The 950,532-nt window shown below is 57.3% G+C and overlaps 251 protein-coding genes and 6 non-coding genes across 257 annotated transcripts; 137 read left to right on the top strand and 120 right to left on the bottom strand.

The window, feature by feature from the left end:
- Positions 1-3: 3 nt before the first annotated feature.
- On the top strand, positions 4-996 carry BJ171DRAFT_419052 (uncharacterized protein; the record flags this gene model as incomplete). The annotated part of the gene is made up of 2 exons (XM_053107372.1): positions 4-431; positions 531-996. Coding segments are annotated over 2 exons (894 nt in total), but the record flags the coding sequence as incomplete, so codon positions are not given.
- Positions 997-4,774: 3,778 nt separating this feature from the next.
- Positions 4,775-5,539, bottom strand: BJ171DRAFT_564972 (uncharacterized protein; the record flags this gene model as incomplete). The annotated part of the gene is made up of 3 exons (XM_053113326.1): positions 4,775-5,063; positions 5,171-5,435; positions 5,492-5,539. The coding sequence occupies 3 exons, from the start codon at positions 5,537-5,539 to the stop codon at positions 4,888-4,890; spliced, it is 489 nt and encodes a 162-aa protein (XP_052971244.1). The 3' UTR covers positions 4,775-4,887.
- A 741-nt stretch (positions 5,540-6,280) lies between these two features.
- BJ171DRAFT_564971 (uncharacterized protein) lies at positions 6,281-7,613 on the top strand (the record flags this gene model as incomplete). The annotated part of the gene is made up of 5 exons (XM_053113325.1): positions 6,281-6,405; positions 6,476-6,558; positions 6,704-6,951; positions 7,080-7,323; positions 7,549-7,613. Coding segments are annotated over exons 1-5 (654 nt in total), but the record flags the coding sequence as incomplete, so codon positions are not given.
- Positions 7,614-12,324: 4,711 nt separating this feature from the next.
- Positions 12,325-13,021, bottom strand: BJ171DRAFT_488687 (uncharacterized protein). Its single transcript, XM_053109408.1, has one exon. It carries the CDS (start codon positions 13,014-13,016, stop codon positions 12,537-12,539), a length of 480 nt encoding a protein of 159 aa, XP_052971242.1. The 5' UTR covers positions 13,017-13,021; the 3' UTR covers positions 12,325-12,536.
- A 616-nt stretch (positions 13,022-13,637) lies between these two features.
- Positions 13,638-14,720, top strand: BJ171DRAFT_419057 (uncharacterized protein; the record flags this gene model as incomplete). Its single annotated transcript, XM_053107373.1, has 2 exons — positions 13,638-13,890; positions 14,347-14,720. 2 exons carry the CDS (start codon positions 13,638-13,640, stop codon positions 14,718-14,720), a joined length of 627 nt encoding a protein of 208 aa, XP_052971241.1.
- A 496-nt stretch (positions 14,721-15,216) lies between these two features.
- Positions 15,217-19,801, bottom strand: BJ171DRAFT_595570 (uncharacterized protein). Its single transcript, XM_053114612.1, has 3 exons — positions 18,729-19,801; positions 18,206-18,615; positions 15,217-18,134 (listed from the first exon to the last, which is right to left on the bottom strand). The coding sequence occupies exons 1-3, from the start codon at positions 19,775-19,777 to the stop codon at positions 15,304-15,306; spliced, it is 4,290 nt and encodes a 1,429-aa protein (XP_052971240.1). The 5' UTR covers positions 19,778-19,801; the 3' UTR covers positions 15,217-15,303.
- Positions 19,802-20,496: 695 nt separating this feature from the next.
- BJ171DRAFT_454881 (histone-fold-containing protein) lies at positions 20,497-21,320 on the bottom strand. The gene is made up of 2 exons (XM_053108261.1): positions 21,210-21,320; positions 20,497-21,092 (listed from the first exon to the last, which is right to left on the bottom strand). The coding sequence occupies exons 1-2, from the start codon at positions 21,252-21,254 to the stop codon at positions 20,721-20,723; spliced, it is 417 nt and encodes a 138-aa protein (XP_052971239.1). The 5' UTR covers positions 21,255-21,320; the 3' UTR covers positions 20,497-20,720.
- Positions 21,321-21,601: 281 nt separating this feature from the next.
- On the top strand, positions 21,602-22,006 carry BJ171DRAFT_418955 (histone H2B; the record flags this gene model as incomplete). Its single annotated transcript, XM_053107364.1, has 1 exon — positions 21,602-22,006. The coding sequence occupies one exon, from the start codon at positions 21,602-21,604 to the stop codon at positions 22,004-22,006; it is 405 nt and encodes a 134-aa protein (XP_052971238.1).
- A 264-nt stretch (positions 22,007-22,270) lies between these two features.
- BJ171DRAFT_557702 (MCM2/3/5 family-domain-containing protein) lies at positions 22,271-26,161 on the bottom strand (the record flags this gene model as incomplete). Its single annotated transcript, XM_053113108.1, has 14 exons — positions 22,271-22,356; positions 22,430-22,512; positions 22,599-22,838; positions 22,930-22,983; positions 23,070-23,242; positions 23,407-23,614; positions 23,661-24,000; positions 24,123-24,218; positions 24,339-24,590; positions 24,682-24,833; positions 24,951-25,182; positions 25,334-25,457; positions 25,536-25,612; positions 25,756-26,161. 14 exons carry the CDS (start codon positions 26,159-26,161, stop codon positions 22,271-22,273), a joined length of 2,523 nt encoding a protein of 840 aa, XP_052971237.1.
- Positions 26,162-26,490: 329 nt separating this feature from the next.
- BJ171DRAFT_488655 (P-loop containing nucleoside triphosphate hydrolase protein) lies at positions 26,491-32,336 on the bottom strand. Its single transcript, XM_053109407.1, has 13 exons — positions 32,264-32,336; positions 31,838-32,057; positions 31,448-31,588; positions 29,944-30,889; positions 29,710-29,794; positions 29,519-29,589; positions 29,292-29,341; positions 28,941-29,195; positions 28,717-28,809; positions 28,419-28,491; positions 28,132-28,263; positions 27,546-27,888; positions 26,491-27,422 (listed from the first exon to the last, which is right to left on the bottom strand). The coding sequence occupies exons 2-13, from the start codon at positions 31,887-31,889 to the stop codon at positions 26,667-26,669; spliced, it is 2,997 nt and encodes a 998-aa protein (XP_052971236.1). The 5' UTR covers positions 31,890-32,057; positions 32,264-32,336; the 3' UTR covers positions 26,491-26,666.
- Positions 32,337-33,255: 919 nt separating this feature from the next.
- BJ171DRAFT_419161 (cyclin-domain-containing protein) lies at positions 33,256-34,169 on the top strand (the record flags this gene model as incomplete). The annotated part of the gene is made up of 2 exons (XM_053107378.1): positions 33,256-33,691; positions 34,069-34,169. Coding segments are annotated over 2 exons (537 nt in total), but the record flags the coding sequence as incomplete, so codon positions are not given.
- A 2,984-nt stretch (positions 34,170-37,153) lies between these two features.
- BJ171DRAFT_488652 (uncharacterized protein) lies at positions 37,154-38,863 on the top strand. The gene has a single exon (XM_053109406.1). The coding sequence runs from the start codon at positions 37,206-37,208 to the stop codon at positions 38,826-38,828; it is 1,623 nt and encodes a 540-aa protein (XP_052971234.1). The 5' UTR covers positions 37,154-37,205; the 3' UTR covers positions 38,829-38,863.
- A 1,505-nt stretch (positions 38,864-40,368) lies between these two features.
- BJ171DRAFT_564964 (uroporphyrinogen decarboxylase) lies at positions 40,369-42,852 on the top strand. Its single transcript, XM_053113324.1, has 5 exons — positions 40,369-40,792; positions 41,003-41,511; positions 41,692-42,088; positions 42,304-42,344; positions 42,534-42,852. The coding sequence occupies exons 1-5, from the start codon at positions 40,669-40,671 to the stop codon at positions 42,558-42,560; spliced, it is 1,098 nt and encodes a 365-aa protein (XP_052971233.1). The 5' UTR covers positions 40,369-40,668; the 3' UTR covers positions 42,561-42,852.
- Positions 42,853-43,042: 190 nt separating this feature from the next.
- Positions 43,043-45,841, bottom strand: BJ171DRAFT_488649 (UDP-glucose/GDP-mannose dehydrogenase family, NAD binding domain-containing protein). The gene is made up of 8 exons (XM_053109405.1): positions 45,756-45,841; positions 45,164-45,437; positions 44,577-44,919; positions 44,159-44,401; positions 43,865-44,068; positions 43,695-43,755; positions 43,419-43,615; positions 43,043-43,302 (listed from the first exon to the last, which is right to left on the bottom strand). Exons 1-8 carry the CDS (start codon positions 45,790-45,792, stop codon positions 43,273-43,275), a joined length of 1,389 nt encoding a protein of 462 aa, XP_052971232.1. The 5' UTR covers positions 45,793-45,841; the 3' UTR covers positions 43,043-43,272.
- A 510-nt stretch (positions 45,842-46,351) lies between these two features.
- On the bottom strand, positions 46,352-49,035 carry BJ171DRAFT_488647 (uncharacterized protein). Its single transcript, XM_053109404.1, has one exon. The coding sequence runs from the start codon at positions 48,869-48,871 to the stop codon at positions 46,481-46,483; it is 2,391 nt and encodes a 796-aa protein (XP_052971231.1). The 5' UTR covers positions 48,872-49,035; the 3' UTR covers positions 46,352-46,480.
- A 1,261-nt stretch (positions 49,036-50,296) lies between these two features.
- Positions 50,297-51,788, top strand: BJ171DRAFT_488646 (uncharacterized protein). The gene has a single exon (XM_053109403.1). The coding sequence runs from the start codon at positions 50,571-50,573 to the stop codon at positions 51,513-51,515; it is 945 nt and encodes a 314-aa protein (XP_052971230.1). The 5' UTR covers positions 50,297-50,570; the 3' UTR covers positions 51,516-51,788.
- Positions 51,789-51,979: 191 nt separating this feature from the next.
- On the top strand, positions 51,980-53,897 carry BJ171DRAFT_175995 (HAD-like domain-containing protein). The gene is made up of 7 exons (XM_053106024.1): positions 51,980-52,062; positions 52,236-52,396; positions 52,529-52,675; positions 52,862-53,069; positions 53,268-53,409; positions 53,565-53,626; positions 53,721-53,897. Exons 1-7 carry the CDS (start codon positions 51,990-51,992, stop codon positions 53,804-53,806), a joined length of 879 nt encoding a protein of 292 aa, XP_052971229.1. The 5' UTR covers positions 51,980-51,989; the 3' UTR covers positions 53,807-53,897.
- A 988-nt stretch (positions 53,898-54,885) lies between these two features.
- On the top strand, positions 54,886-56,435 carry BJ171DRAFT_577496 (cornichon; the record flags this gene model as incomplete). Its single annotated transcript, XM_053113816.1, has 6 exons — positions 54,886-54,900; positions 55,180-55,239; positions 55,495-55,563; positions 55,656-55,768; positions 55,998-56,110; positions 56,398-56,435. 6 exons carry the CDS (start codon positions 54,886-54,888, stop codon positions 56,433-56,435), a joined length of 408 nt encoding a protein of 135 aa, XP_052971228.1.
- A 214-nt stretch (positions 56,436-56,649) lies between these two features.
- Positions 56,650-58,775, bottom strand: BJ171DRAFT_488638 (uncharacterized protein). The gene is made up of 8 exons (XM_053109402.1): positions 58,629-58,775; positions 58,443-58,525; positions 58,259-58,338; positions 57,993-58,156; positions 57,687-57,815; positions 57,530-57,573; positions 57,283-57,340; positions 56,650-57,026 (listed from the first exon to the last, which is right to left on the bottom strand). Exons 1-8 carry the CDS (start codon positions 58,647-58,649, stop codon positions 56,784-56,786), a joined length of 822 nt encoding a protein of 273 aa, XP_052971227.1. The 5' UTR covers positions 58,650-58,775; the 3' UTR covers positions 56,650-56,783.
- Positions 58,776-58,895: 120 nt separating this feature from the next.
- On the bottom strand, positions 58,896-63,165 carry BJ171DRAFT_488636 (uncharacterized protein). Its single transcript, XM_053109401.1, has 13 exons — positions 62,921-63,165; positions 62,734-62,836; positions 62,262-62,538; positions 62,002-62,150; positions 61,800-61,904; positions 61,406-61,635; positions 61,187-61,280; positions 60,904-61,050; positions 60,667-60,781; positions 60,281-60,509; positions 59,739-60,024; positions 59,465-59,601; positions 58,896-59,331 (listed from the first exon to the last, which is right to left on the bottom strand). Exons 1-13 carry the CDS (start codon positions 63,077-63,079, stop codon positions 59,296-59,298), a joined length of 2,067 nt encoding a protein of 688 aa, XP_052971226.1. The 5' UTR covers positions 63,080-63,165; the 3' UTR covers positions 58,896-59,295.
- Positions 63,166-63,427: 262 nt separating this feature from the next.
- BJ171DRAFT_488634 (uncharacterized protein) lies at positions 63,428-65,911 on the top strand. The gene is made up of 10 exons (XM_053109400.1): positions 63,428-63,614; positions 63,720-63,778; positions 63,986-63,992; positions 64,167-64,271; positions 64,373-64,461; positions 64,677-64,781; positions 64,902-65,094; positions 65,189-65,231; positions 65,321-65,389; positions 65,511-65,911. Exons 1-10 carry the CDS (start codon positions 63,578-63,580, stop codon positions 65,659-65,661), a joined length of 858 nt encoding a protein of 285 aa, XP_052971225.1. The 5' UTR covers positions 63,428-63,577; the 3' UTR covers positions 65,662-65,911.
- On the bottom strand, positions 65,888-68,092 carry BJ171DRAFT_175888 (short-chain dehydrogenase/reductase SDR). The gene is made up of 9 exons (XM_053106022.1): positions 67,600-68,092; positions 67,425-67,471; positions 67,249-67,354; positions 67,066-67,119; positions 66,816-66,901; positions 66,527-66,667; positions 66,353-66,381; positions 66,179-66,252; positions 65,888-66,070 (listed from the first exon to the last, which is right to left on the bottom strand). The coding sequence occupies exons 1-9, from the start codon at positions 67,706-67,708 to the stop codon at positions 66,000-66,002; spliced, it is 717 nt and encodes a 238-aa protein (XP_052971224.1). The 5' UTR covers positions 67,709-68,092; the 3' UTR covers positions 65,888-65,999.
- On the top strand, positions 67,855-73,219 carry BJ171DRAFT_627353 (periplasmic binding protein-like I; the record flags this gene model as incomplete). The annotated part of the gene is made up of 22 exons (XM_053115552.1): positions 67,855-68,106; positions 68,222-68,398; positions 68,559-68,666; positions 68,801-68,883; positions 69,028-69,128; positions 69,260-69,371; positions 69,590-69,631; positions 69,722-69,749; positions 69,838-69,954; positions 70,055-70,128; positions 70,269-70,374; positions 70,501-70,589; positions 70,694-70,720; positions 70,800-71,115; positions 71,228-71,291; positions 71,399-71,441; positions 71,599-71,621; positions 71,714-71,793; positions 71,901-72,100; positions 72,341-72,632; positions 72,737-72,865; positions 73,013-73,219. Exons 1-22 carry the CDS (start codon positions 68,077-68,079, stop codon positions 73,217-73,219), a joined length of 2,448 nt encoding a protein of 815 aa, XP_052971223.1. The 5' UTR covers positions 67,855-68,076.
- A 103-nt stretch (positions 73,220-73,322) lies between these two features.
- Positions 73,323-76,160, bottom strand: BJ171DRAFT_175846 (acyl-CoA N-acyltransferase). Its single transcript, XM_053106021.1, has 9 exons — positions 75,996-76,160; positions 75,750-75,809; positions 75,347-75,651; positions 74,929-75,183; positions 74,738-74,827; positions 74,427-74,579; positions 74,126-74,219; positions 73,669-73,912; positions 73,323-73,509 (listed from the first exon to the last, which is right to left on the bottom strand). Exons 1-9 carry the CDS (start codon positions 76,045-76,047, stop codon positions 73,374-73,376), a joined length of 1,389 nt encoding a protein of 462 aa, XP_052971222.1. The 5' UTR covers positions 76,048-76,160; the 3' UTR covers positions 73,323-73,373.
- A 373-nt stretch (positions 76,161-76,533) lies between these two features.
- On the top strand, positions 76,534-79,146 carry BJ171DRAFT_488622 (26S proteasome non-ATPase regulatory subunit 14). Its single transcript, XM_053109399.1, has 8 exons — positions 76,534-76,672; positions 76,994-77,107; positions 77,254-77,266; positions 77,408-77,585; positions 77,785-77,866; positions 77,952-78,128; positions 78,236-78,403; positions 78,657-79,146. The coding sequence occupies exons 1-8, from the start codon at positions 76,667-76,669 to the stop codon at positions 78,846-78,848; spliced, it is 930 nt and encodes a 309-aa protein (XP_052971221.1). The 5' UTR covers positions 76,534-76,666; the 3' UTR covers positions 78,849-79,146.
- Positions 79,147-79,531: 385 nt separating this feature from the next.
- Positions 79,532-81,076, top strand: BJ171DRAFT_175797 (uncharacterized protein). Its single transcript, XM_053106020.1, has 3 exons — positions 79,532-79,925; positions 80,205-80,681; positions 80,951-81,076. Exons 1-3 carry the CDS (start codon positions 79,772-79,774, stop codon positions 80,962-80,964), a joined length of 645 nt encoding a protein of 214 aa, XP_052971220.1. The 5' UTR covers positions 79,532-79,771; the 3' UTR covers positions 80,965-81,076.
- Positions 81,077-82,095: 1,019 nt separating this feature from the next.
- On the bottom strand, positions 82,096-82,740 carry BJ171DRAFT_577488 (uncharacterized protein; the record flags this gene model as incomplete). Its single annotated transcript, XM_053113815.1, has 1 exon — positions 82,096-82,740. The coding sequence occupies one exon, from the start codon at positions 82,738-82,740 to the stop codon at positions 82,096-82,098; it is 645 nt and encodes a 214-aa protein (XP_052971219.1).
- Positions 82,741-84,318: 1,578 nt separating this feature from the next.
- BJ171DRAFT_419138 (uncharacterized protein) lies at positions 84,319-86,433 on the bottom strand (the record flags this gene model as incomplete). The annotated part of the gene is made up of 7 exons (XM_053107376.1): positions 84,319-84,560; positions 84,788-85,008; positions 85,166-85,230; positions 85,339-85,447; positions 85,718-85,856; positions 85,983-86,045; positions 86,331-86,433. 7 exons carry the CDS (start codon positions 86,431-86,433, stop codon positions 84,319-84,321), a joined length of 942 nt encoding a protein of 313 aa, XP_052971218.1.
- A 261-nt stretch (positions 86,434-86,694) lies between these two features.
- BJ171DRAFT_488617 (cytochrome P450) lies at positions 86,695-89,280 on the bottom strand. The gene is made up of 7 exons (XM_053109398.1): positions 89,067-89,280; positions 88,729-88,917; positions 88,277-88,492; positions 87,778-88,143; positions 87,536-87,673; positions 87,311-87,422; positions 86,695-87,138 (listed from the first exon to the last, which is right to left on the bottom strand). Exons 1-7 carry the CDS (start codon positions 89,216-89,218, stop codon positions 86,839-86,841), a joined length of 1,473 nt encoding a protein of 490 aa, XP_052971217.1. The 5' UTR covers positions 89,219-89,280; the 3' UTR covers positions 86,695-86,838.
- A 695-nt stretch (positions 89,281-89,975) lies between these two features.
- Positions 89,976-90,806, top strand: BJ171DRAFT_419299 (kinase-like domain-containing protein; the record flags this gene model as incomplete). The annotated part of the gene is made up of 1 exon (XM_053107384.1): positions 89,976-90,806. A coding segment is annotated over one exon (831 nt), but the record flags the coding sequence as incomplete, so codon positions are not given.
- Positions 90,807-94,103: 3,297 nt separating this feature from the next.
- Positions 94,104-95,344, top strand: BJ171DRAFT_488612 (HSP20-like chaperone). The gene is given in 3 exon segments (XM_053109397.1): positions 94,104-94,285; positions 94,299-94,653; positions 94,788-95,344. The coding sequence occupies 2 exon segments, from the start codon at positions 94,345-94,347 to the stop codon at positions 95,040-95,042; spliced, it is 564 nt and encodes a 187-aa protein (XP_052971215.1). The 5' UTR covers positions 94,104-94,285; positions 94,299-94,344; the 3' UTR covers positions 95,043-95,344.
- Positions 95,345-96,201: 857 nt separating this feature from the next.
- On the top strand, positions 96,202-100,113 carry BJ171DRAFT_418999 (uncharacterized protein; the record flags this gene model as incomplete). Its single annotated transcript, XM_053107369.1, has 13 exons — positions 96,202-96,646; positions 96,856-96,912; positions 97,044-97,134; positions 97,279-97,442; positions 97,536-97,712; positions 97,887-97,936; positions 98,015-98,104; positions 98,211-98,335; positions 98,466-98,670; positions 98,839-99,034; positions 99,138-99,275; positions 99,468-99,776; positions 99,959-100,113. The coding sequence occupies 13 exons, from the start codon at positions 96,202-96,204 to the stop codon at positions 100,111-100,113; spliced, it is 2,202 nt and encodes a 733-aa protein (XP_052971214.1).
- Positions 100,114-100,218: 105 nt separating this feature from the next.
- On the bottom strand, positions 100,219-101,332 carry BJ171DRAFT_488606 (Alpha/Beta hydrolase protein). The gene has a single exon (XM_053109396.1). It carries the CDS (start codon positions 101,246-101,248, stop codon positions 100,433-100,435), a length of 816 nt encoding a protein of 271 aa, XP_052971213.1. The 5' UTR covers positions 101,249-101,332; the 3' UTR covers positions 100,219-100,432.
- A 222-nt stretch (positions 101,333-101,554) lies between these two features.
- Positions 101,555-102,801, bottom strand: BJ171DRAFT_488605 (uncharacterized protein). The gene has a single exon (XM_053109395.1). The coding sequence runs from the start codon at positions 102,695-102,697 to the stop codon at positions 101,744-101,746; it is 954 nt and encodes a 317-aa protein (XP_052971212.1). The 5' UTR covers positions 102,698-102,801; the 3' UTR covers positions 101,555-101,743.
- Positions 102,802-107,965: 5,164 nt separating this feature from the next.
- BJ171DRAFT_t31 lies at positions 107,966-108,037 on the top strand. Its single transcript has one exon. It is a non-coding gene; the product is annotated as a tRNA-Thr (tRNA).
- BJ171DRAFT_488601 (WD40-repeat-containing domain protein) lies at positions 107,995-111,879 on the bottom strand. The gene is made up of 15 exons (XM_053109394.1): positions 111,581-111,879; positions 111,287-111,454; positions 110,996-111,086; positions 110,722-110,903; positions 110,405-110,587; positions 110,186-110,243; positions 109,992-110,097; positions 109,755-109,891; positions 109,522-109,639; positions 109,331-109,391; positions 109,060-109,184; positions 108,846-108,930; positions 108,695-108,742; positions 108,446-108,544; positions 107,995-108,338 (listed from the first exon to the last, which is right to left on the bottom strand). The coding sequence occupies exons 1-15, from the start codon at positions 111,799-111,801 to the stop codon at positions 108,245-108,247; spliced, it is 1,776 nt and encodes a 591-aa protein (XP_052971211.1). The 5' UTR covers positions 111,802-111,879; the 3' UTR covers positions 107,995-108,244.
- Positions 111,880-112,566: 687 nt separating this feature from the next.
- Positions 112,567-115,866, top strand: BJ171DRAFT_488600 (uncharacterized protein). Its single transcript, XM_053109393.1, has 10 exons — positions 112,567-112,604; positions 112,700-112,856; positions 113,079-113,125; positions 113,472-113,543; positions 113,654-113,709; positions 113,833-114,097; positions 114,311-114,497; positions 114,640-114,922; positions 115,096-115,263; positions 115,354-115,866. Exons 2-10 carry the CDS (start codon positions 112,702-112,704, stop codon positions 115,486-115,488), a joined length of 1,368 nt encoding a protein of 455 aa, XP_052971210.1. The 5' UTR covers positions 112,567-112,604; positions 112,700-112,701; the 3' UTR covers positions 115,489-115,866.
- A 255-nt stretch (positions 115,867-116,121) lies between these two features.
- Positions 116,122-118,729, top strand: BJ171DRAFT_175629 (P-loop containing nucleoside triphosphate hydrolase protein). Its single transcript, XM_053106019.1, has 10 exons — positions 116,122-116,336; positions 116,453-116,512; positions 116,674-116,845; positions 117,019-117,089; positions 117,242-117,328; positions 117,465-117,580; positions 117,707-117,838; positions 117,930-118,005; positions 118,123-118,183; positions 118,260-118,729. The coding sequence occupies exons 1-10, from the start codon at positions 116,216-116,218 to the stop codon at positions 118,384-118,386; spliced, it is 1,023 nt and encodes a 340-aa protein (XP_052971209.1). The 5' UTR covers positions 116,122-116,215; the 3' UTR covers positions 118,387-118,729.
- Positions 118,730-118,928: 199 nt separating this feature from the next.
- BJ171DRAFT_577476 (uncharacterized protein) lies at positions 118,929-119,918 on the top strand (the record flags this gene model as incomplete). Its single annotated transcript, XM_053113814.1, has 1 exon — positions 118,929-119,918. One exon carries the CDS (start codon positions 118,929-118,931, stop codon positions 119,916-119,918), a length of 990 nt encoding a protein of 329 aa, XP_052971208.1.
- A 581-nt stretch (positions 119,919-120,499) lies between these two features.
- On the top strand, positions 120,500-120,910 carry BJ171DRAFT_471430 (uncharacterized protein; the record flags this gene model as incomplete). Its single annotated transcript, XM_053108609.1, has 1 exon — positions 120,500-120,910. One exon carries the CDS (start codon positions 120,500-120,502, stop codon positions 120,908-120,910), a length of 411 nt encoding a protein of 136 aa, XP_052971207.1.
- Positions 120,911-121,952: 1,042 nt separating this feature from the next.
- BJ171DRAFT_577474 (CTLH/CRA C-terminal to lish motif domain-containing protein) lies at positions 121,953-123,551 on the top strand (the record flags this gene model as incomplete). The annotated part of the gene is made up of 5 exons (XM_053113813.1): positions 121,953-121,978; positions 122,350-122,545; positions 122,747-122,878; positions 123,049-123,249; positions 123,465-123,551. 5 exons carry the CDS (start codon positions 121,953-121,955, stop codon positions 123,549-123,551), a joined length of 642 nt encoding a protein of 213 aa, XP_052971206.1.
- A 137-nt stretch (positions 123,552-123,688) lies between these two features.
- Positions 123,689-125,330, top strand: BJ171DRAFT_627332 (uncharacterized protein; the record flags this gene model as incomplete). The annotated part of the gene is made up of 4 exons (XM_053115551.1): positions 123,689-124,038; positions 124,345-124,416; positions 124,590-125,008; positions 125,190-125,330. Exons 1-4 carry the CDS (start codon positions 124,020-124,022, stop codon positions 125,328-125,330), a joined length of 651 nt encoding a protein of 216 aa, XP_052971205.1. The 5' UTR covers positions 123,689-124,019.
- A 144-nt stretch (positions 125,331-125,474) lies between these two features.
- Positions 125,475-126,567, bottom strand: BJ171DRAFT_488591 (Tim17/Tim22/Tim23/Pmp24 family-domain-containing protein). Its single transcript, XM_053109392.1, has one exon. The coding sequence runs from the start codon at positions 126,503-126,505 to the stop codon at positions 125,918-125,920; it is 588 nt and encodes a 195-aa protein (XP_052971204.1). The 5' UTR covers positions 126,506-126,567; the 3' UTR covers positions 125,475-125,917.
- Positions 126,568-126,724: 157 nt separating this feature from the next.
- Positions 126,725-128,777, top strand: BJ171DRAFT_488589 (aminotransferase). The gene is made up of 7 exons (XM_053109391.1): positions 126,725-126,817; positions 126,973-127,092; positions 127,207-127,619; positions 127,783-127,907; positions 128,059-128,339; positions 128,459-128,510; positions 128,611-128,777. The coding sequence occupies exons 1-7, from the start codon at positions 126,796-126,798 to the stop codon at positions 128,732-128,734; spliced, it is 1,137 nt and encodes a 378-aa protein (XP_052971203.1). The 5' UTR covers positions 126,725-126,795; the 3' UTR covers positions 128,735-128,777.
- Positions 128,778-128,917: 140 nt separating this feature from the next.
- Positions 128,918-130,703, top strand: BJ171DRAFT_488587 (aminotransferase). The gene is made up of 6 exons (XM_053109390.1): positions 128,918-129,108; positions 129,262-129,378; positions 129,520-129,824; positions 129,939-130,063; positions 130,157-130,437; positions 130,540-130,703. The coding sequence occupies exons 1-6, from the start codon at positions 128,997-128,999 to the stop codon at positions 130,593-130,595; spliced, it is 996 nt and encodes a 331-aa protein (XP_052971202.1). The 5' UTR covers positions 128,918-128,996; the 3' UTR covers positions 130,596-130,703.
- Positions 130,704-131,867: 1,164 nt separating this feature from the next.
- BJ171DRAFT_595533 (uncharacterized protein) lies at positions 131,868-132,895 on the bottom strand (the record flags this gene model as incomplete). Its single annotated transcript, XM_053114611.1, has 2 exons — positions 132,635-132,895; positions 131,868-132,556 (listed from the first exon to the last, which is right to left on the bottom strand). A coding segment is annotated over exon 2 (684 nt), but the record flags the coding sequence as incomplete, so codon positions are not given.
- Positions 132,896-133,288: 393 nt separating this feature from the next.
- Positions 133,289-134,172, bottom strand: BJ171DRAFT_488581 (uncharacterized protein). The gene has a single exon (XM_053109389.1). It carries the CDS (start codon positions 134,110-134,112, stop codon positions 133,438-133,440), a length of 675 nt encoding a protein of 224 aa, XP_052971200.1. The 5' UTR covers positions 134,113-134,172; the 3' UTR covers positions 133,289-133,437.
- A 309-nt stretch (positions 134,173-134,481) lies between these two features.
- On the bottom strand, positions 134,482-135,360 carry BJ171DRAFT_419298 (kinase-like domain-containing protein; the record flags this gene model as incomplete). The annotated part of the gene is made up of 1 exon (XM_053107383.1): positions 134,482-135,360. A coding segment is annotated over one exon (879 nt), but the record flags the coding sequence as incomplete, so codon positions are not given.
- Positions 135,361-136,098: 738 nt separating this feature from the next.
- BJ171DRAFT_471423 (uncharacterized protein) lies at positions 136,099-137,674 on the top strand (the record flags this gene model as incomplete). Its single annotated transcript, XM_053108608.1, has 2 exons — positions 136,099-136,355; positions 136,402-137,674. 2 exons carry the CDS (start codon positions 136,099-136,101, stop codon positions 137,672-137,674), a joined length of 1,530 nt encoding a protein of 509 aa, XP_052971198.1.
- A 974-nt stretch (positions 137,675-138,648) lies between these two features.
- BJ171DRAFT_488576 (cytochrome P450) lies at positions 138,649-140,330 on the bottom strand. Its single transcript, XM_053109388.1, has one exon. It carries the CDS (start codon positions 140,274-140,276, stop codon positions 138,717-138,719), a length of 1,560 nt encoding a protein of 519 aa, XP_052971197.1. The 5' UTR covers positions 140,277-140,330; the 3' UTR covers positions 138,649-138,716.
- A 2,735-nt stretch (positions 140,331-143,065) lies between these two features.
- BJ171DRAFT_488570 (uncharacterized protein) lies at positions 143,066-146,258 on the top strand. The gene has a single exon (XM_053109387.1). It carries the CDS (start codon positions 143,224-143,226, stop codon positions 146,020-146,022), a length of 2,799 nt encoding a protein of 932 aa, XP_052971196.1. The 5' UTR covers positions 143,066-143,223; the 3' UTR covers positions 146,023-146,258.
- A 235-nt stretch (positions 146,259-146,493) lies between these two features.
- BJ171DRAFT_488566 (uncharacterized protein) lies at positions 146,494-150,493 on the top strand. Its single transcript, XM_053109386.1, has 7 exons — positions 146,494-146,516; positions 146,634-147,710; positions 147,804-148,106; positions 148,187-148,501; positions 148,607-148,901; positions 149,169-149,292; positions 149,516-150,493. Exons 2-7 carry the CDS (start codon positions 146,637-146,639, stop codon positions 150,270-150,272), a joined length of 2,868 nt encoding a protein of 955 aa, XP_052971195.1. The 5' UTR covers positions 146,494-146,516; positions 146,634-146,636; the 3' UTR covers positions 150,273-150,493.
- A 1,968-nt stretch (positions 150,494-152,461) lies between these two features.
- On the top strand, positions 152,462-153,670 carry BJ171DRAFT_175458 (uncharacterized protein). The gene is made up of 2 exons (XM_053106018.1): positions 152,462-153,035; positions 153,246-153,670. Exons 1-2 carry the CDS (start codon positions 152,573-152,575, stop codon positions 153,470-153,472), a joined length of 690 nt encoding a protein of 229 aa, XP_052971194.1. The 5' UTR covers positions 152,462-152,572; the 3' UTR covers positions 153,473-153,670.
- Positions 153,593-155,658, bottom strand: BJ171DRAFT_175442 (COP9 signalosome). The gene is made up of 7 exons (XM_053106017.1): positions 155,429-155,658; positions 155,177-155,265; positions 154,898-154,970; positions 154,571-154,673; positions 154,185-154,451; positions 153,977-154,088; positions 153,593-153,834 (listed from the first exon to the last, which is right to left on the bottom strand). The coding sequence occupies exons 1-7, from the start codon at positions 155,442-155,444 to the stop codon at positions 153,700-153,702; spliced, it is 795 nt and encodes a 264-aa protein (XP_052971193.1). The 5' UTR covers positions 155,445-155,658; the 3' UTR covers positions 153,593-153,699.
- Positions 155,659-155,897: 239 nt separating this feature from the next.
- On the top strand, positions 155,898-156,693 carry BJ171DRAFT_175427 (uncharacterized protein; the record flags this gene model as incomplete). The annotated part of the gene is made up of 2 exons (XM_053106016.1): positions 155,898-156,382; positions 156,500-156,693. Coding segments are annotated over 2 exons (522 nt in total), but the record flags the coding sequence as incomplete, so codon positions are not given.
- Positions 156,694-157,396: 703 nt separating this feature from the next.
- On the bottom strand, positions 157,397-161,838 carry BJ171DRAFT_577461 (uncharacterized protein; the record flags this gene model as incomplete). The annotated part of the gene is made up of 8 exons (XM_053113812.1): positions 157,397-157,408; positions 157,534-157,627; positions 157,727-160,515; positions 160,696-160,785; positions 160,925-160,977; positions 161,174-161,195; positions 161,436-161,497; positions 161,790-161,838. 8 exons carry the CDS (start codon positions 161,836-161,838, stop codon positions 157,397-157,399), a joined length of 3,171 nt encoding a protein of 1,056 aa, XP_052971191.1.
- Positions 161,839-164,709: 2,871 nt separating this feature from the next.
- BJ171DRAFT_627323 (cyclic nucleotide-binding-like protein) lies at positions 164,710-166,251 on the top strand. Its single transcript, XM_053115550.1, has 3 exons — positions 164,710-165,156; positions 165,554-165,669; positions 165,764-166,251. The coding sequence occupies exons 1-3, from the start codon at positions 164,716-164,718 to the stop codon at positions 166,041-166,043; spliced, it is 837 nt and encodes a 278-aa protein (XP_052971190.1). The 5' UTR covers positions 164,710-164,715; the 3' UTR covers positions 166,044-166,251.
- A 260-nt stretch (positions 166,252-166,511) lies between these two features.
- On the top strand, positions 166,512-169,422 carry BJ171DRAFT_488556 (phosphatase 2C-like domain-containing protein). Its single transcript, XM_053109385.1, has 8 exons — positions 166,512-166,981; positions 167,364-167,409; positions 167,660-167,730; positions 167,877-168,119; positions 168,211-168,260; positions 168,381-168,490; positions 168,697-168,821; positions 169,071-169,422. Exons 1-8 carry the CDS (start codon positions 166,700-166,702, stop codon positions 169,230-169,232), a joined length of 1,089 nt encoding a protein of 362 aa, XP_052971189.1. The 5' UTR covers positions 166,512-166,699; the 3' UTR covers positions 169,233-169,422.
- On the bottom strand, positions 169,423-169,995 carry BJ171DRAFT_488555 (40S ribosomal protein S20). The gene has a single exon (XM_053109384.1). The coding sequence runs from the start codon at positions 169,936-169,938 to the stop codon at positions 169,564-169,566; it is 375 nt and encodes a 124-aa protein (XP_052971188.1). The 5' UTR covers positions 169,939-169,995; the 3' UTR covers positions 169,423-169,563.
- Positions 169,996-170,490: 495 nt separating this feature from the next.
- Positions 170,491-171,441, top strand: BJ171DRAFT_175378 (glutathione S-transferase). Its single transcript, XM_053106015.1, has one exon. It carries the CDS (start codon positions 170,649-170,651, stop codon positions 171,300-171,302), a length of 654 nt encoding a protein of 217 aa, XP_052971187.1. The 5' UTR covers positions 170,491-170,648; the 3' UTR covers positions 171,303-171,441.
- Positions 171,442-171,658: 217 nt separating this feature from the next.
- BJ171DRAFT_488552 (uncharacterized protein) lies at positions 171,659-172,726 on the top strand. Its single transcript, XM_053109383.1, has one exon. It carries the CDS (start codon positions 171,966-171,968, stop codon positions 172,620-172,622), a length of 657 nt encoding a protein of 218 aa, XP_052971186.1. The 5' UTR covers positions 171,659-171,965; the 3' UTR covers positions 172,623-172,726.
- Positions 172,727-172,853: 127 nt separating this feature from the next.
- BJ171DRAFT_488551 (glutathione S-transferase) lies at positions 172,854-173,863 on the top strand. Its single transcript, XM_053109382.1, has one exon. It carries the CDS (start codon positions 172,962-172,964, stop codon positions 173,616-173,618), a length of 657 nt encoding a protein of 218 aa, XP_052971185.1. The 5' UTR covers positions 172,854-172,961; the 3' UTR covers positions 173,619-173,863.
- Position 173,864: 1 nt separating this feature from the next.
- Positions 173,865-177,021, top strand: BJ171DRAFT_595517 (glutathione S-transferase). Its single transcript, XM_053114610.1, has 2 exons — positions 173,865-174,644; positions 175,951-177,021. Exons 1-2 carry the CDS (start codon positions 173,999-174,001, stop codon positions 176,613-176,615), a joined length of 1,311 nt encoding a protein of 436 aa, XP_052971184.1. The 5' UTR covers positions 173,865-173,998; the 3' UTR covers positions 176,616-177,021.
- Positions 177,022-177,116: 95 nt separating this feature from the next.
- On the bottom strand, positions 177,117-180,738 carry BJ171DRAFT_488546 (AFG1-like ATPase-domain-containing protein). Its single transcript, XM_053109381.1, has 11 exons — positions 180,059-180,738; positions 179,790-179,868; positions 179,544-179,567; positions 179,214-179,430; positions 179,033-179,100; positions 178,784-178,894; positions 178,557-178,652; positions 178,253-178,350; positions 177,870-178,106; positions 177,603-177,686; positions 177,117-177,357 (listed from the first exon to the last, which is right to left on the bottom strand). Exons 1-11 carry the CDS (start codon positions 180,590-180,592, stop codon positions 177,304-177,306), a joined length of 1,602 nt encoding a protein of 533 aa, XP_052971183.1. The 5' UTR covers positions 180,593-180,738; the 3' UTR covers positions 177,117-177,303.
- A 121-nt stretch (positions 180,739-180,859) lies between these two features.
- Positions 180,860-182,628, bottom strand: BJ171DRAFT_488544 (uncharacterized protein). Its single transcript, XM_053109380.1, has one exon. The coding sequence runs from the start codon at positions 182,546-182,548 to the stop codon at positions 181,031-181,033; it is 1,518 nt and encodes a 505-aa protein (XP_052971182.1). The 5' UTR covers positions 182,549-182,628; the 3' UTR covers positions 180,860-181,030.
- Positions 182,629-182,755: 127 nt separating this feature from the next.
- On the top strand, positions 182,756-183,923 carry BJ171DRAFT_175323 (uncharacterized protein). The gene is made up of 4 exons (XM_053106013.1): positions 182,756-182,940; positions 183,101-183,287; positions 183,462-183,633; positions 183,723-183,923. Exons 1-4 carry the CDS (start codon positions 182,803-182,805, stop codon positions 183,835-183,837), a joined length of 612 nt encoding a protein of 203 aa, XP_052971181.1. The 5' UTR covers positions 182,756-182,802; the 3' UTR covers positions 183,838-183,923.
- Positions 183,924-184,008: 85 nt separating this feature from the next.
- Positions 184,009-185,632, bottom strand: BJ171DRAFT_557680 (uncharacterized protein; the record flags this gene model as incomplete). Its single annotated transcript, XM_053113106.1, has 5 exons — positions 184,009-184,322; positions 184,497-184,709; positions 184,903-184,987; positions 185,106-185,375; positions 185,498-185,632. The coding sequence occupies 5 exons, from the start codon at positions 185,630-185,632 to the stop codon at positions 184,009-184,011; spliced, it is 1,017 nt and encodes a 338-aa protein (XP_052971180.1).
- Positions 185,633-190,179: 4,547 nt separating this feature from the next.
- Positions 190,180-191,214, top strand: BJ171DRAFT_577449 (uncharacterized protein; the record flags this gene model as incomplete). The annotated part of the gene is made up of 5 exons (XM_053113811.1): positions 190,180-190,255; positions 190,483-190,536; positions 190,634-190,756; positions 190,870-190,904; positions 191,023-191,214. The coding sequence occupies 5 exons, from the start codon at positions 190,180-190,182 to the stop codon at positions 191,212-191,214; spliced, it is 480 nt and encodes a 159-aa protein (XP_052971179.1).
- A 536-nt stretch (positions 191,215-191,750) lies between these two features.
- On the top strand, positions 191,751-199,857 carry BJ171DRAFT_488495 (uncharacterized protein). The gene is made up of 5 exons (XM_053109379.1): positions 191,751-192,266; positions 192,605-193,013; positions 193,208-193,515; positions 193,636-197,246; positions 197,472-199,857. The coding sequence occupies exons 1-5, from the start codon at positions 192,166-192,168 to the stop codon at positions 199,706-199,708; spliced, it is 6,666 nt and encodes a 2,221-aa protein (XP_052971178.1). The 5' UTR covers positions 191,751-192,165; the 3' UTR covers positions 199,709-199,857.
- Positions 199,858-200,201: 344 nt separating this feature from the next.
- On the top strand, positions 200,202-201,862 carry BJ171DRAFT_488494 (uncharacterized protein). Its single transcript, XM_053109378.1, has 3 exons — positions 200,202-200,707; positions 200,929-201,020; positions 201,281-201,862. Exons 1-3 carry the CDS (start codon positions 200,309-200,311, stop codon positions 201,519-201,521), a joined length of 732 nt encoding a protein of 243 aa, XP_052971177.1. The 5' UTR covers positions 200,202-200,308; the 3' UTR covers positions 201,522-201,862.
- Positions 201,863-202,897: 1,035 nt separating this feature from the next.
- Positions 202,898-205,467, top strand: BJ171DRAFT_561122 (SADB-short; the record flags this gene model as incomplete). The annotated part of the gene is made up of 10 exons (XM_053113225.1): positions 202,898-203,024; positions 203,409-203,640; positions 203,773-203,913; positions 204,028-204,049; positions 204,170-204,264; positions 204,326-204,329; positions 204,618-204,761; positions 204,856-204,954; positions 205,113-205,193; positions 205,354-205,467. 10 exons carry the CDS (start codon positions 202,898-202,900, stop codon positions 205,465-205,467), a joined length of 1,059 nt encoding a protein of 352 aa, XP_052971176.1.
- Positions 205,468-206,489: 1,022 nt separating this feature from the next.
- BJ171DRAFT_175279 (uncharacterized protein) lies at positions 206,490-208,182 on the top strand. The gene is made up of 4 exons (XM_053106012.1): positions 206,490-206,945; positions 207,153-207,301; positions 207,486-207,825; positions 207,958-208,182. Exons 1-4 carry the CDS (start codon positions 206,684-206,686, stop codon positions 208,032-208,034), a joined length of 828 nt encoding a protein of 275 aa, XP_052971175.1. The 5' UTR covers positions 206,490-206,683; the 3' UTR covers positions 208,035-208,182.
- Positions 208,183-208,635: 453 nt separating this feature from the next.
- BJ171DRAFT_175271 (histone-fold-containing protein) lies at positions 208,636-209,385 on the bottom strand. The gene is made up of 2 exons (XM_053106011.1): positions 209,257-209,385; positions 208,636-209,085 (listed from the first exon to the last, which is right to left on the bottom strand). Exons 1-2 carry the CDS (start codon positions 209,299-209,301, stop codon positions 208,699-208,701), a joined length of 432 nt encoding a protein of 143 aa, XP_052971174.1. The 5' UTR covers positions 209,302-209,385; the 3' UTR covers positions 208,636-208,698.
- A 286-nt stretch (positions 209,386-209,671) lies between these two features.
- On the top strand, positions 209,672-210,585 carry BJ171DRAFT_488489 (histone H2B). Its single transcript, XM_053109377.1, has one exon. The coding sequence runs from the start codon at positions 209,715-209,717 to the stop codon at positions 210,117-210,119; it is 405 nt and encodes a 134-aa protein (XP_052971173.1). The 5' UTR covers positions 209,672-209,714; the 3' UTR covers positions 210,120-210,585.
- Positions 210,586-211,153: 568 nt separating this feature from the next.
- On the bottom strand, positions 211,154-213,512 carry BJ171DRAFT_175265 (uncharacterized protein). Its single transcript, XM_053106010.1, has 2 exons — positions 213,080-213,512; positions 211,154-212,939 (listed from the first exon to the last, which is right to left on the bottom strand). Exons 1-2 carry the CDS (start codon positions 213,258-213,260, stop codon positions 211,309-211,311), a joined length of 1,812 nt encoding a protein of 603 aa, XP_052971172.1. The 5' UTR covers positions 213,261-213,512; the 3' UTR covers positions 211,154-211,308.
- Positions 213,513-215,363: 1,851 nt separating this feature from the next.
- BJ171DRAFT_564913 (uncharacterized protein) lies at positions 215,364-216,411 on the bottom strand (the record flags this gene model as incomplete). The annotated part of the gene is made up of 2 exons (XM_053113323.1): positions 216,131-216,411; positions 215,364-216,052 (listed from the first exon to the last, which is right to left on the bottom strand). A coding segment is annotated over exon 2 (684 nt), but the record flags the coding sequence as incomplete, so codon positions are not given.
- A 641-nt stretch (positions 216,412-217,052) lies between these two features.
- On the top strand, positions 217,053-218,600 carry BJ171DRAFT_627289 (uncharacterized protein; the record flags this gene model as incomplete). The annotated part of the gene is made up of 3 exons (XM_053115549.1): positions 217,053-217,092; positions 217,265-217,355; positions 217,608-218,600. 3 exons carry the CDS (start codon positions 217,053-217,055, stop codon positions 218,383-218,385), a joined length of 909 nt encoding a protein of 302 aa, XP_052971170.1. The 3' UTR covers positions 218,386-218,600.
- A 1,366-nt stretch (positions 218,601-219,966) lies between these two features.
- BJ171DRAFT_577440 (uncharacterized protein) lies at positions 219,967-222,216 on the top strand (the record flags this gene model as incomplete). Its single annotated transcript, XM_053113810.1, has 8 exons — positions 219,967-220,033; positions 220,119-220,562; positions 220,780-220,996; positions 221,084-221,225; positions 221,302-221,421; positions 221,525-221,654; positions 221,850-221,929; positions 222,067-222,216. The coding sequence occupies 8 exons, from the start codon at positions 219,967-219,969 to the stop codon at positions 222,214-222,216; spliced, it is 1,350 nt and encodes a 449-aa protein (XP_052971169.1).
- Positions 222,217-222,469: 253 nt separating this feature from the next.
- On the top strand, positions 222,470-224,702 carry BJ171DRAFT_175124 (uncharacterized protein). The gene is made up of 4 exons (XM_053106008.1): positions 222,470-222,680; positions 222,844-223,293; positions 223,500-224,002; positions 224,203-224,702. Exons 1-4 carry the CDS (start codon positions 222,640-222,642, stop codon positions 224,610-224,612), a joined length of 1,404 nt encoding a protein of 467 aa, XP_052971168.1. The 5' UTR covers positions 222,470-222,639; the 3' UTR covers positions 224,613-224,702.
- Positions 224,703-226,052: 1,350 nt separating this feature from the next.
- Positions 226,053-228,451, top strand: BJ171DRAFT_595502 (uncharacterized protein). Its single transcript, XM_053114609.1, has 3 exons — positions 226,053-226,373; positions 226,662-226,787; positions 226,887-228,451. Exons 1-3 carry the CDS (start codon positions 226,272-226,274, stop codon positions 228,249-228,251), a joined length of 1,593 nt encoding a protein of 530 aa, XP_052971167.1. The 5' UTR covers positions 226,053-226,271; the 3' UTR covers positions 228,252-228,451.
- Positions 228,452-228,529: 78 nt separating this feature from the next.
- Positions 228,530-230,282, bottom strand: BJ171DRAFT_488471 (thioredoxin-like protein). The gene is made up of 6 exons (XM_053109376.1): positions 230,121-230,282; positions 229,757-229,861; positions 229,548-229,604; positions 229,333-229,375; positions 229,056-229,125; positions 228,530-228,956 (listed from the first exon to the last, which is right to left on the bottom strand). Exons 1-6 carry the CDS (start codon positions 230,133-230,135, stop codon positions 228,824-228,826), a joined length of 423 nt encoding a protein of 140 aa, XP_052971166.1. The 5' UTR covers positions 230,136-230,282; the 3' UTR covers positions 228,530-228,823.
- A 182-nt stretch (positions 230,283-230,464) lies between these two features.
- Positions 230,465-231,738, bottom strand: BJ171DRAFT_488469 (synaptobrevin). The gene is made up of 4 exons (XM_053109375.1): positions 231,515-231,738; positions 231,316-231,375; positions 231,026-231,157; positions 230,465-230,796 (listed from the first exon to the last, which is right to left on the bottom strand). Exons 1-4 carry the CDS (start codon positions 231,576-231,578, stop codon positions 230,768-230,770), a joined length of 285 nt encoding a protein of 94 aa, XP_052971165.1. The 5' UTR covers positions 231,579-231,738; the 3' UTR covers positions 230,465-230,767.
- An 852-nt stretch (positions 231,739-232,590) lies between these two features.
- Positions 232,591-233,827, top strand: BJ171DRAFT_175045 (uncharacterized protein). Its single transcript, XM_053106006.1, has one exon. The coding sequence runs from the start codon at positions 232,965-232,967 to the stop codon at positions 233,598-233,600; it is 636 nt and encodes a 211-aa protein (XP_052971164.1). The 5' UTR covers positions 232,591-232,964; the 3' UTR covers positions 233,601-233,827.
- Positions 233,828-235,887, top strand: BJ171DRAFT_175046 (uncharacterized protein). The gene is made up of 3 exons (XM_053106007.1): positions 233,828-234,355; positions 234,525-234,915; positions 235,173-235,887. Exons 1-3 carry the CDS (start codon positions 234,055-234,057, stop codon positions 235,795-235,797), a joined length of 1,317 nt encoding a protein of 438 aa, XP_052971163.1. The 5' UTR covers positions 233,828-234,054; the 3' UTR covers positions 235,798-235,887.
- Positions 235,888-235,917: 30 nt separating this feature from the next.
- Positions 235,918-239,094, bottom strand: BJ171DRAFT_175010 (uncharacterized protein). Its single transcript, XM_053106005.1, has 2 exons — positions 236,854-239,094; positions 235,918-236,648 (listed from the first exon to the last, which is right to left on the bottom strand). Exons 1-2 carry the CDS (start codon positions 238,745-238,747, stop codon positions 236,038-236,040), a joined length of 2,505 nt encoding a protein of 834 aa, XP_052971162.1. The 5' UTR covers positions 238,748-239,094; the 3' UTR covers positions 235,918-236,037.
- Positions 238,702-242,009, top strand: BJ171DRAFT_488462 (glutamyl-tRNA synthetase). Its single transcript, XM_053109374.1, has 10 exons — positions 238,702-239,094; positions 239,238-239,348; positions 239,516-239,563; positions 239,743-240,090; positions 240,287-240,436; positions 240,557-240,661; positions 240,890-241,050; positions 241,153-241,361; positions 241,577-241,737; positions 241,866-242,009. Exons 1-10 carry the CDS (start codon positions 238,891-238,893, stop codon positions 241,953-241,955), a joined length of 1,587 nt encoding a protein of 528 aa, XP_052971161.1. The 5' UTR covers positions 238,702-238,890; the 3' UTR covers positions 241,956-242,009.
- On the bottom strand, positions 242,010-244,559 carry BJ171DRAFT_595497 (2-oxoacid dehydrogenases acyltransferase-domain-containing protein). The gene is made up of 6 exons (XM_053114608.1): positions 244,405-244,559; positions 244,173-244,223; positions 243,941-244,038; positions 243,336-243,820; positions 242,861-243,209; positions 242,010-242,662 (listed from the first exon to the last, which is right to left on the bottom strand). Exons 1-6 carry the CDS (start codon positions 244,447-244,449, stop codon positions 242,245-242,247), a joined length of 1,446 nt encoding a protein of 481 aa, XP_052971160.1. The 5' UTR covers positions 244,450-244,559; the 3' UTR covers positions 242,010-242,244.
- Positions 244,560-245,596: 1,037 nt separating this feature from the next.
- BJ171DRAFT_437805 (peptidase S28) lies at positions 245,597-248,072 on the top strand. Its single transcript, XM_053107986.1, has 7 exons — positions 245,597-245,733; positions 245,843-245,903; positions 246,045-246,110; positions 246,257-246,284; positions 246,362-246,621; positions 246,717-247,044; positions 247,212-248,072. Exons 1-7 carry the CDS (start codon positions 245,618-245,620, stop codon positions 247,865-247,867), a joined length of 1,515 nt encoding a protein of 504 aa, XP_052971159.1. The 5' UTR covers positions 245,597-245,617; the 3' UTR covers positions 247,868-248,072.
- A 4,153-nt stretch (positions 248,073-252,225) lies between these two features.
- BJ171DRAFT_564905 (uncharacterized protein) lies at positions 252,226-253,474 on the top strand (the record flags this gene model as incomplete). The annotated part of the gene is made up of 5 exons (XM_053113322.1): positions 252,226-252,350; positions 252,421-252,503; positions 252,649-252,896; positions 253,025-253,268; positions 253,410-253,474. Coding segments are annotated over exons 1-5 (654 nt in total), but the record flags the coding sequence as incomplete, so codon positions are not given.
- A 2,310-nt stretch (positions 253,475-255,784) lies between these two features.
- Positions 255,785-259,135, top strand: BJ171DRAFT_454775 (WD40-repeat-containing domain protein; the record flags this gene model as incomplete). The annotated part of the gene is made up of 3 exons (XM_053108260.1): positions 255,785-257,592; positions 257,684-258,250; positions 258,800-259,135. Exons 1-3 carry the CDS (start codon positions 255,874-255,876, stop codon positions 259,133-259,135), a joined length of 2,622 nt encoding a protein of 873 aa, XP_052971157.1. The 5' UTR covers positions 255,785-255,873.
- A 6-nt stretch (positions 259,136-259,141) lies between these two features.
- BJ171DRAFT_627244 (aspartic peptidase domain-containing protein) lies at positions 259,142-262,261 on the bottom strand (the record flags this gene model as incomplete). Its single annotated transcript, XM_053115548.1, has 8 exons — positions 259,142-260,302; positions 260,398-260,640; positions 260,785-261,093; positions 261,216-261,354; positions 261,435-261,624; positions 261,752-261,774; positions 261,906-262,071; positions 262,200-262,261. The coding sequence occupies 8 exons, from the start codon at positions 262,259-262,261 to the stop codon at positions 259,536-259,538; spliced, it is 1,899 nt and encodes a 632-aa protein (XP_052971156.1). The 3' UTR covers positions 259,142-259,535.
- Positions 262,262-263,893: 1,632 nt separating this feature from the next.
- BJ171DRAFT_488391 (uncharacterized protein) lies at positions 263,894-264,351 on the bottom strand. The gene has a single exon (XM_053109373.1). It carries the CDS (start codon positions 264,182-264,184, stop codon positions 263,966-263,968), a length of 219 nt encoding a protein of 72 aa, XP_052971155.1. The 5' UTR covers positions 264,185-264,351; the 3' UTR covers positions 263,894-263,965.
- Positions 264,352-265,336: 985 nt separating this feature from the next.
- Positions 265,337-266,626, top strand: BJ171DRAFT_419050 (uncharacterized protein; the record flags this gene model as incomplete). Its single annotated transcript, XM_053107371.1, has 2 exons — positions 265,337-265,764; positions 266,224-266,626. The coding sequence occupies 2 exons, from the start codon at positions 265,337-265,339 to the stop codon at positions 266,624-266,626; spliced, it is 831 nt and encodes a 276-aa protein (XP_052971154.1).
- A 1,729-nt stretch (positions 266,627-268,355) lies between these two features.
- Positions 268,356-269,177, bottom strand: BJ171DRAFT_418940 (kinase-like domain-containing protein; the record flags this gene model as incomplete). The annotated part of the gene is made up of 1 exon (XM_053107363.1): positions 268,356-269,177. A coding segment is annotated over one exon (822 nt), but the record flags the coding sequence as incomplete, so codon positions are not given.
- Positions 269,178-270,052: 875 nt separating this feature from the next.
- BJ171DRAFT_488384 (Sas10 C-terminal domain-containing protein) lies at positions 270,053-274,295 on the bottom strand. The gene is made up of 9 exons (XM_053109372.1): positions 273,981-274,295; positions 273,391-273,456; positions 273,056-273,250; positions 272,877-272,951; positions 272,601-272,734; positions 272,114-272,417; positions 271,291-271,967; positions 270,555-271,018; positions 270,053-270,390 (listed from the first exon to the last, which is right to left on the bottom strand). The coding sequence occupies exons 1-9, from the start codon at positions 274,111-274,113 to the stop codon at positions 270,132-270,134; spliced, it is 2,307 nt and encodes a 768-aa protein (XP_052971152.1). The 5' UTR covers positions 274,114-274,295; the 3' UTR covers positions 270,053-270,131.
- A 467-nt stretch (positions 274,296-274,762) lies between these two features.
- On the bottom strand, positions 274,763-276,791 carry BJ171DRAFT_627224 (ATPase, V1/A1 complex, subunit E; the record flags this gene model as incomplete). Its single annotated transcript, XM_053115547.1, has 8 exons — positions 274,763-274,878; positions 274,981-275,068; positions 275,276-275,439; positions 275,638-275,794; positions 276,040-276,149; positions 276,196-276,198; positions 276,300-276,353; positions 276,738-276,791. The coding sequence occupies 8 exons, from the start codon at positions 276,789-276,791 to the stop codon at positions 274,816-274,818; spliced, it is 693 nt and encodes a 230-aa protein (XP_052971151.1). The 3' UTR covers positions 274,763-274,815.
- A 1,189-nt stretch (positions 276,792-277,980) lies between these two features.
- BJ171DRAFT_419136 (FAD-linked oxidoreductase-like protein) lies at positions 277,981-280,133 on the bottom strand (the record flags this gene model as incomplete). Its single annotated transcript, XM_053107375.1, has 3 exons — positions 277,981-278,121; positions 278,327-279,474; positions 279,830-280,133. The coding sequence occupies 3 exons, from the start codon at positions 280,131-280,133 to the stop codon at positions 277,981-277,983; spliced, it is 1,593 nt and encodes a 530-aa protein (XP_052971150.1).
- Positions 280,134-281,049: 916 nt separating this feature from the next.
- On the bottom strand, positions 281,050-283,575 carry BJ171DRAFT_488375 (Longin-like domain-containing protein). Its single transcript, XM_053109371.1, has 5 exons — positions 283,354-283,575; positions 282,357-282,439; positions 281,872-282,149; positions 281,311-281,436; positions 281,050-281,209 (listed from the first exon to the last, which is right to left on the bottom strand). The coding sequence occupies exons 1-5, from the start codon at positions 283,458-283,460 to the stop codon at positions 281,198-281,200; spliced, it is 606 nt and encodes a 201-aa protein (XP_052971149.1). The 5' UTR covers positions 283,461-283,575; the 3' UTR covers positions 281,050-281,197.
- BJ171DRAFT_488373 (uncharacterized protein) lies at positions 283,576-287,835 on the bottom strand. Its single transcript, XM_053109370.1, has 12 exons — positions 287,217-287,835; positions 286,845-287,058; positions 286,474-286,701; positions 286,132-286,180; positions 286,029-286,037; positions 285,643-285,899; positions 285,288-285,495; positions 284,786-285,112; positions 284,494-284,627; positions 284,317-284,377; positions 283,966-284,123; positions 283,576-283,834 (listed from the first exon to the last, which is right to left on the bottom strand). The coding sequence occupies exons 1-12, from the start codon at positions 287,523-287,525 to the stop codon at positions 283,686-283,688; spliced, it is 2,103 nt and encodes a 700-aa protein (XP_052971148.1). The 5' UTR covers positions 287,526-287,835; the 3' UTR covers positions 283,576-283,685.
- A 395-nt stretch (positions 287,836-288,230) lies between these two features.
- BJ171DRAFT_488372 (stress-associated endoplasmic reticulum protein) lies at positions 288,231-288,983 on the top strand. Its single transcript, XM_053109369.1, has 4 exons — positions 288,231-288,308; positions 288,427-288,507; positions 288,607-288,682; positions 288,866-288,983. Exons 1-4 carry the CDS (start codon positions 288,306-288,308, stop codon positions 288,892-288,894), a joined length of 189 nt encoding a protein of 62 aa, XP_052971147.1. The 5' UTR covers positions 288,231-288,305; the 3' UTR covers positions 288,895-288,983.
- Positions 288,984-289,324: 341 nt separating this feature from the next.
- On the top strand, positions 289,325-291,673 carry BJ171DRAFT_488370 (uncharacterized protein). Its single transcript, XM_053109368.1, has 6 exons — positions 289,325-289,923; positions 290,066-290,155; positions 290,286-290,348; positions 290,475-290,759; positions 290,889-290,975; positions 291,146-291,673. Exons 1-6 carry the CDS (start codon positions 289,561-289,563, stop codon positions 291,449-291,451), a joined length of 1,194 nt encoding a protein of 397 aa, XP_052971146.1. The 5' UTR covers positions 289,325-289,560; the 3' UTR covers positions 291,452-291,673.
- A 371-nt stretch (positions 291,674-292,044) lies between these two features.
- On the bottom strand, positions 292,045-293,368 carry BJ171DRAFT_454760 (uncharacterized protein). Its single transcript, XM_053108259.1, has 2 exons — positions 292,764-293,368; positions 292,045-292,557 (listed from the first exon to the last, which is right to left on the bottom strand). The coding sequence occupies exons 1-2, from the start codon at positions 293,310-293,312 to the stop codon at positions 292,168-292,170; spliced, it is 939 nt and encodes a 312-aa protein (XP_052971145.1). The 5' UTR covers positions 293,313-293,368; the 3' UTR covers positions 292,045-292,167.
- A 144-nt stretch (positions 293,369-293,512) lies between these two features.
- Positions 293,513-294,721, top strand: BJ171DRAFT_595482 (uncharacterized protein). The gene is made up of 3 exons (XM_053114607.1): positions 293,513-293,879; positions 294,021-294,219; positions 294,345-294,721. Exons 1-3 carry the CDS (start codon positions 293,556-293,558, stop codon positions 294,530-294,532), a joined length of 711 nt encoding a protein of 236 aa, XP_052971144.1. The 5' UTR covers positions 293,513-293,555; the 3' UTR covers positions 294,533-294,721.
- A 364-nt stretch (positions 294,722-295,085) lies between these two features.
- BJ171DRAFT_627218 (glycoside hydrolase) lies at positions 295,086-296,699 on the bottom strand (the record flags this gene model as incomplete). The annotated part of the gene is made up of 4 exons (XM_053115546.1): positions 295,086-295,650; positions 295,791-296,227; positions 296,371-296,506; positions 296,670-296,699. 4 exons carry the CDS (start codon positions 296,697-296,699, stop codon positions 295,453-295,455), a joined length of 801 nt encoding a protein of 266 aa, XP_052971143.1. The 3' UTR covers positions 295,086-295,452.
- Positions 296,700-298,187: 1,488 nt separating this feature from the next.
- Positions 298,188-298,950, bottom strand: BJ171DRAFT_419229 (transcriptional regulator; the record flags this gene model as incomplete). The annotated part of the gene is made up of 2 exons (XM_053107380.1): positions 298,188-298,409; positions 298,528-298,950. The coding sequence occupies 2 exons, from the start codon at positions 298,948-298,950 to the stop codon at positions 298,188-298,190; spliced, it is 645 nt and encodes a 214-aa protein (XP_052971142.1).
- Positions 298,951-300,081: 1,131 nt separating this feature from the next.
- Positions 300,082-300,903, top strand: BJ171DRAFT_419072 (kinase-like domain-containing protein; the record flags this gene model as incomplete). Its single annotated transcript, XM_053107374.1, has 1 exon — positions 300,082-300,903. A coding segment is annotated over one exon (822 nt), but the record flags the coding sequence as incomplete, so codon positions are not given.
- A 735-nt stretch (positions 300,904-301,638) lies between these two features.
- On the top strand, positions 301,639-301,932 carry BJ171DRAFT_396338 (uncharacterized protein; the record flags this gene model as incomplete). The annotated part of the gene is made up of 1 exon (XM_053107182.1): positions 301,639-301,932. A coding segment is annotated over one exon (294 nt), but the record flags the coding sequence as incomplete, so codon positions are not given.
- Positions 301,933-302,632: 700 nt separating this feature from the next.
- On the bottom strand, positions 302,633-303,922 carry BJ171DRAFT_419253 (uncharacterized protein; the record flags this gene model as incomplete). Its single annotated transcript, XM_053107382.1, has 2 exons — positions 302,633-303,035; positions 303,495-303,922. The coding sequence occupies 2 exons, from the start codon at positions 303,920-303,922 to the stop codon at positions 302,633-302,635; spliced, it is 831 nt and encodes a 276-aa protein (XP_052971139.1).
- A 2,911-nt stretch (positions 303,923-306,833) lies between these two features.
- On the bottom strand, positions 306,834-307,525 carry BJ171DRAFT_488348 (uncharacterized protein). The gene is made up of 2 exons (XM_053109367.1): positions 307,284-307,525; positions 306,834-307,220 (listed from the first exon to the last, which is right to left on the bottom strand). Exons 1-2 carry the CDS (start codon positions 307,455-307,457, stop codon positions 306,909-306,911), a joined length of 486 nt encoding a protein of 161 aa, XP_052971138.1. The 5' UTR covers positions 307,458-307,525; the 3' UTR covers positions 306,834-306,908.
- A 1,144-nt stretch (positions 307,526-308,669) lies between these two features.
- BJ171DRAFT_488329 (uncharacterized protein) lies at positions 308,670-310,959 on the top strand. The gene has a single exon (XM_053109366.1). The coding sequence runs from the start codon at positions 308,674-308,676 to the stop codon at positions 310,612-310,614; it is 1,941 nt and encodes a 646-aa protein (XP_052971137.1). The 5' UTR covers positions 308,670-308,673; the 3' UTR covers positions 310,615-310,959.
- BJ171DRAFT_471374 (male sterility protein-domain-containing protein) lies at positions 310,877-315,335 on the bottom strand (the record flags this gene model as incomplete). The annotated part of the gene is made up of 10 exons (XM_053108607.1): positions 310,877-311,222; positions 311,329-311,521; positions 311,787-313,129; positions 313,260-313,591; positions 313,670-313,846; positions 313,927-313,978; positions 314,318-314,330; positions 314,483-314,655; positions 314,764-314,823; positions 314,959-315,335. 10 exons carry the CDS (start codon positions 315,333-315,335, stop codon positions 310,877-310,879), a joined length of 3,066 nt encoding a protein of 1,021 aa, XP_052971136.1.
- A 380-nt stretch (positions 315,336-315,715) lies between these two features.
- On the top strand, positions 315,716-317,968 carry BJ171DRAFT_174653 (tRNA-splicing endonuclease subunit sen54 N-term-domain-containing protein). Its single transcript, XM_053105999.1, has 7 exons — positions 315,716-316,065; positions 316,180-316,311; positions 316,482-316,734; positions 316,840-316,978; positions 317,119-317,223; positions 317,350-317,503; positions 317,592-317,968. Exons 1-7 carry the CDS (start codon positions 315,992-315,994, stop codon positions 317,740-317,742), a joined length of 1,008 nt encoding a protein of 335 aa, XP_052971135.1. The 5' UTR covers positions 315,716-315,991; the 3' UTR covers positions 317,743-317,968.
- A 1-nt stretch (position 317,969) lies between these two features.
- BJ171DRAFT_174654 (glucoamylase I precursor) lies at positions 317,970-320,056 on the top strand. The gene is made up of 2 exons (XM_053106000.1): positions 317,970-318,512; positions 318,745-320,056. The coding sequence occupies exons 1-2, from the start codon at positions 318,081-318,083 to the stop codon at positions 319,918-319,920; spliced, it is 1,608 nt and encodes a 535-aa protein (XP_052971134.1). The 5' UTR covers positions 317,970-318,080; the 3' UTR covers positions 319,921-320,056.
- Positions 320,057-320,514: 458 nt separating this feature from the next.
- Positions 320,515-323,837, bottom strand: BJ171DRAFT_627181 (glycosyl hydrolases family 18-domain-containing protein; the record flags this gene model as incomplete). The annotated part of the gene is made up of 13 exons (XM_053115545.1): positions 320,515-320,820; positions 321,039-321,288; positions 321,398-321,524; positions 321,637-321,703; positions 321,861-322,140; positions 322,296-322,484; positions 322,613-322,674; positions 322,868-322,965; positions 323,049-323,145; positions 323,250-323,278; positions 323,388-323,435; positions 323,543-323,582; positions 323,673-323,837. 13 exons carry the CDS (start codon positions 323,835-323,837, stop codon positions 320,515-320,517), a joined length of 1,758 nt encoding a protein of 585 aa, XP_052971133.1.
- A 1,901-nt stretch (positions 323,838-325,738) lies between these two features.
- BJ171DRAFT_174625 (uncharacterized protein) lies at positions 325,739-329,809 on the bottom strand. Its single transcript, XM_053105998.1, has 9 exons — positions 329,493-329,809; positions 328,940-329,262; positions 328,688-328,776; positions 328,403-328,550; positions 328,171-328,283; positions 327,117-327,989; positions 326,405-327,027; positions 326,207-326,308; positions 325,739-325,989 (listed from the first exon to the last, which is right to left on the bottom strand). The coding sequence occupies exons 1-9, from the start codon at positions 329,643-329,645 to the stop codon at positions 325,819-325,821; spliced, it is 2,595 nt and encodes an 864-aa protein (XP_052971132.1). The 5' UTR covers positions 329,646-329,809; the 3' UTR covers positions 325,739-325,818.
- A 2,178-nt stretch (positions 329,810-331,987) lies between these two features.
- On the bottom strand, positions 331,988-333,399 carry BJ171DRAFT_488305 (uncharacterized protein). Its single transcript, XM_053109365.1, has 5 exons — positions 333,382-333,399; positions 333,213-333,277; positions 332,483-333,133; positions 332,241-332,279; positions 331,988-332,122 (listed from the first exon to the last, which is right to left on the bottom strand). The coding sequence occupies exons 3-5, from the start codon at positions 333,122-333,124 to the stop codon at positions 332,030-332,032; spliced, it is 774 nt and encodes a 257-aa protein (XP_052971131.1). The 5' UTR covers positions 333,125-333,133; positions 333,213-333,277; positions 333,382-333,399; the 3' UTR covers positions 331,988-332,029.
- A 556-nt stretch (positions 333,400-333,955) lies between these two features.
- On the bottom strand, positions 333,956-337,852 carry BJ171DRAFT_564883 (Ion transport protein-domain-containing protein). The gene is made up of 15 exons (XM_053113321.1): positions 337,694-337,852; positions 337,470-337,601; positions 337,275-337,333; positions 336,950-337,064; positions 336,753-336,821; positions 336,420-336,589; positions 336,130-336,297; positions 335,835-335,956; positions 335,474-335,646; positions 335,138-335,270; positions 334,941-334,988; positions 334,633-334,780; positions 334,536-334,562; positions 334,388-334,427; positions 333,956-334,295 (listed from the first exon to the last, which is right to left on the bottom strand). The coding sequence occupies exons 1-15, from the start codon at positions 337,725-337,727 to the stop codon at positions 334,264-334,266; spliced, it is 1,470 nt and encodes a 489-aa protein (XP_052971130.1). The 5' UTR covers positions 337,728-337,852; the 3' UTR covers positions 333,956-334,263.
- A 1,253-nt stretch (positions 337,853-339,105) lies between these two features.
- Positions 339,106-340,402, top strand: BJ171DRAFT_174599 (3-oxo-5-alpha-steroid 4-dehydrogenase-domain-containing protein). The gene is made up of 2 exons (XM_053105997.1): positions 339,106-339,642; positions 339,922-340,402. The coding sequence occupies exons 1-2, from the start codon at positions 339,240-339,242 to the stop codon at positions 340,188-340,190; spliced, it is 672 nt and encodes a 223-aa protein (XP_052971129.1). The 5' UTR covers positions 339,106-339,239; the 3' UTR covers positions 340,191-340,402.
- A 1,602-nt stretch (positions 340,403-342,004) lies between these two features.
- On the bottom strand, positions 342,005-344,290 carry BJ171DRAFT_577404 (uncharacterized protein; the record flags this gene model as incomplete). Its single annotated transcript, XM_053113809.1, has 3 exons — positions 342,005-343,496; positions 343,627-343,908; positions 344,130-344,290. The coding sequence occupies 3 exons, from the start codon at positions 344,288-344,290 to the stop codon at positions 342,005-342,007; spliced, it is 1,935 nt and encodes a 644-aa protein (XP_052971128.1).
- Positions 344,291-345,479: 1,189 nt separating this feature from the next.
- Positions 345,480-347,318, bottom strand: BJ171DRAFT_627171 (uncharacterized protein; the record flags this gene model as incomplete). Its single annotated transcript, XM_053115544.1, has 2 exons — positions 346,195-347,318; positions 345,480-345,954 (listed from the first exon to the last, which is right to left on the bottom strand). Exons 1-2 carry the CDS (start codon positions 347,199-347,201, stop codon positions 345,480-345,482), a joined length of 1,482 nt encoding a protein of 493 aa, XP_052971127.1. The 5' UTR covers positions 347,202-347,318.
- On the bottom strand, positions 347,319-351,666 carry BJ171DRAFT_174435 (ATP-dependent DNA ligase). The gene is made up of 15 exons (XM_053105995.1): positions 351,435-351,666; positions 351,013-351,069; positions 350,808-350,904; positions 350,433-350,675; positions 350,173-350,249; positions 349,971-350,056; positions 349,718-349,793; positions 349,559-349,644; positions 349,361-349,476; positions 349,102-349,197; positions 348,749-348,931; positions 348,458-348,602; positions 348,168-348,250; positions 347,902-348,054; positions 347,319-347,753 (listed from the first exon to the last, which is right to left on the bottom strand). Exons 1-15 carry the CDS (start codon positions 351,503-351,505, stop codon positions 347,385-347,387), a joined length of 1,938 nt encoding a protein of 645 aa, XP_052971126.1. The 5' UTR covers positions 351,506-351,666; the 3' UTR covers positions 347,319-347,384.
- Positions 351,667-352,863: 1,197 nt separating this feature from the next.
- On the top strand, positions 352,864-355,861 carry BJ171DRAFT_577402 (uncharacterized protein; the record flags this gene model as incomplete). Its single annotated transcript, XM_053113808.1, has 7 exons — positions 352,864-353,296; positions 353,540-353,815; positions 353,996-354,070; positions 354,244-354,371; positions 354,488-354,557; positions 354,695-355,150; positions 355,257-355,861. The coding sequence occupies 7 exons, from the start codon at positions 352,864-352,866 to the stop codon at positions 355,859-355,861; spliced, it is 2,043 nt and encodes a 680-aa protein (XP_052971125.1).
- Positions 355,862-356,196: 335 nt separating this feature from the next.
- BJ171DRAFT_174555 (uncharacterized protein) lies at positions 356,197-359,105 on the top strand. Its single transcript, XM_053105996.1, has 8 exons — positions 356,197-356,739; positions 356,879-356,990; positions 357,253-357,423; positions 357,628-357,738; positions 357,933-357,975; positions 358,120-358,362; positions 358,504-358,581; positions 358,786-359,105. The coding sequence occupies exons 1-8, from the start codon at positions 356,500-356,502 to the stop codon at positions 359,069-359,071; spliced, it is 1,284 nt and encodes a 427-aa protein (XP_052971124.1). The 5' UTR covers positions 356,197-356,499; the 3' UTR covers positions 359,072-359,105.
- A 2,089-nt stretch (positions 359,106-361,194) lies between these two features.
- BJ171DRAFT_418917 (HSF-type DNA-binding-domain-containing protein) lies at positions 361,195-362,020 on the bottom strand (the record flags this gene model as incomplete). Its single annotated transcript, XM_053107361.1, has 2 exons — positions 361,195-361,661; positions 361,915-362,020. 2 exons carry the CDS (start codon positions 362,018-362,020, stop codon positions 361,195-361,197), a joined length of 573 nt encoding a protein of 190 aa, XP_052971123.1.
- Positions 362,021-362,912: 892 nt separating this feature from the next.
- BJ171DRAFT_174375 (uncharacterized protein) lies at positions 362,913-364,091 on the bottom strand. Its single transcript, XM_053105994.1, has 3 exons — positions 363,539-364,091; positions 363,161-363,379; positions 362,913-362,938 (listed from the first exon to the last, which is right to left on the bottom strand). Exons 1-2 carry the CDS (start codon positions 363,949-363,951, stop codon positions 363,253-363,255), a joined length of 540 nt encoding a protein of 179 aa, XP_052971122.1. The 5' UTR covers positions 363,952-364,091; the 3' UTR covers positions 362,913-362,938; positions 363,161-363,252.
- Positions 364,092-364,866: 775 nt separating this feature from the next.
- Positions 364,867-367,283, top strand: BJ171DRAFT_174350 (Rho GTPase activation protein). The gene is made up of 3 exons (XM_053105993.1): positions 364,867-365,937; positions 366,349-366,558; positions 366,783-367,283. Exons 1-3 carry the CDS (start codon positions 364,974-364,976, stop codon positions 367,031-367,033), a joined length of 1,425 nt encoding a protein of 474 aa, XP_052971121.1. The 5' UTR covers positions 364,867-364,973; the 3' UTR covers positions 367,034-367,283.
- A 2,194-nt stretch (positions 367,284-369,477) lies between these two features.
- Positions 369,478-370,439, top strand: BJ171DRAFT_488275 (uncharacterized protein). Its single transcript, XM_053109364.1, has one exon. The coding sequence runs from the start codon at positions 369,517-369,519 to the stop codon at positions 370,405-370,407; it is 891 nt and encodes a 296-aa protein (XP_052971120.1). The 5' UTR covers positions 369,478-369,516; the 3' UTR covers positions 370,408-370,439.
- Positions 370,440-370,586: 147 nt separating this feature from the next.
- BJ171DRAFT_174342 (uncharacterized protein) lies at positions 370,587-372,214 on the bottom strand. Its single transcript, XM_053105992.1, has 4 exons — positions 372,016-372,214; positions 371,699-371,908; positions 371,425-371,469; positions 370,587-371,284 (listed from the first exon to the last, which is right to left on the bottom strand). The coding sequence occupies exons 2-4, from the start codon at positions 371,904-371,906 to the stop codon at positions 370,767-370,769; spliced, it is 771 nt and encodes a 256-aa protein (XP_052971119.1). The 5' UTR covers positions 371,907-371,908; positions 372,016-372,214; the 3' UTR covers positions 370,587-370,766.
- A 354-nt stretch (positions 372,215-372,568) lies between these two features.
- Positions 372,569-375,012, top strand: BJ171DRAFT_488270 (uncharacterized protein). The gene is made up of 6 exons (XM_053109363.1): positions 372,569-372,885; positions 373,208-373,235; positions 373,527-373,632; positions 373,727-373,792; positions 373,952-374,483; positions 374,624-375,012. The coding sequence occupies exons 1-6, from the start codon at positions 372,681-372,683 to the stop codon at positions 374,782-374,784; spliced, it is 1,098 nt and encodes a 365-aa protein (XP_052971118.1). The 5' UTR covers positions 372,569-372,680; the 3' UTR covers positions 374,785-375,012.
- Positions 375,013-375,374: 362 nt separating this feature from the next.
- BJ171DRAFT_t30 lies at positions 375,375-375,456 on the bottom strand. Its single transcript has one exon. It is a non-coding gene; the product is annotated as a tRNA-Leu (tRNA).
- Positions 375,457-379,234: 3,778 nt separating this feature from the next.
- Positions 379,235-379,915, top strand: BJ171DRAFT_408723 (kinase-like domain-containing protein; the record flags this gene model as incomplete). Its single annotated transcript, XM_053107271.1, has 1 exon — positions 379,235-379,915. A coding segment is annotated over one exon (681 nt), but the record flags the coding sequence as incomplete, so codon positions are not given.
- A 590-nt stretch (positions 379,916-380,505) lies between these two features.
- BJ171DRAFT_488264 (uncharacterized protein) lies at positions 380,506-381,291 on the top strand. The gene has a single exon (XM_053109362.1). The coding sequence runs from the start codon at positions 380,591-380,593 to the stop codon at positions 381,047-381,049; it is 459 nt and encodes a 152-aa protein (XP_052971116.1). The 5' UTR covers positions 380,506-380,590; the 3' UTR covers positions 381,050-381,291.
- A 303-nt stretch (positions 381,292-381,594) lies between these two features.
- BJ171DRAFT_t32 lies at positions 381,595-381,676 on the top strand. Its single transcript has one exon. It is a non-coding gene; the product is annotated as a tRNA-Leu (tRNA).
- A 122-nt stretch (positions 381,677-381,798) lies between these two features.
- BJ171DRAFT_564870 (uncharacterized protein) lies at positions 381,799-389,445 on the bottom strand. The gene is made up of 17 exons (XM_053113320.1): positions 388,873-389,445; positions 388,630-388,715; positions 388,487-388,562; positions 388,048-388,272; positions 387,825-387,956; positions 387,552-387,654; positions 387,340-387,470; positions 387,018-387,175; positions 386,798-386,927; positions 386,491-386,722; positions 386,081-386,400; positions 384,944-385,894; positions 384,576-384,782; positions 383,897-384,477; positions 383,604-383,784; positions 383,403-383,500; positions 381,799-383,220 (listed from the first exon to the last, which is right to left on the bottom strand). Exons 1-17 carry the CDS (start codon positions 389,098-389,100, stop codon positions 382,077-382,079), a joined length of 4,983 nt encoding a protein of 1,660 aa, XP_052971115.1. The 5' UTR covers positions 389,101-389,445; the 3' UTR covers positions 381,799-382,076.
- Positions 389,446-390,075: 630 nt separating this feature from the next.
- Positions 390,076-390,923, top strand: BJ171DRAFT_488262 (uncharacterized protein). The gene is made up of 2 exons (XM_053109361.1): positions 390,076-390,163; positions 390,273-390,923. The coding sequence occupies exons 1-2, from the start codon at positions 390,149-390,151 to the stop codon at positions 390,723-390,725; spliced, it is 468 nt and encodes a 155-aa protein (XP_052971114.1). The 5' UTR covers positions 390,076-390,148; the 3' UTR covers positions 390,726-390,923.
- A 1,033-nt stretch (positions 390,924-391,956) lies between these two features.
- Positions 391,957-399,780, top strand: BJ171DRAFT_418965 (uncharacterized protein; the record flags this gene model as incomplete). The annotated part of the gene is made up of 23 exons (XM_053107366.1): positions 391,957-392,217; positions 392,452-392,548; positions 392,663-393,161; positions 393,311-393,728; positions 393,833-394,093; positions 394,230-394,337; positions 394,452-394,564; positions 394,711-395,000; positions 395,226-395,362; positions 395,458-395,592; positions 395,719-395,913; positions 396,020-396,232; positions 396,446-396,528; positions 396,623-396,770; positions 396,843-396,934; positions 397,075-397,192; positions 397,318-397,527; positions 397,644-397,728; positions 397,804-398,205; positions 398,603-398,846; positions 398,972-399,070; positions 399,156-399,373; positions 399,512-399,780. 23 exons carry the CDS (start codon positions 391,957-391,959, stop codon positions 399,778-399,780), a joined length of 4,695 nt encoding a protein of 1,564 aa, XP_052971113.1.
- A 1,249-nt stretch (positions 399,781-401,029) lies between these two features.
- Positions 401,030-408,809, bottom strand: BJ171DRAFT_437741 (P-loop containing nucleoside triphosphate hydrolase protein; the record flags this gene model as incomplete). The annotated part of the gene is made up of 11 exons (XM_053107985.1): positions 408,668-408,809; positions 408,288-408,431; positions 407,863-408,047; positions 407,558-407,756; positions 407,238-407,400; positions 406,984-407,087; positions 406,428-406,838; positions 405,995-406,171; positions 405,185-405,898; positions 402,323-404,959; positions 401,030-401,176 (listed from the first exon to the last, which is right to left on the bottom strand). Coding segments are annotated over exons 1-11 (5,004 nt in total), but the record flags the coding sequence as incomplete, so codon positions are not given.
- A 928-nt stretch (positions 408,810-409,737) lies between these two features.
- Positions 409,738-413,115, bottom strand: BJ171DRAFT_488260 (uncharacterized protein). Its single transcript, XM_053109360.1, has 5 exons — positions 412,174-413,115; positions 411,189-411,967; positions 410,806-411,068; positions 410,313-410,659; positions 409,738-410,163 (listed from the first exon to the last, which is right to left on the bottom strand). Exons 1-5 carry the CDS (start codon positions 413,086-413,088, stop codon positions 409,990-409,992), a joined length of 2,478 nt encoding a protein of 825 aa, XP_052971111.1. The 5' UTR covers positions 413,089-413,115; the 3' UTR covers positions 409,738-409,989.
- Positions 413,116-413,773: 658 nt separating this feature from the next.
- BJ171DRAFT_488258 (TIP-1 family-domain-containing protein) lies at positions 413,774-417,763 on the top strand. The gene is made up of 12 exons (XM_053109359.1): positions 413,774-414,056; positions 414,193-414,440; positions 414,571-414,780; positions 414,898-415,014; positions 415,263-415,380; positions 415,488-415,601; positions 415,738-415,978; positions 416,062-416,193; positions 416,394-416,638; positions 416,818-417,011; positions 417,092-417,391; positions 417,515-417,763. Exons 1-12 carry the CDS (start codon positions 413,946-413,948, stop codon positions 417,741-417,743), a joined length of 2,259 nt encoding a protein of 752 aa, XP_052971110.1. The 5' UTR covers positions 413,774-413,945; the 3' UTR covers positions 417,744-417,763.
- A 254-nt stretch (positions 417,764-418,017) lies between these two features.
- Positions 418,018-422,546, top strand: BJ171DRAFT_488256 (VHS domain-containing protein). The gene is made up of 20 exons (XM_053109358.1): positions 418,018-418,177; positions 418,378-418,462; positions 418,611-418,686; positions 418,855-418,959; positions 419,173-419,302; positions 419,408-419,460; positions 419,555-419,608; positions 419,694-419,774; positions 419,973-420,110; positions 420,257-420,335; positions 420,413-420,491; positions 420,607-420,785; positions 420,874-420,908; positions 421,029-421,083; positions 421,170-421,379; positions 421,484-421,522; positions 421,611-421,652; positions 421,781-421,920; positions 422,029-422,127; positions 422,230-422,546. The coding sequence occupies exons 1-20, from the start codon at positions 418,144-418,146 to the stop codon at positions 422,323-422,325; spliced, it is 1,809 nt and encodes a 602-aa protein (XP_052971109.1). The 5' UTR covers positions 418,018-418,143; the 3' UTR covers positions 422,326-422,546.
- BJ171DRAFT_595455 (P-loop containing nucleoside triphosphate hydrolase protein) lies at positions 422,547-425,514 on the bottom strand. The gene is made up of 7 exons (XM_053114606.1): positions 425,082-425,514; positions 424,553-424,905; positions 424,181-424,374; positions 423,883-424,049; positions 423,440-423,743; positions 423,024-423,300; positions 422,547-422,870 (listed from the first exon to the last, which is right to left on the bottom strand). Exons 1-7 carry the CDS (start codon positions 425,341-425,343, stop codon positions 422,616-422,618), a joined length of 1,812 nt encoding a protein of 603 aa, XP_052971108.1. The 5' UTR covers positions 425,344-425,514; the 3' UTR covers positions 422,547-422,615.
- Positions 425,515-425,743: 229 nt separating this feature from the next.
- Positions 425,744-432,760, top strand: BJ171DRAFT_418977 (RecF/RecN/SMC; the record flags this gene model as incomplete). The annotated part of the gene is made up of 24 exons (XM_053107368.1): positions 425,744-425,852; positions 425,983-426,220; positions 426,343-426,463; positions 426,588-426,655; positions 426,768-426,936; positions 427,110-427,229; positions 427,315-427,428; positions 427,539-427,718; positions 427,936-427,997; positions 428,124-428,301; positions 428,518-428,606; positions 428,703-428,973; positions 429,142-429,379; positions 429,528-429,632; positions 429,747-429,886; positions 429,981-430,279; positions 430,549-430,834; positions 430,966-431,088; positions 431,209-431,331; positions 431,478-431,575; positions 431,685-431,792; positions 432,039-432,162; positions 432,276-432,400; positions 432,490-432,760. 24 exons carry the CDS (start codon positions 425,744-425,746, stop codon positions 432,758-432,760), a joined length of 3,759 nt encoding a protein of 1,252 aa, XP_052971107.1.
- Positions 432,761-434,841: 2,081 nt separating this feature from the next.
- BJ171DRAFT_488251 (calmodulin) lies at positions 434,842-436,628 on the top strand. The gene is made up of 3 exons (XM_053109357.1): positions 434,842-434,971; positions 435,779-436,213; positions 436,374-436,628. Exons 1-3 carry the CDS (start codon positions 434,969-434,971, stop codon positions 436,383-436,385), a joined length of 450 nt encoding a protein of 149 aa, XP_052971106.1. The 5' UTR covers positions 434,842-434,968; the 3' UTR covers positions 436,386-436,628.
- A 345-nt stretch (positions 436,629-436,973) lies between these two features.
- BJ171DRAFT_488249 (uncharacterized protein) lies at positions 436,974-438,639 on the top strand. Its single transcript, XM_053109356.1, has 5 exons — positions 436,974-437,444; positions 437,597-437,662; positions 437,815-437,906; positions 438,211-438,285; positions 438,443-438,639. The coding sequence occupies exons 1-5, from the start codon at positions 437,345-437,347 to the stop codon at positions 438,503-438,505; spliced, it is 396 nt and encodes a 131-aa protein (XP_052971105.1). The 5' UTR covers positions 436,974-437,344; the 3' UTR covers positions 438,506-438,639.
- Positions 438,640-438,807: 168 nt separating this feature from the next.
- BJ171DRAFT_488246 (ras guanine nucleotide exchange factor domain-containing protein) lies at positions 438,808-442,450 on the bottom strand. Its single transcript, XM_053109355.1, has 9 exons — positions 442,279-442,450; positions 441,746-442,099; positions 440,800-441,379; positions 440,371-440,471; positions 440,146-440,224; positions 439,808-440,025; positions 439,488-439,619; positions 439,195-439,264; positions 438,808-439,073 (listed from the first exon to the last, which is right to left on the bottom strand). The coding sequence occupies exons 2-9, from the start codon at positions 442,042-442,044 to the stop codon at positions 439,026-439,028; spliced, it is 1,527 nt and encodes a 508-aa protein (XP_052971104.1). The 5' UTR covers positions 442,045-442,099; positions 442,279-442,450; the 3' UTR covers positions 438,808-439,025.
- A 1,606-nt stretch (positions 442,451-444,056) lies between these two features.
- On the top strand, positions 444,057-445,157 carry BJ171DRAFT_174002 (Y14 protein). Its single transcript, XM_053105991.1, has 5 exons — positions 444,057-444,138; positions 444,217-444,285; positions 444,374-444,445; positions 444,612-444,748; positions 444,869-445,157. Exons 2-5 carry the CDS (start codon positions 444,234-444,236, stop codon positions 445,076-445,078), a joined length of 471 nt encoding a protein of 156 aa, XP_052971103.1. The 5' UTR covers positions 444,057-444,138; positions 444,217-444,233; the 3' UTR covers positions 445,079-445,157.
- A 443-nt stretch (positions 445,158-445,600) lies between these two features.
- Positions 445,601-458,332, bottom strand: BJ171DRAFT_437728 (uncharacterized protein). The gene is made up of 13 exons (XM_053107984.1): positions 458,224-458,332; positions 457,685-458,124; positions 451,030-457,239; positions 450,798-450,915; positions 450,551-450,696; positions 450,261-450,469; positions 448,758-450,178; positions 448,605-448,647; positions 448,221-448,496; positions 447,965-448,073; positions 447,175-447,830; positions 446,118-447,026; positions 445,601-445,965 (listed from the first exon to the last, which is right to left on the bottom strand). The coding sequence occupies exons 2-13, from the start codon at positions 458,066-458,068 to the stop codon at positions 445,821-445,823; spliced, it is 10,626 nt and encodes a 3,541-aa protein (XP_052971102.1). The 5' UTR covers positions 458,069-458,124; positions 458,224-458,332; the 3' UTR covers positions 445,601-445,820.
- A 481-nt stretch (positions 458,333-458,813) lies between these two features.
- Positions 458,814-459,974, bottom strand: BJ171DRAFT_413257 (uncharacterized protein; the record flags this gene model as incomplete). Its single annotated transcript, XM_053107303.1, has 2 exons — positions 458,814-459,632; positions 459,783-459,974. Coding segments are annotated over 2 exons (1,011 nt in total), but the record flags the coding sequence as incomplete, so codon positions are not given.
- Positions 459,975-460,780: 806 nt separating this feature from the next.
- BJ171DRAFT_437723 (DUF1640-domain-containing protein) lies at positions 460,781-462,589 on the top strand. Its single transcript, XM_053107983.1, has 5 exons — positions 460,781-461,044; positions 461,244-461,292; positions 461,443-461,767; positions 461,930-461,962; positions 462,097-462,589. The coding sequence occupies exons 1-5, from the start codon at positions 460,842-460,844 to the stop codon at positions 462,117-462,119; spliced, it is 633 nt and encodes a 210-aa protein (XP_052971100.1). The 5' UTR covers positions 460,781-460,841; the 3' UTR covers positions 462,120-462,589.
- On the bottom strand, positions 462,590-463,941 carry BJ171DRAFT_488236 (PdxT/SNO family). The gene is made up of 3 exons (XM_053109354.1): positions 463,736-463,941; positions 463,383-463,600; positions 462,590-463,177 (listed from the first exon to the last, which is right to left on the bottom strand). Exons 1-3 carry the CDS (start codon positions 463,770-463,772, stop codon positions 462,800-462,802), a joined length of 633 nt encoding a protein of 210 aa, XP_052971099.1. The 5' UTR covers positions 463,773-463,941; the 3' UTR covers positions 462,590-462,799.
- A 166-nt stretch (positions 463,942-464,107) lies between these two features.
- BJ171DRAFT_488235 (uncharacterized protein) lies at positions 464,108-469,714 on the top strand. Its single transcript, XM_053109353.1, has 6 exons — positions 464,108-464,202; positions 464,527-464,600; positions 464,977-466,835; positions 467,083-468,947; positions 469,225-469,398; positions 469,506-469,714. Exons 2-6 carry the CDS (start codon positions 464,560-464,562, stop codon positions 469,611-469,613), a joined length of 4,047 nt encoding a protein of 1,348 aa, XP_052971098.1. The 5' UTR covers positions 464,108-464,202; positions 464,527-464,559; the 3' UTR covers positions 469,614-469,714.
- Positions 469,715-472,046: 2,332 nt separating this feature from the next.
- Positions 472,047-476,310, top strand: BJ171DRAFT_173914 (uncharacterized protein). The gene is made up of 7 exons (XM_053105990.1): positions 472,047-472,570; positions 472,869-472,955; positions 473,144-473,248; positions 473,347-473,386; positions 473,607-473,676; positions 473,823-474,701; positions 474,902-476,310. Exons 1-7 carry the CDS (start codon positions 472,169-472,171, stop codon positions 476,109-476,111), a joined length of 2,793 nt encoding a protein of 930 aa, XP_052971097.1. The 5' UTR covers positions 472,047-472,168; the 3' UTR covers positions 476,112-476,310.
- A 1,069-nt stretch (positions 476,311-477,379) lies between these two features.
- On the bottom strand, positions 477,380-481,750 carry BJ171DRAFT_173848 (pyridine nucleotide-disulfide oxidoreductase-domain-containing protein). The gene is made up of 14 exons (XM_053105989.1): positions 481,339-481,750; positions 481,055-481,103; positions 480,923-480,951; positions 480,637-480,786; positions 480,242-480,448; positions 480,015-480,072; positions 479,750-479,866; positions 479,486-479,624; positions 479,126-479,275; positions 478,883-478,988; positions 478,585-478,707; positions 478,092-478,290; positions 477,666-477,828; positions 477,380-477,502 (listed from the first exon to the last, which is right to left on the bottom strand). The coding sequence occupies exons 1-14, from the start codon at positions 481,696-481,698 to the stop codon at positions 477,484-477,486; spliced, it is 1,869 nt and encodes a 622-aa protein (XP_052971096.1). The 5' UTR covers positions 481,699-481,750; the 3' UTR covers positions 477,380-477,483.
- Positions 481,751-482,751: 1,001 nt separating this feature from the next.
- On the top strand, positions 482,752-487,655 carry BJ171DRAFT_173820 (rab-GTPase-TBC domain-containing protein). Its single transcript, XM_053105988.1, has 17 exons — positions 482,752-482,996; positions 483,144-483,270; positions 483,384-483,457; positions 483,576-483,645; positions 483,961-484,881; positions 485,005-485,109; positions 485,220-485,249; positions 485,320-485,419; positions 485,589-485,638; positions 485,756-485,841; positions 485,931-486,032; positions 486,118-486,137; positions 486,352-486,485; positions 486,619-486,747; positions 486,842-486,945; positions 487,379-487,432; positions 487,551-487,655. The coding sequence occupies exons 1-16, from the start codon at positions 482,902-482,904 to the stop codon at positions 487,392-487,394; spliced, it is 2,163 nt and encodes a 720-aa protein (XP_052971095.1). The 5' UTR covers positions 482,752-482,901; the 3' UTR covers positions 487,395-487,432; positions 487,551-487,655.
- Positions 487,656-489,748: 2,093 nt separating this feature from the next.
- On the bottom strand, positions 489,749-489,822 carry BJ171DRAFT_t29. Its single transcript has one exon. It is a non-coding gene; the product is annotated as a tRNA-Asn (tRNA).
- A 4-nt stretch (positions 489,823-489,826) lies between these two features.
- On the bottom strand, positions 489,827-489,899 carry BJ171DRAFT_t28. Its single transcript has one exon. It is a non-coding gene; the product is annotated as a tRNA-Lys (tRNA).
- An 8-nt stretch (positions 489,900-489,907) lies between these two features.
- On the bottom strand, positions 489,908-489,980 carry BJ171DRAFT_t27. The gene has a single exon. It is a non-coding gene; the product is annotated as a tRNA-Ala (tRNA).
- Positions 489,981-534,953: 44,973 nt separating this feature from the next.
- On the top strand, positions 534,954-538,022 carry BJ171DRAFT_488164 (uncharacterized protein). The gene is made up of 13 exons (XM_053109352.1): positions 534,954-535,083; positions 535,254-535,479; positions 535,551-535,643; positions 535,723-535,765; positions 535,835-535,980; positions 536,068-536,108; positions 536,297-536,390; positions 536,574-536,636; positions 536,735-536,805; positions 536,934-537,168; positions 537,242-537,319; positions 537,410-537,513; positions 537,614-538,022. Exons 1-13 carry the CDS (start codon positions 535,006-535,008, stop codon positions 537,707-537,709), a joined length of 1,368 nt encoding a protein of 455 aa, XP_052971094.1. The 5' UTR covers positions 534,954-535,005; the 3' UTR covers positions 537,710-538,022.
- Positions 538,023-538,442: 420 nt separating this feature from the next.
- Positions 538,443-543,059, bottom strand: BJ171DRAFT_173307 (uncharacterized protein). Its single transcript, XM_053105987.1, has 13 exons — positions 542,750-543,059; positions 542,616-542,671; positions 542,088-542,171; positions 541,347-542,013; positions 540,956-541,266; positions 540,494-540,704; positions 540,156-540,349; positions 539,936-540,053; positions 539,812-539,836; positions 539,579-539,684; positions 539,339-539,477; positions 538,942-539,066; positions 538,443-538,676 (listed from the first exon to the last, which is right to left on the bottom strand). Exons 1-13 carry the CDS (start codon positions 542,799-542,801, stop codon positions 538,548-538,550), a joined length of 2,217 nt encoding a protein of 738 aa, XP_052971093.1. The 5' UTR covers positions 542,802-543,059; the 3' UTR covers positions 538,443-538,547.
- Positions 543,060-544,335: 1,276 nt separating this feature from the next.
- Positions 544,336-546,072, top strand: BJ171DRAFT_488156 (guanine-1-methyltransferase-domain-containing protein). Its single transcript, XM_053109351.1, has 4 exons — positions 544,336-544,906; positions 545,072-545,218; positions 545,310-545,415; positions 545,557-546,072. The coding sequence occupies exons 1-4, from the start codon at positions 544,454-544,456 to the stop codon at positions 545,895-545,897; spliced, it is 1,047 nt and encodes a 348-aa protein (XP_052971092.1). The 5' UTR covers positions 544,336-544,453; the 3' UTR covers positions 545,898-546,072.
- A 317-nt stretch (positions 546,073-546,389) lies between these two features.
- BJ171DRAFT_437714 (P-loop containing nucleoside triphosphate hydrolase protein) lies at positions 546,390-548,562 on the bottom strand. Its single transcript, XM_053107982.1, has 4 exons — positions 548,302-548,562; positions 546,945-548,030; positions 546,712-546,735; positions 546,390-546,608 (listed from the first exon to the last, which is right to left on the bottom strand). The coding sequence occupies exons 1-4, from the start codon at positions 548,365-548,367 to the stop codon at positions 546,579-546,581; spliced, it is 1,206 nt and encodes a 401-aa protein (XP_052971091.1). The 5' UTR covers positions 548,368-548,562; the 3' UTR covers positions 546,390-546,578.
- Positions 548,563-549,288: 726 nt separating this feature from the next.
- Positions 549,289-550,718, bottom strand: BJ171DRAFT_173188 (uncharacterized protein). Its single transcript, XM_053105985.1, has 4 exons — positions 550,435-550,718; positions 550,194-550,340; positions 549,662-550,074; positions 549,289-549,484 (listed from the first exon to the last, which is right to left on the bottom strand). The coding sequence occupies exons 1-4, from the start codon at positions 550,580-550,582 to the stop codon at positions 549,308-549,310; spliced, it is 885 nt and encodes a 294-aa protein (XP_052971090.1). The 5' UTR covers positions 550,583-550,718; the 3' UTR covers positions 549,289-549,307.
- Positions 550,719-552,046: 1,328 nt separating this feature from the next.
- BJ171DRAFT_173151 (uncharacterized protein) lies at positions 552,047-554,117 on the bottom strand. Its single transcript, XM_053105984.1, has one exon. It carries the CDS (start codon positions 553,990-553,992, stop codon positions 552,280-552,282), a length of 1,713 nt encoding a protein of 570 aa, XP_052971089.1. The 5' UTR covers positions 553,993-554,117; the 3' UTR covers positions 552,047-552,279.
- Positions 554,118-555,018: 901 nt separating this feature from the next.
- Positions 555,019-555,803, bottom strand: BJ171DRAFT_419202 (uncharacterized protein; the record flags this gene model as incomplete). The annotated part of the gene is made up of 2 exons (XM_053107379.1): positions 555,019-555,320; positions 555,764-555,803. Coding segments are annotated over 2 exons (342 nt in total), but the record flags the coding sequence as incomplete, so codon positions are not given.
- Positions 555,804-557,665: 1,862 nt separating this feature from the next.
- BJ171DRAFT_471329 (uncharacterized protein) lies at positions 557,666-558,469 on the top strand (the record flags this gene model as incomplete). Its single annotated transcript, XM_053108606.1, has 2 exons — positions 557,666-557,727; positions 557,800-558,469. 2 exons carry the CDS (start codon positions 557,666-557,668, stop codon positions 558,467-558,469), a joined length of 732 nt encoding a protein of 243 aa, XP_052971087.1.
- Positions 558,470-559,537: 1,068 nt separating this feature from the next.
- Positions 559,538-560,372, bottom strand: BJ171DRAFT_173080 (uncharacterized protein). Its single transcript, XM_053105983.1, has one exon. The coding sequence runs from the start codon at positions 560,215-560,217 to the stop codon at positions 559,612-559,614; it is 606 nt and encodes a 201-aa protein (XP_052971086.1). The 5' UTR covers positions 560,218-560,372; the 3' UTR covers positions 559,538-559,611.
- Positions 560,373-560,523: 151 nt separating this feature from the next.
- Positions 560,524-564,694, top strand: BJ171DRAFT_577354 (P-loop containing nucleoside triphosphate hydrolase protein; the record flags this gene model as incomplete). The annotated part of the gene is made up of 12 exons (XM_053113807.1): positions 560,524-560,910; positions 561,056-561,568; positions 561,714-561,887; positions 562,078-562,188; positions 562,319-562,446; positions 562,605-562,766; positions 562,843-562,855; positions 562,915-563,022; positions 563,294-563,463; positions 563,621-563,850; positions 563,984-564,090; positions 564,242-564,694. The coding sequence occupies 12 exons, from the start codon at positions 560,524-560,526 to the stop codon at positions 564,692-564,694; spliced, it is 2,556 nt and encodes an 851-aa protein (XP_052971085.1).
- Positions 564,695-565,793: 1,099 nt separating this feature from the next.
- BJ171DRAFT_173075 (uncharacterized protein) lies at positions 565,794-567,497 on the bottom strand. Its single transcript, XM_053105982.1, has one exon. It carries the CDS (start codon positions 567,321-567,323, stop codon positions 565,938-565,940), a length of 1,386 nt encoding a protein of 461 aa, XP_052971084.1. The 5' UTR covers positions 567,324-567,497; the 3' UTR covers positions 565,794-565,937.
- Positions 567,498-569,503: 2,006 nt separating this feature from the next.
- On the bottom strand, positions 569,504-571,705 carry BJ171DRAFT_577352 (uncharacterized protein; the record flags this gene model as incomplete). The annotated part of the gene is made up of 1 exon (XM_053113806.1): positions 569,504-571,705. One exon carries the CDS (start codon positions 571,703-571,705, stop codon positions 569,504-569,506), a length of 2,202 nt encoding a protein of 733 aa, XP_052971083.1.
- A 1,497-nt stretch (positions 571,706-573,202) lies between these two features.
- BJ171DRAFT_595430 (uncharacterized protein) lies at positions 573,203-574,143 on the bottom strand (the record flags this gene model as incomplete). Its single annotated transcript, XM_053114605.1, has 5 exons — positions 573,203-573,472; positions 573,581-573,672; positions 573,783-573,803; positions 573,893-573,977; positions 574,072-574,143. 5 exons carry the CDS (start codon positions 574,141-574,143, stop codon positions 573,203-573,205), a joined length of 540 nt encoding a protein of 179 aa, XP_052971082.1.
- Positions 574,144-575,257: 1,114 nt separating this feature from the next.
- On the top strand, positions 575,258-579,278 carry BJ171DRAFT_564842 (nineteen complex-related protein 2-domain-containing protein). Its single transcript, XM_053113319.1, has 12 exons — positions 575,258-575,479; positions 575,635-576,218; positions 576,389-576,513; positions 576,639-576,886; positions 577,021-577,144; positions 577,291-577,482; positions 577,572-577,771; positions 577,914-578,162; positions 578,281-578,424; positions 578,529-578,675; positions 578,813-578,940; positions 579,035-579,278. Exons 1-12 carry the CDS (start codon positions 575,291-575,293, stop codon positions 579,129-579,131), a joined length of 2,427 nt encoding a protein of 808 aa, XP_052971081.1. The 5' UTR covers positions 575,258-575,290; the 3' UTR covers positions 579,132-579,278.
- A 222-nt stretch (positions 579,279-579,500) lies between these two features.
- BJ171DRAFT_488126 (GTPase) lies at positions 579,501-581,692 on the top strand. Its single transcript, XM_053109350.1, has 5 exons — positions 579,501-579,675; positions 580,104-580,299; positions 580,634-580,827; positions 581,137-581,327; positions 581,525-581,692. The coding sequence occupies exons 1-5, from the start codon at positions 579,639-579,641 to the stop codon at positions 581,549-581,551; spliced, it is 645 nt and encodes a 214-aa protein (XP_052971080.1). The 5' UTR covers positions 579,501-579,638; the 3' UTR covers positions 581,552-581,692.
- Positions 581,693-585,712: 4,020 nt separating this feature from the next.
- On the top strand, positions 585,713-588,145 carry BJ171DRAFT_488121 (7 transmembrane sweet-taste receptor of 3 GCPR-domain-containing protein). The gene is made up of 9 exons (XM_053109349.1): positions 585,713-585,848; positions 585,940-586,010; positions 586,204-586,249; positions 586,354-586,396; positions 586,487-586,566; positions 586,709-586,905; positions 587,001-587,310; positions 587,401-587,532; positions 587,649-588,145. The coding sequence occupies exons 1-9, from the start codon at positions 585,783-585,785 to the stop codon at positions 587,904-587,906; spliced, it is 1,203 nt and encodes a 400-aa protein (XP_052971079.1). The 5' UTR covers positions 585,713-585,782; the 3' UTR covers positions 587,907-588,145.
- Positions 588,146-592,254: 4,109 nt separating this feature from the next.
- BJ171DRAFT_595425 (apoptosis inhibitory protein 5-domain-containing protein) lies at positions 592,255-596,308 on the top strand. The gene is made up of 11 exons (XM_053114604.1): positions 592,255-592,350; positions 592,544-592,811; positions 592,954-593,019; positions 593,218-593,372; positions 593,501-593,647; positions 593,775-594,029; positions 594,169-594,217; positions 594,321-594,358; positions 594,450-594,539; positions 594,619-594,663; positions 594,746-596,308. The coding sequence occupies exons 1-11, from the start codon at positions 592,261-592,263 to the stop codon at positions 595,955-595,957; spliced, it is 2,415 nt and encodes an 804-aa protein (XP_052971078.1). The 5' UTR covers positions 592,255-592,260; the 3' UTR covers positions 595,958-596,308.
- Positions 596,309-598,199: 1,891 nt separating this feature from the next.
- BJ171DRAFT_488068 (uncharacterized protein) lies at positions 598,200-598,927 on the top strand. Its single transcript, XM_053109348.1, has 3 exons — positions 598,200-598,315; positions 598,441-598,521; positions 598,614-598,927. Exons 2-3 carry the CDS (start codon positions 598,450-598,452, stop codon positions 598,890-598,892), a joined length of 351 nt encoding a protein of 116 aa, XP_052971077.1. The 5' UTR covers positions 598,200-598,315; positions 598,441-598,449; the 3' UTR covers positions 598,893-598,927.
- Positions 598,928-599,062: 135 nt separating this feature from the next.
- BJ171DRAFT_488066 (GIY-YIG nuclease family protein) lies at positions 599,063-601,991 on the top strand. Its single transcript, XM_053109347.1, has 5 exons — positions 599,063-599,184; positions 599,409-600,454; positions 600,591-600,707; positions 600,939-600,983; positions 601,124-601,991. The coding sequence occupies exons 2-5, from the start codon at positions 599,452-599,454 to the stop codon at positions 601,684-601,686; spliced, it is 1,728 nt and encodes a 575-aa protein (XP_052971076.1). The 5' UTR covers positions 599,063-599,184; positions 599,409-599,451; the 3' UTR covers positions 601,687-601,991.
- An 87-nt stretch (positions 601,992-602,078) lies between these two features.
- BJ171DRAFT_488063 (uncharacterized protein) lies at positions 602,079-603,643 on the top strand. The gene is made up of 3 exons (XM_053109346.1): positions 602,079-602,237; positions 602,466-602,586; positions 602,928-603,643. Exons 1-3 carry the CDS (start codon positions 602,171-602,173, stop codon positions 603,514-603,516), a joined length of 777 nt encoding a protein of 258 aa, XP_052971075.1. The 5' UTR covers positions 602,079-602,170; the 3' UTR covers positions 603,517-603,643.
- BJ171DRAFT_561101 (glycosyl transferase family, a/b domain-containing protein) lies at positions 603,644-605,606 on the bottom strand. The gene is made up of 4 exons (XM_053113224.1): positions 605,015-605,606; positions 604,603-604,814; positions 604,332-604,479; positions 603,644-604,134 (listed from the first exon to the last, which is right to left on the bottom strand). The coding sequence occupies exons 1-4, from the start codon at positions 605,378-605,380 to the stop codon at positions 603,796-603,798; spliced, it is 1,065 nt and encodes a 354-aa protein (XP_052971074.1). The 5' UTR covers positions 605,381-605,606; the 3' UTR covers positions 603,644-603,795.
- Positions 605,607-606,201: 595 nt separating this feature from the next.
- On the top strand, positions 606,202-606,506 carry BJ171DRAFT_172866 (uncharacterized protein). The gene has a single exon (XM_053105981.1). It carries the CDS (start codon positions 606,275-606,277, stop codon positions 606,461-606,463), a length of 189 nt encoding a protein of 62 aa, XP_052971073.1. The 5' UTR covers positions 606,202-606,274; the 3' UTR covers positions 606,464-606,506.
- A 626-nt stretch (positions 606,507-607,132) lies between these two features.
- BJ171DRAFT_557656 (40S ribosomal protein S2) lies at positions 607,133-608,204 on the top strand (the record flags this gene model as incomplete). The annotated part of the gene is made up of 3 exons (XM_053113105.1): positions 607,133-607,150; positions 607,292-607,413; positions 607,538-608,204. 3 exons carry the CDS (start codon positions 607,133-607,135, stop codon positions 608,202-608,204), a joined length of 807 nt encoding a protein of 268 aa, XP_052971072.1.
- A 274-nt stretch (positions 608,205-608,478) lies between these two features.
- Positions 608,479-610,171, top strand: BJ171DRAFT_488057 (uncharacterized protein). Its single transcript, XM_053109345.1, has 5 exons — positions 608,479-608,746; positions 609,282-609,357; positions 609,535-609,563; positions 609,683-609,767; positions 609,885-610,171. The coding sequence occupies exons 1-5, from the start codon at positions 608,639-608,641 to the stop codon at positions 609,911-609,913; spliced, it is 327 nt and encodes a 108-aa protein (XP_052971071.1). The 5' UTR covers positions 608,479-608,638; the 3' UTR covers positions 609,914-610,171.
- Positions 610,172-610,644: 473 nt separating this feature from the next.
- On the top strand, positions 610,645-614,748 carry BJ171DRAFT_488056 (uncharacterized protein). The gene is made up of 18 exons (XM_053109344.1): positions 610,645-610,697; positions 610,789-610,819; positions 610,928-610,970; positions 611,114-611,292; positions 611,433-611,478; positions 611,587-611,622; positions 611,748-611,828; positions 611,958-612,040; positions 612,233-612,404; positions 612,523-612,615; positions 612,755-612,780; positions 612,882-612,942; positions 613,052-613,120; positions 613,234-613,371; positions 613,475-613,591; positions 613,782-614,065; positions 614,218-614,424; positions 614,616-614,748. Exons 2-18 carry the CDS (start codon positions 610,799-610,801, stop codon positions 614,625-614,627), a joined length of 1,668 nt encoding a protein of 555 aa, XP_052971070.1. The 5' UTR covers positions 610,645-610,697; positions 610,789-610,798; the 3' UTR covers positions 614,628-614,748.
- A 310-nt stretch (positions 614,749-615,058) lies between these two features.
- Positions 615,059-617,523, top strand: BJ171DRAFT_488053 (saccharopine dehydrogenase Lys3). The gene is made up of 5 exons (XM_053109343.1): positions 615,059-615,358; positions 615,556-615,843; positions 616,272-616,442; positions 616,594-616,693; positions 616,884-617,523. Exons 1-5 carry the CDS (start codon positions 615,265-615,267, stop codon positions 617,332-617,334), a joined length of 1,104 nt encoding a protein of 367 aa, XP_052971069.1. The 5' UTR covers positions 615,059-615,264; the 3' UTR covers positions 617,335-617,523.
- A 16-nt stretch (positions 617,524-617,539) lies between these two features.
- Positions 617,540-619,162, bottom strand: BJ171DRAFT_172759 (uncharacterized protein). Its single transcript, XM_053105980.1, has 5 exons — positions 619,101-619,162; positions 618,721-618,944; positions 618,448-618,485; positions 618,215-618,288; positions 617,540-618,033 (listed from the first exon to the last, which is right to left on the bottom strand). Exons 2-5 carry the CDS (start codon positions 618,935-618,937, stop codon positions 617,745-617,747), a joined length of 618 nt encoding a protein of 205 aa, XP_052971068.1. The 5' UTR covers positions 618,938-618,944; positions 619,101-619,162; the 3' UTR covers positions 617,540-617,744.
- A 1,052-nt stretch (positions 619,163-620,214) lies between these two features.
- BJ171DRAFT_471313 (uncharacterized protein) lies at positions 620,215-622,130 on the top strand (the record flags this gene model as incomplete). The annotated part of the gene is made up of 4 exons (XM_053108605.1): positions 620,215-620,526; positions 620,663-621,173; positions 621,448-621,900; positions 622,060-622,130. The coding sequence occupies 4 exons, from the start codon at positions 620,215-620,217 to the stop codon at positions 622,128-622,130; spliced, it is 1,347 nt and encodes a 448-aa protein (XP_052971067.1).
- A 115-nt stretch (positions 622,131-622,245) lies between these two features.
- Positions 622,246-625,324, bottom strand: BJ171DRAFT_172743 (uncharacterized protein). The gene is made up of 3 exons (XM_053105979.1): positions 622,647-625,324; positions 622,438-622,464; positions 622,246-622,280 (listed from the first exon to the last, which is right to left on the bottom strand). Exons 1-2 carry the CDS (start codon positions 625,230-625,232, stop codon positions 622,441-622,443), a joined length of 2,610 nt encoding a protein of 869 aa, XP_052971066.1. The 5' UTR covers positions 625,233-625,324; the 3' UTR covers positions 622,246-622,280; positions 622,438-622,440.
- A 24-nt stretch (positions 625,325-625,348) lies between these two features.
- Positions 625,349-629,812, bottom strand: BJ171DRAFT_488046 (uncharacterized protein). Its single transcript, XM_053109342.1, has 5 exons — positions 629,515-629,812; positions 628,678-629,057; positions 628,241-628,458; positions 627,833-628,020; positions 625,349-627,514 (listed from the first exon to the last, which is right to left on the bottom strand). The coding sequence occupies exons 1-5, from the start codon at positions 629,639-629,641 to the stop codon at positions 625,485-625,487; spliced, it is 2,943 nt and encodes a 980-aa protein (XP_052971065.1). The 5' UTR covers positions 629,642-629,812; the 3' UTR covers positions 625,349-625,484.
- Positions 629,813-632,384: 2,572 nt separating this feature from the next.
- On the top strand, positions 632,385-637,453 carry BJ171DRAFT_471311 (uncharacterized protein; the record flags this gene model as incomplete). The annotated part of the gene is made up of 8 exons (XM_053108604.1): positions 632,385-632,455; positions 632,499-633,225; positions 633,415-633,941; positions 634,083-634,555; positions 634,706-635,170; positions 635,410-635,468; positions 635,617-635,682; positions 635,792-637,453. 8 exons carry the CDS (start codon positions 632,385-632,387, stop codon positions 637,451-637,453), a joined length of 4,050 nt encoding a protein of 1,349 aa, XP_052971064.1.
- Positions 637,454-639,256: 1,803 nt separating this feature from the next.
- Positions 639,257-644,032, top strand: BJ171DRAFT_577333 (uncharacterized protein; the record flags this gene model as incomplete). The annotated part of the gene is made up of 6 exons (XM_053113805.1): positions 639,257-640,061; positions 640,390-640,643; positions 640,918-641,067; positions 641,309-642,234; positions 642,587-643,181; positions 643,430-644,032. The coding sequence occupies 6 exons, from the start codon at positions 639,257-639,259 to the stop codon at positions 644,030-644,032; spliced, it is 3,333 nt and encodes a 1,110-aa protein (XP_052971063.1).
- A 920-nt stretch (positions 644,033-644,952) lies between these two features.
- Positions 644,953-645,681, bottom strand: BJ171DRAFT_471309 (SMAD/FHA domain-containing protein; the record flags this gene model as incomplete). The annotated part of the gene is made up of 4 exons (XM_053108603.1): positions 644,953-644,981; positions 645,093-645,193; positions 645,333-645,532; positions 645,640-645,681. The coding sequence occupies 4 exons, from the start codon at positions 645,679-645,681 to the stop codon at positions 644,953-644,955; spliced, it is 372 nt and encodes a 123-aa protein (XP_052971062.1).
- Positions 645,477-651,204, bottom strand: BJ171DRAFT_172602 (kinase-like domain-containing protein). Its single transcript, XM_053105978.1, has 25 exons — positions 650,854-651,204; positions 650,549-650,643; positions 650,299-650,316; positions 650,042-650,107; positions 649,889-649,916; positions 649,671-649,748; positions 649,500-649,543; positions 649,285-649,334; positions 649,088-649,158; positions 648,882-648,934; positions 648,751-648,777; positions 648,444-648,593; positions 648,275-648,289; positions 648,032-648,123; positions 647,874-647,917; positions 647,648-647,749; positions 647,468-647,572; positions 647,179-647,267; positions 646,951-646,987; positions 646,469-646,819; positions 646,281-646,316; positions 646,038-646,158; positions 645,874-645,909; positions 645,640-645,740; positions 645,477-645,532 (listed from the first exon to the last, which is right to left on the bottom strand). Exons 1-24 carry the CDS (start codon positions 650,960-650,962, stop codon positions 645,716-645,718), a joined length of 1,842 nt encoding a protein of 613 aa, XP_052971061.1. The 5' UTR covers positions 650,963-651,204; the 3' UTR covers positions 645,477-645,532; positions 645,640-645,715.
- Positions 651,205-651,994: 790 nt separating this feature from the next.
- On the bottom strand, positions 651,995-654,561 carry BJ171DRAFT_172562 (natural resistance-associated macrophage protein-domain-containing protein). The gene is made up of 4 exons (XM_053105977.1): positions 654,051-654,561; positions 653,219-653,718; positions 652,397-653,054; positions 651,995-652,192 (listed from the first exon to the last, which is right to left on the bottom strand). The coding sequence occupies exons 1-4, from the start codon at positions 654,343-654,345 to the stop codon at positions 652,020-652,022; spliced, it is 1,626 nt and encodes a 541-aa protein (XP_052971060.1). The 5' UTR covers positions 654,346-654,561; the 3' UTR covers positions 651,995-652,019.
- A 3,172-nt stretch (positions 654,562-657,733) lies between these two features.
- BJ171DRAFT_471305 (uncharacterized protein) lies at positions 657,734-658,760 on the bottom strand (the record flags this gene model as incomplete). The annotated part of the gene is made up of 3 exons (XM_053108602.1): positions 657,734-658,317; positions 658,370-658,605; positions 658,651-658,760. 3 exons carry the CDS (start codon positions 658,758-658,760, stop codon positions 657,734-657,736), a joined length of 930 nt encoding a protein of 309 aa, XP_052971059.1.
- A 2,098-nt stretch (positions 658,761-660,858) lies between these two features.
- Positions 660,859-663,689, top strand: BJ171DRAFT_172535 (ras guanine nucleotide exchange factor domain-containing protein). Its single transcript, XM_053105976.1, has 9 exons — positions 660,859-660,946; positions 661,110-661,248; positions 661,380-661,504; positions 661,636-661,725; positions 661,876-661,911; positions 662,036-662,092; positions 662,289-662,399; positions 662,490-662,638; positions 662,762-663,689. Exons 2-9 carry the CDS (start codon positions 661,149-661,151, stop codon positions 663,351-663,353), a joined length of 1,260 nt encoding a protein of 419 aa, XP_052971058.1. The 5' UTR covers positions 660,859-660,946; positions 661,110-661,148; the 3' UTR covers positions 663,354-663,689.
- Positions 663,690-665,007: 1,318 nt separating this feature from the next.
- Positions 665,008-666,487, bottom strand: BJ171DRAFT_488011 (uncharacterized protein). The gene is made up of 2 exons (XM_053109341.1): positions 666,322-666,487; positions 665,008-665,986 (listed from the first exon to the last, which is right to left on the bottom strand). Exons 1-2 carry the CDS (start codon positions 666,418-666,420, stop codon positions 665,183-665,185), a joined length of 903 nt encoding a protein of 300 aa, XP_052971057.1. The 5' UTR covers positions 666,421-666,487; the 3' UTR covers positions 665,008-665,182.
- Positions 666,488-666,683: 196 nt separating this feature from the next.
- BJ171DRAFT_488010 (Gaa1-like protein) lies at positions 666,684-670,107 on the bottom strand. Its single transcript, XM_053109340.1, has 11 exons — positions 669,861-670,107; positions 669,633-669,735; positions 669,445-669,542; positions 669,241-669,328; positions 669,016-669,121; positions 668,844-668,894; positions 668,539-668,646; positions 668,306-668,416; positions 667,919-668,216; positions 667,406-667,775; positions 666,684-667,198 (listed from the first exon to the last, which is right to left on the bottom strand). The coding sequence occupies exons 1-11, from the start codon at positions 669,962-669,964 to the stop codon at positions 666,737-666,739; spliced, it is 1,899 nt and encodes a 632-aa protein (XP_052971056.1). The 5' UTR covers positions 669,965-670,107; the 3' UTR covers positions 666,684-666,736.
- Positions 670,108-670,855: 748 nt separating this feature from the next.
- On the top strand, positions 670,856-671,503 carry BJ171DRAFT_577327 (methyltransferase type 12; the record flags this gene model as incomplete). The annotated part of the gene is made up of 1 exon (XM_053113804.1): positions 670,856-671,503. One exon carries the CDS (start codon positions 670,856-670,858, stop codon positions 671,501-671,503), a length of 648 nt encoding a protein of 215 aa, XP_052971055.1.
- Positions 671,504-671,895: 392 nt separating this feature from the next.
- On the bottom strand, positions 671,896-673,417 carry BJ171DRAFT_564818 (uncharacterized protein; the record flags this gene model as incomplete). The annotated part of the gene is made up of 3 exons (XM_053113318.1): positions 671,896-672,327; positions 672,482-672,947; positions 673,103-673,417. The coding sequence occupies 3 exons, from the start codon at positions 673,415-673,417 to the stop codon at positions 672,092-672,094; spliced, it is 1,017 nt and encodes a 338-aa protein (XP_052971054.1). The 3' UTR covers positions 671,896-672,091.
- Positions 673,418-675,364: 1,947 nt separating this feature from the next.
- Positions 675,365-681,439, bottom strand: BJ171DRAFT_564817 (Sac phosphatase domain-containing protein). Its single transcript, XM_053113317.1, has 21 exons — positions 681,115-681,439; positions 680,234-680,802; positions 680,063-680,123; positions 680,024-680,029; positions 679,785-679,810; positions 679,545-679,613; positions 679,103-679,297; positions 678,864-679,009; positions 678,667-678,772; positions 678,474-678,558; positions 678,320-678,386; positions 677,945-678,162; positions 677,746-677,807; positions 677,469-677,672; positions 677,327-677,357; positions 677,056-677,212; positions 676,780-676,894; positions 676,460-676,624; positions 676,259-676,313; positions 675,983-676,180; positions 675,365-675,828 (listed from the first exon to the last, which is right to left on the bottom strand). The coding sequence occupies exons 1-21, from the start codon at positions 681,353-681,355 to the stop codon at positions 675,539-675,541; spliced, it is 3,066 nt and encodes a 1,021-aa protein (XP_052971053.1). The 5' UTR covers positions 681,356-681,439; the 3' UTR covers positions 675,365-675,538.
- Positions 681,440-681,613: 174 nt separating this feature from the next.
- Positions 681,614-683,275, bottom strand: BJ171DRAFT_172318 (uncharacterized protein). Its single transcript, XM_053105975.1, has 6 exons — positions 683,012-683,275; positions 682,866-682,915; positions 682,676-682,766; positions 682,483-682,540; positions 682,259-682,397; positions 681,614-682,058 (listed from the first exon to the last, which is right to left on the bottom strand). Exons 1-6 carry the CDS (start codon positions 683,078-683,080, stop codon positions 681,791-681,793), a joined length of 675 nt encoding a protein of 224 aa, XP_052971052.1. The 5' UTR covers positions 683,081-683,275; the 3' UTR covers positions 681,614-681,790.
- A 1,046-nt stretch (positions 683,276-684,321) lies between these two features.
- BJ171DRAFT_488001 (uncharacterized protein) lies at positions 684,322-694,136 on the top strand. Its single transcript, XM_053109339.1, has 32 exons — positions 684,322-684,465; positions 684,682-685,339; positions 685,415-685,487; positions 685,560-685,689; positions 685,780-686,010; positions 686,124-686,247; positions 686,317-686,392; positions 686,489-686,587; positions 686,695-686,883; positions 687,133-687,223; positions 687,324-687,422; positions 687,515-687,666; positions 687,853-687,887; positions 688,072-688,181; positions 688,265-688,407; positions 688,481-688,572; positions 688,710-688,783; positions 688,878-688,978; positions 689,116-689,204; positions 689,331-689,494; positions 689,602-689,676; positions 689,764-689,957; positions 690,083-690,170; positions 690,256-691,558; positions 691,709-691,974; positions 692,056-692,229; positions 692,356-692,520; positions 692,610-692,744; positions 692,880-692,985; positions 693,090-693,469; positions 693,557-693,660; positions 693,819-694,136. The coding sequence occupies exons 1-32, from the start codon at positions 684,409-684,411 to the stop codon at positions 693,898-693,900; spliced, it is 5,859 nt and encodes a 1,952-aa protein (XP_052971051.1). The 5' UTR covers positions 684,322-684,408; the 3' UTR covers positions 693,901-694,136.
- Positions 694,137-695,969, bottom strand: BJ171DRAFT_487996 (meiotic nuclear division protein 1). Its single transcript, XM_053109338.1, has 10 exons — positions 695,878-695,969; positions 695,669-695,758; positions 695,534-695,570; positions 695,388-695,425; positions 695,200-695,277; positions 695,066-695,113; positions 694,924-694,983; positions 694,718-694,832; positions 694,595-694,639; positions 694,137-694,442 (listed from the first exon to the last, which is right to left on the bottom strand). The coding sequence occupies exons 1-10, from the start codon at positions 695,878-695,880 to the stop codon at positions 694,339-694,341; spliced, it is 618 nt and encodes a 205-aa protein (XP_052971050.1). The 5' UTR covers positions 695,881-695,969; the 3' UTR covers positions 694,137-694,338.
- Positions 695,970-696,234: 265 nt separating this feature from the next.
- On the top strand, positions 696,235-703,520 carry BJ171DRAFT_627024 (uncharacterized protein; the record flags this gene model as incomplete). Its single annotated transcript, XM_053115541.1, has 20 exons — positions 696,235-696,837; positions 697,033-697,110; positions 697,220-697,436; positions 697,472-697,661; positions 697,815-697,967; positions 698,115-698,462; positions 698,794-698,930; positions 699,212-699,529; positions 699,630-699,667; positions 699,780-699,923; positions 699,991-700,038; positions 700,412-700,492; positions 700,680-700,807; positions 700,842-701,341; positions 701,543-701,841; positions 701,936-702,133; positions 702,229-702,421; positions 702,594-702,736; positions 702,840-703,260; positions 703,303-703,520. The coding sequence occupies 20 exons, from the start codon at positions 696,235-696,237 to the stop codon at positions 703,518-703,520; spliced, it is 4,455 nt and encodes a 1,484-aa protein (XP_052971049.1).
- Positions 703,521-704,281: 761 nt separating this feature from the next.
- Positions 704,282-709,916, top strand: BJ171DRAFT_172266 (uncharacterized protein). Its single transcript, XM_053105974.1, has 5 exons — positions 704,282-704,965; positions 705,279-705,975; positions 706,145-708,375; positions 708,519-708,648; positions 708,822-709,916. The coding sequence occupies exons 1-5, from the start codon at positions 704,651-704,653 to the stop codon at positions 709,739-709,741; spliced, it is 4,293 nt and encodes a 1,430-aa protein (XP_052971048.1). The 5' UTR covers positions 704,282-704,650; the 3' UTR covers positions 709,742-709,916.
- On the top strand, positions 709,517-710,649 carry BJ171DRAFT_172264 (uncharacterized protein). The gene has a single exon (XM_053105973.1). It carries the CDS (start codon positions 709,784-709,786, stop codon positions 710,555-710,557), a length of 774 nt encoding a protein of 257 aa, XP_052971047.1. The 5' UTR covers positions 709,517-709,783; the 3' UTR covers positions 710,558-710,649.
- A 63-nt stretch (positions 710,650-710,712) lies between these two features.
- On the bottom strand, positions 710,713-713,776 carry BJ171DRAFT_595399 (uncharacterized protein). The gene is made up of 6 exons (XM_053114603.1): positions 713,654-713,776; positions 713,187-713,568; positions 712,862-713,068; positions 711,650-712,743; positions 711,259-711,433; positions 710,713-711,154 (listed from the first exon to the last, which is right to left on the bottom strand). The coding sequence occupies exons 1-6, from the start codon at positions 713,722-713,724 to the stop codon at positions 710,774-710,776; spliced, it is 2,310 nt and encodes a 769-aa protein (XP_052971046.1). The 5' UTR covers positions 713,725-713,776; the 3' UTR covers positions 710,713-710,773.
- Positions 713,777-714,075: 299 nt separating this feature from the next.
- Positions 714,076-716,877, bottom strand: BJ171DRAFT_487987 (uncharacterized protein). The gene is made up of 5 exons (XM_053109337.1): positions 716,720-716,877; positions 716,259-716,565; positions 715,434-715,984; positions 715,088-715,265; positions 714,076-714,988 (listed from the first exon to the last, which is right to left on the bottom strand). The coding sequence occupies exons 1-5, from the start codon at positions 716,779-716,781 to the stop codon at positions 714,323-714,325; spliced, it is 1,764 nt and encodes a 587-aa protein (XP_052971045.1). The 5' UTR covers positions 716,782-716,877; the 3' UTR covers positions 714,076-714,322.
- Positions 716,878-717,043: 166 nt separating this feature from the next.
- Positions 717,044-720,275, bottom strand: BJ171DRAFT_487981 (uncharacterized protein). The gene is made up of 12 exons (XM_053109336.1): positions 720,128-720,275; positions 719,841-719,922; positions 719,612-719,706; positions 719,325-719,504; positions 719,027-719,199; positions 718,666-718,934; positions 718,356-718,548; positions 718,011-718,213; positions 717,853-717,922; positions 717,551-717,694; positions 717,395-717,428; positions 717,044-717,298 (listed from the first exon to the last, which is right to left on the bottom strand). The coding sequence occupies exons 1-12, from the start codon at positions 720,225-720,227 to the stop codon at positions 717,198-717,200; spliced, it is 1,644 nt and encodes a 547-aa protein (XP_052971044.1). The 5' UTR covers positions 720,228-720,275; the 3' UTR covers positions 717,044-717,197.
- A 104-nt stretch (positions 720,276-720,379) lies between these two features.
- On the bottom strand, positions 720,380-721,503 carry BJ171DRAFT_487978 (Endonuclease/exonuclease/phosphatase). Its single transcript, XM_053109335.1, has one exon. It carries the CDS (start codon positions 721,377-721,379, stop codon positions 720,474-720,476), a length of 906 nt encoding a protein of 301 aa, XP_052971043.1. The 5' UTR covers positions 721,380-721,503; the 3' UTR covers positions 720,380-720,473.
- A 450-nt stretch (positions 721,504-721,953) lies between these two features.
- Positions 721,954-723,556, top strand: BJ171DRAFT_487975 (AAA domain-containing protein). The gene is made up of 2 exons (XM_053109334.1): positions 721,954-722,544; positions 722,966-723,556. Exons 1-2 carry the CDS (start codon positions 722,022-722,024, stop codon positions 723,058-723,060), a joined length of 618 nt encoding a protein of 205 aa, XP_052971042.1. The 5' UTR covers positions 721,954-722,021; the 3' UTR covers positions 723,061-723,556.
- Positions 723,557-723,631: 75 nt separating this feature from the next.
- BJ171DRAFT_487973 (N-acetyltransferase B complex non catalytic subunit-domain-containing protein) lies at positions 723,632-729,710 on the bottom strand. Its single transcript, XM_053109333.1, has 23 exons — positions 729,477-729,710; positions 729,160-729,245; positions 728,875-729,013; positions 728,482-728,600; positions 728,282-728,356; positions 728,088-728,172; positions 727,714-727,903; positions 727,484-727,558; positions 726,942-727,378; positions 726,715-726,807; positions 726,489-726,599; positions 726,252-726,321; positions 726,035-726,134; positions 725,813-725,860; positions 725,551-725,713; positions 725,351-725,460; positions 725,119-725,244; positions 724,832-724,913; positions 724,704-724,748; positions 724,531-724,613; positions 724,283-724,363; positions 724,017-724,169; positions 723,632-723,922 (listed from the first exon to the last, which is right to left on the bottom strand). Exons 1-23 carry the CDS (start codon positions 729,523-729,525, stop codon positions 723,824-723,826), a joined length of 2,619 nt encoding a protein of 872 aa, XP_052971041.1. The 5' UTR covers positions 729,526-729,710; the 3' UTR covers positions 723,632-723,823.
- Positions 729,711-730,086: 376 nt separating this feature from the next.
- BJ171DRAFT_577316 (class I glutamine amidotransferase-like protein) lies at positions 730,087-731,965 on the bottom strand (the record flags this gene model as incomplete). The annotated part of the gene is made up of 4 exons (XM_053113803.1): positions 730,087-730,214; positions 730,354-730,959; positions 731,141-731,354; positions 731,543-731,965. The coding sequence occupies 4 exons, from the start codon at positions 731,963-731,965 to the stop codon at positions 730,087-730,089; spliced, it is 1,371 nt and encodes a 456-aa protein (XP_052971040.1).
- Positions 731,966-733,167: 1,202 nt separating this feature from the next.
- BJ171DRAFT_564806 (uncharacterized protein) lies at positions 733,168-735,430 on the bottom strand (the record flags this gene model as incomplete). Its single annotated transcript, XM_053113316.1, has 2 exons — positions 733,296-735,430; positions 733,168-733,246 (listed from the first exon to the last, which is right to left on the bottom strand). The coding sequence occupies exons 1-2, from the start codon at positions 735,194-735,196 to the stop codon at positions 733,168-733,170; spliced, it is 1,980 nt and encodes a 659-aa protein (XP_052971039.1). The 5' UTR covers positions 735,197-735,430.
- Positions 735,431-740,605: 5,175 nt separating this feature from the next.
- On the top strand, positions 740,606-741,442 carry BJ171DRAFT_403066 (CWC16 protein; the record flags this gene model as incomplete). Its single annotated transcript, XM_053107219.1, has 2 exons — positions 740,606-740,821; positions 741,023-741,442. Coding segments are annotated over 2 exons (636 nt in total), but the record flags the coding sequence as incomplete, so codon positions are not given.
- Positions 741,443-742,109: 667 nt separating this feature from the next.
- On the top strand, positions 742,110-745,696 carry BJ171DRAFT_437687 (uncharacterized protein). Its single transcript, XM_053107981.1, has 3 exons — positions 742,110-742,427; positions 742,568-742,891; positions 742,999-745,696. The coding sequence occupies exons 1-3, from the start codon at positions 742,150-742,152 to the stop codon at positions 745,598-745,600; spliced, it is 3,204 nt and encodes a 1,067-aa protein (XP_052971037.1). The 5' UTR covers positions 742,110-742,149; the 3' UTR covers positions 745,601-745,696.
- Positions 745,697-748,255: 2,559 nt separating this feature from the next.
- On the top strand, positions 748,256-749,919 carry BJ171DRAFT_172101 (major facilitator superfamily domain-containing protein). The gene has a single exon (XM_053105972.1). It carries the CDS (start codon positions 748,323-748,325, stop codon positions 749,685-749,687), a length of 1,365 nt encoding a protein of 454 aa, XP_052971036.1. The 5' UTR covers positions 748,256-748,322; the 3' UTR covers positions 749,688-749,919.
- A 250-nt stretch (positions 749,920-750,169) lies between these two features.
- BJ171DRAFT_595391 (male sterility protein-domain-containing protein) lies at positions 750,170-755,014 on the bottom strand. Its single transcript, XM_053114602.1, has 11 exons — positions 754,609-755,014; positions 754,453-754,512; positions 754,125-754,297; positions 753,978-753,990; positions 753,829-753,907; positions 753,502-753,651; positions 753,251-753,427; positions 752,821-753,149; positions 751,349-752,691; positions 750,996-751,188; positions 750,170-750,868 (listed from the first exon to the last, which is right to left on the bottom strand). The coding sequence occupies exons 1-11, from the start codon at positions 754,998-755,000 to the stop codon at positions 750,520-750,522; spliced, it is 3,258 nt and encodes a 1,085-aa protein (XP_052971035.1). The 5' UTR covers positions 755,001-755,014; the 3' UTR covers positions 750,170-750,519.
- Positions 755,015-755,551: 537 nt separating this feature from the next.
- BJ171DRAFT_172053 (S-adenosyl-L-methionine-dependent methyltransferase) lies at positions 755,552-757,118 on the top strand. Its single transcript, XM_053105971.1, has 6 exons — positions 755,552-755,685; positions 755,793-755,830; positions 755,993-756,171; positions 756,257-756,353; positions 756,474-756,821; positions 756,903-757,118. Exons 1-6 carry the CDS (start codon positions 755,650-755,652, stop codon positions 757,045-757,047), a joined length of 843 nt encoding a protein of 280 aa, XP_052971034.1. The 5' UTR covers positions 755,552-755,649; the 3' UTR covers positions 757,048-757,118.
- A 258-nt stretch (positions 757,119-757,376) lies between these two features.
- Positions 757,377-758,163, bottom strand: BJ171DRAFT_564801 (uncharacterized protein; the record flags this gene model as incomplete). Its single annotated transcript, XM_053113315.1, has 2 exons — positions 757,715-758,163; positions 757,377-757,500 (listed from the first exon to the last, which is right to left on the bottom strand). The coding sequence occupies exons 1-2, from the start codon at positions 758,080-758,082 to the stop codon at positions 757,377-757,379; spliced, it is 492 nt and encodes a 163-aa protein (XP_052971033.1). The 5' UTR covers positions 758,083-758,163.
- A 905-nt stretch (positions 758,164-759,068) lies between these two features.
- Positions 759,069-762,358, top strand: BJ171DRAFT_627011 (PHD-zinc-finger like domain-containing protein; the record flags this gene model as incomplete). Its single annotated transcript, XM_053115540.1, has 8 exons — positions 759,069-759,189; positions 759,631-759,679; positions 759,815-759,845; positions 759,968-760,123; positions 760,266-760,330; positions 760,482-761,259; positions 761,426-761,612; positions 761,813-762,358. The coding sequence occupies 8 exons, from the start codon at positions 759,069-759,071 to the stop codon at positions 762,214-762,216; spliced, it is 1,791 nt and encodes a 596-aa protein (XP_052971032.1). The 3' UTR covers positions 762,217-762,358.
- Positions 762,359-766,403: 4,045 nt separating this feature from the next.
- Positions 766,404-769,391, top strand: BJ171DRAFT_487907 (uncharacterized protein). The gene is made up of 2 exons (XM_053109332.1): positions 766,404-766,855; positions 767,014-769,391. The coding sequence occupies exons 1-2, from the start codon at positions 766,616-766,618 to the stop codon at positions 769,318-769,320; spliced, it is 2,547 nt and encodes an 848-aa protein (XP_052971031.1). The 5' UTR covers positions 766,404-766,615; the 3' UTR covers positions 769,321-769,391.
- Positions 769,392-770,362: 971 nt separating this feature from the next.
- BJ171DRAFT_171957 (tRNA-specific 2-thiouridylase MnmA) lies at positions 770,363-772,879 on the bottom strand. The gene is made up of 9 exons (XM_053105970.1): positions 772,746-772,879; positions 772,504-772,632; positions 772,218-772,401; positions 772,031-772,084; positions 771,610-771,810; positions 771,325-771,381; positions 771,034-771,160; positions 770,814-770,908; positions 770,363-770,669 (listed from the first exon to the last, which is right to left on the bottom strand). The coding sequence occupies exons 1-9, from the start codon at positions 772,815-772,817 to the stop codon at positions 770,452-770,454; spliced, it is 1,137 nt and encodes a 378-aa protein (XP_052971030.1). The 5' UTR covers positions 772,818-772,879; the 3' UTR covers positions 770,363-770,451.
- A 204-nt stretch (positions 772,880-773,083) lies between these two features.
- On the top strand, positions 773,084-776,319 carry BJ171DRAFT_487902 (uncharacterized protein). Its single transcript, XM_053109331.1, has 8 exons — positions 773,084-773,382; positions 773,460-773,642; positions 773,918-773,941; positions 774,052-774,224; positions 774,408-774,465; positions 774,662-774,969; positions 775,147-775,395; positions 775,657-776,319. The coding sequence occupies exons 2-8, from the start codon at positions 773,543-773,545 to the stop codon at positions 776,074-776,076; spliced, it is 1,332 nt and encodes a 443-aa protein (XP_052971029.1). The 5' UTR covers positions 773,084-773,382; positions 773,460-773,542; the 3' UTR covers positions 776,077-776,319.
- Positions 776,320-776,362: 43 nt separating this feature from the next.
- Positions 776,363-777,325, bottom strand: BJ171DRAFT_171905 (uncharacterized protein; the record flags this gene model as incomplete). Its single annotated transcript, XM_053105968.1, has 2 exons — positions 776,363-776,743; positions 776,837-777,325. Coding segments are annotated over 2 exons (654 nt in total), but the record flags the coding sequence as incomplete, so codon positions are not given.
- Positions 777,326-777,749: 424 nt separating this feature from the next.
- On the top strand, positions 777,750-780,819 carry BJ171DRAFT_595382 (uncharacterized protein). The gene is made up of 6 exons (XM_053114601.1): positions 777,750-778,177; positions 778,478-778,755; positions 778,879-779,005; positions 779,318-779,492; positions 779,629-779,734; positions 779,881-780,819. Exons 1-6 carry the CDS (start codon positions 777,940-777,942, stop codon positions 780,673-780,675), a joined length of 1,719 nt encoding a protein of 572 aa, XP_052971027.1. The 5' UTR covers positions 777,750-777,939; the 3' UTR covers positions 780,676-780,819.
- Positions 780,820-781,232: 413 nt separating this feature from the next.
- BJ171DRAFT_487894 (uncharacterized protein) lies at positions 781,233-783,344 on the top strand. Its single transcript, XM_053109330.1, has one exon. It carries the CDS (start codon positions 781,587-781,589, stop codon positions 782,961-782,963), a length of 1,377 nt encoding a protein of 458 aa, XP_052971026.1. The 5' UTR covers positions 781,233-781,586; the 3' UTR covers positions 782,964-783,344.
- Positions 783,345-784,713: 1,369 nt separating this feature from the next.
- Positions 784,714-786,450, top strand: BJ171DRAFT_171860 (uncharacterized protein). Its single transcript, XM_053105967.1, has 4 exons — positions 784,714-784,900; positions 785,151-785,569; positions 785,737-785,840; positions 785,952-786,450. The coding sequence occupies exons 2-4, from the start codon at positions 785,174-785,176 to the stop codon at positions 786,250-786,252; spliced, it is 801 nt and encodes a 266-aa protein (XP_052971025.1). The 5' UTR covers positions 784,714-784,900; positions 785,151-785,173; the 3' UTR covers positions 786,253-786,450.
- Positions 786,450-787,104, bottom strand: BJ171DRAFT_171853 (uncharacterized protein). The gene has a single exon (XM_053105966.1). It carries the CDS (start codon positions 786,987-786,989, stop codon positions 786,648-786,650), a length of 342 nt encoding a protein of 113 aa, XP_052971024.1. The 5' UTR covers positions 786,990-787,104; the 3' UTR covers positions 786,450-786,647.
- Positions 787,105-791,280, bottom strand: BJ171DRAFT_171852 (WD40-repeat-containing domain protein). Its single transcript, XM_053105965.1, has 7 exons — positions 791,058-791,280; positions 790,592-790,822; positions 790,257-790,357; positions 790,009-790,065; positions 789,566-789,784; positions 789,114-789,337; positions 787,105-788,917 (listed from the first exon to the last, which is right to left on the bottom strand). Exons 2-7 carry the CDS (start codon positions 790,793-790,795, stop codon positions 787,221-787,223), a joined length of 2,502 nt encoding a protein of 833 aa, XP_052971023.1. The 5' UTR covers positions 790,796-790,822; positions 791,058-791,280; the 3' UTR covers positions 787,105-787,220.
- Positions 791,281-791,341: 61 nt separating this feature from the next.
- On the bottom strand, positions 791,342-795,215 carry BJ171DRAFT_171848 (uncharacterized protein). Its single transcript, XM_053105964.1, has 11 exons — positions 794,931-795,215; positions 794,341-794,769; positions 794,122-794,197; positions 793,899-794,035; positions 793,634-793,798; positions 793,305-793,550; positions 792,968-793,099; positions 792,644-792,772; positions 792,425-792,511; positions 792,146-792,313; positions 791,342-792,006 (listed from the first exon to the last, which is right to left on the bottom strand). Exons 1-11 carry the CDS (start codon positions 794,934-794,936, stop codon positions 791,602-791,604), a joined length of 1,980 nt encoding a protein of 659 aa, XP_052971022.1. The 5' UTR covers positions 794,937-795,215; the 3' UTR covers positions 791,342-791,601.
- Positions 795,216-800,648: 5,433 nt separating this feature from the next.
- BJ171DRAFT_454648 (Ssl1-like-domain-containing protein) lies at positions 800,649-802,931 on the top strand. Its single transcript, XM_053108258.1, has 6 exons — positions 800,649-800,983; positions 801,104-801,333; positions 801,485-801,590; positions 801,739-802,074; positions 802,265-802,438; positions 802,610-802,931. Exons 1-6 carry the CDS (start codon positions 800,760-800,762, stop codon positions 802,878-802,880), a joined length of 1,341 nt encoding a protein of 446 aa, XP_052971021.1. The 5' UTR covers positions 800,649-800,759; the 3' UTR covers positions 802,881-802,931.
- Positions 802,932-802,957: 26 nt separating this feature from the next.
- Positions 802,958-805,123, top strand: BJ171DRAFT_487884 (uncharacterized protein). The gene is made up of 6 exons (XM_053109329.1): positions 802,958-803,093; positions 803,720-803,875; positions 804,117-804,194; positions 804,312-804,512; positions 804,697-804,871; positions 804,996-805,123. Exons 1-6 carry the CDS (start codon positions 803,048-803,050, stop codon positions 805,000-805,002), a joined length of 663 nt encoding a protein of 220 aa, XP_052971020.1. The 5' UTR covers positions 802,958-803,047; the 3' UTR covers positions 805,003-805,123.
- Positions 805,124-805,284: 161 nt separating this feature from the next.
- On the top strand, positions 805,285-807,339 carry BJ171DRAFT_487878 (uncharacterized protein). The gene is made up of 7 exons (XM_053109328.1): positions 805,285-805,455; positions 805,571-805,643; positions 805,829-805,869; positions 806,017-806,078; positions 806,162-806,295; positions 806,461-806,637; positions 806,771-807,339. The coding sequence occupies exons 1-7, from the start codon at positions 805,448-805,450 to the stop codon at positions 807,056-807,058; spliced, it is 783 nt and encodes a 260-aa protein (XP_052971019.1). The 5' UTR covers positions 805,285-805,447; the 3' UTR covers positions 807,059-807,339.
- Positions 807,340-808,523: 1,184 nt separating this feature from the next.
- Positions 808,524-812,252, top strand: BJ171DRAFT_419020 (phosphofructokinase-domain-containing protein; the record flags this gene model as incomplete). Its single annotated transcript, XM_053107370.1, has 12 exons — positions 808,524-808,605; positions 808,697-808,764; positions 808,893-809,086; positions 809,224-809,342; positions 809,433-809,556; positions 809,667-809,691; positions 809,832-809,933; positions 810,010-810,198; positions 810,303-810,428; positions 810,537-810,686; positions 810,824-811,404; positions 811,592-812,252. The coding sequence occupies 12 exons, from the start codon at positions 808,524-808,526 to the stop codon at positions 812,250-812,252; spliced, it is 2,421 nt and encodes an 806-aa protein (XP_052971018.1).
- A 714-nt stretch (positions 812,253-812,966) lies between these two features.
- On the top strand, positions 812,967-817,684 carry BJ171DRAFT_171752 (WD40-repeat-containing domain protein). Its single transcript, XM_053105963.1, has 4 exons — positions 812,967-813,139; positions 813,368-813,703; positions 813,849-814,014; positions 814,141-817,684. The coding sequence occupies exons 2-4, from the start codon at positions 813,456-813,458 to the stop codon at positions 817,558-817,560; spliced, it is 3,834 nt and encodes a 1,277-aa protein (XP_052971017.1). The 5' UTR covers positions 812,967-813,139; positions 813,368-813,455; the 3' UTR covers positions 817,561-817,684.
- A 340-nt stretch (positions 817,685-818,024) lies between these two features.
- BJ171DRAFT_419152 (Zinc/iron permease) lies at positions 818,025-819,573 on the bottom strand (the record flags this gene model as incomplete). Its single annotated transcript, XM_053107377.1, has 6 exons — positions 818,025-818,290; positions 818,410-818,562; positions 818,663-818,777; positions 818,865-818,910; positions 819,055-819,278; positions 819,469-819,573. Coding segments are annotated over 6 exons (909 nt in total), but the record flags the coding sequence as incomplete, so codon positions are not given.
- A 594-nt stretch (positions 819,574-820,167) lies between these two features.
- BJ171DRAFT_487872 (uncharacterized protein) lies at positions 820,168-825,576 on the bottom strand. Its single transcript, XM_053109327.1, has 11 exons — positions 825,190-825,576; positions 824,350-824,953; positions 823,921-824,182; positions 823,720-823,765; positions 822,932-823,630; positions 822,601-822,742; positions 822,348-822,425; positions 821,812-822,125; positions 820,788-821,611; positions 820,602-820,681; positions 820,168-820,513 (listed from the first exon to the last, which is right to left on the bottom strand). Exons 1-11 carry the CDS (start codon positions 825,468-825,470, stop codon positions 820,214-820,216), a joined length of 3,630 nt encoding a protein of 1,209 aa, XP_052971015.1. The 5' UTR covers positions 825,471-825,576; the 3' UTR covers positions 820,168-820,213.
- A 241-nt stretch (positions 825,577-825,817) lies between these two features.
- BJ171DRAFT_487870 (putative 60S ribosomal protein L22) lies at positions 825,818-826,937 on the bottom strand. Its single transcript, XM_053109326.1, has 3 exons — positions 826,871-826,937; positions 826,277-826,372; positions 825,818-826,149 (listed from the first exon to the last, which is right to left on the bottom strand). Exons 1-3 carry the CDS (start codon positions 826,886-826,888, stop codon positions 825,871-825,873), a joined length of 393 nt encoding a protein of 130 aa, XP_052971014.1. The 5' UTR covers positions 826,889-826,937; the 3' UTR covers positions 825,818-825,870.
- A 169-nt stretch (positions 826,938-827,106) lies between these two features.
- On the top strand, positions 827,107-829,053 carry BJ171DRAFT_595373 (uncharacterized protein). The gene is made up of 7 exons (XM_053114600.1): positions 827,107-827,203; positions 827,309-827,393; positions 827,533-827,606; positions 827,762-827,891; positions 828,015-828,168; positions 828,277-828,477; positions 828,752-829,053. Exons 1-7 carry the CDS (start codon positions 827,199-827,201, stop codon positions 828,925-828,927), a joined length of 825 nt encoding a protein of 274 aa, XP_052971013.1. The 5' UTR covers positions 827,107-827,198; the 3' UTR covers positions 828,928-829,053.
- Positions 829,054-829,625: 572 nt separating this feature from the next.
- BJ171DRAFT_557640 (uncharacterized protein) lies at positions 829,626-830,454 on the bottom strand (the record flags this gene model as incomplete). Its single annotated transcript, XM_053113104.1, has 3 exons — positions 829,626-829,749; positions 829,878-830,197; positions 830,323-830,454. The coding sequence occupies 3 exons, from the start codon at positions 830,452-830,454 to the stop codon at positions 829,626-829,628; spliced, it is 576 nt and encodes a 191-aa protein (XP_052971012.1).
- A 2,355-nt stretch (positions 830,455-832,809) lies between these two features.
- On the top strand, positions 832,810-835,793 carry BJ171DRAFT_487866 (acyl-CoA N-acyltransferase). Its single transcript, XM_053109325.1, has 12 exons — positions 832,810-832,920; positions 833,050-833,249; positions 833,370-833,499; positions 833,666-833,805; positions 833,943-834,064; positions 834,212-834,277; positions 834,360-834,452; positions 834,548-834,591; positions 834,756-834,818; positions 834,914-835,059; positions 835,255-835,362; positions 835,471-835,793. Exons 1-12 carry the CDS (start codon positions 832,914-832,916, stop codon positions 835,570-835,572), a joined length of 1,221 nt encoding a protein of 406 aa, XP_052971011.1. The 5' UTR covers positions 832,810-832,913; the 3' UTR covers positions 835,573-835,793.
- Positions 835,794-837,376: 1,583 nt separating this feature from the next.
- BJ171DRAFT_437645 (nitrogen permease regulator 2-domain-containing protein) lies at positions 837,377-840,150 on the top strand. The gene is made up of 7 exons (XM_053107980.1): positions 837,377-837,655; positions 837,866-837,974; positions 838,130-838,260; positions 838,511-838,645; positions 839,016-839,109; positions 839,182-839,299; positions 839,497-840,150. The coding sequence occupies exons 1-7, from the start codon at positions 837,509-837,511 to the stop codon at positions 839,930-839,932; spliced, it is 1,170 nt and encodes a 389-aa protein (XP_052971010.1). The 5' UTR covers positions 837,377-837,508; the 3' UTR covers positions 839,933-840,150.
- Positions 840,151-841,348: 1,198 nt separating this feature from the next.
- On the bottom strand, positions 841,349-842,751 carry BJ171DRAFT_577288 (CAP domain-containing protein; the record flags this gene model as incomplete). The annotated part of the gene is made up of 3 exons (XM_053113802.1): positions 841,349-841,379; positions 841,496-841,748; positions 842,031-842,751. 3 exons carry the CDS (start codon positions 842,749-842,751, stop codon positions 841,349-841,351), a joined length of 1,005 nt encoding a protein of 334 aa, XP_052971009.1.
- Positions 842,752-844,135: 1,384 nt separating this feature from the next.
- On the bottom strand, positions 844,136-850,644 carry BJ171DRAFT_595368 (uncharacterized protein; the record flags this gene model as incomplete). Its single annotated transcript, XM_053114599.1, has 16 exons — positions 844,136-844,328; positions 844,417-844,475; positions 844,570-844,680; positions 844,808-844,884; positions 845,109-845,242; positions 845,391-846,031; positions 846,359-846,767; positions 846,986-847,120; positions 847,231-847,560; positions 847,778-847,850; positions 848,272-848,310; positions 848,425-848,971; positions 849,169-849,442; positions 849,524-849,622; positions 849,840-850,112; positions 850,261-850,644. 16 exons carry the CDS (start codon positions 850,642-850,644, stop codon positions 844,269-844,271), a joined length of 3,645 nt encoding a protein of 1,214 aa, XP_052971008.1. The 3' UTR covers positions 844,136-844,268.
- Positions 850,645-851,186: 542 nt separating this feature from the next.
- On the top strand, positions 851,187-854,730 carry BJ171DRAFT_595367 (uncharacterized protein; the record flags this gene model as incomplete). Its single annotated transcript, XM_053114598.1, has 12 exons — positions 851,187-851,349; positions 851,525-851,632; positions 851,754-851,970; positions 852,100-852,180; positions 852,312-852,373; positions 852,624-852,708; positions 852,884-852,976; positions 853,075-853,279; positions 853,428-853,671; positions 853,750-854,055; positions 854,199-854,279; positions 854,434-854,730. The coding sequence occupies 12 exons, from the start codon at positions 851,187-851,189 to the stop codon at positions 854,496-854,498; spliced, it is 1,710 nt and encodes a 569-aa protein (XP_052971007.1). The 3' UTR covers positions 854,499-854,730.
- A 309-nt stretch (positions 854,731-855,039) lies between these two features.
- On the bottom strand, positions 855,040-856,875 carry BJ171DRAFT_595366 (uncharacterized protein; the record flags this gene model as incomplete). Its single annotated transcript, XM_053114597.1, has 7 exons — positions 856,666-856,875; positions 856,437-856,583; positions 856,173-856,322; positions 855,821-855,943; positions 855,506-855,646; positions 855,209-855,294; positions 855,040-855,112 (listed from the first exon to the last, which is right to left on the bottom strand). The coding sequence occupies exons 1-7, from the start codon at positions 856,783-856,785 to the stop codon at positions 855,040-855,042; spliced, it is 840 nt and encodes a 279-aa protein (XP_052971006.1). The 5' UTR covers positions 856,786-856,875.
- A 282-nt stretch (positions 856,876-857,157) lies between these two features.
- On the bottom strand, positions 857,158-859,965 carry BJ171DRAFT_171610 (kinase-like domain-containing protein). Its single transcript, XM_053105962.1, has 8 exons — positions 859,881-859,965; positions 859,654-859,772; positions 859,440-859,549; positions 859,097-859,255; positions 858,323-858,986; positions 857,835-858,193; positions 857,653-857,717; positions 857,158-857,540 (listed from the first exon to the last, which is right to left on the bottom strand). The coding sequence occupies exons 2-8, from the start codon at positions 859,736-859,738 to the stop codon at positions 857,300-857,302; spliced, it is 1,683 nt and encodes a 560-aa protein (XP_052971005.1). The 5' UTR covers positions 859,739-859,772; positions 859,881-859,965; the 3' UTR covers positions 857,158-857,299.
- A 950-nt stretch (positions 859,966-860,915) lies between these two features.
- On the top strand, positions 860,916-864,693 carry BJ171DRAFT_171531 (eukaryotic elongation factor, selenocysteine-tRNA-specific). The gene is made up of 11 exons (XM_053105961.1): positions 860,916-861,376; positions 861,535-861,629; positions 861,781-861,858; positions 861,982-862,052; positions 862,226-862,768; positions 862,947-863,109; positions 863,233-863,298; positions 863,443-863,610; positions 863,810-863,940; positions 864,063-864,156; positions 864,357-864,693. The coding sequence occupies exons 1-11, from the start codon at positions 861,126-861,128 to the stop codon at positions 864,566-864,568; spliced, it is 1,872 nt and encodes a 623-aa protein (XP_052971004.1). The 5' UTR covers positions 860,916-861,125; the 3' UTR covers positions 864,569-864,693.
- Positions 864,694-866,360: 1,667 nt separating this feature from the next.
- On the top strand, positions 866,361-867,725 carry BJ171DRAFT_171516 (uncharacterized protein). Its single transcript, XM_053105960.1, has 2 exons — positions 866,361-867,072; positions 867,362-867,725. The coding sequence occupies exons 1-2, from the start codon at positions 866,419-866,421 to the stop codon at positions 867,614-867,616; spliced, it is 909 nt and encodes a 302-aa protein (XP_052971003.1). The 5' UTR covers positions 866,361-866,418; the 3' UTR covers positions 867,617-867,725.
- A 1,481-nt stretch (positions 867,726-869,206) lies between these two features.
- BJ171DRAFT_171513 (uncharacterized protein) lies at positions 869,207-871,794 on the top strand. Its single transcript, XM_053105959.1, has one exon. The coding sequence runs from the start codon at positions 869,406-869,408 to the stop codon at positions 871,656-871,658; it is 2,253 nt and encodes a 750-aa protein (XP_052971002.1). The 5' UTR covers positions 869,207-869,405; the 3' UTR covers positions 871,659-871,794.
- A 2,186-nt stretch (positions 871,795-873,980) lies between these two features.
- On the bottom strand, positions 873,981-874,933 carry BJ171DRAFT_487840 (uncharacterized protein). The gene has a single exon (XM_053109324.1). The coding sequence runs from the start codon at positions 874,679-874,681 to the stop codon at positions 874,112-874,114; it is 570 nt and encodes a 189-aa protein (XP_052971001.1). The 5' UTR covers positions 874,682-874,933; the 3' UTR covers positions 873,981-874,111.
- A 146-nt stretch (positions 874,934-875,079) lies between these two features.
- Positions 875,080-876,628, top strand: BJ171DRAFT_171454 (uncharacterized protein). Its single transcript, XM_053105958.1, has one exon. It carries the CDS (start codon positions 875,324-875,326, stop codon positions 876,620-876,622), a length of 1,299 nt encoding a protein of 432 aa, XP_052971000.1. The 5' UTR covers positions 875,080-875,323; the 3' UTR covers positions 876,623-876,628.
- BJ171DRAFT_487833 (uncharacterized protein) lies at positions 876,367-877,263 on the bottom strand. Its single transcript, XM_053109323.1, has one exon. It carries the CDS (start codon positions 877,238-877,240, stop codon positions 876,635-876,637), a length of 606 nt encoding a protein of 201 aa, XP_052970999.1. The 5' UTR covers positions 877,241-877,263; the 3' UTR covers positions 876,367-876,634.
- A 368-nt stretch (positions 877,264-877,631) lies between these two features.
- On the top strand, positions 877,632-881,012 carry BJ171DRAFT_595359 (uncharacterized protein; the record flags this gene model as incomplete). The annotated part of the gene is made up of 4 exons (XM_053114596.1): positions 877,632-878,816; positions 879,504-879,539; positions 879,619-879,737; positions 880,122-881,012. Exons 1-4 carry the CDS (start codon positions 877,736-877,738, stop codon positions 881,010-881,012), a joined length of 2,127 nt encoding a protein of 708 aa, XP_052970998.1. The 5' UTR covers positions 877,632-877,735.
- Positions 881,013-910,084: 29,072 nt separating this feature from the next.
- Positions 910,085-911,016, top strand: BJ171DRAFT_171149 (uncharacterized protein). The gene is made up of 2 exons (XM_053105956.1): positions 910,085-910,112; positions 910,486-911,016. Exon 2 carries the CDS (start codon positions 910,489-910,491, stop codon positions 910,945-910,947), a length of 459 nt encoding a protein of 152 aa, XP_052970997.1. The 5' UTR covers positions 910,085-910,112; positions 910,486-910,488; the 3' UTR covers positions 910,948-911,016.
- A 332-nt stretch (positions 911,017-911,348) lies between these two features.
- On the top strand, positions 911,349-912,596 carry BJ171DRAFT_626934 (uncharacterized protein; the record flags this gene model as incomplete). Its single annotated transcript, XM_053115539.1, has 1 exon — positions 911,349-912,596. Exon 1 carries the CDS (start codon positions 911,358-911,360, stop codon positions 912,594-912,596), a length of 1,239 nt encoding a protein of 412 aa, XP_052970996.1. The 5' UTR covers positions 911,349-911,357.
- Positions 912,597-912,636: 40 nt separating this feature from the next.
- Positions 912,637-915,420, top strand: BJ171DRAFT_577269 (uncharacterized protein; the record flags this gene model as incomplete). The annotated part of the gene is made up of 2 exons (XM_053113801.1): positions 912,637-915,066; positions 915,388-915,420. The coding sequence occupies 2 exons, from the start codon at positions 912,637-912,639 to the stop codon at positions 915,418-915,420; spliced, it is 2,463 nt and encodes an 820-aa protein (XP_052970995.1).
- Positions 915,421-950,532: the final 35,112 nt, after the last annotated feature.

Here is a 950,532-nt window from a genome sequence, read left to right as displayed (position 1 = left end):
GAAGTCGACAAAGATCACACCAAGGCCGCGGAGCTATACCGTGGTCCTGCAGATCGTGGAATTCCTCGGGCTCAGGTCGCTCTTGGTCGATGCTACGAGAGCGGCGAAGGTGTCGAACAAAGCTACGACACGGCCATCGAGTGGTATTCCAAGGCCGCAGATCAAGGCAGCGAAGACGGTCGACTCCACATCGTGTTCCTCCGAGGATGGTTCTCGTTCATCGGCCATGGTGTCGAACAGAGCGATGAAACTGCCTTCAACTACTGGCATGAAGTCAGCACCCAATCCACCGACCCAGTCATCAAATCCATCGCCACCCACATGGTCGGTTGGATGCACTACCTCGGCCGGGGTATCACGCAGGACAAGCAGGAAGGCGTCAGGATCATCCGAGATAACCAATCGGATGAGTTCGGCCTTGGGGAATCCGAGTGTCTGGCATATTGGAGTTCGATCTCATCCAACTCACCCGCAGCCTGCAAGTTCTTCCAGGTTTGCCAGCTGGGATCGGACCGTGACTGGCTCTGCAGGCATTTGATGGCTGTGTGTGTGTTCCATGGATTCGGAACCACCGAGGACAAGAAGAAGGCAATCGGCATATTCGAGCAGCTCGCCAACGAAGGCCACAGTGACAGTCAGTTGTGGATCGGAATTTGCTACTGCTTTGGCAGGGGAGTATCGAGGAACTACGAGAAGGCACTCGAGTGGCTCTTCAAGTCGGCCAGCCAAGGCAATTCTTATGGGCAGTGGAGGGTTGGTAATTGCTACTACTACGGATACGGAGTTACCGGGGACGAACGCAAGGCAGTCGAGTGGTTCCTCAAGTCGGCCGAACAGGGCAATCGATACGGTCAGTTTTGGCTCGGCTATTGCTACCAATATGGCCGTGGTGTCCCCCGGGACATCGACACCGCCGTCTTCTGGTATCGCAAATCCGCCGACCAGGGATGGCAAGATGCCATCGACAACCTCAAGGCACTCGGCAAGTGGCCCTGATCCCGAGTGCCTCCCGAGTCCCACTCCCAAACAAACAAGTCGCAACACTGAACAAGCAAGCAGCCAAGCAAACCGCGCCGCCAACACCCACCCCAACCACCACGATGCCAAAGAGTGGACTTGCAGAGTGGTTCCGATTGAGCGGCAATGGCCGAGTGATGTTGTATTTGACATTCAATACATTCAATACATCCAATATGCAAATAGTGCTGTCCCATAAGAATCGCTGATGTTGATCGACCGAGAGGAAACATCCGATGACCCGACAACGACAACTCGACATTCACAATCGATACTCATTCTATAACCAAAGATAGTGGAAAGAGTTAGCACGACCCAGACATCCCTCGCCACAGGATACCAGAGAAAGCAGGCAGCAAGCCACCAGCCTTCCCCGGCACCAAGACCATCCTCCCTCGATCCGACACCAGGCAGCGTGCCCTGATCAGCATCGATGGACCGACAATAGGATGGCAAAGGCGACGAATGGCCTGGATCCAAACGGGCAGAGGTCCGCCTCTCTAGCTGCCAAAAGAAGAAAATGGCCACTGCAGCTTTCTGGTCCACCCTCGATCCGACCCAGGGACACTGGAGCACACCAGCGTATGTGGTATGACTATGCAAGGATGAAACCAGTCCACTGCAGTGCAGCCTGGCGACTGAGAGAGGACTCTTTGGGTCCAAGAGTGACAAGTACCACTCCCTCTCGATCCACATCTTCTGCCAGGATACGAGCGTCCTCACGAACGACCTCTTCTGCATTGATGCCCACCTCAATGCCAGTGCCCATGACCTTGCCCAGTTTACCGACAAAGCCGATGCCACCATGGGCTACCAGTTCGAGTTCCCGATGTTGAAGGAGCTACCACTCTCGAACATCCTTGACCGTCTCCTTCGAGACGAAAACCTGGCATTCCCCAAGGCACTCAACGCCGCCAAGCACTACTACCAGGCCCAAATCGATGCGATCCCACACAGCAATCACTGCTGCCCAGATCGACAAGATCCACTGTGACTTGATCACCAAGGACGGTAGCGGACTCGCCAACCACCACTCGTCGTTCAAGACCGTCTTCGCCAAGGATACAAGGCCTTTGTGGGCACCCTGGACACATCGGCGGGCAGCGTTGTGTTCAGTGATGGCACTCTCATCAATCTCCTGGATGGCACACGGCGCATGGCCTCGGCAGAGGACATGTTCACGACGACGCTCGAGGTCCGATACAACCATGCGGCACTGACCGCCGAACTCAACGGGGAAACGATCATGTTCCTTGTGGTTGACACCCAGGACGGCAAGACCATGCTGCTCCATATCATCGAGGCCGTGCTCAAAGGATTGTTTGTCGTTCGATGGCGACAAGCTCCGCGATATGAAAAGTGGCATGTCCTTACTTGATCTCGATATCCGCGGGATCATCAGGGTGAGAGCACACCAGATAATGAACCGCACCCTGCCGACTGGCACACTGCCAGCGATGGTCGCCAAAGCGCAGAACAACAGAAACCTACCAAGGGGCCATCCAGCATCAGCCCTGGTCGGATCGAGGGCACACAGGGGCCCGAAATCCGACGCCTGGAACGAGAACGGCGATGCCTGAACAAGATGATCAAGCAGACCCCAGAGTACGACACGGAAGAGTTGGACGACCTGCGTCGTCAGCTTCGGTCCACGAGAAAGGCCATCACCCAGCTCAAGCGCAAGAACGGCATACGGTCATGGAAGGAATCCATGGCCACCATGGACACCCAGAAGTGCTCCGAGATGACCAAGACCATCGGAGCGATGCGCACGAGGAAGGAGAGAGAGGGATCACATCTCTTTGACAACTCGGATCCGACTCTCGAGAAACTCGTGGTGCACTTTGGCAAGGTATCCTCTGCCTCGCAGGACAGCGGGACAGAGTACGACAGAAGTATAACCCCGCCACCCCTGAGCACGGAGGCGACCCTCCTGCCGCCCGACAACCGGCTCCCAGAAGTATCGCTGGAGCACATCCAAGAGACCATCGAGAAGGCACCACGCCGCAAGGCAACGGGGTCCGACAAGATCAAGAGCGAAATGCTCATACCAGCCGCACCAGTGATAGCCGAGTGGCTCCGCCTGATCATCATGGCGGCGCTCAAGGCCAGTGTGGTGCCAAGCGAATGGAACAGCGTGCTGATCCACCCAGTGTACAAGCAGAAGGGATCGACCCTGGACCCGGCCATGTATCGCCCTATCGCCCTATCGGTCTCACTCAGACCTGCAGGAAGATCGTGGAAAGGATCATGCTCCCCTTCCTGGCAGAACAGGCAGGAGACATGGACGTCGCCCAAGGCGGATTCCGAGCCAGACGAGGAACCCTTGACCAGATCGTCGCCCTGGACACCCTGATCAAGCACCACAAGATGAACGGTGAGGAGTACTCTCTGATCTTCCTCGACATCAAAGCCGCCTATGACACAGTATGGCGCGAGCGACTTTGGACCAAGCTCAAGCAGCGAAGAATGAACGGCATCGCCCTCGGCTTCCTCAAAGCCATGTTTGACCGGGTATCCATCCAAATGGTCAGCAAGGGCCGAAAATCCAAGCCAGCATGGCTCCGGAAAGGACTGATCCAGGGATCGGTGCTGAGCCCACTCATGTTCAGCGCCTTCATCGACAATCTGCCAGGACCGAATGGTGACCAGGACAAGAGAAGCAGCATCCAACATGACCAAGATGGGCCTGACCCTTGGGAACCTCACGGCCAAGACACTGACGATTGCATACCGCACGTTCCTGGCCGATGGTGGAATACGGCCTCGCCCTCGACGCCATCCCAAAGAACGAACAGAAGCGGCTCCACCGGACACAAACATTCTGCCTGAACTTGCTGTTCCGCACAGCCCTCTCAACATCACACGGAGCACTGCACCTCAACTGCGGATTACCTACACAGAGTGGTGGACATAGCACTTCCCACGACCAGCAGGAGAGACAACCCTCTCTTCGCACCAAGCAGAATGCCAGGCAGATGGAGTGACTGGGACGCTGAGAGGCACTAGGCCACGACAGCGAGCCCAACGAACAATTGGCTTTGAGGAGATCCCTGAGAGGATCTCCCATGGCCAGAGAGAAAGGATCCCCGAGCGGGACCTGGAGACATGCGAGTCCCTGTGGGACCTCTTGGAGGAAGTGTGTACCCGCATGGTCCGCCGTGTAGGCTGGAGAGTCGGTAAGAGCCGCAACAGGGGTGTGAGCTTGCTTGAACGCCCACTGCTAGGTACCGCATGGTGCTCATGGCCGGTTGAATAATCTTGAATATACATCTATCGTAAACAAAAAAAGGACATTCCTGACCGGGACTTTCAGCTCATACATAGTCTATCACCAAGAACGATCGCCCTGGTCCTCGGCCAATGTAACCAGCGTTGATGTAAGCGCCATGAAGTTTCTCGATATGAAAGGAGATATCCAGTTCTGATCACAGATGGTGAGGTTTTTCGGAGTTTGAGTGTATAATCGCATTAACAATCTGGATTTTCGAGAATCTCGAGAGCCAGAAATCGACAGTTAACCACACACCTACCAGCGACTCACTCCCTGCTGACTGAGTCATTCAAAGTGTAGATATAACAACAGAGTCTCCTCCAAGGGCGATGCCTGTCCGCGCCATGTCCTACCACCCTCCCCAAAGTCTTCAAGCGCATGGAGTGCCATGCGTTTCAGAACCCTCATGGCTCTTGGCTGATGGTGGACTAGTCCAACGAGCCAGGGACGCCGCCAGCAGCAACTTGCCACTTGCTGTGGACAGGCCGCTGCGGCTGAGTGCAACGAGACTAATGTACAAAAATGGGGGAGGGCGAAGAAGCCGGCCGCAACCAAACAGAGTCGGGAAAGCTCAGCCCAGTCTCGTGCCGGAGTGCCTAATAGTGCCGGGGAAAGCAGAAGGTCTTGTGGTCGTCGACGGCCTTGACACACTGGTGGGCGGAGTGGTCGACGGCGTTCATGCAGGCGACGGCATGATCGGAGCCACCATCCTGGCAGAACAGCTTCTTGAGCTCAGCACGGAGGTAGGTACACTCGGTATAGGTGGAGACGGCTGAGACAGGTCGGATGAAGATATCGGTGAGCAAGCTGGGTCAGAGAAGCAGCCGAATATACAAGCCAGAAAGGGATGTGGCTCGGCCAACCTTCGGTGATACTTACAGAAGCCGCTCTCGCAGCTATCGTCAGAGGTCGAGCCCTCGACGGCAGCAGAGGACTTCCAGGAAGGCTTGGCGCACTTGTCCTTGGTGCAGACGAGATCGTCGGAGCAGTCGTGCTCGCTGCTGCAAGAAGCACCCTCGCAGTGGCCCTTCCAGGAGCAGTAGCCATCCTTCTTGGCACACTTGCCCTTGGAGCAAATCAGCTCACCAGAGCAGTCGTTGTAGTTGTTGCACGAGGCACCTCGCAGTGGCCAGGCCAGGCACAGCTGGAGCCGTGCGAATCAAGCTGGGAAAGATCAAAGAAGGGGGCAGCGCGAGCAACAGCGAGGAAGGCAGCGGCCGAGACGCAGATGAGCATGATGAACTTCATGGTGACGATGGAGATGTGCGCAAAACGAGGGAATCAGAAAGTGGTATGTGGGCGGCCGAATGGAGGCTGGAGCGGTGTTTGAGCGGGTTTGGCTATGAGGTGTGGTGGTGGGGAATTGATGCCAGGTTTATATCAGACAGGCGATGCGGTGGCAGAGCGATCACCGCCCCTAATCTTGCATGGAAGTGCCCGGACCACAGGGATCTTTGGTCAGCGTCCTGCCACTGAGGTGCATGTCCAATCCAGAGGGATCAATCTGGCATCGGTGTGATCATGGGCAAGCGAGCTGGTGGCGCTGCAGACGAGTTGGATGCAACGAGAGACGACGATTGAAACCGAGGACGGCCATCGACACAGGCGGGAGTTGACAGAACGAGTGATGCTACGACCATGATGAGTGATGCAACAATCATGACGAGACAGGATCAAGACATGGCACACATGGCGATGCGCCGAGCTGCGTTGATTTGGTGTCGTTGTCTCCTGGCATCGACAGCACCATGTCTGGTCCCTGTCCCCACACCTCAGCAATCCCACCGCCCCATCCCACGCTGCATGGATTCATGGTTATCGTGGGTGCTATGGCTCCATACACACATGTATCGCCGTCCCTGTCCTCGCCACCCTGCATCTCTCCGTCCACTGCCACCATCGCAAGCTCGCTCTGGGTTGTCACGTTCTCGATTCCGAACGGGGACGGTGCTTGGTCGCCCACTTGGCACGCCCTTTCCGCTTGGCCCAATGTTCGGTGCCTCTCCCTCGTCTCCATCTGTCAACCTCCAGCCCATCCAGCTTTCCATCGATTCTTTCATCGATCCGTCCGCACATCCCATCCAGCAGCCAGCGTGCCATGTCTGCAGCCACAGGTGAGACTCTGTTGATGATGCATCACCGATGGTTGGCGATGGCAATGTCTGCTGCTGACCCTTGTGCCAGACTTTGATGCCTTCCTGGACAAGCACGATCTCGCCAGGAACAAGACCCTCCTGGTCGACCACGAGATCGACAGCACCGACCTGGTGGGTTGCTTGACTCTGTCGCCGATGGCATGATGCACTCGATGGTTGGCGATGTCCGTGCTGGCGATGGAATGTCGCCGACACTGCGGCCGTCGATGCCCCTGGCCATCCAGACATTGTTGCTGAACAACGGCTGCCTGTCCAGGTCCTCTCTCTGACCGAGCCAGAGATGAAGCAGATCGGGCTCAAGCTCGGCGCCATCAAGAAGATCCAGCGAGCCCAGCGCCAGAACACCGAGTCGCCTGTTGTCGTCCACAAGAGCGAGCCACCACCATCCAAGACACCCGATGGCAGCGAGAGCGCTGTTCTCCCTGTGGTCCGATACAGACCGCCTCCGCTGACCAGGGGATGGAAGTGCCAGCTGGGCAACAGGGACCACGAGGTGTTCATCAGGTGCGGCGATGTCTGTGGTGCAGTGTGGGGTGTCTGCACTCCAGCCGGTCGATCATCAATCCATGTCCATGTCTGCACTGGCAACACCGACATCCAGAGTGCCCACTGACCATCGCCTCTTTGTCCAGCTATCGAGTCTTCAGCGACGAGATGCCCGCAATCAAGCTCTACGCCGCCCTCAAGTCGTCCAGCCAATACGACAAGAACCTGTGTCCGTACCTCGACCAGCTGTGTCTCGTCGATGCCATGAACTGGGAGACGGGCTTCATCAACGGCCTGGTCAACTCGCAGGTCATTGTGCTGGTTCTGTCGGAGCGGGGACTGAGCCGCACCCGCGAGGCACACCTCAAGCCAGACAACCAGTTCCTGGAGGTGAGCAAGCGAGCGGTTGGCCAAGCCATCCATGTCGATGCACTTGCACTCAATAGTCCCCACACTCACACTCACACTCACACTCACACTCACACTCACACTCACACTCACACTCACACTCACACTCACACTCACACTCACACTCACACTCACACTCACACTCACACTCACACTCACACTCACACTCACACTCACACTCACACTCACACTCACACTCACACTCAGGTCCAGCATGCCCTGCGTCGGATGCGAGAGTCGGCCACCACCGGCCGCCCGGTGACCGTCCAGCCCGTCTACATGTGGTCGACCCGCATCATCAACAACCAGACCTATGCTTCCAAGTACTTCCCCAACCCCGACGACTTTCCCGACGAGCCGCCCTGCCACGATCTGAGTCCCCTCGTCGACGGCAAGCCCGTATCGATCCGCCAGACCATCCGAGATGTCCTGGCTCTCCAGCAGTTCAATGCAGCCGATGGGACGGCGGTGATGAGGTGGGTGGCTGCTGTCAGCCCATCGATGGCAAGCCATTTCTGCTGCATTGCTGTCATGCGTGATCGCAACATCCTGCACGCCATGCACACCATCCATGTCATGCACACCATCAATGCCATGCGCACCATGCTGCATCAGACTCCTCTCACAACACCACACGACACCATGTACATCGCATCACCTTGCTGCACATCCATCTGACCACATCCAACTGACTCCATTCCCTTTCGCACTCGTCCATCCCCCGCCACCAAACTCAGGCTCTCTCCGTACATCCGAGTGCTTGTGGCCAAGACCGAGAGGGCCATCGCCGAGGGCATCCTCTACCACCAGAGCCGACCCATCGTCCTCGCTGCCGACGAAGACTCGCAGCTCCGCGTCCTGCTCGATCCCATCGACTTTGACCCCGACAGGAAGGCGCTCGAGGATCTGTATGTCGAGGGAACCCGCCAGTGGCTGTTTGACCATGTCACTGCCTGGGTCGACGACGACGACAACGCCGACCTGGTCCTGTGGGTCAATGCCGTCGCCGGTGTCGGCAAGTCCGTCGCTGCTGCCCAGATCGCCAACATCCTGCTTGGCCGGGACCAGCTGGCGACATCGCTGTTCCTCAAGTACAACGACACCCGCAAGAACAACCCCCGCATCCTGCTGACCACGATCGCATATGGACTGTGTCGCTGGTACGCACCGATCGGCCGTCGGCTCCTCGACGCTGGCCACACCAAGGACGACCTCGACAAGATGAGCATCCCGGACCTGTTCAAGGCCGTGATTGAGGATCCACTCGAGGCACTTGGCCAGTACCGGCCCAAGGGAGCCGTCGTGGTGATGGTCGATGGACTGGACGAGTGCCATCCGCGCGACGAGATCCTGTCGCTCCTGGCCTGGCGACTCACGCAGCTGAAGGACGAGTCCCGGATCAAGCTGCTGCTGACGTCCCGCCCCGAGGCCGACATCAAGGCTGCCTTCCGAGGAGTGCCGACCACGACGATCGAGCCGTCGAGCGAAGACAACATCCGCGACCTCCGGGTGTTCATCGACCATCGTCTCAGGGACCATCCCAGCCTCAGTGAGTCGGACCGCACCCAGGCGATCTCGGTGCTGCTGGACCAGTCCAAGACATTCGTGTGGATCAACCTGATCCTCAACACCGTCGAGCACGAGCTGGAGACTCCCGAGCCTGGATCGACGCCGTGCGAGGAGAGCGACGCAGCACACGAGCCACGGACACTGACCCTCGAGATGATCCGAGAAATCAACGACTCGTCGGTGGATCTCAAGGGACTGTACCACAAGACATTTGCCAAGATCCACTCGCAGTCGAGCCACCCGGCCGACTTGGTCACGGTGGTGTCGGCGATCGCCACGGCCCAGTCGATCCTGACCCCACAGATCATCGCCGATGTGTTTGGACTCGAGATCGGCGTCGTTCGCGAGTGTCTCAAGAGCCTCAGTCTGGTCCTCGATCCTGGCGCCAATGGATTGGGCCCCCGAGACAGCCAGTCCACCAACACCGAAGTCAAGTTCAACCACAAGTCGGTGGCGGACTATCTCCTCGGCGATGCATCGGCTGGCCACCCGTGGCATGTGTCGAGCTCGTTCCACACGGTGTTTGCCCAGGGATGTCTCGGCGTGATCCTCTCGCACGAGCCAGTGATCAACATCTGCGATATCTACGACTTTCACGACAAGATCGCTGACCTCGAGGAGAGGGTCGCAGCCAAGATCACACCGTCGCTGCGATACAGCGTCGCACACTGGATCACACACTTTGTGTGGTGTGTGGAAGGAGTGGCCGAGTCGAGTCCGGTGTGGCAGTCGACCGAGATGGTCGATGTGGCAGCGGTGCTCACTCGGTTCGTCAAGACGCATGTGTTCTTCTGGCTCGAGTGTGGGTCGCTCACACATGTGGTCAAGCCGATCATCGAGCAACTGGCTGTGCTGCGAGGAGTGACCAACATGGCACCCAGCACCATCATCGACGACACCACGAAGGAACTGGTCAAGGACACGTATCGATTCATCCGCGAGTTTGCCGATCCGATCATCAAGAGTGCACCACAGGTGTACAACTCGGGGTATGCATTCACACCGAAGGAGACGGCGATCTACAAGACATATGCCGACCAACTCGAGGACAAGATCCCGTTCCTGGTCACTTGCGGTCCAGCACCGACCTGGGATCCGTGTGTGATGACACTCACTGGTCACTCGAGCCATGTGAACTCTGGCAATCTCACCCGATGGCAAGTTGATTGTCTCTGGTTCATGGGACAAGACCATCAAGTTATGGGATTCCACTACTGGGCAAATGATGCACACCCTCGAAGGACACACGGGCAGCGTGAACTCCGTGGCAATCTCATCCGATAGCAAGTGGATTGTCTCTGGCTCCATGGACTACACCATCAAGGTGTGGGATGCCGCCACAGGCCAGGTGAAGTATACTTATAACGCGCAATTCGGAGTGACTTCCGTGGCGATCTCACCGAATTGTCAATGGATTGTCTCTGCCTCTCACGATGTATCGATCAAAGTATGGGATACCATTTCGGGACAACTGAAGCACTCCATTGAAGGTCTCCAACGAGAAGTTCGCTCGATATCCATCTCGTCCGATGGCAAGTGGATTGTCTCTGGCTCTAATGATCTGACCATCAGAATATGGGATATCCTCACTGGCGAGCTCATGCGCAGTATCACGGAGCACCAAGATTTTGTGAACTCCGTTGCAATCTCGTCCGATGGCAAGTGGATTGCCTCTGGCTCTTGGGACAAAACCATCAGAGTGTGCGATGCCACCACTGGCGAATTATGCCACACTCTCGAGGGTCACAAAGATGCTGTACGCTCGGTTGTGTTCTCGCCTGATGGCAAGTGGATCGTCTCTGGCTCGAGCGACAAGACCATCAAGGTATGGAATTTCATCATGGAGCGAGTCAATCGCCCCCTCAAAGGGCACACAGATGATGTGAACTCCGTGGCGATCTCACACGATGGCCAGTGGATTATCTCTGGTTCATGGGACAAGACCATCAAGGTATGGGATACCATTACGGGCCAGCTGAAACACACCCTCGAAGGGCACAAAGGGACAGTAAACTCCGTTGCAATCTCATCCGATGGAAGGTTGATTGCTTCTGGCTCAATCGACAAGACCATCAAGGTGTGGGATGCGACCACGGGCGAAGAACATTACACACTCAAGGGACACAAAAGGATCGTCGTATCTGTGGAAATACCGCCTGAGGGTAATTCAATTTTGTCTCGGGATGAGAAGGGTATTCGATATCTCTGGATTTATCGTGAAGGGCAGTATATTCGGACCGACGATATCCCAGCCAAATGCTCGGCGGTATCAAGCCCCCTGTTTTCAGTCGGCTGGATCCAAATTGATATTGGAAGCGAATCCCAGTGGATCCGCCATGGCATTCATCCTGTCAAAATTCCATTCTCCCTATTCCGTAATTTGAACAAAACTTTATTCACCAAAGCTGAAGGAGCCATTATGATCAACTCTTGGCCATGTATAATTCTGGTGGGTCTAACTATCAATCGAAATCCCTTTATTCGGCTCATCTAACCCACCTACTTGAACAGCCAATTCACCTCAACACTCCAAAGATTGGAACCGAAGTCACGCCTGTTTGAATTCATGATAACAACATCCATACCCGCATCCCCAGCGCACTGGTTATAGAGACAAAGTCAGGCAGCTCACCGATACGCATCACAACAATGGAAATAGGCTTCAAAGGGGTGTTTGCGAGGCTACACCATGCCCTCGCCAAGGATGTCCTCTGTGCTCGCATTCTTCAACAGAATGTTACGAGCCCCATTGATGTCGCGATCTATCAACAACCCACACTCCCTGCAATGATACGCCTTGGCTGCTCCCAAGTCCCAGTTGATGTACCCGTACCGAGTGCATGTCTTGCTCGTGTACTCGTCCCGTGTCCTGGGCTTGGCTTTCGCCCGGACGGACAAGTGGCTCCGGGACCACAATGTAAAACTTGCCGGTCTTGGTCCGCATGATGCGAGTCTCGCAGAGGAAGGGAAGCTGCAGTCGGCGATCCTCGATGGTCCCGTCGGCACGGAGGCGGGGAAGGAAGCTCCTCTCCATCCGACTGTGCTTGAGTGGCCTCGTGGCACTCTTCATGCTTCTGGACAGCATGGGGTCGCCATCAGCATCCACAGGCTGTGGAAGGGGCGGACGCAGAAGCTGCACAGGAGTGTCTTGTGCACCAGGAGGAGCGACACCGAGGAACTCACGGATGTTGACTCGGTTCCAGAAGCTGGAGGTGGACTGAGTGGGGCCCAGAGTCGCTTCCTCATGTAGCAGGACTCGGAGGTGGATCGCTTCTTGCTGAGATAGCGGAGGCGGAAGTGCTTGACCTCCTCGCCACGGGCCTTCATGGCCGCGCACTTGGCGAGATTGGAGGCCAGGCTCTCGACAAACTCGTTGATGATTCCGTCGAGGAAGTCGTAGGCGTACTTCTCGGTGGTGATTCAGTGCTTGTCGGAGAAGACCCGGGTGCCGGCATTGACATAGCGCTGACGGAGCTGGGTCAGGACCATGTGGCAGAAGGAGAGGCACTTGCCAGGATGCGGGACCGGAATGGCGTCGACCAAGGCTTTCCACTGGTCCTTGTCAGACTTGGATAGACCGGGATGGGCCAGCTTGAGAGCGTCCAGGTAGGGAGTGTACGCCTCGGTCATCTGGGACCATAGAGTCTGTCGAAGAGTAAGCACCGAGGAGATGCTTGGTAGGAACATGGTGTACCCTGGTAAACACCCATTTGGAGACGATTACAATCCTTGTGATGCAATACGATTGCCTGTGCTACTTTTGTTGCTGATACCAGTCCGCTGAAGCGGCAGGTATGCGGAAGCAATGGGTGGGAAGTGACATTCGTTGGGAGAGGCAGATATCTTCGCTGAGGGCCCTGCTTGATTCTCACGGTCAGCATGTTGCGATGAGGAAATGAAGGCTTGGAGGCGAACTGGTGGTGCTCGGTGCAGCAAGCTGGAGCCAGGGCGTCACAGTCGATGTGGAACTGGATGGAATGGCTGTTACATCTTGCCTTGGCGAGAATGCAGGACTCGACACGATGTTCGATTCCATGATCGATTTCATGTATGTGGCAGTGTATGTGGCAGTACTTATACAACAACGACTCCAGCCAGCAAACCATCGGATCGAGCCAGGCTTGTGTGTGTGTGTTCGATGGCCAGTGTTTGGTTTGCTTCGACCCAAATTCCCTCACTGTCTCCTGTCCAGCTCCGTCACCACTTGCCACCTTCCTGTCTCCGTCAACATGGCCAGCATGGACGAGCCTGCTTCAACCAAAGCATCATCAGCCACCCACCAATCCCAAGCTGAAGCCAGAATACCATCGTCGATCCCCGATATCAACCAGCACTCATTCGAACACAACCCAGACATCTTCACCATCATCTGCTGCAACGACAGCTTCCAGCTTGCCCTCGATCACAGCACCATCAAGACCCTGCTCCGAGTGTGCCAACGAGCCTGGCCACTCCTGAGCTCCAAGGTGGCTCGCTTCAATAAATGGTGCCAGAATGCAGGACTGTGTCATCCAGATGGACAGCTGCGGATCGGTCTCACCCCCAGCGACTTGATTGCCATATCGCTGCATTGCGACGATCCGGTCACAGCCGACCGATCTTGGCTCGTTTCCCAAGCAGAGCAGGGCAAAGCTGTGGCCTCCTACTTCCTGGCTCGATTGCTGCAGGCTGATTTGGCTCGTCAACCCTCTACAAACAAGTACAGGCTGAGCCGGATCAACCAGCGAATGTTCCGCTCTCTGGAGAAGGCTGCCAACGCAAATCACACGATGTCACAGTTCCACTTGGCTGGATGCTATCGCAATGGTCTTGGAGTCGGCCAAGACCACACCAAAGCTGTCGATATGTATCGCAAGCTTGCGGAATGTGGAATGGCACAAGCCCAAATCGCTCTCGGTCAATGCTACGAGATTGGCAAAGGTGTCGATCAAGCCTATGACACTGCCATCGAGTGGTATTCCAAGGCTGCCGACCAAGGCAGTGAAGACGGCCGGCTCCATATCGAGTTTCTCCGTGGATGGTTCTCATTCATCGGCCATGGTGTCGAACAGAACGACGCTGATGCTTTCAATCACTGGCATGAAGTCAGCAACCTGTCCACCGATCCGATTATCAAGTCCATCGCCACCCACATGGTCGGGTGGATGCACTATCTCGGCCGGGGCACCGTGCGAGACGAACAGAAAGGTGTCAAGATCATCCGCGATAACCAATCAGATGGGTTCAAGCTCGGAGAGGACGAGTGTCTGGCATCTTGGTGGGACGACATCAAATCCGACTCAGCCGCAGCATGCAAGTTCTTCGAGTTGTGCCAGCTGGGATCGGATCGAGACTGGCTGTGCAGGCATCTCATGGCTATTTGTGTGTTCTATGGATTCGGAACCATGAAGAACCAGACCAAGGCAGTTGGTATCTTTGAGCAACTCGCCAACGAAGGCTACAGCGACAGCCAGTTCTGGATTGGAGATTGCTACTATCATGCCCTGGGAGTATCGCTTGACTACAAGAAGGCATTCGAGTGGTTCATCAAGTCGGCCAACCAAGGCAACTCATATGGACAGTGGAAGGTTGGTTATTGCTACTACAATGGACACGGAGTCGCCGAGGACAACGCTAAGGGATTCAAGTGGTTTCAAAAGTCGGCCGAGCAGGGCAATCGATACGGACAATGGTGGCTCGGCGACTGCTTCCATAATGCCTATGGTGTGCCTCAAGATATCGACACCGCTATCTCCTGGTGGCTCAAGTCCGCCGAGCAGGGCCAAGAAGATGCCATCAACGACCTCAATTTCCTTGGCAAGTGGCCCTGATGTCCGAGTTCCTCCAAACTCCACCTCCAAACCACCGAACCTGTTGCCTGTGCAACCAAACAACCGCACCACCCACACACATCCAAGGCACCATAACACCAAAGTGGACTTGCAAAATGGCTCCGATAGAGCAGCAATCGCTAAGTGGTGTTGTATTTGACATTCAATACATCCAATATACAAATAGTGCTGTCCCATAACAATCGCTGATGTTGATCGACCGAGAGAGCATCGAATGACTTGACAACGACAACCCGACATTCACAATCGATACTCATTTTGCAACCGTGGATGGTGGAATGAATCTGCACGATCCAGACAATCCCTCGCCACATGGTACCAGAGAAAGCAGGCACTAAGACCATCCTCCCCGGCACCAAGACCATCCTCCCTCGATCCGACACCAGGCAGGGTGCCCTGATCAGCATCGATGGACCGACAATAGGATGGCAAAAGCGGTACCTGTTCTGGACCCAAAGAGGCGGCGCAACTATCGTCAATGGAATACTACAATTTATTCGACGTTCCTCCACCAAGCCCGAAATGTGATGTGGAATCCGCTTTTACATGAGGAGGCATTCTCTTATTTCTTGCTACTTTCATCGTCTGAGTGCATGCGATATGGGACGGATGAGGTAGATTGGGATTCCTGAATCTTGTGTTTGGCTTCAGCAATGTTGGACGCGACTTGTTTGATATCCTTGTGGCCGGGATTATTGATGGTTTCGGTCCAGATCTCCAGCACCTCTCGGTACAAGTCAAGGGCGTTGACGTATTCGCGTTCAGCACATGCAACATCACCCAGGTTTTTGAGGACCTTTGCAATGTCGGGATGTCTTCGTGTTTTGTAATACTCGGTGAGAATGTCCACGGCTTCCTGAAGCATGCGTCGCGACTCGGAGAGTTTGTCCTGGAGACACTTGAGTACTCCATAGGCGTCAAGGGTCAAGGCAACCTGGACATGGGCTCGAGTTTTGAGGGTCTTGAGATAGATATCAAGGGCCTCGAGGTACAGCTTCTCGGCAAGCTCATATTCGCCGCGTATGCGAGCAACAGTGCCCAAGCGGCGCAGAGTGACGGCGACGTCGACATGTTCCCGAGTGCCATAGATCTTGATTTTGATGTCCAGCGACTCCTGGTAGTGCTTGGATGCGACCTCCAAGTCATCTTGGAAACTGGCGACGTTGCCCAGGCAGTGGATGATGGTGGCAACGAATCCGTGTTCTCGTGTGCCATAGATTTTTACACCAATGTCGAGGGCTTCTTGCAAGTACTTGAGAGCGCCATCGGTGTCACCCTGAAATTCTGTGACATTGCCCAGAGATCCGATCGTGGGGACGACTGAGAAATGTTGCCTAGTGCCATATAGTTTGGTCTGGAGGGCAAGCGTTTCTTCATAAAATTTGATAGCGATTCCATAGTAACCCTTCCACTCAGCAATGTTACCCATCTGTTGAATCATGGCGACGATATCTGGATATTCACGGGAGCCGTAGATTTTGGTCTTGATCTCGACCACCTCTTGGTAATACTTGAGAGTATCCTCGTAGTTGTACTGGACATTGGCAAGATCGCCCAGAGATTCAAACGTGGTAGCGACCATGAAGTGATTCTTTGTGCCATACACCTTGATCTGGATCTTGAGCGCTTCTTGATAGTATTTCAGGGCACCATTGTAGTCATATAGTTCCCTGGCCATGTTGCCCAGATAGTGGATGATGGCGGCAATTTCGGGGTGCTCTCGTGTTCCATAGAGCTTGACCTTGATATCAAGTGACTCCTGGTAGTACTGGCGTGCGGCTTGATATTCACGGAGTATACTGGAGATTATGCCCATGTCGATAATCGTTTTGGCGATTTCGTAGTGATCTCGCGTACCATACACCTTGACCCTGATTTCAAGTGCCTCCTGGTGGTGCTTCAGAGCGGCTCCTTTGTTACCTTGGAAGTTTAGTATTGTGGCAATGCCACTGATGATGGTGGCGATTTCAGGGTGATTTCGCGTGCCATATATCTTCGTTCTAATCTCTAGTGCTTCCTGGAAGTACTTCAAGGCGTCGTCGAACTTGAATTGTCTACTGGCCAGATGACCAAGCCTAAACAGTGCTTCCGCCATGTGGAGGTGCTCCCTAGTACCATAGAACCTGATATAGATATCAAGGGAATCTTGGAAGTATTGGACGGCGCTTTGATAGTTTTTCTGTGAATTGGCGATGGTTCCCATGTTGATGAGGGTACTGGCTACTTCGGGATGCTCTCGTGTGCCATAGACCTTGATACTGATATCAAGTGACTCTTGGTAATATTTGAGAGCAGCTTCGTAGTTACGAAGTGAGCTGTAGGCTTTGCCCATATTGTTGATTGCGATGGCAACATCAGGATGTTCTCGCGTGCCATAGACTTTGATCCTAATATCAAGTGACTCTTGGTAATATTTGAGAGCGGTCTTGTCCTCACCAAGGGAACTATAGACTTTACCCATGTCGCTGATCGCGATGGCAACATCGGCCCGATATCTTGTACCGAATACCTTGGTTCTGATATCAATGGCTTCCTGGTAATACTTGAGAGCAGCATGGTAGTCACCAAGCGAGTTGGCGATATCGCCTATGTTGTTGATAAGAGTGGCGACTGAGGGATGTTCTCGTGTGCCATATATCTTGGTCTTAATGTCGAGTGCCTCCTGGTAGTGCTTGAGAGCAGCTTCATAGTTGCCAAGTGAGCTAGCGATATCGCCCATATTGGCAATGCTTGAGGCAACATCGGAGTGTTCTCGTGTGCAATGATTATTGATTGTGATACTAAGTGCCTCTTCATAGTGCATGAGCGCCGTCCGGTAGTCACCTTTTGAGTTGGCGACATGGCCCATGCTATTGATTGTGGTGGCGATCGACAGGTGCTTGCGTGTTCCATACACGATGATTTGGATGCTCAGCGCCTCTTGGTAGTACTTCAAGGCAACTTCGTTTTTACCTTCGGATCTAGCCAATTCACCCATGTAGTTGAAAGCGTTGGCAACCTTCGGATGTTCCCGTGTGCGATAGAATTTGAGAGTTTTGATCAGGTGTCGCTCACATCCATATTTTGCCTTTTCAAAATGTCCGCGTGTCAGTGCAGTCTGCACAATGCGAGCCCCAATGGCCTGGTGGGTGTTCTTGGTATATTTATCTTCGGTGACCACAGATATGTGCCTGTCAAGATGTTCCGTATACTGATATGCATCCACCAACAGAGTTTCGGTGAGCTTGAGTAAAACTGTGCCCGTGGCATCTTCGATACCTTCGGCACTCAGTTCACTGTGTGCTTGGACATACTCTCGGGCCACTTGCTGAGTGAGCGAGTGGGTCGAGTACTGTCCCTCGGTTCCACTTCGGAGGAGACCACTCTGGACCATCATCTTGATCAGATCGGCCACTGCGGACAGGAAACTGATCAATTCCATGCATAAACACCATCAACTGCACTTCGATCCACTCGCAACTCACCTTCAGTCTTGAATTCCATCTTCTGTGCAATCTCCTTGATCAACTCGAACTGGATGTTGGTCGGCGCCACCAGACTGAGGGCATCGAGGCAGCCAGGCTGTTCGGTGCCCTCATCTCCTCGCTTCATCAGCGAGTCCAGCGACAGATCCACAATCACCTTGAGCGACGACCGCGTGTCGTCCTCGCCATCCTGCAGCGCCAATGCTCCTGCAAACGTGGCCTCGAGCACCGACAGGGGAGTGTCGTAGTTCTCGGCAAACGTCATGAATGTCTGGATGACGAGTGGATATCCGCTGATCTTGGCCGCGATGCTGTCGAGGGACTTCTTGGCCTCGTCTGACACAAGTCGCTGGACAATCATTGGCGACGACGACATGATGTAGTCGAGCGTGGTTTTGTCGTCCCAGTTGCTGAGACGGAGTGGGTCATGTTTGTATCCAGGGATCTTGTCTCAAGAGCACTGGCGAATGCACCAGGAGGCAGCGAGGTCAGCCGGGTCGTCACCACCACATCGCCGCCGAACCCGACCGACTTGGAGTGCTCAAACACAGAGTCGACCACGCCGATGTCATCGACATTGTCGAGCACCAGGAGATAGCCGTGTGTGTTGGCGAGGAACCTCGAGGCATGTTCCTTGATCTCATCGGGCTTGATGCCAGGGAACATCTCGATGAGTCCATCGAGGGCAGTCGACTCAGTCGAGCAGTTGATCCAGAAGACCTGGCGGTACTGTGGCTTGATGCCGATGGTCTCGGCCTTGATGGCGAGGAGGTCTTCCTTGTTGCTCGCATTCATAATGCCCATCATGAAGAACAGGATCTGGACGGCGAGGACGGACTTACCCATGCCACCCATGCCAGAGATGACGGCACGGCCAGTCAGGGTGAGCTGCTTGAGCAGGGTGTCGAGGTGGGCGGGATCGAATCGGAACTTGGAGTCGCAAAAGTATTTACGATGGATGGACGTAATGAGATCCATGTTGGGTGGGATGGGATGGACGAGGTTGAGGAGGCGGTAGACTCGCTTGTGCATCTGGTCGGGACGGAAGCCAAAGGACTGGATGCGTTTGATTCTGTCGAGGATCTGCTTGAGGGGGGCAAAGGCAGGGTCGTCGGGTAGGGACAACATGTTCGGCAGGAAGGGAGTGAAGACATCGACACCATCCTTGGTTTCCTTGGTGGCGATTCCGAGGGGAAGGACAGGGAGGGAGCGTTTGGCATCCTTGAGATCGAGGGCGGTCTTGATCTCAAGCAGAACACTGTCCTCCTGACCGGCAAGGGTGTTCTCAATCATAGGTTCGAACGATGCCCAACTGAGGAGCAGGAAGACGGCCTTGCTGGTGGGGAGGGCACTGATAGAGTTGGCATGAGGGTCGCTGGGATTGTTGAGGCAGTCGACATCGTGAAAGACGGAAAGGGGTTTGCCATATCGACGGAGGGCGACCGAGGTGAGCACCTCCTTCAAAGCCTGGACAGTGTCGGCATCAGTCTGGGCACGGTATGAGAGGAACAGGTCGTGGTCGGTGCCGTGGGCAGGGCAGGAATAGAGCTGGTTGCTGGTTGTGGTCAGCATGGTTGGCGATTGTCGAGCAGGAAAATGAGGAGAGAGGAGTTCGCCAGGCAAACCGAGGGGAACTGCCTGCTTAAATAGAAGTTGAGGATTGTAATGCCCATCCACCGAGGAGGCACCAAATATCCACAGAGCCACGACAATTTCCATTTTGAGCGAGCCATTCCGCTCAGTCATCCTGCCTTGTTTGCTATGACAAGTGACCTTGCTCATTCTCGATTGTTAACTCTACGTGCAATTTCAAATTTGCGTGTCTCAAACGATCGTGTTTCTCTTCTCGCATGTATCTCGCACTCCCAGAGCTTGCCATCCAGCCAGTCTCCACACCAGTTCAGTCCACAGGCCGACGAAAGTCTGTCCTACGATGGGTTACTCGTTTCCAGTTGGCCATCCCTCCATTCTATCATTGTGGGCGGCAATATCGTCGCATCTTGCCCGGCATTGGATGTGGACTGTCACCATTGCGGGCGGTTCCCCTGCAATGTCGTGCGAGCTGTGAGCTGCTTCTGCTCATTCTTTGGGATGGCGTTGAGATTCTCCAGCTCGTCCGGTTCGTCCTCGAGAGTAATACGAGCGTGGAGATGCGTCGAGTCCCTCGCTTCCGGGAACAGGATCATGCCGATCGGTCATCTACATAGTCACCGATCAGACAGGAACACTCTCCTGAATCCGCGGCGGACGCAGTCGCTTCCCACGGCCGCCATATCCAGGGTTCACAGACAGAGTTTCGATTGATGTATATATTAAATATGTACAAGTTTTGGTCTTGCGCAGAGAAAGTCAAAAAAGAGAGCGTCGACAGAGCAGTGAAGGATGTGTCTGCGAGAATCAGTGGCGATGGCTCACACAGAAATGCAGTGAGGGGGGGGAGTCGAGTGAGGGAAAGCAAGCGGAGGGGGAGGGCTCATGATCAGAAACCATGAAACGGTTGACACAGGCGTGGTGCTTAAGCCTCCTGCGAGGCCTTGGATCCAGGGACCTTGTCGGTCTTGGACTTCTTGGGCAGGAGGGTGGTGTGGATGTTGGGGAGGACACCGCCCTGGGCGATGGTCACGTTGCCGAGCAGCTTGTTCAGCTCCTCGTCGTTGCGGATGGCGAGCTGCAGGTGACGGGGGATGATACGGGTCTTCTTGTTGTCGCGGGCGGCGTTGCCAGCGAGTTCGAGGATTTCAGCAGCGAGGTACTCGAGGACGGCAGCGAGGTAGACGGGGGCACCGGCACCGACACGCTGGGCGTAGTTGCCCTTGCGCAGAAGACGGTGAACACGGCCGACGGGGAACTGGAGACCAGCGCGGGCCGAGCGAGACTTGGCAGAGGTCTGCATGGATGGATGGGCGGACAGAGATCGAGAATGTCAGCGACAGCAGATCGGATGCGTGCTGATCAGTCGAACGTCCGGCTGTGTGGGAGGTGCGAGGGCAGCGCAAAGACCAACCTTGGCCTTATCGGCAGAAGCAGACTTTCCCTTTCCGAGAGCCATTGCGATGATATCTGGTTGTTGAGGGGGCGGGTGGACGAAGATGCAAACGAAGATGCAAGCGAGGGTGCCGATGGGCCGCCGAAAGCCCCCGCGGCAGCCTCGCCTTTTTAGCTGCCGCGCGAACAGCCCAGCGCCAGCCAGCGACAAAGGGCCGCCCAGGCGTGTGTCACCGCGCACCCGCCAATCAGCGCGCACCTTCACCTCCGCGCCCGTCGCCGCCCCGTCCCGCCGCTGCGCCACGCGCCGTGCCCGTATAAAAGACCCGGGCTGCCGCCCGCCCGATTGCCAGGCATCCCATCCGATCCGACTCGCCCACCCCAGCCAGAATCTCGCATCTGCATCTCGCCATGGCCCCCAAGGAAGCTCCCGCTGCTGCTCCCGCCGGCAAGAAGCCCGCCGGAAAGGCCCCCGCCAAGACCGCTGACAAGAAGGCCGGCGCTGCCGCCAAGGGCGGTGTTCGCAAGATCACCCGCAAGGAGACCTACTCGACCTACATCTACAAGGTCCTCAAGCAGGTCCACCCCGACACCGGCATCTCCAACAAGGCCATGTCCATCATGAACTCGTTCGTCCACGACATCTTTGAGCGCATCGCTGCCGAGTCCTCCAAGCTCGCCTCGTACAACAAGCGCTCGACCATCTCCTCGCGCGAGATCCAGACCGCCGTCCGCCTGATCCTCCCCGGCGAGCTCGCCAAGCACGCCGTCTCTGAGGGCACCAAGGCCGTCACCAAGTACCAGTCCTCCAAGTAAATTCCCCAGTTCCACTCGCCCGCCGTCCCCACGCCCTCTCCCATTTTTGATCCTGTACATTGTTCGCACGCTGATCCAGCCAAGTGGTGTCTCTCGATACCGACGCCCCCCCCCGAAACACAGCAATACATATTTAAAGGTGTCACTGCATTCACGAGACCGTGCTGAGCTGATACATTCTGTGTGGGATGACATGCGGTGCAGTGTGTTAGCAGAGGTTGATGGCGACACGAGGCAACCAGCACATGTCTGCAACACTCCCACCTACCGTGGCCCCTTCTTGAGCAGATATCCGTGGTTGTTCAGGGATTGGATCATGTCGCCGAACCGATCAAACTTGAGACCGATATCTGTTGACCGAGGCAGTCCATGAGCTCGCTGCCGTTGCCCAACCAACCACGCCTGCGGCACCGACAGGCATACCCTTTGCGATTTGGTACAGGTCGTCGTAACTGAACCTGTTTGTTCCTCGAATCCGCGCCGCCTGGCTGAGCTCGGCCACAAATCTGGAGAAAGCAAAGCAGTCAGAAACCCAGCCTGGATCCTCGCACGCCATACCCGTGCCATCCATCACAATGATCGCTAGTCATACCGCTTGGGCTCGGCCTGCTTGCTCATCCCGGTGCCATGTTGCGACCGCGCAAAGTCCATCTGCCCGATTTCGTCTTCATATGTCTCCCACAGACTGAACTTCATCAGCTCTATGACATCTCGCGCGTCATCCTCGGTCACCTGCTCGCGCAGCTCCGCGCGAGCCCTGGCTTCGGCAAGCCGAATCATGGACTCGAGCTGGCGTGTGGTGATCGGCGTCGAATCGATACTGCGATGCTTTCTGTGAAGAACGACAATCAGACATCGAACAAACACCATTCTCATGGTCCGCGGAGCCATCGATCCACGTCTGCATCGTTGCCTCTACTTGCCTTCGCAGAGTCAGATAGAATTCTTGAAGCACCCCGGCTGCGCCCTCACTCATCCTGCCGCAGACATAGATGTTAGCTTGTGTCCAGGCCCTGAACAGCCCAGCCCGTCGCCCATTCATGATCACTGTCGCGATTCCTACCGCGGGTGGACGTATTTCTTGGCATATGCAATATACTTGCGCAGGAGCGATGGCGGTATCGGATCCAGCTCCTCGTCGACACCAACCCGCAAACGGTCAAGCAGCGTTCCAACGTCGGCGACGCTGGCGACGCTTCCGGTGCCCATGGCTCCACCGGGTCGTGCTCCCGATATCTTGGATACGGCGTGCTTTCCGGAGTGGAGCTGGCATGATGAATTGTGGCGCCACCGTGCTCAGGTCAGCCATGTCCATGTTCCTGCAGGGGATCGTCGAGTGGCAAGAAAGCCGCGTGTCGTATCCATGCTTGGCTCGGGCTCCTCTCAATCCAGGCTCTCACCTTCATGATATGCTCCGAAAGGAACATGTCCATCGCCTCGTCTGGACGATCGAGCAGAATAAACACCAGATCGAAGCGGGAAAGGAGTGCACCATTCATCCTGAGGTTCTCCGAGACAGTCTTGGACTTGCTGATGTGGTGGGTAGAGGCGGTGCAGTGGGTGGAGATTTCAAGAATGATCAACGATTCAGTCTGTCGCCTTGTCGTGCTTGGATCCATCCCACCCACCCATCGTCGCATGCACTTGCACTCACTTGTAGTGTCCTCCGACCGGGTTGGCGGCTGCAAGGATGCTGGTGCGTGCAGGCAGATTGCACACAATCCCAGCCTTGGCGATGCTGATGGATTGCTGTTCCATAGCCTCGAGCAGCGCCTGGTACTCGGTGATCTTGTCAAACTCGTCGATGCAACATATGCCCTGGTCTCCCAGCACCAGTGCGCCGGCTTCGAGGGCCGTGTCGCCAGAATCCGAGTCCTTGCACATCGTAACGGTCAGACCACTGGTCGTCGTGGCATTGCCGCAAACATAGACGCCTCTGGGGGCCACCTTGCATGCCGCTGTCAGCATCTGTGACTTGCCGAGACCCGGGTCGCCTGGGATTCATGTAGTCTGGTATTCAGTGACAGAGCATCATTTGCAAACTGAAAGCCCCATCGGCGCGGCACCCCTGATGCACCGCGACTCATTCGGATATCAAGATGCACGGCGCTCGCACCTACTACTAGGACATGTGGATCGCTTCGCATCACAATGTCCCGGATGGTCTCCTGTGCTCGACGGCGTCCGCCAAACAGAGCGAGCACGAGGCCAGCTGGTATAGAGTCATGGGAAAGTGTCAGTCTGATATTCTCAAAGCGTCTCCAAGAACAAATACAACCGCATCGTTGCTGTTGTCAGAGAGCCTGTTCGGAGCGAAACAAAGCTCACATACCCTTGACAAGCTCGTGGCCAAAGATCGCTGGGCACAGTGAGTTGACGACGAGCCTGAAGATGCCGTTTCCCTGCTCGTGCACTTCCTGGATGCCGTAAAGGTCCTTTTTTGAGAACTGGACAAAGTCCTTGGTGAAGCCAGGGTCGTTTCCGTCGCCCTGGTCCGCGATATCGTCAATAGATCCCGAGGCTGCCTTGACCATCGAGTTGACGTCAATGTAGAGATAGTACATCTGAGTTGTGGCTCGCTTGCCTGTCCGAGGACAGAGACCGTCGTTAGCTAAAGTACATGTCAATGCGTCCCCATCACAGATGTGCAGTGTTGAGATTGACCTGCAACCCACCTTCTTCTGTGGACAGCACCTTCACCGTGCCAGCAAGGGAAACAACATCCCCCGGCGTTACAACGTCGACAAGATCGTCGGTCACCTCGCATTCGACCGTGCGCGGAATACGACCCGAATCGACCTGCTCGTCAGGCAGTTTTTCTTGGATTCTGGACTCGAGCCGTCACAACAAGCATTGTCAGATTAATACTTTCGTGTCTCTCGCTGATAGCATCTGTCGATTTGATCCACCTTAACTCTGCCCGATGCGGATCGTCCCAGCCCACCTGATCTTTTGCCAGTCCGCGGTCCTGGTCTCGCTGTTTGCACCTCGGCTGGGAGTAAACGACCGGCTCTTGCATCCGTACTTGACACATTTGGTTGGGACAACATACTTGCCGTCGGATATGGCCAGTGTCTGAGACTCGTTGCAGTTGTTGCACACAAACGACATCTGCAGGACGATGGGCTTGACCGACGACACCCGAACAACTGTCCCGCGGATCGAAATGAAGCGACCTGGGAAAGCAGCGGCGACATGGAAAGTTCGGTATAGTCAAAGTGGACGAGACGGACTGATGTGTCAGCGCCATGAACGACCCCGGCTATGATACAACATGCCATCATTGCTGAGTCGTCGGAGGGTGCGATCGGCTCTCCAGATACAGACCCATCAGGTTGGCCTTGAGCTCCTTGAGCGGCGTGATGGGCTCATAGTGACTGAGCCGGACGACTTTCTTGATGATGTGCGGCGAGCAGGTCGGGTCGATCCTGGAAAGCATGGTGCCGAGAACCTGGACGCAACGGCAGCCATGAGTCGATGCCATACTATTGCCTGACTCATCGCAACCATCGTTCGGACCATTCCTCACCTCGGATGCAGCAAGCCCGAGAGCCGAAAGCATCTGGACTGGCTGGGTCATGAGCTTGTTTTGCAGATCGTGGACGCCTGCATGCAGCTTGAGGTGCTGAAAGTCGGCATTGATGCAGGTCTTCTCGATAAAGGCCATGAGCTCGGACTCGTCCTATGGCCGGGGACCGTTCAAAACCATTGCCAGCGCTGGCTCTGAGGAACAACCAAAGCTGGCTCACTCCACTCTGTTGCTTTGCTGGTCGCCCCCCCCCATCCATCCGGGACGATCGTTTGATCAGCCATCCGGGCCGGCCGTGCTGCACCTACCACCGATTCCTTGATGACCCGATCAAAATACTTGACGAAAGCCTCGATCCAGGGAACCACCTCGTTGGTGGACTGGTACGGCTCGTCCGGAAAGTGATCGTACCAGAACCGATACGGGCTTGCCGGCCGAGCACGGCTCGTCCCGGGCTTTGCAAAGGGTGAGTTGTGGATGATCGCAGCATTCGCAGCACGGACATGGGCAGCACTGCCAGCGATAGCCTGAGCAGCCGTGGCCGGCAGCGATGGGGCCGATAGGAGATGCAGCGGCTCGCCCTCCTGTGAGTCAAGCACCGTCTCGTCGTCCTCGCCGTCGTCCATGGCGTCAACCATGGCATCATCGGAAACGGCCGGATCCTGGCCGGAAAACAGATCATCGTCCAGTTGACTGCCCCGCTGCCGGGCCGACGATCCGCCACGGGTATAGCGCTGGCCACGACCGCCTCGCCAGTGTCCTCGGCCGCTGGAGGAGCCTGCTCTGCCCCGGCTGTATGGGTGTGGGCGGTTGGTCGACATGGGCCGAGAGATGCAGGGCAAAGGGCTGCTGCAAAGTCGCTTGCCTGATCCGGCTTTGGATCTGGGCGCCGATGCGAAACGTGAACCACCAGCCGCACATTCGGCAGTCCCGTACAGCGATGGTGGACGCTGGATCGTCGTGAAAGGGTTTCATTTCTCTCCCGCATGCTGCAATACAGGTGTACACCCAGATCGCAGACCGACAGACAGACACAACAACGCAACTAAAAGGCAGGGCATCAGAGTCGAGGACAAATGCCAGCGCAACGAGAGACGCTAGCCAACCCTCGTACACATGCCGTCCCGCAATCTACTGACGGTATCCCATCGAGGGTCGGTTCATCACGATCTGCCTGAGCTTGCCCCGCAGCTCCATCAGCAGCCGCGCCTTCTCTTCCAGCAGGGCATCCATCTCAAGAACAAAGCCATCAAACGAAGCCGAGACGCTCTGGCTGGCATCGCCGTGGTTGCCGAGCTGCATCTTGCCCTTGGTCATGGTAAAGTCGACAATGAGCTTGCTCTCGCGCTTGGTCAGCTCGGTAAAGTCGCGGATCTGTCGGCGGCTGGTCCGGATCACATCCTCGATCAGCTCGGCCTCGGCTTCGGGATCCGAGTTGGACACGGCAGCAACCACAGCCAGGTTGGCGGCATCGGCGGCGGCGAGCATCTCCTCGTGGTCGTTGACAAACGAGCTTGTCTTGGCTGGGTCCATCTTGAGCGGCGCGGCCGATGTCATGCCCGTGGGCAGTTGCTCGCTCTCTCGCATCGCAGGCTCTGGGGCCGGTCCGGACGCTGCAGCATGAGCCAGTGCGGAGTGAGAACCGGCGTTCGTGCCCAAAGAGACGGATGGTGGCTGGATCTTGGTGGGGACGCTGGTCGGCAGGGACGAATAATATCCGGCTGATGGCGCGGCGGCAGCCCGCACTTGGTTCTGCGAGGATCGAAGCGGCTGCTGCGGGTATGGCAGCTGTGAAGCCGCAGCAGTCGGCCGGGCGTTGGAGTTCATGCTCAGCTGCTGGACCCGTTGGGAGAGCTCCTGGTCAGCGACCGAGTTGAGTGTCTGTGACTGCAGTGACAGAATGGCCGAAACACAGCACCGATCAGCATAGCATAATCTCGCACAGAGATGGACACAGCACTGGGCAGAGGAGGACGCCATAGAGTCGGCCAGCAAGCAACTGGAACTCACCTCTCCTCCGTCAAGCTCGTCGTCGCGGTCGTCGTCAATAAACTCGTCTTGGTCGTAGTCATAGCTCCGCTGGTCGTCGTCGCTCAGCAGAAGGTTGTCGGGAATCTCCTCGTCCAGCAAAAAGTCCTCGTCGTTGTCATGGAGCGAGTCGGGCTCGAAGTTGTGAATCTCCTCCATGATCAGCTCGTGGTCCTCGCCCTCGAGGCGCGAAACTGTCATGGACTGCATCTTGCTGTCGCCCTTGAGCTCCTTGACTCGGTCGGCGTAGCGGAGCGTGTTCAGGCTGTGCTCGCTGTTGGAGATGTTGGGCGAGACCGTGGCAATCATACAGGTTCGCGAGTTGCTGATGGTCGGACAGCCAAGATGACAGAGAGCAGTGTCGATGACGGCGGTGAGTGCCTGAAAGTACAACGGTGCTCATATGCAGCAGTGCCGATTCATCCGGACATGCATACGACGTTGGCGAGCGTATCACAATGCCCAGTCCCGTTGTTCGATGCCGAGGAAAGCATGCGTCGCCGCCGTCGAAATAGTGCGTCACTCGGTGCATCGATCGAGATGCAGCTCGCTCTACCGTGGAACCCACCCAATGAATGAGTCTTTGAGCACCTGGGTAAGCTTGGATTGGCGGAAGGGCGTGTGCCTTGAATCCTGATCCAGGGCACGGATGCATTCCTTGAGGGCCAGCAGGCTCTTGTTGATCTCCGAACCCTCCATTCTGGATGCCGCGATAGACAACACGGCATTAGGTTTGATCCGACACGACGTTGGAGCAATGAGTCCCGTCAGTGACAGGTGCACCACAGTCAAAGCGACAGGTGCACCACAGCCAAAGCGTCTTGCACATCATCCCGCCTCGCACGAGCATGTTACCTTGTTTGCTTGTCGGCATCGCCCCGATCGGCGCCTCGTTCGCTGCCAGCGAGATCGATAAAGCTGAACTTGCCTGGTAGGCACGCGCAGCGACAGTGTTTGTCAGAACCAGCAAATCACACGTGTCGGGGTGGGAGATTCTGATGTCCATCCACCGGATCATGTCTCACAGGGAGGGGCTGCGGCCCAGTTGGCAGTCCCAACTCCACCAACGAAACGAAATGCTGCCGCGTCACCCGAAAGCGATGCTGGCAGAAACGAGCACGACAGATGGCGCTGACTTGGGACCGAAACTGACCCACAATCTGCTGGCGCTTGCCGCGATTGGTCTTGAGCACGATTTGCAAAATGGCATGGGATCGCGACGAGTCGGCGTTGGCACCCGTCGCACCTGCCACAGTATCAGAGAGTCAGGGGTCAGAGCGAGCCGGAACTGCATGGCAGCGGCGGAGCGCAACCGACAAAGCGCTCACGATCGCCCACGATTCTGTGGGGCGAACGCAGCCACGTATCTCCACCGACCTGTGCTGCGGGTGTTGCTGCCGCGCTCAAAGATCTGCATCAGACGCTCGACAGTGTCGACCGCGTGCTCCTCCAGGCCGGAAATGCAGACTTGCTGTTTGCCATCCTCGCGTGCAAAGAGCTTCTTGCGCGAGTTGAGCAGGTCGTAGAGCTGGCCCTGGTAGATCTCGTAGAAGCTGACGTATGCGGTCTTGTCGAGGTGCTCAGGCTGTTTCAGCATGTTGAAGATATCACGGCCGGCCAGGACATAGAGACCTGTGTCCGCGTTGGGTCCGGTCGCGGCAAACAGCTTTCATTAGCGTGACGATCCTTATCACCATGGCCGCGGTTATCGGATGAAGAAACGCTCACCGTTTTGCTCGTCCAGCATGGTGTAGGTCTTGCCACTTCCGGTCTGGCCACTGATTAGGGCGTGCGACAGCGAAAATAAAGTCAGCATGCTAAATGACGATGCACCAAACCTCGGGGGTTCGCCATAGGAAACACCATGTTCTTGGCGCCATATCCCGAACGATATGCCAAGGAGGACCCAGATCGGCTGGTGCTCATGGAGCCTTCCACACCCATCGAATACATACTAGGCGAAGCATGTGGCCTTGCCGCCTTCGAAAATATACTCAACCAAGGGAGCCGCCGTCCGTCGATAGACCTGGTACATTCCAAGCAGCGACCGAAGCAATCAGCGCATCGTCAATTGCTGCGAGCCAGGGCGACCACATTGCCCCCATTGATAGCGCTCGCATATCACATCGAGCATATCGTGGCATACTTCGTCGTTCGTGGAATCGACGTCGAATACTTCATCAAACATAAAGTTGTGCTGCTCGACGTATTTGGTGAGATCGACCTTGACCCTGCAACAAACGCATTCAGCATGAGCATGGGATGGTGAGCCGACCGACACCACTGTCAACCGGCAGATGGCACAGCCAGTCGAACAGAAATCGGGAGACAGCCCGACCAGGAGCACATCGTGGATTGCAGCATCGAGTGCGATACTGACTTGGGCTCATTGATGACAATGATGCGGCTGCTCTTGAGCGTGGCAATGTCAATCTCGTTCCTGGCCTTTTCCTTCTTGTTGAGCGGGCGCTTGCGCACACACACACGGATTCGAGCGTTCAGGTCCGACGGCGGCACGTTGCTGGAGCCGCTGCGCTTGATGGCGCTGGCCGACGATGGGTCAATGGGCACACCATAGGCATTGAGCAAGGGGGCGACGGCCGACTTTTTGATCGCGTTCATGGTGTTGATGCTGCCCTTTCTGCTCAGCGGCTTTGGCGTCTTGGAGCCAGCCTGGGGATCATTCGGGTCGTCATAGTCGTCCGACTGGAGCGGTTGCTGCTGCTGCTGCTGCGGCTGTGTCGTAAGAGGCACCTTGTACGATTCCGAGAATGAGCTCGGGTTGCTGCCGACTGTCGAAGCGTATGGGTTGGAATCGGACGGCGGCTGGATCGGTATGCTTGAGCCCGCGGTGGCTGAGGGCAGCGAGGAAGTGGGCATGTATGCGCCACCAGAGTTATCGGGAACAGAGCTGCTCAGAGCAGACATGCCCGTCGCCCCTCGGGATCCTGAGCGACGAAGCTTGACACCGAACGAGCCCGTGCTCTGTCCGTTGCTCTGGAGTGGCACCTGGTATGCAGCGGTACCGCCAGAGACATAGGGTGACTGCGGTGGCGTGGGACGGGCGTGGTATCCGCCGCTCAGTGGCTGTTGCTGAGATTGCTGTTGCTGAGATTGCTGTTGCTGCTGCTGCTGTTGCTGTTGGTACAAATGTTGCTGAAGCAGGCTCGTGTATGCAGGGGCGGCAGAGACGGGCTGTGCGACTGCCTGCGATCCGGGAGGACGAGGGAGCATCGACTGGCCGGGAGCGGGAATCTTGGAGTCTTGCTTGCTTGAAGAGGTATAGGAGCCCCCCAGAAGGCTATCCGAGAAGGCGGGGTTCTCGGCTGGAGAGATACACATTGCATGGATGTGAGCAAACGGTCGTTGCTGCAGCTGCAAACGTTGAACGAGGCATCGCAGACCATTGATCAAACGACGGAGGCAAGTCTGGCCAGGTGATCAACGAGCGAGGACATGGGCTGGTGGGGTCGCGTGATGTCATACGGGTTTCTGGTGACAGCGCCATGAATCTGATACCAACCTTTCAGTGTTTGAATGAGCTGAAACCTGTTGTAAACGGACCGCGGGAATGAGCAACACTCCATCCAAAGGCGCACCGAGGAAGGGGGAGTGACAGCAGGGTAAGGGCCGCGGGCGATGAAAATCGATGCTTACAGCTCTGAGGGATCGCAACAAGCGGTTATGTTTATGTTGAGAGTAATCGGATATCGGCCAAGAATACAGTTGCGGTGGAAGTGTCCAAGCCGAGAAATGCGGGTTGGTTGCATTGGCAGTGAGCCCAGCGAATCCGTCGAGAGGCCGATTGAGCCGGCGGAGGGACAGATGATGGATCATGAGTTGGATAAAGGCGATCGAAGCAGCGATGCGACTGCGTAATCGACACAGACGTGGCAGCAGCAGTGACGTACTTTTGCGGTCTTCCATGCTGTGGACCCCGACCATGGCATAGTCTTGCATGGTCAGCTGGGTGAGGGTGTCGATCGAGGTCACACCGAAAGCGGCCAGGTTGCCGTAGTATTGCTCTACAAGGGCATTGGTGGAGAAACGAGGGCAGATGTCATGAATCATGAAAGACTCTGCGGGAATGGGCGAGGAAGCTGCGAGCGAGTGGTGCCAGTGCCAATGCCAGTGCCAGTGCCAGTGCCAGTGCTAGTCCCTCGCTTGCTGCGATCATGCAGAGACGATATGGATGGCATCGGTTTGCAAAATAGCACATTGTGACGATGGCGGTCAATGGGAGAGTGTGGGCACCAATGGTTCGATGGACGCACCCAGATCGGCTCGTCTCAGGCTTTCGATTAAGCCGCTGCTTCCGCCGCTCATGATGGCGAGATGAGAAGAACAGATACGGGATCGGACTGTTGTGGGTGTTGGAGGATTGTTGGAGGCTCTGTGGCTATTATCGCCGCTTGGATTCGAGAGACCACGATGTGAAGTGCAGCAATGGGGAAGGGAAGACCAATCGGAGATGTGGTCTAGAGCAAAGAGAATCTGCATGCACAGCGGATAACGGCACAGGATGAATCCAGTGGAGCAAGATGGTGAGCGAAGTTGGCTGGACGGAATCTGCGCGGCTGTGTCTGGACAGGTGCCGGCCCGAATCTCGGCCGACAGCCGGATCTAGAACGGGCCGAAACAACGAGGGGAGGGTAAACGACGCGAGCGAGCAGGCCGACAGAGATGCACACCAGGCTCACCGGCCAGATATCGGAAAGTCGGCGACGGCGATCGGGACAGAAGTGGACACGGCCAGGGCCAGGGCGATGAAAGGCAAACCACAGAGCGAGGCAAAAAAGCGCGACCGCCACCGACGAGGAGCGAGAGCGCGCGAGAGGACAGCGAGAGGGGACAGCGAGAAGAGCAGCGAGTGTGTGTGTGTGTGTGCGGCCTGGGACCTGCCGTATATGGCAGGGGCTCTCTCCCGGACGAGAGAGACGGCGAGAGACGGCGAGGAGAGACCCGGGTGGCTGTGCAGTGTTCTGTGCACGCCGCGCTGTGGCAGCAGCGGCAGCAAGCCACGCGCCTGGAGGCGGGTGCGTCCGTCGCACAGCGCCTGCTGCGTGCGCGCGGGCGGCGCGCACGTTTCTGTGGGGTCGGGCAGTGTCTGTGGGGCGGGCGCAGCTGTGGCTCGCCTGGCCACAGCGCCCACACAGACAACGGCGCGTCCTGGCTCCAGCCACGCGGCCGCCGGTTGCAACCATCCGCACGCCGCTTTGGCTTTTTCGAGGATCGTCCTGGGATTGCTCCGTCCTTTGGCCGGCCGAGTCCTTCTTTCCACTCATCTCCCCGCCATCGCTGCCCTCGGCCCTGGCCCCGTTGCTTGCCTCCGAGGCCGTCTCGCTACTGCCCCCCCCGCTCCGACGCCTGTGTCGTCTCTGCCACGCCGATATCCTTCCGGGCTCGCTGTCGTGTCTCTTGCTCGTCCATCGGTGCTGCTTCCGCGGACGTTTCCCACATTTCCCGCCAGCTGTCGGTCGAGTCCGCCTGCTTTCCCAGTGCCGGACCTCTCACCTCCCATCACCCCGAGACTCACGTCTTCCATCGGTCCAGAAGCCTCGCTCCCCATCGGCTCGGAGTCATCGCAACAGCACCCACCGCATCGCCGCCTGTGTTTCGCCGTCGACGCCTCGCCGCTCGCCGACATCACCATCGCCAGCTCACCTCGGACTCGCATCCGCCTCAGCCTGCCATGGAGTACGATCTGGTCAGCACCCCCACCCAGGAAACCGTCCAGCTCGTGGCCGATTTTCTCTCCAACCTCACCAAGCAGAACGACAATCTCCCCACCGTGCATCTGACCCGCTTCCACGCCCGCACCATCCCTGCCATCGACATCCATGGTTACCTCACCCGGATTCTGCGCTATGCCCCCTGTGGCAACGAGGCCTTCCTCGCCGTCCTCGTCTATCTCGATCGCATGTCCAACCCCGACACCTACCTCTCCACGCCCCAGTTTGCCACCTCCACCATCATCTCGCTCCGCGACGCCCGCGATCCCTCGGGCTCCGGCAAGCGTCTTCCCATCGTCATCAACTCCTACAACATCCACCGCCTGCTAATCTGTGGCATCATGGTTGCCGTCAAGTTCCTGAGCGACATTTTCTACACCAACTCGCACATTGCTCGTAAGTAACCCCCGTCTGTCCTGGCGCCGCTCCTGTGTTTTGTCTGCGGCGGCGTGTGCGGACACACTGTGCTTCCTGTGATTCCCCGAATCGTCCGACCGTTGCTGCGCCGTTGTCTGCTCGTCTGTGCCCGATGTCCGGTGCCCAGCAGCCCTGGATGTGCCGGCATTCCCCCCTGTCTGCGCCATTGTATCTGGGTCATGCAGTGCCCGCCGGCACAGCTGCCCATTCATGCATCTCCGCCATCGCACATCACCCCTCGCAGCCGCACGCATCTCTGTCGCCCCTGTCGCCCCTGTCGCCATCGACTCCCATCCTGCCTTCCCACACCCGCACTGACCGCTCAATCTCCCTCGTCTTTCCTCTGCGTGACACAGGCGTCGGCGGCCTCCCCGTCAACGAACTCAATCAGCTCGAGATTGAGTTTCTTCTCCTCAACGACTTCAATCTCACCGTCGAGGTTGAGGAGCTGCAGAGGGTCGGCAACAGGCTCATGAACGGAAACATGTCCATCCAGACCATGAACGAGTCCATGCGTGACAGCCTCCATGTCTCTACCCCTGTTCCCCAGCCCGAGCTCCAGACATCCGCCGAAACCGCTGCCGCTGTGGCCCAGAGTCCGCAGCACGAGTCGGACCCGCCTTCCGCCGACATGGCCGATGCTCAGCCCAGCGAATCAGAGGCTCACGTTGCCATCCAACCCGCTGCGCCAGGACCGGCTGGCGTTCATTCTCCCCCTTCGCACCCCGATCAAGACTCTTCCGCGTCATCCAACTATGCTCAATTTGCCTCCAATTCTTCTGCAGCACCGACCGGGGGCAACCCAGGCATCTCCGCGGGCGATCCTGCCGCCATGACCGACCAACCATCCATCCACAGCAGTACCGGCAACAGCGGCAATATCGCCAGCAGCAATTCCGCAAGCGACATTGCTAATACCAGCGGCAACAGCGACACCAACACGGCCACCACCACCCAATCTGCATCTGATACAAGCAACACCCCCTTTGCATCGTCCTTCCGATTCCCAACGGCGGCACCCGCTCCCGGCTCAGCCCAAGACCCCTCTCAGCCCCAGAGGTTTCCTGTCCCGGGCCCGGCCGCCAAACCCCTCGTGTCCCATCACTCCGTCGCCGACGCTTTCAATAATGCTGCCCGCTTTTTCGACCCCAAGCCGCCGTCACGGCCTGCTTCGGTTCTGTCCGAGGCACCAACGTCTGAGTACGGTACCGCCCGCTCAGTCTTTGACGCCATCTCCAGCCATGCCACTAGTCCGACACAGTCACCAAAGCGGATAGGCGACGAGGTTTTTTACGACCCCAGCCCATACGATCCCTCCGATGCGGCCACTTTCTCAAAACCTGCGGCCGACTCATCATTCTTCCCCTCCAACACCGCGACCATGCCGGCCATGACCACTACGCCTCAGAGCATCGCCGTCTCGACCCCTTCGCCGCACTCACAGTACACCACTGTCGAATCGATGCCTGTTCTCGCCTCGGGGAACGCCGTTGCTGCCGTCTACGGTGGGCTCGTTGCTTCAGCTGCTCACCCGCCAGCGCCGTCGCTTGGGCACTACGGCACACTCAAGGGCCATGTCCACTACGCCAGTGGCCCGTCCCCATCGTCGACGCTCACCCATTCCTGGAACGAGCTCCAGTCCGACGGCCCGCTCCTCCGGCACCACTCCTCGCACTCGCATCACAGCAACTGCCGGCGGATCCATCCGTATTCCTCGACATACTCGGCGATGCATTCGCGGATCTCGTCGCACCAGAGCCAGAGCCAGAGCCAGAGCCAGCACCAGCGTTCCAGCACCTCGCCACAGCCCATGTTTGCCCAGTCCTCGTCGATGCCCAACGCATCTTACCCCTTGCCGCTGGTGTCTTCGGTCGAGACTGGACCCGCTGTTGCTCCCCACGCCGCCGCTCCGACCCCGCAGGGATTTTTCAAGACCCCAAACCAAACACAGCCGCAGGGTTACGATGCTAGCACCCCGATGCAGTTTTGCTCGCCACCACGGTCTCCGTCCATGAGCGTGTCGCCCCACTCGCACATGGAACACACCCCCACCATGACCGGCCGCATCCAGCCACCGCTGAACGTATTCCCTGCAAAGGACGAGACTCTCTGGGAATCGACTCATCCGGGCCACCCGATGCGGGGCCAGTCCGAAGGCCACAGCATGGCTCTGTCGAGGCCGATTCCCATTCGCCGTGTCTCGGAGACCTATGACCACCGCTCGCGCGGCCCAGACGAATCAGGCTTTGTCGTTGGATCCAGCCGGCACCACGGCCAAGCCAAGAGTTTCCTTGGCAACTGTCGGCGCGAATATGGCGACGAGGCCGTGTTCAGGGACGACCGATCCAAGATCTGCGAAGATGAGCATCTCGAGGACACCTTTGCTTCGGCCGAGCCGAGCCGCTCGGATGAATCCTACCGCGGTGTCCTCCGAAGGGGTAGCGGCGATCTGGACGTCTCCAGCACCCGCAGCAGGTCAGCAGACGACGAATCTCGGGAGGACTTTGGCGGCCGGGTGTCGTATGCCGGCCTGCCTTTCCCACAGCGAGAACGCGACGCCCTGCCGACCAGGGAGGCGCACTCGAGCGCCATGATTGATGAAGAATCGCGGAACCCTTCGCTCTTTGAGACTGCAAGCAGGGCAGCCGCTGCACCAGCTCCGGCCGCCAATGCCCACGGCAGCAGCGATGCACCCAGCAGCGGCGGCGGCCGATATCCGCGCGGATCCTACTCGGGCCCAGGGGGATACGACGTTCTCACAGCTATGGACTAGGGCACTGCTCGCACCCCTCGAGCGTCCGTGCTGGTCCGGATGGCACCCTCCGGCCCGCTTGACTGCATAAAACACCATACATAGCTAACTATCTATCAGTCTATCTATCCACCTATACATTCATGTATCCATCGTGCCACTCCAATTCGTTTATCGCTTTGCTCACAGCTGATCTGTGATTACTATTTTTATTTTTTGAGAGAGAGAGAGAGAGAGCCCGGAGAGCGGGCAGGCACTGGTTCAAGTTGAATACACTATTACAGCCAATCCAATTAAAAACGGGACACCCGGGGTTTTGACCATTGCTCAAATATTTTGTTACCCAATGTTATCGCGCGCTGGCCATGACCATTCGCCAGACGGTGTGGAATCGCGACGTCAATGCGGCGCGCAACATGATCACAGTATGCAGGTCGATTGTGGAGACCGGAGAGCGAGCGGTGGTGTTCACTCGGAGGCTGCCAAAGTGATCTGTTATATTTCTTATGGCATAGTTAGACGCATGCCATCACGTACTACATGTTCATGGAAACGGCTGTGTTGTCCCGTTTGCTATGTGTAAAGTGTACGGGCATTGCCGCCCACCACACCACTCGACAGGTCCGTGCTGCCCCACGTCGTTGTCTCGACCCGACCCCTCACGCACCACGGCCAACTTTGGTCTTGATCTCGAATTCATCGTGCTTAAGGCTCCCTCTCGCTCTCTTTCGTTGACCGGCCATGACCGCAAGCGAGCTCTCCTGTCTCGACACAGATCCTGAATGGGCCCCACTCGTTGGCCTGGATCTCGACGCTTCGGATTTTGCCCCAAACGGCTCCGTCCGGCTCCCGCCCAGCAGAAAGCAGGACAGCTCCCAGACGACAGCAGATGTGCTTTCGCCCTCTCACATCCAAACCCTCGCCCACCACGATCTCGTCGTCGTCCTGATCTGCAACCCGTCGTTCCTCGACCACACCGATTTGCCGACGCTCTTCAAACTCTCCAGCCTCGCCCGCAGACACCGCAACCTCTTGGCGCTCGTCCCCTTCGACCACCTCAAGCGATGCACAGCCAGGGACTTGCATATCTGGGACGATGTGTTCGAAAACGTCGAGGGCACCTTCCGTCGATTGGAGGTCCTCCAGGGCCTGGTCCACTTTTGCACCCGCAAGCGCGGATACCCCCGTAGCATCGTAGCCCACCAGAAGGAGTCTGCCTTCTGGGAGGCCGTGGTTCAGTCCGAAATCCTTCGGGCCAACGTCCGTAAGTTCGTCCACGACCCCTTCGGGAGCATGGATTGGCTGTGCGTGTGCAAGGTCGAAAAGATATCGCTGGACAACGTCGCCAGCCTCGGGCCGAAGCAGCAGTTCAGTTTCGTCGATGCGTCCAATATTGCATATCAGCGCCGATGCCGATGGTGCCGATACGCACCTGAATCCTTGGCTGTCGTCCGCCTGCCGAGCCATCCACTCCACACAGATGAGCAGTGGTCCCAGCTGCTCCTGCATGAGCGCTGGATCCTCCAGCGCGCAGACGAGAAGAGGCTTCGGCTGATCAACTGCACCTTCTTGTCGATCTCTGGATGGCCGCGCTCGCTCGATGGGGTGGTCGAGCTGGATCTGCAGAGCTGCACCCCGGATGGAGATGCCATCCGACTCGCCGGGTTTCCTGAGCTGCCCAACGTCCAGGTACTCAGGCTTCCGGCGCAAGCTGTGGATCTGAGCGGCCTGCCTCGGGTCCTTCCCATGCTGCTGACCCTCGACATGTCCCGATGCAGCCGTCTTGCCTCGCTCGCCGGCTTGCCTCGTCTGCCGACCGTCCAGGAAGTCCGGCTTCCTATCTCCCTCGAGAGCCTCGAAGGACTGGACGAGACCCTTCCGTCGCTGACAAGGCTCGATATGTCTGGATGCAATCGGCTCGCGACGCTTCGGGGGTTTCCGACCCTTCCTGATCTCAGGAGCATCAAGTTCCCCGAGACTCTCGAGACCCTGGAGGGCCTGCCGCCCTCGCTGGATAATACAGAACACTTCCACATCGTCCAGTGCGCGGGCCTCAAGTCGCTCCGTGGAATGCCGGCCATGAGCAAGATCCGGAAGCTGAAGCTTCCTCGCGGTCTCGAGAGCACCCAAGGAATGCCAGGGGTCCTGCAATCGCTCGTGTCGCTCGACATGTCCAGGTGCGACGGAATCACTGTGCTCTCGGAGCTGCCCGAGATGCCCAGTCTCAAGGAAATCAGGCTTTCGAGAATGCTCACAGATCTGGAGACGCTTCCTCCCGCGATCCGATCGATTCACGAAAGCGGAGGTTGGATGGGAGACGAGCGCCTGTTGCGTGAAATCGGAGACGAATACACAGCGACGTAGCAATGCAGCGATGCATTCCGTTGGATTCTGTTGGATTCTGTTGGATTCTGTTGGATTCTGTTGGGATTCTGTTGGATGTCGTCGATGCAACGGCTTCTGGCCCAGCGCCTCCGCCAGCAACGCAAACGGGCCCATGACGACAGCCTCGCTTCGGCCCCGGCTTCAGCCCATGGTCGGATACCGAGAGCCTCCCCCTTGTTGCTGCGTCTTGCTCAGCCGGCTTGTTGTCTCCTGCGATTCAGGAGAGCAGCAGAAGAAAAAGGAAAGAAAGCAAAAGTGCCAGGGCGACTTGCGATACAGACGCAAGCCCTCTCAACCGATTATGATATCAACCGGATGCAGGATGCGAAGCGAGCCCGTTACTTCAGAGACGCTCTCCGAATCAGCCCTCTCTTCCTTCCCCCCTCCTTTGATTCCGCAAATATGCCTGCCGTATAGCAACCAGAAAGCGCAATGCCCGCCGAGGCAATATAAGACCTCCTTGCTTGCTGCCAGCCGCGCTGGACCAGTGAGCCGGTGCTGCCTGGACGGGGGCTCCACAGGGCCAGCAGGACAGCGAGACACACCAGCGGGCAGCCGATAGAGATGTACGCAGTCAATAGAGAGTTGTAGACACTCGGCAGTGCGATATGCGCTGTTGATCGAGAGCAGCACCCACGACAGAGTTGCGACCCATCCCCTCGCCGCCTCCCCCTTCCTCCTCCTCCTCGCACTCACAATGCAGTCGTATCGGAGCACAGACCGCAGCCACCTCCCCCCGAAAGAGGACTTGGTAACAATCTCCTTGAACACAACCCCCAGAACCCACCTCCGCCATGCCGTCTTTCTTGTTGTCTGTGCCGCCCTCCCCACCTTCTTCCGGCATCGCTTTTGAGCAGGAGATTGCGAGCAATCCCAGCCAGCATCTCCTCGGCCAGTCGCCATCGCAACCGCAACCGCAACCGCAACCGCAACCGCAACCGCAATCGCAATCGCAATAGCCATGACCATCGCAGTCAACATCGTCGCCGCGCTGTGTTGTTACGGCCTGTACATTGCCATCCCACGAATTGTCGCTGCCGTCGTCGCAGCTCTGTCACGGCCGCCGTCTGGTCAACGCTTCGGCTCAACAGCCGGCGTTGATATGGAGAATGCCGCTCCTTGCGCCAAGGGGGACGACCGGAGCACACAACCACCCACCGGTCCGGTTGAAAAATTTTCGCTTGCCCAGCCACCCCGGCCGACTCCTGCCTATAAGAGGTGCGGCTCTCCTCCTCCTCCTTCCTGGCTGCCCCCGGTCGCTGCCGTCTCGCTCTCAGTTGATCCTCGCTCTCTCTGGTATGGTCACGGCTGCTGTGGCTCGTTTGTCTGAAGCATCTGTGGTGTGCAAGGCGGGTGCGGGTGCTTGGCCGTGCGAATCGCAGATACGACATGCTTGTGGGGGTGTGAGGACAAGCCCTTGCTCTGGCCTCTTGCTCCTGCTTCTCTCGCCTGCATCTGCCGCCTGCGCCTTTTCTGCGTCCTGCTTGCTTCTCGTCTGCTCTGTGCCGATCCGCAATCCCGCACCAGGTTCAGCCCCGAGAGCATCTGCCTCGCATAAATCTGCTCGGCGACCTGGCTCTTGATCGCAACTGACACTGGCTGCTTTATCTCTATCCACCAACCGTAACTGCTATCCTGATACCAAACCGCAACCCCCTCAACCACAACCACCACCACCACCAACCTGCAACCCCTCACGCACTGATCCCTGCATCATCGTTGGCTCTGTCAAACTGGATCCTCATGCCGGCTGCACCACCACCGGCCCTGGATCGGCGTGCTCGCCATCAGCCCAAGTCTCTGTCCATCCTCCGGAACCATGGCCACCCTCCAGACCAACTTCCCGCCCCTCAAGAACGATCTCATCCTGCGAGTTTCTCGCGGCGAGCAGGTTGAGCGCACACCTGTCTGGATTATGAGACAGGCTGGCCGATACCTCCCTGGTAAGCTCCCGTGTCGTTGCTTCCACGATCTCGAGGGATCTGTCGGGCTGGCAGCGGAATTGACGAACCGATGGACGGACGAACCGATGGATCAATGGATCGGTGGTGAACCACACCGGGCTGGCGCCGCCGCTTCCTTCCTCCTCCCACTCCAGGCTGGCCCTTTGCTGATTGGCGTCCTCCCTCGATATACCCCATCTCTTGCCACAGAGTTCCGAGCCGTCAAGGTCGAGCACGACTTTTTCGCCGTCTGCCAGGACCCCGAGCTCGCTTGCAAGGTGACCCTGCAGCCCATCGACCGATACCCCGGCCTGCTCGATGCCTCCATCATCTTTTCCGACATCCTGGTGATCCCGCAGGCCCTTGGCCTCGAGGTCATCATGGTCCCTGGCAAGGGCCCCCACTTCCCCAACCCGATCGTCACCCCCGCTGACCTCGTCCGAGTCGACGCCAACGTCAACGTCCACGAGAAGCTCAAGTACGTCTACGACGCCATCACCCTGACCCGCACCCGCCTGGACGGCCGAGTGCCCCTCTTTGGCTTTGTCGGCGCCCCCTGGACCCTCATGGCCTACTCGATCGAGGGCGGCGGCAGCAAGACCCTCAGCAAGGCCAAGAGCTGGCTGTATGTCCACCCCGAGGAGTCGCATCGCTTCATGCAGATCATCACCGACGCCATCGTCCCCTTCCTGGTCGGCCAGGTCAAGGCTGGCGCTCAGGTAAAGCCTGCCATATGTGTGTCTGCTTGCCGGCGTCGAGTCGAGACGGGCCCGGCCGCTGCTCAATCATCGCCCCTGAGCAAACGTGTTGTCTGACATCCGTATCATCTTCTCCTTGATGACACCATGCTCCTATGTCCCTGCTTCATACATGCGTCCCTGTCGGTGGGCTCGCCACAGATGCTCCAAGTCTTTGACTCTTGGGCCGGCGAGCTCTCGCCCTCGACCTTCAAGACCTTCTCGCTGCCCTACCTCGCCCAGATCGCCACCCGGGTCAAGGCCCAGCTGCGTGAGGAGGGCATCGAGCCCGTCCCCATGACTGTCTTTGCCAAGGGCGCCCACTTTGCCCTGGCCGAGCTCTCGGAGCTTGAGTACGAGGTCGTTTCGCTCGACTGGACCATCGATATCGAGAAGGCCCAGCGCGAGACCCAGGGCAAGGTTGTCCTGCAGGGCAACGCTGACCCCTGCGTCCTCTACGGCGACCGCGAGACCATCCGTGCCCAGGTCAAGGAGATGATCGAGGCCTTTGGCAAGGGCGGCAAGCACGTTGCCAACCTCGGCCACGGCATCTACCCTGGTACGGAGCTCTGCTTCCCTGAGATGTATTAGATGGATGAGACTGATGCCGTCCGCTGCAGCAGAGGCCTACCGGCGGTGTGCCTGTGTAAATGCAAGCTGGCGATCTCTGTAAACGTCGAACGCCGCGGAGGGATACTGCTGCAGTCACTGCCTTGACTCCCGAGTTGATCTTGCAGACTAATCATTCTCCTGTCCCCTTTCCCGCACTGCTAGACATGGACCCCGAGCACCTGCGAAACTTCCTCGAGGCTGTCGTAAGTATCTGCAATCCCGGACCACCGTGCCCATGTTGGAGATACAGCAGTGGCCAACCCGGCATATGTGGCTGGCACCGTCCTTGCATGAATGACATGGCTACTCTCGGCCGGTTCCCAAAGTCTGTCGCTGTTCACTAACCTGGCGCTGTGGGCTTAAACCCCCCCCCTCCTTCACTCTTCAAACAGCGCGATTTTTCGACTGTTGCCGAGTAGAAAGAAGCACCGCCGATCCAGCCCTGCTTTTGTGTTCTGCTCGTCTTGCCTCGCACACATACACGCATGCTCCGCTCTTCCATTACCTTCCCCCCACCTCCACCCTGAGGAGTCCGCAATATGAACGGAGAGCCATATTTACTCTACATATCCGCTCTAGCCAAACAAATGTGCATATACAGCGATCCCAAAACAAAAACAGGACACCCTCTTGTGTTCTGGGTCCTGAATACACTCTCGCCATGATCACAAACGGTGTGTCCAAGGAGACTGGGAGGCTGGGCGACTCAAGGTCGAGTATCTTGATATCGATACACCATGAAACAGTCCAGAGAGTCGAGTGAATGCACCACACTCCCACATGGAGTGGAGGCATCACGCTCGCACATCGACACATCAATAGGATTGCCAACCAGGACAGGAAACAATCGCACAGCTTGCCCGCTGGAGCCAACAGATCAGCAGACTCGTGTCGCCGATGCCAGAAAGTGACTGTCCCGCTTCTTTCTGGGTAGACTGTACCAGATATATTTGAACGCAAAGAGATTTGAACGCACAGAGGGAAGAATAAAAAGAGGTTTGCTCAACACAGGAAGAGTCTGCGATCGAGAGGGCTCGGTGTCGGAGTGGGGTGGGGCGCTGTCCAGACAATCGAGGCGCAGCAAAGTGCGCAGGAGAAACAGGCGGGAATCGGGCCACGGAGTGATTTTGTTTACTGGATAACCTTGCCGATAACCTCGACCTGTGTCGGGAAGATGGGCCCGTCGAAACATCAGCCATCAGGCAGTGTCGTCTTTGCTAGAGCACGCAGGGTGCACAGGTTACTCTAGTCAGGCTGGGGAGCGGAGCCGCACATACCTCGAAGCCGATGGCCTTCAGCTCCTTGTGGTTCAGGATCAGTCGACCGTCAAAGATGAAGGCGGGCTTGTTCATGTTCTCGTAGACACGGCTGTAGTCAAGGGTCTTGAACTCGTCCCACTCGGTGACAATGATAACGGCGTCGGCATCCTGGGCAGCGCTGTAGGCATCCTGGTGGATGTTGATGCGCTTGGCATCTATAGAAGCAAATGTCTGTGAGCGAGCGATCGGTGCGAGACGAGGGGCCGGGCAACTTTGCTGTGGCGAGGAACTTACACTGCTCGGGAGTGGCGATGCCGGGGTAAATGAGATCTTCCTCGATCTGCTCGACGCTGACCTGCAGGAGGAGCATGGACGACGGCGTCGTGTCAGTTGATTGGAGCAATCAGTCCGAACCAGCGCAAATCTCAGACACATCCGCGATAGACGGGCGGACGATCCCTCACCTTGGGATCGTAGATGTGGATGTTGGCGTTCTCCTGGATGAAGTACTTGATCAGGCTGATGGCGGCAGACTCGCGGGTGTCGCCAGTGTTCTTCTTGAAGGCAAAGCCAAGGACAGCAATCTTCTTGTTGGTGATGGTGTTGAAGAGCTTCTTGACGACGCGAGCAGCGAAGCGGCTCTTCTGGTACTCGTTCATGATGACAACCTGGAGCGAGAGCGGGAAGGGTCAGCGAGCGGCGCACTATTTGCGGATCAACAGACACCCAGGACACTGTGCATCGACCCATAATCTCACCTGCTGCCAGTAGGCGGCGACCTCGGGGAGGTTCAGGCTCTCACTCAGATAGACGAGGTTGAGGATATCCTTCTGGAAGCAGCTGCCACCAAAGCCAACACTGGCCTTCAGGAACTTGGGGCCGATGCGGCTGTCGAGACCGCAGGCAAAGCCGACCTCATCGACATCAGCGCCAGTGGCCTCGCAAATGGCGCTGAGGGCGTTGATGCTCGAGATGCGCTGAGCGAGGATGGCGTTGGCAGCCTAGAATGCGGCGCAATCAACAACGGTGGCCAAGCGACAAAGCGACATTGCCAAACACGAAGGGGCGGGTCAGCGCGGTTGTTTCATCAAAGCCCACGACCGAGAGCACCAATCTGGGAGTGTCCTGGTTTTCCAACGGCAACGCCAGAAAAGCAACGGACAGACGGCAACATACCAGCTTGGAGAGCTCAGAGGACCAGAGGTTCATGCCGATGATACGCTCGCGGGGAACCCAGTGAGCGTAGACATCAGCAAGGGTCTGCTGAGCCTTGTGGCCCTCGGGGGTATCGAGGCAGCCAATGAGGACACGATCGGGGCTGAAGAGATCCTCGATGGCGGTGCCCTCGGCGAGGAACTCGGGGTTGGACAGGATCTGGAAGTTGATGTCGGCACGGCTGTTGGCGTCCAGGATCTTGCGCATGCTCTCGGCAGTGCGGCAAGGGACAGTGGACTTTTCGATGACGATCTTGGAGGAGGTGGCGACCTTGGCGATGCGGCGAGTGGCGGCCTCGATGTAGCTGTGGGCAAAGAAAGAAGCGTTGGATGATCGCGAGGTCAGGGTGGGTCGGGTCCCAGGATGGCCGGATCACGGGGCCGGGATGGGATTCGAGCACACACGAGGATCGCAGACAGACGAGACTATCGGCTGCAAGGAGCGAGCGCCGAGATGAGAGTCGAAACAGGGGGTGGGGAAGTACAGGGCTCGTCAAGAGAGCCGGAGCGGATCAGGAACAGCGGCAAAATCATGATCAGAGTGCTTACGCCAGGTCAGCGGCAAAGCCAGCACCCATGCCGGTCTTCTTGGTGGGGGTGTTGACAGAGACAAAGATGAGATCGGCCTCGATGATGGCCTCGTCGACAGCGGTGCTGAAGAACAGGTTGCGGCCGCGGGTGGCCTTGACGATCTCATCCAGTCCGGGCTCGTAGATCGGGAGGATGTCCGAGTTCCACTGGTCGATTCTGTTCTGGTTGATGTCAACAATGGTGACCTTGACTTCGGGGCACTTGTAGGCGATGACGGCGCAAGTGGGGCCACCTGGCAGAGGGAACAGGAGGGTGCGGGAACAGGTGCGAGAGGGGGGGAGTAAGCAGGTGTGCCGGCAGTGTGGGCTCTTGATCCGAAACATGTCGTGCGTTCGCTTTGCTCCGACTAAGGTGAGACGGATGCAGCACCGACAGTGCTGCAGCTGCCGTTGCAGTGCTGGGCGGCAGCCAGCTGCTGACGGCTGGAGGTGGGGGAGGAAGCCGAGGCCGAGTAACCAGCGATGCCAGGAGACCAAGGCGCCGCGGAGGCAGCCTGGTCAATCGCCCAGAGGGCCGGCCGTGACAAAGCAACACAGCAAGCAAGACGCACCGACGTAGCCGGCACCAATACAGCAGATCTTGACCATGATGGGCGAGGCGAGGGTGTTGGCGATGGAAGCGAGAGGCGAGGAAGACGGCCACGAGGAAAGGGGCTGGCAATCCGCGGGTTTTATGGTGGTCGTTGAGTCAACGGCGAGGCTGGGTGTGCGTGTGTGTGTGTGCGTATGTGTGTGTGTGTGGTGCTGCGCACCGTTTGGCGGACGGCGATTGGCTGCGTGCTATGGTGTCACACAGACGTCACACGGCGGCGCGACAGCCACCAAACACAGCACAGCGACAGCGGCGCCCAGCGGGCCAATGGCAGCCAACAGCCAGCGACACGGAGCACAACAAAGCCAGCAACAACAACATCAACAACAACAGTATCCAAACAACAACAACACTGCCAGCAGCATCCTGTTGGGCGGCGGCCCTGTGCCCAGCCCGCCTTCTCGGCGTGGCCCTGCGCGTCGCCCGTGTTCCGTAAATGGAAGTGCCAGCATCGCCACATCGCCAAATTCGGTCCCCAGTCGCACAGCCCCGACACAGCACCGACACAGCACCGACACAGCATCGGCACAGCATCGGCACAGCTCCCGCCAGGTATCGAATCTCCCGTGAGCATCGCGACCCCGGCACGGACGCAAGACTCATGACCCTGGCATCGTCCGCGCGGTTCGCAGCTCCAGCGTCTCTTGCACGCACGCAGTCCACCTCTGTATTTGACCCTCGGCATCAGTCGTCGGGCGGAACAGGCGTCGGTGCGAGCACGTTGGGTCGGTACTTGGAGAATGCGCTCTGGGTATACATCGACGACGCCGATGTGGACCGCCGGGTATGTTCGCCCACAAGCAAGTCCGCATTCAGCGCCGGATCCTGGCCATACACCTGCACGTCCGGTAGCTTGCTGTATCGTCCACCGCCTGACGAGCATTGCGAGCGCGGTGCCGTCGCCGCCGATGCCGACCGAAAGATTGACCGAGCGTCGCCTCCGCCTCCCGGGCTCGATGCTCGGTTCTCGGTCGTGATCTGTGGAAGCGGCCGGCCGCGAGTCAGCGACGGGAACCAGTTGCCCTGACCATCCTGCATGCGTCCGTGGATCAGCTTGTGGATGCTTCGGCCATAGTCCTTGCGGTCCTGCGGCTTGTGTGCCAGCGAGTCGAGGCTGTCTGCAGCCGGCCGCTTGTACTTGGAGCCACGCACGGCTGCATCGGCGGTCGAGGGCCGGCTGCGGATGTACGAGTTGAAGGGCATGATCATGTACTTGCGGCGGAAGGCCCGGTTGACCCGCTCGCGCCGGTGTTCCTCGGTGAGCTTCTCCCAGCCCTTCTTCAGCACCTTGTATTCGTCGACCGTCCACCAGTTGTTGGTGCGTCCCCGGTTCGTCACCAGCCGCGACTCCGAGTCGACCTTCCGCAGCCGCGGCCTCACCACAATCGAATTGAGGCTCAAGGGCTCGTGCACCTTGGTCGGGTAGCGGTCGGCCTCGTCGCTGTCGCTGTCGCTGCTCTCCATCACCCGCTGCCGCAGATGCATTGGGATGCGCTTGGGCTTGGCCTTGACGACCTTGACGGCCTTGGGCGCCGCATGCAGGATCTCCTCGGGCACGAGGATGGCTCGCTCGACCACCCGCCGGCTGATCGACATGCCCTGTCGGTGGAAGGCCTCGACGATGCGGTCAACCTCCTCGAGCTGGTACTTGCGCATCTCGGTGTCTGCCGCATGGCCCTTCACGGCGTTGCGTCGGCGCTTGCGGGTGCCTTCGGCCGAGCTGACTCGTTTGGTCAGCATCGCCAGCGTGATCGTATCGGCCATGCTGGAACCAGCCCGGTGTCGAGGAGCAACCGCTGCGCCGTTGGCGCCGTTGTAGCTGCTCGAGGCCGACATGCTGCTCTTGAAGGACGAATTGCGGATCCGCTGGCGGATATCGTGCGCGAGGATGCTGGTTCGGGCCGATCCAGACCGGCTCGACCGCCCTGCCTCCTCGGTTGCAGCTGCGACGAACGGCGGCCGCATGATTTTGCTAGACACAGGCCGCGAGCCGGTTCGCCGCTGTCTTTCCTCGGCAATCGGCTCCTGGGTCGAGGTCGACTCTTGGAGGGTGCTTCCTGGCGCACGCCGCATCTTGAGACTGAGGCGGATCAGGTTGACGTTGGACTTGAGGGACTTTGGAGCGTTGCTGCGTCGCCCGATACCGGCATGGCTTGCCTTGGATCCGGGCACGGCACCGCTGACATCGCCAGTGCTGTCGAAGCTGCGATCCGAGATGGACGGAGACGGATCATGCACCGGCCCGCTCTCCTTAGGCTTATTGGCAAACCGCATCGGCCCGAGCTGCAGCTTCTTGTACTGGCGCCGCTTCTTGCCGTCGTTCTTCTTGACCGACTCTTCCTTGCTGTTCTTGTCCTCGAGGGCGAGAGTGGGAACGGACCCGCGCTTGGGCCGCCGGATCGGTGTGTTGATATAGTTGGCATAGAGGATGCGGGTGTGCAGTCCATCGGGATGTCGCTTCTCACGCTCCAGGAGCGCCTCTCGTCGCAGCTTGCTCTCGAGGAGGTTGGGCATGATGTATCGCGACTCACAGAGCCGCCGGATGTTTTCCTTCTCGGCCAGCGCCGGGTCGGGAGGCAGGTCGCTGCTGGTGTCATCATCCGAGGTCAGGAGCGGTGCCGACTCTTGTGAGAGCAAGCTCTTGACAGCCGAGTACCGGGCCTCAGAGCTCCCGGCACCGGGATCTTGCATGGTCGACATCGAGCGGCCCTTTTCGGCCTGGGAGGCCCGGTTGTCCGCGATCTGGTTGACGGACTCGCTCGAGAAGGCCGACTCATAGATGGTGCCGGACCGAGCCAAGGCGCTTTCGAGATTCGGCCGGATCTCCTTGAGTGCGTTTGGGTCGCGGGCAAGAACCGCACTCGAGACCAGGGCCCATGAGCCCTGTCGCGCCTGTCCCGAGATCCGGGGAGGAACAGCCGAGGCCGGGAGGATCCCGGTATAGACGGGGAAGGTGTGCGAATGCGGGGCGGTCGATGGCTTGGGTGCAGTCGGAGGACGAGGGATGATTTCGAGAATGGGCTGGACCGGCAGCCGCTGTGTGTCCGCACCGAGGAGGACACCCTGCCGACCCATCTGTGCTGTCGATCAAGTGCTGCTGGATGAGGTGATGGTCAGCCAAGGAATACCGGGGGGAGTGGAGTGCAGCAACCCTGTCTCCAGTATGCTTGGAGAGCTGATGGCCTGGACTCGCTTCGAGATCGCTGAAGGACTGCCTATGGATAGGGGGTACTTGCGCGATGATAGCGGCGAGCCTGGGAGATCCAACGAATGGGTTGAGCCGACGATACCGATATTGCCGAAGAGTGTATCCATCTCCGACCAACGCAGGCAACGGCAGTCCGAGCAGAGGCGACGACAAGCACAAGCGGCAACGAGTCGTGGGAATGCCGCTGTGGCAACCCAACCCAGATAGAAACCACGACCAAGAAGCCGAATTGCAAATCAAGGACTGCGGCGACTGGTGCAGCATCAAGCAGGCGAGAGCAGCGTGGTTCTGCTCAGCACCCTCGCCATTCTTCGTCGCCATCATCGCCATCATCGCCATCATCGCCATCATCGCCATCATCGCCATCATTGCCATCGTCGCCGGTGGCAGCACTCGGAGGATTTCGGGCCAACTTACAAATGGCCAGAGACACTACAGAGGCTGAAGCGAGACGTTTGGGATCGCCGTGCGGACCGTGGCTGCTGTCTTAGCCGCCCGATGGGATGCCGAAACTTGGGTCCGGAAGTTGGTTGGTCAAGAGGAGATTCTCAAGTGCAAAGGGACAGGAAGACGGAGGGAGTGCGAAGGGAGGGAGGGGAGATGCAATTCGCATCGCTGAGGGTTGAATCAGAGACGCACTCTGAGGGTCAATCAGGCCAGCGCCGGATGTCCGTTGGGTGTCCGTTGGATGTCCGTTGGATGGCTGATTGCACCTGGATGGCAGCAATCCCACCCGGCGACGGTATTCGTGGTGCTGGTCTTGGCATGCACCGCCCTGGCCAGTCAGCACAAGACACATCGACACCAGATGCGGCTGTTTCTTGGCCACGTCAAAGCCAAGAGAGGCCAAGAGAGGCCAAGAATGCCGCGATGGAGTGGGAGGAGTGGGATTGGGTACTGTGGGAGGGTTGTCGGAGAACGAGAGTCGTCGTCGAGCCATGTGGGAGCGTCGTTGAGATCGATTGCGCATATTCGATTCACGCTCATTTCATATCGACACATCAACACATCAAAACATCAACACATCAACACTTCAAAACATCAACACTTCAACACTTCGACACATCAATGGCGCATGTCCACTGTCCTCACCAGATCGCCCCCTCACGGCCGCAGCCACCGAACCATCTCCAGAGAACCAAAACAATGCTGGCCGGAAGAGCGTGATCCCTGTTTGCGCCGATGGTCCCGATGGTCCCGATGCTCCCATTCTGCCCACGCCTGGCAGGCTTTGACCCCCACCATGCACGCCGCCCGGGCTTCTTGGCTCGTTTCTTTGCACTGCCCGGCCTCGTTTCTTTGCACTGCTTGGCCTCGTTTCTTTGAACTGCTTGGCTCCCCCCCCCGGCAGTCCTGACTCATTATCAATACCCAGGCTGCGAGCTTGTTGGCCCCAGAGTCCGCAGCATCGCCGTGTCCTGCGCATCGACCATTTCAAATTCGCTCTTGCGAGACCTCATCCATATATATTCCCTTTCGTCGCTCGCCTCCTCAGACTCGCTGAATCGCTCCGTCTGCCTCCCGGTCGCATCAATCGCTGCTCAACTGTCGCATTACATATCCACAATGTCGCTGTTCCTGGACTGCGCCGTGCCTGCCGTCTCTCTGGCCAGTCTTGCCCTCGCCGGCTTGCTCCATATCCCCGATTCGTTCATCCAGACCCACCACACCTCGTTCCTCGCCGCGGCGCTTGGCGTGCATTCGCTCCTCGAGCTATGGAACCAGTCTCTGCTCGTCAAGCACTCGCGACTCATCCAGCGCAAGCAGCCATCCGCCGGGCCCCATCCGGCCCGCCTTCTCACCCACTTCCACTGGGGCTTCTTCTACCTTGTCGCTGCTGGAGTCGTCTCTACAGGCGTTTTCCTGCACGGGCCAGCTTTTGTCCAGCAGCACCGATCGCTCCTGCAGCTGGTCTTCCAGTCGCTCTGGGTCACCGATCTGGTCCCTGACATTGTCTGGACAGCCCTCCCACAGTCGGTCTTCAGCGCCCCGTCGCTGCACTTTGCCGTCGAGTCGGTTGTCTCCCTCGTCGCCCTCGAATGGTTCCCTGGCTCGTCCATCGGTTCGGGAATCCTGGCCATCGTCATTACCCAGCTGGCCCTCGATCGCCTGGCCCAGCTCTGGGTCCTGACGTCGCATCTCTGGGTTGACTTTCACCGATACAACCTGGACGAAGGCGTCTCCCTGGACTCGAGCACTGCTGAAAAGCATGCCGATTCGCCATCCACAAAGACGCTCCACCACCAGCACCAACTTGGCTCCCTCGACAAGCTGATCCTGACCCTCTCCAAGCGCCAGCTGATCGTCTTCAACGGCGCCCTATTCACCTTCTACATCTACGGCCTGAAGGTCATGCTCATCTTTTCGGCATCGCTGCTGTACATCCAGCACTTTGCCTCGACCCTGGAGACATCGGGCTCGTGGTACTACCCGATCCTGTGTGTCGTCTGCCTGTGGTTCAACCTGGATCAGCATGCCCTCAACGTGCTCTCGCATCTCCAGCTCTATTGAGCCCGCCCAGCCAGTTGTTTCATCCCATTCTCCGCATCCATCCTTCATTCATTCATCCATCCATCCCATCCACCCATACGCCCGTCGATGCGTCCGCCCCGTTGGATGACATTCGTCGCTGTCTCTTTGTATCTTCTATCTTGTGTATCTGTCCAATCGCTATCTTGTCTGTCGTTCTATCGGTAGATCTCCATGCTCTCCTTGTGCCATATCCCCCATCACTGTTCTTGTCGCTTTGTCTGTTGAATCAATACATCTGTCCATCTCCTTTCCAGTTCCTTTGCATGAGCGAGACACTTGGGTGAGATCACTTGGATGAGATGGCAGGCCGCCCGGGCCGCAAGCCTCAACTGCTTGTTGCCAGGCGCCGACCCGCAGCAATCGCAGCGCCACGACCATCGCCACGGCCATCGGCGTTGACTGCGACAGGGCAGATCCCAAGCCTCGTTCTCTCTATCTTCCGTCCTCGTCGCCATGCCGTTCCTGGAGCAAGAGAACTACGCCCAGTTCATCGATTCGATCGACACCTTCCTTTTGGATTGCGACGGTGCGGAGCGCTTGGTGCCATTGTCGTCTGGGCCTCGCGGCGCCTCGATTTGATCTGTTGCTCCTCCCAGAACGGTCTGGGGACCGATACCTGTGGCAGCGAGCAGCAACCCGCATGCATCCCTGCCCAATGCAGCCGCCGGGGCTCATCAGTGCCTCGCTCCTCTCTTGTAGGTGTCATCTGGCACGGCACCCATGTTCTCGACGGCATCAGAGAGCTGCTTGCTCTCCTCCGATCCAAGGGCAAGCGACTGCTCTTCGTCACCAACAACTCCACCAACTCGAGAAAGTCGTATCTCAAAAAGTTCACCAAGCTCGGAATCGAGGCCTCCGAGGTAGGGCACAGTCCTCTGCGGATCCATCTACGCCGGACCGGGCCGATCCCGTCTTGGGTGCTGTATTCTTCCTTTCGCCCTTGGCGCTGACGCTGACGGCTGCCGTCGCGATGAATGGACTCTGGCTGCCAGGACGAAATCTTTGGGTCGGCCTACGCTGCCGCTTGCTACGTTTCGCAGATCCTCAAGTTCCCCAAGGACAAGAAGGTCTATGTCTGCGGCATGAGCGGCATCGCGGAGGAGCTGGCTTCCGAAGGCATCAACTACTGCGGCGTCGATGTACGTTGGCCACTGTCATGGACTGGTGCTGACTGGAGCTGGGAGAGCCGAGGCGATGGTAGATCGTCCTCTCGGCCATAGAGATCAAGCTGATCTTGTCCAGCAATGACCGATTTCTCACCCGGTTCATTCGTACGGATACGATCGGATGCGATTTGCCCCGTGTGGATGCATTCTGGGAACCAGGAGGATAACGATAACCTCAAGGAAATGAGCGAGATGGGCACCGTCAAGAACGATCCCGACGTCGGCGCTGTGCTCTTTGGTTTTGATCTGAACATCAACTACAAGAAGCTGGCCAAGGCCTTCACCTATCTGCACCACAACCCCGAGTGCCACTTCCTGGCCACCAACAGCGATCTGACCTTCCCTGCTGGCGGAACGGTCTACCCTGGTGAGGACGGCGTGCAACTGCATGTGTGGGATGCATGTGCGATTGCTTGTGTGCGATTGCATTGCGGGAGAAGAGCCCATGCCGACCATCGATTCTCAAGAGGGCGAAATCAAGCCAAACTCGCTTGCTCGATGGAGCCGCAGCTGACGCTATTGTCTGGTTGTGTTTGGGAATTTGGTCCATCCCATCATGCCACAGGAACGGGCGCTTTGCTCTCGGCTCTCTCGGCCCCACTCCAGCGCAAGCCGACGGTGCTCGGCAAGCCCGAGAAGACTATGCTGGATGTGATCGTGGCCAAATACCACCTCGACCGAGACCGAACATGCATGGTCGGCGACAGGTCGGTGATGTGGATGCATGATACAAGCAGATGCCTTGCCGTTGCTGATGGATTGCTGCTGGATTGCTGCTGGATTGCTGCTGGATTGCTGATGGATTGCTGTTGCTGCTGCTGTTGTTGCACTCTGGAACTAACCTTTCGGCTTGCATCGACAGATTGGACACCGACATCCTCTTTGGGCAGTCCGGCAATCTCAAGACCCTCCTGGTCATGACGGGTACGGCTATCCGATTCGTCCGGAGGGATGCACAGCGCCGAGAGGAGACTGTGGCTCTGACTGATCTGCCAATCTGCCGATTACACTTCCGCAGGAGTGACTTCTCACGACCAGCTCGAAAAGTCGGCCATCCAACCTGACTATTACATCGAGAAGCTGGCCGATCTGAACAACCACTGAATGCGATATGACCGCGGCCAGTGGGACATTTGCAGCCTCCTCCCCCGATTCAATAACGACTGCGTCTGCTGTGTGTTGGCCATGCAATCAGATATGTTGCTGCATCTTGCGTCCTTGCTCTTTCCCTTTCCCAATCAGCACCTCGATCTGTATCGATGGACGGCAGACAAACACAGCGAGCGTCAGAGCGTGGTGACGTCCATCGGTTGGACATGGCGCTCTTCCGTCATCTGCTGCGAACCCCACCCGAGAACGCAGCCGTATTGTGCCTTCTTGCAGAGCCGATGCTGTGAGGCGACCGAGCACGGCCTCGCCCTCGGCTTGACCCGTTTGTCTTGGCAAAACATTCTTGCCATCTGCGGCATCTCATCTTTCGACTCCCCATCAACTCGCCTGCACGGCCGGGCTGTCATCGTAACTACTCGATATCCACACCCAGCTGCTGTTGCTGCATCCAAGGTAGTTGCTTGCTCGATGCGTGCGGCCTATGGATCCTCCTGGTTGTGTGCGGACCCATGAAGCCCAGCCATTGCGTCTCGGCGGATCCGTGCACAATGCGTCCCAGCCCTTTGTGCTCCTTTCCGCCGACTTTACTCTCTTGTCGGCCTCAACCTCGTCCTGCGCTTCGCCCAATGCCCCCAGGCGGCAGCCCAGTGTGCTCGTTTGCCGCTCGACAGAGCCCCCCTTGCAAACGAACGTGTCAGTTCTCGCCCGGTCCTCGCCCCGTCCCCGCGGCATCTCGGCTGCATCTCGGCCGCATCTCGCACGGCTCAGACGCTCACATCCCATCTCTCTCTCCCCTCCTCGCCTCCCCGTTGCCTCCTCGCTCCACATCATCCTCGCCCCTCGCGTCGGCTTGGGTGGCCCAAAAAGCGATCTTCTGGCCTTGCTCTCTCGTCCCCCATCTGTCCATCGCCGGCTGCCCGACATCCCCTGTGTGCATTTGCAGGCCTGCAGACCGCCACCGTCTCCGCCTGGACCATCTCTCGAATCTCATCAAAGCCGCAGTTGTCAATACCCCCTCGCTGGTTGCGCCGTCCCATCGTCCGTCTCCCTCGCCATCGTCCATCTCCACAATCATGAACGGCGAAGCGGTATGTTGAGACACACCCCCCTCACTGAGGGCCTGCGTAATCGCCCCCCTGTTCACCTTGCTCTCCATCCGTCGATGTCGAGTGCGAATGAATGCTTCAAAGCATGGCCCTCTGCGATCCTCGGCTGGCATCGACTCTGAAACCAGGACCATCACTTGGAGGATCCCGCCTTCCCCTTCTCAGAGCCGGCACAGTCGATCCACCCCACCCCTGTCGTCGACACTAACCCATCTGCTTCCGGTGGCTCATCGTACCGCATCGTAACCTGTGGCTACCCAGTTTCTTTTCCTGTTTGCTGTCGTCATGGCAGCCGTCCTCTTGTTCTCTATGGTCTTCTTTGTAAGTGGATTCGGTCGAAGGAGCAGCCGATCGATCGCCCCCGAGTCTTGCGCCAAGACCCCGCAAATCGTCCCCCCCCCTCCTGCCTGTAGCCAGCCCCTCAGTCTCTGGCTGGCTGGCTGGACTGCCTCTCTGTCTCTGTGGCAGCTACTTGGTTCCATATTGCCTCTGCTGCAATCGATTCGTACGGCGCAGACCGGCCCGGCCTTCTGACATCGGCTGCGTCATCTCTCCTGACCGTCTCTTCTCTCCCAGATCATCATGTTCTCTGATCTCGAAGTCGATTACATCAACCCGATAGACCTTTGCAACAAGCTCAACCAGGTACTATCTTCGATCCATCTGGCTGCACATGTCCACGCACCAGAGTCGATCGCGACAGCTGCACTCATCCATCCAACCGGCTCCTTCTTTAGTTCGTCCTGCCCGAAATGCTCGCCCACGGATTCTTGTGTCTCATGTTCCTTCTCAACCTGAGCTTTGTTGCGCTGATCATCAACGCCCCCCTGCTAGGCTGGCACATCAAAAAGTATGTCGAATCGCATCAGTCCCTGGCGGTCGTCAGTCCCGATCGCCCACGGTCTCTCTATTATGTCGGGACGACCAAATACCGGGCTGTTGAGGATCTGATCGGGATCTCTAGTGCAAGCCGCAGCAGTCGTGGATCCATCGCAAGCGCATGTCCATCACGAGCATATGCCCCGTCACAAGTGCATGACTAACATTCTCTGTGGCTTTGCCACCCTGCTTTCCCAAAGGATCATGGATAATAAGCACATGTACGATGCCACCGAAATCTTCAGAACCCTCGGATCTCATAAGAAGGAGTGCTTCATCAAGCTGGGATTCTACCTGATTTGCTTCTTCTACTGTGAGTGCTGCCTGTCTGGCTCTTCTTGTCTTGTAGCGGCCAGTGCCTTGCCAAGAGCATGCACCGACTGTCACCCTCAGCGGTCATCGTGTCGCCAGCATCCGTGGTGGCCACCCTAACAGCATGCAAATTGCGCCGTCGCCTGCATTCTCGCCATTTCGACAATCAAACCGATGATGGCATCCGAATGAACGACCCACTCTTTCGAACGATGCTGCTCATCCAAACAATGCTGCTCGTACTGACGACACCGCTCAACAACCACATGCTCCGTCTCGCTCCCTCAGATCTGTACCGAATGATCGTCGGTCTCCTCGAGAAGTAAAAATCGCGTCTGCTGCGGAGAAACAGCCACCCAGTCCCCGCCCTTTCCCTCTAGTTACACTTCATACTCATTTCTCCATCATGAAACCCGAAGAACCAAAAAAAAAAAAAAGCGAAATAAAGTCTCAGGGGGCGCTCGCGTTCTCGACTCCTTCATATTCCCCTTCGTCGGTGTCCGTCACTCCGGTGTGCGAGTTGATTGCAGACAAAGCGGATTGGATGGACAACCAAGCGTTTATAGACCGTCGTTGGTCGAGTGCACCGGCAATCTCCGCAAGTTCATGGTGCACCAAGCAGGACCATGCCCCATTTCTCCAACTCCGCCAAGTTGGGGCGGGTGGAAAGTCGGCTACAACTTGCCTCTCCACTGCGACTCGGGCACAATCCCGCCACCGCTCACGAGCCACTGGCCACCGTCGACAACCAGAACGGCACCGCTGATGAACCGGGCGCTCTCGGGATGGGCCAGGAAGAGCGTGGCGTACTCAATGTCTCTGATCTGGCCCCAGGTCTTCAAGGGCACTACGGACTCGACCAAGTCGACAGTGTCCTTGGTCGTCAGCTTCTCCATGCCAGTGGTGCCGGCGATGGGCTTGCGTTCCCAACGAGTCCCAAGCGACGGTAGCGTCCAAACGGTGAGTATCCATGGACCCATCGCCGCCGCCATAAGAAACACCAAGTGATCGGACAGAGTAGTGAGTCGGCGTGGTCGAGAAGCAGAGCGGAGCGGGATGGCTTGCTGGTGAGGGCAGCCATGAAGCAAACCGCTGGCAATCGCCTCGGTTGCAAGACCAAAAAGTCGGCAACATCGGAGCGCTGCCAACAGGCCTGCTTGTTGGGATACTTACACCGGGCGTGATGGTATTGATCCGGATACCATAGGCGCCCCACTCGGCAGCCAGTGTTCTGGGAGACCACCGCAGGAGCATCAGGAGCGTCAAATATCGGCACAACCGAAGCTTAATCCACCGATCGGCGAGCTGATTGCAGCCGGTCCCACTTGAACGGAGTGATCTGAACTTGATTCGAACTGGGCATCATGGTCCAGTTTCGAAACAGCTCCATCCCCACCAAATGAAGACCAGCTCGACTCACCTGGTCATGGCATCGACACCAGCTTTTGCAGCGGCGGCGTGGATCTGCCCAGTGTGAATAAAAGGCGGAATCGTCATTACCTCGGCATCCCTCGACTCACATCCGTGGGGCCCCGTCCAACACCAAACATGCTCCAATAGGCCGTCCTCCAACTTGCCTGCAAAGGGGAGCCGACGTAGTGAAAGGTGGCGCTGACGCTGATGATGCATCCCTTGGTCTGCTTCAGATGCGGCAGCGCAGCCTTGCAAGTGTTGAATGTGCCGATGGTGTCGATCTCCATGACAGTCTGATGGCGGCAGCAGCCGATCGCACGAGTATGCGGCGAGAAGATCAGTAAGCACACACAGCTGTCTGCAAACTCGTCGAGCAAGTCCCATGTGGCCTGCTGAGTGCTAGTTCCAATCACCCTCCCCAGCACCCAGCACGATTGACTTCAACGTCTCGACCGATACCCGATACCGACCTTGAATCCGTTTGCCGAGAGTCGCTCGGCCGAGGCAAGGAAGTTGCCAGCCGCGCCGCAAATCACAATGTCGATCCGTCCATAATGCTCCTGGGCCTTTCGGAAGGCCGTCTCGAGATCGGCGTAGTTGCGTACATCGCATGCCAAGGGAAGGCAGCGGCGGCCTGGGATTTGGGAATGCGGGCGACACGCCGAACCCTCCCATCAGCTCCAGGCTTGCTTGAGAAATAGCTCTTTGGACCACACTCTGGGGCTGGGCTGCTCACCTGTTCTCTCCGCGAGCTCTTTCGCAGCGACCTCGAGCTTGGAGAGGGTTCGGCTGACAATGACCGAGTCTGCGCCGTGTCTGAGAAGGAACCGGACGGGTTCGAGAAGCGTGGGTAAAGGACGACGGTCGTTTTCATCCCGGAAAATGCTCATGCGGCCAGCACTGAACAACGCTGGCCTCACCTCATCAGGGCTTCAGTCATGCCCTTGCAAATCCCGGAGCCGCCGCCGGTCACAAAAGCAACCTTGCCCTTGAATATGTCGTTCTGTCGTCGGGGAGTCAGGGATCGGATCCGAGTCAAACCCCCTCCCCCACAAAAATCGCTATGGGTGTGCCAGGACAGCGAGTGTTGTACCGATGCATCGTACCTGAAAGATGGATGTGGTCATGGCTGTCGAAGGAGAGGATACGGAAGATGCTGCTTGGATCGGATGGGGCGCGAGCGATGCAGATCTTGGAGAGGCAGCTCGATCAGCCTGCGAAAGCCTGGGCGGCGAATCAGTCCAGCACGGCCTCCCCCCAAACGAACCCGGGCTTCAGGAAAAACCCGCCCTTCCATGTGCGAGCGCCTGGACCCATGACCCTGGGCTGTGTCCACTCACTGGCCGGCCATCTCTGGAAAGACTGTGGACACGATACCATGCTCAGTCGACCAGCCGACGATGCTCATGTATTTGGCCTGTGCGGAGAACTCGACGTGATGCTGTCCACGGAATGTCCAGGGCATCGTTGAGATGCTGTCCATACGCTGCACACTCGCTGCCACGGGACAGCGGTCTCGATCTCCCGTTGATCTCCACACCCTTGTGGCTGCTCGGATACTGGGTGTGTCGCGGATCGCCGCTGGTGATCTGTCTCCGGGCTGCCGGCCTGCGATGTCCCAGAATGACGCTGCTGTCTTTGTCGGGGAGTGCCATGTCGGCCAGTCGTGTCGATAGCAGAGTCGAGTGGTATCATGAGTCCATGCTGAGAGTCGAGCCTGTTCCCGCGGCTCGGGCGGCTGTCTCAGCCGAGCCCAAGGCTGCGCTGAATGACTCAAATCGGCGGAAGGGGAGTTCTGCACACCGGGCACTGCATCGGAGCGGGAAATAGTGCTTAGTCCGCATGAAATCCCTTCCTCTCACCTTGTGAAATGCAAGGATGCCGCAACGAGCGAATCAGTGCAACCACATCGATGTCCCCATTCATCTGCCGCAAGACCTACCTCCAGCTTGACTTCCATCCATCGCTCGAGACAGTCCGTGTGGTAAATGTGATGGCATGGCGTGAGCATGTAGTTGAGGCGCGTGGTCATCCGTGTCGACAGAGGCTTGCCGGGAGAAGACGTGTAGTCCACCGGGACTATTACGAGGATCCAAGGGATCAGTTTGGAATCTTCAGACTGTCCTAGCAGTGACCAGTGTGCAGAGCGAGCCGCCGCTCCATCGGATCGGGCAGGGTAGTGCGTTGATGCGGCTGAGCCCAATGCTGCTACTTACGGAAGCAAATGGCACAATCGCCATTCTTGAGAACCGGATGGCCGTGGCCTTCGTCTCGCATTCTCTGCTTCCCTTTGCCTTTAGGATCGTATCGAAAGCTTGTGCTCGCTGAACCTGAGCTGCTGCCGGCACTCCCGCTGGCACTTGCCACTGGCGGCGCCAAGTGTGACTCTCCTGCAGCGCCTTCAACCGACTCCAGAGGCGGATCGTGGGTATTGTCGGCGACATCCTGTCCAGCTTCAGGAGAGGCAAGAACCGGATGATAGTCGTAGCTACGCGGCAGCCACTAGATCGATACCGCCGACGCACAGCCATTTTCATTAGTCCCCCTGCCAAGACCCAGCTAGCCGATATCCCGGCTGTATTCTCCCACGCACCGTGTCGAGCGCACTCTGCCAAAGTCAAGCTGAGCTGCAAGCACCCATCCTCTGCTCCAGCACGGCTCCTCCTGCCCTTGCGACCTTGGGCATACTTGCTCACACACAACCACGGCCGACCTGCGACTTTTGCGCCAAGCCAGATTTCCCGGATGAGCTACTTACATGTTCGGGGAAGAACGAGCGAGGCCCAAATCGATCCTGAGCAACCAAGACGGCGACTTGGACGGATACGTAGCCAGCAAAGAACAGTAGTGTCCACCAGTACGTTTCCGTATAGCTAACAATGCTCCGAGAACAGCCAAAAGCGTATAGCGGTATTGCCAGACGCAAGAGGGATACCCCAACGATGTACTCTGTGAGATACGGTCGTCTGGAGTTGCGCATGATGTTGCTATCGGTTCCATATCGATCGGCCGACGAGGTGAGCCGATTGGCCAAGGTCAGGGAAACAGAAATGGAAGCGCATAGGGTGAGTGTGCGAGTCCAAGAGTCTGATGCGTCGGCGGCGGACGAGGTCGACAGGGGATTCTCGGCGGTGAGGATCTTACAGGACGATCTGCGGGATCCAAAACGAGTACGAAAAGAAACCAAGGACGGCGATCAGGATTGGAAACTTGGAGGTAAACTGGTACACCACGAAGAGCCCCAAAAACATGTATATCGCTACAGCAGACGGAAGAGGCGAGCGTTAGAACCAGTACGACTCAGGAGAGGCCTGCGACGGATACACGTGTGCCGAAACATGCTTGCATCCGATCGTAGGGGGTGTTTAAGGTTTGGCTTACAAAACTGAGAGTACAGGATACCCAGTATAGAGTCGTCATTCTCGCGCCGCTGAGCGCGAGAAATGATGAGCAGATATCGCATCTCAAACAGCGAAAACAGCGCAAATTTGAGAAATCCGACGGTAGCAAAGGGCAAGAAGAGCTGGGCTGAAAGTGGCAAATAACAGAGGCTCAGTCACTGCACCAATGTCCCGCAACGACAACAAGCCATGCTCCAACTGCCATGGTGGGTTGCTAGACATTGGCAATGCGACCGACATCGACGACGGATCGGAGTGCTTACGAATCAATATCGCCGTGAACAAATGGATGAGACAAAAGTACGCGTCGATGACCGACTGCATTCCAATCGAGATCAAGGAGACCTTCGAGAGCGCCTGGAGATTGATGCAGTGACAGAGTCAGATAGATGGTCGTTGCGGAGCCGACGCACCCACGCTGCTGATTCTGAACCGCAGGTATCCATCTGACGGGAGCTGCAGTGTATCGGTGGAATACTCACAGACTGCGAGCTTGTGTAGTCCATCTGCTTGATGGTCAGATACAACTCGGCGAGAACCACGATTGTGGCAAATATCGTGTAGTTGACAGCCTTTCTATGATATACTTCGATCTTGACGCCCTTGGACTTGGATGCACTCAGCAGGATCCCACAGTCGGGGCTATAGACCAGCGACTTTGATATAAGTGCTGGAGGGCGGATGGTCGATATGCCCTCAGGGTTCCACAGCTCTGGTTCAAGACACAGCCATGGGCGATGGTGAGCATACATCCAGGGCAAGGTGCTGCCTGTGGTCAAGGCTGTCGCTCCAGGACACATGCACATAGACAGAAATGTGTCCAAGGACGGGAAAGCAGGGGTCATCCGATTGCATCGAGTCTGCCGGTTCACTCACCTTGCTCGAGGGCATCGATGTCGCTCTGGTTGACGATGTGCGGTACAGGCCGGATCTGCATAAAGACGCTGAACTGGCACTTGGTGGAAGACGACGATCGCTCCACTGCCGATGCCGTTAGTTCACTGCATCACCACGGCGCCAGGATGCCTCTCCTGAGCGTGTGCACTGGATAGAGCACATCAAAGCGCCCTCGGTCTACCTTCTTGTTCATCTTTCTCATTCTCGAGCAGCTCGTTTTCCAGAACGCCAATGTAGTAGTTGTTGATCCCAATGGTTGCATTCAGGGCTGCAGCAAAGCTTGCGTTGGTTTGCATCATCCGGGGCAGCTCGATCAACGGAGGCATCGCCCTGGTGGGTCAGAAACAGTTAGGATGCGCTTCCGGCCTGTCCTGCGATCAATCGTCACAGCAGCCCACATCCTATCGCTGCTCAGCGCGGCCCGGCTTCGAGCAAGCCTACCCGTCGGCGGCCCCAGTCAGGTAAACGGCTCCTTCGTTGATGAAATGGAGACCATAGACGAAAATCTCCAGGCCGCCTCCGCTCGTGCGTCCATTTTCAAGCCAAAGATTTCCCTCCAGCATCCGAATCGAGGGCACGGTGGTTTCGTTGGCCCGCAGATGGTAGGTGAGCATTCCGACGTCGTTGAAATTGAAGTCGCCGCGGCGCTGTGTGGCAAGCGTTTGGTTGAAGTCCGGGCTCCGCAGAGTCTCATTCAAGGCTGCGACTTCCCAGCGGCCTGTCGATCCACAGCCATTCGTTGCCAGCACAACGAAGCCAAAGCCAGAACGAGCATGGGATGAGGCTCTATCCATGCGGCCGGCGAATGGAAAGTATGTGGCCATCGAGAATATGCGGCCATCGAGAGCATCAAGCCGATGCGCAGAACGAGATGGAAATAGGACATGGCTGTGCAACAGCGAATGAGACCCACCTTTGAAGAAGCCGGTGACATTCTTGTAAAACGCATGAGGCAACTCGTGTGTCGAGAGATTGAAGAGCCGACTCAGCTCATCCTCGATTTCCCTGAAATTGGACTGGAATGCAAAGCCAAGCGAGAACGATTAGAGCTGTGGCCCCATCGCATGCAGGGCCAGTGGATTGTGTGGAGCGGCCCGTACCGTTGTATTGAAATGCAGTCCGTCGAGAAGCACGGACTGGTTTCGATGGCGCTCGAGAAGGGTTTTCGTCGGGATGACATCTCTCTTGCCCGACGGATCGAGGAAGAACAGAATGGCAAAGACCGTCAAGAGCAAGGCGATTGTCCTCGTCCGCGACATGGCTGCAGGCTTGGGGCTGCGATGAGAGCGGATGGAGCGGTGTGGTGGTGCAGATGCAGATGCAGATGCAGATGCAGATGCAGATGTGGTGCTGACGTGGATGCAGTCTCGGGCTGGAACAGAGCCAGATGCTGACGCCGGTTGATTGTGTCGTTCAGGGTGTGTGCTCAGGCGGTGTCGTTGAGGCGGCGCCGTCCAAAGTCTGTCGCTGAGGTCGTCGGGCCCGGACTGCTCTGTCCAGCCTGCAAAGCTCGGGCAGCGAAATCGGATGTGAATCGCAGGCGGCGAGATGCAAGTCCAATGCGATCGCCCGTGTGGACAGCGAGCCGATGAGAGGCGCCGCCGCCCAGCAGCCCTTTGGCCGTGCCTCTCTCCTTGCCCGCATCTCCGTCGCCCGCATCCCCTGTGCCGGCTCGCTTGCATCGGCCTGTCCATCTGCGACCAGCGCCCCCCCCCTTTTCCTTGATCTCGCTTGATCCGTCAGCCGTCCGAGTCACCATGGGCCTGTGCAAGTGCAGAACCGTAACCAATCTATGTAGGTGCTTCGAAGCGGCTGTTCTGGTCTCCCGTCGCGCTCGCTACGCTGATCAATGCTTCTGCTCGATGCACTGACGGACATTTGGCTCCGTCGCCCGTCCAGTCTGCTTTGAGCACAGGAAGAATGTCTGCGAAAAATGCATCGTCACGGATCATCCAAAGGTACAGCCGCTGTCCTCTAGCAGCGTCGGTGACGCATCAGCGCCAGCACACCACCAGTGACTCTTGCCATCTGGAGGCTATCGAGCGAGCGCCGGGCATATATCCTTCCTTCTAACGATCTGGCCTGTGGACTACCTCTCGTGCGAACAACGCCTTTGGTCCTTTGATCCGATCTATCGGTCTGCCTTGCCGGATATCGGCTCAAAGTGTGTTGGTATGTGGTGGAAGTCTGTCCTTGCCGGCCTTGGCATATCGAACAGGATGAAGATGGGGCTGCTTCTTGCGAGCGCCGGGAGTATCCTGTGGTCCTGCTCGAGCACCCACACCAGGTCATCAGCGCTAATCCAACCCGCTGGTGTTTCCTCCATCGCGTCCTGGAATGGGCTAGTCCGGTCGTATCTTCAATGGCTGCAAGATAGCGACTATGACCCTGTCTGTGCCATCTGCTCGGGGGCTCTGGATCAAGGAGAGTTGGTTCGGCTAACGTGCCTGGGTGAGTTGATCGCCTGTCGCTTGGGGGCCGACTGTCCGTGGATCGAAGGCATCGCTTTGGAGCCAAGCTTGACAGCTGATAGATGGGCTGCGTCGTCAAAGACCTCTTCCATGTGGACTGCATCAAGACTATGTGCGATAAGCTCCCCGAGCACACGGCTGCCGCTGGATACGCCTGCCCAGCCTGCCATGTAAGCGCCTTCTCCGCATCAAGATGCTGATCAGCGTGGTTGCGATGCCGCAGTCGATCTGTGCCGGATTGTGGATGTGGCCGCATCAGCAGACTCTGGCAATCCCCACGAGTCTCTGTGCAGGTTCCTGCCGGAGACGTCTCCAACCCGAGCGTCTCTCTGGGCGAGTCGCTGTAACCGACATTTATGCGATGTCTGCCGCACCCTGTCGACAGGCTCCCATCATCCCCGCCGAGAACATGACCGGCCAGATCGCCAACGATGTCCGCGCCACGTTTGCCAGCTGCAAATGGGCCGAGCATGTTGCTCCGAAGCGAGTTGTGAGTATCCAGATCGTAGGATCGTTGCTTGGCCGTCCGTGTATGTGTATTCGTGGAGCGCCGACCTTCCAGGACGGACGTGCTAGGCTGCCGACTCACCGATTTGCCAACCATGCCCAGCCCTATGTGATGACCGAGTTCCCCAAGGAAGTTACCTCATCTAGCAGCGCACCCAAGAGTGCTGGCCCGACCGGGACCTTGCCCTCAACCCCGGCTACGACCCCGGCTCCACAGACCTACCCGCCTGCGAGCGTCCCCAGCGCCCCGCAAAGCTCGACGTTTAGCGATGGAGTATCGACCTTTATTACCACAGGTAGGGCGGATGCTCCCCCTCCCCAGCTCTGGCTGCCGCCGACAGCATCTGCATAGTGCCATTGCCAATGGACTGATACCGAACGAACTTGCAGGTGTCCAGCCTCTTGCCAAGAAACCCTCGCGGAACCGGCTGCGGTAGGTGACTCACTGCGGTGTCTCAGGTTTGCAGTCAATGCGCTGAATTTGTGCCAACCACTTACGAGGCTCTCTCTGTCGCACATCAGCGATGGCGATGATGACAAGTACGGAACAAAGTCACAGGGTCTCCTGGCCTCTCTCGGCCTTCAGGACTGGTGGGTAGTTGACGAACCGAGCTCGTTGCCGTCGCCATCATTGCCCTTGCTTGGCTGTCACTGCCTGTGGCGGCTCTCCGTCTCAGCAAGGACTCACCAGGCTGCCCTTGCTGAACCACAGGGACCTATCCAACGTCCGCCATTTCACCATCAAGCGCGCCATCATTTACTTCCTCCTGGTCGCCGTCCTCATCCTCGTTCTGCGCGCCTACTGGGTGCGCCAATCCGCGGCCGCTGGCAACATCGTCGCTGATAGCACCGGTTCAGAATAGCGGTGCTTTGGCGGCGGCCCCCTCGAGCCTCTTCCTCCGGCACGTGTGGCCACTCATGTCCCAGTTGGTTTTGGATCACTATAGAGTCCCTTCAGCGATTTCATGGGCCCACTGTTCCTGTTCCCCTACTGGCCGCACCGTTTGCGCAATATGGATTGCGCCCGGTGCATGTCAGGTCCATTCTCACCACCCCCATCTTTGCTCAAGGCCATCGCTCCGGCTCCAGGGTTGGACTGTGTTCTTCCAAGCCTGCCGTTGAATACGCTCATATTGAGATAGAGCCAGTCGACGGCCCGATGCTGTTTGCGGCGCTCTTACTCGGACTGAGGCCAGTTTGGTCAGAAGCTCTCAGAGAACGGTCTGAGGTCCAGCTCTTGGGTCCAGGTCGAGCGGTCCTGGCTGTGAAGATCTGTGATAGCGGCCGTTATGGCAATTGAGACGATATGAGATGGCAGATCCACGGCATGATGGCGGGGTCGCTGTCATGGAAACATGCATGCAAATGGACGAGGCTTACTCCAGAACTCGTTGGCGATGGCGTCGGTGTCCAATCGAGTGCCGGGCTCGCCGGGACCAAAGGTCTTGTTGAGTCTGCCGATGGATGCGTGGTTTGTTTCAGCGAACATCAATCACAGTCACCGCATCGCTGCATCACCGCTCATAAGCCGCCCATCGAACATGCGGTACTCACTGCTCGGTGTCAATGTAGCCGTCGATGATCTACACAACAGAGCATACCGTCAGTAACGAGACTCATCCGGAGCCAGCGAGCTGTCAAGTACCATCCAACAAGCATCACACAACATGACCCGATCAAGGGATCGCTGCTGGACCGGTGCTGGGCCATCTCAGAGCCCGTCCATACCACATGCGCAACATGAATGCCTTGCGGATGAAACTCGCGGCTGAGGCTTTGCGACAGCGCTCGCAGCCCGAACTTGGCGGAAGCCATGCTGGCGAATCCCGAACTTCCACGAACCGAGGCCGTAGCTCCGGTGAAGATGAGCTGGGTGCGATCAAGTCAACGCAGTTAGCAAGCCGAGTGTAGGGCTGCTTGCCAGGATCCGAACTCGCGCTGGACCTATCAGAGTGAGGACACCGTGCAGCAGATGCAGCAGATGCAGCAGATGCAAGAGTGCGGTATCCCCGCTTACCGTCCCGTGGTTCTGCTTGGCCATCAGATCGACAATCTTCTGTGAGCACAGGAACGCTCCCAGTGTCATGGTTTTCCAGTCGCTCTCTGATCAAGGCGCCAGCCGCACAAATACCGAATCAGGGCTTGGTTGCATTGGCGCTCCGTCGCAAGCCACCACCACCATCAGCATCATTGTCCGAAAGCTCGCTGCTTGAGCAAGAGCAGCGCTGGCAATAGGGTGCTGACGTTGGCTGAACGCGTTGTCCTACCGAATTTTTCGGGAGAAATCGACAAGAACGGGGACATTGAGAACGCCGCAGTGTCTGTGTGGATGAGGAGCATATGTTAGCGTTTGTGGGTGCTTGTGAGTGCTTGCAAGTGTGGCTCCATGGATGGGCAAAGAGTCCATGGGTTTTGGCCAAGGGCATCGCCAGCGGGATTGCGATGCTTACTGTAGACGGCCACCTCGAGACGGTTTTGCTGGAACTGCTCCTTCATCAGCCCAAAAGCTCGGTCGACGTCCTCCTTGCTGGTCACATCACACGCAAAGGGCGTGGCCTGGTTGCCCCGCATCATGGTTAGCATCTGCGGGAGTGTTGTGTGTCCGAGGAGCATATTTCTGCCTCACCTGGCCGCCGGCAGATACAATTTGCTTCTGGAGGGACGTGAGTCGCTCTGGATCAGTGCCGCAAGAGAGGCCATCAGCAATCCGAGACAAGAAATGCGCCATCTCTGCACAGGCGATAGGGGGCAGACGGACGTCTGTGACGGTCGGTGAGAGTCGGAGCTCGGCATCATCATACCAGCGTTTCTGGCGAGCAGGGCGACATGGCATCCCTCTCGGGCAAAGCGCTTGGCAAGAGCCGCACCCAGACCAGGTCCGGCTCCGATCACGATGGCCCAGCTCGACATGGTTTGATGGAAGACGAGGCGAAAACTACTTGTCTAGCGAGATCTGCAGACAAGGCCGGGCAAAAGTCGGCGACCAGGGATTGCTGGTGTTTGCCGAGTTCGCACGTGAGCGGCCATGGATTCTGGCGGCCCTGGACTGCGAAACCGATCGAGCGGATTCGATCGAGCGGATTCGATCGAGGGCCGTCGGGGCAGCATGATTGGCCTCTGGGCCGCCAGATCCGCCGGCTCCTCTGCAGTGCGGCTTCCGTGCGGCGGTACTTGCGAACCTGAGGATGTCTTCGCCTCGCGCGGCATCCCAGAGCAGCCGTTCGTCTCGCCACGCCCGGCCATAGGCTCTCGACGGCGGCCACGGATCAATTGCCACGATGCGCTCCTATGACAAGACCAAGTATAACGTGTGTCCATCGAGCGTTCACGCTTTCGACTCCGCCCTATGACCGAGTCGGCCTCTCGCAGTCTGAGTCCTTTGTCTGGGCATTGCAGCGCTAACTGACGGACTTGCCTCTGCAGCTCACTGTCGGCTTTATATTGAGTCCATGGCCGAACTGGATGCTTCTGGAATATGCATATATGGCCCAGCTCGGGGCCATGATTGCCGTCGACCATATCAACAACAGCTCATCGCTAATGCGCGATGCAACCATCCATCTGGTCGTGCAAAATGCCTCTGCGAACTGGGGGAAAGCGGTGCGAATCCTGCGAATCGCGTGTTGTCAAACCGAGCGACGACGACAATGGATCCCGGGCAGCGAGCCGGAATGTCGCAACGGCCAGACGAGCGGGCTGCGGCTTGCTCATGGCCAAGCGTGAGCCTCGGCCACAATATTGACCCTCCCTCTCTGTTAAGGCGATCGCCGTCAACGATCTCCACGAGATGGGCAACTTGGCCATGGTGATCGGGGACGTGGTCAGCCCGATGAACATTCATTCCGCTGCCGTCAGCTCATACTACGGCGTGAGTGCCAAACAGCATCTGGTCAAATACTGCAACGGACACCATAGCGCCTGAGGCGAGTCGGCAAAGTACCTGTGAGGACCATCTGCACAAGCCCGCTAAGCAACTGGGCATACCACCTCTCGCACCACCAGATTCCGCATCTCTGCCTCTCATGCGGCGACGCCTCGCTCTCGGATCCAGTTCATTACAGCACCTTCCTGAGGATGGTGTTCATGTCGGTATCTCACGCGCACCATCACTCGGCGATCATGGATAGAGGGATTCGTGGCTGACGGTATCTCGCTGACTCTCGCCTGACATCGTAAAGGGGTGTATCAAGTGGATTGATGACGATAGCCAATGGCCTTGGATGGAAAAGGATCTCGATTCTGTATACCATGGACTCGATGTCGCTGTCGTCGCTCAATCTGGCCCTTGAAGCAGCAGTTCTATACAACATGACCATATTGACAACCCAAGGTAGGTGGGTCATCGCATGCGCCAATAAATCGACCGGGGAGCGTAGTATGAATCGGATGTGTTGGTTTGCTGTACGATACTGTCGGTGCAAATACCATCAGTCACTCACGATCCACTGCTCCCCCCCCCAGCAATCCAGTTTGCTCCTTCCGTCAATACATCCAGCGGCAGCGCTGTGATGGCCGCCCTCTCCCCTGTGTATGATATCCTGAGGAACTTGGAAACCCGGATCATCGTTTTGATGTAAGCGATCGCTTTGAGCTTTGTGTCCGAAGGAGGACTGCAGTGACTGTGGGTGCAAGACATGCTGGCGCTGCGAATCATGGTATCGACCATCGCCATCTCTATCGACCATCGCCTTCTCTATCGACCATCGCCTTCGCTATCGCCATTGGTCACTTGACGTATGTCCAATATGACTAATGCAAGTCCCTGTTATCGCATGTTGATCATGGGTACAGAGCGGACTCGGTATTAAATGACGATATCTACTTCAGCGCAGCGTAAGTGGGTCGTTGCTCGATCGGCCACGATCCAATGCATGCTCTCATCACTAATCTTGCGAACCACCCGTCTCTTTGTTCTCGAATCAGCGCCTATGGGCTTGCCGGCCCCGACTATGTGTGTGGCATTGAATCGACTCGCCCAGCATCGTGTTGCGCCATGATGCTGCGTACTTTGCATTAAACGCGAGTCTCGGTACCTATAGGCCTGGATCAGCTTCAATCCACTTGGAAATCTGTCAAATGATACAGCCATCCAAAAGTACGGACGACAGGCGTTTCAGTCCCAATATCATAACTTCATTCGCGCATCTTACAGCGTGGTAGGTTGGCCAGTATCAGGAACTGCTAGGCTCTTGGGAAGGCGCATCGATGGATCACAAAGTCTTTCTTATAAAACGCAACATGAACCGCGCATCGCAGGAGTCGGGCGAAAGCACAACAGAGTGTCTCGAATACCATAGTCACGATGATTACTACATACAAAATCGATTGGGGTAAGACTTTGTCGCAACAGCAGCTCGAAAGTCGGGTGTCTGATCCGTTGTACTGCTAAAGACCGAGCGCAAGTCCCTCTGCTATACCTATATCCCATTCACACTCAATCCCTCGCAATCTGTCCTTATGTCTGCGATAGTGCCGAGCTCCCAAATGATCAACGTGAATATTTGATAAACTACCCTTATAGTAGCGGATCTGATGCTTTCGACGCTACAATGGCGGTTCTATTGACATGGGACCGGGTATGCCTGCTTTTGACTCGTTTCTCTGGCATGGGACCCTTGCCAAGCGACGAATGTGTTGCTCAGCTCAGTCGATCTGCCCCAATTCGCTCTGTCCATCTCATCCGTGTCTTGGCAATGCCCTAGATTGTGAACGAGACCGGATTCGAAGCCAATGCAATTTACAATGGCTCGCTAACGGGACAGTGCACTCCGCAAAACATATCAGCGACACAGTACACGGGATGCAGTGGTACAATTGCGTGGGTATACTGCATCGTGCATGTAGCCCAACCCATGACATGCACGCCACTCATGCGCTCCCACTTTGGCTTTGCAGCTTCGACAGCAACCACAATATTATCACGTACGCCGGAAGCGTCTCAAGACACACCTTGCACTGACCACACCTTCAGCTCGCTAACTTGATGATATGCTATTCTTAGGATCGGAACGCTCTACGGGTACACGGAATTCGGAGACATAGTCTACGGAACATATAATCAAACGAGCATAAATTTGAGCATGTCATCCTCCGGACAATATTTGATCAACTCGCTCTTCTACAACGGAGTCATCCCCAGTGATATGCCAACATATATCGAGGACCAGCTACTGTACGGCGACCCAGTGGCCACATTCATTCTCGTCACACACGCCGTCATTCTTACCATGATTGTGGTCTCGATGGGCATCATCCTTGTGTACCGAAACAAGCCATTAATGAAGTCGAAGAGTCCACTGCTGAATGCGATTTTGATGGTGCGCTTATGCAAGTGCTTGCAAGATTCGGCGGATTGCAGCATCGCGCCTCCAATGTCAATCCTTCCCCCCTCTCCCTGGCTGCGATTACTGACGGAAATGTCTCTGGCAGTTTGGCGAAGTTCTGGTTCTGGTTTCTGGTCTTATATACATGCTGGAGCCGTCTCCGTGGACTTGTAGGTTGCCGGCCACCACTCGAATCGTGGCGGAAATCCATCCGATGACAATCGGTACCATTGCATCTGATTCTTGACTCGCTCGCCATCATCATTTGATCTCATAGGCATCTCCCAACCGTGGTTCCTGAGTCTCGGGCACAGCGCGATGTTGGTAAACATCTCCATCACGACTATGTGATCTCTTTGCAGCTGCCCCATGTCTGACCGAGCAGTTTTTAAGCCAACATTCGGGCGAGTGTCAAAATGCATCAGACATTGCTGCAGCCGTCCTAACCATTCATGTTTTGCCGTTGATTATAGTCAGGCATTCTGGTGAAAACGTATCGAGTATGGACGATATCAGGTGAAGATGGGTGACTCGCTTGGCATGGCGCTGTTGGCTCCAACGTTATCTGACAGCTTGCTCGCCCGGCCTCCAGACAACAAGAAGCTTGAAGCCCATCTCATCCCGAACCTGTTGCTGCTGAGCGTTACCTTAGGCATAGCGTCGGCCATGTCGGTGCGTGGAAATCAATCTCCCAAACACACATGGCCAGCCCGCTCATGATCTCGCCGTGTCACAGATATCCTGTCGCTGAAACTGCTTTGTTTCCCTATCGCCCGTAGATCCTGCTCGTGGGCTGGACCTTCGCCAACCCAGTCTCCGTCACGACAGTGTTCACTTTGCAGACCGAGTACGCACAATGCACGTTTTTATCGTCTCCGGAGGTGTTTTGGACAAGCTCGGGCTCGCTCTATGCTGCAAACGGCATCCTGTTTCTGGCGACAGCAATCATGGCACGCAAAGCAAAGAGTATTCCGGCCCAGTGAGTACAGCCGTGCGGTCGCCGAGCTGCGATCGTGCTGTCGTCCAAGTGCCATCAAGCCAGCGGACGTGTTTGCTACAGTTGGGGCAGCCGTGGAAGTGTTCTGAGGCTCTCGCTTTCGTTTCGCCGGAATTCGCGTTGCAGAGCAGTACCCAGGCTGGCCCTTACTGCAGCATTTCTGTATGGCTGTGTGTCTGACCATATTGCTCTACGCGCTGCCACTCATTCCTCCCCACCCAGTAAGGGCGACTCTCTCAACATCGAAATCGCCCTGTACAACATCGTGATCTGCAGCGTCTTGATCATCGCCCAAATCTACTGGAACGCCGCCTTTATGCGGATCAAGGCCATCAGCCGACTTGTCATCCAGCTGATCGGAATCGCTGTCTTTCACGCATCGACGGTCGTGACAACCATCATGGCCTTTCTGACAGCCCAGTTTGGGAGCCCCTTAGACGACATCATCAACCTCAGCATTAGCAACCTGGATCAAGTCGGTGGGGATTGGCCCCAAGCGGAGTCGACCAAGAGTGTAAGTGCTCCGGACGCTATGGCGACCAAATTTTGATGCAATAAGCTCGAAACGGCCAGTGTGGAGTGGCACCGATGACATGGATTGATTGTTGTCTATTATAGAGCGATAATCCCAGTCAGACATTTTGCTGGAAGCGGGAAGCCGGCATATTTTCTCGCTGGGTGACAGTCAAGATCAGCTATATCCCTGCGCGAGAGCCGTATTTGATATTCATCGAGCCCAACGCCATGGTGAGTCTTGCGAGAGAGGGGGGGGGAGTCTGATAGCATTGTGGCTGCTGATAGACCACCGCTATTCGGCTATCCAACTGTGCCGCTGCTGCTTCTGGACCGCTATGTTGATACACCGAATCTCTCACCCACGCTGGTTCGCTGCAGAGACCTGGAGTATCGGCGCCCTTATCGCTGATTTCAATCGGCCCATCCAATGCGGAGCCATCGTGCTTCCGGATCTCCTGGCTGGCAGAGTCCTACCTTGTCGAGACTGGCGACGAGGAGCTGGCCTCACAGTGGATCGCCATGATTACGTCGAGCATCGAAAGGATGAGCGTGATGAGCGCCACTCCGATTTCCCAAAGGACGTGACCATCAAACGCTGCGACTGTAACTGCTGTTGGTGTAGCTGTGAGCTCAGCTGAAGCACTGGACCGATGGACATCGCTGTGGATGGTTGTTTAGTATCGATGATAGACATGAAATATAACCGCCACTGTCTGACTGAGGCTGCGCTTAGATTGACTCAGTATCGCGCCTCCCAGCCGCTCTTGCGCTTGTTGGGCGCATGAGGGGTGTAAGTGATGCATGAGGGGTCGATTTTGCGGAGACGGCGTGCTTGGTGTCGGTTTGCATAGTCTTGCAACTTTGTCATTGACACACTGCAGGGAAGACGGAGAACAGGAGGGCGCAGCGGCGTGAGTCGATATTTGCAACACGGACGAGGGAGGGAGATGTGTCGCCACTCCACAGTCGATCAGAAAATGCAGCAAAGTGGTATAGTCTCAGGAGCAACGGTCCGACGGTGGTTCGATGCATACATGGCTACTTGCTGGTCCGACCACCCGTCCAGGACCTGCATGGACTCCAGTGCCAGGATCACGTCGTCCTCTTTGATTCCAGTGATGAGACTGAGCTCCTCCACCGATATATCGACATTTGTGTTGTGCACCAGCGTATCGTAGAGGACGGTTTCCCAGAATGACAGATAGCCTCGAAGCCCGAGATCGGATAGTGGTCGCTCGGGCGAGCCAATTCGACAGTCCAGCTTGGAGAGCTCATAACCTATGTGGCCGAATGGCGGTATCAGCAAGCAGCACCGATGGTCAAGCTCCAGAAAGCCACTCCGGCTCGGTTCCAGCCCAAGCCTGACTACGCTCCTTCGTCGCCATCTCCGATGCAGATCGACAATCGCCCGTAGGTCCCTCCGCTGAGCCGTAGCACACATCGTCGACCGCAGCAGTCCAAGTGGATGCAGAGACGGCAGCTGAGTCTTACTGAATTCGATCAGCAGCCGACCGTATCCTTTCTTTTGATACGGTGGCAGGATCATGATGCACGCCAGATTGAAGTTTTCGTACGAGTCCTTTTCCTAACGTGGGAAGCGAGAAGCGTGAGCAGGCAATGTGCCCATCAACACGCTGTCAACACATGTCTCCGCAGTCCACTGTAACGCAGTCCACTGTAACGCAGTCCACTGTAACGCAGTCCACTGTAACGCAGCTTTAATGACCAACGACCGTTCAGGATCCGGTGCTACTGTCTGGTCAGGGTCAGCAAAGAGACAAGAATATCGTACCTTGGAAAAGAAGCCCACAAACCGCTCCAACTCTTGGCCGCGCACCCGCTCTGTCTCGGTGAGCACGTAGAAGCGGAAGGGCTCGACGTCGTAGAAGATGGACTTGTGGTCCAAGAAGCATTTGCCCAGCAGACACAGGTTCTGGCAATAAAGCTGATGGCGGCCAGGGCCCAGACGAGTCCGAGACCGATGCGATTAGCCATATGGGTGATGAAGATGCTGGTTGTGAAAGTGGTGTGTCGCCTTGTGGTTATCGTTCGGATGCAGAGGGACCAGTCATAAACTCGAGGCGTAAGGCTGCCGCAGTATACCTTACTGTCCTTGGCATCCACCTCGAAGATCTTGATCGAGGGCGATCGATACACCATGGTTCCAGGAGGCTTCCGTTTGGTGCAGTTCTTCTGCATGCCCTCCCCACATACACAAACAAGTGCAGACGGGCTCGTTGTTAGTGCGGCAGTTCAATCAGTGTCAACGTCGAAAGGATACGGCCCTCATTTACCAGGTGCGACTCCATCGATGCTTCATAGCGCATGTACTTGAGACACCATTCGCAGACATGGAGGGTATCGACCGAGAAGTACTCGTCCGGATACGGCGAATGGTACCAGGTGGAAATCCTAAAGTTGCCAAAGACAATCGACTGGATATTTTTGATCGAATTGGAGGTGGGATCCACCTCTTCCTCGTTATCGGCGCTGGCGGCGCTGGTGCTTGTGCTTGTGCTGGCCGTGCCGTGTGTCTTGACGATGTCGGCCTGGACAGGCGGGAGCAGGCATGAAGAGTATTAGAACGAAAGCTCAGCCAGGACGCTTCAGTCGAAGCTCTGTGCCGGAATGCAGCCGGAATGCAGCCGGACTTCATGGATGTTGCCCATCTTCCCCGCTCCTGAGCGCCTCGACTCTGCACTGCCTACCGACCGGTGCAGCCTCAGTCAACTCCAGCTTTCGCTTCATGTTGCGGGTCAGTGTTCGATCGGCGGGGACAGCAGCTTCTGTTGTGGATGCTTCGGCCGTTGGCGTTGGCATCGGTGGTAAGATCCCCGCCAGGACTTTCGCACCAATGTGGGGATGGGTCGAAGCCCTGGTGCTTATCGATTGAATCGGCCTTGACGGGCCTGTGGTTGGGCCTTCAGCCGCAAGTCTGCTGTCGACGGCGGGCTCGGGCTTTGGCTCGACCAGACGCACTTGAGACTCGTCCACCCACTGGTCCAGGCGCTTATCCTCTGGGCATGTACACGGCTGTATGAGCGATTTGGCTTCAAGAGGCAGCCCATCGGCAGGTGGTAGGAAGCGAGGACAACAACCCAGATCATAGTCTTACTTCCAACAAAATGTACATAGTATTCGATCCTGCCGTCGATCAACCGGCAATCCCGAACGACTGCGTGCTCTAGACATGGACGCCATTGATTCGACGGCGAGTCCGGTTAGATCCTTAATGCTGGACTGGCGGTGCATAAAGCAGCGATGGAAAGAGGTTTCAAGCGATGGGGGAGCGATGTGGAGATAGGAGAGCGTCGCAGGACCGCAGACCCAGGCGATCGAGCTGTGGAGATGGGCTTGGTACCTTCGGTCTCGTTGGCCCTTTTGACTGCACACGCCGATCCCACCGCATGCATCGCTGGCAGGTTCAGATTCAGGCGGTCAACAGCTCGAATATTCGGCAGCAAGGATGTGCTGGTCCAGCAGGGAGATGCTTGGGCCCGAAAGCGATGCAAGCCAGAGCCAGATCCCAGAGCCAGCAGCTGGTCGTGGGTCGGTGTCGATCACACAAACCAAGGCCGCCTCCGAAAAAGAAAAAAAGCGCACATTGCATCAGAGGGCGCCTTGCTCTCTCCCAGGCTGATGCGCACGCCGATGGCAGGGCGATCCGGCTGCCGTCCGTCTTGCCGACAACGTCCCTCCCCTGCAGCCCGGCACTCGGCGCACTTCGCTGCCGTCCCTGCTTCGTTCGGCATGGCCTTGGCTTCGGCATGCCCCGGCTTCGGCACCTCCAATGCTTCAAAGCCCCGACCCTGGCACGAAGCACGTGACGCGGCCCTGGCAATGCGCTTGCCAGCTTTTGCTTGGACGGCGCAGATCCAGTCTGGCCTTCTGCCTGGTCTTCTGTCTGCCATCTGCCTGCCATCTGCCATCGCCTCCAACCACTGTCCTCGCCTCTGTAATCCGGACAGCGCAAGCCGCCAAACTCTCCTGTTCACTCTTCTTTCAACCGCCGCACCGAGTCAGAACCCTACCATGGAAGTATGTAGCGCATCGCCCTCCTTCCGACGACGCCCCAACGGACATTTCGGCACTTGGAGCCCTCCTCCGTCCTTCTGGACTCGGGCGGTTGAGGGGCGCCGTGCTTGCGGCTGCGGCCTGAGCAAGAGATCAAGGAGTCAAGCCACGATCACGCCCAGACTCGCTGGCTCTGTTGTGATGCACCAGTGTGTCGTGTCAAAGCGAGCCATTGTCGATCCAGCAGCGGGTCCTCTCGAGCGTGTGGCTCCTGTCGCTCACGCCTTCTCTCGTTCTGTTTCTTGCTGTCTATCGCTGCTGCTGCTTCCAATCGGTCCTTCTCAGCGATTGCAACGTCTGCTTGGAGCCGGAGGCATGGGCCGAGCTCAGCCCGGCGTCGATACACCCACCGTCGACACGGCCGAGATGGTCTACATCTCGTCTCTTGCACTGCTCAAGGTGCGTCGGGATGTTGTTCATATTCCTGGGCCACGCCAGCACTCAAAGCTTGCAGCAATAGCTCTGTGGTGACAGGCCTGTGACGGGCTATGCCGGAGAGGCGGTTGACGGCGATGCTAATACGGCACGGTTTCGTTGATCCACAGATGCTGAAGCACGGTATGTGACTTTGTGGTTGTGTAATGGCCTGCAGAGATCAGGCCAGAAGTTGCGTGGCATCTTCACAATGTTATAGGAACAGCATATCAAGCGACCATCACACACGATTCCAAGTCTGATCTACGATTGCATGTTCTCCAGGCCGCGCCGGTGTGCCGATGGAAGTCATGGGCCTCATGCTCGGAGAATTCGTCGATGACTATACCGTGCGGGTCACCGATGTGTTTGCCATGCCTCAGAGCGGAACGGGTGTATCCGTCGAGGCCGTCGATCCCGTGTTCCAGACCAAGATGCTGGACATGCTGAAGCAAACCGGAAGGTAGGGGCCAGGGATCGATCGATATCAGTGAAATGGAGGTCGAGTTGTTCGTCTGGGCTACATTCTCGGGCGCTGAGCAGACTCAAGCCGATTGGGACGGCGATATTGATCCCCCCCCCTTGATTCCGCAACTGCTTTCGACGAACCTGCTCGCCGTGGTGTCGTTGGCGATTGGATGCGCCGGTTCTGCGAATTGAAGACCAGAGATGGTCGTTGGCTGGTACCACTCGCATCCCGGATTCGGCTGCTGGCTTTCGAGCGTCGATATCAACACACAGCAGGTACGTGAGCACTACGTTCCCGCACGGGATATGCCTCTCTGGAACACTGTTCATCTGACCTATCTCCTTGGGACCGATTCCACAGAGCTTCGAGGCCTTGAACCAGCGCGCCGTCGCCGTCGTTATCGACCCGATCCAGTCCGTCAAGGGCAAGGTGGTTATCGATGCCTTCCGATTAATCAACCCCCAGACTGTCATGCTCGGCCAGGAGCCCCGACAGACGACATCGAACGTTGGCCATCTGAACAAACCCAGCATCCAGGTACAGACGATACCCCGTGCGGCGATCGAATGTCGCTGGAGCAGCAATCATACAGCCGCGCAGTCCCGGCCGGATCTGATTTGTTCGGCGACATTTCCTTGTTGCAGGCGCTCGTCCATGGGCTGAACCGCCACTACTACTCGATCGGCATCAACTACCGAAAAAACGAGCTGGAGCAAAAGATGCTTCTGAACCTGCACAAGAAGACTTGGTCCAGCGGCCTGAAGCTCGAAGACTTTACGGAGCACGCTGCCGATAACGAGGGCTCGGTTAAGGTGAGGGCATGCAGTCCGTGCGTGGCACAGTTGGATGAGATCTGTGCACGACGATTTCAACAATGGGCAGATCCGATCCCCTGCCAGTTGCTAGCCATCGATGTGGACGGGGGGGGGCTATTCCGTTATTGGAGGTGGTGTTCGAGCCAGTGCAGACAGGGCGGCGAAAGATGGCTGCGTGGAGCATTCGCTCTCGACCCAGACCCTCGGCTGGACTCGACCAACGAAACTGACGATGCGAGTCTGTCGACAGACCATCCTGAACCTCTCGGAAGCCTATAACAAGTCAGTGATCGAGGAGATGACCATGACGTCCGAGCAGCTCAAGACCCGCCACGTCGGAAAGCAGGATCCCAAGCGACATCTGGAAGAGACAGTGGAGAAGGCCATGACCAACAACATTGTCCAGTGTGTAGGATCGATGCTGGACTCGGACGCATTCTAATGGCGCTCCTGGCGCACTGAACGATGGCTGGAAGACAACAGGACGGTGGGCCCGATCGACCGAATGGCAACTGAGGCTGCGAATCTGGTGGTGTGGCCTGGGCTGGGCTGGGCTGGACTGGACTTTGGGCTGGCCTGTGCTTGCACCAGATGACCGAGCCAAACTGGCGACGAGAGACGGGTCTGGGCAGGCAAGGGCAGCGAGAATGGGTCTGGTTGCGACATAGGTGGCCCAACGTGCTGTGTCGAGGGTCAATACAGCCTGAATCTGGACGAGCCAAGCCTCCATGGTGACAGATGATCCGCTGGCTCCGTTTGCGAAGGAGAGTGAAAGACAGCCAAAGTGAGCGAGAGATGCCGGGCACAAAAGAGAAAGGGCTCTGCGGGCCTTGTTGTCGATGACCAGGCACATGCCACCAAGATTGGCAGGTGTCTCGATATCCGCCATCGGTCGACATTCGCCGTCGCGGTGGTTATATCATCGCAGATGCCATCGTTGTCGTTGTTGGTCAGCGTCGCCATCCACCCCCCCCCCACGGCCACCATGGCGACCATGGCGACCACCGCCGCCCTCGGGATCGCAGCGCCAGCAAGCTATCATCGCCAGCGACAGCGATCGGGAGCAGCTCGGCCAGCCCGAAGCGCCATGGCCGCGGCGACAGACGCCCCTTGTGCCGAGCGACACATCATCAGTCACCGCCGACGAGGCCGGCGCACAAGGCTTGCTCACCACCCGTCGTCGCCTCGCAGGGCAGTGATGGATGTCGGGTCGAGCAAGACGAAACAGGCCAATGCACAGCGCCGAGGGCAAAGCCCGCAAGCTGAACAAGACACCGAGCCCACAAGGGCAGCAGCAACGACAGCAGTAACGACAGCGACGATATCGCCTGTGGCCTGTGACGGCCCTCCTCCCCCCCCCACCTAATGCAATCCCGCACGGTGCTCGCTTTTCAGATGCGAACTAATTTTTTTTTCCTGGCGGTTTATTTATACCGGCACTCCCGTCGACACACATTCGCCGTCTGCCCTTGGTCTCGGAGGATTCCGTCGATCGCTGATCATCCATCGTCGAGTATTGGTATGTCCATTGCATTAGTATTGCATTAGCACTGCATTAGTATTGTATTAGCATTGCATTATCACTCCATCATCACTCCATCATCACCCCATCATCACACTGTCGCTCTGTTCCTGTCAAGCACCACCCGCATCGCTCCTCCGCTTGTCTCTTCCGCCCCATCTCCGTTCTCGTTGCTCCCCCTCCTGTTCCCGCCCGTCTGACCCCGAATGATCTCCCGCTTTCCTCCTGTCGATCGGCTGCTCCTTCTTCCCATCCACCTCGTCGAAACAACCCCAGCCCAGCCATGCAGACCGCCCGTCCTCAACTTCCGGTCCTCCACAACCATCACGCTCGCCAGGCCCCCATCTCCATCACAAACCACCCATCCGTCTCAATGCCCAACCTTGCCGAACACCGCCGTCCAGAGCCCCAGGAGCGGCCCGCCCCAAGCCCGGCCTTTGAGAGCGAGCCTGTGTGCATGTACCCCGCGGACCAGCCCTACATTCACTTTTCGACGCTCCTGCACCGGTTTGCCCTCTACGATGCCGCCGCCCATCCCCAGTGCGGCGACCGCCAAGAACCGGTCGACACCGACTCGCTATCCGAGACGGATGACGAGATCCTCTTCAGCGATCTGCCCGGTCTCGACGGCTCTACATTCTTTTTGGACGCCGATGATCAGTATCCCCTCGGCGGCATTACCACACGAGCGACCGAGATCAAGAAGCGGCATGCTCGTTCCGACTCCTTCGAGCGCGTTATGGATCGCCAAGGGTAAGCGTCCGTCGGTCGCCCGAGTGCGTGGCGGCCAATGCAACAGCGACGGAGCGAGGATCCATCGGTGGTTGAGCGATAGACAGGCCCGATCAAGATCGAGAAGGGCCCACCTTTTGTCCGGCTTCGAGGGATAGCCAAGCCAGGCAGCGGGATCGTCTCGGTCCGCCAGCAATCTTCGCATTCCGACCGTTCGCCGTTTCGTACTGGCTCCTTTGCGCTGACCGATCGCCCTTCATCGCCCTTCATCCACTCGTCCATGCACCCAGACTCTCGAGTATGACCAACCAGCGAGTCAGTCTGACACCCCGGCAGCAGATCCGCATCCAACTCGCCAAGATGCACGCTGCCATCCAGAAGCTCAGCGCTGGTTTGTGAGCCACAAGCTTCCCTCTGTTTCCTTCCACCTGCCATCCATCAAGACTCAATGATCCCATATCATACATGCAGCACGCTGCTGGCCCCATTCACGACTGCTCTTCTACGAGCCTCGTATTGATTTCTTCATGGCCCGTGCACTCAAAAATCGTTCATCTGCACCTCTCTTCTCTCCTCCGCCTCCTCCGCCTCCTCTTGCCACACCTCTCCCATCTCTTGATGGGGCAATCCCTCTCCCGCAGTCACAATCACAGCCACTCTCTGCAGGTGCTTGGCTCCTGCAGTGTATTTCCGTACATAATCGCTCTTATTCTATTCTGTATATAGTGTATTACGCCATCCTTTATCCGCTTTATTCTAACAGTGCTTCGGGCTCGAAATATACGCCGCTCGACCAGAGTTTGCCTCATTCAAATCTCCTGAAGGACTCGACTGTCCAGAAAGGGATGCATGATCTCTTTCCCCGCCAGTCCGATGGCTTTGACCGTCCCGTAAACGGTCGGCGATGGGATCCGGTGGTTTAACCAATGGACTTTATTCACACAGACTGCATCCCGCTGCCGGAACAGTCAGAGTGCGGCGGTAGTGCTGGTTGCGCGGCAGTACCCGAAAGCGCTGCCACGGGATAGAATAGAATGCAATGTACTGGAATGGAATAGAATAGAATGGAGTGAAAGGGAGTTGGATGGAATGGAATAAAATGAAATGGTGCCCATAGAGCTGGAAGAGTCTGGAGAAGAATCGGATGATGAATCGGATGATGTAAAGTAGCATGGCAACTCGCTCGTTTGAGCCGCCGAATGTAGATAGGATCCGTTGGAGCAACGTGAGAGCGACACAAATATGAGTGATATGCACCGGTGGCTTGAGGGGGAAGAACAATGGGCGAGACATAATGAAACCTATGATGGAGCGAATGTGCAGCGTGAATCAAGTAGAGAGAGACGAATGAAACCAAGAAAAGTTGAGGTACAGTCTCGTGGGAACGAATCATGGCGACGAGGAGCCACAGAGCACCAGGAGCAACAGAAGCAGCTCAGGGCCGCAACTGACCCAGGCAAGACACCGGAAACATGCCCGGCTTGATCAGTGCGGCCGTCGATGTCTGGCCGACGGCCTGGATCCTGGCGCCATAGCACCACCCGTCGTCGAAGAGCTTGAAGACCTGGACGGTGTCGCCCATCTGCAGGCTGATCTCGTCCTTCTCGTCGGCCAGGTGGCTGCGCGAGACGATTGCTGTGAGAACAGGGTTGCGGAGATCCGCCTCTGTGAGCGACGAGGCGGCGGCTCTGGGGCGGCTGTGCGGTGAGATGTCGGTACCGGGCAGGCCAAGGTTCACAAGCACCGAGGGAATCGGCTGCGGCTGTGACGATCGTTGTGTCTGGAGCTTGGTGGCAATCTCGCTGATGCCAAATGCTGGCGAGAAGCGGTGCGGATGGGGAGAAAAGAGCGCCTCTTTGAGGCGCTGCATGAGGCCGGGTGGTTGGCGAGGCAAAGGGTTATGGGCAGGCGAGTCGAGGGCTTTCTTCTCAGACGACGACGATTTGGGAGCTGGAGCCGGGGCAGGCCAGAACGAGAGGCTCCCCTTGGAGGTGCTCCGGGGCTGGGGGCTTCTCTCCTCGGGAGCGTGGGATTCGACGCAGTCCAAAGCCGATGCATATGCAACATCTCGGCCCGACATGATCTGCGCGATCGATCGGCGGTGTGTGCATCTGCGGCGAGAGCGACAGAAGAGCACAACAACGACGACTAGAACGACGGTCGTCAGTATCCCCAGACCGGCGATGAAGCCAATGGCCGTGGACGACCCCGACGATGCGTCCTGAGGTGCTGGTGTCAGCGTGCTGGGCGAAACGGATACCGCATCGACGAGCAACTGATCCGGCTGGGCCTGGGAGGCAGCTTCGATTGGCTTGGGGCTCATAGGAGATGGGTGAGGCTGAGGACAAGCAGAGAAAGAACGTTGACCGGACCGATGGAGCGATATGCTGGAAAGCAGCCGACCGGGCGAGAGAACGGAAGGAGAAGCGGTCGGTCCAGAGTATCGCCGGAGGCGGGGTATGAAACACGGCGCACAATGTCGTCTTCGTGGGAGCACGCGCGGGAGCCGGGACGAGAATGGACCAGGGAGGGAACCTGATCTCCTTGCGGACGAACACAAGGATCCGCCATCCGCGGGGCATAGCTGGCCAGCCGGACCGCCGACAACGGCGAACGGTCTGTCGGAAGCGCAAGCAAGAGTTGAATGTCGTTGGGCCGGCGAGGTGTCCACAACAGGGCCATACATAACGACCAGTAACGGTGGATGATGTCTCGACGACAGCGCCAAAGCGACTCGACGAAGTCGTTGCCGCAGTAGTATCGTCATCTCGACAAGGCCCCGGGCGCCGAGCATCGATGAAACGCAATATCGAGCTGGGGATGTGCCCTCCAGGCGGAGGAGCCGTCTGGGCATGGGCCCGGGCATTGGCGTGCCGACGCAGGGACAGACGTGCCGGGTCCAGGAATGCGCGCGGTCTGTTTGGCCGTCCAGGACAGCGGCTGAGCGGATTCGGCAACATGGGGCCGCTGTCCGTCCTGCAAAGCGGCGCACTTTGGGAAAGGCAAGAGACAGCAGCAAGATCTGTGTGATGAACTGACGGCGACAACAGCAAGTGGATGCGATGCACGGGCGCCGACTGGCAACATCGACATGGCTGCTATGGCGTGGGCTCGGCAGCGTCCGAGTCTCCCAGCGCCCCAATTCCAAAGCCTCCCTCCTCGTCCGAGAACCAGCCATCGCCCGCGTCGTCGCTGGCTTCGCTCGGGGCATATGCTTCGTTGGGGATGTAAGGACAGTCTGTCGTTGGCGGCGAGAGGCATCAGCAAGCGGTATCAGCAAGCAGTATCAGCAAGTGGTATCAGAAAGCGGTATCAGCAGGCGGCATCAGCAGGCGATATCGGCAATCATCGGCCACTGCCGGTGCACTCGCATCGAAGCCAAAGCACAAGTCCGCCCACGAGCCCGAGCCCGAGCACTCACCTGCACCAAGCTCTCCTGTCTGCTCCTCCGCCAGCAGATCGAGCCGCTGCAGCTTCTCGGCCAGTTCATGGCGGGCTTGGAGTTGCTGGTCGTAGAACTCTTCGATGCCGAGGACCTCGCTGCATCCGCAACCACAGTTGAGGCACTGTCAGCAACAGTACCCGCCAGAGAAACCTTCCCGCCCCGGTTCATAAACACTTTTCGTTCTTGCTGGCTGAAACCAATGTTCCAGGGCACTTACCAGACCTGCCGCATGCTGCGAGTCCGTGAGATCCGCTGCGGCGACTCGCCACGAGACTTGCGCACGTTGGACCACATCGTCAGCAGGGTGTACTTGGCATTGTGGAAGGGCATGTCGAGTTCGATGGCTGTCTTGCAGTAGTCGACCATCACATCCCACGGGTCGAGTTGATTGCCTGGCCCTCGGAAGATGGAGATGTTCTTCTGGGCACCCCGGGCAACCATGACGGACGAAACACCTGCGGAGACGGTCGGCATTGCCAGTCGATCAGCCAGGCTCACCCATCCCATCCCACCAGTGAGACTCACCCATCCCATCCCATCAGCCAGGCTCATCCGTCAGTGGCATCCCATGTTACCCGGCCAGCTGTGCCAGTGTGCATCCGCAACACCATGCTCCCCACTGCACCATGTCTCCGTCTGGGGTCGCTGCGGCACACCCCCGGCCCTGAATTGCTGCTGGTACCTGTCAGCCGCTTCAGCTTGTCAACATCATCGGCCTTGAAGCAGTCGCCATTCGCTATGAGCGGGATGCTCAGGGCTTCGCGCACAGGCTTGAAGATCGACCACTGGCCCTTGTCCTTCTCCGTCATCTTCTTCGTCCGGCAGTGGAGGGCGAGGGCCTTGATCCCCGTCGCCTCGAGTCTCTTGGCCAACTCGATCGTCTCCTCCGGTGTCCGGAGCATCCTGGTGCGGATGCATGTGTCCAGTCCAGACAATGTCCGTGAGTTTCCTGGCCCACAGCCATATCCCATCCTGTGCTGCAGCAGCCACCATGACTGGCAAGGTGCCCAGCACGAGCAACAGCCCAGCATCGCAATGTGGAATATCCACACGATGTGACATGTGCACCCACCGAATCTTGCAGGTAATCGGCAGCGGCACGTTCTGGACCAGGTTCGTCAAGATCTGAGCATCGGAGGCAACCACGGCTCAGTCACATCGGCGAGGTAAATCCAACACTCTCGTTGACGATAGCTGCGGTGCCCACATCTCGCATTGGCGACAGGGCCTTACGCTGCAGAGGAGCTCGGGCTGTGTGAGCAGGGCAGCGCCCATGTTGGAGATGACCGAGAACCGCTTGGGGCATCCGCAGTTGACATCGATTGCAGCACAGTCGCCGGCGCTGGGGTTGCCATGAGATTCGATGTGTCAGCTCAGCCCAGTCCAGTCCATTCCATTCCAGTCCAGAGAATGATATCGCAGCAATGCGGGTTCCGATGTTTGCACCATGTCCAGGCTCGTTGACGAGTATTCTCCAGCAAGATCGATCTGCTTGGTCCTCCTCCTGGTTGAGCTGGGGCCGTCGGTGCCGCCATCCACTTCTCTGGCATTCGGCTCCGTCTTGCAACTCGCATGCATCCCCCTCAGCACACTCCTCTCATCGGAAACATACACTTTCAGCGCAGCCTGCACCGCCAGCTCCGGGTTAGCGGTGCCCATCTGCACAACGAGCCTGTCCTTCTCCGAGTGGTGGATCCGGAGCGTCAGCGACCGATCGATCGAGTCGACAAAGTCAACTGTTCCGAGGAGCTCTGTGGCATGGCGGTGAGGAGAAGCAGGCGGGTCGGTCAGCGGGACCGAGCCGAGCACAGGTTGATGTGGATCCATCGGATCCGTCTTCGGTGCCCGACAGCGTGGGTATGCTCTGGCGCTCTCACCGTTGACGATGCGGGTGGCTCGGATGAGTCGCTTGTCGACAATCTCGGGGCTGTAGACGAGATCTTTGGAGTGGCATGGCCGATGCAGACGACGCAGGTTGTGGATGATGCGGCCGGTGCCGAGAGGACCAGGATGTCAGTGCCGAGACGACATCCGCATGCAGCGCATGGACCGATGCTGCACCATGAGCCAAATGGCATCTGCTGCCGAATCCGGGGCTGGATGCCGATTCCATGCCATAGCACACCCAGCTCAATCGAGGCTCCCTCGGGGATGCTCTGGCCTCTCCCTCGAACGTCCAGGCACGACTCAGTCGCTTCCATCCCATCCGCTCTCCACCGGCTTACCGGCACCATACTTGAGCGACATCAGCCGCATCGGAGTGGAGCCGACCCGCACCATCGGCGCCAGGATCAGCTTGTTTTCGTATGATATGGCAGAGTGAGTCATCATGGCCGACAGCCGGGCTGAGAGCACCGAGACGAGTTCGGGGTGTGGGCCAGGGGCGAGAGCCTGGGCGGTGCTGTGGTGGGGTCGGCGCTGGAAGCAGAGGCCCAGCAGCAAGCGGTTCATCCAGATGCAGATCCAGAGGCAGATCCAGAGGCAGAGCCAGGTCGACACACCATCCAACCGGACGCTCGATGCACAACATTCGGCGAAAACAGCCGTTTGTTGGTCCAGCGGGCCAATGGAATGCACGCACATCGCTGCGCATGCACTATTTTTGGGCGGTGTGCTTGATGCGGGCCGATTCTCTGGCTCGGGCAGCGACAACAGGATCGGCTCATCTAGTTCTGTTCTATTGATGGCGAGCTGCCACAATGCTCCTCAAGGACCATGCAGTGCGGGATGTCCTCAACGTCTCTCCAGTCGGATGTCGAGTCCGTTCTTGTATCCGAGTGTGATCGAGTAGATCGGGTCGAGCTGATCTGGGTTGACGATGTGGAGCCGGAACTTTTGCACCAGACGGATCACAAAGATCTTGCTCTCGATCACGGCCATCTTCTGGCCGATGCAGTTCATCGGACCGTCGCCAAAGGGAATGAAGCTCCCGGGAACAATGGGTTCGTCCCAGCGATCGGGGTTGAAAACGTCTGGGTCCTTCCAGTACTCGGGGTTGTGGTGGATATGGTCGATGCTTATACCGATGTGAGCCTGTGGTTGAAACAGGCACGAAAGTGAGCGATAGGGGGAAACAAATGTGTTCTCGACTGCGTATGCCACGACTGCGTATGCCACGACAGAGTATGCCACACAGCGTATGCCACGACAGAGTATGCCACGACAGCGTATGCCATGATAGCGTATGCCATGACAGCACACTTACGCCCTTCGGGATCTTGTAGCCCGCGACTGTTGTGTCCCGGACAGCGAATCGCAAGATGATGGGAACAACCGAATGCAGCCGCTGAGTCTCCTTAAGGACCTTGTCGAGGTACCTGGATCGAGGACAAGTCAGATGTCGTGGGAGAGGACTCTGTCGGCATCGCAGCATAGCCGAGTCGATGGCAGTTGCGCCATCAAGTGCCATTTGGCGCGATGGAGAGCTTACTTGAAGTCACTCAGCTGGTCATGGCTGGGAATGCCATCGCTGCCGAGGATGCTGTGGATTTCGTTGTAGAGTCGCTCGGCGACGGCAGGGTTTTGGGCGAGCTCAGCCACGACAAAGGTCAGGGTGTTGGCAGTCGTTCTGGCGGGAATCCGATACCAAACTGGCGTTAGCCGGCACTCCGGATGCGATCGAAGAAGCCAATGATCGGCGCACGATTTGCCTGGACCGAGGAAGCTGCTTACTCGTGTCCGGCAAAGAAAAAGCCCAGGAGCTCGTCGCATATCTCCTCGTCCGTGAATTGCTCGCTTCCCTCGTCGTCGACACAGATCAGGCGGCCCACAATGTCCCGGGCTTCTGCTTTCAGTACCGAGGCTTCGGCCGCGCGGCGCTCGTTCAAGACGGCAAGGACGAGGGTGTGCAGAGCCCCGATGTGCGGCTTGATTTGGTCGTCCCCGAGATTGAACCATTCCCACAAAAAGGCTGGATAGCGCGATCGCTCGAAGCTGATGCGGAAGAGGCGATCGAAGGGCTGGAAGATCTCGTTGAGCTTCTCTGGGTCGTCGAGGTGTTTGACCATGTTGAACCGGTACGAGAAGCCGACGTCGCCCCTGCGGCCCAAGCGACCACCGCGAAGGCGATCAAGAATATCAAAGCGACCGTGGTCAGCAAGCCGCTGCAGCCTGTGCATGCGCAGATCACACGGCTCCCAGCAATATCAGCAGATGGTCCAATGATACTCACAGAATGTCCATGATCACGGCGGAGGCGATCGTGTGGAAGTCGACGACAGAGGCGTCGGTGCTGATCCAGTGCTCGAGCAGCGTATCCAGAAACTCGTTGGTTGAGACGGCGGTGCGTCGCAGCTGGGCAGGCCCAAAGCCTGGCTGGATCATCTTGCGGTGACGCTTCCAGTGGCGGTCCATCGGCATCAAAAAGAGAATCCAGTTCCCGACACCGCTGAAAACGAGCGCCATTGTTGGTGTGAGAGAATCGAAGTAGAGATGATACGGCGAGTATATGAGCATGATGTTGGCGGTGATATGGATGTGGATGTTGAGGGTGATATAGATGTGGATGTTGAGGGTGATATGGATGTGGATGTGGAGTTTTCAGCGGCAGTCTCCGAATGCTGTTGGGTGATTGACATCGATCCATCTCGTCACGCAACTCCGATGCAAGTTGGCATCGCTTACCGGAAGGCTTTCTGAACAATGTCGCCTCGGACAATAGCGCCGTTTTCATCCTGACGCAAGAGTTCACGAACGACATTGGCGTCCGAGAAATTAACGAAAACGTTGCCGAATATGTATCCCTGGTCAACCTTGCCGTAGAGCTGCATGCACCGGCGCATATAGAGATGACTCTTGCTCTTTCGGCTGAATCTGGATGGTGTGGAGCAGAGCGACAGGATTGTCAGCGAGCTTGTGGGAGCGAACAAGAACAGGCTGACCAAAGGAGTGAAGCTCGCAAAATACGATGGCATGCAGCAGCAACAGGTGATCCAAAGCAGTCAATGGACAAGGGCACGCACGGAAGGAGATAGGGCAGATTGCCGACCAATGGCCACTGGTAGTCGCCGGGAATATCTGGGAGATGGCGGGGCCGACGAAGGACCATGTACGCCGCGATTGCACCGGCGATTGCAAGCGGCAGCGCATACGACGAAGACCAGGTGATGGCCATGCTTATCGGCTGCTTGATGGGGCAGATGGAAGTTGGCGGATGGAGGATGAAGGATGGGGTGGGTCGACGAAAGCAATGCCTGGAGTGGCGCCAAGGATCACGCACGTGGGTTCTTCGGACTTGATACCGCCCGAACGAGGCGACCCTCAATGACATGCCAGATACCCGACGCGGGTCTGGTGAGCCGCAAGGGGTGCCATCAGGGAGCTCAGATACCGGCTGCGCTGTCCTGCGACATTGTCCTGCGACATTGTCCTGCGACGTTGTCGTGCGCTGCTCTGCAATATCTCTCCTCCCAGCGAGTCCCATCGCTCGCGAGATGAATCTGCATCGGCGTCGGGGCAGCAAGACAGACACGAGCATCCCAGCTCCATCCCAGCGCAGCCCATCCCAGCGCAACCCATCCCAGCCCGGCACAACCGCTGCCCGAGCAACAGATCGTCTCGCTGAACCCTGTTTGCGATGCAAGCACCGCAATGGCCGGTGCTCTCAGCGAGAGCCGGACGACGAGTGTACCGCCACCGGGCCTGTGGCAGAACACGCTGCGCAGTGTCGTCACACGACCTGCCAAATGGGTCGGTGGCGAGGTCGCGGGTCAAACAGCAAGCCACTTCGCATGCGTTCCCTGCCGTTGGTGCCGCTGGGCCACCCCTCCTCGCCGGTATAAATAGCGGGCCCGCTTCCCACCGTCCCCATCGCCATCGTCGCTTCCATCTCCATCTCCGTCTGTCTCCCTGCTCCGTTCCGCTCCGCTGAAATGTCTGAAAAATCGTGGTACATCCCCGAAGACGCCATCACCGACTGGTCCGCCACCCCCCTTGCAACCGGCGGCTTCGGCGAGGTCTACACCGCCTCGTATTACGGCGCCCCTGTCGCCGTCAAGCAGCTCTTCTGCGGCTACAACCAGAGCGAGCTGGTCGACTTTGGCCGTGAGATCGGCATCTGGCACAAGCTCAACCACCCCCATGTCCTTCCCCTCCTCGGCGCCTGCGACACTGCAGTGAGGCCCTTCATGGTCTCGCCACTCATGCCCAACGGCACCCTGCACAGCTACATCTCTGGCACCGCCAATCCCCGGCCGCTCGGCGAGAAGATCCGGCTCCTGTATCAAGTTGCCTCTGGTATGACCTATCTCCACGGCAAGAACATTGTCCACGGCGACCTCAAGTCCCTCAATGTGCTGCTCGATGGCTCCTTCAATGCCGTCGTGACTGACTTTGGCATGTCCCGCACCAAGCACACTTCGGCCACCGCCAACCGCACCCGCCGCGACCAGTCTACCGGCGGCACCCTCGACTACATGGCCCCCGAAATGCTCGACGACGAGCAACCGACCGGCTCCTCGAGAGCCACCGATGTCTATGCCTTTGGCATCACCATGTACGTGGTGCTCAACAACGGCAAGCCCATCTGGGTCACCGTCGACGACCAACCGATGCGGCCGACTGCAATTGAGCGCCAAGTCCTGAAGGGTAATCGACCAAATCGATTCGAAGGCGTTCCGAACGACATCCGGGCTCTGATCGAGCGCTGCTGGCACCAGGATCCCGCCCAGCGGCCCAAGTTTGTTGATATCCTGGCAAGTCTGCGCCAGCTCGTCGATCAGCTCCGCCAGCAGGACGTGAACCATGAGCCGTCCGTTCACATGGTGCACCAGCTTTCCCAGTCGCACCAGCTTTCCCAGTCGCTCCTGCCTTCCCAGTCGCTTCTGCCTTCCCAGTCGCTCCAGCCAGCTGAGCGCGATTCTGCCCCGCGGACCTCCATGGCCGCCCCCCTCACGCCGCAGTCGATACGTTCGTCAGTGCTCGCGCCAAAGATACGGCCCACCCAGAGTCTGAGTGATACGCTGCAGCTCCTCAACTTTGGCGCTGACGTCGACCTGGACTCCGACGACGACGATGACGACGACGACTTTGAACTCTGGTTCGCCATCGCGGGCAGCACCACCACTCCTCCCGAAGGCGACATCCACACGCTGTACCAGCAGGCCTTTGCCAGCATCTACGAGCAGACCCGCCACCCGCAAGAACTGTCCGTGCTGATTGCCGCAATCGCCACATCGCGATCTCCCCTGACGATCCGCACCATTATTGGACTCTTTGAGATCGACCTCCGCGTTGTGCGCCGGTGCGTCAAGGACCTAACCCCTGTCCTCGACCCGGGCAAACTCGGCGAGGGCAGCCAAGACCAAGCCTATATCAAGGCCCAGGGGCACCAGCTGGTCGTCAGTTATCTCCTTGGAGACGCATCTGCCGACCAGCCTTTCCACGTTTCCGCGCGGTTCCACATGGCCTTTGCCTCGCAATGTCTGCAGGCAATCCTCGCGAACGTGCCTGCTATCAACATCTGCGACATCTATGACTTCCATGACAACATTCCCGATCTCGAAGGCAAGATCAAGGCCAAGATCTCCCCCTCGCTCCGATATAGCACCATCCATTGGGTCACGCACTACCTGTGGTGCTTGCATGACAAGTCCTTTGACCGGCAGATCTGGAAACAGTACCGCGCCTCGGGCTTGGGGAACCAGCTTGCTCAGCTCCTCGAGAGCCATGTGTTCTTCTGGCTCGAGTGCGGGTCCCTCACCGGGCTGATCCCAAAGCTGACGGAGCAACTCGGTCTGCTGCAAGGAACGCTCGCCCAGGCGCCCAACTCTGCCGTCGACGACGCCACCAAGGCACTTGTGTCGGATACATATCGATTCGTCCGCGAGTTTATGGATCCAATCATGTCGAGTGCCCCACAGGTCTATTATTCGGGATTTGCATTCACGCCAAAGGAGACTGTGCTCTACAAGAAGTATGCTGCCCAGCTCGAGGACAAGATCCCGTTCCTGGTCACAACTGGCCTCGACCGCCACTGGGACAGCCAAGAGTTCGGCGACACGGGGCGTACAGCCGAAGTGCGCTCCACTGCCATCTCGCCCGACGGCCGCTGGATCGTCTCGAACTCATCCGACCATACCATTAAGCTGTGGGACGCCGCCACGGGCAAAGTGGAGAAGATCTCCGAGGAGCACACAAGTGGCATCGCTGCCGCAACCATTTCGCCCGACGGAGGATCAATCATCGTCGTGGCAAGTGACTTTACGATCAAGCAGCTAGATATCCGCACCGGCCAGCTCAGGAGAACCTTCAGCGGTCATAAAGCCGATATGGGATCCGCGTTCGTCTCCCCCGATGGCAAGCTGATTGTCACAATTAGCTCGGCCAATGGAAGGATCATCAAGATCTGGGACACTGTCGCCTGCCAGCTGCTACACACTCTCAGCGAGCACACCGACGTGGTGAACTCGGTTGGCATCTCGCCCGACGGACAATGGATTGTGTCTGGCTCGGACGACAAGACCCTCAAGGTGTGGGACGTACCCACGGGCCAGTTGAAGCAAACGCTTGCCGGACACACACACTTTGTGGACCGCCTGACCATCGCTCCGGACGGCAACTCTATTCTGTCGCACGACTGGGAAAACCACCAGATCGTCTGGGTCCGCCAGAGAGGCGAGTTTGTTCGCTCGGGCCAGCATCTTCGTAACTTTGGCGTCTCCGCCACCCAGTCTGCTCCGACGACCTTGGCTTCGTCCGCTTCGGAGTGGAGCAACATTCCTGGTGCGCCTCAGTGGATACGTCATGGCCGCTTTGTCGTCAAAGTGCCCCAGACCACCGGCCGTCGCGAGTTCAGCCCCTTCACTGCGGTCGTGTGGACCGCGGCGGCAAGACACCAGCCGACCTGCATCTTGGTAAGTTTAGACTATCATGTCTCTTGCTCCTGCTGCTGCTCAGGCTCGATGGCACACATGCTGACCTTGGCATCTCCACAGCCGATATACCTCAACACTCCGCAGACCCGTATCATATATGCCAAGTACCTTGCCGACTCCCCCGATCCAAATCACCAGTCCCAAAGTGCCAGCATCCTTGCGAGTCCCGAGATAGCAGCGTTCCTCGAGGATCAGACAAGACAGATCGACGAAGCCAGAAAGCTTGAGGAGGCGAGAAGGATTGCCGAGGAGGCCAGGGCAGTCGAAGAGGACAGACGTACGTCCAGATTCCATCTGTCCGTCAAAACCTCATCCAAGAAGCCCCACGACCTCCTCAAGAAGCTGTTCCACTGAGTCTGATTTGCCGCACTCGCATCTTCATTCAGCAAAACCAGAAAATACCAAGCCGCAACAAAATCTAGTTACATGTCATCGACTCTGACACGAAGGAAGCAACTGCATTTGCATGGCGACCTCATTCTTCAGCCCCTGATCTTTGTTACTGGAAGTCATTGCAAATCTTTTGAGCTTTTGTGGACTGAATTGATCCGCTTGAATGCACCACCATCGCGGCAACTGTGGTGCCAACTTGCAATACAGTCCAGATCGCACTTGACGCCGTGTGCCAGGGGAACAGGACGGGGCGATTTGTCTGAGCGGCATCAGCACAGCCGATATACCTCAGCACCGAGCCAAAGTGCTGCATGGACAGATGACATTCGCGACCATGGGTGCAGCATGCGGATGCCAAGTCGACTTGGATGCATCCCGCGGTCATGGTCTGGAACAGTCGCTCGCTTGCAGCCCCCGCCGACACCCAGCAGGCCGACGGCGACCAGCAATGTGCATGGCCATCTCTTCCACAGAGAGTGCTCCACATGCATGCATCGTGCGTCATCCAGGCTCTGCATCCTTCCCGCTCGCTCCAGCACCCTCTGCGCGTCGGCATCCTGGCTGGTTTCGCGGTTGGTATCCTGGTTGGTATCGTTGCTGTTTGATCCAGGGCCGTGTTTCGATGCCGTTCCTTGTGCGGCCGGATCGCAGCGCTGATTGGCGGCGATGGGATCACGGGGAGAGCCATCCTGGCTTGGGCGGCGTTCGCGTCGTTTCCAGCACATTCGAGGACCTGCGTTGATCCTCGGGCGAGTGCGTGCGTGCGAGAAATATTGCCACTTGCAGTCGTTCCGCACAGCACCGGATGCGTGCCTTGGGGCATACGGCCCTCGAGATATAAATTGCCGCGGGCACCTCGGCAAGGGAGGTCCGTCGCTAACTTCAAGCAAGCAAGTCTCTCAGCTCACTCAGCCCACTCAGCCCACTCACTCAGCCCACTCACTCAGCCCAGCACTTCCCTCTCAACATCGCCATGAGCCTCTTCCTCTTCAACTCGGACCCGTTCTTCCAAGATCCCTTTGAGTACGAGCGCCGCGTGTTCGGCCGCATGAACCATCTGATGAACCGGCTGATTGCCGACGACCGCCTCGCTGCATCTGCACAGGAGGGCGAGAAGCAGCCTGAACAGTCCTCGGACAACCAGTCCGGCAGCCAGTCGGAGGGCCAGTCGGTGTCGCGCCCGGCTCCCAGCGGCTGGGGATTCTACAAGACCCCGCGCCTGGATGTCATCGAGAACGAAACCGAGTTTGTTGTCAAGGCCGACCTCCCCGGACTCAAGAAGGTAGGCGTCGAGTTGCATGTCCATCCGCAGCAGGGGATCTTGTCCATGCCTGTCCATACCTGTCCATACCTGTCCGTGCTTGTTGCAGCCGAAACAGCACCTCCGACTCACAACCGCACATGTTCCCACCACAGGATGACGTCCATGTGTCGCTGCTCGACGATGTGCTCACGATCGAGGGCGAACGCCGCTCCTCGCACGAGGAAAAGAAGGACACCTACCACATGGTCGAGTGCTCGTACGGCCAGTTCCAGCGCAAGATCCGGCTTCCCCCGACTGTGGACGCCCAGAGCATCCAGGGCAAGATGACCGACGGTGTCCTCGAGCTCAAGATTGGCAAGAAGGCACTGCCGCCTCCTCCCGAGGCCAAGAAGATTGCGATCAACTAGAGCCCGTGCCAGTGCAAGCCCAGCAATAGTTGCGCCGTGGTCTCTCTGGAGACCGCCACAATCAACATCCATCGGTTGCTCGACACGATTCAAATGTGTGTGCTCACCCTTGTTGTAATGCCGCTTCGATAGAAGCCTTTCAGTTTATTCATGATTGTTTGAGTGTTGGCGGGTGCCGTCCACTTCTCGACATCCACGACTGGTTATGAGGATACTGTTGGCAGCATGTCTTGTGTATTCGACTGTCGATTTCTTCTTTTTGGTTCAATATATCCACTTGTCGAGCTGCAGTGCAGACACAGATGGGCACCGGGATGCACCATCCCATGCATACCGTCCAGCCAAGTTGCATCTGCCTGGGAATCAGAGTGACTGCGCGTCGAAAATTTTTGATCCCGCTTCAAACCAGATCCGCCGCTGGCTTCAGCAGGACCTCCCCTTCGACCTGCCCAGCTTCGTGCCCTGAATCTGCCACACACCACCATTCATCACCACTGTTGAAGGAATGTGGAGGTGCTCTCGTTCCGCAAGCCGTCGCCCGTGCTCGCACATTCTGTTCCGGCGGGCCAGGACGGCGTCTGAGCCATTCGCGATCCAGCTCGACAGCCACTGTCGCCGACACATTTCCGACAAGCCCCCGCCGTCGCTGCAAGATATTCTACAGCGGGCAACCGACTCCAACCGGAGCCAGCAATCGGCACGCCCGGCAGCTTCAAAATCGGCCCGACCTCCGGATGGCTGGAAACGGGATAGTGCTCCCTCTCGCTTTGGAGGCTACCAACGGCCGCAATCCAACACCACCACTCCCAACAACAGCAGTCCTTCGTCCAGAGACGGCGACTCTTCAGGCAGTCCGCGGACACCGGGATCAAGTGGTTCATTCTCGAGATCCAACGAATTATTCTCCAGGATCAACCGTACTTCGGGATCATATCCGTCCTCTGGGTCCGATCGCCCAAAGTCAAGCGGGTTCTCGCAGCCGTCCAAATTCTCGTCGCAGCAGCCCAGCCGATTCGACGGCACTCCAAAGCCAGAGTGGACTGCCCGATCCGATGGAGCCTCCAAGTTCACCGGACAGTCCAAGTTCGATCGGACCGGGAGCAGCGGCAGTAACAAATTTGACCGGGCTGGGGCCAGCAGCAAGTTCAGCCGCAGCCCCATGGACTCGATCCGCCCGACGGACCAGCGGTCGACCGAAGGCTCCTCCGGATCGCGATTCGGCCGACCGGCCGCTGGAGGCTCATTCAAGGGCGGCTCCAAGGCTGGTGCGGAGGCCAGCGACGCCAACTTCTATGACGAAAATGCGGCCATCGACGACGCCAGCGACTTTGATGACGGCGTGGACGATCGCGGCAAACAACAGCGACACAAGAAAGGAAAGGGCCGCATCGAAGTCCAGGTCGACTCACCCAACCTCAAGCCCAAGAAAGGCAAGCCCACCCAGGGCGCCCGGCGGCAGCAAGACAACGACGATGACTTTGATGACGACGACGAGTTTATGGAGCGAAAGAAGAAGAAAAAGGAGCAGCAGAAGCCAAAGGAGATCCAGGTGCCCGAGGCCATCACGGTGGCGAATCTTGCATCCCTTGTCGGAATTTCCGTCGGTATGTTGAACAGCTAAAGACGGCGGCATCGATGGAGCCGACTCACGATCCAATTGCACAGTCAGCGACGGATCCGCTGCTGAGAGAAGCGGTACCGCTGATGGCAGAAGGGATACCACTGCCTAAAATGTGACTGGCTGCATGGATAAGCCTGACGCTCACTCTTGTTTCTTCCCCCCGAAATGAAATGTCTGGCATATGGACGTCAGGTCATCTGTCCAAGAAAATGAAGAACCTTGGTTTCGATGCCGTAACACCGGACCTTCGTATGTTCAGTCCCGGTCGAGTCGCATACTTGAGCACAATCTGCGTTGGTCTGGCGAGTGGGCTTCGGACCAGGAGAGAGCATGGCCGTATCCTTCCTGATGCTAACGGAATGGATTGCTGCGTCTATCAGTCTTGAACCAGGAAATGGCTGGCCTGGTTGCCCAGGAGCTCAACGTCATACCCGTCATGCTCACCACGACCGCAGTGGATCTGGAGCCCAGGTGCGCATCATTTTGGTTGCAAATCAGCGAGTCGAGTCGTTGATTCGATTTATATCAAATCCTTGGTATGCGGACACTTGCCGAGTACCCGGCTGCTTGTGCTCGACCGCGCTAACCGAGAATCTCCACCATGGTCCACCGCAGACCCGAGCCTGAGTCCTGGTCCGAGTTCCCTTTGAGAGCTCCGATCGTGACCATCATGGGCCACGTCGATCACGGCAAAACCACCCTGCTCGACTCTCTGCGGAAGACATCTGTTGCAGCCGGAGAAGCCGGCGGAATCACCCAGCACATTGGCGCGTTCTCGGGTAAGACCGCTGTCCGATACGACGATCACAGCAGCGGCCGGGTTGTGAAAGCACCGCTAACGGCAGGCGCTTTGCTCCTCCTGAATGCTGCAGTTACGCTGCCCTCCATGAAGCACATTACGTTCTTGGATACACCGGGACACGCCGCCTTCACCGCCATGCGGCGACGTGGTGCAAAGACCACCGACATTGTCGTTCTTGTGGTTGCCGCCGACGACGGAATCATGCCCCAAACCGTGGAAGCGATCAAGCACGCCAAGGAAGCCGGGGGTAAGTGGAACCGAACCTGGATTGACCACGTTCGGCTGGGTCTGCACATGCGGGACGGCATCTGGACAAATACACCAATGCTGTGATAGCTCTGCCCATGTTGAATGCTTGGAGCATCCATGGCACCGCGAGTGTTGTGAATGCTGACACAGCCACGTTTGCTCTTGCGTGTAGCGCCCATCATCGTCGCCATCAACAAATGCGACAAGCCACAGGCCAACCCGGTACATACCACCCCGCCGCCAGATGAAGCATATCCATCACAGGATCGAGGCTAACCCATATTCCGACCAAAATCGCAGAGCAAAGTCAAGGAGGAACTTACCCGATACGAAGTTGTTGTCGAGGACTATGGCGGCGATGTCCCTGCCGTCGAGGTCTCGGGTTTGACGGTCAGTTGCCGAACCGGAGAGTGTTTGGAAATCTTGCGTTGGACCTGGGCACACCCTAAATTTCGCTCGCTCGTCCCAACCCTCTCGATCTCACTGCTTTCAACAGGGCCAGGGTCTCGATAATCTCGAGGAGACGATCCTGGCAGTCGCAGAGATGATGGATATCCGCGGTGATGCAAGCGGACTCCCAGAGGCATTTGTGATCGAGTCGCATGTTGCCATGGGCCTTGGGTAAGCTGTGCGCGGCTTTTGCTTTGCACCTTTACTCTTGGGGCGAGGTTGGAGGGCAGTGCGATCATGCCCCGGCTTCCAAGGATCGATGCTGACCTGTGCAAATATCCGTCTGTGCGCGATCCGTCAGCAACGTCGCCACGGTCCTTGTCCGGCGCGGCACTCTTCGCCCTGGCGATGTTATTGTCGCCGGCACCACTTGGGGCAAAGTTCGATCCATGACAGACGAACACGGCCGTCAAGTCAAGGAAGCCGGACCCTCGATACCCGTTCGCATCAACGGCTGGAAGGGGCTGCCTTCTGCAGGCGACCAGGTCATTGGCGCCGAAAGCGAGGTGGGCCATTCACAAGACTGAACACGCATGCAGCCGCAGTACAGCTGCTAGTGGCAGCACATATCAAAGGCGATTGCTGCGTGCCGATGAGGAGAACCCATAGGTACAGCCCCGTATACCCATCTGTCCGATTGGACTCATGTTTCCTCCCCTCCCCTGACCGACCAGGCCCTTGCTAAGGACGTTGTGGAAACCCGGATCACTCGTCTGGAGCGCCAGAAGCAGCTCGAGTCGATCGACAAAATCAATGTCCAGCGCGAGCAACAGCGAAGAGCGCTCGAGAGAAGCAAGGCGGAGACAGGCGGAGAGACCGAGCCCGAGACCCCCGAATTTGTCAAGCCGACGGTCAACATCATTCTCAAGGGTGAGCGGGCCTGAGCCCTTTGCTCGTGCCATTGGGCTGTGATGTTCGTCTGTGCCGTTGGCTTAGATATTAACCTATTGGCATGGTCTCATGGAACTCGAAGCCGATGTCGATGGCTCGCTGGAGGCCATCACCGATGCACTCGCTGGCTTCCCTTCCCATGAAATCGAGCTCAAGATTGTTGGCTCGGGCGTGGGCAACATCAGCGAATCTGATATTGACCTTGCCGAGGTTGCTAAAGGTTAGAACGGCGGTGGGAGGTGCATGCGACACGGGATGCTTGGAGGCGATTTGCTCGCTCAGGATGTCGGTCGCGGTCGATCCTATGCCCCCAGACGAGCCAAGGGGAGTGGCAGAGCAAGCCAGACAGCCGAGACTCGTCCAAGGGCCATTTTTGAGCTAACGATGTACCAATTTACTTGTATGCAACCAGCCTCCATCATCACCTTTAACCTGCCCGCAAGCCGATCGATGCAGAGCATGGCCGAATCGCGGGCGATCCCCATCCACGGGTTCAAAATCATCTACGAACTGCTCGATCACGTCAAGGATACCCTCCTGGAGCGTCTGCCTCCAGACGTAGCGTTCGAGGTCAAGAGCGAAGCCGATGTACTGCAGCTCTTCAAGATCAACACCAAGAAGAACCAGTTCGAGACAATCGCTGGATCGCGTATCACCACGGGCAAGCTTGAGAAGGAGTGTGCTGTCCGGGTGGTCCGTGCGGGAACAACGCTCTTTGAAGGTACGCCTGGTCTCGTCCGACATTACGCATGAGTGAGCAGAGCGAACGCCGTCTGAGCTCAGTCGCTGGCATGGTCCTGCGAGAGCAGATAGATCAACTGTCTTCTTGATGTGCACACTCGAGCGGTCATCATAGCTCACCCCAGGGTTCGCCGTGGTCCCATTATGCCTCTTTTTTTGCAGGCAAGATCAAGACCCTCAAGCACCACAAGAAGGACATCACCGAGGCCAACAAGGGAATGGAGTGCGGTATCGCAATTGAGGGCTTTGAGGATCTGCAAGTCGGCGATGTGATTCAATCGTTTGTGCGCATTGAGACCCGGCGCAAGTCGCTATAGCCCTGGTTTGACCCGTCGCCTTGGCCCATGGGAGCCGAGATATGCAATGCGAATACAGTTATTCGATACTGCCATGGCAGAGATTTGTTCATCCATGATGTACACGCCTATCCATCGCTTGCACCAAAGATGATGACGATGACCCAGAACACTCGGCAGATACAGCCCGCTCGTGGTGCATCACACAAGCACGCTGCTCCATTTCTCTTCCTCGTGCAAGGACTATATTTCGTCGCATCGCATCGCACCACACCCAGAACGATCCGTATCCGACCCAGCCCAAATCAACTTGACCCATTGGCGTGGATCTCACAGAGATCTACTGGGCTTCGGACTCGATGATGAATCTGTGCACCCTCTCCAGGAACAGGTCCGTCTTGAGCATGTCATCGTGGGTGCCCGTCAGACTCGTGTCTAACTGTGCATCAGGATCCATGCGCTGCAGGTGGCGATGGTAGTCGATGCTCTGGTCGAGATCGACGAGCTCGTCATCGGTGCTGTGGATAACCAGGTATTTTGTGAGCGGATAGCCCTCGGACGGCAGGGTGTAGAACTGAGGCGATCCCTTCTTCCAGACCTCGACGTCGCTGGTGAAGGCCATGTCGATAAAGTCAATGTAGCTCGGCCAGCGGGCGATCAGCGCCGGGATGTCGTAGATGCCTTCGACGCCGATGATGCCCTTGACCGACGACCACAGGGCCTTGCCCCCCAGCGACTCGAGAAAGTGAGGATCGAGGTGCAGGAGCCCGGTGATCTGACCACCGGCCGAATGGCCGCAGAGGTACAGCTTGGTTGGAGGGGCAAATGCGGCGAACGCTGCGTTGGGCTGCGAGAGCCAGGCGATTGCCTTGGCGCAATCCTCCACATGGACGGGGTGTCGAGGCGACTCTGGGTCGTTTTTGACGCTGAGGCGATAGGTGACGCATGCCGTCGGGATGTTGCGAGACGCAAAGAAGCGCCCAAGGAACTCAAACTGGGACTTGTTGCCGCCACGCCAGGCTCCTCCATGGATGTAGACGAGCCAAGGCCGGACGATGGTATTGGGGGCACTCTCGGCCGAGGCGGGCAGGTACAGGTCCAGCGACTGGCGGGGCAGAGGGCCGTAGGCCAGGTTCTTGAGCTCGGTGACGGCCATGTCGATTGGGCGGACTGGTGGCGGATGGATGATGGGCAGGCAAGCGAAACCCGGAGAAGGCGACGCGCTGGCGAAAGAGGAAGGGCGACGAGGGGACCAAACAACGGATGGTCGGCCGCGAGTGGTTGGAGCGGGCAGGCACGACGATCCGACTGTGGGAGGCGGGCTGAGGGTTGCTGGAGTCAAGTGTGGCATATCGGCTGGCACAGTTTATGCAATAGATCGGGCCTGTGGACGGCTCATAAGAGAAAATATGGTTGGATTGTATTGACGACTGAAGATAACCGAATGACAGCAAGAAACCAAGGCGAAAGAATAGTTGAAAGACAGCCATGTTCAGGGGCGATAGAAACAGAGTCCGAGGAGAGAAAGAAAGAACCAACGAGGTTGAAAGCCATGGTGACGAAGGATGGCAGAGGCGGTGGTGGGCGTGTCATGATCCGGCTGCTCATGAAACTCGACAGAGCCGGAGGATTGCTGGTGCGTCCCTGGTCTTCAGCAGCCGTTGTAGAGCACTGTTCCAAAGGCAGCACAATCGCTGTAACCAACCAATCCATAGCACTGGAACACTGCGCCAGAGTACTTGAGATCGACATCCAAACTGTTGCTGTTGACTCCGCTGTTTCCGATGATGCTTGTCGCTTGATTAACGCAGTTCGCAAAGTTGGTGTTCTGGGCCAGATCAGTGGAGCCGATATTGCTGAGGGAGTTGTCGCAGGATAGCAGCTGGTTCTGGTCCGACATAAGTGCGTTGCAACAGCCGCTCGAGAGCGTATAGCCCGACTGGGCATACACGGCCTGGTACTGCGAACACCAGTTGCCACCGGCGCTGCTGTAAGTGATTCCGGCGGATGCCATCTGAACCTTGTTTGAGGCAACGCCAGAGGTGACGACGCCGTTGAAGGTTGAAACAGCAATGATCGAGATCACCGCAACACCGGTGGTGATCTTTCCACAGCCACAGCAGCCGTTACTGGCATGAGCCACCTTGGACAGCTTCTCACTGACGCCGAATGTCTTGGTGAGGTCCTTGCGGAGGAGACCGTCAACACCCTTCTGGACTCGATCAGTGGGGCCGTTGGCTGGAGCAACTTCGGTGAGGACTTGAATCGTGGGACCACCGGGAGCCTGGGCATCCACTGGAGCAGGAACCTGGGCCTGAGGATACTCGGAAGCGGGAACCTGGGCCTGAGCATACTCGGGAGCAGGAGCGGGAATCTGAGAATACTCGGGAGCAGGGGCAGGAGCTTGAGGATACTCGGAGATAGGAGCTGGGGCCTGAGGATACTCGGAGGCAGCAACAGGAACTTGAGGATACTCGGAGGCAGCGACTGGAGCCTGGACATATACGGGAGCTGAGCCGGGAGGCTGGGCACCCACGGGGACAACAACGGGAGCCTGGGTCGAGCCAGTCAGAGCCGAGAGATTTGGGATGGAGCCTTCGCGCATCAGCACGAGGAAGACAATCGAGCAGATCGAGCTAGCGATGGAGCACCAGGTCGTCCAGTCCTGGGCACCAAAGGCAGCCAGCGACCAGAACGAGATTAACAAAGAGATGATTGCCAGAACGGCAGCAACCCAGAAGAGAAGACGGTAGGTGACGAGCTGGAAGACCTTGCGGGAATAGAACTCGGTCAGCTCGCCGCTAGTACGCTTGTTGCCAATGTCGTTGAGGATGAGGAAGGTTGCCCAGAGCGAGTAGAGAGATGCAGCAACACCGATGACGGCAGCAATGTAGCCACCCCACAGCAGAGCCGGCGACGTGCTCGACAGGCCACTCAGGCCACTGAGACCGGAGGTCCCTGGGGGTGTGGTGGTGGCAGCGAGGGCAAGGTTGATTGCGTTTTGGAACATGGCTGCAGATGGCGGGTCTCGGGTGCCAGGCGGAGGTGGTGAGGCAGAGGTGGTGAGGCAGATGCTTGGACGGGACCGAAAGCCAACGACCGACGGCCCTCGTGGGATTATTTGTGTCTTCCACGACCCCAGACAGAAGGACAACGACAACATGGAACGTGGCCTTGACGGGTCCTGGTTGGTGTGTGTGCTTGGGGTCCACCGCCAAGCCACGGCCACTGGATCGCTGTGAAGGGCCTTTGTTACAACAACGCGGCGGCCAACCACGAAAAATTGATGGGGCTTCCAAATGCGGCCAAGACCGCCGCTTTCTCGCTTGCCGCCACTGCCAGCCAGTGGTGGCGTGACGCGGCTGCCCGGTGCTGGTGTGATTCGTAGGACGACACCAACAACGCGGTGCCGGCGTCAGATGGAACACGCATGTCGTCAACGGCCAAACGACCCATGGCATTCACCGAGCTGCGCAGAGGGACAGGGACGGGCGAGAGAGGATGCACGCAGAGGTGGATACCATTCAGAATCAAGCCATCCCACAGCCCATCCAAATCGAAATAGGACATCCCTGCCAGCCGATTCTCGGCACGGAGGATTGACCGAGCGGATTCAAGACGATGCTCCAGAAGCCAACCAAGCCCACCGGATCGCCAGCAAAGACAATGTGTCGTATGGGTGTATTCAGAATCGGAGGGGCGACAAAGCGCCGAGCGCAGGGGCGAGTTGGGCGGATTCACCCGAAAGCTTCGTAAGTGGTACTTGAGGACGACTGGTTGCTCACGCCCTCGTCCCAATCAAGCCGTCACCGTTGATGGTATCCGTTTCCATGCCATGGATTGCAGATGCGTCGCCGCTTTCAGTCGACCTTTGGTGCCACTGGGCAGCCATGATGCTGTTCCTCGGAACACCATAGCCCCGTTGGTAGCAGTCGCCCAGCACGCTCTGGCTGATACTGTATTCCTGACTGGCCAGTTCGTGCAGAATTCCAACGGCATATTCCGGATCCAGTGTTGTTCCAAAGCCCCCAATCAAGCATCGAGCCACGAGGTGACGACAGAGCCAATCGCGTTCTGATCCAAATTGACAGCGCTGGAAGAACATCGCGGCCGTCGCGGAGGAGCTTGCGGTTTCCCTGCCCTGGATCGACTCTTCGCCAAATCCAAACTCTGGCGTGTCGCTCTCTCGTAGCAGCTGAGTTGCCCTGGTGTTGTCTTGGCGAGTTCCGCGGCCGAGGTAGCAGCACCAGCCCATCATGAAGGTGGCAATCGGTTTCATGACCGGGTCGGCAGAGAAATCGTGGACCAATTCCCAATAAGCAAATGCTTCTCTGTCGCTCTTAGTCACGCCAATTCCGGTCAAGTGCAACCAAGCAAGCTCGAAGGCGGCCTCGAGGTTCTTGCCATCGGCAAGGCCTTGATATAACCCGGCAACAGTAGCCCAGACGGGGTCGTTGGCTGGCTTGACTGGCTTGCCCTCGGATAGCTGGCGAGCGGTGGCGAGTTGGACGGCAACTTCGCCAAAGTAAATCCGTATAATCGTAGCCTGGGGAATGTTATAGTCGACCTTCAGTGTGTGCAGCAATGGATTGCTGTCAATCGCAAGAGATACAGTAGATGTCTGGCGAGACATCCCCAAAGGGTGGGGAGGGGTAGAGTCAGGCTGGACTGAACTCCCACCCGAGTGAGAGCTAGGAGCCACTGCGGTCGACCCTTCGGGTTGCTGATCGGGCTTTTCTGGCTGAGGCGACACGTTCTCACCATTCGCGTATGGCCCAAGATCAGAGACGATATTCTGGAAAGTGGGGCGTGCAGTGGGATCTTGGTGCCAGCAGGTTTCGATGAGAGACCAGATGTTGTCGGGAATGCCCTCAAATCGTTTGGGTCGCCTGCCGCTGCACACAAGGCGCTCGACTGTACACTGGGTCAAAGGCTTGCCGTCGATGGAGACCCAAATGTAGTCGCCGTTCTTGAGCACTTCATAGAGCATGATGCCAAAGGCGTAGATATCGGTCGTGTTGGAGGATCCGCGGGGATTATCGTCGTCGAGCATCTCCGGGGCCATGTAGCCGAGTGTTCCACCGATCGACTGGCCAGGTCGGACAATCGAAGCAGCAGAGGTGTGTTTGGTGCGGGACAGGCCAAAGTCGGAGATCACAGCGTGATATCCAGAGTCCAGCAATACATTGTCTGTTTTCAGATCTCCATGAACAACATGGTTGCCGTGGAGGTAGGCCATGCCGCAAGCAACCTCATACATGAGGCGAAGGCGGTCCTCGAGCGATCGGGGGCACCAAGGATCCGAGATATATCGCTTGAGGGTTCCGTTCTCCATGAATGGTGAGACCATGAAGGGGCGCTCAGCGGTATCGCAAGCACCACGGAGCGGGAGGATGTTGGAGTGATTCAACATGTGCCACACCTCGATCTCGCGACGGAATTCGGCAATCTCGGTTTCGCGGTAGCTGCACAGGAGCTGTTTGACGGCAACTTTTGAGCCATAGTACGTGGCAGTGTAGACCTCGCCAAAGCCGCCGCAGGCGATCGGTTCAGGCGAGCGGTTGGTGATTGAACTGGTGGGGATGCGCCAGGGCTTATGCTGCAAGGAGCGTGCAACCTTGGACTGGTCCTGCAGCATGCCGAGCAGCAAAGTGGCAGCTCTGTCGACGACCTGCTGGATGCCGTCGCCGTTTTGGAGAAGCTGTTGGAGAGCATTGGTGGCTTGGCGAATCTTCCACTCTTGCTGGTTCAGACGAATATCCATCTGATCCAGGACGGCGGTATTGTTCTGCCGGAGGAGAGAGTTGATTTGAGCAACGAAGACCTCGTTCTGGTTCTCGTCCTGCTGGATGGCTCGGCGGAGGTCGGCCTCGTTGAGCATGTCGTTGGTGTCGATAGCGAGGGCAAGCATCACCCCCTGCCAGAGGACATCGAGGTCACGACAGAGCTGTTCGATGCGCTGGCGGATCTTGTTGGACATGAAGACTCTCTGGACCTTGTGGAGGACCTGGACCTCATGGGTATAGTATTGGTAGATTTGATCATGGAACTGGACGAGTCGCCTGGCCTGGTGGGCGAATGCGGGAGTCTGTGTCTGGGCCTGTGACAAGGTGATCAAAATGCCATGCGAGCGATTGGCCAGGCAGGTCCAGGACTGTTGGTTCTCCTCGGTTTGCTGGACGGCGGTGTAGGCAACCAAGGCAGCATTGGCGATACCTTGCAGGGTGTTTGGAAGAGAGTAACTGAGGGATGTGATGGCTGAAACGACAGTCGAAATGCTCAAGACCACCATGGTGAAGTGCTTTGCTGTACTGCCGAAAGGAATGCAGAGGATACGAGAGATTGGGGGGGTGCGTTTTATGCTCCTCGGCGAATCGGCTACGGATAAACTTGAGGGTATCGGCGTGACCGCTTCGCCGTCAAACGATGCTCAGTGTGACTCAGTCTGTCAATTCTGGATCAAGCCGTGCTATCTCGCTGCTGATGGAGAGGATTTGCAATGGGATCGACGAATGTGCCCGGATACCCCGGGGTCCCATGGCCCTTGGTGGGCTGCGACGCAGGCGAGTTGAGTGCAATATGCTTTCTCTCTTTCTCTTTCCGCTTTTCCCTCGCAAATCGATAATGCGGCATCCTGTCCAAAACACGGTTCTGTTTCGGCCAATAGACCCGCAGCACTCGATCAAACTGAGAGTGCTGATGCGATCCGAGGCGATACATCAGAAATCACAATGAATCGGAGTCTGTCCCGAACGCGTCATGAACCGGCGCGGTTACTGTGCCGCCTCACGCCCTTGACCTCATGCCGCATCATGCGACGGCTTTTTTTCCATCAAGAGAGATGGTAATTTCAAACTCCTTTGTCACGAGATGGGCATCCGAGGACCCACGCTCCGAAATGAAGCACCGGGACCGAGCAGGTGAGGGGATGTGTGCAACGCCTGGATACCATTCACCGAGCCAACCTGACCGGACTTGTGCGACACAGAGCAGCAGGCGACACAAGAATGGATCGAGTGGATTCGAATGCCTGCTGCCTGGGAAAGCGGCTGTGGGTTTGGTGTGCCCAAAATTTTTCTTCGTTTGCTGCTTGCCGCTCCCGTGTGTCTTGGGATCGGCCGGCCAGCGGACAGGCACCGGCTCCAAGCACCGGCTCCAAGCATACCCGGGCCGCGGGATCGCGCAATGTCCAAAAGTTCAATCTTTCTCTTCTCGTGAGGGTCTTCTTCCCGCAATCGCCGATTCGGCTCGGGCCTGTCGTGCAAGCCAGAACGATCCGTGGCCCGGATTCATACAGAGTCGGCTCGCCCAACACGAATCGATTCCCCTCGGCAAGCCAAGCGAGTCTCCCAAACCTAGAGACATACCACATGCCCGTCTGATACTCTGCATCTTGCCTGCTGAATCCCGAGTCCGCGAATCGCTCCTGCAACCACGGCTGCTACTGCTTTCTCGCACGCCCTCCAAATATGCGACTCCGAGAATAGGACACTGACCAGAGGGGAAGGGTTCTGGGCTTTTGTTCATTGGTCGATCCTCCGTCCCCGGCCTGCTGCTGCCCCGGAGCTGCAGTGCAGAGACAGCCGTCTGAAACTCGAAGCAAGGCGCCTCATATCTCTGCCGACGGTCGATTCCTGTCTCCCCCCCCTGTCTCCCTGCTCTTCCCTCGATCCTGAATATAAACACATGTGCACCAAACGAAGCCCAGAGCACCCTTCACAGCGACTGGGCCTGGTGCCGTGGCCGGATTCCCTGGCCGACCAAAGGTTCCGAGACTCCTTCCAATATTCAAAATTCGAAAGGGCAGCAAACCGTGTCGTGGCGCAGTGGCAGTGCGGCGGGCCGCGAGCACGGGGACAGCAGTTCGAATCCAGCCCTTATAGCACAGTGGTAGTGCGTCAGTCTTGTAAACTGAAGGTCCCGTGTTCAATCCACGGTGGGGGCACGCAGTGGTATTTTTTCACTTTTGCCGGCCCAGTCGCCTGGCCATGGATCTGCAATTTTGTCGGTCCAACGCCATGTCAGGTGCGACAATCGCCTGGTCGTCGGGTCGCTGATCAGATCGTGCTGCAGTCTGAACGACAATTTCGTTGTTGTGTGCCCCATGATCAGCTACAATACATGCAACTCCCGTTTGGGCTGACTATGCCGCCTAGATGCCCCAAAACACAATGTTCTTGTCCTTATCCGCACTGTAGAGCGCTGCTCCTCCACGAGGATTCCACACCGTGCTGCAGATTGCCGAGCTGGTGTCGATGGCAAGGGGAACCGGCAAAAGTCATAGCAAGGATCGTTAGTGTCGCAGTCGCGAGTTGCTTCGGTCGATCGGGAGCTGCGGCAGGAGCGGACGTACGTGTGGGCTTTCAGCGTTGTCTCCAGCTTGGTGGTGTTGAAGTTCCAGATAAAGACGGCCCCGTCGATGGAACCAGATGCGATGTATGCGCCGTCCGGGCTAATATTGATTGTCAGTAAACCAACACGGTCTGTCTCATCGTCTGATACACCGACTTCTGTGGCGACTTCGTATCCAATGATCCGCATCCACTGAAACAACTGCGCCAGGTTTTTGGTTTGGGATGCATCGAGCCGGATGGCTGCTCACCTTATGCACGACCGGGCCCAGTTCAGTCCGACCTTGAATCCCTCGCTCCTGTGGAGATATGTGAGGGCAATCCGGGTCGTCAGTCCCGCGACTATGGTCTCCTGTGGTATTTCTTGCGCAGCGGCATGATCGGGCCATGCGTCCGACTTACGCATATGCCTGGACCGTCTCATAAGTGCGCAGATCAATCAGGCGGAGCATGTTGTCCCTGGATGTGGTCAAGACGTGATTCGAGTCTGCGACAGCCAATCAGCCCTCGGTCAGCGCATTTCCAGCGACGGACTTGGGAACGAGAGCTCGTCTTCTTGCAGTGGCATCGCTATGATCGCCACCATCGCCATCACCATCAATGCGGCATCACCTACTCGGGACAACCTCCACGCTGGTTATCTGTCCGCCGTGGATGCCGGCGAGCTCCCGGACGAGATTGCCACTTCGCGTATCCCAAATGCGCAGGTTGTTGTCGATGTGTCCGCTGGCGAGGAGATTGCTGAGATGCCCCGGTCACGAGTTGGAGGAAGAGGTGAGACATCCACGCCGCGGACTCTGGTGCACTCTCTCGTTGCGATGGAGGACGGCCGTGGCCACCACTGGAGGACGAGGAGGGCTGCAGGGTTCGAGCATCGATGTACTCACCCCTCGGGATCCAAAAGTGCCAGATCGTTGCAGCTCGACAGCGTAAAGATGGTTTTGATGCCTAGATCGACCGGTCCATCGCGTCAGTGTCCCTGCTCGCCGGATCATCCGCAATCATATCCCTGCCAAGACTGGCCAGCAACACGCATGTGCATTGCTCTCGGATGCGCCGCGTATCGACTCCGACGTACAGTATCCCTTGGCCAGGTCCCAGTGCTTGATCGTTCGATCGTACGATCCCGAAAAGATCTTGTTTGATTCCGTAAACTTTGCCGAGTACACCTTGCCGATGTGTCCGGTCAAGGTGTGCTGGTGGAGTCAAGTGCTGTCAGTTTCAGATGCGAGACAGGAAGTCGATTGCCCTTGGGCACCTGCCTCCCTTCATTCGCTTGCCAGCCATCGCATATGCTCCAGCGAAGCGCACCTTTGGTCGTCCCGTGGCGATGCTCCATATCTTGGTCGAGTTGTCGTTGGATGTGCCCAAGATCAGGTCGCCTGTATTGTTGAAGGCAACGCACATGACCCCAGCCAACGAGCCGGTGAACTGTCCTCGCTGGACACCTGCTCAGAGCCGTGCATACTGTTAGCGACAATCCCATCCGATATCCGGGGACATTCAGGGCGATTGCTCCACAGCCAGGCGCCGGGCCACTTCACCGACCTGTCTTGGCGTCCATGAGCATGATTTTCTTGTCGCCTCCGCCAGAGGCAATCATCGAGCCGTCCGGAGTGACTTGCATACAGTTGATTTCGCTTTCGTGGGCAGACTGGTGGTGGACAGCGTCAAGTTCCGATGCTGGACAAGTGCCCCTCGAGCAGTGCAGTCTTGTCTTTGCGCAAGAAATGGCTACTTACCACGACCTTGACCGCTGAAATTGGGAGGAGGGATTGAACCAGCGGCACTTCTCGATATCTATATTGTCGCCCATATCGAGAGCGTCAGGCGCATCGATCAGGAATCTCAATACAGCTCACCCCTCGTCTGCGCGCTCTTTCAGCTGCATGTCTCTGGCGGGGACACCAGTGCATTCTGCAGGCACAGACGATGCTGATGGAGTGAACGACATCACATACCTGGCATCGGTCTGTGGAACATCGCCAGAGACACGACGCAGCATGCTCGAGAAGAATCCAGCTGCCGTCGCCGTCGCTCTGATGTTTCCGGGAACACTGCTTTGCGAAGGTCCCACAGTCGGCCCTGGTGGCTGCAGAGCGTCGGATACTGGTGATCCTACGCTTTTTCTTGTCTTCAGGGCGCTATCATCGAAGGATTGCCCAATGTCAGGTTGGCATCGGTGACCATGCCGACCCAGATTCAGCGGTCGTTACATCTGCAGAGGGGGGGGGAGCAGGACCGGCTTCAACATCAACCGCCGACACTGCAGACTCACTTCTCAATATACTCGTTTGCTTCGTTCATCTTCTTGGCGGTATCCTCCTTTTGCGATACCAGCCGCTCCACCAACTCCTTGTTGTCGACCTCGAGTTTCTTGACCGTCTCCTGAGCGGTCTTGAGTTGCTCTTCTCTCTGGCTCAATTCGAGCTGGTATGCCTGGAGCTCGTCGCGAAGGATCTGGGGCACGAGTTGGATCAGCGGGCGGGGCAAGACCAGCAAGCGGTACTGAGTTGCGAGTGCTCGCGCCCGGCTGAGGCTGTCGTGCTTGCCTGGATCACATTGTCCTTTTCCCTCAAATTATCCTGCAGGTCGTTCGCCTTTGTGGTGAGACTCGAGTTGGCTGCAATGATCCTTTTGTTTCTGAAAATGCAAGTGATGGCAGACGCAAGGGTGTGAGGCACAGGGCAGGACGGTTTGGTCATGATGGCCATGGCAAGTCCTCGATGGCAATGCAAGGCGGGACTTTGGCGTCGTCTATCCCATCGACGATGTGCCATGCCCGATGGTTGGGTACGTTTGCGGAACCGTGAACGCAAAGGCGGTGCTGAAGAGGCTCTTACTCTTCATTCAAGACCTTCATCGATTCTTCCTGCTTCTTGGTGATGTCCATAAGTTCGAGCAGCCGTTGGGCATTCTGACCCTGGGTCTTGTAGAGCTCAGCTCGCTCGTCCTTGATCTCAGACAGCTGCTGCTCCAGTTCCTGGATACGTTTCTGGACATTTGGTGAGCTTGGCGGAGGCGGCCACGAGCATGATTTAGCGCTGCAGACTCAGCAACCAGCATGCTCTTGGATCTATTCTGTGCCATCTCCTGGAACGAACAGCATCGACGGAGCATGGGACACTGGATGGTACCTAAAGTCGCCAGCGGCAGTGCTGGACCGGATCAGATCGGCGTGCTCCATCCGCAGTATCGCGAGCTGTCTCTCGAGCTCCAGGTTGCGCTGGGTGATCCGTTTGGACTGCCTCGCGAGCTCATTGTGCGAGGCAAAGACCTCAGCGAGCGAGGGGCTGTATCGATCACCGAGGACGGCCAGCTGGCCCACGATATCGGCGTGCCAGTGGGTGGTCTGCATGGCGGGGAGCGGGTGGTGCCTGGTTGATGCCTGGTTGATGCCTGGTTGATGCCTGGTTGATGCCTGGTTGATGCCTGGGCAAGGGTCGCTTGGCATCGTCTGCACCGCCATCGGCATCGGCATTGCGGCATCGGCATCGGCGGTGGCGGACTGGCGGCTGCCATTCATGTCCGACCCTGGTCACGCGTCGTGAGGGCTCGCTAGGGCTTTCTAGGGCTCGCGAGGGCTCCTGCGCCACAGCCGCAGTCACGGCGCCGGTCAGGTAGCAGCGCGGCTCCGAGCACACGCGCGTGCGGCGGCGCGCGATTGGTCCGTGCGGGTGCTGCGCCTGCCTTATTTGGTGCGCAGGGCTGCGGGCGGCGAGCGGGCCGCCCGATTCGGATCGATCCACGCAGGGCAGCCAGCGATTGGCCATGGCGTGCGCAGCGCAGGCGGCGGTTGGTGGACGCGCGGCGCCATTGGCCGGTGTCTCGGCGTGCGTCCCGTCTCGGTGTGTGTGTGTGCAGGGGTGGGCGAGTGGCGCCGCCGAGGACGGGCCACAGAGACTGTGGGCGGCGGCAGTTGTAGTGGAGGGTGGCTCTCGCTCGGGAGCGAGAAGCATCCGCAGCGAGAGGGATGTACAGCGGGGCGGACGCACAGAGACAAGCGCCTGCGACAGGAAGTGCTCTCAGCGAGAGCGCCGCGGGCCTCTCGCCGGCTCTCGCTCGTCCGTCTTGATTTTTTTCGGATATCTTGTCACTTCCAGCACTTGCCCCTCTGCCGTCCATCCGACTTGCGTTCTCCCTTATCGGTGCTTTTAACAGGTGGATCTTGTCGTCCCTGGCACCCGCTCGTCTCCAGAGTCTGCTGCGGATCTGCACATGCACTAACACCCCTTCGTCCCGGCTGCCCCGCCCAGACATGCTGCGATTATCAAGATCATTGGCCTCTTCCTCGCTGCGCGCCGCCGCGACCCAGGCGACCATCGGCTCGCTTGGTACTTCTGCCATCCGCACCTTTGCCGGCGCTGCTGCTGCCCACAGCATCTTCCTGTCGTCGCCCGCCGCCTCTACTGGGTACCGTATCTTGTGCAGTCGTTTCTGCGTCGTTTTCGGCCGATCCGCAGCGCGATCCCATTGCGGTCCTGGCTTATGGCTGGCACTGGGAGCCACCCCCACCCACCCAAGCCCTCAAGTACTTGCCGTCTCGGCCATGCTGGCGCCCTCAGTCCGATTCGGTCCGTTCGATGGATCTAACCCACACTCTGTTGTGACCCTCGATGCATCGGCCGTCTCCAGCTCTGGATCTGTGTCTCCGTTCCGATACCATCAAGTCCGCTTCATGGGTAAGATGTGATGCTGCGATGCTGTGCGTGGGTGACTGATGATGGCTCCAGCATGAACCTGGCGGTCGCTGGCCCGGCTGGCTGGTTGCCGTCCACGATCTGCCATGCAAGGCCCCTCTGATGCGCTTGCCAACGGGACGAAGGGACGCGCTTCTCGGGCTGGACGAGCTCGACAGGCCGCTGAGTGGTGATGTCTGCAGTCATGTTCTCTGGTGATGCTGCAGAAGACGCCGCAGATCTCGATGCGCATCGTGCGCCGCATCGGCTGTTGTGCTCCGGCAAATCTCGATTTCTCATGCGTGCTCGCGCCCATCTGCATTGCTGCCCACCATTCCACCCCCGCCAGCGGACAAGGTCATCAAGACCCCCCAGATGGCCGAGTCTATCTCGGAAGGCACTCTGTCAAAGATCCACAAGAGTAAGCGCTTTGCCCTGCCACTGCCGATCGCATTTTGGGCTTGGCGATGTGTCTGTGCTCGGGCTGCTGCGGACATGTCGCCAACTCGGACATACCCTCCGTGCTTGCAGAGATCGGCGACTTTGTTGCTCGCGACGAGCCCATCGCTACCATTGAGACCGACAAGGTAGGATCATTCTCCGAGCAAGTCGAGTGGCGTGTTTGCGCTGGAGCTCCTTCGGTGGCTGCTGCAGATGCGGCCAGTGTGTCCAGGTCGGATGACCATCGCTGAACCTCCTTCTATCGGCAGGTCGATATCACTGTCAACGCCAGCGAGTCCGGAACCGTTCTCGAGTGGTTTGCCGCCGAGGGTGATACCATCGAGGTTGGCAATGACCTCTACAGAATCGAGCTCGGCACTGCTCCCGCTGCCGGTGCTGCCCCGCCAAAGCCCGCTGAGGCTCCCAAGGCCGAGGCCCCCAAACCCGCCGCTCCTGCGGCTGCTCCTCCCAAGCCTGCTGCCAAGCCTGCGGCTGCTCCCGCTCCCGCTGCCGCCCCCAAGGCTGCTGCTCCTGGTGAGTCGGATGGCGCCGGATGATGCTGTGTCGTGCTCTTGTTGCGCAGACCGTTTTTGCTGCGAGGCCCAGGTCCACTTCCACCGCCAAGCGCTGCTCTGGTCTGGCGGCATCCGCGCGCCACCACCGAGCTATGCTGTCGAGACCATTCCTCGGATCTGCTGCATTAGATCGATCCCTCAGCTGATCGTCCCCTTGTATCGTTGCTACCAGCCGCTCCCTCGCCCCCCAAGCCCGCTGCCCCCGTCGTCTTTGCTGACGATGAGGCCGGTATTCTGCCTGGAAGCCGCGACGAGCGCCGCGTTAAGATGAACCGCATGCGCCTGAAGATTTCGCAGCGCCTCAAGGAGTCTCAGAACACCGCTGCCTCTCTCACCACCTTCAACGAGATTGATATGAGGTTTGTGCTTCCTCGATGACGAGTCGCGGCCAACTGTACTTGCTTGGCCACTTTGCGGTCGACTGCCCAGGCTCGACCGCATCCGCGCAACTGGCATCCCCCCTGACTGATCCGTTCACACGCCCAATCTGCGTCCTTCCAGCAACCTGATTGAAATGCGCAACAAGTACAAGGACCTCGTATTGGAAAAGCACGGTGTTAAGCTCGGATTCATGTCTGCCTTCCTGAAAGCCTCCAGCGCTGCTCTGCGAGCTGTGCCCGAGGTCAACGCTCGTATCGAGGGCGACGAGATTGTCTATGCCGACTACGCCGACATCAGCGTCGCTGTTGCCACCCCCAAGGGTCTGGTCACCCCCGCGCTGCGAAACGTCGAGTCTATGAGCTGGGTGCAGGTCGAGAAGGCCATGGCTGCCCTTGCCAAGAAGGTAGCCTGGACGCTCCAAAGCTGCTGTGCTGTGCCATGCTGTGTTATGCTGTGCTATGCTGCGCTATGTTGTGCTATGCCATGCGATCCTCTGCTGTGATCTTGCCCCATATCTCTGCGGCCCCCTGCGTCGTGACTCACAACTGACCCGACTTGTACTCGCTTCCCCTGCAGGCCAAGGAGAACAACATCACCCTCGAGGATCTCGCTGGCGGCACCTTCACTATCTCCAACGGCGGTGTCTTTGGCTCGCTCTACGGCACCCCCATCATCAACCAGCCCCAGAGTGCCATCCTGGGCATGCACGCTGTCAAGGAGAGAGCCGTTGTCGTCAAGGGACAGGTGGGTCGCGGATCTGCCACAGTGCCCAAGCATAACAGTGCCCTCTTGGCGCAATAGTTTTCTAACTGCTATCCCGCTGTCTTGGTCCAGGTCGTTTCCCGTCCTATGATGTACGTTGCCCTGACCTACGACCACCGTCTCGTTGACGGAAGAGAGGCCGTTACCTTCCTGGTCAAGATCAAGGAGGCCATTGAGGACCCCCGCCGCCTCCTTCTGGACGTCTAAGTGCTCTGGAACCGCAGTAGTCCCCGCAGGTGCTTCGGCCCCGCCCCCATGTATCTGAAAAAATTTCCGTAGACTCCTCCAGCACGCTGTTCAACTTCATGATTCTTCTTCCATGTATGCGGTATGCCCTTCTTCCCTCGTTCCCCTCCTCCCTCTTGTTTCCCCGCCTCTCGCACCCCTTATTTTGTTGCAACGATCAATTCTCGGGGAACGGGATACGCCGGGGCGTCTGGGACTGCCGGCGACTCGTCGGCAGCCCGGATTGCTTTGCGTCTCCCCTCCCTCCTCATGCGCACTCATCTGCATACGGAGCCACAGTAGAAGACGATCCGCAAATACACAAAAGTCGGTGATGAGCCTGTGTCAGCCGAATATGAACTGCTTTGCTTCCCGCTTCGTATCGCCCAAGGCAACAGAGCCTCCGGGAACAGGAACAGGAACAGCAGCATGCCTGGCGGTTACTTCGGCGCTGGCTCGCCCCGTATCCAACGCTCCATTGGACCAACTGCCATGGTGGATATCATGCCATGGTGGATGTCATGCCATGTCTATGTCGCTGCCCCTCTGCCCCGCTGTCGATCGCCATGTTCTTGGCTTGCCGCCCCCTCAACTCTTGATTTGGATCCCCGATCGGCTCTGGTCTCGACTCTGATCTCGACTCTGATCTCGACTCTGATCTCGACTCTGATCTGCAGATCGTCCGTCTCGCCTGCGTCTCGCTATACCCATGCCCGAGCGATCGATCGCAACCTTGGATCTCCCAGCCGCCGTCCGCACCCGTCTGCTGCGGGCTGGATTTCGAAGCAAGCATCATCTGGTTTCCCTCTCGGCCGCTCAGCTGGCCAAAGGTGCGAGGGTTGCGATGCCATGCTGACTTTGCCATCCCCGAATGTCGATATCGGTGCCTCGGCCTCGGCCTCGACCGCCTTCTTCTGATCCGACGGCCCTGATCTGCATCCGTTAGAAACCGGGATATCCTTGGATGAGTCGACCCGGATCCTGCAGCGGCTGCAGCCGCCTTTCGGTGGGATGACGCTTCAGCACTTCTGGGTTGCCGCATCTCCGGGCGTCTGTGGGCTGGTTCCTCTGCTGCATCGCACATCCATCCGCTGATGCCTCTGTCGCTGCCTTCGCCGCCTTTGCCGGCACTTGCGGGTTTCCTCGCACCGCATCATCGTCCAAAAGATCTCGATGCTGCCGCCAAGAGCATTCAGCCATCTTCCCTTGCTTCTCGATCCGCTCGCGCCGCCATTTCGACATCGTCTGTCGATCTGGACCGGATCCTCCGCGGCGGAATCCCAGTCGGCCAAGTGACCGAGATATCCGGCTCCTTTGGCATCGGCAAGACACAGATCGGGTATGGCTGAATGCAAGCCTTGGTCGCATCCGAGATCCCTTTCTGCCCCCTTCCTTCCTTCGTCTGGCGCAGCATCATCGCCCAGGCTCGGATGGATCTGTCTTTGCTTGCCCGGACAGTCGTTGGGACTCAGCATTGCTTGCTACCGATGCTGACTCGGCCATGTCTCGCAGCATGCAGCTTTGCGTCAATGCCCGCATACCTGTCGAGTGCGGTGGCCCGGGAGGCGAGGCCGTTTACATAGGTAATGGCGACGACGATATCCAGCCTGCGATGACCATCGCGCTTGATCACCAATGCCCGTATTCGTGCCTGGACCAGCGCTCGTTCTGGTGGTCGCCAGCAAGACCTTCGGGATCATGCTGCATTAATGTCGGCCTTCGAACTACCGCGCAGATACGGAGGGAAGCTTTGCGCCTGAGCGCATCGCCGACATGGTTCTGCACACCACTGAGCAGCTTCAACGCCAGTACTCGTTGCCGGGTAAGCGACGATGGAGCTCTATTCCGGGCAAGGCACTGCTGCCCTGAGCACCACACCAGCGATGGCAAGTAAGCAAGTACGCAAGCAAGCAAGCAAGCAGCCCAGTCGACTCATCAGTTCTTGCGTTGGATTGCAGCGCATCGGCTGTCTCTGCAGACCTTCTTGTCAGGGATACACATCTTTAGGGCCCACGACTCTGATCGGCAGCTCGAGATCCTCCAGCACCTCGACCAGTTCTGCGCCGATCGCAATGTGAGCGCCTTGCGGCTGGATATCATGCTACCTCTACTACTACCGCCTCTCCTTCAACTGCTGCCACCACCTGCTTTGAACATTGCTCCTGAAGTACTTACCCAGGGAACAACTTCTCCTCGTCAGGTCTCTCTGGTTGTCCTTGACAGCGTGGCATACCATTTCCGCCAGGGGTCGACGGACACAAGGCATCGGTCACGGATGCTGCATCTCATGTCGCAGAGCATGATGCGGACCGCCAACAAGCACCATCTCGCGGTTTGTTCCTGTTCCTGTTCCTGTTCCTGTTCCTGTTGGAAGAGAGATGCGGCGGAGACTGCCTTGCTGATTTGCTTTTGCTCGTTCTCAGATCGTTGCGATGAACCAAGTAACCACAGCCATTTCTCCGAACGATCCAGAGCGAACGACGCTGGTGCCCTCGCTGGGTGGGTCTGCTGTTGCTGATTGATGAGGTTGGCAGGTCGATTGTGTCTGACCATGTTGGCCCGTCCTTTCTGACTGATTCTCCTGGCTGCATTCGTTCGCACACTCCCGTCGTGCAGGAGAGTCGTGGACGCATCTCGTAACCAACCGGATCATCGTTGCATGGCGTGGCGGCCAGAGGTGAGTGTTTTGCTTGGTCCGTTTCCACGACCGCCATTCTCGGTTATCCTGACACCCTCGCTGCCTCGCCTTGCAGAATGGCCACCGTCGCCAAGTCGCCTTTCCTCGACAGGGCCTCGGGCTGGTTCGACGTCAAGGTACCGCAGCCGGTGTTGCTGCTGCTGCCGATCCTGCATCTGGCTCGTGCCCCTGCAAAACACTAATCCTGCTGTTATTTGCTGCTGCCGTCCCACAACATCCGTTCCGCCGCCTCCATTACTGTCGCGACAAAGCCCTCTGGCATCGGCGACATCGACACCCTCTCCCGCACCTCGGCCGTGCCGCAGAAGCGGCCATTCGACATGATGGCCCAGCCCTGATCGCCGCCCCGCAATACACTCTGCAGCCGCCCCCGTCTCTGTCTGGATCTCGCCGTGCGTCGGATCTGTCGCTTGCTTGCTTGCCAACGGCGCTACTTGCGTCTTTTCTCCCCGCTCGTTCCCGCCCTTTGCCGGCTCCAACACGTCCTTGTTCGCTTTCAGTGCCACTCTGTTTGGATTGCTCGATCGCCGCTTGATCTGGCTTCTCTGCTCCGTCGGGCTCTGCTCCATCCAGCTCTGCCCCCGCTCCTCCGTTTCCTCTCTGGATCCTGCCCGACCGCCGGCCCTGTGCTGATCGTCCACATTCTCCTGCTGGCCCCAGACTCAGCCGCATTCGATCGCCGTCGCCGTCGCCATCGTCATCTCCCTCCAATCCCTTCCCCGACATGAGCAGCGATCCCTCTCTGCCGCAGTTCAAGCTCGCCAAAACCGATGCCGCTCGCTCCGAGCAACATCAGTCGAAAGTCGCCGAGGCTGTGCGCTACTTCTTGGTGGCTCTGGCGCTGTCGGCCGTCTTCACTTCGTTGTGGATGATGAATCCCCGGAAGAAGGTCTCGGGCTCGGCTGTCTTTGAGCTGGAGCTCGAGTGGACCACCAGGCGGCCGCTCATCTTCATCGGCGACTCGGTTACCCGGTTCCAGTACCTGTCGCTGGCCTATCGCCTGACCTACGGCCACTGGCAGTTCGAGGAGCCCAGCTTCAACGCAACCACCAAGCGCATCGATCGAGAGTGGGGTAACTGGGAGCGCTTCATGCGCGGCACCAATGCCCTCCTCAAGGGAAACGAGGTCTGCGACTGCTACCGCAACGGAACCTGGGACTGGAGAAAGACCGTCGAGTACATCGAGAACCGGTACTTCACGACGCCCTATCACAACATTGCCTTCTACCAGGCGTACGACGACCATCCGGGCGTCTGCCACACCAAGGGCCGGCTCCATCCCGAGGAACAGTCGCCGTACTTTGACGCTCCGCTCGACTGGTGCTATACCATCCCGGCGCTGCTGAACCACATCGACCAGACCTACGGCCAGAGCGTCATCGTCCTGAACCTGGGCATCCACAACTCGAGCTACGTCAAGTGGGCGACGGCCTTTGCCCAGCACTCGAACCACAGCGACTCGCTCTTGATCTGGAAGCAGACGACACCCTCGCGGGACGGCAAGTATGCCGAAAATAAGGACTATCCGCTCTTTGAGATCTTCAAATCCAGCAAGGTCGTTGTGATGCCCACCTGGCGGATGCTGATGGACCTCTACAACGCCAACAACAGCGCCGTGTTCAACGACCACGACAATGTGCATTTCCAGCCGCAGATCAACAAGCTCATGAACCAGAAGCTTGGCGAACTCATCAACCGCAAGCTGGTCTCTTGAGCGGACTGGGCCGAGCCGAGCCGAGCCGAGCCGAGCCGAGCCGAGCCGAGCCATGTCTGTCCATCTGCAGCCAACTCCCCTCCCCTTGCATGTCCGCATCATTTCACTCCATCCTCTATTATCGTATTGGGCTTCGACTCGCCTGTGCGTCGACCTGTGCTGTGTCGCTTCCTTCGATGATGCTTGTTTCCTGTGCTGCTTTGCTCGCAGCGATGATGTCCCAGATGCGAGAATACACAACTTGCTTCGATCAAGATACCGTGGCCAGATCTGTTCCGAAACGCACATATCTCGCCCAGAGCCCTGCACCGCATATCCATGTGCAGATAGATAGATCCATGTGCGGATCCAAGCGTAGCACAAACCCATGGTGCATCCGCACTTCCAGCATGATCTGCCTCGTCTCGGGTGAATGGTGCGTGGGGCTCTGAGCCCAGGTCAGGCCGGACGGCAGGATACGGTTGGCCTTGCCGCCCTTGAGCCAGAACCGCCAGAGAATAGGCGATTCCCTGCGCATAAATGCGGCCTGCTCGCAGCGGTGTCCCAGTCCTCTACCCGCCTTCCGGACCTTGCTTTCGACCATGTCGATCAACTACCAAGATGCCCTGGCTATGGCCGAGGAGTGGATCTCGGCCTTCAACGACCGCCAACTGGACGTCCTGATGGACCACTACGCCGCAACCATCGAGTTCAGCTCGCCGCGGGTCGCCCAGGTCCACCAGGCCACCCAGGGCGAATACGGCGATGCCTCCGGAACCCTCATCGGCGTCGATGCGCTGCGACGATACTTTGGCCTGGCCCTCAAAAATGTCTCGAATCTGCGCCTGGAGCTGATCCAGGTGCTGCTGAGCGGAACGGCCCCGGACGGATGCAGCCAGATCGCCGTTGTCTACAAGCGCGAGACCGGTGCCGTCGCTGCCGAGGTTATGGCCCTGCGTCCCGACCGCCGAGTCCAACGAGCGGTCGTCTTCTACGGCCCCGGAGGCATGTAGCAGCCCGCAGCCCGCAGCCCGCAGCAGAGGCGAGCCGCTGGGCCGATGAGGCCGTTCCTCAAAGTCCGCCAGGGCCATGCCCGACAGGGCCCTCCCTGGCCGAGAGCGCTTCTTGTGCCGGCCCCGTCGCCTTTGCCCTGCTCCTTTCCTGGTTCCCTCCCATCGCCTTCTCTCTGCGTCTCTGCCGATCCCGTCTGCGTGGCGGCCCTGTCCTCGCGGCTTCTGCGTTACATTCCGTCCGGTGCCCGTTTCCAGCTCCTTCCGGTCCGCCGAGTTCTCAATATATAAAACCCGCTACCCATTCACGATTGCTTCCGCGACGACGGCCGCCTGCTCCCCATCTGCCGCCGCTGCCGCCCGACCTATCTGCTTCGAACCCAGCCCTCGTCACTACCACAGTCGTCATTATCATCATGGTACGGTTGAGTGCACCTCGGCCGGGACAGCGATAAGGGGCCCGCAGCATGGGCGTCATGGTCGATTCCGGCCGTCTGTTCCCGCGAAAGACTGCTCGGATGAGTCGCAGTCGAATACTAACGGGGCGTCCTCTGGTCTCTTCGTGCGCGGCGGAACGGCTCCCATGCTCGCTTCTTCACGAACGATTTCTATCTGCACCGACAGGCATCCACCGGCTCTCAGCCCCCACAAGCCAAGAAGGTGAGTTTCGTCAGTCTCCCCCACCCACAACGAGTGCTCGTCGCTCCAACAGTCCCGCGGAGCATGTCTGCTATCCCAGCTTCCGGCACTGTGAATGGACCGACACTGGCACCTTTCGGGCTATGGCGATACCGCCGCCCGCATGTCCGACGGGCCGGCTGTGCGAGAGGGAGGAGAATGTCCAAAATGATACGATCCGTGTCTGGTCAAGCGTCGTGGTCGTTTCGTCTTGACCAGTTTCGCATCGTCCCGCATCCTGCTGCATCTCCGATGGTGCTTGGGTCTGATGGTATCTACGTTTGGGCTCTTCTCTGGTTCTTTCTTGCCCGCTTTCTGGCGGACTCGATTCCCGCAGTTCTACTCCAAGGATGAGTGGGAGCGAAAAATGTCCGAGGTTCAGATCAACAAAACGTAATGCCCGTCACCCCTCACTGACAGTCGAGCCGGGAAGATTGCAATCGCCGGGAGGGTGGAAGCGAAACTGGCGCTGTCCTCTTCAGAGACTTGGATGACTCGACTTGCTCTCTCTCTCTCTCTGCACATCGTTGTTTAACTGATGGCTCCCCTCCAAACCTCCGCCTTGGTGCAAACAATCTTGCTCTGGTTGAAATCACTCTGACGCAACGACTATTCGCCTGCACTCGACTCGCTCACGCCCGATCCGGGTCGTGCGGCTCCTCAATCCTGCTGGCGCCGACCGACAACTTTGGCCATCGCCTCGCCAATACGCACCGCCGACGATAACACCCGGAATGTGTGTGTCCTCGCCAATCTCGCGACAGCGACATCAACAAGCTGATCATGAACTACCTGGTCATCGAAGGGTACAAGGACGCTGCCGAAAAGTTTCACTTCGAGACGGGCATCGAGCCCAATGTCGATCTGTCGTCGATCGAAGACCGCATGTATATCCGCAACGCCCTTCATATCGGAAACGTTGACGAGGCTATCGAACGTGTCAACGACCTGGATCCAGAGGTGTGCCTGTGTGAATGCAGGGGCGGAGTGAATCGGGGCTCTGGTGGTGGTGGTGGTGATGGTGTTGGACAAAAGGATTGGACGAGATGTGCATGCGGTCTGTCGACGTCATTGATAGAGGCAGTAGCCCGCTGGACTGACCAGCAAGCTGTCCCGGCTTGCTATCAAAACCTGCTCTCTGTGCCCTCTCATCGCTTCCAGATCCTGGACTCCAACCCAAAGCTATTTTTCCATCTCCAGCAGCAAAAGTTCATCGAGCTGATCCGCTCTGGGAACACGGAGCAAGCCCTGGAGTTTGCTCAGGAGGAACTGGCCCCACGCGGCGAGGAAAACGTAATACTTCCCAGGAGTCCCTTTGCTCCATCGGCAGTCGCTGGGCAACGCCATCGACCCTGCTTCGGACGGCTCACGATGGACGCTGACACGGCCTTGCTCTTTGTATGGTTTCTCTTACTATGCCCCCTGGCTCAATTCCATACTGCCGCGCGCTGCGTTCGCCCCAGCCCGAGTTTCTGGAGGAGCTCGAGCGGACCATGGCCCTCTTTGCCTTTGAAGACACATCTTCATCGCCGGTCGGCGACCTGCTCGACAATACGCAGCGACAAAGGACCGCCAACGAGCTGAACTCGGCCATTCTCACGGCCCAGTGCCAAGAGAAGGACCCCAAGCTCCCGTCGTTACTGAAGATGCTAGTTTGGGCTCAGGTGGGGGTGCCGCTCCGGGTCTGCCGCCGACCGGGATGGGAGCTGGGCTTGATGTCGGTGGAGTGGGTCTGTTGGTGGAGTGAGGCTGTCGCTGAGACTCACCTTTAACATCTATCGCACATTGGTTCCTTGGTCTGCGTCTGCACCAACATCGACATCGACATCGACATCGACATCCGACTCCCCTGTGCCGTCCGGCTTCTCGCTCCATGCAGACCCAACTCGAGGAAAAGGCGGTCTTTCCCAAAGTGAGGGATTTTGTCACCGCCAAGCTGGAGGATCCTGTGCCGTCTGCGCAATGAAGCATCCATGTGCTGCTGCCACCCTCCGTATCATTTCCTCTTCTCCCAGTGCCATGTTTTTGCAATTCATCACCACAGTGCGTCCTAGCTGTATTGTGGAATGTCTGCGATCTGCAAACGCTCTGGACTTTTGCTCTGGAGCGGAATAGAGATATTGCAGTGTCGTTGGGCAGATCCAGGTCGCCTTGGAGGTGGCGGGAAGCGCTCGTTTCTTGTGGGCATAGCATCATCCCGAATAATCGATGCATCCTAAGAAGTGACAGGCGCCGACTTTTGGCGCCACTTGCCTCACCGGACTGACGATGGCCAATGAGGCAAGATCGCTGGAATGCAACCCAATTTCTGCTTTGCTCGATATCCAGGGCACTCCTCTCCCAGTGAATAATCTGTCCTGCCGTCGCGGTCAATTTCCTGGATACCGCCAGCAGGGTTTGCCTGTTTCCAGAGCCCCCACGCAGGCACCAATCGATGATAACCGAGACTATTGGTACGGCCAACGCTCCGCGGATCCTCGCCGACGAGGGGAGGAGTTGCATGACATGCGCACAAGACGGATTAATTGGGGTCGTCGTTGCTGTCGTTGGTGTCGTCGTCACTGCTGTTGTCGTCATCCCAAGCGGCCAGCCGACACTCGCCAGCATCGCCCCGGCTTGCTCTTCCTCGACGTCATTCTATTTACTCGCTATACCCTCGTTTGCCTTTCCCGCCGCTCCGGTCATTGTCGATCCTCTGGCTCGCTTCACTCCCCTTGGCAAATCTTCAATCCCGACAACTTTCCCACGCGTTTGTTCAGCCATCGGCTTTGGAATGGATCTCGATCAAATCAACGACTTGGAGATCGATCGCGACCGTTATCTCGAAGAAGGTCAGCCTCGGTTCTGGCGCTCAGGGCAATGTGTGCAATGTGTGTGATGCGTGCGTCGCATATCGACTCGGTGGATACGCGAAGGAGCTGGATGGATGGTTGGGCGCATCGACTCGATGAACCTGTCCCGTCGATGCTCATCGCCCCATCGCCGTGTTTGTGCTGTCCGACAGAACTAGCATTAGCACGTCTATCCACGAACCAGTCGACAAGCCAGCGGCTACTCGCCGACAGCGGTCCCGCTGCTCCCGATGACGATGAAGATGAAGATGCGCCCCAGGACGCTGAGCAGGAAGACCCTCAAGGGCGGTCAAGCTCAAGCCAGAGCGCATCCCAGTCGCGAGGGCACTCAGGCTCCAAGCTGCTCGTCAACAATGGGGGCCAGAGTGTCCAGTCGGGCCTGCTGCGATCGACCGCCGGGGTGGCCTCGGCCAACTACCCCGTCGATGAATATCAGGAAGATGCGGCTGCCTATCTCGAAACCCATGTGTTTCCCACGCTCTTCCAGGGCATCGAGAGGCTTCTCAAGACCGTCAAGAAGAAGGACGGCGGGCTGGACGAGGAGCTGGATCCGCTGCAGTGGCTTGGAGTGGTAAGTGGAGCTGCATCACCCATGTCCATCCCCAGGCCCGATAAGGAATCGGCGTCACTGACCCGGCTGCTCGATTCCCATGCTGCTTCCGTCGATCCTGTGTGTCGTGGATGCTGCGGCCCATCGAATCTGCTGGACGCCGCTGGCTACTGATCGCTGCCCACATCGACTCGCACGGCAGTTCCTCTACAAGTACAATCCGGCGCCATCTGGCGACCGCCAGCATCTAGAGCAGTTTGCTTCGATGTATCCCATCCCTGAGCTGACTGGAGTGCCGGCCCCGGCACCGACAGGAACGGCACAGGTCGTGGCCCCGAAATAGAGTTCATGCTTGGAAAATAAAAGCAATCTGACATGGTGGAGCGACACGAGCGCACCCTGGGGGTATGGGATGGTGACCAAATCCCGCCATGCCGTGGCCTGTGTCATCGTCGCTCTCCAGCAGGGGCAGAACATCGCCTCAAAAGAAAGGATGGAACATTTCCGGTATTCTTGGAAGAGCTGTACAGTCCGGTGAGCCGGGGGGGGGTGCTATAATTCTATCCACTGTGGTGCGGCATATCAAGTGCATGGTCTGGCATGCCATAGCAGGACGGAGCAGGAGTGGTGGTGCGATACGGGATCGGGAGCCATGCAAAGAGCACACCTGCGGGTTGGGATGAGCAAGGGCGCAGCAAGAGAAAAGTGAGGCGATAAATGCAGGGCGATGATGGATGCGGTCGCAGAGACCAGGCGGCCACGTAAGCCAGAGAGAGTGAAGCATCGCGAGAGAGCTGGCTATCGACAGCCAGAGGAAGAGAGGGAGGGGGCGGGACGATGGTGGCCATATTAGGGAGAGGCGACCGAGCAAGTGCAGAGTAAGATGTGGGGAGGTGTTTGGCTGGCCATCCTCGGGGACAGTCAAAGCCCTTAGGCGAATCCAAACCGGCTCTTGGGTAGCGGCTGCGGGGCGGCAGAGGGGGCATCGGGTGCGAAGGCATCGGGCTGGGGAGCCTGGGGCTGCTGTGGTGCCGACTGGGCGGGAGGAGGGGCCTGGGCGTCCGTGGGAACGATGGGGGCAACGTTCTTGTACTGGTCGTCGCCGCCCATCATCTTGCCCATCATGATGCCGACGCCTTCCATGACAGCCAGGATAATGCCGCCCATTGTGGCGCTGATGGCGATGGCCTTGGGGCCGCTGCGGATGGCGAGCATGCCGCCGGTGGCAGCGCCGGCCATGATGGCATTCCAGGGATCTTCCTTTCCGCGAATGTACTGCAGCGTGCAGTCTGAGGCGTTGAACAGGCCAGACCAGGCCGCAAAGTTGCCGCCTCGCACGGGGACCTGGGCCTTGATGGCTGTGAGGGCACCCGAGAAACGCTCGCCGCGGGGTGAGTTGCGGTATCCCTTGAAGGCGTGCCAGGGAGCGGCCAGGACGACGCCGAGGGCGAATCCGACGCCAAAGTCACTGACGATCGAGTAGGGGCAGGGATCGCGGGTGGTATCACGTCCAGTCATGATGGTGGATTGATGGTGGATTAATGATCGGCTTGATGATCGGCTTGATGATCGGCTTGATGATCAGCTTGATGAGCGGGGGATGACGCAGATGGATCGATGGGAGACGAACGAGCCAGCGCACGGCGTTTTTTCTTCGGGCGGCTGCGCTTGCGCTTGCGCTTCTGTGCTGCTGCTGCTGCCACGGCGCAAATGAATTCATTAGCGTGCTGCGCATCCCGCCCGGCTTCTGCCTGCTGCCTTGTGGCCCAAGCTGGCGAGACGATTTCGGCTGCTCTCGATCCATCACCATGAACGTCGCCCCGAAAGCAGGTATCGCTTCGCACATAGCACAGCACCACGCAACGCACCATGGCAACCCTCGATACACCATGGCGCGAAACTGTGATGTGTCCGGCCGACTCGCAGGCATATGAGCCATATCCATCTGTGCTGCCCACATGCTCATCTTGTCGTTATCAACCCAGTCGTCGTGACCCTTGATATTGGAGTCGCCGATCCCATTCCGGTGCCGTGTCCCTCGCCAGCATTCCGAGTTTCGCGATGTGACGCTTCGGCAAAGGGATTCCTCCTCGATAACACTCGAGGTGAGTCGAGACGGTTCGTCCCTGCTGGCGCTTGGTGATTCCTCCACCCATGTCGTCCACAATCCTAGTCTCGGCTTTTGATTGTATTCGAACGTCCACTCCTCTGTCCTGCAGGAGTCTACACCGCCGCAAGGTCCGTCAACACCTTTTCCATCATGGACTTGCCAGCTCACATCCAGAGGCTCACTTTGGCTGTCCAGAACACAACATTCGACTATGAAGCATCAGAATCAAGCCAGAACTCTCCCGACTCGACGCTCGTTCTGGGGCAACGCACATCGATAGTGCATGAAGCGGCCTCCGAGAGCCAGCAACGGATCTGCCATGCCCTTGCCGAGCCTGCCCTTTCCAAACCGAGAGTCCGGACTATTCCGGTGCTCGAGCTGCTTCGAGATCCCGCCCGGAGTGCCGAGATCATTTTGCCAGTCTGGAAGGAGTCGATGCTGCAATACTACCGCATGCTCACAGAGCACGGTCAAACTGCCCTTGGAGACTGCAAGGTCACCATCCTCATCACCTGCGACCAGGTTCGTGGGCCCTTGTCTCAGTCGAGCTCTGGATGATGCCAAGATCCTTGGCTCCACGTTGCCCGAGAACATCGGCCTGGGCATATATCGGGGCGATGCGCACTCGCCCCCCTACTTCTCATGTCCTGTCTCTCACAACTCTCGCCAATGTCTCCAACCACAGCATGGTACGGTTCGGATTACTGCTCACTGTGACAGACTCGTTCAGCCTCAGACCCGCGACTGTCAAGTCTGTGTCCTTGGGCTGCCTCGGCGTTCGCCATCGGTCAAGGACTCGAAATGGGTCATGTAGGTCGTCTCTCCCCTGACTCTCGAGCGACTTTGATTCGTACAAGCAATTCGACTCTGCGCACAGATTTGGCATCGATCGGGTGTGTGGCATCGATTCGTGCTTGGCTAGGCTGTCTCTCACTGCGACGCCGCAACATTATGTCTCCAGCGACCGAGGCCATCTGGAGAAAGCCATCCAGTCGGGAAATACCGAGGCCTTACTGGTCGATCCGCACGGCCAGATCTACGAGGGCCTGATATCCAACTTTTGCGTCATCAAGCGCGACCCATCGGGCCAAGCCGTACTGCAGACGGCACCGCTCTCCCATGTGCTTTCGGGGACCGTCCTGGGCATGGTCATCCATGTGTGTTCGATGCTGGGAGTTCCAGTTCTCTTTGAGTTTCCCAAGCTAAGCGAGCGAGCGTCGTGGCTAGCGGCATTCCTTACGAGTATGTATCCACAGGATCTTGGCATCCTGGCCACAAACCCATGTCGCTGCATAGCTCGATTTACCTCGACAGCAATGTGGCCGACCGCACTCAACCGACTGACCCATGTACTCGTCCAGGCACAACCCGTGGAGCCTTCAAGATATCCAGGATTGCTGACCCAGCGAGCAAGTAAGTACCCTTGCTCCCCGCTGGTCCCCCGGTCTCGATTCAGCTGTCAGATGTCCGACTAACGCTTCTTGGTGGCATTTTTCCGCCCCCGCTCTTCCAGCCAAGTGTTTGATCTGCCCAGCGAATGCAGTATCCTGCATCGGATCCAGCAGGAACTGGAGCTCGAAGCCGTTCGGCGGGCACACCTGGTGCTCCAAGCTGCCGAGTTAGCAGCTGAGCAGTAGTCCGACGACGAATACACTTTTAATGGTCATCGCTCTTTCACAACTGGCTCTCGCTGTGGTTCTGGATTGACCGATCCAGGTCCTCCCGCTGGCCCGCCATGCTCGACTGATGTGCTCTGGCAGCTGGCACTGCCTGTTTATCCGCGAATGGATGCGCCAGGGTGCTGCTCCTGGTCGGGATCGGTCTTGCGCTGTGTTTTGCCGATGGGCGGCCCAAGCCCTGCCTGATCCGCTTTCGAGCGGCCATCTTCATGGACTTGCTATGAGCCCGCCTCTCTGCCCACATCTGACCCTTCATTGCTTCCTCGGATCCTCCCGTTGTCGGCTCGTCCTACTCGGCGCTCGACACAGACCCATGTCCACCTTCATCGCAGGTTTGCCAGGCTGCTTGGATCCGTTTGCTCCGAGCCCACTTCGAGGCCCTGCACCCGCTGCGACCCCATCCTTTGTCGATGGTCGCTTTGATTTCGTGAGGCAAAGCTAAACATTCGCCCATGGATCTGTCCCTCGGCTCTGCATCGATCCAGCCGAGTCCAGGCTGGTTCTTGACGACAGTGTCGTCGCTCGTCCCTTCGAGCCAGCCGCCGTATCCAGCAAACCCTCGATTGTCAATGCAAAGGACTTTTTGCTGCAGAGCCCGAGGGGTAAGCCGCTGGGCCAGAGGAGCGCCGAGCCCTTTATCCATCTATTCCTTCCGTCCGTCTTCGTCAGTCTCTTGGCCTTGGCCAACTTGAACCAAACGGCCCGTCCCGACTCACTCGGTTGCTTTCATGCCGCTGCCGCAGGCGTTTACACAACCGCTCGATCGGTCAACTCATATGCCATCATGGATCTTTCTGCCCACTTGGCCCGTCTGGCGACGTCGCTGCAGGGAATGCAGCTCCCGTTTGAGTCCGCGGATGCAGCCCCGGCAGAGGCGACACCTCCCGTATCCAAGACGCTCGGGCTGATGCGAAACCCTGAGCATAACTCGACTTGGATCGCTCCCGTCATCCGGCAGTCCATGGCTCACTACTACCGACTGGTCCGTGACTCTGGAGAATCAAACTTGGGCGAAGCCAAGATCACTGCCCTAATCACCTATAGCCCGGTCAGTTTCTCCCAGTTTGCCTGTCCAAGGCAGCATGGGCTTTGGGTCCTTTAGTTCAGCACAACACACTCGTCCCACTCATCCTATTGTTCACCGCCACAACCTGCTTCATAGGCCGGCAAGATCGAGATCAGGTCGCATTGCGAGAAGCTTCCCCAGCTCTCGCTATCGAGCTGTCGAGTTGCCGTTTACGGCATGCCGAGGAAAACGGCATCGGTAAAGGACTCTCAGTGGGTACTGTAAGTGCATGCGACTGCAATTGTACATGCTGAAGCAGGGGGCGGACCGGTGCTAGCCCGCAGTAATCTCACTCATCCGCACGACCTTTCCAGCGACCGTGCCCATCTCGAGAGCAGCAAAGCCCCTGGCGTTCACGAAGTGCTCCTGATCGATTCACAAAATAACATCTACGAGGGCCTCTCGTCCAACTTTGCCGTGCTCAAGAAGGACTCGTCTGGCACAATTGTTCTCCAGACCGCTCCCCTGACAACGGTTCTTCCTGGCACTGTGCTCAAGATGATCACAGGTGTCTGTGCATCTCTCGGCATCCCGGTGGTCTACGAGTTTCCCAACGTCCGGGATCGCCACGAGTGGTTGAGTGCATTCATATCGAGTAAGTGCCCAGTCGAATCGATCGAGACTTTGCATGTCCACAGCCGACACGCCAGACTCCGGCCTGCTGATGGCTTGCAGTACTAATTGGCCTTGGCCACAGGTACTTCGCGAGGAGCACTTTGTGTCTCATCCATCGACTTTCCGGACGAAAGGTGAGAACGAGAGCACGCAGTTGCGCTATTTTCCTGCGAATGAGAGATTCGGTTGCATTGCAAGTGTTCTAACCCTCTGCCGGGACGCTAGTGAGCCCTTCGAGGTTCCAACAAGCAAAGCTCTGGAGCAGATCCAGGATGGGCTTGCCAAAGAGACGCTCGCGAGAGCACAAATCGTTCTTGATCCCTCGGATATTTGATCAAGCACGTGGCAAGAGATTGACATTTGTGGTGCTATTTCGAATGGTCTGCTCGAGAGGCAGCACGACATCCAGCAAGCATTAACATGCTGTGACAATAAACACCAAGGACAGCTCGACGAAAGACCAACTCAGGGAAATCGAGCACACGGGAATACGAGTCGATCGGGGTGTTGCTTAGGTGAGGCTGCAGATACCGGAATCTGTGGAAGGCGTCTGTGGGGTGGTAGCTGGGCTTGTTGGGGAGCTGGGATGGATGGGGAGAGCTCTTCAAGAGAGGTCATTGTGCTAGGGGGGCATATCCCGATGGCGCTTGAGACTAAAAGGCCATCGGCGAGAAGATAAGCCTCAGTAGCTGGACTCGATGGGATCTGAATATGGAGCACTGAATATATTCGATCGAGCAAACTGTCTCGATCTGCTTTGGAAGACTGCGGGAAAGCTATCAACAGGCTCAAGTGCGAGATGTCAGTGGCTTTGGGACCCTGACAACTGCTGGATCAACATGGGAATGGAAAGTGCTGAAACAGGAAATGATCAACGATGCAGCACGAGCTGTGAGTCTCCACCTTCATCTTCGGATCCGACCGGGGATTTTGGACCCTTCCTCCAAATCGCCATATGAACGAATATCTTTTCAGAGAATGTATACCAGTCCTGATCGTCAGACTTTGGATGCTCATCGACGAATGCGTCAACTTCATCCTCGCTCAGGTCGGGTACGTTGATGATTTCGTGTTCGATCGGAAGTTTGAAGGGCACAATGTCGCCTTTCCAGTCGTGCTCATCATGGGATTCGCAGCCAGGTTTGGTCATGAACTGATTGCAGTTCTGGCAAGACCCTTGACACCCTTCCTGATTCGTTTGCTTTTCGCAATCGTTGCAGATCTCTTGACATCCCTGGGACTTTTCATCCCGACCACAGCAAGGAAAGTGCATTTTCGTGCACACACTCTCTTGTTGTTTGGAGCCGCAGCAGGACCAAGGCCCTTTGCACATGTTGAGCATAGTCGACTTCCAATTGCCTCGATGAGTGTTGGAGACGCATTGGGGATGAGTACGATGGGTTTTCTCACCATGGACGAGTTCCCCCGACTCATGGTGGTATCGGCAGGGACCGTCGATCAAGAGAGGATCGGCTCTGAGTCCGCACCGCTTGCAGAGGTCGACCGTGGTTCTTGGGACGAGGCGGGGCTCGGATGCCTGCAAGCGCTTCAAACACCAGTCTTTGACTCGGGCAAAGTCTTTCTTCTTGCATCGAGCCCAGTTGTCGGGACCCAGTCCCATGATTCGCAACTTTCCCGTGGTCACCACAGTCATTGCTGCTTTGATGAAATCGCCCATGCCGCCAATCATATTCTTGCCCGAGATGGCAAAGAAACACATGGATTCAAACCCGGAGAAGCGAGTCATCATGATTTCTGATATCGCAACAAACTCCTTGCTCAGTCGAGCGCCGAGGACATCTTCCTGGCTCAGAAACATGACGATCCCAACGACTTCGTTATTGACGACTTCTTGGAGGATCCATCGATGGATGACTTCATCTGTGATTGCTTCTTTGCTGTTGATCCTCACATCCGAAAACCCGGGCATGTCGACCACCCGATGCTGGACACCATTGTGCTTGAACACAATGGGTTGGGGGTTTGCGGTGACACTGGTGACGCCGCTGCCAGTTTGGAGCTGAGAACCAGCGAGATAGTTGGCAAAAGTTGTCTTGCCCAGGCCCGTCTTGCCGACAAGGATGATTGTTCTCATTCTGCTGCGTTGGATGTCATATCGATCCAGATCAGTGTCATCACAGCAATCGTGCTGGCGAGTATCACAAATGCCCAGTTACCGGTGCCAGGCGGATCACCAAGATCGAGGCTCAACCATCATCCGCGAAACAAGCAAAGACTCAATCCAGAGTCGCCAGGACCAACCTCGAAGGCGATGATCTCTGCGTGTTTGGCGTCGGAGTGGAGATGGTGTGAACGGCGATTGGACTGGCCGGGGTCAGTTTATATCGTCACCAGGAGGGACCGGATCATGGCATGGCTCTCCGCCGATGCTGTGATGAGCAAATTTGTGCCCACTGATACCCTGGTGCCCTGGTGTCCTGGTGTCCTGATCCCTGACACTCTGACACTCTGATGCTTCAGCACCTTGTATCACGACATTCGATCGCGCTGATACCCTGATACCCTGGGTTCGCGACGGGATCGAGTCCTGTCTGGTCATATGAGCTCGAGTGGACTTGAAGCGGCGCAAGAGTGCGCCAGAGGTTTCCCCATCAGGAGTTATCCTTCAATCAGCTAACGATGTCGGTGTCCCCAAAAGGCCGGAGTGGAACATCGAGTGGTATCCACTGTGATCCACCCGCCTCATCCCCCCCCCAAAGCCGGCAAACTGCTGCTCCGCTCTCCTGGATGGATCGTCCCTGGCAATCACCTGGCCTGGATCGCTTGATTGTATCCCGAGGCATGCACTTTCGAGGACATTCGCTTCCAATCAGCAACCGATATCACATCGATATCACACTGTATTGGGGGTATCGACTGCCAAGCTCAGTATCGCTCGGAATGGGGTGTTGATGGCCAGCTTGCTTGCCTTCCCGGTCTGCTTGCATATGTAACGCCAGATCGCCGCAAACTTGGTCGATCAAGGCCATCTGCCGAGCTTCTTGAGTTCGTTGATGGCCAGCTCGTCGCCCTGGTCCGCCGACTTGCGATACCAAAGGATGGCGGTGACGATATCCTTGGCAACACCTTGGCCATATTGGTAGCGGTCGCCGAGCCAACATTGTCCGTACCGATTGCCTCGTTCGGCCGACTTGCGATACCACTCGACTGCCTGGGGTTTGTCCTCGGCGACCCCCGTTCCGTAGTAGCAGCACCAGCCAACTCCCAGATACCCATACGAGTTGCCTTGGTTGGCCGACTTGGTGAACCATTCGAATGCACTTGGATAGTTTTCAGGCACTCCCCATCCCCGCCAGCAGCACCAACCCAGCCAATTCTGGCTATGACTGTGTCCTTCGCGAGCGAGCGACTCGAAGATCCCCGCTGCTTTGGTCTGGTCTTGGATGGTTCCGAATCCATGGATCAGACACATGGCCGCAAGATGCTTGCACAGCCAGTCTCGGTCCGATCCCAGCCGGCACAAATCAAAGAACATCTGGGCTGCGGGCGAGTCCGAGGAGGTGAGCGACCAAGCAACCAGGCACTCGCCCTCTCCAAGGAGGAACTCATCTGACTTGTTCTCGCGGATGATCTTGACACCCTTCTGTTCGTCGCGCATGGTTCCTCGGCCGAGATAGTGCATCCATCCAAGCATGTGCGTGGCAATCGACTTGATGATCGAGTCGGTGGACTTGTTGCTGACTTCCTGCCAATGCCAGAGTGCACTGCGGTCGTTCTGGGGCACTCCCTCGCCCAGGAGAGCGAGCCAGGCCAGCTGGAACGATGCTTCGAGGTTGCCGCCGTCGGATGCAGCCTTGAAGAGCTGGACGGCGAGCTTCCAGTGTTCGTGGCGGGCGGGAAGACCATGTGAAACGAGCTTGGCGACTTCGAGGCATGCATCGGGATCGCCTTGCTTGGCGCGGGAGACGAGAGAGGCAGGGAGGTGGACGACATCGTCGATGCCATCGAACTGGAGCTCAGCGGGGCGGTTGGGCTGGGATGGAGCAGCGGGTCGGTTGTATGGCTGGAGGACAGCAAGGATGTCGGGAAACGAGGGACGATCGGCAGGATCGTGGGCCCAGCAGCGCTCGATGAGGGCCCAGATGTCATCGGGGATGTCGCCGAGACGCTTGGGACGCTTGTGCTGGAGCAGCTGCGACAGGATCTGGAAGGGTTTCATTGCCTGGCCGCTTGCCGTGGTCCAGACGGGGTTGGCATCGTTGAGGACTTCGTATATCGTGATGGCGAAGGCATAGACGTCGGTCTTCATGGTCGTGCCGCTGGGGCTATCGTCGTCGAGCATCTCGGGAGCCATATAGCCGTCTGTTCCGCCGTTCGGGCCACTGGATTTGTTCAGGTTTAACGAGGCAGAGGTGTGTTTGGTGCGGGAGAGGCCAAAGTCGGTGACGACGGCGTTGAATGAGGCATCCAGGAGGATATTCAGGGCCTTGAGATCACCATGGATGATGCGGCGGCCGTGGAGATATGCCATCCCCGAGGCCACCTGGTAGAGCAGACGGAGCTTCTCGTCAAGGGAGACAGGATCGTCGGGATCAGAGACGTGGCCACAAAGTGTGCCATTCGGCATGAACGGCGATACCATGAAGGGAGGAATCGGGTTACCATCCTCGTCCTGGTCGCAAGCACCGAGCAGAGGGAGAATGTGTGGGTGATTGAGCTTCTGCCAGATATCGATTTCGTTGTTGTAGTCAGCGAGCACCCGGCTGTTGCAGGTGCCGAGGAGCTGCTTGATGGCGACCTTGGAGCCAAAGTATGTGCCAGTGAAGACCTCGCCAAAGCCACCGCGGCCGATGGGGTTGGCAGAGCGGTCGGTGATGTCGCTGGGCGAGATGTACCAGGATCGGCGATCGGGAGCGGAACGGGTGACGGGTCTACTGGACATACTGTGGGTGACGGGAGGGAAGTGGGTGATGGCAAAGGATCTGGGATGGTGAGAGCCAGAGCAGTGGGCGACACCTGGGCGAGGAGTGATATATATATGTACTTGCAATGGGGCGGTGCTGGTATGATACCGTCGGTATATGGTGCACATGAGCAAACGGGATACCGGTCCACATCACCAGTGCGTTGAATCGACAATGAGGCGCTGTATCGTTTGGGAAGAACACGCCGTGATCGGATCTTATCATACTCTGCCACAAACGAGCTGGCCAAGTCGTTTCCTGGAGTGTTGGACTGACCCCAGGGACAGATGGATTGGTTGCTTCGGGCGACGTGGGACTGTGCTCTCGGTGTGGCCATGGTCTGGAATGGATTCTTCACTGCCGCGGGTTTCGTTCCCAGTCAGGATCGCCATGTTCTGTGGGTTGCGAATAGACACATGGCCAATATGAGAGTGTTGTGGGTGAGATGCATCTGCCTTGGACGGTGAGAATGCGGGCTCGATTCCATGATCGATTCCATGTTCGATGTCTGTGGCAGTGCATGTGGCAGTGCTTATACACCAACGAATCCAGCCAGCAAACCATCGGATCGAGCCAGGCTTGTGTGTGTGTGTGTTGTCGATGGCCAGTGTTTGGCTTGCCAGTGTTGGCTTGCTTCGCCACAACTCGTCTCTCACACTCTCGTCCATCTCCATCACCATCTGCCTCCAATCCCGCTGCCTTCTGCCCCTGTCAACATGGCCAGCATGAATGAGTCTGCTCCAGCCACAGCATCATCTCCTACCCACCAAAGCCAAGCTGAAGCCAGAACAGATTCGTCGATGCCCGATATCACCCAGCACTCACTCGAACACAACCCAGATATCTTCACCATTATTTGTTGCAACGACAGCTTCCAGCTTGCCCTCAATCATAACCATCAAGACCCTGCTGCGAGTGTGCAAGCGAGCCCGTCCTCTCCTGAGCTCCAAGCTGCCTCGCTTTCACAATTGGTGTCAGAATGCAGGACTCTGTCATCCCGATGGACGGTTGTGGATCAGCCTCACACCGAGCGACAAGATCGCCATCTCGCTCCATTGCGATGAACAAGCCACAGCCGACCGATCCTGGCTCGTCGAACAAGCAGAGCAAGGAAACGCCTTTGCATCGTACTTCCTGGCACGGACTCTCCAGATTGATCTCAATAGCGATCGCATTGACAAGTCCGAGCGGCAAGCCATCCACCAACAAATCTTCCGCCTCTTCGAATCAGCGGCCAACACAAACCACACAATGGCACAGTTCCACCTGGCCCAGTGTTATCGCAACGGAATTGGAGTCGACCGAGACCGCACCAAGACCATCGAATTGTACCGCAGTCTTGCAGATGGTGGCATTCCTGAGGCCCAAATTGCCCTTGGAGATTGCTACGAGAGTGGCGAAGGTGCCGAACAAGACTACGACTCCGCCATCAGGTGGTACTCCAATGCTGCGGATCAGGGCAGTGAAGACGGTCGTCTCCACATCGTGTTCCTGCAAGCATGGTTCTCGTTCATCGGCCGGGGTGTCGAGCAAAGTGACATCGATGCCTTCAACCAATGGCAGGAAGTCAGCACCCAATCCACCGACCCGATCATCAAACCCATTGCCACACACATGGTCGGATGGATGCACTATCTGGGCCGAGGAACCGTGCGCGACCAACAGAAGGGTGTCAAGATCATCTGCGAGAACAAGTCAGATGAGTTCAGACTGGGAGAGGGCGAGTGCCTGGTTGCTTGGTGGACCAACCTATCGTACGACTCACGAGCAGTCTACAGATTCTTCAAGTTGTGCCAGCTGGGATCGGATCGTGACTGGCTGTGCAAGCATCTGATGGCTCTCTGTATGCTCCATGGATTCGGAACCGCGATGAACCGGAAGAAGGCGGCGGGCATTTTTGAACAGCTCGCCATCGACGGTCACAGCGACAGCCAGCTCTGGATTGGAGAGTGCTACAGTTGCGGCGGAGGAGTAATATGGAACCCAGAGAAGACATTCGAATGGTTCCGCAAGTCGGCCGATCAAGGCAACTCGTATGGGCAGTGGAGGGTCGGTTATTGCTTCTACTACGGAACGGGGGTCGCCGAGGACAAACCCCAGGCAGTCGAGTGGTATCGCAAGTCGGCCGAACGAGGCAATCGGTACGGACAATGTTGGCTCGGCGACTGCTACAAGAATGGCGAAGGAGTCCCCCAGGACATCGACACCGCCATTTTCTGGTACCGCAAGTCTGCCGACCAAGGAAACAAAGATGCCATCAACAGCCTCAACGGTCTCGGCAGATGGCCTTGATCCCCGAATTGGACTCGAGTGCCACATCCCAAACAGCCATGCCATCCTCGGCGAACCTGTTGCCAGAGCAGCCACGCAAACCACAATACTACCACCATCCCTGACACCAGAATGTCAAACGATACTCTTGCAGAGTGATTCCAATGAAGCGACTTTGGCCGAGTGATGTGGTTTTGGAATTCAATCCATTCAATACAACAATGCTGCTCCATATCCATCGCTGATGTTGATCGATCGAGAGAAGTATTGGATGATCCGATAGCGACAACTCGACATCCGAATCGATCCTCGTTATGTAAGCATAGAGACGATCCAATACAAAACAAGACCCGAATTGAGCATTGATTGATGTTTGTCTCTCAGCACCCGTGCGCACTGACCATGACCGTTCGCCACACTCGATTTTCGCACTCTTGCCCAAGGGCAGAACCAGCCATCGCCGCCTCTTTCTCGCTCAGATGGCGCCTCGCAAGCGAAAGACACCAGCCAGCCACGGCGATTCAAGCGACTCGAACGCAGAGTATCTTGATATCGAGAAACCATGGAACTGTCAAGAAGTCGAGTGAATGCACCGCACTCCCACATCGACACAGGGAATCGACCGAGTGTATTCAAGACCATGCACCCCCAAGCCAACGAAACCAATGAGATTGCCAACCAGGAAGGAAACAATCACACGGCTTGCTCACCAAGGCCTGTCTCGTTTCTTTCTCGATTGACTGCATCGCTCGTATCGCCCATCCCGACTGAGCCACTTCTGGAGTGCACTGGAGATAGTATTCAAGATGTTGATCATCGCCATGACCAACTGGGGTGGTGGAGGAATGAATGGTCGAACTCATGGGTGGTATGGGCAAATACGACCCAAACTAATTCTATACGAGCAACACATCGTGACGACCACGACGCTGAGGCGAAGTGCATCTCGAAATCATCACTCACAAGCCCACACAGTCGATCGCTGGGCAATGTTGCGGCCATCAGAGTGTATTCAAGCTCATATGAGGATTATGAATTGGCCGAAGCTGCTGTGCGCACTGGCTCAGAGCACACGGAGCTGGAAGGGAATATCATGCTGCGGCGGCAGGATGGCATAGTCAGGACGGGTGTCGAATTCGGGCACGGGCTGCAGCAGCTCAAAGTCGGCATGGAGCAGCGACTGGATGACAAAGTGCTGGATCTCGCGGCGGGCAAAGACTCGGCCAGGGCACATGGACGGGCCGCCACCAAAGGGAGTGAGGTTGTTGCGCACGGGACGGCCGTCTTTGACAAACTTGGTGTCGGAGGAGGCTAGGAAGCGACTGGGATCGAAATTCTTGGGGTTGGGATAGACCTCGGCGTCTCTGTGGGTTGCATAGGGCACACAGGCAATGGTGTCGCCCTTGCGGATGCGGAACTGCTGCTGGGTCGACTTGATGGTCAGGATCTGGTCTTTGGCAGCGATGCGGTTGAAGAGGCCGATCGCAGTGAGCCGCAGGGACTCGGAGATGCATGCCATGAGAATGGGGTAGTCCGACTGCGACTCCTCGGTGGCTTTGGCGTCGTCTGCGCTGGCCGAGGGCTCTTTGGAATTGGAGCCGTTCTGGGACTGCTTCAGCTGGACGGCGGCAATCTCGGCCTTGACGGCGGCGTGCCACTCGGGGTTGCTGACGATCAGCGCCAGAGTCCACGAAGCAGCGAGCAGGGTATTCGAAGCAGCGGCCCACAGCAGCGAAAACTGCAGTTGGTCATGCTGGATGGTTGAGAGCGAGCGGGAAAAGGTCTCGTGGCGAGCTTTGGCAATCTGGCTGATGTTGGTGTTGTCTTCCGAGTCATAGGCCTTCCTGAGGTCGCTGGCGAGTTGGTGCTGCAGTCGACGCAGATGCTGGACAAAGATCTCGGGCCCGCCAAACATCAGAGCAGCAAAGTTGCGGTCAAACTCTGCAAATCCGTCGTAAAGGATGGTGGGGTCGACGGCTTCACCAAAGATGGCCCGGGTGGTGGCATGGAAGAAGATTTTGCGGCAGAACTCAAAGAAGCCGGGCAGCTGCGTCCACTGCGCATCCGGACCTGTTGCTCGAGGCAGGTCCTGGAGAACGGCCTGCAGCTTGGCCTTGAGCTGGTCAGTGAAGGACACCATCATCTGGTCGAGTGCAGCGCCGTGGAGCAACTTTTTGTACTGGATGTGGACATCGTCGTGGATGTGGATCAGGGCGTGCGGCGGGGTCAGGAAGGCCTTGTCGTCGATTTCTTCGACAACGTCGCGGAAGCGCAAGTCGGTGGTGTTCTTGGTGATGGTCGGATGGGTGAATGGGTCCAGCACAAAGGTCATTCGGCGACCGGCAACAAAGAGCGTGAAGCACTCGCCGTGGGTCTTGCGGAGGGTCTGGAGCAGCTCGGGTCCGAGGGTGCTGAAGGTCAAGGCGGCGCCCATGAATGGCATCCAGCCAGAGATCAGAGGGGGTTCGTCGTGGAAGCGAAGGTACTGGCGATAGAAGAGGCGGCCACCAAAATAGGCAGCAGCGACCAGCGAGGAGGTGCCAGCGATCGACAGCAGAGATTGCTGCGAGAGCGCCGAGGAGAGTTGCTTCCAGTCGAGCAGCGATGAGGTGTCGACAAGCATGTTGGAGGTTGGACCGGGTTGAGTTGGCGGGGAGTGCGGCGACACTCGCAAATATATCCAAAGGCCTGTCTCGGTGGCGAGGCAACGGACCAGGATATCGACGGCAAATTGCTGGGTGGCTGAGCTTTGGGAAGCAAGGGGACGGCGGCAAAACGGCAAAACGGAGGGCAGATCGATCATGGCGCGGCGGGCATTGGCGATGGATCGGGTTGGCTGGCTGGTCGGGTTGTTCATTCCGATCGCATCGCCATCTGCCTCGCTGCACACCACCACCACCACCACCACCGGCCCATCCATCCGCTCTCGACATGGCCCAACTCTCACTCGAACACAGCCCAGACATCTTCGCCGTCGTGTGCTGCAACGACAGCTTCCAGCTTGCCCTCGACCTGAACACCATCAAGACCCTCCTCCGAGTTTGCAAACGAGTCCGCCCTCTGCTGAGCTTCAAGCTCGCTCGTTTCCACACCTGGTGTCAGAAGGCCGAGCTCTGTCGCTCTGGCGAATCGCTGCAGATCGGCCTGACCCCCAGCGAGACGATTGCGCTCTCGCTACACTGCGAGAACCAAGACACTGGCAGCCAGTCCTGGCTCGTTGCTCTGGCGGACCAAGGAAACGCATCTGCCTCCTATCTCCTTGCCAGGGTCCTGCAAATCGAGCTTCACGAGGTGCGGGCGGTGGACTACCGTGCGTTTTCGTCCATAAAACCGCAATTTATCCACCGGCTCAAGTCGGCAGCCGATTCTGGCCATCCAATGGCACAGTTCTACCAGGCTGGCTGTTTCCTCAGCGGCTCTGGATTCGACCGAGACCACGCAAAGGCCGTCGAGCTGTACCGCAGTCTTGCGGATCGCAGAATCCCTCGGGCCCAAGTCGCTCTCGGACGATGTTATGAGAATGGCGAAGGTGTCGATCAAGACTTTGACTCAGCCATCGAGTGGTATTCCAAGGCAGCAAACCAAGGCAGCGAAGACGGTCGACTCCACATTGTGTTCCTGCAAGCATGGTTCTCGTTCATCGGCCGTGGTGTCGAGCCGAGCGACATCGATGCCTTCAACCGCTGGCAGGAAGTCAGCATCCAGTCCACCGATCCGATCATCAAACCCATCGCCACTCACATGGTCGGATGGATGCACTATCTGGGCCGGGGCACCCAGCGATCTCAGGAAGAGGGAGCCAAGCTCATCCGAGAGAGCAAGTCAAAGGACTTCCCTCTGGAAGAAGACAACTCTCTGGCTGGATTCAATCATGGCAGCTCCCACTCACCCGCATCTCGCAAGTTCCACCAGCTGTGTGAGCTGGGATCGGAGCGAGACTGGCTCTGCAAGCACTTGATGGCTGTGTGTCTGATGAACGGACTCGGAACTGCGGAGGATGCAAAGAAGGCGGCGGGTATGTTTGAGCAGCTCGCCATCGACGGTCACAGCGACAGCCAAGTATGGATTGGAAGGTGCTGCTTCTACGGCAGAGGAATATCCGAGGACAAGCAATTGGCACTTGAGTGGTTCAGCGAGTCGGCACGCCAAGGCAACTCGTATGGGCAGTGGAAGGTTGGTGTGTGCTATTCCAACGGATACGGAACCGCTGAGGATGTTGCCAAGGCAGCAGAGTGGTATCGCCGGTCGGCCGAGCAAGGAAATCGATACGGACAGGGCTGTCTCGGCGTGAGCTATCTTGATGGCCGCGGGATCGCAAAGGACATCGACACTGCTGTCTTCTGGCTCCGCAAGGCCGCCGACCAAGGCCATGGAGATGCCACCAATAGACTCAAGACCCTCAACATGTAAACATGTTGTCGAATTTCCTACAAAGGGCCAACTCTTTTCATCCACAAAAATACCATGAGCCTGCCGGCAATCGGAGCAGACAAGCAAACTCCAATACCATCATACTTCCCAGACACCAGAATGCCAAACAATGGTCTTGCAGAGTGGTTCCGATGAGTGCGATGCCGCCTCCGTGTCGGTCGGTTCGTCTCGACTCGTGGCATGTGATTCGCTCCAGGGGGTTTTGGCTAACAGGTTGCAGCTTGGTTTCCTGGATAGCGACAAAGTCTATGCTTAGGTCTTGCATGACTTCTTCGATGAGGTACTGTTTCTTGATTAGGCCATCGATGTTGAAGGATGCTACTGTGAGCGTGGCCAGTTCGCTCACTCCTTCTGCTGCGTCGGAACCATTCATTGGGAACCGACGATGGCTCCTCTGAGGACGGGGTCCCCTGCCACTCCTTCGTGCTCTGGTTGGGAGTCCGGCACAGACTCCTCCAGTTTACTGGGGTCTGCTTGGCGGCTGGCCCCCGATACTCGCTCCGCTGCAGCATCCAGGTCAATGAGCTGTGTCGGATGGGGGATACAGGTCGGTGTTCCTGGGGTTCGACATTGATCAGCTCCATATCAGCTTGCCGCCCAACCAGAGTCTGTCACATGGTGTGTTCCTCGTTTCCGGCGAGCAAGCATCGCTTCACAGACCACAAGAGACGCCAAGTGGCCGTCGACAAGATGTGCAAGGCCGTCCTGAAGCACGCCCCGATACGGACTGATGTGGTCATCGCCTTTGGCAATGCATCATGGCGACAGGGCAAGGGCTATGCATCCAGCCCTCGGAGGCAGCGGTTTGCTCGGTACTTTGAGCAATTCGAGCACCACCGACGCCGTCCCAATCACCATCATGGAAGCGTCAAGGTAGTCTCGACGAACGAGTTCAACACCTCGCAAGTGTGCTCCAAGTGCCTGGAGCCAGTTCGGTTGGAAGGACTCGATGCGCCCAGTGTTGCGAATTCCCAATCACAGGCCCAATCACGAGGGAGCCAGCCATTGCCGCCATTTCACCGCTCCGCTCACGAACCCCTCTCGCCAGCCCATTCTGACGACCATCGCTCCTTTCCGACCGCTTTCCTCGGCTTGCTGGCATCGACACCCACCCAGCCAAACCAAACGAGATCGTCGCAATGGGAGGAGCAAACTCAAGCAATATCCCGAGTGTTTCGCAATCTGGAAGTGATATACCAATGAAGAAAGATCATCCGGTGGTTTATCGTACGATGCCGGTTGCCGCTTACCACGCTCCTTCTCAACAAGCAATACCGGTCCTGAGAAGCGATGCTCCAAGCACCACCGGCAACGCCACGGGAAATAAGACGAGTCCTCCCGAAGCAACTCCTCAGCCATCGGCGCCAGCGACGAAGCGAACCAAACTATCCGACACCCCGGTTGCGGCAGTCCAGCTTCTACCACCGCCACCACCCATACCAAGAGTTCCTCCTCCGCCGCTAGCAGAGACAGACCGCTGTCGCCCTGGTTTAAATGCGGATATGGCGATCGGCGGTGGCAGTCGATCCAACGACACATCCCACACCGCACCGTTGATCCATCAGCAGATAACGCCACCTTCACCCACGCCCACACCAAATCGTAAGCCTGCTCGGATGGGTCCCCGACCCGTTGATCTTCCCACAACCTCGCCTGCTCCCTCTGCCAATCCTCCCGCCATCTCCCACATCGAGGGGCCACCTTCCCCCAGTCCAGCTCGCAACCTGCGCAAACGTAAGGAACCCGAAAATGACGCCGCAAAATTGGCCGAACTCTGCAGCGACGCCGCAAAGCAAGGCGATGCCAGCGCTCAATACGAACTCGCCAACCGCTTCGCCCGCGGCGACGGCTTTCGAAAGTCTCTCTCTAATGCCATCGCGTGGTTCACGAAAGCCGCCACCCAAGGTTATCTCCAAGCACAGCTCAAGTTGGCCCAATGCTACCGAGACGGTGAAGGAGTCGACAAAGACGTCTCAAAAGCCGTCGAGTGGTACGTCAAAGCTGCCGATCAAGGCAGCAAAGACGCCCAATACGAAGCAGGCCTCTACTACAGCCAGCGCCCAGGAATACCCCACGATCAACTCAAGGCCATCGCCCTGTTTTTCAAAGCCGCCGAACAGGGCCACGCAGGAGCACAGCACGAAATCGGCCACTATTATTACAAGTATGAGTGGACCACCGACCAGCACTTCGCCTCGGCTGTGAAGTGGTTCACCAAGGCCGCTGACCAGGGCGACTCCAAAGCTCAGCATCGTCTCGGCCTTTGCTTTGCTTCTGGAGAGGGTGTCACCCAGAGCCAAACAAAAGCGGCGAATTGGGCATCGATGGCTGCAGAAAATGGCCACGTCCAAGCCCAAATTGCACTCGCACGCTACTACCACTCCGGAAAGGGGGTCTCAGTCAATGAGATTGAGGCGTCCAAGTGGTTCCGCGATGCCGCTAACCAGAATGACTCTGAGGCCCAATACGAGCTCGGTCAGCGGTACGCCCGCGGTCTCGGTGTCGATCAAGACCCTTTTCAAGCGGCCGAATGGTTCGCCAAGTCAGCCAAACAAGACCACCCCGAGGCCCAGCGGGAACTTGCGCGTTGCTATTGGGACGGCATCGGTGTCAACCAGAACAACACGACAGCCTTTGAATGGATCAGCAAGGCGGCAAAGCAAGGAAATGCCACAGCACAGTATGACCTCGGCTGTGTCTATGGTACCGGTAAGGGTGTCGAACCAGACGACAACAAGGCGATCGAATGGTACACGAAAGCGGCCGAGCAGAGTCACATTGAGGCCCAGCACACCCTCGGAAACTACCACTGTCGTGGCGAAGGAAATATCCAAGACTATGTCAAGGCAATTAGCTGGTACAGCAAAGCGGCGGAGCAGGGCCATCTCGCTTCGCAGCTCAGGTTGGCTTGGTGCTTCCGCAATGGCGAAGGGGTGGCGAAAAACGACTCGATAGCGGCCGAGTGGTTCTCCAAAGCCGCCAACCAAGGAGACGCTGATGCTCAATACAGCATCGCCGTGTGCTTCAGCAAAGGTCAGGGAGTCGGTCAAGATCGCATCAAAGCAACCGAATTCTACGCGATGGCCGCTAACCAGGGGCATCTTGATGCACAGTGCCGCCTCGGGCATTGCTACTACATTGGCGAGGGCGTCGCCAACGACGACTCCAAGGCCTTTGAGTGGTTCACCAAAGCCGCAGCAAAAGGTCACCCAGAGGCCCAGTGCCGACTCGGGAATTGCTACTACACTGGTCGCGGCGTCGCCCACAGCTTCGATAGTGCGTTCGAATGGTTCAGCAAGTCGGCTGCTCAGGGATACGCCGACGCAGAGGTGCAGACGGGATACTGCTGCAAATACGGCCAAGGCGTCGCTCAAGACCACTCACTGGCATTCGAGTGGTTTACTAAGGCGTCTTTCAAGAACGATCCTGCCGGACAGACTCAGCTCGCACATTGCTACCACAATGGTCTGGGGACGAAACAAAACCACACCCAAGCGATCGACTACTACACTGCCGCGCACGAACAGGGAAATGCCGAGGCTAGCTTCCATCTTGGCAAGTGCTACTACGATGGTTGTGGAGTCACAAAGGACTGCGGGGCGGCCATCAAATACTACGATGCTGCCGTCAAACAATCCACGATTGACGCAAATCAAGGCGATCCAATGGCTCAATATCGTCTCGGCAGCTGCTACTACCTCGGCAAAGGCGTCATCGCGAACTTCGAAACAGCATTCGAGTGGTATCGGAAGGCCGCTGATCAAAATCATCCGGGGGCGGCATATGCACTGGGAGTGTGCTATCAGAAGGGGTGGGGCGTAAAAGTCGACATCGCCAAAGCATTCATGCTCTTTGCAAAGGCGACGGAGCTTGGTGATACCACTGCATTGGATATGATGCAAAAGTTCTCAAGCAACCTCACAGCATGCCAGTTCTAAAATAAGAACCATTATACCTTGGCTGGGGAGCGTTCACACCCTCCGCACTTGTCCCGACACACCATGCACCCTCCTCCGTCCGTGTTCGCTCTGCCCGGTGGTGTCCGATCCTGCTGCCACTAACGTACACTGTACTCAGGGGGAAATGGGACACCTGCCCACAACCCATATGTCAACGTAGTATGTGATGGCATGCGTCTAACTATGCCATAAGAAATAGAACAGATCACTTTGGCAGCCTCCGAGTGAAGACCACCGGTCGCAGTGCAACGATGCGGGAATCGAGGGTGCTGTGTTTGGCCATGGTTGCAATGAGTAGGTGTGTGTGTGTATTCAGGTCAGAAAAAACCATGTCATGGCTCAAAACAGGATGTCCCATTCATTTTGGCCGCTTACGTAAGCTCCAGCAACAGCACCGCCTCTCAAATCGTCGTCCTCCCTGCCTTTGTCGTTGAGCCTCCATCCCGCTCCCCACGACATCCCACCAGCCAGCTGTACGTTCGCTCATGCCCAAGGCTGCATCGATTGACTCATGCATGGAGTCATCGAGTCGTGCGGATCGATCCCAGAAGGCTGCGTGCTCACTCGCTGGCTGTGATTTTCATTGTCAGATCATGCCCAAATCCCGCCGCGCCGTGATTCAGCCAGAGCCCATCGCCAAGGGCTATTCGTTGATGCGAGGGCGTCGCCTCGACACCTATTCGAGCTGCTTCAATAGTGACATCGAATATCGACCAGAATGCTTCCCACCTCCAGTCCTTACCAATGTTTCGGAGATCTCGTTTGGAAGGTACACGCCACCAGGGACAAGCAGCCCAGTGGATGTTGTCATCAAGCGCCCCCTGTATCCCGGGTGCCAGGCCATCGCTGATCCCGAATGCGTTGTTGAGGATTGCCGCCAGCGTTTCGTCAACGGATACTACGTCTGGGTGAAACTCTCGAACCAGAAAACCCGAGACTCACCCTCGTATCACGAGAGAATCCTTCCGATGATGGCTCAGTTGATCCAGCGGAACTGCGACGACAGCGAGCTCAAAATCGTCACTCGACTGTATTATAATGGAAGCATGATCAACTATTTCGTTCGACACTGGAAAGGTATTGCAGCCACGAAAACCGAGCACGAGCAACTCCGGATGACCACCCGCATGATGCTGGATGTTGCCCTGGGCATCCGACACATGCATACCCGAGGGATCATCCACGCCAATATCAGCGCGGAACACGTCATCGTAACCGATGACCACCGCTGCCTCTTGACCGGGTTCGGAAGTTCCTTTGAAGAAAGGCGCAACGCTGCCAGAAAACGATATCCCCCTTCAACTCCCCCATTGTCATTTGACTTGGGGGAGTCCATCGCGCAGCAATGGGCAACAAAGGCAACCGACGTTTGGGACTTTGGAATGCTGTGCACCGTGATTTCAAATCATACTGGCGACCTTTATTTCGTCATTCCCGTCGTAGCATATGATACCCTTGCCAAGATATTCGATGGCTTCACCAACCCTAGCATCCCTCCTGACATGAAGCCGAAATTCAACTTCAATCCACGCATGCCAAAGCCTCTCGTGGACCTGCTTCGTGGATGTCTGGATTTCGAGGCAAGTAATCGTCCCAAGATCAAAGATGTCGTTGAACAACTTGAATCCATCCTCGAGAAAATCGAAAATGGCGAGCTAACATTGTTGGTAAGTGTGATTCCGATTGTCCCAAAGATATAACGGCAGATAATGCTGTCACTGTAAAACCAACTCTGCAGTTGTTTGGTGTTATTTCAACAGCCTATCGACGATGGCACTCCTACCGAGGGAGGTGTTGATTCCCTCAACCTCAACACTGTTGATCCCCAAGCTACAGAGCATCCCCCTCAACATAAAATGATGTCCCACAGTCCCCCCATCACGGACAAGGCGCCCAACAGATGCATCATGCCCCCTCGACAGGAGGATACTTCATGCATCATGAAGGGAAACTCGATGGCATCGGGATTTGACGAGCCTCCCGACCCGGACGAGCAGCCCATGGATATCGATACAGACAGTTCCGATGATACAATTGACTACGCCCTCGCGCCGTGCACCCAGGTAAGGGACTGTCGGACTCGCTGTTTTGCCAGGTACCGTTGCTCACACAAATGGCAATCACCCGCTCTGCCTCGCGACAGAAAACTCACTCGAGGGCCACCCACGCGGACAATGGATCAATGATTACCAAAGTACCTCGAACCACACAAGCAGCTCGTATTGAGCCGAATGTTGCGGAGACAAAGTCAGTCGATCCACCACCAGCCCATGCCTCGACTCGGAGCGGCATTCAGGTTGACTCAACCGCACCGGATGGCAATCGTCCCGAATATGTCGATACTCCAATCAACGTTGTTGGTGAGATCGGAGAAGGAACGTTGCCCGAGATCGGCAAAGAAGCAGTCAGCACCGACATTGATCGTGCAGACGACGCTGAGAAAGTACCGACTGCCCAGGTAATACACAACCCAAACTTGCTTTTTATAGTGCCATCAGACAGCTTGTAAGGTGGCAATGCATACCCGTTCACTGACGTCGTTGTTTGCCTTAAACTTAAACAGCAGATTGCTGTTGCGACTCTGACGCTCTCAGGGGAGCTCATACCTTCTTCTGATCCCGCTGCTGCATCTCGTGAGGAGGCTGAAACATCAGAGTATATACCAACTCCAAAAGAAGTGAAAGACCTCTACGACAACGATCCAGACACACTTCTTCGAAATGTCACGGCATTTTTGAATCGCCGTCCGAAACTGGACCATTCACTCTGGAGTCGCCTGACCAATAAAGTGCTGGGTCGGTATCAGGTAATTGAGAGAGATTGCAAAGTTAGTGGCACCACAGGTGCCAACACGACAGGTATGACTCCAAGTAGAAATCCACCCTGTCGTTTTGCGAGACAGAGTAACTCGCCGCTGCCTTGTAGTCATATACCTTGGCCATCGCAATGAAACTGCCGCTGGGGGATCCGGGGTGAAGAATGTGTAGTGCAAACGTACTTCTGTTGCCTGATACCTCAGAATGTGTGGATGACCCTCATCATCTGCGAATCTGACATAATCAACGCATATATCTGCGTGGATGCTGTTTGACTCATTTCGATCATTGTTATCGTATTGTTACCAGGCGACGTCAAGTGCTTTATTGCGCTTTTCTGGATGAAAATGATCGGCAATTCTTTCGAATGTAGTGAAAAATCCCCTTTCAATATGCTGAAGCGATGGTCCGGTTCAGTTTCATGCGTTCAACGGTCAGTATCGGATGCCGCACCTCACCACTCGATTAGTTGTCTTGGACTCCTGCCAACTGTTGTCGAAACGCCTGAAAATGAAGAACGACGCATCCCTTCCATTCTATGGAGTACAGGGTGCGAGTCATTGGGTCAAAGCGCTGGGCAATGTCTAGCGTGTCGAGTACTTACGCGATATTGCGATATATATTGATAAGATTCCTCGCACCCGACATTTTCACAGTTTAACGACTCAAAATACCCACCTGAAGATGCTGGTCATCGTGAGTCGCCTTATTTATCGATGGTGCATGTATGCACTTCCTTCAACTCCACCTTCATTATGGAATGAGGTTGAGGTTGAAGGAGCTGAAGTCAAAGCAAACATCAGCGCCGTGTCGCCCGACATCTTGAAGCTCCTCTTCGACTGGGCACGATTGGCATCCAGCTATCATTGGTTTGGAAAGTTCTTCGCTGCAATATGTTGCATGCAAGGGACCGGGACGGCAATGAACAACGAAATGGCGGTCGCTCTTCTCAATGACCTGTTTCAGAGCAACGAATCAAGCGACATGAGACGCACGGCCGCTGCCACCCAACTTGCTTTGTACCACTACAATACCGCAATCCAGACTCCAAACAAAGCTGGACATAGCGACATGTTTCGTACCGCGATACAGTTTCTGGAATTCTCGTCGAGCCGTGATGATATTCTGGCAACCTTTGTATTGGGAAAGTGCTATTACCTTGGCCAAGGCGTTCCTTTCGATCGTGACCGAGCCACAGCTCTGCTTTCTCGAGACAAAATGTTGCAGTACCCACCCGCGAAAGCATTACTGGACTCTTTTGGAGAAGTCAAGTCGTACAGATATGTCTACAATCACCGGACGCAACTAAGCTACTTCGAATTATGCCAGCAACCTTATGCCGACCCCAGTTCACACTTATACCACGGAGGATTCCATGATGCCCCACCACCTTATTACCATGGCGGCTTGTAGTCACGGGCTTGACTGTGCAGTCCATGCGGTCAAACACAACTAGTTCAGGGCAAGACAGACCGCCCCTTTCTCTGGCTTCACCGACCCAAGCCCCATGATCATCTGTTGGCTGCTGTGGGCAGGCTGTGCGATTTTTTCCAGTCCTGGTTGGCAGCATCTTTGTGTTCGTTGATTCGGGAAGCATCGTCTTGAATACACCGGGCACAAGTGGCGGCGATCGACCGGCGTTGATATCGCGATGCGGGAGCGTGGTGCACAGATTTGATCATCTCGACAGCCTCACGAGTTCTCGATATCAAAACACTCGGGCGATCGATTCGCTCGACACTCACGCATTGTGAGCGAACTTGGTCATGACGGACGAGTGTGCATTCATGGCCAGAAAAGCCCTGGCTTAAAACAGAGTGTCCCGTTTCATTGTGGGTCGATGTAAGATATGTCGATAGGAGTGACGTCATGCGCGACAATGCATCACTTTTCATCCGCCCAAATCATTAGAGCTCTCCCATCGCTGCATCTATTCGCTTCCCATTCGGCCTCGTTTCGCAGGGAGCACTTGACCTCCACTCAATTCGCGGCTCTCCAAATACTGCCCCAACATAACCACTGACTGGGTCCGCCGGCTGCCCCAGGACAACTCGCATCCCAAATGCAGAATGTCAGAGTATCCCGACCAGGGCCAATTCTCCCTGAAACAACAACGAAAAGCACTCTTGACCTTGCTTAACCATCATACTCGCAGCCCTCATCCTCCTCTATATCGCCGTCCCACTGATCCTGTCGGTGGTTCTGCACTTGCACCTGACCCAACGCTCAACCATCAGTTTTGGGCTCCGAGCCAGAGTCCGAGTCCGCTGCCCTATCCCTATGGATACTCGCTCATCGACATCGGCGCTCCCACCCGCCGCCGCTCGATTCTGGACATCAGGAGGCAGTTTGAGCAAGAGCTCCGCCAGCGGTTCCAGACCCTCCAAGCAATCCAGAAGCTCGTCAACGACCAGTGGGCCCAGGCTCAGGCCCTCGCAGCGGGCGGGTCTCCGGCTCGATCGTGGCGGCATTTCCTGCCGCAAGTCGGACGGCCAGCCGTTCGAAGTGCCAGCACGCAGACAAGAGCTCGATGGCCCTCAAGCCGAGGACCAAGCCGGTCCTTCAGCAGGAAGCACCAGAGCCACAGAGGTCGAGACTCTCGCCACAGCCGGGATCGAGAGCGCTATCATAGTCGCGATCGGCAACGCAGTCACAGTCGCAGTCGTAGTCGTGGTCAGAGCCGGAACAGAGCCCGTGATCGACGCTCAAGCGGACCCAGACGTGGAAGGCGGCTCATCGACGAACCATATTCTGACCATCACGACATTCGAACATTCGATAGCGGCCTTGAGGGCCGTGTCGCTCAACATGCAGATACACTGTCCCGTTCGATCTCTCCGTCCGAGCCAGAGGCGGCGCGTGGGAACTCGGGCCGTCTCCGTCGGTTCTTTGCCGAGGCCCGGGTCCAGCAGTCCGTGCCGACTCGTCAGCTCTATATGCAAATGCAGAGGTCCAAGACTCTGGACCCAGTACCCTCCACCCGCTCACAATCCAAGCCGCAGACCCTCCCGCCCTCACGTCCAGTTCTACCACCGATTCTGTGCCAGCCAACAGCCAGTCCCCACGATGTCTCGCCTCCGACAGAACCTGGATCTTGCTCAGAGGAGGAGCGCTCCCAGTCGCTCGAGTCAAGGCAGCGCATTTCGTCTGCTCATGAGCCGGACTCAACCCCACATTCGCTTGGGCACAGCGTCAAGAGCCTCGCTCCGCGAACCAGAAGACGGCCGAGGCAAGCAGCGTCAAAGCACCCCGATAGCATCCCAGGCACTGTCGCTCATCCGAAGCGGTCTCTCTCGAGAGCAGAACCCCAAAAGCGTAATGGGCAGGAGAACTCTCGCAAAACCTTGCATAGGAGAGGCCAGCCGCATAACCCCGAACCCGATGAACCTGATGCGCTTCCTCCGATACCACCCGTCGGCGGGAACTCGTTATCTTCGTCGTACTCACAGATATACCAACGTCGCAAGACCAAAGAAAAGGCTGGAAGCAGCCGACGAGTCAAGTTTAAGCCAGCATCACCACACTCGCCAGTATCCAGGCAGCCAACAACACCCACTCAGCCCGATGCTCGTGGTCTGTCGAAAGTGACCCGGAGGCGGGCTGGATCGGAGCTAGACTCGCGGCAAGAGAGAAAGGCGTCCCAGAACCGATCCGGTTCCAGACCCAGATCCGTTGCTCGACCAACATATGGCTATCCTCCAAAGCCATCTGCGATGGCATCCGACGACCCGAGTACCAGAACTTCTAGTTCACATAGCAGCCTCACGGTCACACAGCCACCAGGAACCAACGCAGAAACCGTCGCTGGTATCGAGGAATATCAACCCGAGCCACCCCGCCCCTCACAGAAACTCAAAGTCGCTGAGGGAAATAAGTCTGCACTGTCGTCTGGAGTAGCTGCGTTGTCCGCCGAGATCCCGCAGCTGTTGGAACCCCAAGACTCGTCAGAGGCAGCATCAGCGAGTGCACAGGGCTGCATTCGATGCACGATCTGCAATCGATCCTTCAGCGTCGACAGGATCGAGACCCACACAAAGGTGTGTCGGGCCCATCAGCGCAATCAGCAGCAGAGGGAGCTTCGCCGCCAGGCCAGGGCACCAAATCAAAACCAACGCGAGGCTCTGACCACTACTTCAGATCGCCAGCCTCGTTCCTCGAACTGGCGCGAACAGCACGGTGAGTCATTCACCAACAGCCCGGTGCGGGTTGATGGTTGAGCTGGAGAGGGATCAGATACTACGAGCCGCAAGCTTGCCGAGAGACTCATGCCCTTCAACAAAGTCAAGCCTGCTTGCTCACTCGTAGCAGCGAGTTACTGACGTTTCATCTGTTGCCGGCACTGACAACCCGTTGCAACCCCGTGTTTTCGCCATCGCCGATGAGCAGAGGAGCTGGTCCATAATCTTCGCGAGGCCAAAAAGTTCCACAAACACATGGCCAACGGCGGACGACCGGCAGACCTGCCGCCGCCAAAACCCAGCGCAAAGCGCGGCATCGAGTGTCTCTATTGCCACCGCTACTTCAGCGAGAAAGCCGCGGATCGACACATATCCGTCTGCGCCAAAAACATGCACCGAACGCTTGCAAGCAAACCAAACGGTGCGAAAGCCTGACTGTCGACCATGAGGCCCGATGTCCCAGTGCCCTGAATCGACACCTTCGTGGCCCGAGCACGCAGTGGTATTCGTGTGTTGATGCTTTTATGCAGTAACACGCCTTGGTTGATGTTTATTCGAGGACACATGCGGTGCAGACGAAGCCAGATCCAGCGCGACGGCCGCACAGCCATGCAGCAGCAGCCGTGCTTGGAGAGGCTGGCTGATCTGTGCAATCTGTCTGCTCAGACGATGCGTTCGAGCTCGCGGGCGTATCCGAGCACCTGTCGAGCGGTTTTGTGTGTGCGAATCTCTCCGTGGTCGATGTCCGAGACATCGAAATAGATCTTCTTCTCCATATCGTTGATCACCCAGCCGTGCTAAGGACAGGCGACCATCGCAGCCATTCGTTGGTTAGAGACTGCACGGTTGGATCGGCCAGCGACATCCCCCGCTGGCTGACATTCGAAACTGTGCCTCGGATGATACAGCATTGTCAAGGAACGCCTTAGATAGACCTACCTCCTTGGCAAACGCAACGACCTCCTTTTCGTTTTTCAGATACAGCAGCGTCGCAGCATCGCTGATCGGAAGGCTGGTGTACGCCTTCTCGCTGCAGCTGGCAATGTCATTTCTGTGGCGGCAGCGACAGTCGGCAGTCGATGAGCGACGCTCGTTCCAAGCCCGGATAGCGCACCGCGAGTGCATGTCCTTTGCATCCGATGCCTACCTGATGGTCTCCATGAGAATGTCGACAAAGAACAGATAGTCCTCGTGGGGCACGTTAGCCCGAGAGTGCCACACCTTGTTGTACGATCCTTCCATCAGCCACTGCTCGATCTGGAGAGGATGCTTGATGTAGATGTTGCTCTCGAGCTGCTTCGGGTCGATCATCTCCAGCTCCGTGTGGAACTCGGCGATTTTACCCTGCGAGAGCAGGCGGAGGAGATTGAGACCCAGCAGGGGGTACTGTCGCTGTGACGGAGGAAGCTTGGGGCTGTGCCAGCAGGCGAGCGGGCCTGTTAGTCGCACCTCCTATGCAAGGACCAGGTGCTCTCATCACGACAAGGCGATGCGGCGGCTCTGAGCGCCGACCAGCGCTTTGCGGGTCCGTACCCATGGTCGTGGTAGTAAGTCTGCAGCTGCGAGATGTATCGCTCAAAGGCGGTGATGTTCCCGGTCTTGATACTCCACTGGGCGCCGATCTCCAAGACCTCGCCTGGAGAAATGCAGACGAGAGCGTGTGGTCAGGACCAGTTCGGCGCCTGTTGGTCCTCGAGAGGCACCGGGTTGTATCTGGCCGGTTCCTGTGCTGCTTTGCATCGCGCAGATCGCTCAGGGCACGATCTACATCACGCCACTTGCTGGGCATGTACAGAGGATAGCAGTGGGAGAAAAGAAGCGTGCGTATGAAGACGCTGGTAGCGCAGATACTCCACATACGTGCGAGGAGGACTTCCTTCTCGTTTGGCTGCTGCTGTCCGGGAATGAGGAAGGACAGCCCGGTCAATTGGATCTAGGCATCGGGGAGAGACCAGAGATGTGAGCAACGTTAGTGATCCAAACGACATAAAGCGGTCCGGAGGCCAGTCCCAGCTCCATGAACGAATAGCCGTTGCTTTCTGCCGAGACTCGGGCATATGCTCGTCCTTGGATCGGCCCAGCTGACGGTCTCCTTGCTGCCGCGCTGGCCGAAGGGTGCTGTGGGTGACGAGCTTATACCTTCAGCTTGGCCAGGATCTGTCCGCACTTGGCCAGGTCGGGTTTTGCAGCCCCAAACTCCTTCTTGAGAGTTTCGTATAGCGTGGCCGCTGGGTAGGATCCGCGGGACAGAGAAGCCAGATGACCAGTGAGCCGAGTGTCCACGCACGCCCATGGCGAGATGCCTTTGGCTGCCACTCCGCTCTGTCGACAGCGCGGTCGCTTGCCGATATCAAGCAGGGAGGAGGACGAGGTGGGCATGCGATGCATTACATTCTTGGAACGTCATTGTGGGATTGGATGTGACGGGTGACCCGAAAGGAGGATGATCAGACTCAGTGCTTGGATGCGTATCGCTGCTCCGAGGTATAGATTGCGTGCAAGTCCGTGCGGTGGCTCTCTGCCGTCGTCGTCGCTGCTGCCTTCGTTGTCCAGGTCGAGGATGCTCCGCGAAGGTGCCGTTGCGGATGCGGATGTGTCGATGCCAAAGGACAACAGCCCGATGCTCGAGCCAGGGTCGCCGGCTGTGCTGCACACAGACTGTGTGTTGAGGCGGCGCCAGGGTTGCGATCACGTGTGAGGCGAATCAGGCAGTATGAATTGTTCATTTGTGCCAGGGAGGATCGAGCCGGATCCAGCCGAGGAATGCTCTCGCTGGCTGTCTCGGTGCGCTCTCGGCATGCTCTCGGCGTGCTGCGCTCTCGCCCATGTCTGCTTTTTCTGATCCTGGAAGGCGAGCGCATCAGAACCGATCGCATCAGAACCGATCGCATCAGAACCGATCGCACCAGACCGCATCGAGCTGCATCGGATCGGATTGTTTCAAAAGACGCTGGCCGAGTCGACGAGCACTTCCGCACTTCCGCACTTCCGCACGCCGCACCACAGTCGCCACATACACGCACCGCATCAACACACATCCGCCATGCTGTTTCCTCGGCTGCAGCCAACGACTGGCTTTTCGGTCCTGAAGCCCGTCTCGCGCTGGTTCAAGCCCCACTACGAGTCCCGAACGGTCGTCGTTTCCGAGAACGGCAACCCGAATGCCGCCTATTCCAACTTCAAGAACCTGATCCGGACACTCAAGATCCGCGAGACTGTCAAGTACCAGGAGCGCTTCGAGCGGAATCACGACAAGGGCAGACGCATCCGCAAGCAGAAGGAGTGGGACAAGTACATTGAGTATGCTCGGAAGCAGGTGCAGCTGGCGATCCAGCTGAAAGTCCGGTACGTCGGCGTCCTGAGAGCAGCTGCGTCCAAAGCGTCGCTCGTGCCCATCGTCAGCTCGTGGATGTAGTCGCTGTGAGTGCAGCTTGGCTAATATCGCCCTCCTCCGTAACACAGGACAAAGATCGAGAAGAAGAACTACGACCACATCTAGAGCAGGTCGACAGAGTCGACTATGGCAAGTCATATGTGCACGCTTTCCTCCACGACCGGGCAGACGCCACGGCAGCGTGCGTCCCTTCAGATCATATTCCAATACAAATCCGCCCACTCAGAGTGAATGATGTCAATCCAGGACGAGCTCACTCATCGAAAGGATTGGGGGAGGGGAGAAAGCCCAGATCCGCCATGGGCGGATTCTCAATGTGGCTGCACAATGTATATTTACGAAGACTTTGTGTTGTGCGTACTGCGAAGCCAGAACTATACCAAAGTGGGGAGATATCGGGAGAGGGTACTTTCTCGGATTGTTTTGTTCTGTTTTGTTTTGTTTCTTTCATTTTTTTCTTCCTTTTTTTGCTATATCTTGATAGGGTGCGGGATGCGGGAGTTGTTTTTTGGTTTGACGTGGACGAAACAAGCGACCGACGGGCCCGTGCAAGGGATGTTCTTGCGTTGCCGAGAGCGAAGGTGCTGCGGGATGCAAAAGCGGCACGAGAAAGGACAGAGGACAGCAAAACGGAAATAGAGGGACAAAGACTGACAAAAACCAACCAGGGGAACGGGGACGGCAATAAAACGAAGAAAAGACCACGGGTGTATCGAGTGCCGGACTCAAGCTGAAGGATCAGCCCTTTCAACCAAGACCAGAGCCGGGCGAGCGAGGGGGCAAGGGCAGAGACGGACTGAAGCGGCCAGCCTTCATAGAATCGGGCGCAGCACTTGGCACAAAACAGCTACGGATGGATGGATCGGCAGGGAGAATTACTGGCTTGAGCGCCGGCTCGGCAATGGCATGTAAAAGATGGCAGCGATTTGGCGTCCATCAGTGCTTGGGCCCTCCGTGCTGCCTGATTAAAGGGCCTCCTACAAGCAGGAAGCGTTGGCCAATGGTTAGCACGTTGTGCTATGCAAGCAGTGTGCGGGCAGATCTGCAGATATTGCGGCTCCTCCGCAGCCACAACGCAGCCACAACGCAGCCAGGGACCCACCTTGAACGACGACAAAAGCAGAGAGAGCTTGGCGGCATCTTCGGCCAGCTGCTTCTGTCTGAGATGCATGTCTTGCAGCACCGGGAGTGCGTTGCTGGAATTTGGGCAGGCAAGGTCAGTCAGGGCCCCGATCCTGCCACCCAGCCCTGTCGCACCCTCCGCCATGCTCAATCGATGTCCATCGCTCGCCTACCTGACCATCGACATCGACTTGTCCTTGCCAGCGGCGGCATTCTGTTTCCAGGTCTGAGCCCGCTCCTCGTATGCCTCGATCTCGTCCATCAGGGCGTTCTCGCGCACCTTGGCAAGATCCAGCTGCTTCTCGTATTCCTGGCTGCGCTGCTGCGACTCTGCCTGGAGAGACTCGATGGACGCGCGAAGAGACTGGATCTCGTTCTCGAGCTGCGACTTTTGGCTTCTCAGTGACTGTGTCTCGGTGCTGAGGACCTGATCCTGCTTCTTGTGGGCTTCAAGCTCCTGCTGCAGCTCGCTCTCGCGGCTCTGGGCCTTGTCTTGGATCTGCTGCAGGCGGGTCTTGAGCTCGCGCAGCTCGTGCTGCAGCATCGACTTTTGATTTCGCTCGATCGATAGATCATACTGCAGGTCGGCGGTCTCAAGGGCGTACTTGGCCTCGGTGGTGCGGCCTTCGTCCTCAAGCCTGTCGATCTGGCGTCGGAGGCTGTCGAGCTCCTGGCGCGCCGCGTCGTTGACCGTTCCGAGATCGCCGGACTCGAGAACCACGAGCTGGTATCGGGTGTTGAGCTCGTCGTACCGGGTCTTTTGCTCGTGTTTGTAGCGCTCGTACTCCTCCTGCAGCTGGACATGGCGGCGGTGGTCGCGCTCGATCTTGGTCTGGAGCGTTATGATCTTGTCCTGGGCAACAGCGATCTGCTTCGAGAGCTCCTGCTCCTTTTGAGACTGCTGCTCCGCGCTTCGAGCCAGCTCTGCCCGATGGGCGGCCTTGGCAGTCTCGATGGCGGCCTGCAGGGTCTGGAGAGCGCTTTCGCGGGCCGCAAGGGCCTGCTCGAGCTCCTGGCATCGCTGCTGGTACTCGTGCAGCGACTGCGCGATGGAGGCGTTGGTCTTGGTGAGCTCGCTAACTTGGTCCACATGGGCTTGGGATGAGGTATGCTTGTCCGACTCGAGAGCCCGCAGCGCCGCGAGCCACTGGGTCTTCTCGCGCTCCAGGGTAGCGACGGTCGTCTGGAGGGCCTTGATGCTAGTGTTGAGCTCGAGGTTCTTCTCCTTCTCGACATGCAGCTCGCCCTGCAGCCGCTCGACATCCTGATGCTTCTCGGTCAGCTGGAGGCTGCCTTCGTGCGTGACGGTGTCGAGCTTGCGCTTGAGACTCTCGGACGAACTCTGGAGTTCCCTGTTGAGGCCACCGGCGACGCTAAGCTGGGACTCGAGCGACTGAATGTGGTGGTGCGATTGAGCCTCTTGCTTCTCCAGGAGCTGCTTCATGTCAGAGAGCTCGGCAATCAGGCGATCGAGGTGGGCGGACTGGTCCTGGAGACGGCTGTCGGAGGCTTTCTGGATGGTCGAAACCTCGGCGCTCTTGGCATCGAGGCGGCGCTGGAGCTCAACGACCCGGTCGTCGGCCTTGTTTCGGCGCTCGTCCTGGTTGTGGAGCATAGACTGGATCCGGGTCTGGAGCTCGGTGATGTCGCTCTCCTTTTCGGTCATACGATCCATCAGCACCATCTGCGCCTTGCGCGAGTCGTCCTGGATGCGGGCGATTTGCTCTTGAGCGTCCTTGAGAGACTTGCGGAGGCCCTCGGCCTCGATGGCAATGGTGTCCTTGGAGAGCCTCATGGTTCCGATCTCGGCTCGGCACATGGACAGCTCCTGGGTGAGCTCGTCGCACTCGGCAGCCAGCTTGCTGTTCGAGAGCGCCAGGTTGACCATGGAGGTGGCGCCCTTTCGGTGCTCCTCTTCGTGGCGCTCGAGCTGCTCAAACAGGCTCTTTTGGCGGTTCTCGTGCGCTCGCATGACGTCCTGGATGGCTCGGTTGTACTGCGCCTCCTTCTCGGACAGGGTGGCCTTGTAGTGCTCGAGCTGGCGCATGAGACTCTCGCGCTCTTCAGCAGTAAACCGCTCCTCCGAGGTCTGCATCTCCGAGCCGCACAGGTGCGAGTAGTGCGGCAAGTCGCTGGAGGACGCCACCAGGGACGGGATCAGGTCGCTGCTGCTCGGAATCAGCTGGGCAGGCCCGCGTGAGCTGCTGCCGTGGCTCTCGCTGGGCTTTTCAAAGTGAGTGGTGTCTTCGATGGCACTGCTGATGTCGCTAACGACGGAGCGCTGCGAGCATGTGCCCTGGGGCACCTGTCGGGTGCCATCGTCGGAGACGTCGTGTGCGTAATCGCTGTAGGCATGTCCGACTTCGGTGTCGTTGTCGTCATTATCGTCGTTGTCGTCGTTAATATCGTTGTCGTCGTTGTCATCGAGGGCGTCGCCGGCATCGAAAAAGGCTTCGTCGTCGTGCATGGCCATGCTGTCGAGGACCGAGTCGCCCAGGACGGGGCCCGAGACAATCTCGCGAGAGATGACCGGCTCGCTGCGACGGGTGATTATGAGGGCGTTGTACTGGCGCTGCAGGACCTCCTTTTCCAAGAGGGCGTCCTGGAGTTGGCGTTCTATATCTTTCATGGCAGAGAGCCGCTCCTGCGCATCCTTGAGGCTGCGCTCGAGGTCCTGGCACCGCTCAAAGGTGTCGTGGTAGTCGTCCTCGATGTTGTCGTCGTGATCGAGATCAAAGAGGGAACGGCCAGAAGTGCCCGGCAGAGAAGAGCTAGGCTGCCCTTTGCCCCTGAGAGGGGTCTGTACCGGGGTTTTAGGGGTGCGCTTGGTAACGCGCGGGACCGAGGTCGAGCCAGAGGCGGTGACGGATGATCGCACGCTCGACAGACCCTGGGGCGAGCCGCGCTTACGCTTCGGGGTCGAGAATTCCTGGACCAGCTGAGGGATTTTCTTGGGCGAGCTCTGAGGGCGCAAACAATGGACCACGGTTTTGGTGGAGACGGTCAGAGGCATCTCGCAACACATCGCATGGCGCTGGCGGGCCCCGGTAGGGTCTAATGATCGTCGACAGATGACACCCAGCAAGACCTGACCAGAGTCAACCAGAGACACCCCTACAGCAGCAGGAGGGAGGGTACTCACAATAGGGGTCGAGAGAAGTCCGCGCTTGGCGACGGGGCTGAAGCCGAATCTCATGCTGTTGGGATCGGAGACGAGAGTTTCCTTGCTGGCCTGTTCCCGGACAGGTGCGATGTGATGGCATGCATGTGAGTACGGTGACGAAGTGGACAAGACGATGCAAGAGCGTGGAGAGCTACAGCCAGTGCCCAGCACAGTCGAAGGCATGCAGGCAGAAAACAGGTGTCCGCACCATCTCCTTAAGTCTTCTGTGGAGAATCTTGGCCCACGACGGCGAAAGCTGGCCTATTGAGCGAGAGACGTGGCAGAATCAGCAGGTGTCAGTCAATCATGCAGATCCCGGACGGCTCCATGGCACAAGACGCTACACAGATCACAGATCGCAAACGACAAGGCTGATCGGGCTGAATATGCATAATGTCCGCTTCGTCGCAGGAGAGGGCGACAGACACTCCCAAAGAGCCATAAAACCGATACGAACGTTCGAGATCGTCCATGGTTTGCTGGAAGGGAGACAGCGGAGCAGCATTAGCTTTGCAGACATCGAGTCACCTGGATTCTTCACGCCAGAGCCTGAGTGGAGCGCCTCGAAGTGGACTGCCGCATCGACGGATGACTCGCAGCAGGCAAGAGCCCAGCCAAAGCATCCTGCGGTGATCAAGGCCATCCAGCAAGAACAGGGTCGGTGGCGCTCAAAGCCTGCTCCCGCGAGACGCAGACAGACCATGCTCGCCCAGACTCACCTTGAAGTGCTTGCGGATGGTGAACAGATGCGGAGGCTTCTGGCGAGGATTCTCCTGCAAAACTGGCAATCACAGCGGTCGAGCCCATATCGGACGCAGTCGTCGGCAGAAGGGGAGGCGGCCAGCGGGGGTATGCAGGCAGCAGCAGGAGCGAGACAGGAAGAGCAGGACCGACGGATAAGCAAGGGAGAGCAAGGGAGAGCATCGAGACAGTGCCCTGCATGCGAGCAAGCGGGAACGGCAGTCCAGATGCGACGCAGGGATAAGGGAGGCGACAGCAGGCAAAAGGGCAGTGTGCGGACAACGCCGGTCTGAGCCGGACGCCGTCCCGCTGCTGTTCTCGCAGCAACATACGTTTGAGGATGGACTCGAGGGCCACATCTTTGTAGGTCAGCGGTGCCATCGAGGACTCTGCTGGACAGACGGCCGAAACAGGCCAGGTCAAACGGGGATTTGGATGGCGAGGCTCCCGCGACTCGGGAGGGAGTTTGGGGAGGAGCAGCGAAAGAGAAGGGAGACCGGCGGGTGGGTTTTGCTGTCCCAAGCTTTTTTGTCGAGCGGTCCGAAGCAGAGGCACCCACAAGGCAGCGACAGTGCGCGGCGCAAACCGCAACTGCAAGTTCAACTGCGAATGCAAATTCAACTGCGAATGCAAGTTCAACTGCGAATGCAAATTCAACTGCGAATGCAAATTCAACTGCGACAGAGATCGCTAATAAGGCCGTCGGGTCCCGGGCCGTCGCGTGCCAGTTCGCGGATCAATACTTGCCTTTTTTTCTCGGGTGCCGGTCTGGTTGTGGGCATCGATGCATCGCTTTCGCAGGCGATCGATCGTCCAGGACCATCGCCTTCAGCACAAACCACCACCATCCAGACCATCTGCATCACCAGCACCACCACGATCGCCCGCACCAGACTGTGTCGGGTCGAGATGTTGCACCGCCATGCACTGCCACACCATGGGCGCACCAGGATGCCCGGCTCCGGATGCATTGCTCGCAAGTCGGGCGTGCTGTTTTGGCCTTTGGCCGAGAAATCCCACTCGGATAATTCCAGCGGATCCGTGAGAGCTATGTCAACGAGCTGCGATGGTACCGCGGGTGGTCGAATCAGCCCCGGAGTTGCATCGTGTGTGGCTCTCGATCATCGAGGACATGTCTTGGGCAGATGGCGTTCCGGCTCGTGTCGGCAACGGGAGAGGCTCGTCGTCGGTTGAAGGTTCCAGCCGTATCATCGCAGGGCAGCAACGCGGGTATGCTTTCAGATCCGGAAACTAGCCGGGACGCTCAAAAGCAGAGTGCCCCGCTTCGGTCAGCCAGTGCTGCAATGCTGCCGGCGGGCGGCACAATCACTCCAGCACAATTGAACGGCCGGCCGGTCCCGCCAGACAATGACCAATCATCGCCGCTGAGGTCTGACGTTCGATAGTGGATCGGTTATTGTCCCCAGTGGTCAGCGGTCGCTGCCGTGTGTACTTGTTCCTGGCCCTGCTCAGTTGCCCCGTCTGGCCATCCTCGTCCTTCTCAGCACCATCCCGACAGAGTGCATCAGTGAGAAGAAGAAGCGTTCATTCAGCAGCTTACCTTCCCCGAGTCTAGCTCGAGGCAGCAGACCATCCGATAAGTACGTTCCGCCCTCTCCCCGGTCTCGTCTCGAGCCGGAAGCAACACGCTGGGCTCCGTTCCCGTCGCCATTCGATATTCCACCCCGGAGTGTAACGCAAAGTGACCCTCGAGAGCCACTTCTGGAAGTGATTCTCGGGACCTGCTACTAAGCATTCGCTGACATCGAGCTCTCTCCAACCCAAAAGCATCCAGCACATATTGTCAAGTGCAGCGCATTTTCGCCACATCTGGGCACTCAGACGCAAGCACGCAAGCACGCAAGCACGCAAGCGGGCACGCAATAGACTAACGGCGCATCCCACACCCTCAAACCACCGCAGTCCCAAGAACCACTTGCCACAATGGCCTCGCCCCTTGATTTGAACGGCAAGCCACCGCGGATCACCAATTCCGTCACCGCCATTCGAAAGTCGGCAATGGAGCGCAGCGCCTCGCTCCAAGATATCGAGCTCCAACTCAAGCGAGAGAAGCAAGAAAAGCACACTCTGACCTCACAGGTCGTCCGGCTGAACACCGTCAACAAGCTCCTGCGTGAACGTGTCCTGGCCGTCACCCACTACGAGGCGCAGGTCCGCAATGCCCTCAAGTCCTTTGACGAAATCTCCACCAAACTGCGCGACTACATGCAGATGGCTATGCAGCTGCAGAGTCTGATCGAGGCCACTGATGCCGCTCGGGACAATCTCTACAAAGCGTTTCCACAGCTGGCGGATCTCGACAAACTCATCGAGTTCGAGCTCAAGCCAAAGTCTGAGATCCTCACCGACTCGGCGCGCTTGGTCCAGAACGCACCCGAGTCGCCTCCCGTGGCCCGGTCATGGAGCCGAAAGTACTCGGTGAGGCCCGGAGAGCTCATGAGCCCAACCGTGCTGCAAACCTTTCCGCTGTTTTCTGAATTCGAATCCGAGCTCCTGGAAAAGTTGGCCATGAACGTCTACGAGATGCGTCGGAAGCAAGGCAACTCCATCGTCAACAAGGGCGAAGAAGGTGCCGAGATGTTTTTCATCCAGGAGGGGCGGGTCAGCATCATGAACGGAGACGTGGAGATTGCTACCTTGAACCCGGACGGCTTCTTTGGAGAAATGGGCATAAGTAAGTCTTTGTAGCTCCACCACTCGTCTGTCTGGCTGGTGCGCCTCGGAGCCCCGAGGTTGCCCCTGCTCTCATCACCCGGTCTGACTCCAATGCGTCGTCCCTTCATCCCCCTCATGCAGTGTTCAAGCAAACCCGAACCGCAACTGTTATCGCAAAGACCGACTGCTGCCTCTTTGTTCTCACAAAGCAAAAGATTTTGGAGGCCTTGATTGGCTTCCCGGAGCGTTGCGCCCAGTTCCTGAAGGCTTGTGAGGACAAGGAGACCTGGTGGAAGGAGAGAAGATACCACCAAGACGGCGACAACTTTGGCGGCGAGTTTTTGGGAGACATTGCCCGGAAGGATGTCCGAAAGGTATGGAAGGGGAGGGGTTGCGAGCTATCGGTCAAGTTGGACGGTAAAATTGCAGAGATCGCCTGATGGCAAAGCTGCAGCCATCGCCTCGATCGCACAAGCACATCGAGTTCACGACGTGGCCGTGGCGCGGCGGATGGACATGCTTTGGAGAGCCTGGTCGCAAACGTATCGTTAATCAGACATGCGCTCGCCCACGCAGCTGCCCATGTTTGCGGACGCACCCGAGTCGTTTATCGACGGACTGGCCATGTCGGTGACGACCGAGACTTTTGTCCCCGGACAGCTCATCATTTCCAAGGACGAGGAGGCCGACTCCATGTTCTTCATCATGCGCGGCACAGTTGAGGTCATCTCGACCGATGGTGTTGCCTTTGCCGAGATGACCAACGGGCAGTTTTTTGGCGAGGTTGGCATCATTCTGTCGATGAAGCGCACAGCCTCGATCCGGGCCAAGGAGGAGTCGTTCCTGCTGAAGCTGACCAAGGACTCGCTAGCCAAGGTGGTGCAGCTCTACCCGATGATGCAACAAAAGATCAACGAGGTGGCTGAGGAGCGATTTGCGCTCTTTACCAAGCGAGCGCACTCCTCGCCAAAGACCACGCCCGATCAGTTCGACATTGACATCAACCAGCAGAACTTGCTGAAGGTAGGCGGGATGTGCGGTCCGGCGTCGCAGGGCTGGTTCTGCAACAAGGGGTAGCACTGGCATGGTGAATGCAACGCCAATGAGATCTGAATTTGATGATATGGACAAGCGGCTTGAGTCGGTGCCTGTATCAGTGTCGGAGCGAGAGACTGGCTCCTTGCCATGACAACTCGGCCGATGGTGGGAGTCTGCGCCACAGCTCCCATCCATCCATCCATCGAGCCATCCCCGTTCCCACGCTCCCACGCTCCCACGCTCGTCCGGACTTTCTCCCGCCCTCGTTGGTTTCATCTCCGGGCTCCTGGCTGCAATTTGGCATCGTGGTCGTGACTAACCCTGTGTTCGTTTGTCCGGCCATGCCCAACGGCTGTGCTCGACTGGATCCCACCTTTGTCAGCTCGCCGTGTTCCAAGACATTGACTGCGTTATTGTCAGCGAGTTAGCTCTGATGATGAGCCGACTGAGCTTCGAGGCCGGGAGTGTGATCATCCAGTGCGGTGATGCCGCCAACAGGTGCGTCTCCAAGTGCTCTGTGCTGGTTCTGGGGAGGGACTGGCTGATTTCGCTGACCAATGTGCCGCCGTCGCCGTCGCCGTCCACCCGACAGTATGTTCTTTCTGGCCAAGGGTGAGGTCGAGGTATACTCCGAGTTTGGCCTCTTGATCGACACAGCAACGGGACCCACGGCGTGGTTCGGCGAAGTAGCTCTCCTCGAGCATGTCCCCCGCACGGCGACGATCAAGGCCAGGACAGATTGCTTCCTGTACGAGCTGAAAAAGGCGGACGTGATGGGGATGCTGGAAAAGTATCCCGTCATTGGCGAGCGCATCGAGGAGACGGCGCGGGAGCGGCTCCAGGCGTATCTCATGCGCAATGTTCTGGCCTAGCACTCTCCTTCCAGGCTGAGACATGGCCAGTCGATGCGATGGTCTGGCGGATGAGCAGTGGGATGAGCCTGCACGAAATCGTCGCCGTTGCCGTCGCTGTCGCACGCTGTCTTGCCGGGCTGCCGGATAATACAAGCACTATTCCAAGAAACCCAGGGAGTCGACGGATGGTGTCGTGTTGATCCGTAGTCGGTGCGCTGACTGCAAGACCAAGCCGTCGCATCCCATCCGTGCGTGGTCGATGCTCCCTCCCGGTGCCTGCCTGGTTGTCCGTCCAGTCGTCCGTCCGCCCGTGATCCCCCCTCGACACCGCGTGACGTGTCTGCAGGCCCAACCGGCTCGTGTCTCTCTCGGTCTCGGCGAGAGCACGCGTGGTGGCCGGACAGTGGCCCGCCGAGAACGGGCGAGAGCCATTGCTTCTGAATCGCCGTCTTGGTCGGCGCGGCCTCCCCCGGCGATGACCCTCGATTTCCCTCCCATCGCATCCTGCCTCAGCACTTCCCAAGCACTCTTGCTCGCACCGACCCCGTCGCTGTCGCTGCTACCTACTACCACAGCGCCTCGCTTACTTGCCTCCCGCGACTCTCCCCCTCCCGCTTCCTGCCTGCCCCTGGCTCCTCGACCTGCTCGCAATCTACCCAGCTCTCCCACCCACGATGGACGCTACCGACCACTCGCTGCTACCGGCCTCCGATGTCGTCTCGGCCACCAACGCACACGCCGATGTGCATCCGGGCGCCTCAGCCAATGCCACTAGTTCCACGACAAAGTGCGACTCGGCCCTGCACGAATCCATGCTCGAGACCCCCGATGGGGTTCCTGAATTGGAGACCGATCCCATCGACTATGCCGCCGAGGAAGCCGAGGCGGCCCTCAGGAGCGGCTTCCGGATCGGTTTCAGCGAAGATCGGAACAGACGATACCGAAGAACCATGGAGGTTTGTCGTCGCTGCTTTAGCTCTCCTGTGGTGCCATCGTGGATTCGCTGCGTCAGTTGCGATGGGAACGAGGCGGCAGCAGGTCCGCAGCCAGGACCATCGGCTGGCCCTGATCGACGCCATGCTTGGCCCTGGGACTTGAGGGCTGCAATGCAGAGTTGCCGCGGCCGTGCGATCCACATGAAGCCGTGTGTGGGTGGCGAGGCTGTCCTCGGCGATACCATGACGTGCCTCTCCTGCTCCGTCAGCATCGTCGATCCGAGATATTGACTCGACTTCTTGCAATACCGGCTCCGACGCAATCACTGTTTTCGCTGCGATCTCGCCGAACGCTGCCACCGATGTCTTCGAATATCGCGCCGGTGTGCCCCGCATATTGTAGGATGCACATTCGTATTTTTACAACTTTGAAGAGATCGAGGCCCAAGGTAGGATGGCAGCAGCCAGAGACGACCATACACGCCGGCAGTGCTCTGTGTCCCGGATATGCCGCGGATGGTACCGATATCTCCATCCCACCTGGGTGAGCGGGCTGGACACCGGGCAGCTCGGAGGACAGCGGTCTTTGCCAACACCCCGGTCGGTACCACGAGCGAGCCTGTTCGGTCGGCACCGCGAGCGAGCCTATTCGGAGCTCCGTGCTCATCCTCTCGTCTTGCAATCCCCGTTGGTCCACAGGCTGGTTCGCTGTATTCGACGGCCATGCCGGCAAGGCTGCCGCCGAATGGTGCGGAAACAACTTGCACGAGGTAACGTAGCGATCCCCGCGAAAGGCAGACGACATTGGATATCCACTGGGCTTTGGGGGGGGGATGGTCATGTTCGTCACGGCAGGTCATTACACTCCCGCTCCGGCAAATGACTCACTCTGGATCCATCCCTCTTCGACACACAGACATTTGCCGGTATCCTGCAGTCTCAGCCCGCTCGCACAGTCCCAGAGCTCATGAACGAGGCCTTTGTTGAGACGGACAAACAGCTGGGCGAGCGAAAGGGCATGTTTTCGGGCTGCACGGCTGTTGTTGGCTTTGTCCGGTTGGAGGACGACCGAGCAGTGGATTCAACTCCCTCTACCAACACCACTCCTGGGCAGCCGGCAGATAGCCTGCCGGTCGGCGAAACCAAGCCGCCGCGACGGGTAACCATCCGCACTTCCTCAGACAGCACCCACGCGACGGGATGGATGCAACTCGACTGACACTGGGCAATCTTTCATCGAACGCTGGCAGCGACGAGTTCTGTACACGGCCAATGTTGGCGATGCCAGGGCTGTACTATGGTAAGCCATCCCTCTGCAGTGCGGCGATGCTGCTTTCTCAGCGACGATTTTGCAGTGACAGGAATCGGCCATGTTTGATTGTTTGTACTGAAGCCCCCATGCTGCCATTGCCGCTTGCAGCCGAAACGGCGTTGCTGTGCGGCTCTCATACGACCACAAGGGCTCTGACCAGAACGAAGCCCGCCGCGTGGTAGAGACAGGAGGATTTGTGATGAACAACCGAGTCAACGGTGAGTCGGACGTGCCGATGCTGGGCTACGGGTGCTGGACCTGTCTGTGCATAGGCATGGGCTTGTCGATATTGGGGCAAAGATCGCGGTACCAATACTGAGGCACGGATGTCGCTGCTGCTGCGAGGCAACGGAAATCGCTCACCCATATCCTCTCGACTCGCTCGACATTCGCTCGACACTCGCTCGACATTCGCACGATCCAGGCGTGCTGGCTGTTACTCGATCTCTGGGAGACTTGGCGATGAAGGAATGGGTTCTCGGCAACCCGTACACGACCGAGACCGTCCTGGACGATGACGACACCTTCCTGATTCTGGCATGCGACGGGGTATGTACCACGATGCTTATGCTTGAGCATTGTCCAACTGCCCACCGCACTTGGCGCGATGGCTGCAGACAAAACGAGTCAGCGACGCAGGACTGCAAGCCAATCCCGGATGGTGGTGCTTGAACGGAGAGCATGGATGCTGCGAGTGGAGAAGCCCTCCCTGACACATGGGCGATCGCTGTCATGTTGACGTGCCATGAAACGGCGGCTGGCTGCACCACGGACTCACGCCATCTTCCATCAATGCAGGTCTGGGACGTCTGCACGGACCAGGAGGCCGTCGACCTGATCAAGGACATCGCCGAGCCGCAGCAGGCTGCCGAGAATCTCCTCGACCATGCTCTGGCCCAGTTCTCGACCGACAATCTCTCGGTGCTCGTCATCCGCTTTGACAAGAACACGTACGAGTAGACCGAGCCCAGCCATTGAATCCTCTCTCTCCCACGGCATCCAAGGCGGCGCTCGCTCGTCGGGGGCGGAATAGAGACCAAGGCCGCGGGTCTCATGTATGTCCCCACGATAATCTCCCACTCCCTCGCCCGAGCACTCCGCACACTCCATCTTTCTTCTGGCAGTAACAGCAGCAGCACCGGCAGCAGCACCGGCAGAGTAGCTGGAGGAGAATCGTGGCTGTATTCTGTGCTTCAAAAATACCAAGCTGGCATCGTCGAGGCCTGCTGGGCACGAAAAAAAAACACCGGCATCCTGCCACCACTCATCGCAATACAGCAACGTCGCACGCTTAAGCGTTCTGGATGGTGACCTCGACCTCGACTCCGGGCTCGATGGAGATGGAGGTGATCTGCTTGACAATCTCGGAGGGAGAGTGGAGATCGATCAGGCGCTTGTGGACACGCATCTCGTAGCGGTCCCAGGTCTTGGAGCCCTCACCACAGGGGGTCTTGCGGGTGGTGATGCGGAGGACCTTGGTGGGGAGGCGGACGGGGCCCTTGACCTTGAGCTGCTTGTCCTTGGCACGGTTGACGAGGTCAGCGCAGACCTTCTCGAGGTTGGCGACGTTGCGGGAGGTGAGGGTGATGCGGATGCGGTGGATCTTGGGCTCAACAGCCTCTTCGAAGCCAGCCTTGGCAGCCTTGTGGGGAGCGACGTAGGACATTATGGGCAGGATAAGATCTCAGCGGTGACTCCTGGCTTTGAAGCAGAATTATCTGGGCGAGAGAGGAGGAAGAAAGGAGCGATGGCCACAGAGCCGGGATCAAATAGCGGTCTCGGCCAGACAGCGAGGGGGCAGCGAGGGGACGGCGAGACGCGCCGAGGGCCTCTCGCTCAGTGTGCTGGCGCATCTCGGCGCCGTCTCGCTGCTGCCCTCGTCCGGCGAGACGCTCTCGCCAGGCTCTCGCTGGAGGACGAAGAAAAAAACGATGCACGTGAGCTGTGCGACGCTGGCTCGACCCGCCCTCGACCCGCATTCGATCGGACCCAGCAACTCGGATCCACGTGATATGGTGCTTTGGCAGCACCCACGACCGCCCTTGCCCATGATCGGCCATCGAGCGCCGTCGGATTGGCTCGCTGGCTGGCTCGCTGGCTGGCTCTTGATATCAGCCCTTTGTTATGCACCTGCTGCCAGCGGCCTTGCTGGGCGATGTGATTTGCAATGGCCAACACCCCTTCGACCAGCCCGCCGCTGGCGAATGACAAATGGATCTGCTGCAGAGTCCGGTGCATTGTTCCCACGGCGCGGGTTGCCAGACAACCCCCCCGCCAAAGCCGACTCCGCTCGTATTCAAAAGGCCCTCGCCTCCCCGACTTGCTCGAGCCCATCATCCCTCTCTCAACACTTGAACTCGTCTGCACGTCGTCGCCATGACCCTCACCAAGCCCACTTCTCTCAAGATCACCTACTTCAATATCGGCGGCCGCGCCGAGGCAACTCGCCTGATCCTCTTCATTGCCGGGATCGACTTTGAAGACGAACGCATCAATCGCGAGCAGTTCCTTGCCCTCAAGCCCACGCTGCCTTTTGGACAGGTTCCGATCCTGACTGTCGATGGCGAGCACGTCATTGCCCAGTCCAGGGTCATCCAGCGCTATGCTGGAGCCATTGCCAAGCTATATCCCGGCGAGAGCGACCCTCTTGCGTCGCTCGTCATCGACCAGATCGCCGACACGATCGAGGATCTGTGGCTCAAGTATCTGCCTGTCTTCCACGAGTCTGACGCTGCCAAGAAGCGGGAACTCAACGACAAGGTCATTCAGCAGCAATACCCCGCCCTCCTTGCCGGCTTTGACAAGTTCTTGGCCAAGTACGGTGGCAAATACGCCGTTGGCGACAAGCTCACCTCTGCCGACGTTTTCCTCTACGACTACTTCAACGCCCTCACCGGACCGGACGCTGCGTTCGAGCTCATCCCCAAAGACCTGATCGACCCATATCCCAACATCCTGCGGGTCGTCAACCTGGTGCGAGAGCATCCGCGTGTTGTCGAATGGGAAGCCAAGAATGCCGCTCGTCAGTAACGGCTGCCGATGGATCTGGCCCGAGAGAGAGCCGCATTCACAGCGTGCGGCGACAGAACGCAGCAGCTGGCGCTGCGAGCATCTGTTACCATCAAGTGGCCCGATATATTAATATAGATCTATCCAACACCACCGAGAGATTGCGTGGGAGCAAGAGATGCTGTTGCTGTTCTCCTGGCGGGCACGCTTCGAGCAGCAGGGGCCGATTGGTGACCGTTCCAGCACCTTGCCATTCGACATCCACGGTGGAACCGCGATGGATTCACGATAGTTTCCTGGCGCCAAGGATACAGAAGCAGCCGTTGCGTATCCCATCCCGGTGCCGCTGGGCATTCGCCTCGTTCGCTCCTCTGTCATGATCATGCTGCATCGCGGCGGTTGCGTCGTGGCATGCTGCCGACCAACCGGTCCGCCACCACCCCAGCAGATTCCATGCGAGCCCCGTCCCCACTTCGTTTCGATTTCTCAGCTTGTGCGAGTCTTGGCATGGCCTTGGTGCCGATTGGTCCGATGGCCGTGGGGGACCAACCCCACAACAGGGCCCCTCGTCGTCTTGGCAACGATTGACCGAGTCCCGGTGTATATCTGGCATGTCATCTCTCCACCACCAGCTGCACCCCACCAGCTAATCTGCCCAGAGTCTCCCAGTTACTTCCACGCACAATGACCGCCACCAAGCCCTCCTCGCTCAAGCTCACCTACTTTGATACCACCGGCCGTGCCGAGGCTATCCGCCTTGCGCTGTTCGTCGGCGGCATCGAGTTCGAGGACGAGCGCCTGAACCGTGAGCAGTTCGCTGCCATCAAGCCCACCCTGCCCTTTGGCCAGCTGCCTGTCCTGACCGTCGACGGCGAGCACGTCATTGCCCAGTCGGACGCCCTGCTGCACTATGCGGGTATCCTCTCGGGCACCTACCCTGGCAACGACGACCCCTTTGCTGCTCTGCTGGTGGAGCAGGTTCTCGGCCAGCTGGCAGACATTGCCGTCAAGCTTATCGAGGTTTTTGAGGGCTCAGACCCCGCCGCCATGGCGGCCGCCTGTACCAAGCTTGCCACCGAGGTCTATCCGCCGATGCTGGCTGCCCTGGACAGGGTCGTGGCCAAGTACGGCGGCGAGTACTCGGTCGGCGACAAGATCTCCATTGCCGACATCTCTCTCTACCACATGTTCAGCTTGATCTCGGGTCCTGCTCCCGAGATGCCCTTCATGCCCGCTGATCTGCTGGCGCCCTATCCTCACATCACCAAGGTCTTCCACTCGGTCAAGAGCCATCCGCGCGTTGTTGAGTGGCAGGCCAAGAACGCTGCTCGCAAGCAGTAATCAAGCCGTCGCCGCTGTCGGGGTGAAGGAGCAGTGTTGCTGTGTTCAGTTTTGATGGATGCCACTCAGATGTCGTCGTGAATACACTTTTGCCATGGATCAGAGTGCGCATTCGCATGAATGAGTGGGTGCATTCGATTGGATGCAATGCGCCGCACACTGGTGCCGCAGCGCCAGGAGGGCCGCCGCAGTTCAGTCCAGGTTCGAGGAACAGGATATCCTCCCGCCTCTCTTCCTGCCGCTCTCTCATCTTCGTCTGGCAATCCACCTGCATCAATCTGTTCGCATCCACCACCACCACCACCACCACCACCACCACCGTCACCACGCACGCTGCTCATGTCGATCACCAAGCCCACCTCTCTGAAACTCACCTACTTTGACATGCCCGGCAAGGCTGAAACCAGTCGCCTGGCATTCTTTGTTGGAGGCATCGAGTTCGAGGACGAGCGCCTCACCCGCGAGCAGTTCCAGGCCCTGAAACCCTCGCTGCCCTTTGGCCAGGTTCCGATCCTGACGATCAACGGCGAGCTTGTCATTGCCCAGTCCAAGGCCATCCTGCATTATGCAGGCATCCTCTCGGGCCTGTACCCCGGCAATGACGATCTCCTTGCCACACTCCTGATCGACCAGGTCGTCGAGGCGATCGAAGACATCTGGCTCAAGCTGCGTTCGTGCATCTTCGAGACAGACGAGGCCAAAAAGTCCCAGCTGCGCCAAGCCCTCATCAGCGATGTCTATCCGCCGATGCTTGCAGCCTTTGACAAGTTCCTCGAGAAGCACAGCGGCGCTTACGCCGTCGGCAACAGCGTCTCCATCGCCGACCTTCGCATCTACATCATGTTTGACATGCTCTCAGGATCCAGCCCGCACGTCGCATGGATTCCCAACGATCTGATCGCACCCTATGCCAACATCGCCCGGGTCTTCAACTCCATCAAGGCTCATCCGCGCGTGGTCGAGTGGGAAGCCAAGAACGCTGCTCGTCAAAAGTAATACATGGCTGGCGCTCTGCTATCATGATCGACCCAGATCCCAGAAGCGTCCACACTGCCAGGATACCATGTCTCGCTGGTGCGCACGGTCCCGTCCAGAGTATCGCCCATTCACTCTCGAACCAGATTGCTTTCCCCACCTGGCTTGTGGCCTTCACTCTCCCCGCACCCGTTTGTTTCCATGATCACACGGGGCTGCTCAGTCGCTCGCTCCCACGGAGTGCTCTTGCGAAGTTCCCCCCCCCCAGCTCCAAACTCCAAACTCCCTCCGCCAGGATGCCTTGGCGGCGTCGGAAGCAGGATATAAAGCGGCGGGATGTCCGCCGCAGAGAGCATTGGTCCCATCCCCGCACACTCTTGCTATTGTTCTAGTTGCCCTCCATGTCCTTCGCCAAGCCCACTTCTCTCAAGCTCACGTACTTTGATGTCCCTGGCCGCGCCGAGCCCATCCGCTTGTCGCTGTTTATCGCCGGCATCGAGTTCGAGGATGAGCGCTTGACCCGCGAGCAGTTCGCTGCCGTCAAGCCGACTCTGCCCTTTGGCCAGGTCCCCGTCCTGACGATCAACGGCGAGCATGTTGTTGCCCAATCCAAGGCCATCCTGCGCTACGTCGGGATCCTCGGCGACCAGTACCCCAGCACCAACGATCTGCATACCACCCTGCTGATCGACCAGGTCGTCGAAGAGGTCGACGATCTTTGGCTGAAGCTTCTCCCCAGCTTCCTCGAGGCCGACGAGGCAAAGCGGTGCGAGATGCGCAAGAAGGTGGCCGCCGAGGTCTACCCTCCTATGCTGGCTGGCCTCGACCGGGTTCTGGCCCAGCACGGCGGCAAGTACGCTGTCGGCGACAAGCTGACGATCGCCGACGTCTATCTGTTCTACCTCTTCAAGATGTCAATCGAACCTAACGCCGCCATCGAGCACATCCCAAGCGATCTGATCACACCCTACGCCCACATCACCAGGGTCTACAACACTGCCAAGGCCCATCCGCGTGTTGTCGAGTGGGAGGCCAAGAACGCTGCTCGTAAGCAGTAGTGTACTGGGTAGTACTCTGATGTCCCCGAGCCAGATCCTCTAAATATATCTGACTATTGCCCAGCAATGGCTTTCCATGACTCGGTTATCTCCGCTGCCGCTGCATTTGGTCGTCGGTGGCAAGTTGGTCTCGAGCACTCCCTCTTGCCGATCTCGGTCGTAGGTGTTGGCATCGTGCTTCAATGCTGCGATGTGCTAACTAGATCCACCGGGCATGAGAAGCCGTTGCTCATTTTGGATCAAGGGGGATGGGTCACTTCCGCCCGAGGCGGCAGCAAGCGCAACCGTTTTGGGGCCTCGACCTGGATGTCGCTGATTTCACACAGGTATCCATCCGATCCGGATCTGCTTGCGCTGGATCTGCTTGCGCTGGATCTGCTTGCGCTGGATCTGCGCAAGGCGGATCGACCCTCACCGGATATGAGCAGTGCGGATCTGCTCGCATCCCATCGGCCCGTTGGGGAGGCGATCGGCCCCGAGGCAGATCCCCCGAGAAGTCCGCTCGATCCCTCCGTTCGCACTCGCCGCTCCAACCGCCCTCTGCCTCCCCCCGCATGATGCCACGTCGATCACAGCTGCATTCCCACGGTTCCCGACGGACATGTTCTCCGCCCAGCGACGCATTTCAAATCGGCCAGCACCGGCGATGGGTCTCGGGGCTGATCTGCGGCCCACCAGATGTGCGCTGGCTCGGTAGAGCGTATCGGGCATGCTCCCGCCTGCTCGGCAAACACACCGATTGGGCCGGTGGCTGCTTGGCAAACACTCGCCAGCGACCCCACAGCATCGCATCACTCCCCACAACACCACCGCCCCCACAACCGCAGGCCACGGCGGCGCCATCGATAGGCGACCACAAGAAACAGCTTGCCGCACCCCGGATTCGGGTCGCTGGCATTTCTAATCCGCTTGTTGCACGACCCCGCCGTTTGATCTCCGACCTGAGGACGCGACGGGAGCCAAGTACGCCAACGAAGCTCTTGGAATGGAATGGACTTGACCAAGCCCCGCTGCACGGCGGGCTGTCTGCTGCCAGCCCGGCAAGCCAAGACAAGCTGGGCAAGCCTGTCTGACATATCGATGCCCGCAACATGACGGAGCCAAGCGCTGCAAAGTTGTTGACCGGAGAGCAGCGGCGGGGGTGCTTCGGCGGCGTGGGAAGTTCTGGGATATAAAAGCCGGGCCGCCTTTCCCTGTCTCTTTCTCCTCATCAACCGGAACACATCTGCCTCTCAGACAGCCCTCCTCAAAACCCTCTGTTCATCCAGATCTCTCTCTACTCTCAACTCTTCCAGCTTCCGCCATGACTGTCACCAAGCCCAACTCCCTCAAGGTCTCCTACTTTGACTTCACCGGCCGCGCCGAGGCCGTCCGTCTTTCGTTCTATGTCGCCGGCATCGAGTTCGAGGATGAGCGCTTGACCCGCGAGCAGTTCGCTGCCATCAAGCCGACTCTTCCCTTTGGCCAGGTCCCCGTCCTGACCGTCGACGGCAAGCACGTCTTTGCCCAATCCAAGGCTATCCTCCACTACGCCGGCGCCCTCGGCGGCCAGTACCCCGGCACCAGCGATCTCTTCACCTCGCTCCTCATCGACCAGGTCGTCGAGGAGATCGAGGACATCTGGATCAAGCTCGGCCCCAGCCTCTTCGAGAAGGACACCTCCAAGAAGATCGAGATGCGCCAGAAGATCGCCACCGAGGTCTACCCCCCCATGCTCGCCGCTCTCGACAAGGTCCTCGCCAAGCACGGCGGCAAGTATGCCGTTGGCGACAAGCTCACCATTGCCGATCTCTCGATCTACTGCAACTTCAACATGCTTATCGGCCAAAAGCCCTTCGTCGAGCATATCCCCAACGATCTGCTTGCTCCCTATCACCACATCACCAAGGTCTTCAACTCGGTCAAGAACCACCCCCGTGTGGTTGAGTGGGAGTCCAAGTGTGCTGCTCGCCAGAAGTGAGCGGCCAGGGACCCTCAAGCCTGCCCGCACCAGCGTCCATGACAGTTCTTGTTGTTTCTGAGTAGTCGTTTCTGACCCCCCAGGACTCCTTTCATACTCGTTTTGCGTCAGTGTGTGGGGCATGCTTGCAGACAGATCCGTCGCCCTCTTTCGGGTTCCGAATCTGCATCTGCTTTCCCTCATCATTCTGTTCTTATTCTTGCCGGGCACCGTTTGTCAAGGTTGTTGCCTGAATGTCAGTCTGCTGTTGAGACACACGAGCAATCACCCTCCTTTCACTTCACCCCACCTCGCCTCACCGCCCTTCGCCTCACCTTACTTCACCATCCGCCGCCTCGCTCCGTCTGTTCTCAACGCAATTCTAAATTTTTTGGTTGGGATATCCGTAATATAACCCCGTGAACAAAACAAGCGTACTTGATGCCGGCGATCTGGAAGCGACACCGATCCCGATCCCGGCACTGATCCGATCCCGACACTGATCCGATCCAGCAGATACAGCAGGGTCTGTCTATGGTTGTGTATTTTGTTTGAGCTCACGCCTAATGCGATGGAGGGGCGGGGATGACAATCTGCAAACGAGCGACCGACTCGAAAGGCGGGTATGGTCTTTCATCATTGCGAGAGGTGCACCGATCGCGCCTCTATCGATCATCAAGAGCAGCACCAGCCCAGGGCCCACCGAGCCTCACTGGCTCGACTCGTCGCTGTTCAAAAGAGCAATGAAATCGTCTCCGAGCCACTGTGGAGTAGCGTCGCCAAGATTGCGGCAATGGGTGGATTGCGCGCCGATCGATATCCAGGAATGTATAGCGAGGCAGGCAGACGGAGTGTCGCATGGTGTCAGTATCCAGACATTGCACGTGTCGCTATCCCATCCTCACCCATGCGACACACCGGGCTCTCTTCCACCGATCCGAGTTGATTTGCGGCCCAGCACCCTCCAACACAATCCGATACACCCTGCACGGCGGCGTGGTGACTCACATTGCGACCCTTCATCTCAACCAGACGGGAGACGGCTCGCCGGAACGCAAATACTTCTTCAGCCCCGGCCATGTTTTCAGAGATCTGGGATCCAGCCGTCAGTTTAGCGATTCAGTTGCGTCGGTGATGCGATCAAGTAAAAGGGCGGGCAGCATCCCCCGCCCACCAGAAACGATGGCGTTCATCCTCAGTTGCTGATCGCTAGATCCGCTCTCGGTCACGATCGGCGCAACTCAGCCTCGCTCGGAAGCTCGGCCCAATACTTGCCTTGATTTCCTCAACCGAGATCTCCGTGTCGTCGTCTGTCAGCTCGAGCGCAAACAACCCAGTGATTGATTTGGCCGAGGACATGGCCAACCGAACCTTGTTATCGTAGAGTGTGTCCAGCAGCGTGATGAAGCGGCGGGCCTCGTTGCGGTGCTGCAGGGTCATCGCAGGGACATCCGTCAGCACCAGTGTGTCGATGTGCTTGACGAGCTCGAGGTAGTCGCTCGCGCTGTGTGCCTGTGGATCCAAGGGTCAAGGGAAACCGATGAAGGTATCAGCTGTGGAACACTGCGTTCATTCATTCTCTGGGCCCATATGATACTGGAGCAAGAGATACACGATCGATCGACAGACAAGCAGCTGATGCACGAGCAGCGACACACCTTGCCGCAAATGTCGTCGAAGCTGATCTTGCCGGCGCGACCACAAGCCTCGGGAATCACAAAGGATCGACCGAGAAAGTCGATTTTCTTGGGAGCCACTGGATCGACGAGTTGACGACCAAATCGGCCACATCAACCGCATTCGGTGTCGGTGTTGCGATGGCAGCGATCGCAATGTGCGGTGGGGATATTTGTGACCAGAGGACGAAAAAGTTTAGCGGCCGGCCACTATGCAAGCCCAATAACATACTCCCCTGGACACCACTCCAACACAAGTGCTTAACCCAAGTGTGCCACTTCTCACCAGGTTGCCCCTTGGTAATCTTCCTCCACAGGCTCTCGATCGAGGATTGCGAGTCGGTGTTCAGTGGTGAGAAGTAGACGCTGAACGTGTCTTGCTCTGAATTTTGTTTCGGACGCGAGCAAGTCGCAAACATGTGGTGGGATAGGAGTGAGGCAATTGCAGCATGCATCGCATCAGCACAGCGAGCCATGCGGCGTCATGTTGCCCCTGAAGCAGCCAATACTTACTCTGCTTACGGTAGTCAACACCCGAATCGAGACAGTGCACCACACACCGCTCTTTCAACAGTGCGATGGTCGGCAGGAAGCTGCCGCGCTGGATGCCGTTCAGATACAGATCTGCCAGATGCGGTAGTGGCAGCGCGGTTGTGAGGCGGGCGAGCAAGTTCCAGCAATCGTTGCACTGTGCCAGATTTCGCCAACTAAGCCAGCGCAGTGCCTGGGCCAACGGCGACACACAGGCTGCAGAAACGTTACCATCCGGCGGTCGGTTTGAAGTTGTCACAATCACAACACCACGATCGAGAAGGTGTTGGAAGAGTCGTCTGCGAATGGAACAGCTGCTTGTCAGCATGGCCACCGACACCACCGGGGTTGTCTTGCTCAATCTCAGTGTCCGTTCCAGAGTCCGTTCCAGGGTCCAGAACACACAACCCACCTCAGCAACATGGCGTCGACGATATTGGTAACTTGGAGTTCGTCAAAGCACAGGAGCCATGCCTGGTTCGTTAGGTCCGTCGAGATGATGGGAATCGGGTCGGATGTGTATCCGTCGCGGACTCGAAGCTGGTGGATGCGACTGTGGATGTCCTTCATGAACGAGTTGAAGTGCACTCGGCGCTTGCGCTCCTTGGAGATGGAGTTGTAGAACAGGTCTGGAAGCAGGACAGACGGGTTCAGTGGCTCGACTGCTGCAACTTGGCTCCAAGAGCTTGCCGAGGAGACTGCACCTGGTCAAGCCAGCCACCAAGAACGAATCCCGACTTACCCATGACCGTCGTCTTTCCGGTGCCTAAGAGCAGCAGAGAGAACAGAATGTCAGGGCTGGTGCATTGGGGGGGGGAATGCCTTTCGTGATTACTGGGCATTTGACCGGCACCACTTCGCGAACAGTATCCCCGGGTCGTCAGATACAGCACCCAAGGTTCGAGGATTGTGCGAGCCGATCGACGTATGTGACTTCATTGTCGACCAGCAACGGATGCTCCGCGACAGGACATTGCTTGTAACATACCGACGTCGCCCCAAAGATAGAGGCCCCTTGGTGCCTCCCACCGTTGAGTCGATGGTGCCGATGCAAACATTGATGTCATCTGGGTATGTGGGGATGCTTAGTCGCACTCAACGTATGTTGCCTCGACAGTTTGAGCAGGTCGAGGAATTGCTGCATCGCATGTCCGAGCCAGAGAACCGCATCCGAATCCCGCTGGTGGCATGGTGATGAGACTGGAATTCGGCAAGACGATCTCGGCCCGAGTCGTGTCGGCGGCTGCTCTGACTTGCCTGGCTGAAGAATCCGGGGCGAAGGTGCCCATGCCGACCATGCAGTTCGACAACCGGAGGGGGCTGGTAGCTGTCCAGCCGTTCAAACAGAGCCTGCAGGATCTCGAGGGTCTCGTGCTGGTATGGATCGTCCTTGAAGCGGCCGCTCGAGACGAGCGATTCATAGAGATGCTTTGGCCCTCGATCGGTGGTCGGGAGCGGCGATGCAGGGGCAGCTGCATGGGGATGGACTGGGTTATGTCGATGAGGTGAGACGGCGACGGCAGCCGTCGAGGCAAACTGCCGGTGCCGATGGCAGCGTAGAAAGCCGAGAGCGAGGGCTTGGCCGCCCCGGATGGGCTGGCGTATGAGTGTCCGGGATGCTGGTGCGAGAAGCATTGTGCTTGCCAGGACGCAGGATCGATCAAGATATGGCAGCGAAGCGACAGATGCTGCGGCTTGAGGGGCAGACTCGCAGCGAGACAACAGCCGGCCGCACAACGGCGAGATCGACGGCAAATCAAAGACAACAAGCTGCGGAAGCGGAATCGGCATCGGGTTTTTGGCTGCGACTGGACCAGCGGTGGCTGTCCCGTGTTCGGCTGCTGGGAGGTCCAAACATCCACATCAAGTTCCCGGCGAATGTCCTGCCCATCCGGCGAATGCTCTGCTTGCCCTGCAAACGCCCTGCTCGCCCGGTCTTTGTCGTTCGTCTGTCCTGTGGGCTGCACCGCATCCCGTGCACATCGATCTCATCAGCGTTTCCAAAATGAAATGGGACACCCCGTTTTGAGAGCGACCGGTGGTCTTCACTCGGAGGCTGCCAAAGTGATCTGTTCTATTTCTTATGGCGTAGCTAGACGCATGCTATCGCATGCTACGCCGACAAATGGGTTGTGGGCAGCTGTCCCATTTGCCATGTGTACAGTGTACCACAGATACATGTATTGGAAGACATGAACATGTCCCGCAAGCCAGGAACCGCCAGCGCCATTACTCTGATTCTTCCTCCGCTGCTTCCGGAGTCTCCAGGGCCAAGTCCTGCATCTTCTTGAGCATCTCGGCCTCGGCCAGCTCGCGTTTCCGTCGCTTCTCCCGCTGGCTGTCCTTCTTCTTTCCTCGGCCGACGACCTCGTCCTTTCGTGCTCGCCAGAGCGGCGGAGCGACAGGGAGATTCTGCACCGAGCCGGCATCCAGCCCGTTTTGGATGCGACAGTACCGGTAGTGCTGGTACAGCGCTCGCTGCTCGATGAAACTTTCGCTGCAGAGCGGGCAGGTCATGGTCAGACCAATGGCGGGCTTGAGCGTCTCGAGATGCAACATCATCCCCCAGTCGCGGCGAACAACCGCTTGGCCGCAGGTCGTGCACGGATAGTAGTCGTACTCGTCCTCAGCCTCCTGGGTGAGGTTGTTGGAGGGCACATTGGGCAGCTCCTGCGAGTCAACGGTGGTATGTTTGTTGACCCGGTGCTGCCACAGATCCGAGGCCTTCCGGAACGACTTTGAGCATACGGGGCACGAGTGCTGGTTGGCCTCGACGTCGTTCCAGTCGTTGCCGTAGAGCTTGAGGCTGTGGACCATGTGTTGATGGGTCGAGAGGCCTCGCTCCGAGTTGAAGGGGCGGCCGCAGTCCCGGCAGACCACCTTGCTGGCCGGGGCAGCAGGCGAGGCAATGATCTCATCCGGCAGGAGCGTTGCCGTCACCGGCACCTCAGTTGGGAGCGGGGCGGCCGCGGGAGTGATCGAGTGCGATGGCGCCGTGACCCTGGACGGGCCAAAGCCGAAGCGAAAGACATGGCTCTTCATCTCCGAGTCCATCCGGCGCTGGGTCTTGAGGTTCTTGAAGGTCTGACCGGTGTTGTTTCGCTTGCAGAGGTATCCGGGCCAGTGTCGTTCGTCAAAGGGGTCGAACGAGAACAGACCGAGGTTGGACCGGGCGGCCTGGGCGACCAGATCCCACCGCACCTCCTGGCCCTGAACGAGAGAGACGCAGACCTGGCCCTCGTCAGCCCGATCCTCTCTGTCGGGCAGATCGGATCCGGGCTGCTTCAGCACGCTGGCGACGCTCTCGAAAAAGTGGGCCATCAGGAAGCGATGAAGACGAAAGTCCTCGGTGCCCAGGTGCGGGTGGTTCCAGATGATGCGGTCAAAGCCGCCCTCCTGGAAGTACCGGTACTGCAGCTGGTCGCCCTCGGCAGCCGGGCCAAAGTGCTTGAGGAGTTCCCAGGCATTGATGCCATGCAGCGACTTGACGTTCTCGAACTCGCCCAGGGCCGCAAGGATGCTCTCGGCATCATGGTACTTTGAGACGAGTTGCTCGTGCCCATCAAAGGACGTTGTCGTGATGAAGATCTGCGAGGTCGGGATTGGGCTCGGATACGGCAGCGACAGGTAGGCCAGGGCGTTGCGCTGCAGATCTTCCTCGCCGGTCTTGGGCTGGAAGATCAGGCGGGCGAGCGCCAGGGAGAAGGAGAAGTTTCCGTCTCCGAGGATGAGTGCATGGAACGGCATCTGGAGTGCTTGGCAATGGCAGATCGTATGCGATTGTCGGTGCCGGCTCTGATGGGGGGGTGTTGCAGATGCGGGTGTGAGAGCGAAAGCATCGACATCAGCATCGGCGGCCTCGACGATCGCGGTTGTGGTCCAGAAAAAAAAAAAGATTGCCAAACATAGCAGCCAATCAGCGCCGGCGCAACCAATGCTTTCCTCGCTGGGAACCGGCACCCTGGCGTTCTGGCCGACTTGCTGCTCGATATCGCCCAGCCATGTCCCGGTCGCCGGCGCCCGTCTCGCCCGACGACTCGCTCTGGACCGAGCACGCCATTGCCTCGCTCTGGGCGAATCGCAAGCGGTTCCGAGAGCCAGATCCAAGCGACCCCGAGTCCTCCAAGCGGCTCAAGAGCGTAAGCCGTGCCAAGACGAGCGGGCTCTGCGCTTTCCCAGTGTCGGCTGCCATCCTCCGTGCTCCTCCCCTCGCTGGCTGTGCTCGTCTGCTTGATACATGTCCATACCAACGCTGTGATGTATGATCGTTCGCGCCATGGATCGCTCATGGGCCCTCAGCAAATATGCGACTTTATTGAAAACGAATGGCTTGCGGCGGCATCGTCGTTGCCATCCCCTGCTCGGCAACATCGTGAAAGTCTGGACTCGAGCCCAATGCCTCTTGACAACGCTGCCCGGCAAGAGTTTCGCAACTTTCTGGCTGAGTTTGGCGCCGACATTCAGCAGCACGTCTGGAGCCTCCGTGGTCAGTTGCTGAGAGACTATTGTGCAGCACTGTCTGTTGGCTGCACCAGCACCGACAGCACCGACAGCACCGACAGCACCGACAGCACCGACAGCACCGATCGGCATCATGGATGGTCGATGGTGGCTTCATTTCTCTCTCGCTGATGGCAGGAGTGACTCCCATCCTTTTCAGATCGAATGCCGGCAGAGCGCCAATGTTGCCCCATCTGCACCCTCTCCGAAATCGAGCGACGAGGAGCGGTCATCTATTGCGCAAGCTGCCGGTTCTGGCTGCACACTTCGGTCGACAGCATCACCCTGGCCCAGATGTGTCGACAGATCGAGGCGGCTCGGCAGGACCACAGGTGCGTTCAGCGGTCGACGAAAGATAGAGCCAGCGAATACCAATGCACCCGTATGCCGCCGATGTGCTGATGTGCGTCCGTCATTCCAGTGTTGGATGCTCCTGCAAACTCACCCTCAAGCAGCCGCCGGCGCTGCCTGTGCCTGGCTTTGTCCAGACCGTTCTGATCGAGTGCGAGGAGTGCGGATATTTGGAGGTATTATAGATTTGCAACGATTGCGGAATGAACACGAGCGGATGCAAGGGCATCCATGGTTCCCAGGAAGTGGCAGACAATATTCACCGCCGCGGGCGATATCATCGCGGCAGACGGACGCATCGAAGTAGTCGCGGGGGCGATCCTCGGACAGGCTTGCGCAAACACGGTCCCGCACGATCACATCGATCGCTTGTCCTTCTCCCGGTGCTCGGGGGTATGCGCAGATTCAAAATCCAGATGGACAAAGGCCCGGTCGACATCGCTGAGGCTTTCAAACTTCATTTGCAGGCTCTCGCCAATGTCGTGTGCCTCTCGGAGCTTCATGTCGGCGTTGAGGACAACATCGACCTCAACAAAGAACTTGTCGCCCGAGTGGTAGGCGTAGCAAGTATCGACCTGGTCGATGCGGGGGTCGTGCGTGAGAGCCACGTAGGTGCATTTTTTGAGGAACGGAACTTCGGCCGTCTCGCCGACAATCTTGCAAATGTGCTCTGGTGGAAATGTATCGGGAGGTGACCGCAAAGCAGCGTGCGTGAGCCAAAGGGACTCTGATCGTTTGTCCACCGGACAGTGCCAGGCTGCGGAGGAAGGCAGTGGAGGAAGGCAGTGGAGGAAGGCCGCGGAGGAAGGCAGTGGAGGAAGGCAATACGTCGCCGATAGCTTACCCCAGGCCGTCTGGGTCCATGACCGCAGAATCAGGAGAGCAATGAGAATGCAGCCAACGGGATCGATCCACCACAAATAGTATTTGCCGATCACCGAGGCGGCGATGCCAAAGCCATTGACGATGATGTCGTTGCGGTGGTCGGTTGCCAGAACCCTGGCGCTCTGGTACTGGGAAAGCGCCGAGCAGTACAGAAACAGGCCTGCCTTTGTGGCTGGATGGCGAGAGTTTGTCAGCCGTCTGCAGCCCGATAGGACGTTTGCAGAATGTGATGCATGTCGCCCGTCGCGCATTGCGCTGTAGCCTGCATCGCATTTCACATCATCTGCATTGTAGTGTCGGTCGACGGGTGTGCAAGCGAAGGCAGCCCTCGATGGACAGCGACTCGATCGATTCGATCGACTTACCCAGCGCAACACCAACGCAGGTGAGACCCACGGGGCTGACATCGACATCGGTGGATTGCTGGGAGAGATTGCGGATACTTTCGACCTGGCGGCACGTCAAAGAGAGGGAGCAGCCGTGAGTACGAGTGGATGCATCGGAAGCGGAGCAGCAGCAGCCCAAGCACTACATTCACAGACACCCACACGGTGCTGAGACAACTCACAATCAGCTGGAACGAAACTGTCGCCATCAAGCTGGAAAAGACAATGATGCCGGCCGTCTCGAGCTTGGTCTTGCCGGTCGGATAGCGATGCAGATCCTTCTTGGTGGCAGCATGGGCGGCCAGAAGCAACACGAGGGACGAGGCCAGATCCATGAAGGCATCTGCCATCGTGGCAAACAGCGAAAGCGACTTGGATGCCAATGCGGCGTAGAGTTGCAGGAAGAACAGCAGGACATTGGCGCCCACAGAGCCATAGACGGCTATCTTGAGCTGGTGGAGAGAGCCGCCCGATGCGATGAGCCAGGCGCCGAGTGGCCGAGTAGGCAGGCCGTCAGTCTGGCGGTTGACTGTTGCAGTGCAATCCGTTGTGATGCAGTGCATTGCGGGCTCACCTTCAGCAGACGGGCCTCTTCATCTTCGTCCTTGTAATCGATGGGCTTGAGCAACTCCTCGATCAGCTCGTTCTGCTCTTCGTAGAACTGGGCGACCTTTTTCTTGCCGCTCTTGCGCAGAGCTTTGATTTCCATCGACTCTTTCCGGAAGCGACCGAGCGCCAGCGGATCGACCTGCGGGACTTCCTGGCTTGCCCGGACATGGTCCTCTGGACTGTGCACGTCCAGGGCAATCTCGGGCTGGGTGGCATCGAGATTCGCACTGAGATTCGCATCGACATGCGCACCGACATTCGCATCGACATGCGCATCGAGACTCTCGGCAACTACGGCTTGGGCAGGAGAGGACATGGCTGCGAAATGCCAAGGAAAACGGAGTTTGGTTGGGCGATAGACGGACTGCAGATGCCTGGATCGGAAGCTCGTATGCCCTGGATCGGCAGCCTGAGCCTTGGTCGTCGATGCTGGGTTTCTGGACGGGCTGCCGATGCTGCGAGTCGAGGCGAGGGTCTGTGGCGGGCTCCTGGGCTGATATGGGGCCGTGGACGAGCGAAACCTTGCTGGGAGGTACTCGGCTGGGCGCACAGAAAAAAATGAGCGCTGTCGCACATTGGCCAGTCTCCCGGCCTACACTTTATTCAGAAAAAAACGGGACAATATAGCCGTTTCCATGAACAGGTAGTATGTGATGGCATGCGTCAAGCAAAGCCACAAGAAATAGATCAGATCACTTTGGCAGCCTCCGAGTGAAGACCACCGGTCGCTCTCCGGTCTCCACAATCGACCTGCATACTGTGATCATGTTGCGCGCCGCATTGACGTCGCGATTCCACACCGTCTGGCAGCTGGGATTCTTGCAGCTCCTGACAAAGTGGGAATTCGCAACACTGGGCGCATCGAGTCCTTCCAACCGAACTGGCTCCAGGCACTTGGAGCACACTTGCGAGGTGTTGAACTCGTTCGTCGAGGCCACCTTGACACTTCCATGATGGTGATTGGGACGGCGTCGGTGGTGCTCGAACTGCTCAAAGTACCGAGCAAATCGCTGCCTCCGAGGGCTGGATGCATAGCCCTTGCCCTGTCGCCATGATGCATTGCCAAAGGCGATCACCACATCGGTCCGTATCGGGGCGTGCTTCAGGACGGCCTTGCACATCCTGTCGACGGCCACTTGGCGCCTCTTGTGGCCCGTGAATCGATGGTGACGGGCCTTCTTGCCAAGGTGGAAGTCGAGCTGCACTCGCAGCTCCGGTCGCAGGACATGGGTGAGATGGACTTTGAAAGCCTCCGAGGACGACACCTTGGGCGAGGGGGTGGTCGACATCCAGGTCTCGATGCTGAGTCGATACTTCATGGTGTTGTGCCACTTGGTGTCGGACGTATGGCCACACATGTGCTGGTAGTGGCCATTGGAGAATGAGACCACCTCGTCTTGGTGGCCCGGTGCTTGGATGACCGCCGTGAAGATGGAGCCGACTCCAGGATCGATGCCAATCCAAGTGGTGCGATCGGGGTCTGGGTCGCCGATGTGGGCCTGGATGCGCTGCTCGGCGGTCGGAGGAGGCTCGGAGGTCTCGGTGCGATCGGTTCGAGGCAGAAACTTGACGAGGCCGATGGTGCATCCAATGCCATCGGTGCTGATCTCGTAGTTGAACAGCTTGTGATTGATATCCCGGTCACGGAAGAGGGAACTACGCAACTTGAAGCAACTGCGCCAGAGACGATCCTGGTTGTTGACACCGTCATCACCTTGTTCCTTGAGCTTGTCCCGGGTGAGTCCAAGGCGTTTCTTTGGACCCAGGAGTTCCCAGAGAGTGACCGTGTCGATCTTGACATACTTGGCCGTGGCAGTGCACAGAGGAACCATCGTGCACACGGCCGGAGGAGTGTCAAGAGCGAGCTGCTTGAGAGCCCACTTGATCCTGGATGCCAGCTTGTTGATCTTGGACTTGGTGGTGCCGAGCTCAGACTTGGCCTTGGTGAACCTCTTGTCGTCGGAGGGAATGCCTCGGGCAGTGAGCTCGTCCAGCTTGGCCTGGCGCTGCAGCTCGGTGACTCGGAGGGCGGGCATGTCACAGTCGATCCACTTGTGGACATTGTCGACCATCTTGTCTCGGGCGAGGATTCTCACATGGTGTGAGAGGCGATGGAGGGCCCGGAAGCGGTCCTGGTCGTTGCTGTACCGAAACTCGTCCAGGACGTGGCCAAAGTCGGGATAGAGGAACTCGAGATCGGCCTTGGGTGGAGTCTGCCCTGGTTTCTCGAAGAGCTCGAGACAGGCCTCGATGGCTTCGTGCTTATGCTTGTTGGCTGGGAAGACGGCAGCGCAGAAGCGGCGAAGGAGTCGCCAGTAGGCCAGATCGAGGTGGGTGGTGCAGTTGGTAGCATAGGCGTTGACAGCGAGAGTGAGAAGCTGACTGTGAGCACCATCAGGCAGACGAGGGGCCGGAGGCAGGTCTGCGTGCCGAGTGGTCTGGTAGTCGCGAAAGGAAGCGACCAGATGCTCGTTGTATTTCTTGGTATCCCTGGTCGGGGAGAGCACATCGGCCTGGACGATCTTAAAGCACTGGCGGATGAAAGCAGGGGTGGACTTGGAGATGACGGGGACGGGAAGATCCTGCTCGATGCACCGGAGGATGTGCAGGTTGAGCAGCCTGGATGCCTCGAACTGGATCTGGGTCATGGCCTCGACGGTGGCCTGGATCTTGTCGCGGAGAGCGGGATTGAGACAACAGCCATCCATCGTCTGCTTGAAGCAGCTGAACTGAGGGGCGGATGACCTTCCATCCACGAGTGGGACGACAGAACTCTTGAGGGGCCGGTATTTTGGACACTTGCTGGTGTTGCAACGTTCGTGATCGGTGCCATCGCTCTGGCGACATCGCTTGCCGGTACTCGAGGAAGTAGATGGACCAGGCTCGGTGGGATCGACATCCATTGGATCTGCAGAAGCAGTGGTGGTGAGCGACGGAGCAACAGACGACCAAGCATGCGTGGGGTCAGAATACGAACCAGAGACAGGCTCCGACTGTGACTTGGCTTTCTTGGGCCTGGGTGGCCGAGGCTGGTCATCACCGGTACCCTTGCGCTTCGGAGGCATGGGGGCAGAGGATGCTGGATGCCTGCCAGTGGTACTGGTCAGAACAGAGACTTTTTTATCGTACAATGGCGCGATGATCAGATCAAGGCGAGATGAGGGAAGAAAGCAGCAGGACGAAGGTGTGGCATTTATACCCGAGAGCAGGAACCCGTCTGCGCGGGCTGGTTGGGGAAGTGACCCTGTTCAAAAATCGCCGAGAGGTTCAAGCCAGGGATGTGAACGCGAAAATGGCGGCTTGATTGGAGGGAACTCAACCCCAGAAGCGCATCGCTCGCTCAATCAGCCGTGGGAAGACATCTGGAAGCACCCTCCGAACGGCGGACTCAAACAGGGTCACCATCCCGACTCTGAACCCCTCGGACGCATTCAGCGCTGCCGCCTTCCTGTACTGATGCTTCACAATCCCAAAGAAGTTTTCGATGGGATTGAAGTCGGGTGAGGCAGGTGGGGTGAAGATCACTGACCATCCTCGGCGCTCGATGCAGTCCAGGACAGCCATTGTCTTGTGCATGCTGACATTGTCCATCACAACCACAGAGTCGTCTGGGAAGGCCGCTCGCTCAAAGAACTCGACCATCGAGTGTGTCGTGAATGATGTGGGGATGTACATGCGATGCAGCACACCAGAGTGGTTGATGGCAAATGCAGCTGAGACAGACTTGTGTTTCATGTGATTGCGCTGGCGAAGCGGAGCACCCCTCGGTGAGTATCCGTAAAGAGGGAAAATGGATTTCCTGATCCCCGTCTCATCGACAAAAACGAATCGTCGTGGGTCGATGGAGCGGACCTGGTCCCTGAACTGTGCCACTCGCTCATCCAGTCGCTTGGACTTGTAGAGGTGTGTTGCTCTCTTGTGAGAGAGACCTGCTCGCTGGATGGCAGTGTGGCAGAGTGAGAGTGATACTTTCCTCTGGAGGATGGACTCGAGCTTGCATCGCAACACAGGACCAGTCTGGAACGGGTCCTGTTCAATCAGGGTGCGAATGACTGGACATGCCTGCTCGAAGAAAGTGGATCTGCGAGCTGGGACCCGGGATGGGTCATCCAGCTTGCATCCTCGGTGCCATCGATGGATGGTGCTCTTGGATACACTGAATATGGAGGCGACCTTACGCAGGCTATGGATGAGGGCGTAGCATCGCAATGCGGCGGTGCGAAAGTCGGATGTGTGGCGAATGGTCATGGCCAGCGCGCGATGGTTTTGGGTAACAAAATATTCGATCAATGGTCAAAACCCGGGTGTCCCGTTTTTTATTGGATTGCCTGTAATCTCGGGCCATGATGTGATTGCGCCGCCGAAACTCTCCGGGCGTGCGGGCGCCGCTTCCCAGCCCACTCGCCTTGTCTGCCGCTGCTCAAGACAGAATCCTGCTTGTGTTGTCCCGTCGCCGAGACCACATTCCCAGCAGCTCCGGTATGCGCAATATACTTCACTCCCTTGCTCGGCACTCCTCAGCATTCCTTGCATTCTCGGCGCCATCTGCCTTGCCTGCATGCTCGGCATTCTCAGCACTACTCCGTGCTGACCTCCTTTCGCGACGCCTTTGCACCCAAGCGCCGGTTTCCTTTCCACTCACCCGTGATGGACAACTCCAAGAAACGCGAAAAGAGTGCCAAGCAGAGCGGCAAAGGCAGCGGCCGGCCAGATTCCGGCAGCAGTAAGTCGGGCCCACGCGGGTGTGATGCGAGGCCAGGGTGATGTGTTGGAGGAGATGGTCGGACAGCATATGCCGGTGGTGTTTGTCTGCGTGGCCAAATGCAGCGCCAGTGATGTAGATTTGAGTTGCGCTGTTGAGTCTGCGCCGCAAAGACGAGTTGTCCGTGGTGTCGTTCGGTCTGGCCGTGAGGACATGCCGGCGGGAGTCTGACTGCCGCATCTTTCCAGCCCTGCCAACCAGCAAGAGCGGCGTCTTCATTTTCCAGGACGGCTCGCGCTACGGTACGAATCCTGGTCCCATTGCTCGATGCCCGAGTATATTGTGGCTGTCCCTCTGCTCTAATCACAGCCCATTATGCACCGACTCGTCACCGCACAGATGGCGAGTTCAAAGAACTTGAAGGGGCAGTCATCGTTCGCCACGGCCAGGGCACTTATACGTGCGGATCGACGGGATGCAAGTACACCGGAGCTTGGGAGATGGACAAGATGCACGGAAAGGGTAACTGAACATGCCGTCGGACTTGCCTTGGCACTGTTGTGCTGCTATCCAGCGAGACGATGATCTATAGCTGAGCAAATGCCGAGTCCGCTGAACTGTCGTTTGGTCTGCAGGAAAAATGGACTACCCCAGCGGCGCAGTCTACGAGGTATGCTGTCCGGGCTGCTGCTCGTCTGGCTGGGCCGTGGCCCTGATGCCCATCTGGCTCATCTGGCTCATCGGCCCTCGGAGCTGACTGCACATGTCCACCCGATCGGCAATGTCAGGGCATGTGGAAGGAAAACCGATACAGCGGGGCCGGCTCATATTACTGGCCCGACAACTCGCAGTATTCCGGCGACTGGGAAAACAACAAGATGCATGGCCCGGGCAGGTACATCGACAAGAACAGCGAGTGCTGGGTCGGCATGTTCTTCAAGGGCACCGGCACCAGCCTCGCGAACGAGATACGAAACTGAGGGCACAGCCGGCTCGCTGGTCGCATTGGTCGCGCTGGCTGCTCACCCCTGGCTTGGCTGTCGGCCCGGCGATGGTGTATGAGGCCGGTGGTACGGGCACCTGGACCAGGACCAGGGCCAGAACCACTGCGGCAAGCTTCACCGCAACCCGTCAAGACATGCCGAGCCACCGAGCAGGCCCTCCGACAGACCAGACCGGCACCCAACGCTGTCCCATCGCCCTGGAGCATGGCACTGTTCGACACCACTTGGACACCACTTGAATACCACTTGAATACCACTTGGACACCACTTGAATACCACTTGAATACCACTCGGACACCGATTGGCACTGCTTGGGCGGCACCGTGGCCGCCTGCACTCTGGCCAGCCAGTGTGCGGCTGGTGCGTGTCACGCTTATGTAATACATCGGTGCCGTTTGCTTTTTGGATTTCCTCTGTTCTTTGGCCCTCACTGGCCAGCCGCCCTCTCTCTCGACTGCCTTCCCCCTCTGTCTCGGGCCGGGTCGCCGACATATTTGTGGGTCTTTGCCAACGGGGCCGCTCGCTGTGTCTGCGCTGTGACATTCTATCCGTTGCTCCTGGGCCGTGATCCGCCGTGCTTGCCGTCGGCTTGATTCCCTCGCCGCACCCGCCCTCAGCGCTGCCTGATTGCTGTTGTCGGGAGCGGGGGGCCTTGAAGCTTGAATCCGGCGTGGATTTCTCTCGGATTGTCTCGGGCTCTCTTCGGCTGCCTCTTCGTGGCTAACGCACATTGCCCTCCACACATCAATCTGATTGCCAGATGACGGTTTATAATCGGACACCTCTGTTCTGATTGCGCTTGTCCGATCGCTGCTCGTCAATCCATCCACGCATCAAGACACGAAGGCGCCCGGCTGCTTTCGCTTTCCCTTTCGACCACCACTCCACTGCATAAATTCACGTATCGCCACTGCATCCTCTGCTGCAATGAAAGAGCTGCACTACGCATCGCCGCACTCGACGTTTTCGTCGTCGAGTCGGTACCAGTCCGATCCCAAAAGCCATCACCACGCCGGGTCTCGAGAAAGGTTTGTTTGCCGCGGGATTCTGTGCTGCTCTTCTGCTCCCGCTGAACCTCCCCACTCCCGATCCCTATCCCTATCCCGATCCCGATCCCGATCCCGATCCCACTCGGCCCGCTGGCCTGATCGCGATCGGATGGATCACGCTCATCCCAGCCTGTCTCCGTGAAATAAACGAGCGTCTCCTGCGGATGTCGGCCTGGTCGTGATCTCAACACGGCCATGATGTCGCTGGCTGCCGTGTCGATATCGTGCTGACGCCGTGCCAATGCCATGCCAATGCCGGGTTATGTGCATGGGCCCTTCTGGTTCTCTCGTTTCCGTATCTCCCATTGCCACTGCAGCCGCGGCTACATCCGATCCTGGTTCCCCGATCAAGACGACGACCCCTACAACAAGCGATCCACCAACTACATGGGCCCTGAGCAACCCGAGCATCCAGACCACTTTTCCGGGTACCGGGAGCCTAAATCATCAGCGTCCCTCTCTGCACCAATGCCGCCGGCCCCGTACGGATCACGGAAATACCCGGGCCCACCGCCAGCACCGTTGTCGTCAGCCGACAAGAAAAGCAGCGATGCGGGATACGCCGGAAACCCATACTTGGCGCCCTCGTCCTCGTCCTCCTCGTCGTTGTCCTCCAGACCATACTACCCGTATTCGGGGTCCGGGTCCCGAGACGGGAACGACCACTTTATGGAATACGGCCCGCGCGGCTCGGGATCGTCGAGCAGTCACGATAGGGATGCAAGTGTACGTACCAGCTGTATCGCCGAGATGGAGGACTGCGGCTGCCCGTGCTGGAAGACTGGCGAGCGTTTACAGCACGTCGTCGGCCGTGTTTGATGCCGCAGGAACGGACGATAGGCGTCGATTCTGGCCTACTGGTGCGTCCGATTTTCAGCGCGGCTGACGCTTTCCATTTGTTTGCGGATCGTCCTCCACAGCATCGGTCCTACGGCTATCCGGGTCGCTACGGATACTCTGCATCACCACCACGGGCCCACCACTCAAATATGTCGCCGCCTTCGACTGGCCACGGACACGGAGAGCCCGGCTTTCCGAAACAGAGTCCCGATGAGTCCTATCGCGTCGATCGCGGCCGGAGACTCTCGAACCCGTATTCGATGCGACTCTCGAGGGACACTGACGAGCAGGGCTATCTCGACGACTCTTCCTTGGCATCAGACCGCGGCGATATGTCTGGGCGATCCTATCGCGAGCCAGAAGGACGGTCCTTCGATCGACCCATGTCGTATGTATCCGTGTCGGCTGGACAAGTTTGTGAGGGAGCGGTTTCTGTGCAGCCCGAAGGTGCCCGCGTTTCACTGCAAACTCTAACGCTCCCAGCCTTTGCTGAATGTCCTTGCTGCAGCGGTTATCCAACATCCCGATATTCAAGCGTCAGCTCCCAGCGCGAGCATCACACCGACTACGCCACGAGCACATCCCGCGGCTACTACCCGCGGCGGCCAGAGTCTGGACGGTCTTCTCCTCCGCACCCATCCCTATCGTATTCCAGGGCAACCTCAAAGTCCTTTAACGAAGAAAGCGGCGGCATCTCCCTGAGCTCGCAAGGACCGGAAACTCGGCGTCCGCCAACACCGCCACACCTTGCAGCATCGTCGGGGTGGGGCTATCCCAAGTCAGCTGCCCTTTCCGCCTCCTACCCTCCCAAGACAAGAGATGGCGACCCAGGCTCGTTGGACCCGCATCTGCATCATAGCCACGAGACGAGCCATCGCTATCTTGCTAATGGCGGCCGCGCCAAACCCATCCATCCTGAATCAATCGGGCGGTCGGGATCCGCCGGTTTCATGGACTACACGCCTGAGAAACGGCAGCCGTACCGGACCGAGCCGCAGCGCGAGTCGTATTCCAAGCCCATGCCATCTGCCTCTCCGAGCCCACGCCTGATTGGTTTTGACCCCAAGGACGAGATCGAAAACGGAGTGGGTCACTATCACCGAGACCCTGCGCACTCGTCTCGCCAGCGCTCTGTCGACCCTGACCACGGTGATATGCAGCATGACAATAGGGCGAAGGATGTCCATGGGCGCTGGCGCCGCTCAGCAGAACCTCCAAGCCAGCCTCACGCTCGACTTTCGGAACCCCCAAGCGTTGTTCCCGCTGTGAGTGCTTCAAGGACAGACGAACCAACCCGGACTGAGGCAGACTCGCACTCGCTACCGGCGACGCCCTCCTCCGAGTCACTGTTGGACGAGGATCCCAAGCATATGACCGAGACTGTGGTGGAAGAAGAGGTCGAGAGTGGCTCCGTCATGCTGAACGGAGCGGCCAAGCATCCTAGCCCGTTTCGACCTGCTCCGATTACGAGTCGATCGTTTTCGACTTCGCCCGTGCCGATAAACTCGGACGAGCTGAATCGGTCGCGGTCGTCCTCTGTGGACGAGTTTTCGGTGCCCGTTTCGGACCAGCCGAATGGAGCCGAGTCTCTCGATATCGACGCATGTGCCGCAGGCGGATCCATCTCAACAGTATATGTCCACCACAAGAATGCAACGCTCTCGATCAGCCGCATCAACTCGGTCAGCGATCCAACTGCCATCAACATTCTGCCGATCCTCAGCCAGGCCGAGTATGCGGTCGGGCCCGACGACGCAGCTGTGACGCATGCCCTCCTCAAGGACCGCGATATTACCGGCAAGCCCTCGGTCATCGACCCGGCTTTGCACAAGCGAATCTACCACGAGAATCAAGCATGCATGCAGCGATTGCAAGCAGCGACGGGTCTGCTTCTGGCGCAGCACTATCCGCTGCCGGAGCACATGCGGCTGCCAAACATGGATGGAGGGCTGCAGACCAAGGCCGGACGGCAGTGGGTTTTTGAGTTCCATCGGCTGCGTACCCAGAACAGATACGAGAACTCTCTCCGGCGGATCGTCCACAAGCGCATCCAGCGCACTTACCAGCGCCGTTTTGCCCTTCAGAGCCAATACAAGGACGTCCACCAAGCCTGGACCAAGAAGATCGAGCAGCTCGAGGAGAGCATCAAGCTCAAGAAGCAGAAGCGAAAGAACTTTCCGTTCTCGTCTTCGAGCGCTGTCACGTCGTTCTCGTCTCCGTCGGTCAGCTTTGGCGGGGCCGGCAGTGCGGGTCTCGGTGGTGGGAGCGACGCGTTTGGCGGCCGGGCCAATCGCCGGATGAATCCAAACTCGGACGCCATCCTGAGCGAGGAGGCCTATCAAGCGTATCTAGCGAGCCTCAAGCAATCCGAAGAAGAGCGCCTCAACCAGGAACTGCGTGCCGCCAAGGATCCGCCGATGATGATCTGCGATACATACGCGTCCAGCCTGGTTGGGATCAAGTATCGCAATTCCAACGGACTCGTGCAGGACCCCGTGCGCGAACTGGTGCGGTTCAACCAGCGATGCACCCAGAGCTGGTCCGAGGCCGAGAAGCGCGTCTTTTGGGAGAAGCTGCTTGTCTACGGCAAGACCTTCCACAAGATCAAGGAGCATCTGCCCAAGAAGACAGTGCATGATTGTGTGATCTATTTCTACCGCAAGAAGCACGACGATGCCCTCCGGTTCCTGGGACGGCCCTTCAAAACTGGGCAGCAGAATATGGTCGTGATCACCGACCGGACCACGCGCAGCGTCATTCGCAAGGGTGGTGCGCAGGGGCCTCCCCGGCAGAAGCCCATCCGGAGCGCGGTCGAGAGTGATTTCATCTCGGACAGCTCCTCGGCGTTGTCGCGCGGGTCTCGGCCGGTCGAAGGCAGCAGGAAGGACGAGCGGCAGCAGGACGAGGCCTCCAACGACTCTGGGTCCAATGCAGCCAAGCGACCGCGCGGTGACGACAGCAAGGCCGGTCGTGTGGGTCGGCGGAACCGGATCAAGGAGATGGTCAAGGAAAAGGAAGACGCAAAGGCCAAAAGGGATGCCGGCGGCGAAGACGACTCCCATCCTGGCGACACTGCGAGCGAAGCCAAGGAAGATGCTGCAGCGCCGCCCGAGGTCCGCAAAAAGTCCATCCCACGACTCCCCGAGATCGAAACCAAGGCGGCGGACGTTGCCGACGATGCGGCTCTGGTTGAAGGGAAGGGCCTCGATGACGATAGTGGCTCGGTGGAAGACGAGCCGGCGGCGACACTTGCATCTCCGTCGGGGGCATCGACCCCAACGGTTACATCGACTCCGCCGCCGCCGCTGCCGCTTCGCACCGGCCCCGTCCACATCGAGGAGGTCGCGCGCTGGACCGACGAAGACAAGATCCGCGCCCAGGCGGCATTCGAAAAGTACGGCCGCAACTTTGCCCTGGTCGCGCTTGCGGTAGGCACCAAATCCGAAGACCAGTGCCGCAACTACTACAACAACACCAAGCGCCGGCTCAAGCAGGATGCCTCCAAGGACGTGGCGAGTCTCCTGGGTGGGCTTGTGCAGGCGATGGGTCCGAGCTCCAAGAAGAAGCGCAAGATCATCAAGCCCAAAGACAAGGAGGACGAAGCCGCGGTGCCCGAGGCCGGTGGTGCTGGCAGGCCGCCGACCGATGAGCATGCCCTGGCGGACACTGGCGTCGCACAGAGCGTATCTAGGTCCGAGTCCAAAGAATCTCTGCACGAGCACAGCCATGTGTCCTCTGATGGCGAAGCCAGGGCTGCTGGGAGCAGGTTCGAATACGTGGCTGTCGACGCCAAACTCGACGTGAGTGCCCAGCACTCGCGAACGTCGTCCATGTCGCATATGGACCTGGACCCGGCCATGGAAGAGGCCGCAAACGTGATGGCGGCCATGTCGGCTTTTGGCGCCAAGGCGCCGGTCCTCAGCACCGTCGAGGAGGAGGGTCCCTCGCAAGAGGATGTTGCCGATGCGGGCGAGACCGAGGCCAAGGTGGGTTTGCGCAGCTCGCTTTCGATCTCGAGCGTACTCAACTTTCCCGAGACGGCCGACGACCTCCCCAGCGGCTCGAGCATCGCCGGTGACCCCAAGAAGGCGCGCAAAGGACGGGTCCGCAAAGACAAGGGTGAGTTGCGTGTGCACGGGCGATGATGCTGTCTCCACGGCCCGGCAATTAGTCCGGAGCTAGCGCTGGTTCTCTGTGGGCCAAGGCCGCCACATCCGAGAACGGCGCTTTGCGGATCTGGTGCTGTTGATGGAGATGACTTGTCGCGCTGAGTTGGCATGCATTCGCTCACTCGTCCGCCTGCTGGCCTGCTTCTCTCTTTTACGGGCCGGATCACTTCCGCAGGACCCGATGCACCTCCGTCCACTCCCACAGACGCGATGCTGGCTGGCCCCAGTTCTGGCAAGCCGATCGATGGCAGCGGCGCCGGCACGGCACGCAAAACCGTCTCGTACTGGGCGATCGCAGAAAAGTCCGAGTTCAAGGATGCTCTCAAGAAGTACGGGCGCAACTGGGACATGATTGCCAAGGCCATCGGATCCAAGTCGATCATCCAGATCCGCAACTACTACCACAACTTCCGACACAAGCTGGACTTTGACAAGATCCTGGAGGAGAACGGGTTCCCGGTGGAGGATGAGAAGGTCATGAACGGCATCGACGCCACCCCCGGGGTTGGTGTACTGGCAGACGGCGAGGGCCCCGGCACCGACGACGAGCGTGCCCCTGGTCCATACGACACCGAGTCTGGTGGGCGAGTGCTCGGCCGGCCCCCTCCCGGTGCTGCGGTGCGCCGATCGCCTCGTCCCGACCACACCCTGTTGCCCCCGCGGACCGACATTCACATGGGATACCCGGGGCCGTCGCTGCACAAGGATCACGGCGAGGGCCAGGGCAAGTTCATCGACATCGAGTCGTTTTCGGTCGGCTCGTCTGCGTCCTCCTCGCCGCGCGTGCATGGGCATCGCTACCCATCACACCCGCAGCCCAACCAGCCCCCCTGGACGACCGAGCCGTCGCAGCGGCCCATCACACCGTATCCGCTGCCGCCGTCGTCGCAGGATCCCTCGGGCCACTCGCACATGGCCCACTATGGCCACCGCCCAGCGCCCATGTATCCGGGGCCGGAGTACCCCGGCCAGTACCACGCGCACTACGGCCCACTCCAACATCCTTCGGCCTCGCACCCTGGATACATCCGCAGCCCGCCACCCTACGGCCCCGCTTCCAGCATCCGATACTACACACAGCCGCCCCCGCAACCACCAACACCCACCCCGCCGCCGCCGTCGGGCCCGGCGAGCATGCCCGTTGGTCCCCGGGGTACTTCGAGCGAGGCGTATCCGAGCTACAGCGACTTTCTCTACGGTCGCACGCCTCCTCCGGCCCCGCCCCCGCCCGCAACCACGTCGGCCACGCCGAGCTACAGCCCCCATGGAATCCCGCCCCTTGGTGCGCCGCTCGCCGCCTTCCCAGGCCACCAGCTGCCTCCGCTCTATCCTGCGGGGCCCTTCCATGGACCGCCATCGGTGCCGCCGGTCACCCAGTCCGCGACCGGCTCGCCGTCCATGTTCCACCACCACCTTTCACACCAGCACGGCCTCCCAAGCTCTTCCCGCCTCAAGACGCCGCCAGTACCTATCTCGCATGCCGGGCCTCTGCCCTCCAACCCGGCGAGCTACATGTCGCATCCCCCGCCGCCGATGACCATGTCGCTGCCACCGTTGCAGCCGGCCCCAGGCGATCGGGAGCTGCCTATCTCACGCCCGCCACCGCCCGAGCCTGTCCACGCCGAAGTCGCAGCACGGATCCCAGCCCCGAGCGAGGACCCGGACCGGTTCAAGAGCCATGCAGCCGCGGGCCTTCCCTCTGGAGGTCTGTCCGAGCCCAGAGCATCTGCCCAGGCACCGGTGGCGCTATCGGCCTCTGGATCGGCATCGTCGAACCCGGAACCAAGCGATCATGGCGCCGATCCGAGTCGCGGCTCTGCGTCGCGCATGTCGGTCGGGCTGGTGATCGAGTCGACGCAACCGACAAGCGCACCCAGACAGCCCGACTCGATGCACAACGCCGAGATTGCATCTACTCACGGCAGCTCCAAGACCCGCTCCCCGAGCGCTCCGCCGCACCATTCTCCCCACGCAAGTCCTCAGGCGATCCACCAGACGCACCGGGCATACTCGCCGTACCGTCCGGAGCCCAGCCAGCGCCGGGCTTCGTCGCCCATGTATGCACATCAGCAGTACCCGCAGTCCAAGCCCGGACGCAGCTCGTCGCCGACTGATCCGCTGCCCCCGTCGACAAGCTACCCAAGCAACCTAGCGGGTGTGCACAGCGGCGGCGAATCGTCGGTGCGATCTGCGTCGCCGTTTGATCCGCCGTACCGATCCTCTGGTCCGGCCCGGAGCGAGGAAGCCATCTACGAGTTCCCGCTGCGGCCTCGGAAATCGGCGAGCCCACCAGTATCGGGCGAGGGCAATCCCACGAGCAACAGCAGCAGCAGCACCGTGCCTGCGCCAAAGGGGTGGAGTGCTGCCGAAGGCGGCCCGCTGGATCCTGCAGAAGGACCAAATCCCATCTAGCCGGGCCCGGTGGTGGCGGAACCCGGTCAAATCAAAACCAAGGGCACTTGTCCGGCCACAACCTGGTTGGACGAGAGCCAAGCATGTACTTTTGTCGCATCCGCAGCCGCAAACCAACAATACACATGCGACTGCATTTTTGAGCCCAATCCGCGATAGCCTGGCCCGTGAGGCGATGCGTTGCCCGAGTGGAATGGGTGGGTGAGGTGTGTATTCAGGACCCAGGAAGCGACTCGCAGGTCTGCATCCAGCCCGCAGCGATTCGGGCACAGATCCGATCCCGGATGCGCCGACATTTGCACGATATCGCAGCATATCGCACCTCCCCGATGGCTCAAGCCCGCCCCCAAATGCGCCCGAGCCGCACAAGGCGCACTGGCCCGCGACAAGGCATTCTCCGGTCACGCTGCACATCACGCCATCCGTATCGGCCCCCAAATGGGCCCCGTCCAGCGGGCTATGAATAGCCGCCGTCGGTGCTTCTGGGCCGCCTCCGTTCCCACACCGGCCTCGTCCAGAAACACCTGCCCGGCCCCCGTCCACCTTTGTCTTGGGAAAAAGTCGTCGTCTCTGTTTATTCCTCCCCCGGCAGCATCAATAATGATGATCACCAGCGCCAGCCTCTCCCCGAGCCTGTCATGGGACGACTTCAAATCAACACACATCCACCCGGACGTCGAGGGCGACTGGGAGCTCGTCGGCATCCTCCCCGTCGTCTCGATCGAGTCTAATCTGAACGGCAGCAACGCCAGCAATACCAGCAACGCCAGCATCACCGCGAGCTCGCCCTCCCTTGGCCCGTCGCCACATGGCTCTCGCATTCGCCATGCGGCCGGCACCATCAGCGACGACGACGATTCGAGTTTCCCAGGAGACCTGGACTCTGAACTGGCCGAGGAGCTCGACTCGTTCCTGAGTCTGGCTCTCGACCACTTGCAGCCGCACAAGCGACCTGCTTCCCGTCGACCGTCACTTTCTCGCAGCAGCGAAACTGGCCAGGTAAGCCCTCCCTCTCATGTCGGCATTCCTGGCGTGGTGGAATGCAACCCCTGCCATGACGATGCACAGCCCTTCAGAGAAGCGAATCACGATGTGATGGATTCCACTGCTTCTGAGGATGGCCTTGCCGCTCAGGGACGCTGGTCGTTGTCGTCTGTCCCAGGGAAGCGACCGCCCCGCCTAACCACCCATCCGCCCCTACTTCCGACTCTGCTCGGCAGGATGGCAATCGGTCCAGCGCCGCAGACTCGCTCATGGTGATTGATCTGCCACCGACACTATCGTCCGACACATTCGATGCATCTTTTGACTCGTAAGTGCCTGTCCAACGGTGCTCTGCATGTCATCCAGCCGATACCCGCCGGGGAGGATGGGAATGCCCCGGTTCGTCGCCACCACTGCCCACCGACATTCGTCACGAGGCAATCCCGAGCCGCATGTTCTCTGACAGTCGCTTTCTTGATTGCGGCATTGCGTCTATAATTCAACCGTTGACTCATTTGACTGGTTGTCTCACGGCCCTGGCCGCTGCCTCAATGCTCCTCAACTCGCTCAATGCCCCCTTCCCGACAGCCCCGAACCAACGCTCATGTGGCCGCAATGGGAGTTTCCGGCCCTCGGCGACTCTGTCAGCGCACACAAGCACATGATTGCTGTCTCGGAGCTGCCGAGCTTCTCCCTCGACCTCACCCGGCCGACATCCAAGATGGATCTGTTCTCGAGTGTTGTGCTCCTCGCCGAGACCGTCAGCGCGCTGTGCGCACCGCTGGAGGAATTCGGGGCGACCGAGCTCATGGACATGATGCTATGGTGAAGCGTCTTTGACGAATTCGCACTCGCATCCATGTCCCCTCCCCTCATCTGCACCCTAATCCTCGATCATATTTCATAAACGCCGGTTTGTGCGCATAGACTTTTCTCTCGAGTGTCATGCCATGCCCCGTCTCCGTGCGCTTCCATCGTACTGCAACTCTCGTCTGCAACGCTAATGAGCACTATCAGTGCCGCGTCGTCTACAGCTTGCGCGGAATGAAACGGGACACCCTCCACATTACGGTCGGGGGGGGGGCGATTTTACTTGGCTTCTGTTCTCACTGGATCTTGAATATGATGAATGCGCCACTGCTCAATACAGCCACACTCCTTTCCGACAGACTCGCCCATAGGGCTTGTACATAACGAGTACTCCGCGTCAATGATGCCATTGCATTACCGCTGCTCCTGCGGATCCAATCAGCGGAGTGGTGCAGGTCTTGAGCAAATCGGACCCCCAAAATGCCTTTGTCTATCCGCATGAGCCAGTGCTGTTGGGTCCATGGCCCTGACTGACCACAATTATCGTCGCTGGAGATACATCCGTCACCATCAGCACCTCTGAGCATGAGCGTGGATAAGCGGTGTCGTCGGTATATTGAAGATTGCGGCGATGTGGACAGATCATAAGCCAAGTGCCATCGAGTGACCATGGCGAGCGAAGGCAGAGTATCGAGCCAGCACATCAGCCAGATAGGGACGGGCCGAAACAGGGATGTCCCGTCTGTTTCTGCACTCCCTGTTGGGCCCAGAATTGTTCTCCAATCCAAAATGATTGGGGGAATGCCAGCTACCGCAAGCACCCTCTCGACTCGGATGGGGAGGAGAAGAAAAAATGCCTGGCCCATAGTTTTTTCTGACTGCTGATTCCTCTCGCTGCAGCGCTGCATACAGATTGCTGTTCTTTGCCCCCTCTGTTGGCTAGATCCAGGCGCTCTCGTTCCCTCTGCTCTCTCTCTCTCGCCTCATCTTCCAGAGTCATTCTTGTTGCCTCCGGACTCACTCTTTTCCTCGCCATCGCGGTTTTCGTGCGGCCGCCACATATTCGGCTTGGTATTCGACACACCTTTGGGTTTACACCTTCTTTCCTGTCGCTGTCAATAGGCCGTGCTCCCTTGCCTTGGCTTCCTTCGCTGTCCTGGCGATTGTCGTGTTTTTTTTTCCGTCTCAAGCTTCGGGTTGGCCTTTCCAGCAAGCGCCGTCCACGCTGCTATTTTGTCCTCGTCATCCCTCTGCAGTACCTTCAAGCTGTTGGCCCACCAACGACTCGAGCTGACACACCACAGAGCTCGACAGTATCCTCGCCTCCTGGGCCCTACATTTCCCCCTCTATCCTTTCGTGACCTCCTCGATTGCTAGCAGCATTCTGCCGCATCCATGTCCGCGGCTGTTACGCCTCCAAATCATGGAAGTCCCAACACCAGTCCCAGTATCGCTATGGCCGCCAAGAACCAGCGAGTCGGTCCATATATCTTGGGCAAAACCCTTGGAGTCGGAATGACAGGTGAGCAACCGATCGGCCGTCCAGGCTTTGCACAGCCGAAACGCGGGGATTCATCAGGGAGTGGGCAGAGGAGAGAAGGGGAATTGCAAAGCGATGGCGAGCGGAACGTAGTGTGCGTGGGAATCTGCATCTTGGGACTGTCCCATGGCGCTGTTGGAAGAGAGCAACACGTAGAACCACCACATTGCTGCGGGTTGTTGCGATTCAGAGACGAGGGAGCGGGATTGTGCGTTTGGATCGAATCCAGTTGATACGCCGGATCGGCCTGTTGCTTTGATCGTCCCGGTTGGACTTGCTGTTCATGTTGATCCTGTTGTGCCAACCCTGTTGTACTAACCCTGTCGTGCTCGCCCGCCCTCTCGCAACCCGCTCGCTTTCCCACAGGACGTGTCAAGCTCGGCATCCACATGCAGACCAAGCAGAGGGTCGCCATCAAGATCATCTCCAAGAAAATGATCGGCGCCAACGGCGGCAGCAACAACGGCAACAACGGTGGAGGAAAGGACAACACCGCATCCGAGAACAAAAAAGTCGAGCGCGAAATCACGATCATGAAGCTCGTCAGCCACCCGCATGTATTGCAGCTCTACGATGTTTACGAGACGGATACTGAGCTGTAAGTCGCTTGGGCTGTTTGCCTCCAGCACTCGAGAGCGCAACTCGGGAGCACAGCAATCCAGGCATTGTGTGAGGCCCCCGATATGTGCGCACGCTGGATTCACGCATGTACGACGACGATGCCAAATAGCTTCCTGGTGCTCGAGCATGTCGAGGGCGGCGAGCTGTTCGACTACCTTGTCAAGCGAGGCAGGCTTAGCGAGAACGAGGCTCTCAAGTTTTTCCAGCAGATTATATTCGGACTCGACTACTGTCACAAGCATCTGATCTGGTAAGCACCGGCGTGCACGCAGCTCACTTGGTCAACCACGGACAGCTGCGGACGTTCAGAGTTTGATTAACATTCCAGAGCGCACGCCTGCCATTTTCTCGGTTTGACTTGCAGCCATCGAGATCTGAAACCTGAGGTGACTGAGCCGGACAGCAGCGCGGATTTCTGCGTGCATGGTATTTTGAAGCGATGCTGGGATAGTGGCGGTCGCCTTCGCATTGACAACTATTCGCATCCTGTCCCCGGCTCGGCACAGAATCTGCTGCTCGACAAGGATCTGAATGTCAAAATTGCCGACTTTGGCATGGCAAGTCTGCAGATCACCGGAAAACTCCTCGAAACGAGCTGTGGGTAATTATTGCCTGGCCGCATCGCACTGACCTTCCTGAAATCGCTGGGCCCAACTGCACAGCTCAGTACCAGGACACACATATACAACCAAGATTTTCGGCAAGCTTGCGGTCGCGTGCTGGATGGGCTGCTTCCTTGGGTTTGCACCAGTGTTGCAGTGTTGTGATGAATCCAGGCTGACCGACTGCTCTTGTTGCCGAACGCACAAAACTCCCAAAGATCTCCCCACTACGCCAGCCCAGAGATCATCAGGGCAAGTACTTTGCGTTCGTCATCGCTCTGGCCGTGACGGGTACCACCCTCCCGGCAATTGTCGGCGAATGGGACTGTCGACCACATTCGGCCGTACTAAGCATCTCTGCGCTTTGGATCGCCAACAGGGAACCAAATATGACGGCCCCACGTCCGATATTTGGAGCTGCGGGGTGATTCTCTTTGCGCTTGTGACAGGCAGCCTCCCCTTTGACGACGAGAACATCCGAAAGCTTCTCGGCAAGGTGAGGGGTGGGCAGACAGTCTTTGGTTCTGCAGGCAATGCTGGCATCAGGGCAAGCAGCGGACTCATGGGGAGGGAAAAAATGTGCTGCACAGGTCAAAAGCGGCGTGTACATCATCCCAGAGCATGTGAACCCTTCCATCAAGGATTTGATCCGCAAGATGCTGACTGTGGACCCGTCCAAGCGCATCACGGTGAGTGTGGGCCAAGATATCCTCCTGCCTCCGTTTCCTCCACTGGAATCGTCCCCTGTACTCGAGCCGCCCGGCTTCACACCGACTATTGCAATAGCATCCAAGCCGCAACTGACCGTGTCGATTCGATTCCGCCGCCTCTGGAATGGCGCGCATAGATGGCCGAGATCATGGCACATCCATGGTTTTGCTCGATTCCGCCCCGTAACGGCATGACGGCCTATGCGTCGAAAGAAATGGTGGGTGTATCGATAGTGCATGTCGAATGTGCTGCGATTCAATCAATGTCCAAATCAAGGTGGGGGGGGGAGAGGAGAAACTCAAAGCGGCTAGGCAGCAGCAGAAGTAGCATCCGATGATTGGATTGATTGAGCAACTTTGCCTCCACCAAACCTACAGCAATCGTACCGAACCGACGGCAGCCCCCTCGATCCCGATATCATAGCATCCCTGGCTTTGCTCGGCTGGACCAACATCGAGGAGCTTTCGAAGCTGCTGTACTCGGAGGAGTGAGTTGCACCCAACGCTCTGGCTGCAGATGAACCTGGATGTACAAGGAAGAACGCCTGGTGTTGCGTTCCGATAGGAAGCTCTGCTTGCGAGTATGATGATTGGGCCTGGTGTTGCGTTCATCAGTCAGCTTACTTTGGGTGGCTGTCGTTGCATTTGAACACACGGCCAGATTCAACATGGAAAAGGTGTTTTACACGCTGTTGTATCAGCGGAAGATGGAGCAGTTTGAGAACTACAACTCGGCGCCCAGTGAATGGGACAACGAAGGTAAGAGTCTTGATGCTTTCGAGCTGGGACTCAATTCCTTTGCGACGAGTGCTCTGCATTGACACTGGCAGCGCCGTGGTGTTCAAAAATCATACAGAGGGCAGCCCCAGACGGAGGGCCGAGTCACACAACAGCCTCTACGAGGGCTCGCAGATTTCGCTGGCGAGCGATGGATGTGGCTATCGCCGCAGTACCGAGGAGCTCGGGACAACCACGGAGGCTCGTACTGCCTCTCGGGATGAAATCGGCGCCTCGACAGACGAAATCTCCTCGGGCGGGTCGCCAAAGAAGAAAGCAAACGAAGACTTTCGCAAGAGCCTCGATGAACTGTCGAGCCCGACGGGACGAAGAGCCCAGAGCTCCGGGCGACGGGTCGTCAGTGAACATGGCGCGCGGAAGTGAGTTTATGTGCTTCGATCGCTCTGATGGATCCGATGGCAGTGGCGATTGCCGCGACTGTGGTGTCTCTGATGGATTCCGAAGGAGTACAGATCGTGTGATCTGACTATGAAGGGTTGAGGCAGAAGCTCGCTGTTGTCCGAATCGATATCGTGATTCATCGGATCCCGTCTTACCCGCTTCTCTGATCAGATCATCGGTCGTGTCCAAGTACACAGAGACCAATGTCCGAGTCAACAGTCCGTTGGCAGCCTCGGTCACCTATCTGGGCGATGAGTAAGCCAAGCGGGATCGGTCGTGGGCCCGTGGTGATGCTGTGGACAGCACTACCGGGGCATCGCATTGCCTTGACCTGGATTTTGTAGAGGGAATGCTCGTTGCTGCGAAACGGGGGATATGGATGTGGTGGCAGATTCGGATGCTGTCGCTCCAGACAAATACCCTCTTGCTTGATACTGCGGCTCATTGCGAGCATTCTCCAAAGGATCCTTATCCGGCACTGGCTCTGTGTTGACATCATGTTGAATCGCACCACAACAGACCCGCTGCCATGTCACTGCCAAAGGCCCAGGCCGCGAAGGAGGACTCGGCCCCGCCTGTCGGACGCCGGAGTGCTGGGGATGAGCTCGAGACCAAGCGGGGTCTCAAGATCTCGATTCCCGCCGGCGACTCCAACAAGACAGGCTCGGCGATGCATCCGGGCTCGGCATCCGCCTCGGTTCCCACCGAGGTCAAGTCAGCCACATCTGCAGTTGCGCCCCTGTCGTTTGGAATCGGAAGCCCTCGATTCCACCGGACGAGCAAGCCAATGTGTGAGTATCGCCAAGCCGTTGGTGCCATTTGGGTCCAAGGAGTAAAGTTGATGAGCATACATGGGCGCTCAACATGGTCGACACTGCCGGGGTGGCGAACCCAGCGAGATACTGCTCAGCTGCTAACGTTCGGTTTGGCTCTGGGCCAACCTCTCTCCTTGCCACCAAACCGCCACCAAACCACCACCAAACCACCGCTGCGACCAGCGAACGATGCTCCGCCCACCCCTGTGATCACAACGACGCCCAAGCGAAGCTGGTTTGCCAATCTGTTCAACTTCCGGCCCGAGTCGATGTCGCTGCCGAGTATCCTGAGCTACGAGAACACACACAAGGGCATGGTGAATCGCATGACGGTAGGCCCCCGCTGAAAGTGCGACAAACAGGGACAATCGAACCTCGGACCTCGGACCTCGAACCTCGGCTGCATCCGTGCGGGTCAAAATCATTGTGCTTTAATGGTGCAGTCGCTCTTGGGTTATGGTTCGATGGCCGTTGGGTTCCTGGATTCACCACGTTGCTGCATCATCGTCCTTGCAGAGTCTGGGAATCCGATTCGACAACCGCAAGGAGGGCGGGTTCAAATGCAAGTACAGCGTGCCCAAGACACCTGCATCTTCGGGGACGGCCGAGACGCTTCCGTCGCCCTCGTCTGGGGGCGAGCCCACGACGCCGACACAGGCTCTGCTCTCTGGTGCACCAGGCAGCAACAGCACCAGCACCAGCACGAGCAATTCGCCGAACCAGTCCGTGACCACGGTCCCGTCGCTCAAGCCAGGAACGATCCGATTCAAGATCGACATTGTCGCCGAGGCCGAGGAGGCCGACGGCAACGGCAACGGCAGCAGCGGCTGGAGGGTGCAGTTCACTCATCAGCAAGGTAGGCGGCAGCCTCGCAAGAGTGGGAGGCACTGATCAGCCCGAGCACATCCAGGCTCGCGCTCTCGCACAGGATGCCATCCGGGGAATACCATCGTTACTAACGACGGCAACGGTGGGGGGGATGTTGCAGGTTCCGTGCCGCTCTTCCAGGCACTTTGCGAGCAGTTCCGGAGCGGATGGGACATGAGCGTCCCTGTGCTGGGGTGAGGATCAGAGCACGACACGAACATTGCAGGAGCATCGCAAGAAGAGTGCACATATTGCAGTGGAGGTCGGCGTGTATAGGCAGCATTGAGTTGCTTGGCCGAGTCGGACATCTATTTGAACAGAGAGCCCATCTATCATGACCAAAGCCGTGGCTGACAAGGAGTGTCTATCGACGCGATCTCATCGGGATCTCATGGGTCCCTGGCGTGCTCGTGGCTCACAGGGCTGCGACGGTGGTGCTGCGTTGTCATGAATGTATTACGGCTCGGCTGCCCTGGCCTGGCTGCTCGTTCCAAGTGCGTCAAGGAGACACAAAACAGCTGGACAGGTTGCAAAACAGCATGCGCATGATGGATGGGACTGGGAAGAGAGGGGGCGAGGAGGAAGGGAAAGGCCAAAGTCTACGGATCTTTGGAGCACAAAAAGCTGGTCAAAATGTGGCGGCGGAAGTTGGTGGGTGTGTGGGATATGTACACATCAGGAGCCGTGGCGGATGCCGGGAGACAGGAGCAAAATCGGAGGAAGAGATGGGAGGTGAACGGACACGACTCGAGCCACAGACAACCCGTGGTAATGTACAGAGCAGATACCCTCAGGCGCCATCGGCAACCGGCGGGAATAAGTTAGGGAAGGCAAGCTGCGGAGGAGACTCGGGGCACTGCGCTTAGTACTCCTGCGAGGCCTTGCCGGCAGACGAAGGAACCTTCTCGTCCTTTCCGGTCTTGGACTTCTTGGGCAGGAGAGTCGAGTGGATGTTGGGGAGGACACCGCCCTGGGCGATGGTGACGTTGCCGAGCAGCTTGTTCAGCTCCTCGTCGTTGCGGATGGCGAGCTGCAGGTGACGGGGGATGATACGGGTCTTCTTGTTGTCGCGGGCGGCGTTGCCAGCGAGTTCGAGGATTTCAGCAGCGAGGTACTCGAGGACGGCAGCGAGGTAGACGGGGGCACCGGCACCGACACGCTGGGCGTAGTTGCCCTTGCGCAGAAGACGGTGGACACGGCCGACGGGGAACTGGAGACCGGCGCGAGCAGAGCGCGACTTGGTCGAAGACTGGACGGCAGAAGCAGAGATATGCGGGGGTCAGCACCGAGTGGCACATTGTGTTTGGGTGTCGCCGTCGCATGGTCGAGCGGATGATGATGCGGGACGATCGGATCCGATGCCGTCCCAGCCAAAAGCAGCCGAAGCAAGCCCAGATCCAGAGCAGAGACGGCGGCATACCTTGGACTTGTCAGCGCTGGACGACTTTCCCTTTCCACCAGTCATGTTGTCAGAGGCAGTTGGTGCAGTTGATGCGGGAGCGAGGGTTGGGTTGCGGGCTGCAGATGGGTCGTGGAGACGCGATCGGATGGCGGCGCTTCGGCAGCGGCGGCAGCAGCGGGTATTTATACGCGGCCCGCGTGGCGCAGCGCCGCGTCGGCCAACCGAAACGGCGGAAACCGGCCGCGCGCACACACACACACGCCGAGCGCGGCGACGAGAAGCTGCGCGCTGATTGGCCCGCGCGCGGTCGCACAGGCGCCTGCCTAATCGGGCAGGTCCCGTGACCGCGCTCCGCCCGGATATAAAGCCCGCGCCAGCCGCGGCCTGGTCGCATCGGCACATCCGCTCCGGCACATCCGCACCGCACTCCGTATCCATCTCCATCTCCATCTCCATCTCCATCTCTATCGCTCGCAATGGCCCCCAAGGAAGCTGCCGCTGCCCCCAAGGCTGAGAAGAAGCCCGCCGGAAAGGCCCCCGCCAAGACCGCTGACAAGAAGGCCGGCGCTGCCGCCAAGGGCGGTGTTCGCAAGATCACCCGCAAGGAGACCTACTCGACCTACATCTACAAGGTTCTCAAGCAGGTCCATCCCGACACCGGCATCTCCAACAAGGCCATGTCCATCATGAACTCGTTCGTTCACGACATCTTTGAGCGCATCGCTGCCGAGTCCTCCAAGCTCGCCTCGTACAACAAGCGCTCGACCATCTCCTCGCGCGAGATCCAGACCGCCGTCCGCCTGATCCTCCCCGGCGAGCTCGCCAAGCACGCCGTCTCTGAGGGCACCAAGGCCGTCACCAAGTACCAGTCCTCCAAGTAAACGAAAGGCATCTGGGGCCGATTGCTGTCTCTCGCTGGCTCCTCCCAACTTGTGGATCGGATCGCTCCCGACAGCGTCTTTGGACGCTCGGCGGCCTGCGCGCTTTTGTATTCTGTTCTCGACTGTTTTTTGTATTGCTACTCGTCCTTTTCTTTTGCTGGGTCCATTCTGCCTGTTTGCTGATTGATCCGCGAGACATGGCTCTCGGGCGATCGCTGGGAGGCCCTGGTTGTCGCTCGGCCCGCTTTCCGTCCTCCCGACACTTGGGTTTTGAAATTGGTTCGTCTTCCCCCCCCCTCCACTTTCCTACAACGCACAGCGGTGTTTCTAAACACCTTTTGGACACGTCTGCCCTCCCCTCCCCTCCCCTCTCCCCAACACTGCACTCTGACCGATGCTGTTGCTCTTTGCCGTCCACGAAGAGGAACTGTACATAGCTCATCCTAATACACCGCATAGGCAAAAAGCAATTCTGTGGCAACACCACACATGATCAGCGCGCTGGGAGAGACAGAGACTGGTCAGTGCTGGCTCAAACAGCAAACAGATGATCAGCAGCAGGCCTCCAGGTTTCTGATGCCAGAAAGAATGAACTGCCCCGTTTGGATCTGAAACAACTGTATATTGTAATATTCTACGTATGTGTGCATGGGGGAGGGAATGCGGAACTGAAGTCTAGATCAAAGAAACGACATAAAACAACAAACGGCGATAGCAACGACGAACAACGATAACAAACACAAACAACAGCAGACGGGAAACATCGGAAAACGACAAACGGCAATAACAGCGGGGCATGGCCCGGCAAGAAGACACTCTTGGTCTTGGGTCAGCACGTTCTGTGGAAAATCCGCGTTGTCGCGCACTGATCATGATCATGTTCAGGTCGCAAGCAGACGCCCAGCACCAATGCCACCACACAACAGAGTTATCTTGCGAATATAGAAGAGCAAGTGAGCGTGGCGCATGAGCACAACAACATTGGAGAGAGAGCGGATGGGAGGGAGTGGGAGCGGGCCGAGTTGTGTCGGAAACCCACAGTGCAAAATGAAAAAAAGTGAATGTGCTCACAAACGACCTTAACCACAAACGATGCCAACCACAAGCGATGCCAACCACGAATGATGCTAGCTACAATGGCGCCAGGTACAACGGTGCCAGCCGCGGTGACGACATGGCCACAGCCGGCCTAGTCGATCATTGCCAGTTGGTCCGCAAGGTCGTCGAGGCTCACGTCGTTATAGAGCACGTCGTGGTACATTCTCTTGAGCTTGTCGGACCGGATCGACGGATCCTCCATGATCATCTCCGGGCTGGCACGAGGGTCCAGCGGAGGGCTGGCTGCAGGGCTCATCAGCGGCGATAGCTGCGGCGTCTTGGGCAGCGTACGAGGGAGCGAGCGCGCGAGCGTTGCATCGGCCGGCATATGAGGTGACGACGATGAGGTGGAGGCCAGCGACACTCGGTCAGACTCCTTTTGCTCCTTGATCCACGGACTGAACGGGCCGGGGTCCAGGCTGGGCTTGGAGTTGAGTCTGGGGCCCTCTTCCCCTTCCTGCCTGGCTTTGCGGAAGCGGCCACGGCGGAAGAGCGACCCGGTGGCATGCTGTCGCTCACCCGAGGGCTCGCCGTCGTTGAGATCAAAGGTCTCGACCGACTTGCGGTGTCTCAGCAGACCCGTCATCTTGTCCTTGAATCGATTGGCGCTGCTCTTGATTCCCTGGGCCAGGGTCCCGTCTGCGCCTTTGCTGAGGGATAGCGGGCGGGGCCGGCTCGGGTCGCGCGGGAGGGTTGCGAAGGGCTGCTCGGTGCAGGCCATGCAGATGCGTCCGTCCTCGAGGTACTGGGTGCCGGCACAGACCTGGCACGAGTCGCCGGTGAGGCACTGGTACGACCCGTTGACGAGCTGCCGCTCGAGGGTTTGCGCCTTGGTTGGCTTGGTGGCAGGCTTTTTGAGCCCGAAAAAGCTTTGCGACAGGCTGATGTCCTGGCTCGCGCCGGGGAGGCTGGCGCCGGGGGCGTGGCGGTTCCAGGCAGACAGGCCGAGGGCGACACCGCCGTTACGCGATTTCGACGGGTTCATGTTCGGGGCGGCCTGTCGAGCGGCGGAATCGGATCCCGAGGCCACCGACGACGACGCCCCGACGTCGGAAGGCAGGTGTCGGCGGATGGTCTCTTCAAACTTGTTGACGGCAGCGACGCGTCCTGCGGCATGAGCCGCCGAAGCGGGATCGTCTGAACGATAGAGAAGCGACTGGCTCCGCTTTGGGGGGACCGGGTCTACTGGAGGAGGAGGAATTCGCAGGACAGGAGGGGCAGAAGATGTCGGAGCGAGAGGGGAACGGAGACCCGACATTGGTGGAGAGGGGTCGAATGAGGAGGCAGAGACAGGAGACACAGCCGTGGCGGCAGCAGTGGCTTTGGCCTCCGGCTTGGATGTGGACGACCGGAAAAGGTGTTGGGCGCCTGTCTCGAGAGTCGACCGTTTGAAGACGTTTCGGGTCAGGAATCGCCAGCCGTCCCGCAAGAACCCACCTTTTTGCGTTGCGACGGCCGAATGGGATCGATCGACAGGCTCGCTGGGGTCAGTGACGGGATCATGGGGATTGAGGCTGTTGATGAGCTGCGGGCTGACAGGAGAGATGCTCGCAGAAGCTGCCACCACCGGAGACATTGGGCTCGTGGGGACGGGGCTGGCTCCTGGAGTTGCAGATTCTGCACGGATGCTGTCGCTCAGCAGAGTTGCATAGGCCGAGTCGGGAGATTGAGACTCGAGAGGGGTATCTGCCTGGGCGTCGCGTGCTATTTTTTGGGGTGCGGCTGGATGGTGGGATTCAGATCAGAGACGAGTCAGTGCGTCGTCTAGCCATAAGGTCGTCCAGTGGGGGAAAGTGTCAAGGGGCAACAGTGGTTGGGCAAATGTCAGCTCCATCCAAGGGAGCTGTCATCCAGGTGCTTACAGGGTTTGGTTTCTGCCTGGGCGGCGACATGTCTGGTTTTCGGGGTGCTCGCAGTCTTGGCCGGCTTGCTGTGCGATTTGGATGCTCCGAAGAACAGCGAGAAGAACGAGAGCGAAGATATGCTGAAGCCCGAGGCCGCCGCTGTGGAGAGCACCATTGCGGGCAGTATTGTCAGAAGCATTGATCAAAGGCGAGCAAGCAAGGGAACGCGAGCGGAGCGGCAGGTTTGCGAGCCAGGGTGAGTCAGGAAGAGAAGCGAGTAAGTAGGGGGATCCGTGGACAGGCCGGACTCGAACGACCCGTTGCGAGGACAGAGGTTTGGTGTCGACAGGCGAGGGTGAAGACAGGATAGTCGTCGGGCAGGATGATAGACTGGGGATGGGGTGACAGCCGTCTGGTGGCTGATCGGTGATGGCGAACGCATGCCACGGCGAGTGGCCAAAAGCAGCAGGGAGGAGATAGAGGAGAGAGGGAGAATGCGTCCACCACAGGGATAACAGAGATGGGCTTACGCTGGACAGGCTCCTCGGAAACATCGGGCCGGATGGTGACTTCGTCGGCGTCGTCGTCATGGACGATGGCCGTCGGCGGAGAGGCCGACGAGGGCAGAGCCGAGCTGTGGACCACCGACATTCTGGCGCTCACCGGGTGGCGACGGCGGGCGACGGGCAAACTGCAGCGAGGAAGAGAGCAGGGGCGAAAGAGGAAGCGCGGGCCAGAGACGCTGGAGTCGGAGAGGGCCCTTCAGGAACGAAGCGAAACAGCGCAAGAGCAAACACCTCCGAGCGAAAGCGAGTGAGAACTGGGCGCTGGACAAGCGGGATCAGGGTCGGGAGGGTTGGCAAAAGATGGATATGGATGTGTGTGATATTAGGCTGAGCGATGATATTGCTGCGAGTTGACGATGGAAGAGCCTCGGCAGACCCAAGAGCCAAAGCCGAAAGACCGAAAGCCGAAAGACCGAAAGTCGACTCCCCAAGCCTGAAAGCCAAAGCCAAAGCTGAAAGCCAATGCTGAAAGCCAAAGGGCCAGAAAGGGAGGATTGTTTGGGAGACAGCCGCCGCCGTGTGTGTGTGGGTGACACATGGCCCCGGCTTGCGGGCACACTGTGTCTGTGGCGAGGTCCCGCGCGGTGTCGCCCTGGTGACGCGCTGGTGCGACACGCCGCACTGTCTGCATCACATACACGCGCACGGGTCCCTGGGCCGCCGCACTGCACTGTGGCTGGCGCGGGGCACAAACACGGCGCCGTGCTCACAGGATGTTGTGGCGGCATGTGGTTGTTGTGGATCTTGAGCGAGGTGTGGCATGGCGTGGCAACCGTATGCGATGTGGAAATAGTGTGTCATACGGCAATAGAAGATGATATGGCATTCGATCGCACAGGAGCGACACCCTTTTGATGCTGGCATGCCGCCGCAATAATGGATTGCCATCCACCATTAACAGCGCCGATGTTGCCGGGCCGCTGGCTGAACGTGTGCATGCATGACTCGGAAGGGTGGGAGCTGTCTGTGCTGCTGAGATCAGAGTCCCCCGAGGTCCGAGGGAGGGAAACAGGAGGTAACCCGAAGCAATAGGAATATGGAGCACTGAATATATTCGATCGAGCAAACTGCCTCGATTTGCTTTGGAAGACTGCGGGAAAGCTATCAACAGGCTCAAGTGCGAGATGTCAGTGGCATTGGGACCCTGACAACTGCTGGATCAACATGAGAACGGAAAGTGCTGAAACAGGAAAATGATCAACGATGCAGCACGAGCTGTGAGTCTCCACCTTCATCTTCGGATCCGACAGGGGATTTTGGACCCTTCCTCCAAATCGCCATATGAACGAATAGCTTTTCAGAGAAGGTATACCAGTCCTGATCATCGAACTTTGGGTACTCATCGACGAATGCGTCAACTTCATCCTCGCTCAGGTCGGGTACGTTGATGATTTCGTGTTCGATCGGAAGTTTGAAGGGCACAATGTCGCCTTTCCAGTCGTGCTCATCATGGGATTCGCAGCCAGGTTTGGTCATGAACTGATTGCAGTTCTGGCAAGACCCTTGACACCCTTCCTGATTCGTTTGCTTTTCGCAATCGTTGCAGATCTCTTGACATCCCTGGGACTTTTCATCCCGACCACAGCAAGGAAAGTGCATTTTCGTGCACACACTCTCTTGTTGTTTGGAGCCGCAGCAGGACCAAGGCCCTTTGCACATGTTGAGCATAGTCGACTTCCAATTGCCTCGATGAGTGTTGGAGACGCATTGGGGATGAGTACGATGGGTTTTCTCACCATGGACGAGTTCCCCCGACTCATGGTGGTATCGGCAGGGACCGTCGATCAAGAGAGGATCGGCTCTGAGTCCGCACCGCTTGCAGAGGTCGACCGTGGTTCTTGGGACGAGGCGGGGCTCGGATGCCTGCAAGCGCTTCAAACACCAGTCTTTGACTCGGGCAAAGTCTTTCTTCTTGCATCGAGCCCAGTTGTCGGGACCCAGTCCCATGATTCGCAACTTTCCCGTGGTCACCACAGTCATTGCTGCTTTGATGAAATCGCCCATGCCGCCAATCATATTCTTGCCCGAGATGGCAAAGAAACACATGGATTCAAACCCGGAGAAGCGAGTCATCATGATTTCTGATATCGCAACAAACTCCTTGCTCAGTCGAGCGCCGAGGACATCTTCCTGGCTCAGAAACATGACGATCCCAACGACTTCGTTATTGACGACTTCTTGGAGGATCCATCGATGGATGACTTCATCTGTGATTGCTTCTTTGCTGTTGATCCTCACATCCGAAAACCCGGGCATGTCGACCACCCGATGCTGGACACCATTGTGCTTGAACACAATGGGTTGGGGGTTTGCGGTGACACTGGTGACGCCGCTGCCAGTTTGGAGCTGAGAACCAGCGAGATAGTTGGCAAAAGTTGTCTTGCCCAGGCCCGTCTTGCCGACAAGGATGATTGTTCTCATTCTGCTGCGTTGGATGTCATATCGATCCAGATCAGTGTCATCACAGCAATCGTGCTGGCGAGTATCACAAATGCCCAGTTACCGGTGCCAGGCGGATCACCAAGATCGAGGCTCAACCATCATCCGCGAAACAAGCAAAGACTCAATCCAGAGTCGCCAGGACCAACCTCGAAGGCGATGATCTCTGCGTGTTTGGCGTCGGAGTGGAGATGGTGTGAACGGCGATTGGACTGGCCGGGGTCAGTTTATATCGCCACCAGGAGGGACTGGATCATGGCAACATCCACGATCTCATGGCATGGCTCTCCGCCGATGCTGTGATGAGCAAATTTGTGCCCACTGATACCCTGGTGTCCTGGTGTCCTGATCCCTGACACTCTAAAGCTCTGATGCTTCAGCACCTTGTATCACGACATTCGATCGCGCTGATACCCTGATACCCTGGGTTCGCGACGGGATCGAGTCCTGTCTGGTCATATGAGCTCGAGTGGACTTGAAGCGGCGCAAGAGTGCGCCAGAGGTTTCCCCATCAGGAGTTATCCTTCAATCAGCTAACGATGTCGGTGTCCCCAAAAGGCCGGAGTGGAACATCGAGTGGTATCCACTGTGATCCACCCGCCTCATCCCCCCCAAAGCCGGCAAACTGCGGCTCCGCTCTCCTGGATGGATCGTCCCTGGCAATCACCTGGCCTGGATCGCTTGATTGTATCCCGAGGCATGCACCTTCGAGGACATTCTCTTCCAATCAGCAACCGATATCACATCGATATCACTATATTTGGAATTGAGGCGATTCCCGGGTTGTCCTATAACAGTGCATTTGCAAACAAAATATCAGCACCTGACCGCATCTAGTGAAATAGAAATAGCGATAAATAATGGAATTGAAAAAATAATTATTAATATTATCAATTCATGAAACATATTTTATCATGTTAAATTATTGATGATAAATGTAAACAAATTAATATTGTAATGCGTTGATAGACGGATGAAATTAAATCATGACCATGATCATCACCCAAAAATTCATTGATGAGCTTCGTAATGGAGATATTTTGAGAGCTCCTTGGTTGTTTGGTCACCGCTCCTAATTCCTCAATATCAGCCACCAGTTGAGGGTATCTCCTTTCGGGTTATTCCATTGGACCGGAATCTTGACCCCATGGATGAATAGGAATGATGGGTGTTCTGGATCCCCTCTCTTTCTTCGTAGTCGACGCCACCAAGATTTCGACGGACCATGGTATCTATTTATTTGTGAAATCACCTCTAGATAAAGTGCGTTCCTTCCTCGTCAATGGATAGTGAGTCAAATCAACCGTCAACAGCCACCCTTTGGTTTCGCAGCTCAAGTCAAACGTGAGGAGGTTCTTCCTCCATATTGACACCCCTTCCAATTGCTTTAATTCCCCAAGCTATCGCTGCATTTTCCTTTGCCCATTGGATCGCCCATAAAACCGTTATCCAGACCGGATATCAAAACTTCTTTCTAAACCGATCCCCTCGCTTTCAGAGCCCTTCATTGATTGGTAGTTCCATTCAATGACAAACGACAGCGAACCTCACGAAGCCAAAAAGGCTGTTGTTGTATTCGGCAATCCAGGAACCGGTAAATCAACCCTTCTCAACAGTCTGATTGGCAAAATTGTTTTCAAGTCCGGAATCGCTGTCGACGGTGTCAGTTTGACCAAGGCTCCAGAGTCGACTCGAGAGGGCAATATTCTGTATGTCGATACCCCGGGAATCGATGAAGTTGGAAACATTGGCGAGAAATCCTCTCAGCTCTCGTCTGCTTTATCCACCGGTTTACCAACAATTCTGGTTGGTGTTATTCGTGGGGTAGGTGGCAGAATCAACGCCGCCGATTTGGCCACCGTCCTCATTGTTTTCTTGGCTGTCCAAGAAAAGTACCCAAGACGTCAGAGTCACGATGTGATCATCATCAACAAAGTTCCAAAGAGTGCTGATGATAGTATCATGAATCCTATCACAAATGTGATTATCCGAGAATGCCACTCAAAAAACGTCGGCGCAATTCCCATTTGGATCCGTTCCTCGAGCGATGCCCACGATGAAAATGACGCGTTGTTGAATCCTCATTCTATTCATAACCTATGTGTCCATATCAAGGAAAATGATGGATATGTTATACCCGCTGGATCGTATTTTTATTTTGATGGCAAATCATTCAAGGAAATTATTGAAAGTATAACTTATTGGGTTGTTCGGATTGCCCGAAGCATGGAGACAATCCAAGGTTACAGCAAACACTTGATCAAAATTCCAGCTACACTGAAGTATCAGCCTCAAGAGCGTCAAGATGATCATCCTTAAACACAAAATCCTTGTGTCATTGAATTTAAATCGATCGAATGAGAGGGTGGATAATTGTGCTGTCCTTCATATCAAAGTTCTTCAGATATTAATCTGAATTTTTTTCGGGAATGCCAACATTATTTTGAAATTTATATTGTACTCAGTAAATCTTGAAAAGGGAGATCGGAAGATTATATGATACATTTTAAATTCAGTCGAGATCGAAATCAGGAAATTATAAAATATTATGAAAAATGGATCTCCTAAGCAAAGCTCCGCTGCAGATGGACCGTTTACAACACCAATGCGAGTCTTGATTTGTCCCATGATGCAGAGCTGGCTCAGAATTGGGAATCTTGTTTTATTCGTTTGATTTAGCTTCAAAAATGCCCCGGGCACCTGAATTTGACGAAAGTATTCAAACTTTGAAAACAATCCTACTTATCATTGAATTTGGGGGATGACCGTAGGCATCGGAATTGGTCAAACCATAAAGAATACGGAGTGAGGGGCCCCATAGCTGTCAGTCATCGGATTTGGAAAGGATTGTGGTTGACGTCCAAGGAAGGAATTCATTCTTGCTTGAATCGATTTCGTTTTATCCTTGATCTCATTTTTAATTTCCATTGTATCCATAGTTTTTACAACTTCGTCTTGTCATTAAAATGAGAATATCATTATATCATTATTTTCATGATCGGCATATCAAAAATTAGGACCTATGCGTTTGACCCTCCATTTAAATCTCCTTATCTGAATTTATACAAATCGTATTACTAGTACTCATTTTTAATATTTTCATGTTAGCGATTTGTTTGTCCAATATTCCAGTGACGAATTAAACTGCAGAGTCAACCCATTTCTCCATGACGGGACCTCGGACCAACTGACGTGCACTCAGCCTCTCACGATCGTCATTCCGTTAACAAAATGGATGGGAGCTCTCACTGAATATCTTATTCTCGATTTCGATTAATCAAGCCCCATGAATTACTGGAAAGGAATATTCCTTCTGCAAATCCGCTGATGAAAGCAACATTTAGTTATTAATTTTTTTTTTTGTTTCATTAGCGCACTTTTATTTGTGTGCCCGCCCTCAGTATCACTGATACTCGACAAATCGACGTTCTGGAAGGTGACTACATGCCTCCTCCCCTGATGTCTCCCCATGATGTGTTTCGGACCACTTTGAACAGCGCCGTGAGGCAGTGCATCTGGGTTCGGTTGAGTGTCTTGGCTTGTTTGGCTTCGAGCAGATCGAGGGACAGGGCATACTCCATCGTCGGTCGGACAAAGGTCTTGTAGACCCGCACCAGCGATCTGGCGGTCATGTTGCCGAGGGTGTATCCTTGCTTTGCGATCCGTTGAGCCACTACTTGGGCTGTCGCCGTCATCCTCTGGAAGGAGGCGCTGGGTCTGGTTGGGGCGGCAGATGAGCAACCATCGAGCCGATATTGCCTGTTTTGGCTGGCGGCCAGCCAATCACTTCCCATACCTCATCGACCCATCATTGAACCATCCTCCTCCATCGTATCATCACATCACATCGTCCTCCATCGTATCGTCCCCCAGCATCATCACCTCGTCCCCGTTCGCGCCATGGATCCAGAGACAACAGACTCGCTCCTCTCGGCCGACGCACCCGCTATCAAGAAGGGCATCCGAGGTATCGATCTGCTTCCCGTGTCCGTCGAATGCCGTTGCCGCCGACTCGCTCACCATTTCGTCTTTGGGTCCGTATTGTCTGCCAGTCAAATACGTCCCATCCAGATATAAGCATGCCGCTGCTGCAGCCGCAGCTTCTACTCTTGCCAACACTGTCGATTCAAAGTCCTCTGAAACCGAAAGGCCGCGAGTGCCTCCGTCACAACCCCCTGGTGTCGCAGCGGAGGCTGTCCGAACCAGCTCACGCAGCGAGCTCGATATCGATCAGCGCAAGCGCTCAATGGCAACGAGCCGTCTTGCCACAGCTACCCCACCTTCAGACACCCTGGAAGCATCCTCGAAGCCTCTGCCATCGTCGTCGTTGCCGGATGCCCCTCGAGACTCGCTCCTGGGACCACGACGAACGACGCTGAAGGCCGGTCGGTTCGTGGCCTCCAAGGTCGAATCCGGGCTTGGGCAGCTCGCCCGATCCGAGGGGGCATCGAGCCGCAAGTCCATGCTTCCCAGCCACAAGTTTGGGGAGAGCCCAGGTGGGTGTTGTCTCCATTTCGCCTTGGACAGGGCCAGCATCGGGTGCATCGATCCGGTGTGGCCAATGCTCTATGAGGAGAGGAATCTCAACCATAGCTTCAGTCCCAACTTCAGTCCCAACCTCAGTCCCTGACTCTGTTTTCTCGCATACTAATCGATGGCCGTCTTGACGTCGGACATGCTCTGGCTGCTGGATGTGTCCATCTGCTCGCGTAGCTCCCCAGCCACCAAAACCCAGTCTCGGCTGCCGACGGACATCGAACGCCGAGCAACTTTACAGCTCCGAGGCCAAGCGATCTGCACTCGGCAGGCCGGTGGCTGGTCGCCAGCCTGAGGCAGAGCCCTCAAAGCTCTCGAGCCGGCTGGTGCGCAAACCGTCCTCCTCGCTGATGCCGCTCGACGAGAATCCCGACCCCGAGCCAGGCACAGCAATGTTCAGCTCACTGCCTGGGACAGCGCCAATAGCTCCAGCAGCACCGCCAGCATCAGCAATAACGACGACCCAACGACAACCCCATAGAGAGCCAGCTGCATCGCTCAAGCCAAGCAGCTCGCTGCCGTTCGAGGAGGAGATATCGAGTCTGCATGCTCGTCTGATGCAGTGGCACATCATCGGCACCAAGGCAGAGAAAGCCTTTGAGCGGCAAAGGAATGACGCCGAGGTTGGTTGTGATTTGAGCGAATGGCGCTGTGGGCCCTGGAACTCGTGTCTCAGACGCCTCTTCCTCTCGCCTTCAGTCCCAGCTGCTCGATATGTGGCAGATCCTATCGGCCAAGCGCGAGGAGCTCTATCGCGAGAAGCTGGAGCTCCAGGAAGAGCAGCAGCTCGAGCGGCTCGTCCAGGAGCTGGGCTACCAGGTGGGCTGATGGTCGTCGATTTGTATCATCTGCCAGCGATCTGTTCCTACCAGCGATCTGTTCCTGCTCAACCAAACTGATTGCTCGTCTCGCTCGTGTCCAGTACAAAATGCTGTCCTCGATTGAGAAGCACATTCCCGAGTTCCAGGTTCCTTTCAACCGCTTTATCGAGTCCCTCGACATCAAAAGCATGCGGATGCCCCTTGTGAATGCCGTGTGCCGTGACAGCCCTGGTGAGAGAAGCCCAGACCATGCTGCCCTTTGTCTGTCGACCTTCGATTCACTTGATACGCCTCGACCCTCGATTCACTTGATAGCCACGACTTGCACTGACCATTTTGCTTGTATCGACGGAAATGCCTCTCCAACGTTCGACTTTGCGAACACTCAACTCATTCGGATCGGGTGCTGCACCACCTGTCCGACAGAGCATCTGACCCAGGCTCTCGAGGAATGCAACCATGCCATGACCCAGCTTGGGCAGATCAGCTGCACAAGCTTTGGAAACGTAAGTGTCTGGGGGTCCCTGGCCAATGCCAGTATGCGCCTCCTCTTTGCTCTTGGTCTCGTGGGTTGACGATGGTCCGGACAACCGCGGCTTTCTCAGCGACATTCACCCATCGGTGACTCTGTCTTGTATCACAGGTCCAGGAGCTCTCCCAGCACATGGCCAAGCTGAGCAGCCTGATGCAGGACGAGTGGAAGGAGCTTGAGGAGTGCAAGGAGCTCATGCTTGAGATCTCACGGCTCGAGCGGGTCGAGAAGAGCCTTGTCCTTGGCGGGGCGCCGATGTAAATCGGTGTGAAGGGAAGTGGAGGGGAGTGCAGAGGGAATCGACAAGCGAGGAAGGCGACAACCGAGGCTAACCGAGGCTGACTGGGGCTGACCGGGGCTGACCGGGGCTGACCGAGGGACTCGGACACATTTGCATAATATTCTGTGCGATGCTGGAATCCATCCACACGAGACCCCGAATCGACACTGCACTCCACTTGATATTCCACTTGATATTCCGCTTGCGACTGCACAGCATCACTCTGCACTTGATATCGCACTTGATATCGCACTTGATAGCGCTCGCGCTGCGGCACACAAACCAGCGCTGGGCCGCGCTCGCCCTTGCCGCCCATGTTCCACGGCCGTCCGTGACCGCAAACATGCCGTGCGTCTCCGTGTTGTCGGCGGCCATCTGCCCGGACAGCACCCACCGGCCGCTCGATGCGCTCTGTCCTGACCCCGCCGCTGCTGCTGCTGAAAAGGTGTGCCCGCCTCGTCCTCACGGATCCCCATCCCATTCCCATCCCATCCCATCTGCATCCGCATTCCCATCCGCACCGGTGCCTCCACCCTCTCTGGTCCACGGGCAAGCCCCCAAGACGTCATAGCTGTTAACCTCCCCCCTATTCTTGCTCTTCCCGAAAGGTGCTCGCACTCCCAATCTGCCCTCGGCCATCCATCTATCCACCCTCGCCCATCCATCTATCCACCCGCTCTCGCTCCCCCTGCCATGAGCTCCAAAGCGCCCTTCGCGGCCTTCAACACCACCCAGAGCTTCTGGCTCGTCTCGTCCTCGCCGACGACCACCGCCCCAGAGTGCCTCAGCCCCAGCGACCCGCCAGATGTGCGTATCGGCAAGCTGGGCGATCAGCTCACCCTGACCAACATCTGCGGTTCGCTGACGTCGCCCAGCATCTCCAACTACTACACCTTCTGGCAAAACGCCTGGGCCTTCTATTCGTGCTCTTCGCAGAACTGCGACCCGTCCAGCTGCGGCACTGCTCCGGTCAGCAGCGTCCCGCTCAACTCGCTGCTGTCGCCGTGTGATGCCGGCTACTTTCGGGTGGTCAACGACACCAATGCTTATGCCGCGCCGTAAGTTGACTTTCTGCTCTGCCCTCTCGCACGCATCCGTTGGGACTGTCGGTATCCCTCGTGGCCACCCCGCCTGGCCTCCGCCGCTCTTGCCTCCGTGTCCTCCGCCTGTGCCATGGTTTGATGCATGTCTCCCTCGGCTGGTGCGGCTGTTTTGCTGATCTCCCTCTCCGCCTTCACTCCATCCACATTCTCCCGCGCTCCAGCTTCTACGGCCGGCCCATGCCCACATTCGCATACAAGACGCTCTACACGGACTCGACCTGCCAAACGCCAATGTCGATGGTGCGGGTGCCGCTGTACCCAACGTGCACACCGGTTTCCAGCGGGCTGTACGGCCTGAGTCTCTCCATCTCGATCTCGGTCAACTCGGCCGTCCCAAGCATGCGTTTTGTCCGCAACTACGGCTGTGTCGATGCCCAATGCTCCCAGTGCTACTCCTCCCGCCAGGCCAACGATGTCGTCGTCAGCCGCTCGTGCTCGCCGGCGTCGGTGGCGGGTAAGATGTGGGCCGATTCAAACATGTATCCCAGCTATGTGCGGCTCGGGTCGGCGTTCCCAAACGGCAGCATTCCCACGCTCGAAGGCTCCCTGCTGTCCCCGGGCTCGACGCTTTCGCCCTCTCCCACCACAACGGCTTCGACAAATGCTCCTGGCGACGTCGCCGACCCCGACAAGGGACTGACCATTGGACTTTCAGTGGCCACAGGTAAGGATCCGGGCGTTGTGGATGGCCATCAAAGCGCGGGCCGCATTGCTTCCGTATCGATAGTTCCTGTGCTGGGATGCTGCGATCGATTGAATGACTAATGGGGCTACAAATCTAACCGTTTATTCATTTGTCCCGATACCTACCTACCACCACCACCACCACCACCACCACCACCATCACCATCACCGCGTCACCAGTCCTGCTCGTCGTCTCGGTCGCTGTCTTGGCCGTGTGGATTGCCCGGGTCCGCCGACGCCGACTCTCTTCAAAGCCCCCCGGTGTGGCCGTGCCTGTGCCCAAAGAAGAACTCGCACCATTTGCATATCTGCACAATCGAGCCCCGACTCCGGGCTCTGTGGATCTGGTACCCAACCGGGCCCCAACTCCGGGCTCTGCAGACCTGCTCCACTCACCGAGCATCCTCTACAACAACTACAACTATAACCACAACCACAGCCACAACCCCAATTACAACTACAACTATAACTACAACCAACAGCGTTTGTCGCCGCCGCCGTCGGTGCTGGATGAGCCCGTGCATCGACAGGACTCGCTGACCCGACCACAGCCCAACCTCGCCTTTCCAAGTGTGCATCAGCTGTCGTGAGACACAACACTGACGGCCAGAGCTATCTCCAGGGTCAAGCAGTCCCATCATCCAATGCATCTCTGCCGCCATCGTACACGCGAACGCCAAACAGCCTTCCTCATAGCATTTGAAGACATTTACCACCACCAGCAACTGTACATTCTGCTTCACATGGCCACACACCCCCCTTCGAGTCGATGCTTGCATCCCTCTGTGTTTTGATCTATGCTGCCTTGCATTTCGCTTCGCATGGTACATGCGCACCCATGCGCACCCATGTACATCTCTCTCTCTCTCTCTCTGCGTTACTTTCTTCACCCTTTCGTTCTGCGGCCCACACACCCGCATCAGCTGCCAATCCATCCTGCCGGAAACAATCTCCGGCCCTCCTTTCCGCTGCTCAGCCAGCCGAGTTTGCTCTCTGCTCCTTCCCACGATGGAGGTGCTTCAGAGCCGAATATACGTATGTCCATCGCAGCGACAAGTACAAGCGCGAGGAAGCCGGGCTGTTCGGCGATCTGGGGGGGGGTGTCGAGTGCTGCCGTTGTTGGAGTTGCTGCCGTTGCTGCCGTTGCTGCCGTTGCTGCCGTTGCTGCCGTTGCTGCCGTTGCTGCCGTTGCTGCCGTTGCTGCCGTTGCTGCCGTTGCTGCCGTTGCTGCCGTTGCTGCCGTTGCTGCCGTTGCTGCCGTTGCTGCCGTTGCATCCCTTCTGTTCTTGCCCTGCCCACCAGACGGCCCAATCGCCGATTGCCTGTCGCCCGCGTGAGCAAATGTGGCGCCATCATGCGAGTCTCATGCTCTTGCTGCAATCGATCGCAGAGCGTATGCGCCACTGCGTTCATGGCAATCGGGTGCGCTGGCCCCGGTCCCCCATCCCCCCCCCATGCCGTTGGTGATTCTGCGCGCTGGTCGTTCCCCTCCCGAGCGGCTCCTTTCCCGATTCCGAGCCCCTTTCTCGTTTTCTCGTGGGCGGTGGCGGTTGCACAGGCACTTTCCCCCTTTCCTCTTCGCTGGCCCCCCCCCAGCCAGCCACATGAACGACTGTTTCCCACCAGCCCTCTCTCGCGGCTGTCGCAGCTGTCGCGTCCGTCGCTCGTGATCTTGTTCGCGGTGCGTGGGAACGGCGGCCTGGCTGTGCGCGCAAACAGCCCTTGCTGGCTGGCCGTGCGGGTTCAGCCGGCAACTGCGACTGAGGACTGTCCAGCAGCACGGATCGCCAGCGCTCGGTCCCAACCCAAGGCCGCCACAGCACCAGCGCGACACTCGACAGCAACAACACCAGCCTTGCCAAAGCGGAAAGGCACAAGGCACGGCTGCACAAGGCCCCGATACACGGTTGTCCACAGACGTCGCGGCCGCGCGCAAAGAGCAGCAAGAGCAGCCACGACTGCCCTCTCGGTGCCCTGACGCTCGCCCATAAAACCTGGTTGTTCTGCTCTTCTGTCTCCTCTGCCTCGTCTGTTGTCTCTGCCTGTCTCTTCCTCTGCGTCTGGCCGGTGCCGTCGTCTGCGGCTGCGTCGCTTGCTCCCTCTCCCTTTCCCTCTATCACTTCCTCTATCACTTCCTCGATCACTTCCTCTATCACTTCCCCTCCTGCACGCACGTCCAAGTTTGTCGCAAGCACCGCCGCTGCCCAACGACATCCTCCCCCTCTTGAATCCTCCGCGAACTGCTGACGATGCCGGTCATCATGAGCCGCTCATTCCCGGTGCTGCTCGTCCTGTTTCTCTCCTGTCTGGCCAGCCTGGCGCAGGCCTTTGATGCTTCCATCGCCGTGCAGGTGCGTCTCCGTCAACGATGCTCGTCGAGCTGCACTGCCAATGTGTGCTCCAGCATCGGCCATGTCGGCTGCGATTCCGAGCATCCATTCATCCCATGAGCCTGTACTCTCCTTGGGACTCACCGGCGCTGTTCCTTTCTTTGCTTACCGTTTGCTTGCTGTTTGTTTGCTGTTTCGATCGACCTCTCCTGGCGATGCCACCATGTCGGATCAATCATGCACCAACCGTGTACATCGGCACACCGTCTCGACTCTGGATCGTCCACACCATCTCTCCCACGCACTCAGGGCGTCTGGACGGCCGGCAGCACTGGGTTCTTGCAACTATCCTTCACCGGCACCAGACTCTCCTCGCTCTTCACCGCCGGCGCCTTCATCGACTACCGGGCGTACAATCCCATCAAAGGCACCTGGGTGAGAACCGACGGGCCCCTTCGACTCTTCCGAGCCCGTTCCCTCCATGCCAACCAACTAAACATGCGTTCTCACACACCCATTTTTTTTTGCTTGCAGACCGAGCTTACGACCACCGGGCCGATCTTGGTCCCAATCTCCCCACAGACTTTCTCGATCAGCGTCAATGTTCCCAGCGATCCCGCGGTGAATCTCATTGCCATCTGCCTCCTCAACAGCCCTCGCTGCACGACGCAGTCGGTGCAGATCCAGCCGGCTGTCGCAACCTCGGTCGTTCCTCCTCCTCCGCCCCCTGTCACCTCCTCCAGCACCACCACCACCACTACCACAACGACAACGACAACCACCACCACCACCACCACGACAACCACCACGGCAGCAACAACCACCTCCACTTCCACCCCCGGACCGAGCGCCACCGTCGTTATCTTGCCGACCCCCACCTCCAGCCCCACCCCGGCTCCATCCAGCGGTCCCAGTGCTGGCTCGGTCGTCGCTGGTGTCTTTGGCGGCATCGCTGTGGCCGGTCTCGTTCTGGCCGTGGGATTCTTCTTCTATCAGCGCCGACGCGGCGACCACACATACAAACCTTCCCGCCTGGGCCCGCTCATGTCCTTCAAGCCAAACTGGAGACCCTTGGACGATCACCAGAGCAAGTACCCCATGTCCAACACCAACTACACCTCCTCTCGAGAGGCCTTTGGCGGCTCGTACATTCCCCCGCCCAACACCTACGCCATGGCTCCGGTGGACTACTCGGCTCGTCCGTCGTCCATCCCGCCGCCGCCGCCTCCCAAGACCAGCCCTCCCCAGCCGTACCTCGGAAACGAGTTCACCAGCGGCTTCGACCCCCAAGCAAGAAACAGCGCTCTGCCCCCGCCTGCTGCGGTCCCGACCTACCCTCCGATCGATCTTGCCCCGGCTTCGAATCCGTTTGCTGATTCCGCTGGTGTTGCCGTCGCCGCGACCGCTGCTGTGGCAGGTGGTGCTGCTCTGACTGCAGCTGGTGCTCCTGGCAGCAGCGACTTCCCGATCGTCATCGAGCGCTTCAGCTCCCTCAACCGGCCCAAGGACATGCCTCCGGGCGAGAAGCGGTTCGTCAAGGTCGGTCGCAAGGCCGAGAAGCCCGACGAACTGGAGCTCCACGCGGGCGAGGAGATCACCCTGATCCGCAAGTTCCCCGACGGCTGGGGCGAGGCCATCAACCGCTTTGGCCAGTCCGGAGCCGTGCCCGTCAACTTTTTGCAGGACGAGGTGGCTCCCGACGACACCCGCCCCGCAATTGCCTCGCGGACGGCCAGCCAGAGCGATGAGGTCACCTTGTTTGTCGGCGAGTCGATCGTCGTCATTCAGGAGTTTGAAGATGGATGGGGACTGGTGCGGACGCCGCGTGGCGAGCAGGGCATGGCTCCCCTCAACTACCTGGCCCCCAAGGGCACGCCACTCTCCCAGCCGGCCTCGTAGAAGTGACAGTCCGTCATGTATGCCGGCACTGGATGCTGGCTTTTGTGTTGGACTGTGTCGCTGATATGGAGCGCCTTTCCCACACACACATTACCTCGGTCCTTCCTATCGCTTTCCGTCTTCCTCCGCCTCGTCTTGTCTCGTCTCGTCTCCTTTGGTTTCGTCTCGTCTCGTCTCGTCTCGTCTCGTCTCGTCTCGTCCCGTTTGTGCGTACATCCCTCATGGCAATATCTTGGCAATCCCCCTGCCTTATTATACGTCTCTATCCCGTTGTCGCTCGATCTATATATATACAACTCTGCTAAAAGTAACCGAGACGTTTGATTGATGTGTCGTCGCAGATCATCCACGCTGAGCTGACTGACTGACTGGCTGGCTGGACCAATGCACACCAGACAAGTCCCGAGGCAAAACGGGGAAGAAGGAGGGTGGAAAATGATCGCCAGGGCGGGGAGGATCCTATTATTTCTTTGGTACACTGATGGTTGGAGGAGACGAAAGGAAGGACGAGACACTGGCAGTGCTGTCCCTTTGCTGATTTCAATCGGACCAGAGATGCCGTTCGTTGGCTGTTAGACCTTGGGGACAATGCCCTCCTTGACGAGTAGCTCCTCAAGCTCGCCGCTCTGGTGCATGCTCAAGATAATGTCGCATCCGCCGATGAACTCTCCCTTGATGAAGACCTGGGGGATGGTTGGCCACGAGCTGACGCCGCGCATGGACAGTGAAGATTGATGGAAGCAGCAGGGTGAGCGACGCATCCAAGACGGCCGGTGCCGCTCCAATGCCGTCGGATCGACTTACGTGTACTCCTTGATGCCCTGGCGGACCTCTTCGTCGGCCAGCACGTTCATCGACTCAAAGCTCTCAACACCTGTGTGCCCACACACACAGTGCCCTGATCGTCAGCGTCGCAGCAGTACCCCCCCCCTTCGAGAACAGCTCGTGCAGTGTGGGAATCTGGAGGTGTGATCCTGCCGATTGCAGATGCGGTGCGGTGATCTGCCACCACCACGCAACCAGTTGACACGGCGAACGGGCCAACTACCCTCCCTGCAAGTGGGCCGGAGCAAGCAAGTACCTTGGGCGTTCAGGATCTGGACGACAGCACGGCTATATCCGCACTGACAGCAGCGTCGGTTTAGAGGCGTGGGCGAGTTAGCCGACAGGGATCAGTCTCGATGTCTACTTCCGTCCCTCATCCCCGATTCTCGATGATCGTGCGCTCCTGGTCTCACTCGTCTCCCATGAGAGTCCGAGCGGCGATCCCGACGCCCATGCGCTCCAAACGCTTACTTGAGGAGCATCCTTGGTGCCCTTCATGAAGACGACGACGTTGTTGTTGGCAACCGCCTGGATAATAGAGAATCAATCGCGTTGAAAGTGCTCGATCGTCAGCACTCGGCTAGATGCATCACAGTCGCTTCTCCGTCGGCGGATGGGGCGCTTGGATAACTCAGCGCCCGATGCCCTTGCAACGGCGTGCAGCATGGCTTGGGCCTGACCTGGTCAAACTTGGCACGGAGCGAGTCCGAGAGGAGCCGATGCTGCTGGCGGTTGAAGGCCAGCGAAAACCGAGCCGCAGGCTGAAAGGCAGAACGCACAGATCGCTGCAAGATTCCGAGCGAGCGACGGGACCGCGGGGAGCGGGGGGGGCGGGCATGAGGGTGGGTTCAACACAGCGAGTTGGCGATAGAAAGGTTCAATCCAGAGGGCAGAGACTGGATGAGCAGGGTGTTTTGTGTGTGCTGCCGTTTCTGCATCAGATCCTCGTCAGAGGATGCGACGATCGGCGAGATCATCGGCTCGCTGGAATGCCGCGATCAGCAGCCAGGAATCAAATAAATGTGCTTGCACTGCAGGTCTCACCAGAGCACCCAGCATGGTTTCCGAGGGACCAGATCAGTCGAGTGGATGAGATTGAATGGATGGAGGGCAGCGGGACGGCCAAACGAGCTGCGGATTTCGAGGGAGCCGCTCGGAACCGGCGGGTGAGCTGGTTCGAGTCGCTGGCACCGGGGAAAATGCTGTTTCAAAGCTGGTTTCCGCTCCAGCACACTTCCCGGCTGGGGTGCCTGGCACTGTCCCTGTCGAGCTGGTGCATGAGCGGCAGCAACTGCAGCAGCAACTGCAGCAGCCGGACGACCTCGGCGAGCGGATCATATAAGCGCCGACACAACCCACACAAGTCATCCGTGGGCAAAGATGACCCGTTTCAAAATGAGTAATGCATGTATTCAAGGAGCAAATCAAGCAATCAACAGAGACACAAAAACACATGCCATCCTCACCGCTGCTTCGCCAGGGAGCTGGACAGTAGCGGCGGGGCGGGTGGTGGCATGTTTGGGACAATATGGACGAAGGGAACAAGAAAATGCACAGCAACGACAGACGGAAGAATCACTGAGATTCGGAGAATCAAGGCACCTTCAGGGAAGGGAAGTGCGGTAGCGCAGGCGAGTGGGAAGGGAGGTTGATATAGGAGCGCCGGCGAAGCCAGGCTGGGAAAGCCGGCTTTAGTTTCGCTTGGTCAGAACAACAGACACTGCGTCGTTGGCAGATGTGGATCCAGCGGCGGTTCCAGTCGAGCGAGTCCAGGTCGGCGGCAACAGGAAGATGGGATAGGATTAGCGAGGCTCGGCCTGACGAGTTTGATCTGCTGCTGATGCTCTTGACGAGGCTGCTCAAGCCGCACCAGAGCGCCCAGGCGAAGGCGCAGAAGAATCCGACCCAGCACACGCCGCAAAGCGGACGCCAAGGAGCCAGCGACTTACGGATGATGGCGAGCAAGATCACCGCAACAATGATGCCCAGGATGATCTTCATCTTCATGTCCTTCCACCACATCTGCTTGCGCACAGCAGAGGCGCCCTTTCGGAACTGTGACGACGAGTTCTGGAGGTCATCTGGAAGGGTGGTGTGTCGCAGAGTGAGCAGCCAGGGCTACGAATGACTGCGCCGGTCCAGCCATCGAACGAACTGGCGAACGAACTGGCGAGCGAGAGGACCGGCACAGACAAAGGCCAGAGCTGGCGAGCTGTAGATCAGAGGTGGAGAGGCCTACCGGTCTTGGTCTGGAGGGTGGACAGGTGCTCGCCTCGCTCCATAACCTTGGTGACGTTGTCTGGGAGGAGAAAGGCATCGAGGGCGGTCAGGATAAGCACATCAGCTGCAACCGAGGACCGCTGGCTATAACAGGATCCCGTCAGCGACAACAAAGCTTGCCAGAAAGCAAAGCGAAGACAGGCAGCGGGCCACCGTACCTTGCATGATGCCGACGACCTGGTCAACCTCACGCTGGATCTGGGAAGTCTTGCTTGAGCTCATGGCGATAGAGGTGCGGCGAGTGAGTGCGGCGAGTGAGTGCTGGGCGGTGCAGTCGGGGACGGCAGGGAGGATGTGGAGACGAGACTGGCGAGAAACGGACGACGGCGGTCAAGAGCGATGCAAGTCCAGGAGAAGGAACGGGGCAGCGGGGGCGGGTTTGTTGTTCGGGACAGAGGCGCTGCGAGAGCGGGCGCACAAACGGCCTGTTTTGGTGGGGGGGGGGCAGCCCTGGGCGGCGCTCAGGGCTCAGGGCAGGAACGTGGAGGCACAACGACGGAGTGGTGATATTCAAGAGATGATGATAATGAAGGGATGGTGATAATAAAGTGATATTCAAGTGATATTCAAGTGATATTCAAGTGATATTCAAGCGATGGCAAGTGACAGTGGGTGGGAACATGTGCTAATGCGATGTTCATGCCGCGGGATATCTCAGATGGGTAGATCAACCGACAACTCGATACAACTCTGGCCGGCATCGCAGTCCGATACCCCGTTCTCCCTCCGGGATACAGACACACGGGGGGCAGAGGTCACCGAGGACAGGGTGCAGACCGAGGGTGCGGATGGGAACGGCGGGATGCATCGCCTGAGTGTTGGTATCGCTTGTTGGCAATCGCTGCATCTGGTGGCATTATCGACACTCATATGGTGGAATGTATCAACGCTCATATGGTGGAATGTATCGACACTCATATGGTGGAATGTATCGACACTCATATGGTGGAATGTATCGACACTCATATGGTGGAATGTATCAACGCTCATATGGTGGAATGTATCGACACTCATATGGTGGAATGTATCAACTACCATCTGGTGGCAATTATCAACTACCATCTGGTGGCAATTATCAACTACCATCCATCCACATCCACATTCGCATTCGCCTTCGCATCCACAACCGCATTCGCATCCATTCGCACGCATCACGTGCAGATCCGCCCCCGCTTTGCATGGCTGACTTTTCTGTCCCCGTTGCTCCAAACGCTTTCCGCAAGTCATCTCTGCACCGCAGCCGATCTGGATCTGCATTCCTCATTCGACCGATTCGATCGACCGGCTCGCCGTCGCCCTCTGTACTTCACCTCCAACGCAGCCGCAGCCGCCTGTCGTCCTGCCATCGCTGCCGGTCCCGCTCTCGAGCCAGGCGGTTCTGTTCTCTTGGTCAGCTCGGCTTGCCCAGCCGATTGTTGCTCTCCATCCAACAACTTCATTCACTCGCACCGTCTCCCGATTGCTTGCCGCACCGCACACCCGTAATTCGTCCAATCCACAGCCCCATACACTCCCGAGTGCTGTCCAGCGAGCCCACCCGCTCTCAGTCTCGCCAACCCCCTCCTCTTCCGACACGTCCTGGTCGCACCCACCGCCAGCTTCCGAATCATGTCGGTCCCTGAGGTCGTCTCTTCCGCCGTGGCCATGTCGATCCTCAACAGTCCTATCAGCTTCTTGATCGGAGTAACCGTCTCGCTGCTGGCGTCCTGCTGCTCGAATCTCGGAGTCAACATGCAGGCCGCCGCTCTGGCTTCTCGGCGAGAATCCAACCGGCGTGCTCTCGAAGAGTCCGAAGTCTTGTTTCCCCCGGAAGAGTCCTCTCTCGAGGACTCACAGAGCTCGCTGCTCGAACTGCCAACCCCCCATGCCGGATATGCCGACCATTCTCCCGGCAGCTTCAACCCAGAGCCGAGCACATCGTCGGCGACCCAACTGTCGGACACGTCAGCGTACCCAGCGCCGGCCGACGACGACGGCAACGACAACATCAATGGCCGACTCAAGCTGCGTAGCCCCGACCGCTCTGCCGGCACGCACTCTCATCACTCTGTCAATCCGTCACATCTTAGCCCGCACTTCCGCAGCTCGTCGTCCGACTCGATTGTGAGCCTCTCAAGCTCCATCGATGGGGCTCCCGTCTCCACCTTGCGCGTCGGCACGGATCTGTCCAAGCCGACAGCCGGATGGAGATATCTGTGCTCGCCCGAGTTCTTCGCTGAGTGGAAGTGGTACCTCGGTAAGTAGCCCTGAGTCCTGCCATCGTGATCGTGTTGTTCTTTTGCTGATGCGCGGGGTGGGAACAGCGAGGGTTGCGACGCCCTGGCCTGCAATGTACAGCAACGCACGCAGTCCTGCATCGCGGCATCCGCCCGAGCGATTGGCGTCCGCCCGATCGATGGGCATCCAGTCGGAATTCGATCGATTCAGAGCCGAACCAGCATCAATGGTGGTGGCATATAGTCGCTCCCACCCCAAGCAATGAGCGACAGAAAGGATCTCACCAAAGGCGGCAACAGCACAGGCGGCAACATGGGCATATCGGCTGGAGGGCCGCCTCGCAGCGTGCTGGCTCTGGATACAACCGCTCGCCCCCGGCAGTCGTTGCGTCGCCAATGCGGCATCGCTTTGCTGCCGTTGTCTGGCGCTCAAATCACGCGATTTTCCAGCAAGCAGGATCACCTCGTCCCGATGCTGCCCCATGCCATGGAATTGTGCGATTGCCCGCCTGTCTGACCGCCGCTTTCCCCCTCGCGGGCTGTCTTTGGATCCAGGATTTGTCCTCTATGCGCTCTCGCAAGTGTTTGGCAGCGTCATCGCCCTGGGCTTCTTGACGCCCGCAATCCTGGCTCCGCTCAGCTCGGCTGGACTGATCTTCAACGTCATCTTCTCGAGCGTCTTTCTGGGCACCACAATCTCGGTCCTGGACTGGTGTGGCACCCTGCTGATCATTGGCGGGTGCTGCGTCATCACCGTGTTTGGCTCCAAAATGCCCGACGAACGTGTGTGTCTGAATCGTGGGAGTAGTGCTCAGCGCTTGCCAGCAGCACATTTGACAAGCATCCTGCTTCGTGCGGCCTTGATGACTGATCTCGCCGCCATGTTGACTGATTCGTTTTCTTCTTTCGGCTCCTCTGTCGGCATGGTGCTCTGCTTGCCCCGTCGCTCCAGGCCAGACAATCGAGGATCTGATCCGGCTGTACACCCGGACGCCCTTTGTCATCTACATCCTGATACAGATCCTGCTCCTGGTCCTCCTGTTCCTGGCGCTGCGATATATCGAATGGAGTGCCCTTCACGGCGACAGCGCGGGCCGCACACCAAGGCCATCAACCATCCAGCGCCGCGGATCGACTGTTTCGCGCGCCACATCCGTTGCCTCGACCACATCCCGACGCTTCTCGACCACGCCGGACCACGAGAAGACGCCGCTGCTTCCCGATAGCACCTCGCGGCGCCGGCGCTCCAGAACCGGCAAGGACTACGGATGGTGGCTGGCGGTTGTTTACGCCAGTATGGGCGGCACCATTGCCGCCCAGACCTTGCTGCTCACCAAGAGCGGGTGAGTGCTGTTCCGCAGTCGCCACGGTTTGTCTCGACCAAAGTGGGATCGAGCTTGGTATCGTTGGTGCTTGTACTTCCTCTGATGGCGTCGGTATTTCCTCTGATGGTGCTGATGCGACTTTTGATGATGCTACTGTGCTAACGGCGTCTCTCGCTTCATTTTGCAACACTGCTTTGTGCATCGCCATGAACGTCACAAATACCTCGATCGTCATCAATGTCCCAAATGCCCCGGCTGTGCCATCGTGGTTCCAGGGTCGAGCTGCTCATCACCTCCATCCTCGACACAAACAACCAGTTCCACGGCATCTTTGCGTTTGGGCTTCTCGCTCTGCTGCTCTCGACCATCTTCTGCCAGCTCTACTGCCTGAACCGCGGGCTGCACTTTTCGCTGCCGGTGATTGTGGTCCCCATGTTCTTCACGTTCTTCACCATCTTTTCATTCACCAACAGTCTGGTCTATCTGGACCAATTTGGCTCCTACCGGTGGTGGGATCTGGTGATCGTTAGCGCCGGCATGGGCATCCTCGTCTTTGGCGTCTACCTCCTGACCCTCAACACCAATCCGAATGATGGCAGCAACGCCTTCGAGGGCCCTGATGGCAGCCTGCCCGCTGGGACACCGCCGTCGTATTCTGCAGCGTCATCGCCCACGTTCCCTTCCATGCGACGGGATCTGAGCGAGGCCAGCCTGGCCACCCAGAGCTCGACTGCAACTGGCGGCGGCGGTGGCAACGGAAGTCACCGCAAGCGATGGGCTTCACCCTTCTGGAAGCATCGCCCACACATCATGGCAAGCAAGGACCCCAACGTCCTGCTGGAAGAGGCTGAGCGCATCGTCGCCGGCAGCAGCGCCAGCGTCATCTCGAACGAAATCTGAGTCGTAATACATTCGTCGCCATCGTATCTAGATGCGGGTGGAGGCTCTCGCCCGGGCTTGGTCGAGCGAGGAGACACAAATCGATGGATGTACTGAACAGTTTTCAGGAGAGGAGGAGGGCCCGATACTGAGATGGCCGTAAAGAGAGAGTGATATGTATGTGGAAGTGGATGGTGATGCATGAAGAAACAGAATGCGGCCCGAGAGGTCCCAGTCGGTGTCGCTGGCAAGCAACGTCGCTCACGGCGGAGGAGCGCCAATGTCCAGCTGCTCGTAGATCGCCAGGATCCTTGGGTCCCTCTGGTCGCTCAGGGACGTCCTGTAGATCGAAAGTGCCAGCTTGAAGTGCTCGATCGCGCGCCTATGCTTGCCGGCAGACTTTTCTGCCTGAGCCAAGGCGCAGAGCCTCACCGCCTCATTGAGTTGCTCCTGTGTGTCTTGGTTGGCAGGGCCAGCGGCCAAACCCACCTCAGCCACAGGATGCACCATCGCTGTCTCGGGCTGGGCAGCGGGTGCCGCCGCACCCAGACAGGCTCGCTTCTCGCCCTCGATTGCTTCGATGAGCCGGACAATCTTGACATGGATGTCAGTGTGGCTGACACTGGTGCGCATCTTGGCCGCATACTGCTCCAGATGCGGAATGTTTTCGAGTACTTTGGCATCCGTGGGCACTGAGCCAAGCTCCAAAAGTGCCTCGCCAGTGGCGGTGTTGATATCGGCGGCCTTGAGCTCGGGTTCCCTGAGCACGTATTCCCACGCCAACTTCGACACCAGCAAGTGTGTGTGGTAGGTGTCGTTCGAGTCCACGTGAAGAAGCCCGGTGTGGGTCACTCGTTTGAGGAGCTGTCCAGCTGGGCAAGTAGGTGAGGCATAGTCAGCCATCGGTCCATAAGGAGTGCCCGGCTCGATGGATTTCCAGATCGGACATTGCCCGATATTCACCAGCACCAGCACCAGCACCAGCACCAGCACCAGCACCAGCACCAGCACCGACCCTTCGCTCGTCCCTCATTCCATACTCCAACAATCTCCCATCAAGCATTGCGTTGCACTTACTCTGGATCAATAACCCCAGCTTCTGTGCGATCCCCTTGATGAGACGATAGTGAATGCCATTCTCCTTGAGCAGAGCGATCGCTCCAAATATGCGGCAGGCCTCTCGTCCTTCGTCGCCGTCCTTCTGCATGCTCTCCATCGACTGGTCCACAATGACCTTGAGCGACGAGCGCGTCTCGTCGTCACCGACGCTCTCCTGCAGTACTTCGTCGATGCAGTTCTCAAACTCATAGATCGGAGTGCTGTTGTTTTCAAAGTGAGAGACAAAGGACTGGGCCACCAGCGGATGGCCGTCGACGACACTGAGCATCCGCGTGAGTGCCTTCACCGACTCGAGCGACTGGATTTTCCTCTGGAGCGAGGGACTCGCCGAGAGAATGTACCGCTTGGTCTTCTCGACGGACCACCGCTCCAGCTTCAGCGGCTCCTGCTTGAACGTCGGTAGCTTGGCCTTGAGCGCATCGAGGAACGGGCCCTTGGGAAAGAGCGGCAGGCGAGTCGTAACCAAGACGTCGCCACCAAAGCCCAGCGATCGCGAGTGGCTGAACACCGAGTTGACGATGCGGATGTCGTCGACGTTGTCGAGGACGAGGAGGTAGTCCCTCTCGTTGGCGAACATCCATGCAGCATGCTCCTTGATCTCCTGCCGATCGACTCCCGGAAAGATGGCGCTGAGGTCGTAGAGGGCAGAGAACTCGCCCGAGCAGTTTATCCAGTGCACTCTGCTGTACTGTGGCTTGACCCCGATGGTATCCATCATGTAGTCGCTGAGCTCGGTCTGGTTCTTGACCTTGAGCTTGCCCATCATGAAGCGCAGGAACTGGCGGGCGAGCACCGACTTGCCCATGCCACCCATGCCCGAGATGATGGCCCGGCCCGTCAGGGTGATTTGCTTCAGGAGGCCATCGAGCTTGTCCATTTCGATCTCAAACTTGGGGTCACAAAAGTACTTGGAGTAGATGTGCTTGTTGGTGAGCTCGTCGACGGCGATCGGGTGGAGGAGGTTGAGCAGCCGATAGAGCTGCTTGTGGGGCTCCTCTGGCCGGTAGCCATACATCTGGATGGCTTTGAGGCGCTTGACGAGGCTGTGGGTCTCGGGACATGACGGCTGCGTCAGCTCCGGGTCTTCATACGGGGCAAACGGTCGGTAACCGGATCCATCCTTCAGATCCAGGCACAGCGGCATCACGGTGATGGGCTTTCCGGCCTCGAACAGCTCGAGAGCCAGGGTGACCTCGAGTCGGACATTGTCTTCCTGGCCGTCCTTTTCTCGGGCCTGCATGGTCATCAGCGAGTCTTTGCTCAGGAACAGGATCACAACCGAGCTGCCGGGGAGGGCCCGAAGGAAGCCGTCCTTGCAGTCCTTGGCATCGTTCAAGCAGTCAATGTCATGGAAGATAGATAGAGGCCGGTCAAGACGGCGCAGTGCCACAGACGACAGCAGCTCTTTGAGGTCCTCGACCGCCTTCGAATCGGGGCGGACTCGGTAAGAGAGGAAAAAGTCATGGCATTTGCCGTGGGCGCTGCACTCGAACAGGTTGTCGCTGGACGGCGACAATGCGTCGACCAGGGCCATCGTGGCGGCTGCGAGACGGCAGAGGCAAGACGGCGGATTCCGGTGTCTTGTGCTGGTCCGAAACTGCAAAGAACAGCGAGCGAGGGAGAGAGAAAGAGCGCTCGAGCACGGGCAGCGAGCCTCGCCGGAATGTCGCTGCGGGTTGTGGGGATGTGCATCGAGTCCACATGTCGATCGCGGAGCCAGCCTTTGCTCGTCAGCGCACAGGCTTTGTCGATCGCCCGGCTTTGTCGATCGCCAGGCTTTGTCGGTCGCATTCAATCGGTCTTGCCTCGTCATCGTCAGCATCGTCATCGTCAGCATCGTCATCGTCAGCATCCAGCGTCCCTGCCATCGCCGACAGCGCCGGCCTCGCCCACATCATCGGAATCTCGGAAACCGCTCGTCGGCCCTGAGATTGCCAAGTCCTCGACAGAGAATCGACCCGAGATCGCTCAGCCAGATTACAACACCATCCCAGCATGATCAGACTGCTGTCTCCTGGCCGACTTCTTGCCCGCAAGAGACTGTCCTCGACCTCGGCATCCAAGCCGGCACGGGCTCGGTTTGCGCCAAGTCCCACTGGCATGCTCCATCTCGGCGGCCTTAGAACGGCGCTCTTCAACTACCTCCTGGCCAAGCAGACCAACGGGCAGTTCATACTGCGGATCGAGGACACAGACCAAGTGCGTTATTTCTATCCGAGGGCAAACCCGATGCCGAGGTGCTTCTGCTGTGGCTGCTGGAGAAGACCATCGTGTGGCATTCTCGGCTCGCTTTGGATCCGGTCTCCGTGCGCTCATGCTGCCTGATCCTTCCGCCAACACAGGCCAGGACGATTCCCGGCGCAACCGAAGCATTGCTCCAGATCCTTAAGTGGTGCGGCATCCCATACGACGAAGGGCCCGATCGCCCCGGCTCGTTCGGTCCTTACATCCAAGTGAGCCCTCTGCTTCAAAGCAAGCACGCACGCACGCACGATCGCAGGATAGTGATCTCAGCAAAGCCAGATAATCTGTCGCCAGGAAGTGGGAAGATATGGAACTGCTGGTGGGATGTTGGCTGACATGCTCTTTCATCGGCCGCACTCGAAACGAACGTTGCCAGTCCCAACGCTCCGAGATCTACCAAGACCACGCAAGAATCCTCCTCGAGGTACAGCGTCGATTCGGGACGAGGAATAATCGGGAGCCCGAAACCACTGTGCCGGTAGTCTACGGCTCGGAACCGCCACTCGGGCCGTCACTCTGGTTGTCACTCTGGTTGCCACTCTGGTTGTCATTCTGGTTGTCATTCTGACCATCCTCGCACTTGCTTGGCTATCCACACTCCAGAAAGGACACGCATATCGCTGCTTTTGCAGCCCTGAGAAGCTTGCCCGCTCCCGGGAGCAAGCAATCGCAGCCAAGAAACCGCCGCAATACGACGGGACCTGCCGATATCTCACCCCCGCAGAGATCCAGCAAAAGCTGGATGCAGGCATGCCGCACACCGTCCGGCTCAAAGTACCCCACGCCGAAAAGTTCATCTCGTTCAACGACCAGGCTCACGGACGCATCCAGATTGCCAGTCGCCAAGTGGACGACTCGATTCTGCTCAAGTCCGATGGGCTGCCGACATACCATCTTGCCAACGTGGTTGATGACAAGTTGATGAAAGTGACTCATGTTCTTCGTGGCGAGGTATGCGGCAACCTTGCTCTCGCTCTGGTATCCGTGGACATCGTGCTAGATGTGACTGCGTTATCTGCCTTCGCCGCTATGGTCCAGCTGTCTTTCGCTGCTATTGCGTGGATGTCGCCGTGGTCCCTCCATCACCACACCTTGCTCATCACTGCTCCCCTGAAACTCGGCTGGGTCCCTGGCCTGAACTCGCCAGGAATGGATTCCATCGACACCCAAGCATATCCTGCTGTACAAGGCATTTGGCTGGGAGCCTCCTGCGTTTGCACACCTGCCACTGCTGATCAACAAAGATGGCTCCAAGCTATCCAAGCGGCAAAACGACGTTCATGTGGAGCAGCTCAGGGTACGAAGCCCGCATGTGGGCTCAGCCAGAACCACATTCAATTGATCTGCTCCCAACGGGCACGGGGCGACGTTGTTGGCAGAGATTGCTAACCGACCATTGATACATGGATTTGTCCAGGACAAGGGATACCTGCCAGAGGCACTGCTCAACTTTGTTGCCTTCCTTGGGTGGGGGCCCGGTACCAAGAAAGAGTTTTACACACTCGAAGAGTTATGTCGCGATGTATGCTATCTCGAAGCGGCTGACATGTGCACCAGTATTAGCATTGGCATGAGCACCAGCACGAGCATCGGCGCAGGCGTTGGCACCAGCCTCAGTGCCAGTGCTTGAATGGGAGGACACGGACTATCTGAAACAAAGTCTCGCTCACGGACCCCCACTGCCCTGCGATTTGTGGGAACATGGATTCTCACCACGCACACCCAACCTGTCTGCTTCTTGGCCCCACAGTTCGACCTCGCCAACATCAACAAGTCGCCTGCGGTGGTCACCTATGACAAACTGGATCATCTCAACAAACAACACATCCTTGCCCGACTTGCTGATGCCGACAAGCGACGTGGGCTGGTCGAGGAGATTCGCGTGCTGGTGACGAAGGAGTATTCTGCCGAGTAAGTCCTCTCCCAAACCCACCGTGTGACGCTCGCGAGAACAAGCACGACCGGTCCATGTGTCACGGATCGCAGAGCTGATAGCACAATCCACTGTTGCAGAATGCAGGATCCTCTGAAGACTCGGCTGGTTCGCCAACCCAGCGAAGAGAGCGACTACCTGACCCAAGTCGTTGTCGCTGTGAAGGAGAGGGTTCGCCACCTTCCGGATTTTGTCCAGCTCTGCAAGCCGTTCTTCCTCGAGCCTGCGCTGGTCAGCGATGACAGCACAAAGACGGCCTGGCGCAAGAAGATGGACAACAAGATCTTTGGTAAGTTTAGGGGTGGGGGCATCTCAATCTCCTTCCGCACATCCGTGTCTCTGGCCTCGGTCTTGTCCTTGGCCTTGGCACAACCTCCCTCTCAATCGGATGTGCTCTGGTTGCCACAGACCATCTTGCATGCAATGCGCATGACTGCTTCTCCGCGAACCTTGTCTCTGATGACATACGACTCACCCTTGTGGCTTGAATATCATCGCCAAAAGGATCGGCCACCAAATCGGTCAGACAACAACTGGCTACTGTCGACGAGACCGATTGGTCCCTTGACACCATCAAGTCCTCTGTCCTTGGCGTCGAGCAGGAACTTGGATTGACTCACATCCAGCTCATGCAGCCGCTGCGGTATGCCTTGACCGGGTCCAAGGTAAGGCCACGCCAAGTATCCAGCTCGCGGTCAAGATGCTCATGGTTCTGCCAGATATGCTCGACACAAACATCGACGCCAACACCGAATGGCGACCACTCATCTGTTGAAATCTGTTTCTTTGTCAGGTTGGGATCGATATGCTGACGACGATTCATCTGCTCGGCAAGCCCGTTGTGCTGAGGCGGCTCGATGAATGCGTTGCTCGTGAGGTCTGAACCACTCCGATCCCCCTTCCTGCAGAACTTGTGCATGCATGCTATAGTTTTATTGTTTGTATGTGACAATTGAGTGAGCAATGGATTCACTGGGAATGAGCATGGCGCTCCAAAGGGTGCAATTGCGGGCGATACGCTCGCAGGACACACATCATGTTTGCTGCTGGGATCCAGACGAGGGATGAGCCGGCCGACGACGAAGGAATCGGGTTGGATCCTTTGCGGCGGCTCAAGACTCGAACTGTCTATATTTGGAGAGGCACAGAGCGAGGCATCGGTGAGCAAGGGTCTACTTGAGCTCCACGGCCATCAGGGCAGGGTCTTCCAGGTACTTTTTCCACAGCTGGACGAACCGGGCCATGGTGGCGCCGTCGACGACACGGTGGTCGGCATTCCAGCTGACGTTCATGATCTCGTGGGCGACAATGATCTCCTCCTCCTCGCCAGTCTTGGCGCTCTTGACGGTCTCAAAGCGAGGGGTGCGGGTGGTCTTGCCGATGGCGCCAATGCAGACCTCGGACGAGACGATGACGGGATGGAGGACGGTGCCGCCGATGGTGCCGATGTTGCTCAAGGAAATGGTTCCGTTGGCGAAATCAGCGGGGGTGATGGCGTTCTTCTTACCGAGCTCCTTGAGGCGCTCGAGCTCGGCGGCAATTTCGAGGATGGACTTTGATTGGCAGTTCTTGATGTTAGGGACGACCAGACTGAGAAAGACAGCATTGGCGCAGCGACGGATGGATGAAGGCGAGTTGGATGGGTGAGACGGCCTGTGATCAGGTGTGTCCACGACAGTCCAGGCAAAGAGCGAGCCACAAACGCAATTGTGCGGCCATATTCCACCCCTGTGCTCACATCGCGCAGCTCTACTAGCTTCTGCCAGCATCAATGGCAAAATAACTCACCCCTGAGGGGTATCCATGGCAATGCCAATGTTGTGGGCACCGCGATACTGCAGCTGGACCTTGCTGAGATCATCGCCGTTGACAACCATGGCGTTCAAGATGGGGTACTCGTTCAGGGCCATGGACAGGGCCTTGATGAAGATGGGCATGTATGAAATCTTCTTGAGGTTGTGCTTGGGAGACTTGCTCAGCGACTTGTTGATGGTCTCACGGAAGGCAGAGACTCGGTTCAGGACGACCTCGTCCGAGTAGCCAAAGTGAGGGATCGACAGCGACTTTGTCATCTGCTTGAACATGGCCTTCTGGATTGGCGTCAGGGACTTGAGCGCATCCTGGGCCACAGGGGTATCTGGATTCGACAGGCGCCGGAGAAACCGAGATCAGGACACAGCAAAGCAAAATCAAAGAGCGTGCCGTTCATGGTGTGCACGATCTCACTCGAGGACGGACGGGCGAGCCACATGGGTCAACTTACGGGTTGGGGCCACAGCGCCAACGACAGGGGCAGACTGAGTCGCACCGCCCTCGAGGAACGCAATCACGTCCTCTTTCATGATGCGGCCGGCCTTTCCGGTGCCCACGACCTTGCGGAGATCGACGTTGTTCTCTTTGGCAACGCGGCGGACGGCAGGGGTCGCAAAGACCTGGCTGTCGTCGGTCTCAGCCTCGGCAGCGGCAGCAGCAGGCTGGGCAGCACCCTTAGCAGCCGGGGTAGCAGCGACAGGAGCAGCAGCAGCAGCAGGCGCAGGGGTGCTGGGGGTAGGCTCGGCAGCAGCATCATCGGCCTCATCGGTATCGATGTCGACGAGGGGAGCGCCGACTTTGGCCATTTGGCCAACCTTGTAGTGCAGCTTCTTGACGACACCATCGAAGCGCGAGGTGATCTCGACGGCGGCCTTGTCGGACTGGACCTCGGCAATGCGAGTGAATTGCTCGACACGCTCGCCCTCCTTGACGAACCTGAGATGATCGTGGGAGGAAGGATGGGGCGCCGTGTCAGTTGCGACCTCGATGACTGGGGAACGAGAGCCGCGGGCCTCCCATGCCGTTCGGTCTGCCATTAGGGCGCTTTGGGCTTACCACTGAATGACCTCGCACTCGGTGATGCCCTCTCCGACGTCGGCCAAGAGATACGGGACGTTCTTGAGCAGCAGCGAGTTGGAGTGGAATCCACGGGCCTGGGTGTTGCAGCATCGGCAGTCGCGATCAGTATTCTTGTCTGGACGGGCCCGGCCCAACGAAGCAGGAACGACAGCATCAGAGCTTCGCCGAGCCCGCACGGAAGCCACCTGGGCATCCGGCTCGGACTTACCACGCAGCCCCAGGAAGTACCCAGGGTTCGACGGACAGCAACCGCACTCGACTGCAACGGACACGAGGCAAGGATCCGTATGGATGTAAGTATACGACGGGTTAGAGACACGGCTGTGCAGACGACACATCCAGACGAAGCAGGATCACGATGGAGGCAGCCAGCCTGCGATGCGAGCTGTTGGCGAATCGAGACAGTTCCCAGACTCGGGCGACACAGCCAGACGACTCACGAGGGGTCGCAGAAGGTGGCGGTTGGCGGAAGCAAGACGGTTCATGGCGACAGCGTGGAGGCGGATGTGCGGCAGAAGCGACGGGCTCAGGACGAGATCGAGGACAAGATCCGGGACAAGATCGAGGCGAAAGGGACAGAAGAGGGCTGAAAACGGGCAGGCCGGCGACGGGAAGCGGATCGGCGCGACGGCTCCGACGGGGTTCGGCTGGGAAGGCCGCAAGCTCCGATTGCATGCGCCACACGGACCCGACACGCACGGAGCAGCCGGCGAGCACGGGACGGGAGTCGGCTGGGCGCAGTGCGATGTGCGATGTGCGATGTGCGATGTGCGATGTGCGATGTGCGATGTGCGATGTGCAATTTGATGCCATGGAAGTGATGCCACAGCGTCGATGCCATGGAGGTGATGCCACAAAGGCATCCTCATGGAAACCAAACCGGATGGGACATATTACACGATACAATACACTACATTACGCGATACGATACACCACATTACCCATGATACCACACCCAACCACACACCACAGATATGCAATTCGTCGCAATGGTCTGGGCCAATGAGCTCGGCCACGGACTGACTCCACGGCAATCCGTCTCGCCAAGGTACAACCAACACCAACCCAAGGGGAGGGTGGACGACCCTGGCCCGCAGTGAGCCACATGGGCCGCAACGAGCCACATGCGTCGCGAGTTCCGCCCCAACACCTCCATGATGCTCGGTCGACAACCAGCAGCCATCTGGGATGCACAGGACCCATTCAGCCGGCCCACGGTCCCATCGCGTCGGTCAGCTGCATTGCCCACCCACCAGCGCCCCCCCTCGCTCCACCACCCCTCTGTCTGGCCGTCCATCGCTCTGTCCCCACCCCTCTTGTGAGCAGGATGCAAATTTGTGACCTCTCGGGTCCATATTGCCACCGAACTATACCCCGGTGATTTTGCGCGTGGGGGAACTCCGCGCCATCTCGTTGGGTGGCTGCTGGCTTGGCTGGTGACTGCAATACTCGCAGCCGATTCGTTGGCGATATCTATTCCCACGTCGCCGATTTGCGGGCCAGCTTCTGGAGCGCACTCCTTTGGCCCCACCTTTCTTTTTGCGGCGAGCGCATGACCGCCCCCTCAACGGACCATCGGTGTGTATAAAACCGGACGATATCCGAGGCACCCCATCTTCTCAGCAGCAGCCTTCTCCCCCTTACCCGCCCAAGATGGTCGCCCTGAACATATCCAAGCTCATCGCCCTCGTCTTGGCCCCCACCGCTGTCCTGGGAAGCTTTGCCATCCAGCAAATCCAGAAGAACCAGCATCAGACCCAGGTTAAAGCGTAAGCACGTGCTGTTGCCTGGGAAGCTGTTGCCGCCTCCATCGCTCTGCCCACGTCCTGATCCGACCTCTGATGCATGGATTCATTTTGTACTGCGTCGCTCGTTCAGTATCCTGGGCACTGGTGGCGAGTCTGTCCTAGGAGGACCTACGCCATATTGGATTGACCAGGTTTGTGCCATGCTCGCCTTCTGACTCATCGCCCCGTTGGCCGCTCTCGTCGTCGAGGCTCTTTCTTGTTGGGCGACAGCCGATTCATTGACTCTGCGTTTTGATGCGGACCTCGCATCGATTTCCTTCCCTCCGAGACAGCCTCTCGATCACTTCTCACCAAAGTCCAACGGTACCTTCCGCCAGAAGTACTTCTTCAATGATCAGGTGAGGATGCCTTGCTCTCTGTTGTGCCACCGAAGCATGCTCGCAGAGCATCATCTGTCGCTCATCCACATCGGCTAGCGAGGCTCACCGAGATACCCGCCATGCTAATGATTCCTCGCCGCCTCTCGGTGCTTAATCGCAACTAGTACTACAAGCCTGGTGGTCCCGTTTGGCGTGAGTGACCTTACGCATCCCGAAAGTACATACCTCGCCTCACGGCTCGCAAATGTCTAACGCACTCCTGGCCGCAGTCTTTGTGGGCGGAGAGGTTCCACTAGATGGCGGATGGGTCACCTCGACGGGCATGGTGCTCTTCACGCTTGCCAACAAAACGAACGGCATCATGGCTGCCATCGAACACCGCTACTATGGTGACTCGATGCCCTTCCCGGACTATTCGACCAAGAATATGGCCTATCTCTCGTCGCATCAGGCTATTGAGGACATTGTGGCCTTTGTCAAGAACTTTACGGCCACCCACAATCTTCCGTCCTGCACCAAATGGATTCCGGTGCGCCTTTGATGACTCTGCTCCCGTGATTATGTCTGGGACGGTCGCCGGCTGGCTCCTCTTTGCCCTTGACTGACACTGCTTCGTTCCTCCAGGTCAGTGGATCCTACCCTGGTGATCTCGCTGCCTGGCTCCGCGAGCTGTACCCCGATATCTTCTGGGCTGCGTACTCGTCGTCGGCCCCACTTCGGGCCAAAGCCGACTTTTTCGAGTATTCGCTTGCCGTCCGCCAGGGCATTCCCAAGATCGGCGGTTCAGAGGTTTGCCTGAACAACCTCATTCGCACCGTTTCGCTCTTTGATGCTGCTCTCAAGCGCGACCCCAAGGGCACTCGCCGTTACTTGGGTCTGGGCTCGATCGAGCTCGACGGAGATGTCGGAAGCATGCTTCCAACCAGTGCTTTGGCTGGCTCGGTTCAATTTGGTAGGTCCGCTTGGCAAGCATACGAGGCAAGCATACGAGGCCGTGCTTGAAGCCGTTTGAGCTTTGACAACTCGGTCGGCCATCAAGCTGTATTGGGTTTTGCCGGCAGCCTAGCCCAAAGCCAAGATGTTATTGGGCTGCTAACCACCAATGCCCTCCACATCCAGGTCCCTCTGCCCAATTCTACAATTCTTCGGTCACTCATATCAGCGCCGCATGCTCCGGAAAGTACTTTCCCTCCTTTGCCAATCCAAATGCCACCGATAGCCAGCTCTGGACTGATCTCCAAAGGTGGATGTACGGATATCTGGACGGGATGGGCATCATCCCGAACAACGCCACCGAGCTTGCCGCCTTGGAGACCAAGAACATGGCCGACCCAAGCAACAGCTATCGCCCCTGGTGTTGGCAAACGTGCACCGAGTTTGGGTTCTTCCAGGATGCCGAGCACGTTCAAGCCCCCGTCTACTCCAAGACGGTCAACATGGCCTATTATAAGCGGGCCTGTGCCATTCTCTTTGGCAAGGACCACCAGAACCCGCATGTCGCCCAGACCAACAAACGCTACCGCGGCACCAACATCAAAACCAGCCGCATCTCCTTCGTCAACAGCGAGATTGATCCCTGGCACATGTTGAGCATCTACAACCGCACGTCGACCGATGCCCAGCCCGTGTTCCTTCACGATGAGTTCCATTGCCTGGACATGTATGCGCCTCGCCCGGACGACACCCCTCTACTCAGCAAAGTCAAAGTCGAAGTCATGGCCGCCTGGGACAAGTTCATGGCCGGTGATACTTGCCGATCCCAGCTCGCGAACTGATGACTTTGGGGTTGTCGCAGCCCCTGCAATATCATACAGGGGTACTCTGCATCTACCAGAGTACATTACATGAACTTGAATAGCTCTTGTGCAAGAGGCGGACTATTCGTCGTTGTTCGTGCCGGGAAATGCTGTCGTGAATACACGTGGTTGATTTACAGGCAATCCAATAAAAAACGGGACACCCAGGTTTTGACCATTGATCGAATATTTTGTTACCCAAAACCATCGCGCGCTGGCCATGACCATTCGCCACACATCCGACTTTCGCACCGCCGCATTGCGATGCTACGATCTCATCCATAGCCTGCGTAAGGTCGCCTCCATATTCAGTGTATCCAAGAGCACCATCCATCGATGGCACCGAGGATGCAAGCTGGATGACCCATCCCGGGTCCCAGCTCGCAGATCCACTTTCTTCGAGCAGGCATGTCCAGTCATTCGCACCCTGATTGAACAGGACCCGTTCCAGACTGGTCCTGTGTTGCGATGCAAGCTCGAGTCCATCCTCCAGAGGAAAGTATCACTCTCACTCTGCCACACTGCCATCCAGCGAGCAGGTCTCTCACACAAGAGAGCAACACACCTCAACAAGTCCAAGCGACTGGATGAGCGAGTGGCACAGTTCAGGGACCAGGTCCGCTCCATCGACCCGCGGTGATTCGTTTTTGTCGATGAGACAGGGATCAGGAGATCCATTTTCCCTCTTTACGGATACTCGCCGAAGGGCGTCCCACTCCGTCAGCGCAATCACATGAAACACAAGTCTGTCTCAGCTGCATTTGCCATCAACCACTCTGGTGTGCTGCATCGCATGTACATCCCCACATCATTCAAGACACACTCGATGGTCGAGTTCTTTGAGCGAGCGAGCTTCCCAGACGACTCTGTGATTGTGATGGACAATGTCAGCATGCACAAGACAATGGCTGTCCTGGACTGCATCGAGCGCCGAGGATGGTCAGTGATCTTCACCCCACCTGCTTCACCCGACTTCAATCCCATCGAGAACTTCTTTGGGATTGTGAAGCATCAGTACAGGAAGGCGGCAGCGCTGAATGCCTCCGAGGGGTTCAGAGTCGGGATGGTGACCCTGTTTGAGTCTGCCGTTCGGAGGGTGCTTCCAGATGTCTTCCCACGGCTGATTGAGCGAGCGATGCGCTTCTGGGGTCGAGTTCCCTCCAATCAAGCCGCCATTTTCGCGCTCAAATCCCTGGCTTGAACCTCTCGGCGATTTTTGAACAGGGTCGCTTCCCAACCAGCCCGCAAAGACGGGCTCCTGCTCTCGGGTATAAATGCCGCACCTTCGTCCTGCTGCTTTCTTCCCTCATCTCGCCTTGATCGGATCATCGCGCTATTGTACGATAAAGAAAGTCTCTGCTCTGACCAGTACCACTGGCAGGCATCCAGCATCCTCTGCCCCCATGCCTCCGAAGCGCAAGGGTACCGGTGATGGCCAGCCTCGGCCACCCAGGCCCAAGAAAGCCAAGTCACAGTCGGAGCCTGTCTCTGGTTCGTATTCTGATCCCACGCATGCTTGTTCGTCTGTTGCTCCGTCGCTCACCACCACTGCTTCTGCAGATCCAATGGATGTCGATCCCACCGAGCCTGGTCCATCTACTTCCTCGAGTACCGGCAAGCGATGTCCCAAGTGCGATGGCACCGATCACGAACGTTGCAACACCAACAAGTGTCCCAACTACCGGCCCCTCAAGAGTTCTGTCGTCCCACCCGTGGATGGAAGGTCATCCGCCCCTCATTACAGCTGCTTCAAGCAGACGATGGATGGCTGTTGTCTCAATCCCGCTCTCCGCGACAAGATCCAGGCCACCGTCGAGGTCATGACACAGATCCAGTTCGAGGCATCCAGGCTGCTCAACCTGCACATCCTCCGGTGCATCGAGCAGGATCTTCCCGTCCCCGTCATCTCCAAGGCCACACCTGCTTTCGTTCGCCAATGCTTCAAGATCGTCCAGGCCGGTGCCCTCTCGCCGACTGGGGACAATGAGAAATACAACGAGCATCTGGTCGCTTCCTTTCGCGACTACCAGACCACTCGGCACGCAGACCTGCCTCCGGCCCCTTGTCTGCCTGATGGTGCTCGCAGTCAGCTTCTCACTCTCGCTGTCAATGCCTATGCTACCAACTGCACCACCCACCTCGACCTGGCCTACTGGCGACTCCTTCGCCGCTTCTGCGCTGCCGTCTTCCCAGCCAACAAGCATAAGCACGAAGCCATCGAGGCCTGTCTCGAGCTCTTCGAGAAACCAGGGCAGACACCACCCAAGGCCGATCTCGAGTTCCTCTATCCCGAGTTTGGTCACGTCCTGGACGAGTTTCGGTACAGCAACGACCAGGACCGCTTCCGAGCCCTCCATCGCCTCTCACACCATGTGGGAATCCTCGCCCGAGACAAGATGGTCGACAATGTCCACAAGTGGATCGACTGTGACATGCCCGCCCTCCGAGTCACCGAGCTGCAGCGCCAGGCCAAGCTGGACGAGCTCACTACCCAAGGCATTCCCTCCGACGACAAGAGGTTCACCACGGCCAAGTCTGAGCTCGGCACCACCAAGGCCAAGATCAACAAGCTGGCATCCAGACTCAAGTGGTGCCTCAAGCAGCTCGCTCTTGACACTCCTCCGGCCGTGTGAACGATGGTTCCTCTGTGCACTACAAGGGCCAAGTATGTCAAGATTGACACGGTCACTCTCTGGCAACTCCTGGGTCCAAAGAAGCGCCTTGGACTCACCAGGGACATGCTCAAGGAAGAAGGTGAGGACGGTGTCAACAACCAGGATCGTCTCTGGCGCAGTTGCTTCAAGCTGCGTAGTTCCCTCTTCCGTGACCGGGATATCAATCACAAGCTGTTCAACTACGAGATCAGCACCGATGGCATTGGATGCACCATCGGCCTCGTCAAGTTTCTGCCTCGAACCGATCACACCGAGACCATCGAGCCTCCTCCGACTGCCGAGCAGCGTATCCAGGCCCACATCGGCGACCCAGACCCCGATCGCACCACTTGGATTGGAATCGACCCAGGCGTCGGCTCCATCTTCACGGCGGTCATCCAAGCACCGGGCCACCAAGACGAGGTGGTCTCATTCTCCAATGGCCACTACCAGCACATGTGTGGCCATACGTCCAACACCAAGTGGCACAACACCATGAAGTATCGACTCAGCATCGAGACCTGGATGTCGACCACCCCCTCGCCCAAGGTGTCGTCCTCGGAGGCTTTCAAGGTCCATCTCACCCATGTCCTGCGACCGGAGCTGCGAGTGCAGCTCGACTTCCACCTTGGCAAGAAGGCTCGCCACCATCGCTTCACGGGCCACAAGAGGCGCCAAGTGGCCGTCGACAGGATGTGCAAGGCCGTCCTGAAGCACGCCCCGATACGGACCGATGTGGTGATCGCCTTTGGCAATGCGTCATGGCGGCAAGGCAAGGGCTATGCATCCAGCCCTCGGAGGCAGCGGTTTGCTCGGTACTTTGAGCAATTCGAGCACCACCGACGCCGTCCCAATCACCATCATGGAAGTGTCAAGGTGGCCTCGACGAACGGGTTCAACACCTCGCAAGTGTGCTCCAAGTGCCTGGAGCCAGTTCGGTTGGAAGGACTCGATGCGCCCAGTGTTGCGAATTCCCACTTTGTCAGGAGCTGCAAGAATCCCAGCTGCCTGACAGTGTGGAATCGCGACGTCAATGCGGCGCGCAACATGATCACAGTATGCAGGTCGATTGTGGAGATCGGAGAGCGACCGGCGGTCTTCACTCGGAGGCTGCCAAAGTGATCTGTTTTATTTCTTGTGGCTTTGCTTGACGCAAGCACAGCACATACTACTGTTCATGGAAACGGCTATATTGTCCCGTTTTTTTCTGAATAAAGTGTACATGAGCGACTTGCATGATGTGTCCCCGACTGTGTTGACATGGCGATCCATGAATCACTCTGCACCGATGACATTCGCTGCGTTGGAGATACCTCAGAAGTGTCGGAAGGTTGGCCGTACACATCCTGATCGACCATGCTGGCTGTTCTTCCTCCAACCGCGAGAGCGATGCCCCAAACAACGAGAAAGCAGATGCCTGGATACAATCTCCTTGGCGCATGTTGGCAGGATCGGAAACATGCGGTCCTTGGCATAGCCCTGCTGTCTCGATCATGCCGTCGGTTATACGTTCAAGCCGATTGCGTTGATCTAAATGATCTGACCGTGTATTCGAGATGTTCAGCAAGGTGGTCTGGATGTGCTGTGCCAGCCCGATCGATTCGCTCTGGGTTGTCACGTTCTCGATTCCGAACGGGGGCGGTGCTTGGTCGCCCACTTGGCACGCCCTTTCCGCTTGGCCCAATGTTCGGTGCCTCTCCCTCGTCTCCATCTGTCAACCTCCAGCCCATCCAGCTTTCCATCGATTCTTTCATCGATCCGTCCGCACATCCCATCCAGCAGCCAGCGTGCCATGTCTGCAGCCACAGGTGAGACTCTGTTGATGATGCATCACCGATGGCGGGTGACGGCAATGTCTGCTGCTGACCCTTGTGCCAGACTTTGATGCCTTCCTGGACAAGCACGATCTCGCCAGGAACAAGACCCTCCTGGTCGACCACGAGATCAACAGCACCGACCTGGTGGGTTGCTTGGCTCTGTCGCCGATGGCATGATGCACTCGATGGTTGGCGATGTCCGTGCTGGCGATGGAATGTCGCCGACACTGCGGCCGTCGATGCCCCTGGCCATCTAGACATTGTTGCTGAACAACGGCTGCCTGTCCAGGTCCTCTCTCTGACCGAGCCAGAGATGAAGCAGATCGGGCTCAAGCTCGGCGCCATCAAGAAGATCCAGCGAGCCCAGCGCCAGAACACCGAGCCGCCTGTTGTCGTCCACAAGAGCGAGCCACCGCCATCCAAGACACCCGATAGCAGCGAGAATGCTGTTCTCCCTGTGGTCCGATACAGACCGCCTCCGCTGACGAGGGGATGGAAGTGCCAGCTGGGCAACAGGGACCACGAGGTGTTCATCAGGTGCGGCGATGTCTGTGGTGCAGTGTGGGGTGTCTGCACTCCAGCCGGTTGATCATCAATCCATGTCCATGTCTGCACTGGCAACATCGACATCCAGAGTGTCCACTGACCATCGCCTCTTTGCCCAGCTATCGAGTCTTCAGCGACGAGATGCCCGCAATCAAGCTCTACGCCGCCCTCAAGTCGTCCAGCCAATACGACAAGAACCTGTGTCCGTACCTCGACCAGCTGTGTCTCGTCGATGCCATGAACTGGGAGACGGGCTTCATCAACGGCCTGGTCAACTCGCAGGTCATTGTGCTGGTTCTGTCGGAGCGGGGACTGAGCCGCACCCGCGAGGCACACCTCAAGCCAGACAACCAGTTCCTGGAGGTGAGCAAGCGAGCGGTTGGCCGAGCCTCCATGTCGATGCACTTGCACTCGATAGTCCCTGACACTCACACTCACACTCACACTCACACTCACACTCACACTCACACTCACACTCACACTCACACTCACACTCACACTCAGGTCCAGCATGCCCTGCGTCGGATGCGAGAGTCGGCCACCACCGGCCGCCCGGTGACCGTCCAGCCCGTCTACATGTGGTCGACCCGCATCATCAACAACCAGACCTATGCTTCCAAGTACTTCCCCAACCCCGACGACTTTCCCGACGAGCCGCCCTGCCACGATCTGAGTCCCCTCGTCGACGGCAAGCCCGTATCGATCCGCCAGACCATCCGAGATGTCCTGGCTCTCCAGCAGTTCAATGCCGCCGATGGGACGGCGGTGATGAGGTGGGTGGCTGCTGTCATCCCATCGATGGCAAGCCATTTCTGCTGCATTGCTGTCATGCGTGATCGCAACATCCTGCACACCATACACACCATCAATGTCATGCACACCATCAATGTCATGCGCACCATGCTGCATCAGACTTCTCTCACAACACCACACGACACCATACACATCGCCTCACCTTGCTGCACATCCATCTGACCACATCTAACTGACCACATTCCCTTTCGCACTCGTCCATCCCCCGCCACCACACAGGCTCTCTCCGTACATCCGAGTGCTTGTGGCCAAGACCGAGAGGGCCATCGCCGAGGGCATCCTCTACCACCAGAGCCGACCCATCGTCCTCGCTGCCGACGAAGACTCGCAGCTCCGCGTCCTGCTCGATCCCATCGACTTTGACCCCGACAGGAAGGCGCTCGAGGATCTGTATGTCGAGGGCACCCGCCAGTGGCTGTTTGACCATGTCACTGCCTGGGTCGACGACGACGACAACGCCGACCGGGTCCTGTGGGTCAATGCCGTCGCCGGTGTCGGCAAGTCCGTCGCTGCTGCCCAGATCGCCAACATCCTCCTTGGCCGGGACCAGCTGACGACATCGCTGTTCCTCAAGTACAACGACACCCGCAAGAACAACCCCCGCATCCTGCTGACCACGATCGCATATGGACTGTGTCGCTGGTACGCACCGATCGGCCGTCGGCTCCTCGATGCTGGCCACTCCAAGGACGACCTCGACAAGATGAGCATCAACGATCTGTTCAAGGCCGTGATTGAGGATCCACTCGAGGCACTTGGCCAGTACCGGCCCAAGGGAGCCGTCGTGGTGATGGTCGATGGATTGGACGAGTGCCATCCGCGCGACGAGATCCTGTCGCTCCTGGCCTGGCGACTCACACAGCTGAAGGACGAGTCCCGGATCAAGCTGCTGCTGACGTCCCGCCCCGAGGCCGACATCAGGGATGCCTTCCGAGGAGTGCCGACCACGACGATCGAGCCGTCGAGCGAGGACAACATCCGCGACCTCCGGGTGTTCATCGACCATCGTCTCAGGGACCATCCCAGCCTCAGCGAGTCGGACCGCACCCAGGCGATCTCGGTGCTGCTGGACCAGTCCAAGACATTCGTGTGGATCAACCTGATCCTCAACACCGTCGAGCACGAGCTGGAGACTCCCGAGCCTGGATCGACGCCGTGCGAGGAGAGCGACGCAGCACACGAGCCACGGACACTGACTCTCGAGATGATCCGAGAAATCAACGACTCGTCGGTGGATCTCAAGGGACTGTACCACAAGACATTCGCCAAGATCCACTCGCAGTCGAGCCATCCGGCCGAGCTGGTCACGGTGGTGTCGGCGATTGCCACGGCCCAGTCGATCCTGACCCCATACATCATCGCCGATGTGTTTGGACTCGAGATCGGCGTCGTTTGCGAGTGTCTCAAGAGCCTCAGTCTGGTCCTCGATCCTGGCGCCAATGGACTGGGTCCCCGAGACAGCCAGTCCACCAACACCGAGGTCAAGTTCAACCACAAGTCGGTGGCGGACTATCTCCTCGGTGACGCATCGACTGGCCATCCGTGGCATGTGTCGGACTCGTTCCACACGGTGTTTGCCATGGGATGTCTCGGCGTGATCCTCTCGCACGAGCCAGTGATCAACATCTGCGATATCTACGACTTTCACGACAACACCCCAGACCTCGAGGACAGGGTCGCAGCCAAGATCACACCGTCGCTGCGATACAGCGTCGCCCACTGGATCACACACTTTGTGTGGTGTGTGGATGGAGTGGCCGAGTCGAGTCCGGTGTGGCAGTCGACCGAGATGGTCGATGTGGCAGCGGTGCTCACTCGGTTCGTCAAGACTCATGTGTTCTTCTGGCTCGAGTGTGGGTCGCTCACACATGTGGTCAAGCCGATCATCGAGCAACTGGCTGTGCTGCGAGGAGTGATCGCCAAGGCACCCAGCACCGTCGTCGACGATACCACGAAGGAACTGGTCAAGGACACGTATCGATTCATCCGCGAGTTTGCCGACCCGATCATCAAGAGTGCACCACAGGTGTACAACTCGGGATATGCATTCACACCGAAGGAGACGGCGATCTACAAGACATATGCCGACCAACTCGAGGACAAGATTCCGTTCCTGGTCACCTGCGGTCCAGCACCCACCTGGGATCCGTGTGTGATGACACTCACAGAACATACTGACTGCCTAAATTATGTCTCCCTTTCGGCGGACGGCAAGTGGTTCATATCAGGCTCGAACGACGGAGAAATCAAAATATGGGATGCTGTCTCTGGTCAGCTGAAACGAACCCTTGGTGGTGGCGAGCAAGCTTACTTGACGACAGCCATATCTCCTGACGGCAAAACCGCTGCGTCGGGTGGATGCGACAACGTCATAAAGATGTGGAACGTGGTCACCGGCCAGCTCAAGTACGTCCTCAAGGACCACACGCACTGGATACGTAGCCTCTGTTTCTCCCCGGATAATGAATACCTTGTCTCTGGCTCTGATGACAAGACCATCAAGGTGTGGGATATTGCAACCGGCCAAGCAAAGCACACGTTCGAAAGCCATACCGAGCCACTCTGTTGTGTCGCCTACTCCCCAGACCAAAAATGGATCTTATCCGGGTCGTGCGACAACACCATCAAGATATGGGACTCCACAACAGGCCAGCTGAAACACACTCTCGAAGGACACACCTACTGGGTTTATTCAGCCTGCTTTGCGCCTGATGGAGGCTCTATAGTCTCAGCCTCGGCTGATCACACAGTCAAAGTCTGGGACTTTGTCACTGGCAAGTTGAAGATGACGCTCGAAGGCCACACCAACTCCGTGGGCGCCGTTACCGTCAGCCATGACGGCCGCTTCATTGTGTCTGGATCCTGGGACAAAACCATCAAGATCTGGGACGCATCCCTGGGGCATCTCAAGAGAACCCTCGTTGGACACGATCATTACATCCTTGCCCTGGCCGTTTCAACCGACGGCCAGTGGATCCTGTCCGGCTCCGAAGACATGACGGTTAAAATCTGGGATGCGAATGCCCAGACTCCAGAGTCGGTCACGGACCACATGGATTACATACGAGCTACTATTTTGCTTCCTGATGGGGGTACCATCGCCTCCGGGTCCAATGACTCCACTATCAAGGTTTGGGATCTGGCCACAGGTGGGCTCAAGCTGAATCTGAAAGGACACACCGACTATGTGCTTGCTCTCGCAGCCCTTCCTGATGGCCAGTCGATCGTCTCTGGATCGAGAGACTCGATGATCATGATATGGGACATTGTCTCTGGAAAGCGTCTCCAGACCCTCGAGGGTCATACCGAAGCAGTTGGAGCAGTTGCGGTGTCATTTGACGGCCAGCACATCATCTCCGGATCGAATGATCACACCGTCAAAGTATGGCATGCCTCTTCTGGCCGCCTGATACACTCGCTCGATGGCCATAACATGGACGTCCAGTCGATTGTCATCTTACCAGGCGACAAGGGAATCGTCTCTGGCTCGGACGACAATACGATCAAGATCTGGGATATCGAAACTGGCCGTCTCAGACAAACACTCGAGGGACACGCAGGAGCACCCGTCTCCATCGACATCTCCCCCGACGGCCGTATCATCACAAGCACCGACTATGACGACGTTACTATTCTCTGGATGAGCAGGGATGATGAATTCGTCCGCTCCGAAAAGGCCTTGATCGATTTCGAAGCTACTGATCTTGGCCGACCGCCACCAACTGCATGGATGGAGGCAGCCGAGTCCACCCAGTGGCTGCGGCACAACAAACACATTATCAAGATTCCTCACAATCTCTTTGATTGGTACTCTCGCCACGTCTCTGATGACAGCCAGATCTACATGGTCTTCCATCGCTTGACAAAGATCGTGGTACGCTAATCTGTATGATTCGTTGCTGCACTCTACCCTCTATGTTGCCTGCCGTCTTGTTCATTCTGGCTGATCTTCCTTGGCTCCACAGGCCAGCTATACCGACACTCCGCAGACCCAACTCGCATATGCTCGCTATCTCGCCACCTCGCCCGACCCCCGCCGCCAGTCCAAGGCAGTTGATGCCTTTGCCAAGGCCGCCGATGGAGGAATTGCCGAGGCGCAGTTCCGACTGAGTGAATGCTATCTCGATGGATTCGGGGTCGAAGCGGATCCGGCTCGGGCTATCCCGTGGCTCGAGAAAGCTGCTCAACAAGGGTGCTACGACGCTCATTTCAGACTTGGCCTCTGCTGTCGCGACGGCCTTGGCACAGAGATGGATCGTGAGAAGGCACTCAAGCTCCTCGAGTCCGCCGCGGCCGGTGGTCGGGTCAATGCGCAGATCGAGATGGCCCGGCATTTTGAGCAGGGGACCACCGCCGCAGTCGATCATGCAAGCGCCCTCCACTGGTTCCAACGCGCTGCTGAGCAAGGATCTGCTGAGGCCCAGTTTCAAGCCGGCCGGCGTTACGAAACCGGAACTGGGACCGAGGCCGACATTAGTAGTGCATTGATTTGGTTCAAGCGTGCTGCGGATCACGGCCATCTCGAATCTCAAGTCCATCTCTTCCTGCTTTCCTCGGCTCACGTCGAAACGGACAACGCCTTCGCACTGTTCGCTTACGGCCACTGCTTTGAGCATGGTTTTGGCATCGCTGCGGATCGCATGGCTGCTGTTGAATGGTACCGCCAGGCAGCACGCAAGCGCTGCATCGACGCACAGCGCGCACTCTTCGATCTCCTTTCGAACTTCGAGCCCTCGGATGCGTCCGAGCAGCTCTGGCTTGGAAGCGCGTACGAAGACTGCAATGGGCACCGCACTAGCTATCGGAAAGCGCTGGAGTGGTATCAGCGGGTGGCTCGGCAGGGCTCCGGTGAGGCTCAAGAGGCCCTCATCCGTCTCTCACGAAGACTGTCGGACCAAGACGACCGCTACGGTGCCCTTTGTTGCGGATTTGAATACGAGCATGGTATAGGCAGACCGAAAGACCTTTCCCAGGCCCTGCGATGGTATCGAGAATCATCAGACAGAGACGTCGACTTTGCCAAGGATACCCTGTTCCAGCTCGCATCCATGCTGGATCAACAAGACAATATGGATGCCAAGTTTTACCTCGGCTACTGTTACTACTTTGATTTCGGAACAGTGGGATCCTACAAGAAGGCATTCGAGCTGTTCGAGACAGCTTCAAGCCAGGGTCATGTCGAGGCGAAGCTGCTGCTTGGGCAATGCTATATGGACGGCTCAGGCACAGCAACCGACAAGTCCAAGGCGTTTGAGCTCCTCAGATCCGCTGCGGAGCTTGGTCTGCCGGCTGCACAGCACGTTCTTGCCGGCTGCTATCGTAACGGCGAAGGAGTCGAGCCAAACCCGGAAGAGGCCGCCCGCTGGGACCAACGTGCTGCCGACACAGGCAACAGCGAGAACATGAGTCAAGCATGAACTGTGGTCTCGCTATCCAGTGGTTTGGCCGGTTTCGGGAACACAGTCTTGAATACATCTGGCCGATCTCCTGAGATGACGATCGACTGGCAGCAATGTCGCGATGCGGGAGTGCGAGGCATGCATTCGAGATTTGCACAGTGGGTGAGGTGGATTCCAGAAAATCATGCCATCCCGAACTCAAAACAAGATGTGCTGTAAATTTTGGACCAAAGGTGTATTGAATAGAGTTGGAGGGGCTCTTTGAGCCAAAGACAAGACCTAAGGATTGACATACACTGAAGAAACACTGTAAACTAAACTAACGTCTAGTAAAGATACATTGGTCTAATCGGAGGGAAGCGACAACTAGAGATGTCAAAAGTTAACCGTGCGGGGACTGAGACGGGAGGAGAGCAATCTACATGTATCCGATGGGGACACACTTGTAAGGGAGGGCGGTGGAGGAAGCCGAAGGGGAAGCGGAGGAGGTGGCGCTGGAAGTCGAAACGAACGAAGTGGAAGAAACGGAGGAGGACGAAGCGGAGGAAGAGGGAGACACAGAGGACGAAGTGGCCGAAGACGAAGGAGAACCCGAGGAAGACGAAGCGGTAGACGAGGGAGACACCGAGGAAGCAGAAGCGGAGGAGGAGGTGGCCGAAGACGAGACGGAGGACGAAGCGGAAGACGAGACGGAGGACGAAGCGGAAGACGAGACGGAGGACGAAGCGGAAGACGAGGAAGAGGAGGAAGTGGCCGAGGACGAAGGAGAAACCGAGGAAGACGAAGTGGCCGAGGACGAGGCGGAAGACGAAGTGGCGGAGGACGAGGCGGAGGACGAAGTGGCAGAGGACGAGGCGGAGGACGAAGTGGCCGAAGACGAAGGAGAAACCGAGGAAGACGAAGTGGCCGAGGAAGTGGCGGAAGACGAAGTGGCGGAGGACGAGGCGGAGGACGAAGTGGCCGAGGACGAAGGAGAAACCGAGGAAGACGAAGTGGCCGAGGAAGTGGCGGAAGACGAAGTGGCGGAGGAGGTAGTCGAGGAGGTGGACGGGCTCGGGGAAGGAACTTGAGGAGGAAGGGTCGTGCCGACCGCGAGAGCCAAGCCAGAGCGAGAGTTGTCGAAGTCGTAGATGGAATAGTAGTTGCGGAGGAAGACATCGCCGAGGATCCATCCAGGGGCACCGTCTTTATGGGTTCAAGCGGAATCAAATATCAGCAACTGATTCGTACATGCCAACGACATGGCGTAGCGATTCAAACTCTGCTTCCCTCATACTTACTAATGGCCGAGATGGCGAAAACACAGATGGGAGGATTGTTTCCAGGGAAATAGAGAATATACTGCTCCGGAAGGAGCGAGAACTGGTTACCCTGAAGCGCGAGCTGGATGACAGGGAACTGCGACGCCACAGAGCAGTCCACAGTGTACACGCCATAAGCAGGATTGTAGGTCGGCTGAGACGGCAAGGCAGGAAGGACGATGTTGGTCAAGTGGCTCTGAGGAGCAACGATCCAGCTCGTTCCTGGAGAGTAGTTCATAAGCAACGGAAGGAGATGCAAGTAGGTCAGAAGGATTGCCATGAGCGAGAGCGCATAAGTGGTCAATGTCGGGGCAGAGGACAGATGCGAGACTGCCTGCGTGCTGCTGCTGCTGCTGATAGACCCACCTGTATCGAGGATACCAAGGGAACCATCGGTGATGGCAGTGCTCTGGCCATTGATGGTGATGGCGGTCAAAGCGTGGCTCCAGTAGTAGTAAAGTGGGGTGGTGCCTCCGACCAAGAAAGGATCGAGCGTGAGCCAGGTGATGCTGCCGGTGAAGCGGTTGGAGTCATAGCCACCGAGGGTGAACTCTCCACCAGTGTTAGAGTCGACGCTGTCGGTAGGACTGCCGTTGAGCCAGAAGCCAAAGACAGCTTGATCAATGACGCCGGTTCTCTTCAGAGTCTGGACAACACCTTCCTGAGAGGTGTCAGCTATCGAGTCAGATAGAGTATGAAGCGGCGTGAGTGATTGTACCTATGGGCTTGAGGCGGTCAGGACGGCGACAAAGAGCGCCACCGATGCAGATTGTCGGCGACCATGGTGTGCGACTTACACTGAGCCGGGCTGTTGTAGGCGAGACCAAGAATACCATCGATGCCTTCGGCAGTCTGGCTGGCGAAAACTGAGTCGACGGAGCTGATGTCGTTGAAGATTTGAGAGGTAGAGATAACTCCAGCAAAGTTTACTGCGTCCTGTAAAGGGGAGAGTGTAGTGGAGGCTTAGACACTTGCACCAAAACGCTGGTGCATACGATGATCGTCGAGGAACTTACATAATCAAGGGTGCCGCTGCAGCTACCAGAGCCATACTGGAGCGACTCGGGAGTACCCGTTGAGGAAAAAGTCGAGCTTGAAGCCGAGTCGAACTTGTCGGCACCTTTGCAGGTGGTGCAGGAGGAACCCTCGACCCAGAGGCGGCTAGAGCCGGTGTCCAGTTGGACGTTGAAGTACTGAGGAGGGGTGCTGGGTGCAATCACAAAAAATAGTGGGACACAGCGGTCAGAACATGGAGCAGTGGGCAGCATTGGCAGCAGCGAGTGATCAAAGCTCATAGTGGCCAGTAGTCATGCACTGCAACCTGTGGGCTCACCCAATCAAGATAGGCGCGAGGTACTACGAACGAGACGTGGAGGAACACGGTGAGCGACTCGGTCGAAAGTGCGGATGAGAGCATGATGAAAAGTATGCGTGCAGGTAGACAAGGCGCAACTCGCCAAGTGCAGTGCCAAATAACTCAAACGTACAGCATAGTTGGCCAGGTTGATGATGGGAGTGTTGGTGGGGACAAAGCTGTTGTCGTTGCCCGAAAGACCAAAGCGGGTGCTCCACTTGGCAGTGACAGCAGCGATGTCAGCGCCCACAGACTGAGGGGTGATCTGGTCCGCGGTGATGTTCTTGCTGATGGGGATACTGTATATGGCCGGCGAACGCAGGTTAGAAAGCTGTTGGCTGGACAGGCGGTGGCTCACAGGTTGAAGCAGATGTGGAGGGCAACGGAACTGGGGGGCTGCAGCGACCCGATGAATAGAGAAACGTACACAATGGCGGCATAGGCACCGGCCGTGGTGGCGAGGGCAAAGATGGCGGCGGAGACTCTCATTTTTTCCAAACCAAGAGGAGCGAGAAGCCAACGGGCGGTCGGTGAGGAGCAGGACGGCGGTGGGAATGCCCAGGTTTTATATGTCGGCGCTGGCGAAGAAATCCCAGACCAAGGGGGCGAGCCACGCCCGAAGCAACATGTCGCAAGGCCGCTTCGTGCGCTGCCGTGCCCAATCTGCAGCTTCAATGCGGCTGTAGAATCGGCGCGATCCGGATCGAGAACCGACCGCACCTTGTCGAGCGCGATGAGATGGCGTGTTGTTCGCTGCTCGCTACTGGTTTGCTGGTTGGATCGAATGGCCAATCGCCGATGATCGAACGGGAAACGTGGCGATGAGTGATCGAAGCTGGGACAGTGTTTTGGGCACAGGTCCGTTGGTTTGGCCACTGGGCAACACGGATCTGCCGCGGACACGCCAAGACAGGTGCGCGCGACGCCGAAAATGCACCAATGGGCATCGATGCAGCGCACCCATAAGAGTGGCACAATGTCCCCCAAGACGCGACCCGCGCGGTGCGTGTCGGCAGCGTCCCATGGGTGCATCAAAAGCGGACGAGTTCCGTGGGACAAACAGCGGGCACAGTCGATCTCCTGCCCTCGTGCTTTCCGTAGCGCCCATTTCGGCCGGCTGCGCTGTTGGAAGGCACAGTCAATTGGGAGACGGGTCTTTGTGGGGAGAACAAGGGGTGGGTCCGCCACCGCTCAGCCCAGGCGGCTGCTGCGCTTGATGGCGATTGCGCCACACTGAAACAGCACCATCGAAAGCACCCGTTGCGTTGGCTGTCTCACGAACGAACACAGCAGAGCTCGTGGTCGCCGTGGATCGGTGTCGCTGCAGGCCTGTATGACGGAAGTCGCACATGTGCCACATGATGGTGTTCATGATGGTGTTCATGGTGGTGTCCTTGATGTTGCCGACCGGGCCTGGCACACTTCATGGCACACTTCATGGCGCTTGGGTTGCCGCCTGGGCTGCTCGAGCTGTTCTTGCGGCTTCTCAGAGCCCTTGCGTCATCCGGTCTTTCGCCTTTCCTGGTCCATCTGGTTCGTGGTGCCTTCGCTCTGCCAGCTGCCTACTTGCTCCTTCGTACTTACCCTTTCCCACCTGTCCTTCCTGCTCGCTCTCGAGACATTCTCTGCTTCCTCGCTCACCCGCATCATAGCACCATCCACCCTCCCGCCATGAACCAAAGCTACTGCGTCAACCAGATCTGCGTCGAGGCCAACCAGCAAGGCACCTATGATTGCACCATCCCCTCCAGCACCCTCACCGCCGGCAACTGCATCAGCGAGCCTGCTCAGTACATATCGAACGTACAGAGTCTGATATCCTCGGACTCGCAGCATCGCCTGCTTGCCCACATCTGCTGCAGCGTCCACGGATGCAGCTTTTCCGATGAAGCCATCAACCAGTGTACCACGACAGACAGCAGCTATGCCTGCGTCGTTGGCGTTATCGTCAACCAGGCCTATGTCTCCTGTCGCGACCTGTTCTACGGCGAGACAAGCAACTTTTGCACCTTCTCGTTCCCGTCGAGCTGGACTCCTCCGCAATGCAACATCTCCCCATCGGCGGCTTCGGCTACCGGGAGTGCCGTCTCCAACCCCACATCGGCGTCAGTCTCGCCTGGTTCTGCTTCCACATCCGGTTCAGGCCCATCGTCGTCGTCGTCTCCCTCACCGTCCGGCGATATCGACTCTGACTTACCGATCACCGCCATCGCAGGAGGCACCGTCGGAGCCTTGGCTGTGATTGTCACTGTTGGTGTACTCATCTATCGCTCTCGACGGGCCAAGTTTGCGCAGATCCTCGACGAGTCCGCCAACCACCCTCCCAACCAGCTCACCAACCAGTTCGTCAACCCACCACAGCCATATTCCCAATATCACGCCTCGGACTCGTTTCGACAAGATCTGGGACATACGTATCCGCTTTCAACGTACACTCCAGCAAACGGTAGCGGCTACACCCCAAACGGAGCCACTGCATCAGTACCATCGCAGAACATTCCGCTGATGCCCGTCCAGTCCGTTGCCGACATACCCCAACCTCCGAAAGACATCTACATTCCTCACCAAGTTCATGCCACCGGTGCGCCTGCCATCAGTACCTCTGCCACCCATGCCTCCCGTATCATCATAACGACTGCGAACTCTGGCAAGGATGGTCTGCGCGACGGTGCCGAGACGGCATCCGTGCCATACGACGGATATTCCAACACACCGATCGCCGCAAACTCAGGCTTTGGCAGCAATTTGGCATATGCTTCAGTCGGAAAATCGGCGTCAACCAAGCTGGAGATGCTCGACCCCAACCCGCCTGCATACACACGTTGAATCTTGTCGTATTCCTGCTGTTGGCGTGCGCCATGGAGGCTCCATATGGCTGGTGCGTAAGTGTGTACCCATATAGTCGCCGAATACAGCTGGCAACCCTTTGAAAATGATAGGGGACACTACTTCAGATATACAACTCAGCTGACCGAGGGCGAGTGGTTCAGTGGGCTAGGGCTAAATGGCGTCGATTGGATCCTTGGGACGGACACCCTGAGATAATTTGTCTCACTAATTGGTCGTTGTTGTCCGAGTACATGATACGATCCATGTGTCCGAGCGAAATGGTGTGTCCTACGGTCGTTTCAATGTACTGTCTCCCAGCCGACCATGACAGGGACTTGCTCACGTGTCGACGATTTCTGCTCTGGTTGCTGTCTGCACACTCGGACTGGCTGGACTGCCTCTCTCGCTCGTTCGGCACCACCCCGCTGCCATCATATTTGACGACGCCATCGCTGCTGCCATCGCCTCCATCCACAGTCGCAGTCTCGCATCGCCATGAATGCCAGCGTCGCTTCCTCCTGCACTCGACCGATGACTCGCCTGGCCGTCGACGACCACAGCCCGGACATCTTTGCCATCGTTTGCTTCAACGAGCGCTTCCAGCTCGCACTTGACCATGTCGCCATCAAGACCCTGCTCCAAGTGTGCAGGCGGGCACGGCCTCTCCTGAGCTCCAAGCTGCCTCGCTTCCACCGCTGGTGCCAGAATGCAGAACTACGTCATCCAGACGGACAGATGCGGATCGGCCTCACACCCAGCGACCGCATTGCACTCGCCCTGCACTGCAATGTGCCACCCACAGCCGACCGATCCTGGCTCGTTGCTCAGGCGGACCAAGGGTGCCCCGCTGCCTCGTTCTTCCTGGCCCGGATCATCCAAGTCCATCTCGACGGACAGCAGTCCGTAAGCCGGGCAGCGCGGCGGTCTCAGTCTCAACAAATCTTCCGCCACCTGGAGAATGCAGCCCACACAAATCATCCGATGGCTCAGTTCCACCTGGCCGAGTGTCATCGCAATGGCATTGGAGTCGACCAGGACCACACCAAGGCTGCCGAACTGTATCGCTGCCTTGCGGATCGTGGACTCGCACAGGCCCAAGTTGCTCTCGGCCGATGCTATGAGACCGGCGAAGGAGTCGAACAGGACTACGACACCGCCATCGAGTGGTACTCCAAGGCTGAAGATCAAGGCAGCGAAGACGGCCGACTCCACATCGAGTTCCTTCATGGGTGGTTCTCGTTCACTGGCCACGGTGTCGAGCAGAGCGATGTCGATGCCCTCAATCACTGGCAGGAGGTCAGCACCAAGTCGACGGACCCGGTCATCAAACCGATTGCCACCCACATGGTTGGGTGGATGCACTACCTCGGCCGGGGCACACAACAAAACCAACAGAAGGGCATCAAGATCATTCGCGAGAACGAGTCGAGAGACTTCCGTCTCGGGGAGGACGAGAGCTTAGCATCATGGCTAGCCTTTGTGTCCTCCCTGTCACCAGCCGCCTGCAAGCTGTTTCAGCTGTGCAATCTGGGATCAAATCGAGACTGGCTCTACAAGCACCTCAAGGCTGTGTGTCTGGTCCAAGGGTTCGGTGCTGCGAGAGACCATGAAGCGGCAGCGAGCATCTTTGAGCAGCTCGCCAATGACGGCCACAGCGACAGCCAGCTCTGGATTGGCGAGTGCTATCGATGCGGCTGGGGGAGGCCAAAAAATTACTCAAGGGCATTCGAGTGGTTCCGCAAATCCGCCGATCAAGGCAATTCGTACGGGGAGTGGATGGTCGGCATGTGCTACTACTGGGGATACGGCGTCGACAAGGACCACTCCAAGGAAATCGAGTGGTATCGCAAATCGGCCGAGCAGGGCAATCGATACGGCCAACACTATATCGGCGACTTCTACGAACGCGCTGATGGTTTCCTCAAGGATTCTGAAGCTATGTTTTGGTACCATAAGGCCGCGGACCAAGGATTCAGATACGCCATCGACAGTCTTATGAGGCTCGACAGTGGCCCTGACCCATGAGCTACCCCAAGCGCTTTGCCGGCTCCTCTCCCCAAGATCATCGCTGCATCACCGAAGAAACGAGCAAGCACCATAATTGTGAGGGACTGACCCACATGTGAACATGACGCGAGAGACTACTCACGTCATTCCTGCAACTTGTCCACCATCGCGCCATCAATCACATCACTTCCCACGCCTCGACACACTTCTCGACCCGAGTCCACCCCCGTCCCGTCTCGGACTCGAAATATAAAGAACCCTCGCCTAGAGCTCCGGGACGGGGAGGGGACTCGATCGGGGGGATCTTGAACTTCGACCCACGCCCTTTGAACGCTGAATAAATTTATCTTCAACCTCCTCTTTTCCTGGCCCTCCCATCATGGATCCTGACAATAATTCAACACGGAACATGGGGCGAGCCCAAGTCCCTCAGCAAGCAGCAAGCAGCAAGCAGCAGGCGATACCACCAACCGAGCACAGATGCACTGCTTGACGTCGCTGTTCCTGGGTCAACCGAAACACACAATGGGCAGCCACAAGTGTCGATCAGCGATTGATCGGCCACATCAACGATACCATCGTCTGTTTCGATATGCACAATGGTTTTATTCTTGCGCAGCATATACATATTCAGAAATCAACGCATGAACTGAAGGTACAATCCAATCATGCTGATCATCGTAGCCATGGCGCTGACAGCGCCGCTGACACCCAGATTGGCCGACCGCATATACCACAGGGAGGCAGTGGGCATGCTTCGAGCAACTCCGAGACCGTAATAATAGCAGTCTCCCAGGGCCCGCATTGCATAGGGGTTCTCCTGGTTGACGGATTTGTTGTACCAAGACAAGGCCTTGAATCTGGCTCGGGATGTTCCCAGGCAATACGAGTAGCAATGCCCCAGCCAGTACTGGCTGTCGCTATGTCCCTGTTTGGCCAGCTCCTTGAAGATTGTGAAGGCCTGCGTCTTGTCCTGCAGGGTGCCGAATCCGTTGACATAGCACACCGCCATCAGATGCTTGCAGAGCCAGTCGTATTCGGAGAGTGTGTGGCACAGCTCGAAGAACTTTTTGGCTGCAGTCGCTCTGGATGAACTCAAGGTGAAGCCGCTGAGGCACGCCTCTTCGCCAAGGCCAAAGTGAGAGGCCGAGCCTTCTTTGATCATTTTGATTCCGGTTATTGTGTCTTTTCCAGTGCCGCGGCCCAGGTAGTAGAGCCAGCCGAGCATGTGTGAGGCCATTGGCTCGAGAGCCGGATCGCCAGATTCTTTGTGGACCTTGGTCCAATGGGTAAAGGATTTGGAAAAGTCTTGCTGGACACCACAGCCAGTCATGTACATCCATCCAAGATAGAAGTGGGCCTCGAGATTGCCCTCATCCGCCATGCGAGAGAAGATCTGCACAGCTGTTGTGTTGTCGGGCTGGCTGGGCTGGCTGTGGGTGATGTACTTGGCAACAAACTTGGCCAATCCTTGCGGCATTTCCAGCGGCTTGATCGAGCTTTCGGCAACATCGAGGGCAGCATCCGGGTCTCCGCTCTGGAAGCGCAGGGCCAGAGAGGGCGGAATATTGCAATTTTCAGGAAGTTCCATAGACGCCAAATCGGAAGTCTTGGGAGAGCCAGAGGCGGTACTGGCACCGGAGCAGCTGGAGCTGTCCGATACCACTTCGGAGCTGTCCGATACCACTTCGGAGCTGGATGGCTCAGGAGTCGGGCGGATGTAGTCCTTGTAGCGATCGAGGCTCTCGACAATGCTGGGGAACTCGGGGCGGTCGTTGGGATCTTGCTTCCAACAATCGCTGACGAGCTGCCAGACGTCGTCGGGGATGCCTTCGAAACGGCTGGGCCGACCACCCTCGAGAACATAGTTGCAAACGGTGTAGCCACCCATGGATTGTGAGCTGAGTACCCAGGGGGTCGCGGCGTTGTTGAGGACAGTGAGGATGGTGATGGCAAAGGCAAAGACATCCGAGCGCTTCGTGGTCTGCGCTTCGTGGTTGGAGCCCAGCAGCTCGGGGGCCATGAAGCCTGGAGTGCCGCAAACGGACACTCCCTGCTGGTTGTTGGTCTGGGCCGAGTCGGTCCAAATGTGGGACAAGCCGAAATCCGAGATGACGGCTGAAAACGATGCATCCAACAGAACGTTCATTGGCTTCAGGTCGCCGTGAACGACGTTGTTGCTGTGGAGATACGCCATGCCCAAAGCCACTTGGCGAAGGAGGCAAAGCTTCTCCTCGAGGGGACGAATGTTTGCTGGATCTCTGACATAATCGTGGAGGGTGCCGTTGGGCATGAATGGTGAGACTATGCAGTGCTTGGAGTTGTTGTCGCAGGCGCCGAAGAGCGGAAGAACGTGTCGGTGGTTCAGTCTGCGCCAGATGGCGATTTCTTTCCGAAATTCGACCAGCTCTGCATCGGAGTGGCCGCGAAAGGGCTGCTTTACAGCGACCACGGCGTCATTGTACGAGGCCTTGAATACTTCGCCCCAGCCGCCGTGGGCAATGGGAGCAAGAGTCCAGTTGGTGATGCTTTCAGCGGCGATGTTTCGAGATGAAGTTTCGGTCGACATGGTGATGCAGATGACGGCAAGGGCAGAGGGAGGGGCAGAAGGGGGCAGAAGGAGGGGACAGCTGTGACGAAGCAAAGTGCGTTCGGAAAGCGGGTTCTCGAGTAGGGTGCGCAGAGGACGGTGGTTGTGGAAAGCAAACGGCGACCACCATGTCGACGGGGTTCATATACTACGTGATCGGGCACGGGTATCTTGGGAATGGTGGCGGTGGCAAGCCAACGCAGCGGCCAGGGGTCGAGTGGCGATGTGGGTGGAGGGTATCACCTCGCTGCGCGGAGGTATCACGTTGCTGCGCGGAGGGTATCACTTCGGAGTGCCAATAGAGTTCCATCTCGACCTCCCCAGTTCGCACAGTCGGTCCAGAAAGAAACGGGACAGTCACTCTCTGGCATCAGAGGCCTGAAACCTGCCGAACTTCCGTAGGCCCCAGCGAGCAAGCCGTGAGATTGTTTCTCGTCTTGGCTGGCAGTCTCTTTGAGTGGTGTATTCCCTCGACCCTCTGGACAGCTCCATGGTGTATCGATACCAAGATACTCGAGCACACCTGGGATGTGTTGAACTCGTTCACCGAGCACACTTGGTTGTCTCTGGTGGTGTATGAACTGCTCGAAATACCGAGCGAACCTGAGTCTCCGTGGACTGGATGCGAATCCCTTCCCTTGCTTCCAGGATGCATTCCCAAAGGCAATCACCACCTCGATCTTGTGGGACATACTGTTTGGCCATGATTGCGATGAGTGGGTGGGTGCATTCAGTTCCCAGCAAACAACAGCAGTTTTGGCTTCAAGCAGGGGAGGGTGCCCTATATCATTTTGGAAGCGCTGTGAGCTGACAATGCCGACCCGACCCCAATCGGCATATTGCCGAAAAATGTGGCCCATTTCCAGTGCAGGCCGCACACACCCGCATTCGCCGGGAAATCGGCTTGTACGCCATTTATTGCAGCATTTCGTCTCAAACGAAGCGCACACTTCGCGAGGTGTTGGCCTTGATGCCCGTGCTCTCGCCGGCATATGCCCCGAGCTTGGACTTGTCGGCAGCAACGCGGCGGTATGACGGCAGCTTCTTGACGGCGGCCTCGTACTTGAGTCTGCGCTTGACACGGGGGTTGCGATTGGCCTTCGGGCGGCTCGGGGTCAGGCCCTTGTTCTTGAGGATCGTGAAGTTGATGTGACGCTTTTCGCCTTCGCCGACGCTGTCGTTCTCGTAGTATCTGTATTGGCACAGCCGGATGCGAGCGATAAAGTCAGTGGGCTACCCAGTCCTGGCGTCGCTCGCTTGCTGCAGATTCATCAGAGCTCTGCCACCTCCGACCCCCACGCATCCGCTCCCGCACACCATCACCCCGTCCAGGCCAGCGTCCATGCAAAATCCTACCTGTTCTCGAGGTCGCGCTGCTTCATGTCCATCACAGCGGTTTCGCGCTCCTCCTTCTTGGCCCGCTTGGATTTCTGCACGCTCGTGTAGTACTCCAGAGCATCGTCCTTGTCACCGCTCGAACGGCCACGACCGCTCTTGCGTTCGGACGACTTTTTGTCGGCGTCGTCGCCTCGGTCGTACTCCTCGTGCAGCTCCATCATCTCGTCCATGAGATCATCGCCGATATTAATGTCGTTTGGATCAAATTCAAGGTCCTCGTCTCGGCCGCGCTTATTATTTTCGGGTCGCTCGCTATCGAGGGGATCCAGATCGCTCAGATCGGCGCCTCGTCGTCTGTCCTTTTTGCTGTCCTCCCCCTTGGATGGCTCAGGCTTGGCGGACTGAACAACACGGCCAAATCGATCCCGCAGCGGGATATCTTCGTCACCACTGCGCAGCCGTTTTTGAGATTTCGAAATGGCCTAGAGCGGTGGGTTCAACCGCCGACACGATAGGTATGGGCTGTCAATAACTGCGCCATATGCTGCATATTTACGCCGGCCAACGCCTCCGCCCCATCAGTGAACATAGCCCAGCCATGCCGACCTATGCCGACGACATATGATTCAATGAATGTGCGCCATCGGTGCATTGCCGGCAGCCGCTGCGCCGGGGCGAACCGGACCAATTGTTGCCAATGAACTGAAGGGGGGGGGCAGTCATTCATCTCAACGTAACCGCGACTGGAGCTCACCTGGTCGATGCGAGTGACGTGGAACCGCAGACTTCGTCGTTTCTCCTCCTTGTCCAGGATGTCCACATCATCAAGCTCCCGATCCTCGCCAAAATCGGAGATGGCTGCTTTGTTCGCCTTCTTTTTCTTCTTTTCCAGCATATTCTTGCCGCCGAGCTTGACAAACTCGACTTCAGGAACATCGTTTGCGTCATCGGTGTGGTCAGCGAACCGGGCCGCCGCCTTGTCCTTGTCCTTGCCCTTCTTGGGCTTTTTGGAAGCCTTGGATGTCGTTCTCGTTTGAGACTCGATTCGATGCGTCGAGTCCTCAGGGTCCTCAAAGTCCTCATCAGCTTCCGCGTCGTCAACGCCGAGGCTTGCGTCATCGTCACCGTCATCGTCACCATCGCTCTCGAGCCCGCCTTCAACGAGCAGATGAACGCCAGCCATCAGCTTGACCATGCCCTTGGCTTTGTTCTGGGCCCTCTTGCCCTTCTTGCTCTTCTTCTTGGACCCGGCATCGGCAGCATCGTCGTCGTTGACCTTACCCTCGACCTCACTCTCGATCTTTTCCAGCATTTCGCGGAGAGTCACCAGAGTGTCGACCACCGGGTGCTGCTTGGCGTCGACAGCTGGCGGTGGGTTGGCTCGGTATGCGAGGTAGAAGGCTACATTGGTGAGGTACACGAGCAGGAGCCCTGGAAACGTGACGAGATCAGGGGATCCAGAGCATACACAACACAGCTCCGTGTTAGATCACCATCATACGGGCCATGGCAGCGAACCAAACTTTGGCTCGCGGCGATCAAAATGACACTTGCTGCGGCGATGAAGGATGGCTTACGGTATTTCAGACGAAGGTACGACAGCGATGCAGAGAGCAACGAGTCGCCGTGCGTTTCGACGTGTCCGTAGCAAAACTTGACGGCTGGACCGATGACGAGATGGAGCTCTTCCCACCGCTCTCGGAATTCTTCCAGCAAATGGATAATCTCGGGCTCGGTATTGCGCACGATCTCTGCCAGCTTGTCGGGCGACAGAGTGCTCAAGCCCTTGTCGAGCACTTCGACTTGGGGCGTCGACGATCCAAAGAGGCCACCGTTGATGTTCAGATGGTCAAAGTCGTCGGTCGAGACTGGAACCAGGGTCTAGCAAAGCGGATGCGCTTAGGTCAATCCCGTACTCTGTCCCTCGGCAATGTGTGAGGGAAAGGAGTGGAGGCTCCCCACCATCCGGCTGCCAATTTGACTTGAATGCACAGCCTACTCCGGACACAATCTACTCGCAGTTGCTGCAAGCAGGGCGTAGCTAGCTGTGCGCGACTGGCATACCTCGGCCTTCATTCCGGCTTCACCCTTGACTCGCCGGGCCAGGCTGTCTTCCAGGTCGTCGATGTAATCCTCTTCACCCATTTCATCCAGGCGCTCCTTCCGCATCCTCAGCGCCTCAATCTCTTCTTCCTTGGCTGGGGACAGGAATTAAGGACCGATTGTATCACAGAAACAGAGCGAGCAAAGCATGGCAAGTGGCCGTGGCGGCGGTGCGTTAGGCTGGTCGATTGGAATTCGCGGTGCCCGAGCTAATCATTTTGGCGAAGCGGTCCATACCAATATCGTCGTCGAGATCATCTTCACCGTCGTAAAAGCTCCTTCGTGACCGGCCCCAGCTTCGAGGGTCAATTTCTAGGAGAAATACGCAGCGTTCGGTCAGCAATAGCAATTCGACAGCGACACGACGCCGTGAAACTGCACGAGCCAACATCTGAATCAGGTCATCGCGCTCATACCTTCGTCTTTGTCGCGCGTGTCGAGGATATCGTCTACCATCTCAGGCTGCTTCAGATTCCGTCGGATCTTGTCCAAAAGCTGCTCGTCGGGGTCATCCTCGTCGTCCTCGTCGTCCACTTCATCATAATCTGGTTCGCTTTCCATGTCCGAGTCTTGGACATCCAGACCCATCACCTCGACCTCGGATCCAGCATCTTGAGTACCACATAGAGATTAGGTTTCAGACGCAAGAGTCTATCCAAGCTCACCGAGTGCAGTGCCAGGGCAGTTTCGAGCGTGGTGAGCCAATGCAACGACCGCGAATAGCGGCATGAGCAAGAGCATGCAAACGCACCAGAGTCGTCCTTTCGGTCATAAAGTGAAGCACCGCCGAGCGAAATGCTTTCGCGCTGTTGATGGACTGAGCGATGGTGGATATATCATCCATGCATCGATTCCGTGTCCGCCAGGTTCACCCGTTGGCCCAATTTAGATTTGCATTCCGCCCCAAATCCAATGCACAATGGGTTTGCACAGCCGTCGGAGTCAAATCGGTAATCAGGAACATTCAATAATATCGAGTCGTCCGTGTGCCGTTCATTCAATCCGTTCCGTGAGCCCGCATTGCAGATTCAGTCAAATCCCAGTCGATTCCATTCGATTGACGTGGATGTTTCAGGTGCGGCATAATGTCGGTCCGAGGGCCGGGAAAGCAGCGAGTATGATGGAATGGTCAGTGGGTTGGACGGACAAGAGGCGATCCAACAAATGGCACCGTGAAGCTTTGGCTCTTGCTCCCTTCATATGGGGCCAGCCACTTCCTTCTATACTCGACCCGCCCGTTCTGGATGGGGGAGGCGCACAACGACCGTTCTCGCAGAGATCAACGAGGAGATGCGATATACCCTTCCCACCACCGTCAATGCCACAGTGTTCGATTCTCACATTCATCTTCAGAATCGCCGCCTATATCCTCGAAGGTGTTGATGGCCTTGACCGAGGCACCCTTTCGATAGTCGATCTCGGAGTCGGCGACCTCGGCCTGGACATGGACCTTTCTCTTTCCCTTCCGTGCCATTATGGGGAGCAGACTGGCCTCGTGTTCGATAAGGATGTTGCAACGAAGTAGAACGGCGTAGCCTCAGACAGTATCAAAGGCCGTAAAGGGGGGGAGGCTCGGCGAATACTGCTGCTTGCGGGATTGCTGGTCCGCTGGCTTGCTGCGGGGGTGTTTGGATCGGCGTGGACAGGAAATCGCGGATCTGCGCCCGAAAAAAAGAATCACAAATTAAAACTTCATTCCGCCAAGACCGGGGCGGATGGGGATGGGCCATGTCCGTCCCGGATTTGGGCGGCACGTGGACAGCAACCGACAAGACATTTGGCTGGCTGACAACCAACCAACACTCCCTCAGCATTGCCCAACACTCACCGGGCCTGCATCTGGCCGATGCCGGGTGAGAAAGTGCAGCGTCAAGACGAGCGCCGTGCTCCACTCCAAGTAAAGTATGTATTTGCGCAGGGACAGGCACGGCGCGGGCTGGCCATGGTCCTGACACCGGCTGCGATCATATCCCACACCTGCTTGGGCCTTCCAAATCCGCATTTCCTCACTTGTCCGCGCAAGTCGGCCAATCGACAAGCATATAGGAGCAGGCGAGGTCAATGCGAGTGAGAAATCACAAACGAATCAAGTTGAAGAGATAACAGCACTATTGTTGTCTGCACGCCTCCCTTTCACCAGAGCTGGATCGTGGAGCGAGATGATTCGAGCGTGTCTCTAGTCAAAGAACTTGCGGTTGGGCGACGGACCGAAGAGAGTGTATCGGATATCGGGAAGCATCTGGATTGAATGCAGCGTCACATGTATCAGGAAGCGTTGTCCATGTGACGGTATTTTGCAGAACTGTGGCAACACTACTGCTGCTGCTGGCACGCTACTCACTGTGTCGCCAAGCTGCTCCAAGCGGCTCTCCAGCGTGTTCGAGACTCGGATGCGGCCTTCGAGGGAGGACAGGACGACGCCGCCGGCACTGAAAGCAAAGCGGCATACAGGCATACACGTCAGCAGATGCGTCACCATGGGCTGAATGTGGCCCGTGTAAGAAACGGGTGGGCTCCCAATACCAATCGAAGTAGGGCGAGCTTGGATCGGTGTATATCCACACGAAAAGCTCCCTCTGAGGTCGCCGTCTTCTAGCCGCGCTCGTTGATGCCGTAACTGTCCTCGGACTCGTTACCTCGTCTCAGGAAGGGGGTTGGCTTCGTCCAGAGTCAGCGTCACGGGTCGGTTGAGAGCCTTCTTGTACTCCGCGACGGCAATCTCCAAGCCGGCCTTGACCAAGGGCACATCGACCTTGCGACACTGAAGGACAACAAATGTGTCCATGAGTTGGTAGAGACCCTGCATGTACATTGTGTGAGGAAGCGTCAGATCGGACTAGACTTGAGAGATCACTGGACCATGGTGTCGTTGAATGCGATACACCGCACACTAGGCATATTAATCCAGTGCAGCCCCAGCCGAAGCAGCGCCAGCGACGTGAGGAGCTAACGCTCTTCCGTTCTCCAACCGGCCCAATGCTCCCACCGCGCGTCTGACCTGCAGGATCAAATCCTTCAGCAGGTGCTGATACTTGGTCTTGTCTTGGGTGAGCGAGACCAGCTTCGACTTTGCCTCCTTGAACAGCTCCTCCAGCACCTGCTGGCGGGTCTGCAGCACGCGTAGTCGGTTCTTGTTGATGTGGTTCGACTGAGCGCTGCCCTCGCACCAGAGAGAAGGTTAGTTGTGTGGTTGTAAACAGAGTGGGGCGGTAACAGTCGCCAAAGGCAGTGCAGTGCTCTCAGCGAGCTACGTTAACCACTGCTGGGTCGGTTCGAGCAGGGTGATCGGCCAGTTGCCATTGGCTTTGCTCGCTTTCAACACAGGACCATGCGTATGCCGTCGCGGTCGTTTCTGCTGTTACTGCTGCTACTGCTGCTACTCTTGGATCCAAGCACTCACATCTTGCGTTGGACCTCAGACTGCTTGAGCTTCTTCTGGTAAAAGGCTTCGATGGCGAGAGTCTCTTGGCGCACGAGCTTGGCCTTTTCGATGTTGAATTCTTCGTCGGCCTGGTCGATCCGAATGGATCCAGATTGACGAACTCAGCCTACTTACGTTCTTTGAGTAGGCGTGTGTATGTCCGCGCCGCAGATGTACACGGCGTCGAACGAGTCTCACAATAGCCCAAAGGGAAGTGCGTGAGGCAGCAGATGCATTACCTTGACTTTGATTTCGCGCGCCTTCTCCAAGGCCTCTTGCTTGATGAAGCTGACCTGCGATATCGAGCGAGGCGAAGCGGGAAAAGCAAGCAGTCAGACCCAGGCGGCTGAGCATGCCCAGTCGCGATGGGGTGGATGTAGGATAGATGGCTGGACCCATGCATCTTGGCAATCGAGTTGTGAGGATGTGGCCACTTGGAGAGAGAGCACTCGTCCCTTGCTCCACTCCATCTTCTGACGCCGCTGCTACCTTCCTTCGGCATAAAGAAATCGCACGACCCGCGCAGACCCCAGTTACGGAGCCATTCGAAGTCGGGACGTTGGCGCGTGCTCCATTGCTCGTCGTCGTTCCCTCCCCGTCCTCCTCCAGTATCCACTCGTGCGCCGTCACAGGGAGCCATCAGAGCGGGTTATTGTATGACATGCTACTGAATTTACCATCTTTTGCATCTCCTGCTGGACTTCGTTATCGTTCAATCCTCGGCCGGCCATGTTGGAGTCGATTCAGCGAGTCTGGATGCAGATGGTCGAGCGGGATGTGGACGTGGAGGTGGATATGCGGAACGGATGCGGAGAGCATGCGGAGAGCATGCGGAGAGGATCAGGACAGGGTCACGACAGCGTCCAGATGGACAGTATATAAGTTGGCGAAAGGATAGGTGGAGCAAACGCTGGTCTGTAGTCTCGACCGCTCCGCATCAAGCCAAATTCTCGTTCGAGAGCCAACCGACAGATCATCATCCGCGACAAGAAAGAGGGGGGGGGAGAAGGTGATGTGCAAAAATGGAGGCCATCCCGCCCGTCTGGATGGCGACCGGCACAGATACCGACCGGTATGTGCGGGGGGGAGTCTGTGTTTCGTTGGAGAAGCCTTGCAGTCTCCGAGCTGTGCGCGCTGTTAGGGGCAAAGAGAAGCAGGCCGGCAACTGAATCTGCGAACAACGAGGCCGTTTCCCTCGTCGCGAGGAGCCAGGGTTGGTCTCGGACAGACACAAGCCAAGAGCGAGACACCAGCGAGCGAGATCGTCACGTGGCTGGCTGGTTGATCGACTGATGCAAGAATGCCACCGACCCATAGTGCAACCACATTGCTGTCGACAGCAGCGACGAGAAGCCGATGGCTGGATGACTGTGCATGCATGTATTCAGAGTGCGCAGGATATTCGACACCAGCCATAAATACAGTGCGACCCGTCTCAGCGATGGAAAACAAATAAGAAAGAAGCATTGGGGATCTGGGTGTTGTGGTGGCAAAAAAAAATACAAGAACAGGGGATGGATATGTGCACCAAGTGGAACTGGATAAATATTGAGAAAGGGGGGGGGTAGAGAGCATGGCGAAGTGGAGGAGTTGGAATCGATCGAGAAAAGAAACAAGCAAGCGGACAAGAAAAAAACGAGTAAGCAGCATGGCGGAGTCGTGGATGAATATCGTACAGGGTGGGTGTGGGTTATAGACGGGAAAGACCCACAGAATGCTTGTGGAATCGGTTCGGCTCTACTACATTGGAGGGGATCAAGTCCGAGCACGGGCACAGGTTCGTTGCTTGGGAGGGGTAGCATGCTGCTCTGGACGAGAGGACGATCGACCTGCATGGCAATGTGCTCGTGCAGACGAATGGCGAGAAAGCTACCGTCGGGCCACCGGGTCGTCAGCGCGGACTGCACCCACAGAATCCATTTACTTGAGGGTCAGGCGGCGGACAAGCTCGTCAGAGAGGGTCTTGCGGTCCTCTGCAACGCCTCCAAGGAGGGACGAGTTCTCTTGAGCACGACGCAGGAGGTATGGGATGGTGACAGAAACCGGTCCATAGGGAACGTACTGTAGATGAAGAGAAGCAAATCAAGTCAGCGGCCCAGTCAAGCAGACACGACAGCAATGCCACACCAAGCACCACAACACAACCGAAGCATCGTGAGGCACCAGTCGAGGCATCAGTCGAGGCATCAGTCGAGGCATCAGCCAAATCTCAGAGCTTCGCATATCCACACCAAAATCACGCTCCTAACCCACGCTCCAAACCCACCTTGTACACCTTGTATCCGTCACCAGCGAGTCCGTAGGTCGTGCTATCGTTCATGCCCATGAGCTGGGCAAAGCCGACACGGTTCTCCTTGCGCTCGATTTTGTACTCGTCCATGAGCTTGCGGGTGATCGCAACGGAGCCCTTGTTGTGGCTGGCAACGACAAAGGCAACGGGGATGTTGCCCTCGGGCGCGGCCGTCGACTGGATCTTGCTGATCAGGAACTCGATGGCGCTGTTGTAGACCTGGTGAGTGGCCTCGATGTTGGGGTTGATGGGGTCCTCGTACGAGAATTCTTTGGCACGCTCACGCTCCGAGACCATGTAGGCACCACGGACGATCTTGCAGGCAAAGCTGTAGTCGCCGCGCTCGGAGCGGATCATGTCGGCGCTGAGGCGCGAGTACGTGTCCTTGAGATAGCACTGATAGGTGTTGTAGACGATCGGGAAGGCGGGGCCGTTGAGGCTGCGGCGCGGGTTGAATTTTTTGGACAGGTAGAGGGCATAGTCGTCGATGGCCGGCTGGAAATAGGTCTGCTCGGCATCGACAAAGATACGGACACCGGTTTGGCGGGCATGTTCAAACATGCTGTCGATCTCGGTAACGACCAGGTCGGAGGTGGCAAAGTCCTGTTCGGTGGCGAGTCTAAAGTCCTTGTGGGAGTTGAGGGGCTCGAGACCCAAGAGAGCGGTGCGGGTGGCGGCGTTGGTGATGGTGAATGTATCGGTGACATCGATCCAGTCGACTGGGCGACCCGTCCGGGCAGCCAGCGGGAAGCTGGCAGCGCTCAGCGACGGGAAGCGCTGCAAGAAGGCAGCCAGCTCGGCGGCATTGAGCTGGCCGTCCTTGTCGGCATCGCAGGCATCAAAGACGGTGCGCAGAGCGCGGATCGAGTTGGACCATCGCTGCAAAACGGCGGGCGGCACAAGAGCCGTGATCTTGGCAGCGATAAACGAGTCAGGCTGCATCTTGGCAATGTCGATGCTCTCCTTCATCATCTGCGCGACATGGGCGGTGAAGGCCTTGGCCTCGGCACCAACGAGCTCAGGAGCATTCTCGTCGGCCTCCATGGCGAGATCGAGAATGCTTCCGATGCCGTTCTTCTTGAACTTTTCCATGGTCGGGAGAACCTCCTCGATGTTCTCGCCGCCTGTTGTAGACAGAGACGGAATGCAACAAGATCAGTGGCTGGCCAGCGAACGGGCTGTGTCCCATGCGAAGGTGCGAGACGACGTGCGTCACAGTCAGTCACTATGAGCGGGCACAGCGAGTAACATGGCGGGTGGGTCTCGAGCAGAGCCAATCACCTCCCCCCGCTGGGCACACTCCACGGCCGACCCTTGGACCGTCCTTCAGCAAGATGGCAGAGGCCTGGGACGCTGCCGATGCGGACGGCAGGGTGGAAATGGGCCGTGCACACCGGGAAACAGAAGAGACTCTGCGGGCCAGAATGAGGAGTGGCTGCTGCACAGCACTACCGCCCACACAACGAGTGGCATACGCACCGCAAAAGTGCTTGAAGAAGGTGTTCTTGATGCCCCAGTAGATGGGAGCGTGGACATTGGCCTTCTGGGCCGTATCGAGGATGGGCGCCGAGATCTCGGCAATCTTGGGCACGGTGCAGAGGCGGAAGACCATCATCGAGTTGATGAGATCGATGGTGGACTTGTCCTTGTAGGGCCGGGCGTTGTTAGCGCTTGGCTCCTGGGTGCGCAGGGCCGAGGAGCTCGAGAGCCAGCGGCCCGACCGAGGACCACGAGTACTTTTGGATGCCACACGGGCAGCAGAGAGGCCACGGGCAGAGTACATGGTGCTGTGCGGGTGGTGAGGATGGTTTGGGCGATGAATGTGCTTGAGGAAGATGCTCCGACGGAGTGAGAGGCTCAAGAGACGCTGAAGAGAGACTGGGCGGACTGTAGATATTGGGAGCAGAGGCTGTGAGAATCGCGGCTGGAGGATCGATTCGGCGTCGACGATGCAACTGGAGAGGGCGGCAGGACGAGTAGGTCTGGAAGCAGCAGCACGGAAGCGGCGAGAGCGGGATTTATAGGGGCAAGGACGGGCCGTGGGGGGGGGAGAACAGGCGGCTGGCCAGGCTCAGACGAGCACGCACCTGAAGGAGATGGGCGACGGAGACAACAATCAGCCCGGGGACGACAAGGCTTGCGGGAGTCGACAGCGCGGCAAGGCGATGAGATGCAGAGGAGAGGGCAGCGAGAGCGAGGGACGGCGGGCGGCCTTGCAATATCCGTTGCGGGCCTTGCAGAGGCTTTCCCGCGGGGGCAGCGACGGGAAGGCGACCCGACGGGAACACAGGGCCGACAAGCGACGGCGGCGCAACGAGCCGATGGGCCGCTGTGCGACGGTGTCGCTTTCGGAGTCGATAATGGTGTCGGTGGTGGTTGTGGTGGTTGTGGTGGTTGTTGCGCTGGCTGTGGTGGTGGTTACGGTGGTGGTTGCGGTGGTGGTTGCGGTGGTGGTGGTTGCGGTGGTTGTGGTTACGGTGGTGCTGCCACCAACGCTAATGCCATGTCGACATCGCTGTCGACACCGCTGTCGTTAATAGTGTCGATGCCGACCCCGCAGACAAATCCCCACAGCGTTTCCCGCATCCGCTGCGCACGCCTTGCTGCCGCCGGGGCGATGAGATGGGCGCGCATCTGACCACCAGCCCCCCGCTCCCGGCCGTGGGTGTTTGGGGCGGCCGCCGCGTGGCTGGCCAGGCTCTGTGCACCCTTTGCTGTATTCTACAACTCGACCCCGTCCACAGAGCATGCACCGCACAATACATCCTGCTCCCGTCCGGCTGCTTTGGTGCGTAACGGCACATCGCATGGCCCATCCGGGATCTTGTCATGCTGGCTCACAAGGCTTCAGAGGTAGGACTGCGGATACGGGCGGCGGCGTTAGAATCCAGCGCATGCAGCCCGCCTCGTTGCCCAGCACCCGCCTGAGCATCGCCGTGCCCGCAAACAGGCACACTTACACAGCACTTGTTATTATCCTTGGCTGCCTTGAAGAACACCTTGGACTGGGTCGAGAGCTGGTCCGACTTGGCCACCAGGTCGTCGAGCTTCTCGCCGCGCTCCAGCAGCGTCTGCATGGTCTTGTGCTGCAGAGATCCGTGCTGTCTGTTAGTTCATCGTTCTTGCCATGAACTCCCTTCCTCATGCACCTCCTCCATCATGCATTCCGCCATGCACTCCGTCACTTCCGATCCGTGTGGCCCACCCAACCTCGCCCCCTGGCCCCACCCCCACCCATGTGTTTCCGCCGCCGTTTCCGTCGCTGTTTCCATGGGCACATGTCCATGGATCTCCAGCCAAGTGCAGTCCGCGACTCATGGATGCTTCGTCATTTCGATCCACGACCGCATTTGCCACGCCGACTCATCGCCGTTGCCGCCAACTTCATCCTCGACCACGAACAGCAATCCGACTGCGTCATACTGGTCAGCTCCATCGAGGACGCACCTCGCCAACTCGGGATCGCTACCCTCCCCCGCTCGCACCATCCCTCTGCATCAGACCGACATGGCTCCACTCACCAGGACAATCTTGGTATCGTCAAGTTCGCGCTGCACTCGCAGGAATGGGTCCGCTCCCTCGGGGTTCTGGAAGGTCTGCAGGTGCGTTTTCAGCTCCGGGTAGGCCGGTTGGGTCTGCGCGGGCGTCAAGCTGGCCCACTGCGACTGAGGGAATCGGCCTGCAAACTCCTCGAGCAGTCGGTTCAGCGCAGAGAACGCCACTCGGGTCGGATATTCGCCGTCCGTGATCATCACGGCGCTGAGGCCGTCAACCCGGGTGTAGACGTTGCCAACGTAGTCTGGCGGTAGAGGTGTCAAGCCATTGTCAGCCATCCTGTCGATATCACGCCGTTGCACTCGCGTCGCTATGCTGCACGGAGGCAGACGCATTCTGCAGCTCGGCCAGTAAGTGCACTCTGCGGGATGACCAGCGACATATCACCTCAGCATCGCCATCGGTGACAAGTCCCCGTCTATCCATCACTCCTCGTCCCGTTTGAACTTACTATCCGACTCGATCTTCTGACGCACTCCAGGCTGGGTGCGTTCGGCAGCAGTAACCGAGAAAAAGCCCATAAACTCTTGGACACTGCCGATTCCGGGAATGGGATGGGAGGGTACGCATGTGGTTGGATCGAAACCAGGGAACCGGGTTAGTCCACTGCACATGCAAGCATACACCGCCAAATGGGACTCGATTGTCCTGAAGCACAGGAATTCCTGTCGACCATGTCAGCCGAGACAGTCCAGAGATCCGATGCGAGCAAAAGCAGCTCTGCGGTCCTGTGTTGGATAGTGTAGGGATCTTGGGATCCTTGACTCGACGATGCCCATTGTCGGCGTTGCCGTCGACACTGCTTCTCCATAAAGCTGACGCCACCGCTTGTGCTGCCGGTATCTCTTTGGCTTGCATGCCGGCACAGAGCCGCAATGGAGGCATAGTTATTGCGGCGACGCCGATGTGGTTCCTCCAGAGCCAAGCCAAGCCAAGCCATCCTTCGTTGCAGCTTTTGGCCACCTTGACCGAGGTCCGTTGAAGCCGAAAACACCGGTGCTTTCTATGGCTGTTTGAGGGCACATGCACTTCCCTTCTTCCATTCAGCCTGGAGACAACGGTATTCCGGGGACATGGGGGCCAGCGAGCGGCTCCAGCCACGATAGGCTCCAGCCTTGACCCATGCAACGGCGATGCATTCTTGAGCACACAGGGTGCAGCACCTCCGACAGCAAAGTGAAGCTGGCTCCCGATGTTGGCCGAGCGCCAGCCAGGGTATCGTCCAGAGTGTCGTACATGCCCAGAGTTGCCTCCCTGCTTCCTGCTCTCCCTCGTTCTCTGTCCGGCGACAACGACGAGCGGAGGGAGGGACGTTGCTGCCTCAAAGCTCAGAGGCAGATAACGCCCAGCGACTCCAAGACTGTCGCTCGGAGACAACGAGTATGCAGGCTTCGAGCGACTGCAGGCAAGCATCGCAGCAGAATGAGCAAGCGACAGACGATATGTACCTGCCCCTCTGGAAGAACGAAAAGGTCGACAGGTCCGTCTCGACGGCGAGGACCTTGGCGGTGCCCTGGCTGCTGCGGAGCAGGATTGAAATCGCAAAGACCTTCATTTTTGCTGTGTGCTTTGGTTGCGGAGAGTGTGGATGCGCGGGTGTCTGACAGGGGGGGGACTTTTATTCGAGGCAGCAGGCCGGGGATGGAGATGTGTCGTTGGAACCTCGATGGCAGCCAGACAAGCCCGGATGCGCCTCGTCGCCATCGCCGCCACCTCTCCGCATCATCGCCTCTCGCCGCGCCTCGCTGTCCTCTCGCTCGCGCCTCGCTCCTCGTCCCAGCTAGCTGTCACGTGGGTCCTCCTCCAGTGGCGGCGAAGTGCTCGGCAGCCTCGTCGACAGCGCCGGCACAGTATCATCAGAGCCAGCGCCTGTGCTGGCGGTGCCTGTGCTGTCAAGCTCAAGGGAACCAAAGCCCAGAGACGAGGCGTCTGATAGCCAAAGATGCGTACAGCCCGGTCAGAATCGCAAGCGAGAGGGCCCAGAGTCATGCGAAAGGCAGCATCGGCCCAACATTTCCCACAGCTCTCCGCCAGCAGAATTCGCAGAGTATGCTACTCACATGGTGATCCAAGGTCGATCGGCACGTCGGACTCGTCGTCGCTGCCCGTCAGGTACCGGGTCGTCTCCTTCCGCACGACTTCCTCGAGTCCCTCCCATAGCCGCGATGCCGCCAAGACCTGGGACAGATGCGAGGCAGAGTCGATCTGGGCTTGCAGACTACCGGGGGTAAACATGCCCAAAAGCACACGGGTCAGCACGGCAATACTTGTCCGTGGCGCTTTGCCAAGGCGTACCAGAAACGGCCATGGACCCACTTTCGGTCAAGATCCAGACGCAGCCTGTCTACAACCGCGGATTTCCGGTCGCCACTTGGATGATGCAGGCGTAGTATCGGAACGGGTGTCCTTACCGGGCAATGTTGCATAGCTTCAGGACGAACGGGTGGTTCAGCGAGCGACCGTGCGGACCCCCTGCAGCCATGAAGCACCGCCAATCGGTTAGTGCATGGCGTGATAGCCGCTGTTCGAAACCATGGCGGCAGACGGGCCGGAGTCGCATCCTGTCAGTCACTCCTTCCGGCGCTTACCTGCTTGGAAGTGAGCGCTGGCATACTTGAGCATAACAGAGTCGCTCATCAGGGTCTGAAGTGTCGGCAGATGGTCCGACGTGACTCCGTGCGCGAGAAGTTTCAGAATGGCTGATTGCACGATGCTGCTTTCGCTACAGCCAGACGTTGTTCGGTACCGGAGCGAGTTTGAATGAGTCAGAACAGCGTCGAGAACGCGGACGGTACACCCAAGGATCGGCGACTGTCGCCGCAGCACTGCGGTATCCTTGCCTCCTCGCCCAAGCAAGACAAACATGCGAGCGTATCCAACCTGTTGCATTCAAATAGCCACGAGCAGAACAGCGCCCAGGGCACCCGGCCCGCGAGCTGGTCGACAACGCTACTCTCCAATGGCGAGTCAACGGTCGACTCTGGAGCCAAGACAAAGCCCAGCATCTCTCGGAAGATGTCGTAGAACAGCAGCCGGGTTGTGGTCGCCAACGGCGGGTCGTGCTCCAGGCTGCGCTGCACCAACAAGACCAGTTTGTCCCAGTGGTCCCAGAGATTCCAAAGCACAGCGCGCTTCAGATTGTGCAGTGGTGGAACGCTTGACTTGTTTGATTCGGCAGAGGCGGGCGCCGGGTTACATCGAGGGATGCTGCACACGAGTTGAACACAGAGGCGATACCGAGTCATTAGCAGCCGAGGCATCGCGAAGCTGAATCTTGTTCGCCTTGCCGCTACAGTGTACGATGGTGATAACAACGGAGGACTGCCCCATCTTCAGGCGCTGGTTTGACGGCGGGTGCACCTTCAGCGATAGTTGCGCATACCTCTTCACGACCAGCGCGTGGAGGGCCAGCATTCCAGAACGAATCGGGAAAGAGCACCTGGGCTTGCACAGAGCGTCGATCATCTTGGACAGGATTTGAAAGTCCAGCTCGACGTTGTGGAAGAGCGCCCCTGCGCCGTCAATCACGGAGGAGTCTTCGACCGTCTTGACAAAGAACTCTGCTGCGGCCGCCGACACGGTCGGGTTGTCTATAGGAGCAAGGCGAGGGACAGGAATGAATGGATAAGATGTTGCAGGAGTCCGCCATCTCCTTGATGCCATACAGTACCACCTGAACAGGTGTCTAGCATGGCCATAGCCACCTCACGAGTGACTTCCAAAAGTGGCCCACCCACCTTGGATACAAATCAGGTCGATCACGCTCTCGACAAACTCGGTCGACGCAAACAACTCCAGGCGCTCCAGGCGCTTCTCGAGTGTCTTGGGTCGCAGCGGCGCAAACACAATCTGCGAGAGCGTGTCCGAGATCGGAGGCTCGGCGATATACCGCAGCAGTTGGAATAGATATGGGCGGTGGATCTCGGGGCAGATCTCGGTGATGGTGGTGTCGATAACGGTGTCGTGGAGCTCGGCGATCGACAGGAACGCTTTTCTGCAAAAGCCAGCGGCCACATTTCCAATCAGTCAGGCGCTGTGCGTCCGCGGCTTCATGGTGCAGGATATACAGGCTCAACAGTGCAGGAAGGCACGACATTGAGCGATGCACGCCCGAGCACAGTACCGAAAGTGTCTGCGGACGACCATTGGAGAGGATGCATCAGTACAATGGCCTTCGTGGCGGCAATGCGCGCACATATATGTGCGATGCAGACACACGAACTGACCTCAAGTTGCCCTCGGCGCCTGTTTCAAACACCCGAAACAGGCCCATCACTGCCCATGCATTCCCGCATCGCGAGCCCAGGCCGAGTTGTTCACATCCAATTCAATGGCAAGCCGTCGTGTCGATCCATTCCAGCAAGTCAGCGTTTCGCATTCCCGCATGATGGTACGGTGGTGGACCGATTTAGCGGCGATTCGATATCCAGATAGGCAGCAGCAAGTTCACACAAGAACAAAAATAGAATCAAATACGTCCAGCCTGGCCTAACACTAGGTCGCCCAGCATACAGCTCGGAGCTCACGCCGGTTCTCAGTCCCGTCCCATCTTCTGCCATAGATCTTACCGATTTGCGTCAGAAACTGGCTCACAAACTTCTTATTGATGGCCGCTCGGCTGCTCAGCACTTCCATCGCTTGATAGGATCGACGCATGGCAACCGGATCGGTTTCGTCTCGGACTCGCCCGCAGACGTCGCTGTTGATCAACTCACAGATGGATAGCGATCCAGCCAACAGCGCCGATTCAGATACATTGTTTCTCGATATGTACCCCAGCAAAACATCAATCATCCCTGTCGACAGTCGGGCCGGTCGATAAAATAACGGACAGAGTATGCACAATCGGTCAGCAGAGAGCGAACGGCGCCGACGCCATCCTCGCTGCATGCCGTTTGGTCCTCAGACTCCTGGCCGACTCATCAGCCACCCGAGATACCTTCCATGTCCATCGACTTGACCATATGATCGTCTAGCTGCGGCGTGGCTAGATCCAGGAAGCGCTCCAGCACAAACTTTTGGATGGCCGAGCCAGTCATCAGATTGTGGACTCCGAAAAAATGCGACACCTTCTCGTTGCCATATTCGTCTTGCTCCGCATAAAAGGGGACATTGATGTCGTAGATGAGCCGCCCCGGAAACTCTGCCGCAGTCTGCGTCGCAATCGAAGAAAAGGCATTGGGGCCGATCGGAGTGGGATATTAGGCCGGGGCAAACGATCGTTGACGCACAGATGTGAAGCGGGCGATTCGCTATCGTATGGCTCGGCAGCGAGCACAAGCTGCTCCGAGTACAAGGACACGCAACGTACGGCAAACGTGGGCGACACCAGCTCCGTCTCTGCATTCATGGCGATGAATGGCTTCTCATCATACAGCTCGTCGGTCAGCATTGCGGCACTCTCGTCCTCGGCATCCTCCTCCTCGATGCAGCGTGTCAGGGTGTAGTCGTGCATCAGTTCGTCAACGTCTCCCTCGTCAGTATCGATATCGGCCACGAGCTCAGAGAGATTGGATCTGACGGAATCGGAGGGATACAGCGCGTGGGCTGCCTCGACCTTGCTGGTGGTGAGCGCCACGGACAGGGACGAAACGGAGCTGAGCTGCGGTGCGGTCTTCATGTCTTTACAGAATCTAGATGTCGGTTGGTTCCAGCAAGGCGGACGGGTAGACAGACAGCCGAGTCGAGCCGAACCGAGCCGAGCCGATGTGCTGGAAAAGTGCAGCCGGAAAGGCGGAGTAACGGGACTGAAGAGTCGGGACACCGACGATTGCTTCGCAGGCCGATATGGGCTGGGGCCGAGGATCAAAGCCAGCCGTCCAGGGATCGAGATGACGGGTGAATGAACGAATGCGGCTGCGAATGCAGATGCAGATGCAGATGCAGCGGGCGCGAAGACAGATGCAAGCGAGCGAGCGCCGCCGGGAGAGGCGGACTTGATCGAGGGGAGACCAGGGAGCAAGTGTTTTTGGGCAAATTGCACCGCAACCCCGCCGGTCACGTGGGATTGATTTGCTGTGCGAGCAGATACGGGCGAGGACGGCTGGCCATGATGCGCTGGCCATGAAAGGCTGACCATGATGCGCTGACCATCTTACTGAACGTGCGGGCACCAAGCTGGCACCAAGGCACAAGCTTGCTCCGCAATTCGCATGTGTCTGCCGAGCGAGCAGGTCGCAGCAGAGAGCGAGCCAGGACAGAAAACAACCGGCCATTTGGTGGCTGCTTGGTGGCCGCTTTGTCCCCGCCTGCTGCGCACCGAATCGGCTGCCCGGCCAAAAAGGCAGGTGAACAGCGTCTCCATCGCTCAGAGCATCAACCGACACCGATTTCTGTACGGGCTGCCAGGAACAACCCCACTCTGCTTGGATCACCGTCACCGACCACACGGCTTGCAAAAATGGTACACTGATGTCTCAGCACTCGCAGAACCAGCTGAGACGGGCGATCTCCTTCCTTCAGTCCCAGACCGGATGTCTGCTTGTTGACTGTGATGCTCGCTCTGTCTTGCCGACTCCTAGCCTTCCACACCGACGATCCGTGCACGCAACAACCAGTACAAGGAGAACATCCACAAGCGTGGGATGGTCAAGAAGAGCGAGGTGAGGGAGAGGCTTGGGCAGCGATCGCTGCATCTCACAGCCTGGCTCAGCTCCAGACTGTCGATGGGATCCGCTCTGCTAACTCGCATGTCGATCCAGCAAAAGGAGGAGGACGTCAAGCCTCGCCTGGATCCGTACCTGATGGCCTTTATCGCCTTTGTGGTCATTGGTTCAGGTAAACTGCATCTCGATTGATTCGGCGGCGACAGATGGGCCTCGTTGCTTCGCTTGTTCCTGCATATCATCCTCAGCTGCTGTTTGCTCTGATCGATCCGATTGAATCAGTTGCTTCGCCGCACAGAAGCCCACCATATCAGTAGGCACATGCTAACCACTCGCTCCGCTGCTCTGGTCGCAGCTGTCTTCAGCATCTTCAGCCGTCTCTGAGTCCATGTCGATTCAGAAGCAGTCCCCACTGTCGTCCCAATCCTGGGAGCATGATCTTGAATACAGCCGCTTGACGTCCCTGATGAAAACATCGCATCTGCCGCGAGACTGCTGGCATCGTGTGCGGATTGCTCCATGGCGATGGACGAACTATTGATCGATTTGTTTGAATTGGGACTTATATCATGTTCAGAACGAAACGGGACAGTGCCCCCGTTTTCATTGAACATGCAGTGCGAGATAACTCGCTCCAGTAGTGGATGGTGCTCTTGGACACACTGAAGCTGGAGACAAACCCTTCCCAGGTGGCCATGACCAGAGCATGGTATTCGGAGGCAACAAAATATTCGGTCAGTGGTCAAAAAATCCGGAACGTCCCTTTTTTTCATTGTACTTGCTGTATTGCACTGTAACGTTGTGCATGATGCTGGGCCTCTCGACAAGCATCAAGCGCCAGATGCGGATTGAAGCACCACCGGGCCTGCTGTGATTCTCGTCGATGTCATCAGGATTTGTAATTGCTGTTTGAGAGTTGCAACTGGCAGTACTTGAGGCAGCGAATGTTCCCGCACTGCTCGCCAGCCATCGTGCCCCAACAACTCCACCTCTGCCGGACGCCCATATCATTCAACCATCCTTAGTTGCTTGTGAGGCTTTTGCGCCACCATGGAGAAAGAGCATGCACTCGAGGAGCTGGACGATCTGGAGGCGGACCTCGACGGCGTCGACCGAGAGGCTTTGATCAAGCGACTCAAACCCAGCCATCAGCCCCCCAAGCGCATTTGCGGCTGGCAAGAAATCGCCGACCGAATCTATGCGACACGGGGACTCTGGTACATGGTCCTGTCCTCGGCCAGCTTCACGGGGATGAGTTTGAGCATGAAAATACTGTCCAACGGGCCTGAGCCCCTTCCCCTCTTCGAGGCCGTGTTCTTCCGGACCAGTTTGGTCTGGATTATGGCCATTGCGACCCTCTATTTGAGCAAGGCGCAGTACATCTTTTCCGGCCCGCCTGGAGTTCGGATGCTGGTATGCAACTGGAGCTTCGCAGCATCCCGTGGCATGACTATGATTGCAGTCCGTCTTTCTAGCCTCCCAAGAATATCGGCGGATTTCGTCGCTGCAATGACAGACGCTAATGGCCCCTCGTCCCGCTCGCTGTCCGCCGTAGCTTCTGTTCCGGGGCATCCTTGGATTCTCGGGGCTCTCATGCTCGGTCTACGCGCTCTCCTGCCTCTCCGTTGCCGAATCCACGGTGTTGGTACGTTTTCTTGGTCGCTGCTGCCCGATTCCGCCTCGCTTTGTAGGCGACGATCTGGGCACGAAGGATAGAGAGCATGGTGGGGGACAGTTCTTCCCGATTTACTCACCTCGTGCTGCTTGATGAACAGGGCTTTATGTCGCCGTCGTTCACAGGCATCCTCGCCATCTACTTTCTCAAGGAGCCCTGGGGGGTATGTGTGCCCCAAACGGCCCTGTGCTAGTATTTTTGAGACTCTTGCTGCGTGCGCTGCCTTTCCCGACAGCTACTCTTGTTCCGAGAGCTAACCTGTCTGCTTTGCGCACTCTACTCAACCAAGCTCAAAGATGCAGTATGTACAATCCTCTCATTGGTGGGCGTCATCTTTGTTGCCCACCCCGAGGCCATCTTTGGGAAGGCCGACCCGTTCTCGGTGTACGTAGATGACGACAGCGCCGTCGATATGGCCACTGCCGAGACTCCCAGCTCGAGCGGAACTTCGCCATCTTCCCTTGGTGTCGTCGTCGCCCTGGCGGGCGCGTGCTTCTCTGCGGGCATCTATGTGATCATCCGCAAAATCGGCGATGCGGCCAGCGCCTACCACATCATAGCGTACTTTTCGGCGGTCAGTATTCTGCTCTTGTCCCAAAAACACACGAAGGCCGACGCATGGGATTGCAATTCAAGTGCGGACGGTGGCTGTTTTCGTCATCGCTCGTCCCAGCATCTGAAGACTCTCGATTGCGACCCCCAGGTCGGAGCCGTATTCGCTTGCATCGGCGGGGCGGTGATGCCAAACGAGCCCTGGATCCTGCCGCAGCTTCCAACAACCTATATGCATGTGAGTATCTTTGAGCTGCAACGTCTGGTCAAGTTGATTGTGCTCGAGACTTTGAGAACAACCTTGCCAAAAAAAAGTCGCCCGTTCGCAGCAACGAGCGGCTTGCTATCGTGCCCTAGTCACTGCAGCACTGACCAACTTTGGATCGTTTCCGGCCAATGACTCGCCAGATCGCCATCATCGGCATCTCTGGATTTGTTGGGCAGATCTTCTTTTCGAGCAGTCTGCAGCTGGTGCCGGCCGGTCGTGCGGCCACGATGAACTACGCCCAAGTTTTGTTTGCGTTCTTGGCCGATTGGCTGCTGTTCAACGTGCGCCCCGGGTTCTGGAGCATCATCGGGACGGCTCTGATCGGCTCGTGCCTGATCTTCATTGCTACTTCCAAGTCTCAAGGCGCTGCCAAGTCCACAGTCGAGAAGAGAACACCCAGTACCTCAGAGCTGTTCCGATTCCAGAGCTCGTCTTCGCTGTTGTGACGAGCGTAGGCGAAGCAGAGTGGTCTGGCAGGCTATCGAGCAGACGAAAGACTGCGTTTGAGCAACGGACTGGGGCACATGATGAAAGCAAGTCGAAGCCAGCTTGATGCACCGATTCAGTGACTTGCATGAGCACCGCGACACCCGGCTTTTGGGTGATTGTTTAGTTTAACATTGACTTGATGCATTCACCAAACCAATAGACTTGGTACATTGATCGAATCATTGACCCGGCACATTGATCAAACGCACACGGCCATCTTCCACATTCGAATTTCACACTACCACCATGCGACGATGTCCTGATGCAGAGTTTGCGCCAAGACGTGAGCTCGGGTTCATTCCCCAGGGTGGGATCACAGCGCCAATGTGGTGCACAGCATGGTCACTGTGCAGAGCAATCGCAGAGACTGGAGGCGGCCCGATGTCGCCATCCGGAGACTATCGAGACGGCCGCCTTTGACTACACATGGCCTATTGGACGCAGGCTCTCAGAGACTACTCATCCAATTTTGAACGGAACTGCCCTGCTTCTTGAGTCAAGCGTAGAGTGGAGTCACAGAGTCGAGTATGAAACTCGGTATTCCTGTCCGTCTGTCTTGGAAGCACTGTATTGACTGATTGTACAGGAGCAACCGACGTGGTGTGCAGAACAGCGTGATCAACACGCGGGGCAGGCGGCAGCTGCCCGCCTCGGTATGCCAACCGACGCCTGTTTAGACGATCTTAGCGATTCGAGTGTCAACAAGGTCGGTAACAGCGACTTTAGCTGAGGAGTTGATCACACCGGCGTTCTTGAGGATACCGACACACTTGGTGATGACGGACTCATGGACCGAGGTCAGGTCGCCGTAATAGTCTAAGGTCTTGAACCAGGCCTGGACATCCTCGCGCTTCTGGTGGAATCGCTGCTGGACGTAGTCGACCGACTGGCCGCCCTCGACCTGGGCCATGAAACGGGCGGTTGACTGATTGAGAATCGCCAGCACCTTCTTGACTGCATCGGGCTGCGAGGAAACAATGCCATCGTTGGCGGCAAACATAAACGCAGGCCAGGGAGGTGTGATGTTGTTCAGGTGGTAAAGCTCTCCAGAGTCATAGTGAGGCTGCGTGCGAAGCAGAAAAGTGGGGCGGTCAGATGCCGCTAATGCGATTGACCGGTCGCGGATCGACCCTCCCCCAATGTGAAGAGCCAGTGCCGTTGGTATGGTGCCATGGGTGGCGCTGTTTGGGATCAGGCGCTGTACGAGCCATCGCTGGGTCCATATGTCGGCGGTATCGCTCGCCACCAGTCAAGGCGGATCAAACTTACTTTGGTGGTGAATCGCTCCCACAGAAAGACATCGGCCGCACCGCTGAGCACGCCGGATTTGAGTCCGTGGATGTCCTTGAGCACAACAAACTCGAACGGTGCAGCGGCGCCGTCCTGCAGCCAGCCCATCTGATCCGCCAGCACGAACGGAATGATGTGGCTGCCGCTGCCCATCCGCGACACGCCGATTTTGCCATCCTTGACAAATTCAAGCGGGACGTTCTCGGGGCTGGCGCCTTCGGGAACAGCCGAGGGATTGCCAGCAATCGACCAGGTCAGCGGCTTGGCGGTATAGGTGCCCACGATCTTGAAGCCAGCGGCCGCGTTAGATGCGATGTGGGCAACGAGGCCCTCGGTCAGGGCAATGGCCATGTCGATCTGGGACTCCTTCAGGAACTTGATCATCTCGCCGGTGCCGCCAGGGCAGGTCACGACTTGGACCTCGACGCCCTCGTTCTGGAACAGCTTTTCGGCCTCGGCAATGTACAGGGGCGAGGAAAAGTGCTCGGGCACACAGCCGATGCGGATCTTGGTGGGGGCGCTCAGCATGTCGGGGATGCGGTGGATGCGGTGGATGCGGCGGATGGGCTTGGGTTTCGTGCGGGATGAGGACAGAGTCAGCGGAGGGGCCTGCTGCCGACCGGCTCAGGAAGACGCGGCGCCGAAAATAGCCTGCGCAGCACGGACACGTGGTCAGGATGTGCCACCGGCCTGGCCATCGCCGATCCGGCCTGGCCAACCTGCGGCCTCGAGACAGCCCGCCGACCAGAACACCCGCCCGATCGTTGAGCCATGACATCGCCCGACCCATCACCAGCACCGCAGCCCAGCCAGCCCACGAGCCAGAACCAGGACGGGCAGCTCTCAGCGGTCCGCGGCCTGCAGCAGACATGGACGTCGGCTGTCCAGCTCCATGAGTATGTCTTTGCCCGCGGCAAGCATGCCCGAGCCCAGATCGAAGCCATCATGTCGCCGTCGACGATGTGGGCCACCAAGATCACCCTTGGCGGCGCCATCGGTGGATTTGTTTCGGGATTTTACCTGGGCGGCCGTCATCGGGCGATGCAGTTTCTTGCCGAGAACGCACATCGACTACCGAAGACAGTCGGCGGATGGGTAAGATCGTATGACACGAAGGGAATCAAGAGCCATTCGGAGGATCAGAACGAGACGTGACTTCCGTGGGTGGCCTTTGCCGGTTCGAGCTACTAAGGCGCCGACAATCGAAACCGTGCGAAACATCCTGGTCCCGGTCAGTTCTTTTACCACAGGTACAAAAACTACGAAATGACCCATGCGGGTTTCAAAGAAGGATTCCGGTATGGCTTCAAGTTTGCGGCAGTCTCGGGGGCCTTCTGCTGTCTGGAAAATGCCTTTGAGCAAGCAACAGGACGAGAGGGCTGGATCAACAGCCTGGCCGCAGGAACCGTCACCTCGCTCGGATTTTCTGCAGCCGGTAAGTCACGATCAAGGCCGTCGGCATCTGCCATCCAGAGGGTTCTGCCGACGAGCCGGGGTTGGATCGCCGTATCGATAGCAGAGCGCTGACGGGCAGCTCTGTCTCCCTGGGTTCGCCATCAGCCCGGCTATCGCTCCAATACACCAAGTATGCAATTCTGTTTGGGGCTGGATCGTCCCTGGGTATCGGTCTCGTCCAAGACGGATACGCCTTTGTCTACGGCACCTCCATCAAAGATCCCCTGCGGGCCCGAGATGACGCCTTCTGGATTCCTGGTCTGGCGCAGATCAAGCAAGCGGCAGGGATATAGAAGCGACTGCTCGAAATGGGCGCCATATCCGTGATAGATTGGCAATGCCGGCGGTGTACCGGTATGTCATCCGGCTGGAAGGACTCGAACCGAACGGCCTCAACCTTGACTCGCCTCCATAACCGGGTGGAGGCCACATGGCAACTAGGACGGAACTCTGCGAACCAAATACAAGAACATTGCATTATATCTGCCCATGCTCCTGAACTGTGATTGTTGACACGGCGTTTGTACACTTTATTCAGAAAAAAACGGGACAATATAGCCGTTTCCATGAACATGTGGCTTTGCTTGACGCAAGCACATCACAAACTACATGTTCATGGAAACGGCTATATTGTCCCGTTTTTTTCTGAATAAAGTGTAAGGCCCACCATCACTGCTCATAATTCATCAAGAGAATGCATCGTATCCGATGCAGCCGCAAATGCAGCCGCAAATGCAGTCAGCAAATGCAGTCAGCAAAGCCTCCGTTAGCTTCCTTGAAGAAACCGATTGGGCAAAGTACATTTCATTGTGGCACAATTTTCTTGATGAAAAGGGCACTCAGTCGCGGGCAATGCCCCAAGCGCCTATAAGTGTTTACGGGACGCTCGGGTACCATGGCTGAGGACAGCAATGGTGGGCAAGTGAGCAACGTTAACCGGTGCTAGTCCCATTAAAACGGGAGTACGTTGACAAATTACACCATTGTTATCGCCAATCACTGCGGTCAAGTTCAGCGTGGTGGCAATGACCTTGTCTGGAGGGGGTGGAAATAGGTCGAAATTGCCAAGGAAGCTCAAATGCTAGACACTGGATTCATATCCTCCACCCAATGCTACGGATTGGATGGATGGTCTGGTGTATGATAGATGATTCTATACTCCACTCATAGTAAAATGCGACAAGGTAAGGTAGCTTGTCACTCAACACGGAGCCTAATTGCGGAACTCGTCCACTGCGGCGGTAATGAGCTCGCCGTGGATGCCGGTAGTCGCATTATAGTAATCCTCGCTGAGCTCCCAGGCAAAGACACCAAGATTCCACTTCTTGGCAAACTTGACCTTCTGCTGGATTGACTGAACGTCGTCGTAGGTGATGAAGATGCTCGTGTTTGTGTTGAGGAGGGTCGGGGACTGGATGAACACATAGAGCAAATGCAGGAATTGTGCGGGGCAGGAGAGGTATGAGTCCACTATAGCCAATCGTGTAACAGGAGCAGTTGTTGCCATAGAACTCACTGGTTCTCTGAACACAGCACGCAGTCGGGTATTACCTGGATCTTACCGCCGTGCCAGGTGCGGACCCAGGGCTTTTGGGCCTTGTTCTTGGACACCAAGACACCCTGCTCACGCAGGCCGCGATAGGACCAGGCACCAGAGACGCCTGGAATCCCGGTGCAGGGATCGGGGAAGGGGGTGTCGTACTTGTCGCCTTGAATCACGGGGCAGGCCTGGGGGTTCTTGGGGTCGACTTGGGGAAGACAGAGCTGGTAGACGCCATCGCCGGTGACCGGTCCCCCCAGTGCCATCGAGAGTCCATTGAAGGCGAGACCCAGACGGAGCTTGCTGGCGGGGATTGCGAGCTGCTTGACAAAGGCCGTCACAGTTTCGTTGATGGAGGAGTCGCCGTTGGGGCTGCCAGAGTTGCTATAGAGCGGAGTGTTGTAGTCGGCGTAGGGATTCCAGTTGCCGTTGTAGTCGTAGGTCATCACTAGGGATGGATTCCGCACAGGTGAGGTTATCAAGACCGGCGCATAAACTTGGATAAACGAGGAGCCATCCCACACTTGCGGCTGGTGCACAGTGGAGCACCTGACACAACCGCCGGACGCCAGACGCCCGGGGGGCACTCACGATTGATTTTGTCGAGAGTCTTGGCATAATCGGAGAGCCAGTTCTTTCCAGAGGCGTCGGAATAGACCCCAGCAGTGGCGCCGATGGCGGCGGTGATAGGGCGACTGCCGATTTTTTGACGAAGGAGCACAAGCGTCTTGTTGAAATCGGAAAAGTCATTAGGGCTGACGACATTGCAGCCAACCCCAAGGTTGTTCGGATACCTGAGATTCCATGTGGCGACAACCAGACAAAAGGTGAGGGAAATGATATAGAGGACTCGAAGGCCTGGGGAAGCTGTGGTAGCAGGTAACACTTACTCCCAATCTGTGGGACGGTGTCGAGGTCATCATGAGATTGTCACCGATGAGATGTTTGAATAAGTGTGATGAGCGCCACAGGGTCAACAGATATGCACATCAACATTCACGGGAGCGACGGCTTTGATCAACACCCAGGGAGATGATTAAATCCACGTCGCGTTTTTGTCCGAGTGAGACGATGTGTCCCATGGTCTATTCAATACCCTGTCGGGCGACCTGAGGAACTTGGACTCTGGTATTCACCCAGCACCAAATGATGGCTCATTGGCCCTCCAAGTACGCCAAGCCATTGCCCCAAGCACTGAATGAGGGAGAGGGCGCAACCGCAACGGAAGTCAACACCCGCGAGCTTCCGCGCGGCAATGGAGAGTCCGAAGGGCAGGGCGGTGGACGGGCTGCGGTTTCTCGGTGGCAAGTTGGAGAGATTGGTCAATGACTCATGCCTTGGGTTTGGGCTCGAGCTGGATGTTGGCCGGGAGCAAGGTCTCGCTGATCTCCATGTTCTTGGCGATGGTGGCGACGGCATCGGGACCGGCGATGATCTGGATCAGCTCAAAGACAGCGCGAATGCCTGGTTGTAAAACGAATAGAGAGTGTCGGGGGGATCAGATATCGGAAGCATCGGTGACGCTCGGCGACAACAGTTGCGAGCGTCAGGTAATCAAGAGTGCAGTCGCTGTGTGTTATGTCTTCACGCCACGACTATGGTACCTTGCATGCCAGTGAGACCAACGGCCCACTTGTCTTGGACGAACCATCCCTCCGATTCGCCGAGCTTGAGGCTCGCAGGAATTTTTCCAAGCTGCTTGAACTTGCGAAGTACAACCTCTCCTGAGCCAACAACAAAGGCATCGGGGCTATTGGCGAGTCTCTGCAGATAGCCCGCAAATGGTTCCTGGTCCAGGAGATGCGCCTGGGTCTGTGGGATCGCAGGGATGTACACGAGCTTGGGGAGGGCGGTACCGTTGTCGTCGGCCGACAGCAAAACCCGGTCGCAGGCACAGGTCAGCGGCCAGATGGAATGGTCGGCAACCGAGTCTGCGTCGCCAGTGAGGACGGTCAGCTTGGACGGCTCGTCGGCAGCAACCCGGACGTACTCGAGATAGTGCGTCTGCACGATCGCAAGCAGGGCCTCGCCGACTCCAGCAATGTCGAGGCTGTCGGACCCGTCGACCAGGAGGATCGTGACCTGGTCCTTGAGCGTCTGAGAGAACAGCGACGAGCGGTGTTGGGTGCCGGCACGTTTGGTTTCTCTGGGAATGATGGTGTTTTTGCCGGCCCTGAGGATGCCGAGGGTCATCCGCGACACAATAGGCCCTATGGCCATGCACCAAGGCAAGTCGAAGCAGACAACAGCAGTTATTGCAGCACACAGTCATTTGGAGTGGGTGAGTGACAGCCAATGTACCAGGTCTATCCAAAGCCGCCCTCTCAGCCCATTAGGCCACGCAATCATAGTCAGTCCAACCGCCATCGAGTCATCACAAGAGTGTCAAACACTATCCACTGTAACGGCTACTTGCCTCCAGGGGAATGAATACGCGAGAAGGGATCGTCGTCCATCTCGTTCGGAGTGTACTGAATGTTGTGCAAGAGCCTATCGACCAGCTCGTTGCCAAAGAGCGATCGGCCCAGGGCGAAGCCCATGTCGGCCCCCGCCGAGACGCCGCTGGAGGTGGCATACTTGCCGTCAATGACATAGCGGGCCTTGTGTATCCACTCGGTCTTGTCTCCATACTGGGCAAGACAAGATAGGGTGGTTAGTTGCTTTTGGATGCATTTGAAAGGCAGCGGATCATTGATGTGAAAGGCCAGTGCAGAGCCATGACTTGCATGAGCATACAGCGTAACCCACCAGGACCATCATGCCAAATGCAAACTTGTTCGTGGTGGCCTTGCGTCCATCCAGCAAACCTGCGGCTGCCAGGAGCGAGGAGCCAGTACAGACGCTCGTGATCCACTTGGCGGCCCCGGCCTGCTTCTGGATGAAGGCAGTGACAGCAATGTCTTGGGCAGCGGCAACCGAGCCCAAGCCGCCTGGAACGACGAGAACGTCGAGCTGCGGGCACGAGGCCAAATCATGATCGCAGAGGACCGAGAAGTGAGAAACGGACTCGATTGGGTTGGACTTTGTCCCGCCAACAGTGACAAACTGGTGGCGAAGGGTGCTCCCAGAGTGTCGCTGCAGCGACGCAAGCTTCATCCAGATGGAGAAGGGAGCTTGGGCGTCCATAAGCTCCCAGCCATCATAGAGCAGCATTCCAAAGGTGAGGGACATGGCTAGCACGATACCGGAGGGGTTATTGTCGTTTGTGGTGCTGCGAGAGTGATGGAATATATCCCAGAGGAGACCCAGACGAGGGGGAATGAAGGGCCGGCTGCGGCAGAATGCCAAGATGTCAGAAAGACACCGCCAAGCCGGTGCCAAGACCGGTGCCAAGCCCGGGACAAACGTTACTTGTGCTGCGTCCGCTGGTCACATCTTTGGGTGAGCAGGGAGATTCATGGAGTCATTGGGCACGATGAGGGCCAACGAATCGCTATATTACTGAAGGAGATAAGAACATCGATCGATATTACAGCGTTTCCAATATGAAATGGGTCACTCCCGTTTTTAACCATGACTGTGTTATTTCTGGAACCTGAATACACCCACTCATCGCATTCATGGCCAAGCACAGCAAGTCATCGACCAGGCACCAAAGGAGACCGAGGTGGTGATTGCCTTTGGGAATGCATCCTGGAAGCAAGGGAAGGGATTCGCATCCAGTCCACGGAGACTCAGGTTCGCTCGGTATTTCGAGCAGTTCATACACCACCAGAGACAACCAAGTGTGCTCGGTGAACGAGTTCAACACATCCCAGGTGTGCTCGAGTATCTTGGTATCGATACACCATGGAGCTGTCCAGAGGGTCGAGGGAATACACCACTCAAAGAGACTGCCAGCCAAGACGAGAAACAATCTCACGGCTTGCTCGCTGGGGCCTACGGAAGTTCGGCAGGTTTCAGGCCTCTGATGCCAGAGAGTGACTGTCCCGTTTCTTTCTGGACCGACTGTGCGAACTGGGGAGGTCGAGATGGAACTCTATTGGCACTCCGAAGTGATACCCTCCGCGCAGCAACGTGATACCTCCGCGCAGCGAGGTGATACCCTCCACCCACATCGCCACTCGACCCCTGGCCGCTGCGTTGGCTTGCCACCGCCACCATTCCCAAGATACCCGTGCCCGATCACGTAGTATATGAACCCCGTCGACATGGTGGTCGCCGTTTGCTTTCCACAACCACCGTCCTCTGCGCACCCTACTCGAGAACCCGCTTTCCGAACGCACTTTGCTTCGTCACAGCTGTCCCCTCCTTCTGCCCCCTTCTGCCCCTCCCTCTGCCCTTGCCGTCATCTGCATCACCATGTCGACCGAAACTTCATCTCGAAACATCGCCGCTGAAAGCATCACCAACTGGACTCTTGCTCCCATTGCCCACGGCGGCTGGGGCGAAGTATTCAAGGCCTCGTACAATGACGCCGTGGTCGCTGTAAAGCAGCCCTTTCGCGGCCACTCCGATGCAGAGCTGGTCGAATTTCGGAAAGAAATCGCCATCTGGCGCAGACTGAACCACCGACACGTTCTTCCGCTCTTCGGCGCCTGCGACAACAACTCCAAGCACTGCATAGTCTCACCATTCATGCCCAACGGCACCCTCCACGATTATGTCAGAGATCCAGCAAACATTCGTCCCCTCGAGGAGAAGCTTTGCCTCCTTCGCCAAGTGGCTTTGGGCATGGCGTATCTCCACAGCAACAACGTCGTTCACGGCGACCTGAAGCCAATGAACGTTCTGTTGGATGCATCGTTTTCAGCCGTCATCTCGGATTTCGGCTTGTCCCACATTTGGACCGACTCGGCCCAGACCAACAACCAGCAGGGAGTGTCCGTTTGCGGCACTCCAGGCTTCATGGCCCCCGAGCTGCTGGGCTCCAACCACGAAGCGCAGACCACGAAGCGCTCGGATGTCTTTGCCTTTGCCATCACCATCCTCACTGTCCTCAACAACGCCGCGACCCCCTGGGTACTCAGCTCACAATCCATGGGTGGCTACACCGTTTGCAACTATGTTCTCGAGGGTGGTCGGCCCAGCCGTTTCGAAGGCATCCCCGACGACGTCTGGCAGCTCGTCAGCGATTGTTGGAAGCAAGATCCCAACGACCGCCCCGAGTTCCCCAGCATTGTCGAGAGCCTCGATCGCTACAAGGACTACATCCGCCCGACTCCTGAGCCATCCAGCTCCGAAGTGGTATCGGACAGCTCCGAAGTGGTATCGGACAGCTCCAGCTGCTCCGGTGCCAGTACCGCCTCTGGCTCTCCCAAGACTTCCGATTTGGCGTCTATGGAACTTCCTGAAAATTGCAATATTCCGCCCTCTCTGGCCCTGCGCTTCCAGAGCGGAGACCCGGATGCTGCCCTCGATGTTGCCGAAAGCTCGATCAAGCCGCTGGAAATGCCGCAAGGATTGGCCAAGTTTGTTGCCAAGTACATCACCCACAGCCAGCCCAGCCAGCCCGACAACACAACAGCTGTGCAGATCTTCTCTCGCATGGCGGATGAGGGCAATCTCGAGGCCCACTTCTATCTTGGATGGATGTACATGACTGGCTGTGGTGTCCAGCAAGACTTTTCCAAATCCTTTACCCATTGGACCAAGGTCCACAAAGAATCTGGCGATCCGGCTCTCGAGCCAATGGCCTCACACATGCTCGGCTGGCTCTACTACCTGGGCCGCGGCACTGGAAAAGACACAATAACCGGAATCAAAATGATCAAAGAAGGCTCGGCCTCTCACTTTGGCCTTGGCGAAGAGGCGTGCCTCAGCGGCTTCACCTTGAGTTCATCCAGAGCGACTGCAGCCAAAAAGTTCTTCGAGCTGTGCCACACACTCTCCGAATACGACTGGCTCTGCAAGCATCTGATGGCGGTGTGCTATGTCAACGGATTCGGCACCCTGCAGGACAAGACGCAGGCCTTCACAATCTTCAAGGAGCTGGCCAAACAGGGACATAGCGACAGCCAGTACTGGCTGGGGCATTGCTACTCGTATTGCCTGGGAACATCCCGAGCCAGATTCAAGGCCTTGTCTTGGTACAACAAATCCGTCAACCAGGAGAACCCCTATGCAATGCGGGCCCTGGGAGACTGCTATTATTACGGTCTCGGAGTTGCTCGAAGCATGCCCACTGCCTCCCTGTGGTATATGCGGTCGGCCAATCTGGGTGTCAGCGGCGCTGTCAGCGCCATGGCTACGATGATCAGCATGATTGGATTGTACCTTCAGTTCATGCGTTGATTTCTGAATATGTATATGCTGCGCAAGAATAAAACCATTGTGCATATCGAAACAGACGATGGTATCGTTGATGTGGCCGATCAATCGCTGATCGACACTTGTGGCTGCCCATTGTGTGTTTCGGTTGACCCAGGAACAGCGACGTCAAGCAGTGCATCTGTGCTCGGTTGGTGGTATCGCCTGCTGCTTGCTGCTTGCTGCTTGCTGAGGGACTTGGGCTCGCCCCATGTTCCGTGTTGAATTATTGTCAGGATCCATGATGGGAGGGCCAGGAAAAGAGGAGGTTGAAGATAAATTTATTCAGCGTTCAAAGGGCGTGGGTCGAAGTTCAAGATCCCCCCGATCGAGTCCCCTCCCCGTCCCGGAGCTCTAGGCGAGGGTTCTTTATATTTCGAGTCCGAGACGGGACGGGGGTGGACTCGGGTCGAGAAGTGTGTCGAGGCGTGGGAAGTGATGTGATTGATGGCGCGATGGTGGACAAGTTGCAGGAATGACGTGAGTAGTCTCTCGCGTCATGTTCACATGTGGGTCAGTCCCTCACAATTATGGTGCTTGCTCGTTTCTTCGGTGATGCAGCGATGATCTTGGGGAGAGGAGCCGGCAAAGCGCTTGGGGTAGCTCATGGGTCAGGGCCACTGTCGAGCCTCATAAGACTGTCGATGGCGTATCTGAATCCTTGGTCCGCGGCCTTATGGTACCAAAACATAGCTTCAGAATCCTTGAGGAAACCATCAGCGCGTTCGTAGAAGTCGCCGATATAGTGTTGGCCGTATCGATTGCCCTGCTCGGCCGATTTGCGATACCACTCGATTTCCTTGGAGTGGTCCTTGTCGACGCCGTATCCCCAGTAGTAGCACATGCCGACCATCCACTCCCCGTACGAATTGCCTTGATCGGCGGATTTGCGGAACCACTCGAATGCCCTTGAGTAATTTTTTGGCCTCCCCCAGCCGCATCGATAGCACTCGCCAATCCAGAGCTGGCTGTCGCTGTGGCCGTCATTGGCGAGCTGCTCAAAGATGCTCGCTGCCGCTTCATGGTCTCTCGCAGCACCGAACCCTTGGACCAGACACACAGCCTTGAGGTGCTTGTAGAGCCAGTCTCGATTTGATCCCAGATTGCACAGCTGAAACAGCTTGCAGGCGGCTGGTGACAGGGAGGACACAAAGGCTAGCCATGATGCTAAGCTCTCGTCCTCCCCGAGACGGAAGTCTCTCGACTCGTTCTCGCGAATGATCTTGATGCCCTTCTGTTGGTTTTGTTGTGTGCCCCGGCCGAGGTAGTGCATCCACCCAACCATGTGGGTGGCAATCGGTTTGATGACCGGGTCCGTCGACTTGGTGCTGACCTCCTGCCAGTGATTGAGGGCATCGACATCGCTCTGCTCGACACCGTGGCCAGTGAACGAGAACCACCCATGAAGGAACTCGATGTGGAGTCGGCCGTCTTCGCTGCCTTGATCTTCAGCCTTGGAGTACCACTCGATGGCGGTGTCGTAGTCCTGTTCGACTCCTTCGCCGGTCTCATAGCATCGGCCGAGAGCAACTTGGGCCTGTGCGAGTCCACGATCCGCAAGGCAGCGATACAGTTCGGCAGCCTTGGTGTGGTCCTGGTCGACTCCAATGCCATTGCGATGACACTCGGCCAGGTGGAACTGAGCCATCGGATGATTTGTGTGGGCTGCATTCTCCAGGTGGCGGAAGATTTGTTGAGACTGAGACCGCCGCGCTGCCCGGCTTACGGACTGCTGTCCGTCGAGATGGACTTGGATGATCCGGGCCAGGAAGAACGAGGCAGCGGGGCACCCTTGGTCCGCCTGAGCAACGAGCCAGGATCGGTCGGCTGTGGGTGGCACATTGCAGTGCAGGGCGAGTGCAATGCGGTCGCTGGGTGTGAGGCCGATCCGCATCTGTCCGTCTGGATGACGTAGTTCTGCATTCTGGCACCAGCGGTGGAAGCGAGGCAGCTTGGAGCTCAGGAGAGGCCGTGCCCGCCTGCACACTTGGAGCAGGGTCTTGATGGCGACATGGTCAAGTGCGAGCTGGAAGCGCTCGTTGAAGCAAACGATGGCAAAGATGTCCGGGCTGTGGTCGTCGACGGCCAGGCGAGTCATCGGTCGAGTGCAGGAGGAAGCGACGCTGGCATTCATGGCGATGCGAGACTGCGACTGTGGATGGAGGCGAAGCGTTTCAGCAGATCTTGAAAGATGGTTGGATGGGGGAAAGAGATGCGAGATGGGCAAAGCAAAGCGAGGCGGATCAAGACGGAGGGACTATTCGATGGGTGAACCGTGGTCTGGGAATCGATTCCAACCCCACAGTTGCGGTGCTGGCCCGGTCTGATCAACTTGATTTCCAGGGAACCCTGCAGCTGAGTGGATTTTGATTACCAACCCAAAAGTCCCGTGGTGCCAGTTGCCAGCCCAGTCGTGCCTGGTCCTTGGCGCCAAGCCCTTTTATATATATATATATTTCACTTTAAAGCTATCAAGGCCTGGTCGGCCCTAGCAGTACTTGGGGGAAAGAAAAAGAAAAAGAAGGAGAAAAATAACAAGGGATGGAATACTCATAGGCCTAATGGGCAGTTTGCGTTCGATGAAAGCTATATGCCCTCATCTCTCGCTCTGCTTCGACCATGCCGCCTATCGCCTGGGGGGTTTCCACCCCGCCTTGGCGATGATCAGCGTCTTGAACACCCTTCGGAGTGTTCGCCACAGGAGGTGTACATCCGGGTCTTGCCAGTTGAACCTTCTCATGCCATCCAGCTCGTAGCAACCCACTACGTTCGTCAGGTTCAGGAGCTTATCGATCGGACCGACCTTTTCGTGGCCGCTTTCTTGCCACTCGGGGTGCCGCAGCTTGAACTCGTCCGCTATCCGTTGCCACGAGCCGCCTCTTCCGACGCAGCTCTGGGTGTGGGTCTGGCACATCGCGACGAACTCTCCTCGGCTCTTCGTGCAGGAGACACACAGCCGATAGTGGCCATACGGGTGTCCGGGGAAGGCACCCAGGGTCCATCTTACCATCATGTTGTGATAGTATCGATCTCTCTTGGGCCCTCGCTCGGCCCACAGTCCCGACATGGTCGTCGTCACGGTGCGGGCCGAGGTCAGTTCCTTTGACCTGTCGAAGCCTTGCGCGTCCTCGATGTGAATCTGCAGCTTGACTGGTGGCCCTGGGAGCTGGTAGTAGCCATTCCTGAACAGCTCCTTCATCGGGTAGTCCGGCTGGCACTGCTCTTTCAGCACGATCAGCTGCCGCCAGTACTCGTCGAGGTAGAACTGGGAGCCGAGGGATGCATCCATCAGGCTGGGCTGGATGCGGGAATATCTCAACACCATCGAGACCATCTTGTCGTTGTGGTCCAGACGGTCTTCCCAGACGGCTCGGTTCTGGAGGGCCAGCTGCTTGAGGCGGTTGGGCAGGGTGATGAGTCCGCATCCGAGGTGCATCGCTCCGTAGGACGTGTTCCGCACCACTCTGAAGAGTCGGGTCAGACAGTGCATCTGTGCTCGTCTGAGTGTCACGGCTTGCTGCTTCGTGAGCACTTCGAGGGTCAGTCCATACTCGAGCATGGGCCGAACGAAGGTCTTGAACACCCTCGTCACCGTCTTGGCCGAGTATCGGCCCAGACTCATTCCGTGCTTCACCAGCTTGTCGGCGGCACCTCTAGCCTTGTGGGTGAGGTTCTGGATCTGGCGGTCCATCCTGAAGCCGTTGATGTCGACGATGGCTCCGAGATACCGGAACTCCTTGGCGACTGGCAGCTCCTTGCCGTATAGGTGCACCTTGGCATCCTTCTCTGGGTGCTGTTCGGTGAACATCACCTCGCACTTCGGGGGCGAGAACTGGTATCGATTCTCGATGCTGTGGGCCTCGCAGATGTCGAGGAGGCGCTGGGTCTGGTTGGGGCGGCAGATGAGCACCCCATCGTCGGCAAACCACAGTGAGTTGACCTGGACGGCTCGTCCTCGGGTGGTGGTTAGGGTCGTTCCATCGTCTGCCCGGAGTTTCCCAGGGAGGTCGTCGATGAACACGCTGAACATCAGCGGGCTCAGCACCGATCCTTGGATCAGTCCCTTCTGCAGCCAGACCGGATTGGACCGACGGCTCTTGCTAACGACTTGAATCTTCACATCGTCGAACATGGCCTTCAAGAGCCTGAGGGTGATCGTACATGGGGTGCGCTCTTCAATCTTGTCCCAGAGCTTCTCCCTCCAGACAGTGTCGTAGGCCGCCTTGATGTCGAGGAACACCAGGGAGTACTCCTCGCCCGCCAGCTGGCGGTCCTTGATGAGCGTGTCCAGGCCAAAGATCTGGTCGAGGGTGCCTCGCTCGGCCCGGAATCCACCTTGGGCAATGTCCATCAGTCCGAGCTTTCGGTTGAGCAACGGCAGCAGTGCTCGCTCGACAACCTTTCGGCAGACCTGGGTCAGTCCAATCGGCCTGTACATTGCGGGGTCGAGGGGCGATCCCTTGTTCTTGTAGACGGGATGGATCAGCACTGTACTCCACTCAGTTGGGACCACGGACGCCTTGATGGCTGCTCCCATGAGGAAGTAGAGCCATATCGAGACTCTATATGCGTTGGGCTGGAGCAGTTCGATCTTGATCCTGTCCGACCCTGGGGCCTTCCTTCGTGGTGTTGTAATGATCGCCTCCTTGATTGCCCGTGGGCTGATTATGGGGAGCTCGTAGCTGGGGGGAGTCGTCTACGCTCTTGGCTCGGTGTAGGGGGCTCGACGTCGCCAAGCCCTGTTCTTCTCTCAACAGACCATCCCTTGGCTGCCTTGGTTTCTGCCTCTCATCCTCCAACCCCGTCCAGCCATGCTGACCGCCACCAGCAACCAGCTCTATTCCTGCCCTGCCCACGGCACCGACCACGACCTGTTCCTCTCATACCAAGCCCAGACTGATGCTGCCACTGTCCAGGCTCTGAAGGAGGTGCTCACCTCGGTCGCCCTCCGTCGATATGGCAAACCCCTCTCCGTCTTCCACGATGTCGACTGCCTCAACAATCCCAGCGACCCTCCAGCCAGTTCTATCAGTGCCCTCCCCACCAGCAAAGCCGTCTTCCTGCTCCTCAGCAAGGCCTCGATGGACATGATGAAGGACAAGACCAAGAATGGCCAAGAGGACAATGTAGTCCTTGAAATCAAGACCGCCCTCGATCTCAAGGATGCCAAACGCTCCCTGCCTGTCCTTCCCCTCGGAATCGCCACCAAGGAGACCAAGGATGGTGTCGATGACTTCACTCCCTTCCTACCGTACATGGTGTCCCTCCCCGACGACCCTGCCTTTGCCCCCCTCAAGCAGATCCTCGGCAGAGTGAACCAGATCCAGTCCTTTGGCTTCCGTCCCGACCAGATGCACAAGCGAGTCTACCGCCTCCTCAACCTCGTCCATCCCATCCCACCCAACATGGATCTCATTACGGCCATCCATCGCAAATACTTTTGCGATTCCAAGTTCCGATTCGACCCCGCCCACCTCGACACCCTGCTCAAGCAGCTCACCCTGACTGGCCGTGCCGTCATCTCTGGCATGGGTGGCATGGGTAAGTCCGTCCTGGCTGTCCAGATCCTGTTCTTCATGATGGGCATTATGAATGCGAGCAACAAGGAAGACCTCCTCGCCATCAAGGCCGAGACCATCGGCATCAAGCCACAGTACCGCCAGGTCTTCTGGATCAACTGCTCGACTGAGTCGACTGCCCTCGATGGACTCATCGACATGTTCCCTGGTATCAAGCCCGATGTGATCAAGGAACATGCCTCGAGGTTCCTCGCCAACACTCACGGCTATCTCCTGGTGCTCGACAATGTCGATGACATCAACGTGGTCGACTCTGTGTTTGAGCACTCCAAGTCGGTCGGGTTCGGCGGCGATGTGGTGATGACGACCCGGCTGGCCTCGCTGCCTCCTGGTGCATTCGTCAGTGCTCTCGAGACCAAGGCACCGAGCTTCCAGCACGATCTGCTCCGTCTCGGCAACTGGGACGACAAAACTACACTCGACTATATCATGTCGTCGTCGCCAATGATTGTCCAGCGACTTGTGTCGGACGAGGCCAGGAAATCCCTCGACAGCATCGTGGCCAGGATCAGTGGATATCCACTCGTCATCCAGACGTTCATGACGTTTGCCGAGAACTACGACACTCCCCTGTTGGTGCTCGAGGCCACGTTTGCAGGAGCATTGGAGCTGCAGGATGGCGATGACGACACGCGGTCGTCGCTCAAGGTGATTGTGGATCTGTCGCTGGACTCGCTGATGAGGCGAGGGGATGAGGGCATCGAGGCAGCCAGGCTGTTCGGTGCCCTCAGTCTGGTGGCGCCGACCAACATCCAGTTCGAGTTGATCAAGGCGATTGCACAGAAGATGGAGCTCAAGACCGAAGGTGAGTCGGGATTGAATCGAAGTGCAATCAATGGTGCCAGTGCATGGATGCATGGAATTGATCAGTTTCCTGTCCACAGTGACCGATCTGATCAAGATGATGGTCCAGAGTGGTCTCCTCCGAAGTGGAGCCGAGGGACAGTACTCGACCCACTCGCTCACCCAGCAAGTGGCTCGAGAGTATGTCCAGGCACACAATGAACTGGATGCCGAAGGAATAGAAGATGCAACTGGTGAAGTGTTGCTCGAGTTAGCCGAGTCGATGGATATCAAGGCACAATCATTTGCGGAGCATCTCGATCAATACGCCGAATATACAGTGCCAGAGGTTTACACCAAGCAACTGCATGGTCGAGTCGAGTTTCAGGCTGCAAGGCTCGCTCAACATCGACCGCTGCTCAAAAAAGCTATGGAAAAATTCAATCAAGCTCTGGATAAGACTGTCAATTTCTACGGATCTCGAGCCCACGAGAACGTTATTCCCATCCTCAATGGTTTGGGGAATGTCGCGCTACAACAGGCCGACCTGACTACTGCCTCAAAGTATCTCTTCGAAGATCTTGACGCCACTATCAAGCTCCGTGGAACCCGTGAGCATATCGACATCGCTAGAACCATCAACAGCGTCGGGATGCTCAAGAGCCAGCAAGGTCACTTGGAGGATGCCCTCGAGCTGCATCGTGAAGCCCTCCAAACAATGATCAAGGTTTACGGTTCTCGAGAGCATCCCGATATCTCCGCGACCTTGAACAACATCGGGGCGGTGGAAGGCGATCTAGGAAATGTGGAAGAGGCTCTTCAATATTATGAAGAGTCACTGCAGGTCTTGGTCAAGGTGTTTGGAAAGCGCGAAATTCCAGAGGCTGCTCAAACCATCACCAACCTGGGAATGCTCGCCTGCCATCAAGGGCGCTTGAGCGATGCTCTCGAGCTGTATCACGAAGCCCTCCAGATAATGGTCAAGGCTTTTGGTACTCGAGAGCATCCCGACGTTGCCGCCGTTCTGACGAGTATTGGGGGTGTGAAACGGGAACTTGGACACTTCGACGCCGCCCTCAAATACTATGAAGACTCCCTCGATATCAGCGTCAAACTCTTCGGTACTCGCGAGCATCCCGATGTTGCTCAAATCCTCAATAATATTGGCCATTTGGCAAGCGATCAAGGGCGCTTGAGCGATGCTCTCGAGCTGCATCACGAAGCCCTCCAGATAATGGTCAAGACTTTTGCTACCCGTGATCATCCAGCTGTTGCCTCAACTTTGAGCGCAATCGGAAGTCTGGAATATGAACTCAGTCACTTCGACACCGCCCTCAAGCACTATGAGGAATCTCTCGCCATCTACACCAAAGCCTACCATTCCCGGGATCATTTTTTGATAGCAGGAGTCCTTCGAAGCTTGGGTCTGCTGGCGAGCGCTCGAGGACAATTGGGCGATGCCCATAATTACTATCAAGAGGCACTTGAAATCATGGTCAAAGTCTATGGAATGCGCCAGCATCCGGAAATCGCCGCAGTTCTCAACGATTTGGGCCTGCTTGAATATGACCAAGGACGCCTGGATGAAGCACTGGTCTACTTCCAGGAATCTATCGATATCATGACACAAGTTTATGGAACTCGTGATCATATTGATATTGTAGGGACCATTAATAACATTGGGCTGATTGCAAAGGATCAGAGACATTATGATCAAGCACTTGAAATGTATCAAGAGGCCCTCTCTATCCAATTCAAGATTTTGGGTACTCGTGAGCACCCCGATATCGCCCAAACACTCGAGCACATCAGTTCGATAGCAAGATTCCAAGGCCGTCTTGATGACGCTCTCCAGCTTGCCAAAGAGATGCTAGATATTCGCCTCAGCGTATTCGGCACACGCGAGCATATAGAAGTTGCTTCCGCCTTCAACGACATGGGAGCAATAACTGCCCAGCAGAAACACAATGACGAAGCTCTCCAACATTTCCAAAATGCACTCGAGATCTATATCAAACTCTATGGCACTAGCGAGCATCCAGACGTGGCCGGAGCTATCAATAATATTGGGCTCGTGATGAAGGCGAAGGGACAAAAGGCCGACGCTTTGAAACACTATAATGAAGCATTCACTATCTACATGAAAGTGTACGGTCGAGACGATCATCCGGCGGTTGTAAGAGTGCTCAAAAACATTCAAAAAATCGAAGCGATGGCTGTTTAGCCTCAACTCCATAAAAGAACCGAACACACTGTTTGTTTCAGTGTTCAGCACGAGCGTTGGGCGCTCATCAATGTAAAGGCAATGAATCGGCACCATCATCGTTGCCCCAGTTGTGCCTTGCCACATATATGAGAGCAAGTTATGACCGTCAATATCACAAAACGGTGGCGAACCGCGACGACACCACATTTGCATCGACCAGCTTGATGCGCTCTAATATATGCCACATTCATCAACCACAATTTACAAAGCTCAGATGCAATCAGCTGCGGCCGGTGCGGGTGGCCGCGCTGGTCTCGGGATACTTGATCTTGAAGGACGAAGACGGGTCCAGGGGATCGCCCAAGAAGCGAACGTGGTGCAGATAGTTGAGACACTTCTCGACAACCTCCTCCAGCGAGGGACAGGGAGTCGGGTAGATCGAGCGGGTGTTGGCGTTGTCGATCTTGAAGGACATGTCCATCATGATGTGCATGAGCGGGAACAGGGCGTTGCTCTCGACGGCGGGGTGGGAGTGGAATGCCTCTTTGAACTGCTCGCGGGTCTCGAACAGGATCGGCCAGCCATGGTTCCTGACAATCTCAAACAGCCGGGTCTCAGTGAGGACACTGTGGCGAGTGAGTGAGTGAGTGAGTGAGTGAGTGAGTAATCAGAGTCAGGATCCACCATCCACACCACAACATATCACACCATATCACACCACACATTCCTCACCTGTGCTCCGAGTCGCTGATGTGGAACACAAACTTGGACAGGGACTCCTCCGAGCCGGCAATCTCGGCAACCACCTTGGCAACATGGTCGACGGGATCCATGGTCATCGTGACAAGAGTGGCGTGCGAGGGAGCAACACCAAGTTGGATGCATCCCTTGACATATCGCCAGATGTAGTCATCAGAGTTGGACACTGGAGCAATGGAGGGTGTGAAGGTGTCAGTTGGTGTCAATTGGTGGGTGAGTGGCACTCGGCAATCGAGACCATCGATTCATGGTCAATCCATGTGGCGATTGAGACATCTACACCACACCACACCACACCACACCACACCACACCACACCACACCACACCACACCACACCACACCACACCACACCACACCACACCACACCACACCACACCACACCACACCACACCACACCACACCACACCACACCACATCACATTCGACTCACCTCCGTACTGGCTGTCGCCGGCAATGACGGCTGGACGAATGATCGTCGCAGGTACTCCCCTCGATCGTGCCTTGTTGACCAGCTGCTCAGAGACCCACTTGGTCTGCGAATACCCGCCAGAGATGTTCCAGGCCGAGTAGATCGTCTCCTCGAGCGGCTTGTCTGCCTTCTTGGCCATCGGGATCGTACCGATGGTCGAGATGTAGTGCAGCGGCTTCAGGTGGTGGGTTGTGGCCAGTCTCAGGGCCGTCGCCGTACTGAGGACATTGGGTCCCCTGAGTCTGTCATAGTCAAACAGCCAGTGGACCTCGGCGCCGTTGTGGACAATCGTGTCGGTCTCCTCGCTGATCTCCTTCCATCGCTCGTCCGAGAGTCCCCACTTGTCCTGCGACAGGTTGCCGCACAGTCCAACGAGTCGAGACTTGAGGCTGTGGTCAAGGAAGGCTCTCTGGCTCGGATCGAGGACCAACTTCTGAGCCGTGCTGATGATGCGCTCGACAGCCACCTGCTCGGTCGGAGCCCGCACGAGGCAGTAGATCTTGGCCCGAGGGAACTTGTGTGCCAGCTCAAAGACCAGGAAGGCACCGAGGAAGCCAGTGGCACCGGTCAGGACGATGCCGCGAGGGTCCTTGGGATAGACAAACGGAGGGAGACCCTCGGCCGTCACACTCGCATCGTCGAGCTTGACGGCCTCGGCAGCCAGATGGACGGTCGGGGGAATCATCGGTCTGTCGTCGAGGATGTCGACAACCAGCTGGGCGACATCAGTCGGTGTCATTCCGTTCGACAGCAAGATCATCGGCGAGACCTCGACATTGAACTCGTCCTTGATGGCGAGGGACAGACGGCCGACACTCAGCGAGTCAAAGCCGACGCCGCCGATGTAGTAGTTGCGGCCGTCGAGGACGGGGTTGTCGAGGATCTGGCTGCCAAGTGTGGATATCTTGGCGGCAGTGCGGGACAGGGGAGTGTTGGCGAGTTTCAAACGAGGGTACTCGACCGACTTGCCGAACTGATCGACATTCTCGGCGATGCGCCTGAGCTTCTTGAGGTCGCGCTTGCCCGAGTCGTTGAAGGGGAACTCGTCGAGCTCGAAGCAGTTGTGGATCGGGAACTTGGCGACGTTTGTCAGCGCAAACATGTCCTCGGTCAGCTGCAGAAGCTCGGCAGGAGTGGGGTTGACCTCAGAGCCGCTTCTGCGGACAAAGAGCATCACGATCTTCTTCTCGGAGGTCTGGATGAAGGCGCAGTCCGAGATGACCTTGGACATGTTTTCGTTGGCCAGCTCCTCGAGGGCGTTGAGGTCGACATAGACGCCGTTGACCTTGATCTTCTGGTCGAATCTGGAGTGATGGTGTGAAGTGAGGGAATGGATGGCGTGAGTACTCGGGATGCAGGAGTGGGATGTGTCCTCAGGATGCCAGATGTGCATTCGCCATCAATGAGAGATGCAACACCCAGCCATCGACTCACCTTCCAATCACAGTGAACTCTTTCTCGCCAACCATCTCGACCCAGTCCATGGTGCAGACTCGGGGCGAGCCATCCTCGAGGAAGCCGAACGAGGCGAGTTTGTCATTCGGATTTGCATTGACAAAGTTGGGGTGGTTCTTGATGGGATGGTCCTTGTCGACGGCAAAGACGAGGACTCCTTCCTTAGTTTGGTGTTGGTCGACGACATTGCCCTCCTCGTCAAAGAGGAGGCATCTCACACCGGGTCTCATGAGCTTGTAGACCAGCTTGTTGGGAGCAAGACTATTGTCGGCTGGAAGACTGAAAACAGAAGTCGCACCGATGAGGAGTGACTGGGTTCAAGGTGGGGTGAGAACCCATCTTTGATTGAGGAACGCCATGCCAGCCTTGATTCGCCGCCTTTCACGTACCTCACTCGATCCATATACCATTCGAAACTCGGCATGTGGAAACATCTGCCGTGCGCTCTGAACAGTACTCGGCGGTACGAGCTCGGAACCCAGGCCGATTTTCTTGGCAATCGGCCACTTAACATCGGGATTCTGCGACTGGGCCACACGGACGACCATCTTCATGAAGGAGGGAGTCTGGGAGGAGACACAACAGGCAACATTGCTTTTCAGCACACAGACAATCAACAGGAATGCGGAATATGCTCAATACGTACCATATATATGTACCACACTCCATCATCCAACATCTGGATGATGCTCTTTATTCTTTCGGCAGTGTTCGGAGTAGGTTCGGGCAGCCAAACAGAGCCCTTCAAGTTGAAGGTGCTCAGGAGGAGAGTCATCGTTGCAGCGAAAGAAGGAAGCTGATGGCCACGGGCTTAGTTGCGATGGAGTCTTTCCCCAAGTTCATCTTGCTCTCAGATGTTACGGCCATACCTGACAAAGCCCAACGCAAATGCTCATGATACTCAGACCACTCCGAATCGCGATGGCACCGGTATGAGAGAACTTGTATCTGAAGCGATCACATCGGTGGTTTGAAGGTTATTACGGAGCGGTTGCATATCTCATGTCATATGCAATAGTCATCGTTGGGCCACTCACGACTTGGGGACGCCTGGGATTGATCAGGAGTCGGTGTTGTGGACAGCACACGATCGTCAGAGCAAGTCATTCTGGCCCATCATCACATCGCCACTGCTCCATGTCCTTCAATCATCGAGTTGTGCACCTTAAGCTTCCACAATTCGCACCTCCTGGGTCACATACCTGTCGTTCCGGAGGTGCACTGAAAGGTCACAAACTCATCGAGAGGCTCGCAGACTTCAAGAGACGGGGGTGGAATGTCGTCCAGCGGCGGGAAGGCGGCGGCATCGACCAGGGTCACACCCTCGGTACGGCCTGGCTTGGTATGGTGGTAGAGAATGTACTTGATTGCATGTCTGTCGGTTGATGGTGGTGTGAGTGTCAGATCGGGATCGGGCATAGCTGGCCCGATTCAAACCCCGGACCAGCCTGCTCATCCTCACGACAACATGGCAGGGACATACCTCTCGCACAGGGCCTTGCGGGCTGCAGGAGGCAGGTTGAGGGCAAAGTTGAGTGTTTTCCTGGATGGAGTTCAAGAGACAGGTGAGACTCGACCCTTGTCATGGTACAGAACAAGGGTTGAACGTGTCCCTTGCTTGAATTGATGTTCACAACTCACATCACAACATCACACCACACCAATAGCGGATACTCACTTGCCCAGCATCCACACGGCGAACGAGTAGATCACCCAGCTGGCTTCAGCCTCGCAGAATGTGCCGATGACGTCGTGGCCGTCGTCGCTCCAGCCAGGAAGCGCCTTGAGGGCCTGGGCGATCAAGTAAGCTCTTCTCCACACCTGGAGATAGCTGAAGCGCTCCGAGTCGCCGTTCTCGTAGGTGTTGATCAGGAGGGCATCGGGTTCAGCGCGAGCGGTGTTGACGAGGCACTCGACGGGATGGAGCCAGGGGCCAAAGGGATCGGGCTGAGGACGAAACGTTGGCTGTTGGGAGACAGGGGTCTGCGGGGAGACATCTCGGTCCTTGGGTGGGGTTGCGAGTCCTCCGAAACAGCAGGAGAAGGCTCTGAGCATGGCGGAGAGGTGGGATGAAAGAGGCGGAAGGACTTTCGACACCAAGGCGTGCAAACGAGGCCAGGAGAACGGTGACCAAGTCGAAGGAGACGGAAGGCAGCACCCGGCTCGCTTGCGGTGCCGAAGGCACTTGCCGGGGCATTGCCGCTGCCGTCGCTGCTGTGCTTCGGGTGGGGTCCATGCCATTCGATCCACGAGCAGTCGTCTCATTCGGGCCCACATCAGCAGGTTCCATGGTGGTTGGTGGCTGCTTGGATGACCATCCTTGCAGCGCAAACAAACCGAGCAGAACACCCATGACTGAGCGCTCGCGGAAACACGGCAAGAGAACCATACCCACTCGACCAGGCATCAATTCATCTTCCTAGGTGTTTGCCCCACGGAGTCAGTCCAGGACGGTGGTGAGGTGTGCTGGTGCTTTGAAGATGGGCGGGCTCTTGCAGGTCAAACAAAACTGCGGTTGGCGACCATCGAGAATCATGGGCGCATGCAGGATCCAGTATGCGGTGCGTCCTGCCTCGCCCGGGGAGGGAGAAGCAAATGTCAAGCGGCTCGGCTCGTCTCTGTTTGTCTGATCCGATCTGCGCCGCCTCTGAGGCCCCAAAAGCAGCCAGCCCGGCCAGATCCGAAGCAGCGAGATCGTCCTATCTGTCGCAATGAGCCAACCCAATCAAACCGCCGATGACGATGGCGAGGCCAGAGACTATGCCGATCTGCTAGCATCCAGATCGTGAGTGATCCACCACGCACATCCCCGTTGCAATGTTGTCGCATCGGTCCAGCATGCCGAGTCCCCCGCCCCATCGCATGCTGTCGCTGCTGCTGATCCCCAACCCTTGTCCAGACATCAACTGGCATCCATCCGTCGACCAAAAGACGGAGCCCCAGACCCGTCGTCACTCGAGCAGGCGGCGGCGCTGGAGCAGTCCCGCCATGCCCTGGCTACTGTCCTCGCCGAAGAACGCAACACAACAAAGTGAGCCTCGAATCGAGGTTGTCAGGCCCTTTGGGCTCACACCATCGAGTCTAAGCCGCCCCGACTCATATTTCGTCGACCTTGATCATATCGGCGGTATCATCTAGATTTTATGAGAGCTGAGACACTGACTTGGACGCCGGGCCGTCCGTCCCGCTCGATGACACCAGCAAACAGATCGCCGAAGGCACTCTTTGCCCAGATACCAAGCTCACTCATGTTCCAAACAATAAAGGAACCCTGTTCCGCACCATGGGGCAGACGATCCGTGGACAGCTCTATCTCAATCCCGAGGAGGCTCTGTGGTTGGCCGAACGTGGGTTTCTCAAGATCAAGCACCACGGCGTCGGGATCTCGATTCAGCACGCATGGTACCTTCTTTTGGGCGACAGCGACAAGACCATCACCACAGATCAGTATTTGGTGGGTTTCGATGGCGAGTTGTCAAACGCACGTCGGTGTGTTTGATCGGCGGCGACACACCGGCATAACTAAAGCATCATCGCCCGCTCGCTCGTCTGGCTCCAGGTCTATGCTTATCTTCGGCGGCTGGGATACATAGTCTTCCGCCGCTCCCAGTGCAGCCCATCCCCACCAGCGTCGACTCTGCCCTCGTCACCAGCCCGTCCGAGGGCTCTGTCAAGCATATTGTTGAATTGGTGGATGTGTTGGTATCGTCCTAAATCGATGCTCGGCCACCATGATGCATCCCATCGTGCATCAATCTGGCTTGTCGGCTCTCTGAACGCCTATCGGGCAGCCTCCAAAGAGCCGATGATGTCTAACGGCGTTTGCTCAACCCCACAGGGCACCAGGATCTTGTCGTCTCGACATGCTATCGATTTTTTCGCATGGCCGGACTGCGATTGCCCTGTCGGCCGCTGGTCCTGCCGGGCTCGCTAAAATCATATGGTATGTGCAAGAGCAACCTCAAGTAGCGCAGCGGATTCCTTTGGCGATCTCGGCCAGGGCGTTAGTGTCGCTGAGGCTGGATCAAGGACTGTCGCAGCAATGCCATCGTCTCAAACGACTCGACAGACCAGGTTTTCGACCGGATCAGGATCATCGACCGCCTCGATCGATGGACCAGCCGCCCAGCACCGAAAGCAGCGGACTTTGTTGTTTGGAAGCCCAACCCGGGATTCAAAAAGTCCAACATGGGCAGCCCGCACTTTCACATTGCCGTCGTAAAGTAAGACAGCCAGGCCGCATATCTCCTCTGGGGGGGGGATCCGGCGGATGGGATGCTAATCGGCCGGCGCATGGGTCCTGCCAAACAGTGTCGCCGATGCGCTCTTTTCGATGCAGGACATTCAGGAATTGGCCAGTGCGCTTCCGGAGACAGCAGAGCTCAAAGTCGCCGTCGTCGATCATGGCAACATCTCGTTCCTGGATCTCTCTGTCGGCCTGAATGGGGGGCCACCCCGGTGATGTTGGGAAGGGTGTCTCGTCGAGGTCTTGCTCCGGGCAATACACATCCACATGCGATTTCGTCCGCCGTCGACAATACACTCGGTTGACTGCATCCTTGCCGTATCGATAGGCCGCCCGCTGGGTCCCCTATCCGGGAGCCGCACCAATCGAGGCTTCTGTGCGGACAGGGATGCAGTCGGACATCCCGCTGTCTCCCTGGTGATCGAAATGACCCTGGTTGACTCGCGAGATAAAAGCCGCTCATTCTTCGCCCTTGGCATGCCTTCTGCACCCATCTATCTGCGGCGCTGTCCTCTTCTCCTCGTCGTCGGCGATAGCAACCTGTACCCATCGTGATGCCGACTCGCATGCCGATCCGCCTCACCCGCCCGATCGCCCTGCGCTGGCTGCTTCTGCTCCTGGTTGGCCTTGTCGGCCCGGCCCTCGCCAGTCTCTTCCCGATCCCTGGTCCTGAGCTCGACGCAACGCTGGCCCCATGGATCAAGCAGCAATACAACATATCCCACGACCGTCTACTGCAAAACATCTTCAACAATGGCTCCGTCATTGCTTCGCCGTCGCGATCGCACCCCGACTACTTCTACACCTGGATCCGGGACTCGGCCCTGGTCATGGACGTCGTCGTGAGCCTCTATCGCCAAGCGAAACCCGGGTCGCCGGAAGAGGCCCGCTACGAGTCGCTGATTTGGAGCTTTGTGCATTTTTCCAAGCGACTGCAGGAAGTGCCCAACCGAAGCGGCGGCCTCGGCGAGCCCAAGTTTCATGTGGTAAGTCCGACTGCCTTGTCCTCCCTTCATGGGTCCTGTGGTTGGCAGCGAGAGCAATGCGGGGAAAGGCCCTGGATGCCATTGGTGGCGATCTGCTGCTGGTTGCTGGTTGCTGGTTGCTGGTTGCTGGTTGCTGGTTGCTGGTTGCTGGTTGCTGGTTGCTGGTTGCTCGCCCACCGATCCTGATCCCTGCTTGGGCCTCGATCGGCGTTGCCTTCCTCCGGATTCGCAGGACGGGCGACCCTTTGCCGGTGACTGGGGCCGTCCGCAGAACGACGGTCCAGCCCTTCGTGCTCTCGTCTTCATCCGCTTCGCCGTCGCCTATCTCGACAAGGACCATTCACCCGACAAGATCCGAGAGTTCATTTACGACAGCAACTACCCTTCTTCGAGCCCGCTCAAGCGGGACCTGGAGTATGTCGCGCAGTCCTGGCCCCATCACGGCTTCGAGCTCTGGGAAGAGGTCGATGGGCACCACTTCCACACCAAGGCCGTCCAACGAGCGGCGCTTGAGTATGGCTGGCGATTTGCCCGCCTGATGAACGACGAGGGGGCTGCCAAGTGGTACTATCACCATGCCCGCAGCGTCGAAGTCAGTCTGCGCGAGCACTGGAGTCCCTTCCGCCAGCAACTTATCGAGACTCTCGACTGGCGCGGCGACAATAAGGGCAAGGCTGGATTGGATCTCGCCGTTATCCTTGCATCGATCCAGGGCCAGATCGAGGGCGACGAGTACATGTATCCCTGCAGCGGCGAAGTGCTGATCACGGCTCTGGAGATGATGCATGCCATGCAGCGGCTTTACCCCATCAACGCTGTCCGCCGCGATCTCACCGGCGGACTCATGGGCCCCGCCATCGGTCGGTACATCGAAGACGTCTATGACGGCGACAGCATGACGGGCGGCAATCCGTGGGTCCTCGGCACCTGCGGCTACGCCGAGCTGCTGTACTACTGCTCCGCCAAGTGGGCCAGCAAATCGCACATCAAGGTCACCGAGCCGCTGATCCCTGTGCTTGAAGAGATCCTCGGCATGCCGTCGGGGTCGTTCCCGGTCGCCTCCGGAGGCCTGCTCAGACACCGGCAGTATCCCGAGCTGTTCACGTCTATAGTCGGCAACCTCAGCGCCGCCGGCGATGCCTTCCTGCGCCGGGTTCGCTTTCACACCCCAACAGACGGATCCATGTCTGAGCAGATTGACCGCCACCACGGCGCAATGCGCGGCGCCCGTCATCTGTCGTGGAGCTACGCCAGCTTCATGACGGCGACCTGGCGGCGTGCCGAAGTCGTCAAGCAAATGGAGCGGCTGCGAATGGTCTCGCACCACGAGGCTGTGCAGGTGGGGCCTGTGGCGGACGACGATATCGACGCCGACAGAGCTGTGCTGGCATTGGTTAGTCAGTTCTAGGCCTGCGCTGTCAATACACAGTCAGTCAAATCCATAACGAAACGGGAAAGTGTCCCTCTCTCTCTGGCATCGGAGGCCCCAGCGGACGGGCCGTGTGATTATGTCCGCCTTGAATACACCCCCGATCTCATGTGGCAATGATCGACCGGCACAATGTCTTGGTGTGGGAGTGTGTATTCAGCTCCTGCTCAAAACGAGGTGTCCCATTTCGTTTTGGGAACGCTGTAAGGGAGGGGGGGCGAGTTTGAGGAGAGGGTTTGCGACGATATTAACAGGAGACAAGGTCCGGACCCAATACACGGAGATAAGAAGGGAAGAGGGGTGGGAAAACGAGGAAGTGAGGGCAGTAGGGATCCCATCAAGGACGATGAGCTTTCCGCAGCTGCAAGTAAATCCATAGAAGAGTCAAGAGGGGATGTCGGAACTACGGGTAGCATGCGGGTGAAGGAGAGACTTGTTTAAGCCAGGCCGCAAACGAAGGAGCCGGGGAGGCACTGGAGGGTCGAGGGACACGTGCCGATGGAGACGTAGGTGCCGGCAGAGCAAACCAAGATGCTGTTGCCAGAACCGCAAGCATAGCCAGAGGTACAGGGGCTACCGGGGCTGGGGAGAGAGCCGGTGGGAGAGGGCGAGGCCGAAGTAGTAGTAGTGGTGGTCTTGGCAGGAGTGGTGGTGGTGGTGGTGGAGGACTTGGAAGGCGACTTGGTAGTGGAAGACTTGGAAGTCTTGGTGGTGGTGGTGGTGGTCTTGACGGGAGAAGTAGTAGTGGTGGTAGTAGTAGTGGTGGTGGTGGTGGGAGTGGTGGTAGTAGTGGTCTTGGAAGGAGTAGTGGTAGTGGTAGTGGTAGTGGTAGTGGTGGGGGCACCGGTGGTCGACGAAGGGGTGGCGCTGGGTGCAAGGCTGGAAGTGAACAGGGCGCTAATCAGAGCGTCATTGCTGTCACCATCGATGGGCCAGACCTGCAAGATGAACATGCCATTTTCGGTGTCAGAATAGCGACGCAATCCAATGGATTTGAATCGGCCGGATCAGCCCGGCTTCCCCCACTCGGCGCATCCGTCGAATCAAATGACAAGCAAATGCTGCAGCCAGGAGCCAGCACCGAGCCACGCGCATACCATGAAGCCACCAAGGTTGTTGTTGGCGACGTAGGCAGCCTTGTTGTTGAGAGCCTCGGGAGTATCGTACGAGTAAAAGGTCGACTCAGTCGAACTGTAAGCCCAGCTGGCCTGAGCAACAGGATCCCAGTGGGTAGTCAGGGTGGTGTCGGCCATGATCACGTTGTAGTTGATGCTGCCACCGGCGGCATCAGTGGGGGCGGTGCCGTTCTGGAAGAGACCAAAGTTGCTGCCGGCAGGGACTTGGACCCTGTGGAAGGGCGACATCGTGGCAGGTCAGAGACAGAGAAAATCATTTGTCACTTTGCCATGTCTCGAAGAGGGGGGGGCGGAGATGTGAGAACGAATCCAAAACATACCACTTGTGGCCGTAGAAAGGAACACCAACGACGACCTTGCTGGCAGGGCAGCCAGTCAGCCAGGTGTTGACGGCAATTTCGACCGAGGTGGGAGCGATGGGGTTGGGAGGGTTGGTGGGAGGGGTGTCTGTTGGCGAAAATGAAGCTTCTTAGACGCTGTCTGGACTCATCCAGCATGGCCAGAACGGCGGCTGCAGGCCGCGTTAGATGAGCTACAGGGACTTGCCACGCCAACTTACCATCGAACATGGCGGCCTGGTGGTTGGTGAGGGTCTCCCATTCACCGTGGATATCATAGGTCATGATCTAGAGCAAATGCGTCGCATGGACAAAGCAAAGCGAGGTGGAGGGCGATGACACGTTGTTAGAGGACAGCAAGCTGGGCTGCTCACCCGATCAACGCTCACACCTCTCAGGCAGATGAAGTGGACTTGGACGGTCCAAAGCGATGGGGCGCACTTACGTTGACGGTGTCGACGGCAGAGCAAATGGTGGCCATATCGAGCTTGTCCATCTTGTCGGTACCAGCGGGGGCGGCGATGGTGATCAGGTAGTCGCTGCCAGAGGGAGTCTTGCCGGCAGCGGTAAAGGCGGCGCGGACCTTGGTGAGCAGGTTGTTGAACTTGGTCTTGTCATTGTTGCGGTTGGGGTAGACACAGGTGGTCTTGGAGCAGTCGTAGGTGGTATCGCCGTTGCCAGCAGCAGCAGGGGCAGTGCTGGTAACAGCCTCACCGCCGTGTTCCCTGTGGTCGTAAGTTGGGAAAGCGCAACGGTGCTCCGTCAGAAAACATCAACCGCTTGGTGCGCTATACATTGACATATAATGGGCAAATCTGGGACAGGGAATGGCACGCTGCTGCTGCTGCTGCTGCTGCAGGTCCCAAGGAACAGTGCTTACCATCCGGGGTACTCCCAGTCGAAATCGACACCGTCAAAGCCAAAGAACTGGACGTATTTGACAACGCTGGTAACAAAGGCATCGATGTACTTGTCCTCGGTGGCAGCCGAGAACAGGTTGGAGTCGTACCAACCACCAACGGAGATCAGGAACTTGGTGTTGGGCATGGTGGGCTTGACCTTGTTGAGGCTGTCGCAAGTCGGTCGATAGATTGGTAAGCGGAGCTCAGCTCGCAAAACGAATGCGACGAAAGCAGAGAGATTCCTGAGCGATATGGCTTGAAGAAATAGAGTGGGGAAGGGCAGCGTGGTACTCACACATAGGCGTAGTTGCCGCAGATGTAGGCGTTCTTAGAGGTGGAGTCGTACTGGGTGTTGGTCTGATGGAGCACCGTGGGCAGTTGTGTTGATAGATGGAACAGCAGCGCGAGCGACGAGAGATTTGTTGCAGAGCGATTAATCAAAGCATTCGGAGTACTGGGGTTGTCACTGCTATCGTTGCCGCGGATCTGGGTTGCTGCGGTCGAGCTCATGAGCCACTGGCATGGCTGTCATGGTCGACAATTCACTTACGGCAGTCAAGACAGCCTCACAAGGGGGGCTGCGAGGAGAGCCAGGGGCTTCAGAGGGGTTCCAGCACGAAGTAGCGGGGCAAGAGGTGTTGTAGCCGACTGGATGGCGACGGAAATTGTGAGTATGTCGCCAGTAAGCAGAAGGTGGTTCGGTTCAGGCTCAAGGCGACGCAAGAACTCACTGTAGGGAACCATGGCAATGTTGCCGGACTTGTTGCACTGCTTCGAGGGAGGAATGGCAATGCACTGGCTGGGGCAGGTGCTGTCGACACAGTCCTCCTGTAGATTGTACAGAAACTCGTGTGAGTGGACGAGCATGGGCGCCACAAATCAGAGCCGGGCATGCACAAGAATGCACAAGAATCCTCCGCAAGTTGCCTTACGTAGTCAGCCCAGGTGTCGGTGAAATCGACTGAGCGGCAGCGGATGGGAGAAAGGCAGCGTAAGTTGAGACTGCTCTGACGTTCAGTGTCGGACAAAATGGTAACAACAAGAGACTGGGCCGAGGGCGCGATAGATACCATAGTACTGGTCGGTGGGAGTGTGGTAGGCGACAGTGGCAAAGGCGTCTGTCGATCAGGAACAGTGAATTAGTATCGGCGACGCAGATCAACGTGCTACCAAAATGGTGGCCGCATCGATGGGGGTAGACTGAGTCGTGAGGCCGAATACTCACAGTTGATGTGGGTGTACGAGGCGGTGGCCTTGGCGGTGAACTGCAGCGAGCAAAGCCAGACAAGGGAGTGAGTTTCCAAGCGACATCACCGTCACAGCATGCGGACCAAGAGCAATCGCTGTGTTCGCACCTGCCAGGGAAGGTTGTTGTTGTCGTAGTAGTACCACGACTCGTAGTAGCCGATGATGCGCTGGGGAGAGAAGTTGCCGCGGGCAGCGAGGGGGCTGGCGGCAACCACGGCACCAGCAGCGAGGGCGGTGGCAGCGAGGACGGTGGAGGAGGAGGAGACGAGCATGGCGGAGGGAGAGGGCGGCACTCCAAGATCAAGAGGTCCAGAGGGAGGGGGGATGGCCCGAGGTGGAGAGGTCACTTCTGGTGGGGAGCAAGAAGGGCCGGGCTGGGAGCCGGCATATATACCCGAAGGCGGCAGAGGGACCCCACAGCCCACGCGACCAGAGATGCATTGGACGGAAAGAACACAGGCGTGCGGGTGCGACTGCGAAGGAGGCGTGGCAGAACACGGGACGGGGTGAACGATGCCCGGGACGGCCAGCAGAACAGAACACAACCGAACAGAAGGACAGCAGAACAGAAGGACAGCAAGACAGAAAGAAGGACAGAAGGAGAGGTGCCCGAGCGCGCCACCCAGGCGACCAGGGCGGCCAGGGAGGCCAGGGCAGTCAGGGCAGGAGCCACAAGTCGGCCACGAACAGCAATGCCAGCGAAAGAGCGGGAAGAGAATGTGCGGCGGCAAAGAGAGGCGAGCAAGAATTGGAACAGACCAGACAAGGGCAGGAAAGAGAATGCGCGGGACAAGGAGAACACATGGACTGGACACCATGGCGGCGGGAGGCAACCCGAGCAAGGGTCGCGACACAGGCCGAGGCGCATGGGCAGTACCTGAGCACCCCATCAGCAGCATGAACATAGCATGAGCACACCATGAGCACACCATGAGCACCATGAGCACACCATGAGCATGGCATCAGGATCGCCGAGTATCATCGACCTTGCAGCAGAAACAACAGCGCAGCACAACACAGGCTCAGCAGAGGACCCAAAGGGCGACCGCGTCGGCGCGTGGGACCGCCGCGTGACCGTCTCGTGACGGGTGCGGAGGCGCTGTGTCACGCTGCGGTCACGTTCGCCGCGCCGTGCGCGGTCACGCCCCGGGCCGCCTTGTCGGCGCGTCTGGCCCATCTCGCGCCGGGTCATTCGATGTGCATGTCCAACAGCCGCGCAGCGGTCTATTCCTTGTCCATGGCTCCGATGCATCGACTTCTTGCTTCTATCGACCCGCCTGTCTGCTTCGATCCGCCTGCCAGCTGCCTTCTGGGGCCTGGCCCCGGCCGAGGGTGGGTGCTGCCCTCGCCCTTCGTTCTTGGCGACTTGCTTCTGTTCCGTTCCCGTCCCTTCCCCCACCGGCCTTCTCGCCCCCACGACTCTTTCGCCAGATGGAGTTTCGCTGCCTGGCCGATGCATCCGCGTCTCCTCTGGGGCATGATCAGCCGCATGTGCTGTGTGGATGGTCGTCTGTCTGTGACGGGTCCAATGAACACCCTCCCATCGCTGGATGCCGCCGCCTGCTTTGGGTGCTGCTGCCGGACCACCCGCCCCTCTCACATCCCCCACCGCCAAATGCAGCTGGACGGCCCGATCGCCGATCGGCTGCGGCGCAGCTGCTGCAACATCCAGCGGGATACTGGTCAGCCCGTCTCAAGGGTGCGACCACGCCGTACTCCATTGCTGTGGCTGTTCGTCTGTCCAACGAGCTGCTGCCGCTCGCCTGCGCAGCCTGTTCATTTCAGATCCTGTGTCGGGCCAGTCGCAAGCTGCGATCCGTCCGGCGCCACCATGGTGGTCCTGCGCTGGGTCGCGTGGACTTGATCTGCGCTGGCTGAGTCGCGGCGGTCCGTATCGACCGCCGTTTCTGTGGGAACTTGCGAATCATGTGCCGCCGTTGTGCGCTGCGTCGGTCCCGAGGCGCTGTGGCATGGCTCGTGCCTGTGTTCATTGGAAGGCCAGGCATCGCTTCGGCCCTGCATACCCCTTTCTGCTCTTGCTGCCTGGTGGTGTCTTCGGTCTCCCTTGCCCGCTTGCCTCGCTCCTGACCTGATGCTCCTCAGCACGACCCGTGGCAATCTGGCCGCCGTTATCGTGCCCAGTCGCCCAAGCATTCCCATGGGGACATGCTATCTCTGTGCCACTTTGCCTGACCGGCACGCTCCGGTCGGTTCATCCGGTTTGGTCGAGCGCCATGAGAAGCATGGATCCGTTTACATGTTGGCCATGACTCGTTGCGCCAGCTCCTTGCTGCTCGGGTCGTTCGTCGTCCGAACAAAGTCTTCGAGCGTCTTCCGGGTCTGCAGCGACCTCAGAGGATCAGCCAGGGACTTTGTGGATGTTCCAATACAGGCCGTCATCAGCTTGAGAGCGTGGTTGTGGATCTGTTGGGCAAAACAGAATGCTGGTTAATGGTATGCTGGGTGCAGAAAATGCATTCAAGAAAGGCAGCACATCCATCATGTTTGCAGTCTCCGATGCTGGCGGCGTGTTCAAAGTATCCGATCCATTCAGTACTGGTCGAGCACTTGGAGCAACCAAGACCCTCGCCTTTGCGACTGCTTCGACCGACCAGAACTTCTCCACTCGAAAAGTACGTACCAGCCTTCCGCTGCTCCGGAGACCGACAAGACACACATCCATCGTGTCTGGGATCCACGCATCGCTCTCGCTTCGGAGACCGTACACAAAACGAAACAGTGTCTGGAGCATTGCCACGAACGAAACTGTGGTCAGCCAACTGCTTCGGCTCGGTGTTTGGGCCAGGCGTGTGGATGTTGAGTGGCCGGATCTGCTTACCTGAAAACAGGATCCTCCAACGATATCAAGCTCGGGAAAGACGCCGACCTGGCCCGAGGCCCAGTGCGCCACATCCAGGAAACGACGATAGCTGCGACTTGCCAGCCAGAGCAAGCCCTGATGCTTGGCATCTCGAATACTCGACTCGGAGTCAGCTTGGGCGGCGGTGCCAGTCGACTTGGGCGGAGAGAGATGGTTGACTGCCGTCGCCACGGCGTTGCAAAAGTGTGTCGCGACCTCATACCGGATCGTCCCTGATGCCGACGGTGATCGCCGCTGGTCTTGGGGCAGGATGCAGATCGACCGCAGCGATGTGTACAGCTCCTTAAAGTAGCTCGATCTCGACAGCGCTGCATACTCGTCACTTGGCTGGCTCGGTTCGCTGGCCTCGACCAAGGCAAGTGGATGGCAGAGATAGAGCATGGCATCGACAACGTCGTTGAGCGGGGATAACGTCGCAGGTCCAGCGGCTATGTCGGTGGCATCAATTTCCTGAATTCTCGCCCTCGCAGCGTCGGCCTTGACTGCGGCTTGCTGCGAGCGCTTTGTGGAGCAGACAGAGACGAGCAGCGCCAAACACTCCAGACATCCGGCCTCGAGGCTCTTCATCGTGTTCTTGTCTGCTGTGAGAGTAAGATGATGTTCGGGGATCAGCACCACATGTGCCATTGCTATCAATCCAATCGGCGACTTGCCGCTCGCTGAGACCCACCTGTGTTCTCGGACGACATCATGACCCTGAGAGCCGCAGCGACAAGCCTGGTCGACTGCTGCGGCTGGAGCGGCGAGGTCGAGCGCACCGTCGAGATCGACAGATCTTGATGTGTGGCGATCATGTTGCAGAGCGCAAACACATACGATCGAGCCATAAGCCACTGCTGCTCACCGATCGAGTGCTCAAACTTATCAACCAGCAAGTCGCCGATAAGTTCCAGAGGGAAGCGCGCGACCAGCTCTGCGGCCAGCCTTCGAACTTCTTCATACTCCATCGTCGACTCGATCCGGGTGATAAACTCGTTGACGAGCCGGGGGCAGAGATCGGCATCAGCAACAGAGTCGCCGTGGTTGCTCACATCCGGATTACCCTCGTCTCTGCTTTGGCCATGAGGCTCGTTGCAGCTATCTGACTGATGTGGACGGTAGTCTGCGATACTTTCAGCACAGGAATCCATACTAGTCTTTGCTCGGCACTCCGCGGTTGCTTGGTTTCGTTCGGCCTCAGACCGAAGAGCGAATGAGCCGATGGCAGGAATCGAGAGCACCTTGAATACCAGCATAGGACTCAATCGCGCAAACAACAACCCTCGGACTTGGTCGGCCGAGTCTGGACTCGGATCATTGAGAAGCTCGTCTGTCAGTCGTGGTTGGGCGACCGCAATGTCAAGGATTTGGCGACAAATGGCGCCGATGACATTATGGTCAGTCCAGTATGCGCTCATCGCGCTGAGTGCACGAACAAGAACTGTGTCTCCTGGGGACGAGTAGCATTTGGCGAGAATCACAGGCAGCGTTTCCATCCACGACTCGGGGCTGAGCGCGCCGGCCCATTTGGAGATGACTCGCAGCTGATAAGAGAGCCTCTTGTCTGGCAGTCCAACGGAAAGCAGAGCGGCCGGTGAGTGTGCGAGCTGGTCCTCGTTGGTCACTATGCCTCGCAGCAGCGAGTGCTTCAACACCACTGGGCTGGGCCGGATTTCGGGCCTCAATCACCATGGCGCGCTGTTGGATCACTGGATGTTGGTCCTAGTTGGCTTGAGTGTACATACCTGCAACCTCCTTTGCGGGCGTCTGTGTCGCTCCTGTGGGTCGAATGTCATTTGGAGACCGGATTTCTGGAGAGATCATGTTTTGATCGTCGGCAACTCCGCAGTAGCAGTTCCTACAACCAGACAGCGGACAGTATCAGCACGATGAGCGCAGCAGACTCTCCCATGTCTTTGTTCACAAATAGCCCGCAGTCGATCGATAGCTCAGTGCCAAGCAGGTATGCGGACGGACCTCATGAACTCAATAAACATCTCGATGTTCTTGGTCGGTGGGCGGCCCTCGGACAGAACCAGCACGAGGGAAGCCTCAGCTGCAGCTCGGATCCGTGCATCGGTGTGCTCCAGCAGCGGAGTCAGCTTGGGCAGCAAAAGTTGGAGGGCTGTGGACGTGTTTTCGTGGGAGCGAATGTGCTCGAGTGTGAGCAAGCCAGTGAACAAACCAGACTGTGCAGCAAGCGGCCCGTCTCTGATGACAGCACGTTCGCAATTGTTTTGAAGGAAGCAGAGCGGCACCCACCAAGCATCCGAAAGAGACGGGTCGTGATATTTCTCAGCTTGATGTCGTCGTCCCCGAGGCGATTCAAGAGTTGTCCACAGAGCATGTCCCTGGAAAGCCAGTAACGTGAATACCGAACACACTCATGAGCGTGGAGATAACCCATCTGGGATGGCACCGCCTTCCATCCTTCCCCGCACACACCCACCGATCCGGATGGCCGCTTATCTACACATGCCCGTGGCAACTGCTTGGTCACCAGTCCGACTCTACCTCAGGCCAGATCGGCGATGGTGCTGTATCACGCCTTTGTTGATCGAGACGATTTCCTCCAAAACCAGCAAGGCGTTGCGGCGCTTGCCGACGGAACCCGAGTCCATCCGGCCGCATATCAACGGCAAAACGGCTTCGGGATGGCTTGAGGCGCAGTCGGCCAGGAGTCCAATGGCTGCTTCTGAGACCTCGTCGGCTTCGTCCAGAATGGCAACGAGCGATTCGGATTCGGAGACGAGAGTCTCGGCTCCGCGGAGTGTGAGGCAAAATCTCATCAAGTGGAAACCCAGCGAGCGCACCGTCGACGAGGATCCAGGAGCAATCTCCAATAGTTGCGATAGAGGTGGCCGAGACATCAGGATACGACACAGAGGAACACGAAGCATATCGCAGCATTTCTCCGTTGATTCTGAAATACTGGAAGCAAGCTCGAATAGGCTGTTTGACAACCGTTGTCGATTTGGCGACAGAGCATCCCTGTCCTCAGGTGCCACAGCAAAATGCGATATAGGATGCCGGCGACCCACATCCAGTGATCGACGATGACACATACCGAGAGCGATATCGTTTCCATGATCTTGGAGTCAGCTTGATGAACAATCGAGTCGAGGTCGGCCGGCTTTCGCAGGCTGAAAGACATGGACAGTGTCACAAGTGACAAGAAAATGTCGCCACTCTTAGATGTTCCCTGAGGTGGTGGTTGCATCCGTCAAGTACAAGTCGCACGACGTGTCTGTGCAATACTTCCAGCAACATCCATTGATACATGGACTGGCCTCAAGCTTGTCCCCCTCCCTCCACCAAGACACGCATCGGTGACCGACCAGGACTTGACCCAACAGTGCCGACCTACGATATCTTGACCCACGCACGACTCACCTCGTCGATTGTTCGCTGCACGAACCGGCCAAACTTGGATGGTGCATATGTGCATACTTTGATGTCATATCCCTTTCGGAACGCCGCCCATATCCGAGTCAAATCCGGTATGAGTGCTGATTGGAATACGGGAGAACGGGAGAATGAGAGGACAGCAAGGACATCAGCAACAGTGAATGCGAGTGGCCTTGCCGATCTTTCCCACATCCGCCCCCCCCCCGCCCTCCACGACCGATGAACTGCACAGACTCGAACGGACCATTCGTCGGAGCAGCATGTGCCATGGACTGCAGCACGCCTGACAGGACCTTGAGGGCGCCTTTGTGGAGCGAAGTTTCAACCTTGAGCTGCCCAATGCAAGCATCGCCCACGAGGTTTGCGATTGCACGACCATCCAGTTGTTATTGCCCAGACCGGAGCAGGAAGAATGTTTGTTAGTTTGGATGCATCGAGCCATCAAGACCGGCGACCCCATGCGTCAAGATGACGGCGCCATCGGATAAAACGTACCTGGGCCAGTGCGGCTACCAGCCGGATCATGGCCGCCAGTAGATCCTCGACCATCGGTGCATCGACGGCCACAGACTCTTCATCTTCGAGTTGCTGAATCAACGACGGCGAGGCTGTGGATACGATTGGTGCACTCTCAGTCTGTCCCAGCAGATAGTCGCATAGGACGATGGCGCACTGAGCCGCTGTGCTGGTCAGCCTGGTCGGTAGAATGGCTCCGTCCTCGTCCTGAACGCTGGACAAGGAAATCGAACTGATTTAGCTTGCTCCCAGCCGGTTGAAATCTATCGACCTATAAATAACCAGAGGCATTGTGCTGCTCATGACTGAGGTTGAGATGGTGTCCATAGCGAATTTGAATCCCTCAGAATGCACTTACCCATCCCGTTCCACGATGTCGATCAGAAGCCGCAGGACTTGAATGGATGCCGTCTCACGACTATCTCGCGGAGATGCTGGTTCCGAGGTCGACACCGATATGGATGGTGGTGTTGAAGGCGAGGTGAACACGGACGGCCATGGATCCAGCAAACACTCGACCAGCTGGGCTGCTGCAAGTTTCGTTTTCTTGTCCAGCGAAAGCATCGCCGCGAGAGCCTGGAGCAGCAACCCGCCATGCTGCTCGTGATGAATCCATCGCAGGACATGCGTTGCCCTTGCTTTGGCTGGAGTATCCGACTTTGCTAGAATCTAGAGAAAGTGATCGAGGCGGTACGATTGGGTCAAACGCCAGGGCCGCAGAGTGTCCGCAGAGTTTCCACAGAGCGACATGGCGCTGATCGCATTGCCACGAGGAACAACCGAAAATGCAACACCGGGGCGGAGGACCGAGTCCGGCAAGTGTACGACAGAGTCCATCAATACTCTTGATGGCTGATGGGCACATGGGATGAGCTGGAGGTCTGGCACACCTTGTCCTTGAGGGGCGATAGGATAGTCTGGCATGCTGATGCATCCGCCAGAGGGCCGCCGAGATGATCGTCAAGTGTCTTCAGGGCATGGACGACGGGTGCTGGTCCGGGAAACAGGGAAACAGGGAAACAGGGGGACAGGGGGACAGGGAGATATTGGAACAGGGGACCAAGGAAACAGGGAAGAATTGACGAACAGTGTTCAAATGGAGTTGAGACACTGGTTTCAGGTACGAAGGCAGCAGATCAACACCGGACGTCGATGCAGAGGCACACACACTGGGCAAGCTGCGACAGCGGCTTCGAGCAGGCTTTCTTGAGAACAGACTCCGGCACGTCGAGGAGCAGCAGTAGCGAGGAGCCAAGGCTACGGGCGGCAGATGGCCCGCTTTGTATCGATGCTGGTGTCATCTCGAGCAGGGCCGCCAGCGGCGACGAAAGATCCAGGGCGACGTTTGCAGCGCGGTCAAAACGAAACCCCCGTCGCTGTTTTCTGGGCCTTGAAAGCACGCACCCGCCCATCGCTACCATGACCAAACGGCGTGTCCAGGGAGACTGGAGGCCAAGTCACCCGAATGACTTGACTATCTTGATATGGGAGTCCATCCATGGAGCTATCCTGATGGCCGAGTGCATGCACCGCACTCATGGATCGTCTCGATCACGTGGATGTCCAGCGGCTGCCCCTTTCATCCCAATGTCCCAATGTCCCAATGTCCCAATGTCTCGATGACAAGCTCACAGGAATGGCAAAGTGTATTCAATCCCGTGAATCCAGAGACGCTGTGGGTCAGCCCTTGGTATTGTGCGAGCTGCGCGAGATGCTCTGGGACCGATGGCCAAGACCCGACCCGGAATGCTGCTCGCCCGTCACTAACGGGAGCTGGAAGTCGCACCATTGCGGATCGTTGGATCATACACATAATGGCGATTATCAGTGTATGGCGTCACATTTCAACGAGCCTGGCATTCGTGTGTGATCACAATGGTACTGGTCTTACCGATTGCACATAGGCTTGGATTCGAGTGTTTCGTTTGTTCTGTCCGGATATAGCAGAGTGTGTGATGATGATGATCGTATCCAAGGCTGGCGCAAAGCGACCTAGACTGAGGCTAGCAACTGCGATTGTGACTGCTCCAGTGCCTCCGCTCGCTTATGTGGCGAATGGACCGGCCGCTGAGCATCTCAAGTCTCGCCCATGCCATGCTGCTGCTCTGGTAGCTGGACACACGAAACACTTACGCTCTCTAGCCACTTGTCGTTCTCGTTTGGTCCAAGACCGCCGAGCTTCATCTGCCCATCTCGCTGTTTGAGCTTGAGCCAGTCCTGGAACGAGTACGGAAGATAGTCGATGTTTGCCCCGTCCTTGGTGGAGGCCAGGACCTTGGAAGACATGTATCGCTCGCGCGTTGTCAGGGCCTCCTTGTGGTCGGGCTGATTCAGAGGTCGCGAGTGGATGCGCAAGCTGCGGCGAGCCAGTCGGGCCGACTCGGCAAAGGAAATCTCGGGGAGGTTATGGGGCCCGGAGAGACTCTCGGCAGCAGGGTGCCGAGTTCTGGAGGCTCGCTGCGGATGCGGCGGTGGCGGCAAGTCGTATCCAAACCGGAATTCACGGTCCCTATGCCGCTCAAAGGATCGAACAGGCTCAGGAGGAATCTCCAGCCAGAATGGCATATCTCCGCGAGCCGAGTAGTATGGGTCACTGGCGCCCACAGTCGGATAAGTCGGACCAGGATGTCGGAGGTATTGAGAATACTCGTCGGGGACGAGGTACGGGTCGTACTCAAGGACAGGATACTGCTGGGCTGAACAAAGTGATGTGTCGATGAAGCGCGGCGGGTGATTGCGGTATATCTGGTCGGGATGGGTCAGTGGCCACGGCATCTCGGTCTCCTGGTCAGGGAAAGCATTGCTCGTTAGAAACATGAGCGCCATTGGCAAGTACAACACCGTGGGAGCCGCATGGACTGACCTGAGGTCGATCAAAGTATCCCGGACCTTCGGCAGCCGCACAGCACGGCGGGTACGGTGACTGAGCTGCTGGGCGGTGCGCATCCAAAGACTGTGATCAGTGGTCTGCGGTTGAGGTATTGTGTGCGGCGATTCGACTTTGGAGCATCGTGCGTTTGGCGAGCAAATACCGGTGGAGCAAGGGTGTCCAAGATGGCCGGCGGGATGACCGGGAAGATGCCGGAGATGGTTTGCTCCTGGTACAGCCATCTCATGCAGGGCAAGACACTGGTGCAACACCAGCAAGATACCAGCAGGGGCTTGGTGACAGGATCAGTGATGCGAGCTGGGCTTGGAGGATATCAAAAGGCGGCAGAAGGAGGCCGGAAGTGATGTGGCCTGCGAGGAGACCCAGTGACTCATAATTCGAAGCCGGGACAATGGATAGAGGCCGGTGCCGGAATGCATCTTTCCGTCGCAGAGAAAGCCGGCTCCTTGAGTAGAACCGGGGCTGGCGTTCGCGGAGGGGACAATGAAGCGAGCTGTCCCAATCATGTTCTCGACAACGCAGCCCGCCGTCGCGAGTGGGGCGAGGATTCAATGAGGTGGGCTGTCGCTTCATTCTGGGACCTGGGTCACGACTAAACAGTGCGCTCTCAGCGCCCATGTAGCTGTCCAGGTGGCCGAGTGTACGCACCATCCTCCTACATCGAATGAATGAACTACACCCCACGCATCGCGACGTCAATGCCGTTCGATCATCGCCACAGGAGATCAGACGGATATATTCAGCCAGCGCTTCCAAAACCAACAAGCAGCGGTTGATGCCAAGGACACTCGGGGGCACACTGCCCCGTTGCGCATTGTACTGGCTGTATCCTGGGTGCACACTTTGGTGAGCGAGGCGACACAGCTGTAACGAAGCGCCGCTGTAGCAAACGAATCTGGTCCAAAACAAGACGTGGATGCCCATGTCGGCGAACGAAATCGCCATTTGGTGCACCGCAATAGCCAAGCGAGGGTGTTTTCCTCCTTTGGCTTCAGCTCATGGGCGGAGTGCCGCACATCGTGCTTCAGGTGTCGTGCATTTCCATGAGGAGCCAGGCTGTGGGCGAGATTGCGCATATCAGCAACAAAGTGTCTCGGCCGAGTCAAAGACATCGACTCCAGCCATCTGAGCTCACTCGATAGCCGTACCTGCCATCATCTGCAGTTCTTGATACTCCCGCATGTTTTCCTGTTGGAACAAGGGAGACACAACAGGCTGTGAGGATCGCTGTATGTTCTGCCATGTTGTAGCCACGGTTGCGTGTTGTTGCACTGAATGTAGGACAGTAGAGCATACCTGCAATGTCTCCATGATTTGAAAGTACTATACGGGCCGGAATGCGTTAGTCAAGCAACGACGCCAAGGGGATCTTGGTGGACTGTAGCATCCGCACCTTGAACAGCGTGTCTCTCGACCACATGGTCTCCGTGGGAATGGCCGTCATGGCACGCAGCGTTTCCTGGACGGTCTTTTCCCACCCCTCGGAAATCTCCTGGTTTGTCAGGAGCAGCTTTTGGATACTCTGCATCACTTGGTCGCTCCTGAGGAGGATCCGATATCAAAGGACCAGGCGTTAGTCATCACCACGCAGCAAACGCTCGATCTGAGTACCGCGCTGCATGTGGATTCCATAGACTTTGACCGCAACGCTTGCGTCGTTTGCATAGGCCATCTCGACATTGCCGAGCCAAGGAAACTGACTTTGGCAGATGCTCCAGTCCGCTCTCTCGGATGGGCTCCGTGGTAGTCCTACGCGACGATAAGGTATAGTCAGACGCTGGATGCCAAGCCCAAACGCCGGCATTCCTCGCGAGCAAGCCGGTGGATTGTATAGACGATGGCGCTTGCCCTTGGCAGCCCCTCCCGGTCACTTGCCACACTCCCTCTCCCATTTTTACCCGACTCGTTGCAGATTGCCCTGAATCTCAAGTTCTTTGTTGAGTTTTCGTCTCATTTTCTCGTATTTCTTCAATCGACTCATTTCCTCGCGCTCAGACTTGAGTTTGTCGCTGATTTTATCAAAGTTGTGAACTGTTACGACCATGCCATGAGTGGTTTTGCAACAACGATACATAGATAGATCAAAGTCCAAAGTATCAAAGGGGAATTGATATTGTCAGTGCGGAGCAACAGCTGGCTCTTCGAACTCGTCGACATCAAACTTCGCCTGTCCAAGCCCACTCGCGCTGGAGTCTGCATCACAACTCGACACGGCGCCGATTCGATATACTGACCCATGACGCCAACAAAAATGTTGCGGAAAATGAAGGCCCCAAGCCAAACCCACGATATCACAAATATCTGCGATATCACGGGATCGGCGACGGTCGCCAGATATCGATTGATGGGATCCCATGAATCCAGGGTGATCAGCTGGAAGAGCGTCCGCATGGATGACTCGACGTTGCTGCCATTTGAAACCGCCAGAAACATCAACGGAAATGTACACATGCACACAAGGAGGTGGTCAGACTCGGCAGAGGCATGGATTCATGGTGCCAAGCGCAAGCGAGTGGACTGGATTGGATTGGATTGGATTGGACAAAGCTCATCCATCCATTCGTGGACATACGGCGATTTCGGGCGAGCACTTACACGAAGGCATTTGCAAACGGCGAAGTGTTGTTGGGCGTGTCGCTGCCCGCGTACAGGTGAATGCCGATGACTGCGTACATGTATGCAACCAAGCCAACGAGAAGCATGATCATCGCCATCGACTGCATGGGAATGGAATAGATGGCCTATCAGCAGGACTGATTGTTGAGGGGGAGGGAGGAGGCCATGTGATGCAACCAAATGCTCACGTCCACCTTCCATGACTACAAGCGAGTGCCGATTGCGTTTTGTCCCCGCACCAAGGACATTCCGATCATCCGAAATAGCGACGAACCTGGAATGCCTGGATGATGGTCATGACAATGATCTTGAGTGTGCCAAAGCGCGCCACCATTTTCAGTGCCCGGAGGATTCGGAGGGTGCCCATCTCGTTGAGGATTTTGGAGATTGATGAGTTGGACCCCACGGTGCCGGTCAAGTCGACGAGCTCTGGAATGGCCGACTGGTGCAATGCAACCCATGACCGATAAGCCTCGTGTCTCTGCTCTCCCGGTAACAGCGGATGTGGGGTGCGACGAAGCGAGGCGAGGTCGGGAAGTGTGGCCGGAACTTCAGTGAGCGTACCAGGACGGTGATAGCAAAATCGGCAATGTTCCAGCCGTCCTTCCAAAAGTTCCAGAAGCTATCCATCCACTTGAGCACAATCTCGAGCACAAACATGAGCAGGCAAAAGTCGTCAAAGATCTTGATGAACTGAAACAGAAACCAGTACGACTCCTGGGTTCCGGCGAGCTCTTGCAAACGGGAGCGGATGGTGGTGAGTGTCGGCTGAGTCGAGTCGAGGATGTGTGGTCGATTTGACGGGAATGAGGCATGTGCGGCTGGATCGGCGGCTGGATCGGCGGCTGGATCGGCGGCTGGATCGGCGGCTGGATCGTCTCAGATGCATTTCCTTACCGGCGTGGACACCGAGCATCACCGAGTTCGAGACGATGACGACGAGCATGAATCCTTCGAACCACTTGTCTGACGCCGCAGTGACACGTTGATGAGCAAGTCAGTGTTCTGGTGGATGCAAGGCGGTCGATAGGCTTCACAGGCACGAATTCGGTGCGTCATCCGGCGCATCGAATTCGTGCCGGGCTCCTACTCACGGTGGGTGATCCATCCTGCCCATGCCCCGATGGGAACGATGCGCCGGTTTCTCGTGCGAGTCAGGCGGCGATCGGTGAGGGCAAATTCATCGGTAAGCTGGGTGCGCTTGAAAGGCTGGTGGCCATGGCACGACACGAGCGAGTCCAGCCGTTTCGATAATATCGATGCGATTGAGGCGATAGGGTGTGGTAAGCGATGGAGCCAAGGTGCTGAATCAGCATCAACGGTGCATTCCGGAAGGGAGGTGGGGATTCCAGGACGAATGAGGACGGTAGATAGCAGCCATTGTCATCGACGAGCATCTGGGTGCGCACCGCACCGCACCTGGAATTTGATGCATTGGTATGGGTCCTCCAGCAGAATGAGCTTGCGCGCCTTCGGGTCTGTGCTTGGAAGTGCAGATCCATAAGAAACACATGGGGGGGGGAGACGCGAGGGACATGAGCGACTCTGGCGATCACTGCCATGGATGGGTTCGGATGGGCCATCTTCGGGATCCACATAGTCGCGGAACAGTACCGGCAATATCTCTCGAAGTATGTGTCGGAGCGCGTCCTCCAGCCGAGGAATTGGAGATGTTGTCGAGGAGCTGGAACTCCTCGATCAACTTGGATCGGAAGATTGTGCTTCGCTTTGAGAGGTCGTGGAACGCTGTCCATCGGCCACCAGAGACAGAGGGAAATCAGACTGAGTCGGACGCGGAGCGCTTGAGCGAGAGGCATGGGGCGTTGGACGGGACGTACCATTTTCAGGGGCCCCTCTCCGTGCAAACGACATTGCGGATTGCGAAACCCCAAGAGCGGCCGACACGGAAGACGGATGTGGGATTCCAGTAAAGCCCAGTCCAGGCCCCGACGAAAGTCGTTGCCGCAAGTCCTCGACAGAGTTGGGCGGCAGTAGTTTCCCGCCCAGCGAGCGGGGCGGCCATGGCCAGGAGCAATGCCGCTCAGCACCGCCGTGAACCCCGGCTTGGCCAACGGCGGCGATCGTCCGGATGCAAAGCTCGCACATCCTCTCGCCCGACACTGCGCATTCATCCGTGCTGTCGTCTATGCATCCGTGCTGCCGTCCATGTATCCGTGCTGTCGTCCATGCACCCTCGGCTGTGCTGCAGCACATGAAACCGGGCGAATCCGGGGCGGCTCACGGGAGTCACGGTCGCACGAGATCGTGTTGTGCGACATGGCTCTTCGCACATTTTTTCTTCTCACCGAGCGGCTCTCGGTGGTGCTCTCGGCGGGCACCTCGGTGCGCGTCTGCTCTCGCCGCGCCTGCGCAGCAACAGTTTCTGTGGCTGCTCCCTGCTATGCCGCTGCCCTGCGCCTTCTCGCCCGAGGGGGTCTCGCCAGTCCAGGTCTTGGCCGACTTGACTTTCGTCGTATCGCTCGTTCGGCTGGACAGATTCCCAACCCCGATATCGTCAGCCGTGCCGGACTACCCTCGCCGATCGCCTGCTGGCCCTGGTCCGTCTCCGTCGAGCCCACTCCACCCGCAGTCCACGCCCCGGCTCGCCCTCAGCGTTTGCACATAGGCGCCGGTCCGAATCGCTGTCGCCGTCTCGACCCTGCTTCGATCGACGCTTCCCCTCGGCCAGCAAAGCCAGAGAGACATCGCCAAGCACAAACGCACCGCCGAGCCACAAACGCCGCCGATCGCTTTCCTCACTGGCCCGCAGAGCCGGACAGCGCAGCGGGCAATGCACGACCACACACTCGACTACAGCTCGCCTGTACTGAACGAGCAGTCGCGGCAGCTGATCAAGGCCTGGATGAGCAGAGATCCCTGGAACGGACGAGTGTCGGAACCCATGTTCTTTGTCCTGTTTCTGCTGGTGGGCCTCGTCGCCGGATACATGGAGTATAGCGGCAAGTTCAACGTATGTAGGGCAGCGCTTGTTGGATGCTGCGACGCCGTCGGATGGGCGGCTGGCACTATTCCATTGCTGCTGATCTTGGGTTTGCCCGATACGACTGGCCAAGCAGCTGCGCTGGATCGCCAGGGACACTTTTGCCCGGATACCCTGTCAGAGTCGCTTTCGGGACCCTTGCGGGCATGCGCTGCTCAATGGCGCACTTCTTCCCCCCCCCCAGCACATGCCTAACGCCAGCTTTCCAATTCTGCGCATCCCCACATCTTGGCGCTCGACATCCCCAACGCTCTCGACATCCCCCAAACTTCTCGACGACACTATCACATGCCTCTGATACGCTGCCTGTGCGCTGGCCGACACATGGCCAATGCTTTGGTCCACCCGTCAAGGCCCCTTACTCAAAGTTCCGGTACAAGTTCATGGTCCAGACCAAGCAGCTGCCAACACGCCGATCGCTCATCCTGGTGCATCTGTTCACCCTGGGCTTTGTGACGTTCGCCTATCTTGCCCTGGGCACGATCCACTACCCATACCATGTCGTCACGTACCTGTTCCACTTTGTCAAATGCAGCCAACGGCTATTTGAGACCCTGCTCATCGACAAGCATTCGAACCCGACCATCTCCAGAGGCGCCCTGGCCTTTATTCTCTCCGAGCAGATCATTCTCGCGGGATTCAACTGCTACAGCGTCCTGTGTCTCGACGGCGATCGCGACGGCAACTTGATTGAGCTCGTTTTCCCGACACCGCTGGTAGCCTTTGCCCTGGGCGCGGGAATCTATCATCACCGCCTGCTTGCCAAGCTTCGGCGGCGGAAACATGGTAAGTGCCGCGTTGGAGCCGAGGAGAGGAAGATCGGGCGGATCGCACGGCAAGGTGCTGCTGAGTTCGATCGACACAAGCGCAGCGCATGGTTGTCCTCGATCGAGACGATACGATCGTGAGTGGCTGCTTCAAAGCTCGGCTCGTACGACGCTCATGGGCTCCAAAGGCACTGCCTCGCTGGCAGAAGGGAGCCGACGGCCACGCGGCCGATGAATATCCTAAACGAGCTGCTCATCTGAAGGAATACTAATCCGACAATGCGCATAAAACATCCAGAGCCTTCGCCGAGCCAGAACCGAAGTCGGCCATACCGGATACCCAAGGGCGGGCTGTTTGTGTACACGACGTGCCCGCATTACTTTTTCGAGCTCCTGAGCTGGTTGGGTTTCTCGATGATTGCCCACCGACCCACCGTCTATGGGCAGACGCTCTACATTGGACTGAGCATGTACGGCCGAGCCTACCAGACCCGGAACTGGTATCGAAACTATGTCACGAACGGATACCCGACAGACCGCACCTGTCTGATACCGTTCATCTCATGAGCTCAGAGTGTGCAAAGACATGAGTCTCCCTGCGGCGCACGGTCCTGGTTTCCTGCTCCAGCGCCTGCTCGCTCGCCCGGCTGACTCTCTGGCTTCCTGACGACCTGGACTGCCTGGCTGCCTGACCGTCTGGTTTCTTGACTGCACAAGCCGGTTATTCCCATCAAACACCATATCATGGAGCTGCACCATCAACACCGACACCGACACCATCGACACCGACACCACCGACACATAGACACCACTGACATCAGCAGCGTGGGTACGGGCACCGGTGCCAGCGGCCAATGTAGTTTCAACATCGAGCAGGCGCACCTTGTGATATCGCCATACCACACCAGCCGCCGATCACCGGGGCCGAGGTACCGATGTACCACGACACACACTCGTTCAGTCCGTGTGCTGTGTATGTCCGTGTGATCGATGGGTCTCCCCTTCTTTATTATTTCGTTTCATTCGCAAGGAGCAGAAGGAAGGAAGGACCGGGGCGCTCTCTGGACGAAATGCGACCAGTCCGCCGGCTCATCCTTTGCTTCTCTCATAGCACCATTTGATGACTTGTTCTTATTACTCTGCTTGCTTATTGCTTTCGTTGTTGCTTTGCCGATCCTGCACTGCTCTCCCCTGCCCATCATAGCACTTGTCTCCTCCACCTGCCATCTCGCCGACTCCACCCGCGCCCCTCCCCACTACATCTACTGTGATTATATCTCGCGTATTTGCGTCTGTATTTCTTTGCTCTGATTGCATCGTTGTCATCTCCTCCTCCTCCCTCCCTCCTCATTCCGACTCTCTATCCTTCTCTCGCACACATGTACTTGCTCGATCCTTATTTTATCACCGCTCGCCACTCCCCTGTCTCTGGCTTCACTGGTTAGTTGAGGAGCTCCAAGCCATGATGATGAGCTGTGTTGCTTGTTGGCCTTGACTTTCCTGGCAGAATCTACCTTGCCGAATGTACATAACATCCACCCTTAAATTACAACACACTCTGACAATCGACCAAAGACCAGTCTCCATGATCCACTGCGGCGGGTGAGCGGGATATATGGCGATTCGAAGGGGCGGGACACTGCTCCTTCATCCGCGTGCGACATACAGACACACCCATATGCACATGCATGTACGACATACACACACTTTCCTTTCATCTTCTGTTTCGCCCACCCCGAAGCAACGATTCTCCGCCATGCACGCGCATGTGGGTTCTTTGGGCTCCATCTGAGACCAGGCGGTGATTGAGCCAGAAGGAAATTGTATGTATATATATAGGACACAACAGGGGAGACGGGCGACTGTCGGATGCAAATCAAACTCAAGGAGAGTAGATAAACGAAATAGGGCCGGGATAGAATAGGGCGAGGGGACGAACGGAGAGAACGCATGGAAGGAAAGAAGGTAAAAAAAAAAAAAGAGGAGTCAATGTCAAAGCAGCAAACAGAGTCAACGAAAAGGAAATGGAAAGGTCAAGGGGAAACGCAAGGAAAGGGAAAAAGGGGGAAGGGTGAGCAGGACAAACGACAGAAGCCAAGGAGACGAGACTGGCAGGGAAAAAAGAGCGAAGGTAAGCAGAGAGAGGGAATGAAGCAGCAAATGAGTCAGCCACAGGGAACGAGGAGAGAGAGAGGGCGGAGAGGGGACAGGTTCAGATCAAACAGATAGAGGCACACACGACAAGATATTGTCACTGGGGTCGGCGCCGAAGCAGGAGACAGGAGAAAGCAAGAGACGGGGAGAGGAGCGAGTGAGAAGGAAGAGGGGAGTGGGGTGAGTGGGTGGATGAAAAGACGCCGCTATAGAGTCAGATTCGCCGCTCACTCAGTCTTGTACGAGACCATCTCGTGCATGGCTTGAGGGGCGATGTGATGTGAGGCCATTTGTGCATGCGGATGCGGTGGCAGGGGCTGGCCCTGTGGCTGCATCGGATGCGACGGGTGCTGCATCGGGTGGTGATGCATGGACTGCTGCAGCGGATGTGGGTGCATCGGCTGGTAGTGGTGCGGCATCTGAGCATGGGGATGCTGCTGCTGTTGCTGCTGTTGTTGTTGTTGCTGCTGCTGCTGCTGCGGGTCGTGCTCGCCCGCATCCATGGCGTGAGGCAGCTGGTTCGAGGGCCTCAGCGGCGAGTGCTGAGGCGTAGGCATTTCCTGATGGTGGTGGGGCGCCTGCGACATGAGCTTCATGTTCTCGGCATCGTCGCCCTGGCGATACTCGCTGTAGTCGAGACTGGGGTCGTATCCGGGGTTGCCGTGGTAGCCCGGGGGCGGCTGGTGGTGCATGGGCTGCGACGGGTGGTGCGGATGGTGCTGCATGTCGGCGGGGGCGTAGTGCTGGGGCCCGCCGTGTCCGTTCTCGGGAGGCTGGCCAAACTGCGGGGCCTGGGGGTGCTCCTGTCCGTAGGGGTCGTGCTGGTCCGAGGGATAGTGCGACTGGACCTGAGGGTGGCCCTGCTCGGGAGGGTAGTGCTCCGGGCCGTGCTCCGGGCCGTGCTCGCCCATGGCAGGGTGGCGGCCGCGGCCCCAGCCAACGGGAGGCATGTGGCCACCCATGCCAGGAGGCATGCCCTGGCCAAGATGGGGCGGGGGCACATACGACTCGGCGGCCGGGGCGTACGAGGGGTTGGGCATCATGGGGGTGGGAGCCGAGCCATACGACAGCATGGCGCCAGGCGGGGCCATCGGGTACGAGGCCAGCGGCGTGCGGGGGTGGTAGGGATCGAGGGTGAAGCCCGAGCTGGGAGCGCGTTCGGGGGTAACCTGGCCGTCGGCGTAATGTCCCGGCGAGCGGCCGCGAACAACCAGCGGAGCCGACTCGACGGCGGCAACCTTGACCTGGGATCCGTCCTCGCACTGAGCCCAGAGCTCCAGGATCATGACATAGTACTGCTGGGCGGCCCGGCGCTTGCCGTTGTTGGCGGTGGCGGTCTTGAACTGCAGACGCTCAAAAGTGACCACGAGCTGGTTGGCGGCGATGCCGTTGTACTGGTTGGGGTTGCCGCCAGCCTTGATGGCCTTGAGCTGGGGGATCGTCTGGGGACCCTTGTCGCGCTTGGGGGTGTGCTGAACCAGATCGATGCGCTTCTCGCCGTTGGCAACGCGGGCGTTGATGCCGATCAGGAACCCAGTGACGTTGGATTGGTTTCCATCAATGTCGATGATACAGGGCAGATCCGCCTCCTGCTGGCTGGGGTTGTCGATGGTGGAAAAGGCGCACGAGACCTGGAAGTAGTTGCGGCGATAGCAGGTCCAGTCGTTGTCGGCGAGGAAGAAGCCGCGGTCAACCTTGGGGATGATACGCACAGGGAACCTGGGACACGGGTGTTGGTTAGAGCGATTCGAGCGGCAATCCTTGGAGGCTGGATGCCCGATAAGATACCGATAGGATGCCCGATAGGATGCCCAGGTCCGACACACAGCTCGGCAGGGGCAACACTCACATCCGGCCGCGGTCCATGCTGTAGAGCATGTGGAACTGCTTGGTGACCTTGAAGAACGGACCGCCACTCAGATCGGGATAGCTGAGATGCTCGCCTCGACGACGCCGCGAGCCCGTCGACTGCATGGGAGAGACCGAGAAGGGCTGCGGGGTGTGCGGCGACGGCGGAGGAACGCCCGAGGTGGGGGTGCTGGGTGGCATACGGTGGGGAGAGAAGGGGGACTGGACGCCCATGGGCACCGGGATGGGCGAGGAGGGGGCAGAATGCGACATGTACTGGGGGCTGTTGGTCGACAGGATGGCGAAGGAGGTTCGCATGAACACCAGAGAGAACGACAAGCAAGGAGAAAGCAGTTAGTTTGGTGAGCTGGTGGAAGCATAAGACGAGGAGGACACAACGCTGACGACGACGACCAAGAAAGCCGAGGCGACACAATATGCTGCAGCGCGAGTAAAGGGTCGATATCGGAAAGCAAATCAGTTCTCTGTCGCAATCAAACATACACAGCGCTGATGGGGCTCATGGGAGCACTCATGGGACCACTCATGGGACCGTTGCCGTAGATGGCCGGGCCGCTGGTGACGAGGGCGCTGGGTCGCGGGGGCGGCACCATCGGAGGAGGCTGAGACATGAAGGGCTGCATATGGCCTTCGACAGCAGACATGATTCTATGATACTGCTCGGGGGAGAGCCGTGCCAGAGACAGAGGAAATTGCAGTGGGTCAGCAAGCGGTGGAACGGGTCGCGAGCACTCGGCTGATTCAACAAAAGGCAGTGGGCGATTGTGGTGGCAACTATGGTGGCAATCGCAGTGGCAGAATGGGGAGACACTGCCATGCCGTCCTGATACGCGAGCAGCGAGGCCATGGCCCCACACATGAAAATATCGGTGTGTCGGTGCGGTGTTGTGGATGAGGGTCGGATGGCAGTCGCGAGGGAGGGGGATGATCTCGACAATAGTACCTTGGACTGAGGGGGGAGGTGGCAGCAGATTGTGGCAGTTGGTACTGACTTGGTGCGAGAGTTTGGCGGACCGGGACGGAATCACAGAGCACGGCCGACTGCAGACAGGACCGAGGTGCAAAGGATACGGAGACAGGAATCGCAGAGCGAAACGATGAAAAAAATGGAACCAGAAGAACTTTACACAACAGGAGAAAAGTGCGTTGGTGAAATGGCGTACGAAAAGTGGAATTGGGGGGACAAGTGGGACGCAGCGGTCGGGGGCGATCGAAACCCGAAGGGACGGCGAGGCGGCTCAGGCACTTATATCGGCGACAGCGGCTCTCGCAGCAGCGAGGGCGGGCGAGACGCGCGGCGAGAAGGCCGGCGAGAGCGCCGAGGCGCGACGGCGCCGGGGCAAGGGGATGGCTGCTGAGCCGGACCAGGCGAGGGCGGCGACTGTGCGGGGAACAAGCGCGAGCCGCGTCTGTGGTGCGGGGCGGGCGAGGGCAGGCGAGAGTGCGGGCGAGAGCGCTTGTGCCACAGCGCGAGAGAGAGTGTGGGGAGAGTGTGGAGAGAGTGTGGAGAGAGTGTGTGTCCGTGTTGGCGACGCTCTCGCTGCCTCTCCCTCCCTCTCTCTCTCCCTCCCTCTCTCTCTCTCTCTCTCTCTCTCGCTGCCTCTCTCTCTCGCTGCCTCTCTCTCTCGCTGCCTCTCTCTCTGTTGCGATCTGCTCTCGCCCTGTGGCAGCAAGGCGACCTCTTTCTTCTCATACCGCTCATGACACAGAGCCGCCTTGGATCATCCGCAACAAGGCCCCCCCTATCTCGCCGCCCTTCTTGTCAGCCTGCCCTGCCTTGAACGCGTCGCATCGCGCCTCCCGACGCGCACCGCTCGCCCGTTTTGGGCAGCGTCACGTCCCCGTGTCGCCGCTGTGCTGCTGCCGCCCCCGCGGCGTGACGCACCCGCCTGCCGCGCCGCACAAGGTGCTCCTGCCGCCACCACGGCCGATACTGGCTTCTGGGCTCGCCCCTTGTGCGCGGTGGCGCGCGGGTCGCGCTGCGTCCTTTGCCGCGGTCCCCTGTCTGTGTGAGCGAGTGCCCTTGCTGTCCGACGCAGCATCCCCATTGTCCTCTGTGCCGTCGGCCGCTCCGCGCCAGCCCGCGAGGCAGCCACAGTGGCAGCTTGTCTCACGGCTTATTGGCCCTTGTCTGCAGCGCGTTGTTTGGCGTTGGCGCGTCTGCGCGGCTTGTGCGGCCCACTGAGCCGCACCCCGCCTGCCACCGGCGCCGTCGCTTGCTGTATCGCCTGTCTGGCCCCGCCGCGTGTCTCGCGGCCCTGGCCTCCCCAATCGGCTCTGCTCCTGCCTCCGCCGGTTGCACGGCCGCCTTGTTGCCCGAGAGATAGAGAACCGTGGTCACACAGCCGGCTGATCATGTGGGCTCGTCATCGGGCGCCGCGACACAAAGGCCTGCGCTGCCTCTGTTTGTCCCCCCACCGCGACCGCCTCTCGCTGCCGATCTGTGAGAGTGCGCATCGGACTGCCTGCGAACGCGTGTGTTGTGTTGGCTGGCCCGATATGCTGCGGCCATCGTCCTGTCTGCAGCAGCGGCTGCTATTGCGTGAACCTTCGGAGGCGCCCTGACTGCCGCCGCACAGCAGTCGTCGGTCGCTGGCCGATGTTCGCCGCCTCGCCCGGCTCCCTTCCATCGCCGCGGCGCATATCCGCCCCCTGCGCGTGTCTTCGCGTCAACTCGCATTTTGGGGCCACAGAAGGTGCCACTGTACTGTGTCGCAAGCACAGGCCGCTTGTGCTCCCGCCCTGTCCATAGTCGTCTGCTTGGTCTCCCCATTGTCTGCAGTGCCGCGCCGCACCACGCGTCTGCGCACGCGCCCCTGCGCGTCGCTCCTCGCCCCTTGGTTGGTGTCGCCCGGCGCCCTTGCCCGTCTCCTGTCGCCTCCCGCGCCCACGCCGCCTGTCCCACCTGTCCCATCTGGCCGCGCGTGCCGCCCCTTGCGGAACATACCGGGTGCCTTCCGCGCCGGCTTGTTCCCGGCCCCAGCCGGCAATCGCCGGCGCTATCGCCTGTTCTCGGGTCCGCCTGCCATCCGCCTGCCATCCGCATGCCATCCGCATGCCATCCGCCTGCTCCTTCCAGACCCACGTCGTTGTCGCTGGTCTGCTGCTTCCTTGCGTCGGCTGGGTGCTTGTGATGGCCGCATCAGCACGGCGCACAAGCACCCTCTTCTCGCACCAGCCCCCTCCTTCTCCAGGCACCAGCTTCCGCTTCGGACGACCGTTTGTGCGCCTGGGCTTGCACAGCATCGTCTCACCGCGCCTGTGCCTGGTGCGCCGGCTTGTCACCATGCAGGAACGACAAGTGCGCAGGGTGTACAACTCCTGTCCATGGCGCTCCTGTATACACGCACCCGCTTCCATGAACATGCAGTATGTGACGAGGACGAGTCCACTGAGCCACATGCAATTCAACAGATCACCCCGAGTGACGACCGCGGGTCGCTCTCCGGTTTCCACAATCGACCTGCACAATCGACCTGCACTGCCCAAAGTACCGAGCAAACCGCTGCCTCCTGGGACTGGATGCATAGCCCTTGCCTTGGCGCCATGACGCATTGCAAAGGCGATGACGACCTCGGTCTCCTCGAGTATACTGTTTGGCCATGATTGCAGTTGGTGCGCATGTATTCAGTTCCCGGCAAGCAACAACTGCCCTGGCTTAAAACGGTGCCTCCCATATTCACTTGGAGCGCTGTATTGCCGCGACCCCTCGCAGTCCCGCTTGGCCTCGTCGCACACTCAAAAGTCGTCGTCCCTGCTCTTGTTTCCGTGCACGGGGTTGATGTTCTGGCTCTGATACATCTCCGCAACCTGCGCCGCCGACGTGGCATCCGACGGGCCCTTATCGTCGCGAATGCGGATGAATCGTGGAAATCGGAGACTGATGCCCTTATCCTCGGCAACGAGCCCCATGGCCGCCCGGTGCACTGGCGAGATCGACAGATCCGCACACTTGACTTCCCAGACCTGCACGGCATCGAACCACACATCCGGCCGGACGTTCGGGTTGTCACTGATGTTGTAGTAGTTCTTGGGTGCCTCGATGGTGTGCTCGCTTAGGAACTTGTAGTGGCCCGCCAGACTCTCGTCGTCAAAGCCGGTGCCCATCTGCGTCCGTGTCCAGCGTCAGTTAAAGCTGCCCATCATCAGTCGAACTGGCCTTCACCACGACTGCGCCTCTCACCACTCTCGCCGACAACCATAGCCATCACCCACTACCACACCGGCAGTGTGCTCCCTTGCTGGCCGATTTTACCTTGCAGATGCTCTGGTATTCCTCGCGGTCTTCGTCGTAGCAGGCCAAGAGATATGCTCCGTATGTGCCCGTGCGCTTGCCTCGTCCGTACCAGCCGCCAATCACTACCAGATCGAGCGAGTCGCCGAGACCCGAAAGATAGTCCTTCTTGACCTACATTGAGCATTCGAATCGGTGGTCAGGGCACCATCGTGTGTGCGGCGAGCATCCTTAGTCGTGCTGTTCAACCCCGCGCCTGATGGATCAGTTTGCCCTTGAAGGATTACCTTGAGCCAGTTTCGTGAGCGCTTGCTTGGCTCGTAGCTGGCCTCCTTTTCCAGCGTCTTGACCATCAGGCCCTCGCAGTTGCCTGGAACACCAGCCACCACAGATGCGCAACGACACTGTTAGCATGCAGACTTTGTCGAAAGCATAGCCGCACATCCGTCACTTGGACCCATGTCGCGACTCTGTTCGGTTACTGCCCAATGCTCACCCTCCCATCAAGTGCAGCATGGCGCCCGGTCCTGCGAGTATCCTGAAATCATCACCGCCCTGCACCCCTCCCTCGACGTACCAACAATCGCCTCGTTCAGGAAGGTCTGGATCTCTTCCACGTTGCTGCTTTCCATGCTCTTGGAGAAGTGGAATCCTCCCTCGATCTCGATAAAGTTCTCTTCGAGAAGCTGCCGACGAGTCTTCAAAGGCTCGCCAGTCACGGGCTGCGGAACGAATCATGATCAACCAAATGAAGCCCGTCCACCACCACCAAGGGCATCGCAACCAAGACCGCCACCACCAAGACCGTGATCGCCACAACCTCGCCTCTACGCTGCGTCTGACCCTTCTCCTCCAGCTCAAGCCTTACCTTTCCATTGAAATACAGCAGGTCGAACACAAACACGCACACCTGGATCTTGACTTCCTCCGCGGTTACGTCCTTCTTCTTGCGTGTGCTCAGCACCTGGAATGGGAGGATGCATTTCTTTTCGCGGTCCCAGGCAACAGCCTCGCAATCCAGCACGAACGACGTCACATCGGGCTTGGATATCTGGGGAACCCCCACGTCCACGACGAGCATGCATAAATATCGATCGAGTCGGTCAGCGTCAGGACCCAGCAGAGACCTCCACATTCCTGCCCTCACACGAGATACTGTTCATCAGCGACATATCACATCCATCAGCGACCCGCTTGAAGGCGCTCGTGGGAGTTCCATACCGCGGGGACACGGGCGATGATATCCGGGTATTTGACTGACAGATTCTCAGAGTTTCTGCTGAAGATCATGACGGAGCCATCTTCCAGGCGATGAATCTGGAACAGCATCGGACGCCAGTGTCGCAACACATCCAATCGTTAGTGTATGCAAACGCGCCATTCGCCGCTCCGACACTCTCCTCCAACAGCAACAGGCTCGTGTGCTATTCTACCCAGTCCGCTACTCTGTCTCGCTGCTCCAGCGCCGATTGATCTTTACCTGAGCGCGTTCGCCATCGTATTTGTATTCGCAACTGAAGGTCATGTTCTCGAACCGATCCAGCACCTCAGTCAGACTCTTGGTGGGATGGGCAAGCATGGGCTTGAGCGGAATGCCTGTACCGGCCGGGCCACACACATCTGGGTGTTAGTCCCCACAACATTGCCGGCAAGACATGCGCGCTCGAGCATGATTTACCTGGAGTTAGCTTGCAGTGCTCTGGCAGATGGTGGACGCCGTGCTCCAGCAACGCCGGGACGATCTGGTCGTATGTTGGCAGCTCCCTGTTGTGCATGATAACGTCAGCTCGAGAAAGCTCCCTTTCGGGCTCATGGCAGCTCAGCCGCGGCCACTCACGTGTAAACTTGCTTGACAATTGCCGTCGCAGAAGCGAGCTCGTTCTCGAGCTTGTCCTTGGACATCTTGCGAGTCTCTGGCACAGCGGATCACGGAGTGCCAACACTGGCTATGAGAACGGGGATCTCACGCGACCGCCACAAAGCTGCCTCATCCGCAAGCATCGCCGTGATGGATCGGAGCATTTGCCGTCGTCACCAACGGTTCCTTGACACTTTGTCCCAGAAACAGCGTCCTTAGCCAAACGACTCACCGGAATCATTCAACACAAACGCGCGTGCCAGCGATTGGAGAACTGTCTGCTCGGCGAGGCCGATACGCAACGTGCCAGCAAGAGATCTGTTGCAGACAGCAGCAGATGGTGTTCGAGAGACGCCACGTCAGAGGCCTGCACAATCGATTCCCACGCAGGGCGTGAATGCGTGCCAAGCCGGTGTTCTTGTCCGGACGCTTGCCTGATGATATACTTGGCTTCGTTCTCGCGACAAGCGACGAGCATCTTGCGAATCAGGTCGATCTTTCTTTTCTGGGACTGCAGACACGCTCGTCAGCCACAGCACGGCTTGATCAAGAAACAGCATCCCTCTCACCCATTCTTTCGATCGAAAAAAAGCCCGCCACCTCCATTCCTCTGCCGCGAGAAGCCGTGTGTGTCGCAGCATGATGCTATCTGACGCCTCTTTCCCCGCCTCAACCACACTTCAAAGCCACCTACACTCGTTCCTGTGATCTCCGAGATGGTCTTCAGGGTGTCAAACACTTGAGGAACAGTCAGTGGCTGTGGAGTCGCAAGGGTCCTCTGTTTGCCGCGGCTCTGCTCGGCAACGGTTCCCAAGTCACCGTGCTCGACCACATCGGCCTTGAGCGCTTGGAGATTGCGTCCCGTGGCCTCCACAACAGCTTTCATCAGGATGCTGTCGCCGACGTGAAGTTCGCGACCTTCGTACTCGGGGCCGATCTGCCGGCGCATGTGGGAGATACCCATAGCCTTAGCACAGCTGCGCCGTGACGAAACACCCGTTCCCTCCTCATTCGCGCTTGTTACAGTGGCTCAACCAATCAACAGCGCCTCTGCCCTGCATGGACTCACGCGGTTGATGCACAGATAGATGCACTGGGTCAGGTTCGAAGGGCTCAGCGAAATAACCCGCTGGAAGAACTTGGTCAGGATATCGGTGATCTCCAGCCTGCATGGGCCCGAATCGTCAACAAAGACAGCTTGGGTCAGGATGGAGTCATCGGTCGCTACCAGTCGATTTCCAGCGATGCATTTGCCGCCAAAATCAAAAACTCACCGCTTTGTGGTAGCCTCGATTTGGACGAAGGTTTCGCAGAGGGCGGCATATGGAACCCTGTTGCACATACGATGGACACACCCAGTGCATCCAGCGATCAAGCGCATCGGGTGCATCGCGGTGAATTGAGATCGTTAATCGAACAACATCGCAAGAATGCTCGGCCCCAGACTGCATCCGATCCTGGATTGCTGCCATACTTGGATCCTGCCTTCCACTGAGACTCTGAAGGCTTGGACTGGGTCGACATGCCAAAGATTCCCGCTGTCTTGGCGCTCTTTGCCGGCTTCTTGGGAGAGCTTGCCTTTTTCTGCCCATTCCCGTCGCCAAACGCCTTTAGCTGTCGAGCAAGGCATTGCCGACAATCGAATGCTCCCTCCCCCTTGGCTCGATGATTCGTGGTGCTCGTCCATCGCTCTTACCGATTTCTTGGGCTTCGGCTCGTCGTCGCTGTCGGCATTCGTTGCGCCATCGCTGTCGGCGTCTGTGTCATCTCCGCTGCAAACGGCTGCAGGTGCTGCGGGCGACTGAGCAGGGCTGGCAAGACTGGTCGGCTCAAGCTCTGTCGCCTGATGTGGGGGCTCGGGGGATCCTGAGCGAGCCGACTTGGGTGATCCTCCGCGCTTTGGGGAGGCTGTCCGCGCTTTCTTGCTCGAGGGCTCTGCTACTTTGGCCGAAGCTTCGTGGTCCGATGAGTCCGATTCGTCTCGGATCTGGCGGACACGGCGCTCTGTGCACCGTCCCAAAGAGTCGTCGGAAGAAGGGAGAAGCGGCAGAGCGGTCGGCGTCAGTCCACCAAGACCACATGGTGTGTCTGAAACATGCTGTCTGGGCCGGCCTTGCAGTCTTTGAGAGTCGCTGTGACAGCTCGTTGTGGTCCAGCAACAGGAAGAACGGGGGCGGGAGGCAACTCACTCTTGGCTGGCGGCTTCTCGGGCGACGCTGCAACGGCCTTGGTGGTGTCAGCGGCACTGTCATCGTCGCTGGCGGCTGACGAGTCCATGCGAGACGCCTCCTCGGCAACAGCGCCTCCGTCGGTGTTCTCTTGTGCCTTGGTGCGGCTCGATGCTTCGCGAGCCGAGGGCTGGCCTTTGGACGATGCCGAGCTCAGCCAGAATCTGGTTCGTATCGACATCGCAACGGATGGCGATATTTCAATCAGCAGCCATATTTCCCGTCGGCATCCAGCTCCATGGCTGATGCAAATATCGCCAGATACATCCCGGCGACGCACTGTCGATCCTGAGCAGTGTCGCCCTCGTGGCGAATCCGTCTGGCGCCTGGGCAGCGACGCTTACTTGAGTGTGGGCTGCTTCATGGCGATGAACGGGCTTGTGCGGAGGCTGGGAAGGACGTAAAGTCGGATCGGCCAGACTTGGGGGACGCAGATGGCGCTGCTCAGACGGCGGGGAAAGCGGCTGCTGGGATCGGCGAGGACGGCGAGGCGACGCACGAACATGCGCTGGCTGAGGTCAGACGAGTACCGAGCGCACACGACAGGCAGTGTGAGCGGATGAAGCAGGATCAGGCAAGCGCCGTACTTGTATGCTCCGGGCGATCGGCTGATCAGCAGCGACGGCGAATACACACCTGGGTTCCGTTGGAGTGGATGCGCGCAGGAAGACCAAAGCGCTTCGTTGGCGATCGAAAGCAAGAGAGCCAGAGTCGGCCGAAAAGGCAAACGCTATGCCCATATCGGGAAAGATTGGAGTGCGGCTCGAGCCGGTGGCACAGCCGGATCCAGCGCCTGTCTGCGAGGGCGGATGCACAAGACCCCGCCGATCCCGATCTGATTGCCGGCCTGCGACCGATCCCGCAAGCGAGCAGCAGCAGCAGCAGCAGCGACAAGCGATGCGGCAGCCAGAGGCCCGCCCGAGCGGGGGGAGCCCCGCCCGAACCCCAGACTTCGCCACTTTGACCAAGAAGAAAAAGAAGGGCAAGAAGAAGAGCGCCGGCAGCCCCGCGGGCTCTGCAGCAGTCGTCCAGGCAGCCGCCGCGATCGCCAGCACCAGCACCAGCACCAGCAGCACGGCCGAGCCGGATCTCAGTCCACCGGCAGACACCGAAGATATGAACACCGTCAAGCCCGAGCATCTGCCGCCCCAAGCCGTCAGCAAGCCTGCTCCGTCGGGCCAGCTGCCACCAGAGATCACAGCGATGCTGCATCCTGGATCAAGCATCAACACTTCCTCGCTCGAGAGAGTGCTGCACACCAAGTATCCGGAAGCGTGCACGCCCCTCTCGCTGTCGCTCCTGTCGTCAGTCCAGCGCCTGCAGTCGAAGAGTATGTCGTCTGCATTCCGTGTTGTGACCGAGCCCTTTCCTTAGCCCACCACCCCAATCCTCCCCGAACGAGCATTCTCCGTGGGTGCTGAACGACCGGGGCTTGCATCCAGCACGCTTTGCCATGCGAATCTTGATCCTTGCCATCCCCCTACTATGGTATTACTCTCGGCACATCTCACCGAGTCCCCCGATCATATGCTCACTACTCACGGCCGTGGACGCCTTGGTTCGTGCTTCCCAGTGGTGATGCTCGAAGACTTTATTGCTTCGTCGGCCAGCGTCCCAGTGCCCAGCAACCCCAGCCAAACCCAGGCTCAAGCCCAAAGCTGCACCAAAGACAAGCGCACGACAGACAACGCTTTCGGACAAGCCAGCGCACGACCCACTCGGCCCCAAGCCTCAGTCCACGTCCAATGCAACCTGTGCCCGCAACTCACCAGCGTATCAGTGCAGTGCGATCCCGCCGTCGGTCAAGACGACCCTGCCAAGAGGCCTTCTGGGACCAAGGGAACTCAAGGTAGACAACCCGAGTGCGGCCATATTGTCAGTCCGTGAGAGGGGAATGATGAAAGGCAGATACGGCACCGCCACAAGCATTCGATGGGGGGCACATCCCCCAAACTCATCGCCAGCAGTCACCACCCACTAACTCCACATTGGACATTCTTCCATCGAAACTACCATGCCCTGATCCTAGATGCTGAGTCGCTCAGCTGGCTGGTGTGCGCCATCTGTTTGGAGATCATGGTGGCCCCGCACACCATTGAGTGTGGTATGTCCAGAGTGCAACTTTGGAATGACACAAACTGCAATCGATGGCGACACACGTCGAGGCGGGTCATTTTGAATTCCCAAGAGCAGCATGGCTCCTTGCTCCGGCACACTAGAGGAGATGCACACGACACTGTCCGCTGTGTTGGTACCAATGCGATGTCTGTTGTTTAGGCCACAGCTTCTGCTTTGGCTGCATCCGCTCTTGGCTCCAGCGGGGCGAGCGCAAGCGTTGTCCGACCTGCCGAGGACACATCGAACAGAAACCCGTTCCCACCCTGCTCCTGAGGCACCACATTGATGTAAGTGTCGACAGCACCTCCATCTCGATGAGGAATGCGTTCCAAGCAACATAGAGGGCAACACCGCCAAACTGCCGTCTCTGCGGTTACACTTGATTAAATCCGTTGTCTCAAAGTCCATCATCCAAAGCCTCCCTGACGGCCCCAAGGGCAAATCGAAGAAGGAACACTACAAGCGCTTGCTCGGTAAGATCGGAACGAGCCTCAGCATCGCTAGTGCCACACTCCTCACAGATGTGACAATGGAGGGTAAACTGAAAAACAAGAGCAGCATCGCTCGAGCCCACTCAGCAAACACTGCCTGTTTCGCAAATGCCACCCAGATGTCTCCGACGAGATGCGCGATCCCTGGGGCACTATATTTGCTGCACAGACCCAAGCCGTCTTGGACCACGATGACGGCGTTCGGCGTTGTGGTTCCTGCGGCTGGGAAATCACTGGAACCGAATGCATCAACTGTGGACAGATCTATGACCATGACGAAGCCACCCTCAGAGCGTTCGGCGTCGATGAAACCGACCCGTACGACGAGTACACAAACAACGACTCGGAGCAGGACGAGGACGACGAGTATCTTGCCACCGATGACGATGGCAGCGACAGTCACTACCACTATATCGAGGACGAGGCAGCAGAGAGTGATGATGGCGGCATTAGGCTGATGGAAGACGGAGACGAGAGCGAGGAAGAGCTCGACGACGACGATGAAGACGACGACGATGACGACGACGACGAGGAAGAGCCTGCGAGCGACGAAGACTATGCTCCAAAGAGAAAGGGTATGTCGGCTGGCGAGTCGGTCACTGCTTGAAGCCCAGATGCCCTTGGCACTCGATATGGCCATCGATTGGGTTTCCTGACCATCGGTCTTGCTGGAACTGACAGGCAAGCTCATCAGAGTCCCCTCGGCACGCAATGTGCCGCTTTCGGAGAGCGAGTCCGACAGCAAGCTCGATGTGCAGCCAGCCCGTCCGATCCCGTCGTTGGCGCTATCATCGTCGAAACGAGCCAAGCGTGTTGTCGTGCTGGATTCGGACGACGAAACCGCAGGCGCACCGAGCAGCAGCAGTCCAGCTGTGAATGCTGTCGATGGAGATCCAGGCCCCAGCCGCAGAGCACCACCAAAACCCAAGGCTGCCAAACGAAGCCTTGCCGACGAGCACGTCGTCGTTTTGGATCCGCAGACCCCACCCAAAATGCCTCGTCAGGGACTTCCTGGTCGGGCAGTCAAAGGCAGTACTTCAACGGATGTCAGCCCCCTCACGGTCGCGAGCGTCCAGAGTCCCCGAAAGCGAAAGTCTGTCTCTCACGACGACCACGCTGCTGGTCTCGAGGCACTGCTCAACGGCGACAACGAATTCCTGTCATCATCTAGCCAAGGCGAAGACGACTCAAACGACGAGTCCACGCCCGCTGCTACACCGCCGCAGTCCAGCCGCACCCGAAACGCAAGAACCGGTGCCAAGAAGTCGAGACTGGGCACCCGCTGAGCAGCAAAGACTCGGCTGTCCCCGAGATTGAGAGTCAATCGATGGATACGCCAACTTCACAGCAAACCAATACACACCTGTGAGAGGAACAATGTTTTGCGCCACATCGCCGCTGATCGCAACGATGTGGCATGCATCTGTCTTGGCTCGCAGAATCGCTTCTGAGATCAGTCCGCAATCTTTCCTTGGGGCGCCGCGTTTCTGCATCTGCGTGGCCAATCTCCACGAACGGAGATCGACTGGCGAGGGAATCGACAGTACAGTCGGTGCGCACCTCGTTATCTGGAGCAGAGTATCTCTGCTTGGCAGATACATGGCCAGATCGTCGGCATGGCCCGGAGATTGCCCTCGCCGCCAATCACAGCGGCTCGCACTCGATGTCCCGCCCTGGGTGGTTGTCGAAGCCACCTCGCCAGACACCGCAGCCCAACCCGCCGTCGCATTTTTCGCAGCCGACTCGACACGATGCCCGACTGGAACTCCTACGGGGCACACTTGCTGCCCGAGGCCAAGAGTGCGCCTATTCATCCCAAGCAGAAGCGTACGCTACGATTCTCCCGTCCCTCTTGTGTCTTATTCGCGGATTGCACATCCACGATCAATCGGATCTCTAGCTCTGCCATGGCGGCCGAGCCCATATGTCTCTGGTCCAATGCTCTGACCAGCTTTTCCATTTACTCGCCCGACTGTCCTGCATTGGCGTGTATTGGCCTGATTGCCGTCTGCCCCTTTGCTTAAACGGGCGGTGCGGGCTAACCGTCGCTGCAATCGTCGAACATCTCTCGCCGGCACGGCTCTGTGCAGCCGCAGTTCAATACGAATGGAGTCGAGGCGATAAACCCCGGACGAACACAGTCACCCGGAGTAGCATCGCAGAAGTAGGTCGTTTCCCTGCAGAAACTATGCGAGCTTTGAGCCAGACGCGGGAATCAACCAAACGCAGCATGATTCCCATAACCCAGCCTTGCATCTCCACGCGCTCCCCCTCCCTCTTCCCTGTGATCGTGCTCGACACAGATGCCTCAAAACTCGATCAAGTCGGGCGAGCCTGCCTCGGCTGCGGCGTCAAGCTCCAGTTCAGAGCGCCGCAAGGACATAATCATTCACGTCTTTGATGAGAACAGAAACGGTACTGGAAGCCATGCAAGCAGAGAGAGCGAGAGAGAGAGAGAGAGCGCGATGCGGTAATCGGGAACTGGGTTGAGCTTGCGAGTGTTTGTCTGCTTTGACAGACCCATTCGCTGCCTGAGGATTGTCCCTCGAGCACAGCAGCCTCCCTGAAGCACACCGAGTTCAAGATTGTAATTCCAACGATATGAGTGCCGGTGGCCCCTTGCTCTTTGACATGATTCTCAAGCCTCGCACTCTGTTCGCCATGCTGTGCACGACAGCCAAGCGGGACTTTTACTGCAAGCGCCAGCTTCTCTTTCGCGAAATGAAGTACTTTTCAACATACCTCAACGACCGCAACTCTACCGACCACATCGACATTGACGTCCACTGCGATATCGAAGTCTTTGAATGGCTCATGTCCTATATCACTCGACAGCGGCCCTCGCTTGGTATGCTTGAAATGATTCGATGAGCTCGTTTGAGCAAGCGATCCAGTCCTGCGCTGCGCGAGAGAGACAGTGTGTCCCACCGGCTTCCCATCGATTCGTTGGGTTGTGCATTTCCCAGTGCCCCCGCCATTCGTGCCGGATCTGGTGTGGTCAAGGTTTGCTCACTTTGGTGCTCATTTGTGGCTGCGGCCCAACGCAATGTAGAGCCAAGGACGGCAATCAGTATCCTGATCAGCTCCAACTTTCTGCAAATGCTGCCTTTGGAGGACATTTGTCTCAAGTACCTGCATGACCACATCAATGAGATTGTCAAAGGTTGGCATGGCTCTCTGGCCTGTGTGTGTGAGAGAGAGACCCAAGTCAGAATCCACTGGCCATCTAATCGTTGGACTGATCCCACGCTACTCGACTCGATATCCTGTTCCCGTCGCACCGTCGCCATGTCTGCTCAAACTGCCACGATGCTCCCCTCCATTGATGCCATTTCCGGTGGTAATCTGCTGCGACAGTCCCCATCGATATGAGCTGCATCAACAAAGGGCTCATGATCAAGTGAGTCGAGGTGAATCGCTACGAGCTACAAACTACATGGCGCGCTCCTGCATCAACGCTTCCCCATGTTTACCCAGCAGCCCTCGGCATTCACTCACTCACTCACTCACTCACTCACTCACTCACATTGGCAACGACACTCAGACTTGCCAGGTTGTTCTCGCTCGAGGAGCTTGGTCGCATCATCGATCCGCGCGACAAGATCTCAAGCCAGATCTACTTTTACAAAACCTGCGAGGTGCTCGGAGACGATCCCCGATCCGTTCAGTTGTACTGCTGCATGGTGTGCAAGAAGGTCTACCCAAAGTCGCTGCACAAATCCATCCGGTGCGACAAAGGGAGGATCCTGGTGGACTACTTTGGCGAAATCACGGCGGCACACACCCGGTATGGCATGATATGAGGGGTGGGGGGGCAATATGTGCGTACTGGGTTCAGTCGCAGCTGGTTTGGGGTGGCAGCGGAAATGTCGTGCATGCCAGTCTCATCGAGTATCGCCGTCTGTCCCTCTCCCTCTGCCTCACACAGAGATCCAAACTTCAATATCAACGAGTACATCGCCACCATACACAGCCAGGACCCTAGCTGGAAGAATATCTTCTGGAGGTAACAGCTCGTTGCACATATCCCCGAGCTTATCTCGTCAAGCGCCCACAGCAACAGAGGGAGAGACAAACGCACCCCTTCCCCAAGAACGGGCTCCGAGAACCGCTGAAGAGCACTCCTCTCCCTCCTTAGCACACAATCACCTGCCATTGTCAGCAGAAGGACTAAGCACATGCCTTCTTTTGGGGACCCATCCCCACTCAGGATTTGGAGCACGGTCAACCACCTAAAGTGCCAGTCATGTGGCAGCCTATTCCTCTGCGTCGACTTTCAGAACTGTCGCAAGCATCTCCAGCGACCCCTGTATTCCGGAAGCGACTCGACCGTTGGAACATTTGGTTGCTGTGGGGCCACCGACTATGCTTTCCATCCGTTTCATATCTCGGAGGTAGGTCTGCGAAGCATTCTGAGCCGCTTTGGTCGAGAGGAGGAAGATACGAATAGGGACACTCGCGACAGCGCAGGTCACATCGGCAGCCCATACACTTGATCAGGCAATACCATGCGTGCCACCGATGCGTGCCACCGATGCGACTGCAGCGTTGGCGAGCCGCACTGACGATCGCGTTGGCGATAGGGATGCAAGCCCTTCCACCATAACATCGATCCAAACTACAACCCGAGCATCGCCAAGTCGTTCAGCGTGAACCGGGACTATATCTCTGCTGCGATCGACTGTGCCATCATCTTCAACACCAAGACTCCTATGGAAACCCAACGAGGGGCAATGGTCTACGGCAAATGGAGGGACTGCGTGAGTGCTAGTTTGGGGCAGATGTTATGTGTGCTCACCAGACGAGGTCTTTTGGATCAACGACGAGCCACCACAGCTTTGATCTTTCATATCGCGCCATGATATCTTCTGAGGCTGAAGGATGCAGATGTAGAGGGCGAGTATCTAACGTTGTGTTTCTTTCAATCAACCCGAAGGTCCCGGGCTTCAAAGATACAAGCCAGAGCATGTCATCCGGCGCAGTGAAGGTACCTCAGTACAAGCAGCGGGCACTGGGTAGGTCATTGAACCTTACTGTTTCTGATATAAGTCTCCTTGATTTGCTATTCAAAAGTCGGGCACAGAGAGACGAGCGAAAACTGTCATGGGACAGCGCAAAACCAGCAGTGCTCGTATGTGGGGGAGGGCGAGGGATGGAGGAAGCGAGGGAGAGACGAAGGGCTGAGCGACGACAGTTGCCCTGACCGCCCCCTCCCCACATCCCTCCCCTTGCCCGTGGCCGAAAATCTTCAATTTCAGATACCAAGAAAATGATCGAGCTCACTCGACAGATTATGGAAATGCGTGTGCGAGCCAAGGGAGGCGCTGGTGCCGCTCAGAAGGGATAGCGGCAGCACTGGAAACGACCCGACGAACTGGACCTGGTGCACCATCCAGAGCGACTGATGGACAGACGATGTTGCCACAGACAGACAAAGGGACAATACATTGGGCGAATCATCAACGAGAGGTGTCCCACTCATCAGCACTGACGCTCTTGCCAGCTTTCTTGAATCGGATGGACAATTCACGAACATGTGCGTATTCGCATCCATAAAGCCAGTAGTCAACTGTCAAACAGAGTGCGCTCTGTAATATATTTAGTTTCTTCGTTTTGGAGAAATTGTACATATAGGAATCAAGGACAAGCAGACAAAGGGACTAGGAGCTGGTGACTGGTGACTGGTGACTGGTGACTGGGAACTGGGAACTGGGGACTGGGGACTGAGGGCTCATGTCTTGACTCGGTTGAGCTTTGGGTATTGGATCGTACAGAATGTGGTGGCGATAGAGTCGGACTGGGTGAGCGAGGTGTAGTATATATTGGCATTTGCGGAGTCAAATTAGAAGGGCATGGCGGGAGAGAAGAGAAGAGAAGGAACGGGACGGGACGGGTGAAAGTGTGTGGGAGGGAAGTTGGTGTGGGCTAGCGAAGCCAGACCCGTGAGAGCGAGTCTGGATATCCTTCGGTGTTTGTGGGGGGGGGAGTGGTGGGCGGGGCTGCCTGGATCAGCCGCCTTCAGATGCGAAACTCTGGAAGGGGCTCGCAGGCACCAAACTCGCCAAACTCCGAGTCGATTCTGGACTGGGGGTTGTCGTCAAAGGGCGAGTTCAGGCTGTCGATCTCGTCAATGTTCTCGTGGAGATGGTCGCTGAGGACGTCCTCGATGAGACCATGGTTGGTAACTCCCGAGCCCAAGACGCCCATGGTGGCGGTTGGGAGATAGTTGGCGCCAAATTGTGGGTAAGGAAGCATCACTTGAGGGTGGAGGTGCGGGTTTTCGGCGCCGCTGACGGTGCCGTGGCCGCCGAACAGATAAGGGTCCGAGGTGATCCGGTTGGTCAGGTTGGCATCGAGGACGAGCCCGTGCGGAGGATTCTGCGAATTGGTCTGGGAGTTGGGCATCGAGTCGTTCAAGGTGTTGCTGCTGGAGCTGTTGGTGCCGTTGTGGGCTCCGATGCTGGGGTTGTTGATGGCGTGCATGTACAGATGTGCTCCTGGAGGTACCCGCTCCTCAGGACGTTCCTGGGCTTTTGGGTCGCAGAACTCGGTCATGATTTCTGGGGGGACATCTGTGCAGCAGGAAAGAAGGCAAAAAATGGCTGTCAGAGGACGATTGCTATGAACCGGCAGCGCAGGGCAGCAGAACGAGAGCGAGCCAGGCGGGCAAAGGGTGCAGCAACTCACGTGTGGGCGGGGTGCTCTGCTTGATGTAGTCCATCATGCTCTTCATGATCTGCTGGTGGACGACCTGCTTTCGGCGCGAGTCGGCCAGTTCACGAAGAACCTGGCTGAAGGCATCCTGCATGTGCTGCAGCTGCTGGATCATATCGGACTGCTGCACCTGCATCATTTGCATCTGCGCTTGGATGTCGCCAGTCTCACGTCTCAAGGTCTCGGACTCGATCGTCTTTCGCTTGATTTCGTCGAGGAGATCGGGTCGGTCCCGCAGAAATTTTGGATGCGAGAACTCCCACACTTGGTTCTCGGCAAGGGCACGACTACCCCGTGGGGACTTGTTTACTTTGTGGAAGCCATACATGTTGAGCTGGCGCACGAAGCTCGAAAAGTTGTTATGCTTGAAGTCTACCGGGCGAGATTGCGGGGGGGGGAATCGATCAACCGACGACGGGTAGATGGGTAGATGGGTGGATGGATCGATGGGTGGATGGATCGATGGGTGGATGGATCGATGGGTGGATGGGTGGACGATGGTCAGCACACATGCCATGAAGAAAGGAGGGGACGAAAGCCGCAATCCAAGGCGAGAGCAACAAGCCACAAACAACAGATCCGGTAAACGGACAACGGGCGGCGCTGTCGATCACATTCTGCTTACGCTTGGGAAGCACATCTCGCGAGAACTCCAGAACATTGCAGACAACAAAGGATGACCCAGAATAGTTCCAGCTTATCAGGTGCTGGTACATCTTGTCGATCACCATGCTGTGGTTGAAGCAGAGTCAGATGTGTGGTTCGACGGAATGTGCGTTGGGGACCAGCAGACTCCAGCCGCCCGGCCTGGGTCGATCGGTGCGCACATTCGCTGAGCTGCGCCCCCATAGTCAATGTCTGGTCAAGAGGACATACCCATGAAGTTTGTGGACAAACTGAAGGGACCAACGCCAGCGAGGGATGTGATCCGAGGCCGTTTCCGGTTCGCCAGGACAGCGATTCGCATCAAAGTATCCGCCAGAGAGGAAGCAGATGGATCCACCAGCGACGCATTGGGTTAGAAAATCAAGTTTGCGACTAGCACACATGCGTCGTCGCTGCATACATCCCCGAGCGATCAGCGCCATCTCCCGACACTCTCGGCCCTGGCTGAGGATAGCCACTGTCCATCACAAGCAGCCAAACACAGTGATAGTCGCCTGAATCGCCATATGCACTCACAGAACGCAGGCCCCACATCCGTCGCCGGCACAAGCACACAACTACGCGCAGACCTGCCAATTCAATTCATGGGCCCAACACATCAAAGCTCTGCCGGACCAACTCTCGCCAACCCGCAGAGGGAAACGGCCTGGCCACCGCTTCCTGAGGCCGGACGGCTGCAACGTACATTCACTGTGCTGTTGATGTTTTTGGAGGCGCAAAACGGCGACTGCGACGGGTTGCGGTGGATCGAGCTTATCGGCGACATGGGATTCATCATGTTGCCCACTGTTGGCATCATCATGGCGTTGTTTCCGTTGCTGAGGAGATGCGGCGGGTAGGGTCCAGGAGACATCATTTGGTTCATGGTGGCGTTTGCTGGTGCACAGGCGGTGTTGACAGGGATGAGTGACAGCCGTCGGTTCGGAGACCAGAGATGGGAGTTGCTGATGAGATTGCTGTGAGCCAGGGATGTGGCAGGAGTGCTGGGACTGGTTAGAACATGAAAGGACAGGGATGCAGCGACAAGGGTGCAGCGGCAAATCGCCACCAGCCGAGTGCCCCGCCCCAGCCAACAAGTCTGGGTGACGCTCGGCAAGCAGGAGCAGCGCTATGTGGCAGGATGTGGAGCCTCAGACAGAGACCAGCACTGCAGCGGATCGTCGACCCCATGCAGATGCAGCGCAGGACACGGAGAACATTGTCACCTTCTTCGAACGGTGTCGGTCCTCGCGCACGCCTCTCCCTTTCGCAGATGAGCTTCTTGGCAGGATTTTTCACCAAGAGTCTTGTGGTAGCGTCACAGAAGCCACTTGGTATATAAAGGAAGCCCGAACAGAAGGAGGAGGGATAGCAGGAGGAGAAGGCTGCAGCGGAATAATCGAGGCATCGTCTTTAATGAGGATAGCCACCCTTTGTTTGGATTTCTGAAGAGAATAGGGTCGGAGGTGAATGGAAGGGCGGCGACGATGAATGCGGCAGCCTGATTAGCTTTCGGAATCGTATTTTTAGCGCCGCGAGGGTACAATGGAGCAGGGGGGCCAGGGCCTGGCGAGCAAGAGGGGGCAAAGATCAGGGGACCTCACAATGCCCCTGGCAGCCGCCTACAGTGTGGAGAGCCGGCAAACAGCCGCAGAGGAGAGGGGCAGAGAGAGGCTGGCGACCGGCAGGCTTTGGGTCTGCTTGTTGTTGCTGCGATCGGTCTGTGTGAGACCCCGGACGACAGCGGTCGCAGACTGATCCTGTTGATCAGCCCAGCAAACCGAATCGGCCGGCAGCGGCTATTGTCTGATTGGGGAGGCACGAGGACAGAGGGTTGTCCGCTGTGATAGGAGCGGCGGAGGCCCTGCGAGCGGCGAGGGCGGCGAGGGCGAGAAGACGGACAGCGACGAAGGAGAGCCGCCAACGAAGGCCACGGCGAGTCGATCTGGGACATGTCTGCGGTGCCGGTGGATGTGCCGAGTCGGCCAAGGAGGCCGCCCCGCGATCGTGCGTGCATGCCGGATCTCCTGCGGGTGGTCACCGAGAGCAGACGCACTCATAGACGCAGCCATAGCCGCAGCGACGCCATCTGTATCGGCATCGGCACTTGTATTTGCAGCTGCATCGGCATCAGGACATGTCAAGATCTGGAATTCATGATCGCAAGGACAAGACCAGCCACAGATGCCCACCGTCGGCCTTTGGGGTTGGGAAAGCACGGCTGAAGCCACATGTATACACACAGCGGCAACCCCAACAGCAACATCAGCACCAACAGCAATCCGACCCACAGCAGCAATATCGACAGCAGCAACAGCAACACCAACGGCAATTGCACCACTGTCGCACCGCTGCAACACCACTGGCAACACCACTGCCAGCACCACTGGCAACACCACTGCCAACGCACGCGCGTGCACACGCTCTCTGGCCAGCGCCCCGAAACATGGGAGCATGGGGTCTGCCGCGTGTGTCGCCTGCAACGACTTGCGCGACTGAGCACCAGCGCGAGTGCAACAAGCCAGATCCTTCTTGCCCTCGGCGAAACAACGGCGCTGTACCGGTCTGGCCAACTCGTTCGCTCGCTGATTCGCCCATCGTGGCAATCCTTTTCGCATCGCCCACCCATTCCCCCAAAGTCGCTGTGGGGGCAGTGCCGGCTCTCCGAAACCGCCCTGCCCTTGGTTGCTGTTTCGCTCCAGCACGACGCCGATCCTATCAGCCCATCTTCTTGCTCTGCTGCCACCGCCGTGCTGCTCCTGGGCTGCGTCTGCTGGGCGTATCGCACCACATCACCACATATTGCAAAGCATAGCATAGCATAGTATATCATATCATAGCATATCATAGCTGCTGTAATCGTCGTTGTCGTCTGTGGTTCCGGACCTTGCTGGCTTGCCATCGCCCTCCATCGCTATCGCCCTCCATCGCCCCCCTCCCCTGGCTCTCGTTCGGTCTTGTTTCGGTCTTCCCTCGTCCACCCTCGTTCTCGTTCTCGTTCAATCTACCGGCCTCTCCTTCCATCCACAACCCGCCGCGATGCTGTCCACACCTGCAGGAGCCCCAGTGCCGATTGAGGACGTGCCCGTTGCCCCCCCTCGCATCGAATCCAAGCGGAGTGCCGTGCGGCCGCTCTCCGAGTACGGTCCCCTCTCCAACATCGTCTTTGCCACTGCCCCGCAGTATAGCCAGCAAGCGTCCTCGCCTCAGCTCAGCCAGCTTTCCCTGTCGCTGGAATCGCAGCCTTCCTTGGTTCCGCATATCCATGTCCAAGCTCCCGACGACTCCTCGGCACATCTCCAGGGCCAAATTGGCTCGCCCACCTACATAGTCGCTCCGCAGTATGGCCAGACTCTGCCGCAACAACCCCTCAAGTCGTCGCCCAAGCCCATATATGTCCCTATGCCCCAACACATCCAAACCTCCACGCCCCCGGCTGCCCATCGCGGGCCACCTCCACCAGTCTCAGCGCTCTCGCCTCCCAAGGATGCCCCTGTCGCGGCCCCTGCAAAGAAGAAAAAGATCTTTGGCCTGAACATACTGTCTTCTCGAAGGCGGCAAGGCCAGCAGCCCAATGCCGGGCCACAGCGGTCCCTGACAGACGAACCTATTCAAATGGACGACGATCCTGTCCCCCAGTCTCCAACCTTCGAAAAGTCTGTCGACGATCTCTATTCGCCGGGCGCCACTGGCCGACTGCTCCAGCCCGGAAGCCCGATGCGGAGCTTGTCTGTCGACTCGGCCACGACCCCGGCCTCGTCCAAGTCAAGCACCCTGAGCCGGCTGCAGGACATGTCTCGACAGGGCTCGCTGAACCCGTCCGAGATCTCCCGCGCAGTCTACATGGAAACCCTCAAATCCCTCGACACCGACGTCTCGGCGCAGTACACAGCCGGCGTCCTCTTTGCAGCCAGCCTCGAAGACGCAGCAAAGCGGTCCGGTCGAGAGCAAACCGGTGTCTGCACGGTCGTCGTCACCTGTGCAGAGTTTATTGAACGCTATGGTATGGAAAGCGTTCTATCCCCCCCCCTTGGATTGCAGCTTGCACGCTCCACAGTACGCCACGGTATCCTGCCCCACGGCCACCCGGATCCTCTGACAGTGCCCCGCTCCTTGGGCACCACCCGGGATCCCCGTGGCAATGCTTCGATGGCGGATGCTGGCTTCCTCCCTAGCCTCGTGGCCACCTCGGCGCGATAGCTCTCGGCCTGCTACGCATCTTCAACCCCATTCCACACATCTCTAACCCTCTGCATCCGCTCTCGATTTGACAATCGACCTTGGCCGTCGACATTCGCCACCGACCCTCCAACAACGTCTCGGCTTTGCGGCTGTCGGATGTCGGCCGTCGGCTGCATGGCGTGCTGGTGTCGCACATTGTCGGACCTGCTCTCGGGTGCGACCAACGACCCAGGAATGGAGCTGGAGGGCATCTATCGCAAATCCGGTGCCCAGTCCCGCATATTTATGTACGAACAGTCGTTCGAATCTGGCGAAAATGTCACCTTCAACGGCGAAGGCCCTCATACGGTTGCGGGAGTCATGAAGCTGTTCTTGCGCAAGATTCCAGGGTCGCTGCTCGGCAGCAATCAGCTGCGCGACGAACTGACGGCTCTGATCACTGGTAAGGCCGCATGAAAAAACATCCCCGCGAGGACACGGATCCTGCCACGCGGTCACTGCCGGACCGCCGGGTGCCCTTATCGAGAGGCGGCGGCGACGTCGTTGTATGGACACATACTGACCCGGAACATGCCCCGTTTGCCTGGCCTGGTCTGGCCGCCATCGCCCCCCCCCTCGCCCCTCGTTTCCTGACCTTTGCCTCCCCGGCCTCTCGGTGGCCCTCAGCAGGCTCGAGCAACCCCTCGGATCCACGGCTTGTCAACCTGTTCCGGACCACTCTAATCGAGGCTCTTCCCAGCCGAGCCCACGTCGAAACTGTGAAATATGTCTTTAGGCACTTCCGTGCCGTGTCTCAGCGGTCGTCGGTCAATCTGATGACCCCCAACAATCTGGCTCTTTCAATCTTCCCTCTGCAAGCCGCTGTGGCCGAGTTTATCATCCAGAATTGCCCGCTGCTGTTCCCCGAGGACAAATGAGCGGGTCTTCTTCCTTCTTACCCACACCCCTAACACGTTGCAAGCGGTGATATCTCGAGACCGATGTGGACAAACTGGCCCCCGCGCTTATCAGCAGCCTGCTACACGAACAGGGCTGCCCCGCTATTGGGAGACGCTCGTCGAAACCTGTGCAAGAGTACCACAGCGCATCCCCTGTGTCATTCACGGCTTCTGAAACTTGAGTCACACTTTTCCTCACTAGGCGGAAGCCGCCAGTGTCGGTGCCGCTCTCACTCGCGCTATCCTCCCTTAGGCTTCGTCGCGTCCCTCTTATTTACCACTTTAGTATTGTCTTGCTGTCTGCACTTCTGTAAAATCAGTACTGCTTCTTCACCGCTGCTCTTGGTCTACGGCTCTTTCGCTCCGTTTATTCCGTTGTGGACGAATGCACCGTCTCTCGTTGTCCTTTCCCTTGATGCTCTAATGGATTTGGTCCGTCGGGTTTGGCCCAGTGTGTCGACAATCCATCGTTTCCGCCATGATTGCCCCCCTCCTCTCCGATTTCATTTCATTTCAATTCAATTCACTTGTCTTTGCTCCGTTTCGTTTCGTTTCGTTTCGTTTCGTTTCGTTTCGTTTGTTCGCTTGCTTGGTTGCTTGTGTGTGTTTCGTTTCGTTTTATTCGTTATTGCTTTCTTTTTTTGGATTCCGGGCTATACCTGTATTACAGGCAATCCAATAAAAAACGGGACACCCGTGTTTTTGACCATTCATCGAGTATTTTGTTACCCAGTGTTATCGCGCGCTGGCCATGACCATTCGCCACACATCCGACCTTCGCACCGCCGCATTGCGATGCTACGCCCTCATCCATAGCCTGCGTAAGGTTGCCTCCATATTCAGTGTGTCCAAGAGCACCATCCATCGATGGCACCGAGGACACAAGCCAACCGAGTCACCCCGAGTCCCAGCTCGCAGATCCACTTTCTTCGAGCAGGCATGTCCAGTCATTCGCACCCTGATTGAACAGGACCCGTTCCAGACTGGTCCCGTGCTGCGGTGCATGCTCGAGACCATCCTCCAGAGGAAAGTTTCACTCTCACTCTGCCCCAAGGAACATGATCTCGGTATGCCAGTCGATCATCGCCACAGGAGATCGACCGAGTGTATTCAAGACTGTGCTTCCCAAACCAACCAAAACCACTCGATTGCCAACCAGGACGGGAAACAATTGCACGGCTTGCCCGCTGGGGCCTACGGAAGTTCGGCAGGCTGCAGGCTGCTGAAGCCAGGAAATGACTGGGCTGTTCCTTTCTGGGTCGACTGTACGAGACAACCACGGGGCCTGACAAGACAGCCGCTGCTCCAGATCTCCCTCTGTCATGTCTGGGGTGGGTCTCGCCCAGAGAGCAGCCGGAGGACCGCCATTGGGACCGATCTGACCTTGCGTTTCGCTGGAATCCGATGTACGCTGCATCCTTGGTTGACAACAGCGCTCCTTAAACGAAACAGGATGGCCGGTTCTGAGCCATGGTTGTCGTTGTGGTCTGGATCATGAATATGCCCACATCCGCCATGACCAAACACCATGCCAAGGAAACGGGAGGCGGGGACGGTATCAGCGAGGAAGCAGCACATCACCCCTCAAATACCCCATGTCGCCCTGCTCCTTCGCCGTTGTTCCTGCTCTCTGCTCTGCCTCGGCTGCCTCCCATCTGCGGCCTGTCTCCATCGCTCCTTTCCGCCACGCCGGCTTCAACCGAAGCGATGGCAGAATATCCCTGGTCCAGGAGGACCTCGCCCGCTTCGACCTGCTCACCATCCTGATCACAAATGACGCCTTCATTCGCGCTGCGAGTGTACCTTTGCTCGCAAAACTAGTCAGGGTCTCAAAGCAGACTCGGGCCATCCTCGATACCGAAGAGGTACGGGAACGGTTGCTATTCCCTAAACTGCATATCACACCCAAATTCCTGTTCGACGGTGTCGATCCTTCCATCGATCGGTTAAAAGTGGCGCGAGGGCTCTTCTGCTATGCGCTTCGCCAGAATCAGCACAAGCCAACCAACTCATCGATGCTGGAGAAGGAGAACGAGCTCTGGTCCGAAGTCTATCGAGACGAACAGCTGTTTAGCCGAGTGCAACGCTTCTGTCAGGTGACCGATCCAGAGTTCCACTTCCCCGAGGACGCAAGACCAAATGGATCCAAGCAGCCGTCGGTCGAGGAGATGATAACCATCGCTGAAGGACAAGACTTTCGCTTCAAGTGGCCGATAGAGATCGAGCAATTGAATATCACGATTCGACCCAGCTGGCGCACAGATAGAGATACCTATGTTTCCAAACTTTTGCCATTCGACATCCCAGCGATCAACCAAGCAAGGGAAAGGCGCTTGACCCTCGAGGATATGTCGTTTCTGGAGGTGTCTGGATGGCCCAAGACACTCTCCGATATTTCAAATCTGGCGATCGAGCATAGAGACTGGAATCAAGTGGCTGGTTCGCTGATCAGCTTGGAAGGCATGCCGAATGTCCTGCCCTCGCTTACAGAGCTCAACCTGAGTAGATGTAGTTCGCTCAAGTCACTCAAGGGAATGCCTGAGATGCCACAGTTGGCGACACTTGAGCCCCCACCGTCCATCGAGTCTTTAAAAGACTTGTCGAAGATGTTGCCCATGCTTACAAGGCTCGACCTGAGTCGATGTAGTCAATTGATGTCGCTCGAAGGAATCTCCGAGATGCCAAAGTTACGGAATACTCAACCGCTCAAGTTCATCAACTCCCTGGAAGGCATGTCGAAGGAGTTTCCCTTGGTCACATGGGTTAACCCCAGTAAATCCATCCGACTGACTTCGCTCCATGGACTGTCAAATGTGCCAAAGTTGCTCGAACTCGACATTTCAGCCGACATTGAGACATTCGTGGACATTCCCGACGAACTCCCATCTCTCACCAAGCTCACAATCTCCTCGCGCATGCCCCACAACATCTTGAGCCAACTCCCAACAATGCCAAAGCTCAATCATCTCGTTCTCTCAAGCCAATTTGTGCGCCTGGCCGATCTGCGTGTCAGTCAAAGCTCCCTCACAGTTCTCGACTTGCAAGCTTGCTGCGAATTGAAGTCGTTGGATGACATTCACTCGTATCCCAAGCTCGAGATTCTTTACGTCCCTCGATCGATTCGCAGAGTCAGCGGACTGGTCGACAAGCTTCCCTCTCTCAAGACACTGCACTTGGATTCAAGTATGAGGTCATCACATCATTCTTTGTTGGTTGACACGTTTGACCGGTATGCTGGCTCTTTCAGTCTTGGATGGAGCATCATTCGCCGGAGGATTTCCGGGCTTCCGAAGGGATGCCGAGTTGTGTTCAGCGATTCGGTCGAGTACACCTTTGGCCGATTCTCGAGGTAGCTCGGCATGGAGCTGCTCAATGTCATGTGTTTCTTTCTCCGGGTAATATTCTCTATATTTTCCACTCCACTCCACTCCGTTTCGGTTAGTTTTCTTCCAATCCAGCTTTCTATCTCCTACTTCCGACATCTCACCTCGTCCGATCAGATTGTGTGATATTCGTACTGAAGGACGGCTCTGGTGTTGCGGTGTGAGACGATCCTGCTTTGCGGTTGCCGACCCCGAAGCGAATCCGAGTCCCTCACAATCTATGACAGTCCACACCGCACTTGGTCATGGACCCAATCGAGAGCAGACACCAGTTGTCGTGGACATCCTGAGGCACTGCCTTCTCCCGCATTCTCGCTGGTGGATCTTACTCATTCCATATTGCCGTTCTTTGACTGGTTCTTCAGTCTTGCCAGGACGTCATCCCAGCTCGCCGCCTCCTCGCCACGCTCGGCTCCTCGGATGGCATTGAGCACGGCTTCGAGCTCGTGCGCGTTGGCATCGTCCTCGAGCTCCGGATGAATGTAGAACTCGGTGCGGGAGTTGTCCGAGGCCTTGGTGCCCTGGATGAGTTTGGCATCTCGCAGGGCTGCGCCGAGCTCCTGGTTGAGCGCTTTGTAGACCACCGACGGTGCCGGGGACAGCTCTGAGTTCACCTTGAAGGACGAGAACGGTCGAGAGGAAGGGACGAGATCGCGGGCCTTGAGGGTCGTCAGGGCCTTGCTGCCAAAGAGCGTCAGGGTCTCGAGCGAGATCAGTGGGTTAACATTGCTGCTGTTGGAGGTGCTGGCGTCCCCAGGTGCGAATGGAGTATGTACAAAGATGCGACTGACGTAGGGCTTGCAGCAGTAGTAGATCAGTCCAGTGCTGATGCCCGAGGTGAACAGCGCTGGCCACCATCGCACAGCGTCAGAGATTCAGAGTAGCAGAGGATATGGCTTGTCAGAATCGGGGATGCCAGCAACAGCAACAGCAACAGCAACAGCAACAGCAACAGTAACAGCCGAGCGTGGATCTGATGATAGTTACCGACGCCCATCATGGTCAGGATGATTGTTGGGTTTGGAAAGTTGGCTGTGCAAAAGTATCGTGATCGATCCCGAGCGTCAGTGAATGGCCATCGAGGCGATGGCTGTCTGAACAATGAATTACAGCGAATCATCAAGGCTGAACCGGCGCTGACACTGAGCAATGACATCGAGCCGCTGGACTCTTGCTCTGGAAACACATGGATGTCATTCCGAAGACAAATCGGCTGCAGGACTGGCTGAACAGCATCCAAGGCGGTGTGCCATGCTCTTACACAGTGTCATCAAGGGCGTGCCAAAGACCGAGAGGCCGAGGGTGGTCAGCGACACTCTCTTGAGGTACACGAGCGACTTTGCCATTGGGCCGGTGTAGATCAGCTTCGATGCGAACGACTCCCGAGCCTCTGTCGAGAGGGACCGAGCGAAATATCGATCCAGTTGATGCGGGGCCACCGCCATGCGGCCATGAACCTGGACACGCATGGCTGAGCACCGCGAGAGGCAGAGGTTCGAAATGGGACGGATCATTGTGGTCGGTGAATATAGCGACTGGGCTTGAAGGGCAGGTCCGATGGTTGTTCGTATCATTCACCGAGGACAGGGCCAGAGCCGCACCAGGACGAGCTGCGACAGTGTGTGCTGCGTCTTGGAGCCGAATCGAGAGAGCACTGGTGGGCCGAACCCAGTATTTGCCGTGTCTCGGATGAGAAAACAGCAACAGCTTTGAAGCAGCAGCGATCGGATCTGCGCTGTTGATGGAGTTGGTCGGGGGCTCGTCTGCGAGATCTGCATATCAAAGGCCGCAGCCAAACGAGGGAGCATGACGAAAAAAGGAAACCCGGCGCGACACAGGCACTCTCGCTGTCGCCCCCGTCTCGGTCGGCGAGACCACCACCAGGCCGCCCAAGAGGTCGGCCACGACGTCTACGTGCATGTGCGAAAGCAAGCGCAGATGCACGGGAGACGGGATATATGTGCATCCAGCACCTCTGTCCCATATCCGGTCCCGCATTCTCCATTGCAGGCCTCAGTGCGATAATGTGCCAAGCGGCGCTGCAGAATCAGGTCGCCGAGAGTGCGGGGTGTTCTCGCGGGCTTTGAGCACGATTTCGCTCTCCCCACCCCGGCTCGCCATCGGCCCTTGCCCAGGCCCACATCAAATCGCATCGGCCCCCTCCCCGACGACCAACCGACCGAACCCCAAGGAACCGCCTCCGGCACGCACGCAGTCCACATCAACAGCGCCTCCCCACAACCATGTCGATCAAGGTCACTCTGAACGACGAAGCCGCCGTCCTCCAGGCCATCCGGTCGGTCCGCAACGACACCGACTCCACCAACTACGTCGTCGTCGGACATGTGAACGATGATCCCAACACCCTCGGACTGGTCGCATCCGGAGCCGAGGGCCTCGAGGGCATTCGTGCCCATCTCCGAGACGACCAGGTTCTCTACAGTCTCCGTAAGAACTCGATGGAATCTGTGGTGTGGCGAGGGCAGTGCCAAAGGCTGCTCGTTATTTGTGCATTCTCTGGGTCCTTGCGCAATGCCGGTGGATGTTGGCAGAGAGCTGCGATGGAGGATCCATCTGGAAATTCAACAACCTTGGCCTCAAAAGGGCTTGCCGAAACGACCGGAGCTGCTCCTTATTCGGCTGCAGGGAGGAGCACCCGTATCATCAGCAGGCATGCACCGACGCGTGATATACCGAGTTGATGGAGACGCAATATCCCATGCAACTGACTTTGCCTGCTCTCTCATCCATGGCCCCGCTCGGCCGGCAGTGCGAATCACTACCAAGGTTGACTTGAGGTAGGCTGCCGATGGACTCGCGCCAACTAGGGAGCGCGAAGCTATGGCCAGAGCCGGATGCGAGTTCAGCCACGACCGATCCCGACGAAATCGACGCCCGAGTTATCGTGGACGCCTGAGGGAGGATGCTTACGAGACGCCCAGTTGCCCTGGAGGCCATCGTATGCGTACGGTCCCCGGTGGCTCTTCCTGCTTTGAAATGGGCTCGCTTGTGGATCCGCTCATCGCTGGCCAGGCTTCCGACAGTGCTATTTTGGCTCACTTGCGCCACCTTCTTCAACGGTGTATCAGCACCACGGTCAAATTTGTCTTTATCTACCACTTTGGCGAGAGAATCAGCTTTGTGAAGAAGGGCCGTTTCGGCATCGTCAAAGGCGACGCCGTCAAGTACTTCCAGGCAAGTTTCGCATCAGTGTCGGCCGTGCCGCATCCAACGGACCAGCGGACGTCTCGATGGACTGTCGCTGACCTCAGAGCCCCACTCGATGTAGCCGTACCATGTTGACATTGAAATCAGCAGCATTGAGGAGCTGCTGGAAGAAGAGATTTTGAAGAAGGTGAGCTGCGTCATGACCCCTCTCAGCGATCGGCAAAATTGCGAGCGTCACTGATGCTCTGGAGAGGATGCACAACGCAAGCCTTGGCTACGACGGCTTTGAGCTGCAACCCGTGTTTCCGCAATCACGCCTCTACTTACTCAGACACTGCGCAAACAGGTCCAGGATGCCGCCGGAACTTTCGACCGGGTGCATGACGCCGACTTTGTCGAGGGCAAGCAGGTCCGAGGCTACACCTCCAACATGTCCAGCACCACGGGCCTGAAAGCCGCGCCTCCTTCGATCCCAAAGACCACCCAGCCTGTGCCAGTCACCCCCAACTCGACCCCGTCGTTTGCCACAGACCGCAAGCCCGCCGCGACGGCTCCACGCACTGCTGCCAAGGGCCCCACCGTCGGTGTCGTTGCCACCCAGTCGCAGGGACTGAATCTGACCCCTCAGATGACCGAGGCAATCCAGGACGTCAAGAACGACAAGAGCAAAGCAACCTGGGTTGTTGGAAGCTACATTGACGGCGATCTGGCAAAGCCCATCGACCTCCTGGCCTCGGGTGAGGGCGAGGCCGACGATATCAGACAGCACCTGGATGCCAGTGCGATCTCCTACGGCCTGGTCCGCGTCACCGACGTAATCGATGGTCACGCCACAATCAAGTTTGCCTTCTTTTCATGGATTGGCCCAAACGTCTCGAGTATGTATTTGAGCAGCATGCCATATTGCGGAGGAGATGCACACCCAGAGTGTGGAAACAAACACTGGTTGGCATGGTGGGTGGTCTGTGGTGCGCGAAACAGACTCTAACTCTGCAACGCCAATGTGTCCTCGACACAGTTATGAAGAAGGCCAAGATTGCCACCCACAAGGGCGCTGTGTCCGAGAAGTTTGGGCCCTACCATGTCGACATTGTGGCATCTGAGCTCTCGGAGATCTCACACTCGCGCATCATGAGCAAGGTGCAGGAGGCCTCCGGATCAAAGGCCTATCGTCATTGAACAGATTGAGGCTCAAAGCTCGTTCGCTATCCAGGCGGAGACGACGAGAGCGAGCACGATGCGAGTGTGCGCTCGTGGCACTTGATTGGCTCATATTTTCGGAAGGACCATCGCCGCCGTATCCGATTGCTTTCGAGGAGGCCACTCTGATGGAATGCTGGATGGAATCACCAATGGATCTGAAATAAATGTCAGGCAAACGGTTTGTATTGCCTGCTGTTGATGATATTGTTGTTGCACTTCCAAGCAAGATGAGCACAGGGACACGGAGCGGGGCCGCAAGGGTCATTGGTCAGAGATGAGATGGAGTGATGGGAGTGATGGCAGAAATGCAAAGTGATCGACGATTCAGGAACGCACAGAGATGCGAGGGGTGATGCGGAATCAAGACGTGCGGCATTGGCGATTGTGGACCGACAATCGGCGGTCAGTGTTGCAGCAATAAGAATGAGCAATGAGCAATGAGACAGATCGGCTGTCCGCAACGAGAACCATCCAGACACCGACACGCCAGCCCACACCAACAGAGAGCAGGCATCGTGGGAAGGGATCGGAGACAGACAGGGATGGGAGCGACGAGGTGGAAAAAGTGACAAGAGAGGGGTTCGAACCCTCGCCTCCGGAGAGACCACGACCTGAACGTGGCGCCTTGGACCACTCGGCCATCTTGCCTCGATATCTCATTCGACATGTGCATACATATTCGCAGCTACGTCAATCCATCTGTTGCCTGGTTCTCTCGAGCATCGCCAGCTCGATGTGGGTCCAGAATGGCCGTCGGTCGAGCTGATCATGGGCCACAGTGGGTTCAAAATGCACGAATGCTCTCTCCCAGCTCTCTCCCAGCTCTCATGTGGCTCGAATCGGATGAGCATGCCTGTTGCAAGGACATGACTCAATATCAATATTGAGGGCGGTGCCATCACGCCGGCCCTGCACGTCCATGCCTCTGTGTGTCGGCTGACATCCGCGAATGTGATGTACCAATCCCCCCTTGTACGATGAGAACCCCATGATCTTCGCATCGCTCTCCTCTCGGATAAGTTGAATATCTCATGTCCCACTCAGGGAACATCGCTGGCCTGGCTTGCCATCCAGTGAGTCTCCACATCAGGGTATGGAAGATCTATTCCAGAGCAGTCCATTGACCGACGAAGACCTGTCCCACAACGCGTTCCTCGTTTTCTTTTTTGTCAACCTCTCCCAGCAACTTCAGTAGTTTATCAATCGACCTAATACTTTCAGCCTTGGGGTTCGACTGAACCTTGATGTGAGGTGCGGGCTCGGCATTTAGTTCACAGGAGATCGGCTTTCCCCTGAGGGCTTCTCCGACGATTCTGTCATCTCTGTTGGTCCCAGCGGTTCCTTCCAGAGTCTAGGTCATTCTATGATAGCTTGTCGGGCACAATTGGAATATCTTCCATGATGTGGAGAGCTGCAGTGCCATGGGTACGATGATGGTGTCCAATTGGTACCGCATATTCGTCTGCAAACATGCAAACAAGTGGAAACAGGCATTCGCTTCGATATCCGGTGGACGCATCAAAACAACTCGTCAACCCGTGTATAACGTGTCCACTCACTGCTCAACGTGATTGCCCAGAATACTCGGTGCCAGTACGATATTGCAGCTGGCTACATGCGAATCTTGTCCCGCGAGAGGATGGCAAGGGATCGGCCGAGAGGGGCAAGTTCAAGGTGATTGTCTCGGTCGATAGAGATGGGTCGATGGTGATGGGTCGATTCGATTCTTCAAGGACAAGAGTGTCAAGAATGCTCCGACCCATCACAGGGAGGGTGTCGATCGTTCACCTTCCGAAGAGACCGCTCTAGTACGATCGCGGATGTATCGCGAGCCATGCGTGGACAACGGCGTTGCTTAGTTGCTGTTGAGATGCTTTGTATTGGTTGGGAGAATGGGCCCGCATTCACGACCGAGCGCAGTGTTTTCCTCAAGTTGGCGCCCAAGACAAAGTTCAGGCTGCTCGAACAGAAATGAACTCTACGGAGAGTTCGATCTATTGTCACCATTACGCGAGAAGTGGGAAATAGATGAAAGTATGGAATGCTGGTGATCGTAGGGGAGGGAATGCCAGGTTCCGCAGGTGATATATTCAACACTGCCGCAACAACTCATAACAATGTGAATCAACCGCTGTTCAAGGACAGCATTGGTTAGTAAATTGTGTGGATTGATTGTCAAATGCAACATTACTCGTGATTAGCGTTAGCGGTGTGGTTTGCTTGAGTGTTCTGGCTACAGGTTTGGCGGTGGATTCTCTCTCCTGGGCTGCTTCTGTTGTTCCTCGGTGGGTTTGGCCTGTACTGAGTTGATCAGCCCAGCCGCTCGTGCAAAATCTCGTCGCTCCTTCAGGGTGCGAGCCTTCACGAAGTCTTCTGCCGATGTTTCGTTTCTGGTCGTTTGGCCCAGAGGCACACAGGCGGTATTCCTCGCCACAGCGCGGTTTTGCGCATACGAAGTGGAAGCCTTGGCGATCCAGCTCCCACTCTTCCTTGGGCGGGGTCTTGCACTTGGGGCAGGATACCGTCTTCTGGCAGGTTTCAAAGACAGCCTTCCAGATGGCTGGGTGACGTCCTTGGTCTGGACATACTGGGCGACCTGCGCCGCTGCAACCCGGTCTGGCTGCAGAAGGGACTGATCCAAGGATCGGTCCTGAGCCCGCTGATGTTCAGCGTGTTCATCGACGACCTCCCTGGGAAACTCCGGGCAGACGATGGAACGACCCTAACCACCACCCGAGGACGAGCCGTCCAGGTCAACTCACTGTGGTTTGCCGACGATGGGGTGCTCATCTGCCGCCCCAACCAGACCCAGCGCCTCCTCGACATCTGCGAGGCCCACAGCATCGAGAATCGATACCAGTTCTCGCCCCCGAAGTGCGAGGTGATGTTCACCGAACAGCACCCAGAGAAGGATGCCAAGGTGCACCTATACGGCAAGGAGCTGCCAGTCGCCAAGGAGTTCCGGTATCTCGGAGCCATCGTCGACATCAACGGCTTCAGGATGGACCGCCAGATCCAGAACCTCACCCACAAGGCTAGAGGTGCCGCCGACAAGCTGGTCAAGCACGGAATGAGCCTGGGCCGATACTCGGCCAAGACAGTGACGAGGGTGTTCAAGACCTTCGTTCGGCCCATGCTCGAGTATGGACTGACCCTCGAAGTGCTCACGAAGCAGCAAGCCGTGATACTCAGACGAGCACAGATGCACTGTCTGACCCGACTCTTCAGACTGGTGCGGAACACATCCTATGGAGCGATGCATCTCGAATGCGGACTCATCACCCTGTCCAACCGCCTCAAGCAGCTGGCCCTTCAACACCGAGCCGTCTGGGAAGACCGTCTGGACCACAACGACAAGATGGTCTCGATGGTGTTGAGATATTCCCGCATCCAGCCCAACCTGATGGATGCATCCCTCGGCTCCCAGTTCTACCTCGACGAGTACTGGCGGCAGCTGATCGTGCTGAAAGAGCAGTGCCAGCCGGACTACCCGATGAAGGAGCTGTTCAGGAATGGCTACTACCAGCTCCCAGGGCCACCAGTCAAGCTGCAGATTCACATCGAGGACGCGCAAGGCTTCGACAGGTCAAAGGAACTGATCTCGGCCCGCACCGTGACGACGACCATGTCGGGACTGTGGGCCGAGCGAGGGCCCAAGAGAGATCGATACTATCACAACATGATGGTAAGATGGACCCTCGGTGCCTTCCCCGGACACCCGTATGGCCACTATCGGCTGTGTGTCTCCTGCACGAAGAGCCGAGGAGAGTTCGTCGCGATGTGCCGGACCCACACCCAGAGCTGCGTCGGAAGAGGCGGCTCGTGGCAACGGATAGTAGATGAACTCAAGCTGCGGCACCCCGAGTGGCAAGAAAGCGGCCACGAAAAGGGAGGCTGTCATTGGTTCCGGTGTGCTTAGGGGATTTTAATGCACAGGGTCAAGATTAGAGTGTCGTGGGTGATCACATCGGGTCTTGAAGGACGAGAAAGCAACTTCAATTCCAATTTCGATGTGTGTGGCAAGGCATTTATAACAAGAGTCCAGCCAGCAAACCGGACGGATCCGACTCGAGCCAGGCTGAGACGAGCACAGTGTCGCGCATCTGAAACATTGTCACACTTCCTCGAGTTGAAAATTGGACTGATTTGCCTCTTTCGACCTTCGCCGGCTTGCACACCCCCCTCCCTCCCTCCTGCTGCTCCATCTTCCATGTTCAATATACCCAATAGTTCTTCCGTTCTCGCTGGTCTTGAAATCCCTGCCAGTGATAGGCAGTACTGGTTCATCCCCAATGATGCCGTCACGGACTGGTCCACTTATCCAATTGCAAGTGGTGGTTTTGGCCAAGTCTTCACAGCCTCATACTATGGAGCCCCTGTCGCCGCCAAACGCCTCCATGTTCACTTTGACGACGACGCTCTCGTTTACTTTGCTCGCGAAATCGGTATTTGGCATGGTCTGAGTCATCCACATATTCTGCCTCTACTCGGTGCCTGCGACAAGGATCACAACGGCAGGTCCATTCGCCCATTCATGGTATCGCCGTTCATGCCCAACGGCACCTTGCTCAAGTTTGTCTCGGATACAAGCAATCCTCGTTCCGTTGAAGAGAAACTTCGCCTCCTCTACCAAGTCGCTGCCGGCATGTCTTATCTCCATGGCAAAAACATCGTCCACGGCGATCTGAAAGCCGCCAACGTTCTGCTAGATGAGTCCTACCGAGCCATTGTCACCGACTTTGGCCTCTCCCGCACGAAGCACACATCCGCATCGGCCGCACGAGTCCATTCCACAGACATCTCCGGCGGTACTCATGGCTACATGGCACCCGAGATGCTGGACGAAGAGCCAGCCGGCAGCTCGAAGAAGTCCGATGTATTTGCCTTTGCCATCACCATGTACGAAGTGCTGAACAATGGCAGAGTTTGGATCACCAAGCAAAACTCCCCCATGAAACATATCCAAATCATTTCCCAGGTTCTTCAAAATAGGCGTCCCAAGCGATTCGACGGCATCCCCGATGGCATCTGGGCCCTTATCGAACGCTGCTGGGCCCAAGATCCCGCCGCCCGCCCTACCTTCCCCGACATCCTTGCCGTCCTCCAGCCTTACAGCCGACCCGCTGCCCCTGCCATTCCCACTCCCGCCACCGTCAAGTCACCTTCAGTCAACCGGGTTGCCAGAAACTCCAGCCCTCTCAGCGTGAACGACCAGCCCTCTCCACAATACAATCGTACAGCTAAGTTCGAGTTTGAAGGCATCGACTCCAGTGACATCCCCGTGAAGCTAGTTACCCGTGCCAAGCAAGGTGACACCGATGCTTGTCTCGAAGCTGCCAAGTTGGTCTTGGAGGGTCCCCCTACCTGCCACGAAGATTGGAAGCTCGTCGCCCAGCTGTACATGGCCGCTGCCGACCGCGGCAACCTCGAAGCATCCTTCCACATGGCCTGGCTCATGTTCCTGGGTAAGGGAATGACCAAAAACGATCATAGCACATTCACGCTCTGGCAAGACGTTAGCAACAAGTCCACGGACCCAGTTCTCAAACCCATCGCCACACACATGCTCGGATGGATGTACTACCTCGGCCGGGGTACCATGCAAGACGAGCAGAGGGGCATCAAGATCATTCGTGATAACAAGTCGGATGTATTCAAGCTCGGGGAGGCTGAATGTATGGCAGCGAATTGGAATGACATCAAGTCCGATTCGCCCTCTGCTCGCAAGTTCTTCGAATTGTGCCAGCTTGGATCGGATCATAACTGGCTTTGCAGACATCTCATGGCTGTCTGCCTGGTTCACGGATTTGGAACCACAGAGAACCAAGCAAAGGCAGCAGCAATTTTCGAGCAGCTCGCCAACGACGGTCACAGCGATTGTCAAGTTTGGATCGGAGAGAGCTACTTGTATGGCCGGGGAATATCTGAAGTATCAAGCAAGGCCATCCAATGGTTCAGGAAGTCGGCAGACCAAGGAAATTCGTACGGGCAGTGGAAGGTTGGATTTTGCAACTTTCATGGTTACGGATCCACCAAGGACGTCACCAAAGCAGCGGAGTGGTATCGAATATCGGCCGAGCAAGGCAATAGCTTTGCGCAAAATGATCTTGGGGCCTGTTACTATTTTGGCTGGGGTGTCTCCAAGAACGTCGACACCGCCGTCTTCTGGTATCGCAAGTCGGCCAGCCAGGATCAAAAATGGGCCATCGACAAACTCGAGAGGCTGGGCAAGTGGCCCTGAGTCCTGAGTTGATGTCGAGTCACGCTCCCGACCAGCCAAGTCGCCACATTGAAATGCGAACAGAGCGAGTGAGAAAACCACCCTGCCACCATCGCCGCCCAGTGAAGAGTGTATCCTCAACCACACCAAAATGTTATGCCCAAGCAGACATGTGTGGTGGTGTCGATGAATTACATGTAACCTATGCGGTTGCATATATCATCACGTGCATCCAAATAAATACCGCCGCGCTGTCCCATCACATTCGCGGATGTCAGCCGACACACAGAAGCATGGACGTGCAGGGCCGGCATGATGACACCGCCCTCAATATTGATATTGAGTCATGTCCTTGCAACAGGCATGCTCATCCGATTCGAGCCACACGAGAGCTGGGAGAGAGCTGGGAGAGAGCATTCGTGCATTTTGAACCCACTGTGGCCCATGATCAGCTCGACCGACGGCCATTCTGGACCCACATCGAGCTGGCGATGCTCGAGAGAACCAGGCAACAGATGGATTGACGTAGCTGCGAATATGTATGCACATGTCGAATGAGATATCGAGGCAAGATGGCCGAGTGGTCCAAGGCGCCACGTTCAGGTCGTGGTCTCTCCGGAGGCGAGGGTTCGAACCCCTCTCTTGTCACTTTTTCCACCTCGTCGCTCCCATCCCTGTCTGTCTCCGATCCTTTCCCACGATGCCTGCTCTCTGTTGGTGTGGGCTGGCGTGTCGGTGTCTGGATGGTTCTCGTTGCGGACAGCCGATCTGTCTCATTGCTCATTGCTCATTCTTATTGCTGCAACACTGGCCGCCGATTGTCGGTCCACAATCGCCAATGCCGCACGTCTTGATTCCGCATCACCCCTCGCATCTCTGTGCGTTCCTGAATCGTCGATCACTTTGCATTTCTGCCATCACTCCCATCACTCCATCTCATCTCTGACCAATGACCCTTGCGGCCCCGCTCCGTGTCGCCGTGTTGTATTGATGACAATCCCTCCAGGACCCGCATTCACACACAGACATACTCTCAATTGCCCGCTGCTCACACGCCCTTCAATTGGCGATCCGTCGCGTTACGTGCTCGCTCCGTCATCGACTCGACAGTTGTGAGGTCGCCCTGTTCATCGGCCACCTGCGCCAACGTCAGGAACACCCATGGATCGACAGAACCACCGTCCAGCTCGGTCTTTTCGACGATGCCATTCAAGGCCTTGACGAGCTTGGCTACTTGATCGACGGCACCCGTTTTGGCATAGACGAGCCCCTGCAGCATGCGGGCAGCGACACAGGACGCATCCTGCTTCAGTATATCCGAGGCTGCATCCTTGGCAAAGTCCAGCGCTCCGGAAAGTAGCGCACAGCGCACCAGTCTCAGCAGGATCGGAATCTTTGACGGACCCGATGTTGCCGTCTGCAGAGCTTGCTTGAAACACGTTGTGGCGGCCTCGACCCTCTGCACTGCTTCATAGTGCTTGCCCAGTGCCACCCAGCCGGCTGTCCATTTGGGAGCGAGCGAGACGGCCTTCTTCAAGCACGCCAGTCCGTTGCCGATGTTGCCGCTTGCGATGTGAATGTCAGCTTGTACACGGAGGGCATCCACGAGAATCGCCTTGGCAGACGCCGTCTGCGGAGTTGCGCCAACCTTGGATAGCACTGTCTCAACGAGCTTGTTGCTCTTGGCCAAAGTGTCGACATTGATTCTTCTTGTGATGTGGGCCATATGCTGCACACGGGCGTCGGCTTCGATGAGCATGGCCCAGTAATAGGTGATGGCGCTGGAGGCGGGGTGCTGTGGAGCCGCACGCTGCGCCGAGGCTTGAGTGAACGTCGCTACGGATGCCAGTCGCTGGAAGCGGTCCGACGCTTGCTGAATATTGCCAGTCGGCTCAGATTTGCCTTGTTTGATGTTCCCGTCGAGCGCAGCGCCAATGCTGGCCTCGGCGCGCAAGTGCAGACTCAGCGCGAGCCACGACTTGGAATCGTGCGGTCGACAGTGGATGGCCTTCTGGATGGCTTTGCGCTGAGCAGAGACGCTGGCTCCGGATGCGAGCAATCCCAGTCCGTGGGTCAGATGAACGTCAGACGACAGTTCGGTGCTGGACTGGATATCGGCTCTGCTGGTCCAGACTAGACTCAGGGCCGACTGTCCCAAGCTTAAATACACTTCTGGACGGAGGGGCTCGGATCTGGCACGGTGGAGGCTGTTAGCTCACCCTCTGTCGCCATGGACGCTGCCGCTCAGCCATTGCAACACTCACAGCGCTGCTCGGCAGACTTGAATAAAAGTCAGAGCAGCCAAAAGTACCGCCCATGGACTCGGATCCGTTCCTATCGCCCTGGCCTCCATTGTCGCCGTCACTCGACTCACCTGAATTGAAGTTCACACAAACGGGCCCATCTCTCGGCTCTGTGTGGATACCGATGAATTGCCTTGGCAAGGAAGCCCTTGGCGACCTTGGTATTGCCCTGGCCGTTGCATAATCCAATTGTTCACACGCGTGAGTAACAGGCAGCTCAACTCGACATCGATGTCGGGCACTTGGATCGCTCGAGGGAGGGCGGGCCTTACCTGGATCAGGAACATCCGGCTGAGAACCCATTCAATATCATGATCGTCGGCGCCAGCTTCGTCTGGCCGGACCTTCATAATCTCCACTGCGGCGCTCTTGGCCAGTGCGAGATCGTCCTTGACCAGGCCCATCGCACAGAGGCTCAGCATGGCCTTGAGGGATCGATTGTTGCGCTTCACGCTGAAAAATCATACCAGAGGAATTAGAGGGCTTTGCAACAACAATCGAGGAGAGGCGCCTCCACGGTCATCAAAGGAGAGGCACGTCTTCGGGACCAAAGTTGACGACTTACCATTCAAGGAGCTGGCCCTTGGCAAGCTGGAGGTGCTGCGGGCTTCCCAGTGCATACAGGACCTGGCTTAGCATCAACGCAATGTCGTTGCGTATCAATCCAGAGCCTTGTACGGTTTCGCGCGACGCTGCAACCTTCACGGCCTTTTCAAAGGCCATCAGACTTTCAGGCAGTCGCTTGGCAAAGTAGAGCGCCAGACCCTGTCCCACATGAGTAAATCCGTCCGCGCTGCCTCCGTACTGCAGGCACAGTTCCCAGCAGCCGACCGAATCTTCAAAGAGCCCCAGCGCACAAAGAACCCTGGCTTTGTTTTCGGTGACGCTGGCCAGTCGGGTCTTGTCCTTTTGGCTGGCGTGCTCAAGGGCTTCCAGTGCTGTGTCAAAGGCCTCCAGGGCAGCCATGTACTTTCCCTGTCGCTCCAGAACCAGTCCGTAGAGATTGAGCACCACCGGATCGGAGGAACTGCGCTCCGTGAACTTGAGTAGGCAGAACGCCGCCGATGCATACAAATCGACATTGCGCTCTCCGTTCTCGATCGCGCGCTTGTAGAAGCGAAGGCCAAACAGGTAGTTGATTTCGGGCTGGAGGACAGATAACCGCATTAGCCATCAGGCTGCTAGGGAGAGTGGGGGAATCGGAGGCGCCATGTTCTCCACTGGACTACCGCGGGCTGACTTACGACGGATCCCTGACCGAGATCATAGGCATGTTCAAGCAGAGTGTACGCGTTGGTCTGGCCGAGCTTCTCGGCGACACAAGCTTGCCCAAACCAGCTCACAGGCCAGTCCGGGTCTTGTAGTTGCGCCGACGAGAAACAGCTCGATGCTAGCGTATAATCGCCATGGATGAGGTAGAGCAAGCCCAAATTGCACCAGGAGGCTGCATTCTGCAGGGAACGATCCATCGGTGCAGTCAGCAGACGCACGGGCACATAACTTGCTGTTGCTGGCGGTGCATACTTCCACACCAGACCGCTGTTGACATCATCGAGAAGGCGTAACACCAACGTCACTGCTGCACTGGCGGTGCATCTACCCCACAGCGTACCTTGGAATTGTGCTCAACTGCCATAATAAAGGCGTGCTGGGCAAGCGCCGGATTGCTTTGCATCACATATGTTCCCAGGGCGTTCCAGTACAGGTCGCTGGAGTCGTCAAGCGCTAGAGCGGCCTTGGTGAACTTGACAGCCGCCTCGAGCAGTGTGGCTTTTGCTGCGGCCTTGTGCTCTTGCTGCTGGCGGTAAAAGTAGGAAAGCCCGATGCTGTACCAGTAGCCTGACAGGATCTTGTTCCTGTCGGCATCCTGGCCCACGGTGCTTTGGCAGTAGGCCACGGTCGCACATTTGAAGGCGAGCTCGCCGCAACGCAGGGCTTGCTCGATGGCATCGCCGGTCGTGATGTGCAGACCAGGATCCAGGACAAGGCCAAGCCGCTCGTCGGGCTTCTGGCCCGCGAGATAGGCGAGGCATGACTCGAGCTCTTGGCGATCGATGCGATCGACGTATTCGGGGAGTGACAGGTGTCTAAAGGAAAGGCAGATATCTCCAAGAAGACTGAACAGGGATGCAAACCCGGTGCCTTGGGCGGAAAGGTGCTGCACACACGCTGTCATTGTCTTGAGGGCCTCGTTCAGCGCATCAATGACCCGGCCGTATGCACCTGTGGCGTGGTACTCGCGGGCCTGCGACAAGAGGCTCTCACAGACACCTTTGATGCTGGGAACATGGTGATGCCCGGCCAGCAAGCTGATTGCCTGCTTGAATGCCTCGACAGCCTCGGGGTACAGCTTGAGCTTCTGCTTGATGATGCCGATGTGATAGTAGCTGAGAGCGGACTCGGGGTTGAGCTCCAGGGTGCGGCTGAAGGCCTTTAGCGCTGCCATAAACTTGCCTTCCTCGCTGTAGGCCTCGGCCAGGGACTCCCAGCAGAGCAAGTCGCGAGGGTCGATGCGCAGCGCGGCTTGAAAACAAAAGATGGCTTCCTGGAAGGATTTGGCGACCTGGATGGTCCAACAGCGGGTTCCGAACAACCAAAGGAGAGGAGTCAGATACAAAGCTGTAACGATCCTGTGGGCTCGATGACAGAGCACACCAAACGCCTAGTCACTCCGAGGATCCTCAAGGCAGCCAGATAGAGCTCCAAACTGGAATGCCACACAGTGTAGATTCGCAGTTTGAGCGCTCACCAAATGATAGATGCCCAGTCGCTTCCAGGCCCAGAGCGCCCGCGGGTTGGCGTTGGTGCAGACTTGCAACAGATCAAAGGCATCCTCAAGGGAGTTGGCTTGGAGGTAAATGTCTACCAGACGCGAGGCCGCATCTTCCTCTGAAATATCGAGGTTGATGGCTCGAAGGAAGCACTTCTGGGCTCGAACCGAGTCGCCTTCGACATCCATGTAGTAATGGCCCAGGGACGTGAAGACGGCGCTCAAGTTGGGGTCCAGCTTGGCGGCTGTCATCAAGTGCTGATAGGCCACCTTGACTTGGGCCGTGTTCTCAGTGGTGGCTGTATACGCAGTTGCGGAAGGACGCAAAGATCCAGGTCAGCGACTTTGATCTACATCCGATATGCTGCTCAAACAGTGACGCGCCCTACCCGCCATTTTCCAGTAGACCTGTCCGATGCGGTAGTGGTAGAGTGCAGCCTCATTCATCTGCAGTGCTTTGTTGAGATAGTCCAGAGCATCCTGGTACTTTTCTGCCTGGTAGTAGATCCAGCCGATCGATCCATAGCCGAGGTCGCTCTCCGGGTTGAGAACGATGACCCTTTCAAAGCACGCCTTGGCTTCGTCCCATTTCTTCAGCTTGCTCAGCACCAAGCCCAGTCCCTAGAGCACAAGCAATCATGTCAGTGTCCTGGTTCTGACGGCCATGCGGTCGATGGACCGACTGATGGTCCTCACCTCGAGGGCACGGTGGTCGTCGGGTCGGCGCTCCAGGACCGAAGCATATGTCGTTTGTGCGTTGGGCAGATACTTGAGATCCATGTTCAGGTACGCTTTGGCTACACACAGATCCAGCGAGAGACGGACACTATACAGAGAGCGTCAGTAGTTGCCGACATTGTGATCACACCGTCAGCAAGGAGAAACGGAAGCCGGCCCTTGCCGTCAATCTGCTTACTTGGAGAGCTCCGTGCTTAGGACGGCTTCCTGGAGCTCCACGAGGCTGCGAGTCTTCATGACCGTGTCGGCACTCGAAAGAAACTCGCCGCGCTCGAGGTAGATATAGCTGAGCAGGTGGTTGGCGAGAATCGACTTGCTGTTTCTCGACAGGGCCTCCTGTTCACCCCGCATCGTGGTATGTCATCAGCAGATGGATCGAGGAGGCGGCATCTTCCGACACGACTGCCATCGACGCTCCTCTGGTTCAGCGTTGGGTCGCAGCCCACTGCACCAAGCCGGCTCCGGCTCGCACCCGCCTGTTTGCCTCGCTGAATGTTTACCAGGGCGTCCTCCAGGGCTTCGTCAACGCCATCTTCGTTGCGAATCCATTTGGCGTAGGCACTACAGGCTCGCTGGATGTAATGACCATCGAGCTCAGATGCCTGTGCCACGAGTTGGCCGTCGTAGTCCTCTGTCAAAGAATCGAATGTGTGTGAGCGGCATAGCTTGCGGCTGAGCAAATAGCCACTGCGGCTTGGGCGGCACAACGAACCGATTTCGCAGTCTTGGGACTCCAGAAGGAAGGCCAGGGCCAATGGCTCGGTGCGGCCAGCAGAAACAAGCTCACGGGCAATAGCAAAGAGCTGCTCGCGAATCTGTCACCAAAGAGGTAGATCGGCATCCAATGGCACCGCATCACACCAGTTAGAGTCATGCAGCATGGGCTAGTGCCTACAGGCACATCAGGGCAAAGCCGATCGGAGCAGCGCAGAACGACAAGGTCTGATATCAGAAAGCGCAAGCCACCGCCTCGGTCGTCGCATACCGCCTCTTTCTCGTCCTGGTTCACATAGATGATCTTGCGCTGCAGATAGTCGAGTAATTTGCCCTGGAACATGGATGCCTCCAGTCCGCGCTGGGTCGTCTCTGCAATCAAGCGTCCATAGAGGTATTCGAGCTGGGCGACGGGATAGGCCTGTCAGTGCACCTGAGGCTACTCTGCCCACAATATGCCGTCGAGCAGTCCGGAGCACGGCTCTTCTACCCACCTGTGAAGCCGTCATCACGTCTCTCTCGACGGCCTCGCGGACTTCCTGAAACGTGCCAGCACCCAGGCGCCGGCGTCTCAATTCAATCTCACGAGCCGTGGTCACGCTGTCATCTGCCTCCTGGTAGGCGATAAGAGCCTCGAGTGTCTCAAGGACGTCGGGTGGACTCGGCAGCTTGGCATAGTACTCGCTCTCGGGCAGCAGGTAGGCCAGAGTCGACATGATCTGATGGCGCACATGGTATGGTTAGAGAGGAGTCAAGACTGCATTTGTCCGGGTTGCTTCGTAGTGGGTGTGATGGTCCGTGACCAGCCATCGACCCCCAAGGCCTCCGACGGCGCAGATTCTGCATATCAGATCAGATCGAACGGCGGCATCATCCAAGATGCAGGTTCGCAGCGGCCGTGTTCGGGGCAAACGTGGCCACTCTGATACCCACCAGTTTGCGGTCATCTCGCTTCTTGGCATACTCGACCATCTTCTCGATGGCATCTTGACACTTCTTGCCGTCCGATCTGGATTGCAGCAAGACGGTTAGGCTGGATGCGATCGGCCAGGCGGTTTGACCAGAGCCGCACCTACCCGCGATGGTGGAGATCCAGGAGCGACTTCATGTTGGCGATCCATCCTTCCTGGTCGCCCGTCTTTTCGAAGAGCGAGGCCAGCCCCTGGTATGAGTTGCGCAACAAAATGGCATCGTCGTTAGATTGTACGCAACGCATGCCATCCTGTGTGGCATGTTGTGTCTGGCATGTTGTCTGCGTCCTTGGCCAAAGAGCAAGCAGGTCGCTTCGGCTGAGGTGGCTGCCTCGCCTGGTCAATCACCTGGAAAGCCAGAGGGCCGTCTGGGTTCAGATCGGCAGCGTTCCTGAACGAGGCCTCGGCTGCTTTCACGTTGCCGAGATTCTGCTCAGCGAGGCCGAGGAAGATATGAGCGTTGTAGGACGCCTGATCAATGTCCAGGGCCCATTTTGCATTGTCCTTGGCGAGGGCAAAGTCTTTCTTGTCGATGGCCTCTCGTGCGGCCTTGAGGTACTGCTTGAGACCGGACATGTGTGCAGGATCGGGTTGGGGCTGCTAGTCCGGGGCGAGATCAAGTCCAAGCCAGCAAGGCCAGGAACCAGACGGCGCCAGGGCCAAAAGCCAAAGCCGGGATGTGTCCCGTGATCCGATCGGCGAACAACCGAAACGGCCAGCGGTTGGGTTCGGCCGGTGTTGGCAATGGCCAAAGTGCCGCTGGTGGTGAATCGCAGATCCTGGCGGCTGTGAGCGGCATGTGCGATGGATATGTTGCGAGCGACATTCGTCTGGCTTCGACATGCTGCGTCTGCAGGACAACATGACACCCAAGGCCGTTCGTTCGCACTCGCTCGCTCGCATGCCGTGGGGCTGTGCGAGTAACGGCTGGCTGCGATAGAGCCAGCGTCAGGCAGCATCGACTGGCATTCCGCGCTGACAACACCATCGACTGGCATTCCGTGCTGACAATCGACATCAACCGATCTCATCAGGCATCGGATGCCGACATCAACCGGCCCAGCCCAGGCCGCCCCGGATGCCCCCACCGGGGGTCCCACACCACCGATCCGGCGCTGCCAGGCTGGAATGGCTGTCCTGGCAGCGTCACATTGACGGACTGATACAGATCGACGGCCGCATCGCCAACTGCATCGCCAACTGCATCGCCAACTGCATCGCCAGCTCTGCTTGCTGCAGCCTCGGCCATGCAGCGCTGTCGTCGCTGCCGTCGCTATTGCCACTGCTGCTGCCATCCCATCCCGCCTCGCCATGCTGATATCTCATCCCGCCTACCATGTCGATACCCCCCATCCGGTCTCGCCATGTCGCTCTCGCCCCCCCCCAACATCAGGCTGCATCGCGCGAGCAGGACACTGTCCTGTCAGCCCACGCTTTCCATTTTGGTGCCCCTTTTTTTCCTCGCGGCCCCCGGCCAGCCATCCGCCCTCCGCCACCACAGACCATTCATATACCGCCCGACTCCCGGCGGATGCTGGCTCTGTCTTGGTCCTTCGTCCGGCCTTATTTCGTCCTGGTCTGTTCTGTTTTGCTCTTCTTGTCCCGCCCTCTGCCGCGCCTCACTATGCCTCCTGCCCTGGTATGTGTGTCCTTCCGCTCTCGCTGCTGCTTTGCCAGGGTGCGCACCGAGTTCTGGCCAGGCCCTCTCACCCACCCGTAGGTCGCTCACCCAACATTGACGTCTGCAGACCCACCACTTTTCTGCTGCCGAGGTCGATGATCTCAAGCAAACGTTCTCCACATACGACAGCGATTCTGACGGCGTCCTCAGTCTCGAGGAGTGCCGGCAGGTCGTCAACACCTTTGCCGGCCGCAACTGCGGCGACTACGAGATCCAGAGCCTGCTCCGTCTCTTCGACGCCGATGCCAACGGCACCATGGACTTGGACGAGTTTCTCAAGTTCAACTATGCCGTGCGCACCGGATTCTTCGACCGCCCAGTGAGCCTCAAGGACGCCTTCGTCATGGCCAACCGCAGCCGCACTGGCAAGCTCACCCACCGCGAGCTCCGCCATCTGCTCAAGACCAACGAGAGCTACTCCAAGGAGCAGGTCAAGAACATCCTCTCGACCCTCGACACCAGGCTTGTCAGCTACCCCCAGTTCATCCGTCTCGTCAACCGCCTCGAAAAGGAGTTGTAGAGGCGCAACTTGCCTGGAGCCGGGGGGATAGGCTCCTCCTCCTCCCGCTCCTGTTGGGAGCGTGGCGGGATAAGTCCCTGCCAATGCTGTTCCTAAGATTCCCGTGCGACTTCGTACCGCTTGCCCTGTAAATCTCCCACACACGATTATTCTTGTTATTCCTGTACATCGAATATACTACATCCACGTATATAGGCTTCCTCTTCCCTACCGCCTTCCCTAATAGCTCCACTCAAATGTACATATGCGCTGTAAACTCTATTCAGAAGACCGGGACACCACACTCGCTTCCATGAACATTTAGAATGTGATGGGCTTGCGTCAAGCTAAGCCACAAGATATAGAACAGAACACTTTGGCAGCCTCCGAGTGAAGGCCGTGTGTCGCTCTCCGGTCTCTACAATCGACCTGCACACCGATCTTGGAGTGCCTGGGGCGAATGGTGCTCTTGGACACTTAATATGCAGGCAACAAATTATTCGGTCAATACCCCAAAACCAAGGTGTCCCATTTCCCCCGAATACAGTGTAGACTTGGATGTGAATAAACATTCGCCCAATAACCATGTGCCCTCCCCTGCCAAGAGCTGCGGGTCAGGTTTACGGCTGGGCACACCTTGAACCTCGTCGCTTCTGACCCCGTCATTCCCAGCTTGTGCGCCAGAGTATCATGAGCCGGCTTGATGCCTTCCTTCGCGCCATGGACAGCCAGCGGGCTATGCAGAATCAAGACAGATCACGGCGCCGTGCAAGTGACCCGGTGATTCGGCGAATTGTGGCCTGCTGGGGCCTGGGTCAACTTCCAGCCGCATTTCCTCTGCGTATGCGCTTCCCTCTCGCCGCATCCCGTTGTTAATCACGCTGGTGCAGATATTCCTCGGCCTGGCTGCCCGACTGTCTACCTTCGACCAGATTCACTTCTCGTCCTCGCGTTTCACATCCGAGTCGGATTCGTTCGTGGGCACATTGACGCAGCGCAAGCGTCGGCCATTGCTTCAGCAACATCCTCCGTATTACTTCTTGCACTCCCAACCGTCTCCGCCGGATCGCCTGCTCCACGTTTCTATCGTCTGCTTTCCCGCTCCTTCACCAAAAGTGCGCGACTGAATCTCTAGAGCCACGTTCCCACATAATCAACGGCTCGCACCGGCGATTTCACCGTCGCATCCACGAGCAGCATCTGTTCCAACCCATTCGAGAAGCGTGGCTAGCTCGGCTGGCCTGCTGCAAAGATGGCCTCGCATACCACCCCCAATCTCTACTCGGCCCCCAAAATCAGTAACCCGTCTGTCGAGGAGATTCTCGAGTGCCTCAAGAGACCAAGCGGCACCCACGAAATCAACAGGATCTGTTACATCATTGTCGGCAAACCCGGTTGTGGCAAAACAACGCTGGCAAAGAAGTTGGCTGCAGCTCTCAACTCGGAGCTGATTACCCCCGACAGGGTGCTCCAGCAGGTCGTTTCCGACCCCGAGCATCCTTCGTATGCAAAGGTATGTCGCGGGAACTTCCCCATGGCTGCAGTCCAGCCGTGACAGTACCAGACTCTGCACATATCCCGAGCTCATAGCGAGCCGGGTCGTCGCTTCTCTTGCGTTGTCGACTATATTTCCGTTGATCCTGAGTGCGGGCAATCACGAAACGGACGTGCCTCACCGAGGTAGTCGACGACAGCACATGAATCGCCTTCCAGCCTCACTCATCCGCGAGCTCTACTTGTCTACCAGGTCTCGAACGAGCTCCAGTCCGGCAAGACCATCGATGGCATCGAGCTTATGGACCTGATGAAAGATGCCATCGCGAGCGAGCAGTCCAGGTTCAAAGGTATATCTAGCTCTGCTCTTGTGCGGGAATGCGGCCATCATCTCCGGTGGGGTCGCTTGTACTCACGCTCAATGTCCCGCAACCCTCAAACCATATTCGCCGTTGGCATCCCAGGGTATATCCTTGAAGGACTCCCGTGCAACTTTGACCAGCCCGAGGAACAAAACTACGCAGATATTCGGTTTCTCGAGACCATCATCGATCAAAAGGCCCCCAATCATAGCCACGTCCTCATCAACCTCAGCATATCCGATGAGAATCTGCTCGAGCGCCGCAAGCTGCAGTGGGTTGACCCCATCACAGGCACTATCTATCCGGGCGCTCAGGTCGACTACACCCGGAAGCGGCGCACCGAAGGTCTCGTACACGAGGACGAAGACATCGAGATCCTCAACCGGGCAAACAGTGTCGAGCGCGCCCTCATCCACGGAGCCGATATCCAGGTGAAGGAGTCGGCCGATGGCGAGGGCGATGAAGAAAGTGAGGAGGAGGCCTCGGACGAAGGCAGCGACGACAGCAATCCAGCTGCCAATGCCAAGAAGAAAGAAAAGCCCGGCACTACTCTGGCGGTGCGTGGCATCTGGGAAGTTTTACCAGCCGTGGTCACGGATAGGTACGTGGGAGTGATTGCAAGGCAGGGGTGAGGGAGCGGAAACGTAATATCAATGCCTCGCGCTGCTCCACATGATGATGGTGATGGGTCGGATCCCGCGCCGTCGGTGAAATGGGTGGAAATCTCATCTGATGGCTCCTTTGGTGCAGATTGCTCAAGCTTCCCGGAGATAGCCCCGAGAACATCAAAAAGGAGTTGGATAATCACAAAAAGTACGACTCGCACCTGTTCAAATACAAGCACCACTCCTTCGACGAGCTGCACGTCATCGAGATCGATGCAACGCAGCATCCCGATACCATATTCGAGGATGTGATCGAGACCACGCAAACGCTCGGGTACTCGGTATTTTACAAGGCCGTCAAAACCAAGCGCCTGCTGCCTCCCGAGGGCGGCTTCAACAAAACCATGACCGAGGCTGACATCATCGCATATCTGTCGACCTGCGAGCTCGAGCCAGACGAACCTCCGCGAGACATGGGTGTCTGGGGACGCTACTGCCCTGTTGAATTTTGCACCAATTCCGCGCTTTCATACTGCGATTTCAGCCGCGTGATCGACTACCGGGTGTGTATCTGCTATCGAGATGGAGGCAGAAACGCAATGTCTACTCACACACTCACACACTCACTCACTCACACACTCACTCACTCACTCACACAATCACTCAGGGACGTATATTCTGTCTGTCATCGGACGAGGCCATCGGGCAGTTCCAACTCAACCCGGACAAATACATCACTCGCCCTCCACGTCTGCCCGTCCTCAAAATCTGCGTGATCGGCGGCCCCATGTCGGGCAAGTCGTCGCAGTCCAAGCTGCTGGCGAGACTTTACGATGCGCAGTACATTGATATCGACCACATCCTGAATGGCTGGTATAGCGACCCCAACCAAGAAGCCCTTATCGACGCCAACATTATATACCGCCAGGTGGGTTTGGATGGGTCGTGGTTGCGACTGATTGCTCGCCCAGACGGTGGGGCACTGCTCCGTCCGCATGGGCTGTTGCATACGTTGATCAACCACTGGTTTTGAACCCTCTGACATATCAATTTATGAACGCCAGATATCGAGGCTGCTTCGAAGTGGGAAGCCAATTCCTCCCGAGCTATATGTCGAGATATACAAGGCCGCCATCGAGGGCCGATATGAGAACGACAAGCTCTTTCCAAAGGTCTGGCCGTCGCATCGAGTAGCAGAGAGGAGGGGCTGCAGCAGTCTCTGCACACACAATCAGCTACTTGACATTCAATTCATGTCGTGAATCTAATTGTATCGAATGGATCAGCCCTGCGCCGGAGGATGGGTCCTGGATGGATTTCCGAAGACACTGGACCAGCTTGTGTGTTTACTTCAGTCCGGAGTCAAGCCCGAGTTTGTCGCCGTCCTCCAGAATGGTACGTAGCGGCTGGAAGATAGCTTTGCTGGCCCAAAATCATCAACGCAATGCACTCTGCAAGAGCGGGTGGAAACCAGATCACGAACACCTGGTCGATTCTGAGGCACGAGGTTCCACACATCACAGACATCAACGACGATATCGTGAGATCCCGGTGCGGCAACTACATCGCCCACTCCCTCACTGGACTTGCCTGGGAGGCAAGCAGCCACGCCATCGAGCCGCTGGTGTCCGATGTGGCGTTTACGCCGCCACTGCCCATACAAATGTACCCGTACTTCGACAATCTCTACAACGGCTTCAAAGAGGACCTGACGGAGATGCTCAAGGCCATGGACGAGTCCGGCGTTCGCGTGATCAGCACCCAGGCAGACTATGCCTTGCAGACAGCGCTGAGTGTCATTGTTTCGTCAGCGGACCCGTTTGTGCCCAAAGCAGGTAGGAACGCCAAGACGACGTTGTAGAATCCAGCCACTGTAGAATCTGCATCCGCGCGAGCAGCTATTGTGCGTGCTGCACTGTGTATTCCTTGTATGGATTTGAAGACGTCAAACGACATGCCTGACGCCTGGAGCTGGCAGCTTTCCAAGACACCTCCCTTCAGCCACCAAATCGCATCACTATGTGCTAACCAGCGACCGGTTTACTGTCCTCTACTGCTAGTCTTTTTAACGCCCAAGATGCAGGCCGAGCTGTCGCCCGACGTTGAGCTGGGTACCACCAAGTCGTACTGCCCGTATTCCTTGAAAACATTCAACATCCTGCACACTGGCACAAAGTCATATGGAGTCAAGTACATGGTAAGGACTCTCTCCTTTCATCGCTCCTTGCTCTGGCAAGCCGAGTCCTTGGCGCATTGGGACATGATTTACTAATACCATGGATGTGTATTTAGGGTCAGCTGTATTGTTTGTCGAGCGAGGAAGCTCGCGCCGCCTTCATTATGGAGCCGCACAACTATGTACTGCGCGACTCCCCCAAAACGCCTCCGATTCGACTGGCTGTCCTCGGTCCTCCAGCCTCTGGAAAGGTAGGTGATTGAGCGCGAAGGCTAAGGAATTGAGCGCGAAGGCTAAGGAATTGAGCGCGAAGGGCAAGCAATTGGCCATGGCTTTTGGAAGGACACTGACAGACTGGGCTATGCAAACCATTCCAGACAACATGCTTCCACGAGATCTTGAAGGAATGGCCTGGGCTTCCGCATCTGGTGTTTAAGGATTATCTGGACAGCTTTGCGCAGAAACAAGAGAAAGACATCCGCGAGGAGATTCAGTACATGGTCAAGGAAAACGCCGGTCTCCTTTCTCCTCCGATTCTATACAAGATTGGCAAGTCACTCTTCCTGGATGAGGTGAGTGCGCATTGCTTGGTTTCTTACTCGCGGTCATTCGCCAAGATGCCTGGCCAACCTGGCGCGGTGATGCCACCGATTCTGACGCTAACGCTGGCCGTTTTAGCCCTATGCCAGCTCTGGGTTTGTCCTCGAAGGATTTCCCCGGAGCAAGATGGAGTACGAAATCATGGTCAAGCACGGGTTCCATTTTGATGCCTATATCAACATGAAACTAGATCCCAGCGTTGGTGCCAAACGGCTTCTTGCCATCAAGACCAAGGCTCAAGACGAAAAGCTCCGCTACTTCCGGAGACAACTCGATGCGGCCGACGATTCAGTCGAGGACTGCCGCGCGGCGATCCAGGCGGCCGCCAAAGCTATCGTCACACACGAGAAGAGCAAGAACGAGAACGTCATGCTGGCAATCAATGCAGAGGCCGAGCACGCCCGTTTAGTTCAAGAGAAACAGAATGCCATCGACGCATTGGCGGTCGCGATCAAAAACCAAGCCGAAGCAGCAGTGGCGCTCAAAGCATTTCTGAAGGAACAGGGCACGCTGCCACCCGAGGAGGACAGTCTCGAGGAGTTCTCCGAAACGTACGGGTCGCGACTGGGGACAGAGCTTGTTAGTTTGTTTGTCGTTTATCGACAGCGACAAACGATTCAAGGGGTACTGGGGTGGGGGAAAAGTCAGGACATCGGCTAATGTTGGTTTTGGATAAAACAGGGTCGAAAAGGAAACCTCCAAAGTCGCCGAAGTTGTCTCGGCCGTGGAGACGGTGGCGGTGACCCCTATTGTCGAGATCGACGCCAACAAGTGCTCGCGCCCGGTGATTGCCGATATGAGGATGCAGCTCAAGGGATACATGCGCTACGTAAGTGCCTATCGCATACACTCCGCTGCTCTCGAAATGCCGCTGATCACGAATACACTTGCCACCAAACAGCGCTCGAGCATCTTCTCAAACGCGGTGACGACCGAAAGAAAAAAGGCCGAGGTGCTGTTGCAGAAGGGCGTCAAGTCCTACAGTCGGTTCGGGTTCGTATCCGCCAACGTCACCATGCTTTTTCCTTGGTGTATTCTGGGACTCATTCGGTGCCTGTCATTTGACGATATTCTGGTGTTCACGGCAAACCTTAATACCGACCTGACTGGTGGCTATCGCTGTGTGGATCTAGTTACTACTGCCCGGTTGAGCTTGCCAAGCAGCGGTGTACTGCCAAGGCACTCAGGGGCCATTTTCCTGTGGTGTATCGCGACCATGTCTACTACATGCGGACTGAGACGAATCGCAAGGTACGAGTGTCCGAGTGCATGGGATGGACAAGAACGGAAGCGATCGCACAAACCAGATTAGGATGCACAGAATCAACTCAAAACCGCAGGTGACTCACGCTCCTGTTTGTGAATCATCCGAATAGGAGTTTATGGAGAACATCAACAGCTTTGCCTTCAGCAAGCCACCGCCTCCCGTCGTTCGGCCGACCCTCTGCCTTCTCGGTCGACCCAAGGCTGGCAAATCCGTGATTGCTGAGAAGATGGCGGTCGAGCTGGACCTAGTTCATCTCACCATTCCACTCATTCTGCAGTCCATCTTGGAGGGCAACGAGACGACAAGACTGCACGAAAAGGTTCGTACGAGATGCTAGCCACAGCACCGGACTGGGCCTCGTTCCTGTATCGGATGGATATGTCGCGATCTCACCGATTCGTCTGCGCACGATGTTCACTGGATCGATTTGATCAGCTCAAGCGATGTCTGACCTTGGGCGAAGAAACCACAACCGAGCTGGTGACGGAGGCCATCATGTTTGTCACATCGCGGGCCATCTGTCGCTCAAAGGGGTAAGGATTCTCGAGATGACCGAGTCGGCCTTTGCTGTGGATTGGACACTGAAGTGACAGAGCCGATTTCGATTCGCTGGCTGGTTATAGGTGGATTCTCGATGGCTATCCCATCACGATGGAGCAAGCCAACAGTCTCGAGAAAGCCGGCTTTCTGCCGCACATCATGATCGAGCTGTCCATTACCGAGCCGACAATGGACGAACGCTGTTGGGCCGACTATCTCGTCGACCAGACCTCCGGAACGCCTCGTCTCAACGTCCCATCTCTGTGTCGGCTGCGGTCCGGTCACTACAACCAGTACATATCACAAATCCGACACTTTTACGAAAGCACGTACGCCAACTGGACAGTCGTCGATGGCACAAAGTCGAAATGGGCCATAACCGAGCGGATCAAGACCATCATGGAAGGAGCCATCCGCAGACGGCAGGTCTATCTGGATCTCAAGTCTCGGAGTAGGTGTTCAGTGGTCTCTAGCAACGGATTTTTACGGGCAGAGGATCTGCAATGCGACGCTGGGGTCGGATTGTTCACAGCTGTCCAAGCCAACCAGCGATCATTTGGCAAATGCCCCTGGAGCGAGCCAAGGGGTATCGCAATGAAGCTCGACTAACATCGGTCTTTAAATCACAGAGAAGGCCGCACCGGTATTTGACATTGGAATCAGCCTCAAGCAGATGTGCGAGAAGATGGGTGTGTTTGGCGACTACTGCCCGGTCTGTCTCGTTGATCGAGAAGAGTTGGTTCAGGGCCCGGCAGGAAGCACATACAGTGCTGGATACAAGGTAGGATCTGGCACCTTGAGTTGCCCAACACGCAACATTGCATCTGCTTGATACGGATACACTTTGCTCAGAGGGGCCCTGACTGTCAATCGCTCTCCTGCCTGTCTCTCTTGCGCTCAACAGGAGCGGTTCTACAAGATGGCGGGTCCTGATGAGCTCGCCAAGTTCCTGGCCAACCCCGAGCGATACGTGAGCGGCCGAGCATTGCCTGAGGCGCTTCCGATCCGCAGGACGGTGCTGGATTTCAAGGCTCTCTTCCCAAAGCAACTGGAGCTCCAAGGCTATTGCCCGGTCATGTTTTCCGAGGGCGAATTCAGGTACGATGAGTGGATCGTGGCGCTGTCTCGACGAGACTGGATCACGAGCATGGATCTCGAAAATCGAGGCCGCTGTTGTGGCTGCCGATGGCCCGACTCATTCTCTCGCGTATTTTGCTCATTAGCATAACGAGTATCATTCCTGGTGACCACGAAAACATTGTCGAGTACGATCAGAAGCTGTATGTCATGAGCACCAAGGACGCGCTCGAAAAGTTCATGAGGTTCGCTTCCTTCGGATGGTCCTGGGATGCACGGTGCTATATCCCGTGGCCTGGCGCTTAGTACTGACGCTCATGGTCCTTGCAGAACGCCATGGAAGTACATCAACTTGAAACTACCCAAGAAGCTTCCGCCTCGGCACGCCCCAATTCCGGTGGCGAGACTGCCACTCATCGGGTTCCTCGAGCAGACAGTCGCCGCAGAGCTAATCCAGGCACTCTGCGCTGTCGGTCAAGCAAAGCCAAAGCATCCGTACAAAAATCTGACCGCATCGGCATGCGAATATGTGGCTCTTTATCTGAAAGGTAGGGCGCCAGTCATCATAGAGCCAGAGAGTCGCAGATCCCACCCGCATTCCTGCGGCACCGAGAGGGTGCCTTCAGGCCAGAATGCACCGATAGCCTTTGTCTTATAGCTGACTCATCTACACATCCCGAATACAGCACACAACCCCAAAGCCAAGGAGTGGATCCGCAACAAGTTCCAAAAGAAACTGACCCGCTTCGAGGATCGATGCGAGCTCATACACTCTATTATTGACGGCGCCAACACTGCCGCGGCATGCATGGCAACGCTGCGTGGCATCCAGATTGTCGAAGGCATGTATGTGCCGCAAGACCTCCGGGTGCCTGGATTCGATCACAATATGAGGCGATTCCTGGAGCTCAGACAGGAGCGAAACCCACGGGTCAACCACGCCAGGATCAAGTAAGCGCCTTCTATTGGGCAGGAGATGGTCGTCTCTATCGTAGTGGAAGTATCGAATATATAAGAAAGGAACTGCGACGACAGGTTTCAGATCCTGGCAGCCAGAGGGCATGATTGAGGTCCCGTTTGGCACCCAAGTCAAAAACGCATGATGGCCTATTCTAGAGCAGCTGGGCGGGCTGATATTGCGCCTGCAGTGTGCAGCGGACGTGTGCAGCGTCTGCGACTAGTTGCTGAATATCTTGGCGTCGGCCTTTGTTTTGAGCTTCTCGCACTCTTTTTCGAATCTGAGGTGAGGATTTCAGTGTGTGTGAGTGCCGGGAGAGCATCACAGAGTCCAGCCGGGAGTATCCGTGCCATGGCTATGAAGCCATTTATCTGGACATCAGCCTGTTCCATCTTGGATCATAGCAGATCCAGGACGGCTTGGTCGCAGACGAAACCATAGCGGCACTTTGATGATACTGTGAATGCAGCAACGAGCCGCGTTCAGCGACCATACGACTACGCCTACCTCAGTGCACGATCGCGGAGCTCGTTGGCTTCTCTTTCGGCACGTCTCTTTGCGAGCTGCAGGTTGCTTTCCGACGTTTCCTGCATGGGATAACGGCCTGTGTAAGCTAAATGCATTGGATCGCTGTGTGAGCATGCCAACATGTACGTACCAGCTCCTCGATCTGGGTCTTGAACTTTTTGAGCTTCTGCTCCATCTTTTCCATGTCCTCGTCATAGCGACTCTTTTGCTTGTCTCGCTCTCCGACTTGGAATTGTAGCTCCTTGATGAGGCGCTCGGCCTTGCGACTGTTTTTCAGGAGCTCGTTCTTCTCGTTCGACTCGGCCTCGAGCGCGGCCGAGAGCTCCTCGAGCCGGCTCTCCATCTTCTTCATGTTGCCGCTCACGTCACGCATCGCCGCCCCCTCGAGATCAAAGATGCGAGCATTCAGTTCCTTTACTTGCTTCTCAAGCGACAGCTTGGACTTTTCAAGCTCGATATTGTGCTCGCGCTCTCTGGCCAGGTCGGACTGGGCTTCGGCGGTGAGTTGCTCGGCGCGACGTAGGCGCTCGTCTGCGTTCTTCGCCAGGTCCTGGTTCTCCTGGAGCAGATCCTGCAGCTCGTGAGTCTGCTGGTCAAAGGTCTGGACAGAGCGAGCCAGATCCATCTTGGTGCGGTTGGCGTCGTGCAGCTGATCGTTCATCTCCTGCAGTCGCTGCTCCATTGTCTTTTTGTTCTTCTCGAGCAGATTCTTGGACGACTCGAGCTCTTCAACGTTGGAGCGCAGATCGCGGACCTGGTTCAGCAGCGACCCGATCTGGTTCTGCAGATCCTCTTGCTGACCGACGGCACTCTGGTAGATCTTGGTCATTTCCTCGATCTTGCTATCGAGCTTGACCTTTTCTTTCTTCCAGCCGGCCGAAGCACGGAGCTCGATCTCCAGCTTGTTGCTCACAGACTCATTTTCGCTCTCCAGCTCCTTGTTGGCTTCCTTCAGCTGGATGCAGGTGTTCTTTTCGATCTCGAGCTCGCTCATGAGCTGCTTGACCTCCTTCTGGTACTTTTTGCGAGTTGTCTCCACGAGGGTCTCGCGCTCCTCGACGTCTTTCTTGTGGCGCTCGTGCAGCGACTCGAGCTCCTCCTGCAGCTTCCGCTTCATCGTGGACAAGTCGCCGAGCTCCAGAGCCTCCTCCTCAAGCTTCTCTTCCAGCTCCGTCACCTTCATTTCAAGCGCCTTGATCCTTTCCTCGGACATCTTCTTTGCGTTCTTGGCATCGCTGAGCGAGTCCTCGAGCTCTTTGGCCTGGATCTTGAGGGCGGTCTCGGCCTTCTCGGACCGAATGCGGGCAATCTCGGCAGACTCGAGCTTGACCATGGCTTGGTCAGCCTTGGTTCGGTAGACTGAAAGCACCTCGTTGAGGTCGTTGGTCTTGGCCGTTTCGCTGTCGAGCTTGGTCTGGATGTCCTTGAGTTCAGCAGCAAGCTTTCTTCGGGCGGCGGCCTCTTCGTTCTTGGACGCGATTTCGGCCTCCATTGCGGCCTTGATCTCGTCGAGCTCGGTCTGGATGAGCTTCTTTTGCTTCTCGAGATTGGCAATGTCCTTGTTCTTGTCCTCGATCTCTTGCGCCGAGATGCGCTGGGCTGCCATGAGGGCACGTCGGGACTCTTCGAGCTTCTCGATGCGCTCGTCATTCTCGTCGCGCACCTTGTTTCTCAGCTGCTCCAGTTCGGTGGTGTTGGTCAGCTTGGCAGACTCTAGCGCGGTCAAGGCATCCTCCTGCTCGTCAACCTTGAGCTTCATTTGCTGCAGCTCCTTCTCCAGCCGCTTCTTGGCTTCGAGAAGCGATGCCTTAGAGTCGTCTCCGCCCTCGAGCTCGTTCCGAAGCTCCTCGACCTTCTTCTCGAGCGACTTTTTGGCTCGCTCAGAAAGCTCAAAGGAGGACTCGAGTCTATCAATCTCGTTCTGGAGAGCGTTGGCCTTCTTTTCGTGCCGCTGAGCAAGCTCCTCAAAACTCTTGCGGGCGCGCTCTTCTTCATCCAGCTTGCTCTGGACTTCGCGGAGGCTGCTCTCGGCCTTCTTCTTGGCTTTCTCAAGATCAGACTGGCCCTTGGCGGAAGACTCGGCCTTGGTCGAGAGGCCCTCGATCTGCTCCTCGAGCTTCTTCTTGGCCTTGAGGTATTCGTTGCGCTGGGCCGTGGTCTCGTCGAGCTGCTCGCCAAGAGAATTGACTTCCTTGAGCAGCATGCGGCGCGTCTCCTCCATCTGGCTGTCTTTGGCAGCCAAGTCGGCCTCGGTCTTGCGGCGGTAGTCGTTGAGCTGGTTCTCGATGGTCACTTTGGCCTCTTCGACCTTCTTGCGGGCGGCTTCTTCCTCGTCAAGGCGCTGCTGCATCTCGTCAATCTTGGTTTCCAGACGGCGCTTGGCCTTCTCGAGCTCGTGAATGTTCTTGCCACCATCGCCAATCTCGTCAATCAGGGACTTGAGTTCGTGCTCGAGATCGTTCTTGGACCTCTGCAGCGAGCTCAGGTTGTTGTTCTTCTCGTCGAGCTCGAGTTGCATCGAGTCGAGCTGGGACTGCAGCTTGCGGCCGCTTGCCTCAGCCAGCTCTCTCTGCCGGCGCTCGTTCTCAAACGAAATGTTGACGGCTGCAAGTTGACTCTCGATCTGCTTGGCCTGGCGCTCGGCGTTTCTCGTGGCGGTATGCTCGCGGTCGATCTCGAGCCGGAGATCCTCGATTTCGGTGGCCAGCCTGCTCTTGGTCTTCTCGTTGTTGGCCGAGGAACGGTCGAGCTCCTCGTATTTGAGCAGCAGCTCGGCAAGCTCACGCTCGGTCTTCTTTTTAGTCTCTTCGAGCTCGGCCATGCGACCCTGGAAGTCCTTGCTGAAGCGGTCGTTGAGCGAGTCAAACTCGGCCGTCTTGGCAGTCAAGCGGCGCTGCAGTTCAAGCTTGGCTGTCTCCTCTTCCTGCAGGCGGGCCTGGAGGTCGGCCATCTCCACGGTAAGCTTCTTCTTCTGACCCTCGAGCGTGGTCCTCTTCTTGACCTCCTCCTCAAGATCGTCCTTGAGCGATTCGGACTGCTTCTGGTTGGCGGCACGGTCACGCTCGACCCGGGCCAGGTTGGCCTCGCTCTCCTCCAGGCGGGCGGACAGCGTGGCGACCTGCTTCTCGAGGGCCTCGACCTTGGCCTTGTATTCGGCAATGGCCCTGTCCTGCTCGGAGACATTGGACTTGGCGGTCTGGATGTCGCTCTCGAGCTGCCGCTTGGACTTTTCGAGCTTGCTGCGCTCCTCCTCGGTCTGCTCGAGCTCCTCTTTGAGGGTACTGAGCTGTTTGTCCAGCGTGGCCTTGTTCTTGGCAATGGCGTCCTTCTCCTGCTGAGCGGCGTCCAGGTCGGCCTTGAACTTGTCGATGACCTGAGTTGATCGTCTCTTGTTCTCCTCCAGGTCGTTCTGGACAGAGGCGAGCTGGATCTTGAGGTCATTGAGCTCGTTCTCACGCAGTCTTCGGAGCTCGCCCTGCTTGGTCTCCTCGCTTCCCTTCTCTTCAACAAGCGACGTAAGCTGGGCAAGTTCCTTCTCGAGCTTCTTCTTCTGGTTGGCAAGCTTGTCCTTCTCGCCGCGCTCGGTCTCAAGGTCCTCCTCAGCCTTGTTGAGCTTGAGCTGAAGCTCGCGGCGCTGTTTCTCGATACCATCCTTCTCGGTGGTTTCTTGCTTGAGACGTTCGTTGACGGAAGCGAGCTCATTGTCCTTCTTCTTGATGGTGGCGTCCAGGTCGGCCTTGGCCTGGCTCAGCTCGGCAATGTTGTCGCGGGCAGTCTTGAGTTCGGCTTCGAGGCTGGACTTTCGCTGCTCAAGCTTGGCCTTCTCCTCGGCCTCCTGCTCCAGACGTTGCTCAAGCTCGGTGATGTTGGCTTGCATCTTGGCCTTGGCTTTGAGCAGCTCTGCAGAGCTGGCCCCAGAGTCCTCGAGCTGCTTGAGGATGTCGGAGATTTGAGCTTCCAGCGAGCGCTTGTCGCCCTCGAGCTTCTTGGTCGTGGCATTCTCGTTCTGAAAGTCGGCCTCGAGCTCCTTGATGCGCTGTTCCTTTTGGAGCTTGTCCTTTTCCAAGCGCTCGAGCGTAGACTTTTCTTCTCCGAGAGCGTCCTTGAGCTCGCGGAGCTCGCCTTCGAGCTTCTTCTTGGTCTTGGAGAGCTCGTCGTTCAGGGCTTCCTTCTTGTCGAGCTCAGCGTTGGCGTCCTTGAGCTCCTCGGTCAGATCGATTTCTCGCTTCTGGGTCCGGGCCAGGATCTCGGCCTGGTCACCGGCGGCGTTCTTTTCTTGCACCAGCAAATCCTCGATGCGCTTCATCTCGGCCTCGAGGCGGGCGCGTTCGGCTTCGATCTTGGCCCGCTCGTCCTGCTCTTTCTTGGCTCGTTCCTCCCATTCGCGAGCGGCTTCCTCCTTCTTTCGAAGCTCTTCATCGGCTCGCGAGACGTTGAGGAGAGGCTTGACCTTGGTATAGAGCTTCCACCACGACCACTCGCGCAGAGTCACATAGATGCGAGCGTTGCGCTGGATGATGCGGATGGCGCGCAGCTGGTCCAGTCGCTTCTTGTAGTATCGCCTGCACAAGTAGCCTCTCATGATGGCTTGGATCTTGGCGACGATCTTGGACAACTTGATGTCCCGGAGCTCTTCCATTTGGGCCAGCTAAAGGGTGGCGCCATGTGCAAAGTGGCAGGCGGTCAGAGTCGCATCCGTCAGGAGAGTATCAGCATGATATCATCAACAATCCACTGGCCAAATCAGATATGCCACGGCAGAGAAGTCTTGGCCACTTTGACGGTGGCGGACGACGCTGCTCATTGCGCAGATGCGTGCTCCCCTCTCCAGCCCGACACCTCCCACGATGACATCCCGTGTGCCAGCACTCACCACGCCTGCCCGGAAAAAGATCTTGGTGGTTCCAATGCGGTACTGGTTTTTGTCCAGGTTCTGGGCATCAAGCAAGATCTGTGCCGCCTGGCGACCGTCCATGAAGGTTCCCTTGGGAATCAATCCAGGCGTGAGAATCTCGTAGCGCTGGCGGAAGTCGGCAAAGACCAGACGATTTGGGAAGCCAGCACGACAGATGCGAATGCCTTCCAGGACACCGTTGCATCGCAACTGCTCAAGGACGAGGTTGACGTCGAGCTTTCCAGCCTTTTTCTCCTCGTTCGGGATGATGCAGCGCACAAAATGAGGCTCAGTCGAGTAGAGCTGGCTCATCAGCGATGCGAGCTGCTCCTTGTGCTTCTGGGCCACGGTGCGGAAGGCACCCTTCTTGGTTACGCCGCGAGCCTTGGGGTTGGCCTCCTCGGCGTCGCCAGAATAGTCCGAGAACAGCGAGGCAATGTACTTTTCGCTCGACGTCGACAAGAGCTTGGTGATGTTCTCGTTGAGGGGATCCTTGTTCTTGTCCAGCCAGCCCGTGACGGTGTACTCAACCTTGCCCGCATAGTGCTGCAGAATGAAGGCCGAGTTGAATCTCGGCACCTCGTATTTGGAAGACTTGCCCTTCCAAAGACCGTGGAGCTTCTCGATGAAGGTCTTGTCGGTGGCCTTGGGCATAACGCACTCCTCATCCAGGCAAGACAGAATTCCAATGGGCTACATTCGATGCAGCGAATATTCAGAGTGGCGATGTGAATACGACAATGCTGTTCAGCCAGCACATTGCGTCCAGCTCGTTGTACAGCTACTCACGGATGTCTTTTCAATCAGGTCGATGGTGGGCTGGAGATCGAGCCCGAAATCAATAAACTTCCACTCGATGTTTTCTCGCTTATACTCCTCCTGCTCAAGAATGAACATGTGGTGGTTGAAGAACTGCTGGAGCTTCTCGTTGGTGTAGTTGATGCACAGCTGCTCAAAGCTGTTCAACTGGAGGAAGAGGCGAGTTGGTGCAGATGGAACGATGTGAGACACACGCAACAGGTGCGATTCTATCCATCAACAGTTGTGTATGGAGGCGAGATCAGCATCAGCATCAGCATCAGCATCAGCATCAGCATCAGCATCAGCATCAGCATCAGCATCAGCATCAGCATCAGCATCAGCATCAGCATCAGCATCAGCATCAGCATCAGCATCAGCATCAGCATCAGCATCAGCATCAGCATCAGCACAGCCTTCATACCTCAAATATCTCAAAGCCAGCAATGTCGAGCACCCCAATGAAGGCTGTCTTGGATGCACTCGTCTCGATTGAGCGGTTGATGCGATCGACGAGATCGGCGAACATGCGCTCGTAGATGGCGCGGGCCAGGGCCTCGATCGAGTACATGACCTGGTCACAGTTGCGCGACTGCACAACCCATTCGCGCCCGGCCTTGACCTTGGGCTTCAGCAAACCCTTTGTAAACTCGGCCACGGAGATGCCGAGGACATGGCAGATCTTCTCGACCACCGTCTGGGAGGACTCGACGAGCTTGGCCTGGTCCTCGCGGTCGGGGGCGACTTGGATGTTGCCGAGATGGAGAACGGACGCAATCACTCGGAAGTAGTCCATGTGCTCCTCGGAGCTAAGGTTCATGATGTTCATAGCGTCCTGGACAGTTGATTGATGCGGACCGTAAGCTTCACAAAGGTATGGCGTCTGCAAAACAGACCCTCAAAGGCAATCGCATCGATGTTCGAATGGCGGAGCCGGTGTCATGTGGCGGGATGACCACAATGTTGCAGCAGCGACTTACTCTCAGGAGCTTGAACTCGGCAACGTCGTCAACGCCGTCGATGGTCTTGTTGGACTCTTTAGTGAAGGCATAGTCGTTTGCGCCTCCGTCCAGCAGCAGTTTCTCTGTTGAGCAACGAAAGCGATGGCGGTCAACAGATGTAACCGAGCGAGGCACGACGGAGCAGCGACGGCATCGCCAAGCGCCCTGAAGGCAGCATGGATGGCTAGCTCAGTTAAGGATCTGGTCAACACTCCGGCGCAACAATATCACACCTCGAATATCGGGAGTGGCGCCCTTGAGAAGTTGGTAAAAGATGTGATAATTCCTCTCTTTGGAGGTTTGGTGGGTCACGCGGGACTTCTCGAGCAGATATCGCTGGATGTTTGCTCCAGCAATCTGGCCAGAGGAGTTGAACTCGATCCGGATAAACTTGCCCTGATCGCAGACCAGACACAGGGGCGGGTCAGAGACAGATTCAGAAACCTCTTGGCAATCCGCTGGTATGTCTCTCGGAGATTAAGTCATTCGAATTGCGTCACGCACAAGAGCCGAGCCCCACAGAGTCACTGACAAAGGCACATCATCTACATACGAATCTGGACGAGTTGTTGTTGCGGATGGTCTGAGCATTGCCAAAAGCCTCCAGGATCGGATTGGCTTGCAGGATCTGTTGCTCCAGGGTACCGAGGGCCTTGCCGCTACTGCCGCTGCCGTGGGCCGAGCACGCGATCGAAGCGAGGTACTGGATGACCTTCTTGGTGTTCTCGGTCTTTCCGGCACCGGACTCACCACTGCACACCAAGGCGATTGAAGCGCGCATAATTCGTGAAGCCATGCATACAAGATCGTTAGAGCGGAGCAGGCACCAATCTCCGTCGCCAAAGCCAGAGTACGTACGTGATCAAGATGGACTGGTTTTCGCGGTCCTCGAGCATGTCGGTGTAAGCCATGTCGGCCGTGGCAAAGATGTGCGGAGGCATCTCGCTGCGCTTCTTGCCCTTGTAGGCCCGCACGACGTCATCGGTGTAGATGGGGAGCTTCTTGTACGGATTGACTGCCACCAAGAAGAGGCCAGAGTAGGTCTGGTAGTGTCAAGGGATGAGCCAGCCGCACAGCGTTGGCGTTCATGGCCGGCAAGTGAAGCAGTGGCGTGGGAGTGAGATAGAGCGAAGGCGGGTGAGTACAGCATTTGGTAGATATCAGATGGATGTGGGCTCGTTCGGAGCAGCAAGGACCCCGGTAGTGGTGCGAGGATAACTGCGGGACAGGGACAAGGCCAGTACGCGGGGGACAAGAATGATCCAGAATGCGTGGATATTTACATAGATCAGATTGGTCGAGTATCTGAGGCGGAGGTTGTGAACCACAGAAGCCTCGTTGAGATAGGTCAGATCAGCCATGTCTTCGACGCGGTCGAACTTGGGAGGGTTCATCTTCTCGGTCTCGTTGATGTTGACGGTGCGTTTCTGAGAGTGCGGATGAGACAGACGGTGGGAGTGGGAGTGGGAGTGTAAAATGAGGAGGGTAAGTTGCTTGGATAGACAGTGCCTGCTGCTGAATAGATATTGCTGATCCCGGATTCTACTGTCGGAAAACCACACTCATGAAAGGCAGGCGCACTGGAGAGAGAAGGATCCGTGCGTGCGGATAACTGCATGATCAAGGAGCGACGGGACAAGATGACGCGGGTGGGAAAGCATACCGTTCCGTTGGTGAGGTCAAGGGTGGCATTTTCGCCTTCGACGCTGACGATGGAGCCGGCGATGTAACCTTCGGCCTTGTCGGCAACCCACACCCACTTTTTCTCGGACCAGGACGCCATCATCGACGAGTCGGCGATCGGCCGGACCCGCTCGAGGGCACTGGATGCCATTGCGGTGTGCAATTAAAGGAGGAGAGGCGTGTCCGTGGGGTGGCCCGGAGGATGGAGGGCTCGGAATCACTACTGCTGCTGAACTCGGTGCAGAGGGAGGGGTATCGCGTCTCTGGAGACGGGCGAGCCGAACGAGCAGAGAGACGATGGATACGGGCAAAAGGCAGCAGAGAACAGAGGGAAATGGAGAGGCGTATGCAGCGCACGGACGGAAGCAGAAAGGCGGACGAAGACGGTGCCGGGCGATAGTGGGCGGGATAAAGCGCTTTTGCAATCCGCGCTGATAGGGAGCGGTTCCGTTCCAGCGCCGATGGCGAGACAGCCGACCGCAACAATCGGTGGATCGAGCGTCGAAGTGAACAATGCAGCGCTCAGCGCGTGCCGTCAGCAGATCGAGACGACGATTGGAGAGTGGAATGAGGAAAGCAATTGTCTCGCGCATGTCATTGTCGCTGCTCCTGCCCGTCGCTGTGTCGTCTCCATCGCGGCCGCTCTCGCTGGTTGCTGCCGGAACGGCGGGCGGCGCGCCAAGATGGGATCGCACGGCCGGCGCGATTGAACTGGGGTGCTGCTGGGAGCAAAAAGGCGGATCACAGCGCTTCTCGATGTGGGTCAAGCCGAGATAGCCATGCTTTGCAGCGAGCTTATTCTGAGACGGGACACCTTCACACACGGATGACTTGCATGGGTTGTGAGTTGTGGGTTGTGGGAATCAGCAGACGACACCCAAATTCCATGAAATCCGCTCGCCGAAGTCCTGAAGCAATATTGCTCTTTGCCCTGGTTTCTTCCTCCCTCATTTGAGAGATGTTTTCCTCTGACCTGCAGTGACTGCATCTGCAGCGGCTCGCTGGTCCCTGTCGTGCCCACCCACTCCATGCATCTCCGGAAATCGAGTGTGCATTCCCACCCACCCCCAAAATAGCGATAAAGGCAGGATGGGTGTTTCACTTCATTTTACGAGCACCGTATTGGGGAGATACGACATGGTGGGGCCGCTGAGACTGCGTTGGCGGACAGTCGTCGCTCAGGCGACACTTTCGGCGACAGACTCGCGCAAACGAGACACGACAGAATGAGACATATAGACAGAAGAAATAGAACCCCCAGTCACGAATAGACTAGGATTATTATGGCAGTTGGTCCCCCGCTCAGTGCTCGAGGTTGTAGCGCTCGATGATGGCGGCAGGGAAGTTGGGAATGTCCTGGGGCCACTTGGGCTCCTCGGACTTGAGGTCCAGGATGTTGCTGATCAAGCCAAGCTTGTTGATGACCGCAGCAATATCTTCGGCCTTGCTGAGGACTTCGCCCTGGGAAAGACCGACCTGAGAACGACAGCGCGATTAGCCATGTAAAACGACACTGGGGCTGTCCGTTCCGTGGCGGGCAGAGGAATGTCATCTGATCGACCGAACGCCCACTGGCATCTGGTCGATCGAACACCACCCACTGGCGAGTCAGCGACGACGCTTACCTCAAGCGGGTTGATGACGTTCATAAAGCCCGGCTTGTAGTTGCGGTCGACGGCACGGCCAATGTCTCTCCACCAGAGGTGCAGCGAGCGGACCATCCACAGGTAGCGGAAGCTGTAGCTGGTGGGGTTCTTGTTGAGGCCAGTCCAGCCAGCAAGACGATCGGCATCGGCACGGTAGTTGACCTCGCGGCGCTTGACAATGTGGGAAGCCTCCTTGATGGCGTGGAGAGCGACATCCAGGAACTTGGCGTTGTCGCTGATGCCCAGGAACTGATAGACGCCGCCTGCTCTGTCGACGTACTCGTACAGGGCGTGAACCAGACGGATGCGGAGGTAGGTGATGCGGGCTGATTTGGCACAGAGGGAAGGCCGTGAGCAACGGGGGATCTTTGAACAGCCAGAGAGAGCGAGAGAGAACGAACGACAGTACACATGCAGATCCGGAGGCCAAACAGGCCATTCGTAGCCACTGGGCACGCGGCCCACAACTTACCCGAGTCGGCAACGTCGTCCCACAGACTCTTCAAATAGGCGGGGATCTTGGCAGAGAGGGCAGTGGTGCGGTTCGAGAGGGCCAGGAAGCGCGACTCCATCTCGACCAGCAGAGGGGCAACCTGGGTCTTGTAGTCGACCGCGGTGGGATCCAAGCCAAAGCTGCGGCTCTTGGCAGCCATGTCGCCAAAGTCAAGCGACTCGCTCTGGGTAACGCTGGCACCGGGCATATGCCAGTCCTTGAGAAGGCGGCTGATATCGTCCCTGTTGCGGTGGAAGGGTAGAAGGTTGTCAGGCATTTGATGCTGGCCATTGGCCATTGGGCATTTGATGCTGACATCAAATGTCCAACATGCAGCGTTGGGCGTGGTGTGTGGGCCTCACCAAGTGTCCCAGCCTTCGAGATAGGCGTGGCCAGTGCGCTTGAAAATGTCCTTGGGAGCGATGCCATTGACCTTGCCTTCAATCAAGTTCTCCTGTTGGGCATGCACCCAGTCAGCCAGGAGGGCCTCGACCTCGGCGGCAACGTGGTCGTCGAGATGCTTGGTGAAGGGACGCAGCGAGCGAACAAAGGCTTCGCGCTGGGTGGGTTCATCCGAGAAGGGGTTCCAGACAGCACGGGCAGCAACTGAGTCGTTGAGCCAGTAGCTCCACTCCCATCCACTGGAGAAGATGAGCTGGCCCTCCATCTTTCTCTTGGAGGCCGAGTTCTGCTCATCCTCGGCCAGGAGGCGCAGGTCGTGGACGCGGCGGTCGGCATAGATAGGCAGGAACAGCGGGACATCAATGTCGACAGTGACCCAGTAGGCCGTCTCGGGATAGAAGAGCACCTTGCGGTTGCCGAGCTCGCGCTCCCAGTTGAGGAAGTCGCGGAGATACTTGAAATCCTTGTTGCCGTAGGTGGGGGCGGGGTCGTCGAGGGCATACTCCTCGACCGTGTGGACAAGGACGCCCAGGTTCTTGGTGGCAAAGTGGGGGAGGAAGTTGAAGTTGATATCCTCGCCGGTGCGCTCGTCCTTGAAGCCCTTGGCGACCTGGCCAGAGGAGCAGTGGACCTTGATGTCGGTGGGGACGTTGTACTTTTCACGGGCGTAGTCGGCGACGGCGTTCATGTAGTCAAGCATCTTCTTGGCATCAGGGTGGGTGAACTCGGACGTGCCTCCCTGCAAGCGACCGAGGGATGGAGCAAGGGCGATCGATAAGTACCATGGCTTTGGTGGCAAGTGTATTGCACACTCCTCCTCCAAGTGCACTCTCGCGAGCTGGCTGGGCAGGCTGTGCCTGTCCGTTGCCAAATCAAGCCAAATCAAGCCACGCCAAATGCGTTTGCTTCAACTTTACAACCACCCAACAGGCGACAGAGCCGTACCTCGGTGCCGAGAAAATCAAAGCCGCAGCTCAGGACATAGTCGATCGAGTCGTGGATCTCCTGCTTCTCGTTCTCAAAGTCCTTGTCTTGACCGGTGCCGTTTCGGAGCAGACGGAACGAGTGCTGCTGGGCAAAGATGATGGGGGTGTCGACGCCGATGCGGATACCATAGCTATGGCCGAGCTCGACAAGGATGGTGAGGCGGTCCTGGCGCTCCTTGGAGCGAGCAAACTCGGCCCAGGTCAGGGCCTCGAGCAGGACCCACTCGATGGCGTTCTGCTTGTTGGCCACGAGCCACTCGAGGTAGAGCGCCCACTCGGGCAGCTGCGAGTCCCAGCCGGCACGGTCCTCGGGACCCTGGGGGCCCCAGCCCTCGAGGAGGTCAACGAGCTCGAGGGGATGCTGGGTGTGGTAGTGGAAGGCACGGGTGGCCCAGCGGGGCGACTCGCGGACATTGACAGGGAGACGGCGGAGGGTCAGGTGCGGGGGGATGGCGGGGGCCAGAGGATGCAGGAAGGCAAAGCCAAGCTCCTCGAGGATAAAGTACAGGGCGTAGGCTTGGCCGAGGTTGCCGTGCTTATAGGGGTGGCCGGTGTGCTCGTCCTTGGCGGTGGCCTTGCCGTCGGCCAGGACCAGAAGGGCGCCGTTTTCGGTACGCTTGGAGGTGACGATGTAGCCCTCAGGCTCGAGCTCGTCGACAGCACCCTGGGGGATGGAGGCGCGGGTGACGGAGTTGTTGCCGATGGAGATGACCAGGGAATCGGAGCCCCAGCCGTGGTTGAGCGAGTGGGTCACCTGGACGCTGGGGACGACAGAAGAGAGCAGATGGACAGCACGAGGCAGGATAGCCGTGGGCAGGGCAGCGCCCTCGGCGATGATGTAGACGTGGGCAAAGGCAGCGTGCGGAAGGGACATGGCGACGGAGGACAGGAGAGCAACGGCGAACGGGCAGTGTCGACGGAGAGCGGCCCATCAAATAGACCGGCGGTGGTGGCGGGGGCCGGCTCGCGGCCAGGCACAGCCACCAGGCCGGCTATTTCGGGGGCGCGCGGCGATTGGCCGACGCGGTGGCGTGCGCAGCACCGCGTTGCTGCCTGCCAATCGCGGCGCGATGGATGGACGGGCTGGACGGGCTGGATGGAGTGATGGAGTGATGGAGTGATGGAGTGATGGAGTGATGGAGTGATGGAGTGATGGAGTGATGGAGTGATGGAGTGATGGAGCGATGGAGCGATGGAGTGATGGACGGATCGATGCCGGGGAAGAGAAGTGTTGCAAGTGGTGGCTGTCCCGATGACACCATCGAGAAATCGTCCGTGTTGGCCGTGGTGTTTGTCGGCGGCGTCGCCAGGCGGGTAATGCCAAGCCAAGCCAAGCCAAACCAGCAAAGTTTCGTCTTGAGCAAGCCCACGCCGGCGCCCGGGAACTGCAATGCGGGCTTGCGCATGATGGTTGTTGGCTGTATGGAGAGCACCGGTCCGCCAGACCCACACCACGGACGAGCAAAGACATGATGCGCAGGACCATGGCGGATCGGGTGGATGGACTATCACCCATGGAGACCAGCAAGATTACATCCATCTCCGTGCATCTATCCGTCGCTTCATGCACCATCCGTCGCTTCATGCACCCATTGCTGTCAACACGTCGCTGCGCTTGCCTCGCTGTTGGCGATCCAGCTGGCGATCCTGCTGGCGCGCAGCCGGTCAGGCCAGGCCACATTGCTCCCCTCGCCGTCCATCGCTCCCGGCCTGGTCTTGGTCGCAGCAACCATGGATCTCGTGCATGAGCTCAATTCATCCTTCCGAGATCTCTATGATCTGGAGAGGCTGCCTCTCGTGATCGAGTCGACGAGGCGGCTCCTGCAAGATGCCACCGAGGAGGTTCGCTGTCCGCCCCCAATCCAGTACCATCCGCACCATCCGGCGCAATGTCCCCCCCCCTGTCGATGCTCCCAACGGCCCTCTGCTCCGGCTTGGCCAGCCCGCAGTCTAGAGCTGACATGCTTCCCCTCCCCAGAGCGAGGGGCTCTCGTCCAGCCATCCAGAGGCCGTCGAGGCGATCAGCACCGCCGCCTGTCACAACGAGATTCTGCTCGACTCACATGCAGATACCCGGGAAGAACTCCTGTCGACCCTCACCAACCAGCTCGGGGCTGCCAGCTACCGCTCTTCGCTGGACTTTCTCTCCAACTGCGATACAAAGCTGCGCAAGCTTGAGTACGCTCGGGACTATTTCTTGTTGCTCAAGCGTCTCGAGGATCTCCGGTAGGTGTCGGACTCCTTCCGCTGCCGCCAGCCCAGGCCGGCCAATGTGAATCCAACAACAGCGCCTTGGCGAGGGGACAATCTTCCGGCGCTGATCCAGAGTCTCGACCGGATATTCCATACGGACCAGAGCCCAGACCTTGCAGTCGATCGAAAAATCGCCGTTGGAGGCCGTGGGCTCCTACAACGACGTCAACGTGCTGCTTGAGTCGCTCTCGAGCCTTGGGGCCGACGATCACGAAGGGCTCGTCTCGCAGCGGCCCGCTGGCGACAACCTGCGTCAGTATGCCGAGCAAATCTCTGGCGAGCTCTATAACGCTTTGCTGAATCATCTGGGAGGGTAAGCAATGCCGTTCCAGATACACCCGAGTTCACCGCTTGCACGTCACGGATATGCATTCGACTCTCGGGCGTCTCTGTGCTTGGAACCGGCATTCATATCTACTTGATTCGACAGAAAGCTTCGTGGTATCTTCAAGCGACTGAACTGGCCGAACCCGGTCGATTTGAACCAGTCCGAGACCATCAAATCGTTCAGCAACGTCTTTGGAAACATTCTGCGGCTTGTGAAGTGGTGAGTGTCGTTCGCTCCCGCCCTGATTCCAGCGATCTGCTAGCCACTTGACCATCGGCGCTAGTATCGGTGCTCCTTATGGAGCCCATACCTCGCTCCACGTCCGATCCCCAACGCTCAATGTGTCTCCCATCTCCGAATGGCGTATGCCATATTCCGATTTCCAAATGCGCTGCGCCGACTCTGGATATCGATGGCAACATTTTGGGCTGTGGCCGTTGCGAAATCGAACTTGCTCTCTGCCCCAGGAGTCCCAAATCCTACAAGCCAGCTCCGCTCGATGCCTTCAGCTTGCTGCTTGAGCTACACGTCGCCCGCTTCAAGTATCATTTCCAAGGCAAACGCCCGACCAACCGGCTCGACAAGGTACGCCTATACAGACCACTAGCTCCTCAACCCGCCTTACGTCTGTCCGTGCATGTGGCGACGGACGCGGTAACGCCTGCTAACGCACATCAACCTCTCGATGCCAGCCCGAGTGGTGCTTTACCGATTTCTTGAAGGTTGTCCGGGAACAGACCCCGTTTCTGAGCAGCGTCGTTCAGCAGGTGTTGGATGCGAGTGTCTACAAAGGATTCGATGCCAAGGTTGGTGATCTTGATGAGCTACTCGCAGATGAGCTACTCGTGTGCAAGCACACCCGTGCTCTCGCTGTCAGCGTCAGCGGATGTTGGAGGGCGACGGCCGTAGAGAAGAATCGTGCCTTACAATCGGCCTTCGCAGGTTCTCTTCATCCACAGCTTTCTTGTGGCCGTCAATGACAAGCTTCGACACGATGCCCCGCTGCTGCTGTCTGATCCGCCACTCATGTCCCACACCATCGCCGAGACCACCGCCTTTGACACCACTCTGCGAGAAGTCCATCTCTATGCGCCGCCAGGCTCGGCCCTTTGGGGAGGATGTGTCTCGACCTTTTTAGAAAACACCAACTGGTTCAAGGCATGGTTAGCCATCGAGCGCAGCGGTATGCCATTTGCTACTTGCCATCGTCTCTTTGCGCGAACAGTATGGCATCGAGCTCTAACCAGCCGTGTGGTGCGGTCCTAGCGGCGTTTGCGCTCTTTGACGAGGCCATGGCTCGTAGTGACAGGTGGGATCTCGCTTATGAGGCGGTGCTCGACGAGCTTCATCGAACAAAGTCGGCTGAAATCCTCGTCGGCATTCTTGAAGGTGTAACAGGTAATCGCACAACACTAACGACCGGCATATGGATCGCCGATATCCGCGTGCGCCACCCCGGGCGGTCTCCCCCGTCTCTATGGGCATACCACCATCGCTTCCTGACTCCCGTTCGTTGGTTGGCCGCACTGCACAACATTGGCGATACCCCCCATATTCCCCGTGCCATGCAATAATCGTCGTTCTTTCTTTCTTTCCAGAGCGCTACAGACGCCTCCCGAGGCCACACTACCAGCTCCAGTTCTTTGCCGAGATCCAAATGCCGCTTCTTGAAAAGTATCTGCACCACGTGCAGACCGGAGTCGATCAGCATCAGGCCTATTTTGCGCCGCTCCACGGCACGAACTCGGTCGACGAGAACATCCAGCGACAGGCTCTCTTGGCTCGGTACGCGGGCTCCCTCGGCTATCTCTGCGAGATCCTCGGGGAATGGAGTGAGCAAATTGTAAGTGGCATCGTCATGGAGATGCGACTTGATCGCTAACCACAAAAGGTGGCGGTCCGAGTCCGGGGACGTGTTTCAGCGTTGCATCCGAAGCAGGGAATCGGTGCTGCCTTCAGTTGAGAACTCATTATCGCCATCCTGACTGCCATGTTCCCACGTCCGCCGGGCCCCATCTGTAGCTCTTCATTTCGCTGTGGGACATTGTCTTCAACCAAGCGCAAGCCTCGGACGACCCCAGCAGTCTGAACAGCAGCGACTCTGTGTTCACCGAGCTTGTCGATGCCTACCAGAGCAAAATCAGGCAGATCGCCGACATCCTGGAGCAGGAAGTCATGCAAATCTACAACGAATCCACCTGGCGCTACTACAAGCGGTGGGTCTTGATCTGAGAGTGTAGCGCAGGCCGTCGCGCTGGTTTGCAGATCAGTCGAGCTGATTCTCGTCTGTTCACAGGCGCAACTGGTGCCTGTCGGAGCCAGCCTCGGATCCCACGGTTTCGTCCGAGTTGGTCGAGGGCTTGTCGATACTGGCCCAGGTCTTTACCAGCCTTTCCGGACAGCTACCGGCGTCTACGTTTCAGCCCCTGCTCCGGAACATTGTCGCGCAGGTCGACTCGTCCTTCTTCCAGAATATTGTTCTCAAGGGCACCTTCAACCAACTCGGCGGCCAGCAAATCCAGACGGACCTGTCGGCCGGCTACTGGAATGCTCTGTTCCGTGTCTGGATCAAGCACCCCGAGTCGCTGCTCAAGAAGTAAGTGTGTCGTAATGCTGTCACGACCTCAGGGCTGGTCTCTGACCAACGTGTAGCCCATTGGAGATCGACGGCAGCCCCGCAGACGCCGCCTCTGACTAATCGTTGCATGGCCACACACAGATCCAGAGACAGCTCGGTCTTGCTCTCCCTGTCAAGCAAGGACAGTGCTGAGGTTGTGCCCGACAACCAAAAGCCGCCAGAGATGGTTACCCTGGCGCAGCTTGTCGATCTGTTTGTCGAGGGAGACACGAGTGGCATCGAGAGCTCGCTTGACCGGATCGGGGTGACCTCCCTGGCCATCAAAGAGGTTAAATCGGTCCTGGGCAGGAGAATCGAGGTTCAGCAATAGAGACAGTCTGTGGTGAGAAACAGGTGGTCCAGACTATCTTGCAGTGGGTGTGGGTCGTCTTGCTTCTGTGCCAGCCAAGTGTGTCCAAATGGTCGTCAGCGCGGACAGCATGCAGCACAGGCAATGATAGACAGGCTCCCCGACCCAGGCCGGTCGATATCTCTCGGCCAATCACATCGACCAGCAGCGCAGACATCATCCGATGCCCTCGTCTGCTCTCGCGGGCTGGTCCAAGCAACCATCTCTGCTGCTTGCGAACCGCCCCTCGCGTCCGACTTCAGGCGCGAGCACCCTTGTCAGTCCAGCCCTCCTTGCACCCCAACCGCACCGCCGACATCCGCTTGTGCCCCATCTGCCCTCCCGTTCCTCTAGAGCCGCAACCGCAACGACAACCGCAGCCATGGCGACGTTTATGTCCTTGGAGCAGATGATAGGTACCGTCTATGTCGGCTCCCCCGCGGCGCTCGATCGTCGTCGGGACGATCACTCCGTCATCCACCAGAGCCTGAAACGTCCATGGCGGCTGCATCCCATCAGCACCGCGGCCCTCGCCGACGACGGCTGCTAAAGTGGCAAACAATGCCCTCTTCGCTTCCCTTCCTGTCTCTCTTGCATTGACACATCTAACCCACAGACCAGGCCTGCGATGAGATCAACCACCAGCCGAATCTGTCCCTGAACCTGGAAATCGTCGACGTGATCAACCGCAAGAAATCTGCGTAAGTTGGGAGGCGGCTCCTGTGGCTCCGTCTCGGGCACCATCGGCGGCGGTTGGATGACCACTCAAAATCCCGTTGCCCGGGTAATCATCGTAATAACAACTGCCTCGCCGCCCGGATCTTCTGTTGCTGCAACCCCTCACTCCAGCTCCCGAGAGGCCGCGTCCGCCATCGTGCGTAATGTCAATGGTCGATCCAGCCATACGGCTCTTCTTGCTCTGACGGTGGGTTCCGTTGCCGATTCGCCCTCGAGTGCGATTTGGTGGCTTGCCCACGAGGCAATTTCGATGGCCACGCTAATACAGTGGCAGCCCCTGTGCAAGATGCGTCTTGGGCTGTGGCATCGTTCAAGTCCCATTGACCTTTCTGTCCTTGCACGATTCGACCAACAGCTTCTCGACAACTGCGTCAAAAACTGTGGATACCCGTTCCATTTGATCATCTCGACGAAGGAGTTTCTCAACGAGCTGGTCCGGCGATTTCCCGAGCGACCTGTGGTAAGGGAAGCCCCCCCCCACCAACGGATTTCGTCGGGGGAAGACAAGACACCGATTCCTGATCCGTTGCCACCGATCCCGCCTGTGGAGGGATGCCAATATGCCCCCCCCCGCTTGCCTGGATCACAGAGCTTGCCTGCTCTTCGTGGGCTCGGATATCAGCAGGGCCTACGCCTGCACTAATACACCTTCCTCGCTCCCTGGCACGCCCAGAACGTCACCCAGGTCCAATATCGCATCCTGGAGCTCATCCAACAATGGAATGCAACTCTCTGCGTCACTTCTCGCTACAAGGACGACTTTGTCCACATCAACGATATGTACCGGCTTCTGTCCTTCAAAGGTAGGCGGTTTCCATTACAGCTGGTGCTCAAGAGACGCATGTGCACAAGCAGCACAACAAGTCGTGTCTGCACCAATTCTGACTGTTTGCCTCTATTGCATCCAGGCTACCGCTTCCCAGCTGTTGCTCCAGATGCCGCTGTGCTGAATCCCCCAGAGGTGCGGGTGCCCCAAGCGGCGCTAGCCACAATGATTTCGCTGTATCGCAACGATGCTCTTCCGCTGCTGTGGCACTGACCTGCCTCACGCTCAGGTTTTCAAAACAGAGAGGGAACTTGAGGAAGAAGACCGAATCGCCCAGGGTGCGGTAAGAGTCCCAACTGCCGCTTGAAATCATGATCACCAAACGATGATATCCGCTGATCCGAGATTAATCAACGTGGGTGGTCTAGAAACTCGAGGAGCTTCTTCGCGTTGGTACACCAGCCGCTCTCGAACAGGCCAACGACTTGATGAAGGTTATGGCTGGCTACGTAAGCTTCAGGCGCATTCGTTTCTGATCGGTGTCACCCTCCGGCGGCGTGAGATCCATCGTGCAGCTCCCACAGATCATGCCACTTGAGCTCGTCCGGCGGGGGCATACTTTCCCACCGCGTCCGCACTGCATCCGTGCTCGGTCCGTCTGTCAGCTTGTCCAACAGCTGACGAGCACCTGTCTTGTGGCGAACCAGGATTTGGAGAAGCGCCCGGACTACAAGAAGGAGGTTAACGAGGAGCTCGATCGTATCGAGCAACGCGTGCATCTCTTGAACGACATGCTCAATGGCAAGACGTCCGAGGAGCGCTTCAAGCACGATTCGACAATCGAGGTGAGCAGCAGCGGCCATTTTGGGCCGTTCGATCCGGCAGCAATACCACCGAGCCGGCTGCAGACACCCCCCCCCCCAGTCGATGTCGATGTCGATGTCGACCATACGTCCTAACCAAGCGGGCGGCAAATGCATATGCGCTGCAGGAACTCTTTGGATCATCAAAGTCGGCACAAACTCGAATCCAGAGCCTTGTTTCGAGCGGCGAAGAGGAGGACAGGATGGGTAGGCTGTGCCAATCGGTCTTTAACCAGCGACCCCTCAGACGAGGCGCCGATTACTAACTGAACCCGGAATCTCAGAACGACTCTTGGAGCTGAATGACTTGATCAACACCGTCATTGCCAAGTACGAAGACTTCAAGAGCGGCAAGTCGGTTGCGTAAGTTGACTGCGCCGGCATGCTTCTGGGGCAGCAGCGGCCGATTGTCATCAACGGATACATTGCTCGAGACATCATCCGCGATCTGTGCTCACCATTTGTGGTGCTGGCTCAGTAAAACCAACCCAGCAAGTCCCACGCCCTCGACTGGCGCTGCTTCTGCGAAGAGGCCTGTTGTGTCTCCTCAGACTGGTCCCATCAACTTGATCGATCTCGATGCGTCCGAGCTGCCGGCTGTCGTCAACTTTGGTCTTTCGACTGGTACAGCGGCGGCTTCCAAGCCCCCGGGAAACAGTAAGCAAAAGGAGCCGAGGCCATGGCTTTCTGGCTGATGCAACTGTGTCTCCACTGAGCTGACGGCTATCTTCACTGCCCCACTCAGACCTGCTCGACGATCTCTCCAACTTGAACTTTGCGGTAACGAAGAGCCCCAAGACAGCGCCTGTCGTCGTCGCTGTCGTCGCTGTCGTTGTTGTCGTCGCTGTCGTCGCCGTATACCTGGCCGAGCCTGTCCGCTAATCGGATGATGAATTTCAGGCTCCATCTGCCCATTCCAGTGCCGCAGTGAATCCGTTTGCTTCGTCTACAGGCGGTGAGTTGCGTTGATGGCGCCAGAATGACCACACGACCATCCATGCCCTGCAGTATGCTGATCCACACTATCGCGTCTGTACCTAGCATCGTTTATCGGGCTTGCGCCGCTCGCCCAACCATCGACTCTTCCTGCGTTGAGCCAGCCGTCGGTACATGGTTTTGGTCAGGGAGCAACTCTGGCAGGCAACACCCTGGGCGCAGCTGCAGGCTTCCCAGGGACGGCTGGTTTGTCCAGCAGTGGCTCGGGGACGTTTCAGCCAGCCCAAGCGATCCCAGGCTTCGCTCAATTTGGGGGTAGGTCGAGACTGTATCTCTGATAGAATCTAAAGCATGTGATGGTGTTTTAATGGAATCCATCGCTTTGCTGATATCTCCACCGAATGGCTTTCGATTTCAAGTTCCAGGCACACCTGGCAAGACCTCGCCTGTCCAGAACGGTAAGCCGACCACGCTAAGCGTCTCGCCACGGATATGATATGCGTCAGCACGACTCGTAACGGCTGAGCTGACACTCCACAATCAAAGCGGTCTCGCCCGTCAGCCCGACTCAGGCTCAGAAGCGAGAAGGTACGAATGAGATGCGATGCGCATACGTCACTGCTGCGTTGCCGCGGTCACTGTGATTGCCCGGTGCAGCGAGGCATGATGCAAATCGTCTGCGAGTCACTGACGCCGGTCGGTTGGCGATCATCCAGTCGTCATCTTCAACAAGAACGGCATCCAGGTTCATATGAAGTTGCTCTGGAAAGACAACGGATGGCTGTCGCAGCTGGTGTTCATCAACACCACGCCCGTTCCCATGGCCGATCTCAACTTCCAACTGGCACTGCCCAAGGTGAGGAGTACTGAGGCGCGAATGCGGAGAATCGATATGCTCTGGCCGGTGTCGACTTTATGGATGGCCACGAATCGCTACTGAACACTTTGGCCCGCTTTGGCTCAGGCAATGGTTCTCCAAATGGATCCGCTGTCGGGGCAAGTGATCGCGCCACTGAACATGGCGCAGGTCACGCAGAATCTGAAGATCTCCAACCCAACCAAGGTTCGGATGACTTGCTCGAACCTTCAGGGGGGCATTGCGATAGACTCGGCCCACTCGCGCACTCACTCACACACTCACTCACGCACTCACTTCGATGGACAGGAGCCTCTTCGGGTCAGATTCAAGCTGAGCTATTCGCTCAACGGTGCTGTTGTCAGCGAACAGGGGGAGTATGGCGATGCCGCCTTTACCATGTGAACCGATTCGCCAGGCGCCAAACTATTTCGGTATCTCGCCGTCGCCGACATCCGCGTGAACCAAGCCGCGCTCCGTCCTCATCCCGCTCTGCTCTGGCCGTCATAATAGGCCCTCCTCGTTTGTCTGGATGACAGGCCCCAGCTCTCAGTATGGCAACACCGCACCGACACAATAAAGCCCGCCGTTTGCAACTGCACCCTGTGGCCGGCGGTCCTGCCACTGCTGCGCCGGCTCATTTCACAGCAAGGGATATCAGAGGATGCAGACCGCTGTCGCAGGCAGCACCCGGTCTATGTACTTTTATTCTTCTCCACAAAGTCATCCATCAGAGCTGCCAGAATCGAAATGTCGGCGATCCCGGAACAGACCTCGTCGATGGACACATTGATGTTTACCTTACGGTTTCGGTCGGTTGCCTTGGAGGCGCTGCATGCAATCAGACCATTGGACTCGAGGTTCGAGAGCAAATCCCGAAACTCAGAAGCCGTGACTGGAGTAAACAGCGAGTTGCTGTTGCGACACAGTTCTATGTATCGATCGTTGATCTGTATTGCAACGGGAGCCGACCCGGGAGGAATGTGAAGACACAGAAAGGTCATTGAACTGCGTCCGCCGGCGACTCGCGAGTACATGGGCTGGAAACAACTCAAGAGTCGATGCCTCCGATGCTTGAGCGCGAGGCGCTCCAATCGACTTACTGTTCCGACGGTGGACTCGGCCTTCCGCTCCGACTCCAGCATCATACATGCGCACAGCACCACCTTCTGCTGCGAGTTCAGCGCTTTGATTTTGGCCACGATTGGAGAGCCAAAGGCGTTGATGGCTGCCTTGAGTACGTGCGCCACGGTGACCTTGGGCAGTGCATCGAGCGACTCGACAGGTGCCTCCATATCGAGGGCCAAGGCCGAATCAGGCTTTTCTGGCTGGTCCGCGGCCTTGGCGCGTGTTTCGTTTTCGACAATCTCGATCGCTTGTCTGTGGTTTGTCCGTTACGGAATTGATCGATGGATCGATCGGTTAGTTGCCAGCATGAGCCGAGGAAAGTTCGTATGCATCGCAAGATCATCGCCGATTTTCATGAGGCGGTCGATTGAGCTGGGAACGACAAACCTACCGACACACATCAAGAGCTTTGCGCAGGTCACCGGTACCAGCGACTTTACGGGCCAAGACCTCGATCGCATTGGTGTGCATCAGCGGGAACGTCACTGAAGGAGCTGACAGAGCCGTGGGAGCACTGCCTGGGATAGCAGGGAATGGCTTCAGCGCCGTCGAGTGGCCGCCCGGAACATATTCTCGCGGGGCCGGACTGTCATCACCGAGCTCATCCAGATCCACCAGCGACTCGAGACGCGCGCGGATGATCTTGGTGATCTCCGGATGGTCATATGGATTGAAGTTGAGAAGCTCTGGCTCACCTGATGGCCGAGTAGCGTGGGTATGTCAGTGCCCAGCCCAAGAAGGGAAGCACCCGTGGATAGGCAGCAAGCGGCAGCGTCGGCACGGCACCGAACCGATTCACGGTGCAGAGAGCACGCGCATATCAATGACACTCACAGTTCTTGGCCTTGAGCCGCGGTAGAAAGCGATTGGTCATATCCAATGCGTTGGCGATTCCAAGCAGCACCAGGCTGGATGATTTGAGCGTGGGCCACTCAAAAAGCTTGTACAGCACCTCCTGGTCGCCAGTGAGCAAGTGGTCGATCTCGTCCAGGATGACTAAGCTGTGGAAAATCAAAAGTTACGAGTGGATCTTCCTCGTTTGGGGGTGATGTCGGTCCGACGGACGGTTCGGCGAGAGTGTTTATCAAAGTTGGAAAGGACGGGTGGCAATGGCAGGGGTTTGGCGACTTACAAGAGTGTCGGTTTGGACTTGGCTTTGGGTTTGGATGATGTCTTTTTGGAAATGAACAATGCTTCCAGCCGGTCGAGTGCGCCCTTGTATGGACACGCCTCCTTCTCCATTTGGAACACGAGCTTGGAGTAGATTTGCTTCGGGTCCTTGATGGTCATGCAGTTCAGCTTGATGACCTCGACCTTGTGTGGCAACTGTGAGGCGATCCCCGTGAAATATGAGCGCAGGGGTGTGGGTCGGTTGCAGCGAGATCAAGTGTGCCGAGGCCAGCGGGATGCGTTGCTGGCTCCAAGCTACGCCATGTATGCGGTGATGGCCGAGACGCATAGATATGGCACTGTCGGAACAGCCAGCGAGCACTCGACTCTGTACCTTGGCATACTGCGGATGCATTTCTCGCATGATCTCCTCGACGAGCGCGGTCTTGCCAGTCCCAGGGTAGCCCGAGATATAGAGCGAGCCGGCCACGCCAGCAAGAACATGATCGCTCCAGAACTGGCTCAGCGCGCTGCGTTCATGTTCTCGCCCGATGAGCCGCGATGGGGTGGCACATCTGCGAAAGATGGATTTGCCGGCTAGATAGATCTGCGTCGGAGTGCGTGGGGTCGCCGGGCAGGGCTTTGGCGAAATATCGGATGGCTTTCTGACCGACTTTGGCGTCCGCGGCTCATCGTCGGCTGGGGGGCTCCGGGAGGGCGAGCCTTGTGCTTTGGAGTTGAGCCGGCCTATTGGGTAGAGATATTCCAGACGCATCGACAGAGTCAGTGGCCGATCCACTGGCAACTACGATAGGTATCTGCGCAAAGCCAGTACCAAGCATGTGCATGCCGTGCACAAGTCCATGCGGTGGCTGTCAAAGATGTGACGGGTATATCATCGACACAGCATCAACACATCATACCATTTGCAGAGCCGAGGGGCTTGCGGTGCGGCGAGCGGGGAACCTCGCAGACGGGCGACAGGCGGCGTTGGCGACTCTTTGGGCTGGTCTCGGCGACCACGGCCCTTCCGGCGATCCGGGAGCTCTTTCGCCGTACGGGGGTATCTTGGGCTGATGCGTTCTCGTCGCCAGACTTGCTGACGGCACAGCACACCGAGACATTGTGCTCATCCTTTGGATCTTCTTCTCGGACTCGTTTCCTGGTATCAGCGCTTCTGGCCATCCTGGCACGCAATTTGGGCGGCAGTGTGCGAAGCGTCGAGGCAGCGGTGTGCGGGGCGATGCGTTTCCAAGGCACTCTGCGGCTCTCGGGGGTCAAAATGCCGGATCTGCACTATTGACCGAACTTGGGCAAAGTCGCAGCGAGACCCCGTCCGGCTGGCGAATGTTGTCCAGAGCTCCGAATGCAGGCCGCGATCCTGGAGTTGTGCCGCGCTTTGCAGCGATGAATCTTGCCTTATTTGGGCAAATGCAGACTCGAACCGCGCGCTGGCTCGAACTGGCTTCGCAGAGCGAGGCATGTTGGGCGGCCCCAGGAGGGCTCACCCAGCCCCGCATCTCCCCCCGCACGGCTTGCTTCGATCAAGCCGCCTACAAGCGCACCGACCAGAGCAGCAGCGACCATGGGACGACTCGTTCGCATCGATCTGGAGAATTTCAAGTCCTACAGGGGCAAGCAGACCATCGGTCCGTTCAGCAGCTTCACGTCTGTGATCGGACCCAACGGAGCTGGTGAGTCAGGCGGCCTGCAGGGCCATCCGAACCAGAGAGAGCTCGGGCGAGAGATGCCTCGCTGCTGCCTTTGTGTGCTGCTCCATTTGCATCAAACCATTGGCAGAACCACTGATTTTAAGCTCCGTAGGCAAGTCCAATCTGATGGACGCCATCTCGTTTGTTCTCGGCATCAAGTCGCAACAGCTGCGCTCGCAACAGCTCCGCGAGCTCATCTACACCAGAGGCCCCGAGGAGCACGAAGACGACGAGGGCCGCAGTGGCGATGACGAGGACAGCGATGAAGTGGAAAATGTCCGTCCCAAGACAGCATCGGTGACAGCTGTCTATCGACAGGATGACGGCACCGAGGTCACCTTTTCCCGCAGGTGCGTTCCCAGTCGACCATACCAGGTCCAATGCAGTCGCCCTATTGTCGAACGGGGAGGGGACAGTGCGGTCCACTATGCTGCTGCTGGCTGCGACACTGACTCGCTGGGGTCGCCAATAGTATTTCATCGTCAGGCAGTCAGTATCGGATCAACAACCGTGTCGTCAGCGTCGATGTATATCTCAAGACCCTGGAGCTGGAAAATATCCTGGTCAAGGCTCGCAACTTTCTCGTTTTCCAGGTGAGGGGGGCGCACAGGGTCGCAGAGCGGTGATGGAATCCGATGCACCCGTTTGGATCAGATCTGAGCAGCCATATATGCGAGACTATAATGCCCACACTGCATCGCACCACTCGGCTGTTAGGGAGACATTGAAGCGATTGCTTCGCAGTCGTCCAAGGACCTGACCCGGCTCATTGAGCAGATCAGCGGGTGAGCATGACTCTGGCAGCGCGATAGCATGTCGAGAGAAAGCAATTAGTCGAGCATCTGGCAGCGTGCGACTCAGCCTGGTCCGCGTGTTGACCTCTGTCGCACCTCCTAGATCCCTCGAGTTCAAGAAAGAGTACGAGGAGCTCAAGGCAGTTCAGGAGCGAGCGACCGAGAATTCGACGCAAAACTTCAACAAGAAGCGCGGCGTGACTGCAGAGATGAAACAGTTCCGTGAGCAGAAAGACGAGGCAGAGAAATACGAGCGACTCCAGAGCCAAAGGGTGCGTGCATCATTGGATCAAAGTTCAATGCAATTGATTAGGAACTTGGTTGCTCATCCTTCTTCCGATTGCCATCAGCACAACACCCAGCTTGAAATTGGCGGAAAGAGCTGGGTGTCCTGCCACTAACGTATTTGTACCTTGCACGGTTTCAATCTCGCTCTGGTTTACAGGCCAAGCTGCTCACCACTCACTTCCTCTGGAAGCTCTTTCATCTGGAAGGCAAAGTCACCCAGATGGAGCAAGTAATCGGCGAGGAGCAGGCCAAGACAGGCGACTTTAACGAAACACAGGTGCGCGCCAATGGCGATCCGGGGATCCAAGCCGAGACACCGCTCGGTCGCGATGCTAATACTACCCCTTTGCGTCCGCGGATAGGATCGCCTCGAGCGTGCCTTTAAGGATGCCAAGAAGAAGCAGGCCAAGGTCAATGCGGAGCTACTCAAATGCGAAAAGATTGTCAAGGACAAGACTCGACAGATCGACAGCAAGGTTGGGAGACGTTGTATGCAACAGCATCTACTACTCTTCGGCGCATTACTGATTGTGGGACGAGTGGCGCTAACCCTCTTTGGCTATCTTTTATCCGTGGGCACGAACAGAAACCCCAGCTGCTCAAGATTGACGAGAGAATCCTGCATATCCGCGGCAAACTGGCCAACACCCGCGAGAATCTCAGCAAGACCGAGGGCAATCTATCCAAGCAGGCAAGTGGCGCTGTGCCTTGTATCATCACGATCGCTCTTTTAGACACAGCTTACACGGCTGCAGCGTGTTCTGCTGTGCTAATTCTGGATGTGGATGGATTGTATCCTTCGATGCAGAGTGACGTTGTCAAGGACCTCGAAAAGCAGCTCAAAGACGTCGAAAAGGCCATTATGCGATATGAAGGTGGGAGCCAAAGTGACCCGCCGCATGGCGGCCCGCGCTGAGTCGCGTTGAGGACGCAGCCACTGAACACAACCATCGTCGCTTCCCATCCCAATAGAGTCGCTCAAGTCATCCGAAAAGGGGAAAGCGCTGAAGATCAGCGAGCGCGCACAAGCAGAATATCGAGAAAAGTACGAAGACGCCTGTCTTCTCCGGAGTAGACGCCACTCCAGTGAGGTGGCAGACCGGATGGCAGACCGGATGGCAGAGAGATTCAGCAGGCTAATCTGATGGACAATGCGTGCCTCTTGATCTAGACGCAACGAAGCCGACGCCAAGACCGCTGCAGAGAAGCAGCAACTCAACTCTCTCAAGCGCCAGCAAAAGTCACTGACCGAGTCGATCAAGCGCACTCAAGACAAGCTTGATTCAGCCAAGGCTCGGCACCAGCAGCTTCTCGAGGAAAAAGAAAAGTTCCAAGAACGGCAGCGCGACGTATGTACACGGGGGCAGCGAAAATAGCCTTGAACATCGAGGAGCGAGGATACCGGAATGGACAGGGAAGAGTGTGCCGCTCAAACACTGGCCGAGAAAAGTGTGTCAAGGACGACTCAGATGCCACGGCTTTGCTCTCTCTTGGGAGCGAGTGTCTCGAGCTGCCCCCGATGAGCGAAACACTAAATCGAGACTCGATTTCGATTCGATCACCAGCTGCAAGATAATCTAGTGACCCAGACGCGGGAACTGGAGCAAACCCGCCGGGACTATGAGTTCTCCCAATCGGAGCGCCGGCGGTTGTGGTAGGTCCATCGGCAGGGCTGGGCAGGAGCAGAGCCTTAGCTGTGAGTTGACGACAACAGGTTGACCCCAGTCGCCGTGTATCACTACCACAACAGGCAACTCGAAAACGAGCTGAATGAAAAGATGGCTGACACCATGCAGAAGCTCATGGACGCAAGAACCGATCAGCGCGAGAACGAGCGTGAGCGCAAGTTCAAGCAGAGCCTCGAGGGCATGAGGCAGCTGTTTCCAGGCGTGCATGGACGAGTCGTTGACTTGTGCAAGCCAACACAGCGAAAGTACGACGTTGCCGCTTCGATTATATTGGGGCGCAACATCGACGCCGTCATCGTGGACGACGAAAAGACGGCGATCGAGTGCATCAAGGTAAGCCCCAGGGTCCAAACTCTGATCTGATCTGGTCTGGGCCAGGGCGAGTGACCAAGTGCGCGCGCACGCAGAGTTTGGAGTGTCTTGAGGGCCTCGTCAGATTCGCCCATTGTGCGAGCGAGCGTTAACCAAGGCTCAATTTGGACATTCCTTTGGCTGGTACAGTATCTAAAAGACCAGCGCGCTGGCCAGGGTACATTCTTGCCACTCGACGGGATCGTTGCCAAGCCCATCAATGAAAAGTATCGGTCATTCGCAAAGGGGGCGCGATTGGCAATCGATATTATCCAGTTCGATCCGCAGTACGAGCGAGTGTTCCGCTACGTTTGTGGAAGCGGACTGGTTTGCGACACCCTCGAGGTGGCGCGATCGATCTGTTACGACAAGAATGAGGATGTGAAAGGTAAGGTGTATGGATGTCCACCGCGGCACGGCGCTCGCTCACACTTGCATCCACTTGTGTGCACTTGCATGTTGGCGTCCACTTGTGTCCACTAGCATGTTGGCATCCACGTGTCCGTTGACGTTCATGTTTTTACATTGCGCCGAAGCCGTCACCCTCGACGGAACCGTGATCCACAAGAGCGGATTGATTACCGGCGGTCAGAGCGGTGTTACGAAGGACGCTCGGCGCTGGGAAGAGCGCGAGCTTGATAGTAAGTTGCCCCCTTGGGATCCTGAGCGTCCGGCGGGCGATATGAGGACGACCACGACAGCCCAAAGCCGCACTGAAGGATGCGAGGGACTTATTCGGCGCTCTGTACCCACAGATCTCCGCAAAGTCAAGGACTCGCTGGCGAATCAGCTCGCCGAAGTACAGCAGAGTCGCCGCAAAGCCGGATATGACGAGCAAATGAAGCATGCAATCTTTATGCTGGAAAACAAGCTCAAGTTTACAACCAGCGATCTGGTGAGTAGAGTTGACCGCGAGAAGGCCAGCGGCGCTTGCCTTGTAAAATATGTACTTACCGCCCTCCTCGGACTGACGCTTCCATCCTGAGTAGGAGGCCACGGAGCGCAAACTGGAAGCAGTCCAGAAGGAAATCAAGTTCTGCGCGGACCAGATGCGCGAGCTGCGCAGTGAAAGCGCCGAGACAGACGCTGGCCTTGAGAGTATCAACGAGCAGATCGAGTCGGCCGAGGCGGCGATCGCCAAAGTGGAAGCCACGATCTTTGCAGACTTTTGTCGGCGCATTGGAGTCCATAGTGTGCGCGAATACGAGGACAAGCTCCTGAGCAGCCAGGAGGAGGTCTCGCAGAAACGATTGCAGTTTACGACTCAGAAAGCTAAGCTCGAGGGAGAGTAAGTTGACCCCTCGCTTTCATCTCCCCTCCGTACCTGTCACGCTCTCTGTTTTGGCAAGCTGTGCAGGGTGTGAACGTGCACTCCCTCGACTGAATGTGGGCCAAAGTAGAGCGTCGCTGCACGTCCGGGACTTTACTCTCAACGGGATGCGTGTCCGAGTGCGCTGCGATGAGATGCAAACTTGACTTTGGAATACTAACACGGACGACGCCCAATGCTGCTTTGGTTACTGTCGTTACGACTTTCGACAACACCACGTCCAACAGAATCTCGTTCAACCAGCAGCTCTGCCAGGAGGTTCAGACCCGCCTCGAGCGCATCCAGACAGCCATCTCAAAAGATGAAAGCTTACTGGCTGAGCTGGAAGAGGAGAAGGAGAGCTATGCCAAGGAAGCCGAGGCGCTCAACGAGTCGCTCGCGCAATCGCAAGCTGAGTTGTTGCAGCTCAAAGAGAGCCTCGATGGCCACCGCGATGCAGTCAATGACGTCAAGAAGGAACTGCAGAGTCTGATCAAACGGGCCGAGGACAGCTCCACGGCGATCACCCACGCGGTCAGTATACGGCACCTGAAGCGACACACATGGCGTGCTGAGCAATGTGTCAATGTAGGCCGATTTGGCGGCAGCAAAGCCGGATTCTTACTTGAACAAATCGCACCGGCCACCGACTTTCGGGCCAACAGGAGACCGAGATTGAAAAGTTCAACGAAGAGCGGTTTGCGCTGCTACGCAAAGCCAAGCTGGAGGAGATTCCGCTGCCGCTCGTTGGTCGAAAACTGGAAGCTATCCCCCTGAACGAGCTTGAGGTGCGTTGAGCGATGCAATCTGATACATGAACGGCGGGTGAAGTCATGATTGATTATGGAGCTGCTGCTGTTGGTAACCTGTTGACTGACTTTGATTCCGCTGCTGCTTATTCACTGAAGCGGAGCCACGGATTGGGCGAGGACCAGATGGACGTCGATGAACCATCGGGTCCTTCGAGCTCGACGGTTCAGCTCAGCAACATCCAGATCGACTACCGCTCACTCAAGGCAGATTATCGCGAGGTATGGACATCGCCTGGGATATGTGAAAGGGAGAGGAAAGCGAGCAAAAGTGGGCCGATCCAGAATCCTGTAATTGAAACAGAAAGTACGCCGGTCCTGTGGCCACTGTCGCTGATGTTTCGTGCGCGATTGCTTGCGACCCTCAGAACGGCAGCAGCGAGCTTGATGTCGAGCTTGAGGAGAACATCAAGGGCCTCGCGGCAGAGATTGAGCGCCTGGCACCCAACATGAAGGCAGTTGAGAGGTGAGTCCGACACAGCCGCAATTGAAACGAGCCGCGAGCGAGCATTGGAGTTGCGGAGTGCTATGTCTGGCCGAATGGTTCTGACTCTGGGGTGATTGCGACTGATCAGGCTGGATGATGTCGAGGAGCGATACCGCAACACGGCAAGGGAATTTGAGCAGTCGCGACGAGAAGCCAAGTCGGCCAAGGATAGGTTCAACACGATCAAGCAAGAAAGGTGTGTGCGACGACCGAGAAACAGATGGAGATGGAGATGGAGATGGAGATGGTGATGGTGATGGTGATGGTGATGGTGATGGTGATGGTGATGGTGATGGTGATGGTGATGGTGATGGTGATGGTGATGGTGATGGTGATGGTGATGGTGATGGTGATGGTGATGGTGATGGTGATGGTGATGGTGATGGTGATGGTGATGGTGAGATGGTGATCAATCTAACGTAGATATCGGTGCTCTGGGCAGATACGAGCGGTTTTACAAGGCGTATCTTCACATCTCGGAGAACATTGGGCGGATCTACGAAGAGCTCACATCCTCGCCAGGATTCCCGGGTGGTGTTGCCCAGCTGAACCTCGACGACAGCGACGTGAGTGGCTTGATGCAGTTATGGTGGCAGCAGAAGAAAGCTGAGACACTGCGGCTCCTCTGGAATGATGCACAACAACACTCGGCTCACCACGATTTGGTTCTCGATCGCAGGAGCCCTTTACGGACTCGGTGCGATATCATGCGGTCCCTCCGATGAAAGGATTCCGAGACATGGAGCAGCTCTCTGGCGGCGAGAAAACCGTGGCGGCTCTGGCGCTGCTGTTTGCGATCCACAGGTAGATGGCAAGGCGATATCGAGATTTAGTATCCCACTGATCTGGCCTGGTCTGGTCTGGTCTGACATCGGCTCTCTTCGTCCCCACAGCTATCGACCGGCGCCTTTCTTTGTGCTCGATGAGGTTGATGCTGCCCTCGACAACACCAACGTTGCACGCATCTCAAGATACATTCAGAAGCAGGCACACAAAGACGAAAGCGGCGTTCAGTTCATCGTGATCTCTCTCAAGAACACGCTGTACGAAAAGGCGGATGCCCTGGTTGGGATCTACAAGGACCAGGCCGAACAGACGAGCCAAGTGCTGACATTGGATCTCGAATCCCGGTTCGGCACAGGGCAGACACCGCTGGAGCAATGAGCACAGATACAGCCGGACGCAAGGGCAGAGAGGGAGAGGACTGGCTGTTGGCACACCACGATGGAGCAACACCGACCACACAGTGAGTTGGATGCAATACGAGCAAAGTTCCCGAGTTTACGGCGGTTGGTGCTCGACGGCTGCGAGACAGACACATGAATGAATGCACTTTTGGATGACACAGAGCGACTGGGCTGGCCCGCACATTGGCGAGTACATTGGCAGACGCATCGGCGCGTGCATTGGCAGATGCATCGATGCAGGGCTGGGTTTCGGCGCGTGGATGCACGAAGAAGGCGGTCTTGCAAACTCGGAGACGAAACCTTGGAGCATTGTCGACAAGGTTCCTGGCGACCGGGGACCGCTGATGGACCGGCAGGGCGGGAAGGCAAACGCGCAAGCAAACCCCAAGGCCACGAAACCAGTTCGGGAGCAGAGCCACAAGGAGCCGGGAGCGGTGCAAAAATGGAATGTGCCACAGAAATGGAAAAAATAGAGTTTTGAAGGGCTGTGCGGCTCGTGACCGACATGGGGCCGCGAGCGCGCGTCGGATTGCGCAGCGGCTGACTGCGCCCGAGCCCAATTGGTCGGTCGTGACGCTCCAGCACAAATGCGATTGGCTGGCGCATCGAGATAGGGCTGCTTGTTGTTCGCGCAATGCCAGGCAGGCCAGGACAGATGGAGGACAGATGGAGGACCGATGCAGGCCGAAGGACAGGGGCGGTATGCTGGGATGGCAGATGCAGCAGACGGAGTCGAGGGGATGGTGCGCACTCGGTGCGGCTGCTGCAGCATCTGCAAGATACGCAGCGCGATTTGCAGCGGCAGCACCACTCGACGATCCTGCGCGAATCGGGGGTGGGGGGCCAGCATCTTTGTCAGACACAAGGTTGCGCTCTGGGCGGATGGAGGGCGAAATCGGGGGGGGGAGCACGGGATTTCTGGCGAATTGCAGGTGGCGGGTCTGGTGGTGGCGATTGCGTCTGCAACGTCCCAGTCGGAAGACGGCGTCCAGGCAGACAGCCAAGCGGGCAAGCGCAAGCGCAAACTGGCGCAAGCATATGCTCGCAACAACGAGTTCTAGAACAAACGGCCAGCGACAGGCACACGGGACAGATACGGGCCGCGCAGGCGATGTTGCGGGACGGCAGGCAAGGAGGACGCTCCATGGCAGCCGAGAGGATCAGTGCTGCAGCCAGGGAGAAACGGGAGAACAGCGGCGCGGCTGCGCAGGAGCGCGACGCGACAATTCGGGCCAATGGGGCAGGGCGGGCGCGGATGGATGGGCACGTGGGGAGATTGCGCCACGGGCAACGCGCCACAGCGAGAAGGACCGGGAGGGACGGGAGAGACCGAGAGAGAAGGGCCGGGACGAGACCAGCGCGCACATTTGCAATGCCGCCAATGGCAGTGTCGGGGCCGATGCTAGAGACAGCCGCGGTCGTCCTGGCGGCGCCAACGGAGATGCTCAGCAGCAAATTCTAATTCAAACGCAAGTGCTATCGCCGACGCTCTTGCAGGTGCCATTGCAAATGCTTCAGCAAATGCAGCCTTCTTGCCCCCCCGCACCCAATCGCTTGCCCCGCCCGCGCAGTCGCACGCACCAACACAAATGCCCGGTCTGCAAACCTTGTCGCGGCGAGCCGATCCCGCACGCGCCGCGCAAAAGTACTCTCCCCGAACCGATGTCGACAGAGAGTGCGCGCCAGGCGGCGGCAAAGGCGGCCCAAACAGGCAGCGGTGTCCCGGCCGGCCCACAGTCGCGCGAGCCGATCCAGGGCTGCTCTCCCTCTCTCTCTCCCTCTCTCTCTCCCTCTCTCCTTCTCTCTCTCTGATCGGGCTCGCGGCCTGGCCCGACACAGCCCGTGGTTCCCACAGGCAAAGCCCCGGCCGCGCAGTCTCTGTCGACACCTCCAAAATCCTCTCGTCGCGCTCGCGTCGCTCCAACAAATAATGCCGCCCTCGCGCACCCACAATGGGCCGCCGCACCCCCGCCCGCCCCGATTGGTCGCGCGCCCGCCCACTCGGCGCTCGCCTGCCTGGGTATTGTCGCTGCACTCGAGCCGGCTCCAGCCAGCGCCCCTCCCCCATCCGCCCTGCTCCCCTTTTTTTCGCCCTCTCGCCGCGCCGAGGGTAGAAAAAGCAGCCTCCCTTCCGTCGCTCTCTCGGCATCTCGTTTCTCGACGCTGAAATCTCTGTTCTTTCGAAATGGTGCGTACCTGCTCGTCTCCAGCCCTCCTGCCTCCGACCCCACCACCCTTCTCACCACCGGCATGGCTCGGCCCCGTCCTCCCGCCGCCGCGTCGGCCATCTGTTGTCTGCATTGGCGTCGTCGGGGTGATCTGTCCGCCGGCGGCGTGTTCGCTTTTTCGGCTGTTGCCGTCCTTCCTCCCCCCATCCGCCTCCGGTCGTGTTGTGTGGGGCGTCGACCCTCCCCTCCTCGGCAGGCATTATCCACCCTTTTCAGGCCCCTCGCGCTGTTGCTGCCTGGTGGCTCCTTGCATTTTTTGTATTGTTCCTTCATTCTGCTACCCCGGCTGCGGCATCAATGGTGTAGACCCTCGCCCTGGTCGACAAGCCGCGTGGCTGGCTGGCCGGCTGGCTGCCATTGCTTGCTCGACAGACGGCCAATGTCGCGCCGGGCTTGCCATCATCTACTGGCAGGTCCGGCCGAGGCAGCTGATGCTCGCTCTTGGCACATCCTGTCCTGCCTCGTGTGGACGAAGCTGATCGACCAGCAGCTGTCCCAACCTCCCCCCATCCCGCTCTCCCCTATGCTATAGCTGTGTGTTCGGCCACCGCTTTCATTCAATGCTTCTTCGCATTGTCCATTTTCAATGTTTTTTCTTTCGTTCATCCGCGTCCTTTGGCTGTTTTGCCACCAATCAAGGCCCTCTCCCCCTGGCAATTTGGACTCTGCTCATCCCATCTTGACTCCGTCTCGTGGATCGATGGCATCCTCATGCGACCGATCGTGCCCCAACCCGTCTGACATCCATGTCCCGGTTTTTCCTTCAGGCTGACCAACTCACTGAGGAGCAAATCGCTGAATTCAAGGAGGCCTTCTCCCTCTTCGATAAGGACGGCGATGGAACCATCACCACCAAGGAGTTGGGTACCGTCATGCGCTCCCTTGGCCAGAACCCCACCGAGGCCGAGCTCCAGGACATGATCAACGAGGTCGATGCCGACGGAAACGGCACCATCGATTTCCCCGAGTTCCTGACCATGATGGCCCGCAAGATGAAGGACACCGACTCCGAGGAGGAGATCAAGGAGGCCTTCAAGGTCTTTGACAAGGACGGCAACGGCTTCATCTCTGCTGCTGAGCTCCGACACGTCATGACCAACCTCGGAGAGAAGCTCACCGACGACGAGGTTGACGAAATGATCCGCGAAGCTGATGTTGATGGAGACGGCCAGATCAACTACGAAGAATTCGTCAAGATGATGGTAAAGTTGACTTTTGCATGTTGTCTGCGTGTTGCATTCCTCCCGCTCTGTGCGAGCACCGCTGGCAACGCAATCGCAAGCTTCAACAGTCGCCGCGCGCACGCATGTCCTTGTTGGCACGTTCATCCCACTGACTCCCGCTCCCGTCCGTTGCTCACAGATGTCGAAGTAAATCCTTGAATATAAACTTGATTGATATGTCCGAGATGTTCACATAGTTCTACTTGTTATATTCTTTTCCCTTTACCTACCACCATTTTTGCTAGACCTTTTTTTTCTGGAAGCTGCTGTCGACTTGTTGCATACTGTATATAACGGTTTGCGGGGCGATTCGTTCTTCGTCAACTGTAAGGAGTGAAGAATACAGCACGTTTCGAAAAAATAAGAGCCCCGGCATCCTCGTCCTTTCACCGCCTCTCTCGATGACCATCTCTGCCTTTGTCCAGGGGACAACCGGAATTCAGCCCTTTATCTCCGGTGTTCTGCAGCTCTTTCCATGGCTTGGATGGTTCCAATGGGGTCTGCCCATCATTCCGCTCCATCGCCATCCAGGCAACATGGACCTCTGCGTCCGCATTCGCATCCGCATCGAGCATCGAGCCTTTCTCGCTCTGCTCCTGAGCCTGTTGCCCCCGCTGTTCTTCGTTGCCGCTCTGGCCTGCCCATTTTCCATTTTGCGCCCTCGCGTTCCCCAGGGTCGCCGCTCCAGGGCGGCCACAAGCCACCTCCGCCGAGTCACATGATTTCGCGTGACCCATTTCATTTGTCGCGCTCTCCGCCCGCTGATTGGCCGCCAGGCGCAAATGGCCTTCATTATTGCACTTCATATGATTTTTTGTTGCGGCCTTTTTGACCTCCCAGCCAACCAAACGGCCAACCGACTGACCGACCGAACAGCCAACAAGCGCACAATCGGCATCGTCACCACATCCATCGTCGTCACCACATCCATCGTCGGCACCACATCCATCGTCGTCAGCAAATCGGCCCCTGCCACCACAGCCAGCAAGCACCACAGCCAGCAAGCACCACATCCTACTGTCTCCCACGCCGTCCCAACCGAGCCAGCCAGTGCCTTCCGTCCGATCCCAACCAGCCAGACCAACCCATACCAAACGATCAACCACCACCATGGCCGACACCACCCAGCCCAGCCTGGCCACCACTGTTGCCGACGATGCCACTGAAACCTCGTCGCGACTGGCAATCCCCCGCAAAGTCCCCGTCAATGGTGTGCATGTCCTTTCAATCTCCTCCACTTCCGCCGTGGCCAGCATCGACACACATGGGGCGAGGCGCCTCTGAACCTCATCCTGCCTGGCTGGAGCATGCACGCCGCTGACGCTTCATTCGATTGTGTCTTTTCCCTCTCTGCTGAGCCAGGCCGTGTCTGGAAGTCGGTGCAAACCAAGCGATCGTCGGCAAAGCGCAATGTCTCTGTCCGCCCAGGTACCGTCAATGCCACCATCACCCGCCCTCTTCCCCAACAGCCATAGCCGACGCTGCGATGTCTCTCATCGGTGCCTTGGGCCATAGCCTTCAACTGACTCAATTTGACCGGTTTACTGCCCTTTGCGGTCGGCCATGGATGGGTGCGACAGGCTGGGAAATCCAGCAGGCCGAGCGGAGGCGCAAGTCCCTGATGAAGGCTGCCGAGAACGAAATGAAGGAACAGGTCAAGAAGGAAAAGGAGGTACTGATCATTTGCCGCTCTCATCTTCGCAACTCGCCCTCATCAGGATGCAACTGCGCCTTGTCCTCTGGCAAGCGATTCAGCTGTTCGTGGGCTATCCTGGATACCACAAATATGGGGGACCGTCAATACCGTCGCTCCCGGAGCTACCAGAGCTACCGTCGTCGACACCGGCGACACATATCATGCCGAGAGATCCCACTCACATAACGTACATTCGTCCGCACCACGGCCTTTCTACCGACGACAACTTGGAATGCAATGCCCAACCTCAATGACCATGATTCGGTGGAATCCCTCAAAGTCCAAACGGCTGCAGGAAGAAGAGCGCCGAAAGCGCCGCCTCGAGAACGAAAAGATGTCCGAGGTGGTCCAAAAGGTCAGCACGATGGCACCTGATAATTGCCCATCTGGCAACCTGCTCGGGTCGGCCTGACCAGCAATACCGATGGTCTGGCTTCCTGTGGACAGACTCGGTCGTCCGATTTGCCAATCCTGACCAGTGTTCACTGTCTCCGTCTCTTCCCCACATCCAGGTCTCGGCCAGCAAAGTCAAACGCATGAAGAAGAAGCAGATCCGGGCCCTCGAGAAGCGCTAACAGCATGCCGGCCCCTCGTCCCCGTCTCATTCACTGCGCCCCACCGATTGTAACGGAACACTTGATTTTGATCGACCTCTGTCAAGCTTACATCTCCTCTGGATCCTGAATATACACATGTGCCCTCGCTCCTTCATCTATCGTATCCGGATATGAGCTGGCCATTGACGGTCAGCGAATGCAACGACGGGTAGCATGCCTGTGGAGTAATTGGCGGGCATCCCAGCTCGGTCGATGCACGCATTCCAAACATGATGGAGCCCATCGGCCATCGACATCACACCCTCCGATTTGGCCTCAAGGAAACGGTATTGAGAATATATTCTGATACATATGACTGACTTTTCAGCAGATCACACGGCGGGAGGGAGAACGGATTCGGTGTGCTGCCCTGTCAGAGCACCCAAGTGAAACGTCGCTCGGGTGCACAGCATCGTCATGACGATATTGCTATTAGAGCCCGAGGGACAGTATGGCCCATCGTGCCGGCTCTCCAACAGCAGCTTGGGGGGCTCGGGGATCAGGACTCGGTCCGGGGCTCGAGTTGCTGGGATATGGTATAACAATCCTACCGAACGACGGCACGAATTCATCAGTCAAGTGCTGGTTGCGTGGGCGAATGCGGGATGCTCCATACACATACACCCCCCCCATCCGCACAGGAATGCGTGTATGGTCATGGAACAAACCTCGTCAGAGAGGACGGCCTTTCCGAGGATCAGGCTCACGATTTCGGGGTTGACCTTTTCGGTGTAGGGCCTTACAGAAACAAAAGACGGACTCGGGACGTGAGTTGACCCAGAAGTCGAACCAGAAGTGGCATCGCATCCCCGCATTCAGATTACAGCCCCTCTGCACCAACCACCGACGCATCTTTGGATCTAGCTCGAAATCGGATGGGGGACACATGATCTACTCTCCCATTGATCGATTCGGCAAGGTCTCGATCTCAACAATGTCTGTCCCTGTGTTGTGCACATACCTTGCCTTGATACTCATCAACATGAGAATGACGTCGCCAATGGCAATAAACTTGCCGAGGTTGAGGGTCCCGTCTTCCTTAAAGTCCCGGTAGCACTCCTCGAGATACACAAGATCGCGTAGAAACACACCGCTAGGAGGGGCCATGGTTCCGCAGTCCGTCAGCAATCCGTCAGCAGTCAATCCTTCAGTCCATCGGTGACGATGGCGCATGTTGCGGGTGACGCTTTCTTCTATACGCCGGCATCCAGACCGCCCCTCGGCGCCGCTCAGTCGATACAGCCGCGAGTGTGCTGCTTCACGCGCATGCCAGGTACGTACAGATACGGTATTGCCGGCAGCGGGCTCATACGAAAGACGGCCCGATAGATGCCAAATGACCGCTCCGACGTGAACATCATTTCGAGCTTGCGGAAGTTCTGGTGCGTCGGCTGATCGTAATAGTAGTGCTGCGTCAGCCTGAGGCGCTGGATGGGGCCGCTTGAAAGCGCAGCCACGAGGGCCATGGCCGAGTTGAAGTTGTTGAAGTTTCTCAGGTACTGTCGCAGTTGCAACAGCGTGGAAGCGAGGACAAGGGTGCAAGGGGCAGACAAAAGGTCAGATGAATGATTCCGATTGTACAGTGCCATAGTCGATGCTCCCCGGTCTTGGCGTCTCACCAGAGCGACCCGCATCAGCTTCAGCATAATCACAGCACGGGCTTTGGGCTTCTTCTGTGACAAAACAAGCGACTTTGCCCTGTACGGAGCCACCAGGACACAAGTTGATCACATCAGCCGCGGGGAAACGATCGATAATATGCGCATAGTCTGTTCCAATGGCGATCCACCATCTTGCAAGCACGCCAGGACGAGGACATGTGCCACTCGACCTCGATTACCCACCATGATGCAATAAAGTTGAAGTGAGCGATACTCGCAGCGACCGAGTTGGAGTATTGCGAGTTGCTCTTTTTGTTCCAGATGTGCTCGACAAGATCTCGGGGCTATCATCCGCAGACAGGGCGGCAGCGGTATATCATGCCATTGTCGGATTGGCGAGATAGGTTTGCAGACCGTCGCAGGCCGTCGCAGTTGTAACGGATAGCCAACGAACAGGATCGACCGACGAAAATGAGCCAGAGCAATCGTTGGTACAAGTGGTTGTGACAGTGGAGGCGAGCCAATGCGACAGGATGGTGACCAAGGAGCAGGCGGGCAGGCGAAAGAAATGCATCAGTACAGCGTCGCTCAAGTGCAAAGGCATCATCGCTTGAAACAGCAATTGGATCCCTGACACCACTACAGCCACTCGTCAAGCTGACAGCGGCATACCTGAATCTTTTGGAAATAGTCAAAGTCAATCAGGTTGAGCTGCTGCGCGATCTGGTCGGCATCGATTTTCAGCAGTGCTTTGCACCGGGCGTTGTATTCTTCTTCGGAATAGACAGCCGAGTGCGCCGATGACCTATCGGCGCTCCCCGAAGTCATCCTCTTCAACAAATCATAGGTCTTGTGAGAAGGGAGCGGCAGTAGGGATAGCGTGCTGAGACGGTGCTTGATCGAGCGGGGAGTAGCTGTCGAGGGGGCGTCCTCATCGTCGGGAGATGGTGCTGCAGTATGATGTGAATGCGACGCTACCTTTTCGGCCAGACTGTCTCGATTCAGGCTCGAGGAGGCGTCATCGGGCAGGTCTTCGTCCTCGTCTTCAGCACAGTAGCCAATGCCCCAATCGGGCTCGTTCTCGTGGAAATGCACGTCGTTGCGCAGGAAATCGTCGAGCTTCTTGACAATCGCAGTGTACTCTTGACGGCCGCGGCACCGGCTCAGGAAGATGTGCAGAGTAAGCCGCATCTTGGCCGGACGAAAGTCGCACCAGTACGTTTCGCACCAGTGGATGATGATGTTGCAAACCCTGTTCCGGAGGGGTTGCAATCGAGTTAGCAAACCAGTCCCGCGAGTATTCCCATGCCTGGGCATCCAGCGAACGCTCTCCAGCGAATATTGGCAGCGCAGTACCCCGGCCGCGGTCCAGCCCGGCCACCATAGCGGATCTTGCCATGGCTCGAACGAGCCTGGCCTCGCGTAAGCGTTAGGCACATCGTGGCTGTCTCCCAACGAGCCCGCCGCCTCTATCGACCCCTCCCGACGCACTCCCGAGGCAGGGCCAGTGGTCGCCTCCAAGTTTGATCGCACGCTGATACAGTGTGCCGGCGCGGCTCTTCTCATGAGCGCCCCCACGCGGTACCAAGAGGCTATGCTCTGGCGAGGACCGACTCACCTCAGCTGAACCGGGTCGATGGGCGACGCTGGATCCTCCACTCCTCTGTCGTAGCTGAGGTCGACGACGTCGAAGCGGTCCACGAGCTTGTCCAGAAGATCACAGGGACTCATGAACTTGCGGTAGAGCATCAGAATCACCTTGGTGAGCTCCATATCATGGGTGTTGGGCGACGTGATGTATTCAATCAGGCTGTCGATGGTTGCTGGCACAACATATCGGACAGGCGGACTCTCGGGGCTCAGAGGACCGTGCGACTCGAAGCCGCTGTCTCGAGGGCCGACCAGAGCAGGGTTCATGGCGTTCCAGTGAAGTGAGTGTGTGTGGGATGGAGAAGGCTGAAACTTGCAAATGCTGCAGAGAGTGGCAGAGGCAGCCGGGTGAGGTTCGTGGCAAGACAGGACGACCCCAAGCAAGCATAAACTAAGCCAGGACAAGACCGGCTGCTGGACAGGCGGTGTGCAGCCGTCGTCCCGAGTCTGCCAGACACAGATGGGCGTATATTGGCTCCCAAGGATTCGTTGGCGACCTACCTCGGATACAGGAGCAGCTTCAGAGGGCACCAGGCGTCGGGAAGATGGGCAGGCGGGATGAACAGGCGGGCTGGGGGTGTGGAACGATCGAGCCGACGGCGGGGTGAGAGTGGGCAGACCAGCAAGACAGCCGCCCGTGCCCGAGCTCATGGGGGTCCGCGACAGCCGCCCCGGTTTGCGGTTCGAATGCGTGTTGCTCATCGTGACTCGCGTCCGCGCGCGCCGATTGGTCCGCGGGAAGACGCAAGAGGCTGTCTTTCCCCTGCTTCCCCGAGTCCGTCTTGCGTCTTTCTTGCGTCTTGCCCGTCCCTCTCGCCTGGTTGCTCTCGCCCGCTCTCGCCTGCTCTCGCCTGCTCTCGCTCGCTCTCGGCTGTTCATGGCTCTCTCGCTTTTTTTGCCGTGTCATTCGTTCCGATTGCAACCGCAACTGCCGACTCGCTTGCTGTCGATCCGTAGATCCATTTCGTCGATCCACTGACCACATTTTGTCCATCCACCGATTCATCTACCGATTCATCCTGCGATCGCTCGTCCCGTCTGTCAGGTGCGGAGGTCCCACAGGCAGCCCAGCCCTCCCTCGGCATCACCGAGAGAGCACGCGATTCCACACCCCACTTCCGTTCTGCAGTCCCAGCCGCCAGTACCAGTCTCGACTAACCTGGGCCATCCCTGTCGGATCCTCTCGCTTTGCCAGCATGAGCGCATCTGCATCTCGCCGGATCTTCACATCAGCTCGCCGCTCGGCAGCACCAAAAACCTTTGCCGCACCCAGCTCAACAGCACGCTCGTTTTTTGCTGCCAGCGCATCCCGCCCGTCGCCATCGTCGTCGCCGTCACCATCTCCCTGCACTTCTCAGACTGCATCCGCTGGCTCACGGCCCAGCACATCACCACAGCCGGGCTGTACCTTCCCTTCCTCCTCCACAGCAGCCTGTGCCAGCCGAGTATGTCTGCATTCCTAAACCTGCATCCTGCTATCCGCTGCCATGGGATCTCCATGACATGTGTTCACCACTCCCGTCACATCGTCGAGACACTGATGTCCATCTCCCTCAACGCTTCCATTTCCAGCTCCCTGCCTCGCTGTCGAATTGCCTCCAGAGTGCGGCCATGCTCCAGTTCACTGCCTCGGATATCATCGATGACGCATAACGTTTGCTGCCACTGGGCCGACTCTGGCCGCGCTGTGTCGCGGCTCAATATACGTCCGTTGCGACGATATCACTGAAACGGAGCAAATATCCGTTGGGATCGCACGCCTCCTCCCCTCGCCTCAATGCCTCGATCCTTGTCGTGCAGCTGGATTACTTCGTCGTGCCCCTCCAGCTGTCCAGCGCAACGGATGGGCTCAGCCAAGAAATACATGGCGATGGGCTCGCATAGGCCCAGCGCTGAGTCAAGTGCCCTCAGTTCGTGGCTCACTGCATTGTGCTTCGTGATGCTGCATTTGGTGATGCTGCATTTCGGTCGTCGGCCTGGCTCGCCATGTTATCCGGGGTGGATCCAGCCATCGTATTGGCTCGATCCAATGCCACACACACACGGCCACAACGCCTTTCACTCGCTCTTTGGTCTCGGCCTCGGCGTCTCTCTGCCATCCACCCCCATCACCACCAGCCATGCCCCAGGACGTCAACATCGATCTCGACCCCGAGGTCGACATCGGCCCGGCCGATGATATGGCCGTGGACGAAGGTACTTCCATACTCGATCTCTGTCCAGATCGACTTGCCTGAGCGCAGCCGATCCTGCTGCAACCCGACCAAAGATTCGGCCTGGCTCAGTCCAAAAGCAGAATCTCGTGTCCCTCCGCCTCGAGATCTCGAACTTTTGGGTCCGCCTTCAGGCTGAGTCGCTCATGTCCGTCTTATACGGTGCTCTGCTCGCTCGTGTGGTCCTGTTCATCGCCTTACCCGGCTCCGACCCCGCATGATCCAGATTCGACTACCCGCATCATGGCTCAGGCGACCAAGCGAAAGGGCCGAGGCTTCGACAACGACCGATCAGGTACGACCACGCCGTCGTTAGGGTTTTGCTGCCCAGTGCAGCTGTGGAAGCGATCATGCGCCAACCCATCTGGCTCATCGACCAACAGGCCGCCAGGTCTTCAACACGCAAGCCTTCGATACCGTCGAGGAGGGAGGCGCCAGCGGCATGGCCCAGCGATGTAAGCATACCTATCCACTCTCTCTCCTGCAACGATATCCCAGTGGTCCTGCTCGCAGGCTTACCCGCGGGCTTGCTGCTCGACCCCGAGTCTGTTGCTTGGTTTATGCTTTGTCCTATACCCTGGTGTGTCCCCTTTCTGACCCGGGCGTCTGTCGCTGCCACAGCCGTCGAGGGCTGGATCGTGCTCGTCACCGGAATCCACGAGGAAGCCACCGAGGACGACGTCTCGGAAAAGTTTTCAGAGTACGGCGACGTCAAGAACCTCCACCTGAACCTGGATCGCCGAACGGGATATGTCAAGGTAGCGTTGCTGTCTCTACAGCCACGGATACAATCGAGCGAGCACCGCAGCCGGACCAACGCCAATCTCACCATCATATGCCTGACTTTCACCCCCCCCATCGCTGCTCTGGCACATCAGGGATACGCGCTTGTCGAGTACGAGACGCTGAAGGAAGCCAAAGCCGCTATCGAGGATACCAACAACATCGAATTCCTCGGCCAGACCATTCATTCGGACTTTTGCTTTGTGCGTGGGCCGAGCGGAGGCAAAGGCGGTCAACAGGGAGGCCGACGCGGCTACCACTCAGGACGAAGCAGCGGCCGCCGGGACGATCGCCGCCGAGATTGAACTTGTCACCGTCGTCTCCTTGCTCGCCGCCCATCCCGCTGTTGGTCGGCCACCTTGGCTCGCCCACAACTTCTCGGAGGGCCATCTTGGTTCCGTGCCGCGATATTGATCCTGTTTTTGGCTCTGGACCGAGGCACATGCATGACTTTTGGACAGCATCACCCTGCACTTGTTGCCGAGGATGCAGCCCCATGGTTATAGATTCGTCTCTCTCGAACCTGTCGATGTCCCGACCCACGAGCTCGGCGGGGCGAAGGCATTTCATCATCCGAGGGAATGATCCGTTTACCGCTCGCAAAATGCTCCGTTTCAATTGGCATTGATGCTGTTTTCTGGATCCTGAATATACACATCGTCATCCAGCATGCCGAAGAGTGCAAGTTCAATGTGCGCCCAAACGTGGTCGCTGTGCCCGCGAGTCACTCGTGGCGATCTGGGCGGCAGCGACGGACTTGCCCGGCGCATTTGGCCATCGAGGCCGTGGATGCACCTGGCTCTCAAGATGGATGTGACCCAGCGCTATATGTTTGAAAAGTCTGTATATTCTTGCTGCACAGCCAAAAGAGAGAAAGAGTGAAACAAAGAAACAAAGAAATCGACAGGGACAGTGCCGGCCGGACCGTTTCGGTCTCCAAGCCGGCACTCGAGATTGACTTGCGGGCGGGTGAGATTCGTCCGCCCCGCTTCCGTCCAGACCGGACCTGCACACTCGGCATCCGCGTCCGCAGTGCTCTGTGTGCCATCAGACAAACATCACTTTTCCGGACTCGACAGTGATCATCATCATCTTGCCATCCGTGCGGCCCACAAACATGTACTGTTCGTTGCGTGCCACAGAGAGCGACAGAGCCGGGACTCCAATGTCAAAGTGGTGGACAGTCTGCAAGCTGGAGATACAAAGCGGAAAGTGACCATCATTCGGTGCCGTTAGTCGATGTATCCGGCTGGATCATGGGCAGTTTGCGCTGGAGAACCAGCATGAGTGCAACTCTGAGCTTCAGCAGCCATAGCGTGCCAATGAATGGGACTCGCCACCTACCTATGGGTCTTCATAACAGAAATCCGGCCAAGGCTGTCAGCCATGACGATCGATGCCCCATCCGTCGACACTTGGAAGTCAAACAGTTGCTTGTTGAAGTACCGGTTTCGGATGCATTTGCCGTTGACGGTGTAAAGATGGATCCCAGACGACGCTGTTGCTGCCGCGCGGATGCGATCGTGTCCAAGCACAGAGGCCGCATCGTCCAAGGAGCTGCCTGTGGTGCCGCCAGCCGCCGAGTCGCCGGGGTTCTTGAGCTGCGGGTGTGTTGTTGTTACAGGTGTCGGGGGCAGGTACAGCTCCACACCAGACGAATTGTGGTTGCCGGCGATTTTGCTCGTCTCGACGGCCATGCCTGGGGAAACGCCTGTCCGCTTGCCGGGCTGAATCGTCGTGATCACAACAATGAAGCCCTGCCTGCTGGGAACAAGTACGTTCTGGATCGTGAGAGCGTCGCCGGGCAGCTCTGTTGCCGGACGCAGCGTGCGCAAGTATCGGCTTTCGTAGATTGTGTGAAGGATGCACGAGCCGTCCTTGGAGCCACTCACAACGAGGTCGTGCTCCATGCTCATCGCGACCGCAGTTATTTCCTGCTCGTGGCCAAACATGATCCGTCGGCTCTCTTGATGGACGATGAGACCGTCGCCGGGCGAGTGCTGCAGATCCCATATGATCACTGTCGTGTCCCGCGAGCCGGTCGCTAGCATGCTTTCGTCTTCCGAGAGCGCCAGGCAGGTGACAACGTCGTGGTGCCCATATACGATCGCCACAGTCTTGAAGCTGTCGACGGCTGTGATGTGGAACGACGAGTCCCAGTGTCCCGCTGAGAAAATGAACTTGCCAGACGCCGTTGCCGTAAGCTTCTTGGTCGCCAGGGGTAGATTGGAGGCGAACTGTGACGGCAGGCGTCTGCCAAAGATGCGCCGGTGCACATGGCGATGCCGATGATAAAGGAGGACTTAATGCTGGGCAAGCCGTTCAGCGGAACGAATTTCACGAGAACACCGGTCCAAGAGTAGTCGTCCGGCAGGATGTCTGCTGGACATGCTCAACTTACCGCTTGGCGATAGGCGTTCCATCGGGCTCGAACGGGAACGTAAGCGACTCGGAGCTTTCATACGACTGCGAAGACCATTTGTGTGCTCCGATGACATAGTCCGAGGAGACCGTGATGATGCGCTCTTGGTTTGCACCGCCAAGGCCGCTGAATGGAGAGATCGACATACTTTGGTTTGCATTCGATCCAGCCTCTGCCGTGATGCGCACGAACTGGAGCGGCTGAAGCCCACGCAGCTGGATCAGGTAGCTCTGATGCCCTTGCAGTGTTCCGTAGAGATTGACTCGCGGTAGCCCAGCCTTGACCTTCATTCGAGGAGGGTGGGGTTTCTTGAGTAGCTGCGACGGCGTCTGTCCAAAGTTGTTGATCTGGTCCTCGATTGACTTTCGCTCGATTGGGTCCTTGACCAAATCGATGTTGATGGCCCCTTCGTAAGTGAGGTAATAGAATACATTGTGCGCCTTAACTGCCTCTTCGCCCGTCTGGCGATAGCCCCAGATAAGGTCAATCCAGAGATGCAGATTGTCGGAGACGTAGTCGCCTTCGAGGGCCTCGCGGTGGATGCGGATGAACTCCTCAGCCGACGACGCCCACGGTGGGAGAATGACGTCATCGACATGCTCGCCGCTCTGGCGGCGACCCAGGTCAAACTTATTCTGAGAAGCAATCACAGGTCCCGGCGGTGGGGGTCAGCGGAGCAAGTAAGACCAGGTAAGACCAGGGAAGATCAGGGAAGACCAAGGAAGATCAGCTGAGTATGCCGGATATCCAGATGCCAGGCCCGACCTACCTCGTTGATCAGGAACTCGGGCAGGTAGAAGAATTCCGGAATCAGCTCCTTGACATCGCCGTTGCCTGTCAGGACAAATTTCCAACACCGCTCCAGCGAGTGGAACTGCCTATTCCAGGCAAGTCGCCGCAGTCACTGGACTCGTTAGTGGCCTGGCCAAGCTTTGGAGAGCTGCTTCTCACCAATGCGCCTCTATCGTGTACCCGCCAAGTTGGCTGCAAAGACAAGATGCCCCCAAACAGCACAGGTTACTGACCTGTCGGGATGGTCAAACTTTCCGCCTTGGAGGGCGACGTGCAAGCTTGTAAACGGCTCCATTCGCAGTAAATAGTACAGCGTCGTTGCCGCGGAACTGTAGTGTGTGCCGTACATGAACTTTTTGATCTTGCCGGACGGATCCTCGAAAGACGAGTAACGCTCGAGATACTGCTGAAGGCGTGTGGGATCCAAGGCGCCAATCGGCTTGGACAGGTCTCGATAGACGTTGGGGTCGTTGAGGTCAATGGTGTCCGATGTATAGTCGCGCAGAATCCTATGTGCCGCCCGCCACAGAGTTGCGAAAGAAGTGATCAGAACTGGTCCAGCAGGGGAGTGGCTGTTTTCCGTCCCGAGATCGGAGCGGCGTCTGAGCATATCTTACCACGGGAACACCGGGTACTGGGTCAAATCGTTGTACGTGCGTCCTTCAAGATTGGAGGGGACGTCGAGACCGAATCCGGCATTAGATCAAGTCCGGCAGCAGATTCAACCCGATCGGCGCCGAGCCAGCTGCAGTCGTTCGCTGATCGCTTACCTGACACAGTGTTCAAATACATGAGATACTCAAAGTTGGAGATCTCGCGTCGCCTCCAGCGCTCGGTCATGTCGCTCTTGCGGAACGCTTCGGCAGGATTACGCACGTCGGCGCTTATGAGCTTGGGGAGCCTCATGCTCACAATCTTCGAAAAGAGCCGCGTCCGGTCCTTGAGCTGGGGAAAGTTGAACAGGTAGCTCGTCTGATCGACAAAGAAGATCTCCAGCGCCGACCGACGGAGCATATATCGGCGGAGGTACATCTCGCGCAAGTTCTGGACAGGCCAGCGCCGCTCCCGAATCACTTCGGATTCAACCAGCATCAGCACGGTTTTTTCGTAGTCGGTCAGCTCAGCAGTGGTGCTATGGAAGTCGGCGTAAAAGACGAGACTCTTGGTCGTGAGCTCGAGCCGGCCCTTGACTGCCGTCATCAGCAGAATCATTTCGCACTCCACCGAGCACAGGAAGCGCTCCGAGTCTGCAGTCGAGGTCGACATCTGAATTGTCAGATCTTCGTCCTTCAAAACGTTCCACTCCTCGTCGTCCTCGCTTTCGTCATCCATGGCTTCGGCCGATGATGCAGCGAGTTCCTTGAGAATGTCTTCGGACAAATACCCTGATTCGAGCTGGCTCTTGATCTTCTCGAGCTGCTGCTGCTTCTTCCGGCCAGGCGTTGTCGAGCCGATACGGGACATGCGCGGCGAGGGGCTCGCCCGATCAAGAACTGTGGATTTGTCCCGTTTGGCCGATGCCAGTCGATGGTCGTCGAACTCAAAGTTGGGCACAAGTCGTCGACGCATCCGGCCAAAGCCCTCGCGAGTATCGAGCTTCCATCGCTGTGGCGGCGCAGAGCTTCCCTCGTCCACATACCATATGGCGCGTTCCTGCGTCAGCTCGCGGTGAATCAACGCCCAGGAGCGAGAATAGGCTCGACGCTCGGCATCGGCTGTGGCCTTCTGCAGCGACAGCCGCGATGTCTCTTCGTCTTTGCGCTTCTTGGAGATCGAATACAAAAAGCTCTCCATGGACTGGTACGTCTTGGCACCGCTGTTCTCGTCCTTGAGCACCTTGGTGAAAAACACTCGCACCGACTTGGCAATCCGCCGGGTCATGTGTGGGATCATCTCCATGTCCTCGGACTGAATCGTCTTCATTGCCGGGAAGCAGTAGAGATCATAGACCTGCGTCCATTCTGGGGATGCTATGAACGACAGGAAGCGCTCTTGGCTCGACTCGGCCTGGTCGAGAGCCTCCTCGGTAATGATTCGCTCGCCCTTGGCGTTGTTGAGCGCGAGGATGGCATCGCGGAACTGTCCCACAATGAGCATATACAGCGGGAGAATAACTTCGTCCAGCTTCTCTGTCTCTCCACACGGCAGAGCCGCGGGTTCATCGCTCCGCTGGGCGGGCGGGTCCTGGATTCTGTGGCGGACAATGCACGGCCGATCAGACAGCTGTTCAAGCGAGGCAATATCCCGGGGCTTTCTCGGGAAACCAAACCCACCTCTGAAACGCATCATATATGTGACCGATGATTTGGAACACCCAGCGGTGCTTGAGTTTGTCGTCCATGTCCGCAAAAACGGTATCCATGTCGATGATGGGGACTATGTAATGGATCACCATCTGCCAAACATCTTCGTCGGCGACATTGAGGGCGTTGAGGAGCAGCCGGAGGGCGAGCAGCACGAGTCCGTTTTTACGCGAATGTGACTGTAACAAATCCACCGATCCCGTACTTTGGTCAGCCTACGCGCATTCGGCCATATGCAATGCTTGTTACAAAGCACTTACCTTCTCTGACAAGTCTGTCAGCGTGAATCGAAGATCGATCATGGTCGATAACAGCGAAAGACACTCGCTTGCAAGCTGCTTGGACTCCACCAGCGGATACGACATCCGAACAATGACCTCGGTTGGGTTTGACGGCTGGTAGCGCTCTGATGCCAGGGGACGATCACAGCATATCCATAGCAGGGTCTGCTATCAGCAAGGGCCTCATTCTATGCAGGTGCAATTCGAATTCCGTCCAGGCGCTTACCCGACGGTGTCGTCATGTCGGCGCTCATTGCATCCAGCTCCTTCAAGACAGCCTCGCGGAGGTCCTGATGGTTGAACATGATCTCCTCCGACAGCATCACGGTGTGGATGAGATTTTCCTTGGAGACAGACACGGGTTAGCGCAGGCGGTGGCTGGGCCCGGTTTTGTCGATACTCGCGGCTCTCACTCGTGGATCCGTCAACTCGACCGCCTCCCGCACGACTAAACTTACAATCTTGGTCAGGTTGAAGGATGCAGCAAGATGGACGTCTTTGCGGATACGCTGGAAAAACGACAGGAAAAACTGGCGGACAACAAAGATGCCGCTGTCGATGCTGGTGGAGGTGGACCAGATGATGACAAGGATGTCTTCGATCATCTTCCAGGAGCGTCTGTCGGTTGCAAAAACATCATTGATGACGGTGCTGATGAGCTGCATCACCAGGTTGGTCGTGGGTTCGTCGGCGTCCATGCCTACCGCACTGGCCGAGACGGCGGCGCTCGAAGTAGACATGTCGAGCATCTGGTCTGGATCGTCAGTGAGCTGCGATGCATACGCTTGGAGCTGCTCCGGCGACTCGGCCAGCTTCGTCAAGCCCGAGTCTTCCAGCGAAATGCGGATGCTCTGAGTGCTCTCGGAGGTTTCGAGCCAGACGCGCGACTGGCTGGGGGTGCGCTTGAGCGTCAGCACCCGTCGCGGACACTCCGGAATCAGGTTCAAGAAGTACCTTTGCCAGCCGTAGAGAAGCGCAATTCGCTCCGAGTTGGATGGCAGGCTGCTGCACAACAGCAGCAGATCACCCAGAACGGCTCTGCGCAGATCAACAGTCGCCTCAGCATTCACGAGCAGGTGGAAGATGGTGTGCAGATAGAACGAGTTCCTGAGGACTTTGCCGGGCAGATCCGTCGGGAGCATGATCAACTCGCCGCTGCTGCAGTCGATGACGGGCTCTTCCAAAGCAAGCTGCAAGAGGGCGTGGTACATGGGCGTTGTGAACGTTGGCGCCTGGAAGAGGGAGGAAACGGCGTGGAGACTTGCGCCTGTGAGAGCCAGATCATCAAAGCGGGCCTTGCGTCTCCACCTTTCGGCCGTGTTCGGGCTGCGGATGATCACGAACAGGAGATGCAGGACGGCCACCCGCGTGGCCTCCTTTTTGCACGAGATCCAGAGCCGCAGCAGCGAGTCGAGGCCGTTGTGAGTCAGGAAATTCTCCAAGAGACCGCTGGTCGGCACGAGCATAAACTCCATGGCCACGCCCATCAGCTCCAGGAGATGGTCTTCGTCGGTACAGGTCCAGATGGACCGCACGATGCGCGAGGCCTCGTCTTCGCTGATGCCCTGTGCAATAAAGTGCTTCAGAATGCGGATGGCGCCGCTCCGGAGACTCTTGAGGTTGGTTGTGGTCGAGCGCGCCTTGAGGAGCTTTGTGAGGTCCGTGTTGATCACGTCCGGCAGTAAATACCAGTAAAAGCTTTCGAGCACATCCACGAAGAAGGCCACGCCGTACTTTGCGCGGAAATCGGCGTGCACAGATAGGTACTGAAACAGGAACTCAAAGTACTCTTGCTGCACCGAAAACGAGGCACAGGCCCACAACCGGAACTCAAATACGAACGACTCGTGCAGCGACTGTGCCAGCTGCTCGTTCTCCGAGACTGAGTTGACGAGATCCATGATTCCATCCAGGGTCGACATGGTGAGATGCTTGGGGTCGACCTGCTGGAGCAGCATCGACGTGATCTGCGACCCCTTGATTGACAGAAAATGCGCTTGATGGAGCGCATCGTCGGCGAGTAAGACGCTGAGCAGGCGGAAGAACGTGGACACGCGCTGGGCGCTAAAGGACGTTGTCGAGTCACTCTCACCCTGACGCTGCTCCAGTGTGGACATGTCAAAGTGGAAGATCAGGGGCAGCAGGATCTCGATGCCGCCCAAGACATGGATGGCCGTGCGCAGGCACTTTGTCGAGCACGTAAGCGTCCGGTGCAGCCGTGCATCCATGTCTCGGTAGAGCTCCTTGGGGGCAACGTTCGTGCAGACGGCCTGGCTTTGCGATGCCATCGGATGGTACTGCAGACACAACTTGGCGTGCACCGTCCCGTCAAACAGCGGCGCTTCAAGCGACGGGTAGTACATGGCGTCGTCGACTCGGAACTGGGACGAGTGACCCACACCAAGGCCATAGATCGAGTTCAGCTGCGGTACCGTCAGGGCGTCGTCAAAGAGATAGAAGGACGTCATCTGGCCCTGGAAGGAGTTGTAGCAGTCGTCGGATCCCGCGTTTCCCTTCCTGGGGTTGCGGGCGAGCGAGCTGTCAGGAAAGAGTGCCCCGGTGTAGTCAATCAACTCCTTGATATCGAGATGGGGTCCGTTGCTCGCGACACTGTCGAGAGACGAGTTTATGGATTTGTTCTTGTCCTTGCCTGAAGCACCCGCCTCGGTAGCGGCCAAATCTTCAGCCGAAGTCATCGCCGAGGCTCCTATGCGACACATCGAGTAGCTGTCGACATCCGGGAAGTCGACTTTGATTTTGAGGCGCACGACGCCATTGACGAGCAGGACCAGATCTGTTTGCGAGGTCCAGAGCAGCTTCGGGCTTGCGTGCGAAATGGCGACAAAGTACCACTTTTGTGTGATAATCTTGACGTCGGGGATGGCAATCACGGTGTGGACGGCGCCACGCTTCAGGGAGAGGTAGAGAGCCTTGTCCCGGACAAAGATTTCGACGCCGTTACCGTGGGTGTTCAGGATCGAGAAGATGCGGGGCTCGACTTTGGCATCGACGTCCTCGAGGGGGGCAGGCGGTGCAGCAGAGCCCTGCTCAGCCCGGCCGGCTCGTTCGGTATCAAGCGACGGATCCATCTTGAACCAGGTGCAGATGGTGTAGCCCCCAGCATATCCGGTGTTGTAGGGCCACCGCTCCAGCACGGGCAGAATGATCCCGCTCTCGCGGCCCTCAAAGTAGAAAAAGTCCAGATCGGCCTCCTTCTTGAGGGCCACGTTTAGGAAAGCCTGGGTCATGTCGTCGTACCACGAGGGCAGTGTGTGCGTTCGCTCGTCGGCCGATTTGCGATCCAAGGCGATCGCCCAGGTGGCCGGCTTCTTCCGCGGGAGCGTGCCGGCATTGGTTTCGCTCTCAGTCAGATCCAGGAGTTCGTGGTGGCGTAGACTACCCAGGATCAAGCGGGTGTCGGTGATGCTGATGCTGTGGAGCGCGACTTTCTCGATGAGCCTGACGACCTTCTTCATATGTTCAGGGCTGGATGCCAAAAACGTCTCGTCCTCGAGAAGCTTTCGGACGAGGGCGAGCTGAGTGAACAAGACCTGGTTCATCTCATGAGACTCGGTCAGGAAAATGAACTGCTCCAGCATTCGAGTACGGCTGAACTCGCCCATGATTGGAAAGAGACCCAGGAGAAAGTCCACAACGTCTCGGTTTTGCATGACCTTCAGACGGGGAGAGGTGCTTCCCGGAGCGACGTCGTCCATCATCATCGCGATGAACGAGTCAATCAGGCGATCGCAGTCGCAGCACACTCCCTTCACAAAAATCCGTGCCCGCAGCTCGTCATAGCCCAGAATATCACGGAACGCCTTCTTGCAGTCATCGCTTGAGTTCATGAAGTTGGTGAGGGTCTGGACCACAACCACGCAGGCGTCGTAGCGCTGGTCCAGAGTGATTGCGCTGTGCTCGTTCACGGCTGGGCTATCGATCCGATTGACGACACTCAGGACGCCAAGGAGATACTCGAATGCCCGTGCTTTCAGGAGCGCCCTGAGGATGCGACGCCTCCGAGTGGAGGCTGGTGGGAAGAGCGATACGATGCGCATCAAGCCCCGCAGAAGCGCCATCTGCAGTCTGTAGCAAGCTTCTGTCTGGATCTCGGCAGGAAAGCACTCGAAAAACATGGAGAGCATGTCGACAAGAGGGGATTTGTGTGCTGTCGGTGCGGTTGGATGCTCTTCGGGATGCCGAGCAGGTGGTACCGACGCCAGGGCGCGAATAATGTAGAGTGTTGCCTCGAGGCCGAAGCGGGAGATGCCCTCGTGCTCGCGCTTGAGGGCCATGACAATGGCCTTGAGCGTGGGCTTGTCATCGTAGACAGCGAGACACTGGTCGTTGTTGGCCACCAGAATCCATTGGTATAGCGCAAACAGCGGCCACATCGTTGCGCTATCGGTTGACAGGCTTGACTGCAGGATCGGCGTCAGGATTTCGAGGCACTGTATCTCCTTCAGGGCCGATTGGGTGGCAAGCCGCTGCTCCTTGATGATTTGTCGCTGCAGATCAATAATATCCACCGCGCTATCGAGGCTGGCGGCATGGAGCTCTGATATGACCCGCAGCACAACCCTGCACAGGTTGACGTTGGGGATGCCCGGGATCGTGGCAGCAAAGAGGACAATCTTGGTGACGAGGTAGCGCAGCTCGCGGCTAAAGATATCCTCGCCCTTGATGCTACCATCTGCGGATGCCGGCGGCTGCCATCGATAAAACAGCGCCGAGAAGAGCGAGTCCCAGAGGCGGTTTGACTCGATGACGTTGAGGCAGACCTGGCGACGGGTCGTGATGCTCTGAAGGGTCTCATCCACGTCGTCGCTGCGCTGCTCGGACGACATCAGCTTGGCGACGAACTCAATGAACTTGATCTGGATGCGGGGCACGACCTTCAAGGAGCCAAGGGATTGCATGCTCAGGGACACCAAACGCAGCTGCTCGAGTTGACTTTGTGCTGGGAGGCCGAATGTCGTGGAAGCATTCGAGAAGCACGCTGCAAAGGCTGCAAAGAAGACCTCGATGGCCGGATAGCGTTTGGTGACCTTGCCTTCCGAGTCACTGGCCGTTGGGCCGATGGGACTGGCAACGGACAGGACAATAGGCTCGTTATCGCAGACACAGAAAGAATAGACGGTGTGGAAGAGCAGATCGACTTCGATCGATTGAATCTGCGGCAGATCTCGGTGGATGTGAGGCGGGGCCTGCTCCCACAGCGGACGCGCAGGAGGCTCCACTGGCATGGCAGCCGCTTCTTTCAAGTAGGCCTCCTCCAGGCTGGTGAAGGTGTGCTTGTGGGCTTCGGGCCAGGTCTGTGAGGACGGCAGCGCCGTCTGAAGCGGACGGACAGGGGGTTGGGCAAACCAGTCGTAGGATGTTTCATCGGAGGCAAAGGCCTGGAGCGCGGCAACGCCATGGGCAACAAGGCTGGTCCACTGGAACAGCTGCGAAATGACGGTCAGGTAGCGATCGTCGAGATGGATCTCTTCCAGTGTGTATCCAGACAAGTGGATCCAGCAGTTATAAACATAGAGAGCGAGAAGCTGCAGCTTGAATTCCGATCGAAGGACCTGCGAATCAATGACAGGCGGTGTACTGGCGCCAGCGTGTGGCCGAGGCGTGGCCGGGGTGGAGGGGGGCGACAGTGGTGACGGTGGTGACGGTGGTGACGATGGTGACGATGGTGACGGCCCGGCGCTTGGATTGGGCAAAAGCATGGGCAGGATAAAGCTTGGCCAGCCGATGAGCCCCAATACCTTCTGACAGCCATCCTGATCCATGAATATCTTCCTCCCCGAACGCGTGCGGCCAACCATGATGCTGGCGACGATGTTGAGGGCGTGTATGCTCAGAGCATATCCGATAGGTCTCTGTCGGAAGCACTCCCTGGTCTCGGGGCTCAGGACACGGAAGCATACTGTCGCAAGCTTCGTGGCCGAGGCCGAGTCGAGCGCGTGCTTGGACCCTCTGTAGACACCCTTGATCGACTCGAAGATATTGGCTGTCTCGAGGTATCGGCGCCACCGGTGCTCCGAGTCCACACAGCGCTGGATGGTGGCAAAGAGATCCATCGCGATTTCTTCGAGCAGGAGGTTGATGTTGGCCAGGACGATTTCGCCGTTCTGAGGAACTTTGATGGTCTCGACTCGACAGAGTTTTTGATGGTTGGGTGCAGCCGGGTTGATACGAGAGAGTAGAAGAAATATGATTGACTCGGCTAAGCTGGCGATGTACGATATTCCGTTATGTCGCAAAAGGGAGTCCTGGAATGCCAAGGGCCGGCTGAGCAACGACAGACATCGCGCAACCGCTTTGATGCGCGGCAGCTTGGATGGCCACATCGGGTTGCCCATCTTGACGAGCTCATCGAAGGCTTCGACGAGAATGTCCAGCTCCTGCAGAACAGCAATCAGGGTGCCATGCGGCTGGGGAAGCGGGGGGACAGCTGGTGGGGCTTTGGAAACGCGTTTCTTGCGAATCTCTGGAGGAACCAGGGTTGCTGTGTTGGTCTCGATGGTGAGCTTGCGGGGCCGCTTGGGGCTTGATGCCAGCGGCACAGGCTGGATTACTGTCGGTGGTGGCGACTGGATGATCGAAGGCAGGTCCTCGACAGACTGCAGCGAATCGAAAGGATTTGGCACATCAGTGGCCGAGGCAGGGTCGATCTGGTGTCCCGAGGATCCGGCGAGACAAGGCAGATATCGGTTCACAATGGCCGGGATGAGAGGGATGCAATTTGGGTGTTGCGATTGAGGTTGAGAGAAGATTGCCACAGGGCCCGTGATTCCCGAGCAGATGCGCCATTGAGACGACGGGTGCAGTTCGGGAATGGTTCAGCATGCCCGACAATTGCATATCCCGCGTTGCCATTACAAGTTTGATTGAGGCATTGTGGTGGAAGGGTGCCAAAAACAGAGCCCCGAAAGGTCGTGGACGACAGTGCGTTAGTGGACAAAGTCGGCTGCTGCTGCTGTTGCTGCCGCACGAGGACGGATGACTGGCCGCTTCTGCAGCACCAATAGTGCAAGCGGCATTGAAGACACTGCCCCATCCAAACGCGGACGATGCCACTCCGAGCCAGAGCATCCAACGACAAGACCGATACAGTACCACGGATGCCGTGGCCGGATGCGAAACGAGGGCATCGATAAAGATGAAGAGAGCGTCCGAGCGAGCATGTTTGGAGCTCTGTTGCATGACACTGTCGTCGGCGTCGTGGCTCTCAGCATCCTGGTCGACGATTTTTTTGTACGCGGCCCATGATGTCCACAGTCGCTTGGTCGGCTCAGACGATTCTTGACCCTCAGAGCTACGGGTGGCTGCGGAGTGATCATGAGGCTGCTGCTGGTCGGGCTCCTGACCGTGGAGCATGCAGCAGAGCCGAATCTTTTCGTTTTCGGTCGGGAGGGGGCTCGAGGCCATGGCTTGCGAGTCGGTTGAAGCACGGCGCAGATGCACCTGCAGCGACGAGACGTTTTTCTTGATCCAGTTCATGGTGCGGTGTCTCTGAGCTGGCCGTGTGGCCCGGGCTGTGAGGATGGGCTGGAGGCCTGCAGGAGCAGCAGCAGCAGCAGCAGCAACAGACGAGGATGAGCACAAAGATGGACGGGCAAGGTCTGGCCAGCTGCGATCAAGACAACAGCCATTACCGAGAGAAACGCAGTCGGGCTACCGAGGAGCCGGGCAACAGGACACGGAAGGATGCGAATTTGTGGATGGCGCTCTCGTTTCTTGGGAATAGCCGGCTGCGAGTCTGGCAGATGGGGTGGGAGAGCGCCTGATGCAGGCGAGAGGCCCTGGTTGCCGAGGGGTGCGCTCTCGCGAGGACGGCCTCGGCGTGGCGAGTCCATCTCGGGCGCCTCGCTCGAGTGCCACCGACACCTGGGTCGCTGGCCGCCCAAACAGACGCCCAGGCGTGCGAATCGCTGGGGATGGCTGCGGCAGTCGACGTCATGGTATACAGTCAATTCATGGAGAAACGGGACAGTCACTCTCTGGCATCGCTGAGTGGTCATGGCCAGCACACGATGTTCTGAGGCAGTAACATATTTGATCAACGACCAAAATCCGGAATGTCCCGTTTTTATTGGATTGGCCATAGTCAGCACGGCCTGTACCCCTGACAATTGACGCACACTCGATGTGCCATGCGCGCTCTCTAGCTGCTGTCATCCTTGCCGTCTTCATCGTCCTTGTCCTTGTCCTTGTCCTTGTCGTCGGCAGCGGCATTCGCACGGTCCTTGCGAGTGAGCCGAATGACGGCATCCTTAGGCTGGGTCATGTCAATGCGCACACCAACATACGACGGAAAGCGTGGGTTTCCACTCTTGCTCAGCTCCTGGAACCGATAGGTGATGATCGAGCCGATCTTGGGCGGGTTTCGGCGCTGGGCGTCCGTAAAGCCCGTGCCGACCTTGAAAGTCGCACCCGAAGCCATCACGCACATCAGCGCACCCATGACGGAGGAGTTGCGACCGGTGCCCCGCTGGTGGCCAGTGACGCGGGCCTCGGCTTCGTAAAAGGCCTTGACTTTGAGCAGCGTCGGCGAACGGCGGCCCTCGTACATCGACTGGGGCTGGCGGAGCATCAGTCCCTCGCCGCCGCGGTCGAGCACCTGGTCCAGCATGTCCTTGAGCTGCTGCACAGACTTGCACGGCTCATGGCGGACAATCTTGACATGGGAAACGGGCTTGGCGGCAAAGTACTTCTGGGCCTCGGCGAGGCGATCTTCAAAGACCTTGTCGCTGAGGTTGGGGGCATCGAAGCAATGGTACACAATCTTATCCCAGTGCGGCGAGTCCTGGGACCGCACAATGGAGACCGTTTGGGCAAACTGGCTGCGGCCCGAGAACAGCTCGCCGTCCAGGAAAAAGTTGGGCAGATCCTTGGTGAACCAGCGCGGGGCCGAGAGCGGGTTGCCGAGTCGTGTGTAGAAGGATTTCTTCACGGGGTTCCACATGGCCCGGACACCATCAAGCTTCTCCGAGATAAACCAGTCCTTGGGGTCGTCGCTTTCAGGATTCCAGCTCTTGGCAAGGAGAAAGCCGGGGACACTCTTCTCGCCGACGATCGCTGCAGACATGGATGGGTTGATGAGGTGGGAGCTGCGTGTTGAGGACGAGCTGGCAGTTGAAGTTGCCGGGTCAAAGATGTCGTCGAAGGAGCCGAGCTGGACGATCCGGGGCTTCTTGGACTTTTTGGTTGTGACGATAATCTGAGCCTCGTCATCATCGTCGGCGTCGGCGTCGGCGTCCTCGTCTTTATCGTCGTCGTCGTCGTCGTTATCGGTGTCGTTTGCAGGCCGTTTCCTGCTGCTCCTCCTGGTGCCCTTGTTGTCGTCGTTGTCGTCGCTGCTGGCGCCTGAGCCAGACTTGGAGGTCGATGAAAGTTGCTTGTGCTTCAGCGGAGCCACAGGTGGAGTTGGTCCAGCCGAGTGCGAGTACTGTGCCGTGTGGCGAGGGTTGGATTGCCGATAGCAAGTTGTGCCGTATATGCACGGCGGCAGTGCCGGAGCACCAGCGGACACAGGTGCAGCGCCAGTATCCGGGGCGTGGGAGGCGGTGGAATTGACCGAGGCAGCAGCAGCCCCGCCTGTGTCGGGGTCGTCGTTGATCGAGGTTTGTGTCGACGGGCGGTTGACATCGGGAGAGCCGTCCTCGGCGTCGCTGGAATCCTTATCGGTGTCAGGGTCGTTGTCATCGACAAGCGTACTGTCAGGGACAAGTGCAGCCGGGGGCTTGGGGGTCGCAGCAGTCGCAGCGGTCGCAGTAGTCACAGCAGTCGCCGCTGACAGAGAAGCCGACGGAGCGGCCGAGGGAGCCGAATCTTGGGCTTGCGGCAACGGCGGGGTCGAGACAGGGGCTGCAGGGGACGGATGGCTGTACTGCTGCGAGTGGGCAGGGTTCTTTTGTCGGTAGCAGCTGGCGCCGTACTTGCAGGGCACGGCAGGAGCAGACATGTCGGACGCAGCGGAGCGAGGCAAAGAGGAGATGCGGTGCTGATGAGTGCTGGTGAATGCGGCGGATGGGTGTCGCTGGTGGTGGATTCCTTTTGTATGCCTCGGGCTCCAAAGCAGCTTTGGCAAAGCCAAACAATCACTCCGCCGCCACATGCATCGCCACAGCCACACTGCTGCGCACCTGCCTGGCTTGTCTGCAACGGCAACACCAGCCTCTCGCCCGCATTCTCACTTGCACTTGCACTTGCACTTGCACTTGCACTTGCACTTGCACTGGCATTCTCACTTGCGCTTGCATCCGCTGCTGCCATGCTTCCTTCCCTCAGATCGGCGACACTGAGCGCCCATCTGCGCCGCCAAATCCCAGCAGCCCTCGTCCCGGTGCGCCTGAACCAGACTTTGGTACACAGCTTCGACACGTACAAGTTCGTGCAGAGGCTCGAGGCCGAAGGGTTTCAGCGCGAGCAGTCAGAGGCCCTCATGGACTCGCTTTCGCAGGTGCTGGAAGAAAGGTGGGTCTTGGCTGCCGTGTCGCCCCGTCCTCTGAGCGGCTCTCGCACTCGGCACCGCGGGGCTCTTGGATATCGACATACACCCAACGGCCAGCCTTCCGGCGTCCCAGGCGGATGTTGACTCCCGCCTCGCTCTCGATTCTGCTTCTGCTTCTGCTTCTGCTCCGTGAATCCCGTGCGTTCCGCGCGATCGAAGCAGCATCAAGAGCATCTCGGAGACCTCAGTGCAAACGAGCGAGTTTGAAAAGGTGTGTTCCGCCAGCGATATTCCAGTCCAGCAGCCGATATGACGGCCCTGCCCAACACGACGCTTGCTGCAAAAGTGTTAATGCCACCGTGACGACTCTGCAACATCCCTCCCCCGCATTTTTACTCATACAATCATCCAATGCGCAAAGGTGGCCTACATGAACAAGGTCGACTTTGCCCACGTCCGCAACGAGATGTCGCTTCTCGAAAAGAACGACTTTGCCTTGATCAAATCCGACACGCTTCGGCTGCAAGCTGAGCTGGAGAAGCTGCGCCAGAAAATATCAGAGGAGTATCGCCAGCTGCAGTCCAGCGTTCGGCTGGAGCTTTCGCTTGAAAAGGGCCGAATTCGCGACGAACAGAGCAATCAGGAGCTTAAGATCAAGGAGGCCGACACCAAGATCGACTCGGAGGTGTCTCAGATGAAGGGCCAGATGGAGACAATCCAGTGGGACCTGTTCAAGACCCTCTTTCGTACGTTGTCGCTACCTGGAGAGAGTGCCTTGTGGACACGGGGGCCATGCCGATCCTGCGATCGCTTTCCATCGGGGAGGGGGAAGCACTCTGCTCAACTGGCCAAAGTCCAGCTGTGCATCGCGGCTGCTAACGACGCAAACTTTGTCCTGTTGGCTGCAGCTCTGTTTTGTGCCGGCGGAGCCCTCTTCTTCAGTAAGTATCCTCGCTCATATGCACAGTCGTGCTGATTGGACCGACCGCAGGATCAGCGAGTCCGTGCGATTGCCCCCCTCCTCGTTGGGTAAAGCGACGCCAGCTCCACTGACATTCACTGCTCCACACCGCAGGTTATCTGCGCTTCGTCAAGTAGCAGCGTCGCGATTGCGTGCTCGAGTCAAACCTCGAATCCTTCAGCAGCACTTCTATGACCACTCGTTTGTTCGTACAAGTGTTACTGGCCATACCAGCGTCAGGAGCGCTTTCGCGCGCCTTGCATTCCACCCAAAATTGAAATGGGATACAGTACATACGTGAATGCTGGTTGATCTCCTGGCTGAATGATGTTGATGTTGATGTTGATCGATCTCCAGGCTGGATGACATCGATTGGCGCTCGCACGATTGTGATGGACTCGGCCGATGAGATATCGACCGCGGAGATGCCACGGTCTTGGACGGGCTCCATGGGACGAGCACCCGAGGAAGCGATCTTACCCATTTGGTGGATCTCGGCCGAGTGCACGATACGATCCAACTGCGGCATGCTTTTGTCCGAGACAGACGATATGTTCCATTGCTTTTCTTCCAACACGCTGTACCTTCCGCCCGCCAGCATCACTTCGTTTTCTCATCGTTATGTATTTGTAGATATTGCCGTCCAGAGTGAAAACAAGATGGAATCACCGCCCGAGCCGTGGGACGACCATCAGCGACAGTGCTCCGTTGCCACTGACGACGTCGTGATTTGGTTGGGCGGAGCTTGGACTTGGAGCCATGGGTGTGAGTGAGTGGTCATGGTGCATAGGGCTTGAGTGTATTGTGGGAGCCGGTCTCAAGACGACAGGTGTGCCAGAGCGTGCTCGACAAAGAGACGATGGAAGCGGTCGTCGCTGGTGAGTTCGGGATGGAATGCGGTAGCGAGCAGATGGCCTTGCTTGACAGCAACAATGCGCTCATCACGGCTGGCATCGAGGCGAGCAATGACCTCGACGTCCGAGCCCACGCTTTCGATGATCGGGGCCCGGATAAACACTGCCGGAAAGGGCTCGCCAGCGACACCGTCGATGGTCAAAGGTGCGCTGAACGAATCGACCTGGGCGCCAAACGCATTGCGCTGGACGACGACATCGAGGCCGCCGATCAGCTTCTGGCCGCCGAGCTTGGTATGGGTGGCGTGGTTGGAGAGCAGGATCATGCCAGCGCAGGTGCCCTGCAACACGAGTCATTCGGGCGTTGGATGTTGGAAGTTGGGAGGGGGCGAAGTGGCGAATGAAGAGAGTGTCGATACGATGCAATGGTCGTAAGCGATAGTGAGCAGCCTGTGCGCCATGCGATTCATTCTCCGGGTCTTGGCTCCGAGGGCCCACATCGATCGCTGGCGCTGGTGTGTCAGTGATCTCGCCCCGGCGACTTACCCATGTTGGCTTGCCGGATTTGACCCAGTTTCGGAGGTGATCCAGCAGTCCAGACCGCTCGGCAACCAGCGCAATGGAGGTCGACTCGCCGCCGGGAATGACAAGGGCATCGATCTGCGAACCCTGGAATTCCTCCGGGGTTCGGATAGGGACGGCGTCCGAGACCTGGGGCAGCCGCTTGAGGACGTGGATGTGCTCGACAAAGGCACCCTGAAGAGCTGGAATCGAGGCGGAGCAGGACAGAGAGCAGGACAGAGAGCAGCGGGACGGTCAGAGGGCCCAGGTCGGCAATGGCGATGGCGATGGCAAGTCGGTGTTGTCGGGAGAGGGCAGCGCATCTGTCCAGGGCATACCGAGGACACCAATCTTGATTTTCTTATCCTGGGACATGGCTGCAGGGAAGAGATGGCTGGGGAGAGCGGCAGGAGACGGCCAGAGTGCGGTTTATATCGTCCGGCGCTGCGAATTGCGAACTGCAGTTTGCGAATTGCGATTTGCAAGCAGTGCTTCTTGGGGGGTGGCCGGTGCTGCATCGGGCGACGATTCGGGCAGCGGAGGCCGCTCCGGCGAATCAGCGGCGGCGGCGGTCGCGTGCTGCGCGCAGAAAAACATGTGTGTGCGCAGCAGGTCGGGGGCGGAGGTGTGTGTGTGTGTGTGGCTGTCGCTGGGTCGAGCCTGGATCGAGCCTGGCTGCTCTTTTTTTTCGGCCCTCTGTCTTGGGGGCGGCGTCCGGCTGGCCGTTTCTCCCACACCCACCATCGATCCATCGATCCAGCGATCCAGCGATCCTGCGACACCCTCGTCTGCTCCATCGAGAAAAGTGAGTCTGTTTGCCTGTCACCATCCTGTGCGGCTGTTCCCTCGTCGTGGTGGAGGCTGCTGCAATGATGTGGCGCATGCATCTGCCACCGCTGCTACGATGCATGTCGGGCCTGGGGTGTCGGATATGCGGGCCTGCGGCGATCCGCTGTCCCGCCTGAGATTGCGTCGCTGTGCTGCCTCGGACCGAGTCTCATTGCTGGCCGAGACTGCCACATCGACTGTCCCACTTGCCGCTCTGCAGCACGGTCCTTAAATTGCTCTGCTGTTCGTCGGGCACCTCTTGCTCGAGTCGTATCTGACCATCGTCCCTTGCCGATTCCAGGACAGTCCTGTCGGATCCATATCTGCCGCCATCATGCCGCCGAAAAAGAAGAACGCAAAGGGAGGAAACAAAGGGTCAGTACTCGTCCCAAGACACCGCAATCCAGGCCCGCTGTTCTGTGCACCAGGGGAGCAATGCCGGCTCGCCATCGATGTCGGGGCTGGGCCTGTGACCATGCGAGCCGGACCTGGCTTGGAAATGCACTTTGCCAGCGCCATCGTAAGGCCCAGAGGCGATGCTCATCTCCCGGCGTGCAGCCTAGCACCTCGCCTAATCAATCTACCTCCATCTTACATCATGTATACTGATTTGCCGATCGCGGCGGCGCCACTGCGGATATCTCTTGGCTGCACACCCCAATCGACCCTCGGGATCACGCACCTCGACAACCCGCCGGACATATGGACATATTTCTGGTACATCGTGGTGGGGATGTATCAAACTGAACAGTCGCCGAAACGACGATTCGGATATCGAAATTGCCTTTGATGAGGCCCCACAGCCTCTGCCCGCCGAGCAGCCCGCTGAAGAGCCCGCAGCCGATGATAGCGTCAAGTTCAATGCCGATGAGGAAGGAAACGACCTTGGTGGTCTGATGGCTGCCTTGGCCTCGTCTGCAAGCAGGAAGAAGGGCGGCAAGAAGCCCAAGAAGAACCGCGCCATCGACAGCGACGAAGATGCTGCCGAGATTCTGGCCAAGCTTGATGCCATGAACATCGAGGAGGAGCCGGAAGAGGACATTGCTCCCGCAAAGAAGAACAAGAAGAACCAAAAGAAGGGCAAGGCCGCTGCCGCTGCTGCCGACTTCTCGCTACTCGATGATGGCGACGATGCTGGAGAGCCCCTCGACGACGAAGAGCCCATGGTCGACGCTGCGCCGGTCAAGAAGAACAAGCAGAAGAAGGGAAAGGCCAAGGCTGCCGCCGCCGACTTTGCCGCTCTTGAAGATCTTGATGCCGACGTTGATGATCTGGCAGACCAACCCGACGAGGAGTCGCAGCCCATTCCGGCGGCTGCCCCGGCGCCGGCCCAGAAAGGTGGCAAGAAGGGCAAGAAGGGCAAAAAGTCGGCCGAAGAAGACGACGAGGTGGCACGCATCATGGCTGAACTGGAGGGCCGTGCTCCCGAGCCTGCTGCCGCTGATGCCGTGGCGGACGAAGCCCCTGTCTCCTCTCCTGCTCCTGCTCCTGCTGCTCAGAAGGGCGGCAAGAAGGGAAAGAAGGGAAAGAAGCAGAACGCGGATGAAGACGACGAGGTTGCGCGTATCATGGCCGAGCTGGAGGGCAATGCTCCTCCCGCTCAACAAGAGACCCCAGTCCCTGCTCCGGCCCCTGCTGCGGCTGCTGCTCCTGCTCCTGCTCCTGCCCCGGTGGCAGCTGCCGATGCTGAAGACGACGAACAAGAGACGGGCGAGGTGCGTCTCAAGTCCAAGAAGGAAAAGGAGCGTGAGCGCAAGGAGCGCCAGAAGCAGAACAAGAAGGCCACTACAGGCACCAGTGCCGCAGCACCGACTCCAGCTCCGATTGCCGAGTCTGCGGCCCCGACCGAGCAGGCCGAGGATGAGGACGATGATGACCAAGAAACCGGCGGCGACAAGGACAAAAAGAAGAAGAAGAAGAAGAAGGCTGCCGCTGCCAAGAAAGAAGAGGAGCCTCCTGCCACAGCCAAGGGCCCCAAGCGCAACAATGCCCTCCTGACGCTCCTGAGACAGCAGCAAGCCCAGCGTGAGGCCCAGGAGGCCGAGCAGCGGCGCCAGGAAGAGGAAGAGGCCCGACGTGTAGAGGAAGAGCGGCGGCGCGTTGAGGAGGAGGAGAGGAAGAAGGAAGAGGCTCGTCTACGCAAGAAGGAGAAGGAGAAGCAGAAGAAGGATGAGCTCAGGAAGAGCGGCAAGTATCTCACTCCTTCCCAGAAGGCGGCTCAACAGCAGCAGCAGCGCCGCTTGCAGCAGATGATTGACAACCAGGGCATTGTCGTCCCTGCCCTTGCCAAGAACGAGGGCGAGGAGATCGCCAAGCCCAAGCGCGTCGTCTACGGCAAGAAGAAGAAGACCTCGACCAAGACCGCTGAGGCCGATAGTGGAAGCTCCACCCCCGTCCAGAAGGCCGCTGAGATCGAAGAGACCAAGAAGGAGGACGAGTTTGAGGACGAAGAGGCCCGCCGCATCGCCGCGATCGTGGCTGCTGCTACCCCCAGCGTCGTCGCCGCGTCACCAGTCCCCAAGGCCAGCCAAGCCGTCAAGGAAGACTGGGAGGACTCGGACGATGACGTGAAGGACGACTGGGAGCAGGAAAGCGAGGATGAAAAGCCCGGTATGTGCATTTCCATATCGCTGCATTTGAGGCTAAAGGGGGGTGCTAGTGCTGTATTGTGTGTCTTTGGAAGCAGCGCCCCCCCCCTCAATACTGCAGCATCTCCTCGGACACGGTCCGTCCTGGGCCACTTGGCACGATTTGATATGCTGGTCGGTTGGCTGGCCGGTTGGCTGATGCCTTGGTGCCTTCGTCGTGCCATGCGTTTCTCTAATAGCTGCTCGTCTTGCTTCCCCGCTGTTTTCAGCCAAGGTTGAAAAATCTGTAGCCCCTGCCAAGACCGAGCCCAAGCCGGCGGCCCCTGTTAGCGCCGCCAAGTCCAGCGCCAAAAAGCCTGTCGAAGAAGATGAAGAGGATGAGGACGAGGAGGACGAAGAAGAGGATGAGGACGATGAAGATGAAGATGAGGACGATGAGGATGAGGATGACGACGACGACGAGGACGAGGACGATGACGACGACGATGACAGCGACGATGATGACGAGGACGATTATAGCGACGACGAGATGACGGTCGCCGAGAAGCAGGCCTGGGAGCGCAAGATGAAGGCCCAGTCCGATCGCCAGGCCCGCGTCGCTGCGGCCATGGCTGCGCGGTCCAAGGATAACCTCCGCTCGCCCATCGGCTGTATCCTCGGCCACGTCGACACTGGCAAAACCAAGCTGCTGGACAAGATCCGTCAGACCAACGTCCAGGAGGGCGAAGCCGGCGGTATCACTCAGCAGATCGGTGCCACGTACATGCCCGCCGAGGCCATCGCAAAGAAGACCGCCCTGCTCAAGAACCACGTCGAGTACAAGATCCCCGGTCTCCTCATCATCGACACCCCCGGCCACGAGTCCTTCTCGAACCTGCGTTCCAGAGGCTCGTCGCTCTGCAACATCGCCGTGCTCGTTGTCGATATCATGCACGGGCTCGAGCCCCAGACGATCGAGTCGCTTGGCCTGCTGCGCGACCGCAAGACGCCCTTCATTGTTGCGCTGAACAAGATCGACCGTCTCTTTGGCTGGAAGGCGCTGCCGGACCACCCTGTCGAGGAGTCGCTTGCCCAGCAACCCGACTTTGTCATCAAGGAGTACAATGACCGTGTGCAAAAGACGATCCTGGCCTTTGCCGAGCAGGGCCTGAACGCCTGCCTGTACTACGAGAACCGCAACTTTGCCAAATACGTCTCGCTGGTGCCGACCTCGGCACACACGGGCGAGGGTATCCCCGATCTCATCAACCTGCTGGTGGACCTGACGCAGACGCGAATGACGGAGCGCCTGATGTATATCTCGGAGCTCGAGTGTACGGTGCTGGAGGTCAAGGTGATCGAAGGTCACGGCACCACCATCGATGTCATTCTCTCGAACGGTGTCCTGAACGAAGGTGACCGAATCTGCGTGTGCGGTCTGGACGGACCGATCATTACCCAGGTCCGTGCGCTGCTGACGCCGCAACCCATGCGCGAGCTGCGTGTCAAGTCGGCCTATGTTCACCACGCTTCCGTCAAGGCCGCCCAGGGTATCAAGATCAGTGCCCCTGGTCTCGACAAGGCCATTGCCGGCTCGCGCCTGATGGTGATTGGTCCCGACGACGACGAGGACGACATCAAGGATGAGGTGATGCAGGACCTGACCTCGCTGCTGTCCGCCATCGACAAGTCGGGCAAGGGTGTCTGTGTCCAGGCGTCGACTCTGGGTTCGCTCGAGGCGCTGCTGGCTTTCCTCAAGACGTCCAACATCCCGGTGTCTGGCATCAACATTGGACCGGTCTACAAAAAGGATGTGATTCGAGCGTCGATCATGCTCGACCGTGCGCGCGAGTACGCGCAGCTGCTGGCCTTTGATGTCCCCATCGACAAGGACGCCCAGCAGCTCGCCGACGAGTGCGGCGTCAAGATTTTCAAGGCCAACATCATCTACCACCTGTTTGACCAGTTCACGGCGTACATGAAGGAGCTCGAGGAGCAGAAGCGGCGCGACGAAGCCCCCAAGGCCATCTTCCCGTGCCTGCTCAAGATCGTGCCCGGCGCCATCTTCAACAAGCGCGACCCGATCATCCTGGGCGTGGACGTTGTGGAGGGTATACTCAAGATTGGCACTCCACTGGCCGTTGTCGAGCCCGAGGTAGGGATCGCGATACGATACGATACGATACGATACGATACGATACGATACGATGCGATGCGATGCGATGCGATGCGCGGCACATTTTGTGGGTGGACCATGTCATGTCTGCCAGGCGGACAAGTTGGTGATGTGGCCGATGAATCGAATGAGCAGGCATAACTCGACAGGGTCGCAGAGTGGGGAGAGGAAAGTATCGCCTGCGGGGTTGCACGTCACGATTGGACTCTGGAACTGATCCCTTGCGACTCGGCATCTTTGTGCTCACGCCGTGCAGAAAAAGACGGTGATCAACATTGGCAAGGTCGTTGGTATCGAAATGAATCGCAAGCCGCGTGACGTTGTCAAGCGCGGCGAGCCCTCAGTCTCGATCCGTGTCGAGTCGCCGGGCTACGACACCCCCAAGATGTTTGGTCGCCACTTTAACGAGCAAAACGAGCTCTACAGCCATGTGAGTATCCTTGCGGTGACGATGGGGCAGGCTTTGGCCGATGGCGAGGTCGATGCAGAACGAGTGGCTGACAAGAGAGGGGCATGCTGGTTTCTCCTCGGACACAGATCAACCGCGGCTCGATCGACATCCTGAAGACCACCTTCCGCAACGATCTGAGCAAAGACGACTGGGCACTGGTGGTCAAGCTGAAAAAGCACCTCAACATCCAGTGAGGGACGAGAACGAGGGCATGGGGGGCCACGTTGTCCGAGGCAGTCCGGGTCCATATGTGCTGCCTGCATCCCGGAGTCAACAACGAGCTGTATCGACCCACTTTCAGCCGAGCCAGGCCAGACCAGATCAGACGAGACGAGACCAGTCCAGACCAGAGGAGACAAAGCAGTCGGCGTGGTGGAGGTGCGGTGACGGCCTGGTGCGGCTGAGCAGGCAGAGCAGATCGGGGTCGCTGAGCCAGCAGGCGTGGCCGAGGGGAGGTGCCTCGAATCCGGTTGGTCGGCCATGGCGAGATGAGTCCCGCTGACAGGAGCGGTGCACCGCCCGCCGATCGCCAAGCACATGGTGTGAGGGCTCGCATGGCCCGCGGGCGATGAAGAACGCACCTGAGCAAAACGCCTCGTGGTCCGCTTGGTCCAGATCCGGTGAGGCGTGTGCGAGAGAGCAGCAGCGGCGGCCACGTGGTGGAGGATGGCCGCTGCAGGCGAAACGAGGAACGGGTTCCAGAGCGAAGGAGGCTGGATGGCAAAACGTGGGAGGCAGGGGGGAAGGGGAGAAAGGAGCGATGCAGTGAATAGGTGATGGAGCGTGAATGCATAGGTGATAGAGTGGATACGTGATGGAGTGAATAGGTGAAGGAGCGTGAATGGATAGGTGATGGCGAATTGCAAGTTGAGCAGAGCGGTTGTGACTGTCTCTTGTGGATGGCAACGATTGTTGCCGGCCAGTGGCAGGCCAGCGAGCATGCGACCGTCCCTCGCAGAGCACAACGGCAAGCGCCACCAACGAGCACGTTCTCATCCAGCGGGGCTCCCCACCGGCCGGCGTGCAGGTGCCCTGTCGCGGGGGCTCTGGTCTGGATGGGACGCCGGCACCCACCGGCCATATGGCGCTATCGGGCAGCCACGTTTGTTTCGGGAGGAAGGGGGGGGAAGGTGCTGCTGCTGCTGTTGCTGCTGCTGTTGGGCTGGGCTGGGCTGCTCTGGAGGCCAGCGACGATTGGACATGCCCAGCGAATGTGCTTGCGCGAAGGGAGCTGAGCGAGCGTCGGTTGCGAGCGCCATGCGGCAGGCGATTCCAGCGGCATCGGGATCCACGGATGCAGCAACGGACGGGCACCCTGGGACGGGAGCGCATTTCGCGGGCGGGCGGTGCAGTAATCATTGGCAGGAGCAGCCGCGACGCTGGCGATGCGATGGCATTAATGATGCGATGGTATTAATGATGTGATGACATTAACGACGGTGATAGTACCAATGGCAACGATGGTATCGGCGACAGCGATCGTATCGGCGACATGAACAGCGCCGTCCCCACACCCGCCAGCGGCCGCCCACGCCCCCGTCGGCCACGCCTCGCTCCAGCCCGGGTCTTGTTCCCGCACGAGGATTGTGTTCTGCGAGTGCTTGCAAGCGTTCCCACGAGCACAGTCTCTGCGGGCACTGTGTCTCTGCGAGTCCTCACACCCACTTCGTACACTAATGCAATTCGCCCAATTCTATCCACCAGTGCTATTCACCAGTGCTATTCGCCCAATGCTATTCGCCCAATGCAATGCCGCCGGCTCAAAGCGTTTCGCTCGTCGCCCTTCCTGGCCCATCCCGGCCCGTTCTGTCCCGTCCCCCGCCAATGGGCTCTCGCTGCTGTGATCTGCGTCGATCTGCGGCGATCCTGCTCGCCCCCCCCCGCGCTCCTTGCGCCGTTCTTATAACCGCCGTCCCGCCCTGCCCTGAGCCGGTTTTCGGTTTGGTTCTTCAGCCTCGCCGCTTCCCGCCCTTTGTGGTCTTACTTCTTCCCTCCATCATCTCTCTCTTTCTCTCTCACTCTCTCTCTCGCTCGTTTGCGCTCGCTCTCCCCACGCCGCTCGTCCGGACCCATCATCTCTCTGGAAATTCGCTCTTTGCCTTTGGCTCTCGGGCGGCACCTTTGCTCTTGCCATCGTCCCTGCGCCTGTCCTCCGCTCTATCGCTTTGCCATCTGGTACGGGCCCGATTTGGTTTACTCGTTTGGAATTGTGAATTATCTCGTTGGCGTATAGTTCTCGTTGGTGATAGCATTGCATTCGCATTACACCCACTGCATTACACCCACTGCATTACCCACTGCATTACGCCCATCGCATTGCACTGCATTGCACATCGCGCTGCAAGCGCCATCGGCAAGAACTCAACCCCCCGCATATATGCAACGGCGTCTCTGCGATCGCACACTGCTCCTCTCGCTCACTCTATTCTTCTTTGCCCTCGCCAATACCGCCCGTCCGGCTGTCCCCGCTCGTGCAGGTCCGAAGCCACGGCCGTCGTCCGTTGACCCATCCGCTGTCCTTGCTCTCGCCCTCCACACCCTTACTTTTTTTGCGCCCAACCAACCGCCGCTGCTCGGCTCTTTTTGACTTCCTGATCCGCTTTCCCCTCTTCTGGTCATCAAGTCCCCTCGCTTCTGCCTTTTCTTCGGCACTACCTCTCCCCCATTCTATCGAAGCGCCCTCGCCTCCATTCTATACTTCCACTCTATACCTTGTTCTTTCGCGACCATCCATCCAGTCGCTCCAGCCATGACTTTGACTAGCAAGCGATCTTCGTACTATGCCGTCGACCCGGCGCCCAAGGACCGATCCTTGGTTCCGGGCATGTCCTTCTCCAGCACCACCACCACCCCATCGTCGTCGTCGTCATCGTCATCGTCGTCCGGCTTTGCTCCGGCGCACTCCTGGGCTGCCGTCTCGGCTGCCTCGCAGTCCTCGCTGTGGTCGCAGCCCTCTGCTCGCGCCGGCCATCACTCGTCCCATAGCGACGACCTTACTCGCCCTGATCCCCGCCGTGCCCTTCACCGGATCGACTCGCGCATCTCGCTTAAGGACAGCCCTTCACAACCTGCCCACGCCGCCGACCACCACCATCACCACCATCACCAGCACCAGCAGCAGCTCGAAAGCTCTTCTTCAACCCTCGAAAAGGTGCGATCGCTGTTCTTCTGCTTCTGGGCCGCTCTCGTGATGATCTCGTCCCCCTTCGTTGGCTACACGCCAAACAGCTCCCATGGTTTCCTCGGGCCCTTGGCGGATCCTCGAGCAGCGCGACGCAGATCGTTTGTACCGCTTCGGTGCTCGCTCCTGGGTCCTCTGTGCTGCCCCGCCCGCATCCACCCAGCTTGTGCTTGCCCACCACCCATCTTCATCCATCCGCCTCGTTCGGACACGGTCACGCGTCGTCTTAGGCTTGGGCTTGCGCTGACCCTCGCTCCGCTTTCCGCAGACCCCCGAAGTCAAGACCCTCTGGGTCGGCAACCTGCACGAGTCCGTCACCGAACAGGACCTGATTGACTTTTTCAAGAACTCGCCGGTGCGTCTCGCTCGTCCCTGACCCTGCATCTCTCTGGCGACGACAAGGCTCGCTTCAGCACCGCGATCCCCCCTCCGGCGAGCGACATCAATCGAGTATCATCGTACTCCTTCCCGTCAACCCGACGAACCCTGCATAACGGCTCATCGCTCCCCCGCCCATTTCTGTGCTTCTCTCCTCTCCTGCAGATTCTGAGAATCCGTCTCTCCAACAACCCGGATACCCGACCCTGTGCCTATGTCGACGTTCCCGACCAGAGCGCTCTCGAAAAGGTTTTGAGACTCAGCGGCGAGGTGAGTCCTCGGCTGCTTGATTCTCTCGGTATTTGGCATCCATCGACTCACCAAAGTCGCCAACCTAACAAACAAGCCTTTATCTTTTGTATCCGCAGAGGCTCCACGGCACTCGTCTCAAGATTGAATACGACCCATGTAGGTCTTGTCGCTCGTTGGTGTGACTGGTGGCTCCGAGAAGTGCTGGCGTTTTCACAGGGATGCCTGTCATGAATGATCATCACAGCTTGTCTGCCATGATCGTCATAGCTTGTCTGCCATGTTCATGATCACAGCTTGCCTGTGCGCTTCGTCCTCAGCCCCCCATCCTGATCTTCGCTCCCCTTGCTCACCTCGCCGCGTCATCATGTTCGTCCAGGCCGTATCAAGAAGATCAAATCCAAACAGACCCTCAAGATCATCATTTCTCGACCGGACGTTAATTCCAAGTAAGCAGGAGTGTCTCGCTCTTGCTCTCGCTGCTGCTTCAGTCCCCGTCCGCCAGCTTGCGCAACCCCCCCCCAGATCTGCGCTTGTGTATCCTGGTTCATTTCTCACCCCTATACCCGTCCTCCTCCACCCGCATCTCCACTAGACTCGAGGTTCCGTCCACATGGAAGACCGATGCATCTGCGCAAGCCCAGAGCCACTCTGCCCAAGTCCCCACCGTGTCCAATTCGTCCGGCCCGAGCCAACCTCAAGTTGTCCGTGCCGGTTCTCAGGGCTCAGACACTAGCTCTCAGCCTGCCGTTCCCGTATCCGGACCAAACCCAGCCTGCACCGCGGCCTGGAGTGGATCCAAGGTCACAGATAGCACCCCTCAAATTGAGCGCTCCGAGCCCACCCAGATTCCTGCACCCAAGTCTCCCTCGCAGTGGGCCATCTCAGCTCCGACCTGGAATTCGCCTCCTCGAAAGGACACCGCCAGCTTCTGCAGCGGCGCCAACTGGGACCGACCCTCCACCGGCGCCCCTGCTGTTGCCCCTTCGGCTCTTGGTGGCTGGGCATCCCAAAACCTTCAGGCCAACAAGGGCTCAAGCGCATCCGTTTCTCGACAGGCGGCCCCGGCCCCTTCAGCCCAGTGGAGTTCTCCGCCCAAGCCTGTGTCCTCGGGCCTCCCTGCTGGCTGGAAGTCTTCGCCCTCCAAGCCCGCAACAACCGCTTTCCCCGCCCAGCCGCTCTACGGCGATACTACCGAGATGCCCCAGGAGGAGACTGGCCGCCAGCGCTCCCTCTCTCGATCCGGTGGCTTCCCGCCCAGCGAGGCCAGCGGCTGGGGCGAGCCACCGTCCTTCGGCCCGGCAAATGCTGCCTCTGGCGCAGCCGCCTGGCCCGCTCCCAAGGGCGACCCTGCGGTCATGAAGAAGAAGGTTTCCTTTGAGCTGGATCAGAGCCGTGATGTGTCCGGCTACACCCCGTCCTGGGCTACCCCTCGCGCTTCTGCTGCGGCCCAGGACGTCTTGGCTCGCAGCAAGTAAGTATCTTCTTGCTCGCTTGGGAATGAATGGTCTTGATTCTGGATTGGCAGCAGCTTTTGGTCTGGGTGTCTCGACCAAGCTCAGGCCCAAGCCCGAGCCCCCAGCTTGCGTGCTTAAACAGCTTCGATGAGCTTTCTGTCGGTGTTGGCCGCGGCCGCTAACCAGCCATCGTCTGGCACATCGCTGCTATCATCAGGCTCCCTCACAAGCACTCTGCGCCCGAATTGCGCCACAACAGAGCCGCCTGGAATGCCGGCGCTCACTGGAGTGAGTCTAATGTTGTCTCTGGCATCAACTCTGCCTTTGCGCATCACCCTCCCGTCCCAGCTCGCTCGCTGGAGACCATGCGCTCCAACTCGGACGTTCTGCCGGCTGCAAGCGCATCCCAGTTCGCTCCCTGGCTGGATGACTTTGAAAATGACTTCTTGACCCTCCCCGAGCGCTCGACCGATCACCGCGCAGACTACCTTGGCCCCTCAGCCACTGTCCTGCCTGGTACAGCCGCCGCCGGCCTTGCCTCGCCCCCGGCCTGGGCTACGAACGCCAGCGGTCCTGCAGACGACGATGTGCTCGGCTCCGAGTGGGACCGGGTTGCCAACATCCGCCTGACTGATGCTCCCGAGTGGAACCACCATCCGCTCCAGCTTGTCACCAGCGCCCTCACCCCCAGCACTACGCTCTGGAGCGCCCCTCGCGAAGAGTACCCCATTTGGGGAGACAAGGTTCTTCGCAAGAGCACCTCGAGCTCGTCCCTGATCAATCCTCCAAGCACCCCCTCGGCCGACTGGCTCCCTGCCGCCGGTGGATTCTCCAAGACTCCCGGAGGACATTCCCCTCGCCACTCGCTTGTGCTGGACTCGCTTCCCCCAAGAAGCAGCCCCGAAGCCGACTGGGGCGTCATCGGCCAAGCACAGCCCTCGATGGCCCCCGAATGGGGGGGCGTCTCTGGCGGCTACCCGTCTATGCCCGAGCTCCCTCCGCGTAACCGTCGCCCCAGCAAGTCGTTCAGCGGCTGGTCCGAGCAGTTTGTCGCCAAGGATCCTTACGATCTGCATGCCCCTCCCATGCACAAGGGACTTGCCAACGGTATCTTCAGCGCTCAGATGTGGAACCAGGCTCTCCCTCAAAAGTCGCAGTCGCTTCTGTCTCCCATCAACAACCAGGGCTTTGCTGCTCCCCAGCCCTGGATGCACGCTGGTCCCCAGGAGATCAACGGCGGCATGGTTGGCTGGGCCCCTGTCGGCGCTCCTGTCGGCCCTCCCCATCACCACCACCCCGCTCCTGGCATCTTTGGCCTCGGCAACAGAGGATCTGGTCTGCTCGACGGCCGCGTTACCCCTACGACCACAGCCGTGCACGCGAACGAACATATCGCCATGCCCTGGGGTGGTATCTACGAGCCTTGAAGGAGACGAAGCTGTCCTTCGTATGTGAATCATGTGGGCCAGACAACGATCTCGTCAAAACGGACCCCTCAATCAACAAGTTGTGCCTTGCTACCCATGATCTATAGCGCACTCGCCCCGACCCAAACGCCTCTATTTATGCTCTATCGAACCGCACCTTTTTCCATCCTATTTATTGTTTATCGCTTGCCTTTCCGCTTCTATTGATCTCTCTCCCATCTCTGCTAGAACTACACATCCTACAGCTCGCCGCTCTCTCACCGCTCATCCATCGACATCATCCATTGCGACCATCATCCATTGCGACCATCATCCATTGCGACCATCCCATCATTTGTTGATATCATCCCAATACGGAGTTTACTCCATGCCCATGTGTTTTTCTCTGCCCTGTATGTATGTTCAAAATACCACCCTTTTTCTCTCTCTCTCGCTCGCTCTCTCTCTCCCTCTATATACTCCTCCTGTGTTTTGGTTCCTTCCTTCTCCATCTATCTCTCTCTCTCGGTCGATGCTTTGGTCCCGCGCATGTCCCGCTGCTCGGACTGAAGGCCACTTTTTGTCTTGGACAACTTCATATCCGGTTGCTACCAACCAAAATATCCCGTTCCTGTGAGGGGAGAATCCTCTTGCATACCTACCTGCTCGCATCGCACCCGAAAATGGCGGACAAACCTAGCCTTTTCTTCATTTCACAACCGCACTCGCGGCGGCAATACTGTCGTTGATATCCATGGAAATCATCCTGCATTGCGTGCTCCCTTGCCTTTTTTCTCTCTTCTCTTGCCATCTATTTTCTCTCTCTCGAATATGCTCTTTTGTTGGCTCTGTGGGATCCCATCCGTAACCCAATATAGAACAACAGCTGCCAACGAAAAGAATATGGTTCTGGTCTGGGGAGAAAAGGGAAGGGCTCAGAACGGAAGGGGGGCGGCACATGTATATTGCGGTCCAGATATGATGCCAGAAACTTGCGCGAGAAAGATTGCAAATGCACAACGGATCAGGGCGCCTGCCCCAGAAATAATGCGGATGCTCTTTGAAGCAGATCGAATACTGAATGAGAGATCGAGAGAGAGAAGGAAAGAGACTGCGAGAATGTGCAAGAGTGCGAGGCGGCTGAGCCCCACAGACAGACAGCCGTTTGCAGAAAATGAGACTTGAGGATTTGAAAATCGAAGACTTTGTGCAAAGACGAAGGAAATAGACCGCCACAGTCGGAGAAGAGCTCTGGGATAACAGCCGTATCGACGCTGGTTGACTCCCCCCCCCCAGTTACCGACACAAGACCCCACATTGACCACATGAAGACAGGAACGACAGCGCACTTGTTTGTACATCTACAAAGCCCCTTGAGAAGCACATGATCCGCTCAGGATCGGGTGATATCTCTGCGTGTGATGCAACGAAATACTGGTTTGTTAAAAAGTTGCACCGGCAAAGACAGAGACAAAGTCAACCGGATCCCCTCTACTTCCCTGGTCAAAAGGGCCGGGCGAACTGTCCTTGGCCCCACCAACCATTCCCTTGAGCAACAGATATATCTGATCATACCTTCCAAAGAGCTGCTTCTTGACCCAGTCAAAACCGATAAGGGCTCGGGTTCGAAGCGACACTTGCTCGCTCAAGTAAGCACCGCGCCACAGGAAGTAGGCGCCCACGCCATTGATGTGGCCAACGGACGACCACACATTTTGAAGGTCCAGCACAGCATTGTCTACGATGAATTGCGAGTGAGAGTGAGAGTGAGAGTGAGAGTGAGAGTGAGAGTGAGAGTGAGAGTGAGAGTGAGAGTGAGAGTGAGCGGACATCACAATCAATCATGTGAGAAGACGAGGCCTGCATGGATGTGCGCATGGGGCTCAACAGCGCTTCGGCCCCTTTGCTGCCCATATCAGAAGGGAACCTGCATGGTGCCGGTATCGACAGAAATCGGGCATGGGCCAGAGTCCCTTGCGAAAGTAGCGGATGCTTTCTTACCATGTCCCACGTAGGAGAAGCTGCCAAAATGGCGGTATCGGAAAGGCTTGAGCTTTGTGTTTTCGTAGTGATCCCAGGTTTCACGCGGGATGAGGGAGAGCTGGTTCAGCTGATGTGCCAGATAGGCGCCCTGCTGCGACGCCACCTGGGCGGTTGGCGCGAGCGACGTCAGGTGGTTGTTGACGTCATCGAGCCATTTCTGTTTCGGAGCGAGAACGACACGGGTCAGAAAATCCCTCGGAGCCTCATCAAAAGGTCGTTGATAAATAAGCCCGACATGGTTGCTTCTGATGTTTCAATTCTAAGCAATCCATAGTCTGTGCCCTCTGGCAACCGGGACGCTGCAATCGTGCCCACTGCTCCAGCCAAACGGGGTGGGGAGGGGGCGATTCCCTAACCGTATGGCTTCTTTGCCTTGTCGAGCGTATCGCTGAGCCAACCGAATACACACTCCGAGGGCCACCCGCAAGGAGAACGCAAGTCGTCAACGAACCTTGATCTCATCGCGATCCAGACGACCGTTGTGGTCCAGATCAAGCTTCTCAAAATCTTCAGGAGTGCACTGGCCCAAGTGAACGGCGGTTTGTGGATATCGCTCAACGAGCTCGTCGGCGACCTAAAAGTACATTTACAGACACGAGCAATGCACCGGTATTCGATTCTCAGCAAATGCCAGGTCTATCGGCGTTGATCGATCGATGCAAACAGAGCACAGACAGTGACGACCACCGAGTCAACTCTGAGACGAGACGCGATCCGTTTCAGAAGAGGGGGGGGGAGAGTTGAAATACCTCTTTAAACTCGCCGTAGCTCCAGAGATCGCGGCCAGTTTTTTGGTAGTGTTCATTGACAAGCTTGAGCATTTGCGGAGTTTCAATTGTGGCACAATCACCTAGACTGTTGATGGGATAGGATAGCATGGTCATGACTCTCGTGAAGCGATGCGAAGAGCGCGGCGTTGCCGACAGGTGCCAACAGTCCGGCGCCGGTGAGGCAAGGACAAGCAGTAATTGCTCGAAACTGCGCACACTTACGCATAGACACCCGCACCACCCAAGAGCCTGAGTCGCGTATCCACAAGCAGAGCCTTGGAGTTCTTTTGCTCTGAAATGGACGAAGTGAGTCTTTTGGTGATAGGCTTCATTCCAATTCCAGTGCTCCAGACGCACATGCCGTAGGGTAGCCTGGGAAGCGGGAGTGGCGCAGAAGGGATGGTCAGTTGGTCGAGCGACCGCTAATTGGGTAAAAACTCGGACGGCGCCCACAGATACGAGCAGAGTGGCGTATCGAGTCTGGCCTGCTGTGCCGATAATATTATGGCTCTGCCCAGGATGATTTGTATCGTTCCAAGGCTACGAACGGGACGTCAATATGGACCGGCCAGTGTCACCTACTCGATGGATTCCGGGCCTCCGGCCTGGGGCTTCTTGAGCTTGTATTCGATGGTGTCGCTGTTGACTCGGGTCACGCGAGCATTGGTAACAACATTGATGCTCTGGCGCTTAAACTTTTGCTCGGCAAACTCTGAAATGGCTATTCGATCGACAGGTTAAGGGCGGAGACTTGTTGCCGAAATCGGGTCGCAGCAAAGGATATGCGCACCAGGCCAACCTCAGAAACACCGATGGCGACTGGATCAAGGGCTGCACTCCCGTTACCTTTCGAGTAAGTGTTGAGGATGTGGTCGGCACTTTGGATGACGGTGATGCTGACATCGTTGCGGACGAGATCGGGGAAAAACTTGATGAGATCTTCGTGCAGGAAGTCCGAGAGCTCTGGATATTGGATGCAGAAACAGTAACTCGTGTGAGTGGCCCCAAAAAGCGAGTAAGCGGGCGAGGGCGAGGATCCCAATGCCTTCGTAATCTGTAGTGCCATAGCACAATCGACTGCGTCTACACCATGCCGGATGTATGCACCCACCGGCTGCATACTCGACGCCGGTCGGACCACCTCCGGCGACGACAAAGCTCAAGAATTTCTGAGAGAGTGAAGGGATACGAAGACGTGTCAGACAGTTAACAACATGCTGGGGGCTCTACAGTCCAGCACGGATACCTCTGTGTTTTAGGGGCTAGGTGGTATGAGGATATCGTGATGGATGGCAGAAGCAGGTCCACACGAAAGGGACATGCCAAGAATGCACATGCCTTTCGTTCAGCCTCGGTCGTGGTTGGAAGAGCAGCGTGTTCAAACAAATCCATCATTTTGGCTCGGATCGCGCGGGCATCCTTGATGGATTTGAGAAAGTTGCAGTTCTCAGAGACACCAGGGATGCCAAAGGTGTTGTTTTGGGCACCAACGGCAACCACCAAACGATCATAGGGGACATAGAACCTCCGCTTGACAGCTTGGTCCTGTCGACATGGAGGCAACATCCAACCAACAGGGCACAGGGGCATTGTCATGGTTGATGAGAGAGGAGAATATTAGTCGATGGAGGATTCACATGCCTCATGGCGATGGCAATCCCGCGGCAATGGGATGACAGCTTCACGGCAACGCGATGACGATGTGATGGTGGCGGAGTGCACGCGATGCATACCGCGATGGAATCATCGACTTCGACGAGAACAAGTTTCCGCTGGACATCAACGTCATAAGCGTGTGCTTCAAAGTATGTCGCGCGGACTCGTTGGCAGATGCGACGGATGCTTTCCATCAGGCTGCGAGTCTCGACTGTTCCTGTAGTTGCCTATCAAAGACGACAACGACGACGACGACGATGATGATGATGATGATGGTATTAGAGCTCGGGCTGGGAAGGCCTGGGTGACATGTGTCAGGTAGCGGTTGAGCTGTAAGTGCTTGGGAAAGAGCCCCTGACTCACCTCGGGGAGCAAGGGAGTGAACAGGAAATCTGACAAAGACATGGACAATCAATAGTGTCAGATGGTATGCGTGGACCAGCAGCTGCAGATGAGTTTGATGGCAACGGAAGATCATGCAGGAACGGAACTCACAGTTGGTTGGAGAGATCACCAGGGTGTTGTAAGCACCAGGCTCGAGCTCCTGTGCGTTGGCAGGGGCCGTCAGTGCATGCGAGCGTAGAGGATGAGCAGTCGCAGAGATGGGATTGAATGGCCAGTGCTTGACCAACGCAGAGAGAAATTGCGGCGGGGGTCGACATCCTCCATCGACGTCGACGGACTCCCTTCCCAGCCCTGGTCAACCGCCCAAACCGGCATCCACATCAAGAGCATAGGAGCGGGAAAAGTCTGCATGACACAGATCCGGGAGAACACACCTTGAGCAGGGAGGTAGCGCCCCATCCCGAGCCCAGGACAACGAGCAGAGGCTTTTGCGGATCTTGGATCCAATTCGTAGCGATGGGGATGCCATCAGGTCCGGTGCTCTCGGTCCCCAGCAAGGCAGGCGATTGGGAGGGCGAATCGCTGGCGACCGAGTTGAGCGATAGCAGGGCGGCGGCGCCCAAGGCCACTGCCCCAGCAGCCCACATGCGAGGCGAGGCAAGGGTGGCAACCCGAGCCCGAGAGGCATGGAAGGAGCGGCAAGCGGGGGTGTAGACGAGCCAGGCAACAGGCGTCTGTCGCAGAGCAGGACGGAGGGATGAGGCCGAAAGGGCAGAACGGGCACGGAGCATCATAGAGGACACTTGGGCGGGACAGAATGAGGATAAGCTGATGGAGGAAGGAGGAAGCGGTGGTGCTGGGTGTGGAATTGGGTGTGGTGTTGGGTTGGTGCGGCTTGGGTGAGTTGGGACGGCAACTCTACGCGGTCTGCGGCTGGCGACGCTGGCCCGGCGGGTTGAACAGCCAATGGGACACACCGCCTCTTTCCGACACGCACGCTGCAGTTGGATCACATATGATCTGATATCATTTCATACGGTATCATGCGCTCGGCCAGCAATGGCCGAGTGGTGCGAGGCATTTCCCCGGGGTGTCCAGCGTCAGCAGAAGATGCATGGAGATGCATGAAGTGAGTGGGCAGGACAGGCACCAGCGAGTCGCTGCAGATGCTGTCGCTGCAAGCCGGGGCGAGAAGGCGTGCCTGGGATGAGAGAGGAAGCAGAGAGTAGCACCGCAACCTCTCACAGCACCGCAAGCGCCGATCGAAGTCGTTCAGCCAGGTCGATTCCAGTCTGCTATCCACGTGGTGAGGCGACCAGGACGAATCTCCGTTGGTTTCTCTGCGCACCATTGCGGTTCGCTCTCTCTCGCTCCATCACTCTGGCGCAGCGGTTGTGTTTGGTTTGACCCCACTCCAACTCACCCACGCCCAACCCAACCCTGGCTTCTGCTGATCCGCCTCGCCATCTCCAAACAAATCTGCCCACATCCGCCCCTTGCCATCCAGCCTCAATCCACTGCGTCGTTTCCCGAACCCGTCGCTTCGCTTTGCTTTGCTCCCACCAAGAGCCATGTTTGGACTCCGAGCCGCTACATTCCAGAGCCAGCAGCCGCCCACCTCGGTCCTGGCTGCCATATCCTTTTTCCCTGCCGACAAGTCCCAGTCTGCTCCGAGGGGATCGGCCGATCCTTCTGATGACACCAGTGGCCCCGGAAATCCCAGCCCCCCTGCTCCCACGCCAGTCTCGACGTATACCCCCCTTGCGAAAATCTTTGGCCAGTTCCAAGCCCTGAAGCGAGCGTCAGCCAACGGGCCCTTTCTCTGCGAATACGTCGACATTGTGAAGAAACACCGAGGTTTTGCATCCCACCTGATTCACATGACGCTGCTATGCTTTCGTCTGAGTGATGGTTCCGCGTGTATCGGTCGTATTGAGTGCCGACGATGCCGATGAGACTTGTGCCGATCAGCCGCCAGGCTGACGAATATTTCGCTCATGTCAACGCTCTGGTCAACACTGATCCCTCAAGGGCAGATCTACGTCGTCAGCTCCTTCCATAAAAACTCGGTTCATCGCCGCCTCACGGAGAGGTGTGTCCCTCCATCGATCGCTATCCCAGTCTCGCTACAAACACCGCTGCTTGTCTCTGTTTCGACGCAACTTTTGGCTTTGCCAGTGTGGGTCGTTGATTAACAATGATATTCGTATACATTCTCTGGCATCACTTGAATCTACAGCCCCCAAGTTGACATCAAGAAAGTTATCACATGGATCAGACAAATACTTGAGGCCCTCTGCTTCTTGGCTGAGCGGGGCATTGTCCACCGCAATCTGTGCTTGAAAAATGTGCTTCTCGATGAGCATGTCAGTATCATCGTCTATCATCCACTCTTCTGAAACACTTCTTGCGTCCACAGTTTGTGCAAGGAGTGCCTTGGCATATCTTCCATGTAATTGCTGAACCCACGCCACCACAGGACTCTGTTCGACTATTCAACTACGGTCTATATTGCATGACGGACTGTGGAAGAGATGCATCCTTTCCGATTGGGTGAGGATCTCTGCCGGTCGCACTTGAACGCACGCAATCACATTTGCGAATCCTGTTCGATAACCCGGCGGGTATCCTTAATACCCATAATCGCTTGCGCCGTGGCTCTGTCGCAAAGGTATCCCCCTTATCTACCCCCGGAAGTGCTCATCGGTGACCAAGAATCTTTGTATCGATCGTCTGCCAAGGTATGGTCGGAGGAACTAAGTCGGTTGATGAGTGGAAGAAACGATTACTGTTGTTGTGGTCTCGCGGGCGGTTTCACTGGCTTTCCGCCATCAGTGCCATACGCGAGAAATACAACAGGCTCCATGCGAGGCAATCTGGCCCTATTTCCCAACTCCAGTGATGGTTTCCGAGAGAGTCACTCAACGTGTCCTTCACTCAAACCACGCATGGGATTGTGCTGCAAAACCGACGAAATCTATGCAAGCAGCACAGAAATTGTGAGCATCATGATTCTGCTGACCGCTCCTCCCTCTCTTTCGACTTCACTTTTATAGGCAGATGTTTGGTCGCTTGGCATCCTCGCCCTTGAGATGCTGAGTATGAACGTGGTAACAGCACCAGAGCAGCTCGGTTTGACATCGGGCCAGCTCAAGGACTGGGTCGATTATATCTCGCAGTGGAAACTCGACTCCGAGATTGCTACAGAGGCTTTGCCAAGACAAGCAAGCGTCACTGTTTCAGAGCATCCCGAGTTGCTTCATTTTATCCAGAGCTGTCTTGTCGTTTCGGTCGAGGATAGACCCGATTTCCGACAGCTACTGGGCCACCCAGTGTTTATTGGTCTGCCTCAAGTGCCACCGACACCCTCGTTGACGGGCTGGCATCTGCACCCGCACTTGCCTTTGCTCCAGGAAGACAGTGATGCTTCTGGCAATTCGAACGCCGTTCTCTCGGACACGGAAAGGCTCTTGTCCAGTTTCAGTCTCTATCAGATTTTTCATCTCTGGATCTTGGCCGGGGGAATCCTCGATATCCCAGTGGTGAAGAGAAATGGCATCTCGACGAGCGCTATCAATCGCCTTCCACAAGTCATTAGAATCAAAGACGACGTCGAGGACATATTATCGCTCACAGATGTCGCCCCGCTGTTTTCCGACTCAATCTGCATTTTCCCGCTTGAGCCTCTGGCCGAAAAGTTGGCCACAACTACCCAGCCTTCTCTACCAAAGGGACTCGCCGCCATGGATGACCTGGGCCTCTATTACAAGAGTATCGAGGGAAGAAATGTTCAGCGATGGGCCCAGTCTCTTCTGGAGGCTCCAGATTACTGGACAAAACGAAGCAGTCAGTTGACGGAGAAGCAGCGTGATCCAAGCCACCAAGCGAGACTCATTGTGATGTTTAATCGCCATCTCGCCGAATATCCCCATTCTCAAAGACGAATCATTGAGGAAGCCACAATCGGAATCCCGGCGGTATGTGGTGGGTGGTGCGTGGAGCAGCAATCTGGCGAGTTAATGGCGCTCAGTACGACGCGACAATCGGAAAGTCGATTCCTACTGGCTCGCAACGCTATCTGATCACAGCGTTCTACAAAGCTTGTACGAAACCGAGTTTGGGCTGCCATCCTGGGCATCAGCGGAAATCCTCAAATCGAATACGATATGATCGACAAGGATAGTGAAGGGCTAATGGATCGACAAGTGAGTGATTATTGAAAAGCCTCGACTCAGAAACATCGACGACCCAAGAACGAGTTGCCATGAGTGCCTCTGGATTGACCTCCGCGTTTTTTTGGGCTGTTTTGATGCAGCTCGAGCTAGATATTCCACGATGCCACCAGGTATGAGGCTCTGCAGGGAAACCTGCTATCCCCCCGCCATATCGCTGATAGCAACTTCATACGCTAATAGTACAACGAGGTATTGGCGTCGCCGTTTGGCCACCAAAAACTCAAGCGCATCCTCAAGGCATGGGTGGCGAGTGAAGAGCACCGGATGGTTTATTGGCAAGGTATAGTGGTCTGAGTGTCACCCATGCCCAAACATGCGAGGTTTTGATCGTAATACTCCCGGTCAACTCGGGAATACCGATGACCGGTCGCTGAGCTGGAGGGAGAGAATACAGCAGTGTGTTCACTTCTGAAGGGTCGTCTGATATGCGCTTGTACCGGAATATCCAGGACTCGACTCTGTTTGTGCTCCGTTTTTGTGCCTGAATTTGCACGATGAGGTAGGTTCTTACAAATAAACAAGATCGCACGAATTACATATTACGGAAGGGCGTACAGAACTGGTTCCACGAGGATCATTCAGAGGATGACGACTCAGTTGCAAAAACGACGCACAGGCTCTGGCGTATAGCTGCTTGAAGGAATTCGTATCGCGATTTCTGTCCGATTTCTTCGTTGTGGATAACACCATCACAATCAACAAGTGAGTACAAAGCTTTCGAGCCGTCAGCTGGACTTTGAACCATATAGCTTGTGATGAGATACACCAGCCTAAGCTCCTCATCGATATAGGTACATGACTGTGTTTTCCAAGTTGATTGCGTTTCACGATCCGGAGTTGGCACTGCATATGCTTACACTTGGCCTGCAGCCGAGCTTGTATGCAATTCCTTGGTAAGACAAGAGCTACAAACCAGTGTGGCTTCTTATTTGACGCATGTCTCATTCTGAACTGCTCCTATAACATAATTCTGTCTAGGTTCATGACCATGTATGCACGTAAGTTCTTAATTGAAGCGAGGCGATGCCATGAGTGGGAGTTAGAGTTCATTTCGATGGAATGATCGCAAAGAAGTGAAAGCTTGCGATGCTCTGGGTACATTGACAAGACAGCCGTATCAGTTAGCTACAGTCAATGAAAAGATACGGGGATCCAGATTGAACACTGGTTGTGGACGTAATGAAGACTCATGTGAGCTCCTCTTAAACCCAGATATCTTCCCACTGGATAAGATATATCCTCTATGGGATAACCTTTTGGTTGGCGGAGACTATGTGGGTCTACACTTCGGTCTTGCGATCTTGACGCAACTGCGGGATCAGATCATTCATCACGACTTCAACCAGGTAGGGCAACATCGGTGAATTCTATTGAACCGACTGCACATCGATTCAACACCCCAAGGGGATATTGAAAACGACTTTCAACGATACGATCGGTGATATTAACGGCCCTCTCCCTTGATCAACCGTGTTTCAGTGCATGGTCCTGCTTTCGGAACTGCCCAACATCGAAATCGAGGCAGCAATTTCCGATGCCAACTTTACATTCAAAACAACACCTCCCTCTTTCTATGACAACCTCCGAAGTCAGCCAAGAAAGTCTGAGGTAAATTACCACCAGCAGCCGATACTTGAACAGAAATAGATCGAGCTTTGGGAACTTTGGGCTAACAAGTCCGCGAAACAACATATAAAATAAGATCGGCAAACACAAGGGAGATAGCCATGCAGAGCTGCCATGGATATCGGTGAAGGACTTTTCGCAAATCAAGAGCATATCCTTAATCTTGGATACACGTGACTCGTGAGTATCAGATCTGGGGAGCATGCCAGATTGTAATCGTGACGGCGTTGGGCGAGCTGGCGCAATGGGAAATCGACAAGTTCTCGGGGTGGTACAAGTCGGGCCATATGGCAAAGAGATGTGGCCACAGACGGGGGGAGGATGGCATTGCAATCTGGGAAATGTATTGAGGGAGAGTGGTGACTTGCATGTGGATATACATATCGGATGTGCTCGATGGAAGAATGAGCGAATTGATCAATCGGAATCAGCTGGAGAAGACCAGCTGAGAAGATGCTGAGCGACCCACATCAATTGACGGGCACATTTCGAAACGATGGCTGCTACTTTCAAAAATAGGTTTGCGGAAGGGCATATCCACTATTCGTTCCATCTGGATCTGTACCACGAGCCTCAATCGAACTTCATGACGAATATCCGAATCCTCTCACAGAGGACCAAGTATATAGCCCTCCTAGTCGATGGAGTGACCCCACAGCTCATCAGCGTAAGTAGAATATTGCGGCTGATGTGAAGGAAATGGGAAAAGGGTACTGAATTGTGATTCTATAAACAATTCATAAACACTATAACTGATATGTAACACGCCCCTCGACATGTTTCAGTTTTGTGAGTTGATTATATCATCCGGACTATCGAAACTGTTGATTCTCGATATGTCAACCAATTGTGAAGAACAAGCACCAGAGGAGTGCCATTGTCAGCCCACAGTTGTCAAGAACGGCTTATCAAAATGCCATAACGGTCACAGACGAACAGCAGAATAGAGGCCGACAAGTGACGGGAGAGAATGGACCACGATAGGGATAAAATGATAACTGCATTTCGTATGTAACCCCAGAATATACACAGAATGGAAAAGAACAAGGGCCAACAAGGGGGATCAGAGTGCAGGATCAAAGCGAGAGGACTCTCCCATGGGAAACACATTGTTGAAGAAAGTGGAACTGTTACGAGGGACAATCCATACGCAGATTCGGTCGGGGAGCAGATATTGGCGAGGCTGGGCGTCAGAGTTGCATCGAGCAGCGGTCGGGGTAAAGTATCACGAGCAGCGACCGCATTGAACCAGACGTACCTGGGTGCTTCGCCATAGGCCTGTGGTGATCTACGGTCTCTTGTTGCTTCAGGGCCGAAGCCGCTTCAAGTGAGCTGTTTGGCGATGCTTGGGGTGGGTCCCTTCGCCAACGGGGCACGGGCAAGTCGCCCAGCGACTTTCGCTGGCCGATGCCAGGATACCACTGACGAACCGGCTTGAATCGAGGGAGTTTTGAGCGGACTCGGGCCGCTCTGGTCGCAAGTGATTTCCGAAAATATCCGGGAGCCTCGATAGGGACGCCAGGGAAGCCGGAGCTGCCGAGGCGAGAGCGCCGCGGATCGGTCCACCAGCAGGAAAAGCAGTCTTCCAGTTTTTGAACCGAGCCAAGATTCGGTTTTTAAGGTCCATCTTGAGGTGAAAAATCGACGCAGCAGCCGAATTTCAGAGTTGTAAGGATGCAGGGATGTAAGGACGCAATGACAGAGCCAAGGTTTGTCGAGAAGATGAGGTTGGGCAAAGAGAGGCAGACGTGGCCGAGCCATGGCCAATAGTGGCCGTTGATGGCGCGGCTTGGTATTCATGGGGCAGGCTCGCTACCGAGGACCTTACCCCTTCCCAATAGAAATAGAAAAATATATAAGAGTGTCGAAAAAAAAAAAGAATTGGTGTGAACATAATTTTATTTTCGAGTGAACCGATTGAAAGTTTCTTCAATCAATATCGATACCGGACATAGCAGTGCCATTACCGTGAGTACTTCATATGCTGCTTTCAACCGACAACTGAGCAACCGACCACAACAGAAGACGCACTGTTATACACATGCCGTGGGTTTCACCAAAGACGATCGGTGCGTCTTGAGTAATAAGTGATATGCAGATCCCATAAAAGTCAGCAGCATAATGGGGTGGCATAATACGAAAGGTGAGGTGACGTAATACGAAAGGTGAGATAGCATTCACTAACTCAACTCCATCATCACGCCGTCGTCAAGTGAATTGCATTGACAGTAGCGAGAATATGGTCAATACTTGCAACTTTATTCGGTTTATAGAGCCACGGTGCTTTGATAGTTCATTTGTTGGCACGCTGAAGGGCTGCTCGCCACCAGATAGTCAACCAAAAATATCGTGGTGCTCATACAACCACAACTCCGGACAAACTTGAATTTCAATCGAGAAGTATCTAAAGCGAAGCAAGCTATGGACAATCTACGGTCTTGTGGATTTATGTATTGCTAGCCACTGTTCCTGGAAGATCTAGATTCTAGAGAAGCCCATCTGAGATGACTATTTGGTGTCTCATATCTGATCATATTGACATGTAATTCACTATCGCATCAATTGGCTTGTGTCTTCAAGTAAAGAAGAGCAAATTTGGTGCAAGAGCCGGCTGGCCGCGTATGTAAGGCTCCCATGAATCTCTACCATTTCTTCAAACGATTTCCGAATCCTTCGAGCTATCGCCAAAAAAATAGGCCCAGGATCCCGCAATTGAAAGCCCAAAGGAGAGGGAACTCACGTCTGAAGACAGTCCGCCTATCCTGACTATCCTGGATGACAATGATAAACGGGTAACCGGGTGAAGGTAAGAGATGCATATGGCGAAGCGATAGCCTCTGACCTAAATAGTTTAGAACACAGTCGACCAAGATAATAAAACAGAAGATCATAGATATGGAGAGGCACCATGGAAATGGAAATGAAAAGGAATGTCAAGTCTGAGCGGCAGGGCTGAATAAATGAGGTTCAAAGAAAAAGAAAACGCTCCTAGGTGGGCTCGAACCACCAACCTTCCGGTTAACAGCCGAACGCGCTAGCCAATTGCGCCATAGGAGCCAATCGCCCAACGTGGGGGTCGAACCCACAACCTTGAGATTAAGAGTCTCACGCTCTACCGATTGAGCTAGCCGGGCAGTGAAAGTGGAGAATCGGGGTATCGATCCCCGTGCCTCTCGCATGCTAAGCGAGCGCTCTACCATCTGAGCTAATTCCCCCAGGTTTGCCCCGATCTCGTTATCGAGTGTTCCGCGGACGCACGTTTTGAATTACTACCCTCTCATTGCCTCCCAACCTAACCAACCCGGTACCAACCATGCCCCCCGACGACTCGCCTGCCCCCGAAATGGCCGTAGACGTCCATGACAGTGTCCCTGGACCCTCCAGAGCACCCCCCGAGGCCCAAGCTCAGGCCGAAACAATCGATCTCACGGATCAGCCCACGCCCAAGAAACGCAGAGGCGATGGCCAAGAAGTCTCCCAGCCCATAGTCCCCAGTGGCCAGAAGCCGATCGAAACAACGATCGAGGAGCTCTATGGAGACTCCGAAATGTACCCCAACCCTCCCGATGTCGAGGCCGAGAAGAACTGGGCCATCGAAATTGCAGCCAAGGAAGAAAGGGGCGAAGCCTGTGAGGCCGACTACATGTCACTCACCTTTGACGAGATCACTTATCGTCGATTCCGCTTGGTCTTTGCACTCCGAGGCCACAGGGTCCGCTGCTCACGCTGTGCAGACAGGAAGCAGGCCTCATGGCACCTCGACCAAGACGACCACGACATCGTGTGCAAGAACAACATGATGAGCCCTGACAACCCGGCCAAGATTAAGGAGTGCGGCCAGCGCTTCCCCGTCCTCGCCTTTTGGGGACTAATGACCCGCACTGCGGACAACATTCAAGCCTTCAACCAACGGGTGTTCCTCGGCGACGCCAACACGGTCGGGGCCCGAGTCTGTGATGGCCGTAGCCACAAGACGCGGCGCCAGCCACTGACAAGCGCCAAGAGAGCACAAGAAATGAAGCAGCTGATCCAGCAGCTTGACCTCTCCAGCCCTGAAGGAGTCAACAAGCTCAAGGCCATCGCCACTGAGGCGGTAGAGGCACTCGTGTGCTACACCAATCACGCGTCTGAGGAGAAACGCGCTCCCCCACCGGACACCTTTGCTGCCGCCGCCGCGCGTGGTGCCCGCAAGGTTACACACGCCAGCGCCAGGACCGTCACCGCCAACCGGCTCGAGGCCCTGGAGAAGGTCACCCTGGAAAACGATACTGAGAAGAGAATCAGTGCCATTGGAACGGTGCTCAGAGGCCGAAACCCAGACGACGGCAAATGGATCGTTCCCAAGGTCGCCACCCCCTTCAGAATTGTCAGGAACGAGGCGTGGGAAACAGGTGTCAGCAGACCGAGTGGGTTCTTGACGGTGCAGACAAGGCGTGGGAATCGGAACGAGGGCAAGAACGAGGAGCAGGGCAGGGAGCAAGGGCAAGGTACGAGAGAGTGATGATCTTATATTCATAAAGGTGATAAGATAATTCACTGGGTGTGATTTCTGTAACAGGACTGGGGACTGGACGAGAGCGGACGGACTGGAGTGAGCGGGTAACGACTGGTTTACTAGGCGAAGGACGGTGTTGTCGTCTCGCCGGTTTATTTTCGGCGGGCGACGCCTTGCATTTACATCCCTGGGGGGTAGCGGACCGGCTTGCCTGCGCTCCTTGGCGCGGGCTAAGCCCCCTCAGGATGCCTTCCGGGTCGTCCCGGAGCTCCCTGTCCGCGTGCCCATTACATCACCCTCTTCCTAAGCCCCCTTCCTATGTCTGGGGTGTCTTGCGGACTTGGTCTTGGTCGGCGTTCGAGGCTTCAAGGGGTACCGTTGATGGAATTCTTGGACTACTTGAGGTGCGCTCCTGCAATTCTCTTCGGATTCCCACGAGTCTTCGTCTGGTCCGTAGCCCCTCCATCGGATCAGGTATTCCAACTTATTACCCCTTACCCTTGAGTCCAGTATCTCCTGCACCTCATATTCTTCGTGGCCGTCAATTTCGATCGGCGGTGGAGGAGGTGCCTGTCGTCCTGGGAGCTCATTGGGCTTGACCGGTTCCAGCAGAGACGCATGGAACACCGGATGGATCCGGGCCATCGACTTCGGCAGCTTGAGTTCGAAGGCCACCTCGTTGATCGCCCTAACGACTTCGAAGGGTCCAAGGCGCTTCCAATCCAGCTTGTCGCTTGGGCGCTGCGTCCTTATGTTGCGACGAGACAACCAGACCTTGGATCCGACGGCAATGTCAAAAGACTTACGGTGCCTGTCGGCGTTGGCCTTCTGTCTGGACTGTGCGTCCGCGAGGTGAGTCTTGAGTTGTTCGAGGTGCTGCTTGATTTTTTCGATGCGCTCCTCGGCTGCAGGCACCTCGGACTGGGTCGACAGCTTGAAGTCACAGGCAGGGTGGAATCCGTAGTTCGCATAGAACGGTGTGCTCTTGGTGCTCGAGTGGGCCGAGTTATTGTATGCGAACTCAGCTAACGGCAAAAGCGAGACCCAATCGTCCTGTTGGTAATCGCAGTAACATCGGATGAAGGTTTCGAGGACGCTGTTGACTCTTTCCGACTGCCCATCCGACTCGGGGTGGTAGGCGCTGGACAGGTCAGTCGAAGTGCCCAGAAGCTCATGGAATCGTCGCCAGAAGGTGGACTTGAACTGCGGACCCCTGTCCGTCACGATGGACTTGGGAGCCCCGTGGATCCTGAAGATGCTGTCCATGAACAGCGTTGCCGTTTCTTCGGCCGTGATGGAGGTACTGCAAGCCCGGAAGTGGGCCATCTTCGTGAGCCTGTCGACGAACACGGCAATTGCGTCGAAGCCTTCGGACTTGGGAAGTTCGACCACAAAGTCCATGGATACGGCCGACCAGGGTGACTCCGGGATCGGGAGTGGCTTAAGCAGTCCGTATGGTGCGTGGCGTGCTGGCTTGGCTCTGCAGCACGTCTCGCAGGACTGCACGTACTTGCGCACCGTGGCGGCCATCTTGGGAAACCAGTAGTTCCTGCTCAGGAGCTCCAGTGTTTTCTCCCTCCCAAAATGGCCCGCCGTCCTCGAGTCGTGGCTGTCCCACAGCACTTCAAGCTGCAGCTCGGTGGTCGGGACATACAGCAACCCGTCTCGGAAGAGGAGTCCATCTCGGAGGCGGAAGGCATGGAATCGCGGGTTGGTCAGGTTTGCGATTACTTCCTGGGCATAGGGGTCAGTCTGTTGAACTGCCTTGACCTTCTCCTCGAATGCCGACAGTGCTATCACCTGAAGGGCAGCGATTCTGAGGCGACTTGCATCCAGCAGCACTTGGTGCTGCTGTGTGTAAGCCGGCTCGTCCGGCTTGATCTCCAGCTGGGGCTTCCTGGAGAGGGCGTCGGGCACGACCATCTCCCTTCCAGGCTTGTACACGATCTCGTAGTCAAACTCGGACAGGAACATCGCCCATCGCGCTTGGCGACGGTTGAGCATGCGACTGGTGGTGAAGTACACCAGGTTCTTGTGGTCACTGTGGACCACCACCTTGTGCTTGGATCCGGAGAGGAAGTGCCTCCACTCCTTGAGTGCCGTGACAATGGCAAGCATCTCCTTGTCGTACACTTCGTAGTTGATCTCTGGTGCCGTCAGCTTGCGTGACATGTACGAGATCGGATGCATCGACTCGTCGGGTCCAAGCTGGCAGAGCACGGCTCCCAATGTAACGTCCACTACTGGGACGTTGGGGCAAGACGGGGAGGGAGGGGGTACAAGACAAGACAGGACGGGGCAGAACAGGGCGGTGCTAGGCTACTCTAGCGGACGGGTGAGCTCGGGGAGCACTTACGTTTATTCACGATAAAACCGAACTCCAGACAAACGGGGGGAACGGGGGCAACCCGCAGGTATACCCTGCGGTGGCCTGCCTGCGGTGCGTGAAAACGCAAAGCGCAGCACAGGTCACGACCCACTGCGCCGCGCAGTACGCGCAGTACGCGCAGCACAGCGTCGGAGATACCATCTCCTACACTCCCACACTTAAGAAGGCTTCCTGCGAGGAGCCCTGCGTGTGCTCTTTATTTGGGGCTCCTCGAGGTGTTTACCGTATTTACTCAGCTCCTCGGGTGCATGGGACAAGTCCTCCAGTGTTTGCCATGTGTTGCCCGAGTGTGGGTAACCAACCCACTTGACATAAAACCGAAGTGACCCATCAGCCACTTTCTTGTGCCTCACGATCCTTTCGACTTCATATTCTTGAGTATAGTATTGTCCGAGGTCGTCTTCCAGTGGTGCGTCGTCCGGGACACCTTCGTCGGCGTCGGGGAACTGTGCTGGACTGCGGGTCGTGTGGCGACGCAGCTTGGACACATGGAAGACAGGATGGAGCTTGCTTCCAGGTGGCAAGTCCAACAGGTAGTTGAGGGGACTGGGTCGGGCCGCTATCTTGAACGGTCCTCGGTACTTGGGCAACAACTTCTTTGACTGGGCTTCGGGGACCTTGATGTTGTCGGCGTCCAGGTAGACAAGGTCTCCAACTTCAAAGGAGACATCCTGGTGTCGGCGGTCGTAGTACTTCGCCATCACTTGTTGCGCATCCGTGAGCGCGTCGGCGATCATCTTGTGTCGGACTTGATGATCTTTGACAAAGGCACTTGGTTTGGGAGGCAATCCAGCCGTGGACTCGGTCAGTGTCAAGGAGGTGGGAACATCAGGCTGGAATCCGTAGAGCGCCTCAAAGGGGCTCAAGCCAGTTGTGCTCGACTTGGCGGTGTTGTATGCAAACTCTGCATGACTCAGCTGTATGTCCCAGTCGTCTTGGCTGGTCGAGGCGTATGTCCTCAGGTATTGCTCGAGGGTGCGGATCGTCCGCTCGGACTGTCCATCCGTTTGTTGGTGGTGCGAGGTTGACATGTTCAGCTTGGTGCCGAGATGGTCGAACAGACTTGTCCAAAACAAGGAGGTGAATCGGGGGTCTCGATCACTGACGATGGACTTTGGGAGGCCGTGGTGCTTGAACACATGCTTGAAGAACAGCAGTGCAAGGTCAGGCGCGGAGCATGTCGTCTGGCACGGCACAAAGTGTGCCATCTTGCTGAACCTGTCGACAAAGACAGCGATTGCATCGTGGTCCAACTTGGTCGTCGGTAGATGCGTGATGAGATCCATGGACATGCTGGTCCAGGGGCGGTCGGGAACAGGCAGGGGTTGCAGCAATCCTTGCTCTCGGGTCGTGCGTGACTTGACCATCTTGCAGGTATGGCAGGACTCGATGTACTTCTCGACGGTGCGCTTCATTCCAGGCCAGTATGCGACTTTGGCCAGTCGGTCGTATGTCTTCTCGACTCCAAAGTGTCCAGCGAGGGGCGAGTCGTGGACCTCTTGGAGCAACTTGGTCTTCAACGACGGAATGTCCGGCACACAGACACGGCTGTCCTTCTTCAGGAGGAGCAGGCCATCACGCACTGTGTACTCGGATGATTCGTCGTCCTTGGGGAGCTTAGACACCTTTCGGAACAGTTCTCCGAACTGTTTGTCGTTGGCGATGTTGTCTCGGACAACATCCAGCATCGTGTTGTCGACACTGACAGTCGACTCGTACAGTGACGCCAATTGGTAGTCGGGGCGTCGGGACAGTGCGTCAGGCACCACATTGAGTTTGCCTTTCTGGTATACAACCTCGTAGTTGTACTCGGCGAGGAACTCCATCCATCGCGCTTGGCGTCGGCTCAGGTTCTTCTTGGTGTCGAGGTAACGCAGTGACTGGTGGTCCGTCACAATCTTGAAGGGCTTGGCGGTACCGTGGAGGTACACTCGGAACTTCTGCAGCGCGTAGATGATCGCAAGCTGCTCCTTCTCGTGCACGGGATAGTTGATCTCGTGTTGGGACAGTTTGCGCGACTCGAAGGCAACGGGCCTTCCCTCCTGCATCAAAACAGCTCCCACCGCAAAGTCGGAGGCGTCGGTGTGCACGGAGACATCCGTGTTCGGGTCGAACACAGCGAGGACAGGAGCGTTCGTCAAGGCGTGCTTGAGGGTCTCGAACGCTTGGCGTTGTGGGTGGTCCCACACGAAGGGGCACTCTTTGCGGAGTAGGTCTGTGAGTGGACCGGCAGTGCGCGCCAGATCGGGGATGAATCGGCGGTAGTAGTTGACGAGACCGAGAAACGACTGCACGTCAGAGACGCATGCGAGCGGCGGCCACTCGACCACAGACTTGACCTTGGCGGGGTCGACTTCGATTCCTCTTCCTGAGACAACGTGTCCCAGGAACGGGACTTGATTCTTGAAGAACTCACACTTGGACAGTTTGGCATACAACTTGTGCTCGCGTAGCTTGGCCAGCACGCGGGCGACATGACCTTCATGGGTCGCTTCATCCTTGCTGTACACAAGGATATCATCCAGGTACACGATGACAGAGTTGTCGAGCTCTTGGCGGAACACATCGTTCATCAGCTGCATGAACGTGGCAGGTGCGTTCGTCAATCCGAACGGCAGCACTAGGAACTCGTACAGTCCGTAGCGAGTCCTGAAGGCGGTCTTGTGGACATCATCCTCGTGGATGCGGATCTGATGGTAGCCTGAGCGGAGGTCTATCTTGCTAAAGACCTTTGCTCCACTCAGACGATCCATCAACTCGTCGATCCTGGGCAACGGGTAGGTGTTCTTGATGGTCTGTTTGTTTAGTGCGCGATAGTCGACGCACATCCTGAGATCACCTTCTTTCTTCTTGACAAAGAGCACTGGTGCACCATACGGTGACTGGCTCGGGCGGATGAACCCATGGGCGAGGAGGTCATCCAACTGGCGCTTGAGTTCGTCCATCTCCGTCAGCGACAGTTGGTACGTCGGTCTTGACGGAGGCGACGAGCCTGGTTCGATGTCGATGCGATGATCGACGGTGCGTTGGGGTGGCAGGCATTGTGGCAACTGGTCGGGGAATACGTCCTTGTACTCGTCGAGCAGCTTGGTCACCACAGGCGGGGGACCGGGACCGGCTTGGTCGGTGTCGTCGACCTCACGCACGACACAGAGGAACGACGTGTCCTTCTTGATCAGCCTCTTGAATTGCATGGCTGAGAGGAGAGGTGGCATGTTGGGTGAGGCCATGCCCTGCAGGACAATGTCAGGGCCAACACGGACAGTGCGGCCTTTCCAGTCGACGACTGGAGTCGGCTCGGCACGAGCAAGCCAGCTCATGCCGAGGATGGCATCGAACTTGGTGTCGATCACTTGGAACAACAGGACAGGATGGTACTTGGGATGGAGGGCCACTCGCAGGACCACTTGGTGTGTGCACTGCTGCACACGATCGTCTGCAAGCGCCACACTCATCGGCGACTTCTTCTTGGTTGCATGTATGTTGAGCTCCTGGAGCAAGCGTCTGCTGACAAAGTTGCAGCTTGCTCCAGAGTCCACCATCATTCGGACGGTGTGACCTTGGACGGTGGCAGGGAGGTACAGCAGGGACTCTTCATGGTCCTCCTGCACAGCCTCCTGCACCATGACTTGACTTGGGGGAACGGGCGACACTTGGTCTTGGTTGGCTTCATCACGGCCACTCGGACATTTTGGATAGGGTTCGGCCATTGCGGGGGCCTGCGGCGTCAGCACGCCATTGCACACGACGTCCACGGCTTGCGGACACATGTCGGAAGCATCCGACACACACGACTTGACAGGGGTGAGGGCACAGGCGGTCCTGTCCCTCAAGGGTTCTTGATTTTCTTTTTTGTTTTGGTTTTCAATTTTGGTTTTCTCTTCACGTTCGTGGAGAGGCAGGCGGCTTGCGCCACCATGCACCTCTCGCACGACGCACAACACTTGGTTTGTTTCTCCTTCGGGGGAGGGGGCGAGGTGAACTTCCTCTGGAGACGCGTGGACTGCATTGAGCAATCCACGGCGTTGGTCTCCTACTAGGGCTCCAGAGCCACCTAGTAGGGTCGGCCGTTTCCCGACTTCATGGGGCACTCCTTGGCCTGGTGTCCCGGTCGGTGACAGAAGAAGCAGGAACCATGGCGGAGGTCCTCCTGCTTCTGTCTGTCCTTGGGGGAGACAGTGGCAGCTTGCTGGAACCGGGAGCGGGGAGGGCCACGAGCCTCCATGGCGTTGACGTCAACGTCCATGGGCTCAGGCATGGGTCTTGCGGGCGGGGCCGGGCGAGGCGGACGGGCTGGGACGTGATGAGACCGATGGCCGCCTGCCAGCTGCGGGTAGAACTGGCGGCCATGGTACTGGACGTTGTCGAGGTTCTCGGCAACGTCCATCATCACGTCCAGGGACTTGCGGGCATCAGGGTTGCTGGCGATGTACTCTCTGATCTTGGGCTTGAGGCCCTTCTGGAAGAGGTACATCGCATCAGCAGAGCCCAGCTCCTCAATCTGGGAGGAGAGGTCTTCAAACTCCTCGATGTAGCGGGTCACAGAACCACGCTGCACGAGAGAGTATAGCTTGTCACGGGCAATGAGTTCAGCATTGGGGCTGCCGAAGCGGCGACGGAGGCGGTCCTTGAAGTCGTCAAACACACCTTCGCTCTGCTCGTCGAACCCTTGGCGGCGGTACCAACGGTACGCCTGGTCCTTTAAGCAGAGCTTGGCGGCGACGATGTGGTGGGTGGGGGCGACTTGGGCAGCATCGAGGTAGTCCTCGAGTTGCTGCAGCCAGTCCTCCACCGAGGAGGAGCGGCTCTTCCCAGTAAACACTGGGGCACGGAAGGTCTTGAGGAAGGCTTCCGGAAGTGGGCGGGGGTTGCTCATGGCAGGGGCAGGCTCCAGGGACAGAGAGGAGAGTCGGTCGGCAAGAGAGGCGGGATCCAGCTTGAGGATCTAGAAAGAGGACAAACAGGACGAAAACAAGACGAGGATTTCCGATGCTACCATGTAACGTCCACTACTGGGACGTTGGGGCAAGACGGGGAGGGAGGGGGTACAAGACAAGACAGGACGGGGCAGAACAGGGCGGTGCTAGGCTACTCTAGCGGACGGGTGAGCTCGGGGAGCACTTACGTTTATTCACGATAAAACCGAACTCCAGACAAACGGGGGGAACGGGGGCAACCCGCAGGTATACCCTGCGGTGGCCTGCCTGCGGTGCGTGAAAACGCAAAGCGCAGCACAGGTCACGACCCACTGCGCCGCGCAGTACGCGCAGTACGCGCAGCACAGCGTCGGAGATACCATCTCCTACACCCAAAGCATAGTCGCTGGCGTCTGTCTCAACAACGAATGGCTTATCCGGGTCTGGGTGTGCGAGCACAGGTGCCGTCGTGAAGGCTTGCTTCAGCAGATCGAATGCTTCCTGAGCCGTGGGAGACCACTCGAAACTCCCCGAGTTGCCCGTCAGGGCGTGCAGTGGGGTAGCTATCTTGCTGAAGTCGTGGATGAATGTCCTGTAGTAATTGGCAAGACCCAGGAACATCTGCAATTGCTTCACAGACTGGGGCGGGACCCAGTCGAGGACACCTTGCACCTTGCGGGGATCCATCTTGATGCCCTCGGTGTTGACAATGTGTCCCAGGAACTCGACTTCGTCCGTGTCGAAATGGCACTTCTCGAGCTTGCAGTACAGTCCATTGCGGCGGAGCTGTTCCAGGACAGCACGCACATGGTCTTCGTGTTGCTCGGGGTCCTCGGAGTAAATGAGAATGTCATCCAAGTACACAGCCACACAGTGTCCCAGATCCTTCATGACATGATCCATGAACGCCTGGAATGTGGCCGGCGCACCTTGCAGCCCGAATGGCATCACCAAGTATTCGAACTGCCCCAAAGGGCAAGTGAAACTGGTGAGCCACTCGTGGCCCTCGGCGATCCTCACGAGGTTGTACGCCCCTCGGAGGTCCAGCTTGGTGAAGACTCGGGCGCTTCGGATCTTCCTGAACAGGTCTCGAATGTTTGGGAGTGGGTAGAACTGCTTCTTGCATGCTTGGTTCAAACGGCGGTAGTCGACGCACAGCCGTAGCTCGCCGGATTTCTTCTTCACGAACAGAATTGGAGCGGCAACCGGGGAGGTGCTCCGGCGAATGAATTCCTTGTCAAGGTTCTCCTTGACATAGTCTTGCAGTGCCTGCATCTCCAACTCTGTGAGGGGGTACACCGGGCCACGGACCGGGTGCTTGTCCGGGTCGACCAGCTCGACGCGGTGGTCCCACGGTCGGTGGTCGGGCAAGTGGTCAGCCTGTTGCTTGCTGAACACATCGTTGTAGTCTTCGTATTTGTCTGGGAGCGGGAGGTCTGTTTCCGGAGTTGCGGTGCTCAAGGCTCCAATCAGGACTGGCTGGCCCCGCTTGAGCATTCTCTTGAGGCCCGCGGCGCTGACGAACGACACATGAGGCAAGGTGGGCACGCTCGGAGCGTCTTGTGCGCTCTCGGTATCTGGCTCGGAGGGTGCAGAGTCCGGAGGCAACGACTGACTTGGCTCCGTTGGGAGCGATACGGTTTCGGACCGACACACCTCTTGGCAATGACTGGATGTGAATCGGATGATCTTCTTGCCCCAACGTATCCAAGGCTCGTGGGATTGCAGCCACGGGTAGCCCAGGATAACTTGGTGGTATGGGGACTTGATGATCTTGAAGGTGATGACTTCCTTGTGGCTATCGATGTCCATCACAAGGGGCAAGGTCTCGTGCGAGATGCCCCCGGATGTGAGTGGTTGGCCATCGATGGCCCGTCCATCAATGGGGCTGTCCAAGCATCGGAGTGGAACTTGGTGGCGTTGGGCAAAGTCAGCATCCATGCAGTTCAGCTGGGCCCCAGAGTCGATGAAGGCCTTGGCGGTAAACTGGGACTCTTGGGATTGGCAAGATACGGGAATCTCAAAGCACATTGGTGAAGTACCACTCGAGAGGCTGCTGATGAGTGCACGCTCTGCATGGGTAGGGTCAGGAGGTTTGTTGTTGGAGTCCGGCGGGGCTCCTGATGCAGCCGCCGGACTCAGCGAAAACCCTGCTGTTGCTTCTCAGGGCAGTGCTTTGCGATATGGCCTTTGCCTCCACAATAGAGGCAGAGGCCCAAGCGACGACGTCGGTCGCGCTCGTCGATGGCCAGCTTACCCTTCGCTGCGGGCTGCGGGCCAAGAGGTGCCTTTAAGGCGTCCACTTCCATTGGAGTGGGTTCGGCCGAGGCGTAGGCGTTGGTCGGGAATCTTGAGCTTGCGCGGGGGGCGGGCTGGTAGCGGCGCTCTGCACGTTGTTCTTGACGGCGCTCGTACAGGCGGTTGTCGATCGATATTATGTGTTCGACAAGGTCGTCGAGGTTGAACGGCTCTCGGGACTTGGCGAGCTCGTCCTTGACCTCTGGGTGCAGACCACGGCGGAGGGCAAAGCGGAGGGCCGCGTCGTTCCAGTCCGTGTCGACTGCGAGGCGACGGAACTCGGCGATGTAGCTGGCGGCCGATCGGGTTCCTTGGGTGAGCGTGTCTAGGGCTCTCTCGGCTGACTTGGTTCGATCGGGGTCACCGAACGAGGCGTCGAGGCGGCGGACAAACTCCTCGAAGTTGTCCAGCACCATGGCGTCGTTGCGCTCCAGCACCGGAGCGAACCATGCTGCTGCAGTTTCGCGAAGGAAACTGGCAGCGAACATGACCTTGAGGCGCTCGGTGCTGTAGCGGCGAGGTTGGACCGAGTAAATCAAGCGCAGGTGGTTCAAGAACGAACGAGTCTCCGAACGGCGACCCGAGAACATGGGTGGGTCAGCCATCCGTGGCTCGTTGGGAGCCTGGGGAAGTTGGGCGAGGAAGTTGCCCAGCGCGGCGTGCTGCTGGGCATTGGGAACTTGGGCTTGCTGGAGGGCAGCGTATGCGTGCTGCAACTGACCGAACTGCTCGTGCAGTTGCTGATAGGCAGCGAACAGTTGGTTGGCATCGGGGGGAGGAGGAGCTTCAGCCTCCATCGGCGGGACGTCGGGATTGTACATGGTTAACAGAGAGACAGGGCACAGGGCACAGGGCAAGGCAAGGCAAGGCAAGGCAAGGCAAGGCAAGGCAAGGCAAGGCAAAAGGAGGGGAGACGACAAACTGTAACAGGACTGGGGACTGGACGAGAGCGGACGGACTGGAGTGAGCGGGTAACGACTGGTTTACTAGGCGAAGGACGGTGTTGTCGTCTCGCCGGTTTATTTTCGGCGGGCGACGCCTTGCATTTACATCCCTGGGGGGTAGCGGACCGGCTTGCCTGCGCTCCTTGGCGCGGGCTAAGCCCCCTCGGGATGCCTTCCGGGTCGTCCCGGAGCTCCCTGTCCGCGTGCCCATTACAATTTCCTTCTGGCCCCTGAGCTCCTCTATTTATACCTCGACCATCTAATCTATCATGTCATCGAGCTCAGCCACAGGATAAGCCACTCTGTGATCAAATAAAGTAAATGAATGAACTAATCTAATGCATGGTGCAGGAAGGTTCTAGACCGTCGCCAGTCCCGGATGCTCATGAGTGCCATGACAATGCGCTGCGCCACAACGCCAATCATGGTACGCGTTCATAACATCATCTCCCCCTTCTAGGTCTGCCCTGAACCTTCTGGGGGTACTTCAGTCTAAACTCATGAAGCAAGTCCGGACTATTCTGCAAGTTCGCCTCCGGCTCCCACGAATTCTCAACGTCCGAATACCCCTTCCACTTGACTAAGTACTTTAAGGTACGCCCAAACCATTTTGCATCAAGAATGCCTTCTACCTCGTACTCCTCCTCACCATCTATCTCTACAGGAGGGGGAGGTGGCGCAGTCTGTCCCGCAATGGTGCTCGCATGGTACGCGTCCAACATGCTAACATGAAACACAGGGTGGATGGACATCGAGTCTGGGAGTTCGAGTCGGTAGGTGACCGGATTGATCTGCTCGATGACTTTGAAGGGTCCAAGCTTCACGTGGTCGAGCTTGCTGCTGGGGCGTCGTGTCTTGATGTTTCTTCGCAACAGCCACACCTTCTGGCCAACCTTGAAGGAGTGGTCCTGTCGGTGCTTGTTGGCGAACCGGCGCGCATCTTCCTGCGCTTGCTTCAGGGTTCGGTCGAGGAAGGTGTTGACATCTTGTAGTCGATCCAGGTGCGTCTTGACCGAGGGGAGGTTACTGTCGTCCCGGACGGGTAGCTCGAAGTCTCCTCTTGGGTTGAAACCGTAGTTGCTGAAAAAGGGGCTCAACTGGGTACTACTGTTAGTAGCATTGTTGTGTGCAAACTCGGCGAGCGGCAGCAACTCAAACCAGTTGTCTTGCTGATAGGAAACGAAACACCGCATGTAACGTCCACTACTGGGACGTTGGGGCAAGACGGGGAGGGAGGGGGTACAAGACAAGACAGGACGGGGCAGAACAGGGCGGTGCTAGGCTACTCTAGCGGACGGGTGAGCTCGGGGAAGCACTTACGTTTATTCACGATAAAACCGAACTCCAGACAAACGGGGGGAACGGGGGCAACCCGCAGGTATACCCTGCGGTGGCCTGCCTGCGGTGCGTGAAAACGCAAAGCGCAGCACAGGTCACGACCCACTGCGCCGCGCAGTACGCGCAGTACGCGCAGCACAGCGTCGGAGATACCATCTCCTACTGTAGGAGATGGTATCTCCGACGCTGTGCTGCGCGTACTGCGCGTACTGCGCGGCGCAGTGGGTCGTGACCTGTGCTGCGCTTTGCGTTTTCACGCACCGCAGGCAGGCCACCGCAGGGTATACCTGCGGGTTGCCCCCGTTCCCCCCGTTTGTCTGGAGTTCGGTTTTATCGTGAATAAACGTAAGTGCTTCCCCGAGCTCACCCGTCCGCTAGAGTAGCCTAGCACCGCCCTGTTCTGCCCCGTCCTGTCTTGTCTTGTACCCCCTCCCTCCCCGTCTTGCCCCAACGTCCCAGTAGTGGACGTTACATGGTAGCATCGGAAATCCTCGTCTTGTTTTCGTCCTGTTTGTCCTCTTTCTAGATCCTCAAGCTGGATCCCGCCTCTCTTGCCGACCGACTCTCCTCTCTGTCCCTGGAGCCTGCCCCTGCCATGAGCAACCCCCGCCCACTTCCGGAAGCCTTCCTCAAGACCTTCCGTGCCCCAGTGTTTACTGGGAAGAGCCGCTCCTCCTCGGTGGAGGACTGGCTGCAGCAACTCGAGGACTACCTCGATGCTGCCCAAGTCGCCCCCACCCACCACATCGTCGCCGCCAAGCTCTGCTTAAAGGACCAGGCGTACCGTTGGTACCGCCGCCAAGGGTTCGACGAGCAGAGCGAAGGTGTGTTTGACGACTTCAAGGACCGCCTCCGTCGCCGCTTCGGCAGCCCCAATGCTGAACTCATTGCCCGTGACAAGCTATACTCTCTCGTGCAGCGTGGTTCTGTGACCCGCTACATCGAGGAGTTTGAAGACCTCTCCTCCCAGATTGAGGAGCTGGGCTCTGCTGATGCGATGTACCTCTTCCAGAAGGGCCTCAAGCCCAAGATCAGAGAGTACATCGCCAGCAACCCTGATGCCCGCAAGTCCCTGGACGTGATGATGGACGTTGCCGAGAACCTCGACAACGTCCAGTACCATGGCCGCCAGTTCTACCCGCAGCTGGCAGGCGGCCATCGGTCTCATCACGTCCCAGCCCGTCCGCCTCGCCCGGCCCCGCCCGCAAGACCCATGCCTGAGCCCATGGACGTTGACGTCAACGCCATGGAGGCTCGTGGCCCTCCCCGCTCCCGGTTCCAGCAAGCTGCCACTGTCTCCCCCAAGGACAGACAGAAGCAGGAGGACCTCCGCCATGGTTCCTGCTTCTTCTGTCACCGACCGGGACACCAGGCCAAGGAGTGCCCCATGAAGTCGGGAAACGGCCGACCCTACTAGGTGGCTCTGGAGCCCTAGTAGGAGACCAACGCCGTGGATTGCTCAATGCAGTCCACGCGTCTCCAGAGGAAGTTCACCTCGCCCCCTCCCCCGAAGGAGAAACAAACCAAGTGTTGTGCGTCGTGCGAGAGGTGCATGGTGGCGCAAGCCGCCTGCCTCTCCACGAACGTGAAGAGAAAACCAAAATTGAAAACCAAAACAAAAAAGAAAATCAAGAACCCTTGAGGGACAGGACCGCCTGTGCCCTCACCCCTGTCAAGTCGTGTGTGTCGGATGCTTCCGACATGTGTCCGCAAGCCGTGGACGTCGTGTGCAATGGCGTGCTGACGCCGCAGGCCCCCGCAATGGCCGAACCCTATCCAAAATGTCCGAGTGGCCGTGATGAAGCCAACCAAGACCAAGTGTCGCCCGTTCCCCCAAGTCAAGTCATGGTGCAGGAGGCTGTGCAGGAGGACCATGAAGAGTCCCTGCTGTACCTCCCTGCCACCGTCCAAGGTCACACCGTCCGAATGATGGTGGACTCTGGAGCAAGCTGCAACTTTGTCAGCAGACGCTTGCTCCAGGAGCTCAACATACATGCAACCAAGAAGAAGTCGCCGATGAGTGTGGCGCTTGCAGACGATCGTGTGCAGCAGTGCACACACCAAGTGGTCCTGCGAGTGGCCCTCCATCCCAAGTACCATCCTGTCCTGTTGTTCCAAGTGATCGACACCAAGTTCGATGCCATCCTCGGCATGAGCTGGCTTGCTCGTGCCGAGCCGACTCCAGTCGTCGACTGGAAAGGCCGCACTGTCCGTGTTGGCCCTGACATTGTCCTGCAGGGCATGGCCTCACCCAACATGCCACCTCTCCTCTCAGCCATGCAATTCAAGAGGCTGATCAAGAAGGACACGTCGTTCCTCTGTGTCGTGCGTGAGGTCGACGACACCGACCAAGCCGGTCCCGGTCCCCCGCCTGTGGTGACCAAGCTGCTCGACGAGTACAAGGACGTATTCCCCGACCAGTTGCCACAATGCCTGCCACCCCAACGCACCGTCGATCATCGCATCGACATCGAACCAGGCTCGTCGCCTCCGTCAAGACCGACGTACCAACTGTCGCTGACGGAGATGGACGAACTCAAGCGCCAGTTGGATGACCTCCTCGCCCATGGGTTCATCCGCCCGAGCCAGTCACCGTATGGTGCACCAGTGCTCTTTGTCAAGAAGAAAGAAGGTGATCTCAGGATGTGCGTCGACTATCGCGCACTAAACAAACAGACCATCAAGAACACCTACCCGTTGCCCAGGATCGACGAGTTGATGGATCGTCTGAGTGGAGCAAAGGTCTTTAGCAAGATAGACCTCCGCTCAGGCTACCATCAGATCCGCATCCACGAGGATGATGTCCACAAGACCGCCTTCAGGACTCGCTACGGACTGTACGAGTTCCTAGTGCTGCCGTTCGGATTGACGAACGCACCTGCCACGTTCATGCAGCTGATGAACGATGTGTTCCGCCAAGAGCTCGACAACTCTGTCATCGTGTACCTGGATGATATCCTTGTGTACAGCAAGGATGAAGCGACCCATGAAGGTCATGTCGCCCGCGTGCTGGCCAAGCTACGCGAGCACAAGTTGTATGCCAAACTGTCCAAGTGTGAGTTCTTCAAGAATCAAGTCCCGTTCCTGGGACACGTTGTCTCAGGAAGAGGAATCGAAGTCGACCCCGCCAAGGTCAAGTCTGTGGTCGAGTGGCCGCCGCTCGCATGCGTCTCTGACGTGCAGTCGTTTCTCGGTCTCGTCAACTACTACCGCCGATTCATCCCCGATCTGGCGCGCACTGCCGGTCCACTCACAGACCTACTCCGCAAAGAGTGCCCCTTCGTGTGGGACCACCCACAACGCCAAGCGTTCGAGACCCTCAAGCACGCCTTGACGAACGCTCCTGTCCTCGCTGTGTTCGACCCGAACACGGATGTCTCCGTGCACACCGACGCCTCCGACTTTGCGGTGGGAGCTGTTTTGATGCAGGAGGGAAGGCCCGTTGCCTTCGAGTCGCGCAAACTGTCCCAACACGAGATCAACTATCCCGTGCACGAGAAGGAGCAGCTTGCGATCATCTACGCGCTGCAGAAGTTCCGAGTGTACCTCCACGGTACCGCCAAGCCCTTCAAGATTGTGACGGACCACCAGTCACTGCGTTACCTCGACACCAAGAAGAACCTGAGCCGACGCCAAGCGCGATGGATGGAGTTCCTCGCCGAGTACAACTACGAGGTTGTATACCAGAAAGGCAAACTCAATGTGGTGCCTGACGCACTGTCCCGACGCCCCGACTACCAATTGGCGTCACTGTACGAGTCGACTGTCAGTGTCGACAACACGATGCTGGATGTTGTCCGAGACAACATCGCCAACGACAAACAGTTCGGAGAACTGTTCCGAAAGGTGTCTAAGCTCCCCAAGGACGACGAATCATCCGAGTACACAGTGCGTGATGGCCTGCTCCTCCTGAAGAAGGACAGCCGTGTCTGTGTGCCGGACATTCCGTCGTTGAAGACCAAGTTGCTCCAAGAGGTCCACGACTCGCCCCTCGCTGGACACTTTGGAGTCGAGAAGACATACGACCGACTGGCCAAAGTCGCATACTGGCCTGGAATGAAGCGCACCGTCGAGAAGTACATCGAGTCCTGCCATACCTGCAAGATGGTCAAGTCACGCACGACCCGAGAGCAAGGATTGCTGCAACCCCTGCCTGTTCCCGACCGCCCCTGGACCAGCATGTCCATGGATCTCATCACGCATCTACCGACGACCAAGTTGGACCACGATGCAATCGCTGTCTTTGTCGACAGGTTCAGCAAGATGGCACACTTTGTGCCGTGCCAGACGACATGCTCCGCGCCTGACCTTGCACTGCTGTTCTTCAAGCATGTGTTCAAGCACCACGGCCTCCCAAAGTCCATCGTCAGTGATCGAGACCCCCGATTCACCTCCTTGTTTTGGACAAGTCTGTTCGACCATCTCGGCACCAAGCTGAACATGTCAACCTCGCACCACCAACAAACGGATGGACAGTCCGAGCGGACGATCCGCACCCTCGAGCAATACCTGAGGACATACGCCTCGACCAGCCAAGACGACTGGGACATACAGCTGAGTCATGCAGAGTTTGCATACAACACCGCCAAGTCGAGCACAACTGGCTTGAGCCCCTTTGAGGCGCTCTACGGATTCCAGCCTGATGTTCCCACCTCCTTGACACTGACCGAGTCCACGGCTGGATTGCCTCCCAAACCAAGTGCCTTTGTCAAAGATCATCAAGTCCGACACAAGATGATCGCCGACGCGCTCACGGATGCGCAACAAGTGATGGCGAAGTACTACGACCGCCGACACCAGGATGTCTCCTTTGAAGTTGGAGACCTTGTCTACCTGGACGCCGACAACATCAAGGTCCCCGAAGCCCAGTCAAAGAAGTTGTTGCCCAAGTACCGAGGACCGTTCAAGATAGCGGCCCGACCCAGTCCCCTCAACTACCTGTTGGACTTGCCACCTGGAAGCAAGCTCCATCCTGTCTTCCATGTGTCCAAGCTGCGTCGCCACACGACCCGCAGTCCAGCACAGTTCCCCGACGCCGACGAAGGTGTCCCGGACGACGCACCACTGGAAGACGACCTCGGACAATACTATACTCAAGAATATGAAGTCGAAAGGATCGTGAGGCACAAGAAAGTGGCTGATGGGTCACTTCGGTTTTATGTCAAGTGGGTTGGTTACCCACACTCGGGCAACACATGGCAAACACTGGAGGACTTGTCCCATGCACCCGAGGAGCTGAGTAAATACGGTAAACACCTCGAGGAGCCCCAAATAAAGAGCACACGCAGGGCTCCTCGCAGGAAGCCTTCTTAAGTGTGGGAGTGTAGGAGATGGTATCTCCGACGCTGTGCTGCGCGTACTGCGCGTACTGCGCGGCGCAGTGGGTCGTGACCTGTGCTGCGCTTTGCGTTTTCACGCACCGCAGGCAGGCCACCGCAGGGTATACCTGCGGGTTGCCCCCGTTCCCCCCGTTTGTCTGGAGTTCGGTTTTATCGTGAATAAACGTAAGTGCTCCCCGAGCTCACCCGTCCGCTAGAGTAGCCTAGCACCGCCCTGTTCTGCCCCGTCCTGTCTTGTCTTGTACCCCCTCCCTCCCCGTCTTGCCCCAACGTCCCAGTAGTGGACGTTACACCTACACTCCCACACTTAAGAAGGCTTCCTGCGAGGAGCCCTGCGTGTGCTCTTTATTTGGGGCTCCTCGAGGTGTTTACCGTATTTACTCAGCTCCTCGGGTGCATGGGACAAGTCCTCCAGTGTTTGCCATGTGTTGCCCGAGTGTGGGTAACCAACCCACTTGACATAAAACCGAAGTGACCCATCAGCCACTTTCTTGTGCCTCACGATCCTTTCGACTTCATATTCTTGAGTATAGTATTGTCCGAGGTCGTCTTCCAGTGGTGCGTCGTCCGGGACACCTTCGTCGGCGTCGGGGAACTGTGCTGGACTGCGGGTCGTGTGGCGACGCAGCTTGGACACATGGAAGACAGGATGGAGCTTGCTTCCAGGTGGCAAGTCCAACAGGTAGTTGAGGGGACTGGGTCGGGCCGCTATCTTAAACGGTCCTCGGTACTTGGGCAACAACTTCTTTGACTGGGCTTCGGGGACCTTGATGTTGTCGGCGTCCAGGTAGACAAGGTCTCCAACTTCAAAGGAGACATCCTGGTGTCGGCGGTCGTAGTACTTCGCCATCACTTGTTGCGCATCCGTGAGCGCAGTCGGCGATCATCTTGTGTCGGACTTGATGATCTTTGACAAAGGCACTTGGTTTGGGAGGCAATCCAGCCGTGGACTCGGTCAGTGTCAAGGAGGTGGGAACATCAGGCTGGAATCCGTAGAGCGCCTCAAAGGGGCTCAAACCAGTTGTGCTCGACTTGGCGGTATTGTATGCAAACTCTGCATGACTCAGCTGTATGTCCCAGTCGTCTTGACTGGTCGAGGCGTATGTCCTCAGGTATTGCTCGAGGGTGCGGATCGTCCGCTCGGACTGTCCATCCGTTTGTTGGTGGTGCGAGGTTGACATGTTCAGCTTGGTGCCGAGATGGTCGAACAGACTTGTCCAAAACAAGGAGGTGAATCGGGGGTCTCGATCACTGACGATGGACTTTGGGAGGCCGTGGTGCTTGAACACATGCTTGAAGAACAGCAGTGCAAGGTCAGGCGCGGAGCATGTCGTCTGGCACGGCACAAAGTGTGCCATCTTGCTGAACCTGTCGACAAAGACAGCGATTGCATCGTGGTCCAACTTGGTCGTCGGTAGATGCGTGATGAGATCCATGGACATGCTGGTCCAGGGGCGGTCGGGAACAGGCAGGGGTTGCAGCAATCCTTGCTCTCGGGTCGTGCGTGACTTGACCATCTTGCAGGTATGGCAGGACTCGATGTACTTCTCGACGGTGCGCTTCATTCCAGGCCAGTATGCGACTTTGGCCAGTCGGTCGTATGTCTTCTCGACTCCAAAGTGTCCAGCGAGGGGCGAGTCGTGGACCTCTTGGAGCAACTTGGTCTTCAACGACGGAATGTCCGGCACACAGACACGGCTGTCCTTCTTCAGGAGGAGCAGGCCATCACGCACTGTGTACTCGGATGATTCGTCGTCCTTGGGGAGCTTAGACACCTTTCGGAACAGTTCTCCGAACTGTTTGTCGTTGGCGATGTTGTCTCGGACAACATCCAGCATCGTGTTGTCGACACTGACAGTCGACTCGTACAGTGACGCCAATTGGTAGTCGGGGCGTCGGGACAGTGCGTCAGGCACCACATTGAGTTTGCCTTTCTGGTATACAACCTCGTAGTTGTACTCGGCGAGGAACTCCATCCATCGCGCTTGGCGTCGGCTCAGGTTCTTCTTGGTGTCGAGGTAACGCAGTGACTGGTGGTCCGTCACAATCTTGAAGGGCTTGGCGGTACCGTGGAGGTACACTCGGAACTTCTGCAGCGCGTAGATGATCGCAAGCTGCTCCTTCTCGTGCACGGGATAGTTGATCTCGTGTTGGGACAGTTTGCGCGACTCGAAGGCAACGGGCCTTCCCTCCTGCATCAAAACAGCTCCCACCGCAAAGTCGGAGGCGTCGGTGTGCACGGAGACATCCGTGTTCGGGTCGAACACAGCGAGGACAGGAGCGTTCGTCAAGGCGTGCTTGAGGGTCTCGAACGCTTGGCGTTGTGGGTGGTCCCACACGAAGGGGCACTCTTTGCGGAGTAGGTCTGTGAGTGGACCGGCAGTGCGCGCCAGATCGGGGATGAATCGGCGGTAGTAGTTGACGAGACCGAGAAACGACTGCACGTCAGAGACGCATGCGAGCGGCGGCCACTCGACCACAGACTTGACCTTGGCGGGGTCGACTTCGATTCCTCTTCCTGAGACAACGTGTCCCAGGAACGGGACTTGATTCTTGAAGAACTCACACTTGGACAGTTTGGCATACAACTTGTGCTCGCGTAGCTTGGCCAGCACGCGGGCGACATGACCTTCATGGGTCGCTTCATCCTTGCTGTACACAAGGATATCATCCAGGTACACGATGACAGAGTTGTCGAGCTCTTGGCGGAACACATCGTTCATCAGCTGCATGAACGTGGCAGGTGCGTTCGTCAATCCGAACGGCAGCACTAGGAACTCGTACAGTCCGTAGCGAGTCCTGAAGGCGGTCTTGTGGACATCATCCTCGTGGATGCGGATCTGATGGTAGCCTGAGCGGAGGTCTATCTTGCTAAAGACCTTTGCTCCACTCAGACGATCCATCAACTCGTCGATCCTGGGCAACGGGTAGGTGTTCTTGATGGTCTGTTTGTTTAGTGCGCGATAGTCGACGCACATCCTGAGATCACCTTCTTTCTTCTTGACAAAGAGCACTGGTGCACCATACGGTGACTGGCTCGGGCGGATGAACCCATGGGCGAGGAGGTCATCCAACTGGCGCTTGAGTTCGTCCATCTCCGTCAGCGACAGTTGGTACGTCGGTCTTGACGGAGGCGACGAGCCTGGTTCGATGTCGATGCGATGATCGACGGTGCGTTGGGGTGGCAGGCATTGTGGCAACTGGTCGGGGAATACGTCCTTGTACTCGTCGAGCAGCTTGGTCACCACAGGCGGGGGACCGGGACCGGCTTGGTCGGTGTCGTCGACCTCACGCACGACACAGAGGAACGACGTGTCCTTCTTGATCAGCCTCTTGAATTGCATGGCTGAGAGGAGAGGTGGCATGTTGGGTGAGGCCATGCCCTGCAGGACAATGTCAGGGCCAACACGGACAGTGCGGCCTTTCCAGTCGACGACTGGAGTCGGCTCGGCACGAGCAAGCCAGCTCATGCCGAGGATGGCATCGAACTTGGTGTCGATCACTTGGAACAACAGGACAGGATGGTACTTGGGATGGAGGGCCACTCGCAGGACCACTTGGTGTGTGCACTGCTGCACACGATCGTCTGCAAGCGCCACACTCATCGGCGACTTCTTCTTGGTTGCATGTATGTTGAGCTCCTGGAGCAAGCGTCTGCTGACAAAGTTGCAGCTTGCTCCAGAGTCCACCATCATTCGGACGGTGTGACCTTGGACGGTGGCAGGGAGGTACAGCAGGGACTCTTCATGGTCCTCCTGCACAGCCTCCTGCACCATGACTTGACTTGGGGGAACGGGCGACACTTGGTCTTGGTTGGCTTCATCACGGCCACTCGGACATTTTGGATAGGGTTCGGCCATTGCGGGGGCCTGCGGCGTCAGCACGCCATTGCACACGACGTCCACGGCTTGCGGACACATGTCGGAAGCATCCGACACACACGACTTGACAGGGGTGAGGGCACAGGCGGTCCTGTCCCTCAAGGGTTCTTGATTTTCTTTTTTGTTTTGGTTTTCAATTTTGGTTTTCTCTTCACGTTCGTGGAGAGGCAGGCGGCTTGCGCCACCATGCACCTCTCGCACGACGCACAACACTTGGTTTGTTTCTCCTTCGGGGGAGGGGGCGAGGTGAACTTCCTCTGGAGACGCGTGGACTGCATTGAGCAATCCACGGCGTTGGTCTCCTACTAGGGCTCCAGAGCCACCTAGTAGGGTCGGCCGTTTCCCGACTTCATGGGGCACTCCTTGGCCTGGTGTCCCGGTCGGTGACAGAAGAAGCAGGAACCATGGCGGAGGTCCTCCTGCTTCTGTCTGTCCTTGGGGGAGACAGTGGCAGCTTGCTGGAACCGGGAGCGGGGAGGGCCACGAGCCTCCATGGCGTTGACGTCAACGTCCATGGGCTCAGGCATGGGTCTTGCGGGCGGGGCCGGGCGAGGCGGACGGGCTGGGACGTGATGAGACCGATGGCCGCCTGCCAGCTGCGGGTAGAACTGGCGGCCATGGTACTGGACGTTGTCGAGGTTCTCGGCAACGTCCATCATCACGTCCAGGGACTTGCGGGCATCAGGGTTGCTGGCGATGTACTCTCTGATCTTGGGCTTGAGGCCCTTCTGGAAGAGGTACATCGCATCAGCAGAGCCCAGCTCCTCAATCTGGGAGGAGAGGTCTTCAAACTCCTCGATGTAGCGGGTCACAGAACCACGCTGCACGAGAGAGTATAGCTTGTCACGGGCAATGAGTTCAGCATTGGGGCTGCCGAAGCGGCGACGGAGGCGGTCCTTGAAGTCGTCAAACACACCTTCGCTCTGCTCGTCGAACCCTTGGCGGCGGTACCAACGGTACGCCTGGTCCTTTAAGCAGAGCTTGGCGGCGACGATGTGGTGGGTGGGGGCGACTTGGGCAGCATCGAGGTAGTCCTCGAGTTGCTGCAGCCAGTCCTCCACCGAGGAGGAGCGGCTCTTCCCAGTAAACACTGGGGCACGGAAGGTCTTGAGGAAGGCTTCCGGAAGTGGGCGGGGGTTGCTCATGGCAGGGGCAGGCTCCAGGGACAGAGAGGAGAGTCGGTCGGCAAGAGAGGCGGGATCCAGCTTGAGGATCTAGAAAGAGGACAAACAGGACGAAAACAAGACGAGGATTTCCGATGCTACCATGTAACGTCCACTACTGGGACGTTGGGGCAAGACGGGGAGGGAGGGGGTACAAGACAAGACAGGACGGGGCAGAACAGGGCGGTGCTAGGCTACTCTAGCGGACGGGTGAGCTCGGGGAGCACTTACGTTTATTCACGATAAAACCGAACTCCAGACAAACGGGGGGAACGGGGGCAACCCGCAGGTATACCCTGCGGTGGCCTGCCTGCGGTGCGTGAAAACGCAAAGCGCAGCACAGGTCACGACCCACTGCGCCGCGCAGTACGCGCAGTACGCGCAGCACAGCGTCGGAGATACCATCTCCTACACTCCCACACTTAAGAAGGCTTCCTGCGAGGAGCCCTGCGTGTGCTCTTTATTTGGGGCTCCTCGAGGTGTTTACCGTATTTACTCAGCTCCTCGGGTGCATGGGACAAGTCCTCCAGTGTTTGCCATGTGTTGCCCGAGTGTGGGTAACCAACCCACTTGACATAAAACCGAAGTGACCCATCAGCCACTTTCTTGTGCCTCACGATCCTTTCGACTTCATATTCTTGAGTATAGTATTGTCCGAGGTCGTCTTCCAGTGGTGCGTCGTCCGGGACACCTTCGTCGGCGTCGGGGAACTGTGCTGGACTGCGGGTCGTGTGGCGACGCAGCTTGGACACATGGAAGACAGGATGGAGCTTGCTTCCAGGTGGCAAGTCCAACAGGTAGTTGAGGGGACTGGGTCGGGCCGCTATCTTGAACGGTCCTCGGTACTTGGGCAACAACTTCTTTGACTGGGCTTCGGGGACCTTGATGTTGTCGGCGTCCAGGTAGACAAGGTCTCCAACTTCAAAGGAGACATCCTGGTGTCGGCGGTCGTAGTACTTCGCCATCACTTGTTGCGCATCCGTGAGCGCGTCGGCGATCATCTTGTGTCGGACTTGATGATCTTTGACAAAGGCACTTGGTTTGGGAGGCAATCCAGCCGTGGACTCGGTCAGTGTCAAGGAGGTGGGAACATCAGGCTGGAATCCGTAGAGCGCCTCAAAGGGGCTCAAGCCAGTTGTGCTCGACTTGGCGGTGTTGTATGCAAACTCTGCATGACTCAGCTGTATGTCCCAGTCGTCTTGGCTGGTCGAGGCGTATGTCCTCAGGTATTGCTCGAGGGTGCGGATCGTCCGCTCGGACTGTCCATCCGTTTGTTGGTGGTGCGAGGTTGACATGTTCAGCTTGGTGCCGAGATGGTCGAACAGACTTGTCCAAAACAAGGAGGTGAATCGGGGGTCTCGATCACTGACGATGGACTTTGGGAGGCCGTGGTGCTTGAACACATGCTTGAAGAACAGCAGTGCAAGGTCAGGCGCGGAGCATGTCGTCTGGCACGGCACAAAGTGTGCCATCTTGCTGAACCTGTCGACAAAGACAGCGATTGCATCGTGGTCCAACTTGGTCGTCGGTAGATGCGTGATGAGATCCATGGACATGCTGGTCCAGGGGCGGTCGGGAACAGGCAGGGGTTGCAGCAATCCTTGCTCTCGGGTCGTGCGTGACTTGACCATCTTGCAGGTATGGCAGGACTCGATGTACTTCTCGACGGTGCGCTTCATTCCAGGCCAGTATGCGACTTTGGCCAGTCGGTCGTATGTCTTCTCGACTCCAAAGTGTCCAGCGAGGGGCGAGTCGTGGACCTCTTGGAGCAACTTGGTCTTCAACGACGGAATGTCCGGCACACAGACACGGCTGTCCTTCTTCAGGAGGAGCAGGCCATCACGCACTGTGTACTCGGATGATTCGTCGTCCTTGGGGAGCTTAGACACCTTTCGGAACAGTTCTCCGAACTGTTTGTCGTTGGCGATGTTGTCTCGGACAACATCCAGCATCGTGTTGTCGACACTGACAGTCGACTCGTACAGTGACGCCAATTGGTAGTCGGGGCGTCGGGACAGTGCGTCAGGCACCACATTGAGTTTGCCTTTCTGGTATACAACCTCGTAGTTGTACTCGGCGAGGAACTCCATCCATCGCGCTTGGCGTCGGCTCAGGTTCTTCTTGGTGTCGAGGTAACGCAGTGACTGGTGGTCCGTCACAATCTTGAAGGGCTTGGCGGTACCGTGGAGGTACACTCGGAACTTCTGCAGCGCGTAGATGATCGCAAGCTGCTCCTTCTCGTGCACGGGATAGTTGATCTCGTGTTGGGACAGTTTGCGCGACTCGAAGGCAACGGGCCTTCCCTCCTGCATCAAAACAGCTCCCACCGCAAAGTCGGAGGCGTCGGTGTGCACGGAGACATCCGTGTTCGGGTCGAACACAGCGAGGACAGGAGCGTTCGTCAAGGCGTGCTTGAGGGTCTCGAACGCTTGGCGTTGTGGGTGGTCCCACACGAAGGGGCACTCTTTGCGGAGTAGGTCTGTGAGTGGACCGGCAGTGCGCGCCAGATCGGGGATGAATCGGCGGTAGTAGTTGACGAGACCGAGAAACGACTGCACGTCAGAGACGCATGCGAGCGGCGGCCACTCGACCACAGACTTGACCTTGGCGGGGTCGACTTCGATTCCTCTTCCTGAGACAACGTGTCCCAGGAACGGGACTTGATTCTTGAAGAACTCACACTTGGACAGTTTGGCATACAACTTGTGCTCGCGTAGCTTGGCCAGCACGCGGGCGACATGACCTTCATGGGTCGCTTCATCCTTGCTGTACACAAGGATATCATCCAGGTACACGATGACAGAGTTGTCGAGCTCTTGGCGGAACACATCGTTCATCAGCTGCATGAACGTGGCAGGTGCGTTCGTCAATCCGAACGGCAGCACTAGGAACTCGTACAGTCCGTAGCGAGTCCTGAAGGCGGTCTTGTGGACATCATCCTCGTGGATGCGGATCTGATGGTAGCCTGAGCGGAGGTCTATCTTGCTAAAGACCTTTGCTCCACTCAGACGATCCATCAACTCGTCGATCCTGGGCAACGGGTAGGTGTTCTTGATGGTCTGTTTGTTTAGTGCGCGATAGTCGACGCACATCCTGAGATCACCTTCTTTCTTCTTGACAAAGAGCACTGGTGCACCATACGGTGACTGGCTCGGGCGGATGAACCCATGGGCGAGGAGGTCATCCAACTGGCGCTTGAGTTCGTCCATCTCCGTCAGCGACAGTTGGTACGTCGGTCTTGACGGAGGCGACGAGCCTGGTTCGATGTCGATGCGATGATCGACGGTGCGTTGGGGTGGCAGGCATTGTGGCAACTGGTCGGGGAATACGTCCTTGTACTCGTCGAGCAGCTTGGTCACCACAGGCGGGGGACCGGGACCGGCTTGGTCGGTGTCGTCGACCTCACGCACGACACAGAGGAACGACGTGTCCTTCTTGATCAGCCTCTTGAATTGCATGGCTGAGAGGAGAGGTGGCATGTTGGGTGAGGCCATGCCCTGCAGGACAATGTCAGGGCCAACACGGACAGTGCGGCCTTTCCAGTCGACGACTGGAGTCGGCTCGGCACGAGCAAGCCAGCTCATGCCGAGGATGGCATCGAACTTGGTGTCGATCACTTGGAACAACAGGACAGGATGGTACTTGGGATGGAGGGCCACTCGCAGGACCACTTGGTGTGTGCACTGCTGCACACGATCGTCTGCAAGCGCCACACTCATCGGCGACTTCTTCTTGGTTGCATGTATGTTGAGCTCCTGGAGCAAGCGTCTGCTGACAAAGTTGCAGCTTGCTCCAGAGTCCACCATCATTCGGACGGTGTGACCTTGGACGGTGGCAGGGAGGTACAGCAGGGACTCTTCATGGTCCTCCTGCACAGCCTCCTGCACCATGACTTGACTTGGGGGAACGGGCGACACTTGGTCTTGGTTGGCTTCATCACGGCCACTCGGACATTTTGGATAGGGTTCGGCCATTGCGGGGGCCTGCGGCGTCAGCACGCCATTGCACACGACGTCCACGGCTTGCGGACACATGTCGGAAGCATCCGACACACACGACTTGACAGGGGTGAGGGCACAGGCGGTCCTGTCCCTCAAGGGTTCTTGATTTTCTTTTTTGTTTTGGTTTTCAATTTTGGTTTTCTCTTCACGTTCGTGGAGAGGCAGGCGGCTTGCGCCACCATGCACCTCTCGCACGACGCACAACACTTGGTTTGTTTCTCCTTCGGGGGAGGGGGCGAGGTGAACTTCCTCTGGAGACGCGTGGACTGCATTGAGCAATCCACGGCGTTGGTCTCCTACTAGGGCTCCAGAGCCACCTAGTAGGGTCGGCCGTTTCCCGACTTCATGGGGCACTCCTTGGCCTGGTGTCCCGGTCGGTGACAGAAGAAGCAGGAACCATGGCGGAGGTCCTCCTGCTTCTGTCTGTCCTTGGGGGAGACAGTGGCAGCTTGCTGGAACCGGGAGCGGGGAGGGCCACGAGCCTCCATGGCGTTGACGTCAACGTCCATGGGCTCAGGCATGGGTCTTGCGGGCGGGGCCGGGCGAGGCGGACGGGCTGGGACGTGATGAGACCGATGGCCGCCTGCCAGCTGCGGGTAGAACTGGCGGCCATGGTACTGGACGTTGTCGAGGTTCTCGGCAACGTCCATCATCACGTCCAGGGACTTGCGGGCATCAGGGTTGCTGGCGATGTACTCTCTGATCTTGGGCTTGAGGCCCTTCTGGAAGAGGTACATCGCATCAGCAGAGCCCAGCTCCTCAATCTGGGAGGAGAGGTCTTCAAACTCCTCGATGTAGCGGGTCACAGAACCACGCTGCACGAGAGAGTATAGCTTGTCACGGGCAATGAGTTCAGCATTGGGGCTGCCGAAGCGGCGACGGAGGCGGTCCTTGAAGTCGTCAAACACACCTTCGCTCTGCTCGTCGAACCCTTGGCGGCGGTACCAACGGTACGCCTGGTCCTTTAAGCAGAGCTTGGCGGCGACGATGTGGTGGGTGGGGGCGACTTGGGCAGCATCGAGGTAGTCCTCGAGTTGCTGCAGCCAGTCCTCCACCGAGGAGGAGCGGCTCTTCCCAGTAAACACTGGGGCACGGAAGGTCTTGAGGAAGGCTTCCGGAAGTGGGCGGGGGTTGCTCATGGCAGGGGCAGGCTCCAGGGACAGAGAGGAGAGTCGGTCGGCAAGAGAGGCGGGATCCAGCTTGAGGATCTAGAAAGAGGACAAACAGGACGAAAACAAGACGAGGATTTCCGATGCTACCATGTAACGTCCACTACTGGGACGTTGGGGCAAGACGGGGAGGGAGGGGGTACAAGACAAGACAGGACGGGGCAGAACAGGGCGGTGCTAGGCTACTCTAGCGGACGGGTGAGCTCGGGGAGCACTTACGTTTATTCACGATAAAACCGAACTCCAGACAAACGGGGGGAACGGGGGCAACCCGCAGGTATACCCTGCGGTGGCCTGCCTGCGGTGCGTGAAAACGCAAAGCGCAGCACAGGTCACGACCCACTGCGCCGCGCAGTACGCGCAGTACGCGCAGCACAGCGTCGGAGATACCATCTCCTACACTCCCACACTTAAGAAGGCTTCCTGCGAGGAGCCCTGCGTGTGCTCTTTATTTGGGGCTCCTCGAGGTGTTTACCGTATTTACTCAGCTCCTCGGGTGCATGGGACAAGTCCTCCAGTGTTTGCCATGTGTTGCCCGAGTGTGGGTAACCAACCCACTTGACATAAAACCGAAGTGACCCATCAGCCACTTTCTTGTGCCTCACGATCCTTTCGACTTCATATTCTTGAGTATAGTATTGTCCGAGGTCGTCTTCCAGTGGTGCGTCGTCCGGGACACCTTCGTCGGCGTCGGGGAACTGTGCTGGACTGCGGGTCGTGTGGCGACGCAGCTTGGACACATGGAAGACAGGATGGAGCTTGCTTCCAGGTGGCAAGTCCAACAGGTAGTTGAGGGGACTGGGTCGGGCCGCTATCTTGAACGGTCCTCGGTACTTGGGCAACAACTTCTTTGACTGGGCTTCGGGGACCTTGATGTTGTCGGCGTCCAGGTAGACAAGGTCTCCAACTTCAAAGGAGACATCCTGGTGTCGGCGGTCGTAGTACTTCGCCATCACTTGTTGCGCATCCGTGAGCGCGTCGGCGATCATCTTGTGTCGGACTTGATGATCTTTGACAAAGGCACTTGGTTTGGGAGGCAATCCAGCCGTGGACTCGGTCAGTGTCAAGGAGGTGGGAACATCAGGCTGGAATCCGTAGAGCGCCTCAAAGGGGCTCAAGCCAGTTGTGCTCGACTTGGCGGTGTTGTATGCAAACTCTGCATGACTCAGCTGTATGTCCCAGTCGTCTTGGCTGGTCGAGGCGTATGTCCTCAGGTATTGCTCGAGGGTGCGGATCGTCCGCTCGGACTGTCCATCCGTTTGTTGGTGGTGCGAGGTTGACATGTTCAGCTTGGTGCCGAGATGGTCGAACAGACTTGTCCAAAACAAGGAGGTGAATCGGGGGTCTCGATCACTGACGATGGACTTTGGGAGGCCGTGGTGCTTGAACACATGCTTGAAGAACAGCAGTGCAAGGTCAGGCGCGGAGCATGTCGTCTGGCACGGCACAAAGTGTGCCATCTTGCTGAACCTGTCGACAAAGACAGCGATTGCATCGTGGTCCAACTTGGTCGTCGGTAGATGCGTGATGAGATCCATGGACATGCTGGTCCAGGGGCGGTCGGGAACAGGCAGGGGTTGCAGCAATCCTTGCTCTCGGGTCGTGCGTGACTTGACCATCTTGCAGGTATGGCAGGACTCGATGTACTTCTCGACGGTGCGCTTCATTCCAGGCCAGTATGCGACTTTGGCCAGTCGGTCGTATGTCTTCTCGACTCCAAAGTGTCCAGCGAGGGGCGAGTCGTGGACCTCTTGGAGCAACTTGGTCTTCAACGACGGAATGTCCGGCACACAGACACGGCTGTCCTTCTTCAGGAGGAGCAGGCCATCACGCACTGTGTACTCGGATGATTCGTCGTCCTTGGGGAGCTTAGACACCTTTCGGAACAGTTCTCCGAACTGTTTGTCGTTGGCGATGTTGTCTCGGACAACATCCAGCATCGTGTTGTCGACACTGACAGTCGACTCGTACAGTGACGCCAATTGGTAGTCGGGGCGTCGGGACAGTGCGTCAGGCACCACATTGAGTTTGCCTTTCTGGTATACAACCTCGTAGTTGTACTCGGCGAGGAACTCCATCCATCGCGCTTGGCGTCGGCTCAGGTTCTTCTTGGTGTCGAGGTAACGCAGTGACTGGTGGTCCGTCACAATCTTGAAGGGCTTGGCGGTACCGTGGAGGTACACTCGGAACTTCTGCAGCGCGTAGATGATCGCAAGCTGCTCCTTCTCGTGCACGGGATAGTTGATCTCGTGTTGGGACAGTTTGCGCGACTCGAAGGCAACGGGCCTTCCCTCCTGCATCAAAACAGCTCCCACCGCAAAGTCGGAGGCGTCGGTGTGCACGGAGACATCCGTGTTCGGGTCGAACACAGCGAGGACAGGAGCGTTCGTCAAGGCGTGCTTGAGGGTCTCGAACGCTTGGCGTTGTGGGTGGTCCCACACGAAGGGGCACTCTTTGCGGAGTAGGTCTGTGAGTGGACCGGCAGTGCGCGCCAGATCGGGGATGAATCGGCGGTAGTAGTTGACGAGACCGAGAAACGACTGCACGTCAGAGACGCATGCGAGCGGCGGCCACTCGACCACAGACTTGACCTTGGCGGGGTCGACTTCGATTCCTCTTCCTGAGACAACGTGTCCCAGGAACGGGACTTGATTCTTGAAGAACTCACACTTGGACAGTTTGGCATACAACTTGTGCTCGCGTAGCTTGGCCAGCACGCGGGCGACATGACCTTCATGGGTCGCTTCATCCTTGCTGTACACAAGGATATCATCCAGGTACACGATGACAGAGTTGTCGAGCTCTTGGCGGAACACATCGTTCATCAGCTGCATGAACGTGGCAGGTGCGTTCGTCAATCCGAACGGCAGCACTAGGAACTCGTACAGTCCGTAGCGAGTCCTGAAGGCGGTCTTGTGGACATCATCCTCGTGGATGCGGATCTGATGGTAGCCTGAGCGGAGGTCTATCTTGCTAAAGACCTTTGCTCCACTCAGACGATCCATCAACTCGTCGATCCTGGGCAACGGGTAGGTGTTCTTGATGGTCTGTTTGTTTAGTGCGCGATAGTCGACGCACATCCTGAGATCACCTTCTTTCTTCTTGACAAAGAGCACTGGTGCACCATACGGTGACTGGCTCGGGCGGATGAACCCATGGGCGAGGAGGTCATCCAACTGGCGCTTGAGTTCGTCCATCTCCGTCAGCGACAGTTGGTACGTCGGTCTTGACGGAGGCGACGAGCCTGGTTCGATGTCGATGCGATGATCGACGGTGCGTTGGGGTGGCAGGCATTGTGGCAACTGGTCGGGGAATACGTCCTTGTACTCGTCGAGCAGCTTGGTCACCACAGGCGGGGGACCGGGACCGGCTTGGTCGGTGTCGTCGACCTCACGCACGACACAGAGGAACGACGTGTCCTTCTTGATCAGCCTCTTGAATTGCATGGCTGAGAGGAGAGGTGGCATGTTGGGTGAGGCCATGCCCTGCAGGACAATGTCAGGGCCAACACGGACAGTGCGGCCTTTCCAGTCGACGACTGGAGTCGGCTCGGCACGAGCAAGCCAGCTCATGCCGAGGATGGCATCGAACTTGGTGTCGATCACTTGGAACAACAGGACAGGATGGTACTTGGGATGGAGGGCCACTCGCAGGACCACTTGGTGTGTGCACTGCTGCACACGATCGTCTGCAAGCGCCACACTCATCGGCGACTTCTTCTTGGTTGCATGTATGTTGAGCTCCTGGAGCAAGCGTCTGCTGACAAAGTTGCAGCTTGCTCCAGAGTCCACCATCATTCGGACGGTGTGACCTTGGACGGTGGCAGGGAGGTACAGCAGGGACTCTTCATGGTCCTCCTGCACAGCCTCCTGCACCATGACTTGACTTGGGGGAACGGGCGACACTTGGTCTTGGTTGGCTTCATCACGGCCACTCGGACATTTTGGATAGGGTTCGGCCATTGCGGGGGCCTGCGGCGTCAGCACGCCATTGCACACGACGTCCACGGCTTGCGGACACATGTCGGAAGCATCCGACACACACGACTTGACAGGGGTGAGGGCACAGGCGGTCCTGTCCCTCAAGGGTTCTTGATTTTCTTTTTTGTTTTGGTTTTCAATTTTGGTTTTCTCTTCACGTTCGTGGAGAGGCAGGCGGCTTGCGCCACCATGCACCTCTCGCACGACGCACAACACTTGGTTTGTTTCTCCTTCGGGGGAGGGGGCGAGGTGAACTTCCTCTGGAGACGCGTGGACTGCATTGAGCAATCCACGGCGTTGGTCTCCTACTAGGGCTCCAGAGCCACCTAGTAGGGTCGGCCGTTTCCCGACTTCATGGGGCACTCCTTGGCCTGGTGTCCCGGTCGGTGACAGAAGAAGCAGGAACCATGGCGGAGGTCCTCCTGCTTCTGTCTGTCCTTGGGGGAGACAGTGGCAGCTTGCTGGAACCGGGAGCGGGGAGGGCCACGAGCCTCCATGGCGTTGACGTCAACGTCCATGGGCTCAGGCATGGGTCTTGCGGGCGGGGCCGGGCGAGGCGGACGGGCTGGGACGTGATGAGACCGATGGCCGCCTGCCAGCTGCGGGTAGAACTGGCGGCCATGGTACTGGACGTTGTCGAGGTTCTCGGCAACGTCCATCATCACGTCCAGGGACTTGCGGGCATCAGGGTTGCTGGCGATGTACTCTCTGATCTTGGGCTTGAGGCCCTTCTGGAAGAGGTACATCGCATCAGCAGAGCCCAGCTCCTCAATCTGGGAGGAGAGGTCTTCAAACTCCTCGATGTAGCGGGTCACAGAACCACGCTGCACGAGAGAGTATAGCTTGTCACGGGCAATGAGTTCAGCATTGGGGCTGCCGAAGCGGCGACGGAGGCGGTCCTTGAAGTCGTCAAACACACCTTCGCTCTGCTCGTCGAACCCTTGGCGGCGGTACCAACGGTACGCCTGGTCCTTTAAGCAGAGCTTGGCGGCGACGATGTGGTGGGTGGGGGCGACTTGGGCAGCATCGAGGTAGTCCTCGAGTTGCTGCAGCCAGTCCTCCACCGAGGAGGAGCGGCTCTTCCCAGTAAACACTGGGGCACGGAAGGTCTTGAGGAAGGCTTCCGGAAGTGGGCGGGGGTTGCTCATGGCAGGGGCAGGCTCCAGGGACAGAGAGGAGAGTCGGTCGGCAAGAGAGGCGGGATCCAGCTTGAGGATCTAGAAAGAGGACAAACAGGACGAAAACAAGACGAGGATTTCCGATGCTACCATGTAACGTCCACTACTGGGACGTTGGGGCAAGACGGGGAGGGAGGGGGTACAAGACAAGACAGGACGGGGCAGAACAGGGCGGTGCTAGGCTACTCTAGCGGACGGGTGAGCTCGGGGAGCACTTACGTTTATTCACGATAAAACCGAACTCCAGACAAACGGGGGGAACGGGGGCAACCCGCAGGTATACCCTGCGGTGGCCTGCCTGCGGTGCGTGAAAACGCAAAGCGCAGCACAGGTCACGACCCACTGCGCCGCGCAGTACGCGCAGTACGCGCAGCACAGCGTCGGAGATACCATCTCCTACACCAAGTGGTCCGAGAATTCCATCAACGCTACCCCTTGAAGCCTCAAACGCCGACCAAGTCCAAGTCCACAAGACACCCCAGACATAGGAGGGGGGCTTAGGGAGAGGGTGATGTAACGGGCACGCGGACAGGGAGCTCCGGGACGACCCGGAAGGGATCCTGAGGGGGCTTAGCAAGCGCCAAGGAGCGCAGGCAAGCCGATCCGCTGCCCCCCAGGGATGTAAATGCAAGGCGTCGCCCGCCGAAAATAAACCAGCGAGACGACAACACCGTCATTCGCCCAGTAATCCTGTCAATACTTGCTCGCTCCAGTCCTCCCGCTCTCCCGTCCTGCCCTCGGACTCTTCAGTTACCAACATATGCACACACCCTGGCGCGTGGACTCTCGTCGGGTTCTGTTGCTAACCAGCATATATGTCGATAATAGGTGCCCAGCAGTATTGAACCGCAAGTGTAAATATACGTTTCCATCTCTCCCAGATTTTTGAACTACTGTCCAATTCCCGCCCACTCGCTTCGTTCATCACTCTCACTGTAACGTCCACTACTGGGACGTTGGGGCAAGACGGGGAGGGAGGGGGTACAAGACAAGACAGGACAGGGCAGAACAGGGCGGTGCTAGGCTACTCTAGCGGACGGGTGAGCTCGGGAAGCACTTACGTTTATTCACGATAAAACCGAACTCCAGACAAACGGGGGGAACGGGGGCAACCCGCAGGTATACCCTGCGGTGGCCTGCCTGCGGTGCGTGAAAACGCAAAGCGCAGCACAGGTCACGACCCACTGCGCCGCGCAGTACGCGCAGTACGCGCAGCACAGCGTCGGAGATACCATCTCCTACACTCCCACACTTAAGAAGGCTTCCTGCGAGGAGCCCTGCGTGTGCTCTTTATTTGGGGCTCCTCGAGGTGTTTACCGTATTTACTCAGCTCCTCGGGTGCATGGGACAAGTCCTCCAGTGTTTGCCATGTGTTGCCCGAGTGTGGGTAACCAACCCACTTGACATAAAACCGAAGTGACCCATCAGCCACTTTCTTGTGCCTCACGATCCTTTCGACTTCATATTCTTGAGTATAGTATTGTCCGAGGTCGTCTTCCAGTGGTGCGTCGTCCGGGACACCTTCGTCGGCGTCGGGGAACTGTGCTGGACTGCGGGTCGTGTGGCGACGCAGCTTGGACACATGGAAGACAGGATGGAGCTTGCTTCCAGGTGGCAAGTCCAACAGGTAGTTGAGGGGACTGGGTCGGGCCGCTATCTTGAACGGTCCTCGGTACTTGGGCAACAACTTCTTTGACTGGGCTTCGGGGACCTTGATGTTGTCGGCGTCCAGGTAGACAAGGTCTCCAACTTCAAAGGAGACATCCTGGTGTCGGCGGTCGTAGTACTTCGCCATCACTTGTTGCGCATCCGTGAGCGCGTCGGCGATCATCTTGTGTCGGACTTGATGATCTTTGACAAAGGCACTTGGTTTGGGAGGCAATCCAGCCGTGGACTCGGTCAGTGTCAAGGAGGTGGGAACATCAGGCTGGAATCCGTAGAGCGCCTCAAAGGGGCTCAAGCCAGTTGTGCTCGACTTGGCGGTGTTGTATGCAAACTCTGCATGACTCAGCTGTATGTCCCAGTCGTCTTGGCTGGTCGAGGCGTATGTCCTCAGGTATTGCTCGAGGGTGCGGATCGTCCGCTCGGACTGTCCATCCGTTTGTTGGTGGTGCGAGGTTGACATGTTCAGCTTGGTGCCGAGATGGTCGAACAGACTTGTCCAAAACAAGGAGGTGAATCGGGGGTCTCGATCACTGACGATGGACTTTGGGAGGCCGTGGTGCTTGAACACATGCTTGAAGAACAGCAGTGCAAGGTCAGGCGCGGAGCATGTCGTCTGGCACGGCACAAAGTGTGCCATCTTGCTGAACCTGTCGACAAAGACAGCGATTGCATCGTGGTCCAACTTGGTCGTCGGTAGATGCGTGATGAGATCCATGGACATGCTGGTCCAGGGGCGGTCGGGAACAGGCAGGGGTTGCAGCAATCCTTGCTCTCGGGTCGTGCGTGACTTGACCATCTTGCAGGTATGGCAGGACTCGATGTACTTCTCGACGGTGCGCTTCATTCCAGGCCAGTATGCGACTTTGGCCAGTCGGTCGTATGTCTTCTCGACTCCAAAGTGTCCAGCGAGGGGCGAGTCGTGGACCTCTTGGAGCAACTTGGTCTTCAACGACGGAATGTCCGGCACACAGACACGGCTGTCCTTCTTCAGGAGGAGCAGGCCATCACGCACTGTGTACTCGGATGATTCGTCGTCCTTGGGGAGCTTAGACACCTTTCGGAACAGTTCTCCGAACTGTTTGTCGTTGGCGATGTTGTCTCGGACAACATCCAGCATCGTGTTGTCGACACTGACAGTCGACTCGTACAGTGACGCCAATTGGTAGTCGGGGCGTCGGGACAGTGCGTCAGGCACCACATTGAGTTTGCCTTTCTGGTATACAACCTCGTAGTTGTACTCGGCGAGGAACTCCATCCATCGCGCTTGGCGTCGGCTCAGGTTCTTCTTGGTGTCGAGGTAACGCAGTGACTGGTGGTCCGTCACAATCTTGAAGGGCTTGGCGGTACCGTGGAGGTACACTCGGAACTTCTGCAGCGCGTAGATGATCGCAAGCTGCTCCTTCTCGTGCACGGGATAGTTGATCTCGTGTTGGGACAGTTTGCGCGACTCGAAGGCAACGGGCCTTCCCTCCTGCATCAAAACAGCTCCCACCGCAAAGTCGGAGGCGTCGGTGTGCACGGAGACATCCGTGTTCGGGTCGAACACAGCGAGGACAGGAGCGTTCGTCAAGGCGTGCTTGAGGGTCTCGAACGCTTGGCGTTGTGGGTGGTCCCACACGAAGGGGCACTCTTTGCGGAGTAGGTCTGTGAGTGGACCGGCAGTGCGCGCCAGATCGGGGATGAATCGGCGGTAGTAGTTGACGAGACCGAGAAACGACTGCACGTCAGAGACGCATGCGAGCGGCGGCCACTCGACCACAGACTTGACCTTGGCGGGGTCGACTTCGATTCCTCTTCCTGAGACAACGTGTCCCAGGAACGGGACTTGATTCTTGAAGAACTCACACTTGGACAGTTTGGCATACAACTTGTGCTCGCGTAGCTTGGCCAGCACGCGGGCGACATGACCTTCATGGGTCGCTTCATCCTTGCTGTACACAAGGATATCATCCAGGTACACGATGACAGAGTTGTCGAGCTCTTGGCGGAACACATCGTTCATCAGCTGCATGAACGTGGCAGGTGCGTTCGTCAATCCGAACGGCAGCACTAGGAACTCGTACAGTCCGTAGCGAGTCCTGAAGGCGGTCTTGTGGACATCATCCTCGTGGATGCGGATCTGATGGTAGCCTGAGCGGAGGTCTATCTTGCTAAAGACCTTTGCTCCACTCAGACGATCCATCAACTCGTCGATCCTGGGCAACGGGTAGGTGTTCTTGATGGTCTGTTTGTTTAGTGCGCGATAGTCGACGCACATCCTGAGATCACCTTCTTTCTTCTTGACAAAGAGCACTGGTGCACCATACGGTGACTGGCTCGGGCGGATGAACCCATGGGCGAGGAGGTCATCCAACTGGCGCTTGAGTTCGTCCATCTCCGTCAGCGACAGTTGGTACGTCGGTCTTGACGGAGGCGACGAGCCTGGTTCGATGTCGATGCGATGATCGACGGTGCGTTGGGGTGGCAGGCATTGTGGCAACTGGTCGGGGAATACGTCCTTGTACTCGTCGAGCAGCTTGGTCACCACAGGCGGGGGACCGGGACCGGCTTGGTCGGTGTCGTCGACCTCACGCACGACACAGAGGAACGACGTGTCCTTCTTGATCAGCCTCTTGAATTGCATGGCTGAGAGGAGAGGTGGCATGTTGGGTGAGGCCATGCCCTGCAGGACAATGTCAGGGCCAACACGGACAGTGCGGCCTTTCCAGTCGACGACTGGAGTCGGCTCGGCACGAGCAAGCCAGCTCATGCCGAGGATGGCATCGAACTTGGTGTCGATCACTTGGAACAACAGGACAGGATGGTACTTGGGATGGAGGGCCACTCGCAGGACCACTTGGTGTGTGCACTGCTGCACACGATCGTCTGCAAGCGCCACACTCATCGGCGACTTCTTCTTGGTTGCATGTATGTTGAGCTCCTGGAGCAAGCGTCTGCTGACAAAGTTGCAGCTTGCTCCAGAGTCCACCATCATTCGGACGGTGTGACCTTGGACGGTGGCAGGGAGGTACAGCAGGGACTCTTCATGGTCCTCCTGCACAGCCTCCTGCACCATGACTTGACTTGGGGGAACGGGCGACACTTGGTCTTGGTTGGCTTCATCACGGCCACTCGGACATTTTGGATAGGGTTCGGCCATTGCGGGGGCCTGCGGCGTCAGCACGCCATTGCACACGACGTCCACGGCTTGCGGACACATGTCGGAAGCATCCGACACACACGACTTGACAGGGGTGAGGGCACAGGCGGTCCTGTCCCTCAAGGGTTCTTGATTTTCTTTTTTGTTTTGGTTTTCAATTTTGGTTTTCTCTTCACGTTCGTGGAGAGGCAGGCGGCTTGCGCCACCATGCACCTCTCGCACGACGCACAACACTTGGTTTGTTTCTCCTTCGGGGGAGGGGGCGAGGTGAACTTCCTCTGGAGACGCGTGGACTGCATTGAGCAATCCACGGCGTTGGTCTCCTACTAGGGCTCCAGAGCCACCTAGTAGGGTCGGCCGTTTCCCGACTTCATGGGGCACTCCTTGGCCTGGTGTCCCGGTCGGTGACAGAAGAAGCAGGAACCATGGCGGAGGTCCTCCTGCTTCTGTCTGTCCTTGGGGGAGACAGTGGCAGCTTGCTGGAACCGGGAGCGGGGAGGGCCACGAGCCTCCATGGCGTTGACGTCAACGTCCATGGGCTCAGGCATGGGTCTTGCGGGCGGGGCCGGGCGAGGCGGACGGGCTGGGACGTGATGAGACCGATGGCCGCCTGCCAGCTGCGGGTAGAACTGGCGGCCATGGTACTGGACGTTGTCGAGGTTCTCGGCAACGTCCATCATCACGTCCAGGGACTTGCGGGCATCAGGGTTGCTGGCGATGTACTCTCTGATCTTGGGCTTGAGGCCCTTCTGGAAGAGGTACATCGCATCAGCAGAGCCCAGCTCCTCAATCTGGGAGGAGAGGTCTTCAAACTCCTCGATGTAGCGGGTCACAGAACCACGCTGCACGAGAGAGTATAGCTTGTCACGGGCAATGAGTTCAGCATTGGGGCTGCCGAAGCGGCGACGGAGGCGGTCCTTGAAGTCGTCAAACACACCTTCGCTCTGCTCGTCGAACCCTTGGCGGCGGTACCAACGGTACGCCTGGTCCTTTAAGCAGAGCTTGGCGGCGACGATGTGGTGGGTGGGGGCGACTTGGGCAGCATCGAGGTAGTCCTCGAGTTGCTGCAGCCAGTCCTCCACCGAGGAGGAGCGGCTCTTCCCAGTAAACACTGGGGCACGGAAGGTCTTGAGGAAGGCTTCCGGAAGTGGGCGGGGGTTGCTCATGGCAGGGGCAGGCTCCAGGGACAGAGAGGAGAGTCGGTCGGCAAGAGAGGCGGGATCCAGCTTGAGGATCTAGAAAGAGGACAAACAGGACGAAAACAAGACGAGGATTTCCGATGCTACCATGTAACGTCCACTACTGGGACGTTGGGGCAAGACGGGGAGGGAGGGGGTACAAGACAAGACAGGACAGGGCAGAACAGGGCGGTGCTAGGCTACTCTAGCGGACGGGTGAGCTCGGGAAGCACTTACGTTTATTCACGATAAAACCGAACTCCAGACAAACGGGGGGAACGGGGGCAACCCGCAGGTATACCCTGCGGTGGCCTGCCTGCGGTGCGTGAAAACGCAAAGCGCAGCACAGGTCACGACCCACTGCGCCGCGCAGTACGCGCAGTACGCGCAGCACAGCGTCGGAGATACCATCTCCTACACTCACCGTTACCTGTCGATCACTGTCCCGAGTACTATCCCCATGCCGCTCCCTTTCTTCCTTGTTCACTCATTAATATTCCCGCTCAGCTTCAACCTCATTTCCTGAACATTTTCTCGTCCCCTGGTAGCTTCAATCCGGGGTCGCCTTTTCGATGAACTCGGTGGTCCCTGCTTCAGCACAAACATTCACTTACCCCATGTTTCTAAAATATTCCGAATCATGTGCATGTGAACAGGCAACGTGGCTCAGTTTCAACGTTTGGCACAACTTGTACATAATAATATCTACGTTCAGTCCCATGAGCTACCCTTTTCACTCGCTATCAACGAGATATCCACCAATATCAGAAATATCCCACTGATATATCCGCCGCAAATCCTATTTGCTTTGAACGCGGTTGCCGATCATGCGACGTGTCATTCATGACCTGCCCTAGACGGCTACTCGGGCGTGATTCATGACCGTGGGAAACATAGGGTCGGGGACAAAATATATTCTCAGGAGAGTTTGGGCAATGGGTGCCGCGTACACTTAAATAGAACACTCCGTCTCTCTCCCGGATGAACGCTAGTGATTTATCACTTCCAATAAACTATTATCTCTCTCCTTGTCTGTCCCTGTCCCCGTCCAGTCGTTGCTCCCCTGTCCCTGCCCTGGATTCCCCTGCCCCGCCCTCGCCCAGTTCATGACATATGTTTGCTCGCTGAACGAGCTCAGCACATTCCATGTGTGTTAGTAGTGCCGGGAACCCAAGTGACCTGAGAAGGCCGAGCATCTTGATATCGATACACCATGGAACTGTCCAGAGAGTGAAGTGGATGCACCACACTCCCACACTCCCACACCAACATATCCATATCAATTGCCACATGGGATCGACCGAGTGATTCAAGACCATGCTCCCCAAGCCAACCAAATCAGAGAGATTTCCAACCAGGACGGGAACTAATCGCGCGGCCAGCCCACCAAGTCCTAAGGATCAGCAGTAGTATTCCTACTAATGCAAGAAATATGGGACGCTGTATATTGATAGTTAAGCCGACTATATTTAATATGTCCACGGCTTCGTTCATCACCTCTCTGGTATAGGCTTCTTTGAGCAAGGTGTTCATGTCGCTGTCCACCAACTGGATTCCCTTGTAGTGCTGCAGTTGACACCCAGGGAAGTTCGGGTGCGTTGAGCTGCCCGATTGTCTGACGCTCTGAACTGGGTTGTTTTGGGTGTCTTCCCGCTGAGCATAGTTGCCTGCGTTGCTTCTTTCATGAGCATCGACTCCTTGGTTCACGAGCTCACGACTGATCATGTTCTCGATGGGTCTCGAGCGCGATTGCACAGATCGCATCAAGTGGCCACCATATCCCTCAAGCGCGTACTTCCATGCAGCATACAGTGGCCCAAGGCTGTAGAGGTTCGCAGGAATGTGCAGCAGTTGGTGGATGCACATTCGCATGAGCCTGTACCCAGGATAGTGGCTATCCTTGGCATCAGCCAACCTGGCAACGTGGCTGTGGAGACGGAGCGTCAGCAGGAGTGTTTGTATCGACATCTCATATTCCAACTCGGCCACCTACGTGGTGTAGTATCGATAAAACTTGGAAATCAAGACCGCGAGAAGCTTTCTCCCCTTGCGCGAAATGGAGGGCTGGTGCAGCAGCCTCAACGCATCGACAAAGTGGCCCCATCCGATTCTGTGTTGGCAGAGAGTCAGTGGGTTGGTGCTTGGATGGACACCACGACGACACGGCAGCGATGACTCGATAGCCATGACTCGATGCCGTAACTCGACAGGGATGATCGACTCACAGATGCTCCTCGGGGAAGCCAGCACAGCGCATCAGTGGAAACGAGTACATCAGGATCCAGTTCTTCCACTCTTCTGTTGTGAATCGCTTGTAGAACTCCTTGATGTCTCGAGGTCGGGCGCCGTACTCGGTGGGAACTTGGATGGTCTCCATCATCCTGCCCATTTTGGTCACCAGAGCAGTGCGCTTGCGGAGCCGGACAGAGAAGGTGTCTCGGAGCCGTAACTCTCCAGCCCAGATCAGAAAGAAGAGGGAGCCAACATTGGATGTGGCGTGCATGACATCAACTGGGAAGGAGCCCGGAGTGCGAATCGTCTTGAGGCTGCATATGATCGGCTCTCCGTTGATGCCTTGAGTGAGGGGATACGTCAGCAAGTTGAACAGATGCATATATCAGACTCACGATACACTGCTTGTCAGTGCAAATCACGCCTCCTTGAACTGGAGAGCACTCGAACCTTGACTATTACGAAGACGCCCATCTGTTCTATACAGCGCATCTCATACACTTCTGTAGCTAGCATCTGTTCTCGGGATCATCGTCTCTGTGCGAAAGAAGTACTCACCGCGAATGCTGTTGCCCTGGATGAGACAGAATCTACATCCATAGATTGCGGTGTGTCCCTTCATCTTAAGAAGCTTTGATATGGCAGGCAGGCCGCCAGTGCAGACGATCAAATGGGCCTTGAAAGTGAAAGTGCTCATTCCGCCGCTCTGACGGACCATCTGGGTCCGAACTCCTGGGTACGTGGTGAGCAGGGATGTCGAGTCAGATCGGGTACAGCGTCGGCAACGACAGCGAGTCACGTTTACCTTTCTCAATACTCTGCAGCTCCGAAAACAGTGGCTGCAGATAGACATCAAAGTTCTTTGGCGAAACTGGCCCTGGTGTGAGCCCGACGACAATCGTGTTTTCTCGTTTGTAGCGAAACTCTGGGCTCAGATTGAAGTTGATCAGGGCAAACACCCAGCACTGCTGTCCGTTCCTGGGTCGATGAGCACAGTTAGTACGGTGGAGCACCCAGTTCCCACCAACAGGAATCGAAGCAGTGGCACTCACTTCTTGAAGACTTGGAACCCGTCCAGGGTCAGACCGAGGGCTATATCGGTATCTTGGTGAAAGTACTCCTGTCTCTTGAGGGACCGATAGTGCGTCCCGTCAAAGATGTCGCTCATGTACTCTGTTGAGCAGAGACCAACCGTCAGCGCCAGGCGGAGAACAGGAGACGTGGTCTGTGATCGGACCCTCACCTTTGTTGTCTGATCGACGGCTCCTGTACAGAAGCTGATCGATCCTCTTCTGGCAGCGGAATTCGGCTTGCAGGCGTGGAATGAGGGGCATGTATGCGTACTGCTTGACAGGCTTGAGGACCTTCTTGCCTCCCCTGTACACCTCGATGTAGCGATTGGCTCCACACTGGTGGCATCGCGTGACGTTCTTATCGCTTGGAAAGCACTGGCAGTCGTTCACACACACGTCCTGATAGATGACCTTGGCCGAGGCAAGTCGCTTGGCACATCTGTTGGCTGTTTTGATGTTGGGGAGGGGAATGCCGGTGCCTGTTTCGATGATGTTGAATATGTCCGACAACAGCTCGTCCGATATCGGCCGACTCCTCTTCAGCCCCACGAGACGGAGGGCAATGCTTCGCATGTCTGTAGTTCGAGCACAAGGTCAGATCGATAACAAAACAGTTTGGAAGAACAAGATACGCGGGATATGACAATCGTACCTTCGGCAGTGACGGTCCTGGAAGGAATGGCCGATTCGCTTTGTGGTGAACCTGGTGTCGACGAGCTCTGTGGATCACGGTAAGTAGTCTCAACGAGGCGTGGATGTGCTGGCACTTGATGCTGAGCGGAGCCGACGGGATGAGGCAAAGGCCGGCTCTCCAGGAACGAATACGAAGCAGTGACACCATGTGGGACGGACTTCTGGGGAAGTCTGGGAATCGCCACCTGAGCAACGGATGGGAGGCTCGCCAACGATTGCGGCGCCTGGCTGCTTTCAGCATGAGGGATCTCATGTGCATCAATGAACCGGTCCATATGGTCCAGCGGGTGGTCAAGGAACTCGTACAGCTTTGGAAAGTCGATGTCACGGGTCTCAGCGACACCATTTGGTCCAGCGGCGAAGTCAAGGGCACCCTCTGGGTCGTTCTCTGGGTCGAATGACGGATCCTCCAGATTGGGAACGAGGTCTTCAGGGCTTTCGATGCGCTCAATGTCGCCCACGGCTGCTTCGATCGATTCTTCAAATGTCGGGTAATCCGACTCGAGGAGAACCTCGCCATCACGCAACTCCTCTGAAGGCGCCTGAGCAACAAAGAAAGGAGCATCTGGGTCGACGGGAGTAACAGACGCCGAGATGTTTGTGGGCGGAGGGGTGTCCGTTGGGAGCTGTGAGTCACCATCCGTGGAGGTCAGGTCGATGGGATCATCCAGATGAACATTGTCGTGACCTGCGGATGAATCTTCATCAATCAAGATCGCAGAAGTCGCCAGCCCAGATGGAGTTGACGACTGCGACGTCGATGCTGTGGGTACTGGCTCGCGGATGCCTCCTGTGTCGTTGCTGGATGTCGAGCTCGATCCACTGGGTCGAGGTGCATCGCTGGGTTGGTGTGACGGTGTCAGGGGCGACACTGGGGCCAGCGGCAGGAAGACCAGGACTTGGATTCAGGTTTCATGGCCAAGAGAAGGGATGCAGCCACAACCAGGCCAGCCACATGATTATCGACATGGGCGCCATTTACGTGCGCTGATTGGCGACGGCGTGCCCTCGCCAGGAGCGAGACCGAAGCGAGACGGAAGCGAGAACGGCACGAGAACAGCGCCTGGCTTTGGACCAGGGTTTGGTCTCGTGAGTTTCCTGCCAGCCTCTTCCTCATCCTCAACTCCCAGCGCTCCCCCAGCCATCAACCTCGCTTCGAGCCTGTAAACATGATCGACGACCAGGATATTGCACATTTCATCGACCTGACACAGGCTTCTGAAAGCCTGGCCCGCAAATATTTGACGGTGTGTGCACCCAGGCTACTTTTGTTGGCAGGGCTTTATGATACCCAATTCCTTTGGTGAGATCGACGGCTTTGGCCCCAGTGTGGTCGTCCAGAGTCCAAATCCGGAGCCCACCTGTTCATCAATCCATGATAAGCTGAGAATTTGTATTACTTCCTTCTGAATTCCAGGTTTCGGATGGCAACGTTGAAGCCGCCATCTCTCTTTTCTGGGACAATGGCGGAGCGGACCTCGGCTCAGAGACAATCCAAGACTCCCTTTCCGCGACGGACATTGATGCCTTTGGCTCCTCTGGGATCGATGAAAGCAGCCCCTTCAATATTCGTTCCCCCATTCGCCCTAAAGCCGAAGTGCTCTACGGGAATAACTCAGCCTCAGTCTCGGAGCCATGGATCGGTAGGGTCGCAGTAAGCTGAGGCACTTGCTTCAATGCGTTTTCAGTCCTAACCACCCACCAATCCTTCCAGACATGAGCTACCAGCCATCTTCCGCCGCTGGCCATTCGTTTCCTGATCCCTTCGATACCGCGTCAAACGATGAGTCTGCCCTTCAGATTGATGGTAGTGCCTATCGTTTCCATGTGCTTCATCGGCGCTGAATGGCAGCCACTGTTTCGCTCACCACCATGGCCTCATTCAGAGTCAATCGATCCCCAAGCAGCCAAATTGGCCCGCCTCTTCAAGTGAGTGGCATCCCCTCATCTTCCAAGGGTTTAGATCGCTCAGCTTACGCCCACCATCTCCCGATCCAGGCTCCCTTACGACATCATGTTTTCCGGCAATTTTAATATGGCTCGGACAAAGGCTGAGAAGGAGAAAAAATGGGTGCTTGTGACCATCCATGACCCCAACAACTTTCAGTGCCAAATTATGGTGCGAGACTGTTGGAACAGGCCAGGTACGCCACCTTTCAGCATCAACTGAATCGACATTGGATATGGAGCCGGTATACTGAGCATGTGTTCGCCTTACTTTCCCCGATTAGAAATGAAGGAGCTCATCCGAGAAAACTTTGTGTTCATCCTGGTATGCACTATGCATTCGCTGTCCTTCGGGTTTGATTGCCTCGAGCGCAATCATAGCCATTTCTATCTTGCACAATGCCTTTGGAGTGATGGGTCCAAGACTCTGCTTCAGTATTCCGGTTTGAGGCGCTGTGAAATGTCCGCATTATGCCATACTGACAATCCAATCGTTTGGCACTTTGTTTGCAGATGGGCAGGGAAAGTGCAATGGCAGCCCAGTACAAAGTAATGTACCATGGCTACCAGGGCGATCCCTTCGCGGCAATCATCGAGCCACTCACAGGTGCGTCTGCTTTTGTTCGCAGCATGTGGCTGCAATTGGGTTGAGTCGCCCTTCTGCAAACCGTCAGTGGGGAATGCCAAGCCGAATCAAGCATCTCAATATCACACTATAACCCATTGGTCGGCACAATATTTATTGTTTAACCGCGCTGTCGTTGCCTCCATTCACATTGGCTCGCTTCAGGCGAGCAAACCAAGTTCTGGTCTTGGAGTCTGGCCCCGATGCACGATGACTTCTACGGCAATTGTCCGTAATCCACCTGCTATTGTCCTGGCGCTCGATTGCTTGGCTTCCGCTTGCTTGATTACCCTATGTCGCCAATACTCACACCATCCCTATCGCAGTGATATCGTTCATTGATCGTGCGACTCATCCTTCCCAAGATACAGGCGCCTCGTCAAGGGTGGCTCCGAAGGTTTGAGATGTTCCTGTTGAACACTATATGGCAAATATGCAGTCATCCCCATTTGGGCCACATTGAACGATTCATCGTTCCGAATGCGCACGCCCTAAGTATCAAGTTTTGATCGTTTTGATCATTAGCGAAAGATGTCTGTCAACGATCTGACAGAAGACGAAGCCCTGCAGCTAGCGCTTGAAGAATCACGAGTGGCAACAGCCTCAAGAAACAAGTACGATGCCATCCGCGTCGATGACGATGATGGATACAACAACGACGCCCTTGATCACAGCGACGTTCACGAGGGCACATACGTCACCAAGGAGGATCACGAAGATAATTATGGAAGCCCCAGCCCTGTAGCCGTTGACATTGATGGTACGGGCACGCTGGATGCAAGCGTCATCAAATCCCTTCCGGATTCTGCGGCTCTAAACGATATTTTTGGCAGCGTTCGACCAAATCACTCCCAAGATTGAGCCTGAGCCCTCAGCTGGCGACATCTGTCGTGTCCAAGTTCGCCTGCCGGGTAGGAATATTCAGTATCGACCACTGGAGAGTGTGTTCACAACTCTGGACGTATCCGAATGCTTACTTGAGATGAATATCGGTCACATAGGTGGAGAACGTCTCGTCCGAAAGTTCCTGAAGACAGACCCGGTGGCTTCTCTGTTCGCATTCGTCAAAAGCAAGCTTGAAGGTGCCCAGACGAAGAGATTTGAGGTATATTTGAATCGATGGCTGTGTTCATGCAGCCGCACTTCGACCCATCAAAGACTAACTCAGTATTTCATGGATCATCACTACCGCCTGTTTCTGCTAGCTCTACAACCTCAGAGAGCCACTGCTTGTAAAAGCGGCTCAGTCGCTAAAGGAGGCAAATGTCTGCGGCGCATCGCTGCAGATGGAATACCTCTAGCGGTGATCCATTCGCCAAGCCAACCAAACCCAAATACATGCTTGGAAGCGCTCCGATCGGGCCCGCATATTGTAACTCTCAAACTATGGCCAGCACATATAATCAAACCAGAACAAAACGGGGCAGTCACTTTCTGGCATCAGCGACACAAGTCTTCTGAACTTCCGTAGACCCCAGTGGGCAATCCATGCGATTGTTCCCGTCCTGGTTGGCAATCTGGTTGATTTGGTTGGATTGGGGAGCATGGTCTTGAATACACTCGGTCGATCCCCTGTGGCGATTGGTATGGGTGTGTCGGAGCGGGAGTGTGGGAGTGTGGTGCATGCATTCGATGCGGGAGTGTGGTGTATTCACTCGACTCTCTGGACAGTTCCATGGTGTATCGATATCAAGATGCTCGGCCTTCTCAGGTCACTTGGGTTCCTGGCACTGTAAGCACACCCGGAAATCGAGTCGCTTGAATCAACGTCGCCGGGTCAGGCTGAAACCAGCTGTGGGTCCGGCATGTCTCCATCGAACACATGGCGAATGGGCACTGTTCTGGATGGCACCCGAACGATCTGCTGTGGGGATGGCCAATCGGCATGTTGGTATTAGATTCTCCAAGGGTTTGATCTGTGATCGATAGGTTTGACTGACGGTCGATGATGGTTGTGTGACAGTTGCATGATGCCTGCGTGATGGTGTCAAGTTGCTCTCCGTTTGGACTGCCTGGATTGGTATGGGTGAGTACTCAAGTTCCTTAAACCAGCGATCAGTGGTCTCAGGAGCAGGATATACATTTCCCTTCGCCGGTGCCATCCGCCATTACATTTGAGTCAGGTGAATCGTCAAAGTGTCACAGCCAAGTAGCCGAATACATTGGTGCACGAGCAATCATATTGTTGCCTATCAACCAAATACTGTCCAGAAAGGAATACAAAGCATTGACGATCCATCGATATGGGCTGAGCGGCTGTTTATCGGGCTGCTTTGGTCGAATTATGCTCGTTGCTTTGGCTGCTAACGTTTTGCCAACCCCGAATCCAAGGCATTCCAGCCATGCCACTCGGGCCGATAGCCAGCCGGCATCATAAATAATCTTACTCGCACAACGTGTCAACTGGCCGTTGCTCTGTCGAGGCTTTCGCCATAACATACAGCCAAAGTGAGGCATTTCATATGTCGGACGAGTTTGGCTTTCTCAGGCGAGGTATTTTGCTCGTGGCGACATCCCTTTCCGGTGAGCTTACTTGAGGGCCAGTGCGAGCGCGGGCGTTCTTGGTGCAGCAAGCCAGATGAGCCCTCCAGGCCAGCTCGGTATTAGGCAATAACTTGAAACATAGCGGACATCCAGCTTCATTTATGGATTGGGGAGCTAGTTCGCCGAGACAAAGGGCAGATATCCCATGACCCCATATAGTTTTGAAAGAGAAAAGAGCAAAAAGCAATTGCATGAGTGAGCTGGTTGTGATGGATGCAAAATAGCCCGTAAGCCCAAAGAACAAACTCCGTTTGCACCGTAGTAGCGCCTCGGATCGCATGTTCAGCCGATGCTAGCCGATCTGAATGCTTGATGCGACCGAGCCGAGCACTAGAAAGGACAGCCATAAGCATTCGCCACTAAAGACACATCGGCCCTCTATATACCATGGCATCGATCGCTGGCTAGATGTAAGGGCAAATGGCTGCTGAGGATCACTTGCTTGCATTTGGCGCACACTTGAAAGTCTTGTTTGCGCTGACAGTAGCGTAGATGATGCTCGCCGAGCTCAGAAATCTCCACAAGCTGAAAGCACGATCAAAACAAACACAGCTCAGTCAGAGCAAGGAAGGGCGGGCGACTGCCAATACCAATACCCCTTCTTCCACGCTTGGAATGATTTGTACCTCGCTGCAGTGATTGCAGATAAAGAGCATCGGGCAGTCCCTCCAGTAATGGGCTTCGAGTCCACCCGCTTGCTCGGATGGATCGTATTCTTCGCAGAAAATACATCTGGGTCATGGGCAATCAAAAATGAGTCGGCTTTGGGTGCAGATTTTTCGTCTGGTAGCGCTTCGGGTGGCGCTCTCAGTCGGTAGGCACTTGGTAGGGCAACAATATCAGCAGGACGCGAGCTAACCTATCGGAGAAACTCTCATCAGGTCCTGGAAGACAACAGAGTGGATACTTGAGTTATCACGAATTCACCAGAGTTTTATTGATTTCCACAGAGTGCCGAGTCTCACCAACGCTGTTCCACTTACCAGCTTCGTTGACGAAGGGGCCTGCGGTCGCTTGAACAGGGGTTTCTTGTGGGTGAAGATGGATGTTTCGGGTGCTTGGAGTGCCTGCTACCTCAGATTTAGATGTGATGGAATTGTCCTAGAATGGTGTGATTATACGCGGAAAGCGTGAATGGGCTGAGAGGTGATACAGTGTTCGGCTATACGGTCAGTCTTCCCCCCACCCGCCGCCTTTGCTTACATTTGCAGGCCAAGACTTGGCGTTGTAGTTTCCTTCAGCAAGCTTAGATGGCTCGGTTCGATCGATAGCCCCAAGCTCTTCCTTCGCCGCAGGCTCGGGACTTTGCTGCTGGATGTGCTCTTTGGGCTCGACGGAGCCAACAAGCAGCTGGCTATTAGTGGTCTGGGTCTTTGAGTCTTCTGTCCACGGCATAGCTGTGTCCGTTTTGAGTACAAAGAGGAGAACAGGTGGTGAGATTCGATGGTTTCCATTGTCAACCCTAATGACCCATTTGCAGCTCACCCGTCGCTCCCATCAGGACCACATGGTGGCACAAGAAGCATCTCGGTCCGACATACGTGGAGTTACTCCGGAGAGGGAGAGGCTTCCTGCTGCAGCCTCGGCCTTTAGCTTGATGGATCGAAGGAGCTGCGGTTTGATCGATGACAGAAAGGGATCGACAACTTCGGCCCCAACAATGGCAATGATTTCCGCCATAAGTTTGACCGCCGATTCCCGGACTTCGACATTTGGATTGTGAAGCTGCGGGACGACGAGCCCCATGATCGCCTAGCGCATCAAGAAGCAACAAATAGAAAATGCACCAACATTTGGTCACAGCAACGTTAGTACGGCGACAGTTCCGAAAAGCTGCGTGCGAGGTCGTATCAGTCAGCATTTGGTTTCAGAACGCATGCGTTTCGAGTTGGATATTCAGAACGCGACGCTGGAACAACACTCTGGGGTTCACAGGGCGAGAGTCTTGCAGAACCGAATATTGGATCGACCACCATGCATCCCAATTAGACTGTACTCGGTACCTGCAATTCCAAACCACTTGCTGAATCGGATGTGCTCCCCAGACCAAACTCAAGCAGCATCCTCCGGACAAGATCAAGCCGTGACTTTACAACTCTCCAGAGGGATACTTTGCCCTGGAAAGGACGCATGAGCTGAGGCATTATCGAACTTGATCCTTGGCGATATGCTGCACCCAGTGACATCATTAAATCACTGCAAGCATGCTGGATACGCGGATTCATATCCGCACACTTTATGAGCAACGTCGGTATGAGCTTCTCGACGAACTTGAAACTGTAACCAGTCGAGACACCAAGGCTATCGCAGATGCCTGGTTGGGCTATGTTAGTAGCGTATTTCTGCAATGAGAGTATCGGTCCGGACCAGGCACGCATCATCCGTGGTACATACGTGTCAGCTGTTCCAATAAACTCAGCGTGAGCAAAAGTGATCGCTCACGACTGTCGCGAATGCCCACTTGGACGAACTGAAACGTTGCCCCTATTGTAGTCTCAAGTTGCTTGGGCTGCTTTGAGACCAATCCTCGTGACGGAGCAGCCCGTTGATCCAACTCGGCATATCGCTTGAATATATCCTCGAGATGTTGAGATGCGTACTGCAATGCACTTTCTCGCAAGGCAAATTTTTTACTGACAAGATTTGAGACTTGCTCTTCGCCATAAATTTCAAGCGCCATCGACAGTTCTTCCTTCTGCATCTCAGTTAGCATGTGCTCGCGGCCTTGATTGCCGTAGTGTCTAGAGGTATCCCGCTCGCCTGGTAGTGACGGTTCGATCGGAGAATTGGATAGGGCCTTGGGGAGCTCGGGGGTCACAGGCGGCATCGGTGCTGGGGACCGAGACTGCCCTATATCAGTCGACTCTCGTGCTTCACGACCATTCCTTGGGTCGGGCCTATGTGGCTCCAGTTCAATAAAGGCTTGTCCTTCGTCTGCTTGCAGAGGAAGGAGAGGCGGACTCAGCATTGAGGCTGAGGCTGTTGCTGTTGTTGAATCGAGTTGACTCAATCTCCCACGTAGCTCCGAAGTCAGCCCATCGGTAATGAGATCAATATCATCCTGGAAACGTAGATCGAGATAAAGAGTTATTCAACGTTCGCGATAGAGCTGGAGGAATCGGTCCGATGAGTTACCTGGATGTAGTGTGCCGCCTGGTAGTCGTCTGAATCAATCGCTTGCTGCTTGGAGACCTCCAGCCGAGCCACCTCAAGACTGGCCTAGGTTAGGACGATAAATAATTAGTAACGGATTTCATCAGTTGTTTCTCTGATACTGCTCTGCTGGTCCATGTTCCGGTGTTCGCCAAGGGCGAGCACATGCCCATCGAAACAGCCACAAGTACTCAGGCTTGCCCGGAAGTGAATTGTGAAAACACCTCCAGCTCCTGCGGACTGTCGTAGTCGAGGGTGGAAGGCAGCAAGCACATACTCCGACATGTAACTGCGTCTGCGTCTGCGTCTGCGTCTGCGTCTGCGTCTGCGTCTGCGTCTGCGTCTGCGTCTGCGTCTGCGTCTGCGTCTGCGTCTGCGTCTGCGTCTGCGTCTGCGTCTGCGTCTGCGTCTGCGTCTGCGTCTGCGTCTGCGTCTGCGTCTGCGTCTGCGTCTGCGTCTGCGTCTGCGTCTGCGTCTGCGTCTGCGTCGACATCAGGGTGAAGCTCTTACCATTGTTGCAGTGTCATATAGAGCCTTCAGCTCCATGGCCCAGCTAAACTGGTGCGCTGAAGAAATAGAACAATCGATCGCGTCAAGGCCACCCGATGGCAATAAATGAGATGCAGTCGGATGCGAGGCTCTACCATCTAAGGCCCGGTCCTTCAAACTGCTTATCTTGTCCAAGATAGTGGTCATTTTTGGGTCATGCACAGTGGAATATCCAAGTTCATCGACGGGATTGACAAGCGAGAGACGACGGGCTGCATGATGATCTGACTATCATTCAAAGGTCACTACGAATGTGTTTCCAAAATGGGAGGACCCAGTCGATGTATGATTCGTTGGTGCGGGTCGAAAGCGATGACAATGCTACATCTACCGTGGAATCCGGACAACATACATTCCCAGAGAGGCTATCCAAGGCAGCTGCGGCTCCCAGGAGATTAATTGCAACTAGACCGACCTTGAAGCGATGCAGAAACGATGCCAAAGCGTTAGAACCGGTCGATTCTGAATTTGTCCCATCCGGTTTGGTCAAGCCGAACCAACCCAACTGCGGCTTGAACATGCGAGAATGCAGAACTCATGCGAGATGGAGTTTGATTGCCTCGTGTCGTCTCTGCAGGCCACGAAACGGTATGGCGATTCGATAGCAGTATGCTACCATTGCAAACGACTTCTCCATGCTATGCTCGGAGAGCCTCGACTCAAACCACTCTGTTTGCTACCGGCAACGGTCGCCCAACATGCCCTGTTTGCCCGGCAATGATACGAAATACACACTTGTGCATAGAGATTCAACGGGTTGATGAAACATTTTCGGAGCTCTAGCTTGACATAATCGCATCGGACCTTGACAAATACAGATTTGAGCTCACGGGCTTTGTAGGATGTCTGAGCGTTATCGCTGAGCTGGATATGACTGGGAGCGGGTGTCAGCGGCATCGCCGAGAATCATCAAGGACCGGAATGCTCCGTCAAGTTGCGCCTGCGACTCACCCAAGCGAAATAAACTCTAGCTCAGCAGACGGCAATCCCGAAGATTCAATCGGTTTAATGACCGTGTCGGTCGGATGCCGACTCTGAGATAATGCTGTGGATATGTCGATCCGAGTTGGAATCTTGAAGTGGTGGCAGAGAAACTGAATCTCCCGAATCTCCGTCTCTCCCTGAGTGAGATGCAGGATCAAAACTTGAGGGTAGGAGCAGAATCTGAAACAGCCGCAGCAAAGATAGCAGTCATCAGAACGCTGACGGAGTAGATGGAGTATCAGCCAAGATGGAGGCGGGACGACGGCAGAGGCAGCGCTTCGGTAGCCGGTGGCTCCTTTGGAATAATCCAGGCGATACTGCCTGCCCGGCTGTCTACGTACTTTTCCGACTGCCAGCCTCTTGCCTTTGGAGAATGGAACTCTGGATCCAGGTTGACCGGTGCGAATCCTGGTTCGGAGCTGGAGCAGCCCTTGACGGTAAACTTTAGCTTGTGGACTGGACTGGCCATGTCGGCTCAGGCGGTGGTGGGCGGATGCAGGCAAGCGTCGCTGATGGCCACTTGACAGATGGCCCGTTTGTCCAGGTGGAGGCGCCAGCGTCGGCGTGAGCGGCGATGTTTGCAGCGGTCCCAGGATCGGCGGTATCGCTGGCAGACCAGGGCAGCCCTTGAGAAAGCGGTCGTCAGCGCAAATGGCCAATGGACGCCAGCCAGGACGCCAGCAAGGCCACCAGGCCGGGATCAGGGAAAAAAAAAAAAAATAGCGCCAGAGACACCCAGGACGATCTTGGGCCAGATCACCGAAGGTCCAGCGACGGCAGCGATCACCCAGTCCGCTCACTAACAGCGCCAGCCAATGGAGGAAGTTAAAGCGCCCCAGCCAGAGCGGCCTATCCCCAGCCAGTGCCCCGTCGCCGATCCTGCGCTCGCTGGCCTCTCAAAGAACCAGCGCAAGAAACTGCTGCGAGAACAGCAGTGGGAGGCCACTCGAGAAGAACGCAAGCAGAAGCGAAAGGAATTGCGAAAGGCCCTCATCAAGCGAAAGCGAGAAGAGATTCGGTCAGGAGAACGGGCACCCAAGCGACGGCGCCCTGCAGAGCAACTGGAAACGGACGTCGGCGTGATTATCGATCTGGATTTTCAAGAGCTGATGAACCCCAAGGAGATCATCAGCGTGAGCAAGCAGATGGTGCGCTCGTACTCAGAGTCGCGCTTCTGCCCAAAGAAAACAATTCTGATAGCGTCGAGCTACAAGGGTCCCATCCGCGAAGCAATGGACAAATTTCAAGCGCAATGGACGAGTTGGAAGGTAGCTTTGCCAGCATGCAGGTGGTGGGTGGGACCATGATTGATCAATAGGCATTGCGAATTGTTCTTGGGCGACTTTTAGTCGCGAATCGCATCGATATGAACAAGGGCGAGAATATTCAGTGTCGAGTTGGAGTGGATCCTAACGACTTCTACGGGGAAACAGATGAGCTTTGAGGAGCGTCCGTTTGATGCCATCGTACCGAAGGAGTCGCTGGTGTACTTGACAGCCGACTCACCAAATGTCATCGAGACACTCGAGGCGAATAAGTATTATGTGATTGGAGGAATTGTCGATAAGAACCGTCACAAGGTTTGCAATTTTGGCTCAGTCGATGGCCATGGCTTCGGAGATCGCGATAGACCAAATGCACTGATAGATACGGCCTTCTGCTGGATCATAGGGCCTCTGCTACCAAAAGGCTCTCGACGCTGGAATAGCGCACGGCAGGCTACCGATTGCCGAATTCATCTCCATGGACTCTCGCAAAGTCTTGACAATCAATCAAGGTGTGTTCGACAGCATGATCGCCACAGGAGGGAGGGCCGTCGCCAGTGCTACTGAGATACGGAATCACTGATGCACTTGATGAGACAGTCGCCGATACCAGTTACCGATGCTCATGCAAATCGGCTTGCGTCTCTCTGCAGTGTATGAAATTATTCTGAACTACCTGGCGATGGATAACTGGAGGGATGCGTTTCTGGCAACCATACCGGCCCGAAAGGGCGCCCAGGTCAAGGATAGCCACGAGGACCAAAGCGATTCTGGCGACGAGAGCGAAAGCTCTGGCGACGAGGATCTCAAGGAGCACAAGGCCGATGGCGACGATTCAAACCCGCCCCTGGGTGACGAAGATCCTGGTATCGATGAGAACACTAGTGAATATCCTGGTATCGCTGAGGAGACTACTGAATATCCTGGTATCGATGTGGACACCAGTGAAGAACAACAATCCCTCCAAGAATCAGTAGGACACAGTGAACTTTGAGGCCGCAGCTGGGTCTGTAAATGCCGAACGGTGCACATTGATGGCTTCAATTTGGTCAGTGCCAGTGCTGCCGCTGCCGGTTGCTGACGGCAAGTTACGGCGTTCCAAGTGAATATGAGACACTCTGTTTTGAACCAGGACAGCTGTTTCATTCTGGGACCTGAATACACCCACCCACTGATTGCAGTCATGGCCAAGCAAGCATGTCCAAGGAGACCGAAGTGGTGATTGCCTTTGGAAATGCCTCTTGGAAACAAGGGAAGGGATATGCATCCAGACCCAGGAGACTAAGGTTTGCCAAGTACCTTGAGCAATTCATCCACCACCAGAGACGGCCAGATGTGCTCGGTGAACGAGTTCCACACATCCCAGGTGTGCTTGAGTATCTTGATATCGGTACACCATGGAGCTGTCCAGAGGGTCGAGGCACTCATCACATCCCCACATCGGTGGATGCACCACACTCTAGTATCTGATACCAGAGAAAGGGACACGATCCCATTTTCCGGATTGACTTTTATAGCAAGTCGGGACAAGTGGGGTCCCTGGCGGTCGCTGTCTGCTCTGCAATCGCTCGACTTTTGTGATTTGAGTTTATTGATGCCCATATAATAGGAATGACGGCTCGCCAGGTTGATCGAGGTACATGGAGCTCGCTAGCAAGATAGCTACAAGGCAAGCTCACTTGAAGAGCTTCTTGATACTCATGTTCTGAATGGATCCAAGACAGTGCATTAGCCAACCAAAATTCCGAGTCTGGCTGAAGAACAGGACGGAGACTCCAATAAAGCACAATCCCTTTGAAGATGCATACCTGCTCCGAATCCTTCTTCAAGACCTGAAGGCGATGTGAAAGAAGCGATGGGGAGGGATAAAGGAGTTAGATTGGAACCATTTGCCAGATGGATTATGACTTGCAGCCGATACACCTCATCGATGCAAGGCAAGCAATCGATCGCCAACCACCACCACCAACGAGAGTGCCAACGTAACCTGCGGGCGCACGCCCTCCACCGCCAACAGCTCCATACGAAGCAAACATAGTACCTTGGATACGGCCATTTCAAAGTCCTCCTGGGTGACATGGACACGGCGTTCGCGCAAGGCATACATACCGGCCTCAGTACACACGCCCTTGACCTCGGCGCCGCTGGCTCCGCCCATTTGCTCAGCAATCTTTCGAAGATTGATGCCGCGAGTGAGGTTCATTCGTCGGGAGTGAATCTTGAGAATGTCAGTGCGGGCCGCCTCATTTGGTGGGGGGAATTCGATTTTTCTGTCAATACGGCCAGGACGCAGCAGTGCCGAGTCCAAAATGTCGATACGGTTGGTGGCCATGATCACCTTGATCGTCTGAGTGGCTTCAAAGCCGTCAAGCTGGTTCAGCAGCTCGAGCATCGTGCGCTGGACTTCCGAGTCACCTCCGCCGCTGCCGCTCGACTCGGATCGACTGGAGCCGATAGAGTCGATCTCGTCCATAAATATAATCGAGGGAGCGTGCTCCCGGGCCATGACAAAGAGCTCGCGCACCATGCGAGAACCTTCGCCAATGTACTTTTGGACAAGCTCGGAGCCACTGACGCGAATGAACTTGCAGTCCGTGTGGTGGGCGACGGCTCGTGCAAGAAGAGTCTTGCCGGTTCCAGGCGGACCATATAGAAGCACACCCTTGGGCTGAGCGATACCAAGGGCTTCAAACAGCTCAGGATGCTTGACTGGCAGCTCAATCACCTCCTTGATCTCTTTGATCTGGTTGTCCAGACCTCCGATCATTTCGTAGGTCGAGTCCGGGACCTTCTCCACCATCATGAGCGAGACAAGAGGGTCGATCTTGTTAGGGAGAACCTTGTGCAGCTGATATGAATCGTGTCGGAGGGCCACTCGAACCGTTGGCTTGAGCTCGGCAATGTCGATTGAGGGGCTAATATCGACGACATATTTGCCTTCGGGGTGGACCTTGACCAGGATCTTTTTTTTGCCCATGAGCTTGACGACTTCGCCGACATAGGATCCGGGCTCTTGTAACAGCTGCAGCTCTTCGCGGAGCAGCCGAACTTTGGAGTTGAGCTGATTGCGCTGGGCTTCCAGACGTCGCAGATTCTGCGACATGGCAGTACTTTTGATTTCGAGCTCCTGCCGAGCGACAAATTGGGGGCAAAGGAAAGGAGGGGATTGAGAAGGAGCCACGGTTAGCATTTGCGCTCTTGGATCAGCCGGTCGAGGCATGCTGACGGCGACGAGCCAGCTCGATGTTCAGACCCGGTGCTCGGACCCGGTGCTCGGACCCGGTGCTCGGACCCGGTGCTAACGGTGCGCCCGATGACAAAGAAATGCTGCATCGATCGCCACTGCCTGTTTGCAGTTGAAGCTGGTGGAAACAAAAGAAATCCACCGAAATACAAACCTCGATTTTGTTTTTGTAGTAGGCGGTGAGCCCACCGGCCGCGGCGGCCGCCGTTGCTGGGTTCATTGATGGCGACGAAAAATGCAACAGGGGGCTGGCGATTGGAGCTAGAGCCAAGAGATGTGCCGAGGAAGTGCGGACGAAGCGAGAACCAGGCCGATGATGCAGGACAGCGAGCGCAAGTGCTTGTCTGGGCCGCGGATGCGGATGTGGTTGCGGTTGCGGTTGCAGACGCAGATGCAGACGCAGATGAGGGCGCTGATGCAGACGCTGATCGGCCTGGGTGCAAGCGGCACGGCCTTGCACGGGACAATCGACCAGGGTGCCATGCAGATCACGTGTTGGCGAGGTTCCACAGCCTCCATTCTGTGTGCGGTGTCACGGCCCTCCTTGAGCTGTGGCTGCATGTGGGAATGTCATGACACCGCACACGGACGAGACACACATCGAGTCCACGGAGACTCGGATGTGCTCGGCATTGCGGGCAATTCCGCCATCACCAGCGACGACCATGCCCCAGAAAACACAGCGAGCGGCTCGAGAAGGTCGATGATCTTGGTATCGAGAAACCACGGGGACCAGTCGGGCAGTCAAATATAGGCACCACACCTCCGCATCGCGACATCAGTGCCCGTCAGTCATCGCTGCGGGAGATTGACCAGATGTATTCAAGACTTTGCTCCTGAACATCCAAAACCACTGGATTGCCAACCAAGACGCGAACCAATATCACGGTCCGCCTACTGGGGCCTTCGGATCAGCAGGCATTGGATGAGGATGCCTGAGAAAAGCAGAGACACTGTCTTTGACTGTCAAGTGTCAGCCTTCGATTATAAAGCTCTAATTTCTCTCTGGAGAGGCCAGATTCCAACGAGAGAGCAATCGAGCGAGAGTGCTGATCAGGTGCTGATAAGGCGTCCAGAGGTACTGAAACGGCGTCGAGAGGTGCTGATTCAACCACAGACTTGATCCGACCAGCGTCGAGCGCGAGATAAGGCGTCAAGATCTATTTGCCCTTTTGCACTGTCACACTGAGACACCGAGTCTTCTTGATAAACTTGCACACGGGCTGGCCAAGAGGAGTGTCACCCGGGATCCCGAGTCGAAGTAGTTCATTTGGGCCGCTGGAGATGGCGATGCAGCGCTCTGGCTTCCAGTCCACTTGCAGGTTGTCGGCACAAGCCTGGCCGTATTACAAGGGTTATCAGTGTCGATGCAATCCTCCAGGCTCACACGTTCAGCAGAGGAAAGCGAGCCAGGCCACACCTGGAAGGTGCTCTGTGTTTTTGAGTCGGTCCAAGGTGAAGACAGTGGCCTGCAAGCAGTGGGGTTTGAAACTCTAGTGTGGACGAAAACATACTTGGTCCGGCAGATGAACACGGGCCTTCCATACTGTCTCGGAATCGTATAAGTCGTAATGGGGCTGTTGATGTGACGTTTTGCTTGCAGCGTGGTCGCCACCAAGCGACACACTCTCGGGAACTCTGTTTACCGCAGGCGTTGTTAGGGAATCCGTTGCAACAATGATCCCTGGGGTTGAGATCACTGCTCGCTCTTGAATACGGTTCGAGGGAGCATCTGAGATGGCAGGAATCGGTGGAGCGTTTGCGATGTGTTCAGCAGCCCGCAGCTGCTTCAACAGATCGCTGGGCGCGAGTGTTGCCAGGGGGTCCGTATCGAGCGAGGCGTCGGGTTGGGGTTTGAATTCCTTGGGCTGGCCTGTTTCTGTCCAGGCAAAAGGACCTTTGTACATATTCTCGATGGTTGTGGCCTCTATCGATCACACCGTGCGATTATGAGATCGCCGACATCGATCCGGAAGCATCGCGGAGCAGTCGTGTTTTGCCGCTAGACTCTATTGACGGCTCGAACATGAGGCGAGGCTACATTACCTCCAGGCGGCAGTTTGATTCCATGGGTTTCATGAACACAATCAAATATCAGAGATTTTAGGTCACTTTGGTACTTGGCATCGTCTCGGTAATACCCAAATACTTTAGGGTGAACTATGACGTCGTAAGCCCAGAAGGGCATGTCATCTAAAAGTTGGTCGTGGCAAGGTTGGTAAGACAGAGGTAAAGAGGGTGATAAACATCCACCCCACCACCCGTATCGCACTCGACATCGTGTTACCATCGTCAATGCCGATTCTGGCGTTGGACATGACCACAGACACGCTGTCTGATTTGCTTTTTGGAGGGTCAATCAGCCGGGATCTACCAACATTGATGTAGTAGCGTCTTGGCTGGACCGAGCGACTCTCATTCGCGCTGTCAAGCATGAGTCGACTCGGGACATCAGTTGAGTGTTTGCCAGTCGCGGGCCAACGCGCTGGCGGGTCCGTGCTGTGCGATTGCGATAAGCGCCGCCCTTGGACCACGGGAGTTTCGAGGTCGATTCTGTATGCAAAGCAAGGCTCAAGAATGCGTCGCCGGCTGGCTTTCGACGACTCAATCGCTTCCTGCTGAACTTTTTGGATGTACGCCTTGTATTCCTGGGAGAGGGCGAGGAGGACAAGGGAGAACAAGATTGATGAGTGCACCACCGATTTTACTACCGGGAGACGGGCGAGAAGGCATCAATATGGCAGCGGTTGCTGCGAAAGTGTGTAGTCAGGCGCTGGAGAGAGATTCGTTGCTGGCATGGGCTTGTCGCTGGGACCCACCGCGGGACTGCTTCCAGCCAAATGGTCCAAATACTGCCACAACTGGCTGCTCTTGATTGCGATCTCTGGGAAATACGCAGAGTAATGGGGTCATAAGTGCTGCGTGATGAGTGTTGCGTGACGAGTGCTGCGTGATGATGGGCGAGCGAAAGTGATGGGAATTTTTCCACGGATCCTCTCTTGTTCCTTCATGTCATCATAGGGACTCATATACACTCGCATTGGACGGGTGGGTCGGGAGCCTCTTGCGTTGTAGTGTAAACCACGAAAGGACTCAAAAGGAGACCAGGCGTCTGGAAGCGCAAGGCGGCGAAATGTTTTCACTTACCATCGTCTGCAGTCGCCATGTTAGCCCGGGCTACTCCTCTTGATTCCGTGAACACAGGGACAAAATGATCTGATGATGCCTCGATTGTACCTCCCGCAACCCGCTCCTTTGTAGCGAGAGCGATCAAGTTGAGGGCACCAGGGCCGGTCTGTAGTGCCGTGGCGATGGACACCCGGCCGCCTGCCCATCAGCCAAAGGGATGCTCGATGGGCCTCGCCGATCGTTCCCGCCCGCGCCAATTTCGTCGGTGCTGGACTGTCCGCCACCAGCGTAAGGATGATATGCATGGATTTACAGGCGATCCGATAAAAAACGGGTCACCCTTGATTTTGACCATTGATCAAATGTTTTGTTGCCCATTACCATCGCACGCTGGCCATGGCCATTCTGTGATGCGGCGCAATACCATCATTCACCGCTGGCACTCCGAGACCAGGTGTCCCATTTCCCCCCTGAATACAGTGTATCATGGTGTCCAAGGAATGCGGTTGAAGCGTATCGGAATACATGGATGAACATAGCCACGGACTGGTGTCCGTCACTTGCAATATCGACCGCGTGTAGGCATATTGCTGCCCGTGCTGAAGGGAGGTGTGGTGAAACAAAATCCAATCAAAAACAACCGCTCGTCCCATTCACCTCGAAAGGCAGTGTGCTCCGTTTGATTTTGAACGCTGTATTCTCGCTGCGCCAGTCGGTCAACTACAAAGAAAGACACTCACTCTCGTACCTCCCCCCCCCCACACACACGAAATGATAGAGATGTGATTTGGATGGAATAAAGAAAATGGAAAAAAAGAAATAATGGAGGCGAAGTGAGCAGATCAGGCCTCGGGAGCCGGTCCGTCAGCAGTCGCATATGGTCGTGAATCACTTCTCTCCCGTTGGACGGGATCTCGAATAGGCTACTGTGGCCAAAGTCGGCTGCGCTCAGTGGTAGCCGTGGGGAGCACTTGAATGTCTCGCCGGGTGGTTGTACGACAGATCAGGCATCTGGAGGCGATGGTGAGCCGCGAATTAGAGCCTCAGAGTCATCTGGTGAGCATGGGGAGTGCCCATCAGCCAAGACATGAGTGGAATCCGGACCAGTGGGCAGCACAACACTTACGTTTCCAGAGTATGAGGCCTGAGCGGTTGGGTAGCCGCGTGGGTAAGATTCGCCCATGTTGTTGGGGGTCGCAGAGGAGTTTGCGGCGTTGGACGGATAGCCATCCTGAGGATGCCCTGGATCGCGGTCGTCCATGCGCACCAAGCCTGGCGCCGGGGCGTGGCCAGCGGATCGGCCGTAGCCCTCGTCAGCGCTGGGTCGGCGATAGCTTTCCGGAGGTGGGTGCACACCACGGTAGCCTTCTGACGGATAGCCTTTGGCTGCCCGCGCATCGAACGAGCCCGGAACACTGACAGGCCGCGGGTAAGCCTCCGGCCCGTTGTGACCCATGTAGTTGCCACTTTCGTGGGTTCCAATTGGCGTCATCTTTGGAGGAGTGGGGCGGCTGGAGTCTGGGGCATTATGGTGGTAGGAGTCGAGGTTGCTGGCAGGCCAATGACCGACATTGTGGGTTGGAGAAAAGGACGCACTCCGGCGAGCGGGGTAGTTGGGAGGGGCGGCGGCGCGCTGCTCCTTCAGACCCGACTTTTCTGTCCACTCGCGCAGTGACGGGAGCTTGTACTGATCGCCTTCGGCCTGGGCCGGTCCTGCAGGTCCCCACGAGTCCTTGCCCAGGTGGTGGGGGTGGCCAGTGCCGTGTTGCGGAGGCTGCTGGGGCTGTGCATTGGTCGGCGGGTTGCTGGGCGAGATATGGCCGCCTGCAGCAGCGCTTGGATAAGCACCTCTGGGGGCGTCGCCGGGACCCATTGGCGGGTAGTTGTACGCAGGCTTGTCATGGACGGGTGCGCTGGCAGCATACTGCGACGAACTCGGGCGAGGGGCCGGGGGCATGCCTGGCCGCGGGGCTGCGGCTTCGGGATAGGCGTGGCGGTCGCTGCGATCGCCTGGATAAGGTCCAGACGGAGGGCGGTTGAAGGACTCGCCGGGATTGGAGAGGTATTGCTGGTGGTGGTGATGGTGCTGAGGCACGGTCTGGGGAGGGTAGTATCCCGAGGGGGGTTCGGGGCCGCGGTAGCGGTTGTAGTCTCCAGAGTACGGGTCTGCGGGCGGCAGCTGGCGGCCATGGCTGTTTGAATGGTCAACATCCAATGGGCCGCGCCGCTCGGCATCGTACTCGGAAGCCCGACGCTTGGAAACAGGGTCAGGCTCCCCGTAGCCAGGATGGCGTGCTGGGTTGACATCGCCTGGGTAGTGTTGCTGCTGAGGTTGCTGTTGCTGCTGCTGTTGTTGCTGCGGGCGCTTGTCGTATACACCGGCGCTTCCGGAGGGATAACCAGATTCGGGTCCGTAGCCATAGTGGCCAGGGGGCGGTGGTTTGTAGTTGGGATTGGGATACTCTGGCTGAGAGTCGGGACGGCCGTAGGGGCGGGCATCACTGTGAGCGAGATAGGCCGGATTGCGGCGATCGGCCAGGTCCGAGGGACCACCCAGCGCCCCAGCAGGGTTGTGCTCGCGATGATCTGGGTAGTATGCGGCCTCACGGGGTCGGGGATACGGCTGGCCGTTGGGCGCATAATCCTCGGCACGAGGACGCTGGTCATAGTCGCTTCTATCCTGGGCCCACTGATCCCTGGGATCTCTCCGAGCCATGTCAGCGGGGTTGTAGGGACGACCGGAGTAGTTATCCTCGGGATAGCCAGCGCCAGGCAAGGCCTTGACAGGCCATTTGACCGAGCTGTCCTGTCGCGGGTCGTGAAGCTGTGGCGTACCTGGAGTAGAGCAGAATCAAAGACCAGAGCATCGGGTCAGGTTCAGCAGCAAGGACGAGGCAAAGACATCATGAGTTGTTGCAAGTGGGGGCGGTCGTGGGAAAGTACACGAAGGGACGATTGCTGAGAGCAGCGCCATGACAAGACTGAAAGTCGGGGGGGGGCTAAACAAGTGGATGCGACAAATGGACAGGCGGATACCACGAATGGACAGATGGATCGGACGAATGGACAGGTGGATCCGACGAATGGACAGAATAGGATGCTGCGGAACTTACCACTGGAACGGCCCGGCCGTCGTTCGTCCGAGTCTCCCGAGTGGTCACTGTCGTCATTGGGGCTGCCCGCCTTGCGAGCGCGCGTGGTCATCTTGCCGCGCTCATCGTTGCTCTCGATCTCCGAGGCTGGGCGCTTTCCGTTTTTCTTGGAGGGACCATCTTTGCGGATGCGGATGCGCAGCCCCTGCTCGGCAAACATGCGCGATAGGGGAGTCGACTCTGCAGGAGAGCAGGCATCCGAGAGAGATTAGTGCGTGGGGAACAACGTGCAAGTAGCGCGGGACCTTTGACGAGGGATAAGGCCACCAGTTCGTCATGTCCACTTACCCTCCATGCCAGGGAACTTTTTCGCCGGATAGACATCTGCAGAGATCAGGTGCAACCAAAGTAAGCACAGGGGCTCTGAGAGCTCTAGGAAACAGCGCTGGCTGGACAAGTATGGGCAGATGAGAACTCACGGAAGACTTCCGAGTAGATGGAAGTGCAGTAGAATATCTCGGTATTGACGATCTCAAACAGCGAGAACTGCGGTGGGGATAATGGCCCTGTTAGAACACGGACGACGGGAGCAGCCAAGTGACAAGGGAGAGCGTATGCGTGCGACAGAGGGACTGGGCATAACCACTGATTCATGACCAGACGGCTTCACACGCGTCGTAGAGACCAGGCCCAATGCACAACGGGATGGACGTGCATGAACGGAATGCTGCTGTTACCTTGAGGCGGTACGATCCCTCCATTCTGACAGAAAGATCCGGGAACACAAAATAGGCGCCTTCTTTGCCATCCAGATCTTTCAAGCGATAGAGCGACGAGACGATCGAGCCGGTTGTGGATCGAGTCTTGCCATCGCGCAGGAGATGGAGTTCTTCGTCGCTGTCGGCCGAGACCAGCGAGCCGTACATAAAGTGGTACGGATTGTAGGTGTGTGCTCTGACGAGAGAGGGGGGTGGTGGAGTCGCGCAGATATGCCGGGTTAACGGAATGTCTGCAAGGAGCGACCGTAACCATGGCTGAATCGGTTCTCCACGCGAGCGACAGGCGCAGATTGGAAAGGGGCCAGAAACACGGAAGTGGCTCTGTGTCTGGAACCGAGCCAGGCTTGAATCAACGACGCACACGCACACACACAGACGACTCACAAGTCATCCGATGCAGGCATATCGGCAATTTCGAGTTGCTGGTGAGGCGAACGAGAGACAAATTAATATGGACAGTCGTCACAGCGTTGACGCTAAGGACGCGCGGTTATCGAGGGCCGGCATCAAAGCCAGAGCCAAAGCCATGATCGGCTGGCACTCCTGACTGGAAACACCTGACTGGAAATGTCCGAGCGAGCCAATTGCAAGGGCAAGCAAATAACAAAGGGGACACTTACAATGATCGGAGGGGGATCGATGGGCCGTCGATCCACTGTGACAGTGCCGAGAGGAAAAAGTGGTTGGTGACCAAGGCAGCAGCATTGCGGGCGAGGTAGTCCATGCGACACACGATCGAGTGACGGCGGTATTCACCTTTTTCACCAAAGCCGCACATCCGGGAATGCTTGGGCTGCTGTCGCAGGATCAGCTTATAGCTGCTGTGAGACGAGAGTCGGGCAGCGACAGGCGCGGTAACATCCAGTGACAGGCGCGGCAACATACAGATTCGAGCCAAGAGAAGACATTTCCAGCATATGGAGAGCGCGACGGCCGAGCGTGGGATGCAGCGACGAGCGAGTGAGAACGGAGTGAGAACGGAGTGAGGTGTCGAGGACAGTGGGATAGCCCGGAATTGAGTCAAGCCAGAGAACGACAGACTGGGTTAGAAGCGTGTGTGTCATCGGCGGGATGGGCCATGACCATGCCCATCCAACACGGCAGCAGAAGCGTCCAAAAGGGAAGAAGCAAGAACACCGGAGCGGGTCTCGCTGAGGACGACGGGTGGCCAGAGCCGAACCACACGTCGCCGTGGAGAAGGAGTGGAGGGGGATCGCGGCGGCCGAGCAGTATTTGCAATCCATGGGATGCTGGCTAAGGGTATCACCGACAAGGATGCACCAGAGCAAATAGAGCGGAGCACAGGCAATCCACAAAAGAGGGAAACAGAAAAAAAAAAGACGATCGCATTGCTGCAAGCGAGAGGATTTTCCCCTACCGTGGAGTGCGCTTTCCGGAAGGGCAGCTGGTGATGATGAACTGGTAGGGAGTATTATCGCCGGTGGTGCCGGAGTTGTGGGGAGGGAGGGGGGTGGGAGGCGTTGACATTTCTATAGCCATAAATGAAGCGGTGTGAGAACGTGAAGAGCCAGAGGCGAGGGGTTGTGGATGAGGGGCGGCTACTTGATGCCCGGAATAGAAGGATGGAGGAGAGTCAAGATCGAAGGGGAGTTGGAAGGCGGGAGCAAGAGCAAGAGAGCGAGATGTCTATCACGAGCGAGCAGGTTGGGGAGGGGTGCGGCAAGTGACAGCGAGACAGTCAAGAGCCAAGGCAGAGGAGAAGAAAAGTCCGGTCGGAGCGAAGGGAGAGAACCGACGAGGTTCGTGGCAGAGATGACGGGAGGGGGACTGTGGGTGAATGGGTGAAAAAAGGGCGGGCCAGGTGTCGGAAGTCCAAGGACGGAGGTGGGCAAGGTCACGAAATCGGAGGAGGAAGAGCCAAGAAAGACACGACAGGAGCGGTTCTATACCAGATCGACTTGCAGACTGAACGGGAAATTCGGGAGCAAAACGAGAGGGAGGAGGGGAAGGTTGCTGGCGGCTGGAGGGAGCGATGGATGCGGAGAGGCCTGTGGGTCGGACGTTGCCAGGAGCAGGGAGCAGCGATAGAGCGCTTCTGTGCGAGGGCAAGCTGCAGAACAGTCGGTCTGGGGACAAATCGGACAAGCCGAGAGCAGCCAGTGCAGGCAGGGCAAAGGAAGAGGGGGCGATGGAGAGGAAAGACGACGAGGAAGGAGGACGGCGAGGAGACCAAAGTCCGGGGCCAGAAAGAGCACGGCACGGAAGGAATCGCCCGAGAGATCAAAGGGGACAGGTAAAAGTGGTTAAGGCCGGGCGGCACGGAAACGCCTGGGACGGCGAGGAGCCGAGGAGAGGGGCGAGAAACGGCGGCCGGAGAGGCGGCAAGAGAGGGCGGGGGGCGGCAGCGAGACGGGTCTCGCCAGGGCACGGGCGAGCGAGGCGGGGGGGCAACTTGGCAACTGCGGGCAGGATCCACCACGACTGGCCGGATGGCCGGCGGTGGTGCGACGCCGCGGGGCACCGGGGCAAAGGGCGGGGGCGACACAAGGCACTGGGAATGTGGTGGTGGGCGGGCAAGGGGGCCCGGCCTTGCTGGGTGCATTGTTGCGGCGTGCTATTGTGGGTGCATTGTTGTGGCTGCGGTTGTGGTGTGCCATTGTCGGTGTGGGTTGTGCATCGGCACTGTGTCAGTGCGGTGCCGGTTGGCGGCGGGCGCTATCCAGACCGGCAGAGCCGCGCAGAGCCGCGCAGAGCCGTCCAGACCCGTCCGGGGCTGTCCATCCGGGCGGCCGGCGGCGACCTGCACCAGGGGAGGGAACGAGAGAACGAGGGAACGATGCCTCCCGCCTGGTGCAGTGCTGCCAACCGCCAGCGACAGCCGCAGGCTGGCCCAAACCTGCCGGCGAGCCCGTCCCGGCAGACCGACACAAGGCGTGCAGCCGCAGAGTGGATCACCACGGCGGCAGCAACAAGGGGCCCGCACGGCCGGGCAGCACCCAATCCCGCCGTGGCGAAACAAGCGTCCGTTTCTTCCCCAGCGTGCAGTCTCCAGCGCGCGCGGCGGGAGCGGGCAGAACAGGACAGGCAGAACAGGACAGCGCAGGACAGCGTGGGCCCACCGCCGGCCAGCCCGCCCGAAGCCTGCCGATACATGCGCCGGCCTGCAGCACCCGCAACGACTCGGCGGGCGGATTGCAGAGCACCGAGTGCGGCGGTGGGCCCCGCCCGCCAACTCCGTGGGCTGCGTCGCTGTGACTGTGGGCCGGCTGCTGTACAGCGCCGGTGCTGTTGCGTGCTGCCGGGTGATTGGTCGCATCTGCAGCTGCGTTTGACCGTCGACATGGCCGACTGCGTGCTCTGAATAATCGCATCTGCTGCAGCCGCCGCACTCCATGTCGACTGCCGTAACACACCGCCCGATCACCCGCCCCAGCCGTCCCGACAACCCAGTCCTGCGCTGGCGAGCCTGGCTCGTCCACGGCCTTGTCTGCCGCCCTGTCGGCCGCCTTGTCCGCTCGCTCTGCCCGGGTTTATCCGCCCCCTCCTTGTGCAGATCGCTGCTCCGCGCCACCAATCAGCGCCGCGCCCTGCTCCGCTTTCGGCCCGCTGGTGCGCACACGCCGCTCGCCTTGCTGGGGGGGGGCCAGCTCCGCCTGGGTCGCACGCCGCATCAAGTGCATTCGGCGACTCTTCTGGCCCAGACGGACGAGAACACTGCCTGTCGCTCTCGCTCTCGCTTGCCGGCGCCGATGTCGCTTTCGCTTGCTGGTACTGGTGTGCCCGTCGGTGTCTCGATCGCTTGCTGTGTCTGCTGCTGCTGCTTGACGCAGCATCTGAAACACCCAGCCTTGTCGTGTGGCCAGGTGTACTGATGACATATCTTGCCGTCGCCCAATCCAAGGGCCAATCTATTCGCGAGCCACGACCGTCCACAAGACCGCACCAACAAAGGGGGGCGATAATGCGATTTCAGAAATAACACTGCAGCGGCCAGCGCCACAGCGCAGCGACTCACTGCCCTTGTCAAGCAGAGCTCCACAACAAGGCAATCCCGCAAGGCGATCCCGCTGGGCGACGAAACCCAGGCACGCCAACGCTCGTCCCGTTGCGAGCGTTCGGCTCTGTTGAGGGGCGTGTGTCCTTCGCTGGCGAGTCCATTGCCCGGTTGCTTGTTCGCCACCCGCCCGGCGCTTGCTCGTCACAGCGCGGGCTGCGGCTGCCCCATCCGGAACGTGGCCCACCACGCACGCACCCCTCCGCCCCGCGCTTGCTGGCCCCCCACGTCCGTCGCACACCCGCACCAGCGCTCTGGGCCGTGCGACCCGCTTCCACGGCCCCGGATTGGCTGCTCCTGGCCCCAAGCGGCCTCGTGCTGGCCCAATGCGCGTCTTTTGCCCAGCCTTGCTCACTCCTCTGCGCTGGCTTTCGGCTTTTGTCTCAGGCTGGTGGCCAGCCGGAGCAACAAAGGCCCTCCTCATCCATCATCCATCCATCATCCATCCATCATCCATCCATCATCCATCCATCACCCACCACCCACCACAGCCAGCACCACCACCACCACCACCGCCCGACCAGTGCCGCCTGATGACCGTCATCCAGTCCTGGCGGATTGTCTGCGGTGGGAGAGCGAGTGAGGGGGTGCAATCGGCGCGAGGCCTTCCTGGCCAGCACTCCAGCCGCCACCGATGATGATTGTCGCCAACATCCATCCCCATCGCTGTTCTCCATTGCTCCTGGCGCCCTGTTGGATCTGCCTCCCGGTGCTCTCGACACCCTGGACCCTCTTGATCTGTCGGGATCCCCTCTCGGACTGGCCCAGTCGGAATGCTCCCCCCCCCATTCTCTGACTCCCTCGGTGTCCGAGCGCGGGAACCATTCAAGCGCCAAATAGGTCGTGCGGAACGGGGAGGGCCGCCTTGGTCGGCTGGAATGCTCCTCCTTGCGAATACACTGACCATCGCCTGCACCTTGCAGCGAGATGAGGGACAAGCAGCGAGCTGGGTTGTGTGTCGGATTGTGTGTCGGATTGCGTGTCGGATTGTGTGTTGTGGGGCCCTTCGTCACCACGGGGCGCCTGCATAGCCAACAAAGGTTGCCTTTCGTCATTGAGCCACTGAGTCGATGGGCCTTTGGGTCGTTGCCATCCAGCCGATGGGTCCGGTCTTTCGGTCGATGGTGTGGGGCGGTCCGATGTGATGCAGTCGGCGACTGGCCGATTTCATTTACGAAACATTGCAGTCATTTTTCATTTTTTTCTTTTTTCATTTCGCGTCCGCTGGCGCCTGGCCTCGCAACCAGACAACCACATCGGCTCAACGACAACCACAACCACATCGGCACAACCACACCGACAACCACATCGGCGCACACCGGCCCACACCAGCTCCCCAGCACACCTTTCTCTTTGCAGGCATGTGGATCGTCAAGGACAAATCGCAGCAGCCCTCGACATCCGGCGTTGCCGAGCCCAGTCCCGGCGGCCAGCACAACTCCCATCAACGGCCCAACAAACCCACAGGACCCACCACCACTCGCCCGGCTAAGAGACCTCGGTCCGGGACTGCCCCGTCCGATGGCAACGGCTCTGTCCCCGATACAAGCAGCTCGCTTCCCGACCTGGGCGAGTCCAATTCAGAGTACGTGCCGTTTGATGATCTCAACTGGGTGGGCACCAAAACCGTCTCAAATCCGTTCGTCAACGATGGACACATGGGCGGATTCTACAGCCTCGAGGAGGTGGACGATGTCGATGTCGAGTACGAAGCCGCTCTGAACGGAAGTAAAATCATCAAGTTCAAGGTGAGCAGCCTCTCGAGGCCGAGCGATTGCTTCCAGCTGCCTGGCCCGCATCGATCGTCCCTAGAGCGATCTGCTCCCACCACTCCCGAGGTGCGGGATATGCCGCATATGCAATTGTCTAATTAGCCATTCGATATCTGCACAGAGGAGATCTGGGGCATCTGGCAATGCTGTTGCCGGCAGCAAGAAGAAGAAGCGACGCACCATCGACGAGGATCCCGTCGCTGTCGATGATACTATGGAGTTCATCCACGTTGACGACTTTGTCGACGGAGCTTCAAGCGAGCCCCGCTCTAACGCAAAGAAATCCAAAACGGCTTCTCGGATGACAACAGCCACAGCAACAGCCACAGCTGCGGCCACTGCCGACGAGGGTGGTGATCTTGACGAAGTTCCCGATAGCGACGAGCCCAATCCCGAGACCCTTTCCGACGAGGCTGCAGCCGACAGTGCCGACAATGGAGGCGATGATGCTACTCCCAATATGCCTGATATGCCCGATACCCTCGACATGTCCGCTTGGGCCGATGCTGGACTCGCGCCTGAAATCGTCAAGGGACTCGCCCACCTCGGCTTTCGCACACCCACCAAGATTCAGTCGCAGACGCTCGAGGCCACGATTGACAAGTTCCGGGACATCATTGGCGCGGCCGAGACCGTAAGCTCTCACATATCTATGCTCTGCTGTTTTCAGCATACTCCCCAGAGTTGGCCACTGACTTGACTCGGGTGCTCTGCTTTTCTTCCTTCCTCTCCCCTTCACTCACCCTCCCCTCCCTGCACCGCTCCGTCTCCCGGTCCAGGGCAGCGGCAAAACTCTGGCCTTTTCGCTACCGATTATTCACTCGCTAGCAACCCAGCGATTCGCCCAAGATTCACCCGATGGATGCCATGCGCTGATCCTGACGCCCACCCGCGAGCTCGCCATGCAAATCACCGATCACATCAAGAAAGTGTCTGCGTTCTTGCGCATCAAGGTGCGTCATTTGTTGTTTGTCGGAGTGACTCTAGTCGCTGGGCATGTTCGAGCAACCTGGCTCCGTATTTACCGCTGGGATAGGCGCCCGCGGACATCAAGCATTGCTGTACCCAGTCTGCGTGCCCACTCGACAGCCAAATCGCCCGCCGTTGTGTCCAGAGTGACTCACTAGTTATCAACGCCCACAGATTGCTCCGATTGTTGGCGGAATCTCAGTGCCCAAGCAGCGGCGGCTGATCGCCAGCAACCCCAACATCGTCGTAGCTACTCCCGGCCGTTTGATGGAGCTCATCTCAGAGGTAATATTCAGATCGACCCCAGTCGAGGCTCGCTCGACACCACTCCATAGTGTGCCGCTTCCGGATGAACGTTGGAGTTGTGTCGGTGGCTAACCGGTTCGATTTACCTCTGTGGGACTGTTGCCCCCAGGACGAATCCTTTCTGATGCGCCTGTGCAAAATCCGGTATCTGGTCCTGGACGAGGCTGACCGGATGCTCGAGCACGGTCACTTCAAGGACCTGGATTCGATCCTGCAAGCCATTTCCCTCAACAAAACGTACGGTAACTCGAATGTAGCGCAGCCCCTGTTGTGTCCGCAATTGTCGGCACCCTCCTCGGAAACCCTCTGTTTGCCGTCTATCCAAGATGTGCAACTCGACTCCATCAACTTGGCGGCCCTGCAGCAGACTCACTTCTGACTAAACCCACTCTCAGCGTCGACACCGACTTCTCCGAAGACGGCACGACCTCGTCTCGCAAAGTCGTCGCCAAGCGGCAAACCTTTGTCTTTTCCGCAACGCTGCTCCACAACGACCAGCTCCACAAGAAGCTCAAGGGCTCCAGCCGCAAAAAGGCAAACACGCCCACCATGGGCAAGTAAAATTGCACAGCAGGGCGGGGTCTCGGGATGCGATTGTGCTCACGCTTGCCATCGGAAATCGGTCGCTGACAGGTGTCTTGCGTGTGTGTGTGTGTGGGTGTGGGTGCGTGTGTGAATGTTCTGCTGGCAGAGCAACTTTTGCAGAAGCTCGAGTTCAACGACAAGCAGCCACTCTACATCAATGTCGTCAAGGAGTCGATCGTGACCGAGAAGCTGCTAGAAACAAAAATCGAATGTGTGACCAAGGAGAAGGTGAGGTCAAGAGCGAATGACTATGGCCATGGCCATGGCCTGGATTGTTTGGCTGGGCGACGGCCTCGGACAAGTTCGATCTGGATTACTCGATGAGGGACCCATGGATTGAGGGCGGGCTCATCAACATGGGTGATCTGGCCCAGATCCACCGATACCGTTTTTTTTTTTTTTTTTTTTGTTGCCGAGCTGTGACCCTCGGCGACCACTGGCAGTGTTCTCTAGTGCCTTGAGCGGATCCACTCATGACGACTGCTGTCCGCGACCACAGGATTCGTATCTGTACTATATCTTGGCCCGCTATCCGGGGAAGACTCTGGTGTTTGTGAACAGCATCGACGCGATCCGGCGACTGCTTCCCATCTTCACGCTGATGGGCGTCAAGATCATGGGTCTGCATGCCGAGATGCAGCAACGACAGCGACTCAAGAATCTGGATCGGTACGCTTCTGCCACTTGTTTGCGCCAACGAATTGAATCCCTACCTGCGAGTTTATCTGCTGGTGCTGGTGCTGGTGCTGGTGCTGGTGCTGGTGCTGGTGCTGCTCTGAACCACCGGCAATGAAGCTTGACCGTCGTCCGATTGCTCCGGTTCCAGGTTCCGAGACACCCCCAACGCCGTTTTGGTTGCCAGTGATGTTGCCGCCCGCGGTCTCGACATTCCTCAGGTCGAGCATGTTGTGCACTACCAGCTGCCACGGACCGCCGACCTCTATGTCCACCGCAGTGGCCGCACGGCGCGCGCCAACAACGACGGTGTCAGTGTGATGCTTTGCTCGCCAGAAGAGCTCTCGGTCTACAAAAAGATCTGCCATGCATTGGGCAAAGGTACGCTTTATGTTTCCTGCCTTGTGAGGATCTCATGATGGGCCTGGAAAAAGGGGGGAGGAGGAAGACAAATCGCTCCTTCAGGCATATCTCGCATCTCACCCTCTTCTCCCCGGACGCATTGCTCCTGTAGCGGAGGGCTTGTCCGACTTTCCCGTAGACCTGTCGATTGTCACCCAGATCAAGGAGCGTCTCGCTCTCGCTCGTCAGATCGACAGCATCGAGCACAGCCAAAGAAAGGTATGGCCACAGTGGTGTCGGCGGCAGTTGGGGCACGATTGCCGTGCTCTTCGCTGCGGCTTCGTAGAATCAGGCATCAAAACTCCCACCCGCCGACTCTTGCTTACCAGCACTTGCGCTCTGACATCTCTCGCTGGGCATGCCTGAACAGGAGCAACACGAAAAGGCTTGGTTCGAAAAGGCCGCCCTCGAAGCCGATATCGAGCTCGACGACGATCTGTTCAGCAGCAAGGGCAAGGGCAGCAAGCAGAGTCAAAAATCGCTCAAGCGGGCCCGCGCTATCGGCGACGGCGGTGGCGACGACGACAACGATGACACTGGACACAACCAAGACGGATCTTCCACGGCCAAATCCACGGCCGAGACCAAAAAGCTGCGTGGCAAGCTCAGTGCACTGCTGGCCAAGCCCCTGATGCCCCGGGGTATTCGAGGCACCTACCTGACCAGCCATCTCGCCAACGTCTTGATCGAGAACCAAGCACTCGAGAGCCAGAGCGGGCGCGCCAATCTGATCCCGACCGAGAAGCAGAGCCGGGCCGTTGAGGACGTCAAGGTCGGCAAGAAAGCCGTCGGAGCCAAGACGGTCAGGCTCGTGGATCTGTAGCGAAGCGGACGGGCCGGAGTCAGGCAAGGCAAGGCAAGGCAAGGCAAGGCGCCTTTGGCCTCGTCATCGACACCAGTCATTACTCTCGCTGTCTCCGAGGCAATAGATACTAGGGTTTTACCGTGGGGAGAGGGGCGAGGATGGAACGATATTGGTGATTCCAGTGAGAGACAGGAAAGTAATACGATCAGGATGATCAATACACCCTCGCACAGGATATCCATCCGACCAAGAGGCAGCGTCTCTCGATCAAGACCGACAGCGCAAGGCTGCGTCTTGTGGACTACTGCGACACAGTCCCACCCAGAGGAGTGATGGGAAGGAATGTCAAGCATACTATGGATATCATTTTATGTCGCAACGAACAGGATACAAGATACCGAGAAGAACAGACAAAGGGTGGGTGAAGAAACGCAGTCCTGGGCCATACAGTGCCCACTCTATACAGGTTGCAATGGGTTGGACAATAAGAAGATGACGGAGAAAACAAATCATGCAAGCGTGGCGGGGCCGAGCACAACAAAGAGAGGGCCAAGCAAGAGAGGACAATGCGGCGGAAGATCATCACTCTTTGCGAGCTCCAGCCGTGGACTGCGCCGGGTGGTGTCTAGGGCCTGGTTGCAGAGGCACCACCAGTCCTAGAGAGGCTCGATCAGAGAGTCAGCCGCTGCCGAAGGTGGGAGTATGATGGCACAACGGCCCCAAACGCAGAGCGAGCAGATTGCCTCGATAAAAGCCAAATAAATACCGACTGCCATTGAGAGCACCGACAGGCAGCAGCCGTGGCCAGCTGCGAGCCATGCAGAGACAAACATGTCGTGATATACCAAAAACGATGGATGAACAATGGAAGTGCGGGAAGAAGGGAGGGGGAAGGAGGGGTCACATTGTGATTGGCGAGGAGACGCGATGACATGGAATGGAATGGAATGGATGGGAAACGACGGAGACACATGGGCTTGGAGAGAGAGAGAGACTGTGGAGCAAGTGATTCGGGCGAGACACATGAAGTTGAACAAGACACTCACAAGAAAATGCAAGCACACAAGACATCGAGAGCTAAAAGCGAAAGCACTGCGTTTGAGGAGATCACGTGGAGAAGCAAGAAAGAAACCAATCTTGGTGATCCCATGGAGTGGCCGGTGAAAGCCTGGAAAAGGCAGCCGGGGCTCCGGAATAATGGATGGGGTTTGGGGGATCGCTGGGTCGAGAGCGGACGGGCGAGTGGATGGCCGGAAGGGTGTCACAGATCGGGATGGAGCTGCACGGCTTCTTGGGAGATAACCAGGAACTTGCTGTTTTGACACCATCGGCTCCAGAACTCCTCAACAAGCGACATGCTTTGTGAGCTTTGGCCGTGCTCGACATCGATGCGGGCCTGTAGCCGATGCAGGAAAAAGCGCCACTCGGAGCCGACCGGATAGCTGCGCGAGCCCCATAGTGTCCAGACGGCGACCGAGTGCATGACGACGAGCACGTGCAGCTGGGCGTCGGTGACGATCATGGACAGCTCCGGGAACATGAAGACAATGTCGCGCAGGCGCATCGACGGCAGCTCGACGTTGAGGGCCAGCGACAGCGCTCGGTTAAAGCGCTTCCAGAAGGCACTGGCAACCTTGCACTCGAACAAGAAGTGCACCAGCGATTCAACCTCGGTCTTGCAGCGCGGGCAGGTATGGCTGTTGACATTGTCCTGGATGGCGGCGTCGTGGGAAAACTTGCGATACTGGTTCACGGGCAGCCGGCGGTTCAGCAGCTTGATGTACAGATCATTCTCGTTCGGGGTGCGGCTCTTGTGGCTGAGAACGGCGTTGATGTCCGATACCGAAAAGGCCCCACAGACAGAGGCCCATTTTGCGAGCGCCTGTGAGCTGATCTGGGGCGTTGGAGACGGCGACGGCGGAGCCAGGGGGACATCCATGGCGAGATGCGAGCGGTGGGTCCGCAGCTGCGGCAGATTCGGATGGCTGCTGTTGCGAGTGATTGAGTAGGCCGATGAAGACTGGATCGAGCCAGCCGAGACGGCGCTGCTGACAGTACTGGCGGTGTCAAAGCCGGCAAAGGACGGTGCGTTGGAGGGACTGGTGGGGTGGATCTGGAAGGAAAACGAAGGGCCGGCGGCCGGAGCAGTGAGGGGTGGAGGAGACATCTCATCCGAGGAGGTGCGGGGCCGACGCACCCGAGCGTTGAGCAGACGGAACAGCTCGGCGCTGGTGGGCTGGTCGTCCTTGAGCGGGGATTGATTGATGGAGAGCTTGGAGAGCGACGGGGCGAGGCGGAGGGAGTGTTCCTTGGCCTCGCTTGCTTGGCTGAGTTCCAGCGGACTGCTTGGCGAGGCAGTGAGGTCGGAGGGATCGCCAAAGGACGACGACGACTCGACAAGCCGGTGCTCAGAGCGCGGCGAGGCACTGGGGTTGAGCCGCTGGTCCCACGAGTCGAGGCTGCTGGGAGACTCGACGCTGGGCGACGAGGGTGACGGCGAGGTGGGTGAATGAGAGCTTGGGGCGAATCCGCGCAAATTGGGGACGAATCGCTTGAGGCCATAGCGGGCGGATGATGTCGACTGGCTCCGAACCACGCCGACCTTGCCGCGGTCATTGGCGGCATAGGAGCTCTGATAGTGGGTCATGGAAGAGCGGAACTGATTGGTAGATAGGTTGGAGCGAGTGAATTGGTTGGCTGAATCGAGCGAACCGAATCCGTGATGGACGCAGCGGTTGGGGGGGGGTGAGGGGATGGGCCCAGGCAAAGGAAAAGGGAGGCAAAGAGCGGGTAACGGTTGCGAACAGGTGAGCAGGCAGGAGATCCAGATGCGTGTGAGAGGGGGGGTCAGAGAAAAGTGGAATGGTGGGACGGCCGGGACAAACAGTGATTTTGCACAGCGGGGATTTGACCCGAGAAGGCCGAGGGGGGTATCGAGAAAGAGGGCTGTCGGTATCGAAGAAAAAGGGCCGACGGTATCAAAGGTTGCAGATCGATGACGACGGCAGCGATGACGAGGGATGACAGCAGCAGTAATGACGAAGAGATGACACAGCAGCCGCGACAAGCGAACAAACGAAGCAACGAACGAAGCAGCGAACAAACGGACGGGTGGCCAAGGAGCAGATGGCCAGCGAGGGTCCGAGGGAATGGAGCAGCAGCAGGGATGGGGGTGTGGGCAAAGGGGCAGGCGGTGGATATATACGCCGAGATGGGTGGGGCAAGCGTGCGTGCGTGGCGGATGGATGATGATGCAGCAGTGGGAAAGAGAAAGCAGGATCGGGGACGAGCTGGAGCGACTTGGAGGGGCAGCCGGAACAGACACGCCAGCAGCACCAACCAGCAGCAATCATCAGCAAGCAACACCAGTGCAGCACCAAGGCAACACCAGGGCAGCACCAGAGAGCAGCAGGCAACAGCAAGCAGGGCTGGGACAAGGCCGTGCTCGCTGCGGTGCTCTTGCCTTGGGCGGCTGCTGACAGACAGTGGGCCGCGCAGGGTGGGGGCCGCGGTCGTGAGCAGCGCTGAGTCGCAACGACAGCGGTTGATGCCGTTGATGGGTGATAGTTGATATGGGTGATAGTTGATATGGGTGATGTCGCTGATGCCATTAATACCATTGATGTCGTTGATGTCGTTGATGTCGTTGATGTCGTTGATGTCGTTGATACCCTCGCTCGCAGGGGGGTAAACCCCACGGGCATCTGCTGTGGCTCCGGGACTGCCGATAATGTGGCGGCCGTGGCGGGTGGATGTGGCGACAAAAGAGAAAGGGCAGCAAACAAGCGACCCGGAATGGGGCAGCAGCGCCCGCGTGGACAGCGGCACGACGGGCCGGGCCATGGGCACGCAGGCGACATTGCCGTTGGTGCGCCGATACCCGATGGGTCCAGGGCCGCCGTTATCGTCGCCATCGAACGCAGCTGCCGTGGTGGGCAATCTGTCATGGTGGTGGTGGTGATGGCGGTGGTGGGGCATTCGTGGTGGACGGCGAAGCAGAATCACCCGTCAATCACACACCTGAAACGACCACGTCGAGGCCAGGGACAAACCCGATTGCCCGCAAACTCCTTGGCAAACATATCGCTGCCATGGGGAAGCCGGAGCGGCTTGTCGACGGCAGATTGTGGGGACCGAGCAAATCGAGGGGGGATCGGGCCATCGCTGCTGCATCGTTGCCGCGTCGTTGCTGCATCGGCGATGTGAGTCGCCAACTCCCTCCCTGCCCTCGCGGCTGCCGGCTGCCCAAAGATGAGACCTGCGCACCCGCACGCATGTACCAACAGCACCATGCACATGTACCAACAGCACCCATGTACAGGCGCCATGCGCTTCAGCGGGTCCAGTGTGCTATTCAATGCTCTGGGGTTGGCTGTGCAACAGCAGCAATGCTGGCACGCCAGGATGGTCCAGGTTCAGCTCCATGAGCCGGCAAAAGTCGGAGCGGATGTGTACAGTCGGTCGACGTACAGTCGCAGTCGGTCGACATACAGCCGCAGCCGGATCGACACAGCCGCAACACAAGAAGAGCGGCGACAAGAAAGGACAATTGTTGAAAAAAAAGTGCAATTCTGAAGAACAGGGTGATGCAGGCGACGGAGTCCGACTGGCAGGAAAGTGACAATATTCACTTGGCAGAGAGGGGTAGAGAGATACGGAGAGACGGGGAGAAACGGAATAAGCTGGCAAAAATCGGGTGAGACGTGGGGTGGTAGAGGGGCCGGGCGGACGCTACGAGGATGGGTCCGGCCCTGCAGAAATCGTGCCGTTGCTTGCATCGCCAGAACAGGAATGCAGGCGCCGCGGCGCTTCGGCACAGCAGTACTTCTATGGACTTGATCGCTCGTCCAGGGGGCTGGTGACCGTCGGCCAATTTTCGAGCGAAAAGGTTGGGATGCTGCCCCAGCGCTCGAGGAATCTTCGCGACCCTATGCCCGAGTCCCGTTCGAGTGCGATGCGAGCCTTGAGCCGGGTCTCGAAGAACACCCAGGCATCGTTGGAGGCACTGGCGGCATAGTCGCGGGCGCTCCAGAGCGACCATACCGCCACCGAGTGGCAAACCGTAAGAACATGGAACTGGGCCTCGGTCGGGTTCGAGGGAAGATCTGGGAACATAAAGACAATATCCCGCAGCGCGAGATCGGTCAGGTCCATGCGCACTGCCTGGGAGAGCACCGCGCCGACTTGGCGCCAGAACTGGCGCGAGTTCGGGCACTCGATGATAAAGTGCTCCAGCGTCTCGGTTTCGGCGCAGTGCGGGCATGTCACCGTTACAGGGTTACGCAGGACGCTATTGACGGGGAGCTTGCGAAACAGAATCTTCCAGTACAGCTCGGACTCGAACGGGGTCCGGCCGTCGGCCTTGAGCAGCGGGATGAGGAGCGGCCAGTTCGTGTAGCCGCACTTTGGTGCCCAGCTGGCACTGGCCCGCGCAATCAGCTCGGGCGTCAGCTCAAAGGGGTCTCGAGCAGCGAGGATATAGGATCGACGGGAGCGCACCTTTCGAAGTGACTGGGTATTAGGCGCAGTGCCTTCGGCACCAGCAGTGGGAGAGACCGAGGATGCCGCTAGCGCAGTAGCCACGTATGCGGAGGAAAGCGATGCCGGCAAGGGTGAGGACGACGTGCCCGAAGGAGTCAGATCAGGCTCGAACATCAGCGATGTCGGACGGGCCGAGGGCTTTCGTGCTTGCGGTGCCGGGATGAAGAGCTGCTGAGGAGCAGCGACCGCGTCAGGGGGCATTTGGTGACGAAGGTGGTGAGGGAGCGGACGAAGTGGCTGGGGAGGCGAGGCTGTTTGCAGGGGAGGAAGGGGAGGAGGCGGAAGCGTCTGCTTGGGAGGCGACAGCACTTGCTGTGGAGGCGATAGCACCTGCTTGGGTGGCGAGAGTACTTGCTGGGGTGGCGATAGTACCTGCGCTTTGGGGGTCAAGCGCGCCTGCTCCGAGGACGAGATAAACTGGAGCGACGGAATCGGCTCGCTGGGAAGCGGAGGTGGAGCCTTGCCGTCGAGCAGGGTCGAAGGAAGCGGAGGTAGTTCCTGCTGCGGCGGCATATAGCTCTGGCCCGACTGGAAGCGCACAAAGTTCGACGTCGTTCGGGTCGGCAGCACCAAGGGCACAGCCGGGCTGTATGCCAGCTGGGCCTCCATTGGGTCGGTTTCCTTCAGCTGGGGTTGAGATTTCGAACGGGACATGGAGAGGTCATTGTTGGAGGGGCGAATGGCAAACAGCAGCCCGCCGCCCTCACGGTTCTCCTTGGGAAAGCGGACGTGCTTTGTGGACTGCTGATCGGCGAGGAACTTTTCCCTGAGCGAATCGGAGGACTTGACCTGCGACAGGTTGTTCATGGAGCGCTTCTTGGTCACAAAGGGCTTGAGCTCGGGTCGGCTGACGGACTTGAAGAGCGATTTCCACTTGGGAGGGCCTCCCTCGGAGGGCGAGCCACCCGAACCGTTGGTTGTGGGCGACGACAGATTAGAGTGATCCGAGATGCTGCTGGTGCTGGAGCGCTTGCTCTGCATGATCGAATCGCCGTAGCGTGCCTCGGCCGGGGGTGGATCGGGGTTGGACCGAAGCGAGCTGATGAGGGCAACCTTGGACATCTTGCGGCGCAGATTGTGCGATGTTGTCGAGGATCCAGACGGACCCGAGGGCGCCCGCGTGTCGGAGGACGACAGACTGAGTGCTTCGTGTGGCTCCGAGTGGATCCTGGGCGAGGTCAGAGTCGAGGCCAGCGTCGAGGACGACGACGACCCAGAGGACGACGAATGGGGAGGGGGCGAGGGCTCTGGAAACTTGTCGTGGTTGGCGTGCTGTGGGTCCGAGTTCCAATAGTACGTGGGCTGCACCGAGCCAGACTGACTGGAGTGGTACTTGAGGTTGGAGGACGACGTCGAAGTGAAAGGCGCTTGGCTTTTGGAGCGGGACATTGCCTGGCTCGAGGGCATCTTTTTGAGCTTTGCCAGGAATCGCTGGGAGGCGAGCTTGAAGTTCGAGGGTGCCTGGGCATGGTCGTCGGCGTCAGACATTGTGATGCCTACTTGCGATCAGGATAATCCGATAGAGTCAGAGGATGGCTTTGGGAGTGTAGGCGGGTGGTGGTCGAGAGGTCTGTGAGATCGCCTCAGAGGACAGTGCTGGATTACAACCGAAGCGGGTGGGGTGAACTGCGAGATATGGGGGCTCGCTCGACGGGATTTTGCTGCTGAACTAGCCGGGTTGATGGCGTTCCAGAAGCTGCTGGGCGATGGGCCAAGAAACTGGAGCTGAGCGTTCGAGGCGTTCGAGGCGTTCGAGGCACTGAGGGTGTCCAGAAGGTTGTGGCGAGCCTGAAGATGAGCCCAGGAGCGAAGGCTCGGAGGAAATTGAGAGGCCGACAGGAGGGAGCGGCGAGCACCCTCAAAAGGACGGGAGAGGGGGGTGGATGGCAAGCCCGAGGGCGGGGCCTGGACGAGGGCAGATCGAGGGATGGTGGTGGATGAAGGCCGGAGCGGAGGCAGCAGGCTTGGGGTTTCTGGACGTGGACGTGGTCGTGGCGAGAAGCAGGAGGGTCCGGAACAGCGCCCGGTTGACTCGCACCGCCATCGTCTTCATCATCAACAGCGACAGAATCAGCAGCAGGAGCAGCAGCAACAACAGAGCACGACTGCATGGCCAGCTTGTCGAGTGCAAGAGCAAAGCCACGAGGGGGCGTCGCCGATGGCTGAGCAGCAGCACTCAAAACACAAGCCGGCAAAACAATGTCGCTGTTGCTCCCAAGGCACTTTGCACAAGGTCGCCCATAAGCCAGCAGAGAGCACACAGAGACGACACAGTGCACACACAGAGACCACACTCGCTGTTGCTGCACAGTCCCGGCACAGCGCCAGCAGCGCCACCGCATCCAAACAACGCCATCCGGTTGCCCGGGCGCCCTGTGCCCAGAGACCCCGCGTCCCAGAACAAGGCGTCCCCGCAGCACCAGCGCGTCTGGCATGTCTGTGCGCGCGTGGCCAATTGCGCCTGCGTGGCACGCGTCGATGCTGCGTCACACAACGTGTCGAGCAGTCGCACGGGGTGATGAGCAGCCCGTCGCTGATTGGGCACACTCCGCCACCGCCACCCACACCGGCCAAATGCATCGAGCAAGCCACGCACAGGGGTCTCGCGTCCTTGTTGTGCATTAGCCAGTCCGGGGCCCGCTTCGTCAACACACCCGCCCTGTGCGCGCTCGCGCTCGCGCTCCCCCTGTCTCGCGGGGCATGCAGCGATATTCGGTGCCATGAGCACGCTCAGCCATTTCATGTGTGGCCGATTGTACTGGCTCATGTCCGAGCTGTCGCTTGCCACAACCCGAGCAGCGATCATGCGAGCGCTCGTGCGAGCAGCCCTGCGAGTTCATCGCGTCCTTGTTCAATCTGCAATTCCGCCATCCACCTAATCACACCATCATGTCGTCGGCTATGCCCCTTCGATGCGCACGGTTTGTCGCTTCTTGGTTGGATGCGCATAGAATAACATCTCCGTCGCGGGTCTTGCTCGAGCTGCTAGAACAACCGCTCCGGTGTGAATCGTGCACTGCTTTGGCTCCCGGTCTCGTCGTAGATGCGGCTGGGTCGGGCAAGCATGTCGCGGTAGCTTCCGGGCTTGATGCCGATGCCTGCAAGCGGGTCTGCTGGCCTTGCACTGGGCAGTGGCATCGGCGAGGGAGGAAAGCTGAACGACCGCCGGCAGCCGAAATCTGCGGGTGCCACGTCGGCCTCGACAGCCGTGAGGCTTGCGCTGTGTGCCTTGGTCTTGAGCTTGTCGAACGCAATCTACTTACACTCATCGAGAATCAGCATCCATGACCTCGCCGACGCATTGCCGACGCATCGCTGTCGCATTGCTGTCGCTCCAATATGCACACTCTATGCAATGCCGACCTGGAGTCGCTGGAATTGCCTGTGCTTCTCTCCGACCTGCTCGCAGAGTCCATGTGATTTGCGCCGCTCCGAGTGTAGCTCTCGCTCCAGACCTGCGTGCGATGGTTTGCGCATATCAGCCTGCCAGCGATACAATGGGTAGCCGAGTCCACGGGCCCAAAGCATCCGCCCCGATGCGGAACTGTGCGATGACGCAGCTCACCTTCCAACTTCGCAACCATGCCTGCGTTGCAGCAACGATGGGTCAGTCAATCATGTCTGCTGACTCTGGGAAGCTCAGCGACATGCTCCGTGGCGTGCTCATGCCGATACCTTGAATCTCTTGATTAGCATTGTACACGAGAGTGCCCATGTCTTGCTCCAGACGCTGGCACTTGTCCTTGAAGCTTTTGTGAATCTGTTCGAACAGAGAGCAAGGTGATCACTCAGTCATGGTTCTGGCGCTCGACACGGTGTCCAACTGTTCGCAGCAAGGACTGCACAAGCAGTACCGTCTCCTGTAACTTCATCTCCTGGTCGACCTGATAGCACCAGAAACTAAGTGCTCGGCCAGCAACCTCCATGATTGTGTCTGGCCTCTGGCCCGCCAGAACTGTCTGTGCAATAGCATCGAACCCAATAAATAACAAGCCCAAACATCAACAACACAATTGATATGGCCAGAGACACACAGCCATCCCAATAATATGCTTTGGCAGCACCAGCTCGTTGGACATACGGCGCTGTGCTGGCACTGTCCCGGTGCTGGATCGACGTCCATCAAAGCACATTCGCATCGACGCATACCGATTTATACTCTTCCGAAAGATTTGATTCGCACAACGCAATGTCGTCCCTCGAATACAGAGCAATGCATGAGTTCCTGCTCATCCACACCACCTCCTCACTCTTGCCCCCCCCTCTATGCAAATATCGATGCTGTACCTTTTGTTCAAGAACGTTTCGCAAGCTGGGCTACGTCGCCGAGTGTGAGGAAGGAGATGCCGGATAAGTAAGTTTGGGGATTGGGGAACCATGTGCCAACATCGCTTATGGCCGGGGACGCTCCGACAGCGAGGGCTGCGAGTAATATCGTTGTATTATATCGTAGCTTTGGTGCAGCTGCGCTCATGCCACAGGCATATACTATGCTTTTGCTTTGCCTGCAGCCTCATTTGTGACGGATCTCGCCAACAATGGATTCCTCCGACACACGCGATGAGTCATTGCGAACGACACACAGCCAAGCGAGCGCTCATAGCTCTCCTGTCGCAACAGCCTTTCCCACACCCAAATCGAAGTAAGGCAATTTCTGTGGAATAGCTCACCATATACGGCTGCTTTGGAACGATTTGATGGCGCACTCTTTGCAAAAGACATCTGCATTTTCGTCCCGACACACATGTATCAACGAGCGTTTCCCTGCTGCTGTGGCCGGGAGCGACCGGCAGCCGCGGCTCATTCAGTCGCCTCACACACTCACGGCTGCACGTCGTAACGTATGCCTGGCTGCCTGCTGCGATCACACGGCGACACTTGACCACGTTGCATTTGAGATCCATCGCTTCGGCTGCGAACCTCTCTGGTGCTGGGTCGGGTTCGTCCCACGGGTTTGTCCTGGAAGGCACGTGACACATCCTGGACAGCCCGGCATTTTGCGATCGGCATTTTGCGATCGGCACGGCAGACTCTGGAGGGCGATCAGCGCACGAAGCTGTGTCCGTATCCGCCATGTCAGCCTTCCGCAAGCCGAAAGCGAGGGCGATACGAAAGAAGACCGACGACCCCGATGATCCGTTGGAGGGCGAGCAAGAACAGCCCTCTGTTGTGCGGCCGAGCAAGTCCTCCAGCGCCGACCAGAAACAGCCAAAGAAGGCATCGAAGCTCAGCTTCGACGACGACATCGGCCAGGATGAAGAGGTGGGTGGATCTCGGTGGCTGGCATCACACAGCCACGTTTGTATCCATCCGTCTTGTCCAGCAGGTGCATGACAAGTAGAGCAGAAATGGCCCCCGCTTTCCTCGCAATGCCACAGACTCATCATCCTGCTCGCACGCCCGACCGATGCCAATAGTCCAACCTCAGCGCCTTCAAGAGTCAAAAAATATCCAGCAAAGGTTCCAAGCCGCGCAAGTTCCCTGTCAGCAAAGTCTATCTGGATGAGGAGAGCAGCGCCAGTTCAGAGCCAGCTCCGTCGCGGTCCTACTCGGCTCACGATATCGCCGAGCTGAAACTAGCGCAATCCCGTCGCCCGCTCGATCTGCCTGAGGATTCCATGGACATCGTCATACCTGGAGAAGCTGGCCTCGATGAGTCTGCCCTTGCCGACTCGATTCCGGACGAAGATGCCATCAAGGCGGCCAAGCTTGAACGGCAGAAGCGGCGCCACGGCCGAGGTGACCCAGAGGCAGAGCCAAGCGCAGAGGCCGGCGGCAGCCAGAGAGAGGATGACTATGTTTCGCTGAAGGTTGCGACTCGACCCAAGCCCGACGTCGGATCGGCGAAGCAGGAATCGAGACTGGTGACTGAGGAGCAATGTGAGAGCGACAACGAGGCCTTTGAGGACCACCAAGGGGCCCAGATCATGTTTGGAAATACAGCCGCCAAAACGTTGCAGGACCGGAAAAGAAGAGAAATGTCAGAGTCGACGCTAACAACGTAAGTCGTCAGAGTAGTCACTGGATTTCGAGGCACCTGGTCATGGCTGTCGTGATCTGCAAACTCGAATGCAGACCTACAATCTCGCCCCTCTGGGCTTTGATGGGCGGATCTCAGATACAGCCCGCTGATCTGATTTCGCTTTTCCTGTGCGTCGCGACATATCACAGCGATCAGATCGAGGACGAAGAGGCTATGGACTGGGAGAGAGAGCAACTCAAGAAAAGCGGAATCGACTTGCCCGACGTCTCAACAGCAAAGGCCTGGCCCAGCCACACAGCTCAAAAGCAGCAGAGTAAGCGGTGCTTGCAGAAATCAGAACATGATTGGGAACTCGGCTAGAGTACTCGGTCCTGTCGGGACTCTGTTTCGATCGCGTTGGAATCACGGCCGACTGAGATCGTGTCGTTTCTGCCACAGTGCCGTCGGTGCTGCCCATACCCTCTGTCGACGATGTCATCCAGCGTCTGTCTGCAACTCTGACAGCGATGAAGGATGGCCATTCTCAAAACCAAGCCTGGCTTGGCAACTCCAAGACCGAGATGGATAAGTCTGTGACAGAGTCCCACAGGATCGAAGATGAAATCAAAGGAGCCTCGGCGCAGTACAACTACTTCCAGGAGTTCAGTATATACTCTCAGGACATGGCTGATTTGATCGACGCCAAGGTAGTGAGCGACGTCAACATCCCGCATTTATATCGGCGCATGCCGTGCTTGTGCTTCCTAGATTGAGTACCCAGACTTGGGAGCACAAGCGGCTCTTGCGGGCTCACATATACCGCACCCTTGTTTCATGCCAGCTCCCAGAACTCGAAGCCCTGGAAAATCGCGCGGTCGAGGCGATGGGCGACTCCAAGCAAGATCGTATCGATGAGCGTGCGGGCCTGCTCAAAGATGACCTGGCCGCATTCACCATTCAGCCTGGTGAGCGCTCGTCGTAGCAGAGCTGGAGGAATCGATGGTGATCAATAGGGCCAACCACTCGCTTCCCATGAGTTATCTTCACTGTCGATCGATGCTCCTCCGTCGGCAACGCTTACCTCCGCTGATGCTTTGATATCTGGCTGCAGTCGAGACCGGGGTCGACGAGTTGGGAAGGGATATTATGCAGAAGAATGCTACTCTCCAAAACGCTCGACGTGTTGCTCGAGCAGAGAAGCGCAAGCGTCACTGCGCGAGTCGGAAAGCGAGCGGACTCCCCGACGATCACGAGGGACTGTCCTCTGATGACGAATCGACCGATATTGAGCGTCCCAAGCTAGGTAAGGATGTTCGCCTTGCAAAGGGAGAGCATGAGCCTCCAAGTGGAGTGTATTCGGAGAAAGTAACGGTCTCTCAACTCCTTCGTCAGATATCATCCAGAGCTCTGCAAAGGACCTTCTTGCCGACGCCCGCGACAGCCTTGGGTCGATTCCCAAGGTCCTCCAAAAGTTTGCAAAGTGGCGGGAGTTGCATTCAAAGGCGTATGAGCAGAGTTACGGCGGGCTCTGCCTGCCAGGCGTCTTGGAGCTGCTGATACGGTGTGAAATGGTCGGATGGAATCCGCTGCAGGTAAGGCCGTCCCGGCACCGAATCATCGTATTGTGCTGTATCGCACTTGGAAGCCTCCGAGCTTCTTGCCGCCAGAGGGTCACGACGGCGTTGGGCAAATGGATGGCCAGCCAACCAACGACACTGTTTCATGTGCTGCCAGCAACCGGCAAGGTCGTTTGAGCAGATGCCATGGTTCCAAGCCGTTACGGAGTACGTGCGGCCAGCCGATGGGTCAACCCAAGAGTCGGACGCGGAGATCGTCTCAAAACTTGTCGGCAAAGTTGTCGTTCCGCGCCTGCTCTCCCGAGTCAAGCTGTATAACCCATTCTCCACAACGGAAACCCGGATGCTGATCGAAGTCTTCGAGTCTGTTGCGCGACACATCCCTCGGGACTCGGCGGCGTTCAAGGTAAGCGCTTGCGTACCATCATTTCCAGGCCCCAATGGCGCAGCTTCATGTTGCAGCCACTGGGCATCAGGTTTGGAAGCTCACATGTCGGGCGCTGTGTCTTTGCGTTTCAATCCAGGGGCTGGTCGGCAAGTTGGTCGAGCACGTCGACGACACCATCCTGGTGCTTCTACAACAAAGCCCAGACAACTTTCGAAAGGTGCTGCCTCTTCCTGTCGACCAGGCGCCCTATCGCAACCGCTGGTTCTGGACGGTTTTCAAGGCAAGTTATGAACGATGCGCTCTTGCTTGTGGCTGATGCGGCGATATCCGCAAACGGACGCAACCGATGTGGCCGTGGGCTTACGATTTCGTGTCCTCCCACAGCTCTTGCCCAACCTGCTGGCATGGAAAGACCTTGTGCACACCCCAACGGCACAGCGCTGGTGCTTCGAAAGCATCTTGGACCAGATGCTGCTTAGTGTCTTGGACAGCCCCGAGCCACTGCTGGATGATCTGGACAAATATGCCCGGGTAAGGGCGGTCTGGGCGTCCTCGGAGCCACTGCTTTCCTTTTGGCTCCTTGCCGATGAGCACGGTGCAGCGACTCTGGTACCTGGCGTGCTCGTTCTCGTTCTCGTCCACAGACTGACGCTGCATGTGCCAAACAGATCTGTAGGGCAATCCCGCAAGAATGGAAAAGTGACGGCGGCTATGTGGTGCCCAAGCACCTCCGGAATCTCGAAAGAAGCATGGTTGCATTCGTCAAGTGGTGGCAGGACCGGTCGCTTGGAACTCGGTAGGTCTGCTGGCGGCTATGGGCAGTCGCATGATGGGTGTGGGTGGGGATCGACGGGGCTCTGGCGTTGGCGCTCATCTCTTTGCTCTTCCAGGACTCTCTTCCAAGAAATGTCGGCGCTGCTGGTGGACATCCAAAGCCTGAACGAGGCGGCACGGGTCTCCAAGATCGGCAAGCTGGAGCTGAAATGATGTCAATACAGGCACGGCATGGATGCTGCTGGCCACGACATGGGTGTGCCAGATCGCCCCAGGGGCAGTGTGGCGGTGCGCCGGACGAGAAGCCTCTCGGTTCGCCGAGGAGGCGATATGGCGGGGCGTCGTCTCGCCGAGAAGCAAAACGCGCCCTCGCCACCCCGAAACCCGCACCGTTTTCGCTCGGACTGTCCAAAACGGGGAGGCGATCCTCCTGTTTGCGGCGCACAGCGACAACCGCCGGCCTTTGTTGTTCGGCAAGCACGCTGTCTCTGTGCACCCGCAGACGAGCCCTCGTTGGTGGCGGTCTCGCTGGCTCTCGGCCCGGTCTCGCGCCTCGCCCTTTTTTCCTTCGTCGACTTGGGCTCGTTTTTGGCCGGCGTCATCGCCAAGCGTGCTCTGCGTCGCATCCATCCATCCATCCATCCATCCATTCTTCCGTCCATCGGGTTCGCCCCCCCCCAAAGCCATCCCCCAACCAGCCCATCGTAGTTGACTCCCATCATGAGCAGAGAGGAAGAATACGACCTTATTTTCAAAGGTATTATCCCGGCCCACTCCGTCCCTGGTCACCAAACGACCAGGGTCGTCGCTCTGTCGCTGGGACGCTCTGGCAGCCGCGCTGCCTCGACTGGGAGGAGGAGCAGGGTTCGCTTGGCGCAACCGGGACTCTGCTACTGAGGGCCTGAAGACCGGCTGCATCGCATTTGCCGATGCTTGCCCGCTCGCTGCCCCCCTCCACCACCGAGGGACTCGATGCGCCATGCATCCCCGCCCACCCGCACAGAGCTTGTTATCAGGCCCAAGCACCCTTATATGGTCCTGATTCCTGCCCATCGCCTTCATTTTCTCGATAACCCGCGAAATGCCACCGTGTTGGCCTTGCCTGGTCTGTCGCCCACGATCATTTTCGGCGGTTATTGCTCGCCTGCTGCTCGCCCACTTTGTGGCGCCTCGGTGGTTCTACAGTTGTGCTTATCGGCGACTCTGGCGTCGGAAAGTCAAATCTCCTTGCCCGATTCACGCATAAGGAATTCAACATGGACTCGAAATCAACCATTGGCGTCGAGTTTGCCACCAGAACCCTCCAAATCGACGGAAAGAACATCAAAACCCAGATCTGGGACACGGCCGGCCAGGAGCGCTACCGTGCCATCACAAGCGCGTATGTCGAACTTCCTTGGTCCCACCGCGATCGCTTGCTTCTCTATATGACTGCATCCGTGCCATCGCCCGGGCATCCCCCGAGGGCGACCATCCAACCTGCCGAGCCGACCACTTTGCCGCTCGACAGCACAGCCCTCTCTCGGGACCTCCCGCACTGCGCCGTTGCATCTTCTTGACCTCTGCCACCGATTCATCCATGTTTTGTCAACACATCTGTCCTCTGCATTTTGCAGCAATGTTTTTGTGTCCTTTGTATCATTCAGCCGCTGATGCTCGCGAAAGTTGTCTCGTTCTCACATGGCCGCTCGCTGCCACCACTTCCTCGCCAACAGATACTATCGCGGAGCCGTTGGAGCACTTCTTGTCTATGACATCTCCAAGCAGCAGACCTTTGAAAGCGTCAATCGCTGGCTGAAGGAGCTGCGAGACCATGCCGACAGCAATATCTCGGTCATGCTCGTCGGAAACAAGAGCGACTTGAAGCACATGCGAACCGTCCCCACTGAAGAAGCCAAGCAGTTTGCCAGTAAGTAGCCGGGGTAGATTGCTGGCGAGTGTCCTCCCTCCAAGCCGCTTTTACTGCCCGGGTCGTCTCGGTCGCCTTGGCCATTTCAATCGTTGGTTTACAGTCATTGGCGAGCGGCCAGTACTGCAAGGCAAAGTCCAGATGCACAATATCGATGCAGTGATGCATTCGTGCTCAGAGTTACCGGCCTCTTTCTCCGACGCATTGCTATGGCGGCAACACTGCTTATCCTCGTCGAGCAAACCCGTCGCTATCCCAACCTGTTTCTGATGTGCGATTCTCCTCGATATTGTTCAACGACTACCACAGCCGACAATGGAATTTCCTTCATCGAGACCTCCGCTTTGGATGCCAGCAACGTCGAGCTTTCTCTGCACCAAATCTTGACCGAGATCTATCGAAACTCGGTAAACACCGCCGCTGCCCAGATGGAGGCTTCCCCCTCTGGCCCTGTCAAGCCCACCGGCGGCATCAAGATCACCCAGACCGATACCACCGCCGTAAGCTCCTCCTCTTGCTGCTGGCACGGCGTGCTTTCCCAGCGCTGGGCCGAAAACTCACACCACTGTACTCTCTCCCTCACATGGCCATCTATCGTTCCGCAATGCCAATACCGGAATTCGTTTCTCGACATCACCACTACCTCCAACAACATATGAAATGACGGCCTGTGACTCTGTTCGATGTCTTTGCGTAGAAACCCGCTGCTGGCAAGTGCTGCTGAGCGCTCAGTCAAGCGACACATGGCCATTTCGATCCTCTCCGAAGCATTCTCGTCTCTCCACACATGCGCCGATAGCTCTTCCTCTCCCCAACGCCATCTTGTTTGTTTCTTGTATTGAAGTGCAAATACAATGTACTGCCAAAAAAAACATGTACACATAGCCAAACGCTCCAAGCGTCAACGCGATACCCAGACGTCATGGCTGGGTGAGCGGTGACGGGCGAGACGGCTCATCAATTGGGATCCCATTGAGCCATCACCGCAGCTGTTGTCGCCAGGCGGGCCACAGCCCAGAGATGCAGTAAGGTGACCATGACTGTGTGCCCAAACCAGCCTCCCGTTCCTCATGGCATGGGCCCCATTCACTCCACAGGTAGTCGCTCGTCGCTCAGGGAGATCAACCGGACCTCCCAGCACATGTCCATTCCACGCCATCCTGCGGTTAATCCTCGCAATGGAGGTGCCGGGCTTTCTTGGGCATCCTTGGGGATCGGATGCACGGACGACTGCTGGCATCTTGCCCTTCACCACCAGGGTTACCGTCATTGACCTTTGGGCGCAGGCTCCTGACAGCTCGATCAATGCTTGTGCTGACGTCACACTCCATGATCGGTACAGACCAGCAGATCTTCCGTATGCCAGCTGCAGAGCAAGAGTGAGCTGGCTGCCCCCAATCAAGGTGCTTCAAAGCACCAGGCCCGTCGATGCCCACTCTGACCTGGAAGCTCGGAGACATTTTGCGAGTGGGAGGCTGTGGGCTCGCCCGCTCCCTCAACGAGCTTGCAATCGGGCAATTTTTCCTCTAAATATCGCGCTTCAGCCGGCAAGTTTGGGGACAAGGCTTCTTACTTAGAGGCCCCTACTCAAATCGCATTCGGCTTCGATACGGACATCGGTTGGTGCTCAAGACACAATGGCTAACGCTCGCATGAGGACCCCGGTGCTTCTGGTCCTGCATGTGCTCTGTCACCTGGTATTAGCTGCAAAGAACAGCTACACGGTATGGTTACATGCAAACGCACGGGCATTGTGCTGCTTGATGAGGTGGTTGGAGAGACCCTGGTTGCTCGCCCCGGGGAGGTTCCCTGAGGCCGGTCCGCCCGGGCGCTTTAGTGGCCGCCATCATCTCTCGCCATCTAACCTGTGCCTACCTTGGAACGTGCCGTGCAGCTCAATGTCGGCGTTGTCCAAGCCAACTACACCCCTACCTATGGGTTCGGGGTTCAAGCTCAGAGCTATCTGGCCACCATGGGGATGCTGATGGCAGTCGAAACAGTCAACAACAGCACTACAATCTTGCCGACTGCCACCATCAGTGTCAAGCAAGCCTCATCGGCAGCACAGCCAGGCGGCTCTGTACGTTAATGTGGTGGCGAGAGAGCAAACGCGATGGCGCCGCTCCCAGGCATGGGCAAAGAGTCGTCTCGCCGCGTGTTTCGGTATTCTGACATCGCAAGCTACTTCTCGCTCCTGAACTCGCTAGGACGCGGCCATCATCGATTTGATCATGAACCAAAACTGTGTCGCACTCTTTGGGGATCCAACCAGCGATCTCACCTCGTACTCGGCTACCCTGAGCTCCTCCCTTGGCTTCCCTCAAGTCTGCGTGACCTGCAATGCTACTGCTCTCTCCAATGGGCAATACCCTCTGATTGTACGAATGGAGCCCATGTATGTTCCGAGGCTCGGCTACGCCACGCGAGCTTGCTGCTCCCAGATCCGTTTTGACACGCTCGCATAAATCCGGGCGTCGATTGGTTCTGATTGCTTCTGTTGTTCTCGTTCCAGGGGTGCCGCTGTCGCTGCCATGCAAATCGCTCAAAGCTTCAACTGGACCAAAATGGCTGTGCTCTACTCAGTCGAGAGCGACTCGCTCGATATGTTGAACTGGGCCCTTGGTGCTCAAGGCAACATCAACTTATTGAGTTCCCAAGGTCAGTGGATGCATGTTCGGAACAGCCCCTGTGGACTCACGTATTCGAATAGAGCGCCATGGTCGTTTGCTCCTACACTGCCGTCTTTCAATATGCGCAATGCGTTGGACCGCTGTATTCCGCAACTTCACAGCGTATCAAGCTCTATCGCCATTTCCATTGATTAACGATCGCCGCTATCATCCGCCTCCACATCCACGTGAAACAAAGCTATTCGACTCAGCTCGGCTGCTCTCGCTAACCCTGCGCTTGCAGTGGCCGAGCTGGGTCCAGCGTTTGCCTCGATCCAGAACGAATTCGCCCGGATTATTTTCTTGATGTAAGTCCGGGAGCGAGATTCGGGCAGCATGTTCAGGCGAGCGCGAGAACCGACCTGAGTTGCCCACGCCTCGCAGACCGCTCAGCCGCCTCTGCTTCGGTCCGTCGCGTGTGCTGTGAGTGCGTATGTGAAGCAAGCATCGATCTAATGCTCTGGTTTGATCTGTCTCGGCTGCAGCGGCGGACCTGCATACACCGACATTGTGTTTTATGCGGCGGCGTAAGTTCGGCTCGTTGCTGTGGCTATTCTGTCGCAAGGCCGATGGCAGTCCAGTCTGTTGGGCCATGTTTGAATGTGGCAGCGAGGTCAACTGAGGACACCTCAATCGGCGAGCGGCGGTCTGGTTTGAGAATTATAGGCTAATCTGGAGCTTGGCACTACCGCCAGGGCATACGGTCTCACCGGTCCAGGATATGTAAGCCGTCCGCTGCGCCATAAGAAATGCAGGAGGCAGAGGCGTATTGCCAGTGGCAGATTCCTGTATCTAATCGACGGCACTTGCCGACCGTTTCTTCTGCCAGGTATGGATCACAGTCACGCCTCTCGGCCAGACCCTCCTTCCAGCCAGCATCGACGCCTATTTCGGTGCCGGAACCTCTGCGCAGTCCGTGGGTGTATTGACACCAACATTCCAGAAAGTAAGTATCAATGCCTATCCGTCACTGCGCTTCAAAATGTGGAATCCGACATCGTGCTGACGCTAGCGACGCTAACCTCGCTCTGTCTGACAGCACCCAAACGTTCTCACGACAGCCACCTACACCAGCTTCTACAATCGATACAGCTACTTTGTAACCCGCAATATGAACAGGTAGCATCTGCATTTGCGGCTCTCGTCGATCGTCTTGCCATCAATCGATCGTCTTGCCATCAGCTGCACAATATCCCCGATTGGGCTAACAGTTGGTTTGCTTCGCAGCGTTGCTGGAACGGACGCCCCCAACGTCAACTGGTTCGATTCTACTGGCATACCCTCCGACATTGCCATGTATGGGCCTCGATAGTGTCTTGGCAAAAGTCTGTGCTATTGTCTACCATGAGCCTTCAAGACTTGCGGGTATCGCTAATCTTTGCTCACATATCCTCCACTAAAGCCGAGCCTACGATGCCGCCATGGCTATATTCACAACATGGGATGCAGTAAGTAGCCAGTTTTTGGATGCTGTTCTCTTTCCAACAACGCCCTACGGCTGCCGACCCCCCTGCTTACCTTCCCATCATCGGACGCTGCGTGACATATCGCTGTCGTAGGGTCTCCGCGCAAACAACTTGACGCCTAGTGCCATTGCTACTACCTTTGGCCCCGTCACGCCAGCCATGATCACGGCGACTGGTTACCAAGGTGTCAACGGCCTATTTGTGTATGTAAAATATGCGCGCAGTCAACCCAGACGCCTAATATTATCCAGATTCACCTTTAGGAGGTTCACTTGGCTCCCATGCTGATCGCGTCACAAGGGAGGGAGCACTCATCGACATCGAATACCATCTGATGGAATGAATTGTCGATCGTCACTGATTTGAGCCTCCTTTCCCTTATGACGCCAACAACATTATGGGAACTGCTCTGCTGTTTGACGAATCGGGCTGTCTACTTGCGCTCTTCAAGTCTCGACCCCATGGGCAGCGCTGTGTTGTAAGTGTTTGCCCAAATGGAAGTGTATCTGAGGCTCGGTTTGAAAAGTATTAATCAACTTGATCATCTATTCGAAGGCCTGGATATATTAAGCAAATCAGCAGCGTTGGCACCACAGTGGTATACAGCGCCATTGCCAACTATTCAACTTCCAGCATCAACATGACAAGCAGCCCCACCTGGAGCGGAGGAGGCTCCAGCGTCCCGCTCGACTATCCGGTCTTCACCTTTGATCAGCTCAGCTATGTTGTTCCCGAGACAGGGCTCATCGACGGACTGTCTATCTTTATCGCTGTGCTCTTTGCCCTGTCTATCTGCATCTCCGTCGTGTCCCTCGTTTTCATGATCTACTTGAAGCGTCATCCGCTGGTCATGAAACGTGGCCCTCTGTTCAACTCGATTCTGCTGGTATGTATGGGATCCCGGAAAGGACTATGGATATTGTTCTGGCGATAAATGATCAAGCCTGATCCTGAACGCAATTGTCGGCCATATCTAGGTGGGCCTCTGTCTCTGGGGCGTTCAAAGTGTGATTGACATTGCAAACGTTGGCAGCAACACATGGATCTGGTAAGGGGTGCTTCTGATCTCGTCCTGTCCGAGTTGCGCTGCGCCCAGTCCCTTCATCGCTCCTTCCACTTGCATCGTCATGTCTCTGCTCGCTGTGGATTGATTGATACGTTCTAACACATGCCATCCTTTGCATCGACGACCATCGATTGTTTGTTGCGGATCTGGCAATACCACTGTCATTGCTGCACAGCTATATCCAGCCATGGCTCATGGGCCTCGGCTTTTCTCTCGTTACTGTACGTTCGCATGTCGCTTTGCAGTACAGACGACCCGGGTCTTGTGCCATCGTGTCATTGATTTGGCTATCCTGAGCTTCTGATCATCCAATTGCTTCATCTAGTCATCTATATGCGTCAAGGCCTGGCGATTGTGGTGTATTTTTGGTACGTGCCTACTGCTCAAGTGGATCGGCAAAGTGACATCTCCGTGGCCCTGGTATAGCTGACCAGCACTTGGAAATCTCCGACTCGCAGATAACGCAAAGCTCGTGCGAAGAAACTTGAGCGACTCATTCCTGCTGACAATCACGGGCGTGTTCTGCTTGACCGAGACGGTAGGCTGAAAGTTCCGTCGCAGTATGACCCGGCCAGAAGTGTGGGTCATGATATCAACAATAGAGTGCTCAGTCCTCACTTTGTCTTCGCCTCCCTGCTTCCTCCATCACTGCACTCCCATACCTCTGCCAACCCTTGCAGATCTTGCTGGCGGTCAACCATGGCATGAATCCGCAGTCCGTCACGGTGACTCAGATTGGACTTCGAAAGCTTCAACTGTGCACACCAAACAACACGTCAGTCTCGAGCGGAACCATCGGCGCACTCTACGCATTGAACGGCATCTTCCTGCTTCTCTGTGTATTCTTGGCGTACAAGACCCGTAATGTCCCCCGCCAGTAAGTCCGATCGCTTTACTCAATCTCGATGCCGATGAGGAGTCCTGAGAGACGCATAGTTTCTGATATTGACATTCTATGATCGTGGTCTACAGATTCGGAGAGGCGCTTGAGACTAGCATCTCGGTGTACACGATCGTCCTGGCGTGCATCATCATCCTACCCAATGTCGGCTCCAACACTCAGAGTCTCCGCGAGCGCTCAGTGATCCGCCTCTTTGTGCAGTGGTTCTGCCTGACAGTCATCCAGCATATGTTGATCTCACCCATTTTGATGGTGGTCTACAAGGAAACGCATGCCGGAACGATTGGAAGCAGCGTCATGACACAATCGAAATCGACGGGCTCCGCGGCAGCCAACCGAGTCAGAGGAGCTGAGGATTACAAACTGAGTGACAAGAAACTGGTGAGCTACGACAGACTCACTTGCAGCGCCGCAAATGGCACGTTCCCTGCTGTTGGAATCGCTCATCGGTGTCTGGATGACCGCATTTAGGCCTTTGAAGAGTTTTCGTTCATCTGGAAGGACACTGGAAGCTTCTTTCCCCAAAAGTGGAAGAAGATCAACTGCATCATCTGCCGCGCTCCAGAAAATCCCTTCCTGGTCTTTGAAGACTCGAAGAACCCAGTAAGTGGTTTCGTTTGAGCATGTCGTGGATTGGCGTCGGTGCATCTACGACGGACAGACCGGTGTGCCCTGCCGTCCAGTGGCCTGATACCCAATGCTTGCTCTGACATCTGCAGAAAGAGAAAGGCTTCATTGTCACAATTGCTGCGATAAACGGCCTGCTTTTCACCGACAGCAACGAGAAAACCCTGGCGTTGACCTGGTCGGCCGGCTCGTTTTTGCTGACCGCGCGCCCGGGAACAAACATTCAAGAATGGTACAGCGCTGTTAGCGAGATGATCAGCGAGGTGCGAGCCTCCATGCAAGAGGACTCGGCCAAGACAGCTGCCGGAGCAAAGGGATCGGCTGCCAAGACCAAGGCCAGCAAGGGCTGATCCGGCACGCCTGCATAACAGAAGAGAGAGGTGCTCATTGAGCCAAGGGAGGGCTGAGGGGGGCATGGGATCGAGCGACGGCACAAGTGTTGGGGAGCAGCGCGGGCAGTGGCGAGCGGCCTTGGCTATTGGCGAACGAGCTTTGCTACTGGCGAGCGACAAAGCACCTGTCTCGAGTTTTCATTTTACAGGCAATCCAATAAAAAACGGGACACCCGGGTTTTTGACCATTCATCGAATATTTTGTTACCCAATGCTATCGCGCGCTGGCCATGACCATTCGCCACACATCCGACTTTCGCACCGCCGCATTGCGATGCTACGCCCTCATCCATAGCCTGCGTAAGGTCGCCTCCATATTCAGTGTATCCAAGAGCACCATCCATCGATGGCACCGAGGATGCAAGCTGGATGACCCATCCCGGGTCCCAGCTCGCAGATCCACTTTCTTCGAGCAGGCATGTCCAGTCATTCGCACCCTGATTGAACAGGACCCGTTCCAGACTGGTCCTGTGCTGCGATGCAAGCTCGAGTCCATCCTCCAGAGGAAAGTATCACTCTCACTCTGCCACACTGCCATCCACCGAGCAGGTCTCTCACACAAGAGGGCAACACACCTACCTCTACAAGTCCAAGCGACTGGATGAGCGAGTGGCACAGTTCAGGGACCAGGCCCGCTCCATCGACCCACGACGATTCGTTTTTGTCGATGAGACAGGGATCAGGATATCCATTTTTCCTCTTTACGGATACTCACCGAGGGGTGCTCCGCTTCGCCAGCGCAATCACATGGAACACAAGTCTGTCTCGGCTGCATTTGCCATCAACCACTCTGGTGTGCTGCATCGCATGTACATCCCCACATCATTCAAGACACACTCGATGGTCGAGTTCTTTGAGCGAGCGACCTTCCCAGACGACTCTGTGGCTGTGATGGACAATGTCAGCATGCACAAGACAAGGGCTGTCCTGGACTGCATCGAGCGCCGAGGATGGTCAGTGATCTTCACCCCACCTGCCTCGCCCGACTTCAATCCCATCGAGAACTTCTTTGGGGTTGAGTCCCCATCATTTTGGGGTTTAGTCCCCCAATCAAGCCGCCATTTTCGCGTTCACATCCCTGGCTTGAACCTCTCGGCGATTTTTGAACAGGGTCACTTCCCCAACCAGCCCGCAAAGACGGGTTCCTGCTCTCGGGTATAAATGCCACACCTTCGTCCTGCTGCTTTCTTCCCTCATCTCGCCTTGATCTGATCATCGCGCTATTGTACGATAAAAAAAGTCTCTGTTCTGACCAGTACCACTGGCAGGCATCCAGCATCCTCTGCCCCCATGCCTCCGAAGCGCAAGGGTACCGGTGATGGCCAGCCTCGGCCACCCAGGCCCAAGAAAGCCAAGTCACAGTCGGAGCCTGTCTCTGGTTCGTATTCTGACCCCACGCATGCTTGGTCGTCTGTTGCTCCGTCGCTCACCACCACTGCTTCTGCAGATCCAATGGATGTCGATCCCACCGAGCCTGGTCCATCTACTTCCTCGAGTACCGGCAAGCGATGTCGCCAGTGCGACGGTACCGATCATCAGCGAAGCAACACCAACAGGTGTCCCGAATATCACCCCCTCAAGAGTTCTGTCGTCCCACTCGTGGATGGAAGGTCATCCGCCCCTCAGTTCAGCTGCTTCAAGCAGACGATGGATGGCTGTTGTCTCAATCCCGCTCTCCGCGACAAGATCCAGGCCACCGTCGAGGCCATGACCCAGATCCAATTCGAGGCATCCAGGCTGCTCAACCTGCACATCCTCCGGTGCATCGAGCAGGATCTTCCCGTCCCCGTCATTTCCAAGTCCACACCTGCATTCATCCGCCAATGCTTCACGATTGTCGAGGCCGGTGCCCTCTCGCCGACCGGGGACAATGAGCAGTACAACGAGCAGTTGGTTGTTTCCTTTGGCATCTACCAGACCACTCGGCACGCAGACCTGCCTCCGGCCCCTCGTCTGCCTGATGGTGCACACAGTCAGCTTCTCACCCTGGCTGTCAATGCCTATGCCACCAACTGCACCACCCACCTCGACCTGGCCTACTGGCGACTCCTTCGCCGCTTCTGCGCTGCCGTCTTCCCAGCCAACAAGCACAAGCACGAAGCCATCGAGGCCTGTCTCGAGCTCTTCGAGAAACCAGGGCAGACTCCACCCAAGGCCGATCTCGAGTTCCTCTATCCAGACTTTGGCCACGTCCTGGACGAGTTTCGGTACAGCAGCGACCAGGACCGCTTCCGGGCCCTCCATCGCCTCTCACACCATGTGAGAATCCTCGCCCGAGACAAGATGGTCGACAATGTCCACAAGTGGATCGACTGTGACATGCCCGCCCTCCGAGTCACTGAGCTGCAGCGCCAGGCCAAGCTGGACAAGCTCACTACCCAAGGCATTCCCTCCGACGACAAGAGGTTCACCACGGCCAAGTCGGAGCTTGGCACCACCAAGTCCAAGATCAACAAGCTGGCATCCAGGATCAACTGGGCCCTCAAGCAGCTCGCCGTCGACACTCCTCCGGCCGTGTGCACGATAGTTCCTCTGTGCACTGCCACGGCCAAGTATGTCAAGATTGACACCGTCACTCTCTGGGATCTCCTGGGTCCAAAGAAACGCCTTGGACTCACCCGGGACAAGCTCAAGGAAGAAGGTGAGGACGGTGTCAACAACCAGGATCGTCTCTGGCGCAGTTGCTTCAAGCTGCGTAGTTCCCTCTTCCGTGACCGGGATATCAATCACAAGCTGTTCAACTACGAGATCAGCACCGATGGCATTGGATGCACCATCGGCCTCGTCAAGTTTGTGCGTCGAACCAATCGCACCGAGACCATCGAGCCTCCTCCGACTGCCGAGCAGCGTATCCAGGAGCACATTGGCGACCCAGACCCCAACCGCACCACTTGGATTGGCATCGATCCTGGAGTCGGCTCCATCTTCACGGCAGTCATCCAAGCACCGGGCCACCAAGACGAGGTGGTCTCATTCTCCAATGGCCACTACCAGCACATGTGTGGCCATACGTCCAATACTGAGTGGCACAACACCATGAAGTATCGACTCAGCATCGAGACTTGGATGTCGACCACCCCTCGCCCAAGGTGTCGTCCTCGGAGGCTTTCAAGGTCCATCTCACCCATGTCCTGCGACCGGAGCTGCGAGTGCAGCTCGACTTCCACCTTGGCAAGAAGGCCCGTCACCATCGATTCACGGGCCACAAGAGGCGCCAAGTGGCCGTCGACAAGATGTGCAAGGCCGTCCTGAAGCACGCCCCGATACGGACCGATGTGGTGATCGCCTTTGGCAATGCATCATGGCGACAGGGCAAGGGCTATGCATCCAGCCCTCGGAGGCAGCGGTTTGCTCGGTACTTTGAGCAATTCGAGCACCACCGACGCCGTCCCAATCACCATCATGGAAGCGTCAAGGTGGCCTCGACGAACGAGTTCAACACCTCGCAGGTGTGCTCCAACTGCCTGGAGCCAGTTCGGTTGGAAGGACTCGATGCGCCCAGTGTTGCGAATTCCCACTTTGTCAGGAGCTGCAAGAATCCCAGCTGCCGGACAGTGTGGAATCGCGACGTCAATGCGGCGCGCAACATGATCACAGTATGCAGGTCGATTGTGGAGATCGGAGAGCGACCGGCGGTCTTCACTCGGAGGCTGCCAAAGTGATCTGTTTTATTTCTTGTGGCTTTGCTTGACGCAAGCACAGCACATACTACATGTTCATGGAAACGGCTATATTGTCCCGTTTTTTTCTGAATAAAGTGTACAGCGTACCCAGAACGAAACGGGACACCCTGGTTTGAGCCATGGGAGTTTCTGTTTGCTGGGACCTGAATACACACACCCATCGCTACCATGGCCATGCAGTATGCCAAAGGAGACCGAGGTCGTTATCGCCTTTGTCATTGCGTCATGGCGTCAAGGCAAGGGCTATGCATCCAGTCCCAGGAGGCAGCGGTGTGCTCGGTACTTTGAGCAATTCAAGCGCACCGTCGCCATCCACATCGCCCTTCTTATGGCTCAGCTTGACGCATGCCATCACATACTACGCTGGCATGTGAGTGTCCCGAACCCCTCTGAATACAGTGTATTTTTTTGCCCTGTTCCTTCATTACCCAGCGCCGCTCCAGGTTGTGCATGGTCCATGAGAAAATGGGCGTTTGCGAACCCGCATTGTGCGACGGACTGGTGCGCAGCATCGATCGCGCCACGCTTCTGCCACATGAGAAGCGACACGTGACGGCGACATTGAGTGGCGGATTCAAGTGCTTTGGGGTCTGCAAACGACAGCGCCTGAGTGTTCCAGATCGATCGGCATGGAGGACGCATCGTCGCAGTACTACGAGGCCGCAAATGCTCTGGCGAGTCTCACTGGGCTCGATAGCCTGCCTCGGAACAGCGCTAGGGTATGTCAAGCGACGGACTGCCACGCTATGCACCGTCTGGATTTGCGTCTGGATTTGCGTCTGGATCTGGATCTCGGCCGTTGCGAAAGAACCACGCAGATATACCTTGCTTCAACGGGAGCAACTGCGTGCAAGCCCGCCTCTGATGTCCGGTCGCTGACTGCACGTTCCCAATGTATCGCATGCCATCCAGTACATCACAGCGTATTCCACTCTGTTGTCCCTGAGGACGTTTCCTCACTCGCAGCTCAAGCGAATGGTCGCTGCTGCCATTCCCAAGCACTTCAAGCTGTTTCCGGCAGAGATCCAGGAGGCAGCCGTCAATGCGCACCTGGATCTGTGCGAAGACGATGATACAAAAGTCCGACTCGATGCAATGCGGTACTTGTCGCTGTTCGCCAAAGACACCCCGAACTACATCGACCGGATCGCCGACGTCTTGGTCCAGTTGTTACAGAGCGGTTCGTGATTTTCTCGGGACCATCCAAGTGTAGAGCAGCGCAATTTTGACAGCATCGTTCAGCATATGAGTTTGATTATGTCATGGCGGACAAAATCGGGGATAAGGATGGCTCGATCGACTCATCAGCTTGGTCCATCTAGAATCGCCAGACGAACTACAAGCTGTCAAAGTCGGACTCGGATGTATCTGGAAGCAGAGTTCCATAGGTAAGGGCTGATGTCTGGGATCATTGTCTGTCGGGCTGGGCCCCAGAACCAGCATTGGCAGCATTCCCTCGCAGTCGCGAATCGGATCAATGTCGTTGTGCAGTGAGATCTGGGTCCAGCAACCCTGGATCAATGTCGTTCCGATGTTTCACCTCCAACTCATCAACCCCCAATATGCCGAACCCATCATCAACCAAGCTGTCGCCAAAAAGCTGAGAACTCACTTTCAGACCGGCAGCGTTGAGCTTCGGAGTGGAAGCCTGGGCTTCCTCCAAACCGAGATTCTGGATAAAGCAAACACGTATCTGGAGTCATCCGAGTCCCTGGACTGTCTTCTTGAGCTGCTACGAGCGGTAGGTAGGACACCGCTGGAGATGGAAAGCTCGGATCCAGAAACAGCCGCTTTCTTTCCGGACGGTTTCGAAACGAGTCAGATCTCCGCTCCTCACTTTATTCGCCCGGCGGAGGGTTCGTTCTGCAGATCTCATCGATGGAGACTCTCGGGGGCCACGCTGAGAGTATCAGGTCGATTGTGATGCGGCTCCAAGATATCTGCTCAGTAGGGCCTCGAATCGGCGATATATGGATTGACCTTGAAGCCGGAATTCTACGGAGCGCACCCTTTGATGTATGTGCCGACGTCGTCCGATGTGATACTGGATGTTGGTCGGAAAGGCCAGTGGAGTACAGGCTGGGCTGTCCCTCTGCGGGGCCCCGGTCGTGATCTAATTCTTACCTCACACATCACGACACAGTTCCGCGACGATGCCGGGATTCGACGACTCATGGAAATTGGCAAAGTTGCCCACTTGCATTTGAAACGCGGAGCCTCGTCGCCGTCGTTGCTGCTGTATCTTGTCGATTCACTGGTCGAGCAGCACACAAAACTGGCAGCCCGGCATCAGGTTCAGCTCATCAAGCTCTCCGTTGACCTCCTTGCCGAGTCGATCCTCCGATCCGAGCCATCAGCTCTGCTCAGGCTCTATACCATGATCCAAAAGCTATTCACGGTAACATCATCATCCTTGTTTGCTACTGGCGCGGTGATGGCTTGATTATGGTTTTGGGTTTGCAGGCAGAGTGGTCTGAGTGCTAACAGTGTCGCTCGAGATTGACCAAGCCGCGCCTTCGACGTCGAATGGTCAACAGGAGGCCAAGGTGGAGATGTCTCCGAGTGCCTTAGCGACAGGAAAATTCGGTAGGTCTCGCGGACATTCTGAAGATGCCGGTGAATATCATGGCGGGTCGGTGCCCTCTTCAGCCACCGTACTGATGCGAGCTTACATTGACTGGCACTGCAGAGGCGCTGCTCTACGGGCTCTATCTGCTGGAAAAGATGGTAAAGCGCCACTTCCGTCTCCGCATGCATGCATGTATCGTGCCTATGCGAAGCCGCGCTCACTCAGACGAATCCACATCGATTATCAAAGAACCCAAATTTACACGCGCGAGGCGCTGAGTTTTCCGAAAGGATTAGATTGGTCAAGATGCATTGCGCTGGCGCTGCCCAAGAAGCTCCGGTAAATTGATCGTCCTGTCTCTGCTCGCTGCGGCACGTTCAACATTGACGACTGTTGACCATCGTACCGTCCCCACCAGGAAAAGCTACAGCGGTCTGCTTGCAACACCGTGCGACTAATCCAAGTAGGCACATGTTCTATGCCCGGGTGTCGGCTGTCCTCGCAGATATCCGGTATGGCGCTAACTGAGCTACTTTGGCTGTCAGTTCTTCGAAGCCCCCATTGGATCGAAGGTCGATGTCCAGCTGACGCCGTCCTGGCATCGGATTCCAGTGCCGATCGCTGAAACTCAGCCCAGCAAATTTACAGTCGCTCCAGAGGCACAATTACCCGCTCATGTTGACTCAAACAGCCCCAATAGGCCACATTCGACGCAAGAGCCATCAAAACTGCCATCTCGTACGGCTGGGCATCGTCCTGCTCAAGCCTCAACACCCGAGCTTGCGAACACAGCGCAGCCACCGGCTTCTACGATATTGGTTTCCGCCCAATCTCTGCGCATTTGCGTCGATGCTGATCGCCCAGGCAGCGCGGGCGCGCAGCCCACAAGAAAACGCACAGTTATCATGGAGCAAGACGAAAGCTTCGTCAGTAGCACGGGGCTGTCCGTGCAGCGCAAGCGTATCCGGAGTACAGATTCAGCACCCAGCCAGACCAACGTGGACAGAGGCGACGGGGCTCGAAAACGGACCAAACTCGACATAGGCTCAGATGGTTTGGATGGCCTGTCGCTAACCAAGCCTCCGACACAAATAGTTCGCTGCTCTCTGGATCCGATCCTTGAGAGTCGGCCCACGGGCCAGAGGCACCATGTGAAGTATCCAAACGAAGCCCGTGATGGCAGCTACATCGATGTCGCTGCCCAGACGGCTCAGCGGTCCCCGAAGTGTATTGTAGACTTAAGCTCCGGAGATCGCCAAAGTACTTCACTGCGCATATCCACGACCTCCACGACACAGCCCGGACTCTCTCCTCAGGGATTAGCGAGAAGCCATCAAGGTGTATCGCGCAACATGGATCTCTCGCGACGGGATAGCTTCACAAAACCTGATAACAGCCTCTCCACGCCTGCTCTGATGAGCTTTGGCGGCCTCGTTAACGCCCAAGCCACCACCACACGCAACCTCCCCGAGCCTCCGAATGAGGGCAAATCGGCATCGTCGCAGCCAATAGGACTCTCCATCGTTGGAACAGGGCCTCCTCTCTCCGAAACAGGTGCACTCCGATCACAAACTGACACGCAAGCCAAGTCGAGCCGTGTCAAGATTGTCCGGCAGGTCAAAACCGAAGCGGCGGTCCCTGATATCCGGCCGCAGACGGCAGATGAATCTCTGCAAAGGCCGATGAGTTATCTGCAGCGTCCGTCCTCCAGACTCCTGTTCCACCAGGCGCTCAGTCGCCTCACGCAGAACAAGTAGTTTCTGTGAATGGCACCCGCCCTTGGGGCTTGAGTCTCGAAACTCGTCGCGCTGCTGGTCGAGAGATCAGTGGATATGAACTGGTATTGTCTGCTGAATATAGGTCCATAACTGTGGGTGATACGTTGACGTCGATTTTGTGTATTACAGCCGATCCAGAAAGAAACGGGATACCCTGGTTTTGGTCATTGACCGAATAATTTGCTATCCAATACCATCGCACCCTGGCCATATTCAGTGTCCAAGAGCACCATTCACCGCTGGCACTGCGTCATGGCGACAGGGCAAGGGCTATGCACCCAGTCCCAGGAGGCAGCGGTTTGCTCGGTACTTTGAGCAGTGCATGTCGATTGTGGATACCGGAGAGCGACCGGAGGTCTTCACTCGGAGGGGATTTGTTGAATCGCATGTGTCTCCATTGGACGCAAGCCATCGCATACTACGCTGACAAATGGAGTCGTGAGGGTGTCCCGTTTGCTCATGTGTGAAGTCTGCATCTTGGAGCATCACTGTCCACCGATTCCATATCTATGTCATGCAGTGTTGCAATGAACAATGAGAGGATGGTGATTGAGGAGGATCTTGAGTGACATCACCTGGGAAGTTCCCTTCTCGCCAAAGTTACCGGGCGGAGCAAGCCGAGTGCCCTGTCTCTCCATGTATGGGAATTGATTTACTCCTCCAAATGCCACCGGATATCAACGTCGAACCAACAGATTCCTCCCCAGCTCGCGCAAGTATCGCCAGCCATTGCGGCCCCACGGATGGGTCCATCAGGGAGAGCAGAGGCGAAGCGAGCCACCTTCTTGGTGTGCGCGACCCAAGATTTTCAGCAGTCAGCAAGACAAGCGGTCTGCAAGTGTCAAGCACGAGTGGCCATGCCGACCGGCATCCGTGCCGCTGGAAAACTCTTCTGGATGTGCGGTTCACAAAGTCAGACTGCATGCAGCTGGCCATGTGCCTGGCTCCCTTCGTACTGGCGACACTTCTCCAAATCGTACACTTCATCCCATGGCTGTATTTTCGCGACCAAATTCCCGAATGCATCAATCTCGCTGGCGAGGAATTGTGCACTGTATCGCAGAAGCTGGTATACATCACACAGCTCGTGTTCATATGCGTGATCATATTTACCTGGTCAGTATCTCCATGTACACCGAGGAGTGCGCACCTGGCAACTCGGATGTGTCCTCGGCCCGGTCGAGCGCCCGCTCATGGATACAATACCACCATGTGCTTACCCGGGAACTGGCGCAGACTTGACACTCATTGCTGTGTGGTTATCCCGACTGCTCGTTCTACGTGGATCTTGAAGCAACTCCCACGTCCTCAGCAGCATCAAATGCCTGTTCTCGTGGCGCATCCCTGCCTTGTTTATGACCAGTGGAGTGTCGATTCTCCTATCACCGCTGATGCTCCGTTCGCCATCCACCATCCTTTTGTTTTCTGTCGCCTTGGTCTGCTTCTGCGTCGTTTTGGTCATTGGGCTATGCATCATTCCAAAAGTGATTCCCTTCCGGACGTTTGTAATATTGGTTCTGCCGCTGCTGGTGGGGTATTTCGTCTGCTTCATTGTGCTGGTATGCATCTTTGGCGTAGGATTCTGGGCCTACATGAACTGGGCGGTTTTTGTGGCCCAAAGCACCAACGCAGTCGATACAGGCTACATCACAGTGCCCGTGGTGCTCAACCTGTGTGGAATCTTTGCCCTATGGCTGCTCGAACGATCGTTCTTCGTTATCGACTCGCACCTCGCCCGAATTGGTGAAGACAATCTACGTGGTTTTGAGAGACTCATATTCCCGGTTGCGGTGGAGCCAAGCACGGCTCGGGCAAAGCATGAAAGATGCAGCAGCGGTCCGGCTCGCAAACAAGCAACCTTGACGGCAAAATGTACACGGATCGCCACCTGCGAAGATATCTGGACACCGCCGCAGAGAGCCCATGTTGCGGCTTTTGTGACGGCGGGCTTTGCTGTATGTTCCTTGTGATTGTGCGAGCATGCTCCAAGCAGTGCCGCGATGCTTGCTGATGGACCATGGTGATTTTGCAGGGTATCGATGTGATGCTGCGACTTGCATCCATGTCGCAGTCGTTGCGAGCATATGTCCTCAACATTGTTGCAACGGTGATACTTGATGGTGAGAAGGTGCCGAGCCACGAAGCCCTCTACATGGCCCAGAAAGGCTCAAAAACAAACGCCGAGCCGCTCCCGATTGCCACGACTGACACTCCGCTCCGCTACACTTGCTAGTGCTGGCTCGCACAAATCTAGGACTTAAGCTTCTGCAACTCACGGGGATTGTTCTGCCTTTTGTGGAGTTTCTGGAGCACTCGAGCGTCCGAGCAATTTTCATAGTGAGGATGGCCGTTTGCGCAGATCACAGTGGCTGGCGGCGATGCAGGTCGCTTCTGTGCGGCTGTCGCTCGGGGAGTTTGGTGGTGATTTGCTGCTGACAGCAGGTTGGTTCTCGTATGGTTAGGGCACAGATATGATCGCCAGCATGTATCCCCTCGGAATCTTGGCGCTGATGAGTCTGACCAACTACACCGGCGTTCTTTCGGTAAGTCATTTATCCACGAGGTTATCTGTCACGCATCTTAAAATGCGACCATTGCGTTTTGACCCCAGCCCTGCGACATCACTTGCTTTCAGGCATTTTCGTGCGATGGCTCGCATCATCCGTGCTCGCTGTTTGTTCCGTCGATGGAGCTGTGGCTTGGTCTGATCGCCAGCAATGTCATCAGCACGATGCTTACCGAGATTATCGGCATGACGCTGGCTGTGTGGTTGGTGGGGGACCCAGGATACCGATACGTCTACTCGCCATGGTGGACGTCTCTGGGCCGGCACTTCAGCGCGGCGGGCTTTGCATACGGCGGGATGATTGTTGGCGCGAGTGTCATCCTTCACATGAGCGGGGCCAATGGCTGAGCAATCAAGTTGCCAGTCGATTCAGTCAATACAAGATGCCTGGAAGGAGTCGGGCATGTGGACTGATGGCGCCATTTCCATGCCCCGCCGGACATGTTTGGTCGACACCCATGGAGGCGATCTTGCACCCTTGCGAAGTTGCCGCGATCCGCCCCTTGCTGCTCACCCCTGTCGCTCGCTCCTCCCCCGCATCTGCCTGCCCTGCATCTCCCTGCCCACGACCCGCTTGGCCCGAAGCCCTCCCTGAGCTATGAAGCCCACATGTCCCCGGTCTCCGGATATACGCATCCCTGTGAGTGGCTCACCTCGAACGCCTCCGGATCGCTCGCCCCCACGATCCAAAAAGACGCCAACCCAAGTCGTCCGTTGCTCTGGGATCGCCACCAGCACCGGCAAGACCTGCGAGCGCCGTGTCTCAGTGCCTCTTGGGAGCCCGGTATTATCATCAATGCCATTCTCATCGTCAGCGGAAGCAGCGGTACTCTCCCCGCTCACCCGGCAGCGCATTTATTGCAGCTTCCACCAAAGTCAAGCATCGTCTCCCCGGAACCAATATGACATGCGGCTTCGGGACTCGCCAACTGGCACAGATAGCGACGACAACGATGGGTCCGATTCAAGCGACTCTGAGGCTGCTGACTTGGACGATGGCGATGCTTTGGGATCCACCCGCACCCCATTCCGCAGCATCGCCGAGGATTTACGACAGGCCAGGGATCTGGACAGCGTCACGCTGTCGATGCATGCCCTCACTGTGGGTGCTCGATGTGCTCCTCCGACTCCGAAATGTGAGCCAATCCAGTCGGTGATTGACCAACCAGCACGCTTGAGCTTCCCGCATCAACTCGCCAGCGACAGCCAACCCGACAGGATCGAGGGGTGTGGCATGATCAGCTGCTTCAGCGGCCGATGCAGCAGCAGTGACTTTGAAAGCAGCCTCGCAAGCTGTTGGGACCATGAAGATGCAACAACCGCACCGGGTATTGGCACTATGGCTAGCTCGGCGGACGTTGCTTCGGGACTCGCTGAGGTGACCCACCGAATGCTCGAGTTGTCCACCCAAAGCAGCGAATGCACGGTGGATGCATTCCCGGTGCCAGAGCCATGTGGCTTTTTCGATGGATATTCATGCATGCGGACTGGAGATGATCTTGCAGCCATGTTCGAAGTCGCTTCATGTTATTTTGGTGCCCTCCTTGCCTCGAACGAACCCAGTCTGGCACCGCAGCCGACAGCGAGTCCATCGCCGCCAACTTCCGGCCCATCCCAGTCTACCTGCTCAAGTAACTTGGGGTTGGAGACAGAGCTGCCTGCTGCCCTCGATATGCTGGAGAGACCAAAGCGGGTCGTGCGATTTGCCAGCCCGGAAATTTCCACAACCTCACAGCAGACGCAACGAACGACCAGCGACTTGCCCGAGGACCACAGATACGAGAGGCTTGTTGACAGGGCTTTTGTGAGTGTCAGTCCGGCGGCCACGCAAACGTGCAAACTGCCCCTGGAACCAAGCTCCTGGCCTCTATCAGAATCCCCAGCCAACAATGTTACAATCAACTACGACAGTAAGTGCAGTCCTAGAGCGGTAAAGCGAGCGCGGGCCGACGTCGATTTCCCTCATTCCCCCGTCTGGATAAGACTCGCTTATGAACTATCCTCACTTCTCACTTCTCACTTCTCACCGGCGTCCGCTCATCACAGAATGGATCTGCGATGACCTCCCTGAGCGCTCGCGTCTGGTACTGCGGTCCGAGATGAGCAAACCTATATCAGACAAGGACCAAGACGGATACATCTATGTGTTCGAGCTGCGGCCTGGTAGGTGGTCGGGGATTCCGGTCAAGCAGGACACGAATGTTGTCGATGATCCTGCACTGATTGCCAGAGGGGTCATCCCAGACACAGAGTATCCCGCATATCTCGTATCTTTGTATATTTAGTATGCCGAGCACTCCAATGCGACCTGCTGATCGAATGGGTGCAAAAGCCTTTGGGTGGCATCGACCGGTCGTAGCAGCCACGAGCAGCTCACAATCGTCGTTTGTTCAGATGCCTCTGTAGATTCAAAGAATGAGCTCAAGATGTACAAAATTGGTGAGCGAAGAGATCATTCTAGAGGCAGGAGAATCCAGCGAAAGAATCGAGCCACGGAGGGACAACATGGCCATGCTTGCTGATTGGCATTTCCTGCTCTTTCGCGCGAACATGCTTGACCCCCCTGCAATACTGCCCAGGGCGAACGAGAAATCCCTACCGCCGCTTCAGCCAAATGGAAAAAAAGTGCGGCTTTACTCCAAAGCTGATTGAGTTCTTTCCGAGCCCTCGACCCTCTCAAAACTTCCGAGGAGCCGTTTTCACGACCGAATTGCCAAGGTGCAGATATGCAAACCGGACCGAGCGACTCATCCACATCGAACTGCGCGAGCGAGGATTCAGTCCCGGTCATATTGGCTGTCCCGGAGCATGCAAGGAGAAACACCGCGAGTGGTTTCGGGCTCCCACGGACACATGCAAGGATGTCGTGGAGCCTGATCCGTTCCAAAACATCCATATCCCAGTGGAAGACGTGACCGCTCGTCGCAACAGAACGGAGCAGGACTGGGCAAAGATCCGCGAAGTAATTGTTCGCTGGGTGGAGTTTATGGATGCCACATACGGGCCGTGTCCGCCGGGTGTCGAAGCAGCACAGGGGTCTGTATCTCCGAGCCAAGCAAGGAGCCCAGACGCTGTTCCCGAGAACAGAGTTGCAGATGGATCGATCGGACGGGTTTCCGAAGCTAAAGAGGGATTTCGCTGAGCGAGTTGGCCAAGGTGGATGCCACAGCGCACGCAGTTTGAAAGGGGACGCCCTGGTTTGAGCCAGAGCTGTCTTTTTCTGGGACCTGAATACTCACTTGCCTATCGCTACCACAACCAAACAGTATGCTCACTGTGTCTGGAAGCCAACGATTCGTTGTTGCTGATGGTCGCCGCTGGCAAGTTGAGCTTGGATGAGTGGCCATGATCAACTTGCGTACCGTGAGCATGCTTCCGGCCGTTTTGATGAAGGGAGCGATGGATCGTAATGCACCAAATCAATAAACGACAATCCGCGGTGTGGGAGTTTTCCGTCCAAGGGAACCGGCGCGCGCTGCGATTGGCCTGTTCTGCTCGCCGCCAACAAAGCAGGCTTCTTGCTCGACCTGCGATCTGCGACCTGTGATCTGTGATCTGCAGCCGGTCTCAATCGCGGCTGATCCCGGACAGCACGACCGATCTCGCCCATCAAGAACGAGCTTGCCATGTCGAGAGCACCGCAAGGAGCACAAGCAAAGTTCACACCGAACCCGGACCTGCAGCGACAGCGCTGTAAGTTGACGCTCTTTGCTGGGCAGATTGTGTCGTTGCCTTGGCCGAGTGTTGCCCAAACAACGACATGCATATCCGTGGGTGGGACCTGGGCCGTCGCCGGCATCTTTGCTTGGCCGAGACTGCGGCCCGATTTCGAGCAGATCACACACAGCTCCCACAACCTGGTATATGCACATCGGCTGCCTCCTCACTGCTTTGGCTTTGGATGGAATCTGGGGGTTCTAGCGCTTAGGCACAAGCGTCCGCCTCAACGACTGCCCACGCTGGAAACAGATCTCTACATATCCCGGAAGAGTCCCCTGCCCGCTCTGGTGCAGCGGGCCATCAAGAAGATTGAATCACCGACGTATGTGGGAGCAGATCTCTGCCGATGGAGTGGATGCGATCGGCGAGGGTGCCAATGGGTGCAATCCAGCACTAGATCACGTCGTGGATGAACTGCTCGAAAAACATCTGTGATCGCTTCGAGCTGGGAATCTGTGATGGCTCCGAGGCTATGTCTGTCGAGCGCTCCGAAGGAATGGCTCACGGCGTTCCACCCCGACCCACACACACTTCTTGCATCGCTCGCCATGAATGGATGAATGGCATGCAAAAAGGCAACGCCCCCTCCCTCGACTCGACCGATTCCGCAAACTAACCATATCCATTCCAATGGGACACGCACGCCGGCCCGGATCTGCACAGATTTACGTTTCTGGTGCTTCATGGCCTGGGTGCGGCGTTACAGCACGCCGTCAACCTGGCTCTGCTGCTCAAGAAGCGGCTGGGAGACGACATTCGGTGGGAGATCAGCACCTCGTCCGTTGATCTCGTGGACGACGTGGATCCCGGAAGCGACAACGACGAAGCCGATCTGGAGGTACAGCACCGATTCAACTCGGCGATCCACATTCGAATAGAAAGAAGCCCTGAGCTCAAGGCTCATGAGAGGGAGCGACTGGACCGAAAGCGCCAGATCCAGGACCGGCTGGAGGAAGATCTGGAAGAAAACTATAGCAAGAAGGCATTTGGTGGGCCGAAGGGCCGCGGCGAGAAGCTGCCCAAGCTGGACGATGGCCCATCCAGCACAAATCGGGCCACAGCCGGCAGCGATGGTCATCAGCCTGGCCCATCCAACAAGCCATCCTCGAATCGACGCAACGACCGCGATAACAGTGATAATCGCGGCAAGCCTCGAGGCGGCGGCGGCGGCGGCCGTGGAGGAGGAGGTCGCGGAGGAGGACGTGGAGGAGGTCGTGGAGGCCGCGGCGGCGGAAACGCAGGAGGAAAATAGAGCGACACTTATCGAGATGAAATGTGCCGACCGAGTTCCGATCATCTGATAATATTGCGAGCTTGGAGATAGCCGCCATGCGGTCGAGTTGGCGAAAGAAGGCAGCTCAGAGTTCGCGGTTGCAACGATTCATGAGGATGTGTATAGGTTTATGTATTGACAGACCGGAGCAGGGTGGTCACCAGAAGCAAAATCCAGGACTGGAAATGCTGGAAGCAGCAGCGAAACGACACTGAGCAAGTGGGGGTAACTGGTCGTCGTCAGGGCGTCGAGTCCAGCTCAGAGGGCAACAGTGGAGCGAGTGAAGTGCTCGAAGGCTGCGGCAGCCTTTCCGCTTGCGATGCTCTCGCGAGCCAGGCGCACGCCATCCTTGAGATCCGTGGCCTTGCCAGCGACATAGAGCAGCGAGGCGGTGTTGATGAGGACGAAATCAAGGACAGGGCCCTGGAGCTTGTTGCTCAGCAGGTCGCGCATGGTTTGGGCATTCTCGTCGGCGCTTCCTCCTCCGACGCTAGTGAGCGGGTGTTCCTCGAGGCCAAAGTCAGATGGGTGGATGACCAACTTTGTGATCTGATCGTTCTCCAGGGACCAAACGTGGGTGGGGCCCTCGGGACTGACCTGGGGACGGAGACGACGGCCGGGGGATCGGTTCCCACACTCTGGTCAGTGCCACGAAACAGATTCGATTCGCCACGGCGCACCCGACTTGGCAACTCCGTGACCGGTGCTTCGATGTTGAAATCCCAGCAGTTATCAAGCGCAGCGAGTTGCTTTGGACGTTTCTGGGCAATTCTGCCGATGATGCAAGGAAATACCTCGTCGAGACAGCCGTTTCCGTTGACGATCCAGGCGCGCTTGACTCCAGAGAGACGAACAGCCTCGGCATAGATGGGAGCAAAATCGAGAGAATAGACACCAATGACGGCGTGGGAAGGCTTGGCTGGGTTGGCGAGAGGGCCGGTGCTATACCGAGAAACAACGCCGTGGCCGGGAATCGGTCAGAGCGGATGTGGAGGCGAGGCCGGTCGCACAGACGTCGCCGGGGTCATAAAAGCCGCCTCCCGATACCCGGATACCAGGACTCACATGTTGAAGATGGTTCGCACGCCAATCTCTTTGCGCGGACCAGCCACAGTTTTCATGACGGGGTGGTACTTTTGGGCAAAGAGGAAGCAAAAGGACGACTCGTCCTGGAGGAGCCTGGGCACGAGATCGGCTTCGACGTTGTTCAGGTCGCAGCCAAGGGTCTCCAGGACATCGGCTGATCCACATGCAGACGACGAGGCGCGGCTACCGTGCTGGAGATGGGCGAGGGCGGGCAAATGGTAAATAAGGAAAGCACGGGTAATTTAGAGGATGTTTCAGGATGTGAGGGATTGTGGGATATGGAGGATGTGAGGGATTGTGAGATTTGGGGAATATGAACGTTCGATGCGCCAGAGTTCATTTCAGCATATCGGCGCGATGCACAACGACAGCAGCCCGGCATAGGACCTACCTTGGCAACCCGACAACCAGCTCCTGCGGCGACGATGCCCGAGGCCGTCGAGACGTTGAAAGTGTTTTGGCCATCGCCACCGGTTCCGACAATGTCAACGATGGGCTCGGGAATGGCCGACAGATCGACGGGGATGGCAGCACTCCGCATGGCGTTGGCAACAACGGCAATGACGTCAGGATTTTGGTCGAGGCGGGAGACCTTCAGGCCGATGAGGAATGCGGCAATCTGGGCCGGGGTGGCTTTCTGAGACATGATGTCGCGGGCGCATTTGGCAGCGAGAGCAGAGGTAAACTTGTCAGGCTGCTCGATCAAGACCTTGAGGGCGGCGGTGATGGAGAAGGGCTTTTCAGACGCAGAAGTCATGATGGCGAGCGAGAAGCGGTTGGTGCAGGACAGAAGTGGGAGGGGGGGCAGTGGCAGAGTTGGGAGAAACGACGATCGCACGGCGGCTGTGGGGAGGATGCAGGGAGTGGTCAGGGGGAGACGGCAGAACAGACGACAGCAGCGACGACAGCAGCGACGACAGTCAAGACAGGGCGGCAGCGGTGTGCGGGTGGGCCGAGATCAAAAGGGGTGGGGGCAGACGAAGCCGCTGGGAAAGGACGACGGATTGCCGACGGATTGCCGACGGGAAGGGAGGAAGGGAGTGGGCGCTTATCGGACACGTGACCGGCGGAAAAGGAAAGGGCGGCTCGAACCAGGGGTTGCGCGCCGGCATTGTGCCCAGTGCGCTTGTGCGAGCGGTGTGCTTGCTGTGGCAGCGGAAATAGGCCCCGAGCAAGGGCGTGTGCGACCGGTGCGCCCGTGACGCGGTGGTTGCTCACAGGACGCATTGCGTCATGTGCGCAGCGCGGCCGGACCGACACGCAATTGGCCAGCCCAGTCGCACAGATACAGGGCTGCGCATGCATTTGTGCGACAGCAGATGGGCTCGATCCAGCTCGATCCAGCTCGATCCGGGATCCAGCCGGCCATGTATCCTTTTTGGGACACCCGGAGCCCCAGCCCCAGCCCCAGCCCTCGCACGTGCTGCTTATCTCAGCGTTCCTTCGGCTTCAGTGCCACGAGCGCGCTGACTCAGCAGCGCATGGCCAGCCCGCAGCCAGCCACGGAGCACGCCCGCCACCAGCCGCGCCGGCCAGGGTGTTGTTGAAAGACCAGTGGCGGCCATCCCTTTGGTTTCTCTCTCCTTCGCTTTAAGCGGTAAATTTCAGCTTTTCCCAACCCTTAACACACTTATAACAAGACTTTGTAAGTATGGGCGCTGCCCGCCGACGATGCATCCATCCATCCATCCATCCATCCATCCATCCATCCGCCCATCCGTCCATCCATCCATCCGTCCATCCGTCCCTGGCCATGCGAATGTCGATCGGTGCACGTTTGTGCATTCTCGGCAATCCGAGCTTGATAGCCGGTGGCAGCAACTATGCCCCCGCCGCGTGAGCTCCCTGCGGCTCCAATGCCGACACCTACCAGCCGCAACACGATGGGCATATCCACACGGACCCGATTCTCTGTTCCTGCATCTTCAAGGATGGAAATGGATGCTCCTTGGCTGAGCCCAGCAAGAGCTTTGCGGAGACGATGGCGCAGTACAAGCCACTCGCTGGCTGTCCGCGACCTGCATCGCTGGAGCAGCACTCGTCGAATGTCTGCTCCAAGCGAGTGCTGGCGACCCTTGCGGTCGTCCTCCCCAATTCCGAGAAAAAAATGTCAGCCTCCGTTCTGCGGACTGACTCGTCTGCAAACACGATGACCTGGAGCGACGAGCCGATCCTACCGTCTGCCGGATCTCGGAGTGGCGAACCTCAGTTTGGGACGCCGACGCTTCGATCCGTGCTCTATGTGTTTTGCATGATGCTCCTTGGGCCGCCCGGCGTCGTTCTGACCCTGGCTGTGCCTGGAGTGAGGGACTTATGTCCCCGAAACATTTCTCCTGTCGGACGCACGACGGCGCCGCACAAGACTCCCGCGGCGGCCTGGAACAGAGAACCGATGGATGTGCCAAAGAAGGGCCGATAGGGTGTGTCTGCATCTGCCGGCGCCTCGATGCCAGCTTGCTAACAGCGCTTTCGTTTCCTTCTGTCGCCTTCTGTTGGTTTCTCTCAGCAAATGGCTGACACTGTTTCGGTAAGCAGCACCCATCCTCGCTGACTGCGGCCCGTGCGCGACGGGGGGACATTCATCGATCTACGGATCGGCAGGTGGTAGTTGCCATGCGCATCCAGAAGCTAACCCGGCGTCTGCATCCTCTCCCTCACTCGGAAACAGGCCGAAGGTCGCGGTCGTGGTGGAGCTGGTGGTTTTGGCCGTGGTGGACGTGGTGATCGTCGTGGACGCCGTGGCGACCGTGGACGCGGTCGCGGCCGCAAGGACGGCGAAGAGAAGGCTTGGTAAGTGGTGTCTGCTGGCTGCCGTCCTCTGCTGGGTACAGTCGCCTGTCTGCGACCCTGGCGCCTCGCCCCCCCCCGCCAGCGTTGCGCACGGACTGATGTATTTTTGGGGTTTCGAACACAGGGTTCCCGTTACCAAGCTCGGTCGCCTTGTGAAGGAGGGCAAGATCCGCTCTATCGAGGAGATCTACCTCTTCTCCCTTCCCATCAAGGAGTACCAGATCGTCGATTTCTTCCTCCCCAAGCTCAAGGACGAGGTCATGAAGATTATGCCCGTCCAGAAGCAAACCAGCGCTGGTCAGCGTACCCGTTTCAAGGCCTTTGTCGTCATCGGCGACTTTGACGGCCATGTCGGTCTCGGTGTCAAGTGCTCCAAGGAAGTCGCCACTGCCATCCGTGGCGGCATCATCCTTGCCAAGCTCTCTATCATTCCCGTTCGTCGTGGATACTGGGGTACCGTTCTCGGTGAGCCCCACACTGTCCCCGCCAAGGTCACTGGCAAGTGCGGTTCCGTCACTGCCCGTCTCGTCCCTGCCCCCCGTGGTACCGGCATCGTCGCTGCTCCCGTTCCCAAGAAGCTCCTCCAGCTCGCCGGTATCATCGATTGCTACACTACCTCCCGTGGTTCCACCAAGACCGCCGGTAACTTCCTGAAGGCCACCTTCATGGCCATCAGCAACACCTACGGCTACCTCACCCCCGATCTCTGGGCCCCCACTGAATTCACCAAGTCCCCCTACCAAGAATACAGTGACTTCCTCGCCAAGACCACCAAGCTCAAGGGTTACTAAGCAATGTGTGTCGCTTTGGCGCTCTGACTGTCTATATTGTATAGTTTAACACGTTGGAGATGCTTCAGATGCCGTGGACTACTGCCCGGGGATCCGATCCCCTCCCCAAAATGTGAAAAAATCAGAAAAAAGTTTGTAGCCGGCGATGTTTCGGGTGTTTCGGTGTTGTGAGGGTTGGGAGCTGGGGACTGCACCAGACGATCTTGTCTCGTAGACCCAGTTTTGGTGATTTTGCTTGCATACACTCAAGAAATATGCATATCGAAAGCACACTCTCTCCGTCCCGTCGTCCGTCCTCGCCGCGTGTGGAGTCTGGGATGCCTGCCTGGCTGCTGGGCACACCGAATGGCTGCTTGGGGACTTGGGTTTCTGGCTCCGGAGGCTGGATTCTTGGAGTGCTTGGCGTGCGCGTGACTTCCACATGACCGAGGAGGATGGCCGTTCTCGCGTTCTCGGCGAGAACAGCGCGGCTGCTCGTCGTCGTCTCCATCTGCCCACACCCTCGATCCAACATGGCCGACGTATCGGCCAAGCCCAAGCAGGTAATGCGATCGGTCCAAGGCAACTTCGCCAGGGACGGGGGAGATTCGGGAGTGCGGCTGATGCCGAGAACGCAGCGACGAAACAGCTGCTCAAGCCAACGAATGATCTCACGAACGATCCGAGCCGATCTTCCCGGCCTTGTCAAGCACACCCGACTCGCCCGCGGTGCTGGACTGGATACGCTCGATCTGCTCCAATATCGAATATGGACGATGCAGACTCACTGGATCGAATTTGCGGTCGATCAAGACGCAGAGGAATGTCGTCGCATATGGGCACAGCCAAGCCAGCAACGACAATCGGCGATGCACTGCCATCCTTGCCAACCCGGACCAGCAGACGATTAAGATCCACGCAGACTGAACCTCGTTTGAGCCAAAGCACATTACGAACGGAGCTGCAAGACTTTCCATCGCTCGACCATCCCTTGATCGATCCGGTCGGCCCAGCCCAATCGTCTCAACTGCGTCACTGCGATTGTAGCAGGCGAGAGATCACTGATGTCTCCTTATCTGATCTTTCGGTTTGATCCAGACCCCCAACGACTTTTTGTCCAATGTCTTTGGACGACCTGTTATTGTCAAGCTCAATTCGGGTGTCGAGTATCGAGGTAGGGTCCTTTAACAAGGCACTCTTATTGCATTCATCGCGGCTGGCCGGTCGGTTGCATTCATCGTGGCTGGTCGCTCGAGAAGCATTACTCACTTGACGATACCTCCGTGATTTCGATTCATTTCCGTGTCGCTAACGGTGGCTCGAACATCTTACCCGACGTGTCTCTGTCCAGGCGTTCTCTCCTGTCTCGATGGCTACATGGTACGACTTGTTTGCGGCTGCTGTCGACGCTCCCCCCCCCGTCAGCGTATGGCTCGGCGTTTGATCTGTCGTCACCTAACCTCTCTGTCCTTGTCTATGGCATGCCCGCGGCTCGCCAGAACATTGCGTTGGAGCAGACAGAGGAGTTTGTCAATGGTCAGCGAAAGAATGCATACGGCGACGCCTTCATCCGCGGAAACAATGGTGAGCGCAGATGCGCGAGCGTCTCCATATGCGACATCCCGGCGATATGCCTCCAGTTTGCGCAATCGATTGCCAGGCGACCGCGCTAAACATGGCCCTCCTTCCTCTGCTTCACAGTCTTGTATATCAGTCTTCAGAAAGAATAGCTCCACTGGCGTGTGAAAGCATTTGCCTCGGCAATTATCTGGATGCCGGCCGACCCTCTTGAATCCCGATGCCCACGACATCACGGGATCGGGCGGAAATCCTGCTTGCGAGGCTCCTTGGATTCCATCGGAGGGGCCACCGGCCGGCAATCGCAGCTGCAAATATAGTTGCTCGGATGGAGAGCAAGCTATTCGCCCCCCCCCGGCTGGGCCTCACCTCCATTTCTCTTTCGGCCGTGCGGGTTCTATGGTCAGGACCGCTGGCCGATCCAGCAGCTTGCGTCAGGACTGCTGGCGGCAGCGCTTGCTCACAAGCAGCAATCCTGGTCGCGAGTCGAGAGCAATCCTCGGAGCCAAGCGCCACCACCGCTGGAGGATTGCCGCACCGTTGCTCGCACCTTCGTTTTGCGGCGCAGGACCCTCTGCGGGTCGATGCGCTGGCCAGGACAGAGATATCGCTGGTGCTGGTGCTGGTGCTGGTGCTGTTGGTGTTACTGATGGCCCGGGAGATAGCGCCTGTGTGGTGTGTGGTTCGGCATAGCTCTGTATCGCTTTTTTTCTTTGTAAGAGATCCTGGGGACGATCAGAGCCGATGCCGCCGCAGATCCGCAATGCGATTGGTGCTCGCGTTGCCAGGCCGCGTGTTGCTGCCAGTCCTTCGCCTCCGCCTCGCCCAAAAGTTCCCCCCCCCCGGCCCTGGCCCCCCCCTTCTTCCTCTGTCTTGCCCCCGGCTGCCTGCATCTGCCTGCATCTGCCTGCATCTGCCCGCTGCCAAGACATTCCGGTGAGCCACCGCCCTGCCCGATGCCACTTCTCGTCATCAGCGCCGATCTGCGCTTGCTTTCGATCTGACCTCCACCACCTTTCCTTCCCAGAACCTGAACCATGGCCTTCGCTGTGCAAACCGTAAGCGCCTCGCAAGATTCGATCGAGGCTGCCTCACTCTCCGTCTGTCCCCAGCATCGCAGGCGAATAATAACATACCTGCATCTGTGTCCTTGCCTCTTCCGCCAGGTCGAGACCACCCCGTTTGATGGTCAAAAGCCCGGAACCTCTGGTATATGTCTTTCGCTGCTGTCGGGTCTTTGCCGTTTCCCTCCCTCCCCCGAGCACCCTCCCTGCTTTCGTCACTGCTTGCACGCTCGAGTCCCGCCGTTGCAGCGATGTCATGCTGACCCGGTCGCACTTGTCTGATCCCAGGCCTCCGCAAGAGGGTCAAGGTCTTCCAGCAACCCCACTACACCGAGAACTTTGTGCAGGCCATCCTCTCGGCCATCCCCGGCGGCCCCAAGGGCGCGGTCTTGGTCGTTGGCGGCGACGGACGGTACTTTGGCAAGGAAGCCGTCAACAAGATCATCCGTCTCTCTGCAGGAAACGGCGTAAGCGCTCGGTTTGCTCTCGTTATCGGACAAGCAATCGCTCTGCGGAATGCAGCGGTGCTGTGCACATCTTGTTGAGACAGCCACAATCTAGTGCCCCCCTTTTCTGGCTCTGACATTTTCGGCCTCCACCCAACCAGGTTTCCCATCTTATCATTGGCCACAACGGCATCCTGTCTACCCCTGGTACGAGCCCAAATGCTTCCCTGACATTAACCTCCCAACCCCAAGCGGCCGCTCTGCCATCTCGTGGCTGACTATTCGTATTCTCGATTCACTCCATCTTGACCTCAGCGGCCTCCAACCTTATCCGCAAGCGCAAGGCCACTGGTCCGTTTCTTGTGCCGTCGGTTGTCTGCTTGTTACGAACTCCATCTCGCAGCGGCTGTGCTTCACCTCCCCTGCCCACTTATTCGCATGCCTCCTTGCTTTTGCACCCACTCTCTTTTTTTCAGGCGGCATCTTGCTGACGGCCTCTCACAACCCTGGTGGCCCTGACAACGACTTTGGCATCAAGTACAATGCTAGCAACGGCGGTAGGCTTGGCTGTTCCGTTTTCCCCTCGCTCTGCATTCGTGCTTCCTCTCCGCTGTCGCTAGCACTTGGATGGCGGCGTTCGTATGCTGGCCTCTGACCCCGGCATCTGCACATGGCAACCTCCATAGGACCTGCCCCTGAAGGCGTTACCGATCATATCTACAAGCTCACCACCCAGATCCAAGTCTATCACTCTGCCGACATCCCCGAGGTTTGCCTCTTTCCAATTTTTTGATGACTGCAAGTCAAACAGCCACCACCTTCGACTCGCTCGCCATGTCGCTGCTCTCGCGCCGCCGGGTTGTAACCTGTCTTGGTGGAGATTGTCCGCACCAACCACAGTGGACGCAGCAGCCAATCCCGAGATCCCTGACCCATCATGTCGCCTTCTTTCCTTGATCAGGTCGATCTCTCGGAGCTGTCCACCCACCAGTTTGGTGATCTCACCGTCGAGATTGTCGACTCGGTCGCCGACTACGAGGAGCTCATGAAGGAGGTCTTTGATTTTGATCTCATCCGAAGCTTCTTTGCGTCGCGCCCCGATTTCAAGGTTCTCTTTGATGCCATGCATGGAGGTATGCTGCACTACATAACCATGGCCACGACTGCATCGCTGCTGCCGCCGCCTGCGCACATACGGACGCCTGCATGGAGTTCGAGATTCTCATCGAGGTATCATCTTGCCCCCTCCAGTGACCGGGCCATATGCCAAGAGAATTCTCAGCGAATCTCTGGGTCTGGATATCTCCTCGGTCATGAACTTTGTCCCCCTCGAGGATTTTGGTGGTATGATGCTTTCCCCGCTCGCCCAATGCTCGCTGCCGTTGTGAACAGGTGTCTCTGTGCGACTTGTGGTCCGCCCAGTCCAGCATCGCGGAGGTCTTCGAGAGACATACAGTCGGTAACCTGTCTCTCTGCATTTCAGGCGGTCATCCTGATCCCAACCTCACCGTGAGTTCCGTGATCCGCTTCCTGTCTCCAGCAACAATCTTCAGGCCCTTTACTCGGTCTGCAGAATCTAACTCCTTGATCATAACATCTGTCACTCACAGTATGCCCACGACCTCGTCGAGCGTGTTGAGCGGGAGAATATCAACTTTGGTGCAGCCTCTGGTACGTGTGTCGAGGGCGCCCTTCTCTGCAAGCTATTGATCGATGGAGTCTCACCCCGCCTATCAGTCGACTGACGTCAAGTTGCCTTTCTGCCCTTTCACGATTGTAGATGGCGATGGTGATCGCAACATGATCATTGGCAAGGGTGCCTTTGTGAACCCATCTGACTCTGTCGCCGGTATGAAACCTCCACCCAACTTATGCCGCGGGGAGGGCTCCTTGCATGGGCCCTTTGATTATCATAGCTGACGTCCGTCTTTGTCGGATCCGCTGCCCTGGCCTGTCTTTCAGTCATCGCTGCCCATGCCGAAGTCATTCCCTTTTTCAAAAAGACTGGCGTCAAGGGTCTTGCCCGCTCGATGCCCACTTCGGCTGCCATCGACCGTGTTGCCAAGGAGAACGGAATTGCTATTTATGAGGTCCCCACCGGTACGTGACCTTTGGCAAGCATTTTTATGCGCTCGGGAGTTAGTGTGCGATCGTACCATCACTAACAACTACGGTCGACACTTGTTCCGCCTTCCGTGTCTAGGCTGGAAGTTCTTTGGCAACCTCATGGATGCTGGCCGCCTCTCCATCTGTGGCGAGGAGAGCTTTGGCACGGGCTCGGATCACATCCGTGAAAAGGACGGCATTTGGGCTGTTTTGGGTAAGCTCGCAGCTTGCAAGATATCTGGAAGCGCCCCTGTATATGCGGCTGCATCCAGATCTGCATCGTCCATGCTGCTCCTGCGACTCGTTTGTGCCGCGGGCTGGCTCGGGGGCCTTCACGGTCGTGGCCCTCTGCTGGGCGCAGGTTCTTGGGCTGGTACAGCACCTAATCTTTAATATTGTCGCAGCCTGGCTCTCGATCCTGGCTAATGCCAGCTTGACCCAGCCCGACGTTGGCCTCAACGACATCCTCAACAGCCACTATGCCAAATATGGCCGCAATTACTTCTCGCGCTACGATTATGAAGAGGTTGAGAGCGAGGGTGCCAACAAGCTCATTACCCTGCTCCGCAGCCTCGTTGGCGAGCATCACGACTCGACCGTCGGAATGACCTTTGGCAACTATACTGTTGCCGAGTGCGACGACTTTGCCTACACCGATCCCATCGACGGAAGCGTTTCGACCAAGCAGGTAATGTACCTTCCAAGCAACCACCCGGCAGAGTCGCACCTGCATGGCATGGCTGCTTCATCCTTCACCGTTCGCCCGATTGCACAAACACCCGACCGTATCGCCACTCGTCGGACTGACGCTGAAGAAATGCCTATGTGTCTTGCCTCTAGGGTGTTCGCATCGTCTTCACCGACGGCTCGCGCATCATTTTCAGACTCTCGGGCACTGGCTCTCAGGGCGCCACCATCCGTGTTTATGTTGAAAAATACGACGCCGTCAACTACAGCCAGAACACTCCAGATGCCATCCGCGATCTGATCCAGGTTGCTCTCGATATCTCTCGCCTCGAGGAGTTCACCGGTCGCAAGGAGCCCACTGTAAGTTGTCGCCCAACCATCCGAAGATCGGAGCTGGGTTTGGTGGGGGCGGGGAGGATTGGTAAAACGGGGGAGCAGAGCGAGCGGAGTCAGCGGAGAGACGAACGTCCGTCCCCGCCTGCCCGGCGGATCGGCCCAGTGGATGGGCCTGATACTAATATCAAATCTGTCTGCTCTCGGACCGTTCGCAGGTCATCACGTAAACAGGCTTGGGTTGAGCGTTCGAGTGAACAGGGCCAAGCCTTGAAGGATTGGCCCAGGCTGCCGATATATCCTCCTGCGGACCCTGTCGCCGCTTTCCGTTTCGTTTCGTTTCGTTTCGTTTCGTTTCGTTTCGTTTCGTTTCGTTTCGTTTCGTTTCGTTTCGTTTCGTTTCGTTTCGTTTCGTTTCGTTTCGTTTCGTTTCGTTTCGTTTCGTTTCGTCCCAGCCGCTTTCTTGCCTGTTTGCCTGTTTGCCTGTTTGCCTTGTCCCTTTCTTGGGTGGTCCATTTCCAACCTCTGTCCTGCCCCGATGTGCTGCCTGGGCCCGCATTTGCTTCCGCCCTTGCTCTTGTTGCATCTGACGTTTGGCTCTTCGTGGCTTCCCTATCCGTTCCAAATGCAGCCCTCTGATCTATCGCCGATGGCATCCATCTCCATCTCCATCTCCATCTCCATCTCCGCTCTTGTTGGGCTCGTGTTCCCGGCTGCGCACTCCTATCGCGCGCTGCGCATCTCATCTGGTCGCCGGCCGGCTCGATAAAAGGCATTGGCCGCTCCGGTTCCCAGCCACCGCCAGGATTGCATCTTTCGTTGCTTGCCATCCGCCTGTCCGTCTCTTTCTGTTGATATCTGTCTGCCATGGCCCCTCATCTCTGGCTCCGCGCTGAAACCAAGAAGAACGAGCAGCGAACTGCTCTGACCCCCAAGGTCGCCAAGACCCTCGTTGACAACGGTATGTCACAAACCGGCAGCACGCCGCCCTTGGGCCTTGCGCTGCTCCTGCTGCATCTTGCTTTGAATCACTCCGCTGTGGCTCTCTCCAGAGGCCTTGGCTCGGCATCAGTCTGCCCCTCTGAGCCTGGCGAGTGCTTCGGACCTACTGCTTCTTGCGTCCTGATCCTCCCTCCCACCCTCTGCTGGCCTCTCCAGGCTTCCAGGTCACCATCGAGGAGCTGAAGAGCAGCGCCTTCAATTCTTCCGAGTACACCAAGCTGGGCCTGACCGTTGTCCCCGCTGGCACCTGGCGCACCGCTCCCGCTGACGCCTATATTATTGGCCTCAAGGAGCTGCCTGAGGGCGATGACACCCCCTTGACCCACACCCACATCTTCTTCGCCCACTGCTACAAGCAGCAGGCTGGCTGGAAAGATGTGCTCTCGCGCTTCAAGCGTGGCAACGGTACCCTGCTCGATCTCGAGTTCTTGAAAAACGACCAGGGTAAGGACGGGCCTGCCGTGAGGCTGCTGATGCAGATGTCCCCGGCGACGATTCATCTGATTGGGCTGTGTGGCATGTGTCTGGCATATCTTGTGAGCCTGGCACATCGTTTGAGCCTGGCACATCGTTTGAGCCTGGCACATCGTTTGAGCAGCCTCCGCCAGCGGCACTGATCTCTGCCCTGGCCTGGCCCTTGGGCTTTGGGACGACCAGCGTTCGCGTCCATCGGGCTGCTCTTGGATCGGCTGCTGGCCTTCCTGCCGTGAGCAGGCTTTCCCCCCAGCGGCTTGACCCGGGCTGTGCCAGCGTCTCCTTGCCCCCCACCTTCGGCGAGTTTGTGGGACCCGAGCGGGTGGAGCCGTGTCACCCCGCCCGGCTGGCTCTCGCTAATCGCTCTCGCCCCTGGCCGCTTTTGTCTCCTGGCGCAGGTCGTCGTGTCGCTGCCTTTGGCTACCATGCCGGCTTTGCCGGTGCTGCCCTTGGCATCGATCTGTGGACCCACAGAATCCTTGATGGTGACAAGCGCTTCCCCCGCGTCCGACCCTTTGACTGTGAGCTGGACCTCCTTGCCGATGTCGCCGGCCGACTTCACCATGCCAGTATGTATTTTCCAAGGCCCGGCACTTGGGGTCCGCAGCAGATCAACCGATTGTGGGTTGCACGGCCATGTGGCCATTTGCATTCCGCCTCGCTCCTCGCATCGGAGGTCGCAACTGCCCTGACAGTCCCTTTTCCTCTTTTCCGATCAAGTGCTGAGGGCTCGCCGCTTCCCCAGGATCATTATCACCGGTGCTCTCGGTCGCTGCGGTTCTGGCGCTGTCCAGTTTTGCCGTGAGCTTACCATCCCTGAGTAAGCATTCATGTCCCACTGCTGCGAGCTGGATGGCAGCGGGGATGATCAGCTGCAATCCCGGTGGTTGCCGGACGCTATCGCCCGACTGTCAAGACCATTGGCGCTGGCTGTCGGCTCTCGTTTTGTGCTGACTGCCCGGCCCGGCGGCGGTATTGCTTACCCCTCCACGCATTTGTACCTCCGACAGAGAAAACATCATTCGCTGGGATATGGCCGAGACCGCCAAGGGTGGACCCTTTGTCGAGATCATTGAGAATGACGTCTTCGTCAACTGCATCTATCTCTCCGAGCCCATTGCTCCTTTCCTGACCCTTGAAGAGCTCTCGCACCCCGATCGTAAGCTTACGGCTGTCGTTGATGTCTCGTGCGACACCACCAACCCGTACAACCCCATCCCCATCTACAACGAGTCCACCAGCTTTGACACCCCTGCCCTGGTCATCAAGCACGGCAACGCCAAGCCGCTTGATGTCGTTGCCATCGACCACCTGCCAACCTTGTTGCCGCGTGAAGCCTCCGAGGTCTTCTCTGCCGATCTGCTGCCCTCGCTGCTGCAGCTGGCCGATCGCCAGAATGCTCGTGTCTGGACGGACGCCGAGGACCTGTTCAAACAGAAGCTTACCGAGGCCGGTCTGTAAATGCCTCCGAAAATAGGCCGCTGCCTATCTCTCCCCCTCCATCGACTGGCAAGCTCTCAGTTTCCCAGGGCATCAAATTGCTTCGCCTGGACCGATTACCCAATAGAGGCCGCTTTCTCTCGTTGATTCGTAGCATTGCCTATATGCACCCTTTGAGCCATCAATACAGCGATATACTTTTGATAAACACATCGTTTTTGGGCGGTGGTAGTACTCATGTTGATTGTGGCCTTGACCCAGCTGCGCCGATATTCTCGTCGTGAAGACCAAGACATAATGAACACACTAAACAGCAGAGACAAGAACAAATCGGCCAAATGGAATCAAGCTCCTGGAACCCCATTGGCCCCGACATGGAGTTGTTGGGGCTGTCTGCACGCTCGCAGCGCGAGTGAGAACTAACAGGGATACTAGAGAGCTGCTCGAACGAGGACAAGGCTCACGAGTCGCAGATCAAGATCACGACAAGCGATGTTCACTCGTCGGTGGTATGCTGCAGCCGCAAAATCCTTCTGGAGGTCACCAGGAACTGCCAGTCCTTCTGTCCGGCTTGGGCAATGCTGTCGCGAAAGCCCCCCCCCCCAGTTGAACGGGTCACATCGATCGAAGCGGAATGCCCCGGTTATCCGTGCCGTAGGTCCCCGACGCAACGGACGCAACGAAGGCGGAGTTGGTAATGTCGACGGAACGTTGCATGGCCATGCAGAAGATGATGGAGGTTGGAGCGTCAGAGATGGGGCGTCAGGCTGGTGGCATCGCTTCCGACTTGCCAAGATCGCGGCCCAGGACTCGGTCCCAGCAGCAACAGCAGCTTTTGTCGATCAGGTGGCGCTTCTGTCATTCACAGCGCTGCCGACGGCATCGAATCGGATAGACTCACCCCTGCTGGTGGAGCTGGAGGTATCTGTCGAGGTGTTCTTGGGATTCGACATGGTAGTGGACGGTGTAGTAAGCCTGGAGGGAGCAGTCCAGTCGTGGGATGCGAACGCGAATGTGAATGTGAATGCGATTGCGATTGAGAGATGGCGGCGACTTGAGTGATCCAGGTTGCCAGGACACTTGCACACAGGTGGCTCAAGGATATGAGCAGCATCAACACCGGGGTCACATTACCTTGGCATCGCCCTCTTCACTGAGCCAATGGAGACCAACTGGAGATTGGATGACGATGTGTTCAGGGCATGGACCGACAGAGTTAGCCCAGACTGCCTCTGCACAGAACACCCGGCGGTCTCTCATTCCGCGCTTCATGTTGACTGCACCAGCGACGGTGCCTGATCTTGATCGCCAGTCGACACCGAAATGAATTTCTCCTTCTGACAACGGGTACTCGGCTGCTCACAACACAGGCCAGTCCCCGAACTTGGGGCTGCTGCCGGTACTGACCTGGCTTGGGCTGGGAAAACACTTGTGCGCTGGTGAAGCCGTCGACGGTGCTGCAGGTCTCCTTGGTAAAGGCACGGAGGTATTCAATATAACCGGAAGAGAGCTGCTTGGGCACCGACAGGTTGACTTCATAGATGATCGGGGTGGTCAGGGAAAACGACGAGCCCCGCTCCCGCGAGAGAGGGCTGGGCAGTAGGCTGCTGTCTGGGGTGGCCATGGTTGTGCTGTTGAAGAGAGTGCAGCACTCAGCAAAATGGAGCAACGCCGCTTGGCAAGCTGGCGAAGATTCTGCCTCAAAGTCGGTGCGGACCCATGCAGATCCGTGCGGACTGGTGCGGGCTGGTGCGGGCTGGTGCGGGCCGACATCGGTCGTTGCCTACCTTCCTGTTCGAAGGGTGGATTGGGGACAGGGAGGCACGAGGGCGATCGGAGGCAGAGGCCGCCAAAGCCCTGGTGGCGTGCGGTTGCGGTTGGGTGGGGGGCAAGGGCTGCAGAGGAGCGAGGGCAGGGGCAGGGGCAAGGGCTGGGATGTCCCTGCACAGCCACAGCTACACAGCCACACAGCCACCGTGGACCTGGTTTCTTCCCACGCCAGCCATTGTTGCTCCACCCCACCACCCCACCACATCCACCCACCCCATCCATATCATCCGCCCCATCCATCCCATTCAATCTGTGCGTCATGCGCTCCAATACTTCCAGCTTCATGCTGGCGAGCTCCGTCAGCAGTTCCTCGTGCGCTTTTCTTCATGGCCCAGCCCAGCCCCATCATACACTGCCAGTCCTTGCTGCTTTCGGTCATGAGGTTCCCATCCTCGGAAATCGCTGCGATATTGCCCGGCGGAGGAGTCGCCGTGACCTCCACTTCCGGCCATGGCATCTGTTTCTGCCCTGTGGGAACAGCGCTGGATATCTGCTGACTGCTCCAAATGTCAGAAGGGCCACCGACCGGCATCGTGGGCCACAACCACGCGGTCCGCCTCCGCGGATCCATGAGGCACCGGTGGCTGGCTGACATGTTTTAAGCTTCACGCTTGCCTCGCCAGCACCCCAATCAGCCCAATTGCGTCTGGTGCCCACATCCAGGTCCGCAAGAGAAAAGACACGTCCGCAGCATCGGATCCATGAAGCGCCTCCACTCACAAGGCTGTGGGGATATTGCCTCTTGCTTCGTCACCCCTTGTTCTCGCACCAACGACAAGCGAGGGCAGCAGAACCGCCTTTCCTTTTCTCGGTTGGCGCATCCCGTACCCATTCGCCCACTTCCCTGCCACCCGATTCGTTCGCCGCTGTTCGATATTGATCCTTCAGCCCCTTCGGTAGATGAGGTATAAAAGCCACCTCGTCGGCCTCGTCCAAAACCTCCACCACAGCACTCGATCCTCCGAGTTCACTACTTGGCCTCCCCTTCGAGCGCATCGAGTCGTACCTTCAAGTCCCTGCAGACCTTGGTGCTATTCTATCCCCGATTTTACCTCTAGTCCAACCGCCTCTATGCTTGTCAACGCTGGCTTCGTTCTCACGGTCTTCCTTGCCCTCACCGGCGCCGCCGATGCTGCCCGTCCTAAGCAGGGCAGTCTTTGGTCTACCTACCGCAAGTCGCTGGACAAGGTGATCGGTTCTGCCGAGAACACCCGCCGCATGGCGTCCGAGTCCAAGAACCTCTTCACGGCCCATGTCACTCAGAAGAAGGACCCGGCCTTCCAGAAGCTCGTCAAGAAGGCCAAGAAGCACAAGTCGCTCAAGAGCAAGGGCAGCCTGGCTCCCGACACTGAATCCGTCACCCGAGTCGCCACGCAAGTCTTTGTGAGTATTGGTGCTTCCTCTGATTGCGGAATTACCGCTGCCCATTGCCAATCCCCGGGTTGCTGGTATCCCGTTGTAATCGACCATGCTCCTCCAAAGTCTTGCCAGCACACTCCATATCTCCCCTCGGCTGTAGTGTTCTCACATCACTGTTTCAACGATCTTCCCCCCATCTCGTCTCCAGGGCAGCAATGTCTCTGATGTCCATGTCGCCGCCGTCCGAGCCGCCGCTCTTCCCTCGTCTTGGGATTCGCGTTCCAAGAACTGGGTCTCCTCGGTCAAGAACCAGGGCCAGTGCGGCAGCTGCGTCTCCTTCGGATCTGCAGCCACCGTCGAGAGTACCTTCCTCAGCCAGACCGGCAACAGCATCGAGGTCTCCGAGGCCGACATCTTCTTCTGTCTCGCTGCAGGCGAGGCGTCGTGCAACACCGGTTGGCAGACCAGCTCGGCTGCTGAAGCCATTGCCTCCAAGGGCGTCGTTTCGGCCGACTGCTTCCCTTACACTGCCGGCGACGGCCAGGACCAGCAGTGCTCCGACAGCAGCTGCCAGCGCACTGGTGGTCTTACTGAGGCCTCGTTCAACAGCATCGACGAGATCAAGCACCACATCATGACCTATGGCGCCGTTCTCACGGCCTTCACCGTCTGTAAGTATCGTCGTGGCTACACGATCGCAATGTCTATCGATGTCCGATCCATATTCCCAACGGCCGTCTTTGCTTTCGTTTTGCGATGGAACGAGAGAGTGCGCCTCATTCTCTTTACGAGCTGCCTCGACAGCTCTGCGCTTCGAATACGATTGCGCTTTGGATACGAAGCCGTGTGCATCAGAGCTGCGCTGTGGTTCATGCTTTTATCAATTGTGTCAATCGACAAGAAGAGATCCTGATACTTATATGCCCTGCTGTCGATTATTCGCAGACTCGGACTTTGACGACCAGTGCTGCACCAACAACAAGGTCTACACGCAGCAGTCCGACAAGCAAGAGGGCGGTCACGCCGTCTCGATTGTTGGCTGGGACGATAACAAGCAGGCCTGGCTCTGCAAGAACTCCTGGACTGCTTCCTGGGGCACTGATGGCTTCTTCTGGATCGGATTCGGACAGTGCGGCATTGCCTCCACCAGCGAGACCTTCGGCTTCACCACCTCTGGCAACGGCCCGAGCCCCGGTCCCCAGCCCTCTGCCACCCTTCCAGCACCCTCCGTCACCGTCACAGCTCCGAACCCTGTTCCCTCCGTTACCGTCACAGCTCCGAACCCTGTTCCCACAGAGACCGACACCCCAGCTCCCTCTCCCGACGGGGCCTGCGGCAGCGCCGACCCTTACAGCATCGTCTGTGCCGAGAGCAACAGCTTCTGGTTCTGTGACCCCGGTGAGTATCGTGCACATATGTCGCTTTGCGCCATGAAGTGATTGCTTGCGTCGTTGCTTGAAACACAGAGACCATTTTCCACTGGCCCCACGGGTTATCCTCTGAGCCGCTTGAATCCACTTGCTGACCCCGAGTTCTTCACAATCCTGTTGCATATAGCCGGCGCCATGGAGTATTACTGCCCCGAGGAGAGCTCCTGCTCTGGCGATGTCAACAACCCCTGCCAGTGAGCAGAATGCTGCGCCAACACCGGTTTGACGTACTACAGATTATCTCCCGCTTGCTGGTAAAAGATCAAGTTGGTTGAGATCACTTTCGATAGAGGCTACTTTCCAATAATCGAGCCCGCAACTCCCACGTTCTCTCCGGAATGCGTGTTGCTTGGTTTTGGTACAACAACTCGATTCAGTATTGTGCAGGATGAACAATAAAGATCTGACCAACAATCAGGCATCCCACCGTTCTTGTGAGGGTTGAGTATTGGCATGGGCCACATCAATTGCATGACCTGGATTGTACTGATGGCACTAATTATACCGATTATACCGATTGTATTGAAGGCCCCGGTTGCATTGCCGATTCTGAGTCCACTGTTTCACATCGTTCGGAGGTGGTTGTGCCGCCCATTCGGGCCGAGAGCTTGCGAGACTCGTCCAGCACACACACCCAAGTCGAATGGATGCCCTGCTAGCCACCCACTATTGCGATTCGCCATCGAGCCTTCTCTCAGCTGCGGGCTCACTCACCGGCATGACCACACAGCAGTCCTGTGGGATTGTCGGTAACTGCTGCGGTATGTCATCCAGCAAAGCACATTCACCCAGATCCAGGCGTCTAAGATGTTCGTAAGTCGAACGTATACCTCGCAGTGATCGGAGCGATCTAGGTAGCTTGAGAATAATCAACTGGGGCACGTCTGGCATGCCCTCCAGACTTTCGAGCCCAGTACAACCGCTCAAATCCAGCCGCATGACGCTTTCCAGGGCCAAGGGCAGGCCATGAAGCGACTCTAGCGATTTCGGCAGCTTGAGATACTCCAGGTTCGGGAGGGCAGAGGGCAGGTACTCAAGTCTTGTGATGGAGCCGCATTTGCTCAGGTCCAGTGATCGCAGCCTTGGCAATTCGGGCGGGATTCCCTCGAGGGACCCAAGCGAGGCAGGCAGCACGAGGGTCTTGAGCAGCGGCGCCCGAGCCATGTGTGCAAGATCGACGAGATTCTCGCACGCCCCGAGGGAAAGATCGCCGAGGTGGCCCAGAGTCGAAGGCATTCCAAAGAGTGACCGAAGCGACTTTGGTAGCTGGAGGGTCGTGAGCTGGGGTGTGTTGGCCATGTGCTCGAGGCTGGTGAGATTTGTGCAGTTGCTAAGATCCAATTTAACCAAGCTTTCCATCATATGTGGCATTCCGTGGAGAGATCGGATGGACTCTGGAAGACTGAGCTCCTTCAGAGCAGGCAGGGAGGGCATGTGCTCTAGTGTATCCAGGTGCTCACAAGTGCTGATATTGAACTCGACTAGGACCTCGAATCTTGGAGCAATGCCTTCCAGGGAACGCAACGACTTGGGCAGTCTGAACGAGAGGAGCTTCGGAGTCTCGGGGAGGTGCTTCAATGTATCCACATTTATGCAGTGACCCATGTCCAACCACATCAGACTCTTGCTCAGTGACGACATTTCCTTGAGGGATCCTGTGGATCTGGGCAGCCTGAGATTCTTGAGGCGTGGGGCGATTGGCAAGTGCTCAAGACTGGACAGTTCCTCGCACCGGAGGAGATCGAGGGTCACGAGGCTCTTCATGGCTGTCGGCATTCCACGAAGCGACCGCACAGACTTTGGCAGAACCAATATCTTCACCAGGGGCATTGCAGCCATGTGCTCCAAGCCCGTCAGCCTGTCGCATTGAGCAATCCCGAACTCGACAAGGTTGTCCAGAAGTCGGGGCATTCCCTTCAGCGACTCGAGTGACTTGGGCAGGAGCAATCGTCGTAAGAGGGGCGTCGTGGCCATGAACTCGAGATCGACCAGCTTGTCGCAATCGGCCAAGTCGAGCTCTTCAAGCCCCACCAAGTCGCCCGACATGCCCCAGAGGGATTGAAGCGATCCGGGCATCTTGAGAACCCGCAGTGCCGGAGCAGTAGGCATGTGCACAAGGTTCGTAAGGTTCGTGCATACACTGAGATCCAGTTGCTGGAGACGCATCATGTCCGCTGGTAGTCCCGCCAGCGATCGAACCGACATGGGCGGAGCAAGTACTTCGAGCTGGGAGCAGCACGCCAGATAGCGAAGATCAGCGACTTGAGAAGCCAGGCCGAGGTAGAGCTCCTTTGCATGAGCTAGCGCCGGCGAGAGCATCTCGAGGTCCGGGTGACGGTCCGGCAAAAACGCAATGAGGAGACTGGGTGCACTGAAGCCCTCAAAGCTCTCGATGATGGTCCCGCGCAGATCCAGGTCCTTGATACTCGGTGAGATACGCGAGAACCCTCGGAAGGACCTGATGATGACGGTGCCGCTGCCCTCTTGGTGCTGCGGCCAGAACGAGAGACACTTGAGGTTGGGCATCAGGGGCCAGCTATCGAACCCGTCCAGGACCTGTGTGGGGAAAGAGGCGTCGGCGCAAAAATGCAGATGCTCCAGACCGGTCAGCTCAAGCGGCCAGCCTTCGGCTGCTCGGGGAGGCTTCCCAAGACACAGCTGCGCGGCGTTGGCATGAAGATGGGCAGTGGCGAAATAAGGCAGTTGCTTGAGTGTGCTGTCGATGGCGAAATGCAGCCGAAGCGGAGGGCTGAAGACGAGCGACTCATCGAGGTTGTGGGTGATTCGGATGCTGAGGGCTCTGGAGAAGCACAGGCACACAGAGTGTGTGCCAAGTTGAACGAACGTTGACATCCGATTGTTGATCCGACACATTTCCAGGACCAGCTCGTGGACCGCTGCGCTGGTCTGAACCGTCCGCCAAAGGGCCTGTTCGACCGGCCAGGTGGGTTCATCGGCACGGCGGCCAAAGTATGAGTCTGCCGCGCAGACGACGCTGCGATAATCAATGTCGTCGATATCAAAGTCCGGTGGCAGGCGGAAAAAGCGCTGGAACATGCGCCTCCATTGCCAGCGACTGCCAAAGATTGCTCCGAACCGCCTCGAGAGGGACTGCAGACGGAGCAGGACTGGGACGCTGTCGATATAGTCTTGGAAAGCGTAGGTGCTCAAGGCCACGAGCATCCGATCCTCTTGGGCAGCAGCGTCTGCGAGGCTGGCTGGGCCGGGGATGGCTGGGCCGGGAATGGCTGGGCCGGGGATGGCTGGGTCGAGGAAAGTGGGCATGCTTGTGGTGAACATGATCCAGGAACCAACCAAGCCGGGCCAGACCGAGAGAACAGTGAGCCCGGGATGGTGCAGGGCGATGGAACGCAGGCCAAGAGCGCTGGCAGAAAAACGGAAGGACATGAACAGGCACTGCTGCGGCGACAGCAACCTGGGCTGCGATCATTCGGCGGCGCCGCATGGACCAAGTTGCGCTGTATTGCTGCCAAACGAACACTCCGAGAACTGCCAAGACATACATGCCCTCCCACGATGATGCACATGCTGCTACAGCACGCTGTTGTTTCGTTCCAGCTGGTCATTGACATCTCTTGTCGAGTCCATCATCGTCGAGCTCATCATTGTCGAGTACGCCTGAGAGGCCGCTGTGGTGTTTGTCTGGCAGGACTGGACCGAGTCGTAGCGCCGGCCGTCGGCCAGCGACAGAGACTGCGAGGATTCCGCCATGCTGTATACACTATCGGCAGCCTGGCGGTGGGCCTGAACGACCCGGTTGACGGCCGGAGGGCCGTGGTGGCTCATCCGTGCTGAGCGAGAAGACATATCGTCGGTGCTGTTCCTCCCGGCTTCACCAACGAAGCGAAAGGGTGCGGCGCCCGACAGAGACTGGCGGCCGATGCGAGATGCCAAGTTCTGTCTTTCGACAACATGATATCCATCGTCGCTACGGAGGTCGACCGAGTTTCGGTTGCTATCGGTGTAGTAGCTGATAAAGTCTTCTGGCTGGTCGTTGCCACTTTCCATCGGGGACTCGACGACGTTGCCAAGCACCGAATCCACTTCCCTCGGAACAGGGCCGCTTCTCATGCTAGCATTCGAGAGCATGGTATTGCTGGTCTTGGAGCTCGCGGTCATGGGCCGGGACTTTTCCACGGCATCGAGATACGCCTGCCGCCCATCATCCGATATGCCGGTGAGCGAGCCACCATCCATCGAGGTGGACGGGCGGTTGATGTACAAAGCGATGCCGCTGGCCACGGCACGGCCGTGGTTGTTTCGGGTTGGGGCACGGGCCCGAATCTCGCTGCATTGGCTGGATTGGACTTCGTCTGCATTGGTCCCGCATCCGGCGGACTTGGAGCCGCCGTCGTCGTCGTCGTCGTTGTCGTCGTCGTCGTTGTCTTCTTCTTCTTCGGCAGCGGCACTTTCATTTTTGCCATCAGCATCGTCATCGTCGTCGTCGTCGGCAGCGGTGTCAGCGTTGGCATTGTCGGCATCCTTACCATCTCCGTTGGACTGGGGAGGGATACTACTGCTGCGTTTCGATGACGAAGCAACGTCAAAGCCAGAAATGCCCATTTGACCGAGCTTGGACATCCGTTTTGGATTCGTGCCCGCGGCCTGGTCCTTCCTTCGTTCGGGAGACAGTCCCAACTTGACAAGCTGCTCTTCACGCTGCTTCTGACGCTCTTTGGCGCCAGACTGGATCTCGAGCTCGTTGACGATCTCCGCTGCGAGACGGGCTGCAGCCTTCTCTGCGTCTGTCTCGGCTGCCTCGGCCATTTTGGTCTGGCAGCGGCTGAAGATGCGGCATATGGCTGCAAAGTGCTTCTCAACATCGATGTTGGCCACGAACTGGTGGTCAATGTCGCCGTACTGGCTCTGTCTTCTTGAGCCGATGGAGGCTACGCTTGCTTCGGATTTGTGGCCGTCTGCAGCCTTGCCGATTGGCTTTGGGGCCAGTTTGGACACCTTGTTTCGGCTTCCGGCGCAGAAGCCGAAGCAGCAGCCATCGCGCTCTCCGCCATCATCGTCGTCCGAGGCCGATGCCGTGGATACTTGAGCCGGATTACTGAGTCCCGATCCCGTATTAGCAGGGCCGGAGCTCGTGTGGACGTGGCCCGAGCCCATGTTGTCTCGGGACGACCGTTTGAGACTGAACGTCGAGCCCTTGCCCTTTTTCTTTTTCTTGGGAGCCAGGAGTACATCCACAAAGTCCTTGACCTTGCCGATGCTGGCTGACACCACTTGGTTCAGAGGCTCCATAAAGGGCTCCTTTTTTCCATCAAACGGAAGCATATTGGAGCACTGTTGGATGCACTTGGAAACCAGGGTCAGAGTGCGCATGCCCGTGTCGGATGGCTGGACAGTAACCAGGCCCCAAAGCTTCGGTCCCAGGAGGGCCGGTGTGAAAAACCGCAGAAACAGAAACGCAGTTACGGCGGTATAGGGAGCAATAACGTCGCCTGGGAACTGGAGCTTTGCTTCGGTGTATATCGACCCGAGGACATGCTTGATGAGCACGGGACAAGTTCCGGCTGTTTGGATGATTGCGTCCAGGACTGCCTGAACATGTTCTGATAGGGAAGTATCAAGCGATTCAGTCAGTACATCAGTGCTGCTCGATTTGCAGTGAGCCAAAGGCGTAACAGGAGATGGGCAGCGTCAAAATTCGCTCCACAAGCAAACAATGAAAGGAGAGGGACAGTGATCATGCCACAATGAACAGCGAGCGATTCGAATCGCTGATTTCAGCAAATCAATAAGTGCCACGGCGGACCAGGGTCTCCTTCTGATTCATCTTGCGTGGATGCTCATTTTGCATCGGCGAATCGGATGTCTGGCTCGACAAAATGATCAGATACATATGCTTCGACGGATATCTGTATACGAACCCATCAGTGCCTTCTGCCGCTCTTGGATTCTCTCTGGACTGTCCAAGATTTCCTTTTCGACTTTCATCGGATCGATCTCACAGTCTCGATCCTCTTGGATAATATTCAATAGGACCGGAGAGAGGGTTTCGAAGAGGTACTCCTTTCCAACATGCTTCATCATGGCGTCAACGAGTTTAGCTGAAAGGCTTCAATCCGATCAAGTTAGACAAAGCGATCAGTAAATATGCTCTGACTCTGCCCTTGGTAAGATACCAGATACACACATGCTCTCTGTATCATTGGCGATTGTACGCCGAAACAGCAGACAGGGGAGATGGTGAAACCGCCATCCTCCTCAGCCTATGACATGAACTTATGTATCAGATACCCCAGCGTCCCACCGTCACTGTTCACACCGAGCCTTACCTATTCCCGCGGAAGATCACATTGGGATCCTTCGTGGACTGAATCTCCATCACACAAAGCTTGGTGAGGAAGGCACCAAGCCTGTGGGCACCATCGGCAATGTTAACCACGTGCTTGGCCATGACATCGCGATCATCACAGACCCGACTCAGGAGACCCAGCGCAACATAGTCGCCTGCAAGGATTAGATCTTTGAGGCGACCGTATTGACTAATGGGCTAGGTGGTATTGTTCGGAGAGATAGATCGTGCCACAGTCGGATGCGATGCATTGTTGTTCGGTCGAGTCAGGGCCAAGGCAAAAAAACGGCACGCATCAGCATCGAGATCGAGTGAGGCGTCATAAAAGAGGGGGCGCCGCTTCAACTATGCCGCAACAATTCGATGCTATCCTGTGAGTATGGGTCGTTCCAGTCGAGTTCGAAAATAAGGCATTACCAAAATACGCTCACGACAGTATATGTATCCAATACGTATAGATCCGACCGAGCCGCAGTTGGATGGAATGAATGATCGACAGTCGTGGTGGCAGGATACTCCACAAAAGTCGCATTTGTAGTTGGACTGGCCCATGATGCTCCAGAGGACACCACGGCATTGATAGCAGAGCGTCGGTGATAAAAATGTGCGCTCGAGGAAGGTGTGCTCGCGATGAATGGATTTTGCTGCTGCCACGCTGCCTTGATTAGCCTCCTCTTCGGACTGAAGAGCGTACCAGTCTTCCTGAAGCTTCCCGTTGGGCTCGAGGCATATTGCCGGAAGAGTGATTTTGCCGACGACAGTTGAGCGACCGATGACGTTTGACTTCTTGATTTGAACTATGGCGACGAAGCATCAGCGGTTTGAAGGGGGCGAGGTCAAGGTGGACACATGGCGTTCGTTACTGAGGCGCCGTTTACAAAATCGGTGCGACGCCAGACAGCAATAAACACGAGTGCAAGATCTATCGTGGCACATGAATCGGGGATATTGTGCCAGCGCACGCTGACATCCCTTATTATCGGGATATCAAGCGACGTAGAATGAAAGGAGGCCATTCAAGCAAATGGAGCGATGTTATTGTGACCAAGTACGGAGGGTGGAGGTGGGCAGCCGATGATCGAAAGGAGGCCGAAGATCGAAGGAAAATCAAAGGATCGAAGAAGGCCGATGATCAAAAGCAAAATAGAGGATCAAAGTCGACAACAAGTTTATGGAACACTCCTTCAGTGCGCAAAGTCGAGGGCGACGTCTCTAGCAGCCGAAGGAGTAGTGCACAAGATTGCCGATACTTACTGATGATGGCATGGAAGCGCTCGTCCAGATCGAAATGGAACTCCTCAGCCCACACCGGGGCCTTTCCTGTGACGGCCCGGGCCTTGACTTCGTCGCCAACATCGCCTTCAAGATCTTTGCGTGACATGGACCCTGAAATATTGGACGACAGTCGCCGGGCAAATCCGCTGATGCCACTTGCGGAGCTTCGATGGGTTCCTCCCGGAGATGGGACCGCCAGATTGCCTGTGGAAGAATTGCCGATTTCCAGGAGCGCACTTCTGGACCGCCCCTCGGCAGCGACGATATTGGGGCTGCTCCTTTGCTCGCTCACGGTGGACTCGAGGGCGCTGCCGCCAGCATCGGCGTCGTTTTGACGCGTCGACCTGCGCTTGTTGAGTGAGCCTGTTCCTGACGGCTTTGGGCCCGAGGTTGCCGACAGATCGGCGATCTCGCCTTCCCGAAGGCGCCGCTGGATGAGGATGCTGCAAAAGGTCTCGTCCTCTTTGGCCAGACTCTGGCCGCCGTACTCGAGATTCTTTGCCTCATATATGGTCAGCGTTAGATTGTGGTATTCTTGCGAGTACTTTGACATGACAGGCCCGCAGTGCTGTCGAGGCGAGTAGATGAGGGTAAGGGTATCCGTTTAAGCAACAGGGCGAGTGCTTGATGTGCGAGTGCGAGTGCGAGTGCGAGTGCGAGTGCGGAATGAAAGACGTGAATAGAAATGAGCCGCAGACGATTTCTGCATAATCAAATACAGCAATCGAATAGCATCAATATGCCGTCCTGGCGGATTAGTGGTTTGAATTGAGAGACGGGCTGATGCAGGACGGTCGTATGGACGAGTTGCGATGTGGGTGCGCTGGAGCGGTGACAAAGGCTCTGGCCAATCTCCCGACAGGAGTCGAAGGTGCTCGAATACGGCGTGCGATGGCGGGACGAGGTAGAGCCGAGCCCCGATGATGAAAGAAACAAAACCAGCTGAGTTGTTACAGACGCAGCCGCCCATTTGTGCTGTCGATGATTGATGATTCAAGAGCCGCGTTCGCACCCGTTCCAGGATGCAAAACCGGCGTGTTCAGACAAAAGTGGGCCATCCATCCTTGTTGGAATCAGACCTTCAGCTGATTACAATTGCATTTGTAGACAGTATGGTCTGGGCTTGTTCGTTCGTCGTGGCGCCCGTTTGGGATAAAACGAGCCGTCCGTTTCCATTTGTAGCGTTCATATAGTGCATTAGTCTCTGTTGCCCTTGAGGATGGAAGGTGGGCCGATAGCCGAGACAGGAGGCAGGGCTTTCTCATGCAGGCCTTTGGGGAGGTGTGGAGCTTTGGCCATATTAATCGTTGGGCGACCGACGTGGCCACATCGATCGGTTCCGTGTTTGATTAGTCCGCCGTCTCCGACGGTCACCGGCCACACACCATCGAGGCCACGTCCCCATCAAACAACCACAGCCGAGGGGCCGGGAAAACAGGGCCAAGCATCACGGCTTGGGCGGCGCGATGTGTCGCCAATGTACAGCGCGTCGCCAATGTAGAGCGCGTCGCCCGTGTCCCCAACGAGGCATGCGCGTTGCCACAGTTTCTGTGCAGGGCAGTGCTTCCGCTGCGCCGCCTATCGCGCTTGACCTCGCATGCTCTCTCTCTGTAGTCTCTCTCTCGGTGGGCTCTCTCTCGGTGGGCTCTCTCTCGGTGGCCTCTCTCTCGCCGCTCCGCCCCCAACGAGATTGCTTCTCTCTCGGCATGCTCTCTCCTCGCCCGCGGGACTCGTTCATCCTGTCGGCATGCTCTCTCCTCGCCCTCTCGCCTCGCCCTTCCCTCGCCCTTCCCCTTTCTGCCCTCTGCCCGCTGCCCTTTCCTCCGTCTTTGGTCCTCCTCCTTCGGCACGCCCCTCCGCCGGCTTTCTCCAGAGAGGTTTGTGACTCGGCCCTCTCTCCGGTCAATGCCGCACCCTGTCTTTGCTTGCTCCGCCCTGGATTTTTCTCAAGCTCTCACACAAACCCGTGGCCCCCCTTCCCGGCAGCCCTTTCCCCTGTGCGTCTTGGCTTGTAGCGATCTCGTTGGTCTCCCATCCGATTTTTCCATGAACACCCAGCGTCTTGAGTACCCCCCACATTCTGAGACATCCGTCCACCTGTTTTAAGCCGCGTGCATCTCCGGGCTCGTTCGTAGCTTGCCTGTTAGCCGGGTATATGTTCTAGAGCTATTCCCGATCCCGTCGCCAAGCCACTCCTGTTCGTCGCCCAAGCGCCCAGTCCGGCTGTTCGTGTTCGTTTTCGGGGTTGCTAACAAAACTCTGGCCTTATTTCTTTCCCCGGCTCTCCTCCAACTAGCTTCTTCTCCTCGTCCTCTTAGGATAAGCGCCAGGCGGGTTCCTTTGTGTCCCCACCCTGCCGTGCCTGAAAGTCAGTCTGTATCTGAACCAACGAGTCTACAAGATCTCCCTCGCCCTTGAAACCTGGCAATCAGCCACTTTGCGGGCGCTATCCCGCCTCAAGTCCCTCCTGACCCTGTCCCCTTGGCCTATCTCTATCAATCCGACGATACGTCTGCACCATGAGCGCTCAAAACAATACCCCGAATAACCAGCCGACCATCAATCCGGCACTCCTGCGTCAGCTCCAGCAGCACCTGCCAGCTCACCAGCAAACGCCACCATCACTCGTCTCCCAAACTGCTATCAACCATCCTGCCTTCTTGAATATAGCCACACCGTTTCAACTGCAGCTTATAATGCAACAACAGCAACAACAACAGCTTCAGCAACAGCAGCAGCTTCAACAACAGCAGCAGCTTCAACAACAGCAGTCGCAGCTTCAGCAGCAATCACTTCATCCACTGCAGCTCTCCAGCCTCCAGAACCAGAATGCCATCAACTTGATACAGATGGCCAATGCTCCAGCGATTCAGCAGCTTCAGACATCCATACCCTTGCAGCCTGGTATCGTCAATCCTCAGTTCTCGACGCAATTTTATCTGAAGCTGCACCAGCAGCAACAGCATAATCACCAGCAGCAGCAGCAGCAGCAAGCAACAACAACTACAACAGCAGCAACAGCAGCAGCAGCAGACGATCCAATCCCAAGCTCCGTCATCGGTTATGCAACCTCAACAGCCTCCTCAGCAACAGCTTCAACAGCAACCACAACAGTCGCCTGCCCAAATCCAACAACATCTCCCGCACCAGTTCCATCAGCAAAAATCGCAGGTGGGGATTCCACCTTTCCAAGTCGGCCAGCAAGGGGTCGGCGCCGATTCCGCCACAACGTTGCAGCAACATCAGTCCAACTTGATAGCTTCCAACTTGCAAGATTCCACCGCTTCCCAACCCAGCACTCAGCCCGGATCGAGCCCGACGCCTTTGGGATCTACTCAGGGCCAGCCTGTTGCGCATCAGTTCGTCGAGAATCTGAAGATGGACGTTATCATTCAGCAGCACAAACGAATGCAAAAACAGAGCCTCGCTTCCCAAAACAAAGCCATGCCCAGCAACCCCATGCAATCGGGCAGCCAGGTATCACAACCCTCTCCTCAGATGGCCTCGCAAATACTTGGCGCTTCTGCCAACCAGACTCATCAGAAGCTGGGAGATCTTACCGGAGGCATGTCACCCTCGCCTCAAATCTCAGCGAACAACCTTGTCGCTGCATCGCTCAAGCCAATTTTTCAGCAAATTCCTCAAAATGCACTCATGGCTGGCTCGATTGCACAAGTTGCGCCGCAACAGGTATCACAGACTGCACAACAACAACAACAACAACAACAACAACAACAACAACAACAACAACAACAACAACAGCAGCAGCAGCAGCACAGCAGCACAGCACAGCAACAGCAGCAACAGCAGCAACAGCAACAGCAACAGCAGCAACAGCTCCAGCAGCTACAGCTGCACCAACTGCAACAACAGCTTCAGGCTCACCAGCACTCGCAGCAGTTTCAAGCTCACGTTCGCGCTCAGGCCCAGGCTCAAGCTCAAGCCCAAGCTCAGGCCCAGGCTCAAGCTCAAGCTCAAGCTCAAGCTCAAGCTCAGGCTCAGGCTCAGGCTCAGGCTCAAGCTCAGGCGCAGCCTCAACAGATGTCGGCCCATGCCCAATTATCTCAGCAGGGCCCGTTGGCGTCGCAGCAGAATCAACAGAATCAGCAAAATCAGCAGCCCCAGCAGCTTCAACAACCTCAGCAGCCTCAACAACCGCAGCAGAATCAGCAGCCTCAACAGACCCAGTCATCGCCACAGCTGTTGCTGCAGCCGGGCCACGAGCAATCCCAGTCGAATGTCATGCAGAATGTCATGCAGAATGCCGTGCAGAATGCCATGCAGAATGCCATGCAGAATGCCGTGCAAACGCCGGGGCTTACCAACCTCAATACCGCAGCGACACCCAGCCAGTCGTGGGGAATCGCTCAGTTGGGCCCCGTGCGACAAAAGATGCAGATACAATTGTAAGTTTCTTCAGGAGCGCATGATATGCCGTCGTAGTCTGCTATGCGTGGTTATCGGTCGCGCTGTCCGATATCGCCATATCTCGTCCTAATCATCCCTTGATTCCAATGACGAAAAACGACTTTCACTTGTTTGCCAAGCTTCAACTTGTACCGAAGCATGGTTGCTCCTGATAGCCTGAGTCAACAAATGAGCCAAGCTATGCAGCGTCGCGCTTTGATGATTGAAAACTCGATCTTTGAAAAGTCTGCTTCTGTTGAAAACTACATCCAACAGGTTGAGGTGGCCTTGCGGATGGAACAGCGTGACATCCTGGCCCGTACCCAACGTAGCAATGCCGCCGTGTCCGGCTCGGCCCCCGCACCTGTCTTTACACAAGTCCAAACCACTCAGCCTCTGGTACAACCCTCCAGCTCCATATCCCTACCCGGTGTGGTCCCGTCACCCACACCCCAGCCCTTCCAATCCGAGTCCACGCCAGAGCTTCCCCAGGCTATCTATTCCCAAAGCATGGCACCTACCACTCAGCCGCGCGCGTCCCCGAGCATCGTAAAATCACAGGTGTCGGTGGCTTCCCCGTCACTTGGTTCGGCCGCGCTTGCCGGCACACCAGGTTTGATGTCTCAGGCACAAGGCTCGAGGCAGTCTAGTTTGCCTCCAAGCTCTCTCCCCTCTGGGCTTCAAAGCGATGCTGCCTCCGGCTCTGGTCGGGCCTCTGGTCTTCCCAACCCAAATTTGTTCCCGGGACAAACCAAGATGGCAGTACCGGCCCCTGTTGCGGATACTGTAGTTCCGGGCATGGCGCAACCCTCCTTGGCCAATCATCAGGCTACTTTGAGCATGAAGGCGCAGCTTGTCAACCTGGGGATGTCGTTGCCCCAGCAACAACAGCTCCAGGAAATTATCAATTTGTACAGACGCAAGATTCCACTCAATCCGATGCAGCAACGAGTAATGCAACAATACTTTGCCCGTTTACAAGCTCAGAATTTGGTAACCCTCAACCGGATACAGCCAGATCCTTCCCAGCCACAGCCACAGCCACAACAACAGCCTCAACCTCAGCCTCAGCCACAGCTACCCACTACACTGCTCACATCCGTAACCACGGCTGCGAATCCGACTCCGGCTGCGCTGACCGATGTGGACCCCATCGTCAAGGAGGAGTTTCAAAGGCATGGCAAGGCGTCCACATCTCAGATGCCATCGCCCGGCACATTCAGCCAAGGTATGCATGGCTCTCTTATATCCAATCACGTGTTCGCTGCAGATTGGAAGGGTGTTCTTCCATGGGATCGCAGCCGATCAGCCGTCGCCGGAAGGTTCCCTGTTTGATCAATGATAGGCCATTACGGGAGCGCCGATGAAACTTCCGGTGCCGGTGTCGACAAGGGCGATTGGACGGCCATCGTGGCTGCAGCTCTGTGACTGACACAGCCTCCTTTTGCCTAAATTTTGTGACCGCAGTACCACGGATCACCGAGAAGATTCTACCGGCTGAGGAGGCGCAGCTGGTCCAGGTTCGGGTATGACCATGGCTGCTTCCAAGAACGCAGGGCTGAGGTGCTTCCTGTCCTTGTTCGTCGAATTGCTCCGCCAGTACTGGTCACTATTGACTCGTTTTCTACCTTCCAGCTCAATACAGTGTATTCCAGCCTGCTGTCCAGTATTCAGGCGATGACGATTGCCGTCAAAGAGCTCGCTTTGGAAGGCAAATACTCTTCGATGCTCATACATATCGTAAGGACTCTGCCGCAGCCCTGTCGGCCACTGATATTATGCCGCCTTGCTATACAGCGGTATGTCTCTAATCCTCTCACTTTGTCAGGCTTCGATTTTGAAAGTGCAGCATGAAGCCCTGCCAGACAAATTTTACATCGATTCTAAGGAGCTTCAGCGCTACTTTGCCATGATCACCGAAATCAACTACATCATTGAGGCGTGCAAACGTCAGCGGCTTCAAGCCAGGCTGCCCGTTAATGTGATGCCTATTCAGCTACACCCGCTGATCACCGAATACAGGCTTGGCGGCAGCAACGCAGTTCCGCCGGCTCCCGAAACGCGACAGCAATCGGATCTGGAGAAGGAAGCCCATGAGCATGTCCACAGCGTCAGTCAAGCCATCCGACGCAGGGCTATTCCAACCCCAATTCCAGCACCCGAATCGTCCAAATCGACTAGTGCACCTCCACAGCCGGTACCGGCCCCGTCGAACGGCTTACTCGACACCTCGACACAGAACCCAGTCAACTCCAAGATCGAAAGCTCCGTACTCAAAACCAAGCGCCAATCAAGGCCCACGAAGGATAGGCTAGCACACCAGGGCACTACCTCGGCGCTCGGAGTTCTTTCGGATGAATCGGGCCCTGTGGTCAAACCCGAGCCTGTCGTCAAACTCGAGCCTGTCGTCAAACCCGAGCGTGTCGTCAAACCCGAGCACGCCTCCAAGAACCAAGATAGTACCTCTATGGCCATCAGTGACTTTGCTTCTCGCATCGCACCCATCCCGCCTGCACTGGTTAGTGGGACACCTTCGTTAGTTCCGGGCCCTGTTCTGCCCACGCCTTCGCTTGCCTCCGCCAGTCCACTCCCGGTACCGTTCCCGGCGCTCACGCCACCCCCGACAGCGACCCCGGGACTGGCAGCATCGTCAATTCTGCTGATGGATCCCATGGACTCGTCGTCAAGTGTACCCCTTGTCAATGAGATCGGAAACATCTTTGGCAGCGGTCCGGGTCAGGGTCTGCTTTCGGACGTGCCCGAAGACTTGAACCTCGACGATGCAACAGATGCCTACTTTGACTCGTTCATCGATTTTCCAGGCGAGGATCTGTCTCAGGATGGCGACACCAGCAACTCGCTGGCTGGAATTGCCCTTGGAAAGCGCTCGGCAGAAGAGTTTGACCGCGGCGACATATCTATGGGCCTCGATCGATCTGTGCGACAGCGGATGCTTGAGACGAGTGGCAGCGACGTGCTAAGCCATCTCGCCAACGGTAGCTACCTGTCCACCCCCAAGGAAGAGTCGTCAGCAACCTCGCCGATGGCCTCCTCACTAGACCTGACCGACGAGCTCAACGAATGTCGGGAAAAGTACGGCATCGAAAGCGAGCTCATCAACAACGATGAACTGCTTCCGGACTCGGCAGCAATGCATACAGACCTGGATGATTCGGCCGACTCTGCGACGGTCGTGTGTCGATCAAAGAGTCCCGAGTTCACGATGATCTTTCGCTTCGACAGCGTGCGCGAGTACAACCGCACGCATTCCAAGTATACTGTGCACGTCGATGGAAGCTGTCAGTTTCCTTCGCCGGAGCAGCCAAAGAATGCCTCTCTCAAGGGCCTGGTCGGCTTTGACATTCAAACGCTTGCAACTCTGACCTCCGACGACCAGCTCGCTCAGAAAATCGTGGATCGTGGCCGGAAAATGCGGTTGGATGGCGACAGTCGGGTACTGGACATTATGAAGATGGCAATCCTGGAAATCAACGAGAGCGCCAAGAAATAGCGTCGCTCCATGCAAGCTCTGATGACGGCTCCCCAACCAACCAACCAACCAACCAACCAACCAACCAACCAACCAACCAACCAACCAACCAACCAACCAACCAACCAACCAACCAACCAACCAACCAACCAACCAACCAACCAACCAACCAACCAACCAACCAACCAACCAACCAACCAGCCAGCCAGTCTCTCCAAGGATTGTTTCTGCTCCCCCTCCCTCTATTTTTCTGCTGTCGCTCTTCTGTTCACGGCGCTGTTGGCTGCAAACGCCTTCCGCTCCTCCCTCAATCACCTGCCCTCACATCATTCGGGGCACCAGCTTGCTCAGCTTTCGCAGTTTATTTATTTATTTGGTAACATTGACCCTCACGGCTCCAGGCCGATCTCCGTATCATATACGTCGCTTCTTCACTTTCTCTCCTCGCTCCTTTTTTTTTTCTGCCGTCACTGCTTTTTGCCATCGCTGCTATTGCTTTGAACTCTGCCAATACACCAATTCGAACTCAGCCGCGCGCAGCACATCGGACACGTGTGTGGTTTGTGCGCAGCACAACACGTGGCTGGCGGCTGTCCGGCCCACATCGTTTGTGGGACTCCCGACATTGTCAATGAGCCGTCCTCGCGCCCTTGGACTTGCATCCACCAGCGTGTTCGACACCACCTCTCCCTGTCAGTCCCGGTCCTGCCACGTCCCTGTCTCGGTGAGCCTCCTGCACAAGCGCTCCCTCGGCCGACGTCTCCTTGCCCTGCCCAAGCTGCAGGCGCTGTCGACCAGCGTCGAGAACCTCTATCATCGCGGCTATCAACCTGCAGCCCCCAAACTCGTCGCTGTCCCTCAAGCCTTCGTCTCTCGCTGTCACCACCTCGACATTGTGCGCACAACGGCCCTTTGACGACTCCAGTCCCAAATCTATATTCGTACCGTATCGAATCGTAATTCCATCGATCCGAGGTAACCGATCATCCGTTTCGCTGGCCGGGATCCGACAGCCATTGGTGGCAGCGTGCTCCGGACAACCGCTTGTCGATTCGCCCAAGCCGGCTGGAAACACGACCAACAAAATACAAAAGCCTCATTCGTGGGGCCGTGATCAACCATGGACATCATAGATCAAGCGTTGGCGACCCACGATGCGATACCAGTGTTCTGGCTCATTGGGGCCCGGCCGACCCTCCAAGAGCATCAAGCTGCCCCGTGAAACCAGCCTCTTGTCGGGACTAATATCTTTGTATTTTTGGTCACTCTAGAGATTTGAGTTACAAGCCCTGGATACGGTCGTATATTTCTCCAAAACATTTCAAGGCCAATAGCCGAAACAGGGCACCAACACACCGACTTGGGTAAGCACCGCCGATCTTCTGTCGGTCACTTTGGGGTTCCTCAAAGAGCTGGACGAGCACATACTACCCGGGGCCGGTAGTCTGAGCAGAACAGTCGCCATAATTATGTTTGGTGCCATTATCGGGGCTTTGATGGCCATATTCACTGGCATTGCTCTGGAGGCCCTGCTGGCCGAAGCATGTCCGATTTGTCACCGATGTTAATTGTGTCCTGTTTCATCACTCAGTCCCGCTGGCTGAATCAACAAGGATAAGCCTGTCCCTGGATCTGGCTCCGGTATTCTATTCATTATCTTATACGGCCTTGATCCATCTTCTGATCAGCTTCGGCGCCCTTGAAGTGGCCTCTAAGCCCGTGGTCGTGTTGTCGCCGGCTGCTCGACCCAAGCCGCCACCCTCACTCTTCCACCCGATCGCTTGTTCCGCCAGCACAGATCTCGCTCCATCCATCAAACCATCCATGTCCAGCATCGTCTCCAACACTCGGGCGCTCAAAGGCATGGGTAGCCACGGCTTCGGAGAATATGCAAAAGGCCCAACGCTGTGCTTGGACTCAGGTCCAGCCTCGGTCTGGTCACAAGAACAAAGTCTGTCCTCGGCGAGTCAACAGATCGTCTCGGCTCCAGCCCCGTATCTTCTTGTCTCGGTCTCGGATGTCGAGTACCTGGATGGATACGACAGCGACTCGTCGTTGTCTTCGATCGGAAGCTCCTCGAGCTCATCCTCCCACGGCTCGCAGGCCTTCGGCTTTGCGTCGGCCGAGGCCGCCGCCCCGCTGTTCGCCAGCCGGCGCCCCTCGAAAAACGTGTTGGCCTCCGACCTGGTCCCCCTCGCCACCGCCAAATCCTCGCTGCCGACCAGCCACGCTATGGACGATCCGGACTTGACTGTTACGCTGCTCGGCCCGCCTCACACCGGAACCCCCCGGCGACATATTTCTGCTCCCTGGGCACAATCCGAGATCAGCCCCAACCACGCCGCCGTCACCGATGGCGCCAGCGAAATGGTGCACGAGCTCAACTACGCCCCCAATCCAGCTGCCCCTCGCGTCAAAATCTATCTCTCCGATATGCCCCAGGACACCAAACGTGGATCTGGTCGGGAGGATGGCGGGCAGATTGGCACAAGTGCCAGCGACAATCTCTCGATTGCCCAACATGCACTAACAACCAACAAGGAAAACTCGACCAAGCCGCCGCCGTCTCGGGCTCTCTTGAGCCCTGCCTCACCGGAGAACGCGAGCGACCCTGCCGCTCCTGATGCAGGTGGCGATCGTTTGCAGTGCGGCTGACACGCCATCGACCAAGCCCTGTCCCGCCTGCTGCTTGACTGCTTACGCGATTCCCCTGCATTTTGCTCGCTTGCTGCCCTCTCCTCTCTCTCTCTCCATGATCGAATGCTCCCAGACCAAAACACAAACGTCGCAGGGGCCGCGTCAGACAAGCGCAGGGGCAGATGGCGAGGTTTGTGCTCGTTCGAGAAGACTTTGTGGATGGCCGAGATTCTCCTTTACGCCTGCTCTCCTAGTATTTGTAGTGTGCTTTCTCATCGTATTGCGATCCGCTCACCGCATTTGTGACTGTCTCCGTGCAGGTGTCCAGGTTGAAAAGCCTAAGCGCAAGACTGGGCCCGCTGTCACGCCGCTGCCTGAACCCTTCCGAGATAACAAGACTCCCGATCCGGAATTGAACGAGGATCTTGATCTCATCCGTCGAAGAATTAGCAGTATGGACGATGTCTCCGAGGGTCTATACCGGCCACGTCGGAATTGGAATCCTCCTGCAGCAGGCGGATTCCGCGCTGGCTCGCCTGTTCGAGCTACTCACAAGATACAGTCCGCCGAGAGGGTGAGTAGCAGTCCTGTCGACTTGAGTGGCTTTGATAGTCCGTACCTCCCACGATAGCCGCATCGTTGGCGCAGGCTGTCGCAGTTAGGGTTGTTCTTGATGGCCCTTGTCCCAAGAGTCAACTCGCCAAACCCACATCACGGGAGCCGGCACGTTTTCATACCGTCCTCACCATACAGTCGCACCATAAATTGATGCAGCCGTCCGATCCCGAGCCCTAACATATCTCTTTCTTCTGGACTACATCCCAATACTAATTTCACGCGACCCTCAGCCTGTAATTCAAAATGAAGATCATTGCTCGGCGTGCTTTGGTTCAGGCAGACTCCTCTGTTGCGACACCTGTCCGCGCGTCTTTCACCACAGCTGTACTGAAGAGGGATACGGCTCGGACGAGGATGTGGAGGGATTTTGGCAGTGCAAAGTATGTCGCTCTAAATCGGTAAGGCTTTGCTATATCATGTATGATCCTATCCCTTTTGTTGGATGTCGCGAAGTGCATCGCACAATCAGAGAATCGCCGATCGTGATGGATGTCCATTCGAGCACCGCGGGCGTGCATGACAGCCAAAATTCCAAGTTCGCCACAGGGCCAATCGGTCAGAATATGGTGCTGGCTACACTAACGCCTCCCACAATGCTCTTTTATCTCCGTTTTCCAACAGCGGACATCCGAGCCAAGCACATCCATCCGTGCCGGCAAACGAGGTCGCTCGAGCCTGTCAAGTCCAGAGCCTGCATTTGGCAGAGAATCTTTGATTTCGTCCGCACCGGCCGAAACTCCGAGCGAGATTTTCTCGCTGCTGATTCAGAACTTGGAGTCCATGAATCCACGATCCTTCGAACTGCCCATCGATATCCGCTCCGAGTTCAAAAACGTCATGACCCACCCTACAACGCGATGCTACATCGATACCCGGAGCGTATATATCAAGCTGACCGAAACCCGCGGGAACCGCAACTGGGTTACTGTTTACGAGCCGGACGGGGCCATCACTCAGTCGCAGCAGACCATCACCAAGCCCCGCGCACGAAACTATTTTGGGCGCAAGAACCGGTGGCACACTGATGACGGTGAAGAGGATTCTAGGGTCCCGGTCGAGAAATGCTATAAGTGTGGCCAGACCTGCGTCAGCCCTTCGCAGCTCAACTTTTTGAACTCGAGCCTGATACCTCAGCCACATCCCCAAGGTACAGCAGACGAACACAACACCAAGTCCATCCGCATCCAGCAGCAGAGGAGCGAGATGATCAAGTGCGACTACTGCGACCTGTGGTGGCATTTGGATTGCCTTGATATTCCCCTCGCTATGAAGCCAACAGATCCTGGTGAGAGCATCGATGTAGACTATGCTCGATATTTTCGCGAGAAGATGTGGGGCAAAGATCCAGTTGAAGATACCAACCAGCGATCCAAGGTGCTCAAGGTTGAGCAGCGACTCACTCGAGCGTCCGCTGCAGTGCTGGATAAATCCCAGCCGCTGCGCGAAAACACCAGCGCCGAAGTCTCGGACGATGACGAGGGCCCGCACTATCGCACCGATCTCGATCTTGTTGAGCCGGCAACAGGCACGCTGTTCATCCGCAAATTGTGGATGTGTCCTTGCCACGCCGATTGGCTACTGCCCAGGAAGAGGATCGGACGCGGCTGGCGGATCATCGACGTTGTCGACTCTCCAGAAGAGGGATACGGAATGCTCTACGATGCTCTTACGGGCGGACGGACGGTCCGGGCGCGCCCTTGACGATAATGGTGACTATGGCCACGACGGTTCTGGCCAACGAAATGAGTCCCGTCCATTCAACCGCTCCCGGCCGATGAGCCCCGGATCGCCCTATGGTCCATCTGAAGCAAGCTCAAACCGGTCCACATCAAATGATCGCTCTAGAGAAACCCAGCCGACACACCGGGGCACGACTCTGCCTTGGGTTACCACCAACAGCGTCAACGACGGTCATATCGAGATTGTTCATGAAGAGGCCGCCCCGGTTTCCCGACCCAGCCGACCGCCAGCTCAAATCCCCAACAGCACAGGGCCGCCATCGTCGCCGCATAAGGCAGAGAATGCCGGCGAGCGAGCCAAGATTGTCAATCTAGATGGAGTTGCCTGTCGCATCTCCGAGAGACGGATCAAAGACGACTTTATTCATCGCGTCTTGAAACAAAATCAGGCTGCCTCGCGTGCATTAGGAAAGGCTCGCAGCACCAAGCGAGGAGACTCGGCGCTCTTGTCAATTCCAGAAAAGTTCACAGACCCTGCTACTGGCAAGCGTTATCGTCTCAAAGCAGGTGTGCGACCGCCGGGGCCTCTGGAGTCGCCGCTGGATATGCTGTGGATCAAGCGCTTGCGGGCACTTTACGAAGGCGTCCTGGACAGACACGAAAGACACCCGATGCATCACCACCTCGATCTGCTCGCTACGGCAGCTGGTCTTGTGCAGCGAGGCGAGTCCTTTGATCGATATTTAGTTGAGCAGGCCACTAGCAGCAGCGGCTCAGCAGACTCGTCGTTGCGCTCGCCCATTCACCTTGCCGAGGTAAGGGAGTTCGATAGTCGAGAGATGGAGGCAGATAGTCCCACATCGAGGCTCCCTGTTGTAATTGTCTTTTTGGATCTTCTTGATGGGATGCACGACCAATCTTGGCCTGAGTAGAGTGTATAGCCCGTCGCGGATAAACGGGACGAGGCATGGATGCTCAGGAGGCATTTGAAGCGAGTGACAATGATGAGCGAGATATACATGGGGCTACGGCAAAATGTTGGACTGACATCGTCGCCCGGTAGTTTCTGGCATCTCTGCACAGCTTGACGCATGAAATCGAAACGGAGCTCTATCAGCAGACTGTTGTGGAAATGTACAAAGCCTCCCGCGGCGTCATTCAACGAGAGGGCGAAGAACCCGATTGGAGCCGGCTGCGGCCGCCTCCGCCGCCACCACATATTCAGCGATCATTGATCGGTGCGGTCAACGGGCCCTCACATGTGTCGCGCGAAGATTCCCAAGCACATCAAGCAGGTTTGCCACCGTCGAGCTCCTTCAAGGACGAGCCAATGTTGCTCGATGATGCTGAGCAGCGCCAAGACCAAGATCATGACCAGCCCGAAGCCAATGACTGCGAGGACGGACATTTGGTCGTAGCCGATCAGTCCCGCCAAGTTCCCGGAGACACCGTGGGGCCTCGCGAATCTTCGGTGGCGTCTCTCTGGGTCGCCCACGAATACCCTACCGACAAAGCATCAAGTTCTGGACTGGATCTTCTCAGCGACTCTCACTTTATCAAGCAAAATGAACAAAACGGAAAGTACGTTTTTGAGTTCTCTGGCTCAGAGCTGCAGCGACTTCGGCAACTTCTCGAGCTGCAAGAGAATGCCCAGCCAAAGCAGTGATGCGCCCAAGCCTTGCCAATATCTGGCGGTGAGTGTCGTGGCATACCGACGAAGGATGCACCAATTGTGAGTACGTGACGCTGTAGGAGTGTGTGAATTAAGGAGCTGATCAGGCAGATATCAGCCAGAACTGAGTCGTTGATGGGCTACAGCTGCGGACTCGAAAACTGCATGCTCGTTGCCTGATCGCCACGATGCTCATGCTGCGCCTTTGGATATATTCGGCCATCATAACATCATAATGCCCCGGTTGGGCTGGAGAAGCACCCGTGCCTGTGCTGACTCCAGTCCGCGCAATCGTTGACGCTCTTGTGATGTACATGGTTATCAGATCACCATGGGCTATCAATGGTCTGTTTGGCGCGCGGCCAATCCCCCCGTCCGCTTCCATCAAGTGGCCGCTGCCTTCTTGGAAACCCCCGCATATCTAGTCTTTGGCCGTAATTAGAAACCACGACTCCTTCTCCTGATGCTGTGCTCCGATCTACGCTCCCGCTCGAAGCATCACAGCTACTCTTCTCCCACCCATTCCACGTTTTGCATTGTGAGTGGACACATCCCTGCCCTCTCTCATCTCCACTACTTGCGGTGCTTACTTCAGCGCTCTCCCCCGACCGCCAGGCTACATTGACTGACACTCTGGCCAGCAACCCGACTGCCTCAGACCGGAACTCTTCCGTGTATACTACACCGACAATACAGGCGCTATTTATTGAGGCTGCAATGTGATGGGAGAACACCAGGCTTCCAGACCAGCGGGATTGGTATACGTGGGAGCGAAACGATGGAGGGGAGCGAACGATGGAGGGGAGCTTTGTCGACCGGGACTCTCCAGCGGTCCTCAAAGCTTCCCGGAACCTTGGCCTTGCTACCTTGCTAGACGGAGAGCTCACCCGAGACTGCTTCAAAGAAAGGGGGCCCTATGCGTACTCGACATCGTATCCGATCACTGTGAATTTGATATCCGGTCAACAAGAGTTGGGATGAGCCAAACATGAACTGCACTGTCACACGCCCCATCTCAACTCGGAGACGATCAGTTGGCTGCAGTCCCACTTACGCTTATCGCTGCCTCTTGATAGCACAATGCGATCCCCATCGGCGAGATTACTTTTCTCCCCTTTGACAAGCCGTTTTTCATTCACCCATGTGCCATTCGAGCTGCATGTCCATTGGGAAGCCGTTGGGAAGCCGTTATCATGTGTGGTCAGAGGGTGGCTGAATCCAACTGCACGCGCTCGGGGTTTATAACCACAGCATTGTCGAGCTAGCCCACGGCGAGTGGCTCGGAGAGCCTCACCTCAAGTCCTGAATCCTCAGCGTTGGTGGGGTGCAGTCGTCGACATAAAACTTGCAGTGCGTGGCCGAGAGAACGAGCTCACCGACCCGAATGTCGCTTGCTGGATGCCGGCCCAACGATGTGACCTTATTACTGGTAAGGCTGCAGCTCGCTGTGTTGTCGTTGAGCGGCAACAGTCGCCAAGCCATGACCCTTCGTTTCTGCGGGCAGAAGGCAAATCGTATCAGAGCCACACGGACCAGACACCACATTGGCAATACAGGTCGTGGCTTGTGCGCTCATATCGCGTGTTTGGGCTTGTACATACCGGACCTATTTCTCGAAGGGATTGCGGGTCCGATGCTGACATCTTGCGTTTTGAGCCAATGCGTTCAAAAATGTAATCAAAGACTACGTCTGGCTGGCCGTCTGCATGAGGCACAAAAATAATAGAGGCATTGTCATTCAGCGATGCCACCACACAGCCATCCGTGAGTACAGCGGCCCATGACGAGCCGACTTCTGGCGAGATCGCGATGGAGCAGCGGCATCGGTATTGTACCTCTGACCACGCCGGCTGGAACAAGCGACACTCGAGCTCTGGCACACAGGATCGAAGAGGCTGTTAGTACCACAGGGCTCGCTCTGAAGGCACTTGGCGAGCCGCAAGAGCCTTCATCCACGACAGTAGCTGAGTTGGCTGAATATGAACTTTGGACGACTCACCCATGTATCAGGACGCATTCTTTCCCCTTTCCAACCAGCACTCTATTGACACGAACGCCGTTGGATGAATTGTCCTTGAGAATTATTTTATCATTGTTGTTGAAGATTTGACAATGCGACGCTGCGGTGCGTGGTGATATCAAGAGATGTCGGGTTAGATCATACGTGTCATTCAGAGAATCGTTTGGCTGAATCGGCGCCAGCATCAAGTACCAGCGCAGTGATGCCGAGCGACACCCGTACATGATACACGCTGATCCTTGAGCACAACATCCGAGGCTGAATCGCACCCGAACCATTGGCCGAGAGAGTAGTGAGGCGAGATAGAGTCAGCAACAGATACATCAAATAGCGAGTCGTGACGCATATCTGCGGCGTTGGAGCGTGCGCTATAGCTCCGTTCATGAGAGGCTGAGGGAACGAGCATATACCTTCGTGGCGCCCGATCAGGAGCGACTTTTTTGAAAAGTAGATTGGATATACACTGCTGCCCACGGGCCGAAAGACACCCCAGGCGGCCGAAGGAGTCTTGACCACATCCGAAGCCGAGGCAACCGCTGCTGCCGCCACTACTACTGCCGCCGCCGCTGTAGCTGTTGCTGTTGTTGTTGCTGTTGTTGTTGCTGTTGTTGTTGCTGTTGTTGTTGCTGTTGTTGTTGCTGTTGTTGTTGCTGCTGTTGTTGGCGTCGCCACCGCCGCCGACACCGTTGCTTTGACCACAGAGTCTGATGATATCTCGGCTATGGCGTCGGATAATCCGGTGGGCAGAGGGTGCTCACCAGCTACATCGCCAAAACAAACGTTCCGATGATGAGGTTGAATATTTAGCACGCGGACCAGCCGACTCGCAAGTCCATACCGGTATGGGCTTGCGATTGACAGAACCAAGTTCGGATTGACTCAGGCGACTTACCTGTTCCTTCTCGGGATAGGGCCGGTGCGTTTATAGACTTTGTTGGTCGAGCAAGAGCGGCTTGGATCAGTACGCCAAATAAAGTACCACCTTGGTTGCTTGAGCTGCCATCGTCACAGCGCATTGCGCACATGGCACCCCACCCGAGTGCAGTCCCTTCGAGCGTCTTCTTTTCATCGATCCACATTTACTGGATCGCACAATCAACTCGACAGCGCAGCGAACTACCTTTGTTACCCAGGCATGCTTCGAGAACTCTTCGAGGGTCAGTCTCTTGTTCGGATCGCGCTGGACAAGGTTCGTAATGAGGTCGCGAACTGCAACCCAATATACGAGTGTGGAAAGATACGACATTTCAGACCGCGTTTCTCATAGGGCGAGAACACCAGAGCCGCGCGATCACTCGCAGATCACGACCGCTTTATCATCAACAGTAGCCGCAGCGGCAGAAACGACCGGCACCTCTGCAATAGATCTGACTCTGTCAAGTAGAGCGCATCCACGGCATCTCACTTACGATCTGGTGGACTCTTGTCCCACGGCGGACCCGAGAACTCCAGGTCACAGCGCTCGATTTCGGAAAGGACTTCACCAAGAGACTTCTCTTCGAATGGCGTCTTGGCTGCGTTGCAATCGGAACACATCGGTCAGTGGCCGTGAATCACGAACGAATGAATGAAAGCGAAGCTCGATATACCTGAAATCATAAAGTATAATATAACACCGATACTGTAATAGTCTGCCCTCTCGTCATATGTTTGGCTGTTGAGCACTTCCGGCGCAATATACATTGGCGTGCCTTGAATACACCAGAGAAAATGCATCAGCTGTTACAAACTGGCTGTGATCGACGTCCATCGATGCAGCCATTGGTTCATCCACCGGCAGTGTGTAGGAGCTCGACATCCTATGCACATACATACCACACATGGTTTGAAGCATCTGCGTGCCGAGGGGCTTGGCAAGACTGGCGAACCCGGGGAAGACCGTCCGCAGTGACGTTAGCCGCAATGCTGGGGGGGGGGCACTGCGTATAGACTCCCTGATGCGTTTCAGTGAAAAATAACCAGGACACACGTACCCAAAGTCCACCAGTTTGAGAATCCGAGAGTTTGTGATCAGGATGTTGTCGGGCTTCAGGTCGCGGTGGACAATCCGATGACATTTTAAATACTGCCTCCCCCGCGAGCCAGCCAGCGAAGCATCAGTGTGATATTCGATTCAACTTTCAATACCCACTCTCAATTTGGATGCACATCCGAGTATGACGATGACATGTGCTCAATCCAGTTTGTCCACCAAGCTCTGATCATGCGAGTCTTACCTTTAGAATCTCAATCTACCAAGGCATCGCCCACACATTCATGCATTCATGTATTCCCATGGAGAGATCCGAAGAAAGGTAAAGGTGTTACGCGGCTCAGTTAGTCGATCGTGGCTTGCAATTATAAGGCTACTGGACGGTCGCGACAGTCGCTCGGCAGAGCCCGTACCATCTGTATGAAAAAGTACTGCGCTTCGTATTCCTCGAGCCCGTGGCGCTTGGTAACGTAGCTGTGCAGCTCGCCGCCGGACACCAGCTCCATCACAATAAACATGGTCTCTTCGCTGTTGAAACTCTCGATGAACTTGACAATATTAGGCTACATTTTTTGGGGGAGGGAGGGAGGGGAGGTGAAGAGTATAAGGAGCAAGTATCACGGCCAAAAAGCGGCTTGGCGTTGGTCAAGAGGACGAGATGGCAACAGACAAGCAAGTAAGCGAGAAACATGATGGCAGAGTGCAGAACACGGCTCGTACATGATCCATGGTCCTGAGAACTTCAACCTGCCAACGCAACGATAAGATGTCGTTGGAGTCAACGACGCGGGCTTCCAACAACGAGGTATTGTGACATATGGTGCATGTACGTGATCGTTCCGGAAAAATACCTCTCCGACAAGCGACGCCATCACGGTCGGATTCGATACGAAGCGACTGGTTTCTGTGCAGCGCGATTGACGCAAGCCAAAGGAATGGCATGATCAGCAACTTCCAGAGGCCACGAGTGTGCACGCCCTCCAGATTCGATTCATCGGATGCAACGGCGCTGCGTGCGTGTCGGCAGAGGAGCTTACTCGTCTTATAATTAGCTTACCAATGACCTTTGCTGCTCGACGCTCGCCGCTGGACTTGTCGATTGCCATCCATACGATGGAGAACGCGCCTCTGGACACATATTCACAGCCGCCGAGTCTATGTCAGCATGACGATGTACATCCATCTGCCAGAGGCTTGCACAATATCTTCAAGAAATCAACTGGTACCAAACGAGCGCTGAGGGGATGTCCGTACCTGCCGAGTTCGTGGCGCAATTCATACTTGTCAAAGAACGGTGAGCAGCTCTGGATTGTAGAGGAGAAGGCCGACTTTGATCTAAGTATTCTGGAGCAGAGAGTAGAGCCTCAAGCCAGGGACAGCATTTCTTGGCAAGTCGGCGATATGGAGGGCAACATCCAGAAGTGATGCTGCCATAGCCGGGGAGACCAACGAGGAATCGGATACGCTACATAGTTCCCGGGTGCGTCCTTGCGCTGGGTTTGAAATAAGAATGCTTTGGTGCAGAAGATTGTAGGCTTTGGATTCAGTTTCTTGGCTCTGGGCGCCTCGGGCAAGCTAGTGCCGGCCATCTGATGCAAATGCCCATGCAGGTGGTCAGACACATTGGTTGATAACCTTACTCAAAGCCTTCTTCTTCCCGTTCTGGTTTCGCAGCTCGAACGATATCTCGTCGCCATGGATCAGGATGGTCCGGACGCCTGCGAAGACAAGATCGACACCACAATTGCGATTAGTCTTTCCTCGGACGATGCAGTTGGCGTCACCCCCCCCCTCGTTCTCTCCGAGGTAAATGAAAGGCAGGCTCCGGTCTCTCTCATCTCTGCAACAGAGTCGGCACCTCGTCCCAGCTTCTTGTCGTTGATGAACTGTCGAGGATGGTGAGGAGCCATGAAAGAAGAGCAGGCGGGATGATTGAGCAATCTGCATCAGCGGATACGTTGATATACATGGCATTGGCGATGCTTTCGCGAGCAGAAGGGCAAGAACATACCGTGCCGTTTGTAGACAGATCCTCGATCATGATGGTGGCATCGTCGTCGTAGCTGTCATCGTGCAACTTGGAATGTGATTGAATGGCAAGTTCCAGGGCTGTGAGGACGCACAGTATCATCCTAATGCCTGTGCCTCAGCCTCAGCAACACACGCAACTGGATATCTGTCCGCTGGACAGAGACTCCTAGTCGCCGAGCGCCGTATCATCATCGTTGTCGTTGTCGTTGTCGCCGTCGCCGTCGCCGTGTCGCTTACCTTGAAGATCCGTGCATGCTGGACAGATCCACATAGAAATAGAGGTGTCAGCGTAGCGATCCAAATCGCAGGTTCAGAGGATCTTGAGACCAGTCCTGAGCCGCCATCGGCTGCTGTAGAGATCCCCAGCCATAGGGCCTCGTTGGGCGAGTATGCCGTCGTTTGTCGCCTTGCCTGGCCCGAAGAGCTGGCACCACAGCAGGGAGCACAGGGATTGGGCTCCAGTGCCGAGCTGGTCGGCATCACCTACCTCGCCAGAGATAACCGGCTCGGTCAGACGATAATCGCAGCGCAGATGGCGACCGATGGTGTAGCTGTCTTGATCGGGGTGCAAGTTCAGAATATCTATCACAAAGACGGCGCAAGAAGGATGGAGCGGGCCCCCCGATCGTCAGCATGGATGAATGGCAGACGACAGGAGAGGGCTTGGACGAGTTGGGGGGGGGATCAGCAGGTATTCGTCCGCCGGTGCGTTCGTATGTCAGTCCGTCAAACTATCCATCGATCGCCCCCCCCCCACTCATTCGTCCATCTGCAGCAGAAGACCAGTCTGACCATATTCAGAGCTGAAAGGAACGAGGCGGCCCCAGGAGGGCTCCTGCGGTATTTGCGAAAGGGGCTCCTGTTCCTGCGTTTGCGTCCCCTTGTATTGAGAGCTGTTCATAGATGGAGTGTGGCGGCGATGTGGTGAAGTTGGGTTGCCGGGGGTGGACTGGGTGCGAGATCGGCAGGGGTGGATCTGGAGAATCAGAACTTAGAGCACGGATCGGCACGACAGGTTGGTGCGCTCGATTTCAGCGCTTGGGCCAGCCAGACTTTCGGGCGGGAGTCGGTGGCCGGTTCAGGGACAGATGGACAGGAGGGACGAGCGGGGCATCCAGACGGCGAAGCACTTGTTGGTGATCAAGTACAGCGTTTCCAAAATGAAATGGGACACCCCGTTGAGCCATGGCAGTGGTTTTTGCTGTGACCTGAATACACAGATCCACTCATTGCAATCATGGCCAAACACAGCACCCTCGATTTCCGCATCGCTGCACTGCGACCGGTGGTGTTCACTCGGAGGCTGCCAAAGTGATATGTTATATTTCGTATGGCATAGCTAGACGCATGCCATCGCATACTACGCTGACAATGGGTTGTGGGCAGGTGTCCCATTTCATTTTGGAAACGCTGTAAAGCGTGCTGAGCACATTCTCGCTGATGTGGTTTATGACAAACGCCGACGGCTGTTGGGTTTGGCTCCGGCCCTCGCTGTCGAATGAGTGCGTCGCTGATGAAAACAGTCGAAACCCACCCAGTGCAATGTGCCACGTTCGCTCGAGTGGCTCTGAGAGCAGCTCGTATGCACTTTCGAACAGCAACGCAGGGACAGAGCCATGACAGGGCGAATCATGACAAGTGAGCTATGAACAGAACAAGACGACACAGTCCAACAATTCAAGATCAGGTGTTGATGGATGTGCACGACATCAAGTGGCCAATACAATCTCAGTCCCCTTTCGATGGCCAGAATGCGCGGCCCCACGTCTCGAGAGTTTACGGCTGCCAGTATGATCCGGTCAGCATGTGTATTCAGATCAAGAAGCCATGGGCATCGTCCTCGCACATCGCTCTTCCATCTTCTCACGATCCAAAAAACAAAGAACTCGAAGACTGGTTATCGGGTTGACGACAGGCATCGTGGGCCGGAGGAAGCGTCAGGAAGCAATGGTCCGGGATCAAGCGAATGCTTGGCCGGAGGACGTCCCGGCCGCGTTGCCCGAAAAGACTTGGTAGATAAGCCCGAGGTTGAGGGCGGTGATGATCACGGCAATGGCAATCGACGCCACCGACATCAGTGGCGAGTTCTGGAAGCTTTCTTCGGCGACGGCTGTCTCGACGTCGCCGTCATCTGCAAAGGCAGGTCGGCAAAAGCAGCACAGAGTCAGTGCTTGGCCGATGACAATCCAGGGTGCGTAACAACGAGCACCCGTCTCAAATCAAACGGTCACGCATTCGAATAGCGCCATTCAGTTGACGAACGACATCGCTTGGGTGCTGGCAACTTGGACTCAAGCGGACGGAGGAGTCACAAAGACGCAGCGATGAAACCTACCAGAGCTATACTGCACCCGCATCATCGATTTGCTGTTGGTAAAGACGACCAGGGGCCAGACGGCAAACGGCAGTTGGAGACTGAGCACCACCTGGCTGGCGATCAGCAGCTGGTTGATGCCGGCCGAGCCCTTCCACAGGGTTACGACCATGGCCGGGACAATGGCAAGGAGCCGGGTAATCAGTCGACGGGCCCAGGGCGAGACCCGGAAGTGCGACCCGAGAAAGCCCTCCATGATGATCTGGCCGGTCATGGTCCCGGTTATGGTGGAGCTTTGCCCAGAGATCAGCAGCGCAACGCCAAACGCCGTCCCGGCGACAGGACCCAGGAACTTGGTGATGAGGTGGAAGGCGTCCTGGAGATCGGCAACGTCCTTTTCGTTGTTCTTGTAGAAGGATGCAGCCGACACAATCAAGATCGAGGCATTGATGGCGAGGGCAAAGGTCAGGGCCACGGTCGAGTCGATGTTGGTGAGATGCAGGGTCTTGCGAATGATGGCAGCACGGCACAGAGGCTGCAGGCCGACTTTGTCTCCGTCCGTGTGCTCGTCAGGCTCGGGAGAGGCCTCGACTTCACGGATCTCGCCCAAAGCGTCCGAGTCTCTCGACGACCGGTAGCGGACCAGATGCGAATGGAGATAGAGGTTGTGCGGCATGACCTGGCGAAACGAGTAGGTTAGTGCATTTGTGGATGGGCGCTAGAATGCATCGTGACGGAGCGGACAGCACCGCCGTGGACCAATTGCGACGGTAGTCGCTGGATGGGTGGTGCTGGATAGAGGACGCTCGATTGATGCTCGATTGATGCTCTATTGACGCTTACAGTAGCTCCGAGAATGCCCATGGCGACGTACAGCGATCCTGGCTTGGTCCAGATTTCCCAGGAGGGCATGAATCCGGCTGCAACGAGACCCCAGTCCGGGCGGCTCAGGGCGACGAGGTAGCCAAAGCACCCGGCAACAGCCGCCACCAGCACGATAATGGCGGCTTCGAACCACTGCATATGCTCGGTTCTCCATGCAGCCAGAATCACGAGGACGTCGAGGGCGGTGATCAGGATGCCGACAGGTAGTGGGATCGAGAAGAGTATGTTGAGGGCGATGGCCGAGCCAATGACCTCGGCAAGATCGCAAGCCATGATGGCGAGCTCGCAGAGGATGTAAAAGAACAGCGTGACTGGGAAGGAGAAGCGCTTGCGACAGGCCGACGCCAGATCCATTCCGGTAACGACGCCGAGCCGGATGCAGAGAGACTGCAGCAAGACCGCCATAAAGTTGGACACCAGGATGACGATGAGCAGCGAATAGTTGAACTGTGACCCGGCTGGGGGGAGGTCGTCGTCGTAGAGTCGTGGCCAGCAGAGCCAAGACGAGATGGAGCGGGGTGTTAGAGCAAGAGGATACGGCAAGTCGCCAACGAAAGCAGTTGGAGCCGATGCTCATCTGTGCATTGAGAAGGACGGCAGCTCCCTCGATCGGAACCTGGTCACCGCTGGAGCAGCCGCTCTCTGGATCCGGGTGTCGGTGCCATGCGGCATCGACATGGCAACGGACGGTTTGGGAGGCAGCGGCGCAAAGACCCCCAGGCGAATGCGGATCTGGCGATGCCGAAATCGGGATCTGGGTTCGAAAGCGCATAGACAGGCAGTGACTCACCAGCCAGATCGGTGGCCCAGTTCCCGGGATCGAGATAGCCAATGGCCACCATATAGCCGGGGCCAATGAACTTGAGAAGGCTCTTGAGGCCCTTCCAGGACTCACGCAGCGCATGGACGTGCTGGGATGGAATCAGGGGCTGTCGTTCGTGAGGCCGGTCGTGGGAAGGAGGGCTGGCTCGGATGCGGAAGGGCGCCAGCAGCCGCCGAAACAGCGACGGAGCAGATGCGGATGTTCGGTGAGGAGACAACGGCGTTGAGCCGTAACCAGAGGGCCGAGTTGGGGAGCTGGGCATTGCGGAAGAGAGCGAGGCAGAGGCAGAGGCTGCCCGGAGGAGGGCGCAGACCGGATTGTTGATGTGCTTGGAGGCCGGAGAACACGGGAAGGACGTCCGGCTGATGTTGGGAGGTCACACGGGGCAGCAAGCGATCGCTGGCCAATCCATCCGGAGAGAGGGTTCGCAGACAAACCAGCACCAGCTCGTCGGTGCACGGCGGTGGCGACGATAGTTACATCCAGGGAGGTAGCCCGGGGTGCTTGTCAAGATCTGGCTGTGGATCTGGCTGTGGATCTGGTTGTGGATCTGGGTGTGGATCTGGACATGAGGCAATGGCGGATCCAGATTGCCTTTGGCGCCTCCATGAATATGCAGCATCTCAATCGGTCATATCTACCGCCTATGCGGTGAAAAGCTGTTGAGACGACATGCACAATCCAAGCCCGGCCCATGCCGCTCGTTCCTAGCCGTCTCGCGCACCCTGTCGATCGGTGGCCAAGCTCAAGACCACCAAACGGCCCAGTCAGGCCCGCGACGGAGAACGACGACGGAGAACGACGACGGAGAACAGCGACGGAGACTGCGGAGGCCCAAGCAGCCCCGAGCGAGCAGCGCGGGTGCGTCCAGAGGACAAGACGCCCGGCACTGGCGGTGTGAGAGAACGGGGCTCAAGCGGACGATCTGGACAGGGCCGCCTTGAAGAGAAAAGGGTTTGGCAAGCCAGGCCATCCGTTCCCGCATTGCCGCAAACAGAGATATGACGGTGAACCGACGCCAATATGGCCGGGCAGAGTGATAGGGACCGAGGGCGACTGGGCTGAATGACATCGCGGGTTGATTGGCCGCGATGGAGTGCGATCTATTCGATGGAACTGAATGCCCTCGGCAATCTGATACCCAGCAGCTGGTCTGCGAGTGGTTGGAGGGTAGCCTACGAATGGCCCTGTGCAGCGCCTCGGAGGGTCGTCGATACAGACGAGTGCAGATGGCCTCAGATAGTCACAGATGGCCATCGATTGCTCGCATATCTCCGCGTGCGTGTATCCCCGGATCTCAGCCGGACCTGGGCGCACGCCAGCGGCTCGCTGATGATGGAGATGCTCGCTCGGTCTGTCTCGGCGCCGAAGATGGCCCGGACGGAGCGCAGATATCACTATCAATTTTTTCCGGCCCCCTCGCGGCTGCTCATCTCGAATATGAATACACGCTGTAGACCAAGATGCAGCAAAAGTTGGAATCCGGCCATGGTCGGTTGACGGCATTTGGTATCACCTTGAGCCGATTGACGGTGGTGGTGGGCAATTGGTGTGGAGGAATGACCAATTGTATCATTGTTGGAAGCTCCACTCCGATTGCGGACAAGAACCACCACCATCTGAATCTCTCTGGTTGGAAACCTAGTCAAGCGTGGCTGTGTGTCAGCGAGATGACATGATCGTTTGGCTATCAGGCAAGACTCACCTTGACAAGATGTCTTCCCACGACTGATTGAGCGAGCGATGCGTTTCTGGATCTGAATCAAGGACGCCACTGCACAGTATCTCTGCCAGCCCAAATGCGCTGGATTTGAGGAGATTCTTTCTTCCCCAAGGGCAGAACCAGCCATCGTCGCTATTTTCACGCCAGATGGCTCCCCGCAAGCGAAAGACATCACCCAGGCGACCAAGTGGATCCAGAGCACCCACAAGAACCTTGGTCTGCAGCAATGGATGAGCACCACACCAAGTCCCAAGATCCCCGGGATAGCCCCCTTCCTGCGATACATTCGCCATGTGTTCGATGGAGACATGCTGGACAAACAGCTGTACTTCAGCCTGACCTGGCGACGGCGATTCAAACGGCTTGATCTCCACAGCAAGCGACAGCGCACCGTCCACGAGATGTGCAAGCAAGTCATCGACCAGGCACCAAGGGAGACCGAAGTGGTGATTGCCTTTGGGAATGCCTCCTGGAAGCAAGGGAAGGGATACGCATCCAGTCCCAGGAGACTCAGGTTCGCCAAGTACTTTGAGCAGTTCCACCACCACCAGAGACGACCACCAGACCGATCCGTCTCCAAGATCCATGTGTGCTCGGTGAACGAGTTCAACACATCCCAGGTGTGCTCACATTGTCGGGAAGCCAAGCGACTCGAGAAGGTCGAGCATCTTGATATCGAGAAACCACACTTTGTCCGGAGTTGTGCAAGCTGCCATACGCTGTGGGATCGAGACATCAATGCAGCCAGGAATATGATCTCGGTATGCCAGTCGATCATCGCCACAGGAGATCGACCGGGTGTATTCAAGACTGTGCTTCCCAAACCAATCAAAACCACTCGATTGCCAACGAAGACAGGAGTGCAATGCCATGGCCTACCCGCTGGGCCTACAAGTCAGTCAGCGGGTTTCAGAAGCCAGAAAGTGACTGTCCCGTTTCTTTCTGGATAGACTGTAAGTATCTTGTTCCTTGAGTATTTCCACAGTGGATGCCGGGTCGCCCATATTCTGGGCAGTCCACTTCGGGGTTGCCATCCCTCTTGGGATGGTCGATGGGAGGTGGTTAACTCCCTTGTGCAATGTGTGTGTGTGCTGATGTGTGTGTGTGCTGATGTGTGTGTGTGCCGGCGAGAGGCTTCTCGCCTTCCCTCGGGGGTCTCTCGCCAGAGACTGCTCTTCTCGCCGACCGAGGTGGCTCCGAGAGCGTGTTTTTTCGTTCTCGCTCATTTTTTAACATGAAATTTTTTCATAGTGTATGCCGACGAGAGGGGGTCACAGCCGGCCACCGGCGCAGGGGTGCTGGGCGGACTGCAGCGGCAAGCGAGATATTTGTCTCCACATGCGGTTGTTTGGCCCCCGCCATTCACAGGCGTGCCTGCACACCATACCGCAGCGGCGTGTATCCCTGACTCGTCCGATCTTTGCAGGTGTCATTGGAGCAGCGGGTACTCGGCAAGCAGAGGACGTCCCACGCATTGGTCAGCGGCCGTGGGAACACCCCAGGCGACGGTTTTGTCACGGCTGATTAACGAAGAGCGATGGCTGCGGGACAGCCAGCGCAGGCAGAGGCAAAGAAGAGGGTGTGTGAGAGAGGGAGAGAGTGTGCGTGAGAGGAAGAGTGTGTGCAAGAAAGGAAAAAAAAAGTACCTATTATCAATCATCCAGGTGCGGCAACGAGCCGAGACCACCACCAGCGTTGGCTTTTGGCTGACAGCAGAAAGGCACAGCGACTCGTGGCACTCGGCCACAGACAAGGGGGCGGCCAATAGGCCAATAGGACCATTGGGTGGTTGAATCGTGGGTGGTTGAATCGTGGGTGGTTGGATCGCTGCAGAGTCAATTGGGCGGACGATCAACTTGATCCATCTGCAACCAACACCAACACCATGCTAATACCACACCAACATGCTAATACCATGCTAATACCATCAGCTCGTCACCACACCAACACCACACCAACACCACACCAACACCACACCACCGCCCTCCCCTCCAACGGCCGCTCTCCCCACCGGCGGGGCACGAGTGTCCGCCAGGCACGCCGGGCCCCTGTCGATCGTTCTCGCCTTGTCCGCCGCGGCCTCCTCCCCACTGGCGGACCCGTCCTTGGGCCCGTCCTCGTCCAGGCCTCGCTGCTCGGGATTCTCGCGGCGGTCTGGCCGGCTCTGTCCGCATTTGCCCAACTCTGTCCACCATCGACCTTTGCTCGCCATCGATACTCGTCCATCCATCGATACTCGTTCATCGACACTCGTCCATCGGCTCGTCCATCGATCCTCGTCCATCGCTGCGTCGCTTGCCTCTGTCGTCCCCTGGCCTGCCCCTGCCGCACCGGTACATGTCAGACCTCGTTGCATGATTCCCTGCATCAACCCCCGTCTCAGCTTAGTCTCGCCCTCATCTCCGCGGCCTTCCCTCCCTCCCTCCTCCTCTGGATCTGGCTTGCCCTTGCCTGTCTGCTTGCGTCCCAGCCATCCAGCTTGCCCTGCCGTCGATCCCTTAGATCTGCTCACTGCCCAGCCCATCTCGGCAACCACACCAAAACTCACTTCATCCCAGCTGACCCTTGGCCTTCTCGCCTCTCCGGCCCCTTCCGTCTTGGATCAGCCCACCCGCCTGCCCATCCAGCCCCGACCACCGTCGCCCTTGCTCGCCAGCATGCCTCCGAACGTCTGTGCCGTCCCGAGTGTTACGAGTCATGTGGATCAACCCGGCGCCCATATCATCTCGAATGAACCGTCGGAACAGGATCTTGCTCAACTGATCCAGGGTGTTGTCGTTCAAGTTGAGGTGAGTCTCGCTTGATCAATTACAAAACCAGGCTCCATCGAGCTGGAAGGCACACTTGCCACCAATCACGCCTGTCTTCATGGCTCCGTGACTCCCTGGCGTGGCTCCTTCGACCGCTGTTCTTGCCAGGATCTGGCAGTCATTGCTCATGCCCAGCATATCCATTCTTGCCGAAATAGAGCTGCTCGAACATCACCCAGCCCTCCGATCAGCCCCTGTATATCAGTATCTCGATCGCCGGCATCTTGCTTTCATCGACTCCTGGATTTGAGGCAAGTCTATTGCTGCCCAACTTTGTCAACATATTGCCGTCCGATCCTTGTCCGGCGCCTTGCCTTCCAGCCAATCATCTGGATCGGACACTATCGGACAGTCCGACGCTGCTGGCAGACCTTGGATAGTCCAAAGGACGACATTGATGTGCAAGGGCTTTGTTCCCGCCAGCGATCAGTTGCTCAGAGCCGCGATCACTGATCTGTCGCTCGTTTTCTACTATGGCATCGTTTGCTCCTCCAGGACTCGCCCCAGACACTCAAGCAGTTTCGATTCTCAGAGATCCGTCGCTACTCTCGCAGTCGCCGACGCCGTGCCTTCAGTTTCTCCGTTTTCAACCACTATGGCGACCTCGAGGACTATGTCGTTTCCTCACACCAGGTACTTGCTCGACCCTGCTCAGCCTCGGTTCGCCTGCTGTGCACATACCACTTCCCACTATGACCATGGCACCAATCAAATACTCTGTGCCCTTTCCTCCCAAGTACGACGCTCTCTTTGAAATGATGGGCAAATGCATCAATCGTATCAGCCAGAGCAATCGCCCCCATCGTCCCGGCAGCCCTGACCCCGACCTCGGCAACCATGGCATCGCGACTTCTGTGGATCCAATGAACATATCTCGAGATGACTCGGCCGCGCCCTTGGCCGGCAGACTCACGCGAAGGCCCAGCATTCCCCAGTTCCTATGCAAGGCGTCCTCATCGAGCACCCCCAACCTCAAGGGCATATATGAGTCTAGCGGGACCACACCCTTGTCCAAAGGACTTCGTAGCCCTTACTCCGAAGGGCCGGCCTTGCTCAGGAAACCCTCCCAGACCTTTGCGCAATCGGGTGTATCACTTAGATCGAGATCGGCAAAGTCCAACGGCGAGCTGCCCCTGCAGCCTGGCCTTATCCGATCCACCACGATGGGTTCGTCATCACTCCGACCCGCCACCTCCGCACTCCATGGACTGGGCATGACGGGTACGAGATCGCTCAGATCCAGGATAGGGTTGCCCTTCATCTTTTCAGAATCGTCTGCCCACCAGTACTCCGAAACGCCCACGTCGCTTCGTGACCTTGAACCGCCCGCCCGGCATTTGAACGGACTTGCGTCCATCCGATCGACACACAAGAAGAACTACGATGGAAACAACATCAAGGGTGTCATCCGAAACATATTCACACCCTGGGCGCGAGCCTGCCAACACGAGGATGCGTTTGCTCAGCCCATGTCCGGTAGGTATCCAACGTTGATGATGTCGATGTCGATGTCGATGTCGATGTCGATGTCGATGTCGATGTCGATGCGGATGTCAATGTCCGAGAAGCATGTCTGTATGAAGGCTTAACTCACGTCTCACCGATCATCGCGTTTCCTGGATCCAGCCGACGATCCACATCACCTGAACGACGACTGTTTGCAGCCCGAGCTGATGCCCATGGACAGGGCCTGTGAGCTTTGGTCCTCTGAAGGTATATTCTTGGTGCTCATAAAACGCGATACTGGGGCGTCCGGTGCGTCGTCAGGACGGGGCAGGTCATCACTTCCGTAGCTGACTGTGTCGGCACTCGACTCTCTCCTCAATCGTACCCAGGCTCCCTCTCTGATCGACAGAACCGAGAGCTGGCCAAGTCGTTTTTGTTTGCCCATCGCGCTTTCATCGACACTCGCGATCTCTTGCAGGTTTTGATGAGGCATCAAACCAAATCGCAGAATCGCCGCTTCTCATTCTTCACGATGATGACTCAAACCAGAAAGTCGCCCTACTACGAGTTCCTGGTCGAGTGGGTCAGTATGCGGTCGATATCGTGGCACATGGCTGTTTGAGAGAATAGCTTTGATCGAGCCCATGCCGTCGGTTGATTGCCATCGTGGCACAACCACGATCGGCATGAGCATAGTGGTGATGTGTACATTGCAATTAACATCCCTTTGCCCCGGCGATACTTTTGCAACCGTTTTAGATCATATCTTATCCGCTGGACTTTATCTCGGAAGACTCCAAGAATATCCTCGACACACTGCATCTTAGCATCGATCTCACCAGAGACAACAGAGAAGCAAGTGTCCTCAGGGAGATACTGACAAAGCAGGTATGCAAGCACAAGTCTGATCCGACTGAGCACATGCAATCGGTAGGCTCGGATCAACCAGTCCACTCTTTCGACAGCTCTGAGTGGCACGACAAAACCTCGTCATTTGACCCTAATTTTTCTTGTTGTCCTCGTTTCCCTTGGCTGTTTTGCCTACAGCGGGCATCCTGGAGGAAGGCGCACGAGAAAATCGGCAAGATGCAGCCCTCCATGACTCCTCTTGCCTACCGGAAGTATATCTGCGAGTTTGATATCACCCAGATCAACCCCACCCATATAGCCGCCCAGTTGACGCTGGGTAAGTACCGCGCTGTCTTTGAGGATGGAAAGAGTGTGGCCGCTGAGCATATCTCCCAAACAATCCATCGTCCTGCACCAGCACTCGCCCCGACTCATCCACCGATGCTTTCATTTTGGCACATGTGCTAGTCGACTGGCGTTTCTTCTCGGCAGTCACACCCGATGCTGTCGCCTCGCACCTGTGGCCATCCAGAACCGCCAACGCAGAGGCCAGACAGGAGTCGCTTCTGGCCCTCATCCGCCGATGCAACACCGTACGTAGCTTGCCTGTGTCGCAAGCACTCGTTGGGTCGTGTGCGCAGATGACCAGCTGGTGATGTTGGCGGGCCCATTTCTAACCACCGCTTCGACTATGCTGCGGCAAACATGCTCGCTTTCGCCCTAGATCTCGTACTGGGTGTGCACCGTGGTGTGCTCTTACGAGCATGCCAAGAAGCGAGCTGAAGTCATTGACCTGTTCGTTCGAGTCGCCAAAGTAAGTCCTGGCTGGCTGTCTCACGTTCAGGCCGTCGCTTGTGGCCGTCCCCCACGCCCTGGATCGATTGCGAGTTGCCGCTCTGCGGTCGCAGCTCCCGGGAGCCTCACACTCGTCCGTTCTTCCGCCCCCACCCCAACCCCCAAACAGCATTGCAAAGAGCTCAGCAACTTCTACTCGGCCATGGTAAGTCTCGTTGTGTCCTGCACATGCGCGCGGCGTGTCGTGTGAGTGGGGGTTTTCTCCGGGTCCCTGGCCATGCGGCCGTGACTCATTTGCCGTCACCGTCCTGTGAACCTGCGGATCGCAGGCAATCTTTTCCGGTCTGAGCAACCAAGCCGTTGCGCGCCTCAAGAAAACACAAGAGGTAGGCTATGCGGCACAGCCCCCCCCCATCCCTGCCGCCAGAGCAACACAAAGGGGGAGTGCGGCAAGCACGAGAATAGGACAGACAGCGGCCATCGGGAGCCATCGGGAGCCATCGGGAGCCATCGGGAGCCATCGGGAGCCATCGGGAGCCGCTGTGGGCCACTCCTTAACGCATGCTTCGGGTCCCTGTTTAGCTGCTTTCCAAAAAGGCTCGCCGAGACTTGGAGCTTCTCGGCAAGGACTTCTCATACGAGCACAACCACAAAGTCACCCGGGCACTCGAGAACGCGGCAATCAACGAAAAGGTATTGTTTGCGCAGCACTCGCTGCCCAACGAGGCATGTTGGTCCTCGGCGACTGTGGGTTTGACCCTTACCATTCGACGTCTCCACCAGAAACCCATGATTCCGCTCATTATGCTTATCATGAAAGACCTGACGGCCTTGAGAGAGCGCAACGACGCCATCGGGACGAACGAGCAAATCAACATTGGCAAGCTCCGCAGTCTGTACCGACGCCTTTCTGTGATCGAGGACCTCAAAGAGTAAGATTCGCATCGCCAGCGGGGCTGCTGCTACCGCTCGGACTCGATGACGCACCATTGTCATGACTGACGTCGCCGCAAGAGCTCAGGAGCTGCTCTAACTTTACTGCTTCTTTGAACCAGCCGCCCATACACTACTCTCGAAGTGAGCAACATTCCCGTCGCAGGCACCCGCATCAGTCTCTACGACTACTGCCACGTTCTTCCAAGTTTGTCCGGCCCAGACATAGACCGTCTCTCTCACGCTGTCGAACCCCCCAACCACCGCATTGGCTGTTCTGAAGTGCCCCTGGCCCGCAAGGACAGTATTGGCTCGGCCTCGATCGTGATCCCCATCGGGAGCCCTGACGATGCTCGCATTCGCCCCGCGCCGTCAATCGACAAGCTCTCGACCAACTGGGATGCAGCATCGATTAGCATCAGCCTGGCCGATGCGCAGCCGCCCCGGTCGCATTTCCTGAACCATGCAGGCGGCATAGAAGGTCGGTTGATAAGCCGCATGCGCAAGAAGCAGTCCATCTCAACAATCAACTCGGCTCTGGTCGACCTGATTGAGGACATGGAGTCGCACGAAGACCCCAGGCATATCACCGGGTCTGAGCCCAGCACCTTGGCTTCCCCGGTTCCTCCGCCAAGATTGCATCCTAGCCCTCAGCCCCCGAATCCACCCCATCGTGGACTGTCGCCTCCAAGTTCCTTTGGGCATGGTTGCTAGATCAAGGCACAGGAACAGCGGCCTGGCGTTGCATCGTTCCTGGAACCCCCGTTCGAACCCGAGATCCTCCACTAGATATCCTCGGCACAAGTGCGCTGTAGGTTTGCTGATCTGTCTTTCCGATTCTACTCCCTCTCCTGCTCGAGTGCATGAAGCATTTCGCCCTGTGTCAGTCCACGCACTGTACACTTATTCACCTGTGTGCATCTGGCTCTACCATGCAGTGCCATCACCTTTGTAGCTCCGTGTTGCCTTCTTTTATATTCTCGGCTTTTTCTCTGCTTGACCACTGCTTCATTCCGGCGGGCCGTGCAACGACCGAGCATTGCGAGCCCAATGCAATGTCCAAGCCGCTGCCGCCTGATATACGTCAGCTTTCCTCCCTTTCTCCTCCTTATTGGCACTTTGCTTGATTTGGGGCTGTCTGATTTTTGGTCTGAAACCTTGTTTGTGTTCCCCCCCCTCCTTCTTCATGCCCGTCCTCTCCATCTTGGCACTCTTCAACTTTGCGGCTGAGTCTTGAATCACCGCTGCTGCTGTTTCAACTATTCCAACTATTCCATCGGTTCATCACTGACAGCCGCGCCTGCATCACAATCGTGCTGGCGTTTGGTGGTATCGCTCTCCCCCTTTTTCGTTCCTGCACAGACATATTTTACCTCACTGATTTCCATGCGTCTATCTCGCCTTCAATCCCTCTTTACATTTCACCGTTTTTCGATTGTTTCATACTTTACACGATGCCCTCTACTTTGGAACTGCATGACACCCAGGATATTCCTTCCGTGGATGATACTTGTCGCGAAGACAACAGACTCTCGGGGCTCCCGACCCCGCCTTGTTTTCTACTTTTGGCCTTTCCGTTATCCCTCGCATTTACCCTTGCGCCGTGGCGGCGTCGCGAAATGTACGCTATATCGTGCCTGGAAGCGCATGTACATTGCTACAATATTCAAATCTGCATTATAACCAAGCGTCCATATCTGGAGAGCAGCGGGGGCGGCCAAACTGCGCGAGCCGAGTCGACTTGTTCTCTGAACTGGATGCTGAGAGGGAAGTCGGAGAGCCGGGCTCTTGGGAGCTGCTGGATTGCCGCGGCGCAGCACAAAACCAGGGCTGATTGCGCAGCACAAAGCCGGGATGAATTGAGTCGCACGAACTCGCTGAAACAGCGGGTGGGCCAAGCCTGGTGTGGATGTACCACCTTTCGATCCCTTGTTCTCTGTGTGTTTATGAGCCGAGAGATGATTGGCAATCCCTCGGAAAGAGACGGACTTTTGACCTTCGGGTCAGACTCAACACATCGTTGAAGGCTTCACCTGGCCTCCTTCGGGAGGCCATCTTTCAACAACCAATTTTTTCTTCCTCCCTTCCAATAGAAACCTCTCTCTCTCCCTTGGCCGGCTCACTTGACAGCAAGTGTGTGTGCAGACGGACCTCCGCTTTTACAGTTGTTCCATTAAAATATGATACACCTGGCTTTTTGGTCATTGATCAAATGCTTTGATTATCAAATACCATCGCGCACTGGCCATGCCCATTCTGTGATGCGGTGCTACTGTCATCCATAGCCTGAGAAAAGCTGCCTCCATATTCGGTGTGTCCACGAGCACTATTCACCGCCGGCACTCCGAGACCAGTGTGCAGGTCGATTGTGGAGACCAGAGAGCGGCCGGTGTTCTTCACTCGGAGGTGATCTGTTTTATTGCATATGGCTTAGCTTGACGCAAGCCATCACATGCTACATGTTCATGGAAGCCGGTATGCTGTCCCGTTGTTTTCTGAGTAAATTGTAATGTCATGGGGGTGATTCGCTCCGTGGCCGCAGCTTACAGCGAGCTGGGCTCGTCGGCAGGAGCCGAACTCTTGTTGCGTCGTCGTCTCGCCTCGATAAACTCATCGGCCTTGCCCTTGTTATCAGCCATGTCTGCCGGGCTGTCGGTGGCCGTAGTGGCTGCACCAGCGACCGAGCCCGCAGCAGACTCGTCGCCGCCAAGCTTGACTCCAACCTTGGCCAAGACATAGAGCGGCAGCTGCACCAAGGCGGTATCGCGGATGGAGGGAAAGTCGACCTTGGTGATGTGGTCAAAGGTGGCGCCGCTCTGGGTCGAGGCTTGGGCCGCCTGGACGGCCGAGAGGCCTTTCTTAAAGTCCTTCTTGTTGAGACCCTTGGTGTCGGTGCCCATCTTGGAGAGATGCTTCTTCATCTGTGTGTACGACAGACCCTCGAGGCGCTGCAGCTCCTGCTTCCGGAACGAGACCTCCTGGTAGTAGTAGTAGACCTTGGTGATGTACTGGACAATCGAGATGCCCGAGATGGCAAGGAGCGAGAGCGTGACGAATCCGGGCTTCCAGTGGTTGTAGTAGTATCCGGTGCCTCTCCAGGTCGGGAAGCCCTTCTGGAGATAGCGGTCATAGCGCTCGCGCTCCTCCGAGTCCTTGAGGGTGCTCGCGATCGACGTCAGGAGCTCATAGAGCTTCCGATCCTCTTCCGAAGGGTTCTTGTCCGGGTGGATCCCGAGCGAGATCTTGCGATAGGCCTTGCCGATCTCGGAGGGCTTGGCATCGGGCTTAATCTGAAGGACATTGTAGAATGTAGCAGTCTTGCCCTTGAGCGCAACAAGGCGATCGTTCTGGCTCCGATCCGCCATGGAGGTGGAGAGTTGCCATTGCGAGAATGCCGTTGACGATGGCGGCGGCGACGAATCGATGGTGCAAGCGATGAGCTGTTAGCGATTCTTGCGGGCTTTGAGGTCGTCGGTACAGCTGCATCGGCCAACAAGCCAGAAGTAGTTCCACGCTAGATGTCCGCGGTGGTCGGCTGGTCGCTTGAGCATTTTTGTTTGGACATCGTCGCCGGCATCGCCAACAACCGGAGCCAGACCACAGACGGCTCGATGTTGGCCGGCCAACTACGACCACCACGACCACGAGCGACACAGCCGCCAAGCCGAGCGACAATACGCACCAGATCAAACAGCTTGTAGTCCTCGGAGTCGAACGCAACGGCAATCGACAGAACCGACAGCAGCAGCACGGCTGCAAACAGGGCCTTCTTCAGATTCATCCTCGCCAAGCGTCCTTTGATGCAGCACGGCTGGAGGGCAGAGGCGGGCGATGGGCTTGCAGACCTGCGTTGGCCAAATGCGATTGGAGCGACGAAGGCTGCTCGGTCATGTGATGGCCTCGGTGCCTGCGCCACAGCCAGTCCAGCCTGCCGGCACAAGCACCACCCGGCCGGATGCCCGGCGGCAGAGCCCTCAGCGATGCCGGGTTGCGCTGGTGCAGAAGCGGCAAACACAACTGTAGACTCACACGGGAGCTTTCAAAATAATCCCCGGACACTGTGCTGCATTCATTGGCGAGTCAAAGGCCCAGAGCAACTACTCCTGTACGCCCAGGACCGCAACCATGCCTGCGATCAGCGGTGGCAAGTAACAGCAGTACAAGAATCCCCACACCCACGACCCAAAGAACAGGCTGGATTCAACAAGACGCCGGGTCTCTGTCTCGGCCCCGTGTCGGCCCACCAGCGCCGTAGCAACAAGCGCCAGGCCTGAAGGCGACACCACAACCAGCAGCACCCACTTGAGGGCCGAGCCGAGCCACTGGACCAAGCTGGCTTTGGGGCTCACAGGTTGGACTAGTCCAAACACAGGCACAGCAAACAGTGCCAGGGCGATCGAGAGCGACGGGTTCAGCGTCGCAATCGTGAGCAAGGAAATCGACAGCAGCAGGCTCGCCAGGCTTGATAGGACGTAGTAATCAACCGTCAGCGACAGTCTCACGGCCGCACTTGCCACGATCATGATCGCAGCTGGAGCAGCGTACGTCGCCAGATACTCCTGGAAACAAGGATAAGAGCAAAAGTATGAAATCGTCCGACGGCCACACCACCGCGTTAGTAACACCAGTGCCAAGCAACCACGTCCGAAAGAGCCCTCCGACCGAGTCAGACATCACAGCCACAGGTCATGGCATCTCCCTGACTGCATGCTCGTTAAGATTGTCCAGCGCATATCGCCGTTGATCGAACGGACCAAAATACTTACCCCGGCGTCTTGGAGCTGATTCGAAAGGAAGTAGCAGAGCGCCCCGGCAAGATAACACACCACAAGGACGGCCACAGGCTCGCGCAGATGGCGATTTGCGCTCGACGATAGCGAGAGGCCGCGAGGACGGATGCAGAACGGGCCCACCACGGAGGGCTCAGAAGGAGGGCTTTGAGCGGGGTTGTATCCGCCAGACCTCCACCACATGGACAGCGCGTGCAATACAAGCGGCGAGGATAGCAGGATGATAGGACCAATGTAGATGGGCAGAGGGATGAAGTGGGTTGCATCGGGCATGATGTAGAACCAATACGAGTGATGGAGCTGCTCCAGCAAGTTGTTGAAGGACCGAGCTGTTTGCTCGATGAGTCTGTGGCCAGCAAATTGAGCGGGTCAGCTTGCGCATGGAGACTTTCAGCACGATTCAGGGACCGCTGGGCATGCCGTGGGTCTCTCGGCACCAAGCGAAATCCAAATGCAGCTCACAAACCCTTGCTGTCTTTGGTGACCTACCCAAGCACCTTCAGCGGACTGACGGTAGCAGCGTGGCCTGTTCGGAGTCCTGCAATCGTTATGGCCTCAATCTTGTACGTCGTGTAGAGCGCATGTTCGGCACTGGGATATCCAAACGCCTGGCGCTTCATATACAGCAGGATGGCCTTGAGATAAAACAGGTAGCGATCCGTGGCGGTGTTCTGGTAGCCTCGAGCGGTTTCGCCGTCGTAGAGATGAACGCTGATCTGGTCCACCCCAGCAACGACGCCCGTCGTAAAGACGACGTCCAGATTGCAGAGTTGGCCGTTGACGCCATCTGTGCGGCCCATAAAGTACCACGACTTGTCAGGACATTGGTCGGGTGTACCTCTACGCACCCGGATATCTGGGAGCAAGCGAACTTACCGGGCAACAGTCCGATCGAGTCATAATCGTCCAGCCCGTCAAACTCGATATTGATAGCTTGCTGAATCGCTCCGCCGCGCATTCGGAGGCTTTCGTAGCGGCGCACGGGATCTGGTATGGTTGCGATGTTATGCGATGCACAGCAGAGTAAGACGGTGTTTCACGACCATGATGACAACGCTGGCCAACATTGACCCGCAGAGATCGAGCTCGCGGGCCCGCCAGAGGCGTACCAGCCTGTACAATGTCGATGCCGTGGTAGGCTCGTAGCCATGCATCGGTTCCAAAGAGATGGCTGTCTGGGAATAGCAAAATCAGATCCTTTGCCCAGTAGCTGCCCTCTGGAACAGAGGAGATGTGTTAGCCATGGGCACGCCGTATCATCCGTGAAGTAGCACCACATTCAGGTATCTGGAATGCTTCAGGACAGCCCACCGCATCCATCAGACTCATCATGCCTGCCACGATCCAGCGGTACCCCACTCAGTGATATGGGATCCGTATGGCGAGCACAGGGCCGCACGATCTGTCAGCGTACCGCGAGCAAGCTTTGCAAATGCCAAGAGAGTGGCGATTCCGTTCTGGTTGTCTGTAAACGAGTCAAGACATTGAGCATCACCACCGCCAGCCACAGTCCACTCGCCGCCGATTCCATCGATCCCCCCCCCCAGCGAGAGTCCGAGAGCCGGATACAGGCTCCGCGAACTTACACTGCCCATGTCGGTCTATCCATGGCGCCGAGAGAAGAATTGACTCGGATCCATCTGCTCGAGGGGCGCGAACAATTCCAAAGGCGTTGACGCCGCTGGCGATGGTCTGGTGGACACAGCGCCGGCATCTTCAGTTTCTCGGGCAGATGGCCACGCCGACCTTCCCCCACAACTCGTCCAGAAGACTGTGGCAGCCGGTGGTGTGTTTGGTCCAGCAGGGCATACCTGGTTGGCCAGGCCAAAAACTTCAAATCGCTGAGTATCAGCGTCGAGGCCGAGAGACTCGAGCTCCTCCTTGAGGAAAAGAGCACGTCTGTTTGTGATGTGGAGCAACATGGTTGAAAGTACGCCGCGGCAGCGGGCAGGATTAGAAGCCTGGGCCATATGCCACCAGCTCCCGGTTCAGCGAGTTCTGTAACAGATGCCTACTCGAGCGATGATTGAGGATACAGCCGGGCAAACGAGTCGATCTGGGTCTTCTTGGTGTTCTGGTGGACAATGTGGCTCCACTCAGAGAGCTTTGACGTCTGAGCCCAGGGAGATTCAACACGGGCTTTAACAACACTGGAGCATCAGAGTGCGACGCCCTCCTCCAGACCGACTTCCCAACCTCATACCTGTCCGGGCAGTAGTGCATTCTCATCGATGAAGGCCTCCTTGTGCAGCTCGGTAAACGGCAGGGCGAGCAGAGCAGCAAGCCCAAGCCAATAGAGCGCCCAACTTGAATCCGTTCGGAGCGGAGGCGATGCGGCAAGAACGCAGCGTTAGCATCCGGACAGCATGTGTCTAGATCCAGCTTCCAGGGCTCCGAAGGAGCAGATGCCTGCCATTAGCACAGGACATACCCGTATCGCGACGACAGCGATTGGAACTTGGCCCCAATGACCCGTCGGCGGTGTGTTCGAGAGAGCAACGAAGGCACTGCCTTGGTTGTGTTGCCTGCAGCCATGGTGCTGTGTGCGAGACCGGGGCAGATAGGCTGTGCTTGGCGTGACGGCCTGTGACGAGGATCGCTAAGCCTGCGTCGATGGTCCTGGTCGAGCAGTGCTCTGCTTGGTCGGACCAGATCAGATTCAAGCCGAGGAAGGGCAGGGCGGCGAAAGACCTTGGGCTGGCAGCAACTGCCTGCGCTGATTGGCCAGCGGAATGACAGGGGGCAGGCATGCAAAATCGGCTCGCTGGCGGCATCACCTCCAACACAAACGGAGGGAGCTCGAGCTCGATGAATGCACTTGGGCTCAACGAATGCGCTTTGACTCTCCGTGCTGGATATTCCCCAACACGAATCAACCGGATCGTGAGGGATGCATGCGTCGCCTATGGACAGTCGCTTCGGACAGCCGCTACGGACAGGGTAGTCGCGGGAAGCCATCAAGGGATGCTCAGTCGGGACACTCGGTAATCACCAAGTCCATCCAGCCCAGGCAAATCGCTCGAAAGCACCGCAAGCGGCACTAGTCGGGTCTCGGAGATGATCAAATATTTCAGCGCCGCCATTATCGGCATGGCTTCGAGTGAGACCAGTCTGGTGCATCGCGCAATCTTGGAGTACTGGAGCCTCGTGAGCTCAGGAGGTCAGCTTTCAAGCGTCGAAATTGAGAGCCCGCTGATTGCCAGGTCGACCAACCACGGAGAGGCCCGTATGCTGCGAAGCAAAGTCAATCCAGGTCAGCTCTCGATGCTCAATCTGTGCAGGAGCGGAAGTGCCGCAGGCAAGCCTGCCCATGGCCATATCCTGCGCATCGCCTGTTTTCCTGCATCGATTTGGCTGGCAATCGAGCTGGCAGCGATCGGCCACCATCCCAGTCTCCCATCTCCCACAGACCCATAGCCGCCCAAAATGAACCGAAACGCAAGCTTTTGGGACGACCGGTTCGAGCACTCGGCCGATCTCGCCTACGGAGCACTCCCCAACAAGTTCTTGGTCGAGACAAGCCATCACCTCAAACCGGGCTCCAAGATTCTCTCGCTCGGCGAAGGAGAGGGTCGAAACGCCATCTATCTCGCACAACAGAGCCACTTGGTCCACTGCGTCGATTTTTCCAGGGTCGGTCTTGACAAGGCAGCCAGCTGGGCCAAGCAGCTCGGCCTGTCGGCGCAAATCAGCACCGAGGTCGCTGACGTCGCAAGCTACAAGATTCACGAGGATGCCTGGGACGCCGTCATTCTGTTCTGGTGCCATTTGCCGACCCAAGTCCAGAAGGATGTCCATCGCAGGATGGTCAAGGGCTTGAAAGCCGACGGGTTGGTTATCCTGGAGGTCTACAGCCCCAAGAACGTTGGCCGAGGCACCGGCGGCCCTGAAACGGCAGAACGATGCACCGACATCGACAATCTGCGCGAGGGCTTCGCAGGCCTTGCAATCGAGCGTCTGGAAGAGAGCGAGCATATGATTTCCGAGGGACAGTTTCACCAAGGCCTATCGGTCAGTGTCCGGCTCCTGGCCCGAAACGACCATGGTCACTCCACCCAATGCCCTCAAGACTGACAAGCCGCTTGTGTGGATGGACCACCATGCCTTCTGATCCCATAAGCGCCCCGTTGTACCCAGTATTCGGAATATATTTTCTGTCGAGTATGCTCGAGGGGGGCACAGGCATCCATATGCTCTAAATACAGAGCAGCAAACCAGCGTCGCCAAGTACAGAGCTGCGCTGGGTAAGTCGCTCGCCGTTCGTGCAGATTGATTTTGCCTGGGATCTGTAGCGACTGGGCAGCGTCGATCGGCACAGAACCTGCAGTGGGAGGGCTTAACTTTCTTCGAGGGGTTATATTCACATCACATAAGGCGGATTTCAATAGACAGTTACAAGAGGTAGGCGGGCAGCGACAAAGTAGGAGGACAAAGGTAAGGTAGGAGGACAAGGGTAAGGTAGGAGGACAAGGGTAAGGTAGGAGGACAAGAGTAAGGTGGGAGGCCAAAGGTAAGGTAGGAGGACAATCTCAATAGGATCAAGGTGGTGGTCGGTGGAGGCGTCTCGTTAAGGGGGGTTTAGAGGAGGGGGTGGCCATTGACATCAAGCCAAGGCAGATGTAGAGCAGGGCCACAGCTCAAGCTGGGATATACGCAGGAAACCTAGTTGCCAGAGTAGGTGAAGCCGTAGGTCTCGCTGGTGGAACCAATGCCGCACTGGCCGTACTTGATCCAGAAGAAGCCGTCGGTACCCCAGGAGTCAGTCCAGGAGTTCTTGCAGAGCCAGGCCTTCTTGCTGTCGTTCCAGCCAACAATCGAGACGGCGTGGCCGCCCTCGACCTGGGACGAGTGCTTGGAGTAAATCTGGTTGTTGGAGCAGCAGTTCATAAAGTCGGCATCTGCGAAGGAAGGGAAGAGTTGTCGTGAGAATCGCGCCGCTGCCCGGATCTAGAGCCATGCACTATGCAACTGCAGCGATGCAAGGGGCGATTCCTATCGGCTGTCCCGGATGATCCATGGCAATCGGCATTCGCACAAAGCAGCAGTACTTACAGACGGTGAAGGCAGTGACCACAGCACCATAGGTCATGATGTGCTGCTTGATCTGGTTGACACTGCTGAAGGAGGTGTCGGAGAGACCGCCGGTGCGAGGGCAGTCGCTGTCGTCGCACTGCTGATCCTGACCGTCGCCGGCGGTGTAAGGGAAGCAGTCGGCCGAGACGACGCCGTTCTGGGCAATGTCGTTGGCGGCCTCTCCGGTCTCCCAGCCAGTGTTGCAGGAAGCACCGTCACCAGAGCCAAGGCAGAAGAAGAGATCAGCGGTCGAGACCTCGATGCTGTTGCCGGTCTGGCTGAGGAAGGTGCTCTCGACGGTGGCAGCCGAGGAGAAGGCAACGCAGCTGCCGCACTGGCCCTGGTCCTTGATGGACGAGACCCAGTTCTTGGTGCGGGAATCCCAGGATGTGGGAAGCAAGGCAGCAAGGACAGCTTCGGAGTGGACATCAGAGGCGTTGCTGCCCTAGTTACCCCCATCCGCCGGGGTTGAGATGCAAACGGCAACGGTGTCAGCGGCGGCTCGACTGGAGCGATTGATATGCCGATCGGATCGGCGCAATCTATAGAATTATCTGACTGACATAGCTCAGTCGCTGCGTGGCGATCAAAAGTACTTACAAAGACTTGGGTGGCGATGGAGCTGACGCCCTTGGTGGTGAGAACAACCTTGGCAGCGTTCTTGTTGGAGTTGCTGTAGGTCTTAACCTGCTTGACCAAGCCCTGGAAGGTAGCGTCCTTCTTCTGGGCAAGGTAGCCCTTGTAGAGGTTGCTGGCATCAGCAGCCATCTTGGCCGTGTTCGCAGACGAGCCGATGACCTTGTCAAGGGAGTTGCGGTACTGGTCCCACTTGCCAGGGCTGGGCACAGAGGCACTCTCGACGGCTCCCGAGAGAGCGATGAGAGCGGCAAGGACAAAGCCAGCGTTGAAGATCATAGAAGCGGATTGAGGGAGGAAGAAGCGGAGAGAGGTTGAAGGCGGGAGATGGTCCTACTTTGAGCTGCGAGTGTCGAGAGCGCCGGTGGAGAACTCAACCAGGCCGGACCAAGCCCCGTTTTTATATGTGCGGGCGGGTGGGAAAGTCCAGCAGAGACCGGGGATCCAGACAATTGCATTGGAGAGATAGCCTTCGATGGAACGAAGACTGCCGACTGCATCTGGGGAGCGCCGCAAATGCATCGAGGGAGCCATGCCCGGGTGGCGGCTGATGCGAAAAACGCAAGGCAATTATTGGCAGGGCCCTTCGCCCAACCACCAGCAGCATTGCCTGATTTCACCTGCTGTGGCAAGAGTTGGCTGATGGGGAGCCACCCAGAGCCCCATGCGCGCCACCCAGCCGCCGATTCTGCCCAGATGATCGGGCCTGATGACCTGGCTCGGAGAATGGAGGCGGCGCCTGGAATGGCCAGGGCCACCGGAGCCCCCTCGCCGCCGGTGCCGTATCGGCCATGCTGCCTGGCGGCGCGGCACCATGGCCAGAAGAGCCTCGCTGGCCATGGTACGGCCGCGCCTGCAGCTCGGTCATGCGTTTGCGATTCGGCTGTGGTTCGGCTGGGTACTCGCCAGATGGGCCTTCCGGCGGCATCGGGAGCAGGCCCATGCACATCCAGTCAGGCGGATAGGAGGGCAAGTCTCTACGACGGCGATGGATCGCGCTGTGCACCGACGGCATCGGTGATGTCCGAGACGAGGGTATCGAAGCGGATCTCATGACCAGCCGGGAAGGCGCTCGCGGAGGGACGAGCCACAGCCTCTGAGGCAGACAGTAGCAACACATGTCACAGGACGGCATATTCGTTGCGGAACAGCAGCGACAAGGTGCACTGCGTGTACGTTGTTCCAAACCGATTCGGTTGATCGCAGAGAAGGCCAGATGGACTGAGCCGCGAACGGCAAAGCCATGGCGATACTTCGCGAACAGAGCAAGACTTCTCAAGAATAGACCGTGATGTTGGTGGTGGGCGCGAGCGGGCTGTGCTGGTGGGGCATAGAGGTGGGTGGATCCATTGGGGCTTGTCTGTCACCAGGGCCGCATCCATTCCCGCGGATCGATGGATCCACCACAGGGGGGTCTGGGCAAGCAAGCAGCCGCGACAGGCAGATACGGGGGTCAGATGACTGCCGGATGTGTGCTGACCATAGGAATGGCGGCGTGGGAAGAGGGGGCGTTGGACCATGCAGCCGCGATGGCACCACAATCCCACCACGATCCCACCACAGGCGCGTGAGCAGAACCGGTCCGGGGCAGCAGCAAGAAGACCAGAAGGGGGCACCGCTGTTGTGCTGACCGTGCCGGTTGCGAATGGGCTGACGGAAAGCGGGATGGGACGGGGGAGGGGGCGCTTTGGGCATGTGTTGCGGCCATGTGGCCGCGCGCATGATGCTTGGCCAGACGGCGCATGCAGCGATCCGGCCCACTCCAGCGAAGAGCCACGATGCAGGCAGAGAGTGTTGGTCCATGGCGAGGACGCACAGCCGAGACTTGCTATCGAAGTAAATCTCGCACCCTTCCAGCTCTGCTTCCGGCGATGCAATTGCGAGCGGAAGAGCCCGGCAGGTCTCGGAACCCCAGCTCCGACCCTGAATACAAACAAGAAAGGCAAAGGCGAAGGGAAAGGTAAAGGTAAAGGGAAAGGAAAAGGGAAGGGCAGGCTGGACAGGAGGGCAAAGGGTCGGGATCGGCAGGGTCGGGATCGGAAAACCATGCGGCAAGAAGGAAAAGTGGTCAGGCGAGGGGGCGCCGCCGGGGGGGGGAGCTGGCGGACCGGGAGGGGGCGTATACCCCGGGAAGCCAGACCAGACCAGACCAGACCAGACCAGACCAGACCAGACCAGACCAGACCAGACCAGACCTGCGGGCAGCCTGGAGGCTCTTTGGATATTCTCGTGCTGAGACCGTCGTTTGTATTCAGCGGCCCTGGCGGCGAGCAGAGTCGTCGGCTCTGTCAACCAGGCATGAGCAGGGCTCGTTGCAGAGACTGATACTCTCAGCCCGAGCCACAGGTCACCAGCGGTGCCCTTCCTCTCTGGTCGAAGTCATTGCTGCTACCCTTTCCCTCACGAAGCCTTGAATACGGCCACAAGCTCGGGGTCCAGCTTGTCGAGGAACGGGTTCTCGCTCGACTGGGACACCGGCTGGCTGCCGTTTGTCCTGGAGGCCGGGACGTTGGGCGACTTTTGTCGAAGGGGCTCGGGGCTCTTTGGCGTGATGCCGGACCGAGGCAGCTTGTAGAACGGATTGTTCTCGTCGCCCTCGTGCGGGATCCACGCTTCGTCAATCTCCTTATCCCACCATCGGTCCGAGTCAGTCGAGGGAGGGGGGAGGTTGTCGGTTGGAAGCTTCTCTGCTGGGAAATGCGTACACAGCGGTACCAGTGCGGTAACATCCATATCGTCATCAGTACACAATGCATCCGCGCATGGGGCGGTCATTAGCAGCCATCCATCCAGGCCGGGCGCTCGTTCGCGCCTCAGGCTATAGCTGAAACAGGAGTCGCTCACCTCGCTTTGGAGGCGATCCTCCAGACAAATCGATCAGCAGGGCCGTGCTTGGCGGGCGAGGTGCAGCTCGCGGCTTGGCAGAGGGTCTGATGGCCAGTGGGACCCCAGAGCGTCGAGCCTCGCGATAGAGCTCCCTCTCAAGAGTCTCGCGTTTGGCCACGTCGACAACAGCCGTTTGGATATCAAAGACGGACACAACTTTCGCCGCAAGTGAGGGGTGTGAAGACGGTCAGGATATGCGCCGAGACATTGTGCAATCGGGCACCAGCAACTCACCAGGCCGGTGGTCCGACATCAGCAGCGGGATACAAGTGTAGTCCAGCTGGTTGATCTGTGAGAGGGGATGGAGGTTAGCAGGACACTTGCACAAATGCCTGAGGCTGCAGATTTCACCCATTGTCACCGACTGCAACCGAACGATACATCCTGCCCTGCGATATCTGTGCGTCATTGTCGGCCCGAATACGCCCCACTTACTCCCTTTCCATAGTAGAGAACTCTGTCGGTCCAAGAGGGGACGCGCTGCTTTTCGCTGGTGTCATAGTCGGTAGTTCCATAGTCGAACTTGTAAGTTGGGGCAAACGTGATTGCCGATTCGGTGAAGCCATCAAAGGCGTTGCCATATCGCCTTTCCTCGCTGAGCTATATGGTGGACAGGGCACATCAGCAAGAGTTAGGTCGGAGCGGGCCACGAGTCCTCTGGGCTTGGCCAGCACTTGCGCTGCGCGACGACTATTTGACTCAGGCATGTTGGGCCGGGACGCATCTGGATGAATTGCACTGCTGTGGGCACTTGCCTGATCGTAACCGAGCAGCTCGGCATATCGTTCTTCGCGAACCATTCTGCGGACAAAGTCATTGTCGACTTCCTTGGAGAGGCGGTAGTTGAAGTCGCCAAACCAAAAGATCATGCTGATTCATCGACGGAAAGGGATATGCGTCACTCACGATGTTGGGGCCAGACAAGGAGGTCGACCCACCAATCGACCAGACGCACCACATATGCGCAGATACTGGCACATGTCTGACCAGCAGACAGTGCCGGTGTGCAGCGAAGGCGCCTCCAAACCTACTCGTGGTCGTAGAGCGATTTGCCCTTGAAGTTCAAGCTTCCTTGGATCGCAGCAAAATCGGCATTGCGCTCCGCAACCGAACTTGCTCCGGCCGCAAAATGAGAGGTCACAAACACGATGCTCGTATCGTTAAAGTCTAAGCTTAGACCAATGCCGCCTGTGGACACACGGGAGAGGAGTATACGATGATACAAGAAAGATATATGCCTGTGAGTGTGCAAGCGCCAGGGCGACCTGTGAGCTACCATTCGAGTGCCCTTGCACAACTCACCCTTGTTGGCAATCAAACCCGCAACACCGGTCTAGTAGACAGAGGGAGAGCGGTGAGACGTGGGCAAGAGTGCAGTGCCGAAGGGCGCCGCGTTTCCTTAGGCCTTGCTGATACGTAGTGCCGTTACAAGGGGCCGCCTCACCTTCTTGATCGAGATTTCAACATTCTTGATGTTTTTGATGCAATCTGATCGAACAAATACAAAGAGCGCCAGGGCATACGAGTTGACGCCGCGGAGGAGAGTGTACTGGTAGCTCTTGCTGAGTCGCTTGCATCGTTGGTTGATGGTGGACAGGAGAGCAGACTCCCACTGGGTCTTGATGGGGCCAATGTCACTCGTGATCATCTGCCGAGGGAGAACGCGCACGATCAGCGGCACGGCCAGAATCCGCCCGGAGCCCTTTGCCGATCAGTCTTACTGTTTGAATGTCCAGGTTGATGAGCTCTTGGATGCCGATGGCGTAGATCTCGGGGAGTTCGGCTGAGTAGCGATCACGTTTGCAGAAGAGACCATGATAAGCGGGTGGCTTGACTAAACCTTTGAATGCGGAGCAATCCAGACTGGGCAGCAGATCATGGAGCTCGTTCGCACACTCGACCAAAGCCACACACACTCACCGCGAGGATGGTGAATGAGTGGCTCCAGAGTAAGCTCCTTGTTGGGCAGTCGGCCACCAACGTTCCAGGTGGCCAGGAACACGCTGCTGGGCCAGAGAGATGAGTACTCTGCCTGGCGATCTTGAAGCTGGACGACCACGGACTCGTGGATTGGGTTTCGGACTAGAATGGTGTCACGACCGGCAAACTTGCCGAGGAGCAGATCAATGGTCTCTTGGCTTTGGCGTAGCAGCAGTTGATAGAAACGAGTCAATGCCAAGACACAACATACGTTCACCACCACACACCTCCAGCGGGGCGCTACGGCTATCAGCGAGCAGCGATACCGTCGCTATCATCCAACCGCGCTTGGACAAGACACCATGGGAATCGTACCGGTTCTTGTCCTTGAAGTTGTTGATCACAAAGCGCTGGGCAGACTTCATGGCGTCGTCGAAGAAGCCTGCAACAAAAGGTGAGTGCGGGTGAGTCAAGTAGCGTTGATAGAGCCCCATCCTGCACGATCGCTGCCAGAATGATATCATCGTACCTCCCACGGTCTGTTTGCCGGCTCGAGTAAAGGACGACTTGAGGGCTCCAGTGCCAGCGTAGATGCGACTGAGTTCGTCGCCGTTCTGTCGGAGGGGGAAGTGAGCAATTTATGTAATGCTCCGCTGCAGGCGCACGATGACCATTCGGCCTGTGTTGGTAGCGACATCCTCAGGTCGGCTTGCGTCTCTTACATCGGCCCAGATCTGATTGAACCGACTCTGAAAGTCTTGATCCGATACCATAGGAGCCATGTTCAGCTGCCGCAAGTGCGCCTCAAGCACCTCACGTGCCAGCATCCTGAAAGCAGCACAGCGCGATGAATGATCTCCGTCTAGCGATCCGCTGTAACTGCGGGCATGCAATCAGAGACAGTGCCGCAATGACGTACGTCTGGACAAAGTTGGTGCGGTCAAGGCAGTCCAAACAGTTGACTCGCATGGCTCCACTTTGCATGGTGATCACCTCGCCTTCGTTCATCAGATAGTATTGGTCGTGCTCAAGCTTGTCTCGCAGTCGCTGTACGATGGCATAGACCTAAACAGAGATATAAGTGCTGCAGTTTCAGCATCGACTGATGTCTTGGATAGGATGTGGTCTCGTGCATTCAGGTCGCGTGGAAGGGCTTACGTTTTGCTGGAAGGTGCCCGTGGGTCGCTTGGACTCGCTGTGAAAGTCAAAGGCCAGGTAACTAAGACTGCTGTTTTCTCGCTGACAGAGAACGTATTGCTTTCGGTACTCCTCCCCGAGCCCTGTCTCGGGAGAGCCCTCCTTGTTGCTCAGGAGATTGCAGATGTGGACATCGCCGTAGGTGCGTGTCAACTCCTACATGCGCGGAGGGGCAAGACAACAATCCAGGTCAGCCGGTGAATCGAGACAGCAAGCCACTGATCCTCATAGAAATCGAGACAGCAAGCCACTGATCCTCATAGAAATCGAGACAGCAAGTCACTGATCCTCATAGAAATCGAGACAGCAAGTCACTGATCCTCATAGAAATCGAGACAGCAAGTCACTGATCCTCATGGGCTCCTCTATCGGGTTGCTGCGCTGCCAATAGTCGGTCGGGTACCTGAAAGTGCTTCCGGAATGCAGGGGCTGTTGCCTCGGTGCTTCGGCTCAAAACGGGGTTGTGAGTCATCTGCCACAGTGCCCCAAGTGCGCACGGAGTAATGGAGGGTGAGAGGCTGACCCGAATAATATCCATAGAGCAACAATCATGCGGTACTTGGCCATCATATACCCAACAAGCAGCACTCGCCACCGAGGCCCCGCCAAACACGCCGATAGGACAATGCGCCGGCAGCCATACCTGAATACCGGTTTGCTCCCAGAACACTGCCAGAAGAAGCGCAGTCGCATTTAGTATATGCTACGGCATGTATATCGCCTCTGAAAGAGATGAGCGCTGCTTCTTACCGGGCACTGTTGAGCATCGACATGGGTATCAAGAACGGATTTCGGAAAGCAGGCTATCAGACACCATATCGAGGTTGCATCGGGTGTCATACGCAGTCTTCCCATCAGGGGCACGGTGCAGCAGCGAATCCTCGGGCAAACCATCGAGCAATCCTTCCTGTCATTACGCACCACTGCCTCTGAGCTGCACGAACGAAAAGCAGGTTGTTCCGATATAGACGATGAATTCGGTCTGGGTGGGGCGGAGGTGGCGGCAGGTGAGACGGCTATTAGGGCACAACCCAGCGGTTGGAGTGCTTGGAGTTCTGGGCCTGCAGCGATCGTGGTGCTGCTGCCAAATACCTCGACAAAGTTGGAGGCATGGCCGTCGTCATTGATACCGCGAGCATTGAATCGGGTCCCCGCATTCTCGCAGCTCAGACGGCTGCAGATTGCCATGCGCAACTGCCCACTGCCATACGAGCGGTAGTCAATATCACCAAAGTACCCGCGGGTCACCAGGGTGATCAGGCCACTGCTGTCGAGAGCCGCACGCTCGGAAAGATGGAGCTCGTCGCGCATCTTGAGGATGTTCTGCAGCATCGACTTGTTCCAGACATAGTGGGGGTCCGGCGAGGTGAAGATGCTGCTGTCGGCATCGCGGTTCTGTCGCTGATAGGAGCGAGTCATATCGTAGTTTCTGCAAAAGTAAAAGCTGCCGTCGGAAAGCAGCTTGATCAAGGTGGAGCAAGGGTGTTGTGGCTTGGACTCGTCGGGGTTGTTGTTATCGAGGATTTCGTTCATGCGGTCGTATCGAGACGTCAGCGCCGAGTAGAACGAGACCTCGGTGATGCGGAAGACGGTCGAGTTTTCGAGACGGCCAGCGACGACGGCATCCGTGATGACTCCGAGGAACAGGTCCTTGGTCGAGTCTAACGGCCGGACGGGGAGGATGGGTGGCGAGGGGACAAGCATAGCGAGGTCAGGCGGTCAGCAACCGATATAGACCCTGTCGATGAAGCCCGTAACAGGAGCGCTGCAGCCATCAGATTCAGGGAGTTCGAAGCAAGAATGTCTCAGGAGGCGAATGCTTATCGAACCCAGGGCGACGACGCATGGCGAAAGCAGAAACCCCCTTGAGCTTTGGATGGTGGAAAGGAGGGGGCAGGGCCGATGGAGACTAGCGGGCCTCTCAGGCTACTGTCAGAAGAAGGGCGCCCGAGCATAGCCAACGAAATCCTTACCGCTCGAGACCTCGATTGTGCCGATGCAGCCCCAGACTCGCTTCGGAGCCACGGACGACCGGCTGAAGAGCGACAGGTCGAGAGTGTCGCTCCGCTCAAATGCCGAGCACACCTTGGGGTTGACGGCATCTTCCGTGGTCTTGTCGAGAACGAGAGCCGGGCAGCGTCCGGACGACACTGGCGAGAGCACCAGCGACCGGGGGTATTCCGACAATCGGAGGATCGATGTTGCGCCGTCCATCGGGAAGGAGAGGGGCCGACAGAAGCGAGCGTTGTTGGGAAGAGGGGAGGGCGACGAAGGCGGCACGGCGCCCAGGAATCAGAGGCCGCACGCGCAGGACTGGGGCCTTGGCTTGGCCAGCAGACGCCTGTTTGGTGTTGGCGAGCGAATGCAGCTCGCTCTGGGCTCTGAGCCGACGACAGCATTCCAGTCCCGAAGGGCGCTGGTATTGGCAGTGCCGTAGATGGTCCTGCAGCGTATAGGTGGCTCTGCGGTAGCTATATGTGGTGTGTGATGGGATGTGTATTGTATCGGTAGTCCGGGTCCATGAGAGTATTCCCCGATGCCCAGTTTGAGCCGAGACGGCTGCTGCGATTGGAAACTGCTGTATTATCAGGACGGCTGCCCTCGGCACTCAGACCAAGGGAAGTGAGTGGGTGCTGTATTTCATTTGGCTCACAGCCGGACAACTCGCACGGCAGTCGGGTTGGTGGCCTTGGCGAGCTGCTCCTCGACTTTCTTGAGCTTTTTCTCGACATCGGTCTTCTCGATGCGCATCTGCTCCATTCGGTACACTGCTGCCGAGGCAGCCAGCGTCATAAAGGCTAGGATGCTGAAGAAGATCCCCGCGCCGATATTGGCATTGCTATCGCCCCAGGCATGGTTGGCATTGATGTTCTGTATCACAGAAATGACATCGATGCCGGCCACGATGGTTCCGATCCTGAAGATGCATTCGGGTTCGACAGTTGCATTAGTATCAGCCAGGAAAGTTGGGGTCAGAACTGGCGAAAACTAGTGAGAGCCAGCGGATCGGACAAGTCCAGCGAGCGACCGGAGCATCAAGAGTGCAAAGTGCCAGCCAAGGCAGCCAAAGACATCACATCCAGACTCGATCGGTTCAGAATGACGCCTGATACCTACAGGTTGATGACGGACGCACTGGCCGCATACCATGATGCCATGGAGATGCTGTCGGTCACGGCCAGGATAAGCGAGACCAAGGCCACGATGAATGCAAGGACGTGAAGCACCCACTCGACGACGGTCTTGCCGATATCCACTGATACGACGCAGCGTCCAGTGGCAGGTTAGTGCGGTGCTTTGGCTGCAGGCGGGCGTGCTGCAGAGGCGGTGACAATACTTACGCTGGCGAATATCGAAAGGAATTGGGTTCACGGGAGCTCCCAAGAACGAAGTGCATTCCTGAAACAGCATCGGATCAGTGGGGCTGCTTGCTGGAAGGGGCCTTGAAGGATGTAGGGAGATGCAGAAAGATGCAGGAATGACAAAGAAAGCATTTGCGGGCATCGCTAGATCGTATCTGCACATGCGACTCACCGAGATCGAGTATGAAGCATTGACTGCCGCCGTGGGGCAGAACCCCCAAAGGGCGGTGTAGTACTTGTCGCTCGAAGCCCAGGAGATATCTCTGGAGGAGAGATTGCCTGTAAGTATTTTTGTCGTTCCCCGTGGTATGTGCGCACCAGACGAAGATTGCTTCCGTTGGCAGATGCTGTTCCAGGCTTACTTGAAAAATGTCACATTGAGTCCTCCAAGAAGACATAAGCCCAGTAGCAGCTGGTGGGAGGCAGAGAGGTGGTCGTCAGCCTCGAGCGAGCAAGCCCCAAACCATCTGGCTTTCGCTGCAACCACCGGCAGGAACGTCCGGCTCACCATTGCCAGTCCCACCAAAATGTTGGATAGAAACTGCCTCCATGGCATCTCGGACCGTTTGGCAGCCATGCTGATGTTTGATGAGTGTTCAGATCTTGGTATGGGCGTGGACTAGGGCCAAACCGATGACGATGTTCACCGATGCGAGTATCGGCCGATGATGATGCTGCTGCCTCTCGGGCATCCCGGTGTGCTGCAGGTTGGGCCGCTGATATAGTCCACAGCCGAGTTCCGACGACGCTTGTCCGAACGGAGTCGAGCATGTCGCTGCTGGCCGCGCTGAGGGACGAAGAAACCTGGAATCGAGGCGGAGCAGATGGGTTCGCAGGCCATGGGGCAAGGCCGAGGCCGAGGGACCGATGCGAACCGGCGCAGATTATTGGAATCGAGTGGGATCGATATGGACTGGTGAAAATCGAGCGACCTTGACAGCGACCTTGACAGCGACCTCGACAGCGAGCCAGCACACTGGTCGAAGGCTTTGCTCCAGCCACAGACATGTCCTTACGGAAACGCATCTCTTCCGCTATCGTCGTCGCCGACGCTGTCCGGTCGTCGGGGCTTCCTCCATAACCACAGCCTTCGTTCCCGCTGGCCCAAAGAGCCCTCCTGCCGACCCAGGACAACAGCCTGATGACTTACAGCCGGTCAAATTGAAACGACAGAGTGCCTGTGTGAATTTAATGGGACGGATCGATCGCCTGGCTGAACGACGTCGATCGGCTCGCGCTGCTGTGATGAGATATTGGGGCCTTGGACGGAATCCGTGGGACAAACACCCACGGATATGATTTGATCCATCTGGTCATTCCTGGCCGAATGGATGATATGGCCCATCTACGGTGTGTCCGAAAGAGATGATGTGTCTCGTTTTGCGACACACTGTAGGCAAATCATCCAATAGCTGTGCAAGACCGACTTGCTCCAATCCGCCTGGATCCTGGCGGAGACGCAAGGGCGTTGCAATTGTCGGCGAGGATCCGCGGGCTGCATCGCCCCGTCGAGCCGCCTTTGCTCTGATCAACCTTCCGCTTATCCTTTGCCGGATTTCTCGTCCGTGGCCGGTATCGAACAGCAAATTATGGATAGCTATTCGTCGGCTCTGACTGAGCACGGTAAGCACGATGCTTCACGACGGTGCCGCTGGGAAAGTGTGCCGCATCCGCACGAACTGTCCTTGGCGGCGAAGTGCTCATCGTCAGCATCTCGCGACAGATTGGGCTATCCTCCATGAGATTCTGTCGCTCGCTCACTCCCACTTGGATGGAGAGTCCTCAAGTCTCCTGCAGGCGTCGTCCACCCTGGGGATGCTCAAGGTCTTCCGGGCTCATGATTCCGTTGTTGAATCCCACGCGTCGAGGCGGCCTTCGGGCTTCTTCAAGAATCTGCTGCTGAGGATGCAGCGAGAGATCGACGGCGCCCTATGGTGGGATAAATACGAGAGCGCAAAGATGGTGAGTCAGGCGAGCCTTTGACTGCCGGCTCAAGCCGCAGAACCGCAGAACCGCAGGACATTGCTCGGGCGATCGTATCGGAGCGACTGGGCAGAGGACCAATATGCATCGACGGCCGTTGAGTCGATGGGTGCCTGATCCAGGGCAGGCGCGGCTTCAATAGCCATAGCATTGATTTCGGCCTTTGAATCCACACTGCCTCTGGGATGCGGTTAGTTCTGGTCCCCTGAATTGACGCTGAGAAGCCAGTACCTATCCCAGAAGAGGCGCCACGACCGATCAGTCAACCGCACGGCACCAGTGCTCTTTGGCAACCATCTCGGATCGCATTCGGTGCCAGTTCCCGGAAGCTGTGCAATTACTCCCGTCGCTGCAAACAGCCATGGACGATCCGTTCCAGCAAATCGATCTGGGCTGTCTGTGTCGGCGAGCCACTATTCTGCCGCAGTTCCTCCTCTGCATCAAGAGGCATTGCACCGCCATGCGATGTCGGCGTCCGCTGGGTATCCGTCCGCCTATGTCCCCGCTTCACATAGCACGTTGGCCCCAGACAATTTGGCTCGAGCTCCAGATGCTGGTAGCTCAGCAAGACTCCCACCAGACAACGATTTCTTCTCGACGTCGAGACCTGCCGTGGGGCCATTTCCGGTCTCTCCGGAGCCTGTGTATGACTCGACCTTTCTGCTGGACGACAGCTATCGGACTGGACACTCCAATCGCTTTCATTCGGGAATCATCGAACCGTCTGCTCGAGCTTCCACCCTCCAGGCCATGCAGCAGCCCTCGCCTCCTGTCAGAGACATGCCTACCGACCTTTCAAAGTCTGTGCGTCCAAACGAGGATGGGCAAGGACTCCATCCAAGCTCAGGACATGGTTCGTATGCCGCGAGACATCCTGACGAATGCATATGGCATGATCAGCGCCGTTAATCTGTTGCACTTCCGACAGACTTTGATCACTCGCGAAACGCACGAGAGTCTGGCCAGCTCAAGCTTGCTCGGGCTTTCCATTCTTGGCGCAGGTGAGCTGACTCTGTCGGCATGGGTTGGCCATGGACGACGATCCAATGGCGACTAACAAGTGCCCTCTGTAGCTTTGCAATTGATTCAAAGCGCAAACGCAAGCGCCTGGTCGCCATGTGGATCGTGGCCATCAAGTGGTGGAAGGAACGCAAGCTTCGCGGGTCGATGAGGCTGTGGCGAGATAAGGCCTATCAGATCAGGGTACGTTTGGGGTCTACCGACAGAGCGTCTCGGGCAGTGTGGGCTCCGAATCAGCCTCTATGCATGCGCCAACAAGTATATCTTCTGCAGGAGTTTTCCATCTGGCAGGCAAAGCGAGCGGTGTTCAACGCACTGCTACTGAACGTTGTCAAGATCAGGATATCAGTCGACCGGTTCGCCAATTCCCACACTGTAGCGCGCTTCTTCCAGCTTTGGGTCCAGAAGCTTCGTGCACGATCTCAAAACCAAGAGAAGGAGGACACGACCGCCCAGGCTGTGCAAATCAAAAAGAATACTCACCTGATCCAGGAGTCGATGATGGTATGCTGGGCTCTCGAACAGCTGGCAGACAGCGGACATGGACATGTTGATGAGATGGGAACTGGCGCGGCGGCCTTTGACCTGGTTCCGAACGGCCTCTGTTGTCCTTGTAGATGTGGATTAGTGAGACACGGATCAAGAAGCTCGATCAGAGCAAGCAAGAGATTTTGCAGCGACGCTGGGCCCAGCGGCTCAAGATCCAAGCCTGGAATGTCTGGCGGATGCGGATCAAGCTTGGTGAGCAGTACGATATACACAGGATCTAGCCCAAGCGACAACCTCATTAACCAGATCGTGCTTGTACAGAGAAGCGTGGACATCGCCTCCTCCATACCAATCAACTCAATCTCATAACTCGTCTGTTTGTGCACTGGAGGAGGAGGTCAGTATGGGCACAGCTCGGCCACTCATCCTGAGAAGCGATCCCGTGCCTGTGAAGCAGCCACATGCTCATCGCTTCTCTACATCACGACTGTAGGATGCTGGTTCAGCGATATCGCGACGAAACGTACTGCCGACTCGCTGTCGAGTCCGAATCGAGACGTACCGTGCGGTTCTTTCGATTGTGGCTTGACAGGTAAGGCACCATGAACATGGCTCGGTTGCCCCGTACTTTGCCGCAAACGAACTGCTTTGAATGAGCGAGAAGGCGCAATGCCACTCATCTTGGTGCTCCAAATGCAGAACTCGGCTGCGAAAGACCGATCATCACAAACACCAGAAGGCAATTGCCCATCACGAAAAGGCATCCAAGTCTCGGGCCCTCGAGGTGTGGAAGCACTGGTACTTTTTGCACACCAAGGAGCGGTATCTCCATCAGCTCATGGATCGGGAGGCCCAAACAAAGGCGTTTCATCGATGGGCGATGCAATAGTAAGTGATGCTGCCGGAACCACCGCGACGGAGCTGTCATGGATAAGGTGCTCGTCTGGAGGACGCGTTTCCGAGCGACCATGTCGGATAATACCCGCACCAGTGGCGGCGAGGCAGCATTTGATAGCGCTGTTGCCATCAAACGCGCTCTCTCGGGCCTGCTGTCGTATCCTGTCGCATGAAGATGAGCATGTGCTGTCCGTGGCGCAGCATTCATTATGAGCTGACAATGTGTGCGGCACCCAACAGCAAACTGCGCAAGCGAGTCAAGACCATGGCTCTCCGGCTGTGCGCCGGCAAAGTTTTCCAGGCATGGCTAAGCTGGGCCCGCCGAAAGAGGGTATGTATCTCACTAGGGTTGCACGAGGGCGATGTGTGGGTGAAGGCGATGGCAGTAATTCAGACTTTTATTCAATGGCTTACGTAGACTGCCCGTATAGGACTTGAACCGAAAGTCGAACGAGTTCCTGCAAGCAGCAAGCGTATTGGGGTTGCGGACAAGTATGACCATTTGGAGTGGAGCTCTGAGGACGAGACAGGTACGACCCCGATCGCCCCTGACGACGATGCTGGCCGCAGGGACTTGGCATGGGCAAATGCACTGACGCATCCAGACGACCCACTCTTGCAGAATTTTGCCGAAAAATTACGCACATATCAAGCTGCACGCTCAACGAATATCAAGCAAAGCTGCTTAAGATTGTGGATGACGGCTCTACGATATAAGGCGTTTACTGTGGTGGCAGCCTTTGGCCAGAAGAAGAGAGCCCTCGCCGCATGGACCATATCCTTCCAGCGCCCCTGCGTCTCCGAGTTGTCTGCCAAGTTGGAGATATGCTCCGCAGCGCATTCGGATCTCGAGCACCTGTCACCCTCCATGCTGTGCAGTTCAGAGTCCAGACAATATGATCTATGGTTGGCATCGCGAACCTCTGTTGTGCTCCTTAACTCTCGCTGCTTGAATCATCACAGGGTGCACAGGCATGTTTCGGTGGTGCTTACGGGTAAGCTCTCCTACTTTGTGCGAGTGAATGTCTCCCAATGCGCCAATCCATGCTTTGTTTGATTCACTTGCGTGCTCCAATCACATGTCCGACAAACCTTGATACTGATCCGCTGCCATATTTTCCGCTCATGGATCGTCCGATGACGTGTTCCAAAATTGCACACCGTCTGTGTGAATATCAGAACGCCTGGTTACGTTTGTGAGCGTCCAGGACAAAGCCTACCTGATTCAGGCTTTCGCTCAGTGGAGGACTCAATTGAATGCCATTCAAACCAACTGGACCCTCGGAGGCGTGAGTACTATGCCTGCTCATTAAGGAGGGGGGAGTTTGTATATGGGTCCGCTAATGCTGTAGTATTTGCTCCGGGTCTCCAGACGAAATCAACCGAGTTTACCTTGCGGGTCGCATTTGCGCAGTGGAAGCGAGAGCACGATTCACATAGTTGCTCGGATCAGTCGGCTCGCCAGTTTGCAGTCCAGCACGCCCAACATCACGCTTTCGGAGTTTGGACCCAGAGGTATACTCGTTGCATGCATACTGTGCGACAGGCGACTTTGAAGGCTCTAAATACGCTTTTGCTTCGATGTCAGGCACACCCAGATAAAGGAGCAGCGCATGATGGAGGAGCACGCAAGGATTCAAGAGATCTGCCGCACTCAGCTTATATGGAACTCCTTCAGATGTAAGGGATTACTGGTCGAGAAACTTGCATCAAGAGGTGTGGACGTTGCGTACGGGCGTTGCAAAAGGGATTGCGAGCGCACCGAGGACACTGAGGGCACCAGGTCGCCAACATGAAACTCGATTTGTCTCAAACAGCATGGCACAAGTTCACCAGAACCATGCGCACTCTTGACACGAGCCTGAAGTCGGTCCAGGAGAGCCATATGACGGTACGGTTACAGATATCACCAGCAAGTCCCGTCGGAATGTGCTTTCAGACTGACAAGAAATGTATGGGGCTTCACATACCGTGTGTTTTCTCAGCGGCTGCAAGTGATTTACTTCCAACGTTGGTGGCTCGGGGCCAAGCGACTGAATCGTGCCATGCTGGTTGCCAAAGCTTTTCGCCACGGAAACCTCGCTCGGTAAGCAGTCGCTGTCGCCTTTTCATAGGGCCGGTGCCCTGTCAAACACCTCCAGTGGACATCGATGCTGGATGAAGAGCATCGAGCACAACGCTGTTTCGGGCCTCTCAGTGCATTTAACTCTTTTGATGTCCCAGCCATGTTCTGGACAAGTGGCGTGTGCGACTCGCACAAGAGCGGACGCATGCAGCAACCGTGAAAAGAATCGAGTCCAAGACGCAGCAGAGTAAGAAGCTCTTGGGCTGGTTTGGAGTCTGCACCCTCCAAGTTGTTGCAGTGTTGGTGGGCATCGCGGGCTCTGTATGAGACTGTGCCGAGTCTCATTCCGCTGTTTTGCTCGGACCAAACCCAGGTCTCGTTCATCGGTCCTTTGCTATTTGGAAGCTGTTGTATCAAAAGTCCGCGCGACTGCTTGATATTGAGCGGAAAGTGATCCAGCAATCTGGCGTGCGTCGGCTGTGCCTCTTTGTCGCCAAGTGGAGAAGCAAGTGCGAATCAAACCGGGCCTCAAAGATGGTAATGTGCACCCCGATCCATATCACAGATAGCCGCTGGTGGCGCGCGAGATACAAGAGATTTATCAAAGTAGCTCACTCACCGCTCAACATGGTACACCTCGTCAGGAACACGCCGCGGTGGAATTATTTGGTCGGCGGCACAGGCGAAAGCACTTTATCAAATGGATCGGCATCTGGAATGTAAGAGCCAAGTCGCGTGGCTTGGCTTGTATCCTGTTCACGCAGCCTTCGATCTAACTAGGGCGTCTGGACATGTGCTCGATGCAGGCTGCACGATCCAAGAGAATGATGAAAGTCAAGCTTATGCGTCACATCTGGTCGATGTGGAGAGACAAATATCTGGAAAGCTCGAATGGATGGCTGGCCGAGAGACTGTATCTCAAACGCCTGATGGGAATTGTACTTCGCAACTGGATCTGGCGATACCGACGGAAGCTCATCTGTGGAGGCAAGGATGCTGGGTATGTAGCGATAGGCCATTGGGCGGCTATTGGCAAGGACCTGCGCCATGGAGTATGTTCGCCTGATTTGACACCACGCCATCAAGCCACGCTGCTGGACTCACCCATTCGCTTGGAACTTGCAGTCTGGACGACGACCCAGGAGGGCACTTTTTGCATGGACTTAGACAAAACTGCGATCGCTCCGCCATGCCACAGTATACGTGCAACATGGTGAGCCTGCCGTAACTCTTGATCGTCTGTGCATGCGATATATTCTCGGAAGGCTTCTGATCCAAGCAATAATGGCTACACACAGTCATCCGTTTCGCTCAAGTCCTTCAGCGGCATGTCTACTATTTCACGAATTTTACATACCACGGATGTCCTCTGTCCGCTTGCATGCGATCCATACCAGGGATACTCGAGCAAGCGGTGGATTGGAAACGCCCACTCGAGTCTTCCGCTCTTTGCCTCATCCAGAGCTGGCAGTCTCTACTCAAGTCGCGCTCTACCATCAACTGGAGGCCCACCACAAGCGAGCATGAAGATCCGAGACTCACACATCCTAGGGACATACTTTGATCGATGGCAAACATACAATATCCGTCGGAAACAGCTGCTGGAACTGAGTCATGGCTTCCGTGTTCAGCATCTAAAACAAAGTGCAATGGCGTTTTGGCAACGACGACTAGTGCTGATGCGACGACAGAAGCAGGCTGTCAAGATCGATAAAACGAACGCCATCCGATCGGCGCTGCGCAAATGGAAGATCGCACTCACAAGGAAGGAAAGAATGGAGAAGGCAGCCTCGAAGATGTACCAAAAATGGGACAGCCGCTTGCTGAAGCGGTCGCTCGCCGCCTGGCATAACCAAAGCCAAGTCGCTTTCGCGAACGAGGAAGTTGCCGCGCAGCTCCGCGAACGTCGCATCACAGCGAGGTGCTTTGGGGTCTGGAAGGACAGGGATACCCGTGTCGCCCTGTCCATGGACGTCAGCTACCGTCGATATGCCTCGGATCTAATAACCAGATTCTGGAGGCTTTGGAAAGCTCGCCGTGATTTGGCGATGCAGCAAAGACGTGAAGACCGCCAATGGGATCTCGCTTGCCAACACTCGGTGAGCCGCCTTTCTCACCGATTCCTGCAGTTGCTGCGACACCAAACCGAATTACGCAAGCGCGTGGTATCCTGTGCCGCCAAAAGGTTTCTGGTGCACATTGCCCGCACCTGGTTCAGAAAATGGCTGAGCCTGCGTCAGCAACACCAAACTTTCCGGAAGATGGAAGATGCTGCTGACGAATGGCACGAACAACAGGCGATCAAGTGGACTGTGACTGTTTGGCGGACAAGACTTTATCAGCTCCAGCTTGAACAGCACGCCGCAGCGACATATCATAGAAACCTGGTTATCGAATCGTGGAATGCATGGTATAGCAGACTGGCAAGCATTCTCAATGAGAGACTCTCGAATCAGATGTACATGCGCCATTTCCTCGCCCAGGCGTGGGTCACATGGAGGAGCGGCTTCCACTGCCGGCAAGGTATACGAGCGATAGAGAGCAAGGCCGATATTCTGACAGCACGAAGGCACAGCAAAGCCATCAAAGCAGCATTCCATGGTAGGGTGTGAATATGCAGGGCCCGCTGCACCTCCCAGCAATCTTTTGTGCCCATAGTGCTTCCGGGACATGACTCGATGCTAATGAGGCTGCCTCGACGATATTCTGGGATGCACAACGATGGTTGCTGCTGCGCCTCTCGATTTGAAGCCTGGCAATCCAAAGTGAAACATCGCCATCGTCTGCGCTCGCATGAAAGACAGCTGTTGGTCAACATCGCTCATCGGCAGGGTGGCCGGCCCGCAGATGCCCGCGAAATGACAAACGAAGTGCTCCGGGACATGATAAACTGCAGGGCGGCGTTCAATCTCTGGAGGCGGAAGCTCACGATTCAAACAAAAGTCAAGAAACTACATAAGGACCATCTTCTCCGGAGGGCTTTGATGCACTGGCAAATCGTAACAACACAATCCAGCGTGAGTTAGACCCGCCTATGTCTACTTTTGGCATGAGTAGATGGCTCAGTGTCTGACGTGCACAATCGATCTATCCCTCAGATATGCGAGTCGCAAAAGGTCATTCTCTTCACCCAGACCCAGGCCAATCGAAAGCTCTCCATCTCTCTCTGGGTTTGGAAAGAGCACTATCGTGCCAAGATTGCCCGAAAAACACGAATATCGGTGCTAAGTAGGCACTTTGCTCGGTGGCGACTCGCCGTCGATGCCGCGAAGGTGAGCGGCAGGTCTGGCACTCATTGTTCCTTGGCGGTGGTAATGCATTGCTGCTGAGCGACGTTAGGCGTCGCGAGCGAAAGCTATCGCTTGGGCGATCGCTAAAAATCTGTCCTGCGAGAGTAGGAACAGCAAGACCGTCAGGCAGTGTATATCGAGCAGTCTCTCCAGCGACGCTTCTTCTCAACATGGCGACGCAGCATGGGAATGAGGATTGCAGACTCTCATAGTTCTCAGAGGCGATTGCACTTTGCGTGGAATCAGTGGAAGCTTTTCCAGAGGCTTGCAAAGGTACGCAGTGCACCAAAGCCTGTTATCGTGTTTAGAATCTGCTCAAAGCTCTATGCAAAGACTAATCCTCGTATTCGCACCGTAAACAGCGAGAGCATGAGGAGTCTGTCAACACTCTGCAAGCCAAACATCGGAAAGCCGTGGTCGCCGCAGCATTCGATCTGTGGAGACAGCGTACTGCCCAGCGAAACGAGCGACGGCAGCTTGCCAGGCTCAAGAGAAAGGTAAAGTAGAGCAGCGCCGCCGGATTCATCGAGACAGAGCCATGCCACATTGCGAGACTGTGAGCATATCTATTCAGTCTTTCTCAAATGATTGAGGTCCAGCCCGACTGATGTGATCTTTCCTTGCGAATCCAGGTTTTTACAGTATGGCGAGATTGGGCCAGCATCGGCGGTCTTGCAAAGCGAATTGCGCTGCAAAGGAGCTTCCGGCGATGGGTGTGGCATCTTCACATCCATCAAGGTGTGTAGTCAAGCGATCGGGTTGCAAGCATTGCGGGTGTTTAGCGGGAATGCACTCGAGCATGAACTCTAATCGTAAATACGGTTTCTGGGCTCAAACTGCAGCGACGAATGTGGACGCCCAACGCTACCGGCAACACCGGATGCTGCAGCTGTCATTTGAGTATTGGCACTGGCTTGCCGTCAAGAGAGCTCAGCATCGCCGGTCAAGTGCTCTCCCACCCCGCCCATCGACTGCGAGAGCAGCGCTTCACCAAACGGAAGGGGCACGCGAATGCTTTGTGATCCCCGACGATACTGTCGCAGTTGCTCGCTCCCAGAATCTGGTCTCAATCCAGGACATCCAAGCTCGCATGAGCGTTGTCGATTACCTGCGACTGGACGATCTGTGCAATGCATTCAGACTGCGAAAAATGCGGCACAAGATATGGGAGCCGTGGAAGACAAAGACCAAGCAGCATATCTTTGAGACGCAGCGGAAGCTGGTAAGGTCACACGCGAAGTATCTTTGAATGGTTGCTGGTCAATCTGCTTGGTTTTGCGATATGTAACTCCACTTGAATTCTCTCTAGATCTTTGTTATATCCTGGTCAGAGAAATGTATCCAACGGAAAGTGCTACTGGGATGGCATCAGGTTGTCAGTGACAAAGCCGCAGGCACCGCTCGACCTTCGTTGTAAGTGGATGTCTGACTTGAAAGGAAAATATCTTTGGCCAGCATCGTATTGAGCCAAGGACGGGCACAGGTCGCTCATGTCGGTGGCCGACCGCACTTGTCCGATACTAGTGATGACACAAAGACACCTGGTACTTTCGTCGCGATTCCATTCGCAGGGTGCGCATCAACTCCAAGGCAGACATTGTCAATGACAACCTGATCCTTGGCCAGAGCTTCGAAAAGATGATGGAGGGCTGAAAGCGTTGCCTGAGCAGCTTGGATGCTCATAGCCACCTTGGCGTATTCGCCATAAACTGGCCAGCGGCAATGGCCTAGGCGCCAATGTGCGCCGTTCGCCACGAGGGCGAATGTGCGGTCGATAGCTTGTATAATGACCAGCAGAATCCGGGCACCTTGACACCACGAGTGAGGTGGTCGTACACTTGTAAATGAAATACGGCACGATGTATTTGTAGCGATAACTGCCACACAACTACGGTCTTGAATGTAACGGCGTACAAAGCACAGCGTCGCTGTTGACATCGCAGTCGGCCGGCTTCCCCAGCATAGCTGCTGGCGAAGAAACAGCCAATGAATCAATGCAGCGGCTCGGTGGAACAGCGACCTTGCTCCACTTTCGGTTGATAGGCGCCGCCGCGTGAACTATCCTCTGACGCATCGGCTGGGTTCGAATGGCTAGAGGGTGTCAAAGTCCTGAGGCAGATCGAAAGATTCATAGAATTGCTGGGAGGATATGTTGAAGTTTTGCGCGCAGTACGACTGCAGAGCAAAGATGTTTTCTGTCCATGTCGAGTCGGCAAATCAGTGGCGCATTCGTTGGAGCCCCTGCACCGCCTGTGGCGGCCTCGTGGTCAAATTGCCACAGGACGGTCGGCGATCCCCAGAGACGATCCCCAGAGACGATCCCCAGAGACGATGTGGCGGCTCATACCTGTCCACCGGTTTGCAGCGAGACGAGCCTGATTTGTATATTTTTCTGGAGTATTCGGATCACGGAATTGAAGTCAGTGGGGCGCCTGGTGCCAGCGATTGCCTCGATCGAGTCGCTACTCACCTTGCTCCCTCAGCACGGCCGGGTCGCAGTCCTTGAACTTTTGTAGCTCGTCCTTGTACGCTGCCTGTTCGCGTTCCAGCTGCTGGATTTCCTTGAGCATCTCGTCACGCTCATCCTGCAACAGCATCGTTGAGCACGGTCGAATGGGTCTCAGTCACAAGGTTGAATGGGATGTCGCTATGTATCGCTCAGGTCCGATGCCTTACCGAATCCTCGCGGCCACTCCGAGCGGCCTCGATCTGCGAATCCAACTCCTTCTTCTTCTTCTGCTCGATCGATAATACAGACAGTAAGCATAGATGCCTGACCTACCACGAAGCATGAGCGAGCCGGGAGCAAGCCACTTACCTCGAGAGAGGCATGCTCGGATGTCAGGTCGTCCAGGATCCGCTTGCGCTGGTGGCCGCAAGCCGAGTGCAGATGTCAGACAGTATTCAGTTGCCATACGCTGGCAATGATCGATAGCGCATCATTGCACCCACCGTCTGCAGGCCGGCGCTCGGGAACGCCCAGAAATAGTTGGAGGTTCCGATCTTTTCGGTGTTGACCATGGCATCGGACTATGATGGCAATAGGAATAGACTCGCTGGTCAGTGAGCCCAAATGAGGTGATGGACTGAGATGCCATTGTCTTATGTCCATCGTTTTTGGGAGGTAAAATGGCACTGACCACAAGCCCGTCGAGAACTTCTTTAACTGACTGGGTGACTGGACGATGGCTGGAGCGTAAGTCGAGTGATCCCAGCACCCGGTTGCTCGTTGGTCATCCAAAGCCGGGTATGAATATACCCATGAACATAAGGCCACAGCACATACCTATCCCCTTCATCTTAGGAGCCATTTTTTCCAGCTCCTGGAGGATGTATAGAAGGTCAGCATTCACTCGTGCTGGAAGGGGGGGGGGTAGGGCGCACTTGAGACGGCCCTGTCCGCTGGACACTGAGGTGGTACCTTGAGCTGCCAAAAGTCCTTTGTCTCAAAGAAGATCTCCATGAGCTTGGTCCGCTTCTCTTCCATCGAGAGGCCGCGCTTCTTTCCGCTCTGTTGCGACGAAATAGCGTCCGTATTCCTTGGTCGGTGAGTCAGCAGCGCGGGACCACTTGCACGGATGGATTGCGCATGCGACAGACGCCATGCAAGCCAAGACGAACGAAGCAGACCATGATGTCGTTGACTCTGCTCAGAGGTCGGGGTGATGATTGTGCGATACGGGGGTTGTGCGATCGTCTTGGTGGTCTTGATCGTCTTGAGGAGTGGGCGGGGAACCTGAGGATGGGGTGGGCGGACGGCAATCAAGCCCAGCGAAGCGATCCAGCACTGCGCAGTCGGCGCTCCTGCGATTGGCCCTGTCCAGCAGCCAATCGACGCCGCCCAGTCCAACCCCAACCCCAGCCCTTGCCCTTGCCCTTGCCCTTGCCCTTGCCCTTGCCCTTGCCCTTGCGGAGACAAACACACAACAGTGTCGCTCATGCCAGATCGCCTTGGTTTGCTCTCATGCGCCCATCTCCATCCCCGCCATGTCACTGTCCTGCAGATCATTCGCAAGCATCGTCCGCAAGCGCGCCGGGTCGGTCCCAGCCATACCAACGGCATTCTGCGCTGCCGTCCCGCGCCTCGTCCAGCGATCAGCCTTCTCGGTTCTCTCGCATGTCTTGCAGCGCAGTGGCCGAGACTTGCTGCTAGATTTCTCGGCCAATCTCAAGAACGGCGGCCGAGCAGATGTGGGTCGCTCGAGCCAGAGTCAGAACCAGAGCCAGAGCCAGAGCCAGGATCAGTCGAATTCTCTGCCGCTGTACAAGCCCGCTGAAGACGAAACCGCAGACATAGACTCCCGCAACATTCTCGATACCCACTACGTTCGTGGCCCCGATCGCCATCTCTTTGACAACCGCAAGCTGGACGTCACCATCGAGCGAACAACTAACGCCCCGAACCAGACCATCAGCGTCGCCAAGGCCATGCGACCGGTGCCGACCAAGGCCGGCGATCCCCAATCCTTGCCGCGGGCAGTTGCCAAACGGCAGGGCAAGCGGCTGGCACAACTGCGCGAGGTCGTCGAGATGGTCCGGGAGTCGAAGCTGGGAGTCGAGATGCGCTCGCAGGAGTGGTACGTCTCCAAGGTAAGTGTCGTTGACGCCCGGGTATTTGCCATCAACACCCTTGGCATTGGCGATTCTGTACGAGACAGACGACCGGCCAAGTGCCGAATCAAATGCCTCGTTGGAGCACAATGTGCCGCCGGGCGATGGACAGTTTGTTCGCCTTTGACAGTCGGCTCACTGTCGTCACTATGAACGGGCGTGCTATCATTGCAGATGACGTTGTCGACGACCGACAAGGTGTGCGTGATCTGGTGGAAGCCGATGGACCCCAAGACGGAGCCGCTGGAGCTGGTAGGCGAGCTGCCTCACGCACGACTGCCTGTCGGTTGCCTGGATTCTGCATGATTTGGGTCGGATATGCTCTTTGCTTGCACCAGAAAGCTGACGAGCCGTCCCACAGGCCAATCTGGAAATTGTGCTGGATGAAATTACACCACACCTCCGGCAACTGGTGGCGATTCAGATCTCTCACAGAGGAAGCCTCGGGTCAGCGCCCAGGTTCCAGTTCCGACGGGATCTCACCGAAGAGTATCAGGCGAGACTCGACGTTGCGTACGACTCGATTGAAAGCCAGCTCCGTGAGAACGAAGATCTGTCTGGATCGCCGGCCGAGCAAAGTAGCAGGGAGATGAAAGAGGTGACAAAGCAGTAGTGCTTTGCCCGCAAGCCGACAACACCGACAACGCCGACAGCATCGTCAACACCGACAGTATCCTGCGTTGCGCTCTGTCGCAGAAGCGTCAGGCGACATCTCTGTCTGCCCTTGATGCTCTGGATGCCCTGCCGTCGGGCATTCCCGGCATTGTTCCGTCGCTGTGGGAGGCGGGTGCTTGTCCTGAGAAGTGATTGTGTCTCGCCAATCAGTGCTCGAACGCTGCCGATCGGGACTGTCGAAATCGGGGGAGCTGTCGAGGTGTGCTGTGGGCAGGCTCAGTGGACGGGTCCGGCAGCGACCACGCAATACAGTTGTTGGCCTGGTGCTGCCCCAGCACCAGATCATTGCCCGCTTCCAGCAGTGCAGCAGTGCAGCAGCCTAGCAGTCCATCCATCTATCCTCTCTGTCAACCTGCAATGGAGCCGTCCAAGTTCAGCAACGTCCGCGATGCATTCGAGAAAATGGCCGTGGACAAGAGTCCCATCGACAAAGGGTAGTTCAGAGCAGCGGACGGTGCCGAGACGAGCCAAATAGACAGAGAGTCCGAGCCAGTGCCTGCAACGAGCCAAGTTGGACTGTATCGCTTGTCGGTGCTGTCATTTGGCTCACTCGGCTGTGTGAACTTTGCCCCCCTCCCAAGGCTGCCGACCCTGCCCAAGATCACAGTTGCGTCGCTTGCTCGAGCAGACCCGGCGAAGGACTCGCCCTCCACCGAGTCTCAGATCCCCAAGCGGCAGCTCTCGCCAGCCTCCACCAACATGAGCGACGACGAGGATAGCATCATTGACGAAGAGATGGCCGAAAGCATCACGCCTCTGAGTGCCTCTCAGGGCTCGGCCAAGACGCCGTCGAGCATCACCAACAGCCGCTTGACCATGCGCACCAAGAAATCGGCCGTGGTCATCAAACCCGAGTTCTCGGACTATCTCTTGCTGTGGACGCTGATCGAGAAGGTCGGCGAAGGATCCTATGGAGAGATATACAGAGCGTGAGTCTTCGAATTGGACGGTGATGCACCAGGGCCAAAGCGCTCGGTGTCAAAGGCGGTGAGAGAGCAGACCACAGACGACTCGTATTGACCAGCGAGCGTTTGCTGGTCGATACCTCCACCGGAATGCCTACAGAACCATCACAACTGGAGCTTGTCGTTGTATTACCCCATGCAAGCATATTCCTCCGCCATGCCCAGATCCCCGTTGCCCCATCTGGTTACTTTCTGTCGCTGACCACTCGCCATGCTTCCTGCTGTTGCTCTCGTGGCGATTCCCATGGCGTCTATGCGGAATACACACCGACCACGGACCGATGCACTTTTCCAGCATGAGCAAAAGTGGTCCGCAAATCGTCGCCCTCAAGATCATCGACCTCGAGAAAACCACGGACGACCTTGAAGATTTGCTGGCCGAGGTTGATTTCCAAGCCAAGTGTCAGTCACCGCATCTGGCACAGTACTTTGGTATGGACAGCAGAGGAGATCAGTTCGCTGTAGCACGAGTGAGAGATTCGGTGTTGGTGCCCCCCTTTTTTGATGGTCTGGCTATTGAAAGGATGTTCGTGCTACTCAGTTGCATGGATTCCTCCCCATTCCAGGATCATGGATGTGGAATAACAAACTGGCTATAGCAATGGTTTGTGATGGAGGGCAAGCCAAGTGCGGGTTGTGAGAGACAGATACTGCGATTGGAAGCTTAGCCCCGTTCATTGTACCGTTGCTGGCTAATACCACCCGTTGTCTAGGAGTACCTTGGAGGAGGAACAGCAGAGGAGCTGGCAAGTGTCTGACCATCGGCTTTTACTGGGGGGGGGACCATCCGCGGAGTGGCAAGGAAGAAGAGAGGAGCAACGCAAATCCAATTGAGATAGGGCTCTATGTGGGAGGGAGAAAGAGCTTTCCGACACACTACCCAATTTCGGCATCGAAGCTGATGGCTCTCCATCTTTGTCAGATCAAGAACTGCAAGCTTACGGAAGATCAGTGCGGATTCATACTCCGGGAATCGCTGCGCGGGCTCGAGTACATGCACAGCAACAAAAAGATCCATCGGGACATCAAAGGTTTGAGTCTCGAGTTCGTGACCGACTCATCCACGCTGCTCCACAACGGTCTGGCGTGCACGGGGCGGTATCTGATGATGTGCATTCCTCATGATTGCAGCGGCCAATGTTTTGTTCGACAACACGGGCTCGCTCAAGGTTTGTTGAGAACCGCTGTCCATCGGAGTGGAGCGACGGTGTGGTATTGTATCCTGGGGATAACACAGCAAAATCAACCGACTGCACCATCCTCTTTCCTCCCCCCCCCCAGCTCGCCGACTTTGGCGTTGCCGCCCAACTCACCAGCGACCGGGCCTCGCGGACCACATTCGTCGGGACACCGGTAATGCATACCGAGCCGCTGTCGTTGCTCCGGGGAGGGGAGTGTGCGCAGAACGAGTCGGTCTGTGATCAAGTATGTGGCGCCGAATCAGCAGAAACAGAGACTGAGCTGGCTGGCCGGCTATCCTTGACTGCGACAGCTCTATATGGCTCCTGAAATCGTCCAGAACCAGCCCTATGGCTGTCCAGTAAGTATCGGCGGCGGCGGCGGCAGTGGTTTGGCATGACATCTATGAATGACGATGGATTGGAGTGATGCACTGTCGCCCCTGCCTTCTGCGAGAGTGTATGCTGCGAGGCAATCCGACAGCAAGCTGAAGTAAACCTGTCCGATCGAATGTGATCCGAAACTGCTCAGGTCGATATCTGGAGTCTTGGCATCATGGCTATCGAGTTGGCGATGGGGGCGCCACCAAAGAGCAACCGACATCCTATGGAGGTAATGTCTGCACGGCCTCACCAGCCCATCGTTGCAAGCATCGATTGGTGGCGAGGAACGGACTGAAGCCAAAGTCAGTGGATGATCCCATGTCTGAGATGAAGCGCTCTCCCCAAATTTAGGTCCTGTACCAAATCCCAACTTCGCCGCCACCGCAGCTCGAGGGGTCGGAGTGGTCGCCAGAGTACCACGATTTTGTTCGAGTGTGTCTGAAAAAGAACCCCTCCGAGGTATAATCCGGCGCTGGTTCGACAAAAACGGGCCATCGCGATCTAGATCAGAGCCGATGCTCCGTGAATCTGGCTGCCGATGCGCTTGGGCAAACCACTCTTCATGATCAAGTGGCCGATTGACAACAGTATCTGCGTGGTATCGGGATCTTTTCTCTAGCGACCGACTGCCATGGATCTTCTGAAGCACGACTTCATTTCCAAGTGCAAGAAGGACAAGTCTATTATCAAGGTCTCGCTTGAGACCTTCCGGCTGAATCTCAACGACAAGAGAAGCAGCAAAAAGAGGTGAAGGGCTCGCGACAAACCTCGTTGGCACGAGCCATGCTGGTGCTGTCGTTTTGGATGGCTTTACAGCCAGCGCCGACAATGTCCCAGAGCAACTACTCTGCGCCACCGCCAAGGCTCAATGGCTGCTGCAGGCTACTAAACACCGTCGCTCGAATTTTGTATTCTCGTCTCACACACGCCGATACGGTAGTGAGGTGGACCCAGGTGACTGGTGGGCAAATTACAACAAGGCGACTGTCGTCATCGAGGCAGCCGCCACCCCGACGACCTCGGAACCCGATATCCCCGACATCGCCAAGGCCACGATTCGCTCGGATCTGGTCAACATCAACCCAAGGATCACGATCAAAAAGCCCCGGGTCATCCAGAGCTGTGTTCCCGTCAAGGCCGTCCCAGTCATGGGCTCTGGAGTGCGTCCCTTGGTCACCAACCGCACTTTGCACATCAACACACACACGAGCACTGGAGCGCCAGAGCAGCAGCCGCACTCGGTATCTGTGTCTCTTTCGAAGAATCAGCAGGATGATGGAGGTCTGTGGACCCGATGTGCAGTTTGCCGGACTCATGGCCAGCCCATGTCGGCACATCAGGAGAATCGTCCATGAGAATGTGCGTTCGGGAGGGTCCTTCCCAAGCGTCGTGTTCACCCGTGGCTGCTATGCAATCAAGTGATTTACACAGATGGCTGAAGGAGCCATACGGACTGGCCACAATCATGCTCGCTTCATTCAGGTGACCGGACCCCTCAAATCTACGTCGCCAAGTCCAAGATCCAGAGCATGTTGGGCAAGGGAGTTGCAGTGGTTCAGCCCGAGGTTGTGGCCGAGAAGCTCTCGGATGCGTTTACGTCCCTGCTCGGCCACATCAACATGCCTGCGCGAGCCAAACACCAGCGCGCACTCAAGATCTTGGACAAGCTGTTTTCATCAGAGTTCGGATACATATCCAACCTCAAGTTTCTGATGGAGGCGAGTGCTTGGCAGAGTAGACCTGGGCAGAGGGAATCTTTCGACTCTTTGAAGTGCTGCAGTGTGATCTGGGCTGGAAACCGCAATTCCTGTCGATCCCATCGTCTCCGCAGCCGGTTGATACTGTCATCATAACTACAACCCCGGGCTTGCACAGGGGGCACTGCGGCCACTCATGGAAAGCGGCCAGACGCGACATGCCATTCTCAAAGAAGACCAAGTCAAATCAATCTTCTCGCCGATCAGCTCCATCCACACATTTCATCTGGAGTTTTTGCAGTCGCTCAAGCTGTGCATGAGCTCTTGCACCGACCACACCTTCGAGAGCTCTATATCGGCGTTTGTGTGGAGCAAGGTGAGGGCACGAGTGCATAGCAAATGGCAACTCGACTGGTCGTACGGTCGTGTCTCGAATGGCTCAACTGCCACTTTCAATTGCTTGGATGGCAGAGCATGATTGTACAGTCGCTGTACATGAACTACTCGTTCCACCTGACAGCAAGCCTCTGGGAGACCCACAGATGCCTGGTCGACAACCCAAAGTTTCGCGACTATATCGCCTCGGTTCTGGGAGACAAATCCATCCTGGAGATGCTCACGCTTCCCATCCGGCGCAGCGGCGAGTACAGGGACATGCTGCAAGGTACGCCGGTACTGCATCGATGTGGAGGCACAGCTTTGGTTTGCGATGCATCGGTGCTGCTTCCTTTGATGTATTGCTGATGGCGGTGGTGTTGGGTTGCTGATGGCGGTGGTGTTGGGTTGCTGATGGCGGTGGTGTTGAGTTGCTGATGGCGGCGGCTTCGGTTGCCCAGAGCTCGCGGAAGCGTTGCCAAATCAGCACACCGAATATGCCGCCTTTGCGGTCACAAATCTGGAGAACGACTTGAGCGTGTGCATGAAGAGCACGCGGAATCTGTTTGGCATGATGCTTCAGATTGCCGATCTGCCGCCCTCGGTGAGTTGGACTGGACGACATTGCCAACAGATCCATGTCGATCCCACATCTCCGACGCGTGAAAGCAACGGAGGCACACGGAGGTGGACTGCCGTGTGTTGAGTGCTCGACGTCGACCGCAGAAGTGTCGACGTTCATGCCCGGTCTGACAAACGTTGCCGCCGATGGCCATGGACAGGTCGCTCTCCGCTCCAAGCAACTGCTGGTGCTGATGGACCCCGTCGAGAAGCTCAAGATCTCCTCGTCCGGAGGCGTTGGCGCAGACGCCCAGGATCCTTCAAAGTGCGTCTTGCGGGGGGCGATCAAGCGACGCAAGCCGGTGTATCTGTACTTGCTGAACGACTGCATCGTGGTGGTCAAGCCGCAGAAACGGGTCGTGCCGCTGGTGGACTACGAGAAGGACGAGGAATGGAGCCCGCTGTTTGCACGAGCCGGGCGACCGAGCAAGGCGACCAAGCTGCTCCAGTACCGCGAGATGTACCTGCGCGACTTTTTGGAATGCGGCGTGCTGGAAGACCGCGAAGGTACGGACAGAGGGGTGCAGACGGGGTGCGGACGAACGGCAGATCGAGGCTGGGTGGCGACGGAGGCCGACGACTTTGCAGTTTCACGGCTGTCGATGGCAGGACCCCAAGCAGCCGACGGCGATACGGCGGATGAGGGGTTGCGTGGGAACGGGTGGGAGCCGGTGGGAACCAGTGGGAACCAGTGGGATGCAGTCATGGATGCATATGGATCAGCGGCAGCGGCTGACCCGACTCCTCCATTGCCGCCACCGGACTAACCGGACCTGAACTTTGCACCGGCCGGACGGATGGCTGGACGGCGCTGGGCACTGTTCGGCCTGGCCGGATCTGGCCTGCCCAGACGCCCGAAACCTGTTCTTCATCGAGGTTGCCCTCAGGAAGGGCGAGACCATGTGCTTCAGCGCGCCGAGCCCGGAGCGACGAGACATTTGGGTGGCGCGACTGAGGGAGTAGCGCGCCCAAAAGCGGACGGATGTGCGACCGGGCGTGAGCGAGGATGAGCGAGCGGGCGAGCAAATACGGGTGCCCGAACCGGCGCCTTGTGCTGTTGTTGGTGTTAGCTGTTGATAATTGTTGATAGCTGTTGATAGTTGGTGTTAGCTGTTGATAGTTGGTGTTAGTGCTATTGCTAGCTGTTAGTTGTTGGTTGATTGTGTGTGATAAATGTATAATATCGCCCACACCATCTCGGCAAGAGTGTTCATGTCCAAGAGCACATCCAGGCGCCAAGTGCATCGCCCGTTGTTTGAGCAGCCCGACAGCCGCACTGAGCGCTGCTGTTGCTGTTGCTGTTGCTGGCGGCCTGTGGCTGTGCGCGGCGGATGGCGATGAAGGAAAGGCGTCTCGCTGCGATGCATTACATTCCAGTTGTGTGCATTACATTCCAATGTGTACATTACACTCCAATGTGTTAACATCGTCGTTAACACGCACAACCTCTTAACCGCGGACGACAGCGGCGCACCGACAACCCGCCCCCGTTATATAGCCGCTGCACCGTCCCGGCGGCTGTCCGCCCGTCGTCTCTCCTCCCCTCGTCCCGGATCGTTCGCTCTGGTCTGGGAGGGCCGTCCACACCTCATCCTCGTCGTCGCTGCCGTCCCCCGGGCATTCCTTTGTCGGTCGTTTTTTTTTTCTGCGTGTCCGTCGCTCGCTTTGGCTGGATCTGTCCCTCGTCTCGGCTTCGTCTCTGCCCGACCATCTGCGGCCGAGAGTCCATCCGTCCGTCCGGCACACACCGTCGTCCCTGGGCCGCTCTCCTTCTTGGAGCGTCTTGCCCTGCTGATCTGCAGCGCCAACCGCACCTCCCTCTCGCTGCTCACCCTCCTTTCCCTCCATCGGCCTGCCGGTCGGTCTTCTTGCTCGGCTCGCTCAATCTCCCGCCCAAATGAGTCCCCAAAACAACCTTGGGGTCTCCGATCCCGTTGGCTCTCGCCCCTCCCGCCTGCCTGAGCCCATGTCGCTTCGGCACATCCGAGACACCAATACCCGAATGCATCGAAGCTACAGCTACAACGGAACGCACTCGTTTGTCCCAAACAGTGGACACCCCGCCAACGCGTATATCGACATTGTGAGCGACTCGCCTCTATCGCTGCTCAAGCGAGAGAATGCTGCCCTGCACCAGGATCTCCAGCAGAAGGAGCAAGAGTGCATTCTGGCGGCCACCGCTGGTCAGAACCTCTTGAACCAGATCGAGCAGGTGAGCTTGTCGACTCCATTGGCGTGTTTCGGCCAGAGATCCTTTGCCCTCCGCTTGGTTGCTGCTGGACTCGATGCTGCTGTCGGTTCGCCGGCTGGATTCGGCTGCCCGTGCAGCAGCGGCATCTGTAGCCACTCTGTATTTCCTGTCTTTTTGCATCGGCGTTTTGCTATGGCCTTTCCCTCGTTGGCTTTTCTCGCCCAGCCTTGCTTCCGCCACCATTCTTCCATTCATTGCCTCTGCACCATCGTTCCATCGCTGCCGCTCCACTCATTCCAACCAACACTTGCCGTTGTCTCGTTGGTTTCTGTAGATGGCCGCCCGGATCCAGCATCTCGAGAGTCTGCAAAGCGCCGCCAGCCGAAACATGGAGAGCTCTCCAAAGAAGAACGAGCTCAAGGCCATCCGCACCGACATCCACACAATCACCACCTCCGTCAAGGATCTCGTCGGCAAGCTCTCCCAGGCCAACAGCCCCGAGATCAAGAGGCGAAGCAACGCAAGCTACCAGCTCCGGTCGGCCTCTCCCACCGGCAGCCGCTTTGAGGAGCCCTATGTCGCCAAGCCCCTCTTCAACTCGCTCGACTCGGATGACTCGGACGATAGCTCCGAAGACAACGCAAAGTATCTCGAGAGCGGCTTCAAAGCCATGCGCTCGAGCCTGGCCAAGGCCGCCAACGAGCCTCCTCGAATCGCCGCCGACTCGCCTCCCGAGTCACCCGTCGACGAGCAAACCGCCCTCAGCACCAGCCAGGGGCTCGGCACCGGCAGCCCTCAGGTCCTGATCACCCCGCGTCGCAACCGTATCCAGAAAGACCTTTGGCTGGAGCTCGAGTCGACCGACAAGCTGAGCACCCTCGATCTCAATCTGCTCGAGTGCGCACGCTCCTTCAAGCAGCAATATATTGAGGCCCGCCAGCTGCTGGATGAGTCGATGGACAAGATCGAGCTGCTCCAGATGGATCTCGCCAGTCTTGAGGAGCAGTGCATGCGGGACCGTGAGGCTCTGAGTATGTATTCGTAATCACTGGGTTGTCCATGTCCTATCATATGGATACGGCTCTGTTATTTCAGCTCGCCCAACGCACCGTAGTCGTCGTACTCCGGCGCACCCTCCATCATCCCGACCAACTCCTCACATCCCCGACCATCTCTTGCCTTCTTTGCTCCGTCTTTCAGGACGCTCCGACGAAAACTTTTACAATCTGGAGATGCAGAAGCAGCAGGCCGAAGAGCAGATCAAGGAACTCGAGAAGGATCGCGCCAAGCGAACGACGCAGGTCAGCCAGCTGGATAAGCTCAATGCCCAGCTCAACATCCAGCTGGAGGAGCAAAAGGCCAAAGAAGATGCCTTGATCAAGATCCAAATCCATCTCAAGAACCAATTGTCTGTCGAGACGACGCGTGCCGCCAACACCATTGGCCTCCTGCGGCGGCGCATCGACCAGCTGCAAAAGTACGAGGACCAGGCTCTCAAGGACGGCCAGATCCTCTCGCCGCTGCGGTCTGCGTCCTCTCGGTTTGAGTTGATGCAGGGCCGCTCTTCGCCGTTTGTCTCTGGTGGCGATTCAGCCGGCTCCGCACCTCAGGGCCTGTACCGGGGCGAGGCCAGCTTGCTCGTTATCGACAACCTGAACGCCGCCCTGGCCTACGCCCGCGCCGGGATCCGCGAGTACGAAACGTCGCAGCAAACTCTGACCCTGGAGCAGCAGAAGCTCAGGCAGCAGCTCGTCGATGCCATGAGCACGATCGAAAAACTCCTCGACTCTGCTGAAAGCGATTCCGCCATTTCATCGCGCGACCAGGTCGAGGACCGCGCAGCTACAACCCCGACTACGACCCCGACTTCGACTTCGGAGCGCAGGCTCCTTTGGAAAGAGGATGGGCGGCCGAAGCACCCCTTGAAGGTCCCGAACCAAGGGCGGTCTCTGAGTATCAGCAGCGCCTCCCGCCTGGACATCATCAGCGAGTCGGACGATCCCACGCTGTCTTCCGCCCCCTATCGCATCCCTCCTGCTCCCACAGTCAGCGACGAGATCGCTGTCTTTGACATTTCAGCTGCGGGCCTCCGAGCCTCCGAACCACGGTCACCCGAGCCCAAGCCCGCCCGCTGCCACTGCGAGCAAATCATCGATCTCGAGGGCGAAGGCCGCGTCCGCCGCATCGTTGAGCATCTCGAGTCCTGCCCCAACAATCCCATTGCCGGATCGGCACTGGCCCAGAAGCGGCCCAGCTCCATCGCCACCTTTGCGTCGAACCCGCGATCGCTCTCTATGCACCGCAAGTCAAACTACTCGGTCAGCTTCCGCAGCGATGTCTCGACGCTCAGCCGCCAGTCGCTCCAGCCAGACTATGACTTTGACCCGAACCTGCCTTCGCTGGGCGACGAGCTGAGCAAATTCGGCAACGCCTTTTCGAGTCTCGATGGCCTGGACGAACACGACGGCCCGGATCTGCCCCGCCCCCTCGAGGGCCTTCCGTCCGAGTCCACCATCCTCAACCCCGACTCGGATCTGCTCCGCACCTCTGTCAGCGAGCACTCGCTGCATCCCTCGTTGCTTGACTGCGCCATCACCCGGTCAGACGACTGCACCAACCCGTCGTTGACCGACTCTCCCCAGCACCCCGCCACGATCCGCTCCATCCAGGCCTTTGACGAGTTCCTGATTGATGAAAAGGACGGTGCCAGCGCCGCCACGGACCAGCACAGCGCCGCCAGTGTGGTGGTGGTCTCCGGGCCCCACGAGGCCGCTACGCACCTTCCGGAACCCAGTGCCGAGGTCTTTGATGACTGGCTCGCGCAATCCACCAACAGCGACTCGGCACTGGTACCGGTACCTGTGCCAGTACTAGTACCAGTGCCAGCGCCACGCCCGCCCAGTGTTGCCGTTCGCCTCTCAAACGTCCTGGATGAAGACACGCTGGAGGCATGGATGAAGGATACCAAGCCTGAGGTTGCCAAGGGCGATCTGTCCATCGACACCTTTGGCCTGTCTCGCTCTCGGCCCAAGTGCGTCGAGCAGGAGACTCAGACGGAACCGTGGGAGCAGCCTACTACCGCCGTCATTGTCCGCGAGTCAACCCCGCCGCCACAACCCTCTCAGATCGAGCCCGCCTTCTCGACCACCGAGGTCTACTATGAGGCCTATGTGATGCAGACCACCACCACCACTCAGACCACCACCACCAAGACCTCGCGGACCCCGGTCAAGAAGTCAACGCCTACGGTCAACGTCCCTGTCGAACGCTACCCGCAGCCGCTCTCCTCGGCCGTGCCCAGCCAGCAATCGGATACGTCCAAGTCGGTCCACTCCAAGACCTCGCACGAGGTCAGCCTTCCGGGCGACGTGGCCGCTGCCGATGACAGCTTCATATTGGAATCGCTAACGTATACCCTTATTGGCTCGTGGGTAAGTCCAATCGGCCTGACCGACCCCTGTGCTTGCCGTTTTGCTCGCTCGCTGCCAGGCTCTCCGTCATAGTCCCGGCTGCGACTCGTGCTCCCATATCCGCTGCTAAACGAGGTGTGCTTCCTGCCCTTGGGCGACGACAGTTCCAAAAATATAACCGCCACGGCAAGAACCCGAAGCTGCGCTACTTTTGGGTTAATCCGTTCAGTCGAACGCTGAACTGGGCCGTCAAGCCGCCGAGCCAGGGAACCCAGCGACTTGGGGCCAAAACAGGTATGTCGCCAGCCCCAACTCCATGGCGGGAGCGGCGAGCAGGGTATATGAAAGGGAGCATGAAATGGGGCATGAAAGGAGGTCCCTCGGCGCCTTGGCATTTGCCACCCCGTGTTCATCTTGAGATCCTAACAGCATTTGCCCCCCCCCCCACTTCCTCTGCCACCCGCCAGCTTGCATCGTCTCGGTGTCGACACCTTCCGACATCCACCTTACCCTCGATGGCCCCCAGCGTCGCAACTTCCCTCCCAACATTAATCACGCCATCCGTATCGAGACCCCATACCGCGATATTCTGCTTGTCCCCACGAATTGGTTTGACTACCAGCAGTGGGTCCAGGGCCTGCGCTTCTTGGTGGAGAACCGCCATGACATTATTCCTCTGCAGGAGCAGATCCAGTTTATGCCCACACGATCGACCACAGGCTCGGCCGCCTTCCGCGCATCGATCCAGCGGCTCGAGGAAACTGGCCCGCTCGTGTCGCTGGCATCGGCCCCGACCGCGCGCGAGATGAACACCATCTACGAGGACCGCCACACATCTGGCTCCAGTGGCCCTACGGATGCCGATCGGCCCCTCAACCTCGAGGATCTCTGCCATCCTCCTCTGAACGCAGCGCCTGTGCCCGGAACAACGCGCTCGCGCCGAGGCAACTCGATCAGCCAGAACAAGAACCCCATGGTCGGTGCCGACGAAGGCGCGGCTGCCGCTGGATTTGTGGGCATGAAGCAGAGCTTTGTCCGGCGAGCAAAGAGTCTGGCATTCCTCAAGATGGGCAAGAGCCAGAATGCGGAGCGCAACAGCAGTGCCGGCGGCAACGGCAGCCACACCACGCTTTCGGGCATGCCGCGGAGCGAGTCGCCCATGAACGTCTCGTCGTCCGACCACGACGAGGTGTTGGTCTCCCAGCGACCTTCGTCGGCCCTCGGATACACCGGGCGGCGGAGTGACTGGGTCATCTCGGAAGAAGACCCGCCGCGGTTTGAACGGGGATCGTCGTCGACTCGGCTGAGCAATTCGACATCGAGCCGAATGTCCGACCTCTGGAACGGTGTTAGCACCCGCTTCAGCGCCTCGGGTCAAAAGAAGTAGGACGCCAACGGCAGAACATGCTGGTCGGCTGAGCTGGCGAGGATGACGTGCCCCCCTCTCCACCTTCCCTCCACGACCGATACCGAGCCCATGCCTGGATCCTTAGCAACGCCGAATCAACCAAGCTGGTGCCCCTGCCAGCCCCATGTGGCACCGCCGATGCCCTCCTCCTCCTCCCCTTCAACTCCTCGTCATTCCCTTCCTCCCCTCTCCCTCCTTGCTCCTCATTCCTCCCATCGCCGGCATCAATCAAGCAAAGATTTGGTCGGCTCAACCGACACTCTCCAACCGACATGGGCATACGTCATTGCACCGCGACCGACGCACATCTCGTGTCTCTGCCCTCCATCTCATCGCAGCTTGCCGTGCCGTTGCTCCTCTTTTCCATCATCCAACTTTCTTGACATCATATCACCCCCCCCTTTCGCTCGTTCTTCCACTTGGTTTGTTCTGGCTGTTCCATACTCTCCTGTGTCGGCTTGGTCGTTGTCACCATGGTCGTGCGGCACTGCTCTATCGCATCGCACCCCCAACCACAACTCCTCCGCCACATTCCACTTTCCAGCGTCTGTGCCTTCAGCTCCCTTCTTGTTTTGCCCGATAGTACCCCCGGTCATCATCCCTCTCTCCCTTTTCCTCAAAAATAATCTCAAACATAACAGCAACAAAAGCAACAAAAAAAAAAAAGCAAAGCAACCAGAGCCTTACTATCTTGCACCCCGTCCATTCACCTGCAATGGCTCTCCCCCCTCCGTCAGTCCATTATTCTTCTCCCCCCCCCTTTTTTTTTCTTTCCTGTCCCTTGAGTGTCGTTAGGCCATGCTTTTCCCTCGATCCATTTCCGTCACGCTTTGTGGAAAAGAATATATCCGTCGTCGTTCAAATAACATTGGTTCGGTTGTCCCAGGATTCACACAGACCCACTCCTCAACATACAGGGAAAGACGAGGGAGGGGGACCAGTGCGTTTGTTTCGAAATCATGATCGTGTGTATTGATGTGGCACGCACTGACTTATCGTTAACAGCAAGCCTCAGCTCAAAACTGCGGGGAGCTCTGGAGCAGCTTGCGGAATCAGAAACGGGTCGGCATCCTCGTAGCTGTTTGCCTCGTGGCCATCAGCGCCGGGATTCGCAGGCGCACTGTTCTGCAGAGGGTCGTCGGACTGGTGGGGGGCTTCGCCCATAGTTCTTTGGATAGAATGTTCAATCCGAGCATTGATCGACTCGAGCGGTTCGAGCGACAGCGTCCATCGGTCGTCTACCGCGCTGGGGATGGCTTGCGTCGAGTTCACAACGATACCGACAAACAGCGGCCGCACGAGCACAAACGAAGCATCGCTGCAGCTGATGTGCGAGATCGGGATCAGATACACCGACCGGATTCCCGGACGATTCACATTGGCTTTGAACACCTGCAGCACAAAGACATTCGGTCGGATGAGAACGATGCGTCTGTATCGGGTCTATTGGTGAGGGGGGGGGATTGCTCAGGTGGAAACTGCGATCGCGGGCTCACCTTCAGTTCTTCTTGGGAAACAAATGTCTCGACCTGGCTCTCCGATACCGTTCCCGTGCCTCGATCAGGTAGAGATACAAGGATTTTGGTGTTGCTGGGGTTTTGCAGCATCCGACCCAGGTGTCCCCACCACTGCCCCAGGTGCAGCTGCTCCCAGCACTTGAGACGAGAGGGTCTATCAGATAGAGTCACAGGGTTAATAGAGGCCGAGGGTGCCGAGTTTGTGTGCAGTGGAGCTTGGAGGCAAGACTGCAGCAAAAACAACGGCCCGGGCAGATGCGAGCATTTGCGACATATGCAACCGATGCCAACAATTTAGAACCAACATCAAGTAGGGAAGTGGCGCGCTTGCAGAACTGTCTCCTCCGAAGCCACTCGCCCATCGACTCACACTTCAATATCAACTTCAGAGTTGACAGACATGACAGCTTTGAAGCCAAGCCGATTGCTCTCTGGACCGAGCTCGATGTTACACCGACAGAGACGATATCCCCAGTCGACGAAAGGCTCTCGTGGGAGTGTCTCGCGCCAGTGGTGGACGTACTTGACCAACTTGGTGAGGATGGCTTGGTACTCTTCGCCGGTGATCTCGCGGGTAGCGATGACTTCGTCATCCGATGTGGCGATCGTAATTCGCTTGGTCTTGTTTGGCGCTGGCGGTGGATCAACGGGTGCCTCGGGTGCCTCTGGTGTCTCGAGAGCCACATGGGCCGCAGCCATCGCAGGAGTATCGGGCTCGGCCGGTGTCTTCGCGGGCGCCTTTGGTTTAGAGCGCTCGGCAGGGGTAGGCCGAGGGGGCGTGGTTTCGGCAGCAGCCGGCCGACGTGGGTCGGAAACGGTGCCGGCATTGGTATTCTGCCTCAGATCGCGCTTGGCGGCTTCGGGTTTTGGAGCAGGCTTTGGGTCTGTCCTGGGCTCCGATCTGGGATCAGGCCGGTTGCCGGGCCTGTGGTCCGTCTTTTGATATGAGCTTTGATCGGGGCGCGGCTCATATCTGGAATCGGGCCTGTGATCAGGGCGTGAGTCTTGTCTGTAGTCCGACCGAGATTCGTATCGGTTGTCGGGCCGGGACTCATATCGATGATCTGGGCGCGAATCGTACTTTGGGTCTGGTCGAGAGTCACGTCGGTAGTCCGATCTTGGATCATAGCGGTGGTCCGGCCTCGAGTCGCGGCGATAGTCTGCCCTCGAGTCATATTTGGTGTCATACCGAGAGCCGTATCGACCATCCGCTCTTGAATCGTATCTGCTCTCCGGTCTTGAATCGTGTCTGCTGTCTGCTCTTGGGTCGTATCTGCTGTCCGCTTTTGGATCGTGTCTGCTGTCCGTGCGAGAAGCAGATTTGTAGTCTGGTCGAGAATCGCCTCTGTACTCAGGCCGAGAGTCACTCCTGTAGTCTGAGCGAGGATCACGTTTGGAGTCGCTGTCAGAGCCTCTCTGGGCACTCCTATCGTTATCCTTTCGTTCCGCGTTTGGCGAATAAGCCTGGAGCGGAAGTTTGGTGGCGTTGGACAGAGTGTGAGATGCCATAGCAGCTGCAGTCACAAGCCATCTCGGCCGATGCCAAGAACACAACCCGAGCGCCGCATACAGCCTCACTTACTGTTGGAGACGACGTCCTGCGCGGGGGCAATGTTGACGATGCAGCGCCAGCACCGGCCTTCTGTTCCGTCGATCGTGATGTCCGAACGGAAGGCCCCTGCAGATGTCTCTCAAAGGCTATAGTTGACGCCGTCTGGTGCTTGTGCAGATCCAGGAGCTGGTCGTTCTGCCGGTTCCGCAGCTGCAGATATTGCTCCTCCAACTCCCGCTGTGTGATGTTGGTGTCCAACCCCGCAGCCAGAAACCCATTTCAGCATGTCTTCGAGAAAGCAGGGATGCTGCCGCTAAGCTCCCTCTCGGCTGCCCCTGCTCGGCGATAGACTTACATTGGCCTCGACCATTGCTCGATCGGCCGCGATGGCGCCTCTGTATTTCTCGAGTAGGGTATGCAGACCAGACGATGGCGGCTGGCGATCAGGCGAGAGATCCAGAATTTGCGTGGGCTCACCGTTGCGGCTATGGTACGGAACCTCCAGGTTGCAGCGCTCCAGCTGCGAAACGAGCGACTGTGTGGCATGAAAGAGATAGGCCCTGTCGGCGGGCGGCTGTCGCTTTTCGGGCTGAGGTGCGCTGTGAAGAGCCTGATAGATCTCCTGCTGGTGGTGCTGGACGAGGACTCCGATCCGGAAGCTATGCAGTTTGGTGTAGTCGGACATGCGTGGATAGACAAAATCGGACGATAGCCCCCTGGCCTCCGAGATCTGGGCGCTGGTGGTGGTTGGATGCAGACCGTTAGCGAAACGGAGCGGGAGCTTGGAACCCAGATGGTAGGGCTGCCGTTCAGGAGGCTTACTCGGTCGGCCATAGCTCGAGATGCTTCGCAAGGAGCAGCTCTCCATGTCGACTGGTGGATGTGGGCTGCATGACGGCTCTGGCGGTGCGAGGACGAGAAGCGAGCGCAGATCAAGCAAGAGGTGGCTGGGGTGCAAAGTGCCCAAACGCCCCGCACAGAAACGAAGGCGAAACCCAACGCCCATGGCGCGCTCTTCATGAAAGCCCAAGCGGATGCACCTCACCAATGCACCTTGGAACATGGACGGCTATTGTAGGAGTGTCGCTCGGTGCTACCTCGGCTATATTCATGCCACATGGCTCGAGCGCCGTGAAGGTGCTGACACAGTCGATCCAGAAAGAAACGGAGCAGTCACTCTGGCTTCAGATGTCTGAAACCTGCCGAACTGCTGCAGGCTCCAGTGAGCAAGCCGTGTGGTTGTTTCCCGTCCTGGTTGGCAATCTCGTTGTGTGATGAATCCACTCGACCCTCTGGACAGTTCCATACTAACTCGATATCAAGATACTCGGCCTTCTCGAGTCGCTTGCGTGTATCCATCTGAGCGAGAAAGCGTCCTTGATTCAGATCCAGAAACACATCGTTGAGCGGTCATGGCCAGCGTGTGGTGTTTTGAGCGAGAACATTCACCAATGCTCAATATCCGGGTGTCCCGTTTTTTATTGCGCTGTCCTAACCGAACCTGGGCCGCTTGCGTGGATCCGTTGGAATGGGCAGTGGATCCTGTGTACTGCTGGATCGCCTTTCGGCTGCACGGGTTGGGTTGGACCCTGCGTTGCTTGCAGGAAGACCATCAGCCGTGGCTCCAGTCGACGTCGCATTCCCAGCCGTGCCCGTGGTTGGGGAAATGCGATTATCAAAGACATAGATGCCGTGCTCTATCGCCGCATTCAGGATGCCGTTCATGAGATGCTGGGGAAGAGGCGGAGCGGTTGTCGTTGCGCTCTGGGCCGTCGTTGCGCTCTGGGCCGTCGTCGGCTCTTGCTGGTGTTCGGAATGGATTGGCGACACACCCGCCTGTAGAGGCGATTCCAAGCGAGGAGGCGAGCCGGTGGCGGACACTGCACCAGATTCTTTCATCGTCGGCTTCGAGGACGACGAACCTGCGGATTTGCTCGAGGAGCTTCGCTTCCACACGATACCACGCCTCACGCTGTTGAGTGTGGTAGTGCTCCACTTTAGAGTTTGGGTCGGCACCACTTGGCGGTCGCCCTCCAGGACGGCTATGAAGCAAGGATGGCGGTTGTAAATGTGGAATCCGTCAAGCGACTGGTGGTTTACGTATTTCGATGGAATAATGGTCAGCTTGCGCTCTTTGTCGATGTGTGCCAACAAGATCTGTGAACCACGGGAGACGTATGTCGGCATCGGCATGTCAGTATCGCTGCACACCTCAAACCCCGTTGTGGCGAGAGCATCAGCACCGACGGAGCATACCTGTTTCTTGGCATAGACCACGGCTGAGAATTTGAAAAGGACCTCGTGCAGCGACTGTCCGACGGGGCTGAGGGGCACCATCGCCATCGTCAAGTTTTCTGGATTCCTGAGGATCTTTGACAAGTTCTGGAGATGCGTCTCGGCAGAGAGGTATTCATCTATGCGGATTCTCGACGGACTGCGTAGGAACGAGGGAAGTGAGTGTTCTGGAATCGGAATGAAGCAGCCGGATCATACACTGCATGTCCGTATGCCCCGGGACCGAGGCTGCAGCAAGGAGACTGTGCGGAGTAGGATCATGCAGGATGGGATTGTGCATATGGTACAAACTCTCGCTGTTACTCACAGTCTGATGTGCACAGATCGATCGCAAGCAAACTCAAAGCTCATGTCGAGGGGGTTTGGGCCGCTGGCGACAATCTTGGACTGCCCAGCGAGATGAATCCATGGGCTCAGGTTGTCGGGGCGGCATGTGCTTGAGGTTGGGCGCACTGGAGGGGAGTAGTTTGCTCCGCCAGCGTCCTCGTTGCTGATGTTCGAAGCTGTGTCAGTGGCATCTGCATCCAAGGTGGCGTGGTGGCCCTGAGCGTCCAACCGAGAACTGCCCGCAACAACATAGTCCGATCTGACTGGCGGAGGCTCGGGATGAGTAGTCTCATCGGGCAGCGGCAGCTGTTCTGTCGTGAGCTCATATGGCCCCTGCAAAGACTTGACTGCCGGCTCAGGCGATTCCGGGGCGTGGTGCTGTTTGGGTGGCTCTCGAGAAGGGTCGGAGGGAGCATCCTCTTTGCTGGATTCGATGAACATGAGATTCTCCCGCACTTGATCTAGCTGCAGGGCATGGAGCTCGTTCGTTTGCTCGAGTCGGAGGACGTTGACGGCATTTCTTTGTATTTTCTGTTGCGGGTGTCCATCGAGGCAAGGAGATTGGTTCAGTCGCTGGATGCGGTGCGTGTTCTTTGACAGCATCGACAGCACCGACAGCATCGACAGCATCGACAGCATCGACAGCATCGACAGCACCGACAGCATCGACAGCATCGACCCCAGCTGACCATCCCACACTTCTTATATACACTTGAATCTGCTCATGCTAGCACCAGCGCCGCTCAGCAGAGCCACTCAGCAGCGAAACTGATCTTGTCGTGCAGACGATGCAGCAGTACAGTACATTGATTGAGTTCTTCCAAGCCAGCAACTCGTCCAGGCTGTGTGTCTGCTCGCTCTTCGGGTACCGTTTCGCCAGCTCCGCTTCGACATGAGCTTTCTCTTCGGGAGATAGGAGGCAGTTCAAAGCATGGATGGGTGGAAAGCGGAACACGTTGCCCGCTGTTTCGGCGGCGAGACGATCGTGCAGCTCGTTGAGCTCGTTGGCATGGTGATTCACCATGAACGACAGCTGATGGAGCCGGAGGCGCTCATATTGATCCTTGCGTCTGCTTGAGTATGAATGCTCAGTCATAGGCCGCTCAGGCTCTCTAAATCACGGAAGGAAGACAGTCCGCTGCACGTTATCGGTATGGGCAAGGCCGGGGCGGAAGGAGCTATGGTGGCGAGCGGTCGGCCTTCCAAGCCCATCTCCCAAAACAATGCTGAGTCTGCAGATCCAGGAAGGCACAGCGGAGCGCATACCCGAGCGGCCACAGTTCAGCGCTGGTGAATATCAAGGCTGGTCTCCTGGTATCTTTGCTCATCGATGGCAAGTGTGTCCGGAGAGCGGGGTTATCGCAGGCAAGGCATTGATTTCAGGAGCAACGATCGGCCAAGGGAAACCAAAACCGGGGCTGGCGCCTCGCTCTCGGTGTGCTCTCGGCAGTCTCTCGGTGTGCTTTCGATCACGTGTGGTTCTCGTGATGTGTGTGTGTGTGGTGCTCGGCTGCCTGAAATCGTGCACCACACACACCGGATCTGCGACCCAAGCCTGTGTGGCGAGACGGTCGCTCCAAGATACAACTCCAGCAGTTGGATTGCACAGGTACTTTCATGATGCACAAACAGACCGAAAATTTGCCTCAAAGTTTCACCGATTTTTGGGTCCTTTTGCTAACACGGCGGACTGGCCTAGTTCTCGACCCAAATCAATGCAGATACGCCCCACCGACACTGGGAATCATAGCGACTGGCTGTGGACGGCAAAGTAGGCCTGCCAGCAGAACGTGTACGCCGGGATCATAATGTTGTCGTTTTGATCCGAGACGGCCTCGAGCATCGCTGGAAGCAAGTGTATGGTGATCGGGTTGGTCAGCACGCACAAAGCCGTGTTCTGGATGTAGCCCACCCGAGCTCATCTTCCGCCAGGGTACATACCTCCCGTTAAGGTCGAGACAGCGAGTCCAAATATCTTGATATAGGTGTGTGTCCCGTCCCGTCCCGCCGATATCAAAAGATAGCCATTCAGATGTGGGGCTGAATCGATGGCTGCTTCTCCAACCAGACCGCGGACTGCATGGCCAGCAAGCTTACCGGGATGCGATCTTCGGGAGCCAGGAGCATCGAAACTGCTTGATAGACCACCAAGACACTGACAATATATGCCGCCGTGCCCTCCATGGTCTTTTTCGTGCCCGGCCATCGGTGTCTGCCAAAGCGCTTCCCAACGATCGATGCCTGGGGCAATGCAAACGAAGCACAAGAGGATTGGACGCATAAGCCAAGCATGCAAGCCGATCGCCACAGCAGAGAAACCACTTTCGAAACAAAAGTAGCACGGCCTATCTGGCTCCCACAAGCGCCCCCATGCATCCCGGACGCAAACCAGCCCTTACCATGGAGTCGCCGACGCCGATCGTCAGCATTCCGCCAAGGCCGAGAGCCAGTTTCCGATCCATAGCAAGGCTAGAGAGAGTAAATCAGATGCAGTCTCAGGTAAGAGCGATCCCAGACGGCTGGTCCACCGAAAGCCCTATTCGTCGACAGTACCAACCTATTGAGCCACACAGGCACAGCGCATCCAACAAGAAGATAGATGTGTGCCAGGACAGCCGGTCCAGCATCGCGCGAGTCGATAAAATGCCGCAGGAACAGCTCGATGGCATGGCCCCACGGCCAGACTCGAAAATACCGGAGGTACTCGACAAAGAAGGTGCCACTCAAGGCAACCGAGAAGGCAATGTGCATAAACACAGGCTAGGGCCGTTTGGCAAAGGCAAGAGCCATGTCGATGTGAGCAGTGCCGACCTACAAGCAACCCCGCAGAGGCCCCGGTCAGGTCAAGCCATGAGCAACGAGCAGCTGCTGCGGGAGAGCCGACAGACAATCGCACGATTACCTCGAGCAGATACCCGGGAACGAACAGGAGGATGGCCAACGCATGGTAAAACTTGCGTCGCATGTTGAGTTGGGCCGATGTCGGCGATCCTTTGGCAAGTCGCAGCGAGGCAAACCACACTGCCGCGAGAATCAAGGTCGCAAAGTAGCAGCAGATGCCAGCGATTCTTGGGGCAAGCACGAACTGCATAATCCTGGAAGCACAGCAGAGACGTCAGAGTTTGCCCGATGCAGGTCAACCGATGCTCGAGGCAGGTTGATGGGATCGCTGCCATACCGGTCTTCAGTAATATGGGTGATCTGCAACTTACCAGAATATGGATCCAAATCGGCCCAGGAACAAATCGCACCATGGGGCAATAATGACAGCGATGACAGAGAGTGCCAGGACGTAGAAGGCCGCCCCCAAACGGCTGTTTGAGCCATGACCCCCGATGTGTCGCTTTGCTTGTTTCTTGATTGCCGACAGGAGTGGATAGAGCACCAATCCGATAGCAGCCATGCCGAGCAGCAGTGCTTGGTGGTAGACGTAGTGCGGGCTTGAGATTCCCAGGTACGATGCCGAAGATAGAGCGCCGAGCTGTTGGTTCGGCAATAGACAGCGCATGTCAGCGCTTGGTGTGGAATAAGTGTCCTGCCGGGTCTCGTACTGAACGATGGAACTGAACTTGCCTTATAGATAGTTCTTGCGGCAGCATCAAAGGACAGCAGGGTCCACCAAGATCCTACCACAGCGCATTCGCCAAGGGTGAAGCTCCGGGCAAATGCCGAGCAGACAAAGTACAGCGACGCTTGCGATCCAAGCACGGCCCAAAGGGCGGCAAGGAGCAGCAAAGGAGTAGGAGCTGTGCCAGACAGGGTTGTCAGAGTGTGTGAACCAACGAGACAGGGTGCATGGATGCGAACAGCAATGATGCTCGTTAGCGCTGCCGAGACCCCAAAATCATCGCTCCAGAGACGAATCTGTTACCTTGGCCGCCAAGATCGGTGCTCTGTTTGCCAACGAGCACCAGCAAGAGCGCAACTACCAGACTGGGAGCCAATCCAGAGAAACAGTCCTTGGAGGACGCGGCCCACCGAACGATAGCAACGTTGGCGAGTTGCAGCGCCGCAATCGCATATGCCATCAGCGACAAAACATCAGCGTACTCTGGTGCAGGCAAGTGCCCATGCACAGTAGATATGAGATCTCGAGTGGCTCCTCGAATGCGGCGATCGTCTCGGAAGCAGGCTGTTGGCGGACCGAGTTGTACTTGCCTGGATTGAGCACTGTCGATGCGGCGTCCTGATGAACTGCTTCGGCGACAGTTGGAATCAATAGCAGGAGCGGAAGCCCCTGGCCGATGCTGGGTCTGAATTACAAACCGGATGAGCGATGGCCGGTGGATCGGGCTTGCTAGTGAGACCGGCATTGGATGGTATTCGTTCTTGATGCGCTGGCCGAGAGTACATGACTAGTGCATGGCGCCGGACGATGCAAACTCACCGAAATGCACTCGACCCGACCGAGAGTGGAAGACACTCCTTGCGTTGCAGCAGTAGGACGGCCAGCAAGAGCAGACCTGATCCTATGAGATCGGAGAAGGAGCAGGCCTCGGCATCAGTCAGCGGCCGTCAAGATCGGATGGCGTGTATTTCTGGAGGAACTCGATGTAGCCATCCTCTGATGCAGGCCATCCTCCGATGCCACTCGCAGTGGTGATATTGGGCAACGGCACATCGCCAGCGGAGGCACGCCGGCGGATTGCAATCGGGCTTGGTGCTGATACCGACGGGCCAGTCGGGGTGGCGACGAGGTGGTGAGCGCCGCCAGCGGGGCTGCCATCAGAACCAGCTCGGCCAGCTGGAGACGGGCTGCAGGCTTGCTCGACATGGATTATAGGCAGCAGTGGTTGGTGGTGGAGATGATGGACGACAGAGATGCCGCTGGAAGGCAAAGATCGAAAATCTTTGGCTTGTGCGAATGACACGAGGCCCTGGACTTGAGCATTGTCTCGGCACCGATCTCGGTGCTGTGCTCCAAACTGGACAGAACACCAATGTATTGATACGGGTCCGGCTTCTGCGCTCATCACAATGGCCGTCTGCCATGTCTGCGATATGGACCAGTGGCTCCCTCTCACTCGGACCTACACTCCATATCGACAACGATACCGAGATGGTCTGAGGCAAAGAAGGCCTCGCCATCGCCCTGAATGGGCTCGCTGCCGAACAGCGCATAGGACTTCACGGCAGCACCGACACCATCGCCGGTCCGGTAGACGACCCGGTCGAGTCTTGCGCCGGGCCACTGCGAGCAGCTCTTGGGCGTCCAGTCCCCAAAGGTCAGACCGCCGTCGTCCGAGAGACTCAGTTGGTGAAAGCTGGTGTATGCGTCGGTCCAGCCCAGGCGGTGGATGAAGAGCGACTCCTCTTCGTTGGTGGCCTTTGGGATGTTGAAGTCACCGCACAGGATGGTGAGTGCAGACGAAGAGTCTGCTAGGGCCTGGGTGGCCTGCTCGAGCTGCTGGAGGCGGAAGGGCAAATCTTGCGGATAGGACTCGAGATGGCTAGTGGCTATCGACACTGCCATCCCACCAACCTCAAGATGCCCTATCAAGAGTCCCCGAGACAGGCGCCCAGCATGGAACTTGAGAGACTCGGCCGAGCGGACCGCAACGGTGCTTTTCTTGCGCACGAGGACCATAAGCCCGTACCAGCAGCCGTCAAAGGTAGTCAAGTCGGTGATCAAGTAGTGGTCCTGGATAGCCTGGGACGACTTGACACACAGCTCGGTCAGCTCCAGGGTGCATTCTTGCAGACAAATGACATCGGGCTCGAGTGCGGCGAGCGTCTCGAGGCTCCTGTTCCATCGGGTCTCGCACTGGTACCGGTCGAACCAGACATTGAGCGAGGCAATCCGGAGGGATGTTGGGCCGGCAGAGACGGGCGGAGGCGAGTCGGCCTTGATCACCGGGACCCACAGGCCCTCGGCCAAAGCGCTGCTGCCGACAGGCGGGATATACTGGAGGAGATCGACCCTCATCACGACGGCCGTGCGAGAGTGGATGGTATGATGAGGAGAGAGTTGGAACAGAGTGGGAGCGGTGGCGAAGTCGTCAGGACAGCAGTATTCGAGCCAGGGTGCCAAGTTCCCTGGTCCCAGGCGGCCGTCCAGACGACGCTGTCAAAAACTGAATGGGAAGTGGTCGGCTTTCTCCTGAACAGGGTCAAGAATGCAACGTTCGTCTGGGGACGATATGCAAAGGCCTTGGCGGTGGAAAGAGCAAGGACTGTTGAAAAGCAATGGGTTACATTGTCGCTGGACCAAAGAACACCCTGGTTGTATAGATCAATCTACTATGATATCACTATATCACTATATCACTATATCACTATATCACTATATCACTATATCACTATATCACTATATCACTATATCACTATATCACTATATCACTATATCACTATATCATCATGTCATCATATCATCAGATCATCATATCACCGTTCACGTCTCGTATCTCGCCGATCATCATCTTCCATCGGCCGGTGGCAGAGGCGGCCCAGCCGGCAGCGCCACCGGCCGCTTTTTTTGTGCCTCGGCAATATCTTCTTCGTCCATCGCCCATCTGCTCCCCTCCCGACCGCTCTGCCCTTTCCTCTGCTGCTCGCCCTCTTGTGCCGGATGTCCGAAAGCCCCAGCAACGTCCTGGTCGTTATGCGCGGCTGCCCCGGCTCGGGCAAGTCGACGCTGGCCCAGGCCATCGCCGCCAACCATCCTCGCAGTGTCGTGCTCTCGACCGACGACTATTTCGTCGATCCGCATACCCACGAGTATGACTTCGACCCGTCGCTGCTCGGCCAGGCGCACCAGTGGAACCAGAGCAGGGCTCTGGATGCTCTCCAGCGCCAAGTACCGCTGGTCATCATCGACAACACCCACACGCAAAAGTGGGAGGCCCGCCCCTATGTGCAGCTGGCCCTGCAGTTCAACTACGCCGTCGAGATCAAGGAGCCTCAGACAGAGTGGTGGCTTCGTCGGGACGTGGACCAGATGGCCCGCAAGAACTCGCACGGTGTCTCGGTCGAGGCGATCGCCCGCATGCTCGAGCGCTGGGAAAGCGACTTTGAGATCGATGCCATCCTAAAGTCGAGACGGCCAGCTCCGGCACCCCGTCCAGCCCAACCTCGGTCCGGGCCCAGCCCAGGTAGGGCACCCTGCATCTTGCCGCCTGCGTCCCCTTTCCGTTGATTGAATACGCTGTTTCCAGAAGCCGCTCGTGGTCAAGCAGCAGGCAGGGCTGTGCAGTCGAGGCGTCGAGGTGCCGAAGAGTCGAAGAGCCGATGTGCCATGCAGTTCGAGGAGCCGAGGAGCCGAGGAGCCGAGGATGTTCATCCCCTATGCGTTTTGCGGCCATTGTCGACATGCTCACATTTGCGCTCAAACTGCAAGGCCATCTAATCGGCGAATCCTCTGCCTCTCGTTACTGACCGCTGGACTCGACTGGACCTGACTCGACTCGACGGCCTCAACTCCCCCTCAACTCGACGAATGCCACTCTCATTTCAAATCCCTGCAAACGCCGACATCGTTCGCTCTTCAATGTCGCTCGCCGCCAACTCCCCTAGGATACACAGCCACTGTATCAGTACCGAAGCGCTTGGCAGCATTCTCTCAGCCTCGGCGACCCAAACTCCCGGCCTCGTCAGCGGTCCCTGTGTGATTTTAGTCGTGGATCCCTTTCAGTCCCCTTGATTTCCTCAGTGACCCCGATCGCTCCCGACCTGCTTGCCGTCCTCTGATTCTGTCCTTGCATCTGTGCTCCACCCCTCGTCGCTGCGATCGGACCGCTCTTCCACACCGCCATCGATGCGTCGGCGCCAAATCCAGCAACATCTCAAGATCATCCGCGCCGTCTGCCGGTTGTCCACCACAGAAGCATGTTCTGGCCGCTTGTCGGGGTTGCCGGTGTCGCTGCCGCGATGCTGGGCTTTTGGGTCGTGAAGGGCAAGAGCCCAGTCGGCACCCTATGAATGCGACATGTAGATGAGCTCGGCCGAGTACAATTTTATAACTCGGCGACGTCTCTCTCTGGCAACGGGAATGATGTGTCAACGCCATCCTAATGGCGCAGCGTCCCTCCCATATACATTCAGATTGTACTCTCTTCCCCGTAGCACGACTCTGAATATATCCCTTCAGTCCTCATCACCGTCGGCACTCCAAATATCCTCATCTGTGCAGCATGCTCTCTCGCAGTACCCTTGGGGACGAGCCGGTATGGCACAGGTGATCGACTCGCTGGGTTGTCTGAGCGACGATGGTGTTTTGCACTTTGCAACCTGTCGCACTCTGAGCGAGTGTGCGATACAGTCATTTGCAAGCGGGTGGGTGAATGGCGACAATGGACGCTGCGCCCTGCTTCAAGGGGCTCTATGGTGCACACATTTCCTCGCCCCTGAATCACAGATTTGTGCTGCCGGCTCTCAAATTCGTCGCTTGGCTTCCTTGACAATGTGCTCAAAGAAAGAGATGTAGCTCTTGGGGGTCTCCGAGACGATCTTGGTGTAGACGCCATTCATATTCTGATTTGTCCGCAAGCAATGAGGGTATCAGCTGAGCCGCTGCTTTCGCCTCGATCGGTTGCTCGGTATAGACCTGGATGATCAGCCTGCTCACCTTGAAATCCTTCTCGGGATTGGCTTCAAAGAAAAGATCTGCCAAGGTTGCGGCATCGCGTTTCTTGGTCTCCTTCTTGGCGCCATCCATGATGGCCGTCAGCGACTTGATGCGCACTCCGAGCTTTTCTTTGAGCTGAGCAAGGCCCTTGGGCTGCCAAAAGTTGGCAGGTCAGCACCGACTCTCAGATACGACCAACAGGCATTCGGAATGGTGTGTGGCTACGGCTGTCCAGGCACCATGCAGGCTGCGACTGGGAGACTCACCTGCTGAGGCTTGGCCTTGCCCTTCTTGGCCTTGTGGACGTTGACGAGCGACGAATGGACGATGGCAACGTAGTTGAGGGCCTGCATCGGATATGTGCGTCAGTCTCGATCGACATGGACCGTATATGATATCGATACGAATGCCGTATGCTTTGCTTGGCCATCATGCTGGGCAGGACATCCATTCCGAGTTTCAAATCATGACATGAGTGGCCAGTATGCCCGACTGCTGCTCCAAGAGCCCGTACCTCCAGCACCAACGAGGTGAGAGTGAGCGACTCGCCTGTGACGACAGGATAGTCGAAACGAGTGCGCAAAAGGGCCAGCATCTCTAGAAACACAGCCGGGAGGAGCATCAGTTCTTGCGTCGCTGTTGTTGTGCGGAGATACAGCTGCGACCCAAAGCGACGACTCTACTCACCATCGATCTGGGAAAACGCTGATTCGATTGAGCCTTCGAGGGCATCTATGGGCCATAGCAAGGCAGAGAAAGGTAAGAGTCTCGCTGGTGAGCGGTCCAACAGGCTAAGACGGCAGCACTGTACTTGCCATCCTCGATGCCAGATGCCACTTGCTGGAAGATCTTGGTGGCCTTTAGAAGAATCTCTGCGCTCGATTCCTCGCTGATGACCTGTGATGGAGGGAGAAAACGGAGGAAGTTGGAATGGGGACAAGGCGCACACGGAGGCACTGCAACTGAGGGACTCGAAAACGTCCAAGCTCGGAAATAGTAAATGCGGCAGTCAAGCAGGGCCAATCGAGTCAAACAGGAGTTGAAAAGAGTCGCAAAGGGCTTCAGGAGTCCGGGACACGGTCTGACGAGCTCCAATTCTCACCAGCTCGGGTTTCCTTGCGACACATTCCGCGAGGGCGGGGATGCTTGCCGCGACGGCGTCGACATTGGCAGTGACCATGCTCTTGAGAATCCACAGGACCGCCGAGTAGAGCTTGATCCAGCTTTCCTGTGAGACCCAAGATTCCCCGTGCAGTTAGCTCTCTGCTCTTTGAATGACGGTGGCATTCCTCTCTGGAAAGCACGGCCGATCAAGCCTCGACATGAGCACACACCCTGGGTCTAGGTACAGGTTCATCGGCAAGGTGGGAGGAAATGGAGCCTTGCAAGTTGCTCCAGTTAGACATCAGTGTCTTGTCGCGATTGTCGGAGAGCCTTGCGATTTCTGAGTGGGGGGAGGAACACAGCGGGCGTCAAAGTCGTTGTGGCCATCGTCGCTGGCATCGCTCGGGCGTGTCTGCGGCAATCGACTTACCCTCTGTCGTCGGGAGTTCGCCGGTGACTTCCTCCAAGACGCTTGCAAGCTCCTCGCAGTCAAGCGATCGCCGGATGAGCTCGACGCGGAGCGTCTGCAACTTGAAGATGCGGCGCTGGAGCGAGTTTGCCAATCGATCCTGGAACTTGAGGAATTCGGGTATCTGTCAAGAGACGAACGCAACCCAGTATTAGTACGCCAGGGGCTGGAAGCAGAGTCAACCTATCTGCTCTGGGGTGTGGGGCAGTCGGGCCGAGCCTACCTTGCTAAAGGTGCCAAATTGGTACGCCTTGACGATCATCTCTGGGGTCTGGGCAGCAAATCGAGAGGCAGTGAATCAAGTGACAGCAGGGCCAACACAGGTTTGGACTCGGGTATCGCTCGACACCGGCTCACGGCTGCGATAGGCGAAACCCGAGCATCGAGTCGGTTCTTCATTCTCCTTCGATTCTCCTTCGATTCTCCGGGCGAGTTTGCTGCTTACCTCGCGCTCATTGGAGGTATAGATCGTGGCGCCTCGGAGCAGAGCAGGCATGGCCTGCGAGTAGGTTCCCAGGGTTTCAATGTCGTCCGTAAAGAAGTAGCTGTTCGCAGAGCGCAAACAGAATCGTGTTGCTGAGGACACGGCATTGTTGCAAGGTGACAACCCGTATTGGCGAGAGAGAGACAGGGCAAGAAGCAACCCATGCGACGGTCCATACCTTATGGTGTCATTTTGGATCTGCTTGACGTTGAGATTGGTGGCGACCTCCATGCATCGCTCGATGGCACCTACAAATCCAGCCATCAAGAATCGTGCCGGATGAGTCAGGAGTGCATACCGAACCTCCAAGCCGAGGCTCGTCCGAGCGATATTAAACCGTGGCTCAATAGCTTGCTGCACAAATCCATGGTATCGGACACAACAGCAGAGGCGCCAAGAGCGGTGCCGTACTGACCAACTTCGCGATACAAGCGGACGAGGAGCAGCTTCATTTGAAAGTTGAATTTGCTGGCGAGCAGTCCGCACTCGAGCAGAGAAATGGCTCGGAAGAGGAAGCCAAACGCCTCTGATGTGTTCGAGATGGAATGTCAATCGCTATGATCGCCCAAAGGTCGGCATCTTGCTGGCTGCACACATCACCGGGCGGAGTGCAACCTATGGTTGTGGATCTAGAACTGTACCTCGGTTGGCTGTGAAGAGGTCGATGAGGACATGGGCGGCCAGCACGAGAAAGTCGTCGCCGTACTGGTTCTCTGTTTCTTTCAAATCGACGCCTGCCAAACAAACAGAGACCGGTCAGAAGCCATCGAATGCACGGACATGTACGAATGCACGGATGTCCGGGATGATTGGTGATGACGGCCGCAGCGATTGTCGGAAGAGGCCAAAGCCGCCGCCCTGGACTCACCGTGGGGCAGCGTGTCCTGATAGAGCGATGCAAGCTGGTTCACAAACTCGAGCTTGGCCTCGACTGTGTCGTGGACGGCAAGGTTGTTCTCGATCTTCTTGAGGTTGACTCTCTGTTTGATTGCATCGATGGGTTTGCCTCCCGGCTGGATGGCTTGCTCCAGGCCCTGCACAAAGGCGGGTCGGTCGCTCGAGTCCACGGAGCCAATGTACGGACAGACGTCCTCGAAAAACGCCTGGGTGGAGCCAAACCGCTGGAAGTACTCCAACACGAGCTCCTGGATCTTGGACGAGCCTGAAGCGCCAAGGTCAGCCAGGAGTCGGTGATGGTAGGCCAGTTCGGCCAAATACGGGCCGCGTGGCGTGCGCTTGGCTTTGGAAGCAACGGTTTGTTGCTGCTTGATAAACTCCAGGACTTCTGCGGCCACAGACGATGCTCTACATGCAACCATGGGTTTGAGGGTGAAGGGCATGAGGATAGCCGCATCCAAAGCATGGCCGCAAAGTGGGGTTGCCTATCGATGGCGAGCATGGGGAACTCACTGGCTGGTATCGTCCTGCTGCTTCACATGGGCTGCATATTCGACCATGTCAAGATAACAGCCCCAGTCATCGATGCTGAGCCAGATGGCGACGGTCAAAGTTAGCCACATAAATGACATCCACATGGGATCCGTGTCAATGGAGAAGCCGTGATTCGAATCGCCGCATGGCACATTGGCTGGCCATGAGCAAGATGCAAGCAAAGTCGCCATGTCCGGTCGCATGCATACTTTTCGGTGAGAAGTTCGCGGCTGAGGGTATAGATCCGCTTCCAATCGCCCAGGGGCTTGAGTAGCTCAACCTCGAGTCGCTTGCGTTCCGATGCCACCTTGCAGAGGGCGCCAGCCGGACCCTGGACCAAGGCGGCAGCCTCCTGGTGCTTGTTCTGGGCGGTCAGGATCATAGTATAGAGCTGGAGGCCTGCAAATGATATGTTTATGGCCGAACAGACGAGTTGAGGTGTGGCTCTAGGCGCACAGCACAGGACTGAAAGATCACCGACAGAAACCACCGAGTGGCCGTCCGCGAATATGTGTGGAATCGAGTCACAGACAGAGCCGAGTGGCATGCATGTCCGATCAAGCGGCAGTTGGCCGATACGTACCTTCATAGTCCTTGATTTTCTTTTCTTGCAACGCCCGCTCGGCCATGCGCTCGGCAAGCGAGTACAACAGGGGGTTTTGGGGAGCCTGCCGCACGTATCCCACAAAGTTAACGATGCCTTCTCGCCGCGCTGTCTGCCTGGAGTGGCAATGATAGCGAGGCCGAACAAGCTCTCTGTCTGCTGCTCATGCTCACCTGCAAGTACAAGCACATGATGGCCCAAAGCTGGTACTTGTCCTTCTTGAACTGCTTGTGGAGCTTCAGGGCCGCCTGTACCAACAGACCCAAAGACATGAGTCGATGCCGGTATCGATACCGAAGTGTCAGGCGGGGGGGGGAATACCACTCACACATACATCGAGATACAAAGAAGTGGAGAGACGTCACGGCCTTACCTGCTGCTGGCTCTTGGGATCATTGCACCGCACAATCGCCATATACCAATGGTTGGCGAGCTCTTCGTTTCTGGGATCGAGCTGCGCGGCCTTCTCGTAGAGCTCCAGGATGTCCTGATCTGTTGCCGGAATGAAATAATGACAGAGGAATGTCGGCAAGTCAGAAGCCGGACCAAAAGACTCCCAAGGAACGAGGCGGAAAGAGCGACTGCCAACAGGGCAGGCAGAGCAGTAGACCAGCACGAAATGATCGATTCAGCGAGGCATGGCGATGTTGATGCCTCGATTCGATGCCAATGTCCATAGCGATGGAAATGCCCCGATTCAATGTCCCGAGCCAATGGATAATCTGGCCGGCGGAGAGGGCAGCTTCCCGCATCTCTCGGCACGTACTCTTGTTCTGGGATCGGTATACCATCAGGGCGGTTTGTAGAACGGCCTCGTCGGTGACGCCGGCTTTCTTGATGTCCTCGCACGCCTCGTAGGCCTCCTCGGGTTTGCCAAGGCGATCGAGAGCAATAGCTTTGAGGCCCTAGACAACGGCAGGCAATACGGAGGAAAGTTCGAGCTGGGCGATTAATGGAATGCACAGCAGCCGGTCGAGGTCGCAGCATCTAGCGGCAAAGACCAGTTCCCAGAGCCGTATGTGCCGCTCGAATAACGGCTGGGATGGCATACCTTAAGAATTAGTGCGTTGGGCTTCTTCTTGAGTGCCTTGAGACAGAGCTGGTGGGCCTGCTTTGGGTTGCCGGAATCGAAAGCGTCTGCCAAGGCGCGGGCGGCGAGGAGGGAGATATGGTCAGAATCGGCGCCTCGATGCTGTTCAAACGATTGGGCATCTCCCGCTGATGACCATTCGACCGTGGTGGCATTCCATTGCCAACGCGAAGGGATCCTGTGTGAACGTGCGATGTAGCGTGCGGCAATATCATCCGGAACGGCTCTGCAAGTCGACCGGCCGCGGAGGAGGGGGGAGGAGGAGCCCGACACAATACCATAGATCGGATACAGGACCGATTCGTGGACGTCGGTAAACTGAGACATTTGGGGCAGCACAGCCGATGCGGGAGCAATGGAACAGTGAAGGGGGGGGGGTCGATAAATGCGGAGGACCGCCTCGGTACCAGTAAAAGCGGTGGGCTTGGTTGGGAGCCGGCGGATGTCGAGACGAGATCAGCGAAGAGATCTGATTGCCTTGCGCTGGTGGCGATTTGCACAACCAACCAGGCAGGAGCGCGTGGGTCCAATCTCGCCCCTCCCCAAACGATGAATACAGACAATCCATGGCTCATGACTCGTGGCAGCGGTGCCTACTGTTGGCATTCTTGGCCTTGGACTCGGCAGGCGAGCCAGCAAGTGGCCCTTATCCTCCCCAGCGACAAACGCTCTGAACATGGTCGCCACGCACTTGGCTGCGGTAGTGATTCCATATACAGCGGATATATGAATGGCCGGGCATATCGGCCCACGCCGAGGATTAATCGTCAAGGGATGCAAAGCGGATAAGACGCCTGACCATTTACATCGCCGTCAGTGCCATGAGGCAGCACAGGCACAATATCCAGGCGACAGGGCGAGGTTGGCTGGCGAGACAGCACCGAGCCCCTAAGCCGTGGGAGTGAGCTGGATGTTGGCCGGGAGCAAGGTCTCGCTGATCTCCATGTTCTTGGCGATGGTGGCGACGGCATCGGGACCGGCGATGATCTGGATCAGCTCAAAGACAGCGCGAATGCCTGGTTGTAAAACGAATAGAGAGTGTCGGGGGATCAGATATCGGAAGCATCGGCGACGCTCGGCGACAACAGTTGCGAGCGTCAGGTAATCAAGAGTGCAGTCGCTGTGTGTTATGTCTTCACGCCACGACTATGGTACCTTGCATGCCAGTGAGACCAACGGCCCACTTATCTTGGACGAACCATCCCTCCGATTCGCCGAGCTTGAGGCTCGCAGGCATTTTTCCAAGCTGCTTGAACTTGCGAAGCACAACCTCTCCTGAGCCAACAACAAAGGTATCGGGGCTATTGGCGAGTCTCTGCAGATAGCCCGCAAATGGTTCCTGGTCCAGGAGATGCGCCTGGGTCTGTGGGATCGCAGGGATGTACACGAGCTTGGGAAGGGCGGCACCGTTGTCGTCGGCCGACAGCAAAACCCGGTCGCAGGCACAGGTCAGCGGCCAGATGGAATGGTCGGCAACCGAGTCTGCGTCGCCAGTGAGGACGGTCAGCTTGGACGGCTCGTCGGCAGCAACCCGGACGTACTCGAGATAGTGCGTCTGCACGATCGCAAGCAGGGCCTCGCCGACTCCAGCAATGTCGAGGCTGTCGGACCCGTCGACCAGGAGGATCGAGACCTGGTCCTTGAGCGTCTGAGAGAACAGCGACGAGCGGTGTTGGGTGCCGGCGCGCTTGATTTCTGCCGAGACGATGATATCCTTGCCAAGTTCAAAGAAGCGCATTGCCAGCCAAGATCGGAGAGGGCCTGGTTCAAGCCAGGACAATGGATGCATGTCAGTGAGGGGAGAAGCTCATAGACAATGGCCTGAAGACTGCCCGTGGCGATCATCTTGTCGGATCATGATGGCGCATACGAGCGATGACATGCGTCCCATGTACCTTACCCCTCCCCTTCACTTGCATGCTGCCGTGGCGGCACTACTCACCAGAGAGAGGATGGATGCGCGAAAACGGATCGTCGTCCATTTCGTTCGGAACATACTTGATGTCGCGCAAGAGTTGGTCGACGAGGGCATCACCAAAGAGCGACCGGCCCAGGGCAAAGCCCATATCGGCACCGGCCGAGACGCCGCTGGCGGTGGCATACTTGCCGTCGATGACATAGCGGGCCTTGTGGATCCACTCGGTCTTGTCGCTGTACTGCAAGAATCGAGGTGTGAGAATACAGGGATGCGGCCGTGAGCCTGTTGGACCACAACGAAGGATCGGTGGTGGCAACGGAGGCAGAAATGCAGACGCCGAAGCGGAGGCGGCTTGTGTGCACGGTGTGTCTCAGTCAGAAGGGCCATGCGAGTAGTATTGCGATGCAGGGCACGCCGGCTGCCTACCAGGACCATCATGCCAAAGACGTATTTGTTCGAGGTGGCCTTGCGTCCGTCAAGCAGCCCTGCAGCGGCCAGGAGCGAAGAGCCGCTGCAGACGCTGGTGACCCACTTGGCGTTCTCAGCCTGTTTCTTGATGAAGGCGATGAGGGCCGGGTCTCTGGCGGCAACGACGGAGGCTAGGCCGCCGGGAACGACGAGAACGTCGAGCTGCGGACACGAAGCCAAATCATGATCGCAGAGGACCGAGAAGTGGGACACGGACTCGATCGGCTTTGTCTTTGTCTCCCCGACGGTGACGAACCGGTGGTGATGGGTGCTGCCGGAGCGTCGCTGGAGCGAGGCGAGCTTCATCCAGATCGAGAAGGGGGCTTGGGCGTCCATGAGTTCCCAGCCGTCGTAGAGGAGCATTCCGAAGGTGAGGGACATGATGGGCACGATGCCAAAGCAGCGGTGGCTGTTGCGGGATGGAGGTGGAGATGGAGATGGAGATGGTGTGGGAAGGCAGACAGCACCCGTTGATATAGGGCCAGACGACCCGACTGCATGTCCACCGTCGCTGGCTGCGGACCATGGGGGGCTGCAGAGACAAGGGTCTTCTGTCTGCCATCCCCCCGGCATCAACGAGCACACGGGCGACCCAGCAAAGACTCGGCTGTGCCTGGGCATGGGCACTTTCGGGCTGGTGGTGAAGGAGGCGCTGGACGGGGACTGGTGGCAACAGCCATGACAGCCAGGCTGTGGAACGCAGAGCATGCGGCACCTTCATGAGTGCCAGCACGAAAGCACCAAGAGTTGTGCCTTCAAAATACAGCCCCGTTCAAAACGAAACGGGACATCGAGCTCGAGCCAGGGCTGCCACTCTTTCTGGGTCGCGAAGGCGTGCTGGTGGTCACGGCAGTGGCCGATGGTGAGCGGACGATGGTGAGCGAACGATGGTGAGCGGCCGATGGTGAGCGAACGATGGTGAGCGGACGATGGTGAGCGGACGATGGTGAGCGAACGAGCCCTTCCTTGATGAACTCTGCTGATGAACCCTGCTGATGAACTCTGCTGATGAACTCTCTTGTCGAGGAGCACTGTTCAGCACTCGCAACCACACTGATCTCGAACACACGGGCGTCCGGGGCTATATTGAGGTGCAGCAACGTGGAGCGATCGTGGTATAGAGAGCGACACGTACAAAACATGGTTTCACTGCAGGAGAGGCGATGGGCACGAGCGCAATGCTTCTTGGAATCGGTGGGTGGGCCGGATGAGGTTGGGTCTGAGCCGGCGACCCAAGACCAAGGGGGCTTTGGGAGAGCGAGCAGACCGGCAGGGCAGGGCAGAGCAGAATAGGACAGACAGGGCAACTTGACAAAGTTTGGACAGGGTAAGGAGCAGCATGTGCGAGTCGAGCGTTGGCGGGGTGTACAGGTATTGGCGTTGCATTCTTTGGGTGTATTACGAAGGAGTGGCGCTGGAAATAACGGTGCTTGGTGTACTGAGGGCGACAGAGTCAGCGTGAAGAATAAAAACGGGGTTGCACTTTCATTGTTGCTTTTGTTTCTGGGTTCGATTTCGTTTTCCTTTGGGGGGCTTTGGGTGCAGAAGAGTTCAACAGGCGCCGAGTATCTGAGCATCGACGCTTAGAGGTGCTGGATGTTGAGCCGAGAGTCGTCGAGTATCGAGACGGCCTGGATATCGAGACGGCCGGGTTGCTGGATGCTGAGAGGCAGATTACAGGCTGCGAGTGGGACGTCAAAGCACAAAATACTTCTCGTCATCCGTGGGGGAGGGAAGAAAGTCCATGGTCCCGCTCTCGAGCTTGGCAGCATACTCGGGCGTCAAGGTCATCTTGATGGGCTTGAGCTCTTCGCCCGAGTCGTTCTCGATGGCCAGGATGAGGCGCTCAAACTCGGCGGCCTTGTGCGGACTGCCGATGGGAGCGGGTCCGGCAGCCTGAGACTTTGAGCGTTTGTGCTTGGGCCGGCCAAGCGAGCCCTGAATCGAGCGGCCGCGCGAGAGGGACCGCTCTCTCGACAGCGACGGGAAGGGGAGATTGGCTCGGTCCTTGGGCAGAGGGCATGAATCAAAGACCGAGGGCGAGAGACCGGCGAGGTTGGGCGGGGCCGTGGGACACATCACTGGGGATGTGGCAACAGACAACTTGGGATCGTCTCGCGGGGTTATGAGGAGCGACAAGTCTACCGAGCGGGCATGGGCTGAGTACGAGCGGTGGCGGTTGGACGGGGTCTTGGTTTGAGAAGCGGGGACAAGGTTGGTATGCGACAGCGTCGCATACAGGAGACTGGGAGGTGTTGGTACTCTCGAGGGAACGGGAGCGGGGACCAGAGCCGGGACGAGAGCGGATGTTGGAGACGGCGCCAAAATCACAGAGAGCGACGGCGGATCCAGTGTCGACGGACGCGGGGTCGTAGTCGGCGAGATGGTGCTCGAGGGATGCTGGGCACTGGGCGAAATACCACCCCAGCGAGAAGCGTGAGTTGGCGAGGAGGCGATGACGGGCTGCATCAAACTGAGCGTGGCCTGAACGGCATTGACAGGCTGGGGAAGCCCAGTGCCCCAAGTAGTCTGGGTGGGCTGCAGAACGGCAATTGTTGGGGTGGAGCTCGGGGAGTGCATTGGGCTGGCGGCTCGGTGGTGGCTGGCAGAGTGCGAGGGGGTCATGGGCAGGCCGGCAGGAGTCTGTGAGGCCACGGCCGAGCGCAAAGTGCTGACCGGCTGGAGCAGACTAGCTGACGAGAGCGAGTGGGTCGATGGAGAGGAATGGATGGAGTGCGAGACGTTGGGCGGCGTTGGCGGAGAGGGCAGGCCGAAGCGGGGTGTGGTGGGCGAGTCCAAGGCCGCATCGTCCAAGAGGCTCGAGCAACGGGGCGGGTGGGTTGAGATTTGCTCATCGATGCCGAGCCAGCGCGACGAGAGTCTTGGGGTGATGGAGACGGGCTGCAGGGGATAGTTGAGATAGGCTTCCTTGTCGGTTGTGCTGAAGTACTGGTCGGTGAGGAAACCACGCAAGGGGCTCTTGGACGGACTCTTGGACGGACTTTTGGACGGGCTCTTGGACCGGCGAGTGGGCCCTGGAATCGAGACAGGAGCGGTGGCATCATCGCGCAGACCAGGAGGCAGCGCTGTCGTCAGGGAAATCGCCGGCGCGACTGGCGACAGACGGGGATCCGAGGCAGCATGGCTCGAGAGCCTGCGGGGTGATCTGGACCGGGTGTTTGGACGCGGACCTGGTCCAGACGAGGGATCTGGGTTGCCAAAGATGATGCTGGAGGAGCGGGTGGGTCGCTTGGACTTGACAGGGGCGGTGGGTTGCCAGCTGGCCGGGGTGGGCGGAAGCGGCTCGTTGGGAGGCGACCGGGTTATCGTAGACATGTCGAGGCTGGCGGGGCTGGCGGGACTGGCAGGGCTTGTGGGGCTGACGGGCGAAAAGAGCTGGGTCTGCGAGAATTGAAGGGCCGGCGGCCGAGACATCACAGAGCTGGGGACGGAGGGATGGAACCCGGGCGACGTTCGGCTCTGCCCGACGGGCGAGATGGGAGGCGGCGGGAGCGGCACAAAGGTGCTGGGATGGGATGGGTATGTAGCGCTATCTCGGGCAACGGAGGGCTTTCGCAAACGATGCGAGTGTTGCGGCAGCATGGAGTCCATGGCGGGCTGGGTTGTCGGGCGTCAGGTTGGGATGAGAGGAAATGAGAGGTGTGGGATCCAAGGGACGGATGCGATGCGACGGAATGCGAGAAGGCGAATGCCAAGGCGACTGCGAAGGTGATGGCGAAGGCGGAGGCGAAGATAGGGTGGATGGGAATTGGCGGCGACCAGAGATGGGAGCTGATGCCGACCGGGAGGATGGGACGGCGGATAGATGTATCAAAGTCCCAGAGGCGATCCTGGGCAGAGACGGCGGAACGCTTGGGGGGGGGTATTTATCGAAGGCGCAGGCCAGAGGAGCGGACGGCGCCAGGACAAAAGTTTGCAATGTGGGGATGGTGGGACAGAGGGACCACTTTTGACAAGGACGCCGAGAAGACCGGAACGTGAGGACCGGGTGTCGCCACGGGCAACGTGGGCGATGGTGCGGCGACGGGGCGGACACACGGCTTGGTCGATGGTGGTGGTGGTAGTGGTGGTGGTAGTGGTGGTGGTAGTGGTGGTGGTAGTGGTGGTGGTGGTGGTGGTGGTGGTGGTGGTGGTGGTGAATGGTGGTGGTGTTAAACAGGTGGCCATGTTGAATGGGAACTGCGTCGGGCCGACCAGGATTTGATCATCGCCCTTTGATTCGCTTCGCCGGTGGCTGTGCCGGTGGCTGCGCGCGCACAAGCCCGTGCCACACCGACAGTGTGCGCAGCGGCCATGTGCGACCGCGTCCATACAATGCTGCTCACGTGCGAGGGATAGCGCAACGGCGCACAGCCGGTGCGACACGGGAGCCTTGGTCGCCGCCGCCCTGACCAGGGCAATCACCAGGGCAACCACCATGGCAACCACCATGGCGATCGCCATGCAGATCTTCATGAAATTCGTCGGGGCGACGGTCTGCTTCGGCCTCCGATATTGCTCGGCGTTGCTCGGCATTGCGGGGGCAGAGGCGCATCTGTGGCTCCCCCCCTCCAACAGGTGACCAGGACACACTGCCGTCGCTGTGCAAGTGCTGGAGACTGAGCCGTGTGTGTCTGTGTGCGTCCGTTGCGGCTGTCGCTTTGCTGCCAGACGACACCCAGGACAGGAGCCACCCACACCCACACAGTCCTGCGCTGTCCGCCGAGGCTGCTGGTGTTGCCGATGTTGCCGACATCCCCCAAGGACCAGCATCACCTGCACCCACGGCTTCATCGGCGTCGTCTGCATCGTCTGCATCGTCTGCACCGCTCCGCGCCCTTCTCGTGCCCCGCACGGACCCCTCTGGCTGCCCCTCGCGCCTGCCGCCAGCCACGCGACGGGGAGGTCAAATTGCCAGGGTCAGCCGAGACATCAAGCGACCACACCGTCGGCATCCAGTGAGAGCAGGCAGGACCAATTACAGGCAATCCAATAAAAAACGGGACACCCGGGTTTTTGACCATTCATCGAATATTTTGTTACCCAATGTTATCGCGCGCTGGCCATGACCATTCGCCACACATCCGACTTTCGCACCGCCGCATTGCGATGCTACGCCCTCATCCATAGCCTGCGTAAGGTCGCCTCCATATTCAGTGTATCCAAGAGCACCATCCATCGATGGCACCGAGGATGCAAGCTGGATGACCCATCCCGGGTCCCAGCTCGCAGATCCACTTTCTTCGAGCAGGCATGTCCAGTCATTCGCACCCTGATTGAACAGGACCCGTTCCAGACTGGTCCTGTGTTGCGATGCAAGCTCGAGTCCATCCTCCAGAGGAAAGTATCACTCACACTCTGCCACACTGCCATCCACCGAGCAGGTCTCTCACACAAGAGGGCAACACACCTCTACAAGTCCAAGCGACTGGATGAGCGAGTGGCACAGTTCAGGGACCAGGTCCGCTCCATCGACCCGCGGCGATTCGTTTTTGTCGATGAGACGGGGATCAGGAGATCCATTTTCCCTCTTTACGGATACACCGAAGGGTGTCCCACTCCGTCAGCACCACAACATGAAACACAAGTCTGTCTCGGCTGCATTTGCCATCAACCACTCTGGTGTGCTGCATCGCATGTACATCCCCACATCATTCAAGACACACTCGATGGTCGAGTTCTTTGAGCGAGCGACCTTCCCAGATGACTCTGTGATTGTGATGGACAATGTCAGCATGCACAAGACAATGGCTGTCCTGGACTGCATCGATCGCCGAGGATGGTCAGTGATCTTCACCCCACCTGCTTCACCCGACTTCAATCCCATCGAGAACTTCTTTGGGGTTGAGTCCCCACCGATTTGGGGTTGAGTTCCTCCAATTTGGGGTTGTCCCTCCAATCACGCCGCCATTTTCGCGTTCACATCCCTGGCTTCAACCTCTCGGCGATTTTTGAACAGGGTCGCTTCCCCAACCAGCCCGCACAGACGGGTTCCTGCTCTCGGGTATAAATGCCACACCTTCGTCCTGCTGCTTTCTTCCCTCATCTCGCCTTGATCTGATCATCGCGCTATTGTACGATAAAAAAAAGTCTCTGTTCTGACCAGTACCACTGGCAGGCATCCAGCATCCTCTGTCCCCATGCCTCCGAAGCGCAAGGGTACCGGTGATGGCCAGCCTCGGCCACCCAGGCCCAAGAAAGCCAAGTCACAGTCGGAGCCTGTCTCTGGTTCGTATTCTGACCCCACGCATACTTGGTCGTCTGTTGCTCCGTTGCTCACCACCACTGCTTCTGCAGATCCAATGGATGTCGATCCCACCGAGCCTGGTCCATCTACTTCCTCGAGTACCGGCAAGCGATGTCGCCAGTGCGATGGCACCGATCACGAACGTTGCAACACCAGCAAATGTCCCAAATACCGGCCCCTCAAGAGCTCTGTCGTCCCTCTCGTGGATGGAAGGTCATCCGCCCCTCAGTTCAGCTGCTTCAAGCAGACGATGGATGGCTGTTGTCTCAATCCCGCTCTCCGCGACAAGATCCAGGCCACCGTCGCAGCCATGACCCAGATCCAGTTCGAGGCATCCAGGCTGCTCAACCTACATATCCTCCGGTGCATCGAGCAGGATATTCCCGTCCCCGTCATCTCCAAGGCCACCCCTGCATTCATCCGCCAATGCTTCAAGATCGTCCAGGACGGTGCCCTCTCGACGGCCAGGGACACCAAGAAATACAACGAGCATCTGGTCGCTTCCTTTCGCGACTACCAGACCACTCGACATGCAGACCTGCCTCCGGCCCCTCGTCTACCTGATGGTGCCCGCAGTCAGCTTCTCACTCTCGCTGTCAATGCCTATGCCACCAACTGCACCACCCACCTCAACCTGGCCTACTGGCGACTCCTTCGCCGCTTCTGCGCTGCCGTCTTCCCAGCCAACAAGCATAAGCACGAAGCCATCGAGGCCTGTCTCGAGCTCTTCGAGAAACCAGGGCAGACTCCACCCAAGGCCGATCTCGAGTTCCTCTATCCCGACTTTGGCCACATCCTGGACGAGTTTCGGTACAGCAACGACCAGGACCGCTTCCGGGCCCTCCATCGCCTCTCACACCATGTGGGAATCCTCGCCCGAGACAAGATGGTCGACAATGTCCACAAGTGGATCGACTGTGACATGCCCGCCCTCCGAGTCACCGAGCTGCAGTGCCAGGCCAAGCTGGACAAGCTCACTACCCAAGGCATTCCCTCCGACGACAAGAGGTTCACCACGGCCAAGTCTGAGCTCGGCACCACCAAGTCCAAGATCAACAAGCTGGCCGCCAGGATCAACTGGGCACTCAAGCAGCTCGCCGTCGACACTCCTCCGGCTGTGTGCACGATGGTTCCTCTATGCACTGCAAGGGCCAAGTATGTCAAGATTGACACGGTCACTCTCTGGCAACTCCTTGACACCGAACATCGTCTTGGACTCACCAGGGACAAGCTCAAGGATGAAGGTGAGGACGGCATCAACAACCAGGATCGTCTCTGGCGCAGTTGCTTCAAGCTGCGTAGTTCCCTCTTCCAAGAGCGGGACGTGAACAAGAAGCTGTTCAACTACGAGATCAGCACCGATGGCATTGGATGCACCATCGGTCTCGTCAAGTTTCTGCCTCGAACCGATCACACCGAGACTTCCGAGCCTCCTCCGACTGCCGAGCAACGCATCCAGGCCCACATCGGCGACCCAGACCCCGGTGGCACCACTTGGATTGGCATCGATCCTGGAGTCGGCTCCATCTTCACGGCGGTCATCCAAGCACCGGGCCACCAAGACGAGGTGGTCTCATTCTCCAATGGTCACTACCAGCACATGTGTGGCCATACGTCCAACACCAAGTGGCACAACACCATGAAGTATCGACTCAGCATCGAGACCTGGATGTCGACCACTCCTTCACCCAAGGTGTCGTCCTCGGAGGCTTTCAAGGTCCATCTCACCCATGTCCTGCGACCGGAGCTGCGAGTGCAGCTCGACTTCCACCTTGGCAAGAAGGCCCGTCACCATCGCTTCACGGGCCACAAGAGGCGCCAAGTGGCCGTCGACAGGATGTGCAAGGCCGTCCTGAAGCACGCCCCGATACGGACCGATGTGGTGATCGCCTTTGGCAATGCATCATGGCGGCAGGGCAAGGGCTATGCATCCAGCCCTCGGAGGCAGCGATTTGCTCGGTACTTTGAGCAATTCGAGCACCACCGACGCCGTCCCAATCACCATCATGGAAGCGTCAAGGTAGTCTCGACGAACGAGTTCAACACCTCGCAGGTGTGCTCCAAGTGCCTGGAGCCAGTTCGGTTGGAAGGACTCGATGCGCCCAGTGTTGCGAATTCCCACTTTGTCAGGAGCTGCAAGAATCCCAGCTGCCGGACAGTGTGGAATCGCGACGTCAATGCGGCGCGCAACATGATCACAGTGTGCAAGTCGATTGTGGAGATCGGAGAGCGACCGGCGGTCTTCACTCGGAGGCTGCCAAAGTGATCTGTTTTATTTCTTGTGGCTTTGCTTGACGCAAGCACAGCACATACTACATGTTCATGGAAACGGCTATATTGTCCCGTTTTTTTCTGAATAAAGTGTAGGCCCTCGACGGCGCGTTTGGGCGGCTGGACTCGATGCGGCCCGTCCGGGTGGGGTGAGCGGACGGCAAGTGAATGCGCCTCGATCCTGGAGCAGCCGCCAAAATAACGGATGCCACTTGTCGAGCACTCTCCCGAGGCACTGGCTCAGCACGCCCGTATGAAGCCATGGCCCGAGCGATCTTCATGACCAGAGCGGTGTCTCTGATCGCCACGGCCGAGCTGACCGCGAAATCCGCACCAACTCCGATGTGCCACACGTGATCCAGATCCACGTGACGGGTATCGCCTCGCCACACATCGCCGAGGTCGTTCCCAGCCGATCTGCTCTCTCCCCATCCTCTACACCATCGCATACGATCGCACACGACCGCACACGACCGCACACAACTGCAGCCGCATAGCCCGCCATGTCCGAAAGAAAAGTCCTCAACAAGTACTTCCCTCCCGACTTTGATCCCGCCAAGATTCCCAGGCGGCGCATGCCCAAGGATGTGCAGCAAAAAGTCCGGCTCATGACACCCTTCTCGATGCGATGCGAGACGTGCGGCGAATACGTCTACAAGGGCAAAAAGTTCAATGCACGCAAGGAGCAGGTCGAGGGCGAGACGTACCTTGGCATACAGGTGTGCTCTCCGCTCGTCTCCCACTGGCGATCTCTTCGGCAGCCTTGCATTGGCTCCAGCATTGCATTCTCCATCGACCATGCCGTCGCTTTGGTCTGTGGCATCGCTTTGCATCTAGATCTTTGATGCTGCCCCTGGGTTCACAGTATCAACTCACACGTTTCTTCCCTCAAACACTCTCAATCCACAATCTGGCAACAGATCTTTCGCTTCTACATCCGCTGCCCAAAATGTGCTGCCGAAATCACCTTCAAGACCGACCCCAAGAACGGAGACTACCTCGCCGAGCACGGTGCGGCGCGGAACTTTGAGCCTTGGAGAGAGGAAAGAATCATCAACGAGGAGCTCAACCGCGAGCGCGAGCAGGAGGAGGAGAACAACCCCATGAAGGCCCTCGAGAACCGCACCCTTGCCTCCAAGAAAGAGATGGAGATCCTCGATGCCCTGGATGAGATCCGGACGAGGAACTCGCGGAACGAGCGCATCGACACCGACGACCTGCTCGACCGGCTGCTGGTCAACGGCGCGGACGACAATCACGACGATGAGTTTGATCCTGAAGAAGAGGCCATGATCCGCTCGCTGTTCCAGAGCAACGACGGCAACATGGTGCGGCGCATCCTGGACGACGATGCTGCCCTGAGGGAGAAGAAGGCAGCTGCCTCGGAGCTGTATGATGGAGGGCTGGCCGCGCCCTTGGACTCTAATCATCAACAGGCCAACTCTGGCTCTGGCTCTGGCTCCGGCTCTGGCTCCGGCTCTGGCTCCGGCTCTGGCTCCGGCTCAAAACCGACCCCGTTCGTCAAGAAGGCAGCAGGACTTGATCTGGGGATATCGCTCAAGCGAAAAGCGCCAGGAGCCGCGCAGGATGTCGCTGCAAAGAAGGCCACCCCAAGCAGCACTACTCCGGCTGCTGTTCCGAGCGGCATCAGCCTGCTCGGCGCCTATGCCTCCGATTCTGAAGATGAGTAGGACAAGTAGGACGAGAAGGACGATGTTGCGCTTTCAACCAACCCAACCATCCCTCGGACGACCGCCACCGCCACCCATTCGAGCCATCATGACCGACCCACACGGCTCCGTGGTCGCTGATCTGGACCACCCATATGTCGCCGACATCCCCGCAGCGACTCTGCCACCACATATATATCTCTGGCCGTTGCTGGCTGATCCCACGCACTTTGATGTGCTTCCTGTCCCTTTGACCCGCGCTGTGTTGTGCCAGCGCGCGCAGTCATTGCATCAAAAAGAAAACGCCTCGTCTCGGGCCTGTCTCTGCTCTGTCGCCAGATCCCGTCGCAGATCGCAGCGCATTCACCGTCCCCAGCATGCTGGTGCCCAAACGATCGAGTCTGCTGAGGCCCGTGGCTCTCAGAGCCCATGTCGGCTGTGCTGCCACCCCGCTCCCGCTGGCCGTGCGTCCTGCCCTGGCTCAGCCCAAACCCGAATCGTCGCTTCGAGCCCCTCGCTTGTCAATCCAGCCCTGCCAGTTGCGGCTTCTCCACATCACTCCCAGATGCCTTCGACAGAGCGCCGACTCAGACGGTGTCGATACGGACTCTCTCGAGGCCGGCATCAACATTGGTGATCTTGTGGAGGTTCGAAGGTAACGCCATCCAGTAGTGCGGCTTTCGCCGACGTTCTCTGCACTGATGCCAGAAATCGCTCTTCACCTGGCCCATCGATGCTGTCGCATGGCGATCGCATGGCTTACCCAACTGCCCTAATGCATCGCTGAAACAACAGGGGCGGCAAGTCTTTCCTCGGCATCATCATGAAGCTGCCTGGTGCCCGTGGCTCTGGCGAGAACGACTACCAGACAGTGGTCGAACACTTTCACTGGATCAGTCACTCCGAAGCCCAGATCAGCTTCCGCATCCCCGGCTGGGCATTCTCCAAGATCGTTCAGAGGGCTACTGAGAAGGGCGAGAGCGTGCTTCCGCAATACCAGTCGAGCCTCAGTCGGAGCGGCAATCTGTTTGACTTGACAGGTGTGCCCCCCATCGCCGTCCAGCACCTCGACAGATTCAAGGAAGCAGCCGAGTCGTACCGGTTCTCGAAGGTCCAGAGGTAGGAGGCGGGATACATGGAATGATCTCCAGTGCATGCTGGATCGTCGTTGTGCGACTGGAGGTGACTGCATCTGATCCTCCGACTCTTCATCTCGGTTCGTACAGGATGAACCAACTCTACAGCGCCATCGTCAAGAAGCGCACCACAATCACCCTCGTCGAGGCCGCACAGTGGATCTACTACAACGGAGAGGACGGCACCAGCCCCACCAGCGCCGAACTGTATGCCACCTTTCTGTATCTGCTCAAGAACAGCGTCCAGTTCTCGCCTGTCGATCCATGGGCGATTGGACTCACGCCCGAGTTCCGTGTCCGCGACCCCGAGGAGGTCCAGAAGATTGACTGGCTGCGAAAGCAAATCTCGAGCCAGCGCCAAGGCAGTGCCTTTGAGAGCTTCATCGCAAAGGCCCGGACTCTGATTGACTGGAGTCGTAGCCGCGACGGCGGCAGCAACGCTCCACCCGAGACGCCTCCCAAGGTGACCTTCTCATCGGATGACCAAGTCTTCATTGACGCTGTCAAGACGTATATTTCGCTGTCGGCGCACTTGCCAAGCGTCTACGAGACGATCGTGCTCTCGGGCATCATCAAGGAGCTGCAGCCTCTCTATCGGTACCGCAGTAACAAGCAGGACGCCATCTTGCTGCTCAAAGAAATCGGCGTCTGGACACCCTGGGAAAACACTCGGATCTACATCGGCGGCAAGCGAGGCGTCGTCGAGACCTTGGAGGGACACGGCCTGGCCTCGTGGGCCGATGATGTTGCCCGGGAGGGCGAGCGATATGGCGATCTCTTGCTGACTCAACCCCACGTCGAGTTTGATGCAGCCGGCAAGCAAATTGTCCCCACCGACAGCGCCAGCCAGCTCGCCAAGAAGACAGACAAATCTCCGTCCGAGAACGAGCCGGCGTCGGATCGGCAGCACATCCTGAACACGATTCGAAACCTCACCGTTTCCCCCAAGGTCGATGAAACCGACCGCTTCTTTGATGTCGAGCCGTGCGCACACCTCCGCCGGGACTTTGGCAGCACTCCTGTCTACGTGATTGATGATCCCACTGCCCACGAGCTGGACGACGGCATGTCGGTCGAGGAGACTCCACAGGGAACCTGGCTGCACGTTCACATTGCCGATCCAACGGCCTACATCCCGGTCTCACATCCAATCTCGCTGATTGCGCAGCTCCGCGCCAACTCGGTTTACTTGCCTGAGCGCCACTACCCCATGATGCCCGATATCCTCAGCGAGGAGCGCTTCAACCTCGGCAAGTCACAGTGCGCCATGACCTTTAGTGCTCTCATCGGAGAGGACGGCCAGATCCGCGACTACAAGGTGCAGCCGAGCATCATTCGCAACCCCAAGATTGTCCACTACGATGACGTCGACACTGTACTCAACTGGGACCAGATCTATGCCACCGACCGCAACCCCTCGACGCTGTCGCCATGGGCGCGCTTGGCCCTGAAGCGCAGGGATCTGCCGCGCGATCCCCGCTTTGACAGCCAGGCCGTCAAGGATCTGCAGGCCATCCAGCGGCTTGCGGGGGCGCATCTCAAGCACCGCATCAAGATGGGCAAGCTGGCTGCCGATCAACCCGACATCTCGGTGCGCGTCGAGGAGTATCCGCTGCCCAAGGCGCCGTTGAACTCACCGACGCCATTCTGGCCCGATGTCCAGCCCGAGATTGTGGTCAACGCCAACAAGGCCGCGCACATCTCGCCGGCCCACGTCATGGTCTCCGAGAGCATGGTCGTTGCTGGCCGCATCGCTGCAAAGTTCTGCGCCGACCGACACATCCCCGTGATCTATCGCGGCCAGCGGTCGATGCTGGCTCAAGCCCAAGATGCGCGCGACCGTAAGGGCTGGCGGGCTGCCGACCAGTATCCGCCAGACTCGGTCTTGGTTTCTCTGCTGGACCGTGTTCGCAGCCAGACTTGCGACCGCAGCGGCATCGCTCCGTTCATCACCTTTTTCGAGCTGCTGGCCTTCATGCCGGCGGCCCAGGCGAGCCTGGAGCCTCTCGGGCACTTTACCATGGGTATACCTGGGCCCGGCGCCCTGAACGGATATGAAAAGGATGGCTTTGTCGGCTACGTCAAGGTCACGTCACCCCTGCGTCGCTACAAGGACATGATTGCCCATTGGCAAATGAAGGCCTGGCTCCTGCGCGACCGCCCCGCCGGCATCTCCAGTGTGGGCTCGGGCGTCGCCGTGGCCGATCCCACCGGCACTTTGCCCTATCCCTTCACGGTCGAGGCTATGACCGAGCTGCTGGGCCGGCTGCACCATGCCCAGAAGCGCACCGACTACGTCTCTTCCAAGAGCGAGCGGTACTGGCTGATGGAGTGGATGCGACGCCGACAAAAGCTGTGGCTCAGTGGATCCCCAGGCGACACGGTCAACTCGGCGACCATGCCCTATGTTCCGCCGACAAGCTTCCATGACCGCCTTGGGCACTACGAGCGGCCTCAAGAATCAGCACTCCTGCCTGCCGCCGCGGGCCTCGAACCCGTCTACCAGGCCCTGGTTCTTCCCTCCGGCGGTCAAAAGCGGCCGCGCGTGCTCTTGGCAGACCTTGGCGGTGAGGAAGCCCGCCTCGGTGTACCGGTCGACGCCGCTCCAGGCTCCTACATCGACGTGGTTGTGAGCAAGCTTGACTTTTCGGGCAGCTACATCGAGGTGATCCCCAAGGCGGCTGTGTTGTGAGTGCGCTCGGGCAAGTGCGAGTAGATGCGACGATGGTCCTGCGCCATGGCCGGCTTGCCGCAGAGCAAGCGAACCAATATAGCTTCTGCGATAGAATGAACCGTGCACCAGTGGCTGGAGCGGCTGTCGAAGCAGGCCATCAGACGACCTGCTCATGTTTTGGTCGACGCCCTGTCATGACAATATTTCACAAAGGGAGTGGGAACCAATGTTGACCTTGCTCAAGCTATCGAATGCTTCGAGTCTACTGCAGTCGTCGGCGACGAGAATGCCAAACGGTCGCTGTTTGAATGCTCGCTGCAAGAGGCAGGACAAGGCACCGCAAGTGCCCAACATCAAACTGCAGAGTGCTACGAGAAGGGGACCGGGGTGGAGCCATCGATCGAGCAAGCTGTGTTTTGGTACAAGAAGGCGTCTGACCAGAACCATGGTGAAGCTGCGGAGAAGCTCAAGAAAATCGATCGCTTTGGCGTTTGGAGAGCCAAGCTGACTCTGGGGCGACAGCTGTCCACCAGACGATCGTCGATATGATGTTTGATTCGCCTTTCTACATCCTTGATCAGCTCTCTGGATCATCAGGCAATCAAACACGCAGTGTTGCCCGATGGGTTACGGTTGAGCGTCTATCGGCATTGATGTGTGTGACCACTCTGTCTCTGGATCGATTCTTCGCTTCTACAGCACGCACGTTCCAATAGATCATCCCGCTCACACGACGAGAGGTTGGGGATGCGTTGTCATTTCAAACGAGGATTGAGCGCTGCCTCGGCGATTGGGTGGTCAGTTTTGGACAGACGCGGTTTGGTGATGGAGAGTCTACATTGTCGGCCAGACAGTTGGAAAGGAAGTGGCATCTGGACAGGAAGACAAATGCAACCATCGTTTTGATGGGGTGGCCAAGGTACTGCCAGCTACGAGACTGGCAGTGTTTGCACACGTTTCACTTGCTGATCCCAGACTCCCCGAGCTACCAGGAGCCGCCGCAATGGAGTCGGTGGTGGATGAGATTGGTCCTCGATCGTCGCCCGGAACCGATTTCTAGCTTTCCTCAAGGAGCAAGTGGCCGGTGGGAACTCCCCTGCGTGCCCAACAGACGGCAGCTTTCTCAGGGTATCAACCTGCCTGGCCGGGACCAGTTGTTCGTTGTGGCGCAGCAATCTCCTGCGCGCGAGCTGCTCTCCTGGCTCTGCTTGGGTGACTGAGGTCGCACGTCGAAAAAAAAATGAGAAATGGTCCCGGCCGAAACAGGGGGAGGGACAACAGACTCTCGTCGGGTCGGCAGAGGGGCGGCCGCTGACAAACGGAGCCAACGGTAAACCGGTGAAATGGAGAATCGCAGCCATGATCCCACGACAGTAACTCCGTCACTGCTTGACACGCAACGGAAGCTATTGGGCGTCTGAAGGCCACGTTGGGGGTGATGGGGGTGATGGGGGTGATGGGGGCGGTGCTGGAGAAACAACTTTGCGCATGGCTCGGACAGCGGCCCCGGGCAGCTGAGTTCCCCGCCGAGCGCACATCCGCGGCAAGGTCAATGTCAGGTATTGGGGAAGCACGCGAACCAAGTCCCCCTCCACCGGCGCCACTGCGACAACCAGGCACGTTCGGTCGCCCACTGCATCTGATCCAAACGGACGAAATGGCAAGCCGGGCTGACAAGGGGGCTTGACCCATGACAGGCACTGTGCTTGGCTTCGGGCTGGCTGCGGGAACGCTGTCCGGCACGGCCCCAGCTTCTCCCCCGGTCCCAGCTCCTCCCTGGCAGACGCCAAGACTCAAGCCACCGGTCACCCAGTCAGCCGGCGGCAGCGCCTCGCCGAGACGTGGGTCGGGCAGTCGTGGGAATCGGGCGGAGGCGCTTGTTGCCAGCCCCGGCGGGTCTGCGCCCACCGGCCGGGACGGAATGGGACCGACCTGTGGAATTCATTTGGCCGGGCAAGACGCGCTCAAGGTCACATGCGCTCGCACGGCCATCCGCCACCCCCTTGTATAGCGCCCATGGAGCCGGACACATGGGCCGGGCGATGGCCAGCAACCAGGAAAGCGACCTTCCCGCATGCTTGCGCCCCTGCATCGGCCTGTGCTCCTCAGCAGACCGGCTGTGCCGCGGGCGCGCTTGCTGCGCTGCCCGCGTGGCCCCTTGGTGGCTTGGCTCAGCTCGTCACGCCAGCGACCGATCGCGATACTCGGCGGATCCATGTGCACTTGGAGGTGCATTCCTGGAGCTGTATGCTCCGTGGCCTTGGGCTTGTCCGGCTGACTCGCAGGCGCTGCTTCGAGGCCAGGTGATCCCCTCCAGCCCGGCACACGAGCCCGTCCAGCCCGCCCACCCCCCCTTGCCTTTGTCCCGTTCCCACGGTCCAGCACCCTTGCAAACGTGTCTGCATTTGCAAGACTGCCTCGCGGCAGCATTGCCGCCATACATATCCATGTCGCCTATGCTGTTTGATACCTTCCAAACTGTCCGCCATGGTCCACTCCCCTGGCAGCGCAGAAGCGGCCACATGCCCGCGACCCACCCACAACATGCTTGCCGCTGATGTCGGCTGCTCGATCTCTGGTTTGGCCATTTGCATCCTGCCAACCTCGGACAGGGCCCGGTCGGCATATAAATAGGGCTTGACTGCACCCGTTCCAACATCCACATCAGCGCCAACCACACCTCTTCCCACCCAACCCGCCTCCTCGTCTCTCATCCCTTCCGCCTCCCTGATCAGTCGCCATGGCCATCTCGAAGGCTCCCATCGCCCAAGTCGTCCTTCTTGGATTCATCTGCTTCGGTTGCCCCGGCATGTTCAATGCCGTCAACTCCCTCGGTGCTGGTGGTGGTACTGACCCCACCACTGGCAGTAACGCCAACGCCGCCCTCTACACCACCTTTGCCCTCTTTGGTCTCTTTGGTGGTGCCATCAACAACATCCTCGGTCCCCGCATCCAGATGTTCGTTGGTGGCCTGACCTACTCTCTCTACATTGGTGCTTCCCTCAACAACGATGTCTCTGGTGGTGCCGCTGGACCCGCTGGTGCCAAGGCTTTCTTCATCATTGCTGGTGCCATTCTCGGTGTTGGTGCTGGTCTCCTGTGGTCTTCCCAGGGTGCTCTCATCATGGCCTACCCCACTGAGGAGAAGAAGGCCACCTACTTTGCCGTCTTCTGGATCATCTTCAACCTTGGCTCCGTCTTTGGCAACACTGTCGGTCTGATCCTCAACTTCAACAACCCCGATGTTGCCATCTCCAACGGCACTTTCGGCGCCTTCATTGGCATTACCGTCCTTGGTGCCTCTTGCGCTCTCCTCCTTGCTGACCCCAAGACCGTCGTCCGTGCTGATGGCACCCCCGTCGAGGTCATCACCCAGGGCAACATTCTCGCCGAGGCCATCGAGGTGCTCAAGCTCTTTGGCAACTGGCGCCTGCTCCTCATGGCTCCCTGTTTCATCGCCTCGAACTACTTTTATCCCTACCAATATGGCATGATCAACGGCCACTTCTACAACGTCCGCTCTGGTTCGTTCAACGCCATCTTCTACTGGGCTTTCCAGGCTCTTGGATCCTATGTCATCTCCAAGTTCCTTGACAACGAGAAGTGGTCTCGCCACACTCGCTCCCGTGTCGGCCTCGCTATCGTCTTCATTGGCAACGCTGCGCTCTGGATCGGTGCCATCGTCTACCAGCAGACCGCCTTCAACGATGTTGCTCCCGGCACTCCCCTCGGCAAGACCCGTGTTGATCTGTTCGGTACCCCCGGCCAGACCCACCCCGCCATGTGGGGCATCACCATCATGTACATTCTGATGGCTGCCCTCGACGCCATGTTCCAGTCCTATGCCTACTGGATCATGGGTGCCCTCACCAACGACTACGCCACCCTGTCCCGCTACGGTGGTTTCTACAAGGGTCTCCAGTCTCTCGGTGCTGCCGTTTCCTGGATCGTTGGCGGTGTTGTTGGTGCCTCTGCCTGGACCCAGCTTATCATCACCGTCGTCCTCGTCATTGGCTCTCTCCCCATTGCCTATGCCACCGTCAACTCCGTCAAGGACACCTCCAAGGCTGATGACGAGGCTTCCAAGGCTGCCGCCAAGGCTTAAAATGAATTTGGCTGAATGTCCTGTTCCACGCAGCTGCCATCAAGCCCCATAAAAAGCAATTCTCATCGGTCTTGTCATGTTGCGTCGTCCTCAAGCAACCAAGGCCGTTCTCTCTTTCCCCCCACCTCCAAGCTCCTTCCTACTTTGTCAAATCTAATGTGTCGATCGATATTGGGTGCCACGAGTAACAAAGCAAATCTTCTATGATGATCCCAATATATCTGTTATGTAGAAAGTCTGCGTCTTCTGCTCCGCCTACTGTTGCTGCAGAATGAAGTGGATGACTGATGAAGGAGTGCGACCCATCTCAAGCGCACTCAATCGAACATCTGATCGATCTCTTGCAGCGACGATCGACTGATATTGATGATGCTGTGAGCACGAATGTGGTGCATGCATTCGACCCTTCGGATAGCTCTGTGGTTTCTCGATATCAAGATACTCGACCATCTCGAGTCTCTCCACCTCTTTGGACATGCTGTTTGGTCATGACGTGGTGTATTCAGGACCTAGAAAGAACGGACAACTCTGGCTCAAAGCAGGATATCCCATTTCGTTATGGGTACACGGTAATACAGACATTTTCTGGAAGAGGAAGGCAGCAACCCTGTCGAACACAGATTCGCTCGAATTGAATTGGCAAGATCAGACATATAGCGACAACATAGAGGGATTTGGAGGCCATCAAAACAGAAGAGCTGGTGGCTGGAGAAGTAAAGAAGATTCTATCATCGAAGGAAAGGGAAGGAATAGAAAGGGGCGAGCCGGAAGGAAAAGGAAAGAAACAATTGGAACGAGGGAGAGGCACGCACTATGGTAGCGTGTCGAGCAATCAGTTGCGGCCGGTGCGGGTGAAGATGCTGACTTCGGGATACTCCTCGTCCTTGAGCTCGCTCGAGGCATACTTGGGCTCGTACAGGAAGCGCACGATGTAGAGGTAGTTGAGACATTTTTTGACGATCGACGTTGTCGAGGGACAGGGTGCTGGGTAGATCGAGCGGGTGTTGGCGTTGTCGACCTGGACAGACATGTCCATCATCACGTACATGAGCGGGAACAGTGAGTTGCCCTCAACCGTCGGGTTCTCGGTCAGCAGCGTTCTGAATTGCTCGCGGGACTCGAACAAGACGGGCCAGCCATGGGCATTGACAATCTCGAACAGCTTGGTCTCGGTGATGGTACTACGCGGAGAACGTGAGTGAGTGAGTGAGTGAGTGAATGAGTGATAGTGAGTGAGTCAGGATCCACCATCCACACCATATCGCACCATATCGCACACCACAACACAGCACATCACACACTCCTCACCTGTGCTCCGAGTCGCTGATGTGGAACACAAACTTGGACAGGGACTCCTCCGAGCCGGCAATCTCGGCGACCACCTTGGCGACATGGTCGACGGGATCCATGGTCATCGTGACGGGAGTGGCGTGCGAGGGAGCAATGCCGAGCTGGATGCATCCCTTGACATATCGCCAGATGTAGTCGTCCGTGTTGGACACTGGAGCGATGGAGGGTGTGAAGGTGTCAGTTGGTGTCAGTTGGTGTCAGTTGGTGGATGAGTAGCACTTGACAATCGAGACCATCGATTCATGGCCAGTCCATGGAGCGATTGAGACATCTCCATCACATCGCATCACATCATATCACACTCGACTCACCTCCGTATTTGCTGTCGCCGGCGATCAGTGCTGGGCGAATGATCGTCACCGGCACTCCCCTGGATCGTGCCTTGTTGACCAGCTGCTCAGAGACCCACTTGGTCTGGCCATACCCGCCAGAGATGTTCCAGGCCGAGTTGATTTTCTCCTTAAGCGGCTCATTAGTATTCTTGGAAGCTGGAATCGTGCCGATGGTCGAGATGTAGTGCAGCGGCTTCAGGTGGTGGGTTGTGGCCAGTCTCAGGGCCGTCGCCGTGCCGAGGACGTTGGGCCCCTTGAGTCTGTCATAATCATACAGCCAGTGGACCTCGGCGCCGTTGTGGACAATCATGTCGGTTTCTCGGCAAAGCTCCTTCCATCGCTCGTCCGAGAGTCCCCAGTTGTCCTTCGACAAGTTACCGCACAGACCGATGAATCGATTGCGCACATCGTACCGCGGATCACCAGCCTTTCTCGATGCTATCACCAACTTGGAGGCGTTGGAAAAGATACGATCCAATGCGTATTCTTCGCTATGGGCTCGCACGAGGCAGTAGATCTTGGCCCGAGGGAACTTGTTGGCCAGCTCAAAGATCAGGAAGGCACCGAGGAAGCCAGTGGCGCCGGTCAGGACGATGCCGCGAGGGTCCTTGGGATAGACAAACGGAGGGAGACCTTGGGCCGTCACACTCGCATCGTCGAGCCTGGCGGCCTCGCCAGCCAGATCGCCCGTCGCGGGGATCATAGGGCGATTGTTTCGAAGATCGACCACCAGCTGGGCGACATCAAGCGGCGTCATTCCGTTTGACAGCAGGATCATCGGCGAGATCTCGACATTGAGTTCGTCCTTGATGGCGAGGGCGAGACGGCTGACACTCAGCGAATCAAAGCCGACACCGCCGATGTAGTAGTTGCGGCCGTCGAGGGCGGGGTTGTCGAGGATCTGGCTGCCGAGCGCCGAGATCTTGAGGGCCGCGCGAGACGCCATCGTGTTTGCAGCATGAAGGGCTGGGAAAGAGGCAGCCAGGCTGTACTGGTTCGTGTTTTCGGCGATGCGCTTGAGCTTCTTGAGGTCACGCTTGCCCGAGTCGTTGAAGGGGAACGCCTCGAGCTCGAAGCAGTTGTGGATCGGCACCTTGGAGACGTTCTTGAGGGCGAACAGATCCTGGGCCATCTGGAGGACCTCGGCTGGGTTTGCATGGATGTCAGAGCCCTTTCTGCGAACAAAGAGCATCACGATCTTCTTCTCGGAGGTCTGGATGAAGGCGCAGTCCGAGATGACACGAGCCATGTTTTCGTTGGCCAGCTCCTCGAGGGCGTTGAGGTCGACATAGACGCCGTTGACCTTGATCTTCTGGCCGAATCTGGAACGATGGTATGGAGTGAGGGAATGGATGGCGTGAGTACTCGAGATGCAGGAGTGGGATGTGTCCTCAGGATGCCGGATATGCACGCCATCAATGAGAGACACCGCACCCAGTCATCGACCTCACCTTCCGACGATAGTAAACTCTCTCTCGCCCTTCATTTCAACCCAGTCCATGGTGCAGACACGGGGAGAGCCGTCCTCGAGGAAACCGAACGAAGCCAGCTTGTCGTTGGGATCGGCGGTGGTAAAGTTGGGGTGGTTCTTGACAGGGTCATCCTTGTCGACAGCCATGACCAAGATGCCGCTCTGGGACACGCTCTGGTCGACCACGTTGCCCTCCTCGTCAAAGATGAGGCATCTGATATGAGGCTTTGGCTGCTTGTAGACAAGCTGGGCAGGGCAGGGCATGGACGGAGGAATGATGCAGGCTGACATGGCACTGAGGACGCCAGTCTGAGGAGCAGGGGAGAGTCGCACAGTGTTAGCCGCCGGCTTGCTCCTGCTGCTGGAATAGATGTGCACCTTGCCGGGGGGAGGCAGGACGCTGTCGTTACCTCGCTCGATCCGTAAAAGCATTGGATGAGGGCGTTTGGACACAGTGTCTTGGCCTGGTTGACGAGCGGCACGGTCACAAGCTCCGAGCCGAGACCGACAAGCGTGACTTTGTCCCATGTGACAGTTTTCTTATTTGAAAGAGCAAGCTTGAAGACGAGCTTCATAAAGGATGGGGTCTGCGAGGCAATCGGCCATGTGAGTTACCGTGCGCTTGGACCACAAATGTCGAGGTTCAACCGTATGCACTCACCGAGCTGATGATGTTCAAGCCCTCATCCAACAGTCTGATGACACTGGTCGCCTTTTCCTGAGGGTTTGGGGTCGGCTTGGGAAACCAGAGTGAGCCTTTGGTGTTGGGGACGCCAATGACTGAGCCCATGGAGGCGGTGAACGAGGGCGCCTGCCGTCAAAAGGGTCGGTCGGCTGATGAGCGATTGCGGCAACACATCCGATAGATGCTCCATGCCTCCTAGTGTGGGTCTGGCTTGCCGAAACGCCGGCTGTCATAGCAAGCACTCCGCATGTCGCCAATGCACTCGTTCCGTGCTCCGAAGCGAGTTGATCTCGAAGAATTCACCTGGGACACACCGATACCGGCGTACTTGAATCTGTCCGAGGTGCGGCTCGACTCGACAAATCTATGGGTGACTTGGAACCTAGTGGGCAAAATGGATGTGTGTTAGGGCAGGCCTGCTGGTGGCAGCAACAGGAGACCACACAACTCACGTCTTGGGGATTCCTGTGAAGCGAGAGGCTGGTGGTCAGTCAAAGCTCGCCAAAGCGACATGCTGGTCCTATGGCAGCAGACACTCGTGTTGGAACCCAAGAAGCCATATTGGTGTATCCCATGGCGCAGACCATGGGCATACTGACCAGTTGTGCCGGATGTGCTGAGATAGGCGACGTAGTCGTTCAGGGGCTCGCAGGCTTCGAGCGAGGGAGCCGGGACGCTGTCCAGGAGAGGGAAGGTGCCAGCATCGACAGGCTCGAGTCCTTCGACTCGTCCGGGCTTGGTGTGGTGGTAGAGCACATATCGGATCTTGAGCCTGTCGAGGGTGGGTTGTCAGATGTGTGGGTTGTCAGATGTGTGGGCGTCCCTGATGTTGCTGGTATCGCTGGTATCGCTGGTATCGCTGGCATTGCTCATGCCATGGACATCGCTGAGTTGCCAACGGACGAGCCATGCTGTGAAGGAACAAACCTGTCGCAGAGGGCCTTGCGGACGGACGAGGGCCAGTTGAGGGCAAAGTTGATGACTTTCCTGGAGCAGCAAGTCGGAGTGGGCCAGGGTGAGTGTTCTCCGGCATGGCAGCAGCATGGCAGCAGCATGAGGCGAGCGATTGCCGCGGCCACTCACTTGCCGAGGATCCACAGGGCAACCGAATAGAACATCCAGTGCGCCTCGGGCTCGCAGAAGAGGGCAATTATGTCGTGGCCCTCGTCGTTCCAGCCAGGAAGGGCCTTGAGCCCCTGGGCAATCGAGTAAGCCTTCTCCCAGAGCTGGAGGTAGCTGTAGCGCTCGATCTCGTCGTTTTCGAGGGTGAAGATGGCGAGGGCGTCCGGCTCGTTCTGCGCCAACTTGACGATGGCTTCAACGGGATGCATCCAAGGGTCAAAGGTCGTCATCGCTGGCGCAGACTGGGGCTGCACGGAGGAGGGGGCTCCCGAGGCGCCAGACTCGGAGATGCCCCTGTCGCTGGGAGGGGCATCGGGCGACCCGAAGCAGCACGCAAGCGTCCTGAGCACCATCGTGGAGATGATCGAGGAGAGGCCGGGAGCGAGACGGGACGGCGAGGGACGAGCTTTGTACTTGAGCCACCACGCACCCGTGTGAGCCTGTGTCCCACCACCCAAGGCTTCACTTCGGCTCGTCCTGCCATGGGCAAGTGTTTGCGGCCACAAGACCGGCGCCTGGCTGCTCCTGGATCTGGCATCGGGCGAGCGGCGGCCGCTGCGACTGTGGCTTCTGGGAAATCCAGCAACCAGATGGACCACCCGCGGCGACAGCGATGCACGCAGCCGGGCTGTGCTGATGTTGCTGTTGCTGGTGCTGCTGGTGCTGATGCGAGGCGCATGCTCGGGCGAGCCTTGCTGTGGCAGATCCTCGCACCAAGGCATTGGGACGTGTCCCATTGGCTGGCGCTGCCGTCCCGTGACCACGCCAGAGTGTGGCCGGCTGTGGCGATGGTGGTGTCGCTGGCTGCAGCCGCACTCGAGCCGGTGTGTGTCGCTGTGGCAGTGCTTCATTGTTCACACATTTTTTTCTTCCTGCCGGATCGCCCGCAAAACAACCAGCTGCGACAACGATCTCGCCATCCATCCGGCAGCCATCAGCCCGTGCATATTCGCCGGCACATACAAGCCCCTTGCGCACGCTCTCTGCACAAGCCTTGCAATCATGTCTCGACCCGAGCACACCGCCCCTCCGGAGATCGTAAATATCGCTGTCGCTTTGGATGCATCCTTGTGCATTCGTCCTGCATCGAGAACACTCTCCCTCGGCCAATGATACGGCTCTGACATGTCCGGCTCCATCTGCAGTTCTACAATGACGACGAAGCCAAGAAGTACACTGTCAAGTGAGTGCCTCCGTCGCCCAGATTGTATTTATGTCGAACGGCTCCACCTCAAACTTGCGAGCGGCATTGGTCCGGCGATCTATCCCAAGCAAAGGCAACATCATGCCGTCCGTCCAAAGCTAACCATGCCGATGAAATACCCTGCGCTCGGCTGTCGGACAGCACCCGAATCCAGACCATTCAGGCCGAGCTGACGTACCGCGCCATGGAGCTGCTCAACCTCGAGAACGACGTCCCGAAATACCTGCTCGACATTGGATGTGGCTCGGGCCTGTCGGGCGACTGTCTGTCGGAAGACGGGCACATCTGGGTTGGTCTGGATATCAGCGATGCCATGCTGGGTAAGATCAGCATCACAGCAGGCCTTCGCCTCTCCATCATCTGTGGCTGACCCATGTCCAATACCCGTCCTGTGTTGGCTGCCAGGTGTCGCCCGAGAGCGCGAGTCCGAAGGAGACCTTTATTGGAGCGACATTGGCCAGGGTGTCTTTTTCCGTCCAGGCACTTTCGACGGATGCATCAGGTACGCCAGGATAGCACCTTGGTGTTCTTTTCGCCGCTTTGCTAACATGGGCACATCTCCGTGACCCCCACCCCCATGTCGTTGGAACTGACGCCTATCGCTGTTGCCGACGCTTTCCAGCATCTCGGTGATCCAATGGCTCTGTAACGCCGACCGGTCCTCGCATGTGCCCAAGAAGCGACTGCTGCGGTTTTTCCAGACACTGTACACAGCCATGGCACGCGGTGCCCGGTGCGTCTTCCAGTTCTACCCCGAGAACTCAGACCAGGTCGAGATGATCGTCACCCAGGCGATGAAGGCCGGCTTCACGGGAGGCATTGTTGTCGACTTCCCCAACAGTACCAAGGCCAAAAAGTACTTTTTGTGTCTGTTTGCTGGCTTCCAGAACGACCCTGCAAACGCCCCCAAGCTGCCCGAGGGGCTTGCAGAAGAGGAGGATCCTGCCAATGTTCTGTACACAAGCAAGAGGTAGGTTGGTGTTGCACCGACTTGTCGCAGAGACAGCCTCGTTTTCAGGCGCTAACATATCGCAACTCGCTGGCCGAGCAGAATGCATGACCGCCGAAAGGGCAAAAAGGCCAATATCAAGGACAAAAACTGGATCCAGCGCAAGAAGGAGCTGGGCCGGATCCGCGGCAAGAAGGTCGCCAACGATTCCAAATACACGGGTCGCAAGCGTGGGCCCAAGTTCTAGAGCAGGACCGGGATAGCCGAATTGCTCGAAGCCTTTCCCACGACCGCAGTCGCTGGTTCAGCCGCTGGTGCGGGGATGGCCTCGTCATTTGATCCAAAGCGCGGCGATGCCACAGCAGGATGCCGCGACGAGTGCCCCTCCCTATACACATTGAATACGCACTCGATGCTCCAGCCGCCTTATGGCATCCCGGGACCGTCGGTGATGGACTGTGTCGTGCCCGTTTGCCTGATCCATGGTGCCTCGATTCTGTCGTCGAGCAGATGTACCGGGGCTAGTTTGTCGGAGAATACATGCGTTTATTGGTGGCTGGTGCGGTAGTCGCTCTTTCAAATGAATCGAATGAACCTTCGGACCGTGCTCCAGATCGACGGTACCGGGGCAAGTGGGGGCTTGGGAAAGCTGAAGCTGAAGCTCGTGGGCGGAATGTTGGAGACGGCGACAGCAGACGATCTGGCAGGAAACGGGGACCAGAGTTAGACGATGAAGTCGGCAGCACATCCGATGCAGTTGGCAGCACATCCCATGCACCGCCAAGCGTTGAGTGTACGATCTACACGGTGGATCGCATATCGACACAGGATCGTCTGCAGCGGCTTCGCCCGTGCTGCACTGGAGGCCGATTCCGTGCGCCACGCTAACGTCGGGCCGCGGTCGAGATACCCACGTTGAGAAGGCACGGTCCTTGAGCCATCGGCCGTTCAGCCGCTTGGCAGTCTTGCCGTTGGTGCGGGTGCGCTGGCCGTGGACGGGCAGCGAAGCCTTGTGCCGGCGTCCTCGATAGCACTCGATCTGGGAGAGATGCGTGATGCGGTTCCGGACATCCCTGCGCAACTCGGCCTCGATCTTCATCGAGTTGAGCAGCTGCGAGAGCTCCGTGATCTTGGACTCGGGCAGGTCCTTCAGCTTGCACTGGCTGTGGATACTCAGGCGGTCGCAGATGGACTGGCCGGTGGCCTGGCCGATACCGTAGATCCTTGTGAGGGCAAACCAGACGTGCTTTTCGTCGGGCAGATTCACACCGAGCAGATACATTGCAGCGAGCGTCAGGCGGTGTCGATCCGGGGGGTGGAGCTGTGGCGAGATCCGATGGCGGCCAAGCGAGGCTGGATGCTCTCAGCGCAGGTCGATCCTCTCGCGCTTGCCCCACAGCCGATTCTGCTTTTTTTCGGCCGTGCCCGGCACATGACGCCACACACACACCGTGCGCAGCGGCTGCTGGATCGAGCCGCCCGCTCGAACCGCCTGCGCGACCGGTTCGACCCGCCGGGTCCCGCCTATAAAAAGCCCCTCGCCGCCGTCCTTTGCCAGCATCACCGACCTCCCTGTTCCCGTCTGCTGTCCTGCCGCGCTCGACCCAGGCTCCGTCTCGGCTGCTCCCGTGCCGGCCATCGTCATCTCTGCGTGCCGCCATCTGCCCGGCCCGTCTCTCCTGCTGTGCCCCGTCCGCTCGCCCGAATCCGCTCCCGGCCCGATCTTGTCTCCGGCGGCCCAAGCAGAACCAAATACCCACATCATTCTGTCCTCGGCGCCCCCGTCTCCCCCAACCAGGGTCAGGTACTCCCCGCCGCCGCCGCCTCGGTCCGAGCCCGATTGTTCGTGCATGCCTCGCTATGTCGTCGCCACCAGATCTGACAAGTTATTATCTCTCGTTGGCCCGTCTCGCGGCTTACTGTGGGTCCTGTCTTTCACCGTGGCCGCAGTTCCATCCGCGAGCCATGGGTAGTTCGCGACGAGCAAGCTCCTCCTCGGTGAGAAACACACGAACGCAGAAAACCATGAAGGTATCCGTCTCCCACTCTCTGTCCGGAACCAGCCGTCTCTCTTGTTCCCACACACCCTGCTCGCCGGCAACAGGCTCGGCATGCCCGTTGTCAAGATGGTCGCTGAGAGCCTCTCTGGACAGCCGATCGACCCCGCATCCAGCGCAGCCAGATTGTCTCACAACTTCGCTAGTCGCTAACGATCCTGCCGATCTCTATTGGGCGGACTTCGGTCCCCCCACGGTTGCTGCCGCCGCCATGCAGGAGGAATCAGACTCGGAAAGCGAGGATTCCGAAGATGAAAACGAGGAGCCCTGTTGTATCTGCCAGGAGCCCAAGAGCGGCAAGCCCAACCTGATAGTCCTCTGCGACGGCGAAGGTTGGAAATTCATTCAGCTTGTGCCTACCGCCGCCTTCTCTCTATGCCTCGGAATCATGGTGTTGCAGGATCGCACTGGCCGCTTGGTCATGCCACTAGCAGCCAGTATCATGGAACTGGTCGTGCTGGGCGTGTGGCCAAGTTTGGAAACATGGCCTTACCTCTCCCTCAGTGCATGTGCGCTTTTATCGATCTCGAGTTTTAACGAGTATTCCGTTTATCGCTCTCGATCTTCCACGGCCCTCTGCACGCCAATCCTATTCTTCCCATGAATCAACCAAATCGCTCCAGGATGCGATATCCCAGTTCACCAGAGTCAGTAGCGCATGCTCAAATCGTTGCGCAACCCGGATGGCAATAGTGAACTTGACTCACCCAATCTCCGAGAATGTGTTTCGCCAGCGCAACTCTAACCCCAACGCCGCCTCAACCGATTTTCAGAATGCTACGGTATCTCAGTGGTTCCATCGGGCGACTGGTTCTGCCAACGGTAGGCATGACATTGGCTGTGCGACTGCTTACAGAATAAGCCAGGCATAGATAGGAGGGCCGTCTTGGCAAGGACTTTGTGGCCCAGAGCATTGTGTGCTGACTTGTGCTCGTGGCCTTCAACCTCTCCTCGCAGATGCAAAAGCAAGACCCCTGTGGAGTCAACGGTATGCGCTTGCGTGTGTTGCTCAAATCCGGTATTGATGAGAGAACCGTCCTGGCCACAAACAAGCTTCGTGTCCATCTGCAGCTGGTCTGACTCGGGCGGGCGGTGCCGTTTATCCTGCAGAAAGCGATATGCTGCTCATCCAAGGAAGGCGCCTTCTACAAAACCACCACCCCCAATGAATATATCCATGTTATCTGCACGATATGGAATCCAGAGATTGATTACAAGGAGGACTCTGGACCCATATCGGTACCAACGTCAGCCCTGGATGCCAAGGTAAGCGTCTGCAGCAAGGTGCATCCCTCCGTTGCCTCACTCACAGTGTGTTGACGTCCGGAACCGACTGGTGTGGTACCCACTCTGATCGCATATATGCCATGCCATGCCATACCGTGCCTTTGCTGTGCCTTTGCCGCAGGAATGCTACATTTGCGGGAAGAAAGTGGGCTTGACACTGCACTGCAACTACCAAGATTGTCCAAGGTGAGTCCACCGTGGTTCTTGTCTGAGCCGTTGGAATTGTTGTGTTCGGGACAGTTCGCTACTTCAGCGCCACCGCACCTCGGGCCGCAGTTCGTCGGCAATAGCTCGCTCCTTTTGCTTTCATTGACAAAGCTGTGCTTTGCCACGGCAGGTATTTCCACGCGACCTGCGCGATCGACCGCAGTGTCATCGATGCGGCGCCACCCAAGATCGCCATCAAAAATAGGCTCAAGCTCGCCTGCGAGGTCCACCGAGGCAAGGTGTCGTCGCGGTCGACCTCGCCACCCAATCCCATGCCATCCATCAAGCGAAAGCGCCCGCCCCAGAGCATCGCACTCTCGTCCGACGAAGATGAGGACGAGACCGAGTCCGTTCAGCCTGGCTCGTCCGCCTCGGCCGATGCCAAGGCAAAACCAACCAGCGACTATGTCGAGGTTGAGGAAGAAAGCGGCATTGTTGTAACACCAAAGTCGAATGACGAACGATCTGTTGCAGGAGATGCGGGTGCAAAGCCGCGTCCAGTCCCTGGTGAATCCATGAGGCCAGGCTCGTCAAATCTTCCGAATGGTACCGGCGGCGGCGCCGGAGTCAACGGAAGCAATGGAAACAACGGAAACAGCGGAAACAACGGAAACGGAAATGGCGGCAACGGAGGCAGCAGGAATCCCAGCAGCAGCAACAACAACAACAGCAGCAGCAGCAGCGGTATCGTCAAGCCAACATTCCCGATAAGCGAAAAGCACAGAGACGCGCCTGTCGCACCCAAGAAGAATGGCCCGCCGAATCCAGGCGATCTCTACGTCGCGTCAAGATCGTATTCTCCAAAAGACGATCGTGCTGATGGCACACCGAGCAAGAAGCTCAAGCCCAACCCCTCTGGCCCGTCCATGGTGACCTCGCCGTCAATCAAGCGCGAATTTCCTGCGATTGTGAGTGCACGCTTGACACGGCTTGGTCGCTTGTTGCGCATCCGCACCGGTCTCCATCCCGCATCGACGGCTAGAATCCGCCCTGTGGCAATCGAGCCCCGCGGCTGCATTGCATCAAGGCACGCGTTACTCATGCATGCAACCATCTGCACATCACATCTTGCAGAAAACCGGAGACCCAGTTCCACGGCGCGCACCGGGCTCGTCCCTGACCACCAACTCGAACCGCAGCAGTTCCCCGGCCCTGCCCGACACCCCGCTTGAATACCTCGCCAAACTGGCGGCTGACTACCAGTCCAAAGCGGACGAAATCTGCGGCGAGATCCGACTGGCGATCTCTCAGTACAATCAAAGTACGTGTCCGGTTGCAGGGCCACTTGTGACGCTGGGTGTCATGGACACATGACTTCCTCACCCGCCTGTTTGGCGCAGTGCTACTATGCTGTGTTTCTATTGGGCGTCTCTGGATTTACGAGGCCTTTGCGTTGTGGGCCTCATGTGCCAAGCCGCTCTCGACAGTCACTAACTTTGCCTTTCCATTCGTGAATGTCAGAGCTTGCCAAGGGAGGAAGCTCCGTCTCGCAGCGTCCGTCACAGGGACGAGATGCTGAGCTGCTCTCGCTTCTGGATTCTGGCTTTGACCAGATGGACAACCAGAAGAAGGAGAACGAGCTCAAGTCGCTCCAGCAGCGAGTTCTCCAGCTCGAGTCGACACTGAAATCACAAACAGCAGCATTCACGTCGCAGTCCGTGGCCCTGAGCTCGCTGCGGACCAATCTGGTGCGGCTGCTCTCGTCCCTGGACCTACCCAACGGGCCGCCCCGCGATGAAACCAAGGTTGACAGATACGTCGCGGAGATGGCCGACATTTGCGGGCAGTTGGTGGCGCTCGATCCGACGGGATTCAAGTCAATAACGGACAGGATCCTCGACGTTGACAAGAACGGATGGCGATGATGATGGTGGTGGGGGAGGGGGCGTGCCAAGTCGGGGAGAGGAGCATACAGGAGCATACAGGAGCTTACAGGAGCGATCCGAGCCCATGGGCAGCTGTGGCACTGGATGCGCTGGGCCTCCTTTCTCCCTCTGCCTCTGCCTCTCCCTGCCCCTGACGACCTTCGCGACCGATGGAGATGACGAGAAGCCAGACGCGATGAGGAGCAAGACATGGGCCCTCCATTTTTTTGACTGTCGGATCGACACAGCGAGCCGCCATCCGCCCCCTTTCTCTCGAACCGGATATGCATCGAATACAGCCAACCCGCACCTCGCCGGGGCCTCCTTTTTTTGTCCAGAAAGAGACCAAGACCACGCCCGCTGGGTGCAAGCGCACAGACACATCGAGTGAGTGTGTCCGGAGCTTGAGCCTGCCTCGATCGCTTTGACGGCGGAATAGGTGCGAGTCAAGGGGACGCAGCGGGAACAAGATTGGTACTTGTCAGGCAGGCTGAGCCCTGGCCGGGACGATCAGAGGTGATTGGGGGCGATGGATCCACGGAGGACGAGGACAAACTGCATGCCTCCGTTGAACATGAGCAGCCCTGATTCCCGAGCAATTTCGCAAACACCCCCAGGGCGTAATCTCGTCTGCCAGTCACATCCCCGCTCCCCAACTCGCAAGCCTTTATTCCCCGACGCCGAGACTTTCTCAGCGCTAAAAGACGGGCACAGGTAGCCGCCGCTGAGTTTCTCGCGCATCGCAGCTCCGCTTCTTTCTGCTCTCTGACGACTCAACTCCCCAGGTTCGTTGGTCGCAAGTCGCCGTGCCGGTCGTGCTGCATCAACCATTGTCGCTCATCGACGCTCGCGTTGCTGCCCGTGCGGTTCCTGGCCGAGTCGAGTTCGATACGACCATGCCTTTCGGGAAAGCAGTGCGTGAGAGACTTGCTCGAGCTTGCTTCTATTCGTCCTCGTACATCGTAGCTAATTGGTTGCTCTCGACTCTTTTATCGGCTCTATTCTCGTAACCGGCCGCTCCCTCCCACGCCAAACCACAACCTACACCACTCCATCGCATTCCACTTCATCCCATCGCATTCCACTTCATCCCGTCGCATTCCACTTCATCCCGTCGCAATAGCACACCACACCACACCACCGCACAGCCATGCCCCGCGCACCCTTTCTTCAGTCGACTGGCAAGCAGTCCTCCGGCTCCTCTCTTTTATCAAACCAGAGCACCGGATCCAGCATAAGTGCCACCTGCGCCAATGGCTTTGACTACCTCGACTGTCTGGAGGCCGGCCACTACCACGAGGAGCCCAGGCCGGCCGAGCCGCAAAACTACATGCACATGGTTGGGTCCGGTCTGAAGCGGGGCTTCGTGAACTTTGCCTCGATCACGGTGAGCTTGCCCGTCCTGATGGTGTTGCGAGGAGTGCGATGCTGGTGGCATTGCTGTGGGAACGGACGCACCCATGCGAGTGCCGACGGGGGTGGACATGTGGAGTTTAGTGGCTGGAGATGGAGCAGAGGAGAGCCCTGGCCCCTCGACGACGAATACAAGTCGCCGCGTATTCATCACTATCTCTTGCTCTTGCTTTCTCGATCCCAGGCGCGTGCTGCTGGCGGTCTCATCGGCATCAAGGCGCCTGAGCCCGAAGATGAGGGCTTTACGATGGGTGAGACCCGCCTCAAGAACAGTCGCCCCGCCAACCAAGAGTATGCGCCAGTGGCCCAGGGCAACCGCCTTGTTTCCGTTCCCAAGACCAACTTTTAGCTGTGTCGACGCTGGGAGAAGGCCAGCCGCTACAGAGCCTGGGTTGGCGGTGGTATAATTCACCCTCCGTGTCTCGGGCCTGCAAGCCGACCGTTGTTCGCACCAACATCCACGTCTGTATCTGCGTCTGGACCTGCCCTTTTCGCTGTCGCTCTCGCTCCTTTCCCTTTGCCATTGCATTTGTGCCTGCGTTTGCTCTTGCCTCCCGCCCTGTTTCCACAGAGCCCATCCTGCCTGTCGATTGTGTCTCCTCTTGTTTGGCTGTAAATATACAATCATTTGCTTTGCAATACCTGTGCCGAGCTTTTCTTCAGAAGGCAGCCTCGCTCAGGTGGAGAGGGACTGCCGGGACTTGGAGAAAGGCGCATGGGTCTCCTGGGATGCATGTCGGCTGTCGATGTCCGGGGCTGGAGTTTCCGTCCCCTCGGTCCTGCAAATCCAGGCTCGTCCCAACCGCCATGTTCATCACGCGGATGCACCATGATCATGCCGCATCATCAGCGGTCGTTCGTGCGATGTGCAGCCGTCCTGGTCCCAGGCAGCTCGCCGCCCACGACACACCTCCCTGCGGCCCTTGCGTCTTGCACACAGCGGAGGATCGCAGAGGATCCGCACGCCGTTGTCATGCAGCCGACGGATGTTGTCTGCTGTCGGAGGCAAGTGCTCTTGGCCGCTGCTGGCCCACCCCCGTCTGGTTCCGCCCGCAAGAGCATTGGCCTCCGATGGACCTTCGGAGGACCCTCGGCGACACCTGCCCTCCCTTCCCCGGAGAAGCTGGCCACGAGGGCAGAGGTGCGAGCGTTGAGTGGGCGCCGAGTGTTGTGGGATCGATATCGCCCCTCGCATAGGCACTGCATTCGCATATGCACTGCAATCAGAGTGCGCATACACGGCCGACACCACCTTCGCCATTGCAATGCCACTGCGATGCATCCCAGGTTGTTCGCAGCCCAGAGACCCGCCTGCGTTGTATTGCTACCCCCTCCGCACCACTCCCCAATGCGTTGCTATTCCTCTGCACCGCATGTCGACGCTCTGCTTAGTTTGTACACCATGCCGCCGACGCTGTTGCTTGCGGAGCCACCCCCCGGCGCTTGCCTGTGGGGTCAGCAGCCCGCCTCGCAAGGTCGGCTGCCGATCGGAGTGGTCGCTCGAGCCAATCCGTGGCCGCAGGATGCTTTTGCCCGCCCTTTTGGCGGATGCCAGCCGGGCCATCGTCGCCGGGGGGGGGCGAGGGCCGCTCTTGGACGTCGCCGATGCAGAGAGTCGCCAATGCATTCTTATCCAGGCCGTCCCCCGCCGGCGCTCCGTCGTTTGTGCCATCCGCTCGTCCTCTGCCTGTCGGCCTGTTGTTTGGTCTTGGACTTGCCCGCCTGTCTCACTCGCTCCATCGCAGGTATCTCCCACTCTCATACTCGATCCTGTCGGCACATCGTCTCACAATCATTCGCTCTGCTGCCGTCCCGGGCTATCCATTCCTCTCATCCCTGCTCCATCTTCCCCGCATCATCCATTGCCACTCGGATATCTCGCTCCGTATTCGTACATTGTCTGCGTCTGGGTCCTCCTTCCCACACCCGTCCCTCACTTGCTTCCCACACCTACCCTTCACTAGTCTTCGCACATCCATCAAACACCCTTCTCACGCTTCTCTCAACCCTTTCCCGCCTCGCTTCTCATCTTCTCCATCTACTGCAGCTTCCCCCCCCCGACCCGCCGATCGGTCTCCTCTCGCCGCTGTTGCTGTTTGCTGGCACCTCCAACACCTGCCGACCCTGACCCCCCTTCCCCCGCCTTCGCTTCTCCTCGTCCCCTCGCCTGGCTTTGGCTGCTGCCGATCTGCCCTGGCTCGGACTGTCTCCCGTTAAAGCCCGGGCCTCTGGATCGCTGCTCGCATCTTGCTCGCTGCTTGCTCGCTGTCGCTTCTCTCCTCCGAAAGTCGCCTCCGGCTGCCCAGTAGCATACAGCAACTGCCGCACTCACACCCACACCCATCATCTCAAAGGGGGACTTTTGCTTCGCTGCCTCTGACTTGCCGTCGTCGCCCATCACTGAATCACCAAAAGCACCTTGCCTCTCCCGGATAGTAAGTATCCTGGCCACCGTTTCTCCCACCCTGGACAATCCCTGCTCCCAGACCGGACACGCGCGATTTCCCATTGTGAAGGCTTCGGCAAGCAGCCGGGGATGCGATTTCGGCGATCGGGTTGCTTCTGTCGCGATGATCGCAAGCACCGATGCCGTGGGGCCTTGGACTTCTTGGATGTCTTTTGCCATTTCGTCCCTTGCTTCCCCTCTCTATTCAGCCGTCGATGCTGGTCGTCCTGGCGGTGATGGGGCTTCACTTGGATCGCGGGACGGATGGCACACGATCCCCGATCGGCTCGCTGCCCTTTCTCGCCTCGTGCTTGATCATTCTGCGATGCTTGATCCTTCTGCCGTGCTTGATCACCGCGCTATGCTGGATCGTCACGCCGTGTACATTCCATATGCCGTCCTCGATCCGGTCGCTGCGATGGGCGCGGGATCTGCCGCCATTTTCTCCAGTCTAACCGCTCCGCTTTGCTCATTCCTCTGTATCTGCCCCATGCGACTCCCGTATCCGTCTCGCCTTTGGCAGCAAAGACGCCTCTGCTCATGGACCCGCTCGAAAAGGAAGAGCAACGGATCGATCTCAAGGTCCTGCACCATGTCACCCGCGACGATGCAAAACGCCGCATGAAGCGATTCCGTCGCACCGTCATGGCCGTGCACGCAATCGTCCACCAAAAGATCTACAAGAAGAAGGCCTCCAGCCTGGAGACATACTTCAAGGACGTCTGGAGCATATCGCGTGCCCAGGTCTACCGATTCCTGGACTGTGCCGTTGTCCTGAAGGTGGGCCCCGTTGCTGCCCTTCCCGTTCTCTCCAACCCATTCATTTATTCACCCATCCACACTTTCATCCATCCATCGCGCCGTCCTCCCAATGACCCTCATCCTGCCTCAAACTCGCTCTGGTCCGGCTACTGCCCTCCGCCATTGCCGCCATCCAGCAACTCGAGGGGTTCCCCGATCAACCTTGCCGCGAGCGGCTGTGTCGTTCTCTCAAGCGAGTCGCCAAGAACCGCCATGATATTCGCCGTCTCTGGGAGGCTGTCCTGGCCAGCGTCAACAACGACCATGAGGCCGTCACCAGCACCGTCATCAACTCTGTCTGGCAAGAGCTGCTGGCCAGCGGCGAGGTAACCGGCTCCGCCATCAACGATGCTCCTGACGATGTGCTAGCCTCCGCCAGCTCGAACGATCCCATTATCATCGACAAAGTCCTCCCTCTGGCGGGCGAGCGTGATGACGATGGAGACGGCAACGATCCAGACCGAGACAACGACGACGACGACGACGACATCCAGAGCCCGCTCGACAGGGCCCTTGCCCGCTCGCAGGCCGCCGCTGCTGTTGCAACGTCGATCCTGCCTCCCGAGTCCGAGGTTGCGGTCGCTGCCGAGCGCCGCTTTCACGACATGGAGGCCGATGTCCAGATGCCGGGCGGTGTCGGTCTTGGTCCTGGCGCTGGGCAGTTTATCTATCAGCCCATGAAGGAGGATGCCGGCCCGAGCTGGAGCTGGAGCTACGGGTGCTCCGAATCGGACCAGATCGACCAACCCATCAACGCCTCAGATATCGAGCGGTGCGTCGCACTCTTGGAAATGTTCCATTCCAAGGGCTATGTCCTGCAGCCGTCGCTGGGCCCCCATCTGCAATGGTATGAGGGCCCAGTTTACCACTGGCGCCTGACTCCTCTCGACGGAGAGTCTCCCAAGCGAGCATCGGTGCTCATATCGTCCACACCCGCCTGTCCGCCCATGGCCATCCCCAAGATGCCGTATTCTCAGGTCCCTCCAGGAGCACCGTACTCGCACCATGGCGAAATGGAGTCGCTGGATTCGTTTCCGAACCTGCCGCCCGCCAACCTGATCGCAGCCCCGCACATCGGCGGCGCACTCCCAGGCCACCCGGCCATGGATTCGGTTCTCTATCCCGCACCTCATCCCGCTCACCTGCATCACCCGCACGAGCCCTTCGACTTGGCCATGATCTCCTCGTCTCCGCCGGCGCCCATGGGGTGGTACTCCACCGATCCTGCTCCTCGGATCGATGGAATCCTCCCAAACTCGGCCCCTGCTCGTCAGCCCAAGCGCCCCGTCACTGAGCCAGAACGGATGTCTTTGCCAGGGGCTCCGCATCCGTACTCGCACCCGTATCCACTTCCACCACGATCGCCGGGATCGATCTACATGCTCGACACAGCCACCACGCCGAGCGGGCCGTCAGTGTCCAATCCATCGCAGCCGCCCAATCCTACCGGGTCCCTGTGCTTCTTTACACCGTTGCTGGCCGAGAACATGGAGGCCGCAGAAGTAGAGACCCTCGAGGGCCGTCTGGAGGCAGCTGCAGGTGCTCCAGACTCGGTGGTCGGCATTGCCGGTGCCCTCAAGGATTCCAAGTCGCTCTCCGACATCAAGAACGAGGGTGCCTCGGACGCAGACACTCTGGCCTGCATGCCGGGCCAGCCCGACTTCCAGGGCTTTGGGTCCCAGCCGTCTTCGGGGCCTCAGGCCGGATCGAATCGTGCCGTAACCGGCGACAAGAACCGAGGCGACCCGCTCTCACGGTTCGGCAACCCGTACTCGTTTGCGGTGCCGCCTCCACAGCACCCGAGCTATCGCCCAGGCCCTCAGCCGTATCCATATGTCGCCGGGCATGCGGCTCCCCGCCACTCTTACCACTACCATCGCCATGTTCACACGCAGCACCCGTATCCCCTCCATCCCCATTCGTATGCCCATCCGCCAACGCCTTCGCCCACCCCAACGGCCCTCTCGACCCAGACGCCAACGTTGGCATCGGCATCAGCATCGGCGTCAGCCTCGTCGTCATCGTCGTCGTCGACGTCGACATCTGCCCTCTCGGCCTCGAATGCACCGGCCATGCAGCCACAGCCGCATTCGCAATTTGGCCACGGCGACGCCGAGGTGCAGTCGGGGACGCTGCCCATGTTCAAGCAAAAGAAACAACTGTCGCTGGGTCGCTCCCCATCGCCCGCGGCAATGTCTCCGCAGTCGCATCCGTTTGCGACTATGCAGCTCGATTTCGGCGGCGGAGGCTCGGTCGCATCAAACCAACCTATGCCGCGGGCCGCAGGCATCAAATCCGCTTCGGCTGGGCTCGCTGCAACTGCATATGCTGGAGGCGGCAACGATGCGATGGCCGCCACGACTTTGCCGGACCACTCTGGCTTTTCAATGTCGATGGACGCCGAGATGTCTCACATGGAGGGCAGCCTCGCCTTCCACCACTAGCGAGCCGCATCCGCAGTAGCTCTGGGACAATCAATTGCTCCAATGAGGAGCAACGAGCAACGAGCAACGAGCAACGAGCAACGAGCAACGAGCAACGAGCAACGAGCAACGAGCAACGAGCAACGAGCAACGAGCAACGAGCAACGAGCAACGAGCAACGAGCAACGAGCAACGAGCAACGAGCAACGAGCAACGAGCAACAACAAGACCACTGCCCCGCAAAGCTGTGTGAGTCAACAGCCGAGATCACACCCTTCTCCCCTCCCCGCTCAATTCTTGGCTGATTTCTGATCGAGTTGCCCCCTTTGGCTTTCATTTGTTTCTTCTTTCTCCCTTTCTCCCTGCTGTTCCTGCTCTATTTTGACTGTACATGTCTTTTGTATTCAACCTGCCCTTGGCACGGTCCTTGGTCTTGAGAGCTTCCCTCGACCCATACTTGTGTACATATTCGATGACAAAGACGCCGCCTTAGCCTGGCTGGTGTTTCTCGCCCACCAGTATAGTCTGCTCGCATTTATGACTTCTTGCCAGAGCAGTTTAATTCTGTTTCGAGCTTCCACCTCGGCTGTTCATGACCATGATTCTATCACACTATTTATTCTTCCTCATTTGGTTTTTATTTTATTTCATTTCATTTCATGGAGTGGTAATGGCACTTGACCAGACAGAGCGGGAGGCCTATCAGAAGGGCAAACAGGAGAGGTGAAGTTGCGGAGAGATATCAAAGGAGACGCCGGAAACGGAGGACAACTGAACCCAACTAATTGAATACTTTGACTGCAGCACACCTCTGGCACATGTGCAGGCGTATCATGGGTGAAGCAAGGTCGCTGACCGACGAGCCGTGCAGCCCAATTCGCGAGAGTATTGCCGATCTTGGTGCTATTATAGGGAATCTGTGCCGGTTTACATGGGGGCTGCGAGAGGAGGAGAGGAGGAGAGGAGGAACGTGAAGAGCAAAGATTGCGCTCAATCCTGGAAGGTGGTGAACGATGGTGTGCTGTCATGCGAAGCAGGAGTCTGCATCGCCCTCGACTCTCATATCGCTCTCCTTCGAGGCTGCGATACGCCCATCGCCAGTCTCTTTGCCCATCAAGACAGAAGGTTGAATCATCTTGAGGGAGCTGCATTTCACAGCTCCCTCGAGTACAGCCACGGGCCAGTCTCGGTGATGCTGCCGCCACCAAGACACTCCTCGCCTTCCGAGTCGTAAACGGCGACATGCTGTCCAGCCGCCAGCCCGACCTGTGGGAAATCAAACTTGAACACGACATGGCCTCCGTCCAGGCTCAGGGTGCAAGCCACGGGATCGGACCGATATCGATATTTGGCCATGGTCTTGATACCATCTGGAGAATATGCGGCGGGATGGTGGGTTAGCAATGTCCGGGCGAGGCCAGTCAAGGATGAGAGCCCGCTGATCGATGGTGTGCATCTAGTGTCCACTTAGTGTGCACTCTATGAGGGTGCGCTGGCTTCAAGACCTCCCATACCTGACTCGGGTCCAGGCGGCGGTGGCTGCCCCTGGATCCATGTGAAATCGCTGGTGCGGATCTTGACAATGTCCCTGAGCATGGCTGGATGTGATCTGCAGCAAAGTTCCAAGGAGAATGGCTGGATGAGATGGGGTGCTCAGCAACATTGGATGGCGCACGCTGTCACCGCAGCCGTCACCGCAGTCGTGGCGACCAATACCCGAGCACGGGGACTCACACGCTCGACGCTACGATGAGCTGATTCTTGGCAAAATTCTTGCCGGCGACGTAAAACTTGGTGCCAGTGGCCGAAGGCAGCGACGCTCGCTGTCCGATCGTGTGTGATGAGAGTCCAGGATGGGTGCCTGTCCGAGACACGAGCGATATGTGAAATACGAAGGGCAGTAAGTGGGTCATGCTCATTCCGAGTGGCGCAGGCGATTGGCTCTGCGTCGCAATGCAGTCGGGCGCAGACGAACAGGCGGCGAGGCAGCAGCAAATGTGTGCAATTGCCTGGACCAGTCATTACCGAGCACCTCTCCATCGACAGAGACAAACTCGCCCGGAGTTTGCTCGATGTACTCCTCTGGTTGAGGTACAGTCGCGGACGATAACGAAACAAGCCCGGGGGAGCTGCGTCAGCGACACTCTGTTGGAGAGCCGGCTCAAAATCGATCCACGCGATCGTTCGTGCATCCAGCATCGCCTCAGCCAAGCAGGTAGATGTCATTCTCTCTGCAGCCATGTGAGCCAGGGCAGTGTCTCTCCACCCGTCTCGGCGGTACCAGCCGGTGCCAGCCGGTGCCCAGCATACCAACAAAGTCAAAGAACTTGCGCTTTCCGATGAAACAGATGCCCATGCTCTCCTTCTTTTGCGCGACGGGGAGGCCAAGGTCTGCAGCCAGCTTCTTGACATCGCTCTTGAGCAAATGGCCGATCGGGAAGAGCGTGCGCTTGAGCCGAGCGATCGAGACTGTCGATAGGAAATACGTTTGATCCTTGTTTCGGTCGGCGGCTGGTGGTATCCATGTGATGAGTGCAAGTGTTTGGATGCCGCTGCAGTTAGTATCATGTGGCAGCGGCAGGTCGACTGACATCATTGCCGATAGCCCGAGCAGTTGGCTCATATGAATAGACTGTCTGCAGTGGGTTGGGTTGCATTCGGATGGATCCTGTGGCCGGGATACACCCGGCAGCATCATCATGATCGATCTCGTCAATTGCGGTCGGCTCACCTCGAATCAGATGCGACGACCCATCGGGATCGTGACGCATCTGGGCATAGTGTCCTGAGCAGGATGTCAAAGGGTGCCCGGTAAGGAATGCAGTCCATCCAACGCTGTACTGGGTTGAGATGCGTCGCCCCCAAGATATGTCACCGCCATAGCTGCCATCCCAAGTCCTCCAGCCTCGACTGCCCACCTGTGGCTACATAGTCAGCAGCAATTTTGTGCTGGCCTTGGCACGACAGCAGGTAGCGGTCGAAAAACGACCCAAATTTGATCTTCTCGTTGCAGAGAATGTCCGGGTTGGGTGTGTTGCCGACGGCGAGCTGATCGAGAAAGGGCGTGAAGACCGAGTTCCAGTATTCCTTGGTGAAATCGACCTGGCACGGATGGGCAAGTCGTTAATAGTTGGACCGATGCTCGGTGATGGCCTCTTCTTAATATCCTGGTGGTGCATGGCTGGCTCCAGCATGGCATCGTACTCTGGTGCATTCGATGCCGAGGCGATCGCAGACAGTCTGGACGTCTTCCCAGTCTTGACTCGACGGACAGTGGCCGGTTTCTTCTCGCTCGTCCCAGTTCCGCATATAATACCCGTGGACTCTGTAGCCCTGGTGGAATCGGCGACGAGCAGCGTGAGTGCTTGCCTCTCGGCGGTTGGCCGGGCTGCCAGTGATCCATTGGTTATGTCTCTGGCCAGGTCGAGGCCGACATGGAGCCTTACCTGCTGCTGCAGCAGATACGCTGACACACTCGAGTCGACGCCGCCGGACATACCCAGGGCCACCGTATGCATGCCCCGCCTCGCCGGGGACGGTCGAGGGGCCGTGTCGAGCGTCCGCCATGGCCGGTGCCGTGCGATCCATGCAGGTCGTTGTCGGATCATGGCAGAGCAGATCGGGGCATGCCAAACGCATCCGACCACGGTTTGGCTGGCTGCCGCGACAACTCGATCCGGCTCGATCCGGCCCGATCCGTCCGCAGCACCCGTGCGCAGCAGTCGCACCCGGATCGAATGTGGAGTGATTGCGACTGCGACCGTTTTTTTCTGGTGGTTTCCGTTGGGTGCCCGGCCAGCCAGCAACCCATCCGCGGCTTCTGACGACGCAAGTTCGACCTGCATCCCGCAAGGCACGATCGCCACTGCCGCTGCCATCGCCATCGACGACGACAGCGACAACGACAGCGACAACGACAGCGACGATCCACAGACGAGCGAGTCAGCTGAGACAAGCGGTGGGTCGCTGCACATGCGGATGCCGGAACATCGGCCACGAGCCTGTCGATGGCCCTCCCCTCCCGCCTCTGCGAATGCGACATCTCGCCTCCGATCGCCGAGAGCGTCCCGACAGAGTGCACATGTGCGTACCGGGATTGCGTGGGCAAGCCAGCAAGCCATCACCGCTAACCGAGGCTGTCTCTGTTGCCGATCTCTCAGCATCCCGATCCTGAAGAGTGTCCCTCTCATCCGACTTTTCCGACACACCCGCACCCAACTCTGCGGCTCTTCCCACAAGCACCATGATGCTGTTCTCGGTCCGTCGCTGCATCTCCCAGCCAATTGCACGGTCGGCTCGCCCCTGGCATTCGCCGAGCCTCCGGCCATGTCCTGCTCCAAGAGGTACGTCTTGAGTCACTGGCATCGCCGATATCCCGACGCAGACCATCTGCCTCGGCCCACCATGCCATCCGGGCTGGCCATGCTGTCAAACTTGCCATGCACTTGGCGCCAGATCCAATGACACTGTAGGCACATCGCCGTGATTCAAGCACGCATCGATAGCGACAGTCCGCACCCTGAACCGAGCTGACCATTGTCCCGACCGCCCTTGACCTCGCCCTTCCCCTCAATGCTGCATTTGCTGGCTTGCGATCCCCGCGATTCACAACCCACAGCCACTCGGAGCTTTGGAAGCACATGTAAGTCACACGTCCATCTACTCTGATGCATACCCGCGATCCAGCTCGACGTTGCCGACGGCTCTGACCCTCCCTCGTTCCCGCACTTCTCCCCACTCCACCTGACCCAGCCTCGAACCTTTCCTTGAAACGAGACGCTTATGAGATCCTGGGAACATCCAAGACGGCCTCGGCCAGCGATATCAAAAAGGCGTATTATCAGCTGGCCAAAAAGTACCATCCTGACACCAACAAGGAATCCGACGCCAAGGAAAAGTTCATGGAGATCCAAGAGGCCTACGAGGTGACGATCGAGGGCACCGTCGGCATTTCCTGTCGGCACAGGGCATATCTTGGTGGCACGGATGCGGGCTGCCCGAGGGCGGCAGATGGTGGCCGGGACAAAGTGGTGCTCCGAGCCTGCGGGAGTTGCCTGCGGAGGGAATGAGGAGCCGGAATGGCTCTCTGACTGCGTGTGCACCTCCAGATCCTCTCAGACGAGAAAAAGCGGGCTCAGTACGATCAGTTTGGTCCAAGCGGCTTTGGTAAGACTTTGACATCAGCACGGCCGGCATCTTCACGGTGGATCATGGTATCTTCACGGCGGATCATGGCATCTGCACCTTGCAGTCCCTCTGTGTCTGTTGCGATCGTGCCGTCCTCTGGACGTCATATCCCTCACGGAATCGATGCTGACCAACTCGATCGACTGGTCTTGCCGACACTTTCGCGGCACCATAGACGGAGGATATCCGGGAGCCGGTGCCGGAGGCTTCGAGGGATTCCAGGGCGGCTTCCCCGGCGGACACGCCGACGTATTCGAGCAGCTCTTCCGCAACTTTGGGGGCATGAACGGCGCCCGTTCTGGATTCGAGTCGGTCGCGCAGGATACGGTGCTTGCAACCCGGATCACGTTCATGGAGGCGGCCCACGGCGTCCAAAAGCCCATCACCTTTCGGGCACTCCGCAAGTGCGGCACCTGCTCGGGCAGCGGTCTGAAGAAGGGCGAGAGTGCAAAGACATGCACTGTCTGCGGCGGATCGGGTCGGGTAAGTTTGGCTGAATTGCTCGATTGTGTCATCGGGGGCGTCTGTGTCGTTCCCACAAGGTGACATCTTGCCGTACTATCCTGGCGGAGTGGTCGTATGCTGACTCGATCTACTGGATTCTGGCTCAACGTACCATGGCCGTTGCCGATGCTGCCACATGCCTTCCATCTGCCTCAGCGTGTCTTTATTCGAGGCGGATTCCACATGGCCACCACCTGCGACAACTGCGGCGGAAGCGGCAAGTTTGTGCCCAAGAGCGCCCAGTGCTCTCCCTGCGGCGGCTCCGGGCGTGTGACCGAGACCCAGACACTGAACGTCAACATTCCTGCCGGAGTCGAGGACGGCATGCGGATCCGACTGGCTGGACAGGGCGACGTGCCCATGGAGGGCGATGGCCCTGCTGGAGACATCCACCTGCAAATCACGGTATGGATATCGTCGCGCAAAGCAAGCTCTGACTGAGAGCGGCGACGGTGGGGCGGACTGGTTGGCGGTGTCGCTGTCTCTGGAAGGAGGTGCGGACTGCATGAGCAGTGCTCATAGCATGGATGTCCTTCTATCCACGGCCTTGATCCATGCTAGATCCTGTTTGGCTGCGCTCAGCATACGACTGACGTGAGCCCTCGCATCTCACCATCGACGACATGCTGATGATGCACTCGCCTGCTTCCATCGCACACCATCTAGGTCGGACCCCATCCCCAGTTCCGGCGGGACGGTGCCGATGTGCTCATCAACGTGGATATTCCGTTGTCGGTAGCCCTGTTGGGCGGGACTGTGCGCATTCCCACGGTCGATGGCGACGTCGATCTCACGATCCCGGCCGGCACCCAGCCCGACGAACGCAAGGTGCTGCGAAAGCGGGGCGTTGCCCGTGTGCAAAGCCGCCGCTCCTCCGACAAGGGTGACCAGTGGGTGACCTTCAAGATCACGATCCCCAAGCACCTCACACCGGCACAGAAGAAGGCCATCGAGGATGCCTTTGGCACCCCGAGCACCGGCGCCGCGGCTGAACCCGATGCCAAGGAGTCTAGCGAGGCTGAGGACTCGTCGGAGCAGTCGGCCGAGCCAGAGAAGAAGAAGGGCAAATGGAGCTTTTTCAAATAGAGGGGCCGCAACCAGAGCCCCAGCCGCCCATTCCACCATCTTTTTTGTCATGTTCCGGTTCAGCTTCAGGCTTCGGATCTGGACGGAGAGACAACCGCGCTGGCTGCGAGCGGTGAGCGACTCCGGCCGGCCGACACTCTCTCCTCCTTTGACGAAGCTCGCAACGCCTCCCCCCTTCCTCTCTCTCACATCTACCAATCTATCAATATAGCTGGCATTACACGTCAAGTGTACCTTCCTCTGTCCCTTCCTCGCTCTGTCCATGCGCGTCCATTCTCGGTCGATGGGGCCAGCGATTATTCTATATTGTGCCAAGACATTGACTGTCTCCGAGAGACGGATGTCAGAGAAAACCTCTTTCGCCAAGCGCAGCCGACGGGCTCTGCTGGATCCCGAGCACGTCATTCGACTTTCTCAGACTGTCACGCTTCCAGACGCAACAGCGCACCTACAACAACAATGCTGAGCATAAAGTGGGTGGATGGGCTGCTCGTCTCCTCAATTATAGGTCCTTTGGCTCTGGGGTCGGGTAGATACGCGTCTTGGTTGCTGTGGTGGAATACCGCGGAGACGATGGATGCGGGACGGGATGGCCGCCGGGTGTTGCGGATGTTGGCGTGGCGGTCATGAACGAGCGGCTGTGGGCGATCTTTGGGGCGACTGAGGGCTGGTCGCCGTGTGGCGGAATCATAGCAGAGTGAGCCCGAGGGTGCGATGAGCAGTGCAGGCGAGTACAGGCGAATGCAAGTGGCGAAAGTACCTTGCTGGGCGACGAAGTCGTCTGGATGGGAGTGGTGGTGTAGTCGCGAGGACGAGGCGAAGGGCTGTTTGCCAGGGCCGGGACGGCCAGGAGCGAGATGCCCACGAGCAGGGAGACGAGCGCAATCTTCATGGCTGCTGCTGGGGGTGCACAGGAATGGGGGACGGACTGTGGGAACGAGCGACGGGCAAGCCGAGGGTGCCTAAGGGATCTTGGTGAGTGGAAAGCGGGGAGGAAAGGAAGGGCAGAGGAGCGCCGACGACGGGCAGATGTTCCCTGGGCCCTGGATGGTCCCTGGGGGCAATTGCGGCGGCGACCGAGGGCGGGAGCAGGCCGGGCGGGGCTGAGCGGGCTGCGATTGGGACAGTGTTGGTGGGGGGGGGTCGATCCTATCCCTGCGGATGCAGATGCAGATGCGGATGTGATGATGTGCGTTGATGCCGATGATGTACGTTGATGGTGGCTGTGGATGTGATGATGTACGTTGGTGGCGGTGGATGATAGCTGTGGATGTCGGTGCTTTCGTCTCGCTGGGTGTGATCATCTCCCGTGACCGCGCATGATCCTGCATGATCTCTCTCGCCCACTCTCGCCCACTCTCGCCCACTCTCGCTCTCGCTGCCATTCGAACCAGCGGCTGAGTTTGAATTCGCAGCTTTTCTTCCCGGCCAGCCCGCCCTCCTGTCTGGCCCATCGTCTTCCCTCCATCTCGCTGATCGCCTCCGTCCGCCGCCGCATCCTGCTGCATCCCGCCGCCCGTGCTGTCGACCCGGCCATCTCCATATTCCTCTCCTGTTGCCATATTGGCCTCTACCGCTCCCTCTCTTCATCGCTGCGTCTGCGGATATCTCCCCCCTGGCATCCGCCAACGCCCACCCAGCATCGCCACGACACCCCCTCCTTAGTGCCCTGCTCCCGGACCATTCTCCCCACCAACGGGCGTGCAGTAGGTGTGCATGCATGGCGTTTGATGGCGTTCTTCAGCCACACAGACCTGCGTCGCTGTAATGTCATTCGTGTCTGCCACCCAGTTGCCTGAGAACTAGGTGGCTCGGTCTCCATTTGCCATTTGCCATTTGCCATCGGCACTGCACCGCGAATGAATGAGGGATAAAGAGGACGCAATGTCGGGCCACAGCCGGCGCTTTCGGCATCCAATCTATATCCACCCGTCCGTCACAAATTCTCTTCTCACCTCGTTCGTCACATTCGCCACATTCGCAGCCTCTCATTCGTCCCGCCGTCGACCCAACCTCCTGCTTCCGACCCTCTGGATGTCGCTCCTCTTTGACACGTTCGACTCGAGCTCGCCGGACCTGTTTTTCGACGATTTTATCGAGTGTAGGCCCATATACTCTCTCGAACTTCACCCACCGTCGCATAATCTCCACCGCCTGGTTCATGCAGCCCGCTGGAGCGCTGCTCGGGCACGGACCGTGCATGGATGGGGCATCCTATACGTGATGCAGTGGCTGACGACGCAAAGAGCCACCGCCCAGAGACAGCCCTCAAATCCACTGTAAATGTATAGCGGCTTCATCCTTCCCTTACATCCCCTTCTCCGTCGTGGATAAGACACTGCACAAACCGGTCTGCTCACCCTCGCTCCTTTCCGTGCCCGTCCGCCCCCCAACCCACCAGCGCTGAGCCCCCTCTCGACCGATGTCACGCACCAGTTCTCGTCCATATCCACCCTCAATCGGTCCTATACCAAATGCAAGTCTCGTCTGGGCAAACTCAAGGACCAGTATCTCTCGACGCTGCAGTACGAAGTCGAGTTCCCGGATGCCCCGGACGACAAGTCGCCTCTGCAAAGGGAGCTCCTGGACTCGATCGAGTCGGATTATCTGAGAAAGTTTGAGGAAGCCAAGCGCATCTCGTCCGAGAAAATCGATCTCTGCCAGAAGCTGCTGGACCTGGTTGGTATCGGCCGTCTGTTGGTGGATGTGCTGGTGAATCCGTTGGTCAACAGACCAGCTCGGCGAGTCTTGCCGTGCTGATCCGCCCCCTCTGCCCGCAAATCTTTGGCTTTGCGTCCTCAGGTCAACAAGCAGACTCTCCAAGTCGAGGCGGCGTGCCAGTACATGGTTGCAATGACAAAGTCGGGCGAAGCCGATGGCGGGTCCTGGGGCGACCTCGGGTCGCTGACGCCGTTCAAGAAGCGGATGGGTATGTTGTTTATGTTGTGCTTTCATTGCGGCGCCACTCCCCTCGTCAACGATAAAAAGCCATTCATAGTCTCGCTGGCGTCATTCGCTCGACATGTGGCTTGGTCTGCTCTCTTCTCTCCGCTCTCTGCTCCCCTTCCCTGCCTCGCTTCTGGCGCTTTTGCTCGCCCTGGAGTCGTCGCCCATGACTTGCGCCGTTCGCGGCCTTGGCGGTGACATTTTCGTTGCGCCGGCAGTGCGAATGCGTATGCCATCATGTTGATTCGCAAAAATGCCACAATGTGGCCTGCCTCTACCTTCGGCCCTGAACCAGACGTGCCGACAGGAACAACCCCGTTGAAGCGCAAGCATACCCACGACGACGGCGAACTTTACTCGCTAACGCCACCACGCAAGCACTCTGCTTCTCACTCTGGCTCTCGCAAGTCTCACAGCCCTGGTGATGGCCTGCCCAAGCACCTGCGACAGACTCTGTCGCCCCGAAAAACGTATGTAGCGGTCCAAGGGCTGGCGGAACATGCACCACGGCCTCCTGCGATTCCACTGTGTCTCGCCCATGACCATTGTCTCCCCTCGACTCTCTGCGTCTGACGCTGAAATGTCGCCGCCTCGGCTTTGTTTCAGAACGCAACCCGGCGACCATTTCGATGAAATCCAAGAAGACGAAGCGCCGTACTGTCTCTGCCGTGGCCAGTCTTATGGCGATATGGTCGGATGTGACAATCCGGATGTAAGTGGCAGTTTGGCTTGTCTCTGGAGCTCGTGTGTCGGCGATGCCCCGGGGGTTTGTGTCTCGACGATACCTAGAGGCTCTGCGTATTGGCGATGCCTCGCTGCTAACTGAGCTGCTCGTTCCCACTTGCGTGCGACCTCCAGTGCCCCATCGAGTGGTTCCATCTGTTTTGCGTTGGCCTTTCAGCCGTTCCCGAGGGCAAGTGGTACTGCACGCCGTGTCTGCTGGCCGGGCATGGACGTCCCCAGCGCATGGAATCGCAGAGCGAGCCCAGGTCAGCCGGTGGCAGGGACTCGACGGTACGTGCAGACGCAAGCGCGAATGCGATCGCGCAAGCGGCCGAGGAGACAGTATCCTTGGACAGTGGCACCAAGCTTCCGGATAGTGCCCAACCCGATGCCGCCAAGTCAGCAACACAGCCGATCAAGAAGCCCGAGAAGAAGCGCGGTCGCAAATCCAAAGCCGAGCTAGCAGCGGCAGCAGCAGCGGCGGCGGCGGCGGCAGCAGCAGCAGCAGCAGGGACAACGATAGATCAGCCTGTTGCCATGACACTGGACGGTGCCGCTGCGGCTACCGGCTCTGCAAGTGCGTCACTGGATCCTGCGTCCGGCGACGGTGAATCCGCAGGGGCTGAGAAGCCACCGATGCCGATCACGCCAAAGACCAAGAGCGCTAGGCGGCCGATCATCACGCTCACTGTTGGCAAAGATGGCTCGAGCACCAAGAAGGCGCTCCAGATCAAGCTGCCGGTCCGGTTGGGGCGGCCACCAAAGGCGCCATCGTCGGCCGCGGCTGACGAGACAGAGACCGAGTCCAGCCGGACGCTCTCAGACAGGCCCCAAACCGAAGAAGCGCACGAAACTGAATCCTCCACGATGCATACGGAAGGCAGTGAGACTGTGGCGTCGACGTGTGGAGCGACGGACAACACCGCGTGAATGCCGAGCGACGAACGGATGCAATCGCGGATGTCCCATGTCCCATGTACATGTTTTGCCCCCGTCGCCCTCCTGGTGCGTGGACCGTGATGAGCGCGGCGAGGACAATGGCGCGATGCGAATATAGCTGTCTCTTTCAAACCATCTCTGCGGACACCACGACGGCCAGTGACGGCAACGATACAGGCAAATGCCGGCAAATGCCGGCAAATGCAGGCAAATGCAGGCGATGCAGGCGATGCAAGGGACATCGCATTCACCCAGGCCCAGGACGCGGTGAGCACACGTTACTCAGCACGTGACTTGTTCGGCACACAGCTCAGCCACGGATTGCAGCCCACCAGCAAACAACAGTGCCAACGGTCTCAGCGAGCGATACGGCGTCGGTCGAATGCGATGGTTTGCGTCTTGATGGCCCAGCCGATACCACTGCGAAATGACACTATTGCGATACGATGCCACTGCGATACACTCATGCATTACCACGCATTCGGGAGCGGTCGCTGGCTGGCCGCCTTGGTGGATGGACTCGCCAGAAACAGTTACTGCGCCTGCATCTCATTGGCCATTTTCAATCCCCTCTGGTCGATTCTTTGTCGATCCATCGCCGATTCTCATCCGTTTCATCATCCGTTTCACCATCCGCTTCGTTTGCTTCACCATCCATTTCGCCGTTTGCTTCATCAGCTGTCCATCGGCCGTCCATCGGCCGTCGCTGCATTTGCTGTGACCTGCGTCCGCCGTTTCGGCATCGCACTCTCCCCGAGGACCCATCGCCGTCGCTTCTGCCCGGGTGAACTTTCCCGTCCGGGCTTCGGTGGGATTCCAGCGTCTTCTGCGGGATTCGCCCGTGCCGATCCACAAGCCCACAACGCTCTTCCCTCTCCCCATCTGCTCTTCCGCCCGCGGCCATGTTTGCCGTCTTTAGCATTACTCTGCATCGTCTGCGCCAGCGTCTCACGCCTCTCTGCACCTTCCTGGCCCAACGCCCGCCCCTGCCTGCCTCCTCGTCGACCATGCCAAAGTTCCAAAGCGCCCGTTGTCGCCACGGGCCGTCTCCAACCTGCTCGGTCCACCATCAAGGACATCCAATGCACCCGCCGCCCTCGCCGTGGGGCATCCCGAAGCTGTCGCCAGCCGCATCGTCGAGTGTTGAAGCCAATGCTGGAGCAAGCAGTGTCCCGAATACCGAGCATGAGGGCGAGCCAAAGGCTGGAGCTGCCTTTGGAGCAAGCGTAGGACACCATTGTGTCCAGCACACCCTCGAACAGGACATCGAACAGGACATCGAACTGGACATCGAACTGGACATCGAGCCGGATGCCGAGCAGGATGCCGAGCTGGATGCCGAGCAGGATATCGAACACGATGCCAGACACCATTTCGAAGCCAGCGCCGGTCCGGACCACGACTTTTTCTTCGTCTCGCCACAGCCCTCCTCGGCAGCCCAGATGATACCGCCGCAGCGCCGTTGCGATACCGTCGCTTCGTCGCATCCTTTTGATATCACAGATCCCTCGCACCGTCCGGCCGGCTGTCTGTTACCGAGCCCTACCTCCCCGTCGCCGACTCCTGCTTGCGCCTTCCCGTATCCAATGTCAAGTCTTTCTTCCACACCCTCACTGCCGCCCTTGGCCGTCACCGCACCTTTCGTTCCCCTCTCGGCTCCTCCTCACAACCTCGTCTCGCCGTCGCTGGCGCCGGAAGCACACGACTTTTCAGATGCTGCAACACTACCCAGCAGCCTACATTGCAATTCTTTGGCTGAGAACCACCGGCCCCAGCCACCGTCATCGCTGTCGCCGCCGTCGCCCGGGCGAGAGCGATCCGTGTCGCCGTTGCCGTCCTTCGGGTCGCCGTCAACGGAGCCATTGCGTCCGCTCCGGTCCTGTCTCAAAACTGTCCCGCGCTCAACCTCCCGTCCGGTCCTCTCCACTCCTTGGGGGACGCTTCTGTCGGGTTCGCCCGCATCCATGCCCATCGACCACGATTTTACACTGATCGACCCATCCGAGTACCTCGACGAGGCTCCAGACCCAGCCCCACAGCAGCTTCCAGAGGACCCTTGGTCGCCAAGGGTGTCGTTCGGCTCAACCGTTTGTGTGGCCCACTTCCATCCGCTCAAGGATCGGCCGCGCGAGATCCTGAACGAAGAGTATTGGGAGTGTCGGCCGCTCTCTAGTCCCAGCGACTCGTCCACGCCGGCCGGCGTCATCCGCCGCTCCAGCTTTTCCCTTGAGAGCCAGCTCGCTGCTCCGAGCAAACGGGCGATTGTGCTGACGTACTAGTCGCGGGCCTGTATTCGCCAAGAACAGCATTCTCCCTCGTTTGGTTATTATGATTATTTGCTTGTGCTTCTCCGCATGCCTCTATCTCCTGCATTATGTTCAAGTCGATTCGTCTGTCGGCAGCCTCTTTACGGGTTGGCCGGTAGCTGCTGCCTGCAAAGCGCACGCTCCTCCAGTCCATGCTCCTCCAACTCATGTTTTTCCTACCCATGCCCCTCCTCGTTCCCCTTGGTGCTCTCTGAAACAAACGGGATGCACGTCCCGCCTCGCTACAGCCTCCTTCAAGAATACATTGCACGTATTTGAGTGACGCTTATCTGCCAAGGAGACGAGGACTTGCTGGACTCATTTTGCCAGCGAGGATTTCATACGATGGTCGTGGGGTGGCTGCGACGACGCTCGCTGCAATGCACCGCCTGCATTCCGCCTCGGAGCAACCCGAACCCGAGCCGGTGCTGGATATCAGCGCTGGATACCCTTGCAACCCAACATGCGTCGCCTGGCCGACCGACACCGCTGGTTCCTTGTCGGGGCTTCCTTTGGCTGCTCCCCGTTGAACCCTTTGTACCATAGCCCCCCCCCTCGTCCATACAACCTAACCATCTCAGCCTTATCTCCGTCACCTTTGTCTGCGACAAGTGCAGGAGAAGCACCGAGTCGAGCCGTCAAGCGTGGTCCCGAACCGGTTGGATCGATTGCCGAACGGACTGGTAATGGCAGCGTCGGTTTCAAGCGCCGGATGTATGGTGGTGGGCCTCCATACTACCCGAAACTCTTTCCCCCTTGCCATGGAGATGATCTCGGTCGTGCTCATTGCCGACCGGGCAAATGCTGCCGAGCGGACATGCCTCTTCCCCCCCCCATGCGGCCTGGTGACCTCCCGCAGACGGATCCATGCGACGCATTGCCGGCGCCGCCCGCCAACCTTTTTGCGGTCGGATACTGTGCCATCGGCGGCCGCTGAAAATCGCGGGCAGTGGGACTGGCTCCTGACCAACGGCTGACCAACGGCGATAATGCGATCGCGCGGGGAGATCCAAAGCGGGACGGACGCCGCGGCTGAATCGGAGGAACTCGCCCCATCGGCAGCCAAGCAGCCAAGCAGGCAGGCAAGGCAGGCGGAATCGAGCACAACCCGCCCTTCCTCCCAAGACGAAACGGGATTTGAAGATCGGCGGGGACTGGGATAGCCGAAAGGAGAAGCACCCACCCCCTCCTGCCAGCAATCGGCATGGCCACATTCCTGCGAGCCGGCAGACCAAGGCCGGCTGTGCGCACACCGACACGCTGGGCCGGTCGCAAGCACCGCCCCGGTGGGTGGGGTTGAGTTGTGCGCGGATTGTCCTGCGAGATCGTCGAAGGAAGAAACAAATGGCCGCATGTGGGCAGACAAGGGCCGCCAGCAGCCGGACTATCGGCCACATTGACTGGTGTTGATTCGCATTGATTCGGCTGTCGAGCGGCGTCGACTCGTATGCATTCGCATGCATTCCTATCGACTCGCATGCATTCCTATCGATTCGCATATCCGTTCCTGTCGTCCCGTTGGTGCAGGTTTGTTTTGCGGCTGCGGTCGCGTGCAGGGAGCCACTTGGTCGTGGGCCTCTCGGCAGCATGCCCTTGGCGGCGCCTTGAACAAAGGACGTGCCCAGCAGCGAGCAAGCACCAATCGCGCTCAGTTGCACCTCCTTGTCCCCATAAGCGCGATATATCGCTCGCGCTGCCGGCTTCGGTTCGACGCCTCGGTCCTGGTGCGCCGTGCCGGACGATCGCCAGATAAACCCCCCCCCCAGAGGCAGCGGCCCACATCCCGCAAGCCGCCCGCGCTTGGTTTCTCCGTCTGCATTGCATCGCATCGCATCGCATTGCGTCGTATCGCATCGCATTGCGCCGTATCGTATCGTCCTGTATCGCCACCCACGAATTGCAAATCGCCGGTGCGTCGTCGTGTGGTCAAGCAGCCGTTTCTTCCGTCGTGTCCGCTGTGGGCGCTGCCGCACGCCGTCGACATCGGCATCGGCATCGCCGTCTCCATCGCCATCTCCATCTCCATCTCCATCTCCATCAACATCAACATCAACATCAACATCAACATCGGCATTGCCATGGATAGCGACACTGCCATGGATAGCGGCGCCAGCGTTGTGTTAATCTCCCCTGTCTTTGTTCGCCCATCTGCCACCGCAGCCCCTGCCAACCCCGCCCCGACCATGTCCGCCGCCCGAGTCGTCCACTTTGACCTGCGTCCATCGACCCTCTCGCCGCCCCAGAGCCACCACCACCACCACCACCACGACCATCACCGTGGCCCCATCCGGTCCCGCTCCTCGTCTCCGTTCTCATCGTCCTCGACCGGCACCCACAGCCCATGCTCCGTGCTGCTGACCCCTCCAAAGACCGCCTTCCTGAGTCCCAACGACGAGGAGGAGCAGGTGGCCGGCGATGACCGGCGGCAGACCCTTGTCTCAAACACATCCAACTCCTCCGAAGAGGAGGGGCTGGTTGCCACCGTCGTCCTGACTGTTCAAACCGAGTCTGTGGGCCATCATCTCGTATACGGCGAGAACGGCATCGACACACTGTACAGCATGTCGCTGTATCCGCCGGTATGTCTGTCCGGGGAATGTGGCGTTCATGTTGTGTCTTGCTGCAGCTGATCATGTCTCGCACTTTGACTCCATGGCTTGTGTGCCTCACCTTCCACATTGCCCATGGACCATTGCCCGTGGCATTCGCTCGCCTGCTTACCCACTCGCCGCTTGATACCTTCCAGGCCAAGCCTATCACATATCGCCTCCGTCGCTCGAGTCCAAAGGGCGCCGTGCTATTCAAAGAGTATCACCCCGGCCAAAATGACCCTCAGCCGTTCGGCAAAAGGTCTGTCCCGCAATCGCCGCCGCATCTTCCTGTGCTGACGCCCCTTTCCCTGCACATTTGGAACTCAATCTCTCTCTCCTTTCTCTCCTCTCTCGCAACACTTTCCCACAGCGGCGGCTTCCTCATCGATCCGTCCACCAAGGAGACCGTCCGAGTCATCAAAAAGAGTTCGTTCGCAAGCACATTCTCCTTTGTCGCCCCCGGCCACGACGAGTATATCTGGAAGCGAACCGAGTCTCTTCGCAGCCGGGCCATCTGCAGACTGTACTCTGCGTCGTGTGGCAACCAGCCCTTGGCGACCTTTGACCGGTGCTCGGGCCAGTTCGAGCTGACGTCCTCGATCTACCATATCGCCGAGCTCGTGATAGCGACAGGCATCCTCGTCGCTCACTCCTCATCGTCGATGTTTTGATAAGCCTTTGGCATCGCTTGACACTCCACAAGGCACATCACTTGGCAAACCACTTGGCACACCACTTGGCATACCACTTTGTCTTACAACCCGGCCCCTCGATCTGCATCGCATCCGTTTGGGTGCGGCAAGTCGCATTCGAGTCTGCAAACGCGCGGCCTCATGGAACCTCCCAAAGAATCTCGCCGGGCAATCGAATTCCTGTCGCCTCTGGGGCTCAGCGCCCAGACACTGGATAATTATCGAACCCATTCTATGATCGGCAAGGACACGCGCTGATATTATGATGCTCCGTACCTGCATTCGTAATCGACACCAGCGAATCAATCGTCGGACTCAGCCAGCGTCGGCGTGATGTCTTGTAGCAACACGGCGGGCTCAGTGCGAGCCAACAGCTACTGCACAGAAGGGAGCAGCTTTATCGATCTCTCGCTGCCAATGTTGCCGTTGCTGTTGCCGTTGCTGTTGCTGTTGTCAGCGAATATCTGGCTTCGTTGTCTGGCTTCGCTGTCTGGCTTTGCTATCGACCAAATCTGCTTTCGCGCTGTTGTGTTTGGCATTCTCCTCATGAACCCTCTTCCCACACCCCCTCTCCATGGACACTGTAAGGTCCATTGTGCGCATCTTCTGCTTGGCTGATTGTACATAGTCCAATACAGACACTTGCATCCAGAACACACGGGCTCTCGGTGTGCCCGCTTCGAGGCCAAAGCCAACAGCCACCAACTGGCGCCCATCTGCCCTTTCGTCACTTCGTTACCACCATCGTTCCTGCTCCCTCTCCCTCCCTTTCTCTCATTGACAAGTGACACTTTGGATTGCTTCTATTACGGTGTTCGGGGCTTCTTTCAGCAAGACTCGGCTCGACATGATCAGTCATCGCACGTGCGATTGCTGGCCGGCATTTGGTTTGGTCATAGTGACGATCGGGACATCAACGGGAGCGTAGAGCCTTCGGCCATATTCCGCTAGTACTCTCGCATGCTGAGCTCCAGCACGTACCGCAGCTCCTCGTCCTCGGTCTGCTGCTGCTGCTGTCTTGGCGAGACCACCTGGATGTGCGACGCGGATCGTGGCGAGCTCGGAACCAGGTTGGGGCTCAGTCGGAACCAATCGGCAGCGGCGCTGCCTGCAGGAGGTTCCAGACGAGGACTCGAGCTGGCCGCGCTGCTGCCTCCCTTGCTGCTGCTGCTGCGTGCACCCGACATGCGTATTGTGGTGCGACCGCGGTTCTCGAGGCCATCGTCAATGTGCTGGTTGTCCCAGTACCGGTAGTCATACGAGTCTGTTCGTGGGCTGTACTCGAGTCGCTCCTGTCGTGAGACGTTTATGCCCCGGCCGTGGTTCTCATATTCATCGTCGTCGTCGTCGTCGTCATCGTCGTCAAAGCTGTCGCGGTGCCGGCGTCGGCTGCTACTTGGGCCGCGCTGCGACGAACTACTTGATGCACTGTCCGAGATCACAGGCTGCCCCAGATCGAGACCCTCTGGGATGTGCAGAGGCGATAGTCGAGGAGACTGGAGGGGCTGCGAGCCGTCCATCGAGCTCGATTCTTGCTCCCGCAGACCCTGGTACTCGGCGAGCGACATCTCCAGGGCCGACGTGAGATCGCCATCGTGGTGCTCGTGCGTCTGTCGCTCGTCCATGGACATCAACAAGGTGAGGCGCAGCAGCTCATCTTCTGTCAGATCGGTTCCCTGGGCAAGCGTGCCGTTGAAGCGCTGCTCCATCCGGAGGCGCTGGTCGACAGCTCGTCGCTGGTGCTCGCGCTCGATGTGGGCCTCTTCGATCTCATCGCGGATCTCGGAGTGTGTCACGCTGCGGCCACCGCGCTGGAGGCTCTTCTTGGAGACACTCCCGTCCGTGATCGGCAGCTGCTTTGTCCGGGATTTTTGCTTGCCCTTAGCCGCGGCAATTGCAGCCGGATCGACGTTAAATACCCGGACCTGTCCGCTGCGGGCAAAGACCAGGCGCGACGACGTGACCCACAGTCGGCTGATGCTGTCGGTCGCAAAGCGGCGACTGGGCCGCGGCCGGAAGTTGAGCATCTGGATGCTGCTCCAGGAGACCGCGTCCATGATTTCGATGCTGCCTTCGGCCGAGGCCACGACGAGCTTCAGGTTGTCCAGATACACCTGGACAACCGGTTTGCGGTAGCACCACTTGGACCGAATGGGCTGGAGGACCCCTGGACTGTCTTCGGCAGAGGGGTCGGGCAGCTCCCACATGCGCACCCACCCGTTCTCATCCCCGACGACGAGGAGCGAGGTTTCCTTCTGGTTGTCGGCACGCCGACAGCTCTGGCGGTCCCAGGCGACGGCGGTCGTGAGCCCATATTCGGACGATTCGGTGCTGAAGGTGAACCGGCGCTCCCCCGTTTGAATGTTGATGGCGTAGATGCTCTCGGGGCCGCGCTGGTTGGTGAACACGATTGCAATCGGCAGAGTCGGATCGTACAGAATCCTCTCGACCGGGACATCTCGCGTGGGGCCGATGGTTCCGAGCTGCAGCAGGTCGAACGTGCGACTTGGCGGGATGTGCGGACCTGACTCGGTCTTGACTATGGCGTCGGCGTCGATATCCCAGACGTGGAGCTTGCCGTGCTGAGTCCCGACCAGGATGTGCAGGTTGTCGTCAAACTCGACCGAAACGATGGGTTCGGCCGCTGATGTACGTGACCGACGTAGATACAGACAGACAGAGAGACAGACAGACAGCGGGCGGGGCGTTTCAGTCAACGACAATTGTCGACAATCGCGGTGCAAGATCAAGTGTAGGTTTACGGATAGTCCGCTGGCCTGCCCAATCCATGGTGATCCCCGCACGAGTAGCTGGCGCTGCTGCACAAACGGATTTCTTACCCAAAAGTGTCCGAATGCAGCGGCGCTGGCGGATGCTCCACAGCTTCACGGTCTGGTCGGCCCCGGCGCTGACCACGGCATCGTCCGAACCGGCCAAGCAGCGAACAAAGGTCACCGCGCCGTTGTGCACGCCACGGAACCAGTCTGATACGGCCCCGCCTCGATCGCTGAGATGGCTTTTGACAGCGATTCGGCCTCTTTCTGTACCGAACACGATGCGCTTCCTGGAAAAGCCACCAAGCAACACAGTCATTAGGCGGCCGCGATCGCGCGCATCGAGTCGCAGACATCGAACCACAGCTGGTCGGAATTCGGATGCACATTCCAAATCCGACGAGTTGGACATTGCCTTCAAAACCACGTTACTTGCTTCCCCCTCACATGCGCACGCACACGCCGCTTCACTGCATGTACTCGTCCGGGGCTAAAATCAGGCGGCTGCATCTTCTCACCTCTGGATGTGCATGGCGCCGATCGGGGTGAAAAAGTCAGCCGGGTTGATTTTGATCATGTCTTTCTCCATCTGGCCCGTGACTGGATCGAAAATCGATGCCATTCCGGTTGCTGCCGAGCCGATGATGATCTTGGAGTATGTCGAGTCCATATAGGCCGAGTCGATCGTTCCGATCTCGCCAAAGAAATTGGCGCCGACCTTACCGCGCTTCCATAGACTGGGTATATCGTCGACGATTGCGCGATGCCGGAGTCGTCGTTCGTCGGGAAATATAAGAAGCACGGCGACCGGATGGGGGCGTGTGGTAGATGGGGGTGTGTGGTAGATGGTGGCGTGTGGTAGATGGGGCGTGTGGTAGATGGGCACTAAGCCGTCAGTTCTCCGATGCTAGAAATCAAGTCGCTCCAGTTCCGCAAGACAGGGTCATTGTGGGTCACTAACCGGATCAGAGATAGCCGCTGGATCAGCTCCTTCTTCCAGCTTTCGGTGGTCAGTCGTCTGGTGGGCGTAAACGTGCATGATTACATGGGTGCCCACAGCGCAGCCTCACAGTCTCGAACGGTGGCGAGACTCGACGGAGCTGGCGGGTTGACCCCCCCCTCCATCCATGAGCCGCATGCTCGCAGTACGCATACGCATACGCATACGCATATGCTCGGACTGAGCAAGCTTGCGTGGACCAAACAAACCTCAATGGCAGGGATCCAAAGTATACCCGCAGCGCTGAGCGCCACAGACTGTCGTCCTTGAGAACATGATACCACAGCTTGCAGACCCGTTCGAGGATGGGCTGGGTGGTTGGTTGCCAATCCGACCAGCCGACCGCGGGATTGGATGGAGCCGATCCGTCCGTCAGCGAAAGCAATCCACACCAAGCCATCCTGCCAGCGAGCCAGCCAACCATTAACCCTCCCCCCCCCCAGCAAGTGGGTGCCGCCTGCAGGAAGGCGGAGGAGACCGACAGGGCGCACTGCCCCAACAAGAGCCATCGAGAGTCCGTTGCCAAGTATCCAAGAATCCATACCAGCGACTCGGGTCCGAGGAGGGCAAAGACTACGATCAGAAGCTCCTCCGGAAGCAGCTTGATATAGCATGCGGAAGGATCGAGCAGCTTGTAGCGTAGCTTGCGATTGCCGGAGCCGGGGCGGCCAACCTGCATCTGAGATAGGGTATCTGGCGGGAGAGGCGGCAGGCCGTCATCCATCCGGGGTGAGGAGAGCGAGCTCATGCTCGGGGTTGGGGCTTGGGATGTGTGCTGGATGATGGCCGGAGGAGGGAACCCGCCGTTGTTAGCCCGGAGCTCGCAATCGACATCCACCGGGCGTCAATATATCCTCCGAGCCGCATCAGGCCGAATGGCACCCTGGAATTCCCCCATCCTGGCCTTGCTGCTTGGCCATTCAGCGGTGCCCAGGGTCGCCAGCGTCGAGGCCAAACAGCGACTGCAGGCGACGCACGCTGGGCAGAAGCTTCGTTCGAGAATGACCTACCTGGGCTGGGAGGCAGCGGAGGTCAGAGTTGCCGGGTCCAATGGCTGGTCGAGGCTGGAGTTGTCGTCGTCGTGCTGCTGGACGTGCGGGTGTGCACGGATCGACTGGGTTGCGGGGGGGGGGCTGATAGGGTCGCGCTGGCGACAAATGGCGGCGGCTTTTGAATTGCGAGGGGGAGCTGCCGCAGCCAATAGCGGGTGGAACGTGCTCAGCCACAGGTTGCTTTCCCACCAGCGAGGTTTGCTTCTGCGAAACAGAGCAGCAGACGGGCACTGGGAGGAAGTGCATGGCAGAAAGCAGCGGGACGCAGCGAGATTGCATATTGGCACGGCGAGAACCCCTGATGGGGGCTGATGCTCTGTGGCGCTCGCGATGCGAGTCGATGAAATGTGTTGTGCTTCATGAACAGTGTTCGTTTGCCCAGCCCGAATCTATGCCCATCTGCAAACACCCTCAGTCATTCAAGCCATTGGCACACAGAGGCCCACATCCCAGAAGACCAAGGCAACATGGCCGGAGCGCCTGCCCTTCCCAGCCCATCCCGCTACTCGTCTTGGGCGGCACCGTGCTGCTCGACGGGATAGCGCACAGGCGGCAATTGCCTCAGCGGCTTGCGGATCAGCACCTCGATCTCCTGCTTCAAGCGCCCAATCTCCTGCTCCTGCGCCTGCACCAACTTGATCAGCTTGCGTCGCTCGATGACATCCTTCTGGAGGGGCCCAGAGTACTCGGCCGTCTGGTGGTGGAGCCAAGCCTGCGGGTTAGCAGATGGACGAATCGCCTCAGGCGCTGCAGCCATACGATCGACACATACCACGGACGACTGGCTGGTGTTGAGCGCATCTTCGAGCTGCTGCCGGGACTCGGAGAGTCCGACCAGATGCTCCAGCCGTGTGGTGTTATCCTTGGTCACATCGGTAAGTGTCTCCTTCAGGTGACCGATCCGGAGCTAATTGACAAAGAAGTGAGTGTATATCTCCAAGCGTCCTCGCGGTTCTGGAGCAGCCAAAGTACTGGCCCCCGATGAGAGCCATCATGTGTCCATCGTCCGCGATCCCGCCCCCCCCCCAGCATCGAGCAAAACATACATCCCAGTCGCCAAGCTCCTTGGAGCGTATGTTGTCCTCCTTCTGCAGCTTTTCCCGGAGTTCGTCTGCGCTGCGATTCACACCCATTCGCTCAAGCTTCTCGAGATCGATCGTCTGTCCAAACTTGAGCATCTGCACATCATGTGCTCGGGCCTCGAGCTCTTGCAGCTGCATACACGAAGGATGGGCGCATTCGCTATCAGTGTCCGTCGCCGTGCCGCCTAAGCGTTTGCAACCCCTCCAGTCGAACACAGCCAACGAACCAATCGACCGACTCACCTTGAACAGCTTCTCCTTTCGGCTCTTGTGGAGACTGACGTGCATCTTCTTGAGCTCTTTGTGGCTCTTCTTGATGTCATTCTTTTCCTGGATTGTCCGAAAACGTGTCACTTTCACGAAGGCAGCGCCTAGCTGTGCTCAAAACTGCGGGCTCCATCCTGAGCAACTCGGTACTCTGTACTCGGCTGGTGGGATGTTTTCGGCAGTGCTCGCCCGTACCTGTTGCAGCTCGCGAATGCGATTCTTGAGTTTGACCAGCCCCTCTCCCAGAAACACCAAGGCCGGCGAGAAATCGGTGGGAATGGCGTTCTGTTCCAGCATCTGGATCTGATGCAGTCGCAGCGGTATCTGCGGGTGCATTTGTGGAGAGAAGAGTGAGGCGGCCGGACCAGCACGACACCGACCACATCGCTGCACTAGCACTAGCACTAGCACTAGCACTAGCACTAGCACTAGCACTAGCACTAGCACTGGAGTATGGAGTGTGGGGGTGTTTCAGGTTCGACGGGCCAACCTGTGTTCAGCCCGACTGATTGGACATACCACGACATCAAGTTCGTTGAGTTTCTGCTGTTTCTGTGTCTGAAACTCCTGGATCTCGTTCTCGGTGCTCTTGAGTGCGGCATCGATGGTCTTTTCTTTCTTCAGCAGCGAGTCGTTCTCTTTTTTGATTGCCTACGATCCGTCGCGTTGTGTTGTCAGAACAGCGCACTCATGACAAGTGTCTGTGGCCCAATCGTGCGGCCATGTGCCTTGGAAATCACCACATGGATCAAAGAAGCCAGAAGAACTAGAAGAACCGGCGGAAGCTGTCGCTGCTGGCTGCTGTCGCTTACTGCTGCCTGCTGTCGTTTGCTGTTGCCACTGCCTGCTGCCTTACCTCAATTGCCTTCTGTATCTCAGCTAGGGCATCTTCTTGGTCGAGGCGCCGCTCGCGCAGCGTCAGGATCTTGTTGAAATGGCCCTGATCATAGTCAGGCGGACATTCCTCTGCACCCTCGCCCTCGCTGTCGCTGTCGTCGTCGGCACTGTCATACGAGTCCATGTCGTCGTCATCCTCCTCGTCCTCCTCGCTTTCATTCTCCTCGTTGTTTTCGCCGTCTTCGCCGTCGGTCTTGATCTTTTTCTGGATTGACAGGATCCGCGTTCAGCACTCATGGCGTGGCAAAGCGGTTGGCAGCACACCGCAGGCTCCATCTTTTTACTTGCCTTGGATCGTTTGATTTTCTTCTTGAAGATTTTGGTGAGAAATTCCTCGTGCTTGTTGTTCTCACCAATCAGCTTGACAAACTCTTCATGGATCTCCTTCTCCCGCTTGATGGCTTGCTCGATTTCGGTCTTCTTGCTGTTCAGTTTTTCTTGGCACTCGCTGATCTATTTGGGTTTGGCAGCGGGGCGAATCACCTCGTGAGCATATTGCCTTTTACGATGCATTGGCCGCCAATTGTACGGGGTGATGACTTTGCCGCCCTACCTTGCTATCAATCTCACCCTTCTCCAGTCGCTTGGTGGCCCGCTTGTCCGCCAGAAAATTGTCATGCTTCTCGAATTCCTTCAGCAGCGCCCACTCCTTGTACAGCAGCAAAAGCCGAATATCGGCCGATTTGACATCTATTCAGAGAGACAGCGATCGGTCAGTGCACAGTGTCACTCGCGGCAGCGAGCCACTCCGGACGGTTTCGGGGGAACAGTCTTACCTCCTTCCAGGATGATGCGCTCTTTGGCGAGAGCATCCACTGTCAGGTCGAATTCTTTGATGTACAACTCCATTGCCTAATTACGCACGCCCAGATCAGTACCGACAAGACACACGCTATCAATACCATCCTTGCAGGAGCAGGAGTGTTCAACCCGCCAGACCGGACCAGAGGGTGGCTATGCATAGCACTGCAGTCCAGCCAATCGATCTGGCGTACCTTCTTGATTCGCTCTTTCTTATACTTTAGGATCCTTCGTCGGACGTCTCGCTGCAGGATCTCCAAGTTGGACCGGCCCGCATTGCTCTTGGCGCTGCCAGATCGGCCACTGCTTGTGGTTTTCTGACTTCCGGCAGTATTGGGGCGCGAGGTTTTGAGGCCGGACGTGTTCTGCGATTCTGCAGATCGCTGCTGAGAGCGACTGGAGCTCGTTGGACGACTTGACTGCGAGGTCGTGGGTGGGTCCGTGGCAGGGGGAACCGGCGTGGGATCTTTGGCCGGTGCGGCAGTGCCAGTTCCGAAGATGTTCTCTTCACCGCCACCTTTGGACTCGCCAGCCTTTCGCTTGGCTGCCTCTTGCTCATCCTGCTCGAACTGGACAATGTCCTCGGAGGTAACGGTGTAGCGATTCTCGGGATATGCCGATGACTGAGGATTAGAAGCCGGGGCTGTCAGATCCGATCGTGCTTCAAGAGGGCAGCTTGAGCGATCGTGCAGCCCCTGTAGCGAGGCGTGTAACAACGATCGCAACGCCCTTTGTATGCTATTGACTCTACATGTGCCCACGGCCTCATGTTGGGTGACCATACCTCCATATTCGGGGTCCACAACTTGTCGTTCGGGGTTTCTCCGAGGTTACGCAGCTCTCCGTTAATTTGCGTGATTGAGCTGTTGTATCGGTTGAAGAGCTTTACGAGATGGCTTTTCCTGTCCCGTAGTCTCAGCACATGTTTGTTGAATTGCTTGTTGTGGTATAGAGAGTCGTGAAATAATGAGATTCGCCGTCAAGAGACTGGGTTAGTCGCATCACTACGCACGCGAACAGTGTCCACCTAGCGCCGGACAAGCGCCAGTAGCCATGCACGACGATCCCTTGGTCTCGTTCAGCTCGCAAGATTGCTGTTTGGATACCTCTTTCAGCGAATAGATGCTCTGTCTCAACAGCAATGCCTGTCGCTTCTTCTTGTCTGCATCAACTCGCTCGCTTTCGGGCACAATGTACTTTTCGCCCGTCTTGAGCTTGTAGTCGCCCATGTGTGTTTCTGCATACCGGATGGCTGCGACATCGCGTGGATCTTCGTATTTGTCGTCAGGCTTGGACTCCATCAACTCCTTCCAAAGCTCCAGGCGTTGTGCACGAAGTTGTTTCCGAGCCTCCAGCTTGCTCTTGGAGTCCATATCCTGTGACCACAGCGAGTCAGGTGGCCGATGACAACCCGAGAGTGTATCGTACCGACATAACCAGCCTGGAAAATCCCAGTGATCCGACCCACCTTTGGTCCACGTTGGCTCTTTGTGGCACCCTTCTTCTCTCCTTGGACAACATTTCCTTTGTCTTGGGCTTGGGTCGATGCCTTAGTCTGTAAGCCATAGGACAAATACAATCACCCATGGACGCGATCGAATCAGCATCTGGGCAATGAGTGTATGCGTCTTTGTCGCTCAACTCAGTCCTCTGCTTCACCGTCGCTCGGCAGCGTGGGACAATGCCGTGCTTCAACAAGCAAGATGCAGACATACAAGCCCCCCCCCGATGCGCTCCAAGCACACACCTCCCCCGAGAGAAATGGTAAGGTCTAACAAACAAACCTGTGCTGTCGTGCTTTGGACACCTCCAAGCTTTTCGTTGTTTGTGGCTGTGTCCAGCTTCAGATCCATCAGATTATCAGCCCTGTTGGTTCTAAATGTTGACACAGACGTGTTGAGCTGGGCGGAGACATGTGGTTCATGTTAGTCTTGAGCCGGGGCGACGACCGCGGAAGTGAACTCCGTGACAGTATCGCTGACCCTGCGCACCTTGAAAGCCTTGATGACGATCCTCTCGGTTTGGAGATCGTCAAGGAACTTTTTCTTCAGCTTGTCCAGCCGGATTTGCTCTCGCTCAGAGGTCCACGCAAGCTCCTTCTTACACATCTCGATTCTCTCCTCGGTTCGCTTCTCTGTTCGTTCGTAGAGCGAATATCGGTCGTGAGCGAGGATGGCAGTCCTCGGAATCGCACTCCGACAGTACAAATACGTCAAGGCACGTACCGATTGCGGTCCTCAGATTGGGATCGACTATGATATGATCGTGGGGTATTTTGCTGGGCGATTTGTCGTTCTCGGCGAGCAGCCGCAGAAACTCCAGTCGCAGTTCATGGATCAAGTTACGGGTAATCTGCACGGAGCATCGAAGGCCATCAGCCACTCATGTATGTTCGGCGCCACACCATTCTCGCTCGTCGGCTGGGCATCGACGAGCAATACTGCGCTCAGCACAGACCTGCTTCTTGATCTCGGCCTCCTCTCGCTCACGATCGTGCTCGGATTTGATCTTTGCTTCTTGGATGCTGTACTTGTGAATGTCGGTGATGTCCGCTACTGGCTCCATATCTTCTTTTTCAAGCAGATTCTGAGGAATCTCTACTCCAGTAAGACACCCGGCATGCCAGTCAGTCGTGCGTCGGCATCTGGAATGTAGCGAATCAGGTGTCTCGGAGATGCGTGCATCATTGGTAGAGAGCTGAGTGGGCTATACAGCGACCGGCCAGTCTAAACAGATTTGAGTTGCCGTGCCCCTCGGAGCCTCCGCTCGTCCTACCTGGCGGCTGGTGGTTGATCTCCATCGCAATGTTCCACACGAGCAAGCCACCGTCATGCCCGCTGCTACACATGAACGAATCGTCAAAGCTCAACGAAATCGAGGCGATCTTGCCGCGGTCGCAGTCGTGGGCATGTCCGATCCAGGCCTGTCCGGGAAAGTTTTCGAGCTGGCCTTCATCGGATTCGAGGTAGATGGCGTACTCGTCCGAGTAGTGCTCGTAGGTCTCGTGGCCCGCTATCCATTTATGCAGGGTGACGTCTTTGATGGAGAACTTGCGGATGGCAGTCATTCCATCTTCAGCACCGAGCAGGAGGTATTTTCTCGATGCGCTCAGCCGCATGAAGACAATCTTGCATTTGTAGATCATCAAGAGCCTACAAACCACCGTCGCAGTGGAGAAGTCTGTCAGTCCGGCGTATGTGTCTCGCTGCCGAGTCACGTCCACACCATTGTCAATGGCGGTAATTCCGTTGATTCGGTTGTCGAAGCGGGTGGCAGACTTGTACTGCTTGTCCGCAAGGGCACCAAATGTCACCAAGACCAAGTGTGTTTGTGGTACTGTCATATCGGGTGTCGGTGGACTTCCTCCATTTTCTTACCGGCTTTTGTCAGGCTCCTCGAACTTGAGGGCCCGCACCTCGGTCTCGCCGTCTTTGTTGATCACGGCGGCGAGGAAATACCCGCCTTCGAGATACAGCACCGCTGTGATGGGCGAGTCGTTGCGGATCACGAGTCCTCGGGCCTTGCGAATGGCAGAGAGGACTCGGCCTTTGTCAGTGTCGCCGCCTTCGGATGCTTCTTGGCCATCGGCACCCTCGGCGTTCTCGACCGACTTGTCCTCGGGCTTTGCGGCGCCGTCTGGGTTGTTGGGGGCGTCTTGGCCGACACTTGCTTGATCACCAGCTGCTGGAGCCGGAGCTCCCTCTGCGCCTTCCTTTCCTTGCTGCTTTTCGCCCTCCTTCCCCTTTTCGTCACTGGGCTTGATCTTTGGGGCCGGGACATCAAGCATCCAGCTTTTCGCACGCACGAGTTGGGCTGGAATCAAGTAAGTCAGACTCGAATCGACTGAGTTCGGGGGCGGGACTTCATAGGAAATCAACTCGCCACTCTCTTTAACAACCAGTAGCAGCCTTCCTCGGATGGAATTGGAGATGGACTCATTGCTCTCGTATTCATCATCCTCGTCGCTCTCGGAGACGTTGAACGGCTCGATGGCTTGGATGTTCTGGTGGTTGTCTGGAGAAAACGACATGTGCGTAACCACCGAGTCGGTTTCAATGAAGCCGATTGGGTTGATCCGCACCCGGTTGCGAGAAAAGATTACAATCTCGTCGCGCTCGCGAGCATTGTAGTCGTCGACTTCGTCGCTGGGCAAGTCGATCTTGAAGAAGAAAATAGTCTTGTCTTTGGATGACGTGGCCATGTAGCTGCCGTCGGGTGAGATGGCCACGCATATGATTGCCGCCGTGTGGGGCTTGAACACAAACTCGAGATCAAAGTCACCGACGGTGGTTTCTTCGTCCACGGGCGTATGCGAGAGAATCCGAAGGACACCGTCCTCGAACCCAGCCGCAAACGTGCAGCCCGCCCCATCCAGCGCCTAGACACAGGAGCAGGGTCAGGCTTGAGCTCTCAATCCACAGCCACCAACACCATTCCGCTGTGCTGCATTAGCGGCCAGGTGCTCACCAGTGGGAAATATGTCAAAAAGGTACCGCCAACCGGGTAGGTGTTCTTGGTCACGGCACTCTTCTTGATATAGTCGTGGAGGCGCAGGGTTCCATCAGCTCCGAGGCTGACCATTGCACGAGAAGTCGGGCTCATTTCGACTCCGTTCACCGGACCGGAATGAAACGACGTGACTTTGTCAATCCCGTGCTTTCGCACATCAACCCGAAACAAATTGCCCGACTGGTCTTGGACGAGGTATTCTCCGGCGTTGGATGGGGACTGGACCATCGATTTGATCTGTGAAGCCGCAGGTATTAGAGTCGCGTGTCGAGTTGCGACGGCACCTCGTGCACATCAAGGGCACAAGGGCATAAGGGCACGGGTATACCTTGACATCCTTTCCAACGTGGATCTCATCTACGGGCTCCATGTAAAAGATGCGGGGCTGTGATGCAGATGAAGTTACAGTCGGTGCCGGAGCATTCGGAGGCTTCTCTCCGTCTTCATCGCCCTCGACTTTGGGTGCCTGGGTACTTGCTGCCGGGGGCGACGTCACATCGGCGGTGTCGATGGTCTCGAAATCCCAGACGCGAATGTATCCGTCCTCGCCAGCAGTGATGACCTCGCCATCCTGCAACAAGACCACCTCGACGCGGCCGTGGTGGCAGGGTGACTCTTGTCGTGCCAACTCGCACTTGATCATGCCGCCATCCCAGAGCAAGAGATTGCCGGTCTCGGTGCTCGACAGCACCTTGCCGTCGGGGAGCTGAACAAACGCAGCGATGTCGGACAGCTCGGTGGCGCCAAACTTGCCGATATAGCCCTGGAGCTTAAGACCAGTGAAGGTCGAGGACATTCTCCAGAACTTGATGTGGCCCATTCCGGCTGTGACGAGATTTCCGTCGTCGCCGGCAAACGAAACCCGGAAGACTTCCTGCAACGAACCGATGGGGCCGATATGCGCATGAGAACACGCTGCTGTTTGCGCTGGTGCTTATCGTACGGGCCAATGGGGACGCTGCCACGCATCTAACATCACGCGCTCACGGATGGCATATGCTGACCTGCGAGAATGCCTTGCTTCTCAAAATGATTTTTTCCTTATCCCAGTTCCATATGGTGAGCATATAGTCCGGATAGCATCCGACGCTCGCGAGCTTGTCTCCGCTGGCGTTGAAGCATAGGTCTGAAAACCCGCGCTCGGATCCTTCGCGCAAGATCCGAACCAAGTCCAGGGATGGATACTCGAGGATGAAGATGTACGGGTTTGGGTTGTGTATTTCGCCGATGGCAATGTACTTCTTTGACGGATGCACCTGTTTCTCGCAAACAAACTCAGTCAGCTTCAGCTCCCCGAGGCAAAGGACGCGACTGTCAGCACCGGCGATCAGGCACAGCCTACCGTTATCGCCCCAATTGAGCCGTCGCGCAGTCCAAGATAATATTTGTGCTCGCCCGTCTTGATGTTCAAAAACAGCAGCAGGTTCCCGGACGCTGCCACGACTGTCGAGTCGGTGACATAGTGGACGTTGTATCGTTTATGGGACTCGAAGCCAAAGGAGTGACTGGGGAGTGGTGACCGCACAGTTAGTTCCATTTCGGATATCAGGTGGCATATGCCTTTGATACGAGCGCTTGTGGGCCGCGGCCGTCGACGAGTATGCGTGATGCACGGGTACGACTTACTGGAGACTCAGAGCCTGCGGGTCGATCTCGCGCGTGCACTGGTCCTTGGGACGCAGAATCGCAATGTCGTAAACGTGGTCGTCTATCAGCGACTCCTTTGCGTGGCCGGCTTCCGCTGCTTCGGCCATTTTCTACGCGTTGGTGGCCTGGTGGACTGTGTGCTCGCAATGGGGATGATGTTGCAGAGTCGGTTGTGTGGTGCCTGCCGACCAAGAGCGTTCAGGGACGGGTGGCCCTGGCTTCTCGGGACCGACCGGCGCATGATTGGCGCGGCAAACCCCTCTGCTGCTTCGCCACATGCACCATCGCAGGCTCGGAGCCCGCTGTCGGCGCACACATGTTCTGGATGGTCCTTCTTCCACCAGCCCAGGCGGATCAGTTCCCACGACCGAGGACTGCGTCCACGTGACACCGAGTTCAAAGGCAGGCCAGGTCTCGCCGATCGCCAGGGCGCTCTTGCCTCGATCCAGCCGCGATCATGGCGACGCTCAAGCAGCCCAGCGCCAAGGACGGCAAGGCTGCCGACGATGACTACATCAACATCATGGACGAGGACGACAACGGCGCAAGTCTCAAGGCGGCCGACGGCAGCGGATATGCCTGGCAAGAGGCATACAAGCGCAGCTGGGATGTGCTGAAGGAGGACGAAAGCGGATCGCTTCTGAGCGCCCTCGCCAACGTACAGCAAGCCAAGCGGAGAAAGTAATGGCGGCGAATGGGCGGACGAGCGATCTATTGCAAACCTGCGCTTTTGATCTTCTTGTCGAACGAATCGGGAAGGTGCCCTGGCTGATCCATTTCTGTTCTCGGTTCACCCACAAGGCGCCAGAGGGACACATCCACCGTCCAGCGCGGCATCATCCGCAACATGTACCTGGTGCTGGACATGAGCAAGTCGATGAGCGAGACCGATCTGCATCCCACGCGGTGGGAGTGCGCCTGGACGCATGTGTCGCAGTTCATTCTGGAATATTTCGACCAGAATCCGCTCAGTCTGATGGGCATTATCGTAACGAGGGATGGTGTTGCAGAGAAGCTCACGGAACTCGAAGGTAAGCTGCAACGGCGGAGCAGCGCTGTATCGGTGCTCTTAGCGCTCGACAGAGCCTCTACAGACAGTGCCTTTTACGACCGGACAGCAGATCGCAGGGTCGATGAGTCGGGATAGTGCTGGCTGACACCCAATCGGCGCTGCGACTCCAGGAAACCCAAAGCACCATCTCGATGCCCTGCGAAAGAAGGAGAACCGAGAACTGCGTGGAGAGCCGTCTCTCCAAAACGCCCTCGAGCTGGCGCGCGAGTCTCTGAGGTGAGCTGTGCTGATCGCAGATCCGCGCTGAGCATCAAGTCCTTGACGACTGGAGATACGCTCTTCGACGACTGGAGATGCGCTCCTTGATACAAGCAGGTGGTCTTCTGATGTGAACATCGTTTTCATGCCTCGATTACCGAGACAGAAATGTGCCCTCGCATGGAACCCGAGAGGCCCTGGTTATTTTCGGAAGCCTGACAACGTGCGACCCCGGAAACATCTTTGATACCCTGTCGTCACTCAAGAGCAACTGTATCCGTGTCTCGGTAGTGGGGCTAGCAGCCGAGGTGGATGTCTGTCGCAAGCTGTCCAAGGACACCAGAGGAACATATGGCGTTGCCATGAGCGATAGCCACTTCAAGGACCTGCTGTTCGAGAGTCTGCCTCCTCCGCCCATCGCCGACAACGCCGACTCGTCGGATCTGATTCAAATGGGATTTCCGATGAGCACGGATCTCAAGGTTGGCAGTTTCTGTTCGTGGTAAGTCCAAACGGTGTCCATCCGCGTGAAATGTCCTGTGGACGCTGAAAACGGTCCTGGACCGAGGGCTCGTGGGATGGGACGAGACGACCAGGATCAGCTTTCGGCAAGAAAAGATATCGAGGCAATCGCTCCAGAATCTGTTGTCGCGGCCACGACTCACTCGCTCTCCACCGATCACCGACCACAGCCATCAACGAATCATCAGCCACGGATACCTGTGTCCCCGATGCAAGAGCATGATTTGTGAACTGCCGATCGGGTGCCCTGTCTGCAAGCTGACACTGGTGTCCAGCCCTCTGCTTGCGCGTTCATATCATCACCTCTTCCCAGTCGACAACTTTATCGATCTGCCGTGGTCCAAGTGAGTGCCTGCACATGCGTGATGCATCCCTGCACTGGCGCCTGCCTGCAACTGGCTTGGTAGAGGCCGTGTCGGAGCCGTTCGATTCTGGGCTTGACTGTGCTCAACTGCGCTAGATCAAGCGCCGCCCCCTTTCTCACCCTGCTGGCCCCGAACCTGTGTCGCTTCCAGGATCGACCCGTCGGACCAGCTGCCGGCCAGCAACCAGTGTTTTGCCTGCCAGATTCCGTTTCCAGCCCGCCCGCCCGCTCTGCGCTCGCGGACACCCAATGCGCCTTCCGGCGGGCCGGCTGCTATCCCGGCTCTGACCGCGAGCGAGCACAGTGGTCGCAACGAATGTCCAAAGTGCCGGAAGCGCTTCTGCAACGAGTGCGACAGCTTTGTCCATGACGTCCTGCACAACTGCCCGGGCTGTCTGTCCATGGCGGCAACCAAGCCATGAGCGTGTGTGTGTGCGCGTCGCAGCGAAATAGATTTCATTCGCGCATATGAATTTCATTGCGGCCGGCCTGCTCCGCGCAAACTTTTCGGGCGTGGCCCAAAACCAGAGGCGCCGGCATCCAGCGAGCGCCCTCCTCTGTGGAAATCGTGTCCTGCTCGCCCGCAATAATGGCCAGCCTTGCTCGCTACTCCGTCACCATGAGCGGCCTGATGGGTACGTATGCCGGCGCGATGGAGCGAAGCTCGACGGAGCCGTCGCCCGTGCGAGAAGGCGAGGCGGCTGTCTGCAGGCCACCGGGATTCGCTCGATATCATGGGTGTTCTGTCGACAAGATAAGAAGGGGAATCAGAGCCCCTCCACTGGCAGCCGTCCAGACAGCACGAATATCCTCTGCGATCCGGACACGCGGGCAGGCGAATGCATATTCAGAGCCTTGGCAGATCTCGGCAGACACTAACGTCAAATCAACGTTCTGGCAAACGATACTACGGGCAATTGCTCGATCCATCGACCGCACACCAACACCAACATCAACACCAACACCAACGATCGCAAATGGGATGCCATCGGCCGGCCCTGTCTCAATGGCGGCGGTGGTTGAAATCGCGACGCTCGAACGGGATCGATATTACTCGCATCCATGATCTCCTGGCGGACGACTGTGGCGCCAATGGAAATGACGACGACCATAAACGACGACCATAAACGACGATGACGACGGCGATAACCGCGATGGCTCGATTCAATGGCGAATCGCCCGTGGACGATGACCACGTTTGGATGGGCTATCGAAACATTGTGAATCATACAATCTCCGACTCGCACGGTGGCCGCTTCAGCTCGCCCCTCGGCTGCCCTGATGGTTCAGCCCGCGCGCCATATCCACCGCCTGATCATGGACGACAAGAACAAGCTTTCATCCTTTGACCACAAGACTGCTCCCCTGCAGCCCGTCAACCCTTACAACCTCCCGACGGTCGCCAACAATGCTGCTGGTATGTTCCCCGCCCAGTGCCGATTCTCGTAGGCCAAGAAGACCTGGTCGCGTTCGGGCTTTACTGGAACCCCAAGGAGTGGATATGTCCCCTTCCGTCTTTGCCAAAGATGCATCGACGCTTGGCCCTGGGCCACCGGTGTCAATCGGGCGTTTGCTCTGAATCGGACGTGGGCTCGGTTCGCTCTCCATCTATGGCGTGAATCAGGTGCATCCAAGTGCTAACTATGCGTGCGCCACAGAGGTTGTTTTGACCACGCTCGACGGCCTCATCAACTGGGCCCGAACCTCCTCCATCTGGCCCATGACCTTCGGTCTCGGTAAGCCTCATGCCGCAAACATTGGGGGGACTCCCTGGCTGCTCGAAGAGGCGTTCGGCGGCCGACACGACGATCTTTCGTGCTTCTCGATCTGATCAATACGACCCTTCGCCGCAGCGTGCTGTGCCGTCGAGATGATGCACATGGCTGCTGCCCGCTATGACCAGGATCGCCTGGGTATCGTTTTCCGTGCTTCCCCCCGTCAGTCCGATGTCATGATCGTTGCTGGAACCCTGACCAACAAGATGGCCCCGGCTTTGAGAAGGGTTTATGACCAGATGCCCGAGCCTCGATGGGTCATCTCCATGGGAAGCTGCGGTACGTAGTGTCGCTGTTTGGACGCGGTTTCTGCTTTCTTCTTGAGTCCGGCCTGCGACCTTTGGTGATTGCTTTGGTGATTGCTTTGGCGATTGAATTGCTTTCTTCCGGCTGGGCTCTGCCGCTGGCTCTGCATGGCTCGTGCCACTTACCATCGTTTGTCCTTCATCCTTGGACTTCCCAGCCAACGGCGGTGGCTACTATCACTACTCGTACTCGGTTGTTCGCGGCTGCGACCGCATCGTCCCCGTTGACATCTACGTTCCTGGATGCCCTCCCACTGCCGAGGCCCTGTTGTACGGCGTCCTGCAGCTGCAAAAGAAGATGCGCAGAGAGCGAGTCACTCGCATGTGGTACAGGTACGTTAGTCCTGCTGTTAGATGGCCAGATCGCTGGAGGGTACCCGCAAAAGATGCCGGTTCGACTCTGCACCGCAGCCCTCGTCTGGTTCTAACACATCTGCGAATCAACTCCTCGACACAGAAAATAAGCCACGCCCTCCGCCTCTGGATATCACGAATGCATACCTGCTTGTTGTTGCGTTACAGCAAGCTGTAATACAGCTTACTATCAAAGAGCTGCCAAAGCGATGAAGTTTCTTGCCCACGAGCAGGGTGCGAGAATGGCGAGAGTAAATCAAGCCGTGGATAAATGCGAGGGGCGACTGGCAATGTCGCAGCGGGTCTCCTTGCGGGTGGGCTTCTGGATCTGGCTATCTATCAACGAGCCGCTAATGGCGACGGTGGCTCTCGAATACCAGAACTCCTGAACGGCCAGGGTTCCTTGGCTGCAGGCATGCTTTGACTCCGAACCTGTTGTGGAGCGGATCGGGCGGGTCGGCAGCCACAAAGATGGGCGGGCTGGCGCTCCTGAAACCCACCGGCCTTCATCTCCCATCAACTCTCCGATAGACCCGCGCCTTCGATCGCCTCAGGATGAGCTGGTGAGTACGGCAGTGCAACGGTATGCAAGCAGTCAACGAGAGCACATTCCAACACTGGCGCTGTCTGCGCCATCAAAACTCTGTCCTGACGCTCGCCCTCGGCTGTTATTGCCAGGAGAGGATTCAAGAAGGCCGTCAACCGAGCGGCCACGAGCGTCATGCAGTCGGCTGGCGCAATCGAAAAGACGGTATGATGCGCTGGCCGTCTGGCCGTCTGTCGTCTGTCGTCTGGTCGTCTGGCCATAGGGGCCAGTCGGTTGAGTTTGGCTTCGAAAGCGCACTTGTTGCAGTAACGAGAGGGGCCCATGCGGTCTGGGCAGTGGAGATAACCATTGGCGACGATGCTTCGATTGCTGGCCCATGTGCTGTGCAGGTTGATAGGGACTATGAGGAAGAAGAAAAGAGGTTCAAAAAGTACGTTATAGCGGACCGGCCTCTCTCCCGGAACGACTCTGGCTTGGCATAGAGCAGCTTGGGTGAATGCTGACGGGATCATCCCTTGCGGCACTGTCGAAATGGTGTCGCCGCCATACTCACTCCGTCCATCAAAATGACCTGCAGCTTCGAAGCCAAGATCGAGCGGCTCCACAAGGACTCAAAAGGCTATCTGGATTCGGTGCGAGGTATCCACTGCCGATCCCCATGCACCTGCCCATGGCTGTGGCCATGGTAGCTTGTAGGCTAACGAACACGGTTGTCGCTGCAGCAATGACCCTGGCGCAACAGCGGCTCGCCGAGACGCTCGAAACCTTCCAGGATCAATCGTCGCCTCTGGCGCCGGCATGCCTGCGATACAAGGATGCCATGAGAAGGATCGACGAGGAGAGCCGGAGCGAGTTGGTGAGTCCCGATGTCGAAGCTGAAGCTCTCCATCGGGCCAACCAGTTGCATTTGCATTGCGGCGGATCCACTTGGGTTCCGCGGATGGCGATGCCTCGCTCGCTTGCTCGTTGTGCTGATGGATTGGCTTCGCAATCTCACTTACTCGTCATGCTGCACATTCAGGATGCCGCTTATAGGAAAACCGTGCTCGATCCCATCGGGCGCCTTGTCGGCACCTTCCCAGAATACAACGATGCCATCAAGCGTCGACAGAAGAAGCTTCTCGATTATGATCGCGTATCGCACGAAGTGCGAAAGATGGTCGAGAATCCATCGGCCGATGCCACGCGTGTGCCCAAGGTATGCAGTCCGCTTCGATCGCAAGATATACTGCTGCACCAGCGGCCATGCACCAGTGGTCGTGTATTGGCCATGCTCCTCTGCATTTCAAAGTCCCATGATGGGAGTGCTGACCAGGTGGCCTTTATCTCAGGCCCAGGAGGAGGGATTACAGGCGCGCGATGCATATGAGCAAATCAACCAGCAGCTCATCGAAGATATCCCAAAGCTGCTTGACCTGAGGATTCCGTATCTGGATCCGTCTCTCGAGGCCATGATCAAGAGCCAGCTGCGGTTCAACGAGTCGGTGTGCACCAAACTCGAGAGCGTCCAACTCGACAGCCACGACACCAATGTCGATGAATGGGAGCAGGAGATCCAGTATGCCATCCAGCAGATGCGCGAGCTGACGATCTGCCGAAGTATGCAGGGCCAGGCCTAGTTGCGCCGCTCCGATGCAGGAGTACCGTCCTCTTCAGTGGCTCTGCGGTGAAAGTTAAACATGCAGCATAATTCCAATATCGATCTCGCTGTGGCCGCTGCGGTGCTTTCGCCATCAATGACACCCGATGGCTTACTTCGTGTGTGCCGAAGGTTGGGATGTGAAGCGAGCCGCTGCTTCCTGCTTCTGGAGCCACACCGTGCAGGCCCACTTGGATGCTTCTGCCTCCTCTCGCGCGGACAAATGTCGCTGTGCACGAGGGCCTCCCAGGGCATCACCCAGACATCACCCAGGGCATCACCCAGGCATCACCCAGGGCATCACCCAGACAATGCCGGGGCTGCCCTGGCTCGGCTGTGACCGCGGAGGCTGTCCTCGGGCCAATCAGCGCGCGCGGCGCTGTTATCGCTGGTTGTGCCCTGCCCGTCTTATCATTGTCTGCCGCGATTGCATCTCGATCCGGCTTGTTGCTGGGTTGTATCGAAAAGCAAAACCCCGGCATAGCTCGCTGCGTGCTCCGGCTTGCGCTCTGTCTGCTCTTCTCCTCACATCGCGCAGTCCACCATCGCATCCCCGCTGTCGTCGCCAGCCAGACCCAATGAGCGTTTCCATTACCTGCCGCAACAGCCCCCCAGTCGTCACCGGCCTGTCCCATTGGACACTGGTGGCCCCGTCGCCATCCCTCCACAAAGAGGTCATCAACTTTTATATCTCCCTGGGCTTCAAGTACATCTCCGAGGAGAGTTCTTCGTCGGGCCTGACCACTCCGTCGCCGTCCAAAACCACCTGGCTGCATCTCTTCCCGAATGATCGCGGCCAGGAGCTCGGCACCGACGGTGTGACGCTGCGTATTATCGTCGAGGCTCCGTCGGTCCCGCTTAATGAGGAAAAGTTCCGAATGAAGACCGAAATGAAGCTCAGAGAGCTCACGATCGAGCACAGCGTTGAAGAGAGTGGTTGGCTCTGCTTTGCGGGTGCCAATATCGAGGTATGTCTTTCGACTGGCACCGTCAATCTGGTGCCTAACCAGACACCCCGCTCGGGATATTCCATCGCTGGTGCTCGCGTCTCTTTCGACGCCATGCTGTCGCTTGCCTGCTTGGTGGACTGTGCATTCGCAAGCACTAATAACTCGAACCCACGGCATACTGCATGCTGTGCGTTGTCGCCTCTCCAGCGTCTCCGCGAGATCTTTGACAAGATCAAGTATCCCTACGATCTGAACGTGCAAAAATCCACCTCGCCCGTCACCACCGCGGCCCGCCAGGTCTCTCTCCGCACATATGACCCCCTGCAGAACTATATCTGCTTCAGCAACACCATCTCGGCCTTCTCGACTGTGGTGGCTCCTGTGGCCGCCCCGGCTGTCAAACTGCCGAGCAACGCTCTGCGATTCCCCCAGACACCGTCCTCGAGCCGCAAAAAGAACATCGGCATTCTCACCAGCGGTGGTGACTCGAGTGGCATGAATGCCGCTGTCAGAAGCATCACTCGCATGGCTCTGCAAAAGGGCTGTACACCCTTTGCAATCTTCGAGGGCTACCAAGGTGAGCCGGGGGTCGCCGCTGTGCGAGCGCCTGCCTGCAAAACCCAGCTTTGCTATAGTCGCCTTTTGCTCACTCGTCTCTCGCCGGACAGGCTTGGTGGATGGCGGAGAATATATCAAGCAGCTTGGCTGGGAGGATGTCCAGGGCATGCTCTCGGTGGTGAGTGGATTGCTGGCGCCCTCGTGGCCTTATCGCAGACCGCGCGCTATCGACAGCACACGCCTCCTGTCTGAGCCTGCGCACCGCTGGAACTCACGATCCTTGGCTTTGGCCCGTTCTTTCGGCAGGGCGGAACCTCAATTGGCACAGCGCGCTGCATGGCCTTCCGTGAGCGCGCTGGTCGTCTGACGGCCGCCTTCAACCTGGTCAAGAACGGCATCGATGCCCTTGTTGTCATCGGAGGCGACGGCTCCTTGACGGGTGCAGACAAGCTCCGAGGCGAATGGAAGGGGCTCATCGACGAGCTTGTTCAAACAGGTGTGTGCTTGCGCATATTTTGTGGAGATATGCGATCTGACGATGGGCACACAAAAGTCGGCACGGGTGACAGAGAGGCAGCAGCGACCTGTTTGTCCAGGCGATTGACTCCCGGTCTGCTCAAGAACAATAAGCTTACAGTATGACCTCTTTGTATCCATGGACAGGCCGCCTTACGACCGAGGAAAGCGCCGGACTGAGAGAAAACCTCACAATCGTCGGTCTCGTGGGCAGCATCGACAATGACATGTCCTCCACCGGTACGCAGCCCTGTCTATGATAGCAAAGCTGCGCTGGCTCCCGGTATCTCAGCACAACCATTCTGAATGCCGCTCGCCTTGCCTTGGCAGATATCACAATCGGCGCAGTCACCTCGCTGCATCGCATCTGCGAGTCGCTGGACTCGCTTACTTCCACGGCGCTGTCGCATCAGCGAGCCTTCATTATCGAGGTCATGGGCCGTCACTGTGGCTGGTAAGGTCCATCGCTTTGCAGTACCGACGGAGGGGCGAGGCGGGACCTGCATTCGGCCGGCTGCACATTAGTACATACTGATTACGTTGAATCTGTGCTTTCTATACTAGGCTTGGTCTGATGGCCGCCATCTCTGTAAGTAATATGCTGTCTTCTTGCCATACCTCAGCGTGCGCCTTCGCCGAGCTCTCCTCTCTGACTGCGAGATCCAAGCCCGACAGCATCAGCCAGTGTGATAAAGTGCTGACGAGCATTTGCGTCTCTTTGGCTTGCAGGTTGGAGCCGACTGGGTCTTCCTTCCGGAGCGCCCTCCCCCGCTCAACTCGGCCAAGTATGGTAGTGACTGGCAGACGGAGCTCTGCGACTACATCGGCAAGGTAGGTCGTTATCGTTGGAGCGTCTTGGAATGTCTCTCTCGACCTTTGGCACTTAACCCAACTCAATCTCCATCAGCAACGCGCTATGGGCAACAGAAAGACCATCATCATCGTCTGCGAGGGCGCCATCGACAACAATCTGGCACCCATCCGTCCCGAGGACGTCAAGACCGCCCTCGAGAAGGGTCTTTCTCTCGACAGCCGCATCACTACCCTTGGCCATGTGCAGAGAGGCGGAACCCCCTGTGCCTACGATCGATTCCTGGTATGGAATGCTGCTTGATTTCGACAACGACTTGTGCGCTTGCCGGCTTTGTCAAAGGTTCCTAACATCATCGCCGCGCTGGCGCCGTTCAACCCCATAACCAGGCCACGGTGCAAGGTGTCGAGGCTGTCAATGCAGTGCTGCGCTCCACCCCCGAGACTCCCTCTCCCATGATCGGCATGAACCAGAACAAGATCACAGCGGGCCCTCTCTTGGAGGCGGTCAAGCTGGTAAGCCTAAACGCACGCCATGCCCGCAGCACCTCGCGCGGGCTCTTTGATGCGGATTCGAATAAACATATCGCGACTGCCTCTGACCACCTTGCGGCTGTGCTCCAGACCAAATCAGTCGCCGATGCCATTGCGAGCAAGGACTTCAAGAAGGCCATGGACCTGCGCGACCCCGACTTCAATGCTGCCTATAACGCCTATGTCGAAAGCACCGTCCATGCGCTCGAGCCTGGCGCCAACCTCCTTCCCGAGGGCGAGGTAGATATCTAGCGCGGACTGCTGCTTTGTTGCCTCGTCGAGCCAGGGCCAGGGCCGGAGCAGCAGTACTAGCTGTATCCGCAATGCTGGGTCCTGACTCCCGAATCCCCAATACTGAACTTTGACCCCTTCACCAGCGCCTTCGCATTGGAATCATGCATGTCGGTGCCCCGGCCGGTGGCATGAACGCCGCCACCCGCATCGCTGCCCGTCTGTGTCTGAATCGCGGCCACAGTTGCATCGGTATCCGCAACGGATTTGCCGGTCTGATCCGCGACGACATCGTGCCCTTGGAATACCGTGATCTTCACGGCTGGCAAGTTCGCGGCGGCTCGGAGCTCGGCACAAGCCGCGCGCATCCTCAGCCCCCGACCGACGGACCCAAGCTCCATGTTGTGGGCGACAAGTTTGTCGATCTTGGCTTGATTGCATACCACCTGCAGAAGCACAGCATCGATGCCCTTCTGATTGTCGGTGGCTTCGAGGCGTACACCTCGATTCTGACCATGGCCATTTCGCGAAAGAACTACCCGGCCTTCTGCATTCCGATGGTCCATCTTCCTGCAACTGTGAGCAACAACGTTCCAGGCACGGACTACTCCGTGGGCTCTGACACGGCGCTGAATGCCATCGTCGATTCGTGTGATCGTCTCAAGCTTAGCGCCAACGCCAACAAGGGAAGAGTCTTCTTGGTTGAAGTCCAGGGAGGCAACTGCGGGTAAGGCTTGTTGATGGCAATCCAGACGAGAGTTCAGCATCAGAGGCGCCTGCATTGATCTGCATTGCATCGTGGGAGATGTATGCCCAGGATGACTTCAGGGCATACATCCCCCCATCGATGCAAGATAGTGTTTCCAGTCGTACTGACTATGGGTTGCCATCGTCGGTGCGCCTTCCCTGGGCAGATACCTTGCTGTTATGGGCGGCCTCGTTGCGGGCGCGACAAATGTGTACATTCCCGAGGAGGGCATCTCGCTCGACATGCTCCAGCACGATGTGCATCATCTCACCAACCGCTACACTGTCGAGAAGCGCACCAAGAAGCACAAGCGCGCCGAGGGTCGTCTCATCCTGCGCGCTGAAGAAGCCTCCGCAGAGACGTACACGACCGAGGTGGTCTCCAACATCCTGCGCGCCGAGGGTCGCGGCCTCTTCGACTCGAGGACGGCCATCCTCGGCCATCTGCAGCAGGGCAACGTGCCCTCGCCCCTGGATCGCATCCGCGCCACCCGCCTGGCTGTCGATTGTATCGACTGGATCCAGAAGCGAGCCGCGCACGGCCGCTCCCGAGACCAGGAGAGCTCGTCACGCAGCAGCCCGCTTGCAGCTTTCCCTGCGACCTACTGTCCCGATGGTGCAGATGCCTGTGTGATCGGTGTCCGCGGCGCCGATGTTGTCTTCACCCCGGTCGAGGAGCTGTTGGCCGAGACTGACCTCAAAGCCCGCCGGGGCAAGGTTGCCTGGTGGATGAACCTGAAGGAGCTCATCCGCATCCTGGCCAAGCACGAATACGTCGAACATGACGATCTCGATGGCAGCCGCATCGACCTCACCAAGCAGGACTGAGTTCGGCCCGCATACAGCGTTTCCAAAACGAAATGGGACACTCCCGTTTTTAACCAGGACAGTGTTTTTATCTGGAACCTGAATACACTTCCACTCATCGCATTCATGGCCAAGCAAGTATGTCCAAGGAGACCGAAGTGGTGGCTGCCTTTGGGAATGCCTCGTGGAAACAGGGGAAGGGATATGCATCCAGTCCCAGGAGGCTCAGGTTTGCCAAGTATTTCGAGCAGTTCACCCACCACAAGAGACGCCCACCAGACCGATCCGTCTCCAAGATCCATGTGTGCTCGGTGAACGAGTTCAACACATCCCAGGTGTGCTCACATTGTCGGGAAGCCAAGCGACTCGAGAAGGTCGAGCATCTTGATATCGAGTTAGTATGGGACTGTCCAGAGAGTGGAGTGTATGCACTACACCGAGAGATTGCCAACCAGGACGGGAAACAATCCCATGGCCTGCTCACTGGAGCATATGGAAGTAGGCGGCAGGCCTCTGAAGCCAGGTCACCTTGACGGGCCTCTCACTCCGCATCCCGTTCCATGTCCCCCGTCGGCATCACTGTGGGTGGGTGGGTGAATGAGCACCGGCGATACACAGCAATCCATGAGCAATCCATGGGCAATCCATGGGCAATCCCGTGGGAGGCAAGCCACGTCACTTGGTGCCCAAAAACCGCGCCGCGTGGAGCTGCTTCGGGGTCTTTTGCGCTGCGTCCATCCATCGACCCCGTCGGTTCATCCCCCTGTCCATCTGCCCGCCGCTGCACCCCTCGACCCGCCATGGCTGCCCCGAGCGTATCCAGGCGGCCTGTTATCGCCGAATACGAGGGGCTCAAGTACATCTTCGACATTGACTTCGAGCACCCTCTGACCAGTCTCAAGCAGCAGGTAAGGCCTTCGACTCGAAGAGGCTGTCTTGCCTGGGGCGAACCTGGGGCGAACCTGGGCCGAGACACCGACCAGCAGGGAGGGCGGAAGGAGAACAATGTCCTATCGGCTGCACAATGGTGCTACTTCCATTCGCTCCATGGCCTTGCCGCCGAAAGTGATATCTGGCCACTGAGCTCCCCCCCCCAACTCACCCTCCCCTCCCTCCAACTCTCCCCTTTCCGCCAGATATCCGAGCATCTGGATGTGCCCAACCCCGAGCGTATCGTTGCAAAATACGACGAGCCCGATATCGGCCTAGTTATCTTGGCCAGCGATGTGGCATTCCAAGAGCTCATGGCTGAAGCCAATACAAGGGGCAAAAAAGCACTCGTCCAGCTCGCCTCGAAGCCCTCGCCTCCCAAAGCCTCTGAAGCCGCTCCCGTCCCCGTGCTTGGGTCTGTGCCTGAAGGCCCGTCCATCAAATCAGCCGTGCTCTCGCCGGCGCTCGGGCGGACAGCCTCTAAGGCCTCTGCGAAGTTCAAGCCGGACGAGAGCTTTGACGTCATGCTCTCCTACCAGTGGGTATTGCTTCTGTCTGTCCCGCGTGCTTCCAGTATCCGCCCACCATCCAACCCGCCTCCCTATCTGCTGGTCGGTGTATCCGCACGAGTATTGACGCCGGCCTGTGCTCCCTGCTTGTGCTTGGCCTCGCCGCGCTTCTTCCCAGGTGGGACTCGCAGGAGGTTGTTCGTCAAATCTTCCTTGGCCTGATGAGCCGCGGCATCAAAGTCTGGATGGATCTGGATCAGATGTCGGGCGATATCTACGAAAAGATGGCCAATGCCATCCTCAACAGCAGGGTTGTTGTGCCAGTGCTCACTCTCAAGTACCAGGTAGGTGTCAAATGGGATCTGTGATTCTGTCGTAGGTCCGAGTGGCAAACGTAGGCTCTTGAGACAGCGTCGCCTGTGGCCGAGGTTTGGCATGTCCACTCACGGTCGTGCAAAACATCACTGTAGGCATCCGCAAACTGCAAAATCGAGCTCAACTATGCACAGGATCTGCGAAAGCATCTCGTCCCTGTCCGTCTGCTGGGCAAGCAGGACCAGCCTCGTGGCCAAGCCTTTGCCATCACCGCTGGCAAAATCTACGTAGACTTTTCGAGCATCGTGCCTGGATCGACTGACTGGAACGAGAAGATCGAGGCCCTGGTCACCGAGATTCAGCATGGCACCGCCGACGAGGACGAAGGTAGCGATGATGACGCAGACCCGCCTCCGCCGTATACTGTAGCCGACGCGATTCAGTCGTGGCTGCAGCCTGTCGACTTTAGCGCCGACATGGCTTCCTACCAGCGAGAATACGTCTCGGGCACGCGCCTCTGGGCCCGAGACCACATCCACAACTGGCTGAAGGAGACGGATCAAGACTCGACCCGGGTGCTATGGCTCAACGGCGGTGCGGGTGTCGGCAAATCCATGATTGCATGGCTCGCCAGCCAGGAGCTGCCCCAGAACTGCGTCTTGGGCTCGATCTTCTTTTGCCGACACAACGACCAGAGCAAGAACAACGCCTCGAGGCTCGTCTCAACCATCGCTTACGACCTGTCCGGAAAGTTCCCCGAGTTCCGCGAGCACATCGAAGCCTGCTACCAGACAGATAAAGCCGGTATAGAACTCGGACAGCACAGCTTGCTTGAGCAGCCGGCGAACGCATTCCGTACTCTCATTGTGGACGGCCTCAAGAAGCTGACGTGGCAAAACACCACCATCCTGCTGGTCATCGACGCCCTTGACGAGTGCGGGCGCCAAGGCGACGCCGACCGTGAGGGATTGCTCAGCGTCCTCAAGACCGACTGTGCCCAACTGCCTCCGAGCATCAAGATATTCACTACCGCCCGGCCCGAAGCCGACATCTGGGAAACCCTGCACAGCCTTGACTCGGGCGTACTCAAGCCGACAGACTCGCGCAATATCGACGACATTGAATTGTTTGTGCAGGATCGGCTCAGGCGCATCCCCACGCTCAGCCCGGTCTTCGAATCAGAGCTGTCGGAAGTCAGCGTCTCTGAGCTGCAGCGCTGCACGGCCAAGCTGGTCGAGCGATCAGAGGGTGTATTCGTCTACTCGCGAATCGCCTGCGAAGAGCTTTCGCTCAGACAGCCGCATACGCTCGAAGAGCTCGAGGGTATGGTCGACCTCCTGGCACCCGGCAGAGACGAAATGTACGACCGTATCATGCGCACGGCCTTCGAAGGCGCCGGCTTGGGCACGGTCGAGCATTTCCAGCTCGTCATGGGCACGATTCTGGCGCTGCGCGAGCCACTGAGCCAGGCTGCGCTCTCGAGTTTGATTGGAGTACCAGAGTCAAGCATTGCAAGCACCATCCTGCGCCTCCGACCGGTCCTGAACATCGAGAGCGGACTCATCACGGTCCTCCACAAGAGCCTGAAGGACTATCTGACCTCCAGAGAGCGATGCCTCGATCCGCGCTTCTATATCGACACCCAGTCCTTCGAGCACATGCTGTTCAATCGAAGTGTCGACATTCTGTCGTTAGAGCTCAAGGAGAATCTCTTTGAGCTCGAAGATCCCCTCATCACCTTCGGCCGGTACTCTGCCACCAAAATGTCGGCACATCTCTCGTATGCTGTCCGCTTCTGGGGCTTGCACCTGGCAGGCTCGCCACGCCGCGATCCAGGCCAGAGCTTCAAGGCGTTCTGCAACAGACACTTGCTGCATTGGCTCGAGGCAATGATCCTCCTCGGCAGATACCCCGATATCTCCCGCAACATTGCCCTCGTGCTCGACTATCTGAACTCTCTCACCGAGAAGCCTGTGGTAGAAACGGAGTTGCTCCAGGACGCCAAGCGTCTGGTGGAGCGATTCCGCATCCCCATCACCAAGAACCCGCTGCAGATCTACTACAGCGCCTTGTCGTTCAGCCCGACTTTGTCGCCGATCTACCAAACCTACTATCAACCCGAGCGAAGACCAAGGGTTCTTCTGGGTGCGGACCGATCGTGGGGCTCGCTACTGACGACATTTGAAGGCCACACCCGTCAGATCTATGGAGTCGCCATATCGACTGACAATCGGCTCATCGCCACTGCCTCGTGGGACTTGAGCATCCGGCTCTGGCTCACCGAGACCGGCGAGTGCGTCAAGACTCTGGAGGGCCACTCGGGCTTTATCTACTGCGTCGCGTTTTCCTCAGACACTGAGACGCTTTATTCGTGCGCCGAGGACATGACGATCATGATCTGGTCGGTTCGAACGGGGAAGGCTATCCGATCTCTGGCAGGCCACACCGGGCCGGTGAGGTCGCTCGCCCTCAGCGAGAAGAAGGATCTGCTTGTCAGTGGATCCAAGGACGGCACCATCAAGGTCTGGTCTGCAAGCACCTACGAATGCATTCGGACACTCACCGGCCACGAAAGCATGGTTTCGTCGCTCGTGATTGCTGCCGACGGGACAACGGTTGTGTCTGGCTCATGGGATAGCACCATCCGACTCTGGTCTGCGGAGACCGGCGAATGCATCCGCGTCATCAAGAGCCAGACCGAGACTGTGATCTCAGTCGATGTGTCGCCCGATGGGAAGCACATTGCCTCTGTTGGGTCGATGGACCCTGTTGCCCGAGTTTGGTCTGTGGAGACCGGAGAATGCGTCAAGGTTCTCGAGGGCCATGCCGGCGGAGGAACCTACGCCACCTTCTCGTCTGACGCTGCACGGCTGGCGATCGGCTGCGAAGACGGGTCGATTCACATGTGGTCCGCGGGCAGTTATGAGTACTCGCACACTCTGACTGGACACGGCAGCCCTGTCAAGTGCCTGGCGTACTCCCAGGACGGGTCGCTGTTGCTCTCGGGCTCGTGGGACTCCAAGGCCAAGCTCTGGAGCATGCAGGTCGACGCCGAGGATACCGACAGCAGCCACAAGAGCTTTGTGTCGGCAATGGCGTTCGCGCCCGACGCCCAGCTCATTGCCACGGGCTCCCGAGACAAGACCATCAAGCTTTGGTCGCTCAAAACGGGCCAGTGCGTCGCCACGCTGGAGGGACACGGACGACCGATTGCGGCGCTGGCCTTTTCAAAGTCGGGTCAGTATCTCCGGTCGCGCGACTACGATGCCGTAACCAAGTACTGGGATGTGGCTGAGGCCCTGGCTCCGAAGAAGCCCGCGGCCGGGTCCCCCTGGATGAGTCGGCTGCTGTCGCTGCCGATTCTGGGATCGATCAAGAGCCAAGCCGAGAGGGCATTTGTGGAGTACGAGGCGCCGCTGCTGCCCAAGTGCCTTGTGGACAAGCTGGGCTGGTACATCCGCGACGATAAGCCGCTGTTTTGGGTTCCAAGCGAGTTCCGTGTCTCGTCTGCGTCGTCGCTCGGCTTGGTGATCTTTGCGACTCGCAGTGGACGCTGTCTCGTTGTCGAGTTGTAGAAACAGCTGGGCAACCCGATGGGCCCAGGGCACGACCATAGCTATTTCTCCTCTTCCTCCTCCGTTGTACTCTATCCTGCGTGTGTTCCGAATCCAGACAATGAAAGCAACCAATCGTCACAAGTGCTGGGTGGTCTGTCTGGTGTGGTTTGTTCAAGGTCTATGTGAGAGTGTGTATTCAGGAGCCATACAGCGTTCCCGAGCATGGATTCAATGCTAGCTTTCATTCTAGATAGACTGACTGGATAGATGGATGCGTGGGAGCCCTGCTTGGTTTAGAGGCAGCGAGCAAGGCCCTGTTGTCATGTGAGGATACTTGGCGGATCGACAGCAGGCGTGAGCGGAGAGAGTATGAAGCTCCACCAGGGGCAGTTTCTTGCAAAAGGCCAATCGAAGCCTCCAAGTTAAGAACAGTATTTGAAGGTGGGGGTGAAGAGCCCGAGACAGCGGCAGCCCGAGCCTACTCAGGCCCACAGCCCGATCAAGCTCATCAGGGCAGCGCCCAGCCACAGGCAAAGGACCTGGATGAACTGGTGGCCAGTTTTGGATCCCCGGAACTGCTCCGAGGAAAAATGGATGGCGACGATGTTGACGAGGGCGTCGTAGATCAAAATTCCACCGGAAATCGCATCGAGGACGCCTGTTGCAATCAAGAAACCAACGCCATTGCCGTTGAAATATGCACTGATGCCGATGCCGATAGCAGCACCCAACGGCGTTGTCAGGGCATCTGCGGATACAGCAGAACCACAGATGTGTTAGTGCAAGAGTGTCATGCCACCTGAAGCTGCCCAAGGAAGCCACCGACAGTCGAAAGACGAGAGCCCCTATCGATGACTGTGCACTTACAGAAGCCAACCAACAGGTAGGTCTGGAGGCGGCCCTTGAACTTGGAATCGATCACCACAGTGGACAGCGCCATTCCCTCGAAGAACTGATGGAAGGTCAGCGCAGTCAAGAGCGAGCGAAACTCGGTGCCACGAGAGACACCGATAGCGACACCTGCAGAGCGTAAAAGGATCAGTAAATCACGGCTGTCGGAGCGGCATGCTCCACTTCAGCCAGGCGCCGGCACTGCTTGATGTGCGGAGCAAATGCGTACCGATGATGATCGAGTGGGAGGCCACGCCCATTTCCAGAATGTAGGTTGCGATGCGCTTCTCCTTCATCAGCATCAGTCCGTGGATGTGCTCGTCCTCCATATGAGCCTCGCAGTTCTGAATCGTCAATTGGTCGCGCGAGCCCTCGAGGGCTGCCGGGTGGCCGTCCTGCAGGTCCGGCTCGGATCCGTACTCGGCCAAGACGGGGGCGTCGATCTGGACGGCCACCGGGACTGTGTTTGCGGCGCTGCTGGTAAGATCGCTGTGTGGCTCGCATTGGCGAGTGGCATTATTGCGGTGGCTGTGATGGTCGTGATGGTCGTGGTGGTCGTGATGATCGTGATGGTCGTGGTGATCGTGATGGTCGTGATGGTCGTGGTGATTGTGTCCGAACGACCTGCCGCTCTTGGGAAGGCGCTTGTGCATTTCTCGAGCCGACATGAACTGCAGAAAGTGTGTCGAGAGCAGACCCAGGAGGGCAAAGGCTCCCGCAAAAGACGGATAGACGTTCGCAAAGATATCTGGCAGGCATGGGTTGGTCAGAGTTTGAACGGCGGGGGCAATCATATGGACAAAGGCCGTTGCCAAGATGACTCCAGAGCCAAAGAGCTTGATGCACTGGAAGAGAAGCGACTCGGACTGCGAGTGGAGAAACGTATGGATGGTTAGTGGACCGCCTTGCCGTCACGAAAACCGGACGCTGCTCGTCGGTTGCCGAATGACACATCCGCAGGCCACACGGGCTCTGCCGAGCGAGAGAGCCGGTCGACAGACGACGCAAGCCGAGCCTGGCTGCTGAGCGCCGGACAAGTGTACCAACCCGGAGGAATGAAAATCGCTGGCCAAAGATAGGAATAATGGTGCCCAGAAACGAGACGCCCATGATGATGAACACCGCAGCGACATGGAGGTTCAGCTCCTGGGGGCCATCGCTGACTTGATCGCAGTCGATCGAGATTTGAATCACTGAATCAACGGAAGGGGCGTTAGCTTCTTGGAGCACCGAAGCTGAGTGCTGCGCCAGCTCGGCAAGGGCAATATATACCTCTGTCGGAAGCCATGTTGATATTGAGAGACAGTGGTCTATACGAAGCGACGAGGATAACGAGTGCGCTTGTCGGAACGAAACGGGGCTGGGAGCAGCGGCTCGTTGGCAGCCCGGCCTTGGATCGGAGTCGAAGCAGCTGATGGAGAGGCACGAAGCGACAGGCACTGGCCGAGCGTCGCTGGGTGGTTGCGGGCAGTCGATGGCCGGGCGGATGTGCTGCAGGTTCGGCGACGGGGTCGGCAGACGGCCGGAATGCTGGATGGCCAGAGGGGACGATGGGGCTGGGCGGCCTTTTTTTTCTGCGACCTGGGAGGTCCCCAAGACAAACTGCGTTTCGGGAATGGCGCAACGGCACGCCCTCTCTCGGCGAGAGCCGCGACAGCCACAAACGCTCTCGCCGAGAAGCCAGGTCCGGTGCGCAGCAGACGGCCTTCCTTTCCAAGTGGCGGGGCTGTCAAATCAGGGGCATCATCGTCCCGCCGGCTGTCTCTCTGTATTGCGGTCGTCACGATGTCCTGCGCTTCTCGGGGGTCTGCGGTATGAAGATCGGCCGCCTTGCATTCGCCGAGCGAGGCGGCGAGACAACTGCGGCAGAGGGGGCAGGACGGCCGATCTCTGGCCGCGGCAATCTGCGTAAGGCGGTCATAACAGGCACAGCTGGAGATGCCGATCGCGAGGCGCGCAGAGCACTCGGCATTCTGGGGACCGACGCAGCATTGGCCGACGAAGACCGAGCATACTGAGGAGTCGTTGAGGGACCAAGGGTGTGCTTGGGGTCTTTGGGCTGCTTGGATTTTGCAACGACCTGTGTGATCGAGGGCGGGACGCGACGGGTTAGCGAGGCAGTTCCCACACACCACACCGCTGCTGCTGCCCAGCAAGCACCAACTAACCATTTTCAGAGCCCGGAATTGCGGCAAGGTGGTGGGTTTAGTCATCGACTGCTTCGATATGGCTTTCTCTTCAGCAAGGACTTGAAGCGTGCAAGTAACAGGTCGGTCAGAGTCGGCCAAGCGACAGGCTCATTGCTCTTGCACAGCGGCTGCGGCTGCGGCTGCGGCGACTCACATCCTTCTTACCTCGAGCTAGATGGTCACTGGCCGCGAGCCGCACTGCTGCTTCAGTCGAGCCGCTCAAGAACTTCTTGATCTTATCGCTCTCCGGTCGAGGCGCCGGTGCGCCCAGGTCGTCCGAGGCGAGGCTATCGCTTGAGTCGGCCGACCGAGCACCAACAAACAGTCCGCTTGTTCTCCGACGGATATCGGCGCAACGCCGAATGGGCGCTGGTCGTCGTTGGCCGGGCTGCAGTTGAATTACAGCCACGGTCGGACCCGGCGCAAATACCGAGGCTGCGGACGCATCGGCGGCGAGTGCAGGAGACTCGCCTCGCTTGCGCTTTGCCAGCTGCGAAAGGGAGCGATCCGATACCGATCCTTGAGAGCCTGTGGGACTTGCTCCTGTGGGGCTGCTGCTGCTGCTGCTGCCGACTGTAACGGCAGAGTCGAGGCTACCAAAGTCAAAGTCTTCGTCCATGGCGCCGTCGCGGATCAAATGGTCGTGACCCGATATCTCCAGGATGGCCAGGATGTATGTGGGAAGCACCCCATAGTACCGCCGGTACATCAGCCGGGTAAACACATCCATTTCGGAACTTTCGCCGGTGGCACAGAGCAAGATATTCAGGCTGTTCATCCACTGGGTCACAAGCAAGAGCCTGAGCGCTTCTGAAGAAGGCTGGATATCTAGAGCGCCGGAACCTGTGCCGTGCTTCGAGCCCTTGTTCTTCTTCTTCTTCTTGGGCTTTGGCGGCTCGGAGAGGAGGGCTGCGATGGAGGCATCGAAAGGAGTCGAGCTCTGTTGGCGAATCAGGCACTCCATCAGTAGAATCAGGTATACTTGGTATCTGGAATCAACCGACGGGAACATGACCGCGAACCTCGAGAGAGTTAGCACTAGTCGCCAGTATGGTCGCTTCACGTCCTGGGACTCGCACACAACAAAACTGGATACGCCCATCCCAAAATGATAACCAGTACTAGATATAGCCATAACTCGACGACGGTGGTGGTACACATGCCGATTGATGAGTGCATGTTTACGTACATTCGCGACTTGATGGCCCGCTGCAAAACATCCGCAGATGCCCTTGGTGCTCGCTCTCCTTGCTCCAGCTGCGTGCGGAGCGAGGTCACGGCACTCAAGTGTGCTTTTCTTTCGCTGTCTGACCCGTCGTTGAATTGCCATTGCTGCAGAGGCGATACCGTTGCGACATCGGATGTATCCTGGCTATCGGCTTCAGACGACTGTGGTGCATTCTCCGCCGACAACACGTTGGCAGCGAGCACTCTGAACTTTTGATCGATCTGGGGCGATGACATAAGTGTGCTGCTCATGATCTTGGCCAAGTATCGATGCGTCTGCGAACGGCGGATCAGATACTATTCAGCGACGTGCAACAGATGTTGCAGCTGTGGCTAATGCAGGATCAAAGTACTGTTTATGCTGCCGTGCCCAGAGACTCAGTAACAACGGTGTCCACAAGGGCGATGGGTTGCCAGATATCACCAGCAAGAGCAGCCGAGCCAGAGCTTGTTTTCTGTGTTGCAGTGTTGCATCAACACGAAAGCCATACCACATACCTCCTCTTCCGACTCTGCGTGTTTGAGTTCTGAAAGGAACGCCTCCAATGGTCCAAACACGAACCGAGTCAAATCGGACTGGGGTCAAAGCCGAGTTTGGAATCGGAAATGAGCGCAACATCTTCAGTCGGCGAGATTACGATCGACAAAACACACCGCGACACGCCATCCGCAGCGAAACATGGTGCAGCATCACAGGTTGCGGGGGATGTCAGTATTGTCATCATACACTACCACCACAACGGTCACATACCTTGTGATATACAAAGTCGAGCATGGCCTCGTTAAGCTCAAACCACAGCGATTCGATCGACCTGGATGCCGGAGCCTCCGCAGTGGACGATGCAACTTCCAGGGCGGCATCAGTCAGCGGTCGAGCGGGCACGGATGCTTGTCTACGATCAGGACACAAGCGCCGAGCGCAATCCACAGTTGATGCAAAGAGCGAGTATACAGAAAGTTAGCACCACTCTCCCATCGCCATCGCCATCGCCATCGCCATCGCCATCGCCATCGCCATCGCCATCGCCATCGCCATCGCCATCGCCATCGACTCGGACTCTGGCAAGTAGAGTGCGACTCACTCGGTGATGGTCTCGAGTAAATGTGCCTGGTGTCCCTGCCAGACACCCAGCGTCATATCGTTGATCTCGCGCTCCCACGATGAGCCTTCCAAGCTGTCGTGGTTCTCAATGAACCGCTGGCAAAACAGAGCCAGGGCATCGAATCCAGAAGTGCGTGCACGACCGCTTGTCCTGATGGTCGGTTGCTCATACCACAGGCCGAGCTGGCTGAGGAGATTTGAGCGCTGCGGGGCATCACCCGCAGGTCCGGCAAGTAGTCTCTCGACGTGGCCCTGGGCAATGATATGCGAGAACGAGTCCAAAAAGCTCATCACAAAGACCGAGCCGGCGGACGAGGGGAACACCAAGGCGTAGTGGTGCGCCGAGTCCGTGTGCTCGATGCCTTGGCGACGGTCGGGCGAGCTCGAGACTGCTAGCGCTGAGAGAGGAGGAAGCGACACCACAAGAGCAGATCGCTCTGATATCATCCTGCCGAGGGCTTGAAAGTAGTGCCTCACGCTGCTCTTGGACTCCGAGTGCTCGGCCGAGTTCCCTGCCGGCGGATACCCGACAAGGACCTCATTCTGAAAGAGACTGTGGTTCACTGGCCAGTCGGGCAACGAAATGCGCTGCAGAATCCGCAGCTGGAAGCATTCGGGGCTGCTGCTGTGCACTGCCATTGAAAAGAGCGACTTTTGCTCCTCCAGGCCAGTGCGGCTCCTGCGAAAGCGAGAAACCATCTCGCCGGTTAGTCCATGAGTTTTGGATGCTGATCTCGATTGGCTGCGCGATTCTGGGCGAGGTCCCACCTGGAGAGATCGTGCAACGAGATTTTGCAGACTGGCTCGTTCGACTCTGTCGGACATAAATAGCGTCGCCGCGTAAGTACTGGGGGTCGTGCATTTGTCTGCAATATCGTGCAATACGGAGAGACATGGCAGGATATATAAGTGCCAATACACCGAGAACCTCACAGACTTCTTGACGAACTGCAAGGCAGCCTCCCCTACCGTTCATCAAGAGCCCGTGTCCAACGTGGAAACGGAAATCGGCAGAGGAAAAGTTAGACCAGCGCAGCCAGAGCGATTCCTTGGGCTTGGCTCGTTTGACTTTGACGCATGCGGATCCGTCCACGAGCTTGGGTCGATACTGGCTGAAGACGGTGCCAAAGGGTGCAGTTCGGCAGGGGTCGAGGACTGTCTCCCAGCCGATGACTGACCCGCCAAAGAAACGCATGGTCGAGGAGAGCGATGCCAAGATGTACTCGGTATACTGTGACAGCAGAGGGAAGGCGTCAGCTCGGGACAGACCAAGTTGGTCCAAGATGCGGCACCGGCCTCTCAATTACGACGCCACGCCAAGCTTCCAGTCTTGCAAAACTTCGCATCCCAAGAACTATGTCATCACACACTGCCGGGCATGGGCATGAGCTTGCTTACCTCCGAGACCACCCGCGGGGCACAGTCGATCCAGGACAGGGCAATGCGGTTCTCCAAGTACTTCTCGGTGAATCGGAGGATGGTTTCCTGGGACTGCTCCACCAGCTCGTCCAGGGTGGTCTCGATCATCAGACTGGACAGATTGAGCAGCCCGGTATGCTCGTGGTTTGGTCCAAGCACAAACTCAGAGAGATCCATTGGCGAGTGCGGCAGCGGAGAGAGCAAGAACACAAAGTTTCGGATCTTGACGGGGATGTGCCGCTCTGATCGCCGCATGTCGCTGTGGATCTTGTTGGGCGAGAAGAGCAGCGAGCGATGGGATGACGCCCAGGTCCACCGAAAGTCGGCGAGGACCTTCTGCAGCAGAATACCGATGGATCTGAGCTGGGTCGGAGGCGGTCTTGATGGCCCTGTCAGAGGAACCTTGAATGGAGCTGAGCTGGGCCGCGAGGCCGAGTCGAGGGTCTTGGTGATTTTGTCCAGGAGCTCGTCGGCAAGGACGGACGAGAATCCGGCGAGGGCACTCTGGCTAAAGTCGAGCTCCTGGCGGGTGGGGCCTGTCTGACTGATGAGCGAAATGGCATCAATGTCGAAGAGCTGGAAGGTAAACATCGCAGTCAAGGACAATACGAGAATGGCATGGATCTACCGTCCGGCCGAGCCTGCTGGTGACTGGGCCGATCACCTCCCCGCCAGCGATTCGCCGAGACAGCACATACGACGATAATGTCGTCTCTTTGCACGAGTGAGAGACAGCGCATCGAGCTGAGATGGGGGATGAGTCCCGTCGCAGGCGAGGAAAGGCCCGCAGCAGGGGCATTGCAATCAAAAAAAGGATATCTCCAAACGAATCGGCTGTCGACGTGAAGATAAAAGTAGAGGAGCACCCGGAGGACGGCCAGCTTGGTTTCTTGAATGCATTCGTCAATGAGAGCTGCGAGACGGGTCGATTCGGGTGCAGCGTCATCGCTCATCCCGGCCACCGAAAGGCGCTCGCGGATCTGGGTGATCATGGGCCGGACATTGACGACAAAGACGATCTGCGGAGGAGTTTTGCGTCTGGCCGAGGGCGAGCCAAAGATGGGTCCGATGCTGGGAGCATCCGAGTCGTGCTGCGACATCCCAGGCGCTGAGGAGGTGATGAGGGGGAGGATGCGATGGGTGTGGACAGAGGGATCGGCGACAGGAGATCGGTCGAGGCCAGAGAACTGCCGAGATGGCGCCAGATCACCAACAGGGGAGAGCACCAGGGCCTGCGCGGTCGCTCTCATGGAGTTTGGCCACACAACCAAAGCAAGCGCACGGCGTCTGCTTTGCACCAGTTCATCACTGCTGATGCAGATATGGCCGGATGAGCAGGCAAGTCGCCTGTTTGGATGTTGACGATTGCTTCCCGACCCATCCCACACACTCACACCTGGGCAAAGCTCGATCACACAGCACATTCCGTGCAGGGCTCTGTTGGACATCCCGTTTCATTTAGCGAGCGCTTTATTCAGGTCAGGATGAGAGACAAAACGCTTAGGCATCAGCCTCCTCCTCCTCCTCGTCATCGCCGGCAGCGACGTTGAAGTAGCGGAGCTCGTAGGCACCCTTGCTGGTGGCAATGACACGGAGCCAGTCACGGAGCTGGTTCTTCTTCAGGTACTTCTTGGTGAGGTACTTGAGGTAGCGCTTGGCAAACTGGGTGTTGGCGCTGACGGTGACGGTGATGGAGCCGGTGGCACGAGCAATGGTGACAGCGTCGCCGAGGTTGTTGGTGCGGCCAGCGACCTTGATGCGGTCGTGGAGGAACTTCTCCTGTGAAACCGAAGCGGCCAGAGTGTCAACGACGTCGTTCCCCTGCCCTGCCCTGTGTCTGGCCGTGAGCTGCCTGCAGATACCGACAAGCACACTCCCAGACGGCCGCTGGGCCAGAGATACTTACGAAAGCGGCGGCATCGAAGATACCATCGTTGACGGGGCCGGAGCAGTCAATGGTGAACTTGACGGGGGCGGCCTTCTTGGCCTTGGTGTCCTTGCGCTTATGAGGACGAGGTGGGGGTTGTTGCAGGGCCGGCACACAGGCGGGGGAGGTCGAAATTAGCCGTTGGAGCAATGAGCAAACCTAGGGACTCGTGCTTTTGGGGACAAAAGACCGATCCGGGCTACTCGGCAGCTGAAACAGCCAGGGTTCGCTCCTCGCAGGTCCATCGTTCACGCCTCTGTTGTGGGTGCGGGGAAAGTGCCACGCATCCATGATAGCATAGCCTCGTGGCCCCCTCGTGCGCCAGCCGATCGAGCGGTGGTGGCCTGACCTGACCTGACCAGAGCAGAGCAGAGCAGCACAGGGAGAGAGAGAGCGCTATCTATTCCAAGAGGTCGGGAAGAGCAACGAGCGAGGCCTGGTCGTGCGGATCGTGCGTTGGTTCAAGACTGCCACATGATCCGCACGGCCAGGAGGAACAGCCTTTCGACAAAAGGAGGATGCATGGAGCAGCTCGGGACGTCAACAGCATGCGGCTGCAGGGCCACTACTTACAGCGACGGCGGGAGACATGGCTAGAGCGTTATTCCTGAACCTCAAAGGAACACTGGGAAATGTGGGAAGGAGCAAAGGAGAATGGACGGCCAGCGGGCGCTTTATGGCGGGACGAGAAAAAAACGGGTGTGGCTTGCGGTGCACGTGTGACACGTGGACAGCGCGGCCAGCCACGCACTGGCTGTATGGCTGATCTGGCTCTGGCTCTGATTCTGGCTCTGATTCTGGCTCTGATTCTGGCTCTGGCTGCGTCAGCTTGCTGTCGCAGACACATCCAAGCGCCCACACCTGCCTGACACAGCGCATCCAGCTTTCCCGGCCGACCGAAATGAAGTAAGCGGGCAGATCGAGCTTCCTCGATGCCGGCGTGCTCGGTGCATGTCGCGGCCAGCGACTGGCGAGACTGACCCCATCCCGACCCTGGTCTTGCCTCTTCAGCAACATCAAAGCCATCGCCAAGATCAACTCGGCAGAACTTGGACTTCAAATCAACGACAGGGCGTCCTGGCATGCCGAATATTCGGTGCGTTGTGTGCACACAGCCGATCTCGCTTCACACTGCCTCGATGGGGTATCACCAGGTGCCGCCAATGTGGCTGATGCTCATCCAAACGACTCCTCGTCGATCGCCTTCCCGGCTCTCGCGCAATCGGATTGCACAGGACTCGGCATGGACCTATGTCGGCGGGATGCCGTATACATTTACCGAAGGCGACATTATCCAGTTCATGTCCCAGTGAGTATGTCGATTGCAAGAACCAAATGCTGCTCGCGTACATGGCAAAAGTAGTCCAGGCCTTCGCATCGCTGCCGTCCAAGTCCAGCCCGATCGGCAACTCATTCATCGAGCCAAAGCTGACGGGCCCTCTCTCCGGCGACCGAATCGAGCAGATACGGCGAAATCGTCGACATGAACCTGGTTCGGGACAAGGACACGGGCAAGAGCAAGGGCTTTGCGTTCGTGGCATACGAAGATCAGCGGAGCACCATTCTGGCCGTCGATAACCTGAATGGCATCCAGGTAGGATATCGGGCGTCGGCTTGTCCATCGCCTTCCTCGCCACCGCCCGTGTGCGAAGCATTGCATTGTCCGCCTTCTGACCGACAGGATTTACATTCTGACAAACGTTTCCGTCCTTCGCAGCTCGGCGGCCGAACTATCCGTGTCGATCACGTTGCGAAATACCGCGGCCCCAAGCGCAAGGAGGACGACGACCCCGACGAGATTGCCGAGCTGGAGCGCGAGCGCAAGCTCCAGATCCTGCCGCCGCATCTCCGCCCGAAGCGGACAGACGAGGGTGAGTGTCGAATAGCATGGCCTCGGCCTCCTAAAGTGCAACGAGCTTGCCATCACACCCACGGCCGATCTTGAAGTTCGCGGTCCTGAAACTGAACTTGGTGCTCAGAATCCAGCAGCGACTCAGATGCTGACGGTATCGATCTGGAGGATCCTATGCGCGACTATCTCCTGGCCGAGGCCAAGAAGTCAAAGAAGGCCAAGAAGGCCAAGAAAGACAAGAAAGAAAAGAAAGACAAGAAAGAAAAGAAGGACAAGAAGAATCAGGACAGGGGCGACCGACACCACTCTGCGCACGGCCCGGCCGACGGTTCGCACCCCTCGATCTCGTCCGCTTCCCGTCCCTCATTACCGGATATCCAGGCGGCTCCGTCTGGATCGAGATCACTGGTTGAGCCTCCAGGCGACTCTCCGCAAACTCATCGGCCAGAGCGCCGGGGTCGCTCGTCTTCGCGGTCACCGGTCCGTGAGTCAGAGCGGCCTGGACATAGATCCACCCGATCACCGTCAGGCCGCAGATCCCGCAGTCCTCCGCGATCGCCTCGGCGAAGCGAACGCCCTCGCTCTCGGTCCCCCCGATCCAGAAGCCATCGGTCTCGATCAAGGTCCCCTCGACGCAGATACTCTCGAAGCCCCTCAGATTCCAGAGACTCATACTGGCGACGAGGTAGCCCGGCTCGCTCGCGGGACTATGGCCGAGATCGAGAGCGCGACCACGGCCGCCGATAGCAGCCTCGAAGTATTGGAATGGAACGACTGATGTGGCTGTGGGTGGCAGCGATGGCCGGCTGGGTGCATCTGCTTTCATCCGCCCCTCGGAGTCGCGCAGGCTGTGATGTATGTTTATCAGCCAATCCAATAAAAACAGGTTTTGGTCGTTGAACAAATATGCTGTTGCCTCAAAACATCGCACACTGGCCATGACCGTTCAGTGGTGGAATCCTGGATCTGAATCAAGGACGCTTTCTCGCTCGGATGGCTCCCTGCAAGCGAAAGACACCACCCAGCCACGGCGACCAAGTGGATCCATCCCAGGTATGCTCACAGCGCCGGAAAGCCAAGCGACTCGAGAAAGTCGAGTATCTTGATATCGATACACCATGGAACTGTCCAGAGAACCGAATGCATCCACCACACTCACACATCAAGTGAATGCACCACACACTCCCACATCGACACAGGAGATCGGCCGAGTGTATTCAAGACTAGAACTGGAAACAATCGCATGGCTTGCTCACCGGGGCCTATGGAAGTTTAGCAGACTTGAGTCGCCGATTGCCAGAAAGTGGCTGTCCTGTTTCTTTCTGGATTGACTGTATCAGCACCTTCACGGCGCTCGAGCCATGTGGCATGAATATAGCCGAGGTAGCACCGGGCGACACGCTCCTACAACAGCCGGTCTATGTTTGTCATCCCATTCTGGCGACTGGACAGCTTCGCATATCGTGGGTTGTCCTCTCAGTTGATGCCGAGGAAGCGAACCATGACCTTGCGGTAGCCGTCGTGGATGATGGCGGGATCGTTCTGGTAGAAAGTCATCAAGACGCCTGTGGCAAAGCAAAAGTAGATGGCCTCGCCGCCGCTGCGATGCCACGGGCGGCCAGCGACGGGGTTGTGCCGGTTCTCAGTCAACATCAAGGAGCTTTGAGCAAGCCAGCCCATCGGCCTCGTCCTCGGCCTGCGATCGGAAACCTTCCGCTTGATACTTACGGAATATTCTTCCACCACTTCCACTTGACACCGCAGTTCCAGAAGCTCTCGAGAGCACGGGGCATGCAGTACAGCGCTAGTTCCAGGCGGCGACCAGGGACTTCGATCAGGACCATCATGCCGGCCAAGATCCCATTGATGTAGTAGTGCCACTGGCGGTCGGTTCCGGAGAATCGGCGAAGGTAGCACGGCAGTGTCCATGCTGTTGTCACATAGCAAGTAAGGAACAGCGATGACCGGAGGATCGATACAGCCAACCGGCTGAGCGTCTGCAACGGATCCTTGAAGAGGGCGCTTCCGCGGAAGATGACAACCATGATCTACTCAAGACAAATACGGGTCTGTAAGTGTGTGGCTGCACGAAACCGATTTGCAGTCTACATCCCGCACGCAACAAATCCCGAGCCAAACAAATCGCCCTGGAAAGAGCCCACTGGCTTCGTACCGCATTCAGAGGTGTGTAGAGGCTCATGGCTCGCCACCACTCGTTGTGGAAGGCTTGGACGGCATTCAGGCTGCACTTGAGCGTCGTTGGGTGCTGCAGTCCACACATGATGTACTCGTGCGGCAGTTGCATGATGTGCGGAATGAACTCGACAAGCGGATCGGTCGGGACACCCTCGGGAATGATGAGCTCGCACTCCTTGCGCGTGAGGAGCAGAGAGTTCTCGGGCGCAGAGAGGAATTTTGTGGTGTCGACAATCTGGCCAGAGGAGATGACGGCTCCAAAGGCTTCCAAGTACTGACGAGCCTTCGTGGGCTGGAGGCTGCGAATGCCGCCGTGGACCAGAAGGAACGACAAGTAGGATCGCTGCAATTTCAGAGCAAGTGGCGTGGGAAGAGGAGCAGCAAGATGAGCCTGGATGGGCGGACAGCTCTCCGGCACAGCGCCCAGGAGTCACTGATGCCACGGACATCGCAGAGACATGGTCGACATACCGCAAGACTATCGGGTTCACACACAAAGGCATAGAGAATCTGGATTGGAACGCGAGTCAGGGCCGATGCCGAGTCAGGGCCGATGCCGAGTCGTCGAGCATGAAGATAGAGCCACACGCTAGCAGGGCAGCACTGCTGAGAATGCAGGGCGCAACAGATGCAGCAACATGGATTGCTGGGCACTTGCCTGGCTGCTCGAAAGAGCCATAACGATCGTGGCCGCCGACTGCTTCAGGAACATTCTGAAGCGTCCATTGAGAACACGCTTGGGAACTTCTTCGAGGAGATTGCCATCCGAGTCCATGATGCCGTTGTGCAGTTGCGAGAGGTTGCGAGTGCCAGGGCTCATAGCATCGCTGTCGGGCATGCTGACAGCGCTGTTACGTTCGCTGGCGGTGCCCTCGTCCGGCGTCGTCCACACTACCGACTGGCCGGTGGGAGGCTCGGGAATGCGCGCCGTGTCCAGGGTCTCGCTCTCCTCGGGCTCCAGATACCTTTCGACAAAGTTTTTGTGGAAGTGACGGATCCATATCCAGCGGCAAACGAAATGCAGCGTGCGCGTCGACAGATAGAGCGAGATCATCAGGCGGCGAGAACGATTCGAGTCCAGCAGCAGCGAGAGGCCGGCGAAGGTGCCTGCGACGAATGAGTTGGCAGGGTCGGATCGCTTGCGCACCCGTCGCATCAGACATAGCAAGCCCTTGTAGGATGAGATGTACATGGAGACGAAGGCGGCGAAGCTGAGGGTGTCCTTGCCTCCGATCTTGAGCAGAGTCGAGGGTCTGGGGCATGGCCAGGGCCCCGGTCGTGAAGCAGCAAACGTCAGTCGTGCGCCATGAGGTAGTAGTCATGGGCAAGTGGTGGCAGTGGGATCATTGGCACGAAAGAGGCAGGAGGCATGTGCGATCGTGCTCATGGAGAGCGAATCGCCGCCAGCGACGGGAGGCCGGCAGTCAATGCAGCAGGCCAGCAGTCAATGCAGCAGGACAGGAATGATCATTGCCAGAGGCGGCGGCCATACTTTTTGAAAACCCGGCCCGTCAGGAGCGCCGGAAACAGACCCAGACTGTACTTGACCAGATAGACGACCACGAAGGCCCGGATCAGGCCTCTGGTCACATTCTGGTCGCATGTTCCCTGATGCTTGCAGAAGGCTTGTCCGCGGCCTGGTTGGGCCTTGAGGCGCTTGAGGTTCTCGCTGGAGGGACAGCGAGCACAGGACGGTTACTCGCAGCCGAGCGGATCAAGGCGCACAATGCAGCGAGGATGTTGGATGGCGAATGATGGATGCTGGGTGGTGAGTGATGGAGGACTAGTGAGGTGCCGGCCCAAACCTGCTGAGTTCCCGCAAACGGGCTTGGAGCGACTTGAAGCTGGCCAAGAAGCGTTCTGGATGGATGGATCGAGAAACAGGACGAGGGGTTGGTCGGCAACGCTAGGGCGGCGTCCGAGCTTCAGGCTTCGAGCTTCAGGCTTCGAGTAGCGGCAACGACGACATACCTGTCTCCTCGTCCGTGAGAGCCCGCGAAAGCACCTGTGCGATGCTCTCGATAAAGTTCTCCCAGAGGTTGAGATTCATGGCGGTGGTAACGTCGAACATATTGGGCAGGCGAGGACCACAGCCGCCGAGGGAGCCGACGGGGGTGGCCGGGATGCAGGCAGAGAGCAGAGGCAAGAGCAGCAGGCTGGTCCCCCTCGCCCAAAGGCCCTTTTGCAGCCCCGGAGTTTGCACATGACGGAGAGCGGGAAGCAAGCTGCGAGGAGGTCACGCAGCGACCAGCACAGGCCGGTGCTGTCCGTCATGCCGGTTAGCCCTGCGGGAGGAGCCGAGATCGCATCGGCCCGGATGTGTCTCTATCGCAGCAAGCAGCACTGTCGATCGGCAGCAGCGTCTGTATCGAATGCCGGTTCCCAGCGGGCTGCCGCTACGATGACGATGTGCGGTGGTGATTTGCGACGATAATTGCGGTGCTGGCCAGAAAGTCACGTTTGCCGAGCCAGCCACGGCCACAGATCGGCTGCCAACTAGACCAGAACTCAACCCCATTGCCTCTCATCAAGCCGATCGCACTCCGGGTCGCCGAGACAGACGACGCCATGGACGGTAAGACCGGCACGCATGTGTCTTGATGCAGACGGCCTGGTGTCGGTTCGCAAAGAGCTGGATCCGCTTGATCTGTCCTCAGCACCTTCTGGGCTCGACGATCGGCTGACGTTGACGATCCTGGCCCAGACTTTATCGATCCCTCGCGCAGCAACCCTCTGCAGGGATGGACCTGCTCATCCAACGAAGCCGTCAGCTTCGCCCTGGTCATGCCCGACGACATTGTCTCCGGGACGATCGACGAGTCCATCACGTTTTCGCCAAAGTACACCTATCCCTTCTTTGGGCAAGAGGAGCTCATATTCGGATACAAGGGGCTATCGATCGAGGTGGGTCTGCAGCCGATCCGATCCTCGGATGGGCGGTTCTGCAGCGCCGGCAGTTCCACTGGCGGTGTTGCTGTCGCTGTTGCAGGATAGGATTCACATCTCCCTTGCCTCGCTCTGCAGCTCTACTTTACATCTGGCTCGCTGTATCCCTACTTCAACGTGAGCTACGAGGATAAAATCACACTCGAGATCGCCGGATCGCTATGCAAGGCACAGGAACTGCTGCCGCCGCTGTTGGAAAAGTGGCCTCGTAAGTGGCCGTCCCGAATACGCCGCGTCCAGCCTGGCGCTCGCAGTCGCAGTCGCTGTCGCCGTTGCTCAAGCTCGTTCCTGAACATGTCGTTATTTCTCTCGATCGATCGCCCGTGCTCATTCGCCAAATCGATCTCCCGACTCGGCCAACCGCCTTTGCGCAGAGTCCTCGTCGGGACAGCTGTGGACCAACGATATGAGCTACTTTCGAAAGAGAGTCGAGGAAGATGCCAAGACCTTCCGACCGATGGGGACCAAGATCTTCGAGTACGAGAAGGACGACGCTGTCTACGAGATCTACCATGTAAGGATCGTGTGATTCTCAATCGGACTCGTGGGCAGTGGGTCCTGTCAGAGGGACATCGAGCTCTGTAGCAGATCTTGTTGCGATGGTACCGGTCGACTAACTTGGCCCGATTCGCACCTCACTCGCTGGCACAGTGCACCTTTGATACACCCAGGTTCAAGGAGTACCACCGTCGACTACAGTTCTTCCTGCTGTTCTATATCGAGGCTGCTTCGTACATCCAGGAGGACGACAAGCGCTGGGATATTTATCTTCTGTGAGTTCCGGCGGCTTTGGTGGCACCAATCTCGTCCGCTGCGGGAGCTGCCACAGCCATGCAGCCCGAATATTGCGATATGCATGGTGCTTCGGGGTGGTAAACCGCGTTGAGCTGATCGCTGACCGATGCCGATCAATTTTCCAGGTTCGAAAAGGTCAACGAGGGAGGCAGGCTCTTCTACAACATTGTCGGATACACGACCTGCTATCGGTATGCACGCAGCCGTTGCGCCGCGAGACACACCAAACATCGTGTGTCTGTCGACTGATCACCGGCCCAATGTCTACCGCAGCTTTGTGTACTTTGAGAGGTGCGCAATCGACAGAGAGAGCGAGAGCAGAGGCGAGAGCCCGAACACTGCTGCAAGAACCAGAATCCGGATCAGGTAAGCCGATCCGATCGGTGCGATGCTTGATCACTTGTACTGCAGCTTAGCATCTTCTCTGTGACTGATGTGGTCTGCATCTTTTGCTTGTCCAGTCAATTTTTGATTCTGCCGCCGTACCAGGAAAACGGCCACGGCAGTAAGTATCTTGAGCTTGAAATCTTTGCTGTCGGATATAGTGCCCTCTGCTGTCGGATGTAGCACCCTCTGCTGTCGGCATCAGAGGCAATCGAGTGCAAGACCCGATGGAAGCACTCTAACGCATCAATCGACAACACCGTTATCTGACTTGCCGGCCTGCAGAGATGCTCTATACGACACTGTTTTCGCTTTGGCAGAGCGATGCAGATATCGCAGATATTGTTGGTGAGTGTGACCACTCTTGGATGCAAGGCACATCAGCATGTGATCCGTATGGAGACTTGGTAGGAGGGGTGGCTGACGACGCTGCCTCAATCCAGTCGAAGACGAGAACGACGGCTTCGCAACCCTGCGGGATCGATGTGATCTGCGGTACCTGATGGCCAAGAACGCCTTTGCCGGTGTCAAGTTCCCGATGACGCTCCATGATATTGCAGAGTTTGGGAAGCCACACAAGATTGGACGGGTATGTGCGGCCCGGCTTGAAGCCCTCGCCACTTGAATTGCGCCAGACAGCAGTCGGACGAGACGGTCGATGAGATGTGCTTGTTCCCTCAAGACCGCACTCGACAGAGCGGGCGACGGCGTTTGGTGGAGCAACGCCTTGCACTGTTTCCTGCCACGGACTAATCCTTGAACTCGTACTTGCGGTATCCATCAGATGCAAGCCGAGCGACTGCTCGAGCTCGGTCTCTTGAAAAGCCTCGCACCCAGCGACAAAGCCAGCTACCGCAAGCAAGTCATCAGGCGACTCTACCAGTACAACGAGGTATTCTGCTTTGCGCTGAAACACTACTCCACTCGGGACCACGAGGGGAGTGTGGAGGCAATCGCTGATTGAACCGTGGGCTGACGATCCTGTTCTTTGCTTTCCTAGACGGAGCTCTCGGGACTGGAGCCCGCAGAAATGAAGAAGAAGCTGAACGATGCGTACAGCGCCAAACTGGAGGAATACCGAGAGGTCCTCAACACCATCTGATCGGGACGGGAGAACATATCCACCGTGGGCGAATGTGCGGACACTCGGGGGGAACCAAGCGGGATGGAAAGGAGGGGAACATGCCGATGAATGTCCGTCATGACCGATTCAACAAGCCAGCGTGTTCGGCAGATGGGCGTGCGCTTGGGCCTTTGATGGCTGGTGGGCGGGGCTGTGTGAATGCCAGCGTCTTTGAGCATTCAACAGTTGCATCAGCACAGTTCTCGTATCAGTCTCAGTGGGGACTCGGAAAGCCGTGGCGGCGGCCAGTGTTTGTTGAGGGCTGGAGCATGTCAGCCACATCGACAGTGACATCGATGGCCCGCATCGACAGATCACAGGGGCGCTGGCCAAAACCAAACCGCCAGGCCCGCGTTCGCCCATCATCCATCATCCATCACATCCCGACGCAACCGACCCAGCACCCACCCGAGCGACAGAGCTCCTCCACCCCTGGCTCTCGCTGTCCTTCATCTTCAGTCCAGACGGTACCCCCCCCTTAGCCATGCCCGGATTCCCCCACATCATCGGGATCTTTTATGTCGAGTTTGACAATGACAAGGGCACGAAGCTTGTCTACCGAACCCCGCCCAACCTGATCGAAGACTCTCCCCCTCCTCAGAAACAGCAGCAACAGCAGCAACAATGCTCTCCCTCTATGCAAGACAGCATCCATATGGTGACGACACCCGAGCGCCTAGTCTTCAATGCCGACCGAAGCTATAGCCTCGAGCACACACCCAAGGCCGAACCAGCGACTCGCCAAACATCACAGGTCCAGCCTATCACCGCCGTCGCAGCCGAGCACCGCATTTTCGGAGGCAGTCCGCCGTCATCGGCTTCTATCTTGGTCACCGGTTCAATACCGGCAAGCCATGCAAAGATCGGGTCGTTTATTGGCTCCGGCATCGAATCGATGACAGACCCACAGGAGCCTGCAGAGCAGCAAATCGTTCTGGACGCCACTCAGCCATCGATTATGGAGGAAGGCATCGTAGGCGAGGCTGCAGCGGCCCCGGAAGCGATTGAAGACGTATCGATCGAAAGTGCATCGGGCCAGAGTGCCGGTCCTCCAGTGAACGGACTCGCCTCTCACGACGGTGCGGACGGGCCGAGACCTGCAGATGTGGTTGATGAGGATGCACATGCGGACCCAGCCCTTGCAGAAGCACCGATACTCGAGCCGACTGAACCGACTGAACCGGCTGTGGCCGAGGACGCCGATGAGGCGCTGGTCGACGATGTTGTCGACGACGATGCCGACGAGGCCTGCAAAAGGTCGAGCAACAATCCATCGGCACAGCCAGTGGCGCCGCACGTTGAGAGTGAGTCCTCGACTGCAGATGCCGGACCGTCGCATGCAAAAGCTGAACGATCGAACGCACGAGTTGAACAGTCGGATGCGCAACAAATCCAACAGCCAGCTGAAGGCAGCGAGAATGAGCGATTCCCGTCTGAGGAAAATGAGCACTCGTCCGATATCCGCAATGCACCAGAGCAAAGTCAGCGGCCAGTATCTGCGAGGGTTGCATCTGCGCCCGTCGATGAAAGCGGGTTGCATAGCGGGTCGGGTGCTGTGGCCCCAGCCGCCAACGACGAGGATCACTCCAGCCACGACCTCAAGGATGCCAGCCCTGGTCGGATCAGTCGGCTGAGAACCAACAGCGGCCTGCACGCCGGATTCGCCTCAATCGACCCGGTCGACAATTCGCACCACAACCCGCCCTCGATGTGCAACTCGATCTATGGGACCCTCTCCAATGACGGTGCCGGCACCGACGCCAGGTCGACCCCGAAGACACAGCGTGGATCGTCGAAAGACTACACCCGTCCTTCGCCGCCGCTCGTGGACATCAACGAGATTCGATGGTGCATCATTCCCAAGCCCAAGTCTTGCAATCGGCTCATCAACATTGTCACGTCGCGGTATCAGATCATGAACTACCCGATCCACATTCCAGGGCCACAGTACGAGCGCAATGCCTTCTTTTTCAACCTCAGCTTTGTGTTTGAGCGTGATGCCGACACGTCTTGCTATGAGTTGGTGGTCCGGAAGCTGGCACGGATTCTCAGATCCCTTGAGGTATGGAATTCTCTTTCATGAGTGTCGATGTTTGCGAAAAGACAAAAATAAGGAAGGTGATTGAAGTGAGGTGACTCGGAGTTTGGGTGAGGCCAATGGGGGATAAACACTCGAGGCACTGCTTTCACTGGCGTTTTTTGGGAACGGGACTGTCATCGCTGTTGCCTCTGTCGTTATTGCTGACGAACTGCCTGGGGGTTGGGGCGACAGCAAGAGAGTCTGCTCTTCAGCACTGCCAGCACCCGGCCCATCATGCTCAAGATTATGGAACAGCTCCACGAGGAACTCAACGAGTATCACGAATCGCAAATCTCGATTGGTAGGGTTGAGCGGAAGGGAGGGGGTGGCGCTGAATGCTCACCGGTGTTCGATTCGCATATCTGTAGAGTTTGGCCTTGGTTTTGGATATGGAAATGGGCAGAGACTGATGAGCTCTGTCTTGGACTATTGTCGCCGTTGGGGTTGTCGGCACAGACGCGTCCAATATCATCAACATCAAGGTTTTTGAGCGCTTCCCGGATCCGCCAGAAGTGTACGACTTTCAAGTTCCCTTGATTGTGACGAAGCTAGAGAGCGACAAGTACTGGGACATTACTTTGCAGGCGGTGAGTCGCAGAGGTGGACATATGTTCACCTTTTGGATAGGTAGACGGACAGACAAGTGAATGGGCGAATGGGGTGAAGGAGGAGGAGGGATCAATGGGTCAGGCGGTGCGGGGGGATATGACATAGCATTCGTGTGGAAAGTTTGGACTGGGAGTGCCGAGGCGCTTCGCCGTGCAACACAATGGATCACTGCTCTCGCTTTCTCTCTTTCTCTGGAAACTGACGTTGCAAGGGACGGTCCCACATCAGATTTTCCCGTTCATCAACGGCGTGAACTCGATCAAGAGAATCGCCCAGCTCTCCAACGCCAAGTCCAGTCTCGTGCGCCTGGCGATCCGGCATCTGATCTACTATGGATGCGTCAAAATGGTGGATATCTTTCAGGTAAAGCGGCAATGTGGGTGGGGAGGCGATGGACGATGGACGATGGACGATGGACGATGGACGATGGACGATGGACGATGGACGATGGACGATGGACGATGTGCTGCCTGTGGTGGACGCCTATTGGCTTTGGTTTCGTCAGCGCAACGATACCGAGTACAAATGGGCTGTAGAGAAGACGTCAGTCGGTGAATCTATCGGCCAACAAAGCTGGATTGCTATTGTCGACCCGGATCTCCTCGTCTAGACTGTGCGCCACACCACCACTCCTGTGACTGGATGGGGCCTGACAGCGTTGGGGGGAATGAAAGCCGTGTGCTGCCATCGGCTCGACGTCGTTGTTCTTGCTGACAATCATACATCGAAACAGTTCTCCAACATCTACATTGTCACTCCGCAAGTTCGGCGCTTCATGCAAGATGTGTCGCTGCGGGAGAGGTGTAGAGCCTTTGTGAGCATTCCAGGTACGACAGGGAGTGGGTAAGTGAATGGAATAGCGGATGGCTTCAGCTGTTGACACACGGACTCGATTGCAGGGGTGGCCACGCCAAGCGACGAGCTGCTCCTTCAGTTGCTATGCTCGTTCACATACGACACACCTGTGAGCAAGCTCATGGACTCGAAAGGGTCGACCATCGCATCCATTGATATCAGGTAGGGGCTTGCTCATTGCGGCTGGGATTGAAACCCGATCCGGGTAGTAACGGCAGCGAGATGTGTCGCATGAGTCCTGTTCTGCTCAAAGATGAAGTTCAATCAATGTTTCATGTGGCCCACGTTGACACACTTCCGATTGCCCTTCCCAATCGACACGACCCTGACTCATGCAAAAATCAACATTGGGCATCTAGACGGTTCGTTGTGTTTGCAGTTGTCCACGGACTGCTCCAGCGCATTCACACCTACCCCATACTCGTGCCGAAATTTGGCGAAAGCAGCCAGAACAACACCAAGAGCTCCAGCAACAGCAACAACAACAACAACAACAACAGCAGCAGCAGCAACAGCAACAACCACGCCGGCAAGAGCAGCATCGGCATTCTGGATCAGCGGCGGCCAATGACGCCGACGGCCGGGCCACCGACATCTGCCCTGTTTGCTGGAGCCTTCGCCAAGGGCACCGAGCCATGGCGGATGATCATGCGAACGATGCTGACGGGCGAGCACCACTACGACGAAATCTGCACCCGACTTGACATGAGCGTGGTGCGGCTCGAGGAAGAGCTGAAGGAGCTCGGGAAGGAATGCACGATCCACAAGATCATGAAAGCAGCGCCGATTTCCTGAGAAGCCTCGATGGGGGGGGTGGCCCCTGCCTCTGGAGTACAATCATCGCGTCCGTGACTTTCAACTGGAGAAAATCAGGGTTGGAGGCGAGGCAAACCCTGCGGGGTGCAGCTCTGGAATGTGCGTCTGACAAAACACACTCTGGCCCGCGAGTAACTTGGGATGCCCACATATTCATTTTGGTGCAGCGCCCGAAACAGAGCTTGTGCAAAACAAACCCAATGGCGGAGTATTGGCAGTCACTGCAGTCAGCACGGGCACGGGATCCAATGACGATATGCCGGTCGCAGAGGATTGTTTCCCGCCTTGGTCGGCAATCGAATGGACTTGGTCGGCAATCGAATGGTCTGTCGGTTTGGCAAGTGCCGGTTTGCATGAAATCCCATCCAGCGCGTTATTGGTGCGCAGCACTTGGAGCGGTGTCACCATGCTCAGCAAATCGAGACTGGTGCGACCGTCACGGCAGTGGTCGGCAAAATTCGCTCACTCACGCAGCAGAGACGTTGCACAGCGCCGCGGTCCGGAACCAATGGGAGGCGAGGCGCTGGACCACGGGATCCTGTGTTGGCGTCAGCGCGCTTGTGGGTGACCAAGGGCGTGCGGGGGAAGGGAGATGAAGGAGGCGAGAAGCGGGCTGGGAACGAAAGGATGGACGGAGGGAGGGGCGGAGGGAAGAGCCAGGGCGAGCACCGCTGGAGCAGCAGCCAGAGCAGCGAGAGGGATTGTCACGGAGCGAAGGGATTCACCGGACATGGATGCAGGACCGATGTGTGGCGCCCTTGGCCTGGATATCTTCTCGCGCCCCACTCTGCCCCTGGACGGCGGGGCCAGAACGAAGAAACAAAGGTCGATTCATAGAAAGCAGACCATTTATTTTCTTTCAGGTCGAAGAGGGATTGTGCGGAAGAGTTAGGGCTGGCACAGCCAGGGGGAGGGCAGGCAAGGAGAGGTCGCGGAGCAGAGAACGGAGCTGGGTGCCGGAGGAAGAGGAGGTCGAGGGAGCAAGTCGCCGGTGTCGAAAAGGAGCCTTCTGCAATAACGACGAATGTATATTCTTCTTTCAAAGAATCAAATGTAGGAGGTACAAGACAGACAATCAAAAAAAGGAACGGTGAATCGCGTCGCAAAGACAATTAACAAAACACACGAATGCAGGAGAGCAGTGTGGTGGTGGATAGGGCAGAGGGCGGGGGAAGGAGGAAACTGTTTAATATATCATTGACGTCGAGGCGGAGGGGGCGGGTTGGGCGTTGGTGGGCGTAACAGAAGGATCTACAAAGCGAGAGGCAGGTCGACGGAGGTTGTCGTGCTTTGGGGGGGCAGGCACAAATACAGGTCGTCTATATGTATTCAAGGCATCGGTGCTGGCACAGACAGGGTCCGGTTAACTCGTACTTGCGTGGGAGAGTTGAGGGCTTAGTAGGCAGACACGCCCTGGATGTTACCACTGCAGATGAGCAAGAGAGGAAGAAAACATGTCAGGAGGAAGACTGGCAGTGCTGGGAGCAACCACCGGGAAACATCGGTGAGGAAACGTAGCAGCGACAAGGCAGGTCAACTTACGCAGGGAAGTAGTCGCAAACCCAGAAGACCTCGTTCTGGAGGGTGTTGTCACCGGCGTAACCGCAACCAACGGTCTTGGTGGTGGGCCAGATGACGGCGGTGAAGTGACCCCACTTCTCGAAGTCGTTGGGGTTGTTGATGTCGATGGCCTGGCCAGAGTAGAAGACAGACTCGGAAACCCAGGCGGCGACGGGGGTGTGGCAGTCGAAGGCGTTGGGGTATCCACCGTAGCTGGCAAGGTTCTGGCCGGCACCTGGATGAGCGGAAAGGCCGCAGAAGACACAGGAGAAGATTTGCGGGTCAGCAAAAGGCCAGTGGCGCCGGAGGTGATTGTCGAGCGAGAGTCGGGAGAGCCGACCCATACGACGCGAAATGCCGCGATATTCCGTGCACGTGCACTTGGACATTTCCAAAAGCAGTGTCCATGGCGCATTCCTGTCGGTGGCTGAACCTGATTGCAGCCTCGACCGCCGGCTCTGCTGTGTCGACGGGTCCACGGATGCACACAGTCCAATTCAGTTTCGATTCAACGTACCAGCAGGGACACCGCCGTGCTCAAGAGGACCGTTGCCGGTGGCGGCCTGGGTCTGGGCGTAGGCGAAAGCAGCCTGCGAGAGGTTGTTGTCCCAGGTCAGGGGAGCGTGGCCGTACTGGGCACGGGCAGTGTTGTGGGCATCGAGACACTGGGAGGCCAGGTCGTTGTTGGCCGGGGGAGCGGGGGCGGGCTGGGGAGCAGGAGGGGCCGAGGTGGGCTGGGGAGCGGGAGCAGGGGCCGAAGGCTGGACGACAACGACGACGGTCTCGGTGGACTGGGGAGCGGGGGCGGGGGCCGAGGGCTGGACAACGACAACAACAGCGGTCTCGCTGGGCTGGGGAACAAAGTTGTTGGTCTCGACGGGGGCAGGGGCAGGAGCATCAACGACGACAACGACGGGGTCGGTGGACTGGGGAGCAGGGGCGGGGGCATCGACGACAACGACGACGGGGCCGGTGGGCTGGGGAGCGGCAGCCGAGGTCGAGACGGCGACGAAGAGGCGAGGGGGGTTGGCAACGGCAGCGGGGACGGGGGTGCCGACGAGCTTGCCGGGCTGGTTCAGGCAGGGACGGCCGTGGGGGCCGTATTTGATGTCGGACTGGTCGGCACGGCTCTGGAGACGAACGCCGTGGTGGTGCGACTTGCGAACATGCTTGACCTCGGCCGAAGCGGCGGCGGTGAAGGCGAGGGCGGTGGAGAGGACGGTGAGGAGCTTGACCATGGCGGAATGCGACGGACGGAGGAGCAGAGAGGAGGTTTGGGAGGAGCAGGGAAAGCGCAGACCAGGGAGAGCGATTGGGGATCGAGAAAAACCTCCTCCACAGACAAGACGGGCGACAGGAGCGATGGAGACCCACCGAGGCTTTTAAGAGACCGGGGCGGGCGACTGCGAGGGGCGGCCGCGAGGGGCGGCCGCGAGGGGCGACCATGCCACGCGCGACAACAAACAAAACGCACACGAAAAAAGGAAAGGCCGGCGCGGGGGGCCGCGACGCGCTGGCGCCTGCCCGAAACAGGCAATCGACGCGCATGTGTGACGGGCGACGCCGCGGCAACGCGCGCTCGGCAGCACAACGTGGCGGCGCAGACGCGCATCGACGCGCACAGGCGCGCTCAGCACAGCGCCGCTCCACTGGCGGCCAGAGCCCGGGCGGCCTGCCTTGTGCGGCAAACCGCGCGCGTCATGGGCCCCCTGCGGGCGCCAGCAGGCGCGTGCCGCAGCGTGTTTGCGCGCTGTGTTTGTGTGCTGTCGCTTGGGTACAGAATATGCTGCGTGCACTTGTGCGACGTGCGCCTGTCCCACCACCCTCCATGTGCTTCATGGCGCACTCTCCTGTGTCGTGAGTGTGCCGAGCAAACGGCCCATCTGCGCTGTGCCGCGCTCGCTCATGGCCTGGGTCAGTGTGCGTGCTGTCTCGGCTGTCTGCTGCAGCTTTGGCGAGAGGAGCTGGTGCTTGGGGCTTGACTTGCCATTGACTTGCCATTGACTTGCCATTGACTTGCCATTGACTTGCCATTGACTTGCCATTGACTTGCCATTGACTTGTCCATCCAATCGCTCGCACACTTGCTCACACTGGCCCACAAACTGGCCCACACACTGGCCCACACACTGGCCCACACACTCGCTCACACACTCGTCCATCCACCCGCTCGTGCATGTCCCCTTCCACAGCCCCCCCGCACAGCGCCCTTGCGTCTCACTTCGCCGGTGCCACCCGTCGGCCACAGCGCAGCGCTGCACCACAGCATCGCCGCGAGCACCCCCACACGAGCACGCAACAGCGCAGCCACGCAAACCCTTGCCAAAGCTGCACAGCGTCCACTCGTCAGTTGTCGGCAACTCACAGAGCATCCCTCCGCCGTCATCAAGCGCCCTGCTGCAAACCTTTCGCGCCCTTTGCTGCCACGCGGCCGCAACCGCCTCCCGCCACTCAGCCGCACTGTTGCACAGCCCTCGCCCGACTCGCCGCCACACCAGAGCCCATCGACAACAGCCACAGTGGCTCTTCTGCTCGCTGCTGCACAACCCACGAGGCGCCTTGCTCCGCCACGTTTGCTTTGGCCGTTGGAACCGGATCGGCCGATCGGCCAGCACATGTTGCGCCGGACACATGCATGGCCATGGAACCCTGGGCACCGATCTGGCGCGCTGAGGGGAACTGCACCATTGCCTTCGACATGCTACTATTCCACAGACATGACCGCCCCATCGACACGACCACTCCATTGGCCTGCTCAGGCCTTGGGGAGCGGAATCGCTTTGGCAGTCCCTGCATCTACGGATGGTCCCAGCGACTGCAAAGCGCCACGGATATACCGGCATTAGTTCGTGCTCCTCCCGACCGCCATGAGCATCCGTCTCCCCTCAGTCTGACTCACTCACCCATTCAGAGGTCGCCATGTTGAGCCTGCCCAGCTCCGGGTTGAATTTCTCGGGATTGACTAGATGCATCAAAATGTCGTCAGTGATCGTGCGGTTGGCAGCAGCATTCGTCTCGTCGTAGATGCACTTCCACGGCGTCCGTTCGACACTTACTTTTCTGGAGTACCAGTCGGCGCGCCACCGAGTACCCAAAGATGAACGCCCCGAACGCCATCGGGACTCCCAAGATCATTGGATCCAGCTGCGACGATGTCAGGAACACCGCTGCAGGACCATCCACAGTAACGTCGCCCCGTCCGCAATAGACAACAATCGCTATCGTCAGTATCAAGTCGCCTCAGACCGAGCTCGCTCTCTGCGGCACCAACATTGTTCTGTCGCTTCTGCTTACTGTTCATAAACGGAACGTAGACAATAAAGAACGCGAACGACGTTCCAAACACGACTGCCAACCAAGTCTTGGGGTTCCTGGGGAAATGAGTACAGACAAGAATCGCCTGGCACATCAGTCCGGGTCGTCCTTCGACTGGAGTTGCATGCACCCATATGGGCTTCAAGTAATACGGCTACCACAGCTAGTACAGTGTTCAGGCGATCCTCGCTGCCGATGTCGTCTTGCCGTGCCCATGACCGAATCAGTGCATCCGTCCACTTTGCCCAGCTGTCGGTGACGCAACAGCCTCTGCACTTACTCAAACATGAACTTGCCGAACGGTATACGGAGTCGAGCCTTGCACGCAAAGAGATTCCAGATCTGGATGATGAGCACCGACAGATAATACGCCGACTGTGCCTGTCGGAGTGCCTGGGTTTGGACGTCGCTCGGCTGTCTCGGAGAGGTGTGGATTGATGCATGGGTCAGTTTTCCGGCACGATCTGTGGTCGTGAATATATCCCTCCCCCTCGCACACGCACAGTTGATTGATATCGCCGTCGATCTTGCTATCGAAACATGGCCCTCTCTCGTTACCTACCAAACTCGATCCGTTCTCCAGTTGCATGTTGGGCGAATGCGGCTTGAAGTACATTCCGGTCTTCTGGGCCACGCGAGCATCGTGGAGGGATATCCCAAAGTACTCATAAAACACCAGCGCGTACGCTAGAAATGCCCCGCCGCACTCTAGAAACCCGCCTTCGACGTAGGACCAGCAGAGGACTTCCAGGTCCACGAGTCGCTCGCCCGTCGGCTTTCGCAAGATCTCCATCCATTCGCGCAGAGCATCCATGTGGTATCGAGGCTTGGTAAGGATCTCGCGCGCCTCTTCGACGTATCCTCGCCATCTAGACTGCAGCTTGGCGTTGGCGTCCACACGATCGTCGTCGTCGGGGTTCTCAATGTCGTGGTGTCCTTCGTAGACGGTAGAAGCCGAGCAGAGCGTCGACACTGGTCGTCGCGGCGCCATCTTCATCAGGATCTCAGGGTTCTCGGGGACTTCCCAGGCGAAGCTCAGCGACGTGAAGATCTCAAAGCCCAGATCGACGGCAAGGATCTGCGGCGCCATCAGCGCCAGAGGCAGCGGCACGAGGACGTAGACAAGATACGGGATGACTTCGGGCATGATGTGTGTGAGCGAGTAGGTGATGCACTTTTTCAAGTTCATGAAGATGAGTCGTCCTGGAAGCATGCCACGTGGTTAGAAACAGCATCGACAGAGTGGGGGTTGCTCCGCCATCTATTGCTGTGTGCATATCATCACTCGAATCGATGCAGCGATCACGCGTCCAGTTTCTGAGGTGCCCTCTGATCTTGATACCTCACACCTCACACCTCACACCTCACACCTCACACCTCACACCTCACACCTCACACCTCGCACCTCACACCTCACACCTCGCACCTCGCACCTCACACCTCGCACCTCACACCTCACACCTCACACCTCACACCTCACACCTCACACCTCACACCTCACACCTCACACCTGCACAGCGAGTCGCTCACCTTCGCGGATCCCCGTCACGATCGATGCAAAGTTGTCGTCCAGCAAGATCATGCCAGAGACTTCCTTGGAAATGTCCGATCCCGTCTTGTTCATGGCAATGCCGAGGTCCGCTTTCTTGAGGGCGGATGCGTCGTTGACTCCGTCGCCCGTCACGCCCACGATGTGGCCCAGCGCTTGGGCCCGCGTGACAATCTCCAGCTTTTGCTGAGGACTCGTGCGCGCAAAGATGATCTCATCCTTGCTGAAGATCTTCTCCCACTGGTGGTCGTCAAAGTTTCGAATATCTTGGCCGTGCACCACGATCGAGTCGTACTCGGAATCGTCAATCTCGCGGACCGAGCAGCCGCGCTCTTTGGCCAACGACTCGCGAGTATCGCCCGTTACGAGATTGATCCGGCGTCCGATTGTCTGCCAAGCCAGGAGAACTCGGTCGTGAGTATCTCGTTGTCCCTCTGCGGAGCGCTACCAACCCGTTTGCCTTCGCGGACATCCACCGAGCAGCTCACATAGTCATTGTCCGAATCATCTATGCATAGAGTGTGATCATCCGATTCATCGGCGACCATATATCGATGCAATCGAGTCGATACTGCAGCCACAGCATTGGCACGACCACTCAAACTGACCTCGGCTGTGAGCGGATGATCGCCCGTGATCATAACAACCTTAATTCCTGCCGTGCGCATCTGCCCAATTGCTTCTCGGACGCCATGCTTGGGTGGATCCTCGAGACTGATCAAGCCAACGAAACACAAGCTGTCCTGATATCCACAAGAGGAAGTAAAGCCACATCCGGCTCAGCAAGTTTGATCTCTCACACACTCTCTCTCTGCTTCACATGCTTGACTGTGATATTTGTCCCCACACCCACCATTGGCCAGTTGCGCTTTTCGTTGCAAAATATGTAGTTGTCCGGATACTTGATGCCAGGGAGCAACAGCTGTGCGCATGCGAGGACGCGGTGGCCCTTAGACGCCATGTGAAGGTATGCCGCATCAAAGGAGCTCTTGTACTTTTCGTCCAAGGGGATGCTTTTGTTATCGATGAGGATGTGGCTGCAAATCGCCAAGACTCGCTCGGGGGCTCCCTTTACAAAGAGGGTCAGGCCACCTTCCTTGTGGGACTTGCGGTGGATCGAGAGATGCATCTTGGTGTCGGAGCTGAAGGGGATCTCAAACATCTTGGGGTACAGGTCCTTGAGCTATGTGTCGGTCGCAAGCCATGATTTCATTTTGTGCGAGTATGCGTGTGGGTGGGAATGGATTTGTTTCAGCCTTCTCTCTGGCGGATATTGATCTATGGGCAGCAAGGTGACCACCCCGCCCTGCGGGACCAGCACAGTAGTCTGGATCCCAGGCACTCTCAGGATTCAAGCAATCACTTCGAGCCGCCTGGATCAGCAGCATGACCACACATACCTTGTTGAAGTTCAGGAGGCGAGAGGCTGCGTATCTCAGGAGACCGAGATCGGTAGCATCACCAACCTCGACACTGCGGAAGAAAGCGAGAGCGCGGGGCCGTGGAAGCAATCGTCGATAGTGAGCCTGACATCGTTGGTTCACTCTCTGCATCAGCACCAGCATCAGCATCAGCATCAGCATCAGCATCAGCATCAGCATCAGCATCAGCATCAGCATCAGCATCAGCATCAGCATCAGCATCAGCATCAGCATCAGCATCAGCATCAGCATCAGCATCAGCATCAGCATCAGCATCAGCATCAGCATCAGCATCAGCATCAGCATCAGCATCAGCATCAGCATCAGCATCAGCATCAGCATCAGCATCAGCATCAGCTCTCTGCTCTGCATTTCCCCTTGTCGCGGGTTCATGACACCTGTTCTAACTCCTGGCAGGCGGCTTTGGCAGGATCTACTTGGCAGGATCTGCTTGGTGCAGGAGATGGCCTTACGTTTCTTCGTTGGATTTCGTTGCCGAGCGATACTTGGCCCTAGATCCACCCACCGGACAGCACTCGTCTCAGTGACTCGAAACGCCGACAGCGTCGCAATCGCAGCCTATCGCCTTGGCCATCGCTTCGACGAGACCAACGCCTGCAACTTGCCTTGTGCAGGTCGAAACGATATGCAGCATCGGCACGATGCCGCTGGCATCCATCTTGAGGATGCGCTCGCCCAAGGGGCAGTCGTTGGCTCCACCCGAGCCGGCATACCACATGTAGTTGTTGGTCCAGATGTTGGCGACCTCCATTTGGTTCTTTGTGAGGGTGCCAGTCTTGTCGGTGGCCAGCATCGTGATCGACCCTAGAGTCTCGACACCGGTCAAGTCCTTGACCAAGACCTTCTGCTCCGCCATCCTCCTGCCGGCGATCGTCAGGAGCATCGTCACCGTCACTGGCAGCCCCTGTGGAATCCAGGCCACCAAGATGCCGATGGCAAACTGCAACGCATAGTCGAAGCTGCGGCCCTGGGCCAGGCAGGCGACGAAGAACACAATGGCCGTCATGCTCGCCAGCACCGATATCATTTTGCAGAATCGCTGGATCTCGTCGGTCAGGGGGGACTTGCGTTTCTTTCCAATCTTTGTTAGGCCGGCTATCTGTCCGATCACGGTTTGGTCCCCAGTTCGAATGACAATGCCGTATGCTTCGCCTATCGATGGGTTGTTGTGGGGGGTGGGGTGGTGGTGTGGCATCAATGTAGTGCCGGAGAGGATCCTCCATTCCATCACACCGACTTTAGTTCGTGCTTCCCTCTGTTTCTGAGCGACACGATCGACTCGTTTCTTTGAGTCACGCCAGAGATGCTGCAGTCCGAGTCCCTGCAGGAAGTTTTCATTCGAGTCTCACCTGAAATTACAACGGTACCGCTGAACACAAGATTCACGGCATCCAGCGGAAGCGTGCCGGCCTCGGATACGGTCGACAGCCGCTCTTGTGGATCAGACTCCCCTGTGATGGAAGAGTTGTCGACCCGAAAGTCACTGGCCCAAAAGAGTACACAATCCGCCGGCACCTTGTCGCCAAAGCCGAGATGAAGCACATCGCCCGGGACCAAATCTTCGGTTCGCACGCTCTGCTTCTTTCCGTCGCGCTGAATCGTGGCGCTTGGCTCGACCATAGACTGCAGAATGCGAGAGGTCGTTAGTCACCTGCTGCTTCGATATGACCAAAGCCCTGTTCCGAGCGACCCGCTCCAGCGTACCGAGAATGACTTGAGGATTGTCGATATTTTGTGAAGTTCGTAGAGCTCGATTCCGGCATTCAAGATCGACACCACCATCAGGATGATTCCAATATAGAACTGTCCGGGTTCAGCAGCGTTCGTTAGCCTTTACAAATTATCAATGTCTGGAAGGCCTGTGCACTCGAACCGCCCCAGTCTTGGTCCAGCGGTGCGTCGCTCGGTACACTCTGGAGACACTCTGGAGACACTCTGGAGACACCCGGAGCAGTCTCGCCTGAGCTCGGGAATATACGCCGAGCGGAGGCAAACACGACCGGATTTGTGCCTTACTTACATTCACAGTGTTCTCGTCCGTGTTGAGCAAATACATAACGATGTTGCCTCCGCCTGCTGCCACGAGGAGGATGTTGAAGAGATTTGCGAGGCATTCTAGGAACTTGATGATAAAGGGTTTGGGCTTGGGTGGCGTGATGGAGTTGGGCCCAAACTTCTCCAAGGCCTCCTCTGCGGCAGCTTGCGACAGTCCCCCGGATCTCGATGGCTTCTCACGGTGGACCTGCGATCGCAGCGACTTTGCCAACTCCTCGGTGTTCTTGAGATGCTCCGTCTGCGAAAGTGCAGGATGTGCAGGATGTGCAGGATGTGCAGGATGTGCATATATCAGTAAGCTGGGCCGCGATGCTCGCCAAATGCTTTCCCCAGACAGCACCCAACCCAGAGCTGGACGACGTGCAAACTAGACTCCATGCACTTACAATCTCGGCCGCCTTCTGGATAACCTTGGGGGATATGTTTGCCGACGCGCCCTTCTTGGGCTTCTTGGTGGATATCAGTTTCTCAGTCTCTTCATCTTCGCTCTTGCCTCTGAGCTGGGCAATCAGCGCCTTGGAGGCTCGGGTGATCGATCCCTGGCTGTAGCTCGAGAATTTGGCTTCGCGCTGGGAGTCCTTGGCACTTCTGGTCGTGTGCGGCAGCGGAAGCGGAATATCATTGTCCTCCTTCTCAGATACTTCCGGTTTCTCGACAGCCCGCTCGTGTTGGATCGGCTCCGCAAGACCCAGTGCCCTGCCCGCCTCAGACTTGCGAGTCTCGCCCTCGGATTTGCGAGTCTCGCCCTCGGATGCGCGACGGTCAGCCATTTTGCGAGCCTGATGGTGACTCCAAGCCCAACAGCCGAGTGGAGAGCGGCGGCTGCCAAGGATATCTTCCTGGCGTCGACTGCATTCCGAAACGGCGCATCGACGTCACGAATGCAGCGGATCGTCGTTCTGATCAGCACGGAGTGACATCAGAGCGGCGGCGTCATTGCCCAGATACTCCTATCAGGCCTTGCGCAGGGAGCGCCGTGGCCCCGTCAGGGCTTGGGAGCGAGCAAACCTGCTGCCATGAGCAGGAGCGAATGAGGTTGAGAGAAGCGCGAGAGGCGCTCGCCCCCCCCTTCTCCTGACTCAAGATTATATATTCACACGGCCGTGACCGAAAGATTTTTCGCTCGTTATTCCGCGTCGTCGAGTCGCCAGCGATCGCGGTGCACCTCTCGATCCAACATCAACAGCGAATCGGGGCCCGTATACTCATCTGCAACGTCGTTCCGAATATCTGGCATACTTTTCTTTGCTCCCACCATCACCATCACCATCACCACCACCACCACCACAAACCCGCGCACCAGCAGTCGTTTATGTACTCCTCCTCCCTTCGCAAGCGCTTCAGGGCTCCCGCGACCTTTGACGACTACGCGGCGCCGCAATGGTATTCGAATCACAATACCCGAAGCGACGAATACGCCAAGGGCGTATGGTTCCGGCGGGTCGGCTACATTCTTGCGCTTGGGACAGTCGCCGGTAGGCAACAGACTTGCTGCTCGTATATCGCGTCTCGCCCATGCTTCTGCATCCTCACCGTCCGGGAAGCACATCCTCGTGCAGGCAATTCGTTCGCACGCCGTGGATGGCGAGCTCGATGAGCCGAAGCCACCTGTGTTGCTGGCGCGATCAACTCACATCCATCATGGTTCAGGCTGTGTTTACCTTGGCATCTTGGCCGTCGTCTCTGGAGGATCCACCGCTGTTGATGGTGGTCCTGGATCCTTTGTGGACACACCCAAGCTCAACTTTAAGAGATCCGGTGCGTCTGACTGGTGTCGCTGCGAGTAACGCATGGCGCCTTCCAACATAGTGTTATGTCACAGAAGATGTCCCACAACCAATCTGCTCCACTGCTGACATTCCGTCGCGGCGCTTTCCAGACGGCACCGGATACATCTGCGACGTGGCGACGTGCAAAACCCCCAACTGCACCTGTGCCTCCAGATATCCGCCTGCAGGGATCGAGGTCGCGAATGTGCCTCAGTTCATGGTTCTCACCTTTGAGGATCCGGTCATGGAGGCCGTGACCTTCCCGCAGGCATACGAAAACATCGTCCGGCTCCACAGCAACCCCAACGGCTGTCCCATCGGAGCTACGTAAGTTGGATTGCTCGCTCCGTCGCTCCTGTGGGCAAGGGCGGAATTCAAGTTCGATATCGTGCCCAGGACATTGTGTTGAGGTCCCGTTGAAGATCAAATGCTCACGACTGCGCCGCTTCTGCCCAGATGGTTCACGACCACCGACAACTCGGATTACCACTCGATCCAAGTGCTCGATGCCCACGGTGTCGAGATCGCCAGTCACACGTAAGAAAAATGAGCCGTCATCTCTTCTGGCCCAACCCAGTCCAAAATCTCGGCACACAGGCATCATGGCCGTCCAGCATCATCTCGGCCTCCGATCTGCTCCATTATTGAGTTTGCTTGCGCGTCCCTAGAATGACCCATGCTCCAAACCCCAATATCTCCGAGATCGAAGGCCATCGTCTCGCGATCCAAGGTGCGTGTGTCAATGATGGCGGTGGTGTCTGAGGACTTGCATTCCTCATTCCCAATGTCTGTGCGAGCGATGTATATCGCTCTGATACCACGCCGGTGCACTTGATGTTGGAAGGCGCCTTGAAACGAACCGGCCCTGATTCCGACTGCTTGCCCTCTTATCCCATTGCTCGTTGCTCGTTGCTCGATATCCTGGTGTCCACGGAATCAATTTGCCGAACTGTTTACCGTTGGTGCCTCGCGTACTGCAGCTTACGCAGGAATCCCGAAATCCAAGATCGTGGGCTTCCGCGCACCCTTCTTGAAGCTCGACAAAGAAACCTTTGCGTTGCTCAAGTAGGTCGATCGGTCGGGCTGGCGCCGTGACACCATCATTCTCATCGTCGAGCAAAGTGTGAGCCTGCGAGATGCCGTAATGTCCGGCCAGGGAAGTCTGGCTGCGTCATAGATGCTGCGCGACGTGCTGAGATAGCTTCATCATGACCATCTTCGGTGATACTTTGCCATCCAGATCGCTGGATTTCTGGTACGACGCCTCTGTGCGCCATCCGCTCCAACATGCCTACTGGCCATACACCTTGGATCACGGCTTGGCTGTCTCCTGGTATGAATCCGTCTCGCTGAGCACCTGGACTGTCTCGATTCATGAGACCGAGCCGCTTTGGGCAAGCATGCGCTGTACTGACCATGGGTCCCATGCAGCGACAAGAGCGATTCGGCCACATGCCCTTACGATCCAGATATGAAGTTCGAGGGACTCTGGGAGCTGCCCCTGACTGAGATCTACCTGTCAAAGGACAAGAGCGCGTCCCGCTTGGTCGATCCCCCCTTCTCCGGCGAGCAACTCCTCACGGTCCTTCAAAGCACCTTCAAGCGACATCACTGGGAAGACAAGCGTGCGCCAATGGTAGCTAATACATCGCTCTAGTCAGCATCGTCTTATCGGCCAGAGATGCGGCACGTTGCTCTTACGCTGCTTCAAATCGGCAGCCAACAACCTGTTGTTTGCACGAGATGGCTGTTGACAAGCCGTGTGCCGCTCCTTGCATCCCCAGGGTATCTGGATGACCCCGGCATGGCTCTTGCAAGACGAAAGCCGCATTGAAACCATCAACCACTTCATCGAGTGGACCCAGCAGGTCACAAACAAGCAGGTCTATTACATCACTGCCAAGCAGCTTATTCAGTGGATGCGCTATCCCTCGGGTCTTGACCGCATCAAAGCCCACCCTGCGATGCAATGTGTGCCGCCCAAGGTCAAGCCAGGACAATGCAATGGAATGACGAGCCATCGCCGAGGTAATGCAGATACATTTGCCCAGCAGCGGTCTTGGCGGCTTTACTGATGTGCTCGCTCTTGACACACCCTACGGCCAGGCAAATACGACGAGGGCCTGATCAATAACTGCGTGTTCGACGGCTACGCATTCAACACATGCTTTGTGTGCCCAAAACGAAAGCCGACTCCGGACGTGCCCGTTCCGCCTCCTCAGGCCGCTGGCAACGAATCCTCCCGATGTATTTCTCCCAAACCCAGCAACGGCTGTATGTACGGCTCCTGGAAGAACTGCGCATGCGTGTGTCAAATCTCGGCGAGCGGTCAGGGATACTGCGTCGACACCAAGGGAATGTGTACGATTCCGAATGAGTTCGATACGATAACAAACAAATGGCAGTGTCCAGGTATTGTCCTCACCCGCAAACCCAGTCGAGGATCTGACGTATGAGTGCGCTCTGCAGCCGCCGGCTGCATTTCTCCAGGCGTGCTGAGGTGCTGCAGAGATATGCCCGAGATTGATATGCCGATGTACCGCTGCCGTCTACAGAGGGTTCTTTCCCGTCTGGAACCAGTCCGTACAAAGTCAGTCTCACGGTCAACGCACAGAACAGCGTACCAAACTACGATGGTATGTACATCGAAAGACCCTCGGCACAGACGCGGCCTGTGCAGCAGCCTCACATACGACTGTGCTGTACAGCGAAGGAGTAGAGTGCTCGTGGCGAAGGAGCTGACTCTGGATGCACATATGGTCTACATTGATACGCGATGGACTTGCCCAGATTATACCGAGGACAATATCCGTGGTAGCGGTAGAAACCAGGCACAACAGCCCATATTGAACTAGCGTTCTCGGCGCAAATGATTTGGGCGATCGCTTTCCATTCCACTCCATTCCTGAATGCGATATGGAGGAGTGGCTGCATTATTGAGCTTGAGCATAGAGTGTCGTATTGCCAAAAGGTGCCGAGACCAAAGAAAGACAGCTCGATTTCATGCTGATCGCAAAGTCAGCCCAGATACGCTGCATTTACATCCAATGTTCACTTTGACGGAGAAATACACGAATATCCGTCCACTTTCTCCACGATCGCGGTCGTTCCCATCCAGGACAACGATTCCGTCGCGACCAGGATCATAAACGCAGTGTGCGATCATCAGATATTGGCCATGAGATCAATCATTTACACTCAAGAATGCGTTTTTCACGGCAGAACTGCCACCGACGGCCGATGGTGGCACTGATGGGCCACCAATTGATACACATCATGGACAACACGAGTGCGTGCGCTGTATTTTTCTCAGGGATGCTGCGAAATCGACGGCATACTCTGTTGGCAGGAGCACGTCGTTTGGCATACCCTTGCCTTTTGAGCGCGAGCATATCGCTAGGCCTTGAAAGCTGATGGGATCTTGGACTCGTCAATCTTGGCTCGGTCGGCCGAAGTAACAACGAGGTACCTGCACAGTGCGTCACAGCCAAGCCAACTGAGCGTCAAGCGAAAGCTGCTCGGATCCTAGACAGGGTCACCAACAAGTGCGTCGCAGAGGACTGACCTCTCTCCGTCCAGGATCTCATCAAGCGGCTTGATCTCCTTCAGCGAGCGGTCAAGAATGAGCTTGGGCTTTCCTGGCGGGGTGATCTGCACTGTACAGTCGGTCCAGAAAGAAACGGGTCACTTTCCCTTTCTGGCTTCAGATATCTGAAGCCTGCTGAACTTCCGTAGGCCCCGGTGAGCAAGCCGTGAGATTGTTTCTCGTCCTGGTTGGCAATCTCTTTGTTGTGGGTGGTTTGGGAAGCACAGTCTTGAATACACCCGGCCGATCTCCTGTGGCGATGATCGACTGGCATACCGAGATCATGTTCCTTGAGGCATTGATGTCTCGATCCCACAGCGTATGGCAGCTTGCACAGCTCCGGACAAAGTGTGGTTTCTCGATATCAAGATGCTCGACCTTCTCGAGTCGCTTGGCTTCCCGGCAATGTGAGCACACCTAGGATGTGTTGAACTCGTTCACCGAGCACACATGGATCTTGGATACGGATCGGTCTGGTGGTCGTCTCTGGTGGTGTATGAATTGCTCAAAGTATTTGGCGAACCTGAGTCTCCGGGGACTGGATGCATATCCCTTCCCCTGTTTCCAGGATGCATTCCCAAAGGCAATCACCACTTCGGTCTCCCTTGGTGCCTGGTCGATGACTTGCTTGCACATCTCGTGGACAGTGCGCTGTCGCTTGCCGTAGAGATCGAGTCGCTTGAATCGCCGTCGCCGGGTCAGGCTGAAGTACAGCTGTTTGTCTAGCATGTCTCCATCGAACACATGGCGTCCTTGATTCAAAACACAGAATGGTCATGGCCAGCGCGCGATGAGTGGGTAACAAAATAGTTGATCAATGGTCAATAACCAGGGCGTCCCGTTTTTTATTGGATTGACTGTAAACTCGATCAACTGTCGCGAGTGACATGAGATGTGTTGGCACTGTTGCTGATGTATTAGCGCGAGTGCCCGAATCGCCTACCTGCTTGAATGTCGGGTACTTTTGTTTGGTCAAGACCAGCTTCTCGCCAGCGTGGTTCTTGTCGGCATACTGGAAGAGCAGGATCTTTGGAGGAGTCACTCCGTAGGTCTCCTCGTTGGTTTTGGGCTTCGCCACGGGCTTTGAGCCAGCCTTGATACAGTCGGCAGCGGTTGGAGGGGACAAGAATAACAGAGGTGAGCGCCATAACGAGTGGTCCAAGCACTTTGTCCAGCCTGTGATCAGCCACGACCGCACGGATGTTACCCTTTTCAGATTTGAGTTGGAGCCAGAGTCGGTAACCTCGTGGTTGCGTGCGGCAGAGCTGGTGCTGCCGTCGTTGACGACGATGTTCTGTCGCCCGGCGAGCCCCTTTCCGGTCCCGTCGGCAGCGAAACGCTCCTTGTGAGAGCCCTACGAATGTACATGCGTCAGTTTGTCCATCACGAGTGCCCCTAGTAACGATATCAAGCAGTCCTGAGAACGATGCTCCAACCGTATACTTGGACGTATCGGTGAGGCGAGAGACGACGTCGTTCTTTTCCTTCATTGCTTCGGTCAGAGTGATGAAGGGAGCAAGCTGGTCAGCTTCCGCTTGGATGGGAGAGCCAGTCATTGGCTCGGCCCGACCGCCCTCGAAGGGCTGAATTTCCGACCAGGGGCTGGGATCCAGCGGTCGACAACGTCCACTCAAGCAAGCTATGGTGTTCACAGTCGGGTCCTATTGAAGCGCACACTCCAAACCCCGGATTGAATGATGCTGCCTGGTCGAATGACGCCAATGGGCGCTTGCGTTATTGTGACAGACCCAGCCGATGAGAGAGCATGGATCGGAATGACTTGGCCCACAGAGTCGGTCTTGGCCGAGTATGAGACGATCCAGCCGCGGCGTGCTTGTCCGAAAGATATGGGGTGTCCCATTGTCAGCTCAACAGGCTATATTCCATTGTGCCCTCCGATCCAGGGCAGATCATGAACTCAGTTATTTGTCTGGAGATGGCAGACTACGAGAGGCTACCGATGAATCATTCCCAGCCAGTCTTCTGCGCACCACCATTCAAGCCACAAACACCAACAAAACTGAGGACGCAGCGCTGGTGTCGTATGAAGACTGTATTCGGCATCCGTGCTCATGCGGATCCGTCCTCCTGCTGTTGCGCTGCTGGGGGCTGGATTCCCAGAGTGGCCTCATAGTGAACCAGCTGCGCCTTGAGCTGCCCGATCTCTGCTTTGAGCCTTGTGATGATGTGATCCTTCTCTTGGCAGGCGGCGCACGTCTCGACGTCGCTTGGCCTTTGTTCAGTGGATTTGACCGCCTCACTCGTTCGTCGTGAGGAACTGCTTTCTTGATCGCGGAGCAGGGGATGTGCTCTGCCAGTTGGAAGCCAGAACCATGGCAGACTATGAGACTCTCGCGATGAACATGAACAGACCCTCAGCAGCAGACCCGGTGCGAAAGGCGCAACTGGGCACAAACACTCACAGAATATCCGTGGTTGTTGGTCGTCGTGAGGGAATCTCGCAAAGCAGCTTCTTCAGAAGCGACATCTGCGCGGCAGTTGTTGGGTTAGATACTGGGTATGAGCCCGTCGCCTGCCGCCAACAGATTACAGCTGGGCGACCCCGAAGCTGTCAGCGTAAAAGCAAGTCATGGCAACTACTCACATGCTGCGGAAACCCGGCTTTGAAACTTGAGGGGCACTTTCCATGACGCAGCTCTGTCAGGGAGTGGAATCGATCGCCATTGTCGCGAAACACAAAGAAAAGCTCAAAGAACACCAGCCCCAACGAGTATATGTCCGTCATGGTGTCGTACGATCGGCCGCACAGCTGTTCCGGCGAGGCATAGAGAGTCGTTCCCACGCCAGCGGTTTTGTTGTCGCTTTGCGTGCTCTTGGAGCTTGGGTTGGCGTCCGTTGATTTCAGAAAGACATCCAGCTCTTCATTAGAGGACGATCGAGGCGACGAATTGACGGCGAGTCCAAAGTCTCCGATAAAGACTCGATCTCCAGTTTCGATAAAGACTGTGGCCAAGATACACCAATGTTAGCATGAGCCGATCGTGTCGCGTACGATTCTGGTGGGTATCGCCCGCTCGGCCATACTAGCATTGCGGCATGGAGCATGGACAAATCGGGGGGCAGGGTCATTACTGTTTGCGGGCTTGATATCCCTGTGAATGAATCCGCTTCTGTGGATGTGGTCGAGGCCCATGACAATCTGCCGAAATATGTTCATGCTTGTAACTCGATCGATCTCTCCCGCTCCGGCTTTGTTGCGGGACGCCAGCCACTTTGAGAGGCTCGAGGACGAGCAAAGCTGCATTTGGATGTATAATACAGTGGCTGCAGCGAGCCGGTCGGGCTTGGTGGGGCTGGTGGTCTGCGACTCGACTCCCGAGGCAATCTCGGGGGACGCTCCTTGGGAAGATGGAACAGACGGATGTGCTCGATATCCGACCCCAGTTTCTTGACAAGACAGCGATATGTCAATCTCGACAGCAGTCCCCTGGGCATCGGATAACCTGGGTGCCTGATCTTGGGTGGTCAAGCCCTGTGCGATGGCATCCGCAAGGACAGCATCTTGCGGCTTCTCCTTCTTGGCGGCCGTGCGGCGGACCCTGCCTTTATTGGGGTCTGCTGGAGGTCTCGCCTGGTTCGATCGCTTTATCGACCGCTTCTTGTGAAGAATAGATATCGATGGCTGTATCGAGTTGCATTCGGAGGATTCGTCGCTCTCGGAATCCTCTGCAGTGACTTCATCTTGGTCCAGCAGCTGCGCCTCGACCCAGGAAGTGTAGTACCGAACGACATTGGGCTGGATTCGGGCGGCGTAACGTTAGTTGTGATGTGGCAACAGCCTCCGATATTCCGAGTGAGTTCACGATCTAGAGCGCTTGGGCTGGCCGATGTTAACCCGATACCTACGTGGTGGCTAATCCTAGCAAACATCTGGACCTCCTGGATAATCCGGATATCTTCGTCGGCAAGTGACTCGCTGACCTGAGTTGCATTGGAGAGGCGCCGAGGCAGATCGGCTGCATCGTGGTCTCGCGGTATAGCCATGGTGATGATGGCTTGATAGTCCTTCCGGTCCCAAACGGCGATATTCGTTGCCCACATGAAGATATTGGCGATGGATAGTGGCGATGGATATTGGCGATGGATATTTGTGAGACAAATAATACACAATTCGGCCTGCAGTATCAGGCAGGCAGCAACTGGATGTTCAGGGTTGTATCAATACTGTCACAGAATCCGGTAAGTGTACCTCGGGATGACATGAGAGTTCCACTTTCTTGATGGCGTACATCTGACCATCGAGGCGGTTGCGGCAGCGGTACACAGCGCCGAATCCACCACGCCCAAGAAGCTCCATTTCTGAGTGCGATGCATCAACATAGATACGATGGTGAGATGGTGAGATGGTGAGATGGTGAGATGGTGGGATGGTGAGAGTGCGTTCCAGCATTTGTATCGGTCACCTTCAAACTCTTTGCTGTAGCGGCTCTGGCTCCACGCAATTTCGTTTTGTCTCCGGCTGATATCCCGCAGGGTGGCCACAAACATGCTTGTTGTTGTGATGTTGGACTTTTCGATCCATCTGGAATCCGCGTTTGAGGACAGCGTTACGACCGCTGCGTAGCAGGGCCCATCAAGAGTGGAGGCCACTTCGTGGTGGAGAAGGACGGAGTATCGCCTGCGCCCTTACCTCTTTGGAATCTCTCCCAAGGATATCTCGACAGGGAAGGCCTCTCCGTTTCGTCGGATGGCCTTGAGGACTCTGAGCGAAAGGCTCGTTAACTTCAGGGCTCACCAACACAGGTTCACGGACCCTCCAGCAGCTGAGAGAGTGGGCCTGCTACCTGGTAATCCCCAGCAGCTTTGGCGTGCCTCCGTTGGCATAAGTAGACATATATTTGTCATGGTTGTCTGAGTATTGCGCCGGCATGAGTCTCTTGACATTCTCGCGATTGACCTGGCGGTCGCGAAAGATGATAATCAGCTCTGCTCCTCGGCCATAGACAGGGACAGTTCCAACTCGGCTGGGCAAACCCGCATCTCGAGTGTATCTTTGTCACTGGGGTTAGTCGGAGGCAGTGATCTTACCATCTCTTCCTGTGTATAACCAAACATCTTGACGGCGGCAGAGTTGAAGGCGATAATCGTGCCCATCCCGTCAGCGACGACCACGGCATCGATGATGGCGTCCAGCGTCAGCGAAATCGCTGGATCCAGGATCGACTCGTTGATGGATGTGACTACGACTGGATCCGGGCCGCAGGATTTCTCTGAGGCCGGCACCGGCGATGTGGGCGAAGTTGCTTGGACGCTGCGTGGGAGAGCATCGTGGGACTCGGGATGCAGTGCTCGTGCGCTCTCGCCATCGGTTTGCATCGAGATGAAGGATCGGCTCGGGCTGCTTGGCGATGAGCCCGCGACAAACTCGGCCATCACCTTGAGTAGGCTACGCTTGGGAGCCGCAGCCGGAGCGGGCGGCCCTTCGGATGGGGGGCTCTGCTTGAACTTTGGCATGCCGAGCTCAGTCTACGCGCCGATAACGATTCCACAGGACAACCAGCAGCCAGCCGAGATTCAGCCTCGAGGATGCGATGGAACTTGAGGAAGTCGCTCGTGGCTCGGTTTCCGGACGATCGATTTGTGTCGACAGCCGCTATTTTCGTGTCGGTTGCAGCGGATGGGCGAGCGATCATTCGGATCGGCGATCGGCGAGCAAGGGCATTGTGCCCTTGCTGGCAAAACCAGCGCCGCCATGGCGCTAACAGGTCATATACGATGGACCGCTCTGTTGCACACGGCGTAGGTCTGGCTGGCCCAGAGATGCGGCCTTTCCGGCCCGAAAACAAGGCGCTCGGTGCATGCAGACGGCCTGGATGCGATGGGATAGGGATGCGGTTTAACCGCGCTGGACGAAGCCAAAGGAGACAAGGCAGCAATGCCCGACATGGGTCCCTGGGGCCTTGGCCTTGATCAAACAGCGGCCGGATCTGCAGTCGGCCGATCGAAACCAGCGTCCGAACCACCCCACACAGGCCGAGCCGGGATGCCCGCAACAGCATGCAACATCAATATCGGGCTGCTGGGCCACGTCGATGCTGGCAAGACCGCACTGGCCTATGCGCTGACCTTCGGCACATACTGCGGACAGCCATCGCTTGCGCCCGTGACTTCGACAGCGGCATTCGAGTAAGATATCAGGCAGCATCTGGAGAGAACGAACTAGTTGGATGGCCTGGGGACCGAGGAGGTGATCCAGACGATGTCTGCCCAGGACCGGTGCAGAGAGACAAGTCAGATCACAGATTCGTGCAGGGCTCATCCACCTGTCCGTCGCCTTGATGCAGCAAACATCCCGAAAGCAAGGCTCGCGGCATCACTCTGGATCTTGGCTTCTCGGCCTTTCAGGTTCCAAAAGAGCTTGTTTCCCCAGAGTTCGAAGGTAACCTGCTACCCAGGACCAGCGCGATTGACCCTCGAAACTGGCTGCTCGACCACCTTCATCGACTCAGATCGACCCGGGCTGCCCAGCGACGGACATCCCGCTGGACGATCTGTGTGCCCAGAGCTCACACACATCGCCTTTGACCCAGCCGCTGGTATCAGCAAGGTCCAGATCACCCTCGTCGACTGTCCCGGCCATGCCTCGCTCGTCAAGACCGTTCTGGGAGGTAAGTTGCCGCCTATCATCCTGGTTGCGCGGCACTCTCCAACCGGGTCATATTCGGCACCGACTTCGATGCCCAGCAACAGAACTGTTGACCGACAGCGAACTGCCAATTGCGACTGCTCAGGAGCACAGATCATCGATGCCATGATCCTCGTGATCGATGCAGCCAAGGGGTTCCAGACACAGACATCGGAGGTGAGCCGACCTTCGAGGGTCATCTGAGCCCGTTTGGTTTTCGATCCGGGCGATTGTCGCGAGTGACATCAGCCCGATGCAGAGAGATGGCCCTGTTGAGGATGTCGCCCACCGTTCCCTTCATCCTGTACTTCGATTCAAGTGCCGGTGCTGATACCTAGAATCCCAAACAGTGCCTTATCATAGCCGAGATCACCCGGAAGACGATCATCGTGGCCCTCAACAAAGTGGATCTGTTTCCTGAAGCCGAACGGGAAGCCCGGATCAGCAAGATGTCACAGCGAATCACCAAGACCCTGGAAGCTGCGGGATTTCCCAATGTGCCCATCATACCTGTGTGCACCAAGCCGCTGGAGCCAACTGCAAAGTTGACACAGGATGCCGATCCCACCGGAACTAGCGACGGAGTCCAAACCACCGCCAGTAGTGCCGGTGGCGATGGTTGGTATGAATGCAACGCCCGGTGGATGAACATCGAAGCCCTGCTCCGCGGAGTCATGGATAGCGTCTGTGTCCCCCGGCGTTCGACACAAAAGCCATTCTTGTGCATGGTAGACCACTGCTTTGCGATCAAGGGCCAAGGTACGGTACTGACTGGGACGGTGCTGGAAGGCTCGACCAAGGTCGGAGATGTCATCGAGATTGTATCCCTCTCCGAGAATCGGAAAATAAAGTCGATGCAGTCGTTCAAAAAGCCTGTCACGACAGTCGCTCAGGTATGTGAAGAGACGTATGTGGAGGGATGGAGGAGGGAGGGCGACACTGGTTCCTTCCGGAAGCTCATGCGGATGATGCACTGTGACTGTTTGAGGGGGTGAGCCGCCCTTGAATCGTGGCCCTCGCTGTGGCGGATGACAGTACTGACAGTGGCCTTGGATGATGAACTCAAATCAGGGGGACCGAGTGGGCATCTGCGTGACCAAGCTGGAGCCGTCTCTTGTTGAGCGAGGCATGCTCGCAGCACCTGGCTCCGTCATATTTGCGCACGCCGCCTTGGCCACGGCCAAACGGATACGTTACTTCAAGCCCGAAATCGCATCCAAGACCAAGATTCATGGTAAGGCAGCCGCTCTTGAGCAAGCACGGACGTCTGCAATCCCAAGTCTACTACTTCGATTGTGTCGGTCGACCTCGACAATTCTGTAATAACCTTGCGCCGGCTTGCTTGGCAACGATGCAGTCACGATCGGACACGAAACAGCGCTGGCAACAATCACATTCCTGAAGGCACTAACACCGATCGAAGGCAAGTGCCGGAACTCAAGCTGGTCGCTTGGGACGGCCCCTTGTCCAGCACTTGCCGGGAATACGGGCCACCCATAAGGAACAGCGGCAGATGCCCGGATCGAGCCGAGCGAAGGAAACTGACGCTCGAAACTGCTTCCTGCAGACGATTTTGACTTTCAGCAAGAGTATCAGTACGAGCCTCTGCTGCCTGACCACCGGGAGGCACCCGGCCAAACTACCAACCGCTACAGCGTTCTGCTTGAGTTTGACAAGCCCATTGCCTGCCCCAAGAATAGTCTCTTCATCACCTCAAAGCTTGATGACGATAATCGTGAGTTGTGGGAACGACTCGACCCGACCGTTGGGGCGCCGTGGAATGCTGGAATGCTGACTCCCCGAAACACTGCGGCACGAGACCGGAGCCGCCCTTGAGCTCCGAATGCGGAAGCGGAAAGCGAATGGGGGCTGCGTCCCAGTAGCCAAAAATTGGGACTGAACTTGACCTTCATAATATCCTTGCCGCATGGCAGACGCCGGTGCATGCCGTATAGCGTTTCACGGACGTGTGCAGCATGCTATGGCAGACCCAAACTACAAGGAACAGCTTGCAAAGATGCTCAGGGTCTACAAGCTCAAGGAGAAAGTCGGCACGATCGATCGCGTAAGTACAGGGCTGTGGTTATGGTTATGAACCATGGCCATGGGCAATGCATTTGGCGATTGAAGGGATTGAGGGGACTGTATGAATGAATCAGCAGGCCGACTGATGTTTCTGCCGGGCAGGTTGTGGACGAACGAATGCTGATCGGTGCCAAGATGTTCAAGAAGGAGACCAACCTGGAACTGTTTGTGGGAATGAAGGTGGTTCTGGGATCCAGTAGGTTTCTGAGTGGGTGGCATGAGCAGCGCCCTGTCGAGCTGGCGACCAACTACCGACCCGTTGGTGATTCGGTGCAAGCATGGGGGTGATGCAGTCGATACACGATGGAGGCTTCCGATGCTCCCGGCCGGATTGCTCCGGGTCTATAGAACTAAGCGCTTGCCACCCGTGGTTTCCCGCTCATCGGCGGTGAGTAGGCCACGAAGGAACGATCGAGTCCGGGTTTGGCCAGAGCGGAAAATTCCGGGTGCGATTTGCCACAGCCCTGCCCGAGTCTCTCGTGAGACCAGCGAAAGCCACCAAGAATCCCGCAGGGCGAAGAGAAGCCGCCTCGGGACAGGAGGACGACCAGCGCACTCTGCGTCTGACATTCAAGAAGGCCGTGTACCAGGATCGCATCTATCAATAGACGCCGCCGGTTCGGATGGAGTGCTGGCCGTCTCATTGAAGGAGGATCGTGTCCGCAGTTGCTTTCCAGGCCTTGCCAGCACCCCGACGAATGCAATATGGCCGATCTCGGCCGGTGTCAATTGGCTGGCCCAGCGCAATCATGCTCCAGCCGACGTTGACATGACGAGCGGGCGTGCTTGGGTCTACAGAGACATACTTGACCAAACCATGTCCTTGGGCTGGGCGCTGATGCGGTCGCACGGGATCAGATGACGGGGGTCATGGGGAGAATAGGCGCCCACTCTGTGGTCAATTGTCCCTTGCTGGGCGAGAGGGAGGTGTTGGGAAGAGTGGACGAAGAGGCAAGAAAAAAAAAGATATTCCGGACCAGAGTCACCATGCATCATGATGACCGACGCGTGTTCCGGGCGGGCGCGCCACTTGGCCAACACATACTGCGGCTGCTGTTGCTGTTGTGCGAGTAGTCCAAAGCAGTCCCGGCCTTGGCTCTCCTGAATCGCAAGGTCAAAATTGTATTCCCTGTTCTTGGAACTGCCGATACTGCGACTGCCACTTGATTTGGTTGGGTGGGTGCGGGAAGTCTATCGGCTTGCCTCGGTCCTGCGGCAGCAACAGCGGCTCGCTCAAGGCCAGAGTGATGTTGGCTGGGGCGATGGTTTCCGGAGGCCGCCCAGCGGAAACATCGAAACAAATACGGCCGTTTGGGGGAGAAGCCACCAGCGACCAGCATCCGGCGACCAGCGGTCAGCGGCCGAGCGGCGCATGGTGTCTCGGTCGGGACCGCAAGACCCCAAGAACAACAGGTTGTGCAGCAGCGGGGTCCCGGTGGCATTCGAATTCAGCAGGCGACCAAGCAGCCACCAGGAAGCGATCGAGACTGCCCGAGGCGTGGGAACGGAGAGGAGAGGAGACTCGAGTCGACAGGGACAGCGGGCCGTTGATGCAGCCAGATGCGGGCGCACAGACACAAGTGCAAAGGCACATGTGGGTGCTGGCGACAAGCACGGGCGTTTGCGCCACTGGGCCATGGGACATGCAAGCATTGTTCAGTCAATGCGACCACCTGCCTGCTGATATCCGCCGATACCCGCCGGCTGGTCTGGACGCCAGCAGAAGCGTCGCGTCGGGTGGGTGGGACGCGGGACTGCCGGGAACACATGCAGTGGCCACAAATACCGCACAGCGCGACGAGTGCCCCAGACGCGAGGGTCAAGTGACTCAGCGGCCCGACACGCCGGCCAATGGGCTGCCGGCCCTTGTCCAACCAGGAGACAGGCATCTCTGGCGCTTGGGCTGGCACCGACGCCCTTGTCGGGGGGCGGACACAGAGCACACGCTGGGCGGCAGGGCAGCTGTGTGCGTCGGTGGCCAGTCCCCACTGCCGCAGACACCGAGATTAGCGCCCACGCTGTGGTGTGTGCGCTTGAAGGCCGACAGGGATGGCCGACAAAGTCCACAGTCAGTGCTGTGTCGATCCGTATGCGTGTGTGCGTGTATGTGTGTGTGTGTGGCTGGGCCGAGGGCGAGACGAGGGTTGTAGGGAGAGCAAGCGAGAGTTGTGGGAGAACAGAGAGAGTTGCGCGAGAGGCATCACTCGCCCGGGCGAGACGCTCAGCGAGACGCACAGCGAGACGCGCTCGTGGACACAGACACGCTCTCGGCGCCCCTTGTGGCAGCGGTGCTCTCGGCCTGCTCTCGGCCCGCTCTCGCCTCTCTCGCCTCTCTCGCCCCGCTCTCGCCCCTCTCGCCCTCCGTCCGTTTGCGCTTTTCTTGCCTGCCGCCCCCCGCCACCCTACTCTTCCCTCGGCCATCGATTTTCAGCAGAAAAATCATCTTCGCTCCCCGCAAATGTGCTACGTCAAGTCCATCAAGCCCTCAGTGGCAACCCCCTCGCTCCCCAACACGGGCGCCCAGTTCGAGAAGCCGCAGGTCTCCACGCCCTCCACGGCCTCGTTCTCGCTGGCGACCCTCGACTCCTTCACCCCGAACCAGTCCCCCGACGTCTTTAGCTTCGCCGACCTCAACGACCTCAACTTTGACAATGTCGTGCTGTCGTCCGAGGACATCAAGAACCTCGACAGCTTCTTCAACGACCCCCTCCTCACCGAGGCCGTCAACGGCGACTTTGCCTGGCTCTCGCCCAACAACTCCGACCTCTGCCCCAACGATGCCGCCCCTGTCGCCTCGCTCCTGGCCACGCAGGACCGGGCCGTCGTTGCCGATGCCGGCAAGCTCGCCACCGTCGATCTTTCCGCCCCGTCCTTGTACCCTTCCCCTCCCCTCTCGGTCATCCCGACCACGGCCTCCATGCCCTCGGACTCGTCGGACGAGCTTGCCTTCCCTGAGCTCATCACGGCTTCGCACGTCATGTCCTCTCCCGAGCTCAACCCCACCGCCAAGACCTCTTGTCTCGCTAGCAAGCGCCCGCTGAACTCGTCCGACTGCTCCCTCTCGAGCGACGATGCCAGCTCGCTCGACCCCGTCGTCGCCAAGCGCATCAAGGTGAGCCGTGAGCCTGGGGTCGCTGCTCGCTGCCTGGCGAATGCCAGTCTGTATTCGGATCGATTCCGTTCTGGATCATCCGCTTTTGACACGCCCACTCGCGCATACTCTGGCTTGCTGCCTCGAAATGACGCATCGTCGAGCAAGCGGTCTGCGCCCTGATATGTTTTGCGCCGGCAGTTGAGTCTGCACACCATCTCGCCATTCTCTCCCGGTCGCTGATTCACTACCATTCATCTTCTCGCTGTTCGATCGCTGCATCCGTGGATATCATATGCCTGCCAATCAGAACACCGAGGCTGCTCGTCGATCTCGCCAGCGCAAGATCCAGCGACTCGACTCGCTCGAACACCAGGTGTCTTTGCTCGAAAACGACAAGTCCCAGCTCCAGATCCGGCTCGCCGTCCTGGAGAACGAGCGACACTCGTGGGCTGCCCGTGAGCAGGAATACGTCTCGAGGATCCAGCATCTGGAGGCTCAGCTAGCAGAATCTCATAGAGCCATGATCAACTTTGGAATGCGAGGCGGTGCCATCCATCAGTAGACCGATGTTCCCCCCCATTCCATATGCATTTGGCTGCGTTGACTGTTAGGTTGTGATTCTTTCATTCATTCATTCCCACTCTTTGCTGTTATTTCTTTTTTCGCTCTCCCCCTTCTCTTCTTCCTCCTCCTCCTCTTCCGTCACCCGCCCCATCGGCCTCGTTAGGGGCCCCTGAGCTCTGAAACCGCCCGGCTCTTCGCCGCGCCTCGACACAGTGTCACCGATGCAGGGCCGGAACTTCCGACCGCGCTACCGTTTGCCCTTTCTTTTGGACTGGTGCTACATCAGACAAGAAGCTTCTGTCGCCGGTGCCTATCATCCCATCTGCCACGCAAGTGGCATGGGTCCTTCTTGTCGCTGAGCCCCCCTCCTCCCATGTTCATCCTGACGACTTTTTCGATGACTTTGCTCCGCTTCATGTGCCACCTAATCCGATTTTTGTCCCTCCTCCCCTCCTCCCCGTCCCCCTTCCTGCTCAGCCGTGATTCCTTACTGCCCGTTTTCATCGTTCTTTTGCTGTGCGTTCGTTCTTTGCCAACCCAGAGCACGGTCCCACCGGTTCTTGCTCCCTCACGCCTACTACATATACTGCCTATTGAAGCAGCAACTACTGTTTGCGGCCTCCTCAAGTCTGGTTGGTCGGTGAGCGTCCCGTGGCGAGATCCCTCCAGCACTTTTTTGTTCAGCAGCGCCTGTCGCCTGGCGAAAGCCATGTCTGAGGGCCATGTCTGAGGGCCATGTCTGAGGGCCATGTCTGAGGGCCGTGGATGGCTCGACCCTGTTGTTGTCCGTCCACAGAGCTCTGTTTCCCAGGCTGTACTTGGCATACCCGCCAGATCGTTTCCTTGGTGTCACCATTCCCAGCACTGCCTATGAGAGTCATCATCTCAGTAACATGTTCTTCTGTCTGCCACGGGTCCCTCCCGTCGGGCCAGTACCTTCGCAGCGATGGAGATGACGGCACAGGCGGGCTTTCTGTGGCCCGCCTTTGCATTGGGGCGGTTGGGCCATGGCCGCTTTCCCGTTTTGACGTTGCTTCCGGTGTCCATCGGGTCCGCTGTTGGTGTCAGGAATCGGCGGCCGCCCCACCTTTGGATCGGCAGAGGATGGGGTCGCCAGGACCATCCTCCCTCGCCCTCCCCTCTGTTCCCAGCCCCATCTGTCGGCGCTGCAGCTTGCTTCTCCAGCCTCACCGGCAACCAGCGGCGGCCGTCCCGAACTTGATCTTGCCTTTGTCTGGCCTTCTCCATCGCAGGCCGACCTCAGCTCTCCCAATCAACCGCCGTCCCACACCGCCCTTTCCAAGTAGCGGCGTGTTGCCCGCAACAGATCCGCCGTCTGCTGCCAAGATTCCAATTGATTCACGCCTGCGCTGCCAACGCCCGCTCTAGCGCTCTTGCTCTGGATTCGGGTGCCATCGCAGCCGCCCATCTTCCAAATTCGCATTGGTCGCGGTGCCCAAGCTCGACCTTGCAGTCCCCGCAGCGACCGCTTCTGACTCCGTGGTGGTCCTCTGTCAACCCAGATCGGCCGTCTCTCGATCCGAGTTGCTCAACGACGGCTACGCAACCTCTCGGCAACATCCACGCACCCATTCGTCGACAGCTGTCGCACTCGCTCATCAGCACCCCCGCTCCGTCTTGGAGATTCGTGAACATCTGCCTTACTGCCCGGTCCCCGCCCCCATCGCTATCGACCCGCTGTCGCGAACGAGTCCTCTGACGGATCCTCTCCCGCTCCAACCTCCCTGCCGATACTCCGCCTTCGCTGCACCTGAGAATCCCAAGTCATGGACGGCGATTCGCCCCGATGGAAGCCCTTCGAGACCACCTCGAGTGTCCGCTATCCCTTTGGCCGCAACATGCGCCGAGAGTTCCCCGAAACGCACTACCTCGTTGTTTCGGTGCTGTTCATCTGCCAGAAGATCCTGAAGGAGTACCGCAGCGACCTTGACATGCTTGAGCCGGCATTAATGGCCATGCCCGAGTATCCCATGCTCCAGCGCTCCCTCGATGTCGAGGCGGCCCTGTCGGCCGTCCAGATGTGTCTCGATGTGTTTCCCATGGCCGACAACATTGTCTCGCCGTCGTGGAAGCTGAATCCCAATATTCCACCCGGTCCTCAGGAGCCAGCAGTGGCACCGGCACCAGCCCCGGGCGGAGCCGTTTCTCGGGATGCCCATGGTTGCGTATCGCAAGCATCAATCGCGGCAACCGACAGCATCTCTACCGTCACCGCCGCCACTCCACAGCAAACTCCGTCATCAGCCCAAATTGCCCATCCACCACCTCCTTCGGGCCTGTGCGTCCCACGTCCGAGCGACCAGGCTCTGCAACTCGATCAAGATTCACGGCACATCATCAGAGACATCGACAGCATCCATCTCACGCCGCCGCGACCAGCCTCTAGCTCTAGCACGGCTGTTTCCATGCGACCGGCGTCCCAGGATATCCGGCGCAGCAGGAGAACACCCTCGTTGGCAGCAACGTTTCCGCCCGATATTCTCCATTTGATTCTGAAGCGCTTCGCCCCAGATGGCTTGCGACCGCATTCTGCCAACATTGTCTTCAAGCACCACCAGTTCAATCTGACCAACTGCTGTCTGGTCAACCGACACTGGAACCAAGTCGCCACTCCGATTCTCTGGGCCGTGCCGGTACTCTGGAGCCCAGAGAATCTCGAAAAGTTCTCGCTTCGGTGCATATGGTACCAGGCCAACGAGAAACTGCGGCGACGGCACCACCAAAATGGGCTGCCCCGTGCCCATGGAGCTCCGGTATCTTTGTATGCCCCTCGCCACGACCCGAGCGGCTCAGTTGCGCTCGGTGTCAGAGCCACCCAGCCAGCAGCCGACCTGACAGCGGCCGACCGGTTTGTGTTTCGCAGAAACGTCGAGCCACTTCACTTTGTCCGTGAGATGCATGTCCAATTCCACGGCCGTCTGCGGGATGCCATGACCGACTATCGTCAGCGCCTGACCTTCCAAGGCCTGTCGCTGATCTCCAAGTGCATGCCGAATCTCAGCAGGCTCTGTTTGGTGGGCATGGACCTGGCCCTCTCCCAGCTCGAGTCGTTCTTCGAGCACTGTCCAAAGCTGGTGGGCTTGCAAGCCGTCCTGGCCGGGCCCGAGTATACCGAGATGCAGCCCAGCTCGATCAGCGACTCGCAACTGATCGTGCAGTCCCTGAAACAGATGCAGTGTCTTGATCTCGGCCAGGAGGACGAGATCGTCATCGGCCCGCGTGGCGGACATTCGACCTTCCTGGATCTGCTTGTACAATCCCTTGGCGACAACCTGCGCGCAATCGAGCTCTCCGAGTCCCTCGTAACCACCGAGCAGATGATCACGCTGTGCAAGAACTGCCCAAATATCATCGCTCTGGATATCAACTCGTGCGAGAACCTCGACGACGAGCTCTTCACTGCGCTGCCCAAGCTGCTGCCCAGGCTCGAGGCCCTGGTGATTTACCCCAACTGGTCCCTGACCAACGACGGTCTCATGGCGCTTTGCAAGGACGCACACAATCTGCGAGTCCTCGACGTGGATTTGGCCGAGCTCGACACCGCCGCGGCGTATTCGGCGTTTACTCGGTACCTACCAAGGCTCCAGTGCATATCCTTGGGAACTTGCGTTCACGATGATATCCAGGTGCTTCTGAGGTTCTTGGATGCCATCGGCCCACGACTCTTGTCGCTCAACCTCGCCAGCAGCGATGTTTCCGATGCTCTGTTGAGCCATCTCACCTTGTCGACCCCGATTCTTCACTCACTTCGCTTGGAGCTCCTCGACCACGACAGCGAAGACGATGCCATCATGAGGCAGACGGATGATCCGCATACCATCTCTCGCAGCGCCCTGACCGAGACCATCGAGCGACTGCCCTTCCTGTCGGCCTTGACCCTGATGACCTCCCAGGGCGACGAGGTGTATCCCGACATTCTCGATGGGTTCCATGAGGTGCTTTCTCTGAACCCCGTCAACTCGTACTTTATCCTTGGCGAGCGCTATTTCAACGACTTTTGCTCGGTGAGGACGACATAGACAAGCTCGGCGCCGCCCACCAAGTAAAGCAGGGGGGAAAGGGATGGTGAGGATAGCCCTATATATGTGACAGATGGCCACTTTTGTTTCTGGACCCGAATATACGTCCATCCATTCATTCGTCATCCGATGGTCAGTTGCATCTTCGAAGTTGTGGCATAGAATGCACTGCTGCTGGTGGTGGTGATGGTGAAAGAAGTGTTCCTTGGAGAAATGCATCGTCTGTGAGAGCATTGCCATTGGTATCCCGGTCGTTCTGCACTGCTGCGATATGAAGTTGTGCCAGTCCGTTGTGCCAGTCAGCTGTCAGCTATGTCATAATGCACTGTGGCTGCCACCTGTCGAGCAAGACATCCGGGTGACTCCGTCCCGAGCAGATACAGGGTTCATAATGGTCCATTTCCTGGGGCAGCTGGCTGGAATGCTCTTGGTCATGAATGCACGGCACTTCCTGTGCTGGTCGGTACTTGTGCTGGGGGTGAGTGAGTTGCCTGATACAGACACCGGCCGCCTCGGCCCTTGCATGATGGTGATTCTTTGCTGTTGAGGTTGATTCCGTGAGATTGACACCGCCAGAGCGAGCCGGGGAACTCATTCCCGACACCATGTTTGCTGGGACTGCCTTGAACTCGACATACTTTGGCTCCCCAGCGTCGACGCTGCTGCATTCGCCAGCTGTAGATACACATACCTGAGCCGCAGACGAGCGGGCGTGCTGCCTGCAGTACTGCCCGGCAGTTCTTGACATTCCCGGCTGCCGTCGACACAAGCTGCTTGCTCGCTCACTCGCTCGCAGGCATCTCAACTCCCGATCCGCGCCTTGGATGGCCGCGCCATTGTCCTTTCCCCTCATCTGCCCAACAGTTCCCCGGACTCGTCCCTCCCTCAGATTGGCTGCTGATCGATGCCTCTGGCTGTCCCCAGCCCCCGTCTCTGAGGCAGGCTACCTGCAGCCAGGACCAGCAGAATGTCCGTATCCTGCTCGTGCTCTTGCCACAGTCCCTGCTCGGTCTTCGCTGTGCATTCTTGCTGTGATGTTGGCTGTCTCGTTCGATCCAGCAACTCTGGCTGGTCCGAGGCATCGTCTGCTTCTCACCGACGATCAGCTTGCTGTGCGTATCCTCTGTGCTCGAAAGATGCTCGCTGTGGTCCTCGCTGTGATCCTGAATCATCTTGATTGACTTCTGGCGAGTCTATCGTCGCCGGTGGTATCCTGTCCTTCATGGCCCGAGAGAAGCACCAGTAGTATAGGGGTATATCGGTAACTATACCGTTTTTGAGAGATGACGGATATGTGGAAAACGGTATAGCTGGCTAACCTAAGGGAAGAGGAGGGGTAGGGGTAGACGTGGGGAGGTGGTGCAGAGGACGGTAGGGTTGGCGTATACGATTGTATAGGGGGTAGACGAGGGGGATGGTAGGGTTGGTGTAGTCGGGGTAGTAGGGGTGGACGTGGGGAGGGGTGGGGTGGGGTGTATTAAGTGTATATGTTATAGTAGTTATATTTGGTGTATTTGGTATATTCGGTGTATTTGTTATAGTAGTTATAGTTGGTGTATTAGGTGTATTCGTTATAGTAGTTATAGTTGGTGTATTCGGTGTATTTGGTGTATTGGGTGGGTAATTAGGTTAACCTAGGTTAGGTTAGGTTAGGGTTGTGAGGGGCGGGTTGGGCGTGGGAGTCGGGTTTGGTGGGGTACTTGGGAGTAGTCGGGGTAGTCGTGGGAATTGTAGTACTTGGGTGTACTTGGGTGTCGTCGGGGTAGGCGGTGTTCTTCGGGTGAGAGTGGATTTGCTGATGGAGGCGGGGATGCTGCTGCTTTTATGTTGCTGAGGGAGACGGTGGTGTGGCTTGGTTTTCGGGTGCGCAGTGTGGCGGATTACATATCTGGGGTATTTTGGGTATCTGGGCTATCTGGGTGTTCGTTGGGGTTCGGTGTTGTTCGTTGGGTCGGGTGGTTTGGGTGGGTTGGTTGGTTCTCGCGTATTCGTGTGTCCGTCTGGGGTGCTGAGTGCTTGGTGGTATCCCTGGTTGCGATGCGCGGGTGGCGAGACTTGCATTTTGGGTGGTTCGATGCAGGGGCTGGGTTTTGCGTTGTCTCTGTGATCGCTATAGGCTTGTGGGTTTCCTGCAGTGGTATGGCGAGACTGGGCTCATTGTGTGTACAGGTAGGCAGCCCTGGTGGTGTGTGTGTGTGTGTGTGTGTGGTAGGAATCTCGGCGGAATCTTTCTCATATGAAAAGGAATCTTTTCGGAATCTTTTATTATGTGTTTCATATCAAATGGGAATCTCTGGGGTAAAGTCCTCCCCGGGGAGCCAAATACAAAATGACAAAATGACAAACCGATGTCGTGGCCAATGCGTTGTGACGGGGTTAGGGGTTTTTGTCGTTTTGTCATTTTGTCGTTTTGTTTTTGCCCTCCCTAGGCTCGACTTTTGGTCTATAGATTCCTATTTGATATGAAATACACTATAAAAGATTCCTAAAAGATTCCTATTCATATATAAAAAGATTCCGAGGAGATTCCGTTCGCGTGTGTTGGAGGGCAGCCATGGTCTGGGCCATGGGTGATGGTGGGTTGGGGGTATGCCCCGGTCGCCATACGCGAGTGGCGAGACTCGCATTTTGGGTGGTTCGATGCAGGGGCTGGGTTTTGCGTTGTCTCTGTGTTCGCTACAAGCTTGTGGGTTTCCTGCAGTGGTATGGCGAGACCATGCTTCTCGCCGGCGTTCGTCGGCTCTTGCTGTGTCCAGGTATCCAGCGCAGCCAGGCGATGCTCCGCTTTCCGTTTTCCATCTATGGAAGTCTGGTGGTTGTCGTTCGAGCGAGCAGCAAGCGAAGCCCGCATTGGTGTTGCTGTGATTCACCCCCATCTGTGTGTTTGTGTTGTCTGTAACCCCTTCATGGTTGGTCCTCGGCTGTTTCGGGCTGTTTCGGGCTGTTGTTTTGCTCCTTAAGTATGTAATCGGGCTGTCTATTATTGAAAAAAGGCCTGTTTTCAAAACACCCGAAAAACACATTTTGTTTCTGAATCAAAATTTTGTTTTGCTATGCAAGGACAGCCCAGGAAAATCCATAATAGACACCCCGGCTACACAAACAATGGGTTTGCAGCTCTATCTCACCTGAGTGGACAGCCCTCAACATCCCATTGGCCAGCTTGGCGCGTTTGTGTCACTCGATTGTGTGGCGGTGCATGGTGGTGTGTGTGTTGGTTGGCTTGTGGGCCGCCCACGCTCTCTGTGGTGGCGATTTGCTTACTGCCGTTTGGGGTTACACAAGGTACACCCATTTCGATGCACCAGGTTCGATTCCTGCCCGTGTCGTTTGCCCGGCGTGACCGGGATGGATGGCAGGGTCATGTGATCACGGCGTTCCTGGGGTGTGAATGGTCGATTGCCGCCAGATCTGTGGTCACGTGGATGATTCACGTGGTCTCGCGCCCCGGCGCAAAAATCGCGCATCCACCTGGGCCATAGGTGCTGGCGTCGTTGGGATCTTGGGCGACGCGCAGTCGTCTGGATCGTAGGCATTCTGGTCCGGTCATAGGTACTGCGTGGTTGGGGTGGTTTGGGTGGGTTGTTCTTGCGCTTCATCGCTGAAACGCGATCTGCGTCAGGATGGGCCAAACAAAGATCGCGTACCAGAGTTAGAGTGCAACAATGTCCAACGAGTTGACCGAGGTGTTCGTGGGCCTGAGCAGCGATATTCTGGATGATGGTGTCGTGCTCTTCCCAAATGACAGCATCTTGAACATCTCCATCAAGATGGCTGCCCTGGGCTCGCTTCCATCGATCACCCACATCCTCCGAGGCCTGGTTCCACACCAAGTTCTTCACGCCGAGCCCCATGCAACCAAGACCCACAAGATCTGGTTCTTTGATGGGCTCCTCTGGAAGCATGTGGATCTGGACTACGCCCTGACCAAGCTTCTCACTGATCCCCAGGGCGCCTTCCAGGGGTGGGTCGAAGTGGTTCGAGCAAGGTATGCCAGCTCGAACAAGCTCAAACATGCCAAGGAAGTGGTCAAGGAGATCAAGCACACTCTGGGAAGCATCCCAGACATCATCAAAGACAGGTACAGATTCGCCCTGGCGTTCCAGCACGAAAAATTCAACATCGAGACCTTTGCCATCACCCACGCCAATGCATCGACCAACACCATCCTCTTCGCCAATGGGATTGTGCTGGAGCTGCCTGGCCTCAAGGCTCGTCGGGTCAATGCTGGTGACTGCTTCACCCACTCGCTTCCAGTCTCGTACGTGGTTGACGACTTTTATTGTGGCGTCGATGGCAAAGTCTACAAGCTGGAGGAGATAATTCGCTCGATGCTGGGCAAGAGCAGTGATAGAGAGTACCACCTGCTCTTGCGTTTCCTGGCAACATGCCTCACCGCCAAATCTCGTACGTCCGAGTCAGCTCTCTTCTTGGTGGGGAACGACCAAAATCATGGCAAGCGCCTGCTCCTGCGTCTGATCCAGCATGCATTGGGCTCGCGCATCCTGAGCGTCCCAGGCAATAGGCTGGTCTCGCGGATCAACCCTCCCAGCGGTGCCCATGTCAAGGAGCTTGTGACCGAGGCCCTGGACGCTGGTGCCACCTGCATTCTGGGCGAAGGACTCAAGAGCTCGCAATTCATCGTCAAGACCAGCCACATCCCCACTCTCACATCGGTCACCTCAATCCAACTCGACCACCGAGCCATGGGGGATGTGCCTTTCGACATGGGGCGAATCAAGACGATCGTCAGTGTCGACTCGTGGCCCGGCTCGTTTCGCCTCGTGGGGGATGAGGTCTGCGCCAAGGAGAGCATCGTGATCAATCTGGCACAAAACATCACTGTCGATCCAGTGACCATGGCATGTGTGGAAGATGGTGGGTTCGACCAAGCTGTGATTGCACTCATGTTGCGTTACCTTGCTCCTGGCAGGGAGATGCCCGCCTGGATCTCCAAGGACTGAGTGCCAGGCCCTTCATGTCCTGCTTCGTGCGATTCGCTCGCGTGTGTTGGTCTTGCGCTTCGTACCAAACACTGCATCTTCGTCGTCCAGCCCAAAGGCACCGCCATAATCAATAAAGATTTCTTCTCCATTATGAATGTCCCGGAGTGCCTTCAGCACCACCCCGACTCCCCTGTCCTGGGCGAGCTTTGCGTTGACATCGTTGCCGTCTTCCGAGTGGTTGGCGAGCGTTCCGATTCCTCTCCGGCATGCACCATCTTCATAGCGTCCCGCGTTGAGCCCGATTCGGCGTTCAACGAGGTATGGGGCGTTGGTGTTCCCGTATCGGGAACGTCTTTCTTGGCCAGGGATGGGCTGCCCATCGTACTCGATGATCACTTGGCCTCTCTTGAACAGGACTGCATTCTCGAGCCTTTCGCGCTCTTCGTCATCGTAGACGCTCGCGGGCACATGCTTGTATGCGAACAGCCCCTTTCCTGCGCCTGGGATGGTGGAGTCGTCGATGCGCAGGTTTTTCACCGTCGCCAGATGGGAGTAGCAGTATTTGACCCCAATGCAGGTCGTGCGTGTGCAGCGTCGACCATCGAGCTTGGTGGCCACACAGCGTTCACACCGCATCCGGCATTCCCATGAGTCGACATCATCACTCTCATAGTCAAAGTAATAGGACGTCTTTGGTGGCATTTTCAGTCGATCGCGTTGACTTGGGTGCTTGATCTCTGGCCCTGATTTTTTGCGTGTGTGGCGATGCCCTGTGCCTCAGGTTCGAATCCGCGCGAACCGTCTGAATCATGGCTCGATTCGGATCCAGCCTGATCACGTGGAGACGCACAAGGATTCGACCTGTCATTCACCCTTCGAAGCATCGCAGCCAAACACACATGCAGCGAACAGAGCGTGTACATGGATCAATGCATTTCTTTATTCAGTGAAGTCGTCGTCAGAGTCAGAAGTCAAGTCAAACGTCACACCATTGAGCTCGGGGGGAACAAAGACAGCGGCTGGGACAACAACAACATCATCCTCGGCATCCGAAGCGGTGCTGATGTCGTCCACAAGTTCGTCTTCAGAGTCAATGTCGTCGCGCCACTCAATTTCATCTTCGAAAAAATCATGGCACCGGGCATTTTTGAAGACATCCCTGCTTTCCTTGGCACTAAGAGGCTTGAATTGAGGGTGATCCGCCAAGGCATCGCTCTTGCGCGCGAGCAGGTCCACGACGTCTTCGGGGATGGAGATGGGAAATGGGGGGTTGGTGACGTGTTTCGAATGAAACTTGCAAACGGATGCCCAATGGGCGGGATGCTGAGTCGTTTGGGCGTTGAAGAGCAGCCTCCAAAACTTCATTTGCGTCCTGTCACAATCAAACGACTTGTAGATTGTGGCAAGGAGAGCGGTGGCGAATGGGTATCCGGCGACACTGGCAATCTTGAGGAGTGGGCGCACTGGAGTGTCATCGCTTGGGTGAATCGACATGTCACAAATCCGATTCAAATGCCCAATGCCCAAGAGGTAGATCGCGACAACGTCCCCGAGCTTGGCGGCCTTTTCGACGGCTTCGAAGTATGTCTTGATTTTGGATTGAGTCAGCTTGATCGTACCGTTAGAATTGATGACTCGGGTCATCATCAGGCGAGCAAAAACGGTCGCGGCGGTTGCTTGCTCGGCCTTTGTGTATGTTGTGGTGTCTTCGGGTGCGTCCATGATCTTCAAGAGCCATCGGTCGTCGAAACAGCTCGGGGACGGAGACGGATAGATCTGGTAGAGACGTCGTACTTCCTCGTCCAAAATCGTCGTTTGGACATCGAAACAGCCATTCTTGTTGACGAGGTAGTCTTCGTGGCTGTGGTAGATTTCCAACCCGGTGAAGCCGATCCAAAGGCGGTATTGAACCAACTTGGAGCCGCGGATGAGGGCTTCAAAGGTCTTGCAGGTTTGCTTGAGGCGGAGTATGGTGGGGATGTCCAGGAGCCAGAGGAAGGCTTCATTGGCCACGACGATTTCAGCTTGGGTCATAGGATTGACTCGGCGGATGGTGGCGACCTGGGTGACATGATCCGAGACGGGCTTGACCGTGGGGTACAAAACCGGAGAGGGCGGGGCAGCTGGTTCAGCTGGAGCATCATCGTGCTCGCGGACACATTGGCGCTTGGACGGGGACGTGGTAGACTCGACGAGAGATGCATTGGTGCGCTTCATAGTGAATGTAGAATGTATATAGTAGAGTGTAGTGTGTAAGTCGTAGGAAAGCACTGGAGAGGGTGGGTGCGGTGAGGTGCGGTTGCGTCGGAGACGGAGGGAACGGGTGTCCTTTTATCATCGGGGGGTGCGTCCGCTGCCTGCGTGCGCATGGGACATGTCGATTGGCTGGGGTTTGTTTCAAAATCGATAGCGAGGCTTTCTCCTTGATGGACGCCCCAGAGAGAATCATATGGTGCAAAAAAAAGATAGGGTTTGCCATCCTCAGTGACAAATACCTTCATCCGATCCGTTTGGGGCAGCCCTCATGATGCATGCGGCTCCTTCGAGTGTCCCGTTCTTGTCTCCCATCACACCACTCGGGAGGATGCGGCGCAGCATGATTTTCTGCGGATCTTGTTCTCTGGCGACGACAAACACATCCCATGCCGTTTGGGGTAGTCCGCATGATGCATGCGGCTCCTTCGAGTGTCCCTGGCTTGTCGTCCAATGCACCACTCGAGAGGGTACTTGCTTTTTTTCCTTGCCGTTGGGTTTTTTCTCCTTGATGTGATTTGATTTGGGTGGAGACCACATACTCCGAGGCGCACGGAGGGTATCTGGCTGGCCGATGATAAATAGGCCGCTGTCTCCCGCATCGAAGTTTTCATCCTCACCAGTCTCTACTCGACTACGACCTACTTCACTACAAGCGACTACGCTCTACGACTTACTCCAGGTTCGTGCTCTCCCACGCACACTGTAGGATGCTGACATGATCCCAGTCACTGACACACCCACTTTCCATTCAAACACAGACATGTCTACTCCTTCCGCCTCTTCCGCTGTCCCTCTGCGCTCCCTTCGTTGCGCCGAAGTCCTCGAAGATGGCACTCGCTGCCCCGGCCGCGCTGTCCAGACCGGCCTCAAGTGCAATGTCCATTGCACCAAACCAGGCTTGTAGGAGATGGTATCTCCGACGCTGTGCTGCGCGTACTGCGCGTACTGCGCGGCGCAGTGGGTCGTGACCTGTGCTGCGCTTTGCGTTTTCACGCACCGCAGGCAGGCCACCGCAGGGTATACCTGCGGGTTGCCCCCGTTCCCCCCGTTTGTCTGGAGTTCGGTTTTATCGTGAATAAACGTAAGTGCTTCCCGAGCTCACCCGTCCGCTAGAGTAGCCTAGCACCGCCCTGTTCTGCCCTGTCCTGTCTTGTCTTGTACCCCCTCCCTCCCCGTCTTGCCCCAACGTCCCAGTAGTGGACGTTACATGGTAGCATCGGAAATCCTCGTCTTGTTTTCGTCCTGTTTGTCCTCTTTCTAGATCCTCAAGCTGGATCCCGCCTCTCTTGCCGACCGACTCTCCTCTCTGTCCCTGGAGCCTGCCCCTGCCATGAGCAACCCCCGCCCACTTCCGGAAGCCTTCCTCAAGACCTTCCGTGCCCCAGTGTTTACTGGGAAGAGCCGCTCCTCCTCGGTGGAGGACTGGCTGCAGCAACTCGAGGACTACCTCGATGCTGCCCAAGTCGCCCCCACCCACCACATCGTCGCCGCCAAGCTCTGCTTAAAGGACCAGGCGTACCGTTGGTACCGCCGCCAAGGGTTCGACGAGCAGAGCGAAGGTGTGTTTGACGACTTCAAGGACCGCCTCCGTCGCCGCTTCGGCAGCCCCAATGCTGAACTCATTGCCCGTGACAAGCTATACTCTCTCGTGCAGCGTGGTTCTGTGACCCGCTACATCGAGGAGTTTGAAGACCTCTCCTCCCAGATTGAGGAGCTGGGCTCTGCTGATGCGATGTACCTCTTCCAGAAGGGCCTCAAGCCCAAGATCAGAGAGTACATCGCCAGCAACCCTGATGCCCGCAAGTCCCTGGACGTGATGATGGACGTTGCCGAGAACCTCGACAACGTCCAGTACCATGGCCGCCAGTTCTACCCGCAGCTGGCAGGCGGCCATCGGTCTCATCACGTCCCAGCCCGTCCGCCTCGCCCGGCCCCGCCCGCAAGACCCATGCCTGAGCCCATGGACGTTGACGTCAACGCCATGGAGGCTCGTGGCCCTCCCCGCTCCCGGTTCCAGCAAGCTGCCACTGTCTCCCCCAAGGACAGACAGAAGCAGGAGGACCTCCGCCATGGTTCCTGCTTCTTCTGTCACCGACCGGGACACCAGGCCAAGGAGTGCCCCATGAAGTCGGGAAACGGCCGACCCTACTAGGTGGCTCTGGAGCCCTAGTAGGAGACCAACGCCGTGGATTGCTCAATGCAGTCCACGCGTCTCCAGAGGAAGTTCACCTCGCCCCCTCCCCCGAAGGAGAAACAAACCAAGTGTTGTGCGTCGTGCGAGAGGTGCATGGTGGCGCAAGCCGCCTGCCTGTTAGAGTCCAAAGGGGACTCAACGGCAAAAGAAGAAGTGAGCTCGAAGTGAGCTCAGGGAAAGCAAGGGTAGAGTCCGAAGTGGACTCGGAGAGGGAGCGAGGGAAGCAAAGATCCGTTCAAGATAAGACTTGTCTCGAAATGAGACGTGAGGAACACTCAGAGAATAAAGTAGAAGGCACTTTATTTAGTCCTATTTTGAACGCTAAGGTTCGACTACACATCGCGGGGGTCAGGCTATTTATAGACAAGTCCGGACTTGGCAGCGAAGGGCGGCCAAGGGAGGGAAAAGTGGGCGATCGAGCAGGGCGAAGGGGGCGATGCACGAACGAGGGCCGAGAAGGACCACCGAGACAGGCAGAGAACCAAAGCGAGAGAGGCGCAAGCAAAAGCGAAGCACCTGGCAGGAGAAACGTGCAAAGGCGAAGCAATGTGACTCAACGTCCAAGAAGCGGATTGGTCAAGTATAAGGTTGGGGCAAATGCATGCGAGATGAACAAGAGATCGGGGCGGTCAGGCAGGTCATGAGTCACCGGTGGGGGGACACATGACCGGCAGCCGAATTGCAACCAATCGCAGCAAGGCGCGTGCACAAACAAACCGGCGCGTGCGAAGAAGACAAAGGAAGCGGAGCAGCGCGGGAAAACGGAAGTGCGGAAGGAGCGGAAAAGACAGGCAAAAGGCGGAAAATCGGAGGGGAACTGCAAGGCTACACACAAACAAACAGAAAGGCAAAAGAATAGCCAAGTGTGCAGTCAAAGTGGAGAACAAGCAGGAGCTATCCCTAACATCATCCCCTTCCTTAGCGACGAACTCCGGACGTCGCCTTCGGCTTTGAGGGATAGCGAAGGTGGAAGTCAGCAACAAGATCAGTGGCGTGGGAAACATTGGCAGCGGGCTCCCAAGACCGGTCAGTCTCGGAATAGCCCTTCCACTGAACCAAGTACTGTAAGCGACCACGGAAGAGCCGAGAATCGAGAACAGTCTCGACCTCAAACTCTTCCTGGGAGTTAACAAGAATGGGAGGTGGTTCTGGTTGGGTGAACTCGGGAACAATGTCCTTCGTTCGGGGTTCAAGGAGGGATACATGGAAAACGGGGTGAACTTTAAGTGTGGAAGGGAGTTTAAGCTCAAAGGCAACGGGGTTGATGCGGCGAAGAACTTTAAAGGGGCCAAGCTTTTTCTGGTCAAGCTTGTTGGAGGGACGAAGGGTGCGAATGTGGCGACGATCCAGAAAAACGAGGTCGCCAACGGAGATGTCGGGAGTGGGGAGACGGGATTTGTTGGCCTGCACAGTGTAGGACTCTTGGGCAACCCGGAGGTTGGCCTTGAGATCCTCGAGAACGGTCTGAAGTCGGTCGACACGTTCTTCGGCAGAGGGCACAACAGAGGGATCACGAATGATAGAGGGATCGAAAATGGGGTGATGGCCATGGACTGCAAAGAAGGGAGTCATGCCAGTGGAGGTGTTTTCCGAGTTGTTGTAAGTGAACTCGGCAAGGGGAAGGTGAAGGGTCCAGTCGTCTTGCAGGTAATTGCAATGGATACGCAAATACTGCTCGATGACCTGGTTGAGAACCTCGGTCGAACCGTCGGTCTCGGGGTGGAAGGCAGAAGAAAGGGAAATCTTCGTCTTCAGAAGCTCATTGAAGCGCCTCCAGAAGGCCGAAGTAAACTGAGTTCCTCGGTCCGAAACAATAGACCGGGGACAACCATGCAAGCGGAAGATGTGGGAGAGGAAGAGTTCGGCGGTTTGCTCGCCTGTAACCGTCTTCGTGGTGGGCACAAAGTGTGCTTGTTTGGACAGGCGGTCCTTAACCACGAAGATCGAGTCAAAACCGTTCGAAGGTGGGAGATCCGTGATGAAGTCCATCGACAGGTCCCACCAACGTTCGGAAGGAACGGGGAGAGGATGAAGTAAACCATAAGGGGAGTGACGGGACGGCTTGGCTCGCTGGCACGCTTCACAATTAGCAATGAAGCGACGCACAGACTTACGAAGCCGGGGCCAGTGAAAGTCCCGGGAGACGAGCTCAACGGTCTTGGCAAGACCAAAGTGACCAGCGGCAGCGGAGCAGTGACGTTGCTCAAACACTTTGAGCTGGAGCTCGGGGGAAGGGACAACGATCAGGTCTTTAAAGTAAAGGAGACCGTCACGGAAGGAGTAATCGCCATCAAGACGTTTGGCGTTAAAGTCAGAAAGGAGGGAACAAGAAAGGGTGGCAGCTCGAATCTCGGAAAGAAAGTCGGGATTCGAGCCGATAACAGTGATGCTGTCGAGAGAAATAGACTCGAACAGCTGAAGGAAGTTGGTGGAGTGGAGGGAGTCACCAGGCTTTATCTCAAAGTCAGAACGGCGACTGAGAGCATCGGCTTTGGTGTTGAGACGACCAGGGCGGTGGTAAATGCGAAAAGCAAAGTCAGAAAGGAATTGGGCCCACCGGAACTGGCGGCGAGAAAGTTGAGAAGCGGCAGTGAACCGGGTAAGGTTCTGATGATCAGAGAAAACAAGAGTGGGAATATCAGGGTCGGCAGCCATCAAGTAATGACGCCAGGCGGTAAAGGAATCGACAATGGCGAGGAGCTCTTTGTCGTGAGTGTCATAATTCACCTCGGCGGGACGGAATTGCCGAGAGTGAAAAGCAACGGGGTGAAGAGCGCCGTCAGGGTCAAACTGAGAAAGGACGGCACCCAAAGCAAAGTCAGAAGCATCGGGCTCGATGACAGCGGGTTTAGAGAAATCAAAGTATCGAAGAATAGGTGCGGAAGTGAAGGAAAGTTTAAGAGAATCAAAAGCCTCTTGGGCCTCGGGAGACCAAGAGAAGGTGGAGGATTTGGTAGTGAGGGAAGTCAAAGGACGAGCAAGTGCGGAAAAGTCCTTGACGAAGCGGCGGTAAAAGTTTGCGAAACCAATAAAGACTTGGATATCGCGAGCAGAAGAGGGAACAGGCCAAAGGGAAACGGCCTCGACCTTGGCAGGGTCCATTTTGATGCCATCGGCAGAAATGATCATGCCGAGAAAGTCAACTTCAGAAAGGTCAAAAGAACACTTGGCCGGATTGACCTTAAGGGAGTGTTCACGAAGGCGAGAGAGAACAAGCTTAACATGCTCCTCATGCTCCTGGGGATCTTTTGAGAAGATCAGGATGTCGTCAAGATAAATGACAACACAGACACCAAGGAGGTCCGAGAAGATGTCGTTCATAAAAAACTGAAAAGCAGCGGGGGCATTCGAAAGACCAAAGGGGATAACATTGTACTCAAATGAGCCAGATTTGCAAACAAAAGCAGTCTTCCACTCATCGCCCTTCTTGACACGAACCAAGTGGTAAGCATCAGGAAGGTCGAGGTGTGAGAAGACGCGGGCAGAAGAAAGTTTATCCAGAAGATCCTGGAAGAGGGGAAGTGGGTAACGGTTCTTCTTCGTGATGGCATTGAGGCCTCGGTAGTCGACGCAAAGGCGAAGACCACCATTGGGCTTCTTCACGAAGAAGCAGGGAGCACCAACGGGAGAAGAGGATTTGGAGATCCAACCACGTGCGAGGGCGTTGGTCAGATACTCCGAAAGAGCAGATTCCTCGGCCGGGGACAAAGGATAGACTTTCCCCGGCTTTGGCAAACGAGGTTCCTTTCCATCCTCGGTCCGTACAAACTCAATGGACAAGTCATACGGACGATGAGGAGGCAAGGAAGAAGGAGGGTCAGACTTGAGGCTGAAAACGTCGCCAAACTCATTGTATTTGAGTGGGACGCCTCGAGAGTCAACAGGGGTGCCAGACTCGGCATACACCTTCGTCGTGAGCACGGACCTTATCGACACCGTAGGATACGTCTCCGGCGAAGGAGGACGGATATCCATTTGGGCAGCGAAAATGTCGAGCTTGTCTTCCCGTGCAAGACGGAGAAGACTCGCCGCATTAACGAGCTCAATGTCGGGTGAAGATAAAGCCGTTGGCTCTTCAGAAAGCGAAGCAGAGTCAAGGCGGGAAGAAAGGGAAGGCGAAGTGCCAAAGGAGGGAACCGGTGTAAGGGAAGGACCGGAGGGAGGAGGAGTCAAAGGCGAAGTGCCCGAAGGGGGAGGCGAGGAGCCGGAAGCGGACGGAGTGTCCAAGGAAGAAGCAGAGACATCCGCGAGGATGTGTCCATCAGCAAGGCAAGAGGGATCGGAGAATGAAAGGGAGAGGGACTTCCAATTAACAACTGGATTATGCAAGCGCATCCAGGGAAGACCAAGAGTGATGGGAGTGGTGGAGAGTCGAGTCACAAGAAAAGAAATCGACTCGGTGTGGGAACCAATGGTCAGAGTCAAAGGCGCGGTTTGGAAACGAATGAAACCGGCCGAAGAACCATCAGCAAGGGAAACGGAGTAAGGAGTAGAAAGAGGGATAAGAGAGAGTTTATGGAGATCGGCAAAGGCAGGATCAATGAGGGCAAGAGCGGAACATCCATCATCAATAAAAACAGAAAGGGAGATGGAGACCGGGCCAGAAAGACTCATGACGATAAGAGTGGCCGGAAGAAGAAGCTTATCGTCCGATAGTGACGAGTCAGAGGGGGAAGATGTTCGTATCGCCGAACAGACCACCTCGCTTACTTGCGAGGTGCTGCTCGGCTGTGAGCATTTCCCGAGTTCCGTTTGACCAGAACCGGGCACTGCTGAACATCGCGACTGCCGGGACAAGACTTTTCCCCGCAGTACAAGCAGAGACCCTGCTCACGACGTCGCTTTTTCTCGACGTCGGAGAGCTTAGCAGGGCGGACCGAGACAGAGTCAAGGTCCATGGGAGTGGGTGCAGAAGAGGAGGAAGAAGAAACATGCGCGGGAGAATGGTGGTGATGGGGAGCAGAGCGAGAAGAAGGAGGAGGAGGTTGGGAACGGGAGGAGACCTTGAGACGATGGAGGGCATCGTCGTACTCGACCGCTGCCTTGATCAACTCGGGCAAGGAAGCGGGAGCGGGGCGGAGACCGATGAGGTGGAACTTGACCTCAGACTTCAAACCCTCCTTGAAGAAGTGCATCTTGGTGGGTTCGTCAGTCTGGACGCGGGCGGCGAGCTGGACGAAGCGGGTGGCGAAGGCTTGGCAGGACTTGAGCTGGACCAAGCGTTTGAGGTCGTTCAAGGCCTTATCTTGCGAGGAGGCCGTGTCCTCACCGAAGGTCGACTTGAGGGCAACTTCAAAATCCGCGAAGGAAGCCGGGAAGCGGTTGGCCATATAAAAGGCGGCCTCGTACCATTTGAAAGCTTCGCCGCGGAGGAAGGAGGTGGCATAAAGGACCTTCTGGCGCTCGGGCGCAAAGAAGGCAGGATCGGCGAGGAAGACGAGGTGGCACTGGGCGAGGAAGGCCGTCGTCTCGTCGCGGGAACCTAGGAACTCCTTGGGCTTGTTCACCTGGTAGACCTGGCGGGGAGCGGCGGCGGGAGCTTGTAGATCTTGGATCTGACGATGGAGAGCAGCGTTCTGGGTCATGAGGGCGTTCATACGCTCCTCCATGCGCGCCAGGTACGCATTGAGATCTGCCGGGGGTGCAGCAGGCTCAGCCATCGGATCGACGAGGGAAAGAGAGGCGAAAGAAGAAGAAAGGCCGGTGTCAAGACTGGACAACGGGGCAAGCAGGGAAGTGCGCAAGAGTCCTAATGCAAGACTCGAACGTAGGGAGAGGAGCGGGGACTGGACTGGGACACAGAGTGTCAAGTGTGAAGCCAAAGTTTTATTCTAGATCCAAGGCTTAGGATACTAAAAATACAAAGTGGCAAGACGAAGGCAAAAGACAGAGGCTGGTCGGAGGGCTATTTATGCGAGCGCCAAGGATCGACGCTGCAGAGCGAGGGGGCAGGAGCGAAGCAGCGGCGGGGAGGGCGAAGCAGCGAGCGAAGCAGGTGGCGGCCGTGACTCGGGATCCGTGAGTCAGCGGGCGTCAGTGGCGGCGGCTTGGCGGCGCCAAGGCGTCAGGCGGCGTCGAGGCGGCGTCGTGGGCGTAACCCATGACCAACAGCAAGGGAGCGGGAACGGAACACAGGCAGCGCGCGTGCTTGCGGTAAGACAACAAGGCAGCACAGCGCGGGAAACAAACAAACAGAAGGAAGGGAAAGCACTAAGACAGGCAAACAGAAAGGAAAGGGCAAGGGTAAAGGAAGGGAGTGGGCAAAGGCAGAGGGTGTTCATGACACTACCCCCCTCTCAAGGCCCGAGCTCCGAGAGGGCCAGGCTTCGAGGGATGAGAGGAGTGGTAGGCAGCGACAGGCTCCGGACAATGTGCAAGATTGCTGGCGGGCTCCCAGGTGCAATCCATCACCGTGTAGCCACGCCAGTGCACAAGATACTGGAGCTTACCTCGGAACAGCCTGGAGTCCAGGATCTGTTCGACTTCCCATTCGTCGTGGCCGTCGACTTGGATGGGTGGAGGGGGCGGGATCGTTCGACCTGGGATCTTGTCGTCGGCGGCAGGCTCGAGCAGGGAGACGTGGAAGACAGGATGAATGCGCATGGACGAGGACAAGTCCAACTTGAAAGCGCGGGAACCGACTTGAGCGACGATCTTGAACGGCCCAAGCTTGGTGTGGTCGAGCTTGGCCGTGGGTCGCTGGGTCTTGATGTTCTTGGCGGAGAGCCAGACTCGGTCTCCAACCTTGAACGGAGGGGAAGGGGAGTGGCCGGGGTCGTAGAACTTGGCTTGGGAGTCCTGGGCGAGGGCGATGTTGAACTTGAGTTCATCGTGGAGGGAGTGAATGGCTCGGGCTTGATCGTCGGCGACGGAGGCATTCTTGGTGGTGCGGGGAAGGGCGACGGAAAAACGAGGGTGGTAGCCGGTGTAGGCGAAGAAGGGGGAGCAGCCGAGGGTTGCTTGAGAGGTGTTGTTGTAGGTGAACTCGGCGTGAGGGAGGAGCTGGGCCCAGTCGTCTTGCTGGAAGTTGATGAAGCAGCGGAGGTACTGCTCGAGGATGGCGTTGACCCGCTCGGTCTGGCCGTCGGTCTGCGGATGGAAGGCAGTCGACATCTTGTGCTTGATCTTGAGGCGGGTCAGGACGGCTTGGAAGAACTTGGAGGCAAAGGTAGATCCTCGGTCTGAGACGATATCGTCTGGAAGACCGTGCTTGGTGAAGACATGCTCGACAAACATCCGAGCAGTGTCTTCGGCGTTGGCCTCGTTGCTTGACGGGACGAAGTGGGCCATCTTGGTGAAGCGGTCGACAAACACACAGATGGCTGTGTGTCCAGAGGACTCGGGAAGCTGGGTGATGAAGTCGACCGAAACAGAAGACCAAGGGCGATCGGGAACAGGGAGCGAGGCAAGGAGTCCGTAGGGCTTGTGACGGGAGTGCTTGTTCCGCTGGCAGGTGTCGCATCCGGAGACATACTCCTTGATGTAACGACGCATGGTCGGCCAGTGGAAGGTCCGGGAGACGAGCTCGAAGGTCTTGGCGACGCCGAAGTGGCCGGCGGTCGGCGAGTCGTGGCACTCGACGAGGATCTTGCGCTTGAGCTCGGGGACATCGGGGACGCAGACGAGACCTTCAAAGAGCAGAAGGTCGTTGTCGACGGAGTAGCCGGGACAGGAGGCAGGGTTCTTGAGGACTTGGGACAGGATCGGACCAAAGGTAGAGTCCTTCTTGAGGCTTGACTTGATGTGATGATCATGCACGTTGGGAACACGTGTGGACTGCTGCGCGTGATGCACCGTGAGTCATGTTTGTTTGTCTTGGCGTGTATTCCCTGATTGGCTGGCGCCGATGACTCTTACTTCGCCTCCGACTGCGCTGTGCTTCGCCCCTCTCGCTGGATGCTCCGCCTCCCTCGCACCCCCTTCTCGTCCCTCGTTTGTCGCTCCACCCTTCTCGCCCACTTTCGCCCTTCGGTTTCCCTCTTGGCTATAAAGCCCCTCCTTTCTTGCACCCATTTTGTATCTTCAGTTCGAACAACACTTGTTGTTATCTGATAAGTCGTAATATAGCTTATCGTTGTTCGCCAAGCACCTGGTCGTCCAGTGTCGTTGCTTGTCGTGGTCCTCACATATTGTTCGAACTCCCTCTCTCTGTCTGACCACCTGCTTGGCTGAGGCTTCGTTGCTGCCCTCATCCTTCTATTCTCTGTTGTCTTCCCTGCATCCTCGCTCCCCACTTTCAAAGCCCACATGGACCAACTCCAGGCCCAAATCGTTGCCCTCCAGGAGGAACTGGTTCTCCTCCGGACCACACATTCTTCCGCCGCCCCACAGCTCCCGCACATGCCGACCCCGGACAAGTTCGACGGCACCAGGTCAAAGTTCCGCCCCTTCGTCAACCAGTGCCGCCTGCTCATGATGCTCCAGGCATCCAGGTTCCCGTCCGAGCAAGTCAAGGTGGGTTACGTCTTGAGTTTGCTCACTGGTCCGGCCCTCCAGTGGGCGACTCCCTTGATCGAGTCGAACGATCAAATCCTGCACTCGTTCGACTCGTTCATGGAACGCTTTCGCCAAGCGTTTGACGATCCCGACCGCACCCATACTGCCGAGCTGCTCCTTTCCTCCATGGCACAGGGCAACCGCTCGTGCATGGATTATGCCTCAGAGTTCCTCCGCGTTGCCGCCGACCTTCCCTGGAACGACGAAGCCAAGATCTCCGCCTTCCGCCGTGGCCTGTCGAGGGAGATCAAGCAGCGCCTCTCCTTCATCGACCCTCTCCCTCTCCGCTTGGTCCCGTTCGTCGAGCGTTGCCTCAAGATCGATGCACGCATCATCGAGCTCAACAACGAGCTCCGAAACACTGGCCCTGTTTCCTTCGGCACCCAGGCCTTCAACTCCCGACCTCCGTCCTTCCAGCCGCCCGCCCAGGAGCCTCCGGTTCTCTACTCCGAGCCGATGCAGATCGACGCCGCCGTCGTCAGCCGCCTGACCCCCGAGGAGAAGAACCGCCGCTTCCAGGAGCGCCTCTGCTTCCGCTGTGGCAAGCCCGGCCACGTCGCCAAGTCCTGCCCCCTCAAGTCCGGCTCCCGTGCTCCCGCCTCTGGTTCCCGCTTCCCCGGCTCCCGTCCTCAGGCTCCCGGCTCCCGTCCCCGTTCGAAGGTTGTCCGAACCATCGTCTACGATGATGGTGAGGAGGAACACTTCGAGTCGGGAAACGACCAGGCCCAGATCTAAGTGGAGGCTTAGATCTGGAGCCGTCTCCCCTTCCTCCAGAAGCAAGCGTCGATGGTAAGGAGCATGAGGTAAGTGTCGAACGCATGGCTATGTGTGGAATGATCAATGTAGTCGGTGGTGGATCGCACTCTGTCAAACCCGCCTCTTCTAAGGGCACATCTGGCTCCCAGATGTCTTTGACAGAGCTCCCGATCTCCACACCACCTGCGAACTTGGTCATCTGCTCGAACCATGCTGCCGACACTGATCTCTGCTCCGAGCCTTCTTCGTGCGTTTCGTCGATTTCTTCGTCTTCTCCCGTTTTTTCCGCTTCTCTTGTTCTCCCTTCTGGTCGCTCCCTCTCTTGCCAACTTCTCGTCGATTCTGGTGCCTCCGGCAACTTCATCGACGAGAGCTTTGTTGACCGCTTCTCGGTCCCCCTCGTTTCCAAATCCACTCCCCTCCCTGTCCAAGGTGTCGATGGCCAGCCACTTTCTTCCGGCCCCATCACTTTTGAGACGGAACCCCTCAAGATTGTTCTTGGGGACTACACTCAACACCTTTCCTTTGATGTCATTAAGTCTCCCCACCAACCCGTTATCCTTGGCTATCCCTGGCTGCAGTCCATCGAACCCAGGTTCCACTGGGCTCGTGGACTCCTTTGCCTTCCCCGTCCTGCAAACCACATCCTCAAGGTTGTGGATGCCTCTTCCCTCCCTTCCGTTTCTTCCGTTTCTCCTTCTCCCCTTCCTCTTGTTGGCGACACACCCAATGTTTTCCCTCGTGCCTCTACCGACACCACTGTGGTGCTCGCTTCTTCGCCTCGCACCGTTTGTACTCGCGAAGATGATCAGAATAAAGTGATCGCTCAACGTTATTCTGATTGTGTTCCGAGTGAGGTGCCCTGTTCCTGTGCTGCTCGTCCTGGTCCCTCCGGTCTCGTCTCCGTCCGTCCTGGTCTCCCCGGTCCCGTTGCTCCCAGCCCCGCTCCTGTCCGTGTCCAAGCGATCAGGTACAAGTCGTTGGAGCAGTCCGTCCTCGACACACAGTCTAGCCCCGACCCCCTGACTGTGTTCCAAGTCCTCGTCCTTCCTGCCACCGATCCGGATCCGACGCCCCTCTCGACGTCGATCCCCGAGGAGTACAAGTCGTTTGGCTCAGTCTTCTCGAAGCAGGAAGCCGACTCGTTGCCCCCGCACCGGACGTACGACTGCCCGATCGACCTGGAGCCCGGCAAGACCCCCAAGTTCGGACCACTCTACTCCCTGTCAGAGCCCGAACTCAAGGCCCTTCGTGAATACCTCGACGACAACCTCGTCAAAGGGTTCATCCGTCCTTCGTCCTCTCCCGCCGGTTCCCCGATCCTCTTCGTCAAGAAGAAGGACGGCTCTCTGCGTCTCTGCGTGGACTATCGCGCATTGAACACGATCACGGTCAAGAATCGTTATCCCTTACCGTTGATCAACGAGATGCTGGACCGAGTCCGGGACGCGAAGGTGTTCACGAAGCTGGACCTCCGCGGGGCCTACAACCTGCTGCGTATCCGCGCAGGCGACGAGTGGAAGACGGCCTTCCGCACTCGTTACGGCCAGTTCGAGTACTTGGTGATGCCCTTTGGACTCACCAATGCTCCGGCCACCTTCCAGCACTTCATCAACGATGTCCTTCGTGAGGAGCTGGACAACTTTGCGATTGCCTACCTTGACGACATCTTGATTTACAGCGCTGACCCCACTCAGCATGCAAATCACGTCAAGCAGGTCCTGGCCAAGCTCCAGGCTGCAAAGTTGTACTGCAAGCTGGAGAAGTGCGAGTTCTCCAAGGACAAGGTCTCGTTCCTCGGCTACGTCATCTCGCCCAAGGGTATCGAGATGGAACGAGCAAAGCTCTCCGCCATTGTCGACTGGCCCGTCCCCCGCAATGTCTCTGTTAGGGATAGCTCCTGCTTGTTCTCCACTTTGACTGCACACTTGGCTATTCTTTTGCCTTTCTGTTTGTTTGTGTGTAGCCTTGCAGTTCCCCTCCGATTTTCCGCCTTTTGCCTGTCTTTTCCGCTCCTTCCGCACTTCCGTTTTCCCGCGCTGCTCCGCTTCCTTTGTCTTCTTCGCACGCGCCGGTTTGTTTGTGCACGCGCCTTGCTGCGATTGGTTGCAATTCGGCTGCCGGTCATGTGTCCCCCCACCGGTGACTCATGACCTGCCTGACCGCCCCGATCTCTTGTTCATCTCGCATGCATTTGCCCCAACCTTATACTTGACCAATCCGCTTCTTGGACGTTGAGTCACATTGCTTCGCCTTTGCACGTTTCTCCTGCCAGGTGCTTCGCTTTTGCTTGCGCCTCTCTCGCTTTGGTTCTCTGCCTGTCTCGGTGGTCCTTCTCGGCCCTCGTTCGTGCATCGCCCCCTTCGCCCTGCTCGATCGCCCACTTTTCCCTCCCTTGGCCGCCCTTCGCTGCCAAGTCCGGACTTGTCTATAAATAGCCTGACCCCCGCGATGTGTAGTCGAACCTTAGCGTTCAAAATAGGACTAAATAAAGTGCCTTCTACTTTATTCTCTGAGTGTTCCTCACGTCTCATTTCGAGACAAGTCTTATCTTGAACGGATCTTTGCTTCCCTCGCTCCCTCTCCGAGTCCACTTCGGACTCTACCCTTGCTTTCCCTGAGCTCACTTCGAGCTCACTTCTTCTTTTGCCGTTGAGTCCCCTTTGGACTCTAACATCATTTTGAACGCTCCCTCTTGGCTTCCCGGCCTTTCTTCTTCTTTCGCCTCTCTTTCCCTCGTCGATCCGATGGCTGAGCCTGCTGCACCCCCGGCAGATCTCAATGCGTACCTGGCGCGCATGGAGGAGCGTATGAACGCCCTCATGACCCAGAACGCTGCTCTCCATCGTCAGATCCAAGATCTGCAAGCTCCCGCCGCCGCTCCCCGCCAGGTCTACCAGGTGAACAAGCCCAAGGAGTTCCTAGGTTCCCGCGACGAGACGACGGCCTTCCTCGCCCAGTGCCACCTCGTCTTCCTCGCCGATCCTGCCTTCTTTGCGCCCGAGCGCCAGAAGGTCCTTTATGCCACCTCCTTCCTCCGCGGCGAAGCTTTCAAATGGTACGAGGCCGCCTTTTATATGGCCAACCGCTTCCCGGCTTCCTTCGCGGATTTTGAAGTTGCCCTCAAGTCGACCTTCGGTGAGGACACGGCCTCCTCGCAAGATAAGGCCTTGAACGACCTCAAACGCTTGGTCCAGCTCAAGTCCTGCCAAGCCTTCGCCACCCGCTTCGTCCAGCTCGCCGCCCGCGTCCAGACTGACGAACCCACCAAGATGCACTTCTTCAAGGAGGGTTTGAAGTCTGAGGTCAAGTTCCACCTCATCGGTCTCCGCCCCGCTCCCGCTTCCTTGCCCGAGTTGATCAAGGCAGCGGTCGAGTACGACGATGCCCTCCATCGTCTCAAGGTCTCCTCCCGTTCCCAACCTCCTCCTCCTTCTTCTCGCTCTGCTCCCCATCACCACCATTCTCCCGCGCATGTTTCTTCTTCCTCCTCTTCTGCACCCACTCCCATGGACCTTGACTCTGTCTCGGTCCGCCCTGCTAAGCTCTCCGACGTCGAGAAAAAGCGACGTCGTGAGCAGGGTCTCTGCTTGTACTGCGGGGAAAAGTCTTGTCCCGGCAGTCGCGATGTTCAGCAGTGCCCGGTTCTGGTCAAACGGAACTCGGGAAATGCTCACAGCCGAGCAGCACCTCGCAAGTAAGCGAGGTGGTCTGTTCGGCGATACGAACATCTTCCCCCTCTGACTCGTCACTATCGGACGATAAGCTTCTTCTTCCGGCCACTCTTATCGTCATGAGTCTTTCTGGCCCGGTCTCCATCTCCCTTTCTGTTTTTATTGATGATGGATGTTCCGCTCTTGCCCTCATTGATCCTGCCTTTGCCGATCTCCATAAACTCTCTCTTATCCCTCTTTCTACTCCTTACTCCGTTTCCCTTGCTGATGGTTCTTCGGCCGGTTTCATTCGTTTCCAAACCGCGCCTTTGACTCTGACCATTGGTTCCCACACCGAGTCGATTTCTTTTCTTGTGACTCGACTCTCCACCACTCCCATCACTCTTGGTCTTCCCTGGATGCGCTTGCATAATCCAGTTGTTAATTGGAAGTCCCTCTCCCTTTCATTCTCCGATCCCTCTTGCCTTGCTGATGGACACATCCTCGCGGATGTCTCTGCTTCTTCCTTGGACACTCCGTCCGCTTCCGGCTCCTCGCCTCCCCCTTCGGGCACTTCGCCTTTGACTCCTCCTCCCTCCGGTCCTTCCCTTACACCGGTTCCCTCCTTTGGCACTTCGCCTTCCCTTTCTTCCCGCCTTGACTCTGCTTCGCTTTCTGAAGAGCCAACGGCTTTATCTTCACCCGACATTGAGCTCGTTAATGCGGCGAGTCTTCTCCGTCTTGCACGGGAAGACAAGCTCGACATTTTCGCTGCCCAAATGGATATCCGTCCTCCTTCGCCGGAGACGTATCCTACGGTGTCGATAAGGTCCGTGCTCACGACGAAGGTGTATGCCGAGTCTGGCACCCCTGTTGACTCTCGAGGCGTCCCACTCAAATACAATGAGTTTGGCGACGTTTTCAGCCTCAAGTCTGACCCTCCTTCTTCCTTGCCTCCTCATCGTCCGTATGACTTGTCCATTGAGTTTGTACGGACCGAGGATGGAAAGGAACCTCGTTTGCCAAAGCCGGGGAAAGTCTATCCTTTGTCCCCGGCCGAGGAATCTGCTCTTTCGGAGTATCTGACCAACGCCCTCGCACGTGGTTGGATCTCCAAATCCTCTTCTCCCGTTGGTGCTCCCTGCTTCTTCGTGAAGAAGCCCAATGGTGGTCTTCGCCTTTGCGTCGACTACCGAGGCCTCAATGCCATCACGAAGAAGAACCGTTACCCACTTCCCCTCTTCCAGGATCTTCTGGATAAACTTTCTTCTGCCCGCGTCTTCTCACACCTCGACCTTCCTGATGCTTACCACTTGGTTCGTGTCAAGAAGGGCGATGAGTGGAAGACTGCTTTTGTTTGCAAATCTGGCTCATTTGAGTACAATGTTATCCCCTTTGGTCTTTCGAATGCCCCCGCTGCTTTTCAGTTTTTTATGAACGACATCTTCTCGGACCTCCTTGGTGTCTGTGTTGTCATTTATCTTGACGACATCCTGATCTTCTCAAAAGATCCCCAGGAGCATGAGGAGCATGTTAAGCTTGTTCTCTCTCGCCTTCGTGAACACTCCCTTAAGGTCAATCCGGCCAAGTGTTCTTTTGACCTTTCTGAAGTTGACTTTCTCGGCATGATCATTTCTGCCGATGGCATCAAAATGGACCCTGCCAAGGTCGAGGCCGTTTCCCTTTGGCCTGTTCCCTCTTCTGCTCGCGATATCCAAGTCTTTATTGGTTTCGCAAACTTTTACCGCCGCTTCGTCAAGGACTTTTCCGCACTTGCTCGTCCTTTGACTTCCCTCACTACCAAATCCTCCACCTTCTCTTGGTCTCCCGAGGCCCAAGAGGCTTTTGATTCTCTTAAACTTTCCTTCACTTCCGCACCTATTCTTCGATACTTTGATTTCTCTAAACCCGCTGTCATCGAGCCCGATGCTTCTGACTTTGCTTTGGGTGCCGTCCTTTCTCAGTTTGACCCTGACGGCGCTCTTCACCCCGTTGCTTTTCACTCTCGGCAATTCCGTCCCGCCGAGGTGAATTATGACACTCACGACAAAGAGCTCCTCGCCATTGTCGATTCCTTTACCGCCTGGCGTCATTACTTGATGGCTGCCGACCCTGATATTCCCACTCTTGTTTTCTCTGATCATCAGAACCTTACCCGGTTCACTGCCGCTTCTCAACTTTCTCGCCGCCAGTTCCGGTGGGCCCAATTCCTTTCTGACTTTGCTTTTCGCATTTACCACCGCCCTGGTCGTCTCAACACCAAAGCCGATGCTCTCAGTCGCCGTTCTGACTTTGAGATAAAGCCTGGTGACTCCCTCCACTCCACCAACTTCCTTCAGCTGTTCGAGTCTATTTCTCTCGACAGCATCACTGTTATCGGCTCGAATCCCGACTTTCTTTCCGAGATTCGAGCTGCCACCCTTTCTTGTTCCCTCCTTTCTGACTTTAACGCCAAACGTCTTGATGGCGATTACTCCTTCCGTGACGGTCTCCTTTACTTTAAAGACCTGATCGTTGTCCCTTCCCCCGAGCTCCAGCTCAAAGTGTTTGAGCAACGTCACTGCTCCGCTGCCGCTGGTCACTTTGGTCTTGCCAAGACCGTTGAGCTCGTCTCCCGGGACTTTCACTGGCCCCGGCTTCGTAAGTCTGTGCGTCGCTTCATTGCTAATTGTGAAGCGTGCCAGCGAGCCAAGCCGTCCCGTCACTCCCCTTATGGTTTACTTCATCCTCTCCCCGTTCCTTCCGAACGTTGGTGGGACCTGTCGATGGACTTCATCACGGATCTCCCACCTTCGAACGGTTTTGACTCGATCTTCGTGGTTAAGGACCGCCTGTCCAAACAAGCACACTTTGTGCCCACCACGAAGACGGTTACAGGCGAGCAAACCGCCGAACTCTTCCTCTCCCACATCTTCCGCTTGCATGGTTGTCCCCGGTCTATTGTTTCGGACCGAGGAACTCAGTTTACTTCGGCCTTCTGGAGGCGCTTCAATGAGCTTCTGAAGACGAAGATTTCCCTTTCTTCTGCCTTCCACCCCGAGACCGACGGTTCGACCGAGGTTCTCAACCAGGTCATCGAGCAGTATTTGCGTATCCATTGCAATTACCTGCAAGACGACTGGACCCTTCACCTTCCCCTTGCCGAGTTCACTTACAACAACTCGGAAAACACCTCCACTGGCATGACTCCCTTCTTTGCAGTCCATGGCCATCACCCCATTTTCGATCCCTCTATCATTCGTGATCCCTCTGTTGTGCCCTCTGCCGAAGAACGTGTCGACCGACTTCAGACCGTTCTCGAGGATCTCAAGGCCAACCTCCGGGTTGCCCAAGAGTCCTACACTGTGCAGGCCAACAAATCCCGTCTCCCCACTCCCGACATCTCCGTTGGCGACCTCGTTTTTCTGGATCGTCGCCACATTCGCACCCTTCGTCCCTCCAACAAGCTTGACCAGAAAAAGCTTGGCCCCTTTAAAGTTCTTCGCCGCATCAACCCCGTTGCCTTTGAGCTTAAACTCCCTTCCACACTTAAAGTTCACCCCGTTTTCCATGTATCCCTCCTTGAACCCCGAACGAAGGACATTGTTCCCGAGTTCACCCAACCAGAACCACCTCCCATTCTTGTTAACTCCCAGGAAGAGTTTGAGGTCGAGACTGTTCTCGATTCTCGGCTCTTCCGTGGTCGCTTACAGTACTTGGTTCAGTGGAAGGGCTATTCCGAGACTGACCGGTCTTGGGAGCCCGCTGCCAATGTTTCCCACGCCACTGATCTTGTTGCTGACTTCCACCTTCGCTATCCCTCAAAGCCGAAGGCGACGTCCGGAGTTCGTCGCTAAGGAAGGGGATGATGTTAGGGATAGCTCCTGCTTGTTCTCCACTTTGACTGCACACTTGGCTATTCTTTTGCCTTTCTGTTTGTTTGTGTGTAGCCTTGCAGTTCCCCTCCGATTTTCCGCCTTTTGCCTGTCTTTTCCGCTCCTTCCGCACTTCCGTTTTCCCGCGCTGCTCCGCTTCCTTTGTCTTCTTCGCACGCGCCGGTTTGTTTGTGCACGCGCCTTGCTGCGATTGGTTGCAATTCGGCTGCCGGTCATGTGTCCCCCCACCGGTGACTCATGACCTGCCTGACCGCCCCGATCTCTTGTTCATCTCGCATGCATTTGCCCCAACCTTATACTTGACCAATCCGCTTCTTGGACGTTGAGTCACATTGCTTCGCCTTTGCACGTTTCTCCTGCCAGGTGCTTCGCTTTGCTTGCGCCTCTCTCGCTTTGGTTCTCTGCCTGTCTCGGTGGTCCTTCTCGGCCCTCGTTCGTGCATCGCCCCCTTCGCCCTGCTCGATCGCCCACTTTTCCCTCCCTTGGCCGCCCTTCGCTGCCAAGTCCGGACTTGTCTATAAATAGCCTGACCCCCGCGATGTGTAGTCGAACCTTAGCGTTCAAAATAGGACTAAATAAAGTGCCTTCTACTTTATTCTCTGAGTGTTCCTCACGTCTCATTTCGAGACAAGTCTTATCTTGAACGGATCTTTGCTTCCCTCGCTCCCTCTCCGAGTCCACTTCGGACTCTACCCTTGCTTTCCCTGAGCTCACTTCGAGCTCACTTCTTCTTTTGCCGTTGAGTCCCCTTTGGACTCTAACAGTCTCCGACCTTCGCTCCTTCATTGGGTTCTCGAACTTTTACCGTCGCTTCATTGACGGATATGCCAAGATCGCCGGTCCGCTCACGCTCCTGTTCAAGAAGTCCCAGGTCTTCCGCTGGTCCCCCGACGCCCACAAGGCTTTCCAGTCCCTCAAGGAAGCCTTCGTCTCCGAGCCCGTCCTTGCGCACCCCGACCCATCCAAGCCCTTTGTCGTGGAGTCTGATGCCTCAGACTTTGCGATCGGATGCGTCCTGTCCCAGCGCGGCTCCGATGGCCACCTGCACCCGTGCTCCTTTCACTCCCGCACGCTCATGGATGCTGAACGCAACTACAGCATCTATGAGAAGGAGCTCTTGGCCATCAAGGAGGCATTCGAGGTCTGGCGACACTACCTCGAAGGCGCCCAACACCCAGTCCAAGTCCTTACCGACCACAAGAACTTGGAATACCTGGCGTCGGCCCGCATCCTCAACCAGCGACACGCCCGGTGGTCGCAGTTCCTGTCTCGGTTCGACCTCCGGATTCAATACCTCCCCGGTCCAAAGAACGGCAAGGCCGACGCTCTCTCCCGCCGCCCGGACTACGTCCCTCCGTCCGCACCTGTGTCCAAGGAGCCTCCCCCGTTGCTGCCACCTTCGGCGTTCGCCTGTGCCGTCCGTCGCTCCTCGGATGCAAGTTCCACTCGCCCTGTGGACTTGCTCAAGCTCATTGCCGAGGAGCAACCAAAGGACCCGTCCCTGGACCAGCTCCGCAACGATCCCAAGTATGTCCTGAAGGATGATCTCCTCACCTTCATGGACAAGATCGTTGTGCCAGAGTCGTGTCGAGTCCCCGTCCTCAAGTCATGCCACGACCCTGTCGCTGTTGGACATCCTGGCATTCGGCGGACCCGAGCACTGATCTCGAGGCAGTTCTGGTGGCCCTCGATCCGCAAGGATGTCCAGGCTTATGTCTCGACGTGCGACACTTGTGCACGCTCGAAAGTCCCTCGACATAAGCCGTTTGGATACTTGCAGCCCCTCCCGACGGCATCGCGACCCTGGTCTCTGGTGACGATGGACTTTATCACCGACCTCCCCGAGTCCAACGGCAAGACTTGCATCTTTGTCGTCGTCGATAGCCTGACCAAGATGGCCCACTTCCTTCCCTGTCGGTCCCTCCCAAGTGCCGAGGAAACAGCGTCGCTGTTCCTCGACAACATCTTCCGCCTCCACGGTCTCCCGGACAACATCGTCTCGGACCGAGGAAGCCAGTTCACCTCGCGGTTCTGGCAGGCCCTGTGCTCGGAACTCGGCATCAAGACCAGTCTGTCCACGGCGTTCCATCCCCAAACCGATGGACAGACTGAGCGGGTCAACCAAGTCATCAACCAGCATCTCCGCTGCTACACCTCGTACCAGCAGGATGACTGGGCGATGCTGCTCCCGCTCGCCGAGTTCTCATACAACAACCTCGAGCACACCTCGACCAAGGCCTCCCCGTTCCTGGCGACTTACGGCTTCAACCCTCGATTCGAGTCTCCGGTCCTTCCTTCCAGTCTCGATGTCCCCTCCGCGACCGACCGAGTCGAACACCTTCAGCACAACTTGGCGTTGCTGAAGGAGAACCTCGAGAAGGCCAAGGCGGACTACAAGCGCTTTGCGGATGCCCACAAGTCCGACGCTCCCAAGTTCGCTCCTGGCGATCAAGTCTGGGTCCTAACACGCAACATCAAGACCACCCGTCCAAGCAAGAAGTTGGACTACCAGCGCATCGGACCCTACAAGATCGTCGAAGCCATCGGTTCCCTCGCCTTCCGCCTCGACCTTCCCAAGGATCTCAAGATCCATCCGGTGTTCCATGTCTCCCTCCTCGAGCCCCACAAGTCGAACACCCTCCCCGGCCGCATCCAAGACCCTCCTCCGCCAGTCCGCGTCGACGACCACTTGGAGTATGAAGTTCAGGAGATCCTCGACTCCAAGCTGGTCCGCGGTAAGTTGAGCTATTTCGTTGATTGGAAGGGCTACTCGACTGATCATCGCAGCTGGGAGCCCGCCAACTACGTTAACGCTCCCGACAAGATAGCCGACTTCCACCGCCGGTACCCCGACAAGCCTGGACTTATTGTTCGTAGGAGTGGCCGTAGTTTGGGGAGGGGATGATGTGATGATCATGCACGTTGGGAACACGTGTGGACTGCTGCGCGTGATGCACCGTGAGTCATGTTTGTTTGTCTTGGCGTGTATTCCCTGATTGGCTGGCGCCGATGACTCTTACTTCGCCTCCGACTGCGCTGTGCTTCGCCCCTCTCGCTGGATGCTCCGCCTCCCTCGCACCCCCTTCTCGTCCCTCGTTTGTCGCTCCACCCTTCTCGCCCACTTTCGCCCTTCGGTTTCCCTCTTGGCTATAAAGCCCCTCCTTTCTTGCACCCATTTTGTATCTTCAGTTCGAACAACACTTGTTGTTATCTGATAAGTCGTAATATAGCTTATCGTTGTTCGCCAAGCACCTGGTCGTCCAGTGTCGTTGCTTGTCGTGGTCCTCACACTTGATGAGGACGGCGATATCCTCAGACTCGGGGGCAACGGGAACGGCTCGGAGGGCGGAAACGAAGAGTTTTGGTGGCAGCAGGGTCTGGGTGTTCGGGGAGCTACGGGAGTCACCCCCCTCCTTAGGGAACTTGTCCTTGCGGGAGAGGGCGTCGGCGGCATTGTTGAGGGTTCCGGGTCGATACCTGATGACGAAGTTGTAGTCGCCAAGGATCTCGGACCAACGGACTTGGCGACGGCTGAGGTTGCGGGAGGTCTGGAAGTATTCAAGGTTCTTGTGGTCGGTGACGACCTCGGTGGCTTGGGAGGAGAACTCGAGGTAGTGTCTCCATTGCTTGAAGGCTGCGACGATGGCGAGAAGTTCCTTATCATAGATTTGATAATTCATTTCTGCATCGAGCAGCTTCCGGGAGTAGAAGGCCACGGGGTGGAGGAGGCCTTCGTCGTCGCGCTGACTGAGAACAGCGCCAAGAGCATAGTCAGATGCGTCGGCTTCGATGACGCACTGACGCTCGGGGTCGAAGTGGCGGAGGACAGGACCGGTGCTCAGGCATTCCTTGAGCTTCAGGAATGACGTTTGAGCCGAGGGAGACCAGGAGAACTTGATGTCCTTCTTCAGGAGGTCCGTCAGCGGGGTGGCGATCTTGGAATAATCCTTGACGAACCGACGGTAGAAGTTCGCCAGGCCGAGGAAGACTTGGATGTCGTGGGCAGATCGGGGGATCTCCCACTCCTGGATGGCCTTGACCTTGTCGGGATCCATGGAGATTCCATCGGGCGAGATGATGAACCCGAGGAAGGCGACGGAGGACTGGTCGAACTCACACTTTTCAAGCTTGAGTGAGAGTCCGGCGTCTTGGAGCTTGGTCAGGACTTTCTTGACATGAGCCTCGTGCTCGGCAGGATCGGAGGAGTAGATGAGGATGTCGTCCAGGTAGACGACCACGAACTGGTCAAGGTATTCTCGGAGGACATCGTTGACGAAGGCTTGGAACGAGGCAGGAGCGTTGGTCAAGCCGAACGGCATGACGTTGTACTCGAAGTGGCCGTAGCGACAGCGGAAGGCCGTCTTCCACTCTTCACCTTCAGCGATGCGCAAGAGGTTGTATGCGCCTCGCATGTCGAGCTTGGTGAAGATCTTGGCCTTGCCGAGGTTGTCGAACGTCTCGGCAATCAGGGGCAAGGGACAACGGTTCGGCACGGTGATCTTGTTCAGGGCCCGGTAGTCGACGCAGAGACGGAGGGAGCCATCCTTCTTCTTGACGAACAGGACTGGGGCACCGGCAGGGGACTCGGAACGGCGGATGAAACCCTTGGACAAGTTCTCTTGGATGTAGGTGTGGAGGGCGTCCATCTCCGGCTTGGAGAGGTTGTAGACGGGCCCAAACGACGGGGACGCACCTTCGACCAACGGGATCGTGTGGTCGTAAGGGCGGTGCTGGGGGAGCTTGTCGGCCTCGGACTTGGAAAACACCTTGGCAAAGGACGAGTACTTGGAGGGGACAGAGGGCTCGGCCTTGGGCTTGGCTCCAGCGTCGACGGAGCAGAGGGACAGGACTCGGGCAGCATCCAAGAGGAACACTTCCAGGCCTTCCTTCTGGACGGCGTGCTGGAAGGGGATGCTGCCGATCAGGCTGACGCTGGGCAGGGACTGGGTCTTGGTCTTGGTCTTTGGGACGGCAGGAGGCAAGGCAGGACTGGGCTTGGGCACGGCAGGCTCGGCGGGGACCTCAGCAGGGGACTCGGCAGGCGGCTCGGCAGGGCTGGACCTAGAGGACTGTGGCTCGGGAGAGAACGGGGAGGCCAAACTGTGGATAGAGGTGCAAGGCAAGAAAATAGAGTCATGGTGCCAGTCAAAGTAGGGCTTGTGTTTCTTGATCCAATCCATACCCAAGATGATCGGGTATGAAGCCAAGGGAATCAGCGCGAACGAGATTTGTTCATAGTGGCTGATGCCTGTGATCATAGAAACACAAACTCCAAGACTAGACTCCATCGAAGAACCATCGGCAAGAGTGATGACGAAAGAAGTTGCAAAGGTGGGGAGAGCGTGGGTTGCGGCGAATCCAGTGTCCATAAACGAAGTAACCGCGCCGGTATCGATCATGGCGGTTGCCCGTATGGACTCTGGACCGCACAGCAGAGTCACAGCGAGGGAGGGCTGACGTTGGATGTCAGGCTCGGGAGGCGAAGACGAAGAAGCAAGAGCAGTGGAAACGGTGGCAATGGTGACGGGGGCAAGATGGCAAAAGGCAGAAGAGTGATTTACCGTGGAGACATTTACAGGAGGAAGATTTATGACATGATTGACGCCTAGGAAAGCTCCTCCGACCTTTTCTAGGCAGAGAAGTTTTCCTGGTCGTCAAGTTTATTCACATCAACGACAGCCAAAGAAGCATCGATGGCAGCCAAGCGGGAGGATGCCTTATTGGGGCAGCGAAGGGCAATGTGCCCTTCCTGCTTGCAATAAAAGCAGCGGTTGGCAGCACGGAGGGCGGCCTTGTCCTCGGCGGTCAGCCTGCGAGCGGAGGCCTGGCTGAGGTCCATGGGCTGCGGAACGTTGAAGGCTTGAGCGGGGCGAGGAGGAGGAGCAGGAGCGAAGGGGCGAGGAGCCGGACGGAAAGGGAGAGGAGCCGGACGAGCAGGAGCAGGAGCAGGAGCGGAGCGGTGGTTGGGACGGCGGGAACGTTGGTCCTCCTGGCGGTTGTCGATGGCGATCGCCGCTTGCATGAGATCTTCGAGGTTGTCGAAGGAGCGGCGGGAGAGTTCGTCTTGAACCGAGGGCTTGAGTCCACTCTCGAAGTGGAACATGAGAGGGTCTTGGGACCAAGTGAGGAGGTGGACGGCTTGGCGGCGGTACTCGGCGGCATAGGCGGCGGCGGAGGTGACTTGGTAAAGCCTGACCATCTCGCGAGCAGCGGCGATGGTGGGCTGGACCTGGCCAAAGGCAGCACGGAGCCACTCGGAGAAACCGGCAAAGTCACGGATGGCAGGGGGAGAGCACTCGGGGTCTCTCTCCAACTGATCGATGTACGGCTGCATGTAGTCTGCAGCAGTACCATCGAGATAGGATAAGGCGTAGAACACCTTATCCCTTTCAGTCTGGAAGAGGGGAGGGTTGGACACGAAGGCCAGTCTGCAATGCGAGAGGAAGGCATTGCAGCGGCTCGGGTCCTTACCAGAGAAGCGATCAGGGGGACCTATCTGCCTGGTGGCAGAGTTGCGACCAGCAGGGTTGTCCTCGGGGTCTTGGGCAGGATCATCGACGTCGTCAGGAACGCCGAAGTAGGGGCGACCTGCACGACGGATCGGGGCGGGAGCGGGAGCAGGAGGAGGTAGCTGGGCCTGGTAGCTGCGGAGGGCCTCCTGGACACTGGCGGCGACCACTTGGCGGACATCCTCTTCACGGCGAGCCAGGACCTGGTCCATACGATCGGTGATGCGGTTGAGCGCATCATCCTGATCGTGGAGGAACTTGGAAAAGTCCTGGAGAGAACGGGCGTTCTCGGCGGACTGGATAATGACCGCACGGATGGCCTGGAGCTCGGGCTCGGAAAGGCCAGAAGGGGAAGCCATTGGTAAAAGAGATAGAGAAGGGGACGGGGCAAAGGCAGGGCAAGTGGGGGGTTGTTGAAGGTCTTGCCAAGTGTCAAGACTGGACAACGGGGCAAGCAGGGAAGTGCGCAAGAGTCCTAATGCAAGACTCGAACGTAGGGAGAGGAGCGGGGACTGGACTGGGACACAGAGTGTCAAGTGTGAAGCCAAAGTTTTATTCTAGATCCAAGGCTTAGGATACTAAAAATACAAAGTGGCAAGACGAAGGCAAAAGACAGAGGCTGGTCGGAGGGCTATTTATGCGAGCGCCAAGGATCGACGCTGCAGAGCGAGGGGGCAGGAGCGAAGCAGCGGCGGGGAGGGCGAAGCAGCGAGCGAAGCAGGTGGCGGCCGTGACTCGGGATCCGTGAGTCAGCGGGCGTCAGTGGCGGCGGCTTGGCGGCGCCAAGGCGTCAGGCGGCGTCGAGGCGGCGTCGTGGGCGTAACCCATGACCAACAGCAAGGGAGCGGGAACGGAACACAGGCAGCGCGCGTGCTTGCGGTAAGACAACAAGGCAGCACAGCGCGGGAAACAAACAAACAGAAGGAAGGGAAAGCACTAAGACAGGCAAACAGAAAGGAAAGGGCAAGGGTAAAGGAAGGGAGTGGGCAAAGGCAGAGGGTGTTCATGACAGCCGGGAAGCCAAGAGGGAGCGTTCAAAATGATGTTAGAGTCCAAAGGGGACTCAACGGCAAAAGAAGAAGTGAGCTCGAAGTGAGCTCAGGGAAAGCAAGGGTAGAGTCCGAAGTGGACTCGGAGAGGGAGCGAGGGAAGCAAAGATCCGTTCAAGATAAGACTTGTCTCGAAATGAGACGTGAGGAACACTCAGAGAATAAAGTAGAAGGCACTTTATTTAGTCCTATTTTGAACGCTAAGGTTCGACTACACATCGCGGGGGTCAGGCTATTTATAGACAAGTCCGGACTTGGCAGCGAAGGGCGGCCAAGGGAGGGAAAAGTGGGCGATCGAGCAGGGCGAAGGGGGCGATGCACGAACGAGGGCCGAGAAGGACCACCGAGACAGGCAGAGAACCAAAGCGAGAGAGGCGCAAGCAAAAGCGAAGCACCTGGCAGGAGAAACGTGCAAAGGCGAAGCAATGTGACTCAACGTCCAAGAAGCGGATTGGTCAAGTATAAGGTTGGGGCAAATGCATGCGAGATGAACAAGAGATCGGGGCGGTCAGGCAGGTCATGAGTCACCGGTGGGGGGACACATGACCGGCAGCCGAATTGCAACCAATCGCAGCAAGGCGCGTGCACAAACAAACCGGCGCGTGCGAAGAAGACAAAGGAAGCGGAGCAGCGCGGGAAAACGGAAGTGCGGAAGGAGCGGAAAAGACAGGCAAAAGGCGGAAAATCGGAGGGGAACTGCAAGGCTACACACAAACAAACAGAAAGGCAAAAGAATAGCCAAGTGTGCAGTCAAAGTGGAGAACAAGCAGGAGCTATCCCTAACACTGCCTCTCCACGAACGTGAAGAGAAAACCAAAATTGAAAACCAAAACAAAAAAGAAAATCAAGAACCCTTGAGGGACAGGACCGCCTGTGCCCTCACCCCTGTCAAGTCGTGTGTGTCGGATGCTTCCGACATGTGTCCGCAAGCCGTGGACGTCGTGTGCAATGGCGTGCTGACGCCGCAGGCCCCCGCAATGGCCGAACCCTATCCAAAATGTCCGAGTGGCCGTGATGAAGCCAACCAAGACCAAGTGTCGCCCGTTCCCCCAAGTCAAGTCATGGTGCAGGAGGCTGTGCAGGAGGACCATGAAGAGTCCCTGCTGTACCTCCCTGCCACCGTCCAAGGTCACACCGTCCGAATGATGGTGGACTCTGGAGCAAGCTGCAACTTTGTCAGCAGACGCTTGCTCCAGGAGCTCAACATACATGCAACCAAGAAGAAGTCGCCGATGAGTGTGGCGCTTGCAGACGATCGTGTGCAGCAGTGCACACACCAAGTGGTCCTGCGAGTGGCCCTCCATCCCAAGTACCATCCTGTCCTGTTGTTCCAAGTGATCGACACCAAGTTCGATGCCATCCTCGGCATGAGCTGGCTTGCTCGTGCCGAGCCGACTCCAGTCGTCGACTGGAAAGGCCGCACTGTCCGTGTTGGCCCTGACATTGTCCTGCAGGGCATGGCCTCACCCAACATGCCACCTCTCCTCTCAGCCATGCAATTCAAGAGGCTGATCAAGAAGGACACGTCGTTCCTCTGTGTCGTGCGTGAGGTCGACGACACCGACCAAGCCGGTCCCGGTCCCCCGCCTGTGGTGACCAAGCTGCTCGACGAGTACAAGGACGTATTCCCCGACCAGTTGCCACAATGCCTGCCACCCCAACGCACCGTCGATCATCGCATCGACATCGAACCAGGCTCGTCGCCTCCGTCAAGACCGACGTACCAACTGTCGCTGACGGAGATGGACGAACTCAAGCGCCAGTTGGATGACCTCCTCGCCCATGGGTTCATCCGCCCGAGCCAGTCACCGTATGGTGCACCAGTGCTCTTTGTCAAGAAGAAAGAAGGTGATCTCAGGATGTGCGTCGACTATCGCGCACTAAACAAACAGACCATCAAGAACACCTACCCGTTGCCCAGGATCGACGAGTTGATGGATCGTCTGAGTGGAGCAAAGGTCTTTAGCAAGATAGACCTCCGCTCAGGCTACCATCAGATCCGCATCCACGAGGATGATGTCCACAAGACCGCCTTCAGGACTCGCTACGGACTGTACGAGTTCCTAGTGCTGCCGTTCGGATTGACGAACGCACCTGCCACGTTCATGCAGCTGATGAACGATGTGTTCCGCCAAGAGCTCGACAACTCTGTCATCGTGTACCTGGATGATATCCTTGTGTACAGCAAGGATGAAGCGACCCATGAAGGTCATGTCGCCCGCGTGCTGGCCAAGCTACGCGAGCACAAGTTGTATGCCAAACTGTCCAAGTGTGAGTTCTTCAAGAATCAAGTCCCGTTCCTGGGACACGTTGTCTCAGGAAGAGGAATCGAAGTCGACCCCGCCAAGGTCAAGTCTGTGGTCGAGTGGCCGCCGCTCGCATGCGTCTCTGACGTGCAGTCGTTTCTCGGTCTCGTCAACTACTACCGCCGATTCATCCCCGATCTGGCGCGCACTGCCGGTCCACTCACAGACCTACTCCGCAAAGAGTGCCCCTTCGTGTGGGACCACCCACAACGCCAAGCGTTCGAGACCCTCAAGCACGCCTTGACGAACGCTCCTGTCCTCGCTGTGTTCGACCCGAACACGGATGTCTCCGTGCACACCGACGCCTCCGACTTTGCGGTGGGAGCTGTTTTGATGCAGGAGGGAAGGCCCGTTGCCTTCGAGTCGCGCAAACTGTCCCAACACGAGATCAACTATCCCGTGCACGAGAAGGAGCAGCTTGCGATCATCTACGCGCTGCAGAAGTTCCGAGTGTACCTCCACGGTACCGCCAAGCCCTTCAAGATTGTGACGGACCACCAGTCACTGCGTTACCTCGACACCAAGAAGAACCTGAGCCGACGCCAAGCGCGATGGATGGAGTTCCTCGCCGAGTACAACTACGAGGTTGTATACCAGAAAGGCAAACTCAATGTGGTGCCTGACGCACTGTCCCGACGCCCCGACTACCAATTGGCGTCACTGTACGAGTCGACTGTCAGTGTCGACAACACGATGCTGGATGTTGTCCGAGACAACATCGCCAACGACAAACAGTTCGGAGAACTGTTCCGAAAGGTGTCTAAGCTCCCCAAGGACGACGAATCATCCGAGTACACAGTGCGTGATGGCCTGCTCCTCCTGAAGAAGGACAGCCGTGTCTGTGTGCCGGACATTCCGTCGTTGAAGACCAAGTTGCTCCAAGAGGTCCACGACTCGCCCCTCGCTGGACACTTTGGAGTCGAGAAGACATACGACCGACTGGCCAAAGTCGCATACTGGCCTGGAATGAAGCGCACCGTCGAGAAGTACATCGAGTCCTGCCATACCTGCAAGATGGTCAAGTCACGCACGACCCGAGAGCAAGGATTGCTGCAACCCCTGCCTGTTCCCGACCGCCCCTGGACCAGCATGTCCATGGATCTCATCACGCATCTACCGACGACCAAGTTGGACCACGATGCAATCGCTGTCTTTGTCGACAGGTTCAGCAAGATGGCACACTTTGTGCCGTGCCAGACGACATGCTCCGCGCCTGACCTTGCACTGCTGTTCTTCAAGCATGTGTTCAAGCACCACGGCCTCCCAAAGTCCATCGTCAGTGATCGAGACCCCCGATTCACCTCCTTGTTTTGGACAAGTCTGTTCGACCATCTCGGCACCAAGCTGAACATGTCAACCTCGCACCACCAACAAACGGATGGACAGTCCGAGCGGACGATCCGCACCCTCGAGCAATACCTGAGGACATACGCCTCGACCAGCCAAGACGACTGGGACATACAGCTGAGTCATGCAGAGTTTGCATACAACACCGCCAAGTCGAGCACAACTGGCTTGAGCCCCTTTGAGGCGCTCTACGGATTCCAGCCTGATGTTCCCACCTCCTTGACACTGACCGAGTCCACGGCTGGATTGCCTCCCAAACCAAGTGCCTTTGTCAAAGATCATCAAGTCCGACACAAGATGATCGCCGACGCGCTCACGGATGCGCAACAAGTGATGGCGAAGTACTACGACCGCCGACACCAGGATGTCTCCTTTGAAGTTGGAGACCTTGTCTACCTGGACGCCGACAACATCAAGGTCCCCGAAGCCCAGTCAAAGAAGTTGTTGCCCAAGTACCGAGGACCGTTCAAGATAGCGGCCCGACCCAGTCCCCTCAACTACCTGTTGGACTTGCCACCTGGAAGCAAGCTCCATCCTGTCTTCCATGTGTCCAAGCTGCGTCGCCACACGACCCGCAGTCCAGCACAGTTCCCCGACGCCGACGAAGGTGTCCCGGACGACGCACCACTGGAAGACGACCTCGGACAATACTATACTCAAGAATATGAAGTCGAAAGGATCGTGAGGCACAAGAAAGTGGCTGATGGGTCACTTCGGTTTTATGTCAAGTGGGTTGGTTACCCACACTCGGGCAACACATGGCAAACACTGGAGGACTTGTCCCATGCACCCGAGGAGCTGAGTAAATACGGTAAACACCTCGAGGAGCCCCAAATAAAGAGCACACGCAGGGCTCCTCGCAGGAAGCCTTCTTAAGTGTGGGAGTGTAGGAGATGGTATCTCCGACGCTGTGCTGCGCGTACTGCGCGTACTGCGCGGCGCAGTGGGTCGTGACCTGTGCTGCGCTTTGCGTTTTCACGCACCGCAGGCAGGCCACCGCAGGGTATACCTGCGGGTTGCCCCCGTTCCCCCCGTTTGTCTGGAGTTCGGTTTTATCGTGAATAAACGTAAGTGCTTCCCGAGCTCACCCGTCCGCTAGAGTAGCCTAGCACCGCCCTGTTCTGCCCTGTCCTGTCTTGTCTTGTACCCCCTCCCTCCCCGTCTTGCCCCAACGTCCCAGTAGTGGACGTTACAGGCTACAACCATCGATGCCCCTATGCCACCGGCATGTCGGGTTACACTCTGCAGTGCTCCAAGTCCTGCATGGAGGGCTTTGACGGGTGCTTCCATCACCGCCGCTTCCCCGAAGCGGACTATGTGGGTCGCTGCACCCACATGACCAAGAAGTCCGACTTGAAGATCCGCTGTTCGTGCAAGTCGCTTCATGGTCGCAATGTTTGTGAGTGGCACGACCGGTATCCCACGCGCTCCTATCTGGAGGTGATGCAGGTGGATCGAAAGCCTGTGTATTACGACTCCGACTCGGACAACGAGCCCGGTCCATCGACTCCTCGTCGCACCCATATGAAGCGCACTACCCGCGCCCCCGAGGCCTTTTGGGATGCCGAGGATCACGACGAACCTGCTTTTGTCTCCCCCGAGCAGAAGGCCGCCGATGCCAAGAAGGCCGAGGAACTCGCCAGGATCGTGAGTGCACTCATGTCTGTCTCGGACAGAGGCGAGGCCATCGATACGGATGCCGTCAGCAAGGTGAGCCTCGGACCCGCAGCACCCAGTCCTGTCTTTCTCGCTCTCAATCGCGTCAATGTTCTCAACTGGCTTCTCTGCACCCCAAAGATCATTGCTGGCGTCATGAGTGAACGCTCCCCCAGAGAGCGTCACTCCTTCACTCCCGCACCCAAGGCCTCCAAGGGTACCAAGGTCAAGACTGAGCGTGGCTGAATGAATGGTGTATTGTTTTGTTTGTCGACACAGTCATGAATACATTCGCGCTGCGCCACTCGTCGACAATGGACATGGGTCATGGTGGTGTTTGGCGACCAGGACGGGGGGATGATCTCCATGGTTTCAAAACCGTTACTGCGAAATCGCAGGCATGTCCACTCACACTGATGCTCAACACGAGCGACTCACATTCTACACCCGGGCCACATACACTGCCACACACAGCCTCGGGCATGGTGCGATTGCAGCGCTGCTCCCGCCACACCAGGGAACCAAGTCCCTGTACGTACAGGGACGTTTGGCGGGTACTCCACTACTGCGCTGTCCGGGGCCACACAAAAGTCTTGCGCATCCCCAGTTCCCTCAGGCATTCCCTTGCCCTCGCATCCCGCAGTGCACCCGAACCAATGCCAGCCCCTCTCAGCCAGACCGTTCGTCCCGTCTTCCAGACCTTCGATTCCGCCGGTGTCGATGCGGTCCAGCAGCTCTTTCCGTTCCACCAAGTCGAGCATCTCGATGTCTCCGGTCTTGTGATCGTTCGCTCTGCCTGTGTGAGCACCACTGATCTGGCCAAGTTCGCTCAGCGCCTCTCCGATCACTTTGTCGTCCGCGTGTGTGTCCCGCTTCAGGCCGATCTCGATGGCGAGTTCCCCGATCGCCCGTGGGTCGTCCACTCGATCGAGGAGCGCAACGGCCTCGAGTTTGTCGAGTTCGCCCGTCCCGGCGACACCTTCAACTTTCCCGAGTACAAACGCAGCAACAGCGAGCTCCCCCAGACCCATGGGGCTCCCTTCATTCCTGGCAGGCTGACCCACCACATTCCCGAGGCCGGTCTCGACCGTTTCCATCGCCAGTACCTCGCCAAGTACTTGCAGGGCTACCGTGTCTCCATGATCGAGCGCACCGACGCTCTCTTCAATTTCTTCATGGATCTCGATGGCAGCCAGCTTGCATCCCAGCATGCCGATGGTGCCCATGGTCTCTACAAGGCCATGTATGACCATGTCAGCAGCACCATCAACGACGCCCCCATCGTCACCATGCGCACCACCCACGATGGCTCGAAGATCGCGGGCTGCCATTTCCATTGGCCCAATCTGCAGATCACTCCCGACAATGCCAAGCACGTGATCGATCGCCTCAAGGCTGGTGCTCCTTCCTCTGTCCCCGACACCTTCTTTGACTCGAGCGTCTATCGTTCGGGTCTGCGTATGCTGCATTCCTGGAAGCAGCGCAAGGAGTCCGACACCAGCTTCAACGAGCATTACCACATTGCCCAATGGGACTACGCTGATCACCAATGGGTCAGACGTCCCGGTGCCGCCTTCACCGTTGCCGACCTCAACGCATTCTCCATCCGTCTCGGAACCGATGGCAGCGACTCTGTCCCTGTCGATCTCGCTGGTGACGGCGATGATATCAGTGTCGACGGCGACTGCGCATCCAGCGCACCCGTCGATATCCCAGCCGACCTTCGCGGCGATCTGGTCGAGTTCGTATTCGGCAATTTTGATATTCCCGACCGCGACCAGATCCGAGTCGATGCGGCCAAGATCTACCGCAACCCGGTCAATCCCTTCCTGTATATCCCCCTCTCTCATCGGCTTTGCTACTTCAAGCTCGACCACCATAAAGCGCTCCAGTAACACGCAGTACATCCGCTTCGATGCCGAGGGTGCTGCTCGCATGTGCTGGGATGTCGACTCGTGCAAGGGGCAGAAGCACAAGCCCGTCAAATTCACCAAGGTGCCCAAGGCCATCAAGGCATTCATGAAATCCCAGGGTCTCCTCAAGACCGAGCGTCAGCAAAAAAAGGATCAAGAGCTTGCAAAGATGTCCCAAGTCGCGTCGGAATCCGCCGCAATCCAGCCTAATCTCCTCACCACCCTCAATCCCGATGAGCGCTTCGATATCCCGACCGATGGGATGCCCGAGCATGTCCAGTGCGTCTTCTTCTCCCGCCGCCTCGAGATGGATGCCATCCAGGCTGTGTATTACCATCAGAAGGCCATCCACGCCGAGTTCTCCCAGACCCTCTGCCCTCACTGTGGCAAGCGCGCGATCGATCCCAGCTTGGTCACCGTCGCCATTCGCAAATCCGGTATCACCGCCGGCAAGATCGATTGCTGTGCTGAGAAGCCCTTTGCGATCCAGCCTCTTCAGTCGTCCGAGTTCGAGTCCGTCAGTGCCTGGATCGCCGGCAGCTTCGACGACGACACCCGTTTCCAATCGATTGTGCGTCAATTCGCCGCTGTCGACATCGACGATGGGGTGCGTCAGGCCGCCCACGAGTATCTTGGGGTTCGTCATGAGGCCGTGGAGCAGTGTCAATTCACCATGAAGGGTGCCAAAGCCGTCGTCCATACCTCGTGTCGCCTCTGCAACGGCCGCTCCGTCGAGTTCTACATCGACACCAACACCCTGGCAGCGACCTACTGCACCGAGTGCCACCAGTTCGTCCCCAAGCAGCCATTGCCTCTCAGCAACATGCTCACCGAGAGCTTCAAGCAGGCCCTCGGCGAGATGCGCCGCGCCTTTCCCAACGAGAGCCATTTCCCCCCTGGTACGACTATGGCCATCCAAGTCAACTTCAATGGCGATATCCACCTCAATACCAACACCACGGTCAACGCCGTTGTTCACAATGGAAACCTCGCCACCCAGAGCTACACGAATGCCGAAGTCGCCTATTTTGACGACATGTACGAAGATGGGGACCAGATTCTCAACCTGATCGACAATCTCGACTGCCTTGACGATGGCTACGAGCCATTTCCCGGTGACCCCATTCGCTGTGATCTTCTCAAGCGCACTCTCCATGGCACCCCTGATGACATTGTCAAGTACCTTGCCCACACCTATCGCCATCTGGTCCATACGTCGACACTGAACGACGACTTTACTTATCTCTTCAACGGGAAGTACTGGGTCAAAGACACCATCAACACATTCCTCAACGGTGTCATGACCCACAATGAGAAGGTCAAGAACTGCTTCAAGCGCGACCTAATTTCCATGAATAATTACTACGTCGCCAACCGAGATCGGTACCCTCACTGCGAAGTCACCCTCAAGGCCATCTTCAATCTTTCACGGGTGCTTGGTACACCGAATTTGATCAACAGCCTCAATCGCATGGCATACACGGCCTTTGGGAAGGACTTTGTCCAGTTTTTCGAGTCCTTGGACACCCGCAACGATATCATCACATTCAAGTGTGGCACCGTCTTGGACCTGACCACCCTCAAAACCCGCCGTGCCCGAGCCGATGATCGATGCAGCTTGTACATCAAGCTCAGCTACAACGAACAAGCCATGCGCGAGGGCACCGAGGCATATATGGAGATCATGCAGTTCCTCCGCGAGATCATGCGAACCCGCGAGGAGCAAATCGATTTCCTTCTGGACTTTGTCTCACTCGGTCTCACCGGCGCCAAGAACGGTGAGATGGTCGTCTTCATGATCGGTAACGGCTCAAACGGAAAGAGTGTATTGCTCAGCCTGATCGAGAACACCCTCGGTGCCGAGCTCTGCGGTCGCTTCGATGGAGCATATCTGTGCCATACCTCTAGCGTCATCTACTCACCCGAAGCACCCACCCCAACCCTCATGAAGCTGGCCAGGGCCCGCTTTGCGATCGCATCAGAGACCCGCAAAGGCCGCGCCGGCGATGTGGTCCTCGACGATGTCGCCCTGAAGATGATCTGCAGCGAGGAGAAGCTATATATCCGTGGCATGTGCAAAGAAGGCGCCGAGATCACACCATGCTGGAAGGTGCTGGTCGCTTCCAACCACTACCCAACCCTGGCTCCAGAGGCTATCTTCGACCGCGGCACCACCCGCAGAATCGTCATTCTCGATCTACCCATCTCGTTTGTCCAGCGGCCCGATCGTCCTCTCGAGCATCACGAGAGCTTACGCGACGAGACGCTCAAGAACAAGCTCAATACGAAGCGATGGCGCTATGCGTTCCTGGGAATCCTCATCCGCCGCTTCGCCAGCGCATCCGATAGAACTCGCCCGCTCGACTCTGAAACTCGCATTCATCCCAAGATCCTGGCGTTCACCCGACGCAAGATTGCTGACCCGGACTATGTGGGCGAGTATATCGAGTCTGTCAGGAACTGGGCAGGGGCAGGACTGAGGAACCGAGGGCAAGAACAAGGAAGCAGGGGCAGGGCTGAACAGGGGCTGGCAAGGAGAGTGATGATCGTTTATTGAGGTGATAATTCACTAGCGTTCATCCAGGAGGGGACGGGGTGTTCTATTTAAGTCTATGCCTCACCCTCCCCTGCTCGCCCTGCGGAGAATATATTCGAGCTCCGACCTATGTTTCCCACGGTCATGAATCACGCCCGAGTGGCCATGCAGCGCGGGTCATGAATGACGCGTCGTATGATCGGCGACCGCGTTCATAACATCATCCCCCCCCCTTAGGTCTATGCAATTTGTGGGGGTACCTTTGTCTAAAATCTCTAAGCACCAGGGGGCAGTGAGCCAAGTTACGCTCGGGCTCCCAGGTATTGTCTATGTCCGAGTATCCCTTCCACTTGATCAGAAATTTAAGCGTACGTCCAAAATACTTTGCGTCTAGAATCTCTTCCACCTCAAACTCCTCTTCCCCATCTATCTCTACAGGCGGAGGAGGATCAGCCTCTCGCCCTTTGATGCGGTTAGGATGGTAAGTTTCAAACATGCTCACGTGGAAAACTGGGTGAATCTTCACGCTGTCGGGCAGTGCAAGTCTAAACGCGACGGGGTTGATCTGTTCTAATATCTTGAACGGGCCGAGTTTTATAAAGTCGAGCTTGGACGACGGACGGCGGGTCTGGATATTCTTGCGTAGGAGCCACACCTTCTGGCCTGGCTTGAAGTCGTGGTCCAGTCGGTGACGGTTGGCAAATCGACTGGCACTCTGTTGTGCCTCTGCAAGTGTTTCATCGAGGAATTTGCTGACGACTTGAAGTCGCTCGAGGTGCGTGGCTGCAGAAGGTGAGCCGACCTTGTCGACCTCCGTGCGTTCCCAGTCCGCTCTTGGATTAAATCCGTAGTTGGCCTCGAACGGGGACAGCTTGGTGCTTGTATTGACGGCGTTGTTGTGGGCGAATTCAGCCATCGGCAAGAGTTGACTCCAATTATCTTGCTGGTAGCTAACAAAGCACCTTAAGTACTGCTCTAGGGTCTGGTTTACCCTCTCGGTCTGACCGTCCGTTTCAGGGTGAAAGGCCGTAGAGAGCTTGAGCTGCACACCCAGGGCCGAGGTGAGGGCCTTCCAAAATTGCGACCGAAATTGGGGTCCACGGTCCGAAATTAGGTCCTGTGGGAGTCCGTGCAGACGGAACACACTGCTAATAAACAAGTTAGCCACACCAGCCGCGTCGATCGTCTCCTTGCAGGGCACAAAGTGCGCCTGCTTGGTCCTTCGACAAACGAAGACCAGGATGGAATCGAAACCCTGTGAGCATGGAAGCTTGACAATAAAGTCCATGCTCACGGAGGACCAAGGGGTATCCGCGATGGGAAGGGGCTCCAGTAGTCCGTAGGGCTTGTGGCATCCCGCCTTGGCCCTCTGACAGACGTCACAAGTCTTGACATAGTCCTTGATATACCTGCGGATCCCAGGCCAGGTGAAATCGCGCTTCACCAATTCGAAGGTTCTCGCCTGGCCAGGATGTCCGGCGGCAGGGGCGTCGTGCCTGGATCGAAGGATCTCCAATTTCCTGGCATTGTCGGTGATAACCTCGGGTCCTGGGGCTGGTTGTTGAGCTGCGCGAGACCAGCAATCGTCGGGTAGGAGGGTGATCTTGTAGGAGATGGTATCTCCGACGCTGTGCTGCGCGTACTGCGCGTACTGCGCGGCGCAGTGGGTCGTGACCTGTGCTGCGCTTTGCGTTTTCACGCACCGCAGGCAGGCCACCGCAGGGTATACCTGCGGGTTGCCCCCGTTCCCCCCGTTTGTCTGGAGTTCGGTTTTATCGTGAATAAACGTAAGTGCTTCCCGAGCTCACCCGTCCGCTAGAGTAGCCTAGCACCGCCCTGTTCTGCCCTGTCCTGTCTTGTCTTGTACCCCCTCCCTCCCCGTCTTGCCCCAACGTCCCAGTAGTGGACGTTACATGGTAGCATCGGAAATCCTCGTCTTGTTTTCGTCCTGTTTGTCCTCTTTCTAGATCCTCAAGCTGGATCCCGCCTCTCTTGCCGACCGACTCTCCTCTCTGTCCCTGGAGCCTGCCCCTGCCATGAGCAACCCCCGCCCACTTCCGGAAGCCTTCCTCAAGACCTTCCGTGCCCCAGTGTTTACTGGGAAGAGCCGCTCCTCCTCGGTGGAGGACTGGCTGCAGCAACTCGAGGACTACCTCGATGCTGCCCAAGTCGCCCCCACCCACCACATCGTCGCCGCCAAGCTCTGCTTAAAGGACCAGGCGTACCGTTGGTACCGCCGCCAAGGGTTCGACGAGCAGAGCGAAGGTGTGTTTGACGACTTCAAGGACCGCCTCCGTCGCCGCTTCGGCAGCCCCAATGCTGAACTCATTGCCCGTGACAAGCTATACTCTCTCGTGCAGCGTGGTTCTGTGACCCGCTACATCGAGGAGTTTGAAGACCTCTCCTCCCAGATTGAGGAGCTGGGCTCTGCTGATGCGATGTACCTCTTCCAGAAGGGCCTCAAGCCCAAGATCAGAGAGTACATCGCCAGCAACCCTGATGCCCGCAAGTCCCTGGACGTGATGATGGACGTTGCCGAGAACCTCGACAACGTCCAGTACCATGGCCGCCAGTTCTACCCGCAGCTGGCAGGCGGCCATCGGTCTCATCACGTCCCAGCCCGTCCGCCTCGCCCGGCCCCGCCCGCAAGACCCATGCCTGAGCCCATGGACGTTGACGTCAACGCCATGGAGGCTCGTGGCCCTCCCCGCTCCCGGTTCCAGCAAGCTGCCACTGTCTCCCCCAAGGACAGACAGAAGCAGGAGGACCTCCGCCATGGTTCCTGCTTCTTCTGTCACCGACCGGGACACCAGGCCAAGGAGTGCCCCATGAAGTCGGGAAACGGCCGACCCTACTAGGTGGCTCTGGAGCCCTAGTAGGAGACCAACGCCGTGGATTGCTCAATGCAGTCCACGCGTCTCCAGAGGAAGTTCACCTCGCCCCCTCCCCCGAAGGAGAAACAAACCAAGTGTTGTGCGTCGTGCGAGAGGTGCATGGTGGCGCAAGCCGCCTGCCTCTCCACGAACGTGAAGAGAAAACCAAAATTGAAAACCAAAACAAAAAAGAAAATCAAGAACCCTTGAGGGACAGGACCGCCTGTGCCCTCACCCCTGTCAAGTCGTGTGTGTCGGATGCTTCCGACATGTGTCCGCAAGCCGTGGACGTCGTGTGCAATGGCGTGCTGACGCCGCAGGCCCCCGCAATGGCCGAACCCTATCCAAAATGTCCGAGTGGCCGTGATGAAGCCAACCAAGACCAAGTGTCGCCCGTTCCCCCAAGTCAAGTCATGGTGCAGGAGGCTGTGCAGGAGGACCATGAAGAGTCCCTGCTGTACCTCCCTGCCACCGTCCAAGGTCACACCGTCCGAATGATGGTGGACTCTGGAGCAAGCTGCAACTTTGTCAGCAGACGCTTGCTCCAGGAGCTCAACATACATGCAACCAAGAAGAAGTCGCCGATGAGTGTGGCGCTTGCAGACGATCGTGTGCAGCAGTGCACACACCAAGTGGTCCTGCGAGTGGCCCTCCATCCCAAGTACCATCCTGTCCTGTTGTTCCAAGTGATCGACACCAAGTTCGATGCCATCCTCGGCATGAGCTGGCTTGCTCGTGCCGAGCCGACTCCAGTCGTCGACTGGAAAGGCCGCACTGTCCGTGTTGGCCCTGACATTGTCCTGCAGGGCATGGCCTCACCCAACATGCCACCTCTCCTCTCAGCCATGCAATTCAAGAGGCTGATCAAGAAGGACACGTCGTTCCTCTGTGTCGTGCGTGAGGTCGACGACACCGACCAAGCCGGTCCCGGTCCCCCGCCTGTGGTGACCAAGCTGCTCGACGAGTACAAGGACGTATTCCCCGACCAGTTGCCACAATGCCTGCCACCCCAACGCACCGTCGATCATCGCATCGACATCGAACCAGGCTCGTCGCCTCCGTCAAGACCGACGTACCAACTGTCGCTGACGGAGATGGACGAACTCAAGCGCCAGTTGGATGACCTCCTCGCCCATGGGTTCATCCGCCCGAGCCAGTCACCGTATGGTGCACCAGTGCTCTTTGTCAAGAAGAAAGAAGGTGATCTCAGGATGTGCGTCGACTATCGCGCACTAAACAAACAGACCATTAAGAACACCTACCCGTTGCCAAGGATCGACGAGTTGATGGATCGTCTGAGTGGAGCAAAGGTCTTTAGCAAGATTGACCTCCGCTCAGGCTACCATCAGATCCGCATCCACGAGGATGATGTCCACAAGACCGCCTTCAGGACTCGCTACGGACTGTACGAGTTCCTAGTGCTGCCGTTCGGATTGACGAACGCACCTGCCACGTTCATGCAGCTGATGAACGATGTGTTCCGCCAAGAGCTCGACAACTCTGTCATCGTGTACCTGGATGATATCCTTGTGTACAGCAAGGATGAAGCGACCCATGAAGGTCATGTCGCCCGCGTGCTGGCCAAGCTACGCGAGCACAAGTTGTATGCCAAACTGTCCAAGTGCGAGTTCTTCCAGAATCAAGTCCCGTTCCTGGGACACGTTGTCTCGGGAAGAGGAATCGAAGTCGACCCCGCCAAGGTCAAGTCTGTGGTCGAGTGGCCGCCGCTCGCATGCGTCTCTGACGTGCAGTCGTTTCTCGGTCTCGTCAACTACTACCGCCGATTCATCCCCGATCTGGCGCGCACTGCCGGTCCACTCACGGACCTACTCCGCAAAGAGTGCCCCTTCGTGTGGGACCACCCACAACGCCAAGCGTTCGAGACCCTCAAGCACGCCTTGACGAACGCTCCTGTCCTCGCTGTGTTCGACCCGAACACGGATGTCTCCGTGCACACCGACGCCTCCGACTTTGCGGTGGGAGCTGTTTTGATGCAGGAGGGAAGGCCCGTTGCCTTCGAGTCGCGCAAACTGTCCCAACACGAGATCAACTATCCCGTGCACGAGAAGGAGCAGCTTGCGATCATCTACGCGCTGCAGAAGTTCCGAGTGTACCTCCACGGTTGTAAGGAGTGAACAAGCGCAAGGACGAAGACCAAGTGCTTGGTATGAGCTTTATTAGCTTTTAGCCCCGAACACCAAAGAACAAATTTTGTTCGAACTGGTGTTCAACATAGGCTCAGACATGCAGGGCTATTTATAGACCGGGAGAAGGTCGAGGGGCAAAAGTGGGCGAGAAGGGTGGAGCATCACAGAGAAGCGAGAAGGGGGTGCGAGAGTGGCTGGTGTGCAAGCGAGAGAGGCTTGGCACAGCCCGGGGACATGTGCCGAGCGGTGGGGGAGGCAGGAAACCAGTAGACGCGGGTGGCAACGGCGCGTGCTCATGCATGGGGGCAAACAAACACGTGGGGACTCATGATTGGTGCGGAGGGCGAGAGCATGCGGGACAATCTCATTGGTCCGTTGTGATGCTGGTCATCACAACGGTACCGCCAAGCCCTTCAAGATTGTGACGGACCACCAGTCACTGCGTTACCTCGACACCAAGAAGAACCTGAGCCGACGCCAAGCGCGATGGATGGAGTTCCTCGCCGAGTACAACTACGAGGTTGTATACCAGAAAGGCAAACTCAATGTGGTGCCTGACGCACTGTCCCGACGCCCCGACTACCAATTGGCGTCACTGTACGAGTCGACTGTCAGTGTCGACAACACGATGCTGGATGTTGTCCGAGACAACATCGCCAACGACAAACAGTTCGGAGAACTGTTCCGAAAGGTGTCTAAGCTCCCCAAGGACGACGAATCATCCGAGTACACAGTGCGTGATGGCCTGCTCCTCCTGAAGAAGGACAGCCGTGTCTGTGTGCCGGACATTCCGTCGCTGAAGACCAAGTTGCTCCAAGAGGTCCACGACTCGCCCCTCGCTGGACACTTTGGAGTCGAGAAGACATACGACCGACTGGCCAAAGTCGCATACTGGCCTGGAATGAAGCGCACCGTCGAGAAGTACATCGAGTCCTGCCATACCTGCAAGATTGTTAGGGATAGCTCCTGCTTGTTCCCCACTTTGACTGCACACTTGGCTGTTCTTTTGCCTTTCTGTTTGTTTGTGTGTAGCTTTGCAGTTCCCCTCCAATTTTCCGCCCTTTGCCTGTCTTTTACGCTCCTTCCGCACTTCCGTTTTCCCGCGCTGCTCCGCTTCCTTTGTCATCTTCGCACGCGCCGGTTTGTTTGTGCACGCGCTTCGCTACGATTGGTTGCAATTCGGCTACCGGTCATGTGTCCCCCCACCGGTGACTCATGACCTGCCTGACCGCCCCGATCTCTTGTTCATCTCGCATGCATTTGCCCCAACCTTATACTTGACCAATCCGCTTCTTGGACGTTGAGTCACATTGCTTCGCCTTTGCACGTTTCTCCTGCCAAGTGCTTCGCTTTTGCTTGCGCCTCTCTCGCTTTGGTTCTCTGCCTGTCTCGGTGGTCCTTCTCGGCCCTCGTTCGTGCATCGCCCCCTTCGCCCTGCTCGATCGCCCACTTTTCCCTCCCTTGGCCGCCCTTCGCTGCCAAGTCCGGACTTGTCTATAAATAGCCTGACCCCCGCGATGTGTAGTCGAACCTCAGCGTTCAAAATAGGACTAAATAAAGTGCCTTCTACTTTATTCTCTGAGTGTTCCTCACGTCTCATTTCGAGACTAGTCTTATCTTGAACGGATCTTTGCTTCCCTCGCTCCCTCTCCGAGTCCACTTCGGACTTTACCCTTGCCTTCCCTGAGCTCACTTCGAGCTCACTTCTTCTTTTGCCGTTGAGTCCCCTTTGGACTCTAACATCATTTTGAACGCTCCCTCTTGGCTTTCCGGCCTTTCTTCTTCTTTCGCCTCTCTTTCCCTACTCGATCCGATGGCTGAGCCTGCTGCACCCCCTGCAGATCTCAACGCGTATCTGGCGCGCATGGAGGAGCGTATGAACGCCCTCATGACCCAGAACGCTGCTCTCCATCGTCAGATCCAGGACCTGCAAGCTCCCGCCGCCGCTCCCCGCCAGGTCTACCAGGTGAACAAGCCCAAGGAGTTCCTAGGTTCCCGTGACGAAACGACGGCCTTCCTCGCCCAGTGCCACCTGGTCTTCCTCGCCGATCCCGCCTTCTTCGCGCCCGAGCGCCAGAAGGTCCTTTACGCCACCTCCTTCCTCCGCGGCGAAGCCTTCAAGTGGTACGAGGCCGCCTTCTACATGGCCAACCGTTTCCCTGCTTCCTTCGCCGACTTCGAAGTTGCCCTGAAGTCGACCTTCGGTGAGGACACGGCCTCCTCGCAAGATAAGGCCCTCAACGACCTCAAGCGCTTGGTCCAGCTCAAGTCCTGCCAAGCCTTTGCCACCCGCTTCGTCCAACTTGCCGCCCGAGTCCAGACCGACGAACCCACCAAGATGCACTTCTTCAAGGAGGGTTTGAAGTCTGAAGTCAAGTTCCATTTGATCGGTCTCCGCCCCGCTCCCGCTTCCTTGCCCGAGTTGATCAAGGCAGCGGTCGAGTACGACGATGCCCTCCATCGTCTCAAGGTCTCTTCCCGTTCCCAACCTCCTCCTCCTTCTTCTCGCTCTGCTCCCCATCACCACCATTCTCCCGCGCATGTTTCTTCTTCCTCCTCTTCTGCGCCCACTCCCATGGACCTTGACTCTGTCTCGGTCCGCCCTGCTAAGCTCTCCGACGTCGAGAAAAAGCGACGTCGTGAGCAGGGTCTCTGTTTGTACTGCGGGGAAAAGTCTTGTCCCGGCAGTCGCGATGTTCAGCAGTGCCCGGTTCTGGTCAAACGGAACTCGGGAAATGCTCACAGCCGAGCAGCACCTCGCAAGTAAGCGAGGTGGTCTGTTCGGCGATACGAACATCTTCCCCCTTTGACTCGTCATTATCGGACGATAAGCTTCTTCTTCCGGCCACTCTTATCGTCATGAGTCTTTCTGGCCCGGTCTCCATCTCCCTTTCTGTTTTCATTGATGATGTAACGTCCACTACTGGGACGTTGGGGCAAGACGGGGAGGGAGGGGGTACAAGACAAGACAGGACGGGGCAGAACAGGGCGGTGCTAGGCTACTCTAGCGGACGGGTGAGCTCGGGGAGCACTTACGTTTATTCACGATAAAACCGAACTCCAGACAAACGGGGGGAACGGGGGCAACCCGCAGGTATACCCTGCGGTGGCCTGCCTGCGGTGCGTGAAAACGCAAAGCGCAGCACAGGTCACGACCCACTGCGCCGCGCAGTACGCGCAGTACGCGCAGCACAGCGTCGGAGATACCATCTCCTACACTCCCACACTTAAGAAGGCTTCCTGCGAGGAGCCCTGCGTGTGCTCTTTATTTGGGGCTCCTCGAGGTGTTTACCGTATTTACTCAGCTCCTCGGGTGCATGGGACAAGTCCTCCAGTGTTTGCCATGTGTTGCCCGAGTGTGGGTAACCAACCCACTTGACATAAAACCGAAGTGACCCATCAGCCACTTTCTTGTGCCTCACGATCCTTTCGACTTCATATTCTTGAGTATAGTATTGTCCGAGGTCGTCTTCCAGTGGTGCGTCGTCCGGGACACCTTCGTCGGCGTCGGGGAACTGTGCTGGACTGCGGGTCGTGTGGCGACGCAGCTTGGACACATGGAAGACAGGATGGAGCTTGCTTCCAGGTGGCAAGTCCAACAGGTAGTTGAGGGGACTGGGTCGGGCCGCTATCTTGAACGGTCCTCGGTACTTGGGCAACAACTTCTTTGACTGGGCTTCGGGGACCTTGATGTTGTCGGCGTCCAGGTAGACAAGGTCTCCAACTTCAAAGGAGACATCCTGGTGTCGGCGGTCGTAGTACTTCGCCATCACTTGTTGCGCATCCGTGAGCGCGTCGGCGATCATCTTGTGTCGGACTTGATGATCTTTGACAAAGGCACTTGGTTTGGGAGGCAATCCAGCCGTGGACTCGGTCAGTGTCAAGGAGGTGGGAACATCAGGCTGGAATCCGTAGAGCGCCTCAAAGGGGCTCAAGCCAGTTGTGCTCGACTTGGCGGTGTTGTATGCAAACTCTGCATGACTCAGCTGTATGTCCCAGTCGTCTTGGCTGGTCGAGGCGTATGTCCTCAGGTATTGCTCGAGGGTGCGGATCGTCCGCTCGGACTGTCCATCCGTTTGTTGGTGGTGCGAGGTTGACATGTTCAGCTTGGTGCCGAGATGGTCGAACAGACTTGTCCAAAACAAGGAGGTGAATCGGGGGTCTCGATCACTGACGATGGACTTTGGGAGGCCGTGGTGCTTGAACACATGCTTGAAGAACAGCAGTGCAAGGTCAGGCGCGGAGCATGTCGTCTGGCACGGCACAAAGTGTGCCATCTTGCTGAACCTGTCGACAAAGACAGCGATTGCATCGTGGTCCAACTTGGTCGTCGGTAGATGCGTGATGAGATCCATGGACATGCTGGTCCAGGGGCGGTCGGGAACAGGCAGGGGTTGCAGCAATCCTTGCTCTCGGGTCGTGCGTGACTTGACCATCTTGCAGGTATGGCAGGACTCGATGTACTTCTCGACGGTGCGCTTCATTCCAGGCCAGTATGCGACTTTGGCCAGTCGGTCGTATGTCTTCTCGACTCCAAAGTGTCCAGCGAGGGGCGAGTCGTGGACCTCTTGGAGCAACTTGGTCTTCAACGACGGAATGTCCGGCACACAGACACGGCTGTCCTTCTTCAGGAGGAGCAGGCCATCACGCACTGTGTACTCGGATGATTCGTCGTCCTTGGGGAGCTTAGACACCTTTCGGAACAGTTCTCCGAACTGTTTGTCGTTGGCGATGTTGTCTCGGACAACATCCAGCATCGTGTTGTCGACACTGACAGTCGACTCGTACAGTGACGCCAATTGGTAGTCGGGGCGTCGGGACAGTGCGTCAGGCACCACATTGAGTTTGCCTTTCTGGTATACAACCTCGTAGTTGTACTCGGCGAGGAACTCCATCCATCGCGCTTGGCGTCGGCTCAGGTTCTTCTTGGTGTCGAGGTAACGCAGTGACTGGTGGTCCGTCACAATCTTGAAGGGCTTGGCGGTACCGTGGAGGTACACTCGGAACTTCTGCAGCGCGTAGATGATCGCAAGCTGCTCCTTCTCGTGCACGGGATAGTTGATCTCGTGTTGGGACAGTTTGCGCGACTCGAAGGCAACGGGCCTTCCCTCCTGCATCAAAACAGCTCCCACCGCAAAGTCGGAGGCGTCGGTGTGCACGGAGACATCCGTGTTCGGGTCGAACACAGCGAGGACAGGAGCGTTCGTCAAGGCGTGCTTGAGGGTCTCGAACGCTTGGCGTTGTGGGTGGTCCCACACGAAGGGGCACTCTTTGCGGAGTAGGTCTGTGAGTGGACCGGCAGTGCGCGCCAGATCGGGGATGAATCGGCGGTAGTAGTTGACGAGACCGAGAAACGACTGCACGTCAGAGACGCATGCGAGCGGCGGCCACTCGACCACAGACTTGACCTTGGCGGGGTCGACTTCGATTCCTCTTCCTGAGACAACGTGTCCCAGGAACGGGACTTGATTCTTGAAGAACTCACACTTGGACAGTTTGGCATACAACTTGTGCTCGCGTAGCTTGGCCAGCACGCGGGCGACATGACCTTCATGGGTCGCTTCATCCTTGCTGTACACAAGGATATCATCCAGGTACACGATGACAGAGTTGTCGAGCTCTTGGCGGAACACATCGTTCATCAGCTGCATGAACGTGGCAGGTGCGTTCGTCAATCCGAACGGCAGCACTAGGAACTCGTACAGTCCGTAGCGAGTCCTGAAGGCGGTCTTGTGGACATCATCCTCGTGGATGCGGATCTGATGGTAGCCTGAGCGGAGGTCTATCTTGCTAAAGACCTTTGCTCCACTCAGACGATCCATCAACTCGTCGATCCTGGGCAACGGGTAGGTGTTCTTGATGGTCTGTTTGTTTAGTGCGCGATAGTCGACGCACATCCTGAGATCACCTTCTTTCTTCTTGACAAAGAGCACTGGTGCACCATACGGTGACTGGCTCGGGCGGATGAACCCATGGGCGAGGAGGTCATCCAACTGGCGCTTGAGTTCGTCCATCTCCGTCAGCGACAGTTGGTACGTCGGTCTTGACGGAGGCGACGAGCCTGGTTCGATGTCGATGCGATGATCGACGGTGCGTTGGGGTGGCAGGCATTGTGGCAACTGGTCGGGGAATACGTCCTTGTACTCGTCGAGCAGCTTGGTCACCACAGGCGGGGGACCGGGACCGGCTTGGTCGGTGTCGTCGACCTCACGCACGACACAGAGGAACGACGTGTCCTTCTTGATCAGCCTCTTGAATTGCATGGCTGAGAGGAGAGGTGGCATGTTGGGTGAGGCCATGCCCTGCAGGACAATGTCAGGGCCAACACGGACAGTGCGGCCTTTCCAGTCGACGACTGGAGTCGGCTCGGCACGAGCAAGCCAGCTCATGCCGAGGATGGCATCGAACTTGGTGTCGATCACTTGGAACAACAGGACAGGATGGTACTTGGGATGGAGGGCCACTCGCAGGACCACTTGGTGTGTGCACTGCTGCACACGATCGTCTGCAAGCGCCACACTCATCGGCGACTTCTTCTTGGTTGCATGTATGTTGAGCTCCTGGAGCAAGCGTCTGCTGACAAAGTTGCAGCTTGCTCCAGAGTCCACCATCATTCGGACGGTGTGACCTTGGACGGTGGCAGGGAGGTACAGCAGGGACTCTTCATGGTCCTCCTGCACAGCCTCCTGCACCATGACTTGACTTGGGGGAACGGGCGACACTTGGTCTTGGTTGGCTTCATCACGGCCACTCGGACATTTTGGATAGGGTTCGGCCATTGCGGGGGCCTGCGGCGTCAGCACGCCATTGCACACGACGTCCACGGCTTGCGGACACATGTCGGAAGCATCCGACACACACGACTTGACAGGGGTGAGGGCACAGGCGGTCCTGTCCCTCAAGGGTTCTTGATTTTCTTTTTTGTTTTGGTTTTCAATTTTGGTTTTCTCTTCACGTTCGTGGAGAGGCAGGCGGCTTGCGCCACCATGCACCTCTCGCACGACGCACAACACTTGGTTTGTTTCTCCTTCGGGGGAGGGGGCGAGGTGAACTTCCTCTGGAGACGCGTGGACTGCATTGAGCAATCCACGGCGTTGGTCTCCTACTAGGGCTCCAGAGCCACCTAGTAGGGTCGGCCGTTTCCCGACTTCATGGGGCACTCCTTGGCCTGGTGTCCCGGTCGGTGACAGAAGAAGCAGGAACCATGGCGGAGGTCCTCCTGCTTCTGTCTGTCCTTGGGGGAGACAGTGGCAGCTTGCTGGAACCGGGAGCGGGGAGGGCCACGAGCCTCCATGGCGTTGACGTCAACGTCCATGGGCTCAGGCATGGGTCTTGCGGGCGGGGCCGGGCGAGGCGGACGGGCTGGGACGTGATGAGACCGATGGCCGCCTGCCAGCTGCGGGTAGAACTGGCGGCCATGGTACTGGACGTTGTCGAGGTTCTCGGCAACGTCCATCATCACGTCCAGGGACTTGCGGGCATCAGGGTTGCTGGCGATGTACTCTCTGATCTTGGGCTTGAGGCCCTTCTGGAAGAGGTACATCGCATCAGCAGAGCCCAGCTCCTCAATCTGGGAGGAGAGGTCTTCAAACTCCTCGATGTAGCGGGTCACAGAACCACGCTGCACGAGAGAGTATAGCTTGTCACGGGCAATGAGTTCAGCATTGGGGCTGCCGAAGCGGCGACGGAGGCGGTCCTTGAAGTCGTCAAACACACCTTCGCTCTGCTCGTCGAACCCTTGGCGGCGGTACCAACGGTACGCCTGGTCCTTTAAGCAGAGCTTGGCGGCGACGATGTGGTGGGTGGGGGCGACTTGGGCAGCATCGAGGTAGTCCTCGAGTTGCTGCAGCCAGTCCTCCACCGAGGAGGAGCGGCTCTTCCCAGTAAACACTGGGGCACGGAAGGTCTTGAGGAAGGCTTCCGGAAGTGGGCGGGGGTTGCTCATGGCAGGGGCAGGCTCCAGGGACAGAGAGGAGAGTCGGTCGGCAAGAGAGGCGGGATCCAGCTTGAGGATCTAGAAAGAGGACAAACAGGACGAAAACAAGACGAGGATTTCCGATGCTACCATGTAACGTCCACTACTGGGACGTTGGGGCAAGACGGGGAGGGAGGGGGTACAAGACAAGACAGGACGGGGCAGAACAGGGCGGTGCTAGGCTACTCTAGCGGACGGGTGAGCTCGGGGAGCACTTACGTTTATTCACGATAAAACCGAACTCCAGACAAACGGGGGGAACGGGGGCAACCCGCAGGTATACCCTGCGGTGGCCTGCCTGCGGTGCGTGAAAACGCAAAGCGCAGCACAGGTCACGACCCACTGCGCCGCGCAGTACGCGCAGTACGCGCAGCACAGCGTCGGAGATACCATCTCCTACAGATGATGGATGTTCCGCTCTTGCCCTCATTGATCCTGCCTTTGCGGATCTCCATAAACTCTCTCTTATCCCTCTTTCTACTCCTTACTCCGTTTCCCTTGCTGATGGCTCTTCGGCCGGTTTCATTCGTTTCCAAACCGTGCCTTTGACTCTGACCATTGGTTCCCACACCGAGTCGATTTCGTTTCTTGTGACTCGACTCTCCACCACTCCCATCACTCTTGGTCTTCCCTGGATGCGCTTGCACAATCCAGTTGTTAATTGGAAGTCCCTCTCCCTTTCATTCTCCGATCCCTCTTGCCTTGCTGATGGACACATCCTCGCGGATGTCTCTGCTTCTTCCTTGGACACTTCGTCCCCTTCCGGCTCTTCGCCTCCCCCTTCGGGCACTTCGCCTTTGACTCTTCCTCCCTTCGGTCCTTTCATTACACCGATTCCCTCCTCTGGCACTTCGCCTTCCCTTTCTTCCCGCCTTGACTCTGCTTCGCTTTCTGAAGAGCCAACGGCTTTATCTTCACACGACATTGAGCTCGTTAATGCGGCGAGTCTTCTCCGTCTTGCACGAGAAGACAAGCTCGACATTTTCGCTGCCCAAATGGATATCCGTCCTCCTTCGCCGGAGACGTATCCTACGGTGTCGATAAGGTCCGTGCTCACGACGAAGGTGTATGCCGAGTCTGGCACCCCCGTTGACTCTCGAGGTGTCCCACTCAAATACAATGAGTTTGGCGACGTTTTCAGCCTCAAGTCTGACCCTCCTTCTTCCTTGCCTCCTCACCGTCCGTATGACTTGTCCATTGAGTTTGTACGGACCGAGGATGGAAAGGAACCTCGTTTGCCAAAGCCGGGGAAAGTCTATCCTTTGTCCCCGGCCGAGGAATCTGCTCTTTCGGAGTATCTGACCAACGCCCTCGCACGTGGTTGGATCTCCAAATCCTCTTCTCCCGTTGGTGCTCCCTGCTTCTTCGTGAAGAAGCCCAATGGTGGTCTTCGCCTTTGCGTCGACTACCGGGGCCTCAATGCCATCACGAAGAAGAATCGTTACCCTCTTCCCCTCTTCCAGGATCTTCTTGATAAACTTTCTTCTGCCCGCGTCTTCTCACACCTTGACCTTCCTGATGCTTACCACTTGGTTCGTGTCAAGAAGGGCGATGAGTGGAAGACTGCTTTTGTTTGTAAATCTGGCTCATTTGAGTACAACGTTATCCCCTTTGGTCTTTCGAATGCCCCCGCTGCTTTCCAGTTTTTTATGAACGACATCTTCTCGGACCTCCTTGGTGTCTGTGTTGTCATTTATCTTGACGACATCCTGATCTTCTCAAAAGATCCCCAGGAGCATGAGGAGCATGTTAAGCTTGTTCTTTCTCGCCTTCGTGAACACTCCCTTAAGGTCAATCCGGCCAAGTGTTCTTTTGACCTTTCTGAAGTTGACTTTCTCGGCATGATCATTTCTGCCGATGGCATCAAAATGGACCCTGCCAAGGTCGAGGCCGTTTCTCTTTGGCCTGTTCCCTCTTCTGCTCGCGATATCCAAGTTTTTATTGGTTTCGCAAACTTTTACCGCCGCTTCGTCAAGGACTTTTCCGCACTTGCTCGTCCTTTGACTTCCCTCACCACCAAATCCTCCACCTTCTCTTGGTCTCCCGAGGCCCAAGAGGCTTTTGATTCTCTTAAACATTCATTCACTTCCGCTCCTATCCTTCGATACTTTGATTTCTCTAAACCCGCTGTCATCGAGCCCGATGCTTCTGATTTTGCTTTGGGTGCCGTCCTTTCTCAGTTTGACCCTGACGGCGCTCTTCACCCCGTTGCATTTCACTCTCGGCAATTCCGTCCTGCCGAGGTGAACTATGACACTCACGACAAAGAGCTCCTCGCCATTGTCGATTCCTTTACTGCCTGGCGTCATTACTTAATGGCTGCCGACCCAGACCATCCCACTCTTGTTTTCTCTGATCATCAGAACCTTACCCGGTTCACTTCCGCTTCCCAACTTTCTCGCCGCCAGTTCCGGTGGGCCCAATTCCTTTCTGACTTTGCTTTTCGCATTTACCACCGCCCTGGTCGCCTCAACACCAAAGCTGATGCTCTCAGTCGCCGTTCTGACTTTGAGATAAAGCCTGGTGACTCCCTCCACTCCACCAACTTCCTCCAGCTGTTCGAGTCTATTTCTCTCGACAGCATCACTGTTATCGGCTCGAATCCCGATTTTCTTTCCGAGATTCGAGCTGCCACCCTTTCTTGTTCCCTTCTTTCTGATTTTAACGCCAAACGTCTTGATGGTGATTACTCCTTCCGTGACGGTCTCCTTTACTTTAAAGACCTGATCGTTGTCCCTTCCCCCGAGCTCCAGCTCAAAGTGTTTGAGCAACGTCACTGCTCCGCTGCCGCTGGTCACTTTGGTCTTGCCAAGACCGTTGAGCTCATCTCCCGGGACTTTCACTGGCCCCGGCTTCGTAAGTCTGTGCGTCGCTTCATTGCTAATTGTGAAGCGTGCCAGCGAGCCAAGCCGTCCCGTCACTCCCCTTATGGTTTACTTCACCCTCTCCCCGTTCCTTCCGAACGTTGGTGGGACCTGTCGATGGACTTCATCACGGATCTCCCACCTTCGAACGGTTTTGACTCGATCTTCGTGGTTAAGGACCGCCTGTCCAAACAAGCACACTTTGTGCCCACCACGAAGACGGTTACAGGCGAGCAAACCGCCGAACTCTTCCTCTCCCACATCTTCCGCTTGCATGGTTGTCCCCGGTCTATTGTTTCGGACCGAGGAACTCAGTTTACTTCGGCCTTCTGGAGGCGCTTCAATGAGCTTCTGAAGACGAAGATTTCCCTTTCTTCTGCCTTCCACCCCGAGACCGACGGTTCGACCGAGGTTCTCAACCAGGTCATCGAGCAGTATTTGCGTATCCATTGCAATTACCTGCAAGACGACTGGACCCTTCACCTTCCCCTTGCCGAGTTCACTTACAACAACTCGGAAAACACTTCCACTGGCATGACTCCCTTCTTTGCAGTCCATGGCCATCACCCCATTTTTGATCCCTCCATCATCCGTGATCCCTCTGTTGTGCCCTCTGCCGAAGAACGTGTCGACCGACTTCAGACCGTTCTCGAGGATCTCAAGGCCAACCTCCGGGTTGCCCAAGAGTCCTACACTGTGCAGGCCAACAAATCCCGTCTCCCCACTCCCGACATCTCCGTTGGCGACCTCGTTTTTCTTGATCGTCGCCACATCCGCACCCTTCGTCCCTCCAACAAGCTTGATCAGAAAAAGCTTGGCCCCTTTAAAGTTCTTCGCCGCATCAACCCCGTTGCCTTTGAACTTAAACTCCCTTCCACACTCAAAGTCCATCCCGTTTTTCATGTATCCCTCCTTGAACCCCGAACGAAGGACATTGTTCCCGAGTTCACCCAACCTGAACCACCTCCCATTCTTGTTGACTCCCAGGAAGAGTTTGAGGTCGAGACTGTTCTCGATTCTCGGCTTTTCCGTGGTCGCTTACAGTACTTGGTTCAGTGGAAGGGCTATTCCGAGACTGACCGGTCTTGGGAGCCCGCTGCCAATGTTTCCCACGCCACTGATCTTGTTGCTGACTTCCACCTTCGCTATCCCTCAAAGCCGAAGGCGACGCCCGGAGTTCGTCGCTAAGGAAGGGGATGATGTTAGGGATAGCTCCTGCCTGTTCTCCACTTTGACTGCACACTTGGCTGTTCTTTTGCCTTTCTGTTTGTTTGTGTGTAGCTTTGTAGTTCCCTCCAATTTTCCGCCTTTTGCCTGCCATTTCCGCCCATTCCGCACTTCCGTTTCCCCGCGCTGCTCCGCTTCCTTTGTCTTCTTCGCACGCGCCGGTTTGTTTGTGCACGCGCCTTGCTGCGATTGGTTGCAATTCGGCTGCCGGTCATGTGTCCCCCCACCGGTGACTCATGACCTGCCTGAACACCCCAAACCCTCGCCTATCTTGCATGCGTTCGCCCCAATCTGTTCTTTGACCAATCCGCTTGCTTGACGCTGAGTCACATTGCTTCGCCTTTGCACGTTTCTCCTGCCAGGTGCTTCGCTTTTGCTTGCGCCTCTCTCGCTTTGGTTCTCTGCCTGTCTCGGTGGTCCTTCTCGGCCCTCGTTCGTGCATCGCCCCCTTCACCCTGCTCGATCGCCCACTTTTCCCTCCCTTGGCCGCCCTTCGCTGCCAAGTCCGGACTTGTCTATAAATAGCCTGACCCCCGCGATGTGTAGTCGAACCTCAGCGTTCAAAATAGGACTAAATAAAGTGCCTTCTACTTTATTCTCTGAGTGTTCCTCACGTCTCATTTCGAGACAAGTCTTATCTTGAACGGATCTTTGCTTCCCTCGCTCCCTCTCCGAGTCCACTTCGGACTTTACCCTTGCTTTCCCTGAGCTCACTTCGAGCTCGCTTTCTCTTTTGCCGTTGAGTCCCCTTCGGACTCTAACACAACCTGACCCCGGCCGCCGTCCTGTCCCTCGTCCGCGACACCTTCCTTCCGTCCACCTCGCTGCGCACCACCGAGGATGAGTTCGAAGCACTGCGCCACACCGGCTCCGTCGAGCAGTTCAACTCCCGTTTCCGCGATCTCCTCCTCGAGCTGCCCCACTTCAGCAACAACCGCCAGAACCTGCAGCGTTACCTCACCAAGCTCAAGCACAGGGTGCGCATCGAAGTCGAATGGAAGCTTGACTCCAACGCAGCCACCCTCGAAGATGCCATGGCCCTCGCCGAGCGATACGAGTCCATCATGGGTCAATCGCAGCCACTGATGCAGCAGCCCTCTCGCGCTCCGATCCGGGACCAACCCTTCCGCGAGCTCCCGTTCCAGCGACCTCCTCTCTTCCGCGCTCCACCTGGCCAGCCGCAGTTCCGCCCAATGGTCCGTCCTCCTCGTCCCGCCTTCCAGCCAACCCAGCCTCCCGCACGTGACCCCAACGCCATGGACCTCGACAACGTCGACATGCGCCCGATCAAGAAGCTCACCGACCGCGAGAAGGAGTATCTCCGCCGTAACGGAGGCTGCTTCCGCTGCCGCAAGTTCGGCCACATCGCCTCGCAGTGTCCCTTGAACCAGCCCCGCATCAACGCCATCGTCGAGACCGCCGACCAGGCCACCTTCTACGAAGATCAGGGAAACGACGAGGCGGCAACCCCTGGATCCTACGACCTCTGAAGGACCCGGCGAGTTGCCGCCATCCGACTCCGACCCCCGACGCTGAACTATTGACTCTCGCCACCGGACCCCACCTGATCAACTCTCTCATCGACGAACCCCACCGCATTGCCGCCAATCACGGCAAGGGACTGCTTGTGATCGACGCCACCCTCAACGGCTCCCCGATCACCGTCCTCATCGACCCTGGTGCGACTAACTCGCACATCTCCGAGACCCTCGCCTCGACCCTCGACCTTCGAACCAAGACCACCGCCAACGCCGTCACGATGCCCAACGGCAAGTCCTTCCCGTCCTCCGTCACCGATCCCGTCGACCTCACCATCCACGATTACCACGCCCGCATCAACCTCTTCACCGCGCCACTCACCTGGGACGTCATCCTCGGCAAGAACTGGCTCGACCAGACCAACCCCGAGATCGACTGGCCCTCCAACCGAATCAAGTTCTCGATCGACGGGAAGCACCACACTTGGACGGCATCGCGACCCGACTCCGGAATGCCACTCACGACCCTCGAACTCCGATTCCAGTACCACATGTCGACCCAGCAGATCAACGCACTCGCCTCGACTCCCGGCGCCGTGTATGTTTGTACTCTGAGCAGTGACTTGAATACAGTTGCTGTTGAACCCTACGACCCCGTTGCCCAACTCGCCCGTGTCCTCGAACCACTGACCCCCGAACACCGATCCATCATCGCAAAGTACCGCGATGCCTTCAACGAACTCAAGGAACTCCCGCCTCACCGACCCGGCATCGACATGAACATCCGACTCGACGACTCTGCCAAGTCAACTTGGTCGTCGCTCTACCAGATGTCGGCCGAAGAACTCGCTCGACTCAAAGACGAACTCGACCGATTGCTCCGAATCGGCCACATCCGCAAGTCCGTCTCGCCCTTCGGCGCACCGATCTTCTGGGTCAAGCAGGGCGACAAGTTCCGACTCGTCTTTGACTTCCGCGCCCTCAACAAGATCACCGTCAAGGACCGCACCGCGCTGCCCAACATGCGCGAGATCATCGACCGCCTGTCCAAGTGCCGTGTCTTCTCCAAGCTCGACTTGCAACGCGGATTCCACCAGATCCGCATTGCCGACGCCGACACCCCCAAGACGGCCTTCAGGACCAAGTACGGCCACTTTGAGTGGCTCGTGATGCCCTTTGGTCTCGCCAACAGTCCCTCGGTTTTCCAAGCCGCGATGAACGACATCTTCCGCGAGTACATCGACGACTTTGTGTTCGTCTACATCGACGACATCCTGATCGCATCCGAGGACGAGGACCAGCACATCCGCCACATCGAACTGGTCCTCGACAAGATCCACCGACACGGCTTCAAGATCCGACCCGAGAAGTGTTCGTTCTTCAACTCGACCGTCACCTATCTCGGCTTCATCATCGGCGAAGGACGCATCCAAGTGCATCCCTCGCGCATCGACGCCATCAAGAACTACCCGCGACCAACGACTGAACACGAACTCCGCAGCTTCCTCGGCTTGACCAACACCATCATGAGCTTTGTCCCCGGCTACGCTGCCCTCGCCGGTCCACTCTCGACACTGATCACCACCCGCTCTGCCAACTCGACCAAGTCCGTCGTCTGGGACGACAACGCCATCGCCGCCTTCGAGCAGCTCAAGTTGCTCTCGCCTCAGTCGCTGCACATGGTCAACCCGGACAAAGACATTCACCTCTTCACCGACTGGTCCGAGTCAAGCGCATCGATTGGTGGATGGATCGGCCAGGACATGGACGGATCCGGCACAGTGCGCCCCATCGCCTTCAACTCGCAGAAACTGCACGGATCCGAGCTCAACTACTCGCCCTACAACGGCGAGTTGCTGTCGATCACCCGCCACCTCGACAAGTTCAAGAACTACCTCGTCGGCCGCAAAGTCTTCCTCCACACCGACCAGAAGGCGCTCAAGCACATCCTCGACTCCAAGACCCTCAACAAGCGCCAACAGCGAGCCATCGACACGATGCTGGACTTTGACCTCGAGATCCAGTGGATCCCCGGCTCGTGGAACAAGGTCGCCGACGTGCTCTCGCGCACACCGACAGCCATCTCCAAGGCCGTCCAAGTCTCGATCATCAACGCGATTGTCAACCTCGGACCCTCGCCCGACGATCTCTTGGACACCATCCGCACTCAGTACAGCTCCGACCCGATCCTGCCAGCACTGATCTCGGCCCTCCGCGACAACTCGACCGACGGACTCAAGCCGTGGATGAAGGCACAGCTGCACCGCTTCTCACTCCGACACGGGATTCTCTACTTCGACTCGACCCGCATCTGCATCCCCGATAAGGACCTCCGCATCTCGATCATCAAGGACCACCACGACTCTGTCTGTGCAGCTCACCCCGGCACCAACACTGTCACGACCCTGCCACTTCCACCTCCACATCGCAGATCATGCGCCCGTGAATGCACGCGCGCACTCTTCCCGTTTGATTGGCGCACGACGACCCCACGTTGACGCCAAGATTGCCACACGCACCAGATGCTGTGGCAATCCACTCTCGCTGCGTGTTAAGCCTCTCTCGCTGACCCTCAGAGCACCCACGAGAGATGTTGCCCCTCTGACCGCTCGATGCTGACGGACCCGGGGGTCTCCCTTAAGAAGAACGACGAGTTCTATCCGAGAGGAGGGGGGGCACTTGCGAACTTCGAACCCAGATCTTATTTTTGAATATATCTTTTTCCTCTGATCCGCCATGCCCGAAGACCTCGGTCCTGACATGGTAGCATCGGGCTCCGGTCCGAACGTGGAAGAATGCCTCGAAACTATCAGTCAACTCACTCGTGTTGAACAAGCTCGGCTTATGAACTTTCTCGCTGCCCACGGCCTGAGGACACCCGTAGCCTCGACGAAGCCCAAGATGCCATTGCCACCCGCCTTCACAGGCGAGAGGAAAGCTAGCATTTTCGACGAGTTCCAATACTCAATGACCGAGTACTGCGAGTATTACTCGCTGGACCCCCAAACCTCGGTCTCTACGATTGCCATGAACCTACACGGCAAGGCAAAGGTCTGGTGGAGATTGCATTTCCAAAGTAACCCTGTCGAGACCTTGACACCAGAGGCCGTGTATTCAGCTATCCGTGCAGCCTTCGTTCCTGTAACCACGGTCAGGTCCCTTGAGCACGAGTTTGAGGTCCTTTCCCAGACCGGAAGTGTCGCCGCGTTTAATGCTCGCTTCCGTGACCTGCTCCTGGAACTTCCGCACCTCAACGACCCGGCCGTTGCTCTCCAACGCTACCTTGCGAAACTCAAGCGTCATGTGAGCAAGGAAGTCGAATGGAAACTCGAATCGACCGGCAAGAAGTCCCTTGACGAGGCCATGACGATTGCAGAGCGTTACGAAGCAATCATGTTTGGCAGCACCGACCCCCGCCCACCGACTCTACGATTTCAGAGGGATGGGTTCAGTTCTTATCCCCAGACCAGGACCATCATTCGACCAGCTCGTCCTCTTTTCCAAGCACCTTCTGGGCCCGCTCCGGCTGTTCGCGATCCAAATGCGATGGAGATCGACAATGTGAATAACCGCCCCATTGGGAAACTCTCCGACCGTGAGAGAGATTTCCTCAGGAAGAAAGGTGGATGCTACCGTTGCCGCAAGTTTGGGCACATAGCCCGCGACTGCCCGGTCGATCAAAGGATCAATAGCCTCGAAATCGTCGACCAAGGAACGACCTACGAACCTCCGCACGAAGACTCGGGAAACGTGGAGGCGGCAACCCCTGTCAGCTGGACCTATTGAAGGACACGGCGGGTTGTCGCGAAGCCTCAACACCATCCACATCAGATTTGACCACCCACAGTGCCAGCCCCCAGTCGGTGAACACCATCACCCCCAGGCTGCACGAAATCGAGATCCAAAGTGAAAACGCAAAGGGACTCCTTAAAATAAAAGGATCTTTGAACAACTACCCCATCACAGTTCTACTTGACCCTGGAGCCACCAGCTCGTACATCTCAGAATCCATCGCCAGCGACCTCCAAATTGTGACCCACACAACCACCAACACGGTGCAAATGCCAAACGGGAAATCTTTTCCTTCAAAGCTCTCTGACCCAGTGGACCTCCGAATTCAAAACTACCAAGCGAGGATGCAGCTCTTTACTGCACCACTCACTTGGGACTTGATTCTTGGAAAGAACTGGTTTGACCAATCCAACCCAGAAATCGATTGGCCAAGCAACATTGTTAGTTTCAAACATGAAGGTGACCACCTCTGGACTGCCGATTATGTCTCAGTCTCATCCCCTATCACCATCTCCGAACTCAAGAAACAATACCACATGCCTATGGGAGAAATTGCGAACCTGGCATCGACTTCACAAGTCTTCCACTGCTCCTTGAACCACATTGAGACAACCTTGACTGATTTCCAGAAGAACCTCGAAGTTGCCCTAGCAACCCTGAACCCAGAACATCGATCACGCATCCAGAACTTCCACCACGTCTTCAGCGAACTCGATCAACTGCCACCTCACCGGACAGGTATCGACATGAAAATCAACCTGGAAGAGAACTCGAAACCGACTTGGTCAAGCCTTTACCAAATGTCTTCAGAAGAACTTGCGCGTCTCAAGGACGAGCTATCGCGACTTTTGAATATCGAGCACATTCGAAAATCAATTTCTCCTTTCGGGGCACCTGTGTTTTGGGTAAAGCAAGGAGAGAAATATCGACTCGTCTTCGACTACCGAGCTCTCAATAAGAACACCGTGAAAGATCGAACGGCCCTCCCTAACATGAGGGAGATCATGGACAGACTCTCGAAGTGTCGAGTGTTCTCGAAGCTGGATTTGCAGCGCGGGTTTCATCAGATCCGTATTGCAGAAGAAGACTCACCTAAAACAGCCTTTCGCACGAAGTATGGGCACTTTGAATGGGCCGTGATGCCCTTCGGGCTTGCCAATAGCCCCTCCGTATTCCAAGCAGCAATGAATGAAATATTCCGAGAGTACATTGATGACTTCGTGTTCGTCTACATTGACGATATACTCATCGCCTCGGAGAACGAAGAGGATCATATCAAGCATATCGAGTTGGTTCTGGAGAAGATCAAGCAGCATTCCTTCAAAATTCGCCCAGAGAAGTGCTCATTCTTTAAGGATACCGTCACGTACCTCGGTTTCATAATCGGAGAGGGCTTGATAAGTGTAGGAGATGGTATCTCCGACGCTGTGCTGCGCGTACTGCGCGTACTGCGCGGCGCAGTGGGTCGTGACCTGTGCTGCGCTTTGCGTTTTCACGCACCGCAGGCAGGCCACCGCAGGGTATACCTGCGGGTTGCCCCCGTTCCCCCCGTTTGTCTGGAGTTCGGTTTTATCGTGAATAAACGTAAGTGCTCCCCGAGCTCACCCGTCCGCTAGAGTAGCCTAGCACCGCCCTGTTCTGCCCCGTCCTGTCTTGTCTTGTACCCCCTCCCTCCCCGTCTTGCCCCAACGTCCCAGTAGTGGACGTTACATGGTAGCATCGGAAATCCTCGTCTTGTTTTCGTCCTGTTTGTCCTCTTTCTAGATCCTCAAGCTGGATCCCGCCTCTCTTGCCGACCGACTCTCCTCTCTGTCCCTGGAGCCTGCCCCTGCCATGAGCAACCCCCGCCCACTTCCGGAAGCCTTCCTCAAGACCTTCCGTGCCCCAGTGTTTACTGGGAAGAGCCGCTCCTCCTCGGTGGAGGACTGGCTGCAGCAACTCGAGGACTACCTCGATGCTGCCCAAGTCGCCCCCACCCACCACATCGTCGCCGCCAAGCTCTGCTTAAAGGACCAGGCGTACCGTTGGTACCGCCGCCAAGGGTTCGACGAGCAGAGCGAAGGTGTGTTTGACGACTTCAAGGACCGCCTCCGTCGCCGCTTCGGCAGCCCCAATGCTGAACTCATTGCCCGTGACAAGCTATACTCTCTCGTGCAGCGTGGTTCTGTGACCCGCTACATCGAGGAGTTTGAAGACCTCTCCTCCCAGATTGAGGAGCTGGGCTCTGCTGATGCGATGTACCTCTTCCAGAAGGGCCTCAAGCCCAAGATCAGAGAGTACATCGCCAGCAACCCTGATGCCCGCAAGTCCCTGGACGTGATGATGGACGTTGCCGAGAACCTCGACAACGTCCAGTACCATGGCCGCCAGTTCTACCCGCAGCTGGCAGGCGGCCATCGGTCTCATCACGTCCCAGCCCGTCCGCCTCGCCCGGCCCCGCCCGCAAGACCCATGCCTGAGCCCATGGACGTTGACGTCAACGCCATGGAGGCTCGTGGCCCTCCCCGCTCCCGGTTCCAGCAAGCTGCCACTGTCTCCCCCAAGGACAGACAGAAGCAGGAGGACCTCCGCCATGGTTCCTGCTTCTTCTGTCACCGACCGGGACACCAGGCCAAGGAGTGCCCCATGAAGTCGGGAAACGGCCGACCCTACTAGGTGGCTCTGGAGCCCTAGTAGGAGACCAACGCCGTGGATTGCTCAATGCAGTCCACGCGTCTCCAGAGGAAGTTCACCTCGCCCCCTCCCCCGAAGGAGAAACAAACCAAGTGTTGTGCGTCGTGCGAGAGGTGCATGGTGGCGCAAGCCGCCTGCCTCTCCACGAACGTGAAGAGAAAACCAAAATTGAAAACCAAAACAAAAAAGAAAATCAAGAACCCTTGAGGGACAGGACCGCCTGTGCCCTCACCCCTGTCAAGTCGTGTGTGTCGGATGCTTCCGACATGTGTCCGCAAGCCGTGGACGTCGTGTGCAATGGCGTGCTGACGCCGCAGGCCCCCGCAATGGCCGAACCCTATCCAAAATGTCCGAGTGGCCGTGATGAAGCCAACCAAGACCAAGTGTCGCCCGTTCCCCCAAGTCAAGTCATGGTGCAGGAGGCTGTGCAGGAGGACCATGAAGAGTCCCTGCTGTACCTCCCTGCCACCGTCCAAGGTCACACCGTCCGAATGATGGTGGACTCTGGAGCAAGCTGCAACTTTGTCAGCAGACGCTTGCTCCAGGAGCTCAACATACATGCAACCAAGAAGAAGTCGCCGATGAGTGTGGCGCTTGCAGACGATCGTGTGCAGCAGTGCACACACCAAGTGGTCCTGCGAGTGGCCCTCCATCCCAAGTACCATCCTGTCCTGTTGTTCCAAGTGATCGACACCAAGTTCGATGCCATCCTCGGCATGAGCTGGCTTGCTCGTGCCGAGCCGACTCCAGTCGTCGACTGGAAAGGCCGCACTGTCCGTGTTGGCCCTGACATTGTCCTGCAGGGCATGGCCTCACCCAACATGCCACCTCTCCTCTCAGCCATGCAATTCAAGAGGCTGATCAAGAAGGACACGTCGTTCCTCTGTGTCGTGCGTGAGGTCGACGACACCGACCAAGCCGGTCCCGGTCCCCCGCCTGTGGTGACCAAGCTGCTCGACGAGTACAAGGACGTATTCCCCGACCAGTTGCCACAATGCCTGCCACCCCAACGCACCGTCGATCATCGCATCGACATCGAACCAGGCTCGTCGCCTCCGTCAAGACCGACGTACCAACTGTCGCTGACGGAGATGGACGAACTCAAGCGCCAGTTGGATGACCTCCTCGCCCATGGGTTCATCCGCCCGAGCCAGTCACCGTATGGTGCACCAGTGCTCTTTGTCAAGAAGAAAGAAGGTGATCTCAGGATGTGCGTCGACTATCGCGCACTAAACAAACAGACCATCAAGAACACCTACCCGTTGCCCAGGATCGACGAGTTGATGGATCGTCTGAGTGGAGCAAAGGTCTTTAGCAAGATAGACCTCCGCTCAGGCTACCATCAGATCCGCATCCACGAGGATGATGTCCACAAGACCGCCTTCAGGACTCGCTACGGACTGTACGAGTTCCTAGTGCTGCCGTTCGGATTGACGAACGCACCTGCCACGTTCATGCAGCTGATGAACGATGTGTTCCGCCAAGAGCTCGACAACTCTGTCATCGTGTACCTGGATGATATCCTTGTGTACAGCAAGGATGAAGCGACCCATGAAGGTCATGTCGCCCGCGTGCTGGCCAAGCTACGCGAGCACAAGTTGTATGCCAAACTGTCCAAGTGTGAGTTCTTCAAGAATCAAGTCCCGTTCCTGGGACACGTTGTCTCAGGAAGAGGAATCGAAGTCGACCCCGCCAAGGTCAAGTCTGTGGTCGAGTGGCCGCCGCTCGCATGCGTCTCTGACGTGCAGTCGTTTCTCGGTCTCGTCAACTACTACCGCCGATTCATCCCCGATCTGGCGCGCACTGCCGGTCCACTCACAGACCTACTCCGCAAAGAGTGCCCCTTCGTGTGGGACCACCCACAACGCCAAGCGTTCGAGACCCTCAAGCACGCCTTGACGAACGCTCCTGTCCTCGCTGTGTTCGACCCGAACACGGATGTCTCCGTGCACACCGACGCCTCCGACTTTGCGGTGGGAGCTGTTTTGATGCAGGAGGGAAGGCCCGTTGCCTTCGAGTCGCGCAAACTGTCCCAACACGAGATCAACTATCCCGTGCACGAGAAGGAGCAGCTTGCGATCATCTACGCGCTGCAGAAGTTCCGAGTGTACCTCCACGGTACCGCCAAGCCCTTCAAGATTGTGACGGACCACCAGTCACTGCGTTACCTCGACACCAAGAAGAACCTGAGCCGACGCCAAGCGCGATGGATGGAGTTCCTCGCCGAGTACAACTACGAGGTTGTATACCAGAAAGGCAAACTCAATGTGGTGCCTGACGCACTGTCCCGACGCCCCGACTACCAATTGGCGTCACTGTACGAGTCGACTGTCAGTGTCGACAACACGATGCTGGATGTTGTCCGAGACAACATCGCCAACGACAAACAGTTCGGAGAACTGTTCCGAAAGGTGTCTAAGCTCCCCAAGGACGACGAATCATCCGAGTACACAGTGCGTGATGGCCTGCTCCTCCTGAAGAAGGACAGCCGTGTCTGTGTGCCGGACATTCCGTCGTTGAAGACCAAGTTGCTCCAAGAGGTCCACGACTCGCCCCTCGCTGGACACTTTGGAGTCGAGAAGACATACGACCGACTGGCCAAAGTCGCATACTGGCCTGGAATGAAGCGCACCGTCGAGAAGTACATCGAGTCCTGCCATACCTGCAAGATGGTCAAGTCACGCACGACCCGAGAGCAAGGATTGCTGCAACCCCTGCCTGTTCCCGACCGCCCCTGGACCAGCATGTCCATGGATCTCATCACGCATCTACCGACGACCAAGTTGGACCACGATGCAATCGCTGTCTTTGTCGACAGGTTCAGCAAGATGGCACACTTTGTGCCGTGCCAGACGACATGCTCCGCGCCTGACCTTGCACTGCTGTTCTTCAAGCATGTGTTCAAGCACCACGGCCTCCCAAAGTCCATCGTCAGTGATCGAGACCCCCGATTCACCTCCTTGTTTTGGACAAGTCTGTTCGACCATCTCGGCACCAAGCTGAACATGTCAACCTCGCACCACCAACAAACGGATGGACAGTCCGAGCGGACGATCCGCACCCTCGAGCAATACCTGAGGACATACGCCTCGACCAGCCAAGACGACTGGGACATACAGCTGAGTCATGCAGAGTTTGCATACAACACCGCCAAGTCGAGCACAACTGGCTTGAGCCCCTTTGAGGCGCTCTACGGATTCCAGCCTGATGTTCCCACCTCCTTGACACTGACCGAGTCCACGGCTGGATTGCCTCCCAAACCAAGTGCCTTTGTCAAAGATCATCAAGTCCGACACAAGATGATCGCCGACGCGCTCACGGATGCGCAACAAGTGATGGCGAAGTACTACGACCGCCGACACCAGGATGTCTCCTTTGAAGTTGGAGACCTTGTCTACCTGGACGCCGACAACATCAAGGTCCCCGAAGCCCAGTCAAAGAAGTTGTTGCCCAAGTACCGAGGACCGTTCAAGATAGCGGCCCGACCCAGTCCCCTCAACTACCTGTTGGACTTGCCACCTGGAAGCAAGCTCCATCCTGTCTTCCATGTGTCCAAGCTGCGTCGCCACACGACCCGCAGTCCAGCACAGTTCCCCGACGCCGACGAAGGTGTCCCGGACGACGCACCACTGGAAGACGACCTCGGACAATACTATACTCAAGAATATGAAGTCGAAAGGATCGTGAGGCACAAGAAAGTGGCTGATGGGTCACTTCGGTTTTATGTCAAGTGGGTTGGTTACCCACACTCGGGCAACACATGGCAAACACTGGAGGACTTGTCCCATGCACCCGAGGAGCTGAGTAAATACGGTAAACACCTCGAGGAGCCCCAAATAAAGAGCACACGCAGGGCTCCTCGCAGGAAGCCTTCTTAAGTGTGGGAGTGTAGGAGATGGTATCTCCGACGCTGTGCTGCGCGTACTGCGCGTACTGCGCGGCGCAGTGGGTCGTGACCTGTGCTGCGCTTTGCGTTTTCACGCACCGCAGGCAGGCCACCGCAGGGTATACCTGCGGGTTGCCCCCGTTCCCCCCGTTTGTCTGGAGTTCGGTTTTATCGTGAATAAACGTAAGTGCTCCCCGAGCTCACCCGTCCGCTAGAGTAGCCTAGCACCGCCCTGTTCTGCCCCGTCCTGTCTTGTCTTGTACCCCCTCCCTCCCCGTCTTGCCCCAACGTCCCAGTAGTGGACGTTACAATAAGAGTCCACCCGTCACGCACTGAAGCGATCAAGAACTATCCACGACCTCGAACTGAGCACGAGCTCCGAAGTTTCTTGGGACTTACCAATACGATCATGCACTTCATCCCCAAGTACACTGCCGTCGCAGGCCCGCTGTCGGCCCTGCTGACAACCCGCAGTGCTAACTCGACCAAACTTGTTGAGTGGACTCCACAAACGGAGGCTTGCTATGAAGAAGCAAAGAAGATGTCACCGCTCTGTCTCCACATGATCGACACTTCCAAGGATATTCATTTGTTCACGGACTGGTCGGAATCAAGTGCTTCAATAGGAGGCTGGATCGGTCAAGAGTTAGACCAGTCTGGGAACATCAAGCCGATTGCATTCAATTCTCAAAAACTCCATGGATCGGAATTGAATTACTCACCATACAACGGCGAACTGCTTTCCATTTGCCGTCATCTGGAGAAGTTCAAAAATTATCTCGTCGGACGAAAGACTTACCTCCACACCGACCAGAAGGCACTGAGACACATCCTTGAGTCCAAAACCCTGAACAAACGTCAACAGCGCGCAATCGACCTCATGTTGGACTTCGATCTTGAAATCCAATGGATCCCCGGAAAATGGAACAGGATTGCGGATATCCTCTCACGTACACCCCCAGCTGTATCAAAAGCAACTCAGGTCTCGATTGTCAATTCGATTATCCAACTTGGCCCGGACCGGCAATCCTTACTCGAAGATATCAAAGATCGCTATGTTAACGATCAGATATTATGGGCAATCATAACGGCACGCAAAAACAATTCAACCGAGAATCTTCGGCCTTGGATGAAAGCACAACTCCATAGATTTCGCCTGGAAGACGACATCCTATACTTCGACAATCGGATTTGCATCCCGGGAGCTGAGCTCCGTAGCAGAATCATTCGAGACTTTCACGAATCGGTTTGTGCAGCGCATCCAGGAACGAATACCTTGCACCAAGCAATATCAACTCACTACTACTGGTCATCCATGAAGAAGGATATCGTCAACTGGGTCGCCCGCTGCGACATCTGCCAAAGAGCGAAGATTCGGCGTCAAAAGGCCTTCGGACTGTACAGCCGCGTCCCGATTCCAAACCGCAAAATGGACACCGTATCACTGGATTTCATCCTTGGGCTGCCTCCGATCCAAGATCCCAACACCGGGAGAGTATTCGATGCGATAACGATATTCGTAGATTCTCTTACCAAGTACGCCATCCTCATACCCGGAAGTAAGCGTGATACTGCACAGGATATTGCTCGTCAATACTTTGAGGAAGTATTCATGCACTTTGGACTTGCAAATACGATCGTTTCGGACCAAGATCCACGATTCAAATCTCAATTTTGGAGGTCGTTCAACGGCATATTGAAAACTCAGCTTCGGATGGCGTTTGCATACCACCACGAATCTGCGGGACAAGTCGAGCGATTCGTAGCGACGACCGCAGAGGCGATTCGGTGTTCAACCCTAGGGTTGAAGTCGACCTGGTTGAGTCAGCTTCCTTTCATCCAGTTTGCGTTGAATAATCATTCCTCAGCCTCAACCGGATATACAGCGTTTTTCCTTATGCATGGACAGCATCCCCGCACACCCGAAAATGCCGAAGTAATCGATCATACCGATCCGGCTGCACAGGGTATTGAAGAAATGAAGGCCACGCTCGCCATTGTGAGCGACAACATTAAAAAGGCTCAAGACAAGGCCCTGCTCTATTCCAACCAGCGCAGGCAAGACATCAATCACGAAATCGGAGATCGGGTTCTTATTGACACGACCGCTTACCATTTCAATTCAGACATTGTCGAGCCTTCTAAAATTCGGATGCCTTACCTAGGACCATTCATCATCATCGACAAACTTGGAACAACCGGGTATCGCCTCGATCTTCCTCCTAACCTGAAATTTTCTCCAGACGTTCCAGCTTCAGCGCTCGTACCGTACAAAACTCCACATTCGACACAAAAGGTTTTTGATCAGCCCGACGCAAACGAGGAAGGAGAGTTCGAGGTTGAAGTCATCCTTGGCCACCGACTCAACAGGAGGGCGAAAAACCCCAGACTTCGACATCAACTTCTCGTTCGATGGACCGGTTACGATCAGAGCTACGACTCATGGGAACCTGTGGATCTGCTCCTGGAAAACGCTTTCGAGAGCATAACGGACTTCCTTGGAAGGAACCCCAACTTGCCTGAGATTTCTTCTCTTCGAGATCTGTGTTCCGGATTTGAGCCGGGGACGAAAAATTGATGGTAGATCTTCAGCACAATTTTTCTGGGGGGGATGTCACGACCCTGCCACTTCCACCTCCACATCGCAGATCATGCGCCCGTGAATGCACGCGCGCACTCTTCCCGTTTGATTGGCGCACGACGACCCCACGTTGACGCCAAGATTGCCACACGCACCAGATGCTGTGGCAATCCACTCTCGCTGCGTGTTAAGCCTCTCTCGCTGACCCTCAGAGCACCCACGAGAGATGTTGCCCCTCTGACCGCTCGATGCTGACGGACCCGGGGGTCTCCCTTAAGAAGAACGACGAGTTCTATCCGAGAGGAGGGGGGGCACTTGCGAACTTCGAACCCAGATCTTATTTTTGAATATATCTTTTTCCTCTGATCCGCCATGCCCGAAGACCTCGGTCCTGACATGGTAGCATCGGGCTCCGGTCCGAACGTGGAAGAATGCCTCGAAACTATCAGTCAACTCACTCGTGTTGAACAAGCTCGGCTTATGAACTTTCTCGCTGCCCACGGCCTGAGGACACCCGTAGCCTCGACGAAGCCCAAGATGCCATTGCCACCCGCCTTCACAGGCGAGAGGAAAGCTAGCATTTTCGACGAGTTCCAATACTCAATGACCGAGTACTGCGAGTATTACTCGCTGGACCCCCAAACCTCGGTCTCTACGATTGCCATGAACCTACACGGCAAGGCAAAGGTCTGGTGGAGATTGCATTTCCAAAGTAACCCTGTCGAGACCTTGACACCAGAGGCCGTGTATTCAGCTATCCGTGCAGCCTTCGTTCCTGTAACCACGGTCAGGTCCCTTGAGCACGAGTTTGAGGTCCTTTCCCAGACCGGAAGTGTCGCCGCGTTTAATGCTCGCTTCCGTGACCTGCTCCTGGAACTTCCGCACCTCAACGACCCGGCCGTTGCTCTCCAACGCTACCTTGCGAAACTCAAGCGTCATGTGAGCAAGGAAGTCGAATGGAAACTCGAATCGACCGGCAAGAAGTCCCTTGACGAGGCCATGACGATTGCAGAGCGTTACGAAGCAATCATGTTTGGCAGCACCGACCCCCGCCCACCGACTCTACGATTTCAGAGGGATGGGTTCAGTTCTTATCCCCAGACCAGGACCATCATTCGACCAGCTCGTCCTCTTTTCCAAGCACCTTCTGGGCCCGCTCCGGCTGTTCGCGATCCAAATGCGATGGAGATCGACAATGTGAATAACCGCCCCATTGGGAAACTCTCCGACCGTGAGAGAGATTTCCTCAGGAAGAAAGGTGGATGCTACCGTTGCCGCAAGTTTGGGCACATAGCCCGCGACTGCCCGGTCGATCAAAGGATCAATAGCCTCGAAATCGTCGACCAAGGAACGACCTACGAACCTCCGCACGAAGACTCGGGAAACGTGGAGGCGGCAACCCCTGTCAGCTGGACCTATTGAAGGACACGGCGGGTTGTCGCGAAGCCTCAACACCATCCACATCAGATTTGACCACCCACAGTGCCAGCCCCCAGTCGGTGAACACCATCACCCCCAGGCTGCACGAAATCGAGATCCAAAGTGAAAACGCAAAGGGACTCCTTAAAATAAAAGGATCTTTGAACAACTACCCCATCACAGTTCTACTTGACCCTGGAGCCACCAGCTCGTACATCTCAGAATCCATCGCCAGCGACCTCCAAATTGTGACCCACACAACCACCAACACGGTGCAAATGCCAAACGGGAAATCTTTTCCTTCAAAGCTCTCTGACCCAGTGGACCTCCGAATTCAAAACTACCAAGCGAGGATGCAGCTCTTTACTGCACCACTCACTTGGGACTTGATTCTTGGAAAGAACTGGTTTGACCAATCCAACCCAGAAATCGATTGGCCAAGCAACATTGTTAGTTTCAAACATGAAGGTGACCACCTCTGGACTGCCGATTATGTCTCAGTCTCATCCCCTATCACCATCTCCGAACTCAAGAAACAATACCACATGCCTATGGGAGAAATTGCGAACCTGGCATCGACTTCACAAGTCTTCCACTGCTCCTTGAACCACATTGAGACAACCTTGACTGATTTCCAGAAGAACCTCGAAGTTGCCCTAGCAACCCTGAACCCAGAACATCGATCACGCATCCAGAACTTCCACCACGTCTTCAGCGAACTCGATCAACTGCCACCTCACCGGACAGGTATCGACATGAAAATCAACCTGGAAGAGAACTCGAAACCGACTTGGTCAAGCCTTTACCAAATGTCTTCAGAAGAACTTGCGCGTCTCAAGGACGAGCTATCGCGACTTTTGAATATCGAGCACATTCGAAAATCAATTTCTCCTTTCGGGGCACCTGTGTTTTGGGTAAAGCAAGGAGAGAAATATCGACTCGTCTTCGACTACCGAGCTCTCAATAAGAACACCGTGAAAGATCGAACGGCCCTCCCTAACATGAGGGAGATCATGGACAGACTCTCGAAGTGTCGAGTGTTCTCGAAGCTGGATTTGCAGCGCGGGTTTCATCAGATCCGTATTGCAGAAGAAGACTCACCTAAAACAGCCTTTCGCACGAAGTATGGGCACTTTGAATGGGCCGTGATGCCCTTCGGGCTTGCCAATAGCCCCTCCGTATTCCAAGCAGCAATGAATGAAATATTCCGAGAGTACATTGATGACTTCGTGTTCGTCTACATTGACGATATACTCATCGCCTCGGAGAACGAAGAGGATCATATCAAGCATATCGAGTTGGTTCTGGAGAAGATCAAGCAGCATTCCTTCAAAATTCGCCCAGAGAAGTGCTCATTCTTTAAGGATACCGTCACGTACCTCGGTTTCATAATCGGAGAGGGCTTGATAAGAGTCCACCCGTCACGCACTGAAGCGATCAAGAACTATCCACGACCTCGAACTGAGCACGAGCTCCGAAGTTTCTTGGGACTTACCAATACGATCATGCACTTCATCCCCAAGTACACTGCCGTCGCAGGCCCGCTGTCGGCCCTGCTGACAACCCGCAGTGCTAACTCGACCAAACTTGTTGAGTGGACTCCACAAACGGAGGCTTGCTATGAAGAAGCAAAGAAGATGTCACCGCTCTGTCTCCACATGATCGACACTTCCAAGGATATTCATTTGTTCACGGACTGGTCGGAATCAAGTGCTTCAATAGGAGGCTGGATCGGTCAAGAGTTAGACCAGTCTGGGAACATCAAGCCGATTGCATTCAATTCTCAAAAACTCCATGGATCGGAATTGAATTACTCACCATACAACGGCGAACTGCTTTCCATTTGCCGTCATCTGGAGAAGTTCAAAAATTATCTCGTCGGACGAAAGACTTACCTCCACACCGACCAGAAGGCACTGAGACACATCCTTGAGTCCAAAACCCTGAACAAACGTCAACAGCGCGCAATCGACCTCATGTTGGACTTCGATCTTGAAATCCAATGGATCCCCGGAAAATGGAACAGGATTGCGGATATCCTCTCACGTACACCCCCAGCTGTATCAAAAGCAACTCAGGTCTCGATTGTCAATTCGATTATCCAACTTGGCCCGGACCGGCAATCCTTACTCGAAGATATCAAAGATCGCTATGTTAACGATCAGATATTATGGGCAATCATAACGGCACGCAAAAACAATTCAACCGAGAATCTTCGGCCTTGGATGAAAGCACAACTCCATAGATTTCGCCTGGAAGACGACATCCTATACTTCGACAATCGGATTTGCATCCCGGGAGCTGAGCTCCGTAGCAGAATCATTCGAGACTTTCACGAATCGGTTTGTGCAGCGCATCCAGGAACGAATACCTTGCACCAAGCAATATCAACTCACTACTACTGGTCATCCATGAAGAAGGATATCGTCAACTGGGTCGCCCGCTGCGACATCTGCCAAAGAGCGAA

This window comes from Polychytrium aggregatum (assembly GCF_025602895.1).
Source record: "Polychytrium aggregatum strain JEL109 chromosome Unknown BJ171scaffold_3, whole genome shotgun sequence".
NCBI classification, from domain to species: Eukaryota; Fungi; Chytridiomycota; class Chytridiomycetes; order Polychytriales; genus Polychytrium; species Polychytrium aggregatum.
This window is presented reverse-complemented; position numbering and strand designations above follow the sequence as displayed.

Excerpts from the sequence above, each read along its gene's own strand:
- BJ171DRAFT_488687 (XM_053109408.1), bottom strand. The coding sequence starts at position 13,016 with ATGGTTTGCTGGCTGGAGTCGTTGTTGTATAAGTACTGCCACATACAC.
- BJ171DRAFT_595570 (XM_053114612.1), bottom strand. The coding sequence starts at position 19,777 with ATGCTGACCACAACCAGCAACCAGCTCTATTCCTGCCCTGCCCACGGC. Across the intron at positions 18,616-18,728 it reads GAGCACTCCAAGTCGGTCGG|CAACTGGGACGACAAAACCA; the intron begins GTTCGGCGGCGA and ends ACTCCGTCTCAG. Across the intron at positions 18,135-18,205 it reads GATGGAATTCAAGACTGAAG|TGGCCGATCTGATCAAGATG; the intron begins GTGAGTTGCGAG and ends TCCTGTCCGCAG.
- BJ171DRAFT_454881 (XM_053108261.1), bottom strand. The coding sequence starts at position 21,254 with ATGGCTCTCGGAAAGGGAAAGTCTGCTTCTGCCGATAAGGCCAAG. Across the intron at positions 21,093-21,209 it reads CTTCTGCCGATAAGGCCAAG|ACCTCTGCCAAGTCTCGCTC; the intron begins GTTGGTCTTTGC and ends CCATCCATGCAG.
- BJ171DRAFT_488655 (XM_053109407.1), bottom strand. The coding sequence starts at position 31,889 with ATGAGCGGCGGAAGCAGCGGCTTAATCGAAAGCCTGAGACGAGCCGAT. Across the intron at positions 28,810-28,940 it reads CAGCAACACCCGCAGCACAG|GTGCGACGGGTGCCAACGCC; the intron begins GTCGGTGGAGAT and ends ATACTGTGGCAG. Across the intron at positions 27,889-28,131 it reads CTCAAAGACTCATTCATTGG|CAACTCGCGAACCTGTATGA; the intron begins GTGGGTTCCACG and ends TCCGACCATCAG.
- BJ171DRAFT_488652 (XM_053109406.1), top strand. The coding sequence starts at position 37,206 with ATGACCGCAAGCGAGCTCTCCTGTCTCGACACAGATCCTGAATGGGCC.
- BJ171DRAFT_564964 (XM_053113324.1), top strand. The coding sequence starts at position 40,669 with ATGGCCACCCTCCAGACCAACTTCCCGCCCCTCAAGAACGATCTCATC. Across the intron at positions 41,512-41,691 it reads AGGTCAAGGCTGGCGCTCAG|ATGCTCCAAGTCTTTGACTC; the intron begins GTAAAGCCTGCC and ends GGCTCGCCACAG. Across the intron at positions 42,345-42,533 it reads GAAACTTCCTCGAGGCTGTC|CGCGATTTTTCGACTGTTGC; the intron begins GTAAGTATCTGC and ends CTCTTCAAACAG.
- BJ171DRAFT_488649 (XM_053109405.1), bottom strand. The coding sequence starts at position 45,792 with ATGGTCAAGATCTGCTGTATTGGTGCCGGCTACGTCG. Across the intron at positions 44,920-45,163 it reads GGCTTTGCCGCTGACCTGGC|CTACATCGAGGCCGCCACTC; the intron begins GTAAGCACTCTG and ends CTTTGCCCACAG. Across the intron at positions 43,616-43,694 it reads CATCGCCACTCCCGAGCAGT|ATGCCAAGCGCATCAACATC; the intron begins GTAAGTTCCTCG and ends TTGCTTCTATAG.
- BJ171DRAFT_488647 (XM_053109404.1), bottom strand. The coding sequence starts at position 48,871 with ATGGGTCGGCAGGGTGTCCTCCTCGGTGCGGACACACAGCGGCTGCCG.
- BJ171DRAFT_488646 (XM_053109403.1), top strand. The coding sequence starts at position 50,571 with ATGTCGCTGTTCCTGGACTGCGCCGTGCCTGCCGTCTCTCTGGCCAGT.
- BJ171DRAFT_175995 (XM_053106024.1), top strand. The coding sequence starts at position 51,990 with ATGCCGTTCCTGGAGCAAGAGAACTACGCCCAGTTCATCGATTCGATC. Across the intron at positions 52,397-52,528 it reads TCGGAATCGAGGCCTCCGAG|GACGAAATCTTTGGGTCGGC; the intron begins GTAGGGCACAGT and ends TCTGGCTGCCAG. Across the intron at positions 52,676-52,861 it reads TCAACTACTGCGGCGTCGAT|GAGGATAACGATAACCTCAA; the intron begins GTACGTTGGCCA and ends TCTGGGAACCAG.
- BJ171DRAFT_488638 (XM_053109402.1), bottom strand. The coding sequence starts at position 58,649 with ATGACCACATCCATCTTTCAG. Across the intron at positions 57,574-57,686 it reads ACGTCGGCTCCCCTTTGCAG|ATCCACGCCGCCGCTGCAAA; the intron begins GCAAGTTGGAGG and ends CACACTGGGCAG. Across the intron at positions 57,341-57,529 it reads GGTGTCGATGCCATGACCAG|AACACTGGCTGCCGAGTGGG; the intron begins GTGAGTCGAGCT and ends GTGGTCTCCCAG.
- BJ171DRAFT_488636 (XM_053109401.1), bottom strand. The coding sequence starts at position 63,079 with ATGTCGCGGACGAGGACAATCGCCTTGCTCTTGACGGTCTTTGCCATT. Across the intron at positions 60,025-60,280 it reads GCTCGTTCTTCCCCGAACAT|TGGCTGCCGCGTAGCTACGA; the intron begins GTAAGTAGCTCA and ends GTATCGATCTAG. Across the intron at positions 59,602-59,738 it reads CGATTGTGCCATTTGCTTCC|TCCCGGTGGACTACACGTCT; the intron begins GTAAGTAGCAGC and ends TCCTCGTAATAG.
- BJ171DRAFT_488634 (XM_053109400.1), top strand. The coding sequence starts at position 63,578 with ATGGGCCTGTGCAAGTGCAGAACCGTAACCAATCTAT. Across the intron at positions 64,462-64,676 it reads ACGCCTGCCCAGCCTGCCAT|GCTCCCATCATCCCCGCCGA; the intron begins GTAAGCGCCTTC and ends CCCTGTCGACAG. Across the intron at positions 64,782-64,901 it reads ATGTTGCTCCGAAGCGAGTT|CCCTATGTGATGACCGAGTT; the intron begins GTGAGTATCCAG and ends AACCATGCCCAG.
- BJ171DRAFT_175888 (XM_053106022.1), bottom strand. The coding sequence starts at position 67,708 with ATGTCGAGCTGGGCCATCGTGATCGGAGCCGGACCTGGTCTGGGTGCG. Across the intron at positions 67,355-67,424 it reads TTGTATCTGCCGGCGGCCAG|GCCACGCCCTTTGCGTGTGA; the intron begins GTGAGGCAGAAA and ends CGGGGCAACCAG. Across the intron at positions 66,902-67,065 it reads GATTTCTCCCGAAAAATTCG|AGAGCGACTGGAAAACCATG; the intron begins GTAGGACAACGC and ends CGCCTTGATCAG.
- BJ171DRAFT_175846 (XM_053106021.1), bottom strand. The coding sequence starts at position 76,047 with ATGCATGCGGTGGGATCGGCGTGTGCAGTCAAAAGGGCCAACGAGACC. Across the intron at positions 75,810-75,995 it reads AAGGGCCAACGAGACCGAAG|TCGTTCGGGATTGCCGGTTG; the intron begins GTACCAAGCCCA and ends TAGAGCACGCAG. Across the intron at positions 74,828-74,928 it reads CATCGATGGAGTCGCACCTG|AAGAACTGCACCAAACGGAA; the intron begins GTAAATGAGGGC and ends GAGGGCATGCAG.
- BJ171DRAFT_488622 (XM_053109399.1), top strand. Across the intron at positions 78,129-78,235 it reads TGAACAAACCCAGCATCCAG|GCGCTCGTCCATGGGCTGAA; the intron begins GTACAGACGATA and ends TCCTTGTTGCAG. Across the intron at positions 78,404-78,656 it reads ATAACGAGGGCTCGGTTAAG|ACCATCCTGAACCTCTCGGA; the intron begins GTGAGGGCATGC and ends GTCTGTCGACAG.
- BJ171DRAFT_175797 (XM_053106020.1), top strand. The coding sequence starts at position 79,772 with ATGCAATCCCGCACGGTGCTCGCTTTTCAGATGCGAACTAATTTTTTT. Across the intron at positions 79,926-80,204 it reads TCATCCATCGTCGAGTATTG|CCCAGCCATGCAGACCGCCC; the intron begins GTATGTCCATTG and ends AAACAACCCCAG.
- BJ171DRAFT_488617 (XM_053109398.1), bottom strand. The coding sequence starts at position 89,218 with ATGGCCATCACCTGGTCTTCGTCGTATGCGCTGCCGCTTGCAATCGCC. Across the intron at positions 87,674-87,777 it reads TTTTTCTTTGCCGGACACGA|AACGACTGCCAACACCCTGA; the intron begins GTAAGCAGCTTC and ends GATTCCCGCCAG. Across the intron at positions 87,423-87,535 it reads GACCAGCTGAGTGACTTCAA|GTACCTCGACAAGGTCCTTA; the intron begins GTAAGCTCTCCA and ends TCCTCGATCCAG.
- BJ171DRAFT_488612 (XM_053109397.1), top strand. The coding sequence starts at position 94,345 with ATGAGCCTCTTCCTCTTCAACTCGGACCCGTTCTTCCAAGATCCCTTT. Across the intron at positions 94,654-94,787 it reads ACCTCCCCGGACTCAAGAAG|GATGACGTCCATGTGTCGCT; the intron begins GTAGGCGTCGAG and ends TTCCCACCACAG.
- BJ171DRAFT_488606 (XM_053109396.1), bottom strand. The coding sequence starts at position 101,248 with ATGGCCGTCACCGAGCTCAAGAACCTGGCCTACGGCCCTCTGCCCCGC.
- BJ171DRAFT_488605 (XM_053109395.1), bottom strand. The coding sequence starts at position 102,697 with ATGCGCGAAGGCTCCATCCCAAATCTCTCGGCTCTGACTGGCTCGACC.
- BJ171DRAFT_488601 (XM_053109394.1), bottom strand. The coding sequence starts at position 111,801 with ATGCAGACCACCCACTGGCACGCCGATATCGTGGGCCAGCTGGCCGTC. Across the intron at positions 109,392-109,521 it reads GGACCTGGCCAAGGGATACT|GCATCAAAACCATCTTTACG; the intron begins GTACGTCGGAGT and ends CGGTCGATCTAG. Across the intron at positions 109,185-109,330 it reads GCACTTTTGGATCCCGAGGG|CAATCTCCTCGCCAGCGGAC; the intron begins GTGAGTACATCG and ends GGGGCATCTCAG.
- BJ171DRAFT_488600 (XM_053109393.1), top strand. The coding sequence starts at position 112,702 with ATGCTGCGATTATCAAGATCATTGGCCTCTTCCTCGCTGCGCGCCGCC. Across the intron at positions 113,710-113,832 it reads CTACCATTGAGACCGACAAG|GTCGATATCACTGTCAACGC; the intron begins GTAGGATCATTC and ends TTCTATCGGCAG. Across the intron at positions 114,498-114,639 it reads TTCAACGAGATTGATATGAG|CAACCTGATTGAAATGCGCA; the intron begins GTTTGTGCTTCC and ends GCGTCCTTCCAG.
- BJ171DRAFT_175629 (XM_053106019.1), top strand. The coding sequence starts at position 116,216 with ATGCCCGAGCGATCGATCGCAACCTTGGATCTCCCAGCCGCCGTCCGC. Across the intron at positions 116,846-117,018 it reads ATCGGCAAGACACAGATCGG|CATGCAGCTTTGCGTCAATG; the intron begins GTATGGCTGAAT and ends CATGTCTCGCAG. Across the intron at positions 118,184-118,259 it reads GCATGGCGTGGCGGCCAGAG|AATGGCCACCGTCGCCAAGT; the intron begins GTGAGTGTTTTG and ends CTCGCCTTGCAG.
- BJ171DRAFT_488591 (XM_053109392.1), bottom strand. The coding sequence starts at position 126,505 with ATGACTGGACGTGATACCACCCGCGATCCCTGCCCCTACTCGATCGTC.
- BJ171DRAFT_488589 (XM_053109391.1), top strand. The coding sequence starts at position 126,796 with ATGAACGTCGCCCCGAAAGCAG. Across the intron at positions 127,093-127,206 it reads CCTCCTCGATAACACTCGAG|GAGTCTACACCGCCGCAAGG; the intron begins GTGAGTCGAGAC and ends TCTGTCCTGCAG. Across the intron at positions 128,511-128,610 it reads ATTGCTGACCCAGCGAGCAA|CCAAGTGTTTGATCTGCCCA; the intron begins GTAAGTACCCTT and ends CCGCTCTTCCAG.
- BJ171DRAFT_488587 (XM_053109390.1), top strand. The coding sequence starts at position 128,997 with ATGAGCCCGCCTCTCTGCCCACATCTGACCCTTCATTGCTTCCTCGGA. Across the intron at positions 129,109-129,261 it reads CATGTCCACCTTCATCGCAG|CCGAGTCCAGGCTGGTTCTT; the intron begins GTTTGCCAGGCT and ends GCATCGATCCAG. Across the intron at positions 130,064-130,156 it reads AAGGACTCTCAGTGGGTACT|CGACCGTGCCCATCTCGAGA; the intron begins GTAAGTGCATGC and ends CGACCTTTCCAG.
- BJ171DRAFT_488581 (XM_053109389.1), bottom strand. The coding sequence starts at position 134,112 with ATGCTTGGATGGATGCACTATCTCGGCCGAGGAACCATGCGCGACGAA.
- BJ171DRAFT_488576 (XM_053109388.1), bottom strand. The coding sequence starts at position 140,276 with ATGCTTGTCGACACCTCATCGCTGCTCGACTGGAAGCAACTCTCCTCG.
- BJ171DRAFT_488570 (XM_053109387.1), top strand. The coding sequence starts at position 143,224 with ATGGGAGGAGCAAACTCAAGCAATATCCCGAGTGTTTCGCAATCTGGA.
- BJ171DRAFT_488566 (XM_053109386.1), top strand. The coding sequence starts at position 146,637 with ATGCCCAAATCCCGCCGCGCCGTGATTCAGCCAGAGCCCATCGCCAAG. Across the intron at positions 148,902-149,168 it reads CACAGGTGCCAACACGACAG|GCGACGTCAAGTGCTTTATT; the intron begins GTATGACTCCAA and ends TATTGTTACCAG. Across the intron at positions 149,293-149,515 it reads TCAGTTTCATGCGTTCAACG|TTTAACGACTCAAAATACCC; the intron begins GTCAGTATCGGA and ends ACATTTTCACAG.
- BJ171DRAFT_175458 (XM_053106018.1), top strand. The coding sequence starts at position 152,573 with ATGGCATCCGACGACCCGAGTACCAGAACTTCTAGTTCACATAGCAGC. Across the intron at positions 153,036-153,245 it reads GAACTGGCGCGAACAGCACG|AGGAGCTGGTCCATAATCTT; the intron begins GTGAGTCATTCA and ends GCCGATGAGCAG.
- BJ171DRAFT_175442 (XM_053106017.1), bottom strand. Across the intron at positions 154,971-155,176 it reads AGATCCTGGCCAAGCTGAAG|ATCCAATTGACCGGGCTGTC; the intron begins GTATAAGCTCGT and ends CCCGATGCCTAG. Across the intron at positions 154,089-154,184 it reads ATTCTCATGGAGACCATCAG|AAATGACATTGCCAGCTGCA; the intron begins GTAGGCATCGGA and ends CTGCCGCCACAG.
- BJ171DRAFT_627323 (XM_053115550.1), top strand. The coding sequence starts at position 164,716 with ATGTTTGCGGACGCACCCGAGTCGTTTATCGACGGACTGGCCATGTCG. Across the intron at positions 165,157-165,553 it reads ACCAGCAGAACTTGCTGAAG|CTCGCCGTGTTCCAAGACAT; the intron begins GTAGGCGGGATG and ends CACCTTTGTCAG. Across the intron at positions 165,670-165,763 it reads TGCGGTGATGCCGCCAACAG|TATGTTCTTTCTGGCCAAGG; the intron begins GTGCGTCTCCAA and ends TCCACCCGACAG.
- BJ171DRAFT_488556 (XM_053109385.1), top strand. The coding sequence starts at position 166,700 with ATGGACGCTACCGACCACTCGCTGCTACCGGCCTCCGATGTCGTCTCG. Across the intron at positions 168,261-168,380 it reads GATGCCAGGGCTGTACTATG|CCGAAACGGCGTTGCTGTGC; the intron begins GTAAGCCATCCC and ends TGCCGCTTGCAG. Across the intron at positions 168,491-168,696 it reads GATGAACAACCGAGTCAACG|GCGTGCTGGCTGTTACTCGA; the intron begins GTGAGTCGGACG and ends CGCACGATCCAG.
- BJ171DRAFT_488555 (XM_053109384.1), bottom strand. The coding sequence starts at position 169,938 with ATGTCCTACGTCGCTCCCCACAAGGCTGCCAAGGCTGGCTTCGAAGAG.
- BJ171DRAFT_175378 (XM_053106015.1), top strand. The coding sequence starts at position 170,649 with ATGACCCTCACCAAGCCCACTTCTCTCAAGATCACCTACTTCAATATC.
- BJ171DRAFT_488552 (XM_053109383.1), top strand. The coding sequence starts at position 171,966 with ATGACCGCCACCAAGCCCTCCTCGCTCAAGCTCACCTACTTTGATACC.
- BJ171DRAFT_488551 (XM_053109382.1), top strand. The coding sequence starts at position 172,962 with ATGTCGATCACCAAGCCCACCTCTCTGAAACTCACCTACTTTGACATG.
- BJ171DRAFT_595517 (XM_053114610.1), top strand. The coding sequence starts at position 173,999 with ATGTCCTTCGCCAAGCCCACTTCTCTCAAGCTCACGTACTTTGATGTC. Across the intron at positions 174,645-175,950 it reads GGAGGCCAAGAACGCTGCTC|CTTCCGCCATGACTGTCACC; the intron begins GTAAGCAGTAGT and ends CAACTCTTCCAG.
- BJ171DRAFT_488546 (XM_053109381.1), bottom strand. The coding sequence starts at position 180,592 with ATGCCGATTCCGCTTCCGCAGCTTGTTGTCTTTGATTTGCCGTCGATC. Across the intron at positions 179,101-179,213 it reads GTCGACGCCATGTTGCTGAG|ACGACTCTTCCAACACCTTC; the intron begins GTGGGTTGTGTG and ends TTCCATTCGCAG. Across the intron at positions 178,653-178,783 it reads TGTTGACTACCGTAAGCAGA|AGCAAGACACGTTCAGCGTC; the intron begins GTAAGTATTGGC and ends AACAAAATTCAG.
- BJ171DRAFT_488544 (XM_053109380.1), bottom strand. The coding sequence starts at position 182,548 with ATGCCGTTCCATGCACTCATCCTCGGAGACGGAAACTTCTCCTTCTCC.
- BJ171DRAFT_175323 (XM_053106013.1), top strand. The coding sequence starts at position 182,803 with ATGTCCCGGTCGCCGGCGCCCGTCTCGCCCGACGACTCGCTCTGGACC. Across the intron at positions 182,941-183,100 it reads CCTCCAAGCGGCTCAAGAGC|CAAATATGCGACTTTATTGA; the intron begins GTAAGCCGTGCC and ends ATGGGCCCTCAG. Across the intron at positions 183,634-183,722 it reads GCGGCTCGGCAGGACCACAG|TGTTGGATGCTCCTGCAAAC; the intron begins GTGCGTTCAGCG and ends CCGTCATTCCAG.
- BJ171DRAFT_488495 (XM_053109379.1), top strand. The coding sequence starts at position 192,166 with ATGAAAGAGCTGCACTACGCATCGCCGCACTCGACGTTTTCGTCGTCG. Across the intron at positions 193,516-193,635 it reads TCCTTCGATCGACCCATGTC|CGGTTATCCAACATCCCGAT; the intron begins GTATGTATCCGT and ends TCCTTGCTGCAG. Across the intron at positions 197,247-197,471 it reads ACGGGTCCGCAAAGACAAGG|GACCCGATGCACCTCCGTCC; the intron begins GTGAGTTGCGTG and ends TCACTTCCGCAG.
- BJ171DRAFT_488494 (XM_053109378.1), top strand. The coding sequence starts at position 200,309 with ATGATGATCACCAGCGCCAGCCTCTCCCCGAGCCTGTCATGGGACGAC. Across the intron at positions 200,708-200,928 it reads GCAGCAGCGAAACTGGCCAG|GATGGCAATCGGTCCAGCGC; the intron begins GTAAGCCCTCCC and ends TCTGCTCGGCAG. Across the intron at positions 201,021-201,280 it reads TTCGATGCATCTTTTGACTC|CCCCGAACCAACGCTCATGT; the intron begins GTAAGTGCCTGT and ends CCTTCCCGACAG.
- BJ171DRAFT_175279 (XM_053106012.1), top strand. The coding sequence starts at position 206,684 with ATGTCACTGCCAAAGGCCCAGGCCGCGAAGGAGGACTCGGCCCCGCCT. Across the intron at positions 207,302-207,485 it reads GCATGGTGAATCGCATGACG|AGTCTGGGAATCCGATTCGA; the intron begins GTAGGCCCCCGC and ends TCGTCCTTGCAG. Across the intron at positions 207,826-207,957 it reads GCAGTTCACTCATCAGCAAG|GTTCCGTGCCGCTCTTCCAG; the intron begins GTAGGCGGCAGC and ends GGGATGTTGCAG.
- BJ171DRAFT_175271 (XM_053106011.1), bottom strand. The coding sequence starts at position 209,301 with ATGACTGGTGGAAAGGGAAAGTCGTCCAGCGCTGACAAGTCCAAG. Across the intron at positions 209,086-209,256 it reads CCAGCGCTGACAAGTCCAAG|TCTTCGACCAAGTCGCGCTC; the intron begins GTATGCCGCCGT and ends TCTGCCGTCCAG.
- BJ171DRAFT_488489 (XM_053109377.1), top strand. The coding sequence starts at position 209,715 with ATGGCCCCCAAGGAAGCTGCCGCTGCCCCCAAGGCTGAGAAGAAGCCC.
- BJ171DRAFT_175265 (XM_053106010.1), bottom strand. The coding sequence starts at position 213,260 with ATGCTTCTGACAATACTGCCCGCAATGGTGCTCTCCACAGCGGCGGCC. Across the intron at positions 212,940-213,079 it reads CCAGGCAGAAACCAAACCCT|CCGCACCCCAAAAAATAGCA; the intron begins GTAAGCACCTGG and ends CCCACCATCCAG.
- BJ171DRAFT_175124 (XM_053106008.1), top strand. The coding sequence starts at position 222,640 with ATGCGCTCTGTCCTGACCCCGCCGCTGCTGCTGCTGAAAAG. Across the intron at positions 222,681-222,843 it reads CCGCTGCTGCTGCTGAAAAG|GTGCTCGCACTCCCAATCTG; the intron begins GTGTGCCCGCCT and ends TCTTCCCGAAAG. Across the intron at positions 223,294-223,499 it reads ACCAATGCTTATGCCGCGCC|CTTCTACGGCCGGCCCATGC; the intron begins GTAAGTTGACTT and ends CCCGCGCTCCAG.
- BJ171DRAFT_595502 (XM_053114609.1), top strand. The coding sequence starts at position 226,272 with ATGCCGGTCATCATGAGCCGCTCATTCCCGGTGCTGCTCGTCCTGTTT. Across the intron at positions 226,374-226,661 it reads ATGCTTCCATCGCCGTGCAG|GGCGTCTGGACGGCCGGCAG; the intron begins GTGCGTCTCCGT and ends CCACGCACTCAG. Across the intron at positions 226,788-226,886 it reads ATCCCATCAAAGGCACCTGG|ACCGAGCTTACGACCACCGG; the intron begins GTGAGAACCGAC and ends TTTTGCTTGCAG.
- BJ171DRAFT_488471 (XM_053109376.1), bottom strand. Across the intron at positions 229,376-229,547 it reads GCACCAAGGATGCTCCTCAA|TGCGGATATAGCCGTGCTGT; the intron begins GTAAGCGTTTGG and ends CGCTGCTGTCAG. Across the intron at positions 229,126-229,332 it reads CCAGATCCTGAACGCCCAAG|GTGTTGAGAGCTTTGAGTCG; the intron begins GTACTTGCTTGC and ends GTGGGCACACAG.
- BJ171DRAFT_488469 (XM_053109375.1), bottom strand. The coding sequence starts at position 231,578 with ATGAGCTCAAGCAAGACTTCCCAGATCCAGCGTGAGGTTGACCAGGTC. Across the intron at positions 231,158-231,315 it reads CACCCTCCAGACCAAGACCG|ATGACCTCCAGAACTCGTCG; the intron begins GTAGGCCTCTCC and ends CCACCCTTCCAG. Across the intron at positions 230,797-231,025 it reads GATCTTGCTCGCCATCATCC|TGTCTGTTGTTCTGACCAAG; the intron begins GTAAGTCGCTGG and ends CCAACGACGCAG.
- BJ171DRAFT_175045 (XM_053106006.1), top strand. The coding sequence starts at position 232,965 with ATGTCGGTCCCTGAGGTCGTCTCTTCCGCCGTGGCCATGTCGATCCTC.
- BJ171DRAFT_175046 (XM_053106007.1), top strand. The coding sequence starts at position 234,055 with ATGCCATGGAATTGTGCGATTGCCCGCCTGTCTGACCGCCGCTTTCCC. Across the intron at positions 234,356-234,524 it reads CTCCAAAATGCCCGACGAAC|GCCAGACAATCGAGGATCTG; the intron begins GTGTGTGTCTGA and ends CCGTCGCTCCAG. Across the intron at positions 234,916-235,172 it reads TTGCTGCTCACCAAGAGCGG|GGTCGAGCTGCTCATCACCT; the intron begins GTGAGTGCTGTT and ends TCGTGGTTCCAG.
- BJ171DRAFT_175010 (XM_053106005.1), bottom strand. The coding sequence starts at position 238,747 with ATGCTGACGATGACGATGCTGACGATGACGATGCTGACGATGACGAGG. Across the intron at positions 236,649-236,853 it reads GCTGGGGTTATTGATCCAGA|CTGGACAGCTCCTCAAACGA; the intron begins GTAAGTGCAACG and ends CTACTTGCCCAG.
- BJ171DRAFT_488462 (XM_053109374.1), top strand. The coding sequence starts at position 238,891 with ATGATCAGACTGCTGTCTCCTGGCCGACTTCTTGCCCGCAAGAGACTG. Across the intron at positions 239,095-239,237 it reads GGATCGAGGACACAGACCAA|GCCAGGACGATTCCCGGCGC; the intron begins GTGCGTTATTTC and ends CCGCCAACACAG. Across the intron at positions 241,738-241,865 it reads ATGCCTTGACCGGGTCCAAG|GTTGGGATCGATATGCTGAC; the intron begins GTAAGGCCACGC and ends TTTCTTTGTCAG.
- BJ171DRAFT_595497 (XM_053114608.1), bottom strand. The coding sequence starts at position 244,449 with ATGAACCGTCTTGCTTCCGCCAACCGCCACCTTCTGCGACCCCTC. Across the intron at positions 243,821-243,940 it reads GAGTGCGAGGTCATTCAGTG|GTTCGTCAAGGAGGGCGAGC; the intron begins GTAAGCCCAAAG and ends CGATCATCTCAG. Across the intron at positions 243,210-243,335 it reads TGGCGCTGTGGCCCCAACCC|ATACCCCTGTGGCCCAGGAT; the intron begins GTAAGTTGACCC and ends TGTCGAATCCAG.
- BJ171DRAFT_437805 (XM_053107986.1), top strand. The coding sequence starts at position 245,618 with ATGGTCGCCCTGAACATATCCAAGCTCATCGCCCTCGTCTTGGCCCCC. Across the intron at positions 246,285-246,361 it reads GCCTGGTGGTCCCGTTTGGC|TCTTTGTGGGCGGAGAGGTT; the intron begins GTGAGTGACCTT and ends TCCTGGCCGCAG. Across the intron at positions 246,622-246,716 it reads CCTGCACCAAATGGATTCCG|GTCAGTGGATCCTACCCTGG; the intron begins GTGCGCCTTTGA and ends TCGTTCCTCCAG.
- BJ171DRAFT_488391 (XM_053109373.1), bottom strand. The coding sequence starts at position 264,184 with ATGTCCCAGATCTTGTCGAAACGAGTCCGAGGCGTGATATTGGGAATA.
- BJ171DRAFT_488384 (XM_053109372.1), bottom strand. The coding sequence starts at position 274,113 with ATGGCACGGAAGGGAAAGAGAAAGGTCCATGTCCAGGCCGAGGTCGCC. Across the intron at positions 273,457-273,980 it reads CGGCGATTCTGAAGATGAAT|TCCATCAACAGCGCGAAAGC; the intron begins GTGAGAATCGAA and ends ACCATCGCTCAG. Across the intron at positions 272,418-272,600 it reads AAGCCGGAATGAAGGCCGAG|ACCCTGGTTCCAGTCTCGAC; the intron begins GTATGCCAGTCG and ends CCGCTTTGCTAG.
- BJ171DRAFT_488375 (XM_053109371.1), bottom strand. The coding sequence starts at position 283,460 with ATGAAGGTCTTTGCGATTTCAATCCTGCTCCGCAGCAGCCAGGGCACC. Across the intron at positions 282,440-283,353 it reads TCGTTCTTCCAGAGGGGCAG|TGTCCAAGAGTTTATGGGCT; the intron begins GTACATATCGTC and ends CGGAATCGGCAG. Across the intron at positions 281,437-281,871 it reads ACGATACCAAGATTGTCCTG|CACAAGACCATGCAGACGCT; the intron begins GTGAGTGGAGCC and ends GGATCTCTGCAG.
- BJ171DRAFT_488373 (XM_053109370.1), bottom strand. The coding sequence starts at position 287,525 with ATGAAGACCGCACCGCAGCTCAGCTCCGTTTCGTCCCTGTCCGTGGCG. Across the intron at positions 286,181-286,473 it reads CCAGTTTCTGACGCAAATCG|TGATGGGCCTGTTTCGGGTG; the intron begins GTAAGATCTATG and ends ATGCATGGGCAG. Across the intron at positions 283,835-283,965 it reads GATCGACCTTGGATCACCAT|ACGCCTCGTCTCTGGGCTTT; the intron begins GTGAGTAGCATA and ends TTTGGCTATCAG.
- BJ171DRAFT_488372 (XM_053109369.1), top strand. Across the intron at positions 288,508-288,606 it reads GGATGGTCAAGAAGAGCGAG|CAAAAGGAGGAGGACGTCAA; the intron begins GTGAGGGAGAGG and ends ATGTCGATCCAG. Across the intron at positions 288,683-288,865 it reads CTTTGTGGTCATTGGTTCAG|CTGTCTTCAGCATCTTCAGC; the intron begins GTAAACTGCATC and ends CTCTGGTCGCAG.
- BJ171DRAFT_488370 (XM_053109368.1), top strand. The coding sequence starts at position 289,561 with ATGGAGAAAGAGCATGCACTCGAGGAGCTGGACGATCTGGAGGCGGAC. Across the intron at positions 290,760-290,888 it reads TCATAGCGTACTTTTCGGCG|GTCGGAGCCGTATTCGCTTG; the intron begins GTCAGTATTCTG and ends TGCGACCCCCAG. Across the intron at positions 290,976-291,145 it reads TTCCAACAACCTATATGCAT|ATCGCCATCATCGGCATCTC; the intron begins GTGAGTATCTTT and ends ATGACTCGCCAG.
- BJ171DRAFT_454760 (XM_053108259.1), bottom strand. The coding sequence starts at position 293,312 with ATGCTGAGCGCCCCCACCAAGATCCGCATCGGCTGTGTGCCCGAGCAC. Across the intron at positions 292,558-292,763 it reads GGGAGCGATTCACCACCAAA|CCTCACTATGACTCTGGAGA; the intron begins GTAAGTTTGATC and ends CTTCGCACGCAG.
- BJ171DRAFT_595482 (XM_053114607.1), top strand. The coding sequence starts at position 293,556 with ATGACATCGCCCGACCCATCACCAGCACCGCAGCCCAGCCAGCCCACG. Across the intron at positions 293,880-294,020 it reads CGAAGACAGTCGGCGGATGG|TTCTTTTACCACAGGTACAA; the intron begins GTAAGATCGTAT and ends GGTCCCGGTCAG. Across the intron at positions 294,220-294,344 it reads GCTCGGATTTTCTGCAGCCG|CCCGGCTATCGCTCCAATAC; the intron begins GTAAGTCACGAT and ends GTTCGCCATCAG.
- BJ171DRAFT_488348 (XM_053109367.1), bottom strand. The coding sequence starts at position 307,457 with ATGGATGGCCGTAATGAGATCCATGTTGGGTGGGATGGGATGGACGAG. Across the intron at positions 307,221-307,283 it reads TCGTCGGGGAGGGACACCAT|GGGAAGGACAGGCAGGGAGC; the intron begins GTACGGTAGGAA and ends GGCGATTCCGAG.
- BJ171DRAFT_488329 (XM_053109366.1), top strand. The coding sequence starts at position 308,674 with ATGGATATCAAGGCACAATCATTTGCGGAGCATCTCGATCAATACGCC.
- BJ171DRAFT_174653 (XM_053105999.1), top strand. The coding sequence starts at position 315,992 with ATGAGCCAACCCAATCAAACCGCCGATGACGATGGCGAGGCCAGAGAC. Across the intron at positions 316,735-316,839 it reads TCACCACAGATCAGTATTTG|GTCTATGCTTATCTTCGGCG; the intron begins GTGGGTTTCGAT and ends GTCTGGCTCCAG. Across the intron at positions 317,504-317,591 it reads TTTCACATTGCCGTCGTAAA|TGTCGCCGATGCGCTCTTTT; the intron begins GTAAGACAGCCA and ends CCTGCCAAACAG.
- BJ171DRAFT_174654 (XM_053106000.1), top strand. The coding sequence starts at position 318,081 with ATGCCGACTCGCATGCCGATCCGCCTCACCCGCCCGATCGCCCTGCGC. Across the intron at positions 318,513-318,744 it reads GCGAGCCCAAGTTTCATGTG|GACGGGCGACCCTTTGCCGG; the intron begins GTAAGTCCGACT and ends CCGGATTCGCAG.
- BJ171DRAFT_174625 (XM_053105998.1), bottom strand. The coding sequence starts at position 329,645 with ATGCAACCACCACCTCAGGGAACATCTAAGAGTGGCGACATTTTCTTG. Across the intron at positions 328,777-328,939 it reads CATCGCCGATCTGGCCTGAG|GGACATGCTCTGTGGACAAC; the intron begins GTAGAGTCGGAC and ends CTGGCTTTCCAG. Across the intron at positions 327,990-328,170 it reads GCCCGCAAAGGAGGTTGCAG|ACAAGAGGCTCTCTTATCAG; the intron begins GTATGTACACTC and ends TTGGACTGCCAG.
- BJ171DRAFT_488305 (XM_053109365.1), bottom strand. The coding sequence starts at position 333,124 with ATGCCGTGGCCACTGACCCATCCCGACCAGATATACCGCAATCACCCG. Across the intron at positions 332,280-332,482 it reads ACGACAAGTGGCTAGAGAGC|AACAAACGAAACACTCGAAT; the intron begins GTAAGTGTTTCG and ends ATATCCGGACAG. Across the intron at positions 332,123-332,240 it reads TCCAAGCCTATGTGCAATCG|CTCCCGTTAGTGACGGGCGA; the intron begins GTAAGACCAGTA and ends TGCGACTTCCAG.
- BJ171DRAFT_564883 (XM_053113321.1), bottom strand. The coding sequence starts at position 337,727 with ATGTCGTTTGCACGGAGAGGGGCCCCTGAAAATG. Across the intron at positions 335,957-336,129 it reads CCATCATCCAGGCATTCCAG|TCGATGGCGATGATCATGCT; the intron begins GTTCGTCGCTAT and ends ATTCCCATGCAG. Across the intron at positions 334,989-335,137 it reads GGCAATCTGCAACGAGTCGG|GACTACCACGGAGCCCATCC; the intron begins GTAAAAATGGGA and ends ATCGTCGCGTAG.
- BJ171DRAFT_174599 (XM_053105997.1), top strand. The coding sequence starts at position 339,240 with ATGGTCCAGACCAAGCAGCTGCCAACACGCCGATCGCTCATCCTGGTG. Across the intron at positions 339,643-339,921 it reads GCTTCGGCGGCGGAAACATG|AGCCTTCGCCGAGCCAGAAC; the intron begins GTAAGTGCCGCG and ends TAAAACATCCAG.
- BJ171DRAFT_174435 (XM_053105995.1), bottom strand. The coding sequence starts at position 351,505 with ATGACACAGACGCCGACAGCGATGGCGCAACGAATGCCGACAGCGACG. Across the intron at positions 350,676-350,807 it reads TCTATCTGTGCATCAACCGC|ATCGGCCCCGAGTACGAAGG; the intron begins GTGAGTCCATGC and ends ATGCGCCGGCAG. Across the intron at positions 350,250-350,432 it reads CGGAGATCACAGGAACGAGT|TCCCAGAAAAGAAAGATCGA; the intron begins GTAGGTGGCTTT and ends GCGTGTCTGCAG.
- BJ171DRAFT_174555 (XM_053105996.1), top strand. The coding sequence starts at position 356,500 with ATGTCTCTGGTCCAATGCTCTGACCAGCTTTTCCATTTACTCGCCCGA. Across the intron at positions 357,739-357,932 it reads CATCAATGAGATTGTCAAAG|TCCCCATCGATATGAGCTGC; the intron begins GTTGGCATGGCT and ends CTGCTGCGACAG. Across the intron at positions 358,363-358,503 it reads ATCACGGCGGCACACACCCG|AGATCCAAACTTCAATATCA; the intron begins GTATGGCATGAT and ends TGCCTCACACAG.
- BJ171DRAFT_174375 (XM_053105994.1), bottom strand. The coding sequence starts at position 363,951 with ATGCACGCACGATCGCGGGGCGGCCTCCTTGGCCGACTCGGCACATCC. Across the intron at positions 363,380-363,538 it reads AGGCGGCTGCCAGGGGCATT|AAATCCAAACAAAGGGTGGC; the intron begins GTGAGGTCCCCT and ends TATTCTCTTCAG.
- BJ171DRAFT_174350 (XM_053105993.1), top strand. The coding sequence starts at position 364,974 with ATGCTGTCCACACCTGCAGGAGCCCCAGTGCCGATTGAGGACGTGCCC. Across the intron at positions 365,938-366,348 it reads AGAGTTTATTGAACGCTATG|GAATGGAGCTGGAGGGCATC; the intron begins GTATGGAAAGCG and ends CCAACGACCCAG. Across the intron at positions 366,559-366,782 it reads ACTGACGGCTCTGATCACTG|CAGGCTCGAGCAACCCCTCG; the intron begins GTAAGGCCGCAT and ends GGTGGCCCTCAG.
- BJ171DRAFT_488275 (XM_053109364.1), top strand. The coding sequence starts at position 369,517 with ATGCCGAATGTCCTGCCCTCGCTTACAGAGCTCAACCTGAGTAGATGT.
- BJ171DRAFT_174342 (XM_053105992.1), bottom strand. The coding sequence starts at position 371,906 with ATGCGTGTCCAGGTTCATGGCCGCATGGCGGTGGCCCCGCATCAACTG. Across the intron at positions 371,470-371,698 it reads CACGCCCTTGATGACACTGT|CCAACTTTCCAAACCCAACA; the intron begins GTAAGAGCATGG and ends ACTTTTGCACAG. Across the intron at positions 371,285-371,424 it reads CCTGACCATGATGGGCGTCG|CGCTGTTCACCTCGGGCATC; the intron begins GTAACTATCATC and ends GATGGTGGCCAG.
- BJ171DRAFT_488270 (XM_053109363.1), top strand. The coding sequence starts at position 372,681 with ATGTCGATCAAGGTCACTCTGAACGACGAAGCCGCCGTCCTCCAGGCC. Across the intron at positions 372,886-373,207 it reads CCAGGTTCTCTACAGTCTCC|TGCGAATCACTACCAAGGTT; the intron begins GTAAGAACTCGA and ends CTCGGCCGGCAG. Across the intron at positions 373,633-373,726 it reads ACGCCGTCAAGTACTTCCAG|CCGTACCATGTTGACATTGA; the intron begins GCAAGTTTCGCA and ends CACTCGATGTAG.
- BJ171DRAFT_488264 (XM_053109362.1), top strand. The coding sequence starts at position 380,591 with ATGGCTGTCTGCCTGGTTCACGGATTTGGAACCACAGAGAACCAAGCA.
- BJ171DRAFT_564870 (XM_053113320.1), bottom strand. The coding sequence starts at position 389,100 with ATGTCCGGTCTCAAGCAGTACCTCAAGGCCGCACGAGAGGCCATCGAC. Across the intron at positions 383,501-383,603 it reads GCCGGATGTTCCTGATCCAG|GGCAATACCAAGGTCGCCAA; the intron begins GTAAGGCCCGCC and ends TGCAACGGCCAG. Across the intron at positions 383,221-383,402 it reads TTGTGTGAACTTCAATTCAG|ATCCGAGCCCCTCCGTCCAG; the intron begins GTGAGTCGAGTG and ends CCACCGTGCCAG.
- BJ171DRAFT_488260 (XM_053109360.1), bottom strand. The coding sequence starts at position 413,088 with ATGTCCCTTCCGCACGCTGCCTTTGCCCACGTCTACATCATCGCCGAG. Across the intron at positions 411,069-411,188 it reads CTCGAAGGCTGGGACACTTG|GGACGATATCAGCCGCCTTC; the intron begins GTGAGGCCCACA and ends CCACCGCAACAG. Across the intron at positions 410,164-410,312 it reads ACGTCATCAACCCGCTTGAG|GTCGGTCTTTCCCAGGGCGA; the intron begins GTAAGCGTCGTC and ends TGTCGTTCTCAG.
- BJ171DRAFT_488258 (XM_053109359.1), top strand. The coding sequence starts at position 413,946 with ATGGATCTCGTGCATGAGCTCAATTCATCCTTCCGAGATCTCTATGAT. Across the intron at positions 414,057-414,192 it reads TGCAAGATGCCACCGAGGAG|AGCGAGGGGCTCTCGTCCAG; the intron begins GTTCGCTGTCCG and ends TCCCCTCCCCAG. Across the intron at positions 416,194-416,393 it reads CATTCTTGAAGGTGTAACAG|AGCGCTACAGACGCCTCCCG; the intron begins GTAATCGCACAA and ends CTTTCTTTCCAG.
- BJ171DRAFT_488256 (XM_053109358.1), top strand. The coding sequence starts at position 418,144 with ATGGCGACGTTTATGTCCTTGGAGCAGATGATAG. Across the intron at positions 419,609-419,693 it reads ACCGAATCGCCCAGGGTGCG|AAACTCGAGGAGCTTCTTCG; the intron begins GTAAGAGTCCCA and ends TGGGTGGTCTAG. Across the intron at positions 420,909-421,028 it reads TCTCCAACTTGAACTTTGCG|GCTCCATCTGCCCATTCCAG; the intron begins GTAACGAAGAGC and ends GATGAATTTCAG.
- BJ171DRAFT_595455 (XM_053114606.1), bottom strand. The coding sequence starts at position 425,343 with ATGGCCAGAAGCGCTGATACCAGGAAACGAGTCCGAGAAGAAGATCCA. Across the intron at positions 424,050-424,180 it reads AAGTCCAAACCGACACTCTT|CTTAGTCATCCTGGACGAGA; the intron begins GTAAGTCGCCAA and ends GATTTTCCACAG. Across the intron at positions 423,744-423,882 it reads GCGGCTCAAGGCCAAGAACT|GTGAGCCAGAGCTTCTCAAC; the intron begins GTGAGTGTCATT and ends CTCGGCCATCAG.
- BJ171DRAFT_488249 (XM_053109356.1), top strand. The coding sequence starts at position 437,345 with ATGGCCGACACCACCCAGCCCAGCCTGGCCACCACTGTTGCCGACGAT. Across the intron at positions 437,663-437,814 it reads CAATGTCTCTGTCCGCCCAG|GCTGGGAAATCCAGCAGGCC; the intron begins GTACCGTCAATG and ends TGGGTGCGACAG. Across the intron at positions 437,907-438,210 it reads AGGTCAAGAAGGAAAAGGAG|TCCAAACGGCTGCAGGAAGA; the intron begins GTACTGATCATT and ends AATCCCTCAAAG.
- BJ171DRAFT_488246 (XM_053109355.1), bottom strand. The coding sequence starts at position 442,044 with ATGAACCCTGCTCTGGTCGGCCCTCGAGACAGCGGCTTCGAGTCGCAC. Across the intron at positions 441,380-441,745 it reads ATCGACCCGGTTCAGCTGAG|GGTTTGCAACATCATCATCC; the intron begins GTGAGTCGGTCC and ends CCTCCGGAACAG. Across the intron at positions 439,620-439,807 it reads CTGCCGGCAATACCGTATCT|CGGTGTGTTTCTACGCGATC; the intron begins GTACGTACCTGG and ends GGCCCCTCCTAG.
- BJ171DRAFT_174002 (XM_053105991.1), top strand. The coding sequence starts at position 444,234 with ATGGCTCAGGCGACCAAGCGAAAGGGCCGAGGCTTCGACAACGACCGA. Across the intron at positions 444,446-444,611 it reads CAGCGGCATGGCCCAGCGAT|CCGTCGAGGGCTGGATCGTG; the intron begins GTAAGCATACCT and ends TCGCTGCCACAG. Across the intron at positions 444,749-444,868 it reads GCCGAACGGGATATGTCAAG|GGATACGCGCTTGTCGAGTA; the intron begins GTAGCGTTGCTG and ends CTGGCACATCAG.
- BJ171DRAFT_437728 (XM_053107984.1), bottom strand. The coding sequence starts at position 458,068 with ATGAACTGGATCAAGAAAAACGTCTCGTCGCTGCAGGTGCATCTGCGC. Across the intron at positions 457,240-457,684 it reads ATCCGGCCACGGCATCCGTG|ATCGACCCTGCCTCGGCCAC; the intron begins GTACTGTATCGG and ends TCGGGACACCAG. Across the intron at positions 450,470-450,550 it reads TGACAGACTTGTCAGAGAAG|TCACATTCGCGTAAAAACGG; the intron begins GTAAGTGCTTTG and ends GATTTGTTACAG.
- BJ171DRAFT_437723 (XM_053107983.1), top strand. The coding sequence starts at position 460,842 with ATGCTTCCTTCCCTCAGATCGGCGACACTGAGCGCCCATCTGCGCCGC. Across the intron at positions 461,293-461,442 it reads AAACGAGCGAGTTTGAAAAG|GTGGCCTACATGAACAAGGT; the intron begins GTGTGTTCCGCC and ends CAATGCGCAAAG. Across the intron at positions 461,768-461,929 it reads CCTGTTCAAGACCCTCTTTC|CTCTGTTTTGTGCCGGCGGA; the intron begins GTACGTTGTCGC and ends TGTTGGCTGCAG.
- BJ171DRAFT_488236 (XM_053109354.1), bottom strand. The coding sequence starts at position 463,772 with ATGTCCCAGGATAAGAAAATCAAGATTGGTGTCCTCG. Across the intron at positions 463,601-463,735 it reads AATCAAGATTGGTGTCCTCG|CTCTTCAGGGTGCCTTTGTC; the intron begins GTATGCCCTGGA and ends CCTCGATTCCAG. Across the intron at positions 463,178-463,382 it reads AATCCGGCAAGCCAACATGG|GGCACCTGCGCTGGCATGAT; the intron begins GTAAGTCGCCGG and ends CTCGTGTTGCAG.
- BJ171DRAFT_488235 (XM_053109353.1), top strand. The coding sequence starts at position 464,560 with ATGCCGCCGAAAAAGAAGAACGCAAAGGGAGGAAACAAAGG. Across the intron at positions 464,601-464,976 it reads GCAAAGGGAGGAAACAAAGG|TCGCCGAAACGACGATTCGG; the intron begins GTCAGTACTCGT and ends CAAACTGAACAG. Across the intron at positions 466,836-467,082 it reads AAGCGAGGATGAAAAGCCCG|CCAAGGTTGAAAAATCTGTA; the intron begins GTATGTGCATTT and ends CGCTGTTTTCAG.
- BJ171DRAFT_173914 (XM_053105990.1), top strand. The coding sequence starts at position 472,169 with ATGACTTTGACTAGCAAGCGATCTTCGTACTATGCCGTCGACCCGGCG. Across the intron at positions 472,956-473,143 it reads ACTTTTTCAAGAACTCGCCG|ATTCTGAGAATCCGTCTCTC; the intron begins GTGCGTCTCGCT and ends CCTCTCCTGCAG. Across the intron at positions 474,702-474,901 it reads GACGTCTTGGCTCGCAGCAA|GCTCCCTCACAAGCACTCTG; the intron begins GTAAGTATCTTC and ends TGCTATCATCAG.
- BJ171DRAFT_173848 (XM_053105989.1), bottom strand. The coding sequence starts at position 481,698 with ATGATGCTCCGTGCCCGTTCTGCCCTTTCGGCCTCATCCCTCCGTCCT. Across the intron at positions 479,867-480,014 it reads CGGCGTCGAGTATGCAGCCG|AGCTCTCGGACTTCCTGCAC; the intron begins GTGGGTGCATAC and ends TCCAATATCCAG. Across the intron at positions 478,989-479,125 it reads GGTGGTGCGGGTGTCTATGC|TCTAGGTGATTGTGCCACAA; the intron begins GTAAGTGTGCGC and ends TCCCATCAACAG.
- BJ171DRAFT_173820 (XM_053105988.1), top strand. The coding sequence starts at position 482,902 with ATGTCAACGCTCTGGTCAACACTGATCCCTCAAGGGCAGATCTACGTC. Across the intron at positions 486,033-486,117 it reads AGCTTGTATGCAATTCCTTG|GTTCATGACCATGTATGCAC; the intron begins GTAAGACAAGAG and ends AATTCTGTCTAG. Across the intron at positions 486,138-486,351 it reads GTTCATGACCATGTATGCAC|ATATCTTCCCACTGGATAAG; the intron begins GTAAGTTCTTAA and ends TCTTAAACCCAG.
- BJ171DRAFT_488164 (XM_053109352.1), top strand. The coding sequence starts at position 535,006 with ATGATCGACGACCAGGATATTGCACATTTCATCGACCTGACACAGGCT. Across the intron at positions 535,644-535,722 it reads GTCTGCCCTTCAGATTGATG|AGTCAATCGATCCCCAAGCA; the intron begins GTAGTGCCTATC and ends GGCCTCATTCAG. Across the intron at positions 536,391-536,573 it reads AATCATCGAGCCACTCACAG|GCGAGCAAACCAAGTTCTGG; the intron begins GTGCGTCTGCTT and ends GGCTCGCTTCAG.
- BJ171DRAFT_173307 (XM_053105987.1), bottom strand. The coding sequence starts at position 542,801 with ATGACCACTATCTTGGACAAGATAAGCAGTTTGAAGGACCGGGCCTTA. Across the intron at positions 540,705-540,955 it reads CAAGTGGTTTGGAATTGCAG|GCGATCATGGGGCTCGTCGT; the intron begins GTACCGAGTACA and ends TTGATGCGCTAG. Across the intron at positions 538,677-538,941 it reads GCGCTCGCACTGGCCCTCAA|CCCGATAAACAGCCGCTCAG; the intron begins GTAAGCTCACCG and ends CGACCAAAGCAG.
- BJ171DRAFT_488156 (XM_053109351.1), top strand. The coding sequence starts at position 544,454 with ATGGAGGAAGTTAAAGCGCCCCAGCCAGAGCGGCCTATCCCCAGCCAG. Across the intron at positions 545,219-545,309 it reads TCGATAAGAACCGTCACAAG|GGCCTCTGCTACCAAAAGGC; the intron begins GTTTGCAATTTT and ends GCTGGATCATAG. Across the intron at positions 545,416-545,556 it reads AGTCTTGACAATCAATCAAG|TGTATGAAATTATTCTGAAC; the intron begins GTGTGTTCGACA and ends GTCTCTCTGCAG.
- BJ171DRAFT_437714 (XM_053107982.1), bottom strand. The coding sequence starts at position 548,367 with ATGAACCCAGCAACGGCGGCCGCCGCGGCCGGTGGGCTCACCGCCTAC. Across the intron at positions 548,031-548,301 it reads ACTACAAAAACAAAATCGAG|GAGCTCGAAATCAAAAGTAC; the intron begins GTTTGTATTTCG and ends GTCGCTCGGCAG. Across the intron at positions 546,736-546,944 it reads TTGAAATGGCCGTATCCAAG|GTCTTGAAGAAGGATTCGGA; the intron begins GTACTATGTTTG and ends CATCGCCTTCAG.
- BJ171DRAFT_173188 (XM_053105985.1), bottom strand. The coding sequence starts at position 550,582 with ATGCTTGACAGCGCGAATGAGAGTCGCTCGGTCCAGCCAAGACGCTAC. Across the intron at positions 550,341-550,434 it reads CAGAATCGGCATTGACGATG|ATGACATGCCCTTCTGGGCT; the intron begins GTAACACGATGT and ends ACCAACTTTTAG. Across the intron at positions 550,075-550,193 it reads AATCAAACTGCCGCCTGGAG|AGGCCACAACCATCGAGAAT; the intron begins GTAATGTAGCCT and ends TGTGATCGATAG.
- BJ171DRAFT_173151 (XM_053105984.1), bottom strand. The coding sequence starts at position 553,992 with ATGGCTCGGAGAGATCCCAGGGATCAGTGGGCCCAGGATAGAAGCGAC.
- BJ171DRAFT_173080 (XM_053105983.1), bottom strand. The coding sequence starts at position 560,217 with ATGACGAAAGGCAACCTTTGTTGGCTATGCAGGCGCCCCGTGGTGACG.
- BJ171DRAFT_173075 (XM_053105982.1), bottom strand. The coding sequence starts at position 567,323 with ATGACCCACTATCAGAGCTCCTATGCCGCCAATGACCGCGGCAAGGTC.
- BJ171DRAFT_564842 (XM_053113319.1), top strand. The coding sequence starts at position 575,291 with ATGTCAGCCTTCCGCAAGCCGAAAGCGAGGGCGATACGAAAGAAGACC. Across the intron at positions 576,887-577,020 it reads CTGATTTGATCGACGCCAAG|CTCCCAGAACTCGAAGCCCT; the intron begins GTAGTGAGCGAC and ends GTTTCATGCCAG. Across the intron at positions 578,425-578,528 it reads GGTTCTGGACGGTTTTCAAG|CTCTTGCCCAACCTGCTGGC; the intron begins GCAAGTTATGAA and ends GTCCTCCCACAG.
- BJ171DRAFT_488126 (XM_053109350.1), top strand. The coding sequence starts at position 579,639 with ATGAGCAGAGAGGAAGAATACGACCTTATTTTCAAAG. Across the intron at positions 579,676-580,103 it reads ATACGACCTTATTTTCAAAG|TTGTGCTTATCGGCGACTCT; the intron begins GTATTATCCCGG and ends GTGGTTCTACAG. Across the intron at positions 580,828-581,136 it reads AGAAGCCAAGCAGTTTGCCA|CCGACAATGGAATTTCCTTC; the intron begins GTAAGTAGCCGG and ends CGACTACCACAG.
- BJ171DRAFT_488121 (XM_053109349.1), top strand. The coding sequence starts at position 585,783 with ATGATCTACTTGAAGCGTCATCCGCTGGTCATGAAACGTGGCCCTCTG. Across the intron at positions 586,906-587,000 it reads ACCCGTAATGTCCCCCGCCA|ATTCGGAGAGGCGCTTGAGA; the intron begins GTAAGTCCGATC and ends CGTGGTCTACAG. Across the intron at positions 587,533-587,648 it reads TTGAAGACTCGAAGAACCCA|AAAGAGAAAGGCTTCATTGT; the intron begins GTAAGTGGTTTC and ends TGACATCTGCAG.
- BJ171DRAFT_595425 (XM_053114604.1), top strand. The coding sequence starts at position 592,261 with ATGGAGGACGCATCGTCGCAGTACTACGAGGCCGCAAATGCTCTGGCG. Across the intron at positions 593,020-593,217 it reads CTGGAAGCAGAGTTCCATAG|CTGTCGCCAAAAAGCTGAGA; the intron begins GTAAGGGCTGAT and ends TCATCAACCAAG. Across the intron at positions 593,373-593,500 it reads TTCTTGAGCTGCTACGAGCG|ATCTCATCGATGGAGACTCT; the intron begins GTAGGTAGGACA and ends TTCGTTCTGCAG.
- BJ171DRAFT_488068 (XM_053109348.1), top strand. The coding sequence starts at position 598,450 with ATGATCGCCAGCATGTATCCCCTCGGAATCTTGGCGCTGATGAGTCTG. Across the intron at positions 598,522-598,613 it reads ACTACACCGGCGTTCTTTCG|GCATTTTCGTGCGATGGCTC; the intron begins GTAAGTCATTTA and ends ACTTGCTTTCAG.
- BJ171DRAFT_488066 (XM_053109347.1), top strand. The coding sequence starts at position 599,452 with ATGCGGCTTCGGGACTCGCCAACTGGCACAGATAGCGACGACAACGAT. Across the intron at positions 600,455-600,590 it reads TGTTACAATCAACTACGACA|AATGGATCTGCGATGACCTC; the intron begins GTAAGTGCAGTC and ends CGCTCATCACAG. Across the intron at positions 600,984-601,123 it reads GCTCAAGATGTACAAAATTG|GGCGAACGAGAAATCCCTAC; the intron begins GTGAGCGAAGAG and ends AATACTGCCCAG.
- BJ171DRAFT_488063 (XM_053109346.1), top strand. The coding sequence starts at position 602,171 with ATGTCGAGAGCACCGCAAGGAGCACAAGCAAAGTTCACACCGAACCCG. Across the intron at positions 602,238-602,465 it reads GGACCTGCAGCGACAGCGCT|CGCTTAGGCACAAGCGTCCG; the intron begins GTAAGTTGACGC and ends TGGGGGTTCTAG. Across the intron at positions 602,587-602,927 it reads AAGAAGATTGAATCACCGAC|ATTTACGTTTCTGGTGCTTC; the intron begins GTATGTGGGAGC and ends GGATCTGCACAG.
- BJ171DRAFT_561101 (XM_053113224.1), bottom strand. The coding sequence starts at position 605,380 with ATGACTTCTGCGTCTGAAAAGCCCTTCTCCATCACCGCCGCCCTCAAG. Across the intron at positions 604,815-605,014 it reads CTGGTTGTCGGGTTGCCAAG|CACGGTAGCCGCGCCTCGTC; the intron begins GTAGGTCCTATG and ends GCCCATCTCCAG. Across the intron at positions 604,480-604,602 it reads GTGCGAACCATCTTCAACAT|CACCGGCCCTCTCGCCAACC; the intron begins GTGAGTCCTGGT and ends TTCTCGGTATAG.
- BJ171DRAFT_172866 (XM_053105981.1), top strand. The coding sequence starts at position 606,275 with ATGGGCGCTGCCCGCCGACGATGCATCCATCCATCCATCCATCCATCC.
- BJ171DRAFT_488057 (XM_053109345.1), top strand. The coding sequence starts at position 608,639 with ATGGCCGTTCTCGCGTTCTCGGCGAGAACAGCGCGGCTGCTCGTCGTC. Across the intron at positions 609,358-609,534 it reads TTCGGGTGTCGAGTATCGAG|GCGTTCTCTCCTGTCTCGAT; the intron begins GTAGGGTCCTTT and ends GTCTCTGTCCAG. Across the intron at positions 609,768-609,884 it reads CTTCATCCGCGGAAACAATG|TCTTGTATATCAGTCTTCAG; the intron begins GTGAGCGCAGAT and ends TCTGCTTCACAG.
- BJ171DRAFT_488056 (XM_053109344.1), top strand. The coding sequence starts at position 610,799 with ATGGCCTTCGCTGTGCAAACC. Across the intron at positions 613,372-613,474 it reads TATTTATGAGGTCCCCACCG|GCTGGAAGTTCTTTGGCAAC; the intron begins GTACGTGACCTT and ends TTCCGTGTCTAG. Across the intron at positions 614,066-614,217 it reads GAAGCGTTTCGACCAAGCAG|GGTGTTCGCATCGTCTTCAC; the intron begins GTAATGTACCTT and ends TCTTGCCTCTAG.
- BJ171DRAFT_488053 (XM_053109343.1), top strand. The coding sequence starts at position 615,265 with ATGGCCCCTCATCTCTGGCTCCGCGCTGAAACCAAGAAGAACGAGCAG. Across the intron at positions 615,844-616,271 it reads GTTCTTGAAAAACGACCAGG|GTCGTCGTGTCGCTGCCTTT; the intron begins GTAAGGACGGGC and ends CTCCTGGCGCAG. Across the intron at positions 616,694-616,883 it reads CGTGAGCTTACCATCCCTGA|AGAAAACATCATTCGCTGGG; the intron begins GTAAGCATTCAT and ends TACCTCCGACAG.
- BJ171DRAFT_172759 (XM_053105980.1), bottom strand. The coding sequence starts at position 618,937 with ATGGCCACCCCAGACAGCAGCCTACTGCCCAGCCCTCTCTCGCGGGAG. Across the intron at positions 618,289-618,447 it reads GTGAAGAGGGCGATGCCAAG|GCTTACTACACCGTCCACTA; the intron begins GTAATGTGACCC and ends TGCTCCCTCCAG. Across the intron at positions 618,034-618,214 it reads CTCCAGCTCCACCAGCAGGG|GCCATGCAACGTTCCGTCGA; the intron begins GTGAGTCTATCC and ends ATCTTCTGCATG.
- BJ171DRAFT_172743 (XM_053105979.1), bottom strand. The coding sequence starts at position 625,232 with ATGTTCACCACAAGCATGCCCACTTTCCTCGACCCAGCCATCCCCGGC. Across the intron at positions 622,465-622,646 it reads ACTGCTGTGTGGTCATGCCG|GGGCCTTCAATACAATCGGT; the intron begins GTGAGTGAGCCC and ends GCAATGCAACCG.
- BJ171DRAFT_488046 (XM_053109342.1), bottom strand. The coding sequence starts at position 629,641 with ATGTCACGCAAAGATCTTGAAGGCGATGTTGGCGACGAAGTCAAGGCC. Across the intron at positions 628,459-628,677 it reads ACTGTCGTGAGCGTATTTTG|CCCATTAGTCAATACGGTCG; the intron begins GTAATGCCTTAT and ends AATACCACCTAG. Across the intron at positions 627,515-627,832 it reads GCGGCAGAAGGCACTGATGG|AACATGTTCAGGCAGTCCTG; the intron begins GTTCGTATACAG and ends CTTCCCTATCAG.
- BJ171DRAFT_172602 (XM_053105978.1), bottom strand. The coding sequence starts at position 650,962 with ATGAACAGCTCTCAATACAAGGGGACGCAAACGCAGGAACAGGAGCCC. Across the intron at positions 648,778-648,881 it reads TGGCGTCGCTTGTCGGAGAG|GTTGAAGTTCTCAGGACCAT; the intron begins GTATTTTTCCGG and ends TTGCGTTGGCAG. Across the intron at positions 646,317-646,468 it reads CCTGATCGGGCGCCACGAAG|CCTCGGATGTTGTGCTCAAG; the intron begins GTATATGCTCGT and ends GGTGCGATTCAG.
- BJ171DRAFT_172562 (XM_053105977.1), bottom strand. The coding sequence starts at position 654,345 with ATGCCCAGCTCCCCAACTCGGCCCTCTGGTTACGGCTCAACGCCGTTG. Across the intron at positions 653,719-654,050 it reads CTGGGCCACCGATCTGGCTG|CCGGGTCACAGTTCAACTAT; the intron begins GTGAGTCACTGC and ends ACCTCCCCCCAG. Across the intron at positions 653,055-653,218 it reads TGGGCATTCTCGGAGCTACT|GTCATGCCGCACAACCTCTA; the intron begins GTAAGCGTCAAT and ends TCGTTTCGCCAG.
- BJ171DRAFT_172535 (XM_053105976.1), top strand. The coding sequence starts at position 661,149 with ATGCAGCCCTCCATGACTCCTCTTGCCTACCGGAAGTATATCTGCGAG. Across the intron at positions 661,249-661,379 it reads AGCCGCCCAGTTGACGCTGG|TCGACTGGCGTTTCTTCTCG; the intron begins GTAAGTACCGCG and ends CACATGTGCTAG. Across the intron at positions 661,505-661,635 it reads TCATCCGCCGATGCAACACC|ATCTCGTACTGGGTGTGCAC; the intron begins GTACGTAGCTTG and ends CTTTCGCCCTAG.
- BJ171DRAFT_488011 (XM_053109341.1), bottom strand. The coding sequence starts at position 666,420 with ATGAATCTGAAGAAGGCCCTGTTTGCAGCCGTGCTGCTGCTGTCGGTT. Across the intron at positions 665,987-666,321 it reads ACTACAAGCTGTTTGATCTG|AACGATCGCCTTGTTGCGCT; the intron begins GTGCGTATTGTC and ends GATCGGAGCCAG.
- BJ171DRAFT_488010 (XM_053109340.1), bottom strand. The coding sequence starts at position 669,964 with ATGGCTGCAGGCAACACAACCAAGGCAGTGCCTTCGTTGCTCTCTCGA. Across the intron at positions 669,543-669,632 it reads ATGCACTACTGCCCGGACAG|ACGTCAAAGCTCTCTGAGTG; the intron begins GTATGAGGTTGG and ends CCCTGGGCTCAG. Across the intron at positions 667,776-667,918 it reads AGTCCGCTGAAGGTGCTTGG|ACTCATCGAGCAAACAGCTC; the intron begins GTAGGTCACCAA and ends TGCTGGCCACAG.
- BJ171DRAFT_564817 (XM_053113317.1), bottom strand. The coding sequence starts at position 681,355 with ATGGACGGCGCAACATCGATCCTCCGATTGTCGGAATACCCCCGGTCG. Across the intron at positions 677,358-677,468 it reads TTGAAATCTCGATCAAGAAG|ACCGGTGTTGCGGGTTTGAT; the intron begins GTGAGGCGGCCC and ends TCTGTCTACTAG. Across the intron at positions 676,181-676,258 it reads GATGTCGGACCACCGGCCTG|TTGTGTCCGTCTTTGATATC; the intron begins GTGAGTTGCTGG and ends TTGCGGCGAAAG.
- BJ171DRAFT_172318 (XM_053105975.1), bottom strand. The coding sequence starts at position 683,080 with ATGGCTGCCAAACGGTCCGAGATGCCATGGAGGCAGTTTCTATCCAAC. Across the intron at positions 682,916-683,011 it reads TTTTGGTGGGACTGGCAATG|CTGCTACTGGGCTTATGTCT; the intron begins GTGAGCCGGACG and ends GCCTCCCACCAG. Across the intron at positions 682,398-682,482 it reads TCCTTTCGATATTCGCCAGC|TGGATATCGGCAAGACCGTC; the intron begins GTAAGTATTGTC and ends GCGTCGTATCAG.
- BJ171DRAFT_488001 (XM_053109339.1), top strand. The coding sequence starts at position 684,409 with ATGCAGCGAGAGATCGACGGCGCCCTATGGTGGGATAAATACGAGAGC. Across the intron at positions 685,340-685,414 it reads CCATCCAAGCTCAGGACATG|ACTTTGATCACTCGCGAAAC; the intron begins GTTCGTATGCCG and ends CACTTCCGACAG. Across the intron at positions 686,884-687,132 it reads CATCGATGGGCGATGCAATA|CAAACTGCGCAAGCGAGTCA; the intron begins GTAAGTGATGCT and ends GGCACCCAACAG.
- BJ171DRAFT_487996 (XM_053109338.1), bottom strand. Across the intron at positions 695,278-695,387 it reads AAGTTCTCGACGGGCTTGTG|TCCGATGCCATGGTCAACAC; the intron begins GTCAGTGCCATT and ends TTGCCATCATAG. Across the intron at positions 695,114-695,199 it reads CGAGCGCCGGCCTGCAGACG|CGCAAGCGGATCCTGGACGA; the intron begins GTGGGTGCAATG and ends TGCGGCCACCAG.
- BJ171DRAFT_172266 (XM_053105974.1), top strand. The coding sequence starts at position 704,651 with ATGAGTCCCCAAAACAACCTTGGGGTCTCCGATCCCGTTGGCTCTCGC. Across the intron at positions 705,976-706,144 it reads GCGGGACCGTGAGGCTCTGA|GACGCTCCGACGAAAACTTT; the intron begins GTATGTATTCGT and ends TCCGTCTTTCAG. Across the intron at positions 708,376-708,518 it reads ATACCCTTATTGGCTCGTGG|TTCCAAAAATATAACCGCCA; the intron begins GTAAGTCCAATC and ends GGGCGACGACAG.
- BJ171DRAFT_172264 (XM_053105973.1), top strand. The coding sequence starts at position 709,784 with ATGACGTGCCCCCCTCTCCACCTTCCCTCCACGACCGATACCGAGCCC.
- BJ171DRAFT_595399 (XM_053114603.1), bottom strand. The coding sequence starts at position 713,724 with ATGCAGCCCACATCCACCAGTCGACATGGAGAGCTGCTCCTTGCGAAG. Across the intron at positions 713,069-713,186 it reads GAGCAATGGTCGAGGCCAAT|CGGGAGTTGGAGGAGCAATA; the intron begins GTAAGTCTATCG and ends AACATCACACAG. Across the intron at positions 711,434-711,649 it reads TCTGAAGTTGATATTGAAGT|ACCCTCTCGTCTCAAGTGCT; the intron begins GTGAGTCGATGG and ends TCTATCTGATAG.
- BJ171DRAFT_487987 (XM_053109337.1), bottom strand. The coding sequence starts at position 716,781 with ATGAGCAAAGATACCAGGAGACCAGCCTTGATATTCACCAGCGCTGAA. Across the intron at positions 715,985-716,258 it reads CTTGGAAGAACTCAATCAAT|AAAATACAAAGAAATGCCGT; the intron begins GTACTGTACTGC and ends CACCCGCAACAG. Across the intron at positions 715,266-715,433 it reads CGATCTGTGCACATCAGACT|TCCGTCGAGAATCCGCATAG; the intron begins GTGAGTAACAGC and ends GTTCCTACGCAG.
- BJ171DRAFT_487981 (XM_053109336.1), bottom strand. The coding sequence starts at position 720,227 with ATGTCGAGCAAGCCTGCAGCCCGTCTCCAGCTGGCCGAGCTGGTTCTG. Across the intron at positions 718,935-719,026 it reads CCGCAAGAACTATCTATAAG|CTCGGCGCTCTATCTTCGGC; the intron begins GCAAGTTCAGTT and ends CCGAACCAACAG. Across the intron at positions 717,299-717,394 it reads TGTCTCGACCTTAACGGGAG|CGATGCTCGAGGCCGTCTCG; the intron begins GTATGTACCCTG and ends ACTTGCTTCCAG.
- BJ171DRAFT_487978 (XM_053109335.1), bottom strand. The coding sequence starts at position 721,379 with ATGAGGGTCGATCTCCTCCAGTATATCCCGCCTGTCGGCAGCAGCGCT.
- BJ171DRAFT_487975 (XM_053109334.1), top strand. The coding sequence starts at position 722,022 with ATGTCCGAAAGCCCCAGCAACGTCCTGGTCGTTATGCGCGGCTGCCCC. Across the intron at positions 722,545-722,965 it reads TCGGTCCGGGCCCAGCCCAG|GATACACAGCCACTGTATCA; the intron begins GTAGGGCACCCT and ends CAACTCCCCTAG.
- BJ171DRAFT_487973 (XM_053109333.1), bottom strand. The coding sequence starts at position 729,525 with ATGTCTCAGTTTACCGACGTCCACGAATCGGTCCTGTATCCGATCTAT. Across the intron at positions 727,904-728,087 it reads GAAAATCAAGGACTATGAAG|GCCTCCAGCTCTATACTATG; the intron begins GTACGTATCGGC and ends TATCATTTGCAG. Across the intron at positions 727,559-727,713 it reads CGCGAACTTCTCACCGAAAA|CATCGATGACTGGGGCTGTT; the intron begins GTATGCATGCGA and ends CATCTGGCTCAG.
- BJ171DRAFT_437687 (XM_053107981.1), top strand. The coding sequence starts at position 742,150 with ATGCTGGTGCCCAAACGATCGAGTCTGCTGAGGCCCGTGGCTCTCAGA. Across the intron at positions 742,428-742,567 it reads GATCTTGTGGAGGTTCGAAG|GGGCGGCAAGTCTTTCCTCG; the intron begins GTAACGCCATCC and ends CTGAAACAACAG. Across the intron at positions 742,892-742,998 it reads CGGTTCTCGAAGGTCCAGAG|GATGAACCAACTCTACAGCG; the intron begins GTAGGAGGCGGG and ends CGGTTCGTACAG.
- BJ171DRAFT_172101 (XM_053105972.1), top strand. The coding sequence starts at position 748,323 with ATGGCCATCTCGAAGGCTCCCATCGCCCAAGTCGTCCTTCTTGGATTC.
- BJ171DRAFT_595391 (XM_053114602.1), bottom strand. The coding sequence starts at position 755,000 with ATGGTGCTCAGGACGCTTGCGTGCTGCTTCGGGTCGCCCGATGCCCCT. Across the intron at positions 754,298-754,452 it reads CGCAAGGCCCTCTGCGACAG|GCTCAAGATCCGATATGTGC; the intron begins GTTTGTTCCTTC and ends CACCCTCGACAG. Across the intron at positions 750,869-750,995 it reads ATCAGCGACTCGGAGCACAG|TACCATCACCGAGACCAAGC; the intron begins GTGAGGAGTGTG and ends TTCTCCGCGTAG.
- BJ171DRAFT_172053 (XM_053105971.1), top strand. The coding sequence starts at position 755,650 with ATGTCTCGACCCGAGCACACCGCCCCTCCGGAGATC. Across the intron at positions 756,354-756,473 it reads ACTTTCGACGGATGCATCAG|CATCTCGGTGATCCAATGGC; the intron begins GTACGCCAGGAT and ends GACGCTTTCCAG. Across the intron at positions 756,822-756,902 it reads GTTCTGTACACAAGCAAGAG|AATGCATGACCGCCGAAAGG; the intron begins GTAGGTTGGTGT and ends CTGGCCGAGCAG.
- BJ171DRAFT_487907 (XM_053109332.1), top strand. The coding sequence starts at position 766,616 with ATGGACCCGCTCGAAAAGGAAGAGCAACGGATCGATCTCAAGGTCCTG. Across the intron at positions 766,856-767,013 it reads ACTGTGCCGTTGTCCTGAAG|CAACTCGAGGGGTTCCCCGA; the intron begins GTGGGCCCCGTT and ends GCCGCCATCCAG.
- BJ171DRAFT_171957 (XM_053105970.1), bottom strand. The coding sequence starts at position 772,817 with ATGCATACGGTGGCCCTGGGTATGTCCGGCGGCGTCGACTCGAGTGTG. Across the intron at positions 772,402-772,503 it reads TCGGCATCGAATGCACCAGA|GTCGATTTCACCAAGGAATA; the intron begins GTACGATGCCAT and ends CATCCGTGCCAG. Across the intron at positions 771,161-771,324 it reads TGTCGATGGAGAGGTGCTCG|GCACCCATCCTGGACTCTCA; the intron begins GTAATGACTGGT and ends TGTCTCGGACAG.
- BJ171DRAFT_487902 (XM_053109331.1), top strand. The coding sequence starts at position 773,543 with ATGATGCTGTTCTCGGTCCGTCGCTGCATCTCCCAGCCAATTGCACGG. Across the intron at positions 773,643-773,917 it reads GCCATGTCCTGCTCCAAGAG|CCACTCGGAGCTTTGGAAGC; the intron begins GTACGTCTTGAG and ends CACAACCCACAG. Across the intron at positions 773,942-774,051 it reads TCGGAGCTTTGGAAGCACAT|CCTCGAACCTTTCCTTGAAA; the intron begins GTAAGTCACACG and ends CACCTGACCCAG.
- BJ171DRAFT_595382 (XM_053114601.1), top strand. The coding sequence starts at position 777,940 with ATGAGGGATAAAGAGGACGCAATGTCGGGCCACAGCCGGCGCTTTCGG. Across the intron at positions 778,178-778,477 it reads TTTCGACGATTTTATCGAGT|CGCTGAGCCCCCTCTCGACC; the intron begins GTAGGCCCATAT and ends CCAACCCACCAG. Across the intron at positions 778,756-778,878 it reads GCCAGAAGCTGCTGGACCTG|GTCAACAAGCAGACTCTCCA; the intron begins GTTGGTATCGGC and ends TTGCGTCCTCAG.
- BJ171DRAFT_487894 (XM_053109330.1), top strand. The coding sequence starts at position 781,587 with ATGTTTGCCGTCTTTAGCATTACTCTGCATCGTCTGCGCCAGCGTCTC.
- BJ171DRAFT_171860 (XM_053105967.1), top strand. The coding sequence starts at position 785,174 with ATGTCCGCCGCCCGAGTCGTCCACTTTGACCTGCGTCCATCGACCCTC. Across the intron at positions 785,570-785,736 it reads GCATGTCGCTGTATCCGCCG|GCCAAGCCTATCACATATCG; the intron begins GTATGTCTGTCC and ends GATACCTTCCAG. Across the intron at positions 785,841-785,951 it reads CCTCAGCCGTTCGGCAAAAG|CGGCGGCTTCCTCATCGATC; the intron begins GTCTGTCCCGCA and ends ACTTTCCCACAG.
- BJ171DRAFT_171853 (XM_053105966.1), bottom strand. The coding sequence starts at position 786,989 with ATGGGCGCCAGTTGGTGGCTGTTGGCTTTGGCCTCGAAGCGGGCACAC.
- BJ171DRAFT_171852 (XM_053105965.1), bottom strand. The coding sequence starts at position 790,795 with ATGAGCTCGCTCTCCTCACCCCGGATGGATGACGGCCTGCCGCCTCTC. Across the intron at positions 790,358-790,591 it reads TCCTCGGACCCGAGTCGCTG|CCCATCCTCGAACGGGTCTG; the intron begins GTATGGATTCTT and ends CCAACCACCCAG. Across the intron at positions 789,785-790,008 it reads CAGCGGCTATCTCTGATCCG|TCTATGGAAGCGCGGTAAGG; the intron begins GTTAGTGACCCA and ends CGATATACCCAG.
- BJ171DRAFT_171848 (XM_053105964.1), bottom strand. Across the intron at positions 793,100-793,304 it reads AGATACAGAAGGCAATTGAG|GCAATCAAAAAAGAGAACGA; the intron begins GTAAGGCAGCAG and ends GACGGATCGTAG. Across the intron at positions 792,007-792,145 it reads AGGAGCTTGGCGACTGGGAT|CTCCGGATCGGTCACCTGAA; the intron begins GTATGTTTTGCT and ends TTTGTCAATTAG.
- BJ171DRAFT_454648 (XM_053108258.1), top strand. The coding sequence starts at position 800,760 with ATGGCGACGCTCAAGCAGCCCAGCGCCAAGGACGGCAAGGCTGCCGAC. Across the intron at positions 800,984-801,103 it reads CAGCAAGCCAAGCGGAGAAA|GCGCCAGAGGGACACATCCA; the intron begins GTAATGGCGGCG and ends TTCACCCACAAG. Across the intron at positions 801,334-801,484 it reads GAAGCTCACGGAACTCGAAG|GAAACCCAAAGCACCATCTC; the intron begins GTAAGCTGCAAC and ends CTGCGACTCCAG.
- BJ171DRAFT_487884 (XM_053109329.1), top strand. The coding sequence starts at position 803,048 with ATGGCCAGCCTTGCTCGCTACTCCGTCACCATGAGCGGCCTGATGG. Across the intron at positions 803,876-804,116 it reads GGTCGCCAACAATGCTGCTG|AGGTTGTTTTGACCACGCTC; the intron begins GTATGTTCCCCG and ends CGTGCGCCACAG. Across the intron at positions 804,513-804,696 it reads CATCTCCATGGGAAGCTGCG|CCAACGGCGGTGGCTACTAT; the intron begins GTACGTAGTGTC and ends TGGACTTCCCAG.
- BJ171DRAFT_487878 (XM_053109328.1), top strand. Across the intron at positions 806,079-806,161 it reads CTATCTGGATTCGGTGCGAG|CAATGACCCTGGCGCAACAG; the intron begins GTATCCACTGCC and ends TTGTCGCTGCAG. Across the intron at positions 806,638-806,770 it reads ATGCCACGCGTGTGCCCAAG|GCCCAGGAGGAGGGATTACA; the intron begins GTATGCAGTCCG and ends CCTTTATCTCAG.
- BJ171DRAFT_171752 (XM_053105963.1), top strand. The coding sequence starts at position 813,456 with ATGTGGCATTCCAAGAGCTCATGGCTGAAGCCAATACAAGGGGCAAAA. Across the intron at positions 813,704-813,848 it reads TCATGCTCTCCTACCAGTGG|GTGGGACTCGCAGGAGGTTG; the intron begins GTATTGCTTCTG and ends GCTTCTTCCCAG. Across the intron at positions 814,015-814,140 it reads TGCTCACTCTCAAGTACCAG|GCATCCGCAAACTGCAAAAT; the intron begins GTAGGTGTCAAA and ends ACATCACTGTAG.
- BJ171DRAFT_487872 (XM_053109327.1), bottom strand. The coding sequence starts at position 825,470 with ATGTCGCAGCACGACTCGGATGCTCCCAGCATCGGACCCATCTTTGGC. Across the intron at positions 824,183-824,349 it reads CCCCGCGGGTGGTCTCGGAG|TATACCGAGTACATCTTGGC; the intron begins GTAAGCAAGCTC and ends CTGCTGTCACAG. Across the intron at positions 821,612-821,811 it reads CGGGCCATCAAGTCGCGAAT|ATACCAAGTATACCTGATTC; the intron begins GTACGTAAACAT and ends GGTTGATTCCAG.
- BJ171DRAFT_487870 (XM_053109326.1), bottom strand. Across the intron at positions 826,150-826,276 it reads TCTTCGATGCCGCCGCTTTC|GAGAAGTTCCTCCACGACCG; the intron begins GTAAGTATCTCT and ends TCGGTTTCACAG.
- BJ171DRAFT_595373 (XM_053114600.1), top strand. Across the intron at positions 827,394-827,532 it reads CCTGGCATGCCGAATATTCG|GACTCGGCATGGACCTATGT; the intron begins GTGCGTTGTGTG and ends CGGATTGCACAG. Across the intron at positions 828,478-828,751 it reads TGCGCACGGCCCGGCCGACG|AAGCCATCGGTCTCGATCAA; the intron begins GTTCGCACCCCT and ends CCCCCGATCCAG.
- BJ171DRAFT_487866 (XM_053109325.1), top strand. Across the intron at positions 834,453-834,547 it reads AGAACCAGAATCCGGATCAG|TCAATTTTTGATTCTGCCGC; the intron begins GTAAGCCGATCC and ends TTGCTTGTCCAG. Across the intron at positions 835,363-835,470 it reads GACTCTACCAGTACAACGAG|ACGGAGCTCTCGGGACTGGA; the intron begins GTATTCTGCTTT and ends TTGCTTTCCTAG.
- BJ171DRAFT_437645 (XM_053107980.1), top strand. The coding sequence starts at position 837,509 with ATGAACTACCCGATCCACATTCCAGGGCCACAGTACGAGCGCAATGCC. Across the intron at positions 837,975-838,129 it reads CGAATCGCAAATCTCGATTG|ACGCGTCCAATATCATCAAC; the intron begins GTAGGGTTGAGC and ends TTGTCGGCACAG. Across the intron at positions 839,300-839,496 it reads ATCGCATCCATTGATATCAG|ACGGTTCGTTGTGTTTGCAG; the intron begins GTAGGGGCTTGC and ends TTGGGCATCTAG.
- BJ171DRAFT_171610 (XM_053105962.1), bottom strand. The coding sequence starts at position 859,738 with ATGTTTGTGGCCACCCTGCGGGATATCAGCCGGAGACAAAACGAAATT. Across the intron at positions 859,550-859,653 it reads CTACAGCAAAGAGTTTGAAG|AAATGGAGCTTCTTGGGCGT; the intron begins GTGACCGATACA and ends CATCGCACTCAG. Across the intron at positions 859,256-859,439 it reads AACTCTCATGTCATCCCGAG|GACTATCAAGCCATCATCAC; the intron begins GTACACTTACCG and ends TGGGACCGGAAG.
- BJ171DRAFT_171531 (XM_053105961.1), top strand. The coding sequence starts at position 861,126 with ATGCCCGACATGGGTCCCTGGGGCCTTGGCCTTGATCAAACAGCGGCC. Across the intron at positions 862,053-862,225 it reads TCCAGACACAGACATCGGAG|TGCCTTATCATAGCCGAGAT; the intron begins GTGAGCCGACCT and ends AATCCCAAACAG. Across the intron at positions 863,611-863,809 it reads AAAGCTTGATGACGATAATC|ACGCCGGTGCATGCCGTATA; the intron begins GTGAGTTGTGGG and ends GCCGCATGGCAG.
- BJ171DRAFT_171516 (XM_053105960.1), top strand. The coding sequence starts at position 866,419 with ATGTGCTACGTCAAGTCCATCAAGCCCTCAGTGGCAACCCCCTCGCTC. Across the intron at positions 867,073-867,361 it reads TCGTCGCCAAGCGCATCAAG|AACACCGAGGCTGCTCGTCG; the intron begins GTGAGCCGTGAG and ends CCTGCCAATCAG.
- BJ171DRAFT_171513 (XM_053105959.1), top strand. The coding sequence starts at position 869,406 with ATGGACGGCGATTCGCCCCGATGGAAGCCCTTCGAGACCACCTCGAGT.
- BJ171DRAFT_487840 (XM_053109324.1), bottom strand. The coding sequence starts at position 874,681 with ATGTGTTTTTCGGGTGTTTTGAAAACAGGCCTTTTTTCAATAATAGAC.
- BJ171DRAFT_171454 (XM_053105958.1), top strand. The coding sequence starts at position 875,324 with ATGTCCAACGAGTTGACCGAGGTGTTCGTGGGCCTGAGCAGCGATATT.
- BJ171DRAFT_487833 (XM_053109323.1), bottom strand. The coding sequence starts at position 877,240 with ATGCGGTGTGAACGCTGTGTGGCCACCAAGCTCGATGGTCGACGCTGC.
- BJ171DRAFT_171149 (XM_053105956.1), top strand. The coding sequence starts at position 910,489 with ATGCAGGTGGATCGAAAGCCTGTGTATTACGACTCCGACTCGGACAAC.